General features: G+C 40.7%; 7 protein-coding genes, 2 non-coding genes and 3 pseudogenes across 19 annotated transcripts; 6 read left to right on the top strand and 6 right to left on the bottom strand.

Annotated features, from left to right (window-relative positions):
* Window positions 1-93,088: 93,088 nt before the first annotated feature.
* Window positions 93,089-646,890, bottom strand: ELMO1 (engulfment and cell motility 1). 8 transcript variants are annotated; one of them, XM_027573074.2, is made up of 23 exons: window positions 615,934-616,317; window positions 613,052-613,223; window positions 519,771-519,918; window positions 496,072-496,112; window positions 495,025-495,097; window positions 461,111-461,161; window positions 456,959-457,128; window positions 446,093-446,128; window positions 438,576-438,675; window positions 430,661-430,812; window positions 428,461-428,539; window positions 422,844-422,894; window positions 419,936-420,058; window positions 418,011-418,142; window positions 366,178-366,282; window positions 332,976-333,084; window positions 251,850-251,986; window positions 133,005-133,168; window positions 125,125-125,237; window positions 115,599-115,706; window positions 106,645-106,727; window positions 99,858-99,935; window positions 93,089-94,498 (listed from the first exon to the last, which is right to left on the bottom strand). In XM_027573074.2, the coding sequence occupies exons 3-23, from the start codon at window positions 519,846-519,848 to the stop codon at window positions 94,298-94,300; spliced, it is 2,184 nt and encodes a 727-aa protein (XP_027428875.1). In that variant the 5' UTR covers window positions 519,849-519,918; window positions 613,052-613,223; window positions 615,934-616,317; the 3' UTR covers window positions 93,089-94,297. The 8 variants fall into 8 exon arrangements, with proteins under 8 accessions (XP_027428875.1, XP_027428871.1, XP_027428872.1 ...); XM_027573070.2 differs by lacking the exon at window positions 615,934-616,317 and adding an exon at window positions 615,757-615,927; XM_027573071.2 differs by lacking the exons at window positions 613,052-613,223; window positions 615,934-616,317 and adding an exon at window positions 646,773-646,890.
* Window positions 552,987-553,230, top strand: LOC113910976 (annotated as a pseudogene).
* Window positions 646,891-651,713: 4,823 nt separating the features above from the next.
* Window positions 651,714-652,587, top strand: ANP32D (acidic nuclear phosphoprotein 32 family member D). The gene has a single exon (XM_035723185.1). It carries the CDS (start codon window positions 651,796-651,798, stop codon window positions 652,225-652,227), a length of 432 nt encoding a protein of 143 aa, XP_035579078.1. The 5' UTR covers window positions 651,714-651,795; the 3' UTR covers window positions 652,228-652,587.
* A 1,154-nt stretch (window positions 652,588-653,741) lies between these two features.
* LOC113910974 lies at window positions 653,742-654,515 on the bottom strand (annotated as a pseudogene).
* Window positions 654,516-740,864: 86,349 nt separating this feature from the next.
* LOC113911062 (60S ribosomal protein L10-like) lies at window positions 740,865-763,374 on the bottom strand. Its single transcript, XM_027573255.2, has 3 exons — window positions 763,282-763,374; window positions 762,548-762,611; window positions 740,865-742,009 (listed from the first exon to the last, which is right to left on the bottom strand). The coding sequence occupies exons 1-3, from the start codon at window positions 763,372-763,374 to the stop codon at window positions 741,432-741,434; spliced, it is 735 nt and encodes a 244-aa protein (XP_027429056.2). The 3' UTR covers window positions 740,865-741,431.
* GPR141 (G protein-coupled receptor 141) lies at window positions 743,160-781,063 on the top strand. Of its 2 annotated transcripts, XM_027573531.1 has the most exons (3): window positions 743,170-743,278; window positions 773,060-773,169; window positions 778,681-781,063. In XM_027573531.1, exon 3 carries the CDS (start codon window positions 778,695-778,697, stop codon window positions 779,598-779,600), a length of 906 nt encoding a protein of 301 aa, XP_027429332.1. In that variant the 5' UTR covers window positions 743,170-743,278; window positions 773,060-773,169; window positions 778,681-778,694; the 3' UTR covers window positions 779,601-781,063. The 2 variants fall into 2 exon arrangements, with proteins under 2 accessions (XP_027429331.1, XP_027429332.1); XM_027573530.2 differs by lacking the exon at window positions 773,060-773,169 and having other exon boundaries at window positions 743,160-743,278.
* Window positions 781,064-804,035: 22,972 nt separating this feature from the next.
* On the bottom strand, window positions 804,036-811,566 carry THAP5 (THAP domain containing 5). The gene is made up of 3 exons (XM_027573529.2): window positions 811,379-811,566; window positions 807,781-807,973; window positions 804,036-807,282 (listed from the first exon to the last, which is right to left on the bottom strand). The coding sequence occupies exons 1-3, from the start codon at window positions 811,456-811,458 to the stop codon at window positions 806,374-806,376; spliced, it is 1,182 nt and encodes a 393-aa protein (XP_027429330.1). The 5' UTR covers window positions 811,459-811,566; the 3' UTR covers window positions 804,036-806,373.
* Window positions 811,567-811,697: 131 nt separating this feature from the next.
* Window positions 811,698-816,363, top strand: DNAJB9 (DnaJ heat shock protein family (Hsp40) member B9). Of its 3 annotated transcripts, none has more exons than XM_027574140.1 (3): window positions 811,698-811,845; window positions 813,645-813,871; window positions 814,857-816,363. In XM_027574140.1, the coding sequence occupies exons 2-3, from the start codon at window positions 813,655-813,657 to the stop codon at window positions 815,306-815,308; spliced, it is 669 nt and encodes a 222-aa protein (XP_027429941.1). In that variant the 5' UTR covers window positions 811,698-811,845; window positions 813,645-813,654; the 3' UTR covers window positions 815,309-816,363. The 3 variants fall into 3 exon arrangements, with proteins under 3 accessions (XP_027429941.1, XP_027429942.1, XP_027429940.1); XM_027574141.1 differs by having other exon boundaries at window positions 811,778-811,986; XM_027574139.1 differs by lacking the exon at window positions 811,698-811,845 and having other exon boundaries at window positions 813,619-813,871.
* A 245,097-nt stretch (window positions 816,364-1,061,460) lies between these two features.
* On the top strand, window positions 1,061,461-1,061,546 carry LOC113912121 (annotated as a pseudogene).
* A 4,391-nt stretch (window positions 1,061,547-1,065,937) lies between these two features.
* LOC113912141 lies at window positions 1,065,938-1,066,044 on the top strand. The gene has a single exon (XR_003516736.1). It is a non-coding gene; the product is annotated as a U6 spliceosomal RNA (small nuclear RNA).
* Window positions 1,066,045-1,070,351: 4,307 nt separating this feature from the next.
* On the bottom strand, window positions 1,070,352-1,070,917 carry C12H7orf66 (chromosome 12 C7orf66 homolog). The gene is given in 4 exon segments (XM_027573254.1): window positions 1,070,352-1,070,507; window positions 1,070,509-1,070,577; window positions 1,070,579-1,070,671; window positions 1,070,852-1,070,917. Coding segments are annotated over 4 exon segments (384 nt in total).
* Window positions 1,070,918-1,130,174: 59,257 nt separating this feature from the next.
* On the bottom strand, window positions 1,130,175-1,130,273 carry LOC113912087. Its single transcript, XR_003516707.1, has one exon. It is a non-coding gene; the product is annotated as a small nucleolar RNA SNORD116 (small nucleolar RNA).
* Between the last annotated feature and the right edge of the window lie 23,160 nt (window positions 1,130,274-1,153,433).

Raw genomic sequence — 1,153,433 nt, forward strand, 5'->3', positions numbered from 1 at the left:
CCAATACTGATTTTGAATCCAGGATCCTTTCTGCTTCTTCCTTCCACATCCTTTCAAAGACTTGTTTCTTCTATTCTGCTTTCAGGGGTCATTATTTTTATTTATTTTATTTTACTATTTATTTATTTGAGAGAGAGACAGAAAATTCACAGGGGGGTGGGGCAGAGGGAGAGAGTCTTAAGCAGACTCCATGCTGAGCACAGAGCCCGATGTGGGACTCCATCTCACGACCCTGAGATCATGACCTGAGCTGAAACTAAGAGCTGGACGCTTAACCAACTGTGCCACCCAGGTGCCCCTATTTTATTCTATTTTATTTTAGTAAATGTTTTACAGAGGATGTAATAGGTTAAATATATACTTAATATATATTTAAATATATATACACACATACACATAAAATTGTTAAATAGGAACCAAATGTCATAATATAATCAGGATAAAATAAATTTATTCTAGTATAACCACATAATTTTTAAATTCAACATTAAAACACATCATTGATGCCATACGTTTTGCTAAAACAATATCTCCTCTCTTTTACTCCATGTGTTTAGGCAGCAAGTCCCAGACAAGGCCATTGCCACTGGGCAAACGTTCAGGTGCAGGTGCGGTTTGTTTCAACCTCCTTGTCCCTTTCTTAGACAGTCCGGATCTGTCTGACCTTGGGGGACACACAGACCCAGGTGAGTTGCTCCAGGCTGATGGGGATGTGCATTCCCTCCAAGTGTGTCAAATTTGCTTTCCCTGAAAAGGCAGTCCTCCCAGATCCTCATCTAATTTAACCCAGAGCAGGAAGATAGCTAGCTGCAGCTAGAGAGGTCTGAAATTAGGGACTAGTATATGTCAAGGCATTGTGTTTTGGGGTGATCCCTAGTGCCACCAGTTCTCCAGGCTGCCTGCTGGCTCAGTGTCTGGGCCTGACATTGCTTCCGTTCCCACTAAGCTCTCCAGGAGCCACGGTGACCTGTATTTCTATTAGGCTCCTGACACCAGTTGAGCTCTTGCCCCTCCTCATGGAGCTAGAAGGCCTCATTTCCCCATCTGACAGATAGTTGCTGGAGTCTCACTGCCTGTAGCCTGACCTCTCAAACCACATCCCCTTGGCTCACGTGACTGTGTGTGTTATCCGTTGCCTGCGTTTCAGTTATGCCTTGCCTCCTGGACTATACCTCTTCTGGGTTCTTGGTGTCTGCCTAAAATAAGCCCGGGCTTTCTTTACCCATTAGATCCTGAGCTCTGGCCCCAATATTTGCCTTGATAAGAGCCAGCCTCATCAGCAGTGGTGGGGCCACCTCAACTTTGTCTTGGTCTTGCAAGTTTTTCCATTCTCACTGGGCTGCAAGGCTAAAGTCCAGTTGGTTTTGTATCCGAGGTCATCTGAGATACCTGAATCCTAGGCTTGAAGTCACTCCAGGGTAGAACCAGAATTTTGAACAATTCAAATACCTCTTCCCCCACCCTTCCCCAGAAAAGTTGTAAATGCTCATGATGGTGGTCAGCCGACAAGTCAGCCAGCATCTCAGATATGACTAATTGCCCTTATGCCGAGTACATTGGCCAGTTTGCCTTGACCAACCAAGAGTTACCTGCAGACCCTCATCACTCCATCTCCTGGGAATAGACTCTCGAAGGCCATTCATTAGACCATCCACTCCCCCTGGAATTCACTGCTTTGCTGGAATATGTTTCAGGAGTGATTTAGTTCCTTCAAAGCTACCCTGTCCTCATTGCTCTGTGGCATCAACATCTCTACTTTCCCAGAATTCAAGCCAAAAGAGAACGAGACCATCTAACCAGGTATTCCTTGTAATCGGGCTCATTTGAAGTCATCTTCTTGCAAACTGACCAGTTCAGGTAAAGCACCCAGCCAGCACCTTGCTTCAAAAGTTCTGGTGAGGCATCTGGCCTGGAGGGTCCAAACACCTCTTGGCTGCAAGCCACGATATAAGCAATCTACTTAATTTCTGATTCAGAAACGTTCCTTTTCCTTCTACTCTTTGATGTGAGAAAGTGATCGGACTTCAACACAGACCTGTGGGTTTAGAATACTGCTATTTGGTGGGTCTGACATAAGATACCCATGTGGAAGTGATCCATACTTGGCTCATACCAGCTCTGCCAAAGACAATCTAATTAGCACAGGACAGCATGAATAATGCTCTTGAGTTCCACCATGCAGGGAAAGAGTTCATTTTCAACCAACCAACAACAACAGAAACATTTCATCCTGTCACTGTTAGCTCTGAAATTTAGATCTTTTATTTCCAAGGGGTCAAAAGTCCTATATTAAATGATTCTGAATGGAAAGAATCAATGAGTGGCCTTGCCGCCCCATTTTCTTTCATAAGGAAATTTTTAATATAAATATAAGAAAATACTGCATTGATGAAAATCAAAATGTTTCAGGGGACAGCTGTCAGACTTTCAGCATGAAAACAATTATAAAGTATTAAAATTTTCTATTCAATGCCAATATGTGGCTTTTAAATAAAATCAAATGAATTTCTTTTTAGTGATAGAGTACATTAAAAAAACAGCCTAATTTAGTGGGACCCATGGTCTTTGTAGATTTTTAGAAACTCTTTGTTGATTGATTCATTCAGTGCATATTTATTGATCACTTACTATTGATCACCTTATAGTCAGACATTGTTGTAGATGTGAGAGTGAGGAAAACTTACAAGACTTCTGCCCTCACTGAGTTTACATTGTTTGGACACATAGTTGACTTGCTGTGCCCTTCTAGCAAATAAATTTATTTAAATATGGTTAAATCGCTTTTGCTTTTGGTCATTATTAATCCACATGATCAGAACACAGCCCCTCCTTGGGAAACTCAAAACCCCACAATTTCCCTAGAGCAGAAAGGCAGTTTCCTTTGTATTACTTTGACCTTTGAGGGGGTACTGAGGATGGGCTCTAGGGCTTACATATAGATTGGATCCCATGTTGACTGTGAGCACATTTCATAGATAAAATGAAACAGCTTCTTATATCAGGAAATGAATGACGCAAACACTTTTTATCTTTTCCTAATTGATCACCTTATCGAAATCTTATATTTTATAGAATCACAGACCACTTTGACAATCTGATGAATGCTGTGGATCCTTTTCCTGGAAAAGAAGCATCTAACAAAAACACACTCAATTTTATACCTGACCTTAAAATATTAGGGACTCCCGAAACCCATTTATTTTCTAGGGGTTCTTGGACCTGAGGTCAAGAACCTCTGGTCTGGAAAGTCTTACTTTTCTCAACTTCTTATTCTGTTTCCCACATATGTGAAATTCCCATGGGAGTTTTCCTCTTTAAATTTAGCCACTTTGGTTGAGAAATTGTGCAAAGTTTGGGCAAACCTATTTCCATATTAGCGCTATGATGTAAACTCTTCCTATTGAGCAAGGGCACCAGAGCAGACACTCCCTGTCCTCTGAGACAGACACTATTGTCATGAGGCAATGTGTGGGGGACCTCCGCTCAAGGCCTGGTCTCCTTTCCCCAAGCCAGACACCATACACTGGCTTTCATTTCTTCTTTCCAGTGTATGGCAGTGAAACCAAAGTTCCTTTGTATATTTACTTCGCATATTTGAGCGAGCTCTTTTATTTCAGTTTGTATTCCCCTTTTTACCTTTTGCAAAATCTGCTGAGCACCCCACCTTAGCCAATCAGAGAACGAACAGGTGGACACCCACCAGTGAGGGTTGTCTCCCTCCATGCTGCCACGAGGGAATGCTTTCAGAGGATAGAATGCTGACATGAATTTAGAATTGGTTATGAAATTCATTTGTCAATGTGGTAGCCTGGATAATGGCCCTCCAAAGATATTCATGTCTTAATCCTGGAATCTGTGAAAAAGGTTTTGCTTTCATCTGATTAGAGATCTTGAACGAGGGAAGTTACCCTTGACTATCTAGGTGGGCCCAACATAATCATGAGGGGTCTTAAAAGTGAGACAAAAGAGGGATGCCTGGGTGGCTCAGTCAGTTAAGCATCTGACTCTTGATTTTGGCTCAGGTGATGGTCTCAGAGTTGTGAGATCAAGCCTCAGGAACTTGCTTAAGATTCTCTCTCTCCCTCTCCCTCTGCCCCTAACACCCGTCCCCACTCACATGGTCTCTCAAAAAGATCAGGCAAAAAGATCAAACTAGGAGCAGGAGATTTGACAGTGGAAGGAGAGGTTGGAATACAAAGAAGGGGCCATGAGCCAAGAAATGCAGGCAGCCTCTAAAAGCTGAGAAATCAAGGAAATGGATTCTTCCTTAGAGAATCCAGAAGGAACGCAGCTTCGACAACACCTTGAGTTTAGTCTGTAAGACCCAGTTTGGGTTGTAAGAACTTGTAAGATAATAGATTGTGTGGTTTAAGCTACTAAGTTTGTTTCATTTGTTACATACCAATGGGGAACTGATATAGTTATTAACTATTTTATTAAAAACAAAGGGTCAAAATAGAGAGGTAAGAGCTACCTTCCTTGGGAGCCCACTTGTGCTCTGTTCCCTAGAATGTCTATAACATAAGATGCTCTGGAGTTCGTTCAGGTGTATGTGGTTGGTTCTCCTCACGGACTGACTCTGGATGCCATCACACCTTTCAGAACGGCTAAAATCAAAAGGACAAAGAAATAACAAGTGTTGGTGAGAATGTGGAGAAAAAGGAACCCTCGTGCATTGTTGGTGGGAATGTAAATTGGCGTAGTCACTGTGGAAAGGAATGTAGAGTTCCTCAAAAAAATTAAAAATAGAAATACCATATGATCCAGTAATTCCATTACTTGGTACTTACCCAAAGAAAATGAAAACACTCACTCACGAAGATACATGCAGCATTATTAACATGTTCATTGTAGCATTATTTATAGTGGCCAAGGTATAGAAGCAACTTAAGTGTCCATCAGTAGAAGAACAGACAAGGAAGCTATGGGATATATCTATATTTATCTATCGATTTTAAGTATACATAATGGAATATTGCACAGCCATAAAAAGATGAGATTGTGTCATTTATGACAACATGGATGAACCTAGAGGGTATTAGGCTAAGTGAAATAAGTCAGACTGAGTAAGACAAAGACCATATGATTTCACTCGTAAGTGGAATCTAAAACAAACAAAAAAAATGAATAAACAAAAAGCAAAACTAGACCTATAAATACAGAGAGTGATCTGGTGGTTGCCAGAGGGGAGGGGAGTGGGGGTGGGCAAGATGGGGGGCAGCGAGGAGTCGGAGGTACAGGCTTCCAGTTTTGGAATGACTAAGTCACAGGGATAAAAGGCACGGCATAGGGTACATAACCAATGATATTTTAATTGCCAAATATGGGGACAGGTGGGAGCTGCACGGTCGTAAACATAGCATAACGCATGAACTTGTCAAATCACTATGTGGTACACCTGAAACTAATGTCACATTGTGTGTCAACTCTACTAAAAAAAGATGCAAATATTAAAAAAAATAAAGGGTCACCTTTATGTGCATTATTCACAGGATGAAAGGAAGATTCCATCGTTAGTAGAAAACAGGGAAGCTGCATCTTTTTCACATAAACTGGCAGTGTGTACAGTTTTGGACCTCAGTCAACATGGCAATGATAATGAGGAAGGAGGGTCTTGTAAGGGGGTGACCCGGCCCTTGCCCTTGAATAAGATGTCTTAGTCCAGGCTTATGAGTGGCCACAGAACGAAGAGCTAAAGGCCACGACAGAATCATGTCAGGAGAATTGGGGAGCACAGAGCCAAGAGTGGCTAACTCAGCTCAAGGGGCTGAAGGACCTCACCAAGGGAGGCGGTGCAGTTACTAAAGGGGGGGGGGCGCAAATGTGCTCACTTCTCCCAATGAGAAAGGCCCTCCTATACCAGGAAACTGGCACCTTCCTCAGGCTTTTTTGGTTGTAACTTACAGGAACCCATGGGAGCTGCTTGAGCAAAACCTAAATTCCAATGGAAGGATACTACAGAAGCTAGTGGATGCCAAGAATAAAAAGCCATGGGAGGGGCACCTGGGTGGCTCAGTCAGGTAAGTGTCTGCCTATGGCTCAGGTCCTGATCCGAAGGTCCTGGGATCAAGTCCCGTGTTGTCGGGCTCCTTGCTCAGCGGGGAGCCTGCTTCTCCCTCTGCCTGCCACTCCCCCTGCTTGTGCTCTCTCTCTCACTGTCTCTGTCTCTGTCAAATAAATAAATAAAAATCTTTGAAAAATGTTAAAAAAAGAAAGAACAGAAAAGCCATGGGGCCTCAGGAAGCACAAGATCCCTGAACTCCATAGGAATCTGAATGGATATCTTTACTGTTTTTCTCTGAGCCTCCACCTCTTTCTTCCCTTTGGCTTTGAATTATCTTCCCCTGTTTCCAGCCTGGAAAGGCCACCAATGGCTCCTAAGTTTATATGTAGCAGGGCCAAGTTTCTCTCTGTCTCAGGTGAAACTCTTCCTGAAGGGACTCATTTATCTCCTCTAGATCCATCTACTCTGGCTAGGAGAGAGGGAGGTCAGGTGTGCAAAACTGCTCCCAGAGCCACGTTGTGTATGGAATGGGAGGGGCCAGGTATGAATAAGGAGTCTAGGCTCCTCCCTCCAGGTCACTAGGAAGGGTCTGGTCCTCTCTCCACTGAGTTAAGCAAGTTCTAGAGAGCAGGGAGAATGGCTTGAGGGAGGGCAGTGGGTGTGGGCAGAGAAGAGCCCCTTCCAACTTCCCCTGGGCTTGGGAAAGCAGAGTCAGCACTCTCCCGGCCAGAAGTTGGGTAACAAAGGTGCAGAGGGTGTGGCTATAGGACCACTGGTGCATTTTGTTTCACTTTTGCATGAGGTCACCTTAAAGAAATTAAATGAAACTTTCAGTAAGGGAAAAGAAAATTAATGGTGAGGAAGTTATCCGAAGGCAGAAAATGTGTTAAGCATTACACCGGGATTTCACAAGAGGTTGGTGCACTGATTTTCTCATGGTGCCTTATTGAGTCTTAGGGAAAAATCATGATATAACTTTAATGTGATTTTGATTGCTTTATTCTTAGGTCAACCCGATAAGTTTCTCATGATGCTAAATTATTCATTTTTATAAGAAGCTTGCATAAATAAAAGTATAAGGCCTGGAGTGTGCAGGAGTTTGGAGAAGAGGACGGAGGTAAGTGTGGGGAGAAATGAGAGGTAGCCAGAAAGAGGGGCTTTGCTCTTTTCCAGAACTGAAGCATCACAGAGAGCTGGCTTTAGGCGTTGTCTACAGTCTGACTTTCAGCATTGCCCTGCCGCCCAAGACCACTGGAGTACGCACGTAGTCAACAACATTAGGCGTACTAATTTTGCAGCAAGGGACACTACATACCATGGGGAGCTTAGGAGCCTCTCCAAAGGGAGGATTGGGAGGCAGCGAGGGGCACTTAACAAGGTTTTAGGGGCTGAAGTTAGTCATAGGAAGGTTTTGGCAGGATCTGATGGGATTTTGCAAACTCAGGAGTTCCTGGAAAAACCAGCGAAAGCGGTCTTCTCTTTGGGACCCATGAGTCTGTGTGGAGCTACTGTTAGGTCAGTCTCTTCATGGACTTAGTCAGTGCACACGGGTCTGAAGGAGCTGGTGTTTCAAGACTTTGAGCTCCAGTGGTCTGTGCTGCACACACGAGACAATCTGGCATGACTGATCTGTTTTGTGAAGAAGGCTTATGTTTCACAAGTGTAGTTTCTGTTTTCCTTCTCAGGCCTCCCCGCTCCTCTCTAGTCTGGCTGTTGGCAGGGTCTGGTTTCATTTTCTCCCTAATTTTCTGTGCCAGAGCCACTGTTGTCCCACTGCCATGCTACGTGTCTGAGGGAAAGAGATCTCGAGCTGCCTAACCTCCTGCCGGATGTCTCCTTTCATCTGCAGTGGAGAACTGGCAATAGCGCTCACCTCCTGAAATCGAGTACTCAGCAAATCATCTTGTTTGATCACTCCCCTGACCACACACAGGGCTACACCTTCACTGTGCGTGACAGACGTAGTGTGTCTGAGAGTTAACAAACAATTCAGCTCAACAAATGACCAGATCAGGAACTAACTATGAGTTCTAAGAAGTGTTCTCTCCCCCTCTCTGTTCAGACTCTTCCCTAGGAGGCCTGGCCCGGAAGTCAGCATGGCAGGCCATTTCCTGGGGCTGGGTCTTATGGCGGGTGTGCTGGTCAAGAAGTCCAGCAGAACCACAATGAAATACCACCTCATACCCACTAGGGTCATTACTATCAAAAAAAAAAAAAAAAAAAAAAAAGAGAAAGAAAGAAAGAAAAAGAAAAGAAAAGAACAAGTGTTGGCAAGGATGTAGAGAAATTAGAACCCTTGTGTACTGTTGGTGGGAATGAAAAATGGTGCAGCTCCTGTGGAAAACAGCATGGCAGCTCCTTGAAAAGTTAAAAATACAATTACTATATGATCCAGCAATTTGACTTCTCAGTATGTACCACCCAAAAGGATTTCAAGCAGGGTCTCAAAGAGTTATTTGTATACCCATGTTCATAGCAGCATGATCCACAGTAGCCAAAAGGTAGAAACAACCCCAAATGTTCATTGACAGATGAATGGATAAACAAAATAGGGTATACACATACAATGGAATATTAGTCTTAAAAAGAAAGGAAATTCTGACACAGGCTACAGTGCAGATGAACCTCGAAGACATTGTTCTAAGTGAAAGAGGTCAGTCACAAAAGGACAAATACTGTATGATCCCACTTATAGAGGTACCTAGAGGAGTCAAATTCATAGAATGAGGAGTTTTTCAATGAATACAGAGTTTGGGCCACAAAGGAGCCTTCCGGAATGCAAATGTTCTTACTCTGGGTTGGAAGTACATGAGTGCATTCACTTTTTAAAAATTCAGGTCAAGACTTATGGACTTCATGATAAGCATATTACACATTAAGCTTCAAAAAAAAAAAAAGTGAAATAAACACAGACTGTTCCGAGGGACCACCCACATTCCAAGCCATGCACCAACACTGTCTATACTTGGCTTATCTGTGGTTTTCAGATGCACTAGGTCCCTCTTGATCATGAGTGAAATGAGTGTGAGTGAGGGGCACACTTGTCTCTGCCCTCTGTTTACCCACCTGTCATTGCGGTCATTGTTCTAAGTTCAGAGTCAGTCTAGATTTCAGCTCAACCATTGCTATTTTGATGCCCATCCTAACCCTTCTGAGTGAAGCATATGGTATATACCTAAAATGGGAATGACCAATATTATTAATAAAATTCTCTACTAGGAACAGTAGTGGGCCAATCTTTTAAGCCAGGTTTATGCTTGGAACATATCCACCAAACCCAAATATACAGGTACTGTATTAGGAAGTAGAACTTCCTGGATGCAAAAACTACCCAGTCAGATCTTGAGACGACACATATATCTCAAAGGACACGCATTTGCTAGCCATGGGAACAAAATAAGGCTCAACAATGGAATGCACTCAACTTGTCTTTATTTGGGTGGTAAAGAAATTGCTTTTCACTTTTCTTCATATGCAGTGTATACTCAGATGAGGTATGGATGTTCAGATAATGATCATAAGCCAATTTACTTCCTTTCAGTGACCAACCAATACTCTTAGTATGGTCTGACTGTAAATCAGACCTTCAAGAACATCAGCTCCAGAAAGGGCTTAAAATACTTGCCTCACATGGGCCCATGCTCCTATGGTATTAGTGGCTCATCTGTTTCCTCCTGGATTGGCCTGGACTCTGAATGCCTGAGTGCTCCGAGCTAGTGACACACAATAAGCAGCCTCATGGCTCTGAAAAATTGCTAATGGTGTCCTTCCTAGGGCATCTTCAGATGCTCCTGAGCTAATGTCACTGTTGGCAATGTCTAATTGCTCAAAAAGGACCCAGCATCATCAACTTGTGTCTAATCCATGTTATAAATTACTGGTGGCAAATGGACTCCTAGCCTGTCTGCCCCGTGCCTCAGTCCTGGATTTGTGTCCATCTCTCTCTGCTTCTCTAGATCCTCTGGGAGTAAGCCCACAGTCATGTCATCCGTGAATAGTGACACTTTTACATCTTTCTTCCGAGTCTTCCTATTTCTAACCTTTCCTTTTTTTTTTTTTTTTTTTTTTGCATGGGCTAGGACTTCCAGTTCGATGATAAAAAGAAGTGGTGAAAGCAGATATTCTCTTCTTATTCCCAGTCTCAGGAGAAAGCTTTCAGTATCTGCTGGCAGCTGTAATGTTTGCTCTGTGTTTGTTTTTTTGTTGTTGTTGTTGTTTGTTTTGTTTTATTTTCCAGATTCCATAATTTCTGTTTAAAAAGTGGACTTAAGACTTTTTGTAGGTAATGTATCTTTTTTCTCTGACTGCTTTAAGGATTTTTGCCTTGTATTTGGTTTTCAGCAACTTAATTAACTGTGCCTAGGCATGGTTTCCTTTGTATTTATCCTACTTAGGGCTCACTGAGTTTCTTGAACCTAACTTTTCTTCTTTTTTTAATCAGTTTTGGATATTTCTTTGCCAGTCTCTTCAAATATTATGTCTTATTTATTCTCACTCTTTTTAAAAAAGATTTTATTTACTTATTTGAGAGAGAAAGTGAGTGAGAGAGACAGCACAAGCAGGGGGAGGGGCGGAGGGAGAGGGAGAAGCCTATTCCCCGCTGAGCAGGGAGCCTGAAGCTCGGCTGGATCCCAGGACCCTGAGATCATGACCTGAGCTGAAGGCAGATGCTTAAGCGACTGAGCCCCCCAGGCGCCCCTATTCTCATTCTTTTTTTCCCATTTTTGAACATCAGTTATATACTCCCTGAGTCTCTTTTGCTCTTTTCTATATTCTTATTTTCCATCTTTTTATTCTCTCAGTTGTTTTCTGTTTGTGGTTCAATCCATATTTTTTTTTTTTTTTTTTTTTTTTGGCCAACTTTCTGTTAAACTAGTTCATTGTTCTTTGATATCTAACATGCTGCTAAACCCATCTGTTGAATACTTAATATAATTTACTACATTTCCCACTTCTAGGATTTCCATTTGATTTTTTTTCATAGATTCCAATTATCTGGTAAAATTCTTCATTTTCCACTAGTTTTCTTTTTGTATGTATTATAGTTATCTTAAAGTTGGTATTTGATAACTCAAATATCTACGTGATTCTGGGTGTCATTCAATTTTCTGGGATTTTTGTCTTTTATTTTTCAATGATTTCTTTCTATTTCCTGATATGCCTACCAAGTTTTTATTGAATACCAAAATGTATGAAAAAGAGTGGAAGCTCCAGATGATGTTATTTTCTTCAGGAAGAAGATGTTGTTTACTTCTAGAAGGCAGACAGAGTATTGGCAGATTATCTCGGTCCACTGGAGTCAGGTCTACTTCTGGTTTCCCCTACTTATAAGTTGTGTCCTTCAAGAGTTTCAACAAAACTTAGAAGTTTATCAGGGCTCCTTCTTCTTTGTGTGTTCTCAATTCATTTCTCTCTCTCTCTTTAGCATTTGCAGAAATCAAAATATCTGCTTAGTTTTTACCCTCTCAAAAGTTTCTTTCTTCTTTGTTTCTCAGTATGTAGCTCCATGCAAGCACAACACAGGGGACAGAAAGTGCCTCAAGAGGTGTTTGTGCACAGAATGTCAGGCTCATGTCAATGTATTCCCTTCTCTATAGGATTTTCACTTTGTGAGAACCGTGCCTTGTTAAGGAAACGTGGCTTCCTTGGTTTTTCCTTGATGCCTTCAAATGGTTGTTGTTATTGAATCCAGCTTCTATAGTTGCTTTCAGTGGGAGGTTTGTCTGACACCAACTACTCCATCAGTCAGAATTGGAAGTACTCTTGTGTTCAGCTTCTAATTGATTCAATATTAGAGACTCATTAAAAGCTCAAGACAAAAAACGTGAAATATTTTATGTCATTTTTTATGAATGCTTTTATTTTTCTGCCTTCACGTTTTTGAGGTATGCTTGCATACAGCAAAATGTGCCGATCTTAAATGAGTGGTTCCATTGGTCTTGACACGTATAGACTCATATAACTGTGTCATTTAGGTTTTAAATGCATTTTCTTTATATCACCTAACTTAACACTGAAATAGCTTTGGCATGATAGTCAACATTCATAAATCAAACAAATTTTCATAATTTGGAATTTAACAAGGTCTATTTAAGCAACTGTGTGAATTACCATTTTAATGCCCTGCTCCCCACACCCACGTACAACCATGCCCGGCTCTTAGATGAGTAAATGTCTTCTGGATTGAAGTAATTTGCTGACTTTATTTTTAAAAATTAAGTTGCTCAAGTCTTTGCCTTCAATAATAAATAACTAAGTTTGGCAATTTTGTTTGAGTTATTTTTAAGCCACTTGTTATTATAAAGATAAATCATTTTTACTGTTCAAAGATGGAAAAATGTAGAAAGGTTTGCCCCAAATTTCCTCACCAGCAAGTCTATTCTAGATATAACCAATATTTATAGTTTGGTATCTACTCTCCCTGGTGTTTTTTTTTTAATATTTTTTATTTATTTGGAAAGAGAGAGTGTGAGAGAGAGAGATCTCCCTGACATTTTATGCATGTACATTTTCCTAAAATAAAAAATACCGTCATATTTTTATAAACTCTTTTCTCTTAAGAATTTACCAATAAACATCTATCTCATGTTAACAGTTATACTTCCATACTTCCCTGTTAAATAGATGCATACAGTGTATTATATGAAATTCACTTTAAAAATCCCCAATTGTTGGAACTTTGGATAATTTCCATATATTCTCCATTAAAAACCACACTGTTATACATTACCAAAATGAAAAAAATTCTCAATCTACTAATTATTTCCTTAGGATAAATTTGTACCAGTGGAATTGCTTTGTCACTGTTATACACATTTTTTAAAGACTTTTTTCACAAAGCGAAGTTTCCCATGAGAAATCTTTGCCAATTTGCACTTCATCAGCTGCACAGGAGAAATCTTCATTCTCCCCTTACTTCACCTACAGAGGCAGAAAATATGTCATTGTTGTTTTAATTTGTATTTCTTCTGTTACTATTGAGGCTGGGCTTTTTTCCCTTATGTTTATCCCCCCTACATATATTATATTTTTCTTTTTGAGAATGCCTGTTTATATATTTTTTCTTTTTGGACAGTTCATGCTTTGCTTACCGATCTGTAATAGCTGTTTGTATATATCACATGCATGAGAACTGTCGGATTTTCTTTTTTTTTTTTAAAGATTTATTTATTTATTTTGAGACAGTGAGAATGAGAGAGAGAGAGAGAGAGAGTACATGAGAGGGGGGAGGGTCAGAGGGAGAAGCAGACTCCCTGCTGAGCAGGGAGCCCGATGCGGGACTCGATCCCGGGACTCCAGGATCATGACCTGAGCCGAAGGCAGCCGCTTAACCAACTGAGCCACCCAGGCACCCAAACTGTTGGATTTTCATATATGTTACAGGTATCATCCCATTTGCCACCTGTCTCTGCTTACATTCTCTGCTGCAGTTCTCCTAGAGCCCCACAGGGCAGCCGGCTGGGCCCCAAGCACTAGAGGCCAAGTCGGATGGGGGTGTGAGAGGGCTGAGACCAAAGTGCTAGGCACAGGCCAGGTCGCCCAGGGCTGGCTGGTCGCACATCAGAACTGGAAAGTTCCACCGAAGAGGGAAGGATTTAAAAATATCTAGGGAGTGAAATCTTGAGGTTTTGAGGGAAGTGAGAGAGGCAGAAGTGAGAGGGAGGATACTCCAACTTCTGGGCTGGGCAGTGAGACAGAGAGCAGTGCCTTGAAGTGGGTGAGCGTCACCAGGTGCAGGCACGCCTGGAAGGAAGGAGATGAGCATTGGAGTTACTGCCCCGCAGTTTCTGTGACACTCAGGTATTAGTGGCCTTTGGGGCCCAACAGCTGAGTACAGTCCCTGCACATAGTGGGTTGCTCCCTGGGTTGAGTTTATTTTTTTTTTAGATTTTATTTATTTGAGAGCGAGAGAATGCACGAGTGAGGGGGGAGGGGACAGAGGAAGAAGCAGACTTCCCACTGAGCAGAGAGCCTGACAACCTGGGGCTCTATCCCAGGTCCTTGAGATCATGATCTGAGCTGAAGGCAGATGCTTAACCTACTGAGCCACCCAGGTGCCCCTGGGCTGAGTTTAATTAAGAGGAATTCATTGTCAGCCTCCATCAAGTATGATCTGCTCCTCTTTGGTGCCTCTTGACCTCTGTGCCTGGTGCCAGCAAACTCACAACTAAATTTAATAATCTCGGTTCTGCTTCTTTGGAACCCACAAATCCCAAAGAGAATAAAGGCCACAGATGACTTTCCCTTCATATTCAGCTGAGGGCCAGCACCTTCCTAGAGGCCTTATTTATTTTCTTTCTCTACTCTGGGATTTATGTGGCTAAGGTAAATATTTCTAGAGTTCTGCATGGATTTCCTGATGGAAGTCAACACACCGTTCGCCCATTTTCCATCTTTAGCCACTTCTTGGGCTCTGGTGGGCCAGCTCCTGTGGACTCTCTTTCAGCCTCTGGTGACTCCGTCTCTAGAGAAGGCACAGCTCTGAGCAACAGTGGCATGATGCCTTTGCCACAGAAAAGTCTGAGGAGCTGCAGGTCGTCCTGGTGGGCTGGGGGTGAGAGAAGCGGGGTTCTCGTTCTGGGCCAAAGGCAAGAGGGTTGTTGGATGCGTGGTGGGGGGTAGATTGGGGGTGCATAAGAGAGTGGGATCTAAACAGAAAAGCTTGCAGGAGGTTCAGAACAAAACTCCTTAATTCAACAGTTCTCAATATTCACAGCTATTATAAAACTGGCATTTGGGCTCATTCTACAAGTCATTAATCAGCCACTACTAGGGGTACTACACCTGTGGTCACATTAGAGTTCTAGGGGCATTGAAAACTTCTCCCTTGCATGCAGAATGGCCCCACAGTAAATCTGAGGAGGGTTAGTCGGTGCAGAAGAGGCAGCTACATCAACTCTGTGCCCAAGATACTTGGAATGCATGTGTGCATCTGATCTCCATTCCACAAACAGATCTGAAGATTCTGCAGCCTGCTGAACAGCTTTGTCTGGGGTGCTAGAGAGGGATTAGAGACAAGGGGAGAAAGGAATATGGGGTATCCCCTAGGAAAAGTGTGCAACCCTCTGATATTTCATACCACCTCTTCTTTTTCATTTATATTTAAAACACTATCAGCACCTACTTTGAGCCACACCATGCCGGGCATGGAAAATTCAAAGATAAATACAACACAGCCCTTGCCCTGGAGAAGCCAATGGGCAGGGGGAGGCGATAGATATATCAAAACTTACAATTCGGTGGGGGGGGGGGGTCACTGTTTCTGCACAGCTGCACAAACAGAGTCCCAGGGGGCTGTGAAAATTAATGCAAGTAGCTCCCTGTGTTTGGGCTTCAGAGACGTCCATGCAACATGGACTTTACACGTAAGAGGGATTTTGGCATGAAGAAAGCATGGAGGGAGAAGCTGGGAAGCAGAGGGAGCAACAGTGTTTGCAGAGGCCTGAGGATTCCTGGACACTGGCAGGAGCAGAGACCAGCAAGGGGGGACAGAGCTGAGAGAGGAAATGTGGGAAGGCCATGGCTGGGGAAGACGTTGGAGCCACGGGTGTGCACGTTCTGCTGAATAAGGGAAAAGAACTGCCCTTTGGGTCATCTTAGGCGGCGTGTAGAGAGGGCTCTGGAAGACCATATAGAAGTGGACATGACATTGAGGGCTACTTCCAATCCTTTAACAGATAGTGGCAATAGAAACTGGAGGGCTTATCCTATTAGCTTTTCATTTCATTTCATTATCAACATCAAATATTTATGCAGCCTCTATAGAGAAATGAGTCCCACAGACAGTAAGGGGTAGAGATATAGAGGTTAATCAGAAGATTCAGTCCTTGGGTCCTTATGTTTGCAATTTAAAATGGATACCCTGGGGTGGAAACGCCTGAGAAGAATTAATAGTGGGACAGATACAACATTTTTGCTAATCAAATGTTAGCTCTAAGACTTTGCTATGTTCTTTTATTTTGCTAGCATCTCAGCACTGTGGCTTGCAAACATTTTTGACCATGGCCGGAAGGAAGAAATACATTTTATGCTGTGACCCAGGACCCATACAAAAATTTCACCAAGTACTTATTGCAATGTGCTCTGATATTTTGTATCTTCTTTTATTTTACTGTTTTTTAAATGCTGGTCACTGACCCTCTAAATCAATTTCATGACCCATTGCTGGATTATAACTTGCAGCTTAAAAATTGCCATCTTCCCATGTCTGTGAGGGGAAGAGAATGAGATCAGCTAGCGGGTGGTTGAAAGAGTGAGCACGTCCCTAGTGAGGGAAGGGGTGACATGCACAACCGTTCCAGTAAATTCATGTGTCCAAAAAGGGGAGTGAATGACCAAGGGCACGGCACTAGGAAGGGGGACTGATTTGCTCCAAATTAGAAGGGAATTGCTTGATACCTGGTAAAGATGTGGAGTAGCACTGATGAGCCTGTGCCGTATGAAACACTTGGAAATAATAATAATATTCCTTAAAATAAATTATTGAGTGGTGGAACAAGTTTGGGAAATGCTAAAATTTATCTCCCCAATTTAGATGGCTGCAAAGCATATTTAAAGAACTGAGAACATTTCCAGTAGCAAAATCATTTTATCCTTTTTTTTTTTTAAACCCAGGATTTGATTTACTACAGAACCTTTTCTGTTCCGTGCAACACCTATTACCACCTCACAGAGCAGTCTGGGAAATGTGTAGATAGACAGGCATCATTGCAGAAGACAAAGCAGAGGGTGCAGAGTCCAACGGGAGACGGTTTGTGTCCGTGGGAGCCACCCCGTTTGTGAAGGTTCTAAGCCAGGCGAACATTTTCTGTAAAGGGCCAGAAAGATGTTAGGCTTTGTAGGCCACTGTCCTTTGTTGTAACTTCTCAGCTCTGCCATGGTACAGTGAAAGCAGCCGTACATGATACATAAGGGAGTGGCTAGACTGTGTTTCTATTCAACTGTATTCATAAACACTGAAATTTGAATTTCATATGATTTTCCTGTGTCAAGACATTTTATTCTTCCTTTTCTGTTTTTCTCCCACCATTTAAATATAAACACCATTGCATAGCTCACAATGGATTTGGTCTACCAGCCACTGGTCTTAATCTTTGGTACTTGCCTCTTTGCAATTGCAAGGGAGTCCAAGATAGGTAGAATGTTTCCTTTCTCTCTGCTGAAGTAGCCCTAATCCTGGGAGAAAAAAGTCCCCACATGCCTAATCTGTTCGTGCCCTAAGGATTTCCATTGTCAGTTTTAAACTTGTTTCTCTTTCACACTCTGCTAAGAGACTATGCGGGTTAGCCTAGGGAGACTTTGGAAGCTTCTTTGACCCCAGAGCTGTTTCAGGGCCCTTCATCTGTCTCACATCCACCATGGGCATGTCTCTCTGTCCCCTCTTGCCCTGCACCCCCATTTCTGATGACTTCTCCTGACCAGCAGCTACTCAGGACTGCTCCTTCTCAAAAATTTCCACCAGAGCCAGAGGAAAAATGATGTGGAGTCTCAAATCTTGAGAAAAATAAATTTCAATTTTGCATTCTACTCAATGACACTTCCTCTAATCTAAAAAATAATGTGTTTTCCTGCCAGGAATGTATTCTAGTAAAACCAATGCTCCATGAAGGGCCTTGCTTACCTGGTTTGACTATCAACTCCTGGCATAGTGCCACTTACTCTATGTTTGGAAGCCTAGGCTTATGTGGTAGATTTCAAAATCCTGGCACTTAACACCTGACAAAATCTGGCCCCAGCCTATCTTTGCAGACTCTCTTCCCACAAAATTTCTCCCGCCTACAGATGCCAGCCCAGGTGGCACCCCTTCAGAAACTGTTCATGATCTTGTGAGCTGATGAGATTGCTGTTACCTATGGATCATAACATTCCTATTTGATGTATTATTACATATTTATACATCTCATTTGTTCAATTCAATGATAAGTTCCTTGAAGCCAGAAACTATAATTTGTAATCTTTATATTATAACCTCCCCTGGGAATAGATTCCAATGTGTCCCCCCATAATCCTTGACTCGTGGTGTACACCCTTTTGTGCAATCCCTCCCCTCAAGTGTAGACTCAAGCTGTAACTTGCTTCCAACCAACAGAATATAGCAAAGGTGATGGGATATCCTAACTCCTATGATTACCTAAGATGTTGTCATGCTAGTTGACTCACCCTAGAGATGTTCCTTCTGTCTTGTTGAAGTAAGAGGCCATATTGTGGGGGCAGGGGGGGTCTAGGTGGCAAAGACTGCAGGTGACCTCCATCTGACACCTGGGAGAAAGCCAGTGCCCCCAATCCTACATCTACAAGGTAATGATCCCTGCCAACAATCAGAGTGAACTTGGAAGACGGTTCCCCTCAGAGTCTCTAGAAAGGACTGCAAACCACTGACACCTTGATGGTAGCCCTGGGAGACCACAAGCAGAAGACCTAGCTGAGATTGCTCAGATTCTACTCAGAAACTGTGAAATGATATATGTATGCCATTTTAAGCAGTTAAATTTATGGTAATTTGTTATATAGCAATAGAAATGTAAGATACCTCCCTCCCCCATTGGCCCGCCTTGACAGCTGTGCCTTGAATGGAGTTACATGCTCATTGAAGACTCACACCATGAATCCATCACAAATTAGCTTCTAGCACTCCATACCCATATCAGGTACAACCAAGGTAATGTTTGAGGCAGAAACTTATTTGTTAGTTTCTTTTCCTGCCTCCCTGTCCTCATCCTCATGGACACAAACAATATAGTTGCAGAAATAAAAGTAGGAAATCAAATCACTAGAGGAAAAAAGGAACACCAGGGCCAGTTCAGTTATTATGATCAACCATCTCACTTAAAGCTGAGAATCCTGGGGCGCCTGGGTGACTCAGTCAGTTAAGCTTCTGACTCTTGATTTCAGCTCAGGTCACAATCTCAGGGTCATGGGATGGAGCCCTGTGTCGGGTGCCGAGCTCTGGAGCTCTGCACTGGGTCAGCTTAAGAGATTCTCTCTCCTCTGCCTTCCCCCTCCCACATGCATGTGCTCTCTCTCTCTCTCCCTTTCTCTCAAATAAATAAATAAATCTTAAAAAAAAAATACCTGAGGGTCCTGGCAGCTCGGTGAGGAAGGAGAAACATGACGAACTACATGGCTCACAGCTGTGGGATGGGAGGGCCATAGCAGCTCTTCAGGGGAGACATTATTTTGTACTAGATCTGCATTTTTTCCCTATTGTCCTTTGTGGGTAGAGTACAGCCTGTAAAATGGGACTTCCTCCAGGCAGAGCTGCCTCATGCCTGAGGTATGAGCATATTTGGGAGTTCCCTGAAAAAGACTACATGTGTGTGTGTGTATATGTACATGTGTATGTCTGTGTACATGTATCTGTTAAGAGCTGCAGAAGTACTCTGACACATCATGACTCCATCCAAACTTCTCCCTTCACTAAGAGATGGCCAAACTCTGGCCGGGCTTCTAGCAACATAAGGCCATGTCCCTAGGATGACCCCAGTTCTCCCTCAAATGCTTTTTTGAGAAAGTTCAATTCTGCTAATGCAGTCAAGCACTGGATAGAACAATGCTTTGCTCATGTAGAAAGAGGAGAGACAGAGTAGACCAGCTCCAACAACGTGTGTTGGACCCCACGGCTAGCGGAGTTCGCTGGCAGTCTACACAAGGCCATTGGCCTGTGCTCACCCCTCCGGTGCTGCAGCAGAAGGACCTCCACTCTTTCCCCAGGAGTTGGAAACACGGCAAGCTGAAGGTGTGCCTGAGAACGGCTGACACCCATTCTTAAGGAGAACAAAGGAGCACATTAGGCCCGGAACAGGGAAGGATATTCCCACACAAGGTGATAAGCCCAGGGCAGACTGCCTGGCCTCCTTATCTCCTGGTAAGGAATGTTCCAGGCCCAGGACCCTTTCTTATGTGGCTGAGGAGTCTGTACACATGAGATGCCTTTCTCAGCAATTTACTACAAAGGGCTTACAATTGAGAAGATGCATCTTCTCCAACTCAGAGGCATCCTTTTCAAGGACCTGAAAGACATTCCTGTGAAATGTAATCATCAGAAAGGATAGGGTCTCTGTGCCTCGGTTTCCCTGGAAGGACAGAATCCTGATATGGGTAATTACCAGCCAGCAGACACAGCTGACCTGATCACATTTAACTGACCAACCCTTTGTAATTTTTCACTTCCCTGACTACTGAGTCCCTGCTCACCTCTCTCCCTACTTCCTCTACTCCCTTTTTAAACGTTCAGTCACCTCTGCACAGATTGGAAGGGAGCTCAGCCTTTTCCCAGCTTTCAATAGTTACTGAATAAAATCTGTTTTCGCATTTGAATGCCTGGTTTTGTTGGTGTTTGACTCTATGTACGTGTAGTATGTGTAATACAAATGTATATGTGTGGGTATCTGTGAGATATGCACAGATTTTATAGGAGACCAAAGGAAGAGCCTCTGTACCCACCAGGGGGGGCAGGGAGGGATTTCTGAGGATTTTAAAACCATGTCAAGAAGGTCTGTTACTGGAGTATTTAGGAAAAAAATAATTATGTAAATACTGGCAGCTAGATTCTTAAAGGAAATAAGCCACTTTTTTCCTTGTTGTTTTGTTTCTGTTTTCTTAAACAATTAACTTGGTAGGATAATTTGGCCCTATCAGGTCAGGGTCAATCAGAAGTGGAAATCACTGCTCTGCAAAAAAACCAGAAAACTTTTGCATTTCCAAAAGCAATGGCGGTGTGGGGGGTACTGAATGGAGTGGGGAGAGAGTGAGGTCCCTGAGGACCCAGAGAGGCCAGGAGGTGGGACTTGGGAGAGTCCATGCCAGAGAAAAGCTCCCAGTGGCAGGTCGGGCAAAGGATGTTCAAGAACAGGGATAAATTATTCAATTAAAGTTGTTTGTCATGTGCTCATCCCCAGCCCCCAAGTCTGCAGATGTAGCCTGTGACCAGTGCCCCATCTTTTGGCTATACTTTTGTTCCACAAGAGGCCTGAAGCATGACGCAGCACTCAATTACATTCCCCAAAGGAAAATCCACTTCACAAATATCATCACCGATGATTTCGGTAGAAGAGTCAGGAAAGGGTTTTACATCATGCAGTCTGTGTCAGGTCCCCACTGATCTGTCACTTCTTCCCCAGACCTCATTCTTCTGCTCTGCCAGCCAGGGAGAGGAAGGGCAGAGGAGGTGCTGTGCTCCAAGGCGAGATTCATAAACCCGTGCCCTGTGCCCAAGAGCAAAGAGGCCCTTACGAGATTTAATGCTCTGCTTTCCTCTTAAAATGGTTAATATTTTATCTGTGAACCTCTGTTTTGTAAGTGGTCTCATAGGACAACAGAGCCTGTGCCTAAGCACAGGAGGTAGGTATAATGCATACATCCACTGCCTCCCCCTTCACAATTGGTATTTGCAATAGCCCATCAGTACAGAATTTCAGGGGACCCTGGTGCGTGAGACTTCAGCAGGACTCAAAGAGAGAACAAGCCAACAATTCCCACGCCTTCTACTCAAAGCAGAACACACTTGGAATACAGAAGGAAGACAATGGTCCTCTAAGAAACATGAAAGACCAAAGAACCTCATCATGTCCTTTCTTACTTATGTGATATCAGAAAAAGATATGATCAGGAGAAAAGTAAGTCTTTCAGGAAACCCAGGAGATGTTGGCAGGGATGGAGGTGGGAGGAAGAGAGCCCTGATTTCCTCCCAAATTGAAGGAATTTCGGCCTTTAAAATTAAATATCAGAAACTAGGGAGTTTCCAGCCAGCTGGAGGACATCTGAGCAGTTAACATCTGAGCTACAACTGTGGCTAAATCCCCAGAAGGAGGGAGACTATTACTGGAAGTCAGTTGTTGTTGGTTATGGTAGCCCCAGCTGCTGAAACAACCCCTAAATATAATAAAAGTTCATTTCTCCTTTTCCAAAATAGGTATTCCCAATGATCAGCAGGTCTGATCCTCCAAGGACTGTCCTCCAAGTGGAGATTAAAGGACCAGATCCTTTCTTTTTTATGGCCCCACCACCTTCATCATTCAGCTCTCCTGGTGCTGTGGGTCCCTGCGTTAGTCTGTACTGGGGAAAGAGGTCCTTTGGGTCAGGCCTGGAAGTGACACAGATGACTTCTGTTCTCATTCTATTGGCCACAACCCAGCCATGGGGCTATAATTAACAGCAAAAGAGGCTGGGAAATGTAGTCTTCTCTGTGTAGTTAGGAAGAAGAGGAAATGTATGAACACTAGTCAATGAAGAAGTAGGGAAGGCATTCTGGTAAATAAAGGCACGGAGGGCAAAATGCTATGGTGAAGCAGGGAACTCCGAGCTACTGTGGTTGTCGGAAGAATATGAGTATTTGTAGAGGATGGTTGGGAAGCTCTCTCTCCTCTTTTCTTCCATGCCTGCAAAGCAGTGAAATCAGTAATAACAGTCTGCTAAGGTCCCAAGTTCATGTGCTTCTTGACAACCCGCCATCCCAGTCCATCAGACAGAGACTGGAAGTCAACGCTCCAAGTAGAAAGAACTCATGTTTGGTTGGTGTGTCCTGTCTTCTCTCCCCCATGAGCCTCAGCTGCCCTGCTGGATGATTGGACACAGGAACTGGAGGCAGGATCAGATTTCCACAGAACTACTGGCCGGCACATCACTAACCTATCTGTTCCCCCAGGCACACCCACCTTATGCTAATGGCTCTCTCAGGCTTGTGCTGTGCAGTGCTATCTTCTCATCCAAATCAAATGCCTAGAGGAAGAGCCCAGAGCCTTCCAGGGAGACCGTGACATCCTCTCCGGAACATTACCCATGGCCAGGGTGAGGTGTGTTAAAGGGTGAAAGAGGCGGCCATCTGCATTAACTAAGTCTAGCCAAGGAAATTGTTTCTGTCTGCCGGGGCTTGACCAATCAATTGACCTATCATGCTGTTCGCTGGGTTTCCCGAGAGCAAGGGCTCAGCTTTTCTGCACAAGTACATCCTGGTATTGAGTTAGAGTAATAGATAGAAGGTTGTCAGTGATCATATGAGAAAAGAGCCTTTCTCTCACATCACTTCTCAGCACTAAATTGCAGAGAAATCTGTGCAATTTAAAGGGATGAACCTGCCTCTTTACACTAAGCCTCTTCAGTGATGTTGTCCCTGTCATTCCTGGAAGGCTGCACAAGGGGCAGTGCTAAAGGACACTGGTTGATGCCACTCTGTCCCTTCCAGGCCCCTTTCTCCCTCTGTCCCCTCAGTGATGTTTGTGCAGCTTCTCAGCCTCACCCCTGCCTCCCAAGTTACAACCAAACCATCCCAAAGCCACTTGAATTGATGGCCCATGCAATCACAGGCAGGGCTGGCTACATAATTTGCAGGGCCCTGTACAAAATGAAAATGCGGGACCTCTTATTCAAAAAAGCAGGTAAAACGTACCATTAAAGGTCCTAAAATACAGACCTTGTTCTTTCCTCCAGAGTTTCTTTCTTACCTTGTCATGGTGTTTTTAATTTTTTTGTTTAGTATTAGAAGGAAAGAGAAATTAAAATTTTATGTTATTAGTTTGAATTTACCATTTGTATTCATATTGTGCAATACTAAGGTTAAATGCAAATATGAGAGCATTTAACTCTTATGTAAAATCACCAAAATTATCTAATTCTTATTTCATATCTCATACATGCATATATGTTTCATTTTTACAAAACACTGGATATGCTGCACAAGAAACCCCTCACTATTTCATTTCATTTCATATGTGCAGTTCTACGAACATTCTCTACATTTGACTTCCTGAGTTGGGAGAAAGGAGTGAAAGGAAAGGAACTCTAGGGTGCCATATCTTTTCCTTTCATTCTAGATGATCATTTTCATACGTGGTTGGCTACTGGAGGGAAGGAAGAAGGGTAAGAAAGAATATGACAGGATTCCTTGGTCGTTCATGTTTTTTAGAATGCTATTGCCTTCTTTTTGTGTTCAACACAACTTCTGGTTTGACCAGAAAGCCTAGGCTCTCAGGGCTGTCAGCCCCTCCAATCACTCCATCGTAGACACAACAGGCGTCCTTGTATTTGCTTTGAGTCTTGCTGAGCTCCAAGCATGTGGATCCTCTGGGATTCTCTGCTCATGTGCATCTCAAAGGCTAAATGCAAATGGAGCAGCAGGAGCCCGAAGACCTGCATACAGCACCAGTCACCTCTGCTCATTCCCGTGGCCCACTGGACTTCACTTACAAAATACAAGTCAAAGATTAAATCATTAAGAATTTCAGAATGGGGGCATCTGGGTGGCTCAGTCGGTTGAGCATCTGACTCTTGATTTCGGCTCAGATCACGATCTCAGGGTCGTGAGATCAAGCCCAGTGTGGGGCTCCGTGCTCAGCACTGAGTCTGCTTGAGATTCTCTCTCCCTCTGCCCCTCCCTCCTTCTCTCTATCAATCCATCCATCCACCAATCAATCAATCTTAAAAAAAAAAAAAAAAAGAATTTCAGAATGACTACAGCAGAACATTAAACCAGGCTCGGGTTCTTCTGAACTTACCCTGTGTGGCTGCATAGCTCACCCATCTGTACAATCAGCCCTCATGATGAAGTATAGCCAGACAGAGCCAAGCTGTATTCTAATCGCCAGTCCTGCTTAATTTCCCCACCAGAATATTGATGACAATAGTCAAGGAAGGCTTGGATATTTACATCTTACTTTACATGTAGATTTTAAAAATTCTTGGATCTTGCAGAGATAATAAAATATGAGGACTAAAAATCCTACACAGTTACGATCGTGTTAACTTAGCTGTCTTTACAATCAACACTCCCTAAAGAGTTCTCACATTAATTTCACCAAAAGACTGGTAAAGAGCCTTAGCCTGGTATCACCAAGAGAACACTCTGGTCTGTCCCAGACTGTAGTTTGGTGTCTAATGCCCATCGCATTTTTGTTCCACAGCAATCCTTGCTCTGATGTCCACAGAGGGCTTTAGACTCAGCTTCTGCTTATAAACATGTGCAATGTCCTTATTTAAGTGGTCTCGTTATCCCAGAATGAACATATTTTTTCTGCTTTTTTCAGTTATAAAAATAAAACATATTTGTGGTTAAAAATTAAAATGACACAGAAGGTATGGAGAAGGAGTTAGAAATTTCCCATCTAGTAATCTGCAAACATAACTACCATTAACATTTTTGTGAAGTTCTTTCCTTACTTTTTCTATTCACACACACACACACTCCTATAATTCTGGGAACACACATACACACACACATTTTTGTTTATTGTTTTTCCAAAATGGTAGCATTCTCTACCTACCATAAGCAGTGTCTGCTTTTCATTGTGATATTGTGATCGCTTTCCCATAGATCTACAGATCTCCCTATTAATGAATAATTGTAATGCTGTTTCTTTATCTAACTATATTGATAGATATTTAGGTTGTTTTAAGTTTGTTGCTGTTGCTTTGTTTTGTTTTTACATCTACAAAGTGAAATAGGCATATTTCAGGGGTATAAAAAGAAGGACTGAGGGGCGCCTGGGTGGCTCAGTCCATTAAGCATCTGCCTTCGGCTCAGGTCATGATCCCAGGGTCCTGGGATTGAGCCCATGTCGGGCTCCCTGCAGGGAGTCCACTTCTCCCTCTCCTCCCTGTTCGTGTTCTGTCTCTCTCTCTCAAATAAATAAATTCTTTTTTTTTTTTTAAAGAAGGAATGAACTATCTCCTTGCTTGTCTTAGTTAGATGCCCATGATGTCTGAATTACCCTTCCACTAACCATATGACCTGATGGCAAACGCTCCAGTCATCCACCCAGTACACACTTGGAGCCCCTCCCTGGCTTTGCCCTACTTGAGTGTCTTCTCCTACTTGGACCCTGCAGCAAACTCCAGTCTGGTTCCTCCTCCAGTCCACCTCTCCTTCATCCTGTAGCCAGAGTAATCCTTCTAAAAATAGTTCTGCTTGTCTCACCTCTACTTAAAAATCTTTGCACAAGCACAAGCTGGAGGGGCCGTGCTCAGAAGCTTTTGGTGTCTTTTTTTCATCAGAGTCTAGTCCAACCTCTTTCTGCTCACTCTGTTGTTGATGTGAGTGGACTTGACTTATAACCTTCATGTCTTATTTTATAAGTCATTGGAAGGTGAAGTTCAGATCATTTTGTTTCCCTTGTCTTTTCTTTTGGCATATTGGCTCATCTTCCAAGATCCATCACTTGAAACATGCTCCATCTATGGAAACTGAGTTTGAATGGGAACATTAAGTGGAATTAATTCTTGGCCAGGAGTTAGATTTTGGGAGAAACATTTTCCTTTTTTTTTTTTTTTTGGCCACTTGAGAATTACATGTTAATTATTGTTGGTATTAGAAATGGCTCTGGTTAATTTAAGCAAAAAAAAAAAAAAAGGATCACAGCAGGAGGCAGGTAGCTCAATGAATTGAAGAAAAGGCTGGCCACCCTGAGTTTGGAAAACAGGAGAACTCAAGCATGGTCAGTTTTGGACAGTGCCATTGCACTGTCTGCTACACTGTCTCTCCTTCCAGAATTAAGAGTTCCTGAAGAGAAAGGGAACTGGTCTACCCGGGATAGGAAGCCTGTTGGCTTGGGGGATCATGGCTTGGGAATGGCAGGTGTTGATTTTGTCATGCCATGAAAAAGCGGGAAGTGTAGTCCCCTATTTTAGTCTGCTAGGGTAGCTATAACAAGATATCAGAGACTAGGTGGCTTAAATAAAGGAAATTTATCTTTTCACAGTTCTAGAGGCTCAAAGTCCAATATCAAGGTGCTGGCAAGTTTGGTTGCTCCTAAGTCATCTCTCCTTGACTTGTAGAGAGCTTCCTTCTCACTGTGTCCCCACCTGGCCTTTTCTCTATGTATGTACCTATCTGGTGTCTCTCCCTCTTCTTTTAAGGATGCCAGTCTTATAGGATTGGGGTTCCCACCCTTATGACCTTATTTAATCTTAATTTTCCCTTTAAAGGCCCTGTCTCCAAATACAGTCACATTGTAAGGCACTGGGCAATAGGGCTGCACCACAGGAAATCTGGGAGGACAGAGTTTAGTCTCTACCAGTGCTCAAGATAACATGTGGCACTGTCACCAAATGAAAGGGAAAGTGCTGCTGGGCAGGCAAGAACAGCAGACGGTCTCAACCTTGCTCCTCTGGATCCTCATCATACACACAAACATGCTTGTCGGATCCATACTTTTTTTTTTTAATGGTGCAATTTTGTTTTTTAATGGTATAAATACATTGGAGTTCAGGGGAGGAGATTTAGGAGTCTAGAGGAGTGAAGGTTCTTCTCAGTTAACCACAGCTCCATTCATCCCCTCCTTTGCTCTAATACTGCAGGTCCAGAGAAGGAAGGGGAAGATGCTGAGTAAGGTGGGGAACAAAGGGAATCTTGGGGGAGACTCAGGATAATTAACTGGATTAGGTGGGCCCATTTCAAACGCTGGTCACTTTCTCTTAAAAATCTTCAAGTTAAATAATATGTTGATATTTCTATGAGATGAACTAGAAACAAAAATCAAACACATTCCTCACAAGCTTTCTCTCCTTTTCTGACATAAATTAAATCTCTTCTGCCTCCCTCTTTCTCTCTTCTTTCTGTACCTTAGCTTTTTTCCATCTCCTCTCTTTAAGACATCTGGAAGATTAGAGGTTCATCACTGGTATATCAGCTCTTAGGTTTGCCTTATTCTCTGTCTAGCTCTTTCTTGTTATGCACAATTCATTGTTTTTATTCATCAATATAACTATATACAGTAGATATACCAGGCATTGTTCTGGGTAATTTCGAAGCATCAGGGAACAAAACAGGTGAAGATGCCTGGGCTAGGAGAACTTACTTCCTACTAGAGAGATAAAGAATGTGATGTAAATATAATAAATAGGTAAATTACATATGGTAGATGATAACGGTGCCATGAAAAAAGAAAAAGCAGGGCATGGTAAGGAGGATGGGGAATTCAAGGACCTGGGGATATATTGGTACACTAGAGAGCTCAGGGTGGGTTTCTTGGTGGAGGTGATATTCTGATAGTCCCTGTTAGCCCCTCCAAGTCTACTCTTTGTCCTTCATCCTGCTCTCTGCTGTGGTGGATGACCTATATGGGCTGCGTCAACAGGCTCTCTTTTTCTTTGGCTTCACATTGGGTTATAGGCCTATCAATGACACTGGCAGGACATTGAGGGAAGTAGCACATTGAGGTCAGGGTATTAATTCCTCTGGCTCCCTCCTTGCTAGGCCACGGTTTGCCAGTGGCTGTAATCCTTACGGGAGGTTACAGCTCTTTCTGGGTCTCCATAACTATTCTCTCTTCTTGAGTTCCAGGGGTTACTCCCTGATATTGCTAACCCCTTTCTGCTTCTCTATCCCTTATTCTATTAAATCTACCCATACCTTTGTAAAATGTCCCTTGATTATACTCTCTACCCTAATTTGGATGTATTATTTGTTTCCTGCCAGAATCTTGAGTTACATAATAATTAGTACTGGGAGAAGTGGGCCCATGACACGGTCTCTCAAAAAAATAAGATTCTATGATTGGATTGTTCAAATTTGAGGAGGGCATAGATAACTTCCTCTACGGGAGGAGAGGGAAAGCGACAAGATACCGGTAATCTTTGGCAAGCAGAAGTGTCTTCTCTGGTTATTTTTCCACTTCCAAAAAGTATAGTGAGAACTGATATACTTAACTGGCAGAATACTCACATTAGTTCTCTACTATGTGGAATGAAGATTATATTGATAGGAAGAGCCAAGTGGAAGCCCTAAAATAATAAGCTTAAAGCAATGTGGCATTCCCTGGAGGAACTGCAAAGATTAATGGCACCATCAGAGACTTGGGAGACACAGGGGTGATTATTCCTACCTAACTTGTTTGGCAGGTGCAAAAGCCAGATGGGTCTTAGAGAATAATGGTAGATCGTTCCAGCCTTAATAAGGTGGTTATGGCAATCACAGCTGAGGTTTTGGATATGGTAACTTTATTAGAAAAAAATCGATAACTACTCCTGGCACGTGGTTTCCAGCTATTGGCATGCAAATGCTCTCAAGAAACAGGTGGGAAAGGTGGCTGTCAGTCACTCTCCTTCCTTGGCTACATTGGTGCTAATTCAATGAGCCCATGTAGAAAGTGGCAATAGAGACAAGGATGGAGGCTTACCATGGATTTCTCATCCCCAAGGCTTATTTGGCTAGAGCCACTGATGATTGCCCAACTTTTCAGCAGCCATTGTCAACTCTTGAGTCCCTAATAAGGCACAGAGTGAGCAGTGATTTGTCCTCACAGGAACAGAGGCATATCTCAGATACATATTTGCCTTCCTTTTCAGAATTATCCTGCTGGCATTCCTATTTGTGGACCTATGAATGCCTTATCCATTGACATGGTATCTCACAAAATGTCACAGCAAACTAAGGCACTTATTTGATGGCAAAGGAGGTATGGCGATGGGCTTTTTCATATTTACTATTCTACTGTAACTTAGAAGCAGATGGCTTGATATATTATTGGAATGGCCTGATGAAGAAAATCCTTTACAAGCAGGTGCCTTAAACCAGTGGCCAATATCTGGTGCCATCTTCTTTGTAGGCAGAATGCATGGGCCTAGGAACCAAGAGAGATGAGAGTAGCTGGGGTAATGTTTGATGTTATCCCCAGAATCTTAAGATCTGTACTCTAAGGAGGAATGTCCTAGCAGAAAACAGTGTCATAGTTCAACTTAATTGGGACCTGAGGCTATTGAGCTCTTCATGCTACTGAACTAACAAAGAAGGTAAAGAGTGGTCACTGTACTGACTGGGGTAACTGATACAGTGACCTTGTCAAACCAACTTCCGAAAATACTGGAATAAATTCACAACCAACTGAAATAAATGTTTAAACAAACTGTACCACCCAAGGAAGTGGATAAATGTAAAATATTCATCAAGGACTTCCTCCGAGAAGCAGAAAGTAAAGTCCCAAGAGTCAGAGTAGTAATTACCCTATTCCCTCTTTTCCAAGGGAAGTATCTGCCAAGATATTCTGCCATCCTGGCACTTATGCCTTTGGATTCTGCAAGGCTGCTTCCATGGCCATCTTTGTAATTTGTTTTTCATATTCTACATAATCTTTATTCATAGCCACATCAGGATTTGAAGATTGGCCCATAAAGAAAATACTGAGCCAAAAATGTACAGGCTTTAGCCAAGACTAAAATAATTGTCAAAAATTTTTGTTTGGGAAGAAGGCAATTTTTTCTTATTGGCATCAATGTTATATTGCTCTCTATTGCAGGAAGCTTTAAGAACCATGATTCTGCAAAAACACTGCACTGACTTGACATCAGAGGGAATGATCACTAAATCCCCTTGCCTGTTGGCTATTGGTCTGCCAGATATAGTTTGGGATTCAGTGGTGTCAAGGTCATGGATCAGGAGTGGTAAAGCAGTATCAGTGAGACAAGAGTATGGTCTGACAGCTAGGTTGTTGTCCATCATTGGAGACAGCTTTGTAAGGGAAAGATCTGGCTGTCCTTTGCCGGAGGGCATACAATGGCATTCAGAGAATCTGCAAAGCTGCGCTAGGAACCATGGGCAAAGAACACTTCTGATTATACCAGCTAGATGAGACTCCTGGCTATACTGGTTTCAATAGTTGCCTGAGGGCTTCCGCCAACTTTTAAGATGAAGCTACCTGCTCAGCTCTGCCATGCTTGGCAGAGCAATTTTATTTGCAATTTAAATTACAAATTTAAATGTCCTTTGATTATGCCCTCATTGTCCATATCTTCTGACAAAGGCAATATTGCCAGTTGTTTGGAACTTGGGTTAAGGGTATAAATCCTGACTCTGACATCTACTGGCTGTGGGTCCCAAAGCCAGTTACATAACATTTCCCAAATTCTCAGGTTTCTCATAAGACAAATGGGAATCATATTTCACAGAACTAGAAAAAATAATACTAAAGTGTGTAAGAAAAGAAGGGGAATCATAGCACTGACTTCATAAGGATATTGTAAGGATTAGATGAGATCATGTTTGTAAAGCACCTTCAGTAGTGTCTAGTGCATATCAAGGCTCAATAAATGGTAAAGGTGTTTATCAGCATTATCAAAACCATGAAGGCAGTTTCTCCAGAGTCCAGAGGTGAAGGAGATTCAAACAGCCTTGGAACTGGTCTTCTTTTTGATGCATCTTTCATGAACTCTGCTGGGCAAGAGTTACACTAATAAAGATTCTGAGATGGTGAAAATGAGAGGAATATATTTGAGTTATCAGTATTAAGTATAGTCAATCCATGAGGATTGAAGTCCACCTGTATGAGAGAAGGAAGAGCTATAATATATGGCAAGAATACTCTTAGGAAAATGACCAAAGTTAGAGGAACAAGAGGAACCAGAATAGGAGAGTGAGAGAGATAGACTGGGAAGAGAGCCTCAATGGTATTTCTAAAACCAAAGGAGAAGAAATCTAAAGAGGAGATGTTACTGAAGGCATCATGCAAAATGAGGACTAAGAATGCCATTAAATTTGGCAGGAAGGAGGTCTCAGTCTCATCAAATGAGCAGTTTCCATGAAGTGTCACATGAATCCGTCAGGGTTCAATTAGGCAAAAGCAGTAGTATACATATGTTGAATATAAACATTATGAATTATAATATTCAGTATCAATTATATACATTATAAATATTAATATAGATGTATTAATTATTGATTGATAATAAATATTAAAGATAAATATAATATCTTCATTCTTACTAATATATTATGGTATTTATCTCAAGAAGTTGACTTCACAATAGTGGAGACTGGCTTAGCTACCCTAAAGTCCATCGGGCAGGCAGGTGGGAAGAAAAGACCACATGCAGGCTAGAACCCCATGGGCCCAAGCTGAAACTTACTGTCCACAGGCAGGCAGCAGGCAGGCAGGCAGGAAGATACAATGCAAAAGGAGAATCATTGCAAAGCTAGCTGCTGTCTGCTGTCTCTAGCTCAGGAAAGGCCTAAGCTCTCTTTTTAAAAGGCTTCCAAGGCCCATCCAGGATAATCTCCTTTTTGATGAACTTAAAGTCAACTGATTAGGCAGTTTACAGTTTACAGTTTACATTTGTAAAATTCCTTCACAGTAGCCTCTAGAATGGTATTTGTTTAACTAGGAGAACAGGAGAAAACAGCTGCTTCTGCCCTTCTGTCCTTCAACTCACACAAGGGAATATCCCTTGTAGCCTGCCCTAACTAGAAATACTAGAAAGATAATTCTCTGGTAACTCAGCCTAGCTGAGTTGACACATCACAAAGGCATCACACAGGGGCTAACTGGTGGAGGCTCAAAGACAGTGTTTCTTTTTTTTTTTCTTTAAGATTTTATTTATCTATTTGAGAGAGAGAGCACGAGAGAGAGAGAGAGAGAGAGAGAGAGAGAGAGCATCAGCAAGAGGAAGGGCAGAGGGAGAAGGAGAAGCAGACTCCTCGCTGAGCAGGGAGCCTCATACTGGGGTTCAATCCCAGGACCCTGGGATCATGACCTGAGCTGAAGGCAGATACTTAACCGAGTGAGCCACCCAAGCGCCCAAAGACAGTGTTTCTAAGAACTTTGGGAATAAAGTGGGAGCCATCTGCAACAAGAAAGTGAAGGAGCTAGAAGAGATATGTGTAAGGGATGATTCTACTGGAGAGCAAAAGAACGAAATTGCAGTTGTTGTCTAGAGAAGGACTCAGTGCTAGAAGGGGCAATTCACCATGGGCGCTTAGACTCCCTATATATTCTTGCTGGGTATACCTACAATGCAAGACCCCCTCCGCTCCTTACCTAGGCCATTTCTCAGATTTGTGTTTGCAAGTAGGCAATCTTGAGGGCTGAAGTAACATCTTCCCCAGACAAAGAACAGGCTTGCTTTCACTTGCTATAAAAGCAATAAATCCCCAATTTTAGTGTTCTTCTCCTGTAATGCAACCCATAGCATGTGTAGGCACTCACCATGGGCTCTCTTTGTCACCCTCATGGGCCTTAGTGGTCCATGGGGATTGGGAACGGACCAACATAAACCAACATAAAGCTCTGGCTACTACTTTTGCTGTGAATAATAAAGTCCTTTGTCTCTGACCAAGAGTCTTATGTCTTCTGCTAGCATCCACAAAATAGTAACAGGCTAGTTAATTCATGTCTAAGCAGGGTAAAATCCCAGACCCTTCACAGCTCTTGACACACAGATGAAGAGACACAAATTTCTAGTAACTACTGAAAGCACTAGACTTTAAATCTAGCAGAAAACCATTCACAACGAAAATTTTAAAATTTAAATAAATTCTAGCCTTCTTTAAAATATTGGTTGATTTGTCCTTATAATCTGGAAAGACAACTAAGCATATTCTCATCAAAGCCCCAAAGTCTAGCTTCAAATATATTATCTGGACAGTGGAATAGTCTAGGATCTTAAGACCTGGGCTTTGAGCCTTATTTTCCTCAAATATAAACTGGGGACATTAATGCCTGACACTTGCAGTATTCCTTCGTGGGTTATGTCAGAGCCTGTGTGGTATACAGCAAGACACTGTGGATGCCTCACAAATGTTGGTTTTCCTTTCTTTCCTTGCTTCCCACACCTATCCCACACATGGCCTTAGAATTGTTTTCTAGTTTTTGTATAGATTTTGCATATGTTTTTACTCAGGCCAGTGACGTTCAGTATTGTGTGTCCTTTAGATGGCTTATAGAAGATCCAATCATTAACTGGTTGGTTTCTCCATTCCTCTCTCAAGATTTCAGCTACTTACAGCCTAACTTTTCCTTTTGGTGTCTGTTTCAGTCCAAAGTCTTTTTTACTGTGCTGCTTTCTATGTAATAAGTGCCATTTGCAAGCACTTAACATTTACAAAGAGTGCTCACATTTATCATCTCAGGTGAGCCTCCCCCAGCGCATCGTGTTATATATGGCAGCGATATGATAGTCATCCACGGTGCAGACCATTAAGTGGAAATGTTATGCTGTCACCCGAGGTTGTGCCTTACCAAGGTCATTGGTAAATGGCAGAGCTGGAATATAAACCCTAGTGTTCTGACGCTAAGTCTCGTGCTCGTCCCTGCCTTATTGCCTGCTATATCCACTCTTTTTTCTTCCTGTCCCTGTTTCACCCACCTCTGGGTTGTTTTTTTCTGAGGTCTTGACAGTGTTTTTGCAATGACCCTGAGTATTAGCCAGGGCTCTTTCAATTTCAAGTCGCAGAAATCCCACTTAAAAAAGATTTATTGGCTCATGTACAGAGAAGGATGGGGAGTAAGTGGTGTCAGCCACTGCTGGGTCTGAGGGCTCAGAGATGTCATTAGGGTTTTTTTCTCCTCTCCACTTCTCAGTCCTGCCTCTTTCTGGTTTTTGGCCTCATTCACTTCCTGCAGATGTGTTTCCTTTCTGTGGTAGAAAGTATGGCAGGCAACAGCTCCAACATACACCTCCACCAATTGTTACTCTAGCAGAAAGAAAGTCATGTTCTTCATCTGTCTGTATGAAATTGGCTCCATTTGATCATGTGCCTATTCATGGGACCAGTCATTGGCCAGATGAAGGGCTGTTGTGATTGGCTGGGCCAGTGTCACATGTCTATTCCATCATCCGGAAGTTGGGGTTCTTGGTCTGGCAGTTCACCAGGGTCACCTGATGAGAAGAGAGGCGGCATGACTCAGAGGGAAAGAGTAGGGGAAGGGAACATTTGAGAACAGAGGAAAACAAAACAAAACAGAAGCAAAACCCTCCCCGTGGCTACCAAACCTTACATTCTAGATTGTCACGGATAATTCAAATTTCAAATATTATAAAAACTAATACATGTTTTCCTTGAAGTTTTACTTGAGATTTTATTTTTCGCAGTAAAGATTATCCACCAAATTTCATGTGATTTAATTTAATACCTGTGAAAACCTTTTCATAATGCTAAATTAAAACTCAGGAGCAACTGTGCTTGTCAGACCACACATCCTGATTTGGAGCTCATAAAACGTGGTTCTGCTAACTAAGGACAGCGGAGTTTATGGGCGGTGCGGGGTGGGGGGGTGGCGTCTGTCGTTCCTCCACCTGCCCACCTACGGGACTCCATTTCTTGGCAGGGAAGCCAGCCTGCTCAAGCACTCATTGAATATATATTTAATGGTGCGACATTTACACGATGCCAAGGAGACTTTGAAATGACTAAATTTAAAATAGATTTTAATACCTAAAGCAAGAGAGAGAAAGCCAGAGGAAATGGAAGCACATTCTGTGAGGTAAGAAGACACTTTACAAAAGAGCTAAAACCAAATATGCCTGCAGATTTCCAAAATAGACTTTTATTGTGTTATTGCCCATCTTTTTTTCTCTGTCTCTTCCTTCCCCTCCATTCCGAATGCATTAGGCAAATTAGTGAACAACAATGATGATATTAAATTACTGCTATTTGTGGAGCACTTATTTCGTGCCAAGCACTTTACCAAGATTTTTAGATATAATATCTCATTTAATCCTCACAAGCACACAATGAGTATGATCCCTATTTACAAGATGCGACAGGAGGTTTAGGGAGATTAAATGTCTTGTCCAAGTTCATTCTGTTAATAATACTTCTATTAGTTTCCTATTTCTATTGCAACAAATGACCACAGATTCAGTGTCTTAAAACAACACATGTGTATTGTCTTACAGTTCTGGAGGTCAGAAGTCCGAAATGGGTCTCACTCGGCTAAAATCAAGATGTTAGCAGACCTGTCTTCCTTTCTGGAGGCTCTAGGGGGAACCCACTTTCTTGCCTTTTCTAGCCTCTAGAGGCTGTCCTCAATCCTTGGCTCATGGCCTCTCTTCACCACCAAAGCCAACAAGATTAGAATGAATCCTTCTTACATGACCGTCTCTCTGCTTCTCCATCTTTTGCCCCAGTCTGCCACTTTCAAAGACCCTTGTGATTACATTGGGCCCACTAGAATAATCCAGGATAATCTTATTTTAAGATCAGTTGATTAGCAGCCTAATGCCATCTGCATCACGAGTTCCCCTTTTCCATGTAGCCAAACATATTCACAGGTTCAGGGGTTTGGGACATGGAATCTGTAAGGGCCATTATCTTGCTTTCTGCAATACTGTTCTGGTTACTCCACTCCTGATCTCCCTTGCTCCTGATCCTTGGACTTGGCATTTGAACCCTTAGCCCCAGCTTGCTCCTTCAACAGTCTCTAAAGATGCTGGCTACACTCCCAGCCTCTGGCTGTTAGGCTCCCGGTACTTCTGTTAAGATGGCTCAATCCTAGACACACACACACACATATATATATATATATATAGTCACAGATACACACAGACTTCCTCTAGGGAAACTTGGAAGATATTAAGTTCTCTGACTCTTCACTTAGTACACATTTGCTGAGCCCCAGCTATATGCCAGAGATACAAGACAGCCCCTGCCAGCAAGATGCTCACAATCAGAGAGAAGACACACAGGTAAACCAGGGATCACAAGACCTTGTGGTAGAATGTGCAGAATGCTGTGGGGGCAGAGGAGGGGTGTCGGGAGCATATTAGGGAAAAATTCAAATGGGAGCTGACACTTGACCAAAGTTGTAAGTCATGAATAGGAATATTGAGGTAGAGATAAAAAGGCACAGACTCTAGACAGAGGGAACAGCATGGACATAAACATGGAGAATAAGAGAAATGGACCATTTGGAAATGCAACTAGCCTGGTTTAGATGGAACATAGGATCCAATTCGAGATGAGAACCACAATGGCATGAGATAAAGAGGGCAGTTTAACTAGTTCAGGTAAAGACTAGGGTAGAGTAATAAAGAACCCCAAAGTACAGCACCCCAAATAAAAGAGATTTTTATTTCCCTCTCACAGAACTATCTTGCTGGCCTAGGCTGGTGAATAGCTTTGCTACATGAGGATGTTCTGGAGCCACGTTCCTCCTCTACTTTTGCACAGTTGAGGACAAGTCACTGCAATGTCTGGTTCCAGTTTCAGGGGGCAGAAAGTGAAGAAGTCTGGAGCAAGCAATTTCCTTTTAAGCAAATAAGGCAGGGCTGGGTTAGGACGATGCTATCAACCATGTGACAACATTAAACTTTATCCTGATAGCATTAGGACATGGGTAGGGGTGAAAGATTTCATTTCAAAAATGCCAATTCTAGCACTAAGCAAGGATAGTAGACTGGACAGAGGGCACAACTAAGAAATAAGAAGTCCATTTAAGATGCATTTAGCAGGAACCCAGGGAAGAGTCTATAAGAAAAGAGTAGATGGGGACGCCTGGGTGGCTTAGTCAGTTGGGCGTCTGCCTTCGGCTCAGGTCATGGTCTCAGGGTCCTGGGATCGAGTCCCACATCGGGCTCCCTGCTCAGCGGAGAGCCTGCTTCTCCCTCTCCCTCTCTTTGTGCTCTCTCTGTCAAATAAATAAAATCTTTTTTTTTTTTTAAAAAGGAAAGAGTAGATAGAATTGAGTTCATGGAAGCAGATATAGGAGAGTTTTAAAAGTGAGAATGTATTCAATTGTTAAATGTTGCAAAGATGTCAAGCAAAATAGGACTGGGTTGGGCATTAGGGGGTCATTGGTCAGCTTGCTGAGAGGACCTTCAGTGCAGGGGTGGCACAGAAGGGCGTGGAGAATTGGAAATAAGGAACAGAGAAAGTTGTCCAAGATGTTTGGCTATGACATAGGCATATATGGTGGTAGCATTTTTTTTTAAATATAGAAGAGGCTGGAGAGGGAAGGGTTGAAGATAAATGTGAGCAAGGAGTAATTAACGAACAACAGTGGTTAGAAGGAGTGAAAGAACAGGATCCAGGGCCCCAGGGAGGAAATAAATTCAGTGGCAGAGGATAGATCCAGAGCCATAAAAAAGCCCATTTTTCCCTTCAACTGAGACGTTTAGAGAAAATGCCAGAGAGGCTGCCAACCGTCAGCATAAAGATGGAAGACAGTAAGCCAAGGGCAGTAAGGTCCATTTGCGGTCTAAGGGTTTACCTCTGCTTCAGAAAGTTAGGACTAGGTGCAGGACAATTTTCAGCGATTAGTAAATTTGACCACAATGCAAAGATTACAATACGAGTTGAGTCTAAGTATTACTATGAGATGTAATTAAGTCCCTGCAGGAGACAACCAGAATTATCTTAACAGTCACAAAGAGATGCATTGGAAAGTCAATTCCCTTCCTCCCACTCCTCCTATTCTCCCCATATCCCCAAGTGTTTTCCCCGTACGTAGATTCTGCACTAACTCATCTTAATGATGGGCCCTCCTTAACTTGGTTTGTTCTGCCTGTGGCATCCTTTTCTGCTTTCCTAACTCACTGAATTCCACTTTGTTATCTCAGCATTTCCCTGGGGATCTTTTAGGCGTCGACATCCTAATTTCATTTTAGTATCTTCAGTGTGTCTTTTGCATTACATCAACAGTCTGTTAGTTTCAGACTTTGCCTTCTGGTACCAAGTCGATTAATATACGATTTTGAAAATGTAAATATGTATACATGCAGCCAAGTGCATCAGAGTCAAAAGAACAAAGAAGCAGTCTGTGTTACCCTACAGGCTGCAAAACCGTGCAGTGTAATAAGCCCTGAACCTATAAAGAGGAATTGGACTTGGTTCCTGCCTATCCAAATGATGTATGTGAATTTCCAGTGGGGTTCATTGCACGTATCCAAACGCTGGTTTTCTGTCTCCGTTCACTCTCTCACAGAGTTCACTTTCAATTAGGGGAGGCATAACTATGGCATAAGTAAATATTTATAAAAGGAGGGGAAGGGAGGGGCTCCTGGTTGGCTCAGTGTGTGGGGAAACATCGAACTCAACTCTTGATTTCTGCTCAGGTCATCATCTCAGGGTCGTAAGATGAAACCCCACATCAGGCTGCAATGAGCTTGGAGCCTGCTTGGGATTCTCTCTCTCCCTCTCCCTCTGACCCTCCCACCCCACTTGTGTGTGTGTGTGTGTGTGTGTGTGTGTGTGTGTGTGTATGTGTATGTGCGCACACGCGCACACTCTCTTTCTTGCCTCTCTTAAAAAAAAAGGAAAAGGGAGGGGGGAAGGAACTATAGAGAGAGAAGATTCCATACATGAAGGAAGAGAGGCATGAAAAAACACATAGCACACAAAGAAAAATAAGTAAAAACAAGTCCACCTGTAGTATTCTCCAGGACCTTGTTAACAACCACATTTAGATTTTGATAAATCACCTTTACTAAAATTCTTTTTGAGTCAGGGAGAGGCACCTGGATTAAAGTCATTTTGTTTTGTGAGATCACCAAATAAGGATCTGGGGTATTAAATTACACAGCAAATGCCAATTTTGATTTGTTTTGTTTTGTTTATTTATTGATTTAGCCAAATACAGTCTGATTTCATTCCTCTGTGTTCCTGGTGGCAAACTTGTTGGTAGCATTTGGGAAACATGCTTGGGTTATGATACTCACTACCCACTAGCCTTGTGAATCTGGTTAAGTTATGAAATCTTTCTTCCTCAATCGCCTCATTCTCATAAGGTTGTTAGGATTAAATAAGATAACCATAGAAAGTCCCTTGGCACATAGTAAGTGCTCAATAAATGGTAGTCATGTTGGAGGAGGTCATCAAGAGGACGTGACTGCCTCTTGACTCAAGAGTTGGACCCAGGCAATCAGAGGCTCCTCACTCCCAATCCTGTCCTTGGAATGTACACTCTGCCTACCATTCCCACCGTGGGAGCTCTTCCAAGGACATAGCCTTGAGAGAGTAAGATCTGTTCAGGACTGAACCCAGCAAAGACCTTTATACTAATCTGATGGTAACTCTGCAAAAGACAGCACCCCTGGCAGCAGGTTTTAGTCAAGCCACTCTGTGAGCTTTGGGCCGGCTGTAGATTGGAACTTTGTACCATCTAGAATAAATCTATGATTTGCTAGGTTTAACAAGAATAGTGGGATAAGTGGTTCAAAACCAATGGTGCCCAAGAATTTCTTGCACAGAAACTGTGATGACAGCAGGAGCCATCAGTTGAGACACTCTGCCATATACATATGCACCCTCACACAAATTTGTGAAATGCATTACATGTAGTGTGCAGATGTGGGTATGTGAAAGAATTAGAGAAGAACGTGTGTCTCCTTTCATTTTGCCACCTGTATTTATTAGAAAAAGAGAAATACTGAATAAAATGTTAACTAATTCCCCAAGATTACCTGGTCAATATTGCCGTGTGTGGGAAACGGCTACTGGAAGCAGGGAGGGCTTACAACAATGGCAACAATGGATTGAACATCTCTTTAAAACCAAGCTGATTCTATGATTATTGTATTTTTCTGTAATCACAGCCATACCCCTGAGGTAAGAAGGGTAAGCAAAGCCCTTTGCCATTCCTCTAAAATATCCAGAAAATAACAATAACCTTGCTACTGAAATAGAAAACAATCATAAGGATATCTTTTATAGCATTGTAAAAGTGGGGAACATGGGAAAGAATTTAAATTTCCAACAACTGGGTAAACAAATGATGACAAATTCACACAATACAATATTTTTCAGCTGTAAAATGATGCTCTAGAAGGGTAGGCAATAACTGGGAAATATATTAAAATGCATTGTTAAGTGAAAACAACAAGTTATAAAACATGTACATTAGGTCACTTTTTGCTTGGAAATACCCACCTATCATTTATTCACCTAGCTTGCCATCAATCACTCACCTATTGAAGTCTGTGCACCAAACTGCAAAAACCAGTTATCTCAGTATGGAAAGATTACTGGCCATTTTATGTTTTATTTTCTTTTTGCTTATCTTTATTTCTATGGTATTTTTTCTATGTGGACTATTTCTTGCTTTCTAGAATAAGAAAAATAAACACTATGTACATAATGAGAGAGTCAAGAGCAAAAGAGAACAAGCAGGGTGTGCTAAGGAGTGTGTCTATGGGAGAAGAAAGAGAACATTCATTCAGAGACAGACTGGTGTCTCCAGGCCCAAAACTCTGATTCTGGCTTTCAAACTGCCTTCTACATTAAAGTAATTCAAGCCCTATTTCCTAATGGATAAATAGTCCTTTTGACTATGAGGTGTCTCCCTATGGCTCATACCCATAACCTGAAACTAACTCAAGCTTACATCTGAGCCCCATTTGGACCCTGCCTCCTTAAATCTATGTATTTAGTTATAATATAAGAAGATTTTGCTCTGAGCTGGAAGTTGGACCATAGATGATATACCAGGCTATGTCAGTTTTGTGATTGGTTGGGACTATTTACAATACATATACATATATACATGTAGTAAACTTCCAGTCTACAATGGAGTAATAAACTAATTGCCAATTGTCATTTATTAATGCTCTTAGCATTTTTTTTCTTGACACCTAGATCAATTTTCTCAATTATATTACCTTCCTCTGATCCCTGGCATATATTATATAAACATGAGTGTAAATTTTGTATATTAAAACTTATTTTTAGGTAAAATTTCAATAATTGAAATTTCAATATATTGGGAAGTGATTTTAATATTTATAGTTTTATTCCTTAATGTTAAAAATTATTCATTCATTTACTTTAAAGCTGATTTTTCTAAATCTTTTCATTCATCTATTTCATTTATTCACCGTAATAGGATGATGAAGCACAAAATTTAACTCATCTGGTTCAACTGAAGAATTTAGTGAAGGGATGGAACTATGGGCTGAATGGGTCCCCTTAAAATTCATATGTCGAAACCCTAACCCTCAAGATAGTGGCACCAGGAAGCAGGCTTTTGGGTGTGATTAGATCATGGAGGCAAAGCCCTCCTGAATGGGATTAGCGACCTTACCACTGAGAGAGCTCTCATCCCTTTCACCATATAAGGTTAGAGCAAAAAACCAACTCCCTAGTAAGTGGGTTCTCACCACAGAATCAGCCTACACCTTCATCTTAGACTTCCCAGCCTCCAGAACTGTGAGAAATAAATTTCTGTTAGTTAAGCCACTAAATTTATGGTATTTCGTTATAGCAGCCCAAGCTTACTAAGACAAACGGTTTGCTGAGATGTGGGCAGGAATGAAGGAACCAACAAGGATGTGGAGACATCCAGGAACTAGCAGCGTAAGAAACTGTTATTGGCCTCAGACCTAAACGGGCGAGAGGAGAAAGTAGTGTTTCTAGACCCCAGGAAGGGTTGGCACCATGGAGGAGGGCCCACCCCGTGGGAGCTGTGGTTGTTGACACAGCCATCCCAGAAGCAGAGTGCAGGAGAGGGGCAAGGGAAGAGGTAATTACTGTGTCTCTTTCCACCTTCTACCTTCCCGTTGCCTGTAGCCAATGGGCAGCCACTTGGCAAGAAAGCCTGGATGATGCAGTCTACAAGGGTCAGGACAGGGACCAAAAGAAGGTGGAGAACAGAAACGAATGGCAAAAGGGGAAATAAAAATAGTATATTCACGCAACAACTTTTTTTTTTTTTAACTGATTGCTATGTTCCAGACATTGGGCTAAGTGTACGTGATTCCCTAAGTTTCATTTGGGGTTTGTAAGTCGATTAGTTGGGCACAGCTTTAGAGGAAATCTCTGTTTTCCTGAATATTATTTCTATTTACAGGATTTCAATAAGGACAGCATTTCATGGATTAGACTTCCAATGAGCTTCGCTACCTTTTGCTTCTGCTTACTGTTCTACATAATGGCACCATTTGAAAAGCCGTCAAGTATATAGAACAGGCAACGACTTCTTATAATTAAGCTCAGGAGTAAAATACACAGTTGAATTTTGGAATTTTACATAAGGGATGTTTCCAGGCTCTTTGTTGGCTTTTAAGAAAAAGGACAAATAAGGACACAGAACACGGGAGATAGGAGGCAGGAACAAAAGCAAAGAACTTAATGAGCTATTCAAAGGGGAATTCACAAACTGCTTCCTGAGCCTTAATGAGAAATATGGAGGCATTTGGGCAAGGAGCTCATATTTATTACTGGAAACGTGTTGTATGGAGAAAGGTAATGGATTCTCAAAAAAGAAGCGTTCTAATAAAAGTCAAAAATTACAGAACATGCCTTTTCATTCAGAGCTACAGAATCCAGGCTGTGGAGTACTGAATGGGCTTGCATTTCTTTCTTCTACCCTCTGGCAATTTTGGAGTCCTGGTTCCTTGCTTCTTAAGCACTACCCTCTCCTCTCCTTTCATAGAGGCCAAGCAGAAGAATTTGGATAGTAGGAGTAGATCTTATATCACACAGATTAGTTTCTTGGCTATTTTATATAGATTAGTATTTCCTAATGAGTATATAAGTTTTGAAATTTAGACTATCCACCTTCTGGTTCAGGTTCTGACACTGTGCAAACTCGGACAAGTCACTTGATTTCACAGGGCCTCAATTTCCTCATCTGCAGAGATCATCTGGAAAACAGAGGATTTACCTGCCCTTTAGGAAGTCATTAAGTGCATGCATTGTAAAGACAACTGTATCTGTATGTATCTGTGTATACATGTTCCCACTTGTGAACTGGGGATCAGTACCATTCACCAGATTCTCCAAGAACTTTGTGTTCCCTAAAAACAATTATACAAATCTAAACCAAAAATATTAGGCCCATCCTATTTTAAACTAAGAAATTCTACAACTTCATAAAAATCTTTGGTTTAGATCGCAATTTCCGAGCTGTTGAGTCCTTTTCTTGAGCTTCAATTGATAGTGGCTCGGCCAATTTAAGTTTCTACTCTCCTCCCAGTTTTAATGATCTGTAACCAAATAAATCAGACTTTTAACAAGGAGATAAGCCATCAAATATATTAGAAACATTCACATTTAAAAGATCATTTTTACAATATAAATAAATATGCCCTATTTTATCTGTTTTTAAAATCATTTTAATATTTGGTTTCTCATAACATGCAAGGAACTGGAGCTTGAGATATTTAATAGAATTTCAGAGTAAAAGAAGATCTTGCAACAGCACTATCCAAAAAAATTTTCTGAGAAAATGGAATGTTCTATAAATTTGTACTGTCTGATACAGTGGCTACTAGTCATATCTGGCCATTGAACACTTGAAATGTGGCCTAGTGTGACTGAAGAATTAAACTTTTGATTTAATTTAATTTAATTTTAATAGTCACACATGGCAAGTGACTACCGTATTGGATAACACAATCTTGGAGAATGCCTCGTGTAACCCTTAACAGGAGCTAAAAATCTCACAGCTCCTCCTATAAAGCAGGATTTCTCAACAGCAACACTATTGAGTGGGGCCAGATAATTCTTTGTGGGGAGCTTTTCCTGTGCACTGGAAGGTATTCAGCAACATCCCTGGCATCTCCCCACTAGATGCCATTAGTACTTGATCCCCATTTGTGACACTGTCTTCAGACATTGCCAGTTGTCCTCTGGAGGTTATAGTCATCCCAGGTTGAAAACCACTGCCCTTAAGTAAGTTGTCCTTGAGCTTTACCTCAAAAGTATCCAGGGACCAAGTACCTTACCAGATGGACCAATTCTATATGAAATTATTAGGAGGTTATTCCATATATATGGATGTCCATAAATTCTCTTCTCTAGTCTTTGTATTTGTTGGCAACTCTGATAAACTGTTTTTGAGAAGGAAGCCGGAACTAAACAAGCTATTTGAAATGTGTATTATTAACAGGAAGCTCAACACATGGTGGTTAAGATTGTGAGCTCTAGAACTAGAGATGGGCTCAATGTCTGCTTTTGTCAGGAACTAGTTGGGGGTCATTTGCAAGTTAACTCAGTTCTCTGTTTCTTAGTTTTCTCACTTATAAAACAGGAATGATAATAGTAACCAGAGTTGTTTTAGAATTAAATGAAATAATGCCAATAATATGTTTGGTTATTATTATTGTAAGTAATAATGACAATAATATTCTACTTTCTTGTGCTACTTGTTATTATTTTATCATGTGATCTTCTGAATGATTTTATAGGTATTGGTATTCCCATTTGATAAATGAAAAATGTGGAAGCTCCCATAATTTAAGTGGTGTGCTCAAGCACATGCTTGGTGAGTTCAGAAAGCTGGATTCAAATACAGTTCATCCAGTTCCAATGTTGGTGTTCTTTCTGCCATACACAAAGAATTCTGCCTGATCTCACCATCTTACATTCCGTGTCTGTGAGGAATCAGCCTATGTGTACCAGGTATGGAGAATTTTAGAGTCATCAGGGATGTGTGTAAACATTGGAAGGGCCAAGTGTGAAAGTCAGAGAAGCCACCTGCCATGGTCTCAGTCTGAAACACGAAACCAGAGGTTCTCAGGAGCCGGTGGAAAGCTGCTGTGAAGCTGCCTCTGACCATGCATCTAGATACAATCACGTCTGCCAGATCAAGTCCTCTGCTTCTCCTCTGCCTTCCAGATAGCTCACGGATGCTCTTACCTGGATCCTGCAGGGAATGGAATTCTTTGCTTCTGCAATGCAGTGGAGACTTAGGAGGGGATGGTAGTGATTCTAAGCCAACAACCAAGAATCCAGCACATAGCCAAGGGATTCATTCAGTCACCAGCAGATTGTATGAGGCAGGGTGATATGTGGGAAAGGTCATGGGTCCAAATGCTCCCTTTGGAACCTATAGTTATCAGTGAGTAATTCATTTCGCCTCTCAGCCTCTTTGTCTATTAGGATTAAGTAAAATAATGTACTGAATGATTCTCACAGTCTGGAACACAGTGAATGCTCAGTTAGTGTTGGTTCTTGCCTCTCCCAGCGATACACAGACATGTGTATGCTGAAGCCTATTTGCCCTAAGTGCTCTCACATAGTTTAAGGCAAATGCTCTTTGGGCAGAGATTACTGGTTGTCCCAATATCCACTTTTCCTTTCTTCCAAAGTGATAGACACCCCTTGATGGCCTGAATGAAGATCATATTTCTGTCCTCTTTTGAAGCCAAGTGTGGCCACATTCTCACCTGCAGCTGTGAGGGGGAGGTGCTGATGCATCTTCCAGGTCTGGCCTTTGAAAGGAACTGGACCTACACTGCTCTTCCTCTCCCTCTTTCTGCAGGCTAGGATGCCACTATGTTGATGAGAAACAATGGTGGGCCAACAGCCGTGGATCGAAGGCAGCAGAGCAACAAGCCAGAAGGAACTGGGCTCCTTGTCCCTCTGGGACTGCGTGTCAGCCAAGGCAGCTTGGGCTCAGACTACTATGTGAGTGAGAAATAAACTTCTGTCTTGTTGCCACCACTAAGGCTTCTTTGATGTAGCAGCTTGGCCTGTCTTCTAACTATACACCATTGAATGCAGACACTCCTACATAATTCCTCAATTATTACATGAAGGCAGCTTTCTGTAAGGGTGTGAATGCTCACTTGAGACAGATTTCAAGCCAGAATGGCCAATATCTCACTTAGCCAACTAACTTTGTTTGAAAGACAGATCCTGAAAGTGGTGGGTGAACAACAGAAGTTCAAAAATGGGGAGAGGCAGAGAAGCATCTGGAACCAACGCTGAGGGAGCTCAGATACCTAGCAGGGGAAACGGTGCCACAAGGTGTATGGTCTAAGATGATGGGGGGGGGGTGCTGATAAAAGATGCTCTCAATGCAGAAGTCATTGACATTTCTTGGCTTTTATGAATAGTGCTAGTATTAAAAACAAACAAACTTGACAAATAGAGCAATGCTTCCCTCAGCTGAATGACTGGGTGATCATCTGTGCTTAGCAGAACAGCACGCATGCTTCCAATAATTATAACTTAAAGATTCCAAGTGATAAAAGCATCACATTAAAATATCTGCTGCCTTCGTGCTGGCCTGGCTACACAGACACAAAGAACTGGAAGGTACTCCTAAGTCACTGGGATCGCGGCTGACACGTTGACTATGGCATTTACTACATCATAACTTCATCAGTTGTATAGATGTCCTTTCTCTAGACTGCGAGCCCTCTATGAATTATTTGCCTTTGTACCTTCTGCTCCTAGAATGGTCAATAAATATTTAAATGGATGAATCTGTTCAACCTCTTTACTTTGCAGTGACTCATTCAAAGTCAAAATTAATAATAGAAAAAATCTGATTGCTTTTTTCCTTCTATGTGAAGAGTTCTATTTTTTTCCAGGGCATGAATGGCTAATACGAATCCGTTATTAGGCATTCTATAACCCAGATCCACATATACACACAAACACAAAAAACACACATGCATGAGCATACACACAAACACAAAGGCACACAAGCAAACACAAAACACACATAAACACAGAGACCCACACAACACACATGCAAATACACACACAAACACATGGGTTTTATATTTGAATTTCAGGCAAATAGTAAGTAATACTTTAGGATAAATAAGTTTTAGATATTGTATACACAAACACAAGCATGGGACATACTTATCTTAGGAGAATTATTTGCCTCTTTACTTGAAATTCAAATTTAACTGTGTGCCCTGTGTTTTTATTTGCTAAATCTGGCAATTCTTACCACAAACACACACACACAGGTATATGTGCAGAAACACATACAAAAACACATAAGCAAGTACACACAGACACATACACCTCAAAGATTTCGTTCCTACTAATATCCTGCCACTGCCAAATTGCTCATCAGATTACCTGTCCTAGCTTTTCTTAGGGAGCTGGGGAGATATCGAAGTGTCTTGGGAGGGAAGCAGAAGGCTGATGATTCTCCACTCATAGTGGTCCTGTGTGGAGGAGGGAAAGGGGAGCCTTTTTTTCAGTGAGATGACCAGCTCCTTTAGAAAGGGCACACTTGCCTCCAAAGATTCTCTCTCTCTCTCTTTCACACACACACACACACTCCAATCACCACTGTCACCACTAGCAATTCCTTCTACATGATTTTGTAAAGAAATTCAAGCTCCAGAGAGAAGCTTTTATTCCCCAGAAATCTATGATTCTGAGTTTACAAATACGCTTGGCAGTGAATGATAGGGTGGGTTTGTTTGAAATTCTAGGTCTGTTTAGGGTGCTACCATGTACCTTTAACTGAGAGACCCTATGGGTAATTCTTGACACCAGTTCCCTTATTGCCCCCCTGTCCCATATCCCTTCACCACTACACACCTACTCATGTCCATCCATCTCAGAAATGTCTTGGATATGATTTTTGCCCTCCATTTCCATGGCCACTGGCCATCCTTTGCCTCCTACCATCTCTCACCTGAACGTTGACTTCAGCACCTACTCCCTCCCTGCAGCTTGCCAACTGATTCATCTTCTGAGAAAATACCAGAGTGGAGCTCCCAAAGTGTAAGTTTGACCATGATCCTCCCTTCCTTGAAATCCTTTGATGGAGCTCCATTTTCTTCACCACGAATCCTGACCTGAAAGGCCCGTCTCTGTCAGAACCCATTCCAACCTCAGTTTCCACTGTCACCTCAGATATTCAGCCTGGCTCCACCAAAATGAATGATTTTCCCTATCATGACTTCCACTGCTCAGCCTTTCTCCCATCAATCTCTGTGCATGAAGAGTTCTTCACCTCCTTCTCTGCCTACTGAATTAATTATCCTTCAGATCACATTACATAGCCTCTCCAACCCCATCCCACACTGCCTTCTACTCCTGTAGAATTAATTACTCCCTTCTCTGCGTACCCACGGTCTTCTACATATACTTCCCATTTACCATTATAGTTATTTATTAACATTTGCAAGCCACTCTCCTCCCTACCCCCAAGCTTGTGAGGTGAACTCTTAATCATATATGAATCACCAGTGTCCGGGATAGTGCTTGCCATAGAAGAGGGTCTTAGGAAATGACATTGTTGGTAGAATGTTACTGGGCAGCAATGTGGGGTTGGGCTTACTAGCAGAGGCTTTGGAATCAAGAGAGTAAGATTTGAATCAAGAAAATACCATTTATTACCTCCATGACCTGTAGCAAGTTATGTAATACCTCTGTGGCAAACAGAATAATGGCCACCCCAAAAAGGGCCACATTATCATCCTCAGAACCTGTAAAAATGTTGCATTCAGAGCAGAGGGAAATTAAGATGGCTAATCAGCTGACCTTAAGAAGGGAGAGTATCCTGGATTATCCTAGTGGCCCCAATGTAATCACAAGTGTCCTTAAAAGTGAGAAAGCAGAAGAGCGATCAGAGTGATGTAATGTGAGAAGGGCTCAACTCACCTTTGCTGGCTTTGAAAATGGAAGTGGATTAGGAACCAAGGAACATGGGCACCCTCTAGAATGCTGGAAAGATAAGGAAACATAGTCTCCCCTGGAGTCTCCAGAGGGCATGCAAGTCTGTCAAGACCTTGGTTTTAGCCCACTGCATCCCATTTCAGACTTCTGACCTTTGGAACTATAAGGTAATGACTTTGTGTTGTTTTAAGTCACTAAGTTTGAGGTAATTTTTACAGCAGCACTAGGAAACTCACAGAAGCTCTAAGCCTGTTCCTTTTTTGGAAAATGAGGACAATAATAATCCCAATCACACAGGGTGGTGGAGAGAACCAAAGAAGTTAATTATGTAATGCACTGGCACAGTGCTTTGCATGGAAAGGGTGTTAAAGAAAGGTGGTAGTCAAAGCAATAGCTACAGTACTAGTACTCCCACTAATATACTATGGTTGTCATTGAAAGCAGGGAGGGGGGGTAAGTTGGGAGTTAAAAGAGATACCCAGGGAGCAGCAGTCTTATCAAGTTGTTCATAAGAGGGTAATGAGAAGGGGCTGAATCTGCTGCCCTGAAGATCCCCCAGGACCCTCTGCAATGACAAAAAGTATAAATTGCCACCCCCCATTCCCGTTTGAAGTTCTACAATTATGACTATGCATTTGTAGGATGTCATTAGCTACACAATTCTTCATGTCAGCCTGTAGCCCACCAGATAGAAAGTCATCTTTATTTCTCAATGATTCTTCTTGCGTGATCATTTTACTGCAGAAATTTCTCACCTTTGTCTTTTAAAAAAAGCTCAGAATTTTACATATAATGTTTCAGGGCTGTCATAAAGGTAGAAGAGCTGAAGCCTACATTCATTTGAGGATACTGTGGAAGTTGAGTAATAATGAACTACATTATTATTATTATTATTATTATTGCTATTATTATTCAGTAGGGAAAGAATTGTCTATACAGGGAAATAAGCCAGATTCCATTAGCCAGGTTATCCATTATGTATTTGATATGAACTTAGTGTGTATTGTTTTTAATATGACTTTGGAGATTAGAGGCCTGTATCAAAGGCAACGCCAGAAGACAACAAAGACTAAACATACAACTCTTTAAGGGTCTATTCTCATTAGAGATTGCAGAAAACTTAGGTGACTTTTATTTTTGTTCTAATCCTGGTTCTACTGACATCCTAACCTGTAACTCAGTAAATGCATGATGTGTCTGTCAACCCTCAGGCAAAATTTCACTGATGGGCAGAGATGTTTATAATCAGGAGAAATCCATAGATAACCCTTAGCTGAATTGTTAGCAGACTAGTTAGCTCCCAGTCTCACCAGCACTTGAGTCTTCTTAGCCATAGAAATCTTTTTTAATGTGGATTTCCTGCCTTTTCCCATCTCAGTCCCCAGTCTCATTTGAAGGGGCTACTGAGCGCCCCAGGAAGCAAGAAATGAGGCAGTGAGGGAAGGGGTGGGGTAAAGAGAGGGGGAATCATTGAGCCCCCACTCTATATCAGGCTCATAGTCTGCCGATGTTAAACCCATTGAAACTTCCTATGGTCCTGCAAGGTAGCCCCCTTCTCACATACAGGCTCTTTCTGGACTGTAAGCTTCATGACTATATCATCATCGTATCTCCAGGGATTAGTATGTGCATTAATACCTGTTGGGGGGAATTGAAATGACTTGCTAGAGGTTGTACAGCCTGTAGTGAAACCAAATTTTGATCCCAGGCCTCTCTGCATATTTTCAGCCCACACTGACCACCTGAGCTTCCCAGCCAGGACTACATGGAGCAGTCATGGGCACCTCTCTTGCAGTGTGAAGAGTTCTATAAGGCATGAGATGTTCCATCTGACCTGCAACGTCTTCACTCACAGTGTGAGTGTGTCTGTGGGTGTTTGCATTGCAGGGAGGCTGCCTGATCCTGGGAAAGAATGGAGATATATGGGAAATGGAATCATGAGCCCCACTCCTGCCAAGCTGCCTCCTTCCCTGGGGCACACATCTATCCTACGGTGTGTAGCTCTGTCACTGTAAAAGTGTGTGACATTTCAGGACAATATTACCCAAATTGCTTTAATCCCTCTGCTAAGAAGGAAAAAGAACTGGTTTTTCCTATTTACATGCAGTCCCAAACTTCCATGTTTGTCTAGTTCCCTTTTATAAAAGGGGGATGCAAGGAGTTTACCTTGACACAGGAGTCAATGTTGATGGGCTCTACTGGGTGGCTGGTTCAAAGAAGTTGGAGTTATGTCCCCTTTTATTATTTCTCCTGGGGTGGAATTAGAGGTTCTAAGGATGACATCAAATCTTAATGCTATTAGATTTCAAATGCTAAGGGACCAGCTTTGTTCGCTTTTCTTTTTCTCTAATAGAAGGCTTATGTAACAGCAAGTGAGTATCATTTCTAGACTTGGAGTGATTACTCAAAGGAATTTTGCAAAGATTGCACAGTCTCTCTGGGAAGGAATACAGAGCTTGGAAAAACTGCCACAGTTTATTAATTCCATTTGTTTTCAAAGAAAAGGATGGTTTTTCACATGGCAATGCTAAAGAGCCTTAGCCCATAAAAAGAGATTTTTTTCCCAAGGGTTTTCCTATACATATCTCAATTGTGATCTTTTGCTTTTCATGTCTTTTTATCTATTTCTGGGCTGTGTTATTTGACATGGAAAAGTGCATACCTGCTGTATTGCCATTGCAATTGTACAAAAATAAGCTACTTTGCTTTATTTAATCCCTTGCTGTAGATTCTACATTGTCAGATGATATTACCACCTCAAATTTTTGTGTGTTTGTATTTATTTGGTAGCTCTCTGCCTCCCTCTTTCATTTAAAATTTTTGGGTTGTTTTAGTTGTATCTTCTTTATTTTTAAATCTTGTACAATGTGAAGACCTTTGTCTTATAATAAGGAAAGTAATCTATTTGTATTCATTGTTTAATCTCTTTCCTGTCATCTCTAAGAATTTAATGTTTTTCTGTTTCTACAGTAATAGATGCTTTTCCATACTTAATGCCATATATTTTTGTTCTCTCTTCTTTGTTTGCTTGGCTAGCCTGCTCAGAATTAAATCTACTTTATCAATTCCACTTCAAATTTATGATTTTCAGTTTATATGTTTATTATTCTTTTGTCTTGGGTCCATATTTGGTAAAAGCATAAGTCACGTATTTTTTTTTTTTTTAAGAGAGAGAGTGTACGCGGATATGCGTGCATGCCCATGAATGGGGGTGGGGTGGGGGAGAGGGAGAAGGAAAGAGAATCTTAAGCAGACTGCAAACCCAGCACATTGCCTAACTCTAGACTCCATCTCATGACCCTGAGATCATGATCCGAGCCAAAATCAAGAGTCAGATGCTCAACCCACTAAGCTACTCAGGCGCCTCCTTACTCTTTGTGAACTGTCTTTGAGATAGCTTTGGCCATACCCCATTAAAATGAATTTATTCTAGGGCGCCTGGGTGGCTCAGTTGGTTAAGCGACTGCCTTCGGCTCAGGTCATGATCCTGGAGTCCCGGGATCGGGTCCCGCATCGGGCTCCCTGCTCGGCAGGGAGTCCGCCTCTCCCTCTGACCCTCTCCCCTCTCATGCTGTCTCTCTATCTCATTCTCTCTCTCAAATAAATAAATAAAATCTTTAAAAAAAATGAATTTATTCTAGTCATTATAATCACTTTCTAAATCATCCCTAACTGCAATTTTGATTTCTTCTTTGACTCCGGAATTTTTTAAAAAAGATTTTATTTATTTATTTGAGAGCAAGAGAGCACAAGCAGAGGGAGGGACAGAGGGAGAAGGAGACTCCCCGCTGAGCTGAGCAGGAGCCCGATGCGGGGCTCGATCCCAGGACCCTGGGATCATGACCTGAGCCGAAGGCAGTCGCTTAACGACTGAGCCACCCAGGTGCCCCTATAATTGAATTTTTTAACTAAGTTTAAATATTTTGTTTTTAATACTTCTACTTAATATATTCATATTCATTTTAATTTCTTTCTGATTTTATCATCTTATTTTGTATTTTTTTTTAAGATTTTATTTATTTGTCAGAGAGAGAGCACAAGCAGGGGGAGCGGCAGGCAGAGGGAGAAGCAGGCTCTCCACTGAGCAGGGAGCCCGATGCGGGACTCGATCCCACGACCCTGGGATCATGAACTGAGCCGAAGGCAGACGCTTAACCAACTGAGCCATCAAGGCACCCTTTATTTTGTATTTTTAAACATATTTTCCTTATCTATTGCTTTTTTTCCTTTTTCTTACATAGGCCAAATTTTCCTAATTTTTTTCCTATTTCTTTAGAAATTAAAAGTTGTAATTTTGGTCTACTATTGTTAGTCTTTAAACTGAAAAAACATATTTCTCCATTAGTACCAAGGATATAAATCATGTCTTTTTGAGATCTGTATAAACATGGGAGATTTAGTGCCATCACACTCTCTTTCCTTTCTCCCTTCTTGCCTAGCATCTCTCCTTAGGTTTTGTCAACAAACAGTGGGCTTCCCATTCAGATTAATAATAATAGTAATGATTTTTTTATGTTATGAACATTAGTTACTCTTGACATTTGCATTGTTCTTTTATTTTTTATAATTTAGATTATTTCAAAATTCTACTTACTTTATATTGCCCATCACCATTAATTTCCTATCCAACCTCCATATTCAAGTTCTTGGTTTGGAGCATTTGTACATCAATACTTCTTCAAGTAGTTTTTATTCAGGAAAATATGTGGATGCTATGCTTCTTAGTTCTTACATGTATGAGACTCTCTTCTGATGCTCTTGCACATGTTAAGTATCACTTTACTAGATGCAAAACCCCTAGGTCACAATATTTCCCTCTCAAATGCTGTGGTTATTCTCTGTTGACTTTCAGCATTTGGTATTTTTAAGAAGTCTGGTGCCAACTGAACTATTTTTATATTTGGAAGACAACCTGTTTTTAATCCCCGAATTCCTGTAAGAGGTTTCTTTGTCATTTGAGTTTAAAAATTCTACCACATAGGCGTGCATTCCTTTGCAGATATTTTGCCTGGAGACCCTTTTGTATTTCTTTTCAGATATTTATACTTAGAGACAGTTTTGCTCTGAAGACCCCAGTCTTTTGAAATCAGTGCATTTTTCTTCTATTATTTGTTTAATGATTACTTCTGCTCCTTTGCTCTGCCTTGCTTCTGGAATCTCTTTTTCAGACGAAACACACATACACACACTCACATACTCCTCTGGGTCTACTTTTCATCTCTTTATATTTCTGCATGTTGCATATTAGCTTTCCTTTCCTTTTTTTTTTGGGCCTGGGTTTTGGGAGCCTTAATCTCATCTTCTTATGCACTCATATGTGTCTATATTTTCTCATCTGCTGAAGGCAGCTTCTATTTTAGGTTTTTAAAAAGAACAAACTGTTGATTTACTTTTAATACAAATAACAGATGAATTCATCTTATTGATAAAGGTTAAAGCAATTCAAGTAAATGAAAAACTGCCCTTGACACCTTCCCAACTCATTTCCCTTCCCCAAATTAGAAAGATGTATATGTAGGTGGGTGTGAATTACCCTACATTTTTTCTGTATATTTACATCCATATAGAAATGTATGCTTTTGAATTTTTTTTTATTATTTGTAACGACACTTTCTATTCATACCGTTTTGCAATTTGTGCTTTTCTTTCAGTAACAGGTAGTGGAGGTCGCTCCACGCTGGCTTAGGTCAGGTTTCCTGGGCAACAGAAGATGAGGGGGCGAGCTGCGTGTAGGGGGTTGATTGGCTACTGCTCTTAGGAATAACACCTGTGGGAGAGGAGAGGGACTGGACTGAACAGAGGAGAAGTTAAACTGCAATGCAGCCATGACAAAGCTCTAAGCCATCTCATGGAGGGCTTTAGAACTTTTCAGACTCATCTCAAATTGGGGTAAGGGGGCCAAAGGCACCAGAAATTGCAAGGGGCCATGACCTGGCGTGAAGCAGATCCCCTTGACAGCTCCTGGGGAGGGATTCGGCTTTCAGACATTGGCAGGGAGCCCTCGGGGCAGCTGAGGAAACAGTCTCTCTATCCAGAAGGCGGACATCGACACAGCACCCACCACACACACATACCTACACCTCTAATATTACAAAATTCATGTGTGGTGACTTTTGGAGCAAATAGATCATTCAAAACATCCTCTGTTCCAGAGGCTGCTCTTTGTAAATAATGGATCAAATGATGAACACATTGTCCATTTTGACTAAAATGTCACTGATATAATAAAAAACTTAATACAAACATTTTCAAACACACCAAAAGGTACCAATAACAACATAACAAACCCTCATATTAACAGCACCCAGATTCAACCATTATCAAGATATTGCAATATTTTCTTTATTCTTATTTTTGAAGGATTTAAAAAAGAATCCCATCTAATATACAGCCTGGTGACTTTAATAAACAATACTGTATTGGGCGCCTGGGTGGCTCAGTCATTAAGCGTCTGCCTTCGGCTCAGGTCATGATCCCAGGGTCCTGGGATCGAGTCCCACATCGGGCTCCCTGCTCAGAGGGGAGCCTGCTTCTCCCTCTCCCACTCCCCCTGCTTGTGTTCCTGCTCTTGCTATTTCTCTCTGTCAAATAAATACATAAAATCTTAAAAAAAAAATTACCTTTAAAAAAACAAATAAATAATACTGTATTATATTGTTGAAAATTGTTAAGGGAGCAGATTGTAAAAGCTATCACCATAAAAAATGATAATTAGGTGAGGGGATGAAGATGTTAATTAACTTTAATTTGGTAATCATTTCACTATATGTTCATGTGTCAGATCACCATGTTCCAGACTATTCCTTAATCTTTTTAATTTTGGAAATTAGGGAAGGAAGGGAGTTGAATATGGGATCTCCCATAGACCTCATCAAACCTACCAATTTAAATGAGAAAACATTATTTATTTATACAAAGGCAACGGATTATTGAGCCATAACTTTTGCTTAAAAGCCATACAATACTCCATTAGAATATGTGTCAAGAGAGTATAATTACCTCCTGTGGACTCTTAAGTTTCATTGTTAACTTAGCTGTTGAAGCTTTCCTTTAACATATTTGCTTATTCACCTTTCTCCCACATTTGGGCTTCCCAGGGCTATTTCACAACTTTTCGTTTCCTATAACAAAATGCATTCTCACTGTGAAATAGGGGTGTTCATTATCTCCCTTACTCATTTTTATTCTTCATGTTGCTCCAAGTCATCAAATGGTTCTTCCTTTTTTTCCTAAGAAAGGAGCATCACCTGAAGCTAGAAGGCTCATCTCTCTGGAGACTTTCCTGTCTTTTCCTCTGTTGCCTTTAAACAGCCTTTAATATGGTAATGCACAATGTCTATCTCCAACTGCTCCTTATTTGGGTTCTTCATTTAAGTAATTAATATAATCTGTCAATACAATAGTCAGACCGATTATCTCTCTCTCTCTCTCTCTCTCTCTCTCTCTCTCGTCTATCTATCAACCATTTATCTATCTAAATACCTGGCACTGTCTATCTTAATATTCTGAAAATATTCATGGAAATAAAACACAGATGTCACCCATTAATTTGGTTTCCTAACTCATATCCAATCATTACTGTGCCAGGGGCTGGGAAATACTTTGTTCTGGGTCTTGATCTCTAGAGGATGAACCTAAACCATTTAACTTCATCCCAGTGACAATTTACCTTTTCAGAAAGTCCTGCCATAATATTACTGCATGATATAAGTCTCATTGTTGGTGTCCTAAATCGGGGAGTCATGCAACTTACACACTCTGTTCTCATGCGGAGGCCAAGATTACACAAACCCCTAAGAGGTAGACATCTCCAAGAGAAACATCTAAAAAAAATCGTTATGAAGATGAGCATGAGAAGTGGAAATAACAGGGTTTTAGGAGTTTGACTTCTTCCTCAAATTACAGCATTGCTGGGTCTCAGATTCCTCTTCCATAGAATAGGAATAACAATATTGCCCAGGACAGGTCAGAGAGGAGCCTCAGCTAAATATCTGCCCAAATCCGCCATCCCTCAGCCGTTCTTAAATTGTTTCATGTGCAAATAACTTATTGGAATCCACCTTACCACTTTCCATTGTGAAATTAATAATTAAAAAAAAAACCCAATTTTTGTGAGCCCTGAATATGTGCCAGGTTCTGCTTTAAGCCCTTTACCTGCATTGCTTACATTTATCCTCATGGCCATCCTACAGAAGGTGCTATTGTTACCCCTGTGGAAATAAACAAAGACTGCCCAAATGAGAGCAAACAGAGGCTGTTCAAGATTTGCCATAGGAGGGGAGTCAGCCATCAGCACTTGCATTTGGTTGACTCAGAGGCAGTCGGGGGGAGTGGGGAAGCTTTCAGAAGGGGTCTTCTTCAGGTTTTCTCTGATGGGAGGCTGTGGGCATGCAGAAGCTGCAGGTGGGCTAACTTGAAGTGGGGCATCTGATGTGATTTGTTTGAAGAGAATATATTTGGCTTTCTCTGCTTGGTTCTGACTTGGAAGGAAGGGCAACAAAACTAGAGAAGCAGTCATTGGTCACATCCTCATAGTTCTGGAGGCATTGGTGGCTTGGCTCCCTGGGCTGGTTGCTGCAGAGGGAGAGGGCCAGGGTTCTACTGTCACACACGGTCTGACTGTTGTCCATTTGTATATTCAGTCTCTCATTCCTACCTTACAGTTGAGGACCCTGAGGCAGAGAGAGCTTACGTGACTCGCTCAAGGCATCCCAGCCAGTAAGGGCCGAGTTGGGATTTGGACCTGGCAAGGGAATTGCAGAGCCTGAGCTCAGCTCAGCAGACCCCATCCACCCCAGCTTCTGCCTGTCAGCCCGGGGCCTCCCCCAGCTCTCCCCCTTGCCCGGGTGTGACCCCGAGCGGCTCGCTTCTTCGCTCTCTCTGCCTCTCTTTCCTCATCTGGAAGATACTTAGGAAAAAAATAAAAGCCAACCCTTTCACAGGGTTTTTATGAGAATTCAAGGAGATAACCGCCTTAAAGTCGTGGCATATGGAGATGCTCGAAATGTGTGTCTTACTTTTGAGAGAACAAGGATGCACTTGGTAAATATAGGTTAGTTTCTAAGTCCAATTGATAATTATCTATATCTTCACATCTTTCTGTTTGTTTATAACAAGGAGGTTGGGGAAGTTTATTTGAAACCTAGTTCAGGCAGCTTTCCGCTGGAAAGAAGGGGTTCTGGCTATACACGCCCACTACTACCTTTAATAAACTAAAATGTCTCACAGCTTCCCCATCATTTCTTCAAATCCTCTTCATTGAGGCTGTCCCAGCCTGCAGCCATGTCTATTTTCCTTCCCCTGGCGGCCCCCACAGCAGCATCTGCTTTCTATTTACAGAGCCAAACCCGAAGCCCTGAGCCTGTGTGATTAATTAGAAATTACCACAGCGGGATGCACGCACTCCCCTCCTGCCCCCCTCCCCCAAACACAACAGTGAAGCTTTTTTAATCCTCTCAATAACCAGCTCATATCCCCCAACCTAGAGTGTTTGGCCCTCACAGTTGTCTTGTTTCAGGCCCATTCGGAGGCCAGGGATTGGCCGGACCACATTCCTGCTGACCAGAGGGGCTGCCTGAGCTACTTTGGGGGGATGAATGGCTCCAACCAGACTTCTGAGCATCTCAGGCACGTGGGAGAACTGATGTACAGGAAGGTCGGTCTTCTCACGGAGGTAGTGCTGAGCTCATCGGGCCGGCAAGTGCAGGAGAATGAAGGTTGAATGAGACCCAGAGAGTTATTTAGAACTGACACCTCCTCCTGGTTCTGCACACACTCTCTGTGTAACCTGTGCGTGGATCACGACCTTATAGAGAACAGCCCTCATCCTCCAGGGTCGCCAGGAGGTTTCCATGGACTAACAGACACAAGTGCAGAGATGAACAACACCCAGCCCAGGAACGGCATGGTATTTCTCCAAGTAAGCCGTCTTACCAAATGGTAAAAGATTCTACGGTTATAATTCACCAGGACAGACTGATGTGGTTTGGAGCGGTGGGGTTCGGAGCCGATGGCCAAGGAAGAGTTCGGCGCAAAAAGATGGTTTTATTAAAGCGCCAGAGAGGACCCTTGCGTAGAAAGGGCCGCTGCCCCAGGATTGTGAGGAGCAACTGATTGTATACTATGAAGCTGGGGGAGATAAAGGCAGGGGGAAGTTTCCAAAAGGATTTTCATATGCTAAAAAGACCCATAGGATACTAGAGGCCTTGCTATCCTCAAGCTAAGATTTTTTTTTCCCTCTAGCAAGGTATTAACATTAAGATAGTCGGGAGTTTCCTGGAGGAACATTCTGCCCGCCTCAAGTATTTGTCAATGGGCTGCAGGTTATAAGGAAATTTAATTCTATCTACATTTCCTTCTGCCTTTATCCCCCACATCAGAGACCACAGCCAGCGGCACAGATTTGGCTAAGGTATTGTCAAAAGACTCTTTGATTTTCTAGAAAAGAAAAATGAGAATCTGGTTCTTTAACCTGGATCATTTAACGATCAGCCACTTTCCACTGTGCCCCATCTCCCTAAGAAACCCGGAAGCGCTGGATGGAGACTAGAAGCAAGATGAGGGGACTCTGAATTTGTGCCTGACATGATACAAATTTTGACATTGTCTCCCTGGACACAGCAACCCAAGGGTTTTAAAATCTACGTATTGCAGAAGGGACAATGGACGTTCATAGCGGTTGAGTGAATTGCTTACGTTTACACAGGTAGTAAATTTTGACATTGTCTCCCTGGACTTTCCCAGGGTTACACAATTAAATGGGAGAGACAGGTTTTGAAGCCAGGTCTGTCTGCTTCCAAAGGAACTGCATCTTTCCACTATATCACATGAAACAAGAAAGACTGAGAATACTCACTCTGCTCTAAGCCAAAGTATGTCCTTTGAAAACCTTTCTCAGGACTTGAACTCTTGGCAAGGGCAGCTCCAGGTCAGGAGGAGAGGGGTTGGCGGGGCAGAGGGGTTGGGAGAGTCTCTTGTCTTTGGTCTTTCTTCGTACTACCTTGTTCCCCTTCTGCTCTGTCATTCTTTCTTGCTCTCCACTTTGCACATATCATTGTCCTTCTGAGTCTGTGAGCTCACGAGCCCAGGAGTTTACTTTTACTTCTCTGAGAATTTTTAATTCACGGTCAAATGCACATAAAGAGTTCTCAGTGCAGATATTCAGACAGCAGTGCAAAGAGCCTGCCCCCTGAGGGAGGCCTGCAGGTTGTCCCCTAAAAGGGCTCCCAGGGATGGGGGAAATGCTGGGAAGTTGGAGATTGAGGCTAGTTCTCAGTGCTGGTGGCTCAGAAACCTGACCTAGTCAACACACAGGGAGTGTGGCTTCATTCCTCAGAAGCTAAGTCACATTCATCACACTCATGAGCCTCATGTATTGATATATAACTGCCAATTTATTGACTTAAATGAGAACTCCCTGTTACATTTCAGAACACTTGATGCTTATTAAGGTTTTCTGTCCCCTGGATTGAACCAACGTCTACTAGAGATGTCCCTTGCAATGCTTCCTTGCCAATTCATTCCCATCCTTGGATCTATGAATATGCTTTGCCAAGTAATTTTCAAGTCTGGCTGACCAGGGACCTATGGTTTTCTTTATAACTTTAAAATTACTCTGTATATCTCCCACAGATCAATTAGGTGTTGATTTTATGGTTTATTTATTTTTTATTTGAGGGGGACAAAGAGAGGCAGGGGAAGGGGGAGGGAGGGAGAGAAACTTAAGCTCAGAGCCCAACTCGGGGTTCAATCTCAGGAGCCTGAGATCATGACCTGAGGCAAAATCAAGAGTCAGGCTTAACCGACTGAGCCACACAGGTGCCCCTGTTTTTATAGTTTAAATCTAAAAGTAACATTCCTTTCATTTATAAATGGGGGAAAGGGCATCAAACCACAAGTTTTAGCTACTGACAACACTGAGTACTTGTTGCATGAATAAATGAATCAGATTCTAAATAGGTATTCATTCATTCCCAACATTCCAATGAAGCTATTCTTGTCAATATAGCCAATGACCACCACACTGCTAAAATATTGGTTAATTCTCTATCCTAAACTTGACTGAACAGCATTTCACACAGCTGATCTCTTTTGTCCTAGATTTGGTCTCCTCACCTGGTTTATATCAATGGTTATCCCTCCATAGCCTCTTTTACTGATTCTTTCTCTTTTTTCCACTCTACATGGAATGCCCCAGAACTAAGTCTTGGGTTCTGTGTTCCTCTCCGTATAAGGGAATCTCATAGTCTTATGGCTTATAAATATCATCTATACGTGGGCACTCCCACATTTGTATCTCCGGCCTAGACTTCACTTCTGAACACAAGATTCATATATCCATCTAACTATTTGACATTTCTATTTGGATACTTAATGAATATCTCAAACATACATATCCAAAACTAAATTTCTTATCTTGTGGCTATGTAACTGAGTTTTGGCCTGTGGCATGTGAGTGGAGGTATACAATTTTCTGGGTCTAGGCCATAAAAATCTTCTGTGTAATCCTCTGTTCATTTTCTCTCTGTCATCTGGCTGGAAGTTGATTCCATGGGCAATCTTGAATGAAAATGGATCCATACCAATGCACATCATAATAAAATGTCAGAACACTGAGTATAAATGGAAATTTTTTCCTGAGAGGAGAAAATAGATGGCTTTTCTGTGAATTCTATCTAATATTTAAAGAATTAACATGACTTATTTGAAATGTCTTCCAAAAAATAGTATAAGGAACACTTCTTGGTTTATTCTAAGAGGCCAGTATTTCATACCAAAGCCAAAGACATCACAAGAAAAAGTAAAACTACAAGCCAATGTCCTTAAAAACATAGATGCAAAATTCTTAACCAAATGCTAGCAAACCAGCAGCATATTGAAAAGATTATACACCATGACTTAGGGGAATTTTCCCAGGAATACAATAGTAATTAAACATACAAAAATCAACCAATATAATATACCACACTGACAGAAGAAAAGAAAAAAAGACCTATATTATTATCATAATATACACAGAAAAAAGCATTTGACAAAATCCAATCACCTTCCATAATAAAAACACTCAACATATATGTTAAGAAAAAAAAGAAGAAGATAGCAGGAGGGGAAGAATGAAGGGGGGTAAATCGGAGGGGGAGATGAACCATGAGAGATGATGGACTCTGAAAAACAAACTGAGGGTTCTAGAGGGGAGGGGGTGGGGGAATGGGCTAGCCTGGTGATGGGTATTAAAGAGGGCACGTTCTGCGTGGAGCACTGGGTGTTATGCACAAACAATGAGTCATGGAACACTATATCAAAAACCAATGATGTAATGTATGGTGATTAACATATAACAATAAAAAAATTTAAAAAAACCACTCAACAAACTAGAAATAAAAGAGAACTTCACCACCCAATAAAGGGAATTTATTAAAAACCCACAGTTAACATCATTTTTAAGGGTGAAAGACTGAAAGCTTCCCATCAGAAATAAGACAAGGAGGTCCACTTTAGCCACTTCAACTCAACAATGTGCTAGAAGTTCTTGCCTCTGTAATTAGCAAGACATAGAAATAAAAGGCATATATATTGGAAAAGAAGAATTAAAACTGCTTCTAACCATAAATGATCTGTTCTTATACATAGGAAACCCTAAAAAAATCCATTAAAAGTGATTCACATTAAGGGAGGGGTTCCCTCACAGTTGCAGGATAGAAAATCAATATACAAAAATCAGTTGTATTTCTAAGTACCAGCAATGAACACTCTGAAATGAAATTAAGAAAACAATCTGATGCACGATAGTGTCAAAAAGATTAAAATACCTGTGCATAAATTTAACCAAGGAACTGCAAGACTTATACACTAAAACTGTAAAATATTGTTGAAGGAAATTAAAGAAGCCCAAAATAAATTGAAAGACATCATGTGTTCATGGATCAGAAGACTTAATATTGTTAAATGCAATACTCTCTGAAGCAGTCTACACATTCAGTGCGTTTGTTCCCTCTCGGAGGGCCTTTTTAGAGAAATGGAAAAGCTCCTCCTAAAATTCATATGCAAGTGTAAGGGACCGTGAATAGCCAAACAATCTCAAAAAAGAACAAAGGAGGACTCACTCTTCCTGATTTCAAAACATGCTCTAAAGCTTTGTTTTCAAAGCTAACACACACAGTATGTTACCAGCCTGAAGACAGGGACATACAGATGAGTGGGATTAAACCGGGAGTCCAGAAACAAGCCCACGCATATATGGTCAATTGATTTTTAACAAGCAGGCCAAGAACTTTCAGTGGAGAAGGGATAGTCTTTTCAACAAATGGTGCACAAGCAATTGGATATTTATGTGCAAAAGAATGAATTTGAATCTCTACTTCATACTTGACACAAAAATTAACTTGAATAGAAAACCTAAATGTGAGAGCAAAAACTATAAAACTCTTTGAAGGAACTGTAGATGTAAAAGCTTTGCAACCTCAGATTAGGCAACAGTTTCTTAAATATGACATCACAAGTACAAACAATAAAAGAAAAAATAATAAAATGGGCTTCATCAAAATTTGTAAAAATTGTACATCAGAGGATATTATTATGAAGTGAAAATATTTGTAAGTCATATGTCTGATAAGGGTCTGGTGTGAGAAACATGTAAAGAAGTCAAACTCAGGTGGCTGGGTGGCTCAGTTGGTTAAGGGGTCTGCCTTTGGCTCAGGTCATGATCCTGATGTCCTGGGATCGAGTCCCGCATCAGGCTCCCTGCTCCGCGGGGAGCCGACTTCTCCTGCACCCCGCTTCTGTCTCTCATGAATAAATAAATAAAAAATAAATAAAATCTTAAAAAAAAGAAGTCAAACTCAACGACACAAAGATAAATGACTTATTTTAAGCCTGGACAAAGGACTTGAGTAGACATTTCTCCAAAGAAGATACACAAATGTGCACCATCATTGCCCACTAGAGGAATGCAAATCAGAATCACTTCACATCCATTAGAATAACAACAATGGCAGTAATAATAAAATAAAATGGAAAATTAAAAGTGTTGATAAGGATATAGAGAAATCGGACCCCTTGTGCATTGCTGATGAGAATGTAAAATGTTGCAGCTTCTGTGGAAAGTAGCTTGGCGGTTCTTCAAAAGGGTAAACATAGAGTTGCCCTATGATGAGCAATTCCTCATCTGGAAATACAGCCAAGAGAACTAAAGACAGATGTTCACACAAAAACTTGCACGTGAATATTGACAACAGCATTACTTATAATGACTCAAAGTAGAAACAACTCAAATGTCCTTCAACTGATAAATAGCTCAAGAAATGTGGTGTGTTTTTACAATGGAATAGTATTCATCCATAAAAAGAATAAAGTGCTGCCATGTGCTACAACATGGAAGAGCATTGAAAACACTATGCTAAATGAAAGAAGCCAGCAACAATAAGCTACCTGTTGTATGATTCCATGCGTATGAAAAATCCAGAAAAGGCAAACCCAGAGAGACAGAAGGTAGATTAGTGGTTGGCAGAACTGGGAGTAGGGCAGAATGTGGAGTGATCCCTTAAATGGTAAGGAGGTATTTTGGTGGGGGAAGTGATGAAAATATTCTAGAATTAAATAATGATGAAGGTGGCACAGCATCATAAATACACTTAACAATACCAAATTTTACACTTTGATATGGTTAAAATGATAAATGTTATGTGAACTTTATCTCAATAAAAAACAATTCTAAAATGAGGGTGTAAACCAAGAAAGCAGAAGACTTGGGATCCAGGAATCCAAAGATGCACCTGGAGAGAACCCAAAGAATCCTCTGGATGACCGTGAAGGGAGATCCTAGAGGATTACCTTGCATGGAGATTGAGAGAGCAGGCTCTGAGAGAATCCGTGAGAAGATGAAATTGGCATTATTCCCGATGTGTTCTAAAGTACTGGGGGAGATTTACAGGATTGAGTCTGGGCAAATACAAAGAAAACTAAATTAAAACGCAAGCCTGTCATTAATTTCAGAAAAAACAAATAGTTGTGCGTATTCGAGGCGGCTCAACTGGGAATAGTGTTTATATAGTTATAATGTCAATATTAAACACTGCATTCATAAAAATTTTGGTGTAAGTGGGATCTGAGGGAAAGGAATGTGTGTGTGTGTTTGTGAGAGAAAGAGAGAGAATGCATGAAGGGAAGACGTGAGAGGAAGAGTAAAGAAGAGATAGGAGGAAGCAATTGCTGCTGCCTAACACAGAAAGGACAAACAGCCTACAAGCGGGATGTAATTTATTGATGTGCAGGTGAAAAACAAGACTCACAGTTTCAACCGTTGTAAAAGGTGGTCCCTTAGAAACGGAAACTTGAGATTGTGGGTGGGGAACAAGGGAATGTTTTGGTTTGGTTTGATTTTGGTGATAATTCTGGTAGAACTCTCTGACCCTATATGTATACATGTATAACTTTAGATAAAAATAAAAACTAAATTATAAAAGTTATTGTATTTGATCTGGAGAAGATCAGTAACACCACCTATCTTATCCCTGGTAACTTATTGTGCTGTATGAACTCCAAGACTGAGTAAGGGAGACAAATTCTTTCTGTATGTGATCACACAGGTATGGGTGTGTGTGTGTGTGTGTGTGTGTGTGTGTCTTTGCACACGTGTGTGTGCGTGCACATGCCCACACATGTGTGTGTCCACCAGCATGCTCTGGTGTGTTTGTTCACTTACATGTGCTGAAATGAAGGGAGGCATATCCATCCATATTAATGTAGACTGGCTTGTAAGCAGCAAGAGAGTAAATAATGTGATGGTTATAAGAAAAGACAAGAAACAAGCTATAATAATGGAATTCATTAAAGGAACCACAAGCAGATATCAAGTTTTTAAAAATCTAACTAAACAGTTCTTCTTCAGCATTGTGTGGATGAATTAATTGAGATATGGAAATGACTATTATTTTGTTTTGCATTCATTTTCTATAAATAGGGCAATCTGATAATTATCATTGTTAAAATAATCTGTTATTCATTAGAAAACTTATAAACATAATTAACAGTAAGTTCTTGTCAGTTTCTGAAACAAATCAACAAAAGAAGCACTGAATGAAATAAATATTTAAATGCCATCTGATATTTTTAAAAAGAAAATTTGTATTCAAAATATATAAATTTGGTTGGTTAAAAATTAATGACCATTTTACAAACTGTTTTATTTGCATCATAGCATGGTACTGGAGATTGCTGTATACTCCCAGAAAGAAACAAGTTTTGTGGAGATAGAATTCTGGAAGGGAAAGTGTGCATTTGATTTGAACCTTGAAATTTTGACGCTCACTGTGTGGTTAGGAACCACCTAGTCCTAAGATTTTCTAGCTCAGACTGGATGGAGATGACCAAAGATAAATCCACCCCATTAATGAAAACCACATGTGGCCGACATACATGTATACATATATGCAATAAACTACCAAAAAATAGACAATGAAATCTGATGTTAATCCCTGGCTTCTTGTCTCTGAGAGAATAACACAGCCATCCTTTTGCCTGTTCTTCTCTTGGGTGTTATACATTGCTCTTGGCCCACAAAGGACATGACCAATTGTTCTCTTTTGTTTCAAAACTTTATTAAGAAGTCATAGTTTTGGGTTGTGTTTCCTACAAATACTGTGTACATTCTGAGTCTTCCTCACTGATTTCTAGCATGGTCATCACCTGACTCCAATGCACTTGACAGGTGCTAGCTGTGGGTGTAGATTCTGTCATTCTCTGTTCTGGCTGTTACACCCGGTGCTTTTAGCTCTGATGACCATGTGCTTGGCATACTGTAACAAGTTGAAGGATGTTTTACACTTCTTTTGGAGGGGAAAGTCATTTCTGGCTTGAGCTGGAGCTGAAGTCATCTCTTGTGAAAAAACACAGGCACCAAGATATTTTCTAAGCAACACCAGGATATCCTCCCAGGAACAGAGATTCAGCATGACATCATTCAAACATTTTCAAACATGGTATCATACAACGTGCAGAGGGGGCTTGAAGAAGTAGTGTAACTTGTTGTCTTTTCCTCCTTCCAAGCTGGGTTACACTACTAAAAGCTACACACTGAACAGAGGCTTGTATAATGCCAGCAACTTCTCCGTGGTGTGTGTCTTCATGGGCTTATCCTGTTTTCCTTTTCCCCATCTTCTGGTAATAAACCTCCTTTACAGGGGAGAACCCATTCCATGAGATTTGAGAGGGTCTGATTTCCTATTTTAGGGTCTGATTTTCATTTTCACCCATCCCAGCTGTTTCCAAACTTGTTTGATCATCACACTTACCTGAAGAGCTTTAAAGAAGAGGAAGATTAAATAATGAACCCCAAAATTTGGGAATGGAATGTAGGAAATGGGAATTTTGCAGAAGCCGCCCATGAGGTTCTTAATAAGAGCCAAATTCGGAATTCGTGGGCCTGCTTAAATTGCGGTAGCCATTAATTAAACCATTAGTTAGAGGCCCAAATTTCTGATTGCTGCAGAAAGGCAGACATTTGCCAGGGTCACATGATGTTTCACAGTATCCATTTGTTTGCCTGTTGCAGGGCCTGCCCTCAGTTTAGACAAAAGGAAGCAGGAAAACCTCTACTTCCCCCCTACAGAGCAGGCTGAACTCAGGACAGACCTTGAAGTTACAAAATAGAGATGCTCCAACCACAGAACAGAGAGGCCATATCTTACCACAGAACCCACTTGAGGATAAAAGTAGTTAGTGGCCGATGTTTTGCAGGCTGCACTGGAGGGCAGTAAAATCTCTTTATCACTGAAAATGGAAATAATTAAAGTGAGAAGTGAACTAGTTTATAAGTTGAGGATGAGGAATCTTGCTTCAAAGCACAGACATCCCAAGGTGGATAACACGGAGCCAGAGTACAACAGGACCTACCACAGATGGTCAGCAGCTCTTAGACTATCCAAAGAGGACAGGGAGCCAGACGAGATCAGAAGGAAGAGCACTCTCTTTGCCACATAGAGTGCCCAGCCTCCAAGATGGCCCCTAGTGATCCCTGCCTCCTGGTATTCACACTCTGGTAGAGTCCCCTCCCACACTGTACCCATTTGGTCTGTGTGACCAAGAGCATATGGCATAAGTGATGATATGTCATTTATGAGATTAGGTTGTGAAAGGCCACAGCTTCTATCTTGGGCACTGTCTCCTTTGCCTGCGTGCACTCTCCCTCTCTCTCGCATCACTTGCTCCAGCATGAGCCATGTTGGCGGTAGTCCTATGGAGAGACCAACATGAGGAAGAACTGATGCCTTCTGCCAGGAGCCATGTGAGGAGGCTTGGAAATGGACAGTTAAGCCTCAGTCTTCTTCAGAGACTGTAGTCCCAAATTATAACCTCATGTGAGACCTTGAGCAGGAACCACCTAGCTAAGCCACTCCTAGATTCCTGACCCCGAAATGAAAATATTACAAATGCTTATTGTTTTCACCCGCTAAGCAAGTTCAAGGGCTATTTCCTGCAAAGAAAGAGATAATACACCATGACAGCTCTATAGTGAGGAGGCCTATACACTTAGTATCAGAAACTGCTCTCTGTCTTTACAACTTGTAATATATTGATGCTTTTGCCAACCTAAAGCATATTATTTATATTCCAGAATATTGGCCAGTAATTCTCAACTAATCTTTTTGTCACTCTGATTCATTAGTTCAACAAATATTTAATCACCTATAATACCAGATTCTGTTTCCAGCCCCATGAATAAAGCATGAACAAAAGTGACAAAGTCCCTCCCCTTGTGCAGGGTTCATTTTACTGGTGACAGACCTTAAAAAGTAAACGAAGAACTGAAAAGGTCATTTCATATAGTGGTAATTTTCATGAAGAAATAAACAGGTAAGCTGAACAAGAGTAACCAGCTGCAGGGCTGCGGTAAGGCAACCTCTCTTGATAGGCTGGGCAGGACCATCTCGCTGGGGAGTGGCATTCAAGCTGAGACCTGGGGGTGAAAAAGAGAGTAGGTCTGGGAAGAGAAGGCTGTTGGTTCAAACCCTCCTCCGGAGTTCCCAGGAGTGATCTGAAACCAGCTCCCTTTGTGAAGGGCAAAGTGAGACCCAAGAAAGAGGCAGGCCACTCTAGATTGGTAGGTTGTAGGTTTAATTAGCAAGGGAACTTACTGGCATGGCTTGTCTTGGGTAGCTGTAAGACAAGTAGATCTCTGTATCCACCTGCCAGAATCTTCAAAGTTATATGGAGGTCTCAGCACCACATCACTCTCTTCTGGGAGCGGAGAAGGCAAGCAGAATGCAGATTTCAAGGAAAGGGGAGGGATGAGGAGCCCAGGTCCTCAACTGCCCAGGTCCAGCTCACAGGTCAACTGGGGTCATGTCCTGTCGATGACCACCCCCAACAGGCCGTAAGGTAGTGAAGGGGATCAGAAAGCAATCCTTTCTTACAGATTCCCTATCTGAACTCAAGGGCTCCCACCTAATGAAGGCTCCCTAGGTGTTGATGCCCAAGGGAGCAGCATTCCCTTTAGCGTGTTGCTAATTCACAGCATAGCATCCACCCGTTGGGCTTTGGCAGACTGCTAATTACAATTTCCTCTCTCTTCCAACATCCCTGGAGCTTTCTGGAGAACAGTAGGAGATATTCTTATAGATTATTTTATTGGAATGTTGTCTTACAGGCTAGAATAGAGATAATATTATCCACTTTACTAAAGAGTATTTGAGAAATCTCTGGCTCCCCAACATGGCAGTTTTTAATAAGCATTTTGTTATACTCTTAACTTCTTACCTGTTTCTCCAAAACTTTGAGGAAATCACGAGTTTTGGAGACAAGAGTAAGTATATTTTATCACATCTTCTTGAGCCATTCACTTGCCCAGCCTCTGACTGCTGTGTCACCTGGGGAGTGCCACTGGAATGGAGACATGTCATCTTGACCATGCGTTTCATTGCCTTGCTGCCACTAATTCTCCCATGGTCCCATTTTGTGAGTCTTGCCTTTCTTCTTGATGCTTGGAAAGCTTAAAATAGCTTATCATTACTGTGAGATGCAGCTGCTGTGCTCTGTGAGGGCATGAGATCCTCCGATGCATTGGCTAGCTGTTCTGAACACCCAGTTAATCACTCCTTCTTCAGCAATCTGGTTGTGCCACTCTGTCCAATCATATTATTTAGCAGCAGTTAATTTGGAGGAAGGGTCTGTTTTGCATTTGCAGTGTGATGCAGTCTATCATCACTGTTTGTTTGATGCAAATACTGTGTGGAGCAGGGTGAGCCTGGGAAGGCACCATGACCCTTGAGGAGAAGCTGGCCTGTGCACAATTTTTCTGTTTCATGTGACAGTGCAATGTCATTGAAAATCTGGCTAATTTCTCTTTCTTGCCCCCTAGACTCCCTGTGACATAAATTATAGTGATGCTCAATGTGTCACCAGATTGGTAATTGAAAGAACACTTGGCATCCTCAAGAAGGGTTCAGCAGGAGAGATAAATCTATTAGAACATGGTTGAGCTGTCCTTTCCACAAATTTCCTTTCTCCTGCCTGGATGGTTAGAAACTGACTAATGGAGTCATGAAGTATGGTTTATATTTAGATAAAAAGACAAAGATTCATGAATCAAAGTTAATTGTTGCTACAAATGATGATGATGTATAAGTTGGAAAGGAATTAGAGATACAACAGGAAACACTAAGTTGAAAGAAACCCTGGATCATTTTCCTTTAAAAGTTAACAGAGAGAGGTATGTTATCTCTGCTGGGTGTTGGCAGATAGCATGCTATGATTTGTTCCTTTGTTCTTATTTCCATTCAGAACATCTCTCACTCCTACCTCCATCTTACTTGCCCCCCACCAAACCCACAAGGCAGGGTAATCCCAACCCCTCTGGGGGCTCACTAATTCTTTATCTGGTCTCCTTTTCCACTGTCTATGGGAAACAACAGTGTGTGTACCACAAAATGGGTTCTCAATAATTAATTGTGGAATAAAAAAAAGGACATCTCTAATACATTGTGTGCCCCTCCTGATGGGGCCATAACAGAGATATATTCACAATTTAGTATGAAGTTGATAGTTAATAAACATTTCAATAGAAAGCACATCAATATCAAACAAATCAAAACACAATCTCATGCCGTTGGGGCAGGAAAATTTTTCCTAAACATGATATATAAAAATATTACTAACCATAAAAAATTTGTAATTGGGACTACAATAATTTTTAAATTGTTTATCAAAGGCACCATTAAGAGGATGAAAAGGCAGGTCACAGAGTAGATGTTATTCGGTAATACCTATATCCAACAAAAGATCCAAATCCAGAATATAAGGAATTCCTACAAACTAGTCAGAAAAAAGCAGACAAACCAATAGAAACAAGGGGAAAAGCACTGAACAGACACTTTAAAAAGAGGCCTTTAACTGGCCAATAACTATATGAAATGGTCTTGAACTTCATTAATCTATAGGGAAATAGTTTTAACCTACAATGTGATACCAACATACCTCCACCAGAATGAAAAAGACAGATATACCCTGTGTTGGCAAGGATGTGAAACAAATATAACACCCATCTATACACTGAAGGTGAAATGGTACCTGGGTATAATTATTTTGGACAACTCTTCTGTAGTATCTATTAAAAGTGAATATAGGCACACCCTACAAATCAGCAACTCCACTCCTCGATGGAGTCTTTAGTTTATCGATTAGCCAGCACAATGTGCCTGGCTCATTTGAACTACAGATTCCACAACAGTTTGAATTCCTGGACCAGGAATCCTAAACTTTTCTTTTACACAGATTGTGGCACTGCCATCGAAAGCTTTGTGGACCACCAAACAATTTGAAATATTTAAAGCCAAACCAATAGATTGGGGGAAGTGAAGTGTTATGCACACTGGAGAGCCTTAAAGCTTTACTATTTCTAATTTGTAACTCAAGTGCCCATAAACACATGTCTGTTACAGAATATTTGTCTATAGTAGGTCAACACTTGCCCAACGAACAGACACGAATCAATGTTCTCACGGTTGTTTGCACTCTCTGACCTAGTAATCCTACTTTGAGGAATCTATCCTAAAGAGATAATTCGAGATGCTTACTCAGATTAACTGCCCAAACAATAAAGGAAGATCAAAGAGGGATGGAGCCAAGGCCTTCCAACACAGAATAATGATTGTGGGCACTACTGAGTCTGCGGGAATCAGCCTACCCACCCCATCCCACCCCTGCACACTTACTGGGGAATGGAGAAGTGTTGACAATGGGATCTCACAAACACCAGGCCAGATACGTCCAAGGCATAATTCAAGTGGTCCTCCCTCTTCCCTCTCCTCTCCAGGCTTGTTACACTTACCCCAGTTGCTCAGGGCCTGACGTTCCCTAAAATCCCCCAGAAAGAACACAGATAAGCTTTTGGCTTCGACCAGTTAAATTAATCTGGGGAGCTTTGATCTGAAAATATCTCTAGGAGGCTGTGTAAATAAATGTTTGGAAATAGGACAGTGAAAGCAGTTGAAGTGTTAAAACAAGGACATTCTCATTCCCTCGCACCAGTGCATTCTATGCCAAAATGTTGATCTCTATTCCGTGGACACATAGAAGCTAAGTGAAAAGAATGGAAAGGAAGAGAAACTGGGCCACCTTGTCCCTCTTAGATTGGCTTCCAATTCTTTGAAGAGGAACATAGCAGGGCCAGAGCAGGTGAATTCCCTTTAGTGGTACTCCATGGAATTCTAACTTCTGTCTTAATAGCAGGAGACAATGTCAGTATTTAGAGGCTACATTCTTGTAACTTGGGCTACTTTCTATCTTTTGGTTTTTTTTTGAGAGAGAGAGAGAGAAAGAGAAAGAGACAGCACATGAGTGGGGCATGGCAGAGGGAGAGGGAAAGAGAGAATCTTAGGCAGGCTCCATGTCCAGTGCAGAGACAGACTCGGGGCTTGATCTCATGACACTGAGATCATGACCTGAGCTGAAACCAAGAGTTGGAGGCTTAACGACTGAACCACCCAGGTGCCCCAATTAAATAATTTTTAAAACGTTATTAGACACCCCTTTGGATGTTGTCTGATCTCTTTTGACTTTAATATAGAATGTAGAGGGGTGCCCAGCCATGCACACACTCTATCTCTAATAAAAGAAAGGAAAAAAAAGAAAGAAAAACCCCCACTTCATATCATTTTATTTACTATTGGCAAGTATTGAACATCTGCTATTAAAGGAATTCTTAGCTTCTGTGACTTCTACTGAAAAATAAGGATACAATCTGCCTACCAATTTATACACTTTGTAGAGGAACAGCCCACATCTTCATTCTTTCACCACTGACTTCTTAGCCCTTACATAGTGTCTGGCACACAAAAGAGACTAAAAAAAATTGTTGATTCTCTGATTGCTAGTGTATAAAGAATGTTCCAATGCAGATAACCTGCCTCAGCTCCCACCCAAGCCTGTGGCCACAGTAGTAAATCAAATGCCGGTAACAAAACCTGGGCCTGATATTTTAAAAACAGTAAGTTTGGTTCCTCCTCTTACCAGCTGAAAGTGTAGGAATTTATTATTTTTAAAAAGATTTTATTTATTAGAGATAGAGAAAGAGAGAGAGCATGAGCTCACGAGCAGGGGGAGGGACAGAGGGAGAAGCAGACTTCCCGCTGACCAGGGTGCTGATGCAGGGCTCAATCCCAGGACCCCAAGATCATGACCTGAGCCGAAGTCAGACACAACCAATCGAGCCACCCAGGAGCTCCATGAAAGTATAGGAGTTTAATTCATCTCTCTGACCTTCAGTCCCCTCGTCCTAAAATGGGGATAATAATATTTACCTAGTGAAAGAATAGTAAGAGTTGGAGATAATGAAAGTAAATTACATAGCATAGTGGTTGCTAATAAATAGTGAGGTATTGATGTAGATGTACTTGCGCCTATCACTGACATAAAACAAACCACACACACAACCTCTTGAGGGTCTTGGGGTCTATGTGTAACTTCAGCCAGAGAACTACAGTATTGTTAACTAAAGCAGGAAAGATCACTTTCTTAAGTGTTCATGTTTAGTACCGGTAACATTTGGAAACAAAATAATTTACATCTACGAAAACTTTAGCTTCCATAATGTTGAGTACTCACCTGTCACTGCGGCATAAAATATAGGATGCAAAATATGTAACTGTTTTTAGTTATCTATTTTTTTGTAACGAATGACCACAAAACTTAGTGGCTTACAATCACAAACATTTATCATTTCCCACAGCTTCTGTGGGTTAGAAGTTCAGTGGGGGGTGCTGAGCTGGCTGATTCTGGCGAGGTTCTCTCCTGAGGCCGCAGTCAAGATGTTGGCTTGGGGCCATGTTCACTGAAGGCGCGACTGGAGCTGGAGGACCAGCTTCCCAGGTGGCTCACTCGAATGATTGGCAAGTTGGTGCTGGCTGTCGGGAGGCCTCAGTTCCCTGCCCCAGGGACTTCATAATGCTGCTTGACTGTCCTCAGGGTACATCTGCTTCCTCCAAAGTGAGTGAGCCAAGCATGCAAGGTGGGGGCTCCAACACCTCGAGCTATGGAAGGCACACTTGATTGTATCTTCAATGATCTACTGGTCACAGAAGTCAGCCCTGTTCAATACGGGAGGGGAATCGCAAGGCCCGGACACCAGGAGCTGTAAATGGGGCCATCGTGGGAGGCTGTCAGGCAGACCACCTGCACCAAACCACCCAGGTGATTTTGGGCCCCATCTTCATCTTAAACAAGCTTCCCAGATGACTGTTTCATTTACATCAAAATTTGAGAAGGATTGCTTTATTGTACTAAAATATGTCTATCTATATCTATATAGATATATCCAAAAACATTGAGGTTATTATGAATAATTGTTACTTCCAGGGAGTAAGACAGGGTGGCTGGGGCAAGTATCACTTTTTAAATAATAAATGTGCTAATTTATAATAATAGTTTTAATTAAATTTTTTAAAAATTTAAAAATTTTTAAAATTTAAAAATATTTAAAAATTTAAAAAGTTTAATTAACTTACTTATTTTTGAGAGAGAGAGCACAAGCTGGTGTGGGGGGGTAAGGGGCAAAGGGAGAGGCAGAGAGAATCTTAAGCAGGGTCCACACTCAGCATGGAGCCCAACTCGGGACTCAATCTCATGACCCTGAGATCATGGCCTAAGCCAAAATTAAGAGCCCAACACTTAAGCAAATGAGCCATCTAGGCACCCCTGAAGTGTTTTTTAATAGCATTAATGGTACTCAGAACACATGTAGTCCAACCATTTTGTTTATAAAAGAGCCTGAGGTTGAGAGAGGGCACATAGCTAATGAAACGAAGTCAAAGCTACATCTGCTTGTGAGACTGAGTGCAGAGCTTCTTCTGCTGAGATCCAGTGGCCCCCAATCTGCAGGTTATGACATAAAGCCCCTTCAGTCATGTAACTTGTGAGGACACTGGATGCTGGCTTGTGTCTCACCGCCAACATCTTCCACACAGAGATTCTCAGCCTTGCCTGTGGGTTTGCCTCAGCTGAGAAGCTTTTAAAATCCCCAAACCCAGGTTGCACCCAAACCAGTTCAGTGAGAATTTCTAGGGGTGGGGCCAGGTGGCAGGATTGGTCAAAGCGGTCCCGGTCGTTCCATGGCGCCACCAGGTTGAAAAGTCCCAGACTCATATTTTGGTGATAGAGTGTTGCAAGCTCTTACAGGTTGTTTATGCTACTTTGCTTGTCACCTTATAAGAGGTTGGATAGCACCTCCCCAAAACATAAGTTCTTCCCAGAACCTCAAAATGTGGCCTTATTTGGATATTGGGTTATTGCAGATGTAATTACTGATTTTAAGATGAAGTCACACTGGAGCACAGCGAGCTCTTAATCCAATATGACTGGTGTCCTGATAAGAAGAGGAGGAGAGACACAGAGACAGACACACAGGGAGGCGAATGTCGTGTGAACACACAGATACAGTGGGGGACAGCCCGGTGATGACAGACAGAGGTTGGAGTTATGTGGCTGAAGCCAAAAAACACCAAGCACTGCTGGTAATCCTCAGAAGCCTGCTGACACCTTGATGTCAGACTCCTAGAAGAGAATACATCTCTGTTGTCTGAGGTCACCCAGTTTGTGGGAGTTTGTTATGACAGACCTAGGAAACCCCACCCACCTCCAGACCACTATGGGCTTGTCGGCACAGCAGATCCTATTGGCACGGTGCAGGCCCAGCAGACCAGGCCCTCCCTCAGTCCCACGCTTACCGCCCTTCCTCCACTCGTGTGGCTTCCGTCAGGTCCACTGTTCATGTGTTGGTCCCCTTCCTTCCATTCACCTCCAGATCATCCCAGCTGCTGAAGCACCTAGTGGACCTCCTCTGTCCCTGACTCATAAGACCCCTCAGTGTTCCAGAATGCCCAGATTATGGGCCTGGAGAACATTTCCTAAATTCTACTTTTTGTTCCGCCATCTTTTGCTCTTTCATCTTTACTGGGGGAAGGAAAGGGGATGGTCTTTAGGACACAGATGCTAGAACTAAGGAGAACTTGTTCATTTTCTGGCTCCATCATTTAGAATCTATGTGGTCATAGAAAAATGTTTTGACCTCTGTGAGCTTCAATTTTATAATCTGTAAAATGGTGGTAATATCTTCCATGCAGGCTTGTTATTATAAAGATGGAAGGGGGCAATGTTTACAGAGCAGACAGGGTAGTGTCTTTAGCACCTAGCAGGGGCTCTAGAAGTCTCTCTCTCAAACTGCTCTTCTCAGTCAACCCTGACTTAGTATTCCAATGATCTCTCCTAACTGGTTCCATTTCCTATTCCATGGCTCCCATGACATGTATTCTTCCTAAATGAAACTGTAGCCCCTTGAAATCCTTCTCTTCTATTGTTCTTTGAATTCTCTGGAGGCAGAGGTTGTAAAACGCACAGCTCCTTATAATGTGATGAAGTGATACATCATCATTCCAGCTCTTCAGATGTGTAATCTGCATGAATGACCTGAAGGAATTTCATTATATAAGGGAAGAGATGTGTGTGTGTGTGTGTGTGTGTGCACACAAGCGCATGTGCCCCACTTCATTTTAGAATTGTCTTTTCTAAAAATCTACATGGAAAAATTTATTGGGCCCAGACAGAGAGGAAGGGGCTATGCTGTTAGAAGGGAAAAAACATCCAATCTCGGTTTAGCATGGGAAGTGGGGGGAATTATTTCCAGAACCTTTATGCCACAACAACAAACAGAGGGACCAAAAATGCATAAGAATAAACAAACAAAGAAATTAGAAAGAGAAAATCTAGTAAGAAAATGACTGGGAGAGAGAGGCTAAAAATTTAAGGGTAGAGATTTTGAAAATAAATAAAAGAACAAAAAAAAATTTTAAATGAATCAGTAAATGAATTAAAGCAAAAATTTCAATAGATACCAAGGAAAGGTTTAGAGATAATAATTTAAACAATTGAAAAAAACCTGGAGCTAAAAAGCTAAAATGAAAATCAAAACAAATTCAAATGTATGTAAGGTAAGGTAGCATGTTTACAAAAATATGAAAAACTAGTAAAAGAAACTGGCTCTAAAACTCAGGTTAAAGATTAAATGGGAAAGCAGGTAAATAAGATGAGAAACTTTAGAAAGGGGGATAAAAATGACAGAACAAAAAGGCATTTTAATGTTGAGATATTAATAATACTAATACCAATAATGAAAAGCAATAAGCAGATCAGTTGCATGTGGCGGCAGCTGCCGACTCTTCTAGGCCCAAGGTTGGGACTTTTAGGGCTGAGACTGAGGTCCTCGTGACCAGGCCTATGGCCCAGCTGCTATTCCAGAGCCTGAAGGCCAAGTCCCTTAGACAATGCCCATTTTTGGTTGGTCTGCAAACACGAGGAAGATACCAACTGCCTTCTTCTTCTCTCTCCATTTTCCCCACCATGAAAAAATCTTACACTAAGACCCTGACTTGCCATTTCCCTTTAGGTCACCTTCCCACTTATAAGAAGTCTTCCTGCCGATGGAGCCATGACTGGGCTTGCTGCAGTGATTAGGGAGAAGGAGAGGGAGGTCAGTCTTCCTGGCAGAGGGAGCTGCTCTTCTCCCACGGCAACAGTCCCTGGAGTGGGCTTCAGTGTTCCGACCCCATGACCTAAATTCATCCACCCCTCTTCCGGCAGATGTGTTCCTCCCACACCACCCTGCCCTCCCCAAGTTCATTCTGCTATTTAATGCATACACCATTGCCCTAATCAATGAAGCAAGCAAATTCAGACTCACTCTGGACTGCTCCCTTGTGTCTACTCCCACATCCAACGGGCCATCAGGCGCTGCCTCTTCTACCTCCAAATCCGTCTTCTGGCTTTGTCACCTCTGCACTTGTCAAGCCCTCACTGTTTTATTTTCTTAAGATTTTTAACGAATCTATTTATTTTAGAGAGAGTGTGAGGGTGGGGAGGGGCAGAGGGTGAGGGAGAGGAAGAGGAAAAGAATCTCAAGCAGACTCTGCCCTGAGCACGGAGCCCAACTTGGGGCTCGATCTCATGACCCTGAGATCAAGACCTGAGCTGAAACCAGGAGTCGGTGGTTTAACCGACTGAGCCACCCAGGCGCCCCGTGAAGCCCTCACTGTAAATGAGAGAAGTCTGAAGAGATAAGCAAGGGCCCGGACACAAAGGGCTTTAAGTTCCTTGTTTTGCTGCCAGGAACTTGAGAAGACAATAGTTTACAGGGATGTGTATTATCTCTAAGGCAGAGGATAGGAAGGAGCTGGGAAAATCGAGAGTCAGGGAAAGGATGATTAGCCCTGGACTCAGGTTGATAGGCGGAATCCAGAATTGATTCCATAGCATGGGTGTGCTCGGTGCTACCCCACCTGATGCACTTGCATGGACGTGAGGTCATCTTAAGCATCAGAAGTAGAATGTCAGCTTCTCTGTTGGTTGAAGAGGGTCTGGAGAGACAGTCTTCAGAGTTCCTGTCTTGCTTAACATATGTTTTATTCAAAGAAAGACCAGAAGACCTAAGAGACAGTGGAAGGCTCTGGGGACAAGAGACTTTTTAAGGATCTGATCAATCCACCTCTGCGTTTATCCATCCACAACGGAGCAGATGGCTGCACAAGTCCCCTCTGACTGTTAACTAATACAGGATGATCCAAGGCGAGGGACCTCGGGACATGGCCCAGAGCCTTTTGCCTCACGAATCTGATTAGGCACACACTCTCCCGTTGCTATCGCATTCAGGCCAACACTTAGGCACCAAGGCATTTCTGGGCTCTGGAGAGAAGCATGGGCAGGCACTTTCCTCGCATGGAGGCACTTTGAGCTTAACATGCTGTGAACTGGCTACGTCCGGAGGGGGCTACCGGGGTGGGAGAGGGGGATGCAGCTGCAGAGACTTCTGGAAACAAACTCTGACATTGGCATCCCCAGGCAAATCGCTGCCACTTGTTTGAAAAACAGCTTCATGTAGATGTCGTGCTGACGGTAATCAGATTTAAAATGAGCCTTAACGTGCCTTCATCAAGGGAGGCTTAATTGCAGGGCCCAATCAGTAGACAAAATACTACAACCACAATTTTGCTGACAAAATAAATCTAAACAAACCAGACGATTTTGAAGGGGTAATATCTTCCCTGAGGGATCACTCAGTGTTTTGGTGTTGCTAAAGGCTGCCCCTGGTCAGACCCATCTCCTTACGCTCAAGGTCTTCTGATTTAAAATGTATAAATTCAGAATTTATAAGGTTTCCATAGTCCAAACTGTAGGAACTCTTACTTTTTGGCTGGGTACAGCTTTGCAGGGCAGGGAACCCGCTGTTTAGCAGCTCTGTGGTCCCTGGCAAGTTACTTATCCCCTCTGGACCTCTTGCAAAATGAGGGAAATAAGGTGTACCTTGAAGGACTATTGAGAGGTTTAAAAGAAATAAGATATATGAATCAGTTTTATTTCCTTTATTCTTCCCAAACCCAAATGGCCATGGGTGCTTTCAACCCTGATGTCACCAGGGACATTGCTGCTGACATTTTTTCATGATTTGCAAATAGGATCATTCTGTTTGATGTCAGCAGGCAGTTGGAGTATCTCCCTGTCCCTATCCCTACATCTAGTTTGGTGGTTTACAGTTGGGGGGCCCCCAGTTGTAAAAGAGACATTTGTCCCCAAGGGACATTTTGTAAGATCTGGAGACATCTTTGGTTGTTACAATGCACTGAGGTGTGGTGGGGTAGGTACTATTGGAATCTAGGGCATAGGGTCCAGGGAGGCCGTGAAACATTCTACAAAGCACAGGATGGCCCCCCCACAACAAAGGATTATATGACCTTATATGTCATTAGTGCCAAGGTGGAGAACCTGACCCTAGAGGATGGTATATACTCTTACCCCTGAGCTCCTGGAAGGGAAGGAGTGTGTCTGACACAGCTTCCTTTCTCATGAAGAAGGTTTGAAAGAGCGTTAGGGAAAATACTCAAATGGAATTGCTCTAATTATTGAGTATAAGGGTGGGAGATCACAATTCAGTCTGACTTGGCTTGTATTTCTTTCCTCTTTGGTCTTCAAGTTGCGCTCTGTTAACATTTCTCTAATATCTCGATTCAGCTCATTTCCTTTGACTTTTCCCCATTTGATTTATGGGGATTGACTTGTTTGTTATCCTCATTTGTTAGTACCAGACACGGAGAGATATCCTGGTGTATGACGTTGAGGGTGCTCAGATTGGCCAGGGGACTTTTCCAGAAGTCGTGGAGGAGTGGCCACATGAAACAGATGCCAAATACTAGAAAAGGATGAAGAGAATCTCTGGATGAGACCCCAAGGAAACTTGGCTAAACTGAGGGCAGAGTGATAGGAACAAGACGCATTTTCCCTGGCTGCTTCCACTCAGGTGGTGATCCAAATACAAATAAATACATCACATATTCTCAATAATACACTATATCTATCTATCTATCTATCTACCTATTTATCAGCTGTTTATCTATCTGTTAATATACATAAAAATGCCCGGAAGGGGAATATATTTAAATATTAATGATGGTTATCTTGATTAGATCATTTTTCCCTGTGTACATGCATCTGAAGTTTCCAAATTTTCCAAAAGTAGTTTACAAATTGAAAAACAGTAGATATTATTTTTAAAAGAATTGAAAGAGCCATTTCAACACGTCTGCCCGAACCTTATATTCTGAGGATTTCTCCTCCGTAAATTGCAAGTTAGATGTTGGCAAGCTGCTGCTAAGAGATAAATTGCTCTCCCACCGCCCCAGCTAGGAGTCATGTCTGGGTAACAGCTGCTTCGATAATGACTTTATTTGGTGATAGATGAATTCATGGTTGCTTTACAGATGCTAAAATGACTTTGGGCCAAACAAAATTGCACGTATGACTCTTTACTGCTCCTCATTTTGCTCATAGTAGGTGCAGAAAAGAGCTCCATGATGGGGCAGAAGGAATGACAGGACACAGCGTCCCTCTTCGCTGAGGCAGGGGCGGCCCTGGGCACTGTGTGCACCTGCCCAATGTGCCGGCACGGGACTGCGGCCCCACGGCAGGCTCGGCTGGGGCCCGGAGCACCACTCCCATTCTGGTTCTTACTCCCTCTTCTGTTTTGCATTCTGCGGTGACAGCTTATTGCTCTTTTCCAAATGTAAACAGGAAAATGCAAAATCCAGTCTTGAGAAGGAATGGTCTCCTTTCTCAAAGAGCCACTAGTCTGTAAGGGGGGGAAGTGCTGGAAAGCTGATTATAGGAAAAGCTATGGATGTTCTTTGTCACAAGGGAATAACCCATGGCACCCACTGATAGGGGAAGGGTCATTTGTGTGTGTGTGTGTGTGTGTGTGTGTGTGTGTGTGTGTGTGTGTGTGTGTGTATTTGAAGCACCTCTTCACAAATTTCTGGGCATATATTGTGGAATGTGATCTTCATAAAAAGCTATCCTAGTGACTTTCAAGGATCATGATGACCCCAAAGAAAATGGGGAGGTAGCTAAAGAAGTTATCTAGGAGCAAATATAAAAGACAGAGATGAGCCAAAAGGAGAAAAGTTGATGGAATCCAGGATAAATAAATCAAGGTTTGTGGGGGAATTTTGAAGATAGTGAGGAAGTTCTATTACCACTAATGACCAGGATAAGGCATTAGAGACGCCTGGTGAAAGATCTAGAACTGATGCACCTGTGGAGACTTGCTCAGATGTGAGGCTGAACAGGTGAGGCACGGTTTGAGGGACCAGGGACTGCAGGATCCCAGGCAGGCTAGGGGACAGCACACAGCTCATGGGGCTTCTAGAGAAGCCTAGTGTTTTGGAGGTAGGGGATTCCATTAGCAAAATCCAATGGCCTGAGAGAACTGAAAGTTAAACTTAGAATAAAAAAAATAGCATGAGTATCAGGGGATGAAGGTCCACCATAACTATCCTTTGGACTGAGTAGAGCCCATGGAATCAGAGAAAACCTGACTCAGCTCCAGATTCACCTCCTTCCTTACTGTGTGACCTTAGAGAGTGACCTAAATTCTCAGAGCTTTGGACATCTCATCTGGGAAATAAGTAACACTACCAGCCTCCTGGAGAGGGAGATGATATAATGAATGGAAAGCCTTTAGCACAATGCCTGCCATTGGGTGGTCAGTAAATGGCAGCCAGAACCACACGGGCACCACATTTCTCTTGTCCAATAAAGGCAAGGTACAGAGATTACCCCATCATTCCTGGCACCTCTTGGAATACCCCTTAGCTCCTTACCTTGCTTCCATTGCCTGCCCATTCTGTTTGACTCCTGCATGTTGACTCAGTTTCCACTTTTAGCTCTATTCCTGCAAGTTGGACCACTGATCCTGGGTCTGGTCCATGCGTTCGGCATCCGCCACTGCCATACAGGAAAGTGGGCGTAAGATTTGATTAGCGAAAATGAGGTTTAATAGTAATTCATGAGGAAAAGTGTGAAAGTTATAGTTAACTATGAGATCCATGTGGTCAGCAGCTAGCCTGGGAGTAGAAGTGGAGTGTGACCTGATTCTCAAACTCAAAGGGACCCAGTGTAGACGAGTTTGACTGTGGGTATCTGAAATGTCTGCTATGGGTATTTATTATGTACTATTTTTGAGTATTTACTATATTCTAGATACTTTCTTATAAAATTTATAAATATGAATTAATATACTACTTCAACAGTTGTTATAAAAGGATTTTATAGAGAAAGTTTTCCAAACCAGGAAATCACTTACCTTAAGTCACACAATCAGCATGCACTAGAACTGGAATTGGTACACAGGATTTCAAAGCTTATATTTTCTTTTTTTTTTTTTAAGATTTATTTATTTATTTATTTGAGAGAGAGAGAGAATGAGAGATAGAGAGCATGAGAGGGAAGAGGGTCAGAGGGAGAAGCAGACTCCCCGCCGAGCAGGGAGCCCGATGCGGGACTCGATCCCGGGACTCCAGGATCATGACCTGAGCCGAAGGCAGTCGCTCAACCAACTGAGCCACCCAGGCGCCCAAGCTTGTATTTTCTTAACAACTTTACAACCATGACATTGCATAAGAATTGGGCTTTTCCTCAACACACATGTACATTCTCTCTCTCTCTCTCTCAAACACACATACAATTAGCTAGAAAAGCACTCAGTAGTTATTATTTTTTGGCATCTATTTTGTGCATTTATTTTTAAAAAGTATATTTCATATCATCAGATTTTGCTAAATCTCTTAGGATCTTTGGTCAGTATTACAGGTTCTAAAAATCAAATGAGGGTGCCTGGGTGGCCCAGTTGGTTAAGCATCTGCCTTTGGCTCAGATCATGATACCAGGGTCCTGGGATCGATTGAGCCCTGCATCGAGCCCCGCATCGGGCTCCCTGCTCAGTGGAGAGCCTGCTTCTCTCTCTCCTCCCCATTTGTTCTCTCTCACTATCTCTGTCTCTCTCTCAAATAAACAAATACAATCTTCTAAAAAATCAAGTGAAATGAAAATAAAACAAAGTAAAATAAGCTGTGTTCTTAAGTTTTAATCATGAAAAACTATTCTGTGAGTTAAGTAAGGTCTTTTGTTTGCTGGGCTGTCAAACCAATTTAGAAAACTGATGGGTTTCAAGTGACACATTTTAAGTGGAACACCATCACACTAGAGTTATTTATCAACGGTGAGCCATCATCCATGTGTCTTACTCCTTTCTGGCTGTTATAACAAAATACCACATACCAGGAAGTTTGTAACAACAGAAACTTATTTCTGGCAGTTCTGGAAACTGGAAGTTCAAGAACAGGGTGCCAGCCTGGTCGAGTTCTGGGGAAAGCACTTTTCTGGGTTGCAGACTGCCAGGTTCTCACTGTATTCTCGCGGGAGGGAAAGGGGTGAGCTTGCTCCCCGGGGCCTCTGTCAGAAGGACACCAATCCCCTCATGACCTAATCACAGCCCAGAGGCCCTACCTCCAAATACCATCACCTTGGGCATTATGTTTTCAACAGATGAATTTTAGGGTACACAGACATTCAATCCACAGCACTATGTCACAAAGGAAGGGTCAAAAGAAATAGGAAAAGACTGGAAAGGACTATAATAGCTGCTTTCGAATATTTAAAGGTCGTCATGAAGATGGATTGAATGTATGCATACGGCCTGAAGCGGTGCACACAGGACTGGTAGGTGAAAGTCAGTAAAGGTAATGAAGGTCCTTTCATTCTTAAATGTGCAGTAGTCTCCCCTCATCCGTGGTTTCGCTTTCTGGGGTTCAGTTACCCCCATTCCACTGCGGTCCGGAAGCAGATGGCCCTCTTTCTGATGTACTGTCAGAAGGTCCGTGGTGGCCTCATGTGTCAGTCAGCCCCCCTGCCAGCAGAGAGGCACTTTGTCATCTCACATCATAACAAGAAGGGTGAGTATGGTACATAAGAGATCTTGAGAGAGGGAGAGAGGCCACATTCACATAATTTTCACTATACTGTATTGTCATAATTTTTCTATTTCAGTATTCGTTATTGCTGTTCATCTTACTGTGCTTCATTGATGAATTAAACTTTATCATAGATATGTCTGTATAGGAAAAAAAACACAGTGTATATAGGGTTCAGTACTATCTGCAGTTTCAGGCCTCCACTGGGGGTCTTGGAATGTACCCCCCTCAGATAAAGGAGAAGTGCTGTGTTCAGATTTTTCTGCACGAGGAGGGGGCATTTTGGTGACTGGTTGGGTTCTAGGCACTCTAGTTTCCGGGCACAGGCTTGCTTGAGGATGGGCGTCCTCCACTTGGATGGGAGGAAGGATTAATGACTATTAATGTGATGTGACCCATTAAATCTCATCCTCCAAAAAGGCAGGTATCCTCATTGTTGTTGACAGCTTTTGTAGGAATCTGGAACAGGCAGACTGGAGGGGGGCGACCGGAGTGCCACTGCCCCATAGATTACAGGAGGGGCTGGTCAGCAGAGGGCTGAGATGAGCCCAGAGAAGGTAGAGCTGGTGTCGGAGACAAGGGCAGCTACGTGAGGGTCGAGAGCAGGCAACAGACAAAGGCGTGGAGCATTGGAGGAGGCAGTAGAAAGCAGGAAATGACAATGTATGGCAACAGGGCGACATGGGGATAGGAGGGGATAAAATTAGTTCATGTCATTAATCTACTGGCATTGGGTTTCAAAAAGCAAAATTAAGTTGTTCTTATTTCAAAGGCAGGGTGTACGTACGACAAAAATCTGAAACACAGACTTGGCAAGAAACAAACAAGTAAACAAATTCTCAGAATTCCATCCAAATAGAGAAAACCTTCAAAAACACCTTGGGATATATTCTTTTAAATCCTTTTCTGTGCATATTTAATACACACATTTACATTTAAAAATAAAATACACATACTCCTACTATTCTATAACCTATTTTTTTTCAGGTAACAATTTATTAACATCTTTCCTTTTAAGAAAACATTTCATACAATTTTGAGAGCCAGTCATGAGTCATGGTGGAAATGGATTTCCCATAAGTTATTTAATCCTGAGGTTTTAAAGTTTTATTTTTAAACACTGGAATCTCTTCTTAAAACAAAATCATACACAGGAGCTTAGTGCGTAAAACAGATAAAACAAAACAAACGGAGCAGCTCTGCTTGATGAGAAGTACAAGGTCAGAGTCAGTCATATCTTGAAAACTTTAGATATATATTTCCAAATTTTTCTCCAGAAAGATTGTGAGAGCTTGTTTCATTATCCTTTTACCATCCATCATTGAATGTATAAAAATTTCTTAGACAAAATTCTGTCTTAAGGTACTAACAACATGCCTTTTAAAATTATTTGTGACCGGGGCACCTGGGTGGCTCATTCTTTAAGCGTCTGCCTTCGGCTCAGGTCATGATCCCATGATCAAGCCCCACATCGGGCTCCCTGCTCAGCAGGAAGCCTGCTTCTCCCTCTCCCACTCCCCCTGCTTGTGTTCCCTCTCTCGCTGTGTCTCTCTCTGTCAAATAGATAAATAAAATCTTTAAAAAAATTATTTGTGACCATGAACACTTTCTTTGCTCATTGTACATTCATGATTTTTTAAGGATTTACTTACCCTTCTTGTTAACCCACATTTCTTTTGGATTATTCTGCGTTAGGTTATTCTGTTTTTCTTACTGACCCATTTACACAGTAAGAAAAATAACCTGTAATCATGTAGCCATTTGCCAATGTGGTAAGCCAAATAGGCATCTCATTTTGATGTGCATTTCTTCAGTTTGTGTGGTGGTGAATATTTTTTCATTTCCTGTTTGATTTCCTTTTCACAGTTTTCAATTGGAACACTCATATTTTGGGTGCTCCTCCTTTTATTTATTATTGAACTGACTTAATTTTATTACATTTTTTCTTCTCTTGATAGACAAGTCACACATCTTTGTTTCTAGTATTTTCAGTAGTTACTCCCCAATTTCTAAAATGCAGAATTGATTTAAAGTCTAAAGATCGTATTTCTAAAATATTGAAGGTTAAAAGATTAAAACATTTCAAGTTACATTATGCCCTTTCATTGTAGGTTATATTCTTACCCTGCATTTTAATTCCACTTTGTTTTAATACACCTTAAATGAGTTATTACTACTGTTGTTTTGTACACAGCCCTTTGTTGTTAGATTTGCTCCCAATACTCTCCATTTTCTTCCCACACTTAGAGATCATTTGTGTGTGACAAACTCCCTCGAACCCTGTTGGAGAATGACCTTATTTTTTTTTCACTCTTGATTGCCATTTTAACTGGAATAGAATTCTAGTTTATAATCTTCCACTTATTCACTACAGATGGCTTCCAAGTGTTGTTTTACTTTTGATTATAAGCCCAACTTTTTCGTGCTTTTTCTGTGGAAATCCCTCGTAAATTGGCTCATAGGGGGTCACACCCAGAATAGCTTTTCATTTCCTTCGGCCAGGAGTCCAGCTCTGTCCAGCCCAGGACCATGTTTTATGTTAGTCTTTCAAGTGGGCATTCTAGAACATTCTAGAACATAGTATAGATGTGAACCCTGAAACCATATGAGTCACAGGCTGAAGGTCTCAAGATTTCAGGTTATCGTCCTGTACCAATGGATAGATTCTTTTCCCCTTCTAACCTGCAACCGATGCCTCTCAGGCCCCTGGCTTTGACGGGAAGAGCCCAGTTCCACTTCTCATCTGGCTTGCACACAATGCCTGGTATCCATCCCCACCTGGGCATGAGAACCCGCACCCTTGTCAAGGCGCCAACACCCTTAGCCACAGCTTAGTGCTTCCGACTGAGTTCTCTCTTCATTGTGGGCACCTGTGGGTTTCACTGTCTTTACTACAAGCTCAGGTAAAATCATTTAAAATCATTTTTATTGTACTTAAATGTTTTGTTGCATTTAAAGTAATTTTTGGGAGAAGATGTTTTCTGTATCGTCATGCAGCCAGAACTCCTTTATATTTACTTTCTATCTTATGGTATAAGGATTTTCTTTGCGGATGACTACACAATTGATTCTGAACATATTCCAAAGATCTTTGAATAGCGTACCTTTATTGTAGATTATATCTATTGAAATATCGATTGAATCCAGTTAATCGTGTTAGTTAAAGCCTAATGCCATTATTTAAGGTCTCTACATAAAGTATGGCATTCATCAATTCTCTCGTATTTATGTTTTTCAGGACCATTTTATTTGGTGTTAGACATTCTTGTCAGTGAGGTCAACATGGTAAATTGTACTGATGTCAAAGAGAATTAGAAAATAACTTTCCTCTTCCACAGCCTTTTATCTTCTATTTTACTTGTCTGACATTTCTCTCCTCCTTCCCTGCCACCTCCCTCCCTGGGTGCACCACCGTGACTCAGTATTTGCTGGTATATCTTACACATCTCTGTATTTGCAATGACTCCCTATCTTTTTTGTAACCAGCATTGGTCCAGATATTGCTTTCACAGGCAGTGTGAGGAAGATTTGGTCTTATCTCTACTTTTGTATTTATATATTAGGCTTCAAAAAATATACTCTTTCGCCCCGTTTTCCCCCCGTCTTTTCAAGGATGGTAAGTTTCACCTCTTTGACAGCACCTGTGCATAATCTCTGCTGGACGTGATAGGATCCCAGTCGTTTGACAGACTGGCACATTCAGCCTTCCTACAAGTGGAGTGTTTGACACAGGTTCAGCCCGATCTGCCTGCCTCCAGACCCCCTCTTCTCCAAACTGTCTTTTGTGCTGCGGCCAGGGAGCAAGTGGAGATATTAAAATGCAACTCTGGTCATGCCGGTCACCTGTGTGTGTGTCAGTGGCCCTAGGTGACGGAAAGAATACACTTCCAGCTGCCATTCACGGCTCTCACTCTGTCCCAAGCTTGTCTCCTCCTGTTCTCTCTCCCATGCTTGTCTCTGTCCCAGCCGTAACATGTTTCCTCTTTCTAAGGCCTCACGCTCTTACCTCTTCCTGGAATGCCCTTTACCGATTATTCTAGAAAGTACTGCAGCAGTCCAGTTCAGTGCCTGGCACTGTGTTAAAGGTAGTGCACGAGCGTGGTGAGAACCATCGGCCCGGTTCCTCCCCTCATGGAGCTATGGGCTCCTGAGGAAGACAGGGAAAGACTCAGTAACAACAGGGCAAGTAGAGGTGGCTGTGGGAGCACAGAGGAGTCTCCAGCCTTGACTTTGAGATCCAGGGACCACTTTCCAGGGGAAGTGATGACCAGAGTGAGACCCAAAGGACAAGCAGGGAGCGAGCTTGGCCTTCTTTCCCTTATCACCTGGTGGCTTCCCATTCCCCTTCCAAGTTTGTCCAGGCAGCAGAGATCACCTCCTGCTCTGAGTGCTAGCTCAGTAGGTTGTACATTATGGTCTTCTTAGCCATGGATTGCATTTATTTGCCTCTCTGTCCTGTCTTAGACTATGAGCCTCTTGAAGAGTCCACTTATTTTTTATATCCTTGTGTGATATGCTTGGTGCATAGCAAACGCCTGGTTCTATTTCAGTGGAATTTGGTTCCCAGACCCTGCTCTCCTGTGCAACACCTTTTCTGGTCCTGGCCTCGCTCCATGCTTTCCCAACCTCCTTCTCTGGCCAAGCCTTCTTCAGTTGTTCTACTCCCAGAATCCTCTTCTGATTCTTCTATCACTCGGTCCCTACACCCTCGTCAGCACTCAGATGGCCTCTGGCTCCTGTGGGCTTTCATATTTTCAGGGGCTACCAGGACAACCCCTTTCATTCTGCAAAACAGAATGACAGACAAATAGCACCTGCTAAGAGGTGTCTATTGAAGGTGATAAGTGCTCTGAATAGCATATCTCCTCCAAAATCAGGTGCCTGGGACAGGTGGTTTTCTTATGGTGGAATAAAATTTTTACTAAGAAAATGAGAGCTATACATCCCAGTTGGCTCCTTATTTACACTGGCTTCCAGGAGGAAATTTGGATTTAAGTTCAAGTTGGCAACTCCCTTTACATATGTTTCTGGTAGAATTATTTCCTTCCTTCACCTGGATGTGTTCTAATTATTCCTCTGAATTAAAAAAGCCCACTTAACTTGAAGTGTTCATTAAATGTCAGAAAACATGTAATTACATTAGAAGAAAAATTTACTGTATAACTATATTTTCATATGGGATTATACTGTTCCTCCTTTTCCCTCAAATTTAAATTATGGTTCTATTGCAAGTTATCAAAATCCGTATTTCAAGAAGTATGTTAACATCTTCAGTTTTTCCTTTGTTCCTCTCCTTTGCTTATTTTTCTTTCTCATAAAGGAGGCTGCATTGGTTGAAACATGCCATTTAGTTTGAGCTGTACTAGAGATGGTTCACTCAAACCAAAAGAAAGGAAGGGGTGGGAGGAAAGAGGAGGCCATGGTTGGGGAAGGGAGGGGACTTACTTCCTGATCACTGATGGTTCTAGCCACCTCATCCACAGTATTCTCAAGTACTGAGATTTCAATTGTATTAATGAGGTAAGAAGCTCACAGTGGTTAAATGACTTGCCCAAGATTTTATTTCTTTGTTTGGAGAAGTCCAACAAATTCAGTTTATGATCTCATTTCATTGTCATTTCCTAAAATCTCCTGTTCCTCCTCTCTTCCTGATTTTGGTGAAAAACAGCTCTGTTATCTGCTTACTCCTTCCAGAAACTCTGGAGCCATGTGCATTCTCAAACTGTCACTTGAGAGGCTGCTAATCCTGCCTCTTTAATACCTTTGCTCTTCTTCTCTTTCCCGTTGCTTGTACCAGAGTGTGGGCTCCGTGGTTCTGGCTTGGGACCATTTCCATCACCTAATATCTTCGCTTTCAACTTCTCCCATTCCGGTCTTTCCCTCACGTGGGTGTTTTGTCGTTGTGATATTTCCAAGTAGCAAATCTCACAATATCCCTCGTCTGAGTGCATTCTCTTGCCCTCAAGTGAAAGTCCCTTGCCCGCTATGTCAGGATTTTCAGCATCTGTGCCTCGCCTCCTCTGCAGTACTCTCTCCCGTATGCATCCTTCAGACCAGCCACACCGACTGACTCACAGGTCTATGAAGAGTCAGTCACGGGTCTTCATGCGTCCACGCCTTCTGCACTTTGCTCTGCCTGCAGTGTTCATCTCTTGCATAGTGAACATCTGCTGTCTTTTGAGACCCAACTCAAAGTTCTATTCCTTTCTTGTTTTCCTTTATCCCATTATCAAACGTGTTGAGCGCGACCTCTTTCTAGTTCTCTACCTTGTACATATTTATATACTGTTTACCACACTGTGCTGCAATTATTTGGTTTTATGTTTCACTAACTTATTTGATTATAACTTTCCTGATTTCATAGATTTTGTTCTTCCTTTTGCAAAATTTAGATTTACATATTTTTTTCTTGTTGCATTCCTAGTGTTCAGTGGTGAGCGCGTTTTTGATCATGGTGTGGGCATTTTATTTCCTTCAAGTTAAAGGTTTATGTTAATTGCAAAATATTGCATAACTACAACAAAATAGAGGAAAGGCGTGTATGTCATTGGAACACCTGCTGAGTTCATTGTAAGAGCAGGTGGCAGGACATGCCTTATTTGAGAACTGGAAGATGGTTTAGGATGGATGTGCAAATAGACTCAAGAAACATTCAACCTGGCACTTTTTCCTTTGTAATGACTGGTAGGTTTTCTTACCCTTATAAGTAGTTGAGTTTGAGGGGGCCAATTAATTACCCTTCCCCCTACAGGTTCTGAATAAAAAACCAGACAGGAATTAAAATATCAGCAGATTCAAATGCAATGCTCAGTTTTGTTTCAGGTAAAGCTGAACTGGAGAACGCAGCATAGATCTGGTGACAAAATCAACTTCCTACGTCACTGTTCCCCTGGCTCTCCGGATTGGTCCCGGCTGGGAAACCAGAGGCAGCAGGAGCTGAGCTGGAGTGTAAGGCCCGCTATCTGGGAAGCCTTGGCAGCTGAGACACACGAGATGAGCTGTCCAAATCTGGACAACAAGCCAGCACCACACTGCTGCAAAATGAAGGAATGATGTCACACTCTCCAGATCTCATCTGTCCACAGAGGGAGGGTCCAGGGAGAGGGAGGAGAAGGCTGTCTTCATCGTCTGGAAAGGGTTAGTTTCTGTTGAATGCACCAAAGCACGAGTGCCAAAAGAGAGAGTGGCTGGTTCTTTCCAGTGAGTGTTATAGGACAGATCAGTCTCTTAAACCCAGAGTCCCAGGACCGCAGATACTTTGACCCAAAGAATTTCTCTTTCAAGAACAGATCTGGAACTCTGAGGTAAAGAACAGTATGATTCTGTCTACTCTCTTTTACCCAACATTTGTCATTTTATCATGATGATGGCTAGATCAATAAGCGCTCCTGATGAGAACATATGGGTTAATGTCCTTAAAGCTTAATGATAAAGGACACATTGACTCGACAGTCAGGTGTGAGTGCTCTGATGGGAAGCATAATCGCCTGTGAATTACTATGGATTATAAAGGATTTTTTCCCCCTGCAATTTATGGAGGGCTCTGGACCATGTCATCTCAACTCAAGTCAATCTGTAATTGCACATCTTGATGATGGTCCAGAGCAGTGACCTGAAGGCATCGAACACTTCTGCGGCGAGTCCAGAGTAGTTTGTGCCACGTTTGCATGCCTGGACCTTTCTGACTTCCCTTGCAGCCCTCGGAGTTTATGATCCAGATACGCCTCCAGTGGAACTGACCTCAGAAAAATCCTTTGCTGGGCTCTGACCCGTATCTTATTAATTCGTAGTTAGATTTATTTTGTTTTTGACTGAATTTATTTCTGCTCCACGGGCCTGCATTCTTTTCCATGGCTAAATGTGCTCTCTCAAAGTATAATGTGTTTAATTTGGTCAGTTCTGTACACCATATAATGGCAAGGGAGAAGAAAAGGGGAACATCCGAGTCAGGAGGCAACAGTGCAAAATAAATGGTCATATTTTCACATAGTGGGTCTGATTTTCTCCGTGAGTTGAGATGGTCTTCTTAGAAGTAACATGCTTTACTGATGCTCAGAGTCTCTGGTGACCTAGCAATGGTTGAGTCCCCTAAGCCAGGGCTTTTGAAAAGCTACTGTGCATGCCAATCACCTGATTCTGCAGGGCTGGGGTGGGGCCAAAGACGTTTCTGACAAGCTCACCAGTGATGCTAAGGACCGAGCAACGAGCACCTAAGTCACCAAATCAAAACACCAGCTCTCCAACTCATCACAATTCATTTTATTCCACAGCATGTATAAGGGAATGTTATTCTCAGGAAGATGTTTAGGATTAAAATAATTAAAAAAAAACCCTTGAAAGTACACACATTTATGTATCTCTTCTTTTCATTAAATATATATCTGTTTGGCAAAAAAATGTTAGACTCTTTTGTACAAAAACAAAGCAAAAACAAAACAAAACAAAAAAAACAACCAACCCCAAACCCTTGCAAATTGTCAATACTTGTAATAATTACAATGATGTAAACTTGGACGTCTGACAGCTTGACCATCCTGTGGGGCCTGTGTTATAGCAGAACCCCCAGGAGAAGGTAACACCAAACCTGTCGAGAGGGGCCGCCTGCAACAGAGGCGTTTCGGTTTAGTATATTAGAGATTGGGATGACGACTGATTTCACCATTTGTGCTTTCAGCTAAGGGGCTGGAAGGGTGTGAGGCGTGAAGAAGGCAGGTGTGGGCTGGGGCAGAGAGAGGACATCCAAGACTAGCTGGCGAGGAAAGAAGGTTGGGCATGGTCACAGTGCAGACGTGAAATGGCATTGGACCTGGGACTGGGTCCGGAGACCCGGTGCAGTCCATGGCTAGAACGAGGTTTCTGCTGCTGCCCTTGGAACCAGAGAGGACCAGCACAAGGCAAAGGCCTGCACGGAGGACGGAAGAGACCTGAAAGCAGATTTCGAGTCACAGGGAACTGGTGGTGTGAGCGGACTCTGGAGAGAAGGGGAATGAGGAGGCGGTGTTTGGTCTTCTCCAGCAGCTAGGCTGTTTCTTCCAGACACAAGCACTGGGGCAGTCCCTTCGGTCTGACGGGCAGGTTTTGGGGCAGTCTGGTGCTGCCAGCTTGCACCCTCCAGGAAGGGAGGACGGGCCTGCTGGGGAGGGGGGTGAGGATGGAAGGGCCCTTTGGCTCTCTTATTGGTGGTGGGTTTTGCTCTGCTCCCACCAGTAGACTGCAGCAGTGGGAAGTGACCTAAAGCAATGGAACCTAGAAACAGAATCAGGGCAGTGAGCAAGACGTCAAGTAGGGGTAGAAGAATGCTGGGGCTAGAGGCGAGGCCAAAGACAGTGTTGACCCACAGCTTCTCTGTACCGCGAGAGGGTTCTGAGGCGTGGGTGTGTTTTCATTCTTCTCTCCCGTTAGCTAGATTTTCCAGTTTTGGAGGGGGCGCTTCTGGGCCCGGCCACTTCAGTTACAGTCATAGACGAAGTCATAGTTGCTGGGCTCCTTGGGGATGGGCGGAGGTGCATCAGGGATCTGAATGTTTTCCAGGTCGAGAAGGCGGAGCTTGATTTCCATGCTGAGCAGGGTGTCCAAGTCATTCCGGGTCAGCTCACTCATCATGTCTTTCCCCAGCAGTGCATTCAGCCCATCCGTCCAGATACAGTACTGGTGGAAAAGGAGGTGAGAAGGGTAACTACTGATGACAATGACAAGAGTAGTGACAGTGGTTAACAATGACCACGCAATGTGTGCTAAGTGCTCTGCCTACATCACCATTTAATAAAGTTGACGCTGCTGTTAATCATCTCTGTTTTGCAGATGAGAGAACCGAGGTGCTGAAAGGCCGAGGAACTTGGTAGCGTGTGGAGTGGGTGGGACTGGAACTCAGGCAATCTAACTCTAGTGCACCTGCACTCTTCTGTGCAAATAATGCCTTCTTATGTAACAGCAGGAGGATCTGAGTTCTGCATGACCTTGCAACGTCATACCTTCAACATCCTACCAGCGAGTCTGCTTTTAAGCTATTGGTGGTATATATCCCAACAGGCTCAGACTCAGCATTAGGTCGAGGCTGCTTCTTTCCTGACTCCAAGCACGGTTCCTAGTCTAGTGGCTAATCTCTGCCTCTTCTCTCTGATTCCTCACACTCACAACGTTAGCCCACTCCTACCAGGGAGCCAATGATAGTCCCACCTTGGCATTTCTCAGCAAAGGGCTAGGAAATAACGTTCTGCTGCCCAGTGTCTGCTGGACAAAATGGCTACAACTGTTGGCTGATCTTCATGGGAGGTGGGCTGGCTGCCTGTCTCTTCTTGAGTCTCTAGTTTCCAGGTTTTTTTCTCCTTCAGGTCTAGGAAGCCTGGTTCCTGGGGACAGAGCCGATCTTGGAAAGCCTTCCAGAGCAGCCAACTAAGAATTTGGTTCTTCCTTTCTCAGTAAAACTGACTGTGCCTTTTGTCTCTCCAGTAGACTGTGAACTCCTGGAAGAAAGAAACTCTACCTTGTTTATCTGAGGACCTGATTGGCTCTTGTCACCCTCCCTCCCAGAGGCTGTAGCCCTGGGACTTGGCATTAGAGCTGAGATACCTGGTGGCTGAACTAGCGTCTGACGTCAGCATCTGAGAAAACTGTCTGCATTCTGGAAGCTGTGCTCCGCTCGCCTTTTGGTATATCCTAGGCCTCCGTAGGACCTCTGTGATAGCAATTGCTCTGTTCTTACTGTCAGACTAGTCTTCCTTCTCGAATGGGCTCTAGATTCCCCCCTCTTCTGCCCTTACTGGGTCAAGTTACAATTCCAGACCCTATACTTAGCCTGTCCTTTGCACTGTGCTTACCTGGAATATAACAGCAGATCTCAACGTGAAATGTACTATAGGACAGCAAGCACTTTACAAATCGTAAGCCACAGTGATCTGGAAATCTCACCCTGATCCACATCTCAGTGGCACCCCTTTTTAAGCTGAGGAGATGCACCATGGGTGTATTATGAGGGTCTATGTCTGGGTAGTGCAGCCCTGAAGTGTAGAACTTTGCCTTGGCTGTGTGATCTCTGCCAAAGTGTTTAACCCATCTAAACACCAGCTGAGTGCTAAGAGACATCTGGAAGTATTCATGTCCTCACGAATCCCTCAGACAGATTCTGAACTCATTGAAACATTCGTTTCCACATAAATAACCTTCATAAAAATAGATACAAAGGTCCTACCCTGGAGATCCTGATCTTGTAGATCTGGGGTGATAAATTTTACTTAGAAAAGCTTCCAGGTAATTCTGATATACTTCCAGGTATGGGGGCCACTGAATTCCATGGACTCTGAGGCCCCTTCCAGCTCTAACGCTGTTGACTGTAAATCCCTAAGCACTGCACTTACTGCTTTTTTTACAACCATCCCAGTCCTGGCCAGCTTCCTAGTACAGATTAATTTGACCCACAGGAACACTTCTGTGGTGCCTTTCTTTTGAGAAGCAGCAGGTACAGAAAATTTTATTAAAGAGGGCACCGACCATAAATAAAAACTCGGTTCGACTGAATCTGAGTGGAAAGTATCAAAATGAACTTACAATGTATTTTATCTTTAAAGAAATAATGTAACTCCTAGCTCTGCCCATAAAAAGTCCTAAAAATAATGACCAACGGAATGCCCAGATTCTGGTTGCTAAATACCATTTTCTACCAAAAGGGACCACAGCTCCACAGAGAAAAGGCAGGAAACATGCAAGATGAGCCAGGCATGTTTTGTCATAGCAGAATGACTGAAGGTTGTCAGAGACATCTGGGGTCATGTCAATAGGACTCAGAAACCAACCAGAAGGTGTTCCTACTTTCTCTAGATAGGATAATATGGACACTGATAATGACAATCACTGCAACCCATTAAAACACAAATATGTTTAAATCCATTACTTCATAATGATACTCCAACACCAAAACCACCTCGTTGTTCTCATTTGGAAGATGAGCATTATTTGGAAGCCTGACAAGAAGAGTCAAGTATTTATCCTGCCTGTTACATATAAACTGTATAACCTCAAATATGAGGCCAGTTTCCCACTAATAAGTAAGGAAGGAATGATTGAATTGAGATACCAACCTTTCCAATGTCTAACAGGTCCAAGGATCCAGGCAAAAATCATCAATGGCTGCTAACATCCCCCAGAGAGACAACCAGATACCACGGAAGAATACAACACCACTGTTGCTTAAAGTTGAGCCTCAATTTGATGAATCCTCTAACTGCCACATAATAGGAAATACGGGAGACAGATAACCATGTGAAATAACAGCACATGTTATGGTAGGCAGAAGAATACCCTCCTTTTAAGGGAGATCATGTCCTGGAGCCTGTGAGTATGTTAGGGTGCACGGCAAAGGGAATTAAAATTGCTCATCAGGGGACCTGCAAATAGGAAGGGGCCTCTGGGACTGTCCAGGTGGGGGTAATGTGATCACCAGGGTCCTTAAAAGTGGGAGGGGAACAGGGCAGGAGTGAGGGAGAGAAGGGAGAAAGAAGGGGAGTTCTGACTATGGAGGAGGAGCTCAGAACGAGGCGGTGTGGAGACCCAACCACCATGGTTGTGGGTGAATGGAGGCTGTGGCCAAGGGATGCCGGTGGCCTCCGGAAGTGCAAAGGGGGAGGAAACAGATCTTCCCCTAGAACCTCCAGAAAGGAATTCAGCCCTGCCAGTACTTTGATTTTAGCCCCAAAAAGACCTGCATAAGACTTCTGACCTCCGGAATTCATGTTGTTTTAAGCCACTAAATGTGTGGTAATTTGTGGAAGCAGCCACAGTAAACTAATACACATAATTATAATCAGCAAAATCTAGACTCTCAGCAAGGTTACCAAACAGATGACCTGGTTTTTTCAATGAATAAATTGCAAGGAAAAAAAAGCATAAGCAGATGCTCCCAAGAGGGGGGGGGGGAGAGAGAGAGAGAGAGAGAGAGAGAGAGAGGGAGAGAGAGAGAAAGGGAGGAACCTATAGATTCAAAGAAACTGAGGAAACATCTTGACCAATTGCTATGCATGGATCTTTTTTGGATTCTGATCTGAACAAAGTATAAAAGAAATAAAACACACAATGGAGACAAGTAGAGAAGTATGAAAACTGACTACAGATGGTAGTATCAAAATGTTAAAAAATCAGCTGTGATAATGGTATTGTAGTTGGTTTCAAAATGGATGTTATTATTTAGAGATGCACACAGGAAAATTTACAAATACACGATGTATCTGGATTTGCTTTGCTAGGAATCTGGGGGGGGCAACTGGGCATGGGCGTGGGTGTGGGTATAGACAGCGCCACCCTGGCCCTGAGGTGATTAACTGCTGACATTGGGGGATGGGCACAGGCAGGAAGCTGGGAGGTCAGGTCCTGCTTCCGGCCTCCCTAGCAACACAGTGCAGGGGTCAGGGAGACAGGCTTCCTGGAGCAAGGCTCCGTGGTTTCAATTCCAGCTCTGTTACTACTGGTTTGACCTTGGACAGGCTTCTTAACCTCTTTGTGACTCATTTCCCTCCTTTATCAAATGGGCACAATGGTTTGTTTCTCTCAGAGGTATAATGAAGATTGAGGTGAAGTACATAAGACACGGAATGGTGCCTGGCACAGAGAAATCCAGGCTAGTTGCAATTAACTATTATCTTTGCAAATGTTGAGGTATTCGATTTTGAGAGGCCTCTCTCCTTCATTTGATGAAGATATCTGTAATAGGACTTCCTATTTTATTGAGTGATTATGCAAATAAAATGAGGTAATACATATGAAAGAGATCTGAAGAAATTAAGTGTTCACCAGTGTATGGCATTTTTCTCCTCACCATATCAATAAAAGGTGGCAGTTGCAAATAAAAATTTGGCAGTTCGAGAACATTTGTCCTTATCTGGAATTAATGCACCCTGGGAAAATACAGCCTTGCATAGATTTAAATAACAACCACAGTTCTACTTTCTAAAGTGGTTTTCCATACAGCTGTATACTTCTTAAATACGATGGCCTGCCTGTGTATAACCACAATTTTATTTAAAAAGAGAAGCAGTAGGCCTCAGTATCTATTTTCAGAAAGATGAAGACAAAGTCATACCCTTTTGCAAACTAAATGTCAAGTTACACAGAATTACACTTAAGCACCATTCTAAATGCAGGATTTGCATCTAATCTTTCCTCTCTCTTTGGGATGTACAATTTTATTCAAAAGCTTTAAACCAGTGAAAGGCAGATACTGAATAACTTCTAAATGAGCAGAGTCTCCTAGGGGAAACGGGAAACAAAAGTCAGATTCTATTAAAATGTTCCCTTCCTTTCTAAAAGCTGTTTATGCAACCACACATAAAACAAAAATTTGAATGGTATCATCTAAAAATAACAGTTTCGAGCATAATGTTGGGCTCTCATTTACAAGAGAATGAGTTACATCAACCATAGCTGCTATTTCACCTTATAAATACATTTTCCTAGATATATGATAAATATTTTAAATATAGCTGACAGGCGTGCTTTAAGAAGAAAAACAAATTATACATATAACAAGATGTCAAAAAGGAATAAAATCACCTCAAAAATAAAATTCCAACAGCAGAGACAGCCCTAAATCTCTTAAAATAAGGAAACATGGTAGAAAACCTACCTCATCAAATGTTTTAAAGAATAGAGACAAGTTTATCTTGGGAAGACTGTGACTAAAAATTCAATACTCAATGAAAACCAAAGCTTCATCAGGGCTGATTCTTCCTCGGGGTTGACAATTATGCCCTTGCTGAGTACGAAGCATTTGTTCATTCTCTTTCATTACCATGAACTCTTGGTCAAGCTAGTAAGAGGCTGAATCTGTGATAACTGGTGGTTTTTAAAAAAGTTTCCATTCTATTCCAAATCAATGAGATGCTCCTTTGTTCATGATTTTTCTTAGGCAGGCTTTTTTTTTTTTTATATGAATTTTCTTTCCAATATTTCTCTCTTGCTTGTTTTTCTAGGGAAAAAAAAGTGACATTCTCTCACAAATTAACCCCACTTAGACCCTTACCTCGTGCTTGTCAGGAGCTATGAAGTTCAGCTGGCAGTTTGAGTCATACAAGATGGAGAAAGCAAGTTCAAGCACCTCCTACAAGGGATCAGAGAAAACACCACAGTGAGGAAAAGGGGCACATTCGTTCTGCAGTTATAAATGGCTGCAGACTGAACATGGAGTGAGTGCAGACATGGGGGCAGCAGTGAGGCTGATGGGAGGAAGGGGTGTTTTTTTGTTTTTGTTTTTTGTTTTTATCAAGGTTCACAGCACATATCCTTCTGTTTGGGGGAGGTCTGCATGAACCAACTCATTTAATTCTCAAGACAGTCCTTGTAGCAAGTGTGATCATTCCTCTTTTAGGGGAAGGAGCTTGGAGAAGTTAAATCATTGTCCAAAGCCATATAACCCCAAAGCCACGATACTCTTCTTTCTTCAGCTCCTCCCTTCCAGGTCCAGGGAGACCTGAGAAATCGTAAAGTCTTCCCCAACCAGCAGATTAAGGGCTGCTCTATCTTTGATCACCTCCAAACAGACAGATGTCCATAGAGGTATGAACTTCCTAAAACATGGAAGCTACATGGGAGCCAACGAGGCTTGTGGATGAACTCATTATCTTTAGGTCCTTTGATCTTTGAAGTACTGTAGAGCAAAGGCTACATAAAACTTAGGTGTTATCCAGAGGCTGCAGAGTATAAAGGAGAAGCAAGGGCCCAATGTTAGAATATGTGGGTTCATTCATTGGTGAGTGTCTACTGAGTGCAGGCTATGAGCCAGACCCAAAGGGCCAAGGACTAAGTGACACTGTCATTTCACTGTAGCTGTATGACCTTGGCTGAGACACTCAATGTCATGTCTAATATGTATGTTAAAATACACTTCTCAAATTATATATGCTGTACATTATTGGGTACAATGATTATTCTATTGGTTTGAGCAGTTAGTGGGATACAACCTTTAGAAGACAGTCATGGCACATCTCAACACCCTAAAAGCTCCTAGTCTGGAGGGAAAGGGCCACGTGTACCCATATTGGTGCTCTGCATTGTTACAACACACACATACTGCATAATTTCTTAGGAGGGCAGATCTTTCCACATCGTTCTCTGCTTAATATTTGTCAGAGGATTTGCCTTTGGCCAGTAACTCACAGCAAGAATGCCCCAGAAAGAAGATGGAAGGCAAACAGATGAGGTCAGTGCCTCCAGATTTCAGAATTTCAAATGGGTTAAAGAATTCTTGCCAAGTGAACTCTTGAAGGCCTAGCATTAGCTGGATGCCTCTCCTGACACAGTCAACCATCCGGCTATTTGGGCTCTCATGGGGTTCGTCTGTGTCTGACTTGCCTCCAGCTGTCCCCTCATTAAGAGGGAGCAGCTTTTGTTCTGAGCCTAGACCTACTGGTGTCTCAAACTCTTACAGCCTCCTCACCCTGCCAGAAATAGGAGCAAGTGAAGGAAAGAATGCCAAGTCAGGAATGGGAGCTATTCTGCAAACTACCTCTCTCCTCATTTTCATTACTTCTTCCTTGGGCCTCTATTCAGGGCCTGCCCAGTGGAGATCAATAATATTAAAAAAAGAGTTCACCAAAACAAACAAAAACATTTTTTCTATTAAGTTTAGCATCTCTCTTGGGTCTTTTAGTTTGTCATGGGCCCTACTAGTGGCATCATAAATTGGTGTCATCTTTAAAAAAAAATCAAAAACAGGCAATCCATATCAAGAACCAGGGATCCCATTACTGGGATTATTCCTAAAAAAATCAAAAAGCAAGCAAATGCCATATACATTGTTACCTATAAGAATATAACATGAGAACTAAATAAACGTCTTCCCCAATTTGGGTAAACCATTAAAGAAATCGCAAATTAGCAGAGAAATATATTCAGCCAGCCATTGAGTATGATAGTTATGAAGATCTGATCTTAAGTGAAAAGCAGGAGAAATGAACATTATTTACATACTGATCACAATTATGAACAATGTCTACCTGTGGACAGAGACTGGAGGCAAATAATGTGAAATGAAAAAAATTATGTTAAGGGGCTGGGATCAGAGGTGATTATTATTATTATTTTTTTTAAATGTAAAACTTTTTTCAATAAAATGTTAAGTTCTGATCTCATAAATTCATAAAGATTGTTTTTAGATTAGGAACACTGATATAAATGATGATCTCATACTAATCTCAGTGTCATTCATTAGGAAAACTGACTCCTGCTTGAGAGATTGGGGAGAAAGGAGAGAATGACCAGTCAGTATATGGCTACCGCCCAATGTGACCTTCGGAGGTCACTAGGAAAAGGTGAAATTCACGAATGGATTTCTGGGCTGATGCTGGACAACTGGCGCTCTGCTGAGGTGGTCACGTGGCTCATCCCCTTGTTAACGACAGCTAGGGTGAACACCACCAGAGCCCAGACGCAGCCTCTTGACTAGGTGCTGAGGTCACGTGAGGCCAGAGTGTCGCTGTGGCTGTCCTTGTGACACTTTCTTTTCTGCAGAGGCACAGAGAAGGAAGAGAAAGGAGGGAGCCTGCCAACTTTGGGTTTTGCCCTCCTAAGGCGCAAACCAGTGAGGACGTGAAGGAGCGGAGTCGTCATGACCTAGATTCCTGATAAACACAGGCAGGAAATGGGAAATTCGTGAGAATGTCAATCCCCACTTTCATTTCACCAAAGCTGCCTGGGAGGGGTGGGAGGAATTAATTCTCTGATCCACATGCCTGCATTAAAGGCTCCTATCGCCTGTAATGAGTTTTATTGACGTCCCTGGCTTGTTGTCATTGAGTCACTGGTGGAGGTCAGCTCTTCAAGGCTACAAAGCTGGGAGCGATGGCACCTCTCGGACTAACACTCCAGAAGCTGCCACCTGTCCAAACCGTCTGTGAGGGATAGAGGTGCCAGGAGGTGGTAGAGGAAGGGTCATGGATCTGGGGCAGTGTTCCCCTCAGGGGCTTCATCACACTCCACAGCATTCAGACATCTGATGGCTCTAGGGCTTTGCTATTCACGACGTAAGGTCCTTTATTCCGTCTGGATTTAATTCCGTGAAAAATTATGTTCAGGAGCTCCTTATTTTCATCCTCTATTCCATTAATTCACATCTCTCAGCATGTGGAGGAAAGCCCGGGATGGCAGAGTTCTGGGGATAGAGGAGGCAGGAGAATCTGAACATCCCACCGCTCAAGCATGCCCTGGGGCCTCTGACCCCATCCTCAACTCTTGGGCCTGCGAGCAGTGACAAGGCATGCTGGGTCAGGAGAGGCTCAGAGAAACTCTAGACATGGATGGCACTTTGTTTTGGGGACTGCCATTTTCCAGCAGCCAAATGTCAGACTGAATACAAGAGTAGAGTTTTATGCAACATATTTTCAGTATTCAGCGCTGGCTGCCATTCCTTATATTGTTTTGGGGTGACATGTCTCATTTGGCCCTTTTTCCCAGCATTCCCTTGAACTATGTTGGTTCTCCACCATCTATTCAGGTCGTCTTAAGGGCAAAGACACAGGATATAACTTGGCATGTGAGTGTGCTGAATATGGCCACAGGCATAGCAGTAGATTTCACAGCTAAAATACACTGTTGCTCATCTATAGATCTATGAGTTTGGGTTTCTATTTTAGAAGGCAAAAATTACTCATTCATGTAGTACATAATAATAGAGAATACTACTGCCTTCTTCAGGCAGCTATAACTTTCTGGCCCTAATCTGTCTTAACATTATCGGCCAATAGTTCTCCAACCCATTTTCTTCTCTCGGTCCTCTGTCTCTCTGGTCTTTTGTCCCTCAATCCTGTACTCTGAATTCAATGTTTCTCGATCAGAGGATGTTCTTTCATATGTTGGAAGGACCCTGTGCTTTTCACATACTCTCTCCTCTTTCTAGAAAGTCTTCCTCTCGCTTAGCAATTCCTTTTCAAAACCCAGCTCAGACACCCTTTCCCCTGGGAGCCTTTCTGAAGTCTCCTGGGCTCTCCCTGTATTTAAATATCCCAGAGTTTTTGTAGTGAAAAGAAGAAAAAAAGAAAAAAAGAACCACATGTAGTGAAAAGAAGAGCCATATGCACCCCAATGTTCATAGCAGCAATATCCGCAATAGCCAAACTGTGGAAAGAGCCGAGATGCCCTTCAACAGACGAATGGATAAAGATGTGGTCCATATATACAGTGGACTATTACTCAGCCATCAGAAAGGATGAATACCCAACTTTTCCATCAACATGGATGGGACTGGAGGAGATTATGCTAAGGGAAATAAGTCAAGCAGAGAAAGTCAATTATCATATGGTTTCACTTATTTGTGGAACATAAGGAAGAGCATGGAGGACATTAGGAGAAGGAAGTGAAAAATGAAGGGGGGAAATCAGAGGGGGAGATGAACCATGAGAGACTATGGACTCTGAGAAACAGAGTGAAGGTTTTGAAGGAGAGGGAGGTGGGGGGGATGGGCTAGCCCAGTGATGGGTATTAAGGAGGGCACGTACTGCATGGAGCACTGGGGGTTATATAAAAACAATGAATCATGGATCACTACATCAAAAACTAATGATGTATTGTATGGTGACTAACATAACATAATCAAATTAAATTACATTAAAAAAAATAAATGTCCCAGAGTATAGACAACATTGAATTATCATTGCATGTTGCCACATAAGTCTTATATCTACTAGACCCACAGGGCCAGGGGCCAGGTTGTATTTATCTTTGAATTCCTAGTTCCTGGCACAGATCTGATAGAAAGAAGATACTCAATCTCATATGGGTATGAATGATGAATGAAGTAAATCTCAATAAAAGATAAAATGGGAGAAATTCTCTTCCTCTAGATAGTAAAAAAGGTCTGGAGAACAGGAATTTGTTATGGAGAAGGCTCTGGCATATTTCATGATTACTCTTCCTCTTCTCCTGCCAGACACATGAGGGGTGGTCCTTTTCAGTTCTTCACTGTGAGAATCCGCTAGGGTTACTGGAGGTAAAGCCCATGAAAGTATGCCCCCCCCAGAAGACTAAAACACCAAGTTTTTCACCCTCACACTAGCCCACACTCAGCCTACAGCAATTAATCAGAATTGCCATTTAAGTGATCCTACGATTTATAGCTCCAGTGGATTCTGCCCCAGGTGGGCAGATCTCTGGATGCACTTGACTCTCCAGATTCCATGGTGGCAGTTTGCCTTGCAACCTCAGTTCCCTGGTAGGTCCAAGAAAACTGTTGACTTTCACTTTATTCCGTTTCTTCTTACTACAAGGATAGGAGTGACAATTCCCAAGCGCCTCACCTGTTGGGACTGAAACCAGTCTCTCCACATGCATTTTACCTAATTCTCTCTATCTCTACTCAGAGTGCATGAGTCTTGGCAGTCTGTTTTGCTGCAAACTACACCCTTCCTGGCCTTCTCTGCGTTATACACTCTTGTTGCTGCTAATTTCCTGCTCAGCTCCAAGTGTATATATATATATACAGCTCCAGTGTGTGTATATATATATATATATATATATATATATATACACTGAGCTGAGCCAGTGTTGGAACTGAGCAGAGCCAGTGCTCCCTGAGACTGTGCTCTGCATATCAGGTGGTAGAGGAGGCATACCATGAAGACTGGGAACTTGCTGGTGTAGTTAAGGATGCTCGTCTGAAATCTGATGAGCGGTACAATCCGTTTCCCCATATCATAAAGAAGAGAGAAATGCTGTGTAACAGGTGACCAACAGACTCTGAGGCATGCCCTTATATCATTACGCTGGTCAGTTAAGTGCATTATATGATGGTGCTGTGACAGCCTTGACAAAGAAGGAATTCACACAGAGTTGAGGTGAGCTATACTTATGTGACTTAGGAAGCAATGATTTTGCTATCGGCCTTCTCGGCTGTATCTGCTCCCCTTTATCTTACTAAATAGTACTTTTACAGTACAACTGATCTATGGGATATTTTTGGTACCAAAGTGGCTGGAGCACCCAGATCAATCTAGATAATTTTGTTCATGGAGGGGTACTATGTATCACAAGATGCCAAGAGGTAGAAACAATAAATTGGCTCCCTGGTGGCCCTTCCAAAGGCAAATACCTGCAAAGTGGGGGCAAAGGAAATTCTTTCATCTTTTCAGCTAGTGTCTCCTCCCACACCCTCTAGTATGGAACCTGGGCTGTTATGATGAACAGCTGGTTGGTAAACTAGGAGGGGAGGGTGAAAAATATTACGGTATTAAGAGGATTTAAGCAATATTCACCTCTAGGGTGAAGCTGGGTTTGAGTTATTTCCCAGTACTTTCCATGACGCTGAAGGCTACCAGGCCCTTAAGTTTTCTAAAATGTTTTGAATCCTCTGGTCTCTGCCTTTCCCAGGCTTCACAGAGACTCCAGAGAGTCTACCGAGGAGGTAAGGACAGCAGGAGAAAATGGAAGAGATTGAGGTGGAAGTCAGGGAAGGGAGAACACGAACATAAATGGGCGGCTAGAAGAGGCCCAGAGAATGGATGGGGATGAAGGGAGAAGGCTTGAGGGTGGCTTGGGTGACATCAGTGGGGGGGCAATTCCTAGCGTTGTCAGGAGACAGGAAGGGAGAGAATGGAAGAGGTGGCGGAGGGAGGGATTTGTAAGTGATCAGTGAAAGCCTAAGTCTAAGGGATATAAAAGCAGTCAGGGAAGGAAAAAGGAGAGCTGGGTAAGTGACGTGCAATAGCACATGCACGTGCATGCATGCACATGCGCATTGCTGGTAACGCAGGGCCGGGCCCCCCACAGTCGCTGACTGCACTGTGCAGATAGCACTCTTCGCAAGAATTTGGAAATCATACCTTGTTTTGTTTAAGGGCACCTTTCTCTTTCATATGAGGGCAGTCCTTCCCCGTCACCACAGCTTTGATATCTGCCACCGGCACTGCAATTCAGAAGAGAAAATGAAAGTCACTACACCGTGGGAGAGCTGAGATGTCAGGAAAGAAGCAGGGCTGAGCGCGGAGTCTGCGAGCACAGCTGTCATTCCTCAAACTACTGCAACATGAGGAAAGAAAAGAGGTAAAGAGAGAAAGAGACGTCAGGCAAAATCCCAGGACCAGATGCTGAAATGGATTCTTATATTCTGCTCAAAAGCATCCCTGGGGAGACAAATCTATGTTCACAAGCAGAATTTGGTTCACTAAAACAAATCCCTAGGAAAACCCATCATCGTTGTGTAAAAGTGATGGTACCAGAATCAGCAGTAATACTACTACTACCAGTGGTACTAATACTGGTACTAGCTCCTGCTACCAGAAAGAACACCAGGTGCTTTGCACACATTGCTAGCTCTTGCTACAGTAGCTGCATCTATTAGCTTCTGAGTTTTGGATGATGAGGAGAAGCAAACTTACCAAAAAAAAAAAAAAAAATCGATCTGGATCTGAACACTCACTCTCCAAATTCTTGCTCTCTGCCATCTCGTTAATTCTCACAGCAACTCTGTGAGGCAGGTATTTTTTTTTTTTTAATCCCTATTTTACAGACAACGGAAGTAAACTCAATTAAAGAAAGAGAACATTCTTTTTTTTAAAATTTTTTATTGTTATGTTAATCACCACACATTACATCATTAGTTTTTGACGTAGTGTTCCATGATTCATTGTTTCTGCATAACACCCAGTGCTCCACGCAGAATGTGCCCTCTTTAATACCCATCACCAGGCTAACCCATCCCCCCACCCCCCTCCCCTCTAGAACCCTCAGTTTGTTTCTCAGAGTCCGTCGTCTCTCATGGTTCGTCTCCCCCTCCAACTTACTCCCCTTCATTCTTCCCCTCCTGCTATCTTCTTCTTCTTTTTTTTTCTTAACATATATTGCATTATTTGTTTCAGAGGTACAGATCTGTGATTCAACAGTCTTGCACAATTCACAGTGCTCACCATAGCACATACCCTCCCCAATGTCTATCACACAGCCACCCCGTCCCTCCCACCCCCCACCACTCCAGCAACCCTCAGTTTGTTTCCTGAGATTAAGAATTCCTCATATCAGTGAGGTCATATGATACATGTCTTTCTCTGATTGACTTATTTCATTCAGCATAACACCCTCCAGTTCCATCCACGTCATTGCAAATGGCAAGATCTCATTCCTTTTGATGGCTGCATAATATTCCATTGTGTATATATACCACATCTTCTTTATCCATTCATCTGTCGATGGACATGTTGACTCTTTCCACAGTTCCATTTCTTTGTGTCTTCTTCAATTTCTTTCATGAGTATTTTATAGTTTTCTGAGTACAGATCCTTTGCCTCTTTGGTTAAATTTATTCCTAGGTATCTTATGGTTTTGGTTGCCATTGTAAATGGGATCGACTCCTTAATTTCTCTCTCTTCTGTCTTGTTGTGGGTGTATAGGAATGCCACTGATTTCTGTGCACTGATTTTATATCCTGCCACTTTACTGAATTCCTGTAGGAGTTCTAGCAGTTTTAGGGTGGAGTCTTTTGGGTTTTCCACATACAATATCATATCACCTGCAAAGAGTGAGAGTTTGACTTCCTCTTTGCCGATTTGGATGCCTTTGATTTCTTTTTGTTGTCTGATTGCTGTGGCTAGGACTTCTAATACTATGTTGAATAGCAGTGGTGAGAGTGGACATCCCTGCCACGTTCCCGACCTTAGGGGAAAAGCTCTCAGCTTTTCCCCATTGAGAATGATATTCGCTGTAGGTTTTTCATAGATGGCTTTTATGATATTGAGGTATGTACCCTCTATCCCTATACTCGGAAGAGTTTTGATCAAGAAAGGGTGCTGTACTTTGTCAAATGCTTTTTCTGTATCTATTGAGAGGATCATATGATTCTTGTTCTTTCTTTTGTTAATGTATTGTATCACGTTGATTGATTTGCAGGTGTTGAACCAACCTTGCAGCCCAGGGAAAAATCCCACTTGGTCATGGTGAATAATCCTTTTAATGTACTGTTGGATCCTACTGGCTAGTATTTTGGTGAGAATTTTTGCATCCATGTTCATCAAGGATATTGGTCTGTAATTCTCCGAGAACATTCTTTTCTGATAGGGAAATGGTAGCTGGTATTTATCTTGGAGATCCTGAGAATAATGCAGTTAGATAAAATGATGTTATCTCATGTCTTACTCAGGACTGGGAGGAAGATAAAAGAGGGCACAGGTTTGTGCATTTAAAACTTCTATCAAGATCATCTGAGAGAGAGAAGGCAGTAAGATCGTTTGGAACCACACTTTCAAAACTGTGAAGTCACCTGTCCCTCTCCAATCCCTAATCTTTTAGTCCCACAAGGGACTGCGAATCCTGGGGCCCTCTTAGGATCTGCAGAAACTTCGAGTAATCAATGACTTAGACTCCCTTAATGATGAAGATGATGAGAGATTTCATAATTAAGGTTCACATACTTTTACTGAAGAATTGGTTTGTGGGGGAGAGATCTAGATGAAGATGAATTTATGAAACATAGAATATCAAAATGATACAACAGGAAGGCCCTTTAAAGCTAACATTTTCCAGGTCCCCTAAAATTGCTAAGACTTTATTCAAATCTGTTGACAGCCCTAGAGCTTTCTCTAACCCTAGAGAAAAGTGGGGTTGTCATGAACTCTTCCAGGGATCTCTGCACATACTCCCTGCTATCTCTCCCACCACGTCTGCTCCTTCATCTTGCAGTCCTGATTCTCGAATCACATTGGCAGGCATTACTTGTGCTGACCAATATCTGGTTTTCCTCTCTTTCTGGGCATATGGAAGACTACACTTCCCAGCAAACTTTAGTGAGGTGGGGCCACATGATTAGGTTTGGCCAGCGAAATGTGAGAGGCAATGGCATACATGTCTCTTCTTGAAGGAAGCAGTAAAGAGTCCACGTCCATCAGCCTCTCCAGAAACTGAAGAGGCCACATGTTCCATCCAGATGCACAGTTGTGGGATGGCATGGTAGCCACTGGCTGTGTCCCTGAGGGACTGTGTAGAGCAGTCCTTCCACAGCCCATGCCAGTTATGTAACGTGAGTGAGAAATACACTCTTGTTGTAAGCCACTGAGATCTGGGAGCTGTTTGTTCCTGCAGCATAATGCAGCAATGTGGCCTACTGTGAGTAGCGTGATCTTTTATCTTGGATGCCTTCCCTGCCCCTTTGGATTGACATCTTCCTATAGATGGTCTCTATAATTCCTGAACCTACTTTTGACCACTCATGGACTTCAGCTCTCCTGAAATCCGTTTTTATAACCAATAATCAGCCCTGTTCCCCTCAGTGGTCAATCTGATTGCCCAATCACTACCCCAGGAGGGGACATTTGGGCACTTTAGGAAATTGGGTTGACTCCATGTTTGCTTTTCAATTGGACCTCCACCACTGAAGTGAATTTGTGAAAGAGTTAACCTACCAATTCAAAAGCCTTCTCAAGCTTCAGATGGAGTTCGAGTCACAAGTACCTTGCAAAAAATGTCTTTTGTTGTATAATATATAACATGGTCAATGAACTAGAAAGAGTTTCTACAATCTATAAATACTAAGTTACCCTTTGGTTTTGAAAACCCATCATACGGAACGGGACAAGAGGAACACAAAAGTCGATGGTGGGAGTAGTCTTCAGAATCTCTAATAAGAAGGCTTCAGGGGAGAAAAGGCACTTTTCCACCGTGCTTATAGCAGTACATATTCTATTTTTTAATATGTATTGTCCCCTGTCAAGGAGACAAGCTGCTGTATTACTCACAGGATTATGGCTAAGAGGAAACACAAAATTCTAAAAATACAGTGTGGCTTTTAAAGGTTGCTCTTTGCATAGTTTTTCTCTAGATGCACTGGAAGATTAGGCATCAGAAGGGCTAGAATGCATCCTTTCTATTCCCATGAGCAAAATCAGACTCCTGTCTCTTGAATCTACACTCTGAGGAGGCAGAAGAGGGCTCTTGATTGCTTCATAGTCAGGCTGGTGTTTCCATTAGGCTCTTTTTATGTGGCAGCAGTATAAAGAAGTGGTGCCCAGAGATAAGAGAAATAAAAGCATTCCTGCTGGCGCCCTACACCCCACTCTAAATCCTTGGGGCATGGCTTCATTTCTTTAAATCCTTTTCTCAGTTTGAGCCGGACTGAGACAATCTCATTCAATACTACCATTTTACAGATGGGAAGACTGAGGCCTAAAGAGAGGAAGTAAATTATGCAATGTCACATAGTTAGTGGGGGTCAGAGTTGGGACTGTTTTTTCTTCTACTCTATATGCTCTCTTGCTTGGTCATGGCTTCTCCCTATGTTTGGAAGGTGTCAGCACCCCAAATCATGCTGAACATGTGGTGATCACTTCAGACACTCCAGGAAACTCTTGAACTGTTAATATCTGTGGAAGGAAATGGAATTGTGATTTAAAACAAAAATACAATTGAAAAAGGAAGTGTGGCCACCAAAATAAGTTTAAGCTTTCACCACTGGGAGCCAAACTGAGGCAGAAACCACCCCAGGAAGTAGCTAGTAAGCCATGAGCACCTGCTCCATAGACACTCTTGTGAGTGGTGATACAGAAGAGGGACAGGCCGATCCTACCCCTGCACAGTTCTGTGAAGAATCCGATCTCTAACCTGGCAGCGCAGAGCAGAGGGAGGGGCTGTGCCTTTGGAGTCACAGACTGCCTTTGAATTCTAGATCCACCACTGGATCTGTTCCACTTTGGGCTAAAGTGCTTGGAGCCTAACCTTCCTCGTCTGCAATGTGGAACTCTAGCATCAGCTACGTCAGAGAGTTGCCCCAAGAATGACGTCCTAACGCTGGAGCAGGATCATTGTTGGCTTTTCAGCTAGGCAGTACAGGGTCGTGGTTAAAAGCTGGGGCTATGGAGTTAGATGGTCGCAGAGATCTCTGCTCTACTGTTTACTAGCCATGGGTTATTTAAAAATTTCTGTACCTCAGTTTCCTTGCCTATAAAAGAAGGGCAATGATGTCTACCTCTCCAGGTTGGTGAGAGGGTAATTTATGTAGAGCTCTTAGCACAGTGCCTGGCATATAGTAAGCACTCAATAAATGTTGTTTGTAATTATTCTCGTTATCAATAATCAAAGTTAATTGTCTCTGTAGATGAAGGAACCTGAATTATTCTCGGTGCTTCGGTGACCCAAATTGCCCACTTTGCTTTGCTCTCTCAGCTGCTCCTCTCATCCTCTGTAACAGGCTTAATCGCCTTGTGAGGGGGTGAGCCTTCTCCTCCCTGGCCCCTTTGATGTGGGAGTGAGGAGCTCTTGCCTAGATTCTTTCAAAGGGTGGCACTGAGGGGCCTGGGGCACGGCTGGAAAGCTGCGGAGTCTAGTGTCTAGTGGGAACGATGAGAGCCTGTAAACGTGGTGATTGGAATTTGGGGCCGTATCTCCTGCAAAACAGAAGTAATATGAGAAGAGATTTTCTAAACCTTTAGGGGTGAAGACAGCTAGGGAGAGGCCCTCGATTTCTACTCACCCTCTCTATATTAAGAAGATTCAATTACACTCTTTGATTCATCAATATCTCAATATTCAGCACTGATTAACTCGAGGGGCGGAAGATAATTTCCCGCTTGGTCTCAGGAGAGGGCAATTGTACATGGCAAGAGCAATGGCACTTGATATTAATTAAAGGAACATTTCATTTTTCTAGTGGAATGAGGTTTATGACTTCTAAGGGCTCTAAGAGGATGGGCAGAATGAGGAATTGGAATTAAATGCAAACCAGTGACAGGGCTGAAGCAGTCAACTTAAGTTTTCTAAGCTGGGGCCTGCTCATCCCAGGCACATACTAGGTCCATTTTACTTCTTACATGAATACATGCCCTCCCTGGCTCATACGCACATCCAGATACTATCTCACCAACACACACACACACACACACACACACACACACACACACACACCCTCCTACGTGCATACCTGTACAGGTATGCATTCCTGGTTTATCCTGCAATGGATAACGTGGTGATGGAGCAGCTCTGTTGAACTCTGAGGTACTGGCTTTCAGAAGAAGGGGCAGGCTAGAGTCTTTGGAGCCATTGTCAGAAGGGACCGTTGTAACCCTTTCCCAGAACCAGTATCATTCCATGGCCACTACCAAAAGCTGTTTGGAGATTTGCAGATCTGGCCTTGCTCTTCTGCGACCACCCTGGCAAGCTGGTTCTCCCTGGCTTTGGCACTCTGGATTTATAGCTAGTTACTTTCACCTGGGCTCTTGGGGGTGCAGGCCTTGGTAGAGCTGGGGGCGGTTGAGAAGAAGATTATATCCCTTCTGTGGGTTGAGAAGAAGATTATATCCCTATAAAAATGGGGATAAATAATATGTCCAGTGAGTGGGAGAGCCAATTCACTGGCCCACATGGGTAAAAAAAAATAAATCAAGCTCTGTGTGTGTGTGTGTGTGTTCGTGTTCTGCCCAGACCATTTTCCCTATTTACTGATCAGGTTAGAACGAGACTATGGAAGACTTTGTATAGAACTTCTGGTTGCCTTGAGCAACAGTAACCTTTAACTCCTCATTTTACCACTGCAGAGCAGTGATTCCAAATTGCTGACCTCTGGAAAGTTCTAAGTTTATGAGGGAGGTTTCACCAGTGAGTTTTTCACCAGTTAATAGCAAACAGAGGAAAATGAACACAGCTGTGAGTTTTTAATAAAGCAAATTTAATTTAGTAGACAGGACTGTCCTATATTCCAAGATTAGGTCTTTCAGGTCTTTCTTATTGTTTTTCATGCTCAAGAGCCCTTTCTTTTTTCTTTTTATTTTTTTTTAAAGATTTTATTTATTTATTTGAGAGAGAGAGAGAGAGAGAAACAGCATGAGAGGGGAGAGGGTCAGAGGGAGAAGCAGGCTCCCCGCTGAGCCGGGAGCCCGATGCGGGACTCGATCCCAGGACTCTGGGATCATGACCTGAGCCAAAGGCAGTCACTTAACCAACTGAGCCACCCAGGCGCCCTCAAGAGCCCTTTCTTAATGAAAGGAAGGCGATATTAAATTTTAGTTAGATCTCATTTTTTAATACATTTTTTTTTTTGCCAAAATTCCAAGATTAGGTCTTTCAGGTATTTCATATTGTTTTTCATGATCAAGAGCCCTTTCTTAATGAAAGGAATGCGATATTAAATTTTAGTTAGATCTCATTTTTTAATACACTTTTTTTTTTGCCAAAATTAAAAGCTGGCAACCCACTGTCAATTCACTTTTTTTTTTTTTTTTTTTTTTTGCTCTTCTAAAATATTTACTTACTGGTGAAGCCAACTTTGGGAAATCACCATGCAGAGCAGAGTATCAGGCAGTATCTAGCTCAGGGGTTCTCACTTTGAATGTGCATTGTAATTGCCTGAGAGTCTGTGAAGACCGAGATTGCCGGCCCCTACCCCCAGTTTCTCATTAGCAGGATTGGAAACCAGGCTGGAAAACCTGCATTTCCAGTAAGTTTTCAGGAGATGCTGCTCATGGTCCAAGGACCACCCTCAGAACCACTGGCCCAGCTTGTCTGTGGTGGAATGGGGAAGGCTTTCTGAGACCTGAAGGAGAGTCCTCGTTACAGGCAGAGGCCCTGAATCTTGCCACAGTAGGGACGCAGACACTGGCCGACTCTGCACTCATGCATTTCAGATTTCCTGCTCCTCCCACTAACGGGGCTAATAATGTGGGCCGGTGAAGTCGTGCTTCTATGATAGCAAACAAGATCACTTTCTGAACTAAATGACTCTATGAAGACCAGACTGTTCCATTTTGATGCTGGAAGAAGAGAGAATGTTCCAGGCTGTCCGCCTGATAGGTCAGCCCAGAGTCTGAATGTGTCAGGAGTTTCTCACTTGTGGCTACTTGTTGCCTCTGGTGGCCATGGGCTGCAAGGAAGGCAGTCCAGAGCTGACTTCTGTGGGCCCTGGGGTGATGAGCAGAAAGGCGCTGGGGCTTGGGGGTAAGGATTTGGTCTGGGACACGCTTATATGACGCATGCAGGGTCAATGTGACTTTTGAAGGCTCTTCAAAAGTGTTTTTATTTGCTTTCTCATTCTTTGGTTTCTCTACCTGGGATATCCTCTGAGGTTACGTTCATTTTATCTCATTTCTCATCCAAATTAATTCATCACCCTGGTGTATTTTAGTGTTTCTATAATACCTGGTTTAATTTGTACACTTATTACTGTCTAAAAACCTGGAACTTGGTTTGGTGTTGGGCTAAAATAATTAACAAATTACTGGCTCTTGGAAACATACATGTTAAAATATCATACAGAAACAGCAAATAAATACAAATAAAAAGTATTTCAGGGAATAGTTTGCTGACAATAGAATGTAACTGATCATAGATTTTTCCAAGTGTCTCAGTTACTTCTCTGAAGTAAGTTAGTCATACTGGGGTCTGCCATTACGCTGCATTATAATGATGGGATACACTAAACTATAATGAATAAATGTGGTAGGGATTCTCGTGAAATTATTTTGGGTCACCAGAAAAAGACAATTGACAGAGTCAAGTTTCCACTGTCTTTGCTCCTTGAAACAGCACCTGGAAAGTGGTGCAAAAGTGGATGTCTACACCCCAGGTTTATATTTTTCAGGAAAGATTTGTGAGCATTCCTTCTGTGCCCTCCCCTCTTCAGTCCCAAACCCTTAATCCATCAGGGCCTCGTGCATGATGGGAATGCTCGGGCTGAGACTTACAACAAGATGAGACATGCCCAGGGGATTAATTTGGGTTGGTAGTTTTCCTGCATGCTCCTTTGTGACCAGGAAGCTAAACCAACCACCCAAACGCAGTCCTCTGACACAGGAGAGCCACTTACGTTTGTCCTGCAGGGAATCGTGGGGCACTTCTCCCTGGGGACTCTCTTCCAAGTCTCCATAGTGTAGGACCTTGTGGTTGGGTGAGAGTCGACAGTACCAAAATTTGTCTGAGGGGAAAAAACACATACAAATTTATAAGGTAAGTGAATCTGATTTCCAAAAATATCGACATCTTTATTTCCTAAGAGTCTTGCCTAGAAGAACAAGCAATGCATTTGATTTTAGGTCTTAAGGAAGGAATGAATTCTAGAGCCCTGGGTAATAAGCCCCCTTTTGATTCCGATATTTAGTTAGCACTGTCCTGCTAACCATTCGGGAGGTCATTAAATCCTTCAGGAATAATGGCATCAGGTTTTCTGAGGTGGTGGTTTCCAGAGGGTTTATTTCATCAGTATCTGTAATGACTATGGGAATTATTCCTTGTCCACGTAGGCCTGGCAAAAGTGGGGAGGGAGATGTAGAAAAACCAGCTTTCTTGGAACTCTTCTGCTTCCACATTCTTCTCCAAGATGTTAAGACTGTTGAGATAGTTGTGTGCCATATCTTAATTGGTGCACCAGACCCCCACCTCTGGGGCTAATACACACAAATTAATCCAAGAATGAATTGTTAGGATGCTAGTGATAGACACAACGGGTGGAATTCATGAGAAAATAATCTAAATAAGTCAGGGATTTATCCAAAGAATGAGGATATTCACAATCGTCTCCTCTCTGATTCCTAGAGTTCAGTTCTCTAAATAGACATGACTAGAAGGGAACTAAGAGGTACAGTCTTCCAGTTATAAAATAAATAAGACATGGGGATGTAATGCATAGCATAGGGAATATAATTGGTAACCCGGTAACAACTTTGTATGGTGACAGATGGTTACTACATTTATTGTGGTGATCATTTTGTAATATATAGAAGTATAGAATCACTATGTTATATACCTGAAACTAAACAAAATTAAAAAATTAGGACAAAAACAAAGAAATAGGCATGACCAGGGCCTTAGAGTCATTCTTATAAATAACTCCCTCAACCTAACCTGCTCTGCATTCCAATGCAATAAAAATGTTTGAATAAGCCTGTGAGGTAGGAAGGAGGAGGCAAAAAACACTTTTATAGATAAAGAGCTTAAATTGTGACAGCAACCTTCATGAAACTCTCAAGCAAGGCTGTGCTTAGATGCCTCCTTCTCCAGGAAGCCCTCTCTGATTACTACTTCTGAAGGGACTCTCCCCATCTTCTTAGCTGCCCCAACATCTTCCTTGATTATGGGGGTCCCCATGTGAAGCATCTTGGTATTTCTCATTATTTGCCACAAACCCTAGGGAATCAACTTGCCCTAGCAGGTGTACTGTGAATAATTACTGATGGAAAAGGACTCAGGATACTCATGAGCCCAGACAGTATGGAGAAGCCAGGGCTCTCTAATGACAGCCCCTGTCTTCATAATGACATTATCCCAACCCCTTGGCACAGTGCCTGGCACACAGGAGTAGCACAGTTGGTGTTGGCTAAATTGATAAATGAGGACCCAAGGGGACTTGGTCCAAACGCTTAAGACATGAAGCATGTATGACCTTGAAAGCATTCATGACCTGTAAGCCCCTCTGTACAGTCATGCAGTTGGCGGACATGGTGGCCTTGGTCAAGTCACCTCATTACTGTGTCTACAAATGTATTGTTTTGAAATTACTCTGATTAGAAAGTGCTCCATAACATTGTAAGGAAAGTGGGTTCCTGTCTAAAATTGCCTTCACTGCAAAACTTATGTCTTAACTAGGACTCTTTTAATAGAAAAGAAAGTGTTAAAAATGGAAGGAAAAGCCACACAGTGAACAAAGAAAACACCCAAACTTGATCCACAAAAGCAAAATGCCCCTGTGATTCCCATCTTCCTCATCTATAAATAGGGTTTGAGAATTCTTGAATGTAGTCAGAATATGGCAATCCATATAATTTAAAAAGAATCTGAACTCTGCTGGAAAAATTTGAGAGGAAAGGAAAAGTTATTTGATGGCTAGGGAAACACCTGGCATTGCTCAATTTTCAAAATCATGTTAAATCTACACATATAACACAGGTCATTTTCCTGGGAGACTATTTCAAAGGGAGAACATAAAGTTACTCCCTGAATAATCTACAGTCATTTCAATTAGGCAAACATGTAATCACCAAGTTCTCCATGAGGAGAACACATTTGGGAATCAGACTCGTGATTCACAATAGGAATTGTGAATTCCACAGGAGGAGGCGGTGCTCTGGTCGTGAGCATCAACAGTGCTCTTGGGGGGCCTGCGGAGACTGCACAAAGCCAGCTGGAGAGATTTACTATGAAACTTCCTTCCCCTGATACCTCAGCGCTGGGATTTTTAGCTAAGTGAGTAACTGAAGGGTCACAGAAAGCCGGCAAGGAAGTCAGTGAGCTGTGCACTGGGACATGCTAGTCTTATTCTGAGTAAGGGCCCAACCTATTCTTTACAGGGACCCCTCACTTCTTAAGCTGGGATAAGCTCCAGGGGTAACGGTAGTAACCTAAAACCCAAGGACCAATATGATGCAATCAAAGATCATTCATTCTCAGGATATTGGGGGAGCATTACAAAATTTAAGTGGATCAAGCAGATATACTGTGAAGTAAAATGCACAACTTATATTCGTTTGTAAGACTTCAAAAATTTCTGCTGCATATGCTTTCAAGGGACGTTTTCTTATCCAGTGAACATTTGCAGAGTGCCCAGTGCACATGGCACTCTACCGGGTATAGCACAAATTCATCAGGGTGAAAGGCAGACATGAGAGACAGAGCCAAGAAGTTCAAGGATGAGGAGCTCCCTCGGTTCTTGGTGGTAACTGAGAGAAACATGGTGGAAACACTTGTCTCCCAGGCTTGGGAAAGAGGCGCAGGGACTCAGCAACTCTGACTAGACTGCAGGGAAAAGTAGGAATAGGGAAGGTCTCTTGTGCAGTGTATTCTTCCACTCAGAAACTATGAGAGGACGGTGGCTATTTATCAGGGTTCCTGGAGGCAAGGCAACTACTGTCTTCGCAAAGTTGTGGTGCATGTTCACTGAAAAGAAACACCAAAGGCCTCCCGGAACCCTGCCATATCGATATCTGGGGCACAGCTGACAGAATTTCCTCCTACCTCTGGCTAACTCCTCTCCTGTCCTATATGAGTTTCTCTTTCTCAGGCTACTACTAAAATGGGAGAGAACAAAAAGATCTGGACGTCATTAATGGAAGGCATTGCTCCATTCCTTCCTCCCCATCAAACAGGAAGTCTTGGATGGATGACAAAACACTGGAGACAGGGGCTGGAAAGTCTTGGGGAGGCTGTTTTGACTCATAAGCAAATGGGTGGATGCCATGACAGTATCTTCCTCAGGATGAGGGCTGGAGTCATTAGCTCTGGGAAGGTTTAGAGGATCATAACTTGTGTGTGTTTGTCTCAAAGGGGGAGCTGCTGTAGAGGACAGCGGAGTGGCCAGTTCTGAGCAACAAAACACGCTGGCTTGTTGTGTGAGACAGTTTCCATGTCAGTCAGCAGCAGCAGCTTGATTTGCAGTTTCTTTTACGGTAAGAAAAATGTGTATTTCTTTTCAAAACCCAGCATGATGTTACTAGTTCCTCAATCCCCCTGGGCAATGAATGAGTGGATTGTGTCACTAAAAGCAATTAGCAGGAAGCAGTGAGAACATTATTGAAGATTGTTTATTAGCATTTAAAGAATAAACAGGAGTTAATATAGAGGTCTTCCAGTCAATTATGATTGTTAGCACGTTAATAGCCATTTCTTCATTCTCCAAATTCAAAAACTGACAAGATAGAGATAATTTTGTGCTTCACTTTCTCGGTCTGTCTCTGTATGAGTGCATGTGTGTGGGCGTGCATGCATGCGTATGCGTGTGTGTGTGTGTGTGTGTGTGTGTGTGTGTAGGATCAGAGAGAAAAGCTGGTTTCAGAGCTCACAAGCCTGGTAAGAAGTTCTCCAGGGCTGATTAAAGCTATTCCCAATGTCGCATAGATCATTACGGAGCTAATAACCACTGACAACTGTAATCCTTGCAGCACTGTTTGATAGAACTTTCTGCTATGACAGAAATACTCCATAGATACTTATCCAATAGTAAGAAAAGAAGTTTTAAATTTTATTTAAGTTCAATTAAATGAGCCATAGGTAGCTATATCCAACAGTGCGACTGACCGTTAGTCTTCAGCACCAAGGCTAGAGACACATTTGGGGCTGGCCAATGGGACTGCACGGGGGGCCCGAGCAAGCTGGATACTAGCTACCATGAGTGTGAAATGCTGGGTGGGCACAGGGCACAGCAAGAACGGAGTCTTGATCGGCTCTGTCGGGGACTCAGGGGGCAAATGGCTGCTGGCCCAGGGGGCCCTGAGACTCCTGTGTTTGGGAAGCCGGTGGCCTTTACTAAAGTAAAATCTTAGGGCACTTCTATTAGGATATTGGAGCTTTCCTAGGTTAACCTAAAATGTGCAACCACTTTAGTGTGCTCAGGTCTTTCTCCTGCCTAGGCTTGAAGCTTTCCAAGTCATAAAACACGAGGGACCCAGCAATGTTTTTAAGGGGAAATGTCTTCTTTGAGGTGATGAGATACGTCTGATGAGATTGCTCTGTTGGTCCAGTAAAGGACGACAATGAATATAGGTAGAGACAGAGGCCATCCTGCCTTCCAAATCTTCCTCATTTCACTGGATAATCTTTAGAACGAGAGATGGTGTTCTGATTCCGAATTCTGTCTCCCTGCAGACTGCTGCTTCCTTTCACAACAGAAGATGACTCCAGAGCCCCAAATCCTTTTAAAGATGGTTTGGCCTAACTGCTGCTTTGGAGTCATACAGACCTGGGCTCCACGCCTGGCCCTCACACATCAGCTAAGTAGCCTTGGCCAATCTGTAAGAACCTTAGGGATCCCTACTCCTCTTTCGCTAAGTAATGTTAATTATTATCTAAAATATTTCTGCACCCTGCACAGAGCTGGCTCACAGCTATTAGCATCGTCCTCTTTTTCCCGTTAACAGTAACCCCTCTTGTCCACTCCTGCTCCCTCCACCTTCTGAGAACAAGGATCATCTCTTATTTTGAGCTACTGGAAAGTTCTTTGTCCCTGAAAATCAACTGGATTTTCTTCCTCTGAAAATATGTGTTGATTTATCCCTTTTTTTAAAATAAAAATGAGTTATGATAAGGTTTAATTAAATATTAAACAAAAATTTCAAATCAAGGGTAGAGGAAGAAACAGCCTGTTCCTAAAGAGGGTTCATTTGGTTACTATGCCTGAATATATCACTTGGCTCTAGGTTTTCTGAGTGAGCCGAGACCCCGAGGTAAGGTAAATCACTCTTGGCCGGGACACAGAAGCATGCTAGTTCCTCGGGGCACATGCTTTGCTCACATCTGAGTTCCAAATTAAGTCTGTCATGTTAGTGCTTAGAGAAGGTTGTTGTGTTAGTGCTTAGAGAAGGGATGCTGGCCAACAAAATGAACAATGTTTTCAATGAGAAGCAAAAGTTTCATGCTATCATTTCTTGTAATGACACTCCAATGTGTAGCCCTGGGCTCTTATCAAGACTATTCAACCTGAAGGATTTTGAAAGACTCTAATCTCTGAAATATAAGGAAAACAGGGAGCAGTTCTTGATCCTGCAGATTCTCATGATGCAAATAATGGCCCTACCATAGACAACTTCTGGAATTTCATCTGAATTCGGTCCCACAGAAGCCCAGGGGACACAGAAGCAAGGCGATCTATCTCATTGTGAAGGAGTCTGAACAGGAGCCTTAGATACTCTGTGATGGGAACAGAATGGAGTGAGTTTGGTATGTGACATCCATTGCCACTCTCCCACCTGTGTTTAAAAACCTATATTCTGAGGACCTACAAGCTAAAATTAATGCTAAATGTCACTAAAGCATGTTTGACAATGTGCAAAGCACTCTACTGGGTGCTATAAATGCAGGATTTTATTTAACCCTTACTTACAACTGGCATCATTAGACAGATGAAGAAATAGGAACATAGAGAGATCTAGTAGGTTGCCCAAGCCCCCCAGCTAGCGAGTGGGGAAGCAGGGATTTGAATGCCACTTGATGTGTCACACATGACTTACTGCCTCCAAGTTCTAATGTGGCCAGAATTCCTAGAAACCCAGATCTGTGAATATCTCCATCAGTCTAACCAAGTAGCAGAGCTGTGCATGAGGCAGGGAGAATGATGGGTAGGTATTAACTCGGGTCTTCTGGCCAAACGTGGTGTGGTAAAGGACTCTGCTCCCCCACTTTCCAGTTCTGTGGAACAGAAAGCTCTTTCCCATTATCCCCTGTACAGTTAATACTTAAATCGGCTCATCTGTATCTGACTCACTGTTGAACAAGTTTTAACAGAGTGTGGCCGCCATTCCTTCCCAGTGTCCTTGCTCTTTTACCTGGGAGGGCATGTGGCTATTCCCTTCTGAGAGCTCCTGTGGAAGTGCATCTCTTTCGAAGGGATTAAAATGATTTTACAGGGTCGCCTGGGGGGCTCTGATCATGATCTCAGCGTCCTGGGATCAAGCCCCATGTCCTCAGTCTCTCTGCTCAGTGGGGAGCCTGCTTCTCCCTCTGCTCCTCCCCCTGCTCATGCTCTCTTTCACTCTCTCTCTCTCTCTCTCTCAAATAAATAAATAAAATCTTTTTAAAAAATGAGTTTATGTCATGTCCTCATTAATCCGTGTAAATCTAAGTGGAATGTTTCTATGGGGTGATAGGAAACCAATTTCATCACAGTCTGCTTTGAATCCCTACTTTTATGCACGCAGATCTAGTCACCAGATTTTAAATCCATTTACCAAACACCAAAAGGTCTTCCTTTCTGTACCCAGAAGGATGATTTTATATTAAATACAGATAGCCAGGCTCCCTGGGGAGCTTAACTAATAAATTTATAATCTAGGTGCTAATATTTTTTTGTTCATTAGGTAATTCGTTTTTAGAAAACAGGAAAATTTTCAAATAATGGGCTGATACTTCTTTAGCCAAAAGACTGTCATTATTATATCTAGAAACAGGATTACTCTAGTAGAATCTTATACATTTCAGCCTAGAAAGGGAAGAAGACTTGTAGTAAAGTAGACCAGAAGGTTAAGTGAGTTCTTTGAATTACGTTCTGGGGGATTCTAGCTAGACATCAGCGGAGGCACTGGATGGTATGAATCCATGTGCCATCTCCCCCCTCCTCCTCCCACTTCTATGTCCTTTGCCCAATGCCAAGTAAATAAAAACTTTATAAATCATCTTATGGGAGCAGTATGTCCTGACTATTGATTTTTCTAAAGGGGATGAAGAGATCAAGCATAGAATCAACTATCTGGCTAACTGAGCTAAGAGATCATCTAGTCCAATTCTCCCACTTACTAGATAGAAATTGTAGCCCTGAGAGGTTATGTGTCTGCCTAAAGGTACTCAGTTGGTTACTTAGAGTTGTGAAGCCGAGAGTCAAGTCTACTTACTCCCAGCTCATTGCTCTTTTCCTACACAACCTTCTAGAAGAGTAGCTGCTACCCTTTGTGGTGGCTTTCTCAGAGCTACATTCATGATCACCTTCCCTCCTCACACTGACTTCAGGGCACAGGCATTGTTATCCCCATTTCTTTTTCTTTTTTCTTTTTGAGAGAGAGAGAGAGAGTGAGCACAGGCAGGGGGAACAGGAGGCAGAGGGGGAAGCAGACTCCCATCTGAGCGGGGAGCCCGATGTGGGGCTCGATCCCAGGATCCTGGGATCATGACCTGATCCGAAGGCAGACGCTTCGACTGAGCCACCTAGGTGTCCTGTTATCCCTATTTTTGATGGGGGGACTGCCCACAGTCACACAGCTGGTCAGGGGGAGAGGCGGGAGTGCACCCATTTCATCCCGCCCCAGGGCTCTTGTCCTCACCATCATGCCACACTATCTTCTGGAAAAGCATTTGATGATGCCCCATGCAAGGAATGCGGTGAGAAAGGAGGGAGCTCCCTCTTTGGCTGCTCTCCCAACGGAGCCTTTCTCAGTCCCAGCTGGAACTCAGCTCTTATCATCATTCTGCCCATAGTCCTCTCCCCTGAGGCCCCTTTTGAAGCTCAGTGCCATAGCTTGCCATCCTCTGGGAACAACCTATACTTTCATTTCTCAAGGAAGTTCTGCCTTTGGAAGTTCCTTAATATGATTTTTCACTGTAATATTTGAAATTATTTGAATTTACTCAATATTCAGCACAAAGCCATTAAAGAAAACAGCCAGGGGGACGGGTTTGGCATAAACATGAAATGATATTTGTCATTAGTGGGTGAGCTCTGTGTCTGAGCAGAGCATCCACTGGTTTTCAAAAATATCTGCCAGAGTTTCTCCTGGGCCATAACTGGTGTTTTTCTTGGTAGAGCTGCTACTGCTTATGCTTGCTCTGGCTGTCCCTCAATCTCGTCACTCTCCCCAGATCTTATCTTTCAGTTTTAGTTTCTGACTGTTTGTTTATAGGACAGTATGATAGGAATCCTGTGACTTTGCCTCAGCAGCCTGTCAAGAGAAGAAGAAAGCAATCAAAAGACTTTACTTCCCTGACTGAGAAAAAGCAGAAAGTGCCTTCTGCTTATTGGAACTAGTCTAATGGCACCCATTCTGACATGGTATTTTGGGATTAAAATTCCCTGAGACAATTCAGAAGTTCTTCTGGCAGGATTATGAAAACCGATTCTATCCCACCTTGGTTCACTGTTACTTAAATCTCCAGATAAAGTAATTTTCACCTAGAAGGGAATCAGTATTTCACCTCAAAGGGAATCATTTGAGAATTAGGGCCATCCATGCTAAAGTTCCAAAATCAAATCCAGCTGTGGGTACCAGCTCTCCTGACAGCAGAGGGAGTCATTAAGAGTAAGGGCCGTAAAATAAAATAAAATAAAATAAAATAAAATAAAATAAAATAAAATAAAATAAAATAAAAAATAAAATAAAATAAAATAAAATAATAAAATAAAATAAAATAAAATAAAATAAAATAAAATAAAATAAAATAAAATAAAAAAATAAAATAAAATAAAAATAAAATGGAAGTAAGGGCCATAGAGTTGCTGGAGTATGAATCCTTGCTCTTCCGCAACTTCGGGCAACTTACTTTTAGCTCCTCACTGTCTCAGTTTCCTTATCTGTGAAGTGGGTATGATCACAGGGTCACCAGGAGGAGGAAATGCATTAAAATAAGTAAAAGGAGAGCCTGGTACATGGTAAGCTCTCGATACGTGTTCGCTGTTCTTGAACACCCACTAGCAGACTTGTGGCACTAAATAGCTCAGGTGGTTTTTCAGTTCCATGGGTCTTCTGATAGTTCTTTGATTTTCCCTGGGTGTGCATGGGGAGTCAGAACTTACCGGACTGCTATTCCTGTTCGGAGTCCAGTGCTGCAGGGCCTACCCTTAAGCCAGCACCCATGCCCCATGACTCCCCAGGGAGCAGGCCACCATTCACCCTCGCCGGGACACAGTGCCCCAGACACAATACCTTGCCTCCGCCGGCAGTTGAGTTTCCTAAAGCAGGTCCCTTCCACGAGGCGGTTCAGGCGCTGCTGTTTGATCAGCTCCAAGATTTCTGGTTGAATCTTCTCCTTCAGTTCCCTGTGAAGAACACACATGCATTGCACGGCATGCCTTGAGAACAGCACCTGGTTGAAAGGGCATCGTGGGCAGATGGGGCAGCGAAGTGCAAGCCGCATCTTTCCACGACCATCCCAACACCTCCCAAGGTGGTGCTTTAGAGGATTATTTATTAAGAGTTGGTGGACAGGTTGATCTGTTAAAACAACACTATAGATTCTCTGACATTTACAGAATACCCACCGAAGCACCCGCCACTTCTGTGACGTTTTGCTACACCAAAGCCTCCCAAGAAGTTTCTTTCCTTGTTTCACAAAGCCACAGATATAAACTCATGCAGAAACTCACTTGGCTTTGCCAAGACAATAAATCTTTGGTCACACTTCCCCCTCCTACAGCAGGTAAACTCCTAGACTGCATTTGTGATCTGACCAAAGAGCAATACCAGGCAGCCATGTAATTACTAATTCCACAGCAAACCACAGGACCACATTTTGCTTTCCACTCTATCACTTACAAATGGGAGCAACATATCATCCCTGATTCTAGCCCACAGAGCTGGGGATAATAATGGGATAAATTAGGGATTATTTGCATCTTGAGTCAGGCTAATACAATATAACTTAGTTTTAGATGCACTATGCCTTAAAGATATCAGGACAGAGTACAATGTTTTTTAAATCTCTTTTTTTCTAAGAAGATTTTATTTATTTATTTGAGAGAGAGAGAGAGAGAGAGAGAGAGAGAGAGAGAGAGAGAGAGAGAGCAGGGGGAGGAGCAGAGGGAGAGGGACAAGCTGACTCCTGGCTGAGCACAAGCCCAACTCGGGGCTCCATCCCACAACCCTGAGATCATGACCTGAGCTGAAATCAAGAGTCAGACGCTTAACCCACTGAGGCATGCAGGTACCCCAAGAGCATAGTTTTTGTTTTTTTTTTTTTAATCATGTGAAATTTTATGTAGTGCTCTAGCATTTGAGTCTAGGAAAGCTAGAGCTATTCTGGTTGATGCTGGACAGGGAGAACCCTCAGTAGTGTTAAAGTATTGATTAGAACGTAGACCCAGAACTTGGAAGACTAGCGTTTTAATCTAGACTCTGCCAATGACTTGCATTTCATGTAGCTCATCGAAGTCTCAGTTTTCCCACCTGTAAAATGGGGATAAGAACATTTTGTGGGAAAAGGCTGTGACTCCCAAAGGAGACAGTGTAAGTGCAAGTGCTCTACAAGCCCTGGGTAGGAACGTGAGGTTATTATTGAATTTGCTTTGATAATATTCTCTCCTTCCCTCAGGCCAACTCTCCATATGCCCACATTTCACTGTAGTCATGGCTCACATGTCTGTCAGCTTCCACCTCAACTCTGGACCTGCTCTGACTGCAGACAGGCTGTCTTCACAGGGTGGTCGGCTCACGGGTGGGGAAGGCACTCACACTTGGGAGGTCCCTGCTTTGAGTCAGGTAGTGGGACTATCTGATTTTAGCTCAGTTAACATCCCCTTCCTGCTCTCCCTCAAAAACCCCCAAGTTTTGGGAACATGTATTAGTGTTGTTAATAAGTGGGTATTATTATTTCTATTTTACAGGTGGGGAAACAGCTCACAGACGTTAAGCGTGGAACTCAATCTTCTGCATACAAACTGCTTCTATTTACATGTGAGATAAAGAGAATTAAAAAGTCACATCAAAGGATCTGGCCCTCTAACGAACGAGGTGTGCTAGTACTCTGCTAATACATATTTTAAACTCCAATGGCTTCAAACCTCCTGTCATTTGATACTGTTGCAATTGAACATTTATAAAGCATAATATGGAGATTGAGTCCTAAGAACACAGCTTGGTACCTTTGTAAAGCTCTCCTGTGCAGACCTTCAGGGTCTCATCTCGGCCTTTCAGATCACTAAAACTATTTATTATCAGTGTTCAGCTTTGGTAAAATGGACTTAGTACATTGCAGCTTTGATGAACCCTGCTCTGAATGGGAGAAGAAGGTGGGTGGAAATGCCAGGGCAGCCACACGTGACAATAAATCACCGCTCCTGACTTCCGAGCCAGGGCGAAGGGCAGAGAGGACGAGATGGCACTAAGGGATCGAGAGGTCACTGGAGAAAGGGTTTGGGAATTTCACCGATTCTTAGGTTGCGATGTATCTTTAAATAATAGTTTCAGTAGGCTAGAGTTGAATTATTAAAATGGAGATAAAGATGCAGGGAAGAGGCCCAAAAGGAGGAAATAACTGAAAGTACTTCCGAGTCATTTTAGTCGATGATTTACGACATCTTAGTGTAAGACCCAGACATGCGCATGGTGACACTCCATTATGGCAATGTCTCCTGGGGAGATATTTCCAGAGTGAGTGAATCCACTGCTGCAAGAGTTAGCCCTTCCTTGTTGTGAGCCCGAAAGGCCTCTAAAACATGACTGGGCAATGAGAAAGAGGAAAACTTTTCTTTTTTTCTAGGTGATTTCCTCTTCTTTTCATGCAAATGGACCCACTTGCTATAAAATTCACTCACAGTAGGAAAACCTATATAACACCTACATGGTGTGTCTGTGGATGAGGTTGGACCTCAGTGTAATGCATTATGGACCGCAGTTGGGGATAGAGATTCTCAGCTTGGGGTCAATGAGGCCAAGGTCATGGGTTCACTGCCCTCGTTTGGATAGATATTCTTCTAATTCTGTCTATAGGCCCTGTACATAAATAAAAGAAGGAAGATTAAAGGGGGTAGGGTGAATGAATGTGTGAAGAGCAATTCCAGGTCCGGCATCGTTTCTGGGACACAATCCCAGGTCCACGGCCGGCAAGGCCGGTGCCACATACAGAAGACAGGCGGCCCCGCTAGACCAGTGAGCTGCCTCCTGGCCCTGTGGTCTGCCCCACTGAGCTGTTACTCAGTGTCCCCCTAGAACAGAGGGTGGCACACATTTCCCGTAAAGGCCAGACAGTAAATATTTCAGGCTCCGGGGGTCATAGCTGTCTGTGGCAACTACTCAGCTCTGCCGCAGTAGAGTGGAAGCAGTCAATGAACGGTATGTAAACACATGAGTGTGGCTGTGTTCCAATAAAACTCCCATTATAGAAACAGGTAGTGAGCTGGATTTGCCCCAAGAGCCATCTACACTTTGCCGACCCCTGATCTAAAAGGGTTCTGTGAAGACTTTGGGTGTGCTGAGGGATGTGTCTGTTTCGTGGAAATTGATCTGTCTTGACAACCGGAGGGCCTCCAAATTCACTCTTTGTATTTCTTCTGTTCTTTATATTACAGACTCATGATTTTGAATATCAACTTTATGCTGACAGCTTCCCAAATTTATATTTCCAACCCGGACCTTTCGGCTGAACTCCAAATTTGTCAAACCAACTGTGAGACATGCCAAATGTGGATGTCTCACGGACACCTCAAACTTGACAGGTCCAAAGCTGAACTCCTGACCCCGTCTCGACCTGCTCTACTCCTTCTTGCCTTTGGTTGGGCAGCTCAAACGAAACTGTGAACTCCTCTTTGACTCCTCTCTTTCTCTTATTCAATCAATCAGGAAATATCATTTCTTATCTTCAAAATCTATCTAATCTATAGTAGAGACTTGAATCACTTCGAATCATCTCTTGCTTGGGTTATTGAAATAACTTCCTTACTGATCTCCCTGCTTCCAGACTTGCCTCCCTGGAGTCTATTCCCACTATAGTAGCAAGAGGGATTATTTTGAAACCTGAGTCAGAGCACGTCGATCCTCTGCTCAAAACCCTCCCAGTGGCTCCCCAACAAGGCCCTCCATCATCAACTCCCAGCCACTTTTCCGGACTCACCTCCTATTGCTCTCCTCCTTGCTTAGTCTTCTTCAGCCACAGTGGCCTTCTTATTTACTGAACACCCGGACCCACTCCCACCTCAGGGCCTTTGCACTGGTGTTTCTCTCTGCTGGAATACCCTTCTCTTATAAATATATGCATGGCCTGCTCCCTTAGTCCCTTAAACATCTTAACTCAAATGTTACCATCCCAACTAGAGGGATCTACTCTGACCACATTACTTAAGGCTGCCAGCTCTCCATTTCCCTTATCCTGCTTTATATTTCCATTGTCATTATCCTCTTTTAACATGCTATAATCTTTACTACGTTTATTGTCTGTGTCTCCCCACTAAAATATAATCATTGCAAGGCGAGAATTGCATCTGTCCTCTTCACTGCTAAATCACCAATACACAGAACAGTACCTGGTACGTGGCAGGCATTTGATAAGCATTTGTCAAGTGCACTGAACACTGAAAACTGTGTAACTGACCAGACCATCCTGCTGGCACTTGCTGAGAGAAGGCCCTACACAAAGCTTGTGGCCAATATTTAGTGAGGAGGCAGAGAGGCAGGGTAGGTGTTAGCCTGATTTCTGGCCCCGTTTTTACTTTTTCTTTCTCACTATACTTCCACTGTACCTTCTGAGATAAGGCGAGGCATACACAAATACATTCACAGTGTCAGTTTTACCACTGACATATCAACAGTGTGACAACATGTCCCATTCTGGTTATCAGCTAATGATAAGAGGGACCATTTCTCTGAGTGGATACTATGTGCCAGGCATATATGCTAAGTGCTTTTCAGGCACTACATCCTGGAACCTTCCTAACTGTGCAATGATGTGGACACTTTAATCATTTTCTTTTTTAGACCTTAGAAAAACAGGCTTAGAATGGGTTATGTAACTTGTCTAAAGAGCCACATGTCCAAGTAGTGGCCTTGGAGTCTGAGCCCAGATTGGTTAGCTCCCTGGGTGTGGATTTTCTACCTTTTGCTGCCATGCTTCACTGGTGTTTATCCTTGCATCTCTCCTCCCCCCCCCAGTGTAGTGTTAAATGACCTGTTTTTGGACTGTTCAAGTTTTTTATATACATTAACTCGGATTAGTTGTGTGGAGAGAATTACCTTCCCTGTAAAGTCATGCTAAGTGGAAAGTAACAAATATCTCCTCTCTGAAATAATCGGTCAAGAGCTAAGAAATACAACAGAGCTTCTTCAACCCACTGAATATTCCCCCCCAATATTTGCTCACACAGAGTGTACATTTTTCTACTCAGGAAACATAAACGGTTTATAATAATGGGACGCGTGCCTCAAAGGCTCTCTGGGGCACTTAGGTCTGCCACCGAGCTGTGTGCGGCAGGCACAGAAGGAGCCAGGCCATGGGGAGAGCACTATGGGGGTCAAGAGGCTGGTGAGGGTGTGGCCAGTAGGGCTCTGTACCAGTGGGCAAGCCCCAGCCAAGTCACTGTCCCAGTTTGCAAACTGAGAAGCTTCAACTAGATGACCTTAAAGGTGCTTTTCAGTTCTAAATTTAGAATATCCTAACTCCCGAGCTTGGGGGAGATGTGTCTCCTGTGTGCTCTCATGACAACCCCCAAGCACAGTCTGTGTTAACCCTCCCACCCAAATTTCACAACCTGGGACAGTAGGGGGTGGGGGGGGGCAAGGGTCTCTGGTTCTCTGCCCGTCTGCAGCACAGGGCCGGGCAGGCAGGAGTCACTCGAGACATATTTGTTAAATGAATGAGTGAATGAATGCAGACCATCATACATGGGCTGTCCCTTTCTGTTGACGTGGATTTGTCCTGTGAGCCATGTCAGCAGCCTTTAGGCTTTATCCAATCTTGCAGTGAGTTCCTGTCTAGCAGGTCATTCTAACAGACAAAACATCCCTGGACGAGCAGCTAGAGGCTGGCTCCCACCTGCCCATTTCGGAGGCTGGGATAATGATCAGGCTGGCCCATGGCCTCCCCCTTAAATGCTATAGTTTCTAACAAGCCTTTATTGCAACTATGGCAAGGGCCCCAGTGAGCCGTGGTGCTTTTCAGTCCCATGGCCGAATGATGATACCAAAGCGACATACATACAGAAGATTTCCTTTATATTTGCATTGCTTCTCCTCACATAATAAATGCAAACATAAGAGCTTCTTATAATCAAGGGAAAATGTCAGAATGTCATGGGCAGAGCCTCAGGAAATAAAGGTATGAAGCCAAAACAGGAGCAACGTGTTCACACTTCACATGCAGTTAACATTCTTGCTTAGAATAAAGTCATGGTCAAACAATAATTTGGGATCCCTCGCCCTTGACTGAAGTGGTTCCTCAAGTCTCCCTTTAGGTTTTAAGAACTGCTGTCAAAAGCATAATGAAGTCTCTGTGTGTCTGCCCATCTGCTGAAACAAACCTTAGGGAATCCAACATTTTGGTGCTGTAGGCCCTGTGATGGGACGAGGTGCCGCTGTCCCTCTCCGCAAGTAAGAACCATATCTCTGAGGAGTCAAGCATTTATCAGAAGGGCTTTCCGTTTGGTATTTCTAGCTGTACCTTCTGGCTGAGGACCAGCCCAAAGGCCCAGCAGTGCTTGCTGCAGAGCTGGCTGGTGCTCAATGCAAGTACAAGTCAGGTCTCACTATGACGCAAGCCAAAGACCCCCAGGAAGCATTCCCGCCCTGCTGCCCAGCTTCACCCTCACTCAAGTCTGCACTTCTGCTCCGCAGCCTCTGACGGTGCCTCCCAGGGCCTGAGAGCAAGCACGCATGAGGGAGCTGCAGACCTGTGAAATTTTTTAAACCACATCTTAGTCTTGCACTTTGCAAAGGAGCTCTGCTGGGGTGGACAAAGCATGAGCTGAGGGATCTGTGGGCTGGAGTTCACGTCCCGGCTCCTCCCCTCTCTCTGGACTACTCCTGCTCCCTGAATGGGAATAAGACCTACCTACTTCATTCACATGGATGTGAGGAAATGAAACAGCAGGAGGGGCTGCTTTGCAAATTGCCAAGCACTAAAAATGTCAAATATATATATGAGAGTAGTGGACAGGAAGAGGGGCAGAAAGAAAACGAACCAGAAACAGAGAGAGATGGCGTTCGTGTCACAGTGACACCTGTGTTGTAAGTCGGCTTCATAACAAAAGTTCAGAAGAAGCTGTGTCTAGTCTTCTGAGGGAGGAATGGGAATACATTTCACATACTTTCCTTGCCCCCACCTCTTCTCTTGTTTCCTTCCCTATAAATTATAAGGGTAACAGAACTGACCTAGCTCTTAGAAAAGGACAAGGGAAGATAAATGGGCCAGTTCTAAGAAAAGACGGAGCAGAGCAAACAGTCTTCATGTTGGAGGTTCAGAACATCCTAAAGATGGAGGCACGCGAAATGACAACTGTCGCAAGGGGCACCTGCTGCAAAGTCCTATAAGCAGGGGCCCTGCTGCTCTCAGACGCGGGCCTATGGGCTGATAGTCATGGGGGCGATGCAAGGTGCTCCGGGGCGAGGCAAAGCCGATGGATGGGGGCAGGGGCAAGTGAATCTCTCTCTTCCTCTCCGTCTCCCTTCCACTCACCACTTGAATGTTCATATTGCCTGAATTACCAGTGGGCTTTGTTCTGGCTGGGCAGAGCGTCTTCCGCTCAAAAGCACCCACCAAGAAATAGCTTCCCAGAGAAAAAATATTTGTTCTAAGTGTTAGGAAAGGTCCCCCCACTTTTCAGCTACAAATTCTCAGGGGACTCATCAGTAACCAGGCCTCTTCCTGGCTTAGGTCCTGCTGCCAAAGCACCTGTCCCTGCCTCCTCCTCTGCCGCCCCTGCACCGCCTTCCTCGGGGAGCTGCTGAGACTTCAGGAACTGAACTGAGGTCTTCCCGAGTGTCTTCTGTGGGCCTTCTGCAAACAGCTCACGGCATGGCCCACTGCACTGTGTGTGATCGGCCTTCAGACCAGAAATGATGGGTCAGAGCCTCTGAGGAGACAGAGCTCAGGGGTTACTTACAAAATCGGGCGAGACTGGAAATCCTCCTGGTTCATCCTCTCAGACTGGCGGATTTTCAGGATCTCAGTGTAGCTCAGGTTCTGCAGTTTGCACTTGAACTGGTCCAGGGAGCTAGGCTTGGTTGTAAGAGCTCTCATAACCTGCTCCTTCACCACCTGCATTACCTGTAGATGAAAGGAAGACTGTAACTTTCCTGGAGGGTTGTCCTTGCCCATTTGGAAATGGGTGAGTGAACGGCTCCCTATTTCCCTGCTCCTTACCCCCCAGCTTCCCTTCCCCTGCACTCTCTGTCCAAACTTGAGAGTGCTTTTCCAAAGAGTAAACTACCATAATGTACATCTTCCACTTTCTCTTATGCTGCCGGAACCACAAGGAAGGAGATGGATTGACGAACTTGGAATTGGGTGGCAGGAGGCCTGGCTGGGAGGAGTGCTCCATTTGCTCAACATATTACGGGACCACTGCTGAAGCAACACTGCATACAATGCAAACTTCAAAAGTGAAAGAAGTCCAAGCAACAGCTAAGAGGCTGCATCACTGCTATTTTTTCCAGAAGAAGATCGCTGAGACACAATTAACTGTGGAAGTCTGGTTGGCACTGGTTCAAACGAACATGAAATGATACCCACACTCGCCCCTCTGACAATGCTTTCCCCATGTAGTGAAGGCCTGAGTGTTCATACACATAAGGGATCTGAAATTGTGTGTGTGCTGTTGCCTTCTTGAGCCAGGCACTAAAAAGGCGGTCTATTAAATAGAACAGACATATCCCATTGGAAGCCTCAAGAAAAAAAAGAATATGGTCATGTGCTGCCTAAGGACAGAGTCCAGCCCACAAGGAGGCAATTAAGCATTGCCTCTATTAATGTGGATTCGTCTTCATCAGGATTTATAAAGCAGGAAAAGACCAGAAAAGACATAGAGGCATCCAAGAGACATGTAGTAACCTTCCTGCTTCTTTTTTTTTTTTTTTAATCCTTCACTGCAGAGAACAATTGTTATCACTGATGAGGTATCTACTATGGTGGAAGCTTTATATGTATGTTCCCTCTCTTAAACCACTCAAATCTAGGAGTTAGATGTGGTCATCATTCTATTTACATATGAAGAAACTGAGGCTTTGAAATGTTAAGTAACTAGTTCAAAATCATAGCACTGGTTGGTAGGTGGATGAGCTGGGATTTAACACTGCTCCACTGCCAATCACACCACCATTCTTGGGGTCACTCAGTAATGTTAAAATGAAAGAAAATCACAAATGCACCTCAATTATATCCTAATTCTGTGCCAGACAGATGTTTATTCATCATCTCATTTAATCGTCCCTCCAATACAGTAGAATAGGTGTTATTACCCCTATTTTATTTTATTTTATTTTTTATTTTTTTTAGATTTTATTTATTTATTTGACAGAGAGAGACACAGCGAGAGCAGGAACACAAACAGAGGGAGTGGGAGAGGGAGAAGCAGGCTTCCCGCGGAGCAGAGAGCCTGATGCGGGGCTCGATCCCAGGACCCTGGGATCATGACCTGAGCCGAAGGCAGACGCTTAATGACTGAGCCACCCAGGCGCCCCTATTACCCCTATTTTAAAGATAAAGAGGCTGCGACTGAAGATTGAGGACTTACCCAAGGCCACACATATCTAGTTGAATTCTATGACACCAAGTAGCCCCACATGATGGATACTGCATGCACTTGATGTTGAAAAGCCCTGGCATACTGCTTACCCTTCATCATTATGAATATGATCCCACTATACTCCTTATGGCTTCTAATCAGTTGTTCGTCAAATATATCACACATGGTAGGTACTCAGCAATTGCTCACAGACTAGTCTTAGACCGAGATGTGTTTTCACGAAGCATTATTGTAATAGAGGGAACAACTGTATAGCATTGGAAAGACTGTGGCAAACCTGAACTTCCAAATATCTCTGAGTGCTAGGTGATGGGAAAATCTCACCGCCTTAGAAAATATCAAGCAGACACCTGAAGGCTCCTTGTACTTGTTGAGCTCTGTTTAATGGTGCTGCCCCTCTCTGATGTGCAGGTTGCTAAGCAATCCACTCAGGTTTCTTTCTCCAAGTATCTGTCTCTCTGATAGCTGTCCAGTCCATGTTAGGACCCGTCCAATGACCTGTGGCGGGGGCTAGAGGACATTGGGAGGTAGAACACCCTCCTTGATAGTGAAACTAAACTGGCCTTCAGGAAAAGCTGTGTTGCCCAGGAGGCTACAAGTGAACCCCTACATTAGGGATGCCAGGTGCTCTCACGCTTTGGTCATCCGCTGACCCATTGCTTCCAGTGCCGCCATGCTGCAGGGGTCCCGGCTTAGCCACGTTTTTCTTTAGTCAACTGAAAATGGCTGAAGTGACGAGAAGATGATTCATAGGTGATGGGAATAAAAACAAATCTATCTATTTTCAAGTGATATCAACCCTCACTTTTCCTTATATGCTTCTGACATTCGGGAACCCAAGTTCACAGTAAGAATACCCTTTACTATTTAAAGAAGAATTAATACCTATTCTCCTGAAACTGTTCCAAAAAATAGAAATGGAAGGAAAACTTCCAAACTCATTTTATGAGGCCACCATTACCTTGATCCCCAAACCAGACAAAGACCCCATCAAAAAGGAGAATTACAGACCAATATCCTTGATAAACATGGATGCAAAAATTCTCACCAAAATACTAGCCAGTAGGATCCAACAGTACATTAAAAGGATTATTTACCACGACCAAGTGGGATTTATCTCCGGGCTGCAAGGTTGGTTCAACATCCGCAAATCAATCAACGTAATACAATAAGTTAACAAAAGAAAGAACAAGAATCATATGATCCTCTCAATAGATGCAGAAAAAGCATTTGACAAAGTACAGCATCCTTTCTTGATCAAAACTCTTCCGAGTATAGGGATAGAGGGTACATACCTCAATATCATAAAAGCCATCTATGAAAAACCTACAGCGAATATCATTCTCAATGGGGAAAAGCTCTCAGCTTTTCTAAGGTCAGGAACGCGGCAGGGATGTCCACTCTCACCACTGCTATTCAACATAGTATTAGAAGTCCTAGCCACAGCAATCAGACAACAAAAAGAAATCAAAGGCATCCAAATCGGCAAAGAGGAAGTCAAACTCTCCCTCGTTGTAGATGACATGATACTGTATGTGGAAAACCCAAAAGACTCCACCCTAAAACTGCTAGAACTCCTACAGGAATTCAGTAAAGTGGCAGGATATAAAATCAGTGCACAGAAATCAGTGGCATTCCTATACACCAACAAGACAGAAGAGCGACAAATCAAGGAGTCGATCCCATTTACAATTGCACCCCAAACCATAAGATACCTAAGAATAAATTTAACCAAAGAGGCAAAGGATCTGTACTCAGAAAACTATAAAATATTCATGAAAGAAATTGAAGAAGACACAAAGAAATGGAAAAACTTTCCATGCTCATGGATTGGAAGAACAAACATTGTGAAGATGTCAATGCTACCTAGAGCAATCTACACATTCAATGCAATCCCCATCAAAATACCGTCCACTTTTTTCAAAGAAATGGAACAAATAATTCTAAAATTTGTATGGAACCAGAAGAGACCCCGAATAGCCAGAGGAATCTTGAAAAAGAAAAGCAAAGCTGGCGGCATCACAATTCCGGACTTCCAGCTCTATTACAAAGGTTGTCATCATCAAGACAGTATGGTACTGGCACAAAAACAGACACATAGATCAATGGAACAGAATCGAGAGCCCAGAAATGGACCCTCAACTCGATGGCCAACTCATCGTTGACAAAGCAGGAAAGAATGTCCAATGGCAAGAAAGTCTCTTCAACAAATGGTGTTGGGAAAATTGGACAGCCACATGCAGAAGAATGAAACTGGACCATTTCCTTACACCACACACAAAAATAGACTCCAGGGGCGCCTGGGTGGTTCAGTTGGTTAAGCGACTGCCTTCGGCTCAGGTCATGATCCTGGAGTCTTGGGATCGAGTCCCGCATCGGGCTCCCTGCTCAGCGGGGAGTCTGCTTCTCCCTCTGACCCTCTTCCCTCTCGTGCTCTCTATCTCTCATTCTCTCTCTCTCTCTCAAATAAATAAAAAAAAAATAGACTCCAAATGATTGAAAGACCTAAACGTGAGACAGGAGTCCATCAACATCCTAAAGGAGAACACAGGCAGCAACCTCTTCGACCTCAGCCGCAGCAACTTCTTCCTAGAAACATCGCCAAAGGCAAGGGAAGCAAGGGCAAAAATGAACTATTGGGATTTCACCAAGATAAAAAGCTTTTGCACAGCAAAAGAAACAGTCCACAAAACCAAAAGACAACCGACAGAATGGGAGAAAATATTTGCAAATGACATATCAGATAAAGGGCTAGTATCCAAAATCTATAAAGAACATATCAAACTCAACACCCAAAGAACAAATAATCCAATCAAGAAATGGGCAGAAGACATGAACAGATATTTTTCCAAAGAAGACATCCAAATGGCCAACAGACACATGAAAAAGTGCTCCACATCGCTCGGCATCAGGGAAATCCACATCAAAACCTCAATGAGATACCACCTCACACCCGTCAGAATGGCTAAAATTAACAAGTCAGGAAACGACAGATGTTGGCGGGGATGTGGAGAAAGGGGAACCCTCCTACACTGTTGGTGGGAATGCAAGCTGGTGCAACCACTCTGGAAAACAGTATGGAGGTTCCTCAAACAGTTGAAATAGAGCTACCCTACGATCCAGCAATTGCACTACTGGGTATTTACCCCAAAGGTACAAATGTAGGGACCCGAAGGGGTACGTGCACCCCAATGTTTATAGCAGCAATGTCTGCAATAGCAAAACTGTGGAAAGAGCCAACATGTCCATCGACAGATGAATGGATAAAGAAGATGTGGTATATATACACAATGGAATATTATGCAGCCATCAAAAGGAATGAGATCTTGCCATTTGCAATGATGTGGATGGAACTGGAGGGTGTTATGCTGGGTGAAATAAGTCAATCAGAGAAAGACATGTATCATATGACTTCACTGATATGAGGAATTCTTAATCTCAGGAAACAAACTGAAGGTTGCTGGAGTGGTGGGGGGGGTGGGAGGGATTGGGTGGCTGCGTGATAGACATTGGGGAGGGTATGTGCTACGGTGAGCGCTGTGAATTGTGCAAGACTGTTGAATCACAGATCTGTACCTCTGAAACAAATAATGCGATATATGTTAAGAAAAAAAAAAGAAGAAGAAGATAGCAGGAGGGGAAGAATGAAGGGGAACAAGTCGGAGGGGGAGACGAACCATGAGAGATGATGGACTCTGAAAAACAAACTGAGGGTTCTAGAGGGGAGGGGGTAGGGGGATGGGTTAGCCTGGTGATGGGTATTAAAGAGGGCACGTTCTGCGTGGAGCCCTGGCTGTTACGCACAAACAATGAATCATGGAACACTACATCAAAAGCTAATGATGTAATGTGTGGTGATTAACATAACAATAAAAAATTTTTAAAAAATTAAAAAAAAAAGAATACCCTCCACTAGGTAACATATTTGCATACTCAGGAGGGCTTTCTGGGAGGTAGTGTCTTATCACAAAAAAGCAAATCTAATGGCAGGATTCTCAGGAAAACTACAGAAGAAAACTTGGGGGATGACACATCTCAATCATATCCTCATAGGTCTGCTTTATGCAAGGACCTGTGTGCCACGCTTGCCCTGTGCAGGGCTGGTTGCTGGTGATAGCAGCGACGTGATGACATAATGGCAACTGTCCTGTTGTCCTCTCATTCATGGGAGTTTCGAGGATTATGGCTGAGTCCTTCAGTCTAATTCCCTTGGTTCCCTGCTCACCATAAACCAGACAGTATTGACAGAAGCAATTAATAAAAAGTTGCTTGAGGAGCATTAGCTATGAAGTCAAAACAACAAACATCACTGAGTACTTACCATGTGTCTATACTGGGTGAAGCACTAGGAATTCAAAGGTGAATAAGGTATGGCCCTTGCCTTCCATGGGCTAGCCAGACATGGGACCTGGGCAACGATCATGACAAGAGAAGAGTGGATGTGACAGAGAAGATGGACTGGTGGCCTTTGGTGGCAGGTGGGGAGGCATTTCAGAGAAGACACTGTAAGGGTTTTGCAAGGAGAATGGGTATTCAGTGCTGTGGGAAGAGATGAATAACCTGCACACAAGCCCTCATTAACCCCTTTGAGCCTGGGCCGCATCTGAATTGGGACCAGTTACATAAGCATCATTTTCTGCCCCCAGCACAATGGCATCAAGGAAAATTTCCATTTGACCTTCCACCTGATCAGCTTCTTTTTTTTTACTCAAGCAAAATGCTGAATTTGGGATGCTTGACAAATTTTGAAATTGTGACCATCTTATATCATGTGGTATAAACGGTGGTTAAATTTGGTCACAGCTGAACTATACAACACTTTGTTATTTCATGAGAGGGGCATCACAGGAGCTACCCCTTTCCCCATTTAGAGAAACTCAGAGTTGGGTCAAGGAGATAATTATCATCTCCCAATGTTACTTGACCTTCATGTGGGAGGTAGGACATGTAAGAAAGGCTAAGACAGAGCGATTAGAATACCAAAAATGAAGAAGCAATTTTAAAATAGAATCAGGTTAAAGCTGGGAAAGTTTCAGAGACATCTCCACTTCCCTCATTTTATAGATAAGGAAAGAGGGCCAGGGGATTCTCCCACTTTAAGGGGAGAAACACTTCAGTGTTTCTTAAGGGGCTGTCACAGAGATGACAGTCACCAGAACACATAGGATTGAACACAATGATTACACTAGTAGGTGCCCGGGCATGTAACCTGAGCTGACCAATCAGTATCCTTCCCCAGACTTCTGACTTGACTTGAAGCAGAGGTGAAGCATGCTCTTTTCCCCTAAAATTGACAACTATAACACTGTCTCTTACATGTGGAAGAGCGGAAGATATTGAGACTGATTCCATTCAAATTAGACAGAAGAAAGATTTGTGTGTGTGTGTGTGTGTGTGTGTGAGAGAGAGAGAGAGAGAGAGAGAGAGTTAATAACAGTTAAATTATATTCAACCATAATGTCAATTCAATGGTGACATTTGGTGGTTTTGTTACATGAACCTTTACTTCCCCAATTGAATGGAATTCCCGTCACTTGCAACTTAAGATCTCAACGAATACATACAATGAAGTCAAAGAGGAGTATCAGCTTATAGGGTGGAGGTTGCCCAGATTGGGGAAAAGTAAGAGAAGGAAGCTGGAGAGAAACAATGAAGCTACTTCAATAAGAAAAACCTTTAAAAAATCATCTTCATTTATATGCTCATGGTTGTACCTTTGCGTGGAAATCATGATAATCCCTTATGGTGGTATGGGAAATTCTTCAGCTCCTACTTATACCTTATGCTTAAAATCCACTGTTAAGAGTTTCAGTTCCTCTAGCTTAAGACTTTCATCTTTTGCTAGATGTAAGAATCCATAAGTGGGACAATCTTTTAAATTCCCAACAATCACTTATGCTTCCGTTTAAAAGTGAATATAGACCATTTCCTAAGAGTAGGTTGATAGGATAAGAAAGAAGAAGCCAAGGGGGCACTTGGCCTTAGGGAAAGGGATGCAAGTAGTTAGGATATAGCACAGAATGAGGTTGGTGGAGGGAAAGACTGGCTTTGCCTGATTTACTTCACAGTTTTGCTCTGGCCCTGAGAATTTCTATGGTAACTCTGTGTGCCAAGGAAAATGACCCCAGGGAAAGATGTCATTGCTTTTTTTTCACAAAGACAAAAGAGTTATACAAATCAAATATTTCTCTATTTCTTTGCAAAGTAGCTTCCAAAAAGGCTAGAATTAATAGTGTTAAGTGTCTATGAATGCTCTATGTGCATGATATAAATCAAGACACTCACAACCACCATGCTTGACTCTGTCTTCTTCGGAAAATACCAAACCTTTTCTCATTGTTTGGAAAACCCACAGACGGTGTTGCAAAGGCATCAGCAAATAAATGGACTTAAAACTTCTTAATTACAGAATATGAATACGCTTTGTCATAGACATCAGACAAAACATGCTTTCAGAATCCGCATTCAGTTACTGGTATTGACTGATTATTTCGTCAAGGTCAAACTGTGCCTGTGGTGTGTTTCTGGAATTTTTCCAGCACATGTTCTCTGTAATAATGTCACATGTTACAAAAGAAGTGGGAGTCCCATAACACACATGTACTTCAAATGGAGAAAACCTTTCAGCTCCTTGGAAGATTGGGTTAAAAGGGTAAGTTCCGGGGACCCCTGACAAGAATCAAGCATGCTGGTAGTCTAACTGGGCTCCTGGTTTCCCTGTTGTTCACTGAGATATGCTCCTGTGTTTTATTCCAAGATCTCCTGAGCCTCCGTGTGCTCCCCAGTCTAATCACCAATTTGACCCCCATCCTCACACCCATAATCTTCATCCAGCATTATTCATCTGTTCTCAACAACTGTTTTTCAAGCACCTACAATGTGCAAGCCACCAAAAGTGAGATATTTGAAGCCTTGTGTCCTGGTCTGGGGAGGTGGATAAGCCATTACATACTTGCCTCCTCCAAGGGATGAAGTGATGTCACAGCGGAGCAAGGGTGAGACAATCATTCCCCAAATACTTAGCCCCTCTCAAATGCTGACAGGCTGACAGCACAGCACCAGGACTTTGGCTGGCGCTTGAGGAGAGACCAGATGCGGACACAATGAGAGGCAGAGAAGGAGCCATTCTTGGAAGAAACAGCATGAGCCAAGGCTTGGAGAGAGGAGAGCCCAGCCCTGGGTGGGGAGGAGTGTATGGTGGTTTCATTTCCTTGGAAAAAATCGAGCTCGGGCTTCGAGTTAGGCTGAAAGTCAGGCTGGGCAAGACAGTGGGTGGTTTTGCTGGCCAAGATGAACAATTTAAATTTGGATTTTTTTTTTTTCCCTGTAATTAGTGGTAAGTCACCAGGGGATTTTGGGTGTGTGTGATGGAATTCAATAATGTAAACTACGTTGGGACACATACAAAAATTGGAGAGGGGCCTGGGGAAAGGAAGACATTACAAAGGAGTCATGATCTCTGATCAGCTGGGGTAAAGAGGGATGTCAGGGAAGTGTGCAAGGCCGAGACTAACCTGCCTGGGACTGGAAGGATGGATGGAAGGATGAAGAGGGAAAGGGAGCTCAGGCAGAGGGGCCAGCAAGAGCAAAGCCTGGAGGGAGTGAGTGCATGACTCAGGCAATAGACAAAACATGCTTTTGGAGCCCACGTCAGAAGCTTTCAGCAAATGGGTGCTACTGGTGGCAGGATGGCTTCTCAGCCTTTAGGGCCCAACACACACAATTGTAAAGCCAGGCTGTGACCTTTCTCAAGATATTCAACCCCTCTGAGCCTCAGTTTAAGCATCTGTAAACTGGAAGGACTAATCGTCTAGAATTCATCGAGGTGTTGCTCATTAGAGAAAGCCTCATACCCTTTATGGTACCCTGTACCATGTTTAGCAAACATGAGTTTCTCTTCCCAAGCCTGAGTTTGCTCACTATAAAGTGGAAGTAATAGCTCAGAGTTCATAGAGTTGCTGTGAAATCCAAACAAGGTTACTTGCAAAGTACCGATACGCTGAATGGAACATACTAGACACACAACCAATGTGATGTAATGTTCCCATACCTTCTGAGAATGAAATGACTTATGTCAGAGCGTTCTCCTATAAAAAATATCCTCAACAGTGTTCCCAGACCACATCTGTATCACCTGGGAACTTGCTAGAGATGCAACTTCTCAGACTCACCCCAGACCCACTGAATCAGAAACCCTACAATCAGTGTTTCAACAGCCCCTCCAGGTGATTCCAGCACTCACGAAAATGTGAGAAGCACTGGTCTCAGCAAATATCCAGCACCACTTCTCAGTCTTCAGTATAGTATCTACGGCAATTTTTGTCATATCATAATAAAGCACTTATGTTGGTGTAACTTTCCCCATCTAGACTGTAAATGCCTAGAGGGCAGGTCCTGTTTCTTATTTGTGATGTGGTCTCTAGTACTTAAACATGGTACCTTCTACACCGTAATAATGATTCAATTAGGCTCCCACCTGTCATCTGTAGAATTAAACAAATACATCCTTAACAGAATTATAAGACTGTTTAACATGGTTTTCAAAGTGCACTTTTACAAAGCCTAAAAATTAAAGTCTGTGGCTTTGAAATGCTGTCTTAGGGTTTGAGAGATCATTTTGGACTTCCTTTCCCAGGCTGAGCTGGAAAAGGCTGGTCTGTGGTTGAGTGAAGGGTTTCTGGAGAAGCTGCTACTGGGCATTGCCGCTAAAGGGGGGGGGGTGTCAGCATTTACAAAAATGTACAATCTACCCAATCAGTAGCAACCCATTAAATGGATTTATCTTCATAACGAAGAGAAAAGGCTGTTTCGGGGAAGACAGATGTCAACACAGTCTAGCTTAAAAATGAGTCATGTGGGAGAATTTTCATTGCTTGGCTTCAGCACTGGACCATTTTTCTTCCTAAGAATGTTCCTTACACAAGACAAAATGACTGAAGACTCATAAGGACCAAAAAAATGGGAAGGATTCTGCCCAGAGAGGGGTCGCGGTGCTCATCTACAGACAGGAAAACTTCTCAGAGGCCAGGGATCACTTTGAAAGGCTACTCTCCAAGCTTAGGATGTGGGGAGAAGTGGCCTTGCCCAAAGAGAGTACTAGAAGTTCGGGTAAAAACTGGTGACATATGTGGCAGGGACACGTATTGACCTAGATGCAGGTCTTTAAAATTAGGACACCTTCTGGAAACTAAAAATGGTTTTCCTTTGTACTTCTGCCACAGCTGGGGAGAGGACAGCCTAGGTCAGTCCATGTAAATGAGAGTTTTTGCTGAATGGTGTCAAGTATATTAAATGGAGGGGAGAGAAAAAATAAAAAATGCTTTCTGGACCCAAGGAGCAGCATTTAAGTTTCCTGTATTTATTCTGGGGCAGTGTGGGCAGAGAGCAGAGGTTGGCAAATTTCTGTTAAGGGCCAATCATGTCTGCTGCCAACTACTTAGCTATGCCTGGGCATCGTGAACATGGCCGCAGACAGGAAGTAAATGAATGAGGGTGGCTCTGTTCCAATGCAACGTAATTACAAAAAAACAGGTGGTGAGCTAGATTTGGCCGGTGGGCAGTGATTTGGCAACCCCTGGTCTAGAGGAAAAACACCTGGCTTTAAAGCTGGGCAGTTCTCATTTCAAAGTCTGGCTTCCTGACCCGCTGAACCAGGTGACTCACTCAGCTTCTCTGAACCTGTTTCCTTATCTATAAAGTGGAGGTGATCATCTTCCGTCAGGATTAGGAGAAGCCCAAACATTATACCCATCAGTATGAGGTTTCCTGTGAATCCCAGTCCTAAAGACAGCTTATCCAAAGGAAAAATTCCTCCTTGCAGCATGCAAACCACCTCTTGACGACACACATGTAGGGCAGTTCAAGATTATATTTAAGCTGCACTGCACAGAACTGATTCTGCTATTTTAAAGTTTTTATTTTTTTAAAAACAATGTTCTCAACTGTCCCCCGTGAATGGTTTCAGGGCCTTGAAGGTATTTTGGTCTGTCCTTGCTTTTCCTCCTGCCATATCTCCTGCTGGGGTTTGACCAGTGCAATCCCCTGGTGAGGGGCCCTGTGGGATCAGGCTTCATGGAAGTGGACAGAAACTGTTCTGGAATCAGAGATCAGCCCAGCTGGTGTGCCATCCCCAGCCCCTCTCGATTTCATCATGTGTCCTCAATTATACCAGAAGAATTTGAAACATTTTGTTCATTAAGAAATGCAGAAAAGCGCCTCCTTGGCTTCATCCCTCACACCCCATGTTCTAGCCACACTGAGATCCTTTCAGTGCCTTGAACTTCACCCCTGTGCCTTCATTTGTGCTCTTCCCTCCACCTGTGACTAAAATCCTAATACCTGCTCATTCTTCAAGTCAACAGAATCCTCCTCTGACCTGCTGCCCTCCCACCAAAGTCGGTGTTGGTCTCCCGTTCTCCCATCACAGGATTATACCATAACGCCATGAACCGTGTCCTTTGTTGACTATCGCATATCCAGAGTCTGTGCAATCCAGTTGTGTAGTAGTTACTGAGAAAACATCTATTTGGTGGTACCTGGGTGGCTCAGTCTGTTAAGCCTCTGCCTTCAGCTCAGGTCATGATCCCAGGGTCCTGGGATCGAGCCCCACATCGGGCTCCCTGCTCAGCAGGAACCTGCTTCTCCCTCTGCCTACCACTCCCCCTGCTTGTCCTGTGTATCTGTGTGTGTGTGTGTGTGTGTGTGTGTGTGTGTGTGTGTGTGTCAAATAAATAAATAAAATCTTAAAAAAAAAGAAAATATCTATTTAACTTATGACCAATGGACTCATCAAGTGATTAAATGAAAGGAATAGCTTAAAAAATCAGTAATTCTCAACCCTCAGTCTACAGTAAAATTTAAAGCAACCCTTGGCCTGGCCTCAGCCCCCAGAGATTCTGATTCATTTGGTCTAGAATGGGTTCCGGACACGGGGCACGTGTTACAATGCCCCACAGGATGCTAATGTGCAGCTGGGCTTGAGGTCTACTGGTCTAAACGAGAAGGCATAAGAAGATAGGAAGGAGCGATGACCGCTGCCCTTCCAAGGAAAAGAGAGAAGGGACAGGCTCCTCTCCCTCATTAAACTGCCCAATGCAACCTACAGATGAGGAAGCAAGCCCTCAACTTGTTATTGCCTGTAGCTCCCCCAAGGCTTGGTCTTCAGATATGAGCTATAGTGTGGGCAGGATTAGTGTTCCCACCTGGTCAGCGGACCATGCTGGCTCTGCGCATGCTTTGAGAAGCCACCTTTACTCAGGAGACAGACCACTCTGCTTACCATGGAGGCAGCCAAAGCCACTGTGGTGTGGGCATCTGCCTGCCTGGCTCAAGCGCTATGTAGGAACCCCCTCTAGCAAGGACAGCCCCCGTCTTCCCAGTGAGCCCACAATTCTCTGGGCAGCAATTAACATCTGTGTTCTCTGACACAGGGCAGTAGCTTATGTGCCAATCCAAGCAGGCACTGCAGCCGGCAGTGTCCACATGGGCCTGGGGAACCTGGTGGAGGACTAGTATTAGAGAGTATGAAAGATGATTTTTCAAACATCCCCTGAGAGCAAAGCAGATGACACTGGAGCCATTAGAAAGGGAGCTGGCTGCACAGCACTGTTCCCTTTCTTGGAGAACTTCCTCTGGTTTTAGCTGCTAATAAAATAGGAATTGGACGGCAGGAGATAGAAAGATGCTCATGCAGCTTCAAGCATCTTGAGAATCTGATCATAATCCAAACCGAGAGCTTTGAGGGCCTTGGCGTTAGTCCCCCAAATAACTTGTTAGACAATGCCTGACCCTGCAGTCCTATGCAGGGGCTAACTGGGTGATTTCACATTCCATAGACTGAGACGCAAGGCACTAACAGCTGTCCTGTTCCTCATGAGAAGCCATTGAACTTAAGACTTAAGGCATTTTTAAGGCCAGTAAAAAAAATAAGCCTTTCAACTAGCAAGTCATCTCAAAATCAATTAGCATGGGGTCTCCTGAAGAACAATGGATATGGGAGCAACACACTTCTCACTTTCTTCAGCTGCCGCAGGAAGCCACTTCCAAAAGAGGAGAAACAAAGGTGAAGTTTGGGATCACGACCTTCTCTGTGCAGCCTGCCCTTGAAGGGATAGCAATGAAGAGGCAAACAGTGGTGTGACCAAACTTCCTTTCTCCACTGCAGATAGGGAGCCAAATTAATACAGTAATCAGGGCAGATTTGCTGGTCAGCTAATTGAAGACCTTGGTTGACAAGAGGGAGCTATTTTCACCAGCGTCTGATGGAGTCAGCCTCAGGCAAGCAAAGTCTGAGCAAATCACATTAGTGGGTGACATTTAATCTACAGCTTTGAATAAACAACATGTCAAGTAAGTCAGTCAAAACATGTGACTATGTGTGGAGAAAGAGACAGAAACCAATGGGGCTGGTTTGCTTACAAAAGTTGAGAAACTGTTTTCCCATAGGGTTGAGAGAAATGGCTAAGATTTTTTTTAATGAGAGTTTATTTATTTATTTATTTATTTATTTATTTAAATTATAGCTAAGATTTTTTTAAGTAATTATGCTACTGTTGGTTTTTTAATGCTTGTTCACCAAAGTCAGCCATACTTTGTCAAGCATGGATGTTGAAAGCAAAGTCTTTTGCAAGTCTTCTGAAAGTTACAAAGAATGACCTTCCCAATGGGAAAGTCTCCCAAACTAGAATCACTACTGAGGTATTGTTCTCTTGCAGCTGTGGCTGCCATGACTAAGAGTGGTGGTGGATTGACTCTTCTGGGAGGGCCCCAAAAGCAGAGGAGGAATTTCTCTGGAGAAGTAACTGAGCCTCAAAGGATTTTCCTTTTTTAAGTTACATAATCATGAGGCCAGAATACATACTGCTAAATGATGAGCAATTCCCAGTTGTACTTGTTAATGGATAAATGGCAACCACAGATATCCCTTTAAACATTATGGGCTGTTTACCAACAAATCTGGGATCGACCCGCTGTCCCTTCTTCGTTCATTCATTGTAAGGTGTGAAGGAAAGGAGTGAATGGTAATTAATGTCTACTCATGTGTTGATCTACCCTGGTGTGTCTCAACCTCTGTGGATGGTGGGATTTTACCTAATTCATCTCTGTGTGTCCAGGATCAGTTCCATAAATATTTGTAGAGTGACTGAATAGACTAAAGGAAGACGGAGATTAGGAATATCAGTGGGCACTGATAAATTAGCCTCAAACTACTCTGAAATTAGTTGCCATTAAGAAATAAATGAAATGTCTACTGTCTCACATGGAGGTGAAACTAGAAGCCCTGCACATTGAGATTTCCCAGCATGTTTTGCATAACCTATTAAATAGTGACAAATGAAATGGGACAATCTGCCCCACTGGAAAGGAGACTTAATAAACTTTTCATAAGCAGACTGCTCAGGCAAGACCACAGGGGATCCAGGGTGGGAAAAACGAGGTATGGCTCCCATAAACTAGCTCAGCTATGAGGCAATGCTGCTGAACCCCAGGGAGATCAGAATCATTGCTCCAGTGAGTCACTCCGGAAGGACAGTGCCACCAAAATGGAAGTGTTGGTGGATGCTCCTCAGCAGACAGATGGGGCAGGGGAGTTGGCCACCCAGTGGGGCTTAAAATTTAGCAGGGCCCATTGGTCTCTATTCTGTGATATATATGGGGAAGGAGTGTTCTTTCTACCCTTCTCCAAATACTCTCCCCTTTTCACTACTCATCCAACTAACAGTGTGACATTTTGAGTAGACCATTCTCTGCTGGGAAATTTAAAACACCGTGGTATGCATTTTAATTTCCAAATAAATTCAGCTGAATCATCAACAGAATATCTTAAGAGTAAATATATTTTGATTTTCTAAATTTTACCTAATAAATTATCAATTCCTGGTATTACAAGCTTTAGAAGTATACAGTCCTGTACTTGGTCAGCTAACATTTATTAGACACTTAATATGGGCTGATCCCTGGGTGAGGTGCTGGGAATACAAAGAGCCAGACCCAGTGCCCACCTTGCAAAACTTGCCCTTAGTGGGAGGTAGGTGTGTAAACAAATAATAACGTTGGACTTTAGTAAGTCCTGTTATAGGTATGGGCTAACAATATAATTTTGGGGCAGGGAAAACAAAGTGATTATTAAGCACATGACTTTTTTTGCACATACAAATATGTTTCTATTGTATTTCTACCCTATTGTTTCAACAATGGCACTTCTCAGAGTGTACTGAAATTATATATTCACTACTGGTCTCCCAGTAGGACCTTGAGCTTGCAGAAAGAAGACACTATACCTCATTTATCTTTTTATCTCTAGGGGGTTTTAAAATCCCTCATACCTGGAAAATTTCCCACTCAGTCCAGTAAAGCAAAGGTCAATCAGACTGTACTTCTGAGTTGCATGTTAAAAAAAATGATTTCTGGTAGGTCTTTGTGAAGGCCAGGGATGAATCCCTGTGATAGTTTTAAGCAGAAGGAAAGAGAGGGTTTATAATAGTAGCAATGATAGATTAACTCTGGTTAACACACTGCTATACCAACGTTCTGCTGTATTTTTCCCAGATGGTTGTAAATTGGGACACCTCATAAATCCCCAGGCCTTTTCTTTTCCATGGCTGGTTATTACAGTGTCCCAGGGCAGAAGAGCACTTTCTAAACTAAAGTAATTGTGAGCCATTTATTATCTTTAAAGGAGAACCTGTCAACCACCACAGCACAAATTTCAGACAATTAAAACAGCCCAGACTGCTCTGATTCTGCAAAATCCCAACAGTCACTTGGTGGTTTGGAGCCCATGAGCCCAAAGAAGGTCTGAAATGGCTCCTGTGTTTCTCCACTCAATACCCCTTCCTTTTTTGCTCATTTTCTATACCTCTCACAGCTGGAGGAATATAGCTGTTCCCACAGTTTCCAAAAATCCACTGCATCTGCCACGCTTCACCTGAATGTGGTCCCTTGTCTACCGATGCGTCCTTTGGAGGAAACCCATAGAAGGTAATTGCGCGGCATATGTCAATATCTCCCATGTCAATGGTGGGCATCACTAATCTATCAGGGCATTTTTTTTTTTTTTCTGCTGAACGAAGAATTTGCCTGCAGGTAATCACCACCAACCAGTGAATCTGGCATTCATGATGGCACCCATCCTCCATCTCTAAAGAAATCGATATTGAATACCAATAGTTAATCTTACCTAACACATTCAACTGCCCAGTAACTTTGGATTAGAGTTCTTAAAAGTCCCAAGGCCCAATTTCTTTGAGGATTGGCCCAAGTCCTTCCAGGGCCTTTACCTATGTTCAATTTTACGTACTTGCCAAAGTTGTTCAATAACTACACAGTCTTTCTATCCAACTCACCATCTTGGCGATCGAAACCAATACTAACACCTCTGGAAATGGTGTACTGTCCGTGGTAAGAATGTAATCATTGGTCCTAGAATAGTGCCAGACACTCAGAGCTGACACATGCTTGCTAACATGGTGAAATAGTGGGCAGACGTGGGTCTCCTAGGTCAAATTATAAACCTTGTGATGTTGAACACAATCACCTTTTTCCTTCTTTTCAAATTTCCATGATTTTCATAACTCTGGAAAAATTTTCTGCCTATAATCAATGTTTGAGGAACTTTCCTAGAATTATAATTACGGTGAAATTAACTGAGGATTTGGGGGAAGTAATATCTGTTTCTATAACACAAATCCTCTTGCTACTTATTTATTAAAGACAAATGAAATGATTTCCAAGAGGATATAATTTGTATTAGAGTTCAGATATATTGAAGAGTCAATGTTCTGTTAAGTTTTGTTCTGTTTTTTTTTTTTTTTTAAAGAAAGTGATAGAAGCGGGGAGAAAAGGCCCGAGTCTTGTAAAGTGGTACAAGCAAAGCAAGGTTCAAAAAACAAAAACAAAAACACATTAGACTATACCTATGGCAGTTTTCAATTTCTCACTTAAGAAATGTATGCATGTTATGTTGGATCTCACCATACATCCCACCATGCATTCTTGAATTAGAAAATATATTTTTAAACTGAAAACAAATTTAATATCCACCCTCTCCCTCACCTAGTCAGGTATAGTCATAAGAGTCAAATGGGATGGGTACCCATAAAATACCTTTTCTTTATCAGAGGCAATGGAATGGTGACTCTTTGCGCTTTCTGGTGGTTTACTAAGTGGAGGTACAGTGCTTTAAGCTTGGTATCTTTTTTTTTTTATGAAGTACAAACAAATTTTATTTGAGAAGATTGTGTTTACTAAAAAGTAAGATCTATAAAGAAAAAATTAATATTTTTTAAAATTTTATTTTATTATGTCATGTTAATCACCATACATTACATCATTAGTTTTTGATGTAGTGTTCCATGATTCATTGTTTGTGTATAACACCCAGTGCTCCATTCAATACGTTAAGCTTGGTATCTTTAATCTCATTGTATCTTCACGACAATCCTACCACGTAGGGACCCTCCATTTCTTTCAGCTCCAGAAACCACAGAGAATTTACGCTGATAAATGACAGGGGAGAGACTTGAACCCAAGTTCTGAATTTATTTATTTATTTATTTATTTATTTTTAAAAGACTTTATTTATTTATTTGAGAGAAAGAATGAGATAGAGAGAGAGCATGAGAGGGGGGAGGATCCGAGGGAGAAGCAGACTCCCTGCTGAGCAGGGAGCCCGATGCGGGACTCGATCCCAGGACTCCAGGATCATGACCTGAGCCCAAGGCAGTTGCCCAACCAACTGAGCCACCCAGGCGCCCAAGTTCTGAATTTAGAAAGCCTATGCTTTAGGGGAGCCTGGGTGGCTCAGTCGGTTACGTGTTTAACTATTGATTTCAGCTCAGGTCATGATATCAGGGTCCTGAGATCAAGGCCCGCATTGGACTCCATGCTGGGTGTGGAGACTGCTTAAGGTTCTCTCTCTCCCTCTCTGCCCCTACCCCCACCTGCTCATGTGCCTTCTCTCTCTCTCTCTCTTAAAAAAATATTTAAAAAAAGAAAGCCTATGCTTTAAATTATTAAAATGGAAATACCAAGGTGAAGCTGATTTCAGAATATGAGAGTTGAATGAAAAGATGTTTGCAACTTTAACCTACAGTTAACAAATGCTACCGCACTAAGTTGGTGGAAAGATGAGCAAGTAACTCATAGCTCCTGCTAACTAGTAAGTACTCAAGTAGTAAGCAAACTCACAAAGTGTTTATAAATAAAATCCAGGTGAGAATTTTACTTTTATTATTATTGTTATAAGGGCATCTGGGAATTAGCATGAACATCTGACAAATAAAAATGGGGTCCAAGGAATTTGCTGAGACTTTGGGGGAAGGAAGATGACATCTACTTTGCAAAATGGTGTCTCTTGATGGGATAAGCAGAACTGCCGTCTGCTAAAATGAATGTCTGAGGACTTGCGGGAGCCAAACGGGGCAAATGTTACTATAGGTGGCATGGAAGACCATAGTCCTGGGAAACCAAACTTGAAATCTGGTGACTTCAATTAATTGGTAACCATCCCCCACCTTTTTTTGGCAGGTTGGTAACTACAGGCTTGTATGTACAGGTGCACAAGGATTGATGAGATGCTGAAAAAACTCAGACACTGAAAATGTTAACGAAGTGCTTATTGGTATTTGCCCAAACTTCTTTTTTCTGAGATCTCATCTTGTCAAAGTGACTTTTCCTTCTGTTTTATCTGCTTCGGTTATAAAAAAAAAACGAAAAGTCCTTGCCCTCGAGGACTTCATTCCAAACCAATAACTCGATTGTCTAAAAGGGGAGGTGAGGCCTCTAGAAGATCTTGGTGCTTCTGAGATGAATGCTGAAATTCAATGCTCAGTAATAAATGAATTAATGACTAAGTGAATAAAAAGACTTACAGGACTCAACGCATATAAGAAATTATATATATAATACAACTTCAGAATCTTAACATTTTCGCCTGCGTGGGACTTTAGGGGTCAGATTGCAGCATATGCCAAGATAAAATTAAGTGATTTAATGAAAATCACACACTAGATACCGGAAGAGCAGGGATTTGACCCCAAAGCTCCTGACTCCTACCTGCTTCATGCTATTTACTCTGAGGCAATGATGTCAAATGGTGATTCCCGTGTTCTCTGTGGTTCAAGGGAAGGGAGACCACTTCCAGTTGGGGGATTAGAAAACACTGTAGGATAAAAGCACGTTATGGGTGGGGTCCTGCAGGATAGGTACACTTTAGATCTGAAAAGAGGAGTGAGGGGGTTAGGGCTTCCCAAGTCAATAGAAAGGCAATTGCTCAAGATCACTTTGAATTTAGGGAAAGGTCAAAGGAAAACAGCAAGCACTGGAGTCAGAACTGGGTTTGATTCTTGGCATTCTCATTATTACCATCTATGTGTTCTGGGGCAAATTCCTGAACCTCTCTAAGCCTGAGCTCACCCAATAAACTGGAAATTACAGTATAGACTTTACAGTGTGATACAAGGGTTAAAAGAATATTTGCCAAGCAGCATCTTTCTTCTTGTGCTGCCTCCTGTGTAACCCTCAGCACATCTTCCCACCTCTCTGTTTTTTTCTCCCCATCCCCAATGGATATGGGCATCCTTGTAACTTTTGAATTGAGCACTCTGGATGGGTTAGTGAAAAAAAATGCCCTCTTAACAAGGTGTCATTTATCTTTATGAAACAGATATTCATAAAGTCTTTAGCTGGGAGTTGCCAAGGGAAATTTAGATATGTTTTCAGTTCCCTGTCAGTAATAAGGAGAAAGAGTCTATTCTGGAAAGGACTACAAAAATGTGTTGTGCCCAGTTTTGGTATGACACTAAAAGGACAGCACCCCAATTGAAGCTGAGACATTTTCTCTACAACTTCAAGATCAACATATCTCTCCTCATTGCCCCACCCAAAGAACAGAAAGAGGCAAAAAGGAGAAAATTGGAATAAAGAATGGATGCCAAACCAACATGGCGCAAGAGGTGAATGGAATGAGAAGGAAAAACAAGAGATAGGAAGTACATAAGTCAAGATAAACACTACACTTAAAGCTTTTTTTTTCCCTTCAGTATAAGATTCATTTGGTACAAAAAAAGTAAAGCTATACATGCTTGCTCTTTTTGCATAAGATCTTCAAAAAGAACATCTCAAAAGATACTTTATGGATAGAAAGTCATTTTGTTTGAAGGTGACTGGGAAGCAGGTAGGCTCTGGTAAGCAAGTTTATAAATGGTGAGAACTGAGGCATAGAGAAATGATGTGGTTGGATGAAAACATCAGTGACATGCCTTACACCTTATCCTGGGGTGCATATCAAGAAACCAGACCCAAAAGCACATCTACTACAGAACCTGTCCCTCCCCTAGTTAGGATAACCAAAAGTCACACTGGTGTTTTGAAATGACTCCCCTTTCTCAAGAGCCCACCTCCCATGTTCCCATCAGCCAACTTACAGCTATTTGTCTTTGGCTAACTGGGTTTCTAAGGTAGCTCTGCAAACTGCTCACTCCCTGCACATCATTAATCAGTGACAAACTAAACAGGCTCCAGGCCCAGCTGAGAATATAGTGGCTTAGCTCATCACCCCAAGACCTAATGAACACACGTGAGTGATCACTATTGGGTAAATACCACACAGAGAATGCAAGCAAGTTAAGTGACTATTGCTTCAGATGTTACACCTAGGAAGGTTGTGTGACAAATACTGATATCCAAATTGTTTCAGACATATAGTAATTTTCCAATGCACTGAAGCTTGCTGGCATTTATTTAAAGTGTTAAATTGAAAGGGGGATAAAATTTGGGTCATTTAGGGAGTATACTCAGCAATTTCTATGATATTGGATAAATGTAGCTGAGCTGTAATAATTCCCATCCAGTAAAGGAAACCAGACCGGTGGGTTTGTTAGCAATTCTGTTAAAAAGGACATACGAGGCCAGAAATTACAAGAAAAGGTGCCTGCCATGTTTATATCTTATTAAAAATGTTCATGCTTTGGGACACCTGGATGGCTTAGTCGGTTGAGCATCCGACTCTCGGTTTTGGCCCAGGTCATGATCTCAGGGTTGTGGGATTGAGCCCACTCTGTGCTCGGTGCAGAGTCTGCTTAAGATTCTCTCTCTCTGCCCCTCCCCCCCAACTCTCTCTCTCTTTCTTTCTAAAATGAATAAATAAATCTTTTAAAAAAATGTCCATGCTTTATAAAAAAAGATGGCATGCCCATGGACAATCATCCTGTAAAAGGCAGCACACTTAATTATCTCTAATATTAACGCTATCAGGGATTGGGTAAATCATGGGAGGAAAATAGGAGACAGTTTCTGAGCCACATCCAAAGGGATCTTTTTTAAATTACCAGGATATTAATAATAGTTAGAGCTGGTAAGGGACAAACCCTACGGATGTTCCAGGGTATATGCTTAACCATAATGGGCAGGGGGAAAGAGATATATGAAGTTAAGAGAAAATTGGAACACTAGGTAGTAACTAAGTGGGTCATATTCTTTCTCACTTTATTATTTTAATATATTTCCTAAGGTTCTTTAGCTATATAGAGTGGAAGTACATGAGCATTAGAAACAAGGAGATCTATGGTAATTTGCTTATCATCTCTGAGCCTTAATTTCCTCCTCTGTAAAATGGGGATTATACTTACTTCAAAACATAATTTAGAATATTCAATTAGAAAATGTAAATGAAAGTATCTAAAATATTTCTTGACACATACTGGGTATTCAATGAGTGTTTCCACTTCGCTTTTCTTCACATTTATGGCATGTATCACATCTAGCTTCCACTGTAGCTTATTTTGTCTGCCTTTGTTAAGCTGTGAAGGTTTCTCAAGTTCAAGATTTGTCTGAGTATCTACCTCCACGGCACCTTGCAGTTTGCTCAGGAGGCGTACAACAAATGCTCACTGGAAAGCGGCTGAAATGCTTCAGCCCATCAGACAAGGGATAGTATAGCTGCACAATATGACCTCCTAGGTCCCACACCTCTACTAACACAATGATCATAACACTGTATAATTTATAAATCCACACTTGCTTCATTCATTAGACTGGATTCCTCCATGGAGACCTCATATATAGTAAGTACTCCATAAATACTAAATGAGAGGATTCTTTAATACACCTTTGTATTTTGGGGTGTACTCTGTTGATGTGAAAGGCTACTGCATTAGAGGATAGGAATGTCAACGAGGTTCACTGGGAGAACAAAATGTGTGAAAAGGTGTATTTCAGAGGAACGGGTACCAGAGCTTGTAGAAAAACAGTCAAAATACAGATATGAAAACTATAGAATGTTTATATTCTTGTAAAAATGAAAGTGACTTGAGTTCTGGGCACAGACAGAGTCTGACCAACTTGAGCAGAGGATACAGCGGAGGATAGAGCTGGTTGTCCTCACTATAGGATCCTCACTGTATGACAGTAACAAATTATAACAAGAAAGACCACAAGTTCCTCAATAAATAGTAACAGAATCTGAACACGTGTTTTACTAGCTCTGCCTTGAAGGAGAATCTGGGGAGGAGTTTATGACACAGGCAAAAAATGGGGTCACAGTAAAAAGATATTGAGTAGTGAATAGAAAAGTTAAAATGAGCCTGTGTGCTACAGTTTCTGGGTACTGCCGTTGTTGGCTGATCCTCTATTGACTTGTGTTGATAACAAACCATGTGGCTGTAACTGGACTCCTCCAATCACACAATAGCAGCAGAGGACCCTTGACAGTCTCTCAGTATAGGACTTGGAAGCTCAGAGATTTGTATGGAGTTTGAAAGCTCCATGTCCTATTTAAAGTAAAGATTATGAGCCTGGAGTTCTTTGAACTACCTGAAATGGTGTGTCGCATCTCATGAACATGCACAAATGTGTTCTTCCACCCCCAGGGAATCTGCTGCTTTCCTCATTCTCAAAGTTGGTCATGATGAAGCCCATAAGAAACACTGATTTAAAGTGGTAGCAAGAGGAAAAGAATTATGAAAACCAGAGCAGAACCTGCATTTCTAGTTTGGGGCTACAAATGGCTTTCTTTGTCTATGGAACATTTTCTTCTACAGGTGTTCCATAAACACCTCTCACACAACATTCTAAAACTCAACTTACTGCCTTCTTTTAAAATGTCCTTTCTGGAACATTCCCTATAAGGGTTTATAGTATCCTCCTTTGGGCCAAAAATAATGAAGTCATCTAGGACATGTTTTCCTTTCTCATGCTCTGTGTCTAATCATCACGTTATGACTCTACCTTCTCAGTGTTTTTCTGTTTTGCCTTTTCCCTTCCACTCCTCCTTCCTCTGCTTACTGAGGCTCAACGTCCCTTATCTGGACTCTTCAGAAGGCTCCTAGCTTATCTCACTCCCTCCACGTTCAACCCCTCCCAACCCTTCTGCACAGTGTGATGAGCTGAACACAAATGTGACCCCGTGGATCGAGGTGCTCAGCAGCATAAAAGCCAAGCTTTTCAATAATGAAAAAGAGTGTTCTCCATTACTGGGTCTCTCAGTTCAGATGCTGCCTTCTAGAAACCCTGAAGTACTGGTAATCTCCTTGTTCTTTTATGCTGAGTTCTCTTTTGGACATGCCCCCTCAAACAGGCTCACTGCTCATCCTTCACTCAGGCAGACCTGTCACCCCATCACAGCCTGATCCCACTGCATTAAAAGACTTAATTGAAGCAAACAACCTCTCTGCCCTCCACCATAATGTTATATTCTTTGGGCAAGGACACTTCCTATGAATCATGTTATCCCCAATACCTAAAATATTGCCTAGTCTGCTGAGAATTTGTGGGGTATTCATTTTCTTCTGGTTGGGTTACCCTGAAAGCATCATGGCTGCTCTGGAGTCTTGGCCAACAGCAGCTAGCAGCAGGGAGCTATCCTGAAAGGAAAAGGTAAGGAGCAAAATAGTTCACAAACAAAGGTCCTGACTTTTTACATGGATAATATAAAACCCTGCTTAATTCCATGAGTCCTGCTGCACTGAAACTCTGACCTCAGAGTCAGCCAGCTGCATGGCATTTCAACCTTATTCAATTTTTTATATGAATCAGTTCTCCCCAAATCAACAGTATTTCTTCATCAACGAGGCACTGTTGGTGGCAAGAGAAGCCAATGATTTGCACGTGCTAGGTCTGGGTGACTCTGCTGAATCTCGGTATGCATACAGTTGTTTTTCAAAAAGAATGCTTTATTATAAAGTTTAAGGCTTTTTCATCTGAATTTGCTGATGTGCAATAGGGATGATAAAACCTGTCCTGTAGAGTCATTAGGGTAAAACATGTAACATATATGAAAACCCTTCATAAACCCTAAGTTGCTATACAAAGCAATGTATATTCTTACACCCCATTGTTTTAGAATGATCAGAAACATTCGAATAAACTGCCTCCTTGTGTAAAATGCAAGATTCTAGAAGTTCAAGTTGTGAAATCCAGAGAGCTTTAATTTAACAGAGGACAGTTTCTTAAACTATTTGACCTAATAACAAAAGACTAAGATTAAATATACCTGTTTGAAGTGAAACTACTCAACGGTATTATTTGATATGTTTGTTCTTCTCTTTAAGAAATGGGAGGGGAAAGGATGATCTCCTAGGTGGAGGGATTCTCATCGGAAGCATGGCAACAAAGGTAACCAAAGCTACCACCGCATTCCGCCCCCATGTGTGTCCCCGATGTGCAGGCACCTTCTGAGAAGAGAGAAGAATCTTTCAAACATGCAAACCTCCTCAGCTTGCAGCACAGAAAGAATTCATGAATGAAGAGAGAAAGCCAAATCGAATCAACAACTTGGAGAGCCAGAAGGCCGGACTGCTGTTTTCCCAATATTCCCATCCGAGGCAAAACCCAAAATAGCACTAGCTGGTGTTGAAACCTAGGCAGTCAAAGCAAGGGAAGATGCTAACAGCTGAGTCATGGCAAGTGACCTCCTGAATAAGGAGGCTGAATGCAGCTATAGATGACAGATGATGTGGCTTGATCCAAAGCAGGAGGCAGGGACCTGAGGGAGCGAAGGAGGGAGAGGACCGCGCCGTGAATATGATGCCTGGCGTGACACAGAACTACTTAAGAACTTGCTTCCGAAAATAGGAACTGCTTCCATAAAGTTCAGGGAGGCTAATGTTTAAAAAGATGCAATGCGGGCACCTGGGTGGCTCAGTTGGTTGGGCGACTGCCTTCGGCTGGGGTCATGATCCTGGAGTCCCGGGATCGAGTCCTGCGTCGGGCTCCCTGCTCAGCGGGGAGTCTGCTTCTCCCTCTGACCCTCCCCCCTCTCGTGTTCTCTCTCTCTCTATCTCATTCTCTCTCTCAAATAAATAAATAAAATCTTTAAAAAAAATAAAATAAAAATAAAAAGATGCAATGCTTCTGTTGGAGGCATTCTTCTATAGTGGACAGAGCCCCGGTTCGGGAGCTGGAGAACTCTGGGCTTTGAACTTTTCCACTTAACCAAACATGGCTCAGTTTCATCACCTTTGAAATGGATACAATAACACCTCCCTCCCAGGTGGCAGGAAGGATTAAATGGAATGAGGCTCCCAGCCCTGGGACTAGACCAGAACAGGAGGTCAATCAATGGTCTTACCCCCAACAGTTAAGAGCCTTTAGTGCAGGTAATTCTTTTGATGTTACTTTCTTCTCTAATCATTTCCAGTGATAACATCTCTGCACAAACAGAGACTAGACATCATCTAGCTCTACCTTCTAGCCAAGCTGGTGATGATCTCTACCATCTTTTGACATATGGCCCTCAGCCTGCCTGTGAGAACGGGTACTGCAATACAGAGCTTCAATTGTGGGAAAATTTTGCAGCAGCTGTTAAAATATGTCTACCTTACAAGGTTTTATAAATTCAAATCATGTTAAAGTGTTTTTCAAAATGTAAAGCACTATATAAATGTAACACAAGCCGAGAGATGAAAATGTAGCAGTTTATATTAAGTAGTCTAGTTCTCCAAGGCAGTGCTTCTGTACCAGCCACCCCCCCGCCCCGCGCCCCTTTTAGCAGTAGAATCCTTTCTCAAGTAGGCCTTACATATTATCCAACACACACAACAAAGAAAGGCAAAGCCTGTCTCAGTTCAGTTGGAGGAGGGGGTCTGTGCTCAGCCTCCCTCTAGTCCCCGACATCCTCCTACCATTCTTCTCACACAGCCTGTGAAGACACTTGAGCTGCCCCTCAGGGCTCCTTGGAGAAAGACAGCTTGAAATCCCCTGCTCTGCAGAGACAGAACTCTGCTATCAGCCCCTGTACTTTCCTAGGAAAGGCACAGACAGCACAGAGAAAGGACAGGCTCACGGTATTTATTTGAGTGAAATGGCTCAATATGAGTACAAGTAGTAATTAGCTTAATGAAGGCCAAAGCTGTAATTACGACCAGCCTGGTTGTAATGCAATTTGAGACACTTTGCAAGAATTTCAGAGCAGAAAGGAAAATTCAGTGAAATCTGACAGAGGGGCTGTAGGTTGCAATTTGTGAAAGATTGCTTGTTTTTAGTGCAAACAATACTTGATCGCTTTAAAAGTGTTGTGAATACCATGATTTAATTTATTAACAGCTAATTTATTAATTGTTTTCAATCATGCTGCCGATAGTGTGACCCCGAGCAACAATACTGGGATCCTATTTCCTTGTCTACATAAATGGGGATCATAATCCTTACTCTAAGTGGGAAAGTATCTCATAAAAAAGATCCTAAAATCACATCCCATAAGATGAAAAGTTGTTACACTTGCCCCTTTTAAATAAGAAGGATTTTTGTTCAAATATAGACATTTTTGGTAAGTTATCAAATAACTAACTGGGAGTTAATTATTGCAGCAGCTAAAGCTGACAGAGGATTAATGTCTAGAATATAAAAAGAAATGGAAAAGTGGATAAAGAACACAAAAAGGCAATCCTCAGAAGGGAAAGTCCAAATATGTAAAAACTACGTAAAATGATGCTCAAACTCACTAGTAATCCAAGGCATAAAAATGAAAACAACAATGACTCTTAGCGATCAGAGTGACCAACCTTTAAAAGATGGTTCATGCCAATTGTTGGTGGGGATGCAGGAGATGAGAACTCTTATGTACTGTTTCCATTTAGGCAACAAATCTGAAATTAAATATGTGTATATTCTATGACTCTGAAATCTAACTCCTGGGCACACATCCCAGAAATCATTCTCACACAGGTCCCCAAGGATCACAAATGAGGATGTTAGTTGCAGAATTTTTCGCGACAGTGGGGATCTGGAGGTAGCACGGGTGTATATCAACTGGGAAGGATATAAATCGAATGGAATGAAGGCAGACAATGAAGTACTATGCAAATGTCGGAAGTCTACACAGCAATGGGGATATATCTGAAAACATAATGCTGAGTGGAAAAAATAACAAAAATTCGTACTTTTTTATAGTCTATATTATAGATGTATCATTTATATAATGATCAACGTACACATACAAAAATAAAAAAGATATATTTTATAGGGACACATGCACATTTTAGTTCTAGCGTATTTAGGTAGTTCTCTACTGGGGAAGGGGAGTGGGTTTGGGGAGCAGGGGTAAAGAGGAACAATGACAAAATAAGGGGAAAGTCTTGCAGGGACTTATGAAAATAACAAGCTATGAGCTGAAGAGTCTGCATGACTCAACTCTATATCTGAGGACCAACTGATTCTTGAAATTTTGTTATGTTCTGTGAAGATTAAATGGAATCTGTAAGCCAAATTTCCTGACTCAACACCTATTTGCTTCCTTCCCCTATGACTCTCAGAAGGTATAGAAAGAATGGAGTTCTCTTTCCTTTGTTTCTCTAATAATTTAATAGATGAAAATAAATACGGGTCTCAAGAAAATGAGGCATAAGATTAGCACTCAAACATGCGTGTAGAAGTCGCACATCAGAATCAGCCAGAGGATTTAAAAAAAAAAAAAACACACAGATAAGCAGGCTCCATCCCTTTACTCTCCAGAACAAAGTGGAGTTGAGTGGGATGGGAGGCAATGGGGACCAGGGCTGAGGTCTGCAGAGCAGAATCTGAAAAGCACTGGCGTTGTGCCTGAGGGTCTGTCCATTGTGATCTCAGCCACTCCTGTCTTCTGCATCATTGCTTTTAAAACCTTCAACGGCTTTTGCTAAATAAAGCAGAACCAAATTGCTCAAAAAGAAATGTATTTCAAAATATATGACTAGTGTATACAGTATGGTACTCCATCTGCTCTTCCAAAATACTTGAGTTTTAGAAAATAATGTGTAGATAGGTCTATAAATTGCTACCTCCCACAAAACAAAGTAGACTTGCTTTAGGGGGTATGGGAAAATATTTTTTCCTTTGGTTTATCCATAGCAAGAAAGCTAATCTATAAGAGCAAGCAAACGTGCCTTCACTCATTCATTCATTTAGTCATTCAGCCAACACCTGGGCTAAAATAGAGTACTGAGGGATGTACTGAGGATGGTTCAGCTAACTCTCTGTTGGATGTCACTAGGTGCTTCATTTGGTTAATATGGAGTAGGACAAGCATTCATTTCTATTTTATTTCCCACAGCATCTATCACCATGGATTCTCCGACTTTGCCAGCACTGCTCAGAAGCAGGCTGGAACCATGGAGCCTTAAGGCTATTACCAATAAATTCCTGAACCAATCTCCCTTACCAATGGCTGAGGCTACCAGTAGCTTGAGAGAAGCGGCATTCAGTAAAACAGGAAAAATGTGGGCTTTGGAGTCCACTAACCCTGGTTTTGAAACCTGACTCTGTCACCCTGCCTCTTCATCTGTGAAATGGGATAATGACATCAACCTTGCTGGGTTGCTGTGAATATCAGAGAATGAATGGACAGTGTCTGGAATAGCACGGGCCTGGAAAATATGGAAGTGAAGCTCCAGGGGGATTGCTACAACCCCAGTATCCAGTCTTCCTATGGAAGCTCTGGCCCCCCAGTGCTCACAGAGCTCCAGTTCATATGTCTGCACTCTGTGATACATGCTGGGCTCACGCGGAAGAGATTCCGCAATCCAAAGCTCTCATGAGAATGGAACCCTCCCTGAACCCTCTCTATTGCCAATGTGGTTGTAAATGGAACGACCCATCTAACTCTTTTCAGCCACCTTTCCTTGGAGTCCTGGTTCCTAATATCACTAAATCTCCAGACAGTGTCTGAAATTGATATCTTAGATTCTGTGGAGCATTCGGAACCAAAATGTGTCACTACTGGAAACCCTCCATGGTGTCAAAATCCTCCTGTGTCCGTTTGATATCAACAGTGACATGCTCAAGATGCTTGGTTCTTCCCTTTGGGCATACTAGCCCTGACTAATATCTAATAGCTTTCTCTCCCAAGGGCCAGCCTAAGACCTCATCTTCTAGCCTGGCCTGCAAGACCCAGATCCCACCCCTTCTGTCCTGGGTAATATGTCCCTTGGCCAAGCCATTCAAGAGCCAACATATAGGGTTCTGAACCTACTCAAAAAATATTTGTTGAATATGAGTCAGTGAGTCCATGAAAATAAAGTGATGGAATGAATGAAATGTGTCACTCTTCGTTTCTGAATGAGTTTTGGATTGATTGGGTGTTTGGACTGTTGCCCAGTGCAGGCAACCATCATCTGGCAGTGCCTCTGGAGAGAGACACTGACCTCGTATAGCTCTGAAGGGCTCATGTTTTCCCATTCAGCTGATGTGCGGAGATTCAAACAACTGCCACAATGTCCAAAGCGATATGGTTCTTTAAAATCTAATCATAATGTGGTGTTTGGTTTCTATCCTGAAATATAATCTCTCACCCAGCACATTAACTTACATATCCACATAATGAAATTCAGGCATATATATATATATATATATATATATATATATATATGCACATCTTTTAATGAATATCAATAGACTACTATGGTTTTATGCATAAAAGGTTTTTTAAAAAATCTGGCATAAAACATATCCATACTAAATCTCTCTCCAAAATGGTAACTTAAGAACAAAATTTTCCGTGTTCTTTTCTGCCATTTTATCTTTTGCTGTTAGATTGGCCATCTTGCCCCTTTTGAAATGTCACGTCTTTGACTCCCCAACTCGTCACTTTAGTCTCTGTACACCCAAAGCTCTTTCTATAGGCCTTTATGCGCACATTTCAATGTCTATGCCCTTGAGAAGCAGTACAGCTGCACTGGTGGTTGAGAGCTGGCCCACTGGATCAGGCCTTCTGCCTTTAGAACTTAGCTCTGCCACTTACTAGCTACGGGGCCCCTGTCAGGTTACTTAACCTTTCTCAGCCTCAGTTACTTCAACTATAAAATGGAAATAATAGTACCCTACCCTGTATTATTAATAATAATAAAATAATAATAATATAAATGTTAAGTATTAAATTAAATATAATTTTAAAATTTAAAAATATATAATTATATAACTATTATTAACTATTATTATTATTCTTACTACTAGTACTCTCTTCCTATCTAGTGTGTGACCTCCTCAACAGGTAGATGAGGGTCTCTTTTTTATTCAATAACCAGCAACTGAGTTCTCCAGACCCCCTTATTTTCAATACAGAAAATTTTCCAAAATGTTCTTCAATGAAAAAGGGTCCAGATAGGAGTCTATCTTAGTCTGTTTGAGCTGCTGTAACAAAATACCATGGACTGGGTAGCACACAAACACCAACAGAAATTTATTTCTCCCAGTTTGGGAGGCTGAAAGTCCAAGATCAGGGTGTTAGCATGGTTGGGTGAAGGCCCTCCTCCTGGGTCAAAGCTGGCATCATCTTTTCACTGTGTCCTCAGGTGATAGATAGACAGGGTTAGCGATCTCCGTGGGTTCTCTTTTATAAGAACACTAATCCCATTCATGAGGGCAAAGCACCCCAAGTTCCCATCTCTTAATACCATCAACTATGGGGGTTAGGGCTTCAACAAATTATTTGGGGAGGGGGTAGAAGCATTCAGACCATAGCCGATTCATTACAAAACCCCCCATATTTATGGCAGTCATTTATCTTTCAGGGTTGCATACCTCCTGAGAAAGTCCTCTGAATAAGGACCACATCTGTCTCTAGGGCATTTTTTGGGCTTCAGCCTACTTGACACTGTCTGGATCTCCTTCCTTTTCTTGTAGAACTTTCCCCATTCTCCATTAAGCACTTGCAATTCTATCTATTTGTTCCTTGATAATTTTTTTCTGTTCCCTTATGGGAATGAGACAAATTTCAGGGAAACAAAGTATTATATCTATTTACAGTAAAACAGGTAAGAGTTCCAATAATAATATATAGGTGGTCAGATGTCCAATTGTACAACTGAAGCAAATTAACTTTTATAAAAGAGAGGAGGCTAAGCTGAGTGATGCTATTCTTGAAAGCAAATCTACATATTCATTGGCTGCTTTATTATGAATACATTTTCTCTCAACCTGGAAATTCACAGAAGCTCATGAACTTCTATTTATTATTTTACTTTATATCCTTAAATTTTTTTTTACTGTTCTCCCCTTTAAAGTCAGATATCACAGACTGAAGAAAAAACAACAGATAATTGAGATTCTTTTATCAGCCTCCTCCACTAAGCACTTTAAGAGACATTTTATTTATTCCTGGCTTTTGGGAAAATTTCAGCCCACAGATTATTTGTCATTTTTCTCATTTTGGTTAATTTGTCATTATAGTTTTATTCTTAGATGCTGGGATTTTTAAAATTGAAGTAAAATTGACACATAATATTCTATCAGTTTCAGGTGTACATCGTAGTGATTCTATATTTTTATACATTATGAAGTGATCCCCACAATGTCTCTTTTTTTTTAATTGAGGTAAATGGTATATTTTGGATCTTTTCTCTCTGAAATTAAGAAATCTTCACAAACATGATTTGGCAGAGAAAGGAAAGTGAAGGGAAACAAGGAAGACAAAGAAAAATATGAAAACCTCCATCTTGCAAATGAATATGACTTAATGGAATTAACTCTCTTCTGTTGGGAGGTGTCAAGGGAAAATGGTGGCTGAGTTCCAGACAATAGTACAAGCTTCCGTTGTGGATGCTGCACTTGGCTGCCAGCAGGAATCAAGGTCTAAGTAGCTCCATTTCCCATTCATCTTTCATGATAGTTTTAAAAAATGGCGAGCGTCAGCTTAAAACCTCATCCTAATGACCGATTTCCTATTACAACGTGCTCGCAGAGCCTCTCATACCTGCTGTCTTTCTTAAGGGTGATAATGAGTAAGGATAACCACAATTAAAGTAGTTCAGGAGGATGGATGATAGGAACTGAGACTGAGAGGGGAACGCCATAGGCCTCCAAGGACCTTTAGAACTCATAGCCCAATCCCTCCTCTGGGCGGTCTGTCTGCACCTTCCTACAAGCGTTCTCTCTCTCTCTTCAGTGGGCTTTCCCTATTCCCAGCACATGATGATGGGAGCATGTTTTCTGGGAAGTGGAGATATTAAAGGGAATAGTTACCTCAGTGGGCCGTGGGCTTCTTGGTGGTAGAACTAATTAATGAATGAGAGAAAAGAGAGATTAGTCAAACACAGAGGACAGAATGTATTAACCTAACAAGTGAAATTCCTTCTGAAATTGGGCTCCCATCTCGTAGAAAAACCCTGTATGTCAATATTATATCTTGAGGTAGGAAAGTAAAGGTAGAAAGTTAACTCGATTTCAGTTTAGGGAAAACAGTTCCAAGGATGCCATGACAACTGAAAACCATATAAGGAGGGGAATCATGATTAAACACCCTGGTGGTGGCTGGATATACAACAGCAGAGGGCCTGGTCTATGCGCATAGCATTGGCTGGGATTTCCAAAGAAGAAGAGGTTGGGTGGGGATCTTGGAATTTTCAAGGCACCTGCTGGAATTTAGAACTGAAGTTCTAAAATGAATGCATTTCCAAAAAAAAAAAAAAACAACAACAACAGAGAGAGAAACTCTTCCTAAGAATAGCAAATCTTAAATGACTTCTATGGGACTGGGATCATGAATTAATTCATTCAGTTACATTCAGGGAGTGTGTACTCTCTACCAAGTTTTGGAAATTAGAAAAAGTCATAAATAATTCTAATGTATCATGAGAAGAACCATAAATATACCATAGTTTATTAGGCAGAGAGGTAGCACCAAAGATAAGATGTTGGCAGTGAGTCAAGAAAGATGAGTAGCAATTTTCCAGGCAGAGAGGGGAGAGGGACATTCCAGGCATGGTATGGAATAGGCTGACACATGGGAAAACCGAAAACAGCTGTGCTTAGCTGGAACACAGACAGTGAGGGAGCTGGCCAGAAGGGAGACTGGCAATGAGGCTTATGTGGGCAAATCATAGAAACCTCATGTTCCAGGCCAAGGAGGTTGGACTCCTCCTGCAGGAACCACCAAAAGGCTCTACACAGGGAGGGACATGGGCACCAAAGTTGTGTATCAAAACAATCGCCCTTCTAAATACTACCTATTCCAGCCAGACTCCACTTCAAATCCTAAACTTGGATCTTATTAAACATTAGGTCTTAGACTGTTGCCTAACAGCCCTGGCCTTGACCTCATGGTTTAGCACATCTTTCCTAGGACAAATGTCTCTCTTTATTCCTTGGCAGTGTGTTGAATCTGGGAGCGGGAGGCTTGCAAGTGCACAGGCTGGAGGCTGTTACACACCACCACCATCTCCTATGTAGGTGCTTTGAAACCGGGGTCCTTGTGCTGGCAGAGCCTGTCTCCCTGCTCGCATTCTGAGGCCCACGATAACGGAAGGTGTAAAAGAAACCTTAACACTGTACAAAAAGCAGAACCACAGAGATCTCAGGACGAATATGTCCTCTTGGCACTGCCTTAAAAAAACACACGTAAACAAAACCAAATGGAAACACTGAGTGGAAATGTGTTTTCTCCTGCTGCAGCGGCACATTTGGCCAACTTCTACGTAAAGGACATAGAGTTGGTAAATACAATGCAAACATTTCATGACAAGAACAGGGTGCATGAAACGTACTACGCATCGCAGGAGATAGGAATGGAATGCACTTCATCTGACGGAGGCAATCAGAGAACGGAGGGGGAAGGGTGCCTCCCCGGGGGCGGGGATGGCAGGGGACAACCAGAAGGAAGAAAAATGGAAGGCAGGTGCATGGGAAAGACCACTTCCTGGGCAGCAGTCTCAACTCTGGACAATTTTGCCCGCCTTCCCCCCACCCACCCCGCCGCCTCAACTCCCCAGGGAACGTTAGGCAATGTTTGGTCATCGCAACTGGAGATGGGGGGTGCTACTGGCCTTCAGGGATGCCGCTAAACATCTTAGGACGCACAGGACAGCCCCCACAACAGAGAATTACCCAGCCCCAGTGTCAGCAGTGCTGAGGTCTGAGAAAACCCTGAAACCTTACAAAGTTTTTGCCTGTGCCCACCCTTGGCAGCACTACTCTACTTTCCATGGCTGCATCTGAAGACAACTGCCAGTAGATTTTTTGAAAAAACACCGTAATGTCTAAAAATAAAACCATTTTTATACTTCAAGGAACAAACAGAGCGATCATTTTTTTTTCGTGACTCTCTCAGTGCTTGAACATTTCCAAAGGCTGGGAAGAGCAACGCTGCAATCTATACATAGCTCCCAGCCCCTCAGATCCTCCCTGTGCCGCGCCTTGCCCGGCCTCTCCGGGCTGGCTACTGCAGCAAAAGAGAAGACCCTTAATTTATGAAAGGATGCTATTCCTGGCCGGTAATAGCCAGAAACTTCCAGGAAAGGCGGTCTTCCTAATGCCCAGAATCCCTTCCATCCTATCACTCAATCTCTAGCATTTGGTCCCTAGACTGCCCCTACTCATTTCAGTTTTCCTGGGCCCTCATTCCAGTCCTGAAACCCCAGCAAAATGTCTGTGCAGCTTTACCCCAACCCCTCTGACTCTGATTGCAAAGATAAGCTGGAAAATGAATGTCCTAACAAGCAGTTTTTTTTTAAAGGCGAAAGGTCCGTGTGCCATTAAGAATCCAGAGTCCAGACTGGCTATTACCTCAGACAAATCACCTCCTCATAATTTTCTTCCAACAAATGTCTATGAGGGCTGCCAGGCTACAGCAGAAATTTGTTTAATGACAGTCTCTGGAAAATTAAACACTCTGAACAATGGTGATGGATGCATCTCCCCTCCAGCCCACCCCGCCATGGTCTCTTTTCTGACCGCAGACCCTGCAGCCACACAAAGGACCGAGTACAGATGAACGCCCCGGGCCAGAGGAATCAATCTGGATTTTACGCGTGCTCTGCTCCTTCCCATTTCCCTCCGACGCCCCTTCATCTTCATTCTTCCGTCCCCAGACCCCAGAGCGGTACTGGCTTGGCTACAACATTGGGGTAATATTTTTACCTTCCTGCCCTCCTTTTCCTGACCGTGTTATGTAAGGAAGATCCCAGCTGCCCAAGACAAGGAGATGGAGGGAGGGAAGGACGCCGAATTCGTGACCAAGACTCCGTCCTCATTTCTTCCCTGCTGTGTGGTCTCAGCAGAATTCACTGGCCTCAGGACGACAGCAGGCTGTCCCACAGGAGGGCAGGCCTAAGACCCAGGCCTGCCTCCTCATTTCATAGATGAAGAACCGGGTTTGGGCCTGGAGTGACTTGTTCAAGCTCATGCATTAGTTAGTGACTTGGGTAGGGCCTGGGTCTCACTGGAACTCCAGACTCTCTGAGGGGGATAGCCATGCATTTTTAAGCTCAAGTGGGCAATTTTTCCTTTTGTTTTGTGTGTGGTAGGGTTAGAGGCTCTTTGCATGGTCCCCCAGAGTCCCACGGGCGAAGGGACCCACTCAAACTGAGGCTGGGATTTCAGGTCTTCGCCTTTTTTAGCTTCGGCCTTTGCTGGGGATTACACTTAAACCTGACATGATTAAAGCTTTTCCCCTCCCGCTTCTCCCCTTACTGTGAGCAAGGAGAAGATGGAGAGGAAACACAGCTCTCAATGCCCGCACTTACTCCCCAGGAGGCCGCATTCATGCATGCTCCCAATTCACAGAAGCCGGAGCTGTGTGATCTGCTCTGCGTGCTTTCATTTCATCCATGAATTTCTAAAGCCCAGAGTCTGTCCTTCTAGTTCCCAAACTACTGTTATGTTCAAATTCCTATTAGACTCATATAACTGATACTTTTCTCTATATCTAATGCAATGGAATCCCCTAATGTATTGTGTTTCTTGCTTTTTAAATTAATTGTGTCCTAATTCCCCACGTGCTGGAGAAAAACAGATCCCTGCATATCTTAATGTAATCTACTGATTTTCCTGGATTCACTCCTCTATTTTTTGTTGGAATATCTAGAAACACATGAAAGGTACACTGTATTTTCCATCAAACCAAAAAGGACCAGGACTTGGAAAATGACAAACAAATGGTTGGAACATTCCGTGCATCTATGCTCAGCCTGTCTTTCTTCACTCTCCTTAATGCTATGGAAATTGCTGCTTCCATTTCACTTGGAGTGGATATTTGCCTCCAATTAAAGAATCTGAGTGACTCCTGCTAGATGAGGCTGCCAAATAGCACATCCAGGCTCTTGACACTCTTGGTAACCAAAATCCACGGGCCAGCCAACGGGAGAGACGCAGGACTGTGGGCAATGCCTTTGGTGGACGTGGCAGCCTTGGAATGGGCTCCAAGGCTCACAACTAGGGTGGCTGTTACATATTTTTGGTAAATCAATTTTCATTTTTCATCTGTAAGTGAGAGGAACCCACAACTAGAAAGATTTACTCAAACATTTAAAATCACCAGTTGTATCCCCTGACAGAGAGCTGAAATTTGGGAGTCTTAGAGTGATTTCTGAGCTCAGAGAGGGAAGCAGTGTGGTGTATGGGGGCATGCATGGAAGCCGGTGTCAGGCAGAGCTAGCTCCGAATCCTAAGCTGACCTTTTTAGTTGTGCGACTTTCGGCAAGCTGAGTCCACCCTTTCTTAGATGTATCATCAAGGTACAATTTTGCACATTTCTTTTTGGGTGTGGCTTGAGTAAAGAATAGATGCCTTTTCTTGCTCCCAACACCAGAACACCCAAATGCAGCCCCAGATACAGGGCAATCAGTATCTTGTTAATGAATGAAGTCTGTACTTATGAGCGCCCCATCATTCCTCAGCATAGCAAGGTGATCAGCTTCTCTCCTTTATCTGCTGTCTGCTACATATCGCTACTGACCAGGATGACACAAAGCCTGAGGCTGGCATGGCAGCCCACGCATATAAGGTAGCCCAGAATTGAGAACTCCCCACTGTGGTACCACATCCAGTCTTACTTTTGGGAGACAGTACCAAACTGTCTTGTTTTTTGTAAAACACATGGCCCTTCTTCCCATACCATTAGTATGACTCTACTCATCAAACTTGAAGGAACTAGATCACAGTAGAGTATGAATGACTGACAGAGGCCCATGGGCAATTTACGTATTTAAAGAAATTGGTTAGTTTTAAAGACTGTCATTTCAACAACTGTAACAGGCTCAAGGGAGAGAGGTTTTGGGGTTCAAATCACAGGAAGTAGGTGACTGGTCTCTCAACTCTTCTGGGAAGCCGGACTTGAATTCAACCTAAATATAGCAAGCCAATCAACCTCTGACTGTTATGAAACCCGAGCTTCATCTCTTTGTGCTCCATCATTTTCTTTGGCTGTTGGTAAATCTCTGAAAAGCTCAAAAGGCAAATCAGGAAAAAGAAGATTCTGAAGTTTCATTTTTTTTGCCACTTGTTAACCAAGAAGATAAGCTCCTTTGGGTTCAGGTGAGGCTTCAAGATGAAGTCCAGGATTCATAAATGTGTCTTCCCTGGGCCCCAGAAAACAGAAATCTGGTTGTCTCTTGTCACCTGCACTTTCTATCCAAGAATAGGATGATTTTAAGGCATTCTGAATCTCCTCCTAGCTGCTACCCTGCAGAATATCCAGGGCTTTGACAGTAACGCCTACTCTTCCCCATCCAATCAATAGGACTTTAAGCAAATCATTTAGTGTAACCAGTCAAAAAGAACCATCTGTAAGTCAGGTGCAGAAGGCAATTAAAACAGCATCAGTGGCACACTACATCAAGAACTAATGATGTAATGTATGGTGATTAACATAACAATAAAAATTTTAAAAAAACAGCATCAGTGGCACACAAATAGCATTTTATATTTGAAAAGTTGAGTCTCTGATAAGAACGGTGTATTTTGCCATCTTTTTTTTACCCCCATCCAGGAAGCACTGACAAGAAAAGTAGCAGGAGCCGAAACACCCTGCAACAAAAAGATAATGTCGACATCTATTTCAGGCCCTGCTTGGATCCCACTTCCTAGTTAATAACACTTGCCTCTAAAGAGTTGGCTAGCCATCCTCCCAACCCCATTCCTAGTCTTGACTGTAAATATTAACTATGGTCTATAAAGCAGTCAGTTAGCCCCCCCCTCGCCCCCACATGGGGCTGTTTGGAGAAGCCCCAGGAATGAGACAACCCCTGCAGAGCAAGGAGGCTTTTTCTACTAGATTGAATGTGAAAGAGCTTTTCTGAATGGCAAGAATGTACCCAAGTGTACATTCTGTACATCTGATACAAACAGAGCTGCAGAGTGAGTGCATGCGCTTTTGCACATGCAAGGTCATGGACGATGGGCTAGAAGGACAACAGTGACCGAGAGCAAGGCAGCATAGCCACATTCCTGGAAGGTTTTGTCTGGCCAGCCACGGAGCTAAGTGCTGTACCTGTCTTAGTTGTAGAGATGTTATTGTCTCCACATTACCAAGAAAGGGCAATTCAGAGACGGTCAGAACTTTACTCAAGGTCACACAACTAGTAAGTATGAGACTGGGAACTGAACAGAAGCTCCAGGGGACAGCAGAGCACATACTCCTTACTGCTGCTTTTGACAAATTACCTCAGTCTGGGCAGCTACAGGCTAGGATTTGGACTCCTGCCAGGCTCACTTCCTGATGTCCAGAGGCAGGCCATACTGCTGAGCCTTGCCTTCCCTCCTGTGTGGAAGAATCAGTAGGTACTGTCATATGCTCTTAATTTCCTAGGTTCCCTTCTTCTGTTGGGCCTCCTGCCTCCCATATCTGGTTTTCTGAAGGAAGGTGAATACATATCAAAGTACTAGTTAGAAAATTTCTCACTCTAGGTTGGAATTAAAATTGTCATATAACTATTTCTTAATAGGCAAATATACCCTGACCCTCAGGATCACCCTCCAAACCTTTATTAAGCACCCTTAAAATCCTCCAGCTTGATATTCAACATGGCCCAGCTCTGAATGGTTGGCACTCAGTAAATACTTGTTGAATAAATGAACAATGAATGGATCAATCAGCTGATAGATTTAAAAGTGGGTAGGTCTTAAAATCACTGTAGCAGAACAATATAAAAGTAGCTGGCAGGGTGTACTAAAATATTAAATATTAAAGTCTACAATAGCCAAATCCATTGTATTGGCTTTCAAATTCACTTGAAAAACATTGCTTCCAGGTTGAGTCCTCTGCATGTGGGCCAAAGCTTGTCTGGTCAATGAATTACTCCCAAAGTGTAAGTAAGGAGGTTCAACAGCTTTGCATACCCCTTTGGGAGCAACTGAGAAAATGAATAGTCTGCTGCTCCATGAGATCCAAGGGGCCTAACGAAATAATGCAACTCCACAAGGACCTAAATTATGTTTGAGGATTATTTTGCTCATTAAATAGCATCCCTGCTGTGAGGAGAACTGGTCAACCCAATGCAAAGAGAGGTAAGAAACACATCCAGTCAGTGAGCGGCCATGAACTTTCTCACTGTATTACTACTGAACTGACCATCCTGTTGCATAAGATCCCCCAGCCCTCAGGCCAGCTGCCATTGACCAGGGAGTAGCCATGGCCCCGGATGTGTCTAAAAATGCTAAGTGGGCTATTTGGGGCCTGAGGAAGTCTTGTTAATATCAATAGCAGGCCAATGTTAGGAAGTTCAAAAGCTGTATTTTGCTTCCAAATTAGAGATTCAACAAATTTTATTCCACAGGCATATACTGTAATATTTTAAAAGGTGCTTTTTTAAGATAAAAAGAGTTTAAAGCCTACCTGTGTGCAATTCTCCCAAGTTAAAGCTAAAATTTCCTAACCTTGGAAGGTTCGTTTCTCTTATGCTGTCATTAAAATTACTTATGCCTTTAATTTGCTGAGTCGTATTTAGTGGGAAATCTCCCAAGCCACATACTGTGTTCCATTACTCACACCTGTGTTCTGGGGCATTGCTCCTTATAAGAGTAAGTCATAACTGAAATACCCCCTAAAATAGGATAAAATCATCTTCTACGGGGCATGCTCAGGTACATAATTTAAGTAACCTTGGCTCCGTTTTCTGCTCTCACTGAGAGAGTCTATCATTCCAACCATGTCATATTTGCAATTTCAGCTGTTTCCCAATCAGGCAAGTGTAAAAAAAAAAAAAAAAAAAAAAGCCAGAGAGTATTCTCTAGAGTGGTAAAGGTTTCCTTCCTCTACTGTATAATGAGGGCATGCAGACGAATTCAGTGACTTTTCAGACAAAATTCTTACTTGAGAGGTGAGATTATGGGTACTTTTAGTTTCTTTCTCTCCATCTCCATCTTTATCATGTTATTAGTCCATTGAAAAAGGTCAGAATGGAAATGAGTTTCTGGCTTTCCTATTGCCTTGATCCATTAGCAGCAGTTTTATAGTTGATACATTGAGTCTTAAATAATGCAAAATTTGAATAAGATGGAAATTTTGGCCATGATCACACTACTGAGTGCCAACTTATAGTAAGAAAGGTGGGTGCAAATTTGGAGAGAGAAGTGTTTCCTTTAGAACATGTAAGGTGGCTTTCTGGGATTCATACAAGAGCGTCAATCTCCTAGCACCAGGACTGGCTGCCTGAGTTGTCATGAGTGCTCTTGAGAAAGGGGCCTGTCATGTATGAATTTATGGCCTTAAGTAAAACTCATTTATCTTCTAAGGGCCTCAGTTTCATAATCTCCACAATCACAACACTACTATAGACTCTACAGAGTTGTAGGATTATATTGCAAACACACGGACAGCACCCAACACATAGAAGGTCCTCAATACATGTAACTGAAACACAAATCGAACACACAAGCTATGTGACCTTGGGCACACACAGAATTACCTCCATGAAAAGGAGAATGGCATTACGTACCTCACAGAACTCTTTTAAGGACCATCTGTAGGTATCAAATAGTAATTGAGCAAATTTTATGTGCCAGGGACTTTTGTGTATATATGTGTCTCTCTTTAAAGATGTGAGCGACCATCAGAAAGCTCTGTCTAATACAAGGTATTGTTTCAGGTAACCAGATATTATACAGAAGAAATTGCATGGGCTCAGGTGGCAAACATGCACTGAAATATAAGATGACCTGCTCTTTAGAAGGTAAATCTCATTCATTGATTCATTAAACATTTATTGTGCGTGTGTTAGGAGGCAGGCGAGGCACTATTAGACACAGTTTAATAAAACATGGCCCCTGTCAATGCATGAGAGAGAATTTCCACACAGTTCTTGGTTCAGTATCTTTAGCTAGAAGTATTAGTTTCCTTCTTTTCCTCCCTCCAGGAGATCTCTGATTAACTGGGAGACAAGTGAAAATCAATTCAAGGATTGGGTGGTAAATGCTAACAGAGAGCAATATGCCTGACGCCCTCCTGTCACTCCCAGATTCATGGAGAGAGGTGAAAAAAGCGTGCTGGGTCTACTTTCTAATGGAATCTTGAAATGCAGGATAAAAAATGCTATTAATTCAGACCCCATGAATTGAAATACTTCGTAATTTGGAGAAGGGTGGCCTGTGCTTACTCTTGTAGGGGCACGGGGTGGGAGGCTAGAGTGCTAAGGAAATACTAAGTGAGACACAGCTGGAAGGTCCTACGGGTATATATTTTTGTTGACCGGGGAGAAAGAATGGGTGAGAAGATCCAGAGAGCAGAGATAGAGCACAAAGAAAAGAGCTGATTTTGTTCTTTTCTCTAGGTCTCAAACACCCAACAAGCTCTTGGATGTTTCCAAGATAAAAGGTTCCCTATAACTCATCAGCCTGCTGAGTAACTCGACAACATTCTCCTGTGTGCTCCATTCACCTCGGAGTGCCCCACATCATGCTTGGCGCCAGCACAGAAAAGGCTCTGTAAATATTTGTTGACTTGGCAGATGAATGGGAAATGCCTGTGTGATGCCTCAGGGTTCCTCCTGCAGGCGACAGAGACAGTGGTGCTCCAGCCAGGGCTCAGGAATTTTGTTTGGATTGGCCTTGAAAGGACAAGAAGAATCAGTCTTGCTCTTTATAGCAACCCAGAGAGGCTCACCGAGGTAACCCCTGCCTCAAAGCAGCTCAGAGCATATGGGGCTGGAAAGGACCTTTTATGCCTCTCACAGGCTGAAGGCTGGGAGCGACTGTAGTCCATGCTTGCTTAGAAGGGACTAGTCACAGTGTCACAGACTCTGTGTAGCTAAAACTACAGGAAGGGGTGCAACTGTGGCATTTTCAAGGACACCAATCTGTCTGGTCCAGGACACCCCAGATAGGAATGACTAGTCACTTTTTTCTAGGAAGACGAGGCAGCTTCTAGTTGAAGAACTGGGAGGACTCTAACTCTATGCTTTTCTCTTGGAACATGGGTTCTCACCAACCCTCCAAGGTGAGAAATTAGTGGTGAAATCATAATCGTATGAGCAACAGTGACCCAAGCTTGTCTATCCACACATGCTTTAAAAAGCTTTCTGTGAAATATTTCCTGGGCTTGGGTGAGCTACAGTGAGAGGCATGTGACCAACACAAGTCCTTGGGAGGAGAGAAATCCCGAACCAGGGCAATAGGATAAGGGCAAAGCTCTTCTGCATGCAAGGGCTGGATCTCTGTGGGAAGAAGGGCAATTCCGTGACACTCTTCCAGGCACATGAACTTGGGGAGGTTTGGGGTCTCCAACTGCTAGGCAGGGAGGGCAGGGAGCTGCAGGGCAGAATGCAGGAGCAGCTGAGGGTCCCAGCTAGACAAGCAGTGATCTTGTGCTTTCAGGTCTGGGATTTCTACACTGTGTTCAAAAGACGTGAGGGATTCCATCTCAGAAGACCAAAGGCCAAGAGTTCAAGTTGTCCCCTCCCACTGGAGTAAGAATGGCTCTGCTTTTATCTCTATTATTTACTGAGCTTCCCCTTGGCTTTTTTTTGAAAGAAGGGTTTGGCTGTGGAAATGTTTCAAATATGCTGATCTAGTTCTCCTGGCTGGATCCCAGGGGCTTTGGGTGGGTAGGGGGCTGGAGAGAGCCCTGTGGGACTGAAGCCAAGGGGGCTGGGTTGAGGGCGGGTCTCACTCCTAGGGGAAATAGGTAGTACCAGGAAGCAGGAGTAAGGTCTTAAAGAGATTAGGCCAGCCCAGCAAGGGACAAACACTGCGGAGAACTGGGCTAGTCACATTTCTGGCATTTTGCAAATCAGGCTTATTATGTGCAAATTTAATTCAGTCTGTCTCTCAACCTACACAGTAGGACCGAGGCTGCTGAAGTACTTTTCCAATTAGCTCAGGAGCCAGAGTGGTCTGAGAGGACATCTGCCTTTGCATTAGAAATTGCAGGTAGGGAAGGGCACAGGCTTAACAGCATTCACAGGATGTCCATCACTGTGCACACCTGGGAAACCAAACCTGGAGGGGGAAGAGAACCTTTGGGCATGGCTAGGGAAGGCTGTGAGCTGTTTCCTTTTGGGCAGCACACAAATTAATAACATTGGGATTGTTTCTGCTTTGGATACAACTAATTGAAATGATTGAAATGGAAATGAACATGTGCTTTTGATGATTAGGAGATGAAAAAGAAACAATTACCATGAAGGTTAATAATGCGCAAAATATTTTTTTTTCTCCTCAACAATACAGATGCTCACGAGAGGAAATGTCCGTGAAAAACTTCTCAATTTTGCAATCCTCCACTGGAGACCCTAGAAAAAACTTCAAATACTTAAGGGCCAGATAAATTCTAAAGAAAACTCACAGAGGTAGTTCAAGTAAGGGGATAGAGCCAAAAACCCAGGTTGTCCCCAAGGTCTGAGTGTGAGGAAACTCCCCATTTCTTGTCATTGGAGTGAGATGCCGGGCCTGCAAGAACGTTTCTGTTCTTCCATCTTGGAGTCTCCTGTTCCTGCTCAACCATAGGCAATACCACCACTGCAAGTTTCTCCTGAGAACTTATTGAGGTATTGCTCTGTCTCTTCTAAAAAAGTACCGAACTAGCCTAACTGCAAAGTTGCAGGGAGTCCATTTTCTCTCCTGATATCCTTACTCAGTGAGCCAGCCTACCTGATATCTTGATCATAGTGCATTAAAGCACAACGTGTGGCTAACAGTTCAGTGGCCCTACTGAGGCCGCCTACGAGGTGGGAATCCATCCCCCCAGCACAAGCACTCCCAGAATTCTCTCTTGACACTCAACACCTCAACAACATTTTTCACTCACAGAAACACTCCACATTTGAGGCTCTTGGCGCTCTTATTAGAAAGTACCCAGTCAAGGTTGTGGAACAAAGTTTCTAAGAAGTGGAGCCTAAGGAACTACTCCAAAAAGCATAGGAAGTGCTTTATCACCCCAGTAAGAGAATGGGTGATAGCATGCTAGATGAGAAAGTCAGAGGCATTTGGTGCTGAATGTCTGCCTAACCCTCACCACCTGTGTGATTTTGGAAAGAAGGGATTAACTCCCCTAAATCTGAGAGATTTCATCTGTACACAGGGCCTGCTGAGGTGGGCGGTTGTTGGTGGCTTACCTAATGGTTGCCTTCCTTCTTCTTCCTACTTTTTATTCGTGTCTGTCTATCCTCTGGGCAGTCCTTGAGCCTGAGTAAATCCTAATCCTGCTTCCAGACGCAGATCTGATTGGTCTGAGTATAACCCGTCCTTTTTTGGTAATAGTATGTGGTTCAGAACTGGGTGTGTGCTCAAATTCAAGCCAAGGAGATAAGCAGAGGGTTGACTGGGTGCTTCTACGGATGTTCTTGCTTCCTCTGAGGTCATGTCCTAATGTGACCCCTCTCTCCTTCACTGTCTATTGTGGTGTGCCATGTCCATCACTAAAGCTGCCACATAGAGGAGGGCAGAGCCCCAAGAATCGCAGAAAAATGAAGCCCCTGGATTAAGCCAGCCCTAGAGTCCATATTATTTCTACCTTCTAGTTATATGAGCCAATTTTCTTGTTAAAGGTGATTAAAAATTGTAAGTTTTCCATTACTTGCAAATTAAAGTATATAAAATAATAGAGATAGCTAGTAGACTTTGGGCGGAGATAAATAAAAAAATAAGAGATGTGTGAACTATCAACTAGATAGTTCTAGTTGAGCATAGAACTAAGTACAGACTAAGCACTCAAAACATGATAGCTCCTTTCACTGGAGTATCATTTCTGGCAACACTGCCTCATCTCAATTAAGGGATTCTCCCAGAGGATCTATTTCAGTTTTATTCAAGCACAGGGACATCTCTGGCATTACAAATGTTGAGAGGCTTTGTTTTACTCACTGGCAGTTTCTAGAAATCGAGGGTGCTGGGGGCAGTAAGAGCTATATCCAGAGGACCCTTAATGCCAGTTATGACTTGAATTGTGTCCCCCTCCAAAAGTATGCCAAAGTCCTAAAGTCAGTACCTCAGCATGTGACTCTACTTCGAAATGGGGTTATTGCCAATGTAATGAGTTAAGATGAGGTCATACTGCAGTAGGGTGGGCCCCTAACCCAAAATAACCAGTTTTCTAATGAGGAGATGGCAGTGCAAAGACACAGACACACAAGGAGAAAGAAGGTCATGTGATGACAAAGGCAGAGATTGGTGTTACACAGCTGCAAGCGAGGAACAGCAAGAACTATCAACAAACCGCCAAGAGGAAAGGAAGGTTTCAGAAGGAGCATGGCCCTATCGACACCTTGTTTGGACTTCTAGGCTTCAGAATTGTGAGATAATAAATTTCTGCTGTCTTAAGCCACCTGATTTGTGGTACTTTGTTATGGCAGCTCAAGGAAATAAAGACAGTGCCTATTCAGAAATACTAAGAAATCAGATGGAAACCAGACATTGTAAATCACCTTTTTAAAAGACTTACAAATGTTATCAGGTGTCCTCTACCTATGATCGTTTAGGCCAGGCCAAATATGTTTAACGTATTCTTTCTAAAAGCATCCTAATATCCCTTTATAAAGGTATGAATATTCTCCCAATCTTTGTTTTTAAACAAAATTAAATGAAGTAGCCAGATGTATAAAATAGATAAAAGTACAGCTCCTACAGTTTAAGGAACTGGGGAGATGCAGACTGGCTGCCAACTCTCTCTTATGGCCCCAGATTACCCCCTGAGGAACCACGTTCCACAGCACTTGGGCTGAGAAACACTGTTCTAGGGAATGTAAATTATGGGTGCTTACCACCACATTCGGAAGTACAGTAGGAGTTCTCTTGAATGATGGCCACACAGTTGACTCGCCAAATTAAGAAATGTTCTCCATCCTTTCTGTAAAATGTAGCGACTGATCCCCAAACTGACTCTATGAGCTGTGCCCCTGGTGTTTCTGCTTCTGCCACTTGAGAGGTGAGATTTTGGAGTCTGTTTTCAAACCTGTTTCTGCCAGTTTGTCTTGTTAGTGTAATTACATAATTTGGTTGCAGATTATATACACAGATGAAATGTAAGTGTGAAAAGAAAATGCTCTAAGTTGCATGCTTTGGAACACTGGAGAAAAAAAGTTGCTAAAACAAAATAAAAACTGCTGGCAAACCAGGTGTGGGTGGGTCAACCACAAAAAACTGGAAGAGTCTGTACTTAGATGGTTTCCTAAGTGCCTTCAAGATCTCATTCCATTTTAGTAAACTAGAACTGAAAATTGCAGATGGTGACTTTTAGGTATGGTTTATTGGCCATTAAAAACTCCAATGAGCAAATCTAAGGAATGCTTTGGTCTTACATGGAAAAAATTGGGGTGTGAACATGTTAAAATAAAATATTGAAGGTACACAAATATCATGTTATGATTAACCATAATCATTTTCATGGTTTTTTTAAATTAACTAATTAGCTGCCAGATCCACCTGCATGGGGTGAGAGGGCCTTTACTGCAGTTGCTTCATTTTGGATGCTATGTTTTTGGATAGGCAAATGCTGCTTTTTTACCTTAGTCATCAATGGCCACCCAGAATGTAAGCTCCATGAGGGAGGGAATGCTTGTTCAGTAATGTTCATTTTTTTAAAAAAAATCTATTGGTTCAAAAAATAATAGATATTGTCAGTTTTTAAAAAAAGAACATGTGTTTACCTGTATAATTTTTTTTAAAGATTTATTTATCCACTTTAGACAGGGAGAGAGAAAGACTGCATGAGTGGGAGGGGCAGAGGGAGAGGGAGAGATAATCCCAAGCAGACTCCACGCTGAGCATGGAGCCAGATATGATGCTCAGTCCCACGACCCTGAGATGGTGACCTGAGCCGAAATCAAGAGTTGGAGGCCCAACCGACTGTGCAACCCAGGTGCTTCTACCTGTATAATCTTTTAAAGCTACTTTAAAAAATGGAAATTGACCTATAAATCACCTCTTTGCAGGTATAATTGTACATTGGTCATGAGTCTCAGAAAGGACTTTGTTGACTTCCTGGCTATATCATATCTAGGTCAAAGATTCAGTCCCTTACCAGAGACAGAGAACTGATACCTGGTCTATAACCTGACCCAGTCAGGTGTGTGGGGATTAGGGGAAGCACCCTTAGAATGACTCTACCTACTATCTCTGAATGTTTCACCTTCTGCAAGTAAAAGTCTACAGAGCATAAATCCCACTCCAACTTAGATTTCTGTTTTGATTTCATTAACTTAAAAAGAATTGTGTTTCCTGAACATTCTCAGATATGAAGTAGTAAATAAAACATATCAGTGATACTGGGATAGTTCTAGACTGTTCCATATTCATACAATGGTCCCTATCCCCATTCAGACACCAGATAAACCATTTCCCCGGGGAGCTGCATCCACTCTGAGTAAGCCAGGCCAAGAAAGAGAGAACAGGAAGTGTGACAGCCCAAGCTGCTTTTAGCTGAGGAGACTGGGAACCGGAGGGGCCAAGTGGCTTGCCCATGGCATGCATGGAGTGGCATCTGATCTAGAGTGAGAACTCAAATCTCCCGTCTTTTCCCCCATACTGTATGGCTCTAGCAAAAGCAAACAGGAAGAAGAATCAAAATGAGTGTGAATGAGTTCACAGTGCCACCCTATCCTTACACGGGTCAGGTGTCCAGTAAATAGTGGTTAGTTTGACATCCTGACTCCACAGGTGGCGACAGGCTGGGAGTCCTTGGATATGGAAATTATCAAGACTTTGTAAATGAGAAGAATCTGGAGTGGCATATGCTGTTGGCATCTTCCTAACCCCATTAGCAGCTGGGCAAGTGGAGAGCAAATAGACAACCATTTCCCAGTTCTAAGGCCATTCTCTCTGGAGGGATTTTCTAAAGGAGAACACTGCCTAAATTGGCAATTAACCCACACTTAACAAGGACTTACAGTCACAGCAGGGCAAATCTGGTGAAAGCAATCTCAGACAGAACAGGCCAAGGGGAACCTTCCACACTCAAACTGTAGGAGAAAAAGCAATTGGCTGGTGGCTTACAAGTCTTTAATTTCTGGATGTGATTATCTCTATACTGGAGTTTAAGGATAATGGGGAACCACAAAGGCTGCTTTTTTGGATTGTGAGTATTTGTCTATTCTTTAGCCCCAGAGAGGATGATGCTTAATGATCTGCAGCACAAGTTTGGGCAAGGGACACCCATAGTTTGGATACTGGTTCTGATACTGGGCAAGTTATTTATAATTTCTTAAAGCCTCAGTTTTTTATTTATAGACTTAGGGAAAAAAGTATGTACCTCAGAGTTTTGTTGTGATTATTAAATGAAATAATCAATGCAAAGTGCTTAGCACATAGATGTTCAATAAATATTAGCTAACAACAATCATAAAAGTAAATAAATAATCTTAGGGAAATACAAGAAACTCTCTCATCTAGTCAATTATCTGAGTGTCTAGCACGTGCAAACTCTCTGCTAGACATTGTGAAGCTCTAAGAAGCACTCCACAAGAGGCGTTTCTTCATCAGCAGGGGAGGTAATCCATGTACGTGTTTAGTTCTTGTGTGAGGTGGAAAATTATAAATGCACAGGAGAGGCACAGGTAAAGTATGGTAAAAGGTTGAGAAGAAGAAAGGACAACTTCTAGCCAGGGAATTTAGGGGAGCTTCATGAAGGAGGTGGCATTGGCCCTCAGCTATGTGGTTTTTGTTTTTGTTTTTAAAGGTTTTATTTATTTATTTGAGAGAGAGAGAGAGAACGAGCACAAAAGTGGGGGGAGGGGCAGAGGCAGAGAGAGAAGCAGACTACCCCAGTGAGCAGGGAGCCCGACGCAAGACTCAATCCCAGGACCCTAGGATCACAGCCTGAGCCGAAGGCAGATGCTTAACTGAATGAGCCACCCAGGCACCCCTCAGCTATGTGTTTTATGAAATATCCCTAACCAATGTAAACTAAATTCCAAGTTATTTTCTAATTATACAGTACATTCTTGGGATAAATTCCATTACTCTTATTTATATTGGCTCTAGAAAAAATAAATTGATTTCTGAAATATCAGCTAAAGAGAGACCATCTAGGAAAAAAGCCTATTGCTCCAATCACTTTCACATCCTATGTGGTATATTCAGAAGTCATGTATTTGTACTTTATACAGTGTTTGGTATTTGGCAAAATACCATGACACCATGCCTTTCTACTACCACAGGTGTAAAGAGTTGAGAGTAGTTCCTTTAGAATTCCTTGGCTCTGCGTTTTTCATTCAAAGCATGTTCCGAGTAACACTAGTTCCACGACATGCTGGGTAGGGTAGGGGAAAGAAAGGAAGTATGAGAAAAAGGAAAGAATTCTGTGATGTAAAGTTTTGAGAAACTTCATTTCTTCTCTCTCTCTCCTGGAAGTTCACTATACATGTTAGTATATGTAAGTTAAATCTGTCTAACTTATTAAACCTAGGATATCACAAACCTATTTAGGCATGTAAGACTTTGTATCCTCTACTAATTTCCAGTTCAACTTGGTAATTGAGGAATTGGTATGGCATGTCCAAAGGGCCATTACAGTATCATGCCAAATCTAAACCCACTCAGGCAATCTGGAAACCTAGGAAAAATGTTCTGTGGCTTCCAGTCTTGTGATTACTCCTGGGTAGGTGATCAAACATGGACTTCCAAAGGATTTAACTCATCTTCTCCATTTCAGAGGCACTGCACTCAGTCTATAAAACACCCTGACCTAGACTTTTACAACATCCTGTGAGGTGGGCCTTACTCCCCTCCTTTTCACAGATGAGCAAATTGAAGCTCAGGGAGATTAACCAATGTCTCTAGGATTGCACTACTGGGAGGTGGCAGGACTTCAACTCTGTTTCCTAAGCCTCCCTGTTCATTCCACCCCATTTGCCTTGGCCTCACAATTGTGCTAGGAAGCTAGCATCACTTTAGTCTCGTGCTGGGCAATTCCAGGGAACAAATGTTTTTTGGGGCAGAGGTAAACAGTAATCTGTAATTCACATAAAGCCGATGGATTATACAGTCATCATCTCATCAGTAGATATCTAGAGAGAGAGATTTTTAAGGTAAGATAGCTCCAAGCACTCCCTGTTAGGCCAGATCTCCACACACTGGTTCACACCCTGGGGGACACTGAACAAAGACTAGCAGAGGTCACTGAGCTGCACCCAACCCCGACTCACTAAGTAGCCCCCTCCTCGGCTGCATCTAGAATATCTTCCATCTTCTACCAGGAAGTGCAGCTGCATGTTACTTCTAAGACCCCTCAGCTATATCTGGAAGAAACAAAATGATTTTGCCAAAGCATCAGTCAACAACCCTTGAAATAGAAACATGAAGTGATTATAAGTGACAGTCCTCAAATTGTGCTCAGGCTCAAAAGTGGTTCTTTCTTCCTCTCAGGAGACAGGTTGGCATTGCCGCCATCTAAGGAAGCTTAGGTTGTGTGATGGGGATTTCTGGAGAGATATGGAGAGGGCATTTTCTTTGCTGCAGACAATGGATTGTCTTAGTTACATGAAAGCCACAGATTTATGCCATGAAGGAGTAAATCTGGATAAATGGCATGATTTATTCCTCTTAAAGGAAGTGCTTACTTTGATGGTGGGTTCACTGTGTTTTAGCCTGAAGGAATTACAACATGAAAGCATACATAGCATTGCATGCTAATTAGGAGGTTTACTGCCCTGGCCAGGATATTTTTTAGGCTCTGTGAAAAATTCTACACATATGACGAACACTTGCTGAGAAAAGGTACACACAGTACAGGAAGCCTAAGAATTATACTGACTGATACGATGCTCCCAGGAAGGAGGGGAGAAGATACCCTAGGAGGCAGAAGGAAAAAGGCGGTTGCGACAACCTGCCACTGAGAAATCCCAGAGTGCTCTTGCAGTGATAAATCATCATGACCAACCACCTTCAGACCACAGTTGCAGTAAGTTGGCATCCTGGGACAGTGCACTGTGGACTGCAGCTACCTGTGGAGCCCAGATTCCCATCTCAGAGGGGCTCCCTATGAATGCTATTCCCTAATTTTCTTTGAGCTCCAGTTTCTTCATCTGTACAGTGGGGACACCACTGACCACCTGGTTCGAGGACAATGAATTGGCCAATGGGAATGAAACACACTCATCAAGTCCCCCCATCGTGCCCATTCTTGGTCATTTATTTTTTCTTTAATTCTTAAAATTTCAAAGTAACATTGGTGTTTGTATTCATGCAGTCTTCCCTTTCCCACATCCTCTGTTATGCTCTGTTCCAGCTAAGGTACTACACTAGGCCTAACATAAGGCTAATTGCCTTTGTCTGTAATCTTCCGTTTGGTATCCTGGATCATCATTCATGAACAGATATTGTCCAACTTCTTGTGCTATCAAATTTCATTAGTTGACATTGCCAATTTAATTGGAATTTTGGGGGAGCAAAGACAGTCCTGTTCCTGTTTCTATCCCCAGCACCTGGCACAGGACCCACTGTTAACTATAGTGGGTTATGCTAAGTGAAATAAATCAGTCAGAGAAAGACAAATACCATCTGATCTCACTCATGTGGAATTTAAGAAACAAAACTGACAAACACAGGGGAAGGGAAGGAAAAAACAAGATAAAAGCAGAGAGGGAGGCAAATCATCAGAGACTCTTAACTATAGGGGACAAATTGAGGGTTGTCAGAGGGGAGGTGGGTGGGGCATAGGGTAACTGGGTGATGGGCATTAAGGAGGGCATTTGTGATGTAATGGGCCCTGGGTGTTATATGTAACTGGTGAATCGCTAAATTCTACCCCTGAAACTAATAATATACTATATGTTAACTAAATTCAATATTAATAAAATCAAAGAATAGTGGAAAAAGAGAAAGTTTCAATAAACGAATGGAGTATATATCAACATCCCGAATAAGTGAAGTATATCATATGCCTCCATAAAGTTCACTCACCCCTTACTAGATAAACATGTGTATTACTTTGGTTTTTGGAACACTTGGCACTTTATTTTTCAATTAAAGAACATATTTTCATAAGGACAAAAAAGGAACAAAAGCCCTGTATAACAACACTCACCCCTCTCTCTCTCCTGGGACCCAAGAGGCTGTGTTCCTGGCTTTATGGGGAAGTTGACCCAGTCCCCTCTTAGAGCGGCCACGTGTACTACGTGAGGGCTATGCAATCCTTTAGGAAGATGGCAATAATGTGGCTGGTTTCACAATGAATAAAATGATCAGGAAATTGTTCAGAAAAGCAGGAGAGTGATAGTAAGATGCGGAAGAGAGCACCCGCGGCAGGGCGTCCCTTCTCCGTGCCTCCTGATACTGTCACAAGCACACAGTGAACACTTAGATGCACTGCTATTCTAAGCACTCTACATCTACTAATTATTTATTCCGCGCAGCTACACTCCCCGTTTTTAAAATAAAAACACCTCGGCACAGAAAAGTGAAGGGATCTGCTACAGGTCACTCAGCTGGTAAGTGGCAGAGCAGGGACATGAAGCTGGCGATGCGGCCCCGGAGTTCCTGCTTGCAAAGGTGACATTCCAGCTGCCTCTTGGGCGCCACAATTCTAAGAATTCGACTGTTACCATTTATCTTTTTAAAAACGGAGAAGCTGAGATTCAACGAGACTCAATAACTTGGCCAGAGCCCACCAGTCTACATGAAGGAGTGCATAATTCAAAATTTAGTCTGTCTGATTACAAAGCTACTGGGGCCCCTTGGATTATATGTTCCAGCCTTCTACAGATTTAGTGGAAGGTGACTCATTATTTTCTCTGCTGAGTGTCTTGCTCAACTATACTACTGAATATCAAGCAGTAATTTTAGCCATGAAAAATTTTTCTGGTCTCTTCCCCAATATGGAAATTAGTGTCCCCTGATAACCAGAGCCCACTGTGTCTACTCCAGTCTACAAACATTGATCTGTTGTCCGCTGGCTCACCGGGCACTTTATGGAGTGCTTGGGAAGCAGAAGGCATGGACACAGCCCGGCTCAAAGGGTTCACAGCCATTACTGAAAACACAGATGTCCTGCATGGAGACAAAACAGGAGAAAAAGTCTGAAGCCCCAAACCCTAAAAAACGAGTACTCCTTCAGAACGCGGAATTATAACTAGAAGGTAACTGCACTAGAGAAGCAAAGGACACTGTGCTAATGGGTGATCAGTTGCCCAGCAGCAGGAATAAAAAATCTGGAATTCACTCTGTGAACACAGAGCATGGCAAACACATCCTATACTTTATAATGACTATGACCCATGTCCGCTTTGCTCTCCTCTCTGGGGATAAGTCTAAAGAAAACACCACAGACAACTCTGCTTTGGGTATGAAACCTCATTACCTCCTTATTCACATTTCTCCACAGCATTTTTCCTCCTAATTTTCTTTCACAAATCGTCTAATTGCATGATTTCTATTATTATCATTTGTTTTCCCCAAGCCTTTGTAGAAGGAGAAAAATAGTAATTTTTTGATAACTATTGCTATCTTAGACACCTTCTAGAATCATTTGACTCACCTTCTCTGATTTCTACCTTGTCTACTTCCAGAAGAGTTTCAAGGGGTTTACAATAAAATGCACTAAATCAGTGAGCCCAAAGAAATAAGCAGCAGCAGAAAATAAACACTAGGGAGGAAGGGAGATATAGGCATACCCCAGACTAGGGTCCGGCCACAGTGATAGAGCATTCAACTTAGCACTAAGCTTTCTGGGCATCCCTAGAATGCCATCACTTCGGTCAGAATTATTCCAGCTATGGGCCCTTAGCCCAACATCTGAGAAATGAGAATGCCTCTGTATTTTTCCAGTGGTGTCTTTACAACATTCCTGTTGGCTCCCTGGATGGGGTGAGATGGTCACTGGGCAAATCTCCCCAGCAAGATGACTGGCGTGATTGGCTCCCCATCGCGCACTTTCCCCTTCAGGTTGGCGTCCATGGCGTGCCTGCAGACAACAACCCAACGTCTGCCCAGAGCCCTCGACAGCGCTATTTTTAGCAATGCAGCACCCCTGGCACACAGAGTGACTCTGTGCCTCACTTCACCCGATCTTTTTAGGAGGACCAGCTCTAATGACAAAGGGCCAACGAATCCCCGTTATCAGACCCATTCCCACTTCAAAGTGCCAAACCCAAAGAAGTGGCATTTTTTTAAGAAACCCCTTCGCCATCCTGGTGCGCAAGGCGCTGAAGGCAGGTTACCGACATGACTGATCTCTGCCTGTCCCTGCCTCTGCCTGCCAAAGGACGATGGGACGGGGCCAGGCTGCAGGCGCAGCAGAGGCGGCCCGAGCTCGCGACGAGAGCAGCAAACCTGACAGCTGTGCTTTTTTGCACCGAGCGCCCTGGGAAAATCAACGCTTGGGCAGGCCGGCTGCCATCTGTGGAGTTTCTACAGCAGACAGGTTATTTTTAGAAACTTGTTTGTGCAAAGCCAATATTTACCTGTCGGGGCTGTCAAAATTTACAATTCATCCGTGCCATTAGCCTGCTGTTTCCCCGTCAATAATGGAAATTTCCATCACCAGGAAGAGAGGCTTGGGGTAGCTATGAGGGTTCCACTCCTTCCGGGTAGGTGGGAGAATGAGTGGTATGAATGGTTAGAGGGAAAGTGCATCTGTCGTCCGAGTGGCCACGGGACTCTCCCGCTATGCTGTGAGGATAAAGGGTTGTCAGGACCAAAAAAAGTGCAATTCTCCCACCACTTCTTTGTGCTTGAAGCTTCCAAGCCACCCTTGGTCAAAACCAGAATGGCATTTTCTGCAACAACCTCTACGTGGCATGTGTTGTGTTGTATGTGTGTGTGAGTGTGTATATGTTGCTCCCTGCCTTCCCAGGGAAGACTGATATCTAGAGTAAGGATGGGGGTGGGGTGGTTTTCCATAAAAACCCACACCTTCCTTCTGAAACCATTGGGACCCTCTTAATTCTCCCTGCAAGTAGCCATCCTCTTCAGTGTCTTTTCTGGGTTCACCTTCTTCTGCAGGCTCTTTAGATGCAGGTGCACAGTCCTGTGCCCTCTTTCTCCTCTTACTCTTTACTCTCTCCCTTGGTGACCTCATGGGTTCAAACGCCTTGCAATTTTAGATCAGGCTTGTGATACCAATTTTGTATCTCTAGCCCCTCTCACTCACCTTTGCTCACTGACGCTTTAGCTTTGAGCAAAACAGTGTTTCCATTGGGATGTAACCAATGTACTTCCCAGCTGGCTCAGAAATTGAACTCATCTCTCCCCGCAAATCCGGATTTGCTCTTATTCCCTCCCATATTTTCTATCTGGGTCTGGAGGTTCCAATTTCTGCCAAGAAATCATCCTCAATTTCTCCTTCTCCAACTCACTCTCAATTAGATCCAGTGAATCACCTAAATCTGTTGATTCCAAATCCTAAACATCTATTAACCCAGTTCCCATTTTTGGCTACTACCTTGATTCAGGCCCTTTATCATCTCCTGTTTGGATTAGGCAGCCGCCTCCTAAACTGGTCTCTCCTCTAGTAATCTTGGACTTTTCAATTCAAGAGTTATCCTTCCAAAGCACAAATCTGATCATGTCTCTCCCTGTCTTAAAATATTTCTGTAATCTTCAGTAACCATGGGACAAAGCCCGAACTCCACAGCGGTTTGTAGAAGGCCCTTTCCAGGCTGACCTGGCTCACTTCTGGAGCTGCATTTCTTGCCCCTGACCCACTCACACTCTGACCAGTGACCTGGAAGGCCATGAGGAGGCCACCCCCTCTGCCTGGAATGTCCCACAAGTGCTCCCTTGCCCCCGGGATTTTTCTAGATGACTGTCCTCCTTCAGGATGTAGCCCAGGTATATCAGTTAAATAATATGACAAAAATTCATGAAGGTAGGGTTCAAATGACAGAAGATGAACAAACACTGGTTTGTGATAAACACAGTCAAGTGGGAGATTATACGTTCTTTGACTTAATTCCCCCAGCTTCTAGGACAGTTCCTCACATGCAGTGTATGCTCAATTAATGCAGATTGAATAAGTAAGTAGTAAAAATGGTGAAAAGCATAACTAGAATGAATAGGATCTTGATTTAACATGAAAATTTATCTTAGAGCAGCTTAGGAATACTTTAGAGGAGACTCTCCTTAAAATTCGTGAGATAGAGAAGGGGGCGGGGGATTTGCTTCTGTGCATTGATGGGGACGGTGGGGGGAAACTAAGGCCACATGTGGGATCCAAATTCACATAACAGTGGGCGGAAGAAGCTGGACTCCTTCAGCTAAACTCTGAAGCAAGGAGAAGATTTAGCATCTGGTTAGCATGTCAACCAGGTACAGGTACTTTGCATATAATTATCATTTTACCTTGACAAAGGTTCTACAATGTAGATGAGAAATACGGAATTTCCATCATCGCCTCCCAGACTCTTCATAAATGGGCTGGGCTTATTACCTCTGACTTTTCTGTTTGGCACAGCCCCCAGCACTCCCACATCACCTTACCTGGTGCCTTTCACACAGACGGAGGGCAGCAAATCTTTGTTGACAGTCAGGGAGACTCAGAAAAGAGCTGAAATTATAGTTGGGGTTTCAATGAATTTCCTCATCTTGTTTCTCTCATGGCAGACCAGCCAACGCACCTTCCCAATGCGGATGGCCATATCCCCTTCAGGCGACAGCTTTCTTGTTCTGTTCTCCTCACAGGGCCTAGCCCAGCATTTCTCAACCTCAGCACTATTGACATTTTGGTCCAGATAATTCTATGTTGTGGAGGCTGTCCTGTGTATTGTGGGATGTTTAGTAGCACCCTCTGCCACCACCAGCTAGATGCCAGTAGCACCCCCACCTACCCACCCAATTGTGACAAAACTGTCTCTAGACATTGCTAAATGCCCCCTGGGGTAAATTCACCCCCCTAATTTGAGAACCACGGGTCTTCAAAGTCAATTGCACATATTTCTAAGGCAAATTCCCAAAGACCCTCCTGGTTAAGCTGATTCTGCGGATCAACCTCCCACCTTCTTAGGTCATGGCTCTTTGGGCCAGAGTTAACAAGCTCTCCATTCTCCCCATGCTCCTTTGTGTCTTCTTTACATCTGCCCCATCCCCACCCCCTGTATCTCACCATCTTTTTCAAGGTTTAAAGCTAGAAGGTACAGCCACCTGCATACTCTGAACAGACAGGTTGAATGAGGGACAAGGTACTATGCATGGAGCATAAACAATAAGGTGCATGGACAATTGGAGGTTTGATTCTTGACTGGCTGGACTGACTGACATGCTCATTATTCACAGGTGTCAGAGAGGAGGTGACGTTTCCTTTAGTCTCATGAGCAAGGCTCAGGGATTGAGCAGCTCACAAGCAGCTTTTAATGTAACCGGTCCATCTTCTCAGCAGGAGACGCAGAGTTTAAAAATCTGTTTTGCTTCCTATTCCCTCCTGCGGTTCCCTCTTCATGGTAGGTGACTGAGCAAAGGGTCACTCACTACTGAGCCACAGATTTCTCTAATTTATGCCTTTGCCCCTGGCCACTCCTATATTCTGCTTCTTTTGGTTCAACCCCCACTGGATTCTCGGGCTGTCTCTGCTTCATGGCTCCAGGCAATTTATCTCTCTTCTTTCTACTTCTTTCCTCCTTCCTAAGGTGAAGAGAGCAAGTATGCACCTCTCAACAAGACTGGGGAGTGACTCGATCCTTTTCCAACAGGACACTGCTTTACATGCAGACACAGTCATTTAGGTATTCCTCAAACCCTCATGCACACAAGACACTGTGCTAAAGGGACAGAGACCTTATGGGGATTGGTCCAATGGCTCCTGTCTTGGGGGTCTGGTTGCACTGAGGAGGTAGCCTGTGAGCCAAGCTGAGGATAGGCTCCCTGATGCTGTTGACAGTGGGATGCCTGCCCAAACACATTAGGGAGAGTCTGAGATAATGGCCAAGAATGCATGCCTGCCCTATTGTCTCTTCAGAGCAGTAAGTGACACCTCTATCTACCCAGATACTCAAGACAGAAATAGGAGAACTGTGACCCCTCCCCATTCCAGAGCCACTCTCCACCTGTACTTAGACCATCAGCGAGTCTTCTTGAACTTCTCTCTGAAACATACCTTGGAAGTACTTTCTTACCTCTATCTCCATGGCTACCACCTTAGCCCAGGGCACCATCATCTACTGCCGCTTGCACCAGTACATCAGCCTCCTAACTGGTCTCCCCACTCCTACTCTGAAGCTACTCCAATCTGGTCTGGGCTTAACAACGGAGATCATCTTACAAGTAATTCAGATCAGTGCATGATATTGCTTAAAATGCGTCAGTGTTTTCTCCCTTTAACTAGACTAAAGTCCAACTTCACCCCCACCCCACCCCCCCGGTCTATAAGAACCTGCATGAGTTGACCTTGCTCACATTACTAGCATCATCTCCTGCCATTTTCCCCCTCACTTGGCTCTGGCCAAAGCAGTCTTGGTTTCACGTCCCTGAATAAGCAAACCTCTTTCTTGTCTTGGATCTTCTGCACCCTCTGCCAGGAATTTACTCTCCTCCACACTTTCTTTTTTTTTTTTTTAATTATTTTATTTATTTGAGAGAGAATGAGAGATAGAGAGCACGAGAGGGAAGAGGGTCAGAGGGAGAAGCAGACTCCCTGCTGAGCAGGGAGCCCGATGTGGGACTCGATCCAGGGACTCCAGGATCATGACCTGAGCTGAAGGCAGTCGCTTAACCAACTGAGCCACCCAGGCGCCCTCCTCCACACTTTCATATGGCTACCTCCTTCCCATCGTGTAGATGCAACCTAAATTGGTCATTCTCCAACATGAGTGGGCATCAAAATCATCTGGAGGGCTTGCTAAACAGAGACTGCTGGGCACATCCCCAGTCTCTGATTCAGGGGTATGGGGTACAGTCTGAGAATGTGCATTTATGGCAGGTTTGCAGGTGACATGGAAGGTGCCGGTCCAGGGAGCACAGCTTTCTCCAAGCACACTATTCAAACTAAGGCTTGCCAGCCCTCGGAGATTCTGTCTCTGCCCTTTCTTTGTTTACTTCATGGCACTTCTTACACTTGAGACCATTTTGTCTTGTTTACTCCTTTGTTTTGCTTTTGTTCATCCCCCCTGCTAAAATGTAAACTCCGTAGGGCAGAACTAGGTCTCTTTGGTTCAGCATTGTGTCTACAGAGATTGGTGCAGGGCCCAGCACATAAAGGTGCTCAATAAGTATTTTTTGAAAGAATGACTAAATAAAGGGGGAGTGTTAAAAGCCAGAGCAAGGGACTCTGAACTCAAAGACCCCTACATAGACGTTAGAAAGTGGACTGAAGAAGGAAGTGGTTAGGAACCAGGGAGGACGGTACCAGCGGTATATTCCCAGGTGAGGGGCAGTGACTGGTGAACAGGTGTGTCACTGGCAAACCCACGGCATACAGATGCTCTGTCTCATGCCAAGGACCATCTTCACCCCTGGGGGCTGCCATCTGGCTCAGTGTAGAACATGGATCCCGAGAAGAAGCTCCCAGAGGATCCACGCAGATTTGAAAAGAAATCAGTCAAAGAGGCCATCAGAGGCCCTTTAATTAAATGTTCTGCTTGGTAACCTCTTAGTGATCTTTCCCTGTCCCCAGGGGTCAAACACAGCACCTGGCCATGGGAGGTAAGAGAGAGAGACGGAGCCAGCCACCAAAGCATCGGTGGAATTTTAATGAATGTCACAGACAGTGAGCAGAACGGGTAGACAAGAGCAGTGAAAGATGACACTAATGAATCTTATCCAGCTGTGCAGGTCTATATGATTAAGGCCCAGCACACGGCAAACGTTTGATTAATAAGACAGCACTTCCATATCATCACTCTCACCTTAGAGGCCCTAGGTTACAGGGGCTCTTGTGAAGGAGCCGAGACACTTTCAAGCAAGGTTCAAAGAAAAAGCAATCACTCTAGACTCAGTTATGAAAATGAATGGAAGGAAAGTGGGAATTGTAATGGTGTTCTTAAACAAAGAGAGAGAGAAAAGACAACACATTCTTTTCTATCACAGAGAGCCTCGAGAGAGGTCCACTTACATAAGAGAAATTCTTCTGGTGTGTGAATAGATAGGGAAGAAAATAATACAGACAGCGTAAGAGGACTAAAGTTGCTCCTGTTCTTGAGGGAGACAAACCTCCTTGTTACCCCCAAAGCATTGCTTCAGGGACCCACAGGAAGATGATAAGACTCTCATGACATTTCCGTATAATAAGGTCAGGGTGCCAAATAATGGAAGATATTGCTCTCTTGATATGAAGATAGGCACCATACAAAAGCCTCAAATTAGCTGCACAATTATTTTTTTAGGTCTGAAGTTAAAGTCTGAAGGCCCCAACTGTTACAGTTGGTAGATATATTTGTTTAGTACACAAGTGTGTTAAAGTCAATGTAATTAGGTTAGAAAGAATAGATAAGCACTATTTTTAAAAATGATCTTTAATCCGACCAAAAAAAAAAAAAAACACTGTAAAAATTTTGATGCATATCTTTCTAGAAATTTTTATAAGAATTGTATATGGTATGTTAAAAACTCTTACATATAACAACTAGACACCTTTTCCATATAAATAACTATGCTAATGCACCACCATCTTTAGGGAAAGCACAGTTTTCTATTTATTTAACTTTGCTCCTATTGCTGAACATGTAGATTATCTCCAATTTTAGCCTGTATAACACGGGCCCACTGAGAGTCTGGCACCACACGGGTGTATATGTCTCATGTTGCTAAACAAATGACTAGGTTGCCCTATTTCTTGCTCCAGGACTGGTACAGAGTGTGTGTGTGTGTGTGTGTGTGTTCGCATGCACACGCGTGCATGCGTTTTCTTATTTCGAAGGGAATTTTGGAAAGAGGAGAATTAAATGTTTCAATCCAAAATTATCAACTTTATGGACAACAGATGCATGAAAAGATGCTCAACGTCACTAATCATCAGGGAAATGCCAAATCAAAGCCACAATGAGATAACCTTTTCCACCGGTCAGTATGGGTAGTATTAAAAATACAAGAACTAACAAGTGTTGGCAAGGAGGGGAGAAAAAGGAACCCGTGTGCACTGTTGGTGGAAATGCAAATTGGTGCAGCCACTGTGGAAAACAGTATGGAGGTTCCCCCCATAATTAAAAATAGAAATATCACATGATCCAATATTTTCACTGCTAGGTATTTACCCCAAAAATGAAAACACTAATTTGGAAAGACATATGCACCCCTATGTTTATCGTAGCATTATTTACAACAGTAAAAATATGGAGGGAACCTAAGATTCCATCGATAGAGGGATGGATAAAGAAGATGTCATGCACATACATGCATGCACGCACGCACACACACAGGAATATTATGCAGCCGTAAAAAAGGACACAATCTTACCATTTGTGACAACATGGAGGAACCTAGGGGGTATTATGCTAAGTGAGATAAGTTAGACAAAGAAAGACAAATACCATATGATTTGACTTATATGTGGAATTTAAAAAAACAAAACAAATAAATAAACAAACAAAAAGCACAATCAGACCTATATATACGGAGAACAAACTGCTGGTTGCCAGAGGGGAAAGGGGGGCGGGGGATGGGCAAAATAGGTGAAGGGGAGTGGGACGTACAGGCTTCCCATTATGGAATGAATAGTCACAGAAATAAAAGGCACAACATAGGGAATGTAGTCGATGGTACTGTAATAGGATTGTATGGTGACAAAGGTTAGCTACACTTGTGAGCACAGCATAACGTATAGAGTTCTCCATCAGTATGCTGTACATTTGAAACTACTGTAACATTGCATGTCAGCTATACTCAGATAACAACACCCAAAATTCCCATCTTTATTCAGAAGCTAATAGACTTGTAATGAAAATTGGAAAGCTGTTTTCCACTCTTGACTCCATGCATAACACTTGGAACCTTGCTCTGACTCCCAGGCACCCGTGCCGCACTGTAGTTGCTCAGAAGAGCGTAAGCACACAAGCTGCTGTGAGGCACGAGCCCATCATGGTCTGGATGGAGGAGTGCATGCAGGAGGTTCACATCGAGCATTAAGCACATCCCGTTTCATTTCCTTAGTGGTGCTGCGAGCTAGCTTAGGTCATCCTCATTTATGGTTGAGAAATGGAAACAGGGAACGTAAAGGAATTGCTGGAGGTCACAGAAATGTTGAGTGTCAGAATTAGGGTTTGGGCCAAACACCTAGAGCACCATCCTGATGACAGATGCCCTTGGAGCAGGGCTGGTGGAGAAGCAAGGGAAGGAGAGGCACCTCCAGAAGGCAGACTGGTCCTCGGCTCGGGACACTGCTGCCACAAGAAGGACCAGTGTGTTGGGAAAAGAGCCCCAGGAGCCCGAGGGCCACAGGCTGTGCTCCTCAATCCTCCCCAAACACAATCACAGTGCTTCAAACAAATCAACACTTCCTTGATTTGGCTCAAGGTAGCCAGGCAAACCTCAGCCGTGACACCTGTCAGAGAGGATCCACAGCAGCTCAACAAGGAGTATGTGTACTGTGTCTCAGAAGGCAAGGACAGAAGGCTTTATTAATAGGCTGGGCATCTTCTGGCCTGATTGTGCTGGATGCATATATCCTTTAAGATCTTTTGGATGGTTTCTCTACAAATGGTCTCCTTGGATCACCTTCTTTGGAATCCCATGGGGTGTTTGTTTAAAAAGCAGATTCCTAAGCCATATCCCCATTTAGTCCTACTGAATCAGAAACTCGGGGGGAAGTTCCTAAGATTTGATATTTTTATAAATAGACTGGGTGAGAAATGTTTTGGGGACATTCCCAAAGTTGGAGAACTGTTCCCTAAGTTTATCCTATAATTTATGACCCTGGGGCCTTAGTAAAGCAAAGTTCATTACTGAAAGATTAGTATGACGAGCAACTCTCATGTCTATTGTGCTGGAGGGCTTCCATGTTACCCCACACATGCTGTCGGATGTCCCAGAACAACTCATCAGCTGCCCTTCCGCAGAGGAAGGAATGAACTCCAGGAGATCAGGTGAGTTTAGGGTCACATACCTCCTAACTGCTCACACTAGAAAATAAACACCCTCTCCTGGCTCAAACCCTTTTTCTTCCACTATACCGTCTTCTCTTTCATAATTCTCATCCCTAAGCGCCTCAGCTCCCATTCACCAAAAGATGGAGAAGCCATTTTTAAGAACAAATTCCCAAGTAAAACAGCACACTGAGCATGTGCAAAGCCTTCCTTTATGAAAACACCCACCAGATGAATTATTTAGACCCATCATAGAAAAATGATCCAATACCACATACTTCAGTTCAATAATTAGATTTCTGAAAGTCTCTGAGTAACAAATAAAAATGAGTGTTTTCCATAATGTCTTGGAAACATGTATACATCTTTTTATTCTCCCCAAATCTGTCAAAGGTAGGGTGCCAGGAATCTCAATCAGAGGCCCCTTGCTGCCTCCACAGGGTCCCAAAGGCTAGCCTCTTCATGCCTCCATCCTTTGCTTGGGCTGTTGGCTCCTGTTTGAATTCTCTCTCAGATGACCTACCCTACTCCACTCCTGTCCAAAATGTCTGGCAAATTCTTCATCATCTTCCAAAGCCTAATTTAAATGTCTTCTGTTCTTGGTAGGTTCCCAGCTCCCCACCCTCCATCTCCTACCTCTTTCCTCCCCCCCAGAGGACCCCACACCCTCCACTTAAGTCTCATGGAACTCAACAGTTACTGGTTTATGTGTCTGTCTCCACTGCTAGACCGTTCCATGCTTGAGATGAGATCCCTTTTTCATTTGTATATCTCCCTCTTAGTCAGTACTTGACATATAAATAGGTGCCTGATTCAAATTTATCTATCCCAGTATCTGTTCCCTTTCTAAAAACCTTCTCTTGTCTAGAGTGTCCTTAAGGCTATAAACATTTTGATTCAGGAACAGGTCAAAGCAAAAATCCATAATTCACTTCAAATTCTTGAATGTGCCTTCTCTTTTTTGAAAGAAAATATTTAAGTCAGAAACTTTTTAAAACAAGGTCGTGTTCTCTTCTATATCCAAGAAGTAATTTTAGACCCAAATGCCATCAGATCAATCAATGTATTATATGTTTGTAAAGGACAATTCTGAAATCAGCTAGATTGCATGTAGGAAAAAAAGGTCACTTTATCCAATGAGTTTCATTTTACAGCTCAGAAATGCACCCGGCGTGTAAGAAAACTAATTAGACTTTAAGACTACCGAGTAAGGCCATCTTGCAAGCCTGTAGTGACAAAGCTTTATAGCAGTTTTTGGAAAGACTATCACCAAAAATATGTTTTGCCTACATAAAAATCATCAGTTGAGCAATTTTTCAATGACTGCTTTGAAAACCAAGAAAGCTGAACTCATAATAGGTAAATAATAAGCGGTCTATAGATTTTATTATAATGCAGGAAAAAATGGCAAGAAATCATTAGTTGAAGCAAGTCCCCATTGCCCTTACACATTAATTACATCTTGAGTAATGTGAATTTCCTAAGACCAAAATGTCTAGTGGTGAGCAAAGAAAAGTGTCATTTCCAAGTTATGTTCCAGGGTAATGTTGTCGATTTCCCACCAACTGTGACCTCCCCAAGAAATAGCCAAAGCTATTTAGGTGCCGTCAGCCCTGTTTCTGTGGAGAGGAATAGCACCAGCTCTTCTACAATATAAATTTGAAGTGCTCTTCATGAAAACAGTATTTGTTGAAGCATTCAACCAACCTAGTAGCTCTAAAATATATTCAGACAAAGACCTCAATCACTAAGTGACAATTTTCCAATCTAGAGGAGGTAATGGACAGTTGAAGGAGTATGGTTTCTGGAAGCCTTGAGGCTGTCCTTGACAGGATTGAGGCAAAATCCCTAGAGTTCTGTAGCCCCTGACAGACTATTCCCGTTGGCATCCAAGGAGTCCTCCAGCCAGAACACCCCAGCCTTCTGGTGCAATTTCCACTCTCCCTCCTCCAGTTCTTCCACCTCACCGTAAGAACCACCAAAGAGGCCAGTCGCAACAAGTAACTACTTTTAGTACTGAGTATCCCACTCTCTCTAAGACTCCACCAGAATCAGCTGGTCACGCCTCTCGTTCCTGTATACCTCAGTCATGAATACACCCCCAGGAAGCCTGCTCATTGTCCATCACTCAGACTCTCACAGATCTATATTCCCAGAGGCTCTGCTTATTCCTTAAAATGCTTGAAGCTCTGGCCACCCTTGCCCCCATCTCCGAACCACTCTATTGTGTCCTCTGGAACCCATGGTCTGTCATCAGTAAATTCTCCTATATCTTCTCCAAGCATTTGCTTCTTTCTTGCCCTGAGGGAAGTCTGGCTGACTTTCCAGGAGACTGTTTCTCTTGCAGTCTTTTCAGGTTTTGCATCCCACACTTGGTACTACTGATTTTGGAGACTGAATAGGCTGTCCTTCCTGCTCCTTCTGCTGCTTCCAAGACCATGATGTTTCATTTGCCTAAGCCCCTCCCAGTCAGTTCTTTGAGTTGCCTGCCATCAGACTGTAGTACCCACTCTCTCTCTCCTTATGTTATTTGTTCTCCTCCTGGTCGTGCCCACAATGTTCTGAAGATTTTCTTCCCTTTCTTTCCCCTTGCCACAGTTCTGTCCTCATTCCCAGTAGTTTCAATGTTCTCCCAGCCTCTAGCCTCTCAGTTCCATGGCCCCCTCAGTCCAATGAGCTCAACCATTATACTCCCCTGAGCGACGCTTTGCTATGATTGTATCACTCCCTTACATTCATTCGCAAATCTCTAGAACCTCCTCCCTGCATTATGTTTGCCCAGCAAAACACTGAGCTTCCTTAAATCCTATTCTTTGCCTCCACTCACGTGAACATGCTGGAGAGAAGCATACAGTGGTGCTCATCTTAAACCTATGACCTTAACTAACAAACGAGCTCTTGTACTGTTTGACACTCTTACTGTAGAGCCCCAGTTAATCTGCTCTTCACAGCTTCTCCTCCATTAGCAAACCTCTGGGCCCTCACCCCTAAACCTCCTCGGGTTTTCATTAGGTAACTTGGATTCTCATTTCACTAAGAAACTGAAACCAATCACAAGAGAACTTCTTTAATCAGGCAGTGAATGAGCGCTGAAACTGCTCTAATCGTGGGCACCAGTGACCTCCATTAGGCCCAATGTGATAGATATTTTATAGTCTTCATTTTATAATAGCTTTGAAACAGATGATTACTGCCTCTTTCTAAGAAAGTCTTTCTTTGGGTATTCACAGTATCACCTTTTGTGGTTGTTTGCATACTTCCTACCCCCCAGCATTTCTTTCTTAGTCTCTTGTGCTGAGTTTTTCTCCTCTTCCTTACCTCTAGCTGTTGGAGTGCTTGGGTTTGGTCTTTAGACCTCTTTTCTATCTCTACTTACTCCCTTGATGATCTGATCTAGTACTTTCTATGTATGGACAATTCCTAAATTCTACCTCTTCTTTGGACTCAGATGCATATATTGCAGTGCTCTCTCCACATCTGCACTTTCAAGTCTGTCAGGCATCTCACATCCAACAGATCCAAACTCAACTCTTTCTTCTTCCTTTGCCTCAGTCCCTTCCTCCCACGTGCTCCTCATCTCTGTAAATGGTGCCATCAAACCCCAGAATCGTCCTTGACTTCACTTGTTCTCTCCCATCCCACACCCAATCTACAATATCCAGTCAGCATATCCTATTGGCTCTGCCTTTAAAACAAATTTAGGGCCGGGCTGTCCCGCCATCTGCCCCGTGGACCCACAACGTGACCGACCGAGCACTGACGAATCTGCCCAGCTCTGGCAAGTGCCACAAAGAAAGTGGTTCACCAGCTCCAGCTAGAAGCTGGGTTCAACCGCATGATGGTTTCCAAAGCAGCTGAAACAATTCTGTTTGCAGAATGCTCAACACGACCCCCTGCTGACTGGAGTATCCCCAAGGACGAATTCCCTTAAACCCCAGAAAGTCTGTTGCTTTTCGTAGTAAAACGAATCTTTGGATGGTTTTCTAAATCACTTTTCATGAGTCAGTGCATATTCAAAGGAGAACTCAATTTGAAACCTGTACAAAAGCTTATCCCTATAACATGTGCCATACTATATAAACTCCTGCTTTGTCAGTCCTTAACAACACCCTCTCTGAATTTTCATTAATTCGTATTTCCCCAGGGTAGTTATTTTATATACAATGATAGCAGCATTCAATAAAATACTTAGTGGGGGGAAAAAAAAAACTAGATTCAGAACATGACTGCTCTTTACCATGTCCAACTCTTCCACCTTGTCTAAGCCAGCAGTCACCCCTAATCCGACCTGCTGCAAGCAACATCTTCTCATCTGCTTCATTTCACTCTTACTCCCCAGCAGGCACGGTGATCCTTTAAAGCTTGTCATATCATGTTGCTCTGGTGCTCACAGCCCTCCAACGGTTCCCTGTCTCACTCAAAACAAAAGTCAAGGTGCTAACCGTGGCCTACCAGGCCTGACACCTGGCTGCCTCTTGGACGCCATCTGCTACCACTCTCCTCCTTGTTTGCGACCCTCCAGGCACGCTGCCCTATTTTTAAACATACCAGACTTGTTCCCACCTCAAGCCCTTTGAGCTTACTCTTCTCTCTTCCTGGAATGCTCTTCCCCAGCTATCACAGCTCCAATGTCACCTCCTTACAGAAACCATCCATGAGCACTCTGACCAAAAAAGCAGCCCCCATCCCTCTCTAACCCTTTACCCTTGTTTAATTATTTTTCCATGACATTGTTATTACATGCCATAACATTATCTAAATAATTACTTGATTTCTATTAATTATTATTATATAATTAATGAAGAAATAACCATGTAACAGACTGAAAATGATGCTTTTAAAAGGCAATTTGGAGATTTTTTTGAAGTAGGCAAGACATTGACAGAGAACAGTGCTCTTCAAAACATGGTTATAGAGTGGTGCAATTCAACTGTTTTAGACCAGTCCAGAACAAGATAAGGAGCTTGTATGAGAATGTGAATCAACACCCTGCTTCCTTCATTGAGAGAGTCTTACCAGCAAAAGGATATGAACTGAACTAAACTGTGTGCTTAATGACATAATTGATTTGCATTTTAGCACAAGGTCCTCATCCTGTTGCAGATCAGTTACAAAGAGCTCACTGACCAGCAATTTTGAATAACACTGATATAGATCATCTAGCTTAGTGTCTCCTGCAATTTTTTGCCTAGGGTTTTGAAAATGATTTTTTAATCTCTTGACATATCTGGAGACCAGGAGATGTGCTGTGAGGCAACTGCCCCTACCACATACATATACAAATAATATATACATTGATGACAATGTTGGAATATATGTATTGATAATATGCCACAAGGGTGATAAGGTAGGAGAGAAATGAAAGAAGACAAGTACATTTTCTACTGAGAATCATGCTGCAATGGACACGGCATGACAACAGTTTGGTAAGTCAGATGGATTTGAAGAAAAGGTATTCTCTACTATTATAAGCTTCCTTCAGGTCGAGAATCAAATTTCTCTCTCCTCTTATATCTCTTCAGAGATATAAGCTACACAAAATCTTCATTCTATGGCATGCAATCATAATTCAGCAGATATCTACTCCATGCCTACCATGAACCAGGGGCTGGGGACACAGTGTGACAAGACAGACAACGACTCTGGCTTGGTAAAAATTACGTTTTAGTGGAGGAGACAGAAAGAAAAGTAGCCAAAATTGTTTTAAATCCCAACCCCATATCTTTCAGGAGTAATATTAATGATATTAATGACTATATAATAATGGGTGTTCAACATTACCTGCTATGAAAATTAGGGATTTTAGTTCACCAGACTCCTTAAGGATTAGTAAGAGAGGAGATCAAATAAACTGCTATTACTGTAGTACTGTCTTCAGTTTCACAAATGAAGTTTTTCTTTAACAACTTCACCATTAATCCCAAGGAAACATAGGACTTCTCAAAAATCGCTTTTTCTTTTCTTTTTTAACAATTTGATGATATGAATACCCTTTCCTATAAGACTTACAAAGAATCGAATGGCTTTTAAGTATTTTTTCTAAGGAACCTAAAATTTGAATGTCTTAATTGGAAAAAAAGTTTAACAGAGTGCTTTAATAAGATGTTTAACAAAATACCCTCTTGCCCCTCTGTGCCACAGAAAATACTTGATGCTCTGAACTTAATGCAGCCAAACACGTAGTTGTCTCTGGAGCCAGTCTTTAATTTCAACTACCGGCTTTGCATTAACCTATAGTAGAAAATCCTGACTCAGCAGCAAAAGCTTTCATAGCTTAAAAATCGTCACGTAATTAAATTAGGTTTCCTAAATGGAAATGACTTTATAATCTATACTTACAAACCTGTTGCTCTTCGGTGGAATGCTTTTGAAATTCCTCCTAAAATAATCACAGTGTGCTGGATCATTTTAAGCTGTGGCTGAGAAAACTTTCTAGCGGCAGCTGGCCTCTGCTCTAGAATAGGTTCCAAGCAGACCAGAGCCTCCTAAGTGCCCACCTTGGGACTCGTGAAGGGCTAGGCTGCTTGCAGTGAAATCACAGGGGAAGTTTAAAACACATAGATTCTTAGGATTTGGCCCAGGTGACTTGATCCAGAAATAGAGGCCTGTGTGCTAAGCCATAGGGTTTGAATTTTATCTAGAAGGCAATATGGAGTCATTCCAAAGTTTGAGGCAGAGCGTTGGCATCATCAGACTGACATCGAAATGAAGTATGAAAGACGGATTAAAGGGTGAGCCAAACCCAAGAAGAGAAGAGTATGTAGGAAATTCTACGGGGATCCAGGGTCAGCGGTCATGGCCTAAGCTGGAGGAGGGTAGCTTACAGATTCAGGACACTTTTTCAGAGGCAGAACCTAAGGAATTTGGAGACTAATTGGATGCTGTCCATGCTCTGGCTTAGGTTACTGATTTAGAGCAATTAGTGAGGTTGAAGTGGGAAGAAAGAAGAAACAAACGAGAATCTAAAATTCAGGGACCTGTTCGGTGCTTTGAAGCCTCCTTTCCTTCTGTGAAAAGGACAGCTTAACATCTGTAGTTAGAGCCAGTGAGCAAAAAAGTCTAAAGCAAAAGCTTTGGGTATTTGTATAACTGAGTTAGAACTAGGACAGTTACCAAAAATCACTGTTCTCTCCACTTCTAGAAAAGTATTCCAGAAAATTGGAAATGTGTGGGGAAAATGTATTTTAAAGAATGTTCATTCCAGTATTGATTCTAGTGGTGAAAAACTGGAGACAACTTATGTCTCAACTCTAGAAAATCGGTTAAGTAAATTATGATACAATTATACACCAGAATGCCAAGTGGCAATTAGTAATGATATCACTGACTACATGTTTTAAAGCTTAAGGAGGTTAAGGAAAGGGGGTCACAGAATCGTTTAGATGGTGTGACTCTCTCCCCATCCACATTCACAGAGAAATGTTGGAGAGGACACGGACCAGAATATCAACAAAGGATTTCTCTGGATAGATGGATTATAGGCACTTTGTTTTCTTTTATGATGCTCACAGTTTCTCAACTCCATTTTCAGAACAAAGCCAATTTGTCACCTACACATCCAAAGTACAGATGCCTCTAAATTAGCAAAGCAGAACACCTGCCTCCCAGGCCCCTGACAAAGGGGTCCTCTCCGAACTGAATGAGGACCAGCTCCTGGGTGTGCAATGAGAGAGCAGAGGAAAACAGCCTAAGGTACCAGCCCAGCTGCCCGGCCCCTGGGCACTGCGCGGGAGATCCTTGAATTATGGGAAAGCCATAAACCTGACTGGTCACTTTAACTCTTTCCTCTAGCCCTGAAAAGCTTCCAGAGTCACCCTTTACTGTGATACCTGTTATGCCCATTTCTAGGGACCCTGAAAACTAGTATTTATATCTCTTGCCTTGTGGTATAGTTATTTGCATACATTTGTTATAGACCGTATTAAACTGCAAGCTCCTGGAAGGCAGAATTTATGTTTGATTAAGGTTTATATTCCCTAGAGTGCCAACAGTTTGCATGTGTTAGGTATTTAATATTTATAAAGAGAATTATTGATGTTTCTTGTATAAGGCCCAACGGAATACATTATGTTGAGAATTTATTTTAGAAGCTTCTTCCCTTAAGAACGGATAGCCTTCCTTTTTAACTAATCAGAATTACAGAAGCCATCATTTTCTTCCTTCCTTTTTTTTTTTTTTAACCCCGGCTCTGATGGAGCACAGAACTACATTTTTCATTCTCAATCCCACTATCTATTACTTCATTCACCCTCCACCTGGTTTTGAGCTTTTATTTGAATGAACCAGTGCTTAGGCATCATGTATGTGAATTACCTCAAAGCCCGCTTGGAAGTCGGTGGCATAAAAATATAAAGAGTTCAGGGGCAACTGGGTGGCTCAGTTGACTGAGCAACCGAATCTTGATTTCGGCTCAGGTCATGATCTCAGGGTCGTGAGATCGAGCCCCGGGTTAGGCTGTGCGCTCAGCACAGAGTTTGCTTAAGATTCTTTTTCTTCCTCTCCCTCTGCCCCTCCCCCCATGCTCGCTCTCTCTCCCTCTTCTCTCCCTAAAAATAAATAAATAAATCTCTAAACAATATAAAGAGCTTAATCCCAAGTAGTTTAATAATAAATAATCAAACCATGATTGAAAATGAATTTAAAATAAAAAGTAAAATAGGGAATTTCCATCATGGCCTACTAGATACTTCATAAAGGAGCTTGCTTACCTCTGACCTTTGGCACAGCTGCCAACACTCCCCTATCCTGGCAGTGACATCCAGTGTGACTGGAATACCCCTGCCTCAGGGATTTCAGGAGCTTTCTTCACCTGAAAGACCCCCAAGCTCTGGCTATGGCCACTCTTTCTCAACACCCCGTTTTCTGGGACAGACTGTACCCTTCTCCCTGTTAGCCTCCTCACCGGAACCCCTCTCTTCTTGTGCCTCCCTCTTTACTTTCTTCATAACACCCAACATGTCCTGGCTGCCCAGGTGTCACCCTCCCTGCCTCCAGGAGAACAGAGCAGGCTGTTGGTCTTCCCTATTCACTGCTCCATCCCCGGTGCCTAGAAGAGGGCCTGGCTTACTACAGGAGGGGGGGGCACCGAATAAATATTTGTTCCATCAAAGAATGAATGAATAATTAAAGGCATTCCCCCCCCCCCCAAGTTATAGAGAAGAAATCTTGTTCTTTCTCCCAGAAGACTATTTTCAAGCTCTGCTGCAGGGAAACATGGGGGCGGGGCAGGAAGAAGAGCTGGGGTGCAGGGAGAGGGAGGGCGGGGGCTGGGGAATGGAACCTCTGAGATGCACAACCTGGTTTCCAGCACAGAGCTGTATGTTCATGTGCTTTATATGTAAGGGTCCACTCTGTTGAAAATAAGATTCTGCAGCTAAAATAAAAATGTGAAAAGCAATGATGAACACAAATGATATGCCTGCAAAAGAATCCTGCTTCTAGTTAGCACTGAAAATTGCCATCGAGTTGCTATAAGAAACCTAATCCTAGTCACTGTATGTACAGTGTACAGATGAGAGTGGAAAGGCTCAAATGCTGCTGAAGCCCATTCAAAACAGCATTTCCTCTGCATTACCTAGTAGATCATTAGCACCTCTCTGAAGCATCACATTTGCCTGTATGATATGACCTTAATGGGAACCGGGCTTATCTCCCCACATAAGGAGTCCTAGGCTATTAAATAGATACTGCTGGAGAAAAAGCTTACATTTTCATGTCTCCATCCCCTCCTATATTGCCTGTGTTAGTTTTTTTTTTTTTCCCTTATAGAATGCCTTCAAAGCAAAGCTCTGAAGGAAAAATGAATACAGCTCATTTATTTTTAAACTCTGCCAAATCATCTCAGTCAGGCAATAGAAAGAAAAAGAGGAAAGTGCTTGGTGTAATAGAGTCATATTTTTTTCTGTAGCTCCTCCATTAATTCTCAGGACCTCTGGCTGCCTTCCTTTCAGAATGCAACCCCATTCAAATCTTACATTATCTTGCCTACTTTCAGACATTCATTATTGCAGAAGTCATGTCATAATGGCATTCTGCCAACATGATTTTTAATGTCACTTTTATACAACCTAACTGTGTATTTTGGAAACCGTTTGTGAAATGGGAATCAGACCTACATCTATGGGTCAGCTCAAAGGTTATTTATATTTGGAATCCTTTGTGTAGCACTGCCTATTAAGACCACAGGTTTTTCAAGTAGGACTCCTGAAAAGTCGATGCATGGATACTACTCCCCAAACAATGCTGTTTCATATGACCAAAACACTCCTTCTCAAAGCAGAAGGAGCATGGAAATCACGGGGCTTTGGTTCCACAAGAAGGCTCTTTCCTCTCTCGATTGATAATCATGAGAAACTTATTCTCTAAAACTTTATATGTCCGTCCATGATAAATGATTTTGATAGCGTGTTGATATTAATATGAACAGTCTCCTCTTCCCTGCATGTATGATTAACATGAATGAACTGAATTAATGTGTCATTCAACAGTTTTGAACAAAGAAGTAGTAAAAAGAGATCACCAAAGACTACAGAGAAATAATGAAAAGAAACTTTGGCCATGAAACAAATTATTCTACAACAGGGACCAGAATAGAATCACCAGTTAGAATTAGGGCCAGTTTTATTCAAGAGACCCATTAACCATCTGGAAAACATGATAAGCAGCATGTTGATTAAATCAGCGAGCTGTCCCAAATGGGCTGGCTCTCTAGAACCTGGAAAGAAAATCTAAGGTATGGAGAATGTTGAGAAATATGAATGGAGAATCATAAAGCAACAATGACCAGGTGTAACTCACTTGTTTCTAATTTATACTCCCATTTATTTGTAGATAGCATAAGGAATAAAAAGGAGCAACTAGAGTTTTCACAAGTGTTCACTAGAGGAAATTAATACAAACACCTCTGGCCTCTCTTCTTTTTTGGAAGTTAATACAAGGTTAGATTACAAGAATTACTTCTCACATTGCCTCTCTTTTCTACAACATTCAGGGATGTATAATCTAGGTCGACAGATTCCACACTTGAATATTTTAATCACCTGGGCTGCTTGTTAAAAAAAGGAATATATATTTCTGAGCCACACACTCGAGATGTCCAGCAATATATGTCTCATTAACAAGTGCCTCAATTAACTGAAGTTGGCATTCGTTTTTCAGCCCCGGGCTCTTGGGTAAGAAATTTTAGGAGTTTGTTAAATTGCCACTAGGGGGAGTGTTGACCAAACTTTATGTTTCTGGTAAAGGGAGGGTGCTGAGGGCACCCTCAGAATCACTGGTTAACACCCAAGACCTCAGGTTTGGGGAAGAACATGTCCTCTCTAGTACCTTCTCCCTCCACCTCTCATCCGTGCCCCCTTCAAGGGAATGGAAAGTATACAAACTACTGAGTGAACATTAGAGGGTTTTGTGGCCTTCTCAGTCTTGATAGGCTTACACACAGGTCACGCTTCCATATGTGGTTTTCCGGTTCAAGGTTTTTCTATCATTTTATATGAAAATTTCTCCTTCTACTTTAGTAATTTTCTGGTCTAGTTACAAAAGATTGCAATCTCATTGAGGAATGTTTGGAAGATACCCAAAAATACACAGAAGATAAAGATCACTTGTAATCCCTACACTCAAAAAAAAAATGAGTGTTAACACTGTGGTGCAGTTCAGAATCATTTCGGTCCATAACGACAAGTTGTTTTTTTTCGATGAAATCATTCTATTTTTGTATTTTCCCACACAGAGTAAAATCATCGGCACACTCCCATGATACCAGTTTTCTTACACTCTGTCTCCTATCAAAGGATATTCTTCCACATTTCTGATTTCCTTATGATAAGCTACTTGATTTGGAGTAAGAGGGTCAAGGATCATATGAATTTTTCAGTTCTTGATACACACTGCCATTTTCAGGAAGATCACACAAATATATGTCTCAACCAACAAAGTAACAGAATTTGCTCTGCTAGCAATCTGTATATTTTGCCCCCAATATATGCATACCTAGGGCCTGTAATTATTTTGTTGGTGTGTGTGAATGCTAACTGAGCTTTACCCAGTCTATTGGCATATTGCCACCCACAGAACTCATTAACAATGTTTTAGTCACCTCCATGCCTGTTTCAATATCATTTTCAATTATAAATTTGTTAATTCGTGTTTGCTCTCTTTTCTTTGACAAAATTGTCACTGGCTATTAGTTATTTAATAGAAGTAGTTCTTGGATTTACTTTAAGATTCTGTTATTTCTCTGTTTTCTAGTTTATTATCTTCATTATATATTTCCTCTTGCCTTCTTTGCTCTTTTATTTTCTAACTTGAGCTAAATCCTTGGTTCATTTATTTTTATTCTTTGTATAAAAATAATAATTTTAAAAGAATGACTTTTAAAGTTGTCCTCCCATTTGAGGACGACTTTGGTTGTATCGCGTAAGTTTGGTCACACTATGTTTTCATGGTTATCATTTTCTAAACAGCCTCTAACAGGAGCTTTGACTTCCATTTTGATTAAGTCGTTACTGAGAAGCCTGTTACTTTAGGAATGTATTAAGGACTTTTGGCCATGTAAGGGACACATTTTTAAAAAGTTCCATGGATCCTTAGAAAAGAAGCCATACTTCCAGTGGAAGATACCAACTCAATATGTACCTATTGGTTGACACTTATTAATTATATTATTAAAATGTTTTATACATTATATTTGAAATATAACAATAATGCAATGATGTTTTCTCAAAGCTGCATTTTTGTCCGTATCTTCTTGTATTTCTAGTTTTCTCTTTTCATTTTGATGATATTGTTATGTTGTGAACAAAGATTCATGACTATTTGTAGGTCAGTTTGGCTGTTTTCTCTATGAAATGATTCTTTTTCCCATGTAAAGCTTTTTGGCTTAATTTCTTCTCTGATGTCCATATTGCCATCCTTATTTTTTTCCCCATTTGTGTGAATTTTTCCTTTTAAATCTTTTTTCTATCCCTTGCTTGGGGGGTTGTTTTGTGAGAACATGATCTATATCGTTTTTCAATCCAATTTAAGATCTTTATCTCTCCACAGGTGTAACCTAGTATGTTCATGGCTACAATGGATAGTTATTGTCATGTTCCATTATCTCTCTAGTCCTGTGCCTTCACCTGGGGCCCATTGGAACCGCCTAAGGAAGTTGATGGTGGCAGGGTGGGTGGTGGTGTTTTTAAGCACTTAACTAAGCCTACTTGCAATTCTGGTTTATAAAGTTGGTGTTATTGGCTGGGTTTTTCAATTTTAAAAGAATCAACAGGTAAGAATCACCAAAGGATGAGAATCACTGCTCCAAATATTTCCAAAACAAATCTAACCTGTATTTCTCCAATAATTAAAGTCAAGAATACACACTTTCCTATATTGATAATACTATATGGCATTTTAATTTTTATTATTATTTTACCAAGATTTATATTTTTTAAAGAATCCATTTTGATGATTCAATTAAAAATAAAATAAATATAAATATAAAATTTACAGTAAAAATATGTATGGAAAAATATCATATTAAAATATTAAAAATAAAAGTCTTCTTCTGGGTTCCCCAGCTTCATTCTCCAGAGTTATTCATTTTCCTATATATATGCACAACACACACAAATCTATTCATACACCCAAAACACACACACACACACACACACACACACACACACACACACACACACACACCATGGATCATATGCTGTATATTATCTTGGTCATTTCTTGGTCATTTTTCCTTGTCAAATACATATACAGTTCATTCTGTATAATAAACTCATATTATCATAATTCGTTTAGACAGATGCCACTTGGTATCAGACACGATATCTTGGTTTGGGAAAGCCCACGCAAGTGTAACATATGGTGCTCATCACCATGGGATATTTTTTTCAAATGAACTAGTTACAGAATAGTGGCCTAGGACTTAACTTCATTTGAAGCTTACAATTCTGTTATTAACAGATTACCATTGTTCAATATGATTTACTATCTTGTAAGCTTTTCACTGTTTTCGAAGATCCCCGAGAGCAAAGTCCAGATTATCATCTCTTTGGATTCCTCCAATTTATCAAAACACAGTGCTAGGGACTTATTACTCGCTTGACAAATGCTTTTTGTCAATTAATATTAATGGCACTGCAAAGCAACCACACTGCTACTCTTCTAAGAGCTAAACCATTTTTTGTTTTCTGTTTTCTTGAATGCATGAATAAAAACCAAACCCAAATGAGCAGGTATGTGGTTGTGCAATGTCAGAGCTGTCATTCAATCTGGAATCCCTGTTTCTCCAGAACTCTGCCCTGTGGGGTCAGAAAGAGGCAATGGTCACTCAGAAGATCATGGATGCACAGTGTAAGGTTGCCCAATGCAAGGAGATATCAGAGGAGAGACCAGAGCTGGACACCAGGATGGGCACACCATTCCAGCTGCATTACCAAGGGGCTGGCTGGCCCTAGAGAGAGACTCCCCCTGCAACTCCCTGCAACTCATGGGTAAGGCTGTGCCTATTACAATGTGTAGAATAATTTCAACTAAAGGGAGCTTGAAAAAGTCTACCTGGAGAGGTCTTCTTTAGCAAAGAATGCAAGGTCTAAAAATATTGAGTTTAACCAAACATTGTCTAAGAGGATGTGATAATTATCTACAAGTACTTAATAGGCCTTAGCACCAAGGTGAGGCATGAACTGTTTAAGGTGCTTTATGGAGGTGTGAGAAAGTCTTGGCAGGTAGTGATAATTAAATTAAACTGAGTAAAATTACATTTCAGCTGGGGATCTAGGAAAGTCTCCCTTGTCTGTTAAACAAGGGTCCCAAAGAATATGCTTCAGTCATTTAAAGTCAAACTGGGCCAGTTATTAGAGAACATCAGAGAAAGAATCATCTTAAATGGGGGGTGGTGGAGACTTAAGTAGGGAGGAGCTAGCTGGTTTTAATTAGTCACACTGTCCCTTTTGCTTAGAAGGGTTGTACACACCTCACTACCAACTCTAGCTGGGAAGGAAAGATCATCGAGATTCCAGTGGCTCAGAAAAGCAATATTACTGAGAGATCTAAGCTTGGCATTATTTACCCACCAAATTTACTCTTTGAAATGTGTTTGGTCAGCTGTGTTTGGCTTCTGTGACTAGCTGTATTTGTCCAAAGGCTAATTAGCTCGAAGGGTAAAAAGATCAGTGAGTTAATCTATAATCTCAAGTGACTGATGAAATCTAACTGCCAAATGGTGCTGGAGCAGATACTTTTTTAAGGATTAATAAGGCATGCTACCTCTTCTCAAATATTAGGCTTTGGAAGAATAAGACAGGATAAAACAAGAGAAAAGACAATCCTGGATTTTAAAAAAAGCCCTTCTAACATTTATATGGCAATTTCACAAACAAAACTTAGAGAATTTCAGGGGACATGTGTGTAGTACTCGCTAGGTGATTCATAGGTCTAGGGTGGTCTTAGGTAGAGGTTGTTCTTTATGGCCCCTTGATATACAATGAACATTTGACTGTCGAACACTTCCTATGTGCCAAGCACTGGGTTTTACATGTTATGAACTCAGTTGGTCCTCGCAATAACCTAACAAGGCAGGTGCTGTTATTCCTCAGTTTAACAAGTGAGGCCATTCAGGCCCCAAAGTCACATAGCTAGTAAAATTTAAACCCACGGGCTCTGGCTCCAAAGGTTTTGATCTTAACTTCCCTGCTAAACTGCTCTAGGGGGAAAGGAAGGAGACTAGGGGTCAGGGTCAAAGTCTCCCTGGTTCCAGTCCTCTGTCTTTAGATGCATTCTGATAACTTGTGCTCTGATGGACCATGTCATGTAGTAATTTCAAAACACAGCTAAACATAAAAATCACTGGGCTTTGGAAAGTCCACTAAAAGAACCTGTGCTTTTCAGTGCACTGTATTTGTTTGGGAGGGCTACTGTCAGAAAGTACCAAGTACCAAACACTGGGTGGCTTAAACAACAGAAACTTATTGCCTTCTAGCGTTGGAAGTCAGAAGTCTGAACCCAAGGTGTCAGGAGGGTTGGTTCCTCCTGAGGGCTGTGAGGGAGGGATTTGTCCCAGGCTTCTCTCCTTGGCTTGTAGGTCACCATCTTCTCCCTGTGTCTTTTCATGGTCTTATCTCAATGCATGTCAATCTCTGTGTCCAAATTTCTCCTTTTTATAGGGACACAAGCAGATTAGGGCCTATTCTAAGGAGTTCATTTTAACGTGATTACCTTCGTAAAGACCCTATCTCCAAACAAGGTCATACTCTGAAGTACTGACGATTAAGACCAGCGTCTCATTTTTGGAGGAAGACAGAATTCAACCCAAAACAAGCATCAGGGTTACTAGGCAGGTGTAAACATCCATCTGTGTGGTGCAATCCACCATCAGTGCAGCTGGAGGACAGCACAGGCTCCCATCAGTTCTGCGGGGACATCCTAAAAAGCCCAGCCTTCTACCTCCTGGAAGGGCATTGTTATACTTTGTTACCCCTAGCTGGCCAAGAGAAGGGGCAACGTAGGGGCTTGTGAAGGATTTTTCTGATCTGTAAGACTGAGCCCAAACATTTAAAAGACCGCTCTTTGACACTGTCCTGCTAGAGTCCAATGTTTCCCTCAGCTACCCATCAAGGTCGTGGGAGAACAGCTTGAGTGAGGGTTGAGGTACCCACCTGGGGCTCAATTTGCTCCATGAAAAAGAGACAAGCTCCCATCCATCATAGGATGGACTTAAACTATGGAAAGTCACATCCCTGATCCTGTCTTCAAGGGCAGTGGTCTCCTCCCTATTTTGAAAAAAATCTATGTATACCCTCTATGTACCCAAAAAAATCTATGTATACCCTCTATGTACCCATTTTAAGTTGATGGTTGAAATTTTTCATCACAGTTGTAATAGTTGCAAAGAACCTAATTTTCAGTGTATAACAATATTGACAGAAAAAATAAAACTGTTACATCACTCTTTTAAATGTATCCTTGGGTATACATACAATAGGGATTTTATACCCATAATTACTCATTTAAAAATATATGAATAAGCTCTTTTTTAAGTTGGAAATTTTATATCATTTTTCTCCTTTAATAACAGGTCTGCAAACTCTCTATGTAAAAGGCCAAATACTATTTTAGGCTTTCCAAGCAGTCTTTGTCCTAACTACTCAACGATGCCACTGTATCACGAAAGCAGTCTTAAACAGCACACAGATGAATAGGCATGGCTGTGTTCCAGCAAATTTTATATACAAGAATAGGCAGTGGGCTGGATTTGGTCCATGGGTCACTGTTTGCCACCCTGTCTTAGAACCCAAATTCCCATTCTATTTCCCATTGTTCCCATTCTGCCTCAATTCTACTCATACAGAATTTTAGCATGATAGAATTTTATGCTTAAAAGTCAACTGTGAATCATACTACTACACTTCTCTGAAACAAAAACATATATATACTAAAATCTAATTTAAAATACATTTTCTGTGAACAGGAAGCTATAAAAATATTCTTCCTCATTGAGTTTAACAGTACCATTATTAATACAAAGTAATTAGAACAAATATATTACAAATGTTGATAATTATTAAACCCGAGAGAAAGATTTTATTGGGACTCCATCTCTTATAAAGATGGGAACCCATTTATGGATCTTTATTTGAAGGACCTGTCACATTGCCTTTGTGTGGCTCTCAGAGAATGTTTCCACACTTTGGGCCACACATGTTTGTGAGACCTGATGGAGGTGAGAGGAGACCCTTCCTTTAGCAGGCTGCTGGGGAGGGTCACAGGTGCCCCTCTCAAGATGGGCTTTAAGGTACAGGTGGAAACTGAGAATGGGGAATGGATCACCTTAAAACTATCCATGCCTGCCTTTCTCTTGAAAAGTCTTCACATTCTTCAGGGGAATGAGCACCCCAGACTGAAGACTACTTTTCTAATGCATTCGTTATAAATCGATGTACAGGGAGTGAGGCTGAAATGAAAGCATTAGAGGTTGGTAAAAGGAACAGAGGCTTGTGAATCAGACAGACCTGGATTTGAATCTCTCTGTGCCACTTACGGGAAGGATGATGAGCTAACTCACTACATCTGTTTCCTTATCTGTAAATAGGGATATAATGCCTTTTAACATTGCTCTTAACGCTGCAATGAAATGTATTAGCGTAAAAGACGGAGACGGAGAATCCACACTAAGGACTCCCTTGAATCCCACCCTCTGTCCTATGAGTATAGGGGGATGCGCTCTTTCATAAAAACCTGTATCCTAAGGGGTGTGGTATATAGATGCAATGAATATTATTAAGTCATAAAAAAAGGGAGGAAATTCTACCATTTGTGATAACATGGATGGACCTTGAAGGCATTATGCTAAGTGAGGTAAGTCAGAGAAAGCCAAATAGTATATGATCTCACTTATATGTGGAATCTAAACAAACAAACCACCACCACCAAAATACCAAACTCATAAAAAAAGAGATCAGATGAACGGTCACCAGAGGTGGAGGGTGAGGGGAAGGGGAACTGGAGGAGTGTGGTAAAAAGGTACAAACTTCTGGTTATAAGTCAGTACTAGGGACATGATTATAACACAATGACCACAGTTAGTACTGCTGTGTGGTGGAGAGGAAAGTTAAGAAAGTAGATCCTAAGCATTCTCATCCAAGGAGAATTTTTTTTCCTTCTCTTTTTATTGTATCTATAGGAGAAGATGGATGTTAGCTGAACCTATTGTGGTCATCACTGCACATGTGTAAATCAAACCCCATCATGCTATACTTCTTAAGCTTACAGTGATGTATGTCAATTAGTTCTCAGTAAATCCAGGAAAAAACTCTTGACAGACCACTGCATGTAGTAATTTTAAAGTAACAGCTACATTAAAAATAATAATTTTTAAAAAAGACTTGGAAAATTCCATTAAAAGGACCTATGCGTATGTAAAGTGCCTAGCACCTAGAGGGCACAATTCTTAGAACCACCAGGCAAGTGTTTCTGACATAGCTCCGGCCTTGAAGCCAGTGACTGGGAGTGAGTCTCTACAACTACATCAGGGACGGGAGAGAGAGACAGTGCCACACACCGTTGGTGTGACTGCTGTAGAGTTACTACAGTGCTCAGAGGGCTAAGAGATTTTCCCACCCCCTGCTACTCAGACCTCTCCCCAGGTGACATGGAACTGCAATAGCTCCCTATCACCATCATGGCAAATTCTTGCTCCCTTGACAATTCTAACAGTTCAGAAACCTTTGGTAAAGTGAACATTTTTCGGTTCATCTATGTTTTATCTTCTAGGCTGCTTTGCAAAAGGTAGGATAGTGGACAGCTCTTGAATTTGCTGTTATGGTTCAGTTTTTCTTCATTGTTCATTTTCACCTCTGTGCCAGCAAGGCCATATAAAGTAGCAGAGTGAGGGGAACAAAGGCAAAAATCAAAGGCAGTTATTGGTCAGTTTGTTTTTACCAATTACTTTCAAGTTGTTTTGAAAGAACTCTTACAAGAGCCCAACTTTTAAAAAGTGGATCTTTATTCCTTATGGTTAGATGCACCAGCACAGCTGAAAAGCTGCATATAATTTTGACCCCTCCAATACTTAACTACTAATAGCCTACCATTGATCAGAAGTCTTACCGATAACACAGTCAGTTAACACATACTTTGTATGTTATGTTTATTATATACTGTATTCTTACAATAAGTAAGCTGGAGAAAAGAAAATGTCATTAAGAAAATCATAAAGAAGAGAAAATACATTTATAGTACTATACTGTAAAAAATCCACCTGTAAGTGGATTCAAACCTGTGTTCTCCAAAGGTCAACTTATATAAATAATTGATTTGTTGGGAATTTTGTTATCGTAGCCTCTCAATTCTGGACAACTTGGAGGCTAATGATTGCATGAAAAATAAACTTCCACGCAGGTTAATCCATAGACGTTCACAGATTATTTATGTTCACAGATAATACCAAGGCCTAGAAATGATACAGAGCAGGCATTCAGCAAATACTGGTTGTTGACTGAATTGAGAGAGCAAGGAAATGTAAACATTGTCCCTTGTTAACAGACATATTAGCAAGTCAATTAATTCCTCTAAGCCTCACTTTCTTCACCTGTAATAAGGTAACTGCACATTGCAACCCTTCCCTCCCCACCCAAGGGCCCACTGAGCCCAGATGAGGGCCCTATGCAGCCTCCACCACAGCACCCAAGTTGTCACCAGATAGAATCTATTTGCCATCCCAGGACTCAGGATCCTTTAAGATCTAGGATGTGATGGGTTTATAGTAAATAGATAACCAGACATAACAAAGAAGACATCACCAATTCTCCTTTCTGGACAGAATACATAATTCAGGGGTGTAAAGTACATGGCTGGGGGGGATTGGGGAGAGAAGAAAGCTACCAAGAAATGCCTGGCAACCTCCATATGGAAGAACAATAAATATGTATGTCTTCCAAAGCTTTATTATGTCTTCATGAAGAAGACAGACAGAGTTGGCACAGGATGGCTAAAACTTGGCAATCCAGAAAGATTTATGGGCCATATGCAGACACCAAAACATCTTTGACTTAACAAATGTAAAAGCCACCAATTATTTATGACAGGTCACAGCTTTCCTGAATGCCACAAGGCATCTGCCAAGAAGCACAATATCATTTGATGTTGATGGGCTTCCAAAATCAGGAAAGCATACGTCACTATGCTGGAGCTTCTGGGACTCACGCTCCAAAAACATGTTTCCAGTGATTCTTTCTCTATAAACAAGGCTGAGTTGTTAAGAGATATTAGATTTGAAGTAATAATAGTAATACTTTATACATTACATTATGTACAATCCACAGAGCACATGGGATATGTTAATTTGTTTATTCTCTGAACATTTCTATGTATCTGATAGGATAGATATTATCTATATCTTGTACATGAGAAAAAAAGATACTAAAGTTTGGAGAGGCTATATGGCAAGACCTAAATCTTACTAGTGGCTAAGCTGGGACTTCACCCCAGGCTCTTTGTTCTAAGGGCAGTGTCCTTTTCTCTCTGGGTGGCCTCTGGTGCTAGCAGGGCAGGGGTGGCCTCAATGAGGATTTAGGAGAGTGATCTGAGAGCAGACAGCATGTGCCCTCCTAGCACTCTAGCTGTCCAATTAGAGAAACTTCCATAGCCAGCGCTGAGCTAGACATTCTCCAAGATAACAAAAAAAAAAAAAGGCTTCTACCCAAGGAATGTAATCATACTATTTTCTCCTTGCACAGTGCATTATGGTATACTCATCACTTACACAGACACCATAACTTAATTTTCATTCACCAACAGCCTTGTGAGAAATGCACCTTTACTTCCATTTTTACAGATGAGGGAACTAAGGTTCAGAGGGGTAAAGTAGTCATCTACCTAGTCCTCAAGAAATTTTAAGGACAGAGGGATCTCCCATCAAGTGGTCTTTGCAAAGCTTCTTGGGTCTACTTTGCAGAGATTTTTGAGCCTGGCTTATGGAATCCAGAGTTGGGGCTTTTGTCCATTGACCCCCTCTGTTCTCTAAAGCTGGAAGTGTGTGGGTAAGAGGGAGAGTGCCACTGGACCGTACCAATATAGCATCCCCAGAGCCCCAGCCTTGGATTGAACCCTTAACATTAAGTAGTCTAGATCGATGCTCAATACCAGTGTGGGTGGCTTTCAGACCAGTTCCTGCTTTGATATCATTCTCTATATATGATAAAACTCCTATAATGCAGATTTCACATTGCTGGACCATTAGACATGAGTGAGCTCCATCTCAGCTGCTAGGACCTGTGGCCTGGCTGGCTCTACTTAGAAATGATTTGCCCAACGATCAAGCCTGTCAGTATGGGCTGCCAGTATGAAGGCCTGAGTTCCATTAGCTGATGGGTGCTTCATTCCAACCAGGCAAACGGATGTTAGAACTGCCCCAGATGCTATCTCAAATGTTCAGCTATAAAAATTCCAACCAAGTCAGAATGAAACTTTATTTCATTATGCTTCCAGGTCTGGGAATGATGCCAGTGAACTGCTCTCCTTGACAGGTCTCTCATCACTTATAGCTCAAAGGAAAGGAAAAGCGAGCTCCCAAAGTGCCAGGCTGCAGCCCTCCTTGTCAGATGGCAACACCTCCATGAACAGCTGAGCAAGAAGATGAGTAAAGAACTGACGTTCCCTTACCCCTGAAACCCTGCATACAGATGATAATTCCCTGGGTGTTCCTTTTCAAAGTCTTGCACAATGCACAGAGCTGAGAAAAAGACATAGGAGAGGGATGAAGAATCAGCTTCAGCTGTAAGCCAGTTCTGATTGCTTGGTAGTGGCTGACTTAAGTGCGGTGTTAAGAGGGATTCTGAGGCTCCATCTGGGTACAGTGGGAAAGATTGCTAGGATCAATGCAATACGGGCCCTAGAGAATAAATTGTTTGGAAGCTTGACCTTGGAAATCACTAAGTCTAAACTTCTCTCTCACCCATGTGTAGGCGCTGTGGAGCATAAACATTAAATGACTTACAAAATTCAGTTGCTAAACTATAGACAATAATTCAAGACCTTAGGTTCTAGATTACTGTTCTGTCATCTATACAAGTGCATTTCTAGTCCTGGATTTCTAGAACATCATAGATTTTGAAATTAGCTAGCAAATTAGTGGACTTCAAAATCCTATGGCAATTCAAAGACAATTATCGTGATGCCAATTTCACTTACGTAATAAACAGCTATTTCCCAGTGTCTCTGTGCTCACTGAAATCCCACAGCACTTCCTTCCACTCATGATAGTCTTTGGTGTAGCCAAACAGCAGATTCACAGAGCAAGTCATCTCGCTCTTAGATTCAACCCTGCCCATGGTTTAATCTCCTTAGTCTGCCAGTATTGCCTCAGTAAAGATGATAACATCCTGCCATGAAAAGAAAGAAATTGCTAAGGGGCCACACAACTTGCTCCAACAAATGTTTGTTGAATGCTTAAGTGCACAAGGCCTGCTCCTTGGAAATTCTGTCCAACGTGCAGGAAATGGGTATAGCTGGACCAGAAGGCATCCCTGATATTAGGGATGGTATTGAACTGTATGGATTTTTTTCTCCCTTTTTCAATGTTTGTGAGATTTCTAAAAGACCTCTTTATTAACCAAAGGTTTAAGCAGACCAAACGTAGACTGAGCTTGAGCTTCATCCTTCTACTTGCAGATCTGGCTGCAGTTCTCAATGTTAGGACATCTCTAGGAGGCTGGGACCGGATGCTTGCAAGAAGGCTTTGCAGCATGATTTTGATCTAGCTTCCTGAAAAAGTTGATTACATTTTCATAATTGTTTTTACATTAAAGAAAAAAAAACCTTGGGGGAGTGGATAAATAAAATAACATATGATGTTGAAGGTAAGGATTTTAAGACCAAATTAACTGTAAGAACTACTTAGTCAATATTTTCTAGCTAAACAAAATTTGCAGTGTTGAATAAAATAGCAATTAAATCATCCCTTAGCCTCAATTTATACTTATCTTCATAAAGAATTATCTGTCTGCAGCAGAGTTAGCCTCTCAATCAAGGTTTGCTTAGCTTATTATTAAAACTAAACCCATGTGTCCTGAACATACTGAGTTGAAGGAGGTGGCCCAACTCGTGGTGAGGGTTGAGGCCACAATACCTGGGGACAGAAAGATGCCACAGGTGGTGAATGTTGACTTCCTGCAACAGGAAAGGGCACACCTTTTAATTCCCCCATGCCAAACAGAATAATGGAAACACCAAGATTTTGCTACATGTTGAGTGTTCCATGTACAATGGTTAAGGGCAAAAGTAACCAAGTTTGTGAATACTAATGTTCTGTTTCTCTGTTGCCAGGGCAAATCTTCTAGGTACTTGATGGAGGTAGAAGAGAGGAAGGTGCCATGGCATGATGATGAGGTTTCTACCTCACTGGCCTGGTGTATCTGGAGAGCTCTTTAGAGCTCAGCACTGTGCTGTCTAGTAGACTAGTCACTAACCGCATGTGGCTATGGAAACTTTGAAATACGTAGCTAGTATGACTGCGCAAGTGAGTTACCAATTTTATTTAACTTTAGCTAATTTATATTTAAAAATTGATACTTCAGTTACTGAAAAACTTTCATGTATGTTTGGGACAAGTTGGGCACGTGAATCTACCTTTTTAACTTAGAAATTTTACAAAATCTAAAAAACAGATTTCCTGTGAAAATTCAGTATCCAAGTTGAGTTGTGCTGTCAGTGTAAATTACCTATTGGATTTCAAAGACTTAACATAAAAAACTGAATATAAATATTTTTGTTAATAATTTTGTAGTTGTATGTTGAAATACTTTGGGCATAGTGGGTTAAATACATATATTATTGAAATTTATAGACCTGCTTTTTTTTTACTTTTTAAATGTGATTACTAAAAAAATTGAAATTACATACATAACTTGCATTATATTTCCACTAGACAGTTTTGGTCTAGAAAGAGATCTGCCATATTATCCCTGTAGGACATTATTTTTTGAATAGCTATTGAAATTGTCTTTTACACATTCACATACCTAGTGTAATAGTAGAAAGCGCATAGTATTAGGCATGCATAGCAAATAACCCATGTTTTTAAAACCTGCTACTGAGACCCCTACAGATTCTTTTTCCGTCTAGCAATGCAATCTTGCTTTTATGCTCTGGTCTGCTATTTCTTTATATGTCAAACTGGAAATTTCAAGGACATCAATAGTTTTTCTTCTTCCATCTAGTGGCCTAACTCCTTCCCCTCAATTTTCCATTAGGAAGTCTTCAGTGGGAATGGCAGTTTATAAAACAGATAGAAATGGAGATGCTCTGAAGTGGGAGTGGAGAACTCAGCCCCCTGACCCCGCTCCACATTGCCCCAGTCCCATCAACGCCCCCAACTCTGAGCGACATGGTTTGAAAACTGTCACATTCAATGATTTTCAGATCTAATCTTCTGAGCCTTCAGCTGCTCCATCAGTGTGTGTCCTCTGCCACTACCTGGAATCTCTTTCTGAGCGGGGCCTATTCACAGGGTCTTCAGAAAGCATGGTAGACTTGGTGATTCCCACATCCACTGAGGGTCACGCACACCCCCAAACCGGCTGCACTGTTGTTCCTGGCCCTTCATGACCCTCAGTGTTACTATGGCAACTGCAAATCATTCCTGGCAAATGCGAGCAAAGGGCAGCCATGAACCTGATGACCTTTCACCTCTCACAGATGGCCCAGGAGGAGCGGGTCTCATACAGAAACTGACCTAGTTCATATCAGTCAAAGAAACACTCCTTGGAATGAGGTGGCATATCATACAATAACACAAGGGGATAAACAAATGGGGCATTTTGGTAACGAGGTTTTACTTAACTCCAACATCTTTTCCTAAATGACACTGAAGAATTCACCCAACTACCCTACAATGCCTTTCCAATTTGACTTTAATTATCTCAATGATTGTTGAATTCAATTCCCCATGGCCTGGTTCCACTAAACAGACTGATAGCTGAGGAGACCTCCGTCCCCTGTCCATTCACACTCCTTCCATCCATGGATGTAGCAAGCAAGTAAATCAACATGTGTGAAAACACAAACCACTTGCCACGTCCTAGCTTGGTAAACATGGGCAAGTTCCTTAATATTTTGGTGACTCAATTTCTTCATCTAGAAAATAGGTATTAAAAATCATCCTGTTGGGGCTGTTTTAAAGCTTTAGGGAGTTATTATGTCTACATACATTATACTGAACAGTGCCTGCCACACTGGAAATGCTCAGGGCAGGTCAGCTTTTCCCATTGTGACTGATTTCATTCCAACTGCTAGGAGAAATGAAGGAGTCTATCATTCCAATTCTCAATGCTGAACTTCAGGGATTGGATTTAACATATTCATATTCACTGTGACCTACCAGGCAACTCTGACGGCCACATGAAAATCTGAGGGAATTCATTTTTCTTTATCTTTACATTTAAGTTTCGAATATGTCCTACATCCCACAAATGCCATGAATAGGCAGTACTAAGAAGCCTCCTCCTTCAGGAGTGAACAGGTATCTGTTCTGGTAGCTTGAAGGAATACGTTCTTTTCAAGTCCTGTGACCCTAGTTTAACAAACACCTCAAGCTGAGAAGTGAGAAAACCACCATGGTTTAGAATTATTTCCAAGACTTCTTCATTCCAGCCTTCAGTGAGAACACACAGGACCTCATTCAGGTACTAAAGCCACTGCGTAGGTCAGAAGCCGATTGGCACAGGGCTGGGGCAGTATTTAGTGGGCCCTCTGCAAAAAGGAGAAAAGAAACTTGAGGGTATAATAAATTCTTGGCTATTTACCCAGGATGGAGATCCTACATGACCCTAAAATGGGGGCTGTCATCAGAGTATTATGTGATCATGCATTCATGTATTTTCTTAGGGCAAGGGGAGAGTTTGAGAGCTTGCAAATTCTTAGACTTCCACGATCCAAAAATAGGTAACTACTCTTAATTTTTTAAAAAACATTTTTAGTGCTTCCATAAAAGGCTGTTTCTTCTCTCATTCTTGCCAACAGGTGCCAATGCCTCACTCATGTCAGTGACATGACTGGGGGAGAGAAGACCAAAAGAGGAGGGAGGGTCATTCGAATGAAATGATGTCACTTAATGCACATCCCCTAGAAACCAGACTTCCTCAAAACTGGGCATGTGTCAAGGTGTGCCTAGGAGTGAGATGTAATAGGGAGAGTTCCCATGCACGTCCTTGCCTCCGATCAGGTGGAATTCTCAATTTGGCACACCATCTTGAGCCTCTTGGGATCAGAGGACAGCCGACATTTCCTAGGGGCCTTCAGCTAATATAACAGGTCACTGACCTGGTCAAGTGACCGGGCTCCCCTGTGTTGTGTACTGTCACCCACGGTGAGGAAACCTGGCCATCTCTTTTCCCATGGCATCAGGTCAGAAGAGCGGGTCAGGTCTCTTCCAACCCCCCTCGCCCTGCTTTCGGGTCTTCTCCAGGCGAAACCATCTCAGCTCTTTTGTTTCTTGACCCGCTTGTCACAGATCCCATTTAGGACACAGCAAATTCCCTTCTACAGCCACGTGAAGACCTACAACACTCTCTTCTGTCAAAAGGACATAGTTATAAAGGACTAGCCAGGAAGATTTCCCATGTTCAACTATTTCACGTGCATGTATTTCTGAACCAGCTGATAATGCTTTCCTCTCTCTTTCTCTCCGTTGTTTGCACCCAAGTGAACTGTAAACAGAAGACATGCAGTGTGCTGTCAGTGTTCCTGGCACAGGAGATAGGGAATTACATTTTTAAAAGAAAGTAACAGTGATGAAGCCTCAAAACCAGCAGAGATGCTGGGGAGAGGTTCTTAGGCAGAGATGGAAGCCCCAAGTTCAGCCCCCACTCTCTGCACCCACGCCAAAAGCAATGCTTCTCCTCACCATGTTCGGAAAGATTATAGTTCCTCTGGAATCCTACCCTGTGCTTGAGTTCTGTCTTGCCATATATATTTTTAAGTTTGCAGCTAGAAGGGTCTCTAAAGGCAAAGAGTTTTTCCTTCCCCATGCTGCCTCTCCATTGCCTGTTTACAGCACTGCTTTCTTATTTTTTCCTGCTTCTACCCAAAGAAATCAAGAATTTCATCACCAGTGTCAGAAAATTAAACCCCAGGGAGCAAAGCAATAGCTCAGAGCAACCCTTCCCTGGCAAAGAGCCAATCCTTGAATATAACTTTGCAAACCCTGTCTGGTTTTCAGGGGTTGAAAAGGATGCAAAACAGAGTCATTTTGAAGCGTGGTTTTTGGCAACTAAAATCTCCCTGCACTTCAACTCATCTTTGCAATTAATTTTTTAAAAAGAAAGAGAACATATTTTGCTTTAGAGACCAGGTTTCATGAAAGAAGTCAGGGGCATGACCTAGCTCGGTTGCACACTTCCCAAGCCAAGATCAGCAGTGCATGCAGAAGAGATGCCTCCTTCTGTGCTTGGGGGTCTGAAGAAGTGTTTGACAGACCATTGTAATAACATTTCTCTTCACATTGCAAACACCAGCAACCCAGTCAAGCTGCTTACCATTCAGCTCTGTGCCTGCACCTTTCTCCCTCTTCCCAGCAATGCACAGGGCTGACTTATTAATTTAGCTTTAAAAGCATCTTCTTTTGAAATGGATCTATACCCAGGCAGATAAAGCAAAACTCCACTCCTCATACTCATCCTAACTAGACAAACCAATATTCCAGTATAATACACGGTCAACTACAAATCCGATCCTACCCAAGCAATACAAGCAGGCTTTGGAATACAGAAGCTCACACATCACAAAACCCCAGAATGCCTGTTCTTCCATGTGCTTGTTCCAATTCATAGTTTTCTCGGCAGACAATAGGACAAAGCTGCATTTTAGCTCTGGCTGCTAATACCGGCGGACAGATGTGTAAGACTGAGGTTTACTCACCAAGCTCCCGTAAGTCCATCTTTCCCAACTACAAATACTGCTGCTAAGCTGCTGCTGCCACCAAATGACTTAGAGTCGTTCCCCAGAAGAACAATGTGCTGGAATACCAGACGGTTCCTGAGTAAGCTTGTTCACGAAATAGGTTTCCAGTTGAGCCATGTGAATGGAGACCTGCCGCACACCTTTGAATGGTACACACTTCAAGTCCAGAAGAATAAGCATGTAGCTTTGCTTATGTTTATGGAGCTCGAGCCCAGGGGTGCTCCGATTGGCAGGAATCGCAGAAAGATCAGCCAATCAAAGGGAACCTCCATTTCAGGGAAACTCCTGCTCATTTATTTAGCATCTTCAGAGATCATCGGCTTTTCTAGGAAGAGCTTTTCTCTTATAGTACCACAAGAGAAAAATAATAACTTCACTTCAATTGTGGTGCCCTATGTTCTTTCATCAATAAACACAGAGCTCCTCTTCTCGGTGTTCCTCAATACCTCCACTTTTCTTATAAAGAACTTAAAAAAAAAAGAAAGAGAAAAAGGAAGAAAGAGAAAAAGAAAAGAGCTGGTAATGGGCTAGAGATAGTTCATATTCATCAGCCTCCACCTTGTTGGGAGAAAGGAAGGGGGGGAGCGCCTGGGCTCGATAATTACTGATTCTGTTGCCATGGAAACAGACTGGCTGCAGCGAGTTGGATTCGTGTAGAACATCTGCTGCCAGACCCATAATCAACTGCAATCTCATCTCCCCCCTCCCTACTTTTATTTGATTGTGAGTTTGCTTTCTCTCTTCTTCTCTTCCCATGCAGTTTCTGCCCAGAAATGGCATGTAACTGCCTTACTTTGTACACATAGCACACACGCACCAGAGGTGCTCACATGCCCAGAGATGCGTGCAGGCGTGCATCCCAGCAGGACTATACGGAAGGATCTACACTCGGATTCCTATCCAGAATGTAAACAAGCATAAACACTGCGTCTCCGCCCCTAGTGAAAATTTACTGTAAGTTAACCTCAAGAGTGAGTGGGGTATCTTTTAAGATATTTGTCACCTAATAGCCCTGAAGCCCCCAAAGAAAAGTTTGCAATGGCATTTCGCAGAGGGCAACGTGATGGTTCCTAGCAAACCTTTGTAATGAACCGATTAAACGGAGAAGCTTGTAAAAGATTTTTAAGCCCCAAATCTTTAGGCTCAGCTTCTTCTCTTATGCTAGCAGCTCACAAGGCATGGGGAGGGGGGGTCTCCCTGGGGATGTCCTGAGTCCATCTACATCCCCCCGACTCCTCTCCTGTTTGCTCCAAATTCCCCTAGTTACAGGTACCAGAGTTAATGTCAGACTCTGGATGTGCTATCTTTCTCTATAACAGCAGGGGCCGCCACTGAGCAACGAATGGCTGCATGGCCAGGTCAGACACAAGAGGGGACTCATGGTGGTAATCTCACCTTTGTGAGGCACCCCTGCCTCACACCTGCTTTGTGCCTGTGGAAGCCTTCAGTTCAACAAAGACTGAAGATGGCAAATGTCAAAGAAGGCTATGATTCTGGTTTAAGTTAGAGAGAAAGGAATTATTCTGTCCCATCATCATGAGTATCAAGGAGAACCTTCTCTTTCCTGAAGGTCTCTGCAAGCCTGGTGCCCTCAAGCCATCAATGACACAGAGCAAGCTTCAGAAGGGGCTTTGCACAACTCTGGCTCTTGAAGCCAAGGTGAACTATCCATCTACCACACCCCCGCAGTTTCATAAGCTACAGTAACTCTGGGCCTCCTTTATTCTGAAAGGACTCTCAGTCCAAACCCCATTCCTCTTGATCTCCAAGTGCTCAGCTCAGGCACAGTGGTCTTGATGTTGGATTTGTCCCTTCAAGAGTCTGAATCTTGATTTTATATTTTATCTCTTTTTGCCCCTGTGAGGTTGGATAGGAATTCTCACCTATGTTTGTCCTCTCTGGCACCCAAACCCAACTCTGGCCATCTTCCTTAGCTCTGTCCAGATGACCTCCACCCTCCAGGATGGTGGATATCTCAGGTTTTTTTGACTGCCTTTCTGGAACATCTCTAATCTCTTCTGTCTACTCTCTTCTGCCATTGAGGACACCTACCCCCTGCTCTCTCACACTCCTGAGACCATCCAAATCACCACTGTCTTTATGCAGAAACGTGGCATTCCAACCTGGTCTTCCCTCAAGCAAAATTTAAGCATTTGTTCCATAAATACACAGTGAGTGTTTATATGCCAAGCACTGTGCTAGTGACCAAACAAACTGGCCTGGTTTTTGCCTTGTGGCACAATAACTTGAGTGGAGGAGAAAAAAAACATGAGAGCATAACTTTCATATGGGGTATGAGAGCTATGTGCCATGAGCACAAATGAAAAGATTGAACTTAGTAAGGTCAGGAAAAGTATCTCAGAGGAAGTGATCCTTGAGCTAAGATCTATAGGACGAGTAAAAATTAATAAACTAAAAGTGAGGGGAACAGTGTCTCAGGCATAAGAAACAGCACATGGGAAGGGCCTGTCTAGATGCACACTGCCTAGGAGGGAGTGTGGTATCTTCGAAAACTCAAAATAAGCCAAATGCTGCTGATTGCAGTGAGAATGACTGGAAGGATGGTGTAAGATTAGCTTGGACAGTAAGCAAAGGCTAGACTTGTAGGGTCCTAGAGACCACATTAAGGACGTTGGCTTTCACTCTATTGGCAATGACAAACCATTAAAGTACTCCATTAAATGATTCCCTGCCCCCCAAAACACTTACATAACTCAATATATGAATCTATTTCAAGGCATCTATAACTTGTTGGACTGGTCTAGCTAATATTTACGGGGCAATTAATAGTCCAGATAGCATTCCAAGCACTTTATATGAATTAACTGATTTAATTCTCACAGAAACGCTGTGAGGTATTACTATTATCCTTATTGTACAGAATGAGGAAACTGAGGCATGCGGAGGCTAAGTAACTTGACAAAGTTGACCAAGATACAATGTGGCAGAGTGGGATTTGAACTAAGGGATTTGAACCAAGGATTTGAACCTAGCTCCAGCTTCTTTAAGTGTGATCTACAGGGACCACCTCTGTCAGAATCACTGGGAGTTCTCCTCAAAATGAAGATTCCTGGGATCCTACTGCATCCTTCCTGAACCAGAATCCCAGGGAATGGAGTCTAGGGACATTTCCTCAAGCTCTACAGGGGATTCCTACACACACCAGAGCTTGAGAATCACTGCTAAGAGATGTTTGTGTAAAGGAAATGAATTCATTTTTAATGTATAAAATGGAGAAGAGCTTTTTTTTTTTTTTTTTGAGAATGGGGGGGGTGAGGTGTCTCACTACTCTGAGCCATCCCAAAAGACACATCTACGTCAGACCAAGGTCACCTTCCTTTGATTGACTACAGATTCTCGAGTTGAGGGTGGGTACCATTGCAGAGTTTGGGGCTTGGTAGCTGCTAGGAGCAGGTATGTGAAGAAAGAACATGGGAGTTCTTAAAGACTAGATTCACCAGGTGGAGATGCTATCAGACCTGCCAGCAATAAGACAGGTAGATCATGTAGTATGGTGGACACTATGAAATGTCATCAATTTTCTTCAGGTAATTTTTTCCTAGGAAATTCATTTTTAAGACAAAATTGCAAGGTAGACAGAGAATACTTTTTGTCCTTCAGTCTGTTCTACCCTCCTCATCTATTCAAAAGCTAGCAAGCAGGGCCTTTGGTTCACCAAGCTAGTCAAGGTGTTAGTTCTGAAAAATACTGCTTCACCTACATTTCCACAGGGGTCACTTTATACCAAATAGCTACACGGTCTTTAGAGAAACCTCCAAGGAATTTTTCCATAGAATCTTGTCTAGTGGTTTTGTTAACTGAAATCACAGACTGTTAATTTGGCCATCACTGTGTATTCTTTCCTTTCTAGACTTGCAATGAAAGAGTCTATACAAGCCTCAGAGCTGCTGTTGAACCTCAAAAAGGGGAAACCTACATTTTATTGGTCTGATATCTGAACAAGTCCCCAAGAATTGGTATGAAGTATAATGGACCTGAACTATAGAGGCTCAAAATGTATCATCAGTGGCATGTCATCAATCTTCTGAACACATTCAGATTTATTATGTGCTGTCTACAGATAGAAGGGAATCACAACATCAACCTGGAAGATAGGGGGGAAAATCACCCCTGGGTATCGGAATAAAAATCAAAAGAAATCTCTTTCCACTTCACCCCCACATTACAGTCTGGATTCTCTGCTCTGCCCTGGGTAGGCACTGCTGGTACCATTTACCCTGCACTTTCTTGGGGAGCAGATTCAAGCTAATTAAATTCTATTTCTTTCCATAAACATGATTTGGTAAATATATTATTACCAAACTTGATGTATAATTCATATAACTTTATAGTGCTTTTTATATTTATTTATTTATTTATTATTTATTTATTTTAAGATTTTATTTATCTGACAGAGAGAGACACAGAGAGAGAGGGAACACAAGCAGGGGGAGTGAGAGAGGGAGAAGCAGGCTTCCCGCTGAGCAGGGAGCCCGATGCGGGGCTCGATCCCAGGACCCTGGGATCATGACCTAAGCCGAAGGCAGACGCTTAATGACTGAGCCACCCAGGCACCGCTTTATAGTGCTTTTTAAATAGATTCACAAATCAAAAAAGAATTGTTAGGTGATATGTATTTTTGGATCAGAAAATAAAGTGACTATTGTAGAATGACTTCTAAACTAGCTGGCTAAATTTCCCTTAGTTTGCCTACTGGTCTTAACTAAAATGAACACCATTTACGATGAGCATTTAAAAAGGAGCTGAAGGGGATTCCATATACTGGGCTATAGAGAGGTGGCACTAAAAGCAAATCCTTCCATTTTCCTGTTCCTGGTCCCAAACAGATTACTTCCATAATCTGGGCATCCATTTCATCAGGATGCATGTTCATCCCTGGAAAGTGATGTGATGGTAATGACTTCCATAGTTCATGACATGGTTACCCTGAACCCCATTTTTGTTTGGTCAATTGATTCTTAAGAAGGAGGTCATAAGGGTCAAAGTGAGCCTCAAAAGAATTCTGGACATGTAGGGTATAGGGCATATATTGTAGAAGGCTTATCTCTAACTACATCTTGGCCTTCTCAAGGTACACTCCCTCTCCTGACCATATATGCAAACATGCATGCGTGTGAGCACATGTGTAGACAAACACACACACACACACACACACACACACCTGAATTCACTTCCACCCCAAACAGAAACAGGCCCAGTAAAGTCCAAACCAGACCATATCTCCCAAGGATGTGTGGTCAGAGGTAGCGACTCTGCCCTAATAGGTCAGAAGTATAATTACTACTGGCTTGGTTCAACTGTTATTTCATTCAATAGACATATTTCTTTAGTGAGTTGGGCTTAACCAGTAGATAGTTATCTCTGTTTTTTTTTTTTAACATGGTGAATTTTAAAACCAAAACATACGCAAAACTTCAACTAAACATGGGCAGGATAATTTTATATATCTTTTTATCCCCAAGGGGAGATAATCATAAAATATTCATAGAAAAATCCCTATACAAAGGGAGATGCTCCTCAGTTTTTCACACTCATGGGGAGATGACCATAAGTAGAACTTACCAAGTCTGCTATAATGTCACTCTATCTTTAGGTCCCAGGATGCTAAGCATTACCTGATACAGCCTTGACATCTGTGGGAGGATGGGAGAAATAACAGCAAATGTATATGCAGTGCTTACAAATGGGCCACTACCATTAAAGAAATGCCCATTCTCCAAGAAAGGAAGCTGAGACCCACAACGTTTAAGTAGTATGTCTATAGTCACCATCCAGTAAGGGTGAGACTCAGGATTCAAACTTGTGTCTGTGAAGTACCATAAGCAGTCTATTACACCACTGCCTCTGAGCTCCCATAAGCAAGTTGTTTGGAGCAGGTGGGATTATTCCAAAAGCATTCTAAGGCTGACTTACATTTTATAAATCATATTTATGAGACATTAATGTGAGTAGGTTTATTTCCCCTGGACTTTGCCATTTTTGTATTTCCCTTAAAAATGCCTAAAACATAAGCAAAACCTACAAACACCAAAATAAAAACCGGATCTACAAAATGCAAACACGTCTATAAGTAAATCTTTTATTCTTTGCTCTTCCAGAGCTTGACTTCTGATAGTTGACTATGATTTGCATTCATGGGGTTGGACAGTCAAGGTTTGGAAGTCCTTGAGGTGTGATAAACTTGACCAGATGGAACAGGCTGACCTGAGAACGGCATGGGGGCCAGAAGAGCAGGGCCCAATATGATGCATCTGTTATAATTCTGGAGTGCCTTCAAAGGAATAGTTGGTGAAATTCTGAAAGCTTAGCATCTTGCCAGCTTGAATCTTCCAAATATACCATGGAAATGCATTCCAGAAAAGCAGGCTGCTGACAAATCATGCCAAAAGGAAAAATGAAAATGCCAAAATCCTTAACTTAGACTTGCCAAGCATGTCTACTGGCAATATGGTGGCAAAAAGCTACTGGGCCAAAGGTAGGATATTCTTTAGGTGACATAAAATGAGAAACAGCTTCTTTGCCATTAGGAAAAGGGAAGCTTTGGGGCTGTTAACACATTCTTCTCGGTTTTCAGCTCTCATGCATGAGTGAACCTCTTTCAATTCTGAAACACCTATCAATTTCACACACAAGTAGTTCCACCTTTCGAGAAAAAATATTAGTTTCTGACATTCTCAATAAGAGAACCCATTTCACAGCAGTTGGTAGAGATTAAATCTATGTTTTATCAAACAGTTAACATTTGATGCCTTTACTTTCTCTGCTCTTTCTACCCACAGATTCGCAGATAGTCTGTGGTCCTGGTCTCTTGTTACAACAGGGATTACACTGCAATAGAACAGGGTAAACCAGAGAGGTGGGGGGAGGAAGGGAGGGTTTGCTGTCAGCCAGAGGGAAACCAAGATCGAGAAGGTGAGCAGACGTAGTTCACCCAAACAAGGAGGGAAGGAAGAGAAGGTTCTAGACATGTAGGAAGTCAGTTCCCAGGGGTCACGTTCTGAGACGCGAAAGGGGACGGGCAGAGCAGAAGGAGTTTGACGGCTTGGAAGGGGGTCCAGTAGGGTCTTTAAAGGGCCAGCTATGAAGCCACAAGGTGAGGACACCCCCAAGACCAGGAGGATCACCATGTGGAATTCCAGGGCGAGCCCTGTTTAAGCCATTATCTGTACTCTGTCCCATGGTAAAGAACTTGACATTGTCAGAAGCCAGTCACATCACAATGATGGGCTCAGAGCTCCAGGAATATCAGCAACAACCCAGCACCTCTCTAGGAAAACCCACTGGGAGTGCGCCTGCTCCTGGTGAACCAGCATTGCCACCACAAGGACAGGCCTCTTCTTCAACTCAGTGCTTCAAAACCATCAGCTTGGAAGAGCCAGATCACTTCAAACCGCTCTCTACTGTACTTTCAGTGGAAGGAAGCTTTGAAATGTGAACCATAACCCTCTAGGCAAATGATAGTGACAGGTTATTCCCAACTCTCACAAAGAATGAGCCCTGAAACCTAATTTGTGTAGCAATTAAATTCACACAAAAATACAATTTTATTTTATTGCTCAGTACTTGCCTGTATCTGTAAGCTAGCAACTGCAGGAAGGAGTTAATTTGATAATATAAATAAAAACTGGCCCCAAAGGGCAATAACCAATCCATTTACATGCAAAAATGTTCCTCTTCCAAGTCATCCTAAGGCAAATATGAAACATGATTTCCAAAATGCATCGCCTACAATTCTCTTGACACAGTGACAGGCATGAGAATTGTAGAGCAAATATTTCAAATAATCACACATGTTCAACCATGAGTAAGTGCTCTTGCTTATATTTTGGGGGAATCTATTGTGTGTGAGACATCTCAGCTGTTCTGTGCATACACAGAAAAAATATATTTCACCAAAAAAGTCCAGTTTGGAAGTAAGAAATTGGCCTCCATTCATTCAACCAATGTTTAGGAAGTGCCTATGATGCGGGGCGTCTGGGTGGCTCAGTCGGTTAAGCATCTGACTCCGGATTTCAGCTCAGGTCATGATCTCAGAGTCTTGAGATCAAGCCTGGGTCAGGACCCCACACTCAGTGCGGAGTCTGCTTGAGATTCTCTCCCTCTCCCTCTGCCCTGCCCCCACTCTCATGTGCATGCTCTCCCTCTCAAATAAATAAATACATCTTTAAAAGAAAAAAAGGAAGTGACTATAATACATTTTCACATGTTGCCTCTGTTTCCTTCAAGTCTCGGGAACCTAAGCAGCCTTAATATCTTGAAAATAATAAAGCACCACTTACTTAAATTTTCTCTTCATGCATTTCTTAAATTTCATGTTTTTTTCCCCAGTTAACTCTGTTCTGCTCACCTGGTAAGCTTCTATCCATATGTTCAAGCCCTCCTAAGGAAGGTCCTTCCTCTATGGAATTCCTTCGAGTTGCTTCCATATAATGCATGGGCTTGCACTCTCCCACGTGTCACGTTATTTCATAATTATCTCTTTCCAGAGCTTTCCTCACTGCTGTGAACTCCTGAGAGTCAGATTTATTAACACAACATCAGGAATACCATCTTTAGATGGCTCTGATACCTTAGTCCAAAATACAAAATCTTACTGCAAACCTTTATACTTATAGAAGTTACAAAAGCCTTCTGAGCGTTCCTCTGTCATTCTACCCAACATCATGGATAAAGTTAGGAGACGAGCATATCTTTGAAAACTTCTCAGTGACTCATTTCATGTGTCTCCCATTCCTCCCTCTTCCCACCCCTGCAATCCCCAGCCTGAGAGGGAAGAGCGGGTGCTGGAAAGCACTCCTGAAACCTCCCTTCTGGAAACTCATGTTTTCGGCATCCAGGTGCTGAGCGCAGCTCTGTCTGCTGTCTGGCTCCCTTTTTCAAGGACGTCACATCTGTTCAGAACTCCCTTCCAGTTAAGCAGTCTTCCTCCAGTGGAGCCTCAGAGGGCTTTTGATCTTTGTACTAGTCAACATCAGGATAAGGATGCAAGGACTGACTAAGCCAATACAGCTGGCTTAAACCCATGCTTTATTTCAAGGAAGAATAAACAAAACTTTGCTTCAATTTATAACATGGGGTGTTGAGATCAAAGAATTCCCTCTAGACTAGAACTACTCATCATACCAGATTTGGAGCCTGGTGACAGTTCTATATCCCCCTATTTTAAAATTGGTTTTAAAAACTATGACTGTAAGAACATACATGTTCAGTAGAGAAAATGTACAACATTAAAAACATAATAAAAGAGAAAAAATTATAACTAATTACACCATGCAGAAGAAACCATTGTTAAAGAGTTTTAAACCTTCTTAGTTTTTATTTTTACTTAGTTAAGACATAATTTTGCATTCTGCTCCCCCACATTTAGCATAATATAAAAAATGTTTTCTTTTATTTGGATACCATTCACAAACGTCATTTTGAATGACTGAAAAATTTAACATATCAATACATGTGCCCCTAAATTAATTTATCATATCCTCTTTGCTGAAATGTGAGTTATTTCCCATGTTCTTGCTGCTATAAATAACAATGAAATGAACATCTATATGCATACCTTTCTTTTTTGCCCCAGAATGGCTATGATTCTAAATAGCCACATTGCACTGAATGACTTTATAAATGACGTCATCAACTATCCGTGAATTTCCCAAAAGCAGTTTGTCCCAACAGCTTTCTTAAAATTCTATTGAAATGTTTCAAGGTTTCTGCCAGCAGAGTGGTAGCAAGGGGCCCTTTGATATCACTGTGGATGGCAAGTCTTCCTTTCCTTTTTATAGAAGGAGCTCCAGGGTCTTCTGCCCCACATAAACAAGGGAGGGGCAGATAGGGGGTGACTAACTTCATGAACAACTGGAGGCTGCTCTCCCAGACTTGGCCACAGCCTGATTTGAGACATGAATGTGTTTGAAAGCATCTCGGCCCCTGGTCTCTGTGCAGGAGACACATGCCAGCAGGAAAAATCAGTTGGCTTTTGTCAGGCAGTAAAATACCATCAAAATAAACTCTAGAAGTGTTTTTAAGCCACACAAACAAAATTCCATCCCCACCTTTTTTATTTTCTTCTGGAAAAAGCTTCATTTTTTTTTTCCTAGCGCTAAAAGAAATCATCACTCTGAAGAATCACTTCTCCTATCATATCTTAGCCACACAATGCCCTTCACTTATGGACTGATTTTGTTCTATAGTTTGCAAAGTTTGTTCTAGAATGTACTTTTTCCTTTTAAGACATTATCAGCTTATTTTTTTAAAAAAGAAGCATTGTTAGCTTCTTTCTTTTTTCCATTAATGGCTGGATAAAAGATTCAATCCAGGTCACATGTGTTGAGCACCTATGTAATTTTTTTGGTAGGTGCCCTAGGTGGAGAGGTGAGGAAGAATTTGTCCTTGTTCTGAGGAGTAAGGGGGCGAGAGTGTAGATAACTAAGGCTAGTCTATGACCCGGTTTTCAAGGGGTTCGTCTAGGATTCTGCAGTATGGCTTCAAAGCAGCCATGAGGTGGGACAAGGGATGGCCAGGGACCCGTTTTAAGCAAGCTAATTTGACAAAAGGAGGTTTCAAACTCAATGTATGGCTGAGTCTGGTAAGTGCTACAAAGCAGGGAAAAAGAAAGCGTGCCTGAGAGGAAACAATTAAGTCCACCGCCATGGAAGAGCTCCACAGGGCCCACGAGCTGGGCATTGAGGGATGGGCCAAATTTCAGCAAAAGGGTGAAGGGTCTTCCTTGCTGAGGGAACATGGGTAAGGACAGAGACTTGGAAGTACAAGGCATGCTCAGGGAGCCATCAACAGGATTAATTAGAGGTTAGTAGGCATGTGTTGAAGAGTGAAATAGGCATTTTGTTTGGAAAAGTGGTTTGCAGTGGAATGTGGAGCTTTTATTATCATGCTATAAGAAGAGGGAAGCTAAGATGTTTTTTAGTGTGGATGTATTATGAGAAGAATTATGTTCTATAAAGGTGTTTCTGGGGGCACCTGGGTGGCTCAGTTGGTTAAGCATCTGACTCTTGATTTCAGCTCAGGTCATGATTTCAGTGTCCTGGGATCGAGCCCTGGGTTGGACTGGCTCCACTTGCTCAATCTCTCTCTCAAATAAATAAATCTTAAAAAGGAAGGAAGGAAGGAAGGAGGAAAGGAAGGAAGGAAGGAAGGAAGGGAGGGAGGGAGGGAGGGAGGGAGGGAGGGAGGGAGGGAGGGAGGTGTTTCTGGTAGGGGAAAGAGAACTTCCAGGTGGGCCAAGTCCAGATTCAGGGAGAACAATTAAAGGACAGACACAGTCTCTGTAAGAGATGATGGTGTCGGGAAGCAGGGGCATAGCAGGAAAGCCAGATGGCCCCTTCTTACGCACTGGTGAATCCAAAGGACGTGGGGACCCAGCAGGAGAGGAGAGGAAGCCAGGGATCTCCCCAAGGTTGCGAGTCTAAGGGAGGAGGTGGAATGCCGTGCCACTCCTAGAGTGGAAGGATGGTCGAGGGGATGGGAGACTGTGAGTGGAGAGGAAGTAGGAGAGAATCAGGAAAAAGGGCTTGGGGAATGCATAAATGTAAGGGTCGGCGCGAGGTGGTGGCAGCGCCTCGGGAGTCGGGGAACGGCCAGGAACCCGGGAAGCACAGGTGGGGACATGAGCCGATGCTTCAGGGTGATGGAGCAAGAGGAGCACTGGGAAGAGACCTGACACTTGGGAGGTAAGTGCTGACCTAAATAAAGCGATTTCAGTGGGTGGATGTGGGTGAACATCAGACCACAGGGAGTGGAGGAGGTAGGCAAGTGGAGATGGCATTCTCTCTTGGAAAATTTGGCAGTGCAGGGAAGGAAAGAGATTGGATAAGAACTTGAAAGAGGAACGGGGGTGAAAAAAAATTTTTTATGGATAGGAGAGATTTGGGTAGATTTTTAGGTTGAAGAGACAAAATTGAGGGGGAGGAAGGGAGGATGCCAATAAGCATAAAAATGTAAGGGATAAAAGATTTATTTTTACAAATTTTTTGATATCTATCTTTTTCATCAGAGCAGGGAGTCATAACAATGTGACTTCTTTCCAGTCTTAAATTAGAACAACTCAACAATTCCTCTTATTCTCCACTTGCCTCTTAGAAATCATGTCTTTTGTGGCTAAAGAGGTTTTTGAGTATTCAGGACACCTATTAGTGCATTTTAGAGGCATGTTTTTTTTCTTGAGCTTAGTTATATAGTTTAGTTATCTTTTAATTTTTGTCTAAAAATATCACTAGTAACTGGAACAATGATAATTATCTTATTTCTTCCTTTAATATATATAGTGTGTCATGTATCTATTTTGCGTGTGTGTTCATTTCCAAAGCCACAGGAAGATTGTGTTTAAGAAGGAGAGAACCAAGGGCTGCAAAGAAGGCAAAAAAGTCAGAGATTTTAAAATGTCCATCAGAAGTAATTCTTGATTTCATCAAAACCAATGGCTTCTGTGGCTAAAGAAGTTTTCAAGTACTGACAGTATAATTTAGTGCTTTTTAGAGTCTTGTGCCTCTTCTTCTGCTTAGTTGTATTTTTAGTGAGGGCCGAAGACAAGTTGCAGTGGGTTAATAAATTACTGGGAAGTGAAAAGAAGAAGTGGCAAACAGAGTCAACTACGTGAGGAAATCTGGCTTGGGGTGAAGGCTGGGTTTCCACCTCCACAAGAAGTGTAGATCCACACTCCATCAAGAAGGAGTTATTTATTTGTTTTTTCAAACACAGGACATGTGAGTACACGTATATGCTGGTAAAAAGACAGTATCCAAGAGGACAAGATTGATGATATAAGGACCAGACGGGATAAACTGATCAAGTGGTGTCCCAGAGCGGATGAGAGAGAGAATTCAAAGCCGCAGAAGGAAGAATCCACCTCCACGGCCACCAGGGACACCTTCGTCTAGAAAGGAGAGGGGTGGGGAGGGCAGATGTTGGAGAACAGCCCAGGGTCGTGTTGTCAGCTTGAGGGACAGCTGGACTAGAACCCATGCCTTCCCATACCTAGTCTGGAGCACTGTGCCATCATTTCTGTAACTTCCCCTCATGGAAATGACCAACAGGCTTTACATTTACTAGGATAAACCATAAGGAGTAATTTTCTAATTAAGACACGGGTCAAGAATTGACCATTGCATATTATCACCTAATATCAACCTAATATTGGCTCATTTAACCCTCACGACATATATATATATATATATATATATATATATATATATATATATATATGTAAAGTTCCAGATTTTACAGATGAAAAGGCTGAAAAACAGGGTAAGGATATTAATGTGCCCAAGGTCACCCAGCAAGAAAATAATGGAGTTAGGGTTTGAAGCCCACTCCTTGAGTCCAAGGTCAATGCTCTTGACTCTAAATCTATTGACTGAATGTACTGAATTTATTGATTGAACTTACTCTTTTTGGTGAATTTCCAAACCCTACTCTTGATTCCTCAGGCACGGGAGGCAGCCGGGGAGCAGGGAGGGGTGTGGAGTGACGGGTGGAGGTGGGGAGTTGAGGCTAAGGCTTTGTCTGTGGCAGCTTCGGTTCCCCATAATCATCCAACTGTATCCTAAAGTGTTTTATAACTTGAAAATCCAATAAATACAAAATGCTGGTAAACTGCATCCAAAAACCATCAATATCTTTTACTCACAGCCTTATTTTTCTGGTAGGTGCACAAGTGTATTCTTATCTATTTGAAAAAATTCAAAACCAACTCTACATCCTTGATGCACCAGGGTCTGCTGAGTTGAGGCTTGGGAGAAAAAAATCCAGGGTTGGGGGCACCTAGGTGATTCAGTCGTTAAGCGCCTGCCTTTGGCTCAGGTTATGGTCCCAGGGTCCTGGGATCGAGCCCGGCATCGGGCTCCCTGCTCCGCGGGAAGCCTGCTTCTCTCTCTCCCACTGCCTCTGCTTGTGTTCCCTCTCTCACTGTGTCTCTGTCAAATAAATAAATAAAATCTTAAAAAAAAATTTAAAAAAAATCCAGGGTTTCCCAGTGCGCTGACCACAATAAAAGAAGCCAAAGCAGCTTTTTCCAACAAACTCGGGGGGGCAAGAGCATCTCCATTTTATATGCACTTTTATAATGACAGACACATTTTACTAGGAACAACATCTCGGAGGCATGGGTCTTCCCATTTTCTGCTTCTGCTAGAATGACTCCTAGTGGCCTGGGAGCTTTCGGACAGAATCTCATGCTCCGTGATTCACAAAATGGAAATCTGGCATCATATAACAGTGACATTCACTTCTGTGGCAGCTCAAGCAGCAAAAAGCCATATGCCATAAACCTCAGATCCAGCCAAGCCACGCAAACGGAAATGTGAAAGAGAAATAAGGAAATCAGGACCAGAAAAGTTCTTGGGGGCTGATCGCCTCCAGCACCTAAAACACACAATCCCTGTGGCAAGAATCAAATCTTCCTACTCTTACGACACTCTTGGAAAATGCAACCTTTTTTTCCTAATTGAAGAGCACTTTGGGAGGTGAAGGTAAAATATAAAAGACAACTTTTGTGAATGGCACAATGTGCTCACGCTTCCTATTGAACGTGGCTGCTACTCAGGCAGGTGTCTGGTGGGTGTACTCAGGGAGACAACAGTCACCTAAATGGGTGGACCGCCAGCAGGCACTTCTGTCCTCTGCACTGAAGGTCTCTCAGTAGCCAACCTGTGAGAGGATAAGCACCATTATGGACATTATCCTTCCCACCGGCCTGGAAATCAGACTAGTGGGAAATGCGGTACTCCCCAAATGGCCAGCAGCTGTGGGTTAAGGTTGAAGGGGAAATAACTGAAACAGAGGGATTTCTTTTTGAACAAGGGGATCCAACCACTCTCCTCGGAAAAGAGAAATTCAGTTTATTTTGTGACTCTTCTCTGTCTTTGTGGCTTTCATTCACCTTATATAAAGCTATGTAGGTGGAAAAAAAATTATACTGCCATTTTTGTTAAGAAAGGAATGGCAAAATCATTTTGTAATTCTCCCAAGGTATTGACATCTGAAGAAGAAATTCCAATCGAAAGATCTAGAAGTATTTCTCAATAAGGCCCATTGGCATTTTGGGCAAGAAAATTCTTCATTCTGTAGAACTGCAGAATACCTATGGTCTCCAGGAATTGAATAAGAGTGACCATCCCATATTAAAAGAGTATAAATTAATTCAGCTTATTGGCTAGGCAGACTGTTTTAAATAATGTGTGAATTAAACATTCCTGGCTACTTATTCATTTGATATTCAACCCAACGTAATTGGGCAGATCCTATTTCAAAAACATCTGGAGAATATTAAGATTTAAAGCCATAGTTCTTTGCTCCCAATGCTGTATAGATTTAATTGAGAAAGAGACGTTTGTAAATAAACAACTACTATGATACAGCTGGAAGATATTTTCCAGAAGAAGTTCAGACTTCTGTGTCATGGGGGCAGGTGTACCGAATTTCATTCTGAATCAAATGGAGATGCTAACCATCCAAGGTGGTACCCCTGAGGTGGCCGTGTGTAAAATCCTAAAACAGAATTTCAGTGAGCAGATGGAGGAAGGCATTAGTGGCAGAAGGAAGGAGGGTGAACACATATCTGTGATATGAAAGTAACATGGCAAACACAAGGAATTGTGGGCAGTTCATGATATGCAGACCTTAGAGCAGGTACAGGGTGAAAACATGAGGATGAAGCAAGAAAGGTACATCAAGCTAATTAAAGAGAAATCTAAACATCTTGCTAAGGCCATGAAGTTTTATGAGGCAGGCAATGGGTGGATTAAAAGCAACAATGATATGGTCAGATGCATGTGGGAGGACGTTTGGAAAGTGGAAAGGTTTCCAAGCTGGAAGATAAGTTACCGCAACAGCTGGTGTCTCAGTCAGTGACTGCCACACGAGTGCTGTGTAACAAGTAATCCCAATAGCTAAGAAGTTCTCCTCATACTCACAGGTCTATAGGTCAGCTGAGGTGGCAGTTTTCAGCTGTAATTCTGTGGGCTGACTGGGGAAACTGTAATCCATAAGCTTCATTCTGAGACCTACACTTAGGGGCAGTGGCTACCCAGCCTATGTACTCTATCTCATGATGAAGGCAGAAGTGCAAGAGCCCGAGCCAGCCACACAAGCAATATTCAGGCCTCTGCGCACTGCACATTTGTGATCATCTCACTGGCCCATGTCAAAAGTCAAAGGGCAGGGGAAATAGGCTTCACTCCCCATCAGATTGTGGCAAGGACTCCTATGAAGCAGTAAAGAACTGCAACCAGCCATTCCACCTACGAGATTTGGAGTGAGAAAAGAGGAAGATCTGAGCTAAGACAATAATGAGAAGGCAGAGGACCTTATAGTGATTGTAGTGACTCTGGCCGCTGATTGGTTGCACAAAGAGGAGCCCGTCCGTAAACTTCCAAATAGAAACTCCCTGGACTGCCAGCTCCATGAAGGCAGAACTCACCTGTATCCCCAGTGCCTAGTGCCATGCCTTCCGTGTTGGGATAGTAACACTGAATGCCGTCGACCTCCTAGGCACTGAGTAGATCCTGAGAATACAGAAAAAAGCCAGGCTCTGCTCTCAAGGAGTCTGAGGATTAAGTAGACAACTGCAGTTCACTGTGGTAAGTTCCAGAGTAACGGTATTATTCATAGGGCCAGAGCAAGGGGATCCCTTGAGGGGCATCTGAGGATGCTGTTGCCACAAGTGACAACGGCCGGCTTGAGAACTTTCCTGGGAAGATGCAGGCCCTGTGTGGGCATGATATCTGAGTTAACTACCTGCCTAAATGAGTTCCTCCCACATAGTTTCACTGAGCAGCTACTATTATTTTTCATTTCAACAGAACTGCATGGGAAACACATAGAAACAACAAAAGGAGGGGCAAAGGGGAGGAGAGGAGAAGAAGAAACTAGCAGGTTGGAATTCTCATCTCTCAAATTCAAGTTTCCCTGTTTCTTTTTCTCTGTATAACAAATTCAGCCTTGCTTTGGTACCCTCTTCTTGCCCCCCCGACCTTTGCTCTTGCTCTGACCTGTTTGGCCTAGTGGCTCAGCTCTACGCTGAGAGATGGTGAGAGCAGCTAGCATCTGCTGTCAGACCAGCAGGTGAGGGTTTCGGCTCCTATTTGGTAAGGCCAGGGGGACTGCCTGACCCATCATTCACCGCTGCTCAGACATAAAAGCACACTTTTGAAAAACCTGCACGGCCCTAGAAGGAATTTAGATTAGCAGGTGAATTATACACACTTAAATAATAAAATATATTTTTAAACTTCTGACCCCTTAGGCCTGGTATTTTTGTGGGAGAGATTTAGCAATTTCACTTGGGATCTTCTCACTTCTCCCAGCTCTTCTGTTGGAGTCCTAACAAATGGCTTCTGACACTACTCTCTCATTCTGACTCCCCGTCTCGTCTCATCTGGGGCATCTCTTTGTCTTCCGTCCCTTGCCTCTTCCTAACATCTGGCACCCTGAGTTGGCAATGAAGAGCACCCACGTGACAGCACCTTTATGTTCTCCTGTTCTACCTTAGGAAACATACCCCTTTGTACAACTGTGCTCTCAACCCCCATAGCACATCATTTTCTCTGCAATTACAAGATAAATATTTTCTTTTAAATCAAGGAGGACTCATATTTCACGAGAGATTCCCATCTAACGGTACTCTTTTTTGCTATCCAACTCTGATTCCTATCTGCCCTTTAATTTAAAATGCCTAAATCTCATTACGCCTTATTTAAAATGTAGGCAATTTCCTTTTAATTGGACATATACTAATAAAATGATTTCTGTGCCATTATCAAATCCCTAACACAATCCACAATGGAATATGGAATTCAGGTCATCGGAACCAGTTATTAACAGCTCAGGCGGTGCCCCAAAGTGTAGTTAACAAAGGGGAAGAAGTTTCAGAAGTCACTGAACAGAGTGATGTACAGCAGCTAACTTAGAGGCATCGTTATTTCCATGATCAGGGATGGGCTGCTGCTGAACCAAGCGACTGATGTATCTTACTGCTGCTCAGCAGAAGAACCTATCAATTCTTTTTGTCTTGTAATTGGCAAGTGTCAGCTTAGCACATGTTACACATACAAAGAAAAGATACACTGACTCCAGGGAGGCTTCGGAAATGAGGATCTTGCATGCAAAGAAACCTCCGAGATGTATATTTACTATTGTCAGGGCTTATCCGAAATTACTCATCAGACTCAATCATGGTAATTATCCTTTTTATACATGCTCCAGTTATGGCAAATGTCAAGAAAGCAAAACATGCTAGCAGTGTTTTCAGCCAACTAAACCTACCAGTTAATCTTTAAACAAATTTTAAACAGTTTAACCGTTTCTTAGGGAAATTACATAAACAGAGTCAACAAAATCTAACTCTTTCTGGAGGATTCTGGATACCACCCCTTAATAAAGGGATACGGTCAGACTATCAAAGGCATGACCCAGAACAGTCCCTGGAAATGGTCACCACTTTATGACGACGCCCACGTTTCACAGAACCTGTGAGGGTGGGACCACTAAGCACGCTGGGATGCATGTTCTATGAACTTAATCACTAAATCCCCAGGAGAATCTTGTCTTTTTCTGAAAATGTTTGCCATCAGCATTGCCATGACGAGCCCTTTTCCTTTTCAGAGCTATTTAGAAGCCGGTGTCACCTAGTATTTGCTCCAGGCCGGACTGAGCTAAGTAGTTTATCTGCCGGACTTGGTCCAGGGCTCAGAGCCCGTCTGGGGGCGGTCATTCCTGTCCCCGTCTCACAGACGAGCAATCTGGAGCTGCCCAGTCTGAATCCCTTGCATGAGGTCATGCCGCTGGGGTTATGCAGCTGAGGAGACCTGGGCTTCTGAAGGACCAGTGTGCTGTGCCTCTGGAGACTCAGCCAAGCCCCTCAGTCACTTGCGGTATGTCTATGGGCAGGCTGGGGAGGAGCATCCCTCACCAGGAAAAACCCACACAGAGGACTTCCTCCTGACTTAGGGATCTGTCCCTGCTGTAGTCAGTTTCCCTTGGCAGGCAAACCAGAGTTCAATGGGCTTCCACACAGAGGAATGGGAAAATCTGTGTTTCTAGATATTTGAATACATTATCTTAGAAAATCAAAGCAGCTCAATTATACTACACAACCAAGTGCAAATGACTGTCAATTTGGGTTCTCTCTGTTGACACCAGCACCTCCAATTTGTATGGGGCAATTTACAAAGCCAGCCTTTAAGGACCTAATCCTCACAGTGATTTGGGGAAATACCATTGTTATTGTTGTTGTTGTTGCTGCTGCTGCTACCAGTTTATAGGTGAGAAGGGCTCTGGGGGCTAAAGGACATGCCCAAGGACCCACACTGCTGGTGAGGAGCCCCTGGGCCAGGACTGCCCCCAGACTTTCCTGCTGCGCCCAGGCTCAGCCTCCGTTCCCTCCTTTCCACCTGGCATTCTCAATGGGGCAGGGGATCGTGTCCCCAGGGGGAGAAATTTGGTTCTTGGAGGAGCAAAAAAAAAAAAAAAAATCTTACTTTCCTAAACCATAAAGCACAGATATACAGACAATACATAAACAGGTAACAATGTATTTGCATAATTAAAATTTCAGGGGAAGGGTGATTAGAGGAAAATGTCTAAAGGAGATCCTTCGGGGGGTGGTAATGCAAAAGAGTCTGGGAAATAACACCTCACACCACCTGTCTTGGTCAGGCCCATGTTACCTGCAATTAATGCACTTCTTTTTAGAAAGTGTACCTACTGGGGTCTATTTAAAAAGATACCTCTTGAAAAAAAAAATAAGTTCCGTAAAGTTGGTCTCTTTCTCGGTCTTTCTGCTGTCTCTAGACAGCACAATTTATATTGATGAAGATGGAAGGAGACATACCTGGATTCCTGTCCCAATGGAAGTGGCAAACTTCATAAAAAAAGGGTAACACTACCTTAAGCGAATAGCTTAAAAGCACTCATTTAAATATATGCACGCACGTGTGCGCACACACACACACACACACGAAACTATTTGCTACCAATCCAACAGGAAACATCAAAGGAAAAAATAAATCTATTTGTATGATGCATTTGCTTCTACAGGAAGTGTGATTTCCTTCGTGTCAAACCTTAAAGACTTCTGTGAAACGTGAGAAGCTTTTTTGAATAAATACTTGTAAATGGCCTAGACAGCTGAGAAATGGATAACCTCTCATACGACATCGTGGCCCTTTAAAAGACTTCTCCTCTACTTAAATATTCATGTTTCAATTAAAACATACACCTACTTTATTAGCTACCCCAGGCCCGGTTCAGATCAATACCAGCAGCCCTAGATGGAATTCTAATGAAGATAAACAACACTGAGTCCTCCCCAGCTTCCCCTGGGCACGGATGCACAAAGCCTCCTTTCACAACTTGCTCCAAGATATTTTACAGTCACCTGCCTCATGCAAATGAGGAGATTCATGTTTATTCATGGCGAGAGTTACAGACCACCTTTCATTCCCTAGGCCAGCTCAGCTAACCAACAAGAGCGCTGTCTGCACCACTGTGAAGTTGAGCTGGCCTAGGAAGGGGACTCTGGAATATATAATTGCCCCTGAAAAGCATGCACAGAAAGTCAGTAAATTGGAAACAGTTCGGGGGGTGAACATATTTCCCTTTCTCATTCATGCAATCACTGCCTTCAAGCTCTCAAATGAACCCTTTTTTACACCACACCATAATCCATTAGATATGACTAGTTAGTGGCTATTTTCCATGGATAATCTTCCAGGGGACTTCCCAGGATGTTTGCTCTGTTCTGCTCTCCAATTCTTCCTAATTGAGATTTTCTCCCGCTGACTCAGATGGAGCTCATAGCCTAGCCAGGGGCAGCTGCGGCTTTGTCTGATGGGCCTGGGTTCTCCCTGTGCACAGGCTCTCCTATTTTAAGGGATGGCTTGTCATCTGCAAGCCTGAGATCCTAACCTCTGTCGTGTGTGCTTTGCATATTATGCTGCTGGGTAAAGTTTCAAAATAGTGCTTTTGCTCCAGAGTGACTACATTTTTCAAACCATTAGTTTCTTCCATTTTGGCAATTTGAAAGCATGGCAAAGTCATTTGATCTTGTTTTTAATGCCGATTTTGATAGCATCTAAAGTAACACCAATGCCATGAACAAGTATTTTTAAGGTATCTAGACGGCTCAGACATCCGCAGAGAGGTCTGTGCAGCTAGGTAATAGCTACAGTGCCTTAACTCTCTCCAGCTATTAAGCACCTGAGCTTTTGTGAAACCTGATTTTTAGGCTGCTGCCCATGGCTTGTCACATGGAAAACTAAGGTACCTAATAAAGTCTTTTCTTCCCAAATCCATGACGTTTTCCGTTGAAACCCTATTTCTGCCAAAGTTAAATGAGTTCATTCAATTCAGCACTTAATCTGTGGTACATAAGCAGCTTCACTTTTTCTCTTTCTTTCTTTCTTTCCTCCCTCCTTCCCTCCCTCCCTCCTTCCTTCCTTTCCTCCTTTCTTTGTTTTTTCACATAATAGCCAAAAAAATGTTTTCTTTTGAAAAGGGCAATTTACTCATTTTTCATAGACAGGATTTATCTTATTATGTACAAAAAGAATACAAACGCATATGACATTTTACTTCCTCAAATCATTTTCACATTTATTACTTCAATTTAGTATCACACCACCATAAGAGGGCAATGGGATACTGGTATCCACTTTTTTTTTTTTTTAATTTTCAGGGAATATTGTTCCTGAGTAGCAGAACCAGGGTTAGAACCTGGGCCTTACCAACCAATGGACGGACTACTTCGCTGATGCACACAATTCATACTAGTTGGTGGTCTGTGTTACACGTATCAACTGATGGTCATTCTATGGATGGGATTCACCTTTAGTGATCAAATCTGCCTTCATGAAAAATCTTCATGAGAGCTTTGGCTCCACCACAAAGAAGTAATTGGTATGTTGTACAATAGGGCACTGGGATGACAGAGGTTTCCAAAGCCCCCCAGGTGATTCTAAGGTTCGGGCAAGGTGGATAAGGTTGAGAAACACTACTACACACAAATATCAATTTTGATGTGTATACCCCTTGTTAGAATTTCTAAAGTGGCACGGTCTGCAATAAAAGCTTTAAATGAGATTCCCATACCTGAACTACCCAAATCACTTGTGTCTTCTTTCCTACCCTGCTTAAAAAATGAGGGCTTCAATGAAAGGATTATGGGGCCACTTGTGTGCCGAGGTATCCAGCTGCAGTTTAAGCTCTTCTCTAATGCACATAAAAATGAATAATGCATGCTTTAAAATATTGGTAATAAAAGGCAAAAACAGAATACAAACTCAATGGCCTGAATCAATGGATTATTCTGCAGAGACTGCTACATTGGGAAACTGGAAGAAAGTACTTTTCAAAGCATAAATATTTTAATCACTCTCTAATTCTACTTCTTTCACATAAATAAAAAACATCCCGTCTTCAGCTTCCCCAGCCTGGAGCAGCAAGAAAGCAGCTGCTTTTCCAAACATTCACTTCCGGCAGAAGCATTAACTACCAAGCACTAGATACCTACAAACTAGTGTCTCAAGCAAGGTGGGTTGTAGAAGAAATTCCGGCATCTGCTGGAATCTAGTTATTATTTGTAAAATCAGAATTTTGGATTGAGGGATACTGCTTCTCCAGTAACGAGCTGAAGGAGGCAGATAGCTAAGCCCCTTCTTACAGAACCTGGGCCGTAGGTTGACAAGTAAATCCTCCACCCATGCTTCTGTTTAGAGTGGCGACAGTCTGACGGTGTCCAAGAAAGTTCAAAAGAAAGTGTGTCTCATGTTGGGCTCTTTTAAGATATTCTGAATTCGAATTTGGACAATCTTCGGAAACAAGAAAAACATTAAATCTACCAATAACACCGAATCCACGTTTGTTCCTAAATTCAATAGCTTCTGCTACCAAGTTAATAACAAGAAGAAAAATAAACCGATGAAAATTTCTGCTCTTCTTCTCTCCTTTCCATTTATTACCTGGCAACGCAGAGCAGTGGCTGATAGACAAGCAGCAGGAACAAAAATCAGGAAGAACTGACCTAGAGGCCCGCACATAGGGCCCATCTTTTTTCAAAAGCCTGTTAGAGGCAGAACAGGGACATAAAAGAAAAAGGACGTAGTGAAATCTGTTTGAGCGACCACTAGCAGAACTCTGGTATTATGCTGGTCTACCAGCAAATAAAACAACAACAAAAAGCTCCTCTGTCCACATTTCAATACTTTAAATTGATACACACAAATACAGATACAAATGTAATACACCTGCAAATTAAATATACATTATGGTAGGCAGAGAAATGCACCCCCCTCACTGAGGTCTACACTCCAATCCCCAGAATCTGTGACTATGTTATGTTACATGACAAAGGGGAATTCAGGTTGCAGACGGAGTTGAGATTCCTAATCGGCTGACCTTAAAATAGGGAAGATTCTCCTGGATTATCCAGGTGGTCCGATGTAATCACAGGAGTCCAGAAGAGTGAAAGATCCAAGCCAAAGAGGGATCAGAGTAATGAGGTGTGACGTGAGGACAGGACCTGTTGGCTGGCTTTGAAGAGAAAAAGGGCCACGAGCCAAGGAACGCAGGTGGCTTCTAGAACCTGGAAGGCAAGGCGACAGATCTCCCCACTAGAGTGGCCAAAAAAGACCACAGCTCTGCTGACTCCTTGATTTTAACCCATGAATCCCGTTTCTGGTTTCTGAGCTATGGAACTGTAGGAGAGTACCTTTGTACTATTGAAGCTACAAAGTCTGTGGTAATTTGTGACAGCAACCCTAGAAAACTAGTACACACATGATAAAATAGTATATAACTGATAGACTTTTCTGTTCCAGAAGTGAGGCGTGCATAACACTAAAAAGAAAAAAGGCAAACAAAACAAAACTATTTCACGTAGAAAACTTAAAGCCCTTGTCATTCCCATCCCTGGCCTTCCTCTGGTATCCACTCTTGACCAAGGGAGATGTGTACACAGGATGGGACCCTCTGCCTCTCAGGCTTCTGACTGCCTCTTCACAGCCGCAAACCACCATCACTATTTGGCCACATGTACGTGACACTAGACTGACGTCTATGATCAGTAGACAATGCAAAAAGATGGCACTAGGGCCACAATAAGATGGCACTAGGGACACTTATCATGTCCCCCGATCCTGGCCCTGAGGTCTTGCCAAAGGCAGTTTTTACAGCCACATAAGTTAATTATGAAAAAAGTTTCAGAGTGACACTTGGGGGACCTCACCCTGCACAGGCAGGATATTATTACCACTGACCCAACTATCTGGTCGTGATGAACCACACAGACCCAATGGCCACGCTCACCAACTCCAGACCGAGGCCCCTGGTTCCCTTTGCTAACAGTGCATTCTTGGGACTTCGTTTTGTAAACTGTATGTTCTATAGGATTTAAGCGTCTAAGTGCTAAGCCTCTTGAGCCATTCCTCTACAGGAATTTGGTAATATTTTCCATATACCTTATCTGTGCATAGATCAACAACAAAAATATTTGCATTATCATCATTTACAAAAATGCTGATTTCTGTAATTCAGAAGAAGACGGGTGAGTGAAATCCTCTCGGAAACCAGACAGATACCTGATGCCAGAGCACATGACAGCCAGAGAGGTTCCCTTCTCCTGAAAGAACAGGTGTCCCGTGCACATAGGAGCTGAGTACTGGATGGCTTTCAGAAACACTGTAGTAACTGAAGAGTTGATCTGATCCAGGGCAAAGTGGCCTTGGCCATTTCAGAGACTACTTAACTCTCCCCTTTTTTTGGCTTGATTGTACAAAGGTCTCCCTGCTCCTTTATTCCTCTTTCCCAGGGATGATTTGCACCTCAATTGCCAAGTCACTCATAATCAAGTGAAGTACACTTAGGAGGCTGCAGAATTACTGGATTTCTTTCCTTCACTTCCCGTCTTCAATCATGCCTGTCCCTGGGCATAGCTGCTTAGACCCGTGGCAGCTCTAGACTGTAGTTGGCAGAATCAGGGCTCTCCACAGAGGGGCGTCGCTGGGGCCTATTTCAATGAATTAAATAGATGGCCCAAGGCGACTAAGACAGCTTTGTCTGCTTCAACTGCGGAGAAGATCATCATGCTGATGGAGACCTAACTGAGGCTTGGCAAAGAGTATTATTTCCTTTTCCTCGTTTTCTTTCCTTTCCACCAATATCAGTTCAAGATGCCACGAACCAGAAATATGGTGGAAAAGAAGGAGGGAATGTAAGTTCAGAGGAAAGGTGACAGGGAGGCAAAGACCAAGGAGAACATCAAATGCAGTTGGACATTTGATCTTCTGTTCACCAGCTGTGAAGGCCCCACAGGAGGACAGTGAGATCGGACCCTTAGACTCTTAACAACAGTTATGTCCCCAGGACCAGCTCAGCAGGCATGGGTGACGGAACCAGTCAAACCCAGATCCAGCAATAGTAGTAGCAAATGAAAGGTACTGAAGGCCTCTCCCAATATACTTGTCCTAAATATACCTGTCCCAACCATCAGTTATTACTAGCCATGTGATGATCGTTAACAAGGCCTTTATCTAAGGATAAAGATTTTGTTTCTCTTGAAAAGTTCATATATTTCTGCTTCCTCTAAGTTGGTCAACACTCTTCTCGGCACCCAACATTCACTCACAAAGAGAAACATAAAATTCGTGCTCTTACAGAAAACCAAAGAAGAACCAAATGCTTTCTGTAAACTAAAAAAAAAAAAAAAAAAAGTTCCATATAAACTTACTCAACTCCCTGAAAGAGATTTTGCATTTGAATAAAAACTCTTTTTGACACAACAAAGGGCAGATTATCTCAACACATCCATAATCTGCAAAGAAACCAAGTCACCTAGACAGAGCAGCCTTCCTGATCTCATTGTTTCTCTAACAGCCGCCTGCACACCAGTGGAGAGGGAGGCCTTTTCCCCAATGGATGTTGCCATTACGCGGCATCCCAGATTAATGCCCTTAAAGGAAAAAGTTAATGTAGACAACATATTTCAAGAAAGGGTCTCTGCTGGTGGCTCCAGTTTAGTTAGCCAAAAGCAACAAGACTGCTCCAGGCTTATCCCAGCAGAGATGAAAGCATCACCAACACACAGCTCAGGTCCATACGGGTATGATAGCCGGGGGACAATGCAGAGGTGGGGCTCCTCTGGAGACACAGGAAGCTGCTGCCTCTGCCTCAGATTCAACCTTACCTTGTTGAAATCTTCAGAAGTTGCCCTCATTTCCTTCCATGTCTTGTTCAGGAGCTGGATACAGATGCAGAAAAATTCCTCGAACGATCTGTCGTGGGTGAAGAACATTGGGTGGAAGTCGTTGCAGGTCTCACTGGCTGGAAGAAAGAGAAGGGAAATATGAGAGAAAGTTTGCAGAGTGAAATGAGAGGACAAGGCCACACGGAGGGGTCCCAAAGAGAGGACGGGGACATGTCTGGCTCAAGCCACAGTGGACGTAAGGCATTGTAAAAAAGTAACCTAAGGACAGTCCCCCGTGCAACTGTGAAGTCGCAGGTCAGACAGTCAAGACTTATCCCTAGGCGCCTATTTCGCCTAAAGGAAGTCAGCTCCTGATGCACCCCACCACATGACCCTCACACCTTTTGTTGCAGGATTCCTGGGGTTGAATATGGGCTCTGTGTCTGCTTCTTTGACCTTATAAGGATGATTCAAACTGACCTCTCAGTCACAGCTCCATCACCCTTAATTTCCCCTTCCTCGACAGAGTAACTGGCAGAGGATGAGCTTTCCCCAGCACACAATTAATTGCAACTTTGAAAACAGCATCCTTCATGATTTCTCCACAGTCCTCTTTTCCCTCTGATGGCAGTAAGCGGGGCGGGGGGGACATTTGAGATCATATACCATCTGATGCCATTAACCATTTGTTTTACATTCCCAGACACAGATGGCTGGAGGTCAAAGCAACCCAAATGGCTCTGGAGGCTGCAAATGGTCCAGTCCTGGACCAGACCGTGACATCAGCCAGACTGCCTTCGTGCCTTCCCAATGCAGAGCTTCTGGGGGTCAGAGCCAGCACTCCGAGCTCTAGCGGTGCCTACTTCTCTCCTCCTTCTGAGACCAGCACCCCAGCCATGCTCTTCCTCCCTGCTATCTGGGCCACTTATATTTTTATAGTCCTTGTACCTACATCTCATGGGATCTTCACGATGCCTCTTCTGGTTCATGCCTCATGGATGAGGACAATGGAAGGAGCCAGGTTTTGTGACCACCCCCTACCCAAAACAGTATCCTAAGTTTGTTTGTTTGTTTTAATATAAGCTGTATGTATAGTGAAAGAATTCCTATTTTAATTGGAATCTCTTTAAGGCCAGTTAGTCTTCAAGGTTCCAAATGGTGGAATTTCCAGCCCAGGAGAGGAGGATGGGGTAGGGCTGGAGTAGGGTCTATAGCAAAGATCTTCTGTACGTGGGGAAAGCCCTCTGCCTGCCATGTGGTGGATTCCACTTGGAGAGAATCCTCTGGTGCAGGCCCCAGGAAATGAACCCTAACCCAACCTAAGGGAACATACTCTGCTCTGGCTGGGCCGCAAGCTATGTATGATGCACCAACCTCTTCTATCTTAGTGGGATCCAGACTTCTAGAAGGGTAGATACGAAGATACATAAATGCTGTTTTCTTCCAGACCGAGGTAAGGAAACAGGCTAGCAGCAACTACAGTCACATAGGGAAGGTTTGGGTCTGAGGACAGAAGATTTGGGTTCAAGTCCAGCCCATGCCAATTAGGAGCAAGTCACTTTACCTATCTGAGCCTCGATTTTTTTTAACTAAAAAATGTTAATGACGTCTCCTTGTCCATCTCCATAGGTTTTGGAGAGGATCAAATGACATGACTCATCGGAAAATGCTTTGAAAGGATAGAAGTCGTCGCAAACGTGGAGCAAGGTGGTGGTGATGATAATGAATGTTGTGCCAGTGTATCGTTTCCAAGAACATGGGTTGTCCTTTGATTCTTCCCACACCCCCCCCCCCGCCAGTTCCTAGTCAAGCCTGTTCCCATCTCAGAAATGAGCAGCAAGAACGTATGTCACCCCAACCCCCAGCCTGTGTCACTGGCAGAAAAATGGCAACAGTGAAGTTCTGACCTGGAACACAAAGCTATTTAAAGAACTTGGACCATAAACACAGGCAGGATTGTGTGTTTGCTGCCCTGGGCAATGAGCTGTCAGTCTCACTTTCATAAGCACTGAAGCCAGTGGAATTTACAAGTCCACGACAGCTCTCTAAAACACTATTGCAGGGCACCTGGGTGACTCAGCTGTTAAGTGTCTGCCTTCGGCTCAGGTCATGGTCCCAGGGTCCTGGGATCGAGCCCCGCATTGGGCTCCCTGCTCCGCGGGAGGCCTGGTTCTCCCTCTCCCACTCCCCTTGCTTGTGTTCCCTCTCTCGCTGTGTGTCTCTCTGTCAAATAAATAAATAAAATCTTTATAAAAAATAAAATAAAAATTAAAACACTGCTGCCATCCAAGAATTCGTTATTAAGCACATTATCAGAGTATCTTTTGGGGCCCAGTGTGATTATATGTGTACTTTATAACTAGGTTAAAGTTTTTATGGGATTACTGAAGCTGAGACAGCCAGACAAAACTGAGACCAACAAGCCCTGCTTTTGCTTGGTTGAAGCGGGAGGGAAGAAACATCATTAATAATAGAGAATATTTATTGGGTACATATCATGTGCCCAGGAGTTCTACTGGTGTTATCCTCACAACAACCTGGGAGGTAGGTGTTATGCTTATCTTCATTTTATATATAGGGAAGGTAAAACTTGGCAGAAATTAAACCTTCCATCATGAGCTTTCTTTAGGAGGCCCCAAATAAGCATTTGAAACCTGCAGTTTAGTTGACCCAGCAGGCTTCCTGCCTTAGATGACAAGAGCTCAGGACATTTCCTTGTAATTACTGCATTGGCAATTACCTTCTCCACTCCTCTCCCAGGAGAAACCAGGATCTTGCCCCCCTCTCCAGTCCAGAGGGGCTCACAGCAGGTATACAGCCAGCCCCTGCTGATGGACAACACTTGCAACGTGACAGTACGAACAGCAGCCTTACCACCTTGCGTCAGGCACTGGGCTCTACATTGCTGTTAGTTGTTACAAGAAGCATGTGAGGAAGATTTTGTCAATTTCTTTTTTTTTTCTTTTAATTAGAAATAGGAGAATTAGAAAGGTTAGGTGACTTCTCCAAGGTCCCAGGTCACAGGGCTCACAAGTGGTATAGCTGAGATTGCAACTCCCATCATCAAAGCCCATCACTGTCTGGTTGTACTTACTTCCTGATTCTGTTTCCCAATTAACTCTGCCTCTACTGCACCTTCCCCACCCAACACAAATATGAAAGAATTGCTTTTATATCCACAGAAGATACTGATGAAGTAAAATCTTACAAGTGGCACGACCTTAACTATTAATGCTTAGGGTATATTTAGAATCTAGGATTCCTCTGCTTTCCCCCTACTAGTCCTGGTCTAAGTGGAGTTAGGTTCAAATCACCAGGTTACACTTCTGGATCTTACCTCCCCTTTCCTTGGGTTGGGTCAAGCTGAATCTTGACAACTCTCTTGAATACCTAAGACATAGTCTACCTGGTTAAAACTTCTACTGAACAAACTTTTTCATCTTCTCAAGATATTCTCAGCCTCTAGAACACACCAAGTTTCCCCTAGATAGTCAGTCCCTGGGGAAGAGTGATACTAGATGAATTTATTTAACTTATTTCAAGAAATTAGCAGGTTGGGTTCCATGTTAATAAGCCCGGATTTTGTTCACTGAAACAATGCACCCACCTAAAAAAAAGTACATTTCCCAGTCTCTCTTATAACCAAGAGTGACCCAATCCAAACCAGTGATAGATACACGGAGAGTGCTGGGTAGAGTTTCCAGGAAGGATCTTTAACTTGACTATCTTGTTCCTTTTGCTTCTGCATTCACACCTCAACTTCTTCAAGTTCAGAACACAGCTTCATGTCCGGTAATGACTGGAGCCCCTGCAGCCATTCTGTCAGCATAAAAGTGAGGGCTATCCGCTAGAGTGAAGACTTAGAAGGAGCTCCTGAGGACACTGTGGAATCACCATACCAACCCTGAACGGACCTCCTAAGGAATTTCTTGTGTATGATTTAAGTCACCGTTTTCAGAATTTTCCATTACTCTTTGACATATGATTACTGATATGGAAATTTAAAACTCATGCAAGCACACAGATACTAGCGTAAGAGAACACACTCAGGATTATGGGAGGCCATGGAGTAAGTAGCAATGAGGAGGCAGGACTGTGTAATGATCAGATTCAAACAGAGCTTCTACATTCAAAGCCCAAACGTGAGGCTCCCTAGCGTACTATGTAACCTTAGACAACGAAAGTCCCCAAGTCTGTAAAATATATGACCCTATAAAATTTATAATCATCAAATTAAATTATGTATATAAAGTATGTGATAAGATACCTAGCACACAGATAGGTTTAGCAAACAGTGGCTATTAAGTATTATTTTTATCTTCATTATCAGTGCACTACATGGCTTCTTTAAAGACTTGAACATTTCTAGGAGATAAGGAAGGGAAGAAGAAAAATCTGATGAATGGTCTTTGGGGTCCTATTGATGGGGAGGGGTAGGGTCAACCAATCATTCTTACAGATTATGTCAAAATCCTATGGGATATTCAGATCCTAAAGCTGAAATTTCACATGCTGAGCATACACGTACCCATCAACACTGGCAGATCAACAGTCTCTCCGGAGAAAAATAGCACCTGGCTCCTTCCCACTGTGTTACATAATGAAAAGAACATACATTTCAGAATCAGGTGAGTTTTCACCAGTCAGAATGGCTAAACTTAACAAGTCAGGAAATGACAGCTGTTGGCGGGGATGCGGAGAAAGGGGAACCCTCCTACACTGTTGGTGGGAATGCAAGCTGGTGCAACCACTCTGGAAAACAGCATGGAGGTTCCTCAAAAAGTTGAAAATAGAGCTACCATACGATCCAGCAATTGCACTACTGGGTATTTACCACAAAGATACAAATGTAGGGATCCGAAGGGGTATGTGCACCCCAATGTTTATAGCAGCAATGTCCACAACAGCCAAACTGTGGAAAGAACCAAGATGTCCAACGACAGATGAATGGATAAAGAAGATGTGGTATATATACACAATGGAATATTATACAGCCATCAAAAGGAATGAGATTTTGCCATTTGCAACGACGTGGATGGAACTGGAGGGTGTTATGCTGAGTGAAATAAGTCAATCAGAGAAAGACATGTATCATATGACTTCACTGATATGAGGAATTCTTAATCTCAGGAAACAAACTGAGGGTTGCTGGAGTGGTGGGGGGGTGGGAGGGAGGGGGTGGCTGGGTGATAGACATTGGGGAGGGTATGTGCTGTGGTGAGCGCTGTGAATTGTACAAGACTGTTGAATCACAGATCTGTGCCTCTGAAACAAATAATGCAATATATGTTAAGAAAAAAAAAGAAGAAGAAGAAGATAGCAGGAGGGGAAGAATGAAGGGGAGTAAATCGGAGGGAGAGACGAACCATGAGAGACGATGGACTCTGAAAAACAAACTGAGGGTTCTAGAGGGGAGGGGGTTGGGGGGATGTGTTAGCCTGGTGATGGGTATTAAAGAGGGCATATTCTGCGTGGAGCACTGGGTGTTATGCACAAACAATGAATCATGGAACACTACATCAAAAACTAGTGATGTAATGTATGGTGATTAACATAACAATAAAAATTTAAAGCAAAAAAAAAAAAAGAATCAGGTGAGTTTTGATTCAAGTTCTCACTAGGTTGGTGATGTGAGCATCTCTCTCCCCAGCTTCCTCATCAGTAAGATGGACACACTACTAGTTACCTCCTGGGCTGTAGAAGGTGAAGTGTTTGGCAGAGGCTGGGCCTTGACACACAGTTAAATCTAAGTTTCCATCCTCTCCTTCAAACCTCCAAATAATATCCAAGTCTCATAGGCTCTTATAAGCTCCTAATGGTTCATGAAAAAGTAAAAAATGGGATAGTCCCCGGACAGAGGGCCAGACCCCAGAAGTCAATGTATGAGGGCACAATTCCTTGCCCCTTCTGGCAGGGGAGGAAGGGGCAAGCGGTGGAGGCTGGGAGAACGGGAGTCACACAGGAAGCATACTGGAGAAAGTACCCTACTTCTCTTTTGTGTTTTGAAACCACAGGCCTCAGGGACTGAAGAACACCGGGACAACACAGCCATGGCTAATAGCAGGACTGAGTCAGCATCAGGACACATGCTCTGCAGGAGGGATCCTCGAGACTGACGAGCAGTCCTGTCTGTGTTCCTAGTGAGGAGTGGCAGCACTGGAAAACATAACTTAAATGGAGGTTTCATGAGGAATAAAGGTGACCAGAGGAGGTGAGCTATGAGAACAGTACTAGCCAGCAATTACCGGAAGCTATATGCTGGCCACTGTTGTAAGAGCTTTACCTGTCCCAACTCTGAATCCTCAGTAACAGCAGAGTTACTGTTATCATCCATATTTTACAGAGGAGGACAGTGGGAATAGTGAAATTAAGTCACTTACAGTGACAGAGCCTGGAATCAAACCCAGCATTCTCTCACCAGAGACGTGTTTGCATCCTCCACATGAAGGGACTGGAATGACATTATCCTCAACTTCTTTCCTTTTTTTTTTTTTTTAAGATTTTATTGACTTATTTGAGAGAGTGAGAGAGAGAGCACAAGCGGGGGGAGCAGCAGAGGGAAAGGGAGAAGCAGACTCTCCGCTGAGCAGGGAGCTCAATGTGGGGCTTGATCCCCGGACCCTGGGATCATGACCTGAGGTGAAGGAGGCAGACACATCAACAACTGAGCTACCCAGGCACCCCTATCCTAAACTTCTTTAAAAGATTCATCCTTTGCAGTGAGGAATGGGCAAACAACTCCCAGTTATAAAATAAATAAGACTCAGGGATGTAATGTACAGCACAGGAAATATAGTTAATAATATGTCACAACTTTGTATGGTGACAGATGGTAGCTAGACTTATCATGGTGATCACTTTATAATGTATATAAATGTTGAATCACTGTGTTGTGCATCTGAAATTAATACAATATTGTATGTCAACTGCACTTCAATAAAAATAAATCAAAAACAATTTGTTCCTTGACATGTTATATGGGAAACAATGAAAAGATTCTGATGTATTTTGGGATTCATGACTCTTTGTTTTAAAGATGTTCCAGTATTAGAGGCAAGGATAAAGCATTAAATATGAATATATTTTTTTCTCTAAAATGGTCAGATTGCAGATATTCAAGATCGAGGATTATCAAGCAGGAAGAACCCATCCAGACTGTCTGATCTGCTTGACTCTCTTTATAGTTAAGAGCACTGAAAAAGGCAAAACGGTTGTCCAAGAGTTCATGATGGCAGAAAGGAGGTGAAGACACTGTAAGCCAGACTGCCAGGTTCAAATCCTGGTTCTTTCACTACTGGGCTGAGTCACCTGGGCAAGTCATTTCATCTGTCAATACCTCATTCTTTTCATCTGTTAACTGGGGGCAACAACAGTATAAACTTCACCAGGTTGCTGTGAGGATTCAGTGGAAACAGTGACTATACGAAGCAAGCTCATTGCAGGTGTGAGGCAACAGAATGGTGATGCTCCCTGGTGAGCAGGCCATCCCACTGAGAAGTGTGAGCTTGCATCAGCAGAGGGATGGCCTAACTCTCGAGAATGGGGTCCTTAACTCAGGGGTTAAACAAACAAACAAAAACACAGAGGGTGAGGTCTATTACTGCTTTTTAAAAATAAAAAGAGTAAGGGAAAAAAGTGTTGAATTACTAAGCAATGATTTTATAAATGAAATTTACAGAGAAACTTTCAATGGGACAAAAATAGTAAGACTTTTCAAAAACTGAATTGTTTTTAAGCACACTATTTTTAACACAATGAGATTCTACTTTGTAAAGAAAAGAACCAACTTAATGGTGTTTCAAGTCTGGAATATGAAGGTATTTTCAGGGCTGAGGGTAAAACGGGTTCTTATTAATTTGCCGACATCGAATTCATTTATAAATAGGCCAGCTTTGAAAGCAGCTATAAACCATGCACATATGTTTTAAAAATAAGAATGCTGTACACTTTTGTCACACTTTGTCTTTCAAAGTAGATTTGTTCCTATTTTCCATCGGATAATGTGAGATGAGGCGATGATTGTCACTGGAGTCTCAGAGAACAAGGACTTCTGCAGTATAGCAAGGAAACAAAGAAAGGAGTACAGAGAATGGATTTTAGTGCTGCTCATAACCTTCAGAAGGTCATCTTAGCTCCCTGGGATCCAGATTTCTTACCCGTAAATGAGACAGGCTGGTAGAGTTCCCACCAAGTCAAAAATTCTAAGACTATGCACACACATACGTGCACACACCAGATAATGTATTTTCAACTCCCTAATGCGCAACAATTATACAACCTGGAGGCTGTACCTGCACTGAACTTAGAATTATTTCCTAAATTATTATTTCTTTGAATGACAGGATGGCTACACATTTCATTTAGGGTGTTAAGGCATCCAAATGGCATTTGCTAGGCTTGGAAAATATTTGATGAGCTAGTACTTATTCTGTCTTTCATAAGAAAATTGTTAGATGTTTTTATACCCTTTCAACCTATTAATATCACCTAATGCAGACCATTACATAAGAAAATTACCTGACTATAGATAGAATGACAAGATGACACAGGCAAATGCACAAAATTTTTGCTATTTCACAGGAATTTTGTAAGATAAATAGAATTTTTGAAATGCTGAAGAGCTCTGTTCCGTGCTATGACCCTTGTCATGCTCAGCGAGACCGTGAACACATTTGCAGGTGACCAGAGGGACACAGATTTGGGAAGCACTAGGCAAATTCTGATGATTTTTACCAAAAAAGAAATAAGCCCTGGCTTAACGTAAGGGGCATTTTGTTTTAAAATTATGAGCTGCAGGAAGAAGGGCATAAATCATATATACACAAAAGTGTTTAATACATGAAAACTGCCAGAGCAGTTATAAAATCTTACTAGTTATCCCCAGCATGGAAATTCAAATCAGAATTATTTGTGGCTCTAGGGTCAGTCTAGATGATATATTTATGAATTCTCAGATGCAAATGTATGCTTATACTTTGCAGAACATCTTACCCCTGTAGCCCCTGAGTTTTCTATTTTTAGACCCGATATTCTTCATGGCTTGGTTTTGGGGTTTTGGTACTGTGTGGGAAGATGCCGAAAGTTCAGAACCTTTTGTAGGTGGGAGAGGTGAGTGAGGGCAAACAATCTGAAGTTTCCTAACCGCTGCTGAGTTTCACCAATAGAGAGGCTACCACCCCCACTATTTCAGGACAGGAGGATCAGAGGCTTGAAACCTGCTCAGTTCTTTCCAGCTCCCGAAGCCTGGTTTAACAGAACTCTAAATATTCTTTTCTATCCTCTATCATGCCTAAAAATAGTATGAAATCCACACTGAAAAGACACACAGTAGCTAATCCAATGCTTCGTTGTTCACCTTCCCTATGGGCCTTTTTTAAGGACATGGAGAGAGGAAAAAAGAATACCAACTATAGTGTTAGGACTGAAAATCAGACTCTAGCACCAATGGACAGCCAATTCAGCAAGAAGGAGCCAAGGTCCATCCCAGGCAACCCAGTATGTGTTAATAAAAGAGGAGAAGTTCAGGAGCAAGGTTGACCTGGGTTCAAAACTTGGTCTCACTACTTAATAGCAATGTGACCTTGATCAACTTATACCTCCCCTGGACCCCAATTTCCTGGTTAAAAAAAAAAGACAATGCCTCCTATCTCATCAGATTGCTGCAAGGATTAAATGTATAGCGATACATGATTCATATATTAACTGAGATAAAATAAGGACTTAATGAATGCCAGCTGTTACCAGTTTTAATAGCAAAATAATTATTATTGTTATGTAGCTAAAATGACAAATTTAGAGAAATTACACTTTTAGATGCAAAGACATAAAACTATAGTAATTAAAAACAGTAATTGCTATGACACAGCAATTCTACCCTTGTTCTTAGTCTATGGATGGAAAAAGAGATCAATGGAATAGAATAGTGAGTCCAGATACAGCCTGCTATATACAGTCACTAGATATATGACAAAGGTGACACTACAATGGATTTTCAAAAACTTGTGCTGGGCCAATTGTATATGCATCTGGAAAAAATAAATTATGATTCCCTACCTCACACATCCACAAATCAACTCTAAGTGGATTACAGTTCTAAATGTGAAAGGAAAAACAATGAAGCTTCCATATAATATAGGAGAATATATTCAGGCCCTTGAGATGAGCAAAGTTTTCTTAAACAGGACCAAAAAATCATTCATCTGAATGAAAAGGTTTGATTGGATTAAGTTAAAATCAAGAACTTCTACTTATCAAAAGATAAAATAGGATGGCAACCACAGAGTAGGAGAAAAACTTGCAATATCGTCTGACAAAGAACTGTTATCCAGGATATATAAATACCCCTATAAGTCAATAAGAAAAAGACAGACAACCCAATAAAGAAATGGATGAAAAATGGAGTGCCATAGGCACTCCATGCAATAGGATATCTAAGTGACCAATAAACACATAAAAAAGTACTCAGCTGTTTTAGTCATCAGGAAAATGTAAGTCAAACAAGAATGAGATACTTTCAAACATCCACCAGAATGGCTACAATGAAAAGACAGAAAATCCTAAGTGTGGATAAAAATGTGGGACAAATGGAATTCTCACACATTGTTGGTACAAGTGTAAACTGGCTCAACCGCTTTGAAAACCACTTCAGTAGTATTTAGTTAAACCAAAATAGTCATACTCTATGACATGGCAATTTTACCCAAACAGACAAACCCAACAGGAATGCATACATGTGCTCCAAAAGAAATGTATAAGAAAGTTCAGACCAGCACTATTTGTTACAGCCCCAAACTTGAAAAACCCAAACGTCCATCTAAGAGATTAGATAAATTATAGCTTATTCCTATAGCAGCATATTTACTACAAAGATACGAGTTTAAAAAAAATATGCTATACACAATAACATGAATGAATTGAAAATATAATGTTGAACAAAAAGAGCCCTATACAAAAGAGAACATACTATATGGTCCTATTTATCTAAAGTACCAAACAGGTGAAATTCATCTATGGTAGTGGAAACAGATTATTGTTCTTTTGAAGAGGGGAAGAAATTATGAGAAGGGCAACCCAGAAGGGTCTCTGATGGTTCTATAATACACTTGATCTTGATCTAGACAGAAAGTAGCTAGGTGGATAGTTAGTTGGTGGTTGGAAAATTCATTGAGTTGTGTTGTACTTTTAGGATTTGAACATTTCTATGCATTTAAGTTACACTTACATAAAAAGTTAACCTTAAAAAGTAGAATATGAGCTTTCTGGGTGCTCAAAAAGGGACAATAACGTTTTAGACAGGGTAAAAGAATAGCAGATGATTTAGATGGGCTTCTCAAAAGTGGTGCTGTTTGCCCTACCCATCACCTCTGGAAACAGGGATTTGGCATTTTATCTAGCCAGGTTGACTAGCTGGATAAAGAAGCATATAACCTGTCTGTTTAGGCATCCTAGTCCAATTACCTAACTGGTATCAGCTTCTAAAGTTGGTCAGGTGCAACTCTCCACACCTGGACTTTAGTATAATTCCATCTGTTGGATGGATAATTATATGCTTGCATTTTCTTCTGCAAATGAGGATCCTGACCTCACTGAAGAATATTGCAGATGCTGATGGAAAAGCTATAATAGACTTCTCTGGTTGTGTATGAACTCTAAGAAGAATCACAAGTTTCTTTTAAATGAGTTTCCTTCCTTCCTCCCTCCCTTCCTTCACCCATTCATTTATAGATCTTCCTTCCTTCCTTTCTTCCTTCCTTCCTTCCTTCCGTCCGTCCTTCCTTCCTTCCTTTCTTCCTTCCATCCATCCATTCATGTGTCCATGTGCATGTCCACCTGTCCATCCATCCAACTAGCAAGGTGGTTAAGATAGCATAGCCCTGGAGCCAATCTGTCTGAGCTTGGATCCTGGCTCTGTCACTCATTATCCAAATGACCTTGAGCTCATGAGGAAAGACAGATGAGTAAAAGATGAGGCTGAAGGAGTGGGAGGAATCAGATCAACTAACTCTTTGGAGACAAGACCACATTGAAAGTTCAAGCTTTATTACTCCTGCAATGCGAAGTCATTAAAGGGCTTTAAATAGGAGCATGATAAAGTAACACCTTCCCTTCTCCTTTCTTACTCTACTTTTTCTCTTTTTAATGGAATTAACATTCAGGTAATTTGAAGACTCCTCTTATTCTGGAATCCATTTACTTGATATTTTAGTATATTAAGGACAAGTGGTAAACCAGATAAAAATGTTAGAGCTAAGTGGCTAGGACTGTCAATTCTGGAGATAGGGCTGGGGCTAGAATCCACCCTCTGCACCTTAACTGTGTATCCCAACCAAACACTTTAATGCCTCGAAGTCCCTTATTATGACGACAATAACAGTAACTCATAGCTTGTACAACTGAGTGAAGACAGAGTAGGATTCCCATAAAACACTTAGCACAGTGTCTGGCATATAATAAGCACTCAATAAATATTAACCGTAAAACCTTGTGCAGAATACAAATATGGTGTGTGATTTTCCCTTCCAAATGTTGAATTGAACACAAGGTTTAGCTTGTGGTGAAATATTATTTACTTGAACCTTCCTTCGTGAAGGTACTCAGATCCCCTGGAAAGTTCTAGAGCAACAATATCATCATCATTTTGTGAGACATTTAACAAAACCACAAAATGTGCAGAAATTCCATTAAATTAAGATTTCTGATAAGAGCAAGCTAAGTGACCCCTGGAAGTTTGCTTATAATTAAAAAAATGGTCTTATTGATATGCTCTGCATTTGCGCTTTTCCTTTGTCCTCTGGCTGAAACAACTAAGACATGCAAGAAAATGAAAACTAGATCCTTGACACCTTATTACCTGACCTATTGGCAAACTAATGGTTTCTGGATCTACTTACAGGTTTATGAAAGGGCTCTTTCTTGGCCCAAAAAGAAAAAAAGAGCAAAAAAAAAAAAGAATTATTTGCAAAGGAGTATCAAGTTTGCGTATGAGTTAGCGATGCAAAAACCAAGGGTGAAGCACATTTAGCTTGCTAACTATACTTTACCTACCTTCTGGGGTGATGTGGCTGGAACATTGGGAGGGTACAGTGGAAGATCAGGAAAGAAGAAAATTCTAGCTGGGTGGTAAATAATCCAAGGCAGGGCAAAGAAGAGCATAGTCAAGAAGCAAATTTCTGCATGCCTTTGTTAAAACTTCCTTTATAAGGAAAATTATTCTGAGAAGTGGCACATTAAGAGCCTGTCACACAGCAAATTTAGCATGGATATAAATAATTGCCTGTCCAACCATGTGAGATGGGCACTCAAAGGTTATGCTGGGATAGAGGCAGATTCGGGAGCAGCTGGGATGTGCCTCACTGAAAACCCAGCAAGAACTGTGTACACCATCACATGACCATGGATTGATTACACCTTGACCTGAGGCTCAGAGTCTTAGCCACAGCCAGGGAGCTGGCAAAAGGGGCTAAAAATAAGTAATCTTGAATCCAATAGATGCAAAATTAAGGGAAGCAGACATGCCAAGGCTTATTCATCACATCATTCTTTCTTGTCTCTACCGCTCAGTAAATGACTCCCCTTAAAATCTCAGTGATTACCTATAGTTATTAGGATAAAATGCTATTGCGTTAACAAGTCATCCAGCACTTCTCAGTCTGACCCTACTCTACGCCTTCTAACTTCTTTCTGACCTCTGGTGGAACCCTAAAACCAATCACAGTTTCTATCTCTTAATCAAATAAACCACCCCTGCTTGTAGTTCTACATGTTAAGCTCTTGGGTTTCCCTCTTCACGGAGTGCACGGAGTTGTCCTCCAAAGCTCATCCCTTTGCTAAAGGCACTTCACTCAAGCCTGGCCCACCTGCCTCTTTCCTTGTGCATCTACAGATCTTTAATTTTCTCCTCCACCTTATTGGATTCCCCCTCCTGCTTATGAGCCTGCAAAACTAGGAGGTTTTAGTAACTTCTGCATTCTTTATGGTTCTCATATGGCCAGCCTCCCACTAACAACACATGCCTGCGCATCCTTCCTTGATGACCCTCCTTGTGCCTCCAGTGACATGTCATCACACCCCACTTCGTGCTCTGCTTAAAGGACAGGAGGAGGGATGCCCCCACTTCTGTACAACACACACCTCAGAACTTCTGCCATGACAAGGGCACTTGGAAGGCTCCACACGTTTCGCCCCCTGCTTCAAACCAATTCAACCTGCAAAATGATCCAAGTCTTCCTCCTTCTCTCCCTTAATTTTCTGAAACCGAAGCATAGATGTTCTCTTAGGAGAACAATGAGGAACATTATAAAGGAAGCAAATTAATCACATAAATTCAACAGAAAAGAAAAACAAATCTGATGAGGTTCCTAAAATACAGAGGCGTAACCCTCCTCTGTAGATCAACTGCCAACACCCAGGCCCTGGCAGGGGGTTTCACTTCACCGTCCCTCACCCCCCCCCATTCACCACGCACCCACTCAGAGCGGAAACACTGAGTCCAGTGCCCGTCTTGGGCCCTTCTTGGACTCTGTCACAAGGAACATATGGCCTTAAGGATTGCATGACAGTGTGAACAATGCATTTACCCTGGGTGGTGGAATTAAGGGAGGTATGGGGGGATATTAAGGGAATAATCCACTGACAATCATGCTTTTGCCAATGTGGGATTTGAGAGGATGGAGATTTATATCAGTGAACAAGAGTTAAGTCCCTAATATTTCTGCCTATATATAGTTCCATTCAGTCCTCTTAAACAAGACAGCGTGATAAGAAGCACGTCTCTCTCCTGCCCAGGATTATGTGGGCAGGTCTGTGTGGAGGGACTGAGAGGCCCTCAGTGTATGAACAGAACACCAGGCCCCAAGCATATCCTCAAGCATCGCCATAATAATTTAGGAAAAGGTCAAGCTTCACACAGGCACTTGACTGAGATTTACCAGAACCGAGGAAACCAAAGGATAAGGCATTACATATCAAACCAGAAACAGCTGGCTGGAAAACTTGAAAAGGACATAATCTGAATAACAAGACACTTGGGGGAAATGACTTCAGCCAATCAGAAGGTGAGCAGCCTAGAAAAGCAGCAAATTAGAATTTCACAATGAGCATGTACCCAGAACTGTTCTAAGCTCCTTCCAAGTATGTTCCCATTTAATCATCAAAACAATTCTATGAAGTAGGTGCAGCCTTATCATCCCACTGTGCAGATGAAGAAACTGAGGTGCGGAGGAGCGATGGGGCTTGGCTCACAGAGCTAATAGGAGGCAGAGCCTGGGTTACACAATGGTTTGGGTCCAGAGTCTTTGCTATCCTGCTGCTCACCGGGCAGCGATTTCCCTCCACTGGCAATTTTTAAAGCAGAAAGTGAATACTTTCTAGAATGCCTATTTACTGTGCTTTAAAAATAAATTTAATTCCATTTCTTCCTTCTCAGACCGACCATTTTAACGAAGACTTGATCTTGCTAACGAAGATAATTTTTGGATATGCAAGTTTTACAGTTGGTAAGACGGCACTGCTTTTGCCAATTTATCTATGGCAGACATGTATTCCCAATGAAACGCTAATGTTTTAATGCTGGGGGGAAAATCAACAATTTGTAGACTCTTAGTTTCAGGGACATTTATTTGCTCATTGGCTTAATAGATCCTTATCCTAATAAAGAAGGATCTATAAAATTTATCTCTTTTAATGCAGGCTAATATCCTGAAAGATTAAGAAATCAAGCTAGTGAGACCAATCTTTATCTTCATCAAACAATTACATAGTGCTTAATATATATGAGCCACTGTTCTCAGTGCTTTAAAATTAAATGATTTAATTATATGAGAATTAATCATAAGCCACGTGTGATTTCCATCTCTATGTCCCAGGTGAGGAAACCAAGGCACAGCGTGGCTAAGAGACCTGTCCGAGGTCACACAGCCAGAATGTGCCTGTAGGAGGCAATCAGCCTGCAGGGCTTGTGCTCTGAATCAGTATGTACATAACCAGTGCATTCATTCGGAGGTCTCCCCGCCCCAGTAGCTTTTTAGCTACGTACTAACCTATGTATGGCTATCCTAACCATTACACAGTTAGGTAAGAATTTGCCCAGAGTTCACATAAGACCACCAGGCCCCTTTGACCCTGACTCATCACACACATATCCATGATTACCCCCAGGGTCTCATCAATAAAGAGCCAAATTAGATCACTTCCACTCATTAAAAAAAAAAAAAAAATCCCACGCACTCTGATTTCTTTTTCAAAAAAGATTATGTTGGGACCGAATCTCTTTATTTCACAAAACAGACTCAAAAACAAACAAACAAACAGAAAACCAGCTGTCAGTGTTTTGGTGATATCTTGCAACGTGAATTTGAGTGGAACATGGCATATATTCCGTAGGGTGTGCTCCCAGAACGTGTCTCCTTGTCTTGAGCATATACACATCCTGGAAGTGAATTTGGTTTTGTAGTTGATAAAAATGATTTTCACTATTAAAAAGCACTAGTAAAATTAGGTTTAAGCTCTTATTATTGTTTTAGTGAGACTAGTTTTTTTTCCATCTTACACAGCATTGTGGACTAATTGGCATTCCAGCTGATTGAACATTGGTTTCTTGTCCCTGGACCATTGGAATGGATGCATGCATAGAATCTGCCTTAGAAATGTGTGTTTCTGAAGAATTCAGGCTTAAACTGATAGATGAAGATATACTGTAACCCTTCATTAATTATCTAAATTCTTCTTATGCTGAATATCGGCTACTTCCCCTCCCCCATCCAGTCTTGCTGACATAGAATGACAATTAACCCCTGCAGTTTCTATAACATCCCTGTATTTTGGGGTGGTTGTTATCCAACTGCAGACTTTGCCTCCAGTTGAATTAGCCTTAAACCAAATTCAGCGAGTTTTATTTTGGCCTCCAGCTTCTTGGCCATCATCTTTTTCTCCCTTTCGTTTTAAACCCTCACCAAAAAGAGGTCATCTTAGATAAGGATGCATCTTAATGAAAACCTAAATAAGGATAAGACTAAAAATAAAGTGCTTTTAGCCTCAGTAGGAAGATTCTGTTGGAAATTCTCAGACCTTCCTTCTATATGAAATAAAAGTTAATGCTCTCAGACACTTTAATTCTCATTCTTTGTAGACAGTCATTTTATTTTTTTGATTTGATTTTGTTCTTGATATTTTGAAAGAGTTCTTTCCCTCTCCCCTGACAAATGCATTCAGGAACTTCCATTTTATAAAAATTAGCCAACTCCCTAAAAACAGAGACCATTTCTGTTACACATGTGACCAGAACATCTCCTATAGTCACTAGAATGTACCATAAAATACCCAATATGGCACCATGTTTCCTGCTGAGAAAGACATTATATCTAGCATGTATATACACAGGTGGATTCTTCATGAATGCCTTCAAAATTATCCAACAGCCATTAGGATCTTAGAGGGAAAACATAAGGACAACAGCCCACTAATGCTAGATAACTGCTCTTCTTCCCAATCTCACTGTTCTCCCTTGTCTCCTTCACAGACTTGTTCTTGGTTTTCAGGTTTCCTTTCTACCCAAGGTTCTGATCTCATCTTTCTCTTCTCTCTCTTCACTCTTGCCCTAGCAAAACTCATCTAGTCCAGCAAATTCCATGCTCACAGCTGCCAAATCTCCCCTTCAAGCCCGTGCACTTCCCCTGAGCTCCAGACAACCAGCTCCTTACTGGACAAGTCCCCCCGGATGTCCCTTAGTAACCTCAAAGTCAAAGTGACCCAAACTGAACTCACTATCCAAACTTACTGGGTTTTCCACCTCAGCTACTCATCTACTTGGCTGTCCAGGTCAGCCTTGACTTCTCTCTCAGTCACCTTCATATCCTAAACTTATTTCCTCCTGTCTTGGCTCAAGTGCTCATCTCCCAGATTATGACAGAAGACTTCAAAATGGTGTCCCACCCTCAAGAAGCATCCGTTTTCCTCACTGGCCCACATACAGAGTTTGTTAAAGTCTAACTACAGCCCCAGCAAGACACAGATACAGCAATAACAAGAGTTTACTTTTGTTAGTGCTTTTTCATAGTGAAAATAATTAAGCCATTCTGCTTAAAATCCCTCAGATAAAGTCCAAAATCCTTAATAAATGCAGACCATGCCTTGCCCTGAAGAAGCCACTTTCAGGGCAAGTTTTTAAAACTAAAACTTCCAGAATGTATTTTTCAGGGGAGAGGAAGAAAAGAACTTAAAAATTTTAAGAACAAAATAAAATGACCAAAAAGATCAAATACACCATTTGCAAGACCTCTAGACACCAACATATGACTTAACACCCTTCCTCAGCCCATTCCCCTTCTCAGGGATAATTCCTACAGGTCTTTAAGATCCAATGCAGCTGTCAGCACCTCTATGGAATGCTTTTATTCCTATTATCTAGAGGCTGACACTTCTAAGCGTCTCCCTCTCACCCTCTGCCAACTTCCCACTTCTGTTTGTTTTTGTGTCTCCCCATAGGAATTCTAAGATCCTGGGGACTCGGAACCATGCCTTCCCTGTCTTTGTATCCTCAGGACTCAGGTCTTCAAAAAATGTTTGTGGAATGCATGGCTCATTGTGAAGTGGTTCTTGTCTGATGGCACAAAGTGACTGAAGCCACAACACTCAAAAATACTTCGTCTCTTTACACTGAAGTTTTGCATTGAGACATATTCTTGCCGGTGCCTGTTAACCACTAAACATCCCTCCCCACTGACAAAACAAAACATGACCACAGGAGAAGGCTCTGCAGAGACCATGCCCACACATTTCAGTGCCTGGGCTAAAATAAGCATGTGAGTGTGTAGGACTCATCATCATATTGTACCAGGAAGCGCGCCCTCCCATATTTAAAAATATACTTGTTTGGCTTGATTCAGGCTGCTCCTCATTCCAGGCCTGCCTGAGTCACTGGAGAAACATCCTATTAGGGTGCACCCCCACTGATTGGCTTCCTTTGTATGTTCTCGATGAGTTAGGAGACATGACTCACAGTTCACTGTTATGACAAAAAGAACTCGCTCCCCCTTCCTTTTCATTACTGATGTTTTGTGGGCTTCGTTGGCACCTCTTAGAAACATCTAAGGGAGCCAGGGGCAGCTCGAGAATTGGCATTATTTATTTTAAACAAGCAACTCTGCTTAAAGTGCCTTTCATCAGAGCAGCAGATACTTCGATGGCCCGGCACATCCGAGGTTCACACCACACCTGGGAGGCCGGTAGCTGGCCAGTCTCGCTCGGCCCTGTCATCAGTGGGGGTCAGGAACACTCTAAAGAGGTGAAGACACTGCACCATGCCCTTCTGCAGGGTTGGCTCTTAAAGCTGGTCTCCCAGAGCTGCTGGTGGAAGAAGTTTTAGGTTCCACCATAGTTGTAAACAACAGAGGTTACTTCCTTTCGTTCCATTCCAGGAAACATTGTGAGTGGCTATTTGCAGAGGTGAATCAGGCACAGACTCTGCAATGAAGAGCAGCAGAATAAAGTAGAGTGAATTATATGCCACAAAAGAAGAACATGCAAAGGGTTATGAGAAATCCAGGGGGAGGATGGGTTTATTTTCTTAGAGAAATTGGCATTTGAATTGGACTTAAGGGTGGGTAGAATCTAATTCATAGTTCTGAATGTGTTTTTCTTTCAGAACAATTTCCCAGTCAGGCTCATTTCAAATTCCACTTACATTCAGACTCCAAATTCCATAATCAATGTCTCTTGGAAGCCATTTAAATGCATGCATATAAGTCTGCCTGCAAAGATGCTTCTATGCACAGTTCTATCAGGAGCAGGTTTATGGTGGCCAATAAATGAAACAGAGCAGAGACTCACTAAGTCCAGATCGCTCTGCTTTCCAGGGGATCCTGGTGCAGTGAATTCTGCCTCTGCTTTAATAGAAAGCGATAAAAATACTACCACCCACTTACCTCGGAGGAACACTGCAAGGATGGGTAATGTTCAAAGCACTTAGGATTTTTTAGGAGAAAAGTGCTCTATGAAAACAGAGCTTTGTTATCATGAATGTTGGGTGAAAATGAAGCAAAAACAATGTCTAGAACATGTGTTTGGGAGGAAAAAACCAGACACTAGATTATAACTTTCGAGCAAGTCAGCATCCCACAGCCAAGACCTGAATGTTTGTTCCCAGAGGGTAGGGGCAAACGATACAGGGTATGTTGAATATATGAGGAAACAAGGCAAATGCAGTGTCTCTGATGACAGGGGTTCCTAACAGAATACAGAATCTGCAAAAGGAACTGCAAGGCAATTTGTCTCAAGACCAGGTACGAATATCCACATCCAAGATAATCAGAATTGATTCCCTAAAAGTCAAGAAGAGGACACACGGAGGACACAGAGAAAAACTATTCAGTGCCCAAGGCAGTAAGGGGTAGGTGATCCGGAACATTCAGTGGTGCAGAATAAAGACAAGAGAAGATAAAGAAAGGGTGTAAACAGTGAATAACTCTCTGAATTTGATTGCAGCACAGTGTAGAAGAAAGCAAGCAGACTGTTAGCAGGCTTAAGTAATGGTCCACTCTCCGATACAGAACAGACATATGCTTTCTGGGTGAATTACTTAATTTCTCACAACCTCACATAGCTGAGAAAATGTATAAAAAGTATCTTCAAAGACATGCTGGTATCATAGATGGTAACTGAGCTGAATTCCAGGGAATTATTAAAAATCAGAAGAAAGTCCACAAAGGAGAGCCATGCATTTTGGCTGTGGAGTTTCTTTCTCTTTTTCAAAATAGATGCAAGACTGTGGTTAGAGGGAAGCTTCTGGAAAGGACCAACAACCTGGAAGTGATATAACCAGGGTCTGGACTTCCATGATAGAGAAATATTCAAAACAGATTTTCGACAAATTGCACGTGGAAGAGAAGATGAAAGAAACAAAGATCACTTTGAGAGCCCAAGTTTGCACAAATTAGAGGAGAATAAAATGGCTGGTGTAAATGGGAAGCTGGATGGAGGAAAGAAGGTGGTAAAATGGGGAGGAGTGAGGACTTTGCTGGTGCAAAACACAAATGAGGTCATTCTAGAACGAAAGGCAAGCTTCCAACAAAATAACAAAATGAGGAGTGGAAAGTTTACTGGTGGAATTTTTTGCATCCACTAGTCATTCTCACAGCAAACAAAATGGTGATTCCCTTCTGTAAAAAGAGTAGCATATGCCCTTTCATGTTTTAACAGAAGAAAATCTGCAGTGAAGAGGTTTCTCATGGGAAAAGGTTGGATGCCAACAGTTCCTGTACATTATGTGGGAGAGTCACACGTTTTTCCATTATTTTCATTAACCTTAAAAGCTTTTGTTTTTACTCCAGGCTGATATTGATGTTTGCAGTTCCATCTCCAATTCGGCCAAAAAATCTGATCAGCCATTCTTTCCTTGGGTTCTGGCCAATTCGGTCCACCAATCCCTATGGCCGAGGAGACTGGAATATAATTGAGCTGCTACCTGGGAAGACACAACCATCTCCTGTGGTGAGGACTCAGTGAGCAGTGCCAGGAATCGGGCCATTGGAAGGCCGGGGCAGCCTGAACACAGGCCTGGAGCCCCTGGCAAAGGAATGTGACAAAGACAAGCAAGGCCGACTCTTTTCTGGAGAAAATTCAGACGGAGGTAGAAGGAGGGAGGGGAAATGAGCTGAGGCAAATAAAAATCTGTGACAGAACCTGCAGAAATCAGTTATTAGCCCGGCTCCCTCACCAACCCCGAGCCAAGTTCAAGAAGTCAGTGGTCAAGGTCAGGCTGCTTTCTAAGTGCATGAACATAGAGCACAAGGGGTCAGTGAAGGTAACATTTAAAATCTGTATCTGTAAATATTTCTCCCCTCTTTCTCTCTCCATCTCTGTTACATTCTGAACTTCTGAGCATTTTTCTTACGGAATACAGAAACTCTTACTAACAAGACAGGTCATTTTCAAAGGGCTTTTTTGTTTTTGCCTCAAGACACCCTCTCATTTTGACTAAATGAATGATATAAAAATGCTCACACAGATACACTCATCTATGGCTTCAGGATATAGTTAACTGGGCAGCTGACACCCCTAAAAGTGTTATTATGGAATAAAAGAAATTATGTAGAAATTAGGGAAAGTCAACCTACTTAAAAGACACTGATGAGAGACTGAAATCAAGAGTATAATAAATGTTTGGGTGCCTGGGTGGCTCAGTCGGTTAAGCGTCTAACTTCGGCTCAGGTCATGATCTTGGGGTCCTGGGATGGAGCCCTGTGTCGGGATCCCTGCTCAGCAGGAAGTCTGCTTGTCCATCTCCCTCTCCCTCTGCCCCTCTCCTCGCTCATGTGCATTCTCTCTCTAATAAAATCTTTTTTTTAAATAAATGTTTCCAGAGATGATGGTTCTAATTTAACAGATGTAATGCTTGAGTGGACCCATCTGCTCAGCCCACAATCCACCATACCCCCAAAAGATATATCCCTTAACTGTTCTGCCCCATGATTTTCAATAAGGGAACCACACAGATCACCTCAACGGAAGCCAAAGAAAACAACATGAGGATGGAGCTTCTTGGCAACAACCACCAGGGGTCATCCAGCTTTATACGCACACTTGTACTTCTCGTTCCTATCAGTTTTAACGTCTCCCTTGCTTCTAGCATTCTTGTCTTTGCTCCTCCCTAGTTGGCTCTAATCTCATGGGACACACTGTGCACCGAGTCCCAGGTTCATCCTGCCCATGGATGATTTAGATCTCTGAACTGCCTGTGCAGACTCATGTCCCTGCTTCACCTAGGTGTCCCTGGTTTCGCAGGACAATTTCTCTTATATTAATAGAATCTTGTGGAAACAATGAATCAAGCCCATGACAATGACCCAAAGGATGCTCATAATATTTGGGGACAGACTTTCTGGTCTCTCTTAATTCTTACTATTAAAGTTGTTGCTTTTTCTAAACATTCTAAGCATCACTTACACCTTGAATTCTTAGCAACAGAGGCTGGAAATGAAAAGATATGACAAGTTTCTTCCTTGCTTACATGTTTTCTTTCTAATATTACTTTTCCAATCTCAGGAAACTCTAAGATTCTTTTTATTTTTTTCTTCAAGGGGTTAGAAAAAAATTCTGTGTTAAGATTTAAGGAAACGAATCACTGCTGCTATAAGTAAATGTGACTTTGTTTGCAAGAACACTCACATGGACACACACAGGCTCACACAATAGGTGGCCCTTTACATCATATATGTGTTGAATGGTAAGATGTACAGATCATGACATGCCATGGTCGGAGGTAAAATGGTTTGTTTTATCTCCTCTCTATATGTGATCAACATAATCATGACTGATGATAAAATGTAGGCTCCAATCCAGGATAATTAAAAATGCAACAATGTAAAATTTTCATTTTACTCAGGAAAGATATTACATTATAATGTTGTATAGCAGAACTTCCTGTGATGATGCAAATGGGTGTGTGTGGTGGGCGGAGCTACTAAGCACTTGGAACATAGCTAGTATGTACGACTGAGGAACTGAATTTTATTTTACTTCTATTTTTTTTTAAAGATTTTATTTATTTATTTGAGAGAGACACAGAGAGTGAATGAGCAGGGGGAGGGGCAGTGGAAGATGGAGAGGGAAAAGCAGACTCCCTGCTCAGCAGGGAGTCCAATGTGGGGCTCAATCCCAGGACCCTGGGATCAGGACCTGAGCTGAAGTCAGACATTTAACTGACTGAGCCACCCAGGCACCCCAGGAACTGAATTTTAAAATTTTATTTATTTCTACTTAATTCAAATTTAAAAAGCTACACATGGCTAGTGGTTAACATATCGGGCAGTGCAATTCTAGAAAGATGGATGCTCAGCTTAGACACCTACTATCAGACAAAACATTCTCAAAGCACAAAACTAAAACTGAATAGACATAGTGTGAGATCATTTTACTCATCAGTACTCTCTTTGGCACAGGTTAAACAGGTGATTTTGTTCAAGAAAAAATTGCTGTGATACTGTACTAAGAGTTCTTGCATATTAGGTCTTCCAATCCATGACCAACAGAAGTGAATCCACAGGGAAAGGATTTAGAAGTAGTATGCCAATAACATGAGCTGACACAGAAATAGCAGAAATGCAAACACGAGAGCACCTGGCTGCTATTAGTGTGTGCCTGATGTGATGTGCAACACTCTAAGAGTGGCAAATCCCTTGTCCTCCCCGAGACAGGATTCCATTCATCCTGGGCCCTGGAGCAAAAGAAGCCAGTGACATACTTAAAGTGCATGTTTCTCACATCACGTTACCCCCAGTTAGTCTATTTCTCTACCAGAGAAGAAGAAATGGGGTATTATATAGCCCACCCCAACAGCCACAATATGGAGGGTGTAAGAAATGGGTGTTGTGCATCCCTTATGAAAAGCACTACCAAGGAGACAAAAAGGTTGAGTTCTGTTGTTGTTATTGTTTTCAAAGAGGATGGGTTTCTTTCTTTCTTTTTTTAAAGATTTTATGTATTTATTTGAGACAGAGAGAATGAGAGAGAGAGAGAGAGAGAGAGAGAGAACACAAGCCACGGGGAGAGGAAGAGGGAGAAGCAGACTCCCCGCCGAGCAGGGAGCCCGAGGCGGGACTCGATCCCGGGACTCCAGGATCATGACCTGAGCCGAAGGCAGTCGCTTAACTGACTGAGCCACCCAGGCGCCCCAAAGAAGATGAGTTTCTGATATAACTTTAAAAGGAATGCAGTGAACAAAAATGAAGTCACAACACCTCACATACCGGCCCAAGAAAGGGGAGTAAAAATGTGAGTATCAAGCTACGCATCCTGGTGACCTTGCCCACAAGAGCACACGGGTAAATATGGCAGAGCAGCTGCCCATGCACACCCACATCCTGAACTGAGCCGCTGTCCGTCCAGTCACCCCAAAGTGGTCTTAGGTGTTCTTCATGTTGTTTGCTATCCTGATGAAATACTTGTAGCTAATTACACTTTTGAAAACAAAGACATTCATGATTTATGTTTCACAACATAAGTAATTGCTTTCATGTATTTTCTTTTTTTTAAGATTTTATTTATTTATTTGAGAGAGAGTGGGAACGAGCACACAAGCAGGGGGAGCAGCAGAGGGAGAGGGAAGAGCAGCCTCTCCGTTGAGCAGGGAGCCCAATGCAGGGCTCGATCCCAAGACCTGGGATCATGACCTGAGCCAGATGTATTTTCACCAGCTCTGTTTTGCTCAAGAGAGTTACATGTACACAGGGACTCTTAGTTTCACATTTTATTTTGCATTTCACTGTAAAGGCATATGCAGAGCCAGGTCTTTCTGTAAAACCTGGTTTGTTTAAGGCCGTATTATAGTAATTAATCAAACGTTTCCCCGTTAACCCCATTCCTCCTGCTTGGTACTGATTATTCTCAGTCATGGCCTGATTTCTTTCTTTCCTGAGTTAATCTGCGGGGGGCACATCCACTCAAGCTGAGCTGCCCAGTTGCCACATTGGTGATGTCAGGATTAGATTATGGCTTAACATCCTTGGGCCCAGCAAGCTATAATAAAGATGCAGGTTATGTGGGGAGAAGCCAGTGGAAATCTACCATAAGAGATCACAAGTTCAATCCCACAGTCTGTGACAGGCTTGCTTCTGCTCTTCCCCTGCCATGCACACCCAAGCCACAGCAAGTCCAGAGGAGTGGCTTCTCACACGTCTCCAACAGTGACATGAATGGGGCCACTGTTCTCCATCCCCAGTGTAAGCCACTGTCACCTCACCTCACCAGCCTCTTAACAAGACTTTGTCATTCCATTCTTGCCCCACTCCACCTGCTGAAATCCATTCTCCACGTGGTACCCAAAGATGATATTTTAAAATCCATCAGAATGTGCGGCTTCCTGCTTCAAATCACATGCCTATCACACTTACAAGGAAATCTACTTAGATGTCATTCTATGAAGCCCTAGGAGCTCTGCCTTCTGTCCGCTTCTCCCACCTCATCTCCACGGCCCCTCCCTTGCTCCTACATCCAGTCACCCTGACTTCCTGCTGTCCTAACACCCACAAATCTCACTTCCAACTGTAAGGCCTTTGCACTGCCTGTTTCCTCAGCCTGGAATACTCCTTAACTCTGCATGGTGGCTTTCCTTGTGACATGCAGGTCTCAGCTAAATAGTGTGACCTCTTCACAGTCAGACCCTGTCTGACATAGCCTCTAGCATATCACCCGATTCAGTCCGTGTGGAGCATTTTCTACAACATGACATGTTTATTCACTGCCTCTCTCTACCCACTTTCAGTAAGCCCCAGGCAGGCAGGGCCACTGTCTATGCAGCCTCCAACTGTGTCCACAGTGCTGAGAACAGCGCAGGCAACATAGAAAAGACCGTGAATGTATCTGGTGACCTCAAGCTGTCACTAAGGCAGATACAGGAGGTCTGTCTCCCCCAGGCAGAGTCTCAGAGACCCCCAATCACCTCGTTAACTTCTCTCTACAAACCACAACCAAAACAAACATACCACCCCAGCAAACCATAAGCAAAAGAGCAGTCTTTTCTCAGCTAATAGTCGGCAAGGGACGCAGAGACAGGAGATAAGCTGATGGATTCCCTGAATGTATTGACAAGACACTCCAGCTTTCCTCCTCTGTGTCTGTTAAAGGCTACCAGGCAGTTCTACTGACCACAGCTCTCAACCCTGGCTCTACACCAGCATCACCGACTTTTAAAAAAATCCTGAAGCCACAGAAAACAGATGAGCAGTCTCCAGCACGGGTGAGGTGGGGTGGGAGGCTGGCTGTGAGGGGCACCCTGGGGTGTTGGGGGGGATGGTACAAATTGTCTGCGTTTTGATTGTGGTGTTGGCTGCAGGACCGCATGTGGGTGTCAAAACTCAAAGCACTGTACACACACACAAAGGATCGACTCTACTGTGTGTAAATTATATCTCAACAAACCAGATGAACAAAGAACTGCTGAGGTTGGAGTCTACCCCAGAGGACCTCAATGAAACAATCCGAGCCTGCACCAGAACAGGATTTAAAAGCTCCCCAGCTATTTGAACATGCAGCCAGGAGCCTGATGCAAGTCCAGACCCCATAGCAGCCGAGCAGTCAGACAGAGGAGGGGAAGCCAACGGAGAAGGGGCTGGGCCAAAGGCCAGCCTGCTGCCAGCTCTAGAAAAAGAAGTCAGGCTCCTCATTCAGGAGGTTTGTGAGATATGGGCTTCTGTCACTTCATTACAGTGATGTTCTCCCTGCTGCCCAACAAGGGGCTGGGATGATGAGTAGCCTTTTTTATATGCATTGGACAGAGTCAGGGCCAGGGGGAGAAGCATGGGATGTTGGTTTATAAGGAAAAAGGGCTACAACCTGCTCAGCTTTTTTTTTTTTTTCAAGCAAAGAATTAAAACAAACAGACACTCGCTTGTTTTTATGTTTTGCTTTTGTTCTATATGTTTGTGATACAGTAAATAGGCTATTTTGGGGCAGATGTGAAAATCCTCATCGAGGCATGGGCAGGGAAGAGCTCTGTCCTGGTGTCCTTACTTCCGTCTCCCCTGGGTGAGGGTGAGTGTCCTTACTAATTAACAAGGACAATGACTGTAACGGCCATTCCTCTCTCTCAGGTCACGCAGGGGAGTTTGGAGCAGCCCAGGTGGTACCACCTCTCAGGTGAAATAGTAAGTCCCGATTATTTTTTTTTTAAAGATTCTATTTATTTATTTGAGAGAGAGAGAACGAGCGGAGGCAGGGGCAGAGGGAGAAGCAGACTTCTTGCTGAGGAGGGAGCCCAACTCGGGCCTCCACCCCAGAACCCTGGGATCATGACCTGAGCCAAAAGCTGACGCGTAACCAACTGAGCCACCCAGGCACCCCGTATGTCCCAACTATAGAGTTGTTTGATTCCTCCTAGCTTTAAAAAGATGATTTATAGTTCATCTATATACTCCACAGAAAATTCTAGAAAAGTTCCTGTGACAGAAGCAGAGCCCAGATTTAGACACTGGGCTTCACTAAATGCATCCTTGAACACTTAATACATTCTTACTATCATGATCATAAGCATCTTTACTTAACATTACGCTGAATTCAAAAGCTGCTAAAATCATTAAAAGAATAACACTTTCAGCCACACTAACTTCTGGGTCTTTTGACTGAGATTTATTCTAGGATCTTAAGTAACCTTCAGCTGTTTATGGGCAGGGAACTCATTCTGAAAGCTCCAAAATATTCTATGGTATGAAAGGGGTTAGTAATGTGTGTAAAAAATAAGTCAGTAAATGAACTAGGGTATTAGAGAAGTAAGGCTAGAAGTGATGTACATGAATATGGTTGACATTCTGTCATTTACTGAGGCTGTTTCAGGCTATTTTTAAATTTCCATGCTAGGTTTTGCTTACATGTTGCTCAGATAAAGTGGTTACACAGCTGAGCTCTGTAACGGAGGCAATGTTACTCTTCCAGTATGAGGCTCTGAATGCTTTACAAGGATGATCAACAGAGACCCTGAGAAAGAGGAACTAGTTTACCACAGAGACACATACACAGACACACCACAAGCTAGGACTACACTCTGGACTTCCCAGAGTATAAGTCAATGACTAAACATAAAGTGGTATCCGGGGTAGGCTCATGGAACAGAAAAAGAACATCAGGTAAAAACCAAGGAAATCTGAAAAGAGTATGAACTTTAGTTAATATTGCTATTATTAATGGTAACAAAGGTAACATACTAAGATAAGAACAAAATCTGGGTGCAGGGTATATGGGAACTCTTTGTACTATCTTTGCATTTTTCTGTAAATCTAACATTATACTAAAAAATAAATAGCGTTTGTTAAAAAAAATAGTGATACAAGAAGCTAAGATTTTGCCTTGTCTACTTACTGCCCCAAACTTACGACATGTCATTGTTATAAAAAAAAGTCTCATTTTGATAAAATGGCATATATATTTTTTCAAATCACAATAGTTCAAAAGCTTTTTTAAAAATGCTCTTTTCCCATCACTGATAGCTTTTGCTCTATAGCAATTTCCCTGTCCTTTATTCTCTATCAAATCTTAAAAATAACACATATTTGAACTTGGGAGGAGGAAGAGTTATTTATATATTTATGCACTACCTTGTTCCACAGAGGAATTAAGAGAAAAGGAAAATAGTTCAATAAAGTCTTTGTTTTCCTTAATTCCAAAATAGTCTAAAATTACAAAACAGTCTATATTTCCATGATAAAGAGTATATTTTATGCAATACTTCAGAGTTAACAAAGCATTTCCCCATACATGATCACACATCAGGTAACTACTGTGAGGTTTAGCATTATCCTTATTTCAGGCCACCCGGGTAGCTCAGTCAGTTAAGCATCGGACTCTTGATTTCAGCTCAGGCCGGGATCTCAGGGTCCTGAAATTTAGCCCCGCGTTGGGCTCCACGCTTAGCACAGAGTCTGCTTGTCCCTCTCAGTCCCTCTGCTTGCTCTCTCGAGCTCCCTCACTCGCTCTCTCTCAAATAAATAAATAAATAAATAAATAAATAAATAAATAAAATCTTAAAAGAAAAAGAATTATCCTTATCCTTATTTTGAGATGAGAAAACAGGCTCTGAGAGGCAAAGTAAAACCCTCAAGCCATGCAGGGCTGTCGGCTTCCTGCTGGCCTCGTGACCTCTCCTCTACCCTGCCGGCCCCAGAGCCAGCATGGTCACCCTGGAGGCAGCCTTCTGTGGATAAAGCCCATGGAAACATCTTGCCAGATTCTAAATCAATCCTCAGTTTATAATCACAGTGTCCACCTTTGCCTACACACTACTTCCCTGCTTCCTGAACATAAATAAGCCAAGAGCCAGCTGATTTTTCACTGTCGCCGAAGACATATATTTTACCTGTCTCTTTTTTAAATTATAGAGTATGTATAACTGCCCAGCAATTATACACAATTTCAACAGACTAACTCTCAAGGTCAGCCTCTGAGAGGGAGAAAACTGTTTCCTACACATACACGGTAACGTTTGTTAAAAGTCAGAACCATCTCAGATGATTCTACCAGAAACATCAAGCCTTCTTTATATCCTTCCCACAAGGAATCCCAAGATATTAGCACTAATGAATGTGAGGAAAAAAGAGGCCCAGGCCTCTGGCCAGCCACCTTCTTACTGGAGAATGACAGCACTGTAAGCATCCCACTTGGAGCTGCCCTCCAGGCTTTAGATCAGCCGAGGAAAGAACCCCAGTGTGTCTGCTCTCATTAGAGCAGGAGTTTAGGTTTGATGTTTTGATATTTGATAATCATTGATGAATCAAATAGGAGAATGAGAATGATGAAAACAGGACAAAACAAAAAAATCAAAGCATGAGACAAATCAAAGACTGAGGCAAATGTCTGCGGTTAACCCTAACAGTCTGAAACTCATGGCGAGATCAAGGGAAAAGCAACAATATGTACCTTGCATGAGATTTTGATAGATCGAGAAGGGAGATCTTTGAGAGATCAAGGGAGTTTCTGGAGCAAAATAACAGCTGATATAAATTCGCTTTCTGATTTTTTAAAGGGAACCTGGGAACTCTCTAAGCAATTGCAGTACAAAGCACAAAGGGGTTTTCAAGATCCTTTCAGTTTATGGAAGAGATTGGGAAACGCTGGTGACAGCTCACTATATAGGCTTATAATGAAACAAAAATCCTCTTTCTGTGTTTACAAGTCACAGATTCCCATATAAGAAATTATGACGTAGGAACAACCATTACCCTTAAAAAAAATCATCTGCACCATTTGTCGTCAGCAGTTCATGTGGGTGCTTCTTTAACTTGCAGGAGAGAAAAAGAGCGTTGAGCCATATAAGTGAATGCCTAGAAGGGCAGGGCTAGGGCTGGCTCGCCTTTCTGCTCCCAGCCTCTAGCACTTCGTCTGTAAGACATGTTTGTTGAATACAAATGACCTGGAAATGCATTTTATAGGCCAACTGAACAAAATAGCTTGTTAAATACAGAAATAGCTCATTAATCAGAGTACCTGCCTGTCACAGAATTCTTTCTCTATACATAGCCAACTTTCAGTATCTTGTATGAGCTTTAAAACACACAACCAACAGCGTAGGGCTGATCACAAAAGTGGGTCCAGGTTGGGTAATGAACAAGAACACCAGCTTGGCCCCAGTTAAGTGGGGCCCATTTTGGCCTATGAGCGCTTGAGGGTTACGAGGGATAGAGAGGAGAACAAATGGGTGCAGCCACCCCAGTTTCATTGTTCCCTATGGGCTCCATACATCAGCATTCACGAGTCTTCCTCAATAAGAAGATCCTGGCTGCACCACAGCTGCAGACTCTTCCTGACTGGGTCACATTGGTCCATTCTAGTTACTGGTCATATGCATAACCATACCTTCCACCATAAATATATCTGAGTTCTGCCTAACCTACAAATAAACATACCCTGTGCCTGAGTTTGAGAAATCTTCCTAAACAAAGCACATGAACTTTAATGCTTGAATTTGAAGTTACCTGTTTCTCACCAAGAGATCTTTCTGTATTCAGCTGAGGCTAGTAGTGGGTAAGTGTCCCCAGGAAAGGAATTCGTATCATAGTTTTCTCTTTCCTTATCCTCTTACTGAGAGAAATGGTGGTGTTTTTTTTTTTTTTTTTAAGGCATCTTAAAATAAGAGAAACTTGCTTTCTTTGATCAAAATATGTCACCATGTTAAATATTTACTATGGCAGTTTATCTGAAAGATCATTATACTTTAACATAAATCATTGCTTTTCCCTTGTACAACTAAATCTTCACATCTTGAAATTTATGATAAAAAGTTTTACTGATTAAGGCAAGGGCTTCTCAACCTCAGTGCTACTGACACTTTTGGGGGCTACATTTTGTTGAGAGGGGGCTGCCCTGTGCATTGAAGGATTTTTAGCAGTCTCTACTCACGTGATGCCAGTAGCAATCCCTACCAGTTGTGACAACCAAAAATGTTTCCTGACATTACCAAATGTGCCCTGGGGTGCAAAACTAGCTCTCCTTGAGAGCCACTGATTAAGCCATTAAAATCTAGTGGAAAACCTACTTTATTATATATTATATACTTATAAAATACATTTCCTTAAATTATAAAAATGAAATACTCTATGTTGTAGAAATTGATTTTAATTATTTCATAAGTAAATGAAAAGCATTTTTTCCTGGGTATTTGCACAATAACTATGACTATTGTGTTATCTGAAATGCTGAAAAAGATTCTTGTCTCTCTGGTATTATAGAGTAGAAGCCTTTGTCTTGGGATCCGGTCCCCATCCAGCTCACAAAATAAAGAAATAAATAAAAGTATCTATATTTGAAAGTTGTCATGGAAGGACTTAGCCTGAACACATGTTTAAAAACATTGCATGAGATAATCATCAGAGTGATTCCTACCTAAGTTCTTTAACATTTTCAAGGTGCTCTCCACCCTTTGTCTCTCTTTGGACTCATGAAGCCACTGTCTTCCGTAAGATTTTTATAAACAGAGCCTAAGTAGTAACCTATTTGGATAATTAAAGTTCAGTTGACCCAGAATATCATGCATTCACTGAAAGGGCTTGGGTTACATTTCTTGATGTGGGCACTTTTTTTCTTTTCTCTTTCACAGATGTGAAAATGGATGGAAAGGGCCACTCTAGTGATGTGATATGGTCAGACAGACCCACTGGGAAAACAAGCATTTGCTTGCTATTCTCTTTTTTAGCCCTCTGATTTATTCATAACTTGATACAGTTTGCAATTATATAATTTCTCTTTAACTTGTTTTTCTTGGTCTTCCCACCAGAATGTCAGCTTTGAAGACAGAGACCACCACCTTTGTCTTGTCCAGGGATAAATACTAAGCACTTACTGTACCACCTCAGATACATCTGGCGCTTAATACATGTATATTGAATGAACTGGGGAAATAAATACAGGATCTAAGTTGGGGGACCGGGGGGACTTCCTGCAGCCTGAGCCCTGCCGGTATTGCTCTGGGACTCCCAGGGCCCTCTCCCCAGAAAGTCCCTGGTTCAGCTTTCCAGCAAGGAGTCTCTCCTGGCTGCATACCTTTCCATTTAAAGACCTTCCTGCTGCAGAAAGGATTCAGCTGGTGGCCCTTTTACACTAATGAAGATAGGGGACATGTTCAACACCCTTTTCCTTTGTCCAACTCAGCTTTCCCATTGTAAAGGAAACGAAGTTGGGGGTAGAAGGTGATGTTAAAGGTACAGAACTGCCCTGCTTTCCTTGAAGAGCTTACAAATTTTGTCTGATTTCTAGCCCCATACTCAAATAAGTGAATGAGCTGATTCTGTTTCCAGGTCAGCCCAGGGAGAGGGGCTTACTGATGGAATACAATGAACTCAATTTTCCTTAAATCCAGTTTTGGGGGAAGAAATATATCCTGAAATGGAATGGTCAAATTTTCTCTCAGGAGGCCTTCTTAGAGGCTCTAACCTTTCATACTGAGGACCTACTTCTATTCACACTATCATTACCACCAAATTCCCCCATTCCCAATGATTAGTGTTGCTGAGGACTTTCTCTAAAGTAAAGCATTCTGGTAGATGTCTTATATACATTGTCCCGATTATCCTTACAACAACTCCATTAGTAGGTCTTCTTATCTCCACTTGAGAGACGAGGAAACTGAGCTGCAGTGTCATTCAATAACTCGCCCAGGGCCACCCAAATATGAACCATCAACTTACAGGGATCTGAACCCAAGCCTTGTCCTCAGGGCCCATGCTGTTGGAGAATACCACTTTTTTTACCCCTCACAAAAAATTAACAGCTTTACTGAGATATAGTTTCCATATCAAAAAATTCACCCATTTAAGTGTGAAATTCAATGTATTTTAGTATACTTAGAGAGTCATGCAGCCATCATCACAATATGATTTTGGAACACTTTCATCACCACCAAATGAAACCTCATTCCTACCAGCAGTCACTCTGCATTATCCTTTTGTTTTTAAATCTTACTTTTCCACCTTTTATCATTCTAACCCCTGAAAAAGATCTTGTTTTCCTTAACAAATTTTGAATTTAGAATTACATCAATCTGTCAACACTTGCTTCTCCAAGTGTGGCTTTCTCTTGGGAGTATGTCCTTTACGGTTTTCTTTAGGACAACTGGATAAACCAAGAGCTTAGGTCAGCAGCCCTCTTTGTCACATTCAATCATGGTATTCAAAGTTGCTGGAGGGGAGGGGGAAGGGGGATGGTGTGGCTGGGTGATGGACACTGGGGAGGGTGTGTGTTGTGGTGAGCACTGTGAATTGTGTCTAAGACTGATGAATCACAGACCTGTACCCCTGAAACAAATAATGCATTATATGTCAATTAAAAAAAAGAAATTATACCTATTCATATTTTAAATCACAGTGAACTCTGCATATTCAAAGTTAAATAAAAAGAGACAATTAAAAAAAAAAAAGTAAGCCACCCTCTGGAGCCTCTCCTCAGGAGAAGATGGATCTGTCACAGACTTTACTGAGTATGAACATGTAAGACTTTCAGTGACAAATGATTCTTAGATATTTGGCAAGAATAATAACTTACCTTTTAATTTTCTTTTTAAATAGTGCTTAACATAGCCTTGAAAAAAAAAGTGGAAGAAAAAACCCAAGTCATTGTGCCCCTACAATGACCCAAATATCTTAGAGCAACTCTTTGAGGTAGTTGATATGACCTCCATTTGATAGACATAGATGCCAGGTTCAGAGGCTGACTAACTCTAAGTGTTTCTAGAACAATCTCATCTGTGCTTCAGGGGAAGAAAGTCATACATTCGTTGCTGATATTTAGCGTGCTCCAACTGAGGTTAGCTAGGGAGACAATTTAACTACAGAGGACAGCACATATGGAAGGCCTAGTGTACTCTAAGGGTTTCAGGCAGGGTGTCCTGCCATAAATGTGGAATTTCCCATGGGAAGTCTTTCTTGGACATGTTCAGCTTCCTTCCTCCTCTGGCTATTACATAGTGCTTTATCAAATATTGTTTTCTTTCAGAGTAGATATTAGTAGCACCAAAATGTTTTAAACAATTGCAGTGTTAAAAAATAAGGGATGGAGGAGATGATGAGAAATGGCCCTGTCTATTTGGTTTTTTATCACATTGGGTAATATATGAGAATAAGGGCTTTTCAAATGGACACTGGGACACCTTAGCTCTGAAAAATATTTTGTTCAGAAAAAAAAACCTTTCAAAGAGAATTATTCAATAAATGGGTTGCCTCTTTAGTGACTCTTCCCAATTTGTATAATTTTTCTAAAACCAGTAAATCTGACCTTGGGTTTGACCAGCTGTTAAAAGACTGGTCTAAATTATGAAAGAGTGTAGATTCTTTCACGCTCAAAGTTCTTTATATGAAATATTATTTAATCACAAAACTTCACTGGATGAATCTTGAGGATTAACAGTTTCATTTGTTATATTTCCTGAAATTATGTTTCTATTTTTCCCCTTAATTTAAAGAGGATTTTCTTTTCTCTTCCTGTCAAAATCACATGTATCATGGAAAGCATTTACTAACTGCATAACTGGGTACAGCAATGTTTTATAAATTATAACTAGTGAACTTTGAATGAATTCTTTCCTTAAGGAATTTTACCATTAAAATCTGGCTATATAATTTATGAACCTTAAGTGGTTTGGCTTCTGTGCAAGTTTTTATACATGTTAATTATCATTAAATGTAAGTAATTTTCAGGCTTTTCCTTCCATTATGCTTCATGTTCTTCTTTTCCATTAGTAGTTCCTTTTCTTTCTTTTAATTTTAGGTTTCCAAGATTCTCTCATTTGAGTTCAATCTTAGCTCCCTGGGTCCACAGGACAGTGCTCCCATCAATTTCTCTATGTCTGGTGAGACCCTAAAGAAGGACATAAGTACCTGTCCCTGCTAGTCCAGCAGTGTCCTTCTCTCACCTGGGGAACATGACTGTCTGTTCTGTAAAGCCCAAGTTTATCAGATCTCTGCTTTTGTTGTCAAGATGTCCTGTCAATGTGTTTCTTCTGGTTGTCATGTGGTGAACTTTACTAAAGGTTTTTCATTTCCATGCAAACCCATTTTAGTGTAAAGAACTTAACAGCGCTTTATATGAATGAGAGAAACCAAAGTGTACATTAAAAACTCCAATTTTTATATCTAGTTCATCAGAAGCCTCATCAAACCCTTAAAACTCTCTTCTTCAGCCAGATTCTACCTTATCTAATATTTGCCTTCATGTCTATGTCTCAGAATCAATGAATCTATACCATAAGATGAGTTTTCAAGTGATAGGAAATGTAATTGTTTAATAGGTCAAGAGAGATCTCTGAATGTCATGTTTCACCTCCTGCAACTCCCTACTCAAATTTCAATTCTCTTCCATAACTCATCTTTCTTGAGAGGTCAGTGGACGGGGGTCAAAGCAGGCTCGGTGCCAGATTTAAGAAAGGCAGGCAGAATTATCAAAAATCTTGATGTAAGGATGTAATCTAAAGGGTACAGAGCCATAATATGAAGGCAGATCAATAGGCAACAGGTGCAACCTGAATTGTGGCAGAGGAGAGATTAAGCAACAAAGCAAACCTTAGCCTGGGAGGAGGCCCAAAAGTCCCCGCCTACATTCAGCACCAAGGACAGTGACAACTATAGGCCTCCGCATATCAAGATTCCCAAAGAATGGCAATCTAGTCTCCTCCAAAGAGAAAGCCTGGAACCAGGGTGTGTGGTTTAAGGACTGTTCAACAGTTGTCCCGGAGCGGGGTGAGTGTCAGGTAGAAGCCATACGGCCCTTTGTTTTTCTATCTTTGGAGGTACTTTTGTTAAAATAGTCAAAGAATTTGCATTTCTAGACATGGAGAAAACCCTTTTTTTTTTTTTTTTAATTTAACAGCAACACTCATGAAAGACTGTCATGTAATTTGGTTGGACCAGGAGCCCTGCTTCACAACTTTGCAGTACAATTTCATGTGTTTAAAACAAACAAACAACTGTTGGCTAGTTTCCTGAAACTTCCACCAATGGTCCTAGTTTACCCTCTAAAGTTGACAACCTTTGAAATTTTTGAAGAAAGGTAATGTGTCTCTTCTTAGCTTTCTCAACTGGAGGCTAATCATACACCAATTCTTCAACTGTTGCTTAAAGACATCATTACTTACCTCTCTATATATGCTCCTGGTTTGCTAAAGACCTTCTTAAAATATGTGTCCTAAAATGATTCTTAGTATTCCAGGCATGGTCTGAGGCAAGTATATTCACCACAAGACTATTAACTCCCTCCTTGGATCTGGGAACTCTATTTCTGTGAGTGCAGTCTGAGACTGTATTGGTTTTACTTAACAACCATTACCATGGGATTAGACTGACAGTGTCATCAACTAAAATGCTCAGGTCCTTTATCCAGAGTTATTGATCAAAGTCTCCTCAGTTTTAAACTTGTGCAACCAGTTTTTTGAAATCCAAGTGAAGAATTTTATCAAAGTTCAATTAATCTTAATATTTGTCCCAAGTTTTCAGCCTACTAGGACATTTAAAAATCTGTAATTATGAAATACTTCTCTTGAGTATTCTAAAAAGTCTGATGAGTATAATTTGCATGTCTTCATTCAGATTATGGATTTAAATCCTTAAAAAGATACAGCCAAGGATAGATTCATGTTCCTCCAAGGAAATGATTCTAAGAAATTCTTAAAACATGCCCTCATGCTAGAAACTAGATACACTATATTTACAGCATTTCTAATTTATCATGATAACATTTATGACAGAAAAGAAAGTGATTTTTGATAGAAATTAAATCTAGGGAACCCAGAATGTCTACAAGTATTTGGGACTTTCTCTTGTAAAAACCAAACACTAGTCTTTGCAGTAATCTATTTCAAAGTTTTATCAGTGATAATAGTTTTCAGAATCTACTTTCAAAGATTATGAAAATGATATCATTCACCTTCAGTCCCTCCGCATACACTGATTACCTGCCTGCCACAAAGATGCACAAGAATTGGCCTCTACTTTCAAATATCTGGGAAGAAGGTGGAATTGGTTATGGGCACAAGAATCACATTGTAAGGAGGAAAATGATATGTACTATAATAAAGTAATACATAAAGTTACAAGGGCCACTTTTACATTGGGGTTAGTTATAAGAGGCAAAATGTACTAATATTTTATTAGATACTTTAAGGAAATCTTAAAAGATACTGTGAAAAGAGATAAGATTTTAGCATTCTGTTTAATCTTAATTCAAAATAAATTTAAGAATTTCTCTTTACTCAGATTATGTTCAATGTGTCCAGGGGATTTGTATAACCTCTATTATATACTATCTTACAGAATCATAGGATTTCAAGATTCACAATAATTTTACCCAAGCCCTTGCAAATAGTATGCATGCCTATAGTAATTCAGAGGAAGGCACCACTATGTAGCAATCTCCAGTTTCTGGCACCTCTCCCATCTTCATTGAAAACCTGCTAAAAAAATTTCAATTTCCATTGCCTGTAAATGTGAAACAGACAAGCTTCTTTGGTTCAAACATCTTTCTAACCATTCACGCACATATTAGCATATGTATTGCATTTCTTGTCCTAGCAATAATGCTACTGCTTACAAACAATAGAGCTGAGCATATTCCATCACCCAGGAAACAGATTTCTAAGAAGCTTATCATTTAGCTTCGCCACGATACCCATGTCTCCCTGTCAGCCATGTCAAGAGCAATTGCAACTCATCCCTCAACATAAATGCCGAGCATTAAAATGAATATGAGAAAATGACTTCTGTGGCCAGTGGACAAATACGCAGAGATGATAACAAGAAACAAAGAGCTGGGGGTGTCTATAGAAAAAAAAAAAAAAAAAACTTGTTCAAACTAGAAGCAACAGAGTATACTGCAAAGAACACAGGCTTTAAAGATTTGGGTGCACTCCATCTCTATAGCTTCATAGATATGGGAATTTGGGCAAAAGGAGTTCCCTCTCTGAACCTCAATTTCTTCAATTTTTGACAATTGATACTACAGCAGGAGCCAAAGACTCGTGGGTCCACTATAACATAGATTTAAGAATTTCAGGTTATGTGTTTAAGCCTAGAATCAAGTTGTTGAGATACCTACCCTCCCCCTGCAGACTCACTGCCCATATATTCTCCCAAGAATCAACAAAGCATGGCCACCAACTATCCATTTGTAGGATCTTCTCCAACCAGCTTATGTGTCATGTTCAACAGGGTGTTAGCTCCAGCCCTCCAGCAGATGGAATCTCTCATTGGTTCTGTCTCCTGAGGTTTTGAGAGTGAGAAGCTGTCTGGGGAATGCACCTGTCACCACATCTGTGTTAAGTCTTTTTAGTCATGGGTCCTGCTGTGCCCACAATTGCACTGTATATGGTTGAGCAGTGCCCAGTTCTAGAGGACACCATAATCACCACAGGCCATGTGAGTGGTGTACCTACAGATGGGCAATACCCAACCACACACAGTGGGCTGCCCCTGGATTTTCATGGTTCATGTTTCATGATTCAGCATTCACCTTAATTAGGAACCAATTAATTATGAAATATTTAGTCAACATTGGTGCTTTGAAAGGAACAAGAGATATGTAAAAGCACAATCCTACCCAAAAAGAATTTATGATTTACAATAGTTTTCCCTCCCTCAATAATATTTCAGGAAGTATTTTAATTTCAGTAAAATTTATAGAGTAGTTCTTTCATCTTGGAGAAAAGGTGATTTATAAACACAAGCTATTTTTATTGACTACAGATCCCTAGCCGGTTCTTTATGAGGTCAGTGTACCCAAGAGGAAAGACATGAAGAGATTAAACAGCAACAAGAGTTGCAGTTTCTTCTAAGTGACTTTCGTGACAGAAGCACCAGGTGGGGCCTGCTTTCCATGCATCCATTCATGACATAACTAATGCTGAGAGTGCCACACCTTCAGAATTCCTACTTCGACCACCTTGATCAGACCAACCACAGCTCCCATGAAAAAGTTTAAACCCAACCATGGTCCACTGGATGGCATGTCAGTGCCTATTAGAAAACAAAACAGGATACCCCTATCACAAGTTGGGTCTATTTAATCTGGCAATTTTTAAATATGAGAAGGATGACATGGAAAATGAAAGAAATATGCCCTTGCCCCTGGTACTTTCTAAGCAAGTAGATTCAATTACCTAGCCTACTTGGGATGTAAGGCATCAAAAGTGGGCCCCCACTGGACACAGAGAGGAAAGGTATTCTAGGACTAGCAGATGGAATTGTTCACCATCAAAGCAGCCTCTTTTGACTTTGTGTGGGTGTGTATGTGGTGGTGGGAAGGTAGGAGGAGAAATGCAATGATACACTCAAGGCCACGACAATGGAACCCAATATGAGGGGTGAAGGCTTAGAGCCAGAGTCCTGAGTTTCACTTGTTACGTGGACCCTCTTAGCTGTGCGATCTTGTGCTGGTCCCTGGTCCTGTGAACAGGTTCTCTCATCAGTAAAATGGAGATTAAGATAGTATCTGTTTCATAGGATGGCTAAGTATTAAATGAGATAATAGACCTAAAAATTCTTAGCAAAATAACACATGGTAAGGACTCAAAAATATTGGTATTACAGGGGTGCCTGGGTGCCTCAGTCAGATGAGCGTCTGACTCTTGGTTTGGGCTCAGGTCATGATCTCAAGGTCATGGGATCAAGCCCCGTGTCAGGTTCCATGCTCAGTGGGGAGTCTGCTGGAGTCCTCGTTCCTGTCTTTTCCCTCTGTCCCTCCTCCTGCTTGTGTGCTCTCTTATCTCTCTCTAAAACAAATAAATCTTTTTAAAAAATTACTCTTGTTAAGAAATGCTACAGAGAAGAGACTAAGTATGGTGATTAATAAATAATTGCTAAATGGATTGAGGCAAACATGTAACAAGACAGACATCAATTATGATTATTTTGAGGGAAATTTTATTACCAGTGGCAGTTTTTGTATTATTTTATTTCTTTTATACATTCTTTGGTGGGTTTTGCATCCTGGCTCTGATTTAAGGTTAAAATCAATGATATCCTGGGGCAGATTTGTCATGCTTTTGAAAAAAAAATTAAATTTTAACAACCATTTGTGCAAATGTCTAAATTTATAGGATTAAAGAAAATGAAGGGTTAGAGACTAACTCTTTTAGTGACTTCCACCAGGCTTGCTCTTCATACAATAGATGTCCTGCCATCTGTTACTCCAGACAGAAAATGGTAAAACCATTTGGAAATAGAAGTCAAGTTCTCTGAAAGGCAAGAGGCTCTCATGAAATTATCTACAAAAGAGATTCTTTTCACGAGGTTTATTTCTTACAAGGCCTTCATCATTCCTCCTTTCAGATGTCTCCAAAATACAGAAGCTCTACCCAGCTCAGTAACAACCCCTCAGCCAAGAATATTTAGAGCATTGTCAGAAGAGGAGAGGAGATCTAAGCTTCTGATGTACATGAGGACATGTGTGCACATACATACATGCACATGCTCTCAAGAGCTCAGCGTGTGTCTGTAAGGAAGAACATATCTCTTCACATTTCTGAGCTTCATCTAAAGAGTTGAGTTTGGTGGGAAATGGGTCCTGGCAGGTCTGCCAGTTAATAATCTCTATTTTGGGCCTTTACAGGGTAGCAAACATTTTCTTGTAATTTAGGAACTGGCATAATGTTATTAACTTCCCATTGTGTCAAGTAAAACCATTTAAAAAGTCCTCTACTGTTACCACCAACATTTAATAGAGAGCAAGATATTTTTAACCCTAAAGAAACTGTCAGGGCACAAATAAAGAAAAAGGTTAGTCCTTCGGTGCTATAAGACAGATGGCAACTCTATAGTAACACACACACTTGCATGCACAAACACACATTATATGCCATCGTATATATCACTGGCTGTTGAACAGTGAAAATTTTGTCTGGGGTCCTCAGTCCAGAGTTCTTTGGGCTCCTTTATGCTAAGATCTCTACTTGCTCTCACTTTCTTTGATTCTGTGGAGCTGGTTTCATACAAATGTTAAATTCTCCAGGATATATCACTCAAGTCAAAGCAACAGAGTTGTAAAAAAAAAAAAAAAATTTAATCTCCCACTCTTGTGGGAGAGATTTAGCTGGTTCATCACATTTTCATTATAGATTTTAAAATCCACTTTAAAAACCTGAAAGGTGAGGAGCCATGTAACAGCTGGTCTCTCTTGCCCCTCAAGGGCACTCCTTCACTGCCCTTGCCCTTTCCTGCCACACTGGGGAGAGTGGGCAGGCATCCATAGGGTACCAAGGAGGAAGGTGAGCAAAAGGAATCCCGCTAAGCTTTCGTCAGACTAACCAGAGGAGGCAATGGGAAATGATTCTGTGTTGCCATATGGGTCAACAGACAACTCCCACAGGTTCAGAAAGGTCTGAACACCTTTCATGGGAGCATGCTGTGACCTTGTGTTAAGAGGATCCTTCCTTTCTGGGGGCCTGTGAGGAGGGGCCAATGCCCTTTAGGCATAGTACTGCTATCCATGAGGCACCCTGTTGGCTTGAGAGTTCTCACCAGGGCCACCTGAGGCACCTGAGGTCTCTCCCTGTGGTGAGAGTCTCAGATGAGAGCTGGATGCTAGGATCTTTCCCAATGTCCAGCGAACCACCCTGAATTAGTTACCTTACCTTCACTCCTCTGTGTTCATATTGCTGAATTCTCTTAGTGCACTCAAGGGGGCTCATTCTGATTTGCCCAGAACAATTACCATACCAGTTAGGGGACTTTTACATACAGAGGCTCTGTAAATCAGGGAGCCCAATGAACCACAATCCTTTACAGCGCCTGTCCCAAGTGTCAGGTTAAAATGATTTCAAGACAGGAATACAAGCTTAGGACCAGTGTATCAGCATTTTGCATACGGAACACCATAAAAATTGGATAACTTAATCCTTGTTGAAAACTAACAGCATGTGTGTCAAACTTTTAGTACATAGTAGTAGAGAATGTTCTATAGCCTATTAATTAGCTGCTCTATTTTCTTCTTTCATTGTATGGCAGAGGCCATTTCTGTGTTTCCCTGCTTTTCAGTGTATCTCATCAATAGTATCTCACAGAGGTAAAAAATGATTCACTATTATGTTAATCATTAGGAATTATTTCTAACTGGCAAGGAGATTAAACCTTTAACACCCACGTAAGGAAATGTGGCTTTGAAGTCATGTGAGGGAGGCTCTAGATAGCACAGCTTAATGCTGGGCAGGATTCTTTTTTTCCCCCCATTTATTATCCTTTTCCTCTCTCACATTTTCCCACGTGAGACCTCGCGGCACCAGAGCAATAATGCTAACAATGCCCTTCATTTTCTCATTAGTCCCCAATGGCTCCAAATTACCAATCTGAGCTGGAAATGGAAAAAAGGCAAGCTGATGATGAATATAGGACTTGCCCAAGGGCAGGTGCAGACTTGTACCTCACTGCCTGTTGGCATTTTAGTTTGGGCAATAATCACTTTTAGAGATTTCTGTGATATCATCACCGGAAGAGGAAAGAAACAAGGAAAGACAAGCACAAGAGAAAAACACATACTGAGTACCCATTATGGAGTAGTTCCTCTGTTAGGGGCTCATATCTGTGATCTCTTTGGGCCTTTGCAACAAGTCCTGTGAGTTACAACCATTTCCCACACCATGAAAGGCCAGAGTAGCAGGGCCTATGTCGGTATTTGCCCAAGGTCACAGAATCAGCAAGAGGCAAAAGGGGGACATTTAACCATCTGACTCAAACTCTGGTGCTAAAAAAGCAACAGAAATATCTCTTAATGAGACAGAGCTCCCTTCTCTGTATCTGGTTAGAAACGGGCCTACAAAATTCTAGAACTGACCAAAATATAAAAGCTTCAGTCAACAATTCTTTTGAGCTTAACTGCATATATCATATGAGATCGTTAGCTTTATTTTATTTAGTGAAACTAAACTGAGTAAATAATGTGTCGAAAATTGGGGGGTTAAAGTCCCAAGTCACCTGATTCCAGCCCAATTTGGTGATGGGCTGGGAACAAGGGAAGCACAGAAGGTTTCTGATCTAGAGGCTCTTCATGCAAAATTTCAGATTTGCAAGGACACATCTGAATGACTGCTTTGGTCCACAATGGGTTTTGGGTTTTGATCTTCAAAATTTGTTCATTGTTTGCATTTTGCTTTTGGAAGGTGGATACCTGCCATAGTATCAGGTTTCTTTTAGGATAAAATGTTTCACCTTCAGTTTTCACAAACAGAACAGAGAACTCTGAGAACCAGAAATAGAATAATGGGGGTGGGAGGTCATTTTGCCTGGAAATCAAGTAGGATTGGGACTTTAAGAAACAAGGGATTAGAAAGAAACAGACTTGGGGCACCTGGGTGGTTCAGCTGGTTGAGCATCCAACTCAGTTTCAGCTCAGGTCATGATCTCAGGGTCCTGAGATTGAGCCCCACATGAGGCTCAGCACGGAGTCTGCGTGTCCCTCTCCCCCCACTCTGTCCCTTCCTCTGCGTGCGCTCAATTTCTCTCTAAAATAAATAAATAAAGTATTTTTTTGAGAAAGGAACAGACTTAAATGGTGATACAGGACAGCTGGTCAGCTATCTACAGTTTACGACAGGAGATATTTACAGAGAGGTAGTCACCCTTCAAAGCACTAGATACAGCCAAAATTCATTGATCTCCTTTATGGAAAAAGACATGTTCTTAAGAGAAACATGATTTCTTCCCTCCTACAGCAAGCCTAACAAATGGTAGAAGAGATGGCTAGCCATGGTAATAGCATTTATTGGTCCAACCTTTCTTCCTCCCGCCATTCCCCCCTCTCTCCTTTCCTCCCCGTGTCCATCCCTGCCTCCTTCCTTCCTCCCATTCCTTCCATTCCTTCCTTCCACGGTGCTCTCTTGCCAGCATATACAGAACAGACACCAAGTTAGACACATGGAGAACAGAGCGGCAAGTCAGACAGCAGTCCTCAAGGAGGGCGCACGTAAGCAGCTAATAAATGAATGAAGTCATTTAGCAGTGGGGCAATTTGAGAAGGCTGCATTGTCTCTTGCATTTTCCTATGAGCATGGATTATTTTACAAGAAGAAAAGAAAAAGAAAGTATGTTAGAGTAAGTACAATGAAAGGCGTAAATACTCACAGAACTTTCTCTGTGACTCAAATATTTAAGATTAATTACCAACCTTAAAATTCCCACAGTCTAATGTATTTCAGTCAGGATTTTATGCTTCTAGTCCCTAATATTCTGCGACTAATATCACCCCAAGTGTTAGATTCATCATCTAACAAAAGGAAAAATCACACTGAAAGATAACCTGTGAATCTGGACAGAAATAAACCCTCGCCAGGTTATATATCTCACTCTACAGAAAGCGTTCAGCATTCAACCAGCAGCGTCCTAGTTGACACAGCACATCCTGTAATCACCCCTAAAGGCCATTTGATTTGATAATATATTCACCACCATGTATCATTTACATAATGTTTTACAATTATCCATTAATATGCAAATGTTAGGCTAAAGATTATGTGGCCTAGAAATGCAATGCAAGTACTTCTCTGACAATCACACTCCATGTGCTGATAGATATCTAACCCAAAAGGCCTTTCAATTTTAGTGAAGAAATGATGCGTGGCGGTCAAGACAAAATGTGAATAAACACAACTTACCATAGTACACAAAGCCGTGTTAAGTTCAATAAGCAATTATTCAGTCTGGGGCACCAGGCTGGGCACCTGGGGTATGAGGATGAACAACATTTTTCTCTCTCTCTGCAAGGGCCTCCCTAATGTTAGAAAGCTTGCAGAACCAGCACAAACTCAAGGCAGGAAATAAAGTGTAGACATCCACCCCCTTTGGACTTACCATTCCCATGAAAACAACTGGCCAGGTGAGTATCAGGACACACTAACCAGCTACACTAGTCTGTGAAATTAACTCCTCCTTCTCCTTTCCTCAACAATAATCTGTCTACAAAGGAAAAGGAAATCAAGGTGAGGAAAGGAAGACGTACCCATGACACTACAGCATCTTGTTGATATGTTAAGTGTACCAAAGGAAGGAAATTCAGTTACTTGTTCCCATAGCAACTGCAGCTCGCCTCCTGGACCTAGTAAATTAAGTTATGAAAATTAGTCCCACTTGGAGCACAAGGAAACGCTGTCCCTAAGCAAGGGAAATCATCGCAGGTAGGTCAAAGTTTACATTAACAAAGCAGTGCACTTTCATCGAGATGAGGTCCAGGGCAAATGACCCTCACATTAGTAACTCACTGCAGGAAGAGCACTGTTGCCTTCCACCAGCACCACCTGACCAGGCGACGGCGCAGTGAGCGTGAGCCCAGGAATTCCAGGTGGATCGAAGAGAATAAACACAGGCACCTTTTCCCTACACAACAAAGCATGGGATGTGATTTTCTTACTGGATCCAGCCAGTAAGAAAAGGAGACACAATAAGCACACTGTAATTTACTATTACTTAGGAAAGCCAATTCTCTTTAGGTGTCAAGGAAAGCTCAAGAGAGGAAATGGGGCAGGGATCTGAAACTCGTATGAAAGTGAAGGTTTCACAAGTCTTATGTGATCGTCAATCTAGCTGATGATGTTCACACCAAGACACAGTCTGATCATATCCCTCTCTGATAAACACAACAAATGAGTATCACAACTGACCCTCAAAACTGTCAACTAATATCAGCAATATCTAAAGGTTATTCATTAAGATATTAAATGACATGTTATTTAATAATAAATATTCTAGAACCAAGGTCATAGTCTTTCTTTGCATCACAACTTCTGCCTTCATCCTGGACTACTTTTAAGTCCACACATAGGACCCTTGGCCTCATCTTCAGTGACCCTTACTCCCACTCCACATTGGTAATCCCTTCCACAATCACACCTGAACTGAGAATATTAAGGAAGAAAATGTGCTATCATTAGAATCAAGTTTCAATACTCAAGACAGCCTCCTTTCTTACTTCCCTAACTAGTTCAAGAATTCCCCACTATAGTTCTTCAACCTCATCAAAACCTCAAGTCCACCCGCCCCCGCCCCCCCACTCCACATTCTCGTTTTCCGACCCAGGGTCCCTGGTGCATTATTACAGTTGTGCTCTATCTTCCAAAGCCCCTCAACTACTTGGTCCTTCCAATCTTCCTTACCATCCCTGTGTCATCGTCCTAACCAGGGATGAGACCTACGGACCACTTTCTCTGTGCCTACCCAGAACAGCTCAAGTGACTGAAGGTATACGACCCCAAAGGATGGCCTCACTCCACAGCTAGCCTTCTCTGGTAAGCCTGCTCACCCACAGGCCACATCATTTTACACATTTCCTACTTTCCTTAAATGTCTCTGGTTAGCTCCCCTCACTCTGAGGGGACGTGGCTGTTGCTGCATTCTTCAGAGAGAAAACTAAAAGCAATCAGCAGAGAACTTGTGTCAACTTCCTGCTACAGAATCCACGCTTTCTCCAGGACGTACTCGCGAGTACAGAGGCCACGTACAAGGGCTGCAGCATCAGACCACTGGGTTCAAATCCTGGCTCCTGGATATAATCACTGATAGGCCTGACAAACTACTCGACCTCTCTGGGCTTCAGGCGCCTCATCTGTGAAGACATAATGACAGTACCTGCCTCAGCATGTGGCTGCTGTAGGAAATAATCCAGACAAAGCACATGGCAAAGTGCTTGGCACACAAGAGGCACTCAGAAATGGTAGCTTTGATAATCACAGCTGTTATTATAAGTTTGGTTCTCTCTTCTCTCGTCCTCTTTTCTTGGCATGCCATTAAAATAGAGGTCATGTCCTTCCTGCTTTTAAAAGCCAATTTCTCCATAGCTAGTTGGATTCCATTTCCTTTTCCATCCTCAGAGACCAGGCCCCATCAGTACCTCCTCTCTCTCCTACTCTAGCAGATCTTATCTAGCTATACTCGGGTATGCCCAGAGGTATGCTGGTAAATGTGTAAACACTAGCTCTTGCAGTTTGGTGGGGGCTTTATTTATTTGTCTTTGCTAGTGTCTGTGACGTGCGCACCTCCACCATGCCCAATTTTAAACTGCCAATTGTTTAACAACTGGCCACCAAACTTGCTGAAAATTTAATAATTTGCTCCAGCACATCATTGATGTGTGCTATAACTTCTCTCTTCTTTAAACAAACCAAAAAACCCAAAGAGCATCACAATCAAAAACACAACCAAAAAACCTCCCAGGATTCGCCTCCCACCCAACCTGCTCCTGCCCACTGGCTAGGCGCCTGGAAGGAGCTCTTTCCCTCAGGGCTTCTCCGCATCCAAATCTCTCCTCCACTCTGCGCACACCCCACTCTGCCTTCCATCTCCGTTCCTCTCTGGAAACTGCTTGGGCTAAGATCTCCCACGTCCCCCGGACACATTTTAGTCCTCTTCTGACCCAATCCTTAGCAGCTTCCTCTGGTGCCTCTGTCTTCTGCTTGTGCCTTCGCCCTCCAGCCTCTCCTTCACAGGGTCCTCCTCTTCCCTTCTGAGGCTCCTAATGAAGGTTTTCCAGGGCGCTACCTCCTGGACTCCTGCTTGTCCCACTTGAAGTTCTCTTGAGACGATCTTAACCAATGCTGTGACTTGAACACCAACTCATACGGCAACGACTCCCAATTTATTATCTCTATCTCAGGCTTTTTCTTCTGTGTTCTCTGATCTCACCACATATCTATTTTGACAGTGAAAACACAATAATCCTAGTAGACAGGAGGAACAAATCAAGAATGAGAACGCTGCCTGCCTCCAGCAGCATTCAGGCTACATGGGAAGAAGAGACAATCTTGTAAGTCACTGAAGGAAGAACTGGAGCTAATCCTGTAGGTACTGAGCTTTGCAGTTATCCCCGGATGTGGCATGTCCATTAATGTAAACATTTATGCCTGGGTGTGGGGCCCAACTCTTCTGAATTTATGCAGCAATATGAGGGCAATGGCAAGAACTAGACAATATGGAATCTTCCTTGGCACAAAGTGACTCTCTAGGAACAAATACAGTTCCCCGGGCTGCGGACACCAGGGTGTCCCAGGTCATCCAGCACTCAGGTCTTCTGGGGTGATTCTCTGAGAAGGCATTGTGGCTTCTGGGTCAGTGGGCCTTAGTGCCTCAAAGAGCTACTGATACTGAGAAAACTGGACTCCAGGGCTCATATCAATTTCAGGGGAGAACGAAATGAATTTTAAAAATAAACAAACTGGAGGACAACATATTTGTGACTTGCTGCTTGGAAATCCACTTGCATTATCCAGTTAAGAAAAACTGGTAGGTTGCAATAACCTGCAAGATTTTCAATTGATCGAACAGAGATGCCAATAAAGAGGACTTTGGAACAAAGTCTTCATCTGAGCAACTTTAGGGGCAGAAACAATTTTGCACACGTATTTATGAGGCAAACCTTGCTAGCATTTAACGGGGATCCCATAAAAATTGGGACCCATGTAACCTATGGAAACTCATCCATTCATTTTTAGATAAAGGTCTTAAATTTATAGATGTCACCGATTATTGGGGCAGCAGGCAGCCCACACGCTGATCTGCAGATATGATGCTTCAGAAGTAAATATTTCAATCAAATGGTGCTAAGGTGCCCCATCAATTGAAAAAAAAAAAAACATGAATAATCAAACTAAGAAAGATCATCCGGCCCACACAAATGTGCAGAACGTCTTAACAACTTTGAGAAAGTCTGTTGGATGCTGGGATACAGTAATGAACAAAATTTCTAAACACATGCACCAAAGGGGCACCTGGGTGGCTCAGTCAGTTAAGCATCTGACTTCAGTTCAGGTCATGATATCAGGGTCCTGGGATCGAACTCCACGTCAGGCTCTGCACTCAGCAGTGAGTCTGCTTGTCCCTCTTTTTCTCTCTCTGCCCTTGCCCCTACTCGTGCTCTCTCTCTCTCTTTTTCAAATAAATAAATAAAATCTTTTTTAAAAACTAAAAAATTAAACACATGCACCAAACACTGGCAGAAATGCAAAGTATATTAGCAATGGCTATTGGGGTAATACCTTTTATTTCATTTTCTAATTTTTATTAAATTTTCTAATTTTTCTTTTATGTATAGGAGGCTGTTTCACCACCAGAAAAAAAAAAAGTTTTAAGAAAAAAATGTTAAAGAGGAGATAATTGCAGAAATGGCTTGAGACTGCTAAAATATTAAAACAGATTTGCTTCTAGGTTATCTCTATTAACTTAAGAATCAGAAAATTAACCATTCAGAAATAGAAACTGTGAGTCTAGACCATCGTGAAACCTCACATAAAAATTTAAAAAAAAGAAGGCAGAATTTTCTTCTATTACTAACACTGTGAAGGTTAAAAAGTTTCCTGGAAATGAAGGTTACGTGGCTGATAAATGTGTTCTTCTAGGCTCTCCTTGGATTGGATTCCTTCACAAATCTCAAAAGAACGAGTTTGAAATATGAACGCTACGCAGGTTATTCTCACTCGTAAATAAAATAGTTCAACCTCTGCCTGATGTTATGAGAATACCAAATTTAGCATTATGGAGGTCCCCAACACATCTGCATTTGAATATTCAAGACAAAATATTAAGCTAAGAGAAGAGACCAAGAGGTAATCCCAGGCCATGGATAGCATTGGCACATACCACCATCCCAAAGAGGACCTGAATGTGAGGCAACTATTCCACTCTGACACATAAGAATGTTCACATGCCTCACCCCCCTCTCCAGGTGTGCTCTAAATTAAAGCTGTGGAGATACAAGATGGGCCGTGTAGTTGCGCAGTTCCCAGCCGTTGAGAAGAAACTCTATCCCATTCCCTCTCAAGCGTATAAAAGTTTGCTTTATCCATACCTTGCAAGTCTGTTCCTAAGCCTGATCTATTTAAAAGAAAAAATATATATATCTCTAGATCCAAACCACTGGAGTAGAAAGTTAGACCTCAGTCAGACTGATAATGAAAAACCAAATTCCACTCCATCACTTCCCAGGCCCTTTACCTACAAGATAGGATAAAAATCCAGAACCAGCATTAACTAAGAGCAGAAAGGTCTGGGAGCTGCAAGCATGAAATTAAGAAATTCCCTAGAAAGAGAAATGTTCATATTGTGCCTTCGTGCCGCAAAGTAATGTGAACTACTAATAGGTGCTAACATTTCTAATGTTTCACATCTCATAATGTTCCCCAAATTTATTTCATAACAAGCATTTTTAGGTCAATCTTTGGGAAATTATCTCAAATGGAACCCATTCCAATTTTATACCAAAAGTTAATGAGAAAATAGGTCTCAGACTTCGTAATCAACTTTGCTAGAATGTTGCTACTCATTCTGTTAAAAATTATGAATTGAAAGAATTTTGGAGTCTAATTATGGGTTATATTCTATTTTGCTCCATTTCACCAGCATTAAGTTGAAAATTTTCTTATGTGAAGTTAGTCCGATTTCACCCTTTTTAACTTTGAGAACATGAGTTAATTTGCGTGCTCACTCTGCATATTTATATCTAAATCCGAGATTTGCTTGGAAATGTGAATTTTATCAGTTGTCAGAGGCAACTCAACATGGGCTGGTGCAATGGGGAAAAAATCAAATTACATTCACACGAAACTTAAGCTGGCTCCCATCTGGCTAAACTTTAAGCTTAAAATAAATGCAATTTTCTTTTCCTCACCTCATCCGATTAGACATGGAAGATATTCCGCCAGGGAGTGAGAAGATCCCAATTGGAGGAGGTAAAAGAGAGGAAAAGTGCAACTGTACCATTTTCTATCCTCGTTACCCTACCTTTGTGGCACTGTCTGATGGCAGAAGGGGACATGCTGCTGAAGTCACTTCGTTCTTCAGTGCTTCCAGAGCCTTCCATATCTTGTGGGAGTGTGATAAACAGACTTAAAGAGGAGATGGTAGGCTGAGAAAAACTCTTTAAAGATGCAATCTTCTTGTATTCTTTTTTTTTTTTTTCATTTGTAGAGGGCTAAGACCTAGAAAAGGACCTATTTATCAACTTGGTTAGTTCACTGAAAACCACACCCCTTGATAACTTCTACAGACATCTGTGAACTTTGTGAGCCCGTGAGTGCGTGCACACATGTGCATGTAATATTTAGAACCTGTGTTTATCAAATTTGGATCATATCTGTCAATCAGGTACAATGATTAGCAAATGAGGTCGGTTTACTCTCATGTTGTCACCCATGACCCCTTGTTTTCTTGAGCAGGTCTTTCTTCTTTGGCCATTACTGACTTCCATTTAAAGATGATGTGGTGCATTTCAGAATGGTGGACATCAGTTTTGCTTTGTTATCAGGGAGGGGTTCTGGCCTATCCCATGGAACTACCATACCTGGATTAAGCAAGTGTGGTAATCCAGCGGAAAGGAAAATATGCCATCTCTTTTCTCTACTGTGATACTCCTTTCTGTGTGATTCACAAGCAGGTAGAGGGACACTTTTATCAAGGAATAGTAGTGTAAGTCTAAGACAGGAATATATAAGCTTACTGGAGGTTTAGGTCAGTCATGTTAGATTTAACTTCACTACTCCCTCCCCCACGATTCTCTACTGGCTGAGAACTACCGATCAAAGCTAAGCAAATTGTCAAGAGGAAACTTTTTGCAGAGATGGAAATAGTCTATACCCTGGTTGTGGGGGTGGTTACATGACTGTATATGTTTCTCAAAACTAAAGGACTGTGCCCCTAAAAAGAGTGAACTTCACTGTGCTAATTAAATCTCAATAAACCTGACTCAAATAAAGAAGGGAAAAAGCAAAACAAAATAAACTTACCTGGTTCACTCATCCCTCCCATCCATATCCATATACACCTCATATTCCTCACCACCCTCCCTAATCTAGGAAAAATGTCTCTTCCCAAAGCTGGCCTCACAGTCTCAGGAAGAAACTAGCAAGGGATTTCATAATTGTATTTAGGAGTTTTGAGTGGGACTGTTGTTCAACAACAGAAATCGATTTTGGATGTTTTGATTAAACTCCCTTAGACAGATTTCCAGAGACAGCTCCTTGATAGTGCACATTCAGCTTATTACTCCCCTCCCCCAAATTTAATTAGGCTCCCAAAGTTAAATAAATTTATTAAGTAAAGAGGATAATTAAGTTTGGTGTCATCTTCCTTTATTTGGCATAACTTAAAAAAAAAAAAAAACAAACTCATTCTATCATATCTTCTCTACTAACATTAGCCAAAAAGATCATCTCCTGGGCCCTTCAATTTCTCCAACAGATTAAAATAAACAAAATTCCCTGTAGATAAACCTAACACTATTTGCACTCACATTCAAGGAGTTATCTTACATCAGACATTGCTCTAGAATATTATCTAGCCATTAAAAATAATGAGTTCTATAATACTACAAACACACACACGCACACACACACTAGTGCATACAATTAAAAAGCACTAGAAGAGCCCATCAAATCAAAGTCACTGCCAAGAGCTAGGACACAAAAAGAAACAAGTTGAAGATGGAGAGAGGCATTCTCTTTATTTTAAAGCTCCTACATAAAATATTTTACAGTATCATGTGCCACTCTTTCAATAAAAGTATTAAATAAAGAAGAATCTAAACACTTAACAAAATTAAATACTACACCAACTACCCAATAATTTTTTGGCAACTCAATAACGAGAAGAGTGCCCCCCGCAAAGAGGTGAAATGCCTAAAATGGGGGCTTCTCTAAAAGGATCCCCTCTGAAAATAGGGATTGGCTGCTCACAACTTGGTCTGTTATTACTTCAGAATGCAAGCCAATGTATAGCTCCTCTACTTTAATATTTTTAAAATAACCTGAATTATCTAAGTAAAATCATGACCCTATACATTTTCCAAATAAGAATCACCCAGTCTCGTTATCTCAAAGAATCAATATTACCAGCCCCTGTAATCAAAAACATGTGCCACCTGATAGTGTCATTGTTTTTTCCCTATTTATCAACATAAGACAATTGTGATTCTCATGTAATGAAAAGAGAACCACTCATTCTGATTCACAAAATATAAATAGCCAGTGTATACATCAAAAACTGTTTAACATTTCTCATAACACAGCCACAAACAAGGCAACATTTTGAACTCTCAGGTTAACGATTTCTTGGTTTCTTGGTTTTATTGTTCTTTTTATGACAGTACTTAGTGTGGTAAACAGGTACTAATATTCTGTTGAGGAGACACACATATTGAGATGACCTTTTCACAGAACAGTTTGGCAACAGGTACCCAGCACTCAAGGATGGACATGACGACCAATTTAACTTCTAGAAATTTATTCTACGTAAAAGATTAAATATGAATGCAAGATTTATCTACAAGGATAATTTATAGGTGTTTATAATAGTAAAAATTAGGAAAAAGTTCAACATATAAAAATAAACATCTATTTCATAAATTATGATATATCAACACAATGGAATGATATCGAGTCATCAACAAATATGTCCCTCGGGGATATTTGAAGATATAGAAAGATGTTATAGATATGATCATTGTGAGTGAGGAGAAAAACAGGATTCTGAACTATAGAGGCATTATGATCCCACATTTTTTCTATGTACATGTATATGCAAACATACGTATAATACAGATAACATGAGGGTACAGATACACACACGGGAGAGGGTACAAGGAAACATACCACTGTGCCCAAAGCTGTCACCTCAGGGTGCAGAACAGTGAGTGGCTTTACTTTTCTTCCTGAAACATCTTTCCTGTTTTGTAAAATTTCAACAATGGGTGTGCACTGTTTCTTAAAAAGATTATTTTTAATGTATTAATTTTATAATCTTAAATATATACATATATGTGATATGAGGCTGGTTTCATGTGGTTTTGTTTTTGGTAGAGAAATGGTAGAAAAAAATCAAGGGCAATTATTGTGTGATCGTTTATTTAAAAAAAATGAATATACTGATCCTCTCTACAAGTTATAAATTTCAAAATAAATATATGCTATAAAATATCACTTGTCTAAACAGCAATAGAAATTGAAGGATTACCGTGGGGGGAAATAGCCGTATTAGTCTTTTATTTTGTTTCTAGAATATAAGTTAACGAGGAGCATAAAGATAATTCCACAGCTGGCTTTTAGATTCTCTTCAACAGATCAGGAAAGTCTCAGGGCCTAGAACAAGATGTGGGACACCATAGATGCTCAGTAGATATGTCTTAATAATTCTGGAAGTTGGGGTCTCTGCAGGGAGAAAGGATGAAGAGAAGAATCTGGTCTTCTTTGCTGTCATATTTGAGTATGTTCTCAAAATATGGTAGGTGATCAAGAGAAGCACAGGGAATTCAAATGAGTGGAGAGGGTCCCCAAAGGTTATGTGGCACTAAGCTGGGCCACAGAAGCTGGGTGGACATTAGACCAAAAGGCAGCTGCAGGAGAGAGTGCCAAAGAGCCAAGGCACAGTGGAGGGGGGTTGACTTACTTAGAGAGCTGCAAATGGTCTCTATCTCAACAAAATGCAAGCTGGCTGTGGGAGTTGGTTTAGGGGTATGAGATCAGAAGAGCAGACAGAGGCCAGATTTTTTTAAAGGCCCCAAGCAATAGCAGGTTTTCCACAGTCCTGGGTTTGCACGGGAGAGAAAGACCATTCAATTTTCCCGTTAGTCAAGACCTGGAAATTGCCTTCTCACGCCCCACTTATTCTCATTCACGTTCCCTCAACTGTGAGTGAAGGGGGCCCAGGAGGAATGAAGGGCGTTTATCATTGAACCAGACATTTCTGCTTGGGTTTCAGATACAGGCTTTTATATAAATGGCGGTTGATGGCTTTCCATTTGGAATTATTTGAAACAGAATATCCCCTTTCAGACACAACACTGGAAAAACACTGAAATAAATCAGAAACATGAAAGTTGTTTTAAGGCATCAGTCATTTTTGGCACAAAGGACTGACACTGTCCTTTCATTTAAAGATGTATCTTGTGGGCCCCCCCCTTATGTATACATCGGAAATGTCAACACACATGATTCTCATTTTCTAATCTATAAAGAAGCCCTTCTAAGAGGAACAAACCTGAGAATTCAGGGATATCAGTAAGAGCCAGGAGTAGTACCAAGAGAAAAGATGTGAGCAGGAACCATGCAGGAGATGTCTACGGATGATAATCAACCTCACTTGGATCATGGCATGGCAGGCAACTCATCCCTTAAGATAAACTCTGACAGAACAACATGTTTGAGTCAAAAAACGTGTGATGCAGACATTAATGCAAAAACAGAATGCTCTATTGAGTAAGGAATTTCAGAGTGAATTGCCTTCTGATAGGGCAGGGGATAGAGGCTTTGAAATTTTTTCAGCTGTGACCTACAGCACAAGACGCATTTTGTCCTGCATCCCAGTATGCATGCTGATGAATGTAAAACTGATCTAATGAAACACTTATCTTTGCTACTTGCGAAGCACTCTAAAAATTATTTTATTCCATTTTTTAAAAACACTATTCAAAATTCACTAAAGTGATTTCATTACCCCTGATGAGTCACTATTTGCAATTACTTCAAGAGAGTAATCCATTTGACTGCCTCCTTCCAGATACATATTTTTCTTATTTCTTGAGATAAAAGACCTACAACCACATCTCATGAACTATTCAAAGTTAGAAATCAAGTGACTCAAGGTCATGACTCACAAGAAATATTCAAAAACAATACAAATTATATTATTATCTTCAGCATAAATGCAGGCAACCACATGGCACAGGAACTGGTGCACTAAGGAAAAAAGATCCCAGAAAAAAAGAAAGAGAAAAAGGTCCTAGGGTCTTCTTCTTACCCTCTAACTAGCCACAATGACCAATGGTCTAAGAGAGAAGCAAAATGGGTCAAGAGCCAGAGGATTAGATATATTTTGGTTTTGTCTGGTTTTTCTTTGTCTTATTTTTGTTTTCTCATCATTTGTTTTCTGAAAACCCAACCCTCTAGCTAACCAAAATAGCTCAGTTAGTGTCAAGGGCTGTGATTCTGATTTTTCCTCAAGGCCAAGAGCAGCAAACAAACTTGGACCCCACTCTCACACAAAGAGAACAAAGAGCTTGATCCTGCCAGTGACAATCTAGCAACCAGGGGACTCACCAGCTGGCTTCTGACCTCCGTCTGACTGACACCACCACCCAACAGGCAGCCTCCTCTCAGCCAGCAGAGGGCAAACCCTGGTGGGCCAGATTCCCAATGCCACCTCCATCGGGGTGATGATGACAAACAGTATCTGCTGAGCTCTTCCTGTGTGTCAGACACTGTGGCTAAGGCCCATCCCACTGCCTTCTGTCATCCCACATGACATTGCTTGTCCTGACTGAGAGGTTTTATTGACTACTAACTGTCCAAATTATAACCCCAGAGACAATAGGTTCAATGTTATAACAAAACTGTCTGATGTCCAGTTCTATATGGCACCATTGGCTGCCACCCATGAAACCTCTACAAGCTTCTTATCCATGCTGATTGATGGACAGCCTTACACAAGAATCTGGATGGAACTGACACTAATTATGAAGCAGATGGAGCTGGAGGGAGAAAATGTACAAAGACAGACAAATAATTTCCATGTAGTGTGAGATGTGCCTCGATGGGATGGAATATTAAAAGCACAGGGAAGCATCATCAGGGCTGACCTATACATCGGGGCGGGCCTGCAGAGTTCTGGAGCGTGATACTTTAGAAGCCCATGAAATGTTTTCAGCTTAATTGTTTTTAAAATCAGAAGAGAAACATAAATAGGATAATAACAAATATATAATAATGAATCCAGCCTGGATGATATTCATCTTTGTAAGAACGTAGTCAAAGCTATAAATTTTAATACAGTTTTAAAGAGGAAGGGGTCCACGAAGACAAAAGTACCAAGGTCTCATGAAAGTCATAATGCAGCGGTGGTATAAATAAATACTGATCGTATCTAACTCTATAAATCTTTGTCATGTCTGTGTCTATTGGGTCTGTGTCTACCTGCCTGAATGTCTCCCTATAGATCATCACCCCAAATCTCACCATCTCAGGTTTCTTCCTCCACCCCCAAGTTTTTCAGTAGTTCAAAAAACTGTGTTAAACCTTGTGCTGAAATCTATGTGCCTGTTCAGTGGATACAGATGCTTCGGTCTTTCCAGGGGTAAACTGTAAAGGAATAAAAAACTTTAAAATTTCAGACCACTAGACATGGAACTTTAACGTCCAAGAATTAATGCTGAGGAAATAATCAGATGGAATTACAAAGATGTTCATCACAGAGCTAATTCCACTGAAAATGGAAACACCCCTAAATATCCTATAATAAGAGTCTGGTCAAAATAGTTATGGTTGATCCACACAACGAAACATTAAACAGGCATTAAATAATGATATAGGTATATATTTATTGCTGTAGGAAGATAATCACAATACATTAAATGGAAAGAAAAGGCTGTTTAGAACAATATAATTTAATCTCATTTTATGGGGAAAAGACATACCAACCTATCTTGGTGGTAGGATAATGGATGATTTATTAGTTTTCCTTCGCCATGTTTAAAAATATTCCAATAATGCATATGTATCACATTAGATTACAAAAGACACGAAAGGCGTGTACTGTCTGACTCAGGATCCGTTTGTAGGTATTTCACTAAGGAGATTATTAAAGATGTGAGCAAAGACATAACCACAGAGATACAGGTCTCCTTCATCATCATTTTTTCCTTCTCTGCTGAATCGTTCCTATGAGCACAAAAACAAGCTATAACTTCTACCATCATTTAAAACAATCTCACTTGAGTGTAACTTACCCTCCAGCTTCCACCTTATTTTTCTATTCCACTCTAAAGAAAAAACCCTACACCGGTACCTCTCAAACTATGAGCGGAAGGACCAGTTCGTTTTTCACTTTGAATCTGCTGACCGGAAACAAACACTCTTGAAAAGTACAATAAAACTTAATCACTAGAAAAATGTTCATGCTTGAATGCCGTGGCCGTGTCAAACACTACAAAGGTTTCTGAAGGCTGACTCTGCACCACCTCCCTGGCAACCCGCCTCAGACCATGCTGAGTATCACCCCGCGTTCACTGTCCCAATCCCTGTATCATCACTTGCTGTTAACCCGTCCAGTCAGGATCTCTTCCCACCACCCCAGGAAAATTGCTCTTGCTCAGGTCACCCCTGATGACCTCCATTTATCGTTGCTAAAATCAATGATCAATTCTCAATCCTCATGTACTTCCACCATCTACAGCATTTCCTCAGGCAATCTCTCCTTTACCTCTACTTTAACGCTCTTTTGATTTGCTTCTTACATCCCTATGATTCCTCTCCCAGTTCCTCTTCTCCCCAACCAGCAACTTTTGGGGTATTTCATGGCTGAACCCTGGAGCCTCTTGGAGGCTCTCAACCAATCTCAGCTATCAATACTGTCTCCATGCTGATGATGCCCAAAGTTAAATTTCTGGCTCAGAATCATCCCCTGAACTTCAGTCATATATATATCCAACTATGAAATCAACATCTCCACTCCATGTCTAAAAGGCATCTCAAAGTTAACATAACCAAAACAAAACTGTTGGTCTTTTACGTTCTCCATCAATATCAATGACAAGTCCATGCTTCTGGCTGTCCATCCTCAACTCTTCTTTTCATTTCCCATCCACATTCATTCTGTCAAGGAAATCCTTTTGGTTCTTCCTTTAAAACATATCTGGAATCCAACCGCTTTTTAGTATCTCTACTGCCAACACCCTGGTTCCAATCACTGTCACCTCTCAACTTGCTTACTGTCATGGAGGGTATCATAGTATAATGTCCATAGATCAGCCAAATGATTCTTTCAAATTGTAAGTTATATAATGTCACAGGTATGCTCAATCCATCCCATGGCTTTTCATGCAGAGTAAAAGCTAAATTTGTTACAGTGGCAGAATGTCTCCACTCTCCAACCCCACCTTGTCTCCTGCTCCTCCCCACCTACTTCTCTCCGCTCCTGTCACACTGGCCTCCTTGCTCTTTGCTTCCAATGCTGGGCAATCCTCCCTCAGGGCCTTTATACTGCTATTCCCTCTTTGGGGAAAACTCTTGTCCCGATACTATCTTGGCCCACTCCCTCACTAGGTTCATATGTTTGTGATAAACACAGTCTTTTCAGTGAGGCAGTGCCATGCATCCTCCCTGTTCTGATTTTTCTGCATTGCGCTTTCCACCATACGACATATTTCTTTATTTATTGTCTGTTTTTTCTCCCAAGTAAAATAAACATACACAACTTAAGGAAAGAGATGGCATCCTGTTTTATTTCACTGCTACAGCCCTAGTACTAAGATGTTGACACAAACACATTTACTGGGCAAATGTTCATCCAGGTGCTCTTTATAAAAACAAAAATTGGTAAACAATGTGACTATTGATAAAAGACCCATACTTTCAAAAAATGGGGTACTACTTATATCTATATCCACAATAAGGCAATGTGCATGTGAAATGAAATACTATTACACAATTGAAAGTTTGAATAAACCGCAAATGAATAAATTTACTGGAAAGGAAGAGGTAACACAGGAAGTGAAAAGAATCAGGTGACAAAGGGCCAAGGATGGTATCAGTTCATTTTTAGAATAAAATCGAATAGGAAAAATTGTTAAAGTATATCCATTAAGGTAAAAGTCTAACCCAAAACAAAAATGTGGTAACTGATCAGAACAGTCAACCCACGAGGCTTTGAATTTGAGGTTTCCCTCTGATAACATTAATGACACAGAAAAGAGGCAGGATTAGTTCTGACTTGGGCAGGTAGAGATGGGACAGAAAGTGTGCGCTCTTTGGTCAGCTTCGTCTGGGCTCCAGTACAAAGCAATTCCTCAAACTCTTACACAGCCAATAAAAGCCAGGGAACCATTAGAGCTGTGTTTCTCAGGGTGGGAATAGGTATGACTTGCAGAAATGTTAAACAGCATTTGGATTTAGGCTTGTTTCTTCTTCCAAGTTTCAGGATTATTTAAACTCTCCTGTTTCCAAGTAAAGATGGGAGAGGCAGCTGCTTCAGCCAACAGCCCTGCCACATGATGGAGAGGCCACCAGACCCAGCCGAGAGAATCAAGGTGGGAAACGACAGTGTGAAATCAGCTAGGCAGGGAAGAATAAAGCCAGAGGAATGCTTTTTTTTTTTTTTTTTTGTCGTTTCCTTTATCTGTTCTGGCAAAATTAAGGTTTAATTCTTCTCAAAGAACTCTTTGCTGGCAATAAGGTTGATATTTCAACGGAGGAAAAAATTCAGAGTGGGAAAAGCACATTAGACTGAATTTTACACTCAGGAGGTGAGAGCAGTCATATCTGTAGAGCAGAAAACAGTCCTCTTGGTCCAGGCTCCCAGGTTGTCTTATCACCAAGAACCCCTCCTAACAAGGTCTTTGGGCATTTCTTTAATTCTCTGGCACAGAATCCAATACCAACCTAGGTTATATACACATCACTCAAGAACTGATGATGGCAAAGTTTTAGTCAACTTATTTAGTGGTTAAAGTCACTATACTGGGTACATAATAAGGACTTTGCTTAACACAGCAGCTTTGGAGCTGGTGGCCACCTGGGCAGTAACGGTTTTATACCAGAGAAGACTAAGGGACCACACAGGAGACGAGGCTTATCTAGAGCTGGTCAGAGTGGAGCCAGATCTAGAATCTGCAACCTCTAATGCCCAGTCTAGAGCTCTTACCACCCCATCAAGATATCCATTTAACCACAATCCAAATTACCATGGAGAAAGTTCAACGGAGATTCCTAAACTTAGGAGAGGAGAGCCAGCTGCCTAGGAATGAATTGGCGAGTTTATTAAATATACTGATTTCTGGGTTCCATGGCAGGAATTTATATTTCTCAGAAGCTCCCCCAAATGAATCTGATGCACAGCCGTGTTCAGAAATCACTGGCCTCGGTTATACAAGACAGAAGAGCAAAGAAACCAGCAGATATCTATTAAAACAAAATGCAAGTCATTCTCCTTACTCTATGAAGAAACAACACGAAATATGCAATTATAAAGCTCAAAATAGCTTCTTCAGAAAAAAAAAAAATGATTCACACTTCTAAAGATGCTCAGGCCACAGCTGCAATCTGTTCTCGTGGCCAAACCCTGGGAAAGCCAAATTAAGGGAAGCCACGTTGGGCTTGATTGCTGGGATCCAAAGCTGTGTCCAGCTCCTTAGAGACAGGGGAATGACCACCCTCCAGAGCAGCACAAAGGCAGCTGGGACTGACCTACAAGGAGCTGACAGCTGACTTCCTAGCCCACAGCAACCATCCCAGGAAACCCGGCTCCCTTCAGGTTCTAGCTGCTAGGCACACCTGCTTGGGCAACAGGCATCTGTGGAGGAGTGGTTCACTGGCTTCTCGGCATCCTCATTCTGGACTGGTTAAAGTCCACCCCATCTCCCATATTAAGGGGGTGGGTAGGAAAGAAGAAGCAAGCCAAGAGCTGTCTGGAGGCAGTTGGGAATACAATAAATTAGGAAGTCACACAGCTGTGTGTTCTGAAACACAAGATTGAAAATAGATCATTTTTTCCTCTTTGGGGAACATACTGTAGTGTTGATATTTTCTGATTCAAATTTGGACTCAGTAGGCCTTCTTACTAAATTATCCTGAGGAGGAAGAGAAGGGGGAGGACTGAGAAGGCACCCTTTTGTAGAACTCATTCTCACTTTATTAGGAAAAGAAAAAAAAAGAATGCTCTTTGAGAAGTTTCAGGGTAACATAGAAAGTTCATAAAAAATTTTAGTGATGTCTGAAACATATTTTTGGAACTAACCCTAAAGCAAATAGAAAGCTACTCTATTCATGCAATAAATACTTACTAAGTGCACACTACACATAAAGCACTGGACTACAGGGTAGGATGGAAGAGAAATTCACTCTAAGTCTGCTCAAGGAGCTTACAGTCTCCGAGGAAGACAAGACATTTTAAAAAATGAAAGCAGTAGTTTATAGGATTGTGCAAGAGTGAAAAGTGAAGAACACAACAGAACCCCACAACAGCTAATAGTATCTAATTGCCTGTACGACCTCGGTCTACTTAACCTCTCTGAGAAGCCCAGGCCCTTCGTCTGTAAATGGAGATGTTGAAAGGGTTAACAGAGTATCAACCTCAGGGAATCGCCTGCTATGTAGAAAGCATCTAATAAATGACAGTGATCATTTTCACCTTTAAAAACAAATTCTTTCTGCTTATCTTTAAATCAGCAAGTTGTTTTTTTTATGAGAGAGCGAGAGTGCACACGAGGTGGGGGTCAGGGGCAGAAGGAGAGGGAGAGAGAAAATCTCACGCAGGCTCCAAGCTCAGTGTCAACACAGGGCTTGATCTCACCACCCTGAGATCATGACCTGAGCTGAAATCAAGAGTTGGACACTTAACCAACTGAACCACCCAGGCGTCCCATAAATTGGCAAGCGGTTTCTGATGGAAATTCAAGTGCCCAGAGCTGGGATACTCCACTGGCATCCACCTCCTTGTCTACTGCAACCACCAGGAAAATCTCTCCATCCAAAGGCCTGAGGTGAAGGATGAGAGGTTGTAAAAGGCATCCGAGAGCATTTGTCCTCTGCTGCTCTCCCAACCACTGGGCACTCCCTCGCAGGGAAAGCATGTCTGTGGGAAGTGAGTTGAAGACCAAAGCTGTGAACATGTTTCTGGGTTTCGTGTTTGTTTTTGTTTTACTCATGTATGTTTTGATTTTAAAAACCTTACAGGATAGCATTTCACCACTATTTCAGTGCAGTTTGGCATCCTGATTGCTATTGTTTTAATTCTTTTCTCTTCGTGGTCTACTTTACTCTACCACAGATTTGAATCTTTCAGCATTCTGCTTATATTTTCTAATTTCATGCTGCCTTTCCAAATTAATATTCTACTCTTACAGCATACTAGGACCTTTAAGCTCATGGCCTGGCACATCACAATTCTACAATAAATGCTGGGGAGGCTGATTAAATTATTGCTTTGGAAAAAGAGCCTATGGGTCCAAGCCCAGGGTATAGAACTAGGGAAAGATGGTTTTATATTTTACATTTTTTGGAGTCAGACTACTCACTTTAATACTAGAATGATTTAACAGATGAGAAATGGAAGGTACCATTCATGTAAATGGCCTCGTTCATCTACTGGGATCTTGTTACTTTTATGGGTTTTTTATTGTTATGTTAGTCACCATACATCATTAGTTTTTGATGTAGTATTCGATGATTCATTGTTTGCGTATAACACCCAGTGCTCCATGCAGTATGTGCCCTCTTTAATACCCATCACCAGGCTAACCCATCCCCCCACCCCCCTCCCCTCTAGAACCCTCAGTTTGTTTCTCAGAGTCCATAGTCTTTCATGGTTCATCTCCCCCTCCGATTCCCCCCCCCTTCATTTTTCCCTTCCTACTATCTTCTTCTTTTTTTTTTTAACATATAATGTAGTATTTGTTTCAGAGGTACAGGTCTGTGATTCAACAGTCTTACACAATTCACAGTGCTCACCATAGCGCATACCCTCCCCAATGTCCATCACCCAGCAACTCCATCCCTCCCACCACCCACCACTCCAGCAACCCTCAGTTTGTTTCCTGAGATTAAGAATTCCTCATATCAGTGAGGTCATATGGTGTGTTTTTTTTTTTTTTTATAATGTTTTAACTTCTGTAAGAAGCTGCATGTCCTGAAATCCATAGTTCCTCATGCATATAGCCCCTGGGTTTTAGGTCAGCCACACCCAAGGTGCTGTAGAAGAACAGAAGGAAATGTGGGCATAACTTTCATTAGCACACCCACCCCGACCTGCGCTGGGCTGCTGTCAGGTGGTGGCAAGCCTCTCTCAGACTTCCGGTGGTGAGTATTCTAAGCCCGGCTCCCCACACTGCTTCCATGATGCCGTCTCATCCTGCAGCACCCCGAACTTTCCTCCCCACAGCTCTCTTGGGAAGCCTCTTGCTAGGCAGGGCTCCCAGCACCTGTCTGGCTCCAACAGACAGCAGGCCAGAGCTGGATCCAATTTAAAATCATTTTATTTATTTATTTATTTTTCTTCAAAATATTTCCAATTTTTTCCTGTCATAAAAAGTTTTCATATTTTAATAATATGTGTGAATGTGGATCTGTGTGTGCATGTGCGTAGAAAGAGAGAATGATAAATCAAATACGGAAAATATTAACACAATAGGTAAACCTGGGTGAAAGTTGTATATGAATGAGTTCTTTGGACTTTCTTGCAAAAAAAAAAGTTTTAAAAAAGGGAGGATATTTTTCTGTCCATTCACTTTTCACTGTTCGCCTTATCAGTCCTTCCTAACCAATTTCTCCTCCTTATTCTTCCAAATGAACCCCACAATCATTCTGTGGAGTTTTCCATCCTAGTTTCTGTTGGTACTTTGGAATGATATATGAGCCGGCACACTAATTTGGAGGAATTCACATCTTTTTCCCGATATTAATGTTTTCCTACCATTATTTATTTATTTATTTATTTATTTATTTAAAGCTTGTATATTTTAGTGAAGTCATGGATTTCTTCAGATATAAGTCTGAGATATTTTCCGTTAGGATTCATCTGAAGCAGTTTACATTTGTCTGGACAACACTAAAAAGAATCTTTTTTATCCATTTTATAATTAACTAATTATTGCTGACACATGGAATGGCTACCAATTTTTTGTTACCCACTATGTAGCTACTCTTCTGAACTATATGAATTCTAACAGCTTTTCCTTCACTCCTTCAGGAATTTCTAGATAGTTTTATTGTCTATAATTTAAAATACTTTGTTTCTATCAGTGAACTATACCTCTATTTGTCTGTGCCTTCTAGATCAAGGAGAAATAATATTGGTGAATATTAGCATTCAACAGCACCCTACTTTTAGTTTCAGCTTCTAATGGGAAAATTGTTTCATTATCACCATTTTAAATATAGCGTTGGCTGCTCTAAAGTAACTTTAAAAAAATAATGCTGGGGCGGAGCAAGATGGCGGAGGAGTAGGAGACCTAGATTTCGTCTGGTCTCAGGAATTCAGCTGAATAGGGATCAAACCATTCTCAACACCTACGAACTCAACAGAAGATCGAAGAGGAGAGTAGCAACAACTCTCTGAACAGAGAAGCGACCACTTACTGGAAGGTAGGACGTGCGGAGAGGTGAATCCGAGGCGATATTCGGGAGGATAGACGGCGGGGGAGGGGCCTCCGCCGGCCACTTCTGGCAAGTGATAGAGCCGCGGAGCACAAAATCGGAACTTTTAGAAGTCGGCTCCGTGGAGGGACGTCGCTCCAGTGACTAAGCAGGGGGGGGGGGGGGGCGGGAACCCTCGCGGGACAGTGTGGTCTCAGGACCCTCGGGGTCACAGAAAGACCGGGGGTGCCTGAGTGCGGCAGAGCTCCCAGGTATCGGAGCGGGGAAGCCGGCTGCAGAGACAGAGCCGAGGCGCGGGCCCTCAGCTCGGGGTTGCCATAAACTGTGATCCGTGGCCCAGTCGGGCCACTGCTCCTCCAGCAGGGACCCAACAAGTGGCAGAGCCGGGGAGACTCCCCTTCCTCCCCTGGGAGGAGCGGCGCAGGAGCGCACCGCAGGGATCTGCTGGGTTTGGAGACTCCACACGGGGTCGGGTGCCAGAGATAGAAACACTCGGTCACGGGCCGGGTGAGCACGGAGTGCTGACAGAGACCGGGGACACGGGAGTGACTGCTTTTCTGTGGGGGCGCACCGAGGAGCAGGGCCCCGAGTTCTCAGCTCCTCCGGGTGGAGATTGGGAGACCACCATTTTCACCCTGGTCCTCCAAAGCTGTACCGAGAGCTTGCAGGGAACACAAGCTCCTGAGAGCAAACCTGAGCAGCTTTTTAGCCTGGACCGACGAGGGCGGGGCAATTCCGCCTCCAGCAAAGACATTTGGGAACCACGGCAACAGGCCCCTCCCCCCGAAGATCAGCACGAACAGCCAGCAAGCCAAGACCAAGTTTACCGATCAAGGAGAACGGGAGAACTCCAGCGCTAGGGGAATACTGCACATAGAATTCATGGCTTTTTTTTTACCATGATTCATTAGTTCATCAAAGTTAATTTTTTTAACTTTTTTTTTCTTTTTCCATTTTTCAACCAACATCTTATCAATCCCTTTTTTAAAAAAAAATTTTTTTATTTTTCATTTTTAGAGTCATATTTTATCCCTTCATAGTAGTTACCCTTATTTTTGGCATATATATATATATATATAAGTTGTTCTCTCTTTAAAATTTTGAGATACAGTTTCTTCTAACAGATCAAAATATACCCTAAATCACTAGTGTATGGCTTTGTTCTAGTCTCCTGCCTGATCACATTCTCTCCCTTTTTTTTTTTAATCTTCTTTCTTTTTTCAAACAACTTATCAATTCCTTTTATAAAATCTTTTATAATTTTCATCTTTACAGTCATGTTCCATCCCTTCATTGTATCAACCCTTATTTTGTACATATATGTCTTTTTTCCTTTAAAATTTTAGGAGGCACTTTTTTCTAACAGACCAAAATACGCCCAAAATCTAGTGTGTGGCACTGATCTATGCATTAGCCTGATCATATTTGATCATATTCTGCTTTTTTTGTATTGTTCTGTTTTTGTTTTTATCTTTTTTTTTCCTCTTTCTTTTTTCTTTCTTTCCCTTTCTTTTCCCCTGGTTTCAGGTCTTTTCTGATTTCTATACAGTATATTTGCTGGGGACGTTGTTAACCTGTTAGCATTTTGTTCTCTCATTCATCTATTCTCCTCTGGACAAAATGACAAGACGAAAAAAATCACCTCAGCAAAAAGAACAAGAGGTAGTACCGTCAGCCAGGGACCTACTCAATACGGACATTAGTACGATGTCGGACCTAGAGTTCAGAATCATGACTTTAAAGATACTAGCTGGGCTTGAAAAAAGCGTGGAAGTTATTAGAGAAACCCTTTCTGGAGAAATAAAAGAACTAAAATCTAACCAAGTCGAAATCAAAAAGGCTATTGATGAGGTGCAATCAAAAATGGGGGCACTAAATGCTAGGATAAATGAGGCAGAAGAGAGAATCAGTGATATAGAAGACCAAATGATGGAAAATAAAGAGGCTGAGAAAAAGAGAGATAAACAACTACAGGATCACGAGGGTAGAATTCGAGAGATAAGTGATACGATAAGACGAAACAACATTAGAATAATTGGGATCCCAGAAGAAGAAGAAAGAGAGAGAGGGGCAGAAGGTATACTGGAGCAAATAATAGCAGAGAACTTCCCTAATGTGAGGAAGGAAACAGGCATCAAAATCCAGGAGGCACAGAGAACCCCTCTCAAAATCAATAATAATAGGTCAGCACCCCGAAATCTAATAGTAAAACTTACGAGTCTCAGAGACAAAGAGAAAATCCTGAAAGCAGCTCGGGAGGAGATGTGTAACCTACAATGGTAGAAATATTAGATTGGCAACAGACCTATCCACAGAGACCTGGCAGGCCAGAAAGGACTGGCAAGATATCTTCAGAGCACTAAACGAGAAAAATATGCAGCCAAGAATACTATATCCAGCTAGGCTGTCACTGAAAATAGAAGGAGAGGTAAAAAACTTCCAGAACAAACAAAAACTAAAGGAATTTGCAAACACGAAACCAGCCCTCCAAGAAATATTGAAAGGGGTCCTCTAAGCAAAGAGAGAGCCTAAAAGCAGCATAGATCAGAAAGGAACACAGACAATATACAGTAACAGTCACCTTACGGGCAATACAATGGCACTAAATTCATACCTTTCAATAGTTACCCTGAATGTAAATGGGCTAAATGCCCCAATCAAAACACACAGGCTATCAGAGTGGATTAAAAAACAAGACCCATCAATATGCTGTCTGCAAAAGACTCATTTTAGACCCAAAGACACCCCCAGATTGAAAGTGAGGGGGTGGAAAACCATTTACCATGCTAATGGACACCAAAAGAAAGCTGGGGTGGCAATCCTTGTATCAGACAAATTAGATTTTAAATCAAAGACTGTAATAAGAGATGAGGAAGGACACTATATCCTACCTAAAGGGTCTATCCAACAAGAAGCTCTAACAACTGTAAATATCTATGCCCCTAACATGGGAGCAGCAAATTATATAAGGCAATTAACAACAAAAGTGAAGAAACATCATGGACAACAATACAATAATAGTGGGGGACTTTAACACCCCCCTGACTGAAATGGACAGATCATCTAAGCAAAAGATCAACAAGGAAATAAAGACTTTAAATGATACACTGGACTAAATGGAATTCACAGACATATTCAGAACATTCCTTCCCAAAGCAACGGAATACACATTCTTCTCTAGTGCCCATGGAACATTCTCCAGAATTGATCACATCCTAGGTCACAAATCAGGTCTCCACCGGTACCAAAAGATTGGGATTATTCCCTGCATGTTTTCAGACCACAATGCTTTGAAACTAGAACTCAATCACAAGAGGAAAGTCGGAAAGAACTCAAATACATGGAGGCTAAAGAGCATCCTACTAAAGAATGAATGGGTCAACCAGGAAATTAAGGAAGAATTAAAAAAATTCATGGAAACCAATGAAAATGAAAACACAACTGTTCAAAATCTTTGGGATACAGCAAAGGCAGTCCTGAGAGGAAAGTATATAGCAATACAAGCCTTTCTCAAGAAAGAAGAAAGGTCTCAAATATACAACCTAACCCTACAGCTAAAGGAGCTGGAGAAAGAACAGCAAATAAAGCCTAAACCCAGCAGAAGAGAAATAATAAAGATCAGAGCAGAAATCAATGAACTAGAAACCAAAAGAACAGTAGAACAGATCAATGAAACTAGGAGCTGGTTCTTTGAAAGAATTAACAAGATTGATAAACTCCTGGCCAGACTTATCCAAAAGAAAAGAGAAATGACCCAAATCAACAAAATCATGAATGAAAGAGGAGCGATCACAAGCAACACCAACGAAATACAAACAATTATAAGAACATATTATGAGCAACTCTATGCCAGCAAATTAGATAACCTGGAAGAAATGGGTGCATTCCTAGAGATGTATCAACTACCAAAATTGAACCAGGAAGAAAGAGAAAACCTGACCAGACCTATAGCCACTAAGGAAATTGAAGCAGTCATCAAAAATCTCCCAACAAACAAAAGCCCAGGGCCTGATGGCTTCCCAGGGAAATTCTATCAGACATTTCAAGAAGAATTAATACCTATTCTCCTGAAACTGTTCCAAAAAATAGAAATGGAAGGAAAACTTCCAAACTCATTTTATGAGGCCAGCATTACCTTGATCCCAAAATCAGACAAAGACCCCATCAAAAAGGAGAATTACAGACCAATATCCTTGATGAACATGGACGCAAAAATTCTCACCAAAATACTAGCCAATAGGATCCAACAGTACATTAAAAGGATTATTCACCACGACCAAGTGGGATTTATCCCTGGGCTGCAAGGATGGTTCAACATCCGCAAATCAATCAACGTGATACAATACATTAACAAAAGAAAGAACAAGAATCATATGATCCTCTCAATAGATGCAGAAAAAGCATTTGACAAAGTACAGCATCCTTTCTTGATCAAAACTCTTCCGAGTATAGGGATAGAGGGTACATGCCTCAATATCATAAAAGCCATCTATGAAAAACCTACAGCGAATATCATTCTCACCCCTAAGGTCAGGAACGCGGCAGGGATGTCCACTCTCACCACTGCTATTCAACATAGTATTAGAAGTCCTAGCCACAGCAATCAGACAACAAAAAGAAATCAAAGGCATCCAAATCGGCAAAGAGGAAGTCAAACTCTCCCTCTTTGCAGATGATATGATACTGTATGTGGAAAACCCAAAAGACTCCACCCCAAAACTGCTAGAACTCCTACAGGAATTCAGTAAAGTAGCAGGATATAAAATCAATGCACAGAAATCAGTGGCATTCCTCTACACCAACAACAAGACAGAAGAGAGACAAATCAAGGAGTCGATCCCATTTACAATGGCACCCAAAACCATAAGATACCTAGGAATAAATTTAACCAAAGAGGCAAAGGATCTGTACTCAGAAAACTATAAAATACTCATGAAAGAAATTGAAGAAGACACAAAGAAATGGAAAAACGTTCCATGCTCATGGATTGGGACACCCAACACTGTGAAAATGTCAATGCTACCTAGAGCAATCTACACATTCAATGCAATCCCCATCAAAATACCATCCACTTTTTTCAAAGAAATGGAACAAATAGTCCTAAAATTTGTATGGAACCAGAAAAGACCCCGAATAGCCAGAGGAATATTGAAAAAGAAAAGCAAAGCTGGCGGCATCACAATTCCGGACTTCCAGCTCTATTACAAAGCTGTCATCATCAAGACAGTATGGTACTGGCACAGAAACAGACACATAGATCAATGGAACAGAATCGAGAGCCCAGAAATGGACCCTCAACTCTATGGTCAACTTATCTTTGACAAAGGAGGAAAGAATGTCCAATGGAAAAAAGACAGTCTCTTCAACAAATGGTGTTGGGAAAATTGGACAGCCCCATGCAGAAGAATGAAACTGGACCATTTCCTTACACCACACACAAAAATAGACTCCAAATGGTTGAAAGACCTAAACGTGAGACAGGAGTCCATCAACATCCTAAAGGAGAACACAGGCAGCAACCTCTTCGACCTCAGCCACATCAACTTCTTCCTGGAAACATCGCCAAAGGCAAGGGAAGCCAGGGCAAAAATGAACTCTTGGGATTTCATCAAGATAAAGAGCTTTTGCACAGCAAAAGAAACAGTCCACAAAACCAAAAGACAACCGACAGAATGGGAGAAAATATTTGCAAATGACATATCAGATAAAGGGCTAGTATCCAAAATCTATAAAGAACGTATCAAACTCAACACCCAAAGAACAAATAATCCAATCAAGAAATGGGCAGAAGACATGAACAGACATTTTTCCAAAGAAGACATCCAGATGGCCAACAGACACATGAAAAAGTGCTCCACATCGCTCGGCATCAGGGAAATCCAAATCAAAACCTCAGTGAGATACCACCTCACAGCAGTCAGAATGGCTAAAATTAACAAGTCAGGAAACAACAGATGTTGGCGGGGATGCGGAGAAAGGGGAACCCTCCTACACTGTTGGTGGGAATGCAAGCTGGTGCAACCCCTCTGGAAAACAGTATGGAGGTTCCTCAAACAGTTGAAAATAGAGCTACCATATAATCCAGCAACTGCACTACTGGGTATTTACCACAAAGATACAAATGTAGGGATCCAAAGGGGTACGTGCTCCCCAATGTTTATAGCAGCAATGTCCACAATAGCCAAACTGTGGAAAGAGCCAAGATGTCCATCGACAGATGAATGGATAAAGAAGAAGTGGTATATATACACAATGGAATATTATGCAGCCATCAAAAGGAATGAGATCTTGCCATTTGCAATGACGTGGATGGAACTGGAGGGTGTTATGCTGAGTGAAATAAGTCAATCAGAGAAAGACATGTATCATATGACCTCACTGATATGAGGAATTCTTAATCTCGGGAAACAAACTGAGTGTTGCTGGAGTGGTGGGGCGTGGGAGGGATGGGGTGTCTGGGTGATAGACATTGGGGAGGGTATGTGCTATGGTGAGCACTGTGAATTGTGCAAGACTGTTGAATCACACAGATCTGTACTTCTGAAACAAATAATGCAACATATGTTAAGAAAAAAGAAAAAGAAGAAGATAGCAGGAAGGGAAGAATGAAGGGGAGTAAGTCAGAGGGGGAGACGAACCATGAGAGACGATGGACTCTGAAAAACAAACTGAGGGTTCTAGAGGGGAGGAGGGTAGGGGGATGGGTTAGCCTGGTGATAGGTATTAAAGAGGGCACATTCTGCGTGGAGCACTGGGTGTTATGCACAAACAATGAATCATGGAACACTACATCAAAAACTAATGATGTAATATATGGTGATTAACATAACAATAAAAAATTTAAAAAAATAATGCTAAAAATGTTTCTATTCCATCATCGTTAACAAATATTAAGTGTTATCAAATACTATTTTAGCCTTAACCAAAATTAGCATTTGAGTTTACACATCGAGCTTTTCATGTGAGATGTGCACTCATCTGTTTTCTATTACTGAGCCCCTCTTGCTTCCCAGGGACAAATCTTTGAGCACAAAGTCTACCACTAGTAAATACAATACTAGTAAATACAAAGACCTTTATAACATGCATTTTACAAACCTTCATAATCCATTTTAGTTGTAATTTTTATTTGTCTTTGTTTTCACCATTTATTTATTTTTAAATTAACTCTATATTTTACAATAAACCACCTCAACTTTTAGGGGAATCAGGAATTAAAGGGGAAAAAAGTATTCTTAAACAGGAGGAAGTATAATAAAAGAGGCAGAGATAAACTGCTACAGGAGTTTCAAGGAGGACATGATATCCTCCCCAGCAGGGACTCAGAGGAGGAATCAGAATGGCCACCCAAACCTGATGTTTGAGATGAAGCTGGTGGAAAAGTATTTCTATATGGTGGGAGGGAAGACAAGTGGGCATCTGTGTTCTTTCAACAGGTCTGTGTCTGTCTCTCTTCATCATGATGGTGGGCAAACCTACCAGGCTCACCCCTCAATCTAGAACCTCAGAGACAACAGAAAATGGATGCTGGTTGCTCCCAGCTACATATCTTCCTAGAAATGATGTAACAAGGAGCAAGTGCTAAAAATGCCTCTGATAAATATGAATTATTTTCATCCATTTGTAATTGAGATGTGCTTGAGATATTCTCTTAAACTACCAAGTTTAATTTCTCTCAGCAATCACTTTCTATGGCGATAAGAATTACCTTGTGATTTTAGAAGGACCTACAAGTACTGCCTTCTGAAACACCAACCAATCACCACAGAACTTCAAATTCTTAAAGCAGTCACTAAATGCACAGAGTTGACTTTGCTACAGGAACAGATACACCTCGGTGTCTCTAAATCTGTGTGTGTTTCGGTTGTTATTTCCTTCACAAATAGGGCATTTTACAGTTAACAAAACACTTAAACCTATATTTCTTCATCTAACTCTGAAATGAGAATGATGATGATGATGGTGGTGTTGGTGTTGGTGGTGGTGGTGGTGGTGGTGGTGGTGGTGGTGGTGGTGGTGATGACGATATCCCCAGGTTACAAATGGGAGACGAAGGAGCCAGATGGCTAACCATCTTGACGAAAGCCCTTACTTTTATCAGCTATGCCAGTTACCAAGTGCTTCTGATTCTGAATGCAAGAATCTTATATTAGGTCCTCCTGTCTCGTGATACTATTACAAATCCTAATAACAGTTTTATAATTATCATAAACACTACTCTCAGTTTACTTTTATACTCTCTCCTTTGACATTTCTAATTTGCACCAAAAGTGGATCTAACTTTCTCAACACAGGCTCAGGCCTTGAACATTTTATTCATTCATTCATTCATTCATTGTATTTTTGTTTGTTTTTACGTTAAACTTAAGGTTGAAGTATAATATGAAAGCAGAAGTCAAAAAATGAAGATTCAAGACAGAGTCAAGATCTGAGAGCCTTCAACCTTCAATGGAGCATGGGTATAAGCTAGTATTTAAGGGGGTGGAGGGCCCTTAAGAGGCTAAATTGTTAAAAACTACTTTCCTTGAGTTTTCTTTAGCCAGAATGTTCTAAGAACGAAAGTGATGGATGGTACTTCTCAAAGTATGAAAACACCAATGTCCCAGAGTTAAGTGTCTATTCTAATTGCTGCTGTACTCCAAAGAGTTCTTCAGATTGCTCATCTGTGTTATTTTTACTTGCTAAAGCAGAGATGTCTAGGTGATGAATTATACAAGGTGCTTCACTCAGCACCACTGGTGTGTTATAATAAATATTGCCACTGAAAGACAAAGTAAGGAAATGCTGAATGGTTTCGTAGTGTGTGATGTAGATTTCATTCTTGTTTTTTCAAAACACAGAAGTAGTTATTAAATTTTAATCTAATTATATATGGTTAAAGAGGTGAAGATGGCAAAACTGTTTCAGGAAATATGAAAACTTTAATCACAAATGTCCATTCTGCCCTTCAAAATACACCTGAGAATAACCCACATACAAAAGCATAACTGAGGATGTGAAAAATATACATTTGCTAAAAGGAAAATAAGGTAATGGAGCCCTAGCATCTTAGTGATGAGAAATGAAATACATTGTAATCAAACCTCAATTACCATTTTTCTGCAACCTTTGATACTGCTACATTAAAAAAAATACTAATGCAGTCCCCAATTCCCAGTAAAGGCAAAATGACAGAGTGCTGTAATCTGACTTCAGTTTGTTTAGTTTTCTGCAGCAGTAAGGGAAATGCAGAGGCGAGTTTTCCAAATAAAGGGACAGAATTAAGTGCTGCAAGTAGCTATTTTCCCTATCTGAACAGAACCTCAATTTTCTTTAGCTATTTAACATCCTGCGGTCATATACTCAAGGAAGGCTGGTTTCAGGGCACCTGGGTGGCTCAGTTGGTGAAGTGTCTGCCTTCAGCTCTGGTCATGATCTTGGGGTCCTGGGATGGAGCTCTGACTGGGCCCCTGCTCAGGGGGAGTCTTCTTCTCCCTCTCCCTCTGCTCCTCCCCCAACTTGTGCTCTCTCTCTCGCTCACTCACTCTCTCAAATAAATAACATATTTTAAAAAAAAGGAAGGCTGATTTCATGCCCAGTCTAAGGAACAGCTAATATTGGTCCTGTTCCCCTTACTTACCAAAGACTCAGTTAGGCATAGGCATAGGCCACAGTGTTTGCCAATGAGACATTAGAGGAAGTTTGCTGAAGGACGTTTGGAAACATTTCCAGACATCTAAAAGAGACTCACTAGAAGATACAGCTTCTTGTTCCTCTGGACCATGTGATAATGACTGCCATATTGCTACCTGCCTAAGGGCAAATTTTATACATCAAGGATGGCAGTACCAAAAGGTAGAAAGGACTTGGGTCCTTGATGACATTCCTGAACAGTTAAATTTACCATCTCTAGGACTTACTCAATGCTGCAGTTATGATATTCAATAAAGGTTCTTTGTACATAGGCCATTTTGAGTTGGGATTTCTATTACTTGCAGCTGAACGCCTCCTAACTGCTATCCTGGCTGGGCTGGGGCTAGAGTGAGGTAAGCTTGTCCCTGGTCCTGGCCCTGTACATTATCACACTCACAAGTTCTTGTCCTAGCCAGAAGACATAATCTGAGTCTAGAATTTTGTGCCCAGGACTAGGGCACTTCTTATTATTAAAAATCCTTATATCGATTCCCATTGCTTGTAAAGTCCAAGCTCTTCCACGTGGCAAATCTTTATGATTTAATTCTTGCTTTTTCTGTCAGCATCTCCTCCATTTGCTTGCTCCCTCAAGGCATCTGCTTTAGCCACATAGAACTAGAATTCTCTGAACCTCCAAGTCTTTTCACTTCCATCTCACTACCTGGAATTTTTAACAGCTGCTGCCCACCATACACATACCTGTGCTTATCTGGTTATTCTTTTCATCTACTGAGTATCTCCTTTTCTGTGTCACACCTCCCAAGACTCTCCCTTCCTTAGTCTGTCCAACTTCCCATGAGCAGAAAGAACCAATCACTGCCTTCTAGGGACACTAACGTAACTTAAATGTAATGCTCCAAATGACGGTGTGTTTTCTAATTATTTGTTTATGTGAAGGACTCTCCAGTCAGCATGTAGGCTGCTTGAGGATGGAGTGTGTGTTCTAAGTCTACGTCATCAGGGATTAGATCCTGACTCAGAGAAGAGCCCTGTAGATACTGAATGAATGAACAAACAAAAAGAAATATCCTAGCTCTACTTGACATTGGAAGATAACTGGCTGAGGTGCTACATATCATATTAACCTATTGTGTCAGAAATCAAGTTTTCCTTTTATCCTTCAACAACTTATTATGGTTTTAGGGATAGTGTTATAATAACACAAATAATAGTCACCACTTTTTAGCCCTAGTTAAGAGCTAGGGATCGGCCTAAGGACTTCACATCTGTAGCAAGTATCTTTGCATTTGTCTGCGATAGGCCTCCCTTCTTCTGTCAGTGCACCACCTCCCACCTCCCCACACCCTGACCCAGCACACACTTGCAAATACACCTCCTCTTCTGAAGACTTGCTCTTCACTCCCCTTCAATCCTGCTCTTCTAACTGGGGCTGCCAGTTACACTACCCACACCATGGGATCTGTGACCACACCCGGGTCCATAAGGATTCTTCTTTGTGGTCTTTAAAATTGAAACTAAGGGAAAACAAGCACCTTGCTCTCAAAAGTGCCTCATGGACAAAGCAGGTTACGAGGAATAATTTTAGTCAGAATGTAAAGAGTGAAGAGACGAGAGTCACTGTTCCAGATCCTGCTTCCAGGTGTTACTTAAGTCAGAGCATTCTCCTTCCATCACTTAACCTGCAGTCTGCTTGTGGAAAGCGAGATTCTACCACTTGCAAAGAAACCATCTATCTTGCAACAAAAGCAGCACCCATTATCTCACTGAATCCTCCCCCAAACTGTGTGCAGCAGGAGTTATCTTTATTTTAGAGATAAGGAACCAGAAGCTCAGAACAGACAGGAAATATGCCCAAGGCGTCCAATTAGGTAGCTGATGTGTGACTCAAAGACAGGTCATCTGGGTGCCAAAATGCAACCATCCCACTTTTCTGCCTCTTTCTACACTATTCTTTGGGCTTCCTGAACACTGAGTTGAGCTCGGTGACCCCAGACAATATCCAGTAAGTCTAAGTCTTCTCTTCATTAATAAACATAGATGCTACTGATTTTGATTAACTCCTGGGGGTGTAACAGTCTTCAATTAAATAACCTTGATAAAGTGCTCTAAGCATATAAATTATCAGATATTGTTTTTTATACCACACTATGAAACATTCGCCTCTTGCAATGTTAATAATTGGGAAGCAGAAAAATAGTGTTTTTAAAAGTAGTCTTAAAAACACTGTACATAAATATTTGGTATCAGTAATTTAACTGAATATTAATATGCCTGCTTTGGAGACCAAAAGATAACCGGTATTTCAGAATTGAGTTTCCTCAAAAGACTATAAGTTAAAGCAAAAGACAAAGCATTTGTAGAAAATTGAATCTTTCTACTTTTGTATATGTCCTTTTTCTCAATCAGTTAGATTTTTAATCGGTATTTCTTTGATCTCCACACTTGCTTAGAGATCTAGTGCAACCGTGATCTTCTAGGTCAATTATTGACACAAATCTGAGAAGAACCATGAACTTAGAAACAGAGAAAAGCAGACAGAGTCAAACCAAAGGAAGATGGATTTGTATGTGAAACTAATTTTCCTCAGAAGAAAAACAGGTATTTCCTTCAATATCAGGGTGCACTCAGATTTGTTTTCCATATTAGTAACTTATTTAATATGGCAATGGGCAAAAGGCAATCCATTAAAAAGCAATTTTCCTCTTACCACAGGGTGTTTTATCATTTGATGTCTAGCACTCAATCAGAATGTAGCAATCCTTTAATATTTTATGAGCGGAGAACAACTCAGTTGGCATGTAGATTTCAGAAATGTGGAGTCCTCTGTAAGCCTTGCAAAATGTCCAGAATGACCTTTGCAGTGCAAGCAATAGGCTAACCTGAAAACTCAAACTATCAGAACATTGGGAAAATTATGCCTTAGAATAGATAGTGAGCATTTAAAATAAATATGCAATCATTTATAACTAATAGGTAAAGATATCAGTCCCAAATCATGCTTACACTTTCTCAAGGGCAAGCTTTTCGGGGACAGGGACCATATCTGATTCACCTTTCTATCTGCAGTGTCCATCATAGTCCCTGGTGCACTGTAAGTGCACAAAAATCAATAGGTTTTTATTAAACAGATGAATACATACATTTGTCATCTTGGATGAAGGGAGCTTGCCCTGAGTGTGCCAGGCCCTGGGTGACCAAGCTCAACCTCGCTGCAGAGATGGGCCTGACCAGGTACTAAATGAGCTGTAGCAGAAGGCTGGAACCTTCTCTGCAGCAGAAAGTGAGATATGGAATAACACACAGCGCAAGAAGAGCAGCTGGGGCACCTCCAAGATCCCCAAAGTATTTGCCTTTATCCCCACTCTTCATCTCAGATCTTAGGAACTGGGTCCTGTCCTGTTCCTGGCTTCATACCAGGTCCTCAACAGTCTGAGAGGGCTGCTCGGCACCTGCCAGAGGTCAGTCCCTATTCTGTACCCACCCCCCTACCACCACAGCCTAGAACTTGGCCCTCTTTTCCACGTTAGTCTCCCTAGGCTGAATACGATCTGTTCCCAGGGTCCCTACCTGTGACCAAGTCAAAATGAATACAAGTACTCAAACCACCACCCCAAATACTACCAATCTACTTCTGGGGGAAATGTGGAGGTGTAGGAGCACGATGAAGTCAGTGAGGACATTACCCAAGGACACGAAGGTCCTATGTGGCAGAGACAGAACCCAGCTCCCCTTTAGTCCCAGCCTCCCCGCTCTGCTCCTCTGTATCTCTGTTCTGTGTTAACTCGTAGCACGCTAGATACATGTCGGCTGGGCAAAGGAAAAGAGCAGGGGCTGGGTATGGTAATGAAGCCCAGAAGAATCCACTTTCTGCTGCCATCAAGATGAGAACTGATAGCCCAAAGCAGGCCACAGGGAAGGGGGGAGCAAAGTGGGGCAAAAACAAAGCCACGACAAGCCCCAGCCAGGTAGGGCATGACTGCTGTCCAGCTTACAAGATGCTCTTTGTAAGGCTTCTTAGCAAGTGACTTCTGGCAGCTCTCCCCATGAAACTGACATAAACATGAAACAGTCCCAGTTATCGGACTGAGGAACTCGGTACGATCTGCTTGATTTGTGACTTTAATCTTTCAACTGAATGAATAGTAAGTTTGGCAGCAGACGTAGATCTCAACAAGTTAGTCTGATGCAGAGGAGGAGGGGGAGCTCGGGTTGAGGATCCAAGTAAAGGGAAATGTTCACCTCGGTGATCCGTGAACCCGAGCGGACTGAAACAGAATCTCTCAGGTCAGGCTGCTACTCGTCCCACACAAAAATGCCCTAATTTGGGGCTCCTAAGCAATAAACTTTGGTGGCAGTTCCATGTCAGCTTCAGCTTCTTTCCCCCATCCACCCACACTGGAGGAGGAGTACGGTTTGCTGTGCTTGGTCAAACACTCAAATTCTTAGTGTTTCCTTACTATGTTTTTCTCCATTTCCTTGTTTACCGGAGCAGCGCCTGGACTCAGTTCTTACGATGTAAATAAAGCATAACACCCTTTCCAATGTAATCATCGGATTCCTTTCCATGAATCATTTCAGACCATTATTTTAAGCTCTCAAGCAGGTAACTGAATATTTATGCTTTCACCACATTACACACATACCCAGCATCTCTCTGGTATAAACAATCTTTCTCTGGCACCCAAGTTATGAAGCCTACAAGAGAAGATGTGTATGTGCGTCGGCTCTAGAGACATTGGAGGGAAGGGAGGTCAGCCACTTTAAGGAGGCTCGGTGTTGACAATGATTGCAGGCCAGGTTAAATCAGAGGCATCCTAACAGGTTCAACCCAAATTATACCAATGAGCAAAAGAAAGGAAAATTATCATTCCCTCTTTTTTCTGGGTGTCCTCTCCTAAATTTTGTAATATAAGTAAGAAACAGAGCAATAAGCATATCTCTGACCACATTTGTCATGATCAGCTACCCATTTTCCTCTATAATTCCTTCTTGCTCCGAGGAAGCCTTCTAAACAAGTGAGCAAGAGGATTTTATTAAGGTATTCAATTTCTCTTTACAGAGAAAAATGGTTTCAAAAGAAAGAAAAGAAAATGATCGACAGGTTAAAACCTGGAATTTTAAAAAAGAAAGCTGTAGATCTCTTTCCTTAACAGATTACTAAAGGCAGGGCTGTTTTAATATATTCTCATTTTTATAATATTTGAAACTCAGTCATAATACCTGCCAACTTTCCCATTCTTGGAGATTTTAAGAATGTTTACTCCCAGAACAGACGTGCAGAAATACATACACTGGAAGCCTGAGCCCAAGAATGCTGAGTCCACAGGAATGCCCATGCTGCCAGCCCCTAGGGAATTTTTCATGTAGGTCCAGGCACAGCCCTGGAAGCGGGGTGCCTGCCAGGCATCATGCCCATGTAGGAAACAGGTGTTACTTACGCAGCTCGCCCACTTTCAGGATCTCACACAGCATCTTGGTCAGCTCTATACTACTGCGGCCAAAGGGACATTCATGCTTGTCTTCCCGGCTACTGTTCTCAAGCACGATCTGCAAGCAGAAAGGGAACAGACAGGCCAGAAAGGGAAGTCATTTTGCAGTACATGTCAAAAATGTTGGCTCCATGGTAACAGAGTAATAGAGCTACTTCAGATTTCCAAACTAAGCCTTGGGGCCAAAACAAAATTGTACTCTACTTATATTCTCAGTACCTAGCACCTAAAACTCTCATGTTCTTAAAACTTTCCACCCTGTAAGAGGATATTTTGCCCATTGGTTTACACTTACACAGAAGTCCCTATGGATGGGGCGTTTTTCAAAATGGGACAATAAAGACCTATTACTGAAGTGATAAGACTGCTCTCTTCCCACCCCACCCCTCCCCCCCCCCCCCGCCCCCAGTCACATCTCTGCTTTCCTGGGGATAGCAGCTCTTCTGGGCCTTCAATTCCTACATTTTTATCACGTATCTCCCACAGAGGTTTCCATGTTCTTACAGGATCTCACCCCTGGCATTAGTTTAAAACATTTTTTTTTTTTCCTGAGAGAGACTGAGTGGGGGGTGAGGGGCAGAGGGAGAGAGAATCTTAAGTAGACTCCATGCCCAGCTCAGAGCCTGACGCGGGGCTCCATCTCACGACCCCGAGATCATGACCTGAGCCGAAATCAAGAGTCGGATACTTAACTGACTGAGCCGCCCAGGCGCCCCAACCCACCCCACATTAATTGACTGGAGCATGCCTAAGGGACATGTGACACAAACGGAAACAATCAGAGGTCGTCCCTGAGACTCTTCCTACAGAAATGGAAAATAAAATGGCCCAACTGTGTTGACAGTACCCAAGAGGTAGGAGGCAGGAGCTACCTGAATGTGAGCCTGCAACAGAAACAAAAACATTAAAGAAAAGCAAGCCCGAATGCAAAGGAAAGTGGAGGGGAGAGGCGGCGGGAGCCCTGGCTGCATTGGAGTGGCTGGTGGCCCCACTTGCTCCTAGAGCAACACTGCTTCCCTGTCCTTAGTGTTTATTTGTCCAACCCTTCCTCCAAAAACTCTTTTCATCTGGTCCAATAAATTCTCCTCTATCCTTAAGATAGTTTGAGATGTTCCTACTACAATTAAGGGAAACATTGTACACAGGGATTAAACAAAAGTAAAACAAAGCAATAAAACTCTGTTTTAAAATTACTAAACTTCAAGTTCAGATGTTGACAAAAGGAAAAATCAGCTTCTGCTTCTCTGGAGCCATCCGGGATATAGATGTCTGCTACCCCCTCACAAGCTACACCATCCGGAGTAGGTGCGGGTCTCCCAATAGCGTCTATACCAATGCCGTGCAACAACTTCTGCTGTTCTGCCCCCTAGACTAGGAACTCTGCAGTGGCGGACGTAGTGTTTTGTTCTTTCAATCAGTAATAGTAACTGAGTACCCATTATCTACCAGGAAGATGCCCCACAAACTAGAGAACAAGATAGACCAGGGCTCCAACCTCATGGAGCCTTCATTCTAGTTGAGGAAGACAGACGATACAATAGGTAATTACAGTTTATCACAAGTGCTATGCAAAAAAAACAATTTAACCAGTTGAGGTGCTAAAGAGCAATGGGGAAGGCCTGAGGAGGAGAGTTTTGATAACCAAGTGACTGCTGGGAACCGAGGATGCGAAAGAGCACGCCATGTCAAGCTCCGGGAGGAAGAATGTTTCAGGTGTAGGGATTAAGGACAGTGCCCCTGAGCTGAGTAGGAGGTGTCTGGGACAGGCCAGCACACTGCCTGGTCTATAGTGCGAAGGGGTCTGGGGTGGTGCAAGGCAGCACTTTGAGTTCCAAGAGCCTGAGGGGGGCAGAGCACAGAGGTGAGCCAGGGCCCCTGTCTCAGGGCTGGGCGGTGTGTCACTCTAAGACCTTGAGATTTAGGCAGGCAAGTGACATGAGTGACACAGCCTGATTTGTTTTGAAAAGATCTATGAGTACAGAGAATAGAGAGTAGGGAGGAAGAAAGAAAGGAAGGCCTGGGCAGCATCCATGGCAGAGACGAGGGCGGCTCAGACCAGGCATGCCTGGGGCATGTGGTCAGAGAAAGGTAAGGAGAGGCAGACAAGGAATGAAGACAAGGAGGCGAAGGCTTTTCGAAAAGTGAGAGAAAAGAAAGAATACTTGGAAGGAGAGAAGAAAAGAGGGAAGAAGGAAAACTAAATTAAAGGGCTATCTTATTGATATGGCCAGGGTTCCAAACAGCAAAGTGAAGGGAGGGAGCTGAATATCAGGTGCACTGTTGAAAACCAAAGGAGGAGGATTCTAATAAAAATGTGCTCCAGTGATTTTCTGCACAAACACCGTAACACACATGTATATATACATATTACTATATGCATCAAGAGTACCCCAATAACAAATCACAGCTTTGGGGCTATTTCTGCCAGACTGCATTAACACCGTGGCACAATCACAACATGGCTTGCACATTCAATCTCCTCTTCCACTTCTGCCATGAGCAATTTTCACAGCCTTCCCCATTACCACCTCACCCCACTCATGATGGTCCAGGAAGTCCACGAACCATCCTGTTTTGTGAGGCTTTTCAACCGTTTGGAACATATGCTCACATAAATAATTGTGTCTTACATATCAGGGACATAACCTTTATTGTCCTTGGGATTTATGATAAAAATTCTTCCTTGCGGTCTCTTTAGGGAACACATGTTATGAGTTGATTGTTTTTTTCTCTGAGAAAGCTGAATGTAAACTCCAACTAAATCCCTTCCCCAGCTGAGGAAGGAAGGACCAGTTCTAGAGTCATAGAAAGGCTTGTTCCCTCTTCACAGTCTCTTCCGGGCAAGCTGCCTGAGCACGAAGACTCATTAGGTTGAGCCTGAATCACCCTTTTCCTTTTAGGGGAATTCTCCCTAGTTCTAACCAGGAATTCCAGTTCAGGAAAGCAGGAGGGGAGAACAACTAAATTCCCATCAATCAGGGACTCGTTCTCTTTTAAAAATGTTGTACCTGAAACAGCTATACATATATCAAGGAGCAAATCCAAATCTCCTGATGACGGGGGAAATGAATGGAAACAATGGAGCAAGAAGACAGAACATAAAGAAAAGACAGAAGACAGGTAGTTTTTAGCCAGCTCCCAGCTCCCACTGAGGACATTCCCCCGCATTTCACATTAACATTCTATTAACATTTCATGAGCACATCAATATTTAATGAGGATGTGATCTGCATACACCGTAGATAGAATTACTGCAGCCAATAAATGTTCCGGAAACATTTCCAAGGCATTGTTTATTAGCAGGCACTAAATTAAGGAGTCATTTAAGTAATCAATATGTAAATCAGCTCTGAGAAGCCCTTCTCTTTACTCTTTCATGGGCCATCCATCTTATCATATTTACCTACCTAAAGAAAAACAAACCCTCCTTCTTGAGTGGTGTCTTTAGACAAGGCGGACACGTCTTTACAGTTACTTGTGTGGATTTTAAGGTCCACATTCCTGCAGAAAAGACTATGATTATGAATGTTACTAACAAGGTATTACTAGAGTGAGAGAGAATTCTTAAAACTAAACAGTAGCTTTTTGCTTTAAAATTAACACGCTAATCTATCTATATTCAATTTCAACATTCTGGTATTAACCATGTTCACCGGAGACAATTTGAAAAATTCCATTTGAAAATATCAAGGCATATTTTCCATCTTGATTTTTTTTCTTCACTCTTTAGTTTTAAGAGCAAACATACTGGAACAGAAACCATGATGGATAAAGCACAAAAACCTGCTATTATCCCACATTTTAGAATACGCCATACCCAAAAGAAATTGTAACCGTCTGCATGTCTTATAAAATACTGGATACTGGTGCCATATTAAGTACAAAATGTGTTTTAAATACTTTCTGGTTTGCAGGGTATATTTACATAACTTCTATCAACTGATCCCCAACAAGTCCATATGATTGATAAGGCAGGCATTACTATTATTCTCTTTAAAAATGTTGGCACAAGAGGGAGAGTAGGCTTGCTCATCAGATCACAGAGCTAGCCTAGGTCAGTCATGGAATTTCATTGTTAAGTCTTCAATTTCCAAATCTCTTCCTGTGAAGATGGCCTTCCCGTACATATGGTCATAAAATTCAATGGATTTCATGACTAAAGACATTAAGGAATTTTGACCAATTTCTTCTATCTCATTGCAGTTGGTCTATAAATCCCAGCTCCTCCTAGACAAAAGCATAGGTTCTCTCTTATCTCATTTATCCCATGAAGATCAGTAGCAGTTGTTCAAGGTGAGTGACCCAATGCTGCATCAAGTAGCCCACAGGCTTTCCCTCCCTAAATTCTGAGTACCCCTCTGAGTGCTCTGCATTTCTTCTTCTCCCCTGGCTCAGATCACAAACCTACTTGGCTTGGGCGTTGAAGTGCTGAATACAAGGCCAGCCGCACTCCAGCGCTCGCCCCTTCTCTGGTTTCTGGGGCCCCTTTGGTCTCAGCCTCAGCATCACATTGCTAATTTCTTCAGCTGGTTGTCCCCGACACATGTTCCTCCACATTCTGTCGAGCTCTCCTCTTCCAGGGCGAGCCCAATCCATTCTGTCTTCCCCACAGCTGGCCCTGGGGTGAGAGCCTTGAGGGCTTCCTCCACTGCCCTCACCCAGGAAGTCTTCCTTCACAATGACTCTCAGAATCAGATCATGTATAGTGGTCTCTTCACAGGCCACTGAAGACAGTGGGTGAACTTCTACTGTGTTCTCTCCAAAGAGAAGGGACTGTCTGTCTTGCTCCAATTCGGACACAAAGCTGCTAGGAGAAGCATCGAACCTAGAGCGCCCGGGCAAAACTAGTTTAACGTGCACAAGACATTCCACGTCTTTGTGAGATATACAGAAGTTCCAGAAAGCTTACTTCCTAGGATTGTGGTGCAAATTCAAATCACAAAACAAAGGCAACTCGCCTAAAACAGACTTGACCCATTTGTGGTTCATGATCTCTTTACCGCCCTCTCTCTTCCTATTCCTGTGTGACCCCGTGGCCGACATCCACACAAAGCTTTCACCAGCAACTGAACCAAAATCATGACTGCGGTGGGACTGGCTCTCTGGGGGCCACAGGTAAGTGAGTCAGAGGCTCTCACATCATTTAAGCAGGAGAACCATATAAATAAAGAAGTGTCTTCACTTGAAGATGCAAACAGGAAGCCCCACGTGCTCGTATTCAAGTGGGAGTTGTCCACGGGAATACACGGGGGTCCAAGTACACGAATGAGCAAGGAGCCTGAAGAACCAGTCACGGTCTGATGATCTGGGCAACAAGTCCCAATACGAAACCATTACGGCCACCACGGGACACCTGTCCTCAGAGTCCTGTCAACTCCATGGGCTCTGTTCAAACCTGTCTCCTGACCCGCCAGAGGAAATGCCAATCTTCTCCTATAGTAAACCAACAACAAAAAAAACCCTTATTTGTATCTATGAGGTTCCCTCTGCAACACGGAAATAACTCACGTTAGTAACAGGACCCTGAACACCCCAGAAGGAAGCATTAGCCCTTAGATCACATCACCAAGACCCAGACCTCTTCTGAGGTCAAGTGTAAGCCCAGCTTGGGGTCCTCTCACAGTGACTTGGGGACCACGAGGGAACATTCTCCTATGTTCCCCTTGGTGCTAATGGTACCAAGTGCTAATGGTGACTGGTCCCAGAAAGCCAGAGAGAAGCATTAGAAAGTACACTGAGCGGCCTCAGCAGGGCTGCACAAGAGCTTAATTGTGATCATGAATTTTGAGCAAGTCCATAAAATCAAACAAACATGCCGACCCCAAATAAGATGATTTAAAATGGGCAGAGAACAGGGAACATTACAATTAAAGAAAGTATGCCAAGCAGGAAAGCAAACCAGAACAAATCAGAATCCCAGCTGCTCGTCCACCTGATCTGCTGCCCCCATTCTACAGCTAAGGGAAGTGACGCCCCAGAGTGAATGAACCTAAAAGAGATAGCTTTAAAGGTGCAGACGAGAGGGCAGAGAAAGATAAGCAGCAGCTGATATTTACCGAGAGCACTGACTTCCCAGGCCTCGTTCTAAGCACTTTCACTGATGGTCTCATTTAAGGTACATGTCCTACTGCATGACAGAAATACTGCACCATCCCACTTGACAGATGGACAAGCTGAGGCAAATCTGCCCAAGGTCACATAGCACAAAAACAAACAGACCCCACACAGGAACTTGGCCTGACACCAGAGAACATGTTCCTACTTACTGATTCCTATGGAAACACAATATACCTGCTCCTACTGAGAAAGGGGAAGGTGACATAGTAGCAAAGTTTTGATCAGGGAAGTCCTTACAAGTCCTCACCATGGTAACAGATGAGCAGATAGCACTGCGGCTCTGGACAGAAATGATTTTCCTGGATCTCCTTCTAACAGACTTGGTGACTTGATGCACATTTCTTAACCTTAGTTTTTTCCTATAAAAATGGGGACAGGAACACCTATCCATAGGGGTTGTACAGATGAATGAAAAAAAGTGGAGGTAAAGATCTTTTTGTGCATGAGACTCCTCAAATGATAGAGATGATTGATCTACTATTGCTATAAATAATTACATGAGCTCTCGTTCCAGGGTATTACTCTTCACTTTACTGAAATAGTCTTATAATTCTAGGGCAAAGCTGTTGGAAAAAAAAAGCACAACACAAAACAAAACAAAACTGTTACAGAGATTATTAATCTTGCTTTTTGGCAAAAGAAGAACTAGGGTGGAATAAATATTATTTCTGACTTAGATGGATTTCCTAAGGTTCTTTCAGCATCTCTTTGGAACAGTGGTTCTCAAACTTGAGTAGGCATCTGAATCATTGGAAAGCTTGCCAGACGTAGACTGGGGGGCTGCTCCTTTGGAGCTGAATTCGGCCTGTCTGTCTGAGATGAAACTGAACAAAATACACAAGCAAGTAAACCAAACCATAGATTCCTCTGAGACACTGGAGGGATTGAGGGAAGGTGTGTTACAAAACATTTCAGAGAACATTTCAAAATTATTTTTAGCAGCATACTCTTAAAAAGAAAAGAAAAGAAAAGAAAAAGCCTCCATCTACGCACCTTCCAATTGCACATACAGAAGTTGGGTGGAAGAGGAAATAAATCTGATAATAAAGCAGTCCATGGTATGTCCAGGGCTGAAGGGCAGGCCTCAAGGCCTGTGGACAAGACCAATGACACTAAAGCAGCTGCAATGGAATGACTGAGTCAAGAGTGTGACCAGGGAATAGCACCCCCAGAACAGAGTGTGCAAAAACTTCAAGAGCTCTTGCCAAGAGCAAAAGAACAATGCATCCCAGGAAAAGGAAAAAAAAAAATGCATAAGAGGTCAGATTAGCGAAGAAAACAAAGTAGAAAAGTGCACACGGGGAACGGAGATAAATAACAATCTGGACAAATGAGAAGAATGGTATAAAACCCAGCTAATGAGGTGAAATCCTTCCAGAATAAAATTAGGCAATTGCACATACAAAGGCATAATAAAAGCCATAAATATAAAATGGCAAGGAATTGACTGGGTAATGATGTAGTAATTAAAGCCTGGAGGTTCATAATAGACCTCAAATTGAACATTAATCAACCAAAAAGAAGCGCTGCCTGCTCTTTGATATAGCGCAACCACCGCAGGATGTGTGAAACCCACCAAGCACTCGGAACCATGCTCTGCCGGAGGGTCCTCCCTCCAAGTACGGACTTGGGCAGCACCAAGAGGGAAAGAGTAAATAAGAGCAGGGATGACGTGAGTTTATGCCCGCATAGTGACCCCGGCATCACTGAGGGAAGCCGAGACATCAGCTCTGTGGACTTTTCCAAAGGCCAGCGGATAGCAGGAGTGATGCCCCTGCTGATGCCTGCATCACAGAAGCAGAATGGCACAGGCGTGGCAGGCACCTGCAGGCATTGCTACATGCTTGCAGAGGAAACATCTTGTTTATTGAAAGCAGCGGTTCTCTAACTTGAGCTTATGCTAGAATCATCTGGAAGCTTATTAAAACCACAGATTGCTAGGCCCCAGCCCCAGAGTTATAATTCAGTTTTTCTGGGATAGACCCAAGAAGGTGCATTTTGAACAAGTTTCCAGATACTGTGGATGCTGCTAGTTTGGGACCACCCTTTACGAACCACTGATTTAAAGTTATGCCACGTCTATATTCTCATTTTCCATCAATAGAAAACCTCCTGTTTTTAAAGACGTGAAAAGCAAGAAGAGTAGATGAAGGAGAAATAAATCTGATTGTTCCGATTTTTTTTTTCTGTGACTAACGAAAAATGTCATTAATGAGTTAAAATCCATAGAGGATGCAGACTGGTCACTGCCCAGGGCTCGGGATGGGGGGTGGGGTGGGGGGGGGAGCGATTGCTTAATGGATATGGGGCTTCCTTATGGGATGATGATAATTAATGTCTTGCAACTACACAGAGGTAACATGTGAATGTACTAAATGTCACTGAACAATTCACTTTGAAATGGTTTATTTGATGTGACGTGAGTTTCACCTCAATTTAAGAGAGTGAATACCAATGGACTGATTACCATGTGCACACTCTCAAGTGTTGAACTCATTTGGTCCCCACAAGCCATCAAGCAGGACTACTTGTTACAGATGAGGAAACCATGCCTTGGAGCTTGAGTCATGTGTCTGCTGTGTAGCAGTGAAATGGGATGCGCCGGCATCCTGAGTCTCCAGGCAGGACTCATAACTTCTACGCTGTGGTTTGAACAGCTTCTTGGGTGGCATAAAGTGTTTCTATTTCCAAGCTGGGGTTTAGGACTGACCAGACAGAGGCACCAGAGGTTCAGAAGTAGCCTAGGATAATAGTCCTAATAGGACACCCAAGGACAGCCAGCCAAATAGAGCCCGTGAGGGGAGTAAAGCATGAAGTTCTTACAAAGCCCTCGGTATCCACCGATGAGGAACGGCTCTCTGCACACTGCTTATCTGCAAATCACATACACTTCCTTGCATTTATCTGTGAAAACTCACGTTTATATTATTTTGTAGACATACACTACTCAGGTCTTCTCAAACTTTAAAGCACTGCATGGATCGCCTGAAGATCTTATTAAAATACAGATTCTGATCCAATAGACTGAGGTCATCCCGAGGTCCTGCATTTCTAACCAGCTCCCAGGGGATGCTGACGCTGCAAGGCCGAGAACCACATTTTAAAAAAGCAAGGTACTATACTTCACAAATCTGTCATATGAATTCTAGCCTCCACCCTTTGATTCATTCATTCATTCACTCACTCATTCATTGGACAATTATTTCTTCTTTTTTCAACAAGTGTTTCTTTAAGCATTCATTATTGCTAAGGAACTTGCTAGCTGCTAAAAATACATCTACGAACAAAATACCATCTTTAAAGGCTTGTAAACTATTTGGAAGACACAGGGGATGGGATCTGGAGGGTGGACAGGCTTTCACTTGCTATGTCCCTCCTTCATCTCCTTCTAGGTTGTTTGCATTTTTTACAAGGAAGTATTACTTTCTGGGATGAAGGTGCACGTGGCATGCAATGGGCAAGCAGAGCCAACTTCACAGAGAGGGTGAGCCTTGGAGGGGAAGAAATGGATTCCAGACTCTCTCCCGAGGCATCTTTTTAACATTCCAGACCAGAGGTGAGCTATGGAATGTAATAAAGATTAATTGCAACTGGGACTTAGATGCTGAATGAAGGCAGAGAAGCCACTCTGCATATCGGGCAGTATTAGCAATAAATCACAAGATCACGGGGCAGAATTTTGACTCACTCAACATTACATTATGGAATACAAATGCCTTCCATCTCCTTCAATGGAATGCAAAGACAGTGAGATGTTGGCATTGTCTGACAGTCACTGCTGGATGAAAAATTAGGCTTGACATTGCTCAAGCCTGATTTCTTACTGAGAAATTGTCACTACTGCCTTAACAGTTATTGCAGTCTTAAAGCTAGGTTACGCTCCACATATGTTGTCTGAAACATCTTTGGACATAACTCGCTTTACTATAAACAAACACATTCCAGGAGAGCTAGTGATAAAACGAATCCCTGCAAGTCAGATCTCACCTCATTTTCTCACTTAGCTCACAGATTTAAAAATTCACTCTGGTCGGGGAGAATGCGCTTGTGAGTATGGAGAGGCGAGGAGAACTATTTATTTCCTACTGCCTTCTTCTGGACAATAATTAATTGGCCTTTTCTGTTTGAAAATGCTGATTTTTTCCAATTACACACATATTAAATTAGCTACAATGGGAAAATTATTTTTTGAAACCCAATTCACAAATTAGGCCATACGTTGTTTTGCTTGAATTAATGTGAATAGGAAATCTTTCCTCTATTAAATCTAGCTTTTTAAATGGAACCCATCTCGCTCCAGCTCATTCTATATAAGCATCCCGAATCTTGGTTACTTCTGTGGAAGGAGAGATCTCTTCTGCGGGGCAGCCCTCCTACAGGGGTGGGTCCCAGTGTGGTTTCTTTCTATGAAGATTGCTTCCCCTGATATCTCTCCACCCCCTTTTTCCCTCCAGCATTTGTCTAAATTTCCCTTCTCCTTTGGACCCAACTCAATGTCACTTTCTTCATAAAACCATATGCAATTCCTTCCTCTAAAATCCCACAGCCCTTTATCTTTTTCTTTCTTACAGCAGTTCTCACTTTCTGCCCCAAATTGTGGCAAGTATATGTGTCTTCTTTTCCCTAGTGGGTAGAACCCTATCTCAATCACCAGTGAATCCCTCACAATGTAGCAAAGTCACACATACATACGCTAGACGCTTATTAATGGGACAGTTACTAAACAAGTGAATGGATACCACAGGATAAAACTCTGGCCTCTAACTGGGCTGGCAGTGCCCACCAAGAGCCCAGTGGACATCTCTGTCCTTTACAGCAAGCGTCAACTTGCCTGGTTTTAACATGAGAATTTTCCTAAATTTTTTTTTTCCCTGTACATTCTCATACATCTTCATGGAGTTACAATCACCTTCTTATCCCTGTCGTCCGCATTCCCCATCCTATTTCCCTGTGGACTTTATCAGCAGCAATAATGACTACCATGATGCTCCCAGCAACCTCCAACCTCATCCTTCCCTTCCTCATGGGGGTGCTCAGAACCCAGAAGCTTCTCCACAGCTGGAGCACTTAGCCACACAAGGAATCCAAACTATGGAGGAAAACTCCTCTCGCAACCGAGTCTTCTGCAAGTACTTGATGTGTCCCCAGGGAGATCTGTCCACCATGAAGAGCCAACTCAGATGCAAATTCTCACTGGGCCAAAGCCCACACTTCAAAGGTCTGTTTAGGGAAACTACACTCACCTTCTCTGTGCATTGTGAAAACACAAATTTACAGAGCTGTTGGAGTGTGTGAAAAATGTCCTTAGTTGTGTTTATGGAAAACACTTGGCAAGTATTTGCGATACATGCTTCCCGTAAATACTGTGAGTGAGAACCAGCAGGAAAAAATGTATTATGAGATGACAGGGAGCCAGCTTCCATCGCGAAAGGTGTCTCTTTGCACAAACCCTGCATGGGTGTGCTGGTTCCACTCCTTACCCTCCTGGTACAAGGGAATCCTGCATGGGTGGTCAGGGGCAGAGGAGGGACAACCTGCAAGGGGAGCTTCGGGGCTGGCATCCCATGTTGAAGTACTGAAAGAGAAACCTACTCATGTTTCCTAGGTGATAATGCCCCTGGTAGGCCTTCCTTCTCCTTTGCACATTTTTGGGACCAGTTCTGATTCCAAGTCCTCTGTTCCAGCTGGAAACAGGCCCTCAATGTGAGCCCCATTTTCCTTGCTTGATGACTGGCCTCTCCGTTAATTCTATGTTTTCAGGTAGAACATGAGAAATGGAAAACAAGACATTCAAAAGTATTCTTTTATAGCAAGATTAATGAGATTTCTCTTAATTACTTTATAATTGACATAGATCTCAGAAGATATGGATGGAGAGGCAAAAAGAGTAATGCAAGCCAAAGCAATGCTTGAGGTTTTCCCAGGAAGCAACAGTGACCAGCCCCAAACTGCCCTCTGGAATGAACCGAGCTCCTCTTATGCTACATGAGGCACACCCTGGGCACCACAGAGAGGCTGGTTATTCTTGTCCCCAATTAGCCAATGTAATAAGGAGAATGAGTGTTTAAATATCCGAGAGATCAATTATCTCACAGTTGTTATATCCAAAAAAGACTTTACTTTTTCCTTCATTTCAGAGTATTTTCTTAAAAAAAAAAAAGACGCAAATCTTAACGTATGTAAGGCAAAGAGGCACGGCAGCTTTGCATTTGCACCGGTGCCAGGCTCTGTCCAGACCCCTCCCTTTACCCCAAAGTGCTCTTCTCTCTCATTACCCAAGCCTAGTGTTCAATGTCCTTGTGGAGCAGTTTTTAATGTTATTTACAAAATTATTTCCTTAAGTACATTTCTAGAAATGGAAGTGTTCCATCAAGAGATCTCAATATTTTTGCCCCTTAAAATATATTGACAAATCATCATCCAAGAAGCTTGGGTCATCTCACAATCCATTTAAATGGGACAGAGTTCCCTTAAAATCATTTCACCACCCAAATCTGCAACTGACAACACCAAATGCTTGTGAGGATGTGGAGAAACAGGAACTCTCATTCTTTGCTGATGGGAATGCAAAATGGTATGGTCACTTTGGAAGACAGTTAGGTGGTGGTTTCTTACAAAACTAACATACTCTTACCATACTAATCCCATAATAGCACTTCTTAGTATTTACCTAAAGGAGTGGAGAACTTATGTGCACACATCAACCTGCACGTAAGATGTTTATTGCAGTTTATTCGTAATTGCCAAAACTTGGAAGCAACTGAGATGTCCTTCAGTAGGTGAATGGATAAATAAACTGGTACAATCCAGATGATGGAATATTATTCAGCAGTAAAAAGAAATGAGCTGTCAAGCTATGAAAAGACATGGAAGAAACTTAAATGCATATCACTAAGTGAAAGAAGCCAATCTGAAAAGGCTACATTCTATATGATTCTGATCATATGATCTTCTAGAAAAGGAAAACTTTGGAGACAGTGAAAAAGACCTGTGGCTGCCATGGGTTAGGCATGGTGAGGAGGGATGAATAGGCAGAGCACAGGGAGTTTTCAGGGCAGTGGAAATACTCTACAGAATACCATAAAGATAGATACAGGTCACCATACATTTGCCCAAACCCACAGAATGTACCACACCAAAAGGGAACTGTAATGTAACCTATGGACTTTGAGCGATTATGATGTGTCAATGCAGGTTCGCTGATTTGTAACAAATGTCCCACTCTGATGGGTGATGCTAATGGTGGAAGAGGCCATGCATGTGGAGAGGCAGGAGTGTCAGTGAGAGAGGGAGAGTGCCCCTCATTCAACTCCATCACTTACTGGCAATGGGAACTGGAAATGCCATCCACCCACTGAAAAGATGAGGAATCCCACTGGTTCCATATAGTCCATCATATTGTGAGAAAAGCAAATGGGATAATTGATATGAAGGGGAAACTCCAGAAGGAATGAATGCATGGTGTGCTAAAACAAGCTAACCAGCAATTGTTCAACTTAAAAAAATTGTAAGCCATAAACCATTGGTATGTTGAAATCAGCCATAGTGGGAATATATATAACACAGGAATTAATAAATCAGTTTAGTTTTGTTTTGTTTGAAAAGCTTATTTACTAGCACATCACTGAACAAAATGTAAAGTACTAAAAAGTTACCCCCAGAACTGTCTGGTCCAAATTCCAAGTCTGCGTTTTGCTACTCATAACAATAAACAAGTTACTTAACAGCTCTGAGCCTCAGTGTCTTCATCTGCAAAAGGGGACAACAATAGAGTCTAACCTATAGAGTCCTAAGAACTTAATGAGGTAATATACGTAAAATACTTGTAGCAGCCCCTAGTTTCTATTCATTACTCATACATTTTACCTTTTATTTGTTCCTACCATATACAGAGTGGGGCCCCAAGCACCAGGCTCTCAGCAGAACTGACCCCTCTGCCAAAATAATTAACTAAACTTTGGTCTTCTCAGTCATGTTCTCATACAGAACTCATGTCTACTTACGCAGCATACATATATTCTCATGGCTTTTATAACCAACACTTTATGTGAGGCTTAATACCAAGTAGCTCATCAGTCTTAAGAAACTATGGCCATTCAGATGATCTCACCAGCTCACTGAAAGGCAGATTTCTTCCAAGTCTGTTTTCAGTTTTGATCCTCTGACACATATCACTATGGCCATGAAGGACTTCAGAGGGGGAAAAGAGGGAAATAACGCTGGTCAGGGATTCAACATATCAAGTCTTTAATTATTCATTTAACAAATAATTTAAATGGTCCAGTGCTAGGGAATGAGGACAAAGGACAAAAATGATAATGATCAAATAATAAAATATATGATTATATAATTCCAAATTAAGTGCTATAAAGGAAATAACAAGGAAACATAAATCAATAAAAGAGGAGCCTTAAGGATGAAGTCTTAAAGAATGAAAGCTCAGTTAATGGGTAGGAGTAGAAAAGAGAGGGCCTGAGTCAGCAGGAACAGCAAGTGCAAAGGTCCTGTGGTACAGGAGCATCACCATTCAAGAACTGAAAAGTCAGCCAAGCTAGCCTCCCTGATCTTGGTAATTGCAACTTTGTAGGTAGGTATGAATGACATATATTGGGGTCTCAGATTCTAAAAGCCTCCAAGTATAAGGTATAAGGACCTTTATACAGAATAAAATTTAATAAACCAGCCAGTGAGAAGTTAGTTGTCAGGGCTGTTATGTCTGTTATAATAGTGTTTTAATTGCTTTATAAAATGCAAAAAAAATATTGTCTATTATTTATAATTTTATACTAAATCTTGGAATCTTGGGTTTTACCGATGCAGGGAAAAAGTTGATAAAATTAAGGTCAATGTAAAAATAAAATAACCTGACATGTCAAACACTCCTGGGTGTACCAGGTGTGTTGCACAGGTCCTAAGGAAAAAAGTTATTTTTATCATATACAATGGGACATTTGGGAACATTACCACCTAAACTGTATTATACTAACACAAAATGCCTCCTGATTTGGTAGGCAGGTTGCTAATACTAGCTGGACTCTGGTCACATGAATACAACTTAAAAATGAAAGTCAGCAGGGATTCACCCAAGTATAAGCATCAGCATATCTGGGGCAAGGCCATTTTGGGACACACAGTATAGCTGCTAATTTGGCTTCCATTCCAAAATGGACAAAGGACAAAGTCTACAGCCAGGAAGGCTATAGCATGTTCCAGATGGAAACCTATTTCCACAGCTTCCTACATTGGAGTGCCTGGCAATCCCAGCCAGAAGGCGGAACACAACTGAGTTAGGCACTCATTTAACAGATATGTGCCAAGTGCCTTCTGTGCGCCTACCACTGCTCTAGACACTGGGGCATACAGAGACACAACACACAGTGTCTGCCCTTATATACCAGCTTATATACCAGCACAGGTAAATAGGAAATAAGTACAAAAATAAATTTGGAGTATAATAAGCAAGGATTACATTTGGAGAAAACAAAGGTAGGGGGAGATAGGGAGCAGAAGGAGGAAATCACTACTTAATATCTGGTGGTGCTGAAAGGGACCTCTGAGCCTAAAGGAAATGAGGGAAGAAGCGACAGGACTCACTGGGGAGCAGGCTCCCTGGGAGGAAGGGTAAAGTACAATCCCCAGAGGCTGGAGTACACCTGGTATGTTCAAGGTCAGCAGGATGCTATGGACTGAACTCTGTCCCCTCAAAATTCATTTGTTGAGGGTCTAATCATCTTAGAGCATGACCATATTGGGAGATAAAAGCCTTTAAAAAGGCAACTAAGTTAAAATGAGGCCATTAGGGAGGGGCTCTAATTCAATACCCCCAGTTCCCTTGTAAGAAGAAGAGACACCAGGGATGTAAGTGCATAGCAGGATGGCCATGTGAAGACACAGCAAGAAGGCAGCTGTCTGTAAGCTGAGAGAGGCCAAAGAAGAAACCAACCCTGGTGGCATCTTGATCTTACACTTCCAGCCTCCAGAACTCTGAGAAAATAAATTTCTATTGTTTAAGCTGGTCAGTCTGTGGTATTTTGTTATGGCAGCTCTAGGAGACTAATACAAAGGAGGTCCCTGCGGATGGAGTGAGCAAGGAACAGATGGACATAAAGACAGAGAGGGAGACTATCATGGAGCCTTAGGAGCCATGGCAATGACTCTGGATTTTACACGGAGTGAGACAGGAGCCATTGGAGGATTTTGAGCGGAGAAGTGACAAGATGAGAAAAAAGTTTAGAAAGATCACTCTGGTTTCCTAATATTCAGACTACTGTGTTGAGAACAGACAAGAGGAAGAAGGGTAGAAGCAGGAAGAACCAATAAGAGACTACTACAATATTATAAGAGAGCTATTTAATGGATTACATTATTTTTTAAAAGATTTATTTATTTGAGAGAGAGAGAGATAGAAAGAGAGAGCATGCACATGGAGTGGGGAGAAGAGGGAGAGAGAAAGAGAGAAAAAGAGAAGCAGACTCCCCGCTGAGCACGAAGCCCAACATAGGGCTCAACCTCACCACCCTGAGATCATAGCCTAAGCTGAAACCAAGAATCAGATGCTTAACTAACTGCACAACCCAGGTGCCCCAATGGATTAGATTATTATAAAGGCAGCAGAGGTGGGAAAAGAGGTGGGATTGTGAGTGTAATTTGTAGGTAGAGTCAACAGAATTTGTTGATGGAGGTTAATGGCAACTGAGTGTTAATGAAATGAAGAGTAGTCCTCTGAGCCGGGGATTTTAAAGTCCCTGGAAGGGTCTATGGTGGCAACCTGTACTCAATGCCATGAAACATTTAAACATTAATGTTCTAAGTAGATTTAGCCAAGCTTAACCCCTGAAGAAAGTAGATCCTAGAAGGACACTTGTAGCAAAAAACAACTGAGTACAGGAATTTCCAGCAATGGAACAAAATTGCCAGCTATTTTTTAATTCAAATGTTTTATTTTGTTTTTTCCTACTCAGAGAAACAAGGAGGGGACTTCTGTTTCCCCGTCTGACATGTAAAAAGCTTGGAAGTTATCACGCCCACATTCACAACAAGAAAAAGCCCGAACAAACTGAAAATCAATACCTCTTCTTAGTCCCATTAGAGAATTGAGGCCACAGGGCAAACTGTCACCCTCAAAACTGGAGAAACAGGCAAATATGTTGGATCGCAGCTACTGGGAGCAGAAGCCAGTGCTGGAGCCTGTTGGGAACACTCAAAGGGTAACTGACATTGCTAGAGACAGGAGGTGCCTTAAGAGTGAAAAATTGGGGGCCCAGCCTTATGTGGGTCCCCACATTTTCATGAGTTATACCTCCAGGAGCTCTGCCATGTTCTCAAGGTGAAGAGCAGAGAAAAATCCTCTCTCGCTTCAATCAGGGGGAGGGAAAAAGTAAGCATTTTGGACTAAGCCCAGAGCATTCCATTCTCTCTAACAGTGGCCTACCCTCAAGGGAAACTATTTTACCAGAACCTAAACTACCTAGATTTCACCAGAACCTAACCAGTCTGGGGGAAGGGAAATGCCAGATTATAGCCATGTGTAGCTCTCTTATTTCCTCCGAAAGAGGAGAAGGGGACTGAGAAGGACATGTGCAGGTCACAGCACAAGGTTACAGGCTCATTAAAGAAAGAAAAAGAGACCTAATCACAGGACTATAGGACACTTCCCTTCTCCCTACACTTTATCATCACATCAACAGGGCTCCTGTATAATAACAGGCGATCACAGGTAAAAAATGACAAACCTTGGACCCTATTTTTGAAGGAGTCTTTAGGGAAACACAAAGACAACAGGAGAGACAGAAACAAGGATACCAGAGGAAATTTCAGCCTCTGACACCACAGCTACAGCAAACCTTGAGCACAGGAAAATTCCTAACTAGATAAACATAACATCTCACACTAAAGGCTTATTTACATCAGTTCATGTTACCCAATACATTATGTGCAGCTTTCAACAAAAAATTACAAGAAATTCTAAAAGGTAAAAAACACAACCTGAAGAGACAAAGAAAATATTGAGTCAGACTCAGATATGGCAGAGATTTGGGGCTTCTCATATCAGGAATTAAAAATAACTATGATTAATATGCTAATGGCTCTAACAGAAAAAGTGGACAACAGGCAAGAACAGATGGGCAAGGTAAGCAGAGACATGGAAACACTAAGAAATAATCAAAAGAAAATGCTAGAAATGAAAAACACTGTAACAGAAATAAAGAATGTCTTTGATGGGCTCATTAGTATACTGGTCAGGGATGAGGAAAGAATCAGTGAGTTAAACATAAGGCAATACAAACTTCCTAAGCTGAAAAGAAAAATGAATTTTGTATCTCAAACCCATTCCTGCTCCAATGTTCTACAATGTTCATTCTCGACACTATCAGCCCGATCTTTCTTAAAGGCAAATCAGACCACATCACTCTCCAGCTCAAAATTCCTGTCGTTGCCATTATCTATAGCTGTTTTAGAAGTAGACCCTGTATCTAAAGGAAATATCCACATAGAAGGGCCACATGTAAAGCAGATAAATGCAGAAATGCTCTGTTGAATTACATAAACTACTTAGCAAAGCATGAAATGTCTTTCATGATCGGTCCCCTGCCTACCTCTCTAGCAACACCTCCTAACTCTACAGAATTGGCATGGTTTGGCAGCTTAAAAAAAAAAAAAAAAAAACTGAAAAAACTAGAACAGAATATCTAAGAATTGTAGACAATTACAAAAGTTGTACCACAAATGTGATGAGAATACCAGAAGGAGAAGGAGAAAGTAACAGAAGAATATTTGATGTAAACATGGTTAAGCATTTTCCAAAATTAATGAAAGACATCAAAGCGCAGATCCAGGAAACTCAGAGAACAACAAGCAGTATAGATACCAAAAAAATCTACACTTAGGTATATTATATTCAAACTGCAGGAAATCAAAAACAAAAAAACAAGAACAAAAACAAAAAACCTTGAAACAAGTGAGAGGTAGAGAGAAAACACCTTACCAAAAGAGGAACAAGGATAAGAATTACATCAGACTTTTCTTCAGAAATCATACAATCAGAAGAGAGTGAGTGAAATATTTAAAGTGTTGAATAAAAAAAAAAGCATAGAATTCTATGTACAAAAAAAGTTATCCTTGAAAGATAAAGAAGAAATACTTTGTCAGACAAACAAAAACATAGACAATTTGTCACCAGTAGACTTGTCTTACAAGAAACATTAAAAAGAAATTTTTCAGAGAGAAGGAAAATGATATAGGTCAGAAACTTGGATCTTCATAATGAAAGAAAGGGCATAGAGAAAAAAATAAATGAAGGCAAAATAAAATTTCTTAAATTTTTAATTGATCTAACAGGTAACAGTTTGTTCAAAATAATAATACCAATGATATATTAAGTGATTATAGCTTCTAAGATAAGTAAGTTGAATAAGAGGCAGGGAGGGAGGAATTGGGCATACTCTCATATAAAGCACTTGCACTACCTGTGAAGAATATTATTTCCAGGTGAACTTAGATTAGTTGTAAATGTATACTGCAAATTCTAGGGCAGCAACTAAAAATTGTTAATAGAAGTACGATTGATATACCAAGGAAAGAGAGAAATGGAATCAGAAAATGCTCAATTAAAATCAGAGGGTAGAAATATGAGTGAAAAACAAAAGAAATACACACACACACACACACACACACACACAAAGAAAAAGGACAACAAATAGAAAACGAAAACAAATATAGTAGATATTAATCCAATTACGTCAACAATTGCTTTAAATGTGAATGGTCTAAATATACCAATTAAAAAACAGAGACTGTCAGGGTAGATAAAAATCAAGACCCAACTACATGTTGTCCACAAAAACTCCATTCTAAATATAAAGATATGTAGACTATAAAAGCAGAGAGATGGAGAAAGATACATCTTGGTGTAGAGGCCACTTTTAGGCAACAAGCTTGAGCAATGGAAAGCTGAGTAAGGTAAAGGGCCCACAGTGACCACTGAGCTGAATGCAAAGAGGCTTATTAAGTGACCCACCTCGAAACAGTCACAGTCCCTAAATGCCAATTACAACCAGGCACAGTTCCTAAGATTACCAAAAAAGGGAAAATTTCATACTTCCCCATACCTCCTCACTCTGCCCTATAACTGTGGCCCCTCCCCACCACCTTATTGCAGACAGTCTTTCCTTTGCTGTCCTGTCTGCCGCTCCTTTGCAGTGTGTTCAATAAACTTCTCTTTTGTTCTGCCTTGGGTGAATTTTTTCACCAATTGCGCTGCTGGCCCCAGCCAATTGGGACAGCCCACATGTGGTGGCCCCCCACACTTGGTAACATGAATCAAAAGAAAACAACTAACTATATTAATTTCAGACTTTCTGAGCAAACTTCAGAGCAAGGAGACTGTCAGGGAGAAAAGAGATACTAATTCTAAAAGAATTAGATAATGACAAAGAGGTCAGTTGTCTAGAAAGACATAATAATCCTTAAATACGTGCACCTAATCATGGAAAACTGAATTATGCTAGGCAAAAACTGATGAAACTGTGAGGAAATATAGACAAATGTGCTATTATGCTTAGAGATTTGAATATCTGTATTTTGGTAATTGATAGATCCAGCAGGAAGATAATCATTAAGTATATAGTTGAAACGAATAGTACCATTAATCAAACGGATCTAATTGATATGCATAGGATATATCATACAACAAGAGTCAAATACATATTCTTCTCAGACTCACATGGAACATTTACAAGATAGACAATACTCCAGGCCATAACACACATCTTAACAGAAAAAAGAATAGAAATCATACAAAGTATGCTCTCAGACAACAATGGAATTAAACTAGAAATCAATAACCAAAAAGTATCTGGGAAATCCCAAAATATTTGGAGATTAAACAGTACATATCTAAATAACACAAGGCTTAAAGAAAAAGCCTAAAAGAATTTTGGAAATATTTTTAAATAAATGAAAATGAAAATACAGCTTTTAGAAATTTGTGGGGTGCAGCAAAAGCAAAGCTTACAGGAAAATTATAGCATTTGATTCATATATTTTTGAAGAAAGATGTAAAATCAGTAATCTAAGCTTCCACTTTAGGAAACTTGAAAAGAACAAATTAAAGTAAGTAGAAGAAAAGTAGTAATTAAGAATTAGAGCAGAAATCAATGAAACTGAAAACTGTAAATCAACAAAGAAAAACCAATGAAGCCAAAAGGTGGTTCTTTGAAAAGATCAATTAAAATGATAAAACTCTAGCCAGGCTAACCAAGAAAAAATGCAAAAAGATCAATTACCAACATTGAAAATGAAAGAGGAACCATCACTACAGAGCCAATGATAGTAAAAAGTAATAAAGTAAAATCACAACAACTTTATGCCCACAAATCTGATAACTTAGATGAAAGAGCCCAATTCCTCAAAAGACAGGTGACACAGATAATCTGAATAGGCTTATATCATTAAAGGAATTGACTCAATAATTAGTAACCATTTTAAAACAGAAAGCACCACGCCCAGATGGTTTTATTGGTGAATTCTACCAAACACTTAAGGAAGAAATGACATCAATTCTCTATGATCTGTTCCAGAAAATAGAGGCAGAGGAACACTTCCTAATCTGTTCTATGAGGGCAGCATTACTCTAAACCAAAATCAAAGACATCACAAGAAAGGAAAACTACACACAAACAGCTCTCATGAGAGATGTAAAATGCTCAACAAAATATTATCAAATAAAACCCAAGAATTATATGCTATAATCAAATGGGATTTATTCCAGATATGCAGGGTTGGTTCAACATTCAAAAATCAATTAATGTAATTCATCACAGCAAAGGGAGAAAAATCATACAATAATGTTAATGCACATAGAAAAAGCATTTAACAAAACCCAACATCCATTAATGATAAAAACTCTCAGCAAACTAGGAATAGAGGGTGTTATTGGCCGAATTGTGCTAATGAATTGGGCTAAATTCATTTACTGAAGCCTTAACTCTTAGTGCCTCAGAATGTGACTATATTTGGAGACATGTTATTTAAAGAGGTAATTAAGTCAAATGAGGTCATTACATTGGGTCTTAATCCAATATGATTGGTGTCCTTACATAGGGCACAGACACAGAAAGAAAGAAGACCATGTGAAGACACAGGGAGAAGACAAACATCTACAAACCAAGGAGAGAGATCCTAGAAGAAACATTTACAAGACAGACACCTTGATCTCAGACTCCTGGCCTCCAGAAATGTGAAGGGAAATATTTCCATTGTTTGAGCCACCCAGTCCATGGTCCTTTGTAATGGCAGTCCTAGAAAACTAATACTGATAGGGAACTTCATCAACTTAATAAAGAATATCTATAAAAAAATTTACAGCTAACTAACATCATACCTATTGCTGGGAAACTTGAGTCTTTCCCCCTAAGATCAGGATCAAGACAAGGTGTTCGCCCTTATCACTCCTCCTCAATATCTTACTGAAAGTCCTAGGTAATGCAATAAGATAAAGGCATACAAAGTGTACAGACTGGGAAGGAAGAAATAAAACTGTACACAGATGATATGATTATCTCTCTAGAAAATTCCAAAGACTCAACAAACAACTCCTGGAACCAATAAGAAATTCTAACGAGGTTGCAAGATATTAGCTTATCAAACATGACTAAATGTACCCCACTAATGCTAGATGTTAAGAATAGGGGAAACTGTGTGTGGCAGAGAGGGGCAGGGGGATGTATGGGAAACCTCCGTACCTTCTGCTCAATCTTTCTGTATACTTAAAACTGCTCTAAAAAATAAAGTCTATTATTTAAAAATAACTAAAAAGCCAATGAGGCCTATAAACCTTCCAACTCTAGGCCCACACAAGAGAAAGGATTCCCAGAAAACTTTCCCTCTTAAAAAACAGGCAGAAGTGATCTGCAGCTTCTGGAATTTCTGCACTACAATATGGTGCAGCCAGGAGAGCAAAAAGGGGAGAAATAGCAGCAAATTCCCAGCACAGCAGTTACTGAGCTCTGTACCGTGAAGGTAGAAAACGTATAATCAAAGATGGAAGCTCGATCAATAACAGCAGAAAGGAGGCAGCTGGTCACAGAGCAGGTACTCAATAAATATTTATTTGTTCAACATAGTGAGACATAAAAATGGACAATGTGGACTGAGAGAACCCAGTTTGGAGAATGAATGGGAAGATATCATCGAGTCTAAGAGAACTCAGGACAGTGACTGTCGGCTCAGGGCTTCACTGGTCCTCTAGCGAAGGTATCTGTAGTTTCTGCCCTTGTAATAATTCACACTGGGCTCAGGTTTACAGTGTGTCAACTACATAGAGTTCATTATGTAGCTTGGTTTCATTTTTTTTCTCAAGCAATTCATCACTGTGTTTTAAAGCCCTACTGCATTAAAAACAACAACAACAAAACAGAAAAACTAATAAATATAGCTAAATAAAAAAATCTGAACCTAATACCCAGCTTGAGCTGGTAGCAAAGGAGAATGAAACAGATAATTATCATGTTTTAGTCCTGCTTCAGATTTCAGAAACTGAATCCAGTACCGCAAGAACTCAGGTAGTGTGAGCACAGAATGTGTACACTGTTACATCTAGCAGGTAAGGTATGTGGAACCTGCCTTTGCTCAGACGATGGTCTTCTGAGACAAAACCAAGCCCATATTGAACAATGATCTCATCCCAAGGCCTGAAGCATCCCATTCAAATCATTGACTTTGGAAGTCAGAAATTCTGCCTTCCAGTGCAATTAATAAATCTATCACATATATTCACACACTCAAGGGGTCCTGACTGGCAGTAAAAGCTTGGTTATTCACAATCGATGAAATTAATGCCGCTATTTTTACAACACGAAAAAGCTACATGAAAATAAGCCTCCAGGCTGTGGACCTTGGTCAAAGAAGGACTAAACATAAAAGCAAAGAATAAAGTATGTAAACGAATTATTAGACAAAGAGTCATTTTAAAGTCCCAGAAAGGCTATGCTTTGGGGTCCTTGTTATTCCAAACTGATTCTGTGCTCCAGATCACCTAGAAGGAAAACGTCATTCAAATAAAAAAGGTTCCTTTACATGAAACTGTGTGTTTAACTAGCAATATATAATTTCATTTAAAAAAAATTAGGAGCAATTGCTGCTAAAGCCATTTCAGGGACAAGGGGAGGGGAGGATCTGTCAGCACTGTGGGAACAAAAAATGATGTGCCACCAAGCTTTATTCCAATCATTTGCTTCATAGTTAAGTTTAATTACACATTACACACTGTCCTGTAATTATGCCGCTTGGGAAACTGCCAATTTCCCCCTTGAAGTGTTAAAAGTTCCTTAATTTATTTTAAAGACTCAGCATTGCCTCCATCAGCACCCTGCCTTCATGCATGTGGGATCCTTGGTTCCTGTTCCCTTTAAATGCCAACTAGTGGGCAACAAGGGACCTGTTGCATGGTCTGACATAGAGTGTGGAGGCTGACCATGCCTGGAGCCCCAAGAACACTGGTCCAGTGTATTTATAAAAAGATCTGATGACTTTTCTTCCTTAAAATTTACAGCTGGAGAATTTGAGAAGCATGCCTATTCCTTTTGCCTGCCCTTGGGAGATTGAAATTGAAGTCCTTTATTCTTAGCAAGAGAGAGATGAGACATAATCAAGCACAACTTTATGGACTAGAAAAGGGAAACAGCAAATACAATGGTTTGCGCACCTACTGTGTGTTGATACTGTATTCAGAACTTCACAGAGGTCACTGCAGACCACCGGTATCAGTGATCGCTAACTTGAGTACCTCAGGTACAAGGCAGATAACAAGAATGCACGAAGCAGCCAGACAGAATATAATAGAGTTCTGGGGCTCATGGTTTTTTGAAGAGGGAATGCATGCTCTGCCTACAGGCAATTCAAATTCTCTTCCCTTTAAAAATACTGTGCCACTTGAGCAAACACAACCACAGACTCATTTCAACTGCAGCTGCAAACCCCCCTTCTTATGAATCTACAAAACCCTAAAAGCCATTGGAAGCAGACTGCTTGGCTTTAAATTCAGGTCTGGCACTTCCTCAGCTGTGTGACCTTGGGGAAGCCACCTAACTTCTCTGTGTGACAGTTTCCTCATCTGTAAAACAGAAATAACAACAGTGCTGGGTGCCTGGGGTGGCTCAGTCATTAAGGGTCTGCCTTCGGCTCAGGTCATGATCCCAGGGTCCTGGGATTGAGCCCCACATCGGGCTCCCTGCTCGGCAGGCAGCCTGCTTCTCCCTCTCCCACTCCCCCTGCTTGTGTTCCCCCTCTCGTTGTGTCTCTGTCAAATAAATAAATAAAATCTTAAAAAAAAAAATAACAACAGTGCTGACCTCATAGGGGTGTTGTGAAAGATTAATAAATGTGCTTAGCGTAGTTGTTATCTCATGGCAAGCTCTGTGTTTGCTATTACAAGTATGTTTATGTGCTCTGACACAGGAGAGAGAAGTCAAAAGGAGTATCCCCAAAATGGCTTTGAACCTGAGGTGGGCCTCAGCAAACAGAGAGATCTGTGTACTGGAAGAAGAGGGTACAAAGGTCACCTTATCTTCGCATCTCTGGGAGCACTGCACGGAAGATTATAAATAATGTATGTTAAGTACTCAAAATAGGCAAAGGCTTAAAAGATGGTAGCCTTTCTTATCCTAGGTCATCTCAGAGCATTTCCTTTTCAGTTCTGCCTCCAGACCTGGGCCTCCACATTTCAGTGGTGAGTTAGGGCCTAAGCCAATATTTCTCCCAACTCGTTTTTAGAAGTATTGTTTACTGTGTATGCATCATGAAGAGGAAGAATCCATTTAAAGGTTCTGAAATAGTGTAAACACGCTTTAAATTTTTCATCTGTTAAAAAAAAATGACTATAGTGAAAAAAGCTTGAGAAAACAATTCTTAGGTACAAATATCCATCTTTTCCCATAATTGAATTTACTTGACATATTATAAATATTTCTGTTCTGATTGGGTATTAACATTAGAAACATACATGTGCCCTGGCTCACAACTGCATGAAACCATTATAATTAATCTTACTTTTAAAGGGATTTCTATTTTTCCCCACTCGGGAAATCCATTATCGTCTAGCATAGTGACCCAGGGTGCAAAGATATTCCAATTAGATGAAATGTTCATCATAAGCTAGGAGGCAAGAATTGCAGGGTGCATGCAAAACAAGTAGTTTCCAGTGTTTACTCTTAATTTTGTTACTAGAAGCCTCAAGATTTTATAAATTCTGTGTTAGTTGCCTAACAACCTTATTAAGAAAACATTTTATTTATGACAAATACCACACCAAAGAAAACATACAAGAGGCGTCAGGTTTGTTCTAGTCCCCACTGACCCAACACCAGAATATTTCTTAAGAAGTAGTGCCATTGCTTAAAATTAGGTCACTGCTTAAGAAAGCAAGTCCTAAGTGATTCGTTTAGTGTTAAACAGTATGATAATTTATAAAATGGTGAAATGTTTACCTGCTCAAAATATTGTGGGAAACAGCAAAGAACTATCAAGTAAAGGTTCTGTGACTTGGTAGATGTGCCCAGGATAGGTCACATCGAAAAATTCAGAAGGAAACAAGAAAAACCCCAAGGCAGAGGGGGAAAAAAGAAAAGAAAACACAATAAAACAAACAAGCTCTACTCTCTTCTTTTGTCTGCTGTTCTAATTTCTGCTATTTAAGATCTAGACCCTGCCTTTCTTGTTGACCACCACATCCACTGTGCATGGCACCAGCCTGGCAGATGGTAGGTGTTTGATAATATTTCCTGAATGAGTCAGTGAATGAATAAATGTGACTGTTAAAAGGAATTTCTCTTCCTTCAGTTAGATGCTTTTTAGCATCTAAGAAGATGGGCTGTTTTCCTTTTCTGTGTGAATTTTTTTCCTCTGAAAAAGATGTAAGCAATAACAGGAATATCTCATTTGCATGCATTTGGCTTTTATTGTTGCACATTTAAATAGCTTATCTGACGTCTTTAGGGTCTGGGATTAATGCACAGCACGCTTCTGTCTGTCTGTAATGCCAAGAGGGAGACAGATGACTGACAATAGGTTCTGAAGCTCCCCTGATCTTCTAAATGTCACTTCTCGTGTGACTACTCTGAAACTCACAACCACATCGGAAATCTGGAAAGCTCTGCAGTGATACCTTTGCCAGGCTCATTTATTCCTTTAAATAACATCATTCGAGTCTCAGTCACATCTTTGGTAATGGTAACATATAGGAAAAAGACAGCCTGGGTTTTCAAAGGATTTACGATTTAATAAAGACAACGTGATGTTGTATACAAAGTCTGTAGTTAAATGGAAAGAGAAGGGACCACCTCTCTTACTTTTAGGAATGACTTCCTGATTATGCTAGATTCAGGAAGACCGCAAGTACATACAAACACTTCCTGGATGGCATCATCAATGCCCCGTGTCTTCTACTCCTGTGACTCTGTCCTCTTTTCCTCCATTTCAGGAACAGCACTGTTGTGACCAGCACACCTCAAGCCCAGAGACAGGAAGCTACAGGCTGGAAAGAGCCTGAGATTTGAAGGCCAAAGACCTAAGTTCAAGTTCTGCTTGTCTACCAGCTATTTGACCTAGTGGAACTCTCTGCACCTCTCTAGATCCCAGTTCTGGAGTCTACAAAACGGTGATGACAATGCTGCTCCCGAGGATTTTTTTCAAGACTGAGCTAATCTATGCAACATGTCTCATATGCTACCCAACCCCCTCTAGGTACACATCTTCTCGGATCAAACGGGGGATGACAAACGGGACCGTCAAGACTGAACTGCATCCTGAAACCATTCTTTCTTTTAGTTGTTGTACGTCTTACGTATTTTTTATGATCCTACTTCTTCCTCAGATCTGGCCACTGCGTGTTTTGGAGCCCACAGATTTCCTCGTCATTACTTCCTGCTGCATGGCTCAATCTTGACTCCCACAATAGCCAGAGTGAGTCTTGAACCAAATGTAAAACCAAGTCATTTTGGGTTTTTCAGCAGCTCCCAATGAATAATTAAATACAACAAGAATACATGTTATTAGTCCAAAGGTTTTATTTCCAGTGGAGTCCCTAAACTTCTTTCTTCCAAGGTACTGAGGATTGCCACTCCGGGGCGGGGCGGGGGGAAGCAAAACAAAAAAGGCAAACAAAAACAAAACATGCAACACACTCAGCACTGCACCATTATCCTATCTGTGAAATGACAGCAGGAGCATGGGAGAGAGCCAAGTGCCACCCTTCACCTCTCACAGAGAGAGCTTTGGTGGGGAGAGCTGGGGAGAGAAGCAGCTCCAGAAAAAGTGAAAGCAATTATGCCCACAATAAATAAGACCCAGAAGTCTGAAATCATGCTACGCCTCCAGGTTTTACTCCAGGTATAGTGGGATGCTCAGATTTGCAATTCTTCCTCGTGTTCTGGGCCTGTCCAAGTGTGGGGTAATTCAATTACATCCAGTGCTTTCATTACTACACAGTTACAGAGTACATTTAAATAACACACAAGAAACCAGGCTGCCGGTCAATAAACTCATGTTGCAAAAATATGTCTTTATGTAGTTTTGTTAAAAGGAATGAAGCCCATGAGTCCAGATGATAAAAACAAATTAATCCTTGGCATGAGGCCATTTAAATAAAGACTAAAGAAAGCCTCTAATCAATTAACAAAAGATTATTAAAATCTCCGATGTGCCGGGTACCACAAGAGGGAGGCTTGTGGGCCAGGGGTAGTTCCCAAAGTGTTCTGAACTCAGTTTAGAAAGATCATCCTAGAAGCTGGCATGGAAGGTGGGCATGAAGATACCAGACTTCAGCAGCAAGGCCATTAAGATAATACGGCAACAATCTAGATGAACATATTAAAGGTAATGATCAAATTTAAGGATGTAGAATTTACAGAATGTGGCGTCTACCTGGGCTTCAGCTCTGCTGCCCACAGCTTACTGCCTACTAGACATGCCCACTGGACAGATATCCCACATGCATATAAGGGTGTGGATGTCTCCAAATGACTAGCACCTCACAGACCCTCATTAATGACACTACTGTCCTTCCATTCACTCAAGCCAGTCATCTCCCTCTTCCTCAGAGAGAGAGAGCCCAGTTTATTTCAGTTCCAAGATATTCACTCAAACTGCTTCTCCCCAATGCCCCTGCCACTACCTTAGTTCAGTTTCTCCTTAAGTTCCCCAATTTTATTTTTGCCTCTAGCTTGATTTTTCACATTTGTTTTCTGGCAGGAAAGGGATTTTTCTAAAATTTACTCACATCATCTTTACTTAAAACACTTCAGAAATTCTTCAATGCCTTGAGGTTAAAGTCCAAACAAACACCTTCGTAAGGCCTCCGGGGTCCCTGATGAACCAGCCCACATCTGCCTCAAGCCAAGATCATATTCAGCACTCCCCATTTAGCCACACTATACTATTTCGGTTCCCTAAAAAAGGCCACACCTTTACTTGTTTGCATGTCTTTGTCCACCTGGATTACTCTCCCGTGTCCCCTTCCCTTCACCTGATTGTCCGGCATTATCCAACAGGTCTTAGTGTAGATGCCATTTTCTCCAGGAAACCTTCCAGACCTGACTCCCACATGTGTGTTGGTGACTCTCCTCAGTGTTCCCAGTGTCCTCCCCGCCCCACCACCACCCAATCGAAATACATTCCAAGTGGCTTGGAAAGGGCCTGCTATTTAACTCTTCACCCCTCCTTTCCATCTCTAGACAGGAAACTCCTCCATGACAGGACTCATGAGTGACTTGTTCCTTGGGGAATCCCCATCACCTAGCTCCCTGGGCATTTGATAGTTACTCAGTAAACATGTGGCAGCCTGAGTTGCTGAGAAGAATAAAGGTCTACAGTTGAGTCCTTGGGATAGTGTGCATTAGATGGACAGGCAGAAGGAGAGAAACCCACCAGACAGACGAAGAGAAATGGACAAGAAGAGAACCAAGAACAGACAGGACTGGCTTCAGGCAAAAAGAAAAAACTGGTCAATGGCACACAGTGTCCAGTGTCAATGGAAAGGTAGATGAGATGAAGATAGCCAGGGGCTGTTCTCCATTTGGCAGGAGAAGAGCTTCTGCAAAGTGATGAGTGGAAGCCTTGGGACGGGGTGTCGAAAAGTGAGTGGCTTCCTGAATTAGAACATAGGGCAAGACAATTCAGAAAAATACAAATACATGGTATTTGAGGGAACAGGATAGCTGGACGGGGGTGTCAGGGGCGAAGAGGAATTATGTGTGTGTGCCTGTGTGCGGGTGTGTATGTGTGTGTTATAATTCCTTTTAAAGATCTCAACTGTAAATGTGACTGGCAAAGTGAAGGGTGAGGCCATATTCAGGTACAGCATAAGAGTTTATTGAATGAAAGATATAAATAATAAATGAATAACTGCATTCAGACAGGAGAGATTTACCTGGTCAAAAACAAAGCAAATTTCATCAAAATATTAATTTATTAAAAAAACAAACAAACCCATTTTTATGTTTCAGAAGACACCACTCAGCTCATAGATCAAAATTTAATCAGCTGTGGGGCGCCTGGGTGGCTCAGTAGTTAAGCGTCTGCCTTCGGCTCAGGTCATGATCCCAGGGTCCTGGGATCGAGCCCCGCATCGGGCTCCCTGCTCAGCGGGAAGCCTGCTTCTCCCTCTCCCACTCCCCCTGCTTGTGTTCCCTCTCTCGCTGTGTCTCTCTCTGTCAAATAAATAAATAAAATCTTTAACAAAAAAATTAATTAGCTGTTTAGGATGACGGTTTCCACAGTCTGTACCACATTTCACTATTACTGGGATAACTGTTTCCAGAGTCACCCCCAAACTTCCTTGCGTAAGGCCTCAGATTTTATATGTGATCCCCTAACCCCAGTTGTTCGTGTAAATAGCTTTGGCTTTCCATCCGGGAGTTAATGTCCCAAAATCAGATGGGACACAGAAAACATCAGGAAAAGAGACACTTTTGAGAAAATAACAGACATCTCAGTTACAGATGTAGAGATATAGATAGAATCACATATAGATATTGTCTAAGTAAAGAAAAGGGCATGTGAAAAAAATAATAATACAATAGAAAAGGGCATGTGGACAAAAAGGGCCACATTTTTCTTTATAAATAGTTTTTTCTTTTAAGTTCCTATCAGATATCAAGTTCTTTCAGGTGGCCATGTATTAATTTTACTTATAAAAGTTTAGAGAATGCATTGAGGAAAATGGGCTCCAAACGTTAAATTACTTTTCACGAGACATATGCTTTCTATGCAATTAACAATACATTCAGCATCAATAAGCTCTAATTTTAGAAACCTTCATCCACAAATATTAATCAGTTAATGTTAAATTCAATATCTATTCGGCTTCTTCTTTTCACACTCAACCCTCCAAGGCTATACTGTATGGTATCTCAAAAATATTAATTTACTTACTGTGAGAGCAGATTATATTCCTAGAAAAAAAATCTGTGCAATAAATATACACGCATATAAGCCAAATTAAACTTTCATGAAAAAATAATTTTCTTATGAAAGACTGCATTTCTGACCAAGCACCTGATCCCAGACCGTTCGCAGGAATGCATAAAATCCTTTACATAATCAAATTACAAATAATATTTTGGTATAAATCAAAGCTTGTCAAACCACATATATAGAAAAACACATAAAGTTAAAATATAGTGCCTACAGGGAACTGAGAAATCTGGCATGACTGTTTTCAAGGGGGCCGCTGCTGGGTAGAACAATCTTTCACTGTGCAGAGTGTCCCACGAATTACAGGCTTTGGCCACAGCTGCACTGCCCACTCAGCAGGGGGCACCTTCCGGTTTCCTTATGCCCCGCCCACAAAGGAGTTTCTCTCTCCGTAGTTGGGAGTTTCACTAGTTTGTCATGAAATATGAGAGAAGGCATTTCTCTTCCCTCCCCATCTGGCATGGTGACAACGAAACCTACCCACACAGTTCCAAATGCCCCCTGGGGGAGTACTGTTCCCTTGTTTGGAGAAGAAACTTTAGCCTAGACAAAAGGAATTGTGCACATTTACATTACTAGACCATGACGGTGCCAGGTCTTGAACCCGGGTCTCCAGAAAGCCAGTGCCACCAAGAGGCATCCAACAGAGAACATCAGAGTAACAGACTCATCTTCTAGTCTGAGCCTTACTCTTGCTGCATTAGGCAATCCATTCATCAAGTATTTTCTGAGCTGAGATCTAGTCATCTTTTTAACCACTTGCCAATTCCCTTGTCCCATTAATTCATATCCTCCTCCGTCTCAATCTTGGATGATATACCTCAACCCCACTGAATCTGGGCCCTTCTCCCTAAGGACAGGGGATAGGGGTCAGCACAAATCCAGGGCCTCCAGTGGGGCAGCCCCATGTCATCGTCCCTAGGCTCCTGCTGGTTCACACTTGGTCCTTCCCACAGCTGCACTGCCCACGCAGCAGGGGGCACCTTCCGGTTTCCTTCTGCTCTGCCTGCAAAGGAGTCTCTCTCTCTCGGTAGTTGGAGTTTCACTAGTTTGTGATGAAATACGAGAGAAGGCATTTCTCTTCCCTCCCCAACCCTCCCATTCTTCTCTTTCTTTTTGTTTATCTTGTCGTGTCTCCGGCATTGGACTGAACAGAAGCAGAACCAGAGAGAATCCTCGGTCTCTTTTTCCACAAGTGGAATAAGCCTCAGGGGTCTCCACTAAAGTTGGGATTGTGCAGGTTTGGGGTAGATAGTTCATTTATCTTCCTGGCTATTTAAGAGTTTTTGTCATAATTCATTGTAGAACTATATATGAGACATTTTCCAGTATCTACTGTGTGTTTGTTTGTTTGTTTGTTTTTTAATGTCATAACATGAGAAAATTTAAGTTAAAAATCTCGGTTTCAGTGTCCCTATTGATTTCATTTAATTTTAATATTTCTTTTACTGAATGGGGAAAGCCAAAACTCTGGAGCCACTCATCTAAAGGTAATTCCTCCATATCTGTAAGTTAGAAATTCAAATTTAGTAGGAACACTACAGCAGATGAAAGACTGCATGCTTACCCGGATGTAGGCATCCTGATGGTGCTTGGCAAAGTACAGCATATTGTCCAGGGCCAACATCCCAGGAGGCGTCTGGGTGAAGTCCATGGCGGGGTTGACATGATTCTGTGATTAAAACAAAATGTTTGATCAGGTTAATTCTTTCTCCAGCTCCAAATAATCAAGGAGCATGACATTTTCTATCTTCACGTGAACCTCCTGGGGTGGCGGTGGGGGCTTTACTTTCTACACGTGCAGCTTTCCTATCCGGGGTTAGGAAACTCAGCTGAAGAGCGAAATATAAGATTATTCTTAGACGTACGGCCCTGTGGGGAAAAGAAAATAATGTAAAAACTGCCCTTCTGGTGGCTGTGCTGTTGATGGAACCAATAACATTTGGGGAGGGAGACCTGGATGAGGCCATATCTCTGGCATTCATCCTTCTGCATCTTAACTTCCTCCTCCTCATGTGTCAGGGCTGAGTACGGCCACACCCACCCATGACCATCACGACCTATCCAGGCTTACACCATCTGCAGGCCTCTGAGCATAGACACTTGATAAAATTCAGGTGTCTACATGGTCCTGACACCAGCCTGCTGTCAGGCAGCTCTCTAGCTTTGGGGTCACTACACACAGTGCTAAGAGCCACAGAGACAAAATAATAGCTACAAATATGCCCAGCAAATTCTCCGATGCTCAAGATCACTCAGTAAACACCACAAGACTACTGCTCAGAGCTGCAAACCACTCTCCACCATTAATCGTTGAAAACGATCACCAAGATCTGTCCCCAAAATTCAGATCTAAATGGTAAATGATTTAAGGAAAGTCATTTTTTTTTTTTTTTGGTGTTAAGGAGATGAAAAAGAAATGTTAAAGAGATAATAAAGAAAACTGCTTTTACCTCATAACCCAGGTAATTTGTGTGCAACTACATTATTTTTGTTTTGTTCCTGAATATGTCTTAATAAACAGCTTGAATCTCTGATTTGCCAGGGAAATTTTGGTTCACTGCAGTTTTTTCTAATTCAAGTACGGGAAGACCTTCTTGTTCACTTGTTCAAGGTTCAAACAACTGACACTTTTCTACATTATTGAAGAGTACATTTAAACTGTCTTTTCCATTCTGCTTTGAAAAAAAAATTATGAGCTAATAGAGGACATCTAAAATTATAGGACTACTGGCCCGTTTTACAGTTTCGAGAGCATCTCTGTCCATATCTCTATAGCAAGTTGGGTCAGTGCAGTGACATCAATATTTTATTTTAGCATTTTATTCTGATTAATTTGAGAAAGATCTGGGGTGCCTGGGTGGTTCAGTCAGTTAAGCATCTGCCTTTGGCTCGGGTCATGACCCTGGGGTCCTGGGATTGAGCCCCACGTAGAGCTCCCTGCTTAGCGGGGAGCCTGCTTCTCCCACTGCTTGTGCTCTCTCTCTTCAAATAAATAAATAAAATCTTAAAAAAAAAAAAGATGTTGGAAAGATTTTAAAATACCAAAATACTACCACTTGTGATAAGAAGGATACATCTCCTAAGGTAAATATAATTGTAACAAAAATGAAAATCACTGGGCAGATCAAATGCAGTGGGGTTCAGCCTTCATCTGATACCCACTGGAGGAATAGGGTCAGGCCTGTATTCAATAACAAAGGGATCAAAAGGCTAGAAAGAAATGACCAGAGATTCTATCTAAAAAGTAACTTGTAACAAAAGGTTTTATGACAGCTTTAGTTCTTTAGAAGAAAAGAGTGGAATTCCTCCATTATACATAAATTTATTATTTTGACTTCGATACATTAGATTTTAACATTTTAAAGTAACATGTTAAAAGCTGGTATTTGCTGAGTACTTGCTGAGGGCCAGCATTAGTTGGTGTTTTACATGTATTCTCTAATAATAACTAGGAGCTGGGCATTATTACTATTATCCCCACTTTTACCGATGGAAAACTGCCACTCAGATGAGACAAGAAGCTCGCCCAGGGCCTCACAGCTTGGATTTGGCAGAGCAGGCAATGTCTTGTTTGGACAATATGTCTCGGCATGCTTTTGTTCCTACTTTGTTCCCTCCCCCTGGCTTATAAGTCGAATGCATTTATTTTGGTACTGTTAGCGTTCAGACTTCCCACAGCCTGAGAAAAGTGTACTTGAGAAAAATATAGGCTAATCAATATTAGCTGCTATGAACATGGCCCAGCCAACAAAGGAGAGTGTGCCAAATGTAAACGAGAAAAACATGACATTTACTTCAGACCTATTTCTAGCGTTGGTCTGAGTCCATTCCCAAAATAGACACACAAAAAGGAAATCAAATGACAAAAATTAGTTCCTCTGGATCCAGTTCGAATAACTCCACAGAACTATGTCAGGGAAGCTGACCAGGCAGCAGGCCCCCACGGCTCAAGAGTCATTTGTCTCATGTCCGTTGTGCTCCCAGGATCCACGCGGAGCCTCCTATCAATCACACCCCTCCTTAGGCACACATGGAGGGTATCAAATAGTGCTCTCAGAAGGTCGTACAGTTAAGAAATCATGTAATTTTCTTTAGGAGTCTTTTAAAGAGACATAGCTATTTGGCAAATAGTCCCAATACAATAATGCCTACTATGCGTCAGGCATGATGTAAATTACCTTGCATATGCTAACTCTTCATCCTCATAAAACTCCCACAATGTATGCTCTATTATTATCTTGCTCTGAAAGACAAGGAACCAGGCCGAGCATCTGGGGAGCTTGCCCAAAGTTGCAGAGCCAGTATGTGGCAGAGCCAGAATCTGAACTCAGAGCACGGGCTTTTAACCAGGATTTTAGTCATTGGTCAACTGGACACTGCTGGGAATTCCATAAAGAGGACCAACACAGGTCCTCCTTGGCTGTGGTTCTGCTCAACCAACATGATTCACTCCAGCAAAGTGGGCCTGTGATCCATCCTTTTAAATAAAAGTTAAAATTCCGCCATCCCTCCCAGACATAACAGACCAAAGTCTCTCTCATGTTCAATAAACCATGCCCTATTGTCTCCAGCAAATAGGCTCTTACTAAACAAAAGCCAATTAGAAAATTGCCTTTGATTTCCTATGACTTGTCCTAAATTATAAAGTATCACTGCATTTTAGATGAAAAAAAAATTATTTTGTATTTGTGGGTGAACCACGGACTCTCTTGCTCTCTCGCTCTTCTCCCTCTAACTTCAGGTATCATTTTCCTAGTCTCCCTCTCTTTGAAATGCTTGTTTCCTTTTTCTCTTTTGATTTTAATAGTCAGTGAAATGATTTTACAACCGCAGGTTTTGATAATGAAAAAAAGTATATGAATTACATGCCAAAACATCTGAAAGCTTTCTATACTGTGACAAAAATACTCTGAGAATCCAGCAAGGCCAATAGCTTCCCCCACTCCTTTCTTATTTATGAGATGCTCTGGATACAGATTTATTTTCTTTTCTTGTTCCATGTTATTTTTTCCCACCTGTCTTGAAATGGAAGCAGCAAGAGCTTTTGATAAATAGCTTGAAATCTCCCCTTTTTTTACTGCAAAGCCTGTGTACCCCTGTACATCCTTCTGAGACGCCATTTGTTATTTCCTGTGAAGCGCCTCTCCGTGAATCACATCAGACAGCTCTCAGCCCCCAGAGAAGGGGTAGCATCTGCCTCCCCTTCCAAAGCACCGGGGTTTTCCATTTTGGGAAAATGGTACCAAGCAGTTGAAGAAAGCACAATTTATTTTATAGCGAACATTCTAGGAGGTGTTGAGGTATAGAGTTCCCAGAGATCTGCTTCTCTTCTGTTACCCACATGCTAGCTTTTTGGCTGAGTTATTTCAATCACACATCCAAAGAAAGGTTCAAGGTCCAAGACAGAGAATCTTCCAACCTGTTTCAGGCCATACATCAAGGCCACTGAAGAGCTGGGATGGCCTTCAGTTATTATCTACTGATAGCCTTATTTTTTAGATGAGAAAACTGCACCCTGGTAGAGAACGGTGATGACAGAACTTGAGCAGCCACTCAAATCTCCTAGAGGGCTTGTTAAAAGCACCAAGTCCTGGTCTCACCCCATAGTCTCTGATTCAGAAGGGTTGTAATGGGTCTGAGAATTTGAATCTCTAACCAATTCCCCAGTGATGTTGATGCTGCTGGATGCGGACCACACTTGGAGGCCCACTGGTGGCTAAAATGGCTCATTTCAAATAACACATGCATTTAGCAGAATAAAGTCTAGAATCCAGACCCACTGATTCCTCAAATCCCATGCAACTTCTCCTAAAGCACACTGTGAATCCATTGGTTCCAACGTACAAATGCATTTTAAATATATTCACTGTTTATCTGCTTTGTGCTTTTGGCTTCTCATTGAGAAAACAGACTCCTTTATTCAGAAAAAAAGCAATTATAATTTAGAAGCCTCTCGCTTCTTCTACCGCGCACATTTCTGACTAAAATAAGATGTATTAGTACCTCCACAGGGAAGGTAGGAAACTGTCATCAGTCAATATTTTCTACTCCTGAATGCTTCCTGGTTGGGGAAGCAGGGCCAGCACTAGCCTGAATGATTTTTAAATGATCTGTGTTTTTCAATTACCAATGCCATGCTAGTCCTTCATTAGTGTGGATAATAAAGAGATGATTACAATAATGCTTGCCAGATGGCATATTGTGGGGAAAGCCTTTGAGAATTTAGGAGTTAATATTTGTGCTACATGAGTGTCTACATTTGCTGAACAAATATAGCATTAAAAGCAACCTTTAAAACAAATCACATTGAGTGAATATTCAGTCACGAAAAGCCCTCTCAAGGATATTTGGTGAGGCTAGTAGTTTAAGGTCATGTTCTCCAAGGGGAGGCAGGGTTTGACTGGTGCAGTAGATCACTTGGGAGCTCTGTCAGACTACACATGCCTCCCACTCCTCACCCCCCACCCAGGAGAATGGAGTACATGGGCATTTCAACAGGCTCCCCAGAAGCGTAGTTATCAACCTAGGATACACCTGAAAATCCGCTGGGGAGCTCTGAAAAATCCTGATATCCAGGCTGTACCCCAAATCAGTTCAAAGAGAAACTGTGGGTGGGAACCAAGTAACTAGATTTTTAAAGCTCTGCAAATGATCCCATGTCCAGCCACAGTTGAGAACATGTTCCTAAATCAGTGGGTTTCAAATTTGAGAGTGGTCAGAACGTCCTAGAGTCTCTGTTCCAAGAGATCACTGCCCCTTCCGCACTCTGGTTCTGATTCAGTAGGTCTGGGGTGAGGCCCAAGAATTTGCATTCATATAAGTTCCCAGGTGCTAGTGATGGTTGCTGGGCCATACTTTGAGAGCCACTGCCCTCCACCGTAACCCAATCCAAGAGCGTGTTAGGGACTTACATCCATCAGCCAGTGGAGCTGGAACCTTGACTCCCTGTAACAAGGGTTCGGTTAGGCAGTGACTTTTATTGAAATGCCTGCTCTATCAGATATCCATCGACAGATGAATGGATAAAGATGTGTGTGTGTGTATGTGTGTGTGTGTGTATGTTTTTTACAGGACTTTACATTAACACATTGTACACACAATGGAATATTACTCAGCCATCAAAAAAATGAAATCTTATCATTTGCAACAACGTGGATGGAACTAGAGGATATTATGCTAAGCAAAGTCAGTCAGTCAGAGAAAGACAATTATGATTTCACTCGTATAGAATTTAAGAAAAAAAACAGAGGATCATAGGGGAAGGGAGGGAAAAACAAAACAGAACGAATTCAGAGAGGGAGGCAAACCATAAGAGACTCTTAACTATAGGAAACAAACTGAGGGTTGCAGGAGGGAGGGGAGTGGGGCGATGGGGTAACTGGGTGATGGGCATTAGGGAGGGCATGGGATGTGATGAGCACTGCGTGTTATACATAACTGATGAATCACTAACCTCTATCTCTGAAACTAATAATACACCAAATATTAATTAACTGAATTTAAATAAAATAAAATTTTAAAAAAGAACTGTTTGAATTAGGGTCAGATTTCCACAGGGTCTAGGTTGGGACTTGAAATGAAAAAGAAAAGAACTGTGTGAAAAAGAAACATCAAAATCTCATGCAATCGATGTTTAACTAAATATGTACAAAACATAAAACTACGTTGATAATCATCTGTTACTCAAAAAAAAAAAAAAAAAGGAGAAGAAGAAGAAGAAGAAGAAGAAGCTCTAGGTGGGACATGCAGGCCCCACCACTCTGTCATTGGCTACTTTGCACATTTATATAAGGAGGCTCTCGATAGCATCCGACTTTGTGGTTCCCAACATAGACCAATGTTCCAAAGAGTCCTAGAAGCAGCTTCTAGAAATCTTTGGATTCTGGCCCTGGTCTCTCTCCATTAAATTCAATAAAAATTAACAGTTGGGATGAATACAGAGAAGGCACCCTCTCAAATCTGCCCGACAAATGGGCAAGATGGCGAATATGCTGAGAAGCAGAAAAAAAAATCTGTGACCAGCTGGGACTGGTCCTGGTGGGCATCATGCCAGGCACTCCAAATGTGGGATTTCATTTAATCTTCCTGACTACCCAATGAGGGGAGTATTGTGAATGAGATAAATGTTATTCATCTCTTCCTACAGATGAGGGTCAGAACCCCTCACCTGTGCAAAATCATGGCTAGTAAGTGGCAGAGTCACCACTTGAATTCTATAGTTTTTTTTTTCCTATTTAGGTTCAAAAGGTCTTTGGAGAAAAGGAAGATTTTCTCTTCTTTCCCCATTAGCAAGAAGTTTGATCACAAAAATGTAAAGTCCTGTAAAAATTTTTTTTTTAAAATTCAAGCACACATCTAGAGAATAAGGGAAATCTGGCTTATGAATAATTCATCAGAGCCCAGCTCCTCATCATTAAAATTTGATTCTTTTAGGTAAAAATACAAAAGATCTGAAAGAAAGAAACACCCGGTAAGATGCTAAGGGTATAGGACAGCAGATTCTCAACCACCTCGGTTGCCCACCGTACCTCCCTTTCAGCGCCACCTGCTCTTCTCCTTGCCTGGCCTAATACCTCTGCTGGCCTCTGTCATTCCATTCCCCTACCTGCTACCTCCTGCCCTTCAACCTGGCTGCTTCCCCTGGTTTGGCAAGTCCAGACTCATCATTTGGATATTACCTCTGGCATAACTGAGCTCTAGGACCATCTGCAGCCACCTACTGTCGCTAAAGGAACTCCCTCCCTGGAACTGTTCTGAAACCTAGGAAAGTTCAAGACCGTTGATAGCATCAAGAACTAAGAGTCAGAATTGACAGTAAGCCCCAGAAGAGTCCATTTTACATGGCAGTCAAAAGCCTCTGACATGCTGGGTTTCATTAAGAAGAGTACAACAAGAAGAACAAAGGAGGTTCCACTGACTGGTCCCAAGTCAGGCCCCATCTGGACACAGTACACAGTTCCAGCACACACACAGCCAGCCAGCTCCTGACATGCAGGAAATCATGCACACAAGTGTGGCCAGAAAGAGGCAGGAATGTCTGAACAGAAGGCATAACAGAAAAGTTGGGGGAAAAAAACTAGTTATTTGGCCCAGGGAGAAAGGAAAGGATTGTGTGGTGTGGTGTTCGAGGCGGGATGGGCGGTGTGAGTTGAACTACTCCTACTGCCTGCAAGCATCTGAAGGATGAGTATTATTCTGTGCAGCTAAAAGAAAAATAGGATTAGCTGAGAAGTTCCTGTCCTTAGAAATTCTGAGACAGGGGGTGCCTGGGTGGCTCAGTCAATTAAGCGTCTGCCTTCGGCTCAGGTCCTGGAATCGAGTCCCATGTCAGGCTCCCTGTTCAGCAGGGAGTCTGCTTCTCCCTCTCCTTCTGCTGCTCCCCCCCGCTCGCGCTCTCTCCCTCTCTCTCTCTCTCTCAAATAAATAAATAAAATCTTAAAAAAAAAAAAAAGAAATACTGAGAAAAAGACTGGATGTACAGGAGTGCCAAGGAGACAACAAAAGGCAGAGGATTGGTGCCAATGACCTTTCAATGCCTCATAGCCACCGGTTCATTCTTCCTCTCATCAAATAAGGTTGGCTCTCTATTCCTACACAAGGCCCATGGGGCCCGACATGATCAGTTTCATCCAAACATGAAATAGTATTTATCAGCACCACGCTCTAACCAACTGAGCTAACCGGCCGCCCAAACACGAAATAGTATTTAAATCACTATATTATACACCTGAAACTAATATAACACTGTATGTTCATTATACTGGAATTAAAATAATTTTTCAGAGGCACTTAAAAAAACAATAAATTAGTAATCACCTTCAAAAAACTTACATCTCCAGAGTTATCAAAAGTCTTCACAATACCACTTTGAAGCACACACGCACACACACACACACACATTCATAAATAACTCCACGTAGGCACACAATGGTAGATCACACCAAAAATTCTGGATTTAAGGCAAATTTCCTTAGTTAAAAAATAATGTCCTTTATAAAAATTACTCTTAAGAGGTCCAAAAAGGCCATGCAATTGCCATGTATACAATTCAGAAAATTCTGGGTTTCCTCTCACTTCATTATTGAACAGGCAGAGTTGAGACTTACTGAATAAAAGGATAAACGTGAATAGTTTATTTGTAATGTTGATTCAACAGTCAACACAAAGAATTACCATAAAAACTCAATTAAAAAATGCCTTGAGAATAAATTTCCTTTAAAATGAAGCTGGTTATGGTTTAAAAAAAAAAAAGCCTTCATGAATAATGAAATAATGCTGTCAAGGTTTATAAAGATATCTGCAATTTCTCTACAGAGCTGAGCACACCCAGGATTCTGCACCATCCAAGCGCCATGGCTCATGCTAGTGACTCTGCACTGGTTCTTCCCTTCACTTACAGCTCGGGTCTCTAGCACCTTGTTCAGAAGCCCCTTTTCTCCCCTCCCTTGTTACTTGGAACAGGATGTGATCTAGCTGCGGCCATGCACAGCAGGTGTCTCTGTCTCTCCTCGTCACCCATGCCCAGCAAGAGCACAGGGTAAAGATAGGTCAGAGGACACAGAACGCACGCTACCTTCGCTCCAGAGCAGGCCTAGCTCATGGGTCAGGAAGCCTGGTCCCCAGATTCCAGCACAGCTCTCCAAGCAGCCTTTGGAAGGGAGCGCTTTGCCACGACGAAGCCAAGAGCTGATGAAGCTATGGCTGCTACCAACAGATTCCCAGGAGGTCAAAGGGATGCAGGGGCCTGCGTGCGGCCACCCTGGCCTCCTCCAGGACTGGAACTGCATGGCCCTAGGGTAGAGATGGTGACTTCCACGGCTCTGATTGTGGGAGCCCACGGGCACACACAGTACTTAATGGGTGCTGAGGGCTATTCTGAGCCAGAGGTTCCTACAGCCCAGGGGCCAGATTGGGTCCACCACTTACTTATGCACAGTTGTGAGCTGGAAGGAAAGTTTTACATTTTTAAATCTTTTTTTTTTTTTTATCAAAAGAGGAATAATAATCTGTGACATGTGAAAATTACATGAAATTCAAATTTCAATGCATAAAGCAAGCTTTATTGGAACACAGCCATGCTCATTTATTTACATATTCTGTGGCTGCTTTCGCATATGGCCTGCAAAGCCTAAAATATTTATTATCTGGCCCTTTACAAGAAGAGCTTGCCTTCCCCTATTTGATGCAATCTGTCCTCACAGTGACCCTTTGAGTTAAGAAAATCAGTGCATCTGCCTTTGGCTCGGGTCATGGTCCCAGGGTCCTGGGATCGAGCCCCGCATCAGGCTCCCTGCTCCGCGGGAAGCCTGCTTCTCCCTCTCCCACTCCCCCTGCTTGTGTTCCCTCTCTCACTGTGTCTCTCTCTCTGTCAAATAAATAAATAAAATCTTCAAAAAAAAAAAAAAAGGGAAAGAAAATCAGTCCTTCCTTCACAGAAGTTAAAAAGCTCAACTAACAAATAAATGCTAATGTTTTGCTCCCTGAACAACACCATAACCCCTTTGTAAATATTCAATGCTTCACTCTGCTGTATAAATATTGTAATTATTTTAAAGATTCCCAAGGACAAATTCTGTCATGTTGAACAGAATGTTTTCAATAGCTTTAGCTCCTGACTCCATGCCCCACCCTAGTGTCTTTGGGCCCCTGTTCCCATCCCGACTAAAGGCAAACCTTGCAGCGGGCCTTTGATGTATTTGGGTGTAGAAGCCTGCTTGCAATTTGCTAGGTTAGGAACCTGGATTGTGGCTAGTAAGTGTTCTCCTCCTTCCTCCCATCAATGTAGCTCTTGTAAATGGCAAAGTCTGGCTTTTAAATTTGGAGACTATGAAAAAAAAATTTAAAAAGAAACAAAGAAAATAAAAATAAATAAATCTGGAGACTATGGTCTCTTTTCCACAACAGAATAAATAGAATTCTTATGCCTCTTTTAAAGATGAAGAAACAGAGGCATAGTGAGCTTAAGTATCTTGCCATGTTCACACAACCATTTTGTTGGGATTTGAACCCAACAGTCCAGAATTCATGTTCTTAAGCAGTATTCTAAAAAGAGAAATGGGGCGCCTGGGTGGCTCAGTTGGTTAAGTGACTGCCTTCGGCTCAGGTCATGATCCTGGAGTCCCGGGATCAAGTCCCGCATCGGGCTCCCTGCTCAGCAGGGAGTCTGCTTCTCCCTCTGACCCTCTTCCCTCTCGTGTTCTCTATCTCTCATGCTCTCTCTCTCAAATAAATAAAATCTTTAAAAAAAATAAAAACAGAAATGGGTAACTACACAATGGGGGGAAAATCACTAGATGGAATATAACACAGCCTTTAAAAATTGTGTTCATAGAGCACTTAGTTACCATAAGCGAAAAAGATAGGAATATAAAATGTATGTTGTAGTCCGTGTAGAATTTCTATAGTAGTATGTATTCCTTGGCAATGTGTATTTTATCTAGAGTACTCTATATATTCTTATCACATACAGTATATATGTATTAGCAGTATCAAGATATAGACTTAGCATGTAACTAGGAATTTTTTTAAATGCTTTTAAAAACTGGAAAGAAATCTACCTAAGTATTAATAGTAAATATTTATGGTGGTAGGAAGGTGGGAGATTTTTTTTCTACATGTCCACACATCTTTCTAATTTTCTCTAATCAAAATGCATTGATTTTTTACTTAGATTAGAGGTGTGCCCATTGTTCTCTAGCAAAAAGGAACAGAGATCATTACGCAGAAGAACGTGAGAAACAGTTTGAATTCTTATCCAGGACCCTGTTCTGAACCCTATGCTGAAGTCTTCCCTGTAGGTTGGTATCCAGCTATGCCAAAGGGACGCACTGGGGCAGAAAGGCTCATCTCCACCTGTCCAAGGGAGTCCTGTGTAGGCAGGTGTATGGCCTGAATCCTACAGACAGCATTTCAGACACTGTGGGATGAGAAGGGTTTCATTCAGACGGAAGAAGCCCAGAACAGGTCCTGTCTAATCCAAATTCTCAGACCCTGAGGCAAACTCAGGTCCTTTAGGCCTCATGAACTTGGGCCATTTCAGGGAGTTTGTTCAATTTGCCTGCCTTGCCATGTGGGTACAGTCCTCTGGGCTCAAAGGACCCCCCTCATTTATCCTGACCCTTTTAAGCCAGCACCTCCTAGAGCCTGACAGTTTACACCACACCTCACAGTTTGTCAGGGGACAACCGGGCAATCCCGGACCAGCACCAGGGTGATTGCTTGTAATGGCGGCAGCTGGACAACTATATGATCTTGATGGGACTCATCAGCTCGAAAGTCCTCTGACCTGTAAATGTTTAGGGTTCCCCAAACCGACTGTGTTGAACCACTAAAACTACTGACATCCAACCATTTTTGACCTACGGAAATGGAATTTCACACGGTTCAACCTAATAACACTTGAGCTAAATAGATGTACTCACCCCCAGTGAAAGTTATTGAAAGGAGATGCTTTCTAGAGAATAAATTGGAAGCAACTCCAAAGGGAATCAGCTGGAGCTGAGGATCAAAAGACCAGAGGGTGGGCCACAGATCTGGTTTGAAAATCAGTACTGAAATTACTTTTTTAAATAAAGTTTTAAAAGTGCATCCATCTTGTGACGCACGTCCCTCCACTATGGAATCAGCCATTACCAAGGAGGAATTAGCTCCCCTCCTGGGTGCCACTCATCACAGCCAGTAGAACGGCGGGCAATCCTTTGGTGTGGTTTCACCCATATAAATCTGCCCATCTGCAGACAGAGTGATCGTGACTTTCTCATTCCTGAGAATGAGGATCTGAAAAATCAGAATTTGAGACCACTACCAACCAGAGGCAATAAACTCTGAAAGAGGATGAGAACTATTGGAAATGTTAGGTAAATAGCATGTGAATACCAAGTTGCCCCTAACCTTAGCAAACAGATTAGATGGAATTAAAAACTACTATGTTTAAAAAAAAAAAAAAGCTCTTGTTTGTCCCTGTCCATACGGACCCCATGTGCTCTAGGAACCTCGTCCAGAAGCACCCCCCCACACACACACACACGGAAGGATCTATAAGGTTCTCAGAGGGTTGAGGGCAAGAGAAACTGGAACAGGCTCCTTAAAATCTAACTTATTTTTTGGTAGTTATTTTATGAACTTCAACCTCCTCTAATAACTGGGTGCTTTGATAATTATATCTCCCAGAAAAATTTCAAAAATATACATATGGCTTTACACCGATCGTGTTACCACAAAATGTGTTTGCAAAGTAAATTTCACTCGAAATTTCCACAACCAGTTTCTCAAAATACAAAAAATGCACAGGGAAACAACATACATCTGCACCATGACGGAACCAAGGAGGGACGGAGAGGGGACCGGACGGGAAGAGGGCTGGATGTCAAGTGAGCCTGTGATGTCTTGTTTTCTTAATAGTCCCCCTCCCAAATAAAGGTGTTTGAAGAAAATATAGCAACATGTTAGTGGCTGTTCAATCTGAGTGGTGCACACACACACGAATGCCTTTCAGATTCTGTTATTTTTCTCTGATTAAAATATGCCATAATTAAAATTTAAATTTAGAAAGTCTATATTTTATTAATCTTATTTGACCTCAGCAAACTAAAGTAGGTTAATAACTTCGGGATTTTGCACCTTAAATATTATAGACTAATAAGATGTAAGATCAAAAGTAGTTATGGTCAGAAATGCAAATGGGTACTTTCTTCGGCTACTACTTTCATACTGATTATGTTATCTTTTCCCTGTGCTGTAGGTTGGCATGTAAAGGACGGAAATATATTCTCCACAACAAAGGAGGAAGCAAAATATTAAAGACCCTCAGAGATCAGGTTTCATATTACCTTCTCATGAAATTCAGTAGACTCCTCTGTTTCTCTTAGATAAGGAATATTAATAGGAAAATTTCAACCCTCCACAAATGAATCTTTCTTGAACCGACTCAGTGTGGATAGGGGCAGTTTCTGTAAAACCATTATGAACATATTTCTATAAAATCCTCCCTTGTCTCCGAAAGAGCATGATTTCCTCTCCTATTCCCCATTTCCTAGTCAAGGATCATTTTTTTCCTTCAGCAGCCTGATGTGAAGGAGTTTGGCTGACTTCTCTCGTGGCAGACAACATGCAGACGGGGCAGGATGGGTCTGGCCATTCACAAAGTGCTCATTCTTCATCTGTAAAGCTGGGAGAGGTAGTATACCTCTCTCAGAGGCCCTGTGTGTAGGGGGTGGGAAGGGAAAAAAATCAAGGAAGAGCTCAAAGAAAGTACAGTTGCCCCTCGCCCCAAAAGATCCCAGAAAAGCCCAGCCCGCGAGTACAGTGCTGGGAGAAAGAGTACTTGGGTCTTGTGCCCACCATGCTCATGGGGCCTATAAATGGCCTCCAGATGCTCCACCCCACTTGGCTCTGCACAGGTGGGAAAGACTCCAGTCCTTCAAGCCTGATGGGATTTTGTCAGGAAAGAGCCTGGCTAACCAACCCCATAGGGCAATACAAGCCCCTGCCGGGGGCAGCACAGCATAGCGATAAACAGCCCAGGCTTGGAGCGTTAACCCCAGTCCCCATGCAATCTTCAATATTAGCTGATGTTCTTAGAAAATAATATTAGCTGATATTCTTAGAAAAGAAATGCCACCTTCCTAAAACCCACTTCTTCACCTATGACTGTATAGGTATCTCCTCTCTCATTGGCCTGGTGAGAAGCTCCAATGAGATAACATATAGAAAGCACCTTGAACAGAGCCTAGCTCCAAGTAAGCCCCAGGGGAAATGGTAGCTGGGAGTTACTCACTTTCCATCAAGAATAGCGTCCCTGTCCTATACCATATTCTGTCAGAGCTCTAAGTTGGGGAAATCCTAGTCTATATTCTAGGCCTGGTTGCCCTCAGGGTATCAACTGACCTTGCGTTTTAGGCTTCAGCCATCACTAATTTGAAGTCTGGCTTTCTCACTGGTTCCACGGTTCTGATTCCCTGGACTACTCTCAGCCCACACTTACTCCTGGATCTCACCAACACTGTGCTAAAGAGGCCTCCTTCCCAACACTGCTGAACCATCTCCCCATCCCAGGATCAGACATCAACTAACTAAAGAATAAAAAGTCCCCAAAAGATCCTGGAGGATATTTGACCTGCTCCATCTTCCTTCATTCAAGCATGGAAATTTTCAGTCTCCCACTGGATGGTGACTTGTTCTATTTATAAGGACTTCTGGCAAGGAAGATTCAATAGCTTGTCTCATTTTTCACTCATTTGTACATTCAGCAACATTTTACCTGACTTCCAGGTGCTAAGTTATATAAGGTAATGCAGCATTGTACTTTGAGTATTCTGCCACTTCAAAACAGCTTAGGGCTACCAAACAAGGTGATCCACGCACTGCTACAATACAGGAAGGAAATTTCTCTTCACTGATTTGTATGTGTTTCACTGACTGGCATTCACTATGAAGGCTGCCACTAAGGCATTCTAGAAAGCCCTGAAGTAATCAGATAAATATATATCCGGTTAATTAAACATGATGTCATCATCCACCCCATTCCAATACAGGGAACATCTGTTAATGGATAGGGAGGCAGATAGAAGGGAGAGAGGGTGAAAAATGGCACTGATGGAGGAAGGAGAGAGATAATCAAAGAATAATTGGCAGGGGGGTTGGAGGGGCACCTGAACTAAGTGAATTTAATGTCTGATATTCCCTAAAGGACAAGAGTGGTAACTCCAGGGAACCACTCCACACACGGATGAGAGCTTAGATACCCCCGCTCCTGGTGCTAAAGGAGTGAACACCAGCATCTGTCTCCATGGGCACTCTCATACCCCTAGGCTGCTCTCCTGGAAAGGCACTCACGATTCTCTGTACAATTCCAGCTCTGGCTAGAATCTCACAATTCCTCACACAAGCCCAGCTCTGGCTCCTGAAACTTTTTCATCCACACAAATAGAATCATTTGCTACTCACATCGGAACCACTGGATGAAGGCTAACTTATGCACAGCCTCGGCAATCTACTTTTGAACCTGGTAAACATGCATTACCATGCTCTCAGGTTACTGTGGACCACTTGCAGAGCACACTTGCCAATCTACAAATATACATCATGGTAACCAGTAATAACTCTGTTTCACCTGAGAGATTTAAACCTTGACAAAGTAAAATTTTCAGAAAATTAAAAACAGGACTCTCATAAAAATATAGACTAACCAGGTGTCAAGATTTCTTCAGCTCAATAATGAAGAAAGCAGCAGGATGGTAAAGCTGGTTCAAAGAGCATTGAGGGGGAAGGTTTTGCAGCATTTTCAAAAAGAATTTTAGTGTAAGATTACTAGGTTACCTACAAAACTGCTTAATGCCCTACAGAGCATTTCAACATTTGGGGTAAGCTTTCCTACTGGGACAGCTCCACCAGCTAAAAATCTACACGTCAATGTAACACTGCCCAGTGTCTGGGTTCTGACCACAGTAAATAACCAAGTCAAATATAAGGATGTTCTCCTCGAAGATTAAATACTCCTTGGTCAGGCCTATTATTATTATTATTACTATTTTGACTACTCCAATATCACATTGAAAGGATATGCTGCTCTACATGTTTCCCTTACTGCCAAGTTTTGAATAACTTTTCTTAGTAGCCTATACACTATAACACTACACATTTCAAAGAATGGAAGAAGCAGCGATGACTTGCGATGAGCTGGGCTGCAAACAGAGATTTTTGTTGTTGTTGTTCTCTTTTTTAATTGGAAGATTATCCTTAAATTTGACTTATGGGTTTGTAAAAACAAAGAGTTGACTCGTTGTGGGGGAGGGGAGATTTTTTAACCTGCCACTTAAATATTCAAATTGGCTCACCTCAGGGATTTTGAAAAAGGAATGTGTCATCATTATTTGTGACCATACTAAGGAAGAGCAGGTTCACACTTAAGAATCTAAGATATTTCAATATCTTGAAGCTTAGCACTTACGACTTAGGGTTTTGATTTATGAGCACTGCAAAAGTCCACAATTTAGAGATACTTTTCATGTGAAAGATTAAAAACTCGAGAAATTCTATTTTTAACTAATAGGGTTTAAATTAATATTACCATCTTCCATCAATTCTAAGATGTACTTTTTTTTTCATATTTTAACAGTTCTAAGTTTGGGTAGAATTTCACCATCAATGGCATCTTTGAATTGCTCTCGAGCAGACCACAGTCACTAAGGAATTTTCTTTGCATGGGCATGTGTGAATACTAAAAACACCAGCATCACACGAGCAGAATGGGTATCTGGGTCTGGAATAAACCTTGAGACAATGCTAGAACAGTTTTTAAAACCAAGTACCCAGGAAGCTGGGGCAAACCAGGCCTCCTTCAATACATTTCCAGCCCAGTGATCATCAGAAGTGTGTTAACTCAACCAAACTGCAGAAGGAGGGTGTCTTAAGAGTTCAACATCAATAGCTTTTAATTCTTTTTTCAGATTCTTTTTAAATTGAATCACCTGTGTATCATCATAAATAGAATATTTTCTAAAATTCTAAAATAATGGAACTATTGAGTAACAGTTAACGATTTAGGTTTTTTTTTTTCTTTTTTTCAGTTGTACATAAAATGTGTGTCTACTAATCAATGGCATCTTGGACAGTGAAATATGAGCACATAAAGGTAGATAGAACAGCAAGAATATTTACCTATGAGATTTCTAGGTAAGCTTATGTGAGTAGCTAAATATGATCCATTAGTTTATTACCAGAACCAGGCCTTACTCTCTCTCCAACGAGATTTAAATTGATGGGAACCAATAAAGTACATCTAGTATAAAGAGCTACTTATATCCCATTAGGTCCTAGATACAATCATCGCCAAACCAAAGACTAAAAATCAACAAACAAAGAAAGTGAACATAGTATTATTTGCCTCTGGTGAAGGGAAAAGGGAGGATGAAGGAAAGGGGTGGAAGGAACAGTTTTTACAATTTTTTTTACCTTCTGTAACTTTTTAATGTTGTACTACTGTCTATTCAATATATAAGTAAAGTTAGAAAAGATGTTCTTAAAATAAAAACTTGTCATTTAGAACATATTTTCACCACTTAGAAGATACAGATTGTGCACGATGAGAGAAGCTAGAGTTAACAGAGCCTCCGATGACCATCTTGTAAGAAAATTCTCAAAGATGGAACGGAGTCTCTAGGACTTAGAGTGAGTACAATATCTAGAGGAAAAGAAAAAGCAATTCCATATGGAGAGTTTTAATTTTAGATGGCTTCTCTTGTCAACTTCATTTCTATTTCTCCTCTCCTTTGAAATTCTGTAAAGGGTTGAGGGTGGAGAGAGAATTGTCTGTGCTTTCATTACAAAAAAAAAAAAGACGTCATTTCATACTGAAATCCTCTTCTGAGCCACTTAGGATATTTCAGAAAAGAAATTTACTCTCAATATCTAGGAAATGTTTTCTCAGTATTTATTTTTACATAAGAAAGGCTACATGAAACTTTTCAGTGCATCCCTCATTTTGTTTCCTCCCCACACCCCTGTCCAAAATACCACACACCAAAACCAGTCTATCATTTCCCCCTATTCCTTTCATAGACTTCATCAGCTAAGTTAAGAAAAGGTAAGATCTGGTGTGACATTTATGTAAATTGAGGAGCTAGTCTGCTATCAGGAGGTACTAACAGCCCTGATTGGGATTTTAGAGTCTGCAGCAGCCAAAAAAACTCATCTCAGATGGAGGGCACATCACCAACAACCCAGAAATAGAACTTAAGTCAACTACTCAATTACCATCAAATTAGTGCATGTATATGCTATGCCGAGAAAGAAAACTGACATCTTAGGTACAATGCTGGAGCTAACTAAATAGGTTCCATGTACGCATTTAAGTACCACATGCTTGATAACAGCAGACAAAAGGTTTTCACTATCTTCATTGAGCCCAGATTTCCCACAACTGGCAGAGGGCCCTTACTCATCTCAACAAGCTCCCAGCAGACTGGATTTTCTACTGTGCAGCAAGAACACAGCTCCTGGAACAATGAGAAAACCGAGCAAAACAGATGCACAACAACCTTCTGTTATAATAAACAACTTTCACAAGACTTATCTTTCATTCCAATGAAATGTGAGATAGCATTTCCTGTATCTTAACTTAATCATCCTAATAAAATGTCTCAAAGGATTACATCATCTGCAACCATTGAGAATTTAAGGCAAACTCATTTAACTCTAGGAAAACATTTTTTGAAGTTCGATCTAAGTGACTACAGGAATATCCCCCTATTCTCAGACCTGGCAGATAGGGGTGCATGGGACAGCATCCATTTCTTCCTGTGGACCCCATGTCACCATCTGCAGGTCCAAGGAAAGAGATCACATTAGGGGCCAATTCATGACAGTTCTCTTTGATGGAAGGAAGCAATGGAAAGAGATATTGAAAAAATTGCCTTTAGAATTCATTTCAAAGTAAACAGCAGTACTATTTACAATAGCCAAGACACAGAAGCAACCTATCAACAGATGAAAGATTAAAAAGTTGTGATATATATCATTATATAATATACATATATTACATACACACACACACACACACACACACACACACACACACACACACACACACACACACACACTGGAATATTACTCAGCCATAAAAAAGAATGAGATCTTTCCATTTGCATCAACATGGCTGGACCTAGGGGGTATTACGCTAAGTGAATTAAGTCAGACTGAGAAAGACAAATGCCATATGATTTCACTCATATGTATAATCTAAAAAACAAAGCAAAGGAACAAACAAAACAAAACAGAAACAGCTCCATAGATACAGAAACAAAACATTGGTTACCAGAGTGGGGAGGGGTTAGGCAATTTAAGTGAATAGGATTAAGAAGCACAAACTTCCAGGTACAAAATAAAGAAGTCATTGGGATGTAAAGTAGCGCATAGGGAATATAGTCAATAATATTGTCACAACTTGATATGGTGACAGAGGGTAACTAGACTTATCATGGGGATCATTTTGCAATGTACGGAAACATCAAATCACTATGATGTACACCTGAAATGAATAGGCTACTGTAGGTCAATTACACTTGAATAAAACTTTTCAGAAGTAACCAGTGAAACTAAATTGCAAAAGCTCGAATAGTTCGTCTCCCGTGCTGTTTCTGAGTGGATGATTAAAATAAATGAATCCGCAGGGAAGGCAGGACAGCCCTGGTCACCCATCCTCTCTCATGAGGAGTCCGTCTCCCTCCCTGTGGTGGCATCTTTCCACAGGTAGGCATGAAGCATGAACCCAAGGTGAATGTCTTCTTTTACGTCAGTTTGTTAAACTCAGAATGTATTTAGAGAACAGATGTGTTTTCCTTTTAAAGGTCCCCTCTTTCTCCTTTGGGATTCTCTCAGGACCACCACTCCAAACCCCAATGGGCAGCCCAGATGGCACCTGCTCTGTTGGCTTTCACGAGGTTGGACAAAGATAAACCACAATAGTGGTGGTTCCCTCAGACCCCGGGAATTCCTATAATACAAATTGACCACTTGGCCATATGTGCCCAACTTCTGGTGAAACTAAAGTCAACTGGCTTGTGTTCTGAATAATACCCTAGTGATTACTGGAAGACTATTTACCTATTTAGCCTGAATATGTCTGAACTACCTTGCCAAATTCCTCAATTAGTAAATGAAACCATGACTGGTGTGAGCGTGCGTGACAGACAGAGAGAGAATTTTCTGCCCTGTACCCTTCCTATTCTGTCTCCATCTGTTTTATGTGTCTCAAGTTAATGAGTTATCTACTCCATGATTAATAACCCCCCACTTCTTTTTCCTATGAATGTACCCGGCAGTCAGCTCATTTTCTGTTAATCAATATACAACACAACAGCCATGAAAGGATTGAATTCACTGCAACACTCATCAAGGGAGGCCAACCCACTTTACTACATGAATCTCTGTTCAAGGTGTTCAGGGTTAGAGAAAATCTATTTAGAAGTCTAGTTTAATCACCAAAATTTCAACACCCTGCCCCCCAAGCTTTGGCTGGAAAACATATTAAAATGTCTTCTGATTATTTCTAAACAGCCAACACAGATGCTGTGCCTAAAGAGAAAATTGTCAGCTTGCCCCTTGGCTCCTGGACATGTCAGCCTGTGGCTCCGGAGCTCATCAGCCATCTGCATTGAGCCGCTGTCTGGGGATGCATGTCAGAGCTCTCATCACCCAGCATCAGGCAATCCAGTTTAAATGTCACTCCTGGCTAGACATCCAGGCATACCCCATGCCCACTGGGTCCCGTGGGTAAGACAGACTCCAGGCACCGGTACATGATATTACTCGTTGAACAGCACTCTATGATCTGTGGCTGGCCCACTGTTAATTACATGGCAAGGAGAGGTCAAAATCAGGCTGAAATGGAATCCAGCTGTCCCACAACATAATCAAGTCCATCTGAGACACTGAGCCATCACCCTTAAGTCACCCCCATAAGCACTAGCTCCTGCAGCCTCTCTTTATCAATAAGCCACAAATGCAGTCCCTGAATCCTGCAGTTTCTCACTGTGAAATGACATTCCCTTAGCACACTCAAAATTTAAAGCTTGTCTTCCCAAAGGAACAAGAAAGGGATTAAGAATGGCAGAAACCAAGAAAGAAGGGAGTTCTAAAGATGAAATAGTGGGGCAGGGATGACACAGAAGAAGAAGAGGTGCGGAAGGAAAAAAGAAAGGAAAGAGGGAGAAAAAACCACAGCATTTCAAACATCAGAAAAGAAACAAAGAGGGAGAAAAATGAGAAGAAAAGGACAGAGAGGAAAGTAAAAAAGAACTAAAGCTCAAGTAGGTTTTGAGAATGAGCAGATTAATAAAATGTTTATCACTTCCAAGTGCTGAATATGGCGTTTAGAGCAAGCTGTCATTTATGATCATCACCTCACCCAATACAAATTAGTGACTTTCCAGAGCTCTTTAAATTTGTTCAGCAAAGGGGTGCCTGGGTGGCTCAGTCAGCTGAGCATCTGACTCTTGATTTTGATCTTGAATGTCATGATCTCAGGGTCGTGAGATTGAGGCCCATGTGGTGCTCCTTGCTCAGCGGGGGAGTCTGCTAGATTTTCTCCCTCTCCCTCTCCCTCTGCCCCTCTCCCTGCTCTCTCTCTCTCTCTCTCTCTCTCTGGAATAAATAAATAAATCTTTAAAAAAATTTTCTTCAGATTTTCAGAGTGTCTGATTGGAATGGGATAACAATGGTCACCCACCACATCATCAGGATACACAGTAAGTCCTCCCCTAAGGACAAGTGAAATCAAAGAGATGTTGAGAAAGAGGACCATGCTCTGGAGTGGTATCCAGGACCACCTTCAAACACATCTCTTAACCCTACAGGGATGCTTTGCTTTCACTCTCCTCCACGCCCAACTCAAAACCCTACAAAGGACTTTAGGATCTGCCTCTATTCTCCATGCAGAAGAATGTCGCTACATTTAATTGCAAGTCAGACTGTAATTCTGGAAAATGATTTGCCAGAGCAGATTGAGATTTGGGCAAGACATAAAAGAAAACTTTCAAATGATATTTTGAATGATACACAGGAGACTAAAGCAGGTTTTAAAATAGTTTTTGAATATTGTTAAGAATATATCATTTTAGTCACCAGGAATAATTTCAGTATACATTACAGTGGGCTAGACAAATGAGTTTCAAAATGGTCTTTCACAAGCCAATGATTTGACAAGATCCCCAAGACTCAGTGGCTGCTTTACTTTCACTATTTCACTAAAAGACAACTTTCAGAATCCCAATGACAATATCACAGAAGAAGGCTGCTTCCAAAATAGGCTTCCTTAACATCACTTCATCCCAAGACATTGACAAAGTGCCTCCTTATAAATGACATTGTGTTAAAAAAAAAAAAAAAACACAAGCAAAACACAGCATTGATAGAGCCTAAGAACCACGAAAATCTTCAAGCACTTTGGTTAGTGACCTATCACAATGAAGTAATTGGAAAGGAAAGATGAACGCTTTAAGAATGAAGATACACAATAGAATATTGTTTATAAATAGAAAAGCACTGCAACATTCATGTTCAGCAATTGAAAGTATCTAAATATATGGCAATGTGTCAGCTCAACGAAATAAACAGTCATGAGGATGATGGCGAGGGAGGGTATGAGAAAACCTTTATGATATAATGCTTCAAGTAAAATATAAAAGAATCTGTCCTTTAGGTCTACAATGAAGTCAACATTTACATATGGAGTGAAAACTAGAAAGAAACAGAACAAAAATAACTGGTTCACTGTCATGAGAACACAGGACTTATTTTTCTTTTGTTTTCTTATTACTGTTGGGCTAGCGTTCATGCAATAAACAAAAATTGAAAGAAAAATTAAAGAAGGAAAGAGGCAAAAACAGTTCACAGCTTTTAGAAGAATATACAATCTATGTCAGACGATACTGACATAGACCAACGTGGAATACACAGCTTAATGAGAAAGTGTGGAGATGGCAGAGCAATTAAAAATGGTAAGGAAGAATAGTAGATGTATATTCCAGTGGGGAAACAGACCCACTCATGCAAACAGACACCGCATGTTAAAAACTAGACAGAATGTGGAAGGAAGAGTTCTCAGTGGAACTGAAATTAAGAGCTTCAAGGAATTTAAAAAGATCACTTTTCCAATTAGAAACTTCACTAATCAGTCCTCTAAACACAGCATGTTCTAGCAGGAGACTGTGAGCTGCAGGAGATCTGAGATGTTCTTTCCTCTGCCCCATCAGAAAACCTTCTGAACATATGTGACTGATGAAAGCTCATGAAACTCAACTCTGTGGTGATGGCTGCCAAACACATTCATGCATCATGCGAGAAATATTAGCAATTACATGCATCATCTGCGAGAGAAAGTGCAGAGAAGTGGCATGGAAATAGTGCTTCTTTTGAGAGTTCTCATACTTCAGAGCTAATTAAATTTCTTTTCTTTTTTTTTTTTTTTTTGTTTCCCAATTGGAAGCGTAGGTAATTAGTGATAGTCAAGCTTCACCATAATAATTCAGAATGTGTTCTGGGAGCCATAATTAGAATTAAATCTTAGGAAGTAAACAAGGATGGCCTTCCTTCTGAAGATTAACTTTATTTTAAAAATGTATCTATTTGTTTTCTTTTGTTATGTGTTTTATTTCTGTCACTCCATGTTCAAGAGGACATCATGATAAAAGTTTTTTCAAGTGTACCACTAATTAGAGGAAGCTTGAGAGTGACAATTTCACTTAGTGGTGGTCACGCATTGACGACGTCTGTGGGTTACTTAGGTCCTTTCTCACTTGGACTTACTGTTTAATATTCACTATAAACTAGGACCTAGAAAGTTCATGACTGGAGAGACATGAGATAAAGCCACACCCATGTGATTCTTTACATTTGAAGGGGAGGTTTATATTAGGATTAAAATCAGCGTCCTGAAAAAAGGAAACAAAAAAAACCCACAGATTTGAGCCAAACAAACACCCTCTCTGAAAGTCCAAGTTTGTCTTCAGTGGGGGGTCCAGAGCCACAGAACTCACTCATTCAATCACTTCTACTCCTCATGCATGATTTATTCCCATGTATGAGTCCCAGTTTGCTAAAAATCACCTTAAGAGAAATCTCAAGATTTGGTATGTTTTGTCCACGACTCTCTAAACACTTTACAAAGCGGCATACCCATGCTTTTCAGCTGGAATTGAAAGTATTTGAGAAAGAGGGAGCAACACTGATTTGATTTTCTTTCATGGAGAGAGCCCACATTATACAGAAAACTTAAAGTATTCTAGGGATTTTGCATGAACAATCCAGTAACTAATCCACAACATTCCATTTTTAAAAAGTTTTAGTACCATAAAAAGATATTTAATACTGCAAAACAGAGGCAGAAAACAAGAACATTTCAAAAGTCAACAAAGATAACGTGCATCCCCCATATGACGTGATGAGAATGGCACGTCACATCTGTTGTATTGTTTCCAGAAAGCCATAATCCCAGCCTAATCATGAGAAAATCTCAAACCCAAATTGAGAAAAAAATTCTACAAAATATCTGACTAGATCTTGGAAAAAAAGTGTCAAGGCTATTATAAACAAGGAAATTTATATAAAATAAACTTCCTTGTTTATTGAACATATATATATACTGGGAAGTTACCATAGGATGGATGAAGATGTAACATCTAAATGTATTCTGGGATCCTGGGAAAGAGAAAGGATATTAGTGGAAAAACTGGTGAAATCCTAATAAACTCTGTAGTTTATAGTTAATATCTAATATACCGACATGAATTTTTAGTTAGTTTTGATATATATGCTATGATTATATAAGACATTAACGTTGGGAGAAGGTCCGTGAAGGGTTAGGTAACTCCCTGTACTAGAGCTGCCACACTTCTGCTAATCTAAAATATTTCAAAATGAAAAGTTTAAAAGCTAAAGGCAACAACACAGGAATTTTCCTTTGTGGGAACAGACTAGCCAGGAGAGTTCTGTCCATGTGACTTAAAAAAAATCCAAATTTATTTTTTAAAAATTTTATTTATTTATTTGTCAGAGAGAGAGAGCACGAGTCAGGAGAGGGGCAGAGGGAGAAGGAGGCTCCGCGCTGAGCAAAGAACCTGATGTGGGCTTGATCCCAGGACCCTGGGATCATGACCTGAGCCGAAGGCAGATGCTTAACTGAATGAGCCACCCAGACATCCCAAAAATAATCCAAATTCAATCTGCATTAGTTTTTTTTTTTTATTTCAACCTTTAAAACAAAAGCCAAAATACTTTTGAGAAAAGCTGAGTTATCAAATACATCGGGATAGGAAAAGGAAAAGCAAAGATTTAGGAGAGGCTGGATAAAAGGAAGAGATAAGAATAGAAAGGCAGATCTGTACCTCTGAAACAAATAATACATTATATGTTAAAAAGAAGAAGAAGAAGAAGAAGAAGAAGAAGATAGCAGGAAGGGAAAAATGAAAGGGGGGAAATCAGAGGGGGAGACAAACCATGAGAGACGATGGACTCTGAGAAACAAACTGAGGGTTCTAGAGGGGAGGGGGGGCGGGGGAATCATGGAACACTACACCAAAACAAATTATGTAATATATGGTGATTAACATAACAATAAAAAATTAAAAAAAAAAGAACTAATGATGTAATGTATGGTGACTAACATAACATAATAAAAAAAAAAAGAATAGAAAGGCAGAATCACTTCCCTTTATAAATAATAAAATAGTCATAAGAAATTAGCCATGTATCAAAACTGACATAGTTGAGTTGCTTTTTATTCCTGGGGTAGTAACATGTTTTTGCCCCGCAGAGGGAAATTATACAGCCAGGGAAATGAACTGCTCCATCCTCCCCGGATGGGGTGCAGAAGCCCAACAGGCAGCCTCAAGTATGCTTCGCCATGCCCTAGAAGACTGACTTAATTATCTTAACAATTTACATCGCAAATTGTCATTTTCTCATTCAACATCTGACAAGTGAATGAATATCCAGTAAACTCCATTTGGCTCCGTGATATCAAAGAACAATGATTTTAACACAGAGGGCTCACAACGTGATTCTCAGTCACTGCCTTCCAGTCTTGAAGCCATAAACCTCCTGCTTAATGACTTCTGAATCCACATGGCGACAGATTTTCGGTTGTCCCAGGGAAGGTAAATCTAATTCTACCACCATAGCCCACAGGGTTAGGGCATCTTCATGATGTAAGGCTAAAAAAAGTGCCAACTAAACACAACAATGGGTTTTTGAAAGAGTCATATGAAAAATGATGTTCATAAGTCTAGCATTTGGAAGTCAGGACTCATTTTTCCATAGGGGATGGTATAAAATACATTAAGAATTGGAATCTAATCACGAAAAGCATTAGCCAAATTCAAATTGGGAGACAATATACAAAACAACTGGCCAATACTCTTCAAAAAATGTCAAGGTCAAGGAACAGAAAGAATTGCTCCAAATTAAGGGAGAGCAAGGAGGATGGCAACTAAATGCAATGGATGACTGTGGGATGGATCTGGATTGGGAAAAAATGAAGGTACGAAGGCTATTTGATGAAATTCGAGTATTTACCAATGTTAAATCTTTAGATTTTAGTAGTTGTGTTATGTACCCTTATTAGTATGTAAACATACATACTAAAGTACTCAGTGAGAAAGAACAATGTCTCCAACATGCCCTCAGATAGCTCAAGGGGAAAATATGTATACATATGTACATTTTGTGTGTGTGTGTGTGTGTATATACACACACACACATATACATATATATACACATAGAATATAGGTGTGTATCCTATATTTAATAGAGAATATGTATCATACCTATAATACATACATTACATACACACATGTATGTATATTGTAAATGTGTGTCTGTGTACATCTAGAGAGAGAGAGAACAAGACCACACAGCAGTGAGAAAATGTGGAAAAAGGTAAACATTATAACTGAATCTGGCTGAAGATTATGCAGGAGTTCCTTGCAGCATTCTTGTAACTTTTCCCTAAATTAAAAATTCTTTCAAAATAAAGGGTTAAAAAATATAATGAGTTTTTGGAACTAGATAGAGGGGCTGGCTGTTCATTGTGTAATACACTAAATGAATTATTTACTTTATTTTTTTTTAAAGAGTTTTACTTATTCATGAGAGACAGAGACAGAGAGAGAGAGGCAGAGGCAGAGGGAGAAGCAGGCTCCCAAGGAGCAGGGAGCCCGATGCGGGACTCGATCCCAGGACCCTGGGATCATGACCTGAGCCGAAGGCAGACACTTAACCATCTGAGCCACCCAGGCACCCATGAATTATTTACTTTAAAGTGGATTAATTTTGTTATGTGAAGTTCACCTCAATAAAAATAATAATGAGAGTCCCAGGAGAGTCCCCAGGATCCATAATTCAGGGGCCACAGCTGCTCAAACTCAACATGGAAACAAGTAGCAGACCTCAAGTGTTTGCCTGTTAGCTGGCAAGCTATAAACATGCCCAGTGGCCCCAGAGAGCCCACCTCAAACAAGGGTCAACTTCTTGCCCTAAGAACTCCATCTCAGAGCCTACTCTTAGGTAGGCTCAGCTGCTGAGAAAAGGATACCCATGTCTCGCCCTTGCAGGGACTGTTCCACAAGGTGGCCCCTGGTAGGTCACTCCAGTTTCACGTTAAATAATTTGACATTACCCAAGGTCACTTGATTTTATACTCCCAGATTTTATGACCTTTGAATCTCCCTGCATCAGCCAGGCTTTTGACAGAAATACAAATGCATTTACAGAGAAAAGAGGCCAATTTCTATGAAATTGAACTGGGAGGTATATATAAAGACAACAATACACAGAGCATAATACCATATTCTACCTGTAAAAAACTCCCCTTTGAATGAAAGAACACAGGAATGCATTATAACCCTCACAGTCCCACAGGTAACAAGTGGCTAAATTGGGGTTAGAATGCAGGTTGGCTGACTCTAAAATCAGCACTTTGGATGGTGGGCCTGACCAAAAGTGCTAGAACCCCCGTACAATGCCTTCCAACACTGCAGCGTTTCTTTAGGAAAATAAAGTTTACCCTGTGGTTGAGACATACATCGAGCCCAGCAGCTGTGGCAAAGGGAATAGGTACTCTCAGTAGGGGAAAGAAACCTACATACACAGAGCACAACCCTTCACATGAAGTACGAAATATTGGAGTGTGTATGCTAACATACATACAATGCCCTCCTCAAAAAAAAAAACAAAAAAACAAAAAAACAAAAAAACAAACCCACTGACAACTGGCTTGCATTCAGTTTTCCTAATTAAGGTTGCGTGGTCAGGCTTGGAGGACAAGAGGCGAAGAGCTACCAGGTTTGGGGGTGAGCTTGATGACAGTACTGCCCTCTCTCCCACAAGCCCATGAAGTAGGAAACTGTGTGAGGATGCTGCCCCCTGCTGGCAGCATGAAGCAAGCGGCCTAACAAAGACCAGATTTTCTCACCCTCTCCCTAGTTTTGTAACATTGGCCACACATCTTACACCTGGTGTGTTTTCTACACTGACAAGTACCGTAAGCAGATTCATGATAACAATCTGGAGCTTTCCACTTGCACTCTGATGTGTCCTTGAGAGTGAACGAGAGAGGCAGCATAACAGCTCTCAAATTGGAAGGGGGGTTATGTATGAGATCCATCACGTATTTTCATAGCGGGAAAAGGTTAAAAATTATTACACGGGAAGCTGAATCAACCACTCTTGCCTACAACTACTTTCTCATTTGCATTCCTGAGTTCCCTCAACCTTTTATTTCAGAGAGATACAGCATGGTTTAGTGCCAAACAACAATGGCCTGGGTGTGAGACAAAATTATCACTGAATCCTGGGGTCACTTCTTACTGTCTGGGACACTTTGGGCAGGTTCTTTAACCTCGGTATTTTCAGAGAGAAAATAAGGGGTCAACCATCTATTTCACCAGGTAGTTGCGAAGACTGAATGAGGAAAGTATGTCAAACACCAGGAGAGGCTCTGGCACGAGATAAACAGGTACACAAATTTCTAGTTCTTCCTCCCCTCCTCCCCCCGCTAGGACCGGTGATCCACAAAGAGGGCTTAAACCTCTGCTACTCTTTCTCTTGTCCTTCAAGGCCCTACAAAAGATGTCAAAAAGGGCCAACACACAGAAGGTAGATGTAAAATGCGATGACCAAGATGCGTGTGGTAAAAGCAGTCGGTGTGTAGACTCACTTTTATGGCACCATCTTTTTTTTTATTTTTATTTTTTTAAAGATTTTTATTTATTTATTTATTGAGAGAGAGAATGGTAGAGAGAGAGCATGAGAGGGAAGAAGGTCAGAGGGAGAAGCAGACTCCCTGCCGAGCAGGGAGCCCGATGCAGGACTCGATCCCGGGACTCCAGGATCATGACCTGAGCCGAAGGCAGTTGCTTAACCAACTGAGCCACCCAGGCACCCTTTATGGCACCATCTTAATGGGGAATATTTTAGGACTAGACCCCATGAAATTGGCCCAGGAGGACTAATGAAGGAATTGAAGCTGCTAACGCCATGGAAGATAACGACATGCGAGTGCAGGAAGGATGGGTCTATCTACAGAGATTGACACCTTCATTTTCACAGTGATTAAATATGTTGTACAAAAATAAAACCTGATTATAAAGAAAAATGGCACACGTTCTGCCATTGTACTCTGTAAATAATATTGTTTCAGTAACCAATATCATTTCTTGTAAATCACCCTAAAGCATTTTCAATAAAGATAACAACAGTTCCAAGAAAAAGGCAGGGGGGTAACAATAGAAGCTGAATGACCCAAAAGCTTTGTTCATTCATTCAGTACCCATGCATTCAACTCCTATTAGGGAAAGAGATAGGAAAGCCCTGGAAGCTGACCTCCTATTATTCAGGGCCCATCAGAGAAGAGAGATAAACTAGGAGAGGGGTCGGACTTTGCTCTCTAAAAAGCCCCAGAAGTGTGGACACAGTACAGAAGTAGCACTGAGGAGAGAAGGGTCACAGACTATGCCAGGTACCCCAATCCTCAACTCTCCCACTGCGTTCCTTATGTTCCAGAACATTTTTATTTCCTCAAGATGAACTCCTTAAAAAAGAAAAAGATGGATTGACCCAAACACACTCCCAATAAAAGAAAAAAGAAACATCATGAAAATTAAAAAAACATGTATGGTTCAAAAGACATGCTCAAGAAAGTGAAAAGACAATTCACAGAAAGGGAGAAAAAATGTGCAAGTCATATACCTGATAAGAGACTTAATCCAGGATACATACAGAACAAAAAGAGAAACAACCCAATTAAAACTGGGCAGAGGATATGACTATTTCTCCAACAAAGATATACAAATGACGAATAAGCCCAGGAAGATGCTCAATAACATTACCCACCAGGGAAATGCAAATCAAAACCACAATGCCCACACTTCACATCCACTAGAATGACATCCGAAAGACAAATGATATCAAGTGTTGAGAAGGATGCAGAAAAATTAGAAACTTCAGAAGCTGTTGATGAGAATAAAACTTAGTGTGAACACCCTGCAAAAGCGGCATTTTCTCAAAGGGTTTAACATGGAGTTACCATGTGATCTAATAATTCAACTGCTAGGTATACAGCCAAGAGAAATTAAAACATGTCCAAAGACTTTACACAAATGTTCACCTGCAGCATCATTCCTAATAACCAAAAGGAGGAAGCAACTGAAACGCTCGTCAACTGACACATAATACATTAAATGTGATTGGGGCACCTACACAGCGCAGTTGGTTGGGCATCCGACTCTTGGTTTTGGCTCAGGTCGTGATCTCAGGGTCAAGAGATCAAGACCCGCATCGGGCTCTGCGCTCAGCGTGTAATCTGCTTGAGATTCTCTCTCCCTCTCCCTCTGCCCCTCCTGCTCATGCTCTCTCTCTCTCTCTCAAGTAAATAAATCTTTAAACATTTTTAATTAATAAATTAAATGTAGTATTTCATATCTGTGCTGAGTAGTCTTCTCACTTTAATCGTTCCTACCACCTTGTGACAAGAAGCTCTGTTCACAACGTTTTTAAAAATAAAATCATCAAAATCTTGTTTCCAATGGCAATTGTTGCTATCATTTGCACAATGCTTCAGGAATTACAAACCACACACACGTACACTGTCGCCTCTGGCGTGTAACACCCTTGTGAGGAAGGAGCGTATGTAATCATCACCACTTTGCATGGTAAAAAATAAGGACACAAATCATTCTGAAAGACATCCCAGTGATTTACCCTCCCAAAAAAAGACAATTACCCAAACTCTAAACCTTTGAGAAAAATGAGTCTACCTAACACCTGCTATAACTCAAGAAAGACAGTGGGGGCTCATGAGACCCGAGGACAGAGATAATGAATATTCAGACCTCAGGGAACTGAGGCTCAGAAGCTACGAGAGGAGCCGCTCTCTGAGGTGCAAGGGTGTGTTATTTCGGTCATATTCAAAGAGCTGCTCTTCACTACCTTAATGGAATCAGATCCCTATCTAGCCTACGGAACGAACTCCCAAAGGAACGAAAAGACACTTTTCCAGGGAAAAAATGCTTAATAAGTTACTGCTGAACCTTGAAAAAGAGAATAAATGGCCGTAGACTTTGGTGAAATAAAGCCAAGTGCTTCTTCAGCCCGGGGTTTGATCATTGATAAAGCGTATGTAAGTCAAAGTCACCACGCTGGGTCAAATAAGTATGTGACGTTACTACTACTGTACTCACTCTACATTTTTATTTAAAAGAGAAGCTATTAGCAGTTTGGATTATAGGGATAAGCTGGAACGTAAGCCTCCAGGAAAGCTTGAGGGATTTATGTCGCTAGACAGCCTTGAATTCTGAATCTTTCAACAGCCATGTCCCATCATCAGATACCTACATATTTACTTTATTGTTCTGTCCTTCACGTACAAAAAAAAATGATATTTATCAGAAGCTCTAATAGCAAAGGAAAGAACAGCAAAGATCAATAGGTTAATATTCTAAACTGCAATCCAGGTGATAAGAAGTCTGCAAATCATAAAATCAACATTATGCTAAGGACAGACTATTGATCATAAAAAAAAAAAAAAATACTTTGCTCCAAGGTGAAACCTTTCATTTGTCCGGTAGGCAACATGTTGATTAGTCTCATGTAGATATTAAGTAATAGCAATAATTATCATTTAATAACCCCACGACTAACGTGGAAAGCAGAAGTCTCTATATGTTTTCTGCAGGAATTATTTTTATTATCAAAGTGTTGTACCTGAGACATGAAAGGAAGAAAATCTCTCATAACGCTCTATCAGACAAAGCTAAGAAGATACTAAAATGGCAAAATAAGCTCTCCCATTCCAGCGTTTCTCTAGGAATCTTATAAATAAAACCCATTTTGAAAATTTTAAAAACAACCTGTATGATCACAATTTTAGTAAAAGCATATTTATCTATATAAGTATAGAAGATATCTGGGAAGATATGCACCAAAATTGTAACAATTATTTTATTTATACATGAAGGAATAATGGCCAATTCTTACCTAAGTCATTTTGGTTATCTATGTTTCTGAATTCTCTGCCACAGCCATATCCTGCTTTTAGAATTAGGTTAGTTTCAAAAACAACAACAACAAAAATTCAGATAAAGTCGTAGAAATGATGTGAATAAAAATCTGCCTCATGGAATGCAGGAAGAAGAATTTTAAAACGGGAAATACAAAGACACAAAATTATAAACGAGGGTTTCAAAAATGTCCTTACATTTGGGCCCAAAAGTCTAATAATCCCTCCTAGGGAAATAATTCTAAATGTGGACCAATAGTTATGTGCGGTATGTTTACTGACTCATTTTATATAGTATGGTTTTTTTAAATCCTTAATTATACAGGAGAAAACCTAAGTAAATTACAGTTCGGTCATTTAATGAAATGCTATTCAGCCACTATACATGATTTCCATCGAGGATTACTGATGACAACGGAAGTGATAGGAAATTGAACAGTTTCATCTCAACTGTGTCAAGAACAGAGTTCACAGAATTAGCAGCAAAGACAAATTCGAACCAGTAGCAGGGTTTGCCTCTGGAGGCTGGAAATGCAGGTGATTTCTTGTGGTCTCCTGTGTGTTCGTTTAGCTTCTTCTCCTCTGCCTCTGCTCTCTAAGGTTTCCATAATAGGGCCACACCAGATGGAGCAGCAGAGAGAAATCTTGTTAAAAAGTGGAAAGAGAAAAAAAAAAAAAAACGGAAAGAGAATGTGCGTAAGGTCAAAGTACCAAAAGCAAAACCAAATGTTGCAGGTATGTGTTCAGATCTGGAGAGGGAATTTTTAGGAGAGATTTGAAGAATTTAACCTGACAAGTAATTATCTGTTTATTACACATATGCACTACCACGTCAACACTGCCAAGGACTTTGTGAGCGCTTGTGACGGCCTTCCCCTGGGTTTCTCGGCAAGGAAGGAAAAGAACACAAGTGAGAAGTATGGCTCCAGGAGGCCAAGCACATGCAAAGCTCCTGAACCAGACAGGGGGTTACCTTGCGCAACCCGAAAGATGGTGCTCATCCAACCAAGGCCCCTTGGCTTCCTGTGCTTGGCGGGGCTGGTGTTTTCACAGCAATCTCTCTTAAGAGGGAGGTAATTCCTTCTGATATGTAAACTGAGTGAAAACAAAAGGCTGTTAGATAAGCAGTAGTGGAGGGCAAAGGGGACAGATCAGTCAACATCCCAGGGAAGGGATGTACTCTGCTAGGCTCAGGGATATGAGGGAATGATGCAGGGCCATGGGCCACCATTCAGGGTGGCTCCCTTTGGGACCAGGAGCTTAAAGGTACAACACTCTTGGTAACCAACAGCCTTATGCTGTATATTCATGCCCAGCACTAAAAATAGGGTAGTACTATATATACAGTGTTGCATCACTAGGAAACGCTAAAACAGGACCATGCAAATTGTCTTTTATAGGAAGAGTATTAATTATGTTTCCCAGCTCTTACAAATAAACCAGAGTTCTGGTGTTACAGGCTACCCGATTTTCTCTAGCCATCACTTTGGCTCCTGCTGGTAGATGGGCGCACAGAGAGACACGTGTGCAAACACTTAATGCACACGCATAAACATGTAAGCCTAGTACCATGTTCTGCTCAGAAGAACCCGCCTTGGGTACTCAACACAGTTCTAGTCCAAGACACCCATTAGAAGTCCTTACAGCATCCTCATGGACACGCAGAGCAAAAAGAGGATATGCACCGAAAGGTCATCTTCATAATTCCAAAGGGAAATCCTCAGCTTTCACCACATCATCTCTTAACTTAAAAATTATCCAGTTTCACCCAAACACCTGAGCACACAATCTTTCATGGTCTGTCGTCAAAGGAGCATTTTCTTCACATTTTTCAACCTCTCCCTGCTTGTGACCAGTGCCCCTCCTCCTCTTCCGCAGCTAACTCACACTGGTCCCTTTGTCCTTGCTCCCATTCCTGCATGCCCAACCCTGCCCATTCTTGAACCCCATTGCCAATGTCCCCTCCACATAATTTCATGGGTTCCCCAAACAAATTCTACTTATAATCCTTTTTGGAATTTCAAGGGCACTTTCTACTCTGTATTTTTCTCATATTATAGTTCCACCTGGTATTACACACACACACACACACACACACACACACACACACACAAAGTGCGTCTCCCTTTTTGAATGACAGAATTGCTCACTGACTGATTCATTCATTTATTGAACACACACTTGCTGTATGCCTCTCTGATGATCCAGTGTTAGGGACTGTGCTGGGTACAAGGGATAGCAAAACAGGAAAGGATTTGTCCCTCTGGGGAGACATCAGACTGGCAAACAGGTGCTAACGATGGGGGTGCTAGATGCTGAAACAGGAGGCCCTGGACCTCCCATCTGACTCAAATTTTCTAGTCTAAGAACGTAACACATCCCACCAGAATCACAACTGGACTGAGAACTGGAGAGGAGAGAAGGAGAAGAGAGATCAAGCAGATCCCTCTGCACGGAGGTCCAGAGGGACGGGAATTCACTAAGCACTAAGGTCCATGAAGATCTTGGTTTCTGCCTGGTTCATCTTTGTGACTAGAGGTGCACTGGCACAGTGCCTTAAAATATAATAAATGCTTGTGAATATTGGTTGCATGGAAAAAAACGAGCCAATTCATGAGTCCCTTATTACTCTACATGCCCCTATTCCATTACTATCAAGGAACTCTACAGGTGCCCAATGGGGAGCCATCTCTCAGTGACCTGCTCGGGCCAGACAGCTGAAATCCAGGGCCTTGCCTCCTCCCATGCCTTGGATAGCTAGTGTGGGTGCTCAGCCAAGCCCAGCTGGCTGGAGGCGGGGCTCCCTTCAATGCACAGAAAACTGCAGGGCTTTGCAGTGCTTTCCCCAAGTAGGGGAGGAGTGTGCTTCCTAATGTACCTTTCCTATCCACAAGGGCTGGCGTGGCTCTTCCTCTAACAGACCTGGTCCCAGATACGCTGTTTGTGGTGGATTCTGCCCCCGAACAAGAGCTAAACAGCAGGGATCGCCCTCTTCCTGTTCTCCATTCTCCAACCTGTCCTCTTTCCCACCACGGCTCACAAGTGACGAGGAATGGCTGCAGTGTGGGACAGTCCTTCTGGGGAGCCAAGAAGGAACACATAGGACATCTCAGAGAGCCGTGGAGAGGGCTGGATGGTCAAGAGAAGCAAAATCACAACTGCTACTATCAGGTTCCATGAGCAAGAGAAGGCAGAGAATTAAAGCCAGTTTCTGGATTTCCATAAAGTTAGGTAGGTGAGCATTCAAGACCTTGGTCATCAAAGCGCTTGCTTCCATGCATTACTCTGTCTTAGTTCTAGAGCAAGGTGAACATCAGTGTGGTAAAGAGAAAGCATCTCCGAGCGGAAAAGGCTCCAAATCTGGAGGAAGAAGAGGGCAAGGGCAAAGATAACCCAGAAACAAAACTAATGAAATTCAAATGACTGAAAAACCTCGAGTGAGTGGGTGGCAGCGAAACAAACAGACAATGGAAACAAAGCCTCTCTGTTTAACCTGAACTGAATACACAGAGAGTGAGACCTTTCATCTGGCCTTTTCCTTCTTCATTAAATAGCCGGGCAGCCCAGCCTAGAGGCTGAGAAGGAGACTGGAGTCAGGCAGCCGTGATACCCAACACTGGAGCTGCCGCTTGCGGGCCCTGAGTGTTCGGAAGCAACTCTGTTTTCAAGAACAAGCAAGCATTACTCTACTTTCTTCCCCCGGACAAGGATGTGGACTTGCTCTTGCTGGGTTTGATTTCAGAACCAGCAAAGTCAATGGTCTGTACACGTTCCCTTAAAGAGAAGCAAGCAGAGGGACGCCTTGGGGGGCTCAGTCGGTTAAGCATCTGACTTTGGCTCGGGTCATGATTCCAGGGTCCCGGGATCGAGCCCCGCATCAGGCTCCCTGCTTCTCCTTCTCCCTTTGCTGCTATCCCCACTTGTGCTCTATCTCTCACTCACTTTCTCTCTCTCTCAAATAAACAAATAAAATCTTTTGAAAAGAGAGAGAGAGAGAAAAGCAAGCAGTTGGTGTGCAGTCTTCATTCATGGTGATGTTCTGAGAATGAAAAGGCCACAGTGAGACAAGCATTTGGTGGGTTTCTCAGCCCTAGCAGGACTGGATGGGAGTAGAGAATGTCTCAGCTTGGCACACCCACTCGGTGTTCCTAGAGGCCAGAGAGAGAGCCACGCGGAGATCCACTACATTCACCCATTTCCCCACCTTGTTTCCACTGCAGTCTGTTCCTTTGGCTAAATAACCCAAGGTGTCACAGTAAGTTTGCAAGAGTGTCCTTTCCCTGCCAAAACAATGCAGTCACCTTGGCAGGTTTTTAACCTCCTAAAGCTAAAAAGTCTGATTTTCTTCATTTCCAAAATAGGAAGATGAGTCGCTGTGCCCTGTGCCTTACAGAGATGCCATGAAATACTGCATGGGAGCCATCTGACCCATGCCCCAGGATGCTCCCCAAAATGCTGCTGGCGGTGGGGGGTGCCTGCTGTGGCTGTTTTGTTACGGATCTAAAACCAGTGGAAACCCCAATGGGCCACCTAAAAATCATATATTCTCAGCAGGCTGATCAGTTTGGTAAAAGAAAGCAAAAAGTTAATCAACACCTGTCACCCTTTTAACCATGTGATCTCCAGAACCATCTCAGGAGTGGGAGTCCTTTCTCGCTGGAGAGTCTGGAGCTTTGCAGGAGTGCACCAGAGAACTCCCCCTGCCCACCTCCCTCTGTCCCCTTCAGAATGAACAAGTACAGGAAGCGTGCCAAGATGCCAGAACCAGGACAGTTTTTATATAACCGCATTATTCTCAAATTGGTTCTTGTCCCTTCCCATTGGAAAGGTTTTGACAGTCTTCCTACACATACAAAATGTCAGCCCCAGAATTAGAATCCCACGCCACGAAGCCAGTCCCTGGTGTATAAATTACTTCCTCCCAGACATGAAACCGGTCTGGATGGCGTGCTCACACCTCCTCTCCCAAGGTCACATCACACTGAATTCAGAGCCATGAGACGCATTGACAATTGGTGGCCATTTGGAAAAAAAGGAAAAGAAAAAAATGAAGTCTCCAGAAAGAAAGAATAAAAATAAAAGGCACCCTAACTCCATGGGGAGCTGTTCCACGGCTGTCAAAGCAAGGTCAATGGCAATCAGGTAACTGCACCAGGGGTCTCCGGACTGACCCTTGCTTCACCTTCTTGCCTGCACCCCAAAAGAGCCAGGACTGTTCTCAAGGGTGCTCTGGGAGGATCCCACCAGGGGCAAAACCATCAGGCCAGGCAAAGCCAGCAAAGCATGAGGGGAAGAGGTGCTGGATGTTTGCAACAACCCGTCCTAGATACCAAAACCCCGTAACTGCTCATTCTATTCTAGACTGATCAAATGCTCTGGTTCTAAGCTCAAGGTACTCCAAATGGTTCTCCGGGATGGAATCAGCCAATTGAAGAGTGCTTCCTGCTGTGAACAGCAAATTTTTTTATTTATGTTGTGGTTTTGAGCCCTCCTTGCCTTTGAAAATTCTCACAGAAGCAGACTACTGTGACCAACTGGATCCATGAAGACATAGCCATGGACCTGTGTGCTAGCTAGCTAGGCAGAGGAAAAAGAACCACCTCTTCATTAAAGAGGCTCTTTGAAGGGTATAAAATTCCTGCCCTGATCCTCTAGAATTCATGGACTTTGGGATGTGTCACTTCTTAGGGTTAGCTCCGCTTTTGAAGCTACATAGCTCTACTCTCTGACCCAGCTGGTTATGGTCAAATGGAGAACTGTCCCAGTCATCCGGCGGGGAAAATGCAGACCCTGGACTTACTACAGCCATCAGATCCAAACGGTTATATCAATAATCAGAATTTATTAACATTTTCTCAGTGCCAGGCAAGTTTCTAAGAACTCAACAACTATTAACTCATTAATCTCCATAGCGACCTTAAGTAGGAACTATTACTCTGCCCATCTTACTAATGAAGATATGATGTATAGAAAAGTTAGATCAATTGTCCAAGATCTCACAGCTGATAAGCAATGGAGCTGGGATGCAAAAAGAGGCAGTCTGGCCCAGAGGCTGTGCTCACAAACACTGTGCTACATAGTTTCAAATAAAATTGACTTGTTTATCCGTCACTAAGCCTGCATCCCCCGTATATGATCCTTGCACCTGGTGGATGGTGCCCTTTGGCTCCAAAATTCCATGTATAAAGAAAGGATGTCAAAAAGGTGTGTACAATACTATACGAGGTTAATGGCTAACACTGTTCAGTAAGTTGCCTCCTTCTGCCACAGCTATGTTTCAAAGGGGACAAAGTTCTTGCGGGTTTTAAGCTAAATATGGAAGGCGAAAGGTTTTGGCTGGAGCAGGGTTCTTCCGAACCTTTTCAAAATTACCCTGCTAGGGGGAATTCTATCAGACATTTCAAGAAGAATTAATACCTATTCTCCTGAAACTGTTCCAAAAAATAGAAATGGAAGGAAAACTTCCAAACTCGTTTTATGAGGCCAGCATTACCTTGATCCCAAAACCAGACAAAGACCCCATCAAAAAGGAGAATTACAGACCAATATCCTTGATGAACATGGACGCAAAAATTCTCACCAAAATACTAGCCAATAGGATCCAACAGTACATTAAAAGGATTATTCACCACGACCAAGTGGGATTTACCCCTGCACTGCAAGGATGGTTCAACATCTGCAAATCAATCAACGTGATACAATACTTTAACAAAAGAAAGAACAAGAATCATATGATCCTCTCAATAGATGCAAAAAAAGCATTTGACAACGTACAGCATCCTTTCTTGATCAAAACTCTTCGGAGTATAGGGATAGAGGGTACATACCTCAATATCATAAAAGCCATCTATGAAAAACCTACAGCGAATATCATTATCAATGGGGAAAAGCTGAGAGCTTTTCCCCTAAGGTCGGGAACGCGGCAGGGATGTCCACTCTCACCACTGCTATTCAACATAGAATTAGAAGTCCTAGCCACAGCAATCAGACAACAAAAAGAAATCAAAGGCATCTAAATCGGCAAAGAGGAAGTCAAACTCTCACTCTTTGCAAATGATATGATACTGTATGTGGAAAACCCAAAAGACTCCGCCCCAAAACTGCTAGAACTCCTACAGGAATTCAGTAAAGTAGCAGGATATAAAATCAATGCACAGAAATCAGTGGCATTCCTCTACACCAACAACAAGACAGAAGAGAGACAAATCAAGGAGTCGATCCCATTTACAATTGCACCCAAAACCATAAGATACCTAGGAATAAATTTAACCAAAGAGGCAAAGGATCTGTACTCAGAAAACTATAACATACTCATGAAAGAAATTGAAGAAGACACAAAGAAATGGAAAAACGTTCCATGCTCATGGATTGGAAGAACAAACATTGTGAAGATGTCAGTGCTACCTAGAGCAATCTACACATTCAAAGCAATCCCCATCAAAATACCATCCACCTTTTTCAAAGAAATGGAACAAATAATCCTAAAATTTGTATGGAACCAGAAGAGACCCCGAATAGCCAGAGGAATATTGAAAAAGAAAAGCAAAGCTGGCGGCATCACAATTCCGGACTTCCAGCTCTATTACAAAGCTGTCATCATCAAGACAGTATGGTACTGGCACAGAAACAGACACATAGATCAATGGAACAGAATCGAGAGCCCAGAAATGGACCCTCAACTCTATGGTCAACTCATCTTTTACAAAGCAGGAAAGAATGTCCAATGGAAAAAAGACAGTCTCTTCAACAAATGGTGTTGGGAAAATTGGACAGCCCCATGCAGAAGAATGAAACTGGACCATTTCCTTACACCACACACAAAAATAGACTCCAAATGGTTGAAAGACCTAAAAGTGAGACAGGAGTCCATCAACATCCTAAAGGAGAACACAGGCAGCAACCTCTTCGACCTCAGCCACATCAACTTCTTCCTGGAAACATCGCCAAAGGCAAGGGAAGCCAGGGCAAAAATGAACTCTTGGGATTTCATCAAGATAAAGAGCTTTTGCACAGCAAAAGAAACAGTCCACAAAACCAAAAGACAACCGACAGAATGGGAGAAAATATTTGCAAGTGACATATCAGATAAAGGGCTAGTATCCAAAATCTATAAAGAACTTATCAAACTCAACACCCAAAGAACAAATAATCCAATCAAGAAATGGGCAGAAGACATGAACAGACATTTTTCCAAAGAAGACATCCAGATGGCCAACAGACACATGAAAAAGTGCTCCACATTGCTCGGCATCAGGGAAATCCAAATCAAAACCTCAATGAGATACCACCTCACACCCGTCAGAATGGCTAAAATTAACAAGTCAGGAAACGACAGATGTTGGCGGGGATGCGGAGAAAGGGGAACCCTCCTACACTGTTGGTGGGAATGCAAGCTGGTGCAACCCCTCTGGAAAACAGTATGGAGGTTCCTCAAACAGTTGAAAATAGAGCTACCATATAATCCAGCAATTGCACTACTGGGTATTTACCACAAAGATACAAATGTAGGGATCCGAAGGGGTAGGTGCACCCCAATGTTTATAGCAGCAATGTCCACAATAGCCAAACTGTGGAAAGAGCCAAGATGTCCATCGACAGATGAATGGATAAAGAAGAGGTTGTATATATACACAATGGAATATTATGCAGCCATCAAAAGGAATGAGATCTTGCCATTTGTAATGACGTGGATGGAACTGGAGGGTGTTATGCTGAGTGAAATAAGTCAATCAGAGAAAGACATGTATCATATGACCTCACTGATATGAGGAATTCTTAATCTCGGGAAACAAACTGAGGGTTGCTGGAGTGGTGGGGGGTGGGAGGGAGGGGGTGGCTGGGTGATAGACACTGGGGAGGGTATGTGCTATGGTGAGCGCTGTGAATTGTACAAGACTGATGAATCACGGATCTGTACTTCTGAAACAAATAATGCAATATATGTTAAGAAAAAAAAAAAAGAAGAAGAAGATAGCAGGAGGGGAAGAAAGAAGGGGAGTAAGTCGGAGGGGGAGACGAACCATTAGAGACGACGGACTCTGAAAAACAAACTGAGGGTTCTAGAGGGGAGGGGGGTGGGGGGATGGGTTAGCCTGGTGATGGGTATTAAAGAGGGCACATTCTGTGTGGAGCACTGGGTGTTATGCACAAACAATGAATCATGGAACACTACATCAAAAACTAATGATGTAATGTATGGTGATTAACATAACAATAAAAAAATTATTGAAAAAAAAATTACCCTGCTAGGGTGGGTCAGTCGGTTAAGCGTCCAACTCTTGATTTGGGCTCAGGTCATTATGTCAGGGTCGTGAGATCAAGCCCCACATCTGGCTATGAACCGGGCATGGAGCCTGTTTAAGATTCTCTCTCTCCCTCGGCCCCTCCCATCCCGCTCTCTTTCTCTCTCTCTCTCTCTAAAAATAAAGTAAAATAAAATAACCCCACTGAATACTCCACCTTCTCAAGCACATCTGAATTGCTCCTTACAAAGACATCTTTAGTCTGGAGAACAACTAATACACATCCCTTTGTTAGGAGCGCCCCCTAGTGACAGAAAACAGATTAGACTCTACAAGGAGATCTACTGGCCCTTGGGTACACTGGGTGCTGAACAGCAAAGGAGCTGAGAAAAGAGGGAGCAGGGGAAACCTGTTTCCTCACTCAGTTTTCGGTAATCATCCCTATAAAATTTTGCCTTGAGTTAAAATAAATCACAATAAAAAATACAAGAGAAAGATGAAGCTCAAATATTGTTATGACAAAGACTCATAGTTCGTGACAAAGAACCATAGTTCATTTGTTTTAAAAAGTTTTCTTCTAAAATATTTCCTTTAAAAATATCCAGACATTTCACGAGTACAATTATTCATGTGTCCCTTGTCAGGGAGTAAGAACGGATGTACTTTTCACCATCTGCAGGGGGCATCCACAGCAGGTAAGGTATATGCTGGAAGTTTGGGGGCTGATTCCGAGATGGGATTATATCCCCAGCTCCCACGGCCCCTCTGACTCCCTGCCCCTCTGCTAGGGTGGGGATGAGGGGAATAACATGGTACAGATGTAAATCGCTGACCTGATGGCAACGGGAGAGACAACACATGCCCCATGGCAAGAGAAGGGCAGAGGAAAAGAGGTCCCACCCTCTGCCTCCCACGGTGAAAGCTCATGCTGGGGCTTCCCCCTGCAAATCACCCTGCACCCATTTTGACTGTCCTTCCCCAATTGAGCCAAAGAGCAAAGCAAGATCAAGGAAGAAAAGATCCACAAGTATTCTGCATAGAACTTCTTGACGGTCTCTCTACAGCGTTAGGAAGCGTGATGACACTAACCCAAGAGAGAGGTGGCCCCCCAAGGCTGAGCCAACCCAAAGAGTCCACCTCGCAGGAGCTCTGTCCCAGTCATCTGCTCTGCTGGGGTCACTGATGGAAAATACAAACCAATACCTGATCTTCCTGGGTTCTGCCAGAGAGATCTTTCCAGAGCTAACTTCTCCCCTTCTGCACGTACAACAACAACAAAGCTATGGTCTCTGCACTTAAAACCAAAGGTGAAGGCAGTGTGTGCCGTGCTCTGTAGCATTTAACCATAGACATCCACGGAAGACATCACAGAGCCCACCCTGGACACGTAAAGACAGGAACTGGTGATCTCTTCGCCTGTAAGGAAGGAGTCCCTTGAAAGACATGACTCCTACTCGCCAATCAAGGAAATGAGCAACACAACTGCCTGCAACTTTTGCCTCAGCTACTGGCGGCCTCAGAGAATGCCCTCGGTTGACTGGTTCCTTTCCGAATCCCTCTTAGAGCAGTCCGTTGGCGTGAGGAAGGTAAAGGCAGAGATAAAAGCAAAAAATTATCCATAAGGCTCCACAAGGCTCAAGTACTTTCTGTCATCAAGGCAGAAGTCTCAACAACATCTTTGAACGTATAACTCAGGAAGTGGCTACTTAAAAGCAAAAGTTGAAAAACGATTCTATAAGATTCTATTCACCTGAGAAATGTATATCAAGAATCAGCTCAGGGGCACCTGGGGGGCTCAGCTGGTTGAAGGTCTGACTCTTGGTTTCAGCTCAGGTCATGATCTCAGGGTCATGGGATCGAGCCCTGTGTCAGGCTCCACGCTCACTGGGGAGTCTGCTTCAGATTCTCTCTCTCCCTCTGCCCCTCTTCCCCTGTTCGCTAGCTCTTTCTCTCACTCTCTCTCTCAAATGAATAAATATTTTGAAAAGAAAAGAAAAGAAAAAAGGAAAGGAAAGGAAAGGAAAGAAAAAAGAAAAGAGAAGAATCATCTCAGACTTCCCCAGACAGCTTTGTACCCATTCCAACAAGGCTGGTTTATTGGGACTCCACTGACCAGGTTATTGCATCACCCACTTTAATTATGTGTATTTCAATCTCAGGGTCGTGAGATTGAGCCCCACATCCAGCTATGAACCAGGCAAGGAGCCTGTTTAAGATTCACTCTCTTAAATACATTATTACTGTTGTTTGTACAGTCAATATTCATTCAGCTTTTCCATATCCAGTGCATTCTTTCCTGCATGTCAGTGTTAAGACAGAAAATAATACTAGATTACAGACTATTGTACCTCATATGAAAGACCTCCATGACAGCATAAGGATAAAGAATTAAGAATGAAAGTCGGATATATAGGTACTAGATAAAAGCTCATCTGCCATGAACAGACAAATCTCAATTAACAGGAAGGCCAGCTGGGCATCTTAGAGTGTTCCTAGCGCCTGAAAGGCCTCCATGAAGGCTAGAGACCCTCCCACCGCCCCCCGCCAGGAGATCCTAAGGCCCCTGTTTTGGTCCTACAACTTCTTGCTCTGCAGACTGATAAGCAGAGCTGCAAGGTCACTGGGTGTCCTGGTGGCTGTTTGTCCAAGTTTGGGGGCAGGGTGAGGGTGGGGGGTCTGGTTGGGAGTCAATGGCCGTGGTTTTGCGCCATCTGGTGGCTGATTCTGCTCCAGCTTCACTGATAACTGGAATCCCCCAGCTAGTTTACACCCTGATGGAGCAAGAGTAGAAATGATTAGGACTGAGGCTTTGCTGCATTTCAGATGGGGCCAGGGGGTGTGTGATCAGAATGGACCAGGCTGCAGCGTCCATGAGGCAGAACATAGAAGACCGGGTTTCAAGGAACAGGCACAAGCAGTATCTGCCTGCGAATTTACCACCACGCAGGCGTCTCAGTCACTGGCAATCCCTCACCAACATCCCCCAGAGGTCTCTCAAGTGGAAGGAATCGTCTGGGGCTGGATGGACAGGCAAGGATTGGCCAGAGCTTCCTGGAAGAACACCCCAGCCCACACTGGGACCTTCTGAATTCTGTGTGGCTAAAACTTGGAGAATTTCAATAAACGACAGTTTAAAAAAGCATTTGTTATCCTTTTGCTTTGATGAACTATTGTTTACGGGTCACATATTTTACTATTTGAAAACGAAGTGCTTGGTTAGGAATACTATCCTAATTATTAAATCATTCACATGGGAAAAAAGCTGTTTTACCTTGTGGTTACCAGAGGTGGTTTGCGGCCAAGAGTGGGGAGGGGTGAGGAGCACCACCCAATCAGATCAATGTCAAAATTCACTTTCTGCATTCCCATGTACTCTGGATTCTTACTAACACTGTCCTTGGGCTCCAAGGGACTGAAGCACATTCTCAGCAACAAAACCTTATGAGAAAGTCCCATCAGGAATGATGCAGAAATATAAGCCAAGCCCACCAGAGGCAGGATCCTCCTCTATGGACAATGACTGTGGCCTGAAAATGCCCCTGATGTCAAGGACGTGGTATTTTCCAGATAATAGCAGTTTTGAGGCAGCTTCTGACTTCAAACAAATGAGTCAAATCCCAGGAGGGTGTCATGCTCCCCTGTGACTGTGCTGAGCAGTGTGCCAAGCGCTGGGCAGAGGCCCTGCTACACCGCGCACACCTGTCAGCCAGTCAATGGTGGGCTTTCTCTTCCCCACTTAGCACACACAGACCACGGGGCTAGGAGGGAATGAGCCTGGGACCGCCTGGGATTCTCCTCTCCAGGGCTCACCCCTGACTGAAGGCTCCCCAAGCATTCAAAGTACAGTCCATTCTGCTTTTTCCCTGCAGCTCTGTTCTATGAAGTCATCGCAAATCCCGAGATAATGAATACTGAGCCATTGCTTCTGAGGGGAGATATGGGGTGAGGTGACTTCCGGTCTCTGGTCACAAGACTCGGTCAATCAGTCGATACATAACCTTGTTTTATGTATTTTTTAAAGACACCTTAGTTAATATATATGGTTGGTTCATGAACATTGAACTCACAGCAACGACACTGTTAACTCATGCCCGACCTGAGTTTATCTCACACACGGATTTCCCCCCTAAGGCACATCCTGGCTCCGTGCACTTACGAACATCAAGCAGCACTTTAGAACTATGCTTGGGGACCACTTTAAACAGCAATACCACCAACAAAAAGCACAAATTTCAAAAATCAAGGCCCTGGCTAGACTATGAAAATGACTCCCATTTACAGTAGGAAAGCTGGAAGGAGAAGGCAGAGCGTCCCCTTATTTTGACCTCATGTCTGCAAATGACTACGAAAGCACCATGAGTACTGATTTACAAATAAGTTTTAGCAAATAGCTGGATTTGCAAATACGGAATCCATGAACCGTGAGGATGGAGGATTGACTGAATATTTCAAACCCCTTTGAATTTAAAATTCTCTATAATCTGTCCTCACTTGGAAAAACCAACTCTACTTCTCTCCCCGTGAACCTAAAGGTCAGCCCTCGACACAGGTTTGCAGTGTCCCAAGCACACAACTTTCTTTCATCAGTAACTCGTATTTTCAACCACGCGTTTTCTTGCCATCCTCCTGGCACAACTTACAACTCTCACACCCCCCAACACTGCCTGTCACAGGGTCATGGGACACCGTGTGATGCTCCAATAATAACATCAATAGTTATTATAACATCAGCATAACTGCTTCTAAATTCCTAGTCTGCTTACTCTGCACCAGGCACTCTTCTGTATGATTTACAAGTATCTACTAATTTAATTCACACAACAAATTTATTGACAGAGACAACTCTTATATCCCCAGTTAAAGATAAGGAAACTAAGACATGAAAACGTCAAGTAATCCGCCCAAGGAATCAATCCCCTAGGCAGCCCGAATTCAGAGCCCAAGCTTAATGCCCATGTTACACTCACAGTTCCGGTTGAATTCTAGCAGCATTTAGACCAGGAGGCTTCCTCCTGTGTTAGGGAAATAGGGATGGGGATGGAGATGGAGGAAGACATGGATAAATATGCATCTCACTTCATTCCCTGCCATCTGTATTTGAGAAAAAATATATTAAAATGACACCAAGCACTGCATATGCAATTATGTATAATTATACTTGTGTAAAGATGCATAATTATCTTCTATCATCTGGGAAGGAGAAAATCCTCTAAAAATTTTAACATGAATCTGTATTAGTCATTTCTTAAAATTTTTTGTATTCTCTGATCCTTTGATACCTTGGGTCCTTTTTGTATTCTCTGATCCTTTGATACCTTGCTAAGATTGGAGGAACTGCCCTTCCCAGGGTTAGCTAATTCCTAGAGATAGGAAGCATGCATTTCATATGCAAACTCGCCAATCCAGATCCCAAACCCCAAAGGATCTCCTTCATCAGGGTTTTGCACTCTGGGCCACTGTCCCCTGGCCCCCATCACCACAAGGCCGACAGCTAGGGGCAGACCCTCTGCTTCAAAGACCACTGAGATTATTCAAACTGGCCAATCCTAAACCTGCTTCCTCTATCTTGCCTTGCTTTTCCATGGAAACCACAACAAAGGCTCTTATCCACGTTTCCCCCTTACTCTCTCTGCTTCCTGACCGCCCCCCCCCCGCCCCCGCCAGTGCTTGTCCACATGGCCTCTGTGCTGTGGCACGCTCCCTCTCTTGAGAACTATGAGTAAATACATTATCTTTTCTCCAGATGGGGTGCTGGCCTCAACCATACCAGAATACAATCAAACCTACACTTTAAAAGAGAATCTTAATTCTGAAGTCATCTTTTTTCTCACGACCTTTCTTCACTTCCAGATTTTAGTCACTTTTCTCTTTTAAGACAATTTGAAAATGTTAAGGGAAATATTTATCAAAACTTCTCATATTAAAATATACTGTTCAGAAACAGTTTCTTTTAAAAATGAGTTTATCGGGACACCTGGGTGGCTCAGTCAGTTAAGTGTCCGACTCTTGATCTCAGCTCAGGTTTCGAGCTTTCAGCTCATCTCAAGCTCAGGGTCGTGAGTTCAAGCCCTGCGTTGGGCTCCACGCCCAGCATGGAAACTACTAAATTGATTGACTGATTCATTCATTCATTTAAAATGAGTTTATTTGGGACCCAGTCAAGCTAAAGGAATGGGAAAGAAAAGGCATTCAGAAAAAAAAAAAAACAACAGTCTTGTCCAACTTCAATATCTGCCTTGGTTCAAGAGAAATTAGAAAAATAAACTACAGATATGTCCTTTGTAAGGACTGTCCAACAGACTGGACGAATAGAGAAGCTACCAATTTGACATTAAGACAAACTCTGAAGGGTTTCTGGCCAGGAATGCAACCCTTCAGAGCATGAAAGCCATTTTGCACAGTGCTTGGTCATTATAATCAACAAGGTACAGTTTGATTGGAGCATTTCTCTAGTTTTCAAAATAAAGTCATTCTAAATATGGGAATCTGCCTTCCATCACCCTGAGAAATGCATGCACCCTTGCCTTCTGACTTCCAATAAGAACAGTATCATCCCAGACAACCCTGACCCCTCCTCCCAGCCCCTGCAAGTCTGTTCAGCAACTAGAGAATCATTAACTGAGAGATCTTAGAAGATTAAGCAGCTTTGTTTTAGAAGCAGGTGCTTTTCTGTGTTATGACTAGCCATAACATGCCATTTAGCCACTTTAAATTGAGATTTCAGAATTATTTCAGCAGAAAAATCTGCTCTGTTGGGAGGCTGTGCTGAGAAGGAATGTAAGGCCATCTGCCTTTTCAAAGGTATTGTGCTTTATTATCCTTTAACAACTGTTCTGCTCGCTTGTTGGAGCAACTGCCCCTTCTACTTTGGAAAACTGAAAAGGCTGCCTGTGATTTCCAGATATGGGCTCTCCAAAAAACAAGGAAGAGAAGTACTATTTGCTGGGTACATCCTCCATTCCAGACGCTGTGCCAGGCACTAACAGATGATCTTTGATGATCTTCCAACGACCCTGAAATAGATGGGTAGCTGCACAACTGAGGAACCTGATGCCCGAACAGGTTCAACAACTGGCCTGCTAGCCCAATGGCTGGGAATTAGGGAAGATGGAATTAAAATCTAGGCCCACTCAACTCCAAAAATTTGCCATTTAACACTTCCTGGGCACTGCCTACTCGGGAGACGGGAAATGAGAAAGAACAATCTTCATCTTACGAATTGAATTTTCCCTCAACGAGATCCAAAAATTATCCAGACCTCAACTGCTCCTAAAGGAGGCAACAGGAAGCAGTTCATTCAGGGAATAGGCAAGATTATTCCTCTTTCTGTGCATCCGGACAGCTTACAGCACCTAGAGATTTTACGGCCAGATACCTGCATCCCACCAGCTTCCAGCGTTTTTGCACAATGGTCTCTAGGTGGCGCAATGAGCGCATGATTCCATTTACTGAGGCTTGTCTATTTCTGGCTGACTGGACATTCAAAAGTGAAAATCTATGCTCGTCAAAGCTGTTGGAAATTTTCCACCATTAGAAATCATTACTAACTGGTCTTTCCCATTTCTCAACTCTTCTGAGGCAAGATCGTGGCCTGGAAGAAGTTTCAGGGAAAGGACTAAAATTGAAAACTAAAAAAAAAAAAAAAAGAGAACCATGAAAACATAAAGGAAATCAACACTCCCTTTTTGGTTATTCTAGGTTCCAGGTCTTTGCTTTTTCTAAAATGACTTTTCGAGTTCTTTGAAAGGAGGCCACATAAGAGCTAAAGCCTTAAAACCACATCGAATTAGCTTTCAGTTAAAAAATACACTGTTCTTCCTGAACTACTTGAAGCAGAACACTCAGCAGACACTGAAAACTAAGAGGGAGATACACTCTAATACTGAACTGTGGAAGGAATGAACAACATGTTAACAGATGGAGCTACATGAAGAAAAGTCATTCAAACTTTGGCTCATGAAATACCCTGATGATTTCACACAGAACTAGAACATGAAAATAAAAAGGGAGATGTTTCATGCCTCCCGCCCCAATTACATATACCCTTCCTAGAGATCTGTAATAATCCCAGGAACCTGTAATAATCCTAATCCCAGCAAGTGTTCTTCCCCCAATGTCCCCTCTTTCCTCTGTCCTTCAGGTACACAGCCAGAAGGAGAAATGACACTGTGCATTCTGCAATTGCCACCACCTGGGACAGAGAGACACAGCGAGTCCTGGGGCACTATGAACCAAGAACTAGAGTTTTGCCTTTTCTACACAGTTCAAATGCACTGGAAATCCAGGTGGTAGCAGAGGAAGACAATGAAATGGGAGTAACTCGGGCATGCCCTACCCCCAGGCTCTCCATTGGGACAGGGTATCAGAATCAATTGGGAGCATTAGGAAATACACATCCCTTGATCTCCTTCCAGGCCATTTTGATATGACTGGACGGCAAGAGAGGTTGGGTGATTTTGCGAAGCTTCCCACATGATTTGGATAGGCCTTGTTCAACACACAAAAGTAAAACCTGGAAAGAACTGGCTGGGGTGGTAGGACGTGAGCTACATCCGCATTCCTCAGCTATATCCCTGATAAACGGGCTCTGTTAACACACAGATGGGTGACGGCAGGGCTGGGACCACCTGTTAGCCTTGACCATCGATACACGTCAAGTACAGGGAGCTCTCACCTGGTCCCTTGGCCAAGAAACTTTGTGCTAAAATTCTAAAAAATAGATTCTACTAAAAAAATGTAAATGGAATGTCAAGATATGAAATATGATGATATAAAAATGATGTCACAGTACCTCTGTAAAGTTGCAAAGCCAAAGACATTTGACAAGTATTCTTATTAGAAAAGACATATTAAGACTATCACCATAAAAACAATAACTTATCAGATTTATTTATTTATTTATTTATTTTTAGTTTAGAAAAGATTGGAGAGGTTAAAAAAATAGTCACTCTGATCCACTGGGCTAATGTGGAAATGACTCAGTGTGGAAAGCAATCTGGTAAATATCAACAACCTTAAAAAATAAATGCCATAGAAATGACAGTCCCACAAATTTATCCTAATAATGTGATCGTGGATGTACGTAATTACCAGGTGACAAAGATGTCAATTTTAGACTTATTGGTAATTTCAAAACATTGAATTACTCAGCAAAAGGGTTTGGTTAAATACACTGTAGTCCATCCAAAAAATGAAAAACTCCTCAGTAATGAAAAACAATACATGTTAACTAATGTGGAAACATTTCCAAAGACAATCCCCAAGAAAGACAGGGTTTCCCAAATAACATACAAAGCGTGATACTGATGTATATAAAGATTAATATTTGTGTGTGTCTGTGTGTACTGAAGAAGATTGTATTTGCAATTTTAAAATAATGCCTAATGATTTCTAATCACTGAAGTCAAAATCTCATTTTTTTGCCATTTATGATGCAGGACAAAATGGAAACCCAATTTTCCATCCTCAGAATTTGAGATTAATTAGCTCAAAGTCATAGGAGAAGTGCCATGGTGATAAAGGTCAGAATGGAATCCAAGTAGAAACAAAAACAGCAGATTATATTCAGGACAAGTGGCGTTCTGATTTGCAAACTGAACAAAAGGAAATCTAGGAGTGGTCTTATTCACGTCCGTAACAAGACAAAACTTTCAGGGAAGTACAAATGGCACAAATTTTATCGTGAATACATTTCAGGAGACTCTCAATTTGATTTTGATATGAAATCCATGTATATAAGTGATCCAAGCACTAACCCAATAATAAGATCCATCCCACAGCTGCTATCACCCATTTATTTCGAAGAGAACCTGAAGCATCTTGTGATGTGGAGTTAATGAAATCTACATGCATTCCGGGCTAACGACACTTAATCAGAGCTGAATAAACAAACAGTATTAGTCACACTTGTGCAAGTTCTTCTGCCGCAGTGCGGCCAGAAGAGATTGTCATGTGATCCTGTTTACACCAGCTAAACATCTGGAAAATGTGGAAACTATTCTGCGAGGCGCAAGAGGACCACACGCTCGGAGGAGACATCAGTTTCTGTGGCTGAGGTCAGACCCCTGATGTTGGAAGGAGAGCGCTTACTGGAGATGGCTTACTCACAATGAAGCCGAGTTTTTTATAATCCCGGGTGTACATGGACTTGCGTTTCTCCATGCTGCCACTGCTGTTACTAGGTTCAGACTCTGCATCAAAAGCGATTCTTCGTAGTTCAAATATGATGTCCCTCTGAGCCTGAAGGCGTTAGGGAGAAAAAAAAAGGGGGGGGGGGGAAGGGATGAGCTGCTTTCATTGTGTGACATTATATATACTCCCTCTTTCCCCAGGGTCTAAATGAATCACTGCTTTCAGGCCAAAGAAAAACAGATAAAAGACAACCGATGTTCTAAGTTAGGGCTCTGCATAGAGTTCCCCTGCCGCTCTCCCTGCTGGTCAGCCCTGGCTTCATTCCACGATTATCCTCACGGCCAAGTCGTTTGGAATACTAACTTAGGTCAATTACCTAGAAGTTCTTTTTTTTTTTTTTTTTTTTAATTCGACAGAGAGAGACATAGCAAGAGCAGGAACACAAGCAGGGGGCATGGGAGAGGGAGAAGCAGGCTTCCCGCAGAGCAGGAAGCCCAATGAGGGGCTTGATCCCAGGACCCCAGGATCATGACCTGAGCTGAAGGCAGACGCCTAATGACCGAGCCACCCAGGCGCCCCAATTACCTAGAAGTTCTAAATGGAGTCCCAAATATGATGGAAGGCTTGGGTCTGGGGAAAGCCAAGTTCAAGGACCTGGGAGTTCCACACTGGCTGAACCAAAGTGAGAGGAACGTGCAGGTTTATGAACAGCATTCAAGTGACAAGGGATCCCTACCTCCACTAAGAAGTGACTACGTGGAAACACAACCCTTAAAAAATGCTTAAAATGGTAAATAAGAAAAATATATATATATGTTTTCAATAAATAAAAGGAAGCACTTCCAAATGGGGAGGCCCGTTCCACATTAAGATGCGTGGCCTTCCGTCACTAGAAGTGGTAAGCTGACAGTCTCATCTCTCTGGGATGATTAAACTTGGCCTTGCCAAAAGTCCGGGGCATGTTGGACAGCCTCTCCAAGCCTCTCCATCATTCTTAATCGCATGGCCTGGCGCCACGGACGAAGGGCTACAGCAGTTCCACACTTCACATGTGCGGCTCACATCTGCGCTAGATCAGGCCTTCACCGTGCCAGTAATGAGTGTTTTCCTTTCCAAAGCTGCAGCGCTGCTTAAGTTGAAAATGGGCTACAGCAGGGCTCCCAGCTGTTTCCTCTCACTCTGTCCTCACACAGTAAAGTTCCCCCAAAAGCCTTTTGGATGGAGGCATAACCTTTCACACACAACAACCAGAGACCTAGAGAGAATTATAACAAACAGCCAACTGACAAAAACGCAAGCCCAGAAATCAGGTGTAACCTGGGACACCCCCCCCCCCCACCCTCGGCACTGATCACTGGAGAATGGAGGCAATTAATTCTTCCACCTGAATCAGTATCACACAGGGCAACCAAATGGCCCAAGTTGTCTGGGAACTTGACTCCAAAGCTATTACCATTGATGGTATTGGGACCAAGGGCCAAGATTTGTGGCCATGTGACATCAGGCATTCTTACCCAATAAAAGAATATGCATGTGTTTGATGTATAATGAAAAAAATCCATTTGCTTTAGTCTCTTAGCCTATGTTCATCTAAATTTTAAATATATTCCCCCCAAGTTCTGGGGCATCTTGGGCTCAGGTCATGATCTCAGGGTCCTGGGATCAGGCTCCCTGCTCAATGGGAAGCCTGCTTCTCCCTCTGCCCCTCCCCCTGCTCGTGCTCTCTCTCAAATAAATTAAAAAAAAATCTTAAAAATATATATATTCCCCCAAGTTCTAAGATGATGATAAAACAATATCATCATCTACAAATTCCTGGTTTGGGAGTAGCCCAAGAAAAGATTTTTAATAACCACCTTTTCTCCCATATATGCTTTTGCTGCGGTCTAGGGAGCACTCACCTGGTCCTGGGGGTCCATCTTGGTCATCATCCTGTCTTCCAGAAGGTTAAAGGTAAGCACCTGCAGCACGTACAGCTGGTGCGCCATTTCATTGTTGATGGCTCTCTGAGCTCGGATGACATGCTGGGGAGATGGTTCAGAAATAATTTTTTTTTTAAAAGGAAGAAAGAAAAAGTCAGCAACAATTAACTTAACCCCCATGCCAAGTAAAACCCTAGAAGTCTTCACTTGGAGGCCCGGGGAATGCAGGTTGGTGGGACCACCCTTCAGAAGAAAGGTGAGGATGCAGGTGATTTTGGAGCTCTTCTTTCTTTTCTGGCCCAATAAAGTTCCTGATGTTTAGTCCAGAATCCAGGTAAAGACCTGCTGTGTGCAGCAGGGAGCAGAAGAAAAGAAGGCACTGGAAATGTACTGGTGATTGCAGCTATATAAATCAAGAAAGTGTGCCTGACATAGAGTTTCTTGAGGAGAGCTGTGGATTTCTACAACAGAAGCTTCCTTGCATGCAGTAGAGAAACAAATCGCGCGTATGTGTTGTAAGCAATTTTGCCATCATATTGCCATCAACTGTCTGACAGGTGATCCAACTTCTAAATGGGGAAAAGTTTTAGAAGCAACATAAAAAAGCAAAGTACCTATCAGGCCTGCAGTTAATTCACCATGGAAACTATCCAGAGACTACCACCACCACCACAATGCAATGAGGGAATTCATGTGCATATAATGCGTAACTTTACTCGCCTGCTAACAATTAAATGAAAAATAAAATGACCCTTTCCCTTAGAAACGGAACCAAAATGGAACAAATATAAAAGAAATGGCAGGAGACTAGATATGGGGAGGCTTTGCCCCCACCGGAGCTGGATCACAAAGGAGACTGAACACTTGGGCCTAACATATGTCTTCTTTAACAGAGACCATGGTGGTCCCTTAAAAATGCCAAAGGACCGGTCAATGTGGTTTTTTGAATGTGCTAGAGCCAACCACATCTTGCTGCCTGAAAGAACTTTCTCGAGGTGCCCCCAAACCAGCATGCACTTAGACTCTACACCCTGGCTGTGAGTACCATGTCAAAACAGCCAGTTAAAGCAGGACGGGTGGAGAGAAAAGTGAGGACAGAAAAAAGCCACTGAACTAAGATAATGGGGGTGGTGGGTGTGGGAAGCTAGGCAGTGAGATGGGGAGGTGGAAAGGAACGCCGTACCCTTCCAATTCAGAACAGAATGTTATTTCAGAGTAAATATTTCATATCCAAGGTGTATCGGCCATCTATTTTATTAACAAGTCAGAAGTATCTGCACTCCAAGTTTTTGCCTAAGAATATGAGCCTTGAACTTCCAGCCATCAAAGTCTCATAGGAGAAGTCCCATCGAAGCAAACTGATCTTTCAGACACGGTGGCTACAGCCATTCTGCCCACCCCCTCTCCGGGCATTCCAACTCTGACTGCCACACCCAGGTAAGGACAGCAGGCTAAGGCCTTAATTTAACATTTCTCACCCTTTGTCTCTCCACTCCCTTCCTCTCCCACAAATACCTTCACTGGACTATGCCCTAATATTGCACTTTCCACTTTTACTAAGAACCAGGATAAAGATTAAACATATTATGAATCCTCCTGCAATCTCTACCCAACCATTCTTGGACCAAGAATCTATTCGAATGCTCTACCAACACCCATTTCATATTCCAGGTCCAGGGGGAGAAGTATGTCATCCCCGAAGAACTGGGGTACCTCTTTTATCAAACAATGAAAATTACACTCATATGTTTCTTTTTATCCTAGTCAGCCAGGAAGTTCAAAATCAAACTCGATGACAAATTGTAGTCATTGCTATTGGCTCTGGATTCTAGAGTATTTATTGTGTTTGCCCTCATAAGGTTTTTAATTTTCAATAGCCTCACTGTATTGGAATGTGTGTGTGTGCGCACGCGCGTGTACGCATGTGTGTGCGTGTTCTGTGTGTGTGTGTGTGAGCTTGTAGAACTCCCCTTTGAAATCACAGAAACAGAAATTGCTTCTTTGGCAAGCTGGGAATCAATCATGTGTGCTTCTTTCAGTCTTTGGTTAAAGTCAAATAGCGGATAAGGCCTCAGGAAATCATGCCCTTTGATTTATTTCTAAACATTCACCACATAACATGCAGGGCTTCTTTTGCACTCACATTTCAGGTCATTTTTGCATTGCAGTTAACCAGTGGATTCCATGTACATCTTCCCTGCCTGTCTCTTGCAAAGGGGCCCAGGGAAATATGGTCAGAATTTCAGGACTTCTATCAGAGTTTGACAGGTCTCCAATTAGCTTCCTCATTAAAAACAGTATAAGCTCACACCAGTGGATATTTTTAAGTCACGGAGCCCCTGACTTCCTACATACAAAGCTAAAGTGATGGTGAGGGGGCGCCTGGGTGGCTCAGTCATTAAGCATCTGCCTTCAGCTCAGGGCATGATCCCAGGGTCCTGGGATGGAGCCCCGCATCGGGCTCCCTGCTCAGCAGGGAGTCTGCTTCTCTCTGCCCCTCCCCCCGCCAGTGCTCTCTCTCTTTTTTTCCCCTCATGTTCTCTCTCAAATAAATAAAGTCTTTAAAAAAATTAAAAAATTAAAAACTAACATGATGGTGAGTGTAATAAACCTGCCCCATTGGGAGAGATTTCCTCCCCTTCCTGCCAGACTGTCTTTCTAGGGCAGTTCCAGAGACTCCTCCTTCCAATCATATGAGACCATTCCTGTAGGAAAGCCTTGTTTATTCCAATTCCAAAAGCACACTTCTTCCTCCTTTCTAGTTATTACTGCTTCATCACAGAAGCAAGTCACAGAACAAACCACAAACTGAAGCCAAAAGAGGAGATAAATGAATGCACCAAACCATTCCTGCCCAACAAGGTGGTCACCCCACATAGGTACTCACTGTTAAAATGATGGAACGCAGTTGCTTCTGAGCCAAAATATTCGCCATCTCCTGTTGAAGAAAAACACACCCACACAAAACCTGAGGTTAGAAAACTACATTTCAGCATGGCCCCAAATGACTTTATCCAGGGGGTGTTTCCTAACTGGATATCAGCAGTATTTCTTATGAAAGAATAGGCTCCAACAGCAGTAGTATTCAAATTGCTTTTTGAATGTTTTTAGGTAACAGAGCCTTGTCCAAAAGCAAAGGGAAGAAAATCTGGCACCCGCAAACTTCTTTTTTAGGAATTTCCTCCTTCCAGGAAAAAGTGAGCAGGGAATACAAAGCAAATACTCTAGATAAAAGCAATGGTTCTCCATTCAAAAGGCCCATCAGCTTTTCTTAGACTACACATGTACAGAGAGGTTTTACTAGGAAACATGCCTGCACCAAGGAGTCCCAATATTAGAGCAGCATCACTTTAAGTCTCAAAGTCTTCTAAGAGCCATTTCATCTTAATCCATGTGAAACCAAAGAGTGAGTGGTACGTACTCCAGGGCTTGAAAATAGTCTATTCAAGTCAACTGTGTGGTGCTTTAGGAAGCGACAAATATCTGAGCATGGGCTAATCTCCGAGAGTCCACACTCCACATTGCTAGGCTTCCTTTCTATAAGTTGAATTTGGGGCTTTGGCCTGCCGAGCACAGAGGATTTGCAGGTGACTTTATTTAAAGAAGTGATTCACACTCTTTCTACATATCGAGACATAGATACGAAGCTGAAATTATAAAGTTGGGTACAACCTTGGTGCACACATTCAAAATACTGCTCATATTCAGGAAGGCACTTGAGGGGTTTTTTTTTTTGGCGGGGAGGGGCTGGATTTTCGAGTTAGAGTCGCTACTCTTGCTGAGTAGAGAAGAAACTAGGCTACGATTCAAAACCACAACCGTGAATTCAATCACGGCGAAAATAAACTCGCAGGAAGCAAGGAGAGCCCGGATGCACGGGTGGGGAGTGCAAGGGGGACACACGGGCTTGGGCAGGAGCCGAAGGCGGGGACTTACAGTCAGAGGACAATCAAGGATGTCAACACTGCTCTCTACACCAACCTAATGGCGCCATCGCCACCACAGAAGGGAAAGCAAGCAGGAGAGAAGAAGGGATGGAAATTCAGAGTGCTCTGTTAGAGGTTACAACGTGATGTTAACACCCCTGCTGACCCACTGCCTGGCGGAGAAAAGTACACAAATACGGTGAGGTGTTTCAAGACACCTTCCACTCTGTTGAAAACAAGAAAGCGAGGACAGTGACGCATTGGCAAACAAGGGACATGGCAATCTAGAAGGAACCTGTCTTTCCTTGGTCCACAGAAAGTGGGGCTTGCTTCCAAACGCAAACAGAAAAGTCCACTTTTTCTCCTGGACCCGATGAAAAACAAAGGGCCCAAAGGACCCTGGGGCTCTTTTAATTTATTTTCTTTTATAAAAATGAAATTACTGCCTGACATGCAAACAAAAAAAGAAAAATATTCTCTGTGCCTATTTCAGCCTATTTTTTTTTTTGAAATTTTAAAATAAGTTAAAAGGGACAATCTAGTTCCAATACATACAGCAATTGTTGTAATTATCTTTGACATTGTTTATCTTCTTCATAAGACCACGGTCACCTTAGGGGGCACAGAGACTTCCCTTTTCATCTTTGTATTCATGTGCCCAGAGCACTATGTCTGGCACAGAGTAGACAGTAAATGTTTGGTGGAAAATGAAAGAATATTTTCTACTACCCTCCTAAAGAACAGAGAAGCTTGGTCAGAGAGAAATATAAAAATCCTTGTGCACATCATGGATTTGTTGTTGTCATTCAATATTAGAAAACAGTTTGAGTAGGGGTGCCTGGGTGGCTCAGTCGTTAAGCGTCTGCCCTCAGCTCAGGTCATGATCCCAGGGTCCTGGGATCGAGCCCCGCGTCGGGCTCCCTGCTCGGTGAGAAGCCTGTTTCTCCCTCTCCCACTCCCCCTGCTTGTGTTCCCTCTCATGCTGTCTCTCTCTCTCTCTCTCTATCAAGTAAATAAATAAAATCTTTAAAAAAAGAAAACAGTTTGAGTAAACTTGAGGCTCCATGGAGAATATTTTATACCATCGAGACAATATAAAAGTATAGACAGATATAAATATGGATATAGGGATATTGACACGGAGAGAGGTTCACAAAATCTTGTTTGGTTTTAAAAGCAGTTAAAAGTAAATAAACACTGCAAGTAGTATGATCCCATCCAGTGAAAAAATTATGTCGGTAGAAGACGCTTTGCACAGAACAAAGCAGGCCCACGCAAAGTGTGACTAGTTGCAGGGTTCTGTTTGGGGCACGCACTTAGAGGAGTCTTTCAAACTTCTTCTTTTGAATCTGTATTTTCTGATTTTCCCACCAAATCTTTTAAGTTGTAAAAAGGTTTTTTAATAATGCTTACGAAGATCATAAATATTTGTAGAGAAATTTGGAAGGGATCTCACCAACATGTTTGCCATGAGAACAGTAAAATAATGGCAAGTTGTAAGGAAAAGGATCCATTGGCCCCCACCTCCACAAAACAAACACCCCTTCCGTTCTTTTGTGAGGAGAAAGGGAGAATGTCCCACATCCGGGAGGCAGGGGGAAGCAGGGCATTCCTCCCCTCACTTCCCAACCAGAAAGCCCCCAGGGGGCCTTGGCAAAGCAGGAAGTGTTACCCCGGCCCTCAACAAACTTAGGCCTCTACAAACCCAGCCCTCAACAAACCCAGCACTCTCTCAGTAAGGCCTACTCAATGAAGGCACAATGGAATTATCACTCCAGTCTGCCTGCCAAGTAAAAAGACCACAATGGTATTTTTCTTCAGTCAGAAATAGGTGTTTAAAATCCATCTGAATTCATTTTATACATTTTGAAAAATAAAGAAAAACCCAGATAAATGGAGTCCTATCAATGTGTTTGGCTCAAAGTCGGGAAGAGAAGTTGAAATAAATGAAATTTTTTCACTCAAGTGGAATTTATCCAATGTCCTAAGGCTTTAAAAAAACAAAGCTGTTCCTGTAAATCCAATAAATAAATGTTTAGATTATGTTTTAATTTAATTGGAGTGAGAAAACGGGCTTGGTATCTTTCAGGCTCTAGGGAGTTCTTCACTCGGCAAATACCAGAGAATTCTCTGGGTGACGCCTCCTGGGCAATGGGATTCTCTGCAGAGAAGAGCAAGGCCTAGGTGGGACTCTGATCTGCTCAACAATCAGATCAAATTCCTTACTCCCTCTGACTCTCAATTTCCTCATTTGTAAAGAGGCAAAATAAAGCTTTCTAATGATAGGAGAATAAAATGAAGTAAGACACAAAGCACTGAACACTGAGCCTGGCACTGAATATCATCACTGATGGCAGGCTTTGGTAAATTTTCCTATTTACCCTAAAAATTCAGAAAGTTTAATTTTCCACAAGAAAAGCTGATAACAATACATAATATAACCCAGATGATACCCCCAATTAGCATGGTCTTCTGCTTTACAGGCTCCACTAACCTTCAGAAAATAACATCAAACTTTTCTTCATTACGAACTTGAAATTAGTTTTTTAGAGCCAACTCTCTCTTAACTCACTGAAAAATATGTTTTTAATTAAAAATCAAAATATTCCTTTTCTTGACAAACTACAGTCACTGACTCATCTTCAATTCAACACAATTTATAAAGTCCAAGTTAATTTTCTGTGTTGTTGCTATTTTTATTTCAAAGACTAAATTAGTCAGAGTCTAGATATGCTGCTGTATGATTATATACACTCTATCTTTCTCAGTTGTTTTCTTAAATTATGTAATGTTATTAGACTACCCTTTGTGATTTATTATCATTACAGCAGTATGTTGCCAATCTATGTCATCTCAAATATTGTCTAATTTTCAAAAAATAAAATTTGATTCTCAGAATCCAAACCTAATGTCATACTGGTCTGCCATTGTGTTTCATGGTGATCATCATTCTGGAGTCAGTACAGATTGGCATCTGGTCCCCTATTTTTCCGTGGTCATGGGAATCCAATTCAGTAGATTAACAGTAGTTCTTGGTGTAACAGGAAGATGCAAAGTGTATGCCTCTTACTCATGTCTAGATCCAGGGATTCAAATCATAGCAGTTAGGGTGGGCATGAGTTTTTGCTTCCTCTAATCCAAACTCTTCTTCCATAGGAAAAAGAAAAAGCCCATGAGGTCAGACCAGGTGGCTTCCTGCCCCGCACTCTACTCTCAGCTACCAGTTCGGCCAGGTGTCCTTGGTCTGGCCAGTAGAAGGATCGATCAAGCTTCTCCAGGGCTATGTCAGGAGTGCATATGTGAGTGTCGTCGAGCAATCTGGTGGGCTGCTGGAAGTTATCATGAGCTCAGCATTTAGATTCAGATATAAAAAGAGCAGCCCCAACTCAGCTTCCACCTGCAAAACCACCCTTAAAAATCCAGCCTGGAGCATAAGGTTTAGGGATGGCAGGCCACTCCTGGCTCCCAACACCAAACCCAATGCACAGGAAACAATAAAGTCACTCCATTCATTGTGCAAACATAGCCCCAAGGAGTGAGCAAACAATTCTAAATGAAAAATAAACCAGAAACCCTCACATTTAGTCACTGAGGTTTAAAATCCTTGGCAATGAAAAAATAAAATGGAAAAAAGAAATTCTCTAGTGTTCAGTGTTCAGTAGCACACTAGCTTCTAAGTTCTTCTACAACAATTTAGTGGTAACTGTCACAGAGCTCCCAATATACTTTCTATTGGTTGAAAGATCTCATATTTCCACCCAGTTTTTAAATGAAGTGAATTGTGTGACCAAGGTACACAGTATGTTATGTTGATGGAAAAAAAAACAAACATGAATGGATTCTGAGGGGCCAGCTACATTCCAAGACACAGAAAATGCCACTTCTTCCATAGCCCCCTCTACGAGGACCCTTTACCTCAATGCAGAAGAACCAAAGATCTACAGACAAAGGAGAGTATCAAGGGATAGGTTTCACATGGGTACATTTAAGGGGTTCCCTTCTCTTGTGGGCACAGAGGAAGGGAAACGGGTGGCTCAGTCCCCCTACCACCACACATGCACATGGACAACAGAAATGTCACGGAGCAAAGAGCCCCCCTGACTTAGGAACAGTTACCTCAACCAGGGGCAGCGAACTCTGTGGCCTTCCTCCTGTCCTTTACATCTAAACTTCCATGGGCTAAGCGGGACACCTCTCAGGGCCTCAGGGTCTTCATCAGGAAAATAGGGACAATACCTCCCTTGCCCTAGGGAGCATTCAGTGGCATGACAGAAGATCTCGGGGCTTCCACCTCTGCTTCCCCCAGGTTTTCATCTTCTTATGTTTCAAGCTTCTATGTTGGGTTTCATTGGACGCAAGGGCTCTGCCCCGGGGAACATTCCTAGCATTCTTCCTCAGACACGGGCTTGAGCATCTCCACCTACTTCCCACAGGATCTGTGAATGACCCCAGGCTGGCCAGCCAAGCTGCACAGCAGGGAGGCCCAAGGAGTCCCCAGGATGGGAAGAAGTGGACACTCGCTGCCCCAAAAGTTGCTGGCCCTGAGTACAGTCTTAGGACCAAAGAAACGCAACTTACCTGCCTTCTCTCATCAGGGGCCTTCAGGAAAAGTGCATTAATCACTGCAATGGTGTAGGTTTGGATTTCTTGATCTGTCCTGTAAAGACACAGAACGATACAGAAAGTCAAAATAGGTTACCTCTGAGTCAGACTATGATAAGGGTCATGATCTCCCCAAAAAAGAGGTGAGAGAGAGAGGCATGGCCTAGAAAATGCAGTTGTCAGCTTAGTGAGAATGTATTTCAACCACCATGAGGAAGGGAATGCGACTGGGGGAGGACCATTACTATTACTACCTGGACAATACACTGCTCAGCACAGATCACCCAGAAAGTATAGGTGGTCAGCTGGCTCTCCCCTTCTCCTCTACATGAACCCAGGGGCTGTACGTGTGGATATGTGTGTGGGGAGCTGTGATTTTCTGTCTGATGCATGAAGTGTATCTGGGACTAGATTTGGGTATCCCTACACTCCTGGACTTATTATAAAGGAAACTGCTTTGTCTCCATGGCAATGCTATTACATATTCTAAAAATCTATTTCCAAATAGAAACTTTTTAATAACAAAAAGAACAAGTTTTTATTTTTAAAATCTGCAAATTTGCTTTTCACTGAAATGAGATCAGAAATTCCAAAGCAAGCAAAAAATCTCATAGAAGCCACGTGGTAAACAGTAAATAAGAAGGACCCAAGGCAGAAACAAAGAGCAGCCGGTGAGCTGCATTCAGAGATAATTTAGGGAGAGGCTAAGTGTGGAACACAGCCTTTGGCGGGATGGAATCCAAAGCCCAGTACCCCGCAGGCTGGCTGTGTGGCCTTGCGCAAGGTCAGGGCGTGTCCCCAAAACAGATGCCTCATCTGGAACACTGGGAAAGAACACACTTACTTTAAGGTGTTGCTTTTAGGATAAAATGAGTTAATGTATATAAAATCCTCAGCAGAGCACTTGCCAAATTAGAAACTCTCAACTCTAGCAGAGCACACCGTGAACACACAAGTATGCCCTCGAGATCCAGAGAAAAGACACAGACTGTAGAATTAATACATTTCACATTCAGGGAAATGTGAAACTGGTATTATTTCCAGAGCGGTTTCACACAAAAGCATCATTTTAAAACATGTGCTCACTTTCCCTGAGGCCACAATCCACAGCTTGTGTGACTTAAAATTTTACATTCTGGTCACCTTCCCCCCTCCCAAAAGAAGGCAACATCTAATGCACTTTGGTAGGTTTGCATTATGAACAGTTAACATTTTTGGTACATTGAGAACTACTGAATATTCCTTCACATCCACAGCCCACATCCCCAACCCCAAAAGGCCAATCAGATTTCCTCTTGAGAATTTGCAAATGTGACCTGAGAGACCAGGGGTGGCAGTTCCTGGGAGACGAGTCACCTTAGTGCCGACCAGTACACTTGAGAAAAGGCCTGTTGTGACCCCTCTAAGGAGGCCACAGTTTCTGTCCTTCTCAAAGCTTAGCTACTTAAGTCATTCCTGGGTTCTGTAAAGTCCCCCAGGATCCTTGCAATGAACTCCCTGTTTGTGTAAGCCACCTCAGGGGGCTGTTGCTACCTGCAACGCCACATACTTTAATTTATAAAGCAGCATTGTACAGAGGCATCCTTCTCAGGGACAACCTTACTAATTGCTGGAGTGGAGAGAAGGAAAAGAGCCCCAAAGCCTGCAGGCTGCTAAGTGCCTTGTCTTCTAGCTCAAGCCTCTAGAGATAAAACACATGCATTAGAAAAGACAAAAGAAGGTCACTGTAATCACCTTGAGCCTAAGAAGGAAGTCTACCTTGAAAAATTCCTAATGATCTATGAAAATACTCATTATATCACAGAAAACACTATTTTTAACGACAAAGGAAAGATGCTGTTGAGAACTTGAGACAGCAAATTGCCCTATGATGTTAAAAGTAAAACTCTACCAATATCTATCGACATTCATCAGAACTGGTTGAGTACAAAAAGCCAGGCACTGGGGACAGAAGGACGCCGAGAACGGGCATGGGACCCCACTGCCCCCGGGGCCGTCACTGCGCCGTAGCAGCGTGGTGGGGGGTGGGTGCGCAGCACGGTGTGGTTAGATGCCCAATCAAGATTCCTTTTCCGCATATTGAATCAAACCAATCAAAAACCTTTCCCAGGGCTTTAGGGTGGCTGTCTACCAGAATCACTTCCCCTTCTTACATGGGAGGCAACTGCATGCTTACCCTTGAAGATGTGGGATAAGTTGGCCGATAGTGATCTCCTGAGCCACCTTCTGGTAGAGGTCGTGGCTATTGAGCACCATTGACTCCAAAATGGCCAAGGACCGCTGTAGGATTGAGATGTCCATGCCTGATTTGTTGACAAAACTTGCTATCTGAAAATCCAAGGAGGACACAGTTGACCACTCACGGTGAACAGAGCACAGAAGTACAGGAGGGAGCAAATCAAGGAAATCAAGGAGCTCACTCAAGAAACAACAGACACAGGATGAAAAGTATGTGGAATTAAAGCAGAATCTTAAGAAACGCATCAAGTCAGTGATGATTGCTCATATTATTACAAAGCACCATTTATATCTTATTTCTGTAATTCCGTAATAAGCGATTCTAAAAAGGAGACAGCTTCAAGGAATTATTGTCTGGTTTTTCTGGGATTTTTCTTCTGGGTTTTAGCTTTCAGAGGCTGGCGATTTCAACACATATAGTGTAAGGATTCCTGTGTTTCTTTGAGGCAGTAATTTCAACATATACTACTAACCATTCCCTTCCATTCCCAGGCTACTCCTTCACCCACACGATGCATGATTTTTTATGCTCATATTATGACCCTGTTACATCCTTACGGGACTCCCACAAATCACACTTGTCAACACAATTCAACTGGCAACTTCTCAGTCACTGGCTACTCTCCTGGTTATTCCACAATGAAACACTCTTTCCCCCATTCCAATTTCTTATGGTTAAAATAAATTCTTCTCATCTCAAATTTAGCAAACAGGAAAACATTTAAATTAGCAGTGCTAAAAGTTAAAATAGCTTAAGCTCTAAAATATATTCCCTAAGGAATTAATCACTGAGGCCTCAAACATAATAAATCACAATGTAAGAGGGAAGTAAAATAAGGGTTAGAATAATGGATCACAGTAACCCAAACACATGGATACCATAAAGGTTTTATTTTAGAGGCCTCCTTAAAAGTTATTACTGTCTGTTGACAACTCACACTAAAAGGCTGTTATTACATCAACATAATGACTGCTTTCTTAAAAGCTAAATAATTTGGTTCCATGACAAACTGACATTTGCTCTCTTCCTCCCCCCACCCCCCCCCTCCATCCTTGGACAAGATAAAATGCAAAGGTGCCCATGGCAACTGCAGTTACCACGTCCGCTCTCTCTAGCTAACGACTCCCTGGTGGAAGCAGGGGTAGCCGGTACAGATACCAATACCCTCTGTGACCTCAGATACCTCTGGATCTCCGGTGTGGGAAATACATGACAGAAAGGAGTAGAGTATAGCGAAATGATGATTTTATATTCCAAAAAGCTATTGTTTTATAACATAAAGTACAGGAAGAGTATGAGAATTTTAAGATTCTCAAAAGCCTGCTTGAGCTCCTTTCATGGCTAATAAACTTCTCCAATGTGTTTACTGTCCCTGGCAAGCCTCTGCTTTTATCCTCACAGTCTGCTCTCCTCTGTCAAATCTACCAAGCTAAGGCCATCTTTTTCTGACAAAAATCCAGTTCCCCTCATCCTGAGATCATGGTTTAACACTTCCTTTAGACCTCTGCTAAACAGAATGTCAATTCCTCAACTTCCTCACCAACACCTCCTCCACCATTTTCTACTATTCCAGCACAATTCCTGGCACTTATTAAAAAACTGAAGAACTCACACAGAAGTTTGTTGACAATACTTCTGATTTTCTCAGCACTCATGCCGTCTTCCATGTTCCTTTCTTGTCCACATTTAGTCAAAGCGGATGTACCTTTAAGGCTCCATGGAGAATCTTCCACCTGAGAGCTGACTATCCAACTCCCTCCCCACCCCCCCACCCCCCCAGCAGCCTTCACACCCTCTTCTCACCCATCCAAATAATATGTATTGGTTGAGTGCCACAGAATAGGCTTACACTGTCCTAGGATCTGGAAATAGAGAAATGAGCAAAACCCACAGGATGTTGAACTTCAAGGCCCTGAGAGTCCAAAAAAGACAGAGAGATAAAAAGGCATTTGCTATGAAGTACGTTAATTGCTTATTCTTGGCATCCAAAAGTATAATTCCATTTAGATAGTCCAACAAAGCCTAAAATTAAACGGTGTGAAAACCAATCTCACGGTCTTCTTAATCCTCCTTTCTCGAAGATCACCTTTTTTCCAAGTTTGCCATAATCATTAGTGATTCATAGTCCCAGGTCCCTGTGTTCTATAACCATGAACACATTTGTGAGGCTCCCCCTTCGGTATGCATTCAGGTATACAAGCACAACCCTGGCCCAGAGTCCAACTCATTCCTGGATCCCTAAGACAGCATCAGCATCTTCTTCACTTTCCTCTCTGTTCAAGATTCCCCTCTAATAAAATTTTATCCTCTACTTCCAAAAATATCCTTTTTATACTATTTCCTTTCTCCAAATATCCAACCAGAACTCTCAATGTTTTCTGATACAAAGTACACCTTCTGCTAATGGGTTATAAAGTTCTCTACAAATTATTGGCAGTCATGTTCCCAAGGGGCTTGCTCAATGTTGGTAAAATAGTTTGTGGTCTTTGCTGTATTTCAGGCATATTTGAATACCACATACATATTCCATTTACCATTTCTATATATTACTCTCCCACACAACTAATCCCTTATCTTCATCAAAATATTCTTTAAAGATAATCTTTCCTATTAACTCACCTCTTTTGTGATATATAGAACCTACCATTTCAACAATCCTAATGCAGGTCACAGAAGGAGCATTTTGTTGTAACATACTTAGCTGAGTACTGCCAGGCAGGCAAATCATTAGAGACCTATGTACAATCCTGTGGGTGATACTAGTGGCGTTTTTATTTTATTTTTTTAAAGATTTATTTATTTATTTGTCAGAATGAGAGAGAGAGAGAAAGCACAAGCAGGGGGTGAGCAGCAGGCCGAGGGAGAAGCAGGTTCCCCACTGAGCAAGGAGCCCGATGCAGGACTTGACCCCAGAACCCTGGGATTGTGACCTGAGTGGAAGACAGATGCTTAACTAACTGAGCCCCCCAGGCATCCCATTAGTGGCATTTTTAAACTAACTTCTATCTTTTGTCTTTATGTGTCAGTTGTTTTAGCCAGACATTTAAATGACCCAATATTGTCATCTGATGAGTACTTATAACCAAGGCATCAGTGCTGAGTGAACATAATGACCGAGGCTCCTTATTAGTACACGTACAAGTCTGCCAAAATACAAATGTTATTTTCTATGTCTATTTTGAAAACTATGGATTTTGGTATAGTTACAGAGCATTAAATATTTTCTGGTTAAATTTTCATTTCTCCTGTCTCCCTCCACCCCCCCCAGAAAAATCAATAATGACTTTCTTTGCCCTTAGATTATTCTTGGCTCCCTGACTGCACTTTTGGCTGATACAGCTGAGCCAGGTTAAGCCAAGGCACAGCTGCGTAAAAGTTAAGTCTGTACCACAAGAAAGAAGAGGGAAGAAGAGTTAGCAATAATTATATATACTACCTCCGCATGTTGCCAGTCATTTAAAAATGTTACCTAAATAATACGAGGAGTATTTGCATGGCTTCTTAGAAGCCAAGGGGTATCAGTGCATGAATCAATGACACAAACTATTAAAAAGCACTAAACACTTCTTAGAATAACTTAGAATGAGATCTTAAAATTCTTCCATGCTATCAAAACTGGAAAGAACCATAGAGAACATGCAGCTCCATTGCTGTATTTTAAATTATCTGGACAGCGGCCCATAAATCTCTCAAGTTTTTAAGAGGTAAAAGTTACTGGGTCTGCACGCTGAACTGGCTGGATGTTCGTCCAGGCCCGGAGAACACTGCAGGGTGATCCAGACCCTCCTGCAGAGCTAAGGCTGCAAGAGCATTTATAAGAAACACGCCTTCCAAGAAAAGGCACTGGAGTTTTACTTGGCTAGGGGAAAACCAAATCGTAATACAGAAAGTTCTAGGTGTTTTGTGTGTGTTGTTTTATTTTGTTTGGGTTTTTTTCTTTTCTTTCTTCTCCATACCTTCCTACCCTCTCCCCAAGCAGCAAGTCTTTAAAACGCAACATTAGATATTAGCATCAAGGGATTCCATGTTTCAAAATGTTTACGAAATGATGTTATTTACTGCAGACAAAATGTGTAAACTAGAATCTAGATCCGCACATAAGAAAACAGTAAGGAAGAAGACAGGGGCTGGCAGGGAAAAAAAAATTTCTCCAAAGTGGTATGAATTTGGCATTAATAGGAAGCCAAGTCTGGACCACAGAGATAAGCATCTTTTGTCAGTGCATTTCCTAGTTGAGTTTTGTCGAGATAAAGCTCCATTTAAAAGACAGTTGCCTGCATACAATTCCTGGGTTGTCTAAGTGCTGAATTTGAAACAGCTAATGAAACAGAAAAGTTAACCTTACAAAAACTATCAATTATAAAGTCATTTTCTGATGACCATTTCTCAGATTCACATAAGGGACTGAGATCTAAGTAGCAACGCAAGGGAAAGAGAATGACCAGGAATGAGAACATGAGATTCATTAAATGTACTGCCTTTTGAGAAAACATTTAATTTTTTATTTAAACTGCCAAGACTGCTACTGTTTGCTTCCTTAGATTTTTTTTTATTTAATTTCAGTGAGTGCAGAACATTTTCTTAAGTAGTCAGATATTAAATTATTGTCATTCTAACACCTCACATCATTTAATGAGAGAGTTTTGTAATTTCTTTCCATTCATGACTGAAATTTGACTTGAAATATATTTAAATACAATGTCACTATATTCCTTCTCTTCCTCAAGTGCTAGGGTTTAAAAAAAAAAATGCTTCCAAAACAACTTTCATTCATTCATTTCACAGAAATGTATTAACGTCTTACTCTGTGCCAGGCCCCAAGGATACAGTCATGCGGAAAGCTGTGGTTCCAGCCCCCTGGGACTCATGGTCTAGTGGGAGCCAGTAAAAAGAACAGAGAGTCCACAGAATGTGGTAAGTGTAAGCACAGGGGCACACGCAAGATCCAAGGAGAATGGAGAGCAGAAGAAATCACTTAACTCCGTACCAGTGAGGTCAGGGAGGGCTGACAGAGGTGATTATGGTTCAACAAGTGTTCCGGAGCTATTTTTTCCACCACTTGAAAGCACAGGAATGCATGACATGGGGGGAAGAAGCCCTTAACCATGGGACCGATGACACTCCTCTCCCTACGACATCACTTAACCTCCCCAAGCCGCTGACTGCAACCTCGCCTCCTGGCCAGGAGTAGCAAGACAGCCTGTTCTGTTCTGGAAAGGACTGCTGTGAGATCAAAAGAGATATTGTAGATGGGCGCGCCTGGGTGGCTCAGTCGGTTAAGCATCTTCCTTTAGCTCAGGTCATGATCTCAGCGTCCTGGGATCAAGTCCCACATCGGGCTGCCTTCTTAGCGGGAGCCTGCTTCTCCCTCTCCCTCTGCTGCTCCCCCTGCTTGTGTTCTCTCTTCTGTGTGTGTGTATGTGTGTGTGTGTGTGTGTGTGTGTGTGTGTGTGTGCGCGTGTGTGAAATAAATAAATAAAATCTTTTAAAAACAAGAGAGATACATGGATGAAAGCACAACACAACTTCAAGGAATTCGCATTCAGGACAGCATTGTTTTTAGAGCAAAAGAGGCTCTAACAACAGACAAGCGAGGCAATTTGGATGTAGGAAAGAAAGGCCTGCTGTAAATCCAGAATGAGTTAAAATTTTTTGTTAAGTATGAAAGATCCACAAAGCCCAGTGTCTTCAGATTTGAACTTACTTCCCTAGATCTTCTAGCCTAGAAGGACAGAACACCACAATTTGCTCTTCACATTTATAATTTACGGCTTCCATTTCCTTGGCTTTCTCATCTACAAATGTTTCTCTTCTCTTCAGCAATTCGTACCACTGAATGATACAGGCAAAAAGAGGCTTCCTCTTCTAGTGGTTCCCATTAATCATTTCCTTTGGCTTTATGCCCTTACATAAGGAAAGAGAATTCAGAGGTCTGTCGGGAAGGCCCTGGGTTCCCGATCAGCTCTTGTCTGAAATTCATATGCAACATCGTACAAGTGTCCAATCTGTGGGGCTTCCGTTCCCAACATCCTCACTCGACAGGCTAGGGGCTCTCCTGTACCTTTCAATTCAAGGCAGTACCTCCCTCAAGATACGGATTAACTTCAAAAGGAGAAGGAGTAACTTCACAGTGAGGGGACCCAGCAGATACCACCTCAACCACATAATCAAAGTCAACATCGCCATTACTAACGCATACTGACATCATGTACCCTGATACAATGTGCTGACAAGGACACAAGATCACTTCTCTGGTATTCTTGCCGAAAATACATCACCTTAATTTAACCATTAAATATCAAACAAGTCCAAATTGAGGGACATTCTACAAAATAACTGACCGGTACTCTTTAAAACTGTCAAAGTCATGAAAGACCAGGAAAAATGGAGGAACTGTCAGATTGGAAGACACTAAGGAGGCATGACAACTAAATGCAACGTGGGATCCTGGATCAGGTCCTTAACCAGACAAGGGACATTAGTAGAAAAAATGGTGAAATCAAATAATGGTAATTGTATCACACCACTGTTCATTGTATCATCATTATGCAAAATGTGAACCTAGGGGAAGCTGGATGAAGGGCATATGGGAACGTTCTGTACTACTTTGTGCAACTTTTCTATAAGTCTACGTGATTTCAAGATAAAAGTTTGTTTAAAGAATTTGGGGCCCCTGGGTGGCATAGTCTGTTAAGCATCTGACTTCGGCTCAGATCATGATCCCAGGGTCCTGAGATCGAGCCCTGCATTGGGCTCCCTGCTCTGAGGGAAGCCTGCTTTTCCCCCTCCCTCTGCCTGCTGCTCCCCCTGCTTATGCTCTCTCTTTCTCTTTCTCTCTCGCTGTGTCTCTCTCTGTCAAATAAATAAATAAAATCTTGAAAAAAAGAAAAAAAGTTTTAAAAAATTCAAGTGACTTTTCTGGATTTTGCTTTGACTTTCCAGTTTTTGCACAGATTCTCTAAAAGTCTTTATTTTAAACAATCTTTCCCAGAAATCTATACTTATAAAATAAATTTATGAATTCCAAACCTCTCTTCGCTCCCAATACAATAATAGGAAGAAAATGCCAATACTCTTATAAGCAATTTCACAATTACAGAGAGAGGAAAAATAAATTAACAAATTAATAAGTAATAATAATCCATTATTTAATGCCATATTTAAGAGTTATCAAGGCAGGACTATTTATTTGTTGTTTGAAGACTAGAAACAGAATTGTAAGTTTGCAGATGTGCCTTTATACAACGCAACTGCAGGGAATGATGAGGGCTCTTGTGCCCTCTGTTCCCACACAAAATCCACCTTTCCCATCCCTTTATTAGTTTCCTCCTAAAGGAGGAGGAACTGATCCCAGAGACATTTATTGCACCGTGATTACAAGTAAGTGGGCTCAACCTAAGAGGAACTGAACCCAAGCACATGCCCTTCTCTTACATCCCTGCTTTAAACCCAGGCATGTAGGAAATCAATATACTCTGCCTCTTTCCTGTTCCCTGAATACCTGATTGAGGGCAGAAGGTTTACAAAGGACAGAAGGAACTCTACTTGGGTCTTGAGAACAACCAAGTCCTGGACAGGGAATCCGCAGGGACTGCTTCTGTGGTGTTAACAGGACACCTTGATGTCCCTTGACTGTGGGTTCTCACGTGCAAGCCCTTATGATCCTGGTGGGGAGACAATGTCATCTCCACATAGGATTTAGGTGCCTAGACTCCCACATTCATAATACTCTCAACAACGGCACCTACCTTTAACACAAAGAACTAAAGGAAACAACAACACAGTAGCCTCAAAGCAGAGCGAAATATCTATGAAAGTAATTTAAGCCTTAGAAAAGCACAATCTGCATTACCTTCTTAATAAATGCCACTGAAAACGTATCCCAGGACACTATTCCATGATCCATCAGCTCAACAAAGGCCGTCAGGGTGAAGGACAGCATGTCTCCAAAGCTGGAAAACACAAAGGAGATTAATGGGGATGGGCCCAAGAGCTGAGCCCAAGGACAGGCACAGAAGTGAGAAAGCTTTAGAAGAGTGAATACAACAGAGCTGTAGATCACTAAGAGAAGCAGCTGGGCCACAGGAAACTTCCTCAAAAATGTGAGTCAACGGGAAGGAGGCAGGTGGGCTTTACAAAGAAAGCCAGGGCCTCAGTGGGACAGACCTGGACTCGTACTGACTCTTACTCTGGTGAGCTATGTCACACTGGGCTATTCCCTAATCTCTCTGGGCCTCTGTCTTCCCAGCTGAAAAACTGAAGAGTGATACCTGTTTAACACAGGGCTGCTTGTACTGCACTTAATAACATGTGTAGCACATAAGTATTCAGTAAATAATAGCTGAAAGAAAAACTTCTCAGCCAAGAGAGGGCAATGTGCTTCTTTTATTATTCATGGGTATCTAATAATTAGAAATAATTCTAGTAAGAGTATTAGCACCTTGCAGAGGATCTGGGTGGTCCGTGTGTGTGTGTGTGTGTGTGTGTGTGTGTGTGTGTGTGTGTGTGTGTGTGTGTGTGTGTGTGTGTGTGTCTGGGTGAGGACTTACACACATAGATACAAATATGTATGTAAGTAAGCATATTCATTTCTATGTTACATTGGCCAGCATTTTATCTTTATTATAGAGTATCTGTGAAAATAATGATTATTTGCTGGCCACACCCTTGCTGTGATTTGGAAGGCTGTCAGAAGGGTCTAATGTGTGGGTCAGAAAACAAAACAGAGATCAGACACACTCAGGCAAAAGCACTGTCCTTTTAAAACAGCTCCACCCACGTCCCTGATCAGACAATATCCTGGTTTCTAATGCTCTCAAAACAATACTTAACAGACCCTCAGAATCTTTTATGGAAACTCACCTCTACTGTAAATTATCATCATAATAAATGTTAACTCTTAAGATAAGTACTCTCTCCAAGTACCCTGAATGAGGCCCATCAGGATTTCTGCACTATGTGCAACCTCACAGATTCGTGCACTTGATTAAAAAAAAATAAAGTTGGTTGTTCAGATTTTGAATCTCTAGACTCCTACATACCACAACTGCTCTACTACAAAGGCTCATGGAATGTTTAGACCGAACCCTCCCATCTATTTTCAGCTAACAGAATAGAAAACAGTCTCCTGTTTCTTTGAAAACAGCTTCCTAACTTTCCTTCTTGCCATGGCTCTCAGCCCAGCCTTGGGAATGACCTTGGGAATTCTGCATCACTTCAGAGGCTGTGAGGCTCTCAGGGGAAGACCGTGATCTGAAGTTACCAGAGATCAGAGAGGATCAGATGCAACATGTAGACACCGTTACATGGATGGTGTCTGGAGTGAGACAGCAGCTTCCTCTCCAGTGCTCAGTGGGCAAGTTACTGACGCACGCTGTGCCTCAGTCTCCTTACTTATTAAAAGTGACGGTGGTGGTGGTGGTAATACTCTGCTGGGGATTTCTGGGAGGAACAGAACAAGCTACCCCACCTTCAAGCTCTCCCTGCAGGGTAGCAACATGTGAGTGTTAGCTATGACCATTACATAAAAGTGATCTTCTAGAAAGGTAAGCAAAGTCTATGATCTTCAAATGTTTGCCTTCGTAGTGTCAAGGACTCTCTGTCCTTGGAGCCGGCGGGGGGGGGGGGGGGGGGGGGGCGGGGAGGAAGCAAGGAAAGCCAAACAATTCAGGCCAGAAATACTTTTTTTTAAAGGCTTCTCTGAGTCACAGACTAGCAATACCAATCTCACAGGGGCTCCCTAGGTGGCATGTTCCCCAAAATAAATTCCACACCAGAAAACCCAAACTTACTTAAGGAGAATATATGAAGAGTAGAAAGATGAAAAATGGGTTAAAAAGAGTAGCAAGAAAGATTAAAAAAAAAAAAATCCAGAAACAACTCTCTACAATGAATCACAAGAAAATCCAGACGTCAGATTGTGGGGGAAAAATAAAACAAAACAAAACAAAAACGGGAAACTGCCTCAGGAAAATAAGAGAGCCAGATATAAAAGCAATTAGTAAGATTTATTAATAAAGTGTGTTGGCATGAGTATTACTGTGAAAACGTTATTACATGATAATGTATAGTATTCATAGTAAACAAATTAGCTAATGTATTATTTTATTATAGCATTAGTAGTAACTACTATTAGCTAATTTATTTTCCTTTTAGCTTAAAAAGGGGGAAAACAAGCATATGGTAACTAATCGTTGCCATTTGCTTACACCTGGTAAGTTAAAAGAGCTTAACCGCTAAAAGACTCTCACGTAAACGACACTGGAGATTGGCACCCACAGCTCCTCCATTCAGCACAAACATGGCCTCATGTTGTCACTCACAGTACAAGCACTGAAACAGAGTGACAAAGAAAAGCAAATGCTACTGCCATCAAACTCTTCTTTACATCCCCGGGAGCTAGTGGAGACTGAGAACAGAGATGGTGCTAGTCTTCCTTGACTGCTTTAGAAACAAAAAATAAGTTATATTTTTTTTTTTTAAGATTTTATTTATTTTTGAGAAAGAGAGAGAAAGAGCAAGCGCACGAGTGGAGTGAGGGAGGGACAGAGGGAGAAGCAGACGCCCCGCCGAGCAGGGAGCCCATTGCAGGGCTCAGTCCCAGGACCCTGGGATCATGACTTGAGCCGAAGGAAGATGCTTAACCGACTGAGCCACCCAGGCACCCCCCCCCAAAAATAAGTTATATTTATGCTCTCTAATTATCCAAAGGCAAAATGACTCTGTTCCCATAATCTAAGTGGCCTTAGTAACCCCTAGGGACTGTCCCACTTCCTCAAATGCTCTAGGACTCTGCTCACTGGACTCCAAAGACAGGCTGCAAGGACTTGGGAGGGAAGATGGAGAGAAAGAGAAAGACTATCATTTGGCTTCCAAATCTCCAAGCTGTGCTTTTGGGGCCAGGATTTCCATCTCCACGGTCGCGACGGAGATGGAGCACCATTTCTGCAACTGCAGGTAGGCCTTTCTGTGCTTTGCTGTCATCTATGAATGTGACTGATTGGTAAGTGAGAGAAGCTTCTTCCACATCACACACCAGGGTGCCCAGAGCAGGGATCGCTCCCTTTGTCCATCTAATAGCATTTTATATAAATGTTGTATGATTTATATTCATATTTTATAGAAATGTTATGTAATAACATTTATATACATATTTTAAAATATATTGCATATATGTTATTAGACCATATAATTCTATTTTATATTATATAACAAAGATATTATTAAACATATATGTGTGTTACATTGTCTATTATATTATAAAAATATACACACACACATATATGCCTATATATGTAGTGCATATATAAAATAAATATAATTCACTGTGACTGGTTGCTAGATGGCATACTAGGTTTCCACAAGAGGAATTTTTTTTTTTAAATTCAACCTCAAACCCTCAATCACAAAGAGAAGATGGCCATGCTAAAATCTTGCTACGTTCCAAGTCAAGGGACTCAATCATCTAGTTTCAAATGATGCAGCTATAAAAGCCCTTATCAAACCCCGACATAGATGTTTACTCTCACTCCTAGAGGAGAGACTGAGGCTCCAGAGACAAAGGCGGGATCCAAGGCTCTCTTTCTGAAGTCAATGCCGCATGCACAAGATCAAGGCTAAACGGGTTACTAGTATAAAGCAACCACATGGCGCATGCAGGAGCACTTTTATTTGTTTGCTTTATTTGTTTTTTTATAAAGTGCTAAGCTAAAGATTTCGCAGTACTGACTGCCACAAATTAAGCCGACTGCAAACTTTACATTCTGGTTGAGAGCCATGTCACAGCCAACACACCATGTGTGCTGGAATGATTCAAATAAATGTTTCTCATCAACTCAGTAGAGACCATCTTCATTCCAACTAAATTCAGCCAATCTCAAAGCATTTCAAATTTAAGCTGATAAATTTATAAAAGAACAGTGCTTCCAAATGTTTCGATTGGGTGCCATGCCCAGGGCAGAAGGGGAGAAAGATGCAAGTAAAGGCCACTTTTATAGTTATCAATAAATCATACTCAATATATCCTTAATTCCTAAAGTTAATGAATATAGTTCTGCCCTGCCCTTTGAATTTTTCCAAATGTTTTCTGTTGTATGTGGTAAAAATTAAAAATAAATAAAATAAATAAATAAAACATAAAAGATTATACATTTCTAAATCACCCTTTAGACCTTCCCTTGGCCTTCAGATTCATAGCACGACTTATGTGTGCAAACGTTCTTTCGGCTCCTTAAAAATTTAACTGCGAATCAGTTCTGGACTCTATTCTATTCCTTTGATCTGTCTACCCCCTGATACCAATATCACACTGTGTTTATGACTTTAGAGTAAGTTTGTAGTCAGTTAATGAAATCCTCCAACTTGGTTCATCTTTATTGCTTTTTCAAGACTGTTTTGGCTATTCTAGGTCCTATGCATTTCCTTTACATTTTAGGATTGGTTGCAATTTCTTTTTTAAAAAATCATATTGCAGGGCACCTGGGTGGCTCAGTCAGTTAAGCATCTGCCTTCGGCTCAGGTCATGATCCCAGGGTCCTGGGATCGAGCCCCCGCATCCGGTTCCCAGCTCAGCAGGAAGCCTGCTTCTCCCTTTTCCACTCCCCCTGCTCGTGTTCCCTCTCTTGCTGTGTCTCTCTCTGTCAAATAAATAAATCTTTAAAAAATTTTTACAAATAAAAAAATAAAAAATCATATTGCATTGGGGGCAACTGGGTGGCTCAGTCGGTTAAGGGTCCAACTCTTGGTTTTGGCTCAGGTCATGATCTCAGGGTTGTGGGATTGAGCCCTGTGTCCAGCTCCACACTCAACAGAGTGTCTGCTTGGGATTCTCTCTCTCCCTCTGCCCTTCTCTTCCCCCTGCCGCCCCCCCCCTCAGCTCATGCTCAATCTCTCTGAATGAATGAATAAATAAATAAATCCTTAAATTTCAGAAGTTTGACTACAATGTTTCCAGATAATAATTTTCTTTCTATTTATCCCACTTAGGATAACTGAACTTCTTAGCTCTATAAATTTATGTTTTTCAACAAATTTTGGAAACTGGCATTATTTCCTCAAATATTTTTCTGCCTCATTCTCTCTTTCCTCTCTTTCTGAGATCCCAATTAAATGTTACCATCTCACACATCAATTACTCACTATTAATTTTATCTGTTCTTTGGAATGAGCAATTTATACTGATACATCTTCAAGATTACTATCTCTTCTGACATCTTCAACTCCCATACACTGAATTTTTCATTTTAAATATTATACTTTTCAGTTTTATAATTTTCAATTGGCTATTTTTTATGGCTTCCATTTCTCTGCTAAGACTTCTCAACTGTGCACACATTATACTAATACTTTCTTCTTCTAATATATTTATAAACATTGCTTTAAAATCTTCATTTGCTAATTACAACACCTGGGTCATCTCAGGCTCAGCTTCTACTACTTGCTTTATTTTTTTCTTCTTAAGAATTTTTTTATTGTATTCTGAACATTGGGAATAAAAGACTCCCAAGTCTCAACATCCAGTTTTGTTCTTCTGAAGAGTGTTTTGTTAGAGCAGAAATAAACCTAGCTAGAATCAAACTCCAAATTCTGTAGTGAGTGGCAGTTTAAATCTCTCCGCAATTCTTTCCAATTCCAGTTGCTATTTTTACCAGGCCCTCTGGGGTTCTCACACACATACACATACACACTCACACACATGTACATTCACACTACTGATTTGGGCCGATTTTATAGGTGGTTATAAATAGATATGTAGATGCAGGGTCTCATATCCTGTGAGCTTCCCTTCTTTCATGGAGTCCCCCACCACAAGGTAGATGCTTTGTCAGTCCCAAACTATATCTTCTTAGCAACTTACCAAGACTGAGGCTTTCAGCCACCTCATGCTAATTGGATGAGCAGGTATTTTCAGGCAAAAGCTATGAACACATAAATCTCATTTGAGGCCCGTTTGTTCTTCTGATTGACCTCCCTCTTTCTGTCTACTTTGGGTTGCTATCCAGTTCCTTCAAGCAGTTGTTTTCGGTGTTTTTGTTTACATTACTATGTCCAGATTTTATAACTGTTATCTGTATTAGTCTAATTAAGATATTCTACCATTACCAGAATGAAGGCCCTGAACACTGATTTTGTCTATGTCTGATAAATGAAAATCATGGTTCACATGTAGTCACACTTCCAGCATCCCTATATACCAAAAGATTAAAACTACTGGCAGATAAATTTTAAGAAATTATTTTGGCTTCAGAGCCCCCAGACTCCTCGACATCAGCAAATCATATGAGGTTGTTAGAGAAAAACTCGGTTTGAGTCCCAGCTCCACCACCTTATTTTAACTTCCGTATCAAGGAAATAATACTCATTATACTGATCTTGGGCAGTATTTTTTAATTCACCAGTGTGAATTAAAAGTAATGAGTGTAAACACTGAGACAGTGCCCAGAACAAACTCTTATAAAAGAGGGCTTCTGCTGCCATTACCATTAAGTGTGTCTACTATAATAAATATATATATCAAAAGAACATTTAAAAAATTTTACCCTCAAAACTCAATAGTGCTTTTTACTTTATCAGGTTTTAATAACTAAGGAGTATATACTTTTTTTCTATGTGGGAAGGGTAGGGGAAGATGAATGACTGAGACCAGTATTATACACTGAAGGCAACTGGAATTTTCTCTGAGGACTAAAAAAATAAGGTGCACATTTTCAGATGCTCTTCGGTCTTGCTTCTCAAATTGAAATTATCTGTTTAACAACTTGGCAAAATGGAAATTTGTTCCGCCTACTGTAGAGAGTTTGTTAGACCCTATTTGGACTCACCTTCTTCAGTGGATAAGAAAGGCACTGAGGAGGAAAAACTCTAAGAAAGAAATTCTAAGATCTCCAGACACAATTATCATGCAATTCACTTGACAGGTGACTGAACACTTTCTAAGACTCCGAGTAAATAATTTTCATACCATACTTCAATCCTGAATTTTTTTTTAATGTGCATCTTTTTCATGCTGAGCCATTGGATAAAATCAAAGACTTTTAACTTTGAACATCACACAGGCCACAAAAAAGGAAGTTTTGTTTAAAGTAATACATAAAATTATGCCTAGCCTTGCTCCAGGAGAAGGATAGCAATTCTGATGTAATTAATTTGTGGCTACAAACATAAAATATCCTTTCTACAACCAAGCAAAAAAAGGGGGGGCGGGATAAATTTTGGAAGAACCAATTAATAAGAACATCAAACAAGGAAAGAAAACCACTTACTCAAAATATCTAGATGCATAGTTATACGGTCAGTCAGAGGACAGGGTTTAATTATGCAGAGAAGAAGGAAGTGTTACATCATCTATATTAATTGATCATAAATTCTTACCAAGGCTTCATGATCTTCTGCAACTTCTGGTATCGTCTGCAAAATTTGAAAAAAACCATATGAGGAGCTTGTTTGAAAGCAATAATTTTTACACAAAGAACATATCTTGAAGAAAGCTCAGGATTAGATATAGGGGAGATTTAACTACCATGATGTAAAGGACTTTATTCATTTCAAAACATTATTCAAAGTAATAAACTGGTGTTCCCCACTGATAAGAAACAATCAAAAGACAGGGATTAAACCACTGTAACCAAACCATTGCATTTACTTAAGAGTAAAGGCAACCAGAACACTCCATTTGGATCAGAGTGGGTATATGTTCAATGGGGAGAAAATCCCTAGATATAAGACTGGGCATATTTTTAATGAAAAAAAAAAAGATACTAGACCAGTTCTTAAGTATAATCCTGACAGTGAATAAATAATTGATTATCTTTCTTTGGGAAAATTCTAATTCTACTTTGCCCTTTCTTGAGAAAAGATTGCCTCTTTGCAGGGAAGACATCACAAAATACTGCAAGAGTCTTGGACAACAGATGGAACTCTGTGATGGCAGCCCGCAAAAAAACGGACCAATCTCATCTGCAAGAAAGGACAACTATGTTTCTTAAAAAACTGGGGTCAAGAAGATAAGGAAACAAGTGACATTCATCCCATCAAACCACTTCCCATCTCTCCAGTCTGCCAAATTTCTCTGGCATTAAGTATGTCCTTCCTTCCCTCTGTTTTGAATACCCTTCCGCTCTAACCAGCTTGTTCAACAAGCTAAGTTCTACTCCAAACTCTCCAGATTGTAGGCTCCTCTGGGAAGACTTCCTGACCTCTGATTTCCTTGACCAGACTGAGGGTGGCACTCACACCTGCACTCGCTGGAAGACACATTAGCTGTGGTATGACTTAGGTAGGACCCCTCACTGTCCTTCCAGCTTCCTGAAGGCAGGGCCTTAGCACTGTGACTGAGTACTATAATGTCAGGCATAGGCAGAGTAGATGCTAAATAAGTAGTAGATGAATGATTTGGCTCTTCAGATGAAGTGAAGTTTCATTTTCATCCACATAAAATGTAACCACTTCAGAAACCCAACTGACCACAAGGAGATCAGATCTTGTCTCTGGTAAGTCAGGGGAGGGGGGGGTGTTGGGGGAGGAAGGGTAAAAATGTATATAGCCATCTTCTTCCCCCTCCCATCCCCCTCCTTTACCTGCCTTTGGGGGGAAAAAAAAAATATTAGCTTCCTTCCCTCCCTCCTTCAAAAAGCCACTGGGCAAGGTGAAAGTAGTAGGTGACCGACCAACCACAGAGAGGCAGACCTGAGCAGAGGTTGGGCCCTCTCGCAAGGCCTGAACACCCCTGTCCACTAAAAGGAACTGGGCTCCTTGTAGAAATGACTCCCACCAGGACTGCGGCAAGGAAAGCTCTAGATAAGCCTGGAACAGCTCACGGAGCCAGAAAGAAACGAAATGCTCAAAGAATAATGGGAGACAGGTCAGAAGGGCACAGAAGGCTGCCTGAAGCTTCCACAGCCAAATCTGGGACAGACCAAACACCAAAATAAATAACAGTGACAGATCACACCTTACTGAATTAAACAGGACCGAATGAGCCCACGTTGTTTCAAAGAGTGGCATGCTGGTATTGTCGCAGAGCCCAACCTCTCGGGGGAAACACACAAACCTGATTTGTACTGTTTTCTGTCCTCCATCCTGCAACTACTCCAAAATTACTTATTAATTACAAAGTGGGGTAAACATGTTACGGTAGAGACACCTGGAAGGCACTCTCTGAAGTGGTCAAAGTGAACACCAGTAATAAGACACACGGACATCGTGTGTCATCCACAGGATGCAACAAAGAAAACCACAAGCATCAGTGATATTCCAGCCAAAGACGTATATAAATAGGGGTTTACAACAAGAAAACAATACAGGATAAACCTGTAAGAAAAAAAAAAAAAAAACTGTTCCAATGGGAAACTGTGCTTACTATTCTGAGTTATCAGATGCCAGCCCAGTTGTCTCTAAGTTGTAGGTAACTGGTGAATATGTACATTCTGTCCCGTCTTGTAGTGTTTTAATGGACTTCCTCCTTGCAGATAAAAATCCAGTTTTGCCTCCATTTGCGATTCATTTCAACATCCCTTTGCGCCATATAAATTGGTGCCCTTTTGACTTTTCCTTTGAAACCGTTAAAACATCTGCCTCGTTCCCTCATATCACAAGAGTAAAATTGTTTTAACACATGTTCATTTTTATATCTGTATGAGAGTCACGCTTTTATCTTTTCCTAAAAATCACCTGTAATGAACTACCTTTTAACAAACCCAAACTGGAGGGTATTCTAAAAGTGGCTGACCTATCATCTTAAAAAGTGCCAAAATCAGGAAAGAAAAGGAACCCCTAGGGAATAATTCCATACAGAACAAGATTAGGAAAAGACAGGACAACTGGTGCAAAGGTGCTATCTGGACACAACAGAGACAAGTGTGAAACTTGATATTGCAACTCCTCCAGTAAGTAGAGAACTGTTCAGTTAATTAAACAAGGAGGCCATTAACTGATGTGGCCCTAAGGCCAGAGGCCGGTGTAAGCAAACCAAAACCTAAGCCTGTAAATGCTGCAAGGTTACAAAACAAACAAACAAACAAAAAACCCAAAACATCCATATTTATGGATGACCAATCACAAACATCCAGCTAGGCTCTAAGCTGCAGCCAATCAAATAATTGCTTTGCTTTGCTTCCTCCCCTTCTCTATAGAAGTCTTTCCCCTGGCTCCTGCAGGTGCAGCGCTCCTAAATACTTCCAGTTTGGCACTGACTGCTTCTAATTGGTTTCTGCTCAAATAAATTCTTAAAATTTTAATATGCTTCAGTTCATTATTTAACAGAATCGATTCAAAATAAATGTGTATGTGAGGTGTGTATGTGTGTGCATGCATGTGTGTAATATATAAAGCTATCACTGCAACTTTTCAAAATCGTTTTCTGGCCTGGTGCCTGAGCACCTTCAGGTTTTTCTATGTGTTCCACTTGCTGTAGCAGACTCTGGCCTTGGAACATTCTCCCTGACCAGTGCTTCTTCTCAACTCCCTCTCAACTTTGGGTTCAGATTAAAAATAAACAAAGAGGAACTTTTTGTTATGATGTCTCTTTTCCTAACTGAGGTTCCCTCTCTCCCTCTCTCTCTCTCTCTCTCTCCCTCTTTCTCTCTCTCTCTCTCTTTCTCTCCATATACCCATTTTTAAAAGAAACCTGACCAGGAACAAATGGTTCTAGAAAGGCTGAAGCCTCTCACCAGAGCCCAAGGTATGGCATTCTCTTCCCCAGGCAGAAGATAATCTCTTCTCTAAACAGGCTGTGTGACCTCGTCTCATTTCCATTTTCATTTCCAGGGTGACGCCGCATAATTTGTGCATGCACACCCTGAATGCCCCTGTTAATCACTACCTTGAGAACGTGTAGATCCCACCTCCCTCTATATTCCCATCAAGCAGAATGTGCCGAAGAATGTGTTGTCCAGCCTTCAGGGTCAGGGGCTCCCGGGATTGCCCAACCCAGAGCGTCTCCTTTGTACCGAAGGGTATCCAGATGGCAGGGCTTGAGCTCCTTGGAACACTGCCATGCAAGAAGGGGGAGGCCAAAGACAGTTGCCAGGCTAAGTTGCTGTGTTGTCAAAGCTTGCTGCATGAAGATCCCGGCAGTGGATGCTTTGTTCACTGCTTCTGGACTCCTTGTTTATGAGTTTCCCCAATAAACCTGTGTCTCGACTGCTGCCTCAGGGTCTTTTCTTTGGCCTCACTGGACCATCACCCACCCTTGACTTACAGTCTGCTGGGGTATGGCTGCGCAGATGGACAAAGACCCACAGACAAAGGAAAGAGCGATGGGAAGGGGGGAAGATCCAGTGTAAGGAATTTTCTGCCACACAACCGCTGACAAAGCCCCAGAGGATTGACCTCTTTGGCGTTTGTGATGCAAATTTCTGGCCTGGCCCCAGAAGGGCTGTTCCAGTTGGAACTCCCTGAGCTTGGCTGAGTGCAGAATCCAAGAAATCAGGCAGATGGATCTGGGGAGACCCAGCAGCCTTCACAGCTGGGGCCCCGCCGACCATACAGAGCAGCTTCTTTTTGGTCCAGGGAGCTGCTTGCTCCTCCCTGTGGCCACTGTCCAAGGTGAAGTGCAGGACGCGCACTGTGTGACCTGTACTTAGCTGCTAGACAGCGAGTCGCTCAGCAACTTGGCCTGGCTTGGACCTTCCAGAACAGCCAAGGTTTATGAGAGACACTAAAGTCTTAGAAACAAGAACATTAAGTTAGAGCTGATACTCTACGTCCGTGGAGGTTAACAAAGTTACTTTCAAAAAAACAAAGTCCTCTTTTGTGTGAAGATGAAAGTTCAAAAAAGGTCACACATAGTCCGAAACTGTCATATCCACACACCTCCTCCCGTGTGCCTACACCATGTCAGAAATACTCAGCATTCAAGTAATGCACACTTTACTAAATGAATAAAATCTGCAAACCCATTGTCAACTGTGGGTGCTAGGCAACATGAAAGCCAAGACATCATTCAGGTGCTTAATTCAAGTCATACGTCAATTTTCACATCTCCTAAGGAGTGGCTATAGCTCTGATTCTGGCCTGGAGAAAATGATTCGAATAATGAGAGTTTCATATGAAACTGTGTGTTAATGAATGATAACAATTTTTATAAACACAAACACACATAGCTATACATATGCACAAAAGTCCTCATCTGTGTCCATGGAGAGAGGACTAATAATTTATACAATTAATATTGTTTGTTTTTAGGACAATTACTTGAGAGCTTTTTACATATCTCTCAAATAAACTCTGGGACTCTCTCCACTGTTCCTGATACCGCCGAATTTTGGAGAGATGACTTCAACCAAAAAAAATAAAAAGCACTTGTAAATTCCCCAGATCAGTGAGAACACCTCAACTATCTCACTGCTATTTTTCTTAGGAAAGCTAGAATCCCTGAGGGACCACCAGCCCAGTACTGGCCAGGGTGTTAGAAATGGACAGATTCTTCCACAAGTGGTAAAGTATAAATGAGGCGATTTCAGTGAGCTACAGGGCTGTTCTTATTTTTAAAACAGCTTTAAAATGTGTATATACTTTGAATCAGGAACTGTATTCCAACAAAATAATTTAAATATTCACAAAGATTTTACTAGAAGAAAAACTGATTAGAGAATGTGAAAAAGACCCCAAGACAATGGAAATGTCCAACTACAGTGGATGGTTAACTTTACTGTGCACGTCCTTCAAACTGTCACACTGTCCCTCAACTGTACCTCAACAAAGTTTTTTTAAAATGAAGTAATATACAAACTACAAAAAGGATGATGGAAGTAATATTAATTACATGGAAATATTATTAGGTATAAAAAGCAGACTACAAAGAGTATGAACATTATAACTCTCCTTTTGCAAAGCCTGCGTGTGTATATCTAAAAGAAATACAAAAAGGGGGCGCCTGGGTGGCTCAGTCAGTTAAGCGGCTGCCTTTGGCTCAGGTCAAGATCTCAGGGTCCTGGGATCGAGCCCCGCATCGGGCTCTCCACTCAGTCAGCGGCAAGTCTGCCTCTCCCTCTCCCTCTGTGATCTCTCTCGCTTTCTCCTCTCAAATAAATAAATAAATAAAATCTTTAAAAAGAAAAAGCAAATAAAAGAAATGCAAAAAGGATATACACCAACAATGTTAAAAATGTCTCTGGGAAGGCAGATCACAAATGATTCTTATTTCTCCTCCTCTGTTTACTTATATTTATTTTTTAAATAATATAATTTTTTTTTTATTAAGGAGAGAAAGCTAATTCAAAAGACTGTCTTGAGTTTTTTTATAAATACATGAATTTAACTGTTTTTCTCTCTTGACTCTTCTGACCAGGGTGGTGCTACAGCTTACTCATATTCCAACAGCGTAATTTTCCTGTCACGTAGCCAAGTGGGAAGGAAACTATAAGAATCCTGCCCTTTCGTTCTTGGAAATGTTCCTCCTGTTCTTCTGTTCAGCACTGGAAGGACACGGGATAAACTGTCCACTTGACTGTGTGCGTAGAGGCGGAGACAAAGAACATGGGGTTTTATTGAAAGCCCAAGAAAGGCAGGGTTATTCACTACATTGGACTTAGGGTGGCAGGTATGATTTTTTTCTTTCAATTAAAATAAAATATCTCATTTCAGAGAGACCTTTTTTGTTTATTGAGATGTAACTGGCATACCATATTATGTGAGTTTCAGGTGTACAACATAGTGATTCCACATTTGTATACATTGTGCCATGATCACCACGGTGTCTACTTACCATCTGTCACCATACAAAGTTAATACAATATTATCGCCTACTTCCCCCATGCTGTACGTAACATCACGGTGACTTATCTATTTTATACTTGAACATTTGTGCTTCTTGATCTCCTCCACCCATTTTGCCAATCCTCCAAGCCCTCTCCTCTCTAGCAACCACCAACCTGTTCCCTGTAATGATAAGTCTGGGTTTGGTTTTTGTTTTGTTTTTTAGATTCCCCGTGTAAGTGAAATCATGTGGTGCTTGCCTTTCTCTGACTTATATTACTTAGTATAATACCCTCTAGGTCCAACCATGTGGTCACAAATGGCTGAGTAGTATTCCATTATACCTCTATTTCTCATCTTCTTTATCCATTCATCCATCAGTGATCAGTAGACATTTAGGTTGTTTCCATATCTTGGTTATTGTAAGTAATGCTGCAATGAACATAGGAATGTGTGTATCTTTTCAAATTAATGTTTCCATTTTTTTTTCAGATAGACACCTAGTCACTGAATTGCTGGATGATACGGTAGTTTTAATTTTAATGTTTTGAGGAACCTCCACACTGTTTTCCAGAATGGCTGCACCAATTTACATACCCACCAACCGTGCACAAGGGTTCACTTTTCTCCACATGTTCTCCAACATTCGTTATTTCTTGTCTTCAGTAGTCATCCTGACAGTTGTAAGTTAACATCTCATTGTTGTTTTGGTTTGCATTTCCCTGATGATGAGTTACATTGAGCATCTTTCAAGTACCTGTTGGTCACCTGTATGTATCCTCTGGAAAAATGTCTATTCAGATCCTCTGCCCATCTTTTAACTGGGCTGTTTTTTGTTATTGAGCTGTATGAGCTCTTTATATGTTTTGGATATTAACCCCTTGAGAAGACTCTTAATACCCACTTTTAAAAAAGCACTGTCCATTCCTTGACTTTCTTTACCTGACACCATTGCCTTGCTCAGATTGAGCCAACACGTTTCCCCTGCAGCTTCACTTGCTTCCACACATATGTTTCAAGCTTAAACTAGGAATGGAATTTCAAAATTCCACAAGGATGGAAAAATTCAATTCAGGTTTGAAACACTGTGCTCTGCCAAAGTGACTCTCTCATTGCTCCTATGTTGCCCATTTTGCCCCACGGCCCCTCCCGGGACCAACTGGAACGAGAGACCTTGAGTAACGACAAGCAGGTGACTAATCCCTGAATCTCATTATGGCTCCAAGAAAGGGGAAAAATTCCAGGTACATTTATTTCTTCAGTGTTTCCTAAAAATTTCCACAGGTCCTGCTTAGGCAACCTCTGCCTTCCCCAGCTGGAAATCTGCCCAGGAGTCATGACTAACTGCATTCCAAGTTGCAGGATCTATTTAATTTGTACAGTTTCTATTCCCAAAGTTTCCTGTTAATTAATTAAAGTCTTGCTGTAAGTTCAATTGAGAAGCCAGGTTTCCTTATAAGAAAAATGTCTTTCTCTCATCTTTTTAATCTGAGCAAAAGATCTGAAAAATAGCTGGGCATCAAATGAGCAGCTTAACATGAGCTGCAGGACCCAGCAGAAGAGGCAGGAGGCTGCATGGCTCCAGCGCCTCCTTCCTCCATCCCCGAAAGTAGCATGACTTTGAACTGATGCGAGACGGTGAGGAGGACACCAAACATGAGCCAGAGAGACACCATTCCTTCCCGTAACAAAGGGCAACAAGAAAGCATAAGAGATAAATGCAAACCGGAAACTCACCCAAGATCTGGCCTTGAGTCGTTTGTCTGTCTGAAACCCGGCTGCATGGAACAAATCAACATGGCTTACGGATTACAAATTGTTAAAATACTAGTAACTATAACACGCTTTTCAAAGAAAGGAATTCAATGACTGCAGTTCACATAAAGCACACGCGGTGTCAACATCCTCTCTGGTTATCCATGTGTGACATGGAGAAAGAATTCAGACGTGCCTCCCCAGTCCTCAGTCTGGGGAGTAGTGGTTCTTTGGGGCCCCTCTACAGGTCGAGATGAGTTACAGAGCAAGGCAATGACACAGATAATAAGTAGTAATGTTGACAAGACAAATACATAGCATCAGTGTTCACTCTTTTTCTTCTCAAGCAGAAAGGGCAGTGTCCCTTTGAGGAGTGTTCAGGCTAAACTGTGTCCCCTTAGAATTCCTTTGTTGAGTCCCGACCCCCAGTCCCTCAGAATGGGACAGTAGTTAGAGACAGAGCCTTTAAAGAGGGGATGAAGTTAAAATAAGGCTGTGAGGGGTGTCTCCTAATCCAATCTGACTGGTGTCTTTATAAGAAAAGGAAATGTGGACCCGCAGAGAGATGTGAGGAATGAGTGGAGGAAAGACCACGTGAGGGCAGAGCCGGAAGGCGGCCACCTGCAAACCAAGGAGACCACAGAAGAAACCAAGCTGCCAAAACCTGGATCTTGGACTTCCAGCCCCCGTAACTATGAAACTATGAGACAATAAATTTCTGTTGTTTAAGCTACCCAGTCTTGTGATATTTTGTTATGGCAGCCCTAGCAAACAAATCTAATGGAAACTAAAAAACAAAACAAAAAACAAAACTGAAGCTCCTAACATGCGTTTTTCCTCATTGTCAAAATGCCAGCCTTGGAGGTCCCAGAGCTCAGCCCCAGATCTCTATTCAGGGTACAGATCACATGGACCCCTGCTTTTAGTGTATTTCACACTGTAATTGCAATTATGATTGCAATTCTGCTAAATGTGGAAGCATTAACACAATATCATTCTGAATGTTCAAATGCGTAAGCCCCTGGATACTCAGGTATCCATGGCAGAAGCACCGAGTATTAGCAGGCTACATTACGACCCGTTCTAGTACATTGATTGCTTTTGATACATCAATGGCTGGGACTCGGATAATAATTGTGGGGGCGTTTTTACATTTTCATTTAACATGCTGTAAATGTGACTGAGGCTGAACCCCCCAGGGCTCACTGTCCCAACAGAATCAGTGATGGGCATGAAACAGGACCTTCTGTATGTGGCAACCACATGAATTCGTCCAAAGTGACCAGTGAAGGTGTTTATAATCACAACTCCCACTCCCCTGCTCATTCATAACCAAAGAATGAAGGATCAGATACATTCCACACTAGACCTCAGCCTGGAGCTTCCAATACAGGTAAAACGTTTTCTCCTTTTCCTTGGTCAAGCCCCTGAGATCCAAAAATTTATTCAACTTCCCTTGAGCCGTTTCAAACTCCAACTCCAATTTATAGAAGGCACACCCGGATTCCCGTAACACCCAGAATTTGAGTTTCCCTCTCTCCTCCAAGTTGATGTTCACCAAAAATTTAATGAGCAGAGTTTTAACCCTCATTAAAAAAATAAACGATACCTGTCTACAATCGACCCTTTCCAAATCACCCAAGCCTGCTTGCCGATAAAAAAAAAAAAAAAAGAATTTGTCACTAGTGCCACCTGCAGAGGCCACGTGTAGGAGATGGAAGGAAGGAATGAACAAAAGAATGAAGGAAGGGAGAGGGTCAAGATGGGTCTGCAACATGCACAGTCAACGGCTCATTCTTTGCATCACCAGGTACTGAAGAGACATCTAAATGGCCCAGGCTTAAACACCAATTCTCAGTGACATTTAACTCTTTCCTCATAGATATCTATTCCAACTTTGCACAACACTGATTTAGCATATTAATATGCAATTAACTGCCATGGCATCTTCACACGCTCTAATTTACATGCTCTAATAGTGAATGCCAGTAGCATCTGACCATATGGGAATGAGCAGCTACCTGTGGACCCTACCCTGGCATTTGGTGGTCGGGGAAGTTATCTGTCCACACATGTAAGAGCCAGCCCCATACAGCTCCTTCTACTCCCCAGTCACACCACAGAATCAAAGCCTTCCCTGAGAAGGGGAGCTCCCCAAGGAGAAATGCCCATCCTTCTCTTGATCGTGACAGAACTCAGACTCCTTCAGGGCCCATTCACTGACACCCGCTCTGTCAAGTTCCGTGAGCTGTAACTGGTCCAACCTCTGGACTCCCCCACTCTCAGAAGGAATTATATCTCCGTTGAATTCTGCCACCATACATTTTTTTAATGGCAAGGCTCACATCTTCTTAAATTCTGCTGACTTCCACTCTTTATACACAGTACTTAACAAATATTTATTGTATTTAATTTTAAATAATTAAGGATATACACTTCATCATTTAAATGATAACTTTTTAAAGTACGCTCCAAGCCCAGCACAGAGCCCAGCGTGGGGTTTGAACCCACGACCCCGAGATCAAGACCTGAGCTGAGATCAGGAGTCAGAAGCTTAACCGACTGAGCCACCCAGGTGCACCTCAAATGATAATCTTTTAAAAATTACTTCAGGGATGTTACTTTGACCTGGTCTAAGACTTTGAAACATAAGGATTTTGTGGAGTGGGGAGAGCAGTCAATTTCTGGTCTTTAAAACTAGAAACTGCAAGTACAAGGAAAGGAACAAATAACCCAGAATACTGGAAAGAACAGGACAGCCTCGAAGTCTGAGTAAAAGGTGCTTACTCGGTGCCGCTTTCAACCATCTGCGTGAGGAGAGAGACGCCATCGAGATTTATGAACTCCTGGGCAAACGTGACATCCCGGGAAAGGCTGGCTAAGTCCTTCAAGGCTTCCAGCTTGGCATCCATACTCGACGACTGGATTCGTTCGTGCAGCTGCTGGGCGTTTTGAGCCTCATCGAGGACGAAAACAAAAGGAAGAGTATGCAAAGAGGAAACCACAATGGACAAAAAAATTAGCGTTTCTTTGACAAACGAAGCTACAGGGGCCAAAAGCACAAGACCATAGGCGTACTCTATACCGGGGGCAGGTTTCCAACCACAATGACTCCATCTTCAGGCGACAGCTGTTAATTTCATGATGGGAATCGACTGCCTTCCTGACAGAACCCATATTTCCATTCCTTGGAAAAGCAAGAGCACAAAAACAATAAAGCCCCAGAAAAGGAACCGGAGTGGCAGTGAGGAGGGGAAAATGTTTACCTTTTAAGTAAAATTATTACCTACAAATGACAAAAAAGCTATTTGCTTAATTAAGCAATTACACAAATTTATGCAGCACGTTCACCTGTTCAGTCAATATTCTGAGTAATAACTGCCTACACGCCGTGTTTAGAAGCTTCATTAGACACCCAAATAATCTTTCCCAGTTACTGAAAATTTTCCAGCACAACACAATGGTGCTTATAAATTTCACTTTTCAACGCCATGTGTTTCACATGCATTGGCTAATTACTGCATAAATATCAAACAAAATAATTTGGAAACCAAATTAGCCGCTTTGCCTAAAATTAGACTTCTTTTTAAGGCATCTGCCCCTGGCTACTACACGCAGGGCAGGGAGGAATGGAAATATATTGGAGGAGCTGACCTTCTGGATAATAACTTGCCATTTCTATTTCTCATTTATCCAGTAATGGTTTTCATATCTACTTTTCAGTTGGGGCAGACAGGAAGAAAAATAAAATATTAAATTTTTCTGCTGTATTTCTGCTTAATGGAAATAACATCTGCCGTACTTATTATTTAACTCAAAACTGCAATGTGCCATTGCCGTCCTCATATTCTCCCTCTTGGGCACTTGCTTTTTCCTTTGAAGCTCGTTATATTTCAGAGAAAGGGGAAGAGGGGGTAGTTGTCCCCAAGAGTGAGGTTATCTTCTGAACAGAAACTCATGAGAACTCCCCAAGGAGCCCCATGTGAACCCTAACGGGGTTAAGACTACAGAGGGAAAGAAGAGAATCCACACAGGTTCTGACAGCAAAGGTTCTCCACCGCAACAGGTTCCACAGCCAAGGTCCCCTCCCTCCCTCCCTGCCCAGGTCCCCCCTTCGCTTCACCTGGAAGTAGCCCCCAGAAGAGAAGGGGACCCAGCAGGGAAACTAATGCCAACTCTCCAGGGACCAAGACAGGAATGAACTCTACGCCCCCTCCCCCACTTGGTCAGAGACACACAGTGGTCTCCCATTGTAGTTATAACCACCAACTGACACCTTGCCTCAGAAATAAGGAGGGGGCGAAGGAAGGAGGAGAATGAGAACTCTCTCTACTCACTCACAGATCCTTAGATACCTGACAAATCACCTTAACCCTAAATCCCATGTTTTTAGAGGGAAAATGGAGCGTTGAGCAAGAATCACTTCATCTTCTAAAATCACTCAAAGATACACTGTTCTTACAATTTCCAAATGGACATACAACATTAACATATATTTAATCCAAGTGGATGACTTTGAATTGCTCAAAAAATACATTTTTCTCTAAGCAGGACATCGGCATTTACTCTACAGATGATGATGATAATAAGGAGTACTCAGATTATCTCACTGTCAGTATTAACGCTAACTAACAGTGTTGGGTGCTGCTAATACTAGTAATAAAAACAGTGGAAGTTACCTGGGGCTTTTTATGAGCCACTATTCTAAATACCCTCATGGAGGAATTCATTTAATCTATACAGTAATCCTATCAGGTATGTGTCCTCACCATCTTCATTGTACACAGGAAACTGAAGTGCAAGAGAAGTTCTATAACTTGGCTGAGGTCACAGAGGCAGAAGCCAGCACAGATGCACCTTACCTAAAGCAAGTGTGCATGTGTAAATGTGCACACACATGCGTACACATGTAGGGGTGTGTGCATTCTGTCTGGCTATAGGGAGAGTTCAGCCAAGGTAGACGAAAGAACTGAACATCTTTATGGTATAACACCATTTGCTCATTTCTTTATGATACACTAACACTTCCTAGCAAATTTGATGGAGACGGTTCTATTTTTTTAACATTTTTTGTGTGTATAAAAGTGAAAGAGTTAGCATATGCTGACCCATATTTTTCAGTTTAACATAAAATAATAAAAAAAATCTACTAACAACAAGTGAAGTTTACAGAGCCAAAATATCTCGCTTCTAGAATAATGTCCAATTCTAGACCCTAGGGCTAACAGCCAAATCGTAAAATACTTGTTTTAAAATGCAGATTCCTGGACCTCCTCTCTAGATATTGTAATTCAGCTTCTCTGTAGAGGCCCGAACATCAGCATGTTTAGAGTTCCACCAATGATTCAGGCTTGGGGAGCCCTGCTCTTTAGAACACGTAACCCAGCCTCTTGTAGGTGGACCCCATCTTATGATGCTGCCCTGTGCACTGGCGTCCACATCCTACCATTCACTGTGCTGGGAATGTGAAGGTCACGACCTGAAGAGCACAGACTTTTGGGACGCTGAAAAACGTCACCCTGCCAAACACCTAACCTTCTTTGGAGGAGTGGCTTACATTGTGGAAATGTTCACGAATCCATGGCAATAAAAAAAAAAAAGAAAGAAAGAAAGAAAGAACTAACGTCTTCTTTGGCTTAGAGATCTCGGTGTAAAAACCAAGCCTCTCTAGTTCTAAGACCTAACAAAAGGCAAGGTGTACTCTTTCTGCCCGGCGAGCAGATGAGCAATTGTAACAGGATAAATAGCAACTACAAAAATCAGCTGAAACCATGGTCTCAAAAGGTCAAGTTAGCATTAATTCATGCTGACTAAAGTAAGGTCAATGCTAAGTCAGACAAAAATGTCTCAGCTCAACATGTGGCCACTGAAAAATGAACATGAATGATAATTTCCAGTAATTGGAAAAGAAGGCATCAGAAGATGGTTTGGCCAACTCCAGCCGTGCATTCTGTCGAGCTTGTCGCCGTGTTTAGGTTCAAGATGTTATTGGGTAAAATGTTTAGGAGTTTTTAAGCCTCTCTAATGTAATTTTCAACAAGAAGAATGTGTGGTAGTTACAGTACCCACAATTTAACTTTAGCCAGATGCTGTTCCCAATTTTTAAATTTATTTTTAGCCTACCACATGGCTTCAGTGGAAACTGAAAATAAGAGTTAGACACAGTTTTTGTCACATATGCAGAGTGAAAATAGTAACACTTGGTGTATTTTGTGCAGATTATTTTTTAGGAAAGCAATAAAATGCACTGTGAAATAATCTACTTTAAATATGCTAATGTTACTATCCAAAGTATCTGCAAGCAAGTAAGAAAAATGAAGATAAGCAACACAGCCAGCTACCGTAGTCTAAATATTCTATAGCATTTTGTTTAGCAGCTTTTATTTGGAAGGATTTAAAGTGTTTTTATCTAGAATCAGCTGTCAATGAAACAGATTAAGTGGCAAACATTTCTCAAACTACATTATTATGAATCATCATCATAACTGGCCAAAACTAGAAAATGCTTCAACACTCTCTCTCACTTTTACACATAGACACACCCTGACTTTAAAAAGAGGCAATGGGCTGTCTTTGGTTTGCTTTGCTTTGTTTGTTGACTGAATTTGCTTAGATGGCTTTAGGTGGATGTGTTGGGCAGGTGGGTAAAACCCATCAGTAGAGCTGAGTTATCCCACCTGTAATACAAGAATTATTGAAATGACCACCAAACTCAAACCTTAAAGTCAGTTTACTTGCACTTAACCTAAAATAAAAGCTTCCTCCTCTGTGATGGGAAATATAAGGAAGGGCATTCCTGCTAATCCACCTGTGAGGACATTCCAGAGACCTTCTATTTTGCACTCAAGTCACCCTCAAAAATTAACATCTCATAATCACATATAACAGAACTGGAGAGCAAAGTATTTACTGGAAAGCTATACACTAAGATCAACTTACTGGAGATGTGGTTAATCGAAGGATGGTGCCATTTTTTATTTCATTGCGATTCTGGAAAAGAAAAATAAAATATTTGTAAATCTTCAAATTTTAGAAGCCTCGTAAAAAAAAGAGAGCAAAGGCAAAAAAAATCTAGCAGTAACACTATATAATAAGAATTCTTATGATTCAGTTTATTGTCACTTTATTCTCAAAATTATTGAGTAATTTTTAATTATTTCTACAAAGAACTTTAAACTGGGTCTCAGATATATTAACTTTATATCAAGTCATAGGCAGCATTCAGCACAGAAGTGAATATGAATACAAAGAATAGGAATACGGGGCCCAAGAACAGCAAACAAAAAAAAGCAAGTTTGAAACAAGGCAAAGGATCATAGGGGAAGAGAGGAAAAAATGAAACAAGAAGAAACCAGAGAGGGAGACAAACCATAAGAGACTCTTAATTTCAGGAAACAAAATGAGGGTTGCTGGAGTGGAGGGGGGGGTGGGAGGGATGAGGTGGCTGGGTGATGGACACTGGGGAGGGTACGTGCTTCTGGTGAGCGCTGTATATTGCATAAGACTGATGAATTTTATTTATTTTATGTTAATAATAATAAAAAAAGAAAGGCTATTTAGAAAATACGACCTAGCAATTCTGCTAGGATTAAAGCATACATTTACCCAAAAACTTGTACATGAATGCTCACAAAAACATTATTCATAATAGCCAAAAGTTGTAAACAACCCAAATGTCCATCAATTGATGAACAGATAAACAAAGCGTGGTATCCCCATTCAACAGAATATTAGTGCGCAACAAAAAGAAGTATCAATACATGCTACAACATGAATGAACCTTAAAAACATTACACTAAGTCAAAGAATCCTGACACAAAGACCACATATGTTATGATTCCATGTATATGAAATGTCCGGAATAGGCAAATCCATTGAGACAGAAAGGAGATTAGTAGTTTCCAGGGACTCCTGGCGGCGGGGGGTGGGGGGTGGGAATGAATGCTGATAGTCACAGGGTTTCTTTTCCAGGTGATGCAAATATTCTAAAATTGATTGTGGTGGTGATTTCACAAATCTATGAATACATTAAAAACCACTAAACTGAACACTTGAAACAATGGATTTGGAGGAATGTGAATTCTATCTCAGTAAAGCTATTTTTTGTAAAGGTTCTATTCAGGAGTTTGGTTTCTTAACATTTGCCGGCTTTAAGTGCATGTCGCCTTTTTTTTTTAAAGATTTTATTTATTTACTTGAGAGAGCACAAGTAGGGGGAGTAGCAGAGGGGAAGGGAGAAGGAGGCTCCCCGCTGAGTAGGGAGCCTGATGCAGGGCTCAAACCCAGGACCCTGGCATCATGACCTGAGCCGAAGGCAGACGCTTAACGACTGAGCCACCCAGGGCCCCCTGCATGTCACCTTAATGTTAAGAACAAACAGCATAAATAAGCAGATCCCTCATCAGTCTTCCTCCACTTGGCAGGTATATTTGAGGTGAGTGTCCTGAAGCTGTCACTTAGCATCTCTGGCATTGGAAGGAGAATTTCCCTGGCAGTTTTATTTCCTGCCACCAGAGTACGCACCACACTCAGCTTTCAGGAGGTGACCTGATGGGAGTCACACAAGTACATGCCCCACTCTGGAGCAGAGGCCAGGAAGTTAATAAAGTGCCATGAGGCTCATTGTCCTGCATCATTCTGGACAAGCCACAAGCTAGAATTTGCTCAGCAGGGACACTGAGGTGGTGGGAATTTTCTCAGGATAAGAACACATAGAACACTCGCTCTCTCCCTCAGACAATTCTGACTACTTACTGGAAAAGGAATTTTCTAAAATAATTACCTGAAAGGGAGAAGGCTTCAGGCCCGTACTGTCTCCGAAAGAAAACCTAATCTGAATGTTTTATACCGAGTACAGGATGGCCTGAAAGCCCCACTCTGCCAGATCCAACCACCCACCCTGGGCAATTCCAGCCCAATCTGGAGTGCCCCCGCCCCCCCCCCCCCCAACACCCTGCACTACCTCTTGAAAAAGCAAGCTCCTCGTTACTGGAAGTGTCTGGCAAGGGCTGAATGACACCAGGGGGCAGGAATGGTGAAATTAATTTCAGTCATTTAAAAAATCTTTGAACCCTAAAGTTCTGTGGCTCTATGAGAACTGGGAGAGGAAAAGAGCAAAGACTCATGATAGAATATTAAGGAAGCTGAACACACAGCATACCTCTTTCCTGCTCTGGCTCTAAATGAATGGAGAAAGACGAGGGTCAGAAGATGAAAAACCTAAAATATCCCCCTTATTAGTTTTCATGGAGAACAAGGCTCAGAGTGAGAACCAGCAGACAGCGAACTGGGCCCTCCGGCTGGCAGACCTGTTGAGGTAAGACCTAAGGCAGTTTCCTTCCCAGAGAAAAGAGGGGCCCAGTTTATTTCCAAAGAGCTAGTCAAGAAGAAAAAGAGGCCCTGCTGATAAAAGCAGCCGGGAGGATTTAGGATAATATCTCCTCATGGAAATTTGGGGTGGCGGTAGAGGATTCCTAATAATAGCAATAAACATTTATTGGAAGTCACTGAGGTGAAGTATTGTTGGGTTTTGTTGTCATGCTTATTTAACCATCATAATGACTCTATGCCCAGTTTTTTAAAGAATTTTTTTAAAGGAATCTCTACACCTAACGTGGGACTCAAACTCACAAGCCCGAGATCAAGAGTTGCATGCTCTACCGACCGAGCCAGCCAGGTGTCCCCAACTCCATGCCCATTTTAAAGATAAGGAACCAAAGTTGCTGAGAAGGTAAGTCACTTGCTCAACATCCTGGAGGGGGAAGGGAGATGCAAACCCATCCTGGAGGGAAGGGGAGATGTGACACCAGAAGCTGTGCTCTGTCACTCGGGAAGAAGACAAATAATGGTCAACTTCTTCCCCCTCATGGAGAGGGATATTCTGCAAAAATGAAGAACTGCATTCATCAATTCACAGGCCAAGAAACTGCCCCTTGCCCCTCTCTGGGAAATCAGTCTTCAATCTTCCATTTTCTGCACGATCTTCAGTTCATCTGCTTTAGGGTCACCACAGGTGCACATTAAAATGCTTGTTGCTGGGGCCCTCACTCCATCCAGAGCCACTGACTCAGGAGCCTGGGATGCTGCATTTTCGCTATGATCCCAAATAACTCGGATGCACGATAAAGTTTAGAATCATCCCAGTCTCATTTGAAAGACTACACAGCACACTTAGAATACGTGTTCTGAATTTCAAGGAAATAAAGTCTGAGGCTAACGAGACTAATGTCAGCTCCTCAAAAATGAAGAGAAGAAAAGCAGCAGCAAGAACCTTTGTGCAGGGAAATGTCCCAACTGCACACAGTGTATGAGAAGAAGTGACCAAGTGAAAGCCAGCTAAAGCCCCGCTGCCGTATTTACTCATGCTCAGCAGTTCCAGACTGGACTAGCCCCCGACATTCACAGTCGTCTCGATAGGATGTCTTTGTGTTTCTTCACAGAACTAGCTCAGCAACTTGGCCTCTGTGTGGGTTGGATAATAAGATCCTGCTGAAAAATGTCACTGTTCTCTTATTTTTCCCTCTGAAATTTGTTTTTCTCAGTATGCCAACTTTCTCTCTAGCCAGACAAATTAAGAATTATTTCCTGGTCAAAAATCCAAGTGGTACCCCTGTTTCTGTTATTTAGCAAGGAAAAGAGAAGGCCAGAGGGGGAGAGGGTGCTTAACGGCCCCGCAAATCCAAATTCCTGGAGGGCGGGCAGCTCCAGGGTCTTCTCGCTGGCTCCCTCTCTCCTCCTCTCTGTCTTTGTCTCTCTCTCTTTTTTTCTCTCTCTCTCCAGATGTGACAGACTCCTCACCTTGGATGTATTACTACTAAATAACGCTGTTCTTTACATCCGTTACTCAATCATCACAAACACTGATTTTGCATGTAAACCTGATGCCTTTTGTCCTTTGTGTGTCCATTTGAGTGATCTTCATATCTTCAGGCTGAAGGAAATAACGGAGGACAGTACATGATATACTGGTTGCTAGGTTACCGAGCAATGCCTCCAGACAGAGGACTACCGGTCTACCATTTGAGGAGGGATGTCAGAAATACCCTAAAATAAAATCTGAACCTCCGAAACCAGGAAAAAGACTGAGAGGCGGGGGTGGGGGGGAGGAAGGGGGGCGAGAAAGAGGGATAAGAAACAAAGGGTGGCAAGATTTTCTAAATGCACGTTTCCTGTAATTAACATTCTGGCCTTTCCCAGGTTCGCTTACCATCAGGGACCATGTCCCCACCACCCGCAGGAGCTTGAGGAGGTCATCTCCGCCCATTAATTGAAGGATTTGGGTTTGACTTCTCTTCCGCTCTATTTTCCTGCCCCTAACTAGATTCTATTCTCAGTTGCTTTCCTTCCATCACTTTATTTTTCACAGCATCCAGACATCCTTTACACAATTCCCAAAATGGAGAGAAGGAAGAACGAGGCAGGTGTTAAGAAAGATATCTACTAACTCCCTATTTGTGGTGTGCAAACACAGACCATGGAGGTGGAGAGCCTGTTGCACAGGAACTGGTTTGCTCTCTTTCCATCGGTAATGAGACCTGGGTAAAAGGAGTGGAAAGAAGTGGGCAGACAGCTTGTAGGACCCCAGGGAGTCAACCGGGATGTAGTGAGCCCAAGGAAAGAACCTGGGGAGAATGCCTGTCCCCCTTAGCATTTTAATCAACCACTTGTAGAAGACAGAGATGAAGAACAATATGTTTTTCTGGAGAAGAACATGCTGTCTTGTCTTAAAGGAACATGCGCTATTAGATGTTCGCTGTTGCTGAAAACCAGGCAGCCTTTCAGTAAGGCAGGGAAGTTAACTTGCTTCCTCGGCCAAGTTCACGTGGCAGAAATGAGCTCACATCTATCTTCACCTGGTGTCCAGGCCAGGGACCAAAAGCTCAAGGTTAAATCCAATCCATATCCAGGTCCCTCTGACATCCTAGGACAGAAACTGACTGAGTCCAATTGTGAAGAAGTAATGGAAGGATATTATTTAGAAGTGAATCTCAGACTCAGCCTTGAAGTGAAAGGAGGCAGTTCCCTTGAGCACAGAAGCTGAGAGGGACAATTTTAGCAATCCAGACAGGGCATCAGCACCAGCAAGGGCATAGTGTGAGCATCAGGGGGGATGAGGACATGTATTAATAAAATCTCTCTCCCTATAGGTACTGCCCTGGGAGAACAGTAAGGGTGTGAGCCTGATGGACCAACAGGGGTCTGGGAGCCTGGACAGCGCAGTGGACCTCAAGGAAGGAAGCTCAGGCTAGGCCTGAGCCAGCCAACTTCCCATGTGACCCTGGGCAAGTCAATTGGCTTCAGTTTCCTCATCAACAGACTGGAGGCAAGGGGCCCAGCGCCAAAGGTCAATTCTCTTCTCTTCTCTTTCATTGTCAGTACAACACACCAAGAGGAAACATTTCAGGCTTTTGAGCAAAATCACTGATCGTGCTGAAGGGGGATGTTTCAGAGAAACGACTCTGTCAGCAGCAGCGAGCCAGAGGAGGCTGGCTGAGGGGATGAAGGATGCCTGTAGCCCACCGCCGCCTCCTGTCACCGGGGGCCAGCCTGCAGTCTCCAGCCCCGGCACCACTGGCCTCAGGCATCTCTCGTCTCCAAGGTAACGAGCTAATACAAGAACCCAAGATCTGAAAAGCCAGTAAGTCTTAAGTGCTATGACAAAAATATATGCCTTTCCTCGCATACATAACTTGAAGGAGAGGAAATAGGGCCACACTTTTGGTGGGTGATTCTGTCATGTTTAACAAAAGCCTTAAAAATGTTCAAAATCAAATTCTACGGGTTTGTCCTACAGAAACATCGGAGATGCAGACATCTTACAAAGGATGTCTAGTGCAGTACTGGTTACAATGGAGAAAAACACTAAGAGCAAAGCCAAGTATCCCAGTTAATTATTTATTGTGTGTTATCTCAAAATCCAACTTTCTTGGCCCCACTCTGGGATACTAGAGCTGGACCCAAGCATTTCCCCTTTGCCATCCGGGAGAATGCTAAGCTTCTCCAGTAGAGGGCACTGAAACGATCGTGCCTGGTCAGAGAAAGGCAGTTCTCTTTCCACCCTCCATTACTATTTAATGTGGAAGCCCTCAGGCCTCCTGCCCTACTTCCCCTTTCAGCGGCCACTTCTAAGTAGCTCCCCCAGCAACAGACTCACTTCTGTGGTCCAACACAGGCCTGCATCCTTCACCATGGTGGTGATGTCCCTGTGGCTGCCAGGCTCTCTCTGAAGAGCCTTGGGGAGAGGGGCAGTTCCCTCTCTTGGTCTTTAGTTCTCCAACTGTCCATTCCTCGGACTAGAGGCCACAGCTGATTTGCTGCAACTGCTTCTTCTGGACTCATTAGAGTCCTCTTTTACCCCTTTCCTGGCAGTTAACCAGCTCCTACTAGTTACCAATTTTTAAAATAAAATTTTCCTGTTCAAATAATGGTATGGTTTCTATATCCTGACTGGACCCTGACTGATATCCAAAGTGTCCCAAAGGTTCCCTAATAGGAAGGAAAACTTAAGTAAATATGGTTAGGCAGACCGATGATATATACTACAGCCACTGAAGTGCTGGTATAAAAGAATGTTTAATAATACATGAACACGTCACATTATATTGTGTAGTGAAAAATGTAGGTTGCAAAATACTATTGCAGTATGAGTGCAAATTGATGGAATATAACATGTGCGTGTACACCAAAAAAATACCGGAGCCCGTGTAGATAACTACATGAACAATGCTCTTCACTCGCAGCAGGTGCAAAAGAGGAAAGAAAGCAGGAAAAATACCAGTTATTGTGGGTATTTGCCCAACCCAGCTAATGAAGATTATCTATGTTTCTGGGGGAAAGAGCAACCTCACTGGTTTTGACAGAGGAACCAACACAAGCAGGAGTGAACACATGCAACAGTCCTTCCCCTGCAGTCCTGTTTGGTCATCCATTTGAGAGAGACTTGATCCCCAGCCCCTCTCCACTGCCATCAGTGTTAAGCTACCCCCCAATCCAATGTCATGTGCAGATGTTTAAACCTAGCTTACAATGTTGCTGGCAAGGTCCAGCCTGTGGCCTCAGAAACCCACAACGTGCTGGAGAAAAGAAGTGCTTCTTTCTTTCCACTTCCAGGAAAGAAGCCCATGCTTGCAAAACACACACTTTTAGAGGGCCATTTGGAGGGCCCTGGCAGGGTTCACCAAGGATGCTGTGACAGCTGGGGAAATGTTGACTCCATGGCTGATTCTAGGCAAAGCCAGTGCAAACAACAGACTAGAGAGAGAACAAGATGTACACCTCTGTAGGACAGAGCTGTGGAACAAAGCGGGATGGAGACACCAAGGAGGGAGGAGAGAAAAAGCTTGCGGGCTGGCTTCAAATGGACAGTGTGGTGTCACATGGCACCCTGAACATAACCTGCTGTGGTGTGACCCACCTACACACTGGCCGCAGAAGGACCTGATTCAAAGCGTGGCTTCGCCACTAACAGCTTTGTCACCTGGGCACTTGGCACAGCACATGGCACATAGCAAGTGCTCAGTGAAATTTGCTAAATGAATGACGTAGGCACAGGACAACATCTCTGGGCCTCCGTCACTGCCACATAAAGAGAGTCACCTCAACTAAATGGTACTGGTATGGGGATTAAATTAGTGCTAATAAAGCCTCTGTCTTGCACACAGTATGGACACAACACGTCATTCATAAAGAAGGGGCAGCTTCGGTACTGGGCACCGAAAATATGGAAAATTTGCCCGACAAAGAAGGGGGAAGAGAATCTGAAGCAAGGGAAACACAGATCAGGCCATTGTGTTCATCTGCCTTGGGACATCACAATGCAGAGATTCTTTCTCTTTTCTGTTTTTCCCCATGATCATGGAGGTTTTGGCAGTCTGGTGAAGCCTATGGAATCTCTTCTCTGAATAATGTCTTTAACTGCATAAATAAAAGGCATAAGCTTGCAAAAAAAAAAAAACCCAATAGTTATGCACATACTTTTAAAATTGTATCATAGTAACATACATGCTGCTTTATCAATGCAGTTATCAGCAGCTTTCTGAAGAAAGAGCCAGAGAGTACATACTTTAAGCACTGTGGGTCAGAAGGTCTGCAACAAGGATACATAAATAAATGGGCATGGCTGTGTTCCAATAAATTTTATTTACAAAATCAGGTGGCAGCCCGGATTCAGCCCACAGGCTAGTTTGTTGACCCCTGTATTAATGCATGAAATAACAAGATATATTATGAGGTCTAATAGCTACTATAATTTCTAGTTAAGTGTAATGATGATAAATGACATGTTGAGGTAGCTGTACTAACAGTAATAAATGGAAGTATCTATGACTTCTTCTGGTAACATGGGCACAGATGCCGCTTATACTACGTGGCTTCTTGCTACACTCAAGATTGAAGTAATGCAAAATTTCACATTCTCGCAGACTTGTAACTTTCCTCCTAAATAAGTTCATGGACCCCAGGTGAAAATGGTGGTTTTCCGTGGCACAGAGAAGAAAATCCAAATACCTACTATGCTTTACGAGACTCAGCTTGATGTGGCCGCAGGCAACCTTCCTGATCATATCCGATCCATTTCCCACCCCTCAGCTCACTCTCCTATTCTCTTTTGTTCCTATCACGCCAAGCTCTTTGTGCTTCCAGGCTTTCATCCTGGCTCTTCCTTTCCCTGAAATGCTGTGCTCTGCCTCCTTGTTATCAAGTTTTGGCTCAAATGTCTCATTGGAGAGACATTCCTAAAGCCTCATGGCAATCTTGGCCAAGGCTCACAGGTGGACATCCGGGGCCTCACAGAGCGATACGGACTGTCCTAGAGCTGGCACGACCCAATTATGAAGACCCAGAACCCAAACATTAACCTTGGGTAGCACAAATCCTTACAGGAGAATTATTGCTTAGAGAGGAGGTATAAGTTTTCTTCTCGGGGCTCACAATGTTAGAAAAATAAGGGCCCTAAGCTCCCGCTGCTGGAAACCATGTCCACACTCTTACAGCTTTATTTCATTTTTATCTGGTTATTTGTTAACTTGAACCACGCCAAGTCATGCTTCTGACCCATTCTTGAGCCTGTATCCTAGGGCTGGCCTAGCAGGCTGAACCTCAATAGCAACACCTACCGCACTCTATTCCCAGAGCTTTATCACAAGACGTCACTCACTTCCTTCATACCATTTACTCCAATCTGAAAACAAATGCCTTGCTCGGTCTTTACAAACTTCCTGTCTGTGTCCACACACACACGAGAACATACGCAAGAGAAGAGTGGACATCTTCACGTTTTGTCATCCTCAGTGCCTAAAACAGTGCCTGGTGGGTGAGATGTGTTCAAGAAATACTTTTAAAATGAATGGAATGGGTATATTCATCATAAAAGGGACTAAGAGCCAGAGTATATCCGTAAACTAGAGCTTACTGGCCACTTATGTCTTCAAAGACAGAAATACTGCCCCTTTCTTCCTCCCACAATGCAAATAAATCTTAAACCATCTTTCCTTCCCTTCTTTATTCTACAACCTTCTATCAACAAGTGTGTATTTATTTCATGCTTACTATGAGGCACATGTATCATTATGCATTTTTTTAAAGACTTATTTCTTTGAGAGACAGCGAAAGAGAGAGAGCATGCAGGGGAGAGGAGCAGAAGGATATGGAGAGAAAAACTCAAGCAGACTCTATGCTGAGCGCAGAGCCTAACACAGGGCTCACAATCTCAGGACCCTGAGATCATGACCTGAGCTGAAACTAACAGAAGGACGTTTAACCAACTGCGCCACCGAGGTGCCAAAAGAGAGAACTGAGGGGCGCCTGAGTGGCGCAGTCAGTTAAGGGTCTGACTCTTGGTTTCGATTCAGGTCATAATCTCAGGGTCGTGAGATCAAGCCCCACACAGGGGAACATGCTCTGTCTCTCTCTCTCTCTCTGCCCCTGTGCCTCGTGTTCTCTCTCTCTCTCAAATAATCTTTATTTTTTAAAAAAAGAGAGAAATGAAATATATTTGCTCATGTTCCAATATCAATCCACGTGTTCAGAACGGTGTTGAATGGAAATGAGCTTTATTCCCCCACACCGTTCACCTAAGCTGCAGCCTCAGGCTGTCCTGGCCCAGGAGCGAAGTCACAAACAGCCCCCGAGCTCTGCAACAACTGAGCTCTGCAACTCACAAGACTGTCCAGAACCACTCTCAGGAGTTTACCTGCTCCTGCCCCAAGGAAAGGGACCTGTTATGAGAAGAAGTGGGAGGGATTCCCTAGGAAAGCAGGCTGCGGACTCAGCGTGGGAGGGCAAGTGCCCAGCAGTGTGGACCAAAGAAAGGATGGACTTCGGTCTGAACCCACGTGAGTTGCCTTCATGCCATACTCTCCTCTCCCTCCTTGCACCGGGAGTGAAATCAGAGTTTAAATAGAGTCTTCTGGGGAGTTAGTCGGGATAATAGATGTAAGAGGAGGTAAGTAAACAGTCAAACCTTTAAATAGTATTAAAAACTCATCTGCATTTTGGCTTTTCTCTGCCTTTTTCCCTGGAGCACCCCCACTGCATTCAGACATCCAGGCCTTGTCTCCAGAAGCTGTCTGTCTTGCCAGGGTGGGTGGGGGGACTCACTCGACCTTCGTCGAAAGCACCAGTGACATCGTCAGCAACAACAAGACTGTGCCAATTCAACTAGGAAGGGTGTTTTCCTTAAGAGTTGATCCAAAAACAACTGCTAAAGAAAGCATTTCTTTTATAGACTTATTGTCTGTCATATATGTGTCTAATGCAGATGAATTAACTAATTGGTATGAAGGGACAACTACTTGAATTAAATGCCTTTTTTCACATAAAGACTCTACAATGAGGTTTTGTGTTTTTCACTATAAAAAGATCCTATGAAACAAGATGACATACATCAGAGAAAGATGGGCTGATTTAAAAAGCCATTTAAGGGGTGCCTGGGTGGCTCAGTCGGTTAAACGTCTGCCTTCGGCTCAGGTCATGATCCCAGGGTCCTGGGATCCAGCCCCACATAGAGCCTGCATCAGGCTCCGTGCTCAGCAGGGAGCTTGCTTCTCCCTCTCCTTCTGCCTGTCTGCCTACTTGATCTCTCTCTCTCTCTGTCAAATAAATAAATAAAATCTTTTTTGAAAAAGCCATTTAAAACATGGCTTTTAGCAAAAGGTAAAGCTTTAAATAAAAATGAGTTAAAATCCAGGCTGTACAATTAGTCATAACCAATCATATTCAATGTTACTTAATCTCTCTGATACTTAATTTTGTTAATCTTAAAAAAAAAACAGGAAATACACTGGTAAATATATCTCAGTGGTTTTGAAGTATTTGTAGAAATTAATTAAGCTCAACAGAATGACTTATAAGCAAAGGATCAATAAATAATACATAAATAGCTATAAACAATGGAAGTGCTCAAAAACAGATATAATTTATGATGGATACAAAATTATGAGGTGCCTAGGCATACATTTTACTAAATGTAATTAAAGGAAAAAATTACAAGACTTTAATTGAAAAATGTGGAAGAACATTCTAATAAATGCAGATATATTATATTCATGGATTAGATAAACAAACTAAAGAAAACAATTTTCCCCCAAAGTTAATCCATAAATTAGTTCAATGTTAATTAAAATCCTAACAGGATTTCACAAGCTGATGCTAAAATACATATAAATGGCAGAGCACGGACTAGGCAGGATGATTTTGATGAAGAAAAAGAAGACAGGTCCATCCTATTAGGTATCCAGTTTTGTTACCGACTTGGGTAAATGTCCGAAGCTGTATGATAAGGAACAAAATGAAGAGCCACACAGATGCCTATATTTGGGAAAACTTGACTCCTGGCAGAGGTGGGAAGATGGGCCATGAACTGTCAATAAATGGTGCTAGGACAAAAAAGATAAAATTAGATCCCTATCTAATACACACACACACACACACACACACACATTTTCAAACTGGATTAATGACCTATATAAAAATCGAGACTTTCTAACTTTTGAAAGAAAGCACAAGAGACTATGTTTCTGACAGATGGCTAGAGAAAGTGCATTTAAACAAGACATGGGAAGCCCAAGCAATAAGGGAAAAAAATGATCAATGTGATCATATCAAAATGATTTTTTAACTTCTTTTTGATGATAGACACCACTGAAAAGTTAACAAACAGCTATGGACTGAGTGGAGATATATAAATAAGAACTTGTGTCCATATCCTATGAAGAACTCCTATCCATCAATGAGAGTACAACACTCCCCTCCCACTGCTGGACAGAGACTGGACAGGCAGTTTGTAAAAGGTAAAGTCCGAAGAGAGAGTAACATAAGAAATATGTTCAGCTTTCGGCACTTAGTGAAACATTAATTAAAACCACAAGAAGCCGCGTGGCACCCCATCCACATGGCTAACATTAGGCAAGACCGTGACAGCAAGCACTGGTTAGGAAAAAGAGAGTAGGAACTCTACATTATGGGTGGCAGTAGGATGGTTGAAAGCAGCTGGGCAATTCCTGAGAAGGGTGAAGATGGGCCTCTAACCCAAGGGCTTTCTACATTGTCTTCTGGGAAACTTTGAAATGAGGTCGCCTGAATACATGTACAAGGATATTCATTACCGTACTATTTGTGATACCGACATTGGGGAAACAACGGCTTCCCAACTGGGTTTTACTCATGCCGTGGGATATTATACATAATTCCTCTCAAAAATACAACTTTGGTTGAAAACCTTAAATTGCAAAATGTTGCCCACAGTATGATAGCAATAACTCAAATTTAAAATGCTAAACAATTCTCTATATTATTCATGAAAACATAAATATGTAGAAAACCTATAAAAAATGCATGAGATTAATATACATCAATTTCAGGCGAGTATTTACCTCTGGGGAGGGAGGAATAGCAAGAGGAACAGGAAAAATGACAGAGCAGGGCTTTAGCCAGACCAGCATTTTTTTTTTTAAAGATAATCTGAAGCAACAGTCAAGCTATTAATATCTATTAACATCTAGATGGTTGGGTGTATGGATGTCAGTTACATAATTTCCGGTGCTTTTTTGGTGTGTCTGAAATACTGCATGGTTATAAAGTTTTTAAATTACCATTTAAATGAATTCTGCTAAACAACAGTATCACTAGAGCAAAACTCATCTGTCTGAATCAAAAGTAGTGGCTGCATTTCTCACATCTATGCGTTACTTTGTAATGAGGGGATAATTAAGGATAAACATATATTTAAAAACAATGTGCTGACTATAAATTAGCCTTGCACAATCCTGCTCTTCTCTTCCCTGCCAACAGTTACATTCTTAAAACAATCAAAATGCAGTCTTTTAAAAAAGTGCCTATTAGTCAAGCCAGTGGTTTTCAAATAATGAAATCCTTTTGTTCTAGAAAGGGAGAAAAAACAAATCTCTCAGATGATGCCTCAGAAGCAACAACAGACAAAGAGGTATTGTGTTAATATTAACATGTTTTATGAGCTTAGATTTGTAAATGTATATTTTATGAAGATAATCAATAGGAATAAGGAGGATTTTTTATTAACATAAAATTCAGTATCTGGTGTTGTGGATGATTATTACAATAATATAACAAGCTCCCACATTCAATTTACTTTGTGTTTTGCTATCTTATTCGATATGGAGAAAATCTGGATATATTCACACAGTGTACTAGTTTTCGACTGTTGCCTAACAAATTACCACAAATTTAGGAGCTTAAAACAACACAAATGTATGATGTCACAGTTTCTATGGGTCAGGAATCGAGCACGTTTTAGCTGGGTCCTTTACTTGGGGTCTTACTGGGCTGAAATCGAGGTGTTGGCTGGTTGAATCCTAATTTGCAACTCAGAGGCCTCTTCCAAGTTCATTCCAGTTGGTGATGAATTTGTTTCCTTGGAGTGGTATGACTAAGATCCCTCTTCCCCCCATTTTTTAGCTAGCTGTTGACCAGGGACCATGCTCAACAGTTAGAGTTAGCTCTCCTATCCTTACCCTGGAGCGTTCTCCACAACATGACAACCTGTTCCTTTTCAAGGCCAACAGGAGAGCATCTTTGTAATGCTTTACCTTCTTTTAAAGGGTCCATCTGATTAGGCCAGGCCCACCACAATAATCGTCGTTTTGATTAAGCCAAAGTCAAATGATTAAGGACTTTAATTGCATCTGCAAATCCCTTGGACCATACAGTGTAATAGAATCACAGAAGTGACATCCCATCGTATTCCTAGGTCCAGACTGCACTCAAAAGAGACAGAGTTACAGAGTTATATTGGGTATGCCACACTAAGTGGTGGGTATCTTGGGTGCCACCTCAGATCCTGCCAACCACACACACGTATGTACCTGTCAGTGGTAACTGTTTCTGAGAGCCTACCTTGAAATCTCAGGAGTCTCCCCAGATGCTTGGAAAAGATACAATGGGACACTTTTTCTTTCAAGTCTATATACCTAACATCTAATCTCAACTCTCATTCATTCCTGATAAATATTCAAAGTCAGACAATAAATATTCAAAACTCACAGAAAGGCATGGAATAAAATTGGATTTTCACCTGTTACTGGACACTGGCCATGCTCCTAAGCCAATATATCTGAACTACCCTGATCTTCTGTGAGCCAGCCCTACACTTGCTTAATGAATTTGCATGAATGGATGGATTCATGCCTGATTCAAAGTAAAACAGCACAATCTCCCCAAAGACACATTTATAAGAAGTGTAAATATATGCACAGGGATGGAGGAAATGAAATGCTTCCTATGGAGGTCTGTTTAAAGTCAACTTAACCTGGCACCTTAAGTTAACAATGATGAAGCTATTATTACATTTTATGTTGATTCTTTCACTCATGCTTAAATAGCTCAAAATAAATCAAATACATCTGCAATTCCTAAACCACCTCTGAAAACCCCTGAAATGGAAGATCTTGGTTTCAGTGCCAAAATTGATACTCAGGGGGCACCTAACTGGCTCAGTCGTTAAGCGTCTGCCTTTGGCTCAGGTCATGATCTCAGGGTCCTGGAATTGAGCCCCGCATCGGGCTCCCTGCTCGGCGGGAAGCCTGCTTCTCCCTCTCCCACTCCCCCTGCTTGTGTTCCCTCTCTCGCTGTGTCTCTGTCAAATAAATAAAGAAAATCTTTAGAAAAAAAAACAAAACAAAAAAACAAAATTGATACTCAGAACCTGTGTAACCTAAAGCCCCAAAGCCCCAAAGCCCCTAAGACTTCTGTGTGCTTCAGTGAAATCACCCATTGAAGTGGCTACTGCCTAGAGGGTCCTTAACAAATGGACTGCATAAGCAGGATAACCCAGTTTCTTTAACTCATTGTTAAACTTTTATTTTGTAAGGAAAGAGTGAAATAATTACAGAAAGACTCAGTTTAAAGAATGGACACGTTAGCAGGGTTTTAAAAATAAAAAGGCAGGGAAAGGAAGAGGGAAAAAGGCAATTAAAAAGTCCAAACAAAAAGAACTGATTTTAAAATTGAGTTGAGTATTTCAACCATGAAGGAAGTTTGACAAATAAATAGAAAATATGACACTGAGGGATGACCATGGACTGGGCGCCTGGCATATTGTCTTGCCAGCATTAGCATTTTAATTGTCATTGCACAATGAAATGGACAGAGTATATTCACTAACAACACGTTAAGATGTCCACTATGTATTAGGTTAAAACGCAAGTTATGAAAGAATGTGTAAGCTATGATCTCATTTTACAAAAACAAATATGCACCCAAACTCAAATTATGTTTGAAGTATGTATACTAAAATGTTAGTTTTCACTGCGTAACAGGATTGTGATCATTGAAACAATTTTTACTCTTCTTCTGTCTCAAAAGTGCTTACTCTAAGTAAATTTTTTAAATTCGATACTTCCTATCAGTTTGCTGAGAAGCAGCAAATAATGGGAAAAGGACTATTTTATGTAAGTTGTATTAAATTAGTAAAGTGGCATCTTGTTATTTTTTTATATCTAAAAATCTAAACCTAACTAACAGGGCATGCGAGTCTGAAGTTGCAAGAGAGAGAGCATTTGAACACAGAGGAAGAGAAAGAAAAGTAGATGAACAGAGACCAGAAAGAAACATTTTTTTTAAAGATGGCTAATAGGGGCGCCTAGGTGGCTCAGTCAGTTAAGCATCTGCCTTCGGCTCAGGTAATGATCCTGGGGTCCTGGGATTGAGTCCTGCAGTGGGCTCCCTGCTCAGCTGGGAGTCTGCTTCTCCCTTTCCCTTTCCCTCTGCTCCTCCCTCAAGCTCACGTGCTCGCCCTCTCTCACTTGCTTTCTCTCAAGTAAATAAATAAAATCTTTAAAAAAAAATAAAATAAAAGATGGCTAATAACATAAAGATGTTACTATGGAAAGACGGAGTCAAAGAAAAATGAAGTCACAGACAGAAAGACAGAAAGGAAAAAATCGGCGGGAAGAAAGAAACAGGGTCACAGGAGAAAAACAAACATTAGAGAGCAGAGAAAGAATGGCAAAAGAGAAGAAATACATTTTAAACAATCATAATGCAAGAGGAAGCTATCCCTTCCTATTCATCTCTTAATGAAATGGAAAATCTTAAATAAGATCACAAAATGAATCATTTTTAAAGTTATTTTTTGGTCTTTGTTACTCTTCTCCTCATAGGAGTGAGAAATGAAGCGTATGCTTGATAGCCAAGATGAACTTGACCTACACCAGTCTCAGAGACTGGATAGGACTGCAACTAATTCACCAGGTGTCTTTCAGATCTTTCTTTTTAGCTACAGCACCAAGTTCAAGAGTTTCTTTGAAAAATGAAGAGTAGGGCGCCTGGGTGGCTCAGTTGGTTAAGTGTTTGCCTTCAGCTCAGGTCATGATCCCAGGGTCCTGGGATCGAGTCCCACATCAGGCTCCCCCTGCTCTGTGGAGAGTCTGGTTCTCCTTCTGCCTCTGCCTGCCACTCCCCCTGCTTGTGCTCTCCCTCTCTCTCTCTGTCAAATAAATAAATAAAATCTTAAAAAAAAAGAAAAAGAAAGAAAGAAAAATGAAGAGTAGTTAGTTACCAATTTACAAGTGCAGCTGATGTAACAAAGGGCTCTCTTTTATTTTTTAACTTTAAACTTTAGCTATGGTAAAGGAAGTGAACCAATATCCCCCAAAACTGTACTCAAAAGAAGGTGTAAATATCAAAGTGCCTAATGGATTCCCTCTAAATTCCTGTGAACACTTCCTCAGTTTACACAGTCACTGTTCCCCCCGCTCCCCACCCTCAAGAAAGAGAAGCAATAGATCTTTCCTCCTCCTGTCCTTCATCAATGTGAAAATCGTCTCATTGCTGCTCTATGTTTTACTAATGTAAAATTTCTTCTACTTTTCTTAATGTTTTCTTCTTCCTCTTAGCTGAAGGAGTTGAAATCTAGCAAAAGTGAAAAGGTACAGAGTTTGATCTTTGAATAACTTCTGGAAAGTAGTAAACCTATCTGAATGCTCTTTCCTGAAAGAGAAAGGTAAAAAGATGTTGCATACAAGTGGCTTAATTAAAAAGCCCCAAAGTTCTTTGCCACTCCTCCCACAGAGAGGAAGATCCCCTGCCCTCTCCCCTGGAATCCGGGCAGGCTTGTGACAGCTTCAAGCAGTCGAGTAGAACAGAAGATTCCGGAGCACTTTTTTTTTTTTTTTAAGATTTTATTTATTTATTTGACAGAGAGAGACACAGCGAGAGAGGGAACACAAGCAGGAGGAGTGGGAGAGGGAGAAGCAGGCTTCCCGCCGAGCAGGGAGCCCGATGCGGGGCTCGATGCGGGGCTCGATGCGGGGCTCGATCCCAGGACCCTGGGATCATGACCTGAGCCGAAGGCAGACGCTTAACGACTGAGCCACCCAGGCACCCCTTCCGGAGCACTTCTAAGGCTCAATCACAAAAAACCATGAAGCTTCTGCTTGGCTCTCTTGAAATACTGGCTCTTAGAAAGTGCCCTCTCAGGGAGCTTCCCGGAACACTGCCGCATGCTTTGAGGAAGCCCAAGCCACATGCAAAGGCCACATGTAGGCACTCCCATTTACAGTCCTAGCTGAGCTGAGCCTTTGAGTCATCCCAGTCCAGAGGCCAGACATACCAGTGATGAAGCTTCCAAATGATTCCATCCGCCAGAAATCTGCGTCTTTCCAAATGAGACTCTAGACATCATCATGCAATGGCAAGGCATCATCCTTGCTTTGCCACGTCCAAATCCCTGACCCAGAGCATCTATGAGTATAACTAATCATTTCCACTGATAATGGGGTTTTGTTTTATGTTTCTAAGTTTGGGGTGTTTTTTGATGCAACAGTAGATAACTGGAGCAATGAAGATTAAAAAGAAATAATCACACAGCAATTAGTACCGTAAATTAACTGTGATCACAGTGGAAAGAGTGGGCAACCTAGAACCCCCATGTCACCCACTGTCACAGCCTGAAAACAGCTGCAAGCAGGTGGAGGTTAAGATCTCTTTCCTCTGCTCTCTCCCTCGTCTGTCTACCTTTCTATCTTTCTTTTTTTATTTCTCTTTTTTCTTTTGATTTTTGTTCACACCTACCCCTTAAGTCTGCCCTTGGGTCACTGATTTACTGTTGTAGAGGGTATTCATTTTTCATGAAATAAATATTTATTGAGCATTCTTCTAGATATTAGGATAACAAAGGTGAGGAAATCTAACTCTGCCCTTGACCTTGTAATAAAATGTTTTTCAAACTATGGATCACAACCATTAATAATTACAAAATCATCCTGATGGGTCCTAGCAAACACTTTAAAAATAAAAATACAGAACATAACAGACTAAAACTAACACCAAAAAAGGATTTCCAAGTAGTATAGTGAGTTATAGTTTCATGAATCCTTTATCCTGACACAAACACACAATGTCTATATTGTGTTTCCATCCTAAAACTTTGAGAACCATAGTCTAACAGCTAGACAAAAATAAATCTCATTTCTGCAGTATAAAACACATGAATGAGATTGTGTTTAGGAAATGTGCAATTAAGTTGCTGGCTTTGGAACACACTGTAAGAGTCACAGAATCATTCTCCTCTACTGATAACGGGTTTTGTTTTTTACTGTTGGTAGCTTTGTTTAGAAGGAGTGTTCTAGTGTTTCTAGGGCCATTTTTGGTAAACAAGTGCCTGCCTTCAGAGTGTGTCACTCATTCTGTATCTGAGCATTTCACAGTTAAAGGTTTGAGTACTTGAGTCAATCTATTCATTGGTTTAATAGCTGAATTAGAGGACATGGAATTATCATGACCTCTGGCATTTATCTTTGCCTGCAATTCTAGAAGCAGTCATATCTTACCAAACCCAAGCTAGGGAGCCTAAGCAAAAAAAAAAAAAAAAAAAAAAGCTGCCTGTGTAATCAACATGATAGCCTCTAACCAACAGTCAGTGGTAAACATTAAATAACATGTCATAAAACCACTGACATCTGAGTAATACCGATGGCAGTGAGTACCTCCTCTCTCCTGCACTCTCTCATTTATGTGACTCAACTTAGACTGGCTTTTTTTTTTCCCCCATCATCCTGAAATAAGTATATATTCTTCCAAGTCTTCCCAAGAGGAAAAGCACCAAATGATTCAAAATGATAGCTCCCATCCAATTCCCGAACTCTAATTAGGAAATTCTAAAACCACCCCAAGAAATGTTTTTACAGAAAACTTCAAAAAGACTACTGCAAATTTAGTTTGAGTCACTGAGAGCAAAACAGCAGGATAGCAGCGAGATGACATTCCCAGAAAAGGCAGTGGCTGGTGGAAGCCCAATACCAGGGCTGGAGAGCTTGTGAGCAAAATGCAGGACAATCTGAGGCATGTACGCACGTGTGTGTGTGGGGGGGGGGGGGGCGGGGGGGTGTTTCAGTTTTCACAAGTTGGGCTTGATGGATTGAGAAAGGGCTGAGGGAAGCAAAAGTAGTACCTATCATTCCTATCCCAAACAACATCACAAGAATCAAATACCCAGGTGCACCATACGGCTATCACACTTCCCATTGCTCAGCCTTTTGTCTTCATTCTACTGAATTGGGAAAAATCTAATAGGTCTAATAAAATCTAAATGTTAATAATATTAATAATCTTTTGGTTCCTGACTTGAAGAAACTCAAAATGTAAGTCCGGGGATGATTATAAAACACTGTTGGTTAGCATGTGGCCAGGTGCTACAGACTGAATGCTTGCGTTTCCCCAAAATTTGTTTGTTAAATCCTAATGCCCAAAGTGATGGTTTTAGAAGATTGGGCCTTTGGGGAGGTGGGTCTTTACCCTCATGAATGGGATTAATGCCCTTTTAAAAGAGATGGTAGGGAGCTTTCTCTCCCTTCTGCCATGTGAGGGTACAGTGACAAGATGGCCGTCTACGAAACAAGAAGAGAGGCCCTCACCAGACACCAAATCTGCCAAGATGAAGGTGCTTCCAGAACTGTGAGAAATAAAATTTGGTTGTTTATAAGCCACTCAGTCTACAGTATTTTCTTATAGCAGTCTGAAAGGACTAAGACACAAGCAAATACAAGATGACCTATTTCAAAACATTCTTTGTGTTGGTCAAAATTCTTGCTCCAACTTCTATTCTTGGTGACTTGTTTCCACCATATGTACATGTAATGCCAACTGCAAACAGTTGCATTCAGTGGTTCACTGGTTATTGGAAAATGGGTCACCATAGTGGAGTGTGACTATAGTAAGCCTCTCTTTTATTTAATGGAAAAGAGTGTGTGGGCATGGGGTAGAGAATGCCAATAAGGTTCCTAAGTCATGGGCCGTATTTTCCTTCACGGAAACTCTGAAGTATTTATTTAAGGCTAGCATTCTCTCTCCTCTTCTGTGACCACTGCTTCCTCAGAGCCAATTGTCTGAAATAAAGAACTTGAGATGGGTGAGCCACATGAATATTAATGGCTCCCCACGGTGAGATAAAGTAAAACACACTTTCTCAGATTGAACTATCACATAATTAAGGGTAAATTATCATTCACAACTACAGTTTGATTCTTAGAGTTTGTTATTTGCTACATTGAAAATAGGAATGATAATACTGACTTTGAAACTGGATTACTAGCTGATTATCTGCACAATAAAGATTTATTTGTATAATATAAGGTACGGTGGAGGGGGAAGCTCTTATTTCTCCCTCCCCATGGCTATTGCTGTGAACTAGAGATAAATTCCTAAAGTTGACCAAATTCTCAGCAATGGATCATTTATTTCAAAATAGGGAGTACTTCAATCCATGCAACTGGTTTAATTATTATCTTATGAAACTTCATGAATCTTAAAAAAATTTTAATTGATATCCAACTAAGTATAGGTGTGGGGGGGGAGAAAGAGAGAGAGAGTGAATGTATATACAGTACTTATTTTGGGAAAGATAACTAATAAGCCGTGGGGGATCAAAAGCTAACATTTTAACACTGATTTAAGACTCTGAGAGAAGCATTAAGATTCATTTACTCACCCTACAATTCCTCCACAGTGAATAATCTGAAAGTGTATGCGCATATTCTGGTAATTGAATTAACCAAAATCATACATAATTTATTGAGACTAACTACTTTCTATCCTGCAAAGAAAACTGCATCACATTAAATCAACAAACAGTCCTCAAACACCTACTTATTTCGTTCAAGGAACCAGGTGAGACACTGTCATGGGGATTTAGAGGTGGAATACACAATTTTTGATTGTAAGGCATTTCTAAGCCCAGAGGAAAGAAAATACAAATTAGCGCACAAATAGTTAAAACATCAGTTCAAGGCAACAGTAAAGAGATGTAGGTTCTGATTAGCTAACAAATGAACCTAAGAGACAGTAACCTAAAGAAGCAAGGATTCTGCTAGCAGTAGAAGGGCGAAGAAATTTACAAAAGGACTGAATTAAGAAACTAATCTCCAAAATTGTGGTTAAGATTATTTCAGGCAAGGGGCGCCTGGGTGGCTCAGTCGGTTAAGCGACTGCCTTCAGCTCAGATCATGGTCCCAGGACCCTGGCATCCAGCTTGAGTGGGGCTCCCTGCTCAAAGGGGAGACTGCTTCTCCCTGTGCTCCTCCCCCGGCTCGTGCTCAAGCGGGGTGCTTTCTTCCTGCTCAAACAATTGAGGGTGGGTTAAGGAGAGGAGGTAAGCATCCTGAAGTGGTGGTTATTTTAATAACTTTGTTTCCAGTGTGTGATTGTTGCTGAGTCATCTCCCCAGAAGCAAGGAGTATGTCATTTCCTGTCTTTATCCCCAGCACCTAGTGTTGTACCTGAAATACAATGGGGGAGAGGGGCAGGAGGAGGAGCAGAATTAAATTCCAAGAGTAAGGTTTATTTGGAGAACACGAAGGCTGTTTGTCTAAAGCTGATGGAACAAGAGAAAGACAGCAAATTGAAAATGTTGCCTGGGGTTAGACTGTGGCCCACACTGATGGCCAGGTGAAGGAAGGAAGGAAGTTGGACCTCATTCTCTCTCAGCAACAGTGGAAACCAACCAGAATAAGGCCTCTAGTACAGGGAGTACCCAGGCCTACAAGCCAATAAGAATTCATAATATGGGTTTTCATCACAGGCAGGAATCAGGGGAAAGATCCAGAGGCTTGCTCCCACTTCTAGTGGTAGTATTCAAATATGGCACTAGGACCACCAGCATTTTGTTAAAAATGCTCAAACCCCAGCCTTGATCTACTGAATCTAAATCTCTAGATTTGAGACGTGATCTACATTTAAGTCTGAGAGCTGCTGTTTTGGAAAATGAAAATACCTCAGGGGGATGGGACACAGACTTACTATCTAGAGAGTATATTACACTGTAAATACACTAAAACCATTGCAATGTATATCTTAATTGGGCAGATTTTATGGTGTATGAGTCAGATGTTTAAAAAATAAAGCAGAATGCTTGCTTTGGCAGCACATAAACTAAAAAATAAAGCAGAAGAGTTCAGATCCTACTTAAAAGATTTTTTTTAATGCGTACTCAATCATATAGGTCCAAAAATGTAAACCTAACTGATTCAAAAATCATATTCCCAATAATCTTTCCAAACGTGACCCCCATCAATCATCAATTGGTGTCAATCTAGTCTACTTTCTAGACTGAAAACTCTATGAATAATCAGGCACTTCATTATCTTTCTCACCCCAGCACGTGTTTAACTGTCAAATCTGAGCAAATCACTTTCTCCCTCTTGTACTTCTGTGCCCCAATCTATTACAGATTTTTTTCTACTTATTTTCTTGTGAATATAAATTAGAAAATTTTTGCATTCTAAATTAGGAGTACCCAAAAGGGAAGTTAAAATTGGGTATGTTAGTTGGGTAACGATATGTTAACAGTTTTTTTTTAAAGCATTCTTTTTTTTTTTTTAAGGATTTTATTTATTTATTTGACAGAGAAATACAGTGAGAGAGGGAACACAAGCGGGGGAGTGGGAGAGGGAGAAGCAGGCTCCCCGCTGAGCAGGGATCCCGATGTGGGGCTCGATCCCAGGACCCTGAGATCATGACCTGAGCCAAAGGCAGACGCTTAACGACTGAGCCACCCAGGTGCCCCTATATGTTAACATTTTATCTGGCTGTGCAAATCAACAAATTCATCAAGAAGATATCACTGTGAAAATAAATAAAAGGGCAGCTTTATTTAACTGCAATGTGTTATTATTAACCTTAGCCAGGATATCAAGGAGGTTAATAGATAACACACATTTCAAGAACATTCTTATCTGGTCCCGTTTTCTCCCTGGAATCAAAGAGGGCCACCCAGCATTCGATGTCAATCTCTAGATATATTTCAAAATACCTTGCATTTCTTTCCTCTCTGTAGTAAAAGGTTTTCTGATCATTTCTAGCATAGGCTGACTCTTCCCTTACGGTGTATGCAAACTAATCACAGGGGAGTCTGTAGTCCAATTATTTATGGTTTAGCTTAAAACCCTCTGAAGGCTCCCTGGTGTTCTCAGAATAAAGTTTAAAATCCTAGGGGCACCTGGGTGGCTCAGTTGGTTAAGCGTCCAACTCTTGATCTCAGCTCAGGTCTTGGTCTCAAGGTTATGAGTTCAAGCCCAGCATGGAGCCTACTTAAAAAAAAAAAAAAAAAAAAAAGTGTAAAATCCTTATGGCCTGACAAGGCCTTGAGAATTGAGGCTTATGCAAAAACTCTCTCGACACATCTTGCCCATTTTAAGGGCCACCCCCTCCACCTTTGTCCTAGATCTCTGCTTATGTCACCTGCTCCAGGCTAAATTAGGTCTGGATGCTTTCATCTGTCCGTTGTGACACAATTGTAACTGGTTAATTTGGGGTAAATACTTATTTGTCTCTCTCCCCTTCTGGATTTTGAGAATCATGAAGGTTGGAACTATCTTGAGCTGGCACACAGGGGAAGTCAATACAAGTTTGTTTTACCGAATATATGCAAACACAGTGGTTATTGTTGTTGTTCTTCTGGCATGGCTGCTTCTGTTTGACAGACCTGGATTATGAGCTGGCAGATCCAGTACAAGTAGCCTGTCTAGTAGAGTCCAGTGCTTTCCAAAAGCTGGTGACAGGCATTCCAGCAGACATTAGGTCAGGGAGCATCCGTAACAGAAGTCAGGTTCAATCACAAGTCAAAAAAGAAAGAACTCAGCAGCAGGGCGCATGTGAACGTGCAGTCCTTAACAAGTCCACAGCAGGCAGCAGGTTGTAAGGGGAAGACAAGGGAGAGAGCAAAGGGGCAGCAGGAGAGAAATGCTTAGAGTCAGGAGCCGGAGGAGAGCTGAAGGCACAAGGCAAGGTGAAAAGCAGGAACATTTCTCTTTGCATTCCTGCCTGCTGAGAGCCAGGCTTGGGGCACTGGCCCAGGTCTGCAGGTGGTGGCCTGTGCTGGTCACACCTGGCAGAGGGGGAAGGCTTGCCGCGGCAGAGACAGTGGCTTCCGCTGAACGAATCCAGAATCTTGTACCACAGGCAGCAGAAAAGGCAATGTCATGTGGCTGGGTCAGGAAATTCACAACATCCCTGGGCTCTGGTTTGCTCAAATTAAGATGCTGATCCCAATGGAAGTTCTTTGATGGAGAGTAACGAAGACCAACTTGCGGTGGTTTAAGTAAAGGGGCAGGACTGAAAAGCCCCAGCAGGTCCTCTCACAAGGGTGCAAAAACAGGAAACAGCAGAAAGGGAAATCAGGATAGGGAGCTTCTCCCTCTCCACCTCTTCTGACTCCCTCAGGGCCTTTCGTCCCCCTTACTCTCAATCCTTCCTGCAGGCTGGTTTTACTCCTTGCCCTTACGGCTCAGTCCACCAAGCCCTGTAGTTAGCTTGCAGGAAGATTTATCTGCCATCAAATGTGATTCTATATGACTTTCCCGTTTCAGCAAACACCATCACCCAACTTACCTCTCAATTTCAGATTCCCGGAAGAGCCTGCATGGGGGCCCAGCTAGGGTAAGGTGTCAGCACCTGGTGCCATTAGCTGTGGGGCAACAGGAGGACACATGGCACCAGGTCATAGAGCTGCTCCTCCCAGGAACCAGGAGCAGGACGGCTCCCCAAGAAAAGACATGCCTCACTTTGTATTTTGTTTGGTGGTGGTGGTCTGTGTATGTGTGTTACTTTCTTCAGGGAAGAGCACACTCCGAACGTGAGGCTTTCTTGAACTAGTAAACTTAAATACAGCCTTGTATTTATTCTCCCTAGTTAACCCTCCCTTGTAATGATTTTTTCAGTGACTTTCCAAACATTTTTGACCCCAAACCAAGGGAAAAACTAAGACTATCCCCGTATTACCTATTAATGTATGAGAAGCAAATATTTCACAAAACAACACCCATAATAGACTGTTATTTTTGTACTCTTTTATAGTCCATCCTTAAAGCTCTCCTGACTGACTAAAATGATTTCATTCCCACTAATGAGTGATGACCTACAGTTTGAAAAACGCTACTACTAATTCTATTGTCCTATAATTTTATTACTTAAAAAAGTTTTACACTTTCACATTATGCTTAAAATAGAAGAAAATTTCCCAATCTTTTCTCAGAAATACCTCCAAGCCCACAAAGTTTTAGCCACTTTGAAAAGATGAACCAAGTTGGCGTGAAATGTCTAGTGCTTAAGGACACCAACACGAAACAGGAAGATGTGGTTAACACAAATACCCCTACTCTTTTATGAGACAGCCTATGTCCATCACACAAAAAGGGGCATGTTTGAAATAAAATTTATCCAAGGCACATGTACAAGTTTGAATTGTTTTCATTATGGCGTTCTTGAGCCAGACACACGACAGCCCTGCTCTCGTTCTGTGTAGCGACCAACAGAGACATGTACCCCTGTGTTAGCTGAGCCCATTCAGAGGTGCCATCCGCCATCTGTGTACAAAGCTGACCCTCCCACACAGAGATGGAACCAGTTGCCTTGGGCTCACTAGCCCGGTCCCAAATGGAAAAGAAGCCCTACTGATGGCATGTGCACCTTTGTGGAATTTCTCAGGCAAAATACTCAGCTTAGCAGCGCTGATCAAATTGGGTTACTGGGGCAAAGGTGTATATAGAATCAAAGGCTTTCTGGAGCACCAAGAGCTGGTAGAATGAGGACGCTGAGCAGAGGAAACCAGGGAGGTTAAAGAAGAGGACGGAAAGACCTCTCTTCATCTCTGGCTCCAAGAGCTGGCGTACCTCCCATTCGTGGTATGGCATGATGAGAACTGTCCGAATGCCTGCCCGTCTCACAGAACAGCCTAAAAGCGTGGGACACTGGCTCTGGAATCGGTCTTCCTGGGTCCAATCTCAGCTCACTTACTCACACCCCAGAGCCTCAGTTGTGCCCTCTGTAAAATGGAATGTGTAATAATAAAACCTGGTTCATAGGCTTTTTTTTTTTTTTGAAGATTCATTAAGACCAACAGTCCATGTGAAGCACTTGGCGGGGAGAGCTTGCCATATAGCAAGCATCCAACAAATGTTCATGGCAGTTGCAACCCCCAACCAAATAACTCCTAAACTGGCCTGCCACGGTGCTAAAACTCACAAAGGGAGGAAGTTCAGTCTTTGAAGGAATATATTTCCCAAATTCAGGTTAGACGTAGTTAGCCTGCTCCAGGACCCTTTCGCTTCCCTCTTCCCTTCTATAATTACTTGGTTATTTCCTCCCCTTCCTCAAAACCTGTGCCCATTCCAAGACTATCTCCTCTACTAGACCTTGAGATCACAAATGCAGAGAATGGAACATATTCTTCTCACTAAGCTCTTTGTGGAGGCCAGGACTCAATGCATGATAACTGAAATGAATTCCACATGATAATCCGGTGGTCTCCTGACTGGGTGGGACATACGAATCCCAGGGACAAAATCCCTATCTGCCCAGGTTCTGGGAGGCTCAAGGTCTCTGAGAACCCAGAGCATCTGGGAAATAAGAATGGAATAAAAAGGGGTGCCCCTCAAATGACCTCATTTCCTTCCCAAAGGTTGCTGGGGCCAGCTTTGCTGAGAGAGCCTGAATGAGGCATAGTCATCTCTCTTACTAACACAGTAAGAATTCATCTAAATAAGATCTTGCCAAGGTATATCAGGATACTTCATACATTTGCAACAGATGGTAATAGGGATTAACTGTAGAGTATACAGTGTACTAATGGTGCCCCTCACCATGCCCCATGCTCTCTGCATGCTTAGGGTTAAGGATGACCAGGCAACTTTCCTAAAAAGAAAAGTATTAGTGCAATAATACTACCTTAGACAATTATACAGTCCCTACCAAAGGCAAATGAAAATGTACAGTTGACCAGTGACAGCACAGGAGTCAGGAACACTGACCCCCAACTCAATCAAAAATTCACATATTATTTTTGACTCCCCCAAAACTGAGCTATTAATAGCCTACTGTTGACTGGAAGTCTTACCAATACCATAAACAGCCGATGAACACATATTTTGTATGTTATATGTATTATACACTGTGTTCTTACAATGAAGCTAGAGAAAAGAAAATGTTATTAAGAAAATGATAAGGAAGAGATAATACATTTATAGTAACTGTACTGTATTTATATTTAAAAAAGTCTATGTATAAGTGGACTCGTGTAGGCCAAACCCCTATTGTTCAAGTGTCAACTGTACTTTGCTAATCCCTCGTGAGTGGAAGACTACCTGTTACAACTTCCTCCAAGTTATCCTCTTAGGGAATAAAGAAGCCACAGACTGAAGCTGTGATCACAGGCTGTAGCTTCCTGTATTTATTTTCTTAAGCTGGTTACCATCAGGATCACTGGCCTGGGGTCAGTAGAGAAAAGGCTTCATAAACAAATTGGGGCCCAGGCAGTGGGGACCGAGGGTTTCCAGGAGGTGACCTAGAAAGCTTTGCAGAAAGACCCCCCTGGGTCCAAGCCTCAGCTTGACCACTGCCCACGTGCATGACCTCAACAATCTATTGCTTGGTCTCACCTCCCTCACTGTAAAATGGACACAAAAAAATGCATCAGCAGACGGAAAGGAGATAATGAGCTGAAATGTTTAGCACTTGCTCTATATACAACTCTTTGGGGGAAGACAAATTCTACTGGAATACTTAAAGTAAACATACAATTCACAGAAATAAACAAGTGGGATACATCAAACTAAAGAGCCTTCTTCATAGTAAAGGAAACCATCAACAAAATGAAAAGGCAACTCATGGAATGGGAGAAAACAATTGCAAATCATATATCTGATAAGGGCTTAATATCCAAAATATACAAAGAACTCTCACAACTCAATGGCAAAAAACCCAAACAATCCTCTTTAAAAAAATGGGCGGAGAAACTCAATGGACATTTTTCCAAAGACATACAGATGGCCAGCAAGTACATGAAAAGGTGCTCAACATCACTCATTTTCAGGAAAATGCAAATCAAAACTAAAATGATTCACACCTGTTAGAATGGCCATCAACAAATACATAAATAAGTGTTGGCCAGGATGTGGAGAAAAGGGAACCTTCATGCACTGTTGGTGGGAATGTAAATTGGTGCAGCCAATAGGGAAAACAGTATGGAGGTTCCTCAAAATTTCAAAAATAAAACTACCATATGAACCAGCAGCCCCACTTTTGAATATTTACCCAAAGGAAATGAAAATAGGCTACCGAAGAGACACACGCACTCCCATGTTCACTGCAGCATTATTTATGACAGCCATGGTACAGAAACACCCTTAGTGTCTGTCGACAGATGAACGGGTAAAAAATATGCGGTGTATGGGTACAATGGAATATTATTCAACCATGAGAAAGAAGGAAATCTTGCCATTAGCAACAACACAGATGGACCTTGAAGGCATTATGCTAAGTGAGATAAGTGGGACAGAGAAGGACAAATGCTACATGGTATCACTTAAAGTCAAACTCATAGAAACAGGGAGTAGAAGAGTGGTTGGGGCGCCTGGGTGGCTCAGTCGGTTGAGCATCTGACTCTTGGCTTCGGCTCAGGTCATGATCTCATGGGTCGTGACGTGGAGCCCCGGGTCAGGCTCCGTGCTCAGCGGGGAGTGTGCTTGGAGATTCTCGCCCTCTGCTCCCCTTCCCCCCACTCACGCTCTCTTTCTAAAATAAATAAACAAATCCTGGAGAAAAAGAAAAGTGGTTGCCAGGAGCTGGAGTGGAGGGGGGCGCAGATAGGGACAGGCTGGTAAAAGAACACAAACTTTCAGCTTAACAAGATGAGCAAGGTCTGGAGATCTAATGTAAAATATGATAACTATAGTTGATAATGTTATATCATGTAAATAAAATTTGCTGAAAGCTTTGCAGAAAGTAGAACTTGGGCGCCTGGGTGGCTCAGATGGTTAGGCGTCTGCCTTCGGCTCAGGTCATGATCCCAGGGTCCTGGGATCGAGTCCCGCATCGGGCTCCCTGCTCCTTGGGGGCCTGCTTCTCCCTCTGCTTCTCTCTCTCTCTCCCTCTGTCTCTCATGAATAAATAAATAAAATCTAAAAAAAAAAAAAAAGCAGAACTTAAATGTTCCCATCAAATAAATAAATAAATAGGTGAGGTAATAGATGTGTTAATTATATGGGGGGCACCCTTTCATAGCATATACTTATGGTCAAATCACCACGATGTGCACTTAAATATCTTACAATCTCATTTGTCAATTATACCTCAATAAACTGAAAAAAGATACACAATTCACTTTTTATTTTTTATTTTCCCTCTCTCTCTCTCTCTCTCTCTCTCTCGGACATCACCCTGAAATATAAAAGTTTCTGGGGCAGAATCTGAATTTGTGAGTAGCTGACTTAACTTTCTGTAAGGGATTTGCATGCAATGCTTTTGCTGAGAGCTGCCCAACATGACAATCTCTCCCACCGCACTGAAAAACCAAAGTTAATGACCCAATAAGCAAATGAAGACTATTTTGGAAAATATGCTTGGATAACATGAGAAAAGTAGGGGAGGTGCCTTCCCAAGTCTCTTAGAAGAGAGTCCCAAGCACCCATCCGTCAGTCACAAAATGTGTTAGCATGTCGAGCCTGGAGAATTTTTCTTCTTCTTTAAAATTACAGGTGTATTTTATCTCTGGCAGAGGGAGGGAGACCACCTCATATGCAAGGGAAAATCAGCAACTAAGAAGAACATGCATAAGTTTTAAAAATTAATCACCGGTTACCATAGTGATGCAAGTATTACCTAACAACTTACTGGGCTGTAAGTTACCAAGATGATACTAAATACATTATTTCAAAATGGAAAATGGGCTGTATTTATAGGAGCACTTGCAAGGAACTAGGTGGACCTAACAGCAGACTGGAGGCAGCCAAGTTTGCTCCCAGGATCCGAGGTCCCTCTCCTGCCCTGTGCATATCAAGTCGAGTTCTGTGTCACATGCACACACAGCTGTTGCCCAGGAACAGCTGCGGGAGGAAGAGTGATGACATTTTATTTACAAACAAAGGGCAATGAGTGGGAAGCTAAGTCTTCTCACTCCCTAAACTCTTAATAGAAGAATAATCTCTGCTACCGCCCACTGAAGATGGCCAGACTGGGTGACAGACTTAGGTGGCGGTCCCTTTCAAACTCAATGTTAACAGTTTCCTCAGGCAACGCAAGATTTTCTAAAAAAAAATGACTGAGATGCCTGATAAAATAACAATTTTCCCACTGTTCTGCGGAGTTGTAATTTTCTGAGTATATATTAATTTTAATTAGAACAGAAGCATAAATATTATTTGAATTTTTAAATTAGCCTAAGAACTGGCAGCACACAAACACACTCCTAAGTCAAACTTAGAGCGTAACTTCTGTTCACGATGCACACCGTCTGGTACACAGCGTACCGGTACCAAAAAGCTGTCCCAGACCTGTATTCCTCCAAGTGGTCCTGGGCTTTCCACATTAGAATTCCAGGGAAGCTCTAAAACAATGCAAAATCCTAGGCCATTTCCAAGGCCAGCTCAGTCTGAGTCTCTGAGGGTGGGATCTGAAAACGTACATTTCTGAAAGGTTCTCCCTTCAGTCTCGTCGTAGTAATCTCCAGTAAACTGAGGTCCCCTGATAATGAAGACAGAAGACAGGACAACCCCAGGGGACACAAGCCAATACAGGTGAATCAAAGGCAGGGCTACTTGTGATTCCATGACTTTTGACTGTGGTTTTACCCCAACCCAGGGGGAAAATCCAGCACGATATACATGTTATTGTGTATATGTACGTAAAATACAAGGATTTACAAACAACACAGGTGATGTGCTGTGACATATCCTATTATATTCTCATTTTTAATGCTATTGCAGCCAACAAAATTGATATCACACCCACTAATTGGTGATATTTGAAAAACCCTATATAACTTCTATTCTATCCAAGCTTTTCCGATACATCCCCAAAAGTTGTAATATTTGAGTTATCTCTAAAAGGCGAACCAAGTTGAAACGAGGCAGAATTCTGCTGAAAGATAGCCACAGCAATACATTTAACTGCGAACATTTAACTTATTTATTTATATCCTCTTTATGTCACAAAAAATAGCATGCAGAGCATATAAATGTGGTATAGAATAAATGGAAAATATTGAGAAAATGAAGCTAAGAGGAAATAAAGACAGGAAACTAAGTGTTTGTGGAATGAATCAAAGGAACAAGCAAAATTAAATACAACACAGACCAGGAAATCTAGTCTACTTGTTTACTCTCAACTTTCTGTCAATTAGTATGAAGAGGAAAACCTGATCAGTTATGAAAATTCCAGGGTCCATCTGGGAAGAACAAAGCCATTTCTAAGAAGCATTTCCAGGCCTCTCACTATACTCCCTCTGGGCTGAACTGAATAACACCCCTTCTCACACACACACACACACACACACACACACACACACACACTGGGGAGAGCAAGCCCTCACAGAGCAACAGAACCCTTGTTACTGCCTCCACCTTGCACCACCATTTGATTCACGGGTAAACTCACAGTCATTCTAGGGACTGCTTATTGGGAGGAACAAAGCCTGGAGCCTGAGGGTCACCCAATGTCCCCTCCACACACACACACACACACACACACACACACACACACACACACACACACACACACACACTGGGGAGAGCAAGCCCTCACAGAGCAACAGAACCCTTGTTACTGCCTCCACCTTGCACCACCATTTGATTCACGGGTAAACTCACAGTCATTCTAGGGACTGCTTATTGGGAGGAACAAAGCCTGGAGCCTGAGGGTCACCCAATGTCCCCTCCACACACACACACACACACACACACACACACACACACACACACACACACACTGGGGAGAGCAAGCCCTCACAGAGCAACAGAACCCTTGTTACTGCCTCCACCTTGCACCACCATTTGATTCACGGGTAAACTCACAGTCATTCTAGGGACTGCTTATTGGGAGGAACAAAGCCTGGAGCCTGAGGGTCACCCAATGTCCCCTCCTCCAGGAGCACTTTGTATTCACTTCTGTTCCAGTGCTGATCACCTTGTTGTAATGAAAACTGTTCACAGGGCTGACCCTTCCCTCCCCACCAAGCCCACAAAGTTATGAAGTTCCACAAGGACGATATTGGCTCTATGTATTTCAGTGAATTCTCCATAAAACTGAGCTAAATGCTAAGCTCTTCTAGAAATTCCCAAAAGGCAAAGTGACAGAAACACCAAGTCTGGACTTCTTTTTTGATTCTATCATTTACTAACCCTGAGATATTGGTCAAGCCATCGGACTTCTATGATTCAGTTTCTTATCTGTTAACCAAAGCCAGTAATTTGTATAACACAGGTTCTTCTTGAGGAAGAAATCCACAAATGGGCCTGGCCCATATTAGCTTTCCCTTCTCCTATCAAGATCTCCCTAAGACATTGCTTTTACTTGCTGCCAGAACCACTGCAGTCTTCACCACTCCCTTCCTTCCTCCAAGCTTCCTGAAGAATAAAAAAAAAAAAAAAAAAAAAAAAAAACACCCAAGAAGAAAGCAAGTACCCAGGAGTCACAGAACACTCCGTGTCTACACAATGCCACCTTTGGAAGGTTTCTTGTCACTGTTTCAACTACTTTAAAAAGGACTTAGAGATCGTTCTTCAAAAAAAGAAGTCTGAGAAAGGAGTCATTAAACATCAAATAAATGCTTTAACCAAGGAATAAGAAAGAAAAATAATTAGTAAATTCACTGTTAGGAGGCAAGGGTAGTTGCTAAAATGGGATGCAGAAACGTGTCTGGTCTTCACTCTGCAATGGGCTGAATATTGCCTTAATACTAAAGTAGCGGTTGTTTGCAAGGTATACTCTATTTTCATGGACCGTAGAGACTTAAAATTTAGACCACCATGTCTCACCTAGTCCTGAACAGAGGAAATATCAGTCATGTTTTCATTTTTTTAGATACGAGTGTCCCAGATTAGATAACGTGGTTGACCTACCTTTTCGGTGATATAGAAGTTTGAGCTATCAGCATGCTGCAGTGCAAAGTACTCATGGTTGGCAAGGGACCACCTTAAAAACACAAGCAAAACTGATCAGAAAAACAAACAATGGTCATTTTCATTTCTATACCGTGACACAGTTAGATGAATGAAGCACCCTGCAGTTGGAAGTGGGCCTACACCCAATATACCCCACAATGGAGCTCCTAAAACAAAAGGACACTAGCCTGACCAACCATTTCCTATGTGGATCATCTTGGTCTTCTTGGTCTTATTCCACACCTAGTGCCTGGAATATTTCGTCTTCATGGCTTTGAGCAGGGGTATTTAAATACGAAGTTATATTCCTCCCCATTTTGAAGGAGTGGAGCAGAAAGTGGGAAACAAAAGAAATGGATGCAATTTAAATTTTTGATAATTGTTTCATTCCCATTGCTTCTGTGTTCTACAATCCCCCAATCAGTATGCTTGCTGCAAAATGGAAACATTCCCATTAAGTATCCCAGGTCTTAAATAAACTCCAAGTAAGACTCGCTTCATAATTCCGCTCTCATAGCAGAAAAACCTCATGCAACTTCTCCAAGTGTTTCTCCTTTGCATTGTTAGAGCAGCCAAAGACAAGGAGGGAAGCTCTAACACTGGGAAGTTCCTGCGGCTGCCAAATTACACACAGGCTTGTCTTTTAAATTCTTTTATCTTCTATGGGAACCTAAATGGTCCTCTCAATTTATATCAGATGAAGTGTGTATTTAACCTCAGGAACTTCAGACTGCTCCCTGCTGAGTAGGGTGAATGAACCACAACTTTTCAAAATAAATAAAAGCGATCCCAGTGTGCATAAGCCAGCCATTTCACACTTTCTGCTCTTTGAGGAATAACAGTAATTTTTTGGTATAAGAGGGCATGTAAATCTTACATAGTAATTCGTGATGGGCAGGTCAAGGAGTGGCTGAGGAATAACATTTTATAATTGCTAAGGAATATTTTATTAGCTTCTCAATTTGTGGACTGAAGCAACTCAGACGAATCCTAAGTAATACTTACCCATCACAGACTTCCTTTATTATTGCAGACAGCGGTTTTTTCTGCAAAATAGCAAAAAAGGGAAACACTGTTAGTTTCATTTCATCATTTTAAATAAAAGGAAGAAGAAAAAGAAGCCTAATAAAAAGATATCTATGTAAGGAGAATTTACATTTGCTATTCTTGGTTGTTGTCAATAAGTGGGTTTTCTCCAAGTATAATCTACTGCCATCCCCACCAAATACATTAATCATTTATTGCCCTTGTGGTCCTCTTTTTGATTCTTAATGTTATTAGTTGAACAAAATGTGCATCGTATTTTAACTTAGCTGCGTTAAAATCGAGATGAAAACATAGCGGCAATGAAAGCCCCAAGGTCAAATGATAACCGGAATTCCTCGGGAGTAGTACAGAGGCCGGCAACCAGCAGTTTGGCTTTATGCAAACAAGCTTGGATTCATGGTATTTTTACGAGACCCTGTGGCAAAGGCAATATGAGGCATTGCGAAATTGTTCCTGCAAAGTGCATAGAATTCTCCTCTTCACCGTGGCCCTGACCAGCGCCAATCAGGCAGCAGCTTGAGCTGGACACACTTGAGTAATGAGACCGTGACACCATGCGCCGCGGTGTCAACTGGCTGGCTGGCTGACTACAGCTGTGCTCTGGGCCAAATAGCCACAGCTGTGCTCCGCCTGCCTCCTGAGAGAAGGAATGCAGCAGAGAGACACACACACAGCTCACCCAGGCATGTTGAAACTTCTCTACTTCGGATGCAAACAGACACGGTCTGCCCCCTGGGGTGGGCGGCAGTGTGTCAACCAAAAGAACAAATCACAGACAAGAAACAAAGGGGGAAGAAAAATCAAAGAAATACAACACATGATCTTAGATTTTCAGATACAAACATACAAAAAGCTGTCTACATATAAACATGTTCTCCTTCTGTGCCTCTGAAGGGCAATGTGGTATGGGGAGGGGAATTCTGAATCAAGCAGAATCACTTCAAATCCTACCTCTGTTCACTTGCCTGCCGTGTAACCTACAGTTTCCTTAAATTTGCTGAACCTCAACCAATTTATCTGTAAAACAGGCATAGGGCCTATCCACTCCTCGGGGCTGCTATAAGAATTAAATTAAATGAGAATTAATACAAAGAGCAAAAAATTTCAAAAAAGGGTTAGGGTTCTGGCTTCTCACCCTCTTGTATCACAAAATAGGTTCCATTTTTCTCCTTTACATCCTTGCCTTTGGACACGACGCTACTATATCTACCCTGTTGGTGAATTCTGAACACTATTCACAGTCCTTTCTAAGGGCCTCCAGCCCCAGCTAAAATCTCGGTCTACAGGATTCCCCCAATGAACGCCCACCCACCAGAGGTCTGGCCTCTATGAGTGAGTCCGCCGCCATGTGTTCAAAAGAATGCCTGACTAAACTAAAAACCCAGTGGGAAGAAGGGGCACCTAGAATCACTGAGGGGTGGGAAGGTGCTGGGAGTACGCCGACATCCTGAGCTGGTCTCCTTTAGAATAAGATGAGAAATGGTGATTGGTTTTACAATGAACCTACATTTTATACAAGCCAAGGGCTTCGCAAGAACTCCTCCACTGTTTATGGCTTCAGCGGTGAGTTAAGGGGCAAAGGTGTTCTCACAACCAAGTGATAAAGGAATTTTAGGAACACAGTTCTGCCCAGAAGAAGAGGACTTTGCACTTCCAACTGCCAGAGACTTCTCCAGGCTAATCGTATTTCACGAAAACCTGCCAGTCCTAGACCCCTCCTCTTACGTTTTGCCCCCTCAAAACTGAAATCTAAATCACAGGGCTGGATGTCAGCCTTCAGTTACACTGCAATAATAGATCAGACCAAGAAAGCGTTGCCGCTGATGTAGGAGAAGGCACCTAAAACAATAGCTCCCAGAATTAGACTCCCTCATTGAGGGATCAGAGAGGAATTTCATAATTTTTCATTCATGTCTGATTCATAGATTCGGAACCAAATCTGAAAAGAGAGCCGTCTATGGGGTACTTTTATATTTAGAATATTCTTCAGTTGGGGGGCACCTGGGTGGTTCAGTCATTAAGCTTCTGCCTTTGGCTCAGATCATGATCCCAGGGTCCTGGGATCGAGCCCCACGTCGGGCTCCCTGCTCAGTGGGAAGCCTGCTTCTCCCTCTCCCACTCCCCCTGCTTGTGTTCCCTCTCTCGCTGTGTCTCCCTCTGTCAAATAAATAAAATAAAATCTTAAAAAAAAAAGAATATTCTTCAGTTGGATATATGAAAAGAGTACAGACCACGGGGGAACTCAGAGATTTAACAAAGATTTCAGAAAAGCTCTAAACTACCGATGTAAAAAGGAATCACAGTTAACTGAACATAATGCACCCATCATGCAGCCTTCACCGCTTAAAATGAATGTTACGTGAGGATGGGGGCTGGCTCCACGACCTGCGTCCCACACTGCCCCCTCCACTCTTCTCGCTATGCCAACGAAGCATTAGCCCTCACCACCCAAAGGTAGTTCCACTGGCCTTTCAGTCCTCGGCTCCCTCATTGCAGCCACCTTATTTAACACTGTTACTACTACCTTCTTTTTGAGACCCTCTTTCCAGAGCTCCTACGGTATTTCTGTCAGTTTCCTACCGTTTTAACCAACCAAGCTTCAATAAAATCCAAGAGAGCCTTCATTGTTTCTCTTTTGCCTCTAGCTACCTAACTCCAAATTGTCTCTTCCGCTTTTACCTAATCGGTCAGTTCCTCATTCACTTCAACTGCCTTGAGTGTATATATAGTTCTGGCCCCAAATACTCTTGCAAATCTCTGAGAGCTTGCTAGATATAGCATTTAACTCTCCTGCAGGAATCTAATTGAAGACACAAACAAAAACCATCACTCTCACCCATCAATCTGCCCCAACAACAGCCTGGCCCCAAAGGTCCCCTACCCCCACCATGACATCTTGCTCTCAGGGCACCACAACAGCTCAGGAGCATCATTAGCCTTCATTCCTTCACTCTCCAGGTCAGCTTGGTTACAAGGCCCTGTAGCATTTTCACATCATGACTTCTCACCTCCCAACTACTCTTCTAAAATACGGACATTCCTCATCCCAACTCCTGTTAACAGACAAACCTTCCCCGATCCCGTCACCTCTCACTCTGCCTCCTGCGTCCCAGTGCCATTCCGCAGTGCTAGCCACTTCTCACAAATTTTCAGTCAAATGCTTCACCAGCACATCAAACTCTCATTCCTATCTTCCACGACTTCCGACACTCGACTTGCCTACTTTAGGCAGTTTTTTTTTCACATACCTTTGTACAGAATTGTTCTTCGCCTTCCCCTTTTCCTTACCCTGTTTTGTGATACCCAACTTTACACTGAGTCTCATCGTTATTTCCTCCACCACCTCTCTCCCCTTTATCCTTTCCAGACCTTACTATTACCTTTATTAAGAGTTCTCAGGACCCCAATCACCAGATCCTCACAAATAAGTCTCCACATCCCCAGTTTTTTTCTCTCCAACCCCTACAAGGACCATAATCAGACAAAATCAGACTTTCCCTATAAACTTCGCTCAGGTCACTCTTCACTCCAATTTCCTCTACGGATCCCCAGTGACCATCACCTACAGGGTATAAATCCTTTAATTAACTTGTCATCCGAGGCCTTCCACGATGTGGGCTCAAGCAGTCAAACTTTCTACTAATGCTGTTATGTGTTGCCCTTGCTTCTGGATTCTGATTCACCAAAAAAAAAAAAAAAAAATCCCACTTCCATACTTTCACCTTACACCATTTGTTGAAATGCCCCTCTCCTTTCCTGTTTCAGCTCTAACCCAATGAACTCTTACTACCACTAATATCCATGTCAAAGCCACCTCCTTCAAGCAGACGTCCATGATCTCCCCTACCACACAGAGATCACTCCCTCTGTGTACTTAGCACATTAAATAAATCACTCCTAAAACCTTTGTGTCTGTCTCATCTTCTTGTCCCTTGAGAACAAGACGTCTTAATTCATCTATGTTAATATCCAGCCTTCAGTACTAGTTACCACAGTATACAGGGGCTAAGAGAATCTAAAAGGAGACTCAGTACCTTTCTATTCAACGGAAAATCCACACATTCACTTTCTGTTAAAAAAAAAAAATACAAACAAACCCCCAAGAAAGTGTTGAATATAAAGCAAACTATTCTGAAGATTAGCCTGGATTTATTAGCACACATCCCCCTACTACCATGTAAACTACCCTGGGTGGCTCTAAGCAGCTGCTGATTATAAGCGGTGAGGCACGTGAAGGCTGTCATTACTCCCCACACAGACAACTCTAGAAGGAGTTCTGTGATTCATGCCTTGGAAAAGCATTGAGCAAGCTAGCTGATGATGAGTGTAACTCAACCAGTGATAAAACAGATACCAGTCAAATGACTGTCACCATCCCTTAGCAAGGTCACACAGGTGAGCAGCATGACCATAAACAGGACTGAACAAGATACCTCAAGCCGAACACGCTCATCTGGTGTCACCACTTTTCTCACTTCCTATATACAGCCCTCAGTCTGACACGAGCTCTTTGCCTGACTTAAATTCCAAGCCAAACACCGGCTCTGCCCATGTTTTAGTTAACATTTGCTCAGGCGACAGAAGAGGTTTCTGCCTATCTGCCCAGATGGCAAAGACTTGAGAGTGGGGTGACATCTTGATAGCTTTCAGTAGGCCTGATGAATAATTCGTCTTTCACCTCATTGAGAGAAAGGCTCAGGAGAAAAGAAAATGTGGCCTAAAAGGCTAAAAACTGATTCTTCTCTCCGTGATTTCAAAAAGCCTAAAGGAACTAGAAATAAAATTCTACACTCTGAATATACCTGGTTTTACAATACTGAGACAAAATTATTTTAACTACCTGAGTATGTTTTCATAACTTAAAAAAAATCATAACTGGGGCACCCAGCTGACTCCATTGGTAGAACGTGCGACCCTTAATCTCAGGGTCCTGAGTTTGAGCCCCACACTGGGTGTGGAGCCTACTTAAAATTAAAAAAAAAAAAAAAAGTAACTAAATTCCTTAAGCTTTTTGTTTTGAAGGTCAAAACTATCTTCTTGGACTCAGCAGTGAGCTGAGATGGGAAACGCAGCAATGTTTTTAAAGATAACCTGACGGGTCCGACAGTTATCAGATTTCAACATGCCCAGGATCAGGGATGGCCTCAGACCTCCACGTTCTTGTCCTCCTTCCCCTTTGCAATGGTGAGGTCATCTTGCAGCATTCGAAAGTCTTCCTTCACTTTATGTTATTCTGGGAAAATCTTAATGTTGGCAGAAATATTTTTATTTGTCAAACAAAGTATGCATTTCCATATGAATCTGATTGGCAAAGTACGATGTGCCAACGGTTATATTCAAGGAGTAGCTTTTTTTGTTTTTTAAGATTTATTCCTCCCTTTTCATTTTAACTCTCATTCTCCAAAAGAATTCCTTTATTTAACTTAATTTGCCCAAGACAGGAAGTCCAGAAAGCAAATTTCCCATACAAAAAGATTTGTTTATCTACTTTCCATAAAATCAGCTAGATCTTTGAGAACAGCCAAATTCCCTAGCAATTCATTTTTAATCTATGTCTCTGGCAACACTCTCTTCTCCCTGGTCCTTAAAGTGGGTGTTGGTCCTTTGCTTTCCTTTTTATTATCTCTCCCTTGCCTTTAATGAAATGCCAGTATCATAAATTCCGAATCCATGCCTCTCACTCCGACCCCGCTTCCAAGGTCTACTTCAGCATTTCCAATAACCCCTCGTGTGGATCCACGTGGATCCCGTCATCCCTTCAGCCTTCAGTCTTAACACTTCATCTTCTTCCTTACTAAACCAGATCTTCCTCTTGGCTCCCTTTTATCTCTTAAAAAAATTATTCTCCCACCCAAACCAAATGGTTCAAGACATCAGAGAACCCCGGGAAGAGACATCCTAGGAATCCCTGCTTATTTATTTCAGAGGGGGCGGAGTCCAGCCTGCCTTGAGGCTCCTTCCCCAGAGACAGCACCATGGTTCTGCGCATCCACATCCCCTCCCTGACTTGCCTCTGATGAGCTCAGTTCCTATTTAACTACCTGTTCCTATCCTTTGGCCGAGGCACCTGGCCTGGAGACTTACGCAGCCCAAACGCTCACCTCGGGGCTCTGAAGTCTGTTGGTGCCCACACTGCTGTCTTGACACCGGCCCATGGAGGCTGGCAGCACCCCCAGCCAATGTGACCCACGTGACCACATGCCTGTGAGCCCCTGTAGATTGTGGGCTGCAATTCTTGCCTCTACATTCACTTCTCAGGCACACATTTGTCCTAAAATGGACATCCCCCAGCAAAGAAAGCCTGGCTTTACTGAAAGCGCATTCATTTCAAATGTTTTTTATGACCCAAGGGGGGAAAAATACTTTTGTGATGACATTAAGAGACACCAGAAAAGCATTTAAAATGCTGAAGTTTTATCTACTCCCCGCTTTTGGAGATCTTCCCTCAACTCGGAGCTCCCGAACAACTTTAGAAAAGGACTTCCTAGACTTGAACCCCCAACTTCTGCAGCTCTGGGTTTTGTAACCTGAGGCTTATGACTGCCCTTGGTGTTTCCGTCTTCTTTTCTGGAAATAAAAAGTCCCTCGCACACTGTAGTGTCACGAGTCTGACTTGAGATGGCCTAAGTAAAACCTCTGAGACAGCACCCAGGACAAAGTATGGCTCTGCACGTACCAATGAATAGGCTCTCTCAATTCTCGTATCCCGTTTGGACAGTTTGCAGGTAGGTTCTTAAAAAGTTGGTTACATAAATACATGGATGAATACCCAATTCCTCTTTCTTCCTTGAGTGACTCCAGCCCCGTTGCTGCCTTTGGCTCTCATCTCCTCCTGTTCTTCCTTCTTCAGCTCATTTTCATTTTGTCTGCCCACTTGATTATACTTGCTTTGGAGGCAGAGACCACCTCCGAGACACCTCGGTCACCTCCCAGGCGAGTGGCTGCCAGACGGCCGCATGGCGTGCAATTAACGCATGCTTTTTGATTAAGAACACATCTTCTTTTTTCAGACTTTTAGCTTCTTTCTCGTTCTTCTGGTCCCTTTCTGACTGCCACTGAAGCTCGGGCAGGAGCTAAAGATGGAATGTAGCAAGAGGAAAGCAGAAGCAATCCCCGATCCCCACCATGCATCAGCCTTCCATATGGCCATTGCCTTACAGTCTTTTTAATTGCAAAACTGTTTTCCGCAAAGACTTAAAAGTTTTTTGGTCCTAGACTATTAAAAAGCCTTTCTCCAATGCTTTAAAAGAATGTGACAGATGCTTTATTCTGATACTTTGAGGTGATACAGCACAGTGCTCGGGATTCTACTTTGCTTTATAAATGGAAATTCATTGAACATATTCTGCACAGCAGTTAGGAGTAACGTTGGCCCAGAAAGAAAAGAAACCCAGCTTCCAAATGTCAGGACACCTCTGAGAAGGGAAACGCCTGTTAACTATGACTTAGTCTACGATATGATTTGGAGAAACTTTAATGTATGATAACCCGCCCAGTTCCTGGAGGTGCTTCCTGACATTGTGTCAATGACACCAGTCATTTTAGAACAGCTATATCTTCCCCCCAATGAGCCCTACAACTATTCTCTATGCTTTGGAGCCATATACCTTTAGTGTGGAGGAATCTGATGCACTCTGAGGGGTGTGTGTGCTTCCTCTATTTTCCTAATAGCAGCCTAAATAATCTGAAGGAGAATGACAAAACCACACTTTTCTGGAGCAAATTCAGCTGGTTCTTGGAAAGCAAGTATTTTAACAACAGTTCCAATGTGAATCAGTGACACAAGATTGCAGGAATTGTCAGAAGTGACAAAAGGGCTCACAATGACATCTCCGTAGTAAAACCCTGTGTATCACGTTAATTTTAAAAACTGAAAGAAGACAGGCTATGCCACCTTTTCCTTGAAAAATGAGGACCCGTTTCAAAAATGGTTTCCTTATAGTGACTTGTTTCAAGCTTCATGAAACTAATTAAATATTACATTTTAGCCATATAAAGTACAATCTTTGTGTCATAAAAATTACTGGACTGCAGAGATGAGCAAAGACATAAATAGCGCTCTTATGTGTTAGTGGGTTAAAGACAAGTGATAAAACCTTTCTCTTTTAGGTATTCTGATATACTTCTCAGCAGACACTATTTCTCTTCAATTGCAAGGGAAACTGCAATTTTAGAAAGTGATAAAAATATAAAAAATGAACAATGCAAAAATGAAGCACTACTCATATCAATTATCTTCTGTGATTCTCCTAGTCCTTGACTACTTTATATTGTCCTAATATCAATGTTGACAGAGATACAAGAAACAAAATTTTTCCCCAAATTTCAGTATCTCAGGCAGCAACAACAATCAATTTCTCAATTCCTATATACCTCTGAACCTACCTAATATCAGTCCTCTCCAAGAAGTTTGCCCAGATGACTCCCCACTGGCTGGCAGGACACGTTACTCCACCACACACTTGCAACCAAGTATACTCTATGTGAAAATGAGGGATTCACACACAAACCAAGTCAGGTCTTATGGTCTGCCTAACCTTCGCTCATGTGAAATAGTCTTCTTATTTGTGTCAAGTTCATATGTGGAAGGTGGATAGTATTTATGTGCATGGCTTAAAATCTAAAAGGCAGGGGCGCCTGGGTGGCTCAGTTAAGCGTCTGCCTTTGGCTCAGGCCATGATCCCAGAGTCCTGGGATCAAGCCCCGCATCGGGCTCCCTGCTCAGCGGGAAGCCTGCTTCTCCCTCTGCCTCTGCCACTCCCCCTGCTTGTGTTCATTCTCGTTCTCTCTCTCTAATAATCTTTAATAAATAAATAAATAAAATTTAAAAGGCAGACAGGCTCAGTAAGATAAACAGAAATGACTGTCAACCCGAGTGGGTAAGGTTTTATCAGACCAGGTGAGCAGATACAAGAAAGCCAGATAAAGCTCTGAAGGCAAAGTAAGGTTCAGGTTCAATTTAAACACAGGATTATGAAGGTTTATCAACTACAAAGAAACTGAGATTGGATATAAGACAGCAGGCAAAAGCACACGGAGAGGAACTGGTGGTAAAGGGAGTTTTGAGAAGTGAGTTTGCTTTTTCAGTTCTTCCGCCCTTCTACTTCTTGACTCTCTTTGCTATGTAGTGGGTTTCCTTCTCCATGAGTGGATGCACTAATGCCAATTCGTCCTTCTTTTTTGAATGGTAATGGATGTGCTAAGACATCTGCCAGCAAGCAGTGGAAGGACATGGGCTTCCAATTCTCAAATATATGTCCCAGAAATGGGACAATGATAATCTAAGGCTGAACCACAGCCATGAATAGTAATAGAACAGGCTCTTCTGGAACTGTCTGGAATATGCAAACAAGGGCCGCAACCTCACACACTTTCTAAAACTTCCCTACCTTTGACATATCACCAACCCAGACTTCTATTATCTATCATCATTTGGCCAGCCTTTCTGATACTAATGATAATAATAGTAGCCATTTATTGAATGACTACCATATTTCCCCTACAAGATGTTATCACTAAGTCTATTTCACAAAAGAGAAAACTGTTAAGAGGATCTTGAGATATTAGGTAGCTGCTCAAAACTGCAAAGCATATGGAACAAAGCCAGAATGTGAATCAGACCTATATAATTCCAGAAGCCTTGCTCTTTAACTCCAGCCCACATCTGGAGTCCTGGCCACTGTGAACAACAAACCCAAGTGCCCAGAACTAACACCCAAGGGGAAGGGTGCTGGAATTTGTGGACAGCCTGGCACATAGTGAGTTCACAATAAATATGATTTAAGGCATGATGTTTTAGCACTACCATGAGAATAGTAGATGACCCTGCATCAGTCATTACCCACATAAATTATGATGAAATCCTAAGTTAACACTGAACCTTTTTTTTAAGATTTTTTAATTATTTATTTGAGAGAGAGAGAGAGGCATGAGCAGGGAGGAGGGGCAGAGGGAGAGAGAGGAGAGAGAGAAGCAGGCTCCCCGCTGAGCAGGGAACCCGATCAAGGGCTTCATCCCAGGACCCTGGGATCATGACCTGAGCCAAAGGCAGATGCTTAACTGACTGAGCCACCCAGGTGCCCCAACACTAAGCCTTTTTTAAAAAAGATTTATTTATTTGAGAGAGAGAAAGAGCATGTGTGCACTCGTGTGCACATGGGGAAAGGGGCAGAGGGAGAGAATCTCAAGCAGACTCTCTGCTGAGCACAGAGCCTGGTGCAGGGCTCAATCTCACCACCCTTGAGATCACAACCTGAGCTGAAACCAAGAGTCAGATGCTCAACCCACTGAGCCCCAACCCTGAGACTTTTCATATCCAGTAGAAGAATTCTTGTGCTTAGGTCCTCTTCTCATCTTAGGGTAGGCTCAAATCCACACCCTCATTCCTCACTTCACTGTAGTCCCCTTCTGTCTCAGGCCATTTTAACTTGAGTGTGTATCCTTCCATAACCTCAAACTCAAACCTTTCCCCAAAACTCTCTTTCTCAATTTTCAACTTTTACTCATCTTCTAGTTTGCCAGAAAATAAGCTTACAGTCAACATTACAGCTTCCCTGCCCTTCCTATCATTTGTCAGCCCTACCAAGTCACTCGCACGGTTGACTCTCTAAACTGTCTTCTTTATGCTGCCCGAGGGTACACAGAAGCAATTAAAAACAGATGCTCAGGGCACTTCTGGTTGAAGGTATAGTAAATGCAAAGGCATGGCTAAATGGATGTTCGTGTGGCATATGCACAAATGAGAGAGAGGGAACAAAGAAGAAAGCCAGAGGCAAAAGATGTCTAAGTCCTGTAAACAACTCTTGATGATTTGGACCTATCACGAATTTTTAAGCAGGAAAGTGACATAATCAAATGTGCATTTTCTAATGATAGTGATTGCCCTGGAGAGGCCAGTTAGGTGGACAAATTGGCCAGTGTACTGAAACCCAAAGGAAATCTGAAAGGAGGTACAGCCACATAGATACCTGCCTTATTCCCCTGAACCCATCTGTAAGGTTCTGGACTGTGAGTCCACCTAAATATCTTTCTACTAGTGTTTTCTATTGTGAGAGCTGCCACCACTATTTGCCCAGCTATTCCCACAAGAAATGTCAAAATCATCTTCAACATTTCCCTCTCCCTTACCCCTCCCCCACATACAATCAATCATCAATTTCCTGTTAATTTAATCTTCTTATACATCTTGATGAGACCTCTGTTTCACTTCTTTCTATCTCCCATCACTATCGTAAGCCATGGCATATCACTTCTTGCCTGGACTATTGCAAGGACTATCTAATTAATCTCTCTTATTTCATTTTATCTCTTATAAAATATAAAGACAGCAAACATATATCTTCTCTTAGCCGAGATTTCAGTTTAATTGAGCAAAAATGAACTCTACCATTCTGCTTTTCCTTCTGAAAATGAATTGCAGATTTTAGGCTGCTTTCTAGGTAGACTTCAGCAGAGAAATCTTCTAAAAGTATAAACCATACCACGTCGATCCCCTGCTTATAAACCTTTCCTTTTCCTGTGGCTCTTCGACAAAGTACTAAGTCCATTCAGCTCCTCATAGTAGAGCCTCTACTCATCCAACCAGCCAAATCCAGAGCCCTTGTTCTCTCCCCCTGTGGAATTTCTCTTCAATTCCAGAGAGGTAAAATATTAGCCAAGATCTCTTCACATACTGCCTCTCCACCATTCAGTCCATTCTTTATTAGTAGGACTGCCAATTAGACATAAGCCAAAATCTCTTAGTGTATCCTTTTAACACAACTTCATGTTCATGTTTTTCATTCTTTCATCTTTTGGGCTAGGTTCTGGACGAATTCCTCATTTTCATCCTCCAAGTTATCAATTCTCTCTTTAGCTAAATCTACTGTAGGGTTACTTTGCTATGCATTTTATTGTTTTTATGTATCTTTCATAGTTTTTTTATATTTCACTTACCATATGTATATTTTCCATTTCTAAGATTTCTAATTGGTTCTTTCCCATATCCATATATTCCTCAATTTATATCTGCCTACTTTGTGCTCATAATCTCCTGCTTGTGTAGACATTGTCCTCTCTCTTTTAAAGTTCTGCCCTTTGGGGGATATCTGCCACACTTACGCTTTAGTCCTCCCTTGTTGCTCTCTCTGTTCCTCCACACTGCCCAGAGAGAACAGGGCCACCAAAGCAACAGCAACAGATGGGATGAAGAAGGACCAGAGGGGGGCCGGTTCTCGGAGGTAACTGATTGGACAAAAAAGCTGAGGGAGAGAGTAGAGCCTAGGAGGACATACAGCTTCAGCTTCAGCAAGCTGGATGTATATTCACATCTATCACTAGAAAGAGGAAAGCATGAAGATTCGGAAGCAAAACTACACAGGTTTTGGAGGAGAAGGAACAATAAGGACAGTTTTGAATATATCGAGTTTGTGGAGCAAGGGACATATAGACGGGCAAGGCAAATGGGCTGACAGGTAGTTGATTGTATGTGTCAAGAGGTCAAGAAAGAAGTGAGACAGAAATGACCAGCATCCTATGGTGATGAGGCTGATAAAGCCAAACAGATCCCCACAAACTTGTCCCAGAGTAATGACACATCCACAGCCATTTTGGTTTTTTGGTTTTTTGGTTTGTTTGTTTTGGGGGGGGGGCAAATGGAGAGAGAGAGAACCTCAAGTAGGCTCCATGCCCAGTGCAGCTTGTGGTGGGACTGAGGTGGGGCTCGATCTGGTGACCCTGAGATCATTAGCTGAGCCCAAATCAAGAGCCGGACACTTGGAGCACCTGGGTGGCTCAGTTGGTTAAGCATCTGCCTTCAGCTCAGGTAGTGATCCTGGGGTCCTGGGATGGAGCCGCCCCACCACCGTTGGGCTCCCTGCTGAGTGGGGAGTCTGCTTGCCCCTCCCCCTCATCGTGCGCGTGCACTCTCTCTCTCTCTGTCTCTCTCTGTCTTCCTCTCAAATAAATAAATAAAATCTCTAAAAGAAAAAAAAGAGCCAGACGCTTAAGCACCTGAGTCATCCAGGCGCCCCCACAATCATTTTGAAAATGGATATATCTTCTCTCAAAGCCATTTGGTTGTCTTTTGACTATGAATGGCTATGATGGAAGGACAAAAATAAATCTTTACAAAGCCGATTAATAAAATGCAAGAATATATTTAAAATGCACAGTGGGAACAAGGACAGGCATGTTCCTCTCACCACGGCCACCCCCTTGCAGAAAGATTTCCCTGCTGAAATCCACCTAGAAAGCAAACTAAAATCTGCAATTCATTTCAGAAGGAAAAGCGGAAAGCTAGAGTTCATTCTTGCTCAATTAAACTGAGCTCTTGGTTGACGGGAGAACTATGTTTGTTGTCTTTCTCTTCCAAAGCATGGCAAACTCTATTTTACGAGGTTAGATAGACTCCGTCATACGCAGAGAGAAAGAGCTAAAACCAGAAAGGGAAGTAGCCCGGTCACTTCATTTTAGAGGAAGTTTAAGAAATAAATGCAATAATGCCAAAGCCAACAGGTGCAAAAATCAGATGAGGGATGACTATTCCTGTCACAATGTCATTCTACCTTATGATGACATCACAAAAAGCATCAGCACAGCATCACACCGGCTTTGGTGCATCTTTGTTTCGTGGAACAAAAGGAGCTCTTGCAGGTGCTGTTTGTACTCTCGGAGAGCAAGGAGAGACAAAGAATTAGCAGGACCATTTTACTGATGAAGGTGTGAGGCACTCGCTGAAGGCCTACCATGGGAACCGGAAGTGTTGTCAGCACAGAGCGTCGGAAATCTAGAGGGCCTCACAATGGTGACTTACAAACCTGGGTCCCAGACCACCAACATCACTGGGGAGCTGGATAAAAATGGGAATCCCTGGGCCTCCAACTGTACCTACAAATAATCCTCTCCGTATGTTCAATATGTTTCATATGCGATTCCAATGCAGAACCAAGCTTGGGAACCACTGATTTAGTCCATTCGAGAGACAGAAATTGGTCTATTGCCCAAGGGACATTTGGCAATGTCTAGAGACATTTTTGGCTCCTTCAAGTAGGGGAGGGAATGCTATTGGCACCTACTGGGTAAAGGCCAGGATGCAGCTTACATCCTAAAATGTACAGGATGGCCCTCACAACTAAGAATCATCCAGTCCAAAATGTCAGTGGTGCTGAGGCTGAGAAACCCTGATATAATCCAACTGCTTGGGGAAGAATAGTCCAGGAAAATCACATGACTTTTAATTTTTGCCAAACAGGGTTGGAACCTCCCATTCCAGAAATTCAGTCTCATTTTCCGGATTCTATGGAATTTTAAAATTGTTTATTGTGGTAATTTACACATAACATAAAATTTCCATTTTTAAATGTACGGTTCAGTGGTATTAAGTACATTCCTATTGGGTATTCTGTGTGCTTTGTGATCTTAAAGCTCCGAATTCAAAACTTCTTATTTAGAGCTCAGCTGTCATTTTAGTTTACCAGGCTATCGATATTTAAATGTCATGGGAATTCTGGGTTTTCAGGCTACAGAACTGGCTTTAATGCACTTAAGGGGACGTTTGTATTTTTGGTTCCAATCTTGCCTGAAACACAAAAAGCTTGTTCTCTTCTATGTACCACTCTGAAAAATTCATAATTGACTCCTAATGGAAGCAGAGCGTTGAGTGATTATCTCACTGAATCCCCACAATGCCAGGAAGGATGCATGAATATTGCCAAATTCTTCCTTACAAAGCAGGAGGCTTGTCCCCAGGCACACAGCTCTTAAGTGACAGCCCAGACTTTGAGTCCATATGCGTCTACCCCCATTCCATGCTTGTAAGCACCAACCAAACCACCTCTAAGCAATGTCCGGCCTCAAAAGGACGTCTCACTTCAGGTAGGCTCCTTCTGTAGTAACCCATGTCACTTGCCACATTTTCCCTAATTTTTTAAAAAAGATACCATCTTTGCTTTTGGAACACAATGCGTCCCTGGAAATCATATCATTAGTGGATGGAGCAAGCAAAATGGCAAGGGTGTATGTGTCTGCTCAAATCAGACTGCTGTTAACGGTGGGGGCTGACAGGGGAAGGGGCATGAGATGAAGAATCTGAAAAAGAACTACCGGGCAAGTGAAAGAAATCAGACAAAGACAAATACTACACACAGTATCACTTATATGTGGAATTTTTTTAAAAAATCAAACTTACAGAAACAGAGAATAGAAAAGTGGTTACCAGGGGCTGGGTTGGGGGTGGGGTGTGTGTAGAAGAAATAGGGAAAGGCTAGTAAAAAGGTACCAACTATCACCTGTAAGAAGAATAAGGCCTAATGTATAACATGGTGACTGTAGTTGATGACACTGTATTATATAATTGAAATTTGTTAAGAGAGTAGAACTTGAATGTTCTCTCTCACACACACACACACACACACACACAAACACACACACACACACACAAGATAAATATGTAAAGTGATGGATGTGTTAATTAACTCAATGGGGGAGAAGACTTTCACAGTATATTTGTACATTAAGTCACTGAGATGTACACTCTAAATACCTTATAATTTTATATGTCAATATACCTTGATAAAGCTGAAATGAAATTAAAAAAAAAAAAAGGAGAGCTACCAAACAGATTTATGGTTTAGAAGAAATTGCCTGGGTTTTAGCATCACTCAGGGCTGGATTCAAATCAGGAGCTTCCCAGCTATGTGACCTGAGGCAGATTAATGAACTTGTGAAAAATTATAGACTAGGGAGTCTACAGTCTGCCTTGCTGGGCTGTAGTAAGGGCATGAAATCCTCCATGCTGAGCTCATGGTCCGTGCTTTCATCACTACTGCTACTGCTATCACTATGTACAGAATGAGCAAAACTCCAACATCAAGCACAACAGTGTAAACGTGCTTTATGCAAGTAATGAGCTTTAGGAAGTTGTTGGGTAAATCAAATTTATACAGCTTAAATATACTACAGAAATAAGACTGTTGAGGGAAAAATGCAGGCAGTCGTTCTGTACATGCTTGCCTAAAAGCACATCATCAAGGTTTCTTTTAGGGAAATAAAATCCCCAAACATATATGGGTAGGGGGTGCTACTACAATTCTTCCGTTTGGAGGATGGAGAACATCAACGCTTTACTCTCATCCTTACTGCTTATAGTTCAAACCTAAAGCAGACACACACAGAAACAGAAATCAATGTGAGGGATCACAGCATACAAATGTACATAAAACACGGGCTGACCACCAGGAGCATATAATCTACTTCAAAAGACATGGGTACATTAAAAAAAAATGTAAGTAACATTCTGTGCAGAATATATTAACTGAATAAAAGCTATAGGCAAAGGAAATGGTCTAAGAAATCAGAAGGATGGAGAAACAACTGCGTGATACACACAAAAAAAGGTTTGAGTAGGAAGGAGGCTCTGGGCAGTGCTCAGCGAAGCCAGGATTTAAAGGAATGAAGAGCTGAACACAAGGGCAGGAGAAATCCAAGCAGGCTTACTCTTAGAAAGAAACCGCAAGAGATGAACAAGTGTATAAATGTGCATGGACACACTTCTAAAGGGGCAGCTTCTCTAAAGCAAGATGGCACTTGAAAACTGCACACGGCACCTGCACATACCTTGAACCCTGGATAGTATGAAGGGAAATCATGGAGGGGACATGAAGTCAAGTTAAACAATCTGAATCAAGTCTCAGAATCACTCAAGAATCATCTCCATGATTTTTTTTTTCAATTGTGGTATACTCTCTTCAAACAAAATCTTTCCCCAAAGCATCCAAAACTGACACAGGTCAATACAAGCTGCTGTTGCAGGAGTGACCTTGGAGAGCCCGGAAGCACACTGCATACACTCCTCACCCCTGAAGCATCTGAGAAGGATCCTTGAGAAGGATCCAGCTAAGGTTGAAAACCATGCATCTCTCTCCATCATCTTTTCTGGGCCTGAAACTGAACCCAAGTGTCTGTCTGGTGCCCAGGTAATAGAGATGATCCAGACCCCTTGCCTGCCCAGATGGCCCATGCTAGCTTTTCCTCAGTAGAAGTGGGCTCTATCTCCTTGTATGGACAGGATGGAGTAGATACACTTGGGGCTATAAGCAACACATCCAATCCATCTGTCTTCTACATGAAATAACTTCCAGAAGTCGGTAACACCTATGAGACCACCTTTCTGCAGGTTACGTCTGGGCAGTTTCACCAAGCACCTGCTTGTGTTTTGTTGGCAGGTGAAGGTTTATCTAGAGAAAAATGTATCCATCAAACAGAAGAACTGGTGGCCCACAAGTCAGGCAGGCTGGTGACAGAGCCGGTATTACTTAGATAGAAGTTATACTTAAAGCCAAGAGAGAACATGGAATCCAGACCAAGAGGATCAGTATCAGTATCAAAGGGCTAAGCACTGAGGCTAGGACAGATTTAGAAAAAAGGAGACATGGAATCACGAAGGAAACTCACAATGCCTAATCAGACAAGGGGGGAGAATCTCAGAACTGCAATTTAATGAAGGGAAGGGGGTGTTTCAAGAATATAAGAATGAGCAGCTTTGCCAAATGTAACCAAGAGAGCAAGGTCAACCAAGGTGGAGTGAAGACCACTTGATTTAGCAAAGCAGAAGGCACTGCGGCCATCAGAGGGCAGCTCTGGGGAGAGGAAAGTTGTTAGTCATCCTAAGGTTAGGTATATATTGATGCCACACAGGGGGTGGCATATACTGACAACATTTAAATCAACTTGGAATGGAAAGACAAAAAATAAATCACACACTAGCAAGAGAATTACTAGGTCGAGAGAAGGGTCTTCCAAGTTAAGAATAGAAAAAGCTTATTGGTGAACAGCCAAAGAGACAGGGGTTGGGGCAGACTGAATGCCCTCGGAAAAGGCAGGACCACCTCTTCCCTGCTCTGCTGGCCGTGGTGGGAAAGAAGATGGCAGGAGACAAAGGCATCACGGGCTCTGTGGAGGCGTGCAAACACATCAGCGGAGGAGCTGTGAGGCACAGGCCGGAGTGGAGGCTTTCTGGCCTCGGTGTACTCCTTGGAAAGAAAGGCACACGGGGCAGAGGCAGGAGAAATGGGAGGCCTAAATAGCATGGGCAGGAACAGAACAGCTGCTGCCCAGAATGCCGGTGAGTGGCCAAGAAACGGAAGACGGTACCACCGAGAAGTGCTAGAGAGCCAGGGGCTATTCCACAGCACAAACTGGACACACTGGCTGTGTGTCCAGTTAGCATTCTCCCTTACCGCTAGATGATACCTCCCATTTACTCTTTAGTTGTCTCTCCTTCCTAAACATTAAAAACATTAGGCAAAGAAGGAGAAAGCGAGTGAACTGTTCATGACGAAGGGCAGGTAAAAAGGAAAATGAGCACGTCTCATTCTCTCTTTTTTTTTTTAAGATTTTATTTATTTATGAGAGAGAGAGAGAGAGAGAGAGGAGCGAGTGGGAGAGCACACCAGCAGAGGGAGGGGTAGAGGGAGAGGGAGAAGCAGACTCCCCGCACAGCAGAGAGCCCAATGCAGGACTCAATCCCAGGACCCTGAGATCATGACCTGAGCTGAAGGCAGATGCTTAACTGAGCCACCCAGGCGCCCCAGGTCTCATTTTCTAATCGAAGGAGAACATGCTTCAACTAGCAGCAATGAGGGCTGTCTTTACGGAGTGATTACCCTGAGCCAGGCAATGCCTTACATTCTTTTCACACATTTCCTTTAATTTTCACAACAATCATGAAAGTGGAAAATCATGATGTCAGCTTTACAAAACGAAGATTCTGAGGCTCAAAGAGGGTAAGTGAGGCTCTCACAGAAGCAGGGGCTCCAGGGCTCCCACCCAGGTCTCAGTGTCCTGGAGCCTGGAGGGTATCGGTTTGGCCACACCAGCTCTCAACAGACGCCTCTCGTCAGAGTGGTGTGGGCTCCTCGCTCTTGATTGAGAACTATGCTCTGCAGAAAGCAGAAACCCGAAGAGTGCGTGGGAGCCTTTCAGGCTCAGTGTGCCCCCCGACAACCACCCACTGCAGCCTCAAGTGGCTCCTGAGGGTGAAAACTCAGTAACAGACAGCGAAGGCCAAAGCAGAAGCCTCCAGCAAAAGAGCTTACACCTACCTCCTTTGAAAGCCTCATATGGTAGCGCAAGCTCCACTTGTAAAAAGCCCTTAGGAGCTTTTCCTACTGAGTGGAAACACAGAAATGTCTCCTCACAATTTAGAAAGAAGACAAACCAGTCTACTCATGCAGACATCCCCTTGAACCAAACGGGCATGGGTAGCGCAAGGCTGAGCAGAAATGATCCCCACTCACCAGGAAGCTCCCTCTTCCAGTTATCCATTAATTAAATATCCATTTATTAAGGACAGACTGTTCTCCGGGCACTAGAGAAACAGCACTCAAAAATGAAGCCATTTCTAGACTCCTGACTATTTCTCTTGAGCCTCTGGATCATGAGGTGTGGGAGCCCCCACATCAAACTCACTTAGTGCTCATCACAAAGCAGATTAAAAGCCCCCACCCCTGGCCAACAGCATCAACATCTCTGCAGCGGGACTGGAACTGGGCATTTTTCACAAGTTCCTGGGTGATTCTTGGGCACACTCCAGGTCAAGTCAGACCACTGGTTTAAGTTAACACTCAGTGACAACATAAGGTGACAAGTGGAAGGATACTCAAGGTTTTAGGAGAACACGAGACAGCGATGCCTAACCCAACTTCCAGAAATAACCTTTTAGTGAAATAGTAACCACCCAGGGTAAAAAGGAGCAAAGAGTTTTCTGAACAAAGGTAACATGCCATGGGAAAGAGGCAAGGTATGTAATGCTCAATGAACATGGGAGAAGATTAGAAGAAACCCAAATGACAATCACTGCTTAAGTCCTCACTGCATGTGCAAATACATTTCTAATTCTTGTGCCAACTTCTGATGTGATCAAGAAATACCACCTGACATCAACACAGCCGCCAGGCTCTCCCCTAAACTTCAGCAGCTGCAGGGTGATCAAGGGCTGGGATTCTAACTCTTTGTGTGAGGCAATGCCAGGAGGCCCACAGTTTGGCCAACTGTTTAAAAGTACAATCTTGAGGGGCGCCTGGATGGCTCAGTCATCAAGCATCTGCCTTCAGCTCAGGTCATGATTCCGGGGTCCTGGGATCGAGCCCCACATCAGGCTCCCTGCTCTGCGGGAAGCCTGCTTCTCCCTCTCCCACTCCCCCTGCTGGTGTTCTCTCTCTCTCTCTCTCTCTCTCTCTCTCTCTCTCTGTCAAAATAAATAAATAAAATCTTAAAAAAAAAAAAATAAAAGTACAGTCTTGAGAGTAAGGGAGGCCTGGGTTTATGTCCTGGTCTCGTGGACTGGCAAATCACTTAATTTCCATGAACTCAATATCTGCGTTTGTAAAACCAGAATCATCACCAAGAATGACACAAGGAAACATCATGTACCTCCTGATACAAGGCCCCGAGAAGGTCACAATGTCATCTCTCCGGCATTTCACCTCAAAATGCAAAATCTGGGGGAAAAGCACCAGAGAAATCCAAACCGAAGGACATCCCACAAAGCTGTTCTGTACTCTATAAAATTATCAAGGTCACAAAAGATAAAGAAAGACTAAGGAAACATTCCAGATCAATAGAGACCAGAGCGACAGGACAATAAATGTAATAATACATGATCCCGGAGGGGTATCAGACTGGGGAAAACACCTATAAAGGACCTTATTGGGACAACTGACGAATCTTGACTATGGACTATGGACTCAGAGTTAGATGACGGTTTTGAACTAACGTTCAATTTCCTGGCTTTTATAAAGAGACAATGGTTATGTAAGAGAATGATTTTGTTCTTAGGTAAAACACACCAAGTATTTAGGGGTAAAGGGGGGTGAATGCCTCTAAATCACCCTTGGATGGTTCAGAAAAAAGATATATATTAAAAAGAGAGAAAACAGAGAAGACAATAAAGCATATGAAGCAAAACATTAATAATTAAAGAAGCTGGATAAAAGGTAGCCAGAAGTTCTTTGCCATTTCTCTCTTTGAAATTGTACTGAAATAAAAGTTACTCCTCAAAATTATCAGGCCATGAAATAACAAGGAAAGACTGAGAAACTATCAAAGGCTGGAGGAGACCAAGGAACCATGACAACTATATTACAGTGCGGCTGGCATTCCTGGATTAGATCCTGGAACAGAAAAAGGATATTAGTGGAAAAACTGCTGACATCCAAATAAAGTTTGAAGTTTAGTTACCTAAGTCACGCACCATTGTTAATTTCTTAGTTTGGAGAAATGTACCAGTTACATTAAGATGTTAACATTAGGGAAAACTGACTGAGGGGTATATGGAAACTCTCAATATAATCTTTGCAATTTTTCTGTAAATCTAAAATTGTTCCAAAATATAAAAGATAATTTTTAAAAAGTAACAAGACACACACACAGCAAAGGCCATTGCCAAAGGCAAGAACAGGACTCCACAAACCCTTAAGAATGTCTATCAGGAGCTGCTGTTTTACAGCAGAGGTTCCCAAACACCAGGGGCCATGGCAGAATGAAAAGGAAGTCATTTATTAAACCACTGACTTAGCATCTCTTGGCAGAGGGTCCCCAAGAACATTTAAACAAGTGCCCCAGGTGATTCTGATGAGATTCAGACTTGGGCACCGGGTATCCAACTCAGCACTTTTCAAACTTAACTACATACAGGAGTCCCCTGGGGATCTAGTTAACATGCAAATTCTGGGTCAGGAGGTCTGGGGTGGGGTCTGAGACCCTGCATTTCCACGGAGCTCCCAGGTGAAGCCCAAGCAACTGTCCTCAGCCACACAGATGGAGAAGGCAAAGCAACAAGACAGAAGGGGCCTGGGTCCATGACACTGGAGCATCACGCCAGGGCAGGACTGCCCACGTGGGTATGAGAGGCCAACCTCTCTCTGAAGCCACTGGTTCTCTCGGGTGTAGCCAAACCTAATCCTAACTACACTGCGTCTGCACCAAGTAGTCCCAGACATATTTTAAAATTCAACTCCTATCCTCTCTCGAACAGCACATGAAAAAGGACAAACATCTGTTACCTGACACAAATGTAGATAAAACTACTGGGTGGGTTTCTCTATCTGCACGGGTTGCTTCTACAGCCTCACAAAAACAACCTCAGACAGCAGTTAAAATGACCATGATGAGCTGGACTGATGACACCTTTTTGACCAAAGGTCAAAATTGTCCTAAAATTTTACCCTTTCTCACATGCACGCTCAAGCTCAACTAATTCTGATTTAACCTTTATAATTTATTTTAATGAGTCTTTTGGATCCACACAATGCCATACAACTCTTGCAGTATTCTTCAACTAGATAATAAAATCTGACCGGGGGCAAAAAAGCATAGATCATAATCATAAAATAGTATTGAGAACATAAACAAAAAGTGGAGTTGCCATGGCATCCTAATTTTGAAAATGTCAAAAGCCATCTAGAATTCTACGTTATTTGCTTTATGAAACCCAAAGTGTACCTTAAGTCTCAACCTTTTTTTTTTTCCCCTTAAATCATCTGCTCTGGAATGACATAAGTAACCTTCCTGAGATAACTTGTAATCAAATCCAATCAAAGCTACACCAAAAGACTGTCAAGATCCAAGCTAAAGGATGCCTTTAAAGGTAAAGCCATTTATTTTTTTTTAAAGATTTTATTTATTTATTTATTCATGAGAGCCAGAGAGAGAGAGAGAGAGAGAGAGAGAGGCAGAGGGAGAAGCAGGCTCCCAAGGAGCAGGGAGCCCGATGCAGGACTCGATCCCAGGACCCTGGGATCATGACCTGAGCCGAAGGCAGACGTTTAACCATCTGAGCCACCCAGGTGCCCCAAGGTAAGGCCATTTAAAACATCTTCTGGATATATTTTTTTAATTTTTTAAAGATTTTTTAAATTTATTTATTTGAAAGAGACAGAGAGAGAGAGCACAAGCAGGGGGAGCAGCAGGCAGAGGGAGAGGGAGAAGCAGGCTCACCGAGCAGGGAGCCTGATGTGGGACTCGATCCCACGACCTTCGGGATAATGACCTGAGCTGAAGGCAGACACACAACCGACTGAGCCACCCAGGCCCCCCTGGATATTTTTTCATTCAGTAAATATTTATGGAGTATTTATTACATGCCAGATAATACACAAGACACACAGTGCATTTTACACTAATAACAAAATTATAATTGGCTGAGATGCAAGACTGAGTCCTTCTATGCCAAAATAATAATCTCATTATTTGGCTGTTAATATAATGCACTTGTTGGCTTCTGCAAAGATCGAAGGGGAAAGTGAGTCAAAAAATTAAGTTTGGTATTGCCTATAATAAAACAATCTGCACATAATCATGAGCCCCTGCCAGGCAGGGCTGGGACAGCCTCCACTGCGTCCACTGCCCAGAGCCCCGTCCACGAGGCCCTCCCGCCTCTCTCACAGCCTCAGACACAAACCCTGTATTGACGCAATCCCAGCCGACGTTGGACGAGTATAAAAACCCCATCCATCGCCACTGTATGTGGTACAGAAATCAAACTACACTGCAACTATTATTGCACAGATTTTTCAACAGAGCCGGGGGGTGGGGGGGGGGGAGCTATCCAAAGTCTGTGAAAATGCCAAAACAGAAAGAAGACTGAAGATAACCCCCACGCTGCTGCCGGCATTACTGACCTGATCGATTTCCATGAGTTTGGGGTAGGCGCCCGGCCATTCTATGGCCACCTTGACGATGTCCGCGGGCGGAGGCATGGTAAACCCCTAGAGTCCGAAGCTGGTAGAAGCGGGATCCTACGGTGCAGACGGCCGCACGTGTCTACACCTAATGAGGAATGACAAAAAGAAAGAAAAGTTGCTCGGTGCCGATGCAGGGCGAATTCTGCTTCATCACTTCCTGTTTTCACTGGTGGTTTTAGGTATGAGAAACGGCTCTGGGTGCAGAACACACAGGGCACCAAACTGCACCACCAGCCACTCCCGAGGAGAGAAGACAGATGAGAGGAAGGTGCCGATGCCCTGGAGGCAAAGCCTCCAGCAGACGCGGCCCCGGCGAGGGAGGGCGTGTCCCTTACCACCGGTCTCGGCTCCACACGGTGCCCAGGGTCGGAATGAGCTGGGCTCACTCTGTCCAGAGACACACGTAAACTTCTCGCACTCAACAGTCTCCGGAAGAACAGATTGCCCAGGAAGTCATGGTCAGGAAGCAGCATTTCTTTAAAGTGTTTTCTGTGTGTCACAAATAGAGCTCCGCGCTATAGCAACCAGGATATCGTGAGGAAGGAGAAATGCCTCGAGGTTCGCACACATGCACACACACGCTCCTTCCCCAAGGCCACAGTTCACACACGACGCCTTCGGGGCGGGGGGGCGGGGGGGCGGGGGAAGCCAATTGACTGATGCGGATGGTGCGGCATTCAGAACGGACCTTGAATTCTCACTGGAATTAATAGTGTTGCTTTCACAAAGGAAGATTATCCTCCACCGCCTCTCCCAGATGAGCCCGTGTCTCTAGGATGACTTTCTTAACTTAGTATTTTTGAACGGGTGAGACATTTCATGTGATTCAAAACTGAAAGGTGTGTGTGAAAATATAGCGTAGAATCTCCCTCCTCCTAAAGTTACACATCCACCCGTTGTCCACTTTTACCCCATTCTTGTGTGCCCCTCCAGAAGGGCTTCCTGTATATAAGGCAAATGCAAAAATATATTACATTTCCCCCTTTCTTTAGAAAAATAGAGGCGGCATGCCATACCTTTTTTTTTTTTCCATTTTGTGTATTTATATATTAATACAAATAAAGCATCCTGGCTCCTTTTATAGCTGCATAGTTGTTCTCTATATGGAAGTATCCTATATGATGAGCTAGTTCTCTATCACCTGGGGGTGATTTCCTACTTTTGGCTATTATCAATGAGGCTGTGGTGAAGAGCTTTATGCACGCATCATTTTGCACATGTGCAGGTATCCTTACTGTAGATGCACAGAAGTGAAATTGGTGGGTCAAAGAACATATGTAGTTTTATTTTATTTTATGTTTTTAAAGACCTATTTATCGATTTGAGGGGAGGGGCAGAGGGAGACAGAGACTCTTAAGCAGACTCTGCACTGAGGGCAGAGCCCAACTCTGGGCTTGATCTCACAACCCATGAGATCATGACCTGAGCCAAAACCAAGAGTCCGCTGCTTAACTGACTCAGCCACACAGGCGTCCTGATCATATGCAATTTTAAATTTTGACAGCCATTTCAGACATCCCTCCATAGGCATTGCACCAATCTACACTCCCTCCAGTAATGGATGAGGCTGCCTATCTCCACACAGCCTCATCAACAGACTGAACATTTGCACACCAGATGCACTGAAGAAATACATCACATGTACTTTTTTTTTTTTAAAGACTTTGTTTATTTATTTGCAAGAGAGTGAGAGAGAACATGAGAGGGGAGAGGGTCAGAGGGAGAAGCAGACTCCCCTCTGAGGAGGGAGCCCGATGCAGGACTCAATCCCGGGACTCCAGGATCATGACCTGAGCTGAAGGCAGTCGCTCAACCAACTGAGCCACCCAGGCATCCCAAAAGGCAGTCATGTGTACTTTTAATGTGTATTTAATGTGTATTTCTCTTATTGTGAGTGAGGCTGAACATAAGGAGGCAAAGTCCCATGTCCACTTTTCTGTGAACTGTCCAAATCTTTTGTCTCTTTTCTATTGGGTTCTTGGTCCTTTTTTTTTCAGAAATTGATCTGTGTATGCAGATTTTGATCAAACACGTGCCTTTGGCTCTTTATCAGACCAGAGTAGGCCTTGTCAGTTACTATCCCCACCTCAGTGGTAGCTGGACATCACCAAGATGATGAAGATAGCAGACTTACTAATGGCCGCCCGGACAGCACCGGCAGTTAGAGAAATAACTAACTCCACTGAGCTGGTAAGTACCAGAAATGAACCCAAACAAAACTGCTGCTCCTTTGGCCAAGGATGATGAGGGAAGCCTGCCAGGAGACTAATTAGTGCTAACCGGCAAGAGCAAATCTACAAAGCAGTGGTTCACTCATTCAACGAACAATTATTGAGCCCCACTATTCTGTGCCAGGTCTGTTCTCAGTGCTGGGGATACAGCAGCAAATCTAGATGTTAGACACCTCAAGGGATACGGAGCAAAATGCAGCAGGGAAGGAGCACCTGAAGGGTGTGAACGTATCTGTGTGAGAGGGGCCGAAGTACAATGGTATAAAAAGGGAAATCTGAGAAAGCTCCACTGAGAAGGCAGCATTTGAGCAGAGGCTCGTGAGATGTGAGGATGTGAGCCAGGAGGACATCTGGAGAAATTATGTTGAAGGCCAAGGAAATGGCCACTGCAAAGGCCCTGAGGCAGGTGCAGGCCTGGCATATTCCTAAAACAGGCAAGTGGCTGAAACCAAATAAGGGCAAAAGTAGTTCCAATAGCAGTTGGGGTCATAACTTGGGAAGGTCATTCACCATTCTCTTGACTCCCTAGACGCTCTTGGTTTATGAGTCCTTAAGAAGAAAGTTCATGTCCCTGCTCAGAGTATAAATTGGTACAACTTTCCAGAGGTACTTTTGGCAAACTGTACCAAAAGCCTTATAATTTCGTATTCTCTAAGTTATTTTATTTTTCTAGGATATTTCCTCAAGAGAGAATTATTCACTTAACTATAACAATGACAATTGCTGTTTTGGTTATGACCCCCCAAAACTTAAAAACAACTGAATATTCTACAACAGGGACTTGTTAAATAATTATGAAGTCTCATATATGCAAATACAAGTAGACGATCTGTACTGGGGTCTTCTTCTTCATAGTGGATATGCTCTTTTATTCACTTGAGAATTCTACAGACAATGTTTTATGTCTATACCACATCACTTCAATTCAGGATCCATATCAGTTATATACCCTAGAATAAGAATTAAGAAAACAGGTTCTAATGTGAAAATAGACTGCGTAAACATTAGGTAACACTATTCAAACAAAGAACACACAATTGTGAGAGTCAAGAGAATACATAATGAAAATTAAAATGCATTTTGAGGGCGCTTGGGTGGCTCAGTTGGTTAAGCGACTGCCTTCGGCTCAGGTCATGATCCTGGAGTCCCAGGATCGAGTCCCACATCGGGCTCCCTGCTCGGCAGGGAGTCTGCTTCTCCCTCTGACCCTCTTCCCTCTCATGCTCTCTATCTCTCATTCTCTCTCAAATAAATAAATAAAATCTTTAAAAAAAAAATAAAATGCATTTTGAACCCTTCTTCCCTCCTATACATAAAATAGTCTAGAATTACACTAAAAGGGGTCATCTAACCACCCAGGAATCAACAACCAAAGGTGATTTTCTTCCCCTTTAACTAGGATTTATTTCTCAAAAACTGTTGAGACCAAACCTGTTGAACAGGTGAGAATACAATGATGTGACTCTCCCTGAGTCCCTGTGGAGAATATGATAGCAGCAGTGTACAAAGGAGCCATTGAGAAAGCCAAGAGGCTAGGGGGGTCCCCTAGGAATTCACTTGACAAGTCCAATTAGACCTCATCAGCATTGCCCACAATAACAAACAGCACAGATGGGGCTCCCATGGGGTAGAGTCAGGTGTACAATTGCTAAATGAATAATCCAGTCCACATTGTTATCCTCAGAAGTCCACATTTTATCCTCTTGAATTTATATTTGCATGACGAACAGTTAAATAGCTCATCAGAGCCACCAGGCAGTAAAACTGAGCCTAATGTTGTCAAAATTGCCCAGTAAATATAAGGCATGTAAATCTGTGTAAACAGCCTGATATAATAATTCTTATGCAAACTAAAATTTAAGACCCTCTAAAGGGAAGTCTCTGCAGCTGGCTAGACACTCCAAGCATTCTGTCTTGTAAGGTAACTCTCAAGTCCCTAGAGGCAACTGGGAAATGGGTGGAGAATTCTACAATGGCCCTGCTTGCCTGCTGATTGATTTACTTTATTCCCATTTTAACATGAAGATTCTACAACCTTAATATGCATGTCAAATGGCTTATTTATAGTTGAGTGAATTTAATGTGGGATGGAGGAGTCGCTTTTTATTTGGGAGTTTGTTACTCAAGTCTGCGCGTCAGTTAAATGTGACTCCGTAACCCTTGAGCAAGTGGAAACTTTCTTTATCATTCTGTTGAATGTCTCCTTCTTAGCTTTGGGCCACGTTTCCAAGACAACGGAGAGAAACCATTCTTGATTCCATCTAGAAATCTGTCTGTCTCTACACATTGTTCTTTGCCCAAAGTTGTACATGCCTCTGAGTTTGAAGCTAACCTCACTGTAGTCTCTTAAAGATCTGTTACATCTCTACATGTTTTCCAGTCTATCTGATTAGGTCTTGGGAAGAATAAAGTTCCCAAATACCTGATCTCCCCCCCCCCCCAATTTCCCATACAGTTTTCACTTTCGGTCCCTGTAATGGCTTTAAACCCTTGTATCTTATTTCTAGTCTTTCTGTTACACCAGCAAACTCTATTAAGAGAGAGAGAAAAAAAAGTGAGCCTAAGAGGACATTCCTATAGGAGCTGTGTAATGGAAAAACTAACACACTTGCCCTGGTGAACTGTGTGCCCCAACCACTGCACTGAAAGAGCCTGACAGATGGGCCAGTAGAAGCCAAAAGGCAGATCAATGGGAAAGAAATACCAAACAGCTGGATAAATGACTTGCTTCAACTCCTCTGTCCCTTCCTTCCTCCCCAGGAAAACTGTCCTCTGCCCCACTGGCCGTCATTATCTACTGGTGACAAGTCATATAAAGATTATGGAAATAGTGGGGTTAACGAGTTTGAATAACTTCCCCCCAATATTTACATATTCCCGAGGTGGTGGAGGCCCCTCTCACATGATTATGGGCTACTGTGTTCCCCTGAAAATGTTGAGGTCCTAACCCCTGGTACCTAAGAATATGACTGTATTTGGAGATAAGGCCTCTAAAGAGGTAATTAAGTTAAAATGAGGTCATTAGCATGGGCTGTATTCCTATCTGACTGTCCTTATAGGAGGAAATCTGGACACAGACAGGTACAGAGGGACAACCATCTGAGGACACAGTAAGAACATGACCATCTACAAGCCAGGGAGAGAGGCTTCAGAAGGAACCAACCCTGCCAACACGTTGATCTCAGACTTCCAGCCCCGAGAACTGGGAGACAATGCGTTTCTCTTATTGAACTCATCCAGGCCATGGTGCTTTGTTATGGCAGCCCTAGCAAAGCAATGTAACATTGAAGACAGAAAGCATAAAGAAGAGGCTGATGATCTGACACAAAGACACTTGAAATCTTGCCATTCCAAAAAGCATCATAAAAATTTAAAAACAAATAATAAACAATCAAGAAAATAGTTGCAATAGCTGTTGCAACCTGGTAAAATATCCTTAATAATGATCTCTTGTATTTTTTTAAAAAAAACCACTTGCAGAACCTAAAAAGAAAAGAAACAAAGAAACAAAGTAATCCACACAACAGGAAATGTATGATCAATAAATACCCAAAAGATCACCCTTAATAGTAATAAGAAAAATGCAAAGTAAAAGATCATACCTTTTTTGTCTACCATACTGGTAAGAAATGAACTTTATTGATTGGTGAGAATGTGGGCAAAATAACACTCTCATACACTGATACCATCAAGAAAAAAAAGCAAAAGCAAAAGCCCTTTAAAAATAAATAAAAGTAATTTCTTTTTAATCCATTAAGATTCGTAGAGTAATAAATTTGGCTACTAGAAGGTCTGTACTCCTGAAACCACTACAGCAGGGTTTCTTAACCACAGCACCATTGACATTTTGGATCAGATAATTCTATGCTGTGGGGCTCCATCCTGGGCACTGCAGGATGTTTAGCAGGCATCCTTGGCCTCTGCCCAGTATTAGATGCCAGTTACACAATCCAATTGGTCGCTTATAAATTGGAGACAATCAAAATGTCCCCAGACATTGCCAGGTGTCCCTTGAGGGACAAAATCATCCCTGGCTGAAAAGCAGGGCACTGAGGTGACTGACTCTAATCTTGCTTTTATAAAAACGTATTATATGGACCAACTTTACAAAGTGGGCAGGAATAGTCATGAATATACTATTTTAACTGCAAAAAAAAAAAAAAGGGAGAGGTGAGATGTGGAACAAGAATCACTTAACAGATAAAATCTTTTAAGTTGCTAAAATCAAGAGGAAAGGGAATTTATATAAAAACATGAAAACCTTGCTACCACTGGAGGACAATTCTGTGACCTTTGACTCTAGCGCATTTTCCCTCACATGCAGCTCTAGCGAACTCTCGTAGCTTTGGTTTTCGTCCGTCTGGTGAGCTTTCCCAGCTCTTCTCTTCAGGTGGCAGATCCTGTCCCACAACCAAGAGTGGGCACGTTGGGGCCAATGACAATGCCCACCTCCCTGGCAACAGTGATTGATTGGTCCGAGGGACAGACACATGATCCAAGCAAATCCATTTCTGGGGACCGCTCTATGAGGCCTGGAAGGAAAGAGTTCTGTCTTCCTGTGGGGGGTTGTTTGGCAGCTGTCTTCCTCGGTGTGGGGACGGGCCATCTGCGACAGGAAGGGATGGGGCGAGCAGAAGCAAAGACAAGCAGCAAAGAGACATAGGAGAGAGGGAAGGGGGACAAGAGTCCTAATATATCGAGCTCCAGCCTCTTTCACCCTTTTTCTTCCATCCTCTGAGCTCTCCTAATACTCTTCCTAGATATATGAGCCCATAAATTCCCTGTTATGCTAAGTGAGTTTGAGTTAGGATTCCATCACTGGTAATTGAAAAACCCCTAACTAATACACCAACCCTATCATATCTGTTTACTGCCCCAAGTAATAATCGTGCCAGTCCCTCGAGAGACAACTGGCACACAAAACACACACTGAAGTTAATCTGACCTTGGAGCTAAATAGGAATGGTATTTTATTCACTGGTTCTAGAGCTCAGATACCTGCACGTCCACATTTCTGATGGAGCTTTCACTGCCTAGAAGCTGCTTGTCCTCTCCTGGCCTGCAACCAGGAGTCAGGCAGGCATTTCAGGAATTAGCCTTAGCCCGGCATTTCCCATACAACACTGCTGCCTTCAGATATTAAGTAATGTAATGTTAGAAAAAAAAAAAATGAAGAAGGAGGAAAGGGAAGGAAAGAAAAAGTTAAATCTCTTGTAAAACACTGAATGAAATAATAGCTAATTATGGAACCAACTGGTTCATGTACCATATACTTTTTGTAACAACCTTATAAAATCTGTACCATTACTAAACCAGTTTACAGACTAGGAAACTAAGATGCACACACATCGAGTATCTTGCCCAAGATCTCGTATCCAAATATGGAGCCCAGCCAGAACTCAATCCACACCTCTCTGATTCCATGGCCATGTTTTGAATCACTATACCACTTTTTTAAAAAGGTTCCTTTACTATAGGGCTTCTTGGACCTTTAATGTAATATATGTGTACTGTGAAATTTTCGTATGCAATACAAAGTATTTTCCAAATGTATCTTTCTAGAAAAAAATTTTTTTTCATGGAGCATCTTTCATGGAGCACTGGTTTCACATGCAACACACTTTGGGAAATCATGCTTTTGAGACCATTTTCCTCCTTTGTTTCTCTGGAAAAAAAGAAGTGCTGAATAGTTTTGGCCAGATACACAGTGGAAAGTGGCAGAGAAAACTTTCCTTTAGCCCCATATTGAATTATCATCACCTGCGTCTATGGGATTAGCTCCAGGAAAGCAGCCCAATTCTTTTGAGTAACTCTTTCCAATTCACATTGGACAGTAAAAATTCAATTAACTACAACTTCTACTGTGCAAACGAGAAGATAAACAGCAGAAGAAACGGAGTATTTGTATTTGTGAGAGCTTGAAGCTCAACATCTCCCTTCCTGCTTTAAAACTTTAGATGGTGGGGCACCTGGGTGGCTCAGTTGGTTAAGCGTCCGCCTTCCGCTCAGGTCATGGTCCTGGGGGTCCTGGGGTTGAGCCTGGAGTCGGGCTCCCTGCTCAGCAGGGAGTCTGCTTCTCCCTCTCCCTCTGCCCCTCCCCCTGCTCCTTCTCTCTCTCTTGCTCACTCTCTCAAATAAATAGGTAAAATCTTAGAAACAAAACAAAACAAAAAACTTTGAATGGTGATTCAGGGCCCATATCACATGGGCCACAGCCTGGATCCTGCCTGCTTCTGAGCACCACCCCTGCACCCAACCCGCCAACAGCACCCCTGCACCCCATCCCCAAATACACACATGACAACTCAGTCAGTCATGGCAAACAGGTTTTTCTTTAAAGTCATCCTTTTGCAGTCCTTTTGCAGGGGCTGTGGGAAACACTGCATACAGACGGCAAGCCCCAGACCGGCCAGGTCAGGATTACTCTGCAGGTGCGCCATGTTCTACCGAGGGGGGAGGAAAGGCACCAAGACAATTCCTGAAACTACCGGCCGTTTCCTGGGCATGGCAAATTCTTGTGCCTCCTGCCTTTGTTCATAATGTTCCCTCTCCCTGGAATGTCCTTTCCTGCCACCCTTGGGTTGGCTTCAAACATTCCCACCTAGACTTCAAAGCCAGCCTCCTGTGCTAGGTGCCCCAAGAGACTTCCCTGACCCCACAGCCACCCAAGCTAAAAAGCAACTGCCCTGGGTGTCTTCTTCTGTGCCTGCGATGCACCTGCCAGAGCACCTTTCCATACTTGATGCTATTAGTTTATGAGTCCCCCAAGGGTGGGGATCACAGATCCTCATTCATCTCTGCACCTCCAGTCCTGACCAGATGGTGTGGCAAATAGCAGCTCAATAAATAGTTTTCAGACAATTGAATGAATAAATGAATGAATCACTCTTTCCTTAAAAGCAAAGTCAGAGGTTTAAAAAAAAATGTGAAGGATTACTCAAACCAATGACGCATTTTTAAAATCCAGAATTCCTTTCTCAGAAAACCTTCAGGCACTTCTTCAAGCAGCAGCTATTCATTTGTCCCATTGGACGGGAATAGAATTAGAGGTGCTCAGAGGTGAGACTAGGGCCTACTCCAGATTTGTCTTCCTCCTGGAGAAAGTCTGTCAGAAACAAGAGGAGACAGGAGCTGAGCTGCTGGTTCTTCGCCCTTTGCTAGGAGCTCTCTTACACTTTAGGAATCAGCATCTCAACTGGAAAGGTCATTATTTTACAAACTGAGGCACACACTTCCTCCTTTCTTCGGTTTTTGGATATTTGCTTTTCAAATTCCTTTTCAGTTGTTGTAATGCCATTGACTGCACCCCTTCTTCCCCCCGCCACCCGCCAGGCCCTCCCAGCCCCCCTGCTCCCAGCAGGCAAGCCTTGTCACTCCTGATGTGTGCTGACATTCCCCAGTGGAGGAGGCAAAGCTCAGGCCCAGCTCTCTATCTCCGAACCCAGACTCGAGGCCACAGGAAATGCTGGAGCGTTTCCATCATCCTGTGAGCCAAACACTCAAAGTTTCCAAACCTGCTGATCAAAAAACAATATGTGAAACTTCTTTCTCCCTCTCTCTCCAGCAACAGCCGAGCTCTAAAGGCCACCCTAGGAAATTCGATTGCATCAGATGAGCCGCGAGCGCCTTCCGCGAAGGCGGAGTGCTGGGCCGTGCCTCCACAGCCTGCCACCGGACAACTCAGCCCAGAGTCAGTCACGCTGAACGGCAAGGCACGCACGGAGCAGCGTCGCACTCCCGGGATGGCACGAGCCTCTGCCTTTCTCTCCCTCCTCAGCCCTTCGGGTTTAATTTCTCCAGAGGAACACGAGCGGGCGAGTGAGTGTGAGATCAGATGTCCGCCTGGGTGGCAAGCTGGGTCCTGCCAGGCCCACAGCTCTGTGACTGGGACAGTTACATGACGTGTCCAGCCCTCAGTGTCCTCCTCTGTGACCCTGGAACAACACTGGAAGCTTTCTCACAGGATGCTGTGAAGACTAAAACATATAAAGCAATGAGAACAGGGCCTGCTAGGGTAGTATTAGTGAGTACTGATTTAGCAGGCATGGGTACCTGGCTTCGGCCCCCGGGGCCTCCCTAGTGAAACACACAGAGGTCCCACCGCTCAGTGGTTCTTCCTCCCTTTGGCATCAAGACAGAACTGGACAAACTCTTCTGACACTAGAGAGGAATGATTACCCAGGTTCAAGTCCAGGGAGGTTTTAGAGATATGATCACTTTTTCTTTTTTCTGGGTTTTAAAAGATGAGCGCAAGTTTCTAGGCAAGTGACGAGGCTGGGAGGAATTGGAAGGGGAAGGTTAGTGTTAAGATTCTGGAAGGATCCACCTGCCTTTCAAAGGCAGAAATGCCTGAGCGGACAACCTGATGGAATAAAACAGACCCATTTTCTGTCCCGACCCATGTCTCACAGGAAAGCTCTCTAAGTATAGAGAGGTGACCGGGATTCAACTTCTCAATCCTTTTTCTCCAAGGACAAGTGGGTGTGGTCTTCAGTTCTGAGACAGTTAAGAGTCCCTCAAGAAGGATGGAAGGGGTGCTCTCTACACCGAGAGGGACCTGCCCCACTATCACCGCACAGCTTCCCAGCTGCATGTCACTCCAGCCCTGCAGAGTGACTTCCAACCTCGCAGTCTGAGGGGCAGATCCATCCAGCTGCCCCACTCACTGACTCCGCCATCCTGTTTTCCAAGTGAGTAGCCCTAATGCAGTAATGTTCCACCCAGCAAGTTGACGGAGGGGACGCACGATCCGGCTAGGGCCTGATGAGCATGCTTGCCTGACCTGGGCCCCGCTGCTCCCCAGAAGCTGAGGTTTTAGTGGGAACCAAGGCACTGTGGCCAATGGTGACAAGCAGTACTACTAGGGTATCACATCCTGGCTCTAGACAGAACTCTGAAATGTTTCTCAGGGAAGTTTCCATTTGAAAACATGAATTTCCTCCATTTTCAGGGCTTTTGACAGCTTATCCCTCTGGTAATGAGGCACAAGCCCACACCCCCAGCAAGACAAACAAAAATCAAAACCTGACTTTTTTCTCTTATCCCCTTCACCCTGGGAGGCTCTGTCAAGACTCCCAGGATTATATGATAGAAATCTCCTCTTCTGATTTTTATCTGGGCTCCCTCACAAGTTTGCTGCAATGTGCCTTAAGATAAAATGCTGTCAGGGCACATGCTATCCACACTGACAGGGGCCACACTTTGAAGAGTTCTTCATACAAACACCAGGATCATAGTGGATCCAGTAGGCCAGTGTTTACTGTTCGTGAACAAACGGATTGCTCTTCCATAGGCATGTATGTGAATCTAGAAATTCCTTACCACGTTCATTTAAAAACAAAAAATAAAAATAAAACTGGTACAAACTGGGGGAAAGATGGCCTGCAGTTCTGTTCTGAAAACCAGTATTACTGATTACAGCCTGGAGTTGCCAGTCTGCTTACTGCCAACCCGAGGATCACATTCTGGATGGATTTTTTTTGTTGCAAGCTCATTTCCTCTTCACTTTGCCCTGGAGAGTGCTTCCCTACACTCAGTTTTCGTGCCCTGGGAAGAGGCGAGATTAAAAGCTGACAAGAGGAAAACAGAGGGACTTCTAACTCAGTGTGGCAGTTTGCTAACTGAGTACCTTTTAAAATTTACTTTGGTAAATGAACAGGATGCTGATGATTTTTAAAAGTCTTTTTTAGGGGCCCCTGGGTGGCTTGGTCAGTTAAGCGTCTGCCTTCGGCTCAGGTCATGATCCCAGGGTTCTGGGATGGAGCCCCACATCAGGCTCCCTGCTCAGCAGAGAGCCTGCTTCTCCCTCTGCCCCTCCCCCCTGCTTGTGCTCGCATGTGCTCTCTCTCTGTCAAATAAATAAAATCTTAAAAAAACTCTTTTCTATCTGCACTCAGTTCTAGCAAACTTGGGATTCAACCTGTTAATATCTGCTTTGATAAAGAGTCAGGCAAAAACCAAACCAATAATAATAAAAACAACCACAAAAACGTGAGCGAGATTGTGAAAAAAAAAATTAGAAAAGGCTGTCATGCATCTTATCATTTTCCTATTACAATATGCTCTGCCTTGCCTAGAAAAGAGGTCAGATATTATAAATCTTTATGGAACACTTGAGTTCTGCTGACAGGTCTGGTAATGGGGTCAGATTCTAGGACCTAATTATCTGAGGCATGAATTTAATGAATGAGGTCAAAGAAAACCTGATTTTACTTGGACACCTAAGAATCTTACATTTTTCATCTCTTCAAATCAAAGCTAACTGCTCCAAACTTTATAGAGGCAAGATGGCATGAGAAAGAAGACAGGTTTTGAATCAGACAGATCTGGATTTGAATGTGAAAATGGGTAATGTTCTAGGCCAGGGCACAAGATTATAAGATTTGCATCTTGCCTTAGGCTATGGGAAGAAAACACTGGAATGCAGCAAGAATAGTCAGAGTGGGGGCGCCTGGGTGGCTCAGTCGTTGAGCGACTGCCTTCCGCTCAGGTCATGATCTCAGGGTCCAGGGATCGAGCCCCACATCGGGCTCCCTGCTCTGCTGGAAGCCTGCTTCTCCCTCTCCTGCTCCCCCTGCTTGTGTTCCCTCTCTCACTGTGTCTCTCTCTGTCAAATAAATAAATAAAATCTTTAAAAAAAAAAAAAAAAGAATAGTCAGAGTGGTGGAGTTTGGTAAGAAAGAGATTGAGGACAGTGGCTTGGGCTGATATGGTGCTGTGGCAATGGAGAAGGTGAAGGATTTATGAGGCCTTTAAAAAATAAAAATCAACAGGAATTAATGATAGACTAGATACAGAAATGAGGGAAAAGCTGGAGCTAAGGGTGACCTAGGATTCTGGCTTACTTAACAGAAGAGAGGGCGATGTCATTTATTGAAGTGGGACTACTCCAAATGGAAGATAAGCTCTTGGCCAATCTGTTGACCACTATCAAGTCAATGGATGTATACACTCATCCAGAGGAACCAGTGGTCAAGTTCAGGCCACCAGTACAGGAGATAGCCCTCTTACTCACCTCTTCCTTATGGGCCTCTTTGCTTCACTGCAGATTACACCTAAAATTCATGGCCATTTTCTTCTTAATTAAGTTGAGAGGAAGCAGCGCACAACAGTTACAGCCACAGATTAGACTCAGATTGCATGTATTCTAATCCACTTTCACTGCCTCTTAGCCTTGTGGCCTTGGGAGAATTGCTCTCTGTGCCTCAGTTTACTCAACTGTAAAATAGGGAAAACCACAGTACCTATCTCACAGCTTTCTTGAGATGAGTAATAAGATGATGATGGTAAAAGCTAGTGTTTATATGACTTACTATGTGCCAGGCATCCTCCTGAGCAGTAGCGGTAAATGAACTCATTCAGTCTTCCCAACCGTCCTAGGACATAGGTGCTGTCAAAATCCCCACGCAAAAAATGAAGAAATACAGTCACTGAGGAAACCAGCCACTAACTTGGCTAGTTAGCAATCTAGCCAGCCCAAAAGTCTGTGTTCTGTACCATTACAGTGAACTTCCTTTGATCTTAATATACACAAAATGCTTAGAAAGGGCCTGGCACATGGTGAGAGCCGGTCAATATTAGCTCTATTAATCTGCAAATCCAGGATTTTACAAGAAATATGGTTCATGAGGAAGAAGGAGGCTTTAGGCCCTTTTCCATTATGGATTCCTATTGTACCTTCCCACTTGGTACTAACGTAATATTGTCGGTGACGTAGTAAACTTGGTTCTGACTTTGACTCCATGGAAGGGATCCTATGGTTGAGCTTTTCAGGCTCAACACAGACTTACTTCTTGACACTGAGACAGAACCTGCAATTTGACCCTACCTCTGAGAGCTCTGCGGGAAAAGTACCCCGTGACTCAAGCATAACCTCCTGTCAGGTAAAACTGGGATCTCTTGATGGCCTCTATGTTTTTACCTTTCCACTTAATGAATGGATAAACTTTTGTGTGAGTTGAATATACTCTCCTACCTCCCTAGACAAAGAACAGAGGGACTCTCATATAAGCCAGTAACATGATTTTATTCCCACTAACAAGGAATAATCTTAATGGACATCTAGCTCTGTCCAAGTATATAGCCTCAGAACAAGTACTCAAAACTGAAATAATGACTTTTTGGTATGAAGCCCTAGCATTTAATGAGCTTATTATGGGAAAAAAAAACCTAAATAGCAAAGCAATTCACTCAGGTATAAGACAGCTTACTGGGAAGTTACACAGCTTAAAGTAGAAGTTTACAAAACTTGACTGAGATTTAAAAAAAAAAAAAAATGAGGTAGATAGACATTTCAAACATTAACTTAAAGACTGTCCCAGCAAAAATTCATGCAGCTACATGCTAAGGCACAAATTACTGGGGGACCAAAAGACACAAAATACCTTTCTGAGAAAAATCCAGGATCTGCCTGAGGTTACTCCTTGACATACCCATGAAGAGGTAGGGTGGCTGCCCACTCAAAAGTGGGATTAAATTAGGCTCATCCAATTTCCATAGGATTTCAACCCAATCCCCAGATCAACCGATGAGGAAAGGCACAAGCCATAGCAAGTAACTGCCAAGAAGAGTAAAGAGTAATTGCACTCTGTACCTTTGTCAGTATGTGCAGTATTGAACACACTGCCCTCTACACAGGAAATCTATTTAATAATTTATGGTAAAGCCATAAGAAGTAGTCATTAAAAAAATCACATCTAAAAAATCAATGACACTAGACAATATTCCCAACATACTTCATTGATTCATTTATATCCATCAACATTGAAATATTAATAAATATTTATTCCAGTAGACACTACAATGCCAAGAACTCAGAACAACTAGAACTCTCATACATTATTGGTTAAATGGTAGGTCTCCAGGGCGCCTGGGTGGCTCGGTTGGTTAAGTGTCTGCCTTCAGCTTCAGGTCATGATCCCATGGTCCTGGGATTGGCCCAGAGTTGGACTTCCTACTCAGCGAGGAGTCTTCTTCTCTCTCTCCTTCTCCCTCTGTTCAGTCTCTTGCACTCTCTCTCTCTCAAATAAATAAATTTAATAAAAATCTTTAAATAGTAGGCTTCCTTTAAGAAACAGTTTGGGTAGTTTCTTACAATATTAAATGTACCTTGTGCATATGACCCAGAAATTCCACTCCTAGGCATCTACCTAAGAGAAATGAAGGCATATGTTCACACAGTGCCTTGTAAGTGAATGTTCATAGCAACTTCCTTCATAAAAGCCAAAAACTAGAAACAACTCAAATGCCCGTCAACGGATGAATGGGTCAACAAATTGTGGAATACCATCCATATAATGAAAGAATACTCGGCAACAAAAAACAATGAATTACTACACATGATAAGAGAAACGACTCTGAAGAGCATTGTGCTAAATCCAGGGTCAGCACACTTCAGCCTACAGGCCAAATCTGGCCCTCAGCCTTTTTTTTTGTCAACAAAGTTTCACTGGAACAGCGCTGTGTACCTTCAGTTTATATATTTTCCAAGACTGCTTTCATGCCGTAACCAGCAGAATTGAGTACTTCCAACAAAGACCCCATAGCCTACAAGAATGCTTACTATCTGAATCTTCACAGAAAATGTTTGCCAATCCTTATGCTAAATAAAAACAGCCAGATACAAAAGAACATACACTGTATGATTCCATTTATATGAAATTCTTGAATAGGCAAACTATATTGATAGAAAACACATCAGTGGTTACCAGGGTATGGGCAGAGGGGTTTGACTCACACATCACACAAGGGAACTTTTTAGGGTGGTGAAAATGGCTTGTATCTTGATCGTGGTGATGGTTACATGACTGTACACATTGGTTAATGTACACTCACTGAATGAAAAACGATTAGTTTTGTTCTATCTTCACAAAGCTGACCAGAAAGGACATATACAGGTAATATAATATAATAAATCAATTACTACCTCCTACTAGGTGTTACCAGGTACTACCTCTTGCAAGGTATCCTTCCAAGTGCTGGGAAGGTGACATTGAAGTTTGTGTTCAGACCAAGTTTCTGCCCAGACAGTGCAGTATAAAATGGCAGACTCTCACACTGACCCATAGTAGACCCACAGTATAGTTTAGTTTAACTAACTCATAAAGGGCTTGTTTCTTCATCCTAGTTTTTCTCTAGACACTGTCTCTTTGCAGTCTCATATGATCCCATAGATCTATTTTAAATGTATATGCAAAACCCAAATTTTCCTCCCTTCCCCCTTCCTTCTCTCTCTGCCTCCTTTCTTCTTTTCCTTCATTCTTTCCTTCCTTCCTCCTCAAATAGCCAACTGCCTACTTGATACAGATATTTACTTATCTCACAAGCATCTCAAAAAGCATATCTGAAACTGAACTCCTTTCCCCCAGAATCTGGTCCTCCGTCAGAGTTCTCCATATCAGAAAATGGGACTGTGGTAGACCTTTCCACCAGGTTTTCTGTTTCTCTTCTTCTTCTGAGCACCAGAGAGGATTATACCTCCAGCTCCTTGAAATAAAAGGGTACACCCATATACGTCACCTACTCTGGCCAATGACATGTGAGTAGAAGTGCCTGAAGAGTCCATGTGTGAACCTTCATGTCCTCTCTTCCCTGTCACAGCAAATTTGGTGGACCCAAATTTGTTAAAATGGTGGGCAGTCCAATCACTGAGTTTAGAGGACAGCCGCCCTAGAGGGTCACTTGGATGTGTAGCCCACTCTGCCTGACAGAAGACTGTGCTATTGGCCTGAGATTTTTGAGGCTGTTGTTACCACCCCAGGACGTAGCTCCCCTGACTAACATAAAAGGACTTCAGGTACTCATGAGAAAACCCAGGTGTCCTTGACACTCCTTCTCCCTTATCGGCCACTTCTCATTTACCACCAATCCAACTAAACTCTCTCAAATCTATCCCATTTTCTCCATCTTCACTGACATTCCCTAGGCCAAACCAACATCTCTCAACTGGATTCTTCTAAGAGGCCTCCAGTCTCTTCTCCACACAGCCACCAAAGTGAAAACCACAAAAATTTTCTAATGGCTCTTCTATTTAAGTGCCTTCAATGGCTCCTCGCTGTACTCAGGCTTGAATCCAAAGTCTTTAACAGGTCCACAAAGGCCTATATAATCCAACCAGTGCCCACCTGTCCAGACCTCATTCATATTTACTCTCACTCTCCCTTTCTCTCTCTCTCCCCACAGTAACTCCCCTCCCTTCATTACAATCTCTGGCCGTCTTTTGGTCGCTCTAGCATGCCAAATTTCTACCATGGAACTTAGTCTCCCCTTCTCTCCATTTTTCCTTTCTGCCCCCAGTTACTTGGATTCACTCTAAAACACATTTACTACTCCTTTTACTTCTTACCTTTCATTTCTTACTAGAAGGGGAAAAATAACTCTTGAAAAATCTCAAGAAGTGGTAATAAGATTACATTCTCAGAATTCATAATACCATAAGATCTAAACACTGGCAAAAGTAGAAAGAGAAAGGAAGTTATCTCCAGTGCTTGGGAATTGGGGAAAGGAATGAAACAGAGTGAGTAGGAAACTAGAGAGGCCAGGGAAATGTTCTCTAAAAAATTGTACCCTGGGAGGACTCTAATGACTTCATGACCATCACCGCCCACTCCCATCAGTGCTTCTGTATTTAATCCCAATCCCTCAAAAATCCCTCACTTAATTCAGCTCTAAAACCCTGCCCTAGGCCATTAAGTCTCTCAGATGTAAAAGAGTCTCCTCCCTACAGAAGGCCAGAGAATACCCCCATACATCCCCATCTCGGGGGCCACTATGGTGTCAAAGGATGATATCCTCCCAGCAAGCCAAACTGGAATGCTCAATACATTTTTCCCTTAGGATCAAATTCTCCAAATAGTCTTTATCTGTGTCTTTATTATTATTAATACAAAATGAGAATTTAGAGATACTCAGGGGACCTTCATATGGCTGTGTCTAACGTTGATTCTGCCAAATATAGTATTGAATCCATGACTAAAAGTGTTCCAAGTTTCAGACAAAAATCTAGAATGTTGAAACATACTTACATTTAAATTAAGAATCTCCTGAAGAGTTTTACTCATGCTTGACCATTTGTGCTTTCAACTAAATGTTAATCCAATCGGAGAAAGAGACTTTCTTTTCATGTTTGTTTGTCTTAAAAATCTTTAGTGAACAGAAAAAATAACCCATGAGTTCTATAAGGCATGCTTTAGTGCTTTAATTCTGGTCTTTATTTCTGCTATGGTATTTTTTTTTCCAGAATTCTTTTTTTGTTTTTTTAAGATTTTACTCATTTATTTGACAGAAAGATAGACAGAGCCAGAGAGCACAAGCACAGAGACTGGCAGAGGGAGAGAGAGAAGCAGGCTTTGCACTGAGCAGGTAGCCTGATGTGGGACGTGATCCCAGGACCCTGGGATCATGACCTGAGCTGAAGGCAGACGCCCAAACATCTGAGCCACCCAGGCGCCCTTTTTCCAGAATTCTTAATTCTTGTAATTAAGTTAAGAAAAAATTCAAGTCAAACCAAATTTGTTCTTCCTGTCATTTCACCATCTTAAAATTCTGTAAGTGTTGTTGGAGAAAGGGGAGCAAAGTAGAGTGCTTTTGTAGACACATCCTGTCTTTCAGGTGCAAGACAGATCAGGATATTCCCTTTTCTATCACCATTGATTAAAAAAAAAAAATTCAAAAAGTGAATCCTACTGAAGATCGGTCAGAAGCACCTTCCTGACAAAGCTCAAAAAGTTTCTATAAACTCTTATATGTCTAATACTGGAACTTGTTAAAGATTATCTCTGGATGGTATCCAAAACATCTTTGACAGTTGTGAATGACTGTCATAACTTGAAAGGTGAGAAATGTGGGTACGTTTTCTAGCTTTTACCGCATAAAAAGCTCTTTGCCTGCATAGGTTTACATCTGAGCCTGCGTGGAATGGGAAAGCAATCATAGTTTTCCTGCCTCCTCCCATGGACTGGAATACACATCCACTTTTACTGAAATAACTTCTAATATCAGGCCACATTTTCACTTTGTGTTTTAAATTCTCTGATGTGGTCCTAAAGTCTTACAGTAAAATCAAAGGCTGTGAAACTTCACAGAGTGAAGAGTCCTTCAAATGAGCACCTGGAAATGAAAGAAGTTGTTTCGGTGAATCAATTCCCAAGCTTGCTGCAGGGGATCATGCTGAAGTGCGGCGAGGAGTGGTGAAGCCAGGAGCTTCAGAGCTCAACAGGAAAGAGATGGTATCCAAGCTCCTGCTAGTTAGTGTTGGCCAACACCAAAGCAGCAGCAGGACATAAAGGGCAGCGGGAGATCTGCTCAACACTGGTCCCTGAAGAAGCTCTCCTCATTAGAAGAAGCAGAAGAGAAAACTATCATCTACTGCAGAACCACCAAAGCACCAATTCTCAAATACAAACTACTCATCTCAGTCATTATTTCTTATGACCAAAACTTTGATCCCAGTGATTATAAAAGTTCAAACCCAGTGTGAAGACACAGGAGAAAATGTGGCTTCCGAGGTAAAGTGGAGGGCTGAAGAGCTAACCAACTAGTTAATCAATGCAGACAGTCTGAAAATTCTTTTCCTCAATAGCAGACTCTTGTCTCAGTTGCTTATAATTATTCCAACTCATCTCTTACCTTTTTCTAGGCATAGAGAGACATAGAAAGTATCACCATGAACACCACTCTCCTTCCCATGTTGTCATCATACCAAATATGTGCAATGACTTTAAGCTTCATAAGTACAAAAGCGTGAAATAGTTAAAATCGATTGTATGACCTACTAAAGATTACAACCATTACATTGATTTAAAAAAACATCTGCTAAATGAATCACCAAACTAAGATCCCACTTGTGTTCACCACTAACAAGGTCCTTTCCACCAATGAGGTTTCCACGGTTATTAAAATGACCCAGAAATTGTTTCTGAATTCTCAGCAGAAAGCCCCATCATAATCAAAGGGACTAGAAGATGTAAAGGAAAATTTAGGTAGAGTTTCCTTACTTTTGCCCCTCAATTTTCATACCTGTGTCTATAAGACAAAGGAAGAAACTACAGTCACATCCTCTAGGAATGGAAAATCCAGTGTATTTTTTGCTTCAAAGTTAAATTTTGTTGCATGCAACAAGCATTATTAGTAATAATGATTATTTATCAGACTTTAGCATTAACTATTTATTATATATTAAAATAGACAAACCAAAATTCCAACAACATCCCTCTCATTTCATCACACATAGAATTTCTGTGAGGTAGACTGGCAAATACTGTCACATAATCTCATTTTATGAATAGGTGACTGAGGCACAGAAGTTAAGACCCAGCTGGGAATCAGACTCATTCCAATATCCTAACATCTAACGCTCAAAACAGTAGCCGAAGTAAGACAAAGTTATGAGATCATGTACAAATCAACTGCACTTATCTAAGTTGTATGTTTCTATTTGAAGAGAGGAAGTCAGACTGAGAATTTCCCACCTCACACTGAAGAGTTTCATCCATAGAACAACTCAAGGCTGGAAAGACCATGCAGCTTATACATGACATGCCCTTTCCAAGGTTCATTCCTCTAGAGTCTTTAGAATAGCAACATCTCCCAACCTGATGCAAAGAACTAGCCCCAACTAGGTAACAGCATTCTCCAAACTCCTCCAAGGGAAAAAAGAGATTCTCTGCTCATTTCACAAATATTACCAAGGGCCTCCCTTCCAGCAATCGTGGAGCCTGGAGATCCTGACAAAGAGTGAAGGAAACCCAGGTTGCTGCTCACAAGGCCTTTCCATTCTTATTCTCAGCAACCAGACAACAGGCTAAAGAAATCACTGAAAGAATAAAAGAACAAAAAGATAGCAGATGCTCCTAAAATACTTTACACCTACATAGTTCCATTATGTCTAGAAGAATATGAAAGCAGGGGCGCCTGGGTGGCTCAGTTAAGTGGCTGCCTTCAGCTCAGGTCATGATCCTGGGGTCCTGGGATCGAGCCCCGCATCGGGCTCCTTGCTCGGCGGGGAGCCTGCTTCTCCCTCTCCCTGCCGTTCTGCCTACTTGTGCTCTCTCTCTGTCAAATACATAAATAAAATCTTAAAAAAAAAAAAGAATATGAAAGCAAAATCTCTTTGATAAGGAGTTTTTACAAGCCCAACATTTTCTGGCCTCTGCCTCTTTCTGTCCCCATCTCTTACTCCACTCTTCCTGGCTCACACTCTTCCGGCCACATGGGACTTCTTGAAGTTCCTCAGAAATACTATGCCTCCAACCACTATTCCCACAACTTCCCATAGCTGCTTGCCCACCTTATTCAGGACTCATGCAAATGTCATCTCCTCACAAGAAGCCTTCTCTACATAACCTAATGCCAGTAAAATTGCCAGCACACATCCTTCCCGAGCATCCTCTCCCCGCTCTGTCACTCACCCTCTTTACTCCCCACTTCTCACTACCTGGTACCGTATTACACACCCACCTACTTGTTTATCGTCATAATTCCACTCTAGAGTGTAAACTGTGAGGTAGGGATGCTGTCCCCTTCACCACTATACCTCTAGTCATATAGTAGGCTCTCAATAAATATCTGGTGAATGAGTAACTCATAAATAAATAAACTGATTAGATTTGGGGCAAGCCATTTATTTCTTAGACACTTGAAATTCCTCAGAAGTACAGTGAAAAATAGCAGGTAACAAATTCAACTCAGTAAGTGTGTGACCTGGAGAGCCTGGGGAAAGACTACAGAGGAGAGAGTTGGTTACTTAAGCATGGTGCAAATTAAGCATCACCAGACTGTCACAGAAAAAACTGGTGAGCACTGGACCCGGTTCGTGTAATCAGAATACTCTAAACACAAACAAAACAAAAGCTAGAAATAATAGTCAAAATGCAGTAATTTACATGCAATTATTTTAGAGCATATAAAACAAGCAGAAATAAACTACAGCAACCATCTACTATTTCCCACTACCTTCTCCTCTACACTAACCTCCACTGCAGGCATCATCATCAATCACTGATAAAAAATCTAACTTCCTTCTGCCCTGGTTACATAGGACATCAGAATCACTAACACACAAGCCAATTGCAATTTCTTAAAACATTTAGAAAAGTAGACAAATTAGGAATAGAGGGAAACTTCCTTCCTAAAGGATGTCTAAAAAGCCTACAGCGATCATCATTCTCAATCACAAACCACTGAGCATTCCTTTTAAAATTGAAAACAAAGCAAGGAAGCCAAATAGAACAACCTCTCTATTAAATATTGTGCTGGAGGTCCCAGCCTACACAATAAGTCAAGAAAAACAAACATTATAAGGATTGAGGAGAGATGGGATGCCTGGGTGGCTCAGTCAGTTAAGCGTCTGCCTTCAGCTCAGGTCATGATCCCAGGGTCCTGGGATCAAGCCCTGCGCATCAGGCTTCCTGCTCAGCAGGGAGTCTGCTTCTCCCTCTCCTCCCACTCGTGCTTGCTCTCTCGCTCTCTCTGTCAAATAAATAAATATATAAATCTTAATTTAAAAAAAAAGGTTTGAGGAGGGAAAGCAAATTTGTCATTATTCAGAGGATATAATTATCTACCAGAAACTTTATTAGTATTCATAAGATAGTTTCTCAAAGTTTCTTAATATAAGATCAATACATAGAAGTTATTTTCATTTCTATACACCAGCAATAAAGAATTAGAAAGAGCAATCTTTTAAACATACAATTTACAATAATAATAATAAAGATAGGAATATATCAAACAAAATTTTACAAGAGCTTTCCACATAAAATAATAAAATTTATTGAAAAATTTTAAATACCCCCAAATAGATGAAGAGACATAAGAGTTTGAGTAAGAGGAATCAATATGGTAAAGACATTAACAAGGATATGTAACAAATATATAGGCCGGAGAAGGGCCTACAGACAGACGACAGCATAGTAACTGCCAAAGCTGACACTGTGGACTAGCGTCAGGGGAAATGAACCATTTAATAAATAGCACTGGAACGATGTAGGGAATTATTAAACTCAAACCCTAGATCACAATCCACATTAAATGAAACAATTCCAAAGATTAAGTATAAATGAACAGAAAGGAAAATCTTAGAAAATATATATAAAAGAATATCTTAATTTTATCATTAGGTAAGAAGGATTTCTTAAGATACAGATAGCCCAAAACATAAAAAAGAAACTGATCAATTCATCTACAAAATAATTAAGAACATTCATCAAAAGGTACCATAAGAAAAAAATATAATAACAAATATAAGCCACTGTTAAAAAGAAAACCACAGGTTTTCTTATGCTCTTATGCTCCATGAAGTCCCCAAATCGGGACTTAATCCCCAATCTAATGGCAGATTCAACCTCCCCCAAAATATAATCCTAAATGGTTAGTCAGCAATTTTCCAGTGGGCAGCAATGAGGTAATCTATCACATGGACCCACTACAAGGTTAGGTAATCTACAGGACAAGCCCCCTTGTCTGAAATAATTCTTTCTTTTCTTTTGCTAATAACTTTCTTGCCCCACCCTCCTTCCTATAAAAACTCTGCATTGTGTACAACTCTTTGGAGTATCTCTCTACTTGTTAGATGGGATGCTGCCTGATGAATCATTTAATAAAGCCAATGAGATCTAAAAATTTACTTGGCTAAATTTTGTTTTTTTAACATCACTTATTGAAAAGATATTTGTAACATTTATAAGGAACAAAAACTTATTACATAGCATATAAAAAGGGCTCCAATGAATCAATATGAAAAGGATAAGCAACCAAAAGTCATGTTGGCATTTCACAAAAGAGAAGACATGAAGGTCAATAAACCTGTGAAAAGATGGTCAACCCCACTGGTAATTAGGAAAATGCAAAGAAACCCCAACATATCCTTGAGACTAGAAAACTTATACAATCTGACAATACCAAGTGTTGAAAGTATGTGGAGCAACGAGAATTTCATGTGGTCCTGGGGAGAATTTAATTTGGCACAACTACTGTGAGGTCATGATAACATTGCCTAGTAAAGCAGCAGGTGTGTAAACCCCCTCCATCACAGCTGTTCCTCTCATGGGTACACATCCTAGAGAAACGCTTACTCATCTGCTCTAGAAGAGGTATACAAAAATACTCATAGCATCATCCTCACAGCAAGAAGCTGGAAACAATTCAAATAAATGTCTATCCTGAGAAAAACTGTGGCATATTCACAAAATGGAATACACTATAAAGACTGAAGAGGAACTACGGCTACATGTATCAATATGGGTGGATCTCAGAAAGATAATGTTAACGTTGACCAAGTCACAGCAAATTGCATGGAGAATAATTCCATTTTTATAAAGTTCCAAAAAATATTGTCTATATTTATATAACCGTAAAAATAAAAAAAAAATCATGAATGAAATATTCAGGACAAAGGTACAAAGGTGAGGGAGGGGAAACAGATCAGGGCTTCAAAGACACTGGTAATGTTCTATTTCTCAAGCTGGGCGGTGGGTATGTATTAATGTTTTATTATTCTTCATTAAGCAATACATATCTATTACATATCCTCATTTGCCTCTATGGTATACTTAACAAAAATGTAAAATTCTATCATAATTTATTAAAATAAAAATGTTAAGTGTTGGTATTTATTTACCTAGAAAATCCACTCATGTGAAACACCACATTTTAGCGTGATAACAAGGGAATGAGACATTCCTATACTAATAATGGAAGTATCTTTAAACCTTCTTATATATATTTAAAGTAGCTACATCTCAACAAACTGCATGATGCAGAAGAATCTATGATCTGCTAGAGAATGAATCTTTTCTTTTCCAAAGAAGGAAGGAGCATGTTTTCTACTGAGGTCGAGTTAAATAACCTTCCCGTCTGAAAAGCACAGAATAAATGCCGTCTCTTCCTGGTTCTCTTCATCACTGGAGTGTTTCTTATTCCTTGCCTGAAATTCCCTTCTCTCACCCACCCCTTTGCATTTACTCATCACTCCCTAGATGAGTTGATGGCTTGTCATGTGATTATTTAGCAACTCCAGAGGGCGATGGGGTTGGTGGGGCCGAGGTTCAGACGGAGAGAAATGAGAAAGCAACGGAGATGGAGGCTCAGAAATACCTTCTTTCCATGTCCCCATTACTAAAACTAATGAAAATAATTGTCAAAACGAAAATCCTGAAATGACTTCATTTGCTACAAATACTTGCTAGTAATTACCACTTAGTCATTATCTTGACCTTTTGCAGTGAGTATATGATGAACACTGGCTCTGCTCAGTTTGTTTTTTTTGTTTGTTTTGTTTTTAAAGCAATGAGCTTCTAGTTCCAGAACTCATTGATTTATTATAATTTAGTCCTGTCCCCACATTTAAAGAAAATAAGGAAGCTGACAAGAAAAGTGACTGAGGCCACAAACATAGTGTCGTGTGATTAAGACCATCATCTCTGAGATCACGGTCACTAACTGACTCTATGCCTAAGCAGCAGGGTGACTCTGGGCAAATTCCGTAATCCTCAGTGTCTCCTCGGTTAAATGTGGGTAGTCCTGCTCCCTCACAGGTTTGCTGTGATGATTACATGATGCCAAGCGCTTCCATGAGACCCGGGCACGTAATAAACGTTCAGTGTGTCATCACTGTCTTTATGTCCTAGAATCACAAAGCCAGGAAGGTCCAAGATAGAATTTTCCATAGATTTCTCTTTTTATCCACCCCTAACCTATACATCTCATTTTTGAAATGATGGCTATTTAATAACACTTTTTATAACTTTGAGTCAAACTAATAAACTTTTCTCGCCTCCCCAGGGCTAACTGAAACATATGTATTTCAAACTAATAAAAACGCAGTAATTCAATAAATAATGGCCACTCTCCTTTCTGCCAATCCCTTCAGTCTAGTTTACATATTTAATGGGTATTTTCAGCTGTGTTTCTAGATAAATCCCTCACTCATCAAGGGATCTGGCAGTTGGCGCCCCTCCTCGGCGCTCTTTTTTCGTAATTATCTTCCTTTTTCCAACCTGGCATTGAGCAGAAAAGAGCGGTAATCACGAGATATCATCTGCCCAGTCAGACAGGCTCTTAATGATGGCAAACGTAGCCACAGCCAGCCCCCCTCTCCTCTCCTGATCTCACCCTCAGGGTTGAGAAATAGTCGTGTGCCGTGACACCTAAGGGAAAGATCACCTGAAAGACCCGCACCTAAAATCCCGCCCCACCGTGGGCTTTGCAAGTTAGCGCCTCACGTCACAGCAAGAGAATGGGCTATAAAACTGAAGATAGCACTAGGGGAGGTCTGTTCTGGGAAGGGCACCCTTACCTCAAAGCCAAAAGCAAACAATCTAACAAAACCAATACGCAAAAGTGGTAGTTGAATAAATTTAGACTTTTGTGGTAAATCCCTCTGTTGAGTAGTATGCTTCATCTTTCCATTACAAGAAGTCTAAGGCTTATTTGTTCACGATGCTATTTTAATTTAAGCAGTGCTTTTCTTTTAAACAACTCGCCACGTTATCATAAACGCTCAATGCCTATGCAAACAATTTTTACTCACTTTAAGCCCACACAACTACTGATAGAAGCTCAAAGAGTAAATAGAATCAATCCATGATTCCCAGTTCTCTCCTTTCCTTGCTGCTTTAGAAGACTCACTCAGAGGTCAACCAAGTCTCTCTCATGTTTAAGGCACTAACAAAGCAAGAGCATCCAATCGATGAGAAAATAAAACATTATTTGTTACTTAATAGTTCTAAAAAATACAAGGTCAGCATCACGAGAAAATGTGCACTGCTTTGGATTTCCTGACACTTATTTTTTGATTTTCATTTTAATTACATATGGGGTGTGAGCACTATGGGTGATGTTCCCGAGGAGCTAATCTGGCCCTAGTCCAGCTTCGGCCAGCTTTCCCCAAGAGCTCTAGTTTATTATACCCTGAGATCACATTTAAAATATTTAACACCAGCATGGGGTCCACAATGACCAGTCATAAGGGATGCTGGCCATGACCAGTTTACCAGTGAGTCCTGGCTGAAGGCCAGTGCGTTGGACACCCAAGAAGCCCAGGAAGGAAAGGGGGGGGGGGGTGGCGGCAGAAAATGTGATGTTATGCAACCATTTGTGTCTGAATTTATCAGCAGCCAGGTCCCAGTTCTCCACGTTGTCCAAGAGCTTATTAATACATTTTTGGAAGTCTTGCAAAAAGCTGAATATACTATATCTGAGGCATCCTTGCCACTTGCCAGATAAAGGGAACATTAGTTAATCATTTTTTTTTTTTAATCTAGAACTTCTACAAAGTAATTTTTGGTTCTTTGATTCCTCTCCCTGATTCCTCTAATGTTTCCTCTCCTTGGAAGCAAAGCAGTACTCAAAAGCACACACAATCACATCTTAACAGGTTACTCCTTTCTCGACTAAAAACTTGGTAACTGAAAAACAGAAGCCTTCCTGTGTTTAGGAACCGGATAAGCAGATATCAAATGTTTCCTAGCCAAAAAGCACTGATTCATACAGCTTGAGAGGAAAGGGCTGAACTAGTTAGCAAACGTTTAGGATTATACCTTTGCTCAAAGCCCTGACCTCATGTTCACTGTTTTTTAAACATTTTTCATTCATCCAAGATCAAAAAAGTTGCAAGAAATCTGTGAACTTGTAATTCACAGCATCTCTTACTTACCCATTAGTTTAAAATCTCTGTATCCACAGGATGTGGCAGGTCTTACAAGTTTCAAAAGAGGGAAACTGCCAGACCAAGTGTCTGTCTTTTGATGGACAAAGATAAAGCACTAGAAGCGGTTCTTCCTTCAGGGATGAGTCAACATAGCGGCCTCACACAGTTATGCAAATGAAGAGTGAACTAGTACCACTGAGGGGGAGGAGGAGTGATCTTTTGTGACCTGAGCAGGGTTGCCCCTTCCAATACTCCTTGATAGGCAGAGTAAATCAATGAAGAGAAGGTGGATACATTTGCATAAGGATAGAGGAACTATATCCTCTACCCACCAGAAAGAAGGGATCCAGAATCCCTCTCTTAGGACATTCGATTTAATTAGACTCTGATGGGTTGGGTTTGTCCTGACACAAAAGGAAACCTAGAGTCTGAAGGGATTAATTAACAGTCCACCAAAGTGGTATTAAAATTACTTTAAACTGAAAACATCAGAACAATCAGCAGCCACAGAAAGAAAATTATCTAAACTTAAGCAGAGACTCCAGAAAATACATCTCCCACTGACACCGACTCCCCCACTCCCCCCAACCTGACTTGAGGGAGAGGACTGACCCTTAGCACCAAGAAGTATGAATTCAGCTGTTTATTAGCATCAAAAAGCCCAACAGAACTTTCCATACTTTCCCATAAGAGCTCTAAACACCTCTTTTTCAGTAAGTTGGTACATAAAACCTTTACCTTTGACTATTCAGCAAGTTACCCAATACTGAGTACTCTGGCGTGCACAGGTAAATAAACCTTCCCTTTTGCCTGTTAATCTGTCTGTTGTCAGTTAAATGGCAGGACCCAGACCTTTTAAAGCTAAGTGAATAGGGGAAAGTTTTCCTCCCAACAGATCCCAAAGACAGGAGAAGTCAGAAGTATAACCCAAGTTCACAAACAGGGTCTGGAGAAAGCCCCCACCAAACCAGGCATACTGGCCTGGGGAGCCTGCCTTGGGGCAGCAGCTCAGCTTGGGGTGTGCACTGAAGAGCCACACCCTTGGAAGGCCAATGTCCAAGCGCCCGGTGGGGTGGGGGTGGGGGCCTGTGTGGGAGCCTGGACCAGATACCAGAGGCAGCCCCTACTTCTGTCTCTCCTGGGCAGCCTGAAGCAGATCTAAAACCTGGACCAGGACTGCTCCTTTGTGGATAGTGGCAGAACCGAAGAGATGGAGCATTAACTGACTTCCAATTAATAGGTACAAAAGAATGCTCAGAAAATTGATATGGACAATGAAAGAATAGTAACCAGACGTGGACGCCAACAGGCACAAACCCACAGAGATAAGGGAGAGGGGGAGAAAAAAAACAGACATCATTTTAAAAATTGCTATTACCAGGAATAAAAAGGGGGGGGGGGACTAAAATTTACAGATGGACTTTTATGTAAATACACTTACATCTAACTTGCTAAATTCTTGACTCTGCTTACCATGATGTTTCTCCTTCAACATTTCTCTTTTCAGAAAATGGACCTCTATTCACACAATCTGAGAACTCTCGATAGCTTTTTTTTTTCTCATTCCATACATTCATATTCATCATCAAGACCAACAGATCTGACCTCCTAAATAGGTCAAACAGTCTCTCCCAGTCTTCTTCCACCTCCACTTTCACCCTCACTTCTGCTGGGACATTTGTAGTAGCTTCCTGAGAGGTCCCTTGCATTCCCTTGCTCCTCCCCCTCCACTCCCAATTCCACACACTACAAAGAACTTTTATACTGTCTTATCACCTCCCTTCTTAGAATTTCTCAGTGAAGATTCCCATTGCTCCTAGAAACCCTAACAGGACCTTATTTTGCCTCCTTCTCTCTTTGTTCATTATTTTTCAGCCACTAAGGTCTTCATAGCAAGGGTCAGGCTCTAGCCTACCTCATGCTCTACCTGGAAAGTAGGAGATGGTCCATAAATATTTGCTGAATGCTACTGAAATTAGCTATTTTAAGCTCCATATTACCTACAGTAGGATGACTATATGACCCAGTTTGCTTGACAGTCCTTGTTTAGACCCAATGAACCAGCAAACTATTTGATAAATTCTCACTTTCACTCTGGGCTGTATGATGAGTAAGATACAGGGTCACCCTACCTATAAGTATAAGGAAGCTGAAATTCAGAGAGATCAAATAAAGAGTCAGTTCTCTCTATTTGCAGTAGTTATGCTCTATAAAGTCAATGGGAACACTGAATTAGCAAATGCTGAACTATTGCTCCTAGGGGAAATACAGGGTGAGGTTCCTGTGAGCCACTGGCCACATTTTTGTCAGCCAAACAATACACAATTTTGTTTTATGTGTGTTTCTGTTTAAAGACATCTTATTTAATACAGATTGTTGATTCACTAGCCTTGAACTAAGAGCAGCTGTACTGTAACATCTGCCTGAGAAGTTTATCCTACACACACATTTTCTCTTAAGCAGAGCACAACCTTTTGCACTTAGGAGCACTAGACAGCACTCTGTCACTACACTTGGAACTAATCACAAAGCATAAAAATGTGAAAAACATTGAATGACTGCAAAAGCACTGTCAGCACTGATGTAGAGTTATAAATAAATACTCATGAGTAGGTGAATTCACAAATATGAAATCCGCAAATAGTGAGGATCGATGGGAGCTTATTTAAGGCTATACAGCTGCTGTAGAATGAGGACAGACCCCAGACAATATCCAACTTCACAGCCTCTGTCCAGTCATTAGATCAGTAGTAAGAGGAAAAGAACTGCTCTTTCAAAAACAGTACCATTACTCTAGGTAGACTGGCCATAATGATTAAACCGCTGAATTGCCAGTTTATCAAAGTTCCGGTAGATAGTGCAGAGTGAAAGAGGCAAAACTCTTCTTCATGAAGTGGACAAAAGTCTGTATAAAAGTACTCAGTAATCTACAACTCTGAAACACTGAAGATTTAAACAGCAGGAAGCTAGCTACTGCTTCTTAAGTGACAATTCACAAGGGAACCCCAAGTTACTTATGGTAACAGTGGGAGATTTCTCAATCCACGTAGGCTCTAAGATTAACAAAAATATGAATTTATGTGATCACAAATGTTTTTAAGAGTCAAAGCTTGAATCATCTACAGACCAATGTCCAGGTACATTTACATGTAAAACATGAGAAATCAAATACTCTTGCCTCTTTCTAGTCTTCAGGGGTGGACAGAATCTTTGACAAGTTTCTAGTCCTTGATCACTCTCACTATTCAGGAAGTCCTCTCTGTAGTGAATTTCTCACGTCTTAGTAAATTTTTATGTCCTCCTTTAAAACACATTCAAAACAAGATCAATCTGCAGGTTTATGAGCAATATGACTAAAATATTTTAAATTACACATCAGTTTTCCATGCAAGAATTTAAGACTAAGGCTATTTAAGAATTAAGCATAAGAAAAATACTTCCCACTGGTCCACTTTATTCTAACTGGCTCTCTTGGCATGTCAAGACTCACACTGCTCCATTGATACAAGATGATGTTTGAAATGTTTTTAGCTAGTTGATAAAATATTAAAGGCAATCTCAGAAACACTTGCCTTACATTAAAAAAAAAAAAAGAAGTCTTCTTCCTACCATTTACTAGTTAGGGGATGGGGCTGAAATTTGGCAGAAAATAAACTCTTAAAGTCAACTTAGAGTTCATAATTTGAAATAAATTAAGACTTACCAAAAAATTCCAATAGGAATTTGAAATGTACTCTTTGCCCAGATTCTCCCGATACTAACATCTTATCACAGTAGCTTTATCTCTTTTTCTTGTATTGTTTCTGAACAGTGAAGGAGTTCAGAGTATGCCACCCCCAAAACGTGCAGCTCTAGCATAAGGATTATTGTGAGCAAAAGGCAATTTTTAAAAGAGCAGACACAGGATGAGCTTTCTGCCCTCTGCCAATCTGCCTGAAAACAGAACATAAATTCCCCCATAAAGGGGTCCCCTGCTTCCCAAACCAGAACGAGGACAACCTTATCACATAAGATGAGATGGCACCGAGATGCACCTGCACAAACAAGCCTTAATTAACCCTGATTTCCAGTAGTTGCCCCACATATTCACCCTCCCATAGTTGCTACCCTTGAAAGTCTCAAACTCTTTTCCTTTGTCTTTATCACTTCTCTGAAACTTATTGTTTCTTTTAAGATGCTATATAAGCCCAAGTTCCAACCACCCCTTTGAGTTACCCAACACTGAGTTTCTCCCATGTATATGCACACTGCTCGTGTTAATAAACTTCTCTTTGTTTTTCTCTCATTATTCCATCTTTTGTCAGTCTAATATGCAGGGCCCCAGCTGGAGAACCTGGAAGAATAGAGGGAAAAGAGCTTTTCCTCCTCCAGTACAATCTATGAGAAAGTCGCAAATGTGATGCTCCTTTATCCTTAAATACTTCAATCTGTATTTCTGGAGATCAAGAACATTCACTTACATAATCACAGCACAATTATCAAAATCAGGAAGTTAAAATTGATACAATACTATTATAAAATCCACAGGCCTTATTCAAATTTCACTAATTGTCACAATGATGTCCTTTATCATAAAATAACAGAGTTTGTTTCCCTGGTCCCAGAGCTAATTCAGGATCACTTACAGCACTTAGAGTTCTAAGAATTTCTTTGGTCTCTTTCAACCTAGGATAGCTCTCCAGTCTTTTTCTTTTGTGACCTTGACATTTTTTAAAAGTAAGGTAAGATCTACAAAAGTTATTTTGTAGACTATCCCTCTACTTGGATCCGTCTAATGTCTCCTTGCAATGAGATTCTGGTAATGGATTTTTGGCAGAAATATGACAGGAGTGGTATCATACCTCCTATCAGGAGGCACATGCAGTTGGTCTGTCCCATTGATGAGGGTGTCAACTTTAAGTACTTGGTTACGATACTATCTGCCCAGTGAGTTCACGAATTCTTACTTGTCATTTCTGTTACAGGGCATCAGACCCAAAAATTTTAAAACACTTCACAAATGAGTCTACTTACATAGTTTCAATGGCTTGTATTTTTAGTTACATTTTCAGAGTTTTTACTTGAGGACTCATCTTTATTTTCTACCTATTTATTCCTTTTATTACTAAGTATAATGTTTCTAGTACTTTCCCTTTTTATCTTATAAGGTGTTACAGGAAAAGTGTCTAATCAAAGATTATTTTAGGCAACATTTAAAATGATGTTAGTTTTGGCTGCCAGGGGGATGCAGCGCTTCCGTTCTGCACTCACAGCGATGGGAGCAAGTACTCCCTCGACATGCAGAAGGACGCTGGTGAATTCGTGGACCTCCACGGAAATACTCGGCCAGCAACCGCATCATCGGTGCCAAGGACCACGTGTCCATCCAGATGAACATGGCCAAGGCTGAAAAGGGGGCAGGATGTTCAATGTCCAATTTAAAACCTATGCTACCTCTGGGGCCATTTGCAGGATGGGTGAGTCAGATGACTCCATCCTCCAACTGGCCAAGGCCAATGGCATGGTTTCAAAGAACTTCTGACTGGAGAGGATCACAGATGTGGGATATTTGTTATAAATAAATAAATAACCTTCTAAATAAAACTACACTAGTTTTTGGTAAATTTTCAAATATATAGGTAGGGTGGGGTTTTCTGGGGTTCTTCTATATTTTACTTGTGGTTTGTATAGAATATGTTGCTTAGACAATCCATGGAATGTCAATACCTATTTTGGTCAAACAAACTGAAAACTAATACACATGAATCACGTGCCAATATACACACTGTCTCAGTACATTTGGGCTGTTATAACAAAGAACCATAGACTGGGTGGCTTCTATAAGCAACAGAAATTTTTTTCTCACAGTCTGGAAACTGAAAGTCCAAGATCATGCTGCCAGCATGGTTGGATTCTGGTGAGACCCTCTTCCTGGTTACAGACTGCCTACTTCTCCTTTTCATCAACACATGGCAGAAAGTAAAAGTGAGCTAGCTCTCTGGCCTCTTCTTATAAGAGCACATACCCCATTCATGAGGGCAAAGCCCTCTCACATAACCACCTCCCAAAGGCCCCACACCTCCAAATGCCATCACACTAGGGATTAGATTTCCAACATATGAATTTCAGAGGGACACAACCATTTAGTCCATAATGCACATTTAATTACTTATACTCAAAAAGTTTAATGAAGTGATACAGATGCAAATAAAAAGCACCAGTCATTAGAAAAGATACAACATTTATAAACAAGAATGATGAAAATGATTGCAGGAAAATGAAATTCTCCATTTGTCAGAAAGACACTAAATTCTAGATCTACTCAAAAGCCTGCCTCAGAAATTTGACCCCAACAAATTACTTCTTTTACTGTAATCTGTAATAAAACTAGCAAGGATTGCACACACAAAAAAAGACAAGAATGCAAATGAACACAAATTTGTTTGAACTTCTGGTCTTGTTTAAATAACACTGCAGATATCATATTGAAAAATATACAGAATTATTTGACAAAGTGTAAAAAGTATACATTCTATACTTTGTTTTGAAGTTCTAAGCATAGCCAACACTGCCTAGGAATTGGTTTAATATTTTTCCAGCAGCAAATGCATAAACTTCCTTGGACAGTGCCTGAAAATCTACCCCTTAGCTGGCCTCACTGGGACTCTGGGATCCTTGGCCCACAGTAGTCAATTCTCCAGAATAATCCATTTAAGACATAGATCAGATCATGTCACTCCCGTGCCCCAAACCTTGCATCCTATCCCACTTAGGAAACATTCCAAGCCGTATTTATAGTCTGTCGGCCTCTATGGTCTGATCTGCACCCCACTCAGTACTTCTTTCCCTGCCCTTCTCCAGAACAGCTACACTGTCCCTGCTGTTCTCCAGCACACCAAGCACAGGGCTGCTCCTCTGCCTAGAACATTCCCCCCCCCACCACCACCACCACCAAATTCCCCTGTGGCTTGTTCCCTCTCCTTACATAGGTTCTAATGTTGCCTCCTTGGGAAGCCTGCCTTGATCCCTAAGCAAAACAGTGTCCTGTCCTTCCCCACCTGCCTCCCATACCTTATTTTCTTATTGGTGCTCCTCAAAGTCTGCCATCATTTCAGGCATTTGTTTACTTGTTAATGTTCTGGATTCTTCACTAGAAAAGAAGCTTCAAGTGAGCATGAGTGTTTGGTTCACCACCACCACCATATCCCATCTAGAAGAGACCCTGGCACACCCTGACACCTAATAAACATGTGTTGAATGAAGGGGTGAATGAGTGCTTTGATTTCCACGTGACAAAATGCCTGCACGCACACACACGCGCACACACACACACGCACAGAGAATATGGAGGGTGGTAAATCTGTTCCTTGCATCAGAATGGCCGATAGAGCTTTGAAACACCACACGCCAGGTCCAACCCTTGGAGATCTGGATTCAGCAAGCATTCCCAGGCTAAATTCTGACTCAGAGCCAGGAGCCAGAAGTCTCTTACAAGAGGCTGAGCTACCTACCTATTAACTGAAGATCAAATCTCCTCTTTAATTGGAGGACTCCTGGGCAGTGTTTCACATGCTGTGCTTTTTAGCTGCCCAGTCTTGACTACGAATGACCACCTATAAAATCAGTGCCTGCAGCCCATGTGGTATGGGCCACAGTGATCTCACCCTCGGCCTGGAGCCCACTTCCTTAAGGAATAAACATACTCTCTTAACCAATGTCGTTTATTTGTGACAAGAGGGTGTGTGCACTGAGAATGCAGGTTTCCTCTGTTTTGGAAGCCAACTGAATGTGCAGGTGGCTGGGGAGGGAGGGAGGAATAAGAAAGAGTAATCAAGGTTTGGATAAAGGGCATAAGGTTGCAGGGACAAACTGTTCTTGCCTGGGAGACTCACTGAGAAGAGAATCACAGGGTCTCCTGATAAGTTTTCCAATAGTTTTTAATGCTCATCTCCCCGCCCTGGACTCAATGCCTCTCACTGAACCCTCTCATTTAGTTACAGACTAAACGTCCATGTTCCCCATATCCCTATGTTGAAACCTAATCCTCACTGTGACGGTATTTGGAGGTAGGGGTCTTTGGAAGGTGATTAGGTCATGGGAGTGGAGACCTCATGAATGGGATTAGTGCCCTTATAAAAGAGACCCCAGAGAGCTCCCTTGGCCCCTCCACCCTGTGAGGACAGAGCAAGAAGATGAACTGGGAAATGAGCTCTCACCAGACACCAAATGGGCAGACGCCTTGATCTTAGACTTCCCAGGCTCCAGACAGTGAGAAATAAATTTGTGTTGTTTAAAAGCCACCCAATCTGTCATATTCTGTTACAGCAGGCTGAGCTAAGACCCCTCACAACAGCCTTACTGGGGAGTCATTATAATCCCTACTGTATAAATGAGTAAGCCACAGTATAGAGCCTAGGGACTCTGACACAGTCACCATAGGTAAGTGGAAGATCCAGGGTTCAAATCCAGCTCTTTGGCTTCAACGAAGGCTCTACCATCCCCTACTGAACTGTGGCTGGTGCCTCGATCTCCCAGCCCCCCACCCCCAACATACACTCAGCTCAGCCCTTGATTCCTTCAACAATTCCTAACCCTGCATGCACATTAGAATCACCTAGAGAACTTTCAAAGGAAATTCTTGAACCCTACTCCCAGAGATTCTAATTAATTAGGTGGCGTCTAGGCATTAGCATTTTTTTAAACTTCCTAGATAATTCCTCTGTACAACCAGAGTTAGAAACCACTGTTCCAGGTCAGTGGGAAGAAAGGCCAGGCCCAGGTGGAAGTACCACAAGCGGCATATACAAAGAAGGAACGCCCAGTTCAGAAGAGATCAGAGAGTAGCTTGGCTCAGAAGCTTCTAGAACTAGGAATGTGGTTCTAGCCCATCCTGAAAAGAAGCCTGAGGTACTGAGCTCAAGTCTAGAATGGCAATGTTTGCTAGGGCTGCCATAACAAAGCACCACAAACGGAGTGACTGAGCCAACAAAAATATGTTGTCTCACAGTTCTGGGGCTAGAAGTCTGAGATTAAGGTGTGGGCAGAGCCACGTTCCCTCTGAAGGTACTCAGGAAAGACCTATCCCAGACCTGCCTCCTAGCTTTCAGGAGTTCCGTGACTTGTGACGACATAGCTCCATCTTCACACGGCAGTGCCCCTCACATGTGTCTATGTCCCAAACCCCCTTCACTAAGGGCCCCAGTCATAATGGATTAGGGCTTACCCTACTCAGTATGACCTCATCTTAACTAACCACATCTATAAGGACCCTTACTGCCAAATAATGTCACATGCTGAGGTCCTGGGGGCTAGGGGAAGACTCCAGCATATCTTTTCTGGGAGGGACACAATAAAACCCACGACAGGCAGGTAGAGCCAAATGTTGAGGCAGTGTTCCCCAAGGATGCACTTAGGAACATATTCCTGTGCCAGAGATCCACTTCACTCAGTGTCCTGACAATTTACAATGGGCGCGTATACATGTTCCAGGCCCAGAAAAGTCCTTCAGGAAAGCCATCTGTCGGCTTTGTTTATCCAAATCTATTTGACCATAAAGCCCTTTCCACCTCTCATCTTTTAACCACCTATGGAACACAATTCAGGAAACACCACAACCATCTAAGTGTGGAGGAGCCATGATGAATTAAAGCCTCATATGAGGGTGAAAGCGCCCAGCACCCAGGAGTGGACCATCTGATATGGAGGCAGTGGGTCTCGATCTTTCCTTGAGAAAACACCCGCAGAAACTAGAAACAAAAGGTAAATGATCATGAACTACATTTTTTTTACAGTATTGTAATAAATAATCCTGAGTCTTATTCCATAGTCTATGTAGCCAATTTTTTATAATATGGTGATTCATCTCACAGAGTGCCATTTCAACCCTCTGGGAAGTTGAGCCTGGGGTACAGGGATATTGTAATTTGGGGTAGGACATGTTGTAGCTGGAGAAACCAAATGTCATCCTGGCTCCCCATCAATATTGAGCCGCTGCCTAGAACTACATGAAAGTTGGAGAAAGTAACTTGGGCCTTCTTTACCTCCCTCCCACATCAGAAATCCACTCGGAACATGACACGGTACCGCATTTACAGAGGAGACCAAACAAAATACAACTGCCACCTGCTCAACACAAAATACATCCTGGATTGAGGCAAAAACTTTGGAAAAGGCAACGTTTAAGGTGCACACAAAATAATCCAACATACAGTGTGGCTTCTAAAAATAAAACCATGTAATTTACATATTTTTGAAGCAAGATTCTGCTCAAACAGTTCCTTGAACATAGGGAACCATGGGCCATCTCAAAACTGAAAGGCTTACGTTTTTCAGGTTTTCGCTTTTGAGCAAACTAGACTTTCTAAACTTTTAATTCAAGAAAGAAATTACAGTGCACACCAAAGCAGTACTTTCCACAGCAGCAAATTAGAGAGGGCTAATTTGCGGGCACAGCCGTGCCCTGTTATCTGTACCTTGTCACTTTAATTTAGCACAACCAAAACCTCACCATTCCTTTCATTTTTTACTTCTCCACATAGAATTTTAGCCTTCACGCTGGGTTTCAAAGAGTCCAAAATAAAACCAGCCCACATTAAGCAAAACAGCCACATAAGACCTTTCCTTTATGTGTGGAGAAAAGGACTTTCAAAGTTCAGAAGGAGGATTTTTTTTTTTAAAGCACTAAGTAGTCTTGGTAATGTTTTTAAAGATCTGTTTTAAAACGTTGAGATTTTTTTCCTCCATTGTGCTCCAGCGCATGTGCACAGACGGGTGGATTTCCTCTAACAGAAGCAACAAAGTTGTTACTTGAAACCCGTACATTTCAATCCCTTGCTAAAACATCTCTCCAAGAGCTAAGTTGTCAAACTAGAAGACACACTTTCCATCCTCCTGCCCTGTGGAGCATTAACAGGCAAGGATAAGAGCGTGGGCTCAGGAGACATGCTGGTCTCCAGATCCTCAATGTCCTTACAACAGCGAATCTAGCCATCCTTCAAGCATAGGAAATAGACTGTCAAGAGTGGCAGAACAGAATGCTACCACGTCCACCTATGGGTGTGCATAAAGCAGTGAAATACAAGCGTCCCCCAAAACCCTTCATTAACTCTCTCCCTCATTAGGGAGAGCCGCTCTTGGAAACAATTAATTATTGCCAACAGAAATACCTGTCGTCCACAGCCTTGTAGGTTATCACTCAGCTTCCAAAATCTCCTAGCCGTCCCCATCCCACCTGACTCTCTTACCTCTTGAAATGCAGAGCGGATTCCCCAGCATTTTCACCTTGTGAGGAGCAAAAAGCCTTATGTATATGTCACCTGGGCTCTCATTCTGTAAATCATTTGGTTAGAAATATTAGTAACTGGGGACGGCTTTATATCGGCCCTCACAGTGGCAAGTTGTAAAAATGCACCACAGACAGGGAAATGCAGACTCCGGAAACTCAAGTGGTAACTGGAATTCAGAGTAGTGCCCCGCCATAAATCTGTACTCCGTAGCTGTCATTGGGAGTAAAAGTCTGCCTCTTGACGGAGCAGAGACCCGAAGCCCATTCCAGGGAGCGTTTCCTGGTACAGCGGTCAGCCTCACCACTTGCAAGAGGAGGGATCAGTTTCACACCCAGCCCATACCCCCTCGCCCAGGGGAATGCCTGGCAGAGCTGGAAAGGGCAGAACTCTTTCCAGCAAACAGAAATCTGACTGACAGAGGCACAGCTTACGAGGGTACCCCGAGGATCACATTTCTTGTTACAGCCTGCCTTTATTTTATTATTATTCTCTGACTCCCAGATGCGAGGAGACCCAGGAATGGAATGAAAGTGAAAGTTACAGGTCCCTCAGCAGACCACAGGCCCTACCTGCTTTGAATAGCATGTTTCAGGTGATTCTATTTCTAATCCTTTCTCTGGCCCACAGAGTTTGATACTCATCACAGCCCCTGACCTGGTTAAAAGAAATCAAACAGATGGCAAAGACTAGTGCCAGAATTCATGCGGGGCTTTCAGTTTTGCTTTGTTTGCAAATGGAAACCAAGTCTGCTCCTTGAGCCTTGCAGACACTCACCACCCCACCCTCCAGTCTCTTGTGTCTGTCCACCAGGTGCTAAGCACTCTTCATGAGGTAGCATTTTCACATGAGAGGACGATGTGGTTGCAGACATCTGCCACGGATCACAGATGGCCACGCCATGGCTGAGCAGCCGACCTGGTGACCATGTAGACGCTGCTTCCCCAACCCCAACTGAACCTAGGATTCAATTTCCCACGGTATGGAAACCCCAAATCAGGCATGTTCCGGTTATCATTTCTAAAGGCATTTGTGTGAAGGGCCTTATCACGGCATGGGCAAAGGAGAAAACAAAATATAAAATTACATTAAATTGATGAACCTTATGTTAGACAAGTGTGAGCCAATCCATGTAGGTATATGCTCTTCCTCTGCAAAAATCACAACAACCTTCTAACCGTCTTTTGAAGAAGAACATGGGGCTCATGCCTGAAAGCACCCAGGCCTTCACCACTCACACCAGACCCTTTTTGGCTGGTCTCTAATTCATGAGCCATACGGAACCACGGCTTCTTTCTGTGGGCTGACTTGCATTTCAGATTTCAGGCAACTCTTCAAAAACTGGCTCTGGCCCTCGGGAGCCTCAAGGTTTGCGCAACCTCGTGTGACACCTATCCGGAGACAAATGGCTTTTACATATGGAGCCATTTGGAACCGTAAGTTCCAGTGCTAAGTACCCAGGGGTCCTAAAGTGCCCTGGCAGAGACGTGACCACCTGTGTGAGAAGGAACTGCAAACACTCCAGAGAAGGCGGAGTAAGAGGCTAAGGAGTCACACTTGAGAGAGCACTACTCGGCTGTAGAAAGAGAGCTCTCATCACCACACACACAGAACAGCCAGCCCCACATGGACTGTGCCCCCAAAAGTGAATACCTTTGGTTCATAATGGAGGGGCACACTGTTCTCGAAAGGGAAAAGTATCTATTTTGGCCAAATCTCTGAAAGTCCGCAACCTAGGGAAGTTAAAGAACTCTAAAGATAACAAGATAGTCCAAGAAGGTAAGCCCTGTTTTGTTTTTTTTTTTAAAGTCTTTCCTTCCTTTTACGTGGCTCCAGACTTTAAAAAAACAAACAGCAAAAGGGAAGTTGCTATTCTAGAGTGCAGCCTCTCTCTAGCCCAAGTTCTCACATGGCCAGCAGTGGCAAGGGGGAGACCTCTACAGAACTCGAATAAAGCAGTCTATGCCTCTGCGAGTGAACATATAAAATCAACCCAGGAGTTAACACAGAATCATAGAGAGGCAAAGGCATTTAAGAGTCTACAACCCGGCTGAGGCTATTACCATATCTAAAGCGAGAACACAGCAGTCAGACGCAGAGAGGTGGCCGACCATGAAAGCAGACAAAAAGTAGAGTCTGGGAAGCCACCCCAGCCCTACCCAAGGGAGTACAAGCCCCGCCACAGGTTCACGCCTCCATGTCACTTTACCAAGTGTGAGGCTCTGGTGCGGGATGGAGGAATCGGGCACCCCCGCAGGATGCCTCCGGGCCCTGATCCCACCGGCCAGCTCTTCTCATTGTGATTCCTCATTTCTCACACACTCTCCTGATTACCACCAAGCTTCCCTTGAAGTCTGCTATACAAAGGAAATCTGCTCATCAAACAGTGCCATTTGGTTACATTTTTCACAGTAAATCATCATCAAATTGGCATATTGCTCCCCAGTCGCTAGAAACCTGCCAACTGCACCTACCCCTGGGAGGTAGCTTTGCTCTCCTGGAGCTGACAGTCTGTCTTTTGAGCCTGTTTTCAGGTAAAGCGACCTGCTGAGGGCTGGTCGTGGGGGAGACAATGACACAGGCTGCAGACTGGCTCTCAGCCATGCCCCTCAACTTCACCACCTCTTCACTTCCGATTTAGCTCAAGGAAAACCAAGGCCCTCTTCGGCACAATTACATCACCACAAGTACACCAACCAAGAGTCACATCTCATGAGGTCAGCCTGTCCATGGGGATAAGTCCAAGTTTGTTTATTGACTTTTTTTCTTTAAAAATGTCTTATTGGGGGGCACCTGGGTGGCTCATTCAGTTAAGTTGTCTAACTCTTGATTTCGGCTCAGGTCATGATCTCAGGGTGGTGGGATCCAGCCCCGCCTCAGGCTCCTCACTCAGATTCTCTCCCTCTGCCCCTCCCCCTCCACACCCGTGTGCGTATGCTCCTCTCTCTCAAATAAATAAATCTTTAAAAAATTTATTTTGAAGCAATCTCAAATTTACAAAAAAATAAAATTGCAACTATAGTACAAAGAACCTTCTTTCTTTCTTAACCACTTGAAAGTAACCTGCCAACCCCAAGCTCCACCACTCACTGATACTTTAGTGTGCATTTCCTCCAGCAATAACATTCTCCTCCATAACCACAACACAACCATCAACATCAGAAAATTAACATGTAATACATGTTACATTTGCTCTTTGGACCCCATTCAAATTTCACCAAATGTCCCCAAAATGCACTTTATAGCACAAGGATCTGGTTCAGAATCACAAGGTGCTTTTAGTTGTTACGTCTTTTTGGTCTCCTTCACCCTAGAACCCCTCCCTAGGTCTTTCCTTGATTTTTCTGACCTTGACAGTTTTTAAAATTACAGGCTGTTTATTTTGTATAAAGTCCTTCAGTTTGGCTTTGTCTGATGCTTCCTGTGATTAGAGTCAGGTTACGAGTTTTTGGCAGGAAAATCACGGAAAAGTGAGGCTGCATCCTTTTCCTTGCGTGTTACCAGATGGTGCCTGATTTTGGTTTGTCCCATTGCTGGTGACATTTTTTTTTTTTTCAAGCTTGGGTTTGTTTTTTGGGTTTGTGTGTGTGTGTGTGTATGTGTGTGTGTGTGTGTGTGTTTGGGGGTTTTCTTCTGATGGTCAAATCCCCACATGTCCGTGAAGACTGCCTGCCCATCCCAAAGTCAGGCTGACCGAGGGAGGGCTTAGGCATATCTTGGGCTGTACCCTTCTGCTCCAGCACACCTGCCTCCTACTTGGAGGGAACAGTAGTGATAGTAATGACAGCTGATTTATACAGATACATTTATATAAAAAGATGGGATAAAGTAGAAGAAAAGAAAGATGACAGGCTTTCGTGGACAAATAACAGAATACCTTAGATCCTTCTCACATAAATTCTCCAGAGCTAAACAGAGATTAGTTGCATTAAGTTTTTTCATGCAAGAAAGGCCCATTTCACTCATTCATTCATTCAAGCCACAAACGTTTCTGGGGAGCCACTCCCTGTTAAGCACAGGGACACCGACGCCTATGCTGCCCTGCCCCCAGAGGACAGCATGGTCTCTTACAGAAATGTTATAAATAAACAGCTACAGAGCAGTGTTGAGAAGGCGATGCTTGACCCAGTCCAGGCTGAAAGGGAAGCAGTCCAGTCAACATAATCTGCAAGTTCTGCCTGAAAGCAAATGTAAACAGATTCCAGAACAGACTGATGCAAAGGTGAACTCCAGGAGCGGGGAGACTGGAGAACGAGGTGGATGCTGGGGCGGCAGGGGGCGGTGGGGTACTGGGTCAGAAAGGCTTTGGATGCTCAGCAACAGTCAGTAAGCCCTGAGGAACCACTAAAGGGTTTGAAGCCAACTGGCAAGATCATATGGGTATTTTTTACAACAATGAGAGGAACCCATTTACAGAGGGGAAGAAAGAGGGAACAGAGAGAAGGACACGTTAGGAGACAACTGAAGTAGTCTTCAGACCAGAGGCTGAGGAGGGTTCATCCAGGACAGGAACGGTGCGGAAGAAACGGGGCAGATTCTTTAGAAGCACAGGAGGCAATATCCGCAGGATTTTGCAGGAGTGTGAGAAGTGGAGGAGAGAAAAGTTATCAGGAGTGCCCAGAGGGCTTCTGGATTAAATGGATGGGAGTGGAGGGGGGGGGTACCTGTAATCAGGATCCAGAATATAACAACAGTAGGTGTTGCTGATTCAGCACTTCCAGACAAAAAAACAATTTCCCAACCTCTAATCTGGGATCCCAGGGAAGTTACACTCAAGATGGTCAGTAGAGTATTTCAAGGACAGAGTTCGCTGCTACGGATGGATACCAGGCGTGCTGAGTTATAGCCCTAGCACTTTAATTATATTTGAGTTCCTAACGTTACCTGCTGCAGTGATTTCTGTGGGCATAGCTGTGAGTAGTTTTACAGGAAGAGAGAGAGAAAGAGAGGTTTTAAGACTTGTTCATCCTTGCCTCTCTCGCTACCACCTACCACTTATGTCTCCCTAATCCTTTCCAGTGATTTTGGACTTGAAGCAGTATATCGTTGACTTAATTTCATAACACGCCCCTCATCTATTTATTTTTAAGTGAAGTGAATTATAACCAATTTTGTTTTTGAGAACTTTATGAGATCCTCGAGAAAAACTGAAAACACCCCACAGGGTTAAAAAGCTAAGCTTTGGAACCGTACGTTTCCATAGTGAAAGATGAAAACCCAATGTCTGCCCCAGGGTCTAGAAGCAATCACAGTTCTGCTCCTCTCCCAAAATTTTGTTTTGTTAATGTAAAGCAAGCACCTCTGCTACTTCTTGGTTGAAACCACTTCTCTCTATATATTGGAGAAGTAAATATTCAAGTCTGAGGCAGGACATAAGGACTTTCCAAGTACAATCCATCCAATTCCACAGTTGCATATAAATTCTGCATACTTTCATTTTGACCCGTGGGGAGAAAAAACACAATAGTATCGTAGTTGTTTCATAAGTGATCTCAAACTTTTTCCTTCACCTATTTCTTCCGTTTATTTATCCATATTCTTTTGAGCACTGTATTGGGTCATACTTTGTCACCGCTCTTCTCGGTGAGAAGCACGTGACTCCTCAGAGTAACGTGGTGAAGTTGATCTTGATTCATATATAAACCTGGGCTCACGTGGTGTCTCTACATTACACCCACCTGAACACTCTTGAGCCTGTTTCTTCCTAAGTACAGTTAGAGACAATGATAAGCTCACCTAAGATTTATAGGAAGATTAAGTTGCATTATGCATATGACAAGGATTCTCTCCTTGACCAAATTTTAGTCAGGCGCCTGAGTCCTCTGCTCAACTAAGCCCAGCCATGACCTTCCACCTCTGTTCCTGTGGAGTCCAATTTTAGCAAGAATCCTGCTAAATCAGCTTAAGAGAGAATTCCCACCCTCAGTATCTGACCGAACTCCTCAGCCTCCCTTATCCCCCAGGTGATAGGTGATCATCACCCTGGTCTGTCTTCAGCAAGAATCCCGTTGAGTTGGTTTCACAAGAATCCCCCGTTCTTGATGTTTCCTCTTCGTAACTGTCCACCCGCTGACGCCCCCACCCGCTTCCTGACGCACGGCTATAAATCGCCGCTTCCTTTGTTGCATTCGGAGTTGACCCCAGTCCTCTTTGCCCCCTTTTGCAATAGTTCCTGTAACATCAGGTTTACTGTTTTAACTACTGCCCAGCCCTGGTCTTTCCGACACCGGTGAAAGCCTCTTACATTGTTCCTAGTGTAAAGCACTTTTCAAAACATTAAAAACATGACCCTCATACAAATATAAGGTGAGTACATATTAAAGATGTATTTAATTCAGTGAGAAAACCAACGGGATAGAAAAGTTGTTTCAGAGGATTACAGGAGAAGAGACATAGTTATATACAGTCACTGAAAGGACTGTTGAAATAAAATCGTTGAAGTAGATACAAAACTGGGTAATGCCTTGCAGGGCGGCAAAATTATATCTTGGGGGATTATTTTTTCTAATAGACAAGAATCATTTGCACTGCACCATTTCCTATAGGTATTCATCTACACTTTCCTACTTGTAAAATACCTTAACCAACGGTATATAGGAGGGACACCTAGGTGGCTCGGTAAGTTAAGCATCTACTTTTGCTCAGGTCATGATCTCATTATCTCAGGGACTTGGGATCAAGCCCCATGTGGGGCTCTGCGCTCAGTGGGGGGTCTACTAATCTCTCCCTCTGCCCTTCCCCCTGCTCCTGCTCTCTTTCTCAAATAAATAAAATCTTAAAAAAAAAAAAAAAAAAACAGTAAATAGTACATCAAAGAAAAGCAAAGAAAGGCAATATACCCAGAGAATTAGATAATCCTTGGGTGGTGCCAATAATCCAGGATGACTTTGAAGGGACACAAAGTCATCCTTTTGCCTATTTGCCTATTTTCAAGTTTTAAGTATATTTATTTTTCCTTTATACTAGACTATTATCGGTGTTCAACAAATGTTGGCCAGAAACTAATTATTTGAGAATGCTATATACAAAACCCTACAAGACTCAGGCAAAAAAGTAGTAAGAGGAAAATTCATAGCATCAAATGCTTTCACTGAACAAGAAAAAGGAGGAAATAAAAAAAAATGACTGCATCGTGTTATGAAGATTATTAACCCAAATCTGAGAGCTGAACTCTAAGAAAGAATAGTACAGACCGAAAAGAGGAATTTTCATTAGAAAGACACTGGCTGGATATATAAAATTGGGCATAGTCTTAAACTCTAATGAATAAGGTAGAACACCTGCAAAATATATAATCAGTTGAATTTTAATTTACTTATATATTAGGACAGTAAATAAAATAAGACCCAACAGAAGTTCAAAATACTTTTTTATGGCCTCTCACAGTATGAACTTTCTTCATTTCATTTCTTCTTTAACTTTTCTATCCCTTTGGATAGCAATGCTTAAAATACGTCATGCTCAAGACAGGAAGGGTTAGTTATCAAAGGTTGAGAAAACTGAAAGAAAGTTCAAGCTCACCTTTGAATCAATGTCAGGAACATGTAGGATAAAAGTAATGGCTACAAAAGGCCTCTGTGAGACAGTCCCATTCGGTAGCACACACACCGACAGGGTTACGGACAGCATGTTTGTGAAGACAGGGGTGGAATCCCTCAGGTCGATTTACCAGTGATTTCTCTTTAGGCAGCCCCCAAAACCTCTCTGAGCCTCAACAGTCTCATCAACATGGCCAGTAATACACATGTCACTGGGACTTTTGTGAGCATTAAATGAGCTCACATCCATACAAATTTTAGCACAGTCCCTGATGCACAACAGATACTAGTAAATATGTCCTACTTTTTTCTGCCCCCGGGGTCACCTTTCCAAAAGATGTGTACATACATGAAAAGCAGGAAAGGGCTTTTGAACTGTATTCTCAGTCACCTAGAAAGGAAGGAGGTCAATATCTTTTTCATTTTTCTTTTCCCTTCCTACCTCTGGTACTTTAAAGTTTCTTTCACATGAAAATCCAATCACATATTCATTTAAATGTAAGCATTTAATTAATCATCAAATGTTCTTTCTTCTGAAGCTCTTTTCACTGTTTAACTCAAGAAACAGGATAAGGAAACTCAGGTAGGGAATCCAAAAGGGACTGACTTCACCAACGTTATCTTCCTGCTTTGTTTCCATTATTTTATTTACCTGACATAGGATTCCTGGAAACTTGAAACAAACAAACAAAAAAACTTTTCTAAGCAAGGAAACCAAAGGGCACAAATTTCCTCCCCCAGGGAATGACAAAGAAAGGCAAGGGACCAGCAGACAGGCCAGACTCTTGTGTACTGCGGCTGCTGTCAGCCTCGCCTTCCTCCATAAATCCCACTCAGAAACTGGAAATAAAGGATGACCCTCACACCTTGGCACTGCGATACTATTTCTCCTAGACTCAGTCCCCTGATAGACCTGTTACAGGTCTGCGTCCAGTGTGTAAGTCCTCACTACTTCCCAAGGCTCCCATCTCCAACCCCAGAGGCACAGAAATCTTCCTATTTCTGGATCCTCTCTGGGAACCACCACCCTTGGCTTAAGACTGACCTCCCAAAAGAATCATTCCCACCTTGCTGGCATGTCCAACCCAGAACTGACTTTCCATTTCAGATGTACTGAATTACCAGATGAAGCCAGTGCGGACCCAGCTTCGTCAATGCTACAGGTTAACGGGACAAGGAGCAGACCCCTCATAGGTACCCTCACCGACCTAACGAGACAACCGCCCAACATCCGCCCCTGAGACCCTCCGGTCTAGATACCATGTTCTGCCACTTGGCTGGACAAAGATCCTCATTCTCCAACGGTTTCTGCCTTGGAACCATCTGGAACCCGCCTTAATCCAAGAGGCACATACATCCATTCCAGGTTCTGGTTCTCACTTGATCTGTCTTGCTAGATGTCATTAGCCCACCCAGGCTCCACCAGGACATGACTCAGGGCTGGGATCAAGCCCTTTATTCAACTTGCTCAACAAACTTCTTGGGGGAAAGGAGAGCAGCAGGGGAATAATTCTCTCCCAAGACTTGGGGGAGTCGGGGGAGGGGTATCAGGCAATTTTTTTGCATGTCAATTTCAATTTTATGTAAAAATTTTCAGCCAGTGAGTCCTCACTGGAGAGACCACCCACCAATTTGTTTTCACCAGGGCATGAACCCACTCTCAGAAGGCCCTGTGAGGAGTTATGCCATACCAGCCCATCGTGCCCTCCGCTTCGGCCCCAATGCCAGCCCTATGCAGGCAAAGAGGGCAATCCCAAGTATCGTGATGATGAGCCACTGTGACAGTGTGTGGGAAAGGAGGAAAGGCTGAAGTTTTTATCTTTTTCTTCCAGTAGACAAATATTCACCACCCTTTTGGACAACGCATGACTGCGCCATCAGTCATAAGAATAAGCTGAGTGACTGCTTTGGGGGAATTTTATAAATTCACAGAAGCCCGAAGCCATATTATCTGGAATACCCTTTCTTCAACATCCTTAGCAGATTTTCACATGTCCTTGGAGGACACATCTCCTCCACAAGTCTCAACCCTCAGTTTGCTGTGACAGAAAATGGGGATAACACTGTAACCCTCATACCACATGCCAGCATACTCTTTTCCCTACGATTGTTCTAAGGAGTAAACATTTTAAAATATACAAATTATTTGGCACAAAAAAAGTGATCCAAAAATTAATAATTCTCTTTCCCTTGCATTTTTGTGGGAAGTACTAATTATCTTGGAAGGGCAGGGCAATGGATTTTTGTGGCAACTGTTCAGGCTTTTGGGGAGACTCCACCTCTAGTTCTGCCACTTCTTGGCTATTTAATGTGGCACAAGTCTGGTATTTCACTGTGTTCCACTACAAAAGGAGATAATGCTTACTTTGGAGGGAGTTATGCGCCTTGTAAATGAGATGACACGTGTCCACATGAAACATCTGAAAGCATATGCTCCCTTAGAACTGAGGCCCTTTGTCTTGCACACAGCAGGGTTTCTTCATTCAAACACTGTACCAGTAACACCAGAAAGGCACAGTCGGCCCAGGGTGGGGGCGGGCGGACCCAGGCTGGAATCAGCATCAGCATGCTGTCCATGTATCACAATGTGTTGTGTGACCCATGAAGCCACTGGAGGTATTTCCCAAAAAAAAGGAACAGGAAGGGAAGGGGAGGGGAGGGAAATGGAGGGGACTGAAGGAAAGGGAAAGGAAGGGAAGAGGAGGGGAGGGGAGGAGAGGGAAGAAGAAAGGAAGGAAGGAAGCAAGCAAGCAAAACAAAATATGTCAGCTTCACTCAGCAGCCGATTCACCCATTCATCCTCAGGGAGCACACAGCTAGTTCTGTTGTTTTGTTTCATGTATTTATATTCCATAAAATCTCATAACATCACTTCAGCACATAAATGCTGATTACAAAACATGTTAACCGAATATATTTGAACAGTCCTCAACATTTTCCGGCACACACACAAAATAATAACATCAAATATAAAATGCCCATCTGAAAGGCCACAAATTTCACACAAACCCGGACGGAGGAGTTAGGAAAGGATAGAAGAGAACACAAATCACCCTCTTCCCCAGTGACTCAAGGATATTTGATTAGCTATGTTTGAAAAGACTGAGAAAGACCAAATTTTTGACTTTTTAGAGGTAACACTCAGGCTGCTGACCACCATCTTATCTTCCACCTCCAGACCATTTCCTTGTCAAGGAAGAAGTAAGATTTAAACCACTTTCCAAATTGCAAAGTCCTCCTCCTTTAGGACAGAGGGACAAAACCAATTTTCTTTTAACCGGTGCTCAACATATGCATCTGGCAAAGCTTTCAGGACAAAAATTCCAAGGATTTTACGAAGCACTTAGGAGACGAATAGCCTTGTTTCACCTTGGTCCAAAAATCTGACTCTTAGAATTGAAAGAGACGTTCACTGTCATCTAACTCAGGAAGCTTTCACTCTGAATATTAGCTGCAAAGCCTTTTCCAAAGAAAACCCTCCAGGAGCCCTAACCTGTGAGGAAGCTGGAAATATGCTGTCCAGAAGAAGTGGGAGGCCAGAACCTGGCTTGCTCTATCCCCACTCTCCTTCCCAGCAGGAACCCCTAAGCTCATCCTCAGAAACCTGGAGCTCACTTTGAAAGTGAGTGAACACTCCAACCCTCATATCACAGATGAATGACAACTGAAGCCAAAAAAAGTGACAAGGAACATCAGTCCACTGGATAAATGGGTGAGGCCTGGTCAAACATTAGAGGGGTTCAAAACAGCCACTTCCTGGCCTCGATGCAGCCAGAGAGACTATATGACCCATCTGAGGCCAATACGATGTCAGAGGAAATCTGCCAATGGTCACTTTTCTGATGACAGAGACAAAGTAAGAGGAGAGCTATTGGTGTTTCCCTTTCCTCTTTATTCCTGTTGAGCATGTGAGGGCGTGATGCCTGGTGTTCCAGGAGCCATCTTGAGACTACGAAGTGCAAGCAAAACACAAAAGGCCAACATACTTAATGTGGGCGAGCAGAAGAGGAGAAAAGAGCTTGGGTCCTTGATGACAGCCTTGAGCTATTTGGTGAATCTGAAGCCACTTGCTCCTGACTTCTGGTTAAGTAAACAATAAATGTCCTTATAATCAAAGGCACTGTTGGTTAAGTCTTCTGCTCCCGTATCCTATGTAATAGAAAACACTTCTCCAGTACTTCAAAGTCAGTGTGTTACATCGTAAGTAGCACCTGCATTTCTCCATAAATTATCTCTGACTTCTATTCCCACACGAAAGTCAGAGGGAAAGTTAAAAACCAAGGAGGAATGGTACAGCCACCTAGGAAGACAGTTTGGCACTTTCTTACAAAGCCAAACATTTAGTCTTTACTATAAAATCCAGCAATTGTGCTGGGGCTATAAAGGCATGAAATGACATGGGTGAGTCTTACTTTTTTTTTAAAGATTTTATTTATTTATTTGAGAGAGAGAGCACGAGCAGGGGGAAGAGGGAGAAGCAGGCTCCCCACTGAGCAGAGAGCAGGCACCCCGGGTGAGTCTTAAATGAGTATTTCTAAGTGAAGGATGTCAGTCTGAAAAGGCTATAGACTGTCTGATTTCAACTATGTGACATTCTGGATAAGACAAAAGTATAGAAACAATAAAAAGATCAGATCAGTGGTTGCCAGGGGTTTGGAGGCTAGGGGTGCTGGCGGGAGGAGGGAAGAGCAGGAGTGAGGAACAGGCGGAGCACAGGGGACTTGGGGGCAGTGAAACTATTTTGTATGAAACTGTAATGGTGGCTACGTGACATTATACACTTGTCAAAACCATAGAGGGTGCCTGGGTGGCTCAGTCGGTTAAGCATCTGCCTTTGGCTCAGGTCATGATCCCAGGGTCCTGGGATCGAGTCCCACGTTGGGCTCCCTGCTCAGCAGGGAGTCTGCTTCTCCCTCTCCCTCTGCCCCTCCTCCTCCGCTCATTCTCTTTCTCTTTAATAAAATCTTTTTCAAAAATAAAAACACAGAGGGGCACCTGGGTGGCTCAGTCGTTAAGTGTCTGCCTTCGGCTCAGGTCATGGTCCCAGGGTCCTGGGATCGAGCCCTGCATCGGGCTCCCTGCTCAGCGGGAAGCCTGCTTCTCCCTCTCCCTCTCCCACTGCCCCCTCTCTCGCTGTGTCTGTCAAATAAATAAATAAAAATAAAATAAAATAAAAACATAGAACTGTACAATATAAAAGTGAATCCTAAGGTAAACTACAGATGTTAATGATAATAATCAATGATTCGTTAATTTTTTATGGAACCACACTAGTACAACATGTTGATAACAGGAAAAATGGTGTACAGAAAAGGAAATGCAGATTGGAACTCTGTCCTATCTGCTCACTTTTTCTGTAAAGCTAAAACTGTCTTAAAAAATAAAATCTAGGGGTGCCTGGGTGGCTCAGTCAGTTAAGCAGTTGCCTTTGGCTCAGGTCATGATCTCAGGGTCCTGGGATCCAGCCCCCACATTGGGTTTCCTGCTCAGGGGGAAGTCTGCCTCTCTCTCTCCCTGTGCCCCTCCCCCCTACTCATTCTCTAGCTGTAATAAATAAAATCTTTTTAAAAAATAAAAAATAAAGTCTATTATTACAAAAGAAGGGAGGGAGGGAGGGCAGGAGGAAAGAAGGAAGGAAGGGAGGAAGGAAGGGAGGAAGGAAGGGAGGGAGGGAAAGAATCCCTGAAATTCTAAGTTTTCTTCTCAAATCAGTCTGGAAACTCACTCAATTTCAATAGGGCGTGGAAAGGTCTGAACCAGCACCTTCCATCCTCACTGTTCCACAAACCACCTGCCCCTACTCCTACCAAGACAGACCTCTGTCCTTCACCTTAAGCGGCTCTTGTCCTCCATCTCCCCTTCCCTCTCGTGCTGCAGGGCGCTCCTGCGCACGCCCGGCGCTCTCCAGCAGGCGCGCCATCACTGCCATAGCGCCCCTGCTCTCTGCGCAGCCATCCCGGCCCTCTCCCCCCTCCCCCCGCCCCGCCCTCAGCTTTCCAAGGCATCCCTGTGGTTCCCTTGTTATTTTTACCTCTGATAATAACATCTCTGGGGGGGGGGGGGGAAGTCTCCTTCAGATGCTTCTCTGCATTAATGGAAGTAATAATCTAGTCAATAAATCCCCCAGGCCCACCAGGTGGTTTCCATAGGGGTTCTCTTCTACCCAAGCCATGTTCCCCTGCTCCCCAGCCACACGGCCCAGAACTCGAACCACTGTGGAGATCCAGCTTCTCTGTGGAAATGGAGCAGTTTCTGAATTCCAATTAAATATTTAAAAAAGGAGGTCCCACAGGCCAGTCCCAAATGTTTCTTGGATCTTTTCTTCCACAGTTTTCTCTGGGGTCTGGAAGGCAGACTTCAAATTTTAGCTCTAAACAGACTGAGGTTGTAGCTGGATAATTGTGACTTGATGAAAAAACAAAACAAAGTATCTAGTTAAAAAAAAAAATCAGTGATTATTACTTGGCTCAAATCTCTTCCCCTCTTTTTATCCTTTTTCATCTCTTCTGAATAAAATGCAAGTGGGCACATGATCAGTATCCTCACTGAAAGTGTGGACTCTATGAAATTGGCTGGAAGAAGGCATTTGCCGAGCAAACATTCCCTGGGGAGAAGTCACTGTGGCCAGATCAATGTAGCATTGGTAATGGGGGCCACCAGCTGGAGACTAAAATACTTGTGTTAGATAGCATGATTTGGGGTGATAATGGGATTTTTATCTGAATGAGTTATTCCCACAAGTAGGGCATGATGTCTTTAATACATTCAGAACAAACAACAGGAATGAATAATAACTAACGGTTCTCCCCACAATGTCAGGCTTTCTCACAACTCCCAGCCTTTGCACATACTGTTCCCTCTGCCTGGAATACCCATGCCCAGCCTCAGCCCCACCCTTGGCCCCTTCTTTGTCACATCCACATTCAGTATTCAAGATACAGTGAGAAACCTGCAACTTTCCCAAAGTGGTTATTCAGTTCCTCCTCTCTGCCCCGTATCACCTGGTACCTATCACCTTTCATGAGGACTGTTTGCATGTCTTTATCTCCACTTGACCAAAAGCTTGAAAGACAGGGCCTCCCTCTTACTTGTCTTGCAACTGGGAGAGCGTGCTGCCAACAGTAGGTCATCCACAGATGCCTACTCAAAACAAGGATCCCAAAAGAAATAAACACACAAATGGACTTTATAGCATCCTCCATGTGGCAGATTTAAAAAGCCTTATAAACAGAGTCTCTTTCAGCAAGAAATATTTTTCAGTTTGATAAAATATTAACATGCATTATGTCCATCATTTAGCACAAAAATAAGCCCACAAAGTTTAACTCTGGGGAAAGCAAGATTATGTGCAGTTATTCTTCCAAATCACAAAGTAAAACAAATACATGTCCATGTTGCTTTGACTGACACAAATATCTGTGATGCGATGAATTACACACACACACAAATGCATTCCTTGTAGGCAATACTGTTCATTTCACATCTTATGTGACCACAAAGCAATTAAACTTGCATGTGCGTGGGGCACTAAAATCATCTTTGGCATACTTACTGAGATTTGGGATGCTGGGCTTTATTAATGGGAAGGAGGTCGTCTGGAAGATAAGCTTACCAGTGTCGTTGCGGTTTCAGCACAGACTGGTTGGACCTCTTCCAGTCAGTCCCCAGAGGCCTTCCAGAGGAAACTGTGTGTCCCTCAGGGAACAGGGCTCTACCCCAGAGGGTCAACTCTGCTGAGCCTATCAGCTGGTCTCTGGGAGGATGGCCTCAAGAGGACTGCCCTCAGGAGCATGGGTCAAAATTCAGTGGGAAACCCATCCTAATAAGGAAAATGTCAACACTTCTTCCCCTTATCAGTAATTCTTAGGTCCACTGCGGGTACAGACAGACTCAGGAAATCAATCTCAAGCTGCAAAAGATGAGAAAACCCGGTTTTAAGGGTATTTTTAAATTGCTCCTAGGACTTTGGCTTCAGCTCATTACATCTCAGGGTTCATTCCATCACTCATGCAAACACTTGAGTGCCCTCCCTGGACTAGGCCCTGTGCCAAGCACAATCAGTTCAGTAAAGAGCCAACATCTTGGGGTGGCTGGTAAATCTGTACTTTCAAAATATTTCCTTTTTTTCTCTACGTATACATTTCCCACCTTCGTTGCAAATGTGAAATGTTTCCCTTTGATTTGATGCTGAATTCAACACAACAAAATAAGGGACATAAAACAATGAGACAGAAAAATATTCTTAGCAAATAAAAGTAATATAAAAGAAGTAAAAAATACATTCTTAGTATTGTTTTCTCATCTTAAAATGTAGTTGATAAAAAAAAATGTAGTTGACTAGAAGGTCCCAAAGGGCCCTCCAGTTTAAAATTTGATGACTCGGAGCGCCTGGGTGGCTCAGTTGTTGGGCATCTGCCTTCGGCTCAGGTCGTGATCCCAGGGTCCTAGGATCGAGCCCCGCATCGGGCTCCCTGCTCAGTGGGGAGCCTGCTTCTCCCTCTCCCACTCCCCCTGCTTGTGGTCCCTCTCTCGCTGTGTCTCTCTCTGTCAAATAAATAAATAAAATCTTTAAAAAAATAAAATAAAATAAAATTTGATGACTCACTAGTAATCAGGAAAATGTAAATTAAAATTACAATAAGCTACCATGTAAGATATTCAGGGCAAAGAATAAAGAATTCCACAATATCAAGTGTCAATAGGAATATGGGGTAAACAGGATAACATACACTGCTGATTGGGAGTGTAAATAAATTAATAAAGCCTGTTTAGAGAACAACTTGATAATTTACAGTAAAGCTGATTAAATCCAGTGGAGTTTTTTTCAATGTTCCTGATAATCACATACATACTCAGGGTGGCACAGGCAAAAATATTCACTGAGGAATAATTTTTTTTTTTAAAGTAGGCTCCATTTCCAGCATGGAGCCTAACACAGGGCTTGAACTCACGACGCTGAGATCAAGACCTGAGCTGAGATCAAGATTTGGACACTCAACTGACTGAGCCACCCAGGCGCCCCAAGGAATAATTTTTTTTATGGCAAAACTGGAAACAACTAAAATGTCATGCGGATACAGTCTAAAGGCCACCCAATATATAGCACTTAAAGGGACAAACTGTATTTACATTCATGGCTGAAACATAATAACATAATAACAAATGGAGAAAACAAGATGCAGAACAATACATAAATACCACGCAATTTATGTAAATTGGAAAATAATATATATTTTTCAAGGATATGTGCATGCGAAAATATATGAATAAAATCAGTGGTTCTCAAATAACGGTGACTCCCCTTTTGCTGCTCCCTGGGGGACACATGGCAGTGTCTGGAGACACTCTTCTTTGACATAACTTGGGCAGGGGGTGTTACTGGACTCTACCGGGTATTGGCCAGAGACGCTGCTACCATCCTACGAAGCAAAGAACAGCTCCCCACCAACAAAAAAATTACCTTAGCCTAAAATGTCAATAGCACTAAGGTTGAGAAACTGCTCTAGAATTATAAAATACAGTTGTTTGTAGATTTTAATTACTAAATTAATAATCTCCTGGCACAAATTTAATTTTCCTGGCATGTATAGCCCTTCTAAACATCCAGGGGCATGTAAGCAGGCGGGGGAGGGAGGTGCAGAGGGAGAGAGAGAATCCTAAGCAGGCTCCAGCTCAGCCCCCGCAAAGGGCTTGATCTCACAACTCTGAGATCATGCGTAACCTGAGTGAGCTGAAATCAAGAACTGGACGCTTAACCAACTGAGCCACCCAGGCTCCCGTTTTGGTAAATTTAAATCATGTTTTAAATGAACCAAGGTACGTCTTTACTTAAAGAAACTTGCCAGTGAAACTTTTGTGAAATTTTTATCATATAATAATCCCAGTCTAATTCATCTTCTGCATTAAGGATTAATGACTGTACTTTAGAATCTGTAGCAAGACACACACATATTAAAGTCAAACCTGTCCCGGGCGCCTGGGTGGCTCAGATGGTTAAGCGTCTGCCTTCGGCTCAGGTCATGATCCCAGGGTCCTGGGATCGAGTTCCTCATCGGGCTCCCTGCTCAGCAGGGAGTCTGCTTCTCCCTCTCTCTCTCTCTCTCTTATGAATAAATAAACAAAATCTTTAAAAATAAATAAATAAATAAATAAAGTCAAACCTATCCCAAGTTCCTACAGTGTTCTCATTTTACTCAAGATCACTAAACTGCCCCTTTTTCTGTTACCCATTCAAAACTTTGCAACACAGCTTGCAAAATGTCTTTATAACTAAATTCTAGGAAGAAAATACTCCTCTTCTAATAGGTACATGAAGATACATGTGTTCATTTTAACCAACCTGAGACTAAAACCATAAATATCAAAAGTCAAAAGGAAGATCAATAAATCAATAACTCTCAAATTATACTGATGCAGAGACAAAATTAGATCAATAATTCCAGGGATATTTTTAAAAAACATATGTCTGAACAGTGGCTGCCAGAGATTAGGGCAGGGCAGGGTTTGGGGGAGTATGCAACTATGAAGGCAGAGCTCTGGGGAGTGTCTGTGTGGTGATGGAACGGTTCTATATCTTGATTGTGGTTGTGATTACATGAATCCACATAAGCAAAAGGATTTTACAGAACTATAAACACACGCAAAAATAGATCAGTGCACAAAACACTGAGGAAATCCCAGCAAAGTCTGTAGTCTAGTTCATTGTATTGTGCAATGTCAATTTCCCGGTTTTGATAATGTTCTAATTAAGTAAGATGTTACCATTGGGGGAAGTTGGATTAAGGGATGGCTCTATACGTCTTTGTTGGGTTTTGTTTTTTTTTTTTTAATTTCTCGTGAGTCTATAATGAGTTCAATATGAAATTTTTAAAAATAAAAATTAAAACCATGCTGCATATGAAAAAACGATCAACATTATATGTCATTGGGGAATTGCAAGTTAAAATAACAATGAGATAACACTACACATCTATTGGAGTAGCTAAAATCCAAAGCACTGACAACACCAAATGCTGGTGAGGATGTAGACCAAAAGGAAGTCTCATTTATTGCTGGTGGGAATGCAGAATGGTGCTGCCATTTTGGAAGGCAATTTGGCAGTTCCTTACAAAATTATACATACTCCCACCATATGATCTAACAATCGCATTCCTTGGTATTTACCCAGATAAGTTGAAAACTTTTGTCCATACAAAAATCTACACCCAAATGTTTGTAGCAACCTTATTAATAATTGCCAAAACTCCAAAGCAACCAAGACATCCTTCAATAGGTGAGCAGATACACAGCAGTCTGTCCACACAGTGGAATAGTATTCAGCCTCTAGCTATCAAGCCACACACACGCTAAGGGATGAGTCTTATATGCATATGTCTAAGTGAAGAAAGTCAGTCTGAAAAGGCTACACGCAGTTTGATTCCAATTATATGGCTTTCTAGAAAAGGCAAAAGTACAGACAGTAAAAAGACTAATAGTTGCCAGGAGCTCTGGGTGGGGGTGGGCGGAAGTATGGGATGAAGGGATGGGGTACAGGAGATTTTTAGGGCAGTAAAATATAATTCTGTATGATACTGCTCTGTATGATACTGTAACGATGGATCCATACATTATACATTTGTCCAAATGTACAGAACAATACAAAACCAAGAGTGAACTCTAATGAAACCTATGCTCTTCAGTTAATAATAATGTATCATCTATTGGTTCAACTGTCACAAATGTACCACCTGATACAGGTCATTAGTAAGAGGGGAAACTGTACAGGGAGAGGGGGCCTATGAGAATTCTCTGTACTTACTGCCTGGTTTCTCTAGAAACCTAAAACTTCTCTTCAAACAATACCATCTATTAATTTAAAAAATAAAGTAAAAAAACTACGTCGTCTATTTGTAAATGAAGTCCATTCTGATAGAGACCATGAACACTACATTACCCACAGCTGTGAGGAGTTTACATCTGTAATTGTATCCTCATGTTCCCCGTATTAAAGAAACAGCCATCATTCAGCAAGGGTTAAATAAAATCGTGCTTGTGAAACTGCTTTGAAAGCATGGAGGAGCCCTGCAAACAGAGGTGTAACTCTAATCTTGCTCAGATTACACAACAGCGAGGCATGCTAATGAAGCCCCCGGGGGGGAGTCTGGGCAGCTCTGCTACCTAAATGACATGCAACTCTCTTAAGATCTATGGCGAAAAAATGGCAATGAACACAAATCAGCCCCTACCTCTCTCAAATGCATCTCAGTGAGATTCCGGTATTGGTGGGAGGTGGGAAAAACAACAGCAGAGCAATATTTGCACTTCCAAGCTCACTGCACCGTGACTCACAATAGCCAAGAAGTAGAAGCAACCCAAATGTTCCCTGGCAGATGAAGGGGTAAATAAAATGTGAGATAGACATATGATGGGATATTATTCAGCCTTCAAAAGAAGCACATTCTGCAAAATGTCTTTATACCCAAAGAATATGCCACGACATGGATGAATCTTGTGGGCTTTATGCTAAGTGAAATAAGCCAGTCACAAAAGGTCAAATACTGCATGATTCCACTCACATGTCAAAGTCTTACAAACAGAAAGTAGAGTGGTGGTTATGAGGGGCTGGGAGCATGGAGAATGGAGAATGAGGAGTTACTGTTCAATCGGTATGGAGTTTTACTTTGCAAGATGAGAAAGTTCTAGAGATCTGTTGCACGGCAATATTCAGTTCTATTGAACTGTACCCTTAAAAATGGTTAAGATGCTGAATTTTGTTGTATTTCTCACCACAATTCAAAAAATGTTTTTTAATAACATCAGGAGCATGACATTCGCAGAATATTCTGGAAGTTTAAACATTGATTACAAATCCGGTCATGACACTGAAAGTTTGAGTGAAACCCTGACTCAAAGGAGAACAGAGTCTAGCAGAGTATCATAAACCCAGAAGAAAAGAACTCTGGGGAGCTGATACACAACAATTTTTGCAAATGACAAAAAAGTGAAGAAAACAAGTTCCCTAAAACCTACCACATACCAGAAGTTCATGGGGGGAGCTTCATACTGTGACCTCACTTTGATTTCCATTAAATGCTTCAAACTAATGCTGATTTCCAGTACCTTCTCAACCAGTAACAATAATGAAAAGAGCTGTCATTAGTGAAGCATTAGTTTCGTGCTGATTTATATGCATCATTCCACTGAATCCTCTTAGCAACTTTACATGGCAGATGTCCTGGTTTTTTTATTGCTGTGTAACAAACCATCCCAACAATCGTTTATTTTGCTCATGATAGTACAATTTGGCAGGGTTGAGCAGGCATGGCTGGTCTATGCTTCCTGTGGAGTCAGCCAAGGCTACTCACCTGGGGCTTGCTGCAGGATCCACTCAGGATGGCTCTTTTACATGGCTGGCAAGCTGTGCCAGCTGTCAGTGGGGAGCTCAGCCAAGCCTGTGGGCCAGCGTCCTCAATTCCTCCCATTTGGGCCTTTCCATGAGCGACTTGAGCCTCCTCACAACATGGTGGCTGGCTTCCAAGAGTGAACACCACAGAGCAAGATGGAGGTGCACAGCATATTTATGATCTTGCCTTGCAAGTCATATAGCACTACTTCTGCTATACGCTACTGGTCAAGATGATCACAATCTTCCCCTCAAGATCAAAGAGAAGAGACAGAAACCCTATTACTAAGTGAGATGTCTGTCAAAGTGACACTTGTGAGAACGTGTGGAATAACAGATATTGGTTCGGTCATCTTTGGAAAATATAATCTGCCACAATATTATCAGTATTAACCACATTTTGTAGATGGGGAAACTGAACTTTGGAAAGGTAATTAACTGCCCCCCCCCATAAAGGCGCAAAACTATTAAGTTATGGAGCCAAGATCCAAATCCAGATATATCTGACTCTCCCAGAGTCCAGAGCCCTTAACTACTCAATTATTCTTAACCACTCTGTTTCCCACTTCCTCTTCAATTCCCACTCTAAATACTCCAGCTCCAAAGATATTTACTTCCTTTGCATACTAAGGGCCTATTTTTGTAAGTAACATGAAAATAAACTTGAACTTCCCAACTATAGTAGTTTAGTGACTGACACATAGAAAGCTCTCTAAATTGTTGCTAAATTAGATCTGTGTCTTCTTTTCTGTACTAAACTATGAACTCCCTTGAAGGAAAGGATCAAGTTTAGCATAACCTGGTATTTATATAAAATCCAAGTCATTTCTTTGCACATAGCAGGAGCTGGATAAATGCTTATTCAAAATGTATTTACTCATTTACACGTCTGTCTCTCCACCTCTCCACCAGACTGTGAGCTACTAGAAGGCAGGGACAAAGGGCCGGCTGCCTAGGTCACAGCAGTCTCCATGACCATGCCCCACCCCAACACACCGTACAAACCTACACAGTGGACCCCCCTCCATAAATGCTAGGCTGAACAAAGAAATGAGTATATGAATGACATATAGGAATGAATAAAAATCTAAACTGCTAATAATTTTCTTCACTCAAACAAGAGAAAACTAGTACAATTAAAGAAATGAGAGCCCATCACTGCACCTGTGGGTCCAGCCCTGAACGAAGGCAAACTGACTTATATCTTGGGGAAGAAATAAAAAACAGTGGGTTGCATGTTGGGGGGAAACAGATAAAGCTGCAAAGGAAAGAAGACGTAAGTGGAAAGATTTTTAGCTGAATGAAGAAAAGGATGTTATCCACAAGCCATCTACTCTAGCACTTTTTGACAGCCTCCCTACTTTGATGCTGGGGTCAATGCAGAAGGCATCAGGATAAGGGAAGGTAGAAAGGAATTCCTGTTTACTGATACTGTTCCATGCCAGGCCCTCTGCTAAGTAAGAGCTTGAGGTTTTGTTCCCACGCACACATTTTCATAATAAAACCTGGAGCGGGCTGCAACAGGGAGGAGGAAGGAGAAGTAGCAGAGTATTCTCTGGCTCTTAGAAAACTATTTTAAGAAATAATTATGGAGATAGAGCAACTAATTCTACCTCACCAATATTCTGAATGGGAAATCCCACAGGTATGAAGAGTGACTGTTAATGGATGACTTCAAAGAGCAATAATCTCCCATACACGCATCTTTGTAAAAAAAAAAAAAAAAAAGGAAAACAAATGCAGTTATCTTTCTTGCATTTACCACCAGCTCCCACTGTCTTCTAGGCTTTCTACATTTACTATAACACTTCTTAATTTTAAAAAGAAATCTCTGCAGCAAGCTCCATGTTCTTCCTTTTCCAGGAACAAGTGGGTAAAGTTCATGGTAGCAGCAATGAAAGGGGAAAGTGATAGTAGAGAAAAAGTAGTATCTTCATGCTTTTCATCCTCAAATTTCTTCAAATAAAAATTAATTTTGTTGGTGATTGTCCTTTAAATGTGTTAAATTAAAAAGAGGTAATGTAATCCACTTTTCTAATTTCTCTATAAGGGTCTCTTTTCCTGCACACAGTGTACAATAATGGCTTTTTTAGGGGGAGGGACCTTAGCAGTATATTGTTCTGTTGAGAAAACTAATATTCATATGACTAATGAGCACCATTTTCTTTATCTGGGTCATAAAAATTTCCTGTTACCCCTGGTAATTATGAGAAACACTTAGCCAAAAGTACGCATAGTCTCCATTCTCAGAACTCTGCCTCCCACTCCAGCAGTAATACTGTACTGGTCCGAGGTTACATCATCACAGATGGCTTTAGTTTTGAGATCACAGGGAATGGTGGCTCATGTCTCTCATCGCTATCACCACCCCTTTGTTTCAGTCCCAAGTACATACTTAACTAATGTGCGCTCCACAGAAGGGAAAATTCTGTTTAAAGTCCCCTTCCTCACGCTCAACCACCTCCAGCTACAAAACATACGTTTTGAATGAAACAGTACTATCGTTCAGTGCCAGGGCCAACCACCTATTTAAAATACTGGAAATAATTCTCACAATTAGAATGCATTTTACCAAGCCGTTCTAAATCATTGAATAGGAAAGAGCTCTTCCAAAGAACAAACTGAATTCTTAAGGAAAAACAAAGGAAGTGGAAGGATCCATGGCACAGCTTTCAAACAGAGCTCTGTTTCCATGGCTAAAGGTGTTTCTGGGGCCCTCAGGGGAGGCCGCCCCCCTCCAGCCCCCACCTCAGCCCAAGCCACTTCTGCTGTAGTAAGTTTCTTCTACAAGACACCTCTTGAATCAATCACCAACTTTTAAATAACTAGTCTAGTAGATGAAAATCTACTTAAGACATTATTTATACCACGGTTTACCAATTGAAAATAGGCTACCAACTAATATGAGGAAAGATTATGGAGAAACAACGAAAGAAACACCACAGCAATACAACTGTCATTTCTGCTTCTGTCATTTTTTTCCAGAACAGTATAGCTTTTAAAACATCTGTGCACATTCTTTGAAACTCCTCTCTTTATTTTTGACACTCCTTCCTATAAATGGTGACTCCTAGGTCCCTCTTCCCTTAGACTGGCCTTTTCTAATATAACACGTGGAATGCTTTGGAAATGATGCTGTGTGATTTCTAAGGCCAGCTCATAAAACGGGTACAGCTGCCACCTGACTGACTCTGTGTCAAACTGGCTCTGGGGAAGGCCAGCCATCCCGTCAAGAAGACTAGCACCAACTTAGCAGCCATGTGAATGGGCGACCTTGGAGCAAATGTTCCAGCCCCGGGCGGACATCTGAGAACCACCTCAGGACAGAGCCTGAGCCATAGCTGCCCAGCCAAGCTGCTCCTGGACTCATGACCCACGGAAAGGAGGAGAGGTCACAGAAGCCTCTTGTTGGGTCAGCTACTAAGTTTCGGGTAACTGTTACACCACAATAAATCACTAGTGCAAGAAGTAACTCGACTAGTTTTTTTTTTTTTTCTCTTTTTTAACTCACAACATCGAGGCTCTAGCCAAACTAGATTATTTATCGTCTGTCTGACGTCTGTCTGACGTCCCCATTCTTCTCCCTTCCCCCATTCACCCATGACTCCTCAGCTCACCAGGAATCTTTCCCTCCTCTGAATCTCTTGGAATTTCTGAGCGGCCCTTCGCACTTGATCCTTTGTGTTAGTTATCTGTGTGCTTGTCTCCTCTCCCTGACCAGACTGCAAGACCAAAAAGCTGGGTTTCTAAAGAAAGTCTCGATCAACCTAGAATCCATACAAAATACCTTGTTGCATGTCTCAAGTATTCAGTCGATCAACTGAAAAATAGAAGGAAATACCTATTGGTGCAATATGGCAAATAAATAGGGCAAGCAGCAAATGAACCGAGTCATCTGAAAGCATTTTTCACTTCTCAGAAGTCCCCACGGCCAAAATGTGAGCGTCCGTGTGACGTGCAAACTTACGGCCCACGGTTCTCCTTTTCTCACTGTCCCTCACCTGTCATTCAGTAAAACATCCTTCAGCACTTTTCTGAGAACTGAGAGAAAACACACAAGTAGTAAAGTGAAAGGGTACATTAAGAGAATCAATCTATATTCACCAGGATACTTGCACATCAAAATAATATTAAGTGTAAATATGAGTCACATAGCAACAAGTGGGTATAAATGTCATTACAGCACTCGTTTTGCTGAGAAAACTTACAAACTTTCGTGGATGTTAGCAGCCAACACTAATATCTTACCAGATCTATGGGACTGACACATGGGAAACTGATATATGCAGACTCGTACCTCTGAGTATTCTACTAGAAACTTTTTCTGTGTTTAGAGGTAACTACAGAAATATTCACCAAAAATACTGAGGGGGGCACCTTATATGTCACATGTAGAATATCAATACATACAAGGGCAAAGACAAACTGGAATTAATATCTTCATTGATCTAAATTAGGCATATCCAAGTCACTGGCCACAGTGGACTGTTGTTGGCCGCCTCTCAAGCACCCATGAGCCCATTCACTCTTCCTAAAAATGATCGGATTTTTCTTCTGGCCTTCTTTGGTCACCACCCTGTTCATTTGCTAGGGGAAGCTGCCCCAGGTCCAGATCCAAAGTTCAACTGTGGCAGGGACGGAAATAAAATAAATAAATAAATAAATAAAAATCCTAAGTGACCTAGAAAGTGGTGGATTTAGACAAATTCTATGGCTCACTATACCTCTAACCTTTGCACATATACAAGCTTTTATTGCTTAAGCCACCTGGCACTGGGTCTTCTGTTACTTACCATCAAAGTCATCTTAACCGCTACACTAAAAATCTTATGAGAAACCTTACCTGCCAGAATAAAATAAAAACAAATAAACAAGCAAACAGTTGTCAGGTACATTCCCAAAACACTTAATGGTCTTTTTTTTCCCTCTTGAGGATTGCAATGCACATGGCATATATTCAAGACCTTGAGAAATTCCTGAAGTAAAAACAAAACAAAACAAAACCTATTTAATTTTTAAACCAGTTATCTGCGTTGATTTGACTTGGTATTATTTATTACACAAAAGCAAGTAACACCCTGTTTGGAAACACATACTCAATAACAAGTGAGTCAATTCTCAAGGTTATCTACGTATGAAACCTGTGAATTTCTTAATTCCATGCTAATTTCTCCTGCAACCCAGAGCCTTCCTGGGATATCTGCCACTGCTTTCAGTGACTGTGTAAATTAGCATAATGTCAACCTGACCAAAACAAATTAAGCAAAGTGAATCGATCCACTGGCCCAAAATTCACATTACATGAAAATGCAGGGGCCTTCTGAATCACTGAAAAATTCTGGATTGCATCTGCAGTTCCTTGAATGCAAAGATTTTGACGGTATCTGCAATATCAAAAGTGCAGGGTTGAGAAGCATGAGACCCCGAGTCAGAGAATCAGGGCTCAAACCCTGGCTCCACTTCTTACGATGTTGGCAAGTTCGTCTACCCAGGCCTCAGATCCTCATTACAAAATGTGAATTCTAACAGACACTACTTAAAAATCTAGTATTGATATAAAATTAAATAAGGATAATCTATCTAGAGCCATTAGCACAGTGACTGGTATATGGTAAGTGTGCGATAACATTCATTGTTGTGGTTGTAACAATTAATACTGAAAAGAAAAATAATATACAAAAAAGTACACAAAAAGATTTATCTTCCAAAAGATATCAGGGCTCCAAGGAAAAAGGAACATAAATTAAAGTAATAATAACTCTCAATATAAAGTAAATGAATCTCACTTAAAGTTAAACATTGATTCTTGATTATTTGCTTTGGGAAGAAGAAAGAAGAACAGAGTATATTAAAAATAAACAGCACCTCAACAATACATAAACCAAATAGCTACAACACATCTTCAACAAATCTCAGAACAAAAATCCCAGAACATCAATAGACCCACATAAAATTACATTCAAAGTACATTCCATAATGAAATCTATGATCTTTCTTAATAATTGGCATTTCAGATGATCAGCACCACTACATGACCTTGCAAAGTCAAGCCTGTATTTTCAGTTTTGCAGCTGACTTATAACAGAAATAAGGGAACGAACTATAGATAATTCCTTTATTGGACTTCAATCTAAAGCTAAGCTTTATTTAGGACTTCAACCTGTAGCATTTATGTTCCAAGTCAGATGTGCTTCCAGTTATAAAACTGATGACACAACCTTCACAAAGACAATGTGGGGAAGAAAACAGCAGGTTGACTTGAGAACAACTGGTAGGTTTTACCTTGGTGGATAATACAATATATGTATCTTTTCTGCAAAGCTATGTGCTATGGTTTAGAATCTTGGGAATCCCATTTCCATCAAAGAGTTAAGCCAGCAGAATATGTTTCAAGTTTCACACTATGACTGTGTGACCTGTCGACCCCACATAACCCTGGAAAGAACAGTCAGCTGTTACGGAACCTGTACTGGACGGCCCGGCGAAAGAACCAAGCAGCACCCGGAGATCTTGGAGGACAGTAGGTTTATTTATCGCCCACGGGCTCAGAGGAGAGCGGTCTCCAAAGGTCTGAGCCCCGAGGACAAGCAAAGGGGGTAATTTATACATTTCTACTTCCGCATACTGGGCACTCTTGGCGCGGGCGCGAAGTGGGGCAGGGAGAGGAACCCAGATTGGCACGCGCAGGAAGCAGAGCAAGGAGAAGAACCTGGAAGAGCCCCGGGGCAGGGGCTGGGACTCCCTTGCTGGCTTGGTGGGCCATCCCAGGACACAGATTTCCCTTATCACAGCCACCTCACACAACCGCCCAGGCCGTGTTCCCCTGGAATGCCGGGAGCAGTGCCATTCACACAGGCCACCATATGAATGGCGCCACAGAGCCTAGTGGTGCATAAGCCAGGTCTTACGGAATGATCCTGAAAGGACAGACACATTTGCTCGTTCCAGCTCAAGGCCTAGATTCTCTAGAACTTGTCCAAGAGAGTTACATTGCATTCACTTTAAAGAGCAGCATAGGAGATTTCAATCAAGCAAATACTTGGGCAAACTCAGTCCTGACAACAACCTTGGAAGCAAAATTTGTGTGCAGATGAGCTCCATGGGTCACAGCATCGAAAGAATTAACCTTCTGCTTTACCATAGTGTTACTTTTTGTGTGACTCATTCACTTCCTCAATTTCTGCATGAACCAGCTTATGAAATCAAAGGACTGGAAGGAAGTAACTGGCCATAAAAGCTAACACACACTGAGCACTTTCTATAAGCTGGATCCGATCCTAAGCATTATCTCATTTAATGCTCTCAATCATTCTATTACAGGGCACTATCATTACCTCCACTTAAAGCCAAGGAAACAAAGACCCCAAGCAGTCCTGCAGGGTGCCCCACCTCTGGAGTGAGTACAGCAGGACTGGATCAGAGGCAACTCTTATGGGTTGAACTGTGACTCCCAAATAGTTACATTGCAGCCCTAACCCTGGTATCCATGAATGTAGCCTTACTTGGAAACAGGGTCTTTGCAGATAGAATCAAGTTAAGATGAGATCATTGGCGTGAGCTCTACTCCAATATGACTGGTGTCCCTTTAAGAGGAAAACGCCATGCAAAGACAGAGACGCCCAAAAAGAAAACAGCCATATGAAGATGGAGGTAAAGATAGGAGTCATGTGCACAAACCAAGAAATGCCTGGAACTACCAGAAGCTGGAAGATCCAAAGAAGGATCCGCTCCTAGAGACTTCCCAGGGAGCAAGGCCCTGCCAACACCTTGATTTGGCACTCCTAGCATCCAAAACTGAGAAAGAACAAATTTCTGTTTGCAGCCACCCAAATTTGTTGCAATTTGTTAAGGCAGCCCTAGGAATCTAACAGAGCAACCCAGGCTCCCTGAATACTCTCTTCCCTGCCCACGCTTTCCACTTAATCTGACCTGTCTGTTAAAGAAAAGACAGGAAAACTTCTATTCCAGGATATTTTAATGGACTTGAAACCATTACAGGCAGAAAATGCAACATATTTTGAACTGTCTTGAATGATACTTTCAACTACAGCTGAAATAAGAGGATTCTACTCCTAGGTATAAATCAGCACGAGTTATCCTGCTTACCCAATTTCCAGCACCCCCAGCAGCCTGCAATTCTTTTTTTTTTTTAAGATTTTATTTATTTATTTGAGAGAGAGAGAGAATGAGAGAGAGCACGAGAGGGAAGAGGGTCAGAGGGAGAAGCAGACTCTCCACCGAACAGGGAGCCCAATGCGGGACTCGATCCCGGGACTCCAGGATCATGACCTGAGCCGAAGGCAGTCGCTTAACCAACTGCCTGCAGTTCTGCTATCCTCTAAGCCCTTAGCAACCTCAAAACAAATTGTATTTTCAAAGTGCAGTATCTGGTGGCCTGGCCCAGTGAATTGCAGCGAGGGAGGTAAGACCCATGGGAGAGTCCAGAACCTAGACTTGGATCTGCCCAGGTCCCTGGGGTGAGCAAGGCAGAAAACAAGGAGAGAGGCAGCTTCTGTAGCTGAGAGGGAGTACGCTCTGCGCCAGCAGAATTCTCTACCTGCTGGATATCGATGTCAAGGATGCATCTGAGTTAACTCAAGTAACCAGGTCGGCATCCACAGGTCAGACTTGAAGTAGGCAGCATCAAGCAGGGCCAAGTGTGGGGAGGGCAAATCTAGGAACACGATATTCTCAGGTACAGACAGGTAGTCGGGAAGTCTTCATGTAGGTCCTATAAGGAGATGTGAGTCCCCAGGCTTGGGGGGAAGCCAATGTCAGCTTGTGCAGTAGAGGGCCATTAAGGCCAGAAGGAGGGTTGGTCTGAGCCGAAGGCCCAGCTCTCAGTGGGTTATTCTGGTGAGGATTCTGGCCCTTGGAACAAAACAGAAGCCAGGTATAGAACACCAGTCAGCCAGGGCAGAAGAGCATCCAGGATGAGCTGATCAGGGGGTGTCGGTCTCTATGGTCCTAGAGACTGTGCCAACAACCCCACTCCGTAGCCCCAAGGGCTGGAGCTGCAGCGGAGGAAGGGGACTGGGAGCACAAGCAGCTGCTCAGGAAGCAGCCAGGCTCTGACCCAAAGTGTGTATTTCTCAACTTCTTGGCTAAAATGCAGAAAGCATTTTCTGATCGAACAAGGCAAGGATTCCAAGTTCTATTCTAGAACTTCCATGAAAAAATAATCTAAACCAATACTTGTAAATATTTGTAATTAAAAATCTAAATAGCAAACCATATTAATTGAGAAGAGAGTAGTAATTTACCTTTGTTACAGTGCTTGGTAAACAGCAGAATTAATTAGGGAACATGAGGAAGGAGACGGAAATGTCAAGGAAGGTGACTATGTGACTATGCTATCTGTAAATTTCAGTAAATTCGGTTTTCAGTGGCTGGATGGGTTTCTTTGTTTTATCTGTTTTCCGTTAAAAATGCAAGTTTTTTTCTTTGTTGTTCTCTCAGGGTTGTTGTGAAGATTAAATGAGATGTGACAGCACTTTAGAAACAGTAAATATTAGGCAAATTTAAGGCTGCAACATTGCTATTTATAAGGGAAGATCGGTAATATCGTTATTTAAATAATTACATACAATTTGTGACATGCAGAAAACTATAAAGATGAGAATAAAGTCTGGTCATACATCTATCATCCAGAAATGACCAATGCTAACATTTTCATAGTTTTAGTTAAAAAAAATTTACTCATTATTTACGTAATTGCACTACACTGTTTCATATCATTGTTTTCACCTATTATATGCATTTTTCCTTGCATAAAACGTTTTATCATCATCTGTCATTACTGTAACAGTCCATCGTATGATGACACAATTCAAGCATTTACCTGTCACCAGAGTGTTTTCATTTTTTTACATGTGACTAATGCAGATTGAACATCTTCAAATATAAATCTTTGCCTGGTGTGAATGGTAATAAAAAAAACACCACATGTACTAACCTCTTACTAAGTCCTAGGCCCTACGCTAAATTAATGCATGATCCCAACTAATCTTGATACCAACACATGGCTCTGTTTATGCCGATTTTATCAATGGGGGAATGTTCAGTCTGGAAAAGTTAAGGATCAGGGAGCAAACAGTGGCTGGGTTACAATCACTCTGGGTGGGCTTCCATACCCATGCCCTCAGCCCATTGCAGGCACACAGGAGAGGTAAGACCACTGAATCAAAGCACATGAAGGGTCCTGGGCTCTCAGTGCACAGAGCCAAGTGGCTCCCCAGAAAGGCTGCAGCAATTTTTACTCTGAAGGCAGTGTGAGTTAGCTGGCCCGCTACACCCTGTCTAGCACAAAGGGCCCTGTTGCCCAGGGCGGAGGTGGGGGGGGGGGGGCATCGAGCAAGCACAGTTCGGTTACATTGCAAGCAGGGGAAAAATACACTTTATATTTGGACATCTAGGAACAGACCTACATTTATGGGGGCGCTAAGAAACCTTTATCGGCACAGCGTCCCTCTTAACTGAGTACTTTCCATTTCATTCTAAATGAATATTCACTTCTGTACCTAACTTCATATCATTTTCTAAAGGGAGCCCCAAACTTGCTTAAGCTTCAGGCCCCACAAAACCTGGATCCACAACTGTGTAGGAAGAACATTTAGGGCTGTGGTAGAGACGATGTTATGCATTGAATCAATCCATTGCATTTCCACAAGCACATCACTATACCACATTTTCCAATGCCCTCTACCTTTGGCCACTATGATTAAGTCCTGGAAAAAGCAAGACAGGTAGGAGACAGGGAGTGTGCTAGCCAGGTGTTGATGCCCAGGGTGACCCCACTGACCAGCACTGGACTTTGAGGTGACCAATCACTACACTCTTAGTGCGTTGTCACTGATATTTTGGGATCACTGTAACAGCATTTACCACTAATAGTAGCAGCTGAAGCAAAACCTTTGAAGAATTAGCCACACCTCTTGCTGGCTCTGCCTGCAGGCCTGTGTCACAATTACCTTGCTGACTGGGCATCTCTTCATTCTTACTTCCCCCCAAGCCAGCAGAGCTGATTTGCCTCACGTCTGCACACTTGAATCTGCTGGCCTTGGATTTCATGGCTGGAAACTCTCTTCTGCCATGTGCTAGGCAAAAGTAAAGCCCAGAGTCATAAGCCAAGTCCTCCCTTAAAAAGCACACTCTGAGCGGTAGAGGCTTAACTCCTTAAGGAGGAGACAGAATGAGTTGCAGTTATGGAACTTCCACCAAACATTTTAGAACCCTGAGTTTTCTGCAGAGGTGCACAGATGTTCCCATCTCTGACAACAGCCAGAAGCGTCTCGCCAACACATCAGCCCATTTCAAGAGAAAAACAGACACAAATACCAAATAGGCGCCAAGTCCTCTCTCAAACAGCTTCTTTTCCCTATTTCCTTATTTTAGCCAACTCGACTCTTTCTATATGGCCCCGCCACATATTTTCTCATCTCCTAGGACACACATATTTCGAAATTATCACCCAGGAGGGCTCAAGATTGCTTGCACCAATCAGAAACCTACTCTGCTCTATATCCAGCAACCTCCCCAAGCACCTTATCAAAATATCACACTTCATTCGGGGCCCGGGATTCTCTCCCCAGAGGCCATAAATCTTTCCCCGTGAGGAGAGTATAATCCTCCAGATTTCAAAGCCAAGCAAACTCAAGGCTGGAGGTTCTCTAATACAATCACACCTTCTAAACTCCAGGCCGTTCTGAAACTATCACCTCAGTTCAGCCCTGGCTTCTTCAGAATTGAATATGCAGCAAATGGATGAAGCTGTCAAAGGAAAGGATAGAAAATTAAAGGCTTTATCAAAATCGGGAGTTGCAATGGATTTTTTGAATGCTCTTCCAACAAGCAGGGATGAAAGAGCCACGCCTCATAAACAGCAGCAGGAGAGAGCCAGGCAGCAGGGTTAACCACTTCCATTGGCCAAAATTGGCCCCTGTGCTTGGAGCATACAAATACACTGGGGTTTAACCATGAGGAGTCGGGCCAAAAGTGATGGGCAGTGGTGTTTCTGACCTGAACGAGACCAGGGAGCCAACCTGTGCTCCCAAAATGCAGACAAGAGGTGCCTCTGTCCCATACAAATGGTGATTTTTAAAGAATGCAGTTCACAATCCAATTATATTGTGCAACTGAGATTTTTGTGGCCCAGTCTGACTGGTTAGCTATAACGGTTGGAACATCTGGCTAATAAGATTAAAGCCAATCCCAGCATAAGAGAATTAGCTTTCCTCTATTTCAACACCACAGACTCATCCTTACCCCAACATGAAACAATTTCACAAGGCAAGCAAACAATACTTATCGATTCCCAATTACATATCTAGCATCCAGAGAAATAAATTCAATAAGGCAATGAGTTTGCATTATTTATCAAAGTCTCTTTGGACCTGAGAGAGGCTTATTTCTGTTGTGTTTAGACAAAGAATTTACATCTCTCTGGCCAAGAGACTTGAATGTTACTGGCTTAATTCATCTGAGTCCCCCCTCTCCCAAATCTGTGCTTCTTTTTCGCCTAAGGGACCTGATACAAGTCTCAACACATCAACAGCATTAATAAAGAAGCTCATGTGGTTTTCCGGCCTCTTTTAGAGCATTCAGCTGTTGGCAGGAACACACAACACTTTTAGGGAATTTTGTTTAGTCGTGAAGCAATTGGCTTTTGTGATTTTAAATGTTTTTGCTGGATTTCAAAATACTGAAACAGGTGTACAAATAGGCAGATGCAGCAGGCAACACCTGTCTGCCTGTTTAGGAAAAGGGTTTTAGAATTAGTTAATGGACTGTGCAAATTCCAAAATGTCTTATTTCTTGTAGTGCAATAATTCAATATAAGATTTCTTGGGAAATAAAAAAAAAAAATCAGACAAGGATGATGCCATACTGAATCAAGTCACAAGGTCTGAAAGCACCTCCAAAGGGCATTTCAGAGCTCCTTTCTGGGTGTGGTGGGCACAATTTAGAGATTTTTCTATTTATAGTTCATAATAAAAGCTACCATTTATTGGGCACTTTTCATGTGCCAGGCCTGTTAAGCACCACATAGCATCCTCTAGAAGTCTATATTATCCTCATTTTACAGATGAGGAAATTGTGAATCAAAACCATCACATAACTTGCTTAAATTCTCACATCAAAAATGGAGAAGGTGGGATTCAGGCCTGGCTCTTTCCAGCTCTAGGTACCATGCTCTTTGCCCTGCCCTGCACCAATGCCTTCTACATTACAGATTATTTACCTAAAATATGGAAGGGTACAATATCCACCATTTTCCTTCAGTAACATATGCCATCATTTCATCACTCTTTGTTAGTCAGACATTCTTCTTCCAGCCTACAGGAAACTCCTACAGATACAATTAAGCCTGTGTCTCTTGACCTAAACTCTAAAAGCTCTGCTTTCACTTCTGAGACTAAAACTTGCAGCTTTCCATTTTATTTCTCAAATACTTACCAAATTCTTCTCTGCCTCTTTTCCCCAGAAATAGATGTCTGATTTTGCTGTGATGCACAGAGCCATGCAGAATGAAATAATCCCTTCTCAGGGAAATACCCTCTTGAAGAAACCTAGATTTCCATGAGAAACCTAGAAATAAATTTGACAGACGGTGTCAGATTCATTTCCCTTCCTCTTCTTTCAAATTATAAGTGCCCTTCACCAGAGAGGCTGCATTTCTAACCACTAAAATGCCCTTCTCTGAAATTAAGGCTGCATTTCTAACCACTAAAATGCCCTTCTCTGAAATGCCCGCCTAAACGAAATGATCTGCTTGAGATGACGTATTGGGTGAGTGCTTCCTAAGGCCTCTGCTGGTGGACTTCATGGCTAGGGGTCCCTTAGAAGGAGGGAGTCCCCTGTGGATTGCAGAGCAAGGTCCAGCATGGCACTTCCCTTCTTTCTGGGACAACTAGGCACACTGGAAAGAGCCATGAACATCCCGGGGTCAGACCATCATTTCCTCCATAGCAGAATGGTCTTCCTCAGTCACGAATACCTGAGAGAAGGAGCCGTGCAAGTGGAAAAGCCAATTGCTTTACTGACCTTCTTGACAAGATCTTTCCTACTAGTGTTGACCACCGGGGCAACTCAGAACCTCTACTCCAATGGACTCATAGAACCTTCATACTGTACTGACATCAGCCATTTTTCCTATGCTTGAATGTATAAAACATCCTTCCATTAGTCCTTTCCAGCATTCATGGGCAGAGATTTAGAAGGCCACAGTGTGCTATATAGTTCAGAAAAGTCACCAGACAGATTGCCCAGTACCCACAGGTACCCCCTAATTCAAGCCATAAAGAACCAGCCATCTAATAAGATTCTGTTTCCCACCTCTGTTGTATCTGAACAAGCTATATACTCCTCAGGAATCTTTTGATATTAGCAATTTGGGTAGAGCCTTAGAGATATCGGCATTTTAACAACATGGCCAAAAGCCCAGGAATCAAAAAACAGATGTGGTCTGAAAATTCTAGGCAATGAAACAATTTACCAAGGCTGAGAAACCTATAGAGATGATTTTTAAACATGACTTCTCTCATAAAGTATCTGTCTTCTAATGACTGTCTAAAGTCAATGCTGTTCAGAACTGGGCTTCGTAGCAGGGGTGACCAAGAAACCTACTTCAGTCTGCAGACCTCCCAGAACATTTTGTTTTTAACTTCCCAAAGAGTAATATACCACAACTAAGGGCAATTGGTATTTTTTTAATTGACCATTTTGTTACATAATAGGAAAGACCCCAAATCATCAACAGCTTATTTATTTATTCAAAATATTTATTGAAAATGCATTCCAGCCCTGTGCTAAAAACTGGGAAAACAAAGATGAAAAAGGCATGCCTTCTGTCTTGAAAGAATGCCGAAAAAGTAAAAATCTCCAATTTTCATAGATTTACCATTACCTAAAATTATCGATTTGCTTTCATGTATCTTTCTCTTGTCCATCTGTTCACTGCTAAGCCCCAATTCCTAGAATGCGTGGCCCCTGGGAGGCACTGGATGGATACTTGTTGAACGAGTGGGAGAATGACACAAACTCTGCCAACAACTAGTTTTGATTTTGGCCAAGTCATCATGGACCTCAGGTTTCTCATGTGTAAAATGAGTTCAAAAGGATTAGGTTAGGTCCCAAGCGTGTCCTCCACAGAATATTGGTTCTGCAAAATGTAACAGGTTTTATTGAAGAAAAAGGGAACCTGTGGTTAACTGCTTTTGAAAACCAACAATATTACGAAGAAAATAGGTTTCTGGCTGCAGGCTTCTCAGCACTTAACATGCTAATAGATGAAGAGAATCTCCCCAGGAAAGTCCTACGGGAGTCCCCGACTCCAGTGAAGCTACCAAACCCCTAATTCTCAAGAGTCTTCAGGCAGCTCTCCGGGCCCCTGGCACCTAGCGGTTCAGCACACATGTTAAGCTCTCAATAAATATTTGCTCCACAGGCCTTTTAAGTCTCCTAACAAAAGGATTCCTTCTCCAGGGTCTTCTTTGATGTTAACTCTTCTCATTGACCTAAGATCAGCCGATGTGCCAGCCACCTTTCCGGGTTGGCTCTGCCCCTGTCTGGCTCTATGACCTTGGGCAAGTGACTCACCCTCTCAAAGCTTTGAGTTTTCTTATCTATACAATAAGAATATTAATAGTAGTTAATGCAAAGGCCTGCAGTGAGAATAACATAACGTACGTAAATCCCTCTGCATCGTACGCTGTAAACACTCAATAAATGTTAGCTGTTCTTGTTACTCTTCACGAACGTGACGTACTTTGGATTCCAATCTCGGCTTCACTACTAAGCAGACTTTGGCAAGTGGATCCCTGCCTAGCCTCATCACAGGCAAAATGCAGATCTGGATTACATCAGCATTTCCCAAAATCTTGTTCTTCGAGGACCATTTTCCAACCCTATTATATTTAATATTAAGATTATTGCATCTTAGGGGTGCCCAGGTGGCTCAGTCGGTTAAGCATCCAACTCTTAGTTTCAGGTCAGGTCATGATCTCAGGGTCCTGGGATCAAGCCTCCCATCGGGGCTCCATGCTGAGCACAGAGTCTGCTTGTCCCTCTCCTTCTCCGCTCTCTCTCTCTCTCAGATAAATAATCTTTTAAAAAAAGATTACTGCATCTTAGTCTCATCCTATGCAAATCTGTGAAATCATAGGTTTGATGCACTTATACTTTTTCTAGTATGTATTAAAATGAATAAACAATTATTTAAATATATTTTAAAATCCAGCATTAATACCTAACCCCTCGTCAATACCATAGCCAGGGAAACATTAACTTAGAATCTCCAAGATCCTGGGGCACCCGGGTGGCTCAGGCGGTTGAGTGGCTAACTCTTGGTTTCTCGGCTTAGGTCATAATCTCGGGGTTGTGAGATCGAGTCCCACGACCATCTCCATGCTCAGTGCGGAGTCTGCTTCATATTCTCTCTCCCTCTCCCTCTGCCCCTCCTGCTTGTACACATTCTCTTTCTCTAAAATAAAATAAATAAATCTTTAAAAAAAAAAATCTCCAAGATCCTTTCAATAAAATATTCTGTATCTTCTCTCTTGAAAAATCACAAACTAAACTTTGCAAAGCTAACCTGATCCCCCTAAGGAAGGATCATGACTCAGACCATCAAAGGGGTCCTTTTTAGAAACTAGATTCAAATCATTTAACAGCTGGAAATCAGAACTGACAAAGGGCACAGAGCTGATTCTCTGACTTTCCAAGTTCGGATATTTCGACTCTCTTTCTCCGTCAAGCAAATTAACATGTGTACTTATTTGGAACAAAATGTTTTGCAAAAATGGACAACTGCTGCAGTTCAATTTACAGACTAAAAGGACATCTCCAGAATGTGCTCCATTAGCTGAGAGGGAGGAAGACATTTTTTAAGATACATTTTGGGCGAAGACTTCTTCAAATTCTGAAGCTAAAACTCACAAAAAGCACATAACAGGATGATGGCACCCAGCCAAGAACGAGAGCACCTGCTGCACGCCCCCCCCCCCCCAGTTAAAGCACATGGGGGAGAACTCCAACACCTCAGATGAAATAACCCCCAGTCACCTCATCCTGCTGGCAGCGACCAACGCTGAAAATGTGTCACAGCTCACTCCAATGTGATACCGCCCTCCCTCAGATGTCAGCGAAACCAAAACCACTATGAGATGGGGAAGAAGAAAAAAAACATAAAGAACACTGCAGACTAGTCATAAATAAAATGACCAAGGCTTCTGTTTTGTAAACATTTTATGGCCTGCAAACATTCAGCCCTTTCATGAGTAGAAACAAGTGTAAGTGGTAGTCTAAAATGTCTTTTCATTAATATCTTTACTTTTAACTGCAATTATTCTAAAGCCCTTTTAATAGCTGTCACTTATTCACTTCCAGGCTGTAGCAAATTACAGTGGGGGAGACGGCTGCTGACAGCTCGTGTCTGCAAATGGCATGTTCTCGTATTTCTGCAAGGTCTCTGGTCCCTCCTTCCTGGCACAGCTACCAGGAGTATGAAAGCCTTGCCACAAGGAGCAGTGAAGACTTAGCAGTGCCCCAGGCTGCCGATTAGGAGCCCTTGGCTAATCCAGCTGTGTGTCACAAGATCTGGCTGGCTACTCTTTCTCCCAATGAAAAAGGGAGAAAAATCAGTTTTCCCATACGCGCTCCAAACACATTTTATCAATATGAAGGATACGTGTTTGGGAAGAGATGTGTGGTGTGTGTGTGTGCGCGCGTGCCTGTGTGTGTGTGTGTGTTGGAGGAGGATGGGGACAGTGATTTCACTGGAAAGGAATTAATATTTCAGGTAGCGTTAACATCTTAAACCTCATCCTCTTAGGACACACATCTCACGGAAAAGAGAACTGGGTCAAAGACACAAAGCAGTCCATAAAAAACAAAATATTTTGAAGCTAAAATAGTACCTAATAAAAAAATCTGAGTGATCACTTTTGGCACCTGGAAAGTGGTACAGCCTGTCCCCAAAAATTCAAATTGTAGGATACAAAAATAACTCTTCAGAGGAGCTTTCAGAACTCAGGCTGATGAATCCAGTTATGTTGCTTCTCAGTGGTCTTGGCTAAACAGAACGCTGGACTCTGGACAGGGACTGGGTGGACCGGTAAACAACAGAGTATATGCTCAGAGCCCTGTCACATCTGTGTCATCCAAAAGACAATCAGACACCAGAACCTTGCGATGACACTTCTTTTTATAACACTGGTTCCTTTCCAAGTCAATATGTAGCCTAGCGATCAAAAAAATCGAATGCGAAGGCGCACTGGAAAGACCCTTAGGAGATATTTTTCAAGTCTTTATGTGTTCAAAAATTCAAAGACTCAACAGAGGAAAGCAGAGCAAACACAAATTAATTGCTGTTCAGAAAACGAGCTTTTTACTTCTTAATTAATGTTCTGTCCTTAATCCAAAAGCAGAAGTAAAACACACGATGTACAGTGCTTACGCACCACTGAGGGTGAAGTGTTACCTTTTTCCCCGCAGGCTTTCTTTATCCTCATCCAAATGTTTAAATTTAAGATGCAGTCTTGGCAGTGTGTAGTTCAGTGATGCAAACAGTGTGGGGTGGCGCCACCCAGAACTCTGTGAGTGGGAGGGCAACCAGGAAATCAACTTCCCTTTTCTCGGTGTGACTCCGTTCTGTCCACGGGAGGATCAGGGCCCACGTACTGTTGCTTGTCTTTTTCAATTGGGGAAGGGAGGAGGTAACAAGAGGCAGATGCCAAATAATCTTTTGGGAGTGCTTGTATTTGCAAAACACCTGGGTTTAAAATGTCAGTTTCCAACTCGTCCTCTTGTCGTCGCTTCTCTCAGCCATTCCACAACCATCCTGGGGTCTCGAGGCCACAGGAGGAAAGCAGGGGTCTCTGGAACAGGCAGATATTTGGGAGCAAGGTTGACGCAGATTAAGAAGTTCAATGGGCTATGGCACCTGGGTGGCTCAGGCGGTTAATCGTCTGCCTTCGGCTCAGGTCATGATCCCGGGGTCCTGGGTTCGAGGCCCGCAGCAGGCTCTCCGCTCAGCAGGGAGTCTGCTTGTCCCTCTCCCTCTGCCTGCCACTCCCCCTGCTTGTGCTCTCTCTCTCTCTCTCTCTCTCTCTCTCCCCCTCTGTCAAATATACAAATAAAATCTTAAAAAAAATTCAATGGGCAATTCCAAATATGTTGGCAATCCCAAATTCAATGGGCAATCCCAAATAGTGACTTGTTTGAAATGTCCCTGAAATCTCTGGCAGGAGTGCTAATAGGCAGCGAAAGAGGGGCTGCCGTCCGGTTTTACTACTCTCCCATCGCGCCATCTGAAAACCCCCTTCGGACGCATTCTCCGTGCCTGTGAGCAGGGCACAGAGAATGCGATGACGAATGCACTGCTGTCATTACACCCCGAGCCGTCAGGGGAGGCGGAAACGGACACAAGCACACATTGATGAGTTTTGTTTGCGTTTTTTTGGACGGAGGCATGAACAAATTATCTATCAAGGGCCAATCAGTCAGAGGTCAGAGAGGTTTTCTGAAGGAGACATGGGAGAGGGTGTTAGGTTTTAAAGGATGAAGAATGGAGCTGTAGGAAAGAAGGGCAACCAGAAGTCATCCAGGGCCTTCTAAAAGAAGCTTCGTGTGTCAGTTAGCCAGGGCAGGGAGTCTTGGTGTAAATACAAATTCCAGAACCTGCCCAGACTCAGAATTTCTGATGTTGAGGGCCCAGATTCTAATTGATTTAACTGCTGTGATGATCCTGAAGCAGCTGGTCCATGGTTTTTCGCTTGGGATCTCGCCATCATGTCAAGCACCCTCCCTTCCGCAGCATTATAGAGCTAAGAGAACTGAAGCCACCAAGGAAGGCCACGGATTATGTTCAATATCAGCCTGTGACTAAGACCCAGGCCTCTTGATCCTGAATTCCATGCCTGGACCACCAGAGCCTGCAGCGCTCACCACGTACACCTTCCATAAAGCACACCTTTGGCCAGTAGCGACAGTGGTTGGTGCCTAAATGGGGGTATGAGTCCCACTGCATTATGGGTGTTCCCACTGCATTATGGGTGTGTCCACTGCTACCGCCTCCTCCCCTGTGGGAGCAGAGTCTCTCCCCAGGTATCACCATCTCCCTGGCATCAAGTGTTGAAGAACGAGTTAATGAACGAAGTCCACAAATGGGGCCCACAAACAGGCCTCCCCACAGCATCAGGTAAGTCCTAAGAAGGTCACCTGTCCCTGACACACCTTATTTCTCTAAAGAGAGAAAAATAAGACCCAGCAACCAAACTCTGATACTGGAAAACACAGTGAACTTGAAATCTAAATCATAATGCAGAGAACAGGAAATGTGAAAATTTTTGTAGACATAACCTATTCTAACAAAATGGCATTTTTTTTTTTGACAACCGTTAAAATAGAGCACATACTTCAGAGTCTTCGGCAAACCTGAAGGGTGTCAGAAGCTAGCCACAAACCGTGCATCCCAGGAGTCCGTTTGCGACTAATTCCCTTCTAACCAACCGATGGGTTTGAACACACAATTCTGGAAAAGAGGTTCAGAAAGCATATATCCTTTTACATCTATTGCACACGTGCTGGGGCCAGAGAACTCCATTCCTTGGTGACATTTTTCATTTCGTTGCAACAACACATGGGCACCATTTCCATTCATACAGAAGGAAACAGGAGTCATGAGAACGCAATGACTTTGCCCCCAACAAGGACACAATGAGCAATTCCAATCTCTATCAGTATGACTGTGAAGCACCTCCTGCCTCTGTTGTTCCTGCAAGGCAGTTCCGAGAAGTGTCCAAGGGAGCAGGTGGGTCGGCCCTCCAGCCGGTCAGGGGCTCCACGCACTTTCTAGTGCGGTGAGGTTACCACATGGACAGCAGAGTCAAACACCAATCAGAATATTGGTCTTGGCTAGTTAGTCACAGTGTTTCTAGAAGGGAAGATGGGAAGCCTGTGAATTCTTACTTAATCTGTAGAAGCAGAAGAGCTGTAAGTCAACTGGACAAGTGTCTGACCTGAATCATAAAAACAGTCGTGGCCTCTCCATTCGTCCCCAGGCTTGAAGCAGTTTAGAAGTCCAGGACCCCTTACATGAAGGGGAGGCCGGGTCCCCTCGAGGAAGGACCCTGGTAGAATGCCAAAAACGGATACTGTTAACCATTGTGCTAGCCTTCGTCCGAAGGGACCTCCAGCCTTTCTTTAGGGGGGATGTGCCTTGGGGAAAAGGAAACCGTCAGACCTTTTGGGGATTACTAGACACTGGTTTTGAACTGACACTAATACCAGGAGACCCAAAATATCACTGGTGACCCACCAGCCAGTGTAGGTGCTTCTGGAATTCAGAGGGTTTTTTGCTCAGGTCTATCACACAGCGAATCCAGTGGGGCCCGGAGCCCATCCGGTGGTTACTCTCCAGCTCCAGAATGTGTAATCGAAAGAGATATACTCAGCAACTGGCAGAATCCCCACGCTGGGGAAGCAAGTCATTGTTTGTTTATTTTATTAAGGGAGAAAGGGGCTGTGGAAGATGAGAATGTGGTTCCAAAGGCCTGAATATGCTCTACTTTCAGAGTGAACTCAGAACACTGAAGTTTGGGGTTTACTGTGAGTGTGCTATTTGGCTTAAAAGAAATGGGCTTGGCTCAGTGCTGGAACATTAGGATTAATCATTCCAGCAATGAAGAGCCATGACACCTATCAAGTTTCAATTGCTAGCTGAAACCCTTGGTAGCTGCTAGAAAAATAATGTGCAATTATAGCCTAGAAAGAAATTATCAAGGCCACGGTGCTCTCAGATTGTAATAAATGAAATGTGGGTAACCACGTATGTGGTAGGGATCCCAACCCCCAGTGGGTATCACGAATGCCTGGTCACCCACAGGCACTGAAGGGGAAGGAAGAGAGAAGCATACTCTCCAGACTCAACACCGGCTGACCTGTGGATGAAGGCACAAAGAGAGAGAAGTTTCAGGGTTTAAGCCAAGAAATGTTTTCTACATTCTTACAAGTTATGGTCTCTAATACCCATGCCCCACAGGCTTTTTGATGAGTAAGAGAGAATGAGAAGTAGCTACATGAGGTATAAATACTTCTGCAGACAGTAATGCAAATGACAAAACATTGGTTTCCTCCTCTGGAAAGTTCATTACATCCAGGGTAGATTCGGGTGCGGTGGAAGGACAGGAAGGCAGTGATCATTGCCACCACAGGATTAGGCATTGCAAAACCATGGCCGTTTGCCTCCCCACCTCGGACATCTGGTTTGGCCCACGCCTCAATCACAGTGACCTCAGGCAGGACTGGTCTTTAGCAAAATGGAGTACAATGAGAGTTACATCCCTGAACCACGTGTCCTTGGGCTCCTCACTCAGGGACAAAGAAGCCATTTTTAAGGGTTCCTCCCAAACGGACTGTAGGACACAGTGCTCACATGCATGGATAATAGTGCTTCTTTCTGGAAACATTCAGTGGGCGTCTGTTATGGGTTCGGCACTGGGAACATGCACCTTTGGAACCTCCCATCTACTCAGCACAGAGAAGGACTCAGTGTGTCCTAGGAGACAATACCAGGAAATCAAGGAAGGTTCCCGGGGGAGGTGACCACGGAGTCGTGTCATGGAGACCAGAGGGAGATGTGGGTCCAGGGCACTTTACTCTCGGCTCACCCACTGAATTGTCTGATGCCTTTTCTGTGACTTCTTTTCTGTTCATTTCAACCCGACTGCACCTGAGCAGGAATTCTGGGCTCCTCCACTCTCTAGGGAACAGCCGAAAGCAGTTCCCTATTACAGGAACTATGGACTGGTCTCGCCCTGGCAGAACTCCAGAACACACTCAGTCTCCTGCTCTGGAGGGCAGAGGAAGCAAACCCACGGAGGGGCTTCTCATCCCCCTCCTCGGCCAGCCGGCCTTCCCCACCACCTCTGTGCCCCATAACCTCATTTGGGACTTACAGAAAAAGATTCTTATTAAAATGGCAACAAAATGTAAAGTGAAATATCAGAGACCCAGAGGGAATAAGCCACAAACCTGAGAAAACAGCTGCATATGAAAGGATTAGGAAATAAATTAGAAGAAACTCAGAGGATTTAGAATCCATTTCAGGTGCACTAGAAGAAAATCCCTTCAGGACGGAGAGAACAGGTCCCAGTTAAAACCCAGGCAAGAACAGAGGCTGCCTCCTCTACTGGCGGCCTCACGATGTTTTACCTCAGGGTTTATATTCTTTTTTTCACTCCTTAGCACTTTGGGGGATGATGCTTCTCAAGTGGAGGCGGGACCATTGGCAACAGATCACCTGAGGGACCCACTAAAATGCAGCTTCTGGGTCCCCAGCAATGCTTGGGCATCTGGAAGTCTGAGAACCACAGAACCAGGTACTATATCATTCTTAAGTAGAGGTGATACCCATGCTAAATCCCTTGGTTCAGCTGCTGTTTAAAATCTGAAGGGGACACTAGTGACTAAATTGATTCTTTGAGAAACTATTAGATTCTAAAAGTAGTAAGAGTGCAGTCACATTGTGACCAATTTTATTTTTTTAAGATTTTATTTATTTATTTGACAGAGAGAGAGAGAGCACAAGCAGGGGAGGGGCAGGCAGAGGGAGAGGGAGAAGCAGGCTCCCCACTGAGCAGGGAGCCCGATGCGGGGCTCGATCCCAGGACCCTGAGACCATGACCTGAGCTGAAGGCAGATGCTTAACCGACTGAGCCACCCAGGTGCCCATGTTGTGACCAATTTTAAATCATGTAAGATTTACACACTGAAGCCAGAAAGACCTTTGCAATGCATACATCTGATCATACCACCCCCTCGAGTGAAATACTCCAGTGACTTCCCACTACTCTCCTGATAAAGACCTAGACCCCTGATCCCCACGAGCCCTCCTCCCAGGTCTATTCCAGGCCCGGTGTGCTCCCAGCCCTGGGCACTCTGCTCTTCGGTTCCTTCAACCCCCGCACCTGCTCATCACATACGTACCAGGCATCTGCACGGACTCCCCTTTCCCCCACTGAAGCCCAGTCTCTTCCCAGCCCTCTCTGACTACATTAATCCCTTGCCGTAGGCTCTTCCAGCATCAGCACCTTTCTTCCCCAGTCCTGGGCCCAGCTTAACTGTCACATTCCTTTGTGTGATCCTTTGATCAATGTACCTTTCTTCCACTAGTGAACACCCAAGCAGCCCAAGAAAGCAGCAACAGGTCTGCTATTTTTCATAGGAAGGGGACTCACCATTGTGTATGTGTCCCCTAGCACCCCCCATGGTACCTAGCAGGTGCTCAGTACATATTTGTGGATGAACAAATAAAAAGTATTTTTTCAAAGGAAATGCTGGAGGCAAAATCAGACCCATGGTAGCCATCAAATACACTCCGACCTCTCTCTTAAAAGTTAAGGATTCCAATGTCTCTGGTATCCTGAAGACTAAAGTTCTAGGGTAGTTTCCCTTCCCCTGTATAGGATACTGGATACCTTCTTTGGCACTTATCACTTCAAATGATGGACCCAACTCTTCATAATGCAATTCCCAGACTCTGAAAGAAGCAATTTTACAACTGTTATTGTGCCATTTCTCTGGGCCTTGCATTGATCTGATTACAAACAATTACCCTAAAGCTTGTTCGTTGTCAAGATATATTTTGAAATAAAAACAAACCTGGAGATTTGGCTTCTTATATTTTTGTCCCTCTTTATGCGCCTAACAGTCTCAGCTCCCGGGGTCGATTCTCAGACTGTTAAATGGCACTTTCACATGTCAGAGTTGTTAGCAGCATATTCGAAAACTGAAAAGGGCCCTAAACAAGTCTGCAATAGTCACAATTCCCAGGACAGCGGGACAGTGTCTGCTGGGAATGTAAGTGACTCCACCACGACTGCCCTCTTCTTTCTGGCATCTTGCTGACAGTCAGCCCTGGCCCAGGTGATGACCTGGACGGAGTTCACTCACTTGCTCCTGAAGCAAAGCTCTCAAGGCATATTCTTCACCAAGCAGCATGGCCACTCAATACAACATGCCAACCTAACAGGTTCAACTGAGGCAAAACGAATTTGACAAACTGAGGGGGACTCGGCTGCAGGAGAGTTGGCATTAGGTGTGCTGCAGAAAAAAGATTTCAGTTTGGATCTGCATGATGCTGGGCAGCCAGCCTCTCTGACGGACCGATTTCCTCATCTGTGAAATGGGTACAAGGTAAGTCAATGTGTCTGAATTACTGTGAAACTGATGTATAGTTTGGTCTGAATATAATTCTCCAGTGATTTACTATGAATCTGTTTTTCACTACATAAATCTTCTTAGGCGTCTTCAAACATTTATTTAACACCGGATCCTCTGTAGAGTTACACACCAATCCTAATACATAGTGTAAATGTACTGCTGCACAGTTGACGATCTAGCCCCTGAACAATCCATACTTATCACCCTTCTTCGGAGGAGATAGTGACTGGAAATTTATTTTACCCGGAAATGGTGTGCAATTTGTCAAGTACCAAACAAGATCTGCATATAGTGATTAGATGAGGGACTTTTCACGACTATAGTATTTGGGGATGGGGGAGAAGCTGCACTCTTTCAAAGCACAAGTTTAGAGAAGCAGTTTCCATTCGGCACAGTGCTCTTGCACACCCATACTTCACAGCAGTTTAATGTCTGTATGGAGGTTGTTTTTTTTTTTTTTCCCCATCCACTTCATGAAAGCCATTACCAAGTGACAGGTACATGAGCTACAGCTTAATGAGCCGGTGAGTCTGTGAGCTAGTTGTTACCTTCCTGAAGGCACTTAAAGCAGAAAAGTCACCCAAACAAACTGGCAGTAGCCAGAAAGAATAAACAGAAATGGAAACAGGTGGCTTCTACTTAGGTGGCCATAAAACGAATTGTCCAACCTGAGACACTTTGGAAAGTTAGTATGCTTCATTATGCTGGGCCAACAAGAGCTATACTGGGTCTGACACTCAGGACCATAGTCGCCCTCCTTTTATTTTTCTGTTTTATCCTCAGAGTATTTTCTAATCGGGTTGATAGGCTCAGATCAAAGAAGAAAGATTAACACTTTACTCCCGCCCACCTGCCAATGAATATTAACAGTCCCCCACTTACCGGAATGTTCCAAATGATTCAACAAGGGACGTTTACCAAGTGTTACTGGAACGACTGAGTTTCCTTCGTAGGCAACACAATCACATGAAACCCAGTTCAACTGAATTAAATTCCTGTCAATGGCCCCTCCACGAGTACTCCACTAACTGGGGGTTTTTCACTGGCCTTCCATCCACGCTGGGCAAGTACAAACAACTCCCCCCAAAAGCTGGATTCAAGGAAAGGGAAGGAGCCCCAATTAACAACCTCCATTCTCTCTACACAAGACAAAATAATAATAAAATAAAACAGCGAAACCCCAGGTTAGTTCCAAGTGAATGGGAGATAGAGACCTATTTACAAGCACTTTACTTTAGGACCTCAGGTTGCTAACAGGATTCATTATGTCAGTTCTTTTAATTTACAATCGACTGTAATTTTCCCTGGCCTGTATTTCAGCAGTCTACCTCTCTGTGTGCTTGAGGAAAAGTTATATAAATCAAACGAACAGTCTAGCAAAAATCTTAGGAGGAATTTCCTGGGCTACTTACAACTCATAAAGAAGATGAAATAATAAACGCGTGTCTTTAAAGGATTTTAGCAAGATATTCGAATAAAACACCTGAATAGGAACTAGTGAATTAGTAATAATAACCTCAGCAAATCCAATGCACTGCTTTTTTGGGGGATCCTACTTTCCGATCATTATTCCATTTAATGCCCTCAGCAGCTCCAAGAGGTAGGGACTTAGATTATTTCTATTTGAATGATAAAAAACTGAGGCTGAGAATAATAATTAACTTACACCAAGTCAGCCAACAGGTACAGTCAAAAAGATACTTGAACCCTCACCGACAAGCATGTATATATTTAGCTTGAAACCTCAAAGACTCCTGCTTTTCCCTTCTTCCCAAATCCAATCAGCCACCAAATTTTTTTTTTTCATCAATGTCAACATCCTTTCTCTTTGACTTGCATCCAGCCAGGGGGTCTCCAGAAGTTGTCTCATTAAAGGAAGAGAATGGTCCACTACTCACACTAGAAGGTAGGGGCAGAGAGCCCTGTTTTTAAGTTGCATTTACACAGCAAGCACCTTTATTTATTTACTTACTCATTTGACCAAGATTGAGTGTTTCTTAGGGTAGGCCCAGAAGGAAGGAGCTGACAGCTTCCATCTCTCCTTGACACCCCCTTCCTGCCTCACCCTCTAATATACCTTCCCTGTTGCCCAGAGAGTTAGATTTCTCACTGACTTCCAATGGTGTATTTTCCTTCCCTATTCCCTTCCACTCAATCCAAATGCCCAGCTCCCAGAAGAGTTGACACAAGGCCTCTTCCAGACTTTATCCTGACTACCCTGACTTTCTCCTGAATACCCTACAAGTATTCCTTGTTCTTTCTTTTAATGCTCAGCTTTCCAGATCTTTCTCAAAGTCACTTCCGTGTGAACTCTTTCCTCTGTGATCTGCAAACACTCTACATACACTTACATTCATCACACTCCGTTATGACTATCTATTAATGGGTCTGTCTCCCATACAGCCCCCCTTCCCGTACTGTCTCATATGAAGTGGATCTTATAATGTGCAGGAAGTGCCGTGACTACACAACATAAAATGCAATCAAAATGGTTGCTGAATAAATGAATGAATGAATGATGTAAATAATGTACTATGATGGGCACTGTAAACCTAGCAATATTTCAATTTGAAAACATTTATATGCATTTTAAGTGTAAGCCGCACTTTTTTTTAATATACTACAATTAATAAATAAATCTTTATTGTGCTTCTCTTGTATAAACCCAGGCAAATATTTCCCAAAACTCTCGATGAAAGAATGGATGGTAATTGAGAAAATAGTCCTAATGAGTTGAAGTCACTTTCTGGCAGTAGAGTTAAGTCTAAAGATGACGGAAACATATTCATTTCTGGATAAAGGTTTTGATTTAATGAGATTTGTACTGACTTGCTATAAATGTGACAAGCACTGGAGAAAATGGGATTTAGGAGCTGATATGACAAGTTCCTTTGTTTTTAAAGACTTTTCATTATTAGGAAAGCTGCATGGAGGTTTGTGTGTGTGTGTGTGTGTGTATCTTTCTCTCTCACACATACATACACATATGCTTACTAGTAAGTGTATGAAAGAATCAGTCCCCTTCCCCCAAATCTGAATTTTTGAGTACTCCGTCACTTCCCACAGAGTGACCCAGTGTTGGACGAACGAGGGCACAGGGTCTACTCTAAAAATGCTATGAAAATGGTGAGGCAGGGCAAGGGGGGAAGGTGGTCAGGAGTCAAGAAAAAACCAGCCTTACTGAGTGTTATTGGAATTCACTCTTCACTCAGCCAAAAATACGCAATCTAACCAAAGTCCTTCCACCAGCTCTACCTCCCAAACCACATGCCTTTTCAGGGCCATGGGCAAAACCAGCTGTGGCTCTGTATTTGGATTAAATAGCCTGAAAACAGGAAAAAAAAATATTATTTTGAAATGCATTACGCTTCGAAATTAAGGGTAATTGTGTGTAGCAGCCTGGAAAATATAGCTCATCCAGTACTGCTCAGCCACAGAACCCCACAGCACAAAATGCTGGCTCTCTAAATGCAATTTCAAACTTAAAAAAAAAAAAAAAGGCACAAAGGGCGGAAGGAAGGGTGGAGGGTTGCTCTAGGGCTGTGACTTAGAAGAAGGCTGCTGGCCTTGGGGAGACAGAGCCAGTATGCCAGGCGGAGGGATTTCTAGGTTGCTTAAGCCACTAGATGCTGCTCTACTCTGTTACTGCAGCCAGACACCGAAGGTAAACAAAAGGTCGACAGATAATTACATAAGAAAATAAATGTGGCAAGATTAGGACAGAAATCTAACGGCTAGAGCAGGAAAGGACTTCACATAGAGACCCACCTGAAAGCGCTTCCCCTGACCAGTACAACGTCCTGGTCACACTAATGGAATATCAATATCTATTACGACCCAACTAGCCAAGGTCCATTGTACAAGCAAAGGAGGAGCCACTTCACCCTGTTCACTCATTCGCACGCAGACACTGCCTTAATCTGGTGATGGAGGCCTCTGAAGGAGCCAGACTGAGCTTCGTGAACTACCTCCCTCATTTCATTTATCATATTCCCACTACGTAGACATTATGGTTAATGCAGCACCCAGTGGCTGGGATTCTAGACCTTTGTGGAAACTGAAACATAAAATCACTAGCTATAGGTCTCTTCGGCCACAGCATACCAGGAAAAAACATACGGGAAATTCAAACACAGCTGAGCTGGGTTAGGAAGACAATGGTAATACAGGAGGGAAGGAAGCTCCAGAGGAAATCCAAAGATCTAGAGGAAATTAAAGAACATGTATGAGAATATACAACATTAGGGTTTAAGGATTAAGCAGTAAAGAGAAAACTGGGGCACTTAATATTGCTGTCAAGTCTAGCCTGTCTGACAGCACACCATTAGTCTTAACTTATGTAAGAAAACAAAACAATGGCTGGGGTGGGGGGGTTGCTGGGAGGGGGGGAGCTGCCCCAGAGGGGACCACAGGCATTTTTTGGTTATCACAACTGGGTGTTGCTACTGGCATCTTGAGGGTAGAAGCCGAAAAAGCTAGTGTTTCCTACAATGCACCAGCCAGCCCCCTCGACATAGAATTATCCAGTCCCAAACGTCAAGAGCGCTGAGGTTGAGGCTGCCAGAAACAAAGGGTCAGCACAGAAGGGGCAATAGCCTGCAAGTAGAAAATGAACAGAATCAGTAGCCTCGGCATCGCCCAAGAGAGAAACCACCCCGGTTAAAGACTCCAGTCTTTGGTTCCCTTCATTGGTATTAATCTATGGGCCCAGAGAAACAGCAAAAGTTAAGACTCTGTTATATGTACTCCCTACCCCCTACTTGGTCCCTTCCCACCACCAATTGGTTCCATGCTTTTGCTTTCACCATGACTCATCCATGGGGGGGGGGGCGGGGCAGAGTGTTTGCTAAAGAATAAGTGTCTATTCGCCTTGGAAAACACTGATCTCATTTTTGATTAATGAATTCCATTCTGGCTCATATGCTTCAATATCATAAGCTTAGGTGATGGACATGCTGTCCCCAAGAGAAGGATCCTCTAACTCTCTCCAGGCTAAGAAGTTTAGCTGTGGAGTGAGATACCCAAAAAGAGGCACCAACTCGGCCAAACTTGGCCTCAGTGGCAGAAGACACCTCCCTGGGAGCCATGGCAACCCAGGGCATTTCTACCAGCATACAGGTGTGAAGGGCTCCCTGGATGCCCTACAGCACAGCTCAATACAGGGGTCCTGGCCTCAGACCAGGCTAGTGGAGGAGAATCAACAAGGGCAGAAAATAACCAGTACCAGCATCATGGTGCCTGGGAAAGGAACAGCAGGGGGAAAAGAGTCGGAAAAGCTGGGTGTGGGCTCAGATATACTAACTATCCCTGAGACATTTCAGTCCTCCAAGCCACATCTATAAAATGGGATAATAACACTCTACTGCCTGTTCTCCAGGAAGAAAGGTGTCAGCTGTCAAGGCAGGAAGGGAAATATCACATGGATCCTGTGACTTCCAAGATCTCTGGGGCGATGCTCCGTCAGGGCTTACAGAAACATGGTGCCTTCCAACCACTACTCACAACCCACCAGACACACAGCAGTCCTGGAGTCCAGCAAGTAGTAAACGTTTTCTAACTGAGGAAAGTTCTGTTCCCTGAATTAACCGTGAGAACTAAAATAGCCAAAACTATAGCCTCAATTCCTAAAATTGAGGTTCCAATAATAATCTTGCTCAGATTCTGGAAACCAGTGTTTGTGGGGGCCTAGAACACCGACTGAGAATTGTCATCTCCTTCTATTTATACATGTGACTAAGCTCTCCACTCAGTGCTACACCAGGTTGCTGCTGTGGTTAATTCTGTTTGATGAGCCAGCATTCCTTCTCCCACACAGATTCCTACTGGATACTTCACTGTTACTCCACCTTAGGCCAGTGACAGAACTCTGCTCAAACTGTACCTGCACTTATCCTGGGAAAGTGTGGAAAACACAGTTAACTTAATCCTGGATCCTAACAGTGTTCTTCGGGCTTCAGCGCTGGCTCTCATAAATGAGTTCTAATAGTTAACACTCAGACAACCTAAGTCATCGGGGGGATTGCAAACTGCAACACGTGTGTAGGATGCACGCAGGCGTGGCTTTGCTGCACCTGGTAACGTGGTGCTAGGCCTAGTCAAAGGTTGTCATGGCAGCCACACTCTGTTGCCTGGATGGTTGGTCTTCAACATCCTTGTTTTGGACAGAGCTAAAGTTCTCATCCTTTCTCTTCCTTGGCTGCTCCGTCGCAAGCCCAAGTCACCTAAAATGTTTTATCTACTTATGTACATGACAGTGGCTGCCCCCAGAAAACGTGACTACTGTCTTTGCAAACGTCCGAAAGTGATTAAAACAGGCATATGGAGAATACTGAGTGTAAACAATGAAAAGTTGAGCAGAGTCAAGTTCCAAAGACCTGAAAAGCTTAAAGACCTCCAAAGCTCTAAACTAAAACTTAGCCAGAAAAGAGTACATTGTGTCATTTTATTCTTAGTAAGATTGAAGAGTTATTTCGGATGAATCTGCTGCCTCTCCATGCCGCTAGGTGACAAACATACCACCTGGATTTCCAGTTTTGCCAATATGGCGGCATCATGACCTGGCGCACCATCAAGTTCTATCAGCAGCAGCATTTTAAAAGTTAAGTCCATGGCTGACGCTTTTACTGCATCTAATTGAACATTTGTAAATAGCAGCTCTTGCAGGAGATTAAACCAACAGCACTTTGTAAGAGGTGGGAGCAGCTAAATATTCCTTAAAGTACGGTCTTGTGAACCACTTTCATCAGAATCCCTAGCAAACTGGTTGAAAATGTAGATTCCTAGGGCCTCCAGAATTATTAAAACACTTTTTTTTTTACCACATTAAGCAATACATTTGACCTTAAGATTCAGTGTCTGTTTTGTGAAACGCCCTATTTTTCCATTGTACTTTCTTCCACTTCATGTTTTAAACTGCTGGTTTGGACCTGATAAATTGATACTCCAATCTACTCCTGGATTGCAAGCCTAAACTTCAAAAACACCAGACTAGTTAACAAGAAGGAAGCAGAAGCGGAGTTGTGTAATTAGCGGCAAACACTTGAGGCTTTGTGATGCCGAGAGCATTTAGTAATTACCCACCTTTTCCCAATTCAACAGAATGAAGGTCTGAAAAACCAAGCTACCCACTTGGATGGTTTCAAGCATTAAAAAGTGGTTGCAGGTTTCAGTTACAAACCTTAAGGGTACGCATTGTCTTAGATCAGGACAGGAAATGTCTTCCATAGGAATGATTAGCTGTAAACTAAACCTTCACTGTTAAGAAAGATGATAAGGTAAGCAAAGTGTGCACTCCGTAGAGCCCCTTGGCACGGCCCCAGCCACATCCTCTCTGCAAGGACTTCAAAGCACTCCCTTCCTCCGCTTCTCCCCACCCGTTCACACCAAACACCCAAAGGGGGTAAATTACATTAAAACACTTAAGTATTGTCCTATCTCAATACTGTAATTTTATAAATGCTTATGATTTAGAAGCACTATAAAAGCCTCTCATCTGTTATCTCTCTTATTTTTCTTCTCCTAGACATTTCTCTTCTCCCCTGCATCTGCCACCCAGTTTCTTTCTGCCGCCCTGTCCTTCCTCCCTTACCCCTTCTCCCCCTCTGCCTTCACCTCCATCTTCTGGGAGGCAAGCGAGATAGAGTGGCTATCTCTGACTTTACTCCATGCATAGTAATGCTCTTTTTTCTAGGGGAGTATTTCTTTGGCTAAAGCAACGCATGTTTTGAAAAGACTTTCTCCAAGGAGTATGATAAACAAATACCAGATCTGAAGTGGTTATGCGCTATCAGTAAGTTGTACTGGTTTTCCACTCTCCCAAGGAACCACCTTTCTGTTCCTTTCTTCAGGCTGAAATTCTGAGTCGGCTCAAGCACAAAAGGGTCTGCAAGAGGAGCGGCTGGGCATGGTGGGAAGGACAAAGGAAAAAAAAAAGCCTATTACCTGGGTTCAGTTGCCGCTGATGCTGCAATATTTTCCCGGTATGTTTCCCATAATATGCATCTCTTATTCAGTCCATCAGCAAGTATTTATTGAGCACCTATTCTGCTGGTAATCAGTCTAGGTTCTGGACCTAGACACAAGACAAGGTCCCTGCCCTCATGGAACTTCCGTCCTAATGGGGGAAACACACATAATCAAATAAACAAATGAATATATAATGCCAGGGGGTAATAAGTGCTAAGGGGGAAAACTGAGTAACTTAAGAGGACCAGAGAAGGGCTGGTTGCTATTTTACAAGAGGTAATCAGGAAAGGCTTCCTGTAAGCTGAGAACTAGGTGGAGACCTGAAGTGAGCAAGGCAGTGAGCCATCTGGATGTGTTGGGAAAAGTTCTTTGTGCCAAAGGAGTAACTTGTGCAAAGGCCCTGGGGAGAGAAGTTGGTGAAAAAGAAGAATGTAAGGTGGTCAAAATGGCTGCAATTAAAAGCAAGAGAGGCACCGGGGTAACTCACTTTGTCAAGCATCTATTGGTTTCGACTCAGGTCATGATCTCAGGGTTGTGGGATGGAGCCCCGCCTCGGGCTCTCCACTCAGTGCAGAGTCTGTTTGAGATTCTCTCTCTCCCTCTCTCTCTCTCTCTCTCTGCCCCTCCCTCCTGCACTCTCTAAAATAAATCAATCTTAAAAAAAAAAGGCAGAAAGATAAGACATAGGAGTGGAGGTGGAGATAAGACCATTAATAACACCACCCACCCTGTAGCCCAATACCTGCTCCTGGATTCCACAAGACCCAGGCCTGGGCCTGCTTGGCAACCTCCTTTGCCCTGATATCTACCAAGCTTCTTCCCCAGTTCCCTTCTCTCCTGACCCCCAACCCCCCCACCCTCCACCCCCACCCCCTGCAGAGTTCCAACACTCCAGGTCATTCCCTCACAATTTCCCAATTAGACAACCAGTCCATCTAATTTAAAAAAGAAAAAAAATCTGAGTAATAAATGAAGTAGGAAAAAAGGCAACATTTAACCACAGCCCTCAAGAGAGAGGAAATGTACCATAGTAAAGAGCAGAGGTTCAGAAGGGCAACTGTGGGGGGGGGGGGAAAAAAGCCTGCCACATGACAGCAGGAGATCTGGGCTTCTGAGGTTCTGTAAACTGGGGGAGGATAATCCTTGAAATAACCTTGGGAAGTAGGTACGGACGGGAGATATGAAAAAACCTGACCTGGAGAGGCCCTTAATAGTAGCTGCGGCCAGCCTTTCTGATCTAAAAGTGAACCTGAGCGGGGTTATGTCCCTCTAGCTCCCAAAGTTAACCCTCAAAGAGTTAATGCATAAGTACAGATCATTAATTACTTTTATTTTATAAACAAACAAAAACCTAAATTCTTCCATTGCCCCACCCCCTCTACCCACCCCCAAGTCAGGGGCAGCGCTAAACCGGGAGCCTGCCTCCTCTGCCTATTGAAGCAGAAACCCTTATCTTAGCTTCTCTGAAATGTTGAATATGAGGAATTAGTGTTAGCAGGACCATGGTGCGAGGCACAGGGCATCACAAAATACTCTCAGTGAGTCCCAGGAGCTGTCCAGAGGCCCCCGGGGCCAGGTCACCGGGGGAGGCCAAGCCCTGCAGCTTTAGGTCAACGCAGGTCCGACCGCCAACAACCTCTGCCCGGAGCTGCCAACTTCAAACGGCCCCCAAGCGGGAGAGGGTCACATGGTGGGAAGTCCCTAGCTCTGGAGCCCCTCGCGGTCACACACAAACACACACACACACGCACTCGCTCACACGCTCGCCGCCCTCGCGCGCGCCCGCGACACAACACGGACTTCCCAACCCCAAACACACGCGCGCACCCCCGGGCCAGCTGACTTCTGTATTTCCTCTTCCTCAAAGCTATTCTTGCGATCTCCGCCGCCGCTCGCAGCTCGGATTCCAGGACCCCCAGAGCTCCACTGACCCCTTCTCGGAAGGCGTGCCGTGTGTCCCCCCTTCCATGCCGGGATCTCCCATCGAAGCCTCCCTCCCCCGACGTCGTTCCCGGTCCCAGCCGGGGACCCCAATAGGTCTCCAGGAGGCGGTTATTTACTATCTCCCCCGAGGGTCCCAGCCGCCCCAACCGCTCGCTCCTGCCCCTCTGGGCCCTCCATCCCTCTAGCCCATCGCTGTCCCCTCCCAGGAGCGCGCTGGCCAAGGGATTCCCTCCCATCTGCCAGTGCCGGAGAAAAGCCAGAGTCGGAGCCGCCAGTCCCTTCTCCGGCGCAGCCTCTCGGGTCTCCAACCCCCGAATCCCACACTCTCCGGTCCCCAGTCCCCCGGCGTCAACAGCACTGTCCTCCGGCAGCCCCCACCAGCCGGCCCCGGCCAAATCCTCTCCGCGGGTTCCGGGGCCCGGGGCCCTGCGCTCCATCTCCCGCGCCCGCTCGCTCCGCTCCCACTCCCACACCCGCCGCGGGGCTCTGCCCGGACTTCCCCAACTGCGGAGCGCCCGGGAGCGCCCGCAGCCCTCGCCCCGCAGAGCGCCGCGGCCACCCCCGCTCCAGCCGCGGCGCCCCCAGGGAGGAAACAAAAGTGTCTCCGCGGCGCCCGGAGTTCCCCCCCACCCCCGCGAGCAGGGCGCTTCCTCCGGTGCCCCAGCCCCGGCTCCCTCCCCGGCCGCGCCGAGGTCAGCGAGTCGGGGAGCGGCGCCAGCCCAGGAAACTTTACGAACCTGCCCGGGGTCGCAGGACAGCGGCGGTGGTGGCGAGGGTTCTCCGCGACCAGAGCTCTGGCGACCCGTGACGACTGAAGGGGGGCCAGAGGCTCTGTCCCCCAGCTCAGGGCCGCGGCGGTGTGGGTGGCTCTGCCTCTATCCCGTGCCCATCCTCGCCCGCGCACACGCACTTACACTGGGGATCCGCCGGCTGCTGCGCCGCCGGCTGCCGCTGCTCTCACTTCCTCTTCCTTCCTCCTGCTGGCCAGAGACACATTTTGCATCTGCAAGGCATCCCGAGATCAACCGCGAACTCTCCTCCCGAGCGGACGCTGCGGAGTGGCCGCCGCCGCCCCCGGCACCTGCGCCGGGACACGCGTGGTTGGCGCTTTCACCTCCCGCCCGCACGCTGGAGCCTGCCTACTGCACTTTGCCTGCGGGGCGGTGGCGGGGCGGGGGGAGAGGGTGCCCTCGACTTTTTGAAGTCCCCCGACTTAAAAAGAAGGAAAATGTCAAACACCGTGCACGCCTCAGATCGGCTATAAATAATATGTGTGCAGAGCATGACTTCTCGGATGAGCTCACACGCGGCGCTTTGCAGGCACTAATTAACTCCGTCACCGTCATAGCGCCACCTCCGGGAGGCCGAGAGCGCGTGGCATCTTTTTATATGCTTTCATTTTTGGCAGCTGGTTTGGAATTTCGAGGGGAAACTTTGGTGGGTTGTTTTAAAGCTACTTTTAAAAAGGCTGATGTGTTTGTTCTGCCGCTCTGCCTCTACCCTTGAGCAGCTTGGCGAAAATAACAGAACCCTTCCTCCCTCTTACAGTCACCTATGCATTTACACGGTTTATTTCTAATTGCCGGGGACTCCCTAACTTGGCATAACTTTGCATAAAGCAAGACTTTCTACCCCCAGTTTGGTATTTGGAGTACACGATTTAATGCAACCTACTTCAGTGATTTTCAAAGTAAAAATAAAAAACTAACTCCCAGCGTAGCTACCAGGAGGGAAATAACAGTCGTTGGAAGGTTGCAGGAGATACACCTGTCCTCTCCCAAATCAGAAATATCTACATTGGCTCTGCGGGAAAAGACAAAGGCGGTTACTAATGCATTCCCTCCAAACAGGCAAAGGAGATAAATCTGGAGCAGGGAGGCACTGGAATCTAAGGTAGAAGGCAAAACTCCTCTTTAAATTGCAGTCCCACCCCCTCCCCCAAGATTTAAATTTTAACCCTGTGCTGGCTGTTCATTAGCAGCCAAGAGCCCCAAGCAACTCTTGAACACTTTAAATGTGGCTAGTCCTGAGATGTTCTGTAAGTGTAGAATGGACACAGGACTCAGTGTGAAAAACAGAAGGTAAAATAGCTTGTTAATAATTTTTATGTTGATGACATCATTTCAACAAATGATATTAGTTTAAGATATGATGAGTCAGTTGGGTTATTGTATTGGGTTAAAATGTAAATATATATAATTTAAAATATTTTCACTAGTTTCTTTTTACATTTAAAAAAAATGTTTTAAGATTCCATTTCTTTAAGTGGTCTCTACACCCAACATGGGGCTCAAACTCACAACCAGGAGATCAAGAGTCCCATGCTCCACCAACTGAGCCAACCAGGCTTTTTACATTTTTAATGTGACTAATAGAAAAATAAGATTACACATATGGCTCTCATTAGTGGCTCACACTAGTGGCTTATATTTCTAATGAAAAGCCCTGATCTGACCTCTTATTATATGCATAACCTCTGGAGGCAATATTAGTAGCAGGAAGACTTGGGTCCAGACCATTTTAAGCCAATAACTTAGAACAGCATGATTCCAGAAAAGTAATTTACCTTCTCTATTTCTTCATCTGTAAAATGATGATATAATAACAGTAAACAGGGTAACTATCAAAATGAAGTAATTTAATAAGCAGTCAGTAAATGGAGCCTTTACTAAATGATGCTCTGAGGCACTTGTAATGATAACTAAGAATTTGATCCACAACTTCTTAGCTAAGGCATATAAAGATTTTAACTATAGTGCAGACATTGTGAGCACTCGGTAAATGTTAGCTGTCGTAATTGTTCCAAGAGTAAATAAGGAACTCTGTGTCTCCTCTTGCAAAGCAATTAGACAAATCCACCTCCTTATAACCTTTGGTCCCAGCTCTGCCCTCTGCAGTTAACATGGAGTAAGTCACATCCTTCCTCCAAGAGATAACCTTAGAGATAGATCTTTGAAGACAGACATCGAATCCCATCTAAACATTCTCTCCTGAGGATTAAATGTTCTCGGTTACTCTAACTCCTTTTCGTATCCTATGGTTTCAAATCTCTCTCCTCTCAGCCATCTTTCCCTTGAAGGATGCCAGTCTCGGCTTTTTAAAAAAAAATTAGTTGTCACATAAATTAATTAACCATTAAAAACAATTAATACAGCCTGAGGTCTTGTCAGTTCTTTCTCAAATGCATCTATCTCACTGCTGATCCAATGACAAAGCAAAGACTGGAAATTCTTTGCTATGTTACTGTTAGGCCATGTCTGTGCTTATGGGATTGATATCTGGGACCAAAGCCCCTGGTCCACCTTCTGGAAGTCTTTTCAGATTTGAAGCAGGCACCCAGTTTCTCCCCACATCCACAGATTAGGTAAGAATACTAGGGTTCTGGATGACACCCACTAATGGGCTCTCTCTGCCATGCTGAGGATCAGATTCTTTGGGTTCACTAGTTCCTCTTATTTTTCTTCCTTTTCCTTCCCCCGCACCCTGCCCACCTTACTTATATTCCACAAATGCTATAGGGTGAGACCCTTTTCTTAACCTCCAATTTTTTTCCTGTTAAGCACTGGGTCTAAGGGTCTGTCTGAGGTTTCTTCTTTAGTCATCCAGATTCTAACTCGTCCATTAACTTTATCTATGGCCTACAGTATTAGGAGATAAAATGTCCCCTTCCTTCTATCTAGAACCTATTTTTAAATTATTGTTATGTTAATCCCCATACATTACATTATTAGTTTTTGATGTAGTGTTCCATGATTCATTGTTTTCGTATAACACCGAGTGCAGTATGTGCCCTCCTTAATACCCATCACTGGGCTAACCCATCCCCCCAACCCCTCCCCTCTAGAACCTTCAGTTTGTTTCTCAGAGTCCATAGTCTCTCATGGTTCGTCTCCCCCTCCAATTCCCCCTCCTCCCTTCCGCAGGAAGAATGAAGGGAGGGAAATGGAAGCTGTATTTCTAATCACTCTTCCTAATAAGGGGCAGGGTCCTGGCAAACCCTCTTAGAGAATAGCTCACACTCTGGATTTGTCCATTTCTTATGGTGTCATTTCACTTCACCCTTTATCCTTTGTGCTTTTTCCGTAGGAGTTGAGCTTCAGGTTAATCATTTTTGGTAGAGTGATATGGGCACTCGACACTGCATCACACTGGTATATGCATTGTCAGTCTGTGCCACTCATGGTGGTACTAACTTTAACCACTTGGGAAGTGTCACCACAACTAGATCACTCCAGTGAAAAAGTGCATTTTCCCTGTATAATTAATAAGAAATCTGCCCTAGTGGGGCGCCTGGGTGGCGCAGTTGGTTGGGCTTCTGACTCTTGGTTTCGGCTCAGGTGGTGATCTCAGGGTCATGGGATTGAGCCCCACATCGGGCTCCGTGTTCAGCACAGAGTCTACTTGAGATTCTCTCCCCCCCCCTCTGACCCTCCCGCTTGACGTGCTCACTCTCCCTCATTCTTTCTCTCTCTCTCTCTCTACCTCAAATAAATAAATAAATAAATAAATAAATAAATAAATAAATCATAAAAAAAAGACATGTGTGGGGATACTTTGCACTACGTGAATATCCTATTCCACAACGCTCTTTTACCCAGTGGTTTTAGCATCTTCTGATAATTCTCCCCACTTACCGTTTGATTCCAGCTTGCTTCCTATTTACTTTAGTTTGTTTCCCTAGTTCTGAATTCCAGTAACCATATCTTACTTCTCTCCCACCTCCAGGCCCCCTGGAATTGCCTCCCTTCCCCCTACTCTCACCTGGCTTTGGACCTCTCTTTTTAAGTTCTCTTTTAGAATGAACTCGTATCTCCAATCCTATTGTCTTTCATTGTTTTTGCTCCAGTCTTTCTCCCTACAACCAGGAAAGTACTGTCTCCTTCAAGGGTGAGAGGATTTGGGGACACACATTGGGCTAAAAGGTCTTATTTCCATCTGGACATGCCCTTTGCTATATCAGCACTACATACTTTCTGGAAGATTGCAGAGGGCTCCTAGCAGGGCATTGGGAGAAAATATCACAGTGTATTTTGTCATGAAAGAATCCCAAGAAAAACAAAGAAATTGTTTCTTGTTTGCTTTCTGCTATTGGAGATAATTTCAACTTCATGTCTTACCAATTAGTGGAGTCAAGAGAATTTTGCTGTCAGTTTTCCTGCAGAATTTCCACACCTCAGGCTCCGTGCTCTTTCCTTCTGCATTTACAGGGCTAAGTTTTATGTGGGGCCCCAAAGAAGAACAGGGCACACATCTATGTAAAGATCACAAACCAAGAAAGGGGGGATCTGCGTATTACAAACTTGATGTCAAGTAGGTGAGACTCACATCCCTGGTGTTATAATGCTCCAATCAGCTTTCTGAAGTTTGAAGCTTTGGTAAGTTTCTTTCAAGTTTCCTCTATTTTCACCTTTGGGGTTCATTACTCTTCTATACCTTGGTTCTTTGGGCATGTATTATCCCTACTTTACTCTTTTTACTATCCCCTATAAACAAATTTATTTTTCAGCACTTCCTTGTTTTCTTCTATTCTGAGCAACAGATTCTCCCCACCTCAGGGTTAAAAATGTTCTCTTAAACCTTGAAAAGTTTTCTGGTGCCCCTTTGCAATCAATCCTTCTCTTGCACTCACCAAGCCCTAGGCAATCACTGATCTGCTCTGTGACACTAAGAAAGCTTTACCTTTTCTAGAAATACACATACATGGAATCATAGAGCATGTATTCTTTTAGGTCTTGCCCTTTTAGCATGTGTGATATTTACATCAGTAATTCCTTTCTTTTTTCTGCTGAGTGGTATTGCGCTCTACAGATTATTTATTTATTCATGTGTGGTTGGCCATTTGGATTGCTTCTGGTTTTTAGCTAGTATGAGTGAAACTGCTACAAACATTCATGTAGTCTGTATGTGAACATATATTTTCATTTCTCTTGTACCATTTATGCTTATGGCAGTGATTCCATGGATGCATAAATTTGTCAAAACTCATCAAAAACATAAACTTAAAATTAGTACATTTCGTCCTTCACTGGCTAAGCAAACTGGGGTGATCTATGTCGTGGAATATTACTTGGCAATAAAAAGGAATGAACTATTGGTTTTTATAGCAATTTGGATGAATTACCAGGGAATCATGCTGAGTGAAAAAAATCCTACCCTTAAAAGTCCACATACCATCTGATTCTATTTAAATGCCATTCCTGAAATGATAAAACTGTTGAAATGGAGAACAGATTTGTGGTTGCCAGGGGTCAGAGATGGTGGAGTGGGAAAGTGAGGGAAGCCGAGGCATATGGCTGTATAATGCCACATGAGGGATCCTTGTGGTGATAGAACTGCTCTTTATCTTGACTGTGTCAATGTCAATATTCTGGTTGTGAGGGGAGCCTGGGTGGCTCAGATGGTTAAGCGTCTGCCTTCAGCTCAGGTCATGATCCCAGGGTCCTGGGATCGAGCCCCGCATCGGGCTCTTGGCTCAGCAGGGAGCCCGCTTCTCCCTCTCCCTCTGCTCATTCTCTCTCTCTCTCTGTATCTCTGTGTCTCAAGTGAATAAATAAAATCTTGAAAAAAAATATTCTGGTTGTGATATTGCACAGTACAGTAGTACAGTATAGTATACACTACATTTTACGATAATACTAGAATACAGTATCACAATCAAGATTTTGACATCGATATAGTCAAGAACAGTTGCACAATAGTACAATATTGTGATATTTTACTATAGTTTCACCATTGGAGGAACTTGGATAAATGGTTCAAGGAATATTTCTGTATTACTTCTTACAACTATGTGTGAATGTACAACTATCTCAAAATAAAAATCTTTAATTTTTAAAAAACGTGAATTAAAAAAAAAGAAGATAGCAGGAGGGGAAGAATGAAGGGGAGTAAGTCGGAGGGGAAGACGAACCATGAGAGATGATGGACTCTGAAAAACAAACTGAGGGTTCTAGAGGGGAGGGGGGTGGGGGATGGGTTAGCCTGGTGATGGGTATTAAAGAGTGCTCCACGTTCTGCGTGGAGCACTGGGTGTTATGCACAAACAATGAATCATGGAACACTACATCAAAAACTAATGATGTAATGTATGGTGATTAACATAACAATAAAAAATTTAAAGAAAAAAAGGTGAATTTTATTGTATATAAATTATGCCTCATTAAAATGGATTTTTAAAAAGCTCTTCTTTTGGTCTATAGAACACCCAGTAGTACCCTCCAGAGACCACTCAGAATTCTCCTGAAACACTGTTCCCTTTTTGTCCAGGCATATGACACACTAATTAGACACACTGAGCCATTTTTTTCTTCCACCTTTTTCCTTACATCATCTCCAAAAATCATAATGCCATCTTCCAACTTCCCCTCCTGGGTCACCGTGTACAATTCAGGGGGTTAGCACACCTCAGCTCACCTACCAGCGTGGTCTCTCCAAAGACATATATACCTAGAGATATTTGGCTCATCTGTAGTTTTATATACATTGATTTTTTTGGATTTAGGACCCAGATTGATTGAAGTCTACTTTCAACTCTCCAAGATCCACCATGCCATCAATTTTATTTCAAGACAATGTCCCAATTTTTGCAGTTCTTTGTCAACACTCTATATTGTTTGCCCCCAAATATGACCTTATCTCTTCTTTTTTCTTCTTCTTCTTTCATTTCAAAGGAAAAAAGGGGTGGAGGGATTAAATGTGAAAAGATCATTAAAAACAGAGTAGTAATTTTACTATTAATTGCCAATTTTAAGGCTTTGAACTTGATATGGTTCTTAAGACTTACATAAAAAAAGTTTTGCTAAATATTCAGATGAAATATGGAGGCAGTACAATATTAGATCTCATATTAATACAATAGCATTTATGACCAAGAACAGTAATTACTCACTTCCAAGTATGTGGATTTGTTCCCCTAATGAGTCTAGTATTGGGGGCATGAATGGGGAAAGTAAAAGGCAAGTAGGATTCCCTATATTTTTGCCTGATGGCAAAAATCTTAAATAGCATTTTGTTTCCATGAGCAAAATGTTTTAGATGAACCTAAAGAAGGTAGGCCTACTTTTCTGGAAAATAGACTATGAATTTGATTATAAATCTGAGGTAGGTTACATGAATAACATAATTATATATCTTAAATACTCATAATTAAGTTGAAATCCTCCTTAGTTTGCATGTACACTTATGAAAATAGGAAAGTTTTATGATATTTGAGGAAAATAATCTGTGGTTTATTCCAAAAAGACTAATTATAAAGGAAACATATTTCAGCATTTTAGACAGTGGGTTAGGGGTATGTTACTTTTTTTAAGATTTTATTTATTTATTCATCTGAGAGAGAGAGAGAGAGAGCTTGAGCATGGGGAGGGGCAGTGGGGAAGGGAGAGGAAGAGGGAAAGGGAGAGAACCCCAAGCAGACTCTGTACTGACCATGGAGTCCAACACAGGGCTCCATCCCACAACCCCAACATCATGACCCGAGCCAAAACCAAGAGTAGGATGCTCAACTGACTGAGGAACCCAGGCACCCCGGGTTACTTTTAATTTAATTAAGATAAAAAGTAAAACAATCTAGTCTGAAATTCCTAATCTAGAGAGACAAGAACTAAGTCAAGGAAGGGCTTTTATTTGTGTTCAATTCACATCAACTAAAGGAAATATATTTTAAAATATCCTCATTTTAAGGATGAAACACAGACTCAAAGAGGTTAAGTGACCTGCCAAATTCATATAAAGTGGCAGATGATGATTGAAAGCAGATTTTTCAATCCAGAACCATGATCATCCATACCACACTTCTACAGCTGACTTACGGTGACTGCTGAAGACTTGGATTTGAAGGCTATCAGATGATAAATTGTGTTTGGGGAAAAGTACCTCTGCAATTATTGAAATGAAACAGAACTGGTATATTACTGTATATTACAAACCTACAGAACATGGAACTTGCTTTAACATTAGGCACAGTCATACTGGGTGCCATTTTGGATCAGGGACTATATATAAATAAGCCCTAGCCCATATTCTGTTTTACTTCATTCCTTACAAGAAGGAAAGAGAGGAATTTGACTATTTTATCTGGTGAAATTTACTCTAAATAAGGTTTGCTTTAGAAACCATCACGGAGATGACAATTCAACAAGCATTAGCAGGATGAGAGGATATATATAATTAAAGTAAAGGTGGAGGCATTCTAAACATACTGTTTTTCATCCCTCTGCTTTCATTTAAATATATTTTGAAACCATTTCAAGGTTAATAAATACAGATTTGTGTCATGACAATCACTTCATAGTATTTCATCTTATGGATTATTGTTGGATATTTAGTTTTACAATTTTTTCTCTATTATAAAGAACAGTTCAGTTAGCATCTTTGCACATACAATTTTAAACACTTTTTCTATTATTTCTTTAATAAATTCCCAGGAGTGAAATTGTTGGGTCAAAAGATGGATGTATTTTATTTGTTGCTACATATCACCAAATTGCCTTCCAGAAATACTGTATCAAAGCAATAAACTTATAACTGATCTTCCTGCTTCTATTCCCTCTCTTTTCAACCCATACTACACATTCCCAGGTTAATGTCCCCAATGAACTACTTTATTTGTGTCTAAAAACATAAAGGTTACCTATCCCTACAAATAATTCTAAACTCTAACACTCAATGCTTTCTGCTCTCAAGCTTGCCTATCTCTTACGATTTTATCTCTCTTCCTTTTCTACATAATTTCTAGGATTTAGTCAAATATGTCCACCAGACAAGCCCATTTTGGAAAAGAAAGTCCTGTATTCCTTTAATGTCAGCCTCACAAACCTTTCTAATTTATTGATATCTTCACTTATCTTTACCTATTTTCTTTCTCTGAGAAAGAAATTTTCATCCCATACTCCATTCCTTATTTTAACTTAAATGTAAATATTCAAATTTAAGCATAAAGAAAAAGTCATGTAAGTTAACCCTAGGAGATCACTGAGGAGGCTCTGTCAATAGTCCAGGAACAGACGGAGAAGGTCCCTTTCCCCTCACACTCATCCTTTTCCCTACTGCTAGATCTCCATTTCTATGAGATGGGTCTAATTATATCACTACCTTTTTTTTTCTTTTTCTTTTAAGCCTCCAATAGTTTGTCACTGTATACTAACAATAATCCAACTATGAACCATACACAGCTCTTAATAGCCACTTTTCAGATTCACCTGCGGGACAGAGGCACACATGTGTCCAGAAACTCCACACCCACCTGAACCCTCCTGTTTCCAAAGGCATCAAATGCTTTAATGCATCTCTGCCTCTGCTTTTGTCCATCCTAATGACAGAAAACAAAGACAATTGAAAAGCAAACCATTAGTGAGGAAAATATTTGGAAATATTTGTTACAAATATGATAATGGATTATGATTCTTGATATACAATGAACTCAAACACATCATTAAAATGCTAGCGCGCCAAAAAGCAAATGAACAAGGGATATTAAAAGATTATTCACAAAAGGGAAAATGCAGGTGGCAATGGAATACTAATGGAATTTAAGTAAAGAACTCAAAGAATTCAAAAACTATGAGTAACTGTTTTATTCATCGAACTAATAAATATATATATATATATTTTAAAAATGACTATGGTAGTCTAGAGTTTAGTGAGACAGACACACCTATATGTTCCTTGAAGAAGTAGAAATTGCTGCAGTCTTTCTGGAAAATCATTTAAAAAGAGCCCTAAATATGTCCCTGTCTTTTGATCCAGAAGCATCACTCACTCTGGCGATGTTTTTAATTTTTTTATTTTGAAGTAGGCTCCAAGCCCAGCGTGAAGTCCAAAGCAGGGCTTAAGCTCACAACACTCAGATCAAGACCTGAGCTAAGATCTAGAGTGAGATGCTTCGCCGACTGAGCCACTCAGGCACTCCCACTCACTCTGGTATTGTATACTTAAAATAATTAGAGAAAAAGACAAACATGGTTGGCACTAAAGTGTTTATCCCAAGTCATCTTATAAGCTACAACAATCAAAAATTGCCCTGAACTCAAATGGTCAAAAAAGGGTAATGCTTAAATAGGTTGCTGTTTATCCATATACTGGAATATTAAACACTCGTCAAAATGACCTGTATATATGAAGAATTTTTAATGATGTTGAAAATTAAATAATGTGGCAGGAAACATGACATATCACTGAATGAAAAAAGAGACAGACTTTTATATGTACATTATATTTGTATCTATGTACAGTATCAATTGTATAAATGCATACCCAGAAATAACAGTGCTCCCTGAGAATGAATTATGTGTTTGTTGTACTTCTTTTCTTTGCAATTTAAACAGTGGGCAACATATTTCCTTTAAAATTTGCAAAAATTAAACAAAAACCACCTATATTACACCTTTGCAATGCAGTCTTTCACACTATTCACTACTCTTTTTTTCTGTTCTCACAACCACCTTGCTTTGGCGTCTATCACTCCTGTGGCACTTCGCAAGTAAGCCAAGGAACTCATTTTCTTCCTGATGATCAAAAATTCCTCAGAAGCTTGAACTGCCTCTTTTGCAATGCTACGTGCTTTGAAAAACTCAAAACCATTTGTGAGATGACTAAATGCATGGATGACTGCATGACTGTGTGCCTTAAACATTTCTTAGAGTTGAGTTGTGTCTCTTTGCTCTCTGAATGAGTACAGCAGCTATTGGTTTGGAGAGCCAAGTGGGTTCTGTTTTAAGGGGGCATTCATCCTGTGCAGGCTCACTCTCCATCTGTCTCTTCTTTACATGTACACATTTGGGGATCTCTTTAGACAATGTGTGAGACTCAACATTTCTACCTGGATGTTGCCTTAACCACTGATGGGATATGGGTTCTGGTTAGTCAAATGTTTGGAGAACCTACTTTATTTTAAAACATACCTAGAAATTATTGCTATAAGCACATTTTCATAAATCCCATAAATAAAGGACATACTACTTCTACTCAGACACTTCCTTTATGAATGTTTGGGGCATATTGTTAGAGACCTTTAGAATATTAAATCTTAAATATTCCAGATTTAGTGGGACATTGATGGCATTTCCTAAATCTCTTTCCTGCTTGCATTAAAAAGGTGTGTGTGGGGGGGGGGTAGAGGGATCACATCAAAAGCCTCCATCATTTATTCTCACCAGCAGAATTCTCTAAATTACTGCTGAGGATTATTTAACAAAAGCATTCATCTTGTTACCAAAATTATGAGTGAACTGAGAAAGACCATTTTTCTGTAAATGAGGATGACTTAGATTCTGGTTTTTATCCTATGTCATTAATACCTTCTCTTTTATCTCCAACTCTTGTTTTGCAAAGTTTAGGAATGCATACTCTGAAGTCAAAACTTGGGTTCCAATCCAGCCTGTACCACTTTCTAAGTCTCTGGTCTGATGTAATCTCTTAACTCTCTAAGACTTGGACTCCTCATCTATAAGATGGGATAATCAGAGCCCCTGCTTCATAGGGCTGTTATGAGTGCTGAATAAAATCATATATTTTATTTGGGCAAGTTTCAATTGTTCCTAAGATGTCAGCTATTATTTATTTAGCTGTGCAGGATAGAACAGAAACTAACAAAACAAGTGCTATGATTAACAGAGACTTCTCTCTACTCACACCATTTATTATAAATATTACTATTTGATTCTTCTTATATTTTGAGTAGTCTTGGAAAGAAGTATTGTAATGTGTCCAAAAACCTATGTCTTGTATATGTTGTGGAGATAGGCAGAAAGTAATTTCTCTGCTCTCCTTCACAGCAAAATTTCTCAAAGCTACTCCCCGCATCATCTCTCCTTCCTCACTTAGACCCCCTCTACAATCCATTCCAATCTAACTTCTGTTCCTGACACCCCATCGAAACTGCTTTGGACAAGGCCACCAACCAGCTGGGCTGGATCAGCTCGGAAGGAAACCCGTCCTCATTTATTCCACTCCCAGCAGCATTCCACACACTGGGCTGTTCGCTCCTTCTCAAGTACTTTCCTTTCGTTTTCCTTCAAATAACACTCCTCAACATTACTGGCCCCTTCTTCTCAAGCTCCTTTGTTAGCTTTCCCTCTTCCATCTGACCTCCAAACATTTGGTTGCCTCAGGACTTGGCCTGAGTCCTATTCCAGGTCCTTCCAAAGTAATCCATTCCTAGCCCATAGCCTTAAATACTATGTATATGAGAATATCTTTCAAACTAAATCTCTGAGCCAGACATTTCTCATGAACCGCAAGCTCATAAATCCACCTGCCTGTTTGATTCTTTCACTTCAAACATACTGTGTCTAAAACCCAATTGTTCCAACACCCCTCGCCCCACCTTCTTCCCAACTTCAGTAAAATGGCACTCCTATCCACCCAAAACATGTCTCATGCCAATTTACTTCCCCAGTGAAGAATTTTCATTTCTTTTAAAAATAAAAATGAGGTAATGTCACTTCCCTATTTAAAACTCTTGAATGGTAACTCATGACTAATGGATTTAATCAAAATTTCCCACTGACTGCTGGGCCATCACAACCTGGGTCCCTCTGCCTAAGTGACAGCTCATGCCACCCTTCTCCCTTGTGGGGGATTCTCACCCTCTGCTTGAGACATGCTAAACTTTTCTTTTCCTTGAACAGAGAGAGATTGTGTCTTCCTTAGGACTTTTGCATCTGCTCTCTTCTCTGCCTGGAAGGCAGTTGCCCAGTTTCTACATGTCTAGCTCCTTCTTGTACTTTGGACCGTGGCCTTAGTTTGCCCTCCAATAGGTCTGCCTTGACTACCTATATAAAGTAGACCCCCCCCCCCAACACACACACACTTCATGAATATCATTCCATCTATTTTGATCATGGTTCTGTCAAAACTAATCGTTATCTTATTAGATAAGCTCTGGAGCTCCATGAAGACAGTACCATGTCATAGTTCATTACCTGTTCAATGTTATATCCTGGGAGTCTGGGAGAGGGCCTCACACACAACTCTCCATAAATTGGGTTTATGAAGGAGATACAGGTCCTGCGCTACTTGATAAACATTCTAATGACTGTACAATGGGAAATGGAAACCCATAGCTGGAGGAGAAGCTTCATCAAGGAGGTGATATCTGAATTCAGATGAGTATAAATATGCTGGGGGAAAAGGATACTTGCGCCAAGTAAACAGTATGAGCAAAGGCCTGGGGGTATGAAAAAGTGTGCCACGTTTACATTGTTAGCTCAAACAGGTTTTCTGAAGAAAATAAAATTAATGCAGATCACAGAACTTGGGGGAAGAAAAGTCAAGACCTAAATAATATCAGATGATGGAAAGAGTTTTAAATTTAAGGAGAAAATGCAATTTTACAACTATGGCTCGTTTAAGCTACTGGTAATTAAAAGCATATATAGTAACAAACACCACCTGGGTTTTGCAGGTGTGAGTAAACTTTTAAAAAAAAATACGGAGGAAGGAATCATTTGGAATGGCTCAAGATGCAACTAAAGAAATCTGAGGCTGTGCATTTCTTGCCTTTTGATCCATAAGGAGAATGAACATGGTGATGGCAACAATCATCCGGCAGAACAATCTAACTTACATCATTGCATTTCACTTGAATGTGACAAACATATAACCAGGCCCTGGGCTGGGTAGTGGGAATGAAAAAAGAAATAATCTTGGGCTTGAAAGAGATCACTATCTAATGAAAGTACATGAGTAGTTGCCATTCTAGGATTTAAAGAAAAGAAGAACTCTCTCTGCAACCTCAGTGCAAATGTTGTGCAAATGATGTTTGATGTGCAAATCATTGTTTAAAGGGATTCAGGTCATTTTTTTCCAAAAATACAACTGGAAGTTTGCACTAAGCCCATTTTCTCAGGGGATGTTTAATTGATTCTGCACATAAGGACAGCTTTGATGGTGAATTGCACAGAGCAAACAAACGTGGCTCAGGGAAACTGGTTGGAAAATGCCAATGAATTTCTTTTCATTTATATATGTGAGACATCTCTTGTAAAAAAAACAATTTTGATGTTTAAAATTAATATATGTTTATTTTAGAAAACTGTGAAAATTGAAAAAATTATCCTACCATGTTACATATAGATTTTCATAGACATTTTTAAAACTAAAACTAGGATCACATCATAATATGTCTGCACTTATCTTCATTGATTTGAAGGTTACATATTGTGTGTTTTGTGTTGCTGTTGGCTATCTTTAAGGTTTTTTTTAAAATAAACATGAAAAAACTGTAATCTTCTTACATCAAAATCAAGAATGAAAAACAATCCTCTGCGTCTTCCTTATATGAAATGTGGAATTTAAGAACCTTTTTTTTCTACCATAATCACCCTAATTCCTAGATTGTGTAACAATTTGAAGTTTTTGATTAAGATTTGGAGAATTAAATTATTCTTTTGTCGTAGAAATCTTCTTTTTCAAAAATTATTTTAGAATTGCATTTGGTACTGTAACTAAATTTTCAACAGTTATTTGAACTAAGTGGTGCCTGTCATTATTGGCTGACTTTAAATCTACAATCTTGAGTTCTTTATTTCAGTTTCTCTTTTAAAAAAAGGTAAAGAGCTAATAACATATTTTCATATAAACGTTTCACTCTGGAAATGTTTTTATGTTGACCTCACACTGCGAGAAAACAACCTTGCATATGATAAAATTCTTACATTTCAATTTTCTGCCTCAAAACTCTGCCAATATTTTGTCTTTAGCATTTTAGCATAGTCTTTAGAAGAAAAGGCTAAGGACAACCTGATTTTTATCTTTTGCACATAACTCACTTTCCAATTTATAGACTTATTTTTTTATTTTCTTGTAGTTCTTGTAAAGCAAGTATTTTGTCAGTATGTATCTAAGTTTCTAGAAATGTGGTAAACCCAATTGAGTTGAATTCCCCAGTATTTTCTGGTCTTTGAAAGTATTCAACATTTATGTCTGATTCTTGCTCTTGTTTTGCCCTTCAATTTTTCTTCAGGTACACCAAATAATTATTCTGTTGACTCTATTTTCTGTCCTAGACACTTATCTCCTTTCTTGTCATTTTTTTTTAATTTCTTAATTCTCTTTCTCTGTTCTCCTGAAGAGTTTCTTAATCTTGCTATCTCTATCACTGATTTGATTTTCTGAATTAGCAGTCTTGTTTTTTCCCAGTAATTGTTGTGGTTCTGCGTTCTGCTGTTACTACATTTTTAGTTTTCTTGAATACCTTCCTTATCTTATACAGTTCCCTTTGCATCTCAGGCTCTTCTATTTCTGTTTTTTTTTTTTTTTTCCTGCTTCTTTTTCATGAAGGATAGATATGTCTTCTTTAATCCTGCTGAGGTTGACAGTTTTTAACAATTTCCTTCAGTTTCTGAAATAAAGTCATTTCAGAGGTTTATTTTTCCTCTGGAGTTCTCAACATCTTGTTTTGGCATTCTTTATCCCTTGGTAATACCCTTTTTCCCCCCACAGGCTTATTTTGTTTCTGTTTTTGTTTTGCTTGCCTATTCATCCCAGAGGAAGAAAAATCCATACAGCCCTCCTTTGGATTTTAATAGCCAGGGCATAAACTGTGCAAGACGAAGGCAAGCACTTCCCACCTTAGGCAAATTGGCATTCAGTTAATGAGCCACTGATTGTATTTTTCTCTCCAATTCCATCAGCTTTAGTGCTAGAGAGCATTCTTTCCAAATTCCAGTAATAGGCTGGTAGAAAGTCTTGGTTTTAAATGTGGTTGAATGTCTCCCTTCTCCTGACATCTTCATCTGTATTTTATTTTTGGAAGTTAGGATGAGCCATTTGGGACCAATAACCCGATGTCATTTTTTTTTCTCCTCCGTGAAAGTAATTTCCTGCAGGTCCATTTCTCCAAGTCTCTGAACTTCTATTGAGTGATAAGAGCTTCTGCTATTGATGTACTAGGTTGGATTTCCACCTCGTGATAGAGAGAAAATCTTCTCGCTCTCATCAGCAGTCCTAAACCACCCTTTTCCTTCATAGTGTGACAAGTTAATGGTCAATAATAAAGCATAGAGCGTCCTCCTGCAGTATTTTTCTTAGGACTCAGATAGGGCAAATCACCAGGGCAAGGATGATGATGGTTCCCTGGGAATAGAAGCAGTTTATTCATATCCAGTGTGAAACCCTTCTTTATGGGTTTGAATTTATAGGTAGCCCGACCTTTCAGTACTGGAGTTCCACATTGGAATGGAAGTCACCAAGTGAGAAATGCTTGGTTTACTACTTGGGTAAACTGAATCTATGCAAGGGCCATTTGTATTAACTGTGTCTTCTATTTTCAGTATTCTGATGCTTTGACATCTGGGGCCTGGCTGACCCTGGAGGAACTATCATTCCCAGGGTTAGCCAATGCCTAGAGAGAGTAAGCAACTGGCCCCTGAGCATGCCTTTCAAATGCAAACCAACCAATCCAGGGCCCTTATCCCCACCCCCACCTCCTTCCTCTGGCTTTCACACTTCGGGCCACTATCCACTTGCCCTAATCACCCCAGGACTAGGTACTAGACAAATAGGGACAGACCCTATGCCCCGGAACCCACTAAACTTATCCAAACTAGCCAATCCTAAACCTTCTCATCATGCCAGGCCCATGCCTTCCTACGGAAATCACAATAAAGGCTCTGGCTCACCGTTTTCCCCTCTCCCTCTGCCTCCTGACTGACCCTGGCGCTTCCCTATGTAGCCCTCCGTGGCATGGCGTGGCATGATCCTCCTCTGGGGATCTAAAGTTATAACAAACGATCTTTTCAGGGGCAGTTGTCTTCTGATCTGGTGGCCTTACCATACTTAAATAATAATAATAAAACCTATATTTTACAGCACTTTTAAATGGCAGAATTAAAATCATTTTAATCTAGTATTTCATGTTGATCTGTCAAAGTTGAGGAGGTAGAGGAAGAAAGTAATTTGATATAGAAATCACAGAAGTCTGGTGCAGGGTTGGAAAGAGAAGGATAAAGAAGGCCTCAGAGCTACCTTTCACTTCATGGACACTTAAACCTCCAATCAGTGCTCATGATATGAATGTCCTTCCTAAAGCAAGTAGGTTGCCAGGAGGTTAGTGAGCATTCTGCACCTTATCTAAACAGCGGGAAACCAGTGGTAGTAGTGTGCAGAAGGTACCGTCCCCATTCACTGGTGCAGAGGTGCATGCCAACCACACTGCTGTACGGGGCTGGTCTCCCCATGGGTTTCAACTCGCTGTTTTTCCACATACTTCATTCTGTTCACTGAGTTTCCGTCTCTAACCTTTCTAGTCTGACATGAAACACAGTATTTCTTTTGTTCCCATTTAATTCTTTATTTTTCACAAATTGAATTTTCCCAAGTGCTTAAATTAATGTGTGGCTTTAAGAAGTAATTATTTCTTTTTCCTTCCAGTGTCAGTGGCATTGACAGGGAACCTAGCTCTGCTCCAGCAAATGACGAGGCTTGTTAACACTTTGGTTAGGCAGAGAGAGGACACAGGGCTGATTCCTTGAAGGTCACTAATAAACAAAGGCTATTTTAGTTCCCTTGCTGTTAAATGTTTATTTTTTCTTTCAACCAACTCCTGTATTTCTCTGAGCTCTTGGTGAATTTCATGATAAAATTCTTTATAAAATTTTTAAACCATTATTAAAGAATTTTGTACCTAAATTATCTTTAAAAAATAAAGTACAAGTGTGATTAGAAGTTAATTGTGGTCCTATTGACTTTTTAAAACTAATTATATACACACATTCAAACAATGAATATTAATTGAGTGTCCACTCTTTGTAGGGCACTGTTCTAGGTACTAGATGTGCATCAGTGAACAAAACTGAATTCCTTGTATCATAATTTAAATTTAAGATAATTTCACCATAGTATTGGCCAAACGCATATAGAAGCAATATTGCCAAAAATATAAATATAGAGACAAAAATCAAAATACCCAATCTTTTCTAACTAGTTTGATCTGAAAAGGGTGGTCTGGGCCTCCCGATGGGGGGAAGGCAGAACACTTATGCAAGTTATGACTGGGAGAGACTCAGGTCCCTGAGCCAGGGAGGGATAAGGCTTTTTCAATCACAAAATATTTTGTTGGTTCCACCAAATGCAGCTTCAGCTCTTCAAATATTAACTCCACTAATGAGTTAGTGCAGGTGCCACACGTGTTCTAGTAATAGGTGAACTGTCTATCTAAGGGTTCATTGATCTCAGTTTCTATGCATGTTTCAGTGGGAAACTAGATGAGGCCAAGTCAGAAACTGCTAGTTAGATGCCACATGAAAGCAGCAATGGCTCATTTTAAGTTAGATTTTCAAAAGCCCTTTTATTCTATGAACAATGAAATTCCATTAATCTTTGAGATTCCATAGTCTAAAGCTAAATGATGAAAAATCTAGCTTTATCACTGACCTAAGGCAGTATAGATTAAAAAAAAAAAACATTAAATTGTATACTTTATTTTTTAAAGTTTATTTATTATTTATTTTTAGTAATCCCTATACCCAACATGGGGCTCGAACTCATAACCCCTAGAGCAAGAGTCATGGGTTCGTCCCCTGCATCAGCCAGGTGCCCCTTAGATTTTTCTTTAAACAGCCAGAACATCTTGTTGTTTTGTGTTTGTGTTAAAAGAATTAGGGAGGATCGTGTTTCCTCCAGGTGTTATGGCATTTCTTCATTAGTAGCTGGTCAAAAATGACTAGAAAGATGCTCTCTCTCTCTTCATTGAAAGTAGTAGTCTTGCCTGACCAAAAGAACAAAGGTCAAGGGTGAGGGAAGGGCAGGAAGTCCTCACCTGATACCTGGCAGATACCTGCTTTGTTCCAGGCACAGAACTGATGCTTGTTGAATGAATACATGGTGACTTGTTCTTGAGCGTGTGCAAAATGCCTCCAGGAGACTCTGAAAAATATTTGGGCTGGGAGGTCTTTTATATGAAGCAGGGCTTCTGTGAACTGGTGGGATTTCCTCTGTGAGTCAAGTTGGAACCTTAACCTGACTCATGTTTTGCCAAAAACCTTGTGAGGCTGGGAAAGCTCAGGATGCTTCTGTGAATTAAAACGGAATGCTTCAACACTTGTTTGTTTAGTCGTAGGATCTCTTCCTTAAGCAGAAACTCCATATTTAGAACAGGTAAAAGTGGAGCTTCTCTGGAGAACCTGGAACATACCTTCCTCGACCTCTATGGAGCAGAATTTGAAAACACAGGCCTAGAGATCAATTCTGGGCTGATTATCTAAATACTGTGAACAGGTTGAAGTGTATTTAATTTTTGCCCTTACTATACCTGATACCAAAGTTAATACTTTCATCTCATTCTCAAGATCCACTGATTTCCTAATCAAATTCTTGAAGATTATTCCATCTGTTCTTGGCTTCATGTAGAAAAGAAAAACACTATCAAGCTTAAGCTCCGGAGATTGAACACTGTGACAAATGCTACCTTATAGTCTGCCATTTGACATCAACTTTGCTCTGAGCCTTCCAATTTTCAAGGCAAAGGTATGAGGGATCAAAGTTCTACTTGAGGGGAAAAAAATCTCACTTATGTTAGACCCCATCATTAAAAAGGCACATCGTGGTACATAGGCTTGAGAATGCATTAGAGGTGGACATAGGTTTCATTTGATCATTTTCTTTTCATGTTGTTCATATCATTCAATTTGTTGGTAATTTCATTGATAGAGATTCACTTTTTTTTTTAAAAGATGTTATTTATTTATTTGACAGAGAGAGACAGCGAGAGAGGGAACACAAACATGGGGAGTGGGGGAGGGAGAAGCAGGCTTCTCACTGAGCAGGGAGCCTGACTCAGGGCTCGATCCCAGGACCCTGGGATCATGACCTGAGCCAAAGGCAGACGCTTAACAACTGAGCCACCCAGGTGCCCCGATAGAGAATCACTTGACAAAAAGTTTGGGTTTCTAACAGAGTCCAAGATCATGGTGAAGGCTTCTTTATTCCTTTTTCTTCTTTTACAACAGTTTTATTGAAATATTAATTCACATACCATATGATTCACCCATTTGAAGTACGCAATTCAGTGGTTTTTAGTATAATCACAGAGTTGTGCAAACATTATCACAGTCAATTTTAGAACATTTTCCATCATTTTAAAAGGAAGCCCCAGGGTGCCTGGGTGGCTCAGTCAGCTAGGCATTTGACTCTTGATTTCAACTCAGGTGATAGGGATCTCAGGGTCATGAGATTGAGCCCTATGTTGGGCTCCTTACTCAGCGAGGAGTGTGCTTGAGGTTCTCTCTCTCCCTCTCCTTCTGCCCCTCCTCCCACCACTCTCACTCTCTCTCTCTCAAATAAATAAATCCCTAAAAAATAAAAATAAAAGGAAGCCCCATATCCTTTCAGCTCTCACCCTTTTACACCCTCCACCACCGTCAGTAGCCACTAATCCACTCTTCATCTCTAGAGGTTTGCCTATTCTAGACATTTCATATAATTGGAATCACATGATATGTGGTCTTTTGCGACCGGCTTCTTTTACTTAGCAAAATATTTTCAAGGCTCATCCATGATACAGCATGTAATCAGTGCTTTCCTTTTTATGGCTGAAAAATACTCCATTCTATGGATAACCATATTTTGTTTATCCATCCATTAGTTGATGGATGTCTGGATTGTTTCCATATTTTTTGGCTATTATAAATAATGCTGCTATTAATATTTGTATACAAGTTTCTACCTAGACACATGTTTTCATTTCTCTTAGGTATATATGTAGGAGTGAAATTGCTGGGTCAAATGCTAATTCTATGTTCAACCTTTTGAGGAATTGTTACCAGCAGTGTACGAGGGTTGCAATTTCTCCATGTCCTCACCAACACTTGTTACCTGACTTTTTGATGATTGCCATTCTAGTGAGTGTGCTGTAGTATCTCATGGTTTTGATTTGCATTTCCCTGATGACTAATGATGTTAAGCATCTTTTCATGCACTTATTGGTCATTTGTATATCTTCTTTGGAGAAATGTCTATTCAGATACTGTGCCCATTTTTTTAAAGATTTTATTTATTTATTTGACGGAGAGAGACACAGCGAGAGAGGGAACACAAGCAGGGGGAGTGGGAGAAGGAGAAGCAGGCTCCCCGCTGAGCAGGGAGCTTGATGAGGGGCTCGATCCCGGGACCCTGGGATCATGACCTGAGCCAAAGGCAGATGCTTAACGACTGAGCCACCCAGGTGCCCCGCCTTTGCCTACTTTTATTTGGGCTATTGACTTCTTATTACTGAGCTACAAGGGTCCTTATATATTCTAGATGCAAGGCTGTTATCAGATATATGATTTGCAAATGATAATGTCTTTGGAAGCACAGAAGTTTTTCATTTTGATAATGCCCAACTTATCTATTTTTTCTTATCTTGCTTATGTTTTTGATGTCATATCTAAGAATCCATTTCCCAATCCAAGGTCACAAGGATTTATTCCTATGTTTTCTTGTATGAGTTTTATAGATTTGGCTTTTACATTTAAGCCTTTGATTCATTTGCAGCTAATTTTTGTATATGATTCTTATTTCTGTTATCTCTTTCTTCTTCCACTTTTAGTGGACGTGTCCAAAGAAGAATCAAATTTAAGACAACCTAACTGAATAACATGTAGAAATATTAATAAACTGGTTATTAGTGTGTTGAAGAAGGGGAATAATGAGGCAGTGGGTCAGTTGGTTTTGTGTTTGTATGTTATATTATGTGATATACACATCTAAAGCTTCCTGGATAAAATTGTGGTCGAACAATATTCAGAATTTCATCTCCTCTTCTTCCTTGCAAATGAACGCTTCTTCCATTTTACTTATGAATATTCATACCTTGTTTCCATTCTTGCTATACAAGCTGTTTTGAACAGTGCTGCTTACATAACTCAGCTTTTGTTCCTCATTAAAAAAAAAATCTGCTTTCTCCACAGGCACGCATGCGCGTGCGCGCGCGTGCGCGCGCACACACACACACACACACACACACACACACACACAGGGTACTACCTCTTCCCAATATGCTCATGTGTTTGCTAGCACGGATGTCCCTGCAATTCACCTCTTCTCATCACTCACATTTTAAATCATATATACATCTGAAGTTTCGCAGTTATTTTTACAGGCACATTTCAGCATGGGGGCAATCTAGATGATAAGAAAAAAACCACGATGGTAAGGAAGGGCAAGATGACACACTAGAGTATTTAGTCATTCCTTTGTGTTTCAGTATAGAAATGTAAGATTCAGCCATGGAGTAAGCATAATGCATAATTATCACATTGGGATGCTAAACACAGACACTGCATTCACTCTGTGCCTAGAGTGAGATCTGGTTCATGGAAAATGCAGGTTTTGCATTTTTCCAACAAAATAAGTTAAGTGGGCGTGGAAGGAGACTGGCATTCGGATGATTATTTCAGAATCCTAATGCCTACGAGAAGCAGTGGCAACCCCGGTTGGTCTCCACAGCATTATGTCGACAGAAAATTGAGGGTTTCCCCTTCCTCTTTAGATGCCTTTTATGGCAGCCGCCCAGCAGGTACTTTTGGTCCACCACCAAGGAATTCTTTTGCACCTCCATGAAGAAAACATTGTCCGAGAGCTCAAGGAGAGCTAGGACCGGAAGACGAAAGCAATATTCGTGAAGAAACTGGAGGACAGTTGGGTATCAGATCATGTGATCCTGAATCTAAGGGCCAAAGGAGTACAGAGAGGAGGGAGGTCAGTGAGGGTGGTGGTGGGCGTGGCGGGTGTCAAGAAGCTCTCGTGGAGTGTGTAGGCTGGGATTGGGCTGTGGAGAATGAAAACAATTTTTAACATTAAAGGAGGTGGGGAAGAAAGGCCACGCCATATGCGAGGGAGGAGGGCAGAAACTGAGCCTGTTGATGGACCAGGCGCCAGACAAGGCCTTGTTATAATCTCACTTAGAATGTTTAACACTTGAAAGGAGGTGGAGTAAGTATCCCTTCCAGGAGTTTAATTACTCGCTCCTGGTCACACAGCTTCTAAGCAGTAAGGTAGTGTTTGGATCCACAGTTCTGAGTCTTCCTCAGCGACACACCCTATAGCTGGTGTGCTGTAGGCACAGAGACTGGAGCCAAACTCAGTGTTTTCTGCATCAGCTCGGGTTCCTCCCTGCTCACCTTCTCTGACCTACCAGGCAACACAGAGACAGAACCTCTGTTTCAGATTGGTGGGTTCCCAACTTGCTAATCCTTAGAATCATCTCAGGAGTTTAAAACAAACAAACAAACAAACAAACAAACAAACCTTTTCCTAGACCCCACTCCAGACCTAATGAAACCAAATATCCGGAGATAAGATGCTTACATCATTTCCAGTTGTCCTCCAGCACTTCATATATTACTGTGGAAAACTAGGTCAAATGATGAATGCCTAAGACTACTGTCAAATGATAAAAGTCTGTCAAATGAATAATTAATTAATACATTAGCAAAAATCATTGTTTTATCCACTGATTCGATGACTATGAGTTTCCTGTTGCCTTGGTTTGTTTCTTCAGTATTATACCATGGTCATTCTTTTGGGGAAATACCTGTTTCTGTGTGATGAACATGAGGACTGATGGGCTTTTCCCAGCCTGGAGTCCATCCATTTGGAATGAACCCAAAGTGCATTTGACCAGCGCTTCAAAAAGGCAGACACATATCTCCTGGCCTGGGCGAGGATCCATACACCAACTTTCCTCACAATCCTAGCTCTCTCTTCATCCTAATCTAACCCCACTGTGTTAAAAACAAGCCTTGACTATTTCTCTTTCCCCAGACTAAAACATCAATGCTTTGTACCCTCTTTACCATTGTCCTATGGACTAGAAAGGTGGTTGATAGACCCTTGCTGATTCTCCCAAACTGACCCAAATCAACTCTGGTCACTGAGTCTTGTAGTAGGGTGGAAGACAGGACATTGGCAAGGAAGCTTACTTGGTCTTTATTAATTCCATTGGTAATCTGATATAATGTCAAGTTGTAGAAGTGTTTGGGGTTAGATTGTGTTCTTCAGGTTGATTTAAACATTGCTTGATTTGGTTGCAAATTGAAGTGCTTGATGAAGTGGTTCTGTGATTTTTCCATCACTTTCTTTCTGTATCCATCCACTTTAGCATGCTACCAAGGCTTCTGCACTGAATCGTCCAGATCTCATACAGACAAGTGATTGGTAATATGTGACAATGTGATTAGAAATACTGGAGTTCTCCAAGTTGAAGAGTGCTTCAGTCATAGACATAATTATTAGTGTAATAAAAACAGGAAAATTCTAAATGAGATTCACCTCCCTTTAGTATCCAATGGATCTCAGATGATATTTCAGCTTTGGTTCATTTTCCTTTCTGCATTTATTATTCCATTATTATAAAATGTCACATTGCCTATAAAATATTTTGCCTTGCTGTCAAGTTTTATTTGGCTCAGCTTTTAAGTCAGGAGCATTTGTGGCTGAAGGCTCTTGTCTGTGCCAAAGGAATTTTCCAAGCTACAATGTTTGTTAGTTTTGTAAATACACACATTGTTTCTAAGGTAGTTTGGGAACAACATTGGCTTAAAAAAACTACATACTAAGGCAAAAGACACATTCACAATGTGACTCAGGTCTGATGGGAACATTCTTTATCGTATAAACTGAACTTTTAAAAATTGCTTTTAGAATTGATTTAGGTGTAAGAAAAAAAGGCAAATAATCTATGTCATTCATGGGACAGTAGTCACTGGAGAGAATAGCAAACTGTTTGAAGCAAAAAGAAAAGCGTTCCTTAAAAGCTTTAACACGCATGAGATGATTCAGGTTTGCCACATTATCCTGGTCTGCTCCACTTTCCCACCCACCATTTCAATTTCAGTGACCTTTTTCTGATCATCAGGCTTTCAAAACTGTCATCCAAATTTCCAGCTGCTTCTCCAGCATGTAAAACACCAGCCAACCTGGTAAAAGCTCCAACTGTTGCCCTTTCCTCCTACTGCTTCTTCCTAAATAGAAACTCTTCATTAAATTAATTCTCTCCATCTAGTTTGATGGGCAGCAGTCTGTTACCAGCAGCATATCCTTTCCCTTAGTCTTTGAAAGGTGAACGAATCAAAGTACTGACTGTATTGAGATGAGAAACAATTTTTTAAAAAGATTTTATTTATTTGAGAGAGAGGGAGAGAGAGAGAGAGAGTGCACAAGTGCTGGGGAAGGGGCAGAGAGAGAGGGAGAAGAAGACTCCCCACTGAGTAGGGAGCCCAAGGCGGGGCCCAATCCCAGGACCCTGGGATCATAACCTGAGCCAAAGGCAGATGCTTAACCGACTGAGCCACCCGGGCGTCCCAGAGAAACAGTTTTTGTAAAAAATAAATCCAATAGGAACTCTGGTTAATTGATGCATTCAGTATGTTTTAGCTCATGCTCATTAGATTTGTATGACCAGACACACTTAGTGTTCTATCTACAATCTACCAGATTGCTTTCACCATAAAATAAGCCTTCTTTATGGCTGATGTTTGCAGTGCATCCCTTCTAGACATAAGAAGAGACATGAATTATTTTTTAAGAAAGCCAATGATTCTCATATAAATCCAGTTTTCAAGTGTTTTGTCAATAGACAAGTCCCTGTCACCTACAGCGACACCAGCACTTCTGATAAGAGTGTAACAAGTTAATATATTTTACTTATTTTCAGGGAAGGGGCTTTACTTTGATGAGGTTTTGTCTTTGCTAAATACATTGTGGATGGAAGTCCTACCTTTATCACAGCTCTAAACATGCCGCTTAAACCACCCTTCAGAATGTGTCACAGTGGTCACTGTCAGCTTTCAGCAAAGACAACAGATGAGCACCAATGGTTTATGGTGAGTGCCACAGTGATCTGTATGCGCTTGTGGATTATCTCCATTTCCGACTCCCTTGCTGTCAATCGGCTTGCATTAAAGGTTGTCCATTATGAATGAATAACTATGTTTTACGTCACATGCAATGTTACTGTATGAATGAAGGTTAACATAAAGGAAAGAACCAATGGAGAAGGAAAATGCCAAATTAAGTATACTAGAAAGACTACATTTTTTGTTAATTTCCTATAAAACTGAGGCCTTCTGATGCAGCATCAGTCAACTTCTCACTGAAAAGTGAGTATGTGGGCTTGTCATAACCAATGCCCAAGAGTGAGAATAGATAGCAGAAGGAAAATGGGAAGAAGTGTGGTTGCAGCTGTAGGAAAGGAAAGAAGCTGAGAAGACTTTAACGTCACACAAAAAATAATAAATCACATGCAAAATAATGGGTCCATTGTGATTGCTCTGTGAGCTTGCTCTTGCACTTACATCATCTCTCAATACATGAGACCTCTAGACCAAGAAGGGAAGGTGAAGGAGAGGGGAAAGTAAATTTTCCAGGTGATTCCAGCCAGGAGAAAATGCAGTAAATTTACAGTTGAGTTCAAAAGCCAAGAGGCAGCAGACATCCCTGATTCAGCCACATAGACAGTCCTTTTGTGGCAATTTGCAAAGGTGGGTTTTTGTACTGGGTCCAATCGTCTTGATAAATAGTGCAGCTGATAAAAACCTCCTGGCAAGGAACTTGCAGTAATTGAATAGATCCCCAGGCTGGCTGCCATCCGGGAATATAGTCCCAGACTCCCGCTTGGCAGGGCCACTGGGCTGTTCACCCCGGTCAGGAGTACCTCCCTGCTCTCAGAGCTAGAGGCTGCATTCTCACTTTAAAAGAGTCTCATTTCCCCCATTTTACAAGAACAATGGTTTTCAGCTTTCAGTGTGCCTGGGAATCCACTGAGCTTGGCTCACTTCAATTCTCCCGTGCACAGAATAGACTGTGATTTAATGTGGATTTTCATTTCTGCCTCAACAGAATGGATTTCCTGCATGAATCACCTTTATTGTGGTTTTATCCTAGGCCACTTAGCCAAGTTATAAATGATCTTTAGAGGCATGAGATAAATCTTCTGCCCCTTTGATTCACCAATTCTATGAACCAAAAAAAGCTTAGGCTTATTTAGCAATCTATTTCCAGGGACGCCAATAGGGCTTTTGGTAGGTTGACGGCAGAAGATGAATGGGCAGTTTCGGGGCAGTCTATGAAATGGCTCGTGCAAGAGTTCCTTGTATTCCCTGACCTATCATTTGTCTTCCCAAATTCTGTTAGCAGATCTTCTTCCACCTCCGAATTCATGCTGTGTGCAGGGCTCTATCTTTTCAAAGTTGCAACCTTGTTCCAGATACCACCTTGAACAGGTTCTTCTGAATACCAACTGGGACAAAGCTCCTTCTTTGGCAGTGTTTCTGGGCAGGATGGGTCAAAGTGAGTTCCACAAACTTCCAGGATCAGCCTCATTAGCTAGGGGAAGTTATCAGGGTTCTTTATCTCCCTCCTATCCTTCTACACAAACAAACAAACAAACAAACAAACAAAAACAAAAAGCAGGGATTGTATTTCAAGCAGGTGCCTTGAGAACAAATCTTTACTTTTTTTCTTCTACCCTCCACCAATCCTTCAAATCAATGTCTTATTTTGGGAACTGTTCCTAGTTGCTCAAGGCAGCTCACAAAGAGTAGATGTCCTGGGTGACCATGTGAGCAGTCCTCCTGATGACAGGGGCCCTGTAAGCTCTTGGAGCTCTGCTCAGGACTGGCCTTGCTCGCCTGCACAAGACTGCTCTGCTTTTCTCTCTCTTGCACGTTCCTTTCCCAGAACCCAGCCTTCCTGTGATCTGTCCTTGTCAGGGTTTGGCACTGATATGTACAAGTAAGTATCCAGAAGTAGCAGCCAGGCCAAGTAGCATAACTGACTCCTCCCAACTCACTGAAGACCTGTGTCTGGGACTCATCCTGTCACCTGCTGAGTTTGTCTTTTTGCAGGGGGACTAGTGCCACTAGAGGCAGTTGAGAGTCTTCCTCACTAGGCTGACTTTCATTTCTAATGAGGCTTTTCAGAAAACAGCCTGGTCCTCAGCTAGATACCAGGACAAGGGCATGTGGCTGACCCTCTGATGCAGGCTTATGGATGTGCTCTGTTGGTCCTCGTATGATAACGAATTGTGCCCATTTCACACATCAGTGCTTCTTTCAAATTGACGACCAAGACCCCAAGGGGAACCTTAATTGGATGCAAGTTACCAGCTGCAAAACTCAGAAGTTCATTTTCCTAGCAAGATGGAAATGTGGTAATATTTAAAACTTTTTTATTTTGAAAGTATAGATACATGAGGAGCTGCAAAAATAGTACAGAGAGGTCCCATGTTCCCACTACTCAGCTTTCACCAATGATACCATCTTACATAATAGAGCACAATCAGGAAATTGGCAATATTTTCATGGCAAGGGAGAATAAGCATCAAAAAGCCTCAAATGTGCACTTAGTATTTAGAGTTTTGGTCCAAATTTACTTATTTACTTAAAGAATGGCTATAAATTAGTCACACAGGGACATTCCATGCGTCCCAAAAAAGAAGAATCCTATTAAAAGCCATTCCAGGCTACTTTGATCTCTGTTCCTACACAGAAAAGATTCTATGTAAGAGGTGGTGCATTATTCAGAAAGAAGGGCTTTCAAAAATGAGGGACCTTCAAACAATCTTAGTCACCTTTAGAAATAGGTGTTCTTGGCTAATTGGGTCACTTCTGGCATCTTTTTTATAGAATCCAATTCCCCAGATATCTTGAACATTATGTTGGCTGAATGAAGCTTAGGAAGAATGGAAAAGCCAGCCTTTTTAATATTCATGTACCTAGGATGGGTTGGCAAAATGTGGTCCACATTTATTTATTACATAGGAGATAAGAGCTCAGCTCCTGAACTCAGGTCAGGTTTAAGTCCCAGGTTTAGTTCCTTTTATCAGAAGGTTGACTTTGAACAAGTTACTTGACTGTTACAAGCCTCAGTTTCCTTAAGTATAAAATGAGGATGACATAGTACCCGAGAAATCCATGCCAATTGATTGGACACTCTCAGGCATATAGTAGGTGATCAATAAATTTTAGCTGTTGTTCTGAATAATCATTTCTGATTAAGGCACTCTGGGAAATAATTTTTATTGCATTCAGTTTCTTTAAAGCTGGTCCAGATAACTTGTGAAATATCTTCTAGTCTTATGGTATGAAAAGTAGCTGGAGGGGATTTACTGCTCCTCATATTTGGAAAACCACTTGGATTTCCATTGCAGTTATTACTTTCAAATAGTAACTGCTCAATATCCCATCAAGCATTATAAATCATTATATAACTTCCAGATTATTAACTGTTTGTTGAGAAAGTATGTGCATAATAAAATAGTCTAAAATTGGAGCAAAACGCAGTCATAGGGTTTTCAGGTCTAACATTAGTATAACCTAGGTACATAAAACTAATATAAAGTTAATGCATCTAGATCCATGGTTATGAAGACATCAATGTCTTCAAAAATGTAACAGATATCATGGAAGTGCTTGTAACAATTAGTCAAACATTAAGGAACATTAATTGTTTTTGAAAAAAATTTATTTGTTGTGGAAAGTAGATCTGTTACCATGGTTGCCTATGTCTTGTTTATAATTGTAGGGTTTTTTTCCTGGCAGTTAAAGTAGTTTAGGAACCAACAGCAAATCCGCCCTTTCAACATCAGAGCTACTTTAGTTGAGAGTTAATTAATAAATCACTGAAAATTGCATGTAAATATTAATTTTAGGCTTCAGATTTTACACTGTATCCCCAAAATATGTTTATGCTTATTTTTAAACAGAATCTTATACTCCCATTTATGTTGGCATAAATTAGTAGAATGAAAATAATCTCAAAGTTTTTATGTGAAGAACTATCCGCAAATAGTGCTGGGAAAATGAAAGGAGTCTTAATTGTGGCATTATGAGGTTTTGTTGACAGATAATGTGATGCTTTGTAAACAAAGACTGCTCCACAGTGATTTAGCACAAAAGGCAGATATCTGTGATTGGAAATATGTCCTTTTAGGGCTTATGTTTCAAAAATTGACGCTTCATGAGTAACTCTAGTGTTCTGGCTCCTTAGACTTACAGTCAGCCCAGTTCCCAAGAAAAGGGAACTTGTGTTAGTGACACCAAAGCAGAAGGCCCAGGACCAAAACCCAATCCTCTGTATTAAATCATTATCACTAGCAATGTGTATCTATGCTTTCTTTGTTTTTCTCTTCTAGGGAGAGGGAGCAGACAAAGTTGCTGCCTTCAAATTTCTGTGAATTTTGTTTTTAGAGTACTGGAAATATTAGAAAATACTTGTTTCCACTCAGATTCTAACGGTGCAATCTCAGACAAATAGAAGAAACCTGTGGCTACCAGCAAGCCTTTCTAGGTAAACAGACTGGTTGATCCACATAGGGAAAAGATAGAGTTTTTAAAGAAAATTTAAGTTAATATCTGATATCTGGATATGGAACTACTTTCCGAGCATAAAATTAGCGATGGAAGGAATTACAAAGAGAAATAATATATTTGACTTCTTAAAAACAAAGAACTTTCACAAGTTCAAATATCATAAATACAATTACATACCAAACAGGAGCAATATTTAGCCACCAACAGGCACAGAAAAATCAGAATATTTTTAATATTTAATAAGTTTATATTTTTTTAGAAAAAGGGAGAAGAGTCACTAAGTAGCAAATGATAAAAAGAGACAATTCACACTGGAAGAAATATAACTAGCTAGTAACTATAATAAGAAAGCACATAAAGTTGCTAATATTAAAATAATGAAACTTAGAAACAACAACAAGATACTATCTTTTCTTTCACGAAATTAGCAAAGAATTAAAATACTGGATATATAGCATTACCTTTCAATGCTGGTAAAGATTCCTTCAGTATAGTGAGGGCCAGGGCTCTGAAGTTGGATCATCTGGATCCCAAATCTGGTTGTATGATATTGGAAAAGTTATGTAGCGTCTTTGTGCCTCAGTCTCTCATCTGTAAACAGGTATAAAATAATACCTACTTCATATTGCTATGTTTACAGTTACATGAGATAACACACACAAAACATTTAGCACAGTGCCTGGCACACTAGACAAAAAAAAAAAAAAGAGAGAGAGATAGTTGCTATGAGCTACTATTACAGTCCTATTCACTGCTGGTAGAAGTTTAATCCACAAATTGTAATAAAACCAGAAGGCAATATGGCAATACTTAATCAAAAGCCTTAAAAATAGTCAAGTCTATTTTTAGGAAACCATTCCAAGAAAGGAATCTGTTGTGCTCAAACATTATGTGCACATGATATGCACAAACACTATCTTTAGATGGTCATAAAGATAAAATATTCCAAATGATCTAAATGTTCAACAATAGAGAAATGAATCTAACTTGATTACACGGCATCTCTCTATGATGGAACCCAACATGACTATTAAAATTATGCTTTTTGAAGAGGTTTTAATGACTGGCATATGCTTATGAAAGAACATGAAAGAAGCAGAAACAAAATTATACTTATAACACCTCAATTATGTGAACACAGATACAAATGAAAGACAAAACTACAGAAAAATATGAAGGAAACAACTATGTCAGTGGCTGTTGTTCCTGGGCAGTGAGATTATGGGTATTTTTAAAAATATACCTTTCCGTGTTTACTTTTTCTACAATGAAGTTGAAACCTGAACTCAGAAAAGATTTGAGATGGCATAGTGGGACATGTCGTTTGCTCCTCATAAAATTCAAGTATGTTTTCAAAGCTCTATGAGGAGAAACAAGAGGAAATAAATCTGTAAAAGACACAAACATAAACACATTTGTGTTTTGACCTGATTTATCCTTGTATGGGCTAAACTTAATCTCCACCCACAGGCAAGTTTCTTTCTGTAACTACCATCAATCAGTCGATCAACAGTGTTGCAGGCCTACTGCATGCAAGGCCCTGGGCCACTCAGGGAAGACCATGTTGAGCAAAGCAGAACCTGTCTTCACCTTCATTGAGCTCACAGTCAGGGGAGTATTTAGCAATTCCAGATAAAATCTCAACAACAACAACAAAACTCAGGCTCTCATGTATTTAGAGATTTGTAATTTTGCCGGGGTTGTTCTTTAATTAAAAAATATATAATGTGCTATTTTTTATGTCCATTATAAGGAATGTTTTTTAAAACCAAAAAGAAAAAGCAGGATGTCTCAAGTGTCTGAGATGCTGGCCGGCCTGGTAGAAGAGGCTGCAGGCACAGTTAACTTGGGTCACAGGGAGGGAGCTGGTGTGTGGTGACACAATGTTGCCACCTGTGCTCCAGGTCACAGAGAATGCCATTGTTTGTTCCTGGAAACTATTGCTTTTGTTCAGCAGCTCCCCCACCCTGCCCCAGAGAGAGCGGACAGTCACAGTGCTGGCATACTGCTCCTTTGTAAAGCACCCTTATTCCTTCTCCTGTCAGCATTTCTACCCTTTAGTGACCTTGATAAAGATACCTCAGCAAGCAATGAGAATGACTCACAAAAAGCAGATTCATATGAAATTGTTTCCCAATTTGGAAGAATGAGCTCCTTTTTCTGCCCTGTATTAAATAGACATTCACGTATCTGCGTTTATATTTGTGTATATGCATGTACACATATATGCACATAGAATAATGCAGATATGCTTGTTTAGAAATGAAAACCCTGAAACACATGTAGACATTTTTGTTAAAAAAATACACTACGCTATTAGTACATGAAAAATAAAACAAGAAGATTTATATAACTTGAGGGGGCCACAAAGATTTTCTAAAAATGTTATGATTATAACCACAAGTAAAAATAGACTAGAAAGACTTGCTTGAAATAGTAGTTCAACTACCCACGATTCAACCACCTGCAGCTTCACCTTTTGGGACAACAATCAAGAACAAGAAAATAATTTAAAAGTATAACCAGAGTAGACACTGCTAAGTATCTGCTGCTTTACTAATGCAGCCTCCCCTCACCCCCCTGGGCCTCTACTCTTCCTCACTCTATACACATTTCTAACAAATTAATGTGGCTATCAGCCTTCCAAGACCTCTGCAGATTAGACAAAAAAGGATTCCTCTTGGGGTGCCTGGGTAGAGCAGTCTGGGTAGAGCATTCAACTCTCGATTTCAGCCCAGGTCATGATTTCAGGGTCATGAGATTGAGCCCTGTTTCGGGCTCTGCATTCAGCACAAAGTGCCTGAGACTCTCTCTCTCCCTCCCTCTCTCTCTTAAATAAATAAATAAATAAATACATACATAAATAAATAAATAAATAAATAAGTCCTTCTTACTGCTTTTGTGTATTGATGGCAATATGAAATAACAACTGAAAGTAAGGGGAGAAAAATAAGAAAACCATAAAATGTAGGTGCAAAAATTCAAGGAACAAAGTTACCTGGTTTCATGTACTGTAGGAGAATAGTCCTCAGTGAGCCCTGAAGAAATGGCTACTCACAAACACTGTACAGAACACATTTTCACACAGATTGTGCTAAGTGGTTTTCTTTTTCATCTGTTTAAGTAAACTCTATGCCCAACATGGGGCTCAAACTCACGATCTCAAGACCAAGAGTTGCATGCCCTACCAACCGAGCCAGATGGGCACCCCATGGATTGTGGTAAGTCTTAAAGAAATGGTTAAATTTTATTCAGTATATTCAATTTGAGTTAGGGTGGTGGGAAATTTTTCTTAGTATATTGTCCATTTACAAATATCTTAAAACAAGTGAGTTTAAAGGAGCAAGATTTTGACTCTACAAAAAAAACTCATTTAAAATAGAAACAGAGGGTGCCTGGGGGGCTCAGTCATCAAGCGTCTGCCTTTGGCTCAGGTCATGATCCCAAGGTCTTGGGATCGAGCCCCGCATCGGACTCCCTGCTTCTCCTTCTCCCACTCCCCCTGCTTGTGTTCCCTCTCTTGCGGTCTCTGTCAATAAATAAATAAAATCTTAAAAATAAAATAAAATAAAATAGGGGCGCTTGGGTGGCTCAGTTGGTTAAGCGACTGCCTTCGGCTCAGGTCATGATCCTGGAGTTCCGGGATCGAGTCCCACATCGGGCTTCCTGCTCAGCAGGGAGTCTGCTTCTCCCTCCGACCCTCTTTCCCTCTCGTGCTTTCTATCTCTCATTCTCTCTCTCTCTCTCAAATAAATAAATAAAATCTTAAAAAGAAATAAAATAAAATAAAAAACAGAGGACTCATTTCAGGAGGTTTTGGAGAGCACACACACACGCACACACATCCATACAATAATTAGCTGCGCTTCAAGAAAATGCTTTCCTTTGTGACTAAAACTAGAAAAAAAAACTGCTTTGGTTTAAGAAAAAAAGGTTTTTGAAAATATCCACAGGGAACAAGCAATACATTTCTTTAAACTCCAGATATCAACATAATTACTTCAAAAGGCAGATCAGTATGGTTTGACTTTTGAATATCTAATGTAACTACCACGCATTCCTCCCAGAAGAGATTCCTTTTCATTGCATTCCATAAAGTACATTTTCCCCATTCTACGAAGCTCAAACTGCTTCCCAAATATTCTATTACACACAGGGTTGAATCTGCCACTCTGATTTCTCTTGCAGTGATAGTAACTTAGCAAAAATTCACCTGGAGATTTTACAGTGAAATCTATAATCCATGATCTTCAAGATACAGCCATAGGAAGCTGAAAAAAAGTTTCTGAACATCAAAAACCTGTCAACTGGGGTTTCTTAACTACTAGACAGATTGAGAGCAACCTAAATCCAGTTCTCAGAGTTTTGCATAAAAATCAACTCCAGTACATGTTAGGAAAACAGACTCGGGTTCCTACTTTATCCTCCCCATTCTGCTGCAGTAATTCTTAAGTGTGGCAGGGTGGCCTAGGAATGTGCATTTTAACTGCCACCCCTGGTGGTGGGTGACTTACTCTTTGAGAAGTCCTGTTATTTCCAGAGCTATTTGAACAGGCTTTTCCATTCCTCACTTACTGTTTCTCAGTCTGTTTTTTTAAATCAAATACATTGGAATTTTAATATAAGATACTTACCTGTTTTCAAGCTTAAAATTGTCCTCTCCTTTAGTTTTGACCTTGTTAAATCAAATGTATTCATCCATTTGATAGCTCTTTTTGGTCTTGACCACACCACCTAGTGTGAAGAGAGGTAATTGCAGGCTCTTTTGAAAACACAAAATGATTTGAATGCTTCTATGAATCTAGGTAGAGATTTAGCAACCAGACTTTTTCATCCAACATTTCAATGAGATATGCACTGCCTATAATTTCTCTAAGGCCTCATTAAATCTTAAGCATTTAGTAACTATATATGATGTCAAATATCTAAAATTATTTATTATTGTTAGAACAAATATTTTGTTCAGAGTCGAAATTCCTTAAGTATTTAGACTGGCATTTCATCATTTTGCATATGATACATGTATGTTTTATGGGACATTGGGCACCTCTGAATAGTGTGTACTTTCAACACATGTACAATTTTGTGTATAATGTAGTTATGCCTATTTCAGATTTAGGCCAGGGCATTAGTTAACCTTCTGAATTATTACCAAAGTTGATATTTGAATCTTTGCATTTGATATAGGATGTTGGTCAAAAAATATTATTTGCTTTGCACTTGGCCAGCATTATAATTCCCAGCTCTCACGTTTTTCCTTCTCCTTAGTGACAATTTGTTGAGTAACGTGGCACATTCTGGTTTTAAAAACAGGCTGCCTTTATAAGGGATACAGGAAAATTACTGCTTTAAAAAGCTTAGTTGACGGAGAACCGAGCGGAGCTGGTTGAGCCTTTAAAGTCCTAAAACGCGCGGCCGTGGGTTCGCGGTTTATTGATTGAATTCCGCCGGCGCGGGAGCCTCTGCAGAGAGAGTGCGCGAGAGATGGACACGGACAAACGGATTCCTTTAGAGCTGCGGAACAGGACGCCCTCTGATGTGAAAGAGCTTGTCCTGGACAACTGCCGGTCCATCGAAGGCAAAATCGAAGGCCTCACAGATGAATTTGAGGAACTGGAGTTCTTAAGTACAATCAATGTAGGCCTCACCTCAGTCGCAAACTTACCAAAGTTACACAAACTTAAGAAGCTTGAACTAAGCGATAACAGAATCTCAGGGGGCCTGGAAGTATTGGCAGAAAAGTGTCCGAACCTCACGCATCTAAATTTAAGTGGCAACAAAATTAAAGACCTCAGCACAATAGAGCCACTGAAGAAGTTAGAAAACCTCAAGAGCTTAGACCTTTTCAACTGTGAGGTAACCAACCTGAACGACTACCGAGAAAACGTGCTCAAGCTCCTCCCGCAGCTCACGTAGCTGGACGGCTACGACCCGGACGCCAAGGAGGCGCCCGACTCGGACGCCGAGGGCTACGTGGACGGCCTGGACGACGACGACGACGACGAGGAAGAGCCCGGTGCAGATGCTCAGGTAGAGGAAGAGGAGGAAGAGGAGGAAGGAGAAGAGGAGGATGTGAGTGGAGAAGAGGAGGAAGATGAAGAGGGTTATAACGACGGGGAAGTGGACGATGAGGAAGATGAAGAAGACGGTGGCGAGGAAGAAAGGGGTCAGAAGCGAACACGAGAACCTGAGGATGAGGGAGAAGACGATGACTAAGTGGAATAACCGATTTTGAAAAATTCCTATTGTGATTTGACTGTTTTTACCCAAACCCCCCCCGAAATCCTGGCCCCCGAAACTTATTTTTTTCTGATTGTAACGTTGCTGTGGGAACGAGAGGGGAAAAGTGTCCTGGGGGTTGTGGGGGGAGGGAGGGCGGGAGGGAGCGGAATAAAGTACTATTTTTACTGCCAAAAAATAAAAATAAAAAAATAAAAAATAAATAAAAATAAAAAGCTTAGTTGACAAGTGACACAGGCAGAAAACTTAATTTTGTGCTGAATATGAAGCCACAAACATAAATGGATAGTATAGCATTTCCTGTGCTAAGATTTCATGAATAAAATAGGAGAAGCTAAGTTCTGTCCTTGTTCCACCCAAAATTGTAAATCAGGAGTACATCTTGGCACATACTCCCCCAAACTATGCCTCAATTTAAAAAAATTACCTAAAGGGGAAAATATGATAAATATACTATAAACAAATATATATCATACACATGATATTAGAAGTAAATATGATATTATAAAGAAATAAGAACCCCCACTCCCTTCTTCCCTCCTATTTGTAAGGTATAATGATCTTTCAAGTTGTCTCAATTAACTGCTGTCCAGAGCCTGACTCTTGTCACAGACTGGTGGTTTTTAAAACAGTTAGCAATCCATTTACACATGCCCCCAAAGGGGAAAACATTATTCACCGAATTAAAAGGACTGCCTGTGAAAGCAGAGTGGAATCCTTAGTATTGGAAAGGGTGAGGTGAACAGTCACCCAACAGAATATATTTGGAATGTGTCTATTGCTTCTGGCTGTGCTACAGTAAGAGTTTAACCCAATAGCCCACTCCAACAAAAACCGTCTCCGTGCCAGGACATCTGGGTCTGTCCTGACTGCCACCTTAACAGAAGCACTGGTTGCAATAAGTCACTCAGCATTTTTCAAAATGTGTGTCCACAGAACTCTACTTACTCTGAAGGTTTATGAGTGTACTTGACAAAATGGCATCACAGTCAAATAACTCTTAGAACCATCGTATTCAACAATGTCAGCAATGTTCTTGGTGTAGGATATTTCAGAATATTTAAATTCATTTATCCTTTTTTCATGGAATAGCTCATGAAACAAGTTTTTCTAGGAACTTGCTTTAGGGAATGTTGGCTTCATAGGCTATTTTTTTTTCCATGAGAGTAGTCGTTTATTAACTGACCAGATTACAAAAATAATCACGGCAGATACCTTAGTTCATCCTTCTAATAAGCCTATTGATCTGGTCTTCTCTGTTACCAGCATCTCCACCTTCTACAAAATGGGTGGTCTTTTTCTTCATTCCCCCTCGTGGAGAAGATAATTTGAAGGGCCATAAAAAATTGTTTGCTTCTTTGAAACGTTTTCCAACAGTATAGATCTCGTGAATCAGATCCTCCATGCAGATGATGCCATATTTACCAAGAGATCAGGCAATCAATGTGTTATCTGTCAGGGCAATTTGCTTCTTGTTGATTTTGCCATAACCACGCTTGTAGATCAATTCATTCACCGACTTCAGATTTGGGTACCCCCATGCTATATAAGGTTCCACAATCCTTAGCATGTTAACTGAAGCCTTGTTGAGCTTAACAAAGGTGCTACTGAAGATCTGGTGAAGGCGAAGAAGCTGCAACACCTTTCGAACCTTTGGGCTCACACCATTGATACTTCTGATCCTGATGACAAATGCCAATTTGGGTTCCGCAGGTACGTAGAAGTTGCCAGCTTCTCTTGCCATCCTTGCCATTTGAATCTCAATTCTGTACATCTGCCTATATTCCTTGTGGTAATGCTTAGCTTTTTCATAGATAAGCTTCCTTCTTGCCTCTCAAAGCATCTTCTGAGCAAACTTCTTCCTCAGACCGCTTGATCTTCAACTCTGCGAAATTCCTTCACTTCTTCTTAAGGGTTTCTGGCACAGCAGGAACCTTCTTTTTCTTCTCTTCTGCACCCTCCATGGTTCCAGCTGGAAAAAGAGGAAGTCTGGCTTCAGAGGTTATTTTAACTCAGAAGTATTTTACACACATACACATATATGTTGTGCTTGCGTATAATAAACACAAATTTGGAAAAACTGGACCACTGTTCTTTGTGCTCTGTAATTTACTGCATAGTTTACTGTTAATGTGGGAATAGTGTTTAAAAACATATTTTAAACTAGTCACCGTAAAACAGAAATCATTATTTCATGGTGAAATCTAGAGTTGAGAATTGCTACACAGAACATGGGCTCTGTCCACAAGACCTCAGCCAGGCAGGAGCAGAAGCAGACATGGAAGAGACAGTTTCAGTATAATGCAGAGAAGATGTGGTTGAGCTACTGCTACAGAATGATCTGGGAAACCATGGAAATGGAAATTGTTCGTTTGTTGGACATATTTCATTTGATGGACAATAGGTCTTGGAGGAGACAATGCTTGAGGGGAACACTGAAGCATAAATAGGGTTAAGGAATTCAAAGAATTGGAATGAGGTGGGGCATGTGCTCTATGCAAAGGACAGTCCCAGGCATAGAAGAGCCTGTCCAATAAAAGGTAGGAGGTTCTGTTTATTAGGAAAGATAATGGGAAGATGAATCCGCAGGTAGGAAGGGGCCAGGTCATGCAAGGAGTTTGGACACAGTGGTTCTCAAACATCTTGGCACATCAGAACCAACCAGAAGTTGTCATCTGGTAGGGCCAGGTTAGATGGGGGAATCTGTAATTCTGATAAGCTCTTCAGATGACTTGATGTGGCCAGTCAGCATGAAGGCCTTTGGGAACAATTGCTATAGGATCATTGAAGGGTTTTAAACGAGTGACTGAGTGGGTCATAGTGCATGTGAAACAGAAAACCTCATTAGTTAAAAAAAATATGTGAAAACTAATACATGCTTATTACAGAAAGAAAATGCACAAACAAAATAAAAGAAGACGTGATCCTATCATTTATCCTTCAAATCTACTTCTGACAGGTAACCAGTCTTAATTGTTTGATGCAAACAATTGTATATATAGTCTTACACACACATAAATGGGATCAGATCAAAATAATAATAGGTAACAACATGTGCCTATAGCACTGTTCTAATAATACCACATATATTAATTCCCTAAATTTTCACAACTCAAGGTGATAAGGATTATTATTATGCCAATTGACAGATGAGGAAATGGGGGCATAGAGAGGTCCTAAAGTGACAAAACTAGCAAATGGTGGATCCAGGATTCAAACTCCAATTGTCTGGCTCCATTATCCTCCTCTTTCATATTATTATGCAGTTAATTTCTTTACTTAAAAATAGACTTTGGATCTTCAAAAAGTTAAACATAGAATTTCATATAACCTAGCAATCCCCCTTCTATATATACCTCCAAAGAATTGAGAACATGGACTCAAACAAACGCATGTACACACATGTTCATAGCAGTTCTAGTCACAATAGCCAAAAAGTGGAAATAATCCAAGCCCAAGACCTGATGAATGAGTAAACAAAATGTGGTTTGTTCATATGATAGAAATTATTCAGACATACAAAGGAATAAAGTATTGAACGAACCTTGAAAAAGATGACATTAAATGAAGAAGCCAGACACAAAAGGCCACATATTGTATGATTCCACTTATGTGAAAGATCCAGAATAGGCTAAGAGGGACAGAAGGCAGCTTAGTGACTGCTAGGCCCTGGAAGAAAGGGGAGTGAGGGATGATTGCTTAATGGGTATGAGGTTTCCTTCTGGGATGATGAGAATGTTTTGGACCTCGATAGTGGGGATGATCACAGAGTGATCAGAGTGAATGTGCTTAATGTCACTGAATTATGCACTTCAGAAACTGTTAAAGTGGTGAATTTTATGTTATGTTTGTTTTATAGGTATTACCATTTTAAAGTGTGGAATTCAAGGATATTCAGTACATTTACACTGTTGTGTAATCAAGACCTGGAACACAGTAGGGGCATAATAAATATAAATATATATTTTTTACAGTTTTATGATTTTAAAAGAAGTACGTGCTCATTAAAAAGATTCAAGTAATACCGAAAGAAAATTAGTTATAATAACGACATAAGGACAACAGCTAACACACTTCCTGTCTACTGGGTTGCAGACACTGAAGTGAGAATAGCAGAACATTTTATACTCAAAGCAGCCCTATGACCTAGAGCTATTCTTATTCTCAATTTACAGATGAGACAACAGAGGCTCAGTAAGATTAGGGAATTGGTTAGTAAACAGAATTGAAAATTAGATGGATATTTGTCACAAAGTATTCTTTCTCACAAGGTATTTAATAAATTCCAGATGAAACGTAAAGCTAAGGAAGGACAGCAGATGTTATCTAAAATCTAAAAACTTTTGTACTTTTAAAGAGCTATAAGCAAAAGTAAAAGATAAATGGTAAAGAAAATATTTTCAATATCTATTAAAAAGAGATACTATATTTAATATGTTAAAAATGGTTACTAAAGAAAAAGAATAAGAACCCAAGAGAAAAATGGGCTAAGAATACAAAGAGGAATTTCATGAAGGAGAAAGTACAGTCATTAAACATGTACTGATTTAAGGAGTGATAATGACTGGGGGCTTCTGGCTGGCTCAGTTGGAGGGGCATGTGACTCTTGATCTCGGGGTTGTGAGTTCGAGCCCCATGTTGGGTGTAGAGATTACTTAAAAATAACATCTTTTAAAAAATGTTAAGAGGTAGGGCACCTGGGTGGCTCAGTCCTTAAGCATCTGCCTTCAGCTCAGGTCATGATCCCAGGGTCCCGGGATCAAGCCCCGCATTGTGCTCCCTGCTCCGCAGGAAGCCTGCTTCTCCCTCTCCCACTCCCCCTGCTTGTGTTCCCTCTCTCTCTGTATCTTTGTGTCTCAAATAAATAAATAACATCTTTTTAAAAAATGTTGAGGTGATATAGATTAAAACAGCAAAGAGATTGCTTTTTTGTCTACAAAATTTTAAAAAATAACATTACCCTGTAACTTATGAGGTTATTGTGTTATTGGGAAGCCCAACTCACTCATCTCTGGAGAGCAATTTAGTAACACATTATCTCTCTACTGGAGCCTATATTTTTAGCACAGTTAGCTTTGTATAAAGCTGTGTGTTTGATGGTCCCTCCGTTTTGAAAATATTGTCACCCCCACCACCTCCGCTCTGCGATAACCACTGCTATACTCTTCCATTTTCTAAGCACTTCATTTACATGATGCCATGCAATTCTTAATACAAATCTGTAAGAGAAGATCTTTTTACCTCTGTATTTTACTTACAGAAAAATGAAGATCAGAGTGGTTAAGTAATTTGCCCAAGGTGATACAGGAAGCCAAATTTGAACCCAAGTATTCTAGCATGTTGGTGAAGATGACAGAGAATTCAAAATGACCTTTTATTGGTTCCTGCAGTAAAATCATTTCAGAAATTAGTGATTTGAGTATTCAAGGTATTTCCTTTCTCTCATCTGCATTATTTTTTTTAGAAGCTACCTCCACCCAATTTATACTTATTCACCCTCAAATAGTGGCTTGCTGGTTGTTAACACAGTGGATGTGGATGACCATGGCCCTTTTCTGCATCTATATAGTTCTTCACCACATTTCACGCAGTTTTAAGGCAGACTTCTTAGGTTTTAGTGAGCTTTCATTTAGCGCACTTCTACAGGCTTGAGATGCTCTGATACTCTGAGCAAATGAAGAAAGTTAAAAACCTACAATCCCTAGCATGTCCTGTTACCAATGTGGGTCCAGCACTTCAATTAAGCAGAGAGGCCCAGAATGCAATGCACTCCAGTCGCTCTGGGGGGCGCAGTTTCTTATTACGTGGAGAAAGGAGAGGTGGTCTGGGGAATGGCTGACCGGTCTTCTGGTTGTCTTAAAAATGTCTATCCAGGCATTAGAACAGTGGTTGCATGGCAAAAAGTCTGAATCAGGAGGATGAAGTTGGGAAAGGATGAGGGATATCTGTCCATATTTCAGAATGAAAGCATCCATTATTTTCAGAGGTAAAAAGCATCAACGAGTCACTTGCCTTTGTCTGCCACTTGACTTTGGAATTAGAGAAATTTCTCCCAGATTCTGGCGATAGTCCTTTTAAAAAAAAATTGTATTATGACTGTCACTAAAAGAAAAAAACACTCTTTGTATGTATTTTTGTGGAAAGTAGGAGAGGCTGTGTAAGGCTGTTGGACAGATATGAGTTTTAACCAATTCTTTTGAAAATCTGTAATAAATAATGAAATCTTGGAGCTATTTATCTCTGTAGAAATGAGCACAGCTATTTATTTGATAATTTCCACATGAAAAGCTTAATTTTGGAAGCATATTATAAAAGAATCACTGTGCATAGAGTACTTTATTCCAATGTTTATATTCATTTGGGCCTTGTTAGGACAATTCTGAAGTTAATATTAATAGTTACATTGATGGATGGCTCAACTGTTTTTTCCAGGTAAGGCTGTAAGTTTCGGGGAAAATTCTTTATAATAGATAGTTTGGGGGGGTAGGGCTACATTAGAAAATATTGGTTAAATTAGCAGATAAATTCCATGTCTAACTGATGATTGCCCAAGCGAAAATGAACCCACGGTCAGCCAGTTTCTGTTCATAAATATGCCAGAGACTCCAGCAGATCGGGAGGCTGGCATTTCTGGTTTGAGCTGCGAAAATAACAAGGCCAAAGTATCCAGCGCAATGTTCTCTAATACCAGTCTCATTTTGCAAGGTCATGGTGCTCAAGGTCATCCTTAAGTGCTACTGTTTTAGTTCAGTAAGGTCTCTAGCCCTTACTTCACTCTAGCTTTAAAAAACAAAACAAAACACGTTTGTCTTTAAAACGATAGCACTGACATAAGCTAGAGCCACAGAATGCCTAAGGGTGAACACCAGCTTGTCGTTCCCTGGGGGTGACTACGTATGTATACTTTAAGTTTCAGGTTTAATCACCATCCCTCTTCTCTTATTCATTAAATGAATAAAACATCACCTTATTTATAAGATCATATGTATTAAAGTATTAGAATCTAATACAAATGAGCCTTTATCAATGTAATGACCTTTCAAACTACACAGATCTTACCCAGTTTTTTTCTTTTTTTATTAACATAAAATGTGTTATTTGTTTCAGGGGTACAGATCTGTGCTTCATCAGTCTTAACACAATTCACAGCGTTCACCATAGCACATACCCTCCCCAATCTTATCCACTCCTTTTTAAAAAATCTGCAATTTAGACATTATTATTATCCTTACTCTCTAGGTGAGGAAACTGAGGACCAGCAGATTCCACGCCATTGGATGGTGGAACATGGGAGGTGAACCCTGTTCCTATGATGTGACCAGAGGTCCTTGGGCTACTACTCCAGGGCTCTTTCTACCATTGCAATGGTCTCTGAATATAGACTGTGCTTTTTTCTCCTGTATTGGAAAGGTTCCTTTGTCACAGTTTACACAGTAACTGCCTAGAAAATATTGCTTTATTTTAAAACTTTATAAGATCTGCCTAACAATATTGCAGCAAGTTTGTTTAATATATAAGGGGGAAAACTGTTTCATTGTCAATGTGGAGACTCACTTAGGCCCCCAGAATTAATATAAAGATTATTTTAAAGCAAAGACATTTGAGATTTAATAAATGCAGCAAAAAGCCTTCCTTTATAGAAATTTCTGTGAGTGGGGCTGCCAAGAATCCCCTCTCCAGGGAATTTTTATGTCCGTGAAGGAAAAAGCTAAGACCAGTCTGACTTGCATAAACATTATCACAAACTTTCTTATTTGTTCTCGTAGAAATCCATTTATTCCTTCCATAGAAGCCTTTTCTTCTCCTCTTCCTCCCCCACATTAAGTTAGGTATATATAAACTCCCATCTTTACTGTTCAGAAAGCCACTCTTTTGTGTATTCCCATATGCATATAAATAAGTTTTGGTTGTTTCCCTGTTAACCTGTAAGTTTATATTTAATTTGCAGGCCTCTAAGACCTGAACTTAAGAGGGTAGAATAAAAATGTTTCCTCCCCTACACCATTACCTCAAATCAGATACTTCTAATTTTTTCATTGTAATAAAAAACATGTAACATAAATTAGATTATCTTCTTACGTATTTGAATCCAGTCTCTTTTACTGGCTTATTTTGTAGTAACTGCAATAAATCTATACCTTTTTCATAGATAATCATTCTATTAGATACAATTTACTGAGTACTATCTGGTGTCAGTAAGTGGGATAAGTTATTTCATGTTTTAGCCCATCCAATTTTCTCGTATCTTTAAGGTAGATGTCAGTATTTTGTATATTGCAAATGAAAAGTTTGACAATCAGAATGATTAACCAGCTTGGCAAATTTAACACAACTAATTAGCAAAGCAAGGACGGGTGCTTGCTTTTCTTTAAAATTATCAACTTAATGACAACACATGATTCAGTCAAGGGGTCCTCCTGTAGTACATCTAACAACATTTGTTGGACCATTAGGTCACTTCCAGACTTCAATAAATAACAGAACTAGGAAGTGTTTTGAATGTTGCTTTTCCCACTATTTGGGTTACTTCTTTAGGACAGATTCTCAGAATGTAGTTCTTAAAGTCAAACATTATGGATAATTTTGTGGTTCGTAATACATATACCAAATTGCTTTGCAAAAGCATGTTTTTCAGTTTGCATAGTAACCATTGTTGAATCTAAGCTGTACTTTACTTTTGTCCCACCTTTCTCTGGAAGCCTTTTTTGAGTGTAATAGCTATAAAACAAATGATAAGTATCCATGGAGAGGTTTTACAAACACTTTACAGATAGCTCCCCTAGTGGCATGGGACAGTGAAATGTGGGATACACTGCTGGCCCTCAGGAAGCTAATCATGAACCAGTGGTATATTTAAAAACAGATAGGATGCCCAAATGCATATGTTAAGATAGTATAATTCTCCCATCTTATCCCTCTCTGGTTGGATCCATGTTTAGGCTTTACAAACGAAAAAGGCAAAAATCTAAAAATGATTCCATTAAGGAATCAGAAAGTAAAGCTTGTGAATCAATATCCACAGAGGTGAAATGATTCCACTGGAAAGAATCCCTGCAGTCTTCCGGTGGCATGAGAAAGAAGACCAGCCCTTCCTGATGTGGGATGCGGTATAAAGGACACAAGTTGTGAATAAGGGTAACCTGGATTGGAGAGTCAGCTCTTTTACCTACTTGCTGTGTGACTGTGGGCAAATACTGATCTCCTTGGGTCTCAGTTTCCTCATCTGTAACATGGGGATAATATCCTTTTCAAACAGTTGCTGGAAGGACTGAATGAGGTAATGCAGTAACATAATCCACATGAGGAAGATACTCACCAAATACAGTGTGCCGCCTTCTCTGCCCCAGGGAGGGAGGGAGGAGAATGGAACTCAGGACAGCCAAAGGAGCTTCCATTTTAACTGGAATATTTTGCATCTTTTGTACAAATGCACTAAGATCTGAAGCAAGTAGGAAAGAAATATTGACATTTGTTAATCTGGAGACAGTGCTTGTTAAATTATTTTCTGTATTTTTTTTCTGTTTTTCTCTTTAAGTTTTTAGTTAAAATTCTTCTGGTGTCTGGCATATAGGGAACACGCATTATGGATTCAGATGTTTTCTCACATCCTTGTCAGAAGCTGGCATCACTACTCTGGGACACAAGGAAACAAATTCTGGCTTGTAAACCTGAGCCGAAGTGGAACTGTACCTCTAGGGAACTGCACACCCACATTTTGTAATGAAGTTCAACACATCAAGTTCACCCTCCACTGTGCATACTGGATAAATACAAGCGTCCCTGTACTGCCTTCTTTAGCATTGCTACTCGGTGCGGAGACATGGGGTTTTATGTGATCTATAGTCTACAGCTGGCTTCCATTTTCCATACGGGATTTTCTATCAAGGAAAGCAGTTTACATTTTAATTTACTGTAGCATGCGACTCCTGCCAATGCATGTGTCACCATGATATCCACACTGGAGCCCTCCCTTCCCCGCAACAATGTTTATTTAGTCTATACACTTTGTTTATAGTGTCCTCATGGAAATTCTGAATTTAGGGTTATGAAAGTAACTCTTACCGAGCTCCCGAATGTGGTGGACTGCTTTGAAAGGAGGCTTTCCTGAAGCTTATAATAAACCAGCTGATGACCATGTACAGCAGGGTGAGCTTAGAGATGACCTCAAGCTACCTTTATGTTGCAACAAATATTCACATAACACACAACACATGGTTCATCAACTCAGAGGGTTTTCAGCCTCTCAAACAACACTGGGCTCCTGAGTCGTTTTGTTGTTCTTTTTCAATCTCCCCGTTTCCCATCTTTGTTCCCTCCCATTCTTCCCTCACCTTGATTCTGAGAAAGGAAAAGGGAGCGTTCTGGAAATAGAAATTAAATTAATTAAGCCCAACCAAGTGTGCATTTTGATGGACTCCCCCGTTATTTCTATTCTATGGAAAAAGACTCATTGTTCACACAAGCTGGGCTCATTGAGAGCAGTATTCTTCCACTGCCAGGGAAAGAGAAAAATAGTCCCTTCCCTTCCCTTCCCTTCCCCTTCCTTCCCTTTCCCTTTCCTTCCTTCCTTCCTTCCTTCCTTCCTTCCTTCCTTCCTTCCTTCCTTCCTTCCTTCCTTCCTTCCGTTCTTTTATTGGCAGAATTGATGCAGGGGACACATGGCTGTCAGCTCACTCAGGGGTATGCACAGAGGAATTTCAGAATATTTTAGATGTTACAAAATTGCAAGTTAACAGCTGACAGAGGTAGTTACGGAAATTAGTCTTTCAAATCATTTATCAGAGTGGTTACAATTCCCGTTTCAAGGCAGGTGAAATAATAATGGATATTTGGAACTTGAATCCTATTCAATGCTTGCAAGAGAAAGATTATCTTCACCCAAATTCTTTGAATAAATGGAAGAACCAGGACTGCCTGGGCAGATCCTGCTGCCGCCACTGTTTTAATATGATGCTTAGCAGCGGCCAAGGCAAAAGGCGAAGAGAGCTGATGCTCATTGCCATTAAACAAAACATTCCTTGTGAATCCATATGTCATCCGTGCTGCTCCCAGGCTGTTTGAAACCAGAAGTCAGAAACAATCCTCAGCCTTAAATGTGACAGCGAAGGGTCCGGCTTCCTTCAAGAGAGAAGAGAAAACCCTTGTCATGAAAATGCTGCTCTCTTGCTCAAAAATGATTCCCTTGGTGTTCCCAAATATTAAAATGGCAACAGGCTTTTAAGCCAAAAAGCAAACTCCTCCAAGTAATTACAGTGCATAAAGGATAACTGGAAAATATGTTGTGGGAAATCAAGGGAAGGAAAGCTCTTTTCCTTTTTGATATTTGGCAATATAGCACTTTTATGATATTTGGTTATGGCAATGTAGCTCAGCTGGGTGGAAGGAAACCCAAAGCCCATCAGTTTTACAATAGTGTTTCAATAGGGTTTCCGCTGAGATTTAGTGCAGTCCTAGGTGCCCTTTTGTGGGAACATCAATACAAGTATTCATAGAGTACTTTGCAAAATGATGTGGGCAAATGATATACAACCAAAACAAAACAAAAAAGACCAGTCAAGTTGAAACCCTGTTACCACCAGAAAACCCAGCAGAGAGCAAATATTTCCATGTGGTAATTTAAATGATGTGATAATTTAACCAAGGTATGCAGTGGGAGACTTGTTTATCCTCTGTCCTCTAATGTGGCCATCTTAGGAAGACATCCACTTTTAAAGATGGCATTTAATTAAGAGAGCAAATTAGAGAAAATGCAAGAACGATCATAAAACCAAAATTCGGGGGACATGCCACCTTGAATCTCTTCTGCCCTCTGCTGAGTATTGCATACATCCTCTTTGTCGGGGGGGTGGGGTGGGGATCAGGGTATTGGCAGGTGTGGGTTTCTCCACCTCAACTCCTCCTAGAAAACAATGTTAAGGTGGGTCTGGATGTAACAAATATCTCCCTTCTGCTGAATCTTATAGGTAAATACCATGGGAGTGAGTCAGGTGTTTATTTCTTTTCTTTTACTAGTTATAAAATTATGAAAAACATACATCACATAAAATTTACCCTTTTAACCCTATTTAAGTGTACAGTTCAGTGGCATTAAGTACATTCATATTGCTTTGCAACCACCATCCATCACCAGAACATTTTTCACTTTGCAAAACTGAAATCTTATACTCATTAAACACGAACTCCCCCATTCCCCCTTCTCCCAGCCCCTGGCAACCACCACTTGACTTTCTGTCTCTATGAATTTGACTACTCTAGGTACTTCGTATGGTATTCGTCCTTTAGTGATCTGGTGTTTATTTTTAAAGCTCATAATGAAATAGGAAAAGCACATCTAGGTCATAATGAGGAGAGAGGAAACTAAAAGAGTACAGCATAGTATTGGCAAGCTTATGAAGGAGGCAGGGAGTTAACATAAAGTGGCAAGTGGATAAACGGAACAGTGTAGCAAAGCCTGGCAAGTGTCTCACGGTTCCAACTCCTTAGCTTAAAAGAAGCCCCACATAAGTAAATTGTACAAGGAACACAGCTGCTATGTGGCAGGTTTGAGTCTAGGTTTTTGTGACTCTAAAGTTTCACTGCATTGATATTTTTATTTTATTAACCAATTTCCTCTAGTGCAGTTACTCATCTTTTACAACATTGAGAAATTCCCCAGGGATAAAGAACAGGTCTCTTTCTCACACATACGTTGGTCCCCTATCAATTAATTTAATTTAATTTAATTTTTTATTTATTTTTCTTTTTTTAAAAGATTTTATTTATTCATTTGCAAGAGAGATAGAGAGAGAACAAGCAGGGGGAGAGGCAGAGGGAGAGGGAGAAGCAGACTCCCTGCTGAGCAAGGAGCCCGATGTGGGACTTGATCCCAGGACCCTGGGATCATGACCTGAGCCGAAGGCAGACGCTTAATGACTGAGCCACCCAGGCGCCCCTCAATTAATTTTAATATGTTTGACTTCTGAGACCTTGGACCCCAAGTATCCTCTATTATCTTACCCTTGGTCTGAAACACTATAACTTAAGAGTGGCTGTTCATTACCTAGAGCTTGGACCCCTTGAGGTCCTAGGATCTCGACAGTCATTGTCACTTGGGTTTACCCTGGTTCAGTAAGAATTTTTAGAGGGATCCGAGGGGAGGCAAAGTTCATCAAAGTCATTCCCACACTAGAAGTGAGGAGTGAGGAGGAGCTTCTAAAGTGCGGATTTGTAGAATCAGCAAAAGGATTAATTGGGACAAACAAACTACACTGTTTTGTTTGTTTTTTAATAAGCACAGGTGTAGCCAACAACCAAGCAACAAAAAGAAAATTGAATTGTGATGTGCTTTCCAGGGTTAACACCTGGTCAGTAGCATGTTGGAACAGTGGGCATGGCTTGTGGATTCTGCTGGTGCCCCTCACTCAGCTCTGATGTCCTCAACATGGGACTCCTGGCATCTAGATTCTGTGTGTTGGGTTCTCTCCTTTCAAGGCTTCAAGTGCCACTGAAAGTCAGAGTCTTTATTATCTTCTGCATTTCTAATGTTCTAGCTGTTGGTGTTCTTGTTTGCTCGACAAGTCTGTGCATTTGCTGGAGAAGCAATGTTCTCATCTTATTAAATCTGTTTAAAAACAACAAGCAGATAGACTATCCTCATTGCTAATGCTGGCAGTGTTGGGGGGGAATGTTCTAGTTCTGCCAGACTGAGGGAGATCCTGCCCAGTGCTCCTCCCTGTACAGGCCCAGGGTAAGGGCCCAGTAAACAACAGCCATGGTTGGCATTCAGCACCCTGGGGAGATCCCATGCAGGAAAATGGAGTAAGGGCAACATTTATGCCTATCTTCTCTTATTAAATGTCATCACGGAATCTGTTGACATTAGCCAGCCGTCGCATCGACTGATCCAGCTTATGTCCTCGGCATTCTTTGATGTCTTCCTGACACTCACACTCCCCATAACTCTGGCACCCATCCAGCACCCTCAGCTTTGCCCCCAGAAGGTGAGTTTCCAGCACAATTTAGAAAAATAAAGAGAAATAAAAATGCTTCATTTCCTTCAGATCATCCTGAAGCCGACTCTCAGGCAAGAATTTAGGTGCAGGTGGCTTCCTGGGAGGTGATCCCAGGGAGCAGAAGCAGGCAGCGCAATGAGACAGAAGAAGAAAGTCAACAAAGGGGACACAGAGGAGGGGGCTGCAGGACACAATGGGGACTCAGTCCTTCTAGGAACTTTCTGAGAAACTGGAACATGCCTCAGGACCCAAGCATGGCCAGGCTGGGCACTTACCCGGGTTCTCCCCAGGGTTCTACTCTCCCACTCCCTGGATGTACCCGTGTGCAACCTGTATTGTTGAGAAAGCCCCAGGCAGAATGTCACACTGTTCGGAAGAAAGTAGTGAAGGTGGAGAAAGCTCAAGGCCACAAAACCTAGGTCTTTTACTATGAATCTGAGCCAGAGTCCAGGAGCTGGGAGCTTACTCTTACTTAGGAAATTTTAAAATATGACACACTCACTCCTCTAGGACCTTCAAAATTATTTGATCCCACTGTTTGGTGTGACAGTAATAGATCTGGTTTCTCGTAATTCTTTGTCTGTGGTGGCAGTAGTGGCAATGGAAATAAGTCACAAGGGGCACCTGGGTGGCTCAGTCAGTGAAACATCTGACACTTGGTTTTGGCTCAGGTCATGGTCTCAGGGTTGTGAGATCGAGCCTTGCATTGGGCTCCATACACAGCAGGGAGTCTGCTTGGAGTTTTTCTCTCTCCCTCTCCCTCTGCCCCTCGCCCCCCTCAAATGAATAAACCTTTTTTAAAAAGTCACAGAAGTCATGGCAACACTGGGCTGAAGGCAGGCTCCCCCAAAACATGACAAGCTGCCTAATTTTGAGGTGGCTTCCAATAAATATATTTTCTGATGGCCACAGAGGGAGGCACAGGTATGAAGATCTAGAGTAAACAAGTTGGCATGGATTCTTAGGAGGTTTTCCTGGTGGGACTGAAGACACCAAGCCAAAGAAGATGGCACTTTGTTGGCTTGTGGAAAAAGATCTTAAAGTGACTAGTAGGTTCATTCAGTTGCTTAGAGGTGATGAAAACCCACAGTTCCCTGGAATTCCCTTGCTCCTCTAAAATTCAGACTGGATTGGGGCGCCTGGGTGGCTCGGTCATTAAGCGTCTGCCTTCAGCTCAGGTCGTGATCCCAGGGTCCTGGGATCGAGCCCCACGTCAGGCTCCCTGCTCAACGCGGAGCCTGCTTCTCCCTCTCCCACTCCCCCTGCCTGTGTTCTCTCTCTCACTGTATCTCTCTCTGTCAAATAAATAAATAAATAAAAATCTTTAAAAAAAAGTCAGACTGGATTAACAGAAGTCAATCATCCCTGAGTTTTGTGTTTGTCTTTTTTGGGGGGACCAATGAAAAACTTATTTTGTCGATAGAAACAGTTATCAATGATGATGCAAGTGTTTCTGGGTCCTGAGCATCCTGAGAGGACCTAGAAGTGCCTGTGAATCATTTGATTAAGATGACACATATGTGTTCTCCTCCATCAGCTTTGGGTATATTTGCCATTTTATATCTCATGAATGGTTTTTTGGCTAATTTTTCTTGAGCTCTATGCTATGCTGCTAAGGTTGCCATGATTCCTGAACCTGAAAAAGCAGTTGACAAATCCACTAAGGTAAGGTGCTACCCATGCTGAAAACTATTTGTGAGGTGGGGATCCTCTTTCACCATTTATGATTCATTCAACAATGTTTTGACCAAAATACCATGTCACAGGTTAACAGAGGATCTGATGGGAAAAGATGGGCAGGGAACTTGCCCTTTGTGCACCATCCTGTGTTTGGGGACATGGGAGTGGGGATGTCCTCAGGGGACATTAACTGTGTGCTCGTCTTGGCAGCTCAGGGGGAGGGTTTGTAAAATGCTGAGAATCTGGTGGCTTCAGGTAAGGGCCTGGGATACCATGATGAAAATTAGTCCTTGAGAGAGAGAAAGGTCAGCAAAGGTCATTCCAATACCCTAGACGTGAGGAGGGAGGAGAGAACGTGAATAAATTTGTTCTCTTGGTCGTTTGAGTTTAGGAAATCTATTCATAGTCTGGGTCTTGGCTGTTGTGTGCTCAGAGATACTAAAGTCTATACTTTATAGTTAATTTTTATTTTAACAGGAGCTTGGGTCCATTATGGAATGAAGGTTTGGGGTAGCCAAGAACCAAGTGTTGGAGCATGATATACATGAATGTTGATGCAAATATTCTCTGGTTCATCCTCTAGGGACTGGGCCTACAGTCCCTCAGAGTGGGGCTTCAAAGGAACTAAACCCACTGGAATCCTCACAAGAAGCTGCTCTATTCCCATTAGAGCAGCAAAAGCAATATGGAAGTGGATGGTTAGGAATTGGAGGTGGCGCCCACATGAGGCCACATGAGGCGTTTTTGTCTTCATCCCCATGATCCCTTACATTCTGTTCTTTCAGAGCGCCAGCACCGATATTAAGTATTACAACATGACAGGCAGGACAGGGTAGTGGTGTTCCCAATCAGAGACAAGGACTCCGAATTGAGAGTGGTTTCAGTTACTTGCTTTGGGTGAAAAAATTGTAAGTGCCAGAGCAGGACATAGCACCAGGTCTCAGACCCCAGGGTGTTGTGCTTTCTGCCCAGCAATCGTGACTTTCTGTCTCCCGTGTGTTTCAGCTGCACCTTCTATTTCTGTACACCCATCTCCTTTCTTTCTTTTTTTTTCCTATCTACCTACCTACTTACCTACTTACCTACCTACCTACCTACCTACCTATTTCTATTCATGTAGGAAATGGCCTACCATGCAAGTCAGTCTTTTTTTTTTTTTTTTTTTTTGAAATGCTTAGTCTATTTTATTTATTTTTTATTTTTTTTGAGAGAGAGAGAGCAGGTGCAAGCAGCGGCAGGGATGGGGGGCAGAGGGAGAGAGTCCCAAGCCAACTCTACACTGAGCACAGAGCCCGACATGGGGCTAGATCCCACGACCCTGAGATCATGACTTGAGCCAAAATCAAGAGTCAGACGTTTAACCGACTGAGCCACCCAGGTGCCCCATGTAAGTTAATCTTTTAAACAAGGGATAAAATTGACTGCGGGACAATAGCCAAATTGCTATTTCTGGTAAAACATTTCTTTAATTTGAGCTAAATTCAGAATTTGTTGATAATTCACTCAAAGCATAATATGAGCTATCTGTCAAGACGGAAGTAATTAGTGATAATTCAATGAAAGGGGACAGTTTTATTTTATTAAAAAAGTCATTTAAGAACTTTAGACATTAACAAACTCATGCAGTTAATGTTTTTTGCTGTATATAAACAATTAATGTACTAAGTACTCTGTCCATTAAAGGCAGTTTAGCAGGGTCTCCATTTGGAAACACTTTGTAGATTATTTGTTTGAGTAACTCTCTGTACTAGAGAATGATGTTTTTGAGTGAAAATGAACTTGAGAAGACAGGCTATTGTTAGAAATTGTTATTCTATCATGGAATTGAACAAGAGTCCAGGCTTTATTATCAGAGAGCAGAAAAGGAGGCCAGGAAATAACACCACTTGGCCTCCAGGGAAGGCATAAAGCTCTTCTTCATTAACCCAACCCATCCCATGTCAGAGGAATTCTAAAGAGAATGGATCTGAGTAGTAGGGTATTCAATGACTCCCAGCACTTAGATGTAGAGAATTTTGAGAAACAAGGAAAGAGGTTTTGATTCCAGGTCAGAATGGAAAGTTTTCTGTTTTTCTTTTCCCTCTCTGCAAATGTGCTCTCCTTTCTCCTGGCACTACTTCTGAAAAAGGGGTGAGGGGCTGCCTCCTCCTTCTACCTCCAGGAACCTATTGACCAGAATCAGATTCCACCTCCCTCTTCCTTGCTTTTGTTTGGCATGATTTCCCTTGGAATGGCTTTACCTGGCTGTTTGCATGGCAATAATTCGAGGGTCAGAATATGAGTCTGGGCCTAAGGGAAGTATCTTTGTCAGTTTTGCCCCTACTCTCATAGCTGCCCCATTTAAGAAGTGAGTCACTGAGCCTCCATTAAGGGTTTGATATTGGGTCTGAGCCCAAAGTCCCGCTTAGTGATAAGGTGAAACTTTGCCTAGGCTTATGCTGTGTGTGTTGATCTGTGCTGCATTAATTATCTATTGCTACATAACAAATTATTCTAAAATTTAGTGGCTTAAAATATTAAACTTTTATTGTCTCATGGGTTTTGTGTGTTAGAATCTAAGCAGCTTAGCTGGGTGTTTCTAGTTTGGAGCTCTCATGAGGTTGCAGTCATAATGTTGGCTAGGGCTGCAACCATCTGAAGGCTGGACTGGGGCTAGAAGATGAATTCCAAGATGGCCCTCTCACGTGGCTGTTAAGAAGAAGTCTGTCTCAGTTGTTGCTCGGTGTTGGCAGGAGTCCTAAATCCATATTTAGGATTCAACCTCTCTACAGGGCTGTTTAATTGAATGCCTTCCTGACATGGCAACTAGCATTCCTTCAGAGTAAGTGAGTCAAGAGAGAAGAGAGAATGGGCAAGGAGAAAACTGCAATGCCTGTTAGGACCTAGTCTCAGAAGTCACACACCATTGCATCTCTTTGTTAGAACTTAAGCCCACACTCAAGGGTAGGGGAATTAGGCTCTATCTTTTGAAGGGAGGAATACCAGATAATTGGTGGACATATTTTGAAACTACCACACAATCCAAAGACTGCTACTGCTCACCAATCTCTGTGTGTCTCCTTTTGTGTTGGGCACACATCTGAATTTTATATCCTTACTGCTTTTTGTCTTCTTTGTTTTTGGAGTCAGACTCTTACCTCTGTGACTGAAATTGAGTCCATGCATGTCAGCAGAAGTGATCCTCATTTCTTCCAGGCCTGGCCTCTTAGAAGCCCATCCTCAATGGCCTTGGAGGCATGTTGAAGATGTTGCCTCTGAGCTCCTAGCATCACAAGCTGAAAGGAGCCACGGTGTGACAAATAGAATCGCTCTGTTGTCTCCAGTGGTCTGTGACCTGAGGAAGTAAAACACTTTAATCATTTTAGATGCAGATTTCTGGGTTTATCTCTTATAGCAGCTAAATTTATTTACTCTAATAGGATATCTTCAAGAGGGACTTAAGGAAATGATGTAAGATATGAATATGAGTGTAGGATAACTATGTAATTTTTTACATGTTATCATGGAAAAATTTTGGGAAAATGTAAAATACAATGTTAGTGGTAATTTGGGGATAGTTTTTACTTCTTTAATACTTGCTTTTGGGGTATTTTCCAAATTTTCTGGTGTTTGTCATAAAAATATAACTTAGTATCTTTATTGAAAATTTTTATTGAAGTATAATTGACATATAACATTATATTAGTTTTGGGTGTACAACATAATGATTCAATATTTGTATATATTACAAAATGATTACAGTAATAAGTCTAGTTAATATCCATCTTCATTCATAGTTACAATTTTTTTCTCTTCTGATGGGGACTTTTAAGGTCTACTCTCTTAGCAACTTTCAAATATGCCATACAGTATTATTAACTATAATCACCATGCTGTACATTACATCCCCATAAATTATTTTATAACTGGAAGTTTGTACTTTTGACCCCCTTCACCCATTTCACCCATTCCCACCCTCTGCCTCCAGCAACGACCAATCTGTTTTCTGTATCTAGGAGCTTGTTTTTTTGTTCATTTGTTTGTCTGTTTTTAGATTTCACATATGTGTGAGATCATATGATATTTGTCCTTTTTTGTCGGACTTATTTCACTTAGCATAATGCCCTCAAGTTCCATCCATGTTATTGCAAATGGCAAAATTTAATTATTTTTTATGGCTGAGTAGCATTCTGTTGTATATGTATATAGACATACATACATACATACATACATACCACATATTCTTTACCCATGCATCCATCAGTGGACACATTATTTCCCTATCTTGGCTATTATAAATAGTGCTACAATAAACATGGGAGTAAAAATATCTTTTTGAATTAGTGTTTTTGTTTTCTTCAGATAAATACCCAGAAGTGGAATTGCTGGATCATATGGTAGTTCTATTTTTAATTTTTTGAGGAGCTTCCATACTGTTTTCTGTAGTGGCTGTACCAATTTGGATTCCCACTAACAACGCACAAGAGTTCCCTTTTCTCCACATCCTCACCAACACTTGCTTCTTCTTGTCTTTTTGATAATGGTCATTCTAACAGGTATGAGGGGATACCTAACTGTGGTTTTGATTTGCAATTCCCTGACAACTAGTGATGTTGACCATCTTTTCATGTATCTGTTGGCCATCTGTAGGTCTTCTTTGGAAAAATGCCTATTCAGATCCTCTGCCCATTTTTAATCAGATTAGGGCTTTTGCTATTGAGTTATGGGACTTCTTTATATATTTTGGATATTAACCCATTATCAGATATATGATTTGCAAATATTTTCTTCCATTTGGTAGGTAGATTTCTCTTCTTTATGATTTCATTTGTTGTGCAGAAAGAAGCTTTTTGGTTTGCTGTAGCCCCACTTGTTTCTTTTTGCTTTTGTTGACTTTGCTTTTGGATTCAGATCCATAACTTATCTTTAAAAAAGCAAAATACTAATTTTGTAAAGATAATGAATCCTTATCTCTATTCTTATTTTTACTACTACTTTTATTTTTGTTTTTCTTTTCTCTCACTTTGATGACTTATTTTCTTTAAACTTTTGGCATCCAGTGACGAAGATGCAGCTGATTATCTACTCAAGAAAGCTAGTTACATGCCCCTCTTGTCGCCCCCAATGTCAATTGAGATTCCCCAGATAGTAGAGATTCATAACAGGAGAGGGCTGTCAGAAGATCTGTTGGGACTTCAGCATAGACCAGGCAGGAGGAAGAAGCCAGGATCTGATGTGCCAGGTGGGCATAGGTGAACTATGAGAAATAGCTGTTTATGGCTCTAATTCATTCTCAGTTTTGCTTTTGCATTTTGTAATTCCTTGCCTTTTTGTGTTTTTTTCTTTCAGTTCCACAAATTCCTATCACATCTATCTTTCTTCTCAACTCTGCTGTCCTTTAGTTCCCTGATCCTATTTTCTGGAGGTCATGCCCTCCATGTCTTTTTGAAGACACCAAGCCATGCCTTCTGAAAATTTCCTTTCTCCTCCTTCCTTCCTTCTTTCTTTTCTCCTTGGTTTTTGAAACACATTTGTTTTAAAGATTTTATTTATTTATTTGAGAGAGACAGAGATAGCGACAGAGATAGCATGAAAGAGCATGAGTGGGAAGGAGAGGGAGAAGCAGGCTCCTCTGCAGGGACCCCAATGTGGGGCTCGATCCCAGGACCCTGGGATCATGACCTGAGCCGAAGGCAGACGCCTAACCGACTGAGCCACCCAGGCGCCCCTGAAACACCTTTTTATATATATGCTACTCTAAGTTTTCAGGAAATATTCCCTTTTCCATATGCTTCAGGATATTTTATGAATCACCTTGTGTTTTTCATTTGTTTGTTTGTTTCCACCTATTTTAATAGGGAAATATCTTTCTAGGCCAACAGATGAGATGCTCAGCCTAGAGTGTATCAAAGAGGTTCAAAGAGGAATAAGAAAGGTACTTGCCTCCTGGGCCTACCATCCCAACATTTATCAATACATCCTAACTAACAGTCACAGTACCAAATACTAACCTTACATCAGAGGGAAGAATGGAGCATTCTGGGGGTATAGAAGGGGGAGCAAGTAACACTGCCTAGAGACATCAGAGAAGCTTTGAAAAGAAGGGTAAATTTGAACCCTATCTTGAAGAATGAGTCATAATTCACTCAGCAGAGTACAGGAGGAAACAGTACATGCAAAGTTGTGGAGATGAAGAGAGCAAGTAATTTGGGATAGTGATAGTATAGGGTGATGTCCAGGGCCAGCAGATGACTGCAGACGGATAAGCAGAAGGCCATTATGAAGAAACTCATGGCCCATGCTAATGATTTTAGATTGCACCTGGAGTTTAAAAAAGGACCAACTGTTGGGTTTTAAGTAAGGGGATGATGTAAAGAGTTCTGCATTTGAAAAGCTCATGGCGGCATGGTGGCAGTATAAAGGATGTATCCAAGAGGCTGCCACTGCAGATGGGGCGATTTCCCATACTTCCTGAGGGACTCCTGGAGACACAAGTGTCCCTGGGCAAGGGGCTACCAATTATTGTGAAAATACATTTTAATGGTCGTTCTTTCAAAAGAATCTTATTAACCATTTTTCTTCCTTCTATTTAAATATAAATATTTCTACTATATGAAGCATTTAAAATAGCTGTGGATTGTTCTTTCCAGTTAAAAACATGTTTTATGCGCTTGTACCTTGTTTATAGGCTGCCTTTGCCTTTGAATAATCTGAAAATCTCCTCAGAAGTGTGTTGTTTCCCTTTAAAACACTTCCAAACCAATTTTTCCTCCCGTGTCTCCCATGTTCTATTCTCTGGACTTTGGAGGAATTAACATGCAGGTCGGTTTGTGTCTGTTACCTTCTCTACGTCTCCTGGGACCTAAAGAGTTGTGTAAGCTTGCCAGTCTCCTTTCCAGGACCTTGTATTCTTGGTCCCATCGTGACATCTGCCAGGCTGTGTTTGTTCACTGGGGCTTTTGGCAGCTCCAGTTGCTTGTGAAAATGAGATGATTTATGTAAGACAAAGAAATGCTGCCAAAATGTCAGGAGTTGTGCTGTGTCAGGTAACTGCATGTTCTCTGCATGGAGCAATAGTCGTTGGAGAGTCATTAGCAATTACTTTACGGCAATTTTCTGAGGTGGGGTAAATCTTTTCTCCAGCAACTCCTGTTTGCACAGGAGCAGAGATGCCAAGAGAATGAAATTCTCTGCCTGTGTTCCTTGGTCCCTGTGGGAGTCCTTCTATGGTGGAGATTACGTGATGCCTCTCCTGTTGAGGATCCTCATTCTACAGGATGCTCAAAGGTATCAAAATATTTCTCTGAATTATAGAAGCCAGTGAGTAAGGAATAATCAATGGGGCAAAAGGAGTCCTAGGAATGTATTTCTTTGAAGAAGGCTATGGGGAATTTCACTGCGCTGATATTTCTCCTAATTGTTGAAGAGATCTGTTTGGATCTTTATGGCCTGTACCAGTCTGCTAGAGCTGCTGTAACAAAATGCCACAGACCGGGTGGCTTAAACAACAAAAATCTATTTTCTTGCAGTTATGGAGGCTGGATGTCCAAGCTCAAGGTACTGTTGGGTTTGATTTGTGGTAAAGCCTCTCTTTCCAGCTTGCAGATGGCACCTTGTTGCTGTGTCCTCACATGGCCTTTCCTCTGTGCACATAATAGAGAGATAGGGAGCTCTCTGGTATGTGTCTGTCTCTTCCTCCTTTTTTTTTTTTTTTTATAAGATTTATTTATTAGAGAGAGAGTTGGGGGGGGGTAGGGAGAGAGTGTCTTAAGCAGACTCCATGCCCAGTGTGGAACCCAACATGGGGTTGCAGCTCACGACCCTGAGACCACAACCTGAGCCGAAAATGAGTCAGATACCCAACCGACTGTGGCACCCAGGCGCCCTGTCTCTTCCTCTTTTTAGAAGAACACCTGTCCTATTGGATTAGGGCCCTGCCCTTATGACTTCATTTAACCTTAATGACCTTCATAAAGGCCCTATCTCCAAATGCAGTCACAGTGGGGGCTAGGGCTTCAACATATGAATTTGGGGGAGGAGGGAACAAAATTCACTCCATAACATGGCCTGACCAGGAAAATGAACACAGAACCTGGAAACCATGAAGGCCAGGGACTGGGAATTTGAGCTTGGACCTCAGAATTAATTGGATCCCTGGGCATTCTGTGAACCTAAGGGCAGACCCTATCACCTCTTCAAAAGGTTTTGCCTAGGAAAGGATTCCCTGTTGGTCCTTGGTGGGGCCAAAAGGAAGGGCTGCTTGGGACAGTGGTGTGTCTTAGAAGACGTGAGTAAAAAAGCCAGACTAGAGAAATGAGGGATTTTTAAAAAAGAGGCCATTCTGGATAAAATCCATCACTCTCTCAGCTCATGGCTCTCTTCATACCCCTTTCTTTCCTGGTCTCTACTGTTCTCAATGAACTCCAAGTGGCCTTCTGACAATCCCAGGGCTTCCTCATTCTTGTCCCCATCTTCCCTTGCCTTGTGAGGTGGAGAGACCTGTATTTTATTACACAAAGACAAACTCAAGGAAAATGTTGAAACATCCCCAAGCAAGAGACAATTCTCATCCCTTGTTTCAAGGGCTTGTATCTGCCCTTTGCGGGGCAGGCAGAGGGTGGAAGCAAACACATTTCTACAGAAACACCCACACACCAGATCAAAGGCAATGTTTCCCAAAGTGCATTTTGTGAAATTGGGCCCTACAAAATATTCTGGGAGGAAGGAGTTAGGTGGATAAATACTTGAGAAAATAGAGAATATTATTTTCTTTTCATAGAGATTCATATCCCCAAGAGCAAAAACAAGAAATACTGCAAAAACAAAAAACAAACTGTTTAACTTTTCTTAACCCAGAATTTCCTAAAGTTAAGTGACCAGATAAGCTACCCTTCTTTGAAGAGCAGAAACTTCTTTGGAAAATATTATTCCAGGTTTCTACTGGTCATGTTGGGAATGGGATGACATAAAGAACCAAAATCACAAGATAAGGTCCTGTGGCCACGGAATTTAGTCCCTCCCAGAGAGCCCTTAAGCAATCCCAAAGAAATGGAAATCCATGCTCATTTTAGCCATGGTCTGCAACTTCCCTTCCTAATGCCATTCCATTGTATTCACCATAATCTTCTTCCACATATCCACTCTAAGTATGCAGGAAAAGTGTTTCTTTTCACATTGTTCTAAACTTAGAAAAGGGATATCGGGTCCCCATCAAGCTACTAGGTAAGAGAGTTTTGCGTAATTGAAGTTGAAAAGCATGATTGCGTGGTGACTCAGGTATCTACACCTATGCTAAACAAGGCCATCCTGGCCTTTCTTCAGGGATCATACGCTATTTTCTGTATTTCCTTAATACCTGTCTATGCTGCCTCACCTACAAATAATTGGGGCAGTTACTAACACCAGTCTTGCCTATCTCCAAGGTTGGTGACAGAGATTAATAAGGTGAAATTCAAAGAGGCAGTGTTTATTTGGAAAAGAACTGTAAAAAAATACAAGGTGGTATTATTACCCTAAGATATTTATAGGGAACTGCAGAGTCCAAAGAGGCTTCAAAGTCAAATGCAGACCTTGACTCTGGTTCTGGAAGCAGAGGGAGGACAGTGAGTGCTAGAGAAGGTGGAGTTCTAGAGAATAGGAGTGGAGGGTCCATACTAGGGACTGGTCAATTGTCCAGTGATTGATTGTCTCGTCAAAAAGACTTGGTCTTGCTAAAATCTTGGGGATGCCAGGATAATCTAAAACTGCTTTGGAGTTTAGGGCCCTAAGGGAAATAATAAAGGAGACAGGCATTCTCTTGCTTTATCCCTGGACTGTAAGATGGTTTTGGTAAATCAGGGGAAATACAGTGCTGTCCTCTAGTGACAGCAGAAGCAGCATTAGCAAGCCTCATCCAAGGTGTCCAGAACATAGGTGAAGAGAAGGTCCATATCATGTGTTCGTAACCAGCATGGCCTTAATGTCCATGACATCTCAAAGGCTGGCTTAGTTGGTGAAGTATGTGACTCTTGATCTCAGGGTTGTGAGTTTGAGACCCACAACCTACCTAAAAATAAAATCTTAAAAAAGAAAAAAAGGATTCCCTGAAATAAACAGATTCTGAGGAGGCTTGGCAGTGGTTTTAAGTCCTACAGTAACAAGTAGGAAAAAGTGCTAAGGAAGGACAATTGTTACTGTTAATTTGACCCCGCTTTGAACTTCAGCCTTTACTCCTGCAGCACATCACCACCTTTTTTCCAGAGTACCACTGACATACCTGCTAAAATAACCTAACATCCCTGCTCTCTGCATGGTGTTCAAGAGCCTTTGCTCTAAAGCTTTGCAGCCACATTCAAATCCTGATGCTTCTACTTACTACCTGTGTGAGCTCGGGCCAATTACTTAATCTCTCTAATCCTCAACTTCCTTATCTGTAAAATGGGTAAATAGCAAAGCAAAGACAAAAATTCAGTGGTGTTCTGAGGGTGTGCAGAGAGAGGGCAATTGGCTGGGATGGCATCTGGAAAATGCTCTTGGACTGATCAGTTCTCAGGAGGTAGTGAAGAGATAGAGAAGACGGAAGCCCAGGAGGAAAGGTTGAGGCCAGATCAGAGAGGACTTAGGACACCATCCTAAAGGGTTTACATAAACTCGAACAACCCTAAGACATACATACTCTTCAGCTATGGAGTTGAAGCTACCTACACGCTAAGAACTTGTTTCTGTTTCTGTTATGCACCTAGATGAAAAGAGTTCCTTATTCATAACGTAATAGAGTCCTGCACTCTTTACCTGGAGTGTGTAACTCCAGTCATCCAACACAACAGTGAAACAACAGGAGCTAAACAGGCTTCTACATCTTTCCATGTCAAGAGGACTAAGGAACTTGCCCAGGCTTTCATCTGTCCACCCATCTTCCCACCCACCGGCCAATTCATCCACCTCTCCATGCCACAAACACTGCCTGCTCTGGGTAAGGCCCTCTCTGGCGTACTGGAGATATAGATATGAATAAAATATGATACCTGCCCCGAAGCAGCACACAGCCTAGTTTAGGGGATGTACATACAAGCAGACATGCCATGACCCAGTGGGAAAGGTTGGAATAGAGAGTGATGGGGTCCCTGAGGGAGGGTGGGGAGGCTTCACTGATGGGGATATTTGAGGTGGGTCCTGAAGGGTGAATAGGTGTTTCCTGGGACTGGCATCTTGAATGTGAATTGCATGTAAAATAACATAATATTTGTTGTGTTGACTATTTGTTTTCATGGCAAAGGAGAGAAATGAGGTAAAATTAGCTCAGAGCCCACATGTGTCAAGTACTCTATTGGGTGCTTCTTTAAAAATCTTCCCATTTTACTTAGTCCACTGTGAGGTAAGCACCGTGCTTATCTTCTTTTACTGATGAGGAAACTGAGGCTCAGAGACAATAAATAAATAGACTCAACATCTCACAGCTAGAAAATGGCTCAAGGAGGAAATAAAAGTGGCTTAAGGCTTTCTTTTTGGGTTTAGAAATAATAATAATAATAATAATAATAATAATGATTTATTGAGCACTTGCTATGTATCAGCAATGGTTCTAAGCACTTTACATGTACTAGTTCATATAAATCTTGCATTCACCCTGAGAGGTAGGTTCAGTTATGATCATCTCCGTACTATAAATGAGCAAACTGAAGCAGAGGTTGAAATAACTGGTACTGGGGCGTGTGGGTGGGTCAGTCAGTTAAGGGTCTGACTCTTGGTTTCAGCTCAGGTCATGATCTCAGGGTCCTGGGATCCAGCCCTGAGTTGGGCTCTGTGTTCAGTGGGAAGTCTGCTTTTCTCTCTCTCCCTCTGTCCCTCCTCCACCCACCCACCCCGACTTGTGCACATTCTTTCTAAAATAATAAATAAATCTTTAAAAAAGAAAGAAAGAAAGAAAAAGAGAGAGGAAGGAAGGAAGGAAGGAAAGGAGGATGAATTGGTACTGCACCAGTCAGTGACCAGGTAGTCAGGACTTGAACCCAGGCAGGCTAGCTCCAGAACACATTCTTCTGACCTACAGTTATGAGATCCAGACAGGGGTCAGAAGAGCCTAGCTGATTTCACCCTATCTGCCCCTCCCCCATCTAGTCCATGCTCATCTTACTAGCCCAGGGAAAACTGCAATTCAGGTCAAATCGATTCATGGTAGATACCAAAGGATGTTTCATGGATAAAAATAAGTCACAAAAGTACAATCTGGGGGATGTGCGGTAAGAAGTGTACATGTGTTTGTAACCACAATCGCAATGATTTACCATTGCAATAAATTTGATGAGGTTTATGTATAAAAAAAAAGTGTCTGAGGTTGCTTTTTTCCATCATTCTTTTTCTTATTAGCTGCCTCCTTGACTTATTGCCTCACCATCAGTCTAGACTCTAGGTGAGGGACAATTGTCCTAGCTCTTCTTCTGCCGGGAATTGTTCCGTACCTAGGAATATCAGCCCAAAGCTGGTCCACAGGTCATCTATTACAATTACATGGGGCAGGTGGGTAGGGGGCAGCTCAGGCCTGAGCCTGGACTGTCTTGGGAGTGAGGCCAGGACTCAGTCTGGTTTGGGAAGCATTGAATCTGGAGTGGTGCTTCTTCAACTTTAATGTGCCCATGAATCAATCACCTTGGGGTCTTGATAAGATGCAGATTCTAATTCAGTTGATCTAGGGAGGGGTCCAAGATTCTGCATTTCTGAAAGCTAATAGGTGATGCTGATGCCAGGGCCCAAGGACCACCCCTGAGAAGCAAGAACAATCTGGTATCGACAGAAAAGGTGCCTGGGCACTCCTCTTGGCCTCCAGAAATGCTAGCAGCCTTGAGAAAAGCTGATGTAAGAAAGGAGGTGGAAGAAAGAATAAGAGATGAGTCAGGATATAGCTGAAGTAAAGCCATCCTGCCCATTTCCCTAACCCATGACAGTTCCTGGAGCTATTGAACAGCATAAGGTTGTAATTAATATTCTTGATAAGACAACTTTCTTTTGAAAATCAGGCCATTATCTTCTGGATTAGGCCCTGAATAAATTTGTAGGGTGTGAAATATGTGGTACACACATTTCCATCAAGAACTGTTAAAAACAAACAAACAAAAGGAGCTGCAGGTAGTGAACATCTGTTAGAGAGAAAAAAAAAATACTTCTGCAGATTTCCCAAAGGATTAGATAAATAAAGCATTACCTAAACTTATAAAGTCATTTCCCAAACTCTTGTGGTGCCACGGGTTCTGCTTGTGGTGAGATACAACTCTAAGGAAACAACAGATGTTCCCCTTTTCCTTACTTTGCTCGTTGCCCCCAGCTCTCCACCCATTGAGTCATCCACTGCTCAGTCGAGTTTCTGAAGAGAGCCAACTCCTTTGAAAACGTCTCATAATAGAGGTAGAGCCAAGATTTTTGAGAGAGAGAAAGTTCCTTGAGTTTTTAGAGAATAGGGAAAGATTCGGGATGATGGAAGATCTTGTTTTTGTCGTGTGGGGGATTTGAGATCAAGCTTGATTTGCCAGGAAGAGGAGGATGCTCAAGGCAGACACCAGGGAGACTCCCTCTTGAGTTTGGGGGCACCTCAGAGCATCTTCCTCCGGTGTGAAGAGGCGGCAGGGCCATAGATGAACGTGGGAGAGGTGCATAGACATGAGATGGTGTGAGAGAAAAACCTTTGCATCCCTTTCCCTGGATCTCTTGCCATTCTAGGGTGGTACAGGAAGCTAGCAACAAGTTGCCTCTGCCCCTCAGAGGGGCTCACAGGTGGTGGAGCTGCCATGCAGTTAGAACAAAAATAATCAGTACTGTGGGTGGCTCCTGAGAGCAGAGAGCGGAGGAGGAATTCAAATATTTCATCAGTGGGGACAGTGGAGACAGATGTCTGTGAACAAAGATCTAGCAGGACAAGTAACACTGTCAGAGATGTCCGCACGCAGCAGGCTGTATGGAGGATGAGGAGGTGGGGCCCTCACAGTACGTGTAAGCGCCCGTGTCCCAGGAACTGACTCACCTCCAAGGAGAGGGGGAGAGACAAGGGCCAGGTGGTGAGTGGGGTACAATATTATACTGGCCATTTACTCAAAGGAGAGCCTGCAGAAAAAACCAGCAGGGAAAGGTTTGCCTTGGCATGGAAAGTTATAGATTTTTCTCTACCAGGGAAAATTGGGGTTTGAGAACAAAATAAAATGCAATTATGGCAAAACAAAGTTTTGTTTTTATATGCCCAATTTGGGACTCTAAATTTTGTACCTGGGAGAAAGTAAGTGCTAACTAAATGCTCATTTGGATCCAACAGATTTTAACTGAACTCTTACTATGTGCCAGCCATAGTTCTGGGTGCTGGAGAGACAGAAGTGAACAAAATAAGTTCCTGCCCTCCTGGGGGCTAGGGTGAGACAGAAAGGAAATGGATCTGTATGCCACGTGTAGAATTCTATGAAGAAAAGTCAAATACGGCGGGTAAGAGATGTGTATTTGTGTGTGGTGTATGCATGTGTATTTGTGTATGGTGCACGCATGTGTATGTTTGTATTTGTGTGTGGTATATGCATGTGTACATTGTTAGATATCTGTACGTTGCATGTTCTCTTGCAGGATTTTATATCAGTTGGTCTGGGAAGACCTCACACAGATAAAGCACTGTTTGAACAGAGACCTAATTGCAGGGAAAGACAAACCAAAGCACTCTGGGGAAAGAGGATTCAGGTAGAAAAAACAACAAACAACAAGTCTCTGAGGTCTGAGCAGACTTGAATGAATGAATGAATGGCTCTATTTTCCCTTCAAAATATCATCCTCTTTCCCCCAAATTTATTGTTTGGTTTTGCCTATTTTTGAACTTTGTATGTTTTCTTCTGTGACTTACTTTTTTTTTCCTTGTGTAATATTAAGGTTTTGAGATTCATTCATGTTGACATGTTGCTGAAATTCATTGATTTCCCCTGCTGCAACCTATTCCATTGAATGAGCACACCATCATTTAACCATTCTATCGCTGATGGACTTTTGGGTGGTTTCCTGTTTCACTATAAACATTCTTGCATGTGTTTCACGCCAAAGTTTCTCTTTATGGCCACGCTTTCTGACCCATCACAGCACACAGAGAAAACACTGTTGCTCAGCACACTGGGAGAAGTTACAGGGAATTTGGGGGGTACCTCCATGATTACTGGTGAAAAAAATAAATTTTTTTATATTACATAATTATATTAAGAAAATGAATTTGTATAAAACTTCCACATAGAATCTAAAAAATCAGGTTTTACGCATGCAGTTTCTGGCCAAGATTTTAAATGATGATCTTTAAAAATTCTTGACAAAAACCATTATTCTCAAGGCTGGGAATAAAAATTTCAAAACCATGTAACAGTAATTCAAAAATGACATTTAAAGAATCAAAGCAGCTCTTCCTTTTCTTTCATTGACAAACGTTAGGTTGAAAATGCCTTGATAATGCAACTGGATTTCAAATTCAGTCAAAATTGTTTATATCAACAATTATGAAATAATGAGGAGGCTCTTATTTGCTGAGGAGGCATGGTTACAACTATATGGAAGTCATAGAAGGAACATTCCACTACAAACTGCTGGAAGCACCCAATTTAGAGACCTGTGGCTAAAGCTCACCTCGCGGGAGTCCTGCAAGACCTCCCTGGCCCTGGGCCCCGCAGCACAGAAAGGGCACTCCACAGTTTATACGCTTTGAGCAGAGCTGCCCCACCTAGCGAGTGGGAAGGTCATGGCTGTGCCTTCGGCTGGTGGCGCTGTTGGAGGACTTGTTTTTTATGTGGCTGGCACACGAGGGCAGAGAGGACCCCTTCCCTGCATGCAGTGCCCGTGGAAAAGAAGCTTGCCTGGGATTTCGCACGATATCCTCTCAGCCTGCCAGGTGTCCCACCAAATCCGGGCTTCCTCCACTTCAGCATCCTCTGGGGAGCAGCCAAAGGCCACAGGCAGGGGGTACCCCTGGCTGGAAAGCTTGGCTGCACATGAGAATCATCTTGATGTTTTGAAAAATACCGATGCCTGAGTTTCGACCCTCAAAACAGTCTTGGGCAAAAGTACTTTTCTCCTGCCATTTTTACAGGTGGAGGAATAGGCTCAGAGAGGACAAGTCACATGTCCAAGGTCACAGAGCCACAGTTCAAATGTAGGCTGGCTCCAGAGCCTGGGCCTTAACCACTGTACTGTGCTGTCTCTCTAAATGACCACACATTCTGAACCTTTATGGTTCCTCAATACTAATTATTAATCACTAATGCCTCTACTCTATTGATAAACTCCGCAGAAGTTTAAATAGATTAGGAATCATAAGATACCTGGATGATTCCTAAATGATGCCATTCTAAAAAACACTCTATTTTAAAGTGTTCAAAAAAATCAAGAAATCCACAGAGGCCTTCGATCCTTAGAGTCTCCTAATGAGCGTAAACAGCCTGTCACTCAAGTTGGCAGGTCATAGAGTCTACAATTGCGCTTCAGGTGGCCAAGTTCACCTTGAGAGTCAGTGCTGCAAGCTCTCAGTTATTTTCCAAACCAGAAAAAAAATATAATTTCTCTGTTAAAAAAAAAAATACACAACTTAGAAGAGATCTTGTCCTGGTTCCACTGATTGGGCCACAGAGGTTTGGGGTCCTGGACCAGATGCCAGAGGGGAGGCAGCACTTTGGTTCAGAGGCATCCACTGGGCTTAAATCAGGTCTCTGCTGCTGGAGGGGTCACTGGGAAGCCCACTGAAGTCAGAGAGTGAGAAATATCTGCTTGTTCCTCTTTTCTGAAAGCTGTCACGACAGTAAACCAATCTGAGACAAGAGGGCTTTGTGAGAACTGGTTTCTCCTGCAAACAAGTTGGCAATTTTAATGACCTTTTGGTTGAGTACAGAAAAAACTGCCGAATGGCTCTAAAATAGCTGTGTGTTCTGACCTCCTCATCAGCCCTCTTCTGAGCACTGTTTCCAGAAGAAAATAGGTAGGATGATACTCGTGCCTGCGAGGCATTTTTATTTTGTTAAGAAGTCATTTGCCCCCACTGCACCTTGCAAAGGCAAGGCACTGTCTTCCTGAATTCAACTCCTCCCTCCCGCCTCCAACTTTTATATCAGCTCTATAGGAAACCTGGTTCACAGATGTTGGAACCCCAGGTCATTTTCATTTACTGACAACAGTTGCTGCCAGTGCTGATGGGGCAGGCAAGAGCTGAGTATTGAATGCCTTTCTTTCTCCACTCCCACCCTTGTAAGATGAGAAACAACCAAACATAAACACGCCCATCCAGATGTCAAGGATGAAACCAAAAGGTACAATTCCCAAACTTTCTGGAAATCACCCTTGTTGAAGATGGGGTGAAAATAATAAGCCTTTGCTCTACAAACAGAACATGTTTTTACATTGAAATTCCTAAAAACCGGAAAAGATGTATTCTTCCTTTTGTTTATTTTCCAGGAGGCTGAAAACTAATTTCTTCCTTTATGTAGAGAAAAAAGAATTTGGAAAAAAGAAATGGGGCTTGGCTATGGAATTGGCACCAGAGAGCAGTGGGGTGGGGGAGAGGATTCTAGTTCTTCACCAATAAGGGGAAAGTGTGTGGCCCTGTGTCTCATTCTGGGTTTCCTTAGGTAGATGAATCTAATGTAATTTTGTTCCTTTTATTTTATTTTATTTTATTATGTTATGTTAATCACCATACATTACATCATTAGTTTTTGATGTAGTGTTCCATGATTCATTGTTTGCGTATAACACCCAGTGCTCCATGCAGCATGTGCCCTCTTTAATACCCATCACCAGGCTAACCCATCCCCCCCACCCTAATTTTGTTCCTTTTTTATTAAGGCAATTAATTAGAGGCTAAATTATTTGATTTTCATCTTTTTCAGATTATTTTACTTTGAAAATTGGTAGGTCTCTTGTGAAACAAATCGTGTGTTTTGGTTCGGAAAATACGGACACTGTGTCTACCTAGGGCCCTTCTATTCAGGAGCCAAAGGGTGGGCCTGTCCAGGACCTGCAGGCAATTAAAGTCAGGGTCAACATCATGCCCTAAAAAGAAAGCCATTCTTCCCCACCAGGGCTGGGTGAAGGTGGAGATGAAAGCAAGGATAGGGTGGGGCAGGTGAGGCCATTCATAATGAGACAATTGGCAAAACCAGTGAGAGCAGCCCAAGGGGATTTCCCATGGCACACAAGACCTCAGCTCCACCTGAGGAACTTGGGAGGACCACGGATTCAGCAGGGAGAAGAGTGGGCTCACGATCGGAGATCCCCTTCACATGACCCGTGCTGCTTTTCTCTATAAGAAAATAGTTGTGCATCTTGTGTATTGCCTTTGGCTTTTTATCCCTTTAACAAAAACGTACAAAACCATTCACTCCAGGGAAACGGAAACAGAGAGAGATTAAACAAGTCATTCCAGGAAGCATAACTTGTTGGTGGCAGGACCAGGACTGAAAGCCAAGTCTTAGGACTGTTGACCTGTGGCCTCCACACAGCACAGCACCGCTGAGTACTTAACCACCTCATGCCGTCTTCGTCTCATTCTGCTTTAGGAGCTTAACATTTATAGCAAGGCCTATTTTGGTGGCTGGAGGCAGGAGGGGACAAAAAAAAAAAAATCATATGATAAAGGTAGTTTTTCTTTTGTTAGTAGACTTCGGAGCCAGGCAGAGAGGATGAAGGAATAAATAAAGACCAAGGGCCAGAGACATGGCTAAAACCCATTTATTCCTAATCCACACAAGGCTGGCCTCTGTAACTAGACATGTAACCTCCCTCTGCCTTTCTTCCTCTGGGTAGTTTTGCTCTGTGATTCTTTTTACTGAAATAAAGGTGCTTATTACCTAGTCCAGCAGCACTTAATGCAAATTTGAACTATGTGAATTTGGGAAGAGTGTGACCTGAAAATATTTTTTTTAAAGATTTTATTTATTTATTTGAGAGAGAGAGAGAGAGAGAGCACATGAGAGGGGGAGGGTCAGAGGGAGAAGCAGACTCCCCGCCGAGCAGGGAGCCCGACGCAGGACTCGATCCCGGGACTCCAGGATCATGACCTGAGCCGAAGGCAGTCACTTAACCAACTGAGCCACCCAGGCGCCCGTGTGACCTGAAAATATTAACGTAGTCTCAATTGGTTACCTAAATTGAAAAAAAAAATACATTCCTCAAATTTATAAAACAAAAAAATCACACAATTTCAAAGCAGGGGGCCAAATGAACTATATGCCGTGTTCACATGTGACAGTGTCGCTTTGGCTGCTTGATGGAAACACCCTGCCTCCTTTGTCAGTAGGCTGTGGGTCACCCTCGTGTTCTCATGCACCAGAAATTCTGCAAAAGATTTTGGTCACTTTTGTGCTGTTATTTTAATATTCATTGCTACTTAAGCATTTAAAACTTTTCGAATCACAAACAATATCATCCAAGATGTCATTAAATCATATGGCTTGTGTGAGTGCTGAAAATCAGGTCTTGAAATCAGTGACTTTGCAGTGCAAGTTACATAAAATGCCATTACAGAAGCCAGACAACCACTGAGACAGGCCAAGCAGTAAATTTAGTGAACACTCAAAGGGAAATGTTAGAGAAAATACTGAGAAGAAAAAAGAAATACTGAAGGGCAAACATGTTACATGTTTGTGAATAGATACATTTTGAGACAATAGTCCTCTACCTTGCCCTCAACTATTGTTTTTCCTTTAGAAAAATTAATTATGAGAGCTTTAAGTTACATGAGGTCTTCTGGAATGCATCCTTGACATAAACAAGGATATGCTGCTGTCCCTAAGTGTTACAGGTTGAATTGTGTCCCCACAGAAGATGGTGGAGTCCTAACCTCCAGACTATGTGAATGTGATCTTATTTGGAAATAGGGTCTTTGCCAATGATCAAAATAAGATGAGGTCATTAGGGTGGTCCCTAACCCAGTATGACTAGTGTCTTTATAAAATGGGGAATTTGGAAGCACAGACAGGAACGTACAGAAGGAAAAGACATGAAGACACAGAGAGAGTGCCATCCACAAGCTGGGGATTGCTGAGACCACCAGAAGCTGGAAGAGGCATGGAAAGGATTCTGTCCCTCACAGCCCCCAGAAGGCAGTAAGCATGCTGAAACCTTGATTTCTGACTTCCAGCCTGAAGCACAGTGAGACAATAAATTTCCATTGTTTAAGCCACTCAACTTGTGATACTTTGTTAGATCAGCCCTAGCAAACTAATACACTGATTGATTGACCTTTGTTGACATAACTCATTTTTGAGGAGGTACAAATGTTCCCAATATCTTGGCCAACAGAGGACCGTGAGGAATGCCTCTTGGGGGGAGGGAATGCCTGTCCCTGTTAGGTTGCCAGTCCCAAGGGTAGTGCCTTTGCTTTCTCATCTGTCATTTCTGGGGCCATGTGACAAGTTCATCAGACGCACTTCTACGAGACCGGATGACTTTCTGGTGGAAAGTCAGTTTTTGACTGGGGTGATGAGTTCGCCAGAGGAACTTGGGGCACCGCCTGGATAGCCAGGTACACTTCCCAGGGTCTTGCTCCCAGTTAGAAAAGAGCTGGTGGGAATAGTCAGGAAGGCTGAAGTTGGCCTAAGGAGGTCAGAGGCAATATTAACAACCTGCATTTTTATCAAGAGCCAGGTGTGGAGAGTTATGGAGGAGCAGGGCTGAATGGAGAGGTGAGGGCAGAGGTGGGCGGGTTGAGGGGAGGAGTCAAAGCTGAGGTTGGGGAGGGAACACAGTGAGGGGTACCACGGTTGAAAGTGTTGCACAGAGCCAGCACCCCAAGGAGGAGGAGGCTGGGGCTTTCAGTGGACAAACATTAGGCTGGTGGGGACAGGAGCAGAAGCCCTTCCCTCTGTGCTTGGCCAAAGGACACCAGCGGTAGCATCAGTTAGAAGAGAGAGATCGAGGCTATTCGCGGTGGGTGATTCTGGAATCACATGTCTCATCGTTCACAAAACAAAATGGTTTCTTGGGGTGATGTCTATTTCACATGCCGGTTGGTGGTTTCGGACACAAAGTCCAGTGCCAGTTGGGCTGCTGTGATTTCTGAGGTAAAAGCATCTAACAAGGACTCTGAACAGAATATGAAACAGATAATCAAAGAGGATGAGATTCAAATGCATCTCTTAGTCCTTGAATGGCTCAGACCTCTTTTGATCCAGCAGGAACCAAGTTTTTGCTTACATTTCTTCTCCTGTTTTCATCCCTCTCTCAGTGATTATATGAGCACACGTGGAAGCAAGCAGAAATTGTGGAGGGGGATGTAAGGGATTATGTATCTTTGGGGGAAGGTGGTAATGACAATGATCACAATAATAGCAGTGGGAGTCAAGGTAGCTAATATTTCCTGAGGATGTTAGAAGTGCCAAGCCCCGGACCTGATACGTTGATTCTCATTTTTTAAAAGACTTTATTTATTTTTTGAGAGAGAACATGCGCACATGAGAGGGAGGAGGGTCAGAGGGAGAAGCAGACCCTCCCGCCCCCCCTGCTCAGATACCGGGACTCCAGGATCATGACCGGAGGCAAAGGCAGATGCTCCTCTGAATGAGCCACCCAGGTGCCCCTGTTGATTCTCACTGTGATCATGTAAGGAAGCTGTTGTTACTCCTTTCTCATAGATGAGAAGTCGGTGTCTCCCAGATTTTAATGAAATGCTCCACGTCACCCAGGTGGTAAATAGTAGACTACAGTGCTGTATGATATCACATAGTAACATATAGTAACCAGAACTGCCTGGGCTTTCCTTACTACAACTCTCACAAAGTAAGAGATGCAAACCAGATGAGCCCCTTGCTGTGAGATCAGTGGGGGGGGGGGGGGGGAGGCAGAGCTCACAGGACAGTCTGTCCTAGAGAAGTCTCAGTATAAACAAGGGGCTGGACATGACACGAGAAGTGGAAGTTAGACTGTGCAAGTTCCTGGGTTGGAGGAGGGGTTTGCTATATGGTGAAATCCAGATTTTCTCAGCATGTTCAAGCAATACACAGCATTGAAAAAGGCAGGGCAAGGACAATAGCGTCAAAAGAAATTCATGGTTTGGTCCACTTGTTCCTACTATGAATTGCTGTTCCTAGAGAGTGCAGTTCTGAGGCCATAAAGATGAAATTTCAAACACGACCCCTTTGCCCATTATTTACTGCAAATTGGAGAGGAAAGTTTCCTTATCAAACACTGTAAAAGGGAGCTCGCTTGCTATTGAGTTCCTCTTTTGCTCCATCCTCACTTGCCAAATGCTGGCAGAGTCTTGACAGTAATTTTGCATGTAGTTGTAAGCTGTCACTTGGGTAATAAAGGGGAGGGCATCTAGCTTGAAAGTATGTTTTCCAACACGGCCAGGAGCGTTCTGTACAGAGAATTATGATTAATGATTAAGCTGGTAGCTGAGTTTGACTATAAAACTTGGCCAAGGTCAAGGCTGGCATGAGGGGTGGCCTGGGTGAGGCCATTTGAGGCCCAAGGTGGGGCAGATGAGTGGAAAGCCCCAGAAGAACCCAGGCAGGAACACCTTACATGAGGGCTGCAGAAGAGATCTGTGTAAAGGAGGGCATGGGAGGCAGGAAGGAATGGTGAGGATCTGGGCTGATGTCCTCTCCACAAAGCCACTGCCCTGCCTCTTCCTCTGGCCAGCCTAAGCCACTCTATGGCCACTATCACTCCTGTAGGCTGCTATATTAATTTCCTGTGGTTGCTGTAAAAGTGACCTCAAACTCGGTGCCTTACAACAGAAATTAATTCTTTCACAATTCTGGAGGCCAGGGGAGAAACCTTTCTTGCCTTTTCCAGCTGCTGGAGGCTATCAGCATACCTTGGCCTCCTTGACTGTGTCACTGCAATCTCTGCTCCTCCTCCTCTTCATGTGTCCTCTCTCCTGTCTCTATAAGGACACTTGTCATTGGATTTAGGGCCCACCTAAGTAATCCAGGATGATCGCATCTCAAGGTCTTTAACTTAGTGCACCTGGGTGGCTCAGTCGTTAAGTGTCTGCTTTTGGCTCAGGTCATGATCCCAGGGTCCTGGGATCAAGCCCTGCATCGGGCTCCCTGCTCTGTGGGAAGTATGTTTCTCCCTCTCCCATTCCCCTGCTTGTGTTCCCTCTCTAGCTGTCTCTCTCTCTGTGTCAAATAAATACATAAAATCTTAAAAAAAAAAAAAAAAAAGATCTTTAACTTAAATACTTCTGCAAAGACCTTTTTCAAAATCACAGTTTCTGGGCATTAGGAAGTGGAAAAATCTTTTTGGGGGAGCACCATTCAACCCATTATAGGTGCCAAGAGTCAGGGAACCATGAGGATTTATATCTTTGCTGTTTAAAAAAATGTTTTTTGGTCTCTACAGGGGCAGTCATTGAAGTAAATTCGACAGGGACAGTCATTGAAGAAAGGACATCATTCCAGGCTGAGAGCTGAGATCGAACACAAGATCTAACAGAACAAATTGTGTGATCAACTGTATTCCCTTCATCTCCAGACTGGAGCTCACTGGATCCCTAAAGTCCTTCTTGAGTCCTTCTACTAATCTGAACTTTGCAAACTTCACCGGTTGTGTTATTACATTTTGATTCCATTTTGAGTGACTATTGGGGTTACCATACTAGGTGCTTGGCAATATCTAAGATGGAACATCTCATTTAACCCTCACGACAATACCAGGTGGATGACAGGTACTGTCATATCCACTCCACAAATGAGGGAGCTAATGCAGAAGGTTACATAATTTGCCCCCAGTCCTAATCCTAGGACATAGTGGGGTTTTAGCTCCAAGCCTGTGACTCTCCAGTGTTTTCTAGGTAATGCCTTCTGGTTTGAAACTCCTCTGAGGGCAGAAAGAGTGGCTTTGTTTTCATTTGTTTGTTAGTTTCCCTTTCAGTGGGGAAGACTGTGTCATTATTGAATCCCTTTCTCTGTTCCCTGCTGCCTTTGTCCCTTTAGTATCCACAGTCTTAACTCACTCCATTTTGGTTTGGATTTAACCAATTGAAACCTAATCCCTGATACTGTCAGCTGAGAGAGCATCAAATGTTAATCCTCCAAGGGAAGTATTTTAAAAAGGAGACTCTGGAAGGGCAAAAGGCCTTTGAGACTCAGATGATTCTCTAATGATAGAAATTGAAGCAGGTTGATGGGGAAGATGGTTTTGAGAGGAGAGGTTGCCTCAGAGCTTCAGAACAGGTGGAGAAAATGTATGGTTCACGGACCTGCGACGTCATCACTACCGGGAACTTGGCAGAAAGGCAGAACGTGAACTGTGCGTGTTCATAAGGTCCCCAGGTGACTTGGGGATATATCACAGTGTGGGAAGCGCTGGTCTAACCCGTACTCTGACTTCTTGGTCTGAACTCAGGCTGGAACGGAAAGGTGAATTCAAACTACCTTGTGCAGGTGTTCAGGTGAGAGGGAAGTTCATACAGGCAAGAAAAGCCCAAGATCCGATCTGGGCCTCCCAGACAGAGCTAGCAGTTTGCTGGGGAACAGCTGACTGACTCAAACCCGAATTCATGGGCCAACCTCAATGTGTGGTGGTTGAGTTAGCAAAAATCTACCAGGTCAGATCCAATTCAAAATGTTTTAGTTTTAGATAAGCGATATCTAGTTTCCACCCCCCATGAGGGCAAATGTAAAATAGCCTAAAATTTGTATTAGCAGTTAGAGAGTTGGCCAGATCCCCTTTCCTCTGGGAACCAGTGCATTCATTTCTCTCACAGCTCGGCTCATGAATTATTTCCCCTGGAACTGAAATTGGAAGAGCTTCCCTGAGCAAAAAAGCAATTTCATTCCCCTCTGATTTTTTTCTAAGTGCAGGTTAGCTTGAAGCTCAGCACTACCCTGCTTTGCAAAAATGCTCCAAGCTGACCTGTTCTTCTCCACAATGTCATTTTGTGGGTAAACTGGAGCCTAAGAATCAGAGGAAAAAGCAGCCTCAGAATTTGGTGTTTTCTTAGCTTATTGTACTGTATTTTTGGCAAGTCTTTCAAACTTTAAGTGTTTAAAATTTTCCCTAATATTACTTACCTCGCCATCTCCTTTAGGGATGCCAAGCGAAGGTTAATGGGATGGTGCAGTGAGTTTGATCTCCTGGGGAGAAAAGGAAGCCTATAAATATATCAAACACTGTGACCACGTATAGACGAGATTTTAAAAAGAAAGATAAATCATGAACACAATCACCAGTCCACATTAACCTTGCTGCTCAGGGGCGGCCCTATTTATAGGCATAGCCATTGGAGTCATTCTGATGAGTGGGGGCTTACCGGCGGGGAGATCTCTAACGCAGCCCAGCCTGTCCTTCTCTCTTCAGAATTACATCTTCAAAACTTCAATTCTTGTGTTTTGATCGTTGCTCACCTCATCAAGTTTGATTTTTATCACTTCCTATCTCTCCTTTTCTGTCATTTCTGTTCTCCAACACCTCTCTTCAGTGCATTTTCTTATGACATTTACTATTCTTTTTGCTCAGAATACTCTTCTTCTCCCATTTTCCAAACATCATCACCTGGTTGGTTCTGATCCCTCGGGTCTCACCTGCGTCCTCCGGGAAGCCTCACAGGGTCTTCTAAGCCTGACTGGAGAGGGCCGCATGGGGTTCCACTGAATCATGGATTTAAACCCTTTCTAATAATCCCCTGCTTATTCATCTTTCTCTCCTAGACCAGTGGTTCTCAGCCTTGGTTGAACATTTAGAATCATGGGGGGGGCAATTTTAAAACTCCAAATATCCAGATCATACCCCACAATAATGAAATCGCAATTTCTGGGGGGTGGGATTCAGGTACCAGTATTTTTTAAAGCTCTCCCAGTGATGCCAGGGTGTAAGTCAATTTGAGAAGCACTGTAATAGGTTGTAAACTCATGAGAGTGCGGACAGTCACAATTACCATAATGCTTGGTACATAAGAGCACCCACCAGAGCTTAATGAATGAGTGAGTGAATGAGATGTTGGGGTTGCAACTTTGCAGACCATAAACTTTGGTTCCCAGGTCACTGTTGGAGCTTATGCTCTTAGGTACCTGAGACCCTGAGAGTCATCTTCAGCAGAAACTGATAAATTTTATTTTCAGGAAATGTAACCAAGTTAATCAGACACTTTTATCCACCATTCCCTTCCTGCTCCCAGCCATTAGTTCATTCTTTTCCCAGTAAGGAAGCCTACTTAGCAAAATTAAGATTAGATAAGACAAGGGAAGGAAGTGGAAGGTCTTACAGGATGTTTTTATTTGTCTGTGATGCCTGATAAACATCATCTTTCTACTCTAAAGATTCCATGGACTGGATATTCTTGACATTTGAGATAATTTATCTGAAAGGGCTCTGAAAATCATAAAGTGACATTGTTGTTATTATGGCTGCATTTCACTTATTCCCACAACAAATATTCAGAAGGTCTTTATGACTGCACTAAACAATAGGAATATCGCAAAGGGGCCACGGGGCAGTTGCTCCTTCTGTGGGGTGAGTGTGCTGGAGCATCCTGAGAATGGGTCATTGGCACGTAGGGTGGTAACTCCAGGAACTGAGAGAGAGGAGTGCTATGCAGCTATGTTACCTGCACCGCTACCCACCTCCGGGTTGTGAGCACAGTAAGGATGGAGGCCATCCTACTTCTATTCATTTGCTCAAGGCCTGACACAATTCCTGGCATATTGTAACTACATCAATTGTCAAGATTAATCAATTATGGGCCATTTGTCAGGTCAGATTCTTTGAGGTCCAGGTATTAGAAAACCAACTTAGATTCACCTAAGCATAAAAATATTTATTGGAGGGGCTAGGGTAGTTGAGAAAGTCAAAACCAACATCAGAAAAGAAAAACACAACTTAAAAGCAGAACCTTGGGAAGGCCGTACCCAGGACTCTTCTCAGGACTTCTGACCCTAGAAACTTGGGCTCCCTTGGTACCATTCACCTCTGCTTTTCTTGTTTGTGTTGGGTTCCTTCTCTCTTTCTATAGGGTGGCTTGGGACATGTAATTAGCACAGGGGCAGGCAATGGCTCTGGACTCAACATTTTCCAAATCTTCCCTCTGGAGAGGAGAAGGCTGTCTCTCCTGAGCTTCATTCCATGGGAAAGAATGATGGCCCAGGATGAAGAGGTTGCCAATCCCAGACCAATCACTGAGGCAGAGTGTAGGCATATACCTATAAAAGGAGGGGGGTGGGGTTCTCAATAAAGGCACATGTTCTCAAAATGGTACTACTTGCTGGCATGCGGGTGTTACAGGACACTCCTGACCCTGTCAGTTATGGGAAATGGGATTAACAGGCTGTGGCTATTAATTGCAGATTTGTAGGAGAAGTAAAAGAAGGTCTAAATGCCCCTCTGCAGGGCAACTGCAATGACAATGAAGGAGAACATGTAACTTTTGCAAACCCTAAGCTAAAAGCCCATTTGTCTGGAAATCATGCTTTCATGTTTCTACTGAGAATAACATTTATCCCAGATGTCCATCGACAGATGAATGGATAAAGAAGATGTGGTATATATACACAATGGAATATTATGCAGCCATCAAAAGGAATGAGATCTTGCCATTTGCAACGACGTGGATGGAACTGGAGGGTGTTATGCTGAGTGAAATAAGTCAATCAGAGAAAGACATGTATCATACGACCTCACTGATACGAGGAATTCTTAATCTCAGGAAACAAACTGAGGGTTGCTGGAGTGGTGGGGGGGTGGGAGGGATGGGGTGGCTGGGTGATAGACATTGGGGAGGGTATGTGCTATGGTGAGTGCTGTGAATTGTGCAAGACTGTTGAATCACAGATCTGTACTTCTGAAACAAATAATGCAATATATGTTAAGAAAAAAAAAGAAGAAGAAGATAGCAGGAGGGGAAGAATGAAGGGGAGCAAGTCGGAAGGGGAGACGAACCATGAGAGACGATGGACTCTGAAAAACAAACTGAGGGTTCTAGAGGGGAGGGGGGTGGGGGGATGGGTTAGCCTGGTGATGGGTATTAAAGAGGGCACATTCTGCGTGGAGCACTGGGTGTTATGCACAAACAATGAATCATGGAACACTACATCAAAAACTAATGATGTAATATATGGCGATTAACATAACAATAAAAAATTTAAAAAAAAAGAATAACATTTATCCCATAGCGCCCCAAATCTGGTAAGATAAGATTATGATCATAACTTTTGGCGTGAATGGAAATAGCAAGAGGTTGGAGAAAGCTACCCTGCCCTGAAAAGGGTCGTGCTGGTTACTCACAGAGTGTGGCTGCTGCAAAGACCATCACCCACTGAGAAGGGCTCCATGCGGGTCTGGGGCCTGAAGGATCTGCATCTGAAGAAGCCTTCCTTTATCCAGACCGCGGGTGCTGTTTAAACGTTCCCTGGTACTTCATTTAGTAGGGGATGGGAGAGCGAGACCTTTGAACAAGTTTCTACTTCTTATTGTCCTGAAGCTTCCATTTTATTGCAAGTAAAAGACTCCAGGGTGGCCTTGTCCAGAACAAGGAGGTCTTTGGCTAGTCAAAGACTAGTAATGTTTCCACAGTTCTTTCTGATGGTATGAAGTTCCAGAAGCATGGCAGAGAGTGCATGAGCGCACTGGCTTCCTTCAAAGTGGAGAATTGAAATAAGCCTCTGGTAAGAAACATCTTGTGGATAGCAGAGGAAGAAGTAACAGGGCAGGGATGATGTTCCTCAAGGTTTTCATGTTGCCTGTGAAAGTTGGGTCTGGCAAAATGATATGCGGGACAGAGGTCACCGAGTCCTGCTCACATGAAGCCAAACAGCTTGGACAATGTGGGGACAAGGCAGGTAAAGCAGATTTTCCAGGAACAGCTAAGATCCAGGACAGGCCTGGGACCCTGACATAAAAAGAACAAAGTAAAGCCCCAAAGAGGAGCAGACAGAAGAGAGCTGTGGGCCGGAATGTTGAGTCAAATCTCAACGATAGTTGGGCAGATCACCAGGCTGGGAAAATGGGGCAGAGGTGGACTTCTTTACTTTGTCTCAATTGTCCTCTCCCAGGCCAGTGACCCAGGAAAACACAATGACAGTAGCATTCTTATAGCTCATTTTAAATAGGGCTGCTTTTCTGTGGCTGGCTTTGCAGACAACGTTCCCATACAAATCGCTACTGAGTGTTTGCCACATTTTAAATAGGGCTCTTTGGTGAAGCCACAGTTCAGGGTAGCAAGAATTTTTTAAATTGCTATTTAAAATAAACACTGCATGGATGTTTCTGCCCTCTGCTAGCATAATTGCTCTCTGGGGGCAAATGATCTTTTGCTTAACCAAGTGAATTAATAGATCTGTGGTTCTGTAGAATGCAGCTCCCCCTCCTGGCACCCAGACAGACCTAGGGTTTGGAAGCAAGGGACAGAATATAGAGAGAAGTGGTTCTGCATGAAAGACTGAGTTGAATTCAGAGTTTGTGTGGACAGAGAGAGGGAGGGAATAGAGGAAGAAAGAATCTGCTGGCTGGGAGGAGGCTGATTTCTTGAGGAGGCTGGATCATGAAAAGAGATGACCAGCAGAAAAACTGAAGCTGGCTCTCCTGGTGGAAGGACCAGCCAGGGAACTTCTAGAAACAGCACCCTTTAGTTGTCTCACTTTATTGAAAATGTTACTATAAGAATAAGATGTTAAAGTGTATACTCATTTGAAAACCATAAAGGCAAACAGTGTTTGTAGTTTTGATTTGAGAATAGTCCATTTTCATGTACATGCTATGATGTGTGCGATGTAAGCCTGGCCCCGATCATTGCTCCAGGATCATCACATTGCAACCATGGTCAAAGTGATGGCACACACCTGCCTTGCTTGGGAGTTTTGTGGGAATCAAGGAAGAAGGGGCTGTAGTCCATGTTTGGGTCTATGTCGGGGGAAGAAAGAGGGGCACCATCAAACAGGAAGATAATGTAATGGAGGGGCCAGCACAGGAAATCAGAGCAAGTGAGCCCTGAGGAAATGTGGGGAGCGCACTGATTTCCTCCCGCTGGGCAAGGACTTCTACTTACTTGTTTCTTCCTTTTTATTATTATTTTTTAAAATTCCAACCTCTTATAAATGAAAAGTTTAAATGTCCTGAAATGTTGAATGAATATCACTCTGACTTCCTGTATGCTCATCACAGTCAAGAATTGTTAACATTTGGCCATATTTGCTTTACTTATGTATGATTTTAATTTTTACTATTCATGTTATTATTTTTTTTGTGGAGCCATTGGCCTGTAAGTTGCAGGACATCATACACTTGAGCTCTATAAACTTAAGCATGTATTTCCTAAATAGAAGCCACTATCCCTTAACTATTGAAAGGAAGGGTCAGCCCCAAAAGCTAGGGAACTCGGAGGTCACCAGATGGCTGGCTCCTGAGTTATAAAGCAGGGAGCACAGAAAAGGCCCCACTCTCACCTTCCAGGAAGTCTGGTGAAGCAAGGAGATAACCCTCCCACCCCCTGCCCATGCCCACTCCTAGCAGGTGTACTTTGTAATGTGAAAATCCTTGCTACATATCATCCATCTTCTCTCCCTTCCTTTTTTCTCTCCATAGCTGTTTCACCATTCTCTTTTCTTGACTCTTGTTTTTTACTCTATTACTCAGTGAAGCACCTCCTTGTCGTTGCCAACCCCAGGCTGGGTCACAGTTAGGGACACAGGAGTCTTAGAGGGCTGATGTGTTTTGGGGGAGGGAACAGAGAGAGTGCTGCTTGTGAGGAAAAAAAGTCTTGGGCATTATTTAGCCCCAGGCAGCCCCTGGCACTGGTCAGGGGGAAGGCGATCTTGGACGTGCCATGGTGGTCTGTCAGTCTGCTCTGCCAGCTTCTGTGTTTCCATCTGTACATCCATCACTCTGTCTCTGTTTATGCCACTATTTCTTTCCTTTCTTGTGTCTGTCTCTTTCTTTGTCTTTCTCTCTGGCTCTTTCTGACTTTTATTCCTCCCTTTACCATTTTTTTCTACCTCATGTTCAAATGATGCTAAACTTAGAGAAGAAGCCTGTTGAAGCAGGGATAAGATATGCCACTCAACAGTATCTGCTCTTTTTTAGGAATATTAGTGTCCAGACATCTGAGAAGCACTTTGGGGCCTTTGTAAAGGAAAACACTATGTGGTTGTAAAAGAATAATGTTGGCAATAGCAAATAAGGACATAAACCACTTCATGCCTTTGTTTCCATTTGGGTGTAAGTACTCATGGGATAAATAGTTACCATTTCAATGGTCAGGATGCTTTATTTACCACACTGCTGTCTGTCTCCCTGTGGCCTTTTTGGGAGGATGAAATCTCCTCTGTGCCAATGAAGGCGTTAAGGAAGAGACAAGCACTGCATTTCTAGATTCTTGCCAAACAGGTCTGCTAGCTATGAGCCTGAGGGCAGAGCAGACAGGCCCTCCTGGAATCTGCTAGGGTTGTGGTTCCAGCTGGTGTGAGGACCTTTGCCAAAAAATTGGAAATGTCAATGGCATCTAAGCAGGTGCATCTCCCAGAGCAACCCCTGGGCCCCCTGGACTGTGCCCACTCAAGCTCACGGCTCACCTCAAAAACCCTCAAGCCTCTGGTTATTGTTACAGTGGATCTGGCTGGCACACAGACCCAGGTGATAGGCTGAGGTACTTGAAACGAATCAATAGGACTTTTTCTCTCTAGCATCATTTCATCCGCTTAATTGTCTCTAATGTAAACATATAATCTGGTCGGGCGGGCAACTTCTAAATCAAGCACCAGGAGTCACAGGCACCAATTACAAGACAGCTATGCTGGGTTTGCTGCATTTGAATTCTGTATTAGACCACTGAAATCTGATTTTCCTATTGTTTAGGAAAAACCTCTAGGGGTAATTAAGGTTTGCTGCAAATAAAGTTAGAGACCCAGCATCTTTAATTTCAATGTAAACGTTATTTATTGGGAACACATTATATGCTCTGTACTGTGCTGGGTCTATGGGGGGATGCACAGATGGCTAAAGTTGACCTCAGATCTGAGGCAGGCGACAGAAGTATGGGAGAGTGAGCAGAATCAGGAAGGGAATTGGGAAGCCCTCCTGAAGGGGGTGGGATGATGGGAGCAGGGACATGAAGAGCACAAAGGACTCGGGTGGGTGGAAAAGAGAAGCAACAGGGAAGCCCAGAGGGGGACAAGTGACAGCATGAAATGCTGCAGACTACAGCTGCTCCTGGAAGTGGAAAGTAAGATTAGGAACTGTTCGGGGGGAGGCTGGGAAAGCCTTTCTGGCACTTTAGGTGTTTTCACTGTGTCATGGGAACCATTACAGTTTGCTCTGCTTCTTGCCATCAGCAGGGACTGAGTGTATGTGGTGGGCTGACTTTTAGAAATGTGGTTTAAGTTTTATTCTTACACTTTAGTAGACCATGCAGGGCTTGGAGGTCAGAGAGACTTGGGTTCAAATCCCAAATTCTGCCCATCCAAAGAGAAATTAAATAACTCTGAGGCCAGAGCTGCCCTCCAACATATTCTTTCCTTCTTTCTTTCTCTGTTTTTCTTCTTCTGTGTCTTGCCCGTCTTCCTCCTGTGAGACATCAGAATCTCGATGCCAAGTGATGACGGAGATGGCCTCCACAAGCGAGGTCTCACCTGGGCCAGCTGTGCCATCTCCCCCAGCCTCTTGCGTCTGTCTGCAGCCGGCACCCACCCAGATGCTCAGCACTTGGCTAATTCTCTGCTAAGAAGCCACGGATGGAAGCATTGGGGAATGATGCAGCCTTTACTGAAGAGTCCCTGGGGAGCAGAGGAGGGTGTTTACATCAGACATTCCACAGCAAATCACTTTAAAACCTCCCATTAGAGATTTCTGTTTTTTTTTTAAAGTTACCTCCTGGCAGTATGGTCTCTGGACACCAGCCTCTTCTCCCCTGACAGCATCCACTGGCTCTCTTCTTCCCTCCTCTTCTTGTCTCATTAAAATAATTTCCTCCCTGATTAGGCAGAGCGATTCAACCTTGCCCCAATTCTTAACAGCCATTTGTACCCAATCATCCTGGTGAATAAATCAAGGATCTGTTCTCAGCGGCCATCTAGATCTAGTGGCATCTGGTGCTATTTGAGCACCCCTAGGGGTAAAAACAAACAAACAAAAACACCTGCATGAGGTGCTTTAATTTAGGCCCTTATTAAGATGATAATCAAATTTATAGATAGAAAGAGTTAGCTCTGACTCTGTGATGAGAACCATGTACACGTTGATGGAATAACCGTGGTTATATTTGATTAGTTCTAAAGGATATGCAAGAGGTTTTGATATAAATGCCCAGACCCCACTCACTGTGTAACTGGTGATAACTCTTAACCAACAAGCCTAATGGCCTGATTCTGGGGGAATCTGATCCATTTCCTTCTGTACCTCATTATGGAGGAATAGCCCCTTCCTGCCCTTCCACAGTCCTTAGCTATTGCTTTTTGTTGTTGTTGTCCTCATCATTGTTGTTGTCTAGCTACTGCTTTTTAGCTTAGGATTGGCTGCTGATGCTGCAGCCCCGCCCCTGCTGCTGCTCTGTGTGGTGGCATGGCCACTGTGTCCTCTTGCAGGGTTACTGTTCTGCATGCTCTGGTGACAGGAGTGGGAAGGCTAACTTCCAACCTAAAATTGAGCCCCGAATTGTGTCATATTATGGCACCGCCACCATCATTAAATACCACCCTCTCCTTATTGTAGCAGATTTAGATGTTACAGTGCAATTACTGCATACCAAATAGTAAATGGGAACATGAGCTATATGACCTTGATTTTGAGTCTTTGTTTATCCATATGTAAAATGGTCATGATAATATTGACTTATGATGTTGTAATAAGGATTAAATGCTCTCTGTATTATGTAAACTACTTGGAAACTAGTAAGTATGTATACATTTCTTTCCTACAAGTTCCTACAAATTTCCCTTTTCCGCAAATGCTACGCTGCTATTATACTGTTGATCATAATACACATTTAGGAATAGAAGAGTCAAGATAATAAACTAATATTTGTCAAACATGTAACTCACATTATTACAGAAATCAGGATAAAAACTAGAAAAGAGATGAGAGAGTGAAGGAGTAGATCATAATGGTATCTTTGAGAAAAACATGAAATCATCACTCATCCAACTGGATTCTAGATCAGAGATTATAGAAATGGAGAACTGGATAAAGTAAAATATTATACAGGCTTTTTTATTTTATTTTATAAAGATCTTATTATTCTTTTCAGAGCAGTTTTAGGTTCACAGAAAAATGGAGAAGAAGGTGCAGATGCCCCACCTATCCACATGCTCCGCCTCCCCTACTGTCAACATCTCCCACTGTAGTGGTGCATTTGTTACAAATCAATGAACCTACAGTGATACATCCTAATCACCCAAAGTCCAGAGATAATTTAGGGTTCCCATTTGGCGTTGTATATTCTACGAGTTTGGACAAACGTATAATGACATATATCCATCACTATAGTATCATTCAGAATAGTTACACTGCCTTAAAAATCCTTTGTGCTCTGCCTATTCATCTCTCCCTCCCCCCAAAACCCCAGCAAACACTCATCTTTCTATTGTCTCCATAGTTTTGCCTTTTCCAGAACATCATACAGTTGGAACCATATAGTATGAAACCTTCAGACTGGTTTCTTTCACTTAGTAATATGCATTTAAGATTTCTCCACATCTTTTCATGGCTTGATAGCTTCTTTCTTTTTAGCGCTGAGTAATATTCCATTGTCTGGATGTACCAGTTTATGTATCTGCTCATCTAGCAAAGTAAATCTTGGTTGATTCCAGGTTCTGGCAATTGTGAGTAAAGCTGCTATAAACATCTGTGTGCAGATTTTTGTGTGGACATAAGTGTTCAGCTCCTTTGGGTAAATACCAAGGAGCGCAATTGCTGGATTGTATGGTGGGAGTATATGTAGTTTTGTAAATAACCACCAAACTGTCTTCCAAAATGGCCATACCATTTTGCATTCCCACCAGCAACGAATGAGAGTCTCTGTTACTCCACATTCTCACCAGCATTTTGTTTTGGCTATGTTCTGGATTTTGGCCATTCTACCAGGTGTATAGTAAGTATCTCATTGTTATTTTAATTTACATTTCCCTGATGATATATGCTGTAGAACATCTTTTCATACACTTATTTGCCATATTTTATCTTCTTTGGTGAGGTGTCAAAGTTCTTTGACCCATTTTTTAACTGAGTTGTTTTTTTCTTACTATATTTTAAGAATTTTATGTATACTTTGGATAGCAGTCCTTTATCAGATGTGTCTTTTGCAAATATTTTTTCCCAATCTGTGACTTGTTCTCTTTTTCTTGACAGTGTCTTTCACAGAGCAGAAGTTTTTAATTTTAATGAAGTCCAGGTTACCAATTATTTCTTTCATGGGCCATGCCTTTGGTTTTGTAAGGGCCTTGTTTTTTACCCTAGAAATAACTGGTTCTTTCTAAAGAAGGATGGCTTGTCCTTTATGTAGTGACCTATTATGCTGGCAACCAGGACATAAGACCTTTCATTCCTCACCCAGGATCCTTTCTATAAGCCTTTCCAGCAAGCACAAGATGAACACTGGATTTTTCATCATGTTTTTAATTTCAACATCTTTTTCCTAAAATGATGATGGGAAAAGAACTCTGAACAAGCGAGTTTAAATTTAGTTTGCCACTTAGAAGTGAAGTGACCTTGGATAAATGACTTCACTTTCTGAGTTGTATTTTTTGCAGTTTGGTAAGATGATACTTGTCCCATGTGAAGTCATCAAGTACCTGACATGAACTCACTAAACCTTAAACCCAATCATTCCCAAGTACAACGTCTACCTTGACCATGTATATTTGCCAAAAGGCCAGTTTTTCATTTTACTCATTCAGTTCCTTCGTTGGGTTTAAGTTTTCCTAATGGACTCAAGTACCTTGCTTTATCAACTTTTTCTCTAATGTTTCTAATTAAGTGTATGCATTTGATGTGAAGGGGTGTCCGTGTGTGTGTGTGTGTGTGTGTGTGTGTGCGTGCGTGCAAAGGGAGTTTCTTTGTGAGCAATGGTGAAACAGGACAGAGTTGTCCAGGGAACACCATGCATTACTGCCAAAGTCCCGTATGCTACCATGTTGCCTAGCCATTGCCACACACTCAAAGATTTTTCTCTGGTGCTTCTCCCACACCCTTCTTTGCTGTGGATGCTCAAACACTTGGGGCCACATGATCTAAATGAAGCCTTGGTAGGTGGGCAGCCACCTCCAAGATAAAACTTATTTTAAACCTGAAAATATAATGTGTTGCAGTGTTAACAGTAGAAGCAGAAGATTTTCCAACTGAATTTTAAAATTCAGACCAGGTCAGGTCTAGCGAGTTTTTCATCTCAACTGTTTAGCAGGGTAAGTGTTTCAGTGTTGTCACAGGCAGCCCAGGTAGGCTACAGACTTGCCAGAGACCACAGTTTAAAGGTCTGGCAAGTGTGCCACTTGACTGACCCAGCCCAGAGAAGTTCCTCTAACCATATTCCTTTTCTTTAGGGCACTCATCTTGATTTGTAATTGTACAACCATTAGTGTGACCATCTGTCTTCCTTTTATACTATAAGCTAAAGAGAACAGAGACTGTGTCTAGCACAGTGCCTGGCACATAAGACTTTCTGTCGTATAAAGGAAGAAAATGGACATTGGCTCAGTATGTATTTATGTTTGTGTCAACTGAATACTAAATAGACAACAAATAAATCATTACTGAATGATAATGAGAAGAATCAAATGGGAAGAACATTAATATTTGCATAATTTAAATTTGTAAATTTTATATCAAGCCCTAATTAACAATTTTTCCCTTTATCGATTAGATTTTGAGTTTGTTTGTCCTGGTACTCCAATAAAAATCTTGAATGCAAGTGGGATTTGTATATAAAATAAGAGAACAGTGCTGTGGATTTTAATATTTTTCAAGATATTAAGTAGAGGCTGCCCTTTTAAAATAAAAATAATTATTTTGAAACATCTATTTTCTCAACTGTAGCACAATTAAAGAGTGTTATTTTTATGCAGAAGGAAATGAAATATGGAGGTAAGCAAGGCACTACTCAGAAATCAGAGAAAACTCAGTGGAGGAAACAGAGGGTATGATTTGGGGAAGAAAAATCTCTTGAATCCATTGAATCCATGCTGAACTAGAAATCGAATAATGACATGAATAAAACCTCATTGACAAAACATGACAGCTATTGAAATAGATGGAAAAGGCAGGGTATGAAATCAAATACAATTCACTTGTGCTAAGAACAACTTTTAGTGGCAATGTTTCATACCACAGTTAATATAAAATAAGTCATTATTTGAAAAGAAAAAAGAAAAAAGAAAGCTCACCTTATTACATCACATCAATAATGCATTTTTTAGAAGCTCATCATGGTTCTTCCTATAAAAGCCAAATAATTCAGAGAAATCATCTTTCATGTCTGCTTCTGCCTTTCTGCCTAGGAGGGTTCATTTCATTATTCTGTTTTGGTTCAACCTATAAAAATTCTCAAGGGGTTTTAATGCAGATGAATCTAGGCACTCTATGTAGCCATCTAAAATAATTCAGGACAAAAAGGAAAACGGAAATTAAACAACCTAATCCCATTTCTACTCTAAATCTCACCCTCATAACAAGGTGTTTTTTGTTTTAGTTATCCAGTAATAAGCTCAATTCTTCATTTAGTTTTGCCTTTAGAGAAATTACCACAGACTATGTGTGTTCTTTTATTCTATAATTATTAGCATTTACTATGTGCTGGGGGCTGCTCAGGGTGATCCAAATTCCTTTGTCTTCTTATCTGGAAAGGGTCAAAATAATACCTACTTCATATAATCTTGGTAAGGATTCAGTGAGATAAAATAAATGAGATGCCCACGGCAGCATCTGATAAATGGAGGCTGGTTCCATTCATTCTCTTATTTCCTTACCTCTTTTGAGAACAATAAATAGTTGATCACTCACTAAGTACTTCCTCATAGGTGCTTAGAACCTGGTGAGGGAGAAAGACAAGAAAACAGAAAATGATATGTAATTAGTGAAATGATGTAGGTATGCATGAGGCACCTGACCCACTAAGCAGCGTGTGAAGGGTGAGGAAGATTTTCCAGTAAAGGTGTTGTGAGAAGTGAGGAAGGGAGGTGTGGGCAGGAGCAAATGCCTCAAGGGGAGAGTGAGCTTTCCTGTTTGTAGAAAACTGAAAGTCCTTCTGTCTAGCCTTAGACTGCAGTAGAGGATGTAGTAAGAGAGCTGGCTTGTGGTAAAAGCAAGGGCCAAATCATGAAGAAACTTATATACCTTCTAATGTATTTTGGATTCTTACGAGGGTAACAGAGAGCATCTCAGTGTTTTGTTTTGTTTTTTTAATAGCGTTTTTTTTTTTCCAGATTACAGAAGTTATACCTGTCTGTGAAAGGGAAATACAGGAAGGCTTATAAATGTAAATATAAATGAAAAGCCCCCACAGTCCTTTTGTCCTGTTGTTAATATTTTGGTATAATATTATCCACAATTGATACAATACTTTTTATTTCTTTTTGTTGTTGTTACAAACATTGCCTGTTGATTGTAAAAAAAATTACAAGGGATGGGGGTGGAGGGATGGAGTAACCACGTGACAGGTATCAAGGAGGGCATGGGAGGTGGTGAGCACTGGGTGTTATAGGCAACTGAAGAATCCTTGAACACTACATCAAAAACTAATAATGTACTATATGTTGGCTAATTGAACATAATAATAAAAATTTTCTTTAAATTACAGATAATTAAAAACACAAAGAAAACACACCCCAAGCCCCTCACATAGCTACATTTAACAGCTTCGTGTATATCCATCTGAGTCTTCTCTGTGAGTCTATCCTGTTCTTAGTCTCTGCTTGTCACCCTCTCTTTAATGTTTCTTAATCTGTATGTTCCTTTTAATATATCTGTGAGTATTTCCATACCACAAAATATCACCTACAGTATAATTAATAATATTAGAATAAATTATTTTTGTTCAATTTATTTATTTAAACAATTTCCTATCGTGAACATTTATGCTTCTCCAAATTTTCACTCAAACAACAATACCATGGTAAACTTTCATAGCTAAACCTTTCGCTAAAAGGTTTAGATTGTAGATCTCTAAAAATTCCCATGGAATAAAACATTCACAGTTGCATTTAAGGTATTTAAAGATGTTGGTATATATGCTGCTAAACTGCCCACTGAAACACAGTTCCAGTCTTTCTCCTGCCCTACATCACCTCAACCACTGAGTACCAATCAGGTTTTTTAACAACTGACAGCTTCATAAGTAAAGCATTCCAACTCATTGTCAATTGTGTTCCTCTGTTTAATATTGAAGTAAAGTCTACTTTCATGTATCAGTTGGTTAATTTTCTCTTCTCTTCCAAATTGTATGTTAAAAACCTTTGTCATTTATTTTATTAATTCTTTTCTTATCAGATCTTATATTAAGGATATTTACTCTTTGTAGTATATATTGAAAATATTTTTGTTTGTTGGTAAATTATGTTCATGGGTATTTTGTTACATAGAAGCTATAGGAAAAAAAGTTTTCTGGGGCGTCTGGGTGGCTCAGTTGGTTAAGCATCCAACTCTTGCTTTTAGCTCAGGTCATGATCTCAGGGTCCTGAGATCAAGCCCAGTGTTGGGCTCGGCGCTCAGAGGGGAGTCTGCTTAAGATTCTTTCCCTCTGCCCCCCCTCCTTCCCCACCGCCACTCGTGTGCTTTCTCTCTCTAAAACAAATAAATAAATCTTTTTTAAAAAAAGTTTTCCAACATTTTGATAACTGAATCTATCAATCTTTCCCTTTACGGGATCTCGTTCTGGCATTGGGCTTAGAAAGGCATCCCCCATTGCATGATTATATGAATAATATTACATGATTTATCCTGGTAATCACATTTTTTATCCACGTAGTATTTATATTTATGTAATATGTGAAGTGGAGCTCTAATTATTTCTTTTCCCCCCAAACACTTAGCCAGATGTCTCAACTCTACTTGCTTTTCTTATACTGCATTTCTTTAGATAACTTGATATTCTTTTTGTCAGATTCATGTTGTCTCTCTAACTATCCAAGTCTTCTTTATGTCATTCTTTGGAGTTGAATCATTTGTTCATGTAAGTCCACAATAATTTTATTTTTTCCTATTTAATTTCTATATTTTGTGGTTGTTGAAAATGGAACATTTTCCCACCTATTTCCTAACAGTTTATTTTTTGTTAATATACTTTTTGTTTTCACTCTGCTGATTATCTTATTGAACATTTTTATGTTTTTAACATTTACTGGTTGACTTTTTTGAGTTATTTTCCTGATAACCAGTCATTATAAAGGAATACTATATATTCTTTTCCTCTTTGCATTTGCTTCTGTTTTTTCTTTTCTTGCACCAGTACTCCAGTTAGAATTTCCAAGCATTCTTAAATATGTAACTGTGTTTACTCCTTTTTCTTTTTTTGTCATTTGCTGTCTTAACATCTATCAAAATGATCACCTTGCTATCCCCCTTTCATGTATCGACATTTTCAACATTTCTCAAACTGAGTTGTAAAGCACATTATTTCTAGCATTAAAAAAAGTTTTAAGGGGGAGCCTAGCTGTCTCAGTCAGTGGATTCTTGTGGTAAAAGGAAGGGCCAAATCATTAAGAAACTTATATGCCTTCTAATGTATTTTAGACTCTTACGAGGGCAACAGAGAGCATCTCAGTGTTTTGTTTTTTTTTTTTAAATAGCATTTTTTTTCAGATTGCAAAAGTTATACCTGTCTGTGAAAAGGAAATACAGAAAGGCTTATAAATGTAAATATAAATGAAACCCCACACTGGGTGTAGAAATTACTTAAAAAAATTAAAATCTAAAAAAAAAGGTTTTATGATCAACTAAGTTTGGCAAGAGTGAAGACAAGTTTTCCTTGTATTTGAACAAATTAAGGTTGTGAGGAGAATTGCAGCCAGGAAATTTCTTTGACTTTGTTTAATTCAGCTTTCCCCCTTATTCTTATTCCATCAGACATTTGAAATATGTTCAACTAATTAATGATATTACTAGAAATTCTAATATTAACCATTGAGTTTCTGAAATTTATATTTCAGAATTAAATTTTCTATTGGGATTTGTGAATTAACATTTACAAATGAGCATATCATGTGTTTTGGTTTTTTCCCTCTGTGTGTTATTTCTATTAGAATTAGGTATCAGGATTATGCTAGCTTTCTAATATTAATAAAGAAGCTTTATATCTGTTTATAAGATAAAAAGGAATTTAAATAGCAAAAAAGTAATCTTTTCTTTAAGATCTGAACAAACATGCCTGAGAAGTGGCTCCCTTGGGGCCAACAGCTTTTATGTTTTGACAATTTCATCTTTTTCTTCCATGGTTATTGTTCAGCTCAGAATTTTTTCCACATCTTGTTTTAATTTGGTTTCTTATTTTTCCTAAAAGGGCATCAATATTAATGAAAATTTCAGTTTCTCTGCAAAATACTTATTTCTTGAGTTCAGAGATACAATCATTTACAAGCATCACGAGCTTTATATCAGCTTCTCAGGAAAAAAAAATCCTATTAAATTAACTAAAAAACTAATTTACTAATTAACAATAGCATACATTCAAATGTACAATTGCGAATGACTTTCTTTAGTGTCTCAAAGTCTGTGATTCTTTTTTCTCATTAACTGTCAAAAGATTCTGAAAAATTTTGCCCATGAGTAACTGATTATGCAATATGCTGTGAAGATAAAATGTTTTTTACAGTCCAAGTGCTTGAACTTGAATAATTTATCACATTTAAGTTTAAAGTAAAATTTAAGTAATATCAAATAATATTAATGTTTCTATCTGTATTTCTCATTTATTAAAGGGTTTGTTTTGCTTTTTTCCCTTAATTGAATAGTGTCCAGCAGTTAGTTAAACAGCTTCTATAGAAAGTCAGTCTCTAACTTCTGACAAATAGAAATTCATTTCCTAAGTGATTAGCCTCTGTGCATGAACAGGTCACTCTAACACATTTGAGTATTGAAATGTGTCTGATATATTTGAAGATACACAATGACCAAAATGAAGATAAAAGCACAAATTAATTAATAATTAATATCATAAACCAAACCTTAGGTTTTGAAAGAATACTTATATTGACAAACCTTTGTCAAGACTGATAAAGACAATAGGGACGCCTGGGTGGCTCAGTCAGTTAAGCGTCTGCCTTTGGCTCAGGTCATGATCCCAGGGTCCTGGGATGGAGGCCCACGGGCTCCCTGCTCAGTGGAGAGTCTGCATCTCCCTCTCCCTCTGCCCCTCCCCCCAACTTGTGCTCTCTCTTACTCTCTCAAATAAATAATAAAATCTTAAAAAAAAAAGACTGAAAAAGGCAATTAAGAGAGAAGGCACACATTCCTAACATCGAGAAGGACAAAGAATATTAATATAAGACCTAAAGGTACTGACAAGGTGATAGTAAAAAATAATGAACAACTTTATGCTAATAAATTTGACCACTTGAATGAAATGGAAAAATTTCTTAGGACGTGGGATAAAACCCAACAGATTTATCTAAAGTAACAAAATTAAACAGAAAAGATGAACAATTCCATCTCTCTTAGAGAAAGTGAATCTATAGTTAAAAGCTTTTTTCAGAGAAATCTCCAGGCCCTAATGGCTTTAGTGATAAACATTTTAAAAAGAAATTAAACTAATATTACCCAAGTGCTTTTGGAAAACAGGATGAGAAAACATATCAAAACCTGTTTTATGAGGCCAACATAACCCTGATAATAAAACAGCAGACATTAAAAGAAAGGAAAATTATAGACCAATATCTATCAGTACATAGATGGAAAAACTCTTAACAAAATATTAGGAAACCAAATCAAGAAATATATAAAAAAATAACACATATGACCAAGTGAGCTTTATCCTAAGAATACAAAGTTTAACATTTGGAAATCAATCAAAGTAATTCATCATCTTAATAGAACGAAGAAAAACCATATGATCATCCTAATACATACAGAAAAGCATTAAACATTCATTTATGACAATACCTCTCAGCAAATTAGAAATAAAAGGAAGTTTTTTAAACTGATCAAGTGTATCCACAAAAAAAATCTACGCCTAACATATCTAGGTGAGAGACTGAATACTTTTTTCCGTAAGTCCAGAAACAAGGCAAAGTTGCCCACTCTCACCACTTCTATTTAATATTGTACAGGGAGTCCTAGCTAGTGCAACAAGGCAAGAAGATGAAACAAAAGGTATACTTATGAAAGGAATAATTAAAATTATTTTTATTCATAGATGATATGATTATGTATGTAGGAAATTCTAAATGAATCTGTAAGAACTACTGGAACTAACAAGGAAATATAGCAAGCACACAGGATACAAGTCAATATACAAAATTAATTGTATTTCTTTATTTTTTTAAAGATTTACTTATTTATTTAACAGGGGGTAGGGGTAGAGAGGGCAGAGGGAGAGAGAGTCTCAAGCAGACTGTTGTGAGAGCAGAGCCAGTCCTGGGCTCAATCCCAGGACCCTGAGACCATGACTCAAAGCAAAACCAAGAATGGACACTCAACTGATTGCACCACCCAGGTGTCCCAAAATTAATTATATTTCTAAATATTAGCAACAAACAACTGAAAAATCAAATTTAAAAACCATTCACAATAGAATAAAAAATCTAATATACTTAAAAAAACATGTAAGATCTCTATACTGAAAACAGCAAACTGCTGCAAAGAGAAATTAAAGATAACCTGTACCATGGATATATTTCTATCCCTAATAAAAATACTTTATTAATTATTATAATTTTATAAGATTTAAGATCATATAAAGATTTTTTTTAAAGATTTTATTTATTTATATGACAGAGAGAGCATGCACAAATTGGGGGGAGGGGCAGAGGGAGAAGGAGAAGCAGACTCCCCACCGAATCGGACACCTGAGGCAGGGCTCCATCTCAGGACCCTGGGATTATTACCTGAGCCAAAGGCAGACGCTTAACCACGTGAGCCAGTCAGGCACATCTACTTAAAGATTCCTAACTTTTTTCTTCTTCTAATGTCTTTTTCAAGATTGTTTTGGCTATTATAGGTCCTCTGTGTTTTCTTATAAATATTAAAATCAATTTGTTAATTCTTACCAAAATGCTGGAATTTCAAATGGGATGATATTGAATCTACTAGTCACTTCGGGAAGGATGCACATTTAAACAATAATGAGTTTTGCAATACACTAATGTATATTTTTGCAATTGTTTAGGTATTCTTTAATTTCTCTCTGTATTGTTCTGTAGTTTTCAGTGAAGGCTGAGGATTTTAGTTTTCTTTCATTCTATATTAATGACTCCCTTCTCCAACAATGAGATAATCAGCTCCTGAAATCCTTTACATATTTACCTGTTTGATCAATTCCTCTGGATATAATCAATCCCCCATCACTGCTGCCACATTCCTCCCCGCCAGAGATGACTTCATCATGCTACTCGGGTGCCAACAATCTGTGGTGGGCTTCTCTTGCGCAGACATCTTCCACTCCCTGCTTGGGCTTTGACCCCATGCCTGACCAGCCTCATGTATATATGCCCTCCTCACTCTGCTTGGGCCCTGACATTTCACACCTTGATTCCCACACGTGTAAATGTCTACCTCCCACTGTTGGGTTCTGATTCCTAACACTGGGTCATCATTACCCAACACCCACCCACACACACACACACACACACACACACACACACACACACACACACACACCCTCCAGACCCTACCTGGACTCTGATATCCTGTGTAAGTCCTTTTTCCTTTGAGCCTTCTCACCCTACTCAGCCTCAGTCCATGCCACTATGTTCTACATGGGGACACTCCACTAAATGGCTTTAATAGGTAATTGTTTTGGAAATGGAGAAGGGGCGCCTGGGTGGCTCAGTTGGTTAAGCGACTGCCTTCGGCTCAGGTCATGATCCTGGAGTCCCGGGATCGAGTCCCGCATCGGGCTCCCTGCTCAGCGGGGAGTCTGCTTCTCCCTCTGACCCTCTCCCCTCTCGTGCTCTCTATCTCTCATTCTCTCTCTCAAATAAATAAATAAAATCTTTTAAAAAAAAGGAAATGGAGGAAAAGGAAGAGAAGAGCAAGACGGACTTTTTAATAACTCTATCTATTGGGATAATTAGATAGCCATTTGGAAAAGGACAACATTGATCTACCCCTCAACTGTGTACTAGCATAAATTCCAAATTAATTAGAAATTTAAATTTGAAAAGTGAAATTACATATATTCTAGAAGAAAACATGGATGAATTCCTTTATAGAGTGCAGAATACTTTTCTACTTAGGACTCAAAACCGAGAAGCAATGTTCACATATATAAAGTAAAAAGACAGAAGGCCAACTGGGAAAAAAATACTGCTGCTTATATCACCTCATGTATAAAGAGCTTCTAGAAATAGAGAAGAAAACTACCAATAAAACTCTGGAGAAATGGCTGATTTGAGGTCTGCAGCAGCAAATGTACAACATAAACCCTGACACCTCAATCTTGAAAGTAAGGAAGTTATTGAAAATCATTGGGGTCATATCAAAAGGACTCTAGAGCTGACTTTAACTGGCTTCCACTTGTCTCAAAAATGGGAGAGTTGAACTATCAATAAGGATAATAACTGCAATGAGTTGAGTCATATCAAACATGTTTAAATCCATGCGTTCATAGTGATATATTAAAAAGAAAACCAAACTTGTGATCAATGTTAGAAGATGCAACTAAACCCACTCAATCTGAAAACTGGTAAACAAAGGAAAGGCATTTGTTCTGCATTTTGTGTACAAACTATAATGAAGAATATATACATAGACACATATTCATATTCCATTGATGAGAGAAGGTTCTTTACAAAAGATTTCTAGGTAATAAATGCAGAAAGAATGATGGAATTAGGAGTATCAACATTTCAGAACCCCTAATGAAAACTGGATCCAGGCAAAAAGCAATCAAAGACTATTAAAATCATTTGGTGAAGGGGCGCCTGGGTGGCTCAGTTGGTTAAGCAACTGCCTTCGGCTCAGGTCATGATCCTGGAGTCCCAGGATCAAGTCCCGCATCGGGCTCCCTGCTCGGTGAGGGGCCTGCTTCTCCCTCTAACCCTCCCCGCTCTCATGTACTCTCTCTCTCTCTCATTCTCACTCTCTCAAAATAAATAAATAAAATAAAATCATTTGGTGAAAAGTTAAAAAAAAAACTTTACTATGAACAACTCAGGTTAACAACACTTGAATCTACTGATCAAGTTTAAGATAACAAAAAAGAGAGACAATAAGCAACTATGTGCCTCCTGATAGGATGCAAAAGAAAGTACAAAATGCCAGCTATGACATATTCTTGCCAAACATGGAACCTAAACCTGTCAAGCCTCTAAGTACAACTGTACAGGAAACACAAGAATCAGAAAAGCATATTACAATACCCCATTGACACAGTAATGAGATGCAGCGTGTGGAATACTCTACGGAACAAATGACCCACTTTCTTCCAAAGATAGATTGCAAATAAAAATACAAAGGAGGAGGAAACTATTGATTACAAGAGACACAGGGGATATATCAACCAATGCATAATGGGGATCCTGTTTAGATTTGATTCCGACAAGACAACTGTGGAAATAAACAAAAGAAAAAACAGCCAACCAACCAACAATAAAAGCATTTATATGACATCCTGGGAGATCTCACCAACTGAATAAGACACTAAGGGATTCTTTTTTTTTTAAGGTATAATAATGGTATTGTGGTTATATTAAAAGCAAAAGTCCTTATCTTTTAGGATTGACACATTCATGGATGAAATGTTATAATACCAGTGATTTCTTTCAAAGTACTCTAGTATTTGGGGGAGAACTGGGGGAGGTATAGATGAAAGGAGATTTTCCAGGTGTTAAAATGATTGAAGATTGAGCCAAAAAAATCTTCAGGGCTTGCCTATGTTGAGGCCAGACAGACATCTTAAGGGATGTCCTTGGAGCGAGGTGCCATATAATCAGCACCCCTTATCCACACCTATTAAAGTTTGGCTATCTTGGTTTTTCACAGTTAGCTAAGAATTTATCTCCATGATTAGCATACATCCTTAATTGCCTTTACTTCAACACTTTCTCCTATAGCACTAAGCAAACATATTTTTTTTTAATTTTCAGAATTCATCCCTGCTATGGTTCTCTTTTCTAAGTGACAGAAGTGTAAAACATGTCCTCATAAGCCACCATTGTTTTTGTTTGTCCACGGTTGCCCACATGTCACAGGGTCCCTGTTTTCATAAATGAAATTTCTTTGACAAGCATTAATGAATGGTTAATACAATGCTTGCTATATGTCCAAGACTCAAAGAGGTGTCTTAGGGAACATGGAATAAGCAGAATTACAGTTCTTCCCTTTAAGGAAACAGTGAAGGCAAAGTGCTGGGCACATCATAGGAGAGCTACAGAGGTTGATGCCCTTCTCTTTCCATGTGCTTGTTGTTGCTCAGAAGGGCAGGTGACCCAGTCGTGGAACAGAGAGACCAGCTCATATTTCCTGGGTGTTGTATTCAAGCTGCCACCATACACAGTATGTGAAATAGGTTTTAAACAAAAGGATGGACCATGATGGGCCTGAAAAGCATCCTTGATTTTTCCCAAGACTGACTGTTCTACTCAGTGTTTCAGTGAATACCCCGTCTAAGGGGACATTTCAGCATCATCCTAGGTGGAGTTGAGGCTTTGGAATATTTACGGGAATGAGTCTTCCTACCAATACTGTATTCATTCAACAAACGTACATGTGCCTACCATGTGCCCAGCACTGTCCTCAGTACGGTGATGTGATAGAGAAGAAAACAGACACAAACTCCACTGTTCTGTAGCTTACAGTGCTGTGCAGAAGACAGATGTTTGTCAAATAACCACATACACACACGCATATCATTGCAACCTGTGGCAAGTGCTTTGAAAAAATGTGGGTTTTTTTGTTTTTGTTTTTTTTTGTTTTTAGAATGTATAATAAGAGGATCCAATTTACCTAAGCAGCTGGCTAGGATCTGAAAGCTTCATAGGACTTAATTAAGAGGTGGGATTGTACAGGGGCTGAGGGGTCCCTGGGGCTTGTTGGCAGTGTTGCAGTGCTGAGACAGAAGGGACAGTCTGTGTAAAGACACTGAGGCAGAGAACAAGGAGGAAATTGCCTAGAGATGCTATTTCAGGCATTCTAACTGGGAAACATACTCTGACCCTAACATAAAGGATAACCAACTCAGCTCAGCTATTGAATATCCACGGGGATGAGGGAATGCTGCGGGCTGATGAGTGGATGAGGTTGCAGGAGAAAAAGACAGCTTTGAGAGAGCAGCACAGATTCGGGTGAATGCTTTTTCTCTTACCTCTGTTTTTGCCTTTTGTGTCTGTGACTCAAAAGGCAAGATAACCAATCTCTGAAACCCTCCAATTTCAGTTGTTTACTGTCCTGAGGAGCAGTCAGTTGCTTAGAATTGACAGAAACATCTAAGTCATAATTCTTATAGTAGAAGAGAGGAGATGATGTTTTCTTTAAACCATCAAAATGAGTTGTAAATTCAAATCAAAATAGAAAAAGGGATTTCAGAGCTATCCCAAGCATTTGGGCAAAAATCAGGTTGAGGTAGGGAGAGGGGGCAAGACAAAAAGAACCTAGGAGGCCAGCACTTACCGTGCATTTGAGTGGATGAATGAGTCAGTGCACAAACACTGCGTTGTGTGTTATGTATATAGTACATAATACCTAGTTATACGTATGTTACATTACACACACATACACCACACACACCCACACACAAACCCACAGTTTCTTCAAAATTTCTCAACCATCTTCCCTGTAAGGTCATCACTGTAGCTGTTATTACTTTTATCATCATTTTACTGACCAGGAAAGGTAACTAGTTCAGGTTACCTGATTAAGTATGTGCTATTTGCACTAAACCTCATGGGAACAAGGATGGTGTGAGCTTCCTCAGTTGTTTCGTCTTTCTTGCCAACACTGGCCATCTGGCTCAGTACAAGGGGCTGACCCCGCTTTGCCCCCATTACAGCTAACAGTCCACATTACCCAGTGTCATGGTAATAAGGAGTGTTCTCCTCTGCCAAGGCCACTTGGGAAGCAGGCCTTTACATTCTCACAGTATCCACACTTCTCCTGTATGTGGAAGAGAATGCATTTTCTGTAGAATCTGCTTTGCAAATCATTTTGGTACTCCCCTTGGGAAATGTATGTGCAGGATAGGTTCTGCTTATGAGTCCTTTATCATGGATTATTTATCAGGTTTACACATCTTTGGAGAGTGTTTAGATTACAAGCAGAAAAACTGATTTTTTAAGCTGAAGTTAAGCCAGCATATTATCCCCCCAAAAGTGTCTTTTATTAAAAGCAACACACAGGGGCGCCTGGGTGGCTCAGTTGGTTAAGCAACTGCCTTCGGCTCAGGTCGTGATCCTGGAGTCCGAGGATCTAGTCCCACATCAGGCTCCCTGCTCAGTGGGGGGTCTGCTTCTCCCTCTGACCCTCTTCTCTCTCGTGCTGTCTCTCATTCTCTCTTTCAAATAAATAAATAAAATCTTAAAAAAAAAAAGCAACACACACACACACACACACACACACACACACACACACACACACACACACTCTATACATGGGGAAAATACCCCACACTGCTGAGAGACCCATCATGGTCTTGCTGTAGATTCAAAGACAGGCACTATTTCTACCAGGCAGTGTTCTCCTGGTCTCCTTGGAGCCCACCAAGAGGAGACAAGCATGTGAAAGTCAGGAAGCTTGCTGGGCAGTGGAATAACAAAAGCTGACTATAGCCTCCTCAGGTGAGGAAGATTCCAGAGAAACAGCATGAATCAGATCCAGGAGCTATAATTTTGACTTTACCACTGACTGGCTAAGGAGAATTTGCAAGTCACTGAATTGTTTGTGGTTCAATTACCTCATCAAAAAGGGAGAAAAAGAGGGGCACCAGGGTGGCTCAGTCAGTTAAGGGACTGCCTTTGGCTCAGGTCATGATCCCAGGGCCCTGGGATTCAGCCCCACATTAGGCTCATCAGGGGAGTCTGCTTCTCCCCCTCATCCTTGCTTGTGCTCTCTCTCTCTCTCTCTTTCAAATAAATAAAATCTTTAAAAAAAATAAAAGGGGGAAAAGGAAAAAGATACTGCCCCTTGCTTCCTATGCATTGATTATTAAAATTCCTAAGAGTAAAGACATCATATTTGCCAAGTGATTGAATTTGGAAGGTCAACACAGAAGCCACAGAAGGATTTGGTGGCCATAAAACTAATATTTGGTCTTTCTGAGCCTCATATGTAAAATAATACCTTGCTGAGATGAGATCATGTATTTGAAACACATAACATATAATCAAAGAGTAAACACACTGGCACCCAGTAAACACCTCCTATACAATTGTTAATATAATAAGACAGAGCCCAGCGCCTGGGTGGCTCAGTTGGTTAAGCGACTGCCTTCGGCTCAGGTCATGATCCTGGAGTCCTGGGATCGAGTCCGACATCGGGCTCCCTGCTCAGCAGGGAGTCTGCTTCTCCCCCTGACCCTCTTCCCTCTCAGGCTCTCTATCTCTCATTCTCTCTCAAATAAATAAATAAAATCTTAAAAAAAAAAATAAGACAGAGCACAATACAATTATTTTTAAAAAGCACATGATTTGGAAACAGACGTGCCTGGGGTGGATTCCTAATCTGCCCACATTTGACATTGGTACAATAATAAACCTTGCTGTTTGCACACTTTTTACATGGGGAGAATAGTTCTGTTGTAAGGAGTAATTATGCAAACCATTTGGTACCATATCTGATGCATAGGAAGTATCCAAGAAGCAGACACTTCTATCTGTCTAGATATCTATGCACCCATCCATCATGTGTCTATATCTTACAGGGTAGCTTATCATGCTCTGAAACACCAGCTTCTCTGAGATTAAATCACGTCAGAAATATTGACCCACTGAATTCATAGAGCTGCATCCAAAGTTTAACCGTTTTCCAAAGAGGACTAGTAAGATGAGAACATGCAACAAAAATACCTCCTCTCCCCTTGAAATATTACCAGATTGGAAAAGTGAGTGCCCTGTGCATACACTGTGCTATGGAGTGCACCAAGAGAAATATTTGCAATATTTGTGAGTAATTATTAACATTTATCATAACTTCTTCTTGACACTACTATCTCAGTGTTTTGTTTTGTTTTGTTTTGCTATAATTTTGGATGCATTATTTTTTATTTGTGATAGTAATTTGGCCTGGTATCTTTGGAGTTAACTGTGCTATTATTTAATTATAGATAGTATCACTGAGAAAAAAACATGTTGGAGTTTTTGGTGTCCTAAATGTCTGAAATCAATTTATGAAGCTGGGACCAAGCCCCATGATCAGCACATAGTAACTGCTAATGTTCTCTTTCCCTCTAACTTAATTTGGTTGTCAAGGAAAGATATGTAGTGTGATTTAAGCCAAAGGATGATTATCCAAATAGGTGGAGCCTCATAGCAGCCAGTATAACCGTCTGTCACACTTGCTTGGTTATATCTGGAGCCTGTGTAAATGGATATGTATTGCAATATCTATATATAGATATATAGATATATAGATATATATATAGATATATATATACACACACACACAAACACAATTTATATATTATATCTATAAAATGTACTTGATTTAAAAACATTTCCACAGAGGGTTTCATTTAAGGACCTACTCTTTTCTTTCCTTAACTTTATTAATCAAAACTTTTCCTGATTTTTGCTTACCTAGAATCAAATTAAACTAAATTAATTCTTAGAACAAAAACATTATCTGTCATAAAAGATACCTAATTTTCAGATCCTGAAATTTCTATAACCATGTCACATTAAAAACGTTTACATTTTAATACTGTTACAGCAAAAAGGTTAAATATAAAAATACATTAGTTTTGATATTAGTAAATTGAATTCAGCACCTATTTGGCAGAACTATTTGTACAAAATAATGTAGTTCCTTCTGATAACAAAAAACATGAGCTTTGGTTTCAGTGAATACAAAAGACTAGAATAACCATAGTCAACTAAAAATTCTAATAATCCATGTCAACTGTATCTGGTGGTATAGAATTTTCTAAATAGTATTTTTATTATTGGCTCAGCAAAGCATTTTCCCTCTAGGCTATCTAATTCTGAAAGCACACACAAAATCAGATGTTAAAATATTTGACAAAATGAGCTTCAAATGAGATCATCACAAGTACAGAAATAGGGCTAAATAAATTGTAAAAAAAAATCAATAGTTAGAATGAAAGTGACAAATTAAAAGGATGAATTTTGCTGATGGAAAAAGCTCAAACCTGAAGTATAGAATACGAGGCTAAAATATGCCATTACTCAGTTAAATGATTAAATCAACAGCAGTAGGTTTAATCCGTTTGATTTAGCAACCTGAGAATGAACTCATAATTTACAAGAAAACCACTACTTAACCTATTTGTCTTTCTTGCTATCTGCAATAGGATCTTAAAGATGAGAGACAGAAAAAATTGCTTAAAAGTTCAGGTGATAGTTGATAATACTGTATTCTGTAATTGAAATTTGCTAAAGGAGTAGAAGTTAAATCTTTTTACCCTCACTCCAATAAAATAAATATGTAAAGTGATAAATGTGCTAGTTAACTAGATGGGGAGAATTCTTTCACAATGCAAGCACATATCAAAACACCATGATGCACACTTTATATAGCTTACAATTTGTAAGGAGTCTGGGTGGCTCAGTCGGTTGAAGGTCCAACTCTTGATCTCAGCTCAGGTCTTGATCTCATGGTCATGAGTTCAAGCCCCCCATTGGGCTCCATGCTGGGCATGGAGTCCACTTTAAAAAAAAAATAGCTTACAATTGTACATGTCAATTGTAACTCAAAAAACTGAGATCAGAAACAAAGTTCAGACCCCCATTTACTGAATCCTTTAAGTCAATAATATAATAGCTTTAAATATTCATTCTGAGTAAATGACTTTCTATTTTTTATGAGGAGTTCTGAGCACCTGTGCTGTTTTATCCCCCTATTCTCTGCTAAAGACTTTACTTTGGGAAGAAGTTTTTGGAAGATACAGCTAGACTTACTGCTCCACAATAAAACAATTATATGAGAACTTCTGAGAAGTTGCCAAGAACAATTAAGAAAGATGTTGCTTTTTATGCAGAACACTCACTGAAGAATAGCTTTGCATCTTAGTCAATGAGCAGATTCTCATTATTTATTTAGATTCATTTGGCAGTTATTCTCTGAAGAGCTCATTAGAGTAAATTATTCCAATACCATGTTCATTTACAGACTCATGTTATTTACCCCTAGGTTTATTTTCACATTTTTGCAGATTTACCCACTAAATACGTCTTGAATCTAGTCATATCTCTCCATCCCCACCACCACAAGCCTAGCCCAGCCTATCACTTTTCACATAGATGAATAGAATTGCCTGTAAAGTGGGCTTTCCACCTCTACTTTAATCTCCTCCACCTGTTCTCTACTCCACAGTCCCCATGATGTCTTTTCTGCAAAGAAGCCAGCTGGCATTTCGATAAAGATTACATTGAATTGGTAGATCAATTTGGGGAGTATGGTTACCTTAAAAATATTAAGTCTCTGATCCACGAATGTGAATGTCTTTGCATTTATTTAGGTCTTCTCTAATTTCTTTCAACAATATCTTATAGTTTTTAACACTACAAGTTTTGCAGTTCATTTATTAATTTTACTTCTAGGTATGTTATTCTTTTTGATGTTATTGCGATTGTTTGTTGCTTTATACAGAAATACAATCAATTTCTGTAAGTTGATTATCCTGCAACCTTGCTTAACTCATTTAGTAGTGGATTCCTTAGGATTGTTCATAGAAAAGATATTCCTTACGGTTTTCTATATAAAAGATAATGTCATTTGAAACTAGAGATAGTTTTACTTCTCTCTTTGTAACCTGGATGTCTTTCATTTCTTTTTCTTGTCTAATTACTCTGCCTAGAACTTCCAGTGCGAGTTGGTGAGAGTAGTCATCCTTGTCTTGTTCTTTATCTTAAGGGGTAAAGCCTTCAGCTTTTCACCATTAAGTTATGATATCCGATGTGAAAGTTTTATAGATGCCTTTGATCAGATAGAGGAAATTCCCTCTTATTTCTAGTTTGTTGTATATTTTTTTCATGAAAGGCTGTTGAATATTGTCAAATGCTTTTGTGTGTCTGTTAAGATTGTCATGTGGTTCTTGTGCTTTTCCTTCTCCCTTCTTCAGATTATATAATTTCTATTGATCTACTTTAGGCATATGCACAGTTTCTCTGCCTTCCTTCCCCAGGGACACTACAGTTTTAGCCAGTTTTCTTTGATTGAACCCCATATTTTTTTAAAAGATTTTATTTATCTGACAGAGAGAGACACAGCGAGAGAGGGAACACAAGCAGGGGGAGTGGGAGAGGGAAAAGCAGGCTTTCCACGGAGCAGGGAGCCCAACGCAGGGCTCCATCCCAGGACCCTGGGATTATGACCCGAGCCAAAGGCAGACGCTTAACGACTGGGCCACCTAGGCGCCCCATGATTGAACCCCGTATTAAGCTTTGGGCTTGTTATCACACCTAGCTGTTAGTCTCCACTGATTAATAGCTGATTTCTCAATTGTTTTTGACAACACCTTGGGTCATAAATTGCCTCATAATCTGATCCAGTTAAAGCTGGGCTCCTTTGCAGGGGTAGTCTTTGAGGCTTTGATTTATCTCAGGAGAGCTCTTCTTAGCTGTCTTGTTCTTTGGTTTCCTCTGTCATACTTCTAACTGCTCAACAATTTGTCTTGTTGTTATGAAGGAGACTCCTAATTGCTCACCTCTGAGAACCCTACTGCTTTCATTAATTAAGACACACAAAAACTTCTGCCTTTCCCTATGCTCTGTTACAAATAAAGGGGTGCTTTTCCTGATTTCTTTCTTTAAGCTGGTATCACCTGTCACTCTCTCTTCATTTGCCTTCTATTTTTCTTCATAGCTCTTACATTGACCTGGCATTACATTATATATGGGTTTATTTTATTGTCTGTCTCCACCATTAGAATGTAAGCTCCTTGAGGGTAGCCTAATGCTGTATACCTAGTTCTCAGAAGAATCTTTAACATATAGTAGACATAATAAATAATAGGTAAATAAGTGATGCAGTGCAAAGTAAAGGAAAAAATGTCAACAAATATCACAATCAAAAGGAAAAGGGAAAATTTATAGCGAGAGCCTAGCATTTGCGTACAGATGACTATTAAGAAAACCTCTGAAGCCCATGATAACACAACAGTGTTGAGAAAATGAAAAGTAGAGTGGGATGTGCAGGTCTAATGCTCTAAATGAAGATGAACTAAAAAATAATAATGATGATAATACTAATTACAGTAACAACACAGCTAACACAAACTAATGCTTAAAGTGCCAGCCCTATGCTGTGTTTAGGGTCCTTTATTTTATTTAATATTCACAATGATACTTTGAGGGCAGTACTGTTCTGTGGACATGTATCGCAAACACAGAAAGGTTAAGGAGTAAATGCAGGGCACAACTGGCAAATGGCAACATTTTGTGTCCAGACTGGGCAGTTAGACTTCGGAACCTATTTTATTAAGTAAGCAATACTACTATGCCTAAACAGATATGATATTAGGAATGGAGAAAAGGCTCCCCACACAAGTTCTGAGGGATGCCCCATGAGGTATGTCATTTGTCTACAATAATTACAAGTGTGGTCTAGGCACTACTGCTTTTCTGCACAGCTATCCACTGGGTTTCTATCACCTCCTGCTGAACATCCTGGTCTTCATGGGTATCCTGTGGTTACTCTAGCCTCCATCATCAATGCACTAATTCACAGGACTAGAATCACAATGGTTAATGAGTCTGGAGCAGAAATGAAGACCATGCTCAATGGTACTCACTCTGTGTTGCATTTTATCTACAGTCTGGGAAGCCAAGCAATGCTACTCATGCCCAAGTCTGAAAGTGTTCCTTGCAAAGAGATCTTTTACCCTCCATAGGATTCAGAACAAGGCCCATGGATTCAATCCTGGGAAGATACTTGAAGTTGCATCCCATCGGCCCATTTTCAGCCTTTATATATCCATATAAGCCTGCAAGTACGGCCTCCTTTTTCCTCTTAAACCAAAGCAAAAGCACTAGCGTAGGTGGATCTATGGGCACAGATGTTCTTTAAGTGCTGTTTGCTAGTCATGATCAGGGCTGAATTTCAGTGCTAGCGCAGCCTCAGCTTAAACTGGTTGCCCCCATTGTCTCCAAAGCTGTTGCTCCTGACATTATTCTATTTTCACATCTCGTTAATATTTCCAACTTGTATATTAACTTTGTGGCATGCAGGAACCAACTAGAAAAGCAAACAGGATATATGCCCCTTGTCCTCTAGGGTTCTAGTCTCTAAAACTTGCTGCTGGAGCCTCCTGTCCAGAATAGTTTCTGACTATGCAAATGAGCCCTTGGGAAAATGCCTCAGGCTAGAGGAAGAGAGTGCATGAGAATGCAGTTTCCTTACATTTGCATTGGGAGACAGTGGTGTCTTAACTCTGAAGAATTAAAGCAATTGTTAGCTCTGGTGATAGAGTGAGGTATAAACAATGTAAGCTCTGAAATCAGAGATACTAGGTTTAGAATTCTGTTTTTTTCACTTCAATTGAATTCAGCAAACACGCATTGAATGCCTACTGTATGTATCAGCCACTGCTAGGTACCAGTGACAGAGGTGAATAAACCATTATCCCAAAATGACAGAGTTCAAAGTCTAGTTGGGATAAATCACTTTAAAATAGGTAAAAATAGACAAAGGATGTACTAGGTCAAGTATAATACAAAGTTTCCTACTTATTTGAAATTAAATCAAGTTAATTGAAAGTTCTTAAGCCTTAATTGAGTTTCTTCATCCATAAAATTGATGACCCTAATACTTTAAAAGATTATTTTTAAGATTTGGAAAAATATATGCATATATTTGTGTGTATACACATGCATGCATATTCTTACAGAAACAGAGAGAGAGAAAAAGAGGGAGAAAAAAAATGGTAAGCAAATCCATATATTTTTACCAAGATTTTCCTTTTGTTAACAAGGTTAAATAACCTCTTGGAACTTCTGCTTTAAGTTGAAGGATGCAGCATTTGCATCTATTTTCTTCCGTTCCAAGTTTCATTGACAGATCTGAAAAATGTAGTTTAAAAGAAATAATTCCTAACAGTGGTGGAAAAATATTAAAGTCTGCTAACAGTGAAGCATAAGTCATAAGGCATTGCAATTATGAAGGAATCAGAGCTAAAAGAATACAACCCAAAATACAGGTTGGAGATGAGTATTTCAGATGGGATCCCTTCCTCCCCAAAGAGAAATTTTATCTTATTTTTTTAAGATTTTATTTATTTGAGAGAGACAGAACACGCGTGCACGAGCAGTGGGAGGGGCAGAGGCAGACAGAGGAGAAGCAGACTCCCTGCTGAGCAGGGAGCCCGGACAGGGGATCCATCCCAGGACCCTGGGATCATGACCTGAGCCAGAGGCATATGCTTAACTGACAGAGCCACCCAGGAGCCCTTCCAAAGAGAAATTTTAAAGTCAGATTCAACAAGTGCAAACAAGACAACCATCAGGGTAGTTCATTAAAGATCTTCCTTCCAAATAGCTAGGCTAGGGGCGCCTGGGTGGCTCTGTCGTTGGGCGTCTGCCTTCAGCTTGGGTTGTGATCCCGGGGTCCTGGGATGGAGCCCCGCATCGGGCTCCCTGCTCCGCGGGAAGCCTGCTTCTCCCTCTCCCTCTCCCCCTGCTTGTGTTCCCTCTCTCGCTGTGTCTCTCTCTGTCAAATAAATAAATAAAATCTTTTTTAAAAAAAAATAGCTAGGCTAGTTGGGCCTGCTGCTTCTCTGCTCACACTGCCCACCAGGAAGAGCCCTGGGGAGACTCTGGGATGGACCAAAGGGCAGAGCAAAGGTAGAGATAAGGCTGTACCTTTGGGGGACAGCTAGGAATTAAAAATGGAAAAGGAACAGTAGACACCAGGCTTTACCCCTAGATTAAAGCCAAGGCATGAGTTTCTGCAGAGACATTTCTGATAGAGAGACTCTCAGAGAAACACGTGGGTAATAGAAGAAATGGGGAACCCTATTCTAATCCTTTAGGTTCTGCACTCTGCCCAGCCTCATCCCCAGACCCTCCTCCTCTCAATAAAAACTACTAGTCCATAGCCAGGACTTCTAGTCCCAGCAGGGAAACAAGAATTTGTCTTTGGGAATGAAAATAGACTTGTAACCAACAGAGCCTTACGTCTAAACCCTCAACTCAAAATAGGGACATAGAGTTTTAAATTTTCCAGTATTTCAAGAAAACTAATAACATGAAACAGAGGCACTGATATCATGAAAACACAAGAAATACACAAGGATGCAGAGTTAATGGGGGGGGAACAACAAAAAACATTAACAAAAGAGGATTTGTAGCTCTTATAAGTCGCGGCAGAGTTCTTAGAAATTAAAAAGAAAACAGATTGCAAAGTAGACATGAGTAAAATACGAATTAGTGGTCTAAGAGATTGAAAGAGAAGTCTCCCAGAATTCACTGCAGAGAAAAGAGTAGGCTGACATGGTTGGCAGAGGTTGGCTCTGACCTCATGCAAAAAAATTGTTATCTGGGGCATTGCTACCACCGGCAAAGCTAGTATTCACTTTGCATTTGGGAAGCTGGAGGCCAAGTAGGGGTTTAAGACTCCAGTCAGGGTGGGTTTTAGCATTAATATGGTTGGATTTGTATTTCACAGAAATTCATTTTATTTCATGTTATTTCCTTCTCTATGTTAAGGTTTTATGTCAAAGAGAATGAGGGTATGAATCTTTTTGCCAATGTGAAGGGACCATCAGCCTCTACCATCCGCTGTTCAAAATTCTTTTCTAAGACCAGTGAAGCAATGTGTCAGATGGATGTGAAAGGCCTCCTGATACGGGTTATTTCTAAGTATCTTCTGGTGGATGGCTGTATGTATAATCTATATAATCCGGAACTTAGAATAGCTTTCCTGTACTTGGTACCTACTGAGGAGGGGAAAGCAAACTCAAAATCTTGGCTGGGTCTGATAACTCATGGTGGCTATAAAATGCAGATGTTGTGTTTTATTAGAGAAACTGTTAATTTTATGACAGCAACTCTGGACTATTTATACCATGAAAAACTCATAGAGAAGTTTGCCACAATTTCATACCCTAGTGATGCTTCCGCAGATGTTATGGGAGTGTTATATAAGATCATTAAAGCCGAGCTGCTTGGAGTGTGTGTCCCCAGTGAGCTGCCTGCCAAGTTAGAGACTTGTCTGAACCTATGTCCCCAAGATAGGTCTTATATGAAAGAACTTTCTCTGATGTGATAAATATGTGCTTTCTCCCTAGACTTTGCTTATGTGAATAAAGGTAATTTTTTTTCTTATGGTAAAGTTCTCTAAAATGACTATGGACAGTTTGAAAATAGATTTACTATTCTGGGGAGCTGTGGGTAGCCAAAATAGGGGTCACTTTATTTTGGGACACCTTGAGGAAAAGGATGGGAAATTGATTGGGGGATAGGTTTCAAAATCTCTAAAAGGGTAAGTTTTTAAAATATTATATTTAATGAGATCATATTTTTGTAATGATTTAGTTAAGGTAGGAATTGTTGACTGGCTTAACGAGACCCTAAAATTTAAAATGAGTGAGCATACAACTTAAAATTCATTTCAGAACAAAGTGTCCTTCACAATTATAAGGGGCCACGGGCACTCATACTTCCAAGCAACCTGTAGTCACTCAGGCAAATTCCTGAGGAGCCTGGGAGATTTTCTGTACTGCTGCTGGCAAGAGAACAATCATGAAGCCCACTATGTACCAGCTGAGCAGATGAGAGTCTTTAAGTTAAAAGAGAAATTTGAAAAATATTAGGACCAGCATTCAGATGAGATGTTTATTCTGGAAAACATTTTAAACTAGAGGTTCTGTCCAGTTTATATACTCAAAGACAGTCCAGAGAAAAACTTTTTTTTTTTTTTTTTAATCATATACCTATTTAATCTATACCTATTCTCCCACAATCTTCCTGGGCAAGAAGAATGGCGGTGCTTTACTGAAATGTCTGAGGTAGGCCAAAGAGTTTAACAAATGGATGGGCGCCTGGGTGGCTCAGTTGGTTAAGCGGCTGCCTTCAGCTCAGGTCATGATCCCAGGATCCCGGGATCGAGCCCCGCATCGGGCTCCCTGCGCGGCGGGGAGTCTGCTTCTCTGGCTGCCCCTCCCCACTCCCACTTGTGCGCTCTTGCTCTCTCTCACGCGTGTACGCACCCACAAAAATAAGTGAAATCTTTAAGAAGAAAAGTTTAACAACTGGATCACGATTCCAGTGATTTGAAATCTTTAGTGGTCTGAAGATGGATAAAACTGGATCTTATATAACACTCTCCAGAATTGCTTCAACATTTGTTTTCTCTAGAACTCCATGGCTAACTACAATTTTTTCTGTTAATAGCAGAATTTCATAAAGTGCAGCCCACAGGCCAAATCTGGCTTGCTGCCTGTTTTTATAAATAAAGTATTATTGGAAGACAGCCATTTGTGTATTGTCTATGACTGCTTTTGACTTAGAACAGCTGATTTGAGTAGTTGTGGTAGAGCTCATAAGGCCCTCAAAGCCTAAAATAGGTACTATGTGGCCATTTACCGCAAAAGTTTTCTGACCCCTACCTAGAACATCCCATAACATGACACAAGCTTCCTGAAGATGCTTATTCAAATGAGGGCACATGAGTAGTGAACAATAATGTGCTACAAAATATGAATGAGTGTATCGTTGTGGACAAAACTCAAACTAAAGTAAACTTTGTTGTGAGCCCATTCACAAAAGATCCTAAAGCCTGCTGGAGTCGCTACTGTGTAACCCCCGGGGACACTGGTCATGTTATGGGGTGTGCCCACAGATATCCCAGTCCATTGGCACAACAGCTGTAGGAGGTTTACTCCTCTGTGCATCTACATGGTTGTAATGCAGCACTGGCTGGTCGGAGACCAGTTTGCCCCACCGAGGAGATGAGCCCTGGGCTGTGGCAGGAACCCTGACATAATGAGCGTCATTTTTCACAAGTCCCACCTAAGCTGGTGAGCGACTGTCCTTTCTGCACCATCATTTAGATTTGTATTTTCAAAGAAGGTGGTTATTTAATAAATAGAAGAGAAATGTGACTTAGCTAAGAAGAGAGTCATAGACTGATAGGTTTTCATGGAGCTCCAGTTTTGTGTGGAGCTGGTTCAGATCTTAGAGGCTTGTTTTGAAGGGACGTGCGGGGTGACTCAACATCCCCACTTACTGAGGACTGAGGAGTTTTCTGGAATGTGGGATTTACATGCTAAAACTAGGCAAGTTCTGGGCAAACCAAGAACAACTAGTTACCCTAGGGCTATTGCTCTTCAAAGGCAAGTTTTGGAGGAGAGTGAGGTCAGCAGCAGGGCAGTGTGGCTTGTTCCTTTTTCCCCCTCCCCTTTGATTTACAACTAACTGGGCATCCGGAACCTAACAAAAGTGCCTCTGCACAGTACACCAGGACACCTGGGAGATCCACCCACGTGTGCATCCAAAAGTGGGTCGGGAGGACCTCAGAGGATGCTGTGTACCCGAGGGAGTCTGAGGATGGCCCACCCCCACTTGCTGCCATCAGGAAAGAGGTAATCTGGAGAGCACACAACTGGGCATTTGTGGGAAATAGAGAATGTGGGGAGAACCAGCTCGCCTAATGGGAGAACTTGGCAAGCCTTTGGAGCGAGGCACAGACAATTCTGGAGTCAGAGGAAAGGGAGGAACGGGTGAGGCAGCCCCACTCCCGAGAGCCAGCACAGCGACATGCTGGGATTGTGCTGGTAGCAGCGTGGCAGCGGCCACTTCTGCCTGAGGAGGTGGTAAGTCAGTGTGGAGCCTAGTCCGCGCCGGAAGGGAAGCCAAACACTTGTGCTATGGCACCACCGTCTGGAAGTGAAAAGAAGGGCTTCCGATTGCCCGCCTTTTGAACTGTTAGAATCCAAGTAAATGCAGCCTTCTATAAATAAGAAAGGAGTTTGCTACTTTAAATGTGACAGCAGAGGCACATTTCATGAAACACTATGAAAAGTCATAGTCATATGGTATCACAAAAAGAAGATGACAATTCTTCAGCAGCTGAACTCAAGGACATGGAATACTGCAATCTAACCGATAAAGAATTCAAAATCGCTGTTATGGAGAAGAAACTGATGGTTGCCAGAGGAAAGGGAGGTGGGGGTGGGCAAAATAGGGGAAGGGGAGTACAAGATACAGGCTCCCAGTTAGGGAATGAATAGGTCATGGGAATATAAGGCAAAGCCTAGGGAATAGAGTCAATGATATTGTAACAGCGTTGTACAGTAAGGATTGTGGCTTTACTTGGGAACACAGCATAACTCACAGAGATGTTGAATCACTATGTTGTACATCTGACACTAATGTAACATTGTGTGTCAACTACATTCAAATAAAAAATTTTAAAACAAAACCAAAACCCTTCAAATAGCTGTTATGAAGAAATTCAATAAACTACAGAAAATTCAGAAAGGCAATTAATTCAATAAACCCTAAAATAAAATTAATGAACAGAAGGACTACTTTACCAAAGAAATTGAAATTATAAAAAAAAAACCAATGAAACAGAAATTCTGGAACTGAAGGAGTCAATAGATAAGATGAAGAATGCATTAGAAAGCTTTGGTAATAGGGCACATCAGATGAAAAAAGAGAGTAAACAACCTGGAGGATAGGAATTTAGAAATTATTCAGGTGGAAAAGGAGAGAGAACTAAGATTTTTAAAAAGTGAAGAAACCCTGTGAGAACCATCAGACTCTATTAAGAGAGTCAATCTAAGAATAAAGGGTGACTATAGTTAATAATACTGTATTGCACATTTTAAAGTTGCTAAAAGAGTAAATCTTCAAAGTCCTCATCACATGAAAAAAAAAACTTTTGTAACTACGTATGGGGAAGGATGTTAACTAGACTTTTCGTGGTGATCATTTCACAAGATGTACAAATACCAAATAATTATGTTGTATATCTGAAAAGAATAGAATGTTTTATGCCAATTATACCTTGATATAATAAATATATTATCAGAAATATATATATTATAAAAAATATAAATATAATAACAATAAAAAATAAGTAAAATCAGGAATGATGATATTAGATGAATCCAATTCATAGTTGAGTTTTCTTATAAAAACACCTCATTTAGCTAGCTATCTAACTGCCTGAGATGACATATAAGAGAAAACATATAGTTATATATTTATAGCTATATATTTAATATTATCATAGCATGTCAAAACCTTGCAGTCCTATCCTAATCCCTATCATTAATGGGAGATATATTCAAATTAATTTAGCAATGACAATTTAGCAATCTGAATGACTATCTTTCTAGTAATGGGGAACTAGAGGGGCAATTGTAGGTATTTACTGCTTTTACTTAGTTTCCAGGAAAGCAGAAGCAGGGGTTCTTTGTATGCTCTACTTTCTGTATTGGCCATGGAGAGAGGAGTGTGAGTAAGTGAAAATACAGTGTTTTACACCTCTCAGTTAAATTGTCATGCACAGATAGGACACCTCTGGATGTGACCCTAAAGACTACATATATTGGACATAATAATGGCCCTATCTTACAGGGTTGCCTGAGGACTATATAAGATAATGTGAATTATCTTATATAATGTGAAAATACTTACTGGAGGCATAAGTATTCAACAGATGCTAGCTAATAGGATTATTGATCATAATCATTAATGTACCTCTAACGTAATACCAAGTTATTACAGTATTTGTTAACAACAGTCTTGGGAAAGTTACCACAATATTTCTGAGTTTTCTTTCCCATCTATAAAATAAGACTAATGAGTCCTACCCCTAAGAATTGCTGAGGTGATAATATAAAAAAAAATATGAAATACTTATTTATCCATTTAATTGAGATACAACTGACATATAACCTTATGTTAGTTTTAGGTGTATAATATAATGATTTAACATTTGCATATATAGTGAAATTATCACCACAATAATTCTAGTTAACATCTGTCAAACACAGTTACAAATTTTTTTTTGTAATAACTTCGAAGATTTACTCTTCTAGCAACTTTCAAATATATAATAGAATATTAACAATTTTCACCATGCTGTACATCACATCTCCAGGGCTTATTTATTTTACATTAAATTCTTAATATCAGCCTGGTACATACTAAGCATCCAAGCATCCATTCATCCATTGACCCAATAATCCAACCGTCCATCCATCTACTCACTAAGCAAACATATATTGAGCATATGCAAAGTGTTTTGCGCTATTGTGCTAAGTGTTGGTCAGTCATTGTAGATAAATCATAGTCCCTTATTTCATAGCTTCATTTTCTGTTAAATTATAAACAAAATATGGATATTGACTTAAACATATGACTTTATTACGGTAGATAAATCAAGTTGGGAATGATAGCAAATGAGAGATCATGTGTGATGGGAAGACTTGTGTACCAAAGCAAAGGAACTCAAAAGTAAAGAGATATCATCTACCAGACTGCTGACCAGTATGATGAGGCCTATGGTGTTGTACAAGCAGAGAACAAGTTCCCCAGCAAAGGTAGAATCAAACTAATAGGCAGCTTCTGGAGCTAAGGTGTTAAGTACATAAGTTCAATGGCACAGTAAGCATTTGTTGAGTATATTAATAAATTCATCCTCTAAGGCACGCCTGGGTGGCTTAGTTGGTTTAAGCATCTGACTCTTGATTTCGGCTCAGGTCATGATCTCAGGGTCGTGGGATCAAGTCCCACATTGGGCTCCGCGCTCAGCAGGGAGTCTGCAGGACAGTCTTGCGCTCTCTCCCTTTGCCCCTCCACCGGCTCACATGCACGCTCTCTCTCCCTCAAATAAATAAAACTTTAAGTTAATCAATTAATTAATTAATTCATCCTCCAAGAAAAAAAATGCACTATAGAGGTGCAGTAACCAAAATGAGGACTGAGACGCAAGTGTTGAGTAAGCAGGAAAACATGGGATGATTTTTTTTTTAATGAAAATAAACTTTAGGGGCAGCTAAAGTAAAGACCCACTAAAACTGTCTCTTAAGTTCTCTGGCAAGAGCTGGCCGTTCTCAGGAGAACTGTGAACCTCTCACTTGAGGAGTGAGTGTTAAGGAACCAAGGAAACCATCAGGGATGATGAGTTCCAGGCAAGGGCTCAATCAGGTGGGGAGGTTACCTAGAATGAAAGAAGTCAAATCTACCCTTAACTACAACAAGCAAGCACAGGGTCCTTAATGGGAGACAAAGCAAAACAGTCAAGAGCTAGGTGGTTGTAGAAATAGAAGGTAAGCAAAGAAATTAAGGTTAAGGTCAAGAGAAAATGTCTAAGACTATTTCTGTAAACAGGATCAGGATGCTTGAAGCCTATAATTAGGTGCTGGCCTGGCTTAACCTGGAATAAAGGTTTTTGCCTGGTGATTCAGTTACTAGATCTATGTATGTGTAAATTACTGCTGAAAAAAAACATGGGAGATTAGAATTCTTCCCCAATGTGCTAAGACTTCATAAGTTATAATACCTTTACATTTCTTCTCTATAGGAGTGTGGTCTCCCAAAGCGCAGGGGCTCCTGCTCTGCTTCTAGAAAAACAAGCCACGCTTTAAAAATAGCACCATAAAGCTTGTTTCCTGAGAATTACGTAGGCCTTGAATCTAGTCCTTTGCTGAGGGGAAGTACAGATTTGAGGTTCTTTCATAAAATTCATTTGTCAACCCTAGCAACTACTCTAAAATATAATATTCTGACATGCACATAAATAGAACACCTCATACTCTGGAGGAAGCCAAGTGAGTAACATCAGTTATTCTAGCAACAGTTCATTTCAGGGTGGAGGCCCAGTTTGTATAACAGGACATCATCCTCCTCCTCCTCATTGTTGTTGTTGTAGTCTTCATCATCACTAACCCTTGTAATGATATTTCTTTACAGGTGACAATTTTTTAAAAATAACTAAATATAGTGTGTGAATGCATTAAATGGTGAAAACCCTTGGGCCTCTGTACTGATGAGGATGTTTGATGGTCTCTGTCTCAGAACATTCTATATGTGGAGTTTGAAATTCATGGAATACCTTAAAGGGAAAGTACTGCTTAGACAAGGTCACACAAATCATAAAACAAGTAAAATTTTTAAAATTCTGCAGTAGAGGCACAGGCATTATCCCATTGTCTTAATTAGTAAAATGAAGCTCAGTGAGTCTATGTGGTCTCAGGACACCTAGTTTACTAGATAAAAGAGAGGAACTTGAATGCAGCTGAATTTCCAAATCTTTGCATTCTACTGCGAATGCAGAGTCCACATCCTCAATCATGGGGCTGGAAAGTTAAGTTGTGACAGGGATATCTTGCACAGGTTACCAGAATGAAGATGAACAATATACATTGACATAGATATATGGTTTTCATCTAGGCATTTGGTAAGGTTGCTGTTGGCATTCTGGAAACACAGGCTGTATGATATTTGGAGAATAACTTTCCTGAAGGACACTCATGAATAGACTGGTGCTCAAATGGAAACTTTTGGATGGGCAGAGACCTTGAACTTCAGTTCTGTTCTGTTGGACATCTTGAATAAAGATGTAGTGGTCAGATTTAGGATCTAAAAAGTTCTGAAAAACCCTGGAGAAAAATAAAATTTAGTAACGATCAATGCACAGGTCTTCTCTTGGTTCCAAAAGCACAGGATGGGAGCAGATATGGAGGCAGTTCTTTAAAAAAAGAAAAGCCCCACACAAAGAGATATCATTTCACAGGTCTGAGCACACTGAAGGCATTTGCTGCAGTTCTGGATGAACCCCTAAGAAGAAAGAATTTAATAAACTGAAGGGTATTGAAAGCAGAGAGGCCAGGAGGGTGGAGGAACTCAGAGCCACACCACATGAGTATTCTTTTAACAGATCACAGCCCCAGGCTTGGAGAAGAGAAGACTCAGACTGGACAAGGCAAATGTCACCAGGTACTTGCAGGGCTATTGTGTAGAAAAGGGATGAAGCCGTTTTCTCTGTGGCTATGAGGGGGGTGGATTGAAGATGTGGGTAGATAGTAGGGTAAGACATTTCAGCTTGTAAGCAACGCATCACTTTAAATGTCAGTACTGTCACAAGATGAGCAGGCAGACTGGATGATTACTTGGAAGGGTGTTTCCAGTAACAGTGTGTATCTTCAAACACTGAGATTCTGAGCTTCACAGATCCCTCCCCTCCTCTTTAAATATTTGACATGGTATCATCACCAGCCTCATTTTTACATGGGGCCCCAATATTGGAAATCATTCCTTTTATGTGCTTAAGATGATTCTGAATATCTGCAGCAGGTTCAAATAGAGTTTACTTTGCATATTGATTCAATAGGTAAGAGCAGGAAGCTCACAAATGCCATATGCAAATTTGTTCCAAATGAGCTCCTAAAATGGATTTGGAGCTAATTGTTTTGGCACTTATTTCACTGGGGATGAAGCACTGGCCAAACATATTTCAAAGTAAGGAAGAGGATATGTTAGCATCAAACCTAGGAAAAGGAGTAGCATGCAAGTAATTTGGAAAAGAACATTCCATCTGAAGGCTCAAGGGAGAAAAGAGAATGTTGGCTGAAGTCTTATTTGGAAACAATAGAACTGTGAAAATAATTAGTGTTAAATAACTTATAGCACTGCATTTCCAGTATGGATCATTTTTAAAAATAAACTTTTATTGTTTCAGTATAATCTATAGATAGAAAAGTGCAAAAATTGAAAGGGGAAAACCAGATGAATTAGCACAAAGCAAGCACATTTGAGTAACCACCGCCCGGATCAAGAGATAGCACAGAAGTCTTCCTTTCAGTCACCGCTCCTACTTGTAACTTGTCCTATATCAGTTTTGTCAGTATTTAAATTTTATGTAAATGTAATCACTCAATGACTTCTTTTGTGGCTGGCTTCTTTATAGTAATAGAACGTTGTGCTCACTTTGGCAGCACGTATACTAAAATTGGAATGATATATTAATACAGAGTTTGCAAAATTCACCCATGTTTTTGCATGTAGCATTACTTCATTCATTTTCATGGCAAGAGCAATTCTATACATTCCATGCTTTTGTTTTTGTAATATGTTTATTTTTGATTGACCTCCAGGATGTTCCAGATTTGGACTAATCTACATACTGCTGTTATGAACATTCCTGTGACTTTTTGGTACACACATGCATTTTCTGTTGGGTATGTATCTAGGAATGCAACTGCTGGTTCATGAGACATTTGTATGTTCAGCTGTAAAAACAGAGCTTTAGTGTGCCACTTTTCCACTCCCTCTAGCAGTGTATGAAAATTCTATTTACTCCATATCCTCTGCAACACTTGATATTCAGATTCATTAAACTGTATTTAAATTTTAAATTTTAATTGTGACGTATGAACTTCTATCTAAATTTCAGCTATCTGGTGTATAGTTAGTGGTATTGCATTGCAGTTTTTATTTGCAGCTCCCAAATCACTAATATGTGTTTATTGGGAAATCTTTTGCAAACTGCCTATTTGTGTATTTTGTATATACTAACTTAATTGTATTATCTTTTTCTTACTGATCCACAATTAATATGAGTCCTTTATCCTGAAAAAGGACTTTATGAACTATAAAAATCTGTTCCCACCCCATGATTTGCCTTTTTACTCTCTTGATGATGTCTTTGCTGGGCATAAAAATCTTATTTCAATGTAGTTCAGTGTATCAGTTATCTCTTTAGTGATTAGTGGTTTTTGTACTGTAAGGGAAAAAAAATTTCTTTCTTATCCCAAGGTCATAAAGATACTCCTCTTTGTTACCTTCAGAAGTCTTATTATCTTACCTTTCACATTTAGATCAACTTTCTATCTGGAACTGATTTTTATGTATAGTGTGAGGTAAGGAGTCAAGATTCATTTTCTCGTTCATTTGAATGTCCAATTGACCCAGCCTCATTTACTGAAAAGATCATTATTTCCCTCTGTTCTGTACTGCCACCTTTTTTTGTAAATTAAGTGTTCATATATGTGTGGATTAGTTTGTGGACTCTATACTATTCATTGGTCTATTTGTGTATTATTGTGCTAATACTATATTTTCCAATTTATTTTAGATTTAAAATAAATCTTGATACCTGGTATTTTATTTTTTAATTAATTAATTTTATTTATTTTTCTAAAGATTTTATTTTTAAGTAATATCTATACTCAATGTGGGGCTTGAACTTACAACCCCAAGATTAAAAGTTGCATGCTCTTCCAACTGAGCCAGCCAGGCACTCCAATACCTGGTATTTTATATCTTTCAAATATGTCCCTTTTTTTTCATTGTTTTTGACATTTTAGACCCTTTACATTATCATACAAGTATTCAGATCAGCTTGTCAACTTCCACAGAAACACCTGTTCAAGTTTTGACTGGAAGTGCATTGAATAGAGATAAACCAAAAAACATACTCTTCACTGTAAGGAACAGACGGTTACCAGAAGAGAGGTGGGGCGGGGTGGGTGAAATTGGCAAAGGGGTAAGAGTACACTTACTTTGATGAGCACTGAGTAATATATGCAACTACTGAATCACTAAATTGTACACCTGAAACTAATATAACACTGTATGTTAACTACACTGGAATTTTTAAAAAAAGAGATGCATTGAATACAGGTAGGTTGGGTGAGAACTGACATCCTCACAATACTGAATCTTTTTATCTGAAAGTAATATATAGTCTTCCATTCATTGAGGTCTTTTTAAATTTCTCTCAATGTTATACAGTGTCCTTCATATAAGATTTGCTGATTTTCTGAAAGATCATTTTAATGTTCTTTGATGTTAATTTAAATGGTATTTTAAAAATTGTATTCTCTGCTTGTGTGTTGCAAGTGTGATATGCAATTGATTTTTGCAAATTAACATGGAACTATTTGCTTTGCAAAATTAATACATTTATTATATTAGTATGTCTGTATTCTTTGGAATTTTTATGTATAAAATCATGTCACTTGCAAATGGAGACAGTTTTCTTTCTTTCTTTTCTCTCTCTCTCTTTCTTTCTCTCTTTCTTTCTTTCTAATACTTACACCTTTTCGAGGATTTTATTTTTGTAAGTAGTCTCTACACCCAACATGGGATTTGAACTTACAACCTCAAGATCAAGAGTCACATGCTCTACCTACCCACTGAGCCAGCCAGCTACCCCTACAATATTTATACCTTTTACTGTCTTGCCTCATCACACTGGGTTAGGATAGATGCTAGATTAGAATACCATGTTGAACTGAAGTAGTGACAGAAGGCATCCTTTACTTACACCTGATATCAAGAGAACAGCTTTCAATATTCCCAGATGAAACATGATGTTTGCTGTACGATTTTGTAAATATCCTTCTATTCTTAGTTTGTCAGCTTTCTTTTTTAAAGTCATGGTTGGGGGCGCCTGGGTGACTTAGTCGGTTAAGTGACCAACTCTTGATTTCGGCTCAGGTCATGATCTCAGGGTCGTGAGATGGAGCCCCTCATTGGGCTGGGCGTGGAGTCTGCTTAAGATTCTCTCTTCCTCAGAAACAAAAATGAAAATGAATTTTTGGGACTTCATCAAGATAAAAAGCTTCTGCACAGCAAAGGAAACAGTCAACAAAACAAAGAGGCAACCCACAGAATGGGAGAAGATATTTGCAAGTGACACTATAGACAAAGCACTGATTTCCAAGATCTATAAAGAACTTCTCAAACTCAACACCCAAAAAACAAATAATCAAGTCAAAAAATGGGTAGAAGACATGAACAGACACTTCTCCAAAAAAGACATACGAATGGCTAACAGACACATGAAAAAATGTTCAACATCATTAGCCATCAGGGAAATTCAAATAAAAAACACATTGAGATACCACCTTACACCAGTTAGAATGGCAAAAATTGACAAGGCAAGAAAAAACAAATGTTGGAGAGAATGTGGAGAAAGGGGAACCCTCTTACACTGTTGGTGGGAATGCAAGTTGGTACAGCCACTTTGGAAAACAGTGTGGAGGTGCCTCAAAAAGTTAAAAATAGAGAGCTACCCTATGGCCCAGCAATTGCACTACTGGGTATTTACCCCAGAGATCGAGATGTGGTGAAAAGAAGGGCCATATGCACCCCAACGTTCATAGCAGCAATGTCCACAACAGCCAAACTGTGGAAGGAGCCGTGATGCCCTTCAACAGACGAATGGATAAAGAAGATGTGGTCCATATATACAATGGAATATTATTCAGCCATCAGAAAGGATGGAATTGGAGGAGATTATGCCAAGTGAAATAAGTCAAACAGAGAAAGACAATTATCATATGGTTTCACTTATTATTAAATATTAATATTTTCACATATTATTTCACATAAGGAAGAGCATGGAGGACGTTAGAAGAAGGAAGGGAAAAATGAAGGGGGGGAATCGGAGGGGGAGATGAACCATGAGAGACTATGGACTCCAGGAAACAAACTGAAGGTTTCAGAGGGGTGGGGGTGGGATGATGGGTTAGCCTGGTGATGGGTATTAAAGAGGGCACGTATTGCATGGAGCACTGGGTGTTATACACAAACAATGAATCATGGAACACTACATCAAAAACTAATGATGTAATGTATGGTGACTAACATAACATAATACAAAAACATTTTTTTAAGCTTAAAAAAAAATCTCCCTCCCTCAACCTCTTCCCCACCTGCTCAAGGGTGTGCGCTTTCTCTTTAAAAAATAAATAACTAAATAAATAAAAGCATGAATTGATGTTGAATCTTATTGAGAAATTTTTTTGTCTCTATTTGAGATGATCATATGATTTTTCTTTATTCTGTTTATGTTTGTGAACTGCATTTGATTTTCACATGTTACATTACCTTGCATTCCTGGAATAATTCTCACCTGGCCATAATATATTATCATTTTTTATTTTTTATTTTTTAAAGATTTTTTATTTATTTGACAGAGAGAGCACAAGCAGAGGGAGAGAGAGGGAGAAGCAGGCTCCCTGCTGAGCAAGGAGACTGATGTGGGGCTCGATCCCAGGACCCTGGGATCATGACCCAGGCCGAAGGCAGCCGCTTAACCAACTGAGCCACACAGGAGTCCCTATATTATCATTTTTTAAAAAGATTTTATTTATTTATTTCAGAGAGAGAGGGCATGAGCGGGGGGAGGAACAGACAGAGAGGGAGAGAAAGAATGTCAAGGGGATTCCCCCCTAAGCACAGAGTCTGAGGGGGAGCTCCATGCCACCTGAGATCATGAGGTGAGCTGAAATCAAGAGTCAGATGCTTAACTGACTGAACCACCTAGGGAGCCCTATTATCATTTTTTTTTTATCACTGGATTTTCTTCGCTAATATTTTGTGTAGAAGTTTTGTGTCTATATAAATGACAGTTGGCCTCTCTTGGGTCCTTTTTGTAATGTTCTTACCAGTATTCGCTATCAAAGTTATGATGACCTCAAAAAATAACTTGGAAAATTTTTTCTCTTTTTCCAAGCTCTGGAATAGTATATGTCAAGTTGATTTAATTTCTAAATGTTTGGAGGAATTGAGTAATAAAATAGACAGGCATGGAAATTTCTCTCAAAGGATTTTAGTTACAGATTCAATTTATTTACTAGATAGTAAATAAACTATTTGCATTTTATATTTCTTCTTTTGGCATTTTGGTAAATTATGGCTTTTTAAGTCATTTCACCATTTCATTGAAATTATCACCCCAAAATTGTTATATCCTTTTGTTTTCATTTTCTTAACTATGGGACCAATAGTTAAGCCCGATTTTATAAAAATCATTCTTGATATTGGTATTTTGTGCATTTTCTTTTTTTCTTGATCTGTCTTCCCAGGGATTTATGAAATTTATTAGTCTTTTAAAATCCCCTTTTAGATTTATTTTCTCTAGCACATGTTTGTTTTATGTTTTATTGAGATCTGTTTTTATTTTTATTTGTTTCTTTTTGTTCTCCCTCGGCTTAATTTTTTTAACTTGTGGAAATGGATGCTTGGATGATTTGTTTTCAGGTTTGTTTGGGTTTTTTTTCGACAAAAGTAGGATTTGTTGGTGGGCATGAATAAGGAGGAGGCAGTACTGAGGTTCTCATGAGGGCAGAGCCTGCCATTTGTCCATGGGGCCACAATTAGGGATGTATCTGACCCCACAGCCATCTGGGATGAGGCACTTTTCAGCCACCATGTCTTCAAATTTGTCTGCATTAAATTTAGTGAAGCCCTGCTTCTTGGAAATGTGGATCTTCTGGCAGCCAGGGAACTTGAACTTGGCCCTATACAGAGCCTCAGTCACATGCTCCTTGTTTTGCACCTTGGTACAGATGGACATGATGACTTGGCCAATGTGGACCCTGGCCCCGGTGCCGTAGGGCTTGCCAAAGGCACCCCGCATACCTGTTGAGAGCCCGTGAGCTCCAGTACAGGACAACATCTTGTAGATAAGGATGCCGTGGAAGGGGTGGAACTGCACTCTGATGGGAAAACCATCTTTGCCACAGCTTTTCACCATGTACATTTTGGCACAAGTATGTGCAGCCTCCAGGGCTTCAGAGGAGAGATGCTCATATTCATCGGACACCATGGAGCCACACAGTGAGAACTCATCTACTTTTGCTTTCTTCTGCCCCAGGTCAAAGACTTTCCAGACAAAGAGGCCTTCCCTTGAAACTAAAAAAACAGAAGTCAGGTGCACTAATAACATTAAGCTCAAAATGGGAAATGTGAAGACTGGGAAACAGGAATTGCAAAATGTTTGCCTAAAATATTCTTCAGCATTGTACAGGACACCAGAAATCATCACAAATTACCAAAATTATCATTCTAGTTAGGGCCTTTAAAGTAGAGAGAACCCAGGGATGGTGTGTTTGATCCCTGCATAGTTTTTTTAATGCAGAAATGTCAAATTACAGCTGAAAACTGGAGTATATTTAAAATGATATTTAATAAATTAGCATTTTTAACCCACAGATTTCTATACATTACCATGTGATTTGCAAAATAATTATAATATTTATAGAATACTATAGTGTTATATAACATAATAGGCAAATTAGAGCAGTCTGAGGAAATTATTTTTCTTTTTAAGATTTATTTATTTATTTTAAAGAGAGAGAGCAAGTGGGGGAGGCACCATGGGAGAGAGAGAATCTCAAGCCAACTCCTTGCTGAACCCAGACCCTGACCCAGAACTGGATCCCATGACCCTGAGATCATGACCTGAGCCAAAATCAAGAGTCAGATGCTCAACTGACGGCCACACAGGGGTCCCAAGGAACTTATTTTTCTTTCAATACTTCCCATTTATCTCTGTGACTGTGTGCATATCTTCTTTTAGAGATAATGTTAAGAGTCTAAAAAGTGAGGCTGTGGACAAACATACTAATCTCATAGTCAATATCAATGACAGAGCTAATCACCAAAATATATTATAAGAATAGTAGTTCTAGGTTCCCAAGAGTTACAGAACAACTCTATAAATAATTTTCTGAAGGAAATATTATATATGTATTATCTTTCATCCCAAACACAACACAGTTTATTTCTCCTTTTTGTTTTTGATATCACTTTTTCCCCTATTATCTACAAAATTCAGTTTGAATGAATTTTTTAAAAAATGGATTCTTCCAGTAGTCATAAAACCTTAGTATTTCTTGACAATTGGCCTTGCTGTCATTTTGCAACCTGGACTTTTCATTTTAAGAGGCTGGTTTTTCAGTGCTAGTGTGTGAAATAGTTTTGAGGTTTTGTGGTTGCTGTTGACACTCTGCGGAACTTAGAACACTTTGGTTTCCTTTTGCTTTAGTGAACTGCCAGGCCTTTTAAGTGCACGCAGACCATGGGAGTGCCCAAGCAGGCTTACTATTAGAGAAGAATCCTATATGGAATTCAGACAGGTGGCCCATCTCTGCACATCCTTGAGAAGTCTAGCTTTTTCAGGTAAGTGCAAAAGACCTGGGGTGGGGGGCTCAGGAATGAAGGTTATGCATAGAGAGAGCATGCAGAACTTGGCAATGAAGCTCTAATTCACAATTTTCAGTCTTGCTGTAGAAAGCAAGCTTATTTACTCTGACCACAAGTCCTCCTTTGTAGAAAGAACTGTCTAGCTCTTCCTGTGTAGTACACACTGCTCTGAAGGTGACATCTAGTTTTTCTAAGTGGTTAAATATGAACAAAAGTGGTTTCAGAATCTGACAAAGGAAAAATGAAGTCTGGCTAAAACCATCATAGAGGTCTTCAGGGCATCTGATATTGCATTTACACATTATTGAAATGTTTCTATTTTAAGTGTTTTTTTTCATTATGAAAATCTTTTAAACTCTATCACTGGTAATATTCTCACATATGATTTAAAACTGTTCTGGCAGCCCTAATCCATAGAAGAAAATAATCAATAGTAATCAGGTACTTTGAAATTTCTAAAAGAAGTACATAAGGAATAGCATGGAGGACATTAGGAGAAGGAAGGGAAAAATGAAGGGGGGGAAATCGGAGGGAGAGATGAACCATGAGAGACTATGGACTCTGAGAAACAAACAGGGTTTTAGAGGGGAAGGGATTGGGGGGGGGGATGGGTTAGCCTGGTGATGGGTATTAAGGACAGCACGTACTGCATGGAGCACTGGGTATTATATGAAAACAATGGGTCGTGGATCACCACATCAAAAACTAATGATGTATTGTGTGGTGACTAACATTAACATAATAAAATTTTTTTAAAAAGTACATTCAAAATAATGTGTAATAACGGTTATTGTAATTCTTTTCATTCTATTTTTGCAGTACTACATGACAGGAGGAATCTGAAAATAACTTTAAAATCACACAATTAAAAGTTAAGAACAACTGTTCAAATAATTTTACATTAAGCTTCTTTTATACCTTTATTTCCTCTTTACAAGAAGTACTGCACTTCAAATATGTAAAATAGAATATAATACAAGCTTAAAAAAAGTAAATCAGTAACATACAACTTGGGTTTGAGAGTTTAATATTCCTTCTTTAATAAATTTATAATATAATTTTGGATGGGTCACTTAATTCCTGGATTTCAACTTCCTACATAACTGCATAATTATTTATCTAAGTAATTTATTAAGGACCAGAATTACAACTCCTTGTTTTCTTTTTTATTGGGCTTAAATGAATCAATTAGTCAATATTTTAACTGATCAACAGGAGTAATGAGAAGACCAATAGATGAGGAATCAGATGGTACGAATCCTAGTCTTCTATTTTCTAGTAATTGGATGAGAGATTTAGAAAATATTTGCTAACCATTCTAGGCCAGGGGTTGGCAAATTTTTTCTATAAAGGACTGTATAGTAAATAGTTTAGGTCTCGCAGGCCAACAAGGAAAATTGAAGATACTATGAAGGTAATACGAAACCATTTAAAAATGTAAAAGCCATTCTTAGCTCACAGGCAGAACAAAAATGGGAGATGAGCTATATTTGGCCTTGGGACCATAATTTTCCAGCCCCTGTTCTAGGCAATGATTTTCATCAATTATAAAATGGAAGATGTAGTAGTTCATGGATGATACATAGGGTGATCCACCAATCCCCTAAAATTGTATACAAAAATCTGAGTGTATGTAAATATGTTATTTTTTAATGGGAAAAAAAGGTCCACATATTTCATCAGATTTTAAAGGGTCCAAAACCCAATTAAGGTCAAGGACCACAGGACTAGTTGATTCCTAAAGATGCTTCCCCTATCTAAAATTCAGTGAAATGTTTATTGGGTGTCTACTATGTCTAAGCCACTGTGCTAACACTATAATAGATGTTAATACATTTTGACCAAAATAACATGTCAAAAATATATTAAAGAAGATTGTAATATGCACAAATTGGTGATAGCCTTCAAAGTAATAACTTTGAGAAAAATTCTGTAGTTAGATATTTCTGAGATATTACTTTGCAGAGTGTCTTCAAATGTAGTATGATTATGTCAAAATATTAATCAGATATTCTTATTGTCTCATCTTGTTTTTGATGACAATGGTATTAGTCATGACAATCATAATCAAACTTAAACCAAGCAGAATCTCTTTCCTAAAAATATGATTTCCTTAAGAGCAGGAACTATGCTTTTTTCATCTTTGTATTTGGAGACAATATTTGTCACATACTAAGTACTCAACATCTCTGGAATGAATTAATGAGTGAATGAATGAATGAAAAGATGAAGACACCATCATGCAGAGTATATGCCATTGATACTGAAGGCTTAGAACCCAAAATGCTCTAAGAACAGTTGCCACTGCCAAAAATTGCTTCTCTTTTCGACTTTGGACATAACTGTGATTTCAAAATACTTGGTCAACTAAAGATTGCAGTTCCTAGGGATTAAGTCATCTTTTTTAAAAAGATTGTTGAATTCAATTCACATGTTACAGATGTTCCAGTAACCTAGTCTATGGGATGGGGTGACGGGAGAGTCATGTTTTATGTAAGAAAAAGCTGCATGCTCAGCATCTGAGTGTTTCCTGCTGAGACCAGGTAAAAGGTTGTACCAGCTGGAGCATTACCCAAAAATGGTAGGCTTTCTTGGGCAATCCAAAAGTCAGATCTAATAGAATTTACGGTATCACTATGCTCCCTAATAAAGAAGTTCAGCCTGATTTCCATTGCCTGGACAATTAATGGTGCCAAAGTCTGAGCACCATTCACTGGTGACTGCCCACAGCTACATGGGGTAGAGAATGACTTGCCATCCAAATGTACCTCTCTTCTCTATCAAGGAATAATTTCATTTTCTGAAAGAGAAATTCAGGCTACAATAGCTGGTTTGTGATTCATTCACTTCTCTGGGGAAATTTTAATCTTAAGACTTAAACAATTTAAGAAGTGTTAATGAAAAGCCTGCAGAGTCCTGTATATATCTGGAGTTATGCCTGAAACGTCCTTATTCAAAAAAGTGCATCCCACCTCCATCCCTGCCTTCACCTCCTCTCCCCCTTTAAAGGCTGTTAGGGAAATAGCAACATTCACTTTGGGTTGTAATTATAGAGCATGCCTGTGCAGTGTCACTCTGCATTAAATAGCACCATTTGTTCAACTGTTTAGAGGTTTTGCTAAAAGTCATATTCCTGGATCTCCTTAGGGATTGAGATTAGCCCCACATACAGTCCAAAACCTAAAACCTTCATAAATGGGATCTCAAATACATAACCCAATTATGTTTAAGGTCCCGGGTCTTGCTTAAGTTATGACAGGATGCTCAGTCCCCTCTCAAAGAATTTCTGAAACACTTGGAGCCATGCTTTCATGTTTGATAAGCCCAAGGCAGCAGGTGTCTCTCATCTGATTGCTGCCCGGGGATCTAGCTGCACATCAGCTCTGAACCTTTCTGGTTGGCTTCACTCCAGATGCCTCTGGTTCCTTCTCAAACATAACTAATTTGAATCTGTAACAAAGTTTTTTGGCAAACTTTATCCTTTTTTTTTCTTTTTTTTTTTAAGATTTTATTTATTTATTTGAGAGAGAGAGAATGAGAGATAGAGAGCTCGAGAGGGAAGAGGGTCAGAGGGAGAAGCAGACTCCCTGCCGAGCAGGGAGCCTGATGGGGGACTCGATCCCGGGACTCCGGGATCATGACCTGAGCCAAAGGCAGTCGCTTAACCGACTGAGCCACCCAGGCGCCCAGGCAAACTTTTTCTTGAAGGACTAGATAATAAATATCTTAGGCTTCAGAGGCCATACAATCTCTGTCACAACTACTCAACTCTACAGGTGTCATGCAAAAGCAGCCACAGATAGTACATAAATGAATATCTGTGATCAGTTAAAAACTTTATTTAGCAAAACAAGTGCCTGGCCCACAGGCTGTAGTTTGCTAGCCTGGGAACTATATGGAAGGCTTGATGACAACTGAAAAAATTACAGTGTTGCAGATAGAAATAAGAGCCTCCAAGTTTGCTACAGCATCTCAAGAACTGAGAGAAACACCTTAAGGTTTACCAGTTCATGAAAGGATATGATAAAGGAACAAATGAACAGCCAGATGAAGAGATACATAAGTCAAAGTCTGAGTCGGGGCCCTGAGCGCTGGAGCTCTCGCCCCTGTTGAGTTAGGGTACACGTCCCGTCCTCTCCCAGTGTGGATATGTTTACCAACCTGAAAGGTCTCCAAAGCCCCTACTCCCCTTCTCTTGGGATATTATGGAGACTTCCTCATTTGGCACGATCAGTTATTAGCTCCATTTCCAGCCCCTCTCCCCTCTCTGGAGAATGGGAATGGGGCTGAAAATCCCAAGTTTCTAACTGGGATTTGGTCTTTCTAGTGACCAGCCCCAATCCAGAGGCTATCTGGGAGCTCACCGAGAATCACCACCATGAAACAAAAGATGCTCCTAGTGCTCTTATCACTTAGGGATTTACAAGGGGTTAGGGAGTCCTGTGTAAGGGACCGGGGGCAGGGGGGTAGAGCCAAATATATGTATTTCTGATTATTTCAAGACATCTGTACAATGGCACTCATGTAATTTATCACACACTGCCTAAGATTATTTTAATGCAGGTCTTATCTTTTCCCTAGATTGTAATCTCTTTGTAAAGCAGTGACCGTATCTATCACAGACTTTATTCTATGAAGGGGCCTAACTTAGAGAAGCTTTAGATGGGATTTGGACAAGATATGCAAGTATTAAAAAAATTTGGCAGATTGATGAAGGAAAATTTCTCATTCATCAATCCGCACCCCCCAATCTCTCTCTCCATACACCATTTTTATACAATATACCCTAAAAATATCTCTACCTAGAGCAAATTCTAGGTAGAATTTGTTAAATTGGCCTGTTTTAGATCTCTTCTAAAACTGTTAAGTTGGCCTGTTTTAGATCTCTTCTAAACTGTTAAATTGGCCTGTTTTAGATCTCTTCTCATGAAATAAATATGACATAAAACTTTTTAGGTTCTCTTAATTGTTTTCAGGAAAAAATTTTAACAGTAAAATAGGCATTATACCTACTTCACTCTTTATGATAGTATAGGCAGAGAGACATGTAGAAATACTCAAAGACGTTTATGACCTCTTCTGTCTAGGAGACATTAACACACTTGGAAAGACACAATTTATCCATGTAAAACAAATGCAAAGTTCATGTCATTATGAGAACCTATATTTGTCAAATTTTTAATGGCTTATAAGCAGGAGGTAGGTATAATAATCTTCATTTTACTATTAAATTTTTCAGAAAATTGAATTAAAAGAACTTGAAAGTTTAATGCCAAATTATTTTCATAGAAAAAGATCTGAAATGGGCCAATACTAAGATGTTGCTCTTGGCAGACATTTACAGAAAAAAACATGGTTAGATAATTTTTATTAGACTACATAAAAAGAATGTTGAGTAAAAATCATTAGCCAAATGATGTATAGGTAGCTAGTTTTCTACACCAGGTCTTAATACCATTAAGGCTTATTAGAAAAAATTGAAAGCCTTTTATCAAGAATACTAATTGCTTCCCAGAAGAACAGACTGAAGTGGATTACACAAAAAGCTCTGTTCCAGGCTAGGTTTAGATCATTTTTCCTTTACACTGCTAATGACAGAATCAAAGATTAAGGTCACCTGGATACTGTTGCTAGTCAGGACAGTGAATTTTGTCTTCAAGTCCTGAGTTTTCCCTGGCAGCCTCCATACTCAGGCAGGACTTGCATGATATGAACTCTGAGTGCTGGAGTAACTTAGTGAGTAGAAAGGTCAGTGAAGACGGAAAGATGAGGACTCCCAACTGAGACTTGTGGTATGAAATTTGGAGGACTAACAAGGAATATGACAGTCAGTTACATTAAGGCATTGATTCTCAAAGGGGGTTTGTATCAGAATTACCTGATCAACTTAAGAGCACCAATTTCAAAGTCTCCCTATAAATTCTGATCCAGCGGTCTGAGATGGGGCAGCAGCGGTTTGAATGAATTCCCTGAGTGGTTTAGAGGCTGGTTCTTTCTCATCCCAGGTTCCTAACCTTCTATTTTTTAAGATTTATTTATTTATTTGAGAGAGAAAGAGTGCGTGCCCATGAGTGGGGGGAGGGGCAGAGGGAGAGAATCTCAAGCAGACATCCTGCTGAGCGTGGAGCCCAACGGGGCTCAGTCTCACAACCCATGAGATTATGACCTGAGCCACATTCATGAGTGGGACGCTTAACCCACAGAAACAACCAGGCACCCCCTAACCTTCTATTTTAAGTTAGCTAAGAGCAAGGACATAACTACCAGCTGCTCCAAGAGCTTGTGCCTCTGAGGAGGAATAGAGAAGTTTCTAAAATGTTGAAAGAGATGATCTGTGCATCCTGGCCTGGGTGCCCAGCACTGTTCGATACATACAAGAGAGACTATCACAGGGGGGAGACATCTTTATTCCTTTTAGCTAGGCTTTCTTTATAAAAAATCATGAGTCTCTCAGCCTTTGTATACTTCTAAGTGACAAACACATCTGCCATGCCCCACTCCTTGGTCAACTCCAATAAGCCTCAGCTTTTGTGTTGATAAAAAAGATCACATCTAACTGAAATGAGAATAGTAAGGGTCAAAAGTATTAACAAATGAAAAAATGCCCAGGACACAGTATTATTCAGTAATTATCCCCCTTCTTCCTTCCTACTGACACCATAGAGTTTATAGTTCTTATAATAAAACAAACTGAAACTATTCCTCTCTCTCTCCCATCTGTCAATGACATCCAGTCAAAGACCACAGGGACACCTGTAGTTGAAGAACTCTGGTTTATTACTCATTGCAGGGAGGGAGAACACACACCCCGGGGGACCACGGGGAACTCAGTAAGATGGTGTTAGAAACAATCTATTATAGGATTTGGGCTTTGGTGGAGTGATTTGGTGAGGAGGGGGTTCTAAGAAAGTAGGGGTTTGTTCCATACTGGATGCTGTCAGAAAGCAGAGGCAATTTTATGCTTTAGTGAAGAAATAGCGTCATTAATTTTAACTCAAAAAGGGTATATTTGGTACTTCCTGTGTGGTTCAGTGACCTTGTTTTTGTCTATGCTTAGACAAAATTACACAGGGGCCTTTTATTGTCTCAATTTATCAGGGTGACCATAACTGACAGCTCCCCTTCACTCTTTCTCACTTCCGAAATGAAACAGAGTATCGGGGAAAAGCTAATACTTACTTAATATTTGTTTAAATAAAGAGATTGAACATTTATTGACACTTACTATGTCCAACATCACACTAAGCTTTAATCCTCGATCTCACAGTATATTCTCTATATAAGGTGGGGTTAGAAGCCAGATCTAGCCGACTTCTAACCACAGAAGCTTCCAGTCTGGTATGGTGTTGCTTTGTTGGCACCATTGGAACCCATGAACGAATTCTTGCCCCTCACTCTAAATTGCTTTTTGGGTGCCTACATGGGTCAATTGGTGGAGTGTGTGACTCTTGATCTTGGGATTGTGGGTTTTAGCCCCACACTGGGCACAGAGATTACTTAAAAAAATAAAATCTAGATAGATAGATAGATAGATAGATAGATAGATAGATAGATAGATAGATAAATTGCTTTCAACTTTACTTACAACAGAAAAAGAAATCCTTTGATCTATAATCAGAGACTGGCAAAAAATTTTTTTTGTAAAAACAATCATAGTAAATATTTTTGGTTTGCAACTTATATAGTCCCTTCCATGGTCACTCAGCTGTCCTTGTAGCAGGAAAGCAGCCATAGATCATACATGAGCAGATATCTGCATGTAGCTGTGTTCTAATAAAACTTTACTTATAAAATCAGCTGGCAGGTTGGATTTGGCTGTTAAACTGTAGTTTGTAAACACTTGATCTAGATTATAAGTAGCCAGAAATCCCAAATCAATTTGGATTTTTTAAAAACGTATTTTATAGTTTGAATAATTAAATTAAATATGTATAAATTATAGGGGGTGCCTGGGTGGCTCACTCGGTAAGTATCCCACTCAAGATTTAGGCTCAGGTCCTGATCTCATGAGTCGTGGGACTGAGCCCCACTTTGGGCTCTGCACTCGGCGGGGAGTCAGTTTGAGATTCTCTCCCTCTCCTTCTGCCCCTTTCCCCACTTGTGCACACATGCAGTGCTCTTTCTCTCAAATAAATCTTTAAAAAATACATGTAAGTTGTTAATTTAAAAACTGTAAATATACATAATAGTTAAATATGCATAACTATAAATTTGTGGTGTTTTATTTTAATAAAACTGCCAAAAAATTATACTTTACTTCATTTTTTTAATAAACAACAGAAATTTATTTCTCACATTTCTGGAGCCTGGAAAAACTGCCAAAAATATTTTAAATAAACTACCAGTTTCTGAGCATGACAGAATCCAGGATGGTGCCTCACACCATTTGCTTCTGTGATCCTGTATAGTGGGAACTGCATCTCAAGAGGCCAAAGGGCCTACCTAACAATTATTCTGTGCTTCCTTTCCTTGTTCCTTAAAGGAAAACTCTTGTTAACTAAACTGAAGCTCAGACGCTAAATACTTGTTCTCAGTTATCCAGACTGTGGTAGAGCTGGTGTTAAGCCTTACATTTGTTTCATTATACCCTATGCCTCAATTTTCTTTTTTTTTTTTTTTGCCAGGAGGAGCCTTATGGCTCAATTTTAATAAATTATTGAATTGGTGGCCTGAGAGCATAAAAAAACCCTTGGGTTACCCTCTGAATCTTCAAAGAAAGAATATATGATCAGAATAAACTTAGGGCAAAGGGCATTTTGTTACAGTTAGACTTTTTGAAAAGTTAGGGCTTGGGAGTAAATGTGGAAACTGGAATTCAGTACCAAACCAACAGAAGAACATTGTGTCATCTAGCCTCAGCACCCTATTTCCTTTTTATAGATTCCTCTTTTAGCAATGCATAACATCACGTGCCAGTGAAAGCAAAGATCAGCTATCATCACCATATCAGACTGTGGCCATCTGTGACTTGAGGGTAGAAGGATGGGGTGGGGCATATTGCAGGAGATGTTCTACTCTGAACCTCTCCAACCACATGCTATGCCACTGCTCTTGGTTAAAAGGAACTTTCGGGGGCGCCTGGGTGGCTCAGTCGGTTAAGCGGCTGCCTTCAGCTCAGATCATGATCCCTGGGTCCTGGGATCGAGCACCACGTCCGGCTCCCTGCTCAGTGGAGAGCCTGCTTCTCCCTCTCTCTTTGCCTGCCTCTCTGCCTACTTGTGCTTTCTCTCTCTGTGTCAAATAAATAAATAAAATCTTTAAAAAAAAAAAAAAATAAAAAAAAAAATAAAAGGAACTTTCAATTAGAATCTCCCATTCCCCAAATGTGCAGAACTAATACAAGTGTGTATGGGTAACTGGCACATGAGTATTGGTATGATTTTGTATTTAAAATTGAATATCACACAATGCTATTTTCATGCAAATTAATACATATTTATATATTAAGTTATACCCAGCTCCTACATATTTCTATAGATATAGCCCACTAGATAATATTCTTTCATTTAGAAGAATCCAGCCTATGTTGTTCCTCACCCACAAGCTCAGCTTAAAACCCCCCTTAAAGAAAAATTAAGAAAATAGTAGTCCATAAATATTTTTTCATACATTTGAGTGGGTTGTCACAGGAAGAAAGAAGGGGAGTCGTGCTTTGTGACCAAGGGGGACTTTGCTAAGCACCATTATATCTCAGCACACCTCTGTCCTCCCCTTCCTTTAACCTCTGCTTAGAGTTGCCAGATTTAGAAAACAAAAATATAGGACTCCGAGTTAAATTTGAATTTTGGATAAGTGGTAAATACTTTTTTTTTTTTTTAGTATAAGTATGTCACAAATATTGCATGGGATACTTGTACAAAAAAAAATTATTTGGGGGCACCTGGGTGGCTCAGTCGTTAAGCGTCTGCCTTCGGCTCAGGTCATGATCCCGGGGTCCTGGGATCGAGTCCCACATCAGGGTCCCTGCTCCACGGGGAGCCTGCTTCTCCCTCTCCCACTCCCCCTGCTTGTGTTCCCTCTCTCGCTATCTCTCTCTGTCAAAATAAATAAATAAAATCTTAAAAAAAATATTTATCTGGATTTCAAATCAACTGGGTATCTTCCATTTTATCTGTCAATTCTACACACGAATACTTACACCTCAGTTTTCACGTGGTGACTTTTCTGGTTTGATAGAATTGAATTCAGTTTCCTGCTCAGCCATGTATGAACCCTGCCTAGGCAACCTACTTGACCTGGAGGTAATAATTCTTATCGCAGAGAGCTGTCAAAGGATTATAAGGAGAGAATGCAAGTAAATCCCCTAGGTTAGGGCCAGGAATAGGCAACTACTCAACAAACATTGGCCAAATGTTTATTTCGTTTTCTTCGTTTAAATTCTCCCTCCCTCTCTCTCTCCTCTCAAATAAATAAATAAAATCTTAAAAAAAAAAAAAAAAAAGGAGGCATGTGGGTGGCTCAGTCGGTTTAGCGTCTGCCTTTGGCTCAGGTCATGATCCTAGGGTCGTGGGATCGAGCCCCGTGTCAGGCTACCCGCTCAGCAGCGAGTCTGCTTGTCCTGTTTCCTCTCCCCCCAACTCACGATATATCTCTCTCTCTCTTCTCTCAAATAAATAAATAAAATCTTAAAATAAATTCTTTCAATTCTTCCCCTAACTTCCCTGAGAAGACTTAGGTGCTGTTCCCTTTTCCCTCACAATAGACTGTACCTATTTCTCCTCTTCTTGTTCTTTTTTTTAAAGGAGGCTCCACACCCAGTGGGGCTTGAACTCACCACCCCAAGATCAAGACCTGAACTGAGGTCAAGAGTCAGATGTTTAACTGACTGAGGCGCCCAGGCGCCCCTAAGCTGTATCTATTTCTATTATAACATTCATTATATAGAACTTCAGGCCCGTTTTGTAATCATGATGGTATAGACACAGCAATTCCTTCCTTTCTTTTCTCTCTCTCTCTCTCTTTTTTTTTTGTTCGTGTTTGCCTACTGTAGCTTTTCACTACTTTTTTCTTTCAAACTTTCTAGGTTCTTTTATTTAAGGTGTGTCCTAAATAATGGGCTTCTAATGGATTTTTAGACAGAAAGTCTGATAATCTTTTTTAGCTATAGAGTTTGGTCCATTCAAATAAATTATTACTGAAATGTGCATCTATTCCTACCTTCAATTTGTTGCTATTTGTGTACCTTTTGTGGGTTTCATTTTTCCCTTACTTCCCTCTTTTTTTCCTTCCTTGTTTTCTTTTCTTTTTAATCAATTGAACTTGCCTTTTCTTCATTTAATTTCCTCTTTACTAGTTTGGAAGACATACATTCTTTTAAAAGATTTTTATTTATTTATTTGATAGAGAGAGCACAAGTAAGCAGAGCAGCAGGCAGAGGGAGAGGGAGAAGCAGTCTTCCCGCTGAGCGGAGAGCCCAATATGGGGCTCAAACCCAGAAGGTTCTGGGATCATAACCTGAGCCAAAGGCAGATGCTTAACCGACTGAGCCACCTAGGTGCCTTTTTAGAGATTTTATTTATTTACTTGATAGAGAGAGGGATGATACACACCCTATTTTTATCTTTTTAGTGTTTTCAAAGAAATATGAACTTCCATATCAGTTCAAGAACGCTAAAGTTAAACAATGTCTTACTTTCCTCTCAAACAATACACAGATCCTAGAACACATTGACAGAAAACCCCTCCCCAAGTTATATATTTTTGCCCAGTATTTTAGTTTTGTCTTGTATTTTAACCCAATAAGTTAGATATTATTGTTTTATACAAAATCTATTTAGATTTACACATATATTTACAGTTCCTTTGACTAGCATTTTTTTCCTTTGTAACTTAGACTGCACTTCTTGTATAACTTTCCTTCTTCCTTAAATATATCTTCTATGTATTCTCTTAATAAAGATAATTTGGTGTTACACTCTTTCAATTTTTATTTGTACAAAAGTCTTCATTTTGCCCATATTCTTGGAAGATAATTTTGCTGGGTATACTTTGTATATCAATAGTTATTTTTACTCATTGTTTTTAAGATAATATCCTACTGTATTCTGGCCTCCACTGCTTCTTATAAGAAGTCACTTGTCTGTGTATTTTCTTTTTTTTAAAGATTTTATTTATTTATTCATGAGACAGAGAGAGAGAGAGAAAGAGAGAGAGAGAGAGGCAGGCTCCTCACAGAGCAGGGAACCTGATGCGGGACTCGATCCCAGGACCCTGGGATAATGACCTGAGCCCAAGGCAGATGCTTAACCGACTTAGCCACCCAGGCACCCAAGTATTTTCTTTTTAGGTGATCTCTCTTCTCTAATGGGCTGCCTTTAACATCAGGAGCTCCTTTTCCTTAATATTCTGCAGTTTCACTTTTCTAAGTATGGCTTTCTTTTTCTTCATCCTGCTTAAGATTTTTTGAACTTACTGAACCTGATGATTATTAATTTTCATCAGTTCTGGAAAATTCTCAGCCATTATCTCTCAAAAAACTGCCTTTACTTTGCTCTATCTTCTGTTCTAGAACAAATTTGGGCTCCCTGTCACTTCTTTTTTGTGATTTCAATGTTCTTGATAAGAACATAACCTAGTTGCTAAGCAACAAAACTGAAGCCAGGCTCTCTGGCTTGAATATAATGGCTTTCTTATTAGGTATGTAAATTTGTGCAAGTTACTTAACCTTCCTAAGCCTCAGTTTCCTCATCTCTAAAACAGGGAAGCAATAGTATCTGCTTTATGGGATTATTGTAAGGATTACAAGAGAAATGATATGTAAAGTGTTAAGAAAGGTATACAGTGTGTTTGCTCTTAATATTTTTCTTTCTGTGCTGCATTCTGAGGAATTTTTTCATATCTATTATACAGTTCACCAATTTTTATTTTCTTTGTCTAATATGTCCTTTGAGATGCTGGTTCTATTGGCATATTTTGCATTTTCAAAAGTACAATTTTGGTTATTTTTCAAATTGCCTGGTCAATCTTTTTAATCATTTACTTTTAGTATATTCTTTTATTTCTTTATATTTTTATATTTGCTTTGACAGTTGCTTCTGCCAGGTACCTTCTGTAAGACACCAAGTAAACCTAGGCCACTTTGAAAATTGCTTATACTGGCTTCTCATTAATGTGTTGGGAAAACATGTTGAGGGAAGGGATAGAGAGAGTTCTCTGACTTGAAAAAGCTGATTTGAAATGACTAAGAAATGAGGGTCTGGCAAAAAAGAAACCAAAGCCTGAGGCTGGGAATTCAATTTGAGATTGAGACAGTGGCTTTTAATCTTTGGATGCCGATTGGAAATATTTGGAGAGCATTTTAAAAATATGGATGCCTCGGCCCCTCTCCAGAGCGGGAGCCATGCATCAATGTTTTCAAAAGCTTCCCAGGCAATTCTATTGTGTAGCTGGCATCAACAAGAGTACCATGAAACAAAACCTGAAATCACTCTAGGTGTTCCAAACAGGGAAGGATTGGATGTAGAGGATCAGATGCTGCAACACCATTGGGAGGGCTGAGAGAGAAAAGATTAAGGGCTGCTGCTGCATTTTTTTTTTTTTCTGAAAACTTCAGGAAATATATAGCATAGGAACAGGCATCTCAGAAAACTGCCATTGAAAACTACAGCTGCTTATGCTCCAAGGAGGGTGATTCAGTGGGAGCCTGAGACCCTCCTCCAGAATGGCTTTTCTGCTCTCTCCAGAAGCCCTTGGGCCTGCGTGCTGTTTACAAAGGAAAGGTGATGGCTTCTCTTTAGTTTCACCTTCAAATTGTCACAGGGAGACCCCTTATTACTAGTAGCATCTAACTCTAAATTCTGGCCAGGAAGTCTAGGGGATACAGAGAAGGGGGTAAATGGTGCAAATTTGTCAACAGATTGAGAATCACTAGACTAGGAAAGGTAAACTTCTAAAACTTAGAGCGCAGGGGGCTCAGGCCTATCAGTGACTCTGAACATGAAAATGCTTCTTAAAGCATTTATCCAGATTTAAGAAGGCTCAAGGTTAAACTCGCCCAGTGGAGAAAATTTTTCTTGATCCTCCAAATTCCTGTGGGTACCAAGAGGAAGTGGGAATATCTTTGTCCTGCTACAGTGCCCTAACTTTTCTGGCAGGGCTAAAGAATTCACAAATGAAGGGCAAAAGAAGAATCTAAGTCAATGAATTAAAGGCAACACTTCAAATCTGATATTCAAATGGAAGGTTTAATGAGGCGTATCATGAAAATGCAACTATGTAAAAAAAAGAAAAGAAAAGAAAATGCATCTGATACCAAAGCTCATATTCTTTGTTCTTCATGCCATTGCCATTTTAAAAGCAAGTGATGGTTTGGATTGTGTAGGGTTCTTTTTAAAAATTTTCATGTGAATCATAATGATTGACCATAAACACTTGCAAAGAAACTGGGCATGGATGAAGGAAAATAAGAGATGCCCCTTCTCGTGTTAGTGACTCTTCTCCTCTTCCCTGTTTCTGAGAGCAACCACCCACCTGGTATGTTCCCTACTTCTCTCTCACTCCCACGGTCTCTCCCCCTTCCTCTTTCTCCCCCGTGCTTCCCCAAGCTTCTTCTCCTTTTCTTCCCTTTATCTCCTTCCTGTTAAAGTATTCTGGCAGTGGAGGCCAGATGCGGGACTCGCATTTACTAGCTGGGCTGTCTTGGCAGAAATGTGGTTAGATATGTGTGGGGTTTCTCAGGGGTGGGGTAACCTCAGACTCTGTGCCCAGGGCAAAAATGTCACCCTAGAAGCAGACAGCTGCACTCTGAACCTCCCAGATCTTCTCCTGTCATAATACTATTGGATGTTTACCGCTTGCCAAGATCATACTAAGTGTGTTTAAATATAGTCCTTAGAACCATGATTTGCACATATTTAGTACCTTAGTGTAGTATTACTCCTAAATTTTCACAACAAACTTGCAAAGCAGATAATCTTATCATTCCTATTTTACAGAGGAGGAAATAAAAGCTTAGAGGAATAAATAACTTGGTCAGTTTCAAATAGCTAATATCCAGATCAAGTGGTATGTCCCACCAATTCTGAGTTTTCCTGATTATACAAGATTATTCCTCCAGTTGTGACATTATACTTAAGAAGGACACTGATTAACCAGAGTGTCCAAATAGTCTGGCCATATGAGGAAGTAAATCATACCATCTTTATCACCCTTATTCATGATGAACATTTATAGAGTGCCATCTCTATACCAAATCCTCTTGATGGGTTTTATGTAGATTATCTGCCTGCAAGTAAAACGGTATTATAATACTCCAATTTACAGATGAGGAAAACTCAGTACTTGCCCAAGACAGCCCAGCTAGTAAATGATAAAGGCAGGACTCCAGTACCAAAGCTTATAATTCTACACTAAGCTGGTAACCTTACTTACTTACCTGAAGTAAGTACAGAAGGGTACAAAAGTTGACAGAAAAAGACAGGAATATTCAGTTGATGAAGAAATATCATTTAGAAAGGAAAAAAAAACAAAAAACACTGACATTGTAAAGCTCCCAAGAACAAACCTATTAACTATATTGTGGGGTCATTAGGGAGGTAAACTTCTGTATAATATAATAAAGAACTTTCCAGCAATTACTTTTGTCTAACAGTGCTACAGACTGCCTTGCAAAACAAGAATATGAATTCTATGGCAATGGAAATGTCTGGATGTGAAAGAAATTTCCTAAATTGAAAAGGACATTGGAGTGTGTATGACCTCTTAGATAATATGTAACCTCTAAGATGCTTTTGATCTGGGAATTAGCTTTTTTAAACCATCAGAGCAGCCCAGCAGGTTTAAGGATGTAATTTTTTAAGTGGCCATAGTGAAGCATGATGAGGAAAAATGGTTGACTCTGAATCTAGTCTGTGATCCTGTCAGAATTAAAGGCTTATAAAGATTTTTTTATAGAGTATCTCATTTGTCATCCAAATGACCTTGAGATGGAGTTCTTACTAAACTATATTTTTTAACTGAGCCAAGGAAAACTACATTAAATGCACAAGCAATAAGCCCCGATCCTGAGTGTATCTATGGCTGTTTTGTTTCTGTCATCAAAGTCATTAACATCAGGCAATTAAGAAGTATAGGGCAATTTTGCATGGTGAAGAAATATTAAAACTAGTGTTTAAAAATTTTTATGATTATGAAACTAGTATTCTTATTATTACAAAAATTTTTACAAAAACCACTGAAAAAGTATACAGAAAGAAATTAAAATCATTCATAATCCAACTGCCCAAACCAACTACTCTTAAATATTTGATATAGTCATTTTCAGTGAATACATATATTCAGATTATGTAGAGATCAGTGTATAAACAGTCTTGTCTTCTTTATCACATGAATTTTTTATTTTATTTAGGCATTTCAGAGGTTTAATACATCATATGTGTGCAGCATAATTAACTTACAGTTAACAACCTCTTTGTGTCTAGTCTGTACATTTTGTACATATTGCTGGTATCGCTCTTAATAATTCCTAGAAGAGGGATTACTGCCTCAAAGAGCATGATTACGATTTGTGACCTAGCCATTGATTGCCAAATTGACTTCTGGAAATGTGGGGCTAATTTCAACTCTAATGAACAGTGGTACCTCACCTTTGCCATCATGACTGATGACTGTCATGATGTTTTACTTCACTAATTTTATAGATGAAAAAGATCTTACCATTTTAATTTTCACTTATTTGAAAACCATTGATGGCAGGTCACTTTACCTTGTCAACACAATTCATTAAGGGCACAGATAAAAGAAGTATCTGTAAAGGGCAGTCTTAAACTAGATGTTTCTACTAATGTCAATGGTAAAGATCAGATCACCACAAGTAACTCCCAATGGGTGTGGAAAATACCTAAGGTCTAAGGGTGAGGGAGGCCTAGGGATTGAATGTGAGAGCAGGGAGCACAGCAACGGGGACTCAAATGTGTCAGTTGTTTGTCAACTGGCCTTTCTTTCTATAGTGCAAGGAGCAATGAACCCCCATGTACCCTTTACCCAGCTACCAACTTGACTCACAGCTGCTCTGGTTTGATTTCTTCCTCTCCCCAACCCAACCCCTACAACTCTATCATTTTGAAGAAAACCCAGATGTTATATCCACACTTTGATATGTATCTCTAAAAGGTAAGGACTCCTTTCTTAAAAAAATAACAATAATACTATTATCTTGCCCCAAATAATTCCTCAGTATTATCAAATAGTCAGTTATTGTTCAAATTTTCCTAATCACCTCATACTGTTTTCAGTTGGTTTCTTGAGTTGGGTTCCAAACAGGGCCTCTACATTGCCTTTGTTGATTTGTTTACTACATCTTTTAAAACCTAGAAATCTTTCCTCTCCCTCATTTTTCTCCAACAGGCAGCTCTGGCTCCTTCTAGAGGGAAATTATATACAAAGCCCACTGGGTGTTACAGGCAACTAATGAATCATTGAACACTCCATCAAAAACTAATGATGTACTACTATACAATGGCTAACTGAACATAATAATAATAAATAAATAAATACATAAATGAATACATAAATAAATAAAGCCCACAATGTGGGTGCCAGGGATGCTTATTGTTATTGTGATGGTCATTATTTCTGCACAGAGCTAGGATGTTGTTTTGCTTACACATTTTAATTGCTGTTTACCTCTGTATACAGCAGGATGACTTTTTTCCTCCTGAGTTTCAGAATTCCATACATGCTTAATCAAATAGTCCATGTGTTTATTGTAACTACTGGTGTCCTAGTTTCTTTAGGGTGAGAGGGGGCATGGCTTACCACATGATCTGGCTCTCAAAATCTTCCTTTATACTCTGTCAGTCATTAATCAAAATGGAAAAAAAAAAACAAAGAAGAAGGGAGAGAGACTGATCCTGGAAGAGCTCCAAAGGCTCTAGTGACATCATCCAAGTTGACCTCTTTATTTTGTGAACAGATACCCCAAGGACAGAGAGGTGACTTGCTCAGGGTGAATTAAGTCAGTAGTTCTCAAATATTAATATGGTCAAGAATCCTCTGGAGAACTTGTTTAAAAATTGATCATTGAGCCTCAGTCCAGAGATTCTGATTCAGTTGGTCTAGGTGGGTCCCTGGTAAAGTCAATGCTGCCAGTGCATAGACTAACCTTGAGTGGCACCGATCTAGAAGTTTCCTGATAAATGGCGAAAGTGAGCATCTTCTTGGCTACAGCTCTGTTAAAAGCACAGATGAACTCACTTTGAGCTACCTGGAAAAGCACTGTGAGCACATGCTTCAAAAATCAAGTCATGGGGTCCCAAGCAGGTGAACTGTGAGTTGTCTAGGTAGTTTACCTCCCTCAGTCTACTTGTCTTCAAATTTTCATGACAGATTAATTCCTCTAGGTTAATTCCTCCTTTTAAAAATCAGGCTCTTAAAAAAAAAAATTCTACCTCTGCTGGCAAATTAAGCCATTGATTTCAATTTAAGCCTGTTTCAAACACCACCAGAAAATTTTATGTGAGTCTCCTACTGTAGGAAATCTCTGAAATCTCACAGCTTCTGCCTGTATCCCTTTCTATGCCTAAATACTTCCTGCAGGATATGTTTAGACATTCTTGAATAAGGAGTGATTTAGCAAACTAGGTATCCTAGAGATGCAAATTCCCAACTCCAGATAAAAGATATAGGATTTACCTGAATAATAGCCTCAAGGTTTGATTAAATGAAGCCAGAAGTGTCAGAGGTTTGGAAATCTCAGCCCTCTGTATATGGTAAAAAAAGACAACAGATAACCCAAAGGCAGGATAAATACCTTCACTCCATAACCACTCAGCAATCTCGGAATAACTACCTTATGTTATAATAAGGTCCCCTTATTCAAGTTTCTAGAGGCTTTGTGTCACAAGTTTCTACAGGCTTTGGGACATAAGACGAGAGGAGTAACTGAGTTCCTGCCTGTAGTCTCCCCTTGATACCAGCGACTTACCTACCTCTATATTTCCTAGGTTTGTGTTAATAGGTGATGTGCTATTTGTGGAGGAGAAGGACCCAAGGATAAGTACTGGTGGTTAAGAGACTCAGATTACTCACATGTTTACCCGTGGGGAGTGGGGAAGATAGGTACTAAAGAGCATGGAAGAAACAAAAACAAAAAGGGTAATAGAGTGATCAATTTTGCATACTTGATACTACTTTTGTTTGAACTATAAAAACTACACTGCTGTTCACTCTTCAGACCACCTTTCTCTCCTTCTCTAGATAATGTATCACGTCATAAATCAAAGGATTTTTTTAAAGCATATCTGATACCTGAAAGATGGCAAACAGTGGTTGTCCTTCTGATGGCAATGAATAAGCAGATAGGGATAATAACCTAAAAAACAAGAGGAGAGGCCTCTTAAGAATAATGTATTCAGTTAGCTACTGCGAGAAAAATGCTGTGTAATAAGTCATCCCCAGACTCAATAGCATAAAAAAGCAATTGTTTATCTTTATGGACCTATGTGTTGTCTGAGAGTCAGCCAGTTGGTCTAGGCTTAGTGGGGTGGCTCTGCAGATTTCAGTTCAGCTTGCTCCTTCATCTGGTGCCTGCTGACAGAAGCTGGGCTCTATTGGATGGTTAATTTCCACTCCATGTGTCTTTCTTCCTCCTCCTGGGACGAAGAGCTAGCCCAGCACGCTCTTTTCCTGGTAATGGCAGAGGCACAGGGAATATGCAGAAATACTGCCTCTTAAGGTCTAAGCTCAAAACTGCCATCCTGTCTCTTTAACCTTAGCCTATTTGCCAAAACAAGTCACCTGGCCAAACATAAAGTCAAGGGGGCTGGAAATACAAGCTGTTCCTGCAGTGGGAGGGATTGCAAAATCACATGTCGGAGGGTGTGCACATGGGATGGGAGAGCGAAGAATTGGGCACAAATATATATAGTGTGTGTTATCAATTAAATTAAATATTATTACATATAAGAAAATTCATATAAAATACCATTAGATTCTGATGCTAATCTATAATGCTTTCTTATGGGTAAGCTGTTAAAAAATACTTCAGCCAATATATCCAAGGAATATCTCTTGTTTAGATTTCTCTTCCTCTTTTGCTGTTTAGATTCTTTAAAGTCTTCTTCTGTTTTCCACATGGTGCCAATGTTACACTTGTCTGTGTAGAGGCTTATTAGTTAATGAAAGATCCCAACTCTATAGCTTCAACTGCTCCATCACTCTAAGCATATGCCATCTTCAATACATGCTGTCTTGCTGCTAAATAACCTCCAATTCATGGCTCAAAGTACCCATTAGTTATACATTTACATGACTGAAACTTTATTTCTCTACTTGAATATCCTGTGTGATTTCAGAGACCATTTATTAATAAGTTCCTAACGCAAGACTCTATACGGGACCCTTTATATCTCTTTGTCTCACTTAGCAATTCTGCAATATTGATAGTGTAATTTCCATTATCCAAATAGGGGAACTGAACCCAGGGAGATTAGATAAATTGCTTAAAGATCAAATTGGTAATAGTATCAGAATTCAAATATGGTTGTATTCAGCTGCAAAGCCAATGGTTTTCCTATTATTTTCTGCATGATTTTTGTTTCATTTCCCCTCCCCATGACCCACCACCTACCCCCAGACCTGAGTTTCTAGATTTTCCTCTGAGATACAGTGAGGGGTAGGTTTTATGCCAGTTGTTTTGGTGGCAAATGTTGGTCAGGACCCTTCCTATTCTCTTGAGAGCCCATGGGTGTGGCAGGGCATGTATTATTATCCTCTATAAAGCTGAGAGGGCTAATACTTTGAACTAAAGAGATTTATATAGTTAATAAGTGGCAGAGCCAGGACCTAGACTCAGACTATTTTTCTCTTACATCATTTAAATTACTACATTTAATCACAGTAATTGAAAGAATGACAGTGTGCATTTTTGGTAATAGAACTAGCCAGTTAACTTGACTCCAAAGGACTGTATTTTCCTATAAGACTCTAGAAGAATTTGGGAATAATAATAGAGTGAGTATTCCTTGCATTACAATAAAATAATTAAAAATATCTTGTTAGAAGAGAGTTATATAGTCGACTAGGTTCTAGAGTGTTAGATTTATAACAGGATTCTTCAATAACCTGGAACTCTTGGTAACTAATTGCTGGTTACATAACTTCTTTAACAATTCAAGTTATAGAATAATCCAAAAAGAAGCCAAACAAACTTGAATTTATCCAAATAACCTTAAATAAATCTATTTCCAATGAACATTTTTTAATGTACAGATCTGGTCCAAGGAATCAAGAATTGACTTTTTTTGGGGTTTTGATCTGCCATTTTTGTAGCAAGCGCTGTTGCACCATGGTTTGTTCCTCTGATGTGTACAAACAGGATGTAAGCTGTTACTTTATTTGCAATGGTTTCCCATTGATCTCTGTCTCAAGCATTAGAGGAGTTTCGCAAAACTCAATGAGTCCTGATTTGGGTTAGTTTTACCCTCAAGAAAGCTGGAAGATGAAGTTTCTTTCCTGAGCATTATTTATCTTATCTTGAGTTCTTCAAAACATGCTATTACAAGAATTTTTCATTATTGATATATTTCAGTTTTTTGAGTTTTTTTTTTTTTAAAGATTTCCAAATGGGGAGGGAAAGAATGAGAAATTGAGATTTATGGAGTAGCTGCACAGTGTCTAGCCCCATGCTGGGTGCTTTACATAATTTATCTCTTTATTGGTCCCATACTACAGATGAGGAAATAATGACATTTTTATTAATGCAAACTAAAGAGAACTCTAACTTTTGTGTTGCTGTTATCAAACATTGGTGGGTTCAAAATTTGGGTTATTTCTTCCTGTTGTCTTTTCTATTAGAACATATTTCCTATACTAGATACCTAAACTTGTCTGTTGCCAAGCAGACTCAACATCATAAACTTATCATATGTTGCCTGCAGCACTTCTAAGTCTCAAATATACACACTCCACTCTCTAAAACAAGAGAATTTGCCTTTGCCCAGCATTCCCAGAAAGAGTCCAGAAATTCTTGGGGCTCCTTGGTGGCTCAGGTGGTTAAGCAACCGACTTTTAATTTCAGCTCAGGTCATGATCTCAGGGTCGTGGGATCGAGCCCTGTGTCTGGCTTTGTTCTCAGCTAGGAGTCTGCTTCTCTCCCTCTCCCTTTGCCCCTCCATGCTGTCTCTCAAATAAATAAATCTTAAAAAAAAAAAAAGTAAAAAAAAATTAAATCTTTAAACAAACAAAAAAGTAAATAAAAAAAAGAGAAGGGGTCCCAAAATTCTTTCCAACTGCACCATCTTGAGTCATATATCCATCTTGAACCAATAATTGTGGTTAGGGTGTGAATTAGGGAATAAAATGTTCTGCTCAGTTTACCTTAGCCTAAGATTAGAGTCCCATCTTTGGAGTTGAGACATGGAGACAACTTCTTCAGAATGACATAGATCCTGAAATGGAAATGACAGGTTTTGAGGAAGGCAGAACTGGAGTCTCAGGAGGCAGGCAAACAACCATCCACAACATTATTCATTCTTTCAATGAACCATGTAGACAACAAACTGTCTTCCTAAGAACTGTGGGGAAAACTAAAAAAAAAAAAAAAAAAAAAAAAAAAAAAAAAAAAAAATTTAAACAGTTCCTTCCCTAGGTGTCTACATATTTATTATGGAGAGGGAGGAGCTAAATTAATAACTATAATAAAACTTGAAATGATGTGAAACAAAAGCGGTACACCTATTGAGGTGGGAAAGATAATTACTTTTCTGGAGGAATAATAGAAAATTCTTGAAAGAGCTGAAAGATGACTTAGAACATAAAGGACTAGTTAGGAATTTTCTTGGCCATGTGTGATATGTTGCTGGGAGAAATCAGGACACAGGAAAAAAAATAAGCTTTTTTAAGGGAATGGGATGGACAGAAAGATTAGAATAAGTAATAGCCAGGGCTTTAGTAGAAACCTAGCACCCTGAAGAAAAAATATTACCCGATTTCACTGTTTTATGTGGGATTAGTTTCTTAATAAAGACGGTCAAAAAAAATAAGCATGTGGATGAAAGTATAATTTCTTGTTGGCTGAAAGTGGTAAATTCTGTATTCTTTAGTGAGTTAGTTCTGTTGCTCAGGAAGCCAGTGTACTGAAAATTATATTTCTTTGTTTAAATGGTTTCCTTCTTAAGAGTTTTTTTCTTTTCTTTTTCTTTCTTCTTCTTCTTCTTTTTTTTTTTTTTAGAGAGAGAGCAAGTGAATGAGCATGGGCAGGGGAGGGGCAGAGGAAGGAGAGAGAGAATCTTAAGCAGACTCCATATCCAGTGCAGAGCCTGAAGCAGGGCTCTATCTCACAGCCCTGATATCATGACCTGAGCCAAAATCAAGAGCTGGATGCTTGACTGATTGAACCATCAACGCACCCCAAAAACTTCTATTTCTGAATAAAGTTTCAACTTTACTTATTTGCTTGTATCTCATGTGTTATAAAAGAGGGTGCAAAGTTGCTGAACTCAAGCTTTGTATCCAAGCATTAAAGTGAAGGTTTTCCCTTATAGACTGGGGATCGATAAAGTGCTTCCCACAGGGCCAAGGGTGTTATGAACATTTATTAGAAGGTTGATATGTGGAAGGTTCCCTAGCCAGTGAGCCTCAACTTTCCATGATGGGCGTGATTAAAAGTGAACAAGGACATGTCCAAACCATGGGGGTGTCTGATTATAGAGGGGCCTTCCTAATTATGTGTCTGATTATGGTTAACATTTACATCATTTCTTAAACACATAATAACCCTCAGCAGGGAATGTGGCCCAGAAAATGTAGATTGAGGCCTTGTGAGAATGAGAAGCTGCTTTCAAATCTACAAAAGGGAAAAGCTATGCTTCTTTCCTCTAGTCTAGAGAATATGGTCTAAAATAGAACCAATAAAAAGAGAAATACAAATATACCTCTGTCACTTTCCTTCCCCCCAAATTAAGTAGATAGAGGACATCTCTGAACAACCAGGCTTAGATAATTAAATTCTATACAGAGGTTGTATATTTGCTGATCGATGTGTTCAGGCTGTAATGAAGAAGACTGTGCTGTTCATTAAACAAACCTTTTGAAGTTTGGTGTCTGTCTTTTGTGACTCATGTTATTCCATCCCCGGACATTTCCTGTTTTCTCCTCTCCCCTACTCCGTCTACCAAATCCTTTCTGTGCTTCAGTTCCACTCCAAAAGCAGCCTCTCCTGTGAAGCCTTTCTGGGTTTCTCCTTCTCCCAATTAGGCTTTTTTTCCCACTACTCTGCTCTCAAGGCACCCTTGCATTCTACCTTTGTGTATTTCTACTACAGGTATCTGCCCCCTTCAGTAGATAAGCTGCTTGAGGGCAGGATGGTGTCTTCTCTTGTTTGTGCCCCTCATTCATTACTATATAATCTGTACACATCTCTTGGGAAAACATATACATCTTAAGTAAAATTGTTGAAAGGTAACATACCAAGAAATAGGTCTGTGCTCTCATAGCTTTGCAAAGTATCGCTTCTTCTCTTTGGGATGAAATTGATCAATTACATTGAAAGTTGCCATCATTAAAAGGTTTATACCTAGTAAGGGAGATGAGAAGTCTTAAATTCAACAAATACTCAACAAAATATTTCATGTTTACTACAAACCTACCATCATACTATAGTAATGGACTAATAGTCATGGTCACTGCCCTCATGGGAGATTCTTGTCTAGTGAGGGAAATGGTCAATCAATGTACAAAATAACAGGCATTTATAGTTAGACATTGTATTAAATGTTATGAAGAAAGGGAATGGTGATTCAGGATAAAACAGAAGCTTTAGAGAAAATGAGGGTTAGAAAGTCATTTCTGCTGATGAGCCTTCATTTGAAGTAAATGGAATGATGACATGCATTCAAGGAATTTCTTGAAAAAGCTTCTCGTAGGCAAAGGAAACATGACGTTTGCCCTAAACAGGAATGAGAGGAACTGATATGAGATACCTCATCCACATAAGTGTGGGTTCTTCTGAGATAACAAGGGTGATAGAGAATATGAAAATATTTCAAGGATTTTAAGTTTCACATGCCCACCAACAGCCTGGAATTTGAAGATACAGTATCTCAAGCAGAGCTCAGATTCATAAAGCTCTTCTATTTTAGGTTTTCCTGATAGGTTTTGTGGGGGACATTATAGGGGCATGAAGAGTAAGCTTTACTATTTGTAAATGGGGAGTTTCATCAGATGATCTTAACTTTCTCCTGTAGTCTGGGAAGGCTGTGGTATGCAGCACAATTTGTATTTGAACATGTCCACACAGATCTGGGTGGTTCTGACATTACAGACCCAGAGGCTCCGCCATAATCCAGATTTCCTTCTGGTGATAATGCAAACACCAAAAATATGGCCACCTGTATTAGTTTCCTAGGGCTGTTATAACAAACTACCATAAACTCGGTGGCCTAAAACAACAGAAGTTTATTCCCTCACAGCTTTGGAAACGAGACATCGGAAATCAAGGTGCCAGTAGGGTTACACTCCCTCTGAGGGCTCTAAAGGAGAATCCTTCCTTGGCTCTTCCAGCTTCTTACTGACTTCAGGCGCTCCTTGGCTTATGATTGCATATTTTAAACCTCTGCCTCTGCCTTCTCCTCTTCTCCTGCCTCTCTACTGCATGTCTTTTTTAAGGACAGCAGTCATTGGATTTAGGGCCCACATGGATAATCCAGGATAATTTCATCTTGAGATCCCCAATTACAACTACAAAGATTCTTTTACCAAATAAAATCACACTCATAGGTTTGGAGGATTAAGACTTGGATATATATCTTTGGGGGCTGGCCACCATTCAACCCCACTACACCATCCCACTCAGAAAATATGGGAAAGACAAGGCATTTCTGCTTTCATTGTACATAGAAGTTGTAGCTATAAATAAATACAGAACAACAGCAGCAATACTAGCATGTCGAGATGAAAAGTATCATCCAGGGAAAGATTTTTAAGCTAAGTCAATGACACAAGTTTGAGATCTCTAGTGAATGCCACCTTTCCCCCTCAGACAGTCTTGGAACTTTAAGGCCTAAGTCCTTTTTGAATATTCTATTTTACGGACCTTCAAGACTGAAGTTAATTCTGTGGTCAGAATCCAGAGAAGCTGCTGATTTGGTATCAGGTAGCTTTAAGAAAATGAAAGGTGAACCAGAAAGCCCAAAAGAAATGTCTTTGGCTGCTTGGTAACCAGGACTATTGTAGGTAGTTCTGTTGTTTGAGCCTAAGGTGGAAGTCTGCAGGAGCTAAGAGATGGAGTAAGATATGACTGCAAAACCCATGTCTTTGTTAAATCACAGAATTTCAAGACTGGTCATCTTAGTTGACCATCAGATTCAGTGATGATTTATCTGTACAACAATCTGCCAAGAAGTTTTCTGATCCATATTTGGATATCTGGTGCCTCTTCTTTTATCCAGCACTGTTAGCAGCTTCTTCTATTTTAACATGAATTTTACCTTCTGTTTAATAGACAAATTGGTCCTCGTCTTCCTGTATAAAGGACCAAAATGCTCCTAATGGCTTAGTTCCTCTCTTCAAAAATGTTGAAACTTACCCTTTGCCACATATATCTGAGAGTCATGAGTCACTGTTGTAAGAAGGGCATAAACTGTCTAATCTTTGAGCTCAACTTGGCCATGGTTAGAATGTACAGTTCAGGGGCAGCTGGATAGCAAACCAAGAACAAAGAAGCTGAGAATTAGATGGGAAACTGAGGACATTTGTGGCATTTCCTACTCTGGGGATTTCAGTAGGGTACTATTTCAGCCCCTGTGGGACAGGGCGGGAAATAAACTTTGAAAGGAAGAGCTGAGGGCATAAGGCAAAGCTTGAATCCTTCTAGGGATTCCATTAGAAATAAATCAAGGATGAAGAGAAGTAGGAGCAGCCCTTAGGAACAGGGGCCAGCAAGAATAATTGAGGAAGTAGGTCCTAAAGAACTTTAGAGTCAGGCTGGAACCAATATCTGAAGAGCTGACTGGTCCTGGAAGGATCATTGATCAGAAAGCTACAACTAAATAAAAGGAAGGGCATGGAGTGAAAGAAAGGAGTGCCAAAACAAGGAGAAGTAGATGGGGTTCGGGAAGGCTCAAGATCTAGGGAGGCTGGGAAGTGAACCAGGAACTAGGCAAAAGAACAGTCAGAGGCAAGATTGGCATGACTCAAGCCTGGCACTCCTAGGAGAGGGATGTGCCCCAGCTGTTCAGCTCTTTATCCAGGGATTCCTGGGTACAGGGCAGCAGACCCTTGCAGATACCAGCCCCTTATGTCTATCAATGGCTACAGGTGGGCTTTCCTGGGCTAGATCTCTCTGGGGTTGAGCAGCTGGTCAAGGCCTACCATAACAATCTTTCAGTATGATTTTCAATCCCAAAAAGGGTGGGGGGTAAGGACTTAATAGTTCAAAAAGTGAAAAGGAATTAAGAAAGGGGCTCAGGAATCTATCTTTAGGACAAATTAAATTTTGGTAAATTTTAATGCAGTTTTTTTTTTCATTTATATTGCAATCTGATAATTGCTTCTCAAACATTTATTGACTTTAGAGAATATGGCGTGAACCTATTTTAATTACTTCTCTAAGTCTCCTGCTACTATTCAAATTAATTGTCTTTAAATAGCCTGGTCACGAGACATAAACAAGTGCACTGGAGAAACAAGCAGAGATGGAATGTCCACTTTTTATGTCCAGGACTTCTGTACTGCTGTAACCCAGTGAAGAGACACTCCACATCTGAGCTTCCATGCTGCCACTTGTTAGCTGAGTGACCTTGGGAAAGTTACTTAACTTTCCTGAGTCTCAATTTCTTTCTTTCTTTTTTTTTCTTAAGATTTATTTATTTGAGAGAGAGAGCATGTGTGCACATGTGCATGCACAGGGGGAAGGGCAGAGGGAGAAGGAGAGAATGCTCAAGCCGACTCCCTGCTAGCACGGAGTCCTAAGCAGGGCTGGATCCCAGGACGCTGAGATCATGACCTGAGCCAAAATCAAGATCAGCTGCTTAGCCACCTGAGTCACCCACTGAGCCTCAATCTCTTCATCTGATATTTGGGATAAAAAATACCCATGCCCTAGACTTCTTGGGAGGATTATAAGTAACGTATGTGAAATTTCCATCATAGTGCCAAGAATGGGGACAGGGCAGCTATCGTTACCAACAAACTGTGTTCAGCAGACATGTCCACTGTTGATAAGAAAGCATAAATTCAGAATTACTTGGGACTAAAGAAGGGAGGAGGGTGAGCTTCGGCTAATTTCTGGCTATTGTCTGGCTAATTTCTCAGCAGCTTTGACTTAAAGTCTTTCTTTATTTTTCAGGCAAGTCTTTCTGCTCTGAGTAAGCTTATATTTCCCATTTACCTTGAAGCTATGGTGACCTCCTACCACAGATGTTGGTTAATTCTCAAATGAAATGCCATCTTTCCCTTAATAAAGAGGCTCAACATTCTCTAAAGTAATTTTCCAGTCCTCCTCAGGTGTTTTGTTGGCGACTTGCATCTTCACTCACTGGCAGATTATACTGGGCTCCAAGGCAGAGGTCAATGATTTTTCCAGAGCTGTATTTAGATGGGAAGGGAAACCACAATTTGAACAGGAGAACTTATAGAACCTTTAGAATTTCTGGTAGTTTTCTTTCATTGTTGGTTTTGCTCACTGAGAGCTGAGTATACTGTAGGTTCAGACTTCATAGCACATTTTAATATCTACAGACCTATGGAGGTGTGCAAAGCTCTCCCCAGGAATGGAAAGACCTCACAGACTGCTCCTTATTTGGGAAGAAAATATGTGGTAAATAGTGTGCTAAGGCTTATGAAGTAGTGTAACTCTCACTCTGTGCAAACACAAAGCCTCTGAGTTTCAACCTCATGGGATTCTGACATCAGCTCTTACTTCCCTTATGGGTAACCAGAAGTTGTAAAGTCAAGACCAGTGTTTAACATCTCAAGTAACTAGAGAAATAATAGCTCAAACTCAAAATGTTATTGTTGGTTAGGATTGATATTTTTGATTAGTGAGGCTGTAGATCTAACTTTATTTGACACTGCCTAAGCAAGCATTTTTTACAATTTTAGTTGAACACCCAGGAGATTCCTTTCAAACTTTGCAAAGGAGAGACTGCAAACACACACAAAAAGTGCAGGGTGATTTTTTAATATTTACTTAGGCGTATCATTCTGTCAAATGGATTTCTATAGGGTTGACATTTATGTTTTCCACATCCCTTCTGGTATTTTCAGACTTTTTTTTTTTAGCTACCCCGAGGTGATCCTTAACATGGAGCTGTCATTCCAGAGTCTTTTCTCAAAATATTTTGGATAAAATGCTGCTTGTTTTCCCAGAGCGATTAAAGTGAATGCTCTTACTATTTTTTTCAATAAACATAATAAAATATAATCTAAGGATAGCTCACAGGCCGGGAAAGCTGTTTGTCCACCAGCAACCTTTTCTCATTGTTCTGCCTCTTCTAGCTGGGCTGGATATTCATCCTGGCTCCTGATATCCTTGAAGAGGGATTTTTGGGGATGCTTAAAGCATGGCTCTGCCACTCAGAAGCTGTCTTTCATCTCTCTGGGTCTCTGGAGTCTTTCTATAGTGGTCATGTGTTATGGAAACAGTTCTGCACTGGAACAGGAGACTGGAGGCTTAGATAGTGACTACTTTGTTAGGTAACAAAGGTTTCTGTGTGGGCTGCAGTGTCTGCCTCCGTTTAAATGGTGTGCTGGATACTGTGATCTCTAGGTTTCATTCTAACGCTAAGATTTTGTGATGTTGTCTTCTGATCCCTGGCATAGGTATTCCTCTAGTCCTGGTGACACAGTGGTGAATCACACATCATTTATGGATCCTTCATTTCTGGGGGCAAAGATGGGTACTTAAACAAGGAAAAACTGAGACAAGAGTGGTAAGCGCTATGAAGAAAATGACTGTGCTTGTTATCTCATACTGAATGAATCTGCCCACAGTCCCATCTGTTCAGAGTACAGCAGGAGGAAGTGAATCCAGGGATGGGGTGGGAAGCAAAGAAGAATGAAGTGTTAAGGTCAAAGGGACCAGGTCTTTTATCATGGGCCTGGCCAGGTCACCCACTGGCACTGTGGCCACAGAGCTGTCTAATCAGGGACCTGTGAGTTACACTTCTTTCCTCTGCTCCCAACAGGAATGCAGTTCATTGCTCAGCACCATTGATTCTGTCTTAATTCTTTGCCTTGTCAATAATGATTCTCTCTCTCCCCCTCACTACCAGAGGCTCAGTTCAGATAGTTTCTCTTTTGTAAGCCATACCAACTTCTATTTACCAAGAATTTTAATTCTTTAATTTTCATCAAGAGTTTAAATTCACATTTTTTGGTTTCTCCAACCCCAGAGTCTTCAGTTTTGTTTACTTTGGGGTCAAATTCCCCTAAGTGGTACCAACTTGCACCAATCCTTATGATACTTAAACTTGATCACCACAATAGCCTGCTAATGGTATCACTCTTTTTATCTTGCCCTCCTCTAATCTTTTCTCCAATACAACCAAAAAACAGGTTTTGGAATTGAAATACTAAATGGCATTTTATATTTTAAAATTCGCATCTCTCATAATTTTCAGGATAAAATAAGAAATCCTTAGAGTAGCAACATGCTATGTATTTGGCAAGCTTCATCCACATCTACATTCACCTGTGTTCCACTCATTTACCTAATGTTCCAGGTACATCAAACTACAGGTAATTCTCTGAACACGCATCCATGCTTTTTCTCAGACTCTTGTCTATACCTGGAGTACTCTATCTCTTCCTCTCTGCATCTGGAACTTCAAAGCTTTCCTTAAGATCCAGCATCTGTGGGTGCCTGGGTGGCTCAGTTGGTTAAGCGACTGCCTTCAGCTCAGGTCATGATCCTGGAGTCCCGGGATCGAGTCCCACATCGGGCTCCCTGCTCAGCGGGGAGTCTGCTTCTCCTTCTGACCCTCCCCCCTCTCATGCTCTCTCTCTCCCTCATTCTCTCTCTCAAATAAATAAATAAATAAAATCTTTAAAAAAAAAAGATCCAGCACCTGTTACACATCTGTACCCAAGAATTACTCTGTTGCCACTACATTCCGATGCTTTCACTCTCCAGTGTCTGTTAAATTAACTACTCCCCTTTCTGAATTCCTGTGGCATTTTTTTATGTACCTATAGGTGTTGTAAATAATTTATGTACCTCTTCCTCCCCTATCAGAGATTTAAATGCAGGGATGTGTTTTGTTCATCTCAGAATCTTCACTATGTGCTATACAAAAGACACAATGACATGACTTGTTTATTAAATGAAATGAAAAATCCCAAGTTGATTGTAGCTGCTTTTCTGTTTAGAAATAAGGGGGTCTGGGACCTAAGGTCTTATGCACTCATGAGGACATGGACTGCTTACTGCCATTTTGTAGGACTCTACAAATTTCTTAGGACTCTCACTTTGTAGACTGGTCTCTGATGTTGGTTCTATCATGGATTCCTTATAAAACAACTACAGAAGCCACTTCCATGTCTCACTTCTGATATTAAGGTAGTCCTCAGGCCATGGGCAATGACCACTGAGGCCCAAGCAATTTTGTGGGCAAAGCACTGGGAAGGGAACTGCCAAGACACAGGGAAATAGCCCCCAGACAAACCACAGGCTAAGCTGAGGAGTTCTGCAGTACGTAGGCTGAGGTCAGAACAGAATAATGAAGAAATCATTCAAGCAGGACAGGAGAATCCTGCTGCTCTAGTGGCAGAGAGGCTAGATATAGAACCACAAAAGCCAGTGGGAAGGATCTAGCACGGCATGCTAAGACGTTTACACATCTCCAAGAGACAATGGGAGGCCAGGGGAAGTTTTTTAAGAAGAGACATAAAATAATTTATGATAGAATTTGGACTTCAGACTCAGTGTCTAGCTGTACATTTAGGGTCTACAGAGAGAAGAAACCTGGAGGTTTGAAAGATAGCACTGTAGGAAAGGCATGAAAGTCTACAAGTCCAGGGCATAGGATGAGGGTGAGGAAATGGAGGTGGGGGTGGGCATAACAGGAGGTATGCCTTGAAACAGAAGTTGGGGTCAGATGCCAAAGGGCTTGTAAGACATGGTAGGTGCCAAAGGAACCAAAGAAGGATTTTAAGCAGGGGAATGAAAGAGGGCAGAGGGAAACTGAATGTGCGGACAGGCTTCTTGCTGAGCTTCAGGGGTCAATAAGAGATAAGAAGAGATCCCTGCCATGGCAAGGTGGTTCATGGAGAAACAGGGAGACAGTCCCACTCCCTTAAGAGAGTTTACTTTGGGTCTATAGTTTATTTCTGGGATCTTGACATCAGTTACTGGATTAGATCCAAATGGGGCTCTATCAAGAATATGTTTAATAAAGTCAAGATGGTTTTTCACCATTATTTCACCCATTCAATTATTAAAAAATAATTGGGGTGGGGCGCCTGGGTGGCTCAGTTGTTAAGCATCTACCTTCAGCTCAGGTCATGATCTCAGGGTCCTGGGATCGAGCCCCGCATTGGGCTCCCTGCTCTGTGGGAAGCCTGCTTCTCCCTCTCCCACTCCCCCTGCTTGTGTTCCCTCTCTTGCTGTGTCTCTCTCTGTCAAATAAATAAATAAAATATTTAAAAATAAAAACAAAAAAACCTTAGGATCATCCCTGATTCTCTCTTTAAAAAAAAAAAATTGGGGTGCCTGGGATGCCCAGTCGGTTAAGTGTCTGACTCTTGATTTCAGCTCAGGTCATGATCTCAGGGTCATGATATTGAGCCCCTTATTGGCTCCATGCTGAGCGTGAAACCTGCTTAAGATTCTCTCTCTCTCCCCCTCTCCCCTTCTCCCTCTGCAGCTCCCCTCCCCACATGTACACGTGTGTGCACGTCCTCTTCTCTCTCTCAAAAAAAAAAACAAACCCATGTTACTTCTGAACAGGGTTGTTAATTGCAGGTTGTCTGCTTTAGCTGGTTTAAGCAGAAGGCGTCTAGAGTCTGTAATACCTTACAAAGTATCTTGGAATGTCTGGAACCAGGCTTGCTTGTTACAGAGAGACCATGGCAGTTTATAAGAAAGAGGATTTGAGACAGATGATATGCGACTGATGATACTTTCTTCTTTCAGAAGTCAGTCCAGATTCTAGTTCAATAGCTGGAGAAAATAATGGGCAGAACTTATGATGGCACATTCACCCCTGATTCAGATACAAACACAATATAACTACATGTTTACTTGAAGGAACTACTTTTCAAAGGGAAAAATAAAAGACAAATAGAGATTACACATCACATAGAACAGATATAACATGAAGCAATCTTTTAAGTGGGTCACATGGAAATCCTATTCCATGCCCACAAAAGCAGAGCTTCCCTGGGCTCATGTTATTATTATTATTTAAATTAGTTTTATTGAGAAATAAGTTATATGCAAGAAAATTCACCAATTTTAAGTGTGCAATTTGATAAGCTTTGACAAATCACTAGAATTGTAACCAACATGATATAAAACAGTCCATCCCTCCATAAATTCTCCCATACCCCTTTGAAGTCAATCCCTTCCCCTGCAATGTAGGCCCTGGGCTATACTGATCTTCTGTCTCATTAATTTTGATTTTCTAGAAAAAGAAATGATACAATATGTAGTCTTTTGTGGCTGGCATCTTTTATTTAGTACAATGTTTCTTAACTTTTAAAATTATCGCCCTTTTATAAAGAGCCTTTTTAGCCATTTGTTCCTTAATTGTTTCTCCCCTCCTTATGAAATTTTAATACCATAGATATACTCTATGCCTGTTTATGTACTTATGTATGTTTATGCTTTATACATAGAAAGGTTTTTTTCACACCTCAAAAATACACTTTTGAGAATATGATTTACATGTATGCAAGTATAATGCTTTTGTGATTCATCAGTGATTCATTTTTGTTGCTGGGTAATTTTGATTATATGAAGAGACATTCATGAAGTGAGTAAAACTAATTGCAAATGTGTTACAAAGGCACTAAGAGTATAATTCAACTACTGTTTTTCCTCAAATTTGATCCTCAGTTTCCCTGTTGTCAGTAAACAGATCTCTAATCACACAATTGTTCCAGATAGAAATCTAGGAGTGATTGAGATACTTTCTTTCCCTTTGTTTCCCCATATACAATCCATTAAATTCTATCAATTTCACCACTAGATTCTTTCTTTTTTTTTTTTTTAAAGATTTTACTTATTAGATAGAGAGGGAGCATGAGAGGGGTGGTTGAGGGGGGCAGAGGAATAAGCAGACTCCCCACACTGAACATGGAGCCCGATTTGGGGCTCGATCCCAAGGCGCTGAGATCATGACCCCAGCTGAATGAAATGAGATGCTCAGCCGAATGAGCCTCCCAGGTGCCCCACCTCTAGATTATTTCCTGAATCTGGTCTCAAGGGATCAGATTTTGCTACCAGAACATTCTAGACATGGAAGGATTTTTTTAATCTTAAAAGAAATGGGAAGCCACTGAAGAGATTTAAATAAGACAATGAAAGGACTTGATCAGTGTAATTAAAAGATTACTAAATCTTTCACTTAATAAATAATAAATTAGAACGTGGATAATGAGTTAGAAGGGACCAAGACTATTTAGGGAAAGGATCTTTCCAGAGGAAAAATGATAGTGGTTCTTTTACACATTTGAGGGTGTGGGAATGGGAGAATTGGGTGATATGCTGCATTTTCAGTGGGGCCCATGAAAACTTAGCCAAGGTCTCACTGCTAGATGATAACAAAACTATGACAAGAAATTCACATATATACTCCTTTTGATTGTTGTTGCTTTGACTTAGCTAATTTTCTTTGGCCAAACTAATCAGTATCCTAAATGAATTATGTATCTTCTTAAATCTTTTGCTGATGAGTTCAAAGGAATTAGAGAATTAGAATCATACTTAAAGAAAACATTTTGTGTACTTAACACATGCACTCAACTTCCCTTCCATGTTGTAATTTTTTCCCCCACTGGCTGCTGCAGTACTAGTATCCATGAATCAGCTTCAGATGGTCTGCAATCTAGTTTTATGCAAACTTTTTTTTTTTAAAGAATTTATTTATTTATTTGAGGGAGAGAGCACCCTGGGACCATGACCTGAGCTGAAGGCAGTCCCACTCAGCCACCCAGGCGTCCCTATGCAAACTGTTTTGACTATGTACACACAGGCACACACAGACGTCTTTGGGGGCCTCTTGATGAGGTCTTTAACCTATTAATGCTTCAGAATCAATGACTTACTATGTTTTCAGTCTCGAGTATACAGATATGCATATGACATAGTCTTTATTCTTAAGGTAAAGTTTACATCATATAAACAGATAAATGACAAAATCACATTGCTAGTGCTAAGGAGGAGAGAAGAACAAAGTTCTGGAAGTTTGTCAGTTATATTGGTGTTTCCTCTCTTCCAGGTGACTTCTGAAGTATGGCTCACCACAACATTTCTTCCTGCAGCCCTATATTGACACCCCATTTAACCAGGCTCTACTTCCTAGTACTCATTGGAGGGCTGGCAGGCATCATCTCCATTCTGTTCCTGCTGGTGAACATGAACACCCGATCTGTAACTACCACAGCAGTTGTTAATCTGGTGGTGGTCCACAGTGTTTTTCTGCTGACAGTGCCTTTTCGCTTGACATATCTCATCAAGCACACCTGGACATTTGGGTTGAGCTTCTGCAAATTTGTGAGTGCCATGCTACACATCCACATGTACCTCACATTCCTGTTCTACATGGTGATCCTGGTCATTCGGTACCTCATCTTCTTCAAGCGCAAGGACAAAGTAGAATTTTACAGGAAGTTCCATGCTGTGGCTGCCAGTACTGGCATGTGGCTGCTGGTGATTGTGATTGTGGTACCCGTGGTTGCTTCTCAGTATGGAACTCACCAGGTGTACGACGAGCAACACTGTTTTAAATTCCACAAAGAGCTTGATCGTGCATACGTGCGAGTCATCAACTATATGATAGTTACTACTGTCATAGCCACTGCAATGGTCCTCTTAGTCTTCCAGATCTTCATCATTATGTCAATGGTGCGGAAGCTACGCCCCTCCTTACTATCCCACCAGGAGTTCTGGGCCCAGCTGAAAAACCTATTTTTTATCGGAGTTATCCTTATTTGCTTCCTTCCCTACCATTTCTTTAGGATCTACTACTTGTACACGGTGGCACACTCACATGACTGTAACAACACTGTTGCATTTTATAATGAAATCTTCTTGAGTGTAACTGCAATTAGCTGCTTTGATTTGTTGCTCTTTGTTCTTGGAGGAAGCCGTTGTAAGCAAAAGATAATTGACCTATGGAATTGCCTCTTGTGCCGTTAGCCACAAACTACAGTATTCAAAATTCCTTTATACTGGGAGTAAAAATGGGCATAGAGAGGTAGGAAGGGTTATTTCATTACTTGATTAAAAGCATGCCTTAATGCGCCCAAATAAAAGGACTATAAAATGTCAGAGCATTCATTCCGGTCCTTATTTAATCCCTACCACCTCTAAATGATGCCTTTAGAAAGACTAGTGATGTTCAGTCCACCTGGAGTTATAATACTGCATTATTTTCCAATAGAAAAGGTCTACTTGGCCCATCTGGGCACCATGGGCCTACTGGTTTCTGAGCTTCACCAGCTTATTTTAGTTTCATCAGTTTGAAACATGATCTTCTGTAGGCTTTGGATTGGATTCAACCCTCTAGTTCTTTTCATTTCACTTAACCTTAGGTAAATTAACCCTGGCAATGAATCAGCCCCAAAGACACAAACTCTATTGGCTAACCAGATAAGATATCCATTCAACTCCCACCCTGACAAATAGCAGATAAAGGGGGAGAACAGTAAGAAACTTATCTAGATTTATTTATTTATCATAACTTTCATGGGAAGTCACTTATCTAGAAATCAAGAGAAACAGAAGTCCTTGTGACCTTCTGCTATAACAAGGTTATCTAGATTTGTCCTTTGAAAGGTCAAGTTTAAGGACATGGGATCAACATCCTCAATAACTCCAAAAATCATTTAAAAGCTTACTAAACATATAAGGGTGAAACTCTAAGTTAAAGAATATTCCTGACCAATATGCTGCTAAGCATTAAAATGAGTTCCTGAGGGAAGTGATTACATTTTTCCCTTTCTGTTTTTTGAGAAAAATCTCTAGATGTCTTGGCCACAGTTAATTTAGATTTACCTTGGAAACAGAAACTTACACTCTAGTTTCCTTCTCTCCTTAAGGTTATGAGTCTTTAAATAAACGAAAACAATATTCTTAAAAAAAGAACTTTTGAGAAATATATAGAAAAATTAATTTAGACTATGAGATTAGGCTGCTAAGTTGATACATAGGCTTGTGGGCTTTTTCCCTTCTTGCCCATATTTCTACTATTTCCCTCAAAGTTTCATAATTTTGAAACTTTCCAAGGAACTGATCCAGGTTCATATCTAATGCTTCAGAACTAAAGCAATTTATGATAGGAATAGAAGAATAGAATGAATTAAGGTAAAAATTTTTTTCCCAGCAAAATAAAGGATCAGAATTTAAAGACTTATTTTAAATTTGTTATACTCTATGGATCTACAAATTTACCAGATGAATAAGAAATATCCCTGTGAGTTCCTATAATCACTAAAATTACTGAGTCATAGAAGTTAATTTTGAGGAAGAAAAAGCAGCAACATGCTTCACAGACTTGTTTCCAAAATTTTCCTACTTTAAAATTTATGTTCTTGGGTGCCTGGGTGGCTCAGTCGTTAAACGTCTGCCTTCAGCTCAGGTCATGATCCCAGGGTCCTGGGATTGAGTCCCACATCGGGCTCCCTGCTCAGCGGGAAGCCTGCTTCTCCCTCTCCCACTCCCCCTGCTTGTGTTCCTGCTCTCACTGTCTCTCTCTGTCAAATAAATAAATAAAATCTTTAAAAAAATTTATGTTCTTTTTTAAGTTATATTTCCTTTATTTCTTGTCTTCTTTTCCCATTTTTTCTTAGTTTTTTTCTTCTCATTTTGACTTATAACATTTGTAAATTTCTAAGACCCATAGAAGTTTTAAGAAAATTTGTTACATCCATAAATAAGAAAATAGTAAAATATAATAGAAATAGTATAGAATGATATAAATAGTAAAATATTAAAATTTCTAAACATTTATGGAAATTATATCAAATTTCTCTTCTTATATATCTGTGTCTTACTATCATACTATCTGTTAGCTTGTAAATTATATTACAATCTCTTCCAGATTTTAAATTTGTTGAGCTCAGGAGATTATGTTTTTCCCTGTATTATTATATATTATAATAAAGGGCTTATTTCTTTGGATCTATAAGAAATATCATCCAACATACAGAGATGCAGTATTCCCTAGTATAAAATAACTTATTCATTAATATTTAGAATATAATTGGAAATTTTCAATTTGTCTGTTCATTGTCTCTAATTGCTATGAAAATGAATCTCATGCAGGAGTGGGGGCATCACTGGCCTCTCAGGCCATTTTTGGATATCAAAATTATAAGAGTGTACTACCGGCATTTTGTTGTTGGGGCCAGAGACTAGACATTTTGCCTTGCACACAACTCTCTGCATAGTAAATAATTATCAGGTCTTGCTGTATATTTGAATGTTCTTCCAGACATTTATGAAATGAAACATATGCTCATAATAATTAGTCAGGTTTTGTTTAGTTTTCATAAATACATAGTAATTTTTGGTACGGTTTTAATTTTCTGAATTTTCCAGAAATGTAGCTACCATGGATATGGAGGAAAGATTTTTTTTATTATGTTAATGTTAATCACCATACATTACATCATCAGTTTTTGATGTAGTGTTCCATGATGCATTGTTTGCGTATAACACCCAGTGCTCCATGCAGAACATGCTCTCTTTAATACCCATTACCAGGCTAACCCATCCTTCCACCCCCCTCTCCTCCAGAACCCTCAGTTTGTTTTTCAGAGTCCATAGTCTCTCATGGTTCGTCTCCCTGGAGGAAAGACTTTATTCTGTTTTCCTCAGAACTTTACCAAGAGTTGCTCATTCCTTTGGAAAAGCACACTATCAATGTCAATACCATCTGTGGCATTAAAATACAACACAACACACCTGTAAGCAATATTTGTAGCAGTTGTATTCAGGTAGGATACTAGATATAGGTGCCAACATCAGACTGCCTGATTTGTCTCCTTTTGTGATCATCTCTGAGCATTTACACATTAAAATATATTACTTTATTATAAGTAACTTTCTCCTTCATTATTCATTTATGTTACAGTTAGAACATTATATATATATAATACTGTAGGAGGGTTATATTATCTGTAAATTTATTTTAGAATGGTAAAAGAATAATTACCAAATATTTGGGATAGAAAGTAAGGTTTTGGGTCTGCAAGATTTGAGACCAACTGAGCTAGCACAGAATCACTTTATTTTTTTTTAAAAGATTTTATTGAATTATTTGACAAAGACAGACACAGCAAGAGAGGGAATACAAGCAGAGGAAGTGGGAGAGGGAGAAGCAGGCTCCCAGCGGAGCAGGGAGCCAGATTCAGGGCTTGATCCCAGGACCCTGGGATCATGACCTGAGCTGAAGGCAGATGCTTAACAACTGAGCCACCCAGGCACCGCCCAGAATCACTTTAAAGGGGAGATTTACCAATTATGACATTATGAACAGAAAAAAATATTCCTATATTTTGGGAATACTTTTTTTTAGAGAGAGAGAGTGCATGCACACATGTGCATGTGTGTGAGCTGGGGGAGGAGGGGGAGGGGGAGGAAGAGAATCTCAAGCAGGCTCCATGCTGAGCATGGAGCCCCACGTGGGGCTCAATCTCATGACCCTGAGATCACAACCTGAGCCAAATGCTTAACTGACCGTGCCACCCAGGTACGCCTATTCTGGGAATACATAACCTCAGCTTGATTCAATTATAAATTATTTCTTTTGCTTCTGTAGTGATTAAAAGAGTAAACACAACTTTTAAGAAAATAAAACATGTGGGTTTTTTTTGTTTTTTTGATAAGACAAAGGCATTTTCCTGAGCCTCACAACTCTCAAATTGGCTCATGGTCAGTATCTGCCAGATTTTAAACCCAGGGATAATGACATTTTTGGAGGCACAGAAAGAAAGATTGCTTCTGGCACCCATTAAGAAGCTTTCTACTCAGCCTTTGTTCATTTCTTAATTTTCCTCTGAAAGGTTCTTTGAGTTCATTTCTTCCTTAATCTGACATAAATTAGGGAGAAAGAAACTATTTTACCTGTAGGTGAAATGAGCTTTGTGTGGAATGATTCAAGAAGTGGTGAAAATCCCCAAATCCTCCTCTAATCCTCCTCAATGGGGCTGCCATTAAAACTGTATTCCTAGGTTAATAAAGCAGTTTTCGAAGGAGGGCACTGAGCTGAGATGTTCTCAGTCATCAGCTCTTGAGTGGGAAGTCAGTGAGGTAAAAGTGTGAAGTTGCCATTTCTTAGATTATGCAGATTTTGCCCACTTAATCTCTAATAAAATGAGGCACAGACCAAGGACTCTCACACTTACTGGGGGTGGGAAGAACAAAGAAACTCTCTTTGTGATAGGGGCTGATTACAGCAAATTGGAAATAGTTGGTGACAAAAACCCTATAGTAAAGGGACACAGTGATGGTGGATTTGCTTGGATAATGCTAAGAAAGCTCAGGACATAAAAAAGCATCCACAGATATCAGAAACTAGGCATTAGCTGAACCCTGAAAAAAAACTTTGGCCATTGCATGGCTGAGCCTATTTCTGTAACAGAATGGGCATGCCACGTATTTGACAAGACAGAACTCAGAAAAATGAGCAAGTTCTATTACCTGAAAGAGTAAATGTATTGTCTGAAACTTCCAGAGATTAGGACCTGGGCCCTAATATCAAAATGTACCAGATGGAGGCTTCAACCTGGGAAACACTGTAAAAGCCCAGTGGTCAGCACCAGGCACCACATTTTGGGTAGGATTACCAATGGTGGTGAGGATGGAAAAGGTGGGGATAGATGCTGAAACTGCTCAAAGTCTTATGCTTTAGGCTCAATCTCAGCCTTCAGATGGAGAGGAATCTGGACAACCAGCAGAAGCTATCAGGGAAGGACAGAAAACTACATCTGACAACAAGTAGCTGAGAGGAAGAGGGGCCTGAGTAAGCCTTGGCTAGGAGTTCTGAGCAAGCAAGGGACAGCAGGAAGATGCTGAGCTCTTAGAAAGCAGAAAGGGCAACAAAGGCAGCCCTTAAGAAAGACAGTTTTGAATAGAAGATGAGAAGATGCTGGATATCATTGCTTTATTTGAATTTTGTCCTAGTATTTTGTCATTAACAGTGAGTGGTTTCTTGAAAAGCTGAAAGCTTTTCTTCTAAGATCAAGAACAAAGCAAAGATGTCCACTCTTATGACTTTTATTCAACATAGTATTATAAGTCTCAGCCAGAACAATTAGGTAAGACCAAAAAAAAAAAAAAAAAAGAAAAAAGATAAAGGCATCCAAAGTAAAAAGAAAGAAGTAAAACTGTCTCTATTTGCAGATGACATATTATATATAGAAAACCCTAAAGACCACCAAAACACTATTATAATAAAGGAGTTTAATAAAGTTACAAGATACAAAATCAATATTCAAAAAATAGTTTCTATTTATTATCTAGATATCTATCTATTATCTACTTTCTAGGCATTTCTATCTACTAACAACAAGCTATCAGAAAAAGAAATTAAGAAAACGATCCCACTTACAATTGAAAAAGAATAAAATACTTCAGAATAAATTTAACCAAGAGGTAAAAGAGCTGTACAATGAAAATTCTAAGATCTTGATGAAAGAAATTGAAGAAGATGCATGGAAAGATATTCCATGCTCATGGATTGGAAGAATTATTATTGTTAAAATGTCCATACCACTAAAAGCAATCTACTGATTCAATGCAAGACCAAAATTCCAATGGCATTTGTCACAGAAATAGAAAAAAAAAAAAAAAACCTAAAATTTGTATGGAACTATAAGATATTCCAAATAGCCAAAGCAATCTTGAGAAAGAACCAAGTTGGACGCATCACACTTCCTGATTTCAAACTATATTACAAAGCTAGAGTAATCAAAACAGTATAAGACTGGCATAAAAACAGACCCATAGATCAATGGAAAGAATAAAGAGCCCAAAAATAAACCAATGCATATATAGTCAATTACTTTATGACGAAGGAGCCAAGCATATAAAATAGGGAAAGGATAGTCTCCTCAATAAAAGGTTGGGAAAACTGGACCACCACATGCAAAAGAATGAAATGGGGCCCTTATCTTATGCCATGTGCAAAAATCAGCTTAAAATGGATTAAAGACTTAAATTTAAGATCTGAAACCATAAAACTCCTAGAAGAAAACGCAGGGACTTAAGCTCCTTGACGCTAGTCTTGGCAATGATTTTTTTGGATTTGACACCCAATGTAAAAGTAACAAACGCAATAAAGAAGTGGGAGGGGAGTACATCAAATTAAAAGGCATCCGTACATTGAAGGAAACCATCAACAAAATGAAATGACAACCTACCAAATGAAAGAAAATATTTGCAATCATATAGCCGATAGGGGTTAATATCCAAAATATATAAAGAATATATAACTCACTAGCAAAAAAAATCCCAAGCAATCTGATTAAAAATGGGCAAAGGAACTGAGTAGACATTTTTCCAATTAGGACTTACAAATGGCCAAAAGGTACATGAAATGATGCTCAAAGTCATTAATCATCAGGGAAATGTAAGCCAAAACCACAAAATGAGGTATTACTTCACACTGTTAGAATGATTATCACCAAAAAGACAAAAGATAACAAATGTTCATAACGCTGTGGAAAAAAGAGAACCCATGCACAGTCTTGGTGGAATGTAAATTAGTACAGCCACTATGAAAAACAGTACAGAGTGTTAAAAATAGAACTATTATATGCCCCAGCAATCCAATTTCTGGGTATATATCCGAAGAAATTGAAAACAAGATCTCAAAGAGGTATCTGTACCCCCACCATGTTCATTGCAGCATTATTCACAATAGCCAAGATATGGAAACAACATAAGTGTCCATCAATGGATAAATGGATAAAGAAGATATATACAGTTGACCCTTGAACAACATGGGTTTGAATTGAGTAGGTCCACTTATACACGGATTTTTTTTCAATAAATACAGTATAGTTCTGTAAACGTATTTTTTCTTCCTTATGATTTTCTTAACATTTTTTTCCTCTAGCTTATTTTTGTAGGCTAAAACATACAACACACAAAATATGTGTTAATTGACTTTTTATGTTATCGGTAAGGCTTCCAAGTCAATAGTAGTATATTAGTATTAAGTTTGGGGAGAGTCAAAAGTTATACATGCATTTTTGACTATGTGAGGGGTTAGTACCCCAATCCCTGCATTGTTCAAGGGTCAACTGTGTGTGTTTATGTATGTATGTATGATACCACATATGGTATGTAGAATCTAAAAAAAAAAAAAAAGTCAAAGTTATAGAAGCAGGGAGTAGAATGGTGGTTATCAGACCCTGGGATGGTGGGAAAATGGGGAGATGTTGGGTTAAAAGGTTCAAATGTATAGCTTTGTAGGATGAATAAGTTTAGAAATCTAATGTACAGGCACGATGACTATATTTAATTATGAACACTGGAAATATGCTAAAAGAGTAGCTTTCAAGTGCATTCCTTACAAATAATGGTAACTATGTGTGGAGATATGTTAATTAGCTCTACTGTAGTAATCATTCCACTATGAATATATGTATCAAATCAGCATGTTATACACTTTAAATGCATTTAATTTTTATTTAAAAAAATCTTTTAATGAGGGAGTGGAGCATGCCACTCGATCTCAGTGTTGTAAGTTTGAGCCCCATGTTGGGTGTAGTGACCACTTAAAAATAAAATCTTTGGGGCGCCTGGGTGGCTCAGTTAGTTAAGCAGCCAACTCTTGGTTTTGGCTCAGGTCATGATCTCAGGGTCGTGAGATTGAGCACCGAGCTGGGCTCCCCGGCTCAGTGAGGAGTCTGCTTCAGTATTCTCTTTCCCTCTGCCCTGCCCCCTCTCTAAAATAAATAAATCTTTTTAAAAATCTTTAAAAAATTAAAAATAAAAAATCTTTTAATGATAGTATTAGCTTTTACCTTCCGTCATATTGAAAATATTATCAATACAAAAGTTTACAAAGGCAAAAAAAGGAAAGGCAAATGTTTTCTTTATTTTAACACTAGATGGCAGCCCAAAGTAACAAATTGTATCTAGTTTTCAAAGCTTGTTCCTTGAATTTTAAGCTTAATTTACTTAAAAACAGGAGGTGGGAGAGAAGAGAAAATGAAGTAAAAATAATAATTTTTTAGCATTTTCAGAACTCTGCACTAGATTCTCAGGTTTGGGGTTTTTTTCTTAAAAAGATATTACATAGCAACTTTGTTTTCTTGTGGTAAGTTGCCTGAGAAGATACTGTTAAAATATAGCTCTAGCTATAAGAGCAAAAATAATTCTGAAAGCAAGTAATTTTTGACTTAGCTCATATTTAGAGACTTTTGTACTTTAATAATAGTTTGTTGCAACTAATGTTTTGATTCCAAATTAAATTGATTCTTACAAATAATGAGTACACAACTGTTTTGTACAGGATTGGGATTTCAGTGACCTGTTTTTGTTTTGTTTTGTTTTGAATGCCTGCCAATTTTTTTCCTTTTATTTTTATTTTTTTATTTAAATTCAATTAATTAACATATAGTATATTGTTAGTTTCAGAGGTAGAGGTCAGTGATTCATCAGTCTTATATAACACCCAGTGCTCATCACATCATGTGCCCTCCTTAATGCCCATCACCCAGTTGCCCCATCCCCCAACTCCTCCCTCCTCCAGCAGCCCTCCGTTTGTTTCCTATCATTAAAAGTCTCATGGTTCGTCCCCTCTCTGATTTTGTCTTGTTTTATTTTTCCCTCCCTTCTCTTATGATTCTGTTTTATTTCTTAAATTCCAAATTCCATGCTCATGGATCAGAAGAATAAACATTGTTAAAATGTTTATGCTACCCAGAGCAATCTATACCTTCAACGCCATCCCGATCAAAATTCCAATGACATTTTTCAAAGTGCTGGAACAAATAATCCTAAAATTTGTATGGAATCAGAAAAGACCCTGAATCACCAAGGAAATGTTGAAAAAGAAAAACAAAGCTGGGGGCACCACGCTGCCTGATTTCAAGCTATATTACAAAGCAGTGATGACCAAGACAGCATGGTACCGGCAGAAAAACAATGGAACAGAATAGAGAGCCCAGATATGGACCCTCAACTCTATGGTCAAATAATCTTCAACAAAGCAGGAAAAAATATGCAATGGAAAAAAGACAGTCTCTTCAATAAATGGTGCTGGGAAAGTTGGACAGCTATATACAGAAGAATGAAACTCAACCATTCTCTAACACCACACACAAAGATAAACTCAAAATGGATGAAAGACCTCAATGTGAGACAGGAATCCATCAAAATCCTAGAGAACACAGGCAGTAACCTCTTTGACATCAGCCACAGCAACTTCTTTCAAGATACATCTCCAAAGGCTAGTGAAACAAAAGCAAAAATGAACTTTTGGGACTTCATCAAGATAAATAGCTTCTGCACAGCAAAGGAAACAGTCAACAAAACTAAGAGGCAACCCACAGAATGGGAGATTTTTGCAAATGACACTACAGATAAAGGGTTGGTATCCAAGATCTATAAAGAACTTCTCAAACTCAACACCCAAAAAAACAAATAATCAAGTCAAAAAATGGGTAGAAGACATGAACAGACACTTTTCCAAAGAAGACATACGAATGGCTAACAGACACATGAAAAAAATGTTCAACATCATTAGCCATCAGGGAAATTCAAATAAAAATCACATTGAGGGTGCCTGGGTGGCTCAGTTGGTTGCGTGACTGCCTTCGGCTCAGGTCATGATCCTGAAGTCCCTGGATTGAGTCCCGCATTGGGCTCCCTGCTTGGTGGGAGTCTGCTTCTCCCTCTGACCCCCCCCCCCCATGTGCTCTCTCTCAAAAATAAATAAATAAAACCTTAAAAAAAAACAAAACATAGTGAGATACCACCTTACACCACCAGTAGAATGGCAAAAATTGACAAGGCAAGAAACAACAAATGTTGGAGAGGTTGTGGAGAAAGGGGAACCCTCTTACACTGTCAGTGGGAATGCAAGTTGGTACAGCCACTTTGGAAAACAGTGTGGAGGTGCCTCAAAAAATTAAAACAGAGCTACCCTATGACCCAGCAATTGTACTGCTAGGTATTTACCCCAAAGACACGGATGTAGTGAAAAGAAGGGCCATATGCACCCCAATGTTCACAGCAGCAATGTCCACAATAGCCAAACTGTGGAAAGAGCTGAGAGGCCCTTCAACAGACGAATGGATAAAGATGTGGTCCATATATACAATGGAATGTTACTCAGCCATCAGAAAGGATGAATACCCAACTTTCATATCAAAATGGATGGGACTGGAGGAGATTACGCTAAGTGAAATAAGTCAAGCAGAGATAGACAATTATCATATGGTTTCACTTATTTGTGGAACATAAGGAAGAGCATGAAGGACATTAGAAGAAGGAAGGGAAAAATGAAGGGGGGGAATCGTAGGGAGAGACGAACCATGAGAGACTCTGGACTCTGAGAAACAAACTGAGGGTTTTAGAGGGCAGGGGGGTGGGGGGATGGGTTAGCCTGGTGATGGGTATGAAGGAGGGCACGTACTGCATGGAGCACTGGGTGTTATATGAAAACAATGAATCGTGGATCACCACATCAAAAACTAATGATGTATTGTATGGTGACTAACTAACATAATAAAATTAAATTAAATTTAAAAAATAAAACACATTGTTAAATAAACATAAATAAATAAATAATTTCCACATAAGGGTGAGATCATATGAAAATTATCTTTCTCTGACTGACTTATTTCACTTAGCATAATACCCTCTAGTTCCATCCACATAGTTGCAAATGGCAAGATTTCATTTTTTGATGGCTGAGTAATATTCCATTGTGTATATATACCACTTCTTTTTTATCCATTCATCTGTCAGTGGACATCTGTGCTCTTTCCATAGTTTGAATGCTTTTAAGACAGGGTTTCAAGGGAAACTTCCCTACATTTGAAACCTTGAAAAGGCTGGAGTTTATGAGGAGCAAGCCTGTACCTTACTTAAGTCTTTCCCTCCAATGACAGCCTTTGACTAGCTCTCAGAAACCTTTATTCTTCTGACTAGTACATAGTGTGATGAGATATTTCTCTAACCACTAGGATGTAATTTATGACTGCTGAAACCTATATTAGCCCCCCCCAAAAAAAAATCCAGGGAAGAGAAAGCAAGTTAAGATTTATTCTTTCTGCCACAAGAACAAATATATGGTGTCCACTGGGTGCCAAGTAGAGAAGTACTGAGGAGGAATATGTGTTGTGATTTCTAATGTGAAAAAGTTGGTTGTTGTTTTAATAATCTCAAGCTTTCAGAAAAATTACAAATAGAATATAAATGACTTCTTTTTCCTGAACCATTTCAGGATAAGTTGCCGACCTGTTACCCCATCACTTCCTAATATTTTAGTGAGATTTTTCCACAAACAAGGACTGTTTCTCCTACAAACTATTATAGAAGCTTAAAAATCAGGAAGTTAATATTGATTCATGACTACCATCTAATTCACAGACCCCATTTAACTGTCACATTTCTTCTGTCTCCTTCACTCTGGAATAGTTCTTTGGTCATTCCCTATTTTCTATGACCTTGTCACAAACTAGTTTTTTATAGTTTATCTCTTAGTTTGGGTTTGCCTCATGTTTAGATTCATATTACATAACTTTAGTAGTTAAGACCACAGAAGTGATGCTATTTTCTTATTATATCTCATTACCACTAGGTGGTCCACAATTTTGACTTGTCCCATTACTGATGACATTCACTTTGGTCACTTGATTTTTTTTTAAGATTTTATTTATTTATTTGAGAGAGGGAGAGCATGAGAGAGTGCAAGCAGGAGGAGGGGCAGAGGGGGAGGAAAAGCAGCAGATTCCCCACTGAGCACAGAGCCCAACGCAGTGCTCTATCTCACAACACTGAGATTGTGACCTGAGCTGAATCCAGAGTCCAATGCTTAACCAACTAAGCCATGCAGGCACCCTGGTCACTTGATTAAGGTAATGTTTGCCAGATTTCTCCACTGTGAAGTTCTTTTTTTCTCTTTTTAATTAAGTATTTTGTGGGAGCTATTTTGAATCTGTGTAATCATATTCCTCATCAAACACTGACCAGCTATCATGGAAAGATGTTCAATATCACTAGCATTCAAAAAAAAGCAAATAAGATAACAAAACATTTTTATTATAAGATTTTTTGAAGTTTGATAATACCTCTGGACTGTGAGAGTAAAAGTCACTGTTGTTGGAAGAGTATATTAGTACTGCTTTTTCAAGAGCAATTTGGAAATATCTATAGGAGTTTTAAAGGTACCTATCTCTTGCTATAGCAATTCTACTTTCATGTACTGGTCCTTAAGAAATCCACACATGCACAAATATACTGCAACGGTATATACACTGAGGGCACACTACTAGCATTATTTATATTAGCAAAACGTCATAAAGAACTAAATGTCTTCAAGTGGGATGATTAATTAATAAGCCATGGTATATCCATGTTTTGGAATTCTATGAATTAATTGAAAATAGAGGTATATATTTTGAGTGGAAGAAAACCTATTGTTTTTTTTTTTTTTAAAGATTTTATTTATTTACTTGACAGAGAGAGACACAGCGAGAGAGGGAACACAAGCAGGGGGAAAGGGAGAGGGAGAAGCAGGCTTCCTGCCGAGCAGGGAGCCCAATGCAGGGCTCCATCCCAGGACCCTGGGATCATGACCTGAGCCGAAGACAGATGCTTAACGACTGAGCCATGCAGGCGCCCCGAAAACCTCCCTATTGTTAAGGGGCAAAGCAAGTTATATCCCTTCTCCATATCTCATGTTGTATGCACACAACCAGTCTTTAAGCAGATCCTGTCCAAACACATCCCAAATCCAACCACTTCTTATCACCATTACCACTCTGGGCCATCAAGGCCCAACAAGAGACAGGTGGCTCATTAAAGCTTGGTAATTTGAGGGTGTATTGAAGGGACTAGTTAAAGGTGTAAGTAGAGTTAGGAAACTTGGCAAGAGAGAGTATGAAATCTCAGGGTTAGGAACAGTGCAGAGCCCTCATTAGCATAGGTTTGAAGGGGTGAATGGTAGATGTCATAGAACCTGGAAAAAATAAACAGCTGGGGGTGCCTGGGTAGCTCAGTCTTTAAGCATCTGCCTTTGGCTTGGGTCATGACCCCAGGGTGAATCAGGCTGCCTGCTCAGCGGGGAGTCTGCTTCTCCCTCTCCCACTCTCCCTGCTTGTATTCCCTCTCTCGCTCTCTGTCAAATAAGTTGATAAAATCTTAAAAAAAAAAAAGAATAAACATCTAATGAGAGCTGCCTGGGAGGAGCTAGGGGCAGAGGAACAGATCAATTCCTATGGCTCTGCAGGAAGTGAGCCAGGACAATAGACACTCTCCTTACTCTGTTCCTGCCCTCCAATTTCTGCCAGAGTCCCCCACTGGCTGAATCAAACCAGCCTCCTGGGGCACAAAACACCATGAAGAAGGATGGAAAGTTCATCTGGAGAAGCAAACAGAAAATATCTAGAACATACTCTAATCCAGGGCCCTATCTTTTCTTGCCATAGCCTCCTAAATGCTCCTAAATGCTCTCAGGGCTTTCTTATTTGCCCCTGTACTGTCACTAATGCAGCAGTTAAAGGAATCCTTATTTCCCTGCTCAAAACTTTTTAATGGCTTCTTATTACACAGTACTGGCCATTTCTCCAGCATCATGGCGATCATTCCCTAGGTCACTTCACTCCAACTTCACAGGTCTTCTTGCTATTCTTTGAAATACCAATTAAGTTCCAGCCTCAGGATTTTACACCTGCTATTTCTCTCTGAAACATCCTCTTCCCAGATATTTCCATGGTTTTCCCCTCCATTTCATTTACATTTTGTCTAAAGTGTCACCCCAGGGTGCCTGGCTGGCTCAATTGGTAGAGCATAGACTCCTGATTTTGGGGTTGTGAGTTTGAACTTTTTTTAAGCAAGCATAAAGCTTACTTAAAAAACAAAAAAAGAAAAAACAACTATCTAAAAACAAAAAAAAAGTGTCACATCTCCAGAAAGACCTTCACTGATCATCCCACCAAAAATGTACTCCTATTACACTGTATTCCATACCTTGCTTTATTTTTCTTCATACTATTTCTTAATCTCTGGCATTATATAATACATTTATTTGAACTTTTAAATCCATTTTCTCTCTTCAAATTGAATGTAAGCCTCAAGAGAACAGGAATTTTTTTCTGGTTTGTTTATTGTTGCAAACTCAGAATATAGAACAGTTTTTAGCAATATATGCTCATAAAATGTTGATAAAGGAATGAATGAATGAATGAATGAATCCTTTAAGGTGTGGGAGGGAGCAATAACTTCCACAACGCACAGGAATAATCCATAATGTATCTTTTTTTAAAGATTTTATTTTTTTATTCATGATAGAGAGAGAGAGAGGCAGAGAGCCTGATGCAGGACTTGATCCCAGGACTCCGGGATCACGACCTGAGCTGAAGGCAGACACTTAACCGACTGAGCCACTGAGGCGCTCCTAATCCATAGTGTATCTTTTGATACATACATAAATAACCAGAAATAACAGCTTTTATTATGGCTTTTATTGCATTACAACATAATCATAAGCCATGAAACAATTTGGTCTGCTCAGTGAGTAAAATATCTCTATAATTTACTAGCCTCAAGTGATAAGATAGCTTTTCTATTCATTTGCCCACATGGTTGTCAAAAACAAGCCACTCTACTACTGATACAGCCTTTGTGTATCCTGAGAAATGAACACTCTCTAAAATGGTGATTATGAACTTATGTAACCACTGAACTTTAGGAAAGATACAATTTACTGTTTTTACAAGCCATTTTCTTTAAAAAGTCTGCCCTGTATTTAATTACTTTTGCTAAGGCAATAGAAAAATACTTTAACAATTGCCCTTCTGAGCCAAAAACAAGACTGGAAGTTTAAGTCATTCAACAGTTTCCTTTCAGTGGGCATGTGAGCCAGTTTACCTTCTCTTATTTTCTTCAGTGATCTGAACAATTTTGATAGTATCACTTTCAAGCTAAATACAAAAAGCTAACTTTATAGAAATATGGCATTCATGGAAAGCTTATAATGATTTTTAATATGCCAAGAAGATTCTTTTTTTTTTTAATTTTATTTATTTGACAGAGAGAGACACAGTGAGAGAGAGAACACAAGCAGGGGGAGTAGGAGAAGGAGAAGCAGGCTTCCCGCTGAGCAGGGAGCCCAATGAGGGGCTCGATCCCAGGACCCTGAGATCATGACCTGAGCCTAAGGCAGACGCTTAATGACTGAGCCACCCAAGTGCCCCAAGAAGATGATCCTTTAATGATAACTATTTGTCTACATTTTTTTTTGTTTGTTTAATGAGAATGATTCTTGCATGAGAAGGAATCAATGACTTTATATATTGACTGTTTTCTGTTGCTATACAATTATTCTTCATTAAAGAATAAAAAGGAAGATTAAAATTCACAATAGACATATTCAATTACTTTGTATACACTTTCCAATTAAGTTCTCACCAAGCAAAATTAGGTATTAGGCTTTTGCTAAAAGTAATTTATGATCCAGGGTTTTGTTTAAAAAGCACTAGAGATTTGATTAAATTTAGCAGGCATTTATTTTATACATTTACCTTTGTTACATATTGTTTATGATCTTATTGGCTAACACAGCTGCATGCATGCAACTTAAGTTGCATGAGGCTCCATGGGCATCGAACATAAAGCTTTTTAACTCCAGTAAGAGGTAATTCTCTCAGGAAGCAAATCCTCTATTACAGACTCATTCAATCACAGAGATTTGTTTCAAAGCACCCTGAAATCTGAGCTAGCCCAGTATATTTACCAGCCAAAACCTCAAAGCTCAACTCTTGCATTACAACTCAAATATTTCATTATACATAAAGATGTTTTTATTTTCTCTTCAAGATGACAACCGATAATCAGAAAGTCCTATTCATTACAGTATCTTTTTTTTTTTTTAAAGATTTTATTTATTTATTTGACAGAGAGAGACATAGCGAAAGAGGGAACACAAGCAGGGGGAGTAGGAGAGGGAGAAGCAGGCTTCCCCACGGAGCAGGGAGCCCGATGTGAGGCTCGATCCCAGGACCCCGGGATCACGACCCGAGCCAAAGGCAGACGCTTAACGACTGAGCCACCCAGGCGCCCCCATTACAGTATCTTAAACATAAAATCAAGTCTTTACTGGCTGAAGAGCAGAAATAGTTAACAATATTAAATTGAAATAACTCTGTTGGCAAGAACTGGTATAAATTTTAGCAACTGTATTCCCATCTTAGCACTGTGGAGGAGAACAAAGTTGCTTAGGATATACCACTTAGCATGGCAGACTTGAGGGTGGCATTTTTCCTCTTTCTCAACTAATCAGGAATATCACATTATGTCTTTATAAAGCTAGATGGCAGGGATATTTGCCACCATTTACATAATAGTCATTGTTCTGGTTATCTTCTGTGTAACAACCCTAATGTTAGAAACAATAAACATTATTATATTTCAAAATTTCGTTGGTCAGGTATTTGGGCATGGCTTCTTCTGTTCCATACAGCATTGACTAAAGTCACTTAGTGGCATTCAGTGGGCAGACTGGCTGGTCTGGAGTGTTCAAGATGGCTTTACTTACATGTCTGGTGCTTTGGTGGATATGGCTAGAATGCTACTATTGACTGAAGAACCTTTACCTGGCTTCTAGAACATGGTGAGCTTCCTATATTGTAACTGGTTTCCCCAAGATGAGTAAGAGACCCAGGCATGAGCTGCAAGTCTTTTTATTATCTAGCTTTGGAAGTCCCAGAATATCGCTTCTGTCACATTTTATTCATTAAGCAAGTCACTAAGGCCAGCCCAGATTCAAGCGGAGGAATAGGTTCTATCTGCTACTTTTTTTTTTTTTTTTTAAGATTTTACTTATTTATTTGACAGAGAGAGAGACAGCAAAAGAGGGAACACAGGCACGGGGAGTGGGAGAGGGAGAAGCAGGCTTCCCGCTGAGCAGGGAGCCCTATGCGGGGCTCGATCCCAGGACCCTGGGATCATGACTAGAGCCGAAGGCAGACAGACACTTAACCGACTGAGCCACCCAGGCACCCATGAATAGCCTTGTTTCTATTTTAAAAATTGAATTTGTTCTCAGAAACCTCTTTACACACAAAAAACTCCAGGCCCAGGTAATTTTGCTACCAAACGTTTAAGGAAGAAAATGAGATAATCCATGGTCAAAACTTTCAATCTTCTACATAAAAAAGGACATTGACATAGGCTAAAAATACCAAAACAAAAGATGAAAAAAATCCCAAAAAACAAAGGAATTGTAAAAATGAGTGTGAAACAAACTTTCTACAGTTTCTCTTTAAATCCCACATAGGAAATGCAGTAAAAGAAGTTTAGGAGGAAGAAAGAATCAAACTTGCTAGACACACGTCTCAGGAAAGATAATTCCAAATTACATTTTTTTCATTTTGTCTTACTCAGAGAAATGTAACTTGCCATATTTTATGTGGAATTTGATGCAGTATTTTATTTTTTTTTTAAAGATTTTATTTATTTGATAGAGAGAGACACAGTGAGAGCAGGATCACAAGCAGGGGGAGAGGGAGCGGGAGAAGCAGGCTTCCCGCGGAGCAGGGAGCCCAATGCTGGGCTCAATCCCAAGACCCTGGGATCATGACCTGAGCCAAAGGCAGATGCTTAACGACTGAGCCACCCAGGCGCCCCTGATGCAGTATTTTAATAAAAAATAGACACATTTCTAAGAACGACAAAACAGTTGAATTGCTTCATAAAATGAACTGATGTCAGGTTCAAGATCAGTAAATGAAGCATAGAATCACTCACGTTAAGATGTAGCACTGAGAAAATCCATATTATGTTAAAGTGTAGTGAAAGTGACTTTCTTAATAGTTAAGTGTAAAATAGTTAAGTGTAAATAGTTAAGTGTAGTTCCCAGAACAATCATAAACAGTAAATGTGTGTCACTTTAAGGGAGTTAGCAACAAACATTCCATGGCAGTAAGGCCAAATAGTTCTCTATAAAGCTCCAAGTATACTTAATATGCTCTCAGTTAAATTGTGAGAATCATGACTGACTGAAACAAACACTTCTAGAAATAATACATCTTTGAAGTTCTTTGAAGTTATAGAACAAATGTAGGTAGAGTTTAAACTTCATAAAATAAAATCCAAATCAAGAGATAAATCACTCAAGATGAAGATAATTATCTGGTATCGAATTAAAGGCTTGACTTAAAAAATTTCAGTTCAGAATTTAGGTAAATCCAACATAAGGAAGACTTAGTAATGGCCAATAAGCTACCTTTAGTACTATTGGATTTTTAGAGTTTTGAGTTTTATTTATTTTTAAATCATTCTACATACTGCATTTGAAAAGAGAAGCCTTGGATTAAATATTTTGTGACCTTCTGGGTGGGGCCTCAAATTGAAAAGAGTGATATCCATATTTTAACTATCTTAAGCTTCTTCTATTTGTTTTTAACAGGTAAACTTGAGATGCTACACATTAGGGCAAAAGAGCCAGCACAAAATTAGAATAGGCTTTGAGACTAACAATTTAAAATACTTTTTTAGTGTTCTGTAGCATTTAAAAGTAACTAGATCTAAGCATAATCCAATATACTTTATCCACCATCCATCATCCAAACACAGCCACAAGAGTTAGCATATTATTATCATGTTTTTCCAAAATGAATTGAGGTGCTAAAGGGGTTCAGAGTATGTCATGCTTCAACATAAGGACTGTTTTCAGATGAAGACAACTGAGAAGAAGCAGACCAAAAACACCTCCCTGCTCTCTCTTACACTAGGAAGAGCAGGATAATTCCAAATCACCAGAGACAACTCTAGACTCTTATCAGCATCAAAGTAAGCTACATACAAACCCTTACTAAAACAATCCTTATCTTCCCCCATATTTTTACTTTCTCACAGCTTGCCATCCCTAGGGACCTCAACCCCTTTTCCTTTGTCTTAGCACTTTTCTTTGTTAAGATGCTATATAAGCGGGGTGCCTGGGTGGCTCAGTTGGTTAAGCATCTGACTCTTGACTTCTGCTGGGGTCAAGATCTCAGGGTTGTGAGACTGAGCCCCATGCCGGGCTCTGTACTCAGCACAGAGTCTGCTTAGGATTCTCTCCCTCTCCCTCTGCCCACCTCACCCCACCCCCACCCCTGCCCTGCTCACACATGCACACACACTCTCTCTCCTTCTCTGTCAAAAAAAAAAAAAGCTACATTAGCCCCAATTTCTAAATACCCCTTTGAGTTAGCCATCACTGAGTTATCCCACATATATGTACCACGCCTGTGTTAATGTGCTAATAAACTCTGTTTTTCTCTGGTTAATCTAGTTTTTATCAAGTTTGTTTTGCAGGCCCAGACACGGAATCTAAGAAGGCAGAGAAGTTTTTTCCTCCTCTATAGTGCCGAAGATGAGTAAGTGTTGATCTCCACCTCTCACTAACTTGCAGAGACTTACATATCAGAGACTGATAAGTAAGGCGGTAATTACGACTAAGAATGATCTAGTTATAATGATATAGAGTTTGTGAAGACAGAGGAGTGAACAACTAACTGGTGTGTGTGTGTGACCACATCGAAAAGGTGACATTTGAACTGGTTCTTCAGTGATACTTAGGACCTACCCCTCATGAAGTTCTTATTTCAGTTCTGCCCAGATTAACAAAAGAAGAAGACAGAAAGGAGAGATCTGTGGGACCACTTTATCTAAGTTTGGAAGCAATTTTTTCTATACCAAACATTACCCTTGTTAAAACAAGACGCTCCACTCTCTATTCTTAGTAGAGGTGTCTCTTCATCCTCAGTATTTTGCTATTACGAGGGAAGGAGCTTACCTCAGTGTGACTTGGACTGCTTTGGCTGTCTTTTTTTCTCATTAAAAGGCTTTGATTACAGTACTTTTCTTCAGAAATGCATTTCTGTGATGATACCCAGTAATGTGCTTCTGCCTACTGACAAAGGAGACTAGATTATATTACTGAGGCAAGACGGATTTTTCAGTCTTATGAGTCTCAGCTCTATGCCCCTCCTATATTCTACCACATATTTTCCCTTCACATTTTCTCATTTCCCAAGTTAATAAAACTAAACTTGCAGGTAGACTGCAAGTTGATATGCCAAAAGATGTTTCAGACCTCCAAAGCCTCAAATTTAACAAAGCAAACCAAATCTCTCTTTAGCATATTACTTAATATTCCAAAGAGGAATAGATGAATGCTTTCTTATTTAGTGACTGGGGATTATTTGGAAAATCTGAATGAGGCCCTTGCTCCTCCACCTCATTCTCTCAAAAACTCTTTCTCATATTTTAATACCCCATCATTGAACTGATTGACTTCTTTTTCATCCATGGTTCAGATATATTCTATTCTCATGTCAGTAAATTCATTTTCACCTAGACTAAGCAAGTTAGCAAGTTCAATAAAATTAACCTCATTTCACATTTATGATATTCTAGTCTGTTGTGCATATTAAAACAGTACACATTTTTATTAATGGAAAACCTGAACCATGCACTGTAAGAAATAAAGATTAGGCTCCCTCTGAATATGGCTTCTGCCCCGTTGCTTCTCACTTTGAATTATATTTCAGTAACCAAGAAACAAGTGAACTGAACTTAAATAGTATTTTCCAATAATCAAAATAGTACTTACATAATCTCTGAATTTATTTTTCTGACAGTCTATGTAGTAATTTAATCATTAAAATTTATTTTTCAGAAAATATGAAATAACACTAGTCTGAAACTCAAGAATTCTGTGTAGAATTTACCCAGCCCACTTTTGGGTATGTGCCGATTTTCTTTTTTAATCCCAGTTCTACTCCACATAGCTAAATTGGTGGGGTTTTTGTGTATTCAAATCTAGAATAGAAGCTTTCCCATTTTTTTGTTTCAGAGTACTTAGGGAATAAAGTATGTAAACAGCTTTTGATTTATGATTTATGGCACAATGTAGAATGTATGGTATTATTTCACTGTTTAAATTTTTTGGAGTCATTTATCCCTTTCCTAACATAACAGAAATTATGGGTTCTCTTTCCAGAAAAATGTCTATACATGTAATATTTTGCATTAAATTTTAGGGTATCTAGTGACCCTCCTGGAGACTTCCTATAGTTCAGACTCCATGTTACAAAACTCAAGTCTGGAAGGAATGCTACTTCACATTTACTAGGTACTACTTATAGTATGTCAATAAAAGATTTAAAGTAGCATTACACATGTCAAAGCTTACTTCTCAAGCTTTGTGAAATTAACAGAAAATGTCTGTATAGATTGCAAACTGCAGGCACTGGATGCTGTAACATCTCCAAACATAAAAAAATTTAAAAATAAAAGTAGCATTATTTACATTATAGTGAATTTAACGGAGCCTGCCTGAATAATGGGACCATAATGCATTGTGGAGCTGCAAATTGGTTATCTGGTGACTGTCGCAATGTGGAGACAGAATTAGACCCAACAAAATAGTTCCTGAAGTATGGTTTAGTATGTGACCGGTTGTTCACTTGACAAATATTTATGGAGCTCTTACTTTGTATTAGAAATTGTGCTAGGAGGACCTGGGTGGCTCAGCCAGTTAAGCATCTGCCTACAGCTCAGGTCATGATCCCAGGGTCCTGGAATTGAGCCCCACATTGGGCTCCCTGCTTAGCGGGGGGTCTGCTTTTCCCTCTCCCTCTGTCTCTCCCTGCTCATGCTCTCGCTCATAAATAAAATCTTAAAAAAAAAAAATAAATTGTGCTACACAACGAAGCTTAAAAGCTTGTAAAAAGTTTACACTTTGAAGGTATGAAAATTTATCTTGGGGGTATAAGAACAAGTAAAGAAGCAATAATGATACTGGAAGATAGTTATTATAATAGGGGTAAGTAAAGGTAGCTAATAGACTAAATAAAAAGGGCATTTGGAAAGGCAAATAAAGGCTTTCTAGATAAAATAATAGTCAGTCCTAAAGGATAAATAGAAATAAACCCATTAGTCTAAAAAATATGTTTAAAAAGTCAGTACTCTCTAAGCCTTGTTACAAAAAACTGCAGTCCTCCTTCATTTCTTGCTCCTGAGTCAACCTTTCCAATGATCTATGTGGATTCTTTATGTATTTACCTATTTACCTCAAGATGTTTGTTATTTTTAAAGTTTTTGCATTTAGGCATTTATCTTTTGATATTCCACTATGGTTGATGAGAACTTTGCTTTCTTTAATTACATCTTACTCCTTGCTCCTGGCCCCAGCACAAACATATGCACGCACACACACACCCATCCTCCTAATATATTAGTGTTTATATTGCATTTACATTATTTCAACTATGTAAATACAGTGTGTACTAAAATATAATGGCTTGACCTTTCTACATATTGTACGTTAACATTTGTTCCGATTTTATATAGTTTTCTTTGTATTTATTAATTCAACCCTCAATTCTACCCCAGATATGTGAGATTCCTCTAAAGGTGTTAACACATTATTCTGTCAATTTTCACCTTCTTGAAGAACTCTATCCTTGAACCTTTTGACCTACTCCAATTTGGACTGGTGGCTCTCTACACCTGTGGTCAGGCTGTTATGTTGGGACCTCCCCTAACTACCAAATTGGAATTCCCTCTGCTTTCTTGATTTGATTTCCTTTTTCCTATTTCTAATCTTCAGATCAACTGAATGATAAATGATCATCTAGGAAATAACTTTAGAAGCCATTCTCTTGATTTTTATAGCCTTATTTCTGTAGGATGCATTTTCCAATAGCTGCCTTAAAGGATACAGAGGAGACAATATTTTGAGACTTTGGATATAGAATTCTATCTTGGAAATCTTTTTTCCTCAGAACTTTCAGATCATTGATCTCTTGTCTTCTTGCTTCCAGTGTAGCCATTCAGAAATTTGAAGCTGTTCTATTCTTGACCCTTTTGTTTTTTTCCTTGCTGAAAGTAAGATCCTCTTTTTGTGTCTAAAGTTCTGATTTTTAAAAAAATAATGTGCTTTGGTGTGTCCCTAATACCACACTTTAAATTACTAGAGCTCTTTTTAATGCTCTTTTAAAAAACATAGTTTTTGTTTTCAAGTATGCAACATACTTCTCAGTAAATGTTAAGTACAGTTGGGTTCTTTCCCCTAACATTTCTTCTACTTGTGTTTTCTCTAAATTGCTTTCTACTTATTTGTTATCTTTAACTTTCAATTGACTTGTTGACTGTTGGTTGGCAGGACACTGATGAAAATCTCTGTACTCGGGGATGAGTCATTTCCATAGCCTTACTATAGAGCAATGATTCTCACCTTTTGCTGTATATGAGAATCACCAGAGAAAAATTTTAAACCACAAATACTCAGGTTTTATGCCAGACCAATTGAAATCAGTTTGGGTAATGAAAAAATTTATAACTTCTCAAGTGATTTTGATGCAGTAAAGGTTAAGAAACACTGCTGCAGAGTGACTTAGCGGGACTCAGTTGGAACCTCCAATGTGAAATCTGGTTTTCTCGTGATGTTTGTCAAATTCCCAAGAGAAAACTAGAGGGTATAAGCTCGGTTGCCACTGTTCTGGAAACCAAATATGTGATAGAGGCTGGGTTGGAGCTCACTATTCAGCTTATAAACTTTCACTTAATACCTCTTTGCAGTATGGCATCCCTGCCCATTATCTTTTCTGAAGAACTTGTTTCATCCTCTCTAGAGAATAAACTTCCAATCTTTTGACAGTTTAGAAGAGGGACACCGGCCAAGCTGTGTGGGATGACTACTGCTTGTTAATAACAACTGCATTTTTTTTAACATGTCTTCACACCCTCCCCTCCAATTCGATATCTGTTGACTTCAATTACTGTCTTTCATGATTCTGTGACAGAAACTGAGTTGCTTGTTGGCTTCTTCACTAATGTGTCTGAAGTCTCATTTTCTAGAGCCTCTCCATGTGGCTTTGGCTTTTCCAGCATGGTCTCAGGGTAATCACACATTTAATAGGGCATCTGGCATTCTAAGAGATACTGTTCCAACGAGGAAGTGAAAGCTGCCAGGTCAATTAAGGTCTAAGTTTAGCTGGCTCTATCACTTTCACTGTATTCTATTGGTCAAAGCACTCACAAAGCCCACCAGATTAAAAAAGGTAGAAAAATAAATTCCACCTCTTGTTAAGGGAGTGACAAATTCACACTACAGAAGAGAATATAGAATGAGACATATTCAGAAGCCATATTTGGACTTACTTCCTTTTTAATTATACAGGAAAGAAAGCAGAAAATATTTTGGGGTGGGAATAGCCTTCCACATGAAAATCAATTCATAGATAGCAGATTCTTGGTAAATTGTATTGTCCACTGAAAACACGGAATGTTTCAAAGATTATGTGAAGACGTAGGTCTTTCCCTAAACATTCTAAGGGTATCAAGGACCTCTTTTGTAAGAAGGTTCTTGATTTTAATAACAAGAATCAAGCAGGCAAATTCAAAATATTCATCCAAACATTTATTGAGTGAATTACATTGTCAAAGAAACCAGTGATTAATGAAAATCCTGCTTTAAAAAGCTTACAGTCTAGTTGAAAGAACAGCCAAAGATATCACAATATAAAAAAGTATAAGGCAAACACTGTTAGAATGTTATAAAACAAAGCCCTGTAAGAGCAGAGAGAAAACAATTTTGACTAGAAAAAGGGAAACAAAACTCAACCAAAGCTTCAATTTTGACTGGTTGGATTCAGGGAATAAAATAAGGATGAAGAAAGTCACCTGCATGGCATGTTTGGAAAATGCTAAGTAGTCCAGTTTGGCTAGAACACAGGATGAAGCAAATCACAGAGGATCATATATGGTAACAAGCTCAGCTTTATTCTGTACATATTCAAGAGTAATTTCAGATTTCTGAGCTGGGAAAGTTAAGTAGTGAGTGGATGATATAGTTAGATCTACAAGTTGAAGTAAAAAAGCTGACAGGAGAATATAGAAGATACAGACAGAAGTGAAAATATTGGCAGGATTAGTTAAGAGACCCTATAATAATCCAACTAAGAAATAAAGTTGGGTAGAGCCCCCAAATATATTTACAAATTAACAGGTTGGAAACATCCTGAACTGAATATAGGCAAGCCAAGAAATTATCTTAAATATTTATAATTTATTAAGTTTAAAGAAATACAACTAGGTTAAATTATTCCTGAGTAAACTACAACTTCAAAGAGAAAATACAATATACACAATTAAAAAGAGTTGAAACATTATTTTATAATGACTTATCAAGGTTATTCTCATCTATACTATTTATTTTAAAGAAGTACTATAAAATGCAACACAGGAATACTTAAAAATAACATATTAATTCTACCAATTATCTGCACATCATTTATGCAAAAATTTAAGGTTTTTTTTTCCCCTCCCATGGTCAAATAAAGATATCTCTAAATCAACTTTTTGTATTTAGCACATATTTATATAATACCAATTAATTTTTTTAGCTTGAAAAAACAAAAGTGTGGCCAAAAATAGTCACCATGAATTTACAAAATAGTTAGTATACTATCTGCTGTGCAGTCAACTAATATTTATTGAGCACCTCCCATTTTCCAGAACCAAAAACATGTTACCTCACAGAATTCTCAAAACCCTCTGAGAAAGGTAATAGTATTTTTTATAAAAAAGATGAGAAAAGTATGAATTGGACTGATAGGAACTTGCTCAATAATATAACAACATTTAATTAACACCCAATTTTAGAAGATCATTATTTTTCACATTTCTGTTGTTCCCACTGTCTTTGCTTTCTTTCTTTTTTTTAGTATCACCATCATTCCTTTCCTAGTCTAAGAACATTACCGTATACCTAGTTACTTGCTTATAAATTTTAATAAAATGTATGTAAATGGGCATGTATAATATCAAGTACTACTCTATCACTCTGGAATTTAAAAATGACAAAAGCACATACTTTAGAAAGCTACACATTAAATAGATACAAGCTATGATTTCTAAAATATAGTAATATATATATATAGATTTTAAAAAATTAACCTCATTAAAATTTTTGGTTTATAAATTACAACCTTAAATACAGAATGTTAAGATTAAATGACTATGTATTATGATGGTCAGCTACATATAAGGTACCAAAATACATATTCTTTTAAGTTTAAAGTACCTCTCCTACAAACTGGGCTAATGGATGGTTATTTTAGTTCAACTGGAATAAAATTATAAAAGGAGTACTTTCCTTTATTACAAATAACCGCAGTCAACAAGTCAAACACCACGGAATTCAATTTTGAAGATAATTCAATAGTAAATAACATCAAATATTAGCCAACATATAGTATAATGTAAGTATATATTACCTTATAAAAAAGTTCTTCTATTTAAAAAGTATTTTAATAGAAAGAAACTATAAACAGACTAGATTTAGTTAAGTGCCCTTATTTTACAGATTACAGACTGAGGCTCAATAGTAATTTGCCCAAGTCATATGCCAATGGTAGAACCAGGACTGATACCTGAGCCTGATTTCTCTTCTGGGCTCCTTTCACCATATCCATGTTCTCTCATTTTATGAATCGTATTATTTATTCATTCCAATTTGGAAGATTACCAAGTAGTGAAACTTTTTCTCTACAGCCCAAAAACTCTAGTTTTTCTTAAAAAATGAACATTACAAGAACAGGATGCAGTTTTTAACGTTAGAATACCTTTTTCGCTTAAGATGGAACTTTATACAGGAAAAAGTTCACTTTACATGTAAGTTGGTTTGGCTGCAAAAAGCTTTATAAAAGTCGTAGCATTAAAACCTCTTTACACTCTATATCATAGTAACTTCATATGTTGTGAAATGGTTTTCTATAATCTTGACATTTTCTTCAGATAGCCAGTGTTCCTGTTTTAACTGCCTTATAAGAGCTTCCAAAGACTTCAATCTTCCAAGAGTTTGTTGTTCTTGTAGCTCAAGAAGAGTTATTTTTGAATGTAGTTTAGAGACTTTCTGCCAGAGATGTTCCTTATTTATATCTTGTCTGCAGTAAGAATGTTCAGTTTGTAAAACTTCTGTCTCATAGTCTATATCCTTATATAAGGAGTCTTCAATGCCTAGATCTCCCATTTCCACGGTTTCTTTTTCAGCAGATACAAAAGAATTAATTGGTTTGGAATTTTGTGTGGGTACAAAAATGGCAATAACAGATTCTTTATTTGCATTTAATTCTTCAACTGTTTGAGTAATTGTGCTGAGTAAGAATGGACTTTCCTGTGCTGACTTAATTTCCATGGAATTATTTGTAAAGTTTGGGTTAGCAAGGTGATTCGTAGTTATTTCAAACACTTCTTGGGTTTCCAAAGATGGCTGAACATCTTCTGAATTTGAAGTTGTCAAAGTAATAGTTGTAGAATTTAGATTCTCAAAAGATGTGTGAAAACCACCTATATCTATGTCTTGGGTAACTGATGTTTCCAAGGTAGATACTGGTTTTCCAGTATCTTGTTTAACCAGATTAAGAGTTAATATGTTATTTTGTATACTTTCTGGTTTTGGAGCTGGTAGCTTGACCAAGGTAGATGAATTAAGTAATTCTGTGTGTTCAGGGAGGACATCTGTATTAACTGTATTTTTCTTTAGCTCACTTGATGCAAATGATTCTTGTGACTTGGCTTTTAAACACACTTCTTTCTCATCTAATTTTTTCTTCTGAGATTTTTTTTTGGAAGGGTCTTTTTCCTAGAAAATAATATTTTCAAATTCTAAAGATGTCCTCACTAACCTTATTCTCTTTTTAGTCAGTGCTGAATATTTAACTATAACTTTGAGCAGTATATTGGCCAAGTAAATTAACGCAGTTAAAAAATGTTCTAAGCATATAACAACTCAAAATCACCTTAAAGTGTTTTTTTAAACAGTATTAAGCATATTCAATATATGATGGAAATATTTCAGATCACTCAAATACCAGTAACAAAATCTTAGATCATTAACTTACATTAATAACTTAATGATTTATGTACGTTATCTTTTGTTCTTCAGTTTAAATCTTTTTAATGGTTTAAAATTTTTAAATTATCATACTTTTAGTAAAAGTGTAAATTAGTCTTCCTTTTTCTTATGTTTTCCCAGCAGTCACCTTTCCCTCTCCCTCCCTTAACCTTATTACCTGCCACCCTGCAACCTACCACCCTGCTCAGCATTATCCCCCACTCCCCTATGCTCTTCCTCCAATACCTGATTGTCTTCAGGCAAAGAAAATATTGTTGGAATTGCAGTTTGTTTCAAATATCGAATACCCCATCTGATGTCAAGAGAGTCAGGAGTAAAATGGTCACTACACAGGAACTGGTATTTACTGGGTACCCATGAATCTCGTTTCATATTCTTTAACCATTTTTCAAGTCTTTCTTTGTCATGTAGAGGAAACCTGAAATTAAAAAAGGAAACTTCGCTGTATTTTTTGCAAATTCCAGGACTGCATATACAGGTAACCTATGCGTTGAATGCTGCAAAAGAGGAAAGGCAACCATCCACACCATGTAAGAGCATCTTCATAGCATTACTACATCATCTCTACAGTAAAGATGATTTAAGCTGTAAGATGTGCAGGCAAAGCTTTTCAGAAGAATGGCTGGTAGGGGTACCTGGGTGGCTCAGGCGGCTGAGCATTCGGCTCTTGATTTCTGCTCAGGTCATGATTTCGGGGTCCTAGATTGAACCCCACGTTAGGCTCTGCACTGAGCATGGAGGCTGCTTGAAATTCTCTCTCCCTCTGCCCCTCCCCCTGCTCCTGCACATGCATACACATACACATGCTCTCTCTAAATAAGTAAAATCTTAAAAAAAATAAATAAATAAGGCTGGTAAAACATAAATTGAGTCCCTTTAAGTAAAATATGTGTGTTCCAACAAAGGATAAAATCTACTCTTATTTTCTGTGGATTATATTTTGATTTTGTTGGATATTTTGCCTAGAACTACATAAGTTACAAAGTCCCATTCAAATGTATTCTATACTAATACTACAAGTCAAATGGTGTCTTGTCTGTAATTCAAGGAAGTATTAAGCTTTAGGCTCTTATTTATATTAACATTTTAAAAATAAGTTAGTTCAAACAAGTGATTTAATTGAAAATGAATACTAAATCTTATAAAACTACTAATATTCCATTCCCTTTACCACAATCGACCTCAATTCTACCCATATGTAATTTAGTTTAATATTTCTAAACTGAGAACCCTAAAATTCAAGTTTTGAAAGAAAACTGAAACAAGAACTAAACATGTTATAAAGAACACTCAGATATTTTATAACATGAAATAAATCAAATAGAAAATACAAAGAAAGTTCTTTATATGTGTTGTTCTTTGCTGTAACTTTGCAGTAACTTTTAGAGTTGGTGCTAACACACTGAAATATATTTTATAAGCAAAATTGGGCCAATGACAGAATCTCACAGAAAACTTTTCCCTACCATTCTAAATAGGTTTCAGTTAAAACTGTATTAAACCGTTAATAGTATGTTTCTTTCAATGATTTTATGAGAACAGTCTAATATCATATTTTTTAAAAATAACATAAGATTTCTCATACAAAAAGCAGCAATTATACATACCCTCTCAATCCAGACCACTTAGTTTATGCTTTAAAATAGCATGCCTCCCCCCCCATCCCAGCAAATATTGATAACTTTTTAAGATGCTAAGGAAAAGGAGTATGGGTACTTTATAGGAAATAATTTTTAACCCAGATACCATTACATGGAAAAATCAGATGATCTACCTTTGGAAATTCTTACCACAGATATAATGTTCACACAGGGTTTGAAAAGTCCTTAACCTTGCACACATCGAGAATTCAGGTCATAAATATAATAGACATAACCAGAAAAGGCATTTAAAGACAAAGAGAATTTTTTCAGAAGATCCAAATTCTGATAGCCATAGAAAAGTTCATACCTTTTCTGCTACATCTAAAATGAGAATATGCCCTTTACAATATTTTCACATGTAATCTCACATATAAGGATGCTGCTTGCAAATTATTTCTATTGTTCCTATATACTACGTTACCAAACAATTAAAAAAAAAATCACTCTATGAACATCCTTGCTGGTAACTGGATTGCAATGCTTTCTCAGCAGGTAAATCTCTAAGCAATTTCCTGGAATAGGTTTCCTAAATAACTTAGTATCCTTACAGTGGTTCATTTTGTTTTGTAATTTTGTTTCACTGTCTTATTAACTCCCAAAAAAGCATAGAATAATCACAGTATAAACACTATATGTGCACATAAGTTGAATTCCCAAATTAATATACAGTATAGCTTACTACAGTGTTAGCATTAACAAATTCAATTCTTCAAGTTTGGTGCTATTAAGGGAATAAAAGTGATTCAATTTTTAATTTGCGGATTACATACGGAAATAAACTCATAAAAGATCCACTTTCAGTAATTTCACATTTTGAGAAAAAAAATCTTTATAATCGACTTCCTCTGACATTATTATTTTTCCCTCCTTAAAAACAGTAACTATGGAAAGATTTAAAGAATTTGGGAGTCTGGGGTTGGTTATTTCCTCCCCAAAATGAAGGCCGAATAAATCTGGGAAATGGGGCTACATCAAGTTCCACATGTTTCTTTTTTGTTTTGTTTTGTTTTTACAAATCTTCAAGAGCCACAGCTATTGATATACTAGCATTTCCCCAAAACTCTCTCTCTGCATCTCGCAGGCTTCAAGTGGGAAACTATCCCGGAAATACTGCCACATGTGAATTATTTTAGGTTATCAGGTTTCTTTCCACTAGTTAAGACAATGGAAAGCAACCGTGTCCATCAACAGAGCGCTTCTGATCTAAAGAAAAACAGGCTTCACAAAATAGCTGAAAATCTAAGAGAGTAAAAGACGGCCAGGTTAGAGCTAAATGAATTATTTTTACAAACAAAAAAAGGAAATAAAATATTGTAAATATGTTGATTCTCACATATATTACGCACGTACTCAATGTCAAGTGCTGCTTTACCTATTTACACACTAAGTGAAGTAGGTACAATTTTTATCTCCACTTTACAGGTGAGAGATCTTAGGCATACAGAGTTTAAATAATTTGCAGAAGATCAGTCAGCTACAGAGTGGTGGAGCCAGGTTTTGAAGCTACTGAGTCCGGCTTTGGAGCCCGGACTCTAAATTACTACACATTACTGCTTCCCTGTTCTTCTAAATAAAAATGGGTACTTCTGTGGTTTCACGGAACTATTTCCTGGCAGTAGTAATTCGGGACAACACTCACCCTGTTCTCTGTAGGAATGAAGAGTATAGAGCCCTGAGCAGGATTGGTTGTAATCCTGGCTCTCTCTCAAAACTTTCAAGGTAACCTACTTTCTGAAAGGCCTTGGTTTCCTCGGGAGAAAAATGGAATTAAGGAACACCTATGTAACCTAACTCACAGAAGGTGTAAGTAAGTTAACTGTCGGGTGCACCTTCCCGCTTGGCAGGTTTGATGTGTACCTTAAGAGGTGGTTAGTGTCCTTCAGTGACAGGAGATCAGCTGAGGTGGGGAAACGCTCCGAAAACCACGGAGCACCGCACCAAACTGTACTTTTTTAGTGGGTTATTTAACACCCAAAAAGGCCCCTATGCCTCCCCACCAGCCCCGTGACCTTGCTCAGTTAGGAAATTTCTAAGTAAACTGAATTCGAGCCTTCGCGTCCTTCTCCCGCACACCAGGAGAGCCGAGGACTAATTTCCAGATACCTCAAATCCTAGCCCCGGACGCCACAGGACCGTGGCCCAAAGGTAAGGCTGACGCTTCTACTCCAGGGACAACTTACGGATAAAAACTCAGCTTCCGGTCCTTACTGTTTCGTCCCCGACGGTTCTTACAGCAAATCGCTGCGCAATAGCGAGGCATCGCTCGGGTGAGGCCCCCAAAACCGGGGCCCGCAAAGGGCCCAGTTGGCCCTCCTTGCCAAGGGTGGTGCTGCAAATCCAGGCCTCCCGAGGCACCGCGCCTGCGCCGGAATCGGCCGAGAGGAAATACGTCACAATCGTCGACTCACTTCCGCTTCTGCAGGCTTCAGCACCGCCCTTTCTGGAGGTTGGGGTCGGAAGTGACGCACAGGCTGAGCGGCAACAACAGTTTTCCACGTGCGCGTAGGGCGCCAGGGTCAGGTGGGGAAGCAGGAGCCAATAGGGAAGCGTTTCGTGTAGGTCTTCTCGGGAGGTGGCGGCAGCAGCGGCCGCCGGCCAGTGGGGAGCGGGCTGAGGGGGGACGCGGCGACGGCTGGAGGAGCGCTAGGTCAGTGTGCAAACGGGAGTGGGGCGCGCGCCGGCTACGGGAGGCCTCGGAGACCGGGGCGAGGGGCCGGGCCGAGCAGCTGTGCGGAGCCAGTCGTCTCCCGGCGCGTCTGCTCTGCGCAGGAGCCGCAGCCCTCGGAGGGTGCGGATGAGGGATGAGGCCGGGGTCGCGGGGAAGGGTGTTTAGAACGTTGTCAGGGCCTCGACGGGTCTTTGTGGGCTGACCTGGCCTCGGAGTCCGCCACGGTCGTCGCAAGGGCTTCAGGCTGCCTGGTAGTGTTGAGGGTTTAGAGAAAAGGAGATGACCGAACCACAGAATAGGGTGTTCTGTGTTGGCCGCTGGCCTTTGCGGGCGTCGGACAGCTCCTCCCAGGGCTGGCCTCCCGGCAGAGAACAGCCGCGAGGGAGGCGCCTGGACGGTCAGGACGAGTATCGGTCGTCTTGGGGTGAAGGCTGGACGGTGCAGCCCAACCGGCTGTCGGCTCTGGGGAGTACGGCCCAGGCCGCCGTCCCGTGGGTCCCTTTTGGGAAGGAGAAGTCAGTATAATACGAAAGTGGGCCTACTAAAAAAGTGTCAGATGATAAACTTGAGCTGTGGAGTAACCTTTATTAAAAGCCAGTAGTGTGCCTCCCTATCAGTTTTAGACCCGCCCTCTGATTAGGGAAATACCTGCAGTCTTTGTGGCATCCACCCGGTACTTGCCCGGTTTGCGTTCTTTAAACGAGGGGTTGTACTTGATCTTTAGTACCGTGACTATGACTAACTCTGGAAAGCAGGAATCCGTCTGCTAATTAGGCTCAGAAGAGGCCACAGGAGAGGAAGGCAGGCAGTTTCCACAAACCATAGTGTCTTTCGTCAGCCTTGTTATTAGGTTTATATAGGCTAATACAGGCTTATATAGGTTATTAAGAACTCCTAGTACAGAGTTCAGAAAACAGGATCACATTCGTTTTGCATCCCAAGTCATTAATTCTGTACTCTTAGGTACAGATTTAGTGGAATTCTTAGGTAAAACTTCTTTAAGGTTAGAGAAATATTTTAATGACTACGGAGAAGTTTGAACTTAAGTATTTAACTTATCTAAAGTACAAACTATGAAAGTTTATTTTTCTGGTAGCCTTAGCAGAACCCATTTATATATATATATATATTTTGGTTAAATATTTGGGATCTTACAATTAAAAAATCATTACATTCAATAGTATTGTCTATAAATATGATATTGAGATTCTCTATTTGCAATCCTTGCTGACCTTGCTGAAATGAAAGCTGAAATTGGTGCTTTCTTAGGGAGGATTACCAATCAGACATATTGGGCTGTTTACCTTGGTAATGTACTTTTTTTTTTTCCATGAAGTTAAATACTTTTATTTTTAATTCTCTTAGAATATGAATTCTTGAAAAGAAAATTGATATCCTTTTAAAAATTATTTGGATTTTCCACCCTTTTTACAATGTTTACAAATGATGAGTCTTTGGTATTTACTGGTAAAAAAGTTATTGAATATATTTTTGTGTCTACTCTGTGTATGACCAGAGTATTACTGAAAAGGTAAAGTGAAGAAAAATTTTTTTTCTCAATTTGGTTGAATAACATTTGCTTTTAAGAAGGTTAGAACAAACAAAGAGGTAATAAAGCCTATAAAAATGAAATAACATGGGAACAAGTACAAGATATTATATGCTTAACATTTTGATACTTCATTAAGTATACCTTGTATCCTAAAAGTTCACTGGGTTTCTTTTAAAAGAAAAAGTCTTATGATTAGCTGCATGGATAATTTTTTTTTCTTTTTTAGGATATTAGAAATGGCTACTCCCCAGTCAGTTTTCGTCTTTGCAATCTGCATATTAATGATAACGGAATTAATTTTGGCATCAAAAAGTTACTATGATATCTTAGGTGTGCCAAAATCAGCATCAGAGCGCCAAATCAAGAAAGCATTTCATAAGTTGGCCATGAAGTACCATCCTGACAAAAATAAGAGCCCTGATGCTGAAGCAAAATTCAGAGAGATTGCAGAAGGTAAGTAAATGGCTATCTCTGAGGTCTCCCAGATACTAACTAGTAAAGGAGAATGATAGCTAAGAAGTGTGTGTATTTGGAGATACTGTGACAGTGGGTGGCAGAGTGGGGTGAACATTTAAATAAAGTGAGATTCTTGAGACTATCTTCTCATCACAATTACTTGGATTCCAGGATGGATGGATGAATGGTAGTACAAATTTTTATTGTCACATAGATCTTAAAATGTTGAAAATGTATCACTTCATTCTTCTCTTGTTTATGAAATTGCTTATTGTTTCCATGTTAAAAGGAATTTTAGGTACCCAAAACTTTTAAGCTAACTTATGGAACAGTTTTTACTAAGTATGGAGATTAGATATAAAAATACTAAGTATAAAAAATTTAAATAGACTTTGAAATGTTTTGGTTTTTTTTCTTCACTTGGTCTATATTTAAAAGCCACATTTGTCTTTGAAGGAAAAATATGAAACATTTTGATTTAATACTAGTTCTAAAACAAATTATACGTCCTGAGCGTCCAGTAATTAATGGTGGGTGGAGGTAATTGAGTAGAGAGTTGGAGTTAAACACTTCAACTAGTAAGGAAGTCAAAAATCTGAATTCTTCTTAATTGGTTATATTGGACAGTTAAATTATTTAATACAAGTAATGGTTTTACCCAAATAATATGAAAAATAACTCTGTAATTGTTTCCCGCATGCTTATTTGTAAGTAATGGTAGCATTCATTTAAAAATATTTATTGGATATTTACTAGGGGCAGGCATTATTCTAACAGCTGATACTACACAGTAAATAGGACAAAGGCCCTGCCTTTTGTTAACTTTCATTTTAACTTTTTTCTTAAGTTTGTAATGTTTTGGCTTTATTGGTGGTGTGAAATCCTTCCCTAAAATAGAGAGTTGAATTCATTTATTTGAAGAGGTTTGGGTATATGTAATTTTAATTATCTTTAGTTACTAAAGTATTTTTATTTCCTTCAGCATATGAAACACTCTCAGATGCTAATAGGCGAAAAGAGTATGATACACTTGGACACAGTGCTTTTACTAACGGTAAAGGACAAAGAGGTAGCGGAAGTTCTTTTGAGCAATCATTTAACTTCAATTTTGATGACTTATTTAAAGACTTCGGGTTTTTTGGTCAAAACCAAAACACTCGGTCCAAGAAGCATTTTGAGAATCACTTCCAGACACGCCAGGATGGTTCCAGTAGACAAAGACATCATTTCCAGGAGTTTTCTTTTGGAGGTGGACTGTTTGATGACATGTTTGAAGATATGGAGAAAATGTTTTCTTTTAGTGGTTTTGACACCACCAATCGGCATACAGTACAGACTGAAAATAGATTCCACGGATCTAGCAAGCACTGCAGGACTGTCACTCAACGAAGAGGAAATATGGTTACTACATACACTGACTGTTCAGGACAGTAGTTCACTATTTTTCGTTCTCACTAAACCCAACTAGTTGACTTTTCTTTAATATCTTTGATGCAAAACAATTTTCTGTGAACTATTTTGACAAGTGCATGATTTCACGTAACTTGATATATTAAATGTATTTAAATGTTTTTTGACAAATTCAACAACACTCAGTTTAGTAGAGAAGTAGCTAATTATTAATTCTCCTGATTAGGAAAGATTCTTTAAAAAAAGATACTATAATTCTGCCTGGTCTTTGTTCTCTACCTGCCCTTGGGCTTACTTGCGTGGCCAGTTTTATTACCAAGAAAAGATTGAGTTTGCCTGATATATATTTAAAGGTTAAACTTTGAAACTTATTGTAGATTTAAATCGTGTGAACTTGAATGGTTTTTGCAGTGAAACCTTTGCTAATTTAAAATTGCATGCTCTGCAGCATCTCTGACTTGGGTTGCTAAATGTACATGAAACTGTAATTGAGTCATTCAGCAAAGGATAGCATATCTTTTCCACTGAGAGCTTCAGAAAGGCATAATTTAATATTTACACAGAACCATACCTTTCTGTAGTAAAATTGGAGTAAAGGAAATGATTATATTGCTCATAGCCATTTAGGCGGAAAGAAAGTTGAAAACTTTTGAAATATTACCAAGAGATTGTTACATGTTTGATCCCTGGCTAATGATTTTGTAGTGTTGAAATCATAGCTAATTTATACATCTTTTCACATTTCTTTCTAGTTGTTGGCGCTCTAGGTCTTACATGGATTTATGTATTTTTTGTGTGTGTGGTTCCTCTTCTTTGCACTCATCTTTATCTAGAGATTGACTAATACCTCATTCTGTTTGTAAAAACAGCCAGTAATTTCTGTGCAACCTTATTATGTGCAATATTTTTAAATCCTAAGAAATGTGTGCTTTTGTTTTCATATAGACTTATTTCTTTAGTTCGGCACTTTTTGCATTATACTCCATATGAGTATTAATCCTATGGATACATATTAAAACTAGTAAATGTCTCATACAACATTGTTTGTGAGGGAGAGAAATACAATATTTACAATATGATATTCTTGGTTCTCATTTTATTGGTAAAAGTTTATTCTGTAATTCTAGAGCTATGGAGGGTATATAAATAACGGGGCTGCTTATGCTGACCATAGACCACATTCCAGAAGTTACTTTTGACTAGAAAACCCTGATATGGCCTTGTTTGGTTGCCATTTGGTAATTTCTCTTTCTTTTTTTTTTTTTTTATTATGTTAATCACCATACATTACAATTTCTCTTATCCTCCCTCCCTCACAAATTTTGGTAGGTTAAAGATTTTGTTAATTATAATTTTGTTGTATTTGCTTGCTAGGAGCAAGTATTTCCTCTTTAGGCCTCATTGGGAAAAAGCAGAGACATTGCATAAAGCTATTATTTGTTAATTATAATCTTTAATTTGAAAACTGAAGAAAATGAAATTATTCTTTTAAATTTATGTATCTTAGTTATTTTCTGGAAGGTATACCTACTGCTTTTGTTTGATAATAAGAAAGTAGCCACACCTTGAATTTTGGTCTAAGGATCATCTGTAGCCTATCAAACGGAACAGATGAGGCAAGAAAAAAGCCATTTTCAAATCAGGATTAACTATGTCCCCTTTTTCTTCAGGGTCTGATTATCCCTTGTTTTTCCCATTCTAAACATTTATTTCAACCCTCCTTTTTTTTTTTTTTTAATCTCCTTTTTGACACTTTGGCATAATTTTTGCAAGGAAGAAATGGACCCTGAATCCTACGCACTTAAGGTACAAACTAAATATCAAGAAGATACTTAATCTATGGGTGTGTGGTGTGTGTGTGTGGTTTGATAGATAAGCAACTGGAAATTAGACCAGTAATCAACATAGAAGTTTCCTCGATAACTTACACTTTTTCTTCTTTTTAGTCTGTACAGGTGTACAGCTAGAAAATGGAAAACTTCTATACTTAAAAAATGATCAATACAATGGCTTAATCTATACTCCCTATGCAAATCAACACATGAAATCTGTCAGTCTTTTTTTCCTGGTAGGCAAAATAGTAATAATATATAACATGACTTTAGTCTTTCTCTTGAATGAATTTCTGTAATTCTTCAAGTTTTCTGGATTGACTATGCCTTGAATTGGATGCTATAGGGCATATAGTAGGCATGAGATTTTTTTTGGTGCTCTGCTCCAGAATTGGCATAATTAACTCCTGATCTGATGGTTGATCTTAGGCAATTTTGGGGCTGTGAATTTCAGTTTCAATTCTGAGATTAGTTCTATGAAAATTCAGGTTGCCCAAGGGCAACTAAAAATTTGTACATTTCTAGAGTAGTTATTTTTAATTTTCTGAAATGGAAGTTTGTTTAGGAATTAACACACTGGGGGAAGAAGAGACCGTTGCCAAACAGAATAAAGAAGATACTGGTACCACCAGTAGGATTCTAAAGTTTTTATATTCATGTTAATGCTGGTACCTTCAATTCCAGTTAACAGATTGAATATAATCAGCCAGCCATGATTGTTTTCCCTTTCTCTTGGTCCCAGTCACAGAAAATAAAAGAATGAAATCATAAAAGTGCTTGGAAAATGAGGAGTTTGGAGACATTCCAGGAAGGTATAAAGCAGAAGGAATTGTATTGAGAAAAATCAAAGGACCACAGCCAGGGTATCCTGGAGAAGTTTTAAGGCTTAGATTTGTGTGGGAGAGGATGGGAGGAGACAAAAAGAAGGGATGGGCCAATGTTCAATCATGCTAATTCATTGAAGAATTGCATTGGGAGCCCCCACCCCCACCCACCCCTTTCTTCTTTCTTCCAGGTAAACTGTTACTGACTGAGATAGCTTTTAGGCTTTACCCTTAGGTAAAATATAACTCTTCAAAGATACAAATTATCCTATTCCTAGGGAGGCTCCCTAGTGAGGGTATTGAGGTGCCATAGAAAGTAGAGTGGAGGTAAAGTGAATTTTCACCAGGGGATGGGGAGGGTGAGTAATGGCAGCATTCCACTTCCAGAGTAAAGTCTCCCTACTTGGGCATGTGTAGGGAACAATAACTTCTGCATGCTGCCCACATACTTGTAGGTGCCTGCTGGTTGAAATGTCCTGACAACTTACACGGAACCATAGCTGTTCAAAATGGATGTTTAATGAAGGCATAGATAATAATTGCTGAGGAAACTTGCTTTTCACAGCTATCTGCATTTTGATGTAGTCCTTCATAAAAGATGTCCAAGGAATATCAGATATTTATAGAAAACCAATAACAGGGAAGAGAAACCCCAACATCCAACCCTGATGAAAAAAATATAATTCAGGAGATAATTGCAATACTAGGAGACAATTTAAAATTTTAATATTACCAGACTTTTGATAAAATATTGCATCAATGAATCAGACATAGGTCCTTGTCTTACCTAACCTGCTTCTCCAAGATTTCTTTCCATCTGATGATGGTGTCAGAAAGGATGGATGAAGCAAGTTACATGTACATCAACTACAACAGAAGTCACTGGAAGATAACAGTAAATATGTGGTACATATGTTCCCTACCCTGCAGGCTTTTGACCCTTCTACAAAATTCAGATTCTTCCTCTTATCTCAGGTTTGCTACTCAACCTCCTCCCCAACTTTTCTCCAGACCTTGCTCTATGGTGGAACTATCTAGTGAAGAAGAGCAGAATTTGCCACCCCAAAATATGCCTTTCAGGCATAAGAATTATTTTAGGCTGATTACTTTTCTAAAAAAACAAAACAACAACAAAAAAACTGTAGACAAGGGAGAAGCTCTGAAAACCAAGAAGATGTTGCCTTTTCTAAGAGATACTGACATTTGTAAGGAAAATCTCCATTTGTAAGGGTATCTGCCTCTGTAATAGGAAGAGGAGGAAAACTAAATCTCTAGAAACTGATCAATGGAGAAGGCATGGACTTAAACCCGTGTAACAACCTTACTCTGGTTTACTGTGCTTTACCTGAAAACCTTCCAACTGTCTCACTCAACCCCAACATCTTTTGTCTTTCCCTGGAGATGGTATTTAAGGTGATAGCTTGGGCCATTTTGGAGAGTTACTCAGTTTTCCTGTGTATCTCCCATGTATACAGGAGGTATACATGTTATTAAACATCTGTTTTCTTCTAGTTAATCTCTTTTTTTTTTTACAGGGCAGGGGATGGGGGAAGAGGTGTCTCAGTCAATAACCTGGAAAGGAAGAGGGAGAATTATTTTTTACTTTACAGCAGATAATTTGTTGTGCAGTCCTATTTGTTATTCATTATAATAATGTCATAGGGTACCAATTCTTACATTCCAGTGGAAGGGAACAGGCAATAACCATAATAAGTAAGTAAATTACTATGTTAGATGATAAAGTCTATAGAAAAAATATAGCACAGAGAAGGGATATGATATTGGGAGGGTAGGCAGGCTAAGCATGTGTTGCAGTTATCAACAGGATGGTCAGTGTAGGCCTCACTGAGAAGGTGAATTTGCGTAAGTTTGAGTTGTTTGCATGGAAGATGGAAGCATGTATGACAAGTTCGAGGAACAGCAAAAAAGCCAGTGTAGCTAGAGGCCTGTGAATAAGGAAGAGTAGTTGGAGATGAGTTCATAAAGGTAGTAAGGGTAGAGAGCAGGACAGATTATATAGGGCTTTTTGGCTTTTGTAAAGAATTTGGCCTTGCAATGTGATATGATAGCTGAGTTATGAGCAAATAAATGACTTCACCTTCCGTACTAAAAAAGATCATTCTAGCAGCTGTGTTGATAATGGACTGTGGAGAGACAACAGTGGAATAGGGACACCAGTTAGGCTATTTCAGCATTCCAGAATGAGAAATTGGTGCAGCTCACACAGTGCACCAGGATGATAGCAGTGGAGGTGGGGCAAAGTGTTTGGATGCCACACATAATCTGCAAGTAGAGCCAGCAGGATTTGCTTATGGTTTGGATCTAGGCATGAAAGGAGAAAAGGATGATTCCAAGCTTTGTGTTTATAGAGAACCAGAAAGATAGTCACCACGAACTAAGATGGGGAAGGCTACAGGATAAAGGCATTTAAGAAGGAAGATCAGAAGTTCAATTTGGGCATACCAGGCTTTGAGACAATGTCGAGAGGGTGGGGATATGTCAGGAATTTGAAGAGAGAGCTGAGCTGGAAATGTATATTTTGGAATTGTCAAAGTACAGATGATATTTTAAACCTTGAGACTAAATGAAATCACCAAGGGAGTATTTATAAATATAAAAAGAAGCAATCTAAGAACTGAGCCCTCGGGTACTTTAAAAGTACAAGGAGAAAATGAGGAACCTACAAAGGAATATGAGAAGAAACAGCCAATGCATTTAAGAGTTTTGTGTCTTGGAAAAAAGTGAAAAGAAGTCTATCAAGAGGTAGAAAGTGGTCAGTTCTGTGAAATGCTGCCCCGAGGTCCAGTAAGATAATCCCTAAGAACCGACCATTGTGGGTTTTTTTTTTTTTTTTTTTTTAGCAATATAGAGGTCAGAAATGACTTTGACAAGACCAGTTTCTATCAGGTGGTAGGGGTTCCCCCACCTGTTTGGAGCAGGTTTAAGAGAATGGCAGCCCAACTAAGTGCTTTTAAAGAAATTTAAATAATTTATAGTGAATATATTTCTGGACAGAATTTTTAACATGGATATTTTTGTAGAGTTTCAATTATTGCTCCATCTGTATAGCAAATAGCTTGTATAGGATGTTAATAAGTATGTTGCAAAAAAAAAGTGTTTAAATAATTTTGTGAAATCTAGGTTAAGATTCAAACCTTGTCAAATATGTTTCTTTATAGGTGGGTACAATATTGTGAACTATATGAAATATATATTTGGTCATTCAGATGATCATATATTTCTCATATATATTTGGTTTTTGTCTGCAGTTCATAGCTCAGAGTTCACAAACCTCTTGGAATTTCCTGTGAGAACAGTGATAACTGTGTCTTTTGTTTTGTTAATGAGGTGACTTTGGGGCCACACCCAATGAGGGGGCTAGTTGCCAGGAGAACCAACCAAGTGTTTAGAGGGTTGGAATTTTCAGTCCCATTCCCAGTCCTCCAGGTGGGGCACAAGGGCAGGAGGTTGAATCAATAGCCAATGGCAGTGCTTTAATCAATTGTGCCTAAGTAATGAAGCCTCTGTAAAAACCCAAAAGGAGAAGGTTCAGAAACCTTCCTTCCCAGTTGGTGAATGCATGGAAGTTTGGAGAGAGTGGTGTACCCAGAGAAAGGGTGGAACTTCCATGCTCTATCCCCATACTTTGTCTTGTACTTCTCTTCCATCTGGCTGTTTCTGAATTATATCCTTCATAATCACTTGTCATCTGGTAAGGAAAATGTTTCTCACAATAAAATAAAATTTAAAGATAAATAAATAAATCCAACCTGCAGAGGAAATGGTGGGAACCTCCAATCAGGTAGCCAGTTAGTCAGAAACACAAGTAATGTGCTGGGCTTGCATTTGGCATTGGAAGTGGGGGCAGTCTAGTAGGACTGAGCCCTTAACCTGTGGGATCTGATGATGTCTCCAGGTAGCTAGTGTCAGAAGTTGAATTGTAGGACACCCAGCTGGTGTCAGAGCATTGCTCTGTGGTGTGGGGAGAAACATGCTCCCATGCATTGGAATTTTGAGTCCCAGAACATACCCTGTTGAGTGGCTTCTCAGAGCTTTCAATATGCTAGGCGATATTATGAATTTCTAGCAGATATACCTATTATTGTTTGCCATATTTACTGGACAATGGAACCATTTAATTATATTCAAGTGTGAGTACTTTAATTATATCCAGGTGCGCCACCGACAAATTTTGGTAAATACTGACCTAAATAAAACTGAGTAAAAAATAATCTTTCGAACATGTGCATGAACACATATTAAATAGTAATACTTTAAGTAAAGCAAAAATGGTATGCTTGTGTTCCCATTTTCTCTCATCTGTTTGAATTAACTATGACCTGAAAAAGATCCTACCAGACCCATTATGATTTTATTTAGTCTCACCTACATTTCATCACCATGCTTTTCTTTTGATCACTGCTAGAGCTATTTAAATAAATATTGTTTTTTCAGGACTATACACCTATAAAAGTCATCACCAAGCAAAATAGGCCAGTACAATTTAATTAAATGAAGAACTTTATTATTCTCCCAGGAAAATCAAAACTAGTCATTGTTACTAAATTGTATTTTTAAAATAAGATAGTATTTGAGAACAGAAATTAAAGTGTGACTATTAGGATAAAGAGCAAATGATTCTTACGGTGTCATCCTTTACTAATTTGACCAATATTAGCAGCTAGTGGTATCAAACAGGTTCTGACAGTTGAGTAGTGAATTGAGGTTATTTCTAGTCAGTGAGGAATAGAATAATCACACTCATTCCTATATGTATACATACATTTTCTTGATGAAATATCCTTTGGCTGTGTCTGCAAAATGGGCAAATGGAAACAAATCAAAATGCTAACATAGTGAATAATTTATCACAGTGTTTTTTAGGATTAATTCCTTTTTCTTTGTATATATGCATAAGTAAAAAATTACCTTATTCCTAGTACCAACTTTCATAATAAAGTTTCTGGCAAGTGCTGGCAAGAAGGTTTCATCTTGTGAGAGAATATAAGGATTAGTTTCTCTCCCAACCCCAACCCCACCAAAAAAATCATTACAAAATGGTGGAAGAGAGAAGGGGAGAGAGGACGGAAGACACCAAGTCTAGAAAAGCAGTGTATAGAGTTTCATTGGGAAGACCTGCCGAGAAATTGGTTGGCTAAGTGGGGTTAAAAGAAGTTTCCCTACCGAGTAGCAAGAATTAGTTTAGACATCTGAAAAATACCAGGTGCTGAAGTGGAATGGAGCAATGTCTTCAAAGATCTTAGGAAAAAATACTTTTGAACTTAGATCTTCATAACTTAGATAAATTATTAACAGAAGGTGAGACAAAAATGAAGCCATTTTAAAAATGCCAGAACTCAAAGATTATTACCCACATATCCTTTATGGAAGAAATACTGACTTTTACTTTAAATTACAATGTGCAAGAAAGGGTACAGCATGAGAAACAAGACAGTGGCAGCTGAGATCTTCATAAAGGGATAAAGAAAGCTAGAAAGAAATCAAAAACATACATTAGAATTGGACACTTGGGAATTTCTCATTTGGAAAATAAGAATTTTGTTTCTTTCATGGATCTAATTAATTTACAATTAAGTTTTTAAATTAAATTAATTTAATTATTAAATTAAATTTTTATTTTATTTAATAATTTTTAAATAAATAAAATATTTATTTTAAATATTTTAAATAAAATATTTATTTATTAATAAATTAAAACATAATTTACAATTATGTTTTTCAATCTATAAACAGTACACAAAAGATTTAATTATTTTTATAGGAATTATGTAAAATGTACCTCACATACTGAGAAATGGAAGGAAAAATGAAAGAAGGCAAGGTAGAAGAAAAGATTAGTGTATTCTATCATCTTTCATGGTAGGTAATCAATTGATTCTGTTGAAAGTTGATAAATCAAAGACCAGTGATTTAAGCATATATCACACTTGCAGTTTTAATGCTAACAGCATCATTTCTGAGGTGTAGCACTGAGAGGCCAGGGAAAACTTGCATTTTACATGAACCTGTGATGTTTGAATTTCTGTTTGTGAATGCATTTTTTTTTTCTACTTTGGTGTATACCTAGGGAATAAAAAAAAGGAAAGGAAAAAAACCTGGTCTATCTGTTAGGATGCCTACAGCTAAAATAGAAAACCCCTAAATTTACCCAAGCAATAAAATATCTCTTCTCTTGTCTAACAAAGAGTCTGGAGGTCAGATAGCTCTAGGAGTTTGCCAGGAATTTGGCTTTGCTTCTTTTTTTTTATGTAAGATTTTTTAAAAAATTTTATTGTTATGTTAATCACCATACATTACATCATTAGTTTTTGATGTAGTGTTCCATGATTCATTGTTTGTGCATAACACCCAGTACTCCACGCAGAATGTGCCCTCTTTAATACCCATCACCAGGCTAACCCATCCCCCCACCCCCCTCCCCTCTAGAACCCTCAGTTTGTTTCTCAGAGTCCATTGTCTCTCATGGTTCGTCACCCCCTCCAACTTACTCCCCTTCATTCTTCCCCTCCTGCTATCTTCTTCTTTTTCTTTTTTCTTAACATATGTTGCATTATTTGTTTCAGAAGTATAGATCTGTGATTCAACAGTCTTGCACAATTCCCGGCACTCACCATTTGGCTTTGCTTCTTTGTAGCTGTCTTCCTCTGATCTCCTTGATGTCTTCATTCTGTTGGTTGTTATGAGCAATGAAACCTTCCTTTGGAAGGCCTTCAAAGAACCTTCCATCCCATCTTATTGGCCAGAAATGTTTCCTGTGGTTACATGTCCACAGCTGGACCAATCACTAACAAGGGGAATATGACCACCATGATTGGTTTTGGCCAATCAAGACCATGCACTGGGGCTCTTCTCCCCTACAACTCATGGTCTCCTGGAAAAATATTGAATCCTGGAGAAAAAAGTGGTGCTCTATTAGAGAGGGATTGGAAGGATGGAAGGGAAGGATGTGTATACCACGAACAGTTGAATACTAAAAAAAAAAAAAAAAAAAAGGCTCCAGTGGTCTTGAACGTTTTTACTTCCTTTATGATTTATTCTTTACTATTAGATAGATGTTTTAACAGAGGATGGGCTCTTCTCTTTGCATCCCCAAATAGTGGTTGAGTTTTTGTTTGAGTTAGAAACCAACCTCTCTTTAAATACTGTAGAATCTTGGCATTGGTAGATTTAACATTTATGCTTTCAACTATTTGGAACAGACCCCAGAGTTCCATAATATAGTAATTTGTGATTTTTCTAAAGTACAAAATTGAATTCTATGCCTTACCAGTCTACTATTAGGTAGAAAGCAGGCCTGGCCACCTATTCAACATCTATGTATCAACATACCTATGTATCAAAATATCTGTGGATAGTTTGTTATTATGTAGGCATTTTAAGAGGGGAATTACTTGCTACATGGTGTTCACTAAATTAGAGATCCAAGTCCCTTTCATCAAAGTTAAGGCTTTTATATATTTTTTTTTTTTTTTGTGAAGATGGTTACTACCATGTCCCATTTACCTGATGCCACCTGCCTCTCTGTTCAGCCCCATCCTGCCTCAGTCAAACAAACCTCATTTTTCCTCATTTATTTGAATACTGGCTTTGAATTTTTATCTGCTGGCCTGTAGGGAGTCAAATCGACATCTGGATCATTTCCGTTAATCTTGGCCCTGCCAACTAATTGCTTTCATCTTTTCCCCAACGAACCTATGCTGCTGAGGCCCCAAGGATGCCTCATGGTAGAATCTTTTTTCGGGTGTGACACCTTATGTAATTATCACTCACTAAATTAGCAGTTTAAGTCAGTACTGCAAGAACTTTCAACTATTTAATATTTTAAACTTAATTTCCTATTACTTAAATATAATTTTGCATAATAATCACTTGAAGCATTACATGACTCATTACATATATTAGGGAAAAGTCATTAAAATAAAATTCTCTGCTGATAGGTAACAATTGACTTTTGGTTACAACTAAATGTATTGACATGTAGGTAATTAAAAGTACCACAACATTTTCTTGTTTACCTTAGCATTTTCTGTATTACATATTTCATAATTAAAAATAGAATGAACCGGTGTTTGCTAATGCACAGTATTTGATTATTTGTATTCATTCTTGTCATTTAGGTGATACTGATTCTCATTCTCTGACACACAGATCAGGAATATAGGCCTAGATAGATCTGGGATATAAGATAAGGAGAAAAACATTTTTCTTTGCTTTTCAGGAAGGTTATGATCCATTCACCTCTATTTCTTCTCCTGTGTAGGTAGAGGTGAATGTTAGTTGTGATGGGCTAGTCTATGCTGCAATAATGTATTAGCTACATTCTTTTCTTAAATATTAGCAAAATAAAATATGTCTAGTGATTTTATTAGGAATACTATATATCCATAAAAGGAATACTGCTGGGTGCCTGGGTGGCTCAGTTGGTTGGGTGGCTGCCTTTGGCTTGGGTCGTGATCCCAGGGTCCTGGGATCGAGAACCGCATCAGGCTCCCTGTTCAGCAGGGAGCCTGCTTCTCCAACTCTGCCTGCCACTCCCCCTGCTTGTGCTCTCTCTCTCTCTGTCAAATAAGTAAAAATCTTAAAAAAAAAAATGGAATACTGCTAAACTAGTTTTTTGCAGAGTGCATTATATGTGTGTTTAATGAAAGTAAGAATTCTATAGTCAAGTATGGTAAACACTGGATTATGAAAGTTTCCTTATTATCCTAAAACTTCTCAAAGTCATTAATATGCTAATTTATGTTGGATAGCTCCAAGAAACAAATACAGTTTGAGGCATTTCTAAAATCTATGACAAGAAATCCTTTTTCAAGGAGCAGCTTTCTGAACCAGTTAAGTAAAAGAATTCTGTGTGATACTCTTTGGAAACTGTGTACTAGACATATCTTTAAATCTAATTAAAGAACAAACATTTACAGAAAAGGCAAACTTCTAAAAACTTCAGTCTAAAAGCTTTCCATGAACCAGTGTTAGGACTAATGTCCCCAGAGAGCTACTGTGGGTAGTTAGAGGGAATTTATTACAAGAGTGACTTGAGGAGAGTTATATTAAAAGTGCAAAGTACACGTGTATGGTGTTACCTTGCTTTTCTTTGTTATAAATATTAGGAAGCTCCAGATTGAAGTTGGATGTTGGTCATAAAGATAGAATACCTGTGATTATGGCAATGCATCTCAAAAGGAGTAAGAGCCCAAAGTCCTCCTTTTCTTATTCCCAGAGTGCTGTTTGACTTCTCTGTGTTTGTTTGCCACTTAGAAATTGACATAAAAATTATGAATGTAGAAAGCCAGTATTGGAGATATTAGAAACTTCACTCAGATGGGAGAAAAATGCAAAGGCAAATGCATCCATATTCATTCTTAGCTGGAGATCTTTCTTCACTGAGAAACTAAAGCAATCTAAAAAGAACTTCCCAAGTTTCCCATCACCCTTCTGAAGCACAAGCTCTACTTTCTGTGCCTTTGCACGAGCCCATTACCATCAAGAAACTCTTCATGTTCCCACTGAAAGCCAACCTTTCCGCTGTGCCCTGGATCATGTCACTTAGGGCATTCAATACATTGCTCCAGAAATTCTTCCCTTCTTATCAAGATTTGCTTTCCATTCAGTTATTCCCATGAACAAACTTATTGTTATTTCTCCCACATTAAAAACAAATTCTTGACTCCACTTTGTCAACCAATTGCTGTCTCATATGTCTACTTCTTTGGAGAAGTTTTGCTATACCACTGTACCCACACTTTCTTGTCAGTGTTCTCTTGTTGATGAGCTCTACTTTGCAAAATTGATGTCAAATAACAAATAAAATGATCATTTTTCAGGCCTAATCTTAAACATAGTTCAACACTCTCCTCCTTAATATTCTTTCCTCACCTAGCTATCAGAATACAAACTCTCAGTCTTTCTTGTCCCTCATTGGTTGCTCCTTTGCAGTCTCTTGTTGATTCTTCTTGTCCTTTGCATCTTAGCCCTGGTTCTTCCCTCCTTTCCACTTCTTTCTTTTTCTCTTTCCTCTTCTTCCTTTTCCTTCCCATTTCTTTCTTCTGTTCTCTTCTTATTATACTTCTTACTTATATGTCCTCTTTTCATGGTTTTAAAACTGTCAATATACCTGCCATTTCCACATTTCTACCTCCAATCCAGATCTCTCCTAAACGCCATATATTCAACTATCTAAAGTACGACTCCTGTCAACACATCCAAAATGCAATTTGTGATATTCGAAATGAAGTCTGCTCCATTTCAGCTGATTGCAAATCCATCCTTCCAGTTGCTTATGTTGAAACCTTGACTTGATTCCTTTTATGCTCTTGTACTCAACGCCCCATAGTCAGTCCCACTGGCTATACCTTCAAACTGTTTCCAGAATCTCACAACTTTCTATCACCCTCAATGCAAATATCATTATCATCTCATATGGATTATCGAGTAAAGGTAAATTTCCATCCTTTACCCCTTATAGTCTGTTATCAAACCAGCAATTAGTATTATTCTGGTAAGATACATCAGAGCTTATTATTTCTCTACCAAAGCTTTTTATTTACCCCCTTCTCATTTACAGTAAAAGCTAAATCCTTTATGATGGTCTGTGAAGTCCTGTGCAATCCTCCCACCTCTCCCCCTTAATTCACTAATTCTATCCCCTTGTTCACTCTGTTCCTGCCAGATTGGACTCCTCCCTCCTCCAGGAACATGCCAGGCATGCTTCTTCTTTGGGGCTTTTGCACTAGTCATTTGCTCTAGTTTGGGCTCTTCTGCCCTAGCGCCAACCCTTTTACCCTCTTCCAGTCTTGGCCCAAATGTTACTCTTTCCGTGGACTTCCTGGGCCGTCCTATTTAATACCACACCGTGTCCATCCTCCTCTGCACGCCTTATCTTTCTCATCTCCATTTTTTTTTCCGCAGCACTTATTTACTTACTTAGTATATTATTACCTGTTTCCTCTTGATAGAATAGAAGTTCTATTAGGATAGGAATCTCTGTTTTGTTTACTGGGCATCTTAAGTGCCTAGATCTATGACTGCCGTAGAGTGAATACTCAATAAATAGTGAATGAAAGAATGAATTTGACATCCTACACAAGGCACATATCTCAGCAATTTGATTTTCTGAAACATTACAGAATCCTTCATCTCATAAAAGATTAATCTGAATAGAGCTATTTTGACTATACTAAATAAGAGTGACATCGCTTGATAAAGATATTGAGAATCGGACAGTCATCCAGCAATTTTTTTTTATCCCAAGTAATATCTCTTTTGTTAATTTTTTCTCATTTTTTGTCAGACATTTTAGTGTTAGAAAATAATTTTTTGTTCATATACCATGTCCAAACTGTCAGAGATACTGTCTCATGAGAAATTTTTCTTGAAAGGAAATAAAAATCAGTCTATATATGGATGCTGTGGCTCTTTAGATACTCAGATAACTAGGATACTGCCCCTCAGTTATAAGAAGATCAAAGGGGAACTTGAGAAAAACTTACTGAGTTAAGTTAAAGTCAAGGGCGCCTGGGTGGCTCATTCATTAAGCATCTGCCTTTGGCTCAGGTCATGATCCCAGGGTCCTGGGATCGAGCCCTGCGTCGGGCTCCCTGCTCCGCGGAAGCCTGCTTCTCCCTCTCCCACTCCCCCTGCTGGTGTTCCCTCTCTTGCTGTCTCTCTCTCTCTCTCTCTCTCTCTCTCTCTGTCAAATAAACAAAATCTTCAGAAAAAAAAAAGTTAAAGTCAAGTGTTAACTCTTTTTATATAGACATTCTTTCCTGAATAGGGTTGTGGGAACTATCTTTTAAAAACCCTTAAAAGAATCCTCCTCCTCCCAGCCCCTTTGAGCTGTGTGTCTTGCCATAGGCACCCAAACATATCATTTACATTTCATTTTAAAGCCATAATAAATAGTGTAGTGATAATTTCCCCTATTTGGTAATTATAAACAAAAGAATTTTGTCTTTCCCAACACATCTAGAATATTTTCAAATTAATCATAAAGTGGGCCAAAAGAAATCTCAATGAATTCATGTTTAGATTATAAAGAGTCTTTTCTTCATGGACAGCTAACAGAAAGACTGATGTGAACCTGATTCTGCCAAGAGCTACTTCATGGGAGCTGAAAAAGAGCTTCTACAGAGGATTTTGGGGCCTTTTAGCTCTGGATTCAGCTATGCCTGAAGCCAGAATTCCCTTTGGACTCTTCAGTTATGGAAGACCAAAGATAACTTCTTTTTGCTTAAGACAGTCTGAGTTGAATTCTGGCACTCATCACTCAAATAAACCCTTCATCAAGTGTCAGGAGCAGCAAGGAATCACAGTGAGTTGCCCCACAGAAGGAAAGGGGAAGGCAAGAACACAGGGGAAGTAATACTTAGGTAAGAAGATGGATATGTGCTGGCCTAGTGGAGCGAGTGACCCCCTGAGAATGGGAGGAAGTAGGGGTGGCAAGTTAAATGGCAGTGCTTCCCCTCCCTCAGCTGCTCTGGAGATAGTACATGCAGGCCCATGAGTGCCTCAGCCTTAATAGCAGTAGTGTGAGCCCCTATGATCAATCCTGTGGTCAGCGCAGACTGCAGGGCTACCCAAAAATTTTGCTGGGCATAACAGGGTGATCCAGTAAAATAGCCTCAATAGGCTACAAAATACTCATTTCCACTATGGTCCCTGATGTAAAAAGAGGTTGGGAAGCACTAGAAGAGGATTGCCATGCAGAGCTTCTATCATAGTGTCTGTAGTAGGTAGGATAATGGCCCTCCAAAGATGTCCATGTTAATCCCAGAATCTGTGCATATGTTCAGGTACAGGGCAAGGGGGAATTAAATTTGCAAATGGAATTAAGATTGCTAATCAGCTGACTTGAACGTAACAATATTGTCCTGGGCTATCCAGGTGAGCCCGATAGACTCACAAGGATCTTTAAATGGGAAAGAGAATGCAGAAGAGTCAGATCTGAGAAATGGTATCTGGAGAAAGACTTGAGTTACTTTTGCTGGCTTTGAAGATGTCAGGAGGAGCCATTAACCAAGGAATAAGGGCAGCCTCTAGGAGCCAGAATGGGGCAAGAAAATAGGTTCTGTCTTAGAGCTTCCAGAAAGGAATACAGGTCTGCCAGACCTTGATTTTAGCCCAGTGAGACCCATTTGAGACTTCTGACCTTTAGAACTATAACAAATTTGTATTGATTGCGGTAATTTGTTACAGCTGCAATAGGAAACAAACACAGTGTCTTATAGAGGACAGAGGTTCAGTGCTTAATGGCAACATCAGGCAGCACAGGTGGAGGACGGTGACAGACGTGGACTAAAGGCCAGACCTGCCCCATTGTGCTGTCGCTTATTAGCCCAGGATTCCTGTACATTTCTCAGAGGGTGGCAGAGTACATCGATAAGGATGATATTGACCATCTCATCAGCAGGTAGGTAACAAGGGATCCAAACCAGATTAACTTTATCTGCAAAATTAGGTGCTTGCGTCAGAGTATCATGAAACAAATCTGTACCCAGTAATATTCCTTACCAATTACATAACATCAATTTTGAATTTTGTTCACTTATATTCTTTTGAAGTCACTTTTTCAAGTCTTCACAACTGTGTCTGTAAAGCCCCACCACTGTCCTTTCCCTGGAGGATTTCTATTATTTGAAGTTTATGTGCGTCTCCCTTTTGACCTTATCCTCACCAGCAATAGCACTACTCCCTCTTTGTTGATAATCACCACTAAACTTTCTTGATCTTTTTCACCTTGCATCTACTTTCAGCAATACCCAGCTAACTACAGTCTCATCTCTTCTATTCTTGACCACGTCTCCTACCTCAGTGAAAGTCATTAGGCCCTTCTCACTCTTTCCATTCTCATTTCTGAAGACACCTGTTGCCCTGTTATCTTAAAGGCATTGATTGTCAGGAATGAGCATGAACTTATCCTCTGTTGGGGTTCTAACTAGTTTGTTTTTTTTCCAAACTCTGCTGGTTGCAGTTTGTTGAAAGCTATCTTTTAATTCCATTCTCTGATTTTATTTTCTTCACCACCTTTTATTTTCTTTCACCACCTTTCCACTGAATTCTAAACACATTTTTAAAAATAATCATTTGTCTGGGACGCCTGGGTGGCTCAGTTGGTTAAGCGTCTGCCTTCGGCTCAGGTCATGATCTCAGGGTCCTGGGATCGAGTCCCACATCGGCTCCCTGCTCAGCGAGGAGCCTGCTTCTCCTTCTGCCTGCCACTTCCCCTGCTTGTGCTTCCTCTCTCTCTCCCTACTAAATAAATAAAATCTTTAAAAAAGAAATCATTTGTCCATCAACTGCCCAAAGCTTTTAATTAGAAGTTGACTTGTAACAGTTTATGCAGCTTTTGCTGTATAATAGAAACACAGAAAAATTCAATTCAATTTCATTTCATATGGAAGCATACCACTAATTGGACTAATAAGTTCTTATATTGGTAGTACTTGGTCACATTTTTGCCAGACCACTCTTTTCTTCCCCTAACTACTCTGAATAGTGATAGGAAGGTGTAGACTACCCTCTCAGACCTTTAATTTTATTTGTTGACTGTGTCTTGGGTAGTCAGATGCTAACTTTCATATATCTTGAAGACTTTTCCACATTAAACTACAACATAAAGTGTAACTTTGCCATTATTTCTTATAAAAATCACATGGTATATATTGGTTGAATTGTAGTTCCAGATGTAGTATTTGTCTTAATTAGATGGATTAAAATACGTATTACCCAAAGGTGAAAAGACTTTTTTTCAAAATGGCCAGATTGTTCACTTTTTCCATTATTACTGGTAAAGAAGAAAAACAGCACCTTGATTCTATTTAGCCTGTCCCTGAGGGACAGATTTTTTTCATTGAGTTTCACTGATGCATTAGCATCTGTGACACAGCAGAAGCTGGAACATTACAAATGTCTGTAATTGTTTGCATTGCTCTAGGGAATATAATGTTGTTAATATCTATTACTGGACTAAATGAATGAATTAAGTAGCCAGAAACAAATGTGATTGTCAAGCATGATTTAGCTGGCATATAGCTTTAGAACAGCTGCCAAATTTAATATGGAGGGTGGAGGAGGGTTTCATAAATTTGCAACTAACATTTGCAACGTTGGACGCCTCTGCCTCCCCACTAGATGGAGGCCTTGCTTTGCTTTAAAGCGGTGGACCGCCCGGGCGCTGCAGTGTGCTGCAAAATGAATAGCATTCTACAGGGTTTTTCCTTTCCCTTTCTGTGTTCTGTTGCTCTTTCTGTTGCTAGCCATCAGTTGTGCATTGTGCATGCTTTTTGTCCTTTGGAGAGGGCCATAAAAAAGAGAGTCAAGACAGAAGCGGGGACAGTAGGAAGATCAGAGGCTAGAACTGCTACTAGCACAAGGTCCACTCTGAGGCAGGCTGGGGTTTTTCTTCAGTCCCTCCCTTTTCCCCATCACATCACCACCCCCACCTGCCCCCTGCTCCTGGACATGTAGGATGCGCATATGGCACTCCTGATCTATATCAAGATGTACCTTTCCAGTGGCCCATTTCCTCACTTGGATTCACACGCATATTTGGCTCATCTAATACTGTGCTCACTGAACAGCTTTTATGCATTGAGGCTTCCCCACTACGTGAGTTTTCTGGCCTCAGGGGTGGGTCCTGCAGATGGAGGAAAGGGGAAGGGGAGTAAAACTGGATAAAGACTGAAGTTTTAGTATTAAATTTGGTCAGGTATTCTGTTACCCAAAATACTTTGAGGACTTAAATTTTTAAGTATGATAAAATATACATAACAGAAAGTTTACCGTTTTAACCATTTTTAAGTGTATAGTTCAATGGCATGAAGTACATTCACAGTGTCATGCAACCATCACCACTGTCTCTTTCCAGACCTTTTTCTTCATCTAAAGTGAAACTCTCTACCCACTAGGCAGTAACTCCCCATTCTCTTTTCTATCTTCAATGCCCGTTGTAAGCACTATTCTACTTTCTGTCTCTGCAAATTTGACTATTCTAGGTATACTTCATATAAGTGGAATCACACAATATTTGTCCTTTGGTGACTGACTTATTTCACTTAGCATCATGAATTCAAGGATTTTGTAGCATGTGTCAGAATTTTCTTCCTTTTTCAGGCTGAATAATATTCCATTGCATGTACATACCACATTTTGTTTATCCCTCTAATTGCTGATGGACAGTTGGGTTGCTTCCACCTTTTGGCTGTTGTGAATAATGCTGCTATGAACATTGGCCTACAAGTTTCTGAGTTCCTGTTTTTAATTCTTTTGGGTATACACCTAGGAGTGGAATTGCTGGATTGTGTTGATTCTGTTTTAACTTTTGGTGTAACTGCCAAACTGTTTTTCTTAGCAGCTGCACCATTTTGCATTCCCACCAGCAAAGCACAAGGGTTGCACTTCCTCCACATCCTCACCAACACTCTGGAGGACTTTGTATTACCTATAAGGATCTGAATATCTACAGACCCTCCCAGGATTTCCTTCAAGAGCACAGAAGAGCAAGCTGTAAGAGCCAGTGTGGAGAGTTGAGAGAACTGATAGCCACTCTCTGCTTGCACTCTATGCCCTGTGGGGTCCAGTTTGTCCAACAAACTGGAAGCAGTCAGATGGCAGTGACTGATAGGAAGTGGCTAAGGCTGGTCTGATTTCCTCAGCCAACCAGATCCTAAAGTAGCAGGTCTTCCTTCTTAAGGACTAAGAGCTAGGTGGGCCCAGAGCTCTGTGTCATATTCTACCTCTTTTATCTTCCATGCCTACAGGTGGACAAAGTGAGTAGAACTAAGGCCTGCAAATATGTTCTTTATTTTGTATAGATTTGTCCTTTCCCTTCTTCTCAAAAATTGAGGTTAAAAGATTTAGAGCTACAGAGATAGACTCTTGCAAATCAGAAATTCTCAACCCTCTTTTTCAGTTACAGTGTTTAATCTCCACCACCACCCCCCCTTTTACCATATGGCTCATTTTGAGGTCAGAATTGAAGACTACTAAAATCTGCAACTTAAATAGTCCTGGTTTCTTTCCTTCTTGTTGCCCAAAGCTGTCCTCCTTGGAGTTTCCCGTAGAACACATGGTATGGTATCTAGGTGCCATCTCCTATGTCCCCAGCTTCCTCAGTGGTGGAAATTAGTTCTAATTTCATCCTTTTTATGAACTTACTAATTTGTTCATAAAATGTGTTCAAAACCTTGTACAGTCACACTACACTGTACAAGGCCCACAGTTAAGCAATTATAGATAAAGTAGTATTTTCGGGCTGATAATGACCGAATGTAGTAGCTAAGGGCCTGAGGTGAAACTGAGGCTCCCCCACCCAGGATTAACCAGCAATGTTAATTGATAATCCTTAACAGTTATCCTCAGCACTTTGTGAACATTAATTAAACCTCACAACACTCTGTGAGGCAGATACTGTTATCTCTGTTTTTACAGATGAGGAAACTATCTTAAAAAGACTAAGAAACAAAGTATCTGCCTAAGCCTTTGCCTTTTCACAGTCCTGTAAGTGGGGAAAAAATGATGACAAATAAATTCTCTTCCTCCACCTTCCTTCCCTCAACTAAAAGGCTGCTTGGAATTTCAAGGACGTTTTGAAACATTACTTTTATTTTACTTTTTTTTCCCCTTTTTTGCCCAGGTCTTTGAAGAATTTAGAAATCAAGAAAAATCTATTCCTGTAATTAAAATGTGAAAGCAAAAGCTATTTGTAGCAGAAAAACATCCCATTAATGTGATTTCCTTGTGGTGGATTGACAAGTTCAAAGCAGGAATGTATGTTGCCATGGGCACCAGATTCTGTTTGCTCTGCTGGTTCATTTTACTTAGCTGCCAAAGGAGGAGGGTAGCATTGAGGTAGAAATCACTGAGCATTGTTAGAATAGATTTGTAATTTTTATGTAACACCTTCTCTTCATAGATCTGTACAGATAACAGCAGCAAACTGTTTGCCTTCACTTTGGGGGCAGAGTTTTCCGAATCTTTCAGGAACATCAACCCCGGAAGGGGTGGGGGGTGGGGGTGCCTTTTCTCGCTCTCAAACCTCTCGTCCATAACAGGCTGTAAATAAATATTTGTCAAAACGATGGGGGGGATGGACGAATGGAGGACTCATTATCCTGCACCAGCTGCCTGAGTGTTAGACTTTGGGTTTATGGGGAGGGAGGTTGGGAAGAAAGGGAAGGGGAAAAGGGGGGAATGTCGGGAGAAAGAAGCCAGCAGATACGCTGGGTGCTCTGGAATCACTCAGACACGGGAAGGCAGAATCAAAGCTGTCCTGCAGTGAGAGAACAATGAGTGAGTGAGAGATGGATGCTACTTTCCTAAGGCTACTGAAGTCAAATACACAAAAAGCAGTTAATTTGAATTAGCGTGATGATGTTCCCCATGTCCTCTCTCTTTCTTCCCTAGGCTTATAAGGTCTCATAGCAAGTGAGAAATGGTGGGGGCTGGGTTGGGGGTACTCTCTCTCTCTAGAGGGACACGAGTGGTTCCCTGGCCTTGAACCAAAGTATGAAGTTTTGCTTCATTAGTTTCAAGGTATCAGGGCCAGGTGACTTTCCTTTTGAATCATGCATTTTCTGCCCTGACAAATGAAGCCCCTGCCAATGCCTTTGAACCAGGAAAGGCTCCTGCCCCTGGTCTGCAGCAGCAAGCATTTCACGATTTAGAATGATGGTTCCGGAATTGCAATGGAAGTGGTAATATTTCATCGTGATTTTTCTCCCTTCCTTCTCACTCTTACCCCATGTTCAGTGTTGTCTAAGCAAAGGCTGGTGGTGTCTTTTGTATCTGCCTGATGCCTAAGTAAGCAAAAGGCCGGATAAAGCAAATGTCTTCCAAATCTCCATTTATCATGAACACAGATTGTAGTTTCAGCTCTTTTGCTTGATGCAAATCAGCTGACAGATGTATACCAGCAGCAGCAAATCTTATGACTGACAGAGTGCTGTCTGCTGCTGAATTTATATCTGTATTTTTTTCTGGGAAGGGATAAAATGGTGAAAAAAAATTATTTGGTGTGAATGCTCCCTAACCTCTCTGCTCCACTCCTCCTATTCGGACATACATACATACACCACTTCAGAACTCTAGTCCCCAGAGAGCTGATGGCTTGGCTGCCCCCAGGGCTCAGGGTAACCCTTTGAGGTTTACCTTTTAGTTTCTCTCCTTCGTGCATTTCCTCTTCAACTCTCCCAACTACTAACTGCCACCAATTACATCCTTCTCTCACTTACTCCTTGGCCCTTGTAGGTAATTGTCAAATCAAAACATCATGATTTCTAATAATCTGAGACACTAATTCACAAGTATCAATGCATAGTAGTAACAAAAGGCATAACTTCTCAAATGTTCCCGTTAAAATCAAGGGGCTGGGAAGTAGGGTTATAGGGTTGGGGAAAGGAAGGCCAGGGGGAAACTGCTTAAAGAACCTATTTTAAATTGCTTAGCATTTAGGTTACTTAATGCTGTAACCCATCTGAAATTCCCAGCAAAATTCACCCTTTATAGGGTTTATTCATTCTGTGCTTTTCCAAATCCCCAGCACACTGCTGTGCACTTCTGAAGGTGCACAGAGGTCAATCCCTATTTCTGAATAAATCCCAATTATCATGTATCCCATCCTTTTTAAAAAATTTCATTAGTATAAATATAAATATGTATTTATATATGTATAAAACAAAAGTAATATTTGCTTTTGTAAACTCTTCAAATAATACAGAAGAGTGTGAAAAAAAATGTCCCTTCTTCCTAAGTCCATTCTTTAGATCTAGAGAATACCACTAATAATAATTTGCTGGTTATTCTTCACATTTTTTTTGGTAAATGCATATAATTATGTGCTCTATAACTTATTATAAATTGCTTAAGTATGTATAGCTTTAATCAGTACCTTAGAGCTGATTAATCTACATGCACTAATCAAGGTAAACATTCAAGGGATGGTCGGTTACCATTGAAAGACTAATCAGAAGGCCACCCTCTGGAAGAACTACTGTAAGCTCTCCAATCATTTATTTTTTTTAGCGTATAATGGATATTAGAAATAATTTTTCCTTTGTAAAATCATTAGTAATTCAAGATGTGTGAATTGGCTAAAAATGTTATATAGGCATACATGCACATGATGAATAGGGAGTAAGAATTTATTAAGTCCAATCCTATACCCTAGTCTGGCACACTAGGTTGAGGATTCCATTCTGGCCTGTGTACACTTTGAGCTAAAAGGAGTGAGCATGCTTGTGTTTGATCGACCTGCCTGCTGATCAATCTTCGTCTCCTGTGCAAAAGTCCTTCTGAGACCTGTGTTCATTGTATCAGATAGCCCCTGATGGGGCAGCTGTGGGGGAAGAGACAATTACTACCACCTACTTCTAATCTTTGAAGCCGGCAGCTATCTATCAAAAAGAACCTAATGTTTGGGATGCCTGGGTGGCTCAGTCGGTTAAGCATCTGCCTTCAGCTCGGGTCCTGATCCCGGAGTCCTGGGATGGAGCCCCGCATCGGGCTCCCTGCCCCGTGAGAGGCTTGTTTCTCCCTCTCCCCTGCTGCTCCCTCTACTTGTGCTCTGTCTCTCTCTCAAATAAATAAAAAAATCTTAAAAAAAAAAAGAACCTAATGTTTATGAACCAGTTGGGTTGGGTCAGTTCCGAACACACGTATAATAATATAAATAAGTAAAAATAAATTGATGTTAGAATATATACTTAGTTAAAAAGACAGAAATAGGATCATACGATATATATTGTTTGCTCAAAATATGTTGTGGAGTAAATTTCTAATTATAGGAATTTGGGGTACCTGCAGGGTACTGGCGGAAGAGATTTGTTTTTTTTTTCTTATTTTTGTTTAAGATTTTATTTATACATTTAAGAGAGGGAGAGGGAGAAAGAGAATCTCAAGCAGACTCTTTGCTGAGCATGGAACCCGACACAGGACTCAATCTCAGGGCCCTGAGATCATGACCTGAGCTGAAACCAAAGAGTCGGATGCTTAACTGACTGAGCCACCCAGGTGCCCAAGACAGATTTCTAAAAACCTTAAATTTGTATCACGTGACTGAATGTCCTACTGGGGAGATGAGATATCTCTTATTTTTTTAAAGATTTTATTTATTTATTTGACAGAGAGATAGAGAGCACAAGTAGGCAGAGAGGCAGGCGGAGGGAGAGGGAGAAGCAGACTCTCCACTGAGCAGGGAGCCCGACGCAGGGCTCAATCCCAGGACCCTGGGATCATGATCTGAGCCGAAGGCAGCCGCTTAACCGACTGAGCCACCCATGCGCCCCGAGATGAGTTATCTCTTTAGAGCAGGCTAGGCATTTGCAAACATTTATTTATTTATTTTTGATTTTCATAGTAAGATACATTAATCATGGAAAGATTGAGAAAAATCAAGAAGGAAATAAAATCATCCCTAATGCTCCCTTTCTGTTGTGAGTTTGTGTGTGTGTGTGTAGACATCTGTACATATACTGTCATAAATAAATAATACTAAAAGTATAGTTTTGTATTATGCTTCTTTCACTTAGCATTATACAGTGAGCATTTCCCTGATCATTAAAATGACTTGAAAGCATAATTCTATGGTTATCTAATGATTCCACCATATAGATATAACATAATTAAACCACTTCCCCGTCACTGGACATTTGCATATCTGGATTTTTTTGTTTTAGTATTATATTTTGACATATTTTGGTACTTAAAGCTTTGCTCTCATCTCTGATGCTAGAATCGTGCATATTGTTTGGAAAGCATAGTTTATATATAACCTATTTCCAACTTCTCATTCATCTGTCATCTTCCAAAAACAAACAGAAGACTCTCTGACCGCATGCTCTGTCATTTAGAAACACTTGAAAGGTTTTTAGAAAGAAAGAAAAGAAAAGATTGCTGTAAGAGAATTGTTAGTGTTACAAGCTATGCTTTTGTTTTGAAAAAAAGGAAAAGCCTCCTCATTTTCTTTCTGATGGCTAGTTCTGGGAAGCATGGGTTTAGGATTCCAGTCTGACTTAAACATCAGAATCCTCCTTCTCCAGGTTCCATTCCAGCTCCATTCTGTCCCAGCAGATCTCGCTTGTCCTGCCATTAGACTCCCATCCACTGAGGCACCCTTCAGTCACTGAGTTCAGATCATCCCTTCCTCCTTTGTGCCTGTTTTCTTGAGGGGAAATAAACATTTAAGGCTTTTGTTTTGCACCCAGCAGTTGCCAGTGACATCCATGGAGCATCCCAGCGCCAAGCTCTAGAAAGTTGGAGTGAGGTGGCGCTAGGCGTCCTGTTCCACAGCGAAGCAGAGAGAATTCACAGCGGTCTGTGCCAGTGCTCCCATCTCGTGAGTCTGTGAAGGGATAGTGTCCATGAGCTCCAAGCAGATGTTAGGAAGCTTTTTAGAGTCCTCTGACCCCGGAAGCTGCTAATTAAAGTGCCACCAAAATGCTTTCATTGGCTGTGAGCTAGTTACACGTACGTTTTAAAGAGCTGACCTCTCTCCTTTCTGTCTCTTGTACCCCATTGTGAGTGCTGTGGGTGGCCAGCAAATAATAACCGATAATAGCCCTCTCCTATTCTTTCAGACCTCTACAGAAATGCAAATCACTGCCTTCAGAAGGAAGCACACAGGCATATGAATTTTATATCAGCAGGGATTACCAATGAGTCATGCTTGATGCTGTTGTAAAAACTATTCAGGTGGGAAGGTATCACTGCAGTAAGAGAATACGATGGGGAGTGTCTCTCTCTCTCCTGAATGTGTGATTATCAAAGAGCACACAACACATACGTAGCCACATACTTGTCCCAGCCTACAGAAACAGACCATTAGTTAAATATATGCCCGAATCTCCACAGGACGGAAAGCTAACCTCTCCAAAATCAAATGGCTGGTCTAGTGCGGAAGAGAATAAATCTGGAAGATGATGAGCAGAGTTAATACCTGAGTGAGTGCCAGAACTCATGCAGATGTGTGTTATTTATGCCCTTAATTGTTATTTCTAGTAGGTGTCTGGCTGCCAGGGCACATGAGTTAAGTACTGTAAAATAACAGATGTCACATATCACAAGAACAACAGGGAGTCAATAGGCAGCCGGGTAAATCTGATTACTTTAGATCCTAGAGAAAAGAAGAGAAAGTACACAAAAACAGATGAGCCTGTGGCTGTAATTTATAAAACAAACTATCCCATTCAAATATGTTCTATGCTAATTATGTATCTGCACTGAGTACACTAAGGGAGAAAAGCCATCTTGGAATAACGGAGCCTATTCGGGTAACCAAGTTTCCCTCCATTCTTAAAAGGACTAAGAAGAGAAGATGAATGACAGAGAACAAAGGGAGAGAACCAGCCAGCCAGTGACATTTTCTAGAGAAAGGCATGTGGGTGCAAGAAAAGGACTGAAAAAAGTCCTGGATGTAAATTTTAAAAGCATCATTAGTGATCTGGCAGAGAGAAGACATGCAATGATGCTTACAACAGAGCACCGAATGATGGTGCTAACACCACAGACCAAGAGCGGTTACAAAGACTTAGGGGAGCTTGGAGATTTGAGCAAAAGCATAACAAGATTCAACTGAGAAAAGTGAACACAAACACATCTGGGGAAAATAATCTTAAATAAAGATCCCCAGTTGGAGAAGAAAAGGTGTAAAGCCTGGACCTGGAGTGATAGCAGAGAGCTAATTCTATCTGAATTGCAAGGTATTACAACAGCTCGGAAAGAGGAGAATTCCCTTTGGGATTTTAAATGCAGAAGTGTCTCATTATGAGGCACTGACAAAGGAACTCGTGTCCCTCATTACATATCAGAATACATGAACCTTGTTCACACTACAAAATACAGTTTGGGCCATGTAAATATGCACAGGTGGCTGAAACTGTTCTCTCATTTCTAGTCAAACAATAGAAATTTGATTATACCAACCTGTAATTTTCAGAGCTTAAGGAAATATTTAATAATAATAGCACTTACTACGTGCCAGGCACTGTTGTAAGCATTTTACATATTTAATGAATCCTTACAACAAACCCCAAAATAGGTGCAGTTGTTCTCTTCCTCAACAGGTGAGGAACCAGGATGTAGAGAGCTTAATGAAACTTCCCAAGGCCATACATTTAATAAATGGTGATTCTGACACCACCAAGAAACAAACAATCCCATTAAAAAGATGGGCAGAGGACCTGAACAGAACTTTTTCCAAAGATGGCCAACAGACACTTGAAAAGATGCTCAACATCACTCATCATCAGGGAAATGTAAATCAAAAACCACAGTGAGGTGTTACCTTACACCTGTCAAAATGGTTAGAATAAAAAAGACAAGAAACAATAAGTGTTGGTGAGGATGTGGAGATAAAGAACCCTCGTGCACTGTTGGTGGGAAGGCAAATTGGTGCAGCCACTGTGGAAAACAGTATGGCGGTTCCTCAAAAACTTAAAAATAGAACCTACCACATGACCAGATAATTCCACTACTGGGTATTTATTTACCAAAAGAAAACAAAACACTAATTTGAAGATGTATGCACTCCTGTGTTTATTGCAGTATTATTTATAATAGCCAAGATATAGGATGTATATATGGAATATTATGCAGTCATAAAAAGGATGAGATCTTGCCATTTGCGACAACATGGATGGACCTAGAGGTTACTATGCTAAGTGACATGAGTTAGACTGAGAAAGATAAATACCATATGATCTCACTCATGTGTGGAATCAAGAAAAAAAAACAAATGAATAAACAAATGACAGAATCAGACCTATAAATACAGAGAACAAACTGATGATTGCCAGAGGGAAGGGGGTGTGTGGAGGGATGGGCAAAATGGGTGCAAGGGAGTGGGAGATAGAAGCTTCCAGTTATGGACTAAGTCATGGGAATAAAAGGCAGAGCATAGGGAATATAGTCAGTGGAGTTGTAATAGTGTTGATGGTGACAGTGGCTACACTTGTGTTGAGCACAGCATAACAGAGAGATGGTGAATCACTATGTTGTACACCTGACGCTAAGGTAACATAGTGTGTCAAGTATACTCTAATAAAAAAAAATAAATAGTGATTCTGGAATTCAAACTCATTCAGACTATCTCCCAAGTTCATGACCCTTTAGCACTACATAAGACTTCCTGTCTATGGCAGAAAAGGAGGCTTACTTGATAATTCCCTTCATTTTGTAGATAGACTTTATCTCTGAATGGGACTGGAAGGGCTGACAACATATCTCCAGCCATTCATCCTGATGTATGCCTTCTTGTCTCCTCACTCCCAAATATTTAGTTCTCCGAAGGGGATTTAAGTGGCCTATAGGACATGGAGTCAGAGGTTAAATTTTGTGATTCCAGCACCTGAACATTCCTCATCTCTAACACATTGAGCTGTAATGGTCTTTAAGAGACATAGCTGGAGGCTATGAAGAGCCTATTTAGATCTAAGGATCCCTCATGACTTTTGTTATAATAGAGTTGAGAAATTAGAACCATAATGGGGTGACTGGGTGGCTCAGTTGGTTGGACATCTGACTCTTGATTTTGGCTTAGGTCATGATCTCAGGGTTGTGAGATCAGGCCCTGCATCTGGTTCTGTGCTGGGCATGGAGCCTGCTTGAGATTCCCTCTCTTCCTCTCCCTCTGCCCCTCCCCCACCTCCCTCTTTCTAAAAAAAAAAAAAAAAAAAAAACCCACAAAAAACTAATTAATTTTAGGTGGTTATTTAAAATAACTGCAGTAGATAATTTTGGAAACTTACTGCATGAAAATACATATAAATGTATATTATTTATGAAATGTTGGCTTCTTTGGGGGCACTCTTTCTGCCCCTAGAATCTTGAAATACAGATAGTTGCCCTGTGACCATATTTTGAAGGAATTCCTAAGATTGTTGACTACTGAAGAATGCATTTCCCACTGGGCTGTCAGGGTGCTGTTCTTTTTTCCATCCTGGCTTGAGTCTCTTACCATTAGAGTCATGACTTTTTAATTAGACACCAAAACCACACTGCCTGTGGAGGAGCATCATTTAAATCCATGTGCAAAGCATGATGACTGTCTTGTAACTGATCAAGGCCCTCTCTCTATGTTGGCAGCTATGAGCCTCAGAGGCAGCGTTGGGACCCAGCCTTGATATATGTCTCATTCTTTATCCTCATCATCTTTCCTATTATCATTTGCCCAGTTTCTTGACTTCCTTATTATTTTACAGTTATGGGCTGAATTGTCCAGGGCCCTAAAATTCATCTGTTGAAGGCCCAACTCCCAGTACTTCAGAATATAACTGTATTTGGAGACTGGGTCTTTAAAGAAGTAATTAAGTAAAACGAGGTCATTAGGGTAAGCCCTCATCCAGTATAAGAAGAGGAAATTTGAGCACAAACCTGTACAGAAGGAAGACCGTGTGAAGTCACAGAGAGGAGATGGTCATTTGCAAGCCAAGTAGAGAGGCCTCAGAAGAAACCCATCTGAACTGTGAGAAAATAAATTACTGTTGTTTAAGCCTCCCAGTTTGTGGTATTTTGTTATGGTAGCTGGTTATGGGCTGAATTGTATATCTGCCTCCCTCCCCCAGAGCCAGGAAGACAGGTCTTACCAGAAACCCCCCCGACAGCACCTTGATCATGGACTTCTAGCCTCAAGAACTGTGAGAAAATATTTCTCTTCTTATAATTATTAAATGCCCATTTCTCTGAGTGGTGCCTAGGGGTAAAGAAACCAATGACAATTAAACTCTGCCTTTGAGAAGGAGTGGGTAACATGGAGCAGATGGATCAGAAAATGGAGTCTGAGGTCCACCCTGATACTACTATGTCATAGGGACATTTTTGTCATTCAGTGTAATAGACTGTGTCCCCCCAAATTCAGATGTTGAAATCCTAACCCTCCATGTGATGGTATTAGGAGGTGGGGCCTTTGGGAAGTAATTAGGTCATTAGCCCTCATAAACGGGATTAGCGTCCTTATGAAATAGATGCCAAAGAGCTCTCTTGCTCTTTTTCTACCATGTGAGGATACAATGAGAAGTCGGCCATCTGCATCCTGGAAGAGGGTTCTCACCAGAACCCAACCACGCTGGCACCCTGAGCTGGGTCTTCCAACCTCCAGAGCTGTGAGAAGTAAATTTCAGTTGTTTATAAGCCTCTCAGTCTACGTATGTACTTTGTTATAGCGCCCAAACGGACAAAGACATGCAGGAACCGACTGGACTTGGCCTCTTCAACTCTCTTAGGGGAGCCTTAGTGGAGACCCAGCCCAGTGACAGTTTAAAAAGATTCATTTTAATGTGAATCTGCTGCCAGCCACATCCACCCTGAGGCAAAATGCCCTAATCACAAGAATAATCTTCCTTGGGACTGAGAGAATCAAAGAGTATATGGACTAGAGGTTTGGTACCATTTATTGATTCCTTTACTTCATCTAAGAAATAACTTCTTTCCCCCTTTCAGGAGACTGAGACTGAATTCTCCATTCAATAGGTCCATGCAATGAGGTCAAGAGGATTATGCTCACCATTCTAGCCTTGCTTCTGTTCTGGCTTGCTCGGAGATCATCCAGAATACGAGGCTGGAAATAAGTTGATAAAATTAAAATGTAGCACATGACATATCCACAGAAAAATAAGTTCTAAGACAGAATTGTGTGCCTCTTACTTGATTTTGCCTACTATGGGCATCTTCAATCAGTCAGGTAAGATACCCGGCATAGGTGTTGAAGAAAAATAATGAGATTTATTATAGTTATATATGTATGTGTATATGTGTTATGAAATATATATTAGGGCTCTTTAGTTATAAGTAACCTAAACTAGTTCTTGCTAATTCTAGCAAAAAACGAATTTATTGGAGGGATTCATCACAGGACGCATAGGCTCAGAAATGTGATGACTTCCACACAGTCACAAAATAAGAACACAAACCAAGAGTCTGGCCAGTTTCTCGGCAGTGGAAAATATCTAACCATCTTTTACAGGCTCTGCCCCTGAATGAATGTACCCCAAACTTTATGTATTCAACAAAAATTACTCCTCTCTAAATCCAATATTTGTAGCAGCCCTCTCAATATATTCAGCAGACACGGGGAGAGTCCCAGTCCATGACTTGGCGCCCAGTCTCTGGTTAGGGTAAGGTGCAGTTCCACTAAGACTTCACAGAGTCGGGGGGGGGGGGGGCACCTGGGTGGTTCAGTCATTAAGCGTCTGCCTTCGGCTCAGGTCATGATCCCAGGGTCCTGGGATCGAGCCCCGCATTGGGCTCCCTGCTCAGCAGGAAGCCTGCTTCTCCCTCTCCCACTCCCCCTGCTTGTGTTCCCTCTCGCTGTGTCTCTCTCTGTCAAATAAATAAATAAAATCTTAAAAAAAAAAAAAAGACTTCACAGAGAGGGGAGAAGCAATTCCCCTAAAGGGAACTAGGGTAACATTAGAAGGAAGGAAGAAATCTTGTTTGGTTCACCAGTAATAATAACAATGAAAACAATAATGACAGTTGTCCGATGTGGATGGAACTGGAGGGTGTTATGCTGAGTGAAATAAGTCAATCAGAGAAAGATATGTATCATATGACCTCACTGATATGAGGAATTCTTAATCTCAGGAAACAAACTGAGTGTTGCTGGAGTGGTGGGGGGTGGGAGGGATGGGGTGCCTGGGTGATAGACATTGGGTAGGGTATGTGCTATGGTGAGTGCTGTGAATTGTGCAAGACTGTTGAATCACAGATCTGTACTTCTGAAACAAATAATGCAACATATGTTAAGAAAAAAGAAAAAGAAGAAGATAGCAGGAGGGGAAGAATGAAGGGGATTAAGTCAGAGGGGGAGACGAACCATGAGAGACGATGGACTCTGAAAAACAAACTGAGGGTTCTAGAGGGGAGGAGGGTAGGGGGATGGGTTAGCCTGGTGATGGGTATTAAAGAGGGCACATTCTGCATGGAGCACTGGGTGTTATGCACAAACAATGAATCATGGAACACTACATCAAAAACTAATGATGTAATATATGGTGATTAACATAACAATAAAAAAATTAAAAAAAATGACAGTTGTCCCCTTGACTCTAAGTCCTTGCTTCAGATCTAGGGATCCGACCAGGGTGACTCCTCTCCCGAGTGTTTCAGACTGCTCTTGGCACCCTGTCTGCAAGAGCATGTCTCCCTCTTGCTTTAGGATTTATATTGCTGATCACAGAGAGTTGTTAGCCAGAGCATAGTTTTGAAGGACTAAATTACCATCTACTGATTTTCAGGGCATAGTGTCTTTTCGGTGTCTCCTGGGAAATGCTGGATGCTGTCTTTGCTAGTTTATGGAGGAAGCAGGACTGTGTGGAGCTGCCCCACTGCATCTTGCCCTGGGTCTGTGGGCTTTTAGCTGATGGCTTTCTCTCTGGATAATCAGGTTACTCTGCCCCAAGCCTATGTGACGAAAGCTTTCAAACCTTGGTAGGAATGACATTTACTGTTTGGAAGCTAAGCTGAGGCTGGTTTTGGTTTAATCACAGCCTGCCACATCCCATAAGCTAGCATATGTTACTTGGGAAGGAAGAACATTCTGACGGTTCATAGTATAAGGAATGATTTCTCTCTAATTAGCTGTCACTTTGAAGGGAAGGCATCATGGTGGGTGGATAGGTGATAGCAGAAAATGTACAGGAAGACCAGCTGCATGGGTCCTCGGGCAGCCCAAGAACACAGGGGTCTAGAATGGTAGGGCTTCCTTGATTCACTGTCAGAGCATTTATGTTCATTCTCACCCCTCAGCACTTTCCTTCCCTTATTAAGTACCCAGAATCCTCATGCTCTTTCTCAGTTCTTGTTAGAACAGATGGTAGGTAGTCTAATCAACATCAACACACACCAAGGTGCCAGGAACTGGGTGGGCTGCCCCTCCAAAGGGATATTGCATTTTAAAATGGTTAGGGAAATGTATAACACAATGGAATCAATTTCATTTTGGTGGATCTGTAGTTAATATAGACCACTGGGGTCTTCTTCATATGCTTAAAAATACACGTTACTGACCACTTTCCAATTCTGCCCATGGGCCGCCTTAGCTGGGGGGGTCATACAGTTATTACGGAGAAAAAAATAACACATCGAGAAAAGGGGCCCAGTTTCATTTTGCTACACAGCAAGTTCTGTGTCTTCAAGAAAAGGCTAGTGGAAAAGCTGATTTAAAGGGCATTTAGCAAATAAAACATCCTCTCTTAGTTCTCTTTAACCACAGAAGAGATCACACTTTCTTACACTTCTTACAATCATCCAAAGACCTCGCCAGTCAATAGACACTTAGGGAACCTATGCAGATAAACCATAAACTAATTGAGGACAATGATTATACTTTCAACTCCTTTGTATCCTATACTTCACCCTTATTTATTTGATTAGTTTAGGAAAAATTTAATTGAGCACCTACTATGTGCTAGGCACTATGCTAGATGTTAGTAATTCTACATGATTAAGATGTGGTTCCTCTCCTCAAAGAGTTCAGAGCCTGGGTGAGGAAGACAGGTGGGCACACAACAGTTATAATATAATGTGTGAAGTGCTTAAGGCACTATCTTATCAGTGAAGAGGAAGAATTAATTCTGTCTGGCTTTAGAGATACACTGGCATTTGAGCTGGTCCTTGAAGGACAAGGTGGTTTCTCAGTATCTCATTAGCTCAGCATCCTGAATATAGCACATGTTTAATAAATGTCATTGCTTAACAATCTTAGAGATGAAGGAGACTAGAATTCTTTGAAGGTTGAGTCCATTGTTGTTTCTCCTAGTTTTGCTTGGATTGAGGTTGAATATCCTAACCAGTTCACCTTCATTAATCAGACTCCTGTGTGGTTCATCATTTGGCCCATATCATCAATGCTTCTGAGACTGTCCACACAGACACCATATAGGAGTTGACAGCTTGGATGCAACATGAATGCAAACATAGTTGTTGAAATTGTCATTTCTTCCTCTTTTCTCTTTGACTTCTGAGGGTTTTATATTTTACGTTTTCAGTCTTGACACCACACTCAACCCCAGTAATTCAACCCAAAATACATTCTGATGAATGACTGAAATTGATTGCTGAGATGGCACTTAATCCGGCACCATTGAGAAGTCAACTCTACAGCTGTAAATTTCAGATTTTATAGTGAAATTTTGACTAAACTGGGCTTTTTTTATTCTAGTGATAGTTATCCATTAACTCGTGCAGTATTTACAAAATAAATGTTGAGAAGCTTACCGCAAATTCTCTGTAAAGTCATCAGCGACTTTGTATTTAACAGTTATGGTTTCATTATTCTGATGTGTTGAATTTCTATACCCAGGCACACTAACGAATTAACAATTTAATGTTGTTTGAAAAAAATATTGACTGGCCACTCCTATCAGTTGTTTTTGTTGCATCTAGGTAATTCCACATATTGGGATGAAAAGGAACAAATTCTGCCAACCCTCAGGTATTTTTAAAAAGATCCAAATTCGGATGTTATAGGGAAATCAATGAAATGATTGGCTGAATATGTCAATTTGTATTTAAACTTGATGCTGGGCATAAATAAGTCTTTGCTGTTCATCAACCTGTAGATTTCAGAAATAGTAAAAATCCTAATTTTCACCACAAGGGGAAGTAGAACACTAAGAGCGTTATCAAAGAGAGCCTAATGAAAAGGTGTAGTAGTAGTATTCGTGTTGAGAAAAACTGTAGTCTAACAAGAAATCAGAACTTTAAAAAATGTTGACTAGAATTTAGCAATCTTTGTAGCATCGTGTTCACATCAATCTCAGCCTCTTTATACTTTGTGAATTTCCTACAAATACCACCTTTGAACTAAACATATGGTTTACAAAATGGACAAAGAAAATAACAATTGTCAGTGAGAGAAATACTTCACATTTCATCTTGAATGATAACATGTGAAATCTCAAGTATCTGGGAGTGATTATCAGCTTTTGACTGGCTGCCTGGGGAGTGTATATTTTTGAGGCTGAAGACATCCATGGAAAACAGATCAGCCAAAGTAGTTGCATGATATGATTTAGTATTTAAGCAGAGCCTAAACTTCTTTGAAAAGGTAAATATTTAATCCGGGTTTTTTGTTTTGTTTTGTTTTTGTTTTGTCTTTTTGGCCTGCTTGCAGAGCCTTCCATCAAGAGAGAAAACAGGCAAGCCTTCTATTTCTTGTCAAGTCTGACTCAAGATTCTCTTCCTTCAAGAAACATTCCTGATCTTATTCCACCTTAAGCTGCTGCCTCTTCTTTAGTGGGCATCAGAATCTCTTGGGAAAGTTGTGAAATTTTTGGCCCCCCCCCCGCCCGACTTTCTCATTGGGTGAGTCTGAGGAGGGGCCCGAGGACATGTACTTCTAACAAGTTCCAGGTGCTGCTGATGCTTTGGATTTGGGAACACACGTTTAGCCTGTATTCACTCAGTTTATGCTATCAAATACCATCATACCAAAGTCTAAAAAATGTTCCTTGTTTGTTTGGTATGCTGGAATTTGGTTTGGCTAAATATTGTTTGAAACCAGGCAGCTGTTGACTGTGGCTCAGAAAGTTTTCTCTTAGCAGCACTGCAGATGGATTTTATTCATTAGGATTTGACCTGAATATCGTCACACACCTTTGGGTACATTGGTTTTTCAGGACTTTTTATATATTGTGGCTTTCTGAGCACACTGTCCCTTGGAGTGGGCCTGGGCCTTTTGTCTCTGTGCTTGCCCTTACAGACCTATAGAGCTAGTCCAGTGCTTGGTCTATAACATGTGTACACTTGACTCTGAATAACCAAAACAAATTAAAATACCAGTACTGGGGTGCCTTGCTGGCTCAGTCGGTAGACATGCAATTCCTGATCTCAGAGTTGTGAGTTTGAGACCCGCGCTGGGTGTAGAGATTACTTAAAAAATAAAATCTTAAAAAAAATACCAGCACATATGCTATTTAGTAAGTAATTCTTGACAGAAATACTAGTACTGATGTAAGATGAGGACCAGGAAAGGATTTGGTCTGAATCACTCAACCTATGTATCTATAATGATTAGTTATACATGAAAATTGGCTAATTGTCCATATTTTTTACCTTTTGCCCAAGTGAAAGAAAAAATGGGCCAAACACTCTGCTGGGTGTCAGCATATGACGTCAGATCCACTGAAAAAGAGAACCAGCAGTGGCAACAACAAAATCTTTTGCAAATGTAAAGTGTTAAATATATATTTAGTGAAGATAATCAATTTCATACTGTGGGTTTCACTGGTCAGATCTATTTCTCTACAAACCACATTTCTAGAAACGGAAGGATTATAAACAGATGCAAGGATCCACTGAGGACCCTGTAATACAATGGCAACCATTTAAAGGTACTGAAGATTAAAGCTGGCTATTTACCAGCATGGCACGATGGGTGTAAGACTATACGGCACGTGTTCTAATTGCTTAACAAATCAACGCAGGAAAAGTAGTTAATCTGGTAGGCCCTACAAACTCTGCCACAAATTCCCTAATTCACAATAAGCAACATACTCATCCTTCAGAGGTTCTGGAAACATGTGTAATTTCTACAAAAAAAAAAAAGCTGTGAGATTCCAATTTCTAAATCACCATTGTTTTCTCTCTACCCTAGGCAGAAGTGCAGAATGCCCCTCAGGGCCATAGGAATACACTGGGTTCTTCTCTAATCCTCCAACCCCAGCTTCAGGGCACTGAATAATGATTCTTTCTTTTACTAGGGCCACTGTGACAGTGTTTATGAAATGTTTTGAGCTTCTCAGATGAAGACACGCTATTCCACGTTAGTACCCTCCTCTCAAGCAAGGTTTACAAATGGATTTTAAAGTAATCACTTTCTTGGGGCTCCTGGGTGGCTCAGTGGTTAAGTGTCTCCCTTCAGCTTGGTCGTGCTCCTAGGGTCCTGGGATCGAGCCCCATGTCAGGCTCCCTGCTCCGTGGGAAGCCTGCTTCTCTCTCTCCTGCTCCCCCTGCTAGTGTTCCCTCTTTCGCTGTGTCTCTCTCTGTCAAATAAATAAATAAACTCTTTAAAAAAAAATAAAATAAATAAAAATAAAGTAATTGCTTTCCTAAAATATGAGGAGACATGAAAGAATTTTATTTGACCTGCAGAATTTGCTCTTGAATTACCCCATATTTGCCAATATAGCTGTTTCTAGTTATCTGTGCCTGATGGTGGCTCGTAATCTCGGGTGATTAGAAGGAGACCAGCCATAGCTGTTGGATGCGGCTGAGAACAGGCTTCCAAAGCAGCATCACATACCTACCTGCTGGTCCTGGCTATAGGGCTCAGCTGCTTGGACATTTGCCCACTGTCGCCTTTTACCCGCCCCCCCCCCCCCATGTTTGGCTGATTAATTCAGGTTCATGTGCATTTCAGCGATTTCTTCATTTCTGGCCAGTGCTCCCAAGAGGTTCTAGCAGAAGTAAGAATTCTGATGTCAGATTGCCTGGAGTTAACTTTGATTCCACCAACTGGCTTTCTGAGTCTCAGTTTCCTTCTTTCTAAAACAGGGATATCTCAAAGGTGGTTGTCAAGACCTGCTGAGATAAGTACAATTCCTGACACATATTTATGCTCAGTATGTGCCAGTTGTTATTATTAGGTGTTTTTGCTTTTAGCTTGGTCCTCTGTCACTGTAGCTCTGTAACCTGTGCTGCTTTTTTCTGCTTAATTCTGTGGCACTAAGGTCCTGTCCCAGCTTTTCTTGAGCTGGGTACACCCTCTGCTTCTCTTAGGGTCTTCTTGCTTCTTCCCTTGGAGACAGGGCTCCTGAGCTTAGGAGAGCTCCTACTTTTCTATTAGCACCCATATCATCATGTTTTATTTACTTATTTATTTAATTTATTTTTAAAGACTTTGTTTATTTGTTTGACAGAGAGATACAGCGAGAGCGGGAACACAAGCAGGGGGAGAGGGAGAGGGAGAAGTGGGCTTCCCGCGGAGCAGGGAGCCCGATGCGGGGCTCGATCCCAGGACCCTGGGATCGTGACCTGAGCCGAAGGCAGACGCTTAATGACTGAACCACCAAGGTGCCCCCCATATCATCACGTTTTGATCTCAAACAAGAGCAAACACTCTTCAGATCCACCGCTAAGGGGCCAGATGGGCAGTGGGACTGACTTGTTGGTTTTGTCATCTGAGTAAGCACTACAGATCACCTCCTGAATGATCTGGATTTAGAAACCAAAATTCATTATCAGTGGGGCTAAAGTGACTGAATCAGTTGGCTATTATTCCACTCATTAGTCATTGATTGATTGATGGTATGATCTCAGAAAATCCCCATTTCTTGAACAATTATGCCAACGCCAGCAAAGAGAACATTGAACTTCTTTTGTCTCCAGGCAAGTTTTAGGCTCAAACATTATGTGTTTTAATTTTTGATGCCCTCTTTTAGAGAAATCTCATTCAGTTACTAGGTTGAAATATTTTCCGCTCCCCCAAAGCCAAGTATTTGTGCTGTTCTGTAAGGTTAGAGAGGCCGAGCTCCTGGGGTCTAGAGGAGGAAGGCAATAAAGCTCAAATAATTTATTCCCTGCCCAGACAAAAGTGGTGGATGGAGGATTTCCATCTTTGTGAGGCTTTGTAGGGCACATTTCAACATTCTATAGAATTGGTTGGGGAAAAGTGGGGTTAAATAATGAGGAAAATTGCACACTGTGAACAAAAAAGCTTAAAAAAGATTTTTGCCTATAGCATAAGGTATAGAAAAATGGCTCTATTTTCAGATGAATCAATCTTAGCCTTTCCTTTAACAATAAGTAAATGAGGAACTTAAATCTCCATTAACTTTGAATACCTCTGCAACATCACTGTAACCAATGGTTTGCTCTTTTATCCCATGAATGAGCTGAAGACAGGGCCTTACTATAATATGAAATACACTGATTTTATTGGATTCTATTACATTCTCATGCTGCTAAAAAATCTTTTCATGTTCAAATTCCACTGTGTTTTCAATGTCAGGTTTTTTTCTTTCAAAAGGAAAAGGGTCCCCTGTGGAAGTTTATGAAAGCTGACACATTTTCTTGTAAAATATCCTTCTGAGACCATATGGTTTATCAGTAAGCACATATTTTTGGACCTTTTAAAATAAGTATTATGAAATTAACGTGAGATGTTTTCAGAAAAGTGAATGCTATTGACTCTGTAGGGCAGAATGCCTGTCTCCTTTGTGGTTGGTACTCTTTATAATTCCCTGCAAAAGGCATTTTTAGATAATTAAAAAAGGTATTTGGAGCAAAAATACTTATCAAAAGAGGTTATATAACAAATGCATGGCAGCCAGTTGTCAAAAATACCCATTTCTTTCCCCCCAAAGCCATTAGATCTATTACCACCTAATTGCTTGGAAAATTCATTTTCTTTTTCTCAAATCACAGCCTTAATTGAGGTCTGAAAGCTCACCAAGTATCCCTTAAATCAGTAAACCTAACTTTTTTTAATTCTTCTATAATTTATCTTTGTGGCCAAGAGCATATTTTTTTTCTTTGAGACAGTTATGGCAGCTGGTACTGGTAGAAAACTTCTTACTTGGAGAAATAAGAGAACTGGGAACATGTTTCACTGTTTCTGATAATGCATATTGAGGGCAAGAGTTCACAGCAAAGTGAATAGATATTGATGCAAGCATATTATTTAATCACACTGAAACCAAAAGATTTTTAACCACTTTATGTGGGTATTTTATCCTAAATGTCAAGATGAGAAACACCAATCTATTCTTCATTCTGGCTGTGTAAATCTGCCCTTCAGGTAGCCATCAGCAAGAGTAACATGTGTAATATACACAACCTTTTTCATTGTTATGCAAACCCCAAGAATGTACATAACAAGAAAAAATTTTCAACTTTGGTTTATGACATATCAAGCATCAGTGGTGATTAGAGTGTCTAAATCAGTGTCTGAAATGAGAATTAATTTTAATTATATAAAAGGGATGAGAGTAAATGTGTTTTTTTTTTTTAATGAATGTAGAAGCAATCATTCAGGTTAGGGTTGCTTTTTGAAGAAATTACCTTGGGGGTCTATAAACAAATTTGAAAAATTCTGTCTATTCTATTTTTTTTTAAAGATTTTTTATTTATTTGACACACCGAGAGAGATAGTGAGAGAGAGAGAGAGAGCACAAGCAGGGGGAGCGGCAGGCAGAGGAGAGAAGCAGGCTTCCTGCATGAGCAGGGAGCCCGATGTGGGGCTGGATCCCAGGACTCTGGAATCATTACCTGAGCTGAAGGCAGCGGTTTAACCAACTGAGCCACCCAGGCGCCTCTGTCTATTCTATTTTTAAAGTGTTTTTGAAACCATCTATCAGAATTGTCTCAGAGTTAGTTTATGATCTCCTTCTCCTTACTACTTTATTTGTTACTTTATTACTTTATTTATTTAAGAGTTTATTTCAGCAAAAATCAATTGGAACCAGCAGCACCAAACCCAAAGTGATTAGGAGAGCTCCACTATCAGGAGCTCAGGGAGAGACGTTTATAGAGAAAAGGCAGAAGGGAGGAAATTATTGATTGGCTATAGCGCAGAGCCTCATTGGCTGTTTGTGATTACTCGTCCTTACGCTTTGATTTTGCAACCTTGAGGCATTTACAGGCTTGGATTTTGGTTTGTTTACATAGGCTGCTATGACATTAGAGCCCACATCAGTCTAATGGTCTCCATGTTTAGTTAATCTGATAATTCCCACCTTTTGGTCATCCTCTCATACATGAGAGATTGACTAAAAATTTGGTATTAATGCCACTCTCAGTCACCGTCAGTTAAGTTGATCTTGTCTCATTGTGAAACTCATAGATTGTGATGTCAGGTCTGAGGAAGAATTGCTTTTGCAGTTCATCTCATTGTTCATCTTGTTTCTGTTTCTTCAAGTATAATGAGACCATCCAATGTATTGCTGATGCTTATGAACAGGCATTTAAGACCTGTAAGAACATAGTGCATCATGGCGACTACAAAGATAACTATTAGGAAGATCATACCAAGGGACTGATGCCTACTCCTTAGCCAGGGCCCCCATCAACAACACCATTTGGTATGAAATAAATCAAAATAGGTACCTAAAGGAGCATCAGCTTGTTTCAGCCAAGTGGCTTGTTTGTTAATTTCCTGTATTTACTACAATCCCAGAGGTGTTGATCCAGCTACAGAAGGCATTTGCCACAGCACTGACTTCTCCTTGTTCAGCCAATTAATAGTAATCTAAAGCAATTCTATTATCTAAACCCACCTTAGGAAGAAAATCTAAGGGACTGTTGTGCAGCTATGGTCTTACCAGTAGATTAGTGATAGTTGCCAAAGTTAAGGAGCATTGTCTTCCCATGTGTGAAATAGAGAGAAAAAGCAAGTAGCAAAAAGGCAGAAGGAATGAAGTTTTTACATTGGAAATAAAGATCTTGATCTGTGATCTTGGGAGAGCTGTCTATTTCAAGATGCTACCTGCTTCTGGGGAGAAACCTCCCTAATCAGTTTCAATTTTAGATCTCCAGCTAGTGTATAACTGAAGGAACCCTTTTTTGATTGGGGGATGTGGACCCAAGGTTCAAGTACCTGCATTTTGGCTGCTGTTTGGGTAGTGAGCAGGACCGGGTATGGTCCCTTCTAAAGGGTTCAAGGGCAGGCTTGGTTCTGACTGATTCCAAATCAAAGAGTGGGAGGAAATTGGAAAGTGTTGGTCGGGAGAGTTGTAGGATATTAGAGGAAAACAGAAGAATTACTGATTCAGTTTGGTTTATAGAGATCTAACAAAACCTCCAAGACAATGGACAGGACTAGAATCTGGTACCTGCGAAGTTGTGCTATAATTTTTTACTGAAACATAATTCTTTCCTCTAAAATCACTGTTAATTTCTATCAAAGATAATCACAGCAAGGCTAATTTGTTTATAAAATAAGTCTACTGGCCTGATTAGTTACATAAGTGCAATAAGAATTGTGATCATCCAGATAGGCTCTTTTTAAATCTGCTTTGCTGGAACTTTTCATAAGGAATCTTAGATAGGACTTTTAAAAGCCTCCCCAAGCTTAGAAGTCAAGCCAAGAATTCACCATCAGACTTTGCCTGGAATACCTATAGCTTTGGGTGAATTCCTGTCTTCAGGAGGTTGTCTAGATATCCTGAGGTTCCTAGGCCTGCCGGGAAGTGACTTTTCATAGTCAGCTGGTAAGACTGCTGGGAACCCTGTAAGCAAGGTACAAGACCAGTTTTTCCAAGGGGCTTTTATTGGCTCCATAATGGCAACCTTAGTTCCTTAAAACTGTCTGGTTATATCTGATTTCACGCATATTCTCAAATATGACATCCTAGTCAAAGCCTTAGTAATATAACCAATGTTTCCCGTTATGTCCGGTTACAAGGACAACAGATTCTTACTGAACTTATGCCAATAACTATGTTGCCATGAAAATAAGAATACTCAATAAGTTTCTGAATTCTAGAGAAATCAGGAAGGGAGAAAAAGTAAATTTTATTTTTTAGTAATCTCCACACCCAACGTGGGGCTCAAACTCACAACCCTGAGATCAAGAGTTGCATGCTCTTCTGACTGAGCCAGCCAGGCACCCGCAAATGTTTCGATTCTGTCTACATAGTTATAATATATACAATTACTGTAAGTCACAGATAGCTTATGAGAAAAGAAAAAAAAGTTTTCCTTAAATCTGCAAAAGAAAACATTAAGGAACCAGTAATATCTCAAAGAAAAACTCATACAAAATATAATCATCCTCATTAGTTCATTCAATACCATATTGCTAATTCTTGTTCTGTTTGAATCCAGTTTTTTCATTGGTTCTAGAAATTTTTATCTAGCTTAGTTTATGACCTTAAAGTTATCAGAAACCTATATTCTCAAGTACTTGTCAGAGTCCTTTTCATGAATTTCTCTGAAGATAAAGCACCTTTGCAAAAGCATTAGAGTAAACAATCACTGTAAATGAGAAAAAGACTTTAAAAATGGCCATGGTTAAAGATCTGATGAGAATTCACTTGACAAGGAAATGTAGTTACTTCTGTGACAGACAATAAATTAGGATAATAACTGGACAATGAGAGTATTGACTAGTTTCTGGAAACTTTAGATAATTTCTGGGATGCCTATGTTAGTAACGTATATCCATACACGGATAACCTAAGAAGGTTTATCATTCCTTCTTATTTGACAATGCTTCCCACATAATTTAACATGCCAAATAAACCACCAAATAAACCTAATTAGTTTAACATCTCTATTTTACAAGGTGAGACGAATCCTTTGAGATTTTTCAGAGACCCTCTGGGAAACCTCAAAGTCACTTTGAGGTCAAAAAGACTCCATTTAGAAAATTATTTTAAGAAGTTGTCAAAATGTCAGAAGGTTTGAACATTTGACTACATAGAATCTCGGCTCATTATGAAATAATACTTATCTATTTAAAGTAACAACAGAAGATTTTGAAGGCAAATACACAAGGTTACATAGTTGTGAATAAAATTTAGCTCTTAATATTGAGAAGACTGGCTTTTCTTAAGTAATCAAAGACCTGATAAAGACAACATGAAACGCAGTAAATTATTTTGGTAAGACAAATTTTGCTTTCCAGGTAGATTACACAAATCTCTTATCAAGAGCAGACCAAGCAACAGTCATCTTTTTAACAGAGAAAACCAAATTCTAATTTTGTACCAATGTACTTTTGATATTAAAACTCATTCTTTAAAAACTTAAATAGGGGCACCTGGGTGGCTCAGTTGGTTAAGTGTGTGTGTCTTCGGCTCAGGTCATGATCCCAGGGTTCCTGGGATTGAGCCGCGCATTACCCTGTCTGCTCTGCTCAGTGGGGAGCCTGCTTCTCCCTCTGCCTGCCGCTCTGCCTACTTGTGCTCTCTCTCTCTCTGCCAAATAAATAAATAAAACCTTTAAAAAAAATTAAAAAAGAACTTAGATAAATCCATTCCAATTTTAGTTACCTTGACCACACATAAAATTCCTTTTCAAAGATTCCTTGTCCGTGTACCTTCTATAATTTTTTTTTTTTTTTAATATCCAGTCAGGTTTTGTCTTACTTTTTTTCTCTTTCTCATTCTGGAACAACCAGTTGTTCGTTTTATTTTCCTTACCTACTTTTCATACACAGTTGTTTCCTTTCGCCCTTATTATTTCTAAGTACTTTTTTTTTTCAAAGATTTTATATATTTATTTGACAGAGAGAGACACACAGCGAGGGAGGAAACACAAGCAGGGGGAGTGGGAGGGGACGAAGCAGGCTTCCCGCTGAGCAGGGGGCCCGATGCGGGGCTCGATCCCAGGACCCTGGGATCATGACCTGAGCCGAAGGCAGATGCTTAACTACTGAGCCACCCAGGCACCCTATAATATATACTCTATTATAATATTCTAATAATAGTATAATATTCTGTTTTATATACATATGTAATCTCTTATTATATACCACATCTTCTTTATCCATTCATCTATCTATGGGCACTTGGGGTACTTCATACCTTGGCTATTGAAAATAATGCCACAATAAACATAGAGGTGCATACATTTTCATGGATTAGTGTTTTTGTGGGTTTTTTTGGGGGGGGAATACCTAGTAATGTAATGTAATTATTGGATTGTATGTTGTTTCTATTTTTAATTTTTTGAGGAAATTCCATACGATTTTCCATAGTGGCTGTACAATTTGCGTTCCCACCAACGGTGCACAAGGGCTCTTTTTTTCCATAGCCTTGCCAACACTTACTTCTTTTTTCTTTCTTTCTTTCTTTTTTTTTTTTTAAAGATTTTATTTATTTATTTGACAGAGAGAGACACAGCAAGAGAAGGAACTCAAGCAGGGGGAGTGGGAGAGGGAGAGGCAGGCCTCCCGCCGAGCAGGGAGCCCAACATGGGGCTCGATTCCAGGACCCTGGGATCATGACCTGAGCCGAAGGCAGACGCCCAACGACTGAGCCACCCAGGCGCCACTTTCTCTTTTCCTTTCCTTTTCCTTTTCCCTTTCCTTTTCCTTTCCTTCCCTTTCCTTTCCTTTTTCTTTCTGAGTCTAACCATTCTGACAGGTGTAGGTGGTATCTCATTGTGGTATTGCTTTGCATTCCCTGATGACCAGTGATGTTGAGCATATTTTCATATACCTGTTGACCATCTGTATTTCTTCTTTGGAAAAATGTCTGTTCAGATCCTCTGCCCATTTGTAATCAATTACTCCAGGGTTTTTTGGTGTTGAGTTTTATAAGTTCTTTATTTTAGATGTTAACCCCTTGTCAGGTATGTCATTTGCAAATATCTTTGCCCAGTAGGTTGCCTTTTCATTTCGTTGATGGTTTCCTTCACTATGCAAAAGCTTTTTATTTTGGTGTAGTCCCAATAGTTTATTTTAGCTTTTGTTTCCCTTGCCTGACGAGACATATCTAGAAAAATGTTGCTAAGACAGATGGCTAAATATTTTACTAGTATTTGTGGGAAAGACTTTAAGATTTTTCACTTGCTTAATTTCCAAATAGCATTTTTATTTTTCTTATAAGAATGACCTTCCATAAATTTGCTTTTCAAGAGATGGCCCTAAGTTCCTAGATAAGACCTGGTAGAACATTTACATCTCAAAGGCACAGAGGGAAAAAATGTAAGTTTTCTCCAAGAAGGGCTTTTGTTTCCTCAGTTTAGATATTTTACAACATCTGAAAGTCTTTTAAGATAAATAGAGGAGTTTGGAGAATTGGTAAAAAAGGATAGGCGGGGTTTGGATTCTTTCTAGAGCTGCGTTTCTGTTCTCATAGAGACTCGACTCAATTATAAGAGAAGTACAATTACTTTAAATTCTTCAAAGAATTGGGTTGCAACCTGAATGGTATCAAGACACTGACCTAGACATCCTACTACATTATCCTCAGTTTGCTTCTTTATATCAGGGAGAAGATCTTCAACTAAGATAGAAATCAAAAGATTCCTGTGTTCTAGATTTAAAGCTGTGTTTCTTTGGAAAGTTTTAGTAAATTCTTCCACAATGGCTTCAGAATGTTTTTCTTTCCTTCTGGGTACATAGTTTGATTTTAGCTTAGGGGAGCAGGCCTAAAAAAGTTCCTGTCAGGCTCTGAATATTAGTTTCCAATTTCTGACCATAGAGGTACTTAAAAAAAAATCTCTGTCAGGTTTCATCTGGGACAAATGTAAATATTCCTGGCAGTATGAACACCCCCATGGACACAACACAGGTCCCCAAAGAAGGTCCAAAAGATACACCCTCGCAAGATCCAGAGCCACTCCCAAAGATAACGGAAAGAAGGGAAGACAGACACTTTCCCTAAGAGCTGGGAACAGTTGGTAGGACCCTAGCTGCAAATGGGGTGCAACACACATTTTTGTCTTGCCCTATTTTGGGAGCTCCCCAGCATGACAGTTGGCAAATCTCAGAGCACAAAATCAGACAAAGAAGTCAGCAGCTGTCCCTGGGAGAGAAAGAATCGATAACCAATGTTTTTTCTGCCAGTGTGAATTTGGAAAAGAACATGAACTGTTACCTTCATCTCTCAACCAGGTACTACAGAGAGAAATCTTGAGAGAGCTGATTTTGGTAAGAATTCTTACCTTTTGCTGTCTTTTGCCAGTTTTCCAGGATGCTGTCTGTAGTGAGTGAGGTGTCTCAGTGGGTCTCATCCTGGTCATCAGAAAGTATAGAGGAAAAAAAAAAACCCACAAAATTTTCCCTCTACCCTTTTTAGGGAGCACTTGGTAGAAACCCCTCTTTGGCTAGGATGCCTCATAAATGGATAAGTGTACCTAAGATGGTTGAAAGTTCTCCACTGTGACCACTCTAATTCAAGATTATCTTTGGTTAAGTTTAACCTACTTGTTCAGCATTAAAACAAAGTTTTTTTCACCTGAGGCCTCACAATGGACTCAATCCAAATTTAAATCAGACTTAGTCTGTCCTCGGACCCAGTCCGGTTTTTAAGTTGGATCCAGCCCAGTTTCTAAGTCAGACCCGGTCTGTCCCTGGACCCAGTCCTTCCTGCACCCCCTCTGGCTTCCAGGGTAGGACCCAGTCTGACCTGGGATCCAGTCCAGTTTTTAAGTCGGACCTTGGCCATTCCCAGACCCAGCCCTTCCGGAACCCAATCCGGTTTCTAAATTGGACCCAGCCTGGCCGCAGATCCAGTCCAATTCTTAAGTCAGACCCTGTCGGTCCTTGGACCCAGTGCGTCCAGGTCCCAGTCTGGTTCCTAAGTTTGGACCCAGGCTAACCCTGGACCCAGTGTGGTTTTGAAGTCGCACCCGGCCTGATTTCGGTTCCGTACCGTTTCTAAGTCGGACCCACTCCAACCCTAGACCCAATCCGACTCCGGCCAGTTCCTGGAACCAGTCGGGGGCAGGGGCGTGGGGGAGGCCCAAAGTCCGAACACTCATAATGCAAAAGCTTTGGAGCTAGGATCCAAAACGCAGGAGCGGCTTTTTCACCATCTCCAGAGGCAGCAAGAAAGCAGCAGAGTTGAAGGTACCTACATCTTGTTGCTTTTTGCTCCTGGGTGCTGCTGGGGGTCTTCTTCGGGTCCCTTTTCTGACAGCAGAACTGTTAAAACATAAGTTGAGGCATATTACACGTTTTAAGAATTAAGATTCCTTTTGGGCAGTGCCAAATTGGAAGTGAGTAGGAGCAGCCCTTATTACTTTGGGGTTACATTTTTACTACAGAGGGTGTTGCCCTGCTTGGGTCCCCTACTTTAGTCCTCAAACTGGAGTCAGAATGAATCGTTTGGTTAGAAATTTACAAGGTTGAGGTATAAGCAATTCCAAAATATTTTGTGTAGCTGCATCCTCTCTGGAATGGCTTTGTCTCTTCTTCCACCCCAGGATAACTTAGATTTAAAAATGAGAAGAAGGCAGCTCAGTGATTAATATACTTTGCTCCCATTTAATCTTCACAGAAGTCCTGTGATGCAAGTATTATCCCTGTTAGCCAGCTTAGGAAACAGAATCAAGATTTTTAGGTGATTTAAGATCCCTTGGAATGAGTGTAGAGCTGGGATTTATCTGGCACTAAAGTTCTGCTCTTTTTTATACTCCCTGTTGTTTCCTTCCAGGGTGACGTCATTTTGCAATGCTAAGTTATGTTGTGTTTGTGAAAATTCACATTGCCTTTTAATTATGTTACATGTAAACCTATCTATGTAAGCTTGGGCCAGTGCATAAGAGCTATTTTTAATATCGTTTGTGATTGTGTAGCTTTGAGAGATGAGGAAAGGTGAAGAAATGCCACTTGTTTATGCATAGCAAGCACCAAGATGCCAAACCAAATAACATTGGGCACTGTTGACAGGAATAATATTTTACCTCCTAGTGTTACAAAAATTTGCTTCATTAAACAAGATCAAACAAATGAGCCAACACGAAGTAAGCTTATTTCTAACAAGGAGGCCTGAAGAGTAAATAAACCAATGAGAAATGAGTTGGTGATTTTAAGTAAAAACCTTGGGGAGGATGGAACAGAAATGATTCAGGCCTCTACTTTGGATAAGTTTGAAGACAGAAGGATCCATAAGCACCCTGAGTAGACCTGGTCTCAGGATGAACAGTGTAGGTGGTGTGCACCTTGCTCAAATGACTTGACTTTTGGAAAAGTAACAGAAATTAGAGATATGACAATCTAGTTATGGTCCAAAAAAACCATTTTTCCATGTACCATCAACTACAACAACTAAAGAAAGCTAACATGCATCTACTGCTTACTATGTGCCAGGTAAGGTAACCAACTCACCTTGGTTTGCTTGAGTCTTTCTCAGGTTTGGCACTGAAAGTTCTGCATCCTGGGAGCCCCCTCAGTCCTGGGCAAACCAAGACCACTGGTCATCGATGTCCGGTTTTGTTGTAAACACTTTATATTTAGTAACACATTTATTATTTATTATTTATCATCCTTATTTTACAGAGGAGGAAATGCTTGCATGGAGAGGCTAAGAAACTTGCCCAGGGTCCCATAGCCAGGAAATGACAGGCAGGATTTGAAATCAGGCGGTATGGTTCAGTGTCAGGCTGCCTCTAAGTAGATTGCCTCTAAGACTATTCTACTTTGTTATAGAGAAAGAGAAAATTGTTGGGGATAGAATGATGGCTAAAAACCTAGGGCTACTCTCTTGGTGTGTTATGTTGGGTATATTGGCAAGAAAACAGGCAAGCCTGGAGTCTGAAAATGAAAAGTTCTTGTCGGAAAGTAAGTAGAGCGAGCTCTTTTAGCATGTGGGATGTTTAATTAACTCAACCTGTGTGGCCAGGGAAGGCATGGGATACCATCTAGAGGACCCAGTCTCCTGCTTGACATTGTGGCTGGTCAGTAAACCTCCGACAGTGGGAGCTGTAGGAGAAGGGACCCGGATGACAGTGGCTGCAGAAAAGTAGAAAGTGTTGCAGAGGAGGAATATGAACCACTCAGGACTCCAGGGGAGCAGAGGGCAGGATGGGAGATTTGGGGTAGAATCAGTCACCTTGGGATTGTCTGCAAGGCTATATGGTAAGGTTGGTCTGCAGCTCAGTTCGGTCCATAGAAGCCTGGGTTAAATGAATACATAACACTGAGGATTTCCTGGCCAGGAGATTCTTAGACATATCTGGGATGGGCTGCCAGTATGTTAACAACACCCCCCCCCCCAAAAAAAAACAACAAACAGACAAACCAATTTGGAATCATTTTTTTTCTGGAGGGTGTGAACTGTCCTATGTTACACAGGAATTAGCAGCTTTCAGAGCTTTCCCTGATTTGAAAAACCGTAAGCCCTGTCCTTTACTGCTATTTGTGTGTCATGCCTTCAGTTGGACAATCATGTACAACCCTGGGGGCACATGACATTCTTCTGGGAAGCTCCACATCCAGGCCTTTCCCAGACTCTGGTTGTTCTGCAGGCGTTGCCCAGGTGATTTAAATGTGAAGCCCAGGGTTTGACCCTGAACCAGATCATTAACTTAATGAGGGACTATGACCTGGAATTGCTGGATATTCTCTTTCTGTCTGCTGTAAGCAGGAACCCAGGACACAGAGGGCCACGGGACATTGTGAGGAGGAATAGTTGATGTGGCTTAGTGGAGAGCAGCAGACTTGTTAGTGGTATTAGCTTACCCAGAACAAGCACTCAGTGGGGTCTAATATCATCTTTCTGAAAGAGTTAATGCTATAGGTGCCAACTAAATGCTTGTAGAACTTAGCATGTTACAAATGAGCACAACATCAAGAGGATAGTCTCCTTAAGAAAGGCAGAGAACATGTCTTGATAGGCATATTGAAGGAAGTTCTCCACCTTCCCCGAAGAGCTGTTCTGATCTACAAGCCCTGTGGACACAGTTCACTTTGGGAGGTGACATCTTGTCTCTCATCTTTCCTTTGGCTTCACTTGTAATGGACCTCGGCTCTCTTATTATTGGATCAGCTATTGGCTCTCTGTGATATCCGGCCTTCTTCCAGCTGACATGCATACACTTGTACAGGCTGTAGGATTTTATTTCTGCTTCTTGTCCTCGTTGTGCTAATAAATGCCCTGTAATGATTGGATTTTCTGATCCTGAATCCCAGTGGCTACATGGAGTCAGTGCTTGCTGAGCTTGTGGGGGACTGGCCAGGCCCTTCTCTTTGTTGCTTTGCCCACCACTTGGAATGTTCTGTGTTTCAGCTCAACTTGCCAGTTCATGCCCACCGGGCTGAGTCTAGGCTGAATGAAGTCAAGATCCCCTACTTTCTGTAGCTTTTGTTGGCCTCCTCGTCCTTTGATACCTATAAGCTGATTGAGAACTGCCGTATTCCAGGAGGAACCCTTTGCCTGACTTCTTACCTCTCTCACCTTCTCTGAGGATTTAAATTGATCATAGGCAGAAGTTAATTGGAGATAAAAGTTTACAGTTAAGCAGGCAGGTTGTAGCACAATATCCATATAATCTAAAGTAGCCGGGGTTCTCTCAGGGTCACTGAAATGTACAAAGGTATTCTTCCAATGCATTTTTTAAAATCTAGATAAATTGTGTGTCATAAAATGCATTGTTAAAGTTTCCAATTGAGCCATTGGATTAAATGAACCTTTCAACACCTTTCAGAGGAAAAGAGATGGTATTTGGTGTGATGAAATAGTCAATGCTTGGCTTCATACTTACGTGGTGCAGAATCTTCAGGGAAGACTTTACTTAAAATGAAAAATATAAAGAAATAAACCAATGAACTCCTTACCCTGTATCACATATAATTTTTTTTTTTTTTAATGACAACTTCTGGGATATTCCCAGGAAGGAAAATGATATCTAAAGCTCCTGGCTTCCTTTGATCCACTATTAAATGATTTCTAATCCTCCTCCCCTGACTCAACATCCACTACTACCTACTAAATGATTACTCAAATGCTGAAAGCTGTCTGGATTTCTCTTTCCTTCAAAAGCAAGCGTTACATTCTGCTAATGTCACAATTAGTAGGAAGCTGGAAGCCAATCTCTGACCTGTGAACTAATACTGAAGAGCAAGAGATGTGATTACTGTATTAGAAAGGGATTAATTTTCTTTTCTCTTTAATTTTCTTCATTCTGAACCTATGTTTTAGAGAACTATTTGAAAGATTCTGTCGGTTTGGATTTCATTCAGATAGTCTCATATTTGGAGAAGAGCTTAAGGTCACTCTTAAGAGTTGCTTAATGTCCTTTGAATAATGTTGTACTGTTACCTTCATGGAGATATAACCAATGACAGAAACTCCCTGATCCTCCTTTGTCTACATTCCAAAGTTCACTTGTCTCACGCCTTTTCTTTCCTCATCTCACTCTCAGACTGTTTCTGTGTCTCGACCTTCCTGCTGATTTAAAGGTTATATTTTGTTCAACTATTCTTGTCTGCTTGTTCCTCATTTTAATCTATACCATGATTATTTTTCTTAAACTTTAAAGTAACTGTGGGTAGGAGCCTTGCTCCTGCTAAAATGGTGCTCTTGCTTATTCCTCATTCATATATCTATATCATGATTATTTTTCTTAAAATTTAAAGTATCTGAGGGTCGGGTCTTGTTCCTGTAAAATGATGATCGTGTAAAATGGATGGTGATGATAAGTTAAAACAAGTAAGAAATCAAATTTTTATATGTTAAAATGGTTATAAGAAACATTGACATCTTTGGATAAAATTTATATTTTCATTTAGCAAGAGCTTCTTGAAAATGATATCACAGGAACTGGTAACATTAAAATGTGTAAAAATTTTCTTCTTAGAATTTAAATTTTTATTGAGCACCTACTGACTTTAGCTCTCCCAAGCTGTCTTTTTGTTCCAGTCCTGTTTGGGTGGAGTCCCAGATTATCTTGCAGGCCCCAGAGGGGAGGGAAGAAGAGTAAATGAGGTGAGATTCTGGGATGCCAAGGGTTGCTGTGGCAGAGGGGAGGTGTCCTTATAGCTGGGAGTCACGGATAAACCAGCTGGGCCAGGCCCGACTGCTTCAATGAGAGAAGATGGGCTTAAATCAGACCGAGAAGGAGGGCTTAAGGAAACAGAAAGAGGGCAGACCATGAATCCTACCACATGCTGCATTTAACAGCTGCCAAATTTAACAGCAGAACACCCAGGGACAGGCTCAGTGGTGTGTCTGTGATTGCCAGTCCAGAGAAAAGCATGAGGATGGAGAATATCAATCCCAGACCTCCCCCTACTGTCAGGAGGACACAGGAAACACACCTTATATGCCCAGATGTCCTCTTGCAAAAGACAAGGAAGAGAGAGGTCCTGTGAAAGACTGGACATTTATCCAGAAAAGACTGGGTTCTCTAGAAAAAAGTAGATTCATTTACAAGATTGGAATAAACTGAGCTTTTATCACTACTCAGCAGGTGGGTGCTAATGGGGAAGATTAGATCGGTTACAGACAAAATAAAGAAGCTGAAATTTCTCTGCACATTTGTGTGAAGTGAGTGAGATTTTGGTACCCTTTGCTGTGTGTGTGTGTGTGTGTGTGTGGGTGTGGGTGTGGGTGTGGGTGTGGGTGAGGTAGGGCAGTCACTGGGCGAAGGAAGAGGAAGCAGTGCTATAGAAGGAAAAATTTGGAACTGGTACTTGGGTGGTTCTGGCAAGCGGTCACCAGCGTCCCCCACCCCCAGCTTTCTTCCACTGCGCATGAGCACTGCCATCTGTTAGACAAAATAGAATGAAATATGGGCTGACCAGAAATAAAAGCGACACCTACAGGGAATGTTATTAACATGATTTCGGGGGATCATGAAAGACGTGATTGAAGAAGTAGTCTTTGAGATGTATCCCGAAAGATGAGTAGAATTTCAAAAGGAGACCATTCAAGAGCTCAGAAGCAAGCGAATTTAAAACTTAGGAGAAAAGGAAATGCGAATTTAAAACTTAGGAGAAAAGGAAATGCCCAGTTTGTCCAGGGATTGAGAACACGGAGGGAGGGAGTTGAACGGTGTGGGTGAAGAGGTGGTACGCGGCCGAGCTGGAAGGGCAGGCCGAAGAGTTTGCACTTTATTCTACAGATTGTTGGGATCTGCACGTGGAGTTTGTTCACCTTATTCTCCTGCTGAGACTCCTTATTGACTCTTCTTAGACAGCAGCCTCCTATCCTAGAATGGATTCAGTGACCTATCCTGTGAGGAGCAGGAAAAAGGAGGTTCTGAGTCAGATAAGTTTGGAAAATACCCCACTTCAAGTTCTCCTCTTGGAGGTGCACAATATACGTTTGCATGTTAAAAGTGCTAAGAAATCCTGTGGTAAAGAAATCTATTTTTCATTATTTATTTATTTATTTATTTATTTATTTATTTATTTATTTATTTATTTATTTTTTATCCTCCCCAATGTCTACCACCCAGCCACCCCATCCCTCCCACCCCCCACCACTCCAGCAACACTCAGTTTGTTTCCAGAGATTAAGAATTCCTCATATCGGTGAGGTCATATGATACATGTCTTTCTCTGATTGACTTATTTCACTCAGCATAACACCCTCCAGTTCCATCCACGTCGTTGCAAATCCCAAGATCTCATTCCTTTTGATGGTTGAATAATATTCCATTGTGTATATATACCACCTCTTCTTTATCCATTCATCTTTCGATGGACATCTTGGCTCTTTCCACAGTTTGGCTTTTGTGGACATTGCTGCTATAAACATTGGGGTGCACCTACCCCTTCAGATTCCTACGTTTGTATCTTTGTGGTAAATACCCAGTAGTGCAATTGCTGGATCGTATGGTAGCTCTATTTTCAACTGTTTGGGGAACCTCCATACTGTTTTCCAGAGTGGCTGCACCAGCTTGCATTCCCACCAACAGTGTAGGAGGGTTCCCCTTTCTCCGCATCCCCGCCAACATCTATTGTTTCCTGACTTGTTAATTTTAGCCATTCTGATGGGTGTGAGGTGGTATCTCATTGAGGTTTTGATGTGGATTTCCCTGATGCTGAGCGATGTTGAGCACTTTTTCATGTGTCTGTTGGTCATTTGGATGTCTTCTTTGCAGAAATGTCTGTTCATGTCTTCTGCCCATTTCTTGATTGGATCATTTGTTCTTTGGGTGTTGAGTTTGATAAGTTCTTTAGAGATTTTGGATACTAGCCCTTTATCTGATATGTCATTTGCAGATATTTTCTCCCATTCTGTCGGTTGTCTTTTGGTTTTGTGGACTGTTTCTTTTGCTGTGCAAAAGCTTTTTATCTTGATGAAGTCCCAAGAGTTCATTTTTGCCCTTGCTTCCTTTGCCTTTGGCGATGTGTCTAGGAAGAAGTTGCTGCAGCTGAGGTCGAAGAGGTTGCTACCTGTGTTCTCCTTCAGGATTTTGATGGATTCTTGTCTCACATTTAGGTCTTCCAACCATTTTGAGTCTATTTTTGTGTGTGCTCTAAGGAAATGGTCCAGTTTTATTCTTCTGCATGTGGCTGTCCAATTTTCCCAACACCATTTGTTGAAGAGACTGTCCTTTTTCCACTGGACATTCTTTCCTGCTTTGTCGAAGATTAGTTGACCATAGAGTTGAGGGTCCATTTCTGGGCTGTCTATTCTGTTCCATTGATCTATGTGTCTGTTTTTGTGCCAGTACCGTACTGTCTTGATGATGATAGCTTTGTAATAGAGCTGGAAGTCCAGAATTGTGATGCCGCCGGCTTTGCTTTTCTTTTTCAGCATTCCTCTGGCTATTTGGGGTCTTTTCTGGTTCCATACAAATTTTAGGATTATTTATTCCATTTCTTTGAAAAAAGTGGATGGTATTTTGATAGGGATTGCATTGAATGTGTAGATTGCTCTAGGTAGCATTGACATCTTCACAATATTTGTTCTTCTAATCCACGAGCATAGAATGTTTTTCCATTTCTTTGTGTCTTCCTCAATTTCTTTCATGAGTATTTTATAGTTTTCTGAGTACAGATTCTTTGCAATATGCATTTGCATGTTAAAAGTGTGAAGAAATCCTGTGGTAAAGAAATCTATTTGTCATTGTTTATGTTTTTAAACCCAACATGTGCTGGACCTATTAGATTATGGAATACTTTTCTTTTTTTTTTTAAACACTAATTCTTATTAGCATCCCGTAAAATTAGTGCTTTGCCGCTTTGACTTATATTGCTCCAATTCCTCACATGAAAATTGCAAATTCATTACGATTTGGTCTTTGTTCATTGAATTTCTTTTCCTTGAGCATTTTCTGAGCTGCACTATCTCTCGAGACTCACCTGTTACTTCCTCTTCAGAAACTTTTTTGTTTGCTGACCAGGGAAGAATTTTTTTTTGGAGGGGGGCAGGGCTCCACCGCCCCTTTTATGGCATATTTTTTACAATCATTGGTTTTCTCCACTGTTCTTTGAGTCCCTAGAGAGTAGAACACGTACCTTATTAATTTCTGTATTTCCATCATTTAAGACAATGCCTGGCACATAGTTTAGATTCAATATAATAAAGTTGAAATCAAATGTGCTTTTTAAAAAGATTTTATTTTATTTTATTTTTTAAAAGATTTTACATATTTATTTGAGAGAGAGAGGGAGAGCATGCATGAGCAGGGGGAGGGGCAGACAGAGAGCGAGAAGCACACTCCATGCTGAGCAGGGAGCCTGATGCGGGGCTCAATCCCAGGACCCTGAGATCATGACCTGAGCTGAAGGCAGCCGCTTAACCGACTGAGCCCCCAGGCGCCCCTAAAGATTTTCTTTTTAAGTAATCTCTGCACCTAACATGGGGCTTGAACCCACAACCCAAAGATCCAGAGTCACATGCTCCACCCACTGAGCCAGGCAGGTGCCCGTACATCAAATGTTTTAATAAGAAAGTTTGATGCAGCCAATATGCTTTGCAGAATTTTTAACCCTAACAACTCATTACCTGGGGATGCCGGCTTTCTCCAGGGGCCTGGTCTCGTAGCAGCCATCTCCTGCTTTTTACCCTGTGTGCGTTAGGCTCTCAGAGTAGTCAGAGTGAACTGTATACGTTTTAGTATGAAGAATAACTTCTAACTCAGGCCCAACCTTTTAGGATTTATTTTGGGCAGAGCATGGAAATGATGAAATCTTACTCTGTGCCAGGTGTCCTTCTACATGCTTTACATGTAGGATTTCATGTAACTCATAACACCAAAGGTACGTATTTATTTCCTCCATTTTACAGATAAAAAGACTGAAGCTCAGCGAGGACAAATGTCACCCATCCAGGGCCAGTGTCAGGATTTTCCTCCAGGTCTTTTGGCCTCCAAAGTGTATGTCTTAACTCATTCTGGATGTATGCATTACTTTTTCTTTTTTCAAGTAGACTACTTTTTAGAGTAGTTTTAGGTCCACAGCCAAATTGAATGGAAAGTAGCCTCTATCCCCTGCTCCCCACAAGCACATCTTTTCCTGCTGTCAACAGTCTGCGCTAGAGGGGTACGATTGTTGCCATCAGTGAACTTACACTGGCACATCATTATCATCCGAGGACCATAGTTTACATTAGGGTTCACTCTTGGTGTGGTACATTCTATGGGTTTTGACAAATGTATAATGATATGCTCCATGCGTTCCTTTTGAACCATTTCGCACATTTGCTCAAGCAGGGTTCTTTTGTGGACTGATAGGAAAGCCCGGTGGGTCCCAAATCCAGTTTCAGGAAATCTGATGCTCTCAGTTCACTTAGGAATGATGAGCTCCTGGGGACTGACTTCAGGCTAACTCATGGATTTATTTATAAACAGGCGCTAACTTAATATTCAGTGGGGATTTGCCTTTCTTGTCACTAGAAAACCCTCATTGAAGGCAGCCCTTCCTATTATCAAACTTCCCAGGAATCCAAGTTGCTCATCAAGGCGTGAGGCGAACATGGACGTATAGGATGAGGGAACAATAAACTGAGTAGCCTTGGAGGGTATTTCTTGGGGTTGTGGCAAAAACTAGAATCACTCCTGCTTTCTTTACCTCTGAGTATGTATTTCTAATGACCTGTCTTCCAGGTCTCTCTGAATAAACCCCAACAAATTATTCTTCTTCGACTTTACATTTTCTAAACTTCATGCACAGTGCCACATCATTGTGTCTTTATTTATTGTAAGCATGTAGTCATCCAGGTTATCCAAAGTCAAAGCCCAGGCTATAGTGATTTGTATTTGGACTGGGGACCTAAGGAGATTTAGAGACACCCGGATCTTTTGCACAACTCATTTCAAAATGCCTCTCAATGGTCATTCCTGCAGAAGGCTAATCCCATTCATTCCACATTAATTAATATAAAATTCAGTTGCAGAGGATGACTTTTCTAATTTTGTTCCCATTTTTTATGGGTGACTTTTACTTAGGCCTCGCAGTTTATTATGCGCTGATTATTCAAAAAGTCAGGGGGACAAAAAATATCATCTTATCTTTCCTTTAGCAGAGTTCATCTGAGACTGGGAGGATGGTGATAACATGGCATATAGGTGTGACAATTAGTATGTGTTTCAGGTTTATTTATGTTTATTTAGAATCGGAATGAATGTCTCATATATTAAAATAATACAAAAAACATCACTTGGCAAAACACAAGTGTTAGAAAAATTAAAATAGCAAGAAATAGAAACATCAATCCTGTCATTTTCCTCAAAATCCCCCTTGCACCAGCCTCATCCTGGCTTCTGACTTAGGCTGCATGTGATGTTTTGATGAAGTGAATTCCACCCTGACTCAACCTCAGTTGTGTACGTTGTGTTACCAGGACAGTATTACTCTCTCGGGTTCCTAAAACCGGGATCTGCCAAATTAAGTGTCACTCTCTATTGAGTATAGGATGTGAGCCACTACCTTCAAAGGGATCTCGTGAGAAGAACTCATTTCCCCAGGCTTCCAGGTGACAAGGCTTTTGTTTGTCAGCTTTCAATTAGCACATGCAAGGTCTTAACATAAATAAAAGAATGTAAGTCTGTCACCAGTGACTGTGGATTTGTTCCAAACGTTGGTGGTTTTCTCTCAGGCTATTCTTTAATTATGACATATAGCAACTGAGACTTTTTTCAAACAGACATCAAAACTCTCACCTTTACCTCTCGGTTAAACTTCTTTAGTTTAATACTATCAAACCTGTGCTCGATTCATGTCCCAAGATTGTAAATCTTCTTGAGGGCTCTTACTTTTAAAAAATGCATTGCTATTTAATGGAGGGAAAAAATCCAAGTTGGTTATCTATTTTCTAGTGAAAATTCTTTCTGATTTTGAGCAGTGAACTAGTCACACCAGTTGGAAAATTGGTCTATCCTACTTTCCAAGCACAAAGGTACAGGTTTCCTTAAATATGTCCCTTTGGAAATTAGTGGTAAAATTGATGTCTCCCTTTCTTAATCACTAAGCCAGAGTGGTATAGAAAAAAAAAGGGCTCCTTCTTTGTATGCTTCTTCTCCTTTTCTTAAGATGCAGGATCACATTAAAACTGTAAAAATGACAGTCAAGAAAATAATTACATGGGGTGCCCAGGTGGCTTGGTTGGTTAAGCATCTGACTCTCGATTTTGGCTCAGGTCATGACCTTAGGGTCGTGAGCTAGAGCTCCGTGTCGGGCTCTGGGCTCTGCGCTTGGCGTGAAACCTGCTTAAGATACGCTCCTCCCTCTCCCACCTAAAATAAACACATACATAGATGCATACATATACCCTGCTCATTGTTCTTGCCAGAGGGATTGTAAGTAAACAAAGGAGAGCCCAGTTCTTCGAACTATGATAGGGTTTCCCTTGTGTGTGTTTTCCCTCTTTGTGCAGACATTAGTTGAGGTAAATCCCATTTCACTTAATAACTGCTTGGATTAAGGAAGTTTTCTGAAAAGATTAATTTACATAGAGTAAGCTGATTTGAATAATTGGTGCTAGTTTGGATACTGAAAACAAAACACACATCTGCAATTTTAGAAAAGATTTTGGCTTGATTGGCATGGCTCAGGTATTTCTTCCTATATGAACATGGTTAAACTTTATGTGTGATATTTATGCATCAGGAGAGAGGACTGCAGAGAAATTTCCATACAAATAAATTCTTCGGCAACTAGTTAGGAGGCACTTTGCCTAAAAGTCTGTGCTTTCTTAAATTACAGAAATATGAAACCAAAGATAGAAGGAAAAACTAATTCTTCCAAAACTAAAGATTTAATGTTTATCTTTATAAAATCCTATACAATGCCTAACAATATTTAGTTTCATAAAAAATGGGTCAATATTAAGAATTTCTTTATATATGGAAGTTAAATACTTTTTGTGATATTCAAATAAAATTTTATGAAAATTGTTTCATTCAATTTTGTCAAAGAGCCAAGATGCAATAATGATGTATAGTTTATGTCTAGAGTTTCATAGCATTTAGGCAGAAGCTCCCGAACTGTCTCTGTAAACAACAAGTACTGTTAATTTCTGGTAATTTTTTCCTGTGTCCCTAGGCCAAAAGAAATACCTAGTATACCTGTTTTTATTAAGTATTTAGGCCCAAGTAACTTTATAGGTATTTATGCCCTAGCGTCATAGAAGCCATTTGGAAAAATAATACAAATAGAGTGAAAAGAAAAATTATATATATATATGTGTATATATATATATATATATTTTAAAAGATTTTATTTATTTAACAGCAAGAGACACAGTGAGAGAGGGAACACAAGCAGGGGGAGTGGGAGAGGGAGAAGCAGGCTTCCCACGGAGCAGGGAGCCCAATGCGGGGCTCAATCCCAGGACCCTGGGATCATGACCTAAGCTGAAGGCCGACGCTTAACGACTGAGCCACCCAGGCACCCCAGAAAAATAATATTTTATTTTATTCTTAAATGCCTACAATTATTTACTAAGAGTATGTGTGTGACTGTTGGGCCCTGCATGCCTTCTTGAACTATAAAGTCAAATGGAACTACCACCCTCCTCTCTTGTTTTTCTTTGATTCTTGTTTAGTTCTTTCTCTTTATCACAGAAACATATGAAAACGTTTCACAAAGATATGATGCTATCATAATACGTCCGTGTATGAGATCTTCGTGATGTACACCTAAAACTGATACAATTTTATACGTCAATTATGTCTTAATAAAACTGGGAAAAAAGACGTAACAAAAGGATGTAAGTAGATCTGATTGTTGAAGCTGGATTATCTCGGAGCTGCAGTTTCTGTGGTGTCTGGCAGTTGTCTCTGTGTTTCCTCTGACAACTAAAATGTGCTGTGGCACCCTTAGGGATTCGCTTTGGCTCCCCTCGCTGGCTCTGTGCAGTTTGAGAAGGGCAGCATTTAGGACAATGTATTTTTAAAAGTTTTATGATACATCTTCATATAGTTTAACTATCTAAAGCTACATTTCTTATGGTGTTCTCGGTTCTTGCACTGATATTAGTCATTAACTGCTAAAGAAGGTATTGGCTATATTCATACACTCTTGAGTATCCTTCTGCCATAATTACTTCAATATATCACAGGAAAAATGGCAATGTTTCACAAGAAAAATATTTTTTTTATTATGTTCAGTTAGCATATAGTACATCATTAATTTTTTTTATTAATTTTATTTTATTATGTTAGTCACCATACATTACATCATTAGTTTTTGATGTAGTGATCCATGATTCATTGTTTGCGTATAACACCCAGTGCTCCATTCAGAACGTGCCCTCTTTAATACCCATCACCAGGCTAACCCATCCCCCCACCCCCTCCCCTCTAGAACCCTCAGTTTGTTTCTCAGAGTCCATAGTCTCTCATGGTTCGTCTCCCCCTCCGATTTCCCCCCCTTCATTCTTCCTCTCCTGCTATCTTCTTTTTTTTTTTTTTAACATATAATGTATTATTTGTTTCAGAGGTACAGATCTGTGATTCAACAGTCTTAGAAAATTCACAGCGCTCCATAGCACATACCCTCCCCAATGTCTATCACCCAGCTACCCCATCCCTCCCACCCCCCACGACTCCAGCAACCCTCAGTTTGTTTCCTGAGATTAAGAATTCCTCATATCAGTGAGAGTATATGATACTTGTCTTTCTCCGATTGACTTCTTTTGCTTAGCATAACACCCTTTAGTTCTATCCACGTTGTTGCAAATGGCAAGATTTCGGTTTTTTGATGGCTGCATAATATTCCATTGTGTATATATACCACCTCTTCTTTATCCATTCATCTGTCGATGGACACCTTGGCTCTTTCCACAGTTTAGCTATTGTGGACATTGCTGCTATAAACATCGGGGTGCACATACCCCTTTGGATCCCTACATTTGTATCTTTGGGGTAAATACCCAGTAGTGCAATTGCTGGGTCATACGGTAGCTCCATTTTCAACTTTTTGAAGAACCTCCTTTTCCAGAGTGGCTGCACCAGTTTGCATTCCCACCAACAGCGTAGGAGGGTTCCCCTCTCTCTGCATCCCTGCCAATATCTGTCGTTTCCTGACTTGTTAATTTTAGCCATTCTGACTGGTGTGAGGTGGTATCTCATTGAGGTTTTGATGTGGATTTCCCTGATGCTGAGCGATGTTGAGCACTTTTTCATGTGTCTTTTGGCCATTTGGATGTCTTCTTTGCAGAAATGTCTGTTCATGTCTTCTGCCCATTTCTTGATTGGATCATTTGTTCTTTGGGTGTTGAGTTTGATAAGTTCTTTAGAGATTTTGGATACTAGCCCTTTATCTGATATGTCATTTGCAAATATCTTCTCCCATTCTATCGGTTGTCTTTTGGTTTTGTGGACTGTTTCCTTTGCTGTGCAAAAGCTTTTTATCTTGATGAAGTCCCAATAGTTCATTTTTGCCCTTGCTTCCCTTGCCTTTGGCAATGTGTCTAGGAAGAAGTTGCTGCAGCTGAGGTCGAAGAGGTTGTTGCCTGTGTTCTCCTCTAGGATTTTGATGGATTCCTGTCTCACATTTAGGTTGTTCATCCATTTTGAGTCTGTTTTGTGTGTGCTCTAAGGAAATGGTCTAGTTTCATTCTTCTGCATGTGGCTGTCCAATTTTCCCAACACCATTTGTTGAAGAGACTGTCCTTTTTCCATTGGACATTCTTTCCTGCTTTGTCGAAGATTAGTTGACCATAGAATTGAGGGTCCATTTCTGGGCTGTCTATTCTGCTCCATTGATCTATGTGTCTGTTTTTATGCCAGTACCATACTGTCTTGATGATTACAGTTTTGTAATAGAGCTTAAGTCCGGAATTGTGATGGCACCGGCTTTGCTTTTCTTTTTCAACTTTCCTCTGGCTATTCGGGGTCTTTTCTGGTTCCATACAAATTTTAGGATTGTTTGTTCCATTTCTTTTTTTTTTTTTTTAAGGTTTTATTTATTTGACAGAGAGAGACACAGCGAGAGAGGGAACACAAGCAGAGGGAGAGGGAGAAGCAGGCTTCCTGCCGAGCAGGGAGCCCGATGTGGGGCTCGATCCCAGGACCCTGAGATCATGACCCGAGGCAAAGGCAGACGCTTAACGACTGAGCCACCCAGGTGCCCCTATTTGTTCCATTTCTTTGAAAATAGTTGATGGTATTTTGGTAGGGATTGCATTAAATGTGTAGATTGCTCTAGGTAGCATTGACATTTTCACAATATTTGTTCTTCCAATCCATGAGCATGGAACGTTTTTCCTTTTCTTTGTGTCTTCCTCAATTTCTTTCATGAGTATTTTATAGTTTTCTGAGTACAGATTCTTTGCCTCTTTGGTTAGATTTATTCCTAGGTATCTTACGGTTTTGGGTGCAATTGTAAATGGGATCAACTCCTTAATTTGTCTCTCTTCTGTCTTCTTGTTGGTGTATAGGAATGCCACTGATTTTTGTGCATTGATTTTATATCCTGCCACTTTACTGAATTCCTGTATGAGTTTCTAGCAGTTTTGAGGTGGAGTCTTTTGGGTTTCCCACATAAAGTATCATATCATCTGCAAAGAGTGAGAGTTTGACTTCTTCTTTGCGGATTCGGGTGCCTTTGATTTCTTTTTGTTTTCTGATTGCTGTGGCTAGGACTTCTAATACTATGTTGAATAGCAGTGGTGATAGTGGACATCCCTGCCGTGTTCCTGACCTTAGGGGGAAAGCTCTCAGTTTTTCCCCATTGAGAATGATATTCACTGTTGGTTTTTCATAGATGGCCTTTATGATATTGAGGTAAGTACATCATTAGTTTTTGATGTAGTGTTCAACGATTCATTAGTTGCGTATAACAACTGGTGCTCATCACAACACATGTCCTCCTTAATACCCATCACCCAGCTACCCCACCCCGCACTCCCCTCCCCTCTGTAAATATTTTTAGAAAGGCTGATTTAAACTTTCCAGAAAATCAGATAAGCAGCCTTCAAATGGATTAGAGACCAGGATGGACCCAGCTGGAGACTGGAATAAATGCCCAGATGGAAGGGTGATACCAGAAAGCCCCACTTCCTAAAACATTTATTTACCTGACTCATTGCCATTACATTCCTGTTTTCTGCTTTGTTTGGAATTCTCGTGCTTGGAATTACACCTTTGTGAACATAAAAAACAGAGTGCATGGGGTTCAGGAGATTAGTGCTAAAGTAAGCGTCTCATCTTGGAGAAGAATAGAGAGTATACAGTAGATCTGGCCTTCTGCCTGTATTGCTTCATGCACTTGAATATCAGATTAACTGTCTATTATCTTGAGAAGACCAGAGTTGTGAGGATTGGATGAAGAACAGATAGGTAAAATTTAGAATACAGTATAGTCTTGGGGAGGGCAGGATTGGATCCAACATGGAACAGGCTTGAGGCAACTTGAAGGCAAGAATAAGATCAGGGGAAGATGCAAGAGATAAAGAAGGACTGGATCTGCAGATGAATATGCCTATTTGAATGGTAGAGATGGGCTACTAGGGATCAGCTACTTCCAGTTGCTTACCAAATAATCCCATTGGGTAGTCCTTAAATTCCTCACTCATCACTTAATAGTGTGCTAGACATCCTCAGACATAAATCTTTGTGTACGTCTTTGGTAATTTCCTTAGGACAGATTTCTAGATGGAGAACTAAAAGTTAAGACTTTTGATACACTTTGTCAAAGTTTTCCTTAGAAAGATCATAAGAATTGAAAGTCCACCATTAGTGTATGAATCCTGGAGTCCTTGGGCAAGTCCCCACAGGACAGTTACACCTGTACATAGCAAGGATAAGAGGGATTCTGGCACCTCTTTTTTTTTTTTAAGATTTTATTTATTTATTTGAGAGAGAAAGAATAAGACAAAGAGAGCATGAGAGGGGAAGAGTCAGAGGGAGAAGCAGACTCCCCACTGAGCAGGGAGTCTGATGCGGAATTCGATCCTAGGACTCCAGGATCATGACCTGAGCCAAAGGCAGTCGCTTAACAATCTGAGCCACCCACATGCCCCTCTGCCACCTCTTAAAAAGCCAGAAATTGATTCACTGAGAAATATTAGATTTATACTAAAAAGCAAAGAATAAGTAAGGTTTAATAATAATCATTTATGTACACTTCGGAGCATCTGTGAATAGAGTGAGATTCTGGCTGCGAGTTGTACTTCCTCCCAAAGAATGGGAATACCACGCCTGAGTGGCTGAAGGAATGACCTCTCTTTGGTGTGGTCAGGATGCTTCTACCTTGCCTAACAGAAGTGTCAAAACTGACCTCATTATTTTGCTCAAAAGTCTGCTCTTCTTTCTCTTTTCCCATCTTTGCGAATAGAACTCCTAGCCTTACATTTGGCCAACCCCCACTGGGGAGTTCTGCACAAATACTACTACTTTAGGCCCCCACACAGACGCAGCAGCCAATTTTCACCAATTCCTATCAGTTGTGTTCCCTGAATATCGTTCAAACATGCCCCAGTTCTAGTGCCCTCATTTACACCTTTGTCATTTCTTGTTTCCTAATGTCCCTGCCGCCTTCAGCTGACATGACTTCTCCAATCTATTACACAGACACTAGAGGGAGAGCTCTAAAATGCATATCAGATTGTGCCATGTTTGTGCTTTGCCATGCCACGTAGCTGGTATCACAGAACACCCGTGCACTGGTCATAGTTTTCATCCTGAAGTGCTTGCCTTCTCCCCTTTGAGGTGTCATATTCTGACATGGGCCTTATCCCTCACGCTTTTAATGTATGATTTATCTTCCTAGGCACAGCCTGTCTCTTACCCTCCCACCTGATGCTCAGCAGTGCGCCTCTAGCTTTGCTTCTTACATACCCCGCCCTGCCTATTTTTGAGAATCTGCCTTTGTCCTTGTTGCTCTCAGCTGCTGTGGAGAAAGATAACAAGAGTTCTACCAGAATCAGTGCATCAGTTCTGAGTGAAACTCTGTTCCGAGGGGAGGGGATGGGCAAAACTTTCCAGAAGGGGTTCAGGGGTTCGGTTGCCTGAGCATCAGGATTGAGGGCGTCTAGCACCAGAACCAAGGCCAACCATGACTCTTAGGGCAAAGTTCCATCTCAGAGTTTTGTCTTATTTGCAATTTTTCCCCCCCAAGAAAGCTATCAGAGGAGTACTGTAGAGGCAATTAAACTTATAGGAACAAAATTCCTTCTGTGGATTTAGAAAGAATTATTTCTATTTGCTAAATTATTTGCAATGGAGAAATAGTTTAGGATTTGAAAAAGCAGGAAAGCACAAGTTCCTGACTGATATCTTAGCCTGTTGATAATCAGGCAACAGCTGAAATAAACTGGCTCTCCTAATTTTAATGTTTTTCATGCTGAAATGCAATTGATTAATGAAAGGAAACAAGAACATTGCTTATGATAAATAAAATAGACACATTTATCTTATTGAAATACTTTTTAATCATTATGGTTAAAGAGAATTACTCAGAATAAATGCATTTTAAGCAAATAAAGAATTGACATTTGTGTTATTTACCTTCACAGTATGACTAAAATGTTTATAATTCACCTGTTGAGTCTGAAGTGTTTTGCTGCCAATTCCTTTGCAAGAACTTATTTTTGATTAGCTTTTCTGTGAAAATTATGACCATTAAATTTTCTTATGTTCATAGAAAGTAAATACAAATTTTAAAATAAAGCAGTGCTGTAAAATGTGTAAATAGACTTTCAAAAATAAAACTTGTATTTATATCTTTGTTACATTTTTTAAAATTATCATATATACAGTGCTTTTATGTTAGAAAGGTTTCTTGGCTTTCAGTCATACCGTGTATGAATGAAGGAGGATGAGTATCTGGAGTTCCAAACAGGTCATAGGGTCTGTTTTTGTCAGAGAGGCATGGGAGGCCACAGAAGGGGATCACAGAATGGAGAGAGAAGGCAATATCCATGAAGATCGAAATCCCAGAGAAGCCACACTAAAGAGATGCTCTCAAATATATGTAAATATATTATCTATATTTTCACTGAGTATCAAATAAATGTTCACCAGATTAATAGTTAATAAAATGTCAAAGAGTAAGAGATTGGAAGGTACAAGATTACATTTTTTTTAATGGGAAGAGAGAGAAAATATTTATGTTTAGGCCAATGTTGATTATCAAGCATATTGTGAACTTTTTCCATATCAAAATAATTGCCTCTCACTAAGAAAAGCTTTCATTGACACCCCATCTTGAGTAATAAACATATTGTAAAACCCATTCAACTGATGGATAGTTTTTGGCTTTTAGGAGAGTTTTCAGTAAGATAGAGAGACTGAAGTGGAATGAAAGGAGACCATCTGTTTCAGTGTTGAATGTAATTTTCTCTTATTAATATAACAATTAGTAATTGATAATTATTCCAGATAAAAGCTGTGTTCGTAAATATTTAAAACAAGGCAAGTGAGTGGGTTGGTTGGATACGTTGGAGGGGATTTGGATCGATGAAACCAGAATTTAGTGGTTATGTAGTTTGTGTTTCTTGTTAAATTCTGAGTGGTATTGAGATATAGAACAGCATTAAATTAATTTCTTTTTTTACTCTCGTTTTCATGCAATTTCCCACATTATAACTTTTGCTATAAAACATGCCATGTTCAATTAAGGTATGCTAGCATGTTGAAGTATTTTTCAACAACTCTGTAGAAATCTCACGAATGAGGTCAGCTCACGGGGTCAAACTAATACATGCTAAATGCTTGTATGTAGTTTTTTAGCTTGAGACAGGCTCAGAGCCATTTATTTGACGAACTCCCAAGAATAATTGGTTCTCCAACAACCTTGACAGAACAGGCTTTTCAAGAATAAAATGGTCCTCTTTCATTCCTTTCCTGTAGCTTGGTTTAAGTAGCATCTTACAACAATCCCAATTTTGAAGTTACTTCTCTCCACCGGTGAAGGTAACTTGTTTCTTTTGTTCCTTTTGGTCCTTGGGTCTTTAAATTGCTTAGAGCTCTTCTCTCAAACTGTCATGGTTACTCATGCACATTTGTTTTGCCTTATGCTTTTCCTAGGTTGGAATTTACTAACTTCTTTGCATGATTCTGTTATACTGATATGCTTAACATCTGCCATAAATGATTTATTAAGATTTAGTGAAAATTATATTTCAACATACTTAAGGAGTAAACTTCACTGAAAACATAAATGGTTTGCTCACATTTCAGTACTCTCCAAGCCTTTCTAATTATAATTAAGATATCATTTGATTTCATTATTATTTTGGAGCCCCAGGTTGTCACAACTTATCTTTCCTTTTATGTAGCATTTTCTCCTTAAACACATTCAGAAAACTTTCATTTTATCCAGGTAAGTGTAGGCTTTTTTTTTTTAAGATTTTAATTTATTTATTTGACAGAGAGAATGAGAGAGAGGGAACACAAGCAGGGGAAGTGGGAGAGGGAGAAGCAGGCTTCCTGCGGAGCAGGGAGCCCAATGTGGGGCTCAATCCCAGGCCCCTGGGATCATGACCTGAGCCGAAGGCAGACGCTTAACGACTGAACCACCCAGGCACCCCAAGTATAGGCCTTCGGTTGCGATTTCTTTTTAGGTCAGATGCGTGTTTCAGGATATGGGAGATTTTGTGATTTTTCAGAGTAATACAAAGACCTAGGCTAGGAATTTAACCCAACAGATGGAACACACACACACACACACACACACACACAGTGGAATTTGATACTTATTTTTTTTTTTATATTTTTCACAGCAAAGGTTATTTTATTCAAATGGGTAAAATCACTTGGGTCACTGAAGCTAATGTAGTAAGTTTAGCCTTTTATGTTAAAGCATTAGCTTAATGGATTAATATGTCTCTTCTGAATAAACAGCCCTCTTGAGATTGTTTCAGCTTGTGAGTTCAATAAATTTACCATTCCCAAAAAACATTAGGCTTAAATAGAGTTCTACTCCCTTGGGACATCAGCCCCACCAACTCAGAATCAAACTTTACAAGGACCACCCATTGCATTTCCTTGCCCATGCTTCCTTTCCTTCCTTGCTTGTGTTCTCACTTGTTTTGGGAGACTTTGCAGCAAAGGAGACTCAGTTGTATGGATTTAGATCTGTAGCAGTTTTAACTCTATAATCAGTGACTAGAGTATGTTCCTGTATCCAAAGGCAAAAGCACCATTTAACTTTGGGCAACTAAGTCTTTTGGAACATGAATGACCTTATCCTTACCATAAGGGAAGGACTCATATGTTTTTGTGGGTAAAATGGTTAAAGGGAATATCTCCAGAGCTGCCATGGGGAGGTGGGTAATGGAAAAATGTCTTTTTTTAGCTAAGGCAGTCAGTTGACCTGAATCCAGTAAATATTAGCTAGTGTTGTTACTACTATTGTTAACAAAATAAATTTGCAACAACTTTCCACTGCATGGGTCTGGAGACCACAAGTTGCTGCAGCAAGGCAGAACACAGACAACACAGGATATAGGCTCATATTAGAAAGAAACCCCATTTCAGTATTAGTAAATAAGATGTCACAGGTTGGGTCTTTTTTTGAAGAGTGCGTTGAGCAAACATCCCTAAAATTTTTTCAATAAATGTTTATTGTTCAAAGCATACTTTGACCAATCATTAATCAGAGACTGAGAATAATCTATAATAGTAAAAAACAAACAAACAAAAAACAACAAAAACAGTTACAATCTGGAGGTCCATGAGTGAAACTTTCCCCTCAATGTGTTTTGCCTGATTGTCAGGATAATTTTAAAAATGCATTTGAAATTAAAGTGAAAACACAACTTTTCCAGATCTGTAGGCAGCTGCAAAGCAGTGCGTAGAGGGAAATTTATGGCATTGATTGCATATGTTGGAAAAGAAAAGAAAGATCTAAAATTAATAATCTAAGTTTCCACTTTAGAAAATTAGAAAAAGAAGAGCAAATTAAATCCAAAGTAAGCAGAAGAGAAATAATAAGAATTAGAGCAGAAATCAGTGAAACCAAAAACAGGAAATCAGTAGAGAAAATCAGTGAAACCAAAAGCTGGTTCTGAAAAGATCAATAAAATCGTAAGCCTCTAGCCAGTCTAATTTGGAAAAAAGAGGACACAGATTACTAATATCAGAAATGAAGGAGGGGACATCACTACAGATCCCAGGGATGTTAGAAAGATAATAAAGGAATACTATGAACATCTCTATGTCTACAAATTTGATAATCTAGATGAAATGGACCATTTCTTTGGAAGACATATCAAATTCACACAAGAAGAAATAAGATGATCTGAATAGGCCTATATCTAATAAAGAAATTGAATGAATAGTTAATAACCTTCCACATCAGAAAGCACCAGGCCCAGATGTGTTCCCTGGTAAATTCTACCAAACATTTAAGGAAGAAATTATGCCAATTCTCTACAATCTCTTTCAGAGGATAGAAGCAGAGGGAATACTTCTTAACTTACTCTATGAGGTGAGAATTACCCTAACCCCAACCAGACAAAAACATTAAAAAAAAAAAAAAGAAAACTACACAGCAGTATCTCTCATGAATATAGATGCAGAAATCCTCAACAAAATAATAGCAAATTGAATCCAACAATTGATAAAAAGTTTTATACCTCATGAACAAGTTGGATTTATCCCATTTATGCAAGGCTGGTTTAACATTCAAAAATCAACTAATGTAATCCATTACCTCAACAGACTAAAGAAGAAAAATCACATCATATCAATAGATGGGAAACAAAAAAGCATTTGACAAAATCCAAAACCCGTTCGTGATAGCCACTCTCAGTAAACTAGGAATAGAGGGAAACTTTCTCTGCTTGATAAAATCTATAAAAACTCTAGAGGTAACATCATAATTAATAGTGACAAACACAAAGCTTTCCCACTAAGATCAGGTGCAAGGCAAGGATGTCCCCTCTCTCCACAGCTTTTCTACATTGTCCTGTAAACCCTTGCTAATATAGTAAAGCAAGGGAATAAAAGGTGTACAGCCTGGGAAGGAAGACATAAAACTGTCCACAGATGAAATGATTGCCCGTGTTGAAAAAAAAAAAACAAAACTGATTTAGAAAACTCCTAAAACTAACAAGCAATTATAACAAGGTTGCAGGATACAAGGTTAATATATAAAAGTCAATTGCCTTCCTATACACCGACAATGAATAAATGGAATTTGAAATTTAAAGAATAATACCAAATACATTAGCACTCCAAAAATGGAATACTGAGGTCTAAATCTAACAAAATGCGCATGATATCTATATGAGGGAAACTATCAAATGCTGATAAACAAAATTGACTAAATGGAAAGATATTTTATATTCATGAATAAAAAATTGCATATTGTCAAGTTGTTTGTTCTTCTCAACTTGATCTGTATACTCGATGCAATAAATGTCCCAGCAAGGTATTTTATGGATATGGACATACTGATTCTAAAGTTTATAGGGAGAGACAAAAGATCCAGAATAGCCAACACAATATTGAAGTAAAAGAAAAAAGTTGGACTGATGCTGTCCAACTTTAAGACTTATATAAACGCAGTAACCAAGATAGCATGGCATTGGTGAAAGAATAGAAAAATAAATCAGTGCAGGAAAATAGAGATCCCAGAAACAGACCACATAAATATAGTGAACTGATCTTTGACAAAGGAGCAAAGGTAATACTATGGAACAAAGATTGTCTCTTCAATATATGGTGCTAGAAGGTCATGTGCAAATAATATCCGTGTGCAAAAAAGTGAGTCTAGACACAGATCTTACACTGTTCACAAAAATTAAAATGGATCACAGACCTAAATGTAAAGTGTAAAACCTTAAAACTCCACTGACCTTGGGTACAGTGATGCCTTTTTAAATACAGCACCAAAGGTAGGGTCCATGAAAGAAACAATTGGTAAGCTGGGCTTCATTAAAATTGAAAAATTCTGTTCTGTGAAAGACAATGTCAAGAGAAGTAAAAGACAAGCCGTAGACTGGCAGGAAATATTTGCAAAAAAACACATCTGATAAAGGACTGTTATATAAAATATAGAAAGAACTCTTAAAACTCAACAATAAAAAGAAAAACCTGATTAATTAAAAAATGGGCCAAAGACCTTAGACACCTCACCAAAGAAGATATGTAGATGACAAGCATATGAAAAGATGCTCCACATAATACATCATCAGGGAAATGTAAGGTAAAACAACAGTGTTGTTTTCTTACACACGTATTAGAATGGCTAAATCTGGAACCCTGACACCACCAAATGCTGGTGAGGGTATGGAGTAACAGGAACTCTTATACATTGCTCGTGGGAATTTAAAATAGTGCCGCCAATTTGGAAGGTAGTTTGGTGGTTTCTTATAAAACCAAACATCCTCTTACCATAGAATCCAGCAATTGTGCTCCTGGTGTCTACCCAAAGGGGTTGAAAACTTATGTCTACGCAAAAATCGGCACAGGGATTATTATAGGAGCCTTATTCATATTGGCCAAAAGTTGGAAGCAACCAAGACGTCCTACTAAGTGAAAGCAGTCAGTCTGAAAAGGCTATACACTGGTCTGATTCCAGCTCTGTGACCTACTGGAAAAGGCGAAAACTATGGACACAATAAAACAATCAGTGATTGTTAGAGAAGGGGCAGGGGAGATGAATAGGGAGAGCACAGAGGATTTTTAGGACAGTGAAAATACTCTATATAATATTAAAATGATGGATATATGTCATTATCCACTTTCCAAACCCATAGAATGTTTCTCACCAAGAGTGAAGCCTAAGGTAAACTATTAACTTTAAGATTATAATGTGTCAATGTTGGTTCATCCTTGGTTAAAAAAAAAGAAAAAGTACTGTTCTGGTGAGTGATGTTAATAATGAGAGAGGCCATACATGTGTTTGGACAGGGGTATATGGGAAATCTCTGTACCTTCCTTTCAATTTTGTTGTAAGCCTAAAACTGCTCTAAAGAATAGTTTAAAAAAAAGTAAAGTGCCTCCATAATATAATTTGTCTTTCATGATTTAAAAAAACACACTTGAATTAAAAGTACTTTTTTCCAGTTTGTTATAGACTCCACTCCTTCCAGTGTTTTCATATTGGCAAAGTTTATGTCTTTATATCACTGTATGGGCTTTTTACAGCTGATTGAGTTTATGCTCTCTGATAATCAGGCATTTGTAGTAAGGGTCGTTTTATCCTATCACAAGGCTGTATAAGAAAAGACTGATGCTTATTTTCTTAAAGATTTTTTGTTTTTAAGTAATCTCTACACCCAACATGAGGCTTACTTCACCAACTGAGCTAGTCAGGTGCCCCAATAGGAGGCGTTTTTAAACCAGTAAGAAGTTTCCAGAACAAATCAAAGAGAGAAAACTCCTTTAGCTCTGGCTCAGTATTCTCATTTTTTTTCCTCAGTATTCTCATTTTTGAAGAGGAGCTGGAGCTTGCTGCTGTAATTTTTCTGTGGTTATCTATAAATGCTTAGAAGTATTTATAAATTAACATTATTAGTAAACCTAACTTAATTCTTAATTTTTGATGTAAACCTAATATTTCTTAGTGATCCAATTTCTGGCCTTTAAGAGATGGCAGAATTCCCCTGGCTATTGCTATGTGCCAATAGAACTGTCCTGGGTGAACCTCATTCGAGGATTCTAATGCCATATCTGGTGTTCATACCTAATACCCTCATGGTGGACTTTCAATTATTACTACCTTTCTGAGGAGTACTGTGACAAAGTATATCAAAAGTTTTAATACACTTATATCTGTGATCCAGCAATTTCCTTCTAGGAATTTGTTCTGTGGAAATTATATATCTTGTACATAAGGATATATTTTTAAGGATGTCTACTTCCCTATTAGTTGTAAGAGTGAAAAATCACAATCTAAGTGAACCAAAATGGGTATTTATTTAGTAAATTGGAATTTACTGCAAGAATTTTAAATCTTTATTAGTATATTTATTAATAATGGGGAAATATTTACAACAATGTATTCTATGGAAAAAGTACATTATGTGTATGCTCATTGAGTTGAGGGGGGTGGAAATCGGAGAGGGAGACAAACTATGAGAGACGATGGACTCTGGAAAACAAACTGAGGGTTCTAGAGGGGAGGGGGGTGGGGGGATGGGTTAGCCTGTTGATGGGTATTAAGGAGGGCACATTCTGCATGGAGCCCTGGGTGTTATACGCAAACAATGAATCATGGAACACTACATCAAAAACTAATGATGTAATGTATGGTGATTAACAGAACATAATAAAAAAAATACTAACAACAACAACAACAACAACAACAAAAGTCAATATGGAGTCATAGAATAAGTTTAGAACTGTCCCAAAATGTTAACAGTGGCTCTCTAGGTGTTGGGTGTATGGTTGCTTTTTATTTCTTCCCTGTGCTTTTCTATGTGTTCTAAATTTTATTGTTTTGTAATGAGAAAAATACCAAAAATAACTTTTAAAGAGGCATTCTGGTGCTCTGATGGCTGGTACTAGGCAAGCAACACCCCCGCAAAAGACCCCTCAACAAGGCTAGTTTCTGGCTACGCTCCTTGCCCAAGCCAGAGGACTTGAGCATCAGATCTCTGGAGAGTCTTTTCAGCTACATGGCCTAATTCTCTGATTTTAAGATGGTTGTGATTTGTAGATCTCTTGTCGTCTTGAGCAAGTTTTCAATTGTGGAGGAATTAGAAGCTTTTCACTGTCAGAGCTAATGGTCCATACCAGTACTGCCACCCCGTAGAATAATTATGCTTTTAAGGGGAACATTCTCTGTTACCCTGTGATGGTTAAGTGCAGAATTGTTCTCTTCATTTCAAGAGGAGTGCTCTAATTTAATGCTTCTGAATGATATTGAAGGGAAGAGATATTTGTTCTCAGAGGGATCTTTTTAATAGGATCACTGCCTTGAAGCAATGTTCCCTTGGAAACTGCTTGATGTCTGTCTGTGCAGCCAGGGGTATTAGACTTTTAGAGGTGGCTACATGTGTATGTATGTGAATTTATATTGAAATGAGTGAAGAAAATTATGAAAAAAAGAAATGCATTCATATCCTAAAATCTTAAAATTATATAATCATTTTTCAGAATAGGGAGATAATGAAAAGAAGAAAACATTCAATTATTATAATGCTTTCAAATATTTATGTCATGGGAAAAATTTATATCTAAAGTATGCAACTACCAAACTCACACTAGTTTTCAAATTCTTAGCCTCCATGCTATGGGTTATATGAAGAAATTAATATATGTTGCTGCAAAGTTGTTGGCTTGACATAAGAGCACTTGCATATATGGTATTTTGAGGTGTGGGAGGGTAAATTAATATGAAGAGTATTAACATCTAGTGCTTTGATGGATATTCTAAAAGGAAAAAAGCAATCTTATATTCATTAGACAGCATAGACGAATTGCTTTAGAGATACAAAACATTATTTCAGTTAATATGTTCAGATCACAATCTATAGGACTTAAGTATACCTACTAAGTATTTAAAGGGATGTTGGAAAATATCTGCCTCAGTGGTCCTGAATGTTCAGTGTGCATGTGTGTCAGGGATGTACAACAGGGCTTGAGAAGATAAGAAATCGATTGCTGAGCATTTCAGACTGCCAAAATCCCTCTCTACCCTAAGGGGTTCTATGAAAGTTGGATGGAGGAGAAGGAACCTATTGGTTCTGAATTTTGAAAGATTCCCAGAAGTTTCTGCTTAAACACCATGCACTTTAGCTTTCTAAATTCATGAATGAAAATATCAGGATCCAGAGAACTGAAGTGTCATTGCATAAAATTACCAAATCAATTTTTGAGAAAACTGAGATTGATTCCTCATCTAGCAGATAAACTATTTTAATTTTCAACATACAAATTGAGAGGAAGGCAGTAGGATTAAATATTCAGTAGATTGACAATTTAGTGCTTTGCAAATTGCTTTACATTTTCTTCCCCAATTAGCTCAACACTTTACTTGTCACTTATTGAGCGACTTAGTTGTCATGACTCTCACTACCCCGGCTCTGTGTCATATCTGCCCCTTTGGTAAAGGAATGAGTGACATTTGAGAAAATCGTCTCTATGATGTCAAGATGTAAACTTGATTGGAGGGTTACACCATGTTGGGAAATGAGTAGAAGGAGACAAATATGTATAGACTGTTGCTTCAAGAAGTTAAGAAGAAAGGGTGATAGTGGTAGCTGGGTACCAGAGAAAGGATAAAACTCTTTGTGAGATGTGGTGGGGAAAAAAATTTAATGGAGAAAGTGTTGTAGCAGCCTTTCTAGATGGTATTGATGCTGTGTATGAAAATACCTTCAGGTTTTTGTTGCAGTAATGCTGCATAACAAACACCCCCCCCCCCACCAGGGGTGCCTGGGTGGCTCAGTCTACTAAGTATCTGCCTTCAGCTCAGGTCATGATGTGGGCCTAGATCCCAGGACCATGAGATCATGACCTGAGCTGAAATCAAGAGTCAGACACTTAACTGACTGAGCCAACCAGGTGCTTCAATATAACTTATGCTCATTCTGGTTGTCACAATGAACATATCCTATAGGAAGATGAGGGTGGAAATTTGGAGACTGGTCAGGGGACTATTATTATACTCCTTGTAAGAGGTGATGGTGACTTGACCCAAGGTGATTGCAATAGAGTTGATGAGGTCAGATTTTGGACATATTTGGAGGTAAAGGCAATATAATTGGATGTGATGTGTGAAAGAAAGTCAGTGATGACTTCAAGGCTTTTGGAGCAACGGAAATGATGATGCTATTCTTTGTAGATATGGAGAAGATTGTGAGAGAAGTGGGTTTAGGAGGTAGAATCAATTTTGTCCATCACAAGTTTGGAGATTTTTATTTGAGATGTTTATCGAAAGATGTTGAATAGGGAGTTGGTGCAGTAGATTATATTATTTGTTCAAATTTCCTCCTTACCTCTCAGTCTTTATCATGATTTCCCTGTGGTGGAGTATACTTCTCTGACTCATTGATTCTGGACTTGGCTATGTGACTTTCTTTCACCAGTTAAATGTGGGTAGAAATAACAATGTGCCAATTGAGCTGAGGCTATAGGTGGTATGGCAAAAAGGTGACAATCCCTTTGAAGAATTCTCTCTGCCATGCAAAGAGCATGCCCTTGAGAAGCGCTATTCAGATAATGAGATATATGTGGAATAGACCAGAACTGATCCTGTAACCTGAAGCAGAGATGCCTTGGCAGACCTGCAGACATATGGGCAAGAAATGCATCATCACAAGTCACTGAAAATTTTGAGGTATTTGCTACATAGCATTATTAGAACAGGGCATAACAAATGCAGTTAGGTAATGCAGTTAAATATGGAGTTTATGGAAGAGGTCAGGCTGAAAACATAAATCTGGGAGTCATCAGCCTATAGATTGATAGATCATCAAGAAAATAAGTATAGAGAAGAGATCCAGAAATGGAGTTTTAGGGCCCTGCAGTGCTGTTGTCAAAAAGGGGATGAGGAGCCAGCAAAGGAAACTGAAGTGTGTCCCATTGGTAGGAGAGAAACCAGGAGAGTGTGGTGTCCTGGAACCCAAGTGAATAAAGTCTTTCAAGGAGGAGGATGTGATCAGCTAAGTCTGATTTTGCAGACAAGTCATTTGGTTTGAAGATTGAGACCTAATTTAGCAAAATGGAGGTGAACTTGACAATAGAAGTATTGGTGACTGGGTGATTTTATGCTTAACAGAATGATCTAGTAGAGATGAAAAAAATCATGAAAGAGAGAATTTCTGGATCAATAGCATTTACTTGAGAAATTATGGGGTCCAGGGCTAAAGTGAAGGAGTTGGCTCTGGATGAAAGCATGGAAAATTCACCTATCATTACAGAAAAAGAAGTGGAGTGCATGCAGCTGGGGTGGATAAAGGTGGCAGCAGTAGTTTCTAGAACTGTTCTTTCCTTAGAGATGTAGGAAGCAAAGCTGAGAGTGAAGATGAGCAGGTGCTGGAGTTTTTAGGTGAAAGAAGAGGTATGAAAAAGTCCTTTAGGAGAGTGAGAAAATGAGTGGAGTAGAGAAATACAGTTTATTCACCAGGCAGAACTAAAAGTATCTGAAATTAGTGATCATGATTTAAAGATCCAGCGATGTTGTTTTTCTTCAGCCACATTTAGATTCATGCGTGTCAGGACAGAGCAGGTGGAGTGTCAGATTTAACTGTGATTAGAGTTTTGCCAAGTTAGAACCATGGGGCAAAAGGAGGTAAAAAAAAGTTGAGGTTTTATGCAAAAGAGAGATGACGGTCTGTGGATTCTAAACTACATAAAGAGGATATTAAATATATGAAGAGAATGTAGGAAGAAGTGATAGGTCCTGGTTGGGATTGGAATATTAGAGAACCACAGGTGGTGGTGGGAGAGTGGGAAGGTTGATATTGAGCTTATGAGCGAGTTGCTGTTTTGGTAATGAGAAGGTGGCTGGGTTGGGTGGAAGACAAAATCACACTGGAGGAGGTGAGTTCAAATGGATTGGAACGATCATCAGGTGGATGTTGAAATCACCCAGAATAATGACAAGCAGAGTGCTGGAAGAGAACAGTGAATTAGGAGATTAATTCTTAAAGGAGTAGAGAAGGCCCCGGGTCTGTAGATAATTGGGACAAGGAGGGGTAGTGGGTTGCTAGTCTTATGCGATGAATGGAAGCCATATTCTGGGTCGGGGGTGGGGGGAGTCAGGTCAAGTTGGTGATACTAAGATATAAGGGATTTTGCTGATGCTTGATGGTGGGTTTTAGAGGACATGTTGGAAGTGTTTTAGGACTTGAGGATGGGTGGGAGATGAATTCATAAAAAGGTAAAGACACAGCCATCTGGTAAGCAGAGCCTAGGGATAAGGGCATATGTAGAGGGGGGAGTATGGGCTTCTAGAGGTGATCAATGAATCAGGAATAAAGGGGTAAGTACTATCTGAGTCTCAAGGCAGATAGGTGGTGAGGGTTAATATAGGAGGGGTTTATCTGTAGCATGGAAAGTTTGGAGACCTTCCTCTCCATGTCAAGGATAATGTGGAAATGGGGAATGAGTGGTTTTATTTGGTGTTTGTAGAGCTCCAGCGCATGGAATAAAGGTGGAGTTGTGTGAGTGGTCGAGGTAATATGTAATGTAGAATCACCTAGTATAATCAATTAGCCAGGGCTCTTTATTTTCAGGGACTTTTAGGTTTAGCACACAGGACACTTCTTCCTCATCATGACTTTTTTCCTGAATATGTCATGAAAGCCATGGTTTAGTTGCCAGGTGTTTGACAGTTGAGTTAAAGAAACCCAAAGCAGCATGTATTGAGAACATGCATACAGGATAGCATTACAGGACTGGTTTATCTAATCTAACTATCAGTCTTTCCATTTCTCTATTTGTTGTGTGGAGATACAGTTGGGGGTGACACTGTCTACAAATAAATTACCAGGAGAAAACAGTAAGTCAGGCCCATGAATCCCCTTCCTTCTGTTTCTGGCCATCTGAGTCAACTTTAATAGTATACAGGGGAAGAATATGTAATCTGGTAAGTTGTCCGTCTTTATTTTTAAGGTACTGTACATGGGTTTTTTCATAAGATCCTGCAGAATAATACCCTTGGAGAAGATTAATTTCACATACCTTATACTGCAAAGATCCTTTTTCCCCCAGTGGAAAGCTAGAAAAGATTGATGAGGTCATTTTGGCTCTTTCAGAATAAAAATTTCCTTTATTTTGCTTAGCAATTAGAACATAAATATAACTTTATTTTTAAAAGGTACATTTTCACAATTACTTCACTTACAATGGTTAATTTTATGATAGAATTTAAACTTTTTGCCAACTTTAATTTATGGTGTTAAAGTGTTGCATTTGAGTACTTTACTTAATTGGCTTCCAGAGAGTGACGGACGGGCATGGCTTAAGTTAATCAGCTCTGAATCTCTAGAGCAAATTTTCTTTTACCTTCTTTATTAGTTTTATGCTTAGGGGTTGTCAGGAAATAGTATAAATTCCTTTGGGAATCCCACATTCTAGAGAAGCTAATGCATGAAAAGATAATAAACTGTGTGTGCTTTTTTGTGCTAGTGCTCCTCCAGGATGGGATTCTTGAGTAATTATGCCTTCATAGGTTGAGAAGCACCACTCTATTGTATTTAAAAATGAACTACATTTCAGTTCATCAACAGTATCCTTTATTTTGGAGTCTCGAGGTAGAGGTTGGAAATACCTCATTCATTTCTTCCTTTGTCTTTCCTGAGGAAAACCACATCAGATTTTTATTTCTTCTAGACATCAAATGGAGACAAAATGACCACGAGAAAGAGAATAGAACACAACTGTCTTAGTCCATTTAAGTTTCTGTAACAAAACACCACAGACTGAGTAGCTTATAGACAACAGATTGACTGCTCAAGGTTCTGGGAGCTGGAAGTCCCACAATAGGGTGGCAGCATTCGAAACCCTCTATCAGTTTGCAGAAGTCTTGGTGTGTCCTCACATGATGGAAGGGGCAAGGGAACTCTCTGGGATCTTTTTTTATAAGATCATTAATTTCATTCATGAGGGTTCCACACCCATAACCTAATTACCTCTCAAAGGCCCTACTTCCTAAAGCCATCAGCTTGGGCATTAGAATTCCAATACATGAATTTTGAGGGGACCCCAAATTCAGACCATAGCAATAACAAATTGTGTGTTGAAAGGGGTACAGGTTGTTTTGTGGAATTTTATTTTTCAGGTGCAAATGTTAGCTGATTATAGTGCATAACATAGTTTCTATTAGATAGTAAAATTATGCCATGGCTTTCTTTGATATAAATCTGGTTCACACATCTCAGTTGTTTTCAAATTATTAGTAAGCTCACACATTTTTAAAATTTTGTAGCAAATTAAAATGTACCTTCTATGGTAATTCACATAGTTTATATGCTTAAGTGAATGAAGTTTAACATCATAAAATCTATAGGATTTTCTTTTCTTTCTTTTTTTTTAAGATTTTATTTATTTATTTGAGAGAGAGAGAGAGAGAGCAGAAGGAGAGTGAGAGGCAGAAGCAGACTCCCCGCTGAGCAGAGAGCCTAATGTGGGACTCGATCCCAGGACTCTGAGATCATGACCCAAGCTGAAGGCAGTTGCTTAACCAACTGAGCCACCCAGGTGCCCCTCTTTTTTTTTTTTTTTTTTAAGATTTTATTTATTTATTTGACAGAGACAACGAGAAAGGGAACACAAGCAGGGGGAGTGGGAGAGGGAGAAGCAGGCTTCCCACAGAGCAGGGAGCCCAATGTGGGGCTCGATCCCAGGACCTTGGGACCATGACCTGAGCCGAAGGCATCTGCTTAATGACTGAGCCACCCAGGCGCCCTCTTTCTTTTTTTTAAGGTTTATTTATTTATTTTGAGAGAGAGAGAGTGCGCACGCACAAGTGCGGGGAGGGGCAGAGGGAGAGAATCTCCAGGCCGACGCCCCATTGAGTGTGGACCCCAAAGCAGGGCTCGATCTGATGATACATGAGATCATGACCTGAGCTGAAACCAAAAGTCAGACGCTTAACTGACTGAGCCACCCAGGTGCCCCTCAAAATCTATAGGATTTTCTTTCTTCCTTCCTTCCTTTCTTTCTTTTTCTTTTTCTTTCTTTCTTTCTTTCTTTCTTTCTTTCTTTCTTTCTTTCTTTCTTTCTTTCTTTCTTTCTTTCTTTCTTTCTTTCTTTCTTTCTCTTTCTTTCTTTCTTTTTCTTTCTTTCTTTCTTTCTTTCTTTCTTTCTTTCTTTCTTTCTTTCTTTCTTTCTTTTCTTTTCTTTTCTTTTCTTTTCTTTTCTTTCTTTCACAAAGCATTTTATTAAAGAACAGTACATTGTCAAGATGGAGAGGAGGGGGATTGATGACTCCCCCGAGGCTGGAGGGAGTTTTTTCCTTCTATGTAAGTGGGGTCTAGAGCCATGGAGGAGGCGGTCTTTAATCTATAGGATTTTCTAATTAACTATGCATATTGTGATTCCAGCCAAGAGATACCTAGTTGAATGAGATAGAAGAGTTATCAATGATAGGAAGGTTATCTTTGAGATTATCTAGTTTTTCCTAAAGCCATGTGTATTAGGGTTTCCAGGGAAACAGAATATATATGTTTGCATTTATTTATTTATTATGAGAAATTGGTTCATGCATTTGGAAATCCTTTCATAATATGTGTGTATGTCAAATTATCACATTATACACTTAAGTATAATACAATTTTATGTGTGAATTATACCTCAGTAAAGCTGAAAAAGAAAAAAATGTGTTGATAATGGTGATGACTATACCATTATCATTCAACTTAGTGGATATACTAACAACCCAGCTGTACACTGGGTTTTATGGTCTGAGTTATATTTCAATTAAAACATTCATAGACAATACTAAAAAAAAAGATTGATATCTACTATGTAATAGGCCCTGTTGCTAGTGCTGGGTATTCATTAAGTGAATGCATGAAACACAGTAGAGCTTAATTTGAATGGGAAGTGGATGTCATAGTTCAAAGAAGTGTCAGTGGAGAGGAGGAAATAGACGTAAGCCAAATTGTAGGTAGAGGAAAAGCAGCCAGTAGAGGAGATTGAAGCTAAGAAAAGTGTGAAAGGGTTACCCTTGGAAGGGGATGATACTTCCCAGGAATGGGAGAAAATAAAGAAAAGGTAGGTCTAGATACTGAAAAAATTTAAGGTAGAAGTACAAGAACTCAGCGATGTTTCTGTATGGAGGCATTATCTCTGTACAGAATGATGAAATTTAATTTCTATATTAACTGAATTTTTATGCATATAAGGGAAAAATATCAGTTTCATAGTCATAGGACTTCAGCATGCTTCACCCTGGACTTAGCACCTTTTAGAATCTAGGTTTGGCACTACCGGTCACAGGTGGGGATTTCCACCTGGGCAACAGTCCTTGCCCAAGGTTTTTTTTTTTTTTTTAACCATCAGAGCAAGTGACACACAGTTTTCAGCGGGGTGTTCGGTCTTCTCTTTTAGATTGTAAATTTTTGCTGAAACAAGCTCTATTTTCAAGGGCCCCATGTCCATGCTTTTCATAATAGCTCAATAAATATTTGTTTTTTTTTTTTTAAAGATTTTTTATTTATTTATTTGACAGAGAGAGACACAGCGAGAGAGGGAACACAAGCAGGGGGAGTGGGAGAGGGAGAAGCAGGCCTCCCGCCGAGCAGGGAGCCCCATGCCGGGCTTGATCCCAGGACCCTGGGATCATGACCTGAGCCGAAGGCACACACTTAATGACTGAGCCACCCAGGCGCCCCCATAATAGCTCAGTAAATATTTGATACATGATCTCAGTTTTGTTTTTTTTTTAACAGCTACTTCATTTTCAGAAGAACAATAAATTTGAGTTGCTAGGGTATGTATTCTATGTAGTACTTCGGTTAATAGGAGGGTATAATGATATCTCATCTTTTATTTATGCTTATAGTCATGCAATACAACCTAGTGTTTAAGTCAGAGGAATAAGTTAGAAAGGACTCTCCGGGGTGGAAATATCCCAGAAATCCACAAGAGGGAGATATATTGCCACTGAAGGAGAGGATGGAGCTAATGAGGTACCAACTTCAAACATTTTAGAGCAGAATACTGTAGTGTGTTTCCCCAATTGAAAATGAGAAACGGATAGTCTTTCTAAAGTTTGGCTTTACTGTTTTCTTTTGGGGATGAGAGATTAGATTTCCGGATGCTCAGTTATTTGCAGACTCTTGGGTTATGCATGATACGTCAAGGTTTATGACACGTGAGCAGCTTCAATGAGCATATCTAAAGGCTTTAAGGATTTTTGTTTGTTTTTGATCTGATTGTGGCTCTTTCAAGGACGGATTGCAAAGCTGCCTTCTCTCTGCCTCCTCTTTTCATTTCTTTGGCATGGCAGTGGGGAGTTAGTGCTGGCCAAATTGGGTTTAATACCCTTGCTGGGAAGTGCCCTCACTGATCTCAGTCTCCTTTGGGCACGATGTCCCAGCAGGATGGATCGTTTTGGGTTTCAGTGGCCCTTACCTACCAAAGGCAAGGCTGAAGCCTTGCAGAAGTGGAACAGAAGGAAACTTTATTTAAAATAACATATATTTGTACTTTGAAATTCATGCCCATTGCCCAACCACCTCGTGTTTATGTGGTCACTGGGAACAGAAACCCTTTATAATTTCCACATAAATGTTTGTATGGCTTCTAAGTTTTATTTGGTTTCTTTTTAGAGAATTTTCTTTTCTCCTGTGTGTTTACAAATGATAGGGTAATGATATTTTCAGTGTTTGACATTCCTGACCCCTCCCTAATTCTTTTGTTTTTTAAGATTTATTTATTTATTTGAGAGGGAGAGAGAGAGAGAGAGAGAGAGAGAGTGCTCGAGCACGAGCAAGCATGGGTGGAGGGACAGAGGGAGACAGAGAGAGAAACTCAAGCAGATGCCTCACTGAGCTCGGAGCCCCACGTGGGCTTGATCTCGCGGACCCTGAGATCTTGGCTGCTCAACTGACTGCACCACCCAGGCACCACTGACCCCTTCCTATTCTGAAAACTCTTTCTTCCCTCGGCCTTCCCACTCCCTTTTTTAGCTTCCCATTCTCAGTATTCTTCAAATGATCCTTTCCTTTCTCTCCCATCTTTGCTGTCCATGGTGCCTCTGTCCCCGTCCTGTCTTAGTGAGATGGCACCATTTAGAGATTTAAGAGTCCAGGCTAGAGACAATCTGTCTGGGTTCTTATCCCAGCTGGTACTGACTAGCTACGTGTGACCTGGGGCAAGTTGCTTATATTAACTGTGCCATAGTCTCAAAAGCCACAAAAGGCCAGTAGTGATAATGCCTACCTCATTGGGTTTCTGTGAACGTATCAGTTAATATGTGTAAAGGATTTAGACCAGGGCCTGGCACATAGGAAGCACTCTTCAAGTGTTCGGTATTATCATTGTCAATCTCTTCCATCAGAGAGACTCTCCTTGCAGGGGCTCACCTACACCCAAAGTCTCAAGTTTTCCCTATATATCTTTTCTGAGCTTTAAGCAGATTTCCTTGGGGTCCCTGCACATTTCCACAGGGACGGCCCACAGCTACCTCAGACTTGGCATGTTGAAAACTGATTCACCGTCTTTCACTCTTCTCTCCTTGCAAACCTGCTGCTTCTATTCTCTCTTTCAGCCAGTGGTACCATTTACTGTCTAGTGTCCGAAGCCAGGGAACAATGACTTATCCTTGCCTTCAGTCCTTGACCTCCAACTCACTTGGTTACCAAATTCTGACAATGTACCTCTTCAAACTTCATCCACACTCAAGCCCTTTGTCACCATATGGACCCTGAACCCATCTCCTTGCTCCTACACATACCTTGTTCTTTCCACCTTGGCCAGGATGATCTTTTACAAATGAAAATCTGATCCCATACCTCCTTAAATGAAAAGTTTCTATTGTTTTTATAGCTTTCGAGATTATGTATAGTCTGACACACAAGATCTTTTGCAGTTTGGCCTCTGCTTGCCTCCCTGTGCTGATGTCTGGTTGCTCTCTGCCACATAGAAAATGTTATCCTCATGTCAACTTGGGGGCACAAAGGGGAAACCTCATTATCCATGCAGCAGAGAGGGATTAATATCTAAATACTTGTGTTTAACAAAGACCTGTGTTTAGGGCGCCTGGGTGGCTCAGTCAGTTAAGCCTCTGCCTTTGGCTCTGTCATGATCCCAGGGTCCGGGGATCAAGCCCCGCATTGCATTGGGCTCCCTGCTTAGTGGGGAGTCTGCTTCTCCCTCTCCCACTCCCCCTGCTTGTGCTCTCTCCCTCTCTCTCTCTCTCTCTCAAATAAATAAATAAAATCTTGTTAAAAAAAGACCTGTGTTTAGTAAAGCACATGGTAGATACTAAATGCGTTGTTAATATTTTTACGTATAAAGCCTGGACTCTGTATGAATGAGAATTCTTTCTTGCTCATGGACTTTAAAACTGTCCTCAATGTGTTGATTGGAATCAGCATGTTCCACAGCATAATTAAAATGTGAGAAATGTTTCTAGCACATCAGTAATAGAGACACTTTCAAATGATGTCTGAGGAAATGCAAGCTCAAATTTACAAATAGCCTTTTACATAAACAACACTCAGAGGTGCATTTTCCCCTTAATGCATGCATATAACTTCCATTAACATTCTTTGCCTCTGTGTTTAGCTTTTATTTTTATGTCTGTTGTATAAATCTGAGTCTTGACACTTTAATGGAAAGATCTTGGTTTCTGATGACATCATATCAAATGTAGAGATGGTTGGATTATTTGGAAAACTTTCACCTGAGAATGTCTATAATTCTGAAGAAAAACTATTTTAAACCTGTGACATTGTGCTTCTCAAGGGACCTTGTCCAGATCACAGGTCCTACATGCTACCCGCTACCTTCACCCCTCCAAATTCTATTTCCTCTGTGATTTCTTGCAGATAGCTGTAGGGAAAATGGCTTCTTGATGTGGCCAATCCCACTTAAAAGGCAAAGAGCTGAGGCTGGAGGGAAATGTTAAAGAAGTTGTTATGGCCTCTGTAGGGAGGGGCTGACACACTGCGCGGTGGGTGACATGGAATGGGTCATGGGAAGAGAACACCTGAGGCTTGCTCTTCCTTCCTCCCTCCCTCCCTCCCTCCCTTCCTTGCTTCCTTCTGTCTGTCCGTCCGTCCGTCCGTCTCTCTATAATTCTTTCTTGGTGTTAGGGTAGTGGTTGGCACATAATTCTAGAAACCACTCTGGTGAGACTTCGTCCTACATCCTATAATCTAAACCTTTTCACACAAACTTTGGGGCAAGTTAAAGGTTTGATTGTACTAGTTTCCTGTTGCTCTGGAATCCTGAAAAATTGGAGGTGGGCATAAATCTTTGCTTCTCCTCACAGTTGTCTTTTAGGCCTTCCTGATTGAGGGTGTGGCCATTGGATCCTGCTCATCATAAATGGAAGTCTGAAGCCCAGCAGTTTCCTTAGGTTACCTTCATTCACTTCCCACCCCACCTACCCTTGCATAGCAACTGCCCTGATGAATGATGTGTGGCTTTGACCTTCATGCTGAATTGTGACCCTAACTTTTTATTCTAGTACTTTGTTCACTGGATCAGACAGAGGATGAGGGTTTTTATCCCAGGGTAATACTTCTTCTCCAAATGTGAACCTGAATGGATATTTCAAGGATCATAGAATATAAAGTTGGAATCTAGGTCGTTGTCCTCTTACTAGGGAGGAAGAAACTGAGACTCACAGAGCTGAAGTTACTTGCTCAAGACGGATGTAGTGACAGAGCTAAAGGATAGAGCTCAGTTACCTGACTTGCCCACAGACCCCCCTCCCTCCCTCCATTCCATGTTTCTCTCACTCTTTATTCCTTCTTCCCTTCCATTTTATTTCTGTTATATGAGAACACTTTCACAATGTGGAAGATATAATAATTGTTATATCATAAAAGTCCTGACAACAATCTCTTAAATGACCACTAGGTATTATTCAAAGCCGTGAAAAGATGGACTTTCTATTTGGAGGGTTTTATTCACTGTTAACTTTTCCTAAATCGGAGAGTTGAGTTCCCCACATTTTTGCTTTCAGACTACTCAGCCAGTGAGGTTGGTTTGTTCCTTTTCATGGCTCATTTTTTTGTGGCTCGTAAGGGCAACTCATTGCCTTGCTCTTAGCTCAGCCGGTTCTTTTGTGTCATTTACTATCACCATGACACTTCTCTTTGCTGACAGGCACTAGCTGCAGTCATTATTTTTCGTTTTAATTTAAAAGATATCTCAAGCATACAAATAGGAACAAAAGAAATCTAACAGAAGCCCACAGTTTTCACTATCCAGACTTAACACATATTAATATTTTGACATAACTTCTTCAGATGCTTTTAATGAAATACATCATGGCAGATAGGAAAGTCCCTTAACTTCCAAATGTCCTCAGGGATAAGCATTGCCATAAAGTTAATGTGTGCCCATTTCTTTATATTACATACTCACAAGCAATGTGCTTTTAATAATTGACGTAAACAGGGGCGCCTGGCTGGCTCAGTCGATTAAGCGTCTGACTCTTGATTTTGGCTCAGATCATGGTCTCAGGGTCGTGAGCTCAAGCCCCACATCCGGCATTCTGTGGGGAGTCTGCTTGAAATTCTCTCTTTCCCTCTTCCTCTGTCCCTCCCCTTCTCTCAAATAAATAAATAAATCTTTAAAAAATTAATTGAAATAAACAGAATCTTTGTATATACTCTTTTGCAACTTTCTCTTTTCACTCAAAATTACTTTCTTTAGATATATCCGTACTGGTAAAGTAATTCGTTCTCATTGACCCGTATGTTATTCATTTGGCCTGCTAGGTATGATGTCATTTTATTTAAAAAATAATAATTTTATCTATGCTACTATTAATAGACAGTGAAGGTGCATTCGGTTTTTTTCTGTTGTAAACTATGCTGCAGTGAACATCGTTGTATGTATTTTTTAGTGGACTTACGTGGGAGATTCTACAGGGCACCCACCTGAGAGTGGAAATTTTGGTTTGTAGAGCATATTTAACATTGCAAAATATGCTAAAAGGTTCCCCAAAGTGGTTTTCCAACTGACATTCTCCTTATCAGTGGATGAGAGTTCACATTTCCCTCCATTCTCTCTGTTATAGCAATGAAGCGTGGTTCACCAGTGACTTCTAGCTCTCTGCCTTTTAGGCATGTGGTGGCTTGCACTCTCCCACCCCTTTTGAAATTAGGCATAGTCGTGAGATTTGTTTTGGGCAATAAAATGTGAGCAGAATCTTAAGGGCCAGTGAGAAATTTGTCACATTCACTGGACTCTGCCTCAGCAAATTTTAATGATCCCTGTGGTGACTTCTTCATCATATTAGGTCTCAGTGAAGATGACATGGAGTAATGCCTCCAGTCGGCTTGCAATAAAGTATGAGTTGTAAATAAATCAGTGATGTAAATAAATTACATCAGAGGTTGGAGAACCGTGTCCTGTCGGCCAAATCTGGCCCACTGCCTGTTTTTGTAAAGTTTTATTAGAACATAGCCATGCCCATTTGTTGTATATTCTCTAGGCAGAGTTGAGTAGTTGAAGCAGAAACCATGTGGCCTACAAAGTTGAAGATATTTACTATGTGGTCCTTTGCAGAAAAAATTTGCTGACCTCTGTTTTAGACCAGAGATTCTGAGCTGGTTTGATACTGACGTATTAGATAGATCCTGACTGATCTATTCACCAGCATGTGGTATTAAATGACTATAAGCTTTTTGCCCAGTTTAATGGGTATCTTAAAATATTTCTTATCAGGGAATTAAAGAATTCTTTTTTGAAAGCCATAGATACATCTTACTGACCAACAAGTACCTAATGGCTCTTTCTTTTTAAAGTTTTTTTTTTTCAAACAATTTTATTGAGGTATAATTATATTCAATAAAAATTCACCCATAAAATGCCATAATTTTTAGTAAATTTATAAAGTTTTTGCAATCATTACTATCCAGTTTTAGAGCAATTTCGTTGTCCTCCAGAATTTTTTGTGCCCATTTGCAGTCAATGCCTACTCCTACCCCTAACCCCAGTGATCTGCTTTCCACCTGTCTGTATCCATTTTCCGTTTCTGGACATTTCCTCTAAAGGGAATCATGGGAATCATACTTTTTGAAGAATGTAAATCTGAATTGAATCATGCAATCTTGCATTTTCCTCTTTTCACTTAACATGTTTTTTTTAGATTCATCCAAGTTTCAGCACCACTCACTCAGTAGTTTGGTCCTTTTTATTGCTGACTAGTATTCCATTATGTGGAAATTCCACATGTTATGTATCCATTCACAAGCTGATGGAAATTCGATTTGTATCTCCTTTTTGGCTGTATGCACAATGCTGCTCTCAGCATTGGGTACACGCCTTTACATAGACATATGTTTTCATTTCTCTTGGGGAAATGTCTGGGGATAGAATTGCCGCATAAGAGGGTAAGTTTACGTTCCTCTTTTTAAAGAAACTTCCCAACTGTTCTGCAGAACAGCCGTGCCATTTCACATTCCCGCCAGCAGCGTGGGAGAGCTGTGGTTTCTGCCCACCCTCAGCAGCACTTAGCACTGTCTGTCTTCTTGATGACAGCCGTTTGGGTGGGTGTCCAGTGGCATCTCGTTTTAATTTCATTTTCACTTCACTCACTACTAATGCTGTTGAGCAAGTTTCACATATCTTATTTATCTTATTTATGAAATATCTATTCAAATATTTTGCCCCTTTTAAAATTGCATTGTGTTTCCTTATTATTAGTTGAAAGAATTCTTTATGTCTATTCTGGGTCCGAGTCCCTTATTAGATAATATGATTTACAACTACTTTCTCCTAGTCTGGTTTTTCCTTTCATTTTCTTAATGGTGTCCTTTGAAAGCAAAAGACTTTAATTTTGATTAACTCCAGTTATTGTTTTTCTCTTTTATCATGTTTTTACTCTTGTTTCTAAGAACTCTTGCTCCACCCGAGGTCATGACAAATGTCTTCTAGGTTTTCTTCTAGAAAGTGTGTAGGGGTACGTCTTACATTTAGGCCTGTGATCTGTTTTGACTTGGTACTTGTTTGGGTGACTGGTGGAGGGGAAGGAAGTATCAGTGGTGAAAAAACGATGCTTTACACAGTTAGATAAAGAGGAGAGTTGGTCAGAAGCCAGAGAACCCATTTTCCAGCTTTCCAAATGTGAACATATAAAACTTTTTAAGTATGAAAATGTATTTCTTCTGTGGAGTATACGTTTGAAAACATTACCAAATGTTTATAGTGCAAATGAGTAATGATGAGAGCTTACTCTTTATGTGTATAAAATTGTGGCTATTTGAAAAGAAACTTTAATTGAAGCTTATGCAACCTTCTCTTTCCTTCAGGTTTTACATACTTCAAAAGAGTTAGGTGAGTCCAGAGAGACTTAAGTTTTCTTCAAAGATTCCGGGACATAAGTCAGCAAGGAACACTTTCATAATTCTTTCATAAAATGGAGGGAGCGCGGATGTCTTTAAGTTGGACCAACGCTGCTCTCTCTGTAGAGATTTAATTGTATGCATGGAGATAAGCCTTTTTTTTTCTTTCTAGCTGCAGCAACTTGAGTGCAGAGTGGGAAGTTACACTGTGTGTAGTTAGCTGCAGAATCATGCAGCGAGGGAGCAGTATCCCCCTTGCCCCACCAACCCAAAGGGGCAGGCATCGTGGCCGCAGTAACAGTGGCAACATCAACAAGGATCCTCATAATCCCTGCCCACCCAGAAAATGGCCTGTCTCCTGCTCTCCCCACAGCCCTCCCCATTGGGACAGAGTCCTGGGTGCTGTTCGCATTGTGCATGCTGTGGCTCTGTCCAGGTCTGGCCAATGTCCACACCGAGTGCTGTCTTCTAGGCTCTCCCGCTCTCTGCCCACAGCACCCACAGACCTGGGACTCAAACAGGCTTGGTTTGCATCCTGTCTTTGCTGATGGCCCTGTGACCACAGACAATCATTTGCCCTCGTTGGGCCTCAGTTTCCTGATCTGTAAGCAAGGGATAATAACACACAACTTTCAGGATTGCTGTGTGGCTTAGACACGATTGAAAGCCCCTAGCACAGGGCCTAGATGCTCGTCATACTTCTTAGCATAGAAAATAATGTACTGAGCACATACTATAAATTGCAGCCCAAACAAAACAGAACCAAACCAAACCAAACCAAAATCAAAAGCAAACTAGTTGTGGCAAGAGTAGGGCCAGGTCTGCTCTTTCTTCCTCTCTTCCCTCTCTTCCTCTTCTTTCTTCTTCCTTCTCCCCTTTACCATGTGACAGATGACATCAATGCTGCAGATGTTTTGATGAACACCTCTGTGCTCTTGAGGCTGAGCCACTGTCATTGCCACAAATGTCCTGTCCTTTCTGGATGAGCAGTCCTGGGCTCTGCCCCTTCCTCTCCACTGATAACTTGTTCATCAAGCTCATTAGTAACTTCCCTGTTGCTAAATTCAATGGTCAGCTGCAGACAAAGCTAGAAGCAGGGTGAGGCAGCTGTGGCATCTAAGGTTCAGACTTTTAGGAGGCACACACTTTCAGGGTCTGCCAGTGCCAGGCGGGCCCCACATCTGCCCCACCCCACCTTGACCCCCGTCACTTCTCTGTCCTCGTCTGACTTGGCAGCAGTGGACACACTTGAACTCTCTTTCTTTAAACATTTTCTTCTCTTGGCTTCCATGGTTTTTCTTCTCAGGCTCCTTTGCTGGCTCCTTCTTTGCTCTCTGATCTACACATGGTGGTGTGTGCCCCAGGGCCCCGTCCTAGATGACCTTCCATCTCATTTCTCTCATCTGTATGCACTGGTGAGTCCAAGATTTTATCCATAATTCCAAGCTACCAAGCTCAAGAGTCATAAATCCAGCTTTTGTTTGTCGACTCCTGCAATGAATTAAATGTTTGTGTCTCCCTCAAATTCAAATGTTGAAATTCTGACCTGCAATGTGGTGGTATTAGGAAGTGAGGCCTTTGGGAGGACGGTGGAGCCCTCATGAAGGGATTGATGTCCTTATGAAAGGGAACTCAGAGAGCTCTCTCAACTGCTTTTGGCCATGTGAGGAGAAAAGAAGTTAGCAGCCTCCCCCAGAAAACGGTTCTCACTAGAACCTGACCATGCTAACAGCCTGGTCTTGGACTTCTAGTCTTCATAACTGTGAGAAATAAGTATCTGTTGCTTGTAAGCCAGCTAGTCTGTGGCACTTCGTTACAGTAGGCTGGGCTGACAGAGGATGCCTCTCCTTCTGTATCTAGAGGTGTCTCAGAGTAGTATATCCCAAGAAGAATCCTGAATTTCCTCCCCAGACTAGTTCTTCTTCTACTTCTCATGTTAGTAAATGGCACTTCAGTCTGCAACTGACATCCAGTGCATCCTCAGCCAGTCTCCCGGTGCTCCATTCAGAATACATGCTGCCTCACTTTAGCCCCTTTACTACTGCTGCAAGGCCTAATTGACGCCAACATCATGTCTCTCATGGCCATGAGTCTCTTTCCTGCTGTTTCTGCAACCTCCCCCCTTTTTTTTTTGAAGATTTTTTTTTGAAGACAGCGAGAGAGGGAACAGAAGCAGGGGGAGCGGGAGAGGGAGAAGCAGGCTTCCTACCGATCAGGGAGCCCGATGCAGGACTCAATCCCAGGACCCCAGGATCACGACCTGAGCCAAAAGCAGACGCTTTATGACTGAGCCACCCAGGCGCCCCATCTGCAACCACTTTTGAGCCCTATAATGTATACTGTATTTTGTAGCCAGTGAGATCTTAAAACATAAATCACACCATGCATTATCCTACCTAAAACTCTCTTAATTGCTTTCCACTGCTGTTAGCATAAAATCCAAACACTTTATCATGCTTTTACACAGTTCTGTGTATGTCTGCCATCATCCTCTACTTCCGTTTGCTGTGCTCTAGCCCCATGGGACATCTTCCTGTTCTTTCCCCTTGCCACATGTGTGGACAGCTCAGGATTTTTACATGTGACGTTTCCTTTGCCTAGAATTCTCTTACCCTATATCCTCTCATGACTGTCTTTGTTTCCTTATTTAGATTAAGCTCAAGTGTCATGTCTTAAGAGAAGCCTTTCCTGACTGCCCACTTTAAAGAGGTTCCTCTACTCCCTTACTCTGTTTTATTGCACTATCAGTGTTTTAGTTACGCATTTATGTATTATTTTTTATTTGTTTGATGTCTTCCCCCCCAGCTAGTAAGTTAGCTCCAGGAGAATAGAGACATTGTCTTGTTCATCCCTTTATCCTCAGTGTATAGAACACTGTCTAGCATGTGACTCCATAAATATTTGTTCATGAAGTGAATGAACAGATAGACATCCAGAGACTGCTCCTCCCCCTTCAGACCACTTCCAAGGGCTTAGAAGTTTTGCCCCATGATTTATTTCTCTTGCCTCTAAGGAATGTCCCATCACCTTCCTCCGAAGAGGAGCTGTTGATGAGGAGTAGGTCTGGCCACTTATTCCTTCAGGGTCTGAGGTAGGATTCCAGCCTGGGTGCCTCCTGTCCATAGTCTGAGTTCTTGCACATAGTGGTAGTCTGGTTTTTGAAGAGTGTTGGCGTCAAAGACAGAAGATTGAGTGTGAAAATCAGTTGGGTCAGTCCAGAAAACCTAGCTGAAGCGTGAAGCAAAATTGCGCATTGGGATTTTGGCCTGTGGGCACCTGTGCTGGAGAAAGCAATGTTGTGAGGAGTCCCAGTGGGAGAGGGGCCTGGATGAATTCCAGAGTTGGAGTATGGATTCCTGAGAGGCCATTTCTTAGGGAAGCAGAACATGTATTTAATGTTGCTAATTAGGTTTGTTTAAGGAATTGTAATGCAAAAAGCTTTCTGTGGAGTTTCACCCTCCCTTTGGGACCTGCTTCATATGGGTTTTTCATGCTCCCTCTGCAGCTTCCTCCCTGAGAAAGACTGTTCTACTGCTTTCCACAGTAATACCTGTATATTTTCTCTAAAGTATTCTCCAAATTTTCTGTCCTTGGAACAACAGAGAAATGTGTTGCTTCATAATCACATTTTCAAAAGTGAGCCTTGGACTCAGTTTCCAGGTACACTTAATCTTTCTGACCGAACATCGCTGGCTTGTGAGAGGAGATCTTGGCCTGCCATCTATAGGACATATTTGTTCGAGGCAATATACAGAGATGTCCCTTAAGAAAACCCGGTACAGGGGCACCTGGGTGGCTCTCTCGTTAGGCATCTGCCTTCGGCTCAGGTCATGATCCCAGGGTCCTGGGATTGAGCCCCGCATCGGGCTCCCTGCTCCGCGGGAAGCCTGCTTCTCCCTCTCCCACTCCCCCTGCTTGTGTTCCCTCTCTTGCTGGGTCTCTCTCTGTCAAATAAATAAATAAAATCTTAAAAAACAAACAAAAAAACTTCTTCCTTCTTTAAAAAAAAAAAAACCCGATACACATAAATTTGAGCTCACTGAACCCTAACACATATACTAGAGGTGATTATGTTGCAAAACAATAAATAGTGGATACTACTGATGATTCAAAATAATTAACTTAAAGGAATAAGATAACCATATCACACTTATGCTCTAAAGTAAAGAAACTGTACAAAAAACCATCACTAAAGTAGAGTGTTTATGGGCTTCTCTCAACTCTGCCAGAGACAGTATGAATTCTGGTTGGATTTATTAGTTGGCAAAACTATTATTTCCTTAAGGCAGCAATAGAGATGTAAGGTTCCCTCAGTTCTTACCTAGAGAAGTATCACCCAGCAGGAGTAACTCCAAAACACTTCCTTTTCTGCGCCAGGCTTTATCATTTGTGCTTACAACGACCATGGTAGGTGCTGTCATGCCTGTTTTACAGATGGGGAAATGGGCAGAGCAACCGACCTCTTACAAATGTGGCGAAAGCTTCATAAAGTAAGTCTTGCTTTTTGAATAATGGCTGTACTTCTTATTTCAGATAGAAAAGCCCAGCAGGTTTTTGACTTCACCAATTTTCCCAGTGAGAAGGGAGCTCAAACAATGATGTATCTGTACAAGTATGAACAAGAACTGTTACTCTATGGTTTTGTAGGAATGGGAAGATGCAAGAATACTGACTTTTTGTTGTTGTTGTTTGTTGTTGATGTGTTGGGAAAGTCTATGGAAAGCTTTGGGTATGAAAGAAGTTGACTAAGAAGTGTGAGTTTACTGTGTTGTTCTCAGACATATGTTTGTACTTCGCTTTAGCCTCTCCCTCTCTCACATGCTCTCTCCTATTTTTTTAATGACTTTGTTTTCTGACTGTGAGCTCTTTGGCTGAAATTCTCCAGGCACGACTATATTAAAATGATTAGAATAGAAACAGCAACAACAACAACATTCAGTAAAAGAAAAAAACGACTAAAACATTTTGAATGTCATTAGATATTGTTAATGTTCTAATAGCAATTTGTATTCATTCAGATGAAAATTCTTACAGGGTTTGAAAATGACCATTGAGGAGAAGGATTGTTTCTATAACACAGAAGATATCTGTAACCTCCCAAACTTCCTAAATATTTCATAGAAATTTAACCATCTACTTTTCCTGAAGTGATAGCTTGAGAAAGTGTCTCAATAGATACATCTAATCCTACCTCACACAACTGAATTCTTTTAAAAATGTTGCAGAATTCTGGAGAGTTTCTGGGGCCATTAGCATTTAGTATAGTTACAAATTTAGAGAAAAAATAGATATTGGTCTCTTCTTTGGAATTCACCCGCCACAACTGTTTAAAAGCAATGAATCCATATATTCTGAGGAGAGAGAAATAGTAGGTATTGGAAAAAGAGGGGGGTAAGTTTTAAGATTCTGTGTTTTTGATTTGAGGATCAGTTAGAGAAAATGTTGGAAGGATGCTATTATTAATTTATGGAATGTTTGGTAAACCAAAGTATTTGGAGCATGGGAAGAAAACAAGAACTTCAGGTGTATGGGTATTGAGTCTGTTAAAGTGAATTCCACAGTGGAAAAAATGCAAAGTGAGATGGGTGATCAGGGGCCGTGGAAACCCTTGGGTGAGCGTTAGAGATAACTGGGAAAAAGAATGCCGGGCAAGAGAGCTGATCAGTTGGATCATGACGTAAGGGTAAATTCAGCCTCTAAGCATGATTTTAATCCTGCCAATGGACTAAGAATCCAGAACAGGGATTCATGAGCATAGCTCCTCTGAATCAATTTCTTGGTAACTGAAGTTTGGGTGAATCACACTGACCTAGAAATGCTTTGGGATGTATCCGTGCTTAAATATAGAATGACAATGAGTCAAGTATCACCTAAAAGCTAACCAATCCTAATAAAACATAAGTGTGTTTCTTGTCTTAATCTCTGTTTTCTTTTTTTTTTCAATAAACCAAGACTTCAGTTCCACTCAAAGGAAGAACTAAAATGACTAACTTCCTTTTAAATCCAGTGATTAGAGGTGATATTTCCTTTCTTTTTATAATTCAGCAGCAACACTCATAGGTGCTTTCTGGGCAGGTTATCATATTTTCTTCTTACTCAAATTTTTCAATATCAAGGTATTGATTTCATCTTGTAACACTAATATCTTGTTGAAATGAAAAAGGGATTAATCTCATGAAATAGCCTAAGTACTGTGATTCAGAAGCTAATCTGATCTAGAGTTTGGGGATAACACTATAGTGAGAAGAGTTCCTTTATAAATAAAAGTTGCAAGAAGGAAAGAGGGAAGTCCTACTACCAGCTAACTTATTCTCTAAGAATAAGCAAATACAAAAAAGAAGTTCTCAGTGAGCTGGATTATATAATACACAGTTAAATTATAAATATATATGTATTATATGTATATATAATACATGTGTAAACATATCCATATGTAACATTCAAATAAATAGCCTGTTTTATGTTCAGAATTTTGATAGAGGCCTTGGGGGGCATAAATAAATAAGCACACCATATTTCAGGATTCTTGTCCTCCTCAGAGCAGTACAAACTGATGGCTCATTACCCCTGAGCCTGTCTCCTCTGCTTCAGTTCTCTGACTTTTTTTTTTAAAGATTTTATTTATTTATTTGAGAGAGAGAATGAGATAGAGAGAGAGAGAGAGCTCATGAGAGGGGGGAGGATCAGAGGGAGAAGCAGACTCCCCGCCGAGCAGGGAGCCCGATGTGGGACTCAATCCCGGGACTCCAGGATCATGACCTGAGCTGAAGGCAGTCGCTTAACCAACTGAGCCATCCAGGTGCCCAAGGATAGTTCTATCTTTTTCTTTTTTAAAGATTTTATTTATTTACTTGAGAGAGAGAATGAGATAGAGAGAGAGCATGAGAGGGGAGACGGTCAGAGGGAGAAGCAGACTCCCTGCTGAGCAGGGAGCCCGATGTGGGACTCGATCCCGGGACTCCAGGATCATGACCTGAGCCGAAGGCAGTCGCTTAACCAACTGAGCCACCCAGGCGCCCCCAGTTCTCTGACTTTTATTCCCAGTTCTCTTCTGGAGGCAACCAAATTAAGGTTTCTCTAGATCTCCGAGAATTAAAAAAAAATACAATCAATATGTAATTACATTATATAATTATATAATTATTTGAATATGCTTCCTGTATTCAAATCTAAAAGAATAAACCAAGCTTAAAGGTAACATAATCAATGGTATTAACATTGCTAATGGAAGAATTTACCAAGAGAAGCAGTCAAGAGCATGAAACCAAAGAAAAATGAGGAGTAAGAGCATCATCTTGGAGAACAAATTGCTTTGCTATGGCGCGGGGGTCTGGTCCACGAATCACATATGCATATATAGATGAGATGGAAGCGTCCAGCTCTCCATACTTGCGGTATTAGCCATGGGAATTGTACAGCTAGCTATCCGTGTTCGGATTCTTTACACTAAACGCTTGACTACCATCCGGCTTCCCATAGAGCTTTGCCCCAGTGTCAGTATGGTATCTGACCCACTAGCCTGATCTGTCTCTTATTGAGAAGGCATTCTTTGGCCTTCTGGCCCATACTTCAATATTTTGTGAGTCCAGTTATTGAGACAGCTTTCTGAGAACATAGCAGCTGATAATTGATATTCTCTAACATGTAAAATGGGAGGTCATGCTCTGAGCTGTGGGGCTCTCACTAAGGAAATGCTGTCACAGGAAGATCTGACCGGGATGCCAGGTGCCTGGGGTTTTTGCCAGTAGTACTCTTTGCTTAGCTTACTTCTCCTTTCAAATCACAGTGCCTGACTTTGGGCTTCCCATTGCCCTCTTCATGGGGCACCTTCTTCTGTCCATCCTGATCTGACCATAGAGGTAGTTCAAGGTTTATACACCTAATGGAGCAGTGGTTCTCAGCTGTGGCTGCTCATTAGAGTTACCTGGGGAGTTAAACATTTTTTTTAATGCCAAGCCTACACTTCAGACCAATTAAATCAGAACCTAAATAGAAGGAAATCAAAGTACTTCCAGTGTGCAGCCAAGGTTCAGAACTACTGCTTTAGAGAGACTCTGTTAATTTATAAAGCCCACCTGAATTTTCCCTTCTCCCCAATTCCTTTTGCCCTTCATCTATTTTCACATGTCTTTGTATTTTTTTGGTCTTTCTAATTTAAAAGTATATTCCTTGTGGTCATGGAATCGTTTCTTTGTTTTCTTTTTTTCTTTCTTTTCTTTTTTAAGATTTTGTTTATTTGACAGAGAGAGAGAAAGCACATAAGCAGAGGGAAGGAGCAAAGGGGAGAGGGAGAAGCAGGCTCCCAACTGAGCAGGGAGCCCGATGCGGGGCTTGATCCCAGGACCCTGGGATCATGACCTGACCCAAAGGCAGATGCTTAAACGACTGAGCCACCTAGGCGCCCCGTGGAACTGTTTCTTAAATGAATTTGATGTATAATTTGTTGAGTTACCTCTCATATACATAAGTACTTTGGATAAAACTGGACTTGTAGTCTATCTTACTTATAATAAATCATTCTTCTCCTAGGTTGCTTAAGCATATTCAAAGTTGGTAGGATACAATCCACATTCCTTCTGATTTGGTAATCCCAATCTGTCATTTTTGGCACAAGTTGTATGGGAGAATATGTGAATGTATGTATGTGTGTGTATAAATTGAATTCTGTTGAAATTCCAAAGCAGCACATTAAATAGTAGAGGGAAAATTTGATTTTATTATCTTGTATTACTGACAGCCATTTTTCATGATCCTATTTTTTTCCCACTCAGTATAATCAGAAACTTATGTTTTTATTAAAATGTATTAATGTGCATCATCAGCATGTCACTTAAGTCCTAGGATGTTATCCTAGACAAGCTAGGCTGGCGATTTAACTATATGATAATATGTTCTTATATCCCACATATGAAAACCAAGAAAATGACATTCTGAGTTCATGAGTAGACCAAATAAGACTGTAGCCTTTTAATAAAAATATCTATCTCCAGATTTCAGCGGAGCTCAAATGAGTTCACACGGTGACTTGGCCTACATCTTTCTTGGTTAGTGTAAAAGGAAAAGTTTAACAAACTCTTTTGGAACTCTTTCCCACTTTCATGTTTTGCTCTGAATACAGCATCAAGCTTTTAGGGGTATGACTAAAGGGTGACTTAAAAAAGCTTAACAAACAACCAAGGTGTTGAGTGAGTAAATGCAGCTCAACCTGGTGGGGTTTTATTTTTCTCCTTTGATTTCCTTTTTCTTTTTTTTCTCTTCACCATGATTCATGGTGAATCATAGTTGTTTGAAAAACTATAGGATTAACTCTTTGTGATTATCATGATATAAGCTGGAGGTATTTATCACTTTTCTAAGATGGGAAACAACAAAATACCCAATTAGGGCTTTTTAAAAAATAACTCGAATGGAAGATTCTATATTTTTTTCCTTGTAGAGTTTTGTCGGGGAAGCTGGTTACTGATTCTCGTTCTCTTATGTACTATGAGCTACTTAGTGGCTATAAAATAAGGTCAGGGTCTGCTTTTAAGGAAAACATCCTTTCAAAATGGAGGGGTTAAAGAACTTTGAATTGCTCACATGTGACTGTGACAAATTGCTGTAACCTTTAGCTACTCTGTATTACTTCTGACTCACTAAAGAATCACAAGCCAAGACTGAAGAAAGGACTTCATTTTATTCCTGAAAGAAGCAACTATATGTGAAATGCTTTTAAACTTAACAGTTATGAATATTAGCATCAGATGTCAGGCAGTGCCTAGTACCTCTGGATTTTCTTTACGATCAAGTGTGACATTTCATGCTAGAACTCAGAATGTACATTTCCTTAAAATCAAGTCTACCCAGGTGTCAGTTTCTGGGCTTATTCCAAGAAGAGGCACCTTGAGGAACATTTTGTTCTTTCCCATTTGTATACCTCATGCGACAGCACTCTTGTTGATTAAAGGTAATTTGACAAATGGAATTTAAAAGAGGATTATTAAAACAGCTAGCAAAAAATGCAGCCCCAGGAATTCTGGAAACCTACAGAAATGACTTCTTAAATGTATTCTTTAATAATTTATGTTTGACATTTTAGATTCTGAGCGGCTCCTGAGTGAGAAGAGAATTGGAACAGAGACAGTATGTTGCCTAAGATCTGACTTAGCTAGATGCATCTAGATGGCCTTGTTATAATTTTGTTATAATTAGAGTAAATTCCGGGGGTTTCATGGCAATGAGAAACTCTGAGCAGTAGAGACACTTACACTAATATGGATTGCATGGTAATCCTGTTCAAGTGTTGAGGTCAGTTTGATTTAAAGCTACAAGTTGTTAATTATTGGCCAGGATTATATTGGTAGCAAGAAGCAGAGATACTTCTCAAGTGTGCTGAACACAAGTAGACTCTCTCCGAAGACCAGGAGTCATAAGAGATCTGGGTTTCACTAGGGTGGTGGTTTTAGATTCAAGGCTGTCCTTGAACCTTAGTGGCAGGAGCTCATGCATTTTTCCTTTGTGCTTTACCATTCCTGGGATTGAGCTGCACTTGAAATGCCTGCGTCTTTCTGTCTCCTGGTCCAACCAGCTGTGGGTCGGGAGAATCAATGGCCTACTGTCCATTAAGCAGGGGCAATGGGTAGGACATGATTCCATGATTATATGGCTGAGGTATTATTCCAAAACACATTATTATCAACGGTGTTACTGGGAACAAAGGGGGAATGAATCTGGAGACGAGGTATTGTGGGGGAGAAGGCGTGCCATTGAGGTTTGTCTGTATTGAACAAGAGGTAACTATAGATATCCAAAGGGGTCTATGTGCAAAGGCATTTGGGTGGTTGAGTCTCAAGCTCAGGGCAGCGGGCAGGGCTGAGGAACTGGCTTTTGTTGTCCTTAGCACATAAGTAAGAGTCCAAATCATTAGCTCAAAGGAGGCTACCTGAGAAGAGCATATGGTGAGAAAGGCAGGGTGCAGAAAAAGTGAGAAGAGAGTAAAACCCTGTGGAACACCAACTTTGAAGGAACAGGCAGAGGAGAAGCAAAAATACACATGTAGGAGATAGTCATAGAATAGTCAGAGAGGAGGAGGGAAATCTAGGAGAGAAAAATACCATGGGAACCGTGGGTACACAGTTTTAGAAAGGACTGCGTCTCTGTCATTCTCAAACGGGACGGCAGGGACTAGTAGTATAAGAACAGACAATTGACAGTTTTGACACTATGAGGATTGTTGGTTGCCGTTTCCAGAGCAGTTTTTGCAGAGTGCAGGCAAGTGTGGGGTGGGCGGGAGGTGAACACCAGCTTTTCATGGTTGGGAGAAAATGGGAATGGGAAGCGAGGATGTGGAGATAGTTAGAACAGAATATTTTTCAGACACAGTTGAACAGAAAGCAAGCACAGAGTTAGAGATAGGGACCAAGAAAGGGTACAATTTTAGGATAGAAGAAATCTGGGTATGTTTATTAGCCAGGGGCAGGAGCCTGGAGGATGCAAGGGGACTGAAGGGTTTGAAAAAAAAATTATGGTACTCATGAAGCTAAGAGAAAAGTAATGTGAAACAAGATTCCATGTTATTGTGTTTTCCAGTGTAGGCAGTTTGTCTTGGCAGATGTTAAGAGGGCAGAACAGAAACACATCCGGAGAGATGGGAAAGGAGATGGGGCAGGGCTCGCCTTCTCCAAGTGAGGATCCTGCAGCTAGACCAGCAGAGTGGGAGCACTAGACTGCAGCTGCTTTGAGCCCCTTCGGAGAACAAGCTCCCAAACAAGAGGGCAACATGGGGGAAGGGAGCGACTCCCCAGAAGGGGCACTGGCTGTGCCTGCTCCTGGGCCACTTCGCTCCTGCCCAGCACACACCTTGACAGCTCAGGGTGAGAGGGTGTTAGGCGACCGTGAGTTGGATACCAGTGACCATAGTTACTAAGTAACTATGAAGTATGCATATGTAAAGTGTATTGTCTAATTAACTTTTAAATTGGTTTATTAGGTCATTGATCTCTGCCCCAAGTTTGTGTCTCTGATCTCCTGTTATTGTGATGGCATTTCCTTTCCTTTTCCTTTTTTCTGACCTATAGTGTTTTTCCCAAACAACAATGCTGTGGCTATAACGATGGCAGGAACAAATTGAAATCCCCAAATAGTTCATTATAAACCATTTTTTAAACTACTTTCAGCCATTTGGATCTGCCTAATATTTTAGTGAGATTCAAAATACAGTGTCATTGATTGGCTTACGTTTTATCTCTCTTTCCTGTCCAGCTTACCCCCCCAGGAAAAAATACTAATGAGAAAAAAATTTTTTTCCAACATTTCCTCCAGCGAAAAGATTTAACAAAACACTCTCCACCTCCCCCAGCTCCAGCCAAGTGATTGAAGTGGCCTACACAGTAGGAAAATTAGAGTTTTTATGATCAGGAGCTTTCTGCAACTGAAAAAGTTGTAATCACTTCCTTCTGGTGTTGGAGGTTCCAGACTCACCATGTCAGCAGAGTGTGAGAGCAGAGGCGGGACTCGGGAAGACACAGCATGGGACATTTATATAGAATGATATAGGAAATGTAACCATGTGCCATCTGGCCACAAAATAATTTAGTCTCAACACAAATTCCTGATATTGCACCTTGGATTCCTTGAGACGGGAAGTCAGATATAACAGTTAATTATTTTGTGAAGTGTTTGTCATTAACAGCCTCACTCAGCTCTGCATATTGCGATCAAGGCTCTAAGGATATCTGTAGGCCTCTCTTTTGCTGTTCAAGCAGAGAAAAAGAACTCTGTAGCTCAACCTGACATCCTGGATGTTTCACATCTACTTCATTTGGTGCCTCTGAATTGAAAAATTGATGACAAATAATATATACATTGTTTCCACTGGGAAACAGTTACGAAGTTCCTCTTTTTTATACATGGAGGATTCAGAGTTAAAATTTTAAACTGGGGGAAGATAAAAACCTCAAGTAGTATTTGAGCAGAGCAAAACTGCTGAGCGCAGGAGAGGCAAATAATAAAGCCTTGAAAGTATTCTGCAGTGTTGTGAAGAAGAGGGATTAAAAATAGGTTCTCGTATCAGACAAAGAGATTGGAATCAGGCAGTGAGGTTTGATTCTAGGTTCAGGCGCTTGCTAGCTCTGTGACAATGGACAAATGGTACAGGTCTAGAAGCCCCCGTCTACCCATCTCCAAATGGGTGGCTGTGAGTTTTCAATGAAATGAGAAGCGATAAGCATGGTGCTTGGCCCATGAGAGATGCTTAATCAGTCGTTGTAATTAAAAAGAGATCTTTAAGGGCTACATGAAACTGAAAGTGGGTCTGCTGAATAGACCAAAAATTGTGTATGTTAGAACAGGCTGGATGGACTGAAGGGAATGTGGGTGTGCTCTGAGTGGGGGGAGCTAATCACTGGCAGCCCTAGCAAGGAGCAAGCCGGCTGGCCTCACTTTAACAAGTGATGCACCTGTTCAGTTTAGCTCAGGGAGTAAGAACAATGGCTACATGGAAAGTTTAAAAAAATACACATATTCCGTGACTGCCTAACTTCCCCCCCCACACCCCAACTTCAACATCATTGAATGAGGGCTGGGGTAGGGTCCTGACATCTGTACATTTAATGTGATCCTCAGTGGGTGTGATTCCTTAGTTTACAAACCACTGGGTTAGGGAATGAGGCCTAGAAGGACAAAGTGAGTTTAGAGAATCTGTATGTGGCGATGATTTAAAAATATCTAGGGGGGTCTTGAAGCTCTCCTGAAAATCTGAAATAAAGGCTACAGATCCTTTTTAAAAATGTAGTCTGTACCCACTCATCAAAATTTGAATATATTTCAAAGTGTTCACTTACCTCTGAAGCTCAGCCACACCAGGCTAAAGAAAACCCACTGTAAGTAATTATTTATGGAAACAGAACTCTTTGTGGCACAGATAACAACTAGTCAAATAAAAGGATTCTTTCCACTGGTTCCTAGTGGGTTGTGACAGCGAGAGCCAGCTCTTCATCAAAAACATGTGTCTTTGCTATTCTAGTGTAAAACCGTTGCTGGGAAACAACTTCATTTGTCCCAGCTCTAGGTGTGGCCATGCCAGTGGCCTTGCCAATGAAATATGAGCAGATCTAGCATGTGTCACTTGCAGGAAGAGAGGGCCAAGCAGGAGACACACCTTCTCTATGCTTTCTTCTTCTCACCTGCTGGTTGGATGAACACCCCTGGGGTAACCTTGGAAATCACGTTGGAAATAGGAGAGCAGTAAATTGGGTGGAGGTTGGGTCTTCAAACACTGTTCACAGGAATGCCAGCAGCTGATCAGGACCATCCATTTTGTTTTTATATGCAGGAGAGATGAATTTCTGTGTTAAGCTGCTGAGATTTCAGGGTTTCTGGTTTGTAGAGTAGCTAGTGTTAACTAACCACTCTAGGGCTTTGGAACTACTGTAGAGGGTGTAGCCCTAGACCACTACTTGAGAAGTAAGTAGCAAGGGTCTAGTCTTCTGGCTTAGGTCCATAGGTTCAGTTTCCCCTCTTGTGGGCAGTGAATTTCATAGATGGTATACTGTGAAGTAAGCAGTGAATGAAGCCAGTAGTGGAGCTAGGGCAGTCACTTATTCCTCTGATTCTCCTCTAGTGTAAGCTGTGCGTTCAACTCACTGTGTTTCCTTCTGGCAGGTTTGGAACACTGAATACTAGCCTCAGGCCTAATGGCGAGGGAGGGGGAGACCCCTTTTTGCTTCTATTATCAGCACACTGTCTATGCTTTAGCTTTCCCATTTAGAAAACGGGGGCCATTCTCTTTCTTCTTGTTTTCCGCGTATGTGTTTTAGGGGTTGCAAAGAAAGGCTTAGTGCCCCCGTGGCAGAGACTTCTAGATGTTCCCCAAATCCCTGTTCTCCTTTTCTTCATGAGCAAACAGTGAGGCTCATTTCCCAGGCTCTCCTGCAGTTCAGGATAGCTATGTGACTGGGTTCTTCAGCTCATAGAATGTGAGTAGAAGTGATATACGCCACATTTTCCCGGGCTTGAAAAATCTTCCAAGTGTGATCTTCCATGCCGTTGTTCCCTTTTTGGCTGGCTGGGAGGGAGATGGCCATGAGAGCCTTGGAGGCTACATATGGAAGGTGGCAAAGTCTCTTGTCAATTTAGGTCCCTGAATGACTGTGAGGAGGACAACCCCACTGATCTGGTCACCGCCCAGCAAGAATAAAGTCTATTGAGTTTGAAGCAATATGCATTGTGGCAGCTAGTATTACTCTAACCAATATAACCAGTAACTAAACTTTGGACCATATACTTCTCCTAAAGATCCTTTAAAAGTTTATACATAAATAAAGATAAATATATGTATATGTGTATATATGTAATGGATATATATCATATATATATGATATTGACGCAGATACAATCATGCACAAACACATATGTGAAAGGAAAACATTGATAATATTTTAATTGGAATGACTGGAATATAATAGTAAAACCAGTCAGTTCATACTCTAGAGAACCTGATTTGGAGGGCAAGATGTTTGACATTGGGGAAATCCCTTAACTTATCTTAGATAGGATCCCATTTTTAATGGGGAGTAGGGATGGCTTTGAAGCAGAAGTGGCTTTCATATTTTCCTTTTTTTTTAGCAGTTCAAATTAAAATTTGGGGGGATTAACTTTAGAATTGCTTCTTTTGAAGGAGGGTAGAGGTCTGACTCCCATCAGATTAGGTTAAGGACGGCTCTGTAGAAGCTTTCCAGAGGACCACTCACAGCATGTTCTGGAATATCTTCAGTTGCATGAGCTCTAAAGTTTCTTTTGGTTATAACATATTCTCATCCTCCTGGAAAAACACAAGTTTCTCCATTTTTTGTTTCCAGCTGTGTTTAGTTGACAAATAACACTCCGTTCTGCTTCCACTTTCCTTTTTGATTAATAGTAACCTAACTAGAGTGAACTGATGGGAACCCACCGATATTTTATCTTCTTTTCCAAGGGACCTGCATTTGAAAACAAGTTCCCAGGGGTCTGATCAAATTGCAGTTTAGGATCTGTGTCAACACATTTGTAATTGCTTTTGTAGAAGAATCTTTGGTATCTGCTGTTAATAATAGAAATATTGTTACTATCATTGAGCTTTGAGTTGAATTTTATTCCTAACTCTGAGTATATGCAATGTACTGTGTGAGTGTGAGTGTGTGAGTCTATCAATGTAAAGCAATCATTGAGCTTTAAGTTGAATTTTATTCCTAACTCTGAGTATATGCATTTGTACTGTGTGTATGTGTTAAATGACTAATATTTATAGCAATGATCAATGACAAGGGTCCTCTTTTAGCTCTGTGGTGAGATATATCCATTTGTTAGCTTATGGTTTTAAGCCTTATTCTAAAATATTATTAAATGAAAATGTTGACTGATTTTATCAGTCAGTGTCCCAGCAGGAAAGAGATAGGGTACTTAAATGGAGTAATAAATAAGGGTGGGGTTTTTGGAGCAAGGCATAGTGCAGTAAATACCTGAGAGCTAGTAACAGTGGGGTGCCATCACTAACCATAGGGCAGAAGAGGCAGAAGGAAGGCTAGTTACGGGAACCTGGAGACAGAAAGGCAGACAGGTGCCTGAAAGGAGCTGTGCCTGGTGGTGCAGGAAGGGAACAGGGTTAAGTCAGCCAATTTCACTGTGCTCCTTCCCTTCCATCTGCAGGAAATTCCCAGTTATCCACCTCCAGTGGAAGCCAGAGGGCAAAGGTGTCCATTTACATAATCCATAGGCATCAGCCTCAGGGGCCAAAAGTGTTGAAGAGAAGGATAGAGGCTTGATTGGGAAGGGCAAACAAAATATCCAGCCCAGTGGCCATGGGTCTTTGTTATGAAATTTCAGAGTATTTATAAAAATTAGAGTAATTAGTTCTCTTGGTTAAAGATCTCATCATTTGTTTAAAGATGCTGTATCCTATGTAAGACCATTCTTAATGATACAAATATAATAGCTCTAGTTATTCTTTGTCCAGTATGATAGCAAACAGTCACACGTAGCTACTTAAATTAAGCTTAGTTGAAATTAAATACAATTGTAAATTCAGTTCCACTAGCCACATTTCAAGTACTGGTTGGCTCCTCCTACCTAGGGACTATTGGATTGGACACCACAGATGCAGGACATTACCACCATCGCAGAAAGTTTTGTTGGCTAGCGTTCCTTTAGTTACTTCATTGTTAAATTGCCCAATTTCACTTTGACTCAAAGTGAAAGTAAAATGACTTTGGTGATTATTCATTTTTCCTGAAATTCTAGATCCCTAAAGTATTGTATCAGTATCAGAAATTGTAGCATCTTATTGTGAATGAGTTGGAATTATTTGGGTGCATGCAAAAAAAAAAAAATCAGCTCTGGCCAACTCAATCAAAAGGAAGGATTTGGTGGAACCCTAGAAGTGGAGTGGGAAGTGAGGGGAGGCTGAAGAACCAGGAAAGCAAAAAAGCCAGGAGATAAGGGAATGAGGGCTCAGAGATGGTCTCCTTACATGCTGAATGAAGCCCTAGCCCCTTTTTTATTGCTCACAGAGAGGGTCTAGTTGACCACCAGATGCCTGCACCTTGACTGGCAGAAAGTGGGCACCTTGATCTGTGGGTCCATTAAGGTTGCACACAATGAAGAAAGGGCCATTCTCCAAAGGAAATCTGGTTTGCTAGTACCAAGAAAAGGGGGGAACCCCCAGAGCTGTTCAGTATAGTTCGTTTGGCTACTTAGCATCCACATGTATCCTTCCTGTATATATAGCATGCATTCTAAATGGGGGTGCTATTACTCCCAAGGGGGCAAAATTGGTTCTTAGGGGGAAGGGATATTAGTTATTTGTGGTAGGCTTTTGCCCCCCCCCCCAAGATGTGCATGTTCTGATCCCCAGAATGTGTGACTGTGTTACCTCACCTGGTAAAAAGGGACTTTGCAGATGTGACTAAGTTAAGGATTTTGAGATGGGAAGATGATCCTGCATAAGCTGAGTGGCTCCAGTGTAATCACGGGGTCCTTCGGAGAGGGAGGCAGGAGGCTCAGAGTCCGTAATGTGATGACACAGGCAAGAAATTGGAGGAAATTACGCTGCTGGATTTGAAGCTGGAGGAAGGAGCCAGGAGCCAAGGAATGCAGGTAGCCTCTAGAATCTGGAAAAGACAAGGAAATGGATTCTTCCCTAGAGTTTTCAGAAGGAACAGGAGACCTGCCAACATGTTGATTTTTAACCCTGTAGAACTGATTTTGGACTTTTGAGCTCCAGAACTGTAAGAGAAAAAAAATTGTACTTTATGCTGCTACATTGTAATAGTTTGTGCAGGAATAGGAACCAAATACAATATTCCAATGGTTTGTGGTTCTCCAAAGCTCAACCCTACATCACAAAGATTTATTTCTTACTATTTAATTTCTCTCATTAGGGAGAATTTAAATTAAATTAAATTTTTCTCCTTGGGGGTGATACTAATAAAAGGTTGAGAAACAGTTTCAAAAATGCTTCTACCTCTTACGTTATTATGGCCTAAACGATATTCACTGGTTTCCCTGAGGGAGACAGCCTGAAGTTGTGGCCAGTTCCTGCATTTCAATTGGTGTGTGAGATATGTGGGTGGTGTTTTGTTCCTTGCGGTTTCCCTGTGATCCATCCATCCTGATATTACCCACATTACCGACTAAGTGACAAGGTTAATCACCATCACTAAACACTATTTTACAGTATTGGTGGAGAGAAGGCAAAGAGAAGGGCAATTACTCAAAGAAAAATGACTCAGCAATGAAGAGAATATGAGTGAGGTTTAGAGTTTTTAGTTCCTGCACTTAGGATTTCTTCTGCACTACCCATTTACAGTCCCTTGCCTATGGTACGGGTTGTTTGCCTGGTGATATGTTCCAGATATACCTTCTTTAAATGTCCGAAACCCTGGCCATTGATTCTTCATGGCCATTGGTTCTTTCTGTAACCAGCTTTATCAAGGTATAAACAAAAACAGGTATAACCAAAAAAACAGCACCTGCTTAATGTGTGTGAGTCCAGACATATGCATACACCTTGAAACCATCATTACTATCAAGGTAATAAACATCCATCATAACTTCAAAAGTTACCTTTTGTCCTCCCTCCCCTCGCCTTTTATTTTTATTTATTTATTTATTTTTTTGTGGTCAGGAGGTTTAATGTAAGATCTACCCTCTTAATAAACTTGTAAGTGCACCATACCTGGTGTTGACTATAGGCACGGTGTTGTACAGTAGATCACTAGAACTTATTCATCTTGCATAACTGAAACTCTATGGCTGTTGAACAACAACATCCCATTTCCCCCTCTCCCATCTCCTGGCAACCACCATTCTGTTCTCTGTTTTCATGAATTTGCCTATTTTAGATACCTCTCAGAAGTGGAATTATACAGTATTTGTCTTTCTGAAATTGGCTTATTTCATGTAGTATAATGTCCTCCGAGTTCATCTATATTGTTGCAAATGATAGGATTTCCTCCTTTTCTTTTTTTTTTAATTTAAATATTTTATTTATTTATTTGACAGAGACAGAGCATAAGCAGGGGGGGCAGCAGGCAGAGGGAGAGAGAGTGGACTCGACTCCCCGCTGAGCAAGGAGCCAGATGCGGGACTCGATCCCAGGACCCTGGCATCATGACCCAAGCTGAAGGCAGACGCTTAACCGACTGAGCCACCTACGTGGCCCCATTTCCTTCTTTTCGAAGGTTGAATAATATTCCATTTAGGTATATACAGGTATCCCCCACTTTTTGGAAGTTTACAACACTTGGCCTTTATGAAAGACCTACATTAGTGTCTGCTTTCACGAATGGAAAGAAATCCAAAAAGGATTCTCACTTTTAGGAAAAAAGGTGAAAATCGGGTTCAGTGTTTGTTTTTCAGTGAGCCATTATAAAGGCAGCACACATCCTGAGCCGCAAGAGTGGCCCCACCGAGTTCCTTCCCCAAGAACTCAGCAGCTCAGCATCAAGCGGCCAAGCTCTGAACTGTGTCTGCGAGCATCTGTGATTTATCTCAATTTATTTTGTGTATCCGTTAGCAAAATATGTCCTCAAGTATCAGAAAAGCCTAGGAGAGGTTATTTTGGTGGTCAGACAATGCTAAAAATTTCCCCATATGAATTAATGGTAATTGCTTCCTTGATTTATGAAAGTTTTCATAGGAATGTTCTACTTATAATGAGGGAAACCTGTGGCACATTTTTTTTTTATTCATTCGTCAATGGACATTTGATTTGTTTCCATATCCTCATTATTGTGCATAATGCTGCAACGAACATGGGGGTGAAGATATCTCTTCAAGATCTTGATTTCAGTTTACCCAGAAGTGGGATTACGGGATCATATGGTTCCATCTGAGAAACATCCATCCTGTTTTCCATAGCAACTTTACCACATTACATTCCCACCAATAGTGTACAAGAGTTTCAATTTCTCCACATCCTTGACAATACTTGTCTTTTTGTTGTTGTTGATAATAGCCATCCTAGCAGATGTGAGGTGATACTGTGGTTTTTACTTGCATTTCCCCAGTTCTTAGTGATGGTGAGCACCTTTTCTATACCTGGTAGTTATTCATATGCCTTCCTGGGAGAAATGTTTATCCAAGTCCATTGCCCATTTAAAAAATCAAGTTATTCATTTTTGTCATTAAGCAGGATTGTAAAAGAATGTGCTCCAGGGAATTACCTGAACCATTCTCCCTGAACCCATTTCATAGTAGTAACTATTTTAGGATCTTGGTCAACAAGGTCTTTTGTTTCTTTTCCCAATGGTGTGAGGATCCCAGCATGGTCAAGAGCTTCCATTTCAGTGGATTGTTCTTGGTGCTCTGTGGTAGAAATTCTTCCCTTGTATAGGAATTCGCTCCTTTGTGTGGGAAAAACCTCTAAACAACTCCGATATTTGGGGCTAGGAGACAAAATACTTTGAGAGTGGATCATTATATGTGATTGGGAGGAAACTGAACAGAGTTTGACTTTTAAAAGGCAATGACATTGTTTAAGCACAGGAGTGATATGATCAGCTTTGTATTTAGAAAATAGGGCTGCATTTAATTTACTGTCTGAATTATTCTTTAGTTGATGATCAGTACACCTCAAAATAAGTTTTGCTGTAATTTTGCCAGGTCCCTGGGGCTGCTACCAACCTGAATCACCATAAATTAAAATTTCCTCTTGAGGATTTTTTTTTAGATCACATAGGTAGTGTGAACTCAGATTGCAAATGTGGGTAGGGATGGCTTATGGTTAGGAATTACTAGGGTAAATATGTGTATTTTTTCCCTCTAAGAGAGTTCAGTTGACATAGGTGAGTTTCTTTTCTGTTCCATTGTATGCAGTGGGGTTTATGTCTCACTCACCCTTACATGGTGGGGGTGGCAGGAACCACCTATTAGATTAGTCAGCCTTGAGAAGCCCTGGGCTTTATCTCACATCCCCTGCTTTGTAAGTATGTGTCATAGTGGAAGCTCAAGGTCTCGCAACTTCAATGAAAATCTTAGGGTCAAAATTAGGCCTTGGCATTCTTTTATCTCCTAGAGTTTCTGGGTTACTTTGTTTTTGAGGCTTGACACCTTTATTGCTTTTGTGTTAGCTCAGTGATGCATTTTAAAAAATACTTAAAAAATTTACCTGAAATTTTATTTTATTCAAAAGGTTGTTTGGGGGTATCTCCTCTGTCATACTGTCAAATGGAGAAGTCTTTACGCCTTTATTTCTAAGGTAAAGAAACATAGACTCGGGGCGCCTGGGTGGCTCAGTCGCTGGGCGTCTGCCTTCGGCTCAGGTCATGATCCCGGGGTCCTGGGATCGAGCCCCGCATCAGGCTCCCTGCTCCGCGGGAAGCCTGCTTCTCCCTCTCCCACTCCCCCTGCTTGTGTTCCCTCTCTCGCTGTCTCTCTGTCTGTCAAAAAATAAATAAAATCTTTAAAAAAAAAGAAACAAGAAACATAGACTCAAAGTTATCATGCTTTCCTAAGATCACAGAGCCCTTTTGATAACCAGATATCTTCTGTTGGAAACTAATTGTAAGGCAAGGCCAAAGTCAGCCTTTCTGACAATGTCTGGCACCTCTGTACTTGAAAGAGATCAATGTTCGAATCAAATGTAATTTGAGTATATGAAATAGAACCTATTAAAAATATGCCGTGACAGAAGGCGGATTTGGTAGATCTTACGGAACTGACAGGTAGGATATGCAGTCTGACCTTGGGAAGGGTTGGCATTGGATGTGAAAAATCATACAAGTCCAAGGCAGTCACTCTCCCTGGCTCTCCTCAGGGTCTCCAGCTCTCCTGTTCTCTTGTGTCTGCTTCATTCTCTCACTTTTTTTTTTTTTTTTTTTTTTGATAACTAACTCTCTTTACATCATTTTGAATTCGGTGAAAAAATTACCATTCCAGAATTTTAAAATTTATCTCATAGCTTAAATATTCAATAGGGACTGACTGGGGTCTCTTAGTTCGAATGCCAATAACATGATTGATGTGAGACATGTAATTGGCTTCGCTTAGGCTTTTTCTTGCAGTCAGCTTTGGCCAGAGTGGCACATTGGGATATGACAGCAGACTTTATGAAAATGTGGTATGTATGTATATATATATATATATCTTTCTATATATCTATATCTAATATGGTATATATGTGGTATAAATATATATGTGGTATGCGTATATACATATACTTATATAATACAAATTATATAATGTATATTATCTGTCTATATATTCCTATATATATATCTTTACTAGGTCATGAATTACTGAGGAATATTGGGGCACACCAACAACTTGGGCTCTTAAAATAATGCTAAGGTTTCTTGTACCTTTTGTTAATCAAAAGTAAGACAAAAAAATCTTTGCCTTCATATTAACCTTTGCTCACGTAATATGCTTAGAAGAGTGACATTTATTTCTTTTCAAGGTCATTATGAAAGAGTCACTAAATGTGATTTAATGCTTTGTTCCAACCAGTGAATGCCAAATATTAAGTTGCAAAAAAAAAAAAAATGACCTTTTTGAGCATGACTCCTTGTAGAGGATAGTCACCCAAAAAGAAGCCAGCTTATAAGTGTATTTAGTGAATGGGATGATCCATCATGAATAGGACAAGACCTACTTGAAATTGCTACTGAGTATAAGCCTATATCAGATGTTTTATTCAACTAAGACTCTATAGATCTCTTCTTTCCTTGGTTTATTTTATTTCTTGCAGTCATCATATCTGAAATTCAAGTCCTTTTGAATACTGGGTAGAGGAAAAGAAGATAAAAGCAGTGTGTGTGTGTGTGTGTGTGTGTGTGTGTGTGTGTGTGTGTGTGTGTAGGGGGGTAGTTATTTTGAACAATTAAAAGAAATATCTTCTAAGGATTAGAAAACTAGATTTGCAGGAGATGATTTGAGCATATATTTTTTGTATTTTTAAAAGTTTTTTTATTTTTTTAATTATTTAGGAGAGGTAAAGAGAAAAAAAACACGAGTGGGGGAGGGGCAGAGTGAGAGAGAGAATCCCAAGCAGACTCTGTGCTTAGCACAGAGCCTGACGCAGGGCTCAGTCTCACAACCCTGAGATCACGACCTGAGCCGAAATTGAGACTCGAATGCTTAGCCGACTGAACCACCCAGGTGCCCCTTAAATATTGATTTTTTTTTAAGATTTTACTTATTTATTTGGCAGAAAGAGAGAGAGCACAAGTGGGGGGAGTGGCAAGCAGAGGGAGAGGGAGAAGCAGGCTCCCTGAGGAGCAAGGAGCCCGATGCAGGGCTTGATCCCAGGACCCTGGGATCATGACCTGACCTGAAGGCAGAAGCCCAACCAACTAAGCCACCCAGGTGCCCCAAACATGGATTTTTTTAAAGAACACAAAAATCACTGCATATTTGGAAGCTCTTTAGAGATCCAGAACAATTCCTAGAGAAGCACTATGGGAGTTACTGAAAATCTAAGGACAATAATAAATCTAAACATGGTTTCAGAGGGGAGAAGAAAAATTAGGATGGATCATTCTCTTTCTGTCTTCAAAGGGAATGGTAAGAGCAGTATAGGGGATCAGAAGAGAAATAAATGGAACAATCTAAATATGTTGCAATTTTTGTTGAGAAGATATTCTTTCTACCCCTTTAATAATGCCCAAGGTATCAGTACTTACAATTTTGTATTTGTCGAACAAATCAGTTGTGGATTCTCTAGTCCTTGAACCACATGGTGATAACCATCAAAATATACAATAACTCATTTGAATTCAGCTACAGATGAGGTTCTTCCATATAACCTTTTTTGGTTGTTTTGTGATATTATGTAATATGATTCCATTAAAATAAGCTTACAATAATTTTCGTCCTGAGAAACAGTTCTTTCACTTTTTCCCCAAATATAGTTTTAGGAGATAATTAATATCTTTTTGAGAATTTACAGACTCTTATAAAGAAATGTGAGGGGCGCTTGGGTGGCTCAGTCAGTTAAGTGTCTGCCTTCAGCTCCGGTTGTGATCTCAGCGTCCTGGGATCGAGCCCTGCTCAGCGGGGAGTCTGCTTTTCCTCTCCCTCTCTCCCTGCCCCTGCTCCTGCTCTCTCTTTCTCTCACTCTCGTGCGCATGCTCTCTTTCTCTCTAATAAATAAATAAAATCTTAAAAAAAAAGAAATGTGATATTGTGATGAGCACCAGGTGACAAATAGAATTGTTAAATCACTATTTTTACACCTGAAACTAACATAACACTGTATGGTTTTTTTTTTATTAGTTTCAGAGGTAGAATTTAGTGATTCTTCAGTTACATATAACACCTAGTGCTCATTACATCAAGTGCCCTCCTTAATGCCCATCACCCAATTACCCCATCCCCTCCCCCACCCAGTCCAGCAATTCTCAGTTTGTTTCCTAGTTCGGCATCTCTTATGGTTTGTCTCCTTCTCAGTTTTCATCGTCTTTTATTTTTCCTTCCCTTCCCCTGTGCTCCTCTGTTTTGTTTCTTAAATTCCACATATGAGTGAAATCATATAGTATTTATTTTTCTCTGACTGACTTATTTGGCTCAGCATAATATCCTCTAGTTTCATCCATATCTTGCAAATGAATGGCAAGATTTCATTTTTTTGATGGCTGTGTAATATTCCATTGTATATATATATCATGTCTTCTTTTTTAAATTTTTTATTAACATATAATGGATTACATCTTTATCCATTCATCTGTCGATGGACATCTGGGCTCTTTCCATTGTTTGGCTATTGTGGACATTGCTGCTATAAACACTGGGGTGCAGGTGCCCCTTTGGATCACTATGTTTGTATTCTTTGGATAAATACCTAGTAGTGCAATTGCTGGGTCGTAGGGAAGCTCTATTTTTAACTTTCTGAGGAACCTCCATACTGTTTTCCAGAGTGGCTGCACCAGTTTGCATTCCCACCAACAGTGTAGGAGGGTTCCCCTCTCTCCACATCCTCACCAACATCTGTCGTTTCCTGACTTGTTAATTTTAACCATTCTGACTGGTGTGAGGTAGTATCTCATTGAGGTTTTGACTTGTATTTCCGTGATACTGAGTGATGTTGAGTATTTTTTCATGTTATAACACTATGTTAACTAATTGGAATTAAATAAAAACTTAAGAAAAAGAAATCTGATAGAAATGCACTGTTTCTAAGAAGTCAGGGACTGTAATAGTCATTAACATAGACACCATTCTTAACTAATACAGGGTCTGTTACAGTGTATATACTCAATTATTATTTGTTGGATGAGTGGACGAGGTACATGTTCTATTGGTTCCAAAGAGAATAAATGACATGATATACTGTCTTGGGCTTTTCATTTTATTTTGCAGGGTATAAGCAGATGAATAAAATAAAAATAAATGTGATATCAAATTGATTTGTAAATCAGGCTTGGAAATCTAGGAGTTTCTAGATCATGAAATGATAGTTAAGGTCGAATCTACATTATCTACATTAACTGCTAGTTTGTCCCTGAAAACTTGTTCAGGGCTCACTGACATTAAAGAGAGCAAGAATTATGAACTGCAGCCTTCCTGGACACATAATTTCTCTCTTTTTGTATAGCATTTACCTTGAATAGTGATGAGTATATTAAAAATGTCATAAATAGTAAGTCGTGTAAGCCTGTCTTATTTTGGAGTCTTAAAATTAAAAATCTTAGGGAAGAAAGGATACAATAATGGAGTGAATTGGACTATGAAGTAACATTTTTTAGTACAATTAAAATAAAATTTTAATAAAGATGGAGACCTCTTCATATTTTCTCATATAATTAGAACTGGAGAAAATGTTAACTGACAATTTGTGCTATTTTACTCTTGATAATCTGCTAAGGTGAATCTCTAAAGTGTGGGGATAATATCCTCTTTGAATTCCCAAGGTCTAACATGAAGTCTGGAAAGGGAAGTGTAACTAATAATAGTAAATTCTCTGTTAATTAGATAACCCCACCGTATTTGGCTGAGGAGTCACCCACTAAGACCTTTGTGAACAGTTTGTGGGTGAAAGTACTTTATAGTACTCTTTCAGAAATCCACCTCAGACGTCTTCCTTGTACTAGTAAGATGTTACAGTACCACGTTGCTTTAAAAAAATGTTTGGGTCATTTGAATGGCAAGAATGTCACCAAAAATATTATATAAAAATTCCATTTTCCACAGGGGCAAAAGGACATAGTGCTAAAGACAGAGGCTTAAATTTCAGTTTTGAACTGAATGTGTCTTGAAACATGAGGCAGTATATCCTTGGTTGACTAACGCAATGTGTAAGATGAAATACCTTTTATAGAATCCATCTTGAAAAGTATAAGCCAATGACAGGCAATCAGTTGTTTTTGAAGATGAGATAAGGACATAGTTAAAAGCCTTAATGTTGATGAGAAATGGGCTTGCTGGTGCTTTAGGGGACTAGATGTGTTGTTTGTAGGAAACAAGCTTTAAGTTTTCAGGAAAACTGTAAGTGCAATAAGATGTCACTGAAACATTTTAGGGAATGTTAAATCTTTGGTTAGAGCAATAAGCTCACTGATCACTTTCTCAGACTTATCTTTGCCTGCTCCTCCAGATTAAGTGATACTGTTTTGTACATCCTCAGGACTCTCTCTGACTTTTATGCTTTAAATCCTGTATGTGCCACTGAGCTCTCTGTATCCAGCTTTGAACTTGCCCTCAACCTTGACAATCATATATACACATTCCTGGTAGATGTCTTCACTTGGATATCATACATAGCCTGAAATTGATATTATGATCTTCTCCCCGCCCCCACTCCCCCCAGTGGTAGCCAGGAATCTCTCTTCTAGGAGTTCAGTCACTGGTACTACCACCATTCATCCAGTTGCTCAAGACAGAAAACTGGGTGTTAACCTAGACAGGGCTGCCACTTGCCCATGTAGTGCTTTCGTGAAAACTAGAAGAAGTTGACATTTCTCCATGCACACACAAACCCTACTTGATAAGCAAAGATCAGGTTGGACTTCAGTCCCCGCCTTCCCCCTGAGTTCAGGGCATGGCATGCATAACTGTGTGGGACAGTCCTCTTCTAGGTACTTCTACTTTCTTACCCATATATCTGATCAATTTTGAACACTCCAGTATCTTGTAATCTGCAACTCCTTTTTCTTAATTCTTTTAAATCTTTAATACAGGAAAAAAGTATGTATGTTATTGTATGTGGGCTTCCTCTAATAATAGAACACCAGTGAACCCAACGCCTTCCCAAGAGCCAGAACATTAATAGTATGTTGCCCTGTCGTTTTTGATCCTGACTGGCTCTGCCCTGTTCATGCTCCCCATATATATCACTTAAACTGTCGCACACATCAAGCCATAAACCATATCACCACACCTTTAATCATTTCACTCCCCTGCTTGAAACTCTTCTCTAAATTTCCATTCCTTAGAGAAGAGCCTCGAAGTTGCTCACCGTGGCAAAGAAGACTGTCCGAGTTCTGTCTCCCATGAGGCAAAAGCTCCATCTTTGGCCAGTTCACAGTTGAGGCAGAACTAATGGTGGTTATTCGGACAGCTCACTCCACCGTTCGCTCTGCATGAGGCACTCCTCTGCCACGCTTGTTCAGTCCTTTCACGTTGTACTGAAATTACCTCTTTATGTCTGTCTCCCTTATTAGACTACTAGCTCTTTGAAGACCGCAACTCTGTCTTATTTATTTTTGTTTCTAATCCACTTTCCAATTTCTGGATCATAGTAGGGTTTCAGATGCCTGAATCACAGTGGTGAGGAAAGCAGTTTATCTTAATATCATCATGGGTGATGCCAAATCTTCATTCAAAATTTTTGTTTTAGAACAGTGAGTCATATGGACATTTGTTCTGGATGCCTTTCAGTGTATATTTAATAATTTTTTTTTTCCCATCATGTAAACACAGCCTCTGAGTTACCTTGGGGAAATTTCTTAATGTGAATCAGGGAATTTGACAGTTAAACAGTGAGATGATAATGTTGATTTTTCCCCCCACTCCAATGTAATTAAGTGACTGAACCCAAAGGACTTACTTGGCATCATATAAACCCAGCTTACATGAATGTTGTCCCAGGGCCCTGTTGGGTGAGGTTTTAGAAGTTTCATTAGCACCCATGAATCTTCTTTTTTGCTCCCCCTTTTTCATCTCTGTCATCTCCTCCCTCCCCAATTCCTAATATCCCACAGTTGCTGTTCAGGGTCAGCTGAGGCTCCCATTAGGAATGTGTTCCCAGAGCAGTTTCCCTTGTTACAGTTTCCTGTCCACACTCTCTGATTTTTAAACCTTCTCTTTTTCCAGGGCCAACAATTTTTACTGGCCATCAGGAGGGATGCAAACTCAATAATTCAATTAGGATATGAATAACTGTTATTTAGCTTGATCTGTGGACCATCTCAAGTGTATCTAACTTCTAAAAGAGGATACCTTTTACCCCACAGAAATGAAGCTTGAATGATGTGTTGTGTTTAGTGGGTGGTATATTTTGATATTTTTCAAATCATACCAAATAATGCACATGTCTGTTCTTTTTCCCACAAATTAGCCCTACTTGGATGTGAAGATATTCAAATTGACCCTTTCATGAAAGAAGTGATAAACTTTATAAGTATTGTTTAGTGGCAAAGTCAAACATGTACAAAAGCATTTCAGAATCAACTTGGGTAATTATTATCTGTGGATGTCAGCCCTAAGAGAAAATTCTCAGCCTCTTTATGTGTCTTTGAACTTATAAGAAGCAGGTTTAGTTTTTGACTTCTCTTTCTACTTCCACAAAAATCCCATACTGTGAGAAAGCCTGGTTAGTAATGTAGTCTCTTCTCTTTTCTCTAGTCCTCATGCATACCATGATGGTAAGGGATGTTTGAAACTTTAGCGTATTTTTCAAAGCGACAGATATTTTTTTGGAAATTCACTGTTTGCGGGGCAATGTGCAGTGAATAAGACACAAGTCCTGTCCTCTCGTAGCTTATTAGAGGTCCTCCTGCCCAGATAGAAGGCCAGATGTGACAAATATACAGGGAGTACAAATAGCCTCCCTAAGTTCCCAGGAGAAGATTAATTCTGTATGGCAAAGACTGAAAAGATTTTGCAAAGGGCTGGCATCTGAAGAATAGCTATAATCTTAAAATGTAGAGATATGGGATAGGGTGCTTCAGATAAAGGGAGGAGCGTGAGCCAAAATGCAAAGTCAGGAAGGCAGGGGAGGCCTGGGGAAGAGCTGGAGAGTCTGAGTGGGAGAGAGGTTAGAGACCTCGTCTCCGACTTCAGGTTTTGACTGAGACAGACTCTCAGCACACAGCTCTTTGTGATTCTTGGAGAAGCGACTCGGGCTTGCTCCTTTTTGCTGCCTAACATATTTACTGTTCAATTGTTTTCATTTTCAATTGGTTTGATTTTGGGTAATAATAAAAACTTCTTTTGCTATCAGCTAACAGAAGAACTTAGGGAATTGTTCCACATGTTGATATTTAAATGTTACATCTTAAAGCCTCATATTTTCCAAGGAGTTTTAAATTTTCTACAGTTGTAAATTGTATCAGATACTGCTAATGAGTTGTAATAGGTGTCATTATTGAGTTCCAACTACAAACCGGAGGCCCGTTTTGGTGCTGTGACTGAGACGAAGTCTCCGCCCTCATGGAGCTTGCCATCTAGCCAGGGAGATAGACATTAAACAAGTAAACAAATAAACAGATAACTCACGGAGTGATAAATGCTCTGCATTTTTGCTATGGCAACAGAGAATGATGAATTCACAGTGCCTTAAAGAAAGAACATTTATTTCATGCTCTTAGACCTGGGGTTACTGTTGTGACTTTGTTCCACGCTATGAGTGGGTTCTGGTTTGTTCCATGTATCTGTCATTCCGGGACCCAAGTTGAAGGGGCAGTGGCTGCCTCTGACAAGCTCTTCTCATGGGGGTTGGGGGCAGTGGGGATTAGGAGCACAAGAAGGCTGCTGAGACTTATGCTCCCTAAAGCTCATTGTCACTTCCAACTGCATGTCAGTGGCCAGAGGAAGTCATATGACCAAGTGTCAGGTCAATGGACTGGCGAAGTACTTATCTTTCACAGGGGAACCATGGCCAAGAGTGACTCTTTGCTGAAAATAATTGAATCTAAAAAATAAAGTGGGTGTCCTAAGAAGCAAAGCCCAGATTAAAAAAAAAAAAAGGTGAGTAAGATTTTTGAGAATAATGTTTATCATAAAGAAAGTAAAATCAGGGGCGCCTGGGTATCTCAGTCAGTTAAGCTCTGACTTCAGTTCAGGTCGTGATCTCTGAGTCCTGGGATTGAGCCCCATGTAGGGCTCTGCGCTCTCCTACCCCTCCCCCTGCTTGTGCTCTCTCTGTCTTTCTGTCTCTCTCTCAAACAGATAAATAAAATCCTAAAAAAAAAAAAAGACAGGTAATAGGATATATTATCTGGAGATAGAGCAAGAAGCTCCTTTAGATAAAGTGGTCAGACAAGAGGTGACTTTAGATGGAAACTGAACAATGAGCAGAGAAAGTCATGGGTAGAGCTGGAGAAAAGGCAGTCCTGACATAGGGAACAATAGGTGCAAAGTCCCTGTGGCAGAATGAGCCTGGCTTGCTCAAAAGGTGAAAGATGGCCGAGGCAGCTGAGGCATGGTGAATAATGGTGATTATAGAGGAACTCAGCATGGCAGACAGGAGCCAGATCATACAGGAGCTTATAGGCCAGGTAAGGAGTTTGGGTTTCATTCTTGGTGCAATGGGAAAGCATTAGACTTTCAAGGCAAAGTAGTGACATCATATAATCTATGTTTAAAACAGTTTCTCTTGCTGTTCTGTGGATTAAGGACTACGGGAGTGAGAGCAGGAAGGCTGGAAGCAGGAAGATGAATTAGGAGACTATGGGGGAAGTCCAGGGGAGAGATGATGGCAGCTGGAAATAGGGAAATGGGAAGGAAAAGGGGAGAAATCTCATATGGGATGTATTTGGAAGTATAATTGGAGTAGGATTTATTAACTTTTCTCTTAGAAGAGATTGTGTGCTTTTCAACAGTCTGAACAAACACATGCTGTGGTGAAGGGGAAGAGCATGGGACTTGGAGTCAGAAGTTTTTTTTTTTGTTTTGTTTTGTTTTTAATCTGGGCTTTTCTTCTTAGGACATGTTTGACCCAGTGCAGCTTAACTATTCTGAACCTTAGTGTCCATAACTCCAGTAAACAAACAGATGAATGAATGATTGAATAAATAATGGATAAGGGAATGACCCAAGTCATGCAATTTTCAAAATATTAAATGTGAAAGAAATGAACGTAAAATGCCACTGGTCCACATGGGTCAGTCTTATATTTCTTTGCCTTCATGTGGTCATTTGTTGGCATTCGAAAAAAAAGTTCTAGGTTTAGGCAGTTCCTTAAGTGATGCATCCTGGCAGATGATATAGTGGTGGCAGTTCTGGCTTATAAATTCACTTAAACCCTTACACAAAATATCAGTGTTGTTTCTCCCAATCTCCAAGTGAGTGCAGTCCCTGGGAAATGCGGGAACTGCTGAAGCTTGAAGTTTTTCTAAGCATGGATTTATGATATATGTTCTTGCAAGTCACCCTCTCATGGGCTGACCTATACGCTGCTGCCAGGGATGAGGGATGGTGCACCATATGCCTTATCAGTTAATATAACAGTTTTGCCTGTAATGGAGTGATTAAGCCATTGTTTTGGTGAAAACACCTTAACATCGAATTGAGCTGTCAGGGATTTGCAGGTAATGTAGTAATTTTTCAGACAGGGTTCTAGCATTTTCTGGTAACATCGCTGTTTTAGATGTAATTAATGGTGGTTGGCTCCATAGCTCAGGGGTTAGAGCACTGGTCTTGTAGATGTAATTAATACTACTTCTCTTTGGTGTTTCTGAGGCATGAACTTCAACTACTTCATAAGTCCAGGATTGGGGAGAGAGGTGACACTTTCCCAAGTATCTGAATCTGATTTTCTCTGATTCTCTCCCCCTTTATGAACTGGTCTTTGTAGACCTATGACTGCTAGTCCTTATGATAAAAACCACAAGCTTATACCCCAAGCAAACTTAAAACTATTTCCAATGCTGTTTCTACTAAAGATTCAGCTAATTACAGTTATGTATACACCATTGCAGCTTTGACGGTATATGTTTAAATGAGGCACCTTAACATTAATAGTCAGTTTCTCTATGCATGTGCGAGTCAATTCCAGAAGAAAAAAAAATATAAATTCATTGGTTTAAGGGCCACTCCCGGAGGGTGAACAGCATTAAGGAAACAAGGATGTTAAGACACCTAGAAACTAGCAACAAAGGAAGCCATTTGAGCCCCTGGGCTTGAAGGGAAATTGCATTACCTGAACCTAGTGAAAGTTGGATCTTCGGAGAAGAGATCAACTAATATTAATTGTAGTCCTAGAAGAATATAATTGGCAGAAATCTAGTCCAAAACAGAGAGTGTGAAGGGAAGAAATATACTGATTTCTCTTTCCTCCCGACCTCTGGTTTCCTTCCGGTGATGCCCATCGGCCAAGCCCTCTTTAGGCCAGGACACAGAGGAGCTAAGATGATGTGGGCCATTGGCACAGGCTTCCAGTGACAGAGCAAGGAGGAGAAGAACTAAGAATGAATTTAAGGGACTAAATGAAGAATAACTGCACAATTTATAAATCTCAGCTACACTGTTGTACTCTGGAATATGCTCCCACTTATCTGAAGGGTTTTTAAATTTCTCTAATCAATGATTGAAGTTATCTTGTGGGGTAATGTCAAAGAGGCCATCAACAGTCTTGCAGCTCTCCAAGTTTGGAAATCACTGGGTCATGAGAAACAGTTCATGCCGTTTTGGTTTTACTACAGACTATGCTTAACAGGGGATTGGGAATTTTGAACTCTGGTTCCACCACAAAATAAGCATGCGACCGAGCTAAGTCACAGTGGCCCCGTGAACTTCTGTTTCCTCATCTGTAATAGGAGGAAGATTATTTTATTTTATTTTTTTAACTTGTGAGGATCATTGTAACCACTGCTGAGTCACAGATCACTTCTGGAGTATGTATTTGGGAAAGGCAAATACAAAGCCAAAAATGTATGTGATAATTAAAGCCATGTATATGTGATTTTAATTTTAATGATATTTGGGATTATCCCTACTATCAGACTTAAAACAGCAAGGTTAGTTGAAAGTTGACATAAACACAGATGTCTTTTCGATGGTCTGCTTATAGCTTTGATGATAGGAATTAACATAAGTATTTGTAACCAATGAAGAAATGAAGCATGAGAGATTGTTGGAATTCTGATACTGCAGAGATGGCTGATTCTATGCTTCCTGTACAACATATGTTTGCAAATAAACATCTGTGGTGAAGCCATTAACTGCTTTCCATGAGGTCTCTACCCTAAACTCAATACAACCAGAGTTGAGTCTTTGTCTCTTGCTCTTCATGGGGCAAGGATTTATCTTCCTCCTGGCTGTTTTCCCCCCTTTGTATGTTCCTTTCCATATTCAGCTTCCTTCTTCCTCTTTCAAATTCTGTATTTTTGTCTGATTCTCATGTTTTTGTCCTAAGAGCAGGCATAATTTGGCATGTTGTAGAGGCTGAGAGGTTACGGCGAAAGAAAACAAGGGGGATCAAAGCGTTTGCTGATCAAGAAAGCTCAAAGTTACAGGAGTTGCCTATTAAGAGAGAAATTGACTTTAAGGTAAAAAAAAAGGCATGTCTGGTAAATGTCCTTGTATTCACAGTTGTGGGGAATAAAGTGTATATTAATCACATGATACCATGAGTCAGGGTTAGATGACCTTCCTTCCACTCCCCACGAACCACTTCTCCTGTAACAGCTCAGTAGATGGCACCAAAATACAATATACAATCATAGGGGTCACTTTCCCTAAACCATCCCACCCAGTCACCCAGTGCCTTTGGCAGAATTCTGTTGATTGCATTTCCTAAATATCTCCTGATGTATACTTCATTCATTGGCTTGTTTGTTCATTCCACAAGTATTTGTCAGGCACTCTGCTAGATTCTGGAGATACAGAGGTCAAAAAATCTTTACAGTCTTATTTTTTTAAAGATTATTTATTTGAGAGAGAGAGAGAGAGAGAGGAGAGCATGAGATGGGGGAGGGGCAGAGGGAGAAGCAGACTCCCTGCCAAGCAGGGAGCCCGATGTGGGACTCGATCCTGGGACTCCAGGATCCTGACCTGAGCTGAAGGCAGTCGCTTAACCAACTGAACCACCCAGGCGCCCTACGGTCTTTTTTTTTTTTTTTTTTAAAGATTTTATTTATTTGACAAAGACACAGCGAGAGAGGGAACTCAAGCAGGGGGTATGGAAGAGGGAGAAGCAGGCTTCCTACGGAGCAGGGAGCCCGATGCAGGGCTCAATCCCAGGACCCCAGGACCATGACCTGAGCCGAAGGCAGACACTTAATGACTGAGCCACCCAGGCACCCCAAAAAATTGTTATGGTCTTAACCTCACAGTGCTGGTAATGTAGTGAGACTACATTATAAAAGGGACCCTGGAGAGGTCTTTTGCCACTTTTTCCCTATGAGAACACCGCAAAAAGATGGCTATGTATGAACCAGGAGGTGGGTTTTCACCAGACTCCGAATCTGTTAGCACTTTAGTCTTAGACTTCCCATTCTCCAGAGCTGTGAGAAGTAAATTTCTGTTATATATAGCCCCCTTCCCCCAATCCATGGTATTCTATTATGGCAGCATGAATGAGCTAAGACAAGAAGGGTCAGGAAGTAGGAGACATAGGCAGGGTTAGGAGTTGGTGTTTTATTTTCATTGCAGTGGGAAGTCATTGAAACCTGGAGAGTAACATGGTCAGCCTCACATTTTGAGAAGATACCTCTGGTTGTTTGGTAGAGAGTGGCTTGGAGGGTATCCGGAATGGGGGCAGCGAAAACCAATTCAGAGCTAACACATTGTCAAGGTGAGAGATAATAATGGCTTGTAATAATGTTGGTAGCAAGAAAGAAGGAACTAAATAAATATTGCCGTGGAGGACTCTGTGCTGTGCTACCCAGAGGCCCTTTTTAAGACTGAGGCACTTTCTCCCAGTTGCTAGGAATGTTGACTGCTAACAATTTAGAGCTTAGTCTATCTCCAGGACTTGTCCTTTGCCCAACAGAAGTACCTCATTTAAGGTCATGCCTTTGGGTTGGCTGACATGCAGTAACTGGTCAATGAGGAAGAAGAATGAGGCTCTTGCCTTGAGTCAGGACAACTTGGGAAGACCATTCTGGTTCCACAGGTCCCTGTAGGATCAGCTGAGGCCTCTGTTGCAGCTACATGGCAGTTCAACCTTTGCCTCTGCCCATCCTGCTTCCCTCTTCCTTTAGAAATATTGTCCTGTGTCATCCCCAGGAGACTTCTAGTGTGCACATCTCTCAGAGTCTGTTTCCAACATGAACCAAGACAATCAAAGATTAATTTTGAAGATAGAATTAATGGGATTTGTGAACAGAGTAGAGTGGATATGGAGGGGGGGAATAAGGAAAACAGAAGGATCTATTACGTCTCCAAGGTGTCTGACTTCCATTTCCAGGAGAATGATTATGCCTTTTACTGGACTTGAAAAGACTGAAGATCATTACTAGGGCTTTGAATACGCCTTACTTCAGAAGACTCCAAGATCTGCCTGCGCAAGTAGGAAATGTGAAGCACATAGAATGTCTTCTTCTTCAGATTTTCATTGCCACCTCTCCTGTCTTGGCTATCCTCTGTCATCTGGAGTCCTCCAACAGCTCTTGACTTATCTTTCTGGTTACAGTCATGTTTCTCTTAAGTCCTTTTTACATTATTTAGTTAAAGCAGCATCATGAAACCTCACAATTTAAGGTTCATACGCAAATGCTTTCGTGGTTTCCCATTGTCCTGAAGACACAGTTAAGATCCCTTAATCCAGTTTATAAGATCTGCCACTTGGACGGGTTCTGGGTTGTTGGCCTCATCTCTTTTCTCTCCCCTCTTTCATGGGTATCACTCTGAGCTTTTTTCATGCCTTGAATGCACCTTGTTTTGTCTTATCTTGGGATTTTTGCACATGATGTTTCCTCTGACTAAGACATTATTATCACTTCCCACTCGCCTTTCAAAGGGCTAGCTCCTAATCATATGTCAGGACCAAGTTTAAATGTTAGCTTCTCAGGAAAGACTCTATCCTGGAAGACCCCTTGTGACATATTTTCGGAGATCACTGTGCTTTGCTTATCATAATCCTCATTCAATTTGTGTTTTGACAGGTCTCTGGCAACTTATTTCAGCATTAGGGGAAATAAAAGTGTGGTTTTAAACTCACATAAAATTCTGTTTGATTATTCCATTGAGCCCCATCCTTTCTCTTAGTCTCCTTTTATCATCAAATCAAAAAGCCCTTAAAACTACTGCCAACCCCCATCTGAGACCTTGGAGTATATGTTTCCATTAAAATTGGCTTCTAGGTCAGATAAAACTTAATGAACTTGTCTCTTTACAACTCACCCGGCCATACACATATTAGAACCAGGAACCCTAATCAAAGATTTTTCTTCTTACCCAACTAAGGAATCCTAGGAAGAAGGGGACTTTCTAGCACCTGCCTGCTTTGCTTTCCTTTGCTGAGCTTGGCTCTGCATGAAAATATTCTGGCTACAAGTTCCCGGAATCTGTCCCTAATTGCATTTTTTAAGGCACACCACCTCTTCTGTTTAAGACTTTCTGGTTATAATGCATTATATCAATTTATTTTTTTTTACCACTGATTAGAAATTTCTTCATCGGAGGCTATCCTATTCAGACATTTGATCTCTGAAATGCCGAGAGTGTAGGAATGAGGGCAGAGCACCGGGGATTCCTGGCTATTGGGGTTTGCACTTAAGCAGGGATTTCAATCTCAAATCCTTCATGGATTTCTTAAAAATCTCCAGGGCCCTCTCTAGAGGAAACTTATGGGTGACTAAGGGCTTAACATTCAGTCTTGACTTCAAGCATCGAAAATGCCATGGCTGCCTGTTGCGGTATTAAAACATGCCCTTGATGTTTACTTCCTGGTTGTCAGTATTCAATAGTCATAGTTGTCAGAGATCATATCTAGATCTGCTTTGGAGATCCAGAGGACAATATTATCTTGGACTTCTTTGGCTGAGAGGTAGATTAGCCACCAACTCTTGGGTTGCACAAATTGGCCACAAGCAAAGTTAGCAACCTAGTTGGCCATGTTCACACACAAAGACTTTGTTCATGACCCCAGATCTCATCCACAGGGATGAATCCTTATAGACTGTGGTCCAATTAGTGCTTTGTCTTCAAAGGTGACATCAGGAAGCTTGTAGCAGAAGTTTGTAAAACTATCAGAAGTTCTTGCCATTAGAAGCTAAAATGCAGAAAAAGATGGACAGAGACAGATTTTATGGACAGTCTGTAGAATTCATTGGGTTCTCAGGGAACACTAGGGCCAATGGCAGCCCAGTTAGATGGTCTTCCCCCGTAGAGGTGAGATCCTGTGGGCAGGGCCAATGTCTGAGTTATCACTGCTGTGTACACGTTATTTAGCGGGGTGTCTGCCTAAAGAAGTCACTCAATAAACATTCGTGCTGCCAGTGGTGGATGTCTGACCTACAGGTTTCAATAAGATGCATCTTCATTCATGTTTCATTTGGTTGGGCCTGCTTTTGCAATTAGGTGGTTTGTCTCAGCTGTTCCTCCTTACTCTCTTGAAGTTCTGCCCTTTCTAGTCAGCTCTGTGGATCATCAGGGAGAGGTTATCGGTTTAGATCATTGTGGCCATGGTGCTTGCTCTCTTAGAGGTCTGAAGTCTCTGAGGAATGCTGTATGTTCTCTTTCCCTATACGTGATTGTAGCTCTTGTCTTAATCAGCTCAGGCTGCCATAACATACCATCTAGATTAGGTGGCTTAAACAACAGAAATTTACTTCCTTACAGTTCTGCAGGCTGGAAAGTCCAACATTAAGTTTCTAGCAGGGTTCAGTTTCTGGTGAATGTTCTCTTCCTGGCTTGTGGACAGCCACCTTCTTGCTGTGTCCTCACATGAAACACGCACACACACACATACACACACACACACGCACAGAGTGCTTTTTATTTTTTTAATAAGGCCACAGTCCCACCCTTATCTCCTCATTTAACCCTAATTGCTTTTTCAGGACCATAACTCCAGTTACGGTAATATTGGGAATTAGGGCTTCCGCATATAAAAGTTGGGGGAACACAGTTCATTCCCCATAGCAGCTATTTTAAATGTCTGCCTTCTGTAAAGATTGTCATCTCACGAAGGCAAGGGTACTACCATTGGCTATATCTTGCAGAGTCCTGACATACAGGAAGAGCAAAGGAAACCTTGAATTCCTGAAGGGACTGGACATTTCTAGCAAATGAATAACCTTGGGGAAAATCCTTTACCATTCTAGGCCTAAATTTTCCCTTCAGAAAAATGAAAGGTTGAATTCAGATCTTTAAAATTTGATCTGAACCTTGTAATGTATAATTTTCCTTGCCTGAGGGAAATCATTTTAGCTTGCTTGGTAGAGCTCTTTATGCTCTTCTAAGGACTTTATCATTAATCAACAAGGATCTACTAAATGATGTGTAAGGTGTTGTGTGGGATACCAAAGAAGAATTTAGAAAAAGACATTTAACATCTCACTTCCTACATCTTCCTCATTTTTGCCTAAGGGGTTCATGTGGAATAGTGGTAATCTTTGTTTTGGGAGCTGCTATGCTAAAGTAGCATAATAATATTAATTTCATCTACCACTGAATAATGGGAAATTTCTGATATCTGTGATACAACCATATTTGAAAAAAATCACTTTTGTTCTTCACAGTATCAGGTATGTCTCTTCAACGGTTTTGTCTTATGAATATTTATTTTCAGACGAGGTCGGGCACGTTCAGAGTGGTATGACCATAGACTGAATATTTATTTCCAATATAAAGTGCCACTTTGTATCTTTTTATTATGAGTTTTTTGCTTTAAGGCATTCCTAACTGTTGTAGTTACTTTATCTTATTTACTTGGTGGTCTTATGTGTTTATATAACTTATTCCTCTGAATCGGCTCTGAGTTGGTGAGTCTAAGACCCAGAGATTCAATATGACCTTCCCTCCATCTCTGGATTTAGCATGGTCTTAAACCCAACAATTAATCTCAAAGTGCAATGCACTTCCAAATTTGATTAGCTGGCTGTTATTTTTGGATAAATAGAACTCATTCTTTTTATCTCTGCCCACTTCAGTGCATAAGATGATTTTGCTAATAAGGACATACCCTCCCAAAGATTGTGCAGGGGACTGAAAACATGTGGTAAACCCCAGTATTATTAATGGCATCTCATTCCCTTCATGGAGGTACTGGGATGAATAGAATGACTTTTGAAATGACCTGTGAAACCTATGCTATTCTATAAGCTCAAGATAAGGCAAAAAAAAGTATTTATACAGATTTATTAAAATTTGTCTCTTCAAGATACTACACTATATTTATGCATTTATTATGAATCCCTTCATGCGTTTCTGTTTTTTTCAGTGGCTGCTCAATATTTGATTTTGAGATTATTCTCCTTTCCTTTCCCTACTTGAAAAATTTCCATTTTGTACATGGATGCTTTTTTTCTTAAGGCTGTTTTTGTTCTATCTTTGTTTAACTTAGTGATTATATCTGTATATAAATTGTCTCAAGATGAATAGTCTGGATCACACCCTAACAGGAACAAACTCTTCTTGTGAGTAGGTATGATGAAAGTCTGTGTTCTTTTGGATTTATAATGCAAACTTTTTGATACGCTCTTACAGTTCAACAGCAGTTATGTTGGTATGGGATATGAGGACTATGGTAGGAAGAAGCTGAGTGCATTTAAGAGCAGGTAGGTGGGATGTGAATAAAACAAAATTAGCAATGGGATGAGTTTTGCTATGCACACCATTAGTGAGCCTCAGTGGAACCCAAGAACTCAGGTGTTGAACTCAGGAGTGTGGGGCTTCTTTGGGCTGGAAAATGCATTCTGCTGTACGGGCTTCATTAGCATCACAGTCTTGAGCTCCTGTCTTAACACCCAGATGCGCTCTGAGTACTGCCGTGGGCCTCTCAGCTCCTGCCATGCATGGATCACTGATCAGAGCCAAGCTTTCATTGCCTTTGAATTCCTACTCATCAGTTCAGCTTGGGAAGGGAGGTGATGTGCAGAGGCAAGGATTGTAAACAGTGTTTGGAGGAAGTGGGGGATCAAAAGTCCTGTCATCCTTTGTCTTTACAGAGCATGAATGACAAGGGCAGGCTCTGCGGGTGGGGTTACCTGAATTTCCCCATCCATGAATAAGCTGGCAGGCACTCCCTCCCAGGGATGCGTGGTGCTTCTTCTGCAGAGCCTTCCCTGTCACTCTGTGCTGTCAGCAATGATACCAATTAGTGTCAGTTTTAATGATGGCTCTTGAGACCCAAAGGAGACCACTGTTTTGGCTACTGAACTAGGAATTTGCTTTTTTATTCAGATGATAAGGAAAATGATCATTCTTCTTGGGTCTGCAAATGTGGATGGAGAGTGAGTGAATGAGTCATTTGACTACCACAAATAACATTTTCATCTAGGCACGGTTAATACTTATTCTTTGGGGTAGTGTTCTGGGTGTGTAGATATCTGTGGTCTGATTCTGTATATGGGATAAGAATGCCCTCAGGTGCATTGTCTTTTTTTTTTTTTTTTTCACAAATGATGGCACAAACCCTGTCTACATTTTCCAGGAGTGGTGCTGGATTGTGCTGAGCCATTAACTCCTCTTCTACAAAAATTACTTGCATTTTTAAATTGTCTTGGCAGAGTCTACATGCTGTCTGTAGCCATTGGAAGACAAGTTTAGGGTTTGCCTTGGTGAACAGTGTCTCCTTAGAATGTGATTCTAAATCACTCAGCTGATGTGTTCTTACTGTGGTCTGATCTCTTTAGTGAGTAGGTGCTTGCCCTGGATGTGTTTCTTTCATGTTTACCTTCCTCTAATTGTCCTTCTCTTTAAGGAGGGAACTGAACTGTCCAAGTAGCAAAAATGAGGAGCATTATCTCTGTCCAACACAAATTTCATGTCAGTGCTGTTAATCCGATAGCTCAGAGATGGTTACAATTATAGCCTAACACAGAAAAACCCTTTTGTAAGCAGAGGTTTGATACTGGGGATGAGAACTAGTTCAAGCAATGAAACTCACCCTTGCGAGTCAAGCTAGTATAGAAATCTGACTGAACATGAAAAGAACCAGGAATTTTTCTTCTAAGATAAAAAGAATTTAGGTGGTTATTTTCTGGAGAAAGGGGAGCTACCATTTTCTTATCTGCCAAATTCAGGGTGATCCTTCACTACACATTTCCCTCTGTTTTTAGTAATAATTGTATGCGATCAACAACACAGTCTGCTCTTTCATTGTAGAAAAAGAATGGATGGTTTTTGAAGTCTATTTAAAGCCTGAGCCTATCCAGACTTAAAAAGGAGTCAAGTAACATTTCCATTTTGTCATATGATGTATTATTCTCCCTTTCAGGATTGTGGCAGATTTTAAAAGACCTCGTTGGACTGTCTTGGCATGACACACTTCCCCTATTATACTGCTTTCCGTGGTGAGCTTGTCATGGTTCTCAGGGTTCTACTGAGCAGTGGAATTTGGGTCTCAGGATGGAAATTTAAGTCATGAACTAAAACATTTTAAGAAATCTACCCCACCAAAGTTCTCTTTAAATATAAAAAAAGTAAGCATTTACCAGCAATTTGAAGCAAATTCCAAATCTACATTAAGGAACCATATACCATTATAGGGGACACAAAAAGAACATAATGAATTCTGATTTTCAGGTTAACCTAAAAATAATCTGAGAAACTTTATATGTTATTCACAGCTGTATCTTAAACATTCTCTATATCAGTGTGACAGTAGTACCATTTATTTCCCATAGGAGTTAACTCCCATAGGACTCCCATTTAAGGCACATGGGAACCAACAGTGTGTATTGCTGATAACTATGAGGGCTCTTGCCTATGTGTCAGGGAGCAATGAGGGGGGATTTGGGAGAGGCAGGACAGAAAGGAGTGACAATGATGATGAAGAGGAGAGATTGGCATCAATTTCCCACCTGGTTCCAGGGGCTAAAATTTTGAGCTCCCAGAGAGGGGTTGAAGAAGCTGTGAGAACAGGTTAGATTTTTCTGAGTCTCTGGGTACAGGCAGAATTGTTTTGGGGACAGATATTAAAGAGTGGCATGGTAGTAAGTGAAGAAGATCCTCAATATTCTGATACTTTGAGGAGCTAAAGCTCTGGGATGTCTACAGGCAGCACCCTCAGCATCTGGGAAGGTTTGTGGTTGGCACGCAGGTTGGGCATTGGCATATATGTGCTGCTGCTGTTAGACACTGCTGAGGCTTCTTGGAGTAGCTTCTGGCTGCACTTGTGGACCACGTAGTGTGGCCCACGTCAGGAAGACTGTCCAGGTGCAAGAAGATGGCTGTGGAGGCAGACCTCTCTTGAAAGCAGCTAAGACCTCCTCTTTGGGTCCCCCCTCCAAAATGAGCAGAGTAATCAAGCCATTGTGTGGGGTAAAAGTCATGCCATCATACTTTGCACACACAGAGGAAACACGACCTTGTTTTGTGGTCAGAAGCTGATGAAAAGATAGACTTTACTTTGTGGTCAGAGCTGCATTGGGACGATATGAAATAATGTATGTAATATGCTTGTTTTGGCTTCTCATTCAAGTTGGCTAATTGAGCACTTGTATTAACTTCCTTTCCCTCTCAAGATCCCAATAAACTATTAAAGACTAAGAAATGGAATATTCTTGGTGGTAAAGAGAGTGGAGTAACAGCTGACAGGGTATTTCAGTTCTTATCTGGAAGATGAAGCAGATAGGAGCATGCTGGTACATGCAGCCCAGTTGGGACCAGAGGCCAGAATAAGTCTGGCAGAAACCCTCAAAAGGCACCAGACTTGTCGTGGGCCAGTATAGGAGGGTGAGAATGGGAAAGTGTGTTAACAGGCATGAGGGAATTAAAAGTGTGTCTGCTGAAACAAAAATACTTTGGTTTCCACACCTCCCTTCCTTTTGCCTTTTCCTGTTCTCTGGCAGGCATAATGTGGACAACTCAATATTTAAACTTTGACAAGAAAATCCAGAAGATTCTTCTACACAGAAATTAAATAAACTGCCTGGGAACAGTTAGGGCTGCTATTCTGACATTTGGGGTTCTCCTTCTGCCTACAAACTGTTTCCTTACCCTTTAAAGTGAAGTCTGGGGGCGCCTGGGTGGCCTACTCGGTTGAGCGTCTGCCTTCGGCTCAGGTCATGATCTCAGGATCCTGGGATCAAGCCCCACATTGGGCTCCCTGCTCAGTGGGGAGACTGCTTCTCCCTCTCCCCCTGCTTGTGCTTTCTCTCGCTTACTCCCACTCTCTCTCAAAAATTAACTAAATAAAAACCTTAAGAAAAAAGATAAAGTGAAGTCTATCAGGTCATAAGTCCTGTCCACATACACAACTCCCGGTCAAACTTCCTATTTAGAAGAGACCTAGTAGGAAAAAAGACGCATGTATATGATAGCAGAAAAAAATCTCAAAGAAAAAAGAGCTAATTCAGAGGACAAAATATAGCTTAAAAGAAATACAAACAATAAATTCCAAACTTCTAATTTGTATACTTAGAATAAGATACAAGGACTGATAAAACCAGGTCAACATCTCATGAGACAAAACCAAGAACTCTTAAAAATTAGAAATATTCATGCAGAATAAACAAGAAAATGGTAAACTGGTCAGAAATTCGTCAGGCAGTAAAGTAGAAAATCTCCCAGAGTAGAAAGAGAAAGAGAAAGAATATATGAGAGAGGGAGGAAAGTATCTGTATTGAGATCAGCAGAACATCCATCTAATAAGAATTTGAAATAGAGAAAAGAAGACAAAAATGAGGAAATTTTATGGGGTGCCTGGGTGGCTCAGTTGGTTAAGCATCCGACTCTTGATTTCAGCTCAAGTCATGATCTCAGGGTTGTGAGATCGAGCCTGCATAGAGCCCTGTGTTGGTGGGGAGCCTGCTGGAGATTCTCTCTCTACCTCTCCCTTTGCCTCCTCCCCTGCTCACACTTGCTCTTGCTCTCTCTCTCTTTAAAATGAATAAATAAATCTTTAAGGAAATGAGGACCTTATCAAACCAATAGTAAGAAAAATGTTTTTAGATTGAAAAGAGCCACCAAGTATAAAGTATAGTGAATGAAAATATACACATACATGCATGTATGCACACACACACACACCTTTATAGTGATTATTGTATCATTTCATTTTAGAACATCAAAGATAAAAGTAAATATCCTACAAACAGAAAAGGAAAAAAAAAAACAAACACCAACAACAATTTTCATTCCTTTTTCTCATTCCAAAAGGAATGAGAATCAGGTTGGCACCAAACTTTTCGTTGACAATCCTCAGTACTAGAAAAACATGGAGTAATATCTTTAAACCTCTGATGGAAATTATTTTGAATCTAGACTTCCATACCCACTCAAATATGATGGTAATTACCCTTCTGATATGCAAAGGTGCGGAAAATTAACCTCCATTATATTTTTTTAAGGAAGTTACTTGAAGATTTTTTTCAAGTGCTACAAATTTGAAAACCAATAAAAGTGAAGGTGAGAGACTCAAAAAATGTAGAATTAACTCCAAAACCCATCGGAAACCAATTCAGGATATCAGTTATACAGCAGGCCTAGAATCAAGTATCAGGAAGAATCTTCTGAAGAAGAATGGAATAGAATCCAAGCAGTAGATTAAGAATTTCAAGAGTAAAATAAGTGACTGGAAGACATTCGTGATATAGTAGAGAAGACAGATTACTCTTCTCAACATGAGAAAATAAAGGCAAATTTGAATTCAAGAAAAAAATGCCAGCAAGCACACACATGCACACGGAAAGCTCTGTAGCAAAGCCATAATCCAAATATGAAACAAGTAAACAAATTGGCAGCTTTTGAGAAATTAGTGGGGTATAAGAGAAGTGATATGACCTGGATACTAGGATAGCAAATACAGAATCCTAAGACTCCTCTTGGCTTTCAGTAAATGATATGTAGAAAGCCCTAATAATAGAAGTGCTATTCGTACATTTTCAATTTCAATAATCAGTTTATAGACAAAGCATAGTAAACTTTAATAAACAGAATAGAATGTAAATATTATCAACCTTAACAATATAAAGGTGAAGGTATTGCTGACAGATCAGGTGCCAATAGCCTTATCCTATAGAGTGGAGAATACAGAAATATTGCCACAAATTCGTGGAAAAAGAATATTATATTTCTTTTTTTCAAAAGATTTTATTTATTTATTTGACACAGACAGAGAGATCACAAGTAGGCAGACAGTCAGGCAGAGGGAGAGGGAGAAGCAGGCTCCCTGCTGAGCACAGAGCCCGATGCAGGGCTCGATCCCAGGACCCTGGGATCATGACCTGAGCCAAAGGCAGACGTTTAACTGACTGAGCCACCCAGGTGACCCGAGAATATTATATTTCTATATATTATTTAAAATTACATAGGTGTCCGACAGACACATGAAAAAGTGCTCAACATCGGTCGGCATCAGGGAAATCCAAATCAAAACCTCAATGGGATAGCACCTCACACCAGTCAGAATGGCTAAAATTAACAAGTCAGGAAACGACAGATGTTGGTGGGGATGTGGAGAAAGGGGAACCCTCCTACACTGTTGGTGGGAATGCAAGCTGGTGCAGCCACTCTGGAAAACAGTATGGAGGTTCCTCAAAAAGTTGAAAATAGAGCTACCCTACGACCCAGCAATTGCACTACTGGGTATTTACCCCAAAGATACAAATGTAGGGATCTGAAGAGGTACGTGCACCCCGATGCTTATAGCAGCAATGTCCACAATGGCCAAACTGTGGAAAGAGCCAAGATGTCCATCGACAGATGAATGGATAAAGAAGATGTTGGAATGGAATATTACGCAGCCATCAAAAGGAATGAAATCTTGCCATTTGCAACGACGTGGATGGAACTGGAGGGTGTTATGCTGAGCGAAGTAAGTCGGTCAGAGAAAGACATGTATCATATGACCTCACTGATGTGAGGAATTCTTGATCTCAGGAAACAAACTGAGGGTTGCTGGAGTGGTGGGGGGTGGGAGGGATGGGGTGGCTGGGTGATAGACATTGGGGAGGGTATGTGCTATGGTGAGCGCTGTGAATTGTGCAAGACTGTTGAATCACAGATCTGTACTTCTGAAACAAATAATACAATATATGTTTAAAAAGAAGATAGCAGCAGGGGAAGAATGAAGGGGGAGAAATCGGAGGGGGAGGCGAACCATGAGAGACTATGGACTCTGAAAAACAAACTGAGGGTTCTAGAGGGGAGGGGGGTGGGGGGGATGGGTTAGCCTGGTGATGGGTATTAAAGAGGGCATTTCTGCATGGAGCACTGGGTGTTATACACGAACAATGAATCATGGAACACTACATCAAAAACTAATGATGTAATGTATGGTGATTAACATAACAATAAAAAATTTTAAAAATTACATAAGTGTCTGGTAGAAATGAATAGTCAATTTATACTAAAAATTTTTAACGCCCATCAAAAATTAGGGGAGGCTAGAGACAGGAAGTAGAAATAATGTTAAGCTAAATCTTTATATTTCATACCAGAGTCAGATTTGACAGATCAGGAGATTTTAGCATATGTTTTTTTTTTTAAGCTTTTATTTATTTATTTGACGGAGAGAGACACAGTGAGAGAGGGAACACAAGCAGGGGGAGTGCGAGAGGGAGAAGCAGGCTTCAGGCTGAGCAGGGAGCCCAATGTGGGACTCGATCCCAGGACCCTGGGATCATGACCTGAGCCAAAGGCAGAAGCATAATGACTGAGCCACTCAGGCGCCCCTTAGCATATGTTTTTAAGCATTAAAGAAGTAACTACTAGAAGAGCTACAACAAAAATTTAAAAGTAGTCACCTTTTGAAAGCCAGACTTCAGTTTGGAAAAGTGGCTTGGGGACAATTACTTTTCATTTAAAACCCTTATTATAGAATTTAATTTGTTAAAACAAGTGCATGTATTACCTTACGGTATTTTTAGGAACGAAAACATCTGAAATCTGGAATAAATATTCCTTTTCCACATATTTGTCATAGAAGTCTCTGAACAAGTATTTCCTCTAAGTCACTCTGAGAGACTCCCTTGACTATGAGTTTTAGTTCTGTGTCTCCAATTTTAATGTGCATTTAAATTCCTAGGGGATCTTATTAAAATGCAGATTCTGATTCAGTAGAGCTGAGGTGGGGCCTCAGTTTTTCTGCATTTCTAACAAGCTTCCAGGTGACACTGATTCTGCTGGTCTGGGAACCACATTTGAACAGAAAGAATATCCCTGGATATCTTGATTTTTCTGCTTTGCATGTATGGTGACCTTTCCCCCTCCCTGCGGGCACCCTCCCAAGCATGACAACTTTTGATTTTGATTTGATTGCCGGACTTAATGAATGTTACCTTGTTAGATGCTGTATATTTTTGTATTCTTATGAGTATTCTCAAGCTTTGTTCTAGGATGCAGCTAAGTTAACTTGGAAACAGTTTGATCCTTTTGAGGCATTGGTGGGTCCAGAATAATCTTTGGTCTAAGGATAATTTTATCCCACTACAGAGGCAATATTCTTCTACTCTCTGTCAGTTATGAGTTTTACATTCTGGTTCTTGGGAACACAAACTATCCCTTGTCCCGTGCTATACTGCCTGATATTCAGAAGTCTTAAAAGCATTGTTTTCACTTACTATTTTCAGTGTTGTAGTTATTTTAAGCATGAGGATAAATTTGGCTCATTACCCTATCTAGGCCAGATGCAGAAATATTATTTTCTATCCCAATTGTATTTGCTTATTTAGCTTAGTGTCAAGAACTGTGAAGGGCCTGAGATTTTGCCCTGCTTGCAAACTAACCAGTTAGTTTGCCACAGTTTTAGAATGCTGGCAGAAGACATGAGAATCCTGGATCAGAGACAAAGGATTTGTTACTCCTGGCACAGCAAAGAAGCTTGAGCTCCATATTCTCAATGGTTCCCCTTGTCCCCCAAGTCCTATGGAGTGATGTAGACTGCCTGAGTTAAATGGTGTGCAGAGAGTGGGTCTGTGTCACAGCTGAGGAATCCTGAGCCTCATTCTTATCAAGCAGATGCTAGCCAGTTTGCCAAAATTTATTCGAAAGGGAGATTTTTTTTTCATTCTTGTCACTAAAAAAATCTGCCATCCTCCCCAGAGGGGAGACCCTATCTTTATCTTTCAAAACTGTTTGCCATAGGTAGTATAGACAGTAGCTGTCACAAGACATGTTGAAACTCCTTAACATTGAGCTTTGCTAATTGATCTAGTTGTAGGCTTTTGGTACTATGATGATCCCAACTGTTTTTAATCAGGTATTGAGAGATACAGAATACCTATGCAGGATGCCTTAAATAAGGTCCAGTCTCAGTTTGACAATGAAGAGCATTTAGAACACACTCACATTGATTATTGAGCGTTTACTTAATTTCAACAAATAGGATTCTTTACTAGCATGAGAAAGCCCTCAAGCAACTCACTTTACCAAGAGAGGTAGGTTTCTTCATTTTTAGAGTTGGTATACAATCTCAACTTTAACATGGGCATGTATTCACAACGTAGATTCAATGCCAACCTATTGAACTTCTTCAATAAAGTATAATAATATTGTTGACTATGTGAAATGATGGTTTCCAATGTAAATTTTATAAACATCTCACCGGCAAACTGATAATTTGCTATACTGGAAAGGTAAAGCAGTGAAGGATAAGACTGCTAAGGTACAGTCAGGATCTTGTCTTTGGAGAATTTCTTGGGCTTTGATAATACTTCACATATGACATTGTCTGAAAGAAGCAATTCTAATTATGTGAAACAGAGAGTAGATATGCCACAATCAGACTTGATTAAAGAAACAGCGATAATATTGACTTTATTATTTGGCAAAATCCCATGGGGATCCGGAACTATTAGGTAAAACTATCTTGACAGTGTCATAAGCAAGTCAATAAAATCCACTCAAAGGATTAGTTGGCTCACATAACAATTTAAACATATCACATTCTCTAAGGAGGTAGGTTGTATCAGGTAATTTTTAAGATAGGCTCATGACAGATATGGAGACATTTTGCCTTTGGTGTGGCTTCATGTTAGAGCAGAACTGGGAAGGGCTAGTGTTTGGAAATGACTTCAAGGGTAAGTTTGTATTTGTCTGAACTGTAAATGGATCTAAAGGTTTTTGTGGATGGCATGAGAGAAATCTATATCTATCAGCCAGGGGCTCTTCCCTTTATGTACTTAGAACAAGGAGATGCTTCAGGAAGCCTGCGAGTCTGTATAAAATTTGATGTGTATGGATGCATTGCATTTTGGGGGAAGAGATTCGGTAACTTTCATCAGGTTCTTGAAGGATCAATCAGGATTAAGAACAGTGTTATCAAAGCCCAAATTAACCAAGGTATAACTTGGAGACATTTAGATAGGTGTTGCACACTTTAAAAATTATTTTGGATAAAAATTGTACATTCAAATGATAGAGTTGATAGACTGAGTCAAGGGACAAAGGAAAAATCAGGATTAAAAGAGAGAGAGAGGTGAGGGTAATTAAAAAAAGAAAACAACAGGGGCGCCTGAGTGGCTCAGTCATTGAGCGTCTGCCTTCGGCTCAGGTCATGGTCCCAGGGCCCTGGGATCGAGCCCCACATCGGGCTCCCTGCTCGGCGGGAAGCCTGCTTCTCCCTCTCCCGCTCTCCCTGCTTGTGTTCCCACTCTCGCTGTGTCTCTCACTGTCAAATAAATAAATAAAAATCTTAAAAAAAAATAAAGATTCCTATTAAAAAAAATAAATAAAAAAAGAAAACAACTGTAATTGACCTGCGAACAAAAAATCTTGTTTGTACATTTTGGGGGTAAACTAATTATTTGGCAACTAGCAGAGAGGCCAGGCTGGAGATTTTTTATTTGAGCTGGCCAACTAGGTATCAAAGAAAACAATTTTGGTTGTTGTCAAATTCCTCATAAAACCTTGAGAGTTCCGCTGTGGTGTACACATGACAGACTTTCCCTCTTCACAGAGCATCCATCAGCACCTCCCCACAATTAGGCTAGTTCAGCCTCATTTCCCTCAGAATTTCTCACAGGTCAAGCTGAACAACTCTACAAAATCCTTCCTCAGTGATGAGCCCTGCTCTTTGCCAAACTATTAAATTAAATTAGTACTATTTTTTTTTTTTTTGCTTATCTCAGGATGGGGATTACTTTATTACTTCAAAAGTATGAATAAAGCTTTTGAGACACATTTCAAATTACTTTAGCTTAGAAACAGTTGAGCTATCATTTCCTCAAACTGTATTTTATGTAAGAAACAGAATTCAAGACATGTGTTCTATTATTGGTTACTACACAAAGCAATTTCATATTATTAGGGAAAATTGCCAGGGATGATTAAAGGCTATTTAGTGATTAATTGACCTATCAGAATCCTTTTCCTCAACATTCAGGAACCATATATTGGCCTAATAATGCAGAGGAAATTGATCTTGGACAATCATTATTTCTTCAGTCTTTTATTTTTATTTTTAAAAATTTTTTGATTATTTCTCCAATCTTTTAAAACATTGTTGTCAAAACCCAGTTAGAGAGAGGAAGCATATAAAACTATATGGAATTCTCTTTTTAATTAGTAGTAGCCTGGTTTATACTTTAGGATTCCTTTCTAATATCCTGCCTCCGGACCTTGGAAGATGCTCTTCTGTCTGGAATACTCTTTCCTAAGATATTTACATTCATGTTGTTGCTCCAAAGTCTTCCTCCTAAACATGTTTTCTCTGGTCACCTTGGAAAATATCAATCTAAATCAACTAATATTTAATAATATGTAAAATATTACCTACATTTTTCTCTTCATACTCCTTTATTTTTCTTCAGAGCATTTACCCCTTATATTCCATATCTACTATTTTTGTCTGTATTCTTCATTAGAATGGAAGGAAACTCTATGAAGGCAGCTTCATTATTGAATCTCTTGCTTCTAGAATGGTGTCTAGAACACTGAAACTTCCTACTGAGTATCTATTGAAAAAATAAATATACAGACCTTCATCTGAATATTTTGGAATGGTTTCTTTAGATGGATTATATCATTGTCCTGTATAAAAACCGATGGCAGCTTCTTTGACTATATTGAATAGAATATACTGCCTTGTTCTAGGAGTAGTTTCTAAGAAGTTAGACTACACACACAGCAATTATCAGAAGGAATAGCTAAACATCAATAGCATAATCTGAGTTGTATTTACCACATATTTGTAAAATATAATTGGTCATTTCTTAACTTTCTTGTTTAAACTTTCAGTATTTAAATCATCTTTTTCCTATTATCTTGCATAGAGATATGACATCCTGAGCTATCACTAGTACAGGTTATTAAAGATCAAAATTCTAAATTATCAATTTATTATTTTACTCCACATAATTTTAAGATCAAGATAAGATCCATACAAAGAGTAATTGAAATAGTAAAGGAGAAATTAGAATCCATACAAAATAGGAAAAGTATGATGTGAGTGGCTGAAAATGAAAGTTACTGCAATTGTCCATTATTTGTATTCTTTGATTCTAGAAAATCAACAGCTAAAATTAGGATTTAAGGAGCTTAATCAACTCAATTCAGGTGCTTAAAAGGAATATTCCACCTGCATCCTTCAGGTGATCTGTTTCACTTTTTTTTTCTTCAATATCACATTTTGCAATCTGTTATAATCTTTAAATTACTTCAGGATTTATTTGAAATGCATAGGACCCAGATTCAATTAAACAAAAAGCTATGAGCTTCATTTTCACAAGAGTTGTATATGTAATTCTTTATTGCATACTTTAATATTCATGGTGACAAATTATAGACTAACTCATGATCATCTCAATGTAGAAAATGAATCATTATCCTTATAATGTAGAGTGAAAATCATTTTAGAGCTACTTTTTAATCTACAAATCTCAGTTTTGAACAGACTTTTTTTATCATCAACCTTTGTCCTTCTTTTTGATAAAATGGAGTAAAAGTTGAAAAAAAATGAGGAAGCAGTTAAAAATGACTTAGTTGTGCTGATCCAATGGTCATTGCCTGCTATCAAGGTTTGCTGCTGAACTTTTCCTATTACCTGTCATCAAGAAGAGGAGAAGTATGGTCCCTTTAAATAATGTCGCAGAGCAATTGCAGTAGAAAAATGGCAGCGATTATTTTATCAAATTACTTTTTATCTACACGACTGCTCTCTTTGCTGCCATGGTATTGTAAATTAGGTGGTAATGTTTGAAAAAAGGAGTTGTTACTTAGTTTGTAATCTCTGCTTCTATTACTGGCAAAATAATTTTGTCTTTTAAGTAAATCCCATAAGACCCCATTGAGTACTTTGTGCTCTGGGCTACAGCGTTTGGTGCTAACACATTCTCATGATAAAAATAAATTTAAAGGAATATTTAATTTCATTAGTATTATGGGACTATGAATTGGTCAAGAAGTATTATTAACTTGGAGAATGGCTAATTTAACATAGAGTACCTAAATCTCTTATTATTCCAACTTCCAACCAAACTTTCTTCATTGACCTAAAATAGACTTCCAGCATAGAAATCTGTATGTTTCAGTGTTTTTCATAAATGTTATTTGGTTATGGATGGGAGTTTGAGTTTGGCGGGAAAAAAAACCTAAGACAAAAATATTTCAACTATTGGAACACTGTGCAAGTGATTGGTATGTTTTTGACATTAATGTGAACACTGCCCCTTTCACAAATGTCTGACCAAAACGAGTGTTTGGATCCTGAGACTCCAATTGGCTTCTTAGAATCTAATTTAGAGCCCCAAGTTAGAAATTTATCCCATTATGGCTTACCTTGGGGATCTTACCTTGGAGAAAACTCAAGGACCTCAGTGGTCATCTTGTTCAACCAGTATTAGAAACTGAATAATCTTTTAAAATCCCGGAAAAGATAGTTTATTTTTCCTTCTACCTCTTCGTCTACCCTTCCCTCCAGCTCTCTCCCTTCTTTGCACAAACACGAATACACTTATGAAATGAATTTTTGTACTAAAGATTGGTGATGAGTATTGAGGATATGACTGGCATACAAAATGACCACATTCCTGACCTCTCTGAGCCTACAGTTCGGCAGGATATGCAGCCAATGAAACAAGCATTCTTGTGAAGTACAAGGGCCATGATGGAGGAAGCACAGCATATTGCGTTGAGAACGTATAAGGAACATGTACCTTATCTGGGTTAGGTAGGGATGAGGGCTGTCAGTGAATGTTTCAAAAAATGTGTCACCTGAACTCACTCATTAATCTTTCCCTTTGTTCTTTCTTGCCAGCACTGTTCTAGCAAGACTCAACAGATAAATTCATTGGACTTACATTCTATCTAGAAGTTAGAGACACAGTGAACAGGCACCTGAGGAAATGAGTGGTGTAAGTTTCAGGTAGTGATGAATGCCATGTAGAAAAACAGGATGATTTATTTCTTCATTATGTTAAAATTTAACGAGTGCTGAGTATTTTCTTGGCACTGGTCTAAGAGCTAGGCATACAGAGAGTAAGACACAGTAAATTTTCTCATGGAGCTTTCATTTATTTCTATTAAGGAAGAGAAACAAGACAAATAAAATGCCTGGTAGGAAGTCACATAGTGATATAAGTTATGAGATGAAGTAATGAAAGAGAAAGGGAAAGAGTGGGGAGGTCTATTTTCGATAGGGTGATGGTGAGGAAGACATCCCGAGGCAGACGGCTGAGCAGAATTCCGAATGAAGTGAGAGACCAACTCATGCAAATATCTAGGAAATGTTTGCCCCAGGTAGAGGAGCCTGCAAGTGAAAAGATCATGAGGTCAGAAGGCTGCATCATGTTTTGAAGAACAGCAAGAAGACCAGCATGGCTAGAGCAGAGGGCAGGGCTGACAGGTAGCAAGTGAGGATGGAGATGAACAGAGGTCAGATCAGGAAGCTTGGCAGACCATGATGAGGAGGATTTTGTTTTAAATGTGAGTAGAAGCCATTGAAGATTTGAGCATGGGAGTGAGGTGGTCTGGTTTGTATTTTAAAATGATCAGTGCGATTTTGTTTTTTGTGTTAGTTTATGTGAGCTTGGGGGTGACTTTAGCTTGGTTGGACAGAGAAGGAGATCTGAGCTGGGTACCAAAGTTTCAATCTGTGGACAAAAGGAACTTGCCCAGGCTTCAAGAAGTCATCGTATTGGTTGTGGAGACATAAGTGAGGGTTGAAGTCTGGTGGTGAGAGAGACATGTCCTATTCAAAGATCTAGAAAATATTTGTTTGGGCTGAAGCCCAGAACAAGGTTAAGACTGAAAACAAGAAAGCTGGAAATGTGGAATTGTGAAGGAGGAGTTTGGATTTTATCCTGAAGACAATGGATATTTGGGAGGATTTTAGGTGGGGGAATCAGAGCAGTTGTATATTTTGAATGGTTTGCTCAGGCTGTTGGAGAAGGAGCTGCTGGAGGTAGGAGACCAAGGAGGGCATGGCAGTAACCCAGGCAGAGGGATGGTGACCTGGATTATGACCAGAATTTGCACACCTCTTGGGGCCATCCTCTACTAATTTGGGACAGCTCTGATTATTGATTAAGTCTTTCTTATACAGAGTCAATCCACCGTCTTGGAATTTCCACCAATTTTTCTTAGTTTCTCCTCTTGTTAACCCAGGACAGACTTAATTCCGTTTCTTTATGGCAATCCTTTATATAGTTACAGGCAACCATTAATGTCTCCTTTTTTCATATTTCTATTTTTGTGGGTAAATGTCCCAGATTTCGTTAACTCCTGTGAGTTGGGTGTTTCCACATGACATAGCTTTGTTCCCTCTCAATATTCTGTTCATTTTTATCTTGACCAATTCTCTTTGGTCTGTGACCTGTCAGAGCATTGCCAAACCAATTCTACCTGCATAGTAAAGGAGGCAATTGTTTCTTCCCTCTTCCGAATTATTTCATTTTACAAATAATAACTGATGTTCCCAAGAACTTTTCTAGTACTTGTACAACACAACTGCACTTGCAGTCAACTAAAATCCTCATTTTCTTTTCCATTATGATACCATTATGCCACATCCCCTTCTTTTTGCACCTTTGGTTTATTCAAATTATTATGTTTGGTCTATTGTTCCACTCATTTGTGATTCTGATTCTGGCACCCACCATATGAACTCTAGCTCCCAGGTTCCTGGTGTCTACAGTAATGCCTGTGACAGAATTATTTTTATAGCTCCCTACTCTCTTTTAATGTGCCTTTTGCGCGCTGCCAATGAAGGATCTATTCAATAAGCTTCCAGCTTTTTGTGCAATCCTCCATCACCTTCCTGTACACCCCCCCAAAAAAGCCTGTGTGCTATAAGCTACATATTCTATGTTCTATGTGTATATATGGCAATTAACTTAATTAGGTAAACGTATCTCTGATATGGTTGTAGCTAGTTAAAATGCATTTTCCCTTAATAAGGTTTATAAGGTTTAATTGTTAATGCTATAAGAATCTCTGATATGAGAAAGCTGACTTTTAAAAAGAAGGGACTTTGGTAAATATTTAAGTTACAGTCACACATTGGTCTGGTCCTGGGTCTCTGTCTTCTTTCTCAGACTTGGGAGCTGAATTTATACATTCGATAAATATATGTGTCTGCTCCATATTAGGAAATGTTCTCAACACTGGTTATTTGTAAATAACAAAGATTCCATCCTCATGGAGTTTACATTCTGGTGGATGAGACAGACTATTAACAGATAAATGTTATATGTCAGGGGATAATACATGCAATGGACAAAAACAAAGGAAGGTAAGGAGGAAAGGGAGTTCTGGAGTCAGGGCTTACTATTTTATATAGCGTAGTCAGGGAAAGCTGTTATATAAAATGACATTTGTACAGAGACCTAAAGAATGTGAAGGAACAAGCTTCACAGATATTGATGAAAGAGTTTTATGTGTAGAAGTAGCAAAATGTGCGAAGCACCTTGGCAAGTTCAAGGCTATTGTATTTGGAGCTGAACATAGTGTGCAAAGGGAAAAATAGGAGATGGGTCAAAGAGGTAGTGAGAAGGGGTGGGATGTATGGTCCTCTAAGTTTGTGGTTCTCAAACATTAGCCTTTGTCCCCATCATCTGAAGACTTGTTAAAACAGATTTCTGGGCCCCACTCCCAGAGTTTTTATGTTTCAATAGGTCTGGGGTGGGACCTGAGAATTTACATTTCTAACAAACTTTCAGATGATGTTGTTGCTAAGTTGTAGAGCATTGTAGGTCATGGTAAACACTTGGGCTTTTATTGAATGATATGAGAACTGACAGATGGGAAAGAGTAGAGGAGTGACATTTTTTGAAAATATTTTATTTATTTATTTGACAGAGAGAGAGAGAGAGAGAACAAGTAGGCAGAGAGGCAGGCAGAGGGAGAGGGAGAAGCAGGCTCTCCGCCGAGCAGGGAGCCCGATGCGGGACTCGATCCCAGGACCCCGGGGATCATGACCTGAGGCGAAGGCAGACGCCCAACCGACTGAGCCACCCAGGCGCCCCGAGGAGTGACATTTTAAAAGCATGGTCTGGTTCTATGTAACAAATAGATGGAGAAGACCGGGGTGAAAGAAGGGTGTCCAAAAAGGAGGCTATTGCAGTCATCATATAAGAGAAGATGGCAGCTCTGTACAGAGTGCTAGTAATCTATTGTAGAAGTGGAGAAAAAGTAGTTGAATTCTAGGTACAATGTGAAGGAAAACCCACTCTGCATTTTACATACCCTGGAAAATATAAGTAAGTAATGGCATGAAGGGTCTGTCCTTGCTGTATTGTCTCAGGTGGCTGGCCCATATTTAGTACCCACTGCATGACTCAAGTTGAAACCTTTAATTGAGTACATATTTCACATGCACTAATATACATCAGGATAATTGACTCCTGTGATAGGTTGCAAGTATGTATCTTTAAAGTACCAGGCATATGCTCTAGATTTTATTTTGTTTCACCTTTGTTTTATTGAGCTAAAGTATGTCATTTTATGAGACCATTACTGTCAACTTCAAATTTCATTAAATCATTCATATTATAATAGAAGACATTGACAAAGGGGCTGGTTGTGCTTTGTGTCTTTTGTAGGATTCCTTGGAAATGTCATTATGATTATGTCTTTTTCTTAAATGGGATTTATAAGAACTGCTTAACGTTTATAGAGGAGACAACAGCCCCCTCCCAGCCAAAACTTACCGCCCAGCTCCAGGCCTATGAATCCTCGTGATTTTGCCTTACAGAAACTCATTTCTATAATGCACTGTGGTCTCAGACTTCAGTTTTGTATCCGCAAGTCCTGGTGCAACAATGTCAACTGTCTTGAGCCAATGCATCTCCATACTGAAAGATAGCTTTTGCTATCCGAATGGTAACACAGGGTGAGGGTCACTCTACTTGAGGGTGCTGCCAACTGAAATGCTTAGTGTGTTTTTAAATCATGAGTTATTAGAGCCAAAAGAACTTTATAAATCATCTTGTCTGTTCTCTCATCTTAACAGATGTGGAAAATGAGATGAGAATACCTAAGTAGAAAGCTTTTTCTTTCCCTCCCTCCCTCCTTCCTTCCTTCCCCCCTCCTTCCTTCCTTCCCTCCCTCCCTCCCTCCTTCCTTCTTTTCTTCCTTAATTTCTTTTTTTCTTAACCACTATTAGAGACAGGAAGGTATACATTTTAAAAAAAAGCCATTATCTGTAGTGGAATAGTGAATACTTTAACAAGAAATTTTGTCAAAATACAGCAGTCACTCTGTCAAAGCCATAATATTAAAGATGTAGCTTGTGAAATTCTCTTTGGAGTGACGACATGAGGGGTGGCTGAGAGGTGTCCTTAGAGGTGGATGTAGCTCCATCTTAACCTGAACAACAGGCATACTGAAGGGAGGAGAAAGCCGTTGTTTCTTGTTGGAGAGCTAATCCTTCTTTTAGCTACTTGGAATTGTTTTTTAAAGACTGTCTTATTAATAACAGGCAATAAAACTCTGAGGGATAAAAGCAAGATTAGCAATCAGTTAATGCAAGGGGGAAAATTAGTGTGTAACAATGTGTTCCTCCATTGGGATACTGACCCTTAAACTCACATCATGCCTTAAAGCAGTTCCTACGTGCCTTCTTTTTAGTCACTAGTCAAGCACCCAATTTCATTTTCTCAGATATTTCCAAGCTGTGAGAGGTAGCTGTCCAAAAGGAAATCTGTGGGCTGTTCCTAGAACAAGGAGAAAATTGATTGTGAGAGGGAAAACAACGGCTGTTCCCTACAATGGCGTAGGGGGAGGGCAAAGAGATTCTCTGAGGGCTCCTCTAAGATTGAACCAAAGCTTGTCTACAGACCAGGCTTGCTTTCCAAACCAGGATATGATAGCGAGAGAGGTGGGGAGGGACAGCAGTCTTTTTAGTATCTGGGACCTCAATTCCCGTTTTTTTTTTTTTTTCCTTAAAATCTGTATTTCTTAGTTTAAGTCTCTTTCTAGAATACTCCTTTCCACATTTCCACCCGCTTGCTGTCCTTGCAGTGTGGACCTACTGTTGTGTGCTTCATAGGGCTTGTGCAGACTTGCTTTACTTTTAGGTGAAGAGAGAGACTTAGAGGCAGACAAAAGGGGAAGTCTGAAACAGTTTTCACCATTTGTCCTTGTACCTTGTGGATAGTTCTCTGTGTTTCCATGTGAACATGTGTTTATGGGGAATATTGCCTATAAGGTAGTTTCTCACTCTATGTGGGAAAACATTTTAGAAGAAAATAAAATTACTTGCCTTTCAGGGTAATCAGGCTCCAGGGAAAGTACAGGTGTGTGAATAGATCACTCTGGAAAATGAACATCTAACCACGTTGGAGAGATGAGGTGCCTCAGGGCTACTCCTGACTGGGTATCCTTATCCCGCTGGAGTATTTACTATTCCCAGAACATGCTGTGCAATTTCACCCTCTGTGCATATTCTCACTCCTGTGGCACAAAGCCTGTCAACTACCCCACAGTCTCTGGTAGTTGACAATGACTTTCCTTGAGGGCTCCGTGAAAACTCCTCCTTGAAGTCTGTCCTTTCCCATTTGAAGTGCTATTTCCTTTGTGCTCTGGCAGCAATTTGCTTCTACCTCAACTCGCAGCCCTTATTTCATTTTCCCTTGTGTAACGTTTAACTGTTTACATGCATGTCTGCACCACTAGATTATAGGCTTCTTGATTACAGCTACATTATCTTATATTTCTTTACCGTGTGACACCTAATACAGTGACTCCTTGTACTGGCCCACTCAGTACATGTTTGCTGAATGAATGAGTATAATGGATCAGTTTTTCCTTCAGATTTATCAGTGGAAAAGCCTGAATGAAACACAGAGGCTGTAGCTTGTCCAAGTTTATATATCTTGAGTGAAAAATGGGAGCCAGATGAAACGGCGAAACTAGTATTTTTTTTTTAACTAGTCTTGTTTTGATTCAAATAACATTTTCATATTTTCAGTTCATGTATCCTTTCTGCTTTGGCACATTTAAAAATACATGGTTTGGCTTTGTTTCTATGTGGGTTTTTTTCTTGTGTGTGTGTGTGTGTGCATGTGTGTGGTAAGAACACTTAACCTGAGGTGTACCCTCTCAACACATTTTAAGTGTATCATACAGTAATGTTAGCTACAGGCACTGATGTTGTACAGCAGATCTCTAGAACTTACTCACCTTGCATAACTGAAACTTTATCCCCACTGGAGAACAGTTCTCCAGTTCCCTTTCCCTTCATCCCTGGTAACCACCATTGCACTCCCTGTTTTTATAAGTTTGACAATTTTAGGTACCTAATGGATAGGGGATCATGCAGTATTTATTCTTTTATAATTGGCTTATTCTACTTAGCATACCATCCTCCGGGTTGGGATTCACCTTGTGGCATATGGCAAGGTTTCTTTCCTTCTTAAGGCTGAGTAATATTTCATCATATGTACATTTCCTTTTTCCATTCATCCATCAGTGGACATTTAGGTGGCTTCCATATCTTGGCTATTGTGAATAAGGTTGCAATGGACATGGGACTGCAGATATCCCTTTGAGATCCTGATTTCAATTCTATATACCCGGGAGTGGGATTGCTGGATCATAAGAAATTTTTAATATTTTAAGGAACCTCAGTGCTGTTTTCCACAACAGCTGCACCAATTTACATTCCCACCAGCAGTCCATGAGTGTCCGCCTTTCTTCACATCTTCACCAACACTTTTATTATTATTATTATTATTATTTTGAATAGCCATCCTATCAGATGTGAGGTGATTTTAAAGAACCCCCAAATCTGTTTACTTTTGTGACTCGGGGACCCTCCTACTCAAACACAAACACAGGCACACACTCCTATCACCATCATCAGATAAATAGGGTACAGTGAACGAAGACAGGTTCTGCTTTCTGGTTTTGGCCTCTGATTGAGGTATCTGGGTCAGAGTCCAAATTCAATAGCTCCTGTGCTCTTTGTAGCACTGTGTTATACTTTTTAAATTCATATGTATATAAGTGAGTGAGACATTTTCTGTAATCACTCGTTTTGAAATCCTTTGTTCTTTCCTGAAGGACCCAGTTTCTCTTCCTCCTCCCTCCTGTTCCTCAGAAGCCCCTCCCCTTCCTCCTTGTTCTTCTGCCATTGTTTTTGTCATCTCCCTAATCTCTGTCTTTATCCTTGTCTCTTCTTTCTCCTCCTCCCCCTCCTCCGCATTATTGAGCATTCTGACAACTTGGTGTAGGTTCTTGAGTCCTTTTCCCTGAAGTTGCAAGGTCCAAGCAACTAAAAACTGACGTTCTCTAGGGAAAAAGGCAGATTAACCTCCAGAGAATTAAGACAGAAGAGATATGGTGCCTCAGTACTTCAAAACAAGTAACCCTGAGGACCAAATGCTAAATACTGAAAAGTTGCAAGATGTATGTCCTAGCGATAGTGTGATGGTTATTTTTATGTGTCAGTGTGACTAGGCTATAAAACCCAGTTATTTAATCCAGTACTCACATAGGTGTTTTTGCAAAGGTGTTTTATAGATGTGGTTAACATCTGCAAACTTTAGGTAAAGGTAATTTCCCTCAAGGATGTATGTGGGCTTCCTCAATCAATTGAAGGCCTTAAGAGCAGAAACTGTGTGTGTGTGGTGGGGGGGTTGCCTGGGTAGCTCAGTTGGGTAGGTGTCCGACTCTTGGTTTTGGCTCAGGTCATGATCTCATGGGTTGTGGTATCAAATCCCACATTGGGCTCTGCTCTCAGCAGGGAGTCTGCTTGGGGGTTCTCTCCCTCTGCCACTCCTCTACTCTCTCTCTCTCTCTCTCTCTCTCTCTAAAATGAATAAATCTTAAAAAACAAAACAAAACAAAACAAAACTCAGTCTGATCGCTGAGTCAACACACACACACACACAAACACACACAGGAGCAAAAACTGAGGTTTCCCAAAGAGGAAGAAATTCTGCGTCAAGACCACAACATTAGCTCCTGTCTGAATTTCTGGCTTGCTGTCCTGCCCAGTGAATTTGGACTTTTCAGGACCTATAATTACATGAGCCAAGTCCTTAAAATAAATCTCTTTCTGTATACATCCTATTCGTTTGGTTTCTCTGGAGAATCCTGAATGATACTAATAGGAACACTTATTAATGTAGTAACTGATAAAAACAATGGTTCTGGAATCTCCATAAACAAGTCACTTTAATGATGCTTTATTTGGTATTTCGTAGACATCAATTGACTGTATCTATAAATGACTAGAAAGGAAGTAGACAGTACCTGTGTTGTTCAAATAGGTGGTGACTACATCACAGTTCCCTCCTGGCATGCCATAATAGTCTGATAAAGTCTAAATAAGGAGGAACTGTTTTGGAGTAGATTATACTCCTTTTAAGAGTAATATATATTATAAATACAATTTTGGTATGCTAAGAGAATTCAGTAAGTACAGCCAAGTAAAGTATCTTTAGAAGAAAATTCTTAATTTGTGGAATATGATGTTCAGAGATTTGATGTTTAGTTGTGACTTAAAGCATACTCTTTAACCATCACAGAAATAATGTTAGCTTCTGGGCACAAACAAAAAAATTTATTATATAACATGCCCAAAATATTACTGTGTGAATGCTGTTTTAGAAATTAAGCTTTCTATGTAATTATATTTGTAATGGGGAAACTCAGTGTTCTACTTTGGAATGCCTGGAACGTATCATTTCTAACTGAAGCTTTGGTAGCAGTATCTGGGAATTAATGTCTTCACTGACCTAGCAGGCAAAGAAAGAAAGAATTTTCCCAGTTCAAGTCACTAATGTTGGAGTCTGGGTCAGAGACCTCAGCCTTTTGCTTCTATATTTAAAATTTATTTACATAATCAGTACACAAATATCGATTAATTATAGGGCCCATATTTTATGTCAAACACTTTGCAAGACACTAAAGTTATAAAGGTGAAGATGTCTTGAGATTTTCCAGGGAGGGAGATGGAGGGAGAGGGAGAGATATGATTTGCTTGGTAAAATACACAGTTGATAGTTGTGTGGCAGGGTGAAAGGTGCTTCTAGGATGATTCTCTCAGATATTTGGTTACCTGGCAGTTGACTGCATCATTATTCTGATAAACTGGAACCTAGAATAAAGGAATAGGTATGAGAGAATGGGTGAGGAAATTGGGGCTTTGATTATTAAAGTGTTTATAAAGCAACACAATAGAAATCTACAGCAGAGCTAACCATAGAGACCTGTAGTTTAGGGGAGCAATCTGAATTAGAAAGATAGATTTAGTGGTTATCAGGGAATAAGGGGAAGTTGAATCTATTGGCGGGACTGAGATTTCCCAATGAGAAAGCAAATCAGGAGAGAAAGTCTGGGGTGGAGCCATGACCTGGAGACCACTGCTGTTTAAGATAATATGAGCAGAAAGTTGGCTACTGAATTCCTTTTTTTTACAGAGATAGAAGACTTCTGACTAGATGATAAGGTTCATTATATAGTCTTAAAAGAGAAACATTGAAGAGGAGTGAAGGTAATACCAGTTGAGCAGGTCAAGAGATTATGAGGTCTCCGTTGGTTTTAGTATCCCTCTGGATAAAAACTGGAAGTAATCTAAGTGATCTAGATGGTAACATCTGCAATGACGGTGCAAATATTTTGAAGTGACACCATTGGAAAGAAGTTAGAATGTCTGATGGTATGGGAATCAAAGGAGAAATGTTTTCTTTTCACACTTGGGTGGGTTGAATTAATTGATTTGGAAGTGCCCCTGGGAAGCCAAGAAGATACAAATGCCATCTCCTTTCCTTGGTGTATGTGAGTCATGAGCACAAGGGCAGCCTCCATTCGGAGGAGTTGTAAGAAAAGCCTTATCCTAAGCAAAGACTTCTGTTCTTATGTAAGCACAGGATGAGAGGAACACCCTGTAAAGCAACCAAGGAGGTAGAGGAGTATTTGTCATGGGATTGGAAACTCCAGAATTGGAAAGAATTAAGAGGACGGTCAGCTATTAGATGATGAGTGAGAGATGGAGAAAGGAAGGAGTGGTCTGGGATGTGGAAACAGGTGCAGAACCACATGGAGATGAGTGAATAGGAGAGGAAAGATGACCAGGGAGGTGTAAGATAAAATCACTAACTCATGAGTTAAGGAGGGAATACACATGTACATAAAGACATTCACGGTGTCATTCAAAACCCTATATAGAATTGTGCCAAAATATTTTCTATATGAAATAAATAGAGTTCAGAGGAGACCTAGAATATGCTGAGAAGTGGCAGTGGAAAGATCTTGGGATGGAATGGGACATATATCAGTTAGGTTAATTTATATGAAGTGCTGAAAAGTGCCAAGTGTAATGTAATACTATGAGGTGATGTAGCCAGGGTTGTGATCTAGAAGTTTCCAGCAGTATTTTTTTTTTTTTTGAAATTTTGAATGCCTGGGCCCCTACTCTCAGTTTACTAAATCACGCTCTCTGATAGTAAGCCCTGAGGACCTCTGATTTTTTTATAGCTCTCTTTCTGTAATATATCTTATAACATATGTAAAATATGTAATATATATTTCAATATTACATATTTAATTGATTATTGATATCATAGTTCAACTTAGATGGCAATAAGCATGGATGTGAATGGCAAAAAAAGAAAGATTACAATGAATAAATCTCATGATTAAGGCTAAGGAATAGTAGATGGTTAGAAAATCATGGAAAGTGCTTAATTCTAGTATTTTATTTTGGAGGCAGTGAAATACCACTGAATTATTTTAAGCAAGTCATGATTCTGTGAATGATGTATTTAAGGGAATTATTATGGTTTCTGTAAATAATATTTACCATTAAGCTTCCAGTGACTCAGAGTTATTCTACTCATGTATTTGCAATTCATATATTTAGAATTAACATGATTTTAAATGAAGTTTATTCAAAATTTTGATACAAATGAAAATTTTGATGGTCTGTAATCCTTCAAGCATTATGTTTGTCTGATGTTGAAGATCTAACATACATTGTTATTGTTATTTTAATGTACACAGCTATATTTACATGATAAGAAATTTAAGTGAAAAATCATCAGTTTTTAGTGTACTATTGATTTTCAGTTTCTCTAACGAATTAAAAATTACTGATTTTTAAACTCAGAAATAAAACTTACATACCAGTGCTTTTTATTTACTAAAAAAAAAAAGTGATCATCTTTAGCTTTGTTCTTTGGACTAATGAATTCTCTGGTGAAAGAGTTAAAAATCCTAATTTGGTGAATTAAAAACAGTCTATTTTTCATTACTCTTGGGCATACAGAGTGACTTATTTTATGATTTGCTGAAGTTGTGTGTGTGTCTTTTCTGATGTTTTCTAAAGCAAATATTGTGTGCCACCTTTGCAAACTTTTCCTTACATTTGGATCTGTCTCTGAAGTGACTTTTAAGAACTATATAATTCTGATCAAGAATTCTGTTTCTCTCTGAAAAACTCCCTTCTGTATCTGATTTTGGATGACATGATGGTGATTACCTTTGTTCCTACGTAGATATGTTGAGATTGCCTCCAGGCTTTGAAGTTCTGAGATTTAAAGAAAAGATGAGATACATGTGCTGTTTTCATATGGAAATGATATTCTGAATGAGAAATAACTTTTTTGTTGGCATGCACTGGGTCTTTTTTTTTTTCATTTTTTTAATTATTATGTTAATCACCATACATTACATCATTAGTTTTTGATGTAGTGTTCCATGATTCATTGTTTGTGCATAACACCCAGTGCTCCACGCAGAATGTGCCCTCCTTAATACCCACCACCAGGCTAACCCAGCCCCCCACCCCCCTCCCCTCTAGAACCCTCAGTTTGTTTTTCAGAGTCCATCGTCTCTCATGGTTCGTCTCCCCCTCCGACTTACTCCCCTTCATTCTTCCCCTCCTGCTATCTTCTTCTTTTTCTTTTTTCTTAACATATGTTGCATTATTTGTTTCAGAAGTACAGATCTGTGATCCAACAGTCTTGCACAATTCACAGCGCTCACCATAGTACATACCCTACCCAGTGTCTACCACCCAGCCACCCCATCCCTCCCACCCCCACCACTCCAGCAACCCTCAGTTTGTTTCTTGAGATTAAGAATTCCTCATATCAGTGAGGTCATATGATACATGTCTTTCTCTGATTGACTTATTTCACTCAGCGTAACACCCTCCAGTTCCATCCACGTCGTTGCAAATGGCAAGATCTCATTCCTTTTGATGGCTGCATAATATTCCATTGTGTATATATACCACATCTTCTTTATCCATTCATCTGTCGATGGACATCTTAGCTCTTTCCACAGTTTGGCTATTGTGGACATTGGCATGCACTGGTTCTTATAGAATAAATTAAGAGGCACTTGGAAGACAGGCTCCATGCTTTTTCTTATAAGTACACTAAGATACACTATTGAGTAAATAAAAACCAAACCTTCCAGAATTTTAAAGGATGATTGAAATTTTCATTAAATTTTAGCACTTAAGAATTTGAAGATTTTATTTCTATGTTTGAAGTGTGTCCGTTTCATTCTTGACTTCCAATTTCTTTTGTAAGCATTTTTCTATTTTATCGTTTCTGATTATTAAAGCTGCACGTTTTCATGGTAAAAAAAAAATCAAGCGATATAGAAAGGTATAGTGACACTTTCTTATAACCTCTCCACTCAGACTTAATCGCTATTAACCTTTTAGTATATATCCTTTCAGACTTTCTCCTGTCTGTATGGACCTGTGTGGGCCTAACACAATCTGTGTGCCTCATTCAGTGGGTGTTTTTGGTGGCCCTGTTTGGGTTGTCCTGGTTTTCTCTTTGTTCAGCTTTCTCTTTTAACATGCTTTTCTCCACTCTCTAAGGGCTTCCCTATCTATCTTTTATTTTGGCTTCTCTGCCTTTGATCTTCTTTCTGTCACACTCTTGCTGTTTTTCACATTCTCTGTAGTCATATTCGTATGTATGAGTATATGAATATATATATTTGTAAGCGTGTGTGTATATACATATAGTTATATCAAAATAGGACCATTAGACACATGGTGCCTTGTAATTAAAAAAAAGAGTACCTTTCTATAGCAATCAACATAGATCCAAAGCTCCATTTTTAATGACTGAGTGATATTCTATAGTATAGTGTGGTAGATTTAATTTATTTTATGCAATCCTTTTAAACAATTTTTTTGGACATTTAGATTGTTTCCATTTTTTGGTTACTGTATTTAGTCCTTTTATTGCACATTTTTATGTATTTGTACAATCATTTCCTAGTAATTGAAATATAAGTTACTATTAACTATTACTAATAATGCTTATTATAAATATCCTTAATCAGATGTTCCAAATGATATAAACTTAGAAATTCACTATTAAGCTAAGCTCAAGGTAGTTTTTATGACACTTCTTGGGGAAGATCAATTTTCTTTAAATAATAAAATATTACAAGATGTTGCTAGCAACTCTTGGTGGAATGTGGCCTTGTATTGTTGGACATTTCTAACAGTTTATTTGCTGGTGGATATATTCTCAGCTCTCTTCTTTATGACTGACAGGCTCAGTGTTTGGGGAAATGCAATTAGGGTTATGGCTGTTTGTGATCCAAAGAGCAGAATCAAGCCGTACAGTCACATAAGGAATGAGACTTACCACCTTGCCCTAAGCACTTGTATCAATCATATTCTTTTCTCGCAACAGCAGGCCCTCCTTTTAAGTTATGGCTCCCCATTCTTTAGTTCTTTATCTAAATAAGCTCTGAGCTGCTTGAGATAGGAGCCTTGTTTTCACTGTGTTGTTTTGTAAAATGCCATATGCACATATGACATTTTGTAGATAATAAAAACAGCAATGATTATAGGCTGTTGGTAGTCCTCTGTTGATATCCCTGTTGGTAACAATACACTAAGATATCACTTGACATTCTATTGAGTTAACAGAAACTGTTGTGTTGATTTTTACTGCTGTTAAGAGCAGGGAGAATATTGATTTTAATCAGAAGAAACAGGGAGAAATTGCTTTGACATGTGTTTTTTACTTGATCTTTGAGAATGTTATGAAAAAAATAAAAAGAGTAAATAATAATCTATGCAGGGTTCTTTCAAAAGGGCTGAAAGATTGTTTGAAAGTGTGACCCAAGGGTAGAGATTTAGTTTGGGAAATGAAATATTTAATCAGCCATCTCAAAGTAACTTCTTGCATGACTATTAAAAGCCTTTCATTGGAATATGAAATAATTGTATTTTTAGTCAAACTGTGATTGAAATATAAAAAAAAGTTTGTTTTAATATTTATATATTTATTTATTCAACAAATCACCTACAATAGGCTGGTGTTGTCCTAATCTCTGGGGGTACACTAGAGAGCAAAGTAAACAAAATCCTTATCTTAATGGAGTTTCCATTCTGGAGGAGAAATATTCGCAATTAAAAAGTGTTGTATAATATGTCAAGTGGCAATAAGTACTATAGAGAGAAAAATAGAGCAGGTTGGTAGAAGGTGATAGAAGGTGATAGAGGCAATAGAAGACACCAGTGCATGTGGATTGATAGTAGGCATTTTACATAGTATGGTTAGGAAAAGCCACTCTGGAAACCTAAAGAAGCTGCAAGTCAGCCATGTAGGTATTTGTTTTTTGTTTTGTTTTGATTTTTTTGTTTCCTTTACATTTTTTATTGTTATGTTAATCACCATACATTACATCATTAGTTTTTGATGTAGTGTTCCATGATTCATTGTTTGTGCATAACACCCAGTGCTCCATGCAGAACGTGCCCTCTTTAATACCCATCACCAGGCTAACCCATCCCCCACCCCCCTCCCCTCTAGAACCCTCAGTTTGTTTTTCAGAGTCCATCGTCTCTCATGGTTCGTCTCCCCCTCCGATTTACCCCCCTTCATTCTTCCCCTCCTGCTATCTTCTTCTTCTTTTTTTTTTCTTAACACATATTGCATTATTTGTTTCAGAGGTACAGATCTGTGATTCAACAGTCTTGCACAATTCACAGCACTCACCATAGCACATACCCTCCCCAATGCAGGTATTTGTTGAAAGAGTATTCCAGGCAGAAGGAAGAGCAAGGGCAAATGTCCTGAGGCAAGAGTATGTTCAAGAGACTGCAAGGAAGCCTGTGTGGTTGTGAGAATAGCAGATATCACCAAGGAGGGGGGCAGATTTAGATCTTATAAAGCCTTGGAGGCCATTGTATGACTTTGACTCTTTTTTTTTTAACTTTTTTATTGTTATGTTAATCACCATATATTACATAATTTGTTTTGGTGTAGTGTTCCATGATTCATTGTTTGTTCATAACACCCAGTGCTCCATGCAGAACGTGCCCTCTTTAATACCCATCACCAGGCTCACCCATCCCCCTACCCTCCTCCCCTCTAGAAACCTCAGTTTGTTTTTCAGAGTCCATCATCTCTCCTGGATCATCTCCCCCTCTGACTTACTCCCCTTCATTCTTCCTCTCCTGCTATCTTCTTCTTTTTCTTTTTTCTTAAAATATGTTGCGTTATTTGTTTCAGAAGTACAGATCTGTGATTCAACAGTCTTACACAATTCACAGCCCTCACTGTAGCACATATCTTCCCCAATGTCTATCACCCAGCCACCCCATCCCTCCCACCCCCAACCACTCCAGCAACCCTCAGTTTGTTCCTGAGATTAAGAATTCCTCATATCAGTGAGGTCATATGATACATGTCTTTCTCTGATTGACTTATTTCACTCAGCATAACACCCTCCAGTTCCATCCACGTCATTGCAAATGGCAAGATCTCATTCCTTTTGATGGCTGCATAATATTCCATTGTATATATATACCACGTCTTCTTTATCCATTCATCTGTCGATGGACATCTTGGCTCTTTCCACAGTTTGGCTATTGTGGACATTGCTGCTATAAACATTGGGGTGCACGTACCCCTTCAGGTCCCTACATTTGTATCTTTGGGGTAAATACCCAGTAGTGCAATTGCTGGATCGAATGGTAGCTCTAATTTCAACTGTTTGAGGAACCTCCATACTGTTTTCCAGAGGGGTTGCACCAGCTTGCATTCCCACCAACAGTGTAGGAGGGTTCCCCTTTCTCCACATCCCCGCCAACATCTGTCGTTTCCTGACTTGTTAATTTTAGCCATTCTGACGGGTGTGAGGTGGTATCTCATTGAGGTTTTGATTTGGATTTCCCTGATGCCGAGCGATGTTGAGCACTTTTTCATATGCCTGTTGGCCATTTGGATGTCTTCTTTGGAAAAATGTCTGTTCATGTCTTCTGCCCATTTCTTGATTGGATTATTTGTTCTTTGGGTGTTGAGTTTGATAAGTTCTTTATAGATTTTGGATACTAGCCCTTTATCTGATATGTCATTTGCAAATATTTTCTCCCATTCTGTCAGTTGTCTTTTGGTTTTGTGGACTGTTTCTTTTGCTGTGCAAAAGCTTTTGATCTTGATGAAATCCCAATAGTTCATTTTTGCCCTGGCTTCCTGTGCCTTTGGCGATGTTTCTAGGAAGAAGTTGCTGCGGCTGAGGTCGAAGAGGTTGCTACCTGTGTTCTCCTTTAGGATTTGGATGGACTCCTGTCTCACGTTTAGGTCTTTCAACCATTTGGAGTCTATTTTTGTGTGTGGTGTAAGGAAATGGTCCAGTTTCATTCTTCTGCATGTGGCTGTCCAATTTTCCCAATACCATTTGTTGAAGAGACTGTCTTTTTTCCACTGGACATTCTTTCCTGCTTTGTCAAAGATAAGTTGACCATAGAGTTGAGGGTCCATTTCTGGGCTCTCGATTCTGTTCCATTGATCTATGTGTCTGTTTTTGTGCCAGTACCATACTGTCTTGATGATGACAGCTTTGTAATAGAGCTGGAAGTCCGGAATTGTGATGCCGCCAGCTTTGCTTTTCTTTTTCAGTATTCCTCTGGCTATTCGGGGTCTCTTCTGGTTCCATACAGATTTTAGGATTATTTGTTCCATTTCTTTGAAAAAAGTGGATGGTATTTTGATGGGGATTGCATTGAATGTGTAGATTGCTCTAGGTAGCATTGACATCTTCACAATGTTGGTTCTTCCAATCCATGAGCATGGAACGTTTTTCCATTTCTTTGTGTCTTCTTCAATTTCTTTCCTGAGTATTTTATAGTTTTCTGAGTACAGATCCTTTGCCTCTTTGGTTAAATTTATTCCTAGGTATCTTATGGTTTTGGGTGCAGTTGTGAATGGGATCGACTCCTTGATTTGTCTCTCTTCTGTCTTGTTGTTGGTGTATAGGAATGCCACTGATTTCTGTGCGTTGATTTTATAGCCTGCTACTTGACTGAATTCCTGTATGAGTTCTAGCAGTTTTGGGGTGGAGTCTTTTGGGTTTTCCACATAAAGTATCATATCATCTGCAAAGAGTGAGAGTTTGACTTCCTCTTTGCCGATTTGGATGCCTTTGATTTCTTTTTGTTGTCTGATTGCTGTGGCTAGGACTTCTAATACTACGTTGAATAGCAGTGGTGAGAGTGGACATCCCTGCCGTGTTCCTGACCTTAGGGGAAAAGCTCTCAGCTTTTCCCCATTGAGAATGATATTCGCTGTAGGTTTTTCGTAGATGGCTTTTATGATATTGAGGTATGTACCCTCTATCCCTATACTCTGAAGAGTTTTGATCAAGAAAGGATGCTGTACTTTGTCAAATGCTTTTTCTGCATCTATTGAGAGGATCATATGATTCTTGTTCTTTCTTTTGTTAATGTATTGTATCACATTGATTGATTTGCGGATGTTGAACCAGCCTTGCAGCCCAGGGATAAATCCCACTTGGTCGTGGTGAATAATCCTTTTAATGTACTGTTGGATCCTATTGGCTAGTATTTTGGTGAGAATTTTTGCATCCATGTTCATCAAGGATATTGGCCTGTAATTCTCCTTTTTGATGGGATCTTTGTCTGGTTTTGGGATCAAGGTAATGGTGGCCTCATAAAATGAGTTTGGAAGTTTTCCTTCCATTTCTATTTTTTGGAACAGTTTCAGGAGAATAGGTATTAATTCTTCTTTAAATGTCTGATAGAATTCCCCTGGGAAGCCATCTGGCCCTGGGCTTTTGTTTCTTGGGAGATTTTTGATGACTGCTTCAATTTCCTTAGTGGTTATAGGTCTGTTCAGGTTTTCTATTTCTTCCTGCTTCAGTTTTGGTAGTTGATACATCTCTAGGAATGCACCCATTTCTTCCAGGTTATCTAATTTGCTGGCATAGAGTTGCTCATAATATGTTCTTATAATTGTTTGTATTTCTTTGGTGTTGGTTGTGATCTTTCCTCTTTCATTCATGATTTTGTTGATTTGGGTCATTTCTCTTTTCTTTTTGATCAGTCTGGCCATTACTTTGACTCTTAACTCTGAGTGAGATGGGGGGCCAGTAGAAACAAAAGTGACCTGATCTTATTTTCACTGAGGGATAAGTCTGGATGCTGCAAGAATAACCGCAAGGGTGGCCGACTGGAGAAGCACTAGGGTGGGATAGTTCAAATCCAAGCAACGGGAGATAATGGTTGGGTCTGGGTGATAAAACAGAGGATGTGAAAAGTGATTAGATTTTTGCCATATTTTGGAGATAAGAGGTGACAATTTCCTGATGGATTCGATGTTGAGTGTGAAGTAAAGCAAGCAAAGATGTCAAGTCTGGACGTTGGAGAGTTTAGTATTTAGTTTTTAGTTCCAAGAGAGAGGTTGTGGCTGCACAGGTAAATTTGGGAGTCATCAGCATAAAATTGACATTTAATTCCATTAAAGACAGGAAACCGGAAGAGACCATTTCGGGAGTAAGTTTAGATAGACAAGTTCTGGGAGCTGAAGGTTAGGGGTTGGAGGATCAGCAGTGAAGACTGAGGGGTGAGATAGTGACATATAAGCAGAAACAAAAGAGAGTGATGTTTCAAAGGCCGAGTGAAATAACCGCTTCTGGAAGGAGGGAGGAATGCCCGGAGTCAGAAGCTGTGGATAGGTCTAGTAAAATAAGGACTCAGTTGGTAGCTGGGAGTTATTGACCATCTTGTGGGTTATTCAGAGGAATGATAGGGACAGAGTCTTTCTGGAGTGAGAAAAAGAAGATAAAAATTAGAGAGCAGTGTAAGTAATTATTGAGTTTTGCTATAAAAAGAATGGGATTGTTGGGTGAATGGCCAGACAGCACACACACCATGCCTGCTGGAGCAGTGTTTGTTTGGGGAAGACTCATAGGGGCAGGACCAATATGGGGGTGGTGCTTGAGCCCCCACGGCCTGATGCATTTAGGGCAATACATAGAGAGCTAGCAAGGGCTGAGTATCAGATTCCAGAAGAGCTACTTGGACATGAGGCTGTGGGGCTTTAAAGCTGCACCAGCTCCTCTCCTGATGTTATCTGGAACTGTAGTGATTCTTTGATTCCAGCCTGATTCCTTCAGTCCCTGCCTTAACAGCTTACAGGGCTGGGGTTCAAGTTTCTGGTTGACCAGGACTGATTACAATAAGTACTAACTCCCCAGTTTCCATGGGAGCTCTGTAGGACAATGAATTCTTTTCTGGGAGCCCAGACTAAAGGAGATTAGTCTTGACAAGGTAAGCCTTATCTCTTACATAGCCAGAGAGGCAGTAGAGGGGTATGGGAAGGTTTTTCCTTAACTTCTTTGCCTCTCTTCTCCCCTTCCATACCCTCCCAACCTTCCCTCCCTTCTTTGCTTCCTTTCCTTTGATGTGCAATATTGCAGAGTTTTATATGCCCATAGGAATAATCTACTAGAAAGGAAAAACCATTGAGAATGTGGGAGAAATAGTCACTGGAGTGATTTCTGTTGAGAAGATAAGAGGATTAAGATTTAGTATGAGTGGAGAGCTTGGACTTTTTGGGGAGAATGGATAGCTCATTCCGGTTAAAGGAGAGAAGGCAGGATTTATAAGCACAGATGTGCTTATGCTATGGTCAGAACTGGTAGACATTCTCTTAGGATTGCATCTAACTCAGTGAAATGGAAACACGCATTGAGAGCAAGGAGACAGAAGCAGGTGTTGGAGTGGATTATAACGATGTGTGATTAACAACTTTATTTTCCCAATGAAAACACATTTTGTTAGTTACATGCCCTGAAAAAAGAAACCATTTTGCCTCTCTTGCTGAGGATTGCATTTTGTGGATTTCTGCTGGACAGTCATGGTTAAATCTGTTTAGCTTTTGGTCAAATGCTTATTTATATGGGGCATGTTCCATATGAAAAAAATTTCGTTTTTATGGTGTTCTGTGATTTGAGTCATGTTAGATGATTCTGTAAACGTAACACAGAAAGAAACAAAATGTACTTGTGCTTTTATGGCATGTGTGTAGAAGAATCTGTACTTATTAAGCGTACAGATATGTTTAAAATTTAGTAACCTTCATGTGGCTTCTAGCAGGCAAAAGCATGACATTTGAAATTGTATCTTCATTGCCTTCTGAGGGCATAGGATGATTGACACATCCTAACCTATTTATAACTGAGAGACTGAACCAGTTATTCACATAAATTCTTTTTTTTTCACATTTGGAGTTTAGATATTTGGATTAAATTATAGCAAAATAAGTTAGGCCTGCTGTGATTATACTCCCTCGGTGGAGGGGGAGACTGGCTATTCTGGAAAAATGCCTTTATATGTGTCATCATTATGTATGATTCTTGAAAAAGCAAGAAAAAAAATCTCCTATTTCAAAATAAGTAAAATAATAGATAATAACTGGATTCCATAATCCTTGATTTCCTCAGCTTTAATATGGAGGTTGAGTTAAGGTTTCACTAAATGACTTCTATACACCCTTCAGTTACAAAATTTTATGATGTCTCCAAATAGTTGTAGCATTTGAACTATTTGTAGCTGAGTAAGTTATTAGATGATGCCATATACTAGTTTTCCAACATCTCTGATTGTTGCCTCTGAGATAGCATTTCCTTCATTCCTTTTGGGATGATTTTGCCTTTTTACTTCAAGTTGTTAAGGTAGCTCGAATAGAAATGGGAGTTATTTCAAACCTCATATCTTAATGGCAGGAGTGTGGAGGCAAAATTTCCACAGAACTTGTTAAAAATGCAAGATTCCAGGACCCATCTTTCAAGCTTCTGAAATAATGGTTTGAAACTAGGCTTAGAAATCTGCGTTTTAGTAAGTACTACTCAGGTAGTTCTGAGGTGGGTGGCCAATAAAACACACTTCGGAACACGGCCCTAGTTAACATGTAGAATTTATGTAGTTTTGCATTTGTGTGATTTAGTGACACTGGACATGAGGACCAGCTGCCATGATGCTTAGCTAAAAATCAAAAGATGATGGAAATTAGCAAAGGGAGTAGAAAGTAAAGGGCTACGTGGCAGGCTCTTACCTGATAATTTTCGGTGTTGTCATGATGATAGGAAGAAGCTGAACCTGGGAGAAGGTTATAAAATATTGTAATCGGAGACAGTGTCTTAACCTAAGTTTCATTCAAATGTGCAACCCTTGGAGTGGGTTGGGAGACACTCACACACTGAGTTCCGGAAGTAACACCTCATGTTGTAAAAAATAAATAAATAAATAAACATCTCAGGTATTTTATAAACCAGACCAGCTTTGTCTTCTGTTAGTGACTCTGGAACTACAAAGCAACAGCTCCCGAAAATACGGTCCTTGAATCTGTAGCATAATCTACCATCCATCCATCCTTGGACTCTCCCTTGAACCCAGAAAGCTGTCATGTTGGAAGTTAGTGGAGGTGAAGAACCTTGCTGAACTGTACTGGTAAATTGTCTTTTACTCTTCCTCCCCCTACCTCGTTTTTTAATTTGGTAGTTTGTTCCCATCTGGACCTTGTGTATGTGTTCTCTAGTCCAGGGAAAAGCCTTGCCCACTATTTTGCCTTTAAAAATTGTGTTTACCTTTTTAAAAATGACAAGCTCCATTAAAGAATGATGACAAATGCTTATTTTACAAACTCTTAATATTTTCCTCTGTAATTGACAATATTAGCATTGCAACCAGTATTTTAATGAGCTCTTCTCTGTTTCCTTCGCTTCAAGTGTACTTCTCATTTTCTTCCTGGGGGTGAAATCCTACCAGTTCTTTGAAGTTTAATTAAAAGCTTACTTTCTCTGGAAGTGTCCCCTCATCACCACCCTCAGCCTCCCTATCCCCCCAAATGAATTGCCTCTTCGTCTGAGTTTTCATAACAATTTGATCATGATACTTATCAACTTGTGAGCTCCATAAGTAGGGTGCTCATATGTCTTAATTTGCTTGGGTCAGCTTTTCTGGCATAAGTATTAACGGAGCCCCATTTCATTAGAAATGTCCTAGTTTGGATAATAGATAATATCTCCATCCCATAGTGAAGGGGCTTTTTATTTCTAGTACTTAGCCTGTTATCCGAGTCTGAATTGAATTTATCATTTAATGGCTATAAGGACTGTTAGAGGTCTCGTGGAAGCCTTTGGTATTTTATAGGTATTATTATTTATAGGTATTAATGTTCAAAGACAGTGGAAGTGGGAGCCCATGAAGCCATTAGTTACTCCAAAGAAGGTAGAGATAACTTGGCCCAGACTTTTGAGGAATTGGCTGTACCTAGGTCCAGTGGTATCTTACTGCTAATCTAGAGGAATATCCAAAGGACAGCGAATGCCCTTGAAGATGCTTTTATTGTTTCATGGCAAAAAAAAGAGAAAAATAATGTCCAGGTTGTAAGTTAAAACTAAATATATTTATTGGATTGTTCTTTATTTTATAATTATGTCTAGTGTTAGACAATTGTTTGTATGTTAGGATTTTCTTCCTTTTCTGAATTGATGGTAATTGAAAAGATCTTCATCTTTACTTATCAAAATAAGAGGTTGGCAACTCCCAAGTCCAAACCTTGGCTAAGGAAATGGGCTGGGGATGGAAGGTGCTATCTGGACTCACAAGGTAAGAATAATTGAAGGGCACAAACCTGTCATCCTTCCTGTCCTCTTCTAAAAAATCAGAGGGATACTATCTATTTTGTTCACTGCTTTATCCCCAGGTCTTACACAGCTTAGTATACAGTAAGTATTCAATAATTATTTGTTATATAAATACATTCATGGGCTGCATGAATACATTACTCTACTGAAAACATCTCAAGTGACCCAACTTGGCAAACAGTTGAGTTAGTTGTGCCCTGTTGGGTATGCAGCCCTCACTGTGAGTAGGGTTCAGTGACTCCTCTAGTTATTGCTTCTTGCCTTTCATCCAATTAAAGTTTTAGCAAAGGGTTCCATTTTTTGTGTGTGTGGATTATTGTAATGGTCTCTTTTTTGTTTTTAAATTTTTTTAAACACTGGGGCAAAATACACATAAGAGTTACCACCTTCACCATTTTTAATGGCACAATTCAAGGGCATTTGGTGCATTCACACTGTTGTGCTACCATCCCCACCATCTATCCACAGATCTCTTTTCATCTTGCAAAGCGAAAATTCTGTACCCGTTAAACAATGGCTTCTTATTCCCTCATCATCTGGCTCTGGCGAACATCATTTCCACTTTTCGTCTTTGTGAATTTGACTCCTCTAGGTACTTCACATAAGTGGAATCATACAGTATTTGTCTTTTGTGACTAACATGTTTCACTTAGCATAATGTCCTCAAGGTTCATCTATGTTGTAGCAAGTGTCAGAACTTCCTTCTTTTTTAAGGCTGAATAATACACCCTACCTATAAATGAGTATATGCCCTCCATACCCTGAAGTGGAATTGCTGGATTATATGGTAATTTTATTTGTAATATTTTGAGGAATCACCATACTGTTTTCCATAGCAGCTTCATCATTTTACATTCCTACCAATAGTGCATAAGCATTCTTACTTCTCCACATGCTCACCAATAATTGCCATTTTCTGTTTTTTTTTTTTTTTGTTGTTGTTGTTAGTAGCCATCATAATGAGTGTGATGCAATGATCTCTTACCTGGCTTCTTTGTTGCCAGGATCTCTCTCTTCTGATCCATCCTCTTCACTATAGCTAGAGCATTTTTTCTTTTTAAAGATTTTATTTATTTATTTGACAGAGAGAGTGAGTGAGCACAAGCAGGGGAAGTGGGAGAGGGAGAAGCAGGCTCCTCGCCAAGTGGAGAGCCCGATGTGGGGCTCGATCCAAGGACTCTGAGATTATGACCCGAGCTGAAGGCAGATGCTTAACCGACTGAGCCACCCAGGCGGCCCTAGAGCATTTTTTCTTACCTGTAGATCTGACCATGTCAAATCTATTAATGACTCCCAATTTCTCTTGTTTTAAATTTTGGGCTTCTTAACATGTGAACTTCTCAGGTCTCATTTCTACCCCCTCTGTGCTCTAGCCATAATGACATTTGCTCTTTACATTTGTTGTTTGCTTTCATGTCCCTATGATGTTATACTAGTGATTTCTTCAGCTTGGAGTGCTTTGTTTCCCAAATTTCATTTCTTTGTACCTTTTCCCTCATTAAGTTCCCATCTGTCCTGTTACTTTTCCTTGATTTTTTTTTCCCTTGCATTCATATTGGACAGCTCACTTTTAAAAATTTAGTCTCATGCCAAACAAAAAAAATCCATGACGTACTGGGTTTAATAAGCTGATCATGTTAATTCTTCACACATCTCAATAAATATATTAGTATTAACATTTTGAAAAGTCTGTCCATATAGCACAGAAATTCATTTTGAACACCGCCAGTGCTGTATGTAACACATTTTGTGAAAAACTCTGAACCCCATCTCTCTCATCAAGCTCCAACTCCTAGGTCAGTAGTGTAGTGAATCATGGTGTTGGCTCTGGAGTTAGAGGAGTGGGTCCAAATCCTGACCTACTGCTCATAAATTGTGTGACCTTGAATATGTTATTTAACCTCTGTGAGCTCCAGTTTCCTCTTTTGTAAAAAAAGGATGATGATAGTTTTTACCTGGAGATTCCCGTGAGGAGTTATTAGGGTAATGCTTGCAGAACTCAAGATTATCAAAGTGTTCTAGCTCTCCTTTTCTCCCCATATCATTAAAAGACGATCAGTGTTTGCTTCTGTAAATTCATTCAAAGTTATCTCATTATGAGATTGATGAAAACAAAAGGAAAGTGGAATAAATTCAGGACATGCTTTCATGATTATTTTAATATAAGGTAAGTAATTATAGTCATTTAAACTTAACTTTTCTAAGTCCCTAAAATAATAATATTTCAGAGCCAAATGGGATGTCAAGTTGACCCTTAGGATGTTTTTTCCTACCTGTTTCAGCCACCGTCTGCAACATTAGTTGACGTAAGTTAACTAATCTAAGTGGAATACGGGCAGACGGTTATGAAGCGAGCCTTCAACCTCTGCCTCTTCCTCTGCAATCCCAATGGCTTCAAAGAAAACCAGATAACACTGAATATTTACTTCAGTCTCCACTAGTCAAGAACACAGGAACAGTTGGAGAAATTGGTTTTGTCTCTCTGCCTTATTCCTTTCTTAGTCTCTTGTGTCCTGGTTAGATTTTCCCCCTTCTCTGTTGTGTTCTCAGCAGCCCTTTGTGCTTGGAACTGTCCCTTCCTTAGTCTTTTGTGCTTAACACGAAAGTTCTTTTATTTACCCTTCTTTTTTTTATTATTATTAACATATAACGTATTATTTGTTTCAGGGGTACAGGTCTGTGATTCATCAGTCTTACACAATACACAGCGCTCACCATAGCACATACCCTCCCCAATGTCTATCACCCAGCCACCCCATCCCTCCCACCCCCCACCACTCCAGCAACCCTCAGTTTGTTTCCTGAGATTAAGAGTCTCTTATGATTTGTCTCCCTCTCTGATTTCATCTTGTTTCGTTTTTTCCTCTCTTCCCCTTTGATCCTCTGCCTTGTTTCTCAAATTCCACATATCATTATCATTATTTACCCTTTCTATGAAAATCCTTTGTGCAAAGAAACTGAAAGAAGAAAAGAAAAAAAAATGAAGATATAGGAGGAAGGAAGGGCAAACAATTGAAGAGTTGCTAGAGAGTCTGTACTTCTGTAACTCTGACATTTAACTCAAGTATTGGCTTTCTAGTTACATGCAAATGGCTCTGTCTGTATTTCTTAGATGGTAACTCCCTTGGACAGGAACCATACCTCTGCCTTCCCTGGTAATGTGCCAAGTACAGGGTGAACATTCCATAAGCAGTGATACCATGTTTTCATGTTCAGATTGAAAGATTTGCTGCCATATAAGAGATACTCAAGAAGGATAATACCAAATTTTTTTATCAGATCTGTTTGGGTCATAAGCATTGAATAATAGTAATAAAAAGATTTACTAAGTAATTTTATTTCCATGTCAATAAAAAAGCTGGGCATGATTTTCTTTTGAAATGATCCTCTTTTGTCTTAAGTTATTAAAACTATAAAGATTTTTCCTTAGTAGTTGTTTAACATGTTTATGCATCCAAGACCTTTATCTTACAACTTTATGGACTTCTAACATTTAACCCACATGAACCTGACATTTAAGATGAAGTAGGTGGTATGGCAGTGATACTTGAAACTCCAGAAATGTTTACTGTTTTTCTGGCATCTAGTTTCAAGTTTTTATGATCCCTTCAGAGACATTAGACCTTTTGATCCTAATACAATATTTTTTTATTTAAAAAACTGATTAGGCTATTTGTCAATAATGCTCATTAAATGAAAGGTCATACCTTTTGGCAAAAATGTGAATTTTGGATCACGCAAGTAAGTTTACTAGAGAATTCAAATTATAGTTCTAAAGAAGCTCCCGAGTTTGGTTTGGTAAATGAGTTCTTAGTATTGTTAGCTAAAATGAATCAATTATGGCAGAAGAAAGAATGATTTCTTGAACACACAAAGACTCAGATCACAGTCCTTTTTCTATTGATTGATTTCTCCATAATTTCTATGAAACGTTTTTTGTCAAAAGAAACTTTGTTTTTATGTTGTCGTAGCAAAATCTAATAACAATTGTTACTTAAAACAATTAACCTCTCTGACAGCAGAAGAGATTCAATTATATATTTCCATGAGAAATGTAATCCAATTTTATAAAATAAAATTAAAGCAAATAAGTTCACTTCTAGAGTAGCTGCAAAAGAAAGCATCCTCAGCAAAGAATATGTGAACGTTGGGATGGGGTATGAGGTACTTGAGGGACTGTAGACTGCCAAAGATTTCTAATTATTAATTTGAATTAAAAGGATTAAAATATAATGTGTATATAATTTTTATGGGGAGAAAGAAATTCCTTTAAGTATAAATTTATTTGTAATTGAATTAAAAGGATTAAAATATAATGTATATATAATTTTTATGGGGAGAAAGAAATTCCTTTAAATATAAATTTATTTGTTGCCTGATTTTTCCCCCGCCCTTTTAATAGTTAATGTACTGATCTGAATCTCTTATTTTGATCAACACTGGCTTACTCTACAAAGAACTGAAAACCTAGATTCGGAGGTGTTTGGTTAATCTGAGACATACTCAGGCCTGGGTTAGTTTTTGAACCATGCCAGGGGTAAGGCCAGGATCTGGGCTTCATGGTAGCTAAGTTTGTTCTAATAGCCTGTATTGGCGGTAGCTGAAATTTGACTGTAGCAGAGCTAACAAGGTCTTTCTAAGAAGATATCTGTAAGATTGACAGAGATTCTAGATTAGCAGCAGCTGACAGTGACTGAGGAAAGGAGAGGTAATAGTCAAAACTGGCAGAGAACCAGTGGTTAGGGAAGCAGGGAGTCTTGGGTTGGTGAGTCAGAGCGTGCCTTAATTCAGAAGTATTTCATACTGTTGGATGTCTCAGAGTAAATGATTGGGATCTCCAACTCAATGTCAAATCGTTGCTGCATTTAGCAGGTATTTCCCTAACAAACATGCAAACAAACCTCAATATTCCAGAACTGTAGAGTTTATTTTAAGTGGGTTTCAAAACCACACTATACTCTCTTGGAAGGAAATTCAAGGGAACAGCTATAAACGAAACATTAAGTAACACCATTTCATAGAACAGGACCTGAAAAACACTTTGAATTAACATCATGTTGTACAGTTCCCTGCTTCAGTCCTGAGAACTGGATTGGCCCAAACTCCTTAAATATTGTAGAACACTGCAAACATTAATTGCTCAATCTTAAAAAGTTGCTTTTACATTATACAATATTTATAATAGCTGGTGGCTTTAAAATCAGCTATAAAACTGATCTTCCTGGCCCTCCAAATACACAACAGGGGAAGGAAAGTATTAGTTCTGATATTTTCTGATGTGATGAGTGATCTGACTAGTGATGATGACTTATTCTAGATTTTCAGCTGATGGGTCTTTTCACAGGGAACCACAAGGGCTGCCAGTTATGTTTCAGCTTTTTCTTCTAAGTCATTTTGTAAGATTGGATATCTCACAGCTGAAATGACAAAATTAATGACAGTGTATAATGTTTGGATATAATAAATGATGCCAAATGGAATTTCTGTCATCCGGTCCAGTAGATCTGAGACTGACCATTATTCTCCAGTGAAAACTTTGAAAGTACAAATAAAGTCATAATGAAGTACCTTGCTAAGAAGTAATAAAATCTTGGCTAAAATTTACCTTCCAACTCAGAGTCAATAATATGTTAGCTGAGTCAGAGTGTGAAGCAAAATAAAACTTCTGAGTTCTCTACTTTTGGCTTGTGTACTTGTTTGAAAAGAGCAGTAGGGAGATGAATTCCATTAAGTAATATTGGTAGAACTTAATAATATATGGAAGGCACAATAAGGAGCACAAAGAGTGAGGCTCAGTACCTTTATTAGATAATTTCCCATTTTAAGGGAGAGATAAAACCTAAAAGCAAATGATATTAAATAAGGAAGAATGTGATAAATCAAATCTTTGAGAATAAGACTGGTGACCTGAAGGTCATTACAATGTTGGAGAGAGGGCATAGAAAAAAATATACCCCTTTCTAAAGATTTGGATTGTTATTCCTTATAAATCATTTACTAAATATATAATGTTGGTGTCTTGATGCGAAAACTCTGTAGGCTCCTTGCATCTATCTACCCTCGCTCTCCAGTCCTCCCCAAAGTGAAGGGATGCTAATTTAATTGGTTAAATTTCAAAGCATTGATTGGGCAATTCTTGCTAGTAGGCAAGGACACTGCCCTGTTGTGCATTTTTCCCCTCCTGCCCAATGTAGTTGAAGCAATGAACTGATTCAGGCTCACAGCCTGTCAGAGAAATCCTGACTATGTTTTATCATATGCTCCCTTCTTCTTTTTTCCCAAAGAGCTTTGTCTGCTTTGTAGGAGCAGCTCCATATGCCCATCACTTCTCCATTCTCTGGTTTTCCAGCCAGGTCTAGCTTCAACCTTTGACCGAGTTCTTTCTAGATGAACTTGACGTTAGCCTTGGGAGCAAATTCCTCTTGTTCCATCTACTCTGGCATTTTGGAATGTGTGTTGAATATGGCTCTCAGTGTACCGCGGTGATAAGATTCCATACTTGGGTCTAGGAGTGATGGGGAAACAGACATTGCATCTTTTCTAATACCTGGTGTGGTTTTCTTTGGTTGAATGGGGACATATGAATGGAGACTTATGTTTGGAAGCAATGTGCTTCATAACAAGATAAGAGTTTCTACATCGGGAGATGGGAGATGCACCGAAGATGGGGACCTCAAAATATAAATAGAGAGCTATGTGGAGCTAGATGGGGAAGAATAAGAAGCTACACTTTGCAAGGCTGTGCCATATCAAGGGCTATTATTCTTGGAAATTATGAAAATTTTAAAGTATAAAGCATTACACAATTGTAAGTTATTAAGTTACTACAATATAAGAACTTCAAATGGCTTAACCAAGCAATGTGATATAGTAGGAAAATTAGACCTCCCGTTGCAGATACAATTTACTGATGGAGTAGCTTTGACCTTGCTTTCCTTAACCCTCAATTCATTTTGTAAAATGGGAGTAATAAACTTTACTTTATAGGGCTATTGTGAGATTTAAAGTCAGTACAGCACATTAAGCACCTACTGTAGTCCCTGGCACACTGTGGGACCTCAATAAATTGTTGCTGTTGGTAGACATCTTGTGGCACTTGGTAGGGTTCCAATAAATACTAGTTCTTCTAAAGCTTTTAATCATTCCATAGCTAGTTATGTGCCTAGTTCTGGTAGCAAATATGCTCTATCAGCAGTAAAAACATTCTCTCAATTTTATTATGATATATATTGGAAATCTTAGCGAGGTTTTGATGGTGGGTAAATGGCATTATTATGCCAAAGATATTCAAGGATAATTAAATCCTGCACCAAATTACAGATGACCCCCCCCTGTGGTCCTAAGAAAGATATGCACAAAGTATATAACCATGGAAGCAAAGAAACTCTTTATTACTTGGGCCTGAAGTTCCAGCAGAGAGTTCTTATAACCTGACTTTTCCTTGCCTCTCAGTCCAAGCTTGAAGGTTTACTGTGCTACTGCACGGAAAGATAAAATATTTTAAAAAAGAAGAAAAAAGAATGTACCAGAGTGAAGGGATAGCTGTATTTATGGGCCACTTCATTTTTTCATTCATTTAAATACAGTTACCCTATTCACTAGTAAACATGGCTAACCTCTGTCCTGGAATCAGATTAACATTTTTTTTCTTCTTTGAGGAAGGTCCAAAGAAGGATGGTGCAAGGAAAAAGTCTTGAGAGGCTTCTCTCTCATACATTTATGTTCCACCCCCTTTGGTTCTTTCTTTAAACCACTGGGCTTAAAATCGATTATTACAATTAGTCAGGCCATTTCTCTTAGAGGAAAAGTAGAGGCGTGTCAGGGAAGTTCTACCATCCCTTAAGTGTGTCGGCTTTTCTAATAATGTCTAATGGTCTAAAGAGATGGATAAAGAGAATATTAATGTCAAGGTCATACAATATAATAGGCATCTATTCACCTCAGTCTGCTTGTTGCCGAGAAGTAAAGCCCCTGGTACTAAAGAGAAAGTAAACTTTCAAAATTAGTTTTCCTTCCACATACTATGATAAAATTAAGCCTTGAAGTCTACAGATTGCTCTTTCTTAATTTTCTTTTTCTATTCCATGATTCAACTGAGAGTGGTTTCATGCTGGCACAGAGTTGGGGTTTGAGTTACTTTTTCTCATAGAACTTTCCTTCAGTACCTCTAGAGAGGGAACAATCCAGCACCAAGACGTGCATGGGTCCCATGTCACCAAAGATCCAGGAGTCTAAAAGATGTTTGAAAATCACATCACTGAGCTCACATCCGCAAAAATGAGAGGCGAATACAATATTCTCATAATTCAATGCACGTTACTTTGTATTTGTCTTTGTGTGAAGAGAGTTTTTTCATTTCTCTTGGATAAATACCTACGGGTGCCATTTCTGTGTCATATGGCAAGTATCTGTTTAATTTTACAAGAATCTAACAAACTGTTTTCCAAAGTAATTATACCATTTTTACATTTCTAACAGCAGTGTTTGAGACTTCCAGTTGCTCCCCATTTTCTCCAGAAATTGGTATTGTCAGTTTGTTTAATTTTATCCATTCTGCTAGGTATAGAATGGTATCAAATTATGGTTTTAATTTGCATTTCACTAATAATTAATGATGTATTTGTATATGTTATTTGTCACCAACTTTTTTGATGAAATGTTTGTTAAAATATTTTGCCCATTTTTTTATTGGGTAGTTTCTTTTCTATTAATGAGCTGTGAGAATTCTTTATGTATTCTAGATAACAGTTATTCACCAGATATGAATTTTACAAATAGTCTCTTTCAGTCTGTGGCTTTCCCTTCAAATATTTGATTTATTTACTTATTTGAGAAAGAGAGAGAGAGCACGGCAAAGGGCAGAGGGGAGGGAGAGGAAGAGGGAAAGAATCCCAAGTAGACTCTGCGCTGAGCACGGAGCCCAACCTCGGGCTCAGTTTCAGGACCTTGAGATCAGGACCTGAGCCCGAGAAACCAAGGATTCGATGCTTACTCGACTGGGCCATCCAAGGGCCCTGTGTCTTGCCCTTTTGTCTCACTATATCTTTCAAAGAACAGAAGTTTTAAAATTTTGCTTGTCTAAATTATCTATTTTTTTTTAATGGATTGTGCTTTTGGAATTATACCTAAGAAATCTTTGCCTAACAGAAAGTCACAAATGTTCACCAATGTTTTCTTTTAAAAGATTTATAGTTTTGGCTTTTACATTTAGGTATATGATCAATTTTGAGTTAATTTTTACATATGGTACATGGTAAGAGTCAAGGATCTTTTTTTGTTTCCTTTTTTCTTTGTTTCCTCTGTCTCTGTCTCTTCCTATTTATGTACATGTAGGAATCCCAACACTATTGCCTAAAAGACTATCTTGTCTTCATTTATCTCTGTCTTTAACACTTTTGTCGGAAATCAATTGAACCTAGACATGTGGACCTATCTCTGAATTCTCCATTATGTTCCATGGATCTGCACGTGTCCTTAGACTAATAGTTGATTACTTTAGCTTTATAGTAATCTTGAAATCAATGACAGTGAGTCCCCCAGCATTGTTCTTTTTTTTTTTTTTTTTAAAGATTTTATTTATTTGACAGAGAGAGACACAGCAAGAGAGGGAACACAAGCAGGAGGAGCTGGAGAGGGAGAAGCAGGCTTCCCGCGGAGCAGGGAGCCCGATGCAGGGCTCGATCCCAGGACCCTGGGATCATGACCTGAGCCGAAGGCAGACGCTTAACCACTGAGCCACCCAGGCGCCCCCAGCATTGTTCTTTTAAAAATTATTTTGGGGGTGCTTGGGTGGCTCAGTTGGATAAGCATCTGACTCTTGATTTCGGCTCTGGTCATGATCTCAAAGTCCTGAGCTTTAGTCCCGCATACGGCTCCCACTTAGCAGCAGGGAGTCTGCTTGTCTCCTTCTTCTGCCTCTTCCCCTACTTTCTTTCTCTCTCTTTTAAATTAATAAATAAATCTTTAAGGAAAATCCAAATAAAAATAAAAATTATTTTGGTTCTTCTAAGTTCTTTGCATTTCCATATAAAATTTATAATTAGCTTGTTAATGTCTACAAACAAAAACAAAAACCCCAGCTAGGATGTTGTTTGGATTGCATTGAATCTAGACAGCAATTTGGGCAGATCTGACATCTTTACAATAGTAAGTCTTTCAGTCCATGAACAGGATTTAGTTTTGGTTTCCTTTATTTCTTCTCAATATTTTCTAGCTTACAGCATGTACTTAATACCCATATTTTATTATACTTATTCCTAATTCTTCTATTTTGCTGAAATTCATAAATGGATACTAAATTATGTCAAATGCCTTTTGAGGGGGCATCTATTGAGATCATCATATCATTTCCTCTTTTTTAGTCTATTGACATGGCAAATTAAATTGATTTGGGGAAGTTCAATTTGCATTCCTAGGTTCAGGCCCACTTAGTCCTATTTTACAGGATTTTATTTGCTAATATTTTTTGTAAGAATTCTTATATCTATGTTTAAGAGTAGTTTTTATTTTTTAAAATCTATTTAAAAATTTTTTTAGACAGAGAGAAAGAGGGTGTGTGAGCAGAGGGGAGGGGCAGAGGGAGAGGACGAATCTTGAGCAGGGCATGGAGCCCCACCCTTGGCTTAGTCTCACAACTCTTGAGATCCTGACCTTAGCTGAAATCAAGAATGGGATGCTTAATCGACTGAGCCACTCAGGTGCCCCTTTATTTATTTATTTTTTTCTAAAACCTTGTCTGTTTTGGTATCAGGGAAATGTCAGCCTCATAAAATGAGTTGAGAAGTGTGTCTCTTCTCTATTTTTTGGAAGATTTTGGGTAGAATTGGTATTTATTTCTTTGGTATTTAGTAGAGTTCACTACTAAAGCTCTTTAAGCCCCAAATTTTCTTTGTGGGAAGATTTTTTTAACTCCAAATTAAATTTATTGCACTGACATTGGTCTATTCAATTCATCTGTTTCTTCTTGCGTGAATTTTGATAGTCTCAGGAAATTTTTTTATTTCGTCTAAGTCATCTAAATTACCAGTATTATGCTGTTCATAATATCCTCTGGATGTCCCTTTATGTGATAGGCAGTGATGCCCCCTTTTCTTATCAAAATGTCAAAACTGGTCTAAATGTTGCCTCTGTTTCTTCTTTTTTGACCAGTCTATCTAGAAGTTTATCAATATTGTTGCTCTTTTAAAATAATTAGCCTTTGTGTTTATTGATTTTATCTGTTGTTTTTCTATCTTTAATTTCATTGTTTACCAGTCTTTATTATTTTCTACCTTCTGTCAGCTTTGGTTTTAATTTGCTCTTATTTTTCTGTAAAAAAAAAACTATTTTTCTTTCTTTCTAGTAAAAGCAATTGATGGTGTAAATGTTCCTCTAATCACTGCATTAGCTATGTGCCACAAGTTTTGATATGTTGTGTTCTCATTTTTCAGTCGGTAAGGATAAAAAAAAATCTATTTTTCTTTCTTTCTAGTAAAAGCAATTGATGGTGTAAATGTCCCTGTAATCACTGCATTAGCTATGTGCCACAAGTTTTGATATGTTGTGTTCTCATTTTTCAGTCGGTAAGGAATTTTCTGATTTCCTTTGTGACATTTTTCTTTGATCCACAGATGCACTTAAAATTTTGTGGTTAATTTCTAAGTCTTCAGTGGTTTTCCAGATAGCTTTCTGTTCCTGGTTTGTAGCTTCAGTAGTTCACAGCTTAATGTTCTCTTGTTTATATGAGAAAAAGGTATGGGGAAGTAGTCAGAATTTCATCCTGTTTACAGGGGCTGCTGGTCACCATATGCACGTGGTATGCTACCAAGGGAGGCTCTCCTAATTTCCTATTCTTCCTCAATCATTTTTGTCTAATTCTAAACCGTTAAGTTATCCCAGTTGTGCTAATGTATCATGCTAGCCTTTAACCTTGTATCTGTTTCTCAGATCTCTTCTTCTCTTCCCCTTACTGCAGTCACTTCTTCCTCCATGCTTTGCCAAAGGTGAAAGGGTGTGTGTGTCCTATTTCCCTGCCAAAATGCTTATCACTCATTGGAATTTAGTTCATTTGGACGCCTGGTAGCTTCGGTTCTCTGACAGGGTCAGGAAATACTATGATTATGTAAATCATCCAGCTTCTTTGCTGTGGTTAAAAACAGTGACTTAAGTGATATTTTCTTGTAGTTTTCTGCCATCTTTAGTCAAAGTGGAACTTCAATGACTGAGATTTTTGATACTTCGATATTAACTAAATGATCCAGGTTTCCATAACTAGGAAGTGGTGTTGAACAAAACTCACTTTCCCTCCATGATATCACATTGAATTATAAGCTCTTTAAAGACCCAGGGTAATGTTAAGTTATATTTATGTAGGGTTTTTCCAGTTAAGAACACTTAAGATTTTACATTTAGTAGCTAATTGAATCTTCGAAGTCTTTTGATTTGCCCATTATTAAGGTCCTTATAGGTGAGAAAAATCACTATTTAATAACTTGAGGTGGTAAGTAATAAAGATAAAACTCAAACCTGCTTCCAAGCACACACAACTTCCCCAATTCCAGGTCCTGGATAAAAAAAAAAAAAAAAAAAAAATTAGTGAGAAGTTTAGTTCTCAGAAAGGAAAACTAATTAGTGAGAAATAACACTGAATCCAGTTTATTAATTCTAGAGCTACTTTTAGCCATCAATATCATTCCTTTCTGAAAGTAAAATGGATGATGCTCTTTGAAACTGTGCTGTTATTTTAGAAAAAAAGATAGATGATTTTGCTCTTCTTGTAATGAGCTAAAACTGCTTCAGAAATAATGTCAACATATCTTTCCTAGCATTTGTCTATCAGTGGGAGACTGTTATTAGAGCACAAATTAGTATTTTATAGATATTATCACTTACACATGCCATTTTTAATAATCCATGTACAATTATACTGAAAAATTAAAAACATGCAAAATTCATCTTAAAGGCAAAGCAAATATTAGTTGTAAACCTACAGATATTTTAGACATTAAGATTTATACAATGTAAAGTTGAGGCAAGTGGATAGTCCACTCATGCCAAACGTATGAGATGACGTAAATATGAACAGGATGTTCTTCCTAGTATATGTTTTAAGTGAAGTGCATTCTATTCCTAAAAATTCTTCCAAAGCCACATGAAAAGAAATGGTAAAGTTCTGAATGTATAAGGTAGGAAAATTCTACCCCAAGTGCCTTTATATTTTAGTAAGTTTCAAGTCAAGATCCTAGAAATAATTAGGAATGAGAAGTATGTAGGAAGATTTAAAGAACATCACAAATCCAGCTCGTCTCAAAATATATTCTGTAGTGCCTAGATTACTGCCATTGAATTATGTTCATAGGCCTAGTGCATTTCTTCTACATGGAGCCTGGAAATCTCACCTTTTTTTTGGAGGAGGGAAAAAAAAATCCACATAAACCAGTTCTCATTTGCAGAAAGAATGGCACTGAGAGAATGGAATTATGGTCAGATGAGTTTGTATAGGAGATAGATCAGAAAGGGTGTAGAGCTTATGACATTTCCTCAGAGAGAGTGATCTTGATAAACATGACTATGTTGGGCATATGAGAGAAGAGAATGGTAGTGCAATAAAAGATTTCAACTCTGATGGTTGTCCCCAGAGACTTAGTAAAGAACATACTTGCTAACATGGATGCTATCTAGTCCTTGTTAACTCCAAATCAAAGGGTGTACACTATTTACCAAATATCCGCCTTGTATGAGGAATTATTTTGGGAGCAATGGGATATAAAAATAAGAATGTTTTTTCCTTTAGGGAGTCTGTGGTCTATTTGGGAATATATCATTACAGAAAAAACAGAGATGGGCAATAGTAAAGATCAGTATCTGCAAAAGGCACTGAGAATGTCCATTGAGTTTTACAGCCGGGTGCTATTTACAATTCCTGGAATGAGGTAATTGGGACCAAATTCCAATGAGGAAGTCGGATTTGAAATGGTCCCCGAAGACTGAGAAAGCTTTGGCTGAGTGGAATACAGAAGTGGCATCTTCCAAAGGGAGTTCATCAGAAGAAGCGAAATACAAGAGAAGGAGATAAATTTGTCTGGAGTGTTTCTTGGTGGGGCAAGGTGGAAGATTAGTGAGGAGTTTTAGGCCAGGATTAGATTGTGGAGTCTGTTGCTCAAGACCCCTTACTCTATTCCTTAAATGTAATGTTGCCTTGGTCTCCAACCTCAAACCCATTTTCACTTTGCATAATCTCCCTAGGGACCTCACATCCTCTCCCAAGACTTCAGGTAGGAAGAATATGTGTTGAAAATTTTCAAGTTTGTATCTCTGGCCATTATATTTCTATATTTCTGCACCTCAAGCTACTATATCCAGTTGCTCATCAGATTTCTCTACTTGACTATCTTCCAGCTATTAGAGAGACTATTGGTATTCTAATCTGGTATCGTAATCTTGCTCAATCCCCTCTCCAAACTCTTTCTCCTTTTCCTGCAGTCTTGTCTTTTGAACTTATTACTCATGTGATGTTGGCCAAGTTGCTTAAGCTCTTTATACCTTGCTTGCTACATTTGAAAAAATAGGGATAAAATTATTGTTATTTTTAGGAGTTTCTGGGAGGATAAAAACAAGTCAAAATGTGTAAAACTATAAGAACAGTGCTCAGCACATAACAAATCCCCCCGAAATATCATTTTTAAGCCGCTTAAGCCAATACATTTCATTACCTTTCTCCCAATAAGGAATTGCAAAGATGTACTTCTCTGTTTCCTTCTCTCAATCCCTGTTGGCATGACCTTAGTCCAGATGTGCATTACTTCTCAACTGCATTGTTTTGATAATTGTAATAAACTGATAAATGCTCTCCCTATCTCCAATTTCACTTCTCTCCCCTCTAATTTCAAAAATGCCACCATCGTGACCTTTTGAAACTGCACTGAACAAAATGCTTGGAGGAACATGAGTTGCATTCATAATGAGACTCAAAGTCCCTTGAAGAGTAGCACATCAGGCCCTACGTGATCTGACCCCTGTCTGCCTCCTTGGCGGTCTGTTATGCCGCTTGCCCAGTGACTCCAGATGCTTTAGATACATCAGATCTTCCTCTGCCTCTCCATTTTTGCACATGCTGCTCTTTCCACTTTCACAGTCCATTCCTCAATCCCTTTCTTTTCCTATCCAACGTTTACTTCTTCTTTTGACCAGGTGATACACTTTGGCTTCCTAAATGTGTTCCTTCCCAGCCCATTTTGGTTTGGATGATGTATCAACAACACAGCAGGAAACAGATAACAGAAGCTCAAAATGAGTAATTTGAGGAAGGTTTAATATAGGGATTATTTACAGAGGAGTAGATATGATTAAGGAAAACCCATAATGGATAGTACAGGGTCTTAAAACTGCCACCAGCTGGAAGCCCCTGATGAGGCAAGAGGAGATAGTGCTTTATGGTTTACCCTGGAGAGGACCACCTAACTATGTGGTCTGTTGTACAACCTGTAGCTACCTGTCAAGGGGGAATCGGGGAATAAATACCCTGTCCTCAGAATTCTTGCAACTTCTGTCCTGTTTTCAGTGTCTTCCACTGAACTCAGTGTGAAGCCAGAAGGTAAGGCCGTTGAAGTAGCCATCAAGTCTGCCTCTTGAGAGCACCACAGAGAAAGGTAGAAGGGGAATCTGGAAGGACAGTTGAACAACATAGTCCCCAGAACATACCTTTATTACAAGGTATAGTTTTATAATTAAAAGGTATAAGGTACATATATATATATATATGTATATACATACATATATATATATATATATATATATATAGTATTGAATACATGTCTGCTTTTGTCATCAATTGAGAAGTGTTTGATCATAGGGACTATCTGTATATTTTCTCAGCATTTAGTCAGGGACCCAGTACATTACCATGTACTTAAATGAAAGAAACAAACGAATGAATGGCATGTCAGGGTGAGGTCTGTGCCCTACAAAATATGGAATCAGTACTGTTTGAAGCTAATTATCTAATTCACCTTGTAGAACTCTAAATGTGTGCTGCCGTTCAGGCTTTTATGTTAGGACATGATGTCTATTTCTCTATTGTGTGATATGTAAATGAGTGCAAATATGCACATGTGTTGTTTACTTCATAATGTTTAAAAATGATGATGGGTCAGACAAATACCAGACAATTCACAAGCTTTAGATGTATGAGAAAACAATTTCTCTAAGAAAATGATCTCTGTTTAGTCATTTATTCACTTGACTTAACCCCATGCTGCTATTAGTTATGCAGGGAAAATAGTGTTTTAATGACTCTTCAGAAAATGTTCACCACAGGAAGAAATACTGTATGACTGGAATAGGCTAAGAGGATATTTATCTCTCTGTGCATTTTGTGGGTCTTAATACTACCACACCTACCTGCTCCAAGAAAGACATTATAGTAGAACAGCTGCTAACAAAGGTGTTTATGATTCATACGGAAATTAGGACTTCAGAAAGAACGAAGTCCTTTTGAACACATTAGCTGGTCTAAATATAAAATAGAAATTACGTGATCTACCCTTTATATTAAGCAGTATGAGTATGATTACAATTAAAGATAACTCAGAAAAGAATATAAAGAGTTAATAATGTAATTCTGTCTCTAATGAAGCATTCTCATTAAAAAAAAAAGTGATGTTAGCTTATTGTGAAATTATGATCAACCAAATTCTGTTGTAACAAGAAAATCATGTTTTTAAGAGTTTGAAGAAGACATACCCCCCTCCTTTTTTTTTTTTTTTAACAGTTGAGGAAACTGATCTTCAAAGAGGTTGTAACTCATGGAAATCACTTTTTAGTTGGTTGCAGGGATAGAACCTGTTTATGGATTCTCAAGCCTAAATTCCTTATACCACATCATGCTGTCTCTCTAATGATACGCACTAAGGGAATAAGACATCATATAAAGTTAGACAGCCTATCCCCATGGGATTTGATGTGTGGCTGTGATTTCTGGAGAGAGCCCAGGACCTTGTTACAGAATACAGTAATTTATTTAGTAAGAGCTTTCATACAGAATATGGAAGCCTAGATCCATTTATAAACTGTAGAACAGAAAATGTCTCTGCTAAGGAAGTTTTGTGGATGAATGGTTATAAGATGCCATAGTTAATTATTTCCCTTCATAATGGCTTATCAAAGGAAAGCAGAAGTGATGCCTATGTTGTTTTTAGGAAAATAGTTTTGCTTATTTTCTCTGTTATCATAAACAAGGAGAAAATTTCTAGAGTATTTTTTTGTAATGGTAACTTTTTTTTAAAGATTTTATTTACTTATTTGTCAGAGAGAGAGAGAGAGAGAGACGGCACAACCAGGGGGAGTGGCAGGCAGAGGGGGAAGCAGTGCGCCCCCCCCCCCCCCGAGCAGGGAGCCCCATGTGGGGCTCGATCCCAGGCCCCTGGGACCATGACCTGAGCTGAAGTCAGCCGCTTAGCCGACTGAGCCACCCAGGCGTCCCTGTAATGGTAACTTCTTATAGGAATTCCACATCTTCCCTTTTGGTGATGCACACCAAATCTTACCTCCTTTATGCTTCTGTACCTCAGATTTACTATTAATTTTTTTTGCCCTGTTCCCAGCCCCCTCTGTAGTCATTTGTATGGGCTTGAAAGCTGGATGAAAGGAAAAATGAGCTAAGAAACAACTATCCACTTGATTAAATGGAACCCATTTATTGTCACATCATGGATGAAAACTAATCATCTGAAATCTCATCACCATTTGTTTCCACCTACTCTATGTTCTGGTTGCTGAATGAGGATCTTTAAGGCTTGGAGCTATTTTTTGATGTTTATCCTTGGAAAACTGGTACTAATCTTCGTCATTTATGATAGTTCCTCCATTGGGACTGCTGAGGGCCAATTTGAAGAAAATAAAATATCATGTGATCTGAGCCATTTTCCCCACCTGGCAAATATCAGGGATCTTTCCTGAAATAAGAAAGGGGTTCACTTTCTGGGCCTGAACTTCACCATAAGTTTCAGAATAAGACGTCTGCCTCCATCTGGATTCTCCTCAAAAGCTTCTCAATCTTCACTTGTCTTTTCCTCCCCATAATTGCTCCTCCACCAGTGTCCCCACTTCAGTAATGTTGAAGATAGGCCCCAGTTTGGGTAACTAAAGAAGAAATACAGACATCTGAACTAGACGCCTAGAAGCTCATCCTATGATCTCTCAGGTATACAGTTAATTATGCCACACAGGAAAAGAGTATACAAACCAGTCCATCCACCAGCCTTGAGGTTGTGGCTCTACCTAAACTCTCACTGATAGGAGAACTAATCCCCTTAAGGCATCTAGAAAATATATTCTGAAGTAGGTATCGTGACATGTGTGTGAAAAGATGCACAGAAGGTTCAATGTGAATTCGAGATATGTCTGTATATTAAAAAAAAGACAAAACAGTTGAAGCCTATTCCAGGTCTGGGGTAGTTTAACAGTCTCTTAGAGGGAAGCCCGTGCATTAGGTGAAGGGACACTCAGGCTGCCTTCAGCACTTCTTTCTAGGGTATTCTGTGAAATAACTGGGCTTAGCTTCACTAAGGTTTGGAATAGCATTTGGAGAGCTTTCAGAGCTAGGCTTAGATGCCTCTAATGGGTGGAAGTAAACTGCATGTTATAAATCATGCCCATTTATTAGTAGCAGGTGGGATAAATCCTGGAGTAAGGAGGGAATTAATGAGAATGCTCTATACCTAAAGCATTTGACAAGATATATATAAGATATATATGTATGATAGATATATAAGATAGATAGAACGTGCAAGTGAGCTAGCTGTAAATAAAAGGCCTGGCAAGAAAGAGAGGGCGGCTTGCACTGATGAGGTGTCATGCTCTGAAACTGCAGGAATCTGCCACTAAACACCTTGATTTGAGGACTGAGATTGCTGAACGTTGCAAAAATAGTGGGTTGTGTGTCTGAAGAGATTATAAAAAATGACTGCCTGTAAAAGGCCAATTATTGTTTTTTAAAAGAATTTATCCTGGCATCCTAGCACCCGTGAGCTGAGTTTGTTCCTCTAAAAACACTGGGACACTGGCAAGGGACTAAAGGAAAACCTATATATAAAAGGAGAGCTTTGTTAATCCTTAAAGACTTATTCTGACTCTTCTGAGGAGTTAGTCTTATTTCCCAGCTCTCTCATATCTTCACAGTTTTCCTCTCCACTGGTCCTTGATCAGCTTGTCAATATATTAAAATGTCCACGTGGAATTATTACCGCTTCCCTTGATCTCGAGTCCTCCTAGCGCTCAATATCATCACCGTTCTTTGCGGCTGAATTTGAAAGAAAAGTCTCTACTTGATGCTTCAGTCTTTCCTCCGGAATTCTCACACCCATCACTCTACAGAAGCCAGCTTCTAGAGGTTACTCACTGACAGCCTCCAACCTGCCTCACCTAATGGTTTCTTTTCAGCGATTCTCCTCCTCAACCTCGATGCCATTTGCCGTTACAAAGCATCCTTTGTCTTGGGAATCACCATTCTCCCGCAATTTCCTCTTAATCTTTGGACCACTCTTCACCAGTCTCTAGGTTTCTTTTACTTCCAGGAGCTTGGGAATATTGGTATTACCAAAGGATGAGTTCTTGGTTCTTTGCTGTTCTCATGCTCCTATCCGTTGCCAGTACCTCAACTGTGCTTGATTTCCACAAACCTCTGTCTCCAGGCCAGAACTCATGTTAGAGCTGCCTGTTATCAGCTTCACCTGGTGGGACGGAAGGCCTCTCAAAGATCACAGAGCTAACTCTGTTTCCTGGTAAACTTGCTCCTCCTCTGCACGTCAGCCCTCTTCTTGGAATTACTTTGTAGTCATCTCCCCAGGAAACTTGGACATCTGTGACTCCTCTTTCTCGTATCCCCAGGAACCAATCAGTAAGTCTTGCTGATGGCATGTCAAAACTAACTTTGGGGTTCTTTTTCCCTTCCTTCATTTTTTCTGCTTTTCCCCTCATTGGGCTTTTCTCATGACTGAGTTTCTATCGTCTAGTCAGATAGCCTCCTAATAGTGGTTTTGTCTCCACGCGTCCCAGTGCCTCTCCACACTTCTCCCAGATTACCTTTGATACTTTTCCCTTATCATGGTCTTTCCTTCTTGTTCTTCTTCTTAGAGAGACGGGGCGAGGGGCAGAGGAAGGGAAAGAATCTCAGACTCTCCCCCCCGCCCCACCCCCCAGTGCAGAGCCCAACCCGGGGTTCGATCTCACAACGCTGAGATCATGACCTGAACTGAAATCAAGAGTCAGACGCTTAACCGACTGAGCCACCCAGGTGCCCCATGTCTCTTCCCTTCTTAAAACAACACGTGATTGCTCATTATCCAGAGCATTGTGTTAGTTAGCACAGTCTTTGTGGCTTTTCCTCATCTGTTCCCCAGACGACCTTTTCAGCCTTGTCTTTTCCACCACCTCTTGCATCTTCTCCTGAACTTCTGACTCTCCAGTCACACTGGACTACTTGTTGTCACCCCAGATATGTCATGACCATCTGAGCCTTGATTATTTTGTAGATGCTTTCCCCTGTTGGGAATTTACTTCTGCTGCTCTTTGCCTCCTAATGAATTTTTTCTTCAAGTCCCAGCTCTATGCTGCTGCCTTGGTGAAGACTTCCTTCACTCCCCATCCAGAGGCGGAATGAAGCCCTATTTGCGTCTCTTCTCCGCACACTTTGAGAAGTACTGGGGCAATGTGGGGAGGCTTTTGATGTCCGTGCCAAGCACAGCTTCTCCACATTCTAGCTAATTTGCCAAGTTATTAATCTCTCTTGGTATGTTCTTTCAGTCATGTCTAAAATGGATCACTCACATGTTCCTCCCAAAGATGCTAATATTTATTGAGAGTTTACAGTGTGCCAGTCACTCTTTTAAGCTTTTGACATGAATTAACTCATCTAATTAAGGAGTAGATTTAAAGACCCTCTCACATCATAGCTATGTGTCAGCAGCAAAACACTTACTACACTATATCTGTGCTCCTGGGTTATGGAGCACTTGTACCAACAGACACTGTGCTTTCTGGAGGTAAGAACTAACTCCTTCATCATCACCTTTTTTGGTACAGCATCAGCATATAACAAGTGCTAAATAATTGCTGCATTTTTGAAATTACAGCAAAGCAGAGTTGACCGTTGAACTGATGTTGGATTACATGCAACTGGTTATTTTGGTAAATAAATGGGTTTGCATATCCATATGTAGGAATATTCTAGCTGAGATTACATATATAAAGGCATTAGCATTTTAAAATGCTAATTTTTGTGGGGCTCCTGGTTGGCTCACTCAGTGGAGCATGCGACTCTTGATCTCAGAGTTGTGAGTTCGAGCCCTACACTGGGTGTAGAGATTACTTAAAAATAAAATCTTAAAAAAAAGGCTAACTTTTGTTTTAAAATAAATATAATAAATTGCATTGTAATAAGGTTTATTTTTTAATTTTTAAAGTTTATTTATTAGAGAGAGAGAGAGAGAGAGAGAGAGAGCACATGAGAGGGGGGAGGGTCAGAGGGAGAAGCAGACTCCCCGCTGAGCAGGGAGCCCGATGCGGGACTCGATCCCGGGACTCCAGGATCATGACCTGAGCCGAAGGAAGTCGCTTAACCAACTGAGCCACCCAGGCTCCCCAGTAAGGTTGTTTAAATAATTTAAAATGCTTTTATCTTCTTGTTGACTCTTTTTTTTTTATAAGGTTATTTTGCTGGAGGATAGAGTGAATAAAATTAGGAGTGGATCGGTTTCTAAGAAAAAAAAAAGGGAAACAAAATTATCACCTAAAAGTCAGGTTAGGTGAGATTTTTCTTATTGTTTAATTTTGGTTTTGTGATTTCAGAAGGGCTACATGGTCAGTATTGACATTTGCCATCATAATTTGAATTCGATATTCAAATGGCCAGTATCTAATAAGGACTCAGAATGGCTGACTAGACCTGTTCCCTGGGGTTTTTAGTTAACTCAGAAGAGCAAAACATGGTCCAAATCAAGAACCTTGAGGGTCCCCTTAGAGAGATGGTTCTATCCTCCAAGTCTGTTTCATAGTGACCCAAATGTGCTAAGAAGGGTTTGGATGCTCTCTTTTGTCCATAAAGGGAAGGGATGTTGGAGTAGTTGCATATACCCCATTGTCCCTGATTCTGCCTCTTAGAGATTGCTTTGTACCCACCTTACCCCACAGTAGAACAAAACAGAACAGCTCCTTTATGGGGCATTCCAAAGAGAAGCTCTGTGCATGTATGAGTGGGTATAAATATAGGAGGGTGCTAAGGAAACATCATCCTGAAAGGTCAAGTCCTCATTAAGAAGTAAGCATGCAGTAAAGGAAAGAAATTTGGAAAGAGGGAATAAAATGATGGTGTAGCTTGGGTAGTTTATTATTTAAAAAAAAAGTCTTTTTGTGACAACAAAATCAAAGGCAAAAGAAAAAAAATAGATGGGACCACATCAAACTAAAAAGCTTCTGCACAGCAAAGGAAACCATCAACAATATTAAAAGGCAACCTAAAGAATGGGAGAAAATATTTATGAATCATGTATGTGATAAGGGGTTAATAAAAAATATATAGGGGTGCCTGGGTGGTTCAATTGGTTAAGTGTCTGCCTTTGGCTCAGGTCATGATCCCAGGGTCCTGGGATTGAGCCCTGCATCCGACTCCTTGCTCAGCTCAATGCCCTGAAAGATAGCTCACTGATGTCCCACAGAAAATTCAGCCTTACTGAACAAAACTTAATTCCTTCTCTTTTTTCACTCTCTCCCCCATTCTTAGCTCATCCTACGTTTTTAAGCTTGGTGAGTGGCATCACTGCTTAGGCTTCTGAGCCAGAAATGTGGGCATTATCTCAGATTTTTCCATTCCTCTGTATTCTGCATCCTACTTACTGGCCAGCAAGTTTATTCAATCTCCTTAGTATTTCCAAAACAGGTTACATTTTCCCACTCTATTCTCACTGCCTTCTTTTAGACCCACATCGTTCCTTGTCTTGAAAACTGCAGCAACCTTAGTCATTGGTTTTCGTGGTGTCTCTTTTCTTGCCTGCATATTGCATAGTGGCCCCTTCTTCCTTCCTTTCCTCCTATGTATATAAAACATATCAGGAACAAAATCCAAGTTCTCCTTCTGAAATGCTTTCAATAGTTGTATCAACTCTGATCATTGCTTGATTTTGTTCTGTGAGGTTTTCTGGAGAAATTGTCATATCTTCAGACTGTGCTTCAAGGGAAGGTTAGAGCAGCCTGGCTCTGAATGATATCTGGAAGAGTAAGAGTCCAAGAGGTTGTTCTGCCATTTTCCTAAAGCAGTAAAAACCACCAGCGCATCCATAGAGGGTAGACTTGACAATTCTCCCCAGGCTGTGCACTTTCTCTCTTGATTTGCATTTTGCTTCTCTGCTTGTACTTCTTGGAGACTTAGTTCTAGTATTGACTGATGGCCAGCCTGCCTGGGAGCAGTCAAAGCATCAGGAAAACTCTCACAAGGACTCTCGCCACTGTCAGTTATTATCTCCTTTTCTTTCTTAAAATTTTGTTGTTGTATGGAATATTATGCAGCCACAAAAAGGAATGAGGTCTTGCCATTTGCAACGACGTGGATGGAACTGGAGGGTGTTATGCTGAGTGAAATAAGTCAATCAGAGAAAGACATGTATCATATGACCTCACTGATATGAGAAATTCTTAATCTCAGGAAACAAACTGAGTGTTGCTGGAGTGGTGGGGGGTGGGAGGGAGGGGGTGGCTGGGTGATAGACGTTGGGGAGGGTATGTGCTATGGTGAGCGCTGTGAATTGTGCAAGACTGTTGGATCACAGATCTGTACTTCTGAAACAAATAATACAACATATGTTAAGAAAAAAGAAAAAGAAGATAGCAGGAGGGGAAGAATAAAGGGGAGTAAGTTGGAGGAGGAGACGAACCATGAGAGACGATGGACTCTGAAAAACAAACTGAGGGTTCTAGAGGGGAGGGGTAGTGGGGGGATGGGTTAGCCTGGTGATGGGTATTAAAGAGGGCACATTCTGCGTGGAGCACTGGGTGTTATGCACAAACGATGAATCATGGAACACTACATCAAAAACTAATGATGTAACGTATGGTGATTAACATAATAAAAAAATAAAAAAAATTTGTTGTTAGGAGGAGTAAGATTGAAAGTTTTCTAGATTAGCGAAATGACTGAAAGTTGTTGGATTGCTAAAAATAACTAGTTTACCCATTTGTGAGATTCTCTGGCCAAGCTGCATAGATCCTGAGTCTAACTATAGCTAACTTGGAATTAAACTAGGTGGGCTTGGTTTTTCCCTCACAGAGTCCAGTAAACAGTCTCCTACATAGTCTTCTGTGACTTTAACAGGTCTCACAGAGACCTCACTCCAGGGGAGAGGGATCATTCTAAAATTTCAATTCAACACTATCGCTTTTCTACTTTTTTAAAAGATTTATTTATTTATTTCAGAGAAAGAGAGAGGAGAGGGGTAGAGGGAGGGGGACAGAGAGAATCCCAAGCAGAATCCCTGTCAAACGCGAGCCTGACATGGGGCTCGATGTCAGGACCCTGAGATCATGACGCTGAGATCATGACCTGAGTGGAAACCAAAAGTTGGTCACTCAACCAACTATGCCATGCAGGCACCTCAAGAAAAGTGTTTCTTATTAAAATCCTTCAAAGGGGGGCACCTGGGTGGCTTAGTCATTAGGCGTCTGCCTTCGGCTCAGGTCATGATCCCAGGGTCTTGGGATCGGGTCCTGCATCGGGCTCCCTGATCAGCAGGAAAGCCTGCTTCTCCCTCTCCCACTCCCCCTGCTTGTGTTCCCTCTCTCGCTGTGTCTTTCTCTGTCAAATAAATAAATAAAATCTTTAAAAAAAAATCCTTCAAAGGTAGTTGATTACCTTTAGTGTAAACACGTGTGCTGAATGATTTGCTTTTCATTTACGTGCTATGCTCTCCCCACCACCCCACTGTCATTTTATCCTTTCCTTCTACTGAAGCTCTCCCTGCCGCCATGCGTTTCTTCATCTATCTCTGCCTCCTTCACCAATTAAAAGTCATTGTCATTGCTTCCTCCCGCTTCCTGCACAAAATGGGGTAGGTAACTTCTTCCCTGTCTCATAAAAGGATCCAGTGCTTACCTTTGCTTTCACATTGGTGTGCTTCCTGATTTCATAATCCACCAGACTGAGAAGTCCCAAGGTCAAGAGTTTCTTACTTATTTGACTTTACTCTCTTAGGTCTAACAGTGCCTGGGGCTTGGCAGGTGTTGAATATATCTTTGATTAATATTAAGAACCAAGTATAACTCCATGGGAATGGAGCTTTTAATGAAATCTCAAACTTTCTCAAACCATTTCCACAGATAACCCGATACTTTCTAGTTTATACACACCCGGTGGAGGATTCTTTGGGTGTTAAAGTTGGCCTAAATATTTCATGTAATGTAGCATATACTTCTGAAGAGAGAAATTGTCCATGTAAGCCTATGGTGTCTAAGCAGGCACAAATGAAGAAAGGATCCTTAACCTGCCTGTAAGTTCTCAGTAAATGCTTTCAGAGGATCTAACTGGATTTAGTTCCTTAGAGACGAGAGGGAAAGTTGATAGGATACTATAGCTGAAGCTCCGTGGTTCACTTCAAGTGGGGCTGGATCAAGACCATACTTTTGCCCATTATTTTGAACAAATAGATATCTTCATATGTTACCAGAATAGACATTAACAAGGTTTAGTTAATTTAGTTGTCCTCATTGAAATTATGGAATGGACTCTAGAAAATTCCTGTTCAGGTTCATGTGGCCCTCCAACACACGGGAATATGAAGGAGAGAGAACAATATCCTCCCTCTCTCAAGTTGCTATCTTATTCTCACTTTGTCAGCCTTGACTATTCAATGAAAACTTGCTCTTTTAGTTGAAATAAACTACCTTTCCATCTTTCCTGTTGACCCAAAATGCCAGATTTATTTTCCTATTTTTGGAATGTCTTAGAACGGTGGCCGGGCAAAGGTCTCTCAATGAGTACACAGTAGTCATGAGCTGAATCTGCCACCGGATGTCATTACATTTTCAAATAAATGGCTTTAAGGACCATTTCAGTAAAAGCTAGCTTCCAGTCTTAGGTTTTTGTGTTCCCTTCCGAGGCATCTATCGAGTAAGTAATAAAGCTATCATTCATCTTAACACGTTTGCCCTGTTTAGATTTTGGAATTTATTTTGCCTTATCCAGCCCGTTGCATTGGGAACTGGTGCTTACAATGCATGGATGGCACTTTTCATGATGCAATACTGATCTTGTCTTCACTTAAGAAGATGGGAAAACTATTCAGAAGCACAAAACAATATGTATTTAATAGCCTTTCCATTACAGAAAGCTAATAAAAATTCCAATATGAATAGATTTTGCTTAGGAAATTGCATTTCCATTTCTCTTGGGAAAAATGAGTACTTTATTTTTTATGTTGCTTTGTAACTGACTACTAAATTGCACAACTTCTGTGCATTCTAGAGTCATGCAGCAATTTTATCAAATTTTTTTAAAAAGTACTACTAAATTACTGTGATCAGTTACAAACTTTCCAATGAACTCCTGATACGGTGCTAGTCATACTTCCCCAAAGGGCTGTACATGCATCTGTTTTTCCTCCAAAAAATAAAATAGAATAAAAATAAATGTAAGAAAAGGTAATCAGTGAAGCATAGCAATCTCATGCTTGCATATTTTATAATCTCTGATCACAGCAGGAATAGTAGTTATCTAGTTGCATATCTAAATAATAGGCTTTCAAAATTCCAAGCTAAATTTAGTGTTATTTGGAACTATGTATGTTCTTTGTTTATGTTTTTTGAAAAGATTTTTTAATAATTAAAACTTTTTGTAAAGAACCGATGCCTAGAGCTGGAAATCTCATTTTATCTCCAGTGCATATATTCCATCTTTCTGTCCATTTCTCTGGTATAAACTAGAATTTTCAGATTTGGACTTAAAAAAGATCCTCCCTCAATACCATCATCTGTCACATCTATTCCACTTGCACACTGTTCCTTTGTATAGAGGATTTTTCTTCTGGAACAGCCAATTCATCCAGCCAAGAAAACCTCCATAATACAAGTACCAAAGCAAGACAATGATGGTTATGTGTGGTCAGTGCTCTAGGATTCTTCACACCCGCTAACAAAGTTGATTAAATTTCCAGGGAGTGAACCCTGGGTCTATCCTGGGAACTCCTTGCCCTCTGAGGCTGTTTCAGTGATGCTGAAATGAGTACTTCCTTCCTATTGTGGCCGGGTCAGGAGAGCCACTCGAGTTTTTCACTGTTGAGGGAAAAGTATTTAAGGATGAGAACTTTCAGCCATAGTAAGAGAAAAATGGTTGACAGATAAAGGTTTACAAATGAGCAAAGATGATCACAATTACTATATTACACTGACAGGGTGCTGCTGTGTCACTGTCATCTTGATATGACTGGTGCCAAGAACAGATTGGGGGCTGGATACACCTTTACTGAATCGAGTTATAGTAAGGATTTTTTAAAGCATGTGGAAGTTTCTTTGCTACTATCTGAGGTCTGCATTCCTGTGGATACGAAATTATGCTGCCTTTTGAACAAGACGCTATCATACTGATGTAAAGTCAGGGTGATATGCTTGAGTGTTTCCCAGGGTAGTTGAATTTTGATAATGGTTTACTGGTCATACTCTCTTACCTCAGTCTATCTTGGTCACTTGCATGTATTGCAGACCAGGGGCTGTGATTTGGGGAGACGTTCTACTTCATCCAACAGAGAAAGAAAAAAAAATGGGGCTTCAGAATGAGAGAAGGGCCTGTCATTTGCAGGGGAGTACACCATGATTAAAGGTGCAAGTCCTGGTCTAGAAACAGACTGAAGTGAAGCACCCAACACATGGAAATGAAAACCATACCTTTTCCATCTCCACACATCCTTCTGACCACCATGGTTGTTGGTCATCTCTTGAATATGTGAAGGACAGAGTTCCATGTGGTCATTGCTCGTCCACAATCAGCTCACATCCATTGTAGTTACATGTGGCTGTCTGAACACTTATTTTCCTTATGGACAATCTACGGTTTACTTCTGCCCTTCTGCTCCAGAAAGGAGACTTCAAAATATTGTGTCTCGTTCAAGACATGACCGTATCTTAGAGCTGACTCTGGAAAATTAAATGGAAAGGGGTCGGATATATTTAAAAAAATAGTAAATTATAAAGGGAGAGACTTCTGTTTAGTAAATTCAAGGACAACCTCCGAAGGACTTTCCCCGATATCTACATAGGAGATGCTCTGAAGGCAGATTTCATTTAGACCAGTAGGCAGCACTTGGGGAGTGGTCCTTTGTATCCATTCACTTCCAACTAGACAGCTCTGCTATATATGGAAGCAAAGAGTATAACTGAGCTCTAGGGTATACTTACTTGAAACCTGGCTCCTTCCATTACAGCTTGGGTGATCTCCACAATTTACTTAATCTCACTATTACCAACTTTCTTCATCTGGTGTAAACTGAGGGTAATAGTATTACCAATCTCTGTGTAATGCTATGAGGTTTAAATACATTAATACATATATTTAGAATAGTACCTGGCTCATAGTTATAATACATATTAGTTATTGCTATTATTATTGTTATTACATTGGATTCCTGCCTACTAATTCCTTTGAAAAATGGAACAATTTTCTTCAGCCAAGAAATTTTGAAACCAGCCAATCTGGACTATTAATGTATGAAAATTCTCTTTTCTCCACTCTAAGCATTTTCCCTTGGTAAATTGGAAAGGGTTCCACAGTTCAGAGCAATGAAGCGCTCAGGTCAGTGCTGGGTGAACCCTGATGAATTGTTCTTTGATGAGTTGTCATTTTCTATTCTTAAAAGAGGCATTAAGAATTTATAATAATGTTCTTGTTGCATTATCATTTGGATGGTGTGTTTATGCTAATTTATACTGCCAATCCTAATTACTAGTGGTTAAATTCATTAAAAAATAATTTTTTTTCCAGACTCTTGTCTGATTCACCTTGCTTCCTAGAATATCTCAATTTCCTTTTGGTTCACTTGCCGTAAGTATCAAATGATTTATTCACCAAACAGTATAAATCAGAGGTGCTTTTACTTATTCACCAGGCATTTACTCAGTGCTTCTTGACGCTTTGTGGGTATCCAGACATTTTTCCATATAACCTTAGAGGTCATCTAGTCCAACAGATCGCATATTATAGAGTTATTTTTGTATGCTCAGTGACAGGTGGTTCTCTGTCTGTTATACAAGGGCTAGATTCTTGCCTGGGAATAGCTCATACTGTAGTTGGTGACACATTATATAGAACGAAGAGTAAAGTTACAAAGCTTTCACATTTTTCAATCTGGTAAGTCAAGCACATAAATATTACTCACTTGTCCAAGACACAATCTAAGTAGCTGTTGGATTGAGAACAGAATTCAGATGGCCTGCTTCTAAAATACAACTTTATCATAATACTATTTGTTCAGAGCTATTTCTTCCTGTAAAAAAGTGTGTAAATAGTGATTAGCTATTTAGATAGGCTACAAACTAAACTTAGTTTAATGAAAAGAATACTTGTTTTTGTGGTCAGAAGTCATGGATAAGCGACCGAGTTTTGTATGAATAAGAAACCTCAGTTCTCTTAATCTCTAAACTCAGGATTATAGTTCTTGTACTGTCCACCATATAAGCTAGGTTTGGCATAAAATGAAATTACTCTTGAGTAACTCTTACTTTGCTCATACTCTTTTGTAGGAGGTAAGATTTCTGAATTTAGGAATACCCCCTTCATTAGCATATCTTCTGCCAATCTTGTGGAAGTTCTTATCATTTTGGAGAAAAACAACATTCTTTACCTCAAACATCTTGTAAGACCTCAGTACAGGGTGTTGAAGGAGATGAAATAAGCTTATGTAGCAGGAATGAATCTGCACTCATAAACTCAGTCTTTTAAGAGATATCTCTGGTACAAAGTGATAATTGTTCAATTTCTTCTCCTTTTCTCTCAGAAACAGAACACCCCAAGTCTCAACTCATGGCTTCTCAGAATAAAGATCACATTCCCTTGACTACAGCATGTATTCCTGTGAATACATTCCTGCCAATGGGACATAAGCAGAAGCAGTGTGTGAACCTTCGGGGGAGGGGTATCCTCTCCCCTCAGCTTTCTCTTTTTGCTCTCTGTAATATGGATACCTGTAAATTTTGACTTCCTCATCCCAACAACGCCTGAAACATATACTGTTTGTATTCTCACTCTGCTAGTGAGGAATTTGAGGCACAGAAGGGCCAGGTGCCTTATCAAAGGCACATAATCCTGATGGAGCTGTGATTCCCCCCTCAGGAAGTCTGGTTGATGAGACTGTGCATGAAATTACTGCTTCTCCTGGGGGCGGGGGGGCAGGCAATGGAAGTTTTGTTCTGCCTCTTCCCCGGCTGGGCTAGATGGAATGTGAGTGTAGTCATCCCTATGCCTCCCCTTTCATACATGTTAGCAAGGTTCCACATACATTTCCAGGTTTTCGGGTTGGCCTTGGTGGTCCACTGGTCATCTTTCTACCATAGGTATGACCGAAGTGTCCATTGTGAGGAGGGCAAATTGAGAAACACGTTGACTGGAGCATAAAAGTCTCTTCATACTTTTAGCCCAAGGAAGGAGATAAGCCTAGAATATAGATGTTAGCTGCAGTAGAACGAACATTTCAGAAGTGATGAAATTGTACCTATTCTGCTCCCAGTTGTCCAGACAATGAGTCTTAATTTTATGATTTTATAATGAGAAAAATTCCTTTTCCTCTCTACTTAAGGAGATAGTGAGGTCTACTGCTCCTTTGTATAGAAACATTTGTGGGAGGGCTTCATGGATTTTGTTTTCAAAGCCGAACTCCAATGGGATTAAGGCAAGAGGGATTTCTTTCAAGTTAAAGGAGACTATTAGACACTGAATCAGGAGCAGAGAGGACCCTAGATCAGGGAACAAAATGAGAAGTTTATATGGTTTTACAAATTCATTTGGAGGGTGGGAGTTCAGGGAAACGTCTTTGATGGCTTCATATTGCAGATAAAAGATAAAATGATGAGGAAAGTAATTTTTTAACTATAAAAAGACTAAATTTTTCCTGGAGGTTTAAAAGCTGCTGGGCAAAAGAGCATGAATGATGTTCAGTGACAATCAACCACGCAATTGCAAATCCACATGGTCTTACCTGTATTTTCCATCTACCTGTGCTCTGAAGGAGACTTTGTACTGAAAAACCAGTTGTACCTCCTCCACCCATCAGCTTGGCTGGAGACTATGCTGGTCTGTTGTGTGGATGTTCTTTCTGTCCCTTATTATTGCTCTGAAGGTTTGGGATTGCTTGGAGATCATCAGGAATTAGAACCACTGAAATACCTATCCTCCCAACCTGCCTTACTCTTTCAGTCAGCTTGCTCTGCTTTCCCCATGCCATTTTTGGATTATGGGATCCTGGTCAATCCAAAAGAACCAGGCAGGATTCAGTTTCCTTCAAGTTTGCTGTGACCACAGATTATAGTACCATTCCCAGTCCCAAGGCTCATAATTCAGCCTGGGGACATTCTTTTCATTTCAAACCTCATGCTTCCCAAAGCACTAAGCTTGTGAAAAGAAAGACCAGGTTGCTCTGCCGTGAACGTCTCCTGAAAGGAACAAACATGGAGCCTACTCTCTGCTTCACGGCCAAGGAAGGGGACAAGAATGCAGGCCAAACAATATATCCTAAAATTATCCTGTTCCACACATATCACACGTAGACATATTTTACCTATAGGCTGAGAATGGGCAAATGAGAATCCAGCAAAACAATCAGTCTTCGAAATGTCCATCTGCCTCATGATCACTGAAGGCTTGGCTAGTGAGTCTCTCTGCCCTCGGTTGCCCATCAGAGGCCTTTTGCCATGTGGGTCACTTCCAGTTTTTAGGCATTCATGGTCCCAGCCTCTCCTGCTTGCCAGGAAATCTGCATTCACTTTCCTCTGGGATCCCTGAGCTTAGTCCATCTTTATTGTAGGCTTTGTTCCCTGAATTCCGGGAGGCTCACTGCTGGCAAATAACTCACTTTTCATTTTGGGCCAGGGGACAACAGTTGTTTTCCTCTGGCATTACTATTTCTCTTTCTTTTCTCCCCACAATATCTGGCATCACCTGCTAACCTGTATTCCAAAATTCCCTGACATAAAACTTGACTCACAAAGCATTTTATGAAGCATGTGGTGCTCTATAAATGAGCAGTATTTGTCTGTATTAAAACAATTATACTTGCTAAAATCTGATTTTTCTTAAATAGTTGTACTCAATAAAAGCAGCTTTAAACGGAGGCGGATAAAACAAGCAAATGATTTTGAATCTTTTCAAAAGCTTTAGAAATTGATGGCCCTTTTTCTTTTTATACTTCCTATGTTGAAACTACCTGTGACAAATGGAGTCTAGGGTATTTTGTGTGAATGCATTTTTGGCTCTAGTCCCATCAAAAGGGTCAGAAAAATCTTTCCATTGGATAGTCCAGAAAACTGCCATAACTGCTGGTCCAACTGACAATTGCCAACTGGTTGTCCACCTGGCACCTGTAGCTTATATGAGACTGAACATGAAAACATTTAAACACTAATACCTCTGAGCCACTGAAACAGTGTGTCTGTGCTGTGGGGAGACCTGTTTTCAGCTGCAATTCCAATCACAAAGTTACGTTTTCTTCCAAAAAGAATGAGCAGAATCAAATCTTCCCAGTATCACAAGGCAACTGGAGAATGCAGAACAGAATCACATGGCCAGCCTGTGTCGTAGAGGTGGATCTTGCAGATATAAGGATACCCTCATGAGCAATGAGGATGTCAGGAACCTTAAGAACCATTATGTGTGTGGCATTTACTAACAGTGTGCCTGACACATAGTAGATGCTCCAAATATGTTAGCTAAACATGAAAATGAGGGATATTAGAGGGAATGCATCCATTCTGAATGGCATTTGTAAAGACTCAAACCTTGAGGTGAAATGTAACTAATTACCGACTAGAGATTGAGATTTGCCCTCAGTGATAGGCTGCAACCCGCTCCCTGAATAGGTAAACAAATTATAGTATATCCATACGTTGGAAAGCTCCTCAGGAACAAAAAGCAGTGTATTACTGATGTACACAGCTCAAAACTTTATGTTGATACCCAGACACAAGAATCCATACCAATCATTCCATTAAGAAGGAATTCAGGAACAGACAAGACCAATCCATTATGATAAAAGTTAGAACAGATATTGACTATGGTTGGTAGCAATTGATTGAAAGGTCACAGTGGGTTTTTTTTTAGGGGGCGATGATGGCTCTATATCTTGATTGGGGTGTGAGTTACACAGTTGAATATGTGTGTCAGAATTCACTGAAGTACATTTCAGGCATGTAAATTTTACTGAAGAAGACTTACATGGTTTGCTTTTTATAGATCAGAATATGCCACGTCAGGTCTCAGTACCCTTATTCATGTCCACTGCTGAGAAGCCCTATATTCTACTTTTTCCCTAACACCTCTCCACATGGTAAATGCCTACTAGTTTATGAAACTCAGGTAGAGTCACCCCTCTGTGAAGCCTTTCCTGACATTATTTTGGAGCACTAATGTGGCCAAGTAGCCCTGCATCTGTGCTTTCTTCAAAAGTTCCTTAACTAAAAGGTGTTGGACGTTTTTATCCATATCCCAAGAATACATTATCTATAGTTGTTGAATAGTTATCCTTAAATTAACTATACAGTAAGGTGTCTATAAATGCTTTTAGGATGTGGTTTCAGCCATTTACAATAAGTTATTTTCTCAGGAATTTGCTTCACCATCTTCTCATTCAGGTGTGAATTCCCTGCTGTGATTCTTCCTCTGTACTTCTTCCCTCCCTGTGCTGTCCTTCTCAGGGTCCTGGGTAGTACAGTGGAAAGGTAGAGTCACATAGACTTGCAGGAGACTGGTTTCCCTCATGGCTTCTATGACCTTAGGAATGTGAGTCAATTTCTCTGAATCTCAGTTTTCTCTTATCTGAAATGGTAATCATATGGCCCAACTCTTGGCATTATCCAGAAGAAATGCAAACATAGTGAATGGCTTCCAGTTTAGGACTTGACCATAGTAGTGCTCCTCCATACGTATCACCCCCGTGTGCCGCCTGTTGACCTAATCAGACTGTTGCTTTTTACTGATGTGGGCCCGGTGGCTTGTTGGGCTTGCTGCCCACCTCTAGCATCGTTTTGGTTGTGCTGTCAGATATGTTCACCAAGGGCAGTCACAACTTTTCCTGTTTTCTGGCTCTTGAGGCAGGTAGGGTTATAGATAGCCTGAGAGGACTTCAAATATAACTTTTCCAATATATTTTTTTAAATATGTGCATAGCTCTTATAATAGTACTGAGCTTTCCTCTTGAGTCGTGTCCTCTCTGTTTACAGGATAAACATGTCTGCTCTCCCAGATACTCACCCAGAGTTGTGCCTCTGTTACTTTTCATGAAGTAGGCACCTACTGTCTTCTTTGAGGATTAAATTTTTCTTGACTACTGAAGGCCATGAAGTCCTGATACTGTGTTCAAATAGAGTAGTCGACAGCCTAGACCAGCCATAGTAAAGGAAAAATCTCTTTCCCATTGACCAATGTCTTATCATTCTCATTGTCATTTGACAAGAATAGTCAAGTTTCCAAGGGTATTGTTGGCAAGCTACAGTCACCACCATACTTTTCTAAGGAAGTTGGAGGAATGAGGTATGGTGAGGATGGACTCTCCTAGTACTAGAACATAGGATCCTCGCCGTAAAGAAGTTGAGATAAGAATATTGTACCCCATATCTGATAAAACTTAAATTTTTCCTTTTAATCAACACATATATGTCGTCATCACTATTATTAAATCATCAAGATTAGGCTAGCTTTTGAACTCATAAAGAGAATGAAGAGAGGGAACACATCTTCCTGAGGTTAATGACTGACACTAGAGGTCTGGCACATCATTTGTTAAATGAAAGATACAGAAAGAGGAAAATTATGTGTAAAAAGATTGAAGAGTGAAAATCACAGAGAATTATTGTGTTTTGGGTAAGAAAGGCAGAAAGTGAGGGGTCAGACACCATGTTGGCTAGATGAAAGGAAAAAAACTCTTGGGAAGAAGACACGGTATTGGGGTGTCTGGGTGGCTCAGTCGTTAAGCATCTGCCTTTGGCTCTCGTCATGATCCTGGGGTCCTGGGATCGAGCCCCGCATTGGGCTCCCTGCTCTGCGGGAAGCCTGCTTCTTCCCTCTCCCATTCACCCTTGCTTGTGTTCCCTCTCTCGCTGTGTCTCTCTCTGTCAAATAAATAAATAAAATCTTAAAAAAAAAAAAAGAAGACACGGTATTCATTCACAAGTGGAAAAGTGTGGACGGAGCAGCCTTGGGGAGGAATGGGAAGAAGAAGGCAAGAAGAAGCTGGCTGTCTCCAAATGTTGGAGTCGTACATAGGCAAGAGTCTGGAAAGAAGGGAGGTGGATTGTGTGAAATGATTGAACCGATCCCTTTAAGTTAAGCCTTCAAATGCCTTTGTAATAATTCACAGGACACTTCAGAGGAATCATGTAATTGAACTGACAGCACAAGAAATAGGCCCCCGAAGGCACCATTCGGAAAGAAGTGCTGCTTGCCTGGCCTGCCCATCCCGGGTCCAGCATCATAGCCGCTCCAGACACTTGGATCGCAAGGTACAAATGTCCACTTCTTATGAGCCTGGGTTTTACAAAAAACAACATTAAGTATGACTAGGTAAGGAGCTGAGCCCAAATATATGAATCATGTTTAATTAATATAATACTACTAAATAACCACAAACATTATACTTTACATATATGTATGAAAACTCAACTAGGATTCCCAGTATTGTGCTGCTACTGTTGGTACCTAAGGAATTGGATGCTATGGGAATGTTCTATGCTGGATCTACTCCAGGGTCTTCTTTCTTTGAAAACTTTGTGTGTGTGACGATCCTCTTCTGTGTCACCAGGTTCTTCATAATGTGTTTTCCCTCCTTGAATCAGGATTGATTAATTGCTGGAAATTCTCAATCGTTTCATGTACAATTGGTAAAACTCACACTTTAAGTGAAGGTTTTGTTACCAGCTCCCTGTCTGTTCTTAATTTGCTATTTTATGTGTTTAATTGAGGGACCTTGTAATAACAGCAACAGTAACTGGAAACGCTTCTCTATTCTACACATTTAACATATGTATGAACAACTTAGTTGTCACAAAAACTTCATGAGGTAGGAGGTAGTGCCATCCCTACTGTGTTGTTGGGATATGTAGGCACAGAGATGTAGAGAAACTTGCTCAAGGTCTCTGTGCTGGTAATTAGCAAAGGGGTTTGAGCCTGGGCAGCTTGAATCCAATAGCTGGTGTCCTTAACCACTGCCATTTACTATTTCTCAAAACTTCATTCTTCCTCCCATGTAACTTGGCTATTAGCATTATCAAAATGGTTTCTCTCTCTTCTACATAGCAATCAGAAGAATTACGTGGGTCCTCTCCCATTTTGATGGAACATTTGACTTCTAATCAGACCAGTACATGACAGAGCTAACTCTACTATGCAGAAGTCTGTTTTCCCCCTTTTTTCACACTATCAAATGTCTCATAACCTGCACTTTTTAATAAATATATTTTCATCTTAACCTATGTGCTACTATTTGGTCATCAATATATTTTGCTTTAATATATCTGTAATCTAGAAGAACAGGCCATGATGATGATGATGGTGCTTTGATGTCGATATTTAAGGTGGGAGACAGAGTTCATAACTGGGTAGGGAGAAAAGTGGAGCTAAGCCTGACTGCTGTCTCATGAGGAATAAAGGAGTGCTGAGAGGGAAGGGCCAGTGAAGTGAGTTTTGAGCCCGAGCTTGAAAGAAATAATGGCTTTGTACTGATAGCATCCTACACCATAGTCTGTGTGGATGAGAGTCTGAGCAAGGTTTGGAGGCAAAAATGACCAAGATGCAGGAAATCTGCAGCAGTTCCCTTCATTTTTCATCAGATGCAGCAATCTCTATTATTATGGGTTTTTTTTTTTTTTGGCTTCTCAGATAATTTTAACTTATTTTTAGAAATGTTATCACAGCTTTATCTTTATTGTGACCAGATGCAAGCAGATTCAAAGCAATTGGAATTGTCTGGAAATGTTAGAATTCGTGTAAAGCAGACACATCAGTCAGAGGCAGACTGCTGTAGATTATAAACACAAGACAAAACACTTTGCACAAATGACAAAAACAAGAAACAGATAGAAATCTCTATAAGAATACATTGCTAATTTATGTATCTATTAAATACGGTGTCATAAAGTTTATTAAGTTGCTTCAAATGCATATTTCCTATAAAATCACTAACTTGTAAGATAATGCTATTTATTTTTAGTCATTAATTCACCCTTCTTTATGAGAGGTAAGAGCCTCATAACGCCTTAGAGTTACAAGGACCTGAGAGATAATTGAATATGAGCCTTCCATTTTGCAAATGACAAAACAGCGGCTCAAAGAGATAAAGTGATCTTCCTAGGGTCATTACCATCAGAGCTGAAGCTACAATTCTGATCTCCCTAGGGTCATTACCATCAGAGCTGAAGCTAGAATTCTGATCTTCTGACACTTAGGTCATGAAGTGCTTATTTTCCTAATATTCTCTGAGGTGGCCTTTATGGCAGTACTTGGAAAGTCAACCCTTTAAGAGCCTGCTACTAATTACATCATACATTATCCACAAACAGTGCGGTACATTATAAATCATGAGAAGACTTTATGAAACTAAATAAAATATAAACAGTATTGAATTTTTATTATATGACACATTAGAGAGATTGACATTAGAGGCAAGGATAGAGAATTATGGTGCTATTTTAGGGATACTTGAATTAAAAAAAAAAAGAACTTGATATAGCAGTAAACCAAGGTAGATTCTTCATCAGGGAGTGATGTGATTTTATGATGTTCTAGGAAGATTATTTTATCAGTTATATGGATGTTGGCAAAAAGTCAAGTAGAAACCAAGAGGAGGAAAATGATACCAGAGGCTTTCTGAGGTGATCCAGAATTGACATAAGAGAGTGTAGCTTCCAGAGACGGTGGTAGCTGTGGACCACTCTTCACTTAGAGTCTGCATCTGTTCAGGCTGCTATAACAAAAGACCCTAGCCTGGGTGGCTTAAACAACACGAATTTATTTCTCCTGGTTCTGGAGGCTGGGAAGTCCAAGATCAAGGCGTCAGCAGATTCTGGGTCTGAGAGCCAGCCATCTGGTTCGCCATCGTCTTTTCACTGTGTCCTCATATAGCAGAAGGGTGAGGGAACTCCCTGGGGTCTCCTTTATAAGGGCACTAATCTCATCCATGAGGTCAAGCCCTCATGACCTAATCACCTCCCAAAGGCTCCACCTCCCAATACCAACCATCACATAGGAGATTAGGTGTCAACACAATGGATTTCGACACAGACATTCAGTCTATAGCAAATTAGTGACTGGATAATATCAATAATGGGGAAAAGTGAAAAATTATTTGTCATGGTTCCTAACCAAGGCTTTGAAATCTATGGAAATTAGAAAATGCAGCCAACTAAGCCTCAACCTTTGTGATTCTGATTTTTGTCCCAGGTGGATTCTTACTTAAAAGGTGATAGTGGGGGCGCCTGGGTGGCTCAGTCATTAAAGCGTCTGCCTTTGGCTCAGGTCATGATCTCAGGGTCCTGGGATCAAGCCCCACATCGGGCTCCCTGCTCGGCAGAAAGCCTGCTTCTCCCTCTCCTACTCCCCCTGCCTGTGTTCCCTCTCTCACTATGTCTCTCTCTCTGTCAAATAAATAAATAAATAAATAAAATCTTAAAAAAAAAAAAAGGGGTGATAGTGTATATGAGGTGATAAATAAGAGTGTTTTGGGAGCCAACAGGAAAAAATGACTTTTCAAAAGATGTAGGGATTCATAAGTTTACCAAAGCAATTTATTCTTCTTTGAAAAGCTGTTTAATAAGTTAAATAAGTAGACCACTGCTAGTTAATCATGAAGCTATGTATTCCTTATAGGTAACTGGGGTTAGACTCAAACACAACACCCCTAGACTTCCTAATGTAAGCAGATAGAAATAAGTACATATTAAAAACACAGGATCATTTGCTTTCAAGTGTCTGGTGTTTTTATTTCACCTTTTTTCCTTCTCCTCATTCTTCATTCTCTCTCCCAAGTCCTTTGGTACTCTTTAATTTCCCTTTTAATACACACCTCTTTCTCCGTGCTTGGGTCCTCTCTCCAGATGGAGTCCTCTGGCAGGAGGAGTAGAAAGGAACACTAATGGTGCCAAACCTCCTACCTGAGTGCGAAAAGTAGTCAGGATTGTTTGCCTGGAGAGAAACCGGAGCGTGGTAGGGTTTGTTTGTAAGCACAGAATCTGCCCCTGTGTTTCTCACTGTCTTGCTCCACTTGAGTCATTCTAATCTGAAAGTCCTTCTAAGAAGTGTAGAAGATTCATCAAGGGGCTTCTTTCATCTTTTAAAGATTGCCACTTGCTGTTTTGCATTCTCAGAGTAAGTGCATCTCAGCCTCTACCTTGTAAACTCCAAACATACAGGCTGAAGATTCACCAATTCATGTCTCCATCTTGGACTTCTTTGAACTCCAGACGTGTATATCCAACTGCCTGCTCAGCATTGCCACTTGTAAATGTAATAAGTGTCTCACTTTTAACATACTCATAACTGAATTTATCAACTTTTCCCCAAAACCTGTCTGCCCCACCCAGCCTTCCTCATCTTAGTTACTTGCAATTCCATTCTTAATGGTCTCTCAGGACAAGCGAGCAAGCAAACAAACAAACAAAAATCCTTGGAGTCATTATTGACTGGTTTCTTTCACTCACCTCTCACGTCTAATTTGTCAGTAGAATCCCATTCACAGTATCTTCAAAATATATCCTGGCTTCCAGCTATGATGGACTGGCTTGGAGCTAACTAATCCTCCTGCTGAGAGCAACTAGAAAATCTGGATAAAATATAGAAAAACGTCTGCTTGAAGGCACTGTATGGTTTCCAAGGCAGCCAGTATTTGAGGAGTCATAATCCCAGAATAAAGAGAATTGCAGAGAAATGAGATTTACCTTCTAAGCCACTTTTGCCCCTGAGGCAGTGTAAGCCAGGAGTCAGAAAAGCTGAGCAAAAAGCAGTTATGGGAAGTCTGGTGGTACTGGGGAGATAAAAGCAGGACTATAGGGTCTGCCAGGTGGATGGGCCCAGATTCTCAGTTGAAAGCCCTAAATGTCAACATGCAGGGAATAAGGGAAAAACAGATCAGGCCTGACAAAGCTTAAGCCCTGACTGGGTCCTGCTCCTACTCAAAACTGCCTTCTAGAAGCTTAAGAAAGGCCCTTTGGAGAAAGATGACATCACCCTTTTGGTCCTCTACAGTTTTTCTATAAACTGTCCTGATTTATTATATATATAACCTTGGGAAAGAGTAGACAGTAAAAAAATACCCACAGTGATTCAGATATTGGAATTTAAAATAACTTTAAAAATTGTGTTCAGAAGGGGGCGCCTGGGTGGCTCAGTCAGTTAAGCGTCTGCCTTCAGCTCAGGTCATGATCCCGGGGTCCTGGGATCGAGTCTTGCATCGGGCTCCCTGCTCCGCGGGGAACCTACTTCTCTCTCTCTCCCTCTGCCCCTCACACCCTTGCTCATGCTCTCTCTCAAATAAATAAATAAAATCTTTTTAAAAATTGCGTTTAAGAAAAATTAATGACAAAATTGAAAACTGCTAGAAAGCTAAAATCTATAATAAAGAATAAGTGGAAAATCAAGAACTGAAAATTATCATTATCTGATGGTGGTAATTTTTTAAATGCCTTCTTTATTTTTGTTTTGATAAATCAGAGTTTTTTTAATTTTATTAGTCAGCTCAAGGAATGAACTTTAGGTTTTATTGGTTCTTTATAGAGAAATGGCTTTGTGCGCAAGAGACAGCTACAGATTAACCTAACAAACCATGCTAGGATTCAGTTTTCACATCCGGAAAATGCAGGTTTTAGATTAAATGAGTATTTATTGAACTTTAGTAAAATATTGATTTTTGAGTTGTAAAGAGAACAACTCTGTGGAGATGTGCCAAAGGCAGGCAGAAATTCAGAACTGAGCTTAGGAGAGAAGTCTGGGTTAGAATCGTAAGCTAGATGGTGGCTCATCTGCAAAGAGGTGGCAGTTGTAGCTAAAAGGGTACTTGGGATCACCAAAAAAGACAGTGAAAAGACAGAAGAGGGAGCATGAAAGGGATAGGAATGCAGATCCGGACGTCTGTGCATTTCCAAGTAGCTGGCTTTATCAATCCCTGAGTTTGATCACCAGCCAAACTACTAATAGCGCAAAACAAACAAACACCCTTTCCCTGAAAAATAAAACAATTTATGTTTTGCTAAACAATTTTCTTCTTTTTTTTTTCCCCTTTTCCAATAGAAGGTATATGTGGATATATGTATATATGACTGAATGACTTGGCTTCAAAAAAGGGATTTTTGAGCAATGTTAAAGAAAAAATGGCATTTAAAGCTAAAGTAAAAAGCTAAGATTATGCACTCCTATTCTCTGGGAATCAGTTAATTTAAGGACAAGGGTATTGAAATGGCCTGAATTGTAGGTGACTCTAAGGGACATGCTGACACCAGGGTATTAGAAAATTTCCATGGCTTTGTGATTTTAAAACAGGTATTGGGTTCCTTGGAAGATAAATCAAAACATCTATTAAAGGTATGTATTTATCACAACCGTAATATTTTCAGGTCTTCTGTTTTAGTCATTCACATGTATAGCTTGCCCAAGATTGAATGCTTTTAATTTCTTGAGCATATAGACCATAAATATTATGTGAACCTTATGACATGTTAGTCAGTGACCTATAATCTCAAATTGAAAACTGTGCTGATCTGGCATGCTGTGTAAGAAATTTTCATCTCCCTGGTATTATCACCCTGACACGCTTTTAAAAAATTGTTAAAATTAACTACGACACTTGCTTTAGTATACACATTGCCTTATAATTTACAATGAATTTGCTATGCTGAAAGATTGATTTTAGATAGGTCTAGCTTGTCTGGCTGGGGAAAAAAAATTGTCATTCTGTTTTATAGAATAAAACAAGACTCCACAAGACACATTCAGTTAAAATGAAGCAAAATCTGCAGTGTTTGAGAATGGTAATGCCTTGTGTTATCTGGATTTATTGATCAAAATAAAATCAGTGTTTCATTTCAAATCTGCCTGCAGCAGCACGCTCTTTTCAACAGCCCCAATTTTTTAGAAAAGCTTTCCACTAAACTCTCCACCCCCCACCTACCTCTTTTCAGCATAAACAAGTCTTACAGAATTGCATACTAACTGGAAATTAACAAGTTGTTTCCTATAAAGGTAAGGTAGAAATAGGCCAATGAATTAAAAACCCATAGGTAGGGGAGCTTTTGAAAGGTGCTTTCTTAGCACCTGAAATTACAAGAAGTTTCTATTGAACCCAATAGGTTAGATTTGAATAAAACCTAATCTTACATTAAAAAGCATAGCCTGAGAGACTATGGAAAATACTCTCTCCTATAAAGTCTTAAAACTTTTTCTTTTGTGAGGAATTATGTACATAAAGGATTGATTTTTAACTCAACAAGAGAGAAAAATCTATTGCTGAGAACTACCCCAAAACTTAATGTCTAAAACAACAACTGTTTGATTTCATCTCAAAATTATATGGATCTGGAATTCAGACAGAGCTTGGCTGGGTGATTTTTCTGCTCCCCCATTGTCTCGATGGGGGTATCTTAGTGGTACTGGGCTGGCAGGCAAACTGGCCAGCAGTCTCCCAGGTGTTTTCGCTTGACATCCCAGTATGGATGCTTGGAAGACTGGGCTCCCTGAGTCTCCACCTTTTGATGGAAGTAGTTGTAAAAAACAAACAAACAAACAAAAAACAACAAAAAAAACAAGACAGATTTTAACACAGCAAACACTGTTTCAGTTTTGGGTCTTTCGAGACGCCAAGATGGGATTAGATAGGCAGGGGAGTTATAGAGGGTAAACATCTGTGAAGGATAAAGAGAGAAGAGGCAGAGTAGTCAAGAGCCTTCACACTGCAGTGAAGGTCTGACATCTCTGAAAGGAAAGAGGGAAGAGGAGATTGGGTAGTAAACGACTCAAACTTTAATGGAATTCTGGCATAGTCTCAGCCCTGAGCCAAAGTTGCCCATTGGAGGAGTCCCGTGGCAGCCGAAAATGAGCTGGATCTAATACCGCATTGTGCTAAGTCGTTGGCTGGAAGCATACTGAGAAAAATAACTGCCTTGGGGGATCCAAAGGGACAACAGCTAGAGTTATTAATCAGCTGTGCTTCCCACAGTAGCTTCTGTTGAATACCAGTGTAAGATACCTCCAAGGCTGCCATATTTGCCCAGGTAAGCTTTCCATAAATAGACCTGGGAAGATGAGATATGGTAGTAAGTAATTAGGCTTATAAGAATAAGTAAACACCAATGTCTGAGCCATCTCCTTAAGAGTAAATGATCAGAGAAGAACTACCGTCTTGATTAGCAGACTTTGAGGGAGTCTGAGGAGTTGTGCTTGCTCCCTCAACCAAAAAAAAAAAAAAAAAAAAAAGCTATAGTCTGGCAGCCGGCCCTCAAGGCTTTGGCCAGGTTTATCTTCTGGGCCATTTCTGATTTATGATATAACAGTCTTACATTTTTGTCTTTCAGTGACTGATGGGCCTGAGCAGGGGGGTTGAGTGTGGGTTGGAGGCTCTGTCGGGATGCTTGGGAAACAGTGCGGCCAGTCTTCTATGGACATGGAAGGAAAATAATACTGACTGTGAGCTATGCTTTGAGTCATTATGCAAAATCACTAGAGCCAGAACAATTCTATTTGATTCACACATTATTTATGCCCAGAAGAAATGTGGAAATAAAGTTTCTGGGAGCTGGAATGTTAATTTTCTGCTTTGGCTCTTCAACTGGAACTGTCTAAATGACTTCCAGGACTGAAACTCCTTTTACATTTCTTTTGGAACTTCAAGGGAAGCAGGTTGGCAGTGACTAAGATGGATTATCCTCTGATGTGGTAAGTGGTGACAGAACCTTCTACCTAAGGTCACAATGGGAAGACAATAATAATATTTTCTGATCCTTGTCCTGGAATGTAAACTGATTGCTTTCAATTCTTGAGAATATCCGGCTTTGGTGGAGTCATTAGGAGTTGGTATGCATGATGCTCATCTAGGCAACTTGCTGATTGATTGATTGATTGATTGAAGTATAGTTGACATACAGTGTTATATTAGTTTCAGGTGTACAACAAAATAGTGAATTGACGATTCTATGCATTACTCAATGTTTTTATTTAAAAAGCAGATATCAGGGCTCAGCTCTAGAGTTTCTGGCCATACTAGGTCTAGGATAGGGTTCAAAGCTTCTTTCTGTATTATTAAGAAGCTTCACTGGTAAGTCTGGTGAACACTAAAATTTGAGGGCCATTGCTATCAGACAGAGGTAAAAGAAAGGAAGCAGTTATAAGGATAATGCTCAATATCAGGTTTATCCACAATCCCACTTATTAATTATAGGATATGTATTTTCAAACTGTTACTTTCAAGAAATACTTCATACACACTTATGTGTATTGGGATTTATTCTAGGACATAGGGATACAAAAAGAATGAGACACCATCTTTTCCATAGACAGCCCACAATTTGATGAGGGAATAGGTAAACATGCATTACATATCAAATATACCATAAATAAAAAATATCTATAGAATAAAAGTGCATAGAGGGAAGTGATATGTTCTGGGGCTATAAATAATGGCTTTACAGAGGGAATGATATGCAAACTGGGTTTTGAAGGATATATTAGTGTGCGCTAAATGGATTAGGGCAGGAAAAATAATCTAGAAGGAAGTAATGGTTTATACGTAGGCACAGGGGTGTACTTGAGTATCTGCAAGTAGTTTAAGTAGAACAGAAGATGGAAGGGAAAGAGATGTAAAGGATGGGTCTGGAGAGGTAGGTAGGGAACAGATTATAAAAGGTCTTATACTCCATGCTAAATATTTTAGTTTTTTTTTTAATATTTTGGTTTTTATGCATTATGCCAAAAGTGTTTTTTGTTTTTGCTTTGTTTTGTTTTGTTTTGCTTTAGTGGGTCATGGATCCCTCTGGGATAATCTACCAGAAAGTTTCACATATTTACACATGCAAAAAATTTTGCATCTGATTTCAGGGGAGTCATAGTCCAAAGAACCCGTGTTGTAGACAACGCTTAAGGAGAGTCACATCGTCAGATTTGTGTTTTAGATTAATTGCTCTGGTTAGTATCAGTTCAGCAGCTGGACTGGGTGAGAGAAGGCCAGACTACAGGCAGGGAGATGAGTTTGGAGGCAGTGGCAATAGAAATGAAATGAGGAATCAAAAATACCAGAGGGGCGCCTGGGTGGCTCAGTTGGTTAAGCGACTGCCTTCGGCTCAGGTCATGATCCTGGAGTCCCGGGATCGAGTCCTGCATTGGGCTCCCTGCTCAGCAGGGAGTCTGCTTCTCCCTCTGACCCTCCTCCCTCTCATGCTCTCTGTCTCTCATTCTCTCTCTCTCAAATAAATAAATAAATAAAATCTTAAAAAAAAAAAAACAACAGAATTGGGGTTGTTACTAAAGAGAAAAGAAGTTGAAGACTTCTCCCAGGTTTCTGACTAAGCTTTTGATTATATGGAAGTGTTATCCGATGCAATAGGAAATATGAGATGAGTTCTCATGGAAGAAGGAATGCAGATAATGACTTTGGTTTTTCACATGTTAAGAGCTGATGTTTTAGAAACAGTTGTATCCATGGGTCTCTTGCTCAGAGGAGAGATCTGTGTAACAGATATAGTTGTTGTCCAACTAAATCTGTAACATTTCACCTCTTTCTTGCTGGTCAAGCTCTGACTGTGTCTTCACCCTCCTCTGTGCAGTTTGGGAAGGTAAGATTAACCTCATTCTCGATAAGGATTATTGCCTCTCAGCTTGATCATAGTGAAACCATTCCCCTTGCCAGTGATTTGCTTAGGAAGCAGCTGGTGATTCAGTTCTGGTCAATGAGAAGTAAAGAGATGTCTTCTGGGACCTGCTGGGAGAGTTCCTTAACGCTCATGAGGCCACTGATGTGTGAGAATGTGCAAGCCTGCATCAGGTGCAGCCGTCTTTAATCCGTGGAGTGAGCTAGCCATTATGCTGAGGATGACCTTTCTCTTTGTAACCAAAATTATCCTCAATTTGGGATTGAGATTGATCTATTTGTCTATCTATTCATCTATCATGGAAAAAATAGCACAACATAAAATTTGCTTAAGTGTAGAGTTCAGCAGGGTTGAGTAGAGCCACATTGTTGTGAAACAGATCTCCAGAACTTTCCATCTTGCAAATATGAAACTTCATACTCATTAAAAAATAACTCTTCCCCCACTTCATCCCCCCCCACCCTGCACCCCCAGCTCCTGGACACCACTGTGGATTTTGTGAATGAAAAAGTTGTTACTAAAGCCAAACAGAGAACAAAACCTTGTCCAGAGAGAATATAAAACTGGAAAGACTGGTATGTTAGGAGGAGGTAGAGAAAGAGAGGTCTCCAAAGGAGATGGAAAAAGATGGAGCAGAGGTAGAAAGAGAGCTGGCATGAGGCCCATGAGGGAGAGGCTCTGGGGGATGGATTAATGATCATGTCAGGTGCTGCAGAAAGGTGTATTCAAGGAAGGCCTAAAAATGTCAACACTATTTTGTAATTGGGAAGTCATGGGTGATGTGAGTAAGATGAGTTTCAGTGGGATGAGGTTGGAAGCCAGAGCTGAAGAGGGAGTGGTAATTGAATAGGAGGTTTCACAGCAAGAGAAAAAGCCACACAAATCCCCCCTTTTCTCAACTCACCCCTTGAACACCCAGCTAATATTTGCCCTGTTTTCAGCTCTATTATGTAGAGAGCATTGCTGCAGAGACTGGAACAAAGCAGAAGCTCAAGCTTTAGAGGCCCGGGTTATCTCCCTGCTGCCCAAATGAGCACGTATCCTCTAGAGCAACTTTGACTGCTGGCCAACTTTGTGAGCTTTGTTTAGCTTTGTGAACCCTGTGGCTGTATATTGTCTTATACTTACACGAGGGGCTGGGAAGAGGTATTGTTTCTTTGAAAGGGTTGAATTTGCCCAGTGGAAGGATCTAATTTAAACACTGTCCCAGTTTCAGGACTGTATGCACCTTGGGAGACACAGTCGGTCCTCTCTAGCACAGCTTCCGGCACAGCCTCGTCTGCCTTAAATTTAAAGCAGCCTCATTGTTATTATTTGTCCATTTCCCCATAGCAGTTTAGGTGGAAAATATATTAGTATTATGCAATGACAAAGGTCACTTTAATCTCCATAATTTTTTTCCCTCTGTATCTACAAAAATGAACATTTTAATGAAAAGTTGCAGTCTGTTTAATTATAACCGCAAGTGGGTGAGCTGCCAGGTTAGTGGTCTAATGCCATTCATCCTCTGAAACTCTATAAATTGAAAGAATTTACAGCAGATTCCTGGATATCTTCAGGGCTAACTTTAAATGTGACTAGGTTATAGATTCCCCAGGCTTGACCAAAATGAATTGTGTTTGTTTTTTTCTTAAAGAGATTAGTGGATAAAAGTGATCTTAAACACCACAGAATAAGTATATTCAAATAAAAAAATACATATTTCTAAGAAAATTATATTGAAAATAAAATGTGGATTTTGGTGAACATCTCATTTCGCCATTTAATTCATATTTGGTGAATGAATCAAGTATCTACTTTGTGCAAGACACTGAGGCATTGTCCATAGGTACCATGTAACAAGCTCAAAATGTTTTATAAAATAAAAAAGTCTCTTATTTTTGGAAAGCTAATTTTTTTTATATGCTGAGTTTTATGTGGGTATGAAGATGATATGTATGATTAAGTGGCTCTGCTCTGCTAGAAAATATTTATCTTTCCTCCTCCTATGCCAAATCATTGCTCCTAACATTGCATATGGATATGAGTGATTCTTCTGGTTGTCAGTTAAAATTCAGAAGGTAAATTCCGAGACCAAAGTGTTATTAAGATATTAAAATATGTTGCACTACTCAGTAGAAGTCAGGGTATGTGCAGAACCATCTTTGAAATATTGTATGAAAAAAATCTTTTGGATATGCATATTGGTTCACAGAATGTTTGGTGTTTGTAATGAATAAAATAAGTTTTGAAAGCAACTTGAGTCAGTAAATATCAATTAAGCCCACAAAGATTAGACATATGTTTATATGATAAAGAAAAGTTTTTGGAGAACAAACCATCCTGGGCTTCTGAATATTTAAATAGAAACATTTCAATGTTCTACTAATATATTGTTGCTAAATAAAAAGACAGTGACTGGGAACAAAGCTCTTTGTTTTTATTTTGCTGCTTTGCAGTCAGGGTATTTGCTGGAATCAAGTCTAAGATATCTGTTTACTCATTGGCCTGATTCCCAAAATGTCTCAAATGGAAAATTGCTTGTTGCCATTTAGTCCCTGTGGATTCCTACAGATCTGAGGATTTAATTACCTACTTGTTCACTTTATGAAGTGGTCAGCCTGTGAAGCCAGCTCTAAGCTGATAATCACCTGGGAGGAAGAACTGCTGGTTTTTACCCTGATGATTTTAATTATCTTTGGTAGCTCAAGAAATAGTAAGTCTCTTTAAGGTAGTTGTTAACAAGAATTTTTGACAGGAGGGAAGACAGGGAATATACTTCAGCGCTAGAAATGCCGGGATAGAAAAGAGATGCTACTCATAAGTGAACGAACTAATGGAGGGGAAGACTGTAATTGGATGTTCTCTCTTGTTCCTCTTCCTTTAAATTCCCACAATAACCAATTTATTCTGGAAAGGCCTTCCCTGGACTATATGCATTATTCTCTTCGCTTTTGATGTTGGCAACTTCTTAAAAAAAAGACACAAAAACAGGAAGAATTTCAAATTAAATAGGCCTGCTGGTTGATTTCAGCCTATAGCCACCAATTTCCACCAATTTCTGCTTCAAATTGTTTCTCAATATATATATACACGAGAGTGATTTCCTTCTCTTCTAAATTCATATAACAATTATTGTCTGTGCTATTCATTTTGAAATTAATCACGAACTGCCTCATGACATCTTTCCTATTATGTCTTGAGCTATTGTTTAATTTTTTATGGCTCTGAAACTTTTCACTTGCCTTGAGCCTCTAATCAGTTGTTAACTTTTTTAGTGCAGAAACTGTGTCTTATATTTCTTTGCATTTCTTCTAGTGCCAGACCCAGTGAAGCCTCAATGAATTAATGTTGGTTTTGTTTTATTTCATAAGATGCATAATATTCCAAATCTATATTCACCTTTTCTACAAGAGTACTGAAATGACAGAAGATGAGATATAATGAGTTCATATTCATGAAATCATGTTTATTTCTCCCTGGAAATGCTGCAAAATTTGTAAAAAGACACAAATCCTTGCAAGGAAACTCAGAAACCAGCTCACAGATGGCTCAGATGTGTTACCGGGGAGAAATACCTCCCATTCTCTTCTTTCCTACACTGAAGAGTGAGCAGATAAGAATCAGGGGAGCAGACGAAGAGATGAAGCACCGTATCAGGAGCTTTCCGTACCCATTGCTTTAATTCTCACAGTTCTTCAGGTAGCAATCATTATCCCCATTTTACAGATGAGGAACTGTGAGGAACAGAGGTAACACAGAAGGTCACACAGCTACTATTGGAGGTTGGATTTTAGTTCTGGTCTATTGGATTTGCAAATTCTGGTCTCTTGGATTTGCAAGCAGCTTCCACCTTTCCACCACCAGGAAGGTGGGTTGTTATAAATGTTCAAGATGAAAGGGCTAAGAGACAAGGTCAGCACAATGCCAAGGTTATGTAGTAGCTTTAGTTTCTCTTCAGCAGCTCCTTCCTCTCTTCTCTTCAGTTTTCTTCCTTGGCTTCAGTTCCCTTGTGCTTCTCCTGGCTATCTGAATTGGCACTGCTGCTTCTGAGACAGGCCTTCCTAGGCCAGAGCACCAGCCCTAGAATCTCATCTCCATCTTTACTGGGTTGAATTCTTTTTTTTTTTTAATTCTTTTTTTTTTTTTTTTAATTTGAGAGAGAGAGCACAAGTAGGCAGAGCGGAGGCAGAGGGAGAGGGAGAAGCATGCTTCCCGCTGATCAGGGAGCCCGATGCGGGGCCTCGATCCAATGACCCGGGGATCATGACCTGAGCCGAAGGCAGTCCTTTAATCAACTGAGCCACCCAGGTGCCCCTACTTATTAAGGCTTTCTCCCATGTTCTGATGAGTCAATTTTCATTTACATATTAATGGCCATTGATGGATTAATGTTATTCTTCTAGGTAGCATTTAGAAGACAACAGGTATTGTTAGGAATTTTGGGTATGGTAGGAGACATAAAGGGGAAAGTTCGCAATTAGAAGTTCCTCATTTCCATCTCCAGACAAGTTCTGTGATAGACTTATCTGAAGGACAATATAAAGGCTTTCTTTATTAGATGCTCATTTATGTTATTTATTCTTTAAAAAGTGGGGACTATTTGAAACAATACAAAAAGGGCCTCAAAATTTAGATTTGGTTAGGAAAGGTGTGAAGAAGTCTATTTCACTGACAATGTAAAATTCATCTATAATAGCAGATTATTTGCCTATGCAGTATCAAGCAAGTATAGCACTGAGCACCTGTAGGGGTATTCTACTTAATCCCTTTTGAGGGCATTGTCTCTAACATAAGTGTATGGAAAAGTTCTAACAAAGAATCATTTTTGAAAGTGTGCTCCTGCATCAGAATCACAGAGGTGCTTTTTAAAAATGCTAGTTTCCAGGGCGCCTGGGTGGCTTAGTCGGTTGAGCAGCTGCCTTTGGCTCAGGTCATGATCCCCGGGGTCCTGGGATCGAGCCCCACGTCTGAGCCCCATGTCTGCTTCTCCCTCTCTCTCTGCCTGCCGCTCTGCCTACTTGTGCTTTCTCTCTCTGTGTCAAATAAATAAATAAAATCTTTAAAAATATGCTAGTTTCCAGACCCATTGAATCAGAATTTCTAAGATTCTGTATTTTTTAAAAATGTTACCTTAGATTGGCAAGGAGCTCATGGGAAATCTTTTTTTTTCTTAAAGATTTTATTTATTTATTAGAGAGAGTGAGTACAAGTGGAGACTCTCTATGCTAGGTAAAACTGTCATAAATGTATTTCTTTATCTTCCAACAGTTCCCAGGGAATAGCTGAGATTTTGTATAAAGAATGATAACGTGTGCTGCTCCCAACCATCGTCAACCGTTTTTTGTGTACATTCTCTTGGTGATCTCATGGCTACTTTTTAGTGCTGTGCTTAACTTTCTCCAGTGTGGCAGTCGGCGATGCCATTACTTTAAAGCCCCACTTAAAGGTTGTATTATATCCTAAGATATTTTTTTCCCTCTTTTTAGGCTCTATATTTCCTTTCCTAGGTTTTATTTCCATGGAAGGTAGTCCTTTTAGGAAAAGCAATTGTATCTGAGTTAATTTTTTGAGTAAGGATACCACGGTGTTTCTGCTTCTGTCTCCTGAGTTTGGAGAATGATTGGTCCGTGAGTCAGGAAGAGTTTGGTCCTGGCTGTGTGGCTTTGTGAGTTGTGCAGTCTTGCTACTGTAGCTTCATCTTGCCTTGCTGCAAGTTTGCCATCTGTAAAATGAGGAGGCTGGGAGGGCTGATTTCTGATGTCCCTTCCAGCCATTCCGTTGGGAGAGGAGCAGAACTGTCTTGGCAGGTGTTTTCCCCGTTAGAAGCTGTTAATATTCAAAGGAAGCTTTTCTACTTTCACTGTGAAATAATATGCATATTTCTCCTAAGAGAAGACGTAGAAACAAAACATAAAATGGATCATTTGCATTTAAACTACTTAAGTAAGATGGAAATTACTCACTTATTTAAGTGGAATCAGTATTTCCATGTGGAATCCAGTGTGTCATTGTACCTTTCTTAAGTTAATCACATCAGGAAAATGGCTGCGGAGGTGGGTGGGCCAACATTAGCAAAACAAGGTGGTTTAAAAAAAAAAACAACAATCCCATTAATGTGTATGTGCTTGAATTAGTGTTTCCTTACAAAATGGGCTTAGTCAGCATTTCAGAACAAATCATCTAGGAATTAAGAATGGGCATGCTTTTTATTCTTCTTACCCCTTGTTCTGTTCTAGAAGAGTGGCCTCAATATTTTTGAATATGCACACCTATCATTAAAAAAAAATGAGCATGCACGCCCCAAAATGTATTTATGTATTTGTGTGTTGTATCTACCACCTCTCGTTAATATCTCAGGGAATATTATACAATAACAAGTTCATCATTAGAGAAAGTAGACAGAAACCTTTTGATAATTTTAAATTTGGGGGCTGACATAAGGTCTTGTATGATTAGATCGCTGTAATTTTTATTTACAGCATGGCGAAGAACTCCTGTTAAGAGTAGACATTTAACTCCACCATTTTAATTTTTTATACCTGCTTGAACTCACCTCATTAGTTTACCTTCAATCTGCATTTCTTTCCAAAGATTTCTTTGAAAGCTCTTTGCCTTGAAATTTAGTTTAGTTGGAAACCTTATAAATATAGTCTTTAAATCTACCTAATTAGGCACACACCATCTGTAATTCATTGCAAAACGATGGAAACCAAGGAATACGATGAAAATGGTGAGCCGGGGAAGTCTTTCTCTCAGTCTCTTGTGCAGATTGTATGTGATATGTGACTCTCTGACAAATGGACTGAGAGTGGAAACCCAGGTTCATCCAACAGTAACTATGAGTGAAGTTTAACTTCCTTTTTATTTCTAGACGAGAATAAATGGAATATTTTCTTCCCACATCCCACTTCAAAAATGACTGCTCTGGTGCATAGTAACAGGGACAAGCTGTGTGGCAAAGAGAAGTGACTTTTTGAGTCATTTTTAGTAGCAAGACTGTAACTACCGTAAAGTAGACTGAGTGTGTATCCCCCCCCCACTGTTGTGCTCCCCATAATCAGGTGTGCGTCTTCTCAGTAATCATTAAGTTGATATTCATTTAGGTGGGAAGAGCAGAAAGGGAGAACGTTTCAGTCGTGATCAGCTTTCCCTAATCAGAAGCTGCTCTGTGAGTTTGCATTTGTGGCTTTCCCTTCCCTGGAGGGTTTGTGGTCTTCTTCTTCTTCTTCTTTTTTTTAATTTAATTTTATTATGTTATGTTAATCACCATCCATTACATCATTAGTTTTTGATGTAGTGTTCCATGATTCATTGTTTGCGTATAACACCCAGTGCTCCACGCAGAACGTGCCCTCTTTAATACCCATCACCAGGCTAACCCATCTCCCCACCCCCCTCCCCTCTAGAACCCTCAGTTTGTTTCTCAGAGTCCATCGTCTCTCACGGTTCGTCTCCCCAGGTTTTGTGGTCTTCTTAATCAGGAAATATCCTCCCCTGAGACAAACTCTATGATCTTTGTCCTTAGCCAGGGCTTTAAAGTTAGTTCAACTGCTGGTTGCCCATTTTCTTATAGGGACTGTATTCCTTTCCACACGGGAAAAGATGGAATACTGTTGAAATAGAATATGTTATAAGGCTTTTCAATCACGATTAATATAGTTGCCCAACTGCCTGTTTTGACAGTTGAGAGCCATGCATATTTTCCTTCTGTCTTTTTGAGTCTTGGTTCTTCTCTGGGGCATGTTGTGAGATATATAAAACTAAATTTTGCACACTGATGGTGGTTTTGCCCTGAATAAACATGTACAGTCTGCCCACATGTTTTTTTGTGTAGATTCTCTTGGTGATCTCATGGCTGCTTTTTAGTGCTGTACCTAACTTTCTCTAGTGTGAAACATTCTGTCTTCAAATGTGTTTGGCACTTGCTAGTAGCCGAGTTAACTGAAAATAGTGCATTTTTCCAGGAGATGATTTGCTTTGACCATGAAAGAACATTTCCTGGGATTGCTCTGAAATAGCTTGAAAAGAAAAATGATTATTGCAAACACAGTTTGTTGTCCACCTTTAGATACACACTTCAGAAATGGCTACTGTGTACTTAAAACATGCCCAAGGTGCATAAACTCAGGAGAATTTATCTTATTTTTAGAACCTGGAAATCTTTGGAGCTAAATAATATAAAGGAAAAGTGTAAGGGTTTGACATTTTATAACCATCCCATGCTAAAAATGACTACTTACAACCCACTGCCCGGTACTGTCATTTTCGGAGAGGGAGTGGAGGGAAGCCTGCCAGGACAACAACATTCTGCCATGTGATCTGTGAGGGAGCCAAGAAGTGAAGTTGTAAACCCCATGCTTCTAATTGGACTCGTTTATTTAAAATTGATCTTTCATTTAAATTATATAAGGAATGCATTCTTCTTGTAAAAAAAATGAAATTAAAAAGTAAAGTTTCCCCACCCTTCCTACAGACCATCTGCTTCCCCAAATTCTGTCCCCAGACTCTCTCCATGGGATCCATTATTCACTATTATTATGAATTTCTTACACATGCTTCCAGGCATTTTTGATTCATATAAAAGTACGTGTGAGAAAACACACACACACACACACACACACACACACACACACACACACACACACGGGCTGGTGCTCTCAGAACCACATACTGTTTGACAGTGGACGATGTAGCTAGCCTTCCTGGGGAACTCTTAGTGAGCGAATTGATGCAAACATAATGGAGGGCACCATCCACACAGAGGTACAGTTCATGCACTGTGTGGAACACTTACTTTCCCATGTTTATTTAATCTCCTGGAGATTAAATCTCCCTCTCTTGCCTCTGGCCAAGATTTTTCCCAGCTTTCTGATGATTTCATGCAACTGTTGCCCAATCCTTTCAGATGATGATGTTTAGCATGTCCTTCATGATGTCAAAGCACTTCTATTAGTTCTCAGTTGCTGGGTGAGGCTTTCCTTGATTTCTTTTACTGTTCTCTCAAAAGCCGTTTGTGCATCCCAAAGCCTGCATTTTAAGCAGCAGTGTGAACTTTTCGCTTTGTGGTAGGACTAGCACTGACACTAACAAAGTTTAAAAACCGTTATGGATTTAATTTGTTTGCTAGTACATAGATAAATGGCAGAAAGATAGATCATCTTTCAGCAAATAATGAAAGCTGCAGACCTCACTCAGTTTATAGCCATAGACCTCATTGATTCTGTATGCGCTATGGGGAACTCACTGGTTGTGAGTATATAGCATAGTCTGCTAAAAAGATACCATCATTGTTTGAGAGCATACTCAGATCATGGGAAGAAATATAAATGTGTTATTCCAGTTCTCTATTATGGCCTGTTCTCTATCTATTGTGGAACAACCTGCACACATTGGCACCAGAGAGCCAATTTCTAATACTTAAAACCTCTGGGATCGGGAACTGGACAGAGCAGAGTGTCGATGGCTTGTCTCTGCTCCTTGCGGTCTAGGATCTCTGCTGGAAAGACTGGAAGGCGAGGGCTGATGTCAGCAAGAGGCATATTCGTTGATCTGTGTGGTAGTTGATGCTGGTTGTTGACTGAGCCTCAGCTGCTTGTTGAGGAGGCTGTCAGCCAGAGCATCGATAGATGGCCTAGTCCCAATGAAGACCTGTGGCCTAGGCTTCCTCAGAGCAGAAGCTAGCTTCACGAATAAGTATTCCAAGAGGCAGGAAGTGGAAACTGCCCGTTTCTCCTGGCCTGAGCCTGGAGACTGGGCGGCGTCATTTTCACCCTATCTATTCGTGGAACAGAGACAGGGAAAGACAGGGAAATAGACCTCATTTCTTTATGGCAGGCAAGTCAAAAACTTGTGGAACTATTTGTTTTTAAAATTCTGTAAGTATGAACAGTGTACAATAATGAGTTGTTTATATATTTTCCCCTACATTAGACACAATTAATATCTCTTGATAGTACTATATCTAACCCTGCCTATAAGTAGTACAAAAGCAAGCTTCTCTTTCTCCCCCCACCTCCATACTTGGTATCCTATTGAATTTTGCTGTTTTGCAATTTCCTTTTTTTACCTAACAGCTTTCAATATCAATATTCAGTTTTAATATAAATTTATCTTTCCTTTCCTCTTGCCTGTATAGCATTCTATTATATGGATGTATGAACTTACTTAATCTCCAAGTAGATTTGTATTTATTTTATATTTAAATAGCACTTACCATGTGCCAAGCACTGTTCTGAGCACTTTATAAATAGCCACTCATTGAGTTTCTATAATAAGCTGATGACATGGAGATTATTATTATCTCTATTTTACCCATAATGAAGCATACGAACACAGAGGTTAAGGAACTTGCCTAAAGTTAAACAGCAATGAATAGTGGGGTCCTGACTTCACCTGAGTCCTTCTGACTTCAGACTTTACTTTTAATCATCATGCTTTGCTGCCTATTGGTAGATATTAATTTTCTTCTCCCTGCCTTAGCTAGAATAAGCTCTGCTGCAATGGACAACCTTTTTTTCTTCTTAATACTTCTAGAAATTTACTGCATATATAAATACACATATGTTTAAAAGGACAACCTTTAATTCACACATGTGAGCATTTTTCTTGGCAGAGGTGGATTTCCTCTGAATTTAATGAAGCTGAAGCTCCAGGACCCCTCACTTGCATGGCTCTTTAAATGCCAAGAGTTGTGGAGTATTTTTGGTGGAAGGAAAATCAGGATGCAAACAGAAAGCATTTCTAAGTGAGCATTTCTGGTAATTATCCTAAAGACAACTTTTAAAAAAAGAAAAGACCTGGTTTCCAAGATGTCTATAATTTGTTTTAATTTCTTCTCTCATTATAAATATTCACTTTTGTAACTAATTTTGAGCTCACCCTTCTGTATTCTTTTTCTTAAAGAGGGCCTCCCAGATTGCATAAGCTTCTGGCCTCACAAAGTCTAGCTCTGCCTCTGTTTCTGGGATAAGTTCCTATAAGTGAAGTTGCTAAGTCAAAGGTCTCCCTCTTTTAAATCTTGTTGATAATAATGATTGTAATGACCAACACTTATGTAGAGCTTGTGTGTGTGTATATCAGACACAATTCCAATTACTTTGTACATACTAACTAGTTTATTTCTTTTTTTTTAAGATTTTTTTTTTTTTAATTTATTTGAGGCAGAGAGATACAGAGAGAGAGAGCATGAGCGGGGGAGAGGCAGAAGCAGGCTCCCCGCTGAGCCGGGAGCCCGATGCCGGGCTCAATCCCAGGACCCTGGGATCATGACCTGAGCTGAAGACAGATGCTTAACCATCTGAGCCACCCAGGCGCCCCTAACTAGTTTATTTCTTACAACATACTATATGTATTACTATTATTTCCATTTTCGGTTGAAACTGAGACACAGCCTTGTCACAATTTATAAAGACATATATTTCCACATTGCCTTCTCGAAGTTTTCACCAGTTCTTCTAACAAGTTTAAATGAAAGTGACTGCATATTATTGAATATTTTAATTTTTTAAGAAATATGGTTAATGCATTTTTAAAGATTTATTTATTTCAGAGAGAGAGAGAGAGAGAGAGAGAGAGGGTGGGGGCGGGGAGGGCCAGAGGGAGAGAGAATCTCAGGCAGACTCTGCCCTGAGCACGGAGCCTGGAGCCCAACGCGGGGCTGGATCCCACAACCGTGAGGTCATGACCTGAGGCAAAACCAAGAGTTGGACCCTCATCTGACTGTGCCACCCAGGTGTCCCAGTTAATGGCTTTTAATTTACATTTTCTGTCATGACAGGCACTGAGTCTATGTTTATTGTCTCGCTATACTTTTTTTTTTTTTCCTTTGGATTGTAACTGGTCTGATTTCTAGCTCTCTTTTTCATTCAGAATCCTAGATGCTTGGAGATGTTGGATCCCTGTGAGTCAGAAGGACTCCAGCAGTATTAAACAGGCCGCTGGGTCAGTTCTGCCACAGCTGATGCCCAGATTTCAGGGAGTGGTTGGCGATGCAGAGACGCTGTGTAAAGATATAATGGCAGTCTTCAAGAGCTGTGGTAAATGAAGGCCCTGGGTTAGGCATTTTCTTTGGTATCATCTAGACTCAGTCTGAAAGCCGAAACCCTAGAACAGGTTGCAAATACTGAGAAGAGCTGTGGGACAATACGGCAGCTGTTTGCACAGTGAAACAGCAGTTTTTGTATATTTGGCATTTTTAAGGTCCAAGTTCCTAAATGTCTTGTTCGTTGTGAGACATGAGAAGCTAAAGAGAGCCTAATGAGACCGGGAGATAGGACGAGACCACAGGCTAGGTCCAGAGTGTTTGCTGTGGAAATTTCTTAGCATAACCCAAGTGGCCATTAGCAAATGTGACAGCTGAGAAGGCTCATGGAAATGCAGAGTCCTTTGCAGAAGGGCAGAAGCGACCGGTGCAAACAAGGATACGTATAAAAGGTCATTGGTTGGGGCCCTAGTGGACTTACCCATCAGTCTGCGGGGACTGAGAGGGGGCCTTGGCCTTGAAGAGAGAACAGTAGCGTAGGAAGGTAGTGTCGCCTCACCATGTGGAGGCCCTGAAGTGCCCTGCTCTCAGTCAAGGACCAAATCACTCCGTGCCAAATGCAGCCGATTAAATAGTAATAGAATTTCCCAGGCAGACACAGGCATTTCCAAGCCTCTTGTGCAATTCAGTGCAATTTGTGTAACTATAAAAAGACAGAGGTAGAAGCAACATGAAAAGTAGTGGTAGCAGAAGAGTAGAAACCAAGGTAGTAACGGTAGCAATTAAGGCAGATGGGTTTATATAGTCCGAATTGGAATTTAGTGAATTCAAAAGAAACCTACCGCCAGGACAAAGCTGGAGATAGTCACGTAGTCGCGTCAAATCTCCCCCTTCTTTTATTTTTAACAAGAAAAGCTATAATTTATTAATTAAAACACAAATAGACAAATACTGCCAAAATCTGCGTTGTAAAACGAATGAAGTAATCACCAAAGGAAGTGTTTCAGCACTCAAAAGTTGGTAGTACCAAAGATAACTTTCTTTACTACTGAGCCTCTATTTTACTTGTGGCTAGAAGATATCAGAAATTTGGCGTTGAATGAGAATATACCCTTGTCATACATAATCCATTAAGCATCTAGTAAAAGTGGGGATGGTTCTTCCATGTTATTATATTAGTTCATAATTCCTTTATTTGTTTACAAAAATTTCCATGCCAAAAAAATCATACAGGTAAAGAAGTAAAAACAGCTGGATTAGGTGGACCCTCTAACATTTCAGTTTTTTTTTTTTATTTCCTGCTTGTGTTGTGGGAGGAGATACAATTATCTTCCAGGCTCACAAAAGTAGCAGTTGTAAAACTGACCTTTGAGAAGAGACTGCTTTGCAGATGTGAACATTGCCATGTAACCTAAATTAGACGTGGACACTATGAAGCATTTCATCATCATAACAGGTGCAGAGGATTCTGGAAATCTCCTAATAGTGTATCATCCGCTATGTCTGTGGCCTGAAAATTAATATTAGGATTAAAACTATTCAAGGTTTCCATTTTCTGGGCTACCCTATGCTTGTTGCCAAAGAAGTAAATAAAATACGTGAAATGGAAGAAACCCAAATTTAAAATGATCATCCTAAAATTATTACCGTTAAAACTATTTCCCAATGTGAGCTATTTCAACTCTTCTACAATACTACCGAAGAATATTAATATTCTCTCCTTAGTATCTTACTGGTGGCCTCCTAAACTCTTAACTATTTATGCGAATTATCTTCTGTACTACATTTCCTAAAACTGTTCTGTATTTCTTCAAAAGTAGCTGTTTATCTCTAATACAGTTGTGGATTTTATATAATTAAAAGTTTAGTTATTATATATCTATTTGGACTTTAAATGACTTACTATAATTTGACCCATGAAAACGATCTCCACATTTTATTTATTTTTTTTATTTCTTGGTTGAATCTATTCCAATATGGTAAGCAGACAATTCTTTCAGCTTTATTAATATGTATGGCCTTCTCTGGGTAGGTTTAGGTTCCTCAAATTTATGGCGGTAGCTGGCATTAGGAATGGAATAAACTGGTCTGCTTAGCTCTGCAGAAAATAAAATAAAGTGTAATTTCATCAACTTTCTCTTTAGTTGTCAGCTCTAAGTGCAACTCTCATGTTACAAGGTTAGTGTAAGGCTGACATTAAAAAATCGTCTAGGGCCCATAGCTGAAATACATTGAATTATGTATTTAAATGTGCTCACACATTATCTCCACATAGAATAAAACAAAGTAATCAGATTTCCATTTTATTTCTCTGCCAGAACCTACAGTATTATTTTGCACTCACTAGAGGGAATTTGGCAATGTGTTATTCTCCTCAGGCCTGTTTTCGCACGATAGCAATTTGACTGAAGTGCAGTGTAAAAGTATTTATTAAAAGCTATTTCCCTCTGGCACTTGGAAATGAAAGACAATAGGAGTGTGCTGTTTTGCTCTCTGGGAAGTGTTCACATTCTGTGAGTTGATGAAAAAGTTTAGTGTATCACACCCTTAAACAAATACCTGTGCTTGCCCCTAAGGAGAAAAGTAGCAAGAGTTTTCAAAAGTTCTTAAAAAGCTTCAAAGAACAATGCCCAGCACCTTGGAGCAAGAATGAGGACAATTTAGGTGCCCAGTCTTGACCAGCCCTTTCAGATTTGAGCCTTGACTCTCTCTACCTAAAGGCTCAGTCCATGTCACTGACCCATCATCATTTCCCATTCCTGCCTCTTGAGCTTCTAAGATAGTCATGTGTTTTGGATGTATATTTACAGTCTCTGCCCACTTGGCCTTTGGAATCGGAATTTGTCTTGCTGACAGAATGAAAATGCCAAGGATCCCTGTTATAAGTCATGAGCATATGTATGTCCACTGAATTGCAGTCTCTCTCCACCCCCCAGGGCATTGTGAATTGTTCCGGCCACTTGATTGGTCTTTGGCTTATGTTTCTCTGGCTAGTTCTTCCCTGAGTCCTTGTCAAGTTCTTCCTACAGGAAGAATCCACTGGGTTCCTTATCCCCTGACTACTGAAGGTACTCTGGATATCTACTCAACTTCGATCAGCATGTGCTATGGTTTTCTTCTGTGGAACTCCTTTTGTTAACCTGGTCTGTGGTGCCTGCCTGAACCTGGGTGCATCTGCTCAGCGCTGAGATGGTGAAGTCAAGAGTCATCTTCAGTAGCCAGCCCTCTACCCGAGTCAGCAGCTGTGGGCTCCAATACCTAGTTGGGCCCCCTCTATGACAAGCTCAGTGAGTTCTTGATGAATGATTCATGCCTGGTGATGCAGCCATTTTGTGGTGATTTAGCATGCTCGATGGACTAGTAGTTTCAAGATCCACTGAATGCTCAGTTAAAACCAGTGATTAAAAAAAGAGCTCTCATTTATCATATTTTTATCAGCACCATGCTCTAACCAACTGAGCTAACCAGCCACTGGTTATTGCTCTCTCTTCTTCTCCCTTCTCTTTTGTCAAAAATTTTTGCTCTGGCAAAACAAAAATTGTGCCAGACAGAGTTAAACAGGTAAGGAAGACTTTGTTGAAGGCTATTGCAATAGGGGAGAGAGACCAGAACTCAGTCTGAACTCAACTCCCCAGAAACAGAGGATGTGAGGATTTTTAAACACTGAGGTCAGAGGGAGAACACAGACCATCTGGGTTTGTTAGTTGGTTTTACCCCAAAGGAAAAGTGAACATTCTTGTATCTTTGTGACAGGAGGTAGTTTAAAAACTTGGAGCAAAACAGGCCCACCGTAGGAAGTCTCCTACCCTTCCCCAGAAACAGGTAGATAGGGGTGCTATCTTCCCTGACCCTCACATTGTACAGAAATGGTTCTTTCCTGCATTTAAAACCATCAAGAAACTTTTGGAAAGATTTACATACATCTGAAAGGGGCAGGGAAGGAATTTACAATGAAAAGTTTTCTAGAGTAAATGTCCGAAGAAAAGGAAAGCCAGGAGGAAACTTGTCTAGATTTAAGGCAGTCTTGGTGGCTTCCCCCACTCCCCCCCTGCCAATCCACTCCCTATTCCCTCCTCTTTCTTTTTTCCTTTTCTGTTCTTAGCCCTTGTCTATTACCTCCTTCTTATCTCCAGGGTGTATATTTAACATTTTATAATAGATTTATTTTTTTAACTTTCTCCTATCATCATCTTTTGGTTTTTTAAAATTGTCTGTGGACTACTTAACAGTGCAAAAGTAGTGGTTAAAATATCCTATGTATCTCCAGCCTGCTTGTTCATGATGATAAATACTTTATCTATCTATCTATTTATTTATTTGAGAGAGAGTGAGCTTGAGCAGGAGCAGGAGGGAGGAGGGAGAGGGGGAGGAGGAGAGAGAGAGAATCTTAAGCAAGCTCCATGCTCAACATGGAGCCCAAAGCAGGGCTTGATCTTATGACCCTGAGATCATGACCTGAGCTGAAACTGAGAGTCAGACCCTTAACCGACTAAGCCACTCAGGCGCTCCTCAGTAAATAATTTTCATGTCGTGTTTTAAGAAAACAGTTACTCCTTTCCATGGACACACTTTATAGATGTGGTTATGTTACAAAACTGTCTTCCCAGAGAAAGTCACCAAGACTTGTGGATTGGGTTTAAGAGCCTTGGAGTTCTTACACTGTCTCACTTTGAGAATCATTTCTGTAGGGCAAACATTTTATTTTTCTTAAAGAAAGTTATTTAAAACAGCTAAAATATGCGTGTATTCACTTACTTATTTGCCCCCTCACTCATCCACTCATTAGACAGGTATTGACCATCTCTGCTTTTTGTCTGCTTCTCATGCCTTCTACTCTAACTTGGTTTTTACCCCAGGGTTCTTTGTTTCTTGTTCTTCTCAAATATCTCTTGTCCTAATGGAGATGTGAATTCCCTCGTTTTGTTGTAGTCCTGCAGTGTTGCTGCCTTCCCTTGTGTATCTGGCATTCCGTTTTTGGGCAGCCCTTTCATTTTTACTCAGGTTCCTCAGAGCTAAGAATGCTTTCAAATTATGCCCAGTGAAATCCTGTGTATTACATTTACCTTGTCTGTTTGAGATTGTCCTTTTAATTTTTATTTTGTAGAATACCAGTTCACTTTGCCCAATTCTGTACAATTTCTCCATTGCTTATTAGGTAAGAAACTCCTTGCATTTTTCCCCTTGCTTTCAAGTTTGGACTCTATAATATGAGTTATGAATTGTCAAACTCACCCCATTTTTAAATGCTCTTTATAGACCAAACCTATCATCTGTCGAATTAATTTTTGTCACTAATACTCAATCTTCAGAGAAGTTGTTTTCTCAATGTCAATATCATGTTATATGAATATAATAGTCCTTGTATGAAATTATTATTCGTTTTATGACTACACTATTCCTTAACTACTCAGTAGTGAACAGTGGAAAATACGGAAGATGTAGCTGAAGACAACAAATTGTTGAACTAGTTTTATGAATGGCTTTGTGAAAACATTCCAATCCTAATTTTCATTAGTAATAGGTGGTGGGAATACCTGAGTGAATAAAGCATTTGCCTTAGTGGAGCTTATTCTCTATGAATCTTTAGGGGTTGGAGTAGACAACCCACTAGTAACAAGTTGTATAGTATCTTGCTCATTCTCTCTGGTAACATTTTGTGTGTGACTCATCTTTACAAAATCTTGTCAGAAATCTGAAGTCGTGATAAAAATATGAAATAGTTGGAACTTACAGTGAGAAAGAAACTTTGTCTTTTGAAGTCCTCATGAAGCACATCATCCACTGGGTTCGACAAGGAATGAAATTTTCTAGAAGTTGGGTGTGTTCTGTGACCAGTAAGGATGTTTTACTTCTGACAAATGATTGCATGAATAACTAGTTATTAAGTTAATTCACATTAGAAGTACCTCATGCATTTAATTGGAGAGGTGAAGCCTGAAGGCATTACTTTCTTAAAGTAAAAAGAACATATTATAAGATAATGTTAATTCTGAGTGAGTATAGTTACCAGTTGCCTCATGCAGTAGCATATTTGTAACTCTTGCCATACTCATTTCTTCTACTTCCTTCTGGATATTTTGACTTCTCTCCTTGAACCCCCTTCAGCCTTCTGATGTTTCATATAATTTCCAAGTTCTGTTGTTATCATTTTTTCCCTTCATTTTTGCTTCTGAGGCTCAGTTCCTGTGTTTTCTTTTGATGTAAAGAATAATAATAGACTGTTGGTTGAATATTTTTTCAGGTTTATTAATATGTATTATGCCTTTTGTTACCTTTTTTTTTTTTTCTGTTGTTCCTTGAAATTTATTTTTGTAGCTGCCTTCTGGCAGGCATAGAAAGAGACAGCGCAGTTACCCAGGCTTCAAAATGAGAACAAGTGGATGGGAGGAAAACAGCAATAAAAATATTTCTAGATTGGACCATTAAATTTTTTTTCACAATTTATTCCTATTATCTAGAGTATCAAGATGATTCACAGCCATGTTAAAATGGAAAAAAAAAGATTTAAAGATAATCATCCTAAATTAGCAGAAATAACATTAAAAGAAATGCATCTTTATAGCGAGGATTGACTCAGAACATGGAAATATTATTTGAAGGAGATTGTCAAGGAAGAGAGCAGCATCTTCTGAGAACAGGAAGAAATTGAAGGGCTAGTTTGGCCTAGAGGAGGGAAATATTGGGGGCTCATATAACTCATCAGTTGATGGAGGACCCTTCAAGTATGCTTCGTATTGCTTGAAAATAGTTACAATAAAAAATTAGATAATAAATGAAAAGGGTGAGGAAGGCATACACCCAAGACAACATTACTGAGAAAATAGTTCTAACCTCACTGGTTAGATATCTGTATGGGTGAACAAGTGATAGAAAGAATAGTACTGTTTACTAGGTTACACTACTTGGACCTAACGTCTAGTCTGTTTTAAGAAACAGTGATGAAAACTTAGGTTTGCTTAACTAAATTGTCTCGTGTTTTCAGATGAAGAAGAAATGTCTGAGGACTATTGTATATTTTGCATTTTCTCTCAACATTCCTTGATTCACTCACTCATCCAGTTGTTTAGTCATCTGTTCGGCCCCTACTGTGTGCTAGACACTACAAGAAATGGTTCATGACTAAGACCTTGACAAAAGAATAGTAAGCCTCAAGAATATGTTCTAGAATGAACTGGGATTTTCTAAAGGCCAGGTATTGTGTAATGATTCTAGAGGTAAGCTGTTTTGGGAAAACCTAGTCTGTTTAATGAAGGAAATAAGATTAGTGTCCTTCATTTAATCATATGCTGCATTGATGGTTAGTTATCTTTATAATTTTTATACATTCTGTTCTTCAGTTAAGCTTTAGACTCCTTAAGAATAGGAATCATATTTTAAACCTTTGTGGAAATCAAATACTTAGTATACTTTCAAGGACACACTAAAGGTCAACAATTGTTTGATAAATGAACAAGTCCAAGTTCAGGATGCATTGTTGGTTAGACAACAAGTTGTGACTTAGTCCTTTTCAGAAGTATAGCGGTTGTTGATTTGCCTTTTACCCACATCCATCAGTGGAATTCTAGGAAATGTAAATGTTTCCTTTATTCTGCAGAAGGATTTGTAACACTGTATTGTAACTGAGGAGTAAGGGCAAAAGCGCTGCAATTTAAAAAGAAAAAAAGACTTTAAGCCTTACCTTAATAATTAAATCTGAGTCTTGATTTTATGTCTTTAAATCACAGTAGACAATAGTATAATACAGTTAAAGGGGATTAGATTGAAGCATTTAAAACTGTAAACATGCCATATTTCCCTAAAGAATTGGGAGGATTAAAGCAAATGTGTATTTTTAAGGATACAAATATCTTCTGTATTATCTCCAGATTTCACAACTCGCTACCAAAGTATTTTCTCCTAATGTTAATTCGTGGCATAGACAGTAACACTCTAAAAATAATGAGTAAGATTTTTAAGACAATAATAAAATACTCTCATGTTTGCTCCAGTTCAGAGATATTTTTGCTGATAAAAGGGGTGATTTACCATAAAATGATTTTCTATCTCTATTAATTTATAGAATAAATGATGTGGCTTTTACAGTTTTTGCAGCATTTCATTTATCAGCCAAGGAAGCTAATGAAAGTTTGCCTAAACTCTCCCATATTTAATAGGCAGATTTAAACTTCTCTCATATTAATATAAATTAGATGACTTTTGTCCTTGCCTGAAGTGACAATGTCAGTGTCTGAAGCTTACATCTTTCATGACTGTCGGCTCATTAGAATGCAGGACAGCTTTAAAGTTCTCATCTCTAATCCACCATTCTGGATTACATCCACTGTTGGCACTCCTGTCAGTCACTGCAGGGCCCCAAGCTACACTTCCCACAACCTATGATAAGCATGGTCTCCAGGAGAATCAACAGTAGGAGGTAAAAAAAAAAAAAAAAAAAAAAAAAAAAAAAGCTACCTTTTTGTGTATCAGAATTTAAAATAAACTTGATAATCCTACCATTGTAGAGTCCTCAACCCACTGCTCCTGCACAGATACCATCTTCCTTAGAATTGAAAGTTTGTGGCAGAAGGGTTCTTGCTGTTTCTTGTTTATATACGTGTGCAGAACTAGGAAGTGTGTCTTTTTTGGAGAGAAGTGGTTTTTTGTTGTGATTTCTACTGCATCTTGGGAATATACTGACCTTATTTCTGGCCCCTCTCGCTGGCCACCAGCCCTCTCCCCTCTCTCTCCTGGCTCTCTCCATCCTCATGGGCAGGGCGAGTGCCACCCACGAGGTTCTTTCTTTTGGTTGCACCACCTTTCTCCAGCCTTCCTCTGTTGATCTCCCTCTAGACTTTTTGCCCTGCATTCTGTTTTCCTCACACTTTGATCCTTTTCATTGATTTTTGTTTTCTGCCTTCTTATTTAATTGGAATTTATTAGTAAATTCAGGTTGTTTGTGAAGTTCATTTGGAAAGCCTCAACTGGGGATTGCGCATTCTCTCACCTCCCTATCTGAGAAACGGGGGTATTTTCCAGACAGTTTTTATTCAAAATATGGATAGGAATCTACCCCTTCAGACAATCTCTCTTTAACACCCTTCATTAACCCCTAGGTCTTTCTTCTTCAGATCCTTGAAGAATTTAATACTTGGCTGACAGTTTTCCTCTGGACTTAAACTGTTCTCTTCCTGTGTGGCTTAAGTGTGTATAGGGAGGACCCGTTAAACACGCCAAGCACTCTTCAAACGATGTTCTCTGCCACTTGATTCAGCAGGGCATGCCCAGAGCTACCCCTGGGGCCCCTGTCATCCTCTGCCGTGAACTGATTTCAGAAAACAGAATCCTTGAATCCCCACAGCTTCATTTCTTTCTACAGTTTCTGGGCCCTTCCTATATGGCGTTTTGACATCTTCGAGACCTCTAGATTCTCCTGTGCTGCTCAAAACGAGTTCCGTGGATCAGCAGCCATAGCACTGGCCTCACTGGGGAGCTGGTTGGAAGTGTCCTGGCCCCTCCCCAAACCTAATCTGCAATTTAACAAGATCCTCAGGGGCTTCATATGCACACACAAATTTGAAAAGGACTGCTTTAATCCTTTCAGATTTTCCTAACAGGTTTTTAATGAAGGGTTGTTTTTTTTTTTAAGATTTTATTTATTCATTTGACAAAGAGAGAGACACAGCAAGAGAGGGAACACAAGCAGGGGGAGTGGGAGAGGAAGAAGCAGGCCTCCCGCTGAGCAGGGAGCCCGATGCGGGGCTCTATCCCAGGACCCTGGGATCATGACCTGAACTGAAGGCAGGTACTTACTTAACCAACTGAGCCACCCAGGTGCCCCCTTAACAGGTTTTACTCACCTTGCTTCCTATCTAGCTTGCATGTCTAGGTCACACATCGAAGTTTGTTCCTCACCAGCATGCTTATCTGTCATTGTATCTAGTGACCAGGCTCCTCCTTGGATCAGTCACACCAGCATCTTTTCCGGCTGCCATATGCCCATGCTGTACTGAGGGCTGCCAGAGGAAGTGACGGAACTGGACTGGGGCCAATGCTTAGTCACGGTTTGTGACTTCCGTTGGATCCCAAGACTGCTTAGTGCTCCGTTCCTGAGCATCATTCTCCCACTCTCTGAAACCGTGTAGCTCTAGCTCTTCTCTCCAAACTCCTCTCTTTCTCCCTCCCTCCTTTCCTTGCTTCCCCTCCCAACCCCGCTTTGCTTATAAAACTCTTACTTCATATTTAGAGTGAATGGGATTCTTCTCCTGCCATAATCCTAACATCTTACCTACATGCCTACAAACATCTGTGTTCATTCTTGAGGACTTTTTTTTTTTTTAATATCTGAGGTTTCACCATCATACTGATTCCAATTAGCCATTGCCCCCTCCGCTTTGTGAATAAATATTTTATTGTGGAATAATTTTACATTTACAGAAAGTTGCAAGATTGTGCTGAGATTTCTCATATACCTCTGTACTGGATTGGAGAGTAACCCAACAGTATGGCCAAATCATGCCTCAGTACATGTGAATGGGGCCTTACTTGGAAATGGGGTCTTTGCAGATACAATTACCATGAGAGGAGATCCTCGTGGATGTAGGTGGGCCCTACATCCAATGACAAGTATCCTTATAAGGGACAGAAAAAGAGGGGCGCCTGGGTGGCTCAGTTGTTAAGCGTCTGCCTTCGGCTCAGGTCATGGTCCCAGGGTCCTGGGATCGAGCCCTGCATCAGGCTCCCTGCTCCATGGGAGGCCTGCTTCTCCCTCTCCCACTCCCCCTGCTTGTGTTCCCTCTCTCGCTGTGTCTCTCTCTGTCAAATAAATAAAATCTTAAAAAAAAAAAAGAGAAAAAAAGAAGAGAAAGAGGGAGGAAGTCATGGAAGATTGGACTCTACAAACCAAGAAACACCAAAGATTGCCAGAACCCTCCAGAAATTAGGACAGAGGCATGCAATGGATTCTCCCTCAGAACCTCCAAAAGGGACCAATCCTATTGACACTTTGATTTCAGACTGCTGGCTTTTAGACATGTGAGAGAATATACTTCAATTGCTTTAAGTTTGCACTAATTTGTCATGGCAGCCTGTGAAGCCAGTACCACTCTCCAGTGGCTTCCTATAATGTTCCATCTTACTTTCCCATCTTCCATTTGTCAAAGCTAAGAAACTGATACTGGTATAATATTATTATAAACTCTAGTTTATAGACTAGACTAAACTCTAGTCTCAGTTTAGACTTATCTAGTTTTTGTTTTGTTTAAGATTTATTCATTTATTGGGTGCCTGGGTCCTGGAATCAAGCCCCTCATCGGGCTCCCCACTCGGTGGGGAGTCGGCTTCTCCCTGCCTCTGCCTGCTGATCCCCTGCTTATGTGCGTGCTCTCTCTCTCTGTCAAAGAAATAAATAAAATCTTTAAAAAAAATTTATTCATTTATTTTAGAGAGAGAGAGAGCATGTGTGCATGAGCAGGGGGAGAGGCAAAGGGAGAGAGACTCTCAAGTGGACTCCCTGCTGAGCAAGGAGCCTGACATGGGGATTGATCCCAAGACCCCGAGATCATGACCTGAGCCAAAACCAAGAGTCCACTGCTCAAACCACTGAGCCACTCAGGCCTCCCAAGACTTCCCTAGTTTTTACACTAACGTCCTATTTTTATTACAGGCTCCAATCGAATATAACACATTACATTTAGTTTTCATGTCTCCTTAGCTATCCTTGACAGATGTTAGTTTCTCTTTCTTTGCTTATTTATTTATTTATTTATTTTATGGCCTTGACAGTTTTGAGGAGCACCGGTTCATTATTTCCTAGGATGTCTCTCAGTTTGGGTTTGTCTGATGTTTTTCTCCAGATTAAACTAGAGTCATAGATTTTGGGGAGGAATAGCACACAGATGAAGGGCCTTTCTCATCAAATAATATTAGGAGGTATGGGAGATCAATGCATCTCACCAGTGGTGTTAACCTTGATCACTTGGTTAAGGTCGTGCTTGCTGGATTTCTTTGTTGTCAAGTTATTTTTCCCTTTTCATCTTCTGTTGTTTGGACATGAGTAATTAATTCCAGCCTATGCTCAAGGGAAGAGGACTATGTACATATATTATTTGGAATATTTCTGTAAGTAGGATTCATCTGTTCTCCCTCATTTATTTGTGTAGTCAGTCATTTAATCCTATCAGCACAAATTCATGACCAGTGCCCAATGAACTTGTAGCTTTTTATGTTCCATTTCCCATTCCAAATAAAATCTCTTGTCTCTGCTCTATTTTTCCCTTCCAGCAATAGCATTCCCCCCAATGTCATTCTCTCCTTCATTCTTTGATTTATTCAACATTCATTGAAAACCAGACACTGTCTGTGTCTTAAGGATAAGATGATAAATAATTTATAGTTCATTTGCTCCCGAAGTCCACAGACTGGAAAGTTCTTCTATGTGTCATTTACCTTACTAGGTCCTGAGGAGGGAAAGGTATTTTGGCCGCACTCAGAAAAAGACACTATTAGACTTCTTGACTGTCACTCCTTCCAGTTTCTTATCTGCATTTTACTACCCAACCCATTTCACTGATTTACAGATTTTCTTACACTGCATATGCTGTGTTGCCAGGGAGATCACATTATTTGCAGTTTCAACTTTTATTCTATGCTGATATTCCTTAAGTATCCATGTCTGCAGCTCAGGACTCTCTTCTGAGTTCCAGACTTGTTTATTCTGCTGACACGTGCAAGAGTCCAGTGACACTTCAAATGACACCCAAGTATTTTCTTCCTCCTTCAAGTTCAAACATTATTAATGACACCATCACTGTTGCCAAAGGTAAAAACCTGGGGTTCATTCTGAGAAACTCCCTACTATCTTCTAAATCCAATTAGGTACCAAGCCTGTAGAACCTATATTCTAGAGATCCCTCAAATAATTCACCATACTTTGTTTTCCGTGTCTCTGCTCCTATACACCCTCTCTCCATTAAACTCCAGTCTACATTCTACAATCTTCCAGAGTTGGCACACTAAAACATAAGTCAGATCATATTCCCTTCTTATTTAATAAGTATTCTCAGCATGTATTGTCCCCAGGATAAGACCCAAACACGCACACACACTGTAAGATCTGATCTTTATCTTGTCAACGACAGGGTCCAACATTCCCGTGATGCAGTTATAATAAGCAAGATGCCAGTCTTCAGGTTCATGTTACTTTGCATATGTCCTTCCCTGTTCCTGGATGACTCTCCCCTCATTTTCCATAAACTCCCACTCTTTCTTTGTGACCACCTCAAATATTTTCTCCTCTGTGACTCCTTCCCCAAACTCTGCAGAGATAGTTAGTTTGCTATGCCTTCTTAGCATGCAAATACCTATTAGACAGTTTTTTACATTATATTTTGATTGTTTATTTATAAAAATTTCCTTGACCGGACTGAGTTCCAAGAAAATAGTGACAGCATTTTATTTATCTTTGTATACGCATTGCCAAGCACACAGTAGCTGATTTTCAATGCACATTTGCTCAAAGAATGAAGAAATACAAACTTGCAAGCATCTTATGTCTTGGCTTGCCAGCTAGATGCTAGTGTCAGGGTATCTTCTATTTCATACATAAATGCATTATCTAAATTATCTTCACTGCAACTTTGATTTCCTTTTCGACCAAGGAGAAAGCTGTGGTCCAAGGCTTCCACTATAGAAAACGGCCTCTGGCAGTTACTTGTTGAGATATTCATGTTAACTATACCATCACTGAATAGTTTACTTCATGACATGCAGCTGTACGAACAGGGACAGGCATATTTTAAGACCTCCCACTCCCCTTGCTGTGCTACACTCCAGATTCCTGGCGTTCTCTCCCCTTTGCCGGTCAGCCATCCATGTTGTCATGCTCCTTACCTACTTCTCTACACATTTCTTCCAACTTCCCCACTTTCATCTCCTTCACCAGTTCCCTTAGTCTCAAAGCTGAAATTTCCTTAATACACTGCATTTGTAGGAAAGTCAAATACTTTCATCTCTAATGTTTGTATGATACCTTAGAGTTTTAACAACACTTTTCTCTACATTCTCATTTGCTCCTACTTCAGGGGGTTATTATTATCCCCATTTTTCAAATAGCTGAAATTCACGGAAGTTATGCTTTCCAGAATATTCCCCAGATAGAATGTGGTAGAGCTGGGCTTAGAATCCTGATTTGATTTAAAATCCTATGTACTTCTCCACTCAGAAACTGGGTCCTAAAGACACCATTTGAACCCTGGAAAAGTAGTATCTAAACTAAAATTACATAGGAATACTTCAGTTATAAGAGCCAATATTTTCTCAGGAGCTAGTTTAAAGTCAAGTTTTCTGTCTGTAGAAGATATCATTGCAACCAAAATAGTCTGATCAGATGTAGCCTTTATGGGTTTTGCTTTTGTGGTTGGTGAATATTCACAAGTGTGATTTATAAAGCATCTAAATATATATGTTCTGTGCTTGTTGCAGGAGAGGAAAATACAAAAGCATTGTCACGCATTTCATTGTCTACTCTGTGGCAGAAAAAAAAATCAACCATGAAATGAAAGTGTCCTTTTTCAATAGAAGTGTCTCTGCATTCATATTTTTCTTTAGTGCTGTTTTTTTGTTTTGCTTAAAGTCAACTTAAGATGTTGAATATAAATATAATAGCTCAGGAAATGATGAAAAATACTCATTTTTTTTATCACATCCTGATCACCACTGAAATTAGAGTTTTCAGGAACAACCAAGCCAAGACAAGCCCTGCCTTTTTCTTTCTCAGAGCAACTGATACTATTCCTAGTGGCCAGGTCATGAGTCCCTGAGCAATTGGAGAGGATATGAGTGAGCGCCTTAGCAAAATGGTAGTTAACATGTGTGGAGAGTCTTTTGACTCCTCAACAGTTTAGCTCACTCACTGAATTTCTTACTCCATTCATTACAGAAAAGGGACTGAATCAATACAATGGTAGTCTGATAGATAACCCTTGGGTTTGGGCCACAAATTATCCTCAGTATGGAGTCTATATGGCTTGATTTAATCTAAGTAATTTAGAAGTAACTAGCCTCTTTGAATTTGTTTTTAAAGATTTTTATTTGTCAGAGAGTGAGAGAGAGAGCACGACTGGGGAGCAGCAGAAGGAGAGGGAGAAACAGACTCCCACTAAGCAAGGAGCCAGATGTGGGACTCGATCCCAGGACCCTGGGATCAGGACCTGAGCTGAAGGCAGACACTTAACCGACTGAGCCACCCAGGTGTCCTAAGTCTCTCTGAATTTTATCGTTTGTTTTGTTTTATTTGTTTTCAGAGGGAGGGAAATTTACATTCTAATCCTCAGAAATATTTTTGTTTGAAAAATGTTTTCCCCTCTAAAACAGGGAATAAACATTTTTTTTGTTTTTATTAATTTTAGGTTCATTCTGGTATTTTCATGGACTTACAATGACTCTAGGAATGTCCTTATGTGACACTAGGAGGTCAGAGTTTTGAGTGACCGTTGTCCTCCAGGGTCTGTCTCATGTAAGCGATCTTCCTGCTTTGGCTACCTGAGCAGTCTTCTCTGAAAGCCTACCAAACCATGGTTTTTTGCTGGAGCTGATGTTCTTAATTTTCAGTTTTCCAGGTCTCACTGCAAAATGAGTTCATTTATTTTGTAGAACAGAATTCACCATTGATAGAGCCCATATATTAAAATCTTTTCAGCTTCTAAAAATGGTATTTATAGAACACTAAAAAAGTAAAAGTCCCAAGTATCATTTTAAAATGTTGCTCATACACATTGATTTTTGCAAGGATAAATCAAAATAGCAATTTTAACAAAACTAATTTCTCAGTCTTCAGTATTCTGAAATGTCATCAATGAAACAAGAATGATTTAAATGCAAATTTAAACAAGTTAACTGAATAAATGCTACTAAAAACATGATGTGGTATAGTAGAAGGCCCAGCAGTTTTGAATTCAGATTTATATGGTTTCAAATATCAACATTATCACTTCCTGGCTCTGTTTCCTTCAAGAAATTAAATTTATGTGAATAGGACTTCATATATAAAAAATGAGGATAATGATGCGTATCAGCAAGGTTGTTGTGAGATTAAGAATAATATATGTAAAATGCGTGACACATCTAGGGGCTCAATAATTGTAATTATTATTATTACAATGACTTTACGTACTCTCAGGTTTTTGCTTTGTAACTGAAATTGTGTTAAGTGACCCTGTTGTATACATCATCAAGTGAATTCATAACACCTTTGCTTATAAATATGTTAGTGGTGCAAAGAATAGAAACATATTAATGGAATGAATATTTATAAGGGCATATGAACATACTAATAGTGTTATAAATTAAGCATGTACTATAGCATTTCCCAGTCCCAGGCACCATGATAGGAATATACTTAGCAGAAGATAGCAAAATACGATTAACTGCACACATTTTCAAGAGATATTTCAGTCTTTCTCACAAGTGAATTTTTATAGAGAAATAATCTGTTTCCATAAGTAGGTCCCCTGGCAGGTGTGGCCTTCCCTATAGGACAACTTTTTATTCATGTTAATATAAATAAACATTCAAGACAAATCAGTGTTGCTGTTTTTTTTTAATGATTTGAACTGATTGCTTTTTTTTAAAGATATTTATTTATTTGACACAGAGAGAGAGAGAACGAGAGAGCACAAGCAGGGGGAACGGCAGGCAGAGGGAGAAGCAGACTCCCCACCAAGCAGGGAGCCAGACTCAGGGCTCGATCTGAGGACCCTGGGATCATGACCTGAGCCAAAGGCAGACGCTTAACCGACTGAGCCACCCAGGAACCCCTGAACTGATTGCTTTTAATACCTGCTTTAGGCAAAAACTTTTTCCACTTTTGAATTTAATTTTTTCATATGAGTTTTGATTGGCTGTCAGTGAATTCCCTTCCCCCCCAAAAAGAAAGAAAAAAAAACCCACATCAGACTAGTTTAGAGAGCAATTCTGCTTCAGAAAGCAATAGGCTAGCCACCATTAAATTTCTATTATTTATGAATAATAATTCATAATGATTAAATGAATTTGTCCATAATTACTGATATTGCTGGCGGAGACTTTTGGAATTATCACTCTGGGACACAGAGAGTTTAACTCAGGCAAGGAAATGTCAACTTTAATTGGGTTGCAACTTTCGTCTGATACATTCTCAGTGGACAGGGTTTAGTAGTAAATCCTAATTTTGATATGCTTATTTAAAAAGCCAATTTATGTCCAGTATTTGTTACCTTTTCTTCAGGTTGCATTTTCTAGAATTCTTACAGTACTTAAAAATTCAGTTTCCAAGCCTTTAAGTGTTTTTATTTTTCTCTGAACTTTTTATGATGTTTGACCTAGAGAGTCTCTTTTGAGGAAACTTAAAGTCTCTGAATCTAATCTTTGCTGTCTACTCATCTGTGTTCTCAGGGCCTCTTTGGGTTCTTCTGGCCCATTTTCCTTTTACTTGTAGATCCAATCCCTGTCCATGTTTGTTCTTCTTTGATTCTTGGGAAAGATATTATATTTGCATCAGAGTGTTAGCAGATAAAGCTCAATTCATAGATAATTCAGATTTCTTATAGTCAAGAGGATGCAGAAAGCATGAAGCAGAATGGTGGTTGTCCCCCGATGTTGGTCAGGAAGCATACTTGGTCTGCTGACTTACACTATTCACCCAGAATGGGGTTCTCCATTCTAGAAAGCACTTGACCTTTACTGAGGGAAAAGACACCATTTTACTTGTGTAAATACAGCTTGAGATAGTATGTATCCACGAGTATTTTTTTCTCACAAGGTACTTAAAGCCATACTGCTATTGTTCAAGCTTCATTTGAGAAAAGTAAAAATGAGTAATGTATTTGACAACAAATTTAACAATCTTCCTTATCGACATCCTTCATCTAACTCCTCAGAAATGCACGATGGCTGTTTCCCCATATTCTTTCCTATCTTTCTGATCTCTCTTCACATTACTCCCAGGGTAGCTTCTCAACTTCATACCTTGGGACATCATTGCTGATTCAAAATTTAATATTTTAAGGAATGTTCTCCTACACTTCCATTTGTTTGGGGTTATGACTCTTAATTGTGTGCTTAGATTTTAGATGGCATAAACCATGTTATTTTGTACCTTCAAAATATATCCAGAATCAATCCACTCTTCACCCCCTCATTGCTATCATCCTAGTCCAGCCACCATCATCTCTCACCTGGATTACTGCAATGACACCAAATAGGTCTCCTTTTGTTATACTTTCCCCACAACTGTCATTGCCGGCACAGCAAGGGGTAGGAACCTTCTCAAAGATAAGCCAGTCTTGTTACTCCTTTGCTCAAAACCCTCCAATATTGTTTCATTTTGGCCTGGGAAATGCAAGGCCAAATGATTGCTCACCATGCCCTTTATGCACCAGCTCCTCTCTGACCCCATTTACTACTCCATCTGTTGTCTTCACTCCAGCCACACAGATCTCTTTTCTCTTAACCAAGTATGTCAGGCACTGTCCTGTCTCAAAGTCTTTGCATTGCTGCCCTGGCTGCCGAGGTATCTGCAGGACTCATTTCATCACCTCTCCTGGGTGTCTGTGCAAATATCAGTGGCGTCTTCCCAGACAACTCTAAGCAAAGTATGGCATTCATTACCCTTCCTGAGCCAAATCCTTGCTTTATTTCGCATCACAGAATTTATCACCAAATGATATCCTATGTATTTCCCTTTTGTTGGTGCCCATTCTCCATGTAGAATGTAGGCTCCATGAGAACAGGATTATTTGTATGCTTTGTTCACCACTATATCTACAGCACTTTGCACATGGAGGCAGTCAGTGAATGTTTATGAAATAGATGGATCAGTATATAAATATCTTTCATGTTAGTGTTCCATGTATGTGCGTGTTAAGTTATCTGCTGGGGAAAAGGCATTAGGTGAGTGATGGTCAATGAGGAAGAACCAGGCATATTCTTTACAAAAATTTAAATTAGTAGTGACAACGGGAATCACATTTTTCCGAAGAATGGACACGTTTTGATCCTGTATGTTTATATGAAACATTTAAAATATAATGGCTTACATATTTTGATGTTTTGACAATTTTTTTTTAAAGATTTATTTGTTTGACAGAGAGAGAGAGACAGCGAGAGAGGGAACACAAGCAGGGGGAGTGGGAGAGGGAGAGGCAGGCTCTCCGTCGAGCAGGGAGCCCGATGCAGAGCCCGATGCGGAGCCCGATGCGGAGCCCGATGCGGGGCTCCATCCCAGGACCCTGGGATCATGACCTGAGCCGAAGGCAGACGCTTAACGACTGAGCCACCCAGGCGCCCCAATGTTTTGACAATTTCTAAGGACAAGCTTTTTCAACCAAACAACTAGTTGCCAAAATAAATGCAGAATCATGAGAACTCTGAGCTATTCCTGTATTTGTTGTTATTTAGGTCAATTAAAGAGCATCTCAATAACAAATATGTTTTGGAAATTGTGAGAGGATGGAAATCAGTTTAGTCAGGTATGATCCAACTCTTTTTCTAGGTCCTAGTGAGAATAAAATATGGGCATTTGGAGGTCACTCCAGTCCTAAGTGAGAGGGATTACTTGAGGAAGTCATTCTTGGTCCTGTGAGGTTCCTGAGTGTGAAGAACACATCTGGGTTGGATGGAGATGATGATGATGATGGTGATAGTGATAAAAATAACAAGAGCTAATAGCTGATACTTACTGAAGATCACCGTGTGCAGGCACTATTCTAAGTGGTTGGTTGTAGGAACGTACTTAATCTTTACAACAACCTTATGAAGTCGGCATTATTATTCCCATTTTACAAATGAGGAATTTCAGGTATGAAGACATTGAAGGCCTAGCCAAAGTCACACAAAAATCATAAATGACAGAGATGGAATTTGAATGCGTGGCTTCAGAACCTTCTCTCTCTGGACCTCTCTGCTAACATGCCAAGCTCCTACCTGGAGCATAAATGGAACTCCAAAAAGTATGTGTGTGCATGCTCATGTGGATGTGTCAGTGCAAGGGTGAGCGCGTGCAACACTTATTTGTGCATGTGTTTGCATGTGTGTAAGTGAGTTGGTGGGGATGATGAGACTGCATTAATATTGAGAGTGAAGTGATACAGCTCTGAAGAGAGCAAAGGTGAGGAAATAAATACTGTTGTTAAGCTTTATACACGTCACTTCACTTAATTAGCACAGCAGCCCTTATGAGGGAACATTTTTGCCTTTTTTAAAATAGACGAGATATCAGAGGATCAGAGAAGCAAAAGCCCCTCCCTTGGATAGGGCCCTGTCTAGGCAGTGGCGATGAGCCTAGGAGGAAAAGCTCACCGTGCTCCTCAAGAGTAAAACCCACAGCTCTTCTGGAGGCACAGGGTAGACCCTCTGGCTTCTCTGCCGAGATCTTTTGACCTTTAATCCTTCCGTGGCTGGGAGGGGACACCAGCCAAGAGAAGACCTCAGGTCAGTGTAGGACTATATAGTCTGAGGCTAACATGGCCAAATATTTCCAAGACATACTTACATTAAAAATTATTTACTTGGGGGCGCCTGGGTGGCTCAGTCATTAAACGTCTGCCTTCGGCTCAGGTCATGATCTCAGGGTCCTGGGATTGAGCCCTGCATCGGGCTCCCTGCTCAGTGGGAAGCCTGCTTCTTCCTCTCCCTCTCCCCCTGCTTGTGTTCCCTCTCTCGCTGTGTCTCTCTCTGTCAAATAAGTACATAAAATAAAAAAAAAATTATTTACTTGAAATTCAAATTTCACTGGGTGTTCTCTTTTCATTTTTTGTCTGTTTGTTTTGTTCGGTCTCACAACTCTACTCATGGCTTGTCTACCTCTGTCAGGAATGCTGAGCAGAAGACTGTACTTTCAGGGATCATTTCTATAGTTCGTTACTAGAGAAGTTTCTCTGAACGTGTAGGAATGCTGAGCAGATCACAAGAGCAGAGAAGGATATCCCCTTGGCCTTTGAAATTCCCATGTGGATTCATCAGTGGCTCATTTCTTCACACATCGTTGGTAGAAACAGTGGCTACCTACCAGAGCCAGCATGCTGGGTTCTGAAGGACGCTTTGTGAATGTTCACTAGAGCTCTAGGAGTTACATTACAGTGTAGCTCTGTAAGGTGCAGTGGCTAGTATACACAGGTCCTCAAATTTTAGTGTATATTAGGATCACCAGGGAAGCTTGGTTAAAAAATGTTGATTCTTAGCCCTAACCCCAGAGATTATGATTCTAGGAATAGAACCCTGAAATCAGTGTTTTTAATGAAAACTCTGGGTGATCTTGAGGTGGGTGGTTCCAGGAGCATTCTTTGATAAGTTCTGGTCTGCTGGATGGAAGAGACTTGATCCAGATACTATAAGAGTCAATAAGAAATACTTCTCACTGAGACTTTAGACACTGGGACATTGTGTGCTTTGAGTTTCTCTAAGGTGTTAATGCAGATATAGAATATTATTGTATATCTTTCTTTTCTTTCTGATAAAATATAGCTTTCTTTTCTTTCTGATAAAGTATTACTCTTTCTTTTCTTTCTGATAAAATATAGCTAAGTGTGCTGGCAAGTGGGAATTGGCTGCAAGCACAGTAGGCTCTTCAAAAGAGAGATTTTCCCCAGATTTCTGATCGGAGCCTTAAGTCAAGGGAAGTGTCACATTCTTACCAAGTAGCTTAGACCTCTTGAGCCACAGTCGGTTCTATGCCAGGAGTATTTATGAAAGCCTTGTTTCTGGAAGGAAAAGGTTCACTGTGTTTCATAGGGTTAAAAGCAAGGACTTGTCTTTACAATTTTTCAAACCAATTCTGTATTTCAGCCTAATGTTTGTGGTACCGATATGGTATGTGGAGGCATTTGTCTATTAGTTGTTGAACACCCAGACTGCTGAATCCTCTGCAAAGTCAAGTCAAAGCAGTGAGCCTTCTGGGAGGGATGCCAGCAACAAATTGTAGTAATCCAGCCTTGTTGTTAGAAGAGCATGAATCAAAAGCTCAGCATCTTGCTGAGACAGCAATCGTCTTAACCTTGTTATACTCCTGAGATGGTAATATGAGGTCTTATCAGTATGGTTGATATGGCTCTCAGAGGAAAGCTGAGGGTCAAAAATGGCTAAAATTTATCATGGAGAATATTGCTTTGTGGGATGTCCAGCTGTAGAGTTGTGACTACCTATTAAATCCTCTGTGAAGTGAGAAATATGTGATCCACTGCCTGCAGGGTAAGAGAAGGGGAAGGAAATGGAATCAAAAGTGAAATAAAACTGGTCAAATGAGATAAAAAACTGATATCTTAATTTTCAGCCATAGGCGTCCGTTTTTGAGATCACCCCTTAGGTAGCTTCTGACTGACCAGGGGTAGTTCTGTGCCAGGGAAGATTAAAGGCTCTCTGGGTGGCCGTATTTTAAATGGTGAAATCTTTTCAAAGAGGTTTTGTTTTTGTAATCAAATCTAAGCTGTGTTCAAGTTCTAAGTGACCCAATTAATAGCATTTAAAGGAGTATACAGAGCAAGAGTGCTGTGATCTATGGTATCTCTCTCTCTCTCTCTCTCTCTCTCTCTCTCTTTTTAGCTTTATATCTAGCAACTTTCTTAGAAAGGAGTCAAACCGGGGCACCTGGGTTAAGCGATTGTCTTCAGCTCAGGTCGTGATCCCAGGGTCCTGGGATGGAGTTCCGCATCAGGCTCCCTGCTCAGCGGGGAGCCTGCTTCTCCCTCTCTCTCTGCTGCTCCTCCTGCTTGTGCTCTCTCTCTGCCAAATAAATGAAATCTAAAAAAAAAAAAAAAAAAAAAAAAAAAAGGGAAAGGAGTCAAACCTAGATTTATACCAAGAAGACAGAGCTTTCTTTAGGAGTTATCATTAGTATTCAATTTCAACCTCATGGTCCCCAGGAGGAAGGGCAATGTGCAGTGTGTTCAGAAGCCTGGGCTTTGAGGTGAGAAAGGCCTGGACGTGAATCACAACTTTGTCATTTCCAAGTTGTGAGACCTTGGGCAAGTGACTTAACCTCTCTGTGCTTTAGTTTTATTAGCTATAAAATGCAGGTAATGTTAGTACTGGTCTCATAAAGTCTTTGAGAATGAAATGACAAATCATATGCAAAATGCTTTCTACAGTACCTGGTGCATGGTATGCACTTTATAAATATTAACATTTGAGAATTTGAGACTGACTCCACCTCCCTAAAAAAATTGCACTTCTCTTTCCCACCCAGGGTTCTGAATAATTTGAGAATTTTAGAAAAAATAAAGACACGGGCAAAAGACCTCCTTATTAATGATAGAGGAAGGTTGGAGAATGCAGTTTAGTCGGACAGTCAAATTGGCCTGCTGAGTGTAGGTAATGCCCCAAATTAGGCAGACTCACCTTACCTGTTCTGGCAGCACCACCTGGACCAGCCCTCCCATGGGAAAAGGAAGAAGAGCAGAACATGCTCTTCCCTATAAGAAGCTTTTTTTCAAGCAGAACGGGGCTGAGCATGCACAGGTATTTTTTCCAAATTCACCAGAGACATGATTCTATATTGTCAGGGTCTGAGTGAATAAAGGGTCAGGAGAGAGAAGGGGTGTGACAGAGAAAAGTCTTCCTCACAGAAATCAAGACCAGGAGAAGATGTTCCCATCTAACACAATGTTATCATTGTCATCAAGAATTCATTATTTCATTATTTAATTTGGTATTACCTTCCCCCTTCATCTCTTCCAATCATACCATGACTATTGCTGGTGTGACGAATTACCACACACTTAGTGGCTGAAGCAATACAGATTTATTCTCTTATAGTTGGGGAAGTCAGAAGTCCATAATCAGTCTTGATGGGCTAAAGTCAAGGTATCGAGAATGCTGATTCCCTCGGAAGGCTGTGAGGGACCTTCTTTGCCTCTTTTGGATTATAGAGGCCGCCTGCTTGTGGTCCTTTCTGTGCATCATTTCAACTGTTTGCTTTCTTCATACATCTCCTGCTACTGTCTCTGACCATGTTGTCTCCCTCTCATAAGGACCTTTGGGATTCCACTCTGCCTATTCATACAATCCAGGAAAATCTCTTGTCTCAAGATTCTTAATCACATCTGTGAAGTCTGTGTTCCCAGGTAAGGTAACAGCATCACAGATTTAAGGGATGAGGATGTGGATGTGCTTGGGTAGCCATTTTTCAGCCGACCAAATGACATTTTGATTGTCTGAGTTTGTCTTGTAGCTATTTTTCATGTTATTTTGTAGAGCATTTTTAAAAATATTTCCTGAATCAGGTTGTAAATTCCTGAAGAGTAAATATCAGATCTTCCATGTTTTTATATTTATTCTGCTTTATTATCTCACATGTTAATGCAAACTAATGCTCATAATAGGCACTCGATAAATCTATTGATTTAAATACGTTAGAGATCACAGTGTTGAGAATGGAGGCCTGTGTCTGGTTTACTTATGTTCAGGAGAAGCAAAATCTCAGCTTTGACTTTGGATTCTACAAATATTCAGACGACATAAGAAACAGTGTACTTGGAGTGAAGCATTAGAATGTTACTTGTTTCCTAGAATTCTCACTGTTGGACTATAGAGAGGCTTTGGGACAGTCAATTAAGTGTTAAGATTTACCAGAAATCTAAGGGATTATTTCTGCCACACTCTCCTTCCTCAGATAAAGAAGAGAAATGGTGAATTTTTGTGAGTGGATGTGAAAACTTAGGCTGCACAATTTAACCTCCTCTCGCCATTAAACTTTGGAGAGGTGGATTATTATACTATGGAATTTGATTCTGATTTTAGCTGCAATGGTTGATAAGAAGTGTACCGTGACTTGAAACAAATACACACAAAATAATTCCCTCTCTCATACGTAGGTGCATATCAAATACACGATTGTTCATCACTTAAAGGTTGAGTTAGGAAATTATGGAGGCCAATATGTAATTTTAAGGTATTCAGTTTACATTAACAGATATCGAAATGAACCATAGAATTAGCTTTAAAACATATAGCCTAATTCACACCCATTATTTTAAAAGTTAGTGATGCCATATAGTAGCTTTGCATATAATATTTTGTTATATAATTAAGACCAAAAAAAACCAAAAAACAAAAACCCTGATTCTTTGTCCTCAGCCCTTTGAATTTGCAATTGCCATTAGGTACTTCACCTGTGCTACCTTCACATCCTCCCCCTCCCTTCTGGACTTTTCCTCTCTAGAATGGTAGAAACTGAACTGTGGGGCTAGAAAGGACCCTAGAGGTCATCTTGTCAATTTGGACATTTTACAACTGAGAACATAATTCCAGAGACATTACTGACTTGCTTAAGTTCACACAACTATTGGCAGTTATAACACAAATCTCCTGTGCTCACTTCGGGAGCACATATACTAAAATTGGAATAATACAGAAAAGATTAGCATGGCCCCTGCACAAGGATGACACATAAAAACACAAGTCTCCTAACTCTCTGTAAAGACATTCCTCCCCCCTCATTTAGGTAAGGGAATTAAAGAGCAGAGAGCAAAAAGAAAATTACCAAGGAGTAAAGCGATGGAGGATGAGAGGATTCTGGAATTACTGTGGCCTAAAGGAGGCAGGATTCTCAGTCACATGCTTTCTTATCTAACAGAGTTAATCATCTGTTAGAGGAAGAAAGATGTGCCTACCCTGGGGTTTCAAAATAAGACCACAGGCGAAGGTTTAATTCTGATGGACAGTGCTGGTGGGAACCTGCTCCCCTCTGGGTGAGCAGAGCACCTGAGAACCAAGTCACAGGACCTGGAGAAAGGATTATAATACAGGGATGAGTAAAGAGATACTAGGAAATTGCAAAAATAGAAAAAAAGAAAGAGAAAAAAAGCAGGTATGGCAATAGCAGGAACAATGTTAATAGTAGAAAAAGAGGTATGTAGAGTTAAAAGAATTAAGCTAGACAGAGGGTCATTTTGTAGTAATAAAGTGACTACATGAACAATTTATGAAGGTTCTGAAACACCAAACAAAAGTACCCAAGATCACGTCATAACTAAATATAGAAAGCAGTATCTATTTGATACGCAAGGATAAATTACAAAACTACACTTCTAATGGGAGACCTTAATACCCATTTTTAGAATAATATATAGGGGAATTGAACAATGATGTCAACACATTTTCTTATATAGACATATCAAAACAAAAAAAAATTCAGAAACATATATCCTTTGAATATAGAATATAAATTATTTTCTATGTCTGTGGAATCTTTTAAAACATGAATTATGTAATTGACCACAAAACAAATCTTGATAATATTTTAAAAGCAAACTGTGGGGCGCCTGGGTGGCTCAGTCAGTTGAGCACCTGACTCTTGATTTTGGCTCAGGTCATGACCCCGGGGTTGTGAGATCTTTGCGTGCTCAGTGCGGAGTCTGCTTAAGATTCTCTCTCACCCTCTCTGCCTTGCCCCTCCCCCCACTCTCTTGCTCTCAAATAAATAAATAAATCTTGCTTAAGATTCTCTCTCACCCTGTCTGCCTGTCCCTCCCCCCCATTCTCTCTTTCAAATAAATAAATCTTTAAAAAAAGTATAATATTTACAGACTACTCTCTTGGACCATATTTTAAAAAATCAGAAATAATGAAATGATGAGCCTCTTTTTTCTCTTAATGCCCAAATAGTAACTACTTAGAAAATATGAATGCATTCCTAGTTAGCTCATGGATCAAAACCACATGAAAACTGAAATTAGACTATCTGAGAACAGTAAAAAAGGATGAATATCAAAACCCATGGAGCCTAGGAAAAAGAATATTTAGTTGTAAATCCCTTTGATAAGTGGTACAGTAAAAGGGAAAGAGAATGAGACATACTTGAAAATCTCCCCCAAAAATTGATTTCTCAGCAAAGTCAACATTACCAAAATTGATAACCAAGTACAGAACTAGAACAGAACGCTTATGACCAAAGAAGTGAGAAAGGTGATCCTATAAAAAAAGAGGCATTATGAAGCCTATACCTTGCTAGTGGAAATGTAGAATGAGGCAGGCACTGTGGAAAGCAGCTTGGTGTTTTATATATTAATTAAACATAAACCACATGATCCAACAATCCCACTCCCAGGTCTATACCCCAAAGAACTGGAAGCAAGGACTCAAACAAATACTTGTACACCAGTGTTCATAGCAGCATTCTTCAAAAGAGCCAAAAGATGGAAACAACCCAAGTGTCATCAATAGATCAGTGGATCAACTAAAGGGAATAAGTTCTGACACTTGCTACAATGTGGATGAACCTTGAAAACATTATGCTAAGTTAAGTAAGCCAACTGTAAAAGATAAATGTTGTGTGATTCCCCTTACATGAGGTACCTAGGATAGACAAAGAGACAGAAAGTAGAATAGAAGTTACCCGCAGCTGGAAGAAAGGTGGACTGTGGGCTTACTGTTTAATGGGTTCAGAGTTTCTGTTTGGGATGATGGCAAATTTCCGGAAATGGACAGTGGTGATGGTTGCACAATATTGTCAGTGTACTTAGTGCCACTGAATTGCACACTTAAAAAGGGTTAAAATTATAAATTTTGTGTTGTATATGCATATTTTATCACACTTAAAAGAGACATTGTGACAAGATATTTTCCTGAGTTCTAAACAATCTCGAAAGAACAGATTTCTCTCATGTTAATCAATTTACAGAGTAGAAAAAGATGAAAAGTTCCTCAAATTGCTTTTGAAGTCAGTACAACCTTAATTGCCAAATCTGGTAAAGGTATTTCAGTCTGGCATGGTATCAAAAGAAGATTTATTAGGCCACCTAGAATTTATACAGAAATTAAAAGGTGGTTCAATATCAAAATCTCATTATAATTTGCTTAATTAACAAACTAAAGGAGAAAAAAAAGCTTATAATTTCAGGAGAAATTGAAAGCATGTTAGACAAAATTTCAGAGGATATCCTAAGTAAAATATGAATAGGATGAAATTACCTTTAAAACCTTAAAATTGAGGTGCCTGGGTGGCTCAGTCGGTTAGGTGTCCGACTCTTGGTTTCAGCTCAGATCATGGTCTTGGGGTCCTGAGATGGAGCCCTGCTTCAGGACCATCGCTCAGCTCTCTCTCTCTCAAAAAAAAAAAATTCACATGTGACTTTGACTCCTCCAAAATATTACTAGTAGCCTACTTTCGACTGGAAGCCTTACCAATAACAATTGATTAACATACATTTTGTATGTTATATGTATCATATACTATCTTCTGACAATAAAGTAAGCTAGAGAGAAGAAAATGTTAAAATCATATGGAAGAGAAAATACATTTACAGTACTATGCTCTCAAAAATCTGCACGTAAGTGGACCTGTGCAGTTTCAGCCTGTGTTGTTCAAGGGTCAACTGTAGTAATAAAATCCTCAGCTTATAAAATTCTACATACAAAATTATGTATTACAGAATTTCTCAGATGGGCAAAAATACTGAAAGTTGGAGATATACTAAATGTCCATAAATAGGGGAAGGCTTTAAATAAGTACTGGTTTGCCCACACTGTGGAATATTTTGCTACTATGCATCCATTAAACATACTAAAAATTAGAAGTATACCAGTTGTACTCAAGGCATTTTTTAAGTGAGAACAATAAGATACAGAGGAGTGTGCATAATATACAATTTTTATAATCAATCCCAGACTCCCTATCAGTGCAGATGTACATGTATATGCAAGTGTGTGTCTGCATGTATAAAATTACATGAGACTGAAATAAAGCCCAGAACTACAAACACAGGGTTATTAACATAGGTTATCAGATTGATTGGGAGAAGGAGCAGTAAATATGAATGAGTTGGAGAGAAATGCTGGAAAGGTGACTTTGGAGGGAAGCAGATAATTAGCTTTTTCTCTATACATCTTTGTATGTTTTATTTATTGCAACAAGCTTGTGTTATTCCATATTTGAAAAATATAGATAAAAAGAACCAACGTTGAGTTGAATGGCTGCCTCCTGAAAGACGTGTCCATTCAGAACTTGTGAATGTGACCTTATTTGGAAAAACCATCATTGCAGATGAAATTAATTTAAGATCTCCGGATGGGATCCTCCTGGACTAGTGGGGCCCCGAAATCTATGACAAGTGTTTTTATAAGGGAAGAGAAGGGCAGAAGATGCACGAAGAAGAGGAGGCTGTGTGAAGGCTGAGGCAGAGACTGGCCTGAGAAGCCACAAGCCAAGAAATGCCAAGAGCCACCAGAAGCTGAAAGCGGCAAGGGACAGAATCTCCCCAAGAGCTGCTGGAGGGAGTACAGCCCTACCCACCCCTTGACTTCATGCTTCAGGCCTCTAGAACCGAGAGAATAATGTTCCGTTGTTTTAAGCCGTTACGTTTGTGTTTACTATGGTAACCCTGGGAAACACACAGAGGCTAAACCTTTAATTTATGTCGATGGAAATTTTCTGCAAATTCCAATATGTAAAAAAAATTAGATCTATTCTGGTTTAGGAATATGACGCTCGGCTCTGCCTCCTCCATCTCTGTGTTGTTACAGAAACACCAGGTAGGTTTGGTGCACAGCTTGCAGATCACTGATTTAGTCCAATCCCTTCTGTACAGATTAAAAGAGGCTTGAAGAGTGTTTCCCACTTCTTGGCAAGCCAAGCAAACCTTGTCTCCCTTTCTTATCTTATCCCTGTGAAGGCTTGGGGTCACTGTGAGTCCTTTATCACAGCTGGGCAGAGTTTAGTCAGCTCTTCTCTCTGCAGGACTTGGAGAGTGCCATTTTTTAACTTTTCCCAAATCCATTTCACTGCTACACAATCACTTTTGTAAAGTTTTTAGAACTTTTACAAATTTTTTTCTCTGTTTCATTTGGAAAGGATTTTGCATAAACCACTGGTTTCTTGCCGAAGATCTTTTTTTATGCATCTTTCACTTGAAATATGTATCCCTCATGGACTCTTAATTTTGTGTCTCTGATTCATCATACGACAAAACTAAATTGAGAATTCCCTTTACATCACTGCATGCAAAAAGTCCCAGGATATAAAAATGCTTGAGAAGGCAGGACACTGGGGGTGCAGAAAGAGTGACTGCAGCTAGTGTGAAATCAGAGAAGAGGGGGAAAAAATGCTGAGAAAATGCAGGTAAGGCTCTGTATCTCCCAGTGCTCCATAGAATTCCTGCAGGATGAGGCAGGCAATTTCCTTAACCCACAATTTTTATTCCTACCAAATTCCATTTTTATTTCTATGAAAGGAACTTCCCACCTTCCCCAAAGAATCATTGCAAGGCAGATGAGGCTAAAAAGGCTCTGAGGAGCTGATGAGGTGTGGAGATGTAAGAAGGACCATTTTTGGGTAACATCATAACCATCATTTTATAAAACTTACATGGGTGAAACAAACAAAAACTTACATGGGTGTCTTTGAGTGTTTGAGATCAAGATATGTTTTGTGCATTGAAGAAGAGTTCATTAGAGCTGAAGAAGTAGTTTATAGACCTTCTACTTGACTCTTCAGCAATCACACACAGATATTGTGAACATTTTGGCAAGTAGGTTTAGAAAAACCATGAGTGGTTACATATTGGCATGGGGCCCATGGAAAGCAAAGGATGAAGAGACAATGCAAAGTCAGGATGACCAAAACAGAAATAGACACAAAAATGAATGGGCTGGAGCCTTTTCTATTTATCACAACTAAGGGTTTTGTGTGTTTATGATGGTAAGGGATACAGATGATATAATTACCCTGAGTAATATGTGTAGTTTTAGAGATATATATCACATTTGGTAAACTGTTTACAATTTTCATTTCATTCCACTAGGTGGATTCAATCTCTCTTGTTAGATTTCCTGATAGCATAAATATGCCCCCAATATTGCACAGGACATATTTACACTAAAAAACATTTTTTTAAAACTTAACTGAAATTCACACTTAACTGGGTGTTCTGTGTTTTTATTTGTTAAATCTGGCAAATAGTATTCTATTTTAAAGATGGAGGACTTTCCTGCTTTTCAGTACCTAAATGAAACTGGTGTCAAACTCATTAATTCTAGTCTATGGAAGCCTCAAGGGGTCTTCCAAATTTTTGGCAAATTTATAGAGAACTTGTATTTGCAGGTCTCTTGAAGTCTTTGTGTTTCTGCACTCTTGCATACTCTGTCTCACAGCTCCTCAAACTGCGATGGCACCCAGCCCTTACTTCAGTTTTTGTGAACATACCCTGCACACACTGCCACACACGCATACCAAGAATTTAGTGGTTTGTGATTTTGTGCATCACTGTGAGAGGCAGTAACACCACCAAGCCTTGCTTTCCTCCTCTTCTTTTGTCTGCTGTACTCAAATCCCTTCTTCCGAGCAGCCCTCGAATAGCCACATGCTTCACTGAAACTTCAGGGTCAGCTTTTTCTTAGACCTGGATGGTGGAAATTGGGAAGAGAGAAGCACCTACATTTTACTCTAAAGAACCAAAACATTTTTCCCAAGAGAGGTAGATTTCTCCTGAGGAAGAATTCTGGTACCAACTGTGAAAGTAATGCATTTTCTCCATTTATTACATATTTATTATAAGCATCAAAGCAAGTCTACAAGAGAAGTTGGGTTCAGTATATGTTACATTGGAAAATCAGTGTGAATTCATGTCCTTAAAAGACTTATTTTCCAGCTCTATCATTATCATAAATGCCATAACAACAGGAGCACTACTCTAATTCATTACCAACCCCCACGTTCACCCTTAGCACACAAATTCTGTTCCCTGGAGGGTAGTTGCCTCTAAGTTTAGTACAAAGACAAAATGAGCTGGATCCATAGTAATCTGTTAACCAGAAATCAAAGCTGCCTCTTGAAACATCAGGGGTAGCACTTCAATGACAAAAGAGCCAGCAAATAATAATAAGAGTAATAACACTAATGGTTAAATTGGAACAAGGGAAGCCTGCAAAAAGCCATACGTTCACAGTCATACTCAAAAGAGAAAACAAAGCATGCAAAGAGGTATTTCTAATACAAGAGAATTATTCCGATAGGATATTTATATCTTTATTGATTTAAATAAGTAGGAGGGTATTGACATAGGGCACTTTATTCTCTTTGTTTAGCATGTGCTTCCATATGTGTAGCACATATACTCTTGTGTAACAAAGAGGAATTAAAATATATGAATGAATCAGTATGACACAGGATTTCCACACAATGAGGGAGACTTTTTTCTTAATATAGAAATGACCAGAAGAGGGGGACATACTAAATGCTAAAGGACTTATCAGAATTAATGGCCTTATATAATAATGATGCACAAGGTTATTAAAGTTGATTACAACGATGGCATACACAATGACCATTATAAAACAGGATGTTCCAAAATTATAAATGATCCAACTCTTCTGAGAAGAAAAGTGTAGAGATTCAATCCCTCATCTCCTAGGAGATGAAGCCTCTACTCATTATGAACTTTAATAAAATACTAATAAGGAATACACATATTTTCATAATTGAAACAAACCACGTCAATGTATCATAATGTCAAGGCCATAGGCATAAGGACTTCCAGCTGTGAGAAAAGAAAGATAAGTTTTCAAAAATTAAAATTTATGTTAAAGACAGGGATACATGGATCTCAGGATATAATGAGTGGAAGTTTTTTGGTTTTTGTTTTTTTCTGAGAGACAGTGAGAGCAGTCTCTCAGATACAGGGGCAGAGAGAGAATCTTAAGCAGGCTCCATGCCCACCACCACAACCCTGAGATCATGACCTGAGCCCAGTTGGACACTTAACCAAGTGAGCCACCCAGGCGCCCTGTGAGTGAAAGTTTTATATGAAAAGGCAACTGGTCTATTGCAGAGACGTAAGTTTGCTTTACCTTGGACCACACTACCAATTGCCACACCACAAACATAAATAAACCAGCCAACAACCTGGATTCTGGTATTCTAAGTTGGCATTGCTTTTCGTTTAGATCTGGAAAAAAAATTTAATTCTCTGAAAAGGTTGTAATCATTGGTATAGAAAGCTTAAAAAAGTATAAAAATTAGAACCTTGTAAAGATGTAAAAGAATTAAAGCAAAGTTTCATTCATGGTATTAGCACTTTTGCTACCAGTATGATTCTAAGGTATTGAACAGTTATGGAATCGTTGACTCACTATGTTTGCGTATGTTATATTTGCTATTTAGGGTATTTAAAGTATTCAAAAGAATCAGTCACAATGAAATGCTAATTGCCACTTAAATTGTTTAAAGGAATTTAATGAATCAACTTTACAGTTAATAACTAAATGTCCACAAAAATCAATCTTCCAAGTTTTGCTTTTTAGTTATGTGGATTTAATGAATTAAGCATTGAGTAAAAGGAATCATTACATTGACCCAAAATGACTCCTGAGATGTAATTATAAAACACTTTTATTTTTGTCCTTTGCTGTTTTTTTAAAATCTCTTCTATAGGGCTAGTTCTTTTGTCTCTGTTGAAAACAGGGGCCAAGTCTGTGGTTCTTCAACTTGTGGTTGCCTTAAGTTCACAGTGCCTAGTTAATAATTAAAATGTCCATTCCCATGTACTAACCAAAATTCTGAACTTAAATTTGAGATTTCTACCTATTCCTAACTTGAGCCAGCTGCGGGCTGGAATCCTACAATTAGGAAAAGATGTGGCTGGTTGGCTCTCTAGCACTTCCGTTTTTCATCTCCATCTCCTTCCCCTGATCTAGCTAACTGTATTTGTGTCCACTTTGTAGTCAGGGTATAGGAAGGGAGGAGAAGAATGAAGGGGGAAGAGTTCTTAACTAACTCGTACTATTATTAGCTGGTACCATGCTCTCTGGGACTATTAGAAAATTGAAATGGATTCCTTCCCTTTACTTTAGAAACCGTTCCCTAGCCCAATTATGTTCATTCAGGAAATCTTACCTAAGTTGTGCCAAGTGCACCTCTATTTTGGATAGTTGTTCACTGCTTTCTCAGCCCTTTAAAATTTCTTGATACCTTCAAATTTTCTGTCACTGTCAACTACTATGTGATTCTTTTGGGTGGGACTTGAGATGACCCCATGCTAGGTCTCTTGTGTATGTCCCACACATCTGGTCCATGGAAAGTGAGAATGCATTCTTTGCCCTGAATCTGGATGTATAAGCCAGTTCCAACTCTTTTAGTCGATTGTCAAAACAGCAAGCTGCCTTCTCTTGTCACCCTTTAGATTCTTAAGTGTGAGGCAGATGCTTGCCCATTGTGTCTCTAAACTGGGTGTGACACCTGTAAAGCTGTCCCAGTAGTCTTCACCCATTAGATTCTCAATACCCTTGCCAAGTGATGGATGGGTCTTATAGCACAGCTCTTCCCAGAGAAATCTCCCTCCAAATTCTCTTCAAATATGTAAATCTTAATCTGTTTAAACCCTTCTAGTGAACTTGTGGTTAAACCACATGTGAATAGTTTCCAGAAACCTCCTTTTTGAATTCTGTATATGGTCTAGTGCCTCCTATGGAATGTAGAACCTATTATGTTATTTGGCTTCTGCCAAACTCTGGTTTTAATATGTAGTAATTAATATAAAATACAGATTTGGTGAGTGTTCTCCCTGCATACAATCTCATCTTCATCAGAGACTCTTAGAACATTTGTAAAGATCTGAGTTAAAGGACAGTTTGGATACCACAAACATCTGTCAATAGCCACATAAACCTGGTGGATTTCGGAAATGAGAACTATAGTTAAGATTAGGGAACATCAAGCAATTTAAAAGCTCTACTTAGTGAGCAGTGCTTGAGTAAGACTTTTTCCTAATGTTCCATTAGCATGGTCTTTTATGTTTCCAATTAAGTTATTAGTGCTGGGAGATCAAGTCAGAGCTACTTAAGAGCCTTTCATTGGTGGGGAGATCGTAGGTCTTGGTTGTTAATTAACAGCACAGGAGTACTCTTGTCTCCTTAGGTCTGTAATGGAAATCTCAGCTTGAAGCCTTAGCACCTTTACTATTAGAAAGGAACCCTGAGGTATCAGGTGATTTTTTTTTTCAATATTCAAAAGCATTTATGGGCACCAAGTAGATTTTTTTCCTTGAGGATGACATTAAGTCAGTGTTTAATAGCCTTTATTTCAGAATCACCATGGCTTTTTTAATTAAAATGAACATTTTTAGTCCTTACCCCACATAAATATGATTCAGAACTCTGATGGGCCCCAGGTGTACACATTTTAAATAAGGATTGCAGTGGGTCTAAGAAACACACTTTGACCTAGAATTCTTCTTTCATGGACAGTCCATCAACCTCAAGAGTTTAGACAAACCACCTCCATTCCCCTGGTCACAAGTACATGAGATAGACTGAAAAATATCCTCTACTTGGTCAATATAACTCTATCCAGATGGTAATTTGCCATTGAAACCACTCTTTTCTGTTTCAGTGTTAGAGTCATGGAGCAGAAATCAGCTCCAAGGCAGTGATTCTCAAAGTGCCCTGCATAAAACACCTCTTTAAGTTATCCTCTCTGGGCGATTGGAAAAGGAAGACAAGTTTTAGAAAATTGTTTATCATCTCTCTTCTGACTTTACTCTCAGATCTCATTGTCATTTCTGTCTTGTTTAATATGAGCCATGACAGGTAAGTTCTGCAGATATAATTGTTCATAGAGCCTGTGTTGATGTCCATAGTATCATGGGGAAAAAGACTGGATACATTAAGCATTACCCATTTGCCTTCAGTCTGAAATGGAATCAGTGGTATGTGAATCCCACAGTGTCTTTATCTTCTGGAACATAGATGCCAGTGGCTTTTACTTATTTTCCAACACTTTGACAGTCTGCCATGAACTGCATGGCAACTTTCGGCTCTAGGATGTCAAACAGAAACTGCTGAGAATTGGAGTGACTTCATATAATCTGGTATCTAGTCAGTTTAAGAAACCCATGCTGTTGCCACAAAATGATTCCTTTATTCGGGCATCTTCCCTTGCGTGTTTCCTGCTTTTGTATTCTAGACTAACCTATGACTTTCTCTACCATGCGTGCATGCATGATGCTCTTCCTCACATTTCTGAGGCACTGCCTCCTACACAAACCTCCAGCTTATCTTCCACCTCAGTCACTTCCTCTTTGGACAGAAGGTAAGGTCCACTCAGTTCTATCCCCTAAGACAGGGGGGTCAGTCTGTTGATTAGTCACTCACCCTGGGAGAGCTGGGCCCTTCTCCTTGGTCACACTGCACAACCAGGATGGCCTGCCAAGCCAGCTGGACACATGCGCAGAGTTTCTGGCTCCTCCTATAATTTCAGGACTTGGTGAAACACCACACTACCCGGGTAGGCTCTGGCATTCTGAGCAGCTGTGGAAGGGGCTGCCAGATAATAGGTCCAAAGTGCACAGGAGTTAATGCCCCAAGAGGTGACCATTGGGAAGCAAATCAGGAGGGAGCAGGCAAATAAATTTTTTCATTTCCTTACCTTCAACTACTCTCAACTACTTGAAGGCACAGTTTCTCTTTACATCTGGTCCGGAGAAGACTCATGGCCTAAGTGGCTGCCCGTGTGGATCATGCTGCTCTCTCTGGTTTGTGGGGAAGTGATAGCAACATGGAAAGCCTTACCTCCCATTGATTTGTAGCCTTCCTTGCCTCACTTTTCTTTTTACTGTCATCGCTGCCTTATTTTGTACCTGATGTAAAGCATCAGCACTTAAATTCTTGCGTCGGGCTCCACTTTCTAGAGAACCCTGGCAATTTGGCAAGTATAATAGCCTGCGTATTTGGAGTGGATTAAATACTTTTTAGGGTGTTTTCTTTTTCTTTTTTTAGTACCTCCAACTAGGTTTTTTCCCTAGGGTGTTTTCTTTTTTTTTATTATTATTATGTTATGTTAATCACCGTACATTACATCATTAGTTTTTGATGTAGTGTTCCATGATTCATTGTTTGCATGTAACACCCAGTGCTACTTAGGGTGTTTTCTGATTTAAAGCCCAATTAAGCAAAGTCAAACCTTTGAATGTCTACTTTGTCTTTAAAAAAAAAAACCCAAAAACTTATGGCTAAATGTTATGTGCATGCATGTGCGCACACGCATGCGCACACGCACACACACTAATTTATTTCTAATCATGAAACACTGACTTAATACTTAATTTCTTTTTAAAAAATACTTAATTTCTTGATTGTCATTAGTTCCAAGGAGGAAAATGTGTCCCCTAAATTGTAAATATCATAAGGTCCTTTATGTGTGTATCAATATTTCATTTCCAGTGAATGATTTTGTCATATTCTTATGCTGTCCTTCTTGCTGCTCCCAGCGCCACAGAAAGGTACAGGTAGTTACCTCCTGGCTCTCTTTTCTTCTGATTGAAATCTCACATAAAATGTTCTCCTTTGTATTGGAAATAAGGACAATTGAGCAACCAACAAGTTATAAACCTAATTTTCTACTTAAATAGAACTTTGGGCTTTTTGAATTGCAACTGATGGACCTAACAGAATACAATAGCAGCTTTCAAAAGAATAATTTTTTCTGAAGGGACTCTGGAGCATAAGAAATCAAATGACCTTTTACCAAAAGGAAAGTGATTTTTTAGGCAAAATGTCAAAGACTGGGGAGAGGAGTAATTCTCCAATGAAGCTATTTACATCAAACCTGACATGTAGCTACAAGATCGCACTTACGAATGATGTCTTTTCTACTTCTCTTTAACTCTCACAAACATTTGTCATTTTTAAGTAAATTACATTTTCATTCCCACTGAGAATCAATGAAAACATGTGTATTGATCTACTATAATGGTTGAATTTGATTGTTCTATTTTATAATCATTCCAATAATAGTGTTTTTAGAGAAAACAATAAGTTAGCTTTCCTTTTCTTTCAGTCTTGAAGCTGAAACAGGCCAATGAAAAGGTAAGTGACAGAAATTGACAGTCTGGGTTTGCACATTTCAACTTTGAAATTATCACAAACAACAAGAGCAGGGCCTCTTTGGGCCTTATATGCACTGACATAGACACACATACACACACGTACATTTGTCCTTATAGAAACATGTCACCTGTTGTTTTTATAGATCTCCCAATAGGGAAAAAACCTAGTTGGAGGTACTAAACTAATTGGATCCCCAGGGCTTTCCTAGATCCCTTTCCTGGTATACTGATAGCTACATTCTTGTTTGCTTTCTGAAAATTAAAAACCTAGGTTAGGTTTTTACCTGTTTATTTTTAAAAACTTTGTTATGCTAGACAAAGAATTTGGTTTTTATATTTTAGGAAAAAAATTTATTTTTCATGATGATTTTTTCTTGAAGAAGTTTAGTTCTTTAGTAGGATAGATAATATTTAGCATTAGCATGATTTTAATTTTTCCCACTAAAAATGTGTTTAAAAATCTGCCAAATTTGCCCATATCTAAAATGACCGCACATCTCATAGGGAGCTCTCTTTATTTAAATACACAATTCAAATAACTGGAACACATGGGATGGAAACTAAAACTTTTACATTTTTTAAATTTATGTACATCCCATTTCATAAGACAAGCCCAGTTTCTGAAGTAAAACTGGAGAAAGATATTGTATTAAAAGTTTGAAAGTGGGCTCTGCTATGAGGACAATATTTTTTAATAAAACTAAAAGAATGATGTGAAAAATATACTACCCAAACAAAGACATGGTATATGAGATAGAGATTATCTCCTTTTATTACTGGTTTCTACTAGAGAAAACTTTAATAAAGGAGATGTTTACCTCCCTGAAAATGGGATGAATCCCTGCAACTAACTAATAAAAAAAAATAAAGAGAGGAAGCTACTGTTATTATATTTCCTTCTTAGAGCAGAACATCTTGCCCTTTGGTTATTTTTAGGCAGGGAACTTTGAAACCTTGGATAATGGAGCATTCTGTCCATAGGTGATTTTGTCCTTAGATTATTCTCTAGTAAGCTCTTTGGAAAATATTTGTAGAGATCATCTTGAGATCCACTACTCCTCACATCACTAAGATCAAAAAGAAGTCACTACATTTTAGACATGACAGTCTCATAAATTAATATCTTATGAGCTATTTAGAAAATCTAATAAATGTAAAATGTAAGTTATTTATTTAACAACATAGATGAAAAAAAATACCCCAAGATGAAGTTAGAGCTGCATACTAAGTTCATTTGTTCATTATCCAAATACTTGAATGATTTTATGGTGCAAGATTAATAAATTCAGTGACATTTTTAAGAGCATGCAGCATGATATGCTACCATTTTGAAAGTCCAAGGTATGTTATTTATTAATTGCTTACAATAAATTAATTGTCATTAAATTGAGTAATTGAACATACTTAGGTAAGCTACTTGTTGGCAAGCCCCTCTCGTGTAGTATCATTTTCACCAGTAAAATGGAAGCTTCTTAACTGCTTGAAAATCAATTTTATTAAAAAGGATCAAGTAATTGTTTTTATTTGCTGCTAGTGTGTTAATAGACTCTGAACTCATATAATTAATGAGGTTCATTTGATATGCTTTATTATTATTTTATTTAAATTCAATTAGCCAACATATAGTACATCATTAGTCTCAGATGTAGAGCTCAATAATTCATCAGTTGGGTATAACACCCAGTGCTCATCACATCATGTGCCCTCCTTAATGCCCATCACCCAATTACCCCATCCCCCACCCACCTCCCCTCTAGTAACCCTCAGTTTGTTTACTGTAGTTAAGTCTCTCATGGTTTTTCTCCCTCTCTCATGACTTTGCATTCAGTTTTCCCTCCCTTTGCCTATGATCCTCTGCACTGGTTCTTATATTCCACATATGAGTGAAACAATATGATAATTTTCTTTCTCTGACTGACTTGTTTTGCTCAGCATAATACCCTCCAGTTCCATCCACGGTGATGTAAACGGTGAGTATTCATCCTTTCTTATGGCTGAGTAATATTCCATTGTGTATATATACCACATCTTCTTTATCCATTCATCTGTCGATGGCCATCTCAGCTCTTTCCACAGTTTGGCTATTGTGGACACTGCTGCTATAAACATTGGGGTGCAGGTGCCCCTGTGGATCATTACATTTGTATCTTTGGGGTAAGTATCTAGTAGTGCAATTGCTGGGTCATTGGGTAGTTCCATTTTTACCTTCTTGAGAAACCTCCATACTGTTTTCCAGAGTGGCTGCACCAGCTTGCATTCCTACCAACAGTTTAAGAGGATTCCCCTTTCTCTGCATCTGCACCAACATTTGTTGTTTCCTGACTTGTTAATTTTAGCCATTCTGACTGGTGTGTGGTGGTATCTCACTGAGGTTTTGATTTGTATTCCCCTGATGCCGGGCGATGTTGAACGCTTTTTCAGGTTTCTGTTGGCCATCTGTATATCTTCTTTGGAGAAATGTCTGTTTATGTCTTCTGCCCATTTCTTGACTGGAGTATTTGTTTTTTGGGGGTGTTGAGTTTGATAAGTTCTTTATAGATTTTGGATGCTAGTCTTTTATCTATATGTCATTTGCAAATATCTTCTCCCATTCTGTCGGTTGTCTTTTAGTTTTGTTGACTGTTTCCTTTGCTGTGCAAATGCTTTTTATCTTGATGAAGTGCCAATAGTTCATTTTTGCTTTTGTTTCCCTTGTCCTTGGAAACATTTTCTAGCAAGAAGTTGCTGTGGCCAAGGTCACAGAGGTTGCTGCCTGTGTTCTCCTCTAGGATTCTGATGGATTCCTGTCTCACATTTAGGTCTTTTATCCATTTTGAGTTTATCTTTGTGTATGGTGTAAGAGAATGGCCCAGTTTCATTCTTCTACATGTTGCTGTCCAATTTTTCCAGCACCATTTGTTGAAGAGACTGTCCTTTTTCTACTGGACATTCTTTCCTGCTCTGTTGAAGATTAGCTGACCATAGCTGACCATAGAACTGAGGGTCCATTTCTGGGGTCTCTATTCTGTTCCACTGACCTATGTGTCTGTTTTGGTGCCAGTACCATATTGTCTTGATGATTACAGCTTTTTTTTTTTTTTTAAGATTTTATTTATTTATTTGACAGAGACAGAGACGTGAGAGCGGGAACACAAGCAGGGGGAGTGGGAGAGGGAGAAGCAGGCTTCCCGCTGAGCAGGGAGCCCGATGCGGGACTCGATTCCAGGAGTCTGGGATCATGACATGAGCCGAAGGCAGCTGCTTAACGACTGAGCCACCCAGGCACCCAATGATTACAGCTTTGTAATAGAGCTTGAAGTCTAGCATCGTGATGCCCCCAGCTTTGGTTTTCTTTTTCAACATTCCTGTGGCTATTTGGGGTCTTTTCTGGTTCCATACAGATTTTAGGATTATTTGTTCCAGCTCTGTGAAAAATGTCGATGGTATTTTAATAGGGATTGCACTGAATGTGTAGATTGCTCTTGGTAGCATAGACATTTTAACAATATTTATTCTTTCAACCCATGGCCATGGGATGTTTTTACATTTCTTTGTGTCTTCCTTAATTTCTTTCATAAGTGTTCTATAGTTTCTAGAGTATAGATCCTTTACCTCTTTGGTTAGGTTTATTCCTAGGTATCTTATGGTTTTTGGTGCAATTATAAATGGAATCGATTCCTTAATTTCTCTTTCTTCTGTCTCATTTTTATTGTACAGAAATGCAGCTGATTTTTGTGCATTGATTTTATATCCTGCCATGTTGCTGAATTCCTGTATGAGTTCTAGCAATTTTGGGGTGAAGTCTTTTGGGTTTTTCACATAAAGTATCATGTCATCTGTGAAGAGTGAGAGTTTGACTTCTTCTTTGACAATTTGAATGCCTTTTATTTCTTTTTGTTGTGTGATTGCTGAGGCTAGGACTTCTAGTACTATGTTGAACAACAGTTGTGAGAGTGGGCACCCTGTCATGTTCCTGACCTTTGGGGAAAAGCTCTCAGTTTTTCCCCATTAAAAATGATTTTGGAGGGTGGGGAATGGGTTAGCCCAGTGATGGGTATTAAGGAGGGCATGTATTGCATGGAGCCACTGGGTGTTAGGCACAAACAGTGAATCATGGAATACTACATCAAAAACTAATGATGTAATGTATGGTGACTAACATAATAAAATAAAATTAATTTAAAAAAAGCAATGATATTCACTGTGGGCTTTTCGTATATGGCTTTTATGATATGAGGTATGTTCCCTCTATTCCTGTGGAGAGTTTTAATGAAGAAAGAATGCTGTATTTTGTCAAATCCTTTTTCTGCATCAGTTGAGAGGGTCATACGGTTCTTGTCCTTTCTTTTATTAATGTGATGTATCATGTTGATTGATTTGGGAATGTTTTTAAAAAGGCTCTGATGGTAAATATCTAGTGGTTGGAATTTTTTGCTTAAATTCTAGTAGTAACATTCTCTTTCCACTCCTTTTTTTCTATCAGCCATTTAAATAATAGAAATATTGGGTAGAGTGAACAAAAATTAACTGGATATTCATATTCTGATGTTTTCAATATATATATTGCTCTAGTTGTTACTACTTCCACCATTTTGTATATGTGTATAAACTGCTATACTTGCAAAAGAATATGAGGACACAATATATTTGACATAATTTAGACTTCTATGTTACTTGCTTTTGAAACATTCACGTGACTAAAATAAACATTTTTTGCTATTTGTATTTTTTGGTTGATGTGATACACATATGTAAGGTAAATGTTATCATCCTACAAAACATTTATAGTCCCAAATCTGAATATATGTTGTCTTTTGAACTACCAGATGTAGTTCATTACCACTAAATGTAGTTCATTACCATTAAATTTATAATGGTTGAAGTAATGATGTGATTTGAAACAAGAATATAAAATCAGCACAAATGAATACAAGGTCTTATGAAAATAATCTGAGGCATATTTAATATCAATATGGTAAAAGAGGTACCTCCAAATCTCTGGAAAAGGAGAGACTCTTCAGCAATGATACTTGAACAACTGATTAATTACTTATTTTTAAAAAAAGAATGATGTGCTCCTATCTTGGTATTCTATACCACAATAAAGTAAACATTTAAATGTAAAAATGAAATTAAGAACTAGAAGAAAATGGAATTGAATATGTTATCTGAATATGTTATATGAATATTTGAAAAGACACTCCTAAGCATAACACCAAAAAAATAAGTAAAACTTGAAAACTTTTATAAAAACTTTATAAACAATGTTAAAAATACAAAACAAAGAAGGAAAAATTAGCCAAATAGATGTAAGACAAACACTAAATTTCTTGAATGTGTAAACAGCTCTTATAAATCATTAAGAACAGGGGTGCCTGGGTGGCTCAGTCAGTTAAGGGTTGGACTCTTGATTTTGGCTCCGGTTATGACCTCAGGGTCCTGAGCTGGAGCCCTGCGTGGGGCTCTGTGCTCAGTGTTTAGTCTGCTTGGGATTTTCTCTCTCTCTTTCCTTCTGTCCCTGCCCCTCTCTGTGTGGGCGCATGCACATGTGTGCTCTCTCTCTCATATAAATAAATAAATATTTTAAAATATCATAAAAAATAAATCATTAGGGACAACAAGAAAACCATATTAGAAAAAGGGCAAAGAGTATGGAGAATAGTTGAAGAAAAGAAATGCAAAACTCCAATTAAGTTAGGTAAAGAAGTCCAACTTCGCTAATGGTCAAAGAAAGGCAAATTAAAATGATCAAATGTCATTATTTCTCACTAAATTTGCAAAGCCCCTTCACCTCCTTTTTTTTTTTTTTTAACAAGCGTACACTACCGGTGGGAATATAAATTGGCATCACATTCCCAATGGGTGATTTGACTTTATCTTAAAAAACAAAAATATCATTTAAGTGAAAATAGAAACTATATCTATTATGTTCATTATATTTACCTGGCATAAACATTAATTAACAGCTGATCTTCATATTTTTATGTTTTTCTAAAACTTCTACAATGAATATGTTTTATGTTTATAATGGGGGAAGAAACATTAATATTTAAGGTATTTTAAAGGATCATAAATAGCTTCAGTGTCAAAAGCCCCAGATTTTAAATACTTCAGTTTCCTTTCTGACATAATTTTAAATTGTTTCTCTAGATCTTGATACACAAATCAGTTGAAAGGTAAAACAAATACTCTGGATAAAAATATATGGATGTGGGCGCCTGGGTGGCTCAGTTGGTTGGGCGACTGCCTTCGGCTCAGGTCATGATCCTGGAGTTCTGGGATCGAGTCCCACATCGGGATCCCTGCTCAGCGGGGAGTCTGCTTCTCCCTCTGACCCTCCCTCCTCTCATGTGCTCTCTCTCTCTCTCTCATTCTTGCTCTCTCAAATAAATAAATAAAATCTTTAAAAAAAATATATATATATGGATGCTTTTGGATCTATTTGACATATCTAGGTAGACATGAAAATGTTTCTGATAAGGACTTGAGGTATAAAGGACAATGTCTTGCCTTACAAACTCTACTATCTAATGTATTATGTGTTTCAGTTGTTCAAATTAGGTTAAATATTTTGTGAAATTTTAAAAATCTTGCCAACCTCCAGGCTCTTGTTCTCCCTGGTTCAGTTTTATGCATCTGGTCCCTGGAAAATACCTTCTCATAGGTTAAGTCCAGCTGGTATGTCCTCTTATTTAAGGCACATCAATCATCTCCTCACTGAACTTGAATTGGCTAGCCCCTCTCCTTGTACTTTTAGTTTACATGATACTCTCCTACTAAATGGTAAGCTCAAAGAAGGCCTGAAATATATCACATTCATCACTCCTGCCCCAGCAACTGGCATAGTGTCTGGTAGATGGCCACATGAATATTGGTTGAATGAGTTAATAAAATAAAAATACTGCATCAAGCTCACATCTAGGGATTTTGAAGCCTGTTGGTTGGATCAGTAGAGTACAAGAAATGATTAGAAGGCAATTACAAATTTTCAGTCCTTTCATTTGGTAATTTACTCTAGAATATCAGAGATATCATAGATAAGGGGGCGGAGCAAGATGGCAGAGGAGTAGGAGACCTGGATTTCGTCTGGTCTCAGGAATTCAGCTGGATAGGGATCAAACCATTCTGAACACCTACAAACTCAACAGGAGTTTGAAGAAAAGAATAGCAACAACTCTCTGAACAGGAAAGCGACCACTTTCTGGAAGGTAGGAGGTGCAGAGAAGTGAATCTGAGGTGATATTTGGGAGGATAGACCGCGGGGGAGAGGGCCTCCATCGGCCGCTTCTGGCAAGTGCTAGAACCGCAGAGCACAAAATCGAAACTTTTAGAAGTCGGCTCCGCGGAGGGACGTCGCTCCAGTGGCTAAGCGTGGGGTGTAACCCTCGCGAGACAGTGTGGTCTCAGGACCCTCAGGGTCACAGAAAGACCGGGGGTGCCTGAGTGCGGCAGAGCTCCCAGGTATCAGAGCGGGGAAGCTGGCTGCAGAGACGGAGCCGAGGAGCGGGCTCTCAGCTCGGGCTTGCCATAAAATGTGATCGTCGACACAGTTGGGCCACTGCTCCTCCAGCAGGGACCCAACAAGCGGCAGATCCGGGGAGACTCCCCTTCCTCCCCTGGAAGGAGCAGTGCCAGAGCACACTGCAGGGATCTGCTGGGTTTGGAGACTCCACACCGAGTTGGGTGCCAGAGATAGAAATGCTTGGTCACAGGCCGGGTGAACACCGAGTGTGGCCGGAGACCGGAGAGACAGGATAACCCGAAAGGCTGCACCCAAAATGGCTAGAACGCATACAGGAATTCAGTAATGTGGCAGGATATAAAATCAATGCACAAAAATCAGTTGCATTTCTATACACCAACAACAAGACAGAAGAAAGAGAAATTAAGGAGTCGATCTCATTTACAACTGCACCCAAAACCATAAGATACCTAGGAATAAATCTAACCAAAGAGGCAAAGGATCTGTACTCAGAAAACTATAAAATACTCATGAAAGAAATTGAGGAAGACACAAAGAAATGGAAAAACGTTCCATGCTCATGGATTGGAAAAACAAATACTGTGAAAATGTCAATGCTACTAGGGCAATCTACACATTCAATGCAATCCCCATCAAAATACCATCCACTTTTTTCAAAGAAATGGAACAAATAACCCTAAAATTTGTATGGAACCAGAAAAGACCGCGAATAGCCAGAGGAATGTTGAAAAAGAAAAGCAAAACTGGCGGCATCACAATTCCGGACTTCCAGCTCTATTACAAAGCTGTCATCATCAAGACAGTATGGTACTGGCACAAAAACAGACACATAGATCAGTGGAACAGAATAGAGAGCCCAGAAATGGACCCTCCACTCTATGGTCAACTAATCTTTGACAAAACAGGAAAAAATGTCCAATGGAAAAAAGACAGTCTCTTCAACAAACGGTGTTGGGAAAATTGGACAGCCACATGCAGAAGAATGAAACTGGACCATTTCCTTACACCACACACAAAAATAGACTCCAAATGGTTGAAAGACCTAAATGTGAGACAGGAGTCCATCAAAATCCTAAAGGAGAACACAGGCAGCAACCTCTTCGACCTCAGCCACAGCAACTTCTTCCCAGACACATCGCCAAAGGTAAGGGAAGCAAGGGCAAAAATGAACTATTGGGATTTTGTCAAGATAAAAAGCTTTTGCATAGCAAAAGAAACAGTCCACAAAACCAAAAGACAACCGACAGAATGGGAGAGAATATTTGCAAATGACCTATCAGATAAAGGGCTAGTATCCAAAATCTCTAAAGAACTTATCAAACTCAACACCCAAAGAACAAATGATCCAATCAAGAAATGGGCAGAAGACATGAACAGACATTTTTCCAAAGAAGACATCCAAATGGCCAACAGACACATGAAAAAGTGCTCAACATCGCTTAGCATCAGGGAAATGCAAATCAAAACCTCAGTGAGATACCACCTCACACCAGTCAGAATGGCTAAAATTAACAAGTCAGGGAACGACAGATGTTGGCGGGGATGTGGAGAAAGGGGAACCCTCCTACACTGTTGGTGGGAATGCAAGCTGGTGCAGCCACTCTGGAAAACAGTTTGGAGGTTCCTCAAAAAGTTTAAAATAGAGCTACCCTATGATCCATCAATTGCACTACTGGGTATTTACCCCAAAGATGCATCGGGATCCGAAGGGCTATGTGCAGCCCGATGTTTATAGCAGCAAAGTCCACAATAGCAAAACTGGAAAGAACCAAGATGTCCATCGACAGATGAATGGATAAGGAAAACGAGGTATATATACACACAATGGAATATTACGCAGCCATGAAAAGAATGAGATCTTGCTATTTGCAACGACGTGGATGGAACTGGAGGGTGTTATGCTGAGTGAAATAAGTCAATCAGAGAAAGACATGTATCATATGACCTCACTGATATGAGGAATTCTTAATCTCAGGAAACAAACTGAGGGTTGCTGGAGTGGTGGGGGGGTGGGAGGGATGGGGTGACTGGGTGATAGACATTGGGGAGGGTATATGCTATGGTGAGCGCTGTGATTTGTGCAAGACTGTTGAATCACAGATCTGTACCTCTGAAACAAATAATGCAATGTATGTTAAGAAAAAAAAAGAAGATAGTAGGAGGGGAAGAATGAAGGGGGGAAATCGGAGGGGGAGACGAACCATGAGAGATGATGGACTCTGAAAACAAACTGAGGGTTCTAGAGGGGAGGGGGGTGGGGGGATGGGTTAGCCTGATGATGGGTATTAAAGAGGGCACGTTCTGCGTGGAGCACTGGGTGTTATATAGAAACAGTGAATCATGGAACACTACATCAAAAACTAATGATCCAATGTATGGTGATTAACATAACAATAAAAAATATCATAGATAAGCTATAAGTTCAGGAGTATGAATTAATAATCAAATCTTAAAGGAAACTTTGAATAACATGGAAACAGATTATGATTAAAGCATATTAAGTGGCAGCGTAAGTAAAGCATGTTAAGATTTAGACCAAAGAAAAATTGAAGTAAGGAGGGATTTAAAAGTGCGTATCTATAGACCACTGCTTCCTTCATAGTTCTTTTAGAAATTAGACAGTAAATCTTATTGTTCTGGTAGTCCTGGCTCTCAGTACGTTTCTCCAATTACTGAGTTTAATGATGAACTTCTGAGTGTTCTGATTTATAATCCTTGGATTTTTACTAACCATCTCCCCAGGCTTGTCATATTTAATTTGCAGTATTAAATTATAAGAAATTAGCACCATTTCTTAATGAATTCACTGGTCTAAATTATACTAACAGAATCACCAAAAATTATATCAGTGTGCCAGAAGAATGCCACATGTGCCAACCTGATTCTCACGTTTTAATTAAACCTCACTGGACTTGCCTTAAAATGGATACCTAATAATGAGAGGTAATGTTCATTCATTCTTTTGTTTATTCATACCTATTGTGTTAGTCCTCATAGGTTACCATAATAAATACCATGGGCTGCGTGGCTTAAACAACAGAAATTTATTTTCTCATGGTTCTGGAAGCTAAAAGTGCAAGATTTAGATGTTAGTAAGGTTGGTGTCTGGTGGGTCCTCTCTTCCTGGCTGCCTTCCTACCATGTCCTCACATGGCCTTTTCTTTGTGCTTGAGCTCTTGTGTCTCTTTTTCTTCTTATAAAGATACCAGTCCTATTGGATTAGGGCCTACTCTTATGGCCTTATTTACCCCCTTAAAGGCCCTATCTCCAAACACTGGGAGTTATGGATTCAACATATGAATCTGGGGGGATACAATTCAGTCCGTAACACCTGCAGACCAAGAAACCCTTAATATGTTTCTCAGTTTGACTTAAGACAAACTTCTTGTCTTCAGGCCCTGAACTCCCTTTTCTTAGAGCATTTACTTTAGAAACTTGCAATTTTATAACTCTTTCTCTCGCTCTTTGAGGTGTACATCTCTTAAAAAGCCTCTTGCCAGTTTGCCAGTTTTTTGGTCCCAGGAATGTCTTTCTCAAGGACCTGGAAGCCATGCCTTTGAAATGTAATGATCAAGGAAGATATTGTCTTTATCTCCCAGTTTCTATGAGAAAGTAGGAGACTTAACTTCAGTGGGTGCCTTGTTCCAACTTGTAAAATTACCTCTTATCATGAAGGCATGAGAAAGTTTACACTTTCTTTGGGTAAAACCAATTAGCAAGCATAGATGTCCTACACTCTACCCTTGCCCCACCCCCCATCCCTGTAGACATGTTTCTAAATGTTTAGGAGGGGTAGCTGTAAGTCCATGTTTGCTTACTGTTTGTCAACACTTACCATTATTTTTATTCATTGCTTGTTTTTTTTTTTTTTGCATCTTCAACTTTTAGCAGATATTCTTCCATCATAAATATAGTCTCTAGAACTTCTTTTAGTGAGGGTGGTAAACAATTTCAGTTTTGGCTTGTCTGAAAATGTTTTCATTTCATCTTCATTCTTAAGAGTGTTCCTCTGGGTATAGAATTCTATGCTGGCAATTACTTTTGTCTAAGCCTCTCAGTTGGCTATATTTATGGGGGTCTGTTTTGGGGTGCTTTATTTTGTTCTGTTGATCTGTTTGTTTCTTCTTTCACCAGTGCCACACTGTCTTGATTACTATAGCTTTGTATTACATCTTGAAGTCTAACTTTATTCTTTCCAATACTGTGTTGGATATTCTGGGTCTTTTGCCCCTCCATATAAACTTTAGAATAAGTTTGTCAATATCACATGAATAACTTTCCAGGATTTTGATTAGGATGTATTGGGTGTATGGATCAAGGTGGAAAGAACTGATATCATGACAGTATTAAGTGTTGATGTCCATGAACAAGGATTATCTCTCCATTTATTTAGTTCTTTTTAAAATTTCATTTATCAGAGTTTTGTAACTTTTTCCATATAGATCTTACACACATTTTGTTAGATTTATATCTAAGTATTCCATTTTTGGGATGCTAATATAAATGGTATTGGTTTTTAATTTCAGATTCCACTTGTGGATTGCCAGTGTGTAGAATACTGATTAGCCTTTGTATATTAACCTTGTATTCTGCAACCTTGTCATAAACACTTGTGAGTTCCAAGAAATTTTTGTCAGTTCTTTCAGATTTTCTACACAGGTGATCATGTCCTCTATAAACAAAGACAGTTTTATTTTTTCCCTTTGCAATATCTATAGCGTTTATTTCCTTCTTATGTCATTGCATTAGCTAAGACTTCCAGTATGATGTTGAAAAGGAGTGGTGAGATGGAATATCCTTCCCTTGTTCTTGACCTTGGTGGAAAGCTTCTAGTTTCTTACCATTAAGTATGATGTTAGCTATAGATTATTTATCAAGTTGAGAAAGTTCCCCTCTATTCCTAGTTTACATGGAGTTTTCATTGTGGGTATAAGCTTTCAAGATATTGAATCTGCATCCTCTAAATGGTAGTTAGATATGGGAGTATCAGATTTGGATTTACTCTTGGAAATCATTAGCAAATAGATAACATTTAGAATCAAGGTTGTGGATGTAATCATCTAAGGAATGGATATAGAGTTGTGAATGAGAACCATAAGGTAGTGTTTAAGAGTTCTGTATTAGTAAAAGTAGAAAAGACTATGTGAGATAATAAATGACTTTTCCAATTAAAATTTCAAGTTTAGCTCTCACTTAATACAAAGTCTTTTGTGGGTTGAAGGGTGCTTTCCTCCATATGATGACTCTGTGATCTGGCCCTTCTCCATCTTGTGACACTGCCATCTCATAGGTGGCTTCCAACTCACTATAATAGAGGAAGGTAAGAATGGAAGAGATACATTAGATTCTAACTGTCTCATCCTGGAAATGACCCACGTTCTTTATACTGATAGCTAATTGGTAAGGAAGTCACATGATCCCATTCTCATTTTTCCAACAAAATAGTCTGAAATAGTCTGAAGATTACAAGGGAGCGCTTCTAATAATTGAAGGGCACTCTCTGTCTCTGTCCAAAGAATGAGCTCTGGAGTTAGAGTGTCAGAGTCTAAATCCTGCTTCCATTATGCATTTGCTGCATCACATTAGACTAGTTATTTAACTGGACTGTGCTTTAGTTTTTCTGTGAAATGGGGGAAACAATAGTACTTTTGTTATTGAGGTTTTATGATTTGGAAGAGTGTGTGTGTGTGTGTGTGTATATATATATATATATATGTATATAGATATATTCTTAGAATGGTGTGTGGCACATAACAAATACCAATAATGTTACTGTTGTTGTTGTTGTTATTATTATTATTATTATAGTGAGCAGAGGAACAAACTGTCAGGAGAATGCTCACAATTCAGGTGATAGCTAAGAGAGAAAAAATAACTATCAACAAAATTCTACAGAGTTTCTTTTCCTTACCACCATATGCCATGTTTCCCAGAATCAGATCACTTTGGAATTATTATTAAACTCTTTCTAAACAGTAGTAGGTGACTACTACCACCAGCCATGAAAATTTTCTTGCTAAAATACACTTATTCCATGTGTTGTTTAGCTTCAGAGTTAGAGGTTGTCTAAAGCAGCCTCAAAATCCTAACTTTGGTTCCCCATATTCTGGCACTGCCATAAGTCACATAGTGCCAGAAAACTTGAATCACATTGTCTTTTATGTAAATGTGCCTCCTGGAGTTGTACAGAACAGCAGTGATGCCTCTAGGGTCTATTTCTGGTCAAAGGTGGGTGGACCTCCATCCAGTTCTGAACATTTCTTAGCTTTCTAAAATTCACAATAGAAAACCAACTCTGCCACTGGGTTACTTGTTTCCAAAGCATAAATGAGAAAAAGAGAATATCACATCTCTTACGGCACTTCAAACTTAATTCTCAATTATAGTCTTACAGGCAAAGCCTGATACATACAGACCCCATTATTCTCCTTCTAGAATCACCTTTTCTGCACCTTCTCATATTCTTGGGTTAAGCCCTTTGCTTCTATCAGTGGTCACTATAACAAATAACCATAGAGATTAAGAGTACTCTTTTCTTGATGAGCACTGAGTAATGTATAGAATTGTTGAATCACTATATTATACATCTGAAACTAATATAACACTGTATGTGAACTAATTGGATTTAAAAAAAAAAAGGAAAGAAATGCCTCAGAAACTGTCACACCAAGAGGAACTTAATGAGACCTGATGACTGAATGTAATATAGTTTCCTGGATAGGTTCCTAAGAGAAAAAGGACATTGGGTAAAAACTAAGGACATCTGGATAAAGTAGGCAGTTTAGTTATGATAACGTATCAGTATTTGTTCATTAATTGCAACAAATGCACCTTACAAATATAGGATGTTAATAATAGGAAAAACTGAGTTTGGATTATAGGGAACACTTTGTGCTATCTTTGCACATTTTCCATAAATCTCAAGCTATTCTAAACAATAGTTTTGTAATAAAAAAAGAGACAAATTAATACAAAGAAAGAAATAACATAGCAAATATATTCTAGCATTTGTTGTAAAACAAAAAGTATATTCGCTTTTTGTTTTTTAAAGATTTATTTGCTTATTTGAAGGAAGGAGTGGGACAGAGGGAGAGAGAATCCCAAGCAGACCTGCGCTGAGTGCAGAGCCTGATGTGGGGCTCGATCTCATGACCCTGAAATCATGACCTGACCAAAAACCAAGAGTCCAACACTTAACCTACCTAGTTCACATTTAATGTGAAAACATTCTCTGTTACATTTCTTAGTATCCTATACATGAAATTCTACATGAACACATTGTTTAAAAGTTACTTAAGAAAAGTTGCCTTGAGGAATTGACTCTTCTTCCTTCTTTCCCTGGTTGTCAGGAACTTCAGAACCAAATATGAGGCTTAATCACAACACCTATGCTTATTGCTTCTGGGAGGAGTATTTGTATTTTTCTTCCTTTTTACTTTTACTTGGTGTTTATTATTTTATTGATTCCAAATTGGCTTGAGTCCTTTGAAGAAAGATAAAGGAAGTGAATAAATCACCTTTTCTTTTTTTTTTTTTTGGTCTTTTTTTTTGCTTTTTTGGTTTTTTCATGAATATTTTTTTATGAACATTTTAATAGCTCTATTAGCAGCTCGTTTGATTTTATATCAATTCTGATATCTCATGATAGCCTTAAGTCTGTTTTTGATGTCTTCTTTTTTTATACTTAAAAATATGTCAGGAGACTGGCATGACAAAACCCTGACTATACTGATACTATAGAATAGAATATTATAAACATTGGTCAAAGCGAAAATTGCACTGGACAAAGTTACCTGGTAAGGAAGACTTTCTTCAAGGCCAGTATGGTAGGAGACATAAGAACTGAGTGGGAATTCAGCTTCTCTAGAACAAAGAGTGGGAAAGTCTTTCTAAGAGGTGGGTGAGGGAGTGGCCTCCTAGGCCATCTGCGTTTGTTAATCAGCTTTACCCGAAGGAAAAGAAATCTTCATGACAGAAGGTAATTTTACAACTTGGAGCAAGGTGCCACCAAAGTTAGCTTCCTACTCTCTCAAAGAGACTGGGAGGTCAGGGCACTGGCTTTCTGGGTGTTTACATTTCAAAGAGATGCTCCCTCGTCCTTGAGAAAGACGTTCCTGAATTGTATGACTGGTGAGAAGCTTTTTTTTTTTTTTAATTTACATCTTAAAGGGGCAAAGAAAGAATTTACAGGTTTTGTAAAGTAAATGCTATAAAAAAAAAAGGGGGAGGTCAGGGCCTATAGTCTGGAAAAAGAATATCTGAAGTTTAGTCAAGCTAAGAGAAAGGTTAGGGCCTCTTAACTGTCATGATCTCAGGGTCCTGGGATCCAGCCCCACATTGGGCTCCCTGCTCACAGGAGGCCTGCTTCTTGCTCTCTTCCCTGCTTATGCTCTCTCTAGCTATCTCTCAAATAAATAAATAAAACCTTAAAAAAAATAGAATCACTTGTTTTCTTCTTGACAAAAACGAAGGTCTAAATCCTCGTTCCTTTGGATATGAAACTGCCAAGTAGTTGGCGGTTTGGATCACTTGCCTTTATCACATTTCAAAATCATTCCATGATGGTACTGCAATAAACGATATTTAATAGGAATTCGGTAAAGATGTAGCCTATATTTCGATGGAAGGGGAAGTGCTCAGTAACTCTACTAAAAAAGATTCCAGTATTTTACAATCCAACATGACTAGTTCCTCATATAATAATAAACTGTCAAAAGTAAATGTCTCACTCATGCTGAAAGCAAATGAAAGGAGACAGAGAGAAACAATAGCTGCAGGAATGAAACATTTACTATTTCACTGAGTGATCACTTCAGGAAGAAATATAAGCTGATAGTGATTTCTGTGGTATTTGGGTGGTTTTGCCTTTTGGGGAAACCAATATGAAGTGGCAGGCCTTTGGGAACTAAAATGATACCAAACTTGATGTCTGTTTTCATCGTTTGTTGTTGATTTCTGTAGGCAAAGATGACAGAGTTATTTAAACAAAGACCAGATGTGAGTATTTTGGAAGGCAAAAGTAATTTTTTCATGATTCATCATTGTTTTTACTTTGAAAAAATCTCAGAATATAAGAAAGGAAAACAAAAGTTTCAGAAAAACTGTTGGACACAGTTTGCCAAGGGACTAATGGTGTCTGGTGCAGAGAATAGGTTTTGGAGACTGAATTAAAATATGGTATGATTATTAAAGCCAGTTTTCCTTCTAAATAAATGGTTCATTTTAGCAAGATCATATTTAGACTCAGGTCAGAACTTTTTTTTTCACTTGTTTCATATATCCATAAGAGACATCATTTGAAAAATTGGTGAAACAGACTTACCCCAGATGCAACCCTAAACTCCTTTGTCAAAACTCAGAAGTCAGATTTCACATGATGTAAATTAGAATTATACTCCAGTCTGCAAAGGGGGCTGGTAATAGGAAGTGCAAAGAACATTTTTCGTTGTATTTCCCCTTGTGGGAAATATCTTTTTGAGATTTTCCTATCTCATTTTTTCCCCATCTGAGTGTAGGATTCCACTCAGATATATGGACAATAAAGAAATTAAATAATAATAGATTACTTAGCAGTATCTAATCCTCTGCCTGTTGGAACAGGACATCTGCTCAAACTTCTGGATGCTTCTCACTGTATAAATGAAAGGGCACTTCAAATTATCACCAAGCTTTGGAAAAAGGCCAAGTTTCCTCTGATGATTAATCATTTGGGTCTTAGCAAGCACCAAAGAAGTTCTTTGAGGTGACATTTGTTCTTTGAGAACTCCTCGAAGTTGGCTCTCATGTCGTATTAACGGAATAGTGTCCTGGTTTCTGCCTGCCCCTTACATGCTGAGACTGTTTGGATTCACAATGTCCTTCTCATTTCACCCCACCCTGACCCTTTCTTGGTCTTTCCTTTTGGTTTCCACTGGATGGGTTTTCTGTGGCCTGTGGTAGGTCAGCAACTAGAGCACCTGCCCCAGGTTTACTCAGAAGTTGCTTCCAAATCTAGGATTGTGAATTCTTCCCAAAGTTAACAACTTCAAAATTCAACAGGTCATTCATGATAGGATAGCTGCTGAATGATCCTTTAGCTAGAGGCCTTGTTCAATTTATGTCCCTGGGACTACTCCTTCTTCCCAGCCAGTATTTACTCGCGGGCTTTAAGGCACAACTCAAGCTCACATTGGTATTTCGGAGGTTAACACAAACCTCTCACACTCGTCTATCCTTTGTTTCCTTAGTAGCAAATTCTGTAATTAACGTCTTAGTTGTAGATTCAGTACTATATAAACAAAAAAACTGATCATTTCATTGAGAAAACAAGATGGGGAGGAGTAGAGTCTATAAAATAAGCAAATGGCCAATAATAATTGAAGAAACACTTGTTTTCTTTTCTCTAATTATTCATATGATATAACTGTGACAAAACCAGGGAAGGGAAGCAGAAAACTAGCTATGTGCAACATAAATTCTTTGTCTTAAATCGACTTCCTAGGAAGCAGTCTTTAGTACAGAAAAGCCTTTTTCATTTATTTTTGTTCAGGATGATAACTGGGTTCAAGGAAGCTGAAAGGCATTGCATGTGATACCTGTAATCACATTAGCACATGTTTTTGTTTTTGTCTTTTTAGTAAAGGAGAAATAGGTTTTGTGAGATTTCTGTGATTCTCAGCATCAGATACCAATTTTCTACTCTGTTTTCAGGGGACTTCATAAGGTGGCCAGCTGAGCATACCTGACCTACCTAGCTATAACCAAAGCGTGACACAACTCCTCTCCAGGATGAGCATATTTGCTTTGTTATGTTGCTACATGAAAGGAAGCCCCATGGCAGTGCTAGTCCTTGCCTGGTAGTTTTAAATGGCCTTAGGTCGGACACAAAGGCAAAGAGATTTGACCCACAGTGCAAAGACATCAAATGAGGGAGTATCATGCTGAACAGAGATAGAGAAAGAAGGAAGGGTGTCTTTCCTCTAAAGCTCCAAAACTTGGGCTCAAACTTTGTGTCCTGTAAGTGTGTGGATTTGGCTCACTGAAGCTGAAATTCAGTTAGCTATAGGGCAGAGCTTGACATTGTGTAAAACATTACAGGGTCTTGCTGTAATCCTTGATTTAGTGGATAAAAGATGCAGAAGAAGCAATGACTAGAGACAATCTGAGCATTTTGCAGGTGGAAATGTTACACATTCCAAGGGCAGCACGTAAGATCCCATGTAATCGTGGCTTTCATTTACTTGCATTTTCCTTTCTATCAATCCCCACGTGATTCTTGAGCATCTTCTCTGTGTCAGCTGGAATCTAAAAGGCGCATTTCTCTGAACAAATTATCTTGTGGTTGAAAAGGTTTTTGTTCAATAAAGTAGTGGGAAAACTAAAAATTAGATATCAAGTATTAGGTTATGGTGTAAGGACTCAGAGAAAGAACGAGGCTGCAGTCTTTGGGGATTCGGGGTGTGTGTGTGTGTGTGCAGTGCGCTGGGTATTGAAGTAAGGATCAGGATGCTTAGGGGGCCGTGAAATTGTGACATTATGTAAGTGGTGTCCCCTGAAATTGTGTCAATAATTTGGGATATATATATAGATATAGATATAGATACACACTTCCCAGAAGAATGTGCCTATAGAATGTGCCTATAGGCACATTTTTCTGGGAAAGAAGACCCATAATTTTCTCATTCAAATTCTCAAAATTATCTATGTAAAAAATATTAAGAAGCACCTATTGTTTTATGGCCATCTTTTTAATGAAAATTTTTAAATAAATTACTGGAAAGGAGAAATGTTAATTTGACAATAAAGAGCTGTATTTTCCCATTTCATCTCAAGCATCTGATATTTCAGGAATCAATTATATAAGTTATAAATAAGAGTAGTAAGCATAATTTATGAAAAAAGTTGTAAGGATTAAATGAGGTATTCAAAAACTATGAACTCCATTTCTAACCAACCAAATTTGCCTTCTTTGGACCAGTTATCCTCTAATATTTCTATGTCTGTTTCTGTCATTTTGGTCAATGCCACTTTGTAGATAGTCCAACCATGCTTGTTTGAATTTGGCTAAGAGGTTAACTGACTGAAAAACTGAATAACTAATTGCATTTCTGGTTTGATGAATTGTCTTATGCTTCAGTCCCTCCTGAAGTCAGCTATGGTCTTTGTCTGGTTTCACTGGTCATTTAACCTGTTTCTGAGTAAGAGGCAGAGAAGATGAATTGATAGTAAGGATCATTGCAAATAGTAGGCAGAAATATTTAGTTTCATTGCCCAGAGCTCTCTTTCTGATCCTCCTTTCCCCACCCCAACATTATTCAACAGGTGAATCGTTTTTTTATTTTTATTTTTTAAATATTTTATTTATTTATCAGAGAAGAGAGAGAGAGACAGAGACAGAGAGAGAGCACAAACAGGGGTAGAGGCAGGCAGAGGGAGAAGCAGGCTCCTCCCTGAGCAAGGAGCCTGATGAGGGACTTGATCCCAGGACTCTGGGATCATGACCTGAGCTGAAGGCAGCCGTTGAACCGACTGAGCCACCCAGGTGTCCCTCAGGTGAAGCATTTTAAAATGAAAAGCAAAGGCATCTTGAAAAGGAGAAATGCCATCTTGATAGGTTGTGGAGTACATATGTGGAAGCTGGAAAGTCATTCTGTCCACACTGTTTTACATTATGGAGCACTGTTTATAATTTTAAAAACCTTGGAAAGGCTTTTACCACACCGGTCAACTCCCTAAGCCAGTGCCCACTTAACTGTATTATGGATTCTTCAAATATTTGTCTGGGGGAAATTATGGCAGTAAGAAAATTTAGGTTGTGTTTTTAACACAGCTGGTTTTATTTTTCTTCAGATGGGGGAGATTTGCGCTAGCGATGAATGTGGGAAGGAAGTGTTATCCCAAACACAGCAACAGTCAGAAGTCAATTATATGCAAACAATGAATCATGGAACACTACATCAAAAACTAATGATGTAATGTATGGTAATTAACATAACATAATAATAAAAAAAATTTTTAAAAAGTCAATTGAGAGTTGCCTGAAAATATGGGACAAGGTCAGCTAAAAATTAGACAAAAAGATGTGCTAACCTTATAAGATACATCTCACATCCCATACTCATAATTATTATGCCATTTTAATATTCCAGATTTCTAGGAAATTATGGGTCAGTTTAGATAGGGGTGCTTGCAAACTTTGTTTCCTTGATGTTTTAAGGGGCCTTGCTGATACATAGGTTAGACTAAAGGTAATAGATTGTGGGAAAGTGGAGTCTGAGAGAAAAATTTATTTAGTTGCCTTAGCAAAGTCTATTTCAGCAAAATGTGGCCCACTTTCTCCCCTGACAAACACAGTCACAGGATCTGGGGTGACTCTACCATTCTTCATAAGTGGAACAATTGCTGTGTGAAGCTATGGATCTTGAAGGTCACGATAAAGTGACAAATATTGGAGAGAGAAAAAAATAATGAAAAACAGGAAGTATATAGCAATGTAGAGATTTTTGTGTATTGTATTGAAGAAGGCGGTTTCTCCTAAGTGGAAAGGGTTAAAATTATGTACAGATATATAGATAAATATAGAGGGATAATATATGTATATTAAACATGTTTCTGTAACAGTGTATCCCCTTATGAACAGAAACAAATCAGACAGTTCTGCAAATCCAGTCTAGAGGCTGGGCTGTCCCTTCTTTGAGGATGGGTATTAATCTTTTTACATGAGAACTAGTCTAAACTTTTATGTCATTTAGATTGATGAGAAGCAAAGAAAAAAACAAGAAAAGAAAAGAAAGAATATTAAAAAACAATGCCCCTTCTCCTCTGGCAACTCTACTGAGCTGCCTAATATCACAAGGAGGAGCTAGATGATTTTATGTAATTCTATATCTCATGTCACTAATAAGAACCACTTAGCAATGGGGGACCATGAATACTAGTTTGGCAGTAAGATAGAAAATGTGTTTGAATTACCAGCATTTAATATAGGATAATGGATAAATGTCAAATCAAGTCTTGGGGGTATCAAATAAAAAGAAGTAGCAACCTAGACGCTAACATTAATAGACAATTTGGTGAAATTGCTGTGCAGTAGTTTTCAAAAATGGTAGAAACACCCATGGTACTTACCGTTAGAAATCAGAATTGTTGCCCTTAATTGTGGAGATAGACTTCATGCATATTCACAAGTTTTTGAGTACATAAGTACAATTTCCCTAAAATTTTGGCAAATAGAATGGAATTGTCTTACCTCTGGTTATAAAGGATAAGAACTGTGACCATGTATGGTCACTATGAAAACTGATATACAGCATAAAGGAACATAGTGGGCTGTGAAGGTGAGGACATGATGGCAGTGAAAGGCTTTCTGTTTCATTTTTGTGAGTGATTCATTCAGAGCCTTGTCTTGTGATTAATGTTGACAAATAGCTAAACTCCAGAAGGGGAAAAAAGTCGATTTATGGATTTATTAAATCTAGATATATTTTTAAAATATTTATTTATTTATTTTAGAGAGAGAACGTGCTTGTGCGAGTAGGGGAGGGTCGGAGGGAGAGAATCCTCAAGCAGACTCCCCTCTGAGCACAGAGCCTGGGTATGTTGGCACCATCTTTACCCATGAGATCATGACCTGAGCTGAAACCAAGAATCTGACACTCACCTGACTGAGCCACCCAGGCACCCCTTAAACCTAGGTATTTTTTAACAGTGTTTTTTCATGAATTATCTCTTATTTTTAGTAATTACCAGTATAATTTAATTTATTTTATAAATTATATTTTATAGTGTTTTTAATAAGCTATATATTTTTAATTACAGCATTAATAAACCTGCATATGGATAATATATGCATCCATGGGGGTATGTTTGGGGAGAGATTAAGCAAATAAAAGAATAGGATTGGGAGAAAAAGAAACTGAAGTGGGGGAGGAAAAAAGAAAAGCCTGAGCGTACTGTGTGCTGTGGCTAGCATGTGCATTATTTAGGAGTGTGCCCTTGAGTTCATGCTCTGGTATTTACTCGTTGTCACTTCCCCTCACTGAACCTTGGTATACTCTTATAAAAAGAATGTTATTACTTAATTCATGGAATTTTTAATATTGAATGACATATAACATATGTAAAGTATCTTGAAGTACATAAAAATGTGCAGTAAATGGCAGATCTACCTATATTGCCTTCATAAGTGTAGAATGACTTGTTTCTCCGAAGTGGATTTTCAAGTGTATAGTTTCAAGTGTACAGATGGCTCTGTGGTTTAGCTGGGTCATATAATTTTTCTGATCCATTGGAGGATGCCATCTGAAACGATCCAGTGGCAGGGTGGTACAGATGAAGTTGACCAGAGCATACTTTTCCCCCAGAGCAGAAACCTATGTTATCAGAAGTCATTATTATGAAAATATAGAAAGAGAATTGATAGATGTAGGCTGTTTCTAAAGTCATTACTAATATATTGCTTTAATTTTGCAAATTATTTTTTTTGTTCACCTTGTATTATGATTTTAATTATAAGTAGGTAAAAGAGAGAGAGGTAGTTTAATAGTGCTTTTGATGACTTGGATGATGTCTATAAAACTAATACGCTTGTTTGGGCCATCTTTCTGTCTATTACACCAAGGGCTAAGTGTTTTTACTATTTACTAGGTCCATACTTCTTTTAAAAGCTAAATCTTCCATCTTGTTGAAGATACCTAATTTCTTTCCTATTGTAGAGAGAGCCAAATAAAGTGACCTCTCATTTCAGTATAACTAGAGATCTACTTCACACTGAATAAAAATCAAAATTTCCTCATTTGAATTCACCCAAATTTAACCTGATTCCATAGTTTATTTTAGCACACTCTAGCTTACATGTCTTACAGATTTTTTTTTTTAACGGAGAGATAGAGAGCACAAGCAGGCAGAGTGAGAAGCAGGCTCTCCGCTGAGCAGGGAGCCCGATGTGGGACTTGATCCCATGACCTGAGCCGAAGGCAGACGCTTAACCGACTGAGGACTGAGCCACCATCAGGTGCCCCTAGCTTACATATCTTAAATAACATGACTTTAAATATAGTTATTGGTGGAAAATTAAATATAATTGTGGTGTGGAATTAAGGGTATTTAGGCCCCAATATATGTATTTTCAGTTGTGGGATGTTTTTAGTTTTGTTGTTTTCCTTTTATCTCTTAAAAGTTTATTTTTAACTGTGGTAAAAAACACCTACCGTATTACCAGAGGGGAGGTGGGTGAAATAGGTGATGGGGATGAAGGACCTGAAACCATTATTACACCGTATGTTAACTAACTGGAATTAAAATAAAAACATAAACAAAAGACCCTCCACATACCATAAATTTACCATCTCAACCATTTTCAAGTGTATAGTTCAGTAGTGTTAAGTATGCTCACAGTGCATTTCAGCTCTCCAGAACTTTCTTGTCTTGCAAAACTGAAACTCTGAACCCCTTAAACAGCAGCTCCCCGTCTTCCCTTCCCCCGGGCCCTGGTAACTATCATTCTATTTTATGTTTCTATGAGTTTGACTGCCTAAGATACCTCATATAAGTGGAATCACACAGTATTTTTGATCAGTACGCCCAAATATTTATTTATTTATTTATTTATTTATTTTTTAAAGATTTATTTATTTATTTGAGAGAGAGAGAATGAGAGAGAGAGCGTACATGAGAGGGGGGAGGGTCAGAGGGAGAAGCAGACTCCCCGCCGAGCAGGGAGCCCGATGTGGGACTCGATCCCGGGACTCCAGGATCATGACCTGAGCCGAAGGCAGTCGCTTAACCAACTGAGCCACCCAGGTGCCCAGTAGGCCCAAATATTTAGAGTTGAAAGAAAAACTTCAAAATACTTTGTCTAACAAATCACATATAATTAAGTTTGACAGCTACGTCATTGTATAGTACTGGGCAGAAGGCTATTTCATTCCAATTTGAAGAAATTTTTAAAATGATTAAGTTTATATTAAACTATATTTCTAGGTGTCTTAATATAGGATGCTAAGAAAGTGTAATGTGGTAGTAATAAAGTTTTGTGTAAATGGGTCATTCAATATATAAAGTATCACTCTATCAAAAATGATTTTTGCATAATTTGTTCCACTAAAAATGCCTCTACACTGAACTTTATTGATACTAATAAAGTAAGATTTTCCTTGGGACGCCTGGGTGGCTCAGTTGGTTAAGCGACTGCCTTCGGCTCAGGTCATAGTCCCAGGGTCCTGGTATTGAGCCCCGCATCTGGCTCCTTGCTCAGTTGGGAGTCTGCTTCTCCCTCTGTCCCTTACCCCTCTCTCACTCTCTCTCTCAAATAAATAAAATCTTTAAAATAAAATAAAATAGGATTTTCCTTTTAATACAAAAAGTCTTCATAATAAAAATATAAATTGAGGTATAAAAGTTAGATTTTATATTTCTTTTTAAGAATAAATGTTGAGATCTGAAAATAAGCCATTGATATTTATATTTCTCTGTGACATCTAAGAGTCCCAGGACATACATGCTCTACAAACCAAACCAAACCAAAATAAAACAAAAAAATCCCAATTTATTAATTTTAAAGAAAACTCAGTAAAATCATTTATGGGTAATGTCATCTAGATAGACATTTATGAAGACATCATTTAGTGAATTTACAAGAGGACTAGTACTGTTTCTAATCTGTGGTATAGACCAAAGCACCACATCTCTAGTTGGATTTCAATTGCTTTTTTTTTAAAAAAATAAGGATACTTATTAAAGGAGACCAACTCCTAGATACTCAGCTATGTCTGTGCAGAGAAGAATACAGGCAGCTTTTATTAACAGAATTGAAGAACTGAAGCATTTACCAGTGGGCCTATATTGCCTTTTTTTTTTTTTTTTTTGCACGAAAGTATTCTGTGATGTTACAGATTTGGAAACATTGTAAACCTAGGCACAGTTAACTCATACTCAGTTGCAGGTAATATCACATCTGATCAACATTTTCAGTAACTTTGAAAATCCATAGAGTTGGATTATATGCACAGATTTTTTTGATAGCTCTCATGATATCATTGAAAGTTGATAAAAATGACAAGAAAATTCAGACAGGATTGTAGTTCATTTGAAAATGTAAAGGAGGGGCGCCTGGGTGGCTCAGTTGGTTAAGCGACTGCCTTTGGCTCAGGTCATGATCCTGGAGCCCCAGGATCGAGTCCCATATCGGGCTCCCTGCTCAGTGGGTAGTCTGCTTCTCCCTCTAACCCTCCCCCCCTCTTGTGTTCTCTCTCTCATTCTCTCTCTCTCTCTCTCTCTCTCTCAAATAATAAAATCTTAAAAAAAAAAAAAAAGAAAATATAAAGGATGTCGGGTTGGGCAATATCTCATGTAGCCTGAAGAAAATCTACTGGTGATGACAAATGGATCAGAGGCCCTTTCCTCACCCTCCCTGAGTAAATGGAGCAGAAACACTACCCAGGGAAACCCTGACTCACGGTGATGGAAATGCTTACAAGGTGCCAAGGATAAAACAACAATGGAAACAAACGTAATCACAGAGATCAAGAAGACAGTGTGCCAGGGGCTCGAAAGCTTTGCTGCAAGAACTAGCAGGATGGGCTGAATATAAACAAAAGTCTGGATATTCTGTTTGGAAGGCAGCTATGCTAACCACTATACCACCAACGCCGGCTATTCTGTTTGGATGGTATCTTCATAGACACGGGAAAAGCGATTGGTTGATGATGATGCAGTCACTCACGTGGTTGTCAGAAGGAAAAGAACAAGGTGAAGGTGAAAATCCTTTTAGGAGGACCTGGTTTGGAGAAGCTAATCTTGAGCCTGTAGGATATGGTTGGATATTTGGGACTGGAATTCGCTACAGACGAAGAGGATTGATGTGAGACATATTCCACGAGAGATTGGTGGTGGGGAAAAGGAAGAGATAATAAGAACTAGTGGGCTGCAGAATAGAGACAATGATTTTGGTTTGTTTATAGGTGGGGAGTTCCTGGATATGATGGTGGATCGAGAGGGAGGATCTAGTGGAGAGAATGAATGTTAAGAAGACAACTTAGGGAGGGCACCTGGGTGGCTCAGATGGTTAAGCATCTGCCTTCGGCTCAGGTCATGATCCCAGGGTCCTGGGATCGAGTCCCGCATTGGGCTCCCTGCTCCTTGGGAGCCTGCTTCTCCCTCTGCTTCTTTCTCTCTCTCTCTCCCCCGCTCTGTCTCTCATGAATAAATAAAATCTTAAAAAAAAAAAGACAACCTAGAAGGGCAAATTTTGGAGAAAGTTTGTAATGCAATCGAGATTTCACCTTTTCTGAGCATAGATGATAGGCCACCATTTGTCTGAACAGGAGAAGGAAATATATGAGCTGGTGACAGTGGTAATGAGGAGTATCAGTAGAGAAGATGAATTTTAACTCACAGTTTTGCTTATGGATTGACTTCTTAAGGGAATTAAGAAGAAAGTGAGGACTGAAAGTATCTGGAACTCCAGAATTTAATCTTATGTTTATTGCACTAATGACAGACTCCTCTTCATACTAATGTTTATTTTTCTGTATATCAGGCACTCTGCATTTTCGCAGCTCAATTTCACAGCCATCCTTTGCAGGAGGTACTAATATTCTCCCATATTTGTGTTGAGCAAACCAAGGCTCAGGAAGGTTAAGTAACTTGATGCGGCAGTTTTGCTGCCACTATATGTCAGCTGGGATTTAGGCCAGGGATGCCTGCCTGAAGTTCCCACTTCCAAATGTCCCCTACGGGATTTAAGCAAACACTTTTTCTGACTTAATTTGATTTGTGTGTGTTTGTGTGTCTCTGAGTATGAAAAAGTGGTTCTTCGATTTATCACGTGTGAGTTTTCTGCTCAGCTTAATTAAAAGCTCTTTGTATATAGGGACCCTGCCCTCATTTGTATTAAGTGGAACATTTTTATTGCTAAACTGCAAGCTCTTTCTAAATTTTTGCTCTTTATGAACGGTCTTTCTAGGCATTTATTTTCACTAAATATTAATCAAGGTGGCATTTTATATTCTAAGTGATAATGAAACATTCCCTCCACCATGGATTTCAGAGCAAGCTGGAGATAGCCTGCACCTGTATATTGACTGCTTTTTTTCTATGCCTTTCATGTTGTCATTGGGTTTAGAGGGCATTTTATGACCTTCAGTGGCATTTCTTATATTAGATTCTGAGTATGGACAGAGGTATCTTTTTTCCAACACCTTTCTGTCATTATGTAAGTTAAATGCTACCAAGAAAATAGAGTCCATTTTGCTTAACTTGGAAAGAACCTATTTAGAATTTGTCAAAAGCTCCATACATAAATAACCTGGAAAAGTTAGTCACAAAGGACTTTCAGATACTTAAAAAAATTACCCCTCACACTACCCTAACTGTTCCATATCTATATTGAAATGTGCTTAGGGATCTAATGCATCCCAGACCCGCATCAGTCAAAATCCCATTTTGCAACAGATATAAATCTCTGAATTTGAAATAGCTTTTGCAAATGTTTGGAGTTTTAATTTCATACTTGCCTAATTTTAATGTGAGTCAAGAAAATGGAACGACAAATGCAACTGGTATTTGGAATAATGGGGTAGTGCCTACAAAAGAGCAAATGAAGGAAGGAGGAACGAAGGAACGAAGGAATGAAGGAAGGAGGGAAGGAAGGAACGAACGAACGAACGAAGGAAGAAAGAGGGAGGGAGGGAGGAAGGAAGGAAGGAAGGATGGACATTAATAATGTATTTTGAACCCATTTGTGTAGAAGAGAAATTATTGTTGTAATTAATAAAACTACATTATTCTGAGGTTAAGTGCTGTGTTATTAATTGAAGCTTATGATTGTTACTAATTACACATCTTCAACTGATCTTTTATTTACCTGCCAGTGGTTTGCTTTATCAGAATTTTCTTCTCTGGCTGTAGCAGTCTCCTCCTGTCTTTCCCTTTCAAGGTTCTTTGTACTTTTGTCTTAGCAGTGGAATTGCCGGCAAGGTTTGCTTTTGTGCTTCATCCTTTCAGTTCTTTAAATTACAGTCTCCTTCCTTTTCCCACTGAAATCTCCTAAGGATTTTGATGCTAATTTATAGTGATACTTGCCCTGCCTCCAATTATTAAGGAGTGATAGTTGATGATAAGTGTACTCTGCAACTGAATGAGCCTGTTGAAGTCGATGCCTTCTTCTTTGCAGTTTATGCTCAATTTAATAAAGTTGATTGACTTACAAAATTTGCTTGGTAGGAAAAGTGTTTCCCAAGTAGATTAACTGCTCAACTATTTCCCTGTGATTTGCCTATACAATTCTTGCCGAGCATTTCATGCTAATCTTGTTTTTTTAGTGACAGACGGTTGATCAGAAATTATACAAGTTTATGCCTATAAGAGAGTACCAACACCCTTTAGAATACTGTTGCTATCAGATTTAGATTCATTAGGATAATAATTGCCAGCCAGTCTTTATGAGAGGAAAGCACAGGAAAAGTTTATTGATTCCGTGATAACTCAGAGCTGCATGTTACTGCTGTCTTCTACCAGAGGAGAGATGCTGTTGCTTGTGGGAGTTCTCCCTCAACAATGAGAGTTGGGGACATTCTCATTTCCACTTCTTTTTTTAGGTTTATTTATTTATTTTAGAGAGGGGGCAGAGGGAGAGAAAGAGAGAGAATCTCAAGCAGAGCCCAATGCAGGGCTTGATCTCATGACCCTGAGATCATGACCTGAGCCCAAACCAAGAGTTGGATGCTTAACTGACTGAACCACCCAGGCACCCCTCTCACTTCCACTTCTGAGGCATGGTGGCTGGTCATGGAGATCAGACCAGTGGAGGGTCCACCACATGCATCAGTGACAACTGACAGAACTGTCATTCTCCTCTCACTCCCAAAACCCTTCCCCAGATCACTATTTCAGGCTATGGTTTGGAAATTCAGCTAAAGACAAGTTGTACTGCTGATGGTTATTCTCACCAGGCCTCCATTAACATGCTGTGTACACCAGGCTCTTAAGAATGTGGGCTAGATGTTAAAGAGTGATTTTTTAACTTGATGTTTGTGCCCCAAATAACTGCTCCAATTTATAAATCTCTAACCCTAACAATACCTGTACCTCAAAAGAAATTAATTATTAGTTATTTAATTTCTCCTCATAAGTCAGTCAACTAAATTTGCAAGTAATTTCATGTCCTCCAGAGAATGTTTGAACTGTGTCAGCTTCTCAGGGCTCTTTCAGCACTGGCATAAAAGCAATAAAGCTAGGGTGCACATTTCTTCTTTGTTGGGAGATGGTCTATCTCTTCAAAGCCACTAGTAAGTATAATTGTTCAAGATGGCTTCCTCTTTCCCACCATTTCTACCTAATTCCTAACATTTCTTTCTTTCTTCACAGAATTTCATTTTTGTTTGTGGCCTTTTGTTGTTTTGAGGTATCTCTTAGAGCTTCCTCTTTTTCCTCCTGAGTTATACTGGACCTCTGCATGCTTTCTTGTTGCTCTTATCTTATGAGAAATTTTCTCTATAAAGTATTTGGTGATAAGTATAGTAGGAAGCCATATAAAACCACCATTTATTGCTGGGTGTAACTTTATTTTATTAGCTAATCAATGTACTTACCCAGTGTAAAGTCTCCATCATTTCTCCTCTTGGCCTAACCAGCAACCTTCCATTTTCAGAAAAGATTAATTTCAGAAGACACAAGAGCAGCAGACTTAGCTTGGTTGATACTTTACTTCTGGCTGAAAAGATATAGTTATTCCTAATAATGAATAATTGGAAATTAGTACCCAAAATGGTTTACCTTACTTCATATATAAAAATAATAATGATGATTCAATGTCAGAATGGTATTCATTAATTGTACCCCACCTCCCACTACCTTTCACTCCCCCGGACAGAAGCATATACACATCCAGTAGCAGTTATGAGTTTTATAGTACAAATACCTGGTTACTTTTGTGACTTTTAAGATGTTGGTACATGGTTTGTAGCATAAAAAGCAGAGTGGATTTAGTTTCAGAAATTAAGTATGACACCTACATCTACTACTTATTAGCAGTGCAACTTTGGGCAAGTTGTTAAATGATTCTGAGCTTCAATTTCCTCATCTAAGATAGGGATCTTGGGTATTTTATCCATGTTATAGGACTGTCCTTCTCTGAGATGAGACTTTTCTTGCTAGCATCTCTTCTGAGAGATTTGACCACTAAGGTGATGCAAATTTCATTGTTCCCAAATTGCCATTGCTTAGGCACAATGAAGGTATGCTATCCCTTAATGAGTTTAAAAGTAGATTGATTTATCTTGAAGCTATAAGACAAATCCATAGTAGCCCGAGGCTTTTACTCTATTCCTAATTCTAGTCATGGACTTCATGAGCTTTGCAAAAGTCCAAGTTTTGTAAAAGTCCCCAGCATCACTTTGAGGTTTGTAAGTCACATTTTTAAAGCACCTCTCCTTCTTTCTACACCATTTATTCCATCCTGGAACCCTCGACCTTTAATAACAGCCTGTGCTCCAGGTTGATACCACCCTCTACTTCTCATCACAAATTACTCTTATTCAACCAACATCATTAGGAATTAATATACTTGTTTTTTTGCAAAGTCTTGCGGAAAAAAGAATGAAAGACAGTCCCTGACATCAAGGGGCTCACAGTATGGTTGGTAAAACTGATAAGAAAATCATTAAAGTTAAAGGTAGTAATTTCTAAGAAGAGAGATAGAGTTCTATTAGTGCAAGGAAGCAACTAATACAGGTTTGCCACATAGAGGGCAACTAACACAGGTCTACTTCAGGACAGAATGTGTTGGGGGGGAATAGCTGATATCAGTTGTGAGTCTTAAAAAATAAACATGTGACATTTTTCAGCCAAAAAAAAAATGAAATATTGCCAATTGCAACAATATGGACAGAGCTAGAGAGTATAACGCTAAGCAAAGTAAGCCAAATACCGTATGACAAATACCATATGATTTCAATCATATGTGGAATTTAAGAAACAAAACAAACGAACAAAGAAAAAAGAGACAAACTAAAAAACAGACTCTTAACTATAGAGAACAGATGGTTGTCAGAGGGGAGGTGGGTGGGGGGATGGAAGAAATGGGTGAGGAGGATTAAGAGCACACTAATCTTGATGAATAGTGAGTAATATATGAAACTGTTGAGTCACTATATAAATGAGCATGTGTTATGCAGGGCAAGGAGAGAAGAAGCACTCCATATTTAGGGAAAAGTGTCCACAATGGCACAGAAGCAAGAGAGCATAATCTGTTGGGAAGCAACATATGGAATAAACTGGAATGGGGGATTTGTGTAGAGAGGTGAGTAGAGGAGTCTATTAGTCAAGGTTTTCCGGAGAAACAGAACCAATTGGATGGATGGATGGATGGATAAATTATGGAGATAGATAGATAGATAGATAGATAGATAGATAGATAGATATAAGAGGAGATTTATTATAGGCATTGGCTCATGTGGTTATGGAGATCTAAAAGCCCCATAATTTACTGTCTGCAAGTTGGAGAACCAGGAAAGTCAGTGGTATAATTCAGTCTGAGTCCAAATCCCTGAGAACTGGTGAGCTCATGGTGTAAGACCTGGTCTGAGTCCAAAAACCTGAGAACCAGAAGTGCTGTGTCCAAGGGTAGGAAAGATGTATGTCTCAGCTTAAGCAAAGAGCAAATTCACCCTTCCACCACCTTTTTGTTCTCTTCAGGCCCTCAACAGGTTGGATGAGGCCCACCTACATCAGTGAGGGCTATCCTTAGTCCACTGATTTAAACGCTGATCTCCTCTAGAGACATTCTCACATACACACCCAGAAATAATGTTTTACCAGCACTTGTGAATAATGTTTATTTACAGATCTACAGGATGTGGTAGGCCATCTTATAGGGGTTAACTTTTATCCTACATGTGATAAAAAACCATTTAGTGATTTGATGTAGGGGAGTAATACAATCAGATTTATGTTTTATGAAGATCACTCTAGCAACAGTGTGAAAGATGATAGTTCACTGGTGGAGGGAGTTTACCAAATTCAGAAAGATGGGTTAGATGTATTGCTTTAGACCTGATAACAAATTATGAGGAACTAAAGAGCAAAAGCCATGCATATAATAGGTTTTCAATAAATATTTGCCAAATAAACAATTTAATCACCTCTTTTAGAGGTGTACTGATTCAATCAGTGAAAGATGCCTAGTTTAGGCTTAATCCAGATTTTAATATAAAAATCTGCCACAAGGGCGCCTGGGTGGCTCAGTTGTTAAGCGTCTGCCTTCAGCTCAGGTCATGATCCCAGGGTCCTGGGATCAAGCCCCGCATTGGGCTCCCTGATCAGCGGGAAGCCTGCTTCTCCCTCTCCCACTCCCCCTGCTTGTGTTCCGTCTCTCGCTGTGTCTCTGTCAAATAAATAAATACAATCTTTAAAAAAAAAAAAAATCTGCCACAAGGGAGAGAACAAGTGAGTATTGCAACACTCAGTGCTTCCATAAAGAGCAACACTAATCAGTACTCCACCAGGGTCCCCTTGAATGGGTAGTACAGAGAAAGACTGGTATTTGTGTGTATGTGCGTGCTTGTGTGAGTGTTTACATCAGTGTGTGTGTATGTGTATGTGTACTCACACCCAAGGCAGCTGGGAATGCAGAAAGGAATAGGAAATTCAGTCAGTGAGAAAGAATGTGAGCCCAGGCAAACTTTATGTTAATTATAAAAGTTCATAAAGAAAGAACGATTACATCAATAGAGGGTGACTCATAGTTAAAAGAGGTTTTTCATCCATAAGGCATTTATTGGTAACAAATACTGTGTTCACAAATGAAGCCAAGTAATGCACTAACAACATAATTATAATGATTTTAGCTGTGAAAAAAGGTATGCATAAATTTCAACCTATGCATATAAGAATCAACAAGACATGACATTGTCTCCAAAGAACTGTAGCTGGAGTTGCATGGGTAGCCCTTAACCAGTAGGCCTTTTATTTATAAGGCATTTATAAGAAAATAGCTCATTCACGTCCTTACTTAATGCTGTAACTTATATAGATAGATGATAGATAGATAGATCCAGATATATATATATATATATATATATATATTTTTTTTTTTGGTAGAGAAATATCTCATTCTCGTTTGTCTTTCCCCAGAAGATTTTGGAATGTCTTTGGGCTTAGAGTGGAACTGCTGATAAATAGGTTGTGAGGAGTCAAAACTTTTAAAAAGAGAGGGTATAAGATTGAGAGATATAAATGTGATTTATAAATGGAGACAAAAGGCAGAGTGGAAATTAAAATTCTTCCAAGTTGTAGTATATGATTTAAATAGAGTGCAATTTCCATGAACCAGAGGAAAAAATCAATATAACAGGAGTTCGAAATGTAAGGAAATGCTTAGCCAGCACATGCTCCCTCAGTTACCCTGACCCTCTTCATTCTGAGGTTGAGAAAGTGATGTGGAGTCATGAAAGAAAGCTGGTTTCTCCCAGAAATGCTGTGAAGATACAAAGAACTGCCTCACAGTCCCGGCTAATAGATTGCAGTATATAAGAATTCAGTATCCCCAGGTTGCATAAATGAAGGGAAGTTTTCATATCAGCCTGTGGGACTTTTCAGTCAAATTTTAAATTTTGGAACATGTGGAATTCTGTATGCATGGATCCAGTAAAAGCACATGTCACTGCGTCTTGGACATAATGAAGCAAAAAAGGAGTGATGTTTCCATGTGAAATCTTCCAATTAATATTTCATCGGAAGTATATTACGTTTGGCTGTGATGCTACATGCATTTATCTCTAAACATTGTATTGGAAAAAATATGTTTTCTGTGCCCTTCCCAAGTATGAGTTTCACTGTAAAGGTTTTAAAGAGCTAAAAGTTAGACTTGCAGCAATTTCATTGCTTAGGTATTTTCTTCTTTTTAATCTCTCTCACATAAGTAAATATAAAATAATATCTTGAAACTTCTCATTACTGCATAAATAATCTTGCTGCTGGAAGAGGATCCTTGAGTTCTTCTGAAGTCACACAAGGACTATTTTAAGAACACTTGGAGAGTTTGTTTCCTGGAGAGCCTGACAATTTTCTTCAGAACTGCTGCTTTGTAGAGAAAAGTAGTAATTGTTAAACCTTTCTACATGAAGCATACAATTTCTCAAATGCGCTCCGCATAGGTATATTTTAGGAAAGGTTTCAGTTTGGTTGCATAATTTCAGCCCTTGCTAGACCCACAGTGATGATAACATTGAAAAATAACTTGGTATGCTACTTGTTCTCCTGCTGCTAAAATTTTATCACAAACCGCTAGTTTGCTAGGGATTAGCTGCTAAAATGCTCTCCTGATTAATGTGCTAATTAATTAATGCAACTGCTAAATTGTACCGCTGATTAAAATACACCACATGGAGAACACTGGAAAAAGTCCCCAAATTAGTCAATCATTCCAGGTGCATTTTTACTGGAGGAAAACCTCAGATATTGAGCAGCGTAATCAGATCTGTGGCCTGCTTATGGGAGCGAATGAGAGATTCTTCAGTCAGACCCCTCTTCCTACACGTCAGTCCTTAAATTGACTTCATGGCCAGAACCCCAAAATGAGGCATAGGGAACAATTTGGACACATTTTTCTCTTTTTCTATAGCAAGTTAATTTTCTCTAGAAATGACCACTGTGGCTCAAATTTTACTAAGACTTGAAGGAGTTTGTAGTGCACATAATGTGTGTTGAGTCAAACCCCAGGTTCAGACTTAGCTTGGTTGGCTCTGTTGTGGAAGTTTGGGCCAACAAACTTTCCTTCCAGGTGATTCCAATTGTGGTGTCGCTTCCCTAAGACCCTAATTCTCAGAGTACATATTCTGCCCAACAAAACAGGAATCAGTGAGCATCTAACATATACAAAACATTGTATGAGGTAAAAACATAAGACATTTTACTCTCTTTGAGAACTTCATTTTATAATTTTGAAGAATAAAGCATGCATCTTAAAAGTATTTGCCATTACTGGTCCACAAATGAACAGGTACTAAATCAATGGAATAGATGTAAGAACTACAGGAATACAGAGGAAGGAGAAAGAATTTGCATTTGTAGTGATTTCTTTGCCAAGGAAGTGGAAATGAATATAAACCTTGAAGGATGAAAGGATTTAGGTTGATGGATGGTTGTTTGGCACAGAGAAATCATATGAATATGTGTGTAAAAACACAAGAGGGAATGGGTCTGAAAATGAGCAAAAGTTCAGTCTGGTTGACAAAGCAGAAATATGACATTGATCTTATTTTTTTTTCTATTCTGCTGAATATATTATATTTTAGTGGTATATCACCTGGAATGAATCTTTTATCTTCCTTAACCACACAGTTGCCTATAGCTGGGCTTAATTCCCAAAGACAGGGAATTATCTCTTGAAATAGATACTTTTTGCTCCTGCCTGGGGATTCTGCACCAAATATGGAGCTATCTTCGTTCCTCATAGGCATGTTTTACTCCCTGTTCTCTAAAGGCATGGAGATGGGCAGTTGGGAAACAGCTGAGGCAAAGCAATTCTCAAAATGATTCCCTTTAGTTTTACCTTCTGTGGTTTACTTTTGAGGTCAAAACCTCAGAAATTGCTTCCTGAAAAGGAGTTCATCCACTCTTAGAGAAGAAGACGTGCCCTCCCTGGGTCTTTTAGATTCTGTTCTTTTAATATGTCTTCAAGAGTTCTACACCCCAGCACTTTGCCTCCCTTTTTGTGCCGATACTGCCCTTGTCCCATACTAGAGCTTAAATCTGAGAAGAATGCAGGGTGGTAATGAGGGTGAAGATGGAGAGAGGGCATGGTAAAAGAAAATGCCATGTGGTCAGTAAATACAACATGATATATTGAGAGCTTTAATAGAAGTATGTGGAAGGAGTAAAGGTAATACATAAAAACACCTGAAGAACTTTGACTGGGGTTATTGGCAACGTTTTCATGGAAGACCCATTAACTGAGTCTAAGGGTTGTGAAAAATTTCTCCAGGATAGAAAGAGGGAGAAGAGAATCTCTGATGAATTAATATATGCAGACCTAGACAGCAATTAATGGAATGAGGGGGTAGTGATATACCAATGGCTAGACTGTTGGGAGTGTTTTGCCCTGGGAGTTATTTGTTTGTAGAGAAGAGTATTTTACCACTAACTTTTAAAATCATAATGGTGATAATGTTAAGAAGCTTCGTCCTATGCTTACCCAAGAGAGCAGCATTCCCTCCTTGACAATTAATGAAAGTCACAAAGTTAAAAATCTAAAAGTTATATGATCGCATAGCTGGCAGCATCTTGGTTGTGGTCCTCTGTTGTCTGACATGGAACCTAGATTTTGCCCCCAAATGAAGTTCTGATATCATGGGTAGATTTTATAACTCTGAGAGAGTGTCTTCTCATTACAATAAAACTGTGACAGAAATCATATCACAGAAAGTAGGAAAGAAGAAAATTCTAACACGTATGATGTGGTACAATGTGAATGAGATTGTAGGTTAAATTAAAAATACTTTATGGAGTGGCTTTGAAAATACTTGTTTTCTAACTTTGAAATGACCTGTTAAATTGATCTGTGAAGGTCACAGATGCCCTTGGAAAATGGTGTTTAAATTCTTTTCAGTAGCAGAAAGTCCTGGTTGAATTAGTGCAGACCCCATGGAGACTTCTGAAGCTGTTGATAAATCATGTTTAAGAGCTTTTCAGCCCAAAGCTCAGCTGTAAACTCAAGCAAAGCCATGAACAAATTTGCAGGTGGCAATGCCCCATAACTATTCCCTTCTAATCCAAAGTGATCCCTTCTGAGCCACTTCAGCATCAAGCACCCCATTCATCACATTAGGCTGAATAATGCATATCTTCACTTATATTCAGATCCTCTATGCAGTCAGATCTGGACCAGGTGGAGAGCAGGCAGAGTAAACCACTGATTCACGAGTTACAAAGAAATGTGTAAGTCCGTGGATTGAAAACAAACACGTAGGGCTTCAGTGTGAGCCCAATATTACGAGTGTTGGACAAGGGCACAACGATAGCTTCTCATTTTATGTGGATACCCTGCTACTGAAATATATATCATATTCTTATCAGTTTTACTAAGCTATAATACCAAAGAAAACATTTTAACGTATCTTTAACTTATTTCTTATATTGAGTTCTTTTACTTTCCTCAATATATTTTTTCTCCAAATGTTGAAAAAAAATAGATAAGGAAGAAGCTTGTGTCAATAAAGAAGTATAACTTGGGGCGGCTGGGTGGCCCAGTCACTTAAGCATCTGGCTATTGATCTCACCTCAAGTCTTGATCTCAGGGTTGTGTGTTCAAGCCCTGTGTTGGGCTCCATGCTGGGTGTGGAGTCTACATACATACATACATATGTATAACTTTAGAACATTCTTTGTGATCCAATCATATTCTAAGCCTACTTCTAATTTAGGAAAACGGTAGCACACAAGGCAGTAAGTAAATGGAGGTTGATTCCCTAAAGCAAACTTTGTTGAGTTAGTTTCTGAGTCCTCTAGATGAATAGTATAGATTGTAAGCTTATGGAAGACAGTGGTCATATCTTTATGTTTTAGGGCTTATTACAGGGTGAACTGAATTCAATCCATGAGCTCCACCTTTGCATTACATATTATAATATTATAAAAATTGTATGAGGGGCGTCTGGGTGGCTCAGACAGTTGAGCGGCCAACTGTTGGTTTTGGCTCAGGCTGTGATCTCCAGGGCATGAGATCCAGCCCCGAGTTGGGCTCCACAATGAGCAAGGAACCTGCTTGGGATTCTCTCTCACCCTCTCTCTCTGCCATTCCTTTCCCACTCTCGCTCTCTCTCTTTTCCTCAAATAAATAAATCTTTAAAAAATTGTATGAATCCAACAATGGAATATTAAGGAAAATTAATAAATAATGTCTTTAAATAAATTTTACTTGTATGGGGAAATGTTCATGATAGACAGTTAACTGAAAAGCAGGATATCAAACTGCATTTAAATCATGAACATAGGGCGCCTGGGTGGCTCAGATGGTTGAACGTCTGCTTTTGGCTCAGGTCGTGGTCCCAGGGTCCTGGGATCGAGTCTCACGTCGGGCTCCCTGCTCCTTGGGAGCCTGCTTCTCCCTCTGCCTCTCTCTCTCTGTCTTTCATGGATAAATAAATACAATCTTTAAAAAAATAAAATAAATCATGAACATAAATGTAAAATATGAGCATATATAACGTATGTGCATGAAAAAATACTAGGCAGAAATAACTAAAATGTTAACTGAAATATTCACAAATGTTCACTACACAGATAGAACATGAATACCCAAATTTTCTCTTTACATTGTACTCTAATTTTCATAGTTTTGACAAATATGTATTCATTTATAATAGGGAAAATTAACAAACATTAAAAATAAAAATGAAACAAAGTTAAGTCCATTAGTGACTTCATCTGCCTTCAGGGAAATATTACATATCTTCTTTACTAGTCTCATGGAAACTTCCTCCCATTTTTCCCACTATACTCTGGTATAATATTCTTCCCTTAAAACAGTTTGTCAAGGGAGGGTGATGAGAATGGTACCTTCTCTGTGCAAGCAATAAGTGGGTGTTTTTTTCCTATAGGAAAGTCAAATGCATTATACGACCTATTAAAAGTCAGTCTGCTTGGGGCACCTGGCTGGCTCAGTCAGTAGAGCATGCAGCTCTTGATCTCAGGGTCATGAGTTCAAGCCCCACATTGGGCATAGAACTTAAGAAAATAATAAAAAAGTCAGTCTGGGCATTTCTGCAAAGAAGACATACAAATGGCCAACAGATACATGAAAAAGTGTTCAGCTTCACTCGGCATCAGGGAAATCCAAATCAAAACCTCAATGAGATACCACCTCACACCAGTCAGAATGGCTAAAATTAACAAGTCAGGAAACGACAGATGTTGGCAAGGATGTGGAGAAAGAGGAACCCTCCTACACTGTTGTTGGGAATGCAAGCTGGTGCAGCCACTCTGGAAAACAGTATGGAGGTTCCTCAAAAAGTTGAAAATAGAGCTACCGTATGACCCAGCAATTGCACTACTGGGTATTTACCCCAAAGATACAAATGCAGTGATCCGAAGGGGTACGTGCACCCCGATGTTTATAGCAGCAATGTCCACAATAGCCAAACTATGGAAAGAACCAAAAAATGTCCATCAACAGATGAATGGATAAAGAAGATGTGGTGTGTATATATATATATATATATATATATATATATATATATATATATATATATATATATATATAATGGAATATTATGCAGCCATAAAAAAACCCAAAATCTTGCCATTTGCAACAATGTGGATGGAACTAGAGGGTATTATGCTAAGTGAAATAAGTCAATCAGAGAAAGACAAGTATCATATGATCTCACTGATATGAAGAATTTGAGAAGCAAGACAGAGGATCATAGGGGAAGGGAGGAAAAAATGAAACAAGATGAAACCAGAGAGGGAGACAAACCATAAGAGACTTTTAATGTCAGGAAACAAACTGAGGGTTGCTGGAGTGGTTGCAGGGTGGGAGTGATGGGGTGGCTGGGTGACAGACATTGGGGAGGGTATGTGCTATGGTGAGTCCTGTGAATTGCATAAGACTAATGAATCACAGACCTGTACCCCTGAAACAAATAATACATTATATGTTTAAAAAAAAAAAGATAGTAAGAAGGGGAAAATGAAGAGGGTAAATTGGAGGGGGAGACAAACCATGAGAGACTATGGACTCTGAGAAACAAACTGAGGGTTTTAGAGGGGAGGGGGGTGGGGGGATGGGTTAGCCCGCTGATGGGTATTAAGGAGGGCACGTATTGCATGGAGCACTGGGTGTTATACGCAAACAATGAATCATGGAACACTACATCAAAAACAAATGATGTAATGTATGGTGATTAACATAACAGAATAAAATACAATTAAAAAAATAATGTTTACCTACCTAATGAGAGAGATGGCAGCAGTGACATTTCTCTGGGTTTAGCTTTTTTGCATAGTTTTACCTTTTCTAACACGTTAATGTTTTACATAATAAAAAAATCAACAAGGGAAAAGAACAGTCTGGGAGCACCTGGGTGGCTCAGTCAGTTGAGCATATGACTCTTGGTTTGCCTCAGATTGTGATCTTGAGGCTTGGGAGCCTGCTTAAGATTTTCTCCCTCTCCCTATGCCCCCCCCCCCAATAAATAAATCAATCTTTAAAAAATTTAAAAAAAGAAAATGAAATATTTGGGGTTAATCTTATTGTAAGTAAACTGATACATTTGCATATTTTTTTACTACCTTGCGTTTGTATGAAGCTTTCTTCTTCCTTCAAAGTATTTTCCTTTTTAAGCCTTCTAGCAACTGTATGAAAGAAATAGGTCAGGGAAAAGGTTTTCATTACCATTGGATATGAAAGAAAGCTTAGAAATCTTTTGAATGATTTTTTCTGCTAAAAGAACCTAGTTCTTCGAAGACTGAATTTACCTAATGGTTTGAATATGAATAATGGCATATTTTTGAAAAGTTCAAAGTCAAAAACACATTGGGATCTATTCCATCTTCTTTGCCTTTGGAAATCTTAATAAAAGACTTCTGGGTATAGAAATGAGAAGTTGGCTCTTAGTGATCAACTTTCTTCTATTAAGGCAATCTTTGGACCAAAGGGGAACTGTTCTTACTATGTTGATACATCATGAGGGGACATATGAATTATATGCACCAATTTCCTTTGTGTACCTGTATATCAGTCAGGATAGGCTAGGTTACACTGCAATGAAAGCAACCCCCAATTTTAGGCCCTAATAATTATAAATGCTCTGTGTCCATGTCCAATCAGCTGTGGCCATCCATGCTAATAGAACAGTGTGTATCTGGGGGCACCTGGGTGGCGCAGTAGGCTCGGCGTCTGACTCTTGGTTTCAGCTCAGGTAATGATCTCATGGGTCCTGAGATGGAGCCCTGTTTTGGGCTCTGCCCTCAGCGTGGAGTCTGCTTGGGATTCTCTCTCCCCCTCTGTTTCAGCCCCTACCCCCACTTGTGTGCAGGCACTCTCTTTCAAATAAATACATTAATTAAATCTAAAAAAAACCCAACCAACCAAACAAAAAAAACCCAGCCTGTATCTGGATATCTGGATCACTGTTGGTCTCAGGCAGAAGGAAAACAGGCTTGGTAATCCACAAACTGCCTCTTCAAAGTTCTAGTTCAAGTCAGATGGCCAGGCTGAAGCCAATGAATATAGGGATATATTATGCTACTGCTAAAAGGGAAACTAATGATTGTTAGTACTAAAATCTACCATAACCTTCTTGAAAAGACCATTTTGAAATAGGAAGGTTTCAAGGAACAACATTTTGACTTCTGTTTCCAGATCTGTGGAATGGCTTGTCATAGACCAGTGCTTCTGGTGAGAACAACCAGAACAGCTGAATTTTCTATATATATATATAATACTTACATATATAAACACAATTCAACATACATTTATTGAATTTTAAATATATACAGCTGTGTATATATGTGTGTGTGTGTGTGTGTGTGTGTGTGTGTGTGTGTGTGTGTGTGTGTGTTTAAGGATATCAGAGGGCCGGTCAAGCAATGAGGCCCTGACAGTCTGGTATCTTGGAAAGAAGAGAGGCTTATTGACTTGGGCAAACATTCTACATATTGCTTTCTGCTGGAGAGCATTTATTGACTCTTTTTTTTTTTTTAAGATTTTATTTATTTATTTGACAGAGAGAGACACAGCGAGAGAGGGAACACAAGCAGGGGGAGCGGGAGAGGGAGAAGCAGGCTTCCCGCAGAGCAGGGACCCCGATGTGGGGCTCGATCCCAGGACCCTAGGATCATGACCTGAGCCGAAGGCAGACGCTTAACGACTGAGCCACCCAGGCGCCCCCATTTATTGACTCTTAAGAAGCACACAGTGAGAGACTCAGAAGCCAAGGATAGGTCAGCTGAGGAGGCTGAGAAGCCAGTAGAGTTTAAAACAATCTTATGAGACTAAGGAGACAGAAATTGGAGCTTGAAAGTGCCAAAACACCTAAGATTTGAGAGCCCAAGGTTATAGACAGAAGGGGGATGTAAAGAAGAAAGGCCACAGTCTACAATAGTTTTTCCTTTGGGGCATTTGCTGAGTCCTGCACAGAGCAAGAGGCTTAGAAGCCAAGAAGAGATAAGCACTAAAACGCTAAGAAGAACCGAATTTTTAATAGAAACAATAGAAGTAAAAACAAAATGAAATGACATCTTTAAAGTGTGGAGAAAAAAAATACCTGCCAATTTAGATTTATGAACTTAGTAAAAATATCGTTTAAAAGACAGATAAAGATATTTTTATATAAGGAAAAACAGAGAATTTGTTGTCAGCAGACCTGAATTAAAATAAATGTGAAAGAAATCTCTTTAGGCAGAAGAAAAACAATAGCAGACAAAAAGTAGGGAAAAATAAAAGTGAAAATAATAATATAAATAATGTCTCAAGGTATTTAACCATATCTAGGATTAAAATTTATACAATAATAACACAAAAGGTAGGAGATAGGAAAATAAAGTTTAAGTGTTCTAAGGACATACCATTATCTGGTAAGTGGTAAAGTTCTAATTTATGTTCAATTCTAATAAATTAAGGATCTCTAACGTTGTCACTACAAGTGAAAGAATGTATCCATTGCTTTTAAGAAGAAAGAAGGGAAGATATAATATGTGGGGAAAACTAGAAGTAAAGAGCAAGATGATAGATTTAAACCGAAGTATGGAAGTTATTAAATTAAATGTAAACAATATAAATTTTCCCATTAAAAGAAAAATGTTAGGCTGGATGAAAAACAAAACATACCTATAAGCTATTTGAAAAAAATATACCTTAAATAAAAGGAAATGTTGAAACAGAAATGTTGAAAATCAGGTGTTAGGCAAAATTATAACATGTAGACACAAAAAAAAGAACTTTATAACTAAATTGGCATCAATTAATGCTGGACTATTAAGAAAGTTTCAATACATTAATACATTTTAAACTAATAAGAATCATAGGGACTATTTCCTTTTATCTTATTAGAATTAAAGCCAAGAATCAATTACAAAATAATTAGGATATTTCCAAATGTTTGGGAGCAAGCAACACACTTTTTAAGAAGAATAAAACTATGAGTAAACAAAACAAAACAAAAACCACAAGAGAATGAGAAGATATTTTGTATTAACTTATAAAAACATAAGACATATACAAACTTTGGGATGCATAAACATCAAAATAAGAAAGCCTTATATTTATATATTAAAGATAGAGCTGGAGCACCTGGGTGGCTCAGTCGGTTAAGCGTCTTCCTTCAGCTCAGGTCATGATCCCAGGGTGTTAGGATCTAGCCCCTCGTGGGGCTCCCTGCTCAGCAGTAAGTCTATTTTTCCCTCTCCCTCTTCCCCTCCGTCTGCTTGTGTGCACTTGCTCGTGCTCTCTCTCAAATAAAATCTTTAAAAAAAAAGATAGAGCTACATACATGTAGTCATTTATTATTTTTTTTAAAGATTTTATTTATTTATTTGTCAGAGAGAGAGAGAGCAAGCACAAGCAGAGAGAAAAGCAGGGAGAGAGAGAAGCAGACTCCCCACTGAGCAGGGAGCCTGATGCAGGACCTGATCTCAGGACGCTGGGATCATGACCTAAGCTGAAAGCAGATGCTTAGCCGACTGAGCCACCCAGGTGTCACTACATGTAGCCATTTATATTATGACAAAGGTGACACTGAATGTAGGGAGAAAAGTGTGAGTTTTTCTAGAAATTCGTAAATCCAATAAATTAGATATCTATATGAAAGAAATGAATATTTACTTTCTATGTCACATAATGGATACAGTCAAATTCCAGTTAAATATAAAATAAAAACAATAAGACTTCTAGAGGAAAATTTTAGAGAATATTTTATAGCATTAATATCATCTCAAAAGCACAAAGTACAAACCATATATGTATATGAGTTAGAATATACAAACAATTCTTACAAATAAGAAAATGAAAGACATCCAAGTAGAAAAATGGAAAAAATATTTGAACAAACATTTCTCAAAGACTCAAATTATTATAAACATATGAAAAGATACTTCAATCTCATTAGTAATCAATGAAATTCAAATTAAAACCAAAATAAGATAGTACTCCACACCCATCAGAATGGTTGAAATTTAAAAGATAAGCAGTACTAATTTTGATGAGAAAGTAGAGCAATGGGAACTCTTACACACTAAAATAATATGTCCTTTGAAAAATTGCTTGGCAGAATGTAAATACCACTTGACTAGCAATTCTATTCTGCACCCAATATATAGACACCAAAAGACTTATTCAGGAATATTTGTAGCAGGATACTTGGTCATAGCCCCAAATTGAAAACAACTTAAATGTCCATCAACAGTAGAATGGATAAATAAATTGTGATATAATCACACAAGGAAATACTAATCATCAGTGAGAATGAATGTCTACTGTTTAATGAAACAACATGGATAAATCTCAAAAACTTGATATTAAGTAAAAACATCCAGATACAAAAAGAGTTTTCATTATCATATAATGAAGTCCTGAAGCAGGAAGTACTAATCAATGGTGATGGAAGTTAAGGTAATTGTTACCTTTGGGGAAGGAAGTGTACTGATTAGGTGGGATCATGGAGATAGCTTGGGGTCCTGTTACTGTCCTATTTCTTGATCTGTGATTTGGCTATATAGGTGTGTTCAGTTCGTAAAAATTCACTGAGCGGTAAACTTGTGTATGTCATTCCTAGATGAAATTTTACATTAAAAAAATAATGCTTTGGCTTAGAGCAACATCCTTTTAAGAGCTACTTGGTGACGGATAGAGGACCATATATAGAATGTGATTCTAATTCCCTTTCTCATCTTATTCCTTTCTTTTGCTCTGGAAGTAGAAACTTATTTATTTTCCCCCTCCATTACCAGAAATGTGGCAAGTTCAGAATAGATGGTGGCTTCTTTTCTCAGGATTAATTTATCTTTCTGAGAATCACCCAGATTGATGTCTCTGGATGTATACCGAATGCCCACGGGAAAATCAAGTATCAAAATGAAAAAAGGCAGAAAATGAACTAGTTTCTTTTTACTTTGTACCTTTTAAGAATGTAAATGTGAATCAGAAAGTTTTAGAGGTTGAATCTTCTAAGAGTGGCAAAGGGGAAGACTAATAACAGTGGGAATGCCAATACTTCAAGACTTTCAAGAGTGTGTGTAAATAGCCGGAGAAGATATCAAGGGAAAAGAAAGGAAGAAGATAAAGTATTCTGAGATTTGGTTTCTCCAGCACTGAAACTGCAAGCAGATGTAAGGACAAATTTTCATTTTTTTCTAGGGGAATCATGTTCTCCACAGTGACTCTGTGACAGATTTTGTATCCCATTTCTATTTGAAATAATCACCTCATAAGGCCTTTGCTGGTATTGTAACTTGCTTGATGCTCTATTGTGTGTAGCCTGCAACCTGGCAGGAGCACGACAGGGGCAAAAAGTCCGGGCGGAAAGGGTCTCTGAGCCAGAAAGGAGCAAACCCGGAGAGAGTGGATAGGAATGAATAATTTTCCTGCTATCACCTTATAATCATTTACATTACTGTCATTCTGCCTTTCTGTATTTTTGGCCTTTTAAAAAATTTTTTACATTGTAGGAAAAATAAATTATATCTTATTCTGTTCTGCAGTGATTGCAATATGATAAATGCACCAAAAAGCAGCTATTGAGTTTGGGACAGGACTAGGGTGACCAGGCATCCAGGTTTGCCTGTCTATTGAGTGGTTCTATTTACTATCAAAATTGTTCCAGTTTGTCCAATACGTTATATGTTCACCCTAGATCAACATCATTGATTTTGAAAGGGGACTTAAGGACTCGATGGGTGATTGTATTGCTTAATCAAGGAGGAAATAAGCTATATTTTAATGCTGAAGAAATCCTTTCCTAAGAAGTAACAATCTGCTTGCCTTAACAGTAAAATGTAGAGGCTTTTTACTGAAGTAATAGATGCATGTAAACATGTTCTTTCACATAAACTCTAAGACTATATACATATAGAAATTTACAGCTGTTGGCACTCAGCAAAGGGAAGCCACTTTTACATCAAGTCTACATAAGATTTATATGATGATGGATATTTTAGAGAGTAAAGAGAGAAAATTTATGAAAATCAAATGGCAAGCTGGAAGAAGAGACTTTCAGAAGTTCGGTATTATTTTGTTAATTTATGAAACTCCACTTATTACCTCTCTGTTAACTTGTTTGATCCAGTAAATAATTTGAGTTTTACCTCTGTGGGCTGACTCTGCAAAACTATTGAATGTTCTCAGACAAGACTTGACTACTGTTGCATGTCTTGGCTTTATTTACATCTTGATTTTTCATCAGAAATCAAAATAGAACACCATCTATAAACTATTTGTACAGAAATAATAGCAATTACAACTAGGAGATGCTTCTCCTCCCTAGTTTTTATCCTCCCGGCCCCATATTCTCTGCTCCCCTTAAGTATTCTGCTTTGGGGTTTTATTCAACAGCTGTTAATTATTTCCTGTGTTCACCTATAGTATAATGGGAATTCATGTGTGTGCCAGTTCCCCGAGGGACTCAGAGCAAGACAGTGTACGACATTGCCTTTTGACGTGGAGGAGGAAGGCGCAGGCCCTGATTGTTATCGTGGGTTGGGCTAAATTTTAAGCAACTGCCTGTATTTGTCCTTTTCTTCTCCCTGAGCTGAGTGGTCTCTTTGCTAAAAAGGAATTTTTGTGTTCAAGAAGAGTTTCAACTTTTTATTAGAGCTGGAGTCCTCTGTGTTTTATGCTCATTTGGAGGGAAGAAGTCTCCTCGTTGAGCACACACAGATACCCTGCACACATACATTCATGTACATACACAGACTCCAAACATTTGCCTTGTAAAAACGTAAGAAGTAAACAGACTTTTGGTGCTTAAATATCCATTTTTGTTCAAGAACTCCTCTGATGTCTTATTGAATGACACCCTTATTTCAGTATTATTGTGACACTGTAAATTACTGCCAGTCTAGCTTGTTGTGTGTGTAAACCAGAAGCCAAGTCCAAAAGGAGAAGGGAGCAACATCTGCAGCTGTAGCTAGCTAACCTTTTCAGTATTCCCCGTCTCCAAGTGCCCCTTCCTGGTCTCGGGCAGGGATGTCAACTGAAACCACTGTCTCATTGGCCTCCCACACGTGTAACTCTACTCTTCGTCTGGCCTGACCAAGATGGGGAAAACAAGGCAAAACAAGATGGAACTTTTAGATACAAACTTTTAATAAGAAACTTAGGGAAAAGAAAACACAGAAAAGCATGGAAATGGATGAGTCCACCGATGAATGGGAAAGATCTCACCTTTTTACTCTTTACCAAAGGTGGTCACAAAGGGGCTGGGCAGGCAGAGCTCACATGACTGACAGTCCTGGTTTCTTCATTGGCCATAACTCATCATCTTCGAGAAATTCTGGCTGGGGACACACCTCCAGCCCTTTTCCCAATCTTTGAACTTTACTTGACCTTCTTTATTTTCCTTTTCTATCCATTGTTACCTAACTTAGTGGGGAAAACGGAAATCACAGAGACAGGCACCTTCCCAGAAAGATCCCCTTTCCTCTTCCAATGAAGACCTCAGAGCCATCTATTCGTAATCTTTAAATTAAAGCATGTTTATTGAAAAAAATATAGAAATCAACTGTTTAAAGAAAATAACAATTCACCTTCTAGAAATCACCATTCTTAGTATTTTAAAATATTTCTTTGTAACATAATGATCACTTTCCAGGTCAATAAATATTATTCAAATATATTATTTAAATGACTTTTCATTCTATTATGATGTTTATAATTTAATGGATAATTGTTAAACATTAATATTATTTTTAATTTTTGACTTTTAGCTGACACGATAAATGTCCTCCCATAGAAGTCTTTGCACTTTGGAGACACACTAGCTAGGATATTCCAGAAAGGCTATGCCAATTCCATTTCCACTAGTAAGTATAAGATAGCTTCATCCTGCCACATCTTTAGCAGAACTTACAATTTTTAACTATATATTTTCCAATTTGATAGGTAGAGAATGTGTATCCCCGTGCTGAGGGAAAACATTTTGAACAAAACTCTACTGACTGGTTGTTTACTTTATGAATTTCTTATTTTTGTTCTGTGCTCGTTTAAAAAAAAATAGAGTCCAGTGTATTGTTTAGCCCTGAATATATGGTTCACTTCTTTTATTAGTTTTTTTCTTCCTTCTTTCCTCTCGTCCTTTCCTTTTATCCTTTCTTCCTTCTTTCCTTCCTGCCTTTCTCTCTTTCTCTTTCTTTAAGGTAAACAGATTTCATTGGAAATACTTTTAAAAATAACATTAAACAAGTAGTGCTTCCAAAATGAAAAGATTTTCTGTTGATTTGATTTACAATTTGGAGTAGGTATATGGTGCTTGTTACTCTTAAGAAACAAAATATTTCCACTTTAAGGTGTAAAAGAAAGAAAGAGGTTGAAATTTAAAAATGAGTTATGTTTTTCTTTTAAAACACTTGGTTCCCTGGGGCACCTGGGTGGCTCAGTAGGTTAAGCGTCTGCCTTCAGCTTGGGTCATGATCCCAAGGATCCCTACTGAGCCTGCTTCCCCCTCCCTCCCCCCACAAGTTCGTGCTCTGTCTCTCTCTCTCTCTCCCTCTCTTGCTCTGCACTCTCTCTCTCAAATAAATTTTGAAATTAAAAAAAAAACTTAAAAAAAAAAAGTAAGGAGAAAACAAAAGAAAAGTACAAGCCCAATAAGGATCTTCACTTCATGTTTGAGAAATCTAAGCCTCGGGAAGTGTAAGTAACTTTTCCAAATGTCCTTACTAATAAAATAGGTGATTTTTGAAAACAGTAGCCTATGGTGGATGGTGCATCAAAGAAGAAATTTGCAGGCTGGACTGCATCTCCTTGTCTTCTATATTATGCTATGGAGTATAAATGTCATTGCTTGTATCCTATTCAATAATGCAGGCACTGCTGAATCTAGGTACTATATTAATTCAGCATAAATCAAAGCAGGCAGAAAAGAAAGGGAAAAATAATCTCTCTATTATAAAAACTATTAGATCTACTATCAGGGAACAGGAAACCAAGTGTTTTATTTTTTTAAGATTTTATTTATTTATTTATTTAAGAGAGAGCGAGCATGAGGGGGAGGGGCAGAGGGAGAGGGAAAAGCAGACTCTCCACCGAGCAGGGAGCCCTTTGTGGGGCTCGATCCCAGGACACCGGGATCATGACCCGAGCCGAAGGCAGACGCTTAACCGAGTGATCTGCTCAGGCATCCCTCCCCTAACTTTTTAATAGAGCTGTAGGCTCACATGCACTTGTAGGAAATAATGCAGAGTGACCCTGTATACCTTTCTCCCAATGGCAACACCTGGCATAACTAGCACAATCTCACAACCAGGAAATTGCCCTTGGTCCAATGCACTGACTTCATTCAATTTGCACCAGGTTTTCAGGCCTGCCTGTGTGTGTGTGTGTGTGTGTGTGTGTGTGTGTGTGTGTGTGTGTGTGTGTGTGTGTGTGTGTGTGTGTGTTTTCTCATTGCCTGGAACCTACTTACCCCATGGTAGGTCCTCAACAACTGTTTAGTAACAAGTCTTGTCTACTCAGTCTTTCCTCTCTCTTTTCTTGAAAGAAGAACTTCTTTGATGGCTTGTCACAGTTAAAATGATGATTTGTTCAGTGGTGCCGAACTCACACTTAATCTCTTTTTTGCCTCCAGGCATTTGCAGGGGGAAGCTCAGATTTTAGTGGCAGAGCCAGGCAATGACCCAAACCTGAATCATCTGACTCATTCCATTACACTTGTTTCCCAAGCTTGTTAGAATGTAGGAATCATCTGGGGCAGCACGTCTCACACTTCTATGTATGTACAAATACCTTGGGGGAGCTTATTAAATTACAGATCTTGATTTGGCAGGTCTGGAGCGGAGGCTGTTATTCTGCATTTCTAACAAGTTTTAGGTGATGCTGATGTTGCTGGTACACCAACAATAACTTATGTAGCAGGAATCTTAGATAGTTGCTGAAAATGCAGATTTCCGGGGCTTTTTTCTCAAGATTCTTGAGCAGGAGGACTAGAGTGGAGTCTGGGAATTTGTTTTTTTATCTAATACCCTAACCAATTCTTAGTATAAATTACTTTTGGCAAACCCTGAATATCTTTTATACCACCTCCATGAATTCTTCTGGTTCCTTTTAAGTATACAAATATTGTTTACCTTCATATTACCTTACCTTGGCTTGGTTTTTGTCTTTTGAAGGCCAAAAATCCAGAAGGAAAATCAGCCTCTTTTACTGAAAGTTTAGTTCAACTCATAAGAGCTTTAAGGTATTAAAATATTTTCAGTGCCATTCCATTTGACACACAAAGATTTTTATCAGTGCTTTAAAAAGTCTTCCTAAACCTGTATATAACAGCTCTTTTCCTGATCTAAATAAATAACACATTGGACTTGCAACCAGAAATTTCTTATCGTCTCCGAATTTACTCTTTCCAGGTCCAGATAAAAAATAGTGCTTAATCCCCCAAAGATATAGACAGTTATGTGAGCTGGTAGTGTTGATAAAAGAGAATCATGGCCAGACAGGAATGGCTGGTTTCAACTGTTAAAGTTGAAGCTGTATAAGTCATCAAATAACATGGGAATTGGAAAATATCATTATGAGCAACTTATGTGAACCCCTAATGTTTTAAATTAGCCATGAAATGTGACTTGCTTTGTAATATTTTGGAGCTTCTAAAGATCCCAGCTTTTAAATCAAAATGTTCCTCTTTGGCAGCAACAACAGCAGGCCTACAAAATAATTTACAGCCATTTACTTTGTTAGTTATCCCTTTTAAACAACCCTTGAGGGGAGGAAAACATTATTAATCCCCATTTTATGGATGAGGGGATTGAGGTATTAAGATGACTCAGCTTTGATTTAGCGCACACTTGGCATTTCTTCATCCCAGTCCAAGGCCCTCTCATCTTTACTTAGGTCAGCATGCCTGCTCTTATTATTTTGGCTTATCTTCATGAAGAACGTGGCCTCAATTTCCAAGTTAACGTAAACCACTTAGAAAAATTGGGGCAAATTTAGCAGCATTGCTTTCTCACACTGATGGACTAAGTTCAGTTTTGCAGGGCTATTTGTTTTTTGTTGATGCCATTTGTAACTTTTGTACATCTTCATTGAGGAGTTCATACTGTAGGACTACCCTTTTAGAGGAGTTGACTTCATTCATTTTCAATAATCAAGTAAAAGAGAAAAGACATTGTAATTTTTTTTTCCTCACTCATTTTGTTCCAATTTCCAAGGAATGCATATGTGGGAGTCATCATTCGATCAGGAGACATGGTAAATTCTGAGTTGAAGTATGTATCTGTACATTGTAAGCGATGCTGGAAAATTTCCTTAAACAGTTTACTTCAGTGTTACATACAGTTATTTAAAAAAATCTTCCCTGTAACCTTGTGTATTCTGCTAAGCACATCTTAAAAGATGAGGTCACTGATGCTCACTGAGAAAGCTAAAGAGATTCTCTAGGGCAGAGGCAGGAATGGAGCTGCTTCAATTCTCTTCCGGTAGCAAAAGAAGTCATTGAAAGTAACACAGTGGTCATCAACCCTCCTCCTGGGCTGAATACATATTTTACTGACGTCATTTACATATTGTTGCTCAAAGCATAGTATCCATCAGAATCACCTCAAATTCCTGGTTAAAGGCAAGATAACTTTAGCTACTGAAAGAAAGTTGGAGGAGGCAGTCTCAGAATCTGCACTTTAACAAGCTTTTCAAGTGATGTGCATGCTTCCTAAGATCTGAGATCCACCGCATCGGGTAAGAGGTTTGATTTGCCTTTGTCATAGACGCTATTCTATTGCTTAGGGAAATGGTTTGCAGTGTATGGCTAACTGGCATTGCGTTGTTTCTCTACCGAGTGAACTTTCTTCTCTCTGCGAGTTTCAATTACTTTCTCACTAAAATAGCTTACATCTGGCAAAACTATCCAGGTTAGCAAGATGCCTGGATGTTCCCGAAACCTTCTCTCACCTAACATCTTGACCCATGTAGGTGGACTCCTTTAAAGGAAACTTTGCAGCTCAGGTTAAACAGCAGGGTCTGTCCTTAGATTTATTCCTCCTGCTGGACTTACAGGCGGTGGGCAATGGTGACAGAACACCTGGGCTTCCTATAGAGCCTGCAGCAATTTTTCTTGGCTAGGCAATTTGCTTTAACTGTCTACACCTTGATAACCTCTTTTTTCCCCAAGTGCTAAATTTGATATCTCCTTTAAACTGCATAAACATTGTAATGAATATAGAACTCAGCCATGCAATAACCTTGAGTGAATGGTGGCATGAAATGTAAAGGGTCACTCTGAGGTCTCCACTGGTTCCCTACATTCTGCCCTGTAGTACTAGTCCATGAGATTCAAGGAGATCATGTTCCAGTTACCTGGAGTGGAACACTAGGTGAGAAAACTTTGTAAGGTATAATGTATAAAGAGAAATAAAATGCAACGTTATTACCATCATTGTCAAGAAAAGTGATGTCAAATCAAGTTCTCTTGTTTAGGTTTGTTTGAAGGGGCAAAAGCAAGGCATTTTTTCAGGAGAAGAAAACCTAAAATACCAGATTCCATAGTTCTGAAATATTGCATGCTCATGTAATTTCCCCAGATTCTTACTTTTCTAAAATCTCTTTATACAGAAAACTATTTCTGCCATCTCTAGTTTCATTGTTGCGTGCTTATCCTTGACCATTAACCCAAACTGTAGACGTGGACTGGGGTGAGCCCCGGGCCAGCTGTATCAGAAACGCCCAGGGTTTTTGCTGAACCTAATGGGAGCTTAAGACCCTGCTGCAAATAATGCAATATATGTTAAGAAAAAAAAAAAGAAGAAGATAGCAGGAGGGGAAGAATGAAGGGGAGTAAGTCGGAGGGGGAGACGAACCATGAGAGACGATGGACTCTGAAAAACAAACAGGGTTCTAGAGGGAAGGGGGGTGGGGGGATGGGTTAGCCTGGTGATGGGTATTAAAGAGGGCACATTCTGCATGGAGCACTGGGTGTTATGCACAAACAATGAATCATGGAACACTACATCAAAAACTAATGATGTAATGTATGGTGATTAACATAACAATAAAAAATTATTAAAAAAAAAAAGACGCTGCTGCAAAGAAAGGAAGAAGGAAGAGGAAACTGGCATGACTGGCCAAGCTTCTCAACCTTCTTTAGTTTCTCTTCCATAAAATCAAAGCGGATTGTATCAGATTATCTTTAATGTAGTTACCAGCTCTAAAGCTAAGCCTCAGTGAAACCTTTCAGGAGGGGGAAGGGAAAGGAAGAGAAATATAAAATAGGAGAGATAAGAGGAGGAAGGAAAGAGAGGAGGGAGGAGAGGAAATAAGCAAATGTGTGGTTGAAAGAGCATCTCGCCAGTTACCTTGGCTGTGATTCTGTGATACTGAGCAAAGGAGTACCTAATGTGGTATTCAGAGGAATTAAAGAAATAAGCAAGCAACTAAATAAATCACAAAAATCATAACTGGTTTTCTCACAGTCAAAAGTGTTTTCATATCTACTTGGCCCTAGGTTAGAAGTTTCATGAATTATTCATGTATCCCCTTTAGGTACTACCTGTGGTTGATGGAGTTATGGGGCATCACTGATAAGGGCAGTGTCATGCTTGGCTTGTAGAAGCCAGTAAATTGAAGGTGGTTTATAGGAGGAATGTTGGAGGTGGCTGTGATAAATCTAAAAAGTTATTTCAGTTCATTTAAAAAGCCTCTGAAATATAAATAACAATTCCAGTGTGAATGGTAGGCACTTACCCTATCCAATTTCTTTGTTTGCTAATAACTGTGAAAGTTATCTCTCACCTGCAGAGTCAGAAAAGTTTATATGTAATGACACATGGACATTGTCTCTGCCAAAATGGAAGTTTCTTGACCACATCTTATTGTACTGATTCTACCCTCTAACTATTCTGTATTGGAGGGTAAATGACTATGGATATTTGACAAGATTTTAGGAGAAATCAATATGCATGTATTTACTGGCTGAGTTTAATTTTTAGAAGGGAAAAAATCTGCACTGAGAAGGCTAAAGCTTAGATTTATTTGTGTGCATCGAAGAACAGTTGGAAAGAAAGGGTTTTTTTTTTTTTTTTTTTTAAGTTCAGTCAGCCAGGGAGATCACTGGAGGGAGCTCTAACTTCACAACAAAACCAGAACTGAACTCTTTCTACTGTTCTCAAATTTTATCTATAGCCAAAGGACACACACCCCCCCTTAAAAGTCAATAATAAAAGGAAAAGCGTCTGGAAAAGAAAAATGTGTTTTGTGTTTTGGGGGCATCATATGCCACATTTACTGACAAATAAGACAGGACCATTATTCAGAACCAGCAATATTTAAACAAGTCAAAAATATAGGATTATATAGAATGAGAGCCACAATATACACTTTCTATGAAAAAAAATACTTTGAAAAGTATGCTTTATAACTGTCAACTTCTGCTCCCCCTTACAGCAATGTAGACCCACAGCGAACACCATTCTCCAGGCCAACCAGGCAGAATCTGGCGTTGGTGTTCACATAATTAGTATGACAAGCTCTTGGGTGCTATCTGTGGAGGGATACTTTGTACAGAGGTGTGTGGATGATGTCCTGGGCCCCTCCTTGGCAACATCACAACTGTGCCTCTGTCAGGTATGTGCAGGGCACCTCGTTTTCCAAAGGGTGAGTGGTGTGTTTGACAGCACCCTGGACTGGGGACCAGAATGCCTTGACTTCCTTCACTCCTGAACTCCTAACTATGTATGAGCCTTTGGACTTTTTTATCTTGATGTTGCTGGTAAAATAGAAATACGAAAAGGTTGATCTACATGATTTCTAAAATCTCTTCTACTTTTTAAGCTATGATCAAGTTAAAATTGTTTATTTGCTTTTCAGTACTGACAATGGTATACATTCAGAGGGAGTGGTGTTTAGAATTCAGGCCTACCGTTTATTTAATTTTTTTAGTGTGTGTGTGTGTGTGTGTGTGTGTAACCAATGGAGGTTTCCCTTTGTTATCCAAGTGCTCAGGGACAGGAGGGCAATGTTTCCTTTGGGATACCCAACGCTGATCTAGCTCTAGCTTAATTCAGGCCTGCTGTTTAGAAACCCCCAAGATGCTGTGTCCCACTTAAAAAAAAAACTCACAAAGCATTTTCTAAGATTGCTCCCTATCCTCCTCCCATTACTTACCTGGTCTTTTGAAAGTTAACTCCAGCTAAGAAACAAATCTGTAGTAACCTTCTGAAAAATGTCTCTTTAGGAAGTTGAATATCTTCAGGATCTGGCCAGATTCCTGAGAGGAATTCCATTATGGCCTACTTAGGCCATGGAGCAGGGACTTCTGGCTGGGATTTGTTACGGGTGTTACCTGAAGCCAGGTACATAATTTGCAGGTCCCAATGCAGAATGAAAATGCAGGGCGCCTGCTCAAAAATTAGGAATTTTCAGATAGTGACATCAGAGCATTAAACCAAGCACAGGGCACTTCTGAGCATGGGGCTGTGTGTGACCGCACAGGCCCCATGTCCCATGAAGCCAGTCCTGCCAGGAACGATGGGGTCCCTGGATTTAATCTGATAGACACACAGGACTGGATTTGACTCCAGAAGTATTACCCACAGGAAAAAGAAAAAAACACCTAATACAAATAAAACATGATAAAATAAAAACCAAGCCATTCCTGCCAGAGTATTTTTTTAAAAGGTGAGAAATTGTTTCAACAAAGAAGCTGTGATTGTGTTTAGGCCAAGTCCTTAAAAGGATAATTAGTTAAATAGTTTTGGAAGGAGCACCATGGAAAGAGGAGGTGTTGAAATCATATGATAATTTTATGCCAATTAAATTTTTCAGTCTGAGAAGATGTAATGGTTTCTTTCAAATAGTTTCAAGAAATTGGAAAGCCAGCTGGAGATACACACAGGGGCACCAAGACTGGCAAGCAATCTCTTGGAGGGGTTGGCAAAGCATAAGGAAGAGGTGCTTTTGAAAGGCTGGAGGCATTTAGTTTACTTGTTATGGCCCACAGCCTTAAAATAATTAAAATAAAGTGTATGTGGTAGTTCAACTGTATAATTTCTTTGTGTTTTTTTTCCCCCTAACATTGTATTTTGCCCAATTCTATTATTCCAGTGAGGGGGAAATTACCTTGGCAATAAATACACCGTATTGTAACCTTCGATGTAGTATTTTGTGGTTTCAGAACAACTTCGAAACTATTTTTTCCCCTCCACAATAGCCATTATTCTGCAGTGGTTGACTTTATGACAGTGTTCCTTGGCATTCCTTTTGTTTGAGCTCAGACCTCCAAGTAAATATTTTAAGTAGCGTCTTGTGATTTGCATTGGTTGAGATCTGGAACAGTCCAGTCTCACAGCTGTGAATGAGTGTTCTGCTCTCTGCACAGCACAACTTGCCGGCACCCTGACTGCTTCATGGGAGGCCCCATCATGGCCTTTGAGATGGTGTCTGACGGGGCTTTCCTCCAGCCAGTCATACGCAGGTAAAGTTTGCATTAGTGCTTCTGCTGCTTCTCCCTCTTCCCCAGGTCTTTAGTCTCCAACTCCTTCCCCTCCTCTCTGGACAGAAGCTTCCCATTTTGGACTTCCAGGTTCTCCCTATCCGATGCTAATCCTCTTTCTTTCTTGAGTTAAAAACTAGCCAATCTGCCTGTTATTAGTTTGTCTATTAGCGGATGACTGGACCCATGGGTGCCCTTGTAAGTAATAGGTTTGCTTTTCCTGTGAGCCTGCTGCCATCAGAAAATTTAAACCCAATGAGTGTCTGAAAGGTAGAATTTATGTCATGGGAAAGGCCCGAAGGAGAGTTGACCTTGGGAAGGAGTGATATATCCTGACCTTAAAATAACAAAGTTGCTTACTTTCTAAAGTAAAGGTAATCCTATGTCTTAGATATTATATCTCATTCCTTTGAGGATAAGTATGTTGGCTGACCAAAGATAATTTGGAGAAGTTAAAATTTAGGGATCTGAAGACAGGCCATAATTATGGCCTTTGCAGCCCTTTCTCAAGGAAAGTAGATTGAACTTAAACTTCCCGGTAACACAGCCCACAGGGCTAATGCTCTTGGGATAAACTGGAAATGAAACTGTTTTATAATGAAATCCATTAGTCATTCCTTTAGCAAACCCTCCTGGGTAGTACCCCTTTAGCCTACATTTCCTGATTTCTGCTGTACTTTATGGTGTTATGACAAGGTCCCAAAGAACACTGTGGAATGCATTCTGAAAAAGCACTTTGCATCTAGAATTTTAGAATCAAAAAACATGATGATTATAGCTTAACATAATGCAGAGGATACAGCTTGCAATTAGTAGTTTCAATCACTGTCATTATCACAGTTTTTGGAAGTCATTAATTGCTGAATTTTTAAGCATTTTCCTTAACAAGATGAAAACTATATTTTTACTCATGCAAATGATGCCATCAAATAAGTGTGCTGAAGGTGGTGAGGAATTTTCTTATTATCACAAGATCTTCCCTGAAGCATGTTGCAAGAAATATTTTATTTATAGCCCAAAACTACCCAATTGCATAAGGAAACAAAGAACATTTCTACTCAGGGGTTTGTTTTACACTTTTAATTTGAAATAATTTTAGACTTACAGAAAATTTGCAAAAATAGTGTAAAGAATTCCTGTGTACCCTTCACCCAGCTTCCCCTTATGTTAACATATTATAGACATAGTCCAGTGATCAAAACCAGGAAATCAATATTGGCATGATGCTATACCTAAACTACAAGTGATATTTGAGTCCCAACAATTATCCATTAATGTCCTTTTCTTCTGTTGTAGAACCCAATCAAGAATCCCACATTGCATTCAGTTGTCAAATCTATTTAATTTCCTCCCTTGTGTGGAAGTTCCTCAGTCTTTCCTTGTCCTTCATAATCAGGGTCATATTTTAAACAGGATGTATTCTTTTGAGTTAATTAATAATTTAAGAACAAAAATATCTCTGATGTTCAAACACTTAAAGAGAAAAATTATATATTTTCTTAGAAATATTTGAAGTTATTAGCATATTCTTTGCAATTTTGAATGTGTATATTCAAAGTTGTGAATTGAAATCTAGTTGTAGGGCGCCTGGGTGGCGCAGATGGTTAAGGATCTGCCTTCGGCTCCCTGGGATCGAGTCCCCGCATTGGGCTCCCTGCATCGGGCTCCCTGCTCCTTGGGAGCATACTTCTCCCTCTGCCTCTCTCTCTCTTTGTCGCTCATGAATAAATAAATAAAATCTTTAAAAAAATCAAGTTGTAAATATTTTTTAATGATTTTGGAAGAAAAATTTTTTCTGCACATTGGCTTTTTTTTTGTAATGAACTTCTCGAGCAGTTTAAATCTAGAAAAAAACTTTTTTATAAGTGGCTTTTGGATTTAAAATTTAGAAGAATTTTTGCAAGAAATGTAATTAGTAAAATTTCTCTAAGTCCTCTGAAATTTAAACTGGAAAGAAATTCTATTAATTATGTAGCATCAATCTGACTAACCATTTTACTCATTTAAATAACAAAATAAATTTCAGAGTAGTGTGATCAAATTCTGCATGTAAACACTTATCTATAGTCTATGTTCCTAAGTTTCTGAAGTCGTTGTTTATAAATCTGATACAATTACATATGTATGTATATAAACTATATGTGTGTGTAATTCTCATTAAAATTGAACCACACCAGTGGTAGAAGTTACTGGATTTTATGGCATAAAAGAAAGCAAACACTCTCACTTCTATATTTGTAAGAGTTACAAAAAATATATAAGTGATGTTGAACAGATAATCGGATTTTTTTTCCCCAAACCAAGAGATTACTCCCTGTTTGGTATAGGTATAACGTTGTCTTGTGTGTAGTGTTAACATCAGTCACATTGCTTGACTAATGCCTAAAATGGATATAGTGGGAAAAAGTTGACATTATTTTGTCAAAGTGATTTGAATAACAATTAGAATGGTATCTTCTATTTAAACATTTTTAACTGTAATTTTACTTAGCGTTCAGAATATTCAGTTGTTGTAAAAATAGCTACTCCTGAAGTCAGCTGTAATGCAAATGTATAAATTCTTTTATTTGTTCTCCACTCTTTGTCCAAGGTGCCCTGTGCATAAAGAAAGATTGCATACTATTTGGGTTTATATATGTTTGTGTTAAAGCCTAGCTCCCCCTAGGCTCCCCTCTATGGAGCCTGATGCCAGCATAGGGTAGGCACTTAATAAATGCTCATTGAATGAACTCTTGATTGTCTGGGTTAGGTGGAAAACTGGTACAGATATGCAAATATATGGCAACTGTGTGATAGTAGCAATATTGTGGACCCAAACATTGTGTGCTGAAGTAGACAAACTCCAAAGTTCCTCACCTTTTGCTAGCTTTTGAGAATTTGCTCTTGACTTGTAGAACTTTTATTTGTACACAAATTTAAATTGTTTTGCCTTTTTTTCTTTTTGGCAGTAAGTTTTTTTCCCCTGAAAACTCTAGCTCTCAGTAGAAGTAAAACCCTAATTCTGCCTCACCCTCCAGCACCATCACTAGCTAATAGAGTTTTATGCAAAGGATGTATCTCCTCATCACTGTATCACTGTATGGAATTTTTAGAATTACTTCCTCGGTGCAGTTGTAAGGCTTTGAAAAGTTCTGTTTGTAGAGTTGGTGATTGGGTAACATATTTTGAGTGAAGTTGTAAAGAGTCCATGAATAAAAAGAGCAGAAAAGAAGAAAAAGCTATAGATTGAATCTAAGGATGTTAAAAATGCAATTTTAGCTTTTTCTCTGATAACAGTCTTCTGCCTTCAGTTTCTTGCTACATTTGAATGAGGTACATGGAAGAATGAGCTGCTTTTAAGAAAAGCCTTCATTGTGATTGTTTCTTTCTATCTTTCTTCTTCTTCATTACTTCATTCTTAAAAAAAAATAATACAGGCATTCTTTTCTAAAAGTTGATGCCTTGAAGTAAATACCGCATAGTACTTTTCTTCTTATGGTGGTTTGAGTCAGTGCTTCAGATTGGAAAAGAAGTGATTTGTCCTCAGACTTCTTGATTTTTTGCAGCTTCATTTGCATAAACGTGCAATTTATGTAGGGGGTGACGTACTGTATTGAGAAATTCAGAGACAGCTGCCAGGGCCATCTTGCAGGGAAGCTGTGCTCAACCTGAAATTTAATTTAAATATTTCATTTCATTATCATACATTGCAACATTGGGAGTAAACTCTCCCTTCTTTGGAATCAGCACTAATCCAAACCATGAAAATTCAATTGCCCTGTCACTCTTAGCCTGCAAATTTTGTGGCTGAAAGCATGGAACTGCAAACTTTGCAGTGGAGTTGCCTGAAAGAACACCTTTGACTCCTTATTTAGAAGAATCTTTGTTCTAGGAATTCAGACAATACAATGCAATTTAATTAACTGAAGAATTGTGTTCATGGATGTTCTCCTGCTACATCAACAGACATAAATGCAAGTCAGATGATACCTTTCACTTTCCACTAATGTTTTTAAGATCAGCCATTTTTGTTACATTTAGGTTCTTGCAATTAACTGCTGATTTCATCTTAGGTGGGCCTTGCTTCAGATACTGTTGGTGGTATTAGCATCACTGAAACCAGTGTGTGTACTGGTGATTAATAACTACTTTGTTACTAAAAGGAGAGTTCTCTCCCTTAATAATGATTATGGAAAATAATCTATGGAAATATTAGTTCCAGAAACACATCTATTGTTATTAGCTAAGATTGTTGGCATTTATTGAAATGACGAGAATGTCAAGACTCTGCAAAAATACATTTTGATTTCCCTGGTGTGATAAAAACCGTTGTTGCAATTATTGTTTGTGATTAATACATGGGGTGTGGGGGTTATCTTTTCCAATTCCCAGCCTCATCGTGGTTTAGATATGAATTTAGATATGAATTTTAGCAGATGATTTTTGGAAATCATCTTTAACCCCAAAGAATAATTCTGGTCCAAGGAGAATGATTTGAAGCTGATGAAGTCATTGTATTTTCAAACAGTGCTGTTGTTAACTTATATGATCTTTATGTCGAGTTACTTGTAGCTCAAAGACTGCATTAATGGCACATCAAATAGTCCATTAATGAAATAAATGCATGCACACACATACACAGACCCCTGCTCACACTTACATATAAACATAGTGGAAATGATGTATCTTTTGGGGAAAAAAAATTTTTTTTCCTCCCACCTCTAAGCTAACAAAGGGCTAAATTGTATCTTTTATTTTTAGGAGTGTTAAATGAGTTGTGCCATCACCTCCATCTTGGACCTTGCAATTTCCATCTCCTCATCTAGGTTTGAATAGAGAACATATTGATGGATTCAATATTCAATCCTGAAAAGACCCCAGGGGAACAAATGCACTCAGAATAGACATGTTAGCTAATCAGTGTGCTTAACTTTCCTCCTGTGATGGATCAGGGCCTTTTTGGTCACATGGGGTTTTTAGCCTTGGAAAGCAAATTCCCTTACTGCCTTATTGGGGATGGACTGTAGCTGAATATTCATGACATTGAAATCCCAATGTAAGATGCATCTCACCCCTTCTGAGTTTGGACGTCCTTTCTGCTGACAGTGTTCATATTAAGTTTGGAAAGGATTTGCCATTGGCATTGTTTTAACTTCTGTTTTTTAATTACTTTTATTGCCACATAATTTTGAAATTTATGGGCAATGCTTAAATGAGTTATAAACGGCTGGAATTATGAAGTAATAAAAATAAATGAAAACTGCTTCATATTTTAATTATTTTTAATTTGTTCATGGAGTTGAAAGAAAATAAGGATGTACCACAGGGGTCACAGCTTGGAAGGTGGTATATTTTTTGTCTTAGAATGCTATTTTCTCCCAAGTGAACACTAGAATGGATCATTGGAAGCTCAACAGTCATGGGATTATGTTTGATTAATATTGTGTTTGCTGAGAGGGCTTCCTATACACAACATCTACACTCATGAACAGTATTCTGTTGAGAGTAGGTGAGAACAGATGAAGGCCATTTGTATGAAAGTACATATGTGAATTGGTCCCCAGAAGTTGAAATTATGTTTCTTGCTCTTGAGGAACTCATACTTTATCATGGAAAACAAATATACATGCCAAATTAAAAACTCAGAGCAATATCAGTAGCATTGTATTCGTAAGTGTTAAGGTATTGGTAAGAATAAAGTACTTAAGGAATTCAGAAGAGATAGTTGTGGTCTGGGCTTATTCAGAATATGCTGCTGAGAAAGATAAAGTTTGTTCTGCATCTGAAAATATTTGTTAAGGGAAAGGAAAATAGGAGAATATGTCAGGTGGGGAATAAACTTGTAGAGATAAGAATGACTTCGATGTATTGAAGAATAATATGGAGGTTCTCTTAACACAAGTGAAGATAAACATAATGCATAGCAGGTTAGTGCCAATAAAAATAATACTGACAACTAATATTTACTGAATTGTTTGTATGGCCCAAAGCATCATGCTATGTGCGTTATATTGATTATCTCATGTAACCCATTTTTGAAGATTGGCAGCAACATATTGGAAGACTTCACATTTACATTTGATCCCTTAGCAGTAGAACTAATATAAATCTTTACATATTCAGTGATGTTATTTTAAAGATATATTTGTTTATTTTTGAGAGAGAGAGAGAGAGAAGGAGCAAGTGGGGAGAGGGACAAAGGAAGAGGGAGAGAATCTCAAGCAGACTCCCCACTGAGCACAGAGCCTGACGGGGGGCTCAATTTCAGGATTTCAGATCATGACCTGAGCTGAAATCAAGAGTTGGACACTTAACTGACTGAGGCACCCAGGCGCCCGAATCGGTGATTTGATTTGGATGAGTTTATATGAGATGGAAAGTAGGCACAGAAAGCGGCTAAGAGATTACTCTGAAAATCTGGGTGTTAATGAACTGTACCATTTTGCATGAAAATTAAAATAGTGGATTTATCTAGTAGTGTGTTGGTAAATATAACAGTTAACTCTAGGGGGAAATGCCCTAATTTGATAATTTGCCCTTTCTGTGGTGTAAATACTTTCATAATGACTGAATTCAAGCTAGCAAGGTAAGGTCAACTGAGTCACCAAATTCCTGAAAACAATTGGCTTTAGCAAGCCAGTATGTGCTAGCTCCAGCATGTCACCCAGTTAACCTCAGACATAAGGAAGCTGAAGAATGAATGAGTGAGTTTTGGATGGGTTCACTATGTGGAATAGAAGAAGAGACTGTCTCAAAAGGAGCATCCAGTTTTGTAGCTTGGGGGAATGAGAGCCTGGGTGTCACTGACATAGAGCAGCCCAAATTCAGCTGTGCCTAAACTGAACATCAGTCATAGAAAGACTCGACTCTAGTCTCTCTCTCAGGCCAGTATCTGCATGATTTTACTTGCTTGGAGGAGAAAGTTTTCTGCCTGTGGAACTGGGGGGAGGCACACGATCTTGAGGCAATGATAGGGTGGTATGGCACAGGATCTTTGGACCAGTTCAAAGATTACGTCTGAGCCATTAAAATAGAGAAGCTAGAGACTGGTTTGGGAGGACTCATTTTCATTTAAGAGACCCATGAACCATGTTGTTTATTTCTTCTGGAGAAAGGGTCTAGTATAGAGCAGGGAAGGAGCATCCATCCTATCTATGTACATCACTCTGGCACTGTGAGAGGTCAGAGACATGAGATCCTTTTTTTTTTTCCTGGAGATTCCTAGAAATGTTTAGGGGAATTGGAGAAACTCTCAACCAATATAAAGTTCTCAACCAATATGAAGTTCTATTTTTGCAAGTATAAAATGAAATTTGAATGTTAATAATCATTTATTTGTACTGAGAGGCTTCTGAAGCTTGGGAAATTTGGACCAGGAAAAAAAAAAAACACAAGTGGGAAATTTAGGAAGGGAGAGAAGGTGAGAATAAGCCTAATCATGTTATGTGTGAGATGGCAACCAAGAAAATACGTCCTGTAGTGCAGCTGGAATTAAAAGGCTGAAGCTCTAGTGAAAAGACCAGAAATAAGGAGGGAGAAATGGGAATCGTCAACCAAAGGATGACACTTCTTGGCTGGGATCCAAGTCAGGGAGTATGCATGAAAGAGATCAAATTGCTTCTGATGAAGCCCTCAAGAATATCCATAGTCACAGCATTCTGAGTGAAACCAATATATTTTACCAGTCCACAATCCCAAGTACATATAATAAATTCACTTTCCCAATGCATACCTTAGGAATGGCTCTTTCTGCACCATTCTCATCTGATTGCTAGTTTACAGATCTCCATGGGCTTCTAAATTCCTCCTGACTCACCAGCACTCTTGATAAGCAGTGTTGGGCAGTAAGCATGCCAAGCCTGTCCTGAATAGTATGTGCACCATGATGCAATGCTTCTGTCTTAACTTCCCACTGTCTGAAGACTTCTCAATGCGTTGTGTTTCCACTGATTTTTCTGCGGCAGGTGGCTTTGTTGTTTTTGAGCAGCAGGGATGGTTGAATTCTCTTATTCCTTTTAAAGGGAGTCCCTTAGCAGTTTTTTTCTTTGACCTTGTCCTGAGTAGATCTGAGAGCAAAGAAGTTACCTCTTTCTACCTTTCCTCTCCCTTTTTCAGCAATTAGACATCAGTACAGAGCTCTTCCTAAATGCTCCAATCCAAAACCCTACTGGAAACCTACTTTCACCCTTGCTTCCAGCCAACCAAACCTCCCAATGTTTGATTAGTATGTTTAGCTGAAAATTTGCATTTCCCTTTCAGACTTTTGCTATTAAGTATGTCATAACACACACACACACACACACACATACATACACACACTCACACACACACACACACACGAGTTCCAGCTGAAATGGCTAGACTTACAAGTGTTATTGTATAGAAACCATGGAGAAAGGTAGTGGTACCATGCCCCCTGTCCACTAACTGAAGGAAGAGCTTAGAACACAATTCCTTTATTGAGCTTATCTATGAAACACATGGCCTCAGGCCACTATATTTGTTTTAAAGTTTAAAATGTTGACTAGAATAAATAAAATTTCAGTATGCAAAAACCTGGTATGTAGATTCATTGCTTTATTCACCTTCATACTTCATTTCTTTACTTTCACATTTCATTTCTTCAAGTTTTAAAATTGGTGTTTGCATTTTCGTTAGACTTTATAGCTCTCCTTTAAAAGAAATGTGTTTTCTTTGTAGATACTGATATCTCTTCCTAAAGATTTTAATGTCTGCCGATTCTTCCAGCTCCATTGCAAACCATGAGCATGATCTCAACTTTTGCCTGATGGATTAGAGGTTCACTTCTTCCTTCTCTCCCATTTAAGTTTAAATTCATGATTTTTTCCCCTATTTATTTCTCTAAATTATGTAGTTCACTCTCTTACTTTTTAAACCTAATGCCCTATTTCTAACCTTCTTTATATCTGCTTTGATTTCCTTATTTTCATAGATGCCATTTCTCCCACTCAACTTGCTTCTTTATCCTGAAGTGTAAACATTCTCTGTTCTCTCCAATCTGTGGAAATATTCTTTCTTTTGATCCTGTCAACACTTTGCCTGTTGATTCATTTCTTTCTCTTCTTTTAAGCCAAACTTCTTATAAGACTAGTCTATCTCCATTGTTACTATGTTCCTACTTTTCTGTAATTCAATTGCTTACAATCTTATCTGCTCCCATCACATTATGGAAAAAATTTTTCTCTTGGAGATTATAATGAGCTCCTAAAAACCAGTCAGTATCACCTTTTAGTCCTCCTTTCCTTGCTTTCTAGAGCTGTAGGATTTTACAATATTGATAATCCCAATTCTCTCTGAAATTCTCTGCCCACTGGATTCTGCAAATCAATTCTATCTTGGCCCTCTTCCTACTTCTGTGACCCTGCCTCACTTTGTCCTCCAGTCTCAGACATATTTTTGATGGGATCAGTTCTTTGGCTCTTTTCTTCTCTCTCTTTCATTTACTTAAACAATGCTTCATTTAGTTAAATGAATGCTTATTTAGCACTTAATACCTGTATCTCATTTGAGTTGCTTTAGGTCTGCCTCAGAGTGCCTCTGAGGTCCTGTTGGAGAACAACGGAAAAAACCATTTTGTTCAAAGAGATCTTTCGAGACCTCTAGAACCTTTCATTATGTGTAAAATTTCCATCATTCTTACTGCTTTTGGCAGAGGAATTTATGATCCCTGTTGAAATGCAAAAAATGTTTTCCATTAGGCTTCATACACTGTTAGCTATACCTTAAGTCAAACCAGAAAAATAGGGCGCCTGGGTGGCTCAGTCGGTTAAGCGACTGCCTTCGGCTCAGGTCATGATCCTGGAGTCCCAGGATCGAGTTCCGCATCGGGCTCCCTGCTCAGCGGGGGGTCTGCTTCTCCCTCTGACCCTTCCCCCTCTCATGCGTGCTCTCTCTCTCTCTCTCATTCTCTCTAATAAATAAATAAAATCTTAAAAAAAAAAACCCAGAAAAATAGTCAAATTTTCCGACAGGACACAGATCCAGAAGTGTGAAATATAGGACACAGATACATTTTAATGAGGTAAGGAAGGAGAGGAATGAGAGAATATTGAGTAATAGGAGGCACTCTCTTGAAAGGGGTAAAAAAACTATTTGTCCCTTTGGGTTCCCTAAGCAAAATGTTGCCAAGGGCTGGCCTTGGAAATGCCTAAAATTTTAAAAAAGACACAAAGTAAATATTGTAAATAAATTTCCATGACTGAATAAGCTTAGCATTTTGAAAATGAGAGTTCTTTTCAGAATATGTATTCCCTCTGCTGGTGTCTTTTTTTTCTTTATTTCCAGAACACTCTCATGGTTCTTAGTAAATTAATCTGAATCACGAGAGATAATCTCTCTAGAGGTGCTTAGTCTAATTAAGAACAATAATAAAAATCTCCATTAAGGCCTTTACTCTGGGAAAGCCATTAGGAAACTACTAGAGTGACAGCAGTTTTTCTTCCAAGTTCAAGTGTTCCCTTTTACTCTAGTGCAATGACTATAAATGAATATTCTTTGATACCAGGTAGTCCTACTGAATGTCTCTGGAGCAGATCATAAACTTACTTTGTAATGGTAGATAATTCACTATCATAATACGGAAGCTGATTTTTGCCTATTAATGAAAAATGGTGTAAATCCAGCCTCCTGGCATTTCTAGTAAAATATTACTATTTTCACAGTATGGCTTGGAATTTCATGGTCTTGGAAAATATATTTTTTAAATTTATGAATCTTTTTTTTTTAAGACTTTATTTATTTGAGAGAGAGACAGAGACAGTGATAGTGAGAGAGAGCACAAACAGGGAGGAGAGGGAGAAGCAGGCTTCTCCCTGAGCAGGGAGCCTGATGTGGAGCTCGATCCTAGGACCCTGGGATCATGACATGAGCTGAAGGCAGACACTTAACGGACTGAGCGAGCCACCCAGGCGCCCCTAATTTATGAATCTTAAAAAAAATTAAAGGGCGATGGTAACAGAAACTCTGTATTTTATGGTATTAATTGGAACCTACCAGTTTCTGTGTTTTCTTCATTTTAAACTCACTGTCTGTTCATACTGTTTTTATCATAGATTCACCCAGTGGGGTTTTACTAAGTTAGAAATTCTTTGTTATGTGGGGTTCTTACTCTGATATAAATGGGGAGATTTTGAGACTACACATCCTAGTATCTGCCTCCTTAACTATGTGCATATAAAATTTAGTAAGACTTAGTTGATCTTTATCAAAGTGACAACAATCTTATCTTCCGCTTTCTATATTTAATGAGAATAATGCATTTGGAGAACATCAATAAGTAAAGAGTCTTCCTGAACAATCACAGGGACATTGATTATTTAAGGACTATTTATATAAGTATTCTTAAAGAACAGATGTTTTTGCAATGCCAGCAAAACCAATAAGGATTAAAGAGCATTTGATGCTCTTTATGGCCTATATTGTTCTCTGATGACCACAACTCTCATTTGTAGACCTTCCATCATAGCACCTTCATCCTGCCAACTATTCAGGTGTCCACAATTTCCAAGTACAAACTGGGAGGCTTCCTTGCTCCTCATTTTCTTTCTTTTCAGCCCAGATTTACTGTTTTTATGTATAAGTCCTTCTCTCTTTGGGAGATGGGTATGAATTGTATGAATTTGTGGTGCTTATATGGCCACTGATATGAGGACATCACAATTCCCATCTGACATTTATGGCATTAGCTTCAACTACTGGAAGGGATTTCGCGTACCATCATGGGTTAGTAGGAGGGACGTTGTTGGGTTGGGATCTTATCACTTTTGATTTCAAATTTCTAGATCTTTAAAGACACTTAGGGTAACTGATTTGAAGATATGAAATTAATGTTTCTTTTATAGTTTTTATATAAGACACAACAAACAAAGCTAAAAAAGCTAAGAGTTTTTATATTTTAAACTTTATTGAGTTGTAATTGACATTCAGTAAAGGACACATATTTAAAGTATACAATTTGGTAGGTTCCAACATGTCTATACACACCTGTGAAACCATTACCACCATCAAGATAGTGGACATATCCACTACCCTCAAACATTTTCTCATGCCCCTTTATAAGTAACTCTCTTATGCTTCCCTAACAGTCACCAATTTGAAAAGCTAAGACTTCTTTTTTTCTTAAGGTTTTATTTATTTATTTGTGAGACAATGTGAGTGCACACACAGACGCACGCATGTACGTGCGTGCACAGGGGGGAGGGGCAGAAGGAGAAGGAGAAGCAGACTCCCCACTGAGCAGAGAGCCCGACTGACATGGGGCTCAATCCCAGGACCCTGAGATCATGACCTGAGGTGAAGACACTTAACCGACTGAGCCACCCAGGTGCCCGAAAAGCTAAGACTTCTTAACACCAGACTGTCTTTGAGGTCAACACACTTAAATTCGTGAGCTTCCCAAGCACAAGTGTAGCATTTAGAGTTCAGTTGCTTGTGCCTTGACAAATTGGGTAAATCTAGGTCACCACACAAGAGGAAGGCTATTCTAGAGCATGACTATTAATACTCACATGTATATTATGGTGGTGACTTCAACATTTCAGTGGTAAAAAGAAATGAGAAGAAACAAGTATTATACACAAGCAAAGTCCTGAAGCAACAGCTTCCAAACCTTCTAGAACCCTGAAACTTACTTCCTGGCTTCAGCTGTTGTTTGCTACTCTCGTTGCACAGTAGAGTCACTGAGGGAGCTTCAAAAATGTTGATACCTGGGTCCCATCTCAGACTAGTTAAATCAGAATCTCTGGTAAGGGCTGAGTGTCAGGATGCATTCTTATTTAAAACTTCCCAGGTGATTCTAATATGCAGTGAGAGTTGAGAACCATTGCTGATACTTTACTCATAATTAAGTGTCCCTTTTGTGGAATCACTTTCGGGTTTAATTTTCTTAAGGGTTTCACCCAGAACTGGTCATTCTGTATTACTCTTCTTTTCTCAGGAGGTTGTCCTGCTCTGGTCAAGAAGTACTTCTTCAAGGAAAAGTAAATGGTCAGTGATTTTGATTTATCTTCCTGCACTACAATAATTGACATATTTTAATAAAAATCTACTGTTTTGTGATTAATTTTAGCTTCCATTTACCATTTTTTTAAAATTTCAGTATGCATGAGAAGCCATGGAAAAAATGTATGAGGTTATGTATTGACCTACTTTTTGGCCTACATGCCTTTTTGGCCCTGCTCTCTCTTTTCATTTCAGTGTCTGCTGCTTCTTGAAGTGGCTCATGGGTTCTCCATTCTGCACCATCCCTGGGCCTTCCCTCTACCCTCAGTCTTACACTCCAGGGAAATACCCCTGTCCTCTTTCTTATTTTTAATGTCTACTGCTTGCTGGATATCTTTTTAATACAGGTATTTATGTCAATGCTGCCAATATTTGAATGTGGTGTCTCGGGTAAGCTACTATCCTGTTAACTTTAGCCTTTTACTGATGATGCCATGACCTAAAGGACTAATGATAATGGGAAATTCCTGTTTCTGTTTCAAGCTGGTGGGGGTAACATTTGAGGACAGGTAAGCCAGTCTATGGTCTCCATGTGACACCATGGACTGGTGTTCCCTTGTACTTCTGCAAAGGAACAGCTCTTTTGGTAATATCACCTTTTCAGCTTGTTAAGTGACATTGGTTTGCCTACCTCTGAGAAAAAGGAAGCATCCGAGTGATGAAATATTGATACTTCACTATGAATTAAGGGTACAGTGTTATTTTTCAAAGTACTTCTATGACTGTGGTGCAGCAGGAAAACATCACTGCTCAATGACCCTTGGAAACAAACTTCCATGTGTGAGACTACTGAGTATTTTAACAGATGGGGCTCTCAATTAAGGGTGTAGGAATTGATTTTTCTCAAAATACTATCAGAGTTTTTTTTTTTCTTCCATCCCTATTTAGGTTCAGATATTTGTTAAATGCAGGAGTTTGTAGAGAAAAAGACCTCTCACTACTATGTATCATTAATGACCGATTATATCAGAAGGATTTTTTTGTTGGTGGTGCTCATAGTATATATTCAGTTCTAGAAGTAAAACTGCATTTAGAATGATTCAGTGAAAGGTAACTATGGGCGCCTGGGTGGCTCAGTCGGTTAAGCGACTGCCTTCGGCTCAGGTCATGATCCTGGAGTCCCGGAATCGAGTCCCGTATCGGGCTCTCTGCTTTGCGGGGAGTCTGCTTCTCCCTCTGACCCTCCCCCCTCTCATGTGCGCGCTCTCTCTCTCTCTCTCTCTCTCTCTCATTCTCAGTCTCTCAAAATAAATAAATAAATCTTAAAAAAAAAAGGTAACTACAATATTACTGTGTTTATGAATCACAAGTTAGTCTTTTATACTTGCTTTGTTTCTTTTAGGTGAATTTTATTAGCACATATAAAAATAGCTAAGAGGTAAAACTCTTTTTGTTTATACGTAACTTGAGAAATATTTTTACTGCTGACCATAAATTGAAAAACTGTGGTAACCGTGATTAAGTTAGTCCAACATGGAAACATTTCATGGGCGCCTGTTACATACATAGCACTCGCTAGAGTTGTGGGGATATAAATACATGGTATAGAATTGGTATGATCCGGGCGTTTAAAATGTTTTAGGGAACAATGTAGGCACAGTTATGATTGGAGAAAAACTTGGTGATAGTAGTAGATCTAATATCATTTCATATATTTAGCATCAGTAAAAGTTTTAGTAATTCAAGTATTTGAGGAAGCTTTCAAAATGCCTATTTTGTCGATGGAAATGAAAGGATTAAGAGCAGAATAAAGATGATTTAAAAGTTTAGACGCCTAGGTGAACTGCTAACTACCTAATTCACCTAGGTGAATTGATGAGCAATGCCTTGATTTTTAAATTTCCTGACAGCCAAAGGCCTCACGATTTTTATTTTCTGACAAAAGAAAAGACACAATTTATCTGCAGAGACAAATATATTTTTGTGACACTGCACTCAAACAGGAATCTATCTCAAAGGTCTCAGTACAGTGAATATCATATTGGCTAATAAAATCCACTACAGTTCTACAAACAACAGGAACTGTAAGTCCACAGAAATGATTCTAGATTATGGCCATCTGTGAGACTGAGGGCATTGCTTGAACTAAAGGAAAGGTTTATATGAGGACTTGAAATAATATTACACAGAGGTGTATTTTTTAAATTTTAATTTCAATTTTTAATTTTATTATATCTTATAAAATGTTACACATATTTGAAGTAAATTTAAGCAACAAATAACATGGAATTAAAGTGAAATTCTCCCATCCCTTCCCAGTTCCCAGTTGTACACCACATAAGTAATTCCTTTGACCCCTTTCTGTGCACACTTCTGAAGGTTACCCTCAAAACACCTAAATACTATTTTCATACAGCTATTTCTTCACTCAACAATTTGGATAAAATCTAGTATCTTCTCATTATCACAAAAATATATACTACTCCTCTATTCCTTTCCTCTTCTCTCAATGATTTCTTTTTCTTTTTCTTTTTCTTTTTTTGAGTTTTATTTATTTAAAGTAATTTCTACACCCAACCTGAAGCTTGAACTTATGACCCTGAGATCAGGAGTCACATGCTCTTCTGACTGAGCCAGCCAGGAGCCCCTCTCACAGTGTTTCTTAATTACTAATTTTTATTTCTGCTCCATAACTGGAATATTAACTCTATTTTTAAAATCAACACGTATTGGAGTGTCTCTTAAACCTCAGCATTATGAAGTGAGGAATTTGGAATTTCTACTCTTCAGTCCAACTCTGCCTATTTCTACTGATAGGGCATTACTTGTACATTGCCAACAATATATTTTCCAATGCCACTAACACAGTGTTGCCAGAAGACATTATTTAAAGTGTCATGATAAAATTCATTCTTTTTCCTCACATTCTACCAATTGCCAGAATTACACCGTATTTTACTTGGTTCCTAGTTGAACAATGAATTTAATGTATAATTTGTTTTCCTTTGAATTTCTAGTTGTCTTTTTCCTTTGTCAAAGAGAGTACATACCTTCCTATTACCATTAAGATCCTTTACTTTCTTAATCATACAGTTTAGATGATCACAATCATAGCCACTTTTTTCTTGAAGACCATCTTCTGTGATTCCTCTGATTTCCTGTTCTAACAAAGAAAAGTGCTTTTTAGAACACTTGCTCCACTATTACACTGGGATTTCTTTTTCATGTGTTCTGGGTCCTTATTTTGATTCCCAGTATGTGGATCCCCCTTTCATGGCACTGTCTATGAATGGTTGGCATTCTCCTTCCCCTTCTTTTTTGGAAATGTGCCTGGCCAACAATGTTATGTCTCTTGTTTGTCTACAAAGTCTTAATTTGCTTGTTTGAGCTATGTATGAAAATCTAGGTTTTAAATAATTTTGGCTCAAAATATTGCAAGCCTTAGTTAATTTCCTCAGTTGTCATCTAGTGTTCAGTGAGCTCTGCCAATTAAGACTGAATTCTCCGATGCTGACTTTTGCTTTAGATGTTCCTTAAATTATACCATATATTTTAGATACTGATGAGAGGGAGCAAATGCATTCGTAGAACTTTAAGAATCAGATTTGTATTCTCTCTTAAAGGGAAGGTCAATCAATAATTAACCTTTTCTTTTTCTTTTTTTTTTCCAGAAAAGAACTTAAGTTGTAATCAAGCAATTTCCAAAAGCCTGTCTTGAGATCTCATAGTTGTGTGTTACATAATATGGAAAATTACCAATGTGTTTAAGAAATACAGTTATACACCCAAAGCTGCCAAAGAACTCAAAGCATTTCCTTATTTTAAACATGATACTTTATCGTGAGATGTTTCCTGTGGGTTCACTTTGAGTTGGGTAATGTTAGCTAATTCTGAAGCTGATTCTGATAGTGAAATTCTTCAGGGTTGAGAAAAACTCCATAAGAATAAAATTACCCTAAATCAAAGAGCGTATAAGCCTGTAGTAAGCAAGCACCAAAAAAGTCAATTAATGCCTTATTTTGCCCTTAAAATGATCTATTCTGTTTTTTTAATACCATTTTCTTGCTATTTTGTTTCACTGTTTGAGAACTTCCCTAGCTAAGACTGTTTCTATTGTTTGTTTTTATTTAAATTCTAGTTAGTTAACATACATTTTGTATTAGTTTCAGGTGTACAATACAGTTACCCAACACTTCCATACATCACCCGGTGCTCATCAGGACAAGTGCCCTCCTTAATTCCCATGACCTGTTTCACCCATCCCCCGCCCACCTCCCCTCTGGTAACCATCAGTTTGTTCTCTATGGTTAAGAGTCTGTTGTTTGACTGTTTCTTGATGCTAACTCTTTCTCAGCTTAGGTTTTTCAGTTGGCAAAGTCCTACCATGGAAATACTACTGCTGAAGCCATATCTAAGCTTAGCACTGATTACTCCCAACTCATCACAGAAGTGGAAGGGAATAAGAAGCATTTTTAAGGGCTTCTAAACCTTTAGAGGAGACTGTTTAGTGTCACAAAAGTCATAGGATTTGGGATCCTCTAGCTCCTTTACTGAAGAAATTGAATCACAGAGAAGTTTGAAATGTTTGAGCCAAAGTTATAGGACTACTTAGGTAGAACTATTGAATGTAGTTTTGTAGGTATGCACAGAAAATTCTAGAAGATGTCTGTCTCTTCTGTAGGCTACCAAAATAGCACCCATGGCCTTGTTCAGCGCCATGTCAATTTTCTTAGCAGTCAGGGGTCAATGGCAGAAGCTAGGTGTCACCACCTTTATCCCAGTGCTCCCATTTCGTCATGACACTAATATACCGTGAAATACATGTGTGCGTACTTGAATGTGGGTTTCTGATTTTTTGAGCTTTCAAAGCCTAATTTTTAAAAATATTTTATTTATTTATTTGACAGAGAGAGAGATAACAAGAGCAGGAACACAAGCAGGGGGAGTGGGAGAGGGAGAAGCAGGCTTCTGGCCAAGCAGG

This window comes from Zalophus californianus, chromosome 12 (genome assembly GCF_009762305.2).
Source record: "Zalophus californianus isolate mZalCal1 chromosome 12, mZalCal1.pri.v2, whole genome shotgun sequence".
Lineage (NCBI taxonomy): Eukaryota > Metazoa > Chordata > Mammalia > Carnivora > Otariidae > Zalophus > Zalophus californianus.

Coding starts and splice junctions, on each gene's coding strand:
- ANP32D (XM_035723185.1), top strand. CDS start 651,796: ATGGACACGGACAAACGGATTCCTTTAGAGCTGCGGAACAGGACGCCC.
- DNAJB9 (XM_027574139.1), top strand. CDS start 813,619: ATGGATAATTTTTTTTTCTTTTTTAGGATATTAGAAATGGCTACTCCC. Junction 813,872..814,856: donor ATTCAGAGAGATTGCAGAAG/GTAAGTAAATGG, acceptor TATTTCCTTCAG/CATATGAAACACTCTCAGAT.
- LOC113911062 (XM_027573255.2), bottom strand. CDS start 763,374: ATGTGGAAAACAGAAGAAGACTTTAAAGAATCTAAACAGCAAAAGAGG. Junction 762,612..763,281: donor CCTTGGATATATTGGCTGAA/GTATTTTTTAAC, acceptor CTTGTTTTTTAG/GTTATTATCCCTATCTGCTT. Junction 742,010..762,547: donor CACTGTTTGCCATCTTTCAG/GTATCAGATATG, acceptor CTGTTTTTTTAG/TTTCAAGGGAAGGCCTCTTT.
- THAP5 (XM_027573529.2), bottom strand. CDS start 811,458: ATGCCTCGCTATTGCGCAGCGATTTGCTGTAAGAACCGTCGGGGACGA. Junction 807,974..811,378: donor CGGAAGCTGAGTTTTTATCC/GTAAGTTGTCCC, acceptor TTTTAATTTCAG/GTTTCCTCTACATGACAAAG. Junction 807,283..807,780: donor CTTTGCCTGAAGACAATCAG/GTATTGGAGGAA, acceptor ATTATTTTCTAG/GAAAAAGACCCTTCCAAAAA.
- ELMO1 (XM_027573071.2), bottom strand. CDS start 519,848: ATGCCTCCGCCCGCGGACATCGTCAAGGTGGCCATAGAATGGCCGGGC. Junction 125,238..133,004: donor TTCCAGTCTCGCCCGATTTT/GTAAGTAACCCC, acceptor TGTTCTTCACAG/GGAACTGAAGGAGAAGATTC. Junction 99,936..106,644: donor GTGCCCTTAAACAAAACAAG/GTATGATTTCCA, acceptor GATCCCTTGTAG/GAGGTGCTTGAACTTGCTTT.
- GPR141 (XM_027573530.2), top strand. CDS start 778,695: ATGGCTCACCACAACATTTCTTCCTGCAGCCCTATATTGACACCCCAT.